The 1,106,111-nt window shown below is 43.2% G+C and overlaps 4 protein-coding genes across 8 annotated transcripts; 3 read left to right on the top strand and 1 right to left on the bottom strand.

Annotated features, from left to right (window-relative positions):
• Positions 1-46,757: 46,757 nt before the first annotated feature.
• On the top strand, positions 46,758-47,663 carry LRRC30 (leucine rich repeat containing 30; the record flags this gene model as incomplete). Its single annotated transcript, XM_079718015.1, has 1 exon — positions 46,758-47,663. One exon carries the CDS (start codon positions 46,758-46,760, stop codon positions 47,661-47,663), a length of 906 nt encoding a protein of 301 aa, XP_079574141.1.
• A 61,681-nt stretch (positions 47,664-109,344) lies between these two features.
• LOC307062202 (small ribosomal subunit protein eS7-like) lies at positions 109,345-110,007 on the top strand. The gene has a single exon (XM_079717746.1). The coding sequence runs from the start codon at positions 109,388-109,390 to the stop codon at positions 109,967-109,969; it is 582 nt and encodes a 193-aa protein (XP_079573872.1). The 5' UTR covers positions 109,345-109,387; the 3' UTR covers positions 109,970-110,007.
• Positions 110,008-244,542: 134,535 nt separating this feature from the next.
• PTPRM (protein tyrosine phosphatase receptor type M) lies at positions 244,543-1,010,795 on the top strand (the record flags this gene model as incomplete). 5 transcript variants are annotated; one of them, XM_079718125.1, is made up of 34 exons in its annotated part: positions 244,543-244,615; positions 427,071-427,193; positions 523,552-523,823; positions 543,352-543,430; positions 553,534-553,649; positions 577,780-577,954; positions 587,247-587,540; positions 691,821-692,129; positions 699,138-699,247; positions 713,132-713,333; positions 716,128-716,230; positions 737,746-738,019; positions 739,032-739,068; positions 746,571-746,645; positions 772,610-772,742; positions 854,810-854,961; positions 858,591-858,665; positions 858,894-858,920; positions 863,798-863,985; positions 906,704-906,791; positions 923,059-923,135; positions 926,777-926,813; positions 949,275-949,372; positions 976,254-976,370; positions 977,080-977,130; positions 981,221-981,375; positions 981,831-981,966; positions 983,709-983,858; positions 984,567-984,740; positions 985,734-985,865; positions 990,314-990,439; positions 994,642-994,805; positions 1,000,872-1,001,007; positions 1,010,702-1,010,795. In XM_079718125.1, 34 exons carry the CDS (start codon positions 244,543-244,545, stop codon positions 1,010,753-1,010,755), a joined length of 4,512 nt encoding a protein of 1,503 aa, XP_079574251.1. In that variant the 3' UTR covers positions 1,010,756-1,010,795. The 5 variants fall into 5 exon arrangements, with proteins under 5 accessions (XP_079574251.1, XP_079574253.1, XP_079574252.1 ...); XM_079718127.1 differs by lacking the exon at positions 746,571-746,645; XM_079718126.1 differs by lacking the exon at positions 977,080-977,130.
• On the bottom strand, positions 1,008,967-1,009,491 carry LOC307061730 (replication protein A 32 kDa subunit-like; the record flags this gene model as incomplete). Its single annotated transcript, XM_079717000.1, has 1 exon — positions 1,008,967-1,009,491. The coding sequence occupies one exon, from the start codon at positions 1,009,489-1,009,491 to the stop codon at positions 1,008,967-1,008,969; it is 525 nt and encodes a 174-aa protein (XP_079573126.1).
• Positions 1,010,796-1,106,111: the final 95,316 nt, after the last annotated feature.

Genomic DNA, 1,106,111 nt, shown 5'->3' with positions numbered 1-1,106,111 from the left:
CCGGAGACCTCCCCCCGCCCCGAGAGCTTTCCTCCCCCTCTCCAGAGACCCCTCCCCACAGAGATTCCCTCCCCCCCAAGGCCCCTCCCCCCCGAGGCCCCCGTGCTCGGCCCGCGGGGACCGCCAGAGCCATCCCCCAGCTCGGGGGTGGAGTGGGAGTTGACCCGCTGCAGCCGCGGGCTCGGAGTTGGGGGGCGGGCGGAGAAAGTGGGATGGAGGGGGTGGGAGGGAGATCTGCCGAAGTTGGCCGGGGCGGATGGATCCGAGAAAGTATTTGCCCTGTTGACCCTTCCCGCCCCAGCGCGGCCCTGCAGCTGAGCCCGAGGCCGGGACCCCGCGCCGCCGCCGCCGCCGCCGCCGCCGCGGCCAGGCCCGCCGCTCCTCCAGCCCGCGCCCGAGGGGCCCCGGCCTCGCCCCGAGAATGGGACCCCGGGCCTACTGACCGGCGCCCCTGTCCCCCAGGGGGTGGTGGCCCGGGCCTGGCCAAGAGCCTCCCCTCCAAGGAAGGGACTCGGGCTTTTAGCTGCCAGCCTCCCCGCTCTGCTGTTGGCAAAGGATTTTGTGAAGATTTTTCTGAAAATGAGTTGTAATTTGTTTCCCACTTTGCCTAAGAAAGGCAAGAAGGATCACTTGGATTTAATTATTATCATTAGCATACCCTTACTGTTCAAGAAAGAAGTCTTATGGGGGGGGCGGGGTTCAGTCTTAACAGGAGATTTCAACAGCTTTGTTCTTTCTTTAAAACTACATCTGGTCCCTGTTAAAGAATTTTTAATTTCCTCTGATTTTTTTTCTCTTGAAAAAGTATTCATAACACTTTGCAGATCTCACTTTCTCACAATATAAACATGCAAGATAACGTAAGTCACTTATTACGGCCCACGCTCTCATTTTTGTCTTTTTTTTTTTTTTTTTTTTTGCCTGATAGGGCGATAATTTTATTTCAGTTGTGTCAATCAATTTGACAACCTCACCAATTAGTTTTTCTCAAGACATATCCTTCCGCACTTAATGAATAAAATATCATTATAATATTAACAATTATTATTACTTTTAATCATAGAAGTACAGAACAAATTTGGCCCTTTAAAAAGGATGCAATATGGTTGGGTAAGAAGGTACTCATCACAGTACTGAATTTAAAATGCAGACGTTCTTAACTATTAAAATATTTAAGTATTAAAGTGTTAAGTATTTAACAAATCAATGATGACATTCAGTATTTAATAAGTAATCAAGGATTGAGCATTTAATATTAAAAGACAGAATTACAAGTGTTTCTGCACTGAAATAACTTTGTATTTACATTATACACATACAGATATATCTTTTTGAGTGTCTTAAGAGCATTCATGTAGATTAGCTCATGGGATCTTCCCAATTCTAAAAGATGCAATTACCCTTGTATGAGAGATGAGGAAGTGAGTTCAGGGGGTTTAGGTCCCAATGTCAGCGAATGTCCCGTCCAGAGCTAGTCCCCAGATCTGATTTCTGGTCCTGCGTTCTCTCCCTAGCTGCATTGAGACCGTGGAGGATGAGCTGAAAGGCAACAGGGGAATCACGAGGGGTCACCTGTCCCCCCCCATATCCTGGGTTCCTAGAAAGTCCTTCTGGACTTCAATCAGACCTTGTCTTTGAACTGCAGACAGGGAACTCAGGCTCCTGATTTAGGGACACGAAGGGTCAGCACATCTGAGGAGTGAATAGGAAGCATCAAAAGTTGCCAAGTTGGCCCGTTTTGTCACTGCTCAAAATTAAGCAGAAAGATTTCAGCGAAAGAAGAATTTCAGAAGCCACTTTAATGAACAAGCTTGGATAAGATGGAACAGTAAAAATGTCACAATTCTACATGTCTTATGAAACCCTGCAGTGCAAATGTTCCCATTCTTTAGCAGGCTTGGAAATATCTAAATTAGCTACAGCACAATGGAAGGTCAGAGGTGGCCTGTTCAAGGTGAAAACGATATAAGAATGTTCATGTTTTGGGCCTCCCTGGTGGCGCAGTGGTTGAGAGTCCGCCTGCCGATGCAGGGGATACGGGTTCGTGCCCCGGTCTGGGAGGATCCCATATGCCGCGGAGCGGCTGGGCCCGTGAGCCGTGGCTGCTGGGCCTGCGCGTCCGGAGCCTGTGCTCCGCAACGGGAGAGGCCACAGCAGTGAGAGGCCCGCATACCACAAAAAAAAAAAAAAAAAAAAAAAAAAGAATGTTCATGTTTTGTGAGAAAGTAGAAATTCAGCTCAACCAGGCACCCAAAGATGCTGGCTTCAATGTCACCTGTAAATAAAGAACAAGGACAATGCCTAAATGCTAAGCAAGGGTTAAATGGTTAATAATTTATAGTAATCAAGTGATAAGCTATTATGTACCCATTTTTAAAGTATGAGACTTTTAAAATTTACAAAAAACATTAAGAAAAGCAAAATTCCAGTTAACATGGGCATCCTGGCTGTAATTATATACAATAAGCACATGTGTAAACAAGACACTAGAAGGCAGATTACAGAAGAAAACAGCTGTGTTCAGCTGATAAGAGGGCAAGTGGTGGGGCAGGTGCTCCTAGCAATGATAAAGAACTTGAGCCAGGCTCAGAGACGGCTCTCATTCCCCCTCACTTACTAGAAATGACATTGTGGGCAAGTTTCCTCATCTGTAACATAGGAATAATAATAGTGCCAACTTCCTTCATTCAACAAATACTTTCTGAGTGCCTGTTAAGTACCAGGTGCGATGGATCCACCATTAAACTAGACAGGTTCTCACCTCTGTGGAACATTCAGTCTGACAGTTAAGACAGAAAGAAAAGTATACTAAAATTATAAACGTAATAAGTTCTGTAAAGGAAACAACAGTTCACTGAGATAAAGAATTTGAGACCAAGCATTGATCAGGCAGTTTGGGAAGGTTTTGCTGAGAAACTTCGTCGAAAGGAGTCAATGATCCAATGTCTATCAATCACCCACACTCTGCCTAACATACACTAAATGCTCAAGGAAGATGAATTATTATTTCAATTTTTTTCTGATACTAGTATATTTTTCAATTAAAAGAAAAAAAACGTGCTCGATTATGAACATGTTTCAGAGCAAGAGTTCAGACAGAGTGAGACGGGCTAGATCAGAGCTTTCAGAACCACTTGGGGGATCTTGTTAAAATGCAGACTCCAGTGCAGTAGGTCTGGGATTGGAGGCCTGAGTTTCTGCATCTCTAACAAGCTCCTGGGTGATGCTGATGCTGTTGGTAGGCAGAGCACACCTTGAACAGAAGTCTCTGGCTTGCCTGTCCTTGATCCTTCCTGCAAATTGGAATCAATGGAGGAATTTGAAAAGATACTGATGTTCATTTCTACTCCCAGAGATTCGGGTTCAGTTGGTAAGGGGTGCAGTCTGGACATTAAAATATTTTAAGGCTCTCCAGGTGCTAACATGCAACAAAATTTGAGAAACCCTGGGCTAGACTGGCCAGCTCCTGCAGGGAAGTTAATCCAGGTCTAGTCATTGGTGGCTGGGCAGGCTGGAGGAGCCAGTCTCAGAGAAGTATGGTCACAGGCAAGAAGAGGAAGCCCGGCCTGACAGATGTTTTCCCTCGAGGACAGACAGCCACGTAGCAGGAACCCAGCCAGTGATGCCCAGAGCATGAGGCAGGACCGTTTCTCTGGAGGCTTGGAATAAGCAAGGCTGCCCTTTAGTTCTAAAGGAATTTAGATTCCAGGCAGGGACATCATACCAGGATCCAGGCACCAAGCCTGGAGTATACAGCTGGGGGGTTAATTACCAGGAAAGAGGTAAGAGGTCAGTCACTAAAATTGGGTTATGGTGTCAGAATCTGATCCAAGGCAAAGCTAAAGAGGCTGAGTGTAAGCTAAGCTTCTTAACGTCCCATGGCAGTAAATAAGGTGATTAGGAGACTAAGCCTTAGGCAGGGGTGAGGGGTGCTGGTCCAGTAGACAGAGTAAGCAAATTAGGGATGGAGGCCAAATAGTGCACCCCAAAGATGTGCACGTCCTAATGGCTGGAACCTGGGAGGATGTTATGCTACGTGACAAAATGCATGAAAAGTTGCAGCATGATTAAATAAGAATTTCTACAATAACTTTATCTGCTGATATTTATTCATTCATAACCCCAAACTGGAACCAAGCCACATGTCCATCTCCAGGAGAATGGATTTTAAAATGTTGGACGTTTTGCAATGGAATATTACTTGATAGTAAAGCAGAATGAACCACTGGCTCACACACCACATGAATGCATTTTAAAAAATTTTTTGCTGGGCTTCCCTGGTAGCTCAGTGGTTAACAATCTGCCTGCCAATGCAGGGGACGCAGGTTCGAGCCCTCGTCTGGGAAGATCCCACATGCCGCAGAGCAACTAAGCCTGTGCACCACAACTACTGAGCCTGCGCTCTAGAGCCCACGAGACACAACTACTGAGCCTGCACGCCACAGCTACTGAAGCCTGTGAGCTACAACTATTGAGCCCATGCATCTAGAGCCCATGCTCCTCCACAAGAGAAGCCACCGCAATGAGAAGCCCACACACCACAACGAAGAGTAGCTTCTGCTCGCCTCAACTAGAGAAAGCCCGCGTGCAGCAACGAAGACCCAAGGCAGCCAAAAATTTAAAAATAAATTAAAAATTTAAAAAACATTATGGTAAGAGAAAGAAGCTGGACCCAAAAGACTCCAGTAAGGGAAGTTTAGTAACAGGCAAAACTAATCAAAAGAGTGCTTGCCTATGGAGAGAGTGAAGATTGACTGGAAAAAAACAAAAGGGAACCTGGGGTCATGGAAATGTTCTGTATCCTGGTTGGGGTGTTGGTTTTATGCATACAAACATTCACCAAAATTCATTCAGTTTATATAGATTTAGGGTCCATGCATTTCTCTGTATAAATAAGGATCTTGAGATGAAGTGATTTTCCTGGGTTTTCTGGGTGGGCCCAATGTAATCCCAGAGGTCCTTGTAAGTGAAACGGGGGGTGGGAGGGGAGGGGAGGGGAATCAGGGAGATTTAGTGTGACACAACCGAACCTGCCATTGATGGCTTTGAAGACAGGGGAAGGGGGCCGTGTGTCCAGAAATTCGGCAGCTTCTAGAGGCTGGAAAGGCAGGGAAACACATGCTCCCCCAGAGGCTCCGGAAAGAACCAGCTCTGAGGACACATTGACTTCAGCCAAGTGAAAGTCCATTTTGGACTTCAGACTTCCAGAACTGAAAGACAATAAATTCCTGTTGTTTTAAGGCACTAAATTTATGGTGATTTGTGATAGCTGCAATGGGGAACCAAGACACTAGGTAAAGACTGTGGCCCAGAAATCAGATATAGATGATACTGGAGGGGGGGGACATAATAAGTAGCTAAAATCTAAGCAGATAAAAATTGAGATCTAAGCAGATACTGAAGATTCCATTCATGTCCATGATAAAGAAAGATCAGAAAAAGGAATAATTTGAAGAAATTACATGAATTATTAAGGAGAAGGGAAAAAAAGAATAGAAGGTCTCAGAGCTCAGCAGTAGAGGAGGGCCTGGGGCCTGGGGAGGGACAGGACTGCTTTTCTGAGGGACCGTGAGGTTTATAAGCTTTGGTCTTCGGGTCAGAACTGATGTTCTATAAACTCTAAACGAGTGAGCAAAGCAACTATAAAGTGACAGGCAGGACTCTGCTTGTAGCCCGAGGGGACAGATAGCTACTTGCCTCCTGAGATCCAGGCTTCTCTTCTGAACACATGGTCACCCAGGTAGGACTGTATTTCCAGCCTCCCTTGCAGCTAGGCAGAAATAGTATTAGTCTGCCCAGGCTGCTGTAATAGAATACCACGGACTGGATGGCTTAAGCAACATGAATTTATTTTCTAACAGATCTGAAGTCCAAGATCAGGATTCCAGCTTATTCTGTTCCTGGTGAGACCTCTCCCAGCCTAGTAAATGGCCAGTCTTCTTGCTGTGTTTCCATATGGCCTTTCCTGTGTGTGCAGATAGAAAGCTCTCTGCTATCTCTTCCTACAAGGACATAGTCCTATTGGATCAGGGTCCCACCCTATTAACTTCATTTAACCTTAATTACTTCCTGAGAGGCCCCATCTGCAAATACAGCCACACTTAGGGGTTAGGGCTTCAATATAGGGATTTGGAGAGGACACAAACATTCAGTCCATAACAGACTCTGACTAGGTTCAAGCCAACAGGATATGAGCAGAGGTGAGGTGTGTGACTTCAGTCCACCTCCAACCGAAGACCTCCTTGCCCTGCATGCTGAGTCGACCCCTGTTCCACCGGTTTAAACTCATATGTTGTTTTGCCATGAAGCTTCTACCCCACAACCGTGGGCCAGTCCAGGAGGATGGCAAAGGAACATAAAGAGCTTCATCAAAGAGAGCTGCCTTGCTGCCAGGACTGCATTTTGGAAGAAAGAAATAAAATGTTGTTAAGCTAAGCCACTGTATTTTGAAGTCCTTTATAAAGCCAACATAGTCTTACCCTAATACATCCTATAACCCCCAAAACCAGGCTCTCTATGTAGTTAACAGAAGTAACTTATCATGACTTTCCACCAGATTATTTTAAAATTAAAATAGAAAATTTTTAAGATAGCTAAGCTTACTTAATGAACTAGCCACTCTACAAGAGTCAGCTTCAAAAGAAGTTAAGAGGGCTTCCCTGGTGGCGCAGTGGTTGAGAGTCCGTCTGCCGATGCAGGGGACACGAATTCATACCTCGGTCTGGGAAGATCCCACATGCTGCAGAGTGGCTGGGCCCGTGAGCCATGGCCGCTGAGCCTGCACATCCGGAGCCTGTGCTCCACAACGGGAGAGAAGCCACAACAGTGAGAGGCCCGCGTACCGCAAAAAAAAAAAAAAAAAAAAAAAAAAAAAAAAAGAAGTTAAGATAAATACCATCTCAAAGCCGAAACTTACCCTCAGTGTGCTCCAGGCCTGAGTAGAAAGCTACTTTCTCCCTCACCCTGAATTTCTTAACTTTGAATTAATTTTGATTCAAATAGTATGTCCTCATTTCATTACTTCTAACAAGATTTTTCTCTCCTTTTTTTTGCTATTCATAGCTTTTTCTTTTGCCTCAAGCATTCTGTCTTATATCTGCTTCAATGTCAGGGAAAGTTTTACTTTTCAAAACTCTGTTATTAATATTTGTTTGCAAGAGTACAGAACCACATGAGTAGAATTATAATTAATGTCAGGAGCCTAACATGCCTTGCCTGGTCTAGAACTGCCTTATCAAACGAGAACATTTCTCACCATTCAATTTAGGCCTGTACTTTTGACGACATTTCTTAGAAAACGTTTCTTAAGGAAATTTCCTATCTTCTCCACCGTCTTTGTAGACATGGATGGGATAGTTTAACCACACTCCTACACACTCTCTGAGAACTACCTTCCCATGGTTCTGTTGTTACCGCAAGAAGACCCAGTTTGCACCACATGACCATATTCTACCCACCCACATCCAGGCCACCACTCCCTGCCTCACCACCCATGGCTTGACCAATCACAGTCACTGTCTGAGACCCCACCTAGGTGGTGTACCTGAATCTTGGCACCATCTTGGTTTTTCAGCCTTCCTTACATCCACCTGCCAATAAACTCTCCTCTTTCTTTAAGTATTTTGAGTTGGGTTTTTGTCACTTGAAACTGAGTCTTAATGCACTTTTTAAATATTTATATACCTTCCATTACTGATCATAGAGAATGTCAGATAGCATCTGCTTTCTGACCCTTAATGGTTTCTTAAAGTGCTTGTATCATTTTACATTTGCAAATCTAAGTTTTCAGAGCATACTTAAAAAATACATTTAATTAGACTTTCACAAGAATTTCATACACAAAACAAGCCATGGCAAAAAATACAGGAATCAGACAGCCTAAGACCAAATACCAGTTCCCACATTTACTTAACTGGGTGATCATTGGGAAATTATTCAGCTTTCTTGTCCTTAGTTTCCTCATCTGTAAAATGGGGACACATAGAAGACCTACATCAGAAGATGAGAATCAAGGTTCTTAGCATAGTGCCCAGTATCAAGTAAGCGTCCAATAATTATTTTCTTCGATTATTGTCATCATCATCAGAGGATTAGGAAGCAATGTTGTTACAGCCACTGTCATGAAGATGGGCAGATTTGTCAGCACAGGCTTATAAAAGGCAGTTGGACACACGTGAAGAGATAAACCATTATTCATCTTCTTATTTATATGGAAGAAGCACAAGAGACCCTAAGGGGAAAGGCAAACTAGAAACGAACATCTTCCTGAAAGCCAAGTAGTAGATAGCGATTAATGTAAAATAGCGACCAGCTACAGCAAAACCCAAAAAGATTTTTTAAAAATTTTGGCAGGGAATTGGTCATTAGGGAACTTGGTAAGTGTGTTTTTTCTTTCATCAAAGAAGAGGAAGCCAAATTGGGAGGTGGGGGGTGGTCTGGAAGACAGCTGTTCATAAGGACATGTAAACAGCATTTGTCCCCCAGACCCTGCAGGACATCCCTGCCTGCTGGGTATTTGTAACAATGAAAACCTTCAACAGGAAAGTTAGATTTTGAAATCAAGGTTTGCAGCACACAAGAAATTTAAAGCTGGACACAGATTATCTGAAAATTAGGAAATAGATGTTTATTTTAAATTTTATTTTATTAAAGTATTTACAATGTTGTGTTAATTTCTGCTGTACAGCAAAGTGATTCGGTTATACATATATATACATTCTTTTTCATATTCTTTTCCATTATGGTTTATCACAGGATTCTGAATATAGTTCCCTGTGCTATACAGTAGGACTTTGTTGTTTATCCATTCTATATATAATAGTTTGCATCAGGAAATAGATGTTTATAAAGATACTTGTCTTGTCATTTTCATCCACCCTGGTTTGGGAGAAGACGCCTACAAACCATCACTGTTATTGGTGCTTTCTTCTGTTTTTTATTAAGTTCTCCTTCTATTCACTCCTTGCGGAGGCAGATATTCTACAATATTCTGCACTTTCAGTTCTCAGAGCATTTCCTTTCTCCATGTTTACCTCCAGATACCCGTCTTTCCTCTTTTTATAACACCTTCTACATAACACCTTCTTCATCAGGAAGTCAATTTATAGTCAAATAACCTATAAACCTGGTAGTGATCTAGTGGTAGAGACACTATTCAAATTTTAGGAAGAAGACGTTACTAAGAAATAGGATTTGCAGTAGGAATAGACAGCATTCTTCCATCAAAAGGTCCTTTACAGGATTCAGGAAGTAGTTAATTCTGGAAGGCAACACTGTATATTGGAAATTCAGAAGATCTAAGATAAAAATTGTGTTTCTGGAAAATATGAGCTATTTGACCTGTCTTGGACAGGTCGATCACCTTCTCTGAGCCTCGGTATTTCTCCTCTGTAAAATCTGGAAAACAACAGATGTTGTAATTACTGCCTCTAATGACAGCAATAATAATAACAGCTACCAGGTACTGAATGTTGAAAGGGTACTTTAAACCCATGATCTCCCGTATTCTGCTTCAATCTCTGTCCCAGGACTGCATAATGTCTGCTGGACTGCATCATGTCCACGGAATGAGGCTAGAGAACTACACTGACCAGTGCCTCTTCAACACATGTCCACAGTCATTAAAGTCGACCTTTAGAATTGCCTGGAGATCTCAGGACCTGCTCTAAACTGTTCACATGCCACTGATCGACCCCATCCTTTCAGAGCTCAGTCGCATTTCCCTCCGGCTAGGCTGCCCATCTCTTCCTTTTTCCTCCTGTTGAATTGCTGGCCATCCTTCAAGACCCACCTCAAACATCCTGACCCCTAGGCAGCCTTCTGTGATTGGTCCAGTGCTCAAGGACTGCTTGCTCCTTTTTTGTCACCAACGTACCTTGTAATGCAATCTCCATCATAACCAACCTGTGGATTTTATTAACCTCTTTTTCACATTAAGCAATGAATGCCTGCCCCTTTCTTTTTTTTATTTTTATTTTTTTAATTTATTTTATTTTATTTTTGCCCCTTTCTATTTTATTTTGTCTTACACTTCCCACAGTGTCTGAAACCAGACAAATTCTTGTTGAAAATGGTAATAATGTTGCTGCATTCAACACCATGTAATAATGTTGGTGCAGTTCCTGCGTTATGCTAACACGGCACATAAACTATCTCCAAGTACTCTAAACATCCCAAGGTGGCAGAAGGCAATGTAAGCTACGAAGTATAAACAGAGTTCTCAGTTACAAGCAACACAAGCTGACTCTGGTCACCTTAAAAAGGGCAAGTTAATTCCGGAGATATTTGTGGAGTGGGGAGAATGGGGGTCACAGAATCCACAGGAACCTGGAAGATGGGGCTTGGAGAATGGGTAGGAACCGAGAGAGTTCCAGATGCTTGGCAACAGGCCCAAGGGCAAGGTCTCCCATCCAAACAGAACAGCTGACGCGGACTACAGCCCAAGAGCCATCTGACCTTCAGATGCCCACTTCATCTTTGTTTTTCTAGCTCAACTTCCAAAACCTGGGGAACCAGTCACTGGCAGAGCTTAAATCCTGTGCCCATGGTGGGGGTGGAAGAGGCATGGACCCCTCTCTTCCCCAGTAGTTTTGACCAATGGGAAATAGAAGACAAATGAGCCATACTGAGACGCCTTCTTGCTTCTCTCTACCAGGCACTGCGGGAAGGCCCGGGGTCTCCTTCTCCGCCCAGAGAAGCCGGCAGGAAGACGGGCCTGCTGAGCGCCCGTGAGCTGCTCTGGCTGATGCAGAAGCAGAATCAGCCTTGGCCTCACTCTGCTGCCTCCCCGTCTCCCATCTCTCTTCATTCTCCTCTTCTCCGTTGCCATGGATTTCACTTCCCAGCTAGAGTATCAGCATTTTAATCTTTGCCTCTGCATCTGTGTCTGAGATGCTGGGCTCAGAATAGAGCAACTAGGGACAAGTGGGAAGTTGGTTTGGCTACAGCAGTGAGACCACGGTGTGTAGGGAGAAACTGGGGCAAGGAATTTGAGCTTGAAACAGAAGTGATGGGAAGGGATTATAGATTCTTAAGCAGAGAAACAAGAGCGAAGTCTTTCTTAGAAAAGTCTGTCTGCTGGCAGTGAACAGAAAGGGTGGAATCAAGCAAAATGGAAGGTGGGTGACTAGGGAGGTGATGGAGGTGAGGTGGGGAGAACGGAGAAGAGAGGGAATGGGGAAAAACAGGATAAAACGAGATTTCAAAAGAAGAAACGCGACTTAGTAACTCATTGGATACAGATGATCAAGGAAATCGGGGATTTACATTTTTCTTTCCAAAAATGCAAAAAAAAACTGGTTACATGGGCAGGTGAGCCAGTGGCAGAGGAAATCACGAGTCCAGTTGTTTGTTGTAGTTCTGATGTTACAAGATAGTCCAAGGGAGATGTTAGAAAAACAGCTGGAAATTCGAGACAGATGGAGAGTTCCATTCTCTCTGCATGATCGTGAAGCCACAGACAGAAGCGAGCTCACAAAGTGGGATGCTCAGAGAGAGAGGTAGTGAGGACTCAAGTGAGAACAAGGCGAGGAGGGGCTCCTGGCAGATGGCCGAAGCCTTCTGTGGGAAGGAGGTGCAGAATCATCCACGGAAGGCGAGAGCTAGAGGAAGGAGATTCGAGGAAGGAATAAGACAGAGGATGAACTAATGGCTACGGTGAGCACTCCAGGAAGCTGTAGGGAAGATGAGTGACACCCACTTTACGGAGCAGTCATGACGCCAGCTGCTTAACCCTCATGTGCAGAATCAACATTATGTCCATTTCAGGGGCAAAACAATAAGAGGCTCCGAGAGGTTAACCAGCTTGCTCAAAGTCACACAGCTAAAATGTCTATCAGTTAGTTTCTGCTATGGTCACAAATCGCCCCCAAACGTAATGGCTTAGAGCAATAATCATTTATTTTCCTCCAGATGATTCTGTGGGTTGGCAGGTGGTCCAGTTCAGGGGGGAGCTTTTCCTGCTGGTCTTCCCTGGGCACTTTCAAGGAACTAGTGATTTAGGGGGTGCCATGGTCGGGATGCCTGGAGCTAAACCACAGGAGAGCAGCATGGTCCGAGGATGCTAATAGACTCCGTGACTTAGAAATTAATAAATTTAGAATAGATGAGATTAGAATGAGAACAAAATATCCAAAATAACAGGAACGGAGAGCGAATCTAATGTGTGGTAGAGAGCAGCTGCCTACAGCACACGGTAATAACAACAATGATTAGAGCTAATGGCTGTTGAGCATTTGCAGTGGGCCAGGCACTGCTCTGAGGGCTTTTATGCATGATCTCATTTAATCCCCACCGCAATCCGATCCGGCACGGTTGTTAGCTTTATCTTTCAGTGAGGAAACAGGCTCAACATGCCTGGTAGCTTAACCAAGATGAATCCAGGCAGAGGGGTCAGGAGTTTGGAATTTGGAAGAAAGGTTTGATTGAGTGATTACAGCCTTGGTGTAGATGTCTTAGAATAATGAATTCCAGGACATGAGCCTGTTGGATGCTGACTAATACAAAGAAAAGTTTTAAAGGTAATGAGGGCACAACTATGAGCCGAAGATACTGAAGGTCATGAACTTGGCTGTGGAAGTCAAAAAGAATAATGATGGGGCTTCCCTGGTGGCGCAGTGGTTGAGAGTCCGCCTGCCGATGCAGGGGACACGGGTTCGTGCCCCGGTCCGGGAAGATTCCACATGCCGCGGAGCGGCTGGGCCCGTGAGCCATGGCCGCTGAGCCTGTGCGTCCGGAGCCTGTGCTCTGCAACGGGAGAGGCCACAGCAGTGAGAGGCCCGCGTACCGCAAAAAAAAAAAAGAAAAAAAAAAGAAAGAAAGAATAACGATGGATAGATAATAAGGGAAAAAATTAAAAAAAGAAGGCAAACCAAGTCCTGAAGTCTCCAGCAAAATACAGGATGTGAAAAGTTTATACAATACTGTGAAACAAAAATAATAGACAAACACAGGGGAGGACGTATTATCTGGACATGCCAGCTGTACTGTAGTAACAAACAACTCCCAAACCTCAGAAGAGAAAATAACCAACGTATCTTTCCTGACCAACCATGGTGGGTTAGCTGTGGGTTCTGTTCACCCTTGTAACTCAGGTAATCCAAGCTGAGGGAGGCTTCATTCAACGCCTGCTTCCACAGGGAGATCAGCTTGGTGCTTTGTGTCCACCTAGACGGGTGGGATAGGGAGGGTGGGAGGGAGACGCAAGAGGGAGGGGATATGGGGATATATGTATACACATAGCTGATTCACTTTGTGATACAGCAGCAACTAACACAACATGGTAAAGTGATTCTACTCCAATAAAGATGTTAAAAAAAAAACAAAACCAAAAAACACCTGCTTCCATAATCACTGTGTCCGCAAAAGAGGTACATCGCAGGCCAGCTCTTAAAGTTTCCATTTACATGTTTTGGGCCAAGGCAAGTCACTTGGCCATACTAGCCTCAGGGGAATCTTACTGTGTGCCTGTAAGTGGAGAAGACCCAGAAATACTTGGAGAAAGGCTGCTAATGTCAGCCGCAGATACATTCTTGAGGATCCTGCTACGACATGAGAAATATAACTAGAACACAGGTGTGGTATAGTCTAGGGATAGCACAAGGACACCAGCTGAGTATGCAGAATGAAATGGGGTGCAAGGGAGACAGAGCCGGATGGTGAGGCCAGGTGGGCAGCAGGATCAAAGCACAGTCAGGGTCACTCTCCAAACGGCAGCTGTGCGGATGGAAGATGCTGCAAACAGGGAAGCTTACTGTTAGAGCAGCTTGGAGTTCTCCTGAGCTCGCTCCTATTCAGGAAACTCTATTCCGTATTAGGATGAGAAGGTTCTTTTCCTTTTGGTCCAGCCATTCTCCAAGTCTGCCCTGGGATAATGTATTAGCAATTCAAGGGTGGGGTGAGAACTTCACTGGGGACAAGAAAGGCCTTAAGTAGCAGAAGTGGCCAGAATCATGTTATCTCCAGGGCCCGGGGCTCCATAGCTGAGCATGTGCCAGACTGTTAGAAAAACAAACATATCAGCTGTTAATAGGTGTCTAAGCTGAGCTCTTCGATACAATTCTTCAGAAGGTTTTAACTTTATGTTTTCTACCAACCAACACAAAAATGAAAATGCCCCGAGCTACTTAGTGTTCATTTTCTAATAAAATAAAACATGGATATTTATCTGCAAAGACAAACATTTAAGTGTAAATACATTCCAGGATGAATTTACTATTTGTGAATTACTGGCATAACGGACAATATTTTCCGTTACAGGTTTCCAAATGACAGTGCTATTCAGAGATTGTTATATTCACCTACTTGAGTGTCCAGGGCACAGCTTCACATCTGTCACTCTGGGAGGGCTTTTAGGAAGGAAAGGGACTTTTGAGATAATGTTTGTTTGGTTTTTGATTACCTACATTCCTAAGGTATTTAGGACCTAAAGAAAGTAGAAGAATGCATTGATTATTTTTCTACTAGATGGTCCTTCTTACACATCAGATGTTTCAGCTAAGCTTGTACTAGATCTCAGTCAATTTATGCGTGAATTCTTTGACAACTACCAGGACCGCATCATGAGTAGAGAACCTAAGTTATGCACAGGCCTGTAACTCACCCATAAAGAGCTTTGTTCCTGAAATCTAGATAGTAGCAGGGACCAGCCTAGGCCTATTTTAATGAGAACCATTGGTGCAAGGCAGGCTTCTTAAATTTCAGCACAGACATCAGAAATGGAAGCAAAACCTATGTAGTGGGGAAAAATAAACAGATTTTAAGAGCAAAGCAGCATATTCCTTCCTCTCTGAGAGTTTGGCCAAAAATGTCCTCCCTTCAAAGCCAGCAGGACAAGCAAAGTAGCCAAGGATTGAAAACAAAACAACCCAAATGAAGGGAAGGAAAAGAGAAGTTTAAAGAAGGTCACTTACCACATGTGCCGGTCACAACATCACAGCTCGTTCCAGGGGAGCTTAATCTTCTCTTCCCTAAAGTGCCAGCTCATGGAGCTGCAGGATTTGCTTGAAATGTGTCTTTTCATTGAATAGCTGTTATTCAGTAACATCTACACACTTTGGGTCCTCAGGAAGGGTTCAACAGGTAATCACCTATTCATGAAAGGCTGCACTGTAATTATGAGATGATCATGTATGATTAATTCAAATAAGGATGTTAATGTTCTCTGAAGCCTGTAGATCTGACCTTGGGTAGAAGACACACCTGGTTGTAACCCCACCTTCCTTCTTGCTAACAAACCCCCAGCTAATCCAGGTTTCAGATGGTCTGTGTTTGAGGGAAGGTGACCTCTTTCCCCACTCCAGGGTGTGAATCTCGATAAACCCAGATCCATCAGGGAGTTCTATTCTGTTCACCAGGGATTGGCTTAGATAAGGCTTGTGACTCAGTTCTTTTCTTAATCAGCATTATTGAGGTATATACTTCTACACATAATAAAATCCACCAATTTTAAGTGCACAGTTTGAAAAGATCGACAAACATAAACAGCCCTGTAACCACTGCCAGGTTCACGACATACATTTTCCTCACCCCCAAAAGTTTCCTATTGTCTTTGTGCAGTCAGCTCCTTCCCCCACCTTCTAGAAACAATTGCTCTGCTTTATGTCACTATGGATTGGCCTTCGCTAAGTCATCACATGTATGGAATCGTACAGTATGAGGTCTGTGTACCTTCTTTCACTTAACCTAACGCTCTGAGACTCTTCCATGATGCTCGGTGATTCAGTGGCCTCTTCGACCCGTGGCTGAGCGGCTCTCCCCTGGACACCTCTAGTACCATAATTTACTCGTCAGTTTGGATGGCTGACAGACTTTAGGCTCATACTCACAAAGCTGTTGTGAACATCCAAGGACAAATTTTTGCGTGGACCTGTGTCGCCATTTCTCAGTAAATACCTAGGAGTGAGATTGCTGAGTCATAGGCAGGTATATGAGAACTCTTTAAGAGGCTGCAAAAGTGCTTTCCAAAGCGGCGTTCCCATCAACAATTCTTTTTTTTTTTTTTTTTTCGGTACGCAGGCCTCTCACTGTTGTGGCCTCTCCCGTTGCGGAGCACAGGCTCCGGACACACAGGCTCAGTGGCCATGGCTCACGGGCCCAGCCGCCCCGCGGCACGTGGGATCTTCCCAGACCGGGGCACGAACCCGTGTCCCCTGCATGTGCAGGCGGACTCTCAACCACTGCGCCACCAGGGAAGCCCCCCCATCAACAATTCTTGATTTCCAGGATTTCCGGATGCTCCACATCCTCGCTTACATTCGGTATTGTTCCTCTCTTTAATAACAATGATTCCAGCGGTGGGAATTCAGCGTAGTTTAATTTGCATTTACCAGTGACAACAGATGATATGATAATCATTTTTTCTCATGCTTATTTGTCACTTGTACATCTCCTTTGGTGACATGGCTGTTCAAATCATTTGTCTTCTTTTAAAAAAAAACTCAGTTTATCTTCTTAATATTGAATTGTCAAAGTTCTTTATGTATTCTGGATATCAATCCTTTAGCAGATATGCTTCAAAAACATTTTCTACCAGCATATGCTTGTCTTTTCATTTTCTGAATAGTTACTTTTTAAATGAAGAGATTTTCATGTTTAGAACACTTTTAGATTTACAGGAAAAGTGAGCACCTCTCATTTCCTCACTCCACAGAGCTCCTTGAACACTGGTGGGCATGGAGCAGTCTTTTTCTGAAGAAACTATAGGAGAATTAACATTAATAAAGGTAAGTATCCCAGTCCATGAAACACCCTACATCTCTCTAGGAATGTCTGCAGGGGACAAAACACCAGGTGACATAAGTGAGCTGACTCCTGACAAGACCCTTACTCTGTTATCTGGCACATTCTATTAAATATTGTGCAAATTTAAATTAAATGAGGGAGCAAAATGAAACAAAAGAGCAAAAACCTCCCAAATAATAAGTTTAGTCATAATTGTCATAATTATATTTTCACTTCTAACATAGGCCTAACAATAGATTTTAAATATATATATATATTATATATATATTTTATATATATATATACATTATATATATATATATCCTTCTGCTGGTATTGCTTATTTATTTCAAGTGATGGAAAAATCCTAAAGAGATTCCCTCACGTTTTGAAAGCAAGCGTCAAACATTTCATTTGGGAAGTTATTACTGTTATCCTCTTGTTTTCTAAATTAGGGATGGTCAAGAATATAATTGAGTCCTTTTGTGGAAAAAAACATGCCTGGCAAACTATGAAGGAGCTGGACTTCGCTTGTCCTAAGAACCTAATCTAACAAAGCGACTTCTTTTCCCCTTATATGTGGAACTGGTTGAAACACGTCTACAGACCTGCTGGAGATGATGTGGAAAATGTGACAGAAAAATCACCAGAGTCATACGTTAAAGGGGACTATTTCTCAATACCCGAGGGAAAAGAGGAAGAGTAACTCACAGCCAGGAAATCCAGGAGCGCCTTGGAAAGAGATCCAGAAAGGCCCGGTGATGGCAGACAGGGGAGATTTTGGCAGGAGTGCCAACAGGACACGAGGAAGTAGATGGCTGTGAAGGATCACCTCTGGCACACAGACAGTTAAAATGCAGGGGGCAGGGGCTTCCCTGGTGGCGCAGTGGTTGAGAGTCTGCCTGCCAATGCGGGGGACACGGGTTCGAGCCCTGGTCTGGGAAGATCCCACATGCCGCGGAGCGGCTGGGCCCGTGAGCCATGGCCGCTGGGCCTGCGCTTCCGGAGCCTGTGCTCCGCAACGGGAGAGGCCACAATAGTGAGATGCCCGCCTACCGAAAAAAAAAAAAAATGCAGGGGGTAGGACAATCTCCCTATTACCTATTTTCGGGGGAGAAGACAAACATTCAAGAAGCGTGTACGTCCCAATGATGCTCTCGGCAGGAAGAGCGGGATCCAGGCAAAATGGTGGCAGGTAGGGCCACGAGGGAAGGAGCATGGGGTGAGGGTCTCTCCGTAACTGTGGAGAAACTGAACAACAATGTGTTCTCGTAACTTGTTTAAAAACCCTGCTGAAACGGCCTTTTCTTCAGAAAAAGACTGTTCCATGCCAGTCTTAGAGGAGTTTTGTGGAGTGAGGAGAGAGGGATGGTGTCCGGGGTGAGGAGGAGGATGGAGACGGAGGGAGGAGGTGATGGGGGGTGGTGACACAGGGGATGACGGAGAATTCCTCGGGAGCAGAGAGTCTGAAGAGGAAGTGACCCAGGGGCCATGAGGGAATCCTTCAGAAAAGCTCCAGGAGAGGCGGCAGGGCCCAGACTTGCTACCCTAGATGGGGTGGGGACTGCTTCATGTCAACGTGCTCTTAAAGGAAGAGACAGTCCTCAAAGGAAGGGGGATTTGAGGACATCAGTGGGACAGACACTTGGTGAAATAGATGTAAAAAACACCCCCCTCCTTAGGGTTTGTCTATTAACCTGGTCAGGCCTTCACTGCTTTGCCCTCTGTGCAGTGCACAGAACTACCTTCCAGACTTTCTCATCTGTACATCATTTACCGTGTTTGATCTTACATCTGTTTACATCAAATTCAACTGCATATAACAGAAAAAGCAAAATAATTGTATTTTCTCACAAAGAATTTTGGAGGAGCCAGTTCAGGACTGGTTTGGAGATTCCAGAAAGTCTTCAGAATGTTTCTGCTCCATCATTCTCTCTCTGAGGCTTCTTTCTTGAAGGTTACCTCATGGCCCAGTAATGACACTGGAGTTTTAGGTGCCTGCAGGTCATCTTTGGGGAGATGACTGGTGGGTGTAGGACATGTGGAGGGAGACTGGGAAGGGCTGTGGTGTATGAGTCACCAGCAGAGACGCTGCAGATAAAGTCGAGGGTCTAGAGGGACATGGGCTGAGGACAGCTCCCAGGGGGGCACCTGTAGTCAAGGAGAGTGGGGAGTAGCAGAAATGAGCCTACCATTGAGATGGCACCGATAATAGTAATACTCAAAACTAACAAATTTAAAATTAGGACGTTCCTTGTATATCAAAAAACGCAGACCTTTGAGTGTTCTAGAAAATTGTATACACTCAAGATTGTCTCTCTATAATTTCCTAGGATGCAAATGTGTAAAGCAGATTCTCTGAAATATGAGGGGGTGCCCACACAAGACTATGCATTTCTCACGAGGGCAGGGTTTTGCGGTCACCCCACTACAGCCCAGGGAGGGTCTGGTACACAGTGGGCATTCAATATCTGTCAAATGATAAAATGTTGTTCCAGCCAAAGATCCCTGTTTCCTCCCTTCACTCCTCCCAAAAGTCTTTTCTCTTTAAAGTTATACCCTAATCTGGCATAAATTAAGTTGAACACATGCATACGGCGGCGTAGAAGAGTTGGATGGGAAAGAGGACGTGTGGGTCCTTACCTGTTCCGGACCACGGGCAGTTTGTTCGGGGAGCCGCTAGATGGCGCTGCGTATCCACTCATCAGGAGAAACCCGCACTCTCTGAGCCAGTTTCCAAACGTCTAATTCAAATGTAACAAGTGTAAATTCCTGGATGAGATCACAAAGTGAGTCTACCATTTCATTTGTCTTTAGTAACAGTCTGACTCACTAAACAAAAAACACTACCTCCTGATAATGGGTAGTGCACCGGACACAATCAACTATCAAACCCTATCCCCCAACCCTGGGTCCTTTTCCTGAGGTTTCCCAAACAACAGCAGAAGGCTACCTTCCCTTCAGTTAAGTAGACACCTAGAATTTCCTTCTTTTCCTTCTTTCCCATCTACCTCTCTCTTCCTCAAAACCCTATTGCTGTCCTGAAAGAGCCAGAGCCCTTGACCTCTCAGCCTAGGGACCCACGCCCTTCGTCAGCCATCTGCCAGGACCACCTGCAAACACCTGGCCTGACTCTGGAAGCCACCATCTGAGACTTGGAGCCGGGGTTCAGCTCCTTCCCTCTACCCCTAAGGAGGGAGGAGTCCTGGCATCTCAAGTCTTCCTTAGGATAAACATTGTTTGACCTGTTGTCAAATGCAGCATTTTACTTCAACTGGACTAAGGATTTAAAGGCTTTGGGGAGGCTGGTGGAGATCCCAGCCACTGATCCTAACAATCTTATCATGTCAGGGGCCCCGAACCTAAAGGGGATGATTGGCAGGGATGACAACTGGTTAACAGCATCGCATTGTGAGCTCTGTAATAGGGCTCTGAAGAAAATGCAGAGGGCAGGTGATTTGTTCTTCCTGATGCTGGAAGGCTGAAGGAAGACCCTGCAGAGAAGGTGATGCTGAGCTTGAACCAGAAGAGTTCACTCAGCGGAGGGTTGGGGATGGGTGGGGAGGCCCACAGCGACCATCCCATGCAGCCCAACTAAGAAGTTCCCAAAGCTTGAGTGTAGAGTCAGTGGGAGGTTGGCTGATTGTAAGACGAGAGGGACCGCTGAGGATGGACCATGTGTGCCCCTCTGACATCGAGACCTAAACACTCTGAGCTACGAGGAGCCGGCAAAGGTTTTACAGGTCTGTTACGGGTTGAACTGTGTCTCCCCCTCAAAAGATATGAAGTCTTGACCCCAGTCCCTTTGAATGTGACCTTGTTTGGAAGAAGGACATTGCAGATGTAATTGGTTAAGGTAAGATGAGGTCCAACACGGCTGGTGTCCTCGGGAGAGAAGAGACACAGGCATGTGACGAGGGAGACAGAGACTGGAGCCCTGTGGCTGCGAGCCAAGAGAGGGACACCAAAGATGGTCCCCGAACACCGGAGGCTGCAGGAGGCGAGGAAGGCCCCCCCCTGCACATCAGAGGGAGTACGGCCCCGCTGACCCCTTGGCCTTGGACTTCTGGCCTCCAGACCCGTGGGGCAGTAGCTTTCTGTTACTGTAAGCCCCCCAGTCTGTGGTGCTTTGTGACAGCAGCCCTAGGAAATGAATACAAGGTCATTGCCATGTCTGCTGGCCCCTGGAGCCTGGCCTGGAAGGCTCACCCTGGCCTCACCCCTTCCCCGCTCTCCTATCCATGCTTCAGGGATGGACTCGAAGCCCACCTGTCCCTTCAGGGAGCAGCAGCCTTAGACGTCCGTCCCAGGTGTGTGTCCCTGAGCCCCGCAAGAGCAGCCATGGGACTAGCCCTCATCCTGGGACTCCTGCCGCAGGCGGGGAGGGAAGACTTCGCCCAGCAGTCCCTTCCTCCTCCCTGACTCCATCCTGCCCCTGCCCTGTGAGTTCCCAAAACCAGCCAGGTCTGAGCTGTGGAAAGCTTTGACTTGAAGAACAGACTTACATTTTGAGTCACAAGGGTCTTGACTTCTCAAGCTCTGAAAATGAGACGGTTCTAATCCTTGAAAGCGACAGGAAAAGCTTAGGGACATCCTCAGGCCTTGGAAATAGGGATCAGATCCTACAGGTGTGAAGACAGTGGGGTGAGAGGGGAAAAAGTTCCCATTTCCTTGTTCTGAACAAGGTCAGTTCATTCAATAAATGAGTTAAACACACCAGAACGTTTTCTCCCTACTGACTTTATTAGTTTTTGAAGAGTTGGCTTCTTAAGTGATCCTAATGACACCGAATCTATCTTAATTATAACCCTTCCTCTCAGGGCACAGAGATGTCTATTGGAGAATTTTCTAAATTTCTTAATTAACCTGCCCTGACTTTAGACAACGACCAGAATTTAAAGGTCAAGGGTTATAGAGATTCATATTCTGCACACATCATTTCCAAGGGAATGTTTGAAGATAGATTTTTTTTTAACCTGCCCCAAATCTAATTTTTGATGGTGAGGGTTTTATAAGCAAGCTTGAATTCATTAATATGTGGCTGTTTACGCTCTACTTTATCTTTCAAAGAAAGTAGTTAATCCTTCATCTAAACAGAGACCAGACCTGGAGTTTAATAAGCAGAGGTTTAACTGGGAGGAAAACTCATCTTTTTCCCTGTTTCCCTTTAAGCTCTGGTCCCTTTCAGCAAGAGGAGGACTTACCTGCAGATGTAATGAACCTGCAGCTCCTTCCTGCGGTCCCTTGTGAGGTCTGAGAGGGACCCATGCTATTGTCACACGGTCTTTTTTTTCTTTTTTTTTTCTGCGGTACGCGGGCCTTTCACTGTTGTAGCCTCTCCCGTTGTGGAGCACAGGCTCCGGACGCGCAGGCTCAGCGGCCATGGCTCACGGGCCCAGCCACTCCACGGCATGTGGGATCTTCCCGGACCGGGACACGAACCCGTGTCCTCTGCATTGGCAGGCGGACTCTCAACCACTGCGCCACCAGGGAAGCCCTGTCACATGGTCTTAATGGCATATCCGACTGACAAAATTAAGATGATTTAGCTGCAGTGGGTCAAGAGCATCCTATCTTTTCACTCCAACTTGTCCTTTCCAGAAGTTTCTTTAAGGTCAGATGGCATTGGGGAGGCTGTGGGCATTTTGGGGACCCAACTAAGGCAAAGTCGAGCTAATGCGGGTTCAGGTGACAGGGCTCTGAGGTGTTATTGGAGGAACCTCTGGCCTCCGGCTGGTTCTTAGTGACTGCTGCCCTGGGGAGGGTCCCTGCGTTGCCGGGGCCGTCTGAGGCCCACATAGGTTGCCTCTCTGACACCTCCGAGGGCCCTGGGGTCTTCGGCCTCCCCCCACTGTGGGCCCTGGGCCCCTCTTCACCTGCATGGTTCCTGGGTACCTTCTCCTCCAGACCCTCCTGGGTATCTCCTTGCTCTGTCCCTGGGGCCACACAGGCCACTCAGAACTCCCACGACAGGGCTTCCTGGGAAGAGCACCCCAAATTCTTGTCTGGAGCTGCCACCAAGGCCATGCCAACCTGGAGATTATACCACTGAAACCACTGTCATTGCTTTTCTAGAACTCTGCCCCGGGGGTATAGTAGTGGGTGGAGACCAACAGTTCCTTGCTTCCTGAGCTTCCCTGAGAGAGGAAATGAGGAGCCTTAGTTTGCTTCCTTCTGGATGTCTCTCCTACGCTCTCTCCCCCATGGATAAAGCAGATCGCTCCCTGACCTCATGAAAGGAGGGCTGGTGTTTATTAAGGGCTCCCTACCTGCCGGGTTGGGAAGGCACTGTTCGAAACTCCGGACATGTATTAACTCCTTTAACCTTCACAAATATCTTACGAAGTCATCCACTGTCACCCCCTCTCTATGGATGAAGACACCAAGGCACAGCAGCCTAAGTGCCGGGTCACCTAGGCATCCAGCCCCACTGCCACTCTCCAGGCTCACCAGCCCAGGGACTGGCTCCAAGCAGTGCAGGCGCCTTACTTGTTCTGTGCTAAGACAGGCCTGGAGGAATTTGGAAAGCCCTCTCTCAAGACAATAGTCTGGTTTCAAGCCTCTACTTTTGCTGAATAGGGCAAGATTCATCCTGTGGGTGGGAAGATGCTTATAAGCTTCAGGGGGAGAGTAAAGCATCAGCAAAATATTTCCCAGGTTCAGAAAGCAGTGGGGAAAGATAAACCCAGGTTGCAATTGGGAATAATGCTCCCTTTTCCCCCTGGAGCCCACCTCCACCACAGAGCCCCCCAGCAGAGCCCCATCAGGCCTCCCGGGCAGGAGACCGCCCCAGTGGGGATGAGGGTTCATAACCGCTGCCTTAAAGGATGCTGGAAATCCGCCCGGAAACAGATTTCCTACTGGAGGAGATTGCTGACCACCTCCTGCCAGCCCTTCCCCTTAGTCCAGAGACTCAGAGAAGAAGGCAACCTACCCCACCCCACAAAATGCACACACACACAAACATGCACGTACATATATATACAACACAACACAGACCACACACACACAGGGCGCATAAAACACGTACAGACGTGCGCGCACAAGACGCACACCAAAAACTCTTAGTAATTGAGATAATATCTTAATATGATATTTTCAAAAATCAAAATTAACATAAAAATTCCTGATGAACAACATACTAAAATTCTAAAGACTGGATTCGACCCTGTGTTTGCACAACCTCACTTGCTTCATGCTCATCCCAGCTCTGAAATAAAACGTTATTTATGAAAAGAGGGGGCCAGCCTGGGAGCCGTGGTTTGCTAACATGACTTCTTTTTATAAATTTTATGTATTTATTTATTTATTTTTGGCCGCGTTGGGTCTTCGTTGCCGCGTGCGGGCTTTCTCTAGTTGCGGCGAGCGGGGGCTACTCTTCGTTACGGTGCGTGGGCTTCTCGTTGCGGTGTCTTCTCTTGTTGTGGAGCACGGGCTCTAGGTGTGCGGGCTTCAGTAGTGCTAACACGACTTTTTAAAATACTGCATTAAGATAGTATCTGTTCTGATTAATGAGTTGTCTGGGAGCCTCTTAAATTCTGTGCCCAAGGCCAGGGCCTCCGTCTCCTTACCCTGGTCCTGCCCTGGGTAGTGGAGTCAGGATCTGAACACAGAAAGCCTGGCCCTGAGCCTGTGCTCTCAAACACTGGGCTCACCTTCCCTTAAAAGACCTGGAGGGGGGCTTCCCTGGTGGCGCAGTGGTTGAGAATCTGCCTGCTAATGCAGGGGACACGGGTTCGAGCCCTGGTCTGGGAAGATCCCACGTGCCGCGGAGCAACTAGGCCTCTGAGCCACAACTACTGAGCCTGCGCGTCTGGAGCCTGTGCTCCGCAACAAGAGAGGCCGTGATAGTGAGAGGCTCGCGCACCGCGATGAAGAGTGGCCCCCGCTTGCCACAACTAGAGAAAGCCCTTGCACGGAAACGAAGACCCAACACAGCCAAAAATAAAAATAAAAATAAATAAATTAAAAGAAGGCTCAACATTTAAAAAAAGTCCTGGAGGGGAAGGAGCATTGGGCCATCCTTGAGGTCAGAGACCTGGGGATGTGAGGAAGCCATTCCTTCATTTACCCGTCCTGGTCCTGGCTAACTTGAAAAAACATCTCTACATGGTCTACACTATGCTCTTAAATTTTTTTTTTTAACTGGCTCATTTTTAAGATATGGAAACAGATTCAGTGATATCTGAAGCGATTTGCCTCGGTTTACTCAGCTGGTACGGGGAGGGGCCAGGGTCCATCCTAGGACTCTGCTTCCAAAGCCAAGCTCTTCCCAGGACCACCTGGAGTGCTTGTAATCTATGATACATGTATTTAGTGAAATTAGACAAATGTAGGCCTGGAATAGAGATTTTACCCTGAAATGAAGCCCAAGACACACAAAGAGATAGAGACACAGGCAGAGATGGGTGGGGCGGGGGGAGGAAAGTGGGGGGAGGGATGTAAGGGTGATGGGGGAGGAGAGGTGGAAAAGTGCAGGGCAGGCCCCGGAAGGATGCTCTCATTAGCAGAGGACGTTTGCCGGACAGTACAGTTTGTCCTTCCATCTCAGGGACAGCCCTGTGAGGTACACAGAAGAGATGGCACAGGTGGGAAGTGAGAGGTGAGACGCTAGGTGACTCGTCCAAGGTCAGGCACTCAGTTGTGATGCCAGGACCTGCCGGGAGGCAAGCCTGGCGCCCTCAGCTCCAGGCCTGCTGCTCTTTCTATTTGATCAGACGACTGTGGTTGGGAAAGAGACAGGGTTGGAAATGCGTGGCCATCAGAGCCTCCTTCTGAGCTTGGAGTGGGGACCGTCGAGGGAAGAGTCGTGGAGGCTGACAGCAATGATTTCCCAAATCCCCTCAATGAAGAGATGTCTCTCCCTCACCCCACCAACCCCACTTCCTTTAAAGCTCAGCTCACTGGCCTGTTGATTCCTGGAGCTCCTAGAAACCCCTGCTCCCCACCCCGGCCTCTCCTATGTGACCTTCAACTCCAGGAATGCTGGAGGTCTTTGAGGGCTCAGGAGAGAGTCTGATAACATTAGAGCAAGGACGCGTTATCTCCCAGGCACTGAGGTTGGGTAACTTGCCCAAATCCCTTGCAGAATAAGTGCAGAGCCAGCAGCGCCCGCTCTCTCCAAGCCAGGCTCTCCCCCGACTGAGACCTGGAAGGAAGTGTCTTCATTGCCAGCTCGCTGTCTGCGTTACCGTGACTCCATGGTCCTCTCCAAAGTGTTTACTATTCCAGGAAACTCTCACCCAGGAAGTTGCAGATTACTTTGGCTTCCCAAATCTTCTTCAGAGGCCCATCAGCTTTTCAATCGAGAGCATCAAAAATAGCTTACATGGGCTTCCCTGGTGGCGCAGTGGTTGAGAGTCCGCCTGCCGATGCAGGGGACGCGGGTTCGTGCCCCGGTCTGGGAAGATCCCACATGCCGTGGAGCGGCTGGGCCCGTGAGCCATGGCCGCTGAGCCTGCGCGTCCCGAGCCTGTGCTCTGCAACGGGAGAGGCCACAGCAGTGAGAGGCCTGCGTACCGCAAAAAAAATAGCTCACACCCCAAGACGCTTTCAACCTCTGCCTCTCTAACCCTTGCCTTGCGGTGCCCAGCCGTCCTAAGGGGTGAGGTTAGTGAGCTCACCCTACCTTAATCCAGGCTCCTTCCCGTGAAAACCTACCTCAACCAGCCTTCAGAATCTCGGTGAGGATCCTGGCTTTGGCCTCCTCCCTCTGACTCTCCTCCCCGCTCCCAGCACAGTAAGAATAAACACAGCTGGGTCTGCTAATCAGCAGATTGTTTGGGTGATATTTTTTGCGGAGCTGGAATTTGATAACAGAAAGAAAAGAGGAAAAGAGAAGTAAGAGTTCCCTGTGCTATACAGTAGGTGCTTATTATCAATAGTTATTTTATATATGGTAGTGTATGGGACAAGAATCTAAAAAAAAGTGGATCTATGTGTATGTATCACTGATTCACTTTGCTGTACACCTGAAACTAACATAACATTGTAAATCAACTATATTCCAATAAAAAAAAGTAATATAAAAAAAAAGAGAAGTAAGACAAAGAAAGACGCACAGGGACATTTCACTGGGGACCAGGGACCCACTCGTGCAGCAGCAGGACATCCTGGGGCCCCGGGCCCACAGGGAACTCGGGCCTTGATGGACAGCAGAAGTGGAGGCAGCTACATGGAATCCCAGGGTTAAATCTGCGGCCCTGCTGTGGCCTGTGTAGGCAGATCGCAAACTTGGTTCCCCATCCGCCAGGTGGAAAGGAAAGCTGCGTCTGCTAAAGAACCATCTTTCAGTCTCCTTTCCAGGAAAGGTTCGGGGTTTCAGGTTCCACAGCCCACGTCTCCCTCCCCAAGATGCTGTCCGTCTGGCCAAGGGGAGCCTGCTGAGCCCCAGGGCCTCGACGGTCCTCAGCCGCGGCCACTACTCACTCTGCGGGCATCTGCTGCTGGTGGTCCACCCCCGACAGCTGGGCCTGGTGTGCTCCCTGCTAGCCTGGCCTCACCGCCCTCTCCCAGGAACAAGGTCTGACCTTGACTCCCATTTGCCCCCTGCAGAGAGTTCAATCCGCGGTCTTCCTAGAGTCCAGCCTCCTCTGCCCACCTAGGGTGACTGTCCTCCGGCGTGGGTGCTGCCTGCCCTGCCCTCCACGGAGCCCACACAGTGGAAGCCACTCTCCAGCCCAGCTCTGGACTCATGGCACGCAGGCTGGACCCCTACACTAGATCGAGGTCTTATGGAGGTTTTCTGCCCAGAACCCCAGAATGTCCAGAGAACAAGTGACCTACCATCAGCCTCCCCTCAGCCTGTTCACACATCATCCCTTCTCCAGACATCAGCCAGGAGAGGGAGGCCGGGGCCTGTGTTACCACCAACTGGGCGCTCAGCCAGCAGAAGCCTATTATCTCCCAGTTCGGTGCTCGAAGTTGAAGAGCAGGGTGTGGGCAGGGCTGGCTTCCTCTGAGGCCTCTCTCCTTGGCTTGCAGACGGCTGTCTCCCCCCGTGTCCTCACTGGTCGTCCCTCTGTGCCTGTTTGTGTCCTAAATGCCTTTTTTTTTTCTTTTTTTTCCTTTTTGAATTCCATTTTACTTTTTTTTTTTTTAATACAGCAGGTTCCCATCCGTCATCCATTCCACACATACTAGCGTATACATGCCAATCCCAATCTCCCAATCCATCCCCTGCCCCTGCTTTCTCCCCTTGGTGCCTCTCTTATAAGGACACCAGCCATACAGGATCAGGGCCCACCCACAGGACCTCATTTTACCCCAGTCACCTCTTTAAAGGCCCTGTCTCCAAATGCAATCACACCCCGGGGTGCTGGGGGTTAGGACGTCGACATATGAAATTGGGGTGTGGGACACAATTCAGCCCCAAGAACATGGCTCTTCTCTGCGGTTTCCCTCACGTTCCATTCTGTTCTCTTCCAATCCCCAGGGGCCAGAGTCCCCGCTGGCCCATTTCTTTTTTCTTTCCAGATGGGAGTTTTCTCACCACGTCCTCTTTCTAATCTGCCATCTCCCCTTCCATAGTGGGGAAAAGGTGACCGTGGGACATGACTTTGAGGGGAAAGATGAGAAGTCCTTTCACTTAACGTTGTCAAAGTCTTCTCTTCCTTAGCTTGACGTGGAGGTCGAGGATCCCCGTGGATAAGCCTGGCAAGATGCTGAGGACAGGAGGTTGACAGAACGGACGAGCAGGGGGAAGGGCAGGGCCTCCAGCAAAGGAGGGTGAGCTCCCCTGGGCTCCAGGATGCCCGGTGCTGCTCCCTCAGCCTTTCCTGCCCGGGCCCCTGCGGCACGTTTACATCCTGGGAGGAAAGGCTCTGTGCCAGTGGGGAGAGTTTGCTCCCTGCTTCTGTAACCATTTGGACCCCAGGAGAAGATAGAAACATAAAAGAGGGAGCCTTTGCCCCACCTGGAGAGACTGCTGGGGTTCTCAGATTCTAGAACGGCGGGAGCATTTCCCAATGGGGCCAAGATTCCACAGTGACAAAATGGGTCTAGCAAGCCACTGACAATCTCAGTGATCATATGAACTCTTTTGCACCCTCAAGCTGTGAGGGTTAGGAATATCCAGATTCTTTGAACTGGATTGGAAAGAAAAAAAGTAAAAAAAAAAAAAAAAAAAAAAAGGAAGCGAATTGACAACATTTTCATGGTAGTTTGTTCTTTAATAGGCAGTATTGAGACCATTTACCATGTTCCTTTTGACCTACCATTCCTTTCGACTGTAATGAAATGAGTTTCTTGTATGGAATTTTTATAATTTTACTTTCTATGTTAGAGTAGTTAGTATTTGATGATGGGCCTGAAGCCAGCTGAACATTCTTTAGAAGTTTTCAAGATATCTGATTGAGTTTATCAGCTTCTCTTTTGAAGCTTCTTTACTGCCTCTCTGAATGATTAGAGAGTTTTTTTTATAATTGTGCAGAGCTTGACGTGATAATGAGATGATCAGAAAGTAGCTGCACAGACAGGGCAGAGACACTGCTGCTTTACTGAGCAATGAAGGACCAACAGCTCTCCCTAGTGAAATAACAGGGGTACTAAACATTTCTATGAGCTAACTTAAAAACCCCATTCAATCCACACAAAGTCAGGATCAAACCTCTATCTATTGCAGATCTTCACAAGTAGAAACAAAACGTATCAGTAGGGCTTCCCTGGTGGCGCAGTGGTTGAGAGTCTGCCTGCCGATGTGGGGGACACGGGTTCGTGCCCTGGTCCGGGAAGATCCCACGTGCCGTGGAGCAGCTGGGCCCATGAGCCATGGCTGCTGAGCCTGCGCGTCCGGAGCCTGTGCTCTGCAACGGGAGAGGCCACAACAGAGAGAGGCCCATGTACCACAAAAAAAAAAAATGCCAAGAAAGAAACCCATATTCAATTTTTCTTTTCTCCAGGTGTGAACAATGCTTAGTAGAGACTAGGATATTCATGACTGTCTTCCCTACTTGCTTCATTCATCCAAATGGAAAGTTATTCTGCATAATTCTCAGTTAATGCACCATGGGAGGGGAGAGATTCCCAGAAGACTTTGAAAATTAAATGGAAAGAGACCCAAAGGCCAAAATTACATGGAGCCACAAATTGCATACAGAAGTCAAGTCAATAAGATTTGATAATCTAATGGAAAAGGCTTGATAGAGAAGAAATTACTTCTTTCAGATTCTACTAATCGTTGAATAGAACACGTATTCATGGGATTCATTCACAATCTAAGTGCATTCACTTGATGGGTTAGAGGAAAGCTCTTAACAAATTAAATTTTTAAATGTAAGCTGTATAGGGTTGGTTAACATTTAATATTAACCCACCATTTTGAGGAATTCAGTGAAAAGAATAAAGAGAAGTTCAAGCTTTGAACCAGGAAGTGAAAAATTCAAAGTTGTTTGGATTTTTCAGGCAGAAATATATGTGGTGACCTAGATGGGAGGGATGGGGGAGTGGGGTGGGAAGGAAGTCCAAGAGGGAGGGGATATATGTATACATATGGCTGATTCGCTTCGTTGTACAGCAGAAACTAACACAACATTGTAAAGCAACTATACTCCAATTTTTAAAAAATCGAATAATCCATGGTTAGGCATAGAGTTTCTGATATAGAGACCTAGAAAAATGAGTTTCAGAGCAATTGGTTTTCATTAACAGAATGTGATGGGTCATAAAAACCCCATCTAAAAGGGTATAATGTCTGGAATGGGATCTAAATTTGGATCTCTGCTAATGTGCAGCAGTGGTTATTTGGGCCTCTCTATCCTCCCAAGCCTCTTCAAATGCACCTGTCCTGACCACGGAAATGCCTGGAAGTGAGGAGAGCTTGCTGTTCCAGCTCAGGAGTTAATATCCTGTCTCCCACCTGCCTGCTTTTAATCCTTTGTGTCTCCCTGGTGACCTTGGTTCTTTGATTCTGTTGTTGTTTTTTCTCCCCTCTCTCTACAATATTTGCTCTCAAAAACTTAGATATGGGGACAAGAAAAGGAAGCATATTTTCCCAAAGTAGCATCTTTTCAATCATTGTGAATGAGACTATGTTGACACAATATAATCATTGTTGAGATAACAATGAAAAGACAGTAGAAGTCTTGTGATTCCAACACTCGGGGCGTGAGAGACCCTGACCCGTTCTTCCACTTACATAAACTAAGTCTGCTGGGCTACAAAATAATTAAATGTATTGATAAACTAATAAGAATCTTAAAAAAGTGATACAAATGAACTTATTTACAAAACAGAAATTGACTCACAGACATAGAAAACAAACTTATGGTTACCAAAGGGGAAGGGGGAGGGATAAATGAGAACTTTGGGATTAACATGCACACACGACTACATATAAAACACATAAACGGGCTTCCCTGGTGGCGCAGTGGTTGAGAGTCCGCCTGCCAATGCAGGGGACACGGGTTCGTGCCCCGGTCTGGGAGGATCCCACATGCCGCGGAGCGGCTGGGCCCGTGAGCCATGGCCGCTGAGCCTGCGCGTCCGGAGCCTGTGCTCCGCAATGGGAGAGGCCACAACAGTGAGAGGCCCGCGTACCGCAAAAAAAAAAAAAAAAAAAAAAAAAAAAAAAAAAAAAACACATAAACAACAAAGACATGCTGTATAGCGCATGGAACTCTACTCAATATCTTGTAATAACCTATAAGGGAAAAGAATATATATATTAAAAAATATATATATATTAAAAAAAGAGAAAAACAAGTCTTAAAAAAAAGGAAATTAAGGCCAAAAACTAAGTGAAAGTGGAACGTGAAATAGAAAGTACATTGCAAGCAGGTTTTAGCCCTGGGTTCATTTGCCAAACCTGGTGCCTTGCTCTTTGGCTTTTATGGCTGGTCCAAGAAGGAGAATCTAATAGGAGACCCCTTTTGTTTTTTTAATTGATGTGTAGTTGATTTATAATGTCATGCTAGTGTCAGGTGAATAGCAAAGTATTCAGATGTGTATATATATATATATATATATATATATATATATATACACACACACATGGAGGCTCTACTACCATAGGAATGGGTCAAAGGGAACATTTGAAGAGATAATTGTGGTGGATTTTTCAGAACTAATAAAAAATTTCAATTTAAAGTTTAAACCCAACAATTTCCAAACACAATTAAAGAGAAAAGAAATCCACATTTAGTTGCATCCCAATGAGACAAAGCGACCTTCTCAAAAGCTAAAGAGAAAACACATATTGTCAACAATGGCATGAGATTTATTCTGAGATCTGATTTTTGACAGTCAACTGTGGGAGGCCCAGGAGAGTGAAACTCTATTTTTAGTGCACTTAGAGAAAATAGATGTCAACTTAAATAATTTTCAGATCAATAAAAAAGCCAATAGGGTTTCCCTGGTAGCACAGTAGTAAAGAATCTGCCTGCCAATGCAGGGGACACGGGTTTGAGCCCTGGTCTGGGAGGATCTCACATGCCACAGAGCAACTAAGCCCGTGTACCACAACTATTGAGCCCATGCACCACAACTTCTGAAGCCCACATGCCTAGAACCCATGCTCCGCAACAAGAGAAGCCACTGCAGAGAGAAGCCTGTGCACTGCAACGAAGACCCAACACAGCCAAAAATAAAAAAATAAAATACATAAAACAAAAAAATGTAAAAAAATAAAAAAGCCAATAGCTTTTGTTAAGGAAATTCTGAAGGAAGTGTTTCATGAAAAGGAAAAGGACCCCAAATATAGATCTGAGATGTAAGAGGGAACACTGAGAAAGCATACATTTTTGCAAACACTGGCTGTATAAAATAATATCAATCAACCCTGTCGGATGAAATAAAAGCAAGACAGAAAAAGGCACTACAAAAAGAGGAATAATCAAAGTTATGGTGTTCCAAGTTTCTCATATCATTTAGCAAAACTATGGAGCTATTGCTTGGTTTTAAACTTGGTTAAGTTAAATAACATGTCAACCATGGAGTTGGTGAGAGACACAGGTGGGATTCCCAAGGTCGTGGTAATTAGTCATTTCTTAATCTAAGCTGTGGGCACACAGTTGTGCGTTGTATCCCTATTCTTTTCTCTTACACATCTTGGTATCTGCTCAGTGCTATGAATTAGCCAGGAGAGAGGTTCATGTGATTAGGAAGTCCCCTCCAGTCTGCAGCTGAGTCATATCTTCTTACTTCTTTGCCTACCTAGCATTTTCTGATTGGATAACAATAAAGTTGTGATTTTTACCTTGTTAGAGTCTGGATATTTTGTGTTACTATAAATATTTTTGAGCTTTGTTCTGGAATGCCATTCATTTCCTTGAAAAGGATTCTATCCTTTTGTGACTTGCTTGTAGGTTTGTTGACTGGGTACAAGCACATCTGCTTTTTTTTTTTTTTTTTTGTGATACGCAGGCCTCTCGCCGTTGTGGCCTCTCCCGTTGCAGAGCACAGGCTCCGGACGCGCAGGCTCAGAGGCCATGCCTCACGGGCCCAGCCGCTCCGCGGCACGTGGGATCCTCCCGGACCGGGGCACGAACCCGCGTCCCCTGCATCGGCAGGCGGACTCCTAACCACTGCGCCACCAGGGAAGCCCACACATCTGCTTTTGAAGTTTGTCCACTAATGAGGCAATATTACATGAGTCCTTTAACTGATGTAGTATATATTTTTTAAATGTATGTTGTTGAAGTATAGTTGATTTACAATGTTGGGTTAATTTCTGCTGTACAGCAAAGTGATTCAATTATATATATATATATATATATATATATATTCTTTTTCATATTCTTTTCCATTATGGTTTATCACAGGATATTGAATATAGTTCCCTGTGCTGTACTGTAAGACCTTATTGTTTACCCATTCTATATATAATAGTTTGCATCTGCTAATCTCAAACTCCCAATCCATCCCTCCCCAACCCCCCTCCTCCAACTGATGTGTATAAATGGCAAGGGTTCCACTCTGGAGCAAAAACGATGGCTGGTCCTGTGTGAGTTGAAGCAGCTGTTCTCTGTAATCCTTTCCGGTGGTTCTTTTCTTGGCCTTGGGTCGTTTCATGACGTGCCTATGCTGACTGGCACTCTGCAGACAGAGGGGAAGGGGCTGTTTTTAGATTTCTAGAGCTCTCTCTGTGGAGCTCTTGCCTCTCTGGTTCTCTGCCCTGAAAACTCCAGCCCTTTGACCTCCTCTTCCTCCCAACATCTTCTCCTGAACTCAGGGAGGCTGCCCAGCTCTTCCTCGTTGCCCTCCCCTCCAGGCGATGGTGGGGCTCACCTTGTTTGTTTCTTCTATCTCAGGAATCTCTGTCCTTTGCTTTTGTCCAATGTCTAAAGATCATTGTTTCATGGACTTTGTCCTCTTTTTTAGACATCCCATCTTGACTAGAAGTGAAAGTCTCAAATTTACTATCTACACTAATTTCGATTTACATGATTCTGTCTTTTCTGCTTGCCTTTCCACTTCTAATCAGATGTTAGGATTTCATGAAACCAAAGTCATGTCAAATGAGAATCCAGGGTTTGGAGGAAAGAAGGAACAGAGAATTCATCAAGTTAAAGATAAAACTAGTTCAATACCTTCACTGGGTTCCTCCTACCTGTGAAGCATCATGCTTGGTGTCAAGCAGGTATTAGACGTTTGCATAAGCCATAGTCCTATGAATTTAGAGTTGAATGCAGTTAAGAAACAGGTTTTCTGAGACTTCAGGATTACTCTTTGAAACAGAGAATACCCCTACCCATTTCTTTTTTTCCTCTGCTTCTCCCTCCATTCATTTCCTAAGCCTCCTAGAAAACTATTTCCCCAGCAAGACGGCCTGTGTTTGCCACTTGGAAGCTCTGCAAGCGTCCTTCCCTGGTTGCTAGGGGCTTCCTAAGGCTTCCTACTCAACCGTTCAGCCCTGATCTGAGAAGAACCGAGGAAGCCATTAGCTGCATCCACTCAGGGATGATCTTACAAAACCTGACTCTTGCCTGCATCTCAGTTCATTTCCGCGTTCTGTTTGTCCTGTAGTTGCTGATGTTTTATTTATGTTGGACATTCGGGCAGCTGTGCTGGCCTTGTTAGAGAGGCTGGTGCCCTTGCGGGAGCATTCCATTCTGCTACATTTGTGTCATACATTTGCAACACGCTGGAAGGCTGAATCTGGGAGGTTCAAGGAAATGTCAGCCTGTGATGTGTGTGAGGGTCAGCTGTGCTTCTCCATCTACCAGAAGAAACATTACTAATTGATTTGTCATTTGCAAAACCACAATCCTAATAAAAGTTTCATGAGAGGGTGCTACCAACTTTTACTGTGACACTGGTGGTCTCTGCAGGCTCCAAATCTGACATGAGCTGATTTTTAAACTTTTGCTTATTTTTTGAGCTGCCCATCGAATCATATAGTAACTTCTCCTTAATAGAAGCTTAGCCAAAGAAAGGGCTATATCTTCCTGGTGGGGGTAGTCATGATGCTCAACTGTGCCCTCCCACATGAAAGAGAAGCCTAGGAAGATGTTTAGAAGGAGTAGAGACAAGTGAGAACCTACTAAGTGCACGGACCCAGGTACCAAGAAGCAGACTCCTCCCTCCCCCATCTCTTCACACAGGGCTAACAATTAGTTAGGATGCAATCTTTTTTTTTTTTTTTTTTTTTTTTGCAGTACGCGGGCCTCTCACTGTTGTGGCCTCTCCCGTTGCGGAGCACAGACTCCAGATGCGCAGGCTCAGCGGCCATGGCTCACAGGCCCAGCCGCTCCGCGGCATGTGGGATCTTCCCGGACCGGGGCACGAACCCATGTCCCCTGCATCGGCAGGCGGGCTCTCAACCACTGCGCCACCAGGGAAGCCCAGGATGCAATCTTTGATTGTGTTCCTTGTGTTTATGTACCTTGTCTGGCTCCTCCGTGAGGCTGAGACCTGAATATGTGGCTTTAGGTGACAGGTGAAGTGCAGAGCAGCGGTTCCCCCAGATGGTACCCCTCACCTGCCAGGTCTGTCTGTACACAGCATCTCCATCCCTGGAACCAGCCCGGATGCTCACCTCAGCTCTGTGAGTTCAGGTGAAAGCCTTCATGAGCACTGTCAGCTTTAGTGAACATTGGGGTGTGGGGGTGTAGGAGGGGGGGTTAGATCACGTGCTCCTCAGCAAAGAACTCGTAAGTCCTACCTTGACATTGACATTGATGTTCTCCAAAGTGATTTCTCAGCCAGACGGCTGGCTGCAACATGGCCTCTCTTCTTCCCGTTACCCTATATCAGCCTCTCTGGCGTCTTTCCCCTCAAATGCCTTTCCTTTCTGTCATGGAAAGAACTTCTGCTCTGTACCGGCAACTGCCCTCCAAACTTGCATCCCCGAACTAGTCACCGTTCTTCAGCAGAGCTATGAGCTGTCCAGGTAGCAGCTCCATCCTCTTTAGAAGGCAGCTGGTGGCCATCTCTTGTTACTGATTCATTCTTTTCAATCTCACTTTTGATCCAAGAAGATTTTCAAGTGATTTTCCCAAAGGGGATTCTGGTGGAGTAAATCTGCTCCATCACTTTCCATCAGAGTTCAAAGTATGAGGACAGGTGCCTAGGAGATGGAAGGACCAGAGAAGGTGTTAAAGAGAAGGTGGGAATGGAGTCGGACCTTGACACAGAAGTAGACTTAATGGGTGGGGATGAAAACAGAGGACCACTCAAGCTATTTTCTGAACTTCCAAGCTATTCACATGTTAACTCTTCCCAAATAGAAACATGACAAAAAGAGCTGATATTCTCTTCACATTCTCCATAGGAGTTGACTAGGAAGGGTTCTAAATCTTTCATTTGGCTTTTTTAGGTCCCTCATATAGGTGATATCATACAGTATTTGTCTTTCTCTGACTTATTTCATTTAGCATGTCCTCAAGCATATCCATGTTTTCACAAACAGCAGGATGTCTTTCTTTCTAATGGCTGAATAATATTCCATTGTATGAATACATACTACATCTTCTTTATCCATTTATTCATCAACAGACATTTAGATTATTTCCATGTTTTGGCTATTGTAAAAAATGCTGCAATGAACATGGGAGTGCAGGTAACTGTTTAAGATCCTGTTTCCATTTTTCTTTGGATAAATACCCAGAAGTAAAACTGCTGGGCAGTTCTATTTTTAATTTTTTTTGAGGAACCTCCAAACTGTTTTCCATAGTGGCTGCACCAGTTTACATTCCCACCAGCAGTACACATGGGTTCTCTTTCCTCCACACCCTGGCCAACATGTCATTTCTTGTCTTATTGATAACAGCCACTCTAACAGATGTGAGTTTTGATTTGCATTTCCCTGATGGTTAGAGATGTTTGTCTGAGGACATCTAGCTTCTATTGTCTCATTCATAGCCGACACTCCAGTGAATTCACCTGAATTAAGTTACTGAATATGCACAGATCCTTCTTTTCCTTGGTTAGGAGTGCTTTGTCCTTTTCTCCATCATTCTCATTTCTAGCCTTTCACCATCTGCCACTGTTTATTCATGCTCTTGCTCATTTCCATTTCATAATTTTTAAAAATGCTGACTTCTGACCACAGTTTCATACCTCCAAAGCCCTTAACTGTTTTTTTTTAAGCTAGTAAGGAATATTAAAAAATAACATTACCAAATAACGACATAAAATAAAAACCAAATACCAGGGCTTCCCTGGTGGCGCAGTGGTTGAGAGTCCGCCTGCCGATGCAGGGAACACGGGTTCGTGCCCCGGTCCGGGAAGATCCCACATGCCGCGGAGCGGCTGGGCCCGTGAGCCATGCCCGCTGAGCCTGCGCGTCCGGAGCCTGTGCTCCGCAACGGGAGAGGCCACAACAGTGAGAGGCCCGCGTACCGCAAAAAAAAAAAAAAAAAACCAAGAGCTGTCGGGTAAACTAACAAAACATTACAACTTTTCATCTAAACCAGAATGGATCATGGTGGGTGATTTCTCAAATCCAGATCACCTTTCCTTGGCGTCCGGGTCTCTAAAAAGATCACAAAGTCAGGGAAACCCAACTGAAAATGCAAACATCCTTGTGCACAGGGAGAGCTGCAGGGTTAGTGACAGTTATCCAAACAGAGGGGGTCCTTGCAGGTGGGTGGGGCTGGGAGGGGCAAGCTCACTTGAAGACCCGGAGGAGAAAGGAAATATGAGAAAGCCTAGAGAAAAGGTTTGAAAGGCGATTTAACAAAGGCCAGAAAAGAAGAGGGAGAAGAAGAAGAAGAATGAGGAGAAGGGGGAAAGAGGAAGGGGGAGGGGGAGAGAGGAAGGGGAGGGGGAGGGGGAAAGAGGAAGGGGGAGGGGGAAAGAGGGAGGGGGAGGGGGAGGGGGAGGGGGAAAGGCCATCAGGAAGTACATTAGGAAAATTAGGTAGTCAACATCAAAGGAATTGAGTCTGCTTCACCTTTTCTAACTCTTCCCTTTCCAATCTGCCTGTGTGTATTCACTATACTACATACCTAGTGTTTCTAGTCCTCTGTCTCTTACTCAATCCAGCATCACTGCTGAGTATCAGACACTTTGGCATCTGCTAGGGCAGCAGCACCAGGATGTGGACCCTGCCCTGAGCAGCAGCCAGAAGGAGGAGGCGGTGATGGGGGAGGGCAGGTGGGACATTGAAGATGTCATTGCAGGGCCGAATAGACTTTTGACAGGGTAATGGTTTTTATTAACTAATTACAAGGCTTAACATAATCCGAGAACGACATTTTACAGGTTTAACAGATTCAGCAGTTCTATCAACTAGCTAGATTAGCCCCAATGTCACAGTAAAACTCTTCTGTTTACTGAAAGTCTGTAAGACATTGAGCCCTAGGCGTTTTTCCAAAGAGTAGAACAGACAGTGAAACTAAATGGAATAGAAAATAAATGGAGAAAAGCAGGGGGTGGGGAGGGAACGGGAGGGAACAGGAGGGAAAGAACAAAATAGAGAAAGTGCGTGGAGTAAATATGAAAAGGATTCAGGGTTTGATGGCTACTGAGAATAGTCATTGTAGGAGCACGTGTCCACTCAGAATCAAGTTGACACAGCAGCCTCTTTTCCTACAAGAGTATCCGAGAAAGATTTTGTCTTCAGCACCTTCAACAAGCTTCATTTGAAATGGCCTAACCACAGTCAAGTCTTCCATATAACATCCTGCCAAAAAGTTTCACAACTATCTTTTTGGAGCCAAGTAAATTATTTTTAACCAGTAGACACCAAAGACTCTCTCAAGTAGGTCATCAAACAGAAGTCTGTGTTCTTCCCCCTGCTGATTCTAACCTCACAATTCAAAACAGTTGAAAGGTCTAAACATCAACAATGAACATACAAAATGCTTAACAAAAACCTAGCTCCTAAAGTGGGGAGGACTTCCGGGTCTCTGGTTTACCGCCTCTGCATTTAGAGATATTTGAACTGAGATTTGGTGCCCTTGAGTGATGCTCTCAGAGCTACACAGCTGATAGCAAAGCGGGGGCTGAACTTGAGTCCCAGCATCCGGACTCCTGACAGCAGCATCTCGCCCCCACCACACCGCCCTCTCCTCGTGAAGAAATAGTTTCAATCTCCTCTTTTTCTGCAGCCCCTCTGCTTTCAGGATTCTCCAGAGATTCCATATAAGGTCATAAGAGCAAGACTCGTGCATTGAGCAGTCTGAGCTCGGGCACAAGAGTGAAATGTTTTTATTTTCTCCAACTGCTGCCTTTAACTATGTTTTCCCCTTCCTATCACTTAAACACATCTTGGGTAAATTCCTCAGTTCTTTTGTTCATTTTATGTATTAAAAAATGTCCACTATCATTTAAAACTTCAATTTCTTGTCTTCTTGCCAACCCACCATTGAATGATTCTTACTATTTACTTCACACTGAGAGAATAATTGCAACTTATTTAATTGTTCATCTTTACCGTTTTTGTTGCATGTTCTATTACTTAAAAAAAATTTAAACACTTTAATTTGAAATAATTTTGGGCAGAGACAAGTTTCAAAATGGTACAAACAATTCCTACATATTCTTAGCCTATAATTCCCCAATGATAATATTTTACTTCTTTGGCTTTATTATTTGGTTTCATATATATATATTATATTTTAAAAATACACTTATATGCACATTTTCCTAACCATTTGAGAGTAAGTTGTAGACATTATGCTTCTTTGCTCCTAAATACTTCAGTGTGTATTTCTTTTTTTAAAATGACATTCTCCTATATAACCATGCAATGATTTTCAAAGCATAAAATTGACATTGATGCAACACTACGATCTAATCTACAGGCCTTATTCAAATTTCAGAATTATCTCACTAATGTCCTTAAAATAAAATGAGAAAATTAATTTCTTTCTGGTTCAGGATCCAATCAAACATCACTCATTGCATTTAGCTGTCGTTTCTCTTTTGGCTTCTCTTATCTGGAACAATTCCTTAGTCAGGTGTGAGTGTGTCTGGGGGGAAGGGTGGGACGTGGCCCAGGGTTGCGGGGAGCAGATGGACCACAGAGGGCTCCAGGAGGGTAGCACGAGGTGCCCTGCTACTCACTTTGCTAGTGTCATCCCATCCATCCTCACTACAGGCCAGTGAGGAGGAAGCATAATCACCATCTACAGACGGGGACATGGAGGGGCCGCACCTCAGCTGCCCAATGCCCTGCAGCTCGCAGGAGGGTGGGACCAGGACCTTCCTGAGACGGCGCCGAGGCCTCCTCTGAGAGATGGACTAGACTCGGCTTGTGGGACAAAGCTTTGTTCAAGGAACTGCTGCTATGGCGGTTAGATTGGGGATTCTGAAAAAGCAAAACACAAAAAACTGAGCTCATAGATACAGAGAACAGAGTGGTGGTTGCCAGAGGTGAGGGTGGGCGACATGGGTGGAGGGGGTCAAAAGGTACAAACCTCCAGTGATGAAATAAATGTCCTGGGGATAAAATGTACACCCTGGTGACTAGAGTTAACGTCGTGTTGCATGTTTGAAAGTTGCTAAAAGAGTAGATCTTATAAGTTCTCGCCACAAGAAATTAAAATTCTGTAACTATGTGTGGTGATGGGTGTTAACGAGACTGAGTATGGTGATCATGTCACAATATGTACAGATGTTGAATCACGTGGTACACCTGAAAGTAATATAATGTTATAGGTCAATTATAGGTTAATAAAAACAATTCTGGATTATGTGATGAGCCCATGCACACAGGATGCGGGTAAATAGAGGGGTGCATTAAACAGACAAATGTCAAAATATAGTAACAGAGAAGCGACTAAAGGCAAACAGGATAATACTACTCAGCCATAAAAAAGAACAAAAGTTTGCCATTTGCAGCAACATGGATGGCCTTGGAGGGCATTATGCTAAGTGAAATAAGTCAGACAGAAAGACAAATACTGGATGATATCACTTCTATGCGGAATTTTAAAAATTACAACAAACTAGGGAGTATAACAGAAAAGAAACAGACTCACAGATGCAGAGAACAAACTGTGGTTACCTGTGGGGAGAGGGAAGGGGGAGGGGCAGTGTAGGGGGAGGGTAGTAAGAGGTACAAACTATTACATATAAAATAAGCTACAGGGCTTCTCTGGTGGTGCAGTGGTTAAGGATCTGCCTGCCAATGCAGGGGACACGGGTTCATTCCCTGGTCTGGGAAGATCCCACATGCCGTGGGGCAACTAAGCCCGTGAGCCACAACTACTGAGCCTGCGCTCTAGAGCCGGCGAGCCACAACTACTGAGCCCGCAAGCCACACTACTGAGCCTGTACACATAGAGCCCATGCTCTGCAACAATAGAAGCCACTGCAATGAGAAGCCTGCACAATGCAACGAAGAGTATCCCTTGCTCGCCACAACTAGAGAAAGCCCGCACACAGCAACGAAGACCCAACACAGCCAAAAATAAATTTTAAAAATTAAATAAATAAAATTTTTTTAAAAGTAAAAATAAAATAAAATAAGTTACAGGGATATATTGTACAACATGGGGAATATAGCCAGTATTTTATAACAACTATAAATAGAGTATAACATTTTAAAATTATGAATCACTATGTCGTACACCTGTAGCTTACATAATATTGTATATCAACTATACATCAATCAATAAAAACAATACACAAATAAACAAACAGGAAAGTCAGGTGCCTTCTCTGTTGTTTTTTTTCCTCACATCAGATTTCCATCAGCACCCAGATGTTTGTTCGTTTCAGTGAGCATTTATTGAGCACCTACTATGTCCTCAGAATTGTTTCAGGGATCTGGGGAGATAAGGAGCTTGAAATCTACCTGAGCTGAAGGAACAGACTGAGACAGTGAACAAAGCTCTGGATAAGCGAGTTTGGAAGAGGAGCCTGACTTTGAGGGAAAGCAGTCACACTTGGATCTTCCCCAGGACCCCCCTGCTCACCAGGAGAACATGCTGTGACCTGGAAAGAGCTGATTGTTGGCACAGCTTGGCTAAGAGGAAGGTCCAGGAGAGGAAAGGACCAGGCTCGCCCTGCACGGATGAAGTTCCTGGCACTCGAGCCCTGGGGCAGCCGTAGAATTGGCCGTCTTTCCTGTGCTCTGTCTAGTGTCCATTCACGGGCTACCTATGGAGATGGGTCCTATGCGTTTTATGTGTATTAAGCCATTTAATTCTCACAGCACCCTTATAAAATACTGTGATTATCTCCACTTGATATATGAAGAAATGGAAATACATACAAGCTAAGTACCTTGCCCCGGTTCACATGGCCTTTCAGGAATAAATCTAGGATGACAACCCAAGATGCTCAGCCCTGGCAACCAGGGCTCATGACATTGACCACCAGGCTGGGCTGCCTCTCACTGCGGTGGCTCTGAGCTGGCAGGCGGGGGGATGCTCTAATCAGAGTAGTAATAAGCCACTTTACTAAGAAGAAAAGCTGTGCAGAGGGATGCTGGCTAGTCACATGGTAGAAAGAGAACAGGATTTAGATCAGAAGACCAGGTGTTGATTGAACTCTGATACTGACTAGTTATGCGTCAGTTAACCCCACTGACTCTCAGCTTCCTCATATTTAACCTACGGTTAACAATATCTACCTCACGAGTCTTCTGAATATCAGTTAGACTGTATAACTGTGTCTAAAACAGCTCCTGGCACTAAGTAAATACTCGGTAAACAGAAGGTGAGTGAAAGATCAGTGAGAGATGCTTCATAGACACAGGTCTGATTGCCCTTGACGAGAGTGTGAAGTTCATGAACCAGGACAAAATAAGCGTCAAACGTGTGGGGATGTTCAGTGAATGAATCTAGGGGTGTCTGTGGTGGTGGGGGGCGGTGGTCTATGTGTATACTAGCTGCCATTCATGGGGCAACTGTCATTCACTGAGGTCACCATGAACCTTCAATGTACCATTAATAACCATGAATTTAAGGCATTTTGTTATGTACTTTGGGTTTCACCGTTACATGCATTTTACAGATGCTTAAGCAGGGACTGTTCTGAGACATGGTGGTCCAGCCACCGTGCAGATGTCTGTGAAACCTAGCAACAGGCAGGCCTTGCTGCAAAGATGTGGCCAACTGAGACCCAGAGCTCTTGCCTCCAGCTATGCTATTGAGGAAACCTGGGCTAAAACAGATGAAAAGAAATTTTTTTTGGTACAAGAAAATACACTGAAGTAGATATGTATAGGAAAAAGCTCAAAATTTACATATGCAAAACATTAACTGGATTGTCTCCATACTTTTCCATACTTTCTATTTTAAAAACTTGAAATCAGTAAAATGGTTATGTTAGCAAATGGTTGAAACAGGCACATTTCTTTCTTCCAAAATTAACAGACATGATCTGTAGACATAAGCTGAAAAGCTATAGTGACAATAAAGAGATTATCAATGGAAGTCCCGTTAGTGTAAATTCAGGAGAAGCTCTGGATGTTTTCATAACCTACTATTTTATACTCTCCTCGTTTCAGTTGTATTTTATTTAGGGTTAAGGAAATAAGAAATGTTGATTTTCATATGTTGAACAAGAATCACTTGGAATATATAACAATGTAGTTAACATGGTAGGCTTATTAAATATGTTTCTATAATTCTATAACTTCTTTAGGTTTTAAAGACAGTCAAATTACTTACATGCCCTGGAATTTCAAAAACTTGTCAACAATGCTGCTCTCTGAGGCTTATGCCAAACTGAAATCCACTCAGCCTCAAAGAGTCTCTTTTGGCAAAAATTGGACGTGTAGGCTTAATAGTAAGTCCCAAAACCCCACAGCATTTCCTGTTACTGTTTATTCCCCAGGGACCAAACTTAATGCGAGGAAAATAAAAGCTGCCTTGGATTTTGCCTGCTTTCACCAGAAAGCATTAAGTCTGACTTGCATTTCCCTACAACGGTCTCACTTGTAGTGAGAATCCTGACTCGCAGGGTAGGAAGGGGCTCCAGGAAATCACCGCCTACAAACGGCCCACTTCATAGACGAGGACATGACCCAGAGACTATGACCATCCCCTCCGTGAACCTGCTCTGACTGGAGCTCGGACTGGATCACCATGGTTCATAAGAGGCATCATCCATGTTTCAAAAACTGAGAAGAAACAGTCAGCTATCCACACAACTCGTCCATTTGATATATGAGAATCTCGCTAAAGAACTGAACTATTTTGGGGAGGGGATTAAATCCATTATGCCAAAGTCTTCGGGAATGGTATTTTAACTTTGGCTTCTCCTAGTTGTGTTGGGGGAGAGAAAGTAGGGTTAATGCTTAATTATGTAGTTATTTCTATTATGTGGTTCCGGAGTCATTTCTTTACCTATGTTCTCTCCAGACCTACTCCATAGAAACTTGAAAACAGAAAACCTTACCCTAGCCACAGTTATTCCAGCTCTGTATACGTTTAAGCCCAGAGTTTTCTTATGGTTCCAGCTGGGGCCGTTGAGTCAGACTAACTGGGTTTGAATTCTCGTCCTGCCATTGAGTAGATACTTGAACTTGGGCAAGTGACTTGATCTTGCATTAGTAACTTGACCTCTCTCTGGCTTCCTTTTCCTCATATTAAAATGGAGATAATTTTAATATTCATCTTCTATGTAAAGTGCCTAGTGCAGTGCATTTCACATAGTAAATATTCGATCAATATTGGCTATTGATAAGTGCTCAAAAAGTATTTATTGGAGAGAATGTATTAAGGGGAAAGAGAGAGAATTGTCACAAAGAAGAAAGCCATGACTCTTTCTCAAACCACCCCAGCTCCTGCTGGTCTCAACATTTCAGATATTCTAGCATAAGTTCTCAGGCTCATGGAAGCAGAAGAATTCTATTGTCACATGAAATTTACATATATAAGGTGTGATCTGCTCCAAAAACCTAGGGTACAAATTGAGTCACGTTACTCCGCCCCACCCCCCGTCCCCAAATAATACCTATGGTATACTCAAGTATACCATAAAAAAAGTCTAGAGTGTCCACCTTTGTCCAGGAATGCCTGAGGCTTACTCAGTTGAAAGGGGTCAGAGTGCTCTCAAATGCCAAGTGGGGCAGAGATGGCCTGGCGCTGTCTTACACTTCCTGCCGCTCCACCTCAGTGGATGGGCCTGCAGCTTCCCCGGGGCGGTACCCAGCCAGAGCCTAGTTCAAGGTCCTGGCTTGGTGATGCCTGTTCTGAGACCACAGTCACAGGACCAGCACTGCTGTCCAGGAGGCCCAACTGCTATGCCACGGCTGGGCCAGCAAAAGCCGCAGGCCTGCAGACCAAGCCAGCCCTTGCAAAGCCCATACGCCCTTTTCTCAGAACCTGGGCCATCAACCTCGATATCTCTTCTCCCCTTAACCACAACTTATTTTTAGGATTTTTTCACCTAGGCAGATGTGTCTGCCTGTGCCCCAGCTGAGTGAGTTTGCCAGGGCCGTCACACAAAGCTCCATAGACTTGGCTGGCGGGGGAGCTTAAACAGCAGAAATTTATTTTCCACAATTCTGGAGGCTGCAAATCTAAGAGAAGGTGTTGGCAGGTAGGTTGCTTCCGAGGCCTCTCTCCTTGGCTTGCAGACGGCCGTCTTCTTCCTGGATCCTCATGTGGCCTTGTCTCCAAACACGGTCACATTCTGAGTTACTGGAAGTTAGGATTTCATCGTTGGAAATTTGGGAGCGGGGGCACAGTTCAGCCCATGACACCAACAACTGACTACCTACTTAGGGTCTAAGTTAACTTGTTCTGTGAGAGAGATGGAGAGAGAGAGATGGAGAGAGGTGTGTACCCAGGGAGGCCTCTCCAGACTACTTTCCAGGACAACAGGCACCATGCTTCCCTTACTAAGCGGCCAGTCAAGGGCTGTCCAAACATTTACAGACCACCCTACCAAACCCAGGTGCTCTCTGTAGAACAGAGGACCCCAGAGCTTCTCTGGGAGAAAATGGGAGTGCAGTCAAGACCCCTTCCCCCTCTCCTCAAGGAATCACCTCTGACCAGTACTGTATAAAACCCTGTCCTGGAGGATTCCAGGTGTCCGGGCTCCTTCTGTTACTTTTTCACAACACGATTCACTGCGGTTTGAATCGGTATGTATGTTATGTCTGCCGATCCTTAACTCTGGGAACATAACTCTGCGACTCACATTCAGCCCGGCTCCGCTCCACGGTCCGGATAAGCCTGAGACCTGCAGACACCCTGGCTTTATTTTTCCCCTTGGCTTCTTTTTGGAGATGGGCTGGTTAATCACCCTGCTCAGCTGTGACACCCAGAAAAGCGGAGACAGGAAAGTCAGACACGGCCTCCCCCTGACCTGTTTGCACACACCAGGCCAATAAAGTGCGGGCGGAATGACAGCAACAGCTGCCCCGTGGTGTTCAGAGGGACCCGAGAGGTTCATTTCTGCAGCCTCAGGGACAAGGGTATCATTACAGCCCGGCTGCTCCGAGAGAAGCCACTTCAACCCAGCCTGGAAGACGGGCGGCTCTCGGCGGCGCGGCTAGACATCTGGGACCCCGAGTACCAGGCATCTGGGACCCTGAGAGCCAGGGACCTGGGATCTCCCCCCAAGTCTTACTCCACCTGCGGCACCACCGGCCACGGCTCCCATCCCCCAATCGGCTCCCTGCCAGGCTTCAGCAGCGGGCCGGGAGCCCATCCCCGCCTGCGGCGACAGAGGGGCACGAGGAAGGCAGGTAAATGGGGGCCAGGCAGTCTGGTGCCCGCTGCAAGGACAAGGGCCCCCCGGGGCGGGGGGTCCTGCGGGGGAGGCAGAAGTTCTCCCCGTGGGATGATGCTCTGCTGTCGGGGAGGGACCCGCGGTGTCTGCTGAAGCGGGGCCTGCGGCACGTCAGTTTCAGCCTGGTCACCAAGGGCATGACGGATGCTCCCGACTTCCTGTGGAGCCTGTCAGAGGTGCAGAAGCTCAACCTGTCCCACAACCAGCTCCGGGCCCTCCCGCCCGAGGTGGGGAAGCTGACACGGCTGGTGGTCTTGAACTTGTGCGGGAACCGCCTGAAGACCCTGCCCCGGGAGGTCAGCCTCCTCCAGAGCCTCAAGGTCCTGTTCGTGCACATGAACTGCCTGACGGAGCTGCCGGCAGAGCTGAGCGCCTGCCGGAACCTGGAGGTCCTGAGCCTGTCGCACAACTTCCTGTCCCAGCTGCCCGCCAGCCTCGCCGACCTCTCCCGGCTGCGCAAGCTGAACCTCAGCCACAACCGCTTTGCGCACATCCCTGTCTGCGTGTTCTCGCTCCGGGGGCTGGACTTCCTGCATGTGGGCTCCAACCGCCTGGAGAACATCGCCGAGAGCATCCAGTGCCTGGCCGGCCTGCAGATCTTCATTGCCGAGAGTAACAACATCCACACCTTCCCCCGCTCCCTCTGCCTGCTCACGAGCCTGGAGCTGCTGAACTTGAACAACAACGACATCCAGACCCTCCCGGAGGAGCTCCACCTGCTGTGCAGACTGGCCAGGATCGCTTGGAACCCCATGGACAAAGGGCTTCACATTTCCCACAACCCTTTATCCAAACCTCTGCCCGAGCTGCTGGAGGGGGGTCTGGAGATGCTCTTTAGCTACCTGAAGGACAAAAAACACACCTGACGTGGGCGCCGGAGACACAGACAGACTCAGCCGGGTCCCTTCCTGGTCTAAACCTTCTCCTCTTCCTGTTTCTGTGGGTCGATGCTTGTGCTATTATTTGCTAAATCACACTGAACGCCCCTTCTAAGGAGGTGTTTGCTTTTAGCTCTGTATGTTCTTAATAACCTGCATAATACTATGTTCATCTCCTTCTAAACATTAATTGAAAGGGGACTTGGGTTTTCCCCCCCAAAGAGAAATCATTCTGATTCTTCTGGGGAGCGGTGGGATTCAGCCTTTGGAAGGGAGGACAGCAGGTCTGATTCAAAGTCGATCAAAAGTGAAATATTTGTGAAGTACGTACAGTGGGCCAGGTACGATATAGGAGGCATTGACACCATCTGGTTTCAGCCCCTGAATTGGCAAGGTGGGTAGCAATGGCAAGACATGCTCCCACCTCAGCCGCCATCAAGCATCACTTGGGACCAAAGAGCAAGCTGGGGCCCTGCCCTCCCGGCCATGACCAAATCAGCCAGAGCTTCCCCACGAGTCTGGGGAGAAACAGCCACAGGAACTTTGCCTCCAGAATGACTGTTGGGTAACAATCCAGCCGCTCAAGCTGACGTCTGGTGGTGAGTGACGGGGGTACAGCGTGATGGCTTTCAGAGAATAAATACAAACCAAAGCTAACATTCAGTGTTCACCTTCTTTCCCAGTCCTCCTCTTGCACTCACGGTCACATCCTTGAGCTTTTCTAGAGACGCTTGCCAGTGGTTACATTATCCTTTAATAATTTCATTATTCGTCCCGTATACATTTGCCTTCCCAGAGATGAGCTAATAATAGGGGAAAACATGGCTAAAAGGCAGGAAAGAGGAGGTAAGGCAAAGACAGGCCACCCAAAAAAGCCATTACCTTTTTCACATTCAGAGAAGGGTGATATTTGCCACTAGGCTTTCCCATATGGACATTTAAAAATGAGTTGAGCAACATGCAAAACTCTTTAGACAAAAGGATCTGTAAAAATTTGGTTTGTTTTGTTTTTAACTCTGAGAGTACACAGCTGTCAGTTAAACGCAGAATCAGGACGAGGAATTACAGAGCTCCTGCCACGAGAGTCACTGAGCCTCACTGTTGTCACAGCAGCCAAGAGCCCCTTGAGACATCACTATGTGGTGACAGTTCAAGAATTAGAATGAAAAGGTGGCAGTGAACCTACAGTACCTTCAGATCAGTGGAAGTCCAAGCATTCAGGTTTCTTGGCACGTCTGTCTACAGGACACAACAAATAATAGCAAGACAGGAATGGGGGTTGCTGCTAGGATTTATCTAACTTCTTACTACCCTTAGTTTAATTCACTTAAATTTATATTTATTAGCACCTTCCCTGGGCAAGGACCTCGAGAGGAATAATGCTCAGCTCCTTCTACCAAGGAGCTCAAAGTCTGGTGAAAGAGACAGACCCACCTGGGTTTCCACAATGTGGCAAGTTGTGATCCCCACTAAAGAGAAATTAAAACAAAGGACTGAAGCAAAGATAACACACTAGATGGCGTAGAGCAGACTGAATCCCGGGTTTCAGAAAGCAAAGGACACGATCGGGATGAATCAGTCAAACCCCCATTCTAGCAGTCATCTCACCCTAATTCCCCCTTCTGCCTTCACCCCATGTGGGGAAGGGCAACAAAGCCTGGGGCAGTGGGTGACTCCTCAGGTTCAGACTTAGCCAGCTTTAGTATGGGGGACTGCCGTCTTACGTCTTCTAAGAGCTGCTCAAGGCGGGGGAGGGCCGGGTGGTCCATGTAACTTATTCACAAGACAAGTGATTTTTCCAACAGACCCCAACATCAATTTCCCATCCAGCAAAGGAGGCAGCCAATTCGTGCCTTTACCATCAGACACCATCGTTCCATGAGCACCTTAGTACATGAGCTCTTGTGTTGAACCACTGCAAACAGATCTTACCAGTGTCACTGGGAGGCAACTGCAGTCCCCTCCACAGCCCCCTCCACATCCCCCTCCAGCAGCAACCGGAGACCTGCTTATCCCGGCCAGGCACACACAGGCACACTCAGTAACCACACCCACGTTTGCTTGCTGGAGCCAAGACTATTTAAAGACATCAGAGGAATTCTTACTTGACCTCATGACTCAGTGGGAAACTGTGGGACGCACCTTCTTCTGCAGAGCAGGACTGAGGCTGGAGCTGGAGCCCATATATGCAGCTGTCACACAAACACCACTTGTGCCGGGATCGCGCTCATGGTGTCTGCTGCTGAAGACCCACTTGGGCTCACGCTGAATTTCCGTGACCTTGCTCTGGCGGAGAGGCAGGCGGGAACACCACCATCACGCTTTTCCTGCTGAGCAATCATTTTATTTCCTCTCCTCGCTTTTTCAGTCACTTGATGCCTCACGGTAACTCTACTCTAGGGAAAGAACGTAACCATATTTTGAAGGTGACCCAAGAGCTTATTATACTTCTTGAGAAAAAAGTGCTTTCAATGTGGTTGCCAGCATCTATCGGTGCCTTTCAGAGTATAGAAGCGAGGTTTTCTTTGTTAAAAGCTCGGCATTGAGGACATCATAAAAGTAATTGCAGTTGCCTGATGAGTTTTAGATATTGATTCTTAGTGAATGCTCCTTTTTATCGATAAAGGGAAGCAAAAAGGGAGCAAAAACCTGGCTAACGTGCTTGGTTATTCAAAACATTAACGTGGAGGGAATTTGATACAGCCCTGGGCGTCTGCTCTCAAATCCTACAGTTTGCTGACGGGCTGTGAAATGCTTCCTGCTTATCTTTTGTAGTTCTGATACTGCCACATTCAAATAACTCCCAGGTATTTCTAAGGCTTCCAAATCAAAGCATTGAGGCTCACTGCATTGGCTGAGGAGTACGTTTAGCAAAAGAATACGAGCTAATTGGGTGCTTGATGTGGGGAGCTGGCTGTTCACATCCTGATGATGGGTTGGTTTGCATATCACTGGGCCCTCTGTAAGGAAGGATCTCAGTGGTGTGTTCAGAGACACCTCTTGAAGCAGCTTACAAGCATACAATTAAGAAATCCTCTGTTCCTAGGAAAGCAAGACAGCTTTGAAAAGACACATCTGTTCAAGGAATAATACCGCTAACTGCATAAAACTGCTGCACATTAGAAAGAAGAGTGTCGTCATTAGTTACTTGTTGACTTAATAAATGGTTAATAGTAGAAATAGGCTCCATTCTCAGGCTTTAGTTAATGCACTGCATCTCTATATTAACCAGAGAGACAATCAGGGTGCACGTGTACTTCACAGCCAGGCATGCCTGCAAAGGGATGGAGAGGGAAAGCTGTCATTATTTGCAGAGATACTTAAAACCCTTTTCTTGTGGGAATGGATTATTGCATTTAAAAATTCCATTTCCTATGCCTCAAAGAACAGACTGAGTATGCATGTGGATGGCTACGCATTACACACAAGATGAAAACACTGTGGGCTTGGTCACTGGAAGACGATGCAGGTATCAACACCCTGAGATGACCAGGGTGAGTGAGGCTCGAAGCTGGGCTGGGGTGCCACTCCTCAGTAACGTACATCAGTGAGGGAGAGTCGGGACAAAGTCACTGAGATTCTGTTACAAACAGTGAAAAACAGAAGATGAGTTCAGGAAATGGTCTTTAAAAAAAAAAAAAAAGCAAACGTTAAATCTGTTAGATTTAGCTAATAGGAAGATACTACTCCATGACTCCATCAATACCGCCTTAAGTATCCACATGTGCTCTATCTTCTTACCCACCGAAAAATTATTTTCAGCACAGTGTGAGGTATAGAGAAACACAAAATCCCCAGCCTAGATTAAATGCGCAACTAAGTACTGGTACCCGTGATGTAATTATAATTAATCCAAGAGCATAAAAATAGAACTTTTCACAGATTTTAAGAAAATGAAACACAATTCAGAGGAACGTGAAAGCTATTATAAACAATAATGGGAACAATCTTGACCTTGTTGAGAAAAGAACTTTTTACGAGTGTTCCTTTGATGGTACCCATCAAGTTATATGTTGAATCCAAAGCATTACTAATTAAAAAAAAATGACAGCATAGTAATAAAAGGGAAGCAGAGAGGGCTCATAATGAATTTGTATGAGCTTGGACATCATTAGGCGAGCATAACTGAAAGCTATTAGCATCAAGCTTGCTATGCAGATTTTTTTAACATCTTTATTAGAGTATAATCGCTTTACCAGATTTTTTTTAACATCTTTATTAGAGTATAATTGCTTTACCAGATTTTTTTTTTTTTTTTTTTTTTTTGGCGGTACATGGGCCTCTCACTGTTGTGGCCTCTCCTGTTGTGGAGCACAGGCTCTGGACGCGCAGGCTCAGTGGCCATGGCTCACGGGCCTAGCCGCTCTGCGTCATTTGGGATCTTCCTGGACCAGGGCACGAACCCGCATCCCCTGCATCGGCAGGCGGACTCTCAACCACTGCGCCACCAGGGAAGCCCAAGAGGGACTTTTAAAAATGCAAACTGGACCATGGCAGACCCCTGCTTAATGTCCTATCAAAATGTACTTGCAATAAAATCCAAAAGCCTTAACACGATCTACAAGGCTTCACAAACTCCAGCTCCACTGTTCATTCTCTTATGAATGTGCACCCATCCTGGCCCTCTTTAGTTCCTGAAGATTCTGAACACTGTCCTGTCTTAGGACTTTCAAGCACACGCTCCCCTCTCCTTGGAATGACCTTGACGGCTAACACCTGCTTGCCCTCCAGGTTTCAAATCAAAAGCACTTTCTCAGAGAAGCTTTCCCTGACCTTTCACTTTTCCTTCCTAGAGCCTGCCACAGTTGAAATTACATGCATGTGTGTGTAACTGTGTGCACATACAATTAAATGCATGTCGTCACACATATACACACGTACAACTAGTAAGGATCTATCTCCCACCCCTATGACAGCACGCAGCATATTTTCCTTATTTCACAGCTGCATTGCCCCACATGTAACTTTCTTTCTGGGCCACATCAAGTACTTAATGCATTGTACAGAATGCATTCATATCTAATTATTCAAAATCATTAATTTGAAAATCGTGCCTTAGTTGAAATTTGTTTTATCAACCAGATGAAATAAAATGATGTATGTGTATGCATCATGAAAAAGTGCTTTTTGGTGCAAAACAAAGTTACATTCACTTAAAAATGTCGTACTTGAGAAGCAAAGCATAAACAGATGAGAATGGTCATCACTTATTTAGGTTAACGCTAACATTAACAGTGCATAATTAATCACACAGTCATGAGTTAAATGAATAAATGATGACCTTGGGGACCGAATGGCCACCACGCACAGTATCATCTCATTCACTGTTTGTCTGGTGGACGACATTACCTAGTTGCTGCAGTTTAGTTACATATGTTTCTTAGTTGGTAGTATGTGGAATAAATAATAATGATTTAATGTGATATTGTAAAAAATATAGATAACATTCCTTGAGTACTTACTCTGAGTCAGATTTATTTAATTCTTATAAGATCTCCATTACATAGATATCATCTTCCCACTTTACAGGTTGGAAAACTGAGACTTGGAGAGCTTAAATTACTTGTCAGTCTAGCAATGGAAGGAGCAGGGCATCGACCCCAGGTCTGTCTGAGTCCACTGTTCTGTGTCTTCTCTTGGGTACGTTTCCCTGACCTGCCCAGTGAGGGCACAGGGGACCACCTTCCTTTCTGTTTAGATATCTCCACTTAATAGCACACAAAAGATTTCTTAACTCAGCTTGATGAGAAAAGACTGAAGTAAAGAGAGCTATGTAGTTTACTGATGATTAAATTCTGTTTGTGCACTTGAACGTGTATTTAAGAAAGAGATTAATATTCAAGCTTGTCCACGGTAGTTCCTGGCATTACTACCAAATTCCTCAATATTGGTATTGGTGAGTCCTCATCTAGGAACTGATCCCCACTGGGTAACACTAGAGTGATTTATATCTCCTAATTAATCTCTACAACAACTCTATGAATTAGGTATTTTCCATAAATAAGGAAAGTGGGGCAAACACTGTGTCCAAGTCACGGAGCAGCCAGCCTGGAGCGAGTGGATGCCTCCTCCCCACCTCCCGGGGATGCTGGGCGCATCCCTGCTTCCTTAGGGAAACGTCAAGAGTTAGGACCCTCATGAACAGGGGGTGCCACTGAGGCAGGGACTGTTGTGGGGTTGATCAGAAGTCAGTGTGAGTCCAAGCTGGAACCAATAAGAGAAAGGAGGGGTGGGCTGTGCGAGTGAAACCAGACGGGGCTGGATGTCCAAGCTTCCGGCACAGGTGCTGAGCAGGTAAATGGGTCCGAGGGCGCTGGCCGGGCGGGCAGACCCCTGCCCATCCTCGTGCCTTGGGGGCAGGTCTCGTCTGCTTCTGGGAAGGCCTCCCCCTCACCTCCCTGCTGTCACGGTTAGAGTGGACCCTCCTGAACCAAAACCAGCTCCTCCAAGAAAGCTGCTCACTTTGAGCTGTGATGACCCGCGGTCACATCCTCCAAGGACAGACTTTGCACTTTGGCTGCACGGAGTGCATATCACCACCCTCCCACGCCATCACATTTCTCCCAAAGATGATCTTTGAGTTCCTAGTGGTTGAGGCCCCAACTCGCAGCCCTGGGGACTCAAGGTGCCTCTGATGTGGGCCTCCCACCCCAGGCTCCAGAGCATCCTTAGCTCCTGTGGGCATCTTGTTCCCAGACTTCCCTGGTGTTTTCTGGTGAAGAAATTCTCATGTGGGTTGCGTGCTTGCAGAAAGGGCTCTGTCCTTGCCCCGGTGGCCCATCCTCTCTCTCCCCACAAGCATCCTCTGTCTGACTCTGGGCTGAGGCTGACAGCCGTGGTCTCCCAGGTGGAATGCCATCTGTGACACGCTTCCAAACCACAGTCAAAGCTGGCCAGTGCTAAGCCCCCTGCATCCCGGGCTCCAGAGCAACTTCATCGTTCAGGGCTTCAAAGGCCAACGTGTCCACCTGGAAAGTCTATCATTTCTGACTCAAACATTGTAGTAAGTTCCACAAGACATTTTAGTAAGATTTTACTGATTATTTTCTTTTCCAATAAATAAATGCAAACGTTTTTACACCCTGGTTTCAGTTGCAGTAACTGTGTTAAAATATTTGGCCGAGAAAATCGAAGACAGTTGAAAGAGTATTGTAGACGTCAACTCAGCCCTTCAATAATGCGTTCAATACCTCGAAAAGCGACAGGAAATCAAGGATGAGATGAAACAGTAAACAGAGCGAAGGCAGATTTCACATATGGTGGCAGCTCTGTCATTTCAAGCCTCAGATGGAACAGTGGATCAAAATGCCGAATGTGATGGATGAGGCTTGCATGTCCCAGATGAGTTGCTTTGGCTGCTGACGCAGAGCATGCTTTTTGCACAATGTATTCTAAGTCAGAAGAAAACAAAATTTAATGTCTGGCAAAGTTTAGTCTCATCCCACGGGAACTTCCATGCCCTGGGATATCCTTGCAAGAGATGGGAGTCCAGGCACGCTATTCAGTGTTTAGCCCCTCACTGGGAGAGAAAAACAACAAAGAGATCAACAGCCCTGCCAGGCACCCCGGGTTGGTCCCTTGCAGGATCTTCCCGGGCCATGCCCACATCTCAGATACTGATTCTGCCCTGTCTCACCAGCAGAGTCCTCTCAAGCCCAAGGCCCAGGCGTCCCCCATGTGTCCTAAAGTCTCCATATGGTAGAGCTTCATTTCCTACCCACTGCAGTGGTTCCTAGTTCCATTTCTGGCTCTGGTTTCCATGCAGAGTCCTCTGAAGCTATCTCCCTCTGCTGGACGAAACATTATTTGTGGAGGAACAGGGTCAGCCACTGGCTTCTCTGATCCCAGGACTCTGTGGGAGCCCCCCTCCACTTCCCAAGACGCGGTCATGGGATCATCTATCCCCCACGAGCTGCACGTGAGACGTGGTCCAGGCCGTCCTTGTGCAGTGGCTGAAGGGGATTACTGTCACTCGCCTCTTAGGCTTTTGCTGTGCCTCTAATTTCAAAAGACACGAAGTAGAGCCGCCTGGCCTGCACTATATTTATCATGTATTTCAACAAGGCTAATCCCTGTACTGTACAAGGAAACACCTGTGTCCACAGCCTCTGGCTCTGGTGTCCCAGCAGCGCCCAAGCACAGTCGTAGGTATGTGCCCGTGAGGGACACTTGTCCAAAGATGCCATCTGATTGAGTGACCAGAACCTTTTGTGCCTTCTGTGGGTGACAGGAGATTTGTGGCCTCGTGGACGCTGTCCAGCGATGTGTGAATTACCTGGCATAGCCCACTTCTGCCTGAAACCATTCCTGACATGCCATCAGTTGCCACAGAGATCATGTCGCAGTGTTTTATTTCTCTCTCTCTATCATGGGTCTTAACCTCCTTTCATCACTTTTTCTCTCTGGACTGAATTCTAAAAAAATCTCTTCAGGTCCATCTTTTTGTTCATTAATTTCTCTTCCTCTGCATCTCGGTCAGTTAAATAGCATTCACTGAATTTTAAATTTCAATGGTTATATTTTTCACTTCTAGACATTCTACATGGCTCTTAATCCAATCTCCTAGGTCTTTCTTTCTAATCTCTTCCTCATTACTATTTTTCATCCCTTTTCCTTCCATGTCATTGAACCTATCAAATGTATTTGTTTTAATGTCTGTTGTCTGATAATCCAACATCTAATATCTTATTCCAGTTCTGCTGAATTTTGTTTCTGCCTCATGCTCATGGGCCTTGCTTCCCTGTAAATTTCACGATTTTTAACCATGAAGCTTTATCTGATGGAACTGAAAGCATCCTTTGAAATCTAGGTTAAAGGTGGGAAGGAGATTCTTTCAGAGAGGATCTGCATTTGCTTCTGTTGGTTCCTGGGTGCCTTACCTACCAGGGATGGCTTTCAGCTAATGTATAGGGTTAAAGTTTTGGACTACCCATATAAGACTCACCTGCTTGAGGCCTGGCTTGTCCTTACGAATACTAGGTGGAAATTTTCTTTCTCTACCCAGCTCAGATCTTTAAAATTGGACATTTCTCTAGCTATCCCCTGGGGAGAGGAATGTGGGTTTATTTCCAGTTCACCTTTATGTTGAGGGCTGGCAATCTGGTTGCAGTTGCATTCTTTTGTGGGGCAGGGGGAGACTTCTCACCTTGGACAGACCCCTGGCTTTGTTTCCTTCTACTTATGCCCTAAAAAGCTATAGACATGTAAGCTCAGGTTCATCTAGGTTTGGCAAATACTTTAGTTTGGAAAATACCTGCTTCAGTAATTCCTGTCTTTCTCTAAATCCCCACTTTCCAGGTCTCTGCAGCATCGAAAACATTTTTTAAAATACAACACCCTAGGGCTTCCCTGGTGGCACAGTGGTTGAGAGTCCGCCTGCCGTTGCAGGGGACACGGGTTCGTGCCCCGGTCCGGGAAGATCCCACATGCCGCGGAGCGGCTGTGCCTATGAGCCATGGCCACTGAGCCTCCATGTCCAGAGCCTGTGCTCCGCAACGGGAGAGGCCACAACAGTGAGAGGCCCGTGTACTGCAAAAAAAATAAGATAAAAAAATAAAATAAAATACAACACCCAGGACTTCCATGGTGGCACAGTGGTTAAGAATCCACCTGCCAATTCAGGGGACACGGGTTCGAGCCCTGGTCCAGGAAGATTCCATATGCCCCAGAGCAAATAAGCCCGTGTGCCACAACTACTGAGCCTGCGCTCTAGAGCCCACGAGCCACAACTACTGAGCCCACGTGCCACAACTCCTGAAGCCCACGTGCCTAGAGACGCTACTGCACAACAAGAGAAACCACTGCAATGAGAAGCCCACGCACCAACGAAGAGTAGCCCCCGCTTGGTGCAACTAGAGAAAGCCCGCGTGCAGCAACAGACCCAACGCAGCCAGAAATAAATAATATAAATAAATAAAAAAAAATACAATACCCAGAATTTGTACCTATTTTATATGGAATCGATTGGGTTTGGCCATGTGCTAGAGACAAAATCCTGGAATTCAGACTTTATGAAAATGTCAGTTTACATCTCTAGCATTCAAGTAACTTTATGCGTGTATAACATACAGTTTTAATGTGAGTGTTTTGGGTAACATTTCAGAAATTAAGATTGAACAAAATGTTTATTGCCTTTGTTCTGATTATAACAACATTATATGCTCACAGCAGACACTAAATGAAATGGAAAAGTACTGATAAGGAGGTTAATATCACCACTAATCCCACCATCCAGAAGTAGCTGCTATTCATATTTTGTTATATCTACTTTTATTCAGCTTCGAAAGGCTATTCTATTTTTAAATAGTTGAAAATGCATTGTTTCAAATAGATTTCTTTAACTGGAAGATGATCATTCTTTTTTGAGATGTAAGTCACAGGATAGCTTTATTTCTCTCCTTTCTATTCTGAGGTCACAGCAGATCGGTTAACTGGCTTGTAAGATACACTACATTCCTCAGTGTAATCTAGCCTGGTGCATCTAATCAAAAGAATCCACTTAGAAAACCACGGGAGAGTAGTAACTGAAGAAACAGTGCCCCTCGGTGAGGGGTGTAAAGGGTCCAGCTGTAAAGGACCGAGGCAGAAATGACCTTCTCATCATTTAAATACTGCTGTAGGCTGTGTTTGAGCTCCGAGGATTGGAAAGGGGGATATGGTGGAATGAGGGCCAGGATTGAAAGTGTCATTTGTATTTTACAAGTAAAAATGCTTCGATATAATAATCTAATTATAATTACAGAAGTTTCACATTAGCTCAGACCTCCAGGGCCTGTCTCTGAGACAGGGAAAGAGGTGCACCCACCTCACTCCCCAGGCATCTTGAATGTGACCATCTGGACTCCCTGGGTAGATAGGGGCTTTTTATCCAAGATGCTAAAGTCTCTGAAAAATGACAAAGATCTCCAGTTGAGCTGAAATACTTTGGCCTGTAATCATGCCTTCCTGTCCACTAAAGCCTGGAAGGGAGCATCCCTGAGTGAACATGGACCCAATTTCCCGGTGCGGGGAGGTGTAAAGGGTGCAGAACATGGGAGAGGATTCCAACGAAAGCACCCAAGGCCACAGGTGTCACAAGGCCAAGGAAACACAAGTACCTCTCGTTAGATCCCAGGAGCACAGAAGGTGGAGGGTCATTTTTTGACTTGTTTAGAAGTCCTAGCTGGGTGTACGCTACCTTTTGACTCAGAGCCAGATGAAGGATAACACATTGAGTTTTATTTAGGGTGAGTCAGACCCCTTTCTATGACAAAAAGCACAGGCTCTGGTGTCACGAAGATCAGAGTCTAGGTGCTAAGTCAGCAGCTCCTTGGCTGCGTGAACTCACGAGAGATACTTACCATCTCCTCTATAACATGGTGATGATAATCCCTATCGTTGCCTGGGTGCTGGCAGGATTGAAGGTGATCTCTCTACCTGGCACAGGTACCCAGCAGTGATTTCACCTGACTATGTAGGTCCATGTGTTCTGGAGTCATACTTTGATCATCATTGCTCCTAAAATAGCTAGCACATAGTAATTTTTTTTATGTTCCAGTAAAACTTTATTTAAAAAAAAAAGCAGGTGGCAGCTGGATTTGGCTTACTTGTAAGATTTTTAAATTTTTTATTTTATATTGGAGTATAGTTGATATGCAATGTTGTGTTAGTTTCAGGTGTACAGCAAAGTGATTTTTATACATATACATATATCCATTCTTTTTCAGGTTCTTTTCCCATTCAGGTAACTGTAGAAAATTGAGTGGAGTTCACTGTGCTATACAGTGGGTCCTTATTGATTATCTATTTTATATATAGTAGTGTGTATCTGTTAATCCCAAACTCCTAACTTATCCCTCCCCACCTCTTTTCCCCTTTGGTAATATAAGCTTGTTTTCAAAGTCTGTGAGTCTGTTTCTCTTTTGTAAATAAGTTCATTTGTATCATTTTTTTAGATTCCACATATAAGTGATATCATATGATATTTGTCTTTCTCTGACTTACTTCACTTAGTATGATCATCTCTAGGTCCATCCATGTTGCTGCAAATGGCATTACTTCAGGCTTTTTAATGGCTGAGTAGTATTCCTTTGTGTATATACACCACATCTTCTTTATCCATTCATCTGTCGGTGGATACTTAGGTTGCTTCCATGTCTTGGCTATTGTAAATAGTAGCACATAGCAATTGTTCTGCAAATTGTCATTGAATGAGTGGACAATGTACCTTTGTATAGAAGGAATCGATCTTGGAAAACAGAGGCAAAAGGTACATTGATGTCCTACCAGGAAGCTCTCAGTGGGACCAACCTTTGGATGACTTTTTTTTTTTTTTCAGGCCAGGCTTTATTGGGGCCCCTGCTGCAGCAGGAGGGGGTAAGAACAAACAACAGGTTCCCTTGCTTGGTTGCTCCCGGAGGGCGGGGTGCTCTTGTTCCTTATAGGGGGTGAGGGTAGGGGGTGTGTCCAGGGGTGGGGCCGGAGGGGGGGCTCAGGTGGTCTGCCCACCCCTTAGGTGGTGCTGTGCGCAGGGGGCATGCGCAGTACCCTGCTTTGCTCCCCCCTGCTTTTGCTGTGAGCTCTTCAAAAGTAGCAGTTGGGTTTTTTGGTCTCTTTGTATCTTTTGTCCAGAATTTGCCCCAACTGTGCATGCATTCCAGTTATTTTTAGTCCCATATAGTTTCCTTGTTTTTTTTTTGTGGTACGCGGGCCTCTCACGGTTGTGGCCCCTCCTGTTGCAGAGCACAGGCTCTGGACGCGCAGGCTCAGCGGCCATGGCTCACAGGCCCAGCCGCTCCGCGGCATGTGGGATCTTCCCAGACCAGGGCACGAACCCGCGTCCCTCGCATCAGCAGGTGGACTATCAACAACTGCGCCACCAGGGAAGCCCTAGTTTCCTTGTATTTTGTTGCTTGAGGAGAGGTGTGTCCAGGTGCAAGCACTGCAGCAAAAGGTCCCAGGTCCCAGCTGGTCTCATTCCCCCCTGAGAGACTACACCCTTATTCTTAAGGGGTAAGGGGCTGAAGGTCTCTGCTTCTGAAACTTCTTCCTGCTGGACAGGGGCCGCAGACCCTAGCCTACCCTAGAGGTGTAGAAGTCCCTCGCTGACTGTTCCAAGGACCTGGAGGGACCTGGGCTGCTTTCTGCTGGAATGCACTGACTGGGACGTTCCACCAGCTCCAAGCATCTGAGTTGTGCGCTCAGTGTCTGCTCAGGCATCTGGACCTGGGGGTGGCCCCTTATTTCCAAGCCTTTTGCCTGAGTCCTGATTCTGTCCACGAGACTGACCAGATGTCCGTCCATACCGGCTTTTGATGCACCCCACCTCCCCTCGACACCTCAGCCTGTCCATCTTCTCCGCTCACGTAGCCAGGATTCCACACAAGCACGTGCACCTGCGGGGAATTGGAAACGGAAGCAGAAAGGAAGACACGTTTGCAGGTGTGGCAGAAGAGGGCGTTGAAAGTTGAGGCCCACTGTGAAAAACGATCAAATCGTTTTACCTGGAGGCTGATTTAATAAATGATAACCGTGGGCTTCCCTGGTGGCGCAGTGGTTGAGAGTCCGCCTGCCGATGCAGGGGATACGGGTTCATGCCCCGGTCCGGGAAGATCCCACATGCCACGGAGTGGCTGGGCCCGTGAGCCATGGTCGCTGAGCCTGCGCGTCCGGAGCCTGTGCTCCGCAACGGGAGAGGCCACAACAGGGAGAGGCCCGTGTACCGCAAAAAAATTTTAAAAAATAAAAAAATAAAAATAAATAAGTGATAGCCGTGAGTCAGTAGGGTGGTGTCAGATAAATGAAATATTTAACACGATGTAATAATCCCTCCAGTAATGTTAGAATGCTCGCATTTGTTAATCCAAGCACCCCCTGATGAGATGGCTGAGTGGCTGAACATTCTGGAAAGCTGCTCACTAAATCATGGGACCCCCTCGAGTCAGGGGAGGGAGGTCCTTCTTTCCTGGCTCTCTCAGGGAACCCGGCGTGCTTTCTTCCAATTAACAAACCATGGATTTAAGGACACCTAGAAAATTTCTCTCTCTCTCTCTCTCTCTCACTCTCTCTCTCTCTCTCTCTCTCTCTCTCTCTCTCCCCTGTGGACAGAATTTGCACAGACCTCCTGCAAGCTCCCTTCTCAGGTGGAAGATGCTGGTAAAAGTACCTCCTCTTATCTCCCACCTTGTAATTTGGTATCTGCTGTGAACAGAGGGACAGACAATAAACCTTCCCCAGCACGGTGGTTGGTTTGCTTGTTCACAAAACTGGGGTCAGCTGAGGCTTTGTCAACTTTTGGCTTTCTGATGAGCAGCATAAAAGAAAAAAAAAAAGAAAAAAAAGAGAAAGAAGAGCTTTTATTCAGAATTCCCAGGCTCAGAATAAATAGAGTTGTTAATTCAAAACCAAACTGCTTAGATAAATCGGCTCATGGCACCCTATTAATTTATATGTTAAGTACTCAGTATCCATTTCTGGATTATTTTCATTCGATGATCAAACAGTACTATCTCTAAGGGAGACAAAAGCAGTTGTATTGTTCCTGTGTCCCAGAGGCCCCCTTCACTGGCTAAGCCTTCTACAGCACGACTGCAAACTCACCGAGGACCAGACTGGCTGCATGTGACACGGACGGGTCTTTGCTCCGGCCACCTGTCAATCACTCTGGGAAATATATGTGAAGTCATATTTTTATTTATTTAATTTATTTTTTGAAGTCATATTTTTAAAGCTTCAAAGAAAGCTCTTGTTCGATTTCAAATAGGATGACTTCCAAATCTTTGGGAAAGATATGAGCAGGAAGAACTTCATGCACTAACAGAAAACTTAAAACACAAACCTTAGCAAAGAGCCATGAAAAACAGTCAGTTTTTAAGGACGAGGGAAAATATGCAGAACTTTATATATACAGTGCGATTCAAATTTTAATACGTGCACATGCATGCATGTGGGTAGATGTTACACAAAAGACCGAGGAGAAATGGGCCAGAATGTGTTGGTTTCTATATGAACATATGTTGCTTTCATATTTAGAGAAAACAGTGTAACAGCAACAACCACAAAATAAGAAGGTGGGACCAGATGTGTAGACAGATGTGCAGGACATCCCCAGACCAAACCGTTGGTCACCCTTAGGGGCTGATGGGCATGACGTCTTCCCAAGGGGCTGGGTTAGCAGACCTGCCCAGCCCACCTCTGCTCCCAGCACCTCGTCTCTTTGTCAGGGATGTGTTTCATCATACGAGACACATCATTTGGTAGGAGATGAATGAGTTGGGAAGATATATAGGGCTTAGAAAATGTTTCATTTTTAGAAATGTACCATGCACAGCAATTAAAGGCACCTCATACCTTTCAACAATCATTTTGCATCAACGAGAAACAACCAGGTTTAACCTAAAATGGAAAAAAATAAGCCAGTATAAAAAAACTCCCGGGCTTTCCTGGTGGCGCAGTGGTTGAGAGTCCGCCTGCCGATGCAGGGGACACGGGTTCGTGCCCCGGTCCGGGAAGATCCCACATGCCACGGAGCGACTGGGCCCGTGAGCCATGGCCGCTGAGCCTGCGTGTCCGGGGCCATGCTCCACAACGGGAGGGGCCACAACAGTGAGAGGCCCGTGTACCGCAAAAAAACACACAAAAAACAAAAAACTCCCAAATATTGACATAGATTTTTTTCAGCCGTCATTCCTGGATCAACATATAATTTTTGAAGACCTCTTTTGTGCTTCTAGTCACTGACTGAGGTTTCAGAAGAGAATAAGAAAGTCTCTCCCCTCATGGACCTTACCTTCTTCTGGGAGTAGACAGGAAACCAATGAGGAAGGAAATGCATGATGGGGGTGTGTTCATGGGTGTCCAATACGTTAGTTTGCTTTATAACCGCTATATATGATTTCAGAGAGTGTTAACTGCTCTAGAGGAAAATTAATCCAGGCTAACAGTGTAGATGGTAATATGGGGGGGAAGCAGTTGCAGAAGGAGGCAGGTTTGGACCAAGAATGCAGAGAAGGTAAGACCCCATCTTCTTCACTCTTCTTCCCCCAGACGGCTGAGCACAGTCTGAGGAACTACAGACTAATAGTTTTCTTAGTCAATGTTATCAATATCATAAAAATATCTATTATGACTGACATGCTTTAATAATTTTTTGAGATTTACCTTAAGGAACATTTCTCTGGCCCAGAAAGCCTTCAAATTATCACTGAAATGAAAATGTCATATCAGCATGAAATGAAAATGTCATATCAGAAATTAATTTGACTTTCTAGGCTGCTATTGCAAACGATGTGTGAACACACTTAGGAGAAAAATTCTGGTCAGCTGATATTCTGGTTAACAGGGAATCACCAAATGTCACACTTAGCAAGGCTGATATGCGCCGTTAGGAAATTGGGTCACGGGAAAATAGACTTGATACTAGAATCTCACTGAATGTAACCCAACCATTGATGGTTCAGAGCACCTTGGGGTCTTGTGGTGTCTGCTGTGACGACCACTTGATTCTGCCCGTGTGCCAGTGAATCATGATGGATTATTTGGTCCACTGCAGAGATAGATGGAATGAATACACGGGGACAAGAATGGGGACTCTTATTGGCGGTAGGACAGGGGATAAATCACATTTCCCCCCGCCCCCAGTTGTGAAACAAGTCCCAGACGAATTAAAAACAAAGCAGTAAAAAGTTGAACGATGAAACTTGACAGAAAAAGACCCTCTTACATTGGAGACCATAGTGTTAAGTTATCAGAGGTTATGCATGTCTTTGGCTTTGTAAGCAGGGCTGGGGCTCCCACGGCCCCTCTTCACTTTCCCGGGCTGCCAGGCAGAGAGGCTGAGCTGGCAGGAAAAGGATGGGGCTTGTCCCCCTCCCAACTTAGCAGGTCTGAGATCACCTGTCCTGATCACGTGTCCTTGGTCTGATGCCACCCTAGTCTGTTGTGCTTCCTTCTGTCGCCTTGATGTGATAGCCGTTGTCAACCCTCTTTTTTTTTTTTTTAAATTTCTAGCTCACCCATGCTAGAAAACCCCTGCCCTCACATCTCTCCAAAACTTATTTCAGGAAAGAACTTAACTTAAAACCCTTTGCTGTTTGGAGAAACACATGTGAGTCTGTGTTTTCTGTGGTATTTGCATTTTAATACTCACCTTGAATATTTTCTAAAAGAGCAATGTCTCTTTTTTAGGGTTTTCAGAAACTGATTAAGAACGGTGGTCTTCTATATACCCTACCAACAGTAAAATGGATGGCTAGTGGGAAGCAGCTGCATAGCATAGGGGCATCAGTTCGATGCTTTGTGACGACCTAGAGGGGTGGGATAGGGAGGGTGGGAGGGAGGCTCAAGAGGGAGGGGATATGGGGATATATGTATACATATAGCGGATTCACTGTTTTGTTTTGTTTTGTTTTTAAATTTTATTTATTTATTTTTGGCTGCATTGGGTCTTCGTTACCGCGCGCGGGCTTTCTCTAGCTGCGGCGAGCGGGGGCTACTCTTCATTGCGGTGCGCAGGCTTCTCCTTGCGGTGGCTTCTCTTGTGGAGCACGGGCTCTAGGCGTGAGGGCTTCAGTAGTTGTGGCACATGGGCTCAGTAGTTGTGGCACACAGGCTTAGTTGCTCCGCGTCATGTGGAATCTCCCCGGACCAGGGGTCGAACCCATGTTCTCTGCATTGGCAGGTGGATTCGCAACCACTGTGCCACTAGGGAAGTCCCTGATTCACTTTGTTGTACAGCAGAAACGAACACAGCATTGTAAAGGAATTATACTCCAGTAAAGATATAAAAAAATAAAATAAAAAGGGAAGATAAATAAGTAAATAAAATGTGTTAAGAAGCAAAAAAAAAAAAAAAAAAAAAAAGAAAGGTGGTCTTTTTTTCCCTCATCCAGGGAGTGGGTTAACAAAAAATATTTATCATTATCATCATCATAATCACCACTATAGACTTTCAAAACTCTTCCATAGGCACTATTCTTTCCAGGACCCTACAATGGCATCTATAAGTTGTCAGTCACATCACCTATCCTTGAGGCTTGCTACGGTTCTTGAAAAAAAATATTCGAAGATCCTTCCTAGTTCTAACATCCTGCAGTTGACCTGTTCCATGGAACAGGCTCCTGCAATCTTCTTTTTCTGTCTAATCCACAGACATAACTATTTATTTCGATACAATAACTGTTCATTTTCAGTTGCATCTGCCAAGAGTATTGCCATAAAATGTGGCATACTTCCAATCTTTGGGCGATGCGCCTCTTTATAGACCCAGATGCTGGAGAACATGCATCCCTTGGAATCACTATGGACGTGTGGTATGTTTACCTGCTCTGAGCTGGGCCAAGCCTCTTGTGGTAACTACGTGATGCAGGCATCATGCATGTATGGCTTCGTGCAACGTTAACATAGAATGTTTGTCCACATCTGGCCCTGTGCTTTGAAATACGCACTACTTGTAGGTTCTGACCATGGACAGCAGATGGCGCGCTCGTTTTAGGATTCCAGCTCCTAAGTGCAGCAGTAACCACGGAAAATTTCAGGTGCATATAAAAATTTATGCATTTTTTTCTCTGCCAAGCCAGAAATGTACTCCATTTTCTTTAATCGGGTTCATTTGCTTCCTACTGTGTTACTTCAATTGGGTAATAGTCAACCCGGCTTCTCCCCTGGCTATCTTCTTTCCTAGAGCAGGGTATGAGGTTTGAGATTTGCCGGAGTTGGGGTTAGTGGTCAGGGCAGGCCTGGCAGAGACGTTAAGTGCTGTATTTTCCTGCAGGGCTGGGTGTCCTTCCTGACAGTTCCAGGTGGCCTCATGCAGACACCGTCTTGACGGGGGCATGTTTGCCCTGGGTGTGGAGCCTGTCTGCTCCCCTGTCTGAGGCAAGGGAGCCTGGAGCCGGGAAAAGGCTTCCCCAGAAAGCTGGGAGGGCGTCTGTGTCAAGCAAGGAGTGTGCTGGGGGCAATTCCCAGGGGCACCCAACTGGCCTCCCGGGAGGCACCTGTGCTCATTCCCAGAGATGGAGCATGAGCATGCCTTTGGTCAGCTACTGGGCACTGGTTCATTCACTCATTCCTGCAATCATTCATTCAGTAAACCCAAGGCCTCTTGTATTCCCAAAGAGCTGTTTGCCTATGTATTAGTCAGGGTCCAATCAGGAGACAAAAACCACATCAGCTATTTTGAGAGAGAGAATTTAATCTAAAGAACTGTAAACTCTGCATAAACTGTTAACTAGGCAACCAAATAGACAAAAGAAGAGCAAGGTGTCCTCCGGCGGTGGTGATGGGAGGAGTGGCTATCCCCTGGGGGTGGGGATGGGGGTGGGGATCGTTTCTGGAAGCCCCGGCCAGTCCTGCTGGGTCTTAGCTCTGAGAAGGCTCCCCTCGGCTGGTGCGGGTCTCTGAGCCTGTGTGATGAGAGCAGTTCTGTGAGTGTTAGAAAAACTGCAAACTGGAGTCGGCCGCTGCTGTGGACAGGAATTGCCACCATCAGGGTGAAGAAACGCAGCCAGCAGGGTTGCTCAGACGAATGGGGGGGCGCCGTGGGAGGATCAAGACCCAGCTTCCTCCTCCCTCCTTGCCGTCTCCCTCTAGCGTCCCCCACTGGCAGGTCGGGGCCAGGACACAACAGTGATGCGCAGTCAGGGCCCCTGCCTCTGGGGCAAGGTGTAGAGACATTGCCGAGTCATGCATGGAACTTCATTCCCACCCCCATGGGCTCAGCTTAGACGGCGAGCAGGACTCATTCCCTCTTGTTGCTCCAATGGGACATAAAATTTCACTAAACGTAACATAACTTATTTCCTCTCTTTTGCTTGAAGATTCAAATGAAATTTCCTCACTCCCTTCTTTTCACCTCCCTCCCATCATTACATACTCCTGTTTCCTTAGCCTGGTCTTACTCTTCACAAAAATCAGATATAAGAGCAAGAAAAGTATGTCACAATGTCATCGTGGGTCTTTTGTTGAATGTAAATGGATGTGTTGGATTGAATTAATGCACTTTGAAACTAGACAAAGCGACTACACTTTCAACAGCTTTCATTATGATGGTAACGTCTTGTTATCAGATCTAATCCATTTGACATATATTGGCATTCCCATTCTTTGTTAGAATGTTGACTTATGCATTTTTTTTTTTTTTAAATCAAGCAAAGTAGAAGTGGAAGGCATTGTGGAGGTTTGGGTCCAAAGGAGAGAAAATAGAATTGAATGGAGAATTATTTTGAAGACCACCTGGTCATTGCTTTTCATCCAGAAAATGCATTTATCAGGACAATAAGGATCAGTGGACAAGCACCAGTCAACACTGTACAGAGGCTGAAAGCTAGGAAGGCAGGTGGTTCGTGAAGGAAGGGTACCAAACTAGAAATACTGAAGGTAGAGTTTGGGCTGGGAATTATCTGTTGGCAATACATCTCCTGCTGTTGTTTCTCATGGTTCACAGGCCAGAAATTTGGAAACTGCATTTCCCCTCCTCCCTGGCCAGGAGCGCTTGGCATACATTTAACATTCCATCAATGAGATGAGCTCAGTTGGTATTTGGAAAGCGGGAGGAGGATGTTTCTTCCTCTGGAAGCCATGGTTGTGCTTCCAGCAGATGAGTTATCAGCAACTTCAGCCCTGACATTTGTATCAGCCTGCAGAGGTTCATCTAGGGGACCCACAGCAATTCTCTGTAGGTTCCTGACTTGGGGCGACAGCACCTCTTTGGTCTCTAACAGCAAATCTGAAAGTTATGGTGGTGCCTGATTCCCCCTCTTTCAGGCTTCCAGTGGTTTTATAAGCACCTAATTTCCTCTCTTCAATCCTTTCCTGCTTGATCTACTAAAATGGTCTGTACTTTCTTGAGCAAACTCTTACTTATACAGAGGTGTGAGGGGAGCACAGTCCAAAAGGCACATTCCTTTATAAAGTCATTTTCTCTGATGAGTAAGTCTTATGCCACCGTGTTTACCAGCTGGACAAGTTTCAAGAAGCTCAGAGGTTATATTCGCTATATTTCTTGATGACCAAACTTAGGTTTGGACAAATCTTGATAGCTTCAGAAACCTCTTGTTCCTGATCCAGAATTAAATATCCTTCCAGTACCTGTAATATACAAGGGACAGCTGAGGTGACTATTACGAGGAAATACCTGCCTTTTTTGCTGGTATGAACCAGACAATCCAAATTAGAAACAAGCAGACAGTGCCCTCTTTCCTGTGGACGAAGGTAAATGGGAATCAGTTTTCACACAGTAAATCTGACTCAAGTCTTTTATGAAAGGTGAAATTTAATATTCATCCCTGGAAAGAAGATTCATCTCTTTAAAAGCTGTTCACTGTCTCAGGGTGTTAGTACTCATGTGGGATGGATTGAGATGGCTCCATCAATTCTGTCTTCCCAGGGGTTCTTGATCTGCAGGAAAAGAATTTAGTCCCTGAGACTGAATTATTTTGAACTGTCCTTGTCACAAATAGGACTTTGTGACTTTGCTCTATCTCCCACTATTTATACTTTTTTCTAGTTTTAATTTGTCTTAAATCTGCATTATATTATGAGTTTATAAATGTAAAATTTTATAAATTGCAGAGGGTTCAATAAATGCTTTGTTATTATTTCCCATTCACAATTTCTTGAATAAGTTCTTTCCTTGTAAATACTGAAAAGTGGAAGGATCTGGTAGCATTGTTTGTCAGAATAACAGTCTAAATGGAGACCACCTAGTCCATCTGGTCGCGGCATTTCTGAGCAAGGACCGTGCTGACCCATGCAGACCAAATCTACAAGGCTATTGTCCTTTCATTTGGGTGATGTGTTTGGTATTTGAGTGAGAGACATTAATTGATAATGCTTAGTATTTGCTATTCTTAAGTGCTATCACACAGATGATCTTACTGGTTGGTCACAAAGATACTGGGAGGTAAGGAGAACAAGTAGGAACATGACTCCACTTGACCACTTTGGAAAGACACACACTTTTCCCTGCAGCTGTGACAGCCAGGCACCCCAGTTTGACCCAGACCAGAATTAGTGCAGAGTCTGCCCTGCTCTCTTGGCCTGACCCTGATAATCCTTGGGACAACGAAAGGGTAAGACAGAAAGAAAAACCAAAAAAGACAAAAAGACGTTTCTCCAAAGAAGTCATACAGATGGCCAAGAGGCACACAAAAATATGCTCAACATCATTAATCGTTAGAGAAATGCAAATCAAAACAACAATGTGGTATCACCTCACACCGGTCAGAATGGCCATCATCAAAAAAATCTACAAACAATAAATGCTGGAGAGGGTGTGGAGAAAAGGGAACCCTCTTGCACTGTTGGTGGGAATGTAAATTGGTGCAGCCACTATGGAAAACAGTATGGAGTTTCCTTAAAAAACTAAAAATAGAATTACCATATGACCCAGCAATCCCACTACTGGGCATATACCCAGAGAAAACCATAATTCAAAAAGACACATGCACCCCAATGTTCATTGCAGCACTATTTGCAATAGCCAGGTCATGGAAGCAACTTAAATGCCCATCCACAGATGAATGGATAAAGAAGATGTGGTACATATATACAATGGAATATTACTCAGCCATTAAAAAGGAACGAAATTGGGTCATTTGTAGAGATGTGGATGGACCTAGAGACTGTCATACAGAGTGAAGGAAGTCAGAAAGAGAAAAACAAATATCGTATATTAACGCATATATGTGGAATCTAGAAAAATGGTGCAGAGGAACCTGTTTGCAGGGCAGAAACAGAGACACAGACGTAGAGAACAAACATATGGACACCAAGGGGGTAAAGCAGGGGCTGGGAGGTGGGGGGTGGGATGAACTGGGAGATTGGGATTGACGTATATACACTAATATGTATAAAGTAGATAACAAATGAGAACCTGCTGTATAGCACAGGGAACTCCACTTCGCTGTACAGTAGAAACTAACACAACATTGTAAAATAACTATACCCCAATTAAAAAAAAAACTAATTTACAATGAGTTGAATAAATTGTTTATCAATATGAAAAAAAACAAGAAAGTTGACCAACCACTGTTCTAGAGGCTTTAAAGTTTTAGATTTTATGTTGCTGTCTATGAGCTACTTCACATTACTTTTTTTTTTTTTTGCGGTACACGGGCCTCTCACTGTTGTGGCCTCTCCCACTGCGGAGCACGGGCTCCGGACACGCAGGCTCAGCGGCGATCACTCACGGGCCCAGCCACTCTGTGGCATGTGGGATCTTCCCAGACCGGGGCACGAACCCGTGTCTCCTGCATTGGCAGGCGGACTCTCAACCACTGCGCCACCAGGGAAGCCCTCACATTACTTTTTGTGTGTGATATGAGTAGGAATGTAGATCCATTCGTTTACCAGTTGTCTCAACACATTTAACATGACTTTATTTTCCACACTGAATGGGTAGGTCATTATCTGAACTTCAGTTTCATTGATCTATTTGTTTATCCTGACATCAACATCAAACTCTCTATAAGTCTTGCAATCAGGGGCTGTTAGTTCTCCAAAATTGCTCATCTTTTTCAGGATCTTTTTTGCTCTTCTAGGTTCATTGCATTTTCATATAAATTTAAGAATCTGTATGTCAGTGTTATAAAAATTTCCATTGTGATTTTGAATGGGATGGCATTAAATCGATAAATCAGTTCAGGGAGAATAAGACTTTAATACTTCCATTCATTGAACATGGTATGTATAGATCTTCATTTACGTCTTTTTTTCTGTCAGTTGTATTTTGTAGTTTTCAGTGTAGAGGTCTTAAATATCTTCCATTAATTTTTTTCTGTGTATTTTGTTATCCAATGATACTATAAATATAATTGTATTTAAATTTTGGTTCTGCAAAGTTGAAGACAAAGTAAGAGTCTATTACAATGAGTCAAAAAAATAAAGATATGTTTTTGGTGTAGAAGTTATTATTACAAATTACATTATAATTCTATGATTTCTACCAAGTGGACATATTTGCTTATGTTGCCACCTCACCCATAGTTTGTTGCTGTTATTCTTAATAGATGGCAATATTTGCATGTGATTCTGGTATACTAAAAATAAAATTTTCCTTTTAAAGAGAAAAAAAGAAACCTTCAAGAAAAGTAGAAATAAAACTTGTCCAGCTATTCTAAAAGCCTAAAACGTGAAGAGAATAAATTTATCCTGTCACTTAAAGAGCTGGGATTCTATAGAGTTGCCATATGATCCAGAAATCCCACTTCTGAGCATATATCTGGACAAAACTATAATTCGAAAGGATACATGCACCCCTATGTTCGTAGCAGCACTATTTATAATACCCAAGACATGGAAACAGCCTAAATGTCCAGTGACAGATGAAAGGATAAAGAAAATGTGGTGTACATATATATATATATATATATATATATATATATATATGAATATTACTCAGCCATAAAAAAGAATGAAATGATGCCATTTGCAGCTACATGGAGGGACCCAGATATTATCATACTAAGTGAAGTGAGTCAGAAAGAGAAAGACAAATACCAAATGATATCTTTTATATGTAGGATCTAAAATAAGACACAAATGAACTTATCTATGAAGCAGAAACAGACTCACAGACATAGACAACAGACTTGTGGTTGCCTAGGGGGAAGAGGGGTGCAGGAGGGATGATTTGGGAGTTGGGGATGAGCAGATGCAAACTATTATATATAGGATGGATAAACAAGGTCCTACTGCATAGCACAGGGAACTATATTCAGTATCCTGTAATAAAAACCACAATGGAAACAAATTTTAGAAAAAGAGTTGGGATTCTATTTGACGAAAACTCTAGCCGGCTTTCCAAGCCGCTGATCAAGAACCACAACCACCAAGCACCATCAGCACAGTGAGCCTGCCCCGCATGTTGGTCGGCTGATGCAGGTGCCCTAGAAGGTTCTCCGTTTCTCTGAGTGTCTTGTCCCATCCCCTTGACTAGATTGGAAGAGTCTTGGACAGAAACTAGGAACCAGAGAGCCACACACAACCACCGTGGTTATCACTGCCTGGCAGCCCGGCTCCCATGAGGCTGACCCAAACCCCATGTGGTCACTTCTGTCCCTCCAGCCAGTATTCCTTGGCAGATCCAAGCACGACTCCTGTGTAGGGAGGGAAAGAGGCAACCCTCCGGTGAGAGAGTGTCCCCGCTTTCCACACCCACACCCGCACCCTCTTCCCCAGGAGCTTCTCTTCATCCTAATACAGATCAATACGTGGGATCCATTGTCTGACCGTGCACTTGTGGGACTGCTAAGGCAGTGGGAGAAATGGCCTTAGGGAAGGCTAGATGCAGTGATGCAAATAATGTCATCATTCTCTCTCTCTATCTCTCTCTCCCGCTCTCTTTCTCTCTCTCTCCAGCTTGTCTTTGCTTATTTTGGTAGGTTGGCTTGTTCTTTCCCTTCTAATCCAAACAACTTATATTCACTTGGCATGGGGCACTGCTGAAACCAGGCTTACGTCGTGTCAATGCAGCAACCCCAGAGAAGCAGAGCGTCTTCCTCCTCCTGAAGCTCTCACGGGCCTCATGGGGGTGACACGCTCACTGCAGTGACCAGCCCCTGGGACGGGGCTGGTGCTATGTGTCCCCAGGCAGGCTCTCAGGAACCACGATTGGTAGCCCCACCGGGAACAAGAGCTGTGGACAGGCAGCTCTCCAGAGGAACGTACCCACCCTGAGTGTCTATGATGGTGATTCCCCTGAAGAATCAACACGTCATTTGTGCAGCAAATTCCTCCTCTTATGGATAAAGGGAACAATGAGAGTGAGTATTTGATCCCATAGCCATACATCTCTGCACAACCACCCACGGGCGAGTTCTCCTGGGGTGAGCGGTGGAATTCAGGTCAGAAGTCATCCTCTTCGGCAGAAGCCGACAGGGAGGCATCCCCACGTGGCCATTTCAGCCGTTGGTATTATGTCTGGCTCAAGCCGACATTATCTGTCATTCAGTTTCAGGAACATCTGACACACCTTTTCATGTTGAGAGCTAATTGCCCTATTTTCAAACCTGGAACTGTCCCTCTTGTGATGTTTTTCCAATCGCAGTGATCTATTTGTCTAGCCAGCAAGCACAGCCAAAGCCAGAGCGATTCTGGAGAGTAGTCGGAGTAGCGAGCAGGGGAATTATTCAGCCACACAGTAAACAAAGGGAAATTCTCTCTGAATCAAAAGCTCCAAAGCAATAGCATCCTTTCCTTAACCACACATATATGATAATAAAAATGATTGGCTATCCATTTTTAATCTTCATGAAATGAATACACTCAATCATGAAAGTTGTGCAGGAGCTGCTTACTTCAAATAAGGCAATGAATACATTACAAAAGTAATTAAGTGAGAATCCAAGTGAAACAGAGCGGTGTTCTCTACCAACAGTTCCCTGTAACCAGATAAAAAAACAAAACAATCCACAGGTTAGACACAGGAGATAGAGAAATAAAAACCAAGGCAATAGACATGTAAAAATAAATAAGATCCACTGCAGAACATTGAGCTGGATCTCACATTTCTAATACCCCTCATCATATTATTTTTATTACCTAGGAAAGAAGAAACAATAGGGACTCACTTTAACCTGAACTTTGATTTATTACTTTAGTATTAATAGTTATTGATCACTTGCTATGTATGAAGCATTCTGGCAAGAAGTATAGAGAATACACAAAAAGGGGCATAAAATATTGATCCCGTCCTCCAGGAGATCAGAGTCTAGCTGAGGAATTAAGTTATATCCAGTGAACACAAAACTATGAAATTAGATGACAAGGGTTCTGTGTCCTATAAGTAGAATATATACTATTTTCCTCTGGAATTTAGAAGAAAAGAGAAATTAAGGAAAGGCTTTTTGGAGGTGCCATTTGGCCTTGGCCTCGGCATGTGCACCAAGGTGTCATAAAAGGAGATGTTAAGTGGAGGGAGGGAAGGGGTGTGCTCCGGAAAAACATGGTGGGGTCTGGCCAAGAGTGGCGTATGCAAGGAGCAGAAATGCAGATAGGAAGAGCAGGAAGATGCAGCTGGAAATGGAGGTGGTAACAAACCAGTGCAAGCCTTCAACGCTAGGATGAAGCTCTCCAGACCTTCTGTACGGGGACGAAGAGGCTGTCAGAACCTTTTGAGAAGGGGTGTGCTGTAGTCAATGGGGTGATGTAAGAAAACTATTCTTGGTCATGCAGAAGGACATTGGCGTTGGAAGAGGATAAATTGGGGGCATGGAAAGTGGCCAGTAAGCTAATTGGAGCTTGGGTGTTGTGTTCGTTTGCTAGGGCTGCCATAACCAAGTATCCCAGGCTGAGGAGCATAAACAACAGACGTGGATTTTCACAGTCCCGGAGGCTAGAAATCTGAGATCAAGGTGTTGGCATGGTTGGTTTCCTCTGAGGCTTCTCTCCTTGGCTTGTATGTGGTTGTCTTCTCCCTCTGTCTTCGTACGGTCTTTCCTGTGTATGTGTGTGTGTGTGTGTGTGTGTGTGTATCTTAATCTCCTCTTCATATAAAGACATGGTCGTATTAGATGAGGCCCCACCCTAATGACCTCATTTTATCTTAATTACCCCTTAGATGCCCTTTGTCCAAATACAGTCACATTGTGTGGTACTCGGAATTAGGACTTCAAGCTGTGAGTTTGGGGGTTGGGCACACTTCAATCCGTAATAGGCGTAATAAGGGCTTGAATGAAGATGGTTTCCTTGGGTGTGAAGAAGAAGAAAAATATCTGGAGGCATCATGAAGGCAGAACTAACAACTCTTAGTGAAATGCTGGAAGTGTGGGGAAGGGAGAAGATGCCATGGAGACCACGTTTCCTAAAAGGTAAGGGATGGAGGGGAAGGAATAAGAAGGATGAACAAGGTGACCACAGATAAAAGCTGTTTTTTGTATAGAGGAGAGTTTAACACAAAAGGTAAACAAAGGGAAAGGAGGCAGGAGAGAAAGAAACCAAAGGTGGTCTCGGGCAGGTGGAAGAGGGAGAAATGCAAGCCATTGAATTCAGTCTACCTATGGGAGGGGTCATCGTTTCCTTTTAGTTAAGACAAGAGAAAATTTAGAGAGTACAGAAGATTGTGAAGACACGTGAAAATGCAGAAGATGGAAAACAAGGGAATTCCCACCAGGTGGTCTCAATCTTCTTGGTAAAACTCAAGGCAAGATATAGTGGAAACATCTAGATAAGTTAATGAACTGAAGTTTTTTGTTTGGGAATCAAAAAAAGGTGTTGGGGTCCCAGCTCTGCTGTGAGACCCTGAGCTCCTCCTTCCCTGTTTGCTGCTTTTCTAGAACAGGAAGTCTACCTCCCTGAGTGCACCTCAAATATGAATGTAAAAGCATCTTACAAGTTGGAAAGTCCTCTGAAGTCATGGGCTGTTAATCATTATTTTGTTTATTTATTATGTGGGTGGGAAGATGACCCATCAAGCAGACCCTTCAGGACCATACTGGGTCCAAATGGATCTCAACCTTCATATGCCCTGGGGCCCCGTCCTCAGACCAGATTGAGCTGAAATAGACCTATTCTCCAATATGCTGGGCAGACTCCCCTTCCCCAGAGCTTCCCACCTTCGACCATTGGACCTTGAACTTGGTACTTTCCTAAAAAGTTACTGATGCGTCTCACCACGGTGTCCAAAATAATTTACTGCCCACCCAGTAGGAGTTAACATGAAGTTAGCTGCTGGCACTTCATAAATTACTTCGGTTTCTTGCATTTTTTATATCAGGATGTCATATTCCCTTCTAATCTCATATATCACTTCAGGACACAATGTCACTTGCAGATTTTTGAAAAATTGTAGAAAAAATCTTCACTTCTTTGATACATATCAACGACTCTCATTATTCAGAAATCGTCACTATTACTCTTGGATTGATGAACAGCTTGGTTTCCAAAAGTTTGTTTGAAGTCAACTGTTTTCCCCAAGATGAATATTTTCTATTATAAAAATGATACACGTCAGTTCGGTTTATAGGTCAACCTACAAGAATCTATACAACCAGAAAAGAGAATGGACACCATAGCCTTAAATCACTCTGTCCAAACCACGGGCAAGCGTTTCGTCTCCCAGCTTCCTCAGAAGCAGAGAGAAGATTCTTTCTCAGAAACACACATCTCATGACCCCGAACTGGGTCATGTGTCCATTTGTAAACACTTTCTCTGGGACAGGGTGTGTTCATTGACTTCAGCCAATCAGGAGGTGGGGGTGATGTAAGACCTCCTTGAAACTCCTGGACTGACGGGGGAAGGACCAGTCAATACCTGAATAAAGGAAAAAAAGAGGAAGGGAGTCTGGATGCTGGACAGCCAGGTACATCACCCCCATTCACCACACATGTGCTACAGAAAGAAGCAAGAGCAAGAAGTGTCTTCTCTCTGTTCTTTGTACGATGCCAGCTTGGAAAGCTCCAACTTCACCTTTCCTCCCAAAATCTCAGCTGCCAGCATACCCAGGCTTCCACTGAGGCCAAAGTGGTCCATAGCAGAGCTCATGTTTGGAAGCCTAGTGCAGAATAACCCATTCAATTCCCCCAGTTCATCATGCCAACCATCATGCCACGCCCTCCCCCTACACCCACCTTGGTGTTGCTGATCTCAGTTGACTAGTAAGAAGTTGCTAGATACACTAAGACACACTGAGGTTGATGAGTCACTAACTCAGGTATTTGTGTCGTTAAAGTAGGTGATTATTTCTAACCCCAACGTCCCAGTAAATCACAGATTGGTGAAATTTCAGGCTGCATAAACAGAGAGAGATAATAAAAAGAGGAGGAAATGGAAGTAGATAAGCAAGCCAGCTGTGCCTGAGTCCAGCTGTGCCTGGGTCCAGCTGTGCCTGGGTCCAGCTGTGTCTAGGTGTCTTCCTTTGGATGCACTTTTCTTACTATTCCTTCTATTTCACCTATGAACATACATGGCAGTAGCAACAGGGGGAAGGAACATGGTGGGGACTGTCGCATTTTGATATGTTACGGACACTTTCCACATTCATTTGTCAAGTGAAGGCCACTGCATGGAGTTATAGATGAGTTACTAGACAGGCAGGCGACGAATGATAGAGACCAACACATTGTACTCTGTCATCATCCATTATAGGAAGCACTATTATTACATAACACTAAGAAAGGGAAAAAATACTGCCAATTATAAGAGTCATCAGTGTTAAAAATGAAAAAAAAAGTGCATTTCGAACTGATGGAATAGAGTATGAACCTTCTTTCCCAAACTAGGTTATTTTCTATCTCATTCAAGTGCAGTCTGGAATAAGGAGGTAGAAGCATCAGAGATCTGAAGATGAAGATTTGAGGAATTCGTTTTCCTTTTTACCAAAAATACAGGCAGGGTTTCCCATTCCTGGTCTTTTAGACCATCCATTCAAAAACCCATTAATAGTATATGAGCAGAGGCCGTGCACAAGGCACTCTGCTTGGCTCCGTGGGGGCGCAGAGAGATGTAAACCATGGCAACAAGCCTCAAGACGTCGTCTTTATGACTTAGTCGAGAAGAGGAATCACAGAGACTAGAAAAGAAAACCTTAAACAGAAGAAGCCATCATATTGTGTTCCAAATAATTCTGGAAGGATCACTGGGGTCTGGAGCCATAGGGAAGACTTTGGACTTGAACTGGATCTTGAGGAATGGATACAGTCAAGACAGCGGTGGCGGTGTTCTGTGCTCCGCTACCGGGGAAGAGCAGAGTTCTCTGATGTAAAAAGGTCCTGAAGAACCTAGGGGCAAGATGGGAATAAAGACACAGACCTACTAGAGAATGGACTTGAGCATACGGGGAGGGGGAAGGGTAAGCTGTGACAAAGCGAGAGAGAGGCATGGGCATATATACACTACCAAACGTAAAATAGATAGCTAGTGGGAAGCAGCCGCGTAGCACAGGGAGATCAGCTCGGTGCTTTGTGACCACCTAGAGGGGTGGGATAGGGAGGGTGGGAGGGAGGGGATATGGGAACATATGTATGTGTATAACTGATTCACTTTGTTATAAAGCAGAAACTACCACACCATTGTAAAGCAATTATACTCCAATAAAGATGTTTTTAAAAAAAAAAGCTGAAAAAAAAATTCATCGGAGACCTCCCTGGAGCCAGCCAAGTGCTGACGCCCTCCCTCCAGCCTCCGTTAGGGAACAGTACACTGATTTAGTTTCCTCTGCCTTCACCGCATTGCTCCTCTCTGTGATCTTCCAGCCAGTGAATCTAAACCAGGTTCTTCTCATTTAGTTCTTAGCCATGCATCTTGGTGGATTGAATTCTCTTTATGCCCCAACTATCAATATCCTGGGACCGATGGGTAGAGTTGTTATACGGGGAATGGCATTCTGAGAGCACTTACTCAGGGAGCCAGGACTGCTAAAACCCAACCCATCGTCACAGCTCTCTCCTAAGTCTCTGGGGTTCAAGGCCGATGATTAGTATATTAAGGGCTAAGGAAGTTGGCACTGCCTTTGGTTTTGACCCACATCCCAGTGTAGAACTCCAATAGGCTGGGCTGGATCTTGGCAAAGACTCAGTTGTCCAGGACTGATGCCCGAGGAGTCACATTTCTCTCTGTCCAAACCTAAACTTCATATTATACTGTTACACAAAGAGAAGCCATATATTTATATCCCTGACAGATAAGAACTAGAACAGAGAGTCCTCATTTCCTTGTAAGAGTTTATGCTCATCTCCAAGTTCGACCCGCCCGAAAATGGGGCCTGATCCGCTGGCCTTGCTCATTTCTTCCTTGACCTTGGAGTCAGGCAGGGAGACATCTCTCCCCTGGATAGTCTCAGGAGTTACCCTCGTTTCTGATCTGCAAAGTAGAAAACACTGGATGGCAAAGGGATGAAAACAAAATCACATAGGATTCCCTTTCCAATGAATATCATTTATTGAAAAGAATAAATGATGTGAAAATCTAGGCACTACAAAGCCCAGGGAAAGAGGTAAAATATTCAGAGAATTTTTATATACGTTAGCAAACAGAATGTTTCAGATTAAAATAAAAGAAAAAATATATTTTTTCAAAAGCAAGTTGAGGAGGGGAATAATGGAGACATCCTTCAATATCAGAATTACGGCAGCACTCTGGACTTGGCTTTGTCCTTTGGGCCATCCGAACACAGACAACGGGGTCAACTCCCAGCTTGAAATGCCCACTCTCTCCCTTCTGTCCCCTCCTCATGGGCCTCTATCATGACTCAGCATCTCTGACTTTTCCTGCAATGTTAAATAGTAAAATGCCCCAGAAAGTTCTTGATTCACTCTTTGTCTTAGAGCCATCAACCAGTTCTAGAAAATAACGCTACAAGGCATGTCGTTCTATGGTAACAACAAACGATGGGTCGTTAGTCTCAAAGACCAAAAAAAAAAAAGGTTCTAGCCAAAGTTTTGACTTCTTGATACATTAAAAAAAAAATGGAGCCAGGGAGACTCCCGTTATTCTGCATGAGGTCCTGTACAGTCCCAAGCTCCACCCACTAGAAAATGAACCAAATCTCAAGCCCAGAATGTGATTAGCTGACCAGCAGAGGGTTGAGTGATGGGTGGGGCCTTGGGACCAGGTGGCTTTCTTCCTTCTCAAAGCCAAATGCTGATCCCAAAGGGAGATGCTTGGCAAGCCAAGGCCAGACTCCCACCCGCTTCTGAACCTCCCCCTGAGGCCCCAGTTCCCATCACACACACTCTCACATCCACTCCCACTCCCCCATTGCCCACCACTTTTCATTCCCTGCTTCTCTCAGCCCCCTCAGCCTGATGGTTCCTGCCTCGGCTGGGGGCTCCTTGCCACGTCCATGGCCACCACGGTCGGGTCAGAGGGTCATGGGAAAACTACATAGACTTAGTCTTAAACACACAGGCACACGCAAGCACACACACACCCCATACGTAAGCATACACGTGTGCACACACATACACACACACACACCCCATACACACATGCACATACAAGTGTACACACACACGAATTCTTTTTAAAAAAATCATTAGAATGCTGTTTTTCAGACCCACCCAGATTCCTCGCTCTCCCTCCCAGCATTTCCTGTTTGAGTTTACAGTTGACGGTGTTACAGTCAAACGCTGTAAATAATAGTCTCCCACTAAATGACACCTGTTAGAAAGTTCCTTCTTTATGGGTTTCAGAGCACAGGGTTGGGGTAGGGGGAGGATGAGAGATGGATTCAAGCTCTTCAAACATCACTCTATTGATCTATGTATGAAAAAATATGGAATCTGTCAAGGCAAACAGCACTCTGTTCCATGTAAAATGTAATACCAGCTGTGGTAGCCACTGCTGCCAGTACATGTATTTCAGGAAGTCAATTTACTTTTAAATGGAATTTTAACATTGGTGAAAGGAGTCACACCGGAACCTTTATTTATGTGAAAACTGTCTTCAGCAGTGAGGAACAATGCACACGCTCTCAGTCTGCAGAGACGGAAACTACACAAACTCCAGGAGACATGTTTGTTTTCTCAATCATTTATTTACCTGCGGATGCAGTGGGCAAAGACCGAGAAGGCGGCGGGGGGCCGGGAGGATCCATGGTACAGGCCTGCCAGGTTTCCAGCTCCTGGAGGTCCGTGATCAGTGTGAGCGATCCCCTCTTTGGGGCTTGGGGAGCTACCTTCCCTGGGAGAAAGGGGGAAAGGTGACGATGGCAGAGACACACCACCCTGCTGAACGTCTACATGAAAGGGGGGTCCATTCTCTACGTCACCTCTGAATTAGAGCTATGTGATCATGGGCCTTTTGCTTAACCTCTCTGGGCTCAGTTTCTTCATCTGTAAAGTAGAGATGGCAACCCTTACCTGTCAGGATTTCATGAGAGTTAGATAAGAGGACATATGTACAAGTGGCGTTGGGCTAGCTAGTCAACAATGAAAAGGTAGTATTTCCCTTTTCTCTTCTTTTTTTCCCTGAAGTGAAGACTTGTGTCTTGCTCAAGGTCCAAGGGTAAGGTGGATGAGGCCAAGGAAGGCACGGCCAAGGAAGCCTCTCCCTTCCTTATAGGCAGGAGCTGAGGAGGGTCTGAGACTGGTTAGTGCTAATGAGTGGGGTAAACTTACTGGTTAAGTCTTCTTGCTCAATTAGCAGAGGTGTTGATTTGTCTTGGCACAGGGGGACTTATTCTAAGAGCTTAAAAACTGTATGAATAGTAAGCCAAGAAATGCCTGTGGCTGGGCTGGAGACTACCTAAGTAAATAGCGATTCTGCTGATGGCACATTTTCAGCACCTAGAAGGGATCCTCTTCTTAGGCAGAACAGCAAGTCCTGTCTCTCCCCACCTCGTGGAGCACAGAGTTGCCTGTGGGGGAAAGTCACAGAATAACCTCTTCAGGAACAATAGTTTCCAACCATCACGGAGCCATGAGGGAATTAAAGTCATCTGTCCAGCTCCCATCAGATGCCTGATCCCCAGCATTCTGTGGGCATCTCGGCCAACAGGATGACCTGCCTGTTGGTGAGGGTTCTGGACCTGTGTGTGCATCATGCACAGGCCTGTCCTCAGGGCCCGCGGACAGGGGACTCACTGGAGAAACCTCATTCTCTCGGATCGCCCACTTTGGCTCCCTGACTCCTTCGGACGTGACACGAAAAAAGAGTTTTATTAATATAATGTACCAGATAATACATGTTAGTTAACAAGAATTCACACAGCTCATTTTGGTTCTAATTAAAATCTGAAAATACATTCTCCACTGTAAAATCTGTATCATTTAATCATTGAATTACATATCCCATCCATGTTCGTAATTCCCAAATTGTGGTGCCTTTGATACAAATATCATTATAGAATGGATTACATGCTTTTAGTTTGATATCATGAACACATATGTGCTTTGGGAAAGATTATAAAGAAACCACTTAAGCACCATGACGCCCCTACCCCCCGGGCCTACCACATAAGCTATGGGGAGATCCACACAAGGGCACAAGAAAAATGGACCCCAGACTCTCCTCATCCCAAGAACAGCTTTTAACACATTTATGATTACAGTTTCCCCTTCCCTCTCCATCTCCCTCTCCCTCTATTTCTCTTTTAAGGTGAAATAGAATCCCCCTTCAAATAATTTTTTTTTTCAAAAAGTTCACATCTATTGGTATCCTAGGAAATTTAGGGTCAATTCTTTCTGTGTTTTTTTTTTCCCCCTTCCTTTTTACGCTGCAGGTGCCTTGGTATATATTGTATTATATAAGCGGGTTAATTTTCTCCCTTTTGGCTCTAAAACATTTCATTCAACTTGTTTTGTATTTCAAAGCTCAGTCTTTCTGGGTGGGCAGCACTCTGAGTTTTCAAAGCAGACTTCTCACAGGATATTGTTTTTGGTCTTTAATCACAGGGAAACAAAACGTGGATTCGGGGCCACGCCCCCTCCATCCCTCTTTCCTCTCTTCCCCTACCAGCCTTGCACCTGGAAAATGCAAGACAAATACAAAATCTAACCTAGCAAAGACCCAGAAATATGTCTGGTGCCGTCTTTGTTTTAAGTGAGACCTTCATCTGCACCCGCGCTCCTGGGGTCAGGAGAGGGACCCGTCTGCTGTAGGCTTCCCTCCCGGAGTAGCCCTCGCCTGTATCTCCCAGGTGCACCCCTATTGGCTGAGTGATGAACAGCGTAACTTAACCTTTCTCAGCCTCAATTTTCTCATGTCTTAAATGGTCATATGGTACCTAAGTCATAGGGTTCTTATGAGAATTAAATGAGGGACCCATGGAACATGGCAGGCACATGGTAAGCATCCTTAGGGCACCATCATCACCCCTCTGAAGGTTCCGTCCCCAGCACGTTACAGTGTGCTCCCCACTCCAGTCTCCCCCTGGCCCTGGCAGCCAACACAGCCACTCTCATCCCTTCACTCTCTATTCCTACTTCCTACTGGGGCAGGGGGTCCATTACTTGAAGACAACCTCTCCTGTAACCGACCAGGGCCCTTGGACTCTTTAATCAATAGAAACTGATAAGAGGCCAGAGGAGAATTTCAGGTGGGCAGGATAGGAACTCGGACCTGGCGTTTGTTTCAAGTCACCTGTGACAGGCGTGACAAGGCCAGGAAGGATGCAGAAGAGACAGAGGTCACGGGGAAGCCAGGGGGGCCACAACCTCTCCTCGCAGGGCTCACAGTGGGTGACTTTCTCAGGGACGCCTGAGACGGTTCAGTCAAGGTCAAATCCATCCTGCCCCTCCTTTCATAACGTGGTGGTTTGGGGACAACTTCATCTCACCCCCAAGCACAGCATGTGGCTCTGTCCTTAGTGTGTGGTCACCCTTCTCATCTCTCCTTCTTCAAAGATCATTCCTGTAGCAAAGGTGCTCGTGGATATTTTTTAGAAACCAGTTAAGTCTCTGTCAGTAATGTTTCCTGGAGGACTGCAAATTTGAGCCAGTGTCCAAAATACAGTAACCTGGTAATAAATCATCATATCATCTTTTCCAAAGAAAAGTCACTTCCAGGACAGATCTCTGCTTTTGGTTCTCCACAAAATGATGAATGGCTCCGTACAAAGACAGACATTATATTAACCAAGCCAGAGCTGGGTGCGCAGCTGGGGCAGAGCTTAGGGGACTGCATGAACGCACTGCCCAGCCTCGACACAGCTCCACTCACCGCATCTCCCCCAAGATCCCCTCACCCCCCCCACCCCGTGCCCCCCTTGAACTGGAGGCCCCCTTCGCTACAAGCCCTCCCATTGTTCGTCTTCGCCCTGGTGTTTCAGGGCATAATGAAGAAGCTGGCTTGTAACCCACACGATTTTGTCCTGACAGCACCTCCCTGTGTTTCCTTCTGGCTGCAGGCTCTCTACGGCAGTCTGGAGAAACTTCTGAAATCTCTCTTCAGACCCATTAACTGGAGAGTGATAATGCTCCGAACCAGAATACTGGATGATTTGTTATCCCAGAAACATTTCATTTTAATTTTTAAGAAATTACTCTGGGTGATTCTTGGGGAAAAAGAAAAAAAAAAACCTGAAAAACTATAGTTAAATGCTTTCACAGTCAAAACCACTTGCTGTTAAAATCATTGATTACATTTTTTTGGGAATGCTTGACTGATTACATGCACTCTTCTTTAGATATATTGACAGATTCTCAGGCTGGGTTGGTTCCCCAAGCACACATAACACATAATCCTTGGCAAAATTACTAAAGGAATCATTTATATGGGCTGGAAGACTGCAGCTCTGCCTGGAGAATTGCATTATTTCTTATCTCAACTACCCTGCTGTCATTCTCAAAGTGAGCTCGCTGCATGGCTCCCCGGGGACCTGCCACCGGGAGGCTGGGACGCTGGCGGCAGCAGCCACCTCCCGAGATGCTGAGCCCGGGGTGTGGGATAGAGGGCGGACGCCTGGTCACTCCTTCCCTCCAGAGGGAGCTTCTGCTCTGCCCTGTGGACACCGAGGCCCCCTGGGCCCCAAAGTGACACTTGAGTGACAGAGAAATGGCTCAGAGGGTGGGTCCAGGACCGGTGCAGGCCTGGCCTTGGCCGAGTTAGGTAGCATCTGGCTAAGCCTGGCATCCGCATCTAGAATATGGTACCCACCTTGCTTGATTCTATGAGGATAAAATCACATCAAGCAGCCGAAGAGGCAAGCACGAGGCCCTCAAGTCGTAAGCCATCCAGAAACGTAAGCCATCCAGAAACGTAAGCCATCCAGCAATGGTCCTGTTCATTCTGCTGCTTCATGACCACTTTCTCTGCGAGGCTAACGCACTTGTGCTCCCGAACCAAACTGGAAACCCATATTGTTTCATCCCAAGCCTGCTTTTCTGCAAGACTGGAAAAATGGCTGGGATATCCACACCCACCTCCCCCTCGTCTCCCTTAGGAGTGAGGACGTCCGATGCTCCCCTGCTGAATCTCCCTCCCTCCTCATTAGCCCAAGCAGGTGTAGGTTTGTCTGTTCTGAGCCACTCCCTGACAAGGCGAATAGAGCCAATAGAACGGTCTAGTATAATCCCCTGGCGGGCGGATGTTGGAGGCTCCTGGGATCTCACTCTCAGGAGAGCACTGCACAAATTCAAGGAACCAAAAGAAGCCCAGTGAGCAAGGGGGCAGGCGGAGGAGGTGAGTTTAGAGAAGGAATCACATAGGAACTTGTATGGGAGCTGCCCCGGGGGTTAAGCAGGGGAATGATAGAATCCAACTTGTATTTTAAAAAGAGGGTCCTCAACACTCACTCGCCAAATGGCACAGAACCAGAGCAGCCTGGAGGAGAGGAGAAGGCAGGGACCTGGATGAGGTGATGTTTCCCTGTCAGGTGTGAGGAAAAGAGTGAGTTTAACACATGCCACAAAGAGGAGAAAGCCTTCCGACTTCTCCAAAGAAAGTAGAACTACTGAGTGAAAGGATGATAACATAGTTTCCTAAATTAGGTAAACTTAACGATGCAGGGTAATGCAACGTCTAGTTTAATAACAAAGTCACATAGTCAGGATTATTCTTGGTAGACAGCTGGCCCACGACATCCTTCTAGAAAAAGCCAACCGTCAAACCAAAGAATGCTGGATGGTGACATGAAGCATACAAGAGCGTGGACCAAAATGCCCTGAGTTTGGACCAGGAAAAGATGCTAAGACATAAAACAGGTGAATTAGAAGAGCAGAAGCACATTGGCGGGATGAGGGGGAAAGATGGGGAATGATTACGGGAAACAGAACTTGCCAGGACCCAGGATCTCAGAAGACATGGTTTATAGGAGGGAGGCCAGACGTGAGCTGTTCTTTCAAAGTTCCTGCAAAGCCTGTCTCTAAGCAGAGCGCATGGGGGCCTCGTCATGGGTTGAGAGGTGCCGATGGTGGCCCCAGTCTTGGTCATTTCTGTGCCCACTGAGCACTTGCCCCCCAGGATGGGAGGCCGGGCTCAGCTGTCTGCAGTGATCACCTGCGTATCAGATCCTGGGAACACGAAGGGAAGACATGTAACGAAAAGAAGCTGGGTTTCAGACCTAACAGCCCATGAAAGGAAAACAAATAGATTTAGGTTGTTTTCATTTTTCTCAAAAAAAAAAAGAAGTCACCACTTGTCTGAACCGGCATACAAAGTGGTTTCCCAATCAATCCATCAGCAGCTCTAAAAATCCATGTTGATCCACTCCGGAAAATCTGAAGGAGAAGAAAATCTCTTGAGAGAAGGAATGATTTGCTTGCTCTCTAAATAGACTGTTTGCTGTGTCTTTTAACACCAGCTAATGTTGGCAGAACATCGCTGAGGTCAAATTGGATAAAACATATTTAGATACAATCAGATCGTTTTGTATTCAAAACAACTTCCAGGAGAAAGGCAGCCTGCTGTCGTGTGGTTGAAACCTTCTAGGGAAACGCGACTGAGGATTTGCAGGTTTACTTGGCCTGCATGCTGAATGTTTACGCTGTTGCTGTGTGTTTATGCAGTCCTGACTTCCGGGCGATGTGCAGAGACTCCAGGAAAATCTGCACAAAGGCTGCTTAAGCAGATGGCAAAGCTGGACTTGGGCAGAAAGGGAACTTATTTGTCTCTTTTGTTCTATGCTCATCACTCCTTTCCAGAATTCTCTATTCCCCACCATCGTAGAGTCTTAGAAGCCCATAGTCTCCTCATATTTGCTTCTGTTTTCTCCAACCTAACTCCCTCCCACGCAAATAGGAGGTGATATGACGGGCAGGGCCTGGGAGCCGGCGTTGGGTGTTCTGCCCTACGTTTCTGTCCCCTTATTCATCCTCTGTGCGTCCGTTTCCCCATCTGTAAAGCAGTGGGAATGAAAGTACCCACCTAGCAAGGCTGCAGCTAAGATCAACTGAGCTGACCAGGATGAAGCAATCAGGCAGTGCCGGGGTCTGGTAAACACCCAATAGAGGCAGGTGAGAGACTATCACCATTCTTACCCTTCTCCCAAGAGATTTTCATGGTTTCCCCCTTCCCTTCACAAACTTTTCATCATTTCAGGTCCTCGCTGCTGAGGGAGGGCTTCACTCAGCAGTATAGCATTCCAAGCTCTATCAGCGTCTCTTGATGTCCCCAACCTAATTTTTCACTTCTGTCCTAAAGCTCATTTGCATCCTGGAGACTCTCTGCCTCATTCAACGTTTGTAGAAATTCCATTTTGTGCCAGGTTCTGTGCTGGGGGAGGTGAAATAAAATGAATGACATTTCCCTTATCTCCCAGGAGATAACAGAGCTCTCCCATGCTGCTCTGCCTTATCACGAGTCACCGGTGGTCTCTGTTTCTCATTTTTGGGGATGGATGCATTGGTACAGAGCCGCCGCCATCCATCCACTGCGGGAAGAGGTGGACTGTTGGTCGCAGCACTGATCACGATGACAAAGTAAGTGAGTGGATAGCAGATTTGTAGCAAGACAGCTGAGTGGCTATGCCCTTCTGGGTGTATGTTTGTTTTTCTCTCAAGGAGTTCTGGTGTTGAAGTCCAATGTGTGATTTCACTGAGGTTTACAAAGAAGCAACGGTTCACGGAGGCACATTAACGGCACATCTGGATTTGACCTTGGATCTTGCCAGCGATCTTGGGGGAGGAGAGTGGTGGCAGGTCTACAGCCCCTTCCTCTGTGTCCCCAGCACACAGCACTCAGCACGCTGCCCTAGTGACCCACTTGTACGACTGCCACCCGATAAGCCTCGTAGCCCATGGTGCCGGGAGAGTGCCCTGTTGATTGGGGTGCCCCTGGCACCTGTTCAACTAAACTTAGGAAGACAAGAAATTGACCGTGCCCATACATTTTACGAGAACACCGTCTGCTCATTTGAAAGGACAAGGGAAGCATCCCTTCCCCACAGAGATTCCATGAGAAAATAGAGCTGCCACTGCTGATTTCTTATATCTGTTCAAGTATGGAATATGGGATTTGCCACTCATGCCAGCAGGCCACACAAAGTAGCTTCTAACCCAGTGCCTTTAAGGGAAATGTGTACACCCAAGATATAGGATGTGATGACCGAGTGAGGGAAGGAAATATCAGAACCTTACATTTAAAGTGAGCATTTACAAATGTATACTTTATGTATATTTTATAATGTACATAACGTATGGCACAATGACACAGGTAGATATATAGAACATAGGTGTATATATTGAGGAGGGTTAAAGCTTGCTATGGAGGGGGTACAATACAAATGTTTGAGAAACATCATATCTGGATAATCACACATAGCATCTGAATTGTGTATAACTTCTGAATGAGTATTAACAAATACCTAAATGCCTGGATGGGGGGTTGGGGAAGGGAAGGATTGAGAGTTTGGGATTAACAGATGCAAACTGTTATATATAGGATGGATAAACCACAAGGTCCTACTGTACAGCACAGGGAACTATATTCAATACCCTGTGATAAACCATAATGGAAAATATTATGAAAAAGAATATATATATATATATGTATAACTGAGTCACTTTGCTGTACAGTGGAAATTAACACAACTTTGTAAATCAACTATACTTCAATACAATTTTTTAAAAATAAATTCATCTATTTATTTAATTTTGGCTGCGTTAGGTTTTTGTTGCTGTGTGCAGGCTTTCTCTAGTTGCGGCGAGCGGGGGCTACTCTTCGTTATGGTGCGCGGGCTTCTCACTGCGGTGGCTTCTCTTGTGGCGGAGCACAGGCTCTAGGCGGGTGGCCTTCAGTAGTTGCGGCCCACGTGCTCAGTAGTCCTGATTCACGGGCTCTAGAGTGCAGGCTCAGTAGTTGTGGCACGTGGGCTCAGTAGTTGTGGCTTGCGGGCTCTAGAGCGCAGTCTCAGTAGTTGTGGCGCACAGGCTTAGTTGCTCCGCGGCACGTGGGATCTTCCCGGACCAGGGCTCGAACCCATGTCCCCTGCATTGGCAGGTGGATTCTTAACCACTGCACCACCAGGGAAGTCCCCAGTTTTTTAAAAAATAAAAAAAAGTGCCTGAATGATTCCAATTGTGATTTGCCAACAGTTCTTCCCAGTCTCAGGGCAATTTCTTCTTCCTAAGATGGGTAAAAATGAATTTTGTAGATGAGCAGGTGGGTGGGTTGAGGGATGGCTGGATGGGCAGTATTTGTTTATATACATTAACTGTAGGTTCTTGCGTGGGTGTCCAGGACTCTGAGAACCCTCGGAAATTGCGGTCAACCTACCGCTAAAATGTGAAGAACCCCTGTTTAAATAAATATTGCAGGAATCTTTTTTTTTTTTTTTTTTGTGGTATGCGGGCCTCTCACTGTTGTGGCCTCTCCCGTTGCGGAGCACAGGCTCTGGACGCGCAGGCTCAGCGGCCATGGCTCACGGGCCCAGCCGCTCCGCGGCATGTGGGATCTTCCTGGACCGGGGCGCGAACCTGTGTCCCCTACATCAGCAGGCGGACTCTCAACCACTGCGCTACCAGGGGAGCCCTGCAGGAATCTTTTAGAGAAGTTTTTGTGACCTGCTGTAACTCAAGGTGCTTGAAAGCATTTTATTCTTCAGATCCTATTTATTGCCTGCGTTAGTCCACGTGGCAAGGTTCTGCGCTGCAGGGCAATTAGAACAGAACCCCTCCCCCCAACCCCAACCCCAGCTGCAGATTTTTAAGCGGGGAAGAAGGGAAAGGATTGTGACAGTAGGAAGAGGGTGGAAATCATTATAGAATTGTTTTTTTCTCTTTGCCTTGGATGCAGTTCCATCCTAAATCAGGGGTTGTAATGTTTAGTCCAATCTGCGTTTCTTTAGCATTTAGACATTTACTGATGTTACTTAACTTTGGAAACCTTGTCAGAAGGGGATGGGCTTCAATGTATTTATTCGGTGTAGCAGACAAAGTCTCAGGCCTCGCAGAGTTTCTCTCTCAAAATAGGCTGCTGAGAAAGATTTGTCCCCTGGAATGCCTCCCCTTCCCGAGCTCAAGGAGCACTTGGGTACGGAGCATCTAGAGGGCAGGCGTGATCTTTATTCCCTGGCACCTGTGTGGGTCAAGGGGTCAGGACTTCTCCTCCTCAGTCCCAAATGTCTTGTCTTCCTCTCTGTTAAAATTTGAGCAGCATTAAAACCCCACATACCATGATAAAGCCATCATGATGATGAACAGTGGCCTTAACTGCGTATTAAAGGATATTTATGTTGGGATGACGAAGTTAAAACCCCTAATTGATTGGAGACGCTTGAGTAACGGCATCCACGGAGCCCCATTAATATCACATTGACATACTCGCTTATCTTGGTAGCAGATGGCTAAAGGATACAGATGAGAACCTTGCCCCGCATCACATCGAGGGTAAGATTTCTGACCTTAGATTTATGTTTGCTAAAGCAACAAACCCAGCTGCTGACTTCATGGTCTGAATTACAGATTTTTCATTTAGCCGGACGACATGAATCTGTGGCTCCGATTATGTCTGCACTTACAGCCCCCCCAAGTGCCCACCACATTCCAATGCACTTGTTTACCTCCCCCCACCCCAGCCTCCCTTGGCGTAAAAGTACATCTGCAGCGCCCGTCCCCTTGTCCCTCATCCCTCGGCAGAGCTGTCACTAGACAAGATGCCTGGACCGCTCTCAGCAGCGCCTTCCCCTGCTGTTCTGTTCCTTGCTGCCTTTCTCTCTTCCAAGGAGGTTTCCTTCCATCAGAACTTTCCAATCTAAGAAATAATGAACTCGATCCTCCCGCTCTGTTCAGGGAATGCACAGAGCAGAGCAGAGAAGAGCTTTTTAAATTTAACAAGCTTTGGCTGAGCCCTGCCTTGCACTGGGCACTAGAGCCCCCTTCCCAGTTTTGGGGTGGAGGGTTGCTCATGTTCTGTGCAACCAGCAAGGTATCTGGCCCCAGATTTTTCTCCCAAACTTTCCTTCCAGCTGATTGGCTTTGGTCCTGGAATTTTGAGACCTAGTCTGCATCCTACATCCAGGCTCTGGTCTTTCCTTTTTCCTTCCTTTTTCTTTCTTAAATGAAAATATAATCATCCTATACATGCTGTTTTATGATCTGCTTTAAAAATGTTTTTAATTAATTGCAATGGTGATACATACTTTGTTTGAAAGTTCATATGTTACCTAAATATGTAAAGTTAAGTCTTCAAAGAATATTTCCAGACTTTTTCAATGCAGAGAGAAACACAAGCATTAAACTATAAATGTACAATTAAAATGAAATTTTAATATACATCTTTTCTTGAAAATTATTTTTTATTTTTATTTAGCACATGGTGGATATTTTCCACATCAACGAATTACATCTATATTATTCTAGATGCACAGGTCAGATGTAACATCATTTATTTAATGTACCCGTTATTGTTAGATATTTAGAATATTTCCTATATTTTGCGATCATAAACAATTATTGGATGAGCATTCTTTCAGCTGAATCATTTTCCCTTTTTTTCTTTTTATTATGGAAAATTTCATCCATACACAAACTAAAGTGAATAATATAATAAACCCCAAACCCAGTACCTAAGTTCAAAATGATCAACATCGTGTCCATCTTGTTTCATCTGTTTCCCTACACACACACACACACACACACACACTTTTTGTTTCCCTAGAGTACTTTAAAACAAATAATGACACTTCTAAATTCTTTCTAAAAGACAGGAAGAGAAGTATAAAAAAGGATCACCAGATAAGACCTCCTTCCTTCCTTTCCTGTCTCACCCCCACCGCTCCGAGGGCCCTGGTTTTGGGGAGGTTAAGCCCTGTCTCCTGCTTTTCCTAAGAGGTTAGAATGGCAGGCGTGTTGCACACCTATTTTATAAGGTATGTCATGTCTCACTCATCGTCTTTCTGAATTTAATCGAGTTACTTAGCCTTTCTAAGCTCGAGGGTTGAAATAATAATAATAAGCAGATTGTACGGTGTCCTGGGCGGTGAATGGGATCATGAAGGTGGGTAAGGAGGCAAGCACAGTGCTGGCATGGAGGAAAAGACACATGGTCCACGCTAAGCCCTTGCCCTTAGGAAAGCAGGTCAAGCAGAGCCTCTGGGCACCTGAGACCAGCAGCCTGGCCTTGACCTTGAGGAAGGTGGCTCTACAGCACCAGTATGTGTCCTGACTCGTCTCCACGAAAATGGACACCCCAGTGCATGTCTCTGCAGCAATGTCTGCAGCAGACCGTCCATGTGACTGTGACATCATCAATTCTCTAAAAGCCAAATGTCTGACCAGACTGTAGTGGGTTAAACCAAGTCCTCTGTGACCCTCATTTCCTTGGTGGGTCTCACATGGGTTCCAGTTCCTGCTCCGGGGCCTGCGACACCAGGTAAGTCATGGCACATCTCTGGGCCATTGTCTCACCTGGGGAACCAGAGCGCTGGATCCCAACATCTCTGAAGGCTATTCCAGCACAGAGGGTACACTTAGAACCTGGAAACACCTGCTCTCCGGGTAGGCTGGAGGCTGGTTGTAGGATGGAGGGTGCACCCGGCATGCGTGGTGGGGCTGCAGGGCTGGGAGGGCCCAGGGTTTACAGTCACAGACCTGCACCCAAGGCTCCTTCTTCACCAGCTCCATGAGTCACGGAAAGTCTCACCCTGACTAGGTTTCTGCTTCCCCAGCTGGGACGCAGACATCATGACGCTGCCTCACAGGGTTAGCCGTTCACTCACTAGCTCCTTCACTCATTCACTCTCCAAACTCCATTGAGTGCCTACAAGGCACGCTGTCCCTGCCTGGTCGCTGAGAAGACATCAGTGAACAGAACAACGGAACTCCCTGCCCGCTTTCTTGTGGGGATGCATGGAACAGAAGCAACATCTTTTATTTAACTTACCCATCGCTGTTAGATATTTAGAATATTTCCTATTTTAAGGTCCTAAATGATTATAGGATGTGGTTGGGAGTAGAGGAGAGGTGAACAAAAATACATTGTAAAATAAGTCGTAAGTTGGGTGGAGGTAAACGCTAAGGAGAAAATAAAGTGGAGGCAGGGATAAGGATGATCAGTGGACCAGTGAGAGAGGCGACAGGATGGCAGTTTTAGAGAGGTAGCAGGCAAGACCATGGAAAAGGTGACACTGAGGGATGTGAAGGAGTGAGCCGTGAGGACACCAGGGGGAAGAGCTTCTGGGCTGAGGAAACAGAAAGGGCAAAGGTCCTGAGGCAGGACCATGGTTTAGGGCTGGGAAGGAAGCTAGTATGGCAGGAACAGAGGAAGGAGAGGGCCAGGCCAGGCAGGGAACGGGACAGATCATACTGGTCCCCGATAAGATAGAAGGATCCTGCCTTTTCTTCTTCCTGTGTCTGGGAGCCACTGAGGGGTCCCGGCAGAGGCGTGGTATCATCTAACTTAGCACTTTTCAAAGCATAGTCTCCTATCTCCTGGGAGTCCCTGAGACCTTTTCAGGGACCCTCATGAAGTCAAAATATTTTTATAGTTGTGTAAGGCTTAATTTTCCCTCTCCATTCTCATCTTCTCATGAATATACAGTGGAGTTTTGCAGAGGCTACACGACATATAACCTTTAATTGCTTGAAAGCAGAGGCAGATCAGAGAATCCAACTAAATTCTATTAAGCCAGACATTAAGGAGATCTGCAAAACATACTTTTCAAACTGTCTACTGTTACGTTTCTCACTGCGTTGTTTTTGTTTTAGAAAATGTTATTTTTCATAAAATTATTTAGGTTAATGTGCAATGGGTTTTTTTTTTACTGAATTATTTTTAAATTTTCAGTTTTAAATCATGATACGGTAAATATCAATGGATATATCTAATGTAGCAAAGCTTTTGGAGGTCGTCAATTATTTCTAAGGATATAAAGTGTTCTGAGACCAAACACGTGAGCCCCACTGGTCTAACAAAGGTTTGCATGGACCTCGTGTGTGGTGTCGAGACGGAGGAAGTGATTTCAATAACAGGCTGGAGGGTGACTAGGATGGTGGCGCTGGGGACGTTGAGGAGTGTTTAGATTCTGGATATATTTTGAAGGTAAAACTGACAGAAATTGCGGATTGGACCATACGTAGATTTGAGAGAAAGAGTCAAGAATTCCTCCTTGGTTGGGACCTGATCAACCAGAAGGATAGCAGTGCTGTTGATGAAGTGAGGAGGGCAGTGGGGTTGGGGGACAGGATCGAGGCGGGGGAGGGGAGGGATGGGAGGTCAGGAGCTCGGCTATGGACGTGACAGCTGTTAGGTACCACTGCTGCAGGTATCCAGGCAGAAACTTCAAGCAGGTAAATGTACATACAAGTCTGACATCCAAGAGAGGCATCCAGGCTGGAGATATAAATTTGGGGTGTCCTCAGAATATACGTGGACTTAAAGTCATGCACTGGCTGAAGTCTCCCAGGGTGTGAGTGTAGATAGAAGAAAGAAAGCCTCCAAAGATGCTGCAACATCCAGGGAGATGAGAAGAGGAAAGAGCGAAGGAGACTGAGCAGGAATGGGAGAACAAGAGAAGCTGTGGGGTTCTGGGTTCCAAGTGAAGGAAGTGTATAAAGAAGGAAAAGTGGTTGACAACCTCGAGCAGTGAGCCGTACTGACTACTGAGTTCACACCTGGAGTTCACAGTGCCTTGGATCCGGGCAGTTTCTGTGATGACGTGGACGAATGTGGACGGGAGTGAGTGGGTGAAAGGTGAGGATGGACAGCTCTGCTGAGGAGTTGGCCCTAACGGGATGGAGAGGAATCAAGTGGTAGAGATGGGGAAGCAAGGTCCAGAGAGAGTTTTTCTTTCTTTCTTTTCCTTTGATATTGAAGCGGAAAGATAGTATAGTCCCTCTTTTGAGGAGGACACAAGAGTAGAAAGGCAGGCTTTGACCAGAGAGGAAAGAACGGGGAGGGTGAAGGAATCCTAGGAAGGCGAGGGAGTGGGATCCAGTGAAAAGAGGGGAGCTGGTCCTGACCGCAGTGACGGGAGAGAGGCAGGGGATGCGGGCGCAGGCGCAGAGGATGCGGTGTGTGTCCACTCTCTCTGTTTCTACTTTCTCAGCGAGAGTGGAAGCAAGTGCATCACGGGGTAGTGTTAGTGCAGGAGGGGATGGAGGCTTAGAGAAAGAGAGGGTGTGAGATAGTAATCTTGGTAACTGTAAGACCACAGGAGCTATTCTCCACTGCGGGATAGACACTTGATGCTGTTTCTTGTTAACTATAGATGCGGGAAGACACAGCTATTTTTCACTGGGTCTTATGTGTCCCCAGTATAGAGGGGACTATTACTCTCTATAGGTTGAATGCACACATTTAGTAATATTTGCATTCATGTCGTCACCCTCCCAAATTTCCCATGAGAATCCTCAGGTCTGCAGGGACACTTTATGTAGACACTTTACTGTAGTCTTGATGACTGATGATGAGAAATGGATTCTCTTAGGTTCTGTACCTCCTGCGGCCCATACTCACCCATCAAAGAGCCTGATGGAATTAGGTAAAGTAAGTAACCCAGTGCAATGTCTCTCGGATTATGGAGGACGTGCCTGGAAAATGCTGCCTGGTCTGTACATCCAGAGCCGCGGTACCCGCAGACAGAGGAGGGGACGGGTGCCAAGTGGGGGCTGGGAAGGGCATTAAGCCATGTGTTCTCTTTCCAGTCAATTTCTCCACGAGACCCCGAGGGCTTTCTTCCAGCTCAGGCAACTAGCAGCGATTCATCACTGTCTAAGGGGGAAGTTGCCTTTGCAGAACCAAACAAAGGCATTAAATTCTTGACTTTTAAGTTCAAGAGGCTTCTCTTTCCCTCTCCCTCCTCTAAGCTGGGGGAGAGGAAAAGCAAGATAGGTGGACACTGGCTGCCTCCCCCTGTACCTGTATTGGGGGTGGTGGAAAGGGGGAGAGCCCAGCTGGGCACAAGGACCCAGTGACAGAGGGAAATCGCACCAGCATGCGTCGCCAGCAGTGGACAGGAACAGAGCAGGGTGCGTCCGGGCCAGGAGAGTCTGTCTCCATCTCAGAGAAGACAGGGAGCAAGTTCTCAAGTTTCCTATGTCCCAGAGGAGTCTGTGGTCAGGACAAGGCAAATGCAGAGTGGCGAAAGCCCTTTTGAAGTGATGGTAAAACCCAGCGGACGCATCAGGGAGGAGTCCACAGGAGAAGCAAAGAGGATGCTCGCATGATGCCGCGGGTACCAGCACAAGGAGGACCAGGTCCCAACGACCACTGCTGCTCCCTCCTGATGGGCATCACAGCACTGTGTAAACGTCCCAGGACTGAGCGAGGAATCCTGAATTGAACTGGCTGCATCCAATCCCGAAGAGGACCAAGTCTATCCATTAGGTGGATTGTATTTCTGCCATCAGGAAGCATGAATGAGAGATTAACTGGGTCACAGAAGAAAAGAGAAATTGACATTTCTGCCTGTCTGCATTGCTCTTCCTTGGTTCCACTTACAACATGGAAATATTCATCAAAGAAATACGTATTTAAGTCACTAACACCTTAGTCTGAACGAGCTAATCACTGGTTTTCAAATGTGGAAGATTGCCCTCCTGGGGACTTTGGTAATGTCTGGAGGCACTTTTGATTGTCACAGCTTGGGGAGAGGGGTTGGTAGTTGCCGGTATCTAGTGGGATGAGGGCAGGGAGGTGGCTGGACATCCTATAACGCAAGGGTCAGACTCCACAACAAAGACCGATACAGTACTGAATGTTGATAGCACTGAGGTTGAGAAGCTCTCCATTTCTCTCCTGAATCAAAAGATAGTTTCATCATTAAAGGACTGACTTCCTCAAGGAGGAAGGTCATGCAGATGGGGAAGAATAGAAATTGAAACTGAGAGAGAAAATAAATGCTAGCCTACTCCAGATTTGGAAGGGCCCATAGTTTCAGCACAGTCACTGATTTTCTGTACCACCAAGAGAAGCAGGAAGAAGTCAGGTTAACTGCATCCTACTTTCAAACGTACACAAGACAAAGATTCCAAATACTAATAGTCTGAGGGGAGGGATAAATTAGGATTTGGGGATTAGCAGATACACACAATTATATATAAAGTACGTAAACAACAAGGACCTACTTTATAGCACAGGGAGCTCTGCTCAGTATCTTATATTAACCTATAATGGAAAAGAATCTGAAAAAGAATATATATGTGTATACATATATATGTATAATATGTATATGTATAACTGAATCACTTCGCTGTGCACCAGGGACTAACACAACATTGTAATTCAACTAAACTTCAATGAAAATAAAAAAATAAAAAATAGTAATAGGCACACGATATGACAACAACACTGAGATTTCATTTCATCCCCACCTGGCATGCACAGCCTACACTGAATCTGGGTGAGATTCAGGCCAAGTTAGGCTTACAGATTGGCAAAATCCTACCCTTGGAGGTCAGTGAGTTGCCTTCAATAGTCAAAGGCGAGATAAGCCTTACAGTTCTTATCTACTCCCATTCTGAGGGAGTTGCTTGATCACTTTTCTTTTAAAAAACCCAGTTCAGTGGAAGCTCCAGGCAGAAGTGACCCCTGGCACACACACACAGCCTTTCTCACTCCTGTGTCAGCCGGTCCACCTCCAGAGCCACCAGCGGCCTTCAGATGGGCTGCTACCCCCAGAGCAGGAGCCTGGGATGCAGTCCCCACGCCATGCAGAACACCACCAGGAACGTGACATCTGTCCTTATCCAAAAAATGGGCCACCATTTGTGCTTGGGTTGATGAGCTGGTACAAGGGAAACCTTTCTGACGATGGAGCAATTCACAGGCATGCAGTTGGGTCAGAAGCCACCCATCCAGCATTGGTGACTGTCCCCCTCTAGCCCCATTTCTCCAGAGCATCCTGCGCTCAAGAGCCAGTCATCCTCTTGTCTCTTGCCTGGTTTTCGCGATGCTGTCATTTGGTTTCTTCCTAACCCAGTGTTCCTCTCGGGGCTTTCCGACCTCCCCTTCCTCCTGCTATATCCTTATTTGTTCTTGAACTCTCATCCTCTGCTTCGCTGTCTATTTGGCAACCTGCCTGGACCTCTCAGCCTCTGCTACCTCTTCTTGGTGGGTAATTTCTGGATTCTTGTCTCCCTTCTGAATTCCCTCCTGAGGTCAAGGCCTGAATTTTCAACCATTTACTACTCATATGACTCTCTGCCCAGTTTCATCTTCCATAAAATGAGGAAAATAATAGTGTCTGCCTCAAGGTGTTATTGTGAAGAATAAATGGGTAATAGCTTGCCACAGGGGAAGTGCTCAGGGACTGTTGGCTATTGTTATGATTACTGTTATTATTGTTATCTATTCCTACTTAGAAGCCCAAACACTACCTCAAACTTATATGTCCACAACCAGACTCATTTTCCTCCAAAACCTGATTCTTTTTCTCTGTCCTACCTTTCCAGTTACTCCGCTTGAACTAGAGTGATTCTATCATTTATTGTGCAAACTGGTACACTTGTAAAGAGAGAGGTCTTAATAATCACACCAGAACAGCAGGCTGAGGGCACGAGAGTCCCAGGCAGCCTGGAGGCTGTGTGATCCTTCTGTCCTGAAGCCACTTCTCTGGACCACCATCCCCTCTAGTTTGCATTAGTAACAGGCTCTCCTCACTGAGCCCTCTCCCCTCCAGCTCTCCTCCTATTTTCCCCTACGTATCTTTCCCTCCTGCAAAACGTGCAATGTTTTCCAAGAACTTAAGGAATAGGGCAGGAATTATGTAACCCAGAGTTCAAGGCTTTCTGAGATCTCAGCCAGCATTTATAACCTCCTGACTCAGAACCAAGTCAAACAAAGGGGCCACCCACTCCCCGGGGACCTACCCGCCAGCGTCCCCTCCCTGCTCCTGCCTTTGATCTGGAATGTTCCTCCAGACTCCCACCCCTAGCCCATCTTCACAGATCCACATCCTACCTACTCACCACCCGGACTCCTCCACAAAGCCTTCCTACAACAAGCATTGAGAGTATAAGGGGGTCTGATTTCCTAGCCACCAGTAACTTTCTCTCCTTTGAACGAATATGATACTTTTGTATCCCTTTTGTGGCATCTATCCCCTCTGACCTTGAATTGGAATTGGAGCCACTGGGATTCATGCATTTATCTCCCCATAATATACTGCAAATTCCTTCAGAACAAGGACATGAATTCAATTTATCCAAGGAACTTAGCACTCGGTAGGAACTCAGCAGGTATCTGTGATCTTTCCACAGGATCTTTTGAATACTTTTTTATTGACTGCGTGTAAAAGTACATTGACTGAACTTCCTTCCTGGTTTTGTCATCAAATAGTTTCAGCCTAGGTACAGTCCCCAGAAGCTGGTTAAAGCTCTCGTTTCCCTCTTTTCCCTGGGGGGAGGGCAGCATGACATGAGGGATGCTTGAGAGAGCTGGAAAGAGAAAGCGAAGGTCATTAATGCTCATGCGACGTCAACTGCCATCAGGCAGTGACAGTGGGGTTTGCAGACAGGCCACCTGAGAATTGGGAAGTATAATACAGCTTCGCTGACCGACACCCAGGAGAGGTGCCCAAGGGGCTCCGAAGGGCTGTCTCAAGCACCCCCTTCACTTTACCCAGAAGAAACAGCGACACAGAGGGGTGAGCAAGGTGGCTGCGGGGTCACAGACCACGTGTGACATTCAGAACCCCTATCTCCCACCCTTGAGGTTTGTATCTTTAAACCCATATTCACGTAAAAGAGATGAGTCACTGGGTTGTATCCCTGGGAAGCAGAAGGGAAACATTCGAACTTGTGTTATCTCTGTAAGTGGAGACGGTTCCTCATTGACGGGCAGGGTTGGCTTGAGGAGACAGGGTGGCCTGGCACCTGCCTCACTGGCCGGTCACTGCCTGGGGGTCCCATGTGGGCACCGAGCAGTGCTCAGCATCTTTTCAGCCTCACGCATCTCCGTGAGTTCCCTGTCCCCGGAGATGAAGTACTTGCCCAAAGTCAGGTGGCTGTCAAGTGGGGAGCTGGGATTGGAAGGCCGGCAGCCTGATTTTTACTAACCGCCGTGACTCGTGCAGGAAGAAGGGAGGGAGGGAGGCTGGAGGGGGCGATGCACATCCACACCCGCAGCCCGCGGCCCAAGGGGAGATGTGCTGGGTCACGTGGCAGCCCCCTCGCTGAGGTGCGCTGAGGGCCAGGCAGGCTCCTTCCAGAGGCTTCTTACCTATCCTCACAACGAGTAACTTATCTGCACACAGATGAAGATAAGCAGGGTCAGCGGGGTACAAACGGAGACACACCCCAAATTGTTGCTGGCCTCTTTTTTCTTTCCAGAGCATCTTCTAACCCCTGCCAGGCGACCATTGCTCTTCTACATGTCAAAGGTTCTCTAGCACAGCTGTTGATATCATCTTATACTGTTTGCATGAAATTTCTTCACACTTCTGTGTAACCTCTCCCGGGCATTAGCAGAGTAGAGCTTTCTAGAGATCCCAGCAGAATGAATGGCCAAACTCCCCTGAAATGAGTTTCAGGTGACATCCAGGCCTTAAGGGAGATACCTGGGGGGGTGGCCATGGAGCCTTCTAGTTGTCCTTTAAATCATTCTCTGCCTGAGGTTGGCCTTGAAGGTAAACCTGCTTTCCTTACTGATGCACCTGGGAGTTGGGCCTGAGAAATCTGGATCCTGGACCACTGCCCAGCACCCTAGAGCACAGCAGCCCTGGGTTCCTCCAGCAGAGGAGAGAATTCTGAGCAAAAGCCAAGTGTGCATTTTCACCTCCTGTGTTGCCTTTGTGTCCCTGAGCAGTAGCAGCAATAATAATAATAGACTAATGAGTCTACTTATTAAGAACCTACTATGTGCCAGGCACTGTCCTCAGTCCTTTACATGCTTTATCTCTGAAGCTGTAATGAGTAAGTGTTTGGATCTTGGTATCAGGTTATCATAGTATATAACTTTGAAGATTTGCTGTAAGAATAAGTGAAAAAGTCTCTAAATAGTTAGTACAGGGACTCGTGTATAAGGAGTGTTCTGTCAGTGTCAGGCTTTCAAGATTGGTTTTATTATCTCCATTTTACAGATTTGGAGACTGAGACTCAGAGAGGTCAAGTATCCTCGATTGTATAGCCAGGAAGCAGAGAAGTTAGGATTTGAACCTGCTCTATCTGATCTTGTCCACTGCTGATACTTTCCACTGCTATTAAGTATCAGGTATGTTACACTGAGTGTCCCATAGGTTTCTGGAAGTATAATACTCCTGATTCAGGGCATCAGATTTGTTCCCATTCATTTGACTCAATGGATCCCCTGTACCATCTCCATATATCATAATAGAAGGTGAGGGATTTTCACTTCTACTGTGATATGGTAAATATGGTAGCTGTTTTGCAATAAGCAACTTCTCTTTCCAGATTAGCAATTTTACTTTTAAAATCTGGAGCTCAGAGTTCACACATCAGCACCAAACCATAAGCCGTCTTCATTCCCATGTCAGAGCTGTTGTTCATGGTAGAAGTTCAAGGAATGGGAAGTGGTGCATGGATTTGTGGGGAGTCATCCCCTGGGGTGTATATGTTCATATATGATACCTGTAAATCACAAGGCAGGTCCACCTGGAATCCCATCCAAGAGGCTACAGAAACTATTACAGCTGTTTCAGCACCAAAAAAGCCTCTAGATAAACTTGCTAGAAGATGGTCCCATGACAAAGACCCAAGGACAACTTGAATCAGATCCAACAAGTGTCCATTTCAGTCTGAGCAAGTGGCTGTACTCCCTCTATTTTACTAGGAAAGCCTGGGCATGACTAACTAGCTCTGTTCTAACCTGTTCACCAACATCCTACTATCACCAAGGATGACTTTTGGGCTTCTTTTCTGCTATTTCACTGCTAAGAGCCCTGAGATATAGGTCCTCAGCCCCTGCCACTCTTATTATGGGACTTAGGACCATTCATTCACTGTGGTGGAATGGGCTCTAATACACAGCTGTGGCTGGTGATTGTACCGTAATCTTACTTTTCACTTAACTCATGACCTTCTCCGTGGGCACATGTTCAAAATGGGCATCAATGCAGCTGTATTATGTACAGCATACACGGCTTTGATACATCCTTGTTCCCCTTGCTGTCTGGATGGCATTGGGTCTGCAGAGCACAGGAGCGTCTCTAGAGAGACAGATGCAAGGCAGCACCAATTCTGTTTTCCAACTCCATTGCAAAGGAATATTAGAGCTCTTAGTACGTCCTCTAGAACATGTTCAGGCCAGACAGTGTCTTGCAAGGTTTGAATTTAAAGATTTCTGGAATGATCCAAACCAGTGGTTCTAGAAATATCTTGGTAAAGGACCAGTTTGTTTTTGTTTTGCTTTTTTTTTTTTTACTATTTATAATTCATTGCACCCTGATACGTATTTTAAATGTGATAAAAATGAATTACTAGAAAAATTAAATGAAAAAGGACATAAAAATATAAGCCCTAAGTTTAAAATATTAGATTCAGCAAGCATAAAATGACTCTGTCAAGTTCCTATAACAGTTTCTAAATGCTTATTCTCAATGTCTGTACTCATCTCATGGACCTGAAACAAATTGTTGAGGGCCACTTTCCTGGGATGGCGATTTGAAGATGTGCATGTTTCCATGGACCAGGATGTGCTCTCAGGACCTTCACCCTCCCCTCGCTGACAGCCGGAGTTCTGTGTCTATCTTAAGACCCTGAGCCTGGAGTATCACCTTTGGCTCTTATATTATGACCCTGATTGTATCAGTAGCTGGTCCAAGAGCACAGCTGACTGTTATCTACTCCATTCACGAACACACAAATCACAGCTTTCCTCTCTGGTCCCTTAAGAAGGGATGCCTTGCTGCTCTGATTAATTATGCATCAGTTAATTAATTTATTGGCTTTAGTGAATTGAATCAATTCTTTTAAATGGCTTTTTTTTTTTTTTTTTTTTTGCGGTACGCGGGCCTCTCACTGTTGGGGCCTCTCCCGTTAAGGAGCGCAGGCTCAGCGGCCATGGCTCACGGACCCAGCCGCTCCGCGGCATGTGGGATCTTCCCAGACCGGGGCACGAACCCGTGTCCCCTGCATCGGCAGGCGGACTCTCAACCACTGCACCACCAGGGAAGCCCTTAAATGGCTTTTAATTGTTCATGTATGCATTATAACAAAAGACAAAAGTGGTTAATAGAATTCAACATGAAAACCTCCCAGGACAGGGGATGGCCTTGTAAAATAAATTATTTAAAGTTTCCCAAAGTGTCTTTGTGACTTCCAAAAAGCCAGTGGTATCTGAAGCAAGACAGGATTCTGTGTAAGCATCCTTTTAGAAGTAATCCTAAATGCGGTGTGAGAATATATTGAAAGATCACTGCGACTCATACAACTGCCTCTAAGCTCCTGAGTGCAGGTCTTTCGGGAAAACTCAACGGCTCCTCGGGGACAGGATCGCCTCTGTCCATCAGTGTGATTGGTGAGGCGGGCATTGAACGTCTGTTAACAAGAATGGGTGACTGGGAGGCTTCTAGATTCTCTCTTGTTTCAGGGAAGAAGTGAGAGGGTAGAGTCTGGACAGCACTGGCTGGGGGTGGGGACAGGAGGGATGCTTCAAGGGTCACTTCCTCATCTCAGCCAGTCTAGAAACCTGAAACCCAGAAACCAGTGCAGGAAAGACATCCGCACAGCTTGCAGCCCCCTGGGAGGGGCAGGGATACACTCAGCCACTCCCTTCCCTCTAGGGCTTTCCTCAGCAGCCACAAGGAAAATCTTCCATAATGAGCCAAAGTAGCTCTTGGGCTCAACTTCAATATTTTTACTAGGAAGTCCAGCTCATCCATAAATAAGCCTCATTTCACAGGCTGATTCCTGCTTTTGAAAACTGTCTGTCCGATGTTCAAAAGGGGTGGCTGGTAACCAGTAGAATAAAACTGGGTTGGGGTGTTTTTTAAACCATAATTTGTTTCTAAGAGTTTTTTTTTAAAGATACTTATTTATTTATTTGGCTGCACTGGGTCTTAGTTGCGGCATGCAGGATCTTTAGTTGAAGCATGCGGGATCTAGTTGCCTGACCAGGGATCGAACTGAGCCCTGCATTGGGAGCACAGAGTCTTAACCACTGGACCACCAGGGAAGTCTGAAACTATTTGATTAATTCATTTACTGTCTAAACATTTGAGAGCCCCCATATGCCAGGCTGTATGCTAGGTGCTGGGGAGAGAGAGAAAGCTGTCTGTCTATACTCTCAGCAGGATGAGTCTCTGGTCACAGACATTTACAGCACTGTGTAATGAATGTTACAAAAGGCAAATACTGAGGGCTATAATAACATACTGAAATGCCACTTAACCCAGGCTAGCAGAGTCCTGGAGCTTTCATAAAGGAGGTGAATCTGGAAGGACAGGGCAGGAAGCATCAGCTAAGCAAAAAGTCAGGTCAGAGAGGAAAGGCATGTGGCAGAGAGAGAAGCAGAAGACTTGTGAAAAGCGGCACCATTTCTGAGGATTTTGTCAGGGCCAGGGTGTAGGGTGCTGGAGGTCCAGACTGAACCACACAGGTGATGAGAAGCCATCGTGTGGTTTTTAAAATGAAGAATGGCATGACTGGGTCTGTGTTTAGAAAGTGCATCACAGCAGCTGTGTGGAAGATGGATTGGAAATGGGTGAAGAAGGTGAGCAGAAAAACTAGGACCCTGCTGCAGTGATTCAGGAGAAAAGTGATGAGAACCCCAAATAACTAACCCACGAGGCTGGGGATGGAGATGGGGGGTGGCAGGACACTCAAATGTCCTGTCGGAGAAGGACTTGTTGCCCTGTTACTGGGAACACTGTGGCTGAGCCCTCAGGGGTTGCACAGAGCCCCTCCCCGAGGTCCCACTGTGGACTGATGGCTGGGTGATGGGAGCGGGTGCAGGCTTGGCCAACGTGGTTTAATTCAGGGCCACCCTGGAGGGCTGTTCCAGCCCATTTATTCTGATTTCACTTAAGAAAGCATGGTGAGCTCCTGCTCTAAACCTGGCATCACTCTAGGAGGTCAGAGGATGCAGGATGGGTAACAAATAGTCTCTTCCTTCCCCAAATTCTCAATTTAGTGGAGACTAGCACTTAAATAATAGTGAAGCAGTGTGATGAAATCTCAATGCAGACAGAGGTGTTTACAGAGTACAGAGTAGAAAGGTTATTTTTGTCAACTCTTTCTGAGGTACTACCATCTAGCCCCAACCTGCCCATCCAATCTAGTTTTCCCACTCCCCACATTTGTGTGCTCACTGCCTGTGGGAGGTAACGAGCCTCCAGAGACCCTTGACTTCAGAAATTCATGCCCCCCTCCCCAAAACACACCCATTGGCGAGGGCTGCTTTCTCTAACCAGCAGGATTTTGTGGACATGATGAGGTGTAACTTCTGAGGCCAGGTCATAAGACATCATACTATTTGTGAAAATACACCATGTGCAGGTTTTCAGGACACTGGACATCAGCCATGAAGGACAGTGATTGCCATGAGATGCGAAGCAAGTGATGGGAGCCCTGCAACCACCTGAGTATACTGCCTTGAGAGAGTCCCCAGGGCACAGCACAGGAAGGGGGCAACCAGGAGGCTCACTGAATTGAGGAGACAGAGCTGAGAATCTAGGAGAAGAAGGTGGCCAGAGTTTACAGGACAGACTTTGGGAGGACACAGTGGCATTGAAGGAGAACTCCAGAGATCTGCAGGTCACCCCTGCATGTTCAGCTGAGTACTGATCAGTGCGTGTAGGTGAGGAAAACAACCCAGGGACAGGGAAAGAACCACACTTTCTTCTCTTAAAGGATGACAAGGACTCGTAATTGACATTCAGAGAGAGCCAGGAATGGTGCCTGTTCCCACCAGTAAGAATGGAAAATCTCATAATTCACAGAGCACTGGGTAAAACATTCAGAAGAGTCTTGCCTCAGTGGTGGATGGCACTACCCTTGTCCCACATAACAAATCGTAAATGCAAGACCTGAAACAACCAAACTATTTCTAAACAACTTAATTATATCCCAAAACAAAGCTCAAGAAAAACTGATAGGAATGCAAAATATCAAGTACCCCAAAAGGCAAAATTCATAATTTCTGGCATCCCATTAAAAAAATCACCAGGCATGCAAAGAGCAGGAAAATATGATTCATAATGAAAAGAAAACTCAGTCAATCAAAACTGACCTAGAGGGCTTCCCTGGTGGCGCAGTGGTTGAGAGTCCGCCTGCCGATGCAGGGGACACGGGTTCGTGCCCCGGTCCGGGAGGATCCCACATGCTGTGGAGCGGCTGGGCCCGTGGGCCATGGCCGCTGAGCCTGCACATCCGGAGCCTGTGCTCTGCAATGGGGGAGGCCACAGCAGTGAAAGGCCTGCATACCACACACAAAAAAAATAATAAAAACCTGAACTAGAACTGACACAGGTGTTAGAATTAGCAGACAAGGACAAGCAGTTGTTAAAAGCATATTTTATATGTTCAAAAAGTTAAGCAGAGACATACAAGATATAAAAACAACCAAACCCGACTTCTAGAGATGAAAACTAACCTGTCTGTGTTGAAAATACATTGAATGGGATTAGTGCCAGGTTAGCTCTTGCAGAAGAAAAGATCAGTACACTTGAAGACAGAAACTATCCACACGACCATAGAAACAGTATTTTTTAAAAACAAAAGGAGCATCAGTGAGCTGTGAGACAACTTAAAGCACCTTAATATTCACGGCTTTGGAATCTCCAAGGGAGAGCAGGGGAGAAAAAATATTTAAAGAAGCAATGGCCAACAAATTTTCAAAATTGATGAAAACTGTAAACTTAGTGTCCCAAGAAGTTCAATGAACTCAAAGCACAGTGAATAAGAATTAAACTACACTGACAAATCAAGACAAAATTGCTCAAAAATAGTGATAAAGAAAATTTTTAAATCATCCAGAGAAAAAAGATACGTATGTACATGTACAGAGGCACATGCTTAAGAATGACAGCAGATTTCTTGTCAGAGCCAATGTCAGAGATAAGACAATGGAGAAACATCTCTAAAGACAATGAGTCAACCTAAAATCTATGCCCCCAAAAAATATCTTTCAAAAATGAAAACAAAATAAAGATATCTTTAGATACACAAAAGCTGAATGTGTTCATCACCCCAGGGGACTCGTCCTGCAAGAAATGCTATTAAAAGAAGTCCTTCAGACCGAAGGAAAAGGATGCCAGATGAAAATCTGGATCTGCACAAAGAAATGAGGAGCATCAGAAAATGGTAACTAATGGTTAAATAGATGATGTTTTTTTTCCTGTTGTTTAATTATGTTTAAAGATAAATGATTGTTTAAACAAACATAATAACCATGCATTCTGGGTTTTATAACATACAAAAGTAAAATATATGACAGCAATAGCACACAGGTTGGCAGGGAGGAAGGGACTATACTATTGTATGTCTCATATATGTTATGGACTGAATGTTTTGTGTCCCTCGAAATTTGTATGTTGGAATCCTAATCCCCCCATGCGATGATATTAGGAGGTGGGGCCTTTTGGGGGTAATTAAATCTTGAAGGTCCATCCTCATGAATGGGATGAGTGCCCTTATAAAAAGAGACAGGGGAGCTTGTTCTCTCTCTTGCCTTTCCACCAGGTGGGAACACAACAAGAATAAGGCCATTTGCAAACCAGGAAGAGGGTTCTTATCAGACCCTGGATCTGCCAGTGCCTTCCTCTTGGATTTCTCAGCCTTCAGAACAGTGAGAAATAAACATTTGTTGTTTCAGCCACCCAGTCTATGGTCTTCTGTCATGGCAGCCGAAATGGTCTAAGGCAAAATGTGTGGTGGTGTAATATCACTTGAAGTCCAGCTAGGACAAGTTAATGATGTGTACTATAAGCCCTAAGGGAACCACTCAAATTACAAAATGGAGTTAGAGCTAGTAAGCCAACAAAGGAGATAAAATGGAAAAATAAAAATATTTAGTTAATCCAAAAGAAGGACGAAGAAGAAGGGGAATGAAGAAAAGATGAGACAAATGGAAAATAAACAACAAAGTGGTAGATATAAACCTATACAAATCCATATTCATAGTAAATGGTTAATGGTCTCAACACCTCAATTAAAAGACCAAAATTCTCAGATTGGATAAAAAAGCAAGAGACAACTATATGCTTTAAATAAAGGACACAATTTAAATATAAAGACACAGATTAAAAATAAATTAATAAAAAATAAATTCCATGCTAACATTAATTAAAGGAAAGCTGTGGTAGCTGTAACAATTTCACACAAGGTAGATTTCAGAGAAGAGAATATTACCAGGGATAACAAAGGTTACTTCATAATGATGAAGGGGTCAATTTATCAATAAGACATAACAATCCTCAATATGCACCTAATAATAGAGCTTCAAAATACATGAAGCCACAACTGATAGAAGTGCAGGGAAAAATAAACAAATCCACAATTATAATCAAAGATTTTGGCATCCCTCTCTCAATAACTGATAGAACAATTAGAAAATCATGTAGGCTATAGATGTGAACACAATTATGAATCCACTTGACCTGATTGATATTAATTCAAAACAGATCATATACCTAAATGTAAAACCGGAAACTATGGAACTTCTAGAAAAGAAGTTAGGAAAAAACACTGGAAACACGGGTGAGGCAAAGATTTTCTAGATACGACACCTAAATCATGAGCCATAAAAGAACAAATTGATTAATTAGACTTCATTCAAATTAAAGTCTGCTCTTCAAATGACAATGTTTAGAGAATGAAAAGCTAAGCCACAGACTGAGAGAAAATATTTGCAAAGCATATGTCTGATGAAGGACTTGAATCCAGAAAATACAGGAAACCCTCCAAACAATAACAGGAAAACCAACAACCCATAAAAAAATCAGCAAAAGCTCTGAAGACTCTTCCTAAGCCTACCGGAGTCGGTGGCGGCAGCGAGCGTCAGCCGCTTGGTCAAGGTGCTGGCCATGTTCAGTTCCAGCGCAAAGATCGTGAAGCCCAATGGCGAGAAGCCGGACGAGTTCGAGTCGGGCATCTCCCAGGCCCTCCTGGAGCTGGAGATGAACTCGGACCTCAAGGCCCAGCTGCGGGAGCTGAACATCACGGCCGCCAAGGAAATTGAAGTTGGTGGCGGTCGGAAAGCTATCATAATCTTTGTTCCCGTTCCTCAACTGAAGTCTTTCCGGAAAATCCAGGTCCGGCTCCTGCGGGAGCTGGAGAAGTTCAGCGGGAAGCACGTTGTCTTTATCGCGCAGAGGAGAATTCTGCCTAAGCCAACTCGAAAAAGCCGTACAAAAAATAAGCAGAAATGTCCCAGGAGCCGCACTCTGACAGCCGTGCACGACGCCATCCTGGAGGACTTGGTTTTCCCAAGTGAGATTGTGGGCAAGAGGATCCGCGTGAAGCTGGACGGCAGCCGACTCATAAAGGTTCATTTGGATAAAGCACAGCAGAACAATGTGGAACACAAGGTTGAAACGTTTTCTGGTGTTTATAAGAAGCTCATGGGCAAAGATGTTAATTTTGAGTTCCCAGAGTTTCAGTTGTAAACAAAAATGGCTAAATAAAGTATTATTCACAAAAAAAAGCTCTGAAGAAACATTTCATCATTAACCATTAGAGAAATGCAAATGAAAACTACAATGATATACCACTTCACAACTTTTTAAATAACTGCAATTAGAAGAGACTGAACATATTGAAAAAGGACATAGAGGAAATAGAAATCTCATTTTCTGCTGGTGGGAGGGTAAAATGATACAACCACTTGCAGAGACAGTTTTCAGTTTCTGAAGAAAGTACACATACACATGTAGGATCCAACCACTCCACTCCTACGTATTTACCCAACAGAAAAGAAAGGATATATCCATACAAAGTCTTGACAGAACTGTTCATAGTAGCTTTATTTGCAAAAGCCCAAACCAGAAGCAACCCACATGTCCATTAACAGGGGAATGGTAACAAAATTGCAGCATATTCATACAATGGAATACCACTCACCAAAACAAAAGGAAGGAACTACTGATACATAGCGACAACATGGGCAAATCTCAAAGTATTTACACTGAGTGAAAAAAACCAGATGAGAAAGAGTACATACTTTTATTTATATAAAATTGTAGGAAACACCAACTAATTTACAGTGACAGAAAGCAGATCAGGGGTCACCTGGGGGAGGTGAAGGGGTGAGAAGGAGGGATCACTAAGGGGCATGGGGAGACTTGGGGATACATATATATAACATATGTTTAGTATCTTGATTGTGGCAATGTTTCACTGGTGTATACATATGTCCAAACACCAAATAACACAATGTAGATATGTATATTTTATTATATATCTGTTATATCTGAATGAAATAGTTTAAGAAAATAAAGAAATTGTGAAACTTATTAGTGACATTATAGTTGCAAAGAAATCTAACCTGGCTATGCAGGCAGCCTCCCTAAGGACTGTGTAAGTGACTGTTGCAGTCCTTCTCTGCCAGAGTGTGTTCGGGTAGAGGGTCCAGAGAACCCCTCTTCTGCCTACCCTGCAGACAGAAAGTAGTTCTCTTTTATTGCTACGTTCAACCCTATGGCCTGCAGCCTCCACTCTGCTGTGCTAAAGACAACGATCCCCATATTGGACCATCTGAGGTGCTGCAAGCCCCTCCTTAAGGAAGTGTCACGAGCTGTGGCCTACCCCTTCTGTCCTCCTGGCACCCTAGTTCTCGGCTCAAGTTCAGCAGTGAATACACGTCTATTTTATGACTGAATGAACAAATGAATGCTTAATGTAAAAAACACAAATGTCCAGGTGATTCTACTACTTAATAATATGCACAGTATGAACAGGTTGTAATCTAAATCTTAATTCTAAGAAAGTTATTTAGAATTAGCAACATATTTGCCTTCATAAAAAATGAGAGCTAACATTTATCATACATCTGCTATGCTAGACACTTTTCTTTTTTAAAAGCATTTTTAAAATTGAAGTATAGTTAATTTACAATGTTGTGTTAGTTTCAGGTGTACGGCAAAGTGATTCAGATATAGTTCCCTGTGCTCTACAGTAGGTCCTTGTTGTTTATCTCTTTTATACATGGTAGTGCATATATGTTAATGCGAACCTCCTAATCTATCCCCCACAGCCCCACCCGCTATCCCTTCTGGTAACCATAAGTTTGTTTTCTATGTCTGTGAGTCTACTTCTGTTTTGTAAATAAGTTCATTTTTATCATTATTTAAGTTCCATAGATAATTGATATCACATATTTGTCTTTCTCTGACTTACTTCACTTAATATGATCATCTCCAGGTCCATCCATGTTGCTGCAAATAGCATTATTTCATTATTTTTATGGCTGAGTAATATTCCATTGTATATATATACCACATCTTCTTTAGCCATTCATCTGTTGATGGACACTTAGATTTCTTTCATGTCTTGGCTGTTGTGCATAGTGCTGCTATGAACATTGGGGTACATGTATCTTTTCAAATTAGAGTTTTCTCCAGATACATTCCCAAGAGTGGGATTGCAGAATCATATGGCAACTCTATTTTCAGTTTTTTAAGGGACCTCCATACTGTTCTCCATAGTGGCTGTATCAATTTACATTCCCACCGACAGTGCAAGAGGGTTCCCTTTTCTCCACACCATCCCCAGCGTTTATTATTTTTAGACTTTTTGATGATGGCCATTCTGACTGCTGTGAGGTGATCCTCATTGTAATTTTGATTTGCATTTCTCTAATAATTAGTGAGGTTGAGCATCTTTCGACTCATGCTTCATCTCATGGAATCCCCCAAAAGCACCCATATTAGTTTGCTAGGGCTACCTTAATAAAATACCACAGATCGGGGAGCTTAAACAATAGACATTTATTTTCTCACACTTCTGGAGTCTAGGAGTCCAAGATCAAGGTATCAGCAGGGTTAGTTTCTTCTGAGGCCTCTCTCTTTGGCTTGTAGATGGCCGTCTTCTCCCTGTGTCTTTACATGGGCCTTCATTTTGTGTGTGTCTTTGTCCTAATTTCCTCTTCTTATAAGGAAACTAGTCGTATTGGATTAGGGCCCACCCATAGGACCTCATGTGATTCCACTATCCCATTAAAGGCATATCTCCAAATACATCACATTCTGAGGTCCTGGGGGTTACAACCTCAACATACAAATTTTAAGGGGACACAATTCAGCCCATAATAGTACCTATAAGATCAGTTATAACGATTGTTTTCATTTTACAGAGAAGAAAACTGAGGCAAAGTGTCGCTGAACTGTCCAAGCTCACACCCTTAACCAATGTCAGAGCCTGAAAATTAACACAGGTGGTCTGAGGCCTCCAGAACCACATTCTTACTAAACACACTGCCCTGAGTCACAACTGATCCAACTGTTCTCAGGGTGGGCACACTCTCAGGCTCACCGTCAAAGCCTGATTTGTCACAGTTGGAATCAACACAGTTGGAATACTACTCAGAGTCTCCAAAGACCTGAGTGCCGGAGGTATTCAGGCATAAAGGGAAGACATTGAGATTGGAAATTAGCAATGGGGGCTCCACAAGCAGCAGCTCTGGGGTGTTGGTAGAGTGAGTGGCAACTGGAATATTTGGTGGCCACAGCCCTTGTGACATTGTGAGGGGTTGGAGGACCAATGGCTGTTTCTATCTTTCTATGTATTCATCAAGTGGTTTACTTCTGAAGCTGCCTGTATTTACAAAAGAGACAAATGAATAGAGCAGAAGGCATAATTAGTATGCCACTGGGATCTCAAAATAATATGTGGATTGTTTTAGGGCTTTTAATTTACTTTAACTTTCTTAATGTACTGTAATATACTACATAGATATATGCAATATAATTTAAAATCGCTGGAGGCTTTCTTTTCTGATAGTAATTAATTTCACAGCACAGCAGTATTTGACTACACCTCTCAGGCAGCTGACGGCATGGATTCCTCTTTTCCTCCACTTAAAATGCTCTCAGGAACCTGTCTATTTCTCTAGGCCATTTTTTTTTTCCTGGCCTGTTTGTATCCTGTGCAATATTTAGATGTGTCAACCCCAGCTTTTGTTTTGTCTTTATTATGAAGTAATGCACACTCTGAAAGGTTTTTATGAAAGAGCCTATGTGAAACCTAGGGCATTGAGGGATACCCCCCATCCATGTGGTTTCATTCAACAAATATTTAGGCACGATTCTAGGCATTGGAAATGCAGCTGTGAAAAAGCTGTCTCGATGACCAGTGATGTATGACAGGTGAGGACAGGCCTCCAACCTAATCATGACTCTTCTCTTGGCCACTGGAGAAGATGATCCCTGCAGAGGAAACGCCCAGGTACAGGAAAGCCGAGCTGGGTCTGCTGGGGAGAAAGTCCAGAATATGCAAAGTTGCCTGGCCCTGGAAACTCTCTCTGCTCAGGGCTGACCCAGAACCTGGCCCTCCAAGCCCAGTGGTCCCTGCATGGTGGCTTTCAGCCTGTGTGCGTGGGTAGAGAACACATCTGGCTGATTTCTCCTCCACCAGAGGCATGGGAGTTACATTTTATGTGTGTAACCCAAATAAATCTAAACCTTCAAGTTCTCAGTACAGCATCACATGCCAAAGAAACACCAGTCAGATATCAAAAGGAGCAATTCAAAGCAATTAAAAAATCTGAATACATTTTCAAAAAAGACCAAGAAGGGATTTCATTCATAAATTTGAGCAAAGCTGTTAAAAATCCATTTTTACCATCTGTCTCCTCAAAGCCCCACTCATAGCACAGCAGCTGCCTCCGTCGGCTTCTCAAGATTCTAAAGGAGATGGGGTGGAGGCAAAGAGCTGCATTTGAACTTTTCACCTAAGCCTGAGGGGTGCCCATGAACGCAGGCTGGCTCGGGACAGAACAGGAGCCTCTGACTTCTGTGCCATCCTCCTGCTCTGGGAGATCACTGCCTGACTCCCAACCCGGTCCCGTAGAGGATGGGTCCTGTCCGTGCTGCGGGCTGTCCTTCCCTTGGAGCCCTGCTATGCTGTCCTTTCCTCCTGGTGGAGTATTTGGCGAGGGGAGTGCAATCACTGGAGGCTTCTTTCCTGATAGCAGTTGACTTCATAGCACGGCGCTACTTCTTGAGCTGAACCTCTCAGGCAGCAGATGGCATGGATTCCCTCGTGATCCTCTTCACTCGGCTTTGCCTACACCTAAAGGAAAACTGGCTCATGGCAGGGAGACAGGTGTAGTATGCGGGGCAGCAGGACTAGGCTTCGTCCTGTCTGGTACCAAGTGACATCTAAGCTCAGGCTGGAGTGTAAACGTGTCCTGGGCTTTCCAGGATGCCTTCCAGCACTGGGTCAGCAGGAAGGGGATGCTTCTGTTGGTCCATCTTCTTCTCCCCATTCTTATTCTGTCCTTTCCCATCATTCATGACTATTAAGATACGTTATTTTGGAGGACTCAGCCTCTCTTCTCCCTGCAATCCTTCTCTCCCTCCGTGCCATCAACTCTTAATTAGATCTTCCCTCCCACCCTTAAGTCTACAGTCCATAAATTTGTAAGCCAAGAGTACCTTTGCATCAAGCTCCTCTACAACCAAGACACCTGATCATGTTTGGTACCTGCTTCTAGGCCATTGTCAAAAGCCAAGGAACAAGAAGGTTTGGGAAGCCTCATTGAAAACCTTTATTTCTTAACAAGAATAAGTGATATTATGTATAAGAAGTTTAAATATTTTATATTAATTGTATTAAAAAGTTAACTTGATACTGATTATAGACTTTTTAATTTTGATTTTTATTGAACTATAGTTGATTTACAATGTTGTGTTAGTTTCAGGTATACAGCAAAGTGATTCACAGATGTATATATATATATATCTCTTTAGATTCTTTTCCCTTATAGGTTACTGCAAAATATTGAGTATAGTTCCATTTGCTATACTGTAGGTCCTTGTTTGTTATCTGTTTTATACATAGTCGTGTGTATGTGTGAATCCCAAACTCCTAATTTATCCCTCCCCCCTTTCCCCTTTGGTAACCATAAGTTTGTTTTCTATGTCTGTGGGTGTATTTCTGTTTTGTAAATAAGTTCATTTGTATCATTTTTTTTTTAATTCCACATATAAGTGATGTCATATGATATTTGTCTTTGTCTGGCTTACTTCACTTAGTATGATAATCTCTAGGTCCATCCATGTTGCTGCAAATGGCATTATTTCATTCTTTTATATGGCTGAGTAATATTCCATTGTATATATATACCACATCTTCTTTATCCATTCCTCTGTCAATGGACATTTAGGTTGCTTCCATGTCTTGGCTATTGTAAATAGAGCTGCTATGAACATTGGGGTGCATGTATAACTGTTGGTGAGAAAGTAAATTGGTACAGCAACTATGGAGTTTCCTAATTGTAGACTTTTTGATACTGATTATAGATTTTTTTTGAAACTAACAGAACAAGAAAGGAGAAAAATTTTCAAAATTGTATGGGGTTCCCACCACTTTTGCATAGTACAAAAATAACCATGTATCTCACTGAGTATGCCAAATTAGCTTTGTTATAAGTTTCATTTTACTACAAAAGAAAATAAAGGAGTATTTATTATGGAGAGAGACCTGAAGTTGATACATTTCTACAGCATTTCATTATATATGTATAATATAAATATATATGTGTATATTTGTCATAGTTTGGTGTATATCTATCATGAGTTCTGCTATTGCAGTTGTATTTTCTGCTCAAAACTATAAAAAAATTAGAGGAGAGACTACCCTGGTGACACAGTTGTTAAGAATCCACCTGCCAGTTCAATATCAAAAAAACAAACAACCTAATCCCAAAAGGGGCAGAAGACCTAAATAGACATTCCTCCAAAGAAGATATACAGATTGCCAACAAACACATGAAAGGATGCTCAGCATCACTAATCATTAGAGAAATGCAAATCAAAACTACAATGAAGTAGCACCTCACACCGGTCAGAATGGCCATCATCAAAAAATCTACAAACAATAAATGCTGGAGAAGGTGTGGAGAAAAGGGAACCCTCTTGCACTATTGGTGGGAATGTAAATTGATACAGCCACTATGGAGAACAGTATGGAGGTTCCTTAAAAAACTAAAAATAGAGCTACCATATGACCCAGCAATCTCACTACTGGGCATATACCCTGAGAAAACCATAATTCAAAAAGAGTCATGTACCACAATGTTCATTGCAGCACTATTTACAATAGCCAGGACATGGAAGCAACCTAAGTGTCCATCGACAGATGAATGGATTAAGAAGATGTGGCACATATATACAATGGAATATTACTCAGCCATAAAAATAAATGAAATTGAGTTATTTGTAGTGAGGTGGATGGACCTAGAGACTGTCATACAGAGTGAAGTAAGTCAGAAAGCAGAAAACAAATACCGTATGCTAACATATATATATGGAATCTAAAAAAAAAAAAGGTTCTGAAGAACCTATGGGCAGGACAGGAATCAAGACGCAGATATAGAGAATGGACTTGAGGACATGGGGAGGGGGAAGGGTAAGCCGGGACAAAGTGAGAGAGTGGCATGGACATATATACACTACCAAATGTAAAATAGATAGCTAGTGGGAAGCTGCTGCATAGCACAGGGAGACCAGCTCAGTGCTTTATGACCACCTGGAGGGGTGGGATAGGGAGGGTGGGAGGCAGATGCAAGAGGGAGGGGATATGGGGATATATGTATACATACAGCTGATTCACTTTGTTATACAGCAGGAACTAACACAACATTGTAAAGCAATTATACTCCAATAAAGATGTTATATATATATATTAAAAAAAAACTAGTTGTGGATTTAAAATAAATAAATAAATAAATAAATAAATAAATAAATAAATAAAAGAATCTGCCTGCTAATTCAGGGGACACGGGTTTGAGCCCTGGTCTGGGAAGATCCCACATGCCGCAGAGCAGCTAAGCCTGTGCGCCACAACTACTGAAGCCCGTGCGCCTAGAGCCCATGCTCCGCAACAAGAGAAGCCATCACAATGAGAAGCCCGTGCACCGCAACAAAGAGTAGCCCCCGCTCGCCACAACTAGAGAAAGCCTGCGTGCAGCAACGAGGACCCAACGCAGCCAAAATTAAATAAATTTAAATAAATAAATTTATTTTAAAAAATTTAGAGGAAAAAGAGTTTGTTAGTTGCTAATTAGCAGCTAATCGGATAAACTAATTTTAGCAGTGGATTTAATAGCTGATAATGGCTAAGGGCTTGCTACACCCAGATAATATGCTGCATTTTAATAAATGCCCTCAACATCTTATCGAATGACTGAGCAGGAGAAGAACCTTAATTATCTATATTAGGCTAATTTGGAGATATTTTGTAGGATTTTTCTAGTACACTGCCAGTCCTACTACAAAGACAACTCAGAAGCATATTTCAGAAGACATATTTCCCTATCCATATGGAACTGGTCTTGTCCTAAGAAAAACAATGTATCACAGCATGCCAGGGAAACTTCTGATAAGATGGTCTTTTCAATTTTTCTAATCTCTTGCAATTTGACAAGTGAAAACTTGAAATGAGATCTCAGTATTTAATCTTGCATATCTTTGACCATTAATGGAATTCAACATTTTAATATATCTTTGGTTATCTTTGTTTCTTTTTGTAAGGTGTCTTTTCATATTCCTTGCTCAATTTTTAAAGAGTATTTGTCTTCTTTTGGATTTATACAAGTTCTTTATATGGTAAAGGTTATTATGATATTTTAATCAATATAAAGCCCAAAGGTGTAGTAACATAAGTTTCTGCTTTTGTAAATTTGCAGGGATGGGGATTGACTGCAACTGAATGCAATACTTCAGTTCATCTTGAATTCCTCCTTCTACTGTTGGATTACCTGTCTCCCCAAAGGACTGCACATGACATTGTTCTTCCTGGTCTTTGACATTTAAAATATTTATAATTTGGCCAAGATAAAAAGACTAGAAAAGAAAACATATCAGTTTCTCATAATGAATCACCCACAAGAGATTTTTCCACTGTGTGACTGGCATTGTATTTGCATAAAGTGAGAGGTAAGACATACGAAGTGTATGATTCATCAGCAAAAACAATTTCCAAATGTCACATTTAAGCTGCCTTTTACTGATAGCCGAATATGTAATACAGCAGGACCTCATACTTTGGACAAACCATTCTAAGGGGATTTTAGGATCCTTCCCCAGCTCCGTGGCCCCCTTGTCCTTTGCTTTCCTATGCCAAATTCATCTTTGTCACCTACCTCTCTCTCTTACTTGTTAGGAAACATTTTAGACATCAAAAACACGCAGAGACTAAGTAGCAAATATCAGTTTGTCCCTACTCAGCTTCACCAACGACTATCAAAAGCAGTGGAAACCCCCTGTATTGTTCTGCATCCAAAATATCCTGTTTCCTCCCCACCCAGAAGTAACTGCGATCCTGGATGGGGTATTTATTCATCCAATGCGTGACTATACTTATGTTACATGGTCATGAAACTTTAAACAATATATACAACTAACTGGTTGGCATGGTTTTTTAAAGTTTATGTAAACAATATAATGCAACATGTAACTTTTATTCAATGTTGTTTCTGAGATTTATCCATGTGGTTACTTGTAGCTCTAGTTATTTTTGCTGAGTATGGTATCCACTGTAAGACTTTTATTCGACTTTCTCTCCTTGAAATTCATCTCCCACCTTCATTTTCCTTTATAAAGCCAGGAAATGTTCAGAGTCCCCCATTCATTTTCACCTGCATAATTCCAGAGCATTCAAAAGAGAAAACCCTTTCTCCACCATTAACTTTTCAAAATATTTTTCAGTGTGTGCTGCCTTTGTGCTACTATATTACCCTTTTGCATTATCTGCTATTATCTCTTCTTCATTCTCTATCACTTTATACACAGAGGGAGAAGTGAAATGGAAACTTTTCTTTTTTTTTAGAAGTCCTGACTCTTATCACCACTCCCTCATTTGTGCACAGTTCAGTATTTACTGACGAGCAGGGCCTCGATGTTCCCAGGCAGATTCATACTTTACTCCTACTCCAGCCATACTGATACCCTGCCCTTGACCTCTAACCCACTGCCACCAGGCACAAAGTTATGAAATGGATGAAGTTTGTCTCCAGGAGCATAAGATTTCCTGATTTGGGGGGCTCTTTCTCTCATTCAAAATCTTAAAAATTTTGCTTTTGATCACAAATGAAAGCCTGTAGTGTTTTTGGTTCTATCAGAACTTCTGGCGTCTACAAACAGGAGTGGGGGGTCCAGGGGGCTGTCTTTGGCCTGGCATCATTGTTCCCTGGATAGTGCATGGGTGTTGGGATCAGAGAAAGCCATCTCCCATCCCAGCTTTGCTACTTGCCAGCTCTAAGGCAGTGGCAAGTGACTTACCCTCCCTCTCTCAGCCCACATCTCCTCATTTAAAAAAATAAGTAAACTTCCTCCCAGGATTGAATAGGATTAAACATACTGCCTATGCAGAAGCAGGCACCTAGAGCAAATACTAAATAACTTAGTTTTTTCATTTTCTTTCTTCCTCGATGGTTCTCCCCGAAGTTCCATTCACACCCAGGTGGATCTGATTACCTCCCCACCCCAGCATCCAGAGGGCTGGGAGCAGACTTTGACTGCATCCAGATCTTCAGAAAGGTCCTCCCTGGTTTCTTTAAACTTGGCTAGAAAAAAATCATAGAAAAAACTAAATGAAAGTTAATGGGCTGTATGGACTCAATTTCATTAGAAATATCCTACATTATGGCTCTTGCCAGAGATGACATAGGAAATAACCATCCCAATGCGGAGCTCCTGGAGTCATGTGGAATGGCTCAGACTTGGGACTTCAGGGTGCACCCCTCAGTCCCCTCTCCCTAAATGGTTTCAGACACCGTGGAGAACCATGGTGCCCTGTCTTCCCACTCTTAATCCTATCTTGGCTCTTAGCCAAAGATCCAGACATCTGTCCATTTCCTGGATGCCTCCCTGGTCTGGATCAATGGATCAGCTTCTCTTGCATGTTTATAACAGTGCACCTGCTTGCTTCTCCATCCAGGTGCCAGAGTTGCATTTCTCCAGAAGACTATTGGAGGGAAAATATATATATATATATATATATATATATATATATATATATATATATATATATAAGAATTTTTTCATTTGTAAGTGAAGTAAAGTCAACTCAAATCAGCCCAGGGCAAAATAGTATGAGTTGGGGCTCTATGAGGTCCTGCAACTTTGAAGGCCAAGGGTAGGCTGGATTAGATGTGGTTGCATCCAAGGGGCACACCCCCCCACACACACACCTGTTCTGTGTGTGTGTGTGTCTGTCTGTCTGTCTATCCTTTTCTCCCCTTTGCCTATTGTCCTCAGACAAGACTTAAGAAAGTGGCTCTTGTCAGCTCAAGCCCCTTTCCTTTCTGTTCCTGATGCTATAGAAACTGAAACCTGCCTTGCCTTAGAATCTAAAGAGGCTTTGAATTTTAATAGAAATGCAGGATCTCGGGTCAGACCATCCCACCAGAACCATAGGGGGTGGGAACAGAAAGAAGGGTGCAGGTGGGTGAAAAACCTCAGACATTTTCAGGTCCAAGAGACTTCTGAGGTTCTGTATTCTGAAAAAATAGTGATAGAAATAAAGAGTGTAAGTGACCATCTGAAATTAGGTCCAAGGAGCATTCATGAGCCCCTTTCCGTTTTGGGGGTTCACCCAGCCTCTTAGCTCTCCCTTTCCAGACGTCCGGGAAGGTCACCCTTCCTGCCCCTTTGAAGGAGCCATGGCCTTGTGCTTTGCTTTGACCAATTAAATGGGAACAGACATGATGTGGGTCACTTATGAGTTGAGGTGTGGAAGAGTCAGTGTGCAGTTTCCCAACCTTTTCCCCCCTGCAGCCACGCATGAAGGAGTTTTTATGATGAGAAGGAAGAGCCAGAGATCCAAGTGGCCTGAAAAACGAAGCCCCAGCCAGGAGGGTGGTGGATCACAGATTACAATGGGATCTGGAGAGACGAACCTTCGTGTCTCCAGCCCCTGAGATCTGGCTGTTATTCTGTAGCGTCGCCTAGGCTATCCCAACTAACACAATTGGGTCTTGAACACTAGGTAGCTCAACCTTTTCAGCGAACCCTGTGAACCTGAACATTTCACTTAACTCCCCTGAACATAAATTCATTTTTGTGAACTGTCTAAGGTCACTGCAGAGAAGAGCGTCAGTGAACTATGAATGGAAGTGATGACTGAAATGATGTCCAGGGTGTCAGATGGGCTGGATGCCCACCATACCATTGACTTGTCCTGCCCCTCAAGGAGACTGCATTTCCCCGCCTGCCTTGCAATGTCCCCAACAGGGACCACGTGCTGAGTCCTGGCTGGTGGTTTGTGGGCAAAAGGGAATCCTTGCCTCCCAGGCTTTCTTCTCCTTTTCCTTTTTGCGAGGCTGAGCACAAAGGACTCCATCAAGGATGGAGCCCAATCCCTGACTTATCATATAAGGGGAAACCTGGAGGATTGTGGTCCTTGAAAATCACGTGACCCACAGCATAACCTCGCCTACCCTATGTAATATGCCAAGTAAGAACTATGTCAAGGCAGCGGACCTGAGTACAGAAAAGGCAGCCTGGAAGGTTTCATGATTAAGTGGGGAGCATGGGGCTACCATCACAGGCTGAACACCTGACACCCAGGACCGAGGTTCCAAACATGTGGCTTTTACTTAATTGATGACTATTAGGCTCAGCTTAGTGGAGATCAGCCTGGAGCAAGCCACTCTGTGATGGAGCATCTTTACCAACTACTTCCAAATTTATATTTTGCTGGCCTGTTTTGCTTCGTGTGTGAGGAACACCTGTGCTCCTCTGGTCTGTGCTCACAGGACTATCCAGTGTCCTTTCCCCTGGGGGCGGGGCCTTCCGTGATCCACACGAAGCCAGGGCCAGAAAGATGCTGCGGGCCCTCCCTCCTTGCCACCCTGCCCCCCATCCAACATACATGCCTCTCTTTTTCTCTCCCTTGTTGTTCCCAGGCATGGAAATGAACAATTATAATAATAAATATTAAACAATATTTTAAAAGGCCTTTAATCATGTTCTAGATCTACCCTTAAATACCCTTGGGGAGACTATACCCCTTTCTGAAGGAAAGTTAGAAGCTTGAACTAGGGTTTTGAAATTCAAACCTAAGACAGGTTAGATGTGCTCTGTCCGGGATTTCAACCACGTGTGTTGAAGTTCAAAACCTTTGCTAGCTTTAATACATCCTGTTATCACTTAAATAAGGCTTGTCTTAGCTTCATATGTGTCAGGCATGGTGCTCAGTGCTTTACCCAGTGGGATGGATGTTATCCACCCAATAAAGTTCCTTCCCAAGTGGCATAGTCAGTCCTTGAACCCCAGCCTGAGTTCAGAGTCCTCAGTTGTAACTGTCTTGTGTTACCCTTTGTGTCTCTGTTGTCCTGATTTGTACCCTTCAGAGGGTTGGTGAACACCTCCACACCAGGGAGGGCTCCCTCTTTCTACAAAATGACCCCGATCACAGCAGGAGGGGTGGGCCGGAGTCCAGGGTAGCACAAGATGCTGAGAGGGAGGAGAGAAGGAGGGGAAGGATGAATGAAACATACAAGCAACCCAGAATCGCTTGAATCCCTGATTATCATATTTCTGCTAGGGCGGAACTCAAGAACAATGAAGCATGCCTCTCATCAGGTTTACTGTAGAATAAGTCATTTAATAAACACAAAACTGGGGGCTTCCCTGGTGGCGCAGGGGTTAAGAATCTGCTTGCCAATGAAGGGGACATGGGTTCAAGCCCTGGTCTGGGAAGATCCCACATGCTGCGTAGCAACTAAGCCCGCGTGCCGCAACTACTGAAGCCCGCACGCCTAGAACCTGTGCTCCACAACAAGAGAAGCCACCACAATGAGAAGTTCACGCACCACAACGAAGGGTAGCCCCCGCTCACTGCAACTAGAGAAAGCTCGCGCGCAGCAACGAAGACCCAAAGCAGCCAAAAATAAAATAAAAAATAAATAAATTTAAACACAAAACAAAGCTGCTGAAAGATGACTGTAAAGCAGTTTGTTTCATGGAACATAAGGGGTGATTTGAGTGCAAGCATTAAAGCAGTTATCCTGGAGCAATTATGGATGTAAGTGACCTCAGACAGGCTCTGAATTAGCAAGGGATCTCGCCCAGGAAGCCTGAGGTTGGAAGGGGTGCCATCTATTCTTTACGCCGGCAATGCCTCTTTTGCCCTTTTACACACGAACAGAGAAGGAAATACTTCCAGGGCTGCTTCTCACAACTGCGGGGGAAATGTGTCTGCATTCCTGCGCTGGCCATTGTGGCCGTTATGATAATAGGCAATAGAGGATGCCCTGCAGCTGGAGCGCGGGCTGGGGAAGCAGTGTTCAGACTCCCATTGCGAGAAAGACACTCCGTGAAAGAGCTAACAACACTGACCGCTGACGAGTACTGACCTCAGCATCCGGGCTGGGCCCCATGCAAAGTGCTTTCCAGCGAGATTTCACGGGAGCTTCATGACCACCTCCGGGGCGAGCGATTTGATTATCCCCGTCCTACAGACGAGGAAACGGGCTGTAGCTGATGTAAGCTCTCTCAGCAGCTAAGTGGCAAAGCCAGCGTTGGAGCCCATGTGCTGCTGGCTGCGGACTGCACCCGGGTCTCAGGCCAGGCCAAGGCCCTGCTGCTGCTCCGCTGCTGTCCAAGTAGCACATCCACACCCAGCTTGGCCTCAGTCTTTCATTCCTGGGAAGATTTGGGTGGCCCTGCGAAGGGGGTAGCAGCAACCCAATTTAGGGGCAGAATTAACAGGCTGTGGTGACCCCAGGGCCCCCTGCTACCCCCTTGGCCACCTCTCATTTTGGCTGCTGCTGCAGGAGATGGTCCTTGCAATGCTGCCCGTGGGACCACTCCAGGTGCCCACGGCACCTTCAGCTTTTCCAGCCTCAGGTCTTTCTCCAAGGCCCCCAGAGCTCACTCAGCCCAAGGACAAGGGAAACCAGACATGGGAGAAGGATTTGGAAGAGCGAGGCAGCCCTCAGCCGTCAGGACTGCGAGTGGGTGAGAAGAAGGGAATGGAAGGAGACTCCTGCATGTTCCTTAGCAGGTCCCTGGAAGACTGAGCCCAGCCGCCCCGGGTAGGACCCCTCAACAGTGCCCGCCGGTGGCTTTTCCTCGTCCCCCACCTTCGTCTTCCCATTTCTTACTCCCATTCCCTGGCATCACCTAACAAAGCCCTGCACCCAACGCTTGACTCAGGCTCTGCTTTGGGGGAAACCAAACTAAGACAGGAAGTATTTGGGGTGCAGCCCTTCTCTGGCAAGGACAGTAGTGGAGAAACAACAGGAGGGGCTGCAGGCCTCTCCCTGGGCCTCCCCTCCCCACACTCCCCCAGGACCCTTCTCTGTGTACTGCCCTCGGCTCTCTGGGAGCAGAAGCTGAGATGGAGAACAAGGCGTGGAGTAGAGATGGGTCCTTGTGAAAGGAAAAGGCTCGACTGGACTGGAAACCAGGAGGCAGCTGCAGTCCAGGCCCCCGGAGCCTTGACCAACCCTGCGGGCTCCTCTCTGGGTCACTGGATGCTACTGCCCAGGAAGGGAGTGACCTTGGACCCAGCTCTCTGATCTGGACAGCAAGTTCTTCCCTGCACGGAGACCTGAGCGAATGGCCCTGCGTCTGCCGCGCTGAGGAATGGTACCATTTGCTCGTGGGCCCATCTGTACCCCAGTGTGCAGGGCACACCCCTCAAAGGCAGTGGCCTGAGCTGTTTGGTTCAACAGCCAGCATGTCACCTGACACAAGTAGGCAACCCATAGCTGTTAAATGATTGAATATCTAATAATGATTAGAAAAGCTCCTAGTATGTCCTTCATTATACAGGAAGAAAGAGCTGGAGCCCAGAGTGATTCAGGGACCTGCCCAAGGTCATAGCCAGGGAGGGGGAGGGGTGGAGCGGCTTTAAATTCAGGATCTTGACCCTGAGTCCATTGGTCCTTCTATCTGCTCTCAGAAATCTGGACGGGTAGTGTTACGTTTTCTCATTTTGATTCTCTGCAGGATACATACAGCTGGGCAGATTTCCAGCCATATTAAAAATAATAATGAAGAAAAAATCCAGAACCGTTAACCACCTAGGAGCTTCGGGGCGAGAAGGACACAGTGACAGTGCTCTGTCTCCAGCGCGGAGGGGAGAGGCCAAGCTGTCGCCTCGTGCGCTGGACGGAGCCAATAGGCATATTTCCTGAAAGGTGATCCCAAGCTCTACTTTTAGAAAAGACTATTCTAGATCACGCGCACCTGCCCATTTCTAATCCTGCCTCTGGGTGGATGAAATGACCCAGTTTGTACACTACCCTCCAACTCTGGGGAGTCACACTTACAGGAGGACAGGTCCTTTGGGACAAAACTATAGCTGAGCTAGGGATGCCCAAGGATCAGGCAGGGTGGCGTTTTATCCACCTGGAGTGAGCCAAGGAGCAAGATGTGATCTTGTATCTTCTGATCACCTAGGCAGAGCCTCCGCGTGATAGAGATGCTGTCTCTCACAGCCCAGACCCCAAATGCCGCCTTATCAAGCCACCAGCTGCCATTCCAGAGGAATCTGATAATTAGTTCCTAAGTTTGGCCAGCTGCAGGATGTAAGAAGAATAGAAGGAAGCTGGGGCCTTGGCGGCCACATTTATAATTAGCAATGTGCTGATTTTCAGGGTGCTCTCAGGATGGAACTCGAATCTCCGTGCTGTACTACTATATTGTGATCCGGGGCTTGGTAGTTACAGCCCTTTGCAGAGAGCCAAGTACCTATTCCTATTAAGAAAGCAACACAGGGGCCCCGTGCGGCTTCCTCATCCAGGTTAGCGGAGTTACCGGGACAGGCAGACAGGAGGGCCCATAAGTCACAGCCTGAAAGGGCACTTGGCGTATTTATTACACCTACATCTTGGGTCCCTTGTTATTTATGCACTTGTTACTTTGTACTCAACCTCACCTCTCTGAAATATTTCTGAATCTGGGCAAAAAAAAAGAAGCTAGAACACAGCTGGGTACCCTACCCCTCTGGTAACAACCATCAGAAAAGTTTGCCAACTTCTCACCTCCCAGCGTCGGCCAGTGAGGCATACGTGTCATGACTCTTCACACACTAAAGAAGACAGGATTTGGGGGCAAGAGAACTAGAGTCAGTGAAAAAGGACGCCCTCGGGGCTGTCCCTCCTCTGACGGCCTCATCCCTGGCTCGGCCGGCTCATTTGCTCTGTTTCTCCTGTGGTCCCTGTGATGGAGTTTTCACAGTCATTGGCGTGGGTTCCACTAGGGCAAGGAGGTGCATGGCAGCTGTGAGAACACCTTTCTAGTGACACATTGACCTGGTGTCTAAAGGGAGGACGCGCGGAAGACACACCAATGCAGACACACCTTCTCCCTTTTGTGGGAGGTGCGGGAAACGTCAAGATGGGACCGACAGCTCTGAGAATCTGGATCCCCAGGTCATGAGACAGAAAGGGGCGGGGTCAACAGAAACTCAAGCATCCAAGAACCATCCTCCTCTTCAGGGACCTACCCAACTCACTCCAGACAGAAAACCAGCTGTCAAGGTGGCTCTTGCCCTGGGCTGCTCTCCAGACCCCATCTGTGCATCAGCTCTGCCCTCCTCCCTGCCTCCCCTTCTGGAACTTTCTGCTTGGATCCCTCATTGGCCTTATTAATGACATGTAAATATCACTGATGACTTTCTTCTTGTAATTTGTTCCCTGGCATCTTCTGCAAAGTATTCAATTAAAACCGAATTGGAGATCAGAAAGGCCTGGGCAGACAGGCAGCTACTTGACAGATTTTCCTGCCTGGGGGAGAAGCAGCATGCCCACCGTGTTCAACCCCGGAAACGCAGGCTGGGAATGCCAGCCCCGCCGGGAACCGGTGCCAGGGCTACCTTGAGCCACTGCCCTCAGAAAACCAAGCCGGCGCTGACTCTGGTGGGAGTGCAGCCCGAGAAGAGAAGAAAGTAATCTCCTTTCAGGAAAAGACGTCATGTTCTCCCTGCAGCTGATGGGAGGCAGGGTGGCGTGGAATTCATCAACACAGCACAGCCAGATCTGACCGGGGTTTTGAACAAACATCTTGTGGGTTGTTTAAATTGGAGACAGTCACAGATAAAGATGTATGTGGTCCAGCTGTTTGCTCAGGACTCAGCCCTACGAGCTCAAACGCTGCTCATTGTTTTGAAGGCTTTATATTCCGAAGTTGTTCCCAAGCATATCTGCAGGGGAAGAAGCAGAGCGCTGATCGCATGGGTGAGCTGTGAGGGCCTGGCTGGGCTCAGGAAGGAGACGGAGATAAACGCCAGAGTGGGGCACCGCTTACAGTGACCGGATTCTGTGCAGAGGGCGAGACCTCAGGGGACACAGCCACTCCCAGCGGCCCCAAGTTCTTGCTGAGTAGAGGGGCCGGAGCATCTGGGATCACCGAGGGCTTTTCCGGAGCCGGGCTTTGGCATTGAGGTCAGATGGAGGGAGAGGAAGAGGAGTGGCTTCCTGTCTGCCTGTGTGTCTCCCAGAGTGGGGCTCCCTGGCCCTGGGCAGGAAAAAGATGGCCTTCTCTGATAGGAATGCTGTTGAATTGTTTGGAACAATAGATTAGGGTCTTGGTAAAGGCATTATTTGAACTCAACTGTTTTGTCGCGTTCTGAAAAAGGTTATGATGTGATCTCCATCTGATTAGCGTGGGACAGGGCTAAGCAATCGCTTTTCTGAAATACCAAAGTCACGACAAGCTTGGCTGTCGTCTTGGCAGCTGTTCCCTGGGTTGCCTGAAACTGCCAAGGGCAAAGGGCAAAACAATATATTCGGAAGAGAGGGATAAAATATATTTTGTGGTCGAACCCCATCCCTACACATCCACACAAAGGCTCCTGATGGTCCAACAGCCCAAGAGGGTGTGAGAGAGAAACGCATTGCCTGCTGAGGAAGAGGAAAGTGGGCGTGAGAACGCGGAGTCAGAAGCAGCCAGGATTCAGGCCAATCTTTCCTGTTCCCTGAAGGGGAGAGACAGAGTTGAGCTGTCCTTCTGGGAAGCCACTTGGCTTCTCTGGGCACCAGTGGGTCCCAGACCCAGTTCTCCTTATCCCAGAACAGTGCTCATGGCAAAGTAGGCCAAGCAACCGGGGCTCCTGGGAGCTGGCTGGAGGGTGGAGCCTGGTGGATGAGGGTGAGCTTGTTGAGAGAAAGAGAGACAAACCGGATTGGGTTCCAGTTGCAAAGGGCAGATTGGAGATGAAGACAGGAACATACCTACAGAATGAGGAACTAAGCCAGGAGGAGGGGTCAGCAGGGGTAGGGCTGGAGAAGGGCTGGCAGTGGGATAGTTCTTCTTTTCTTTAATTTTATGGAAGTCTAGTTGATTTACAGTGTTGTGTTAATTTCTGCTATACAGCAGAATGATTCAGTTATACATATATATATACATGCTTTTTTCATATTCTTTTCCATGATGGTTTATCACAGGATATTAAATACAGTTCCCTTTGCTGTACAGTAGGACCTTGTTTATCCATCCTATATGTACTAGTTTGCATCTGCTAATCCCACACTCAATCCTTCCCTCCCTCACTTCCCCTCCCCCCACTTGGCAACCACAAGTGTGTTCTCTATGTCTGTGAGTCTGTTTCAGTTTCATAGATAAGTTCATTTGTGTCATATTTTAGATTCCACATATAGGTGATATCATATGGTATTTGCCTTTCTCTCTCTGGCTTCCTTCACTTAGGATGATCATCTCTAGGTCCATCCTTGTTGCTGCAAATGGCAAGCGGGATGGTTCTTCGCGGGTCACCAGAGGTCACGGTGAAAAGGCTTGGATTCTACCCCACCGTGGTGTGGCCACAGAGGGACCATGGTACCCCATCGTGAAACAGCTTCATTTAACCTCTTTTGAGAAGTCTTTTGAAGATGTGTGAAGCAAACCTAGTTGTTAAAGTGAAAAACAAATTAACTACTATTCCTAAGTACAAAGTGCAGACCTGTTTGAAGGGGCATCTATAGGGCCCAGGAACCCATCTCTGAGGTAGAGAATGATTAGGGAAGGGCTGGAAATTTTGCTTCTTTCCCCAGGAAGAAAACATTTACTCCATGGAAGCCAACTGTATGTGTGCGTGTGCACCATGAATATTCATGATGGATAAATGCCTGTTGAGACAGGTGCTTGACAGCAAGTACCCAACAAGGACAAAACTCCAAAATGGGAAGTCCCCAACTCATGTGCCTACTGGGGCCGGGCAGAAGTAAGTAGAAAGATAATCCTTATAATTATCCCAGATGTGTCCCAGAATGTTCCAGAATGTTCCTTCTACATTTTGTTAGCCAAGCAAATCCCTCAGATCAGCCCAGATTCAAGTCTCTTTGTTACTTTCTACATTCTTGCATCTGAACCGCTTGCCTTTATCTCCAATGTCCCTTTTGAATTTGACCACCGATTGGATTCTCAGTCTCTCTCTCAAGCTTGCATTCCCTCATGGGGCATCACTCTACAAGGAGCCTGCTTCCACTGTAACTTGGCTCCCTTTTACTTTGCCATGAGCACTGTGCTGGGATCAGAGGAACTGGGCCTGGGATCTGGTCGTACTGCAGGTTACCTGAGTGGCCTTCAGAAGCAAGACCCTCCACCTGTGTCTCCTCAACTGTAAACGGCCTGTGTTGTTGAGGGGTGACCAGTCACATTACAGGAGAGCCTATGGGATGGAGACAACACCACAGTCATCTTTGGAAAAACCATTCCCCACAGCGTCTTAAACTGTCCTCTTTCCAAATGGACTGTCTTTGCTTTGCACATTGATTGTATAGACACCATTTACAAATAAATAGTCACTATACTCTCTCCTAGTTTTCTTGAAACATACAACCCTCCCAGGTCTAATTTTCATTTTCCTTCTTTGGGTGGAGACCTAGTACAATCAAGATTCCACTTTCCTTTGAACACATCTGTGAAAGAAATGACAGAGCAAACATGGTGACAAATGGCAGCCGACGCTCTGGCAGGGAGAGTCTAGGGAGCGGTGGGGACTATGGTGAAATGGGGCCCGTGGGCCCGTCTCTCAGAGTGGCTGAGTATCATCACGTGAGAAAGACTGTTGATTCTATTGCCTCTAATTTACTTTAAAATACTTCAGTGCATTCAGTAGGATTCATATGTGTGTACAGTTTAATTTTAATCAACACCCTAGGTGCAGTTAACATTAAAGGACCCTTCAAATTAGAAATCCATACTCCAGGTGTGGTTAGTTACCATGTGAAAGACCCCAGTCAAAAGTCAACATTCTAGACACAAACACTTCAGATATTGCATCTGGATCTGGGCCAAAGGCTTCAGTAATCATCCTGAAAATGGTGACTCTGCCTCCTGGGGTTGTGGGTTTATACCTGCTGTTCAGGGACCATCATACATGAGGTGTGTGCCCATCTGGTTTCTGCAACTGCAGGATTCCCTCAGCTTCATTGAAATCAAGGAGCCCATTTGAACGACCGGATCCCCTGCATTCACACCTGGCCTACAAAAAGGGGCAACCCTAGAGCTTTTCATGGATGTGGGCTTTTCCCCTCGTTGATACAAGTCTCTACGCCTTAGTGCAGAGTGTCTTCCAGACCTTCCTGAGGCAGCTGGACGGGGGGGACGGATGTGCAGGTCACACATGATTAGTCCAGGTCCAAGCTCCTACCTCCCTGAGTCTCAGATTCCCTCCTCTACACTGTGCCCCAAATCTCCCAATTTGTAAGTGTTGGCAAGTGAATTTGGTCCATGATGTTGGCCAAATAAATCCACATCGTGTGACCTTGGGCAGTTACTTCACCTCTCTGTGCCTTTGTTTCCTTATCCGTCAAAGGGGGATCATAATAATAATACTCACAAGGCTGTGTCATGGGCTAAGATGAGTATATATTGAACATTTCACAGGGACTGACCACACGGTAAGCACTGTGTGTGTGGACAATTTAAAAATAACTGAGTACAGGGCTTCCCTGGTGGCGCAGTGGTTGAGAGTCCGCCTGCCGGTGCAGGGGACGCAGGTTCGTGCCCCAGTCCGGGAGGATCCCACATGCCACGGAGCAGCTGGGCCCGTGAGCCATGGCCGCTGAGCCTGTGCGTCCGGAGCCTGTGCTCCACAACGGGAGAGGCCACAACAGTGAGAGGCCCGCGTACCACAAAAAACAAACAAACAAACAAACAACAACAACAAAAACTGAGTACATTTCCGCCAGTCAGATGTCCAGGAGCTGCCTACTCTTGACCTCCCCTCAGTTTTCCTGTTGCCCATTTGCACTGTCCTTTTAGCCTCATGGAGGGAGCAGAAGTATGACTTGTAATAAAAAATGCACTCAAGGAAGCCGCTTTACCAATGAGCTGGACAAATACACACCCTGGAAGAAATGTGCAGAGCTCACGACATCACTGCCTTCTCTTCCCTCCTGCTCCTCTGCCATCTCCAGGCTAAAGGCAAACGTGGCTATTGCTGCTGCCAGACAGAGTTGATTCAGTCCAGATCTGGGCACAGGGTAGGTGCTTAACAAAAGTGTTGACTTATCTGGAGACAGTTAATGCCAGATGCCTCATCTGGAAGCCAACTTTCCCTGGCAGAAATGTTGGCCCAACACTCTGGCATGAAAGCGCCAGAAATCAGCCTAGTAATTTCTCTTCAAGCCTGGCCCACTGGTGAAAATCTTGAAGTTCAAATCGAAGCTTCTAATCTTTCCCCCATCACAGTTGGAGTTGCTACCTTAGGAGCAGATGTGTCTGAACTTGAGCACAGGTAGAGGACCGTGGCTTCTTTAGGAAACCCTATTGCTTTTCCTTGTCCTCAAGCCTTCTGTCTCTGAGAACTGAAGAAAGATCAGAGGTGAAGGGAAGAGAGAAAAGGAGGCTGTTGCCTACTAGGCAGCTTGGTACCAGTGACAGAAGGGATTTTTAGAGGAAGCAGGATGTCTCTGAGCAAGGCTGGGGCTCATGAGGAGGTGGGAGACAGCAGGACCCCCGCAGCCCCCAGGGGGAGGTCATCTACGGGGTGTCTCCATCCTGGAGTGACCGTCCCAAAGCCTCATACCCTCAAGTGGGTGCCGTCGTGTTGTGGCAATTGTACCCAAAAGCCTGGACTAACTGCTATGCCTTCTCCATCTTCCCATGGGGTCACCCTGTCCGTCCTCTCTGTACTGTCTGTAAATACGGTCCCGACATATTTCAGACACTTTTCCTCTGGGCACTGTCTCAGCCCCCAACTTACGCTTAACATTTTGAGCTGATGCCTTTCTCTGCCACCGTGTTTGGGGGGAAACAGGAAAGAAGTTCTCATTCCCAGTCCTCACACTCCATACTCTACGCTGAACGCTTACACAGCATTCCAGAACCAGAGACAAAGTCCATCAAAAGGGTTATGGCTAGAAAGAGAGAGGGACCCCCTACAAGGGAGGGCTTTTCCTAAAACCCTTCCCACCACAGCTGACCCCCAGCCTGAAAAGACCCGAGATGCCTTTGTTCACAAGATGCAGTTGGCTCTCTGGGTCCAGGTCCTCAGAAGAAAGTAAAAATTTCCCTGAAGGGAAAAATTCCCTGAAATTCACTCACTCCTATGCATTGTTCATGATACACATCTGGCAGGACTATGTGATTCTCACTGGAAGAAAATTTCAGGAGAAAACATTCACAATACCAAATTTTAGCTCAATTTCGACTCTACAAAGAGTAGCTTATTGATTCAGAGGCTGGATTTGAAAGTCGGTCTGTCCAGGTTTGCACCCTGACTCTACCACTTCCTAATTATGGGATTGACTTCACTCCTCTAACCTTGGTTGCCTTATCTTTGGAGTGAGCACATTAACCGTTCCTCCTCCATAGGGTTCTGGCGATAATTAAGGGAAATAAAAAATATAGGCTTAGGACAGGGCCTGGCACACAGCAAGTGCTCAGTAAGTGTTGGCCATCGCTGTTCTTGTGGCTGCTACTGTCCAGCTTCACTGGTAACTATTTCCTAGTTGGGTAAGATGAACCACAGTTTTATGTAGGGAAAAAACCTGTGGGTCTATGTGGATGTGCTGACTTGAACATCAAGACACAGAGTTTAAAATAAAATAGGAGAGGGCTTCCCTGGTGGCGCAGTGGTTGGGAGTCCGCCTGCCGATGCAGGGGACACAGGTTCGTGCCCCGGTCCAGGAGGATCCCACATGCCGTGGAGCGGCTGGGCCCGTGAGCCATGGCCGCTGAGCCTGCGCATCCGGAGCCTGTGCTCTGCAACGGGAGAGGCCACAACAGTGAGAGGCCCGCGTACAGCAAAAAAATAAATAAATAAATAAATAAAAATAAAAATAAATAAAAGAGGAGAAATAGAGGAAAGGAAACCATAAATAGTTGAAAACCATTGAACTGGATGTAAATAGACTCATGGATGTTTTCTAATAGAACAGATATGTATGTGCTGACTAGATGCTCGGAATGCGCTCGACGCTGGGAATTAAAAAATGAACAAAATATAGAGTCAGCCTCCTTCGAGGAGGCTGTGGTCTTGTACAGGGGACTCAGGGGTAAATGGGCCGTTACAGCAGAGCCCAATGTGTGGGGAGGGTCTGACGTGCTGGCTTGGGAGCCAAGGCTTCTGAGGTCCTTTCAGGATGGGGGGTCAGCTGTGGTGGGGGGCGGGCATTTAGGAAAAGTCCTTACTTGTAGGAGGTCCCCCCCTCCATCGTGGTCCTTCTGATTGGCCTGATCTCTGGGTCGGGAGTGCTCAGTGAGCATTATATGTGGGGTCTATCGGAAGGGTATTTGGCCCACCTGGAGGGTTTTTGAGCAGAAAGAGCTTCTTGAAAGAAGTAGCATCTAAGCCAGGAATTGCAGGCTGAATTAGAATTAAGTGTAGAGCGAGGAAGATCGGTCCTGGTAGGAAGAAAAACGCAAGCAAAGGCCACTTAACGGACAGGGATGGTTTGAGGAAGTGCGGGGAATTCACGACAGCCAGGACATTGGAGATGCCGGGGACCGTGAGAGGAATCAGACCGCAAAGCCTTCCAGGTCACGTGACAGGCCTGCCCTTCATCTGAAGGTGGTGTGACTTTCAATGTCACTCTTCGTTGCACGGGCAGATTGGGTCAGAGGGCCAGGCTGGGGGCTGCTTGCAGGAATCCCCGTTAGAAGGGCAGCCTGAGTCGAGCTGATGGCAAGAGGAATAGAGAAGAGTGGAAGGATGGAGAGGGTATTGATAAGTCAGAATCCAAGTGACCGGTGATTCAGTGGATGTGGACTGGCAGCCAGGGAAACAGGGTGGGAGGAGGAGCATCAGTATTTCAGGTTCGGGCAGCTGAGCACATGATTTTCTTGTTTTAAAAATAGTTTTATTGGGGCTTCCCTGGTGGCGCAGTGGTTGAGAGTCCGCCTGCCGATGCAGGGACACGGGTTCGTGCCCCGGTCCAGGAACATCCCACATGCCGCGGAGCGGCTGGGCCCGTGAGCCATGGCCGCTGAGCCTGCGCAGCCGGAGCCTGTGCTCTGCAACGGGAGAGGAATGTTGGAGGGGATGCTGGCTTTGGTGCTTATAACTCACTCCCACCAAACACGCACCAGGGCGTCCAGGAGAAAAATAACCCCCTTGCCATCCACCAGGTGCGTTTATTGCAGGGCAAGAAAAAGCCTAAGCAAACCTCACCAAGTGGTCAGAATCTTAACAAGGACGCAATTCCCTTAACATTCAGGTAAAGCATTAACCGCATCCATAAGCCAAATTGAAAAACAGCAGAAATAATAATAAAAAGGAGATATTTACGGCGGCAGTGTAGGACAGGGGATAGTAAAGAGAGTCCCCTCCCCCATCCTCAGCCCCTGAGTTCCGCGGTCCCGAAGGACTGGCGACCTTCCATCTTCATAAACCCCAAACACTCACCTTCCCAGCGCAAAGCCTTGGGATCCTTACGGAAAGATGCCATGACCAGCCTGCATACATTGGGACAGAAGATGAAAGTCGCCTCTATAAAAGTCGGCTTTTATCCTAAAGCAGAAATTTTCCCAGTGTTTATGGAGAATCACCATCTCTGTGTGTGTTTTAAAGTTTTCGTTTAATGAATGAGCAAAAATGTCAGGTCGGCTCAAGGGGCGGTCCCTGTGCTGTCAGGGCAACCGGCCACCCTCTGAAGGACACGGGAAGCCAGAGGCTTGGTGACGTGGATGTTGCTGGATGAGCTGCAACAGTTTCTGAACAAAAACCTGGATAAGGGTGTACAGTGAGGAACGATGGGGCTGGAACAGAAGTGTGAGAGAAATAACAACAACGCTTTGTGTTCAGATCACAGCTTTTGGTCTCGATTTCAAAGCCCTGCGTGCATACATTAAATCTCCAACATTCATCCGAGGTCAACACCCTTACCCCATTTCACAGATGGGGAGAGCCATCCAGCGAGGGCCGAGAGCAGCCACACCCACAGGAGAGCAATGAATACAGCCTCTTTTTTTCCCACCCAGGCTGTATCCTTCCTTCTGCGTCGGAGTCATAGCCAAAAGCTCAGACTGGAACAGAAGCAAAATCAGCTCAGCCTTTCTTCCTTCACAGGGAATCCAGGCTCATCCCCGGCCGCTGCGCATGGAGGTGTCTCTGGAAGAAGACCTTGCAGAAGCAGGGCTCCCATCTGCTCTCTGTGGACATTTAATATCCTGGGGACATTTCCGCAAAGTTAATCCCAGGCCCTGGGCTGGATGCTCCTTCCATGACATGCAGGGGCCGTGTGCTGTTTGTGTTCCTGGCCGTGGCTCTCCCAGCCCTGATGACCCTGGGTGAGAAGCCCATCAGGTGGTTTCTGTGTGCTGGTGGCTTAGAAATGGGGAGGGGCGGCAGACACAGAGATGGAACCCTCATCTTTAATCCTGTACCAGCGCCAGCGCAGTTGGTAACTTGCCTCTCTGGAACTTTGGTTTCCGAGGGGACGATTCCATTTAAAAAGGACACAGTGTTTTCCCATCAGGCTGATGAAACTGACTTCCCTCAATGGTAGGATGCCCCGCAAATTTGAAAACAGGAAAGCATTTTGCTTTGCTGCGATTCATTTTTTGGTTAAAGAGTATTCAAAGAGGTAGGGAGATAAAACTCATTTTGTCATTTACCAGCCCTGAGGGGAAAAAGAGGGAGGGGGGGTAGGGTGGGAGCAAAATATGGAAAATAATGCAATTGTCAAATAGAGCCCAAATGCTGGTCTTGGCTACCTCTCATTTCCTAAGAAATCGTTAAGCCTCCACTTAATAAACCCAGAGTCTGAAACAGACTCTGATTTTGACACTGTCGATTGGTGTGGCGTGTGACGAGAAACGAAAATCATAGTGCAACTTTTTGGCAGTAATTGCCTGAACACTTGTAGTGCTGCAGGAATGATTTGCCAGGCCCTGTGAGGAGTATTGGGCTGCTCTCCACCAGGACGTTGGAGGCTGTTTGATTGTCTGTGTTTTTTCCTCTTTCCTGTTTGTTTTCCAAGCAGAGGGGTCAAATGTAGAGCAGCTAAGCAGACAGAAAACACATTTGGATTTTTTGGGTCCCACTTCCTGCTTGTTTCTCTCCTTCTCCCTTCTGTGAGTTTCCCTCTTAAACTCTGTAAACATTGCCTCGCCCATGACCTTTCCATCATTTCTATCTTCAGATGCTTGCCTTCTTCCCTGATTTACCAACACAGTATATCTCCCTCCGTTCCTCTCTAGATGGAAGCCATTCTAGCTCAAAAAAATAATATATATCAATGTGTTTTGGGAGGTCAGGATGGCGCTCCCCACACTCAGCAGAATTTTTTCCCGTCATAGAAGATACAGGGACAGCTAGGAAGAAATGCTTCCCCAGACCACTGGCACCTCCAGGAAAGTAGCTTCAAGCACAGATTTCACCTGTGGTAAAAATTACAAAACAATGACACCTGAATGGCCTTGACTCCCGAGCTGTTATAACCTGCAGACCAGAGGCACTGAAGCAAATCTGCTGGGTCCTGCTTGAGCAGCACACACTGGACTTTCAAAACAATGCATCCAGATTGAATGAGTAAATGGATATAGGAAGGCCAAGTAGTGGAGGGAACATACTTTGACCCAGCACTGGGCACATAGTAAGGGTATCCAAGAGATGTTTGATAAGTCAATCAATGGGTGAATGAGGAGTCATATCTCTCTAACAAAAAGCCTGGTCTTCGACAATTTGTCAGTGACCTTCCCTGCAGGTTTAATATAATTTGGTGTAACCAGAGTGACATAGGACCGCAACAACCATAAGCTTTTGGCTAGTACGTCCATCAGACATGAGGATAAGCCTGTGAGGGCAGCGACAGTGCTATGTCACACACCAGTGAATTTCCAGGGCCTTGAAACTGGATTTGTTGGATGAATGAATGAATGAACAACCAATGTAAGGGCACAGGGTGGAATAGTTGCTAAGAGCATAGACTTGGGAATTATGTGGCTTGTGTTCAACTATCAGCTCTGCCCTTTACTAGCTCTGTGACTTTGAGCAAGTTATTTAAACTCCTTGGCCTTGGTTTCCTCAATTATAAAATGAGGTTAATAATAGTATCTAGTCCATAAGGCTGTTGTGAGGATTAAATGACTTAATGCATTTAAATCATTTACGATAGTGCCTAGCAAATAGTAAACCTTATTTAGAGTTTTGCTGTTGTTCTGGAATCTCAGAACCCCCTAAACATCAAGAATTATTTTCCCAGAAAATGAAAATATGGCCAATGTGGCCATTGCCTTTTAAGTAAATTCCAAGTCCTGCTTTCATTGTCTGCAGAACTTTGGAGATTTCACAGCATACCAGGCAAATGAGTTTCTTCAACCTCAAAAACTTTCAAAAATGCAATCCCTATCAAAATCTCAGTGACTTTTTTACAGTCATAGAAAAAAAAATTCTAAAATTCATATGGAATTTCAAAGGACTCTGAATAGCCAAAACAATCTTGAAGAAAGAACAAAGTTGGAGATCTTGCATTTCCTGATTTTAAAATGTATTAAAACAGTATGGTACAGGAATAGAATAGAGAGCCCAGAAATAAACCCTCACATATATGGTCAAATGATTTTTGAGGAAGGTGCCATTCAACAGGGAAAGGACAGTATTTTCTACAATGGTTTTGGGAAGCTAGATATTCACATGTAAAAGAATGAAAGTGGACCCTTACCTTATGCCACATATGAAAATTAACTCAAGTGGATAAAGAGCTAAACATAAGAGACAAAACTATAGAACTGTTAGAAGAAAATGTAGGAGGAAAGCTTCATGACATTGGATTTCACAATGATTTATTGGATATGACACCAAAACACAGTCAACAAAAGTAAAAAAAGATAAGTTGGACTGTAACATAATTAAAAACTTGTGTCAAAGGAAACAACCAACAGAATGAAAAGGCAACCCATGGAATGGGGGGAAATATTTGCAAATCTTATATCTGATAAGGGATTAAGATCCAGCATATATAAAGAACTCCTACACCCAACAACAATAACAAAACCTGATCAAAAAATTGTCAAAGAACTTGAACAGACATTTCTCCAAAGAACATATCCATATGGCCGATATATATATGAAAATAAGCTCAACCATGAATTATTAGAGAAGGGCAAATCAAAACCACCGTGAGATGCCACTACATACTCATTAGAATGGCTGCTATCAAAATACACAAAATAACAAGCGCTTAAGAGGATGTGTGCACAGTCCCTTGTGCACCGTGGGTGGGAATGTAAAATGGTGCAGCCACTATGGAAAACAGTGTGGAGGTTCCTCCAAAAATTAAACAGAATTATCACATGCTCCAGCAATTCTGGTTCTGAATACATACCCCAAAGAATTGAAAACAGACTGTTGAAGACATATTTGTACACCTTTGTTCATAGCATTATTCACAATAGTGAAAAGGTGGAAGCAACTCAAATGTCCAGTGACTAGTGAATGGATAAACAAAGGTGGTCTATCCATAAAATGCAATATTATTCAGCCTCAAAAAGGAAGGAAATTCTAGCAAATGTTCCATATGGATGAACTTGGAGAACCTTATGCTCAGTTAAATAAGCCAGTCGCAAAAAGTTGAATACTGTATGGTTCCACTTATAGGAGGTCCCTAGAGTACTCAGATTCATAGAGACAGAAAGCACAGTGGTGATGGCCAGGTGCTGGGCGGGGGGATGCCGAGGAATGGAGAGGTGTCATTTAATGTGTATAGATTTCAGTTAGGGAAGATGAAAATGTTATAGACATTGTTTGTACAACAATGTGAATGAACTTAACACTATTGAACTGGAAACTTAAAAATAGCTTAAGAGGGGGCTTCCCTGGTGGCGCAGTGGTTGAGAGTCCGCCTGCCGATGCAGGGGACACGGGTTCATGCCCCGGTCCGGGAAGATCCCACATGCTGCGGAGCGGCTGGGCCCGTGAGCCATGGCTGCTGAGCCTGAGCTTCTGGAGCCTGTGCTCCGCAACGGGAGAGGCCACAGCAGTGAGAGGCCCATGTACCGCAAAAAAAAAAAAAAAAAAAAAAATAGCTTAAGACAGTAAATTTTATGTTATGTTAAATGTTATGTTATTTACCACAGTTAAAAAACTTAAAAACACACACACAGAATTAAAAAACACAGTTGAATGAATGGAAAGCTAGACCAGGGATCAGGTGATTTGGATTCCTATTCTGAGTTTGGTTCATGCATATCTTAGCTCGACTTAACTAAAAGATAAGTGAGAAGCAGTACTAGAAAAGCACTTTGAGCATTTTTATTTATTTATTCATTTATTAAAATAAATTTATTTATTTTTGGCTGCTTTGGGTCTTCATTGCTGTGCGCGGGCTTTCTCTAGTTGCGGCGAGGGGTGGCTACTCTTTGTTGTGGTGTGTGGGTTTCTCATTGCGGTGGCTTCTCTTGTTGCAGAGCATGGACTCTAGGCTCGTGGACTTCAGTAGTTGTAGTGCACGGGCTCAGTAGCTCCGCGGCACATGGGATCTTCCCGGACCAGGGCTCGAACCCGTGTTCCCTGCATCGGCAGGCGGATTCTTAACCACTGCACCACCAGGGAAGTCCCTGAGCATTTTAAAAAAGAATGGTATTGTTGTTGAGGACCATGGGCATAATTACATTATTAAAACACTGCACTAGCAAAACAAACGTCTTTGCCCTGACAAATTGTAGGCAAAAAACAGGTGACTGAGAAGCTATCTTGTCGGCTCACATTAACACCCTAATAGCAGAAAGAGGGCAAACCTGAAAAAATGCAGTCATTTACTTAAAAGCAATTTTAAAAGGAACAAAATAATAGCAGTAAATCTGTGACCCAGACTTCATTTGCTAATAGGAATGAATTTGGATGGGTCTTGGACTCTTGCATCATGAAACAAAACTAATTTGAGTTTGGATGATTTTCTGTTTCATATGGTGTATTTAACTCTTATCGGGTGGATATATGGACAAATAAGTATTGACACGTGCACGATAAATTAAGCTAAAGCCATTTTCTTCCCTTAGGGATTTAATGCGGGGAAAGCATTACACATTTCTCTTTCTGTCAGAGAAAGCTATAGACCTGAGTTATTAACATAGTAGAAAAGGAGAAATGTGGTCCTCACACCCGCGTGCTCGCCCTGAGCCCTGTTGACTGGACTCCGGTATGCCCTGTGTAATGGGCTTGTTGCTAGGTAACGGACACAGGGACCCCGGAAAGCCTTTCCTCGGGGCTGCATATATTTTCTACTAAAGCCCCGGCTTCTGTGGTCTGGAAACTGTTTCCATTAGTCATTGTCTCTGGTGCTCTTCCTCCCATTTGTTTTTGTTCACAGATTCCAATTTAACAAATGAGTTCATACATCTTATGCCATTAAACAGCCGTGTAAAATAGAGACACCACTTTAATGGTCCTGGTTTACTCCAACAGGTAATTTAATAAAGAACATTTGGCTACTTGTATTTGTCCCCACTTCGTACAAGGAGAGGCGCTGGGAAAAGCATGCAACCAAATGAAAATGTTTCCTAACAATAGAACACTGTCTTAAATGTGGGCTCAACCAAGCAAATAAATAAATCAATAAAATTGCTCTTTGAAATCACAATGGTTTGGGGGCAAGTGGAGAAATGTGAACATGAACTAGGCATTCGATGCTTTTAAGGAATCTGTTAATATGTTAGAGGCAGAAGTTGCATTGTGGTTATGTACAAGAACGTCCTCATTTGTTGAACATGATGCTCAAGATATAAGTGCCATAATATCTGTGAATTGCTTTCAAATGGTCCAGACAAAACTATAGATGAAGCAAATATGACAAAACATTAACAATGATTAGATCTGGATGGTGTAATGTATGGATGTTCATTGTCCGTTCTTTTTTTACATGTCTGAAATTTTTCATAATGAAAAGTAATTTATAGTAGAAACAGACAAAGAAACCCACAGCTACTATCTTAGGAGGAAGGTCTTACTTATAACATGGAAGGTCCATTTTTTCTGCTCCTGCAAAGAATGAGAAGAATTTTAAAGGGTAGGGGTGGAGGAGCAAAGTAGGAGGAAAGAGATGGGGGACGCAGGGAGGAAAAAGTGTGATGCTGAGGACGCTGTGACGTGAACTGCCATTAAAAACCCCACTGTTGAGTGAACAAGGACTTGTCGTGTTCGGTCTGAAACCGTCATGCTTCTGAAATATTATTCACTCCTCTTGAATCACAATTATTTAGTAAATTGAGCTACACTCAGAATGGGTTGTGAGAGTGAAAAATGAGTCAGGTGTCAACTTCCGTGTTGCAGAAAGATCCATAGACTCACCCATTTCCATGGAAGCTGGGGTCAGAGGTGAGCATGAGAATCTGGTTCCCTGGGAACTCATGGAAATCTTTGAAAAGGGTTTGAACCTTACAAAGAATGGAATTGGATTTGAAGCAATCTCATCTTGATCTCAGGGCTCAGCTGACATTGGGCCAATAAATTTTAATCTTTCGTCAAGTCTAAGAAGACTGAAATAAAGTGTTATGTTATCCCATTTGTAACAATGTAGGACATACATTAGTTGATCAGTTAATCAGATCATAGAATAAGTAGAATACATTTACTGTGACAGTCATTCAATACCTATTTATGGAACATATACTGCATTCCAGGTATATGTTTATGAGCTGAAGACCATGCAGCAGTAGGAGGTTTTATTTTGGCATGGCATTATAAAAGAAGGTTCTAGACATCCCTTGAAGACAGAGCAAAAGAATTTGCTGGGGCTTCCCTGGTGGCGCAGTGGTTGGGAGTCCGCCTGCCGACGCAGGGGACACGGGTTCGTGTCCCAGTCCGGGAGGATCCCACATGCCGCGGAGCGGCTGGGCCCGTGGGCCATGGCCACTGAGCCTGCGCGTCCGGAGCCTGTGCTCCGCAACAGGAGAGGCCACAACAGTGAGAGGCCTGCGTACCGCAAAAAAAAAAAAAAAAAAATTTGCTGATGGACTAGATGTGAGATAGCAGAGAAAGAGGGGAGTAAATGGTGACAGTAAATGACACAGGGAGACTAGGGGAGGGGCAGGTTGGGGGCAATAGTAGGAGATCAGGGCCTGGATATAAGCATTGACATCTGCTATCTGACATCTAGTGGAGATGGTCAGAAGGCAGGTGTTCACGGTCTGGATAGAGATGAAGAGTTTGGGGTGAGTGTGTGTGTATGAATGTGTGTGTGTGTGTGTGTGTGTGTGTGTGTGTGGTTATTGCTGTTTTGAGGGTATCTGGGATTTGTTTTAATCAGGTATGGTAAGACACACAGACACAGAAATAACTATCATGAAGGAAGAGTTTATTATACTCACAGTTCTGTAGAAGCAGGAATCATGGCATGTAGGGCCACGGGGGAAGCACCAAGGTGAGATGGGTGGGCAGACAGAAAGAGAAGGAAGTTGTGGGAAAGAGCCTTTATTGTGGTTTCCGTGGGAAAGAATGGGCAAAGCAGGGTAAACAGGTTTAGGACTGGCTGGTTGGAATAACTTCAGTGGGTTCTGGGGCATAGGCTGTGTCTATATGTCTGGTCTGTGTCTATATGAGGCAGGAGAGCTGTTTACTACATCTTGGAATCTGCCAGCCCCGGGAGGGGCAGTCCCTCCAGGGTCAGCAAGGCCCCAGATGTCAAAGCAACAACATGCAGGAAATACAAAACATGGTTATTACAATAATATTTAAAGCCATGAGCATGGATGAGATCACAAAGGGATGGGACCCTGTGCACTTCAAGCAAGAGGTCAGCAAGATGAAAAGGATCTTGCAAAGACAACTGGTAAAAGGAAAAGAAAGCCAGCAGAGAGTTTAAAGGGAACCAGCAGAACATGGTAGCCCCAACGTCAAGTGGATGGAGTGAGAAACTGGGCCAGTGCTACTGATAAATCAACTAAATGACATGGGGGCCATTGGTGACCTTCACAAGAACAGTTTTGGTGCAGAAGTGGGGACAAAAACTCAAATGAGTCAGATTTAAGAGAGAATAGGATGCAGGATGTGAGACAGAGTATCTGTCCCTCTTCTGGGGTCTTTTGCTGTAAAGGGAGGGCAGACATGGAGCAGGACCTGGAGTGGGGCCAGTATTTTTTTTTTTTTTTTTTTTTGTGATACGCGGGCCTCTCACTGTTGTGGCCTCTCCCGTTGCGGAGCACAGGCTCCGGACGCGCAGGCTCAGCGGCCACGGCTCATGGGCCCAGCCGCTCCGCGGCATGTGGGATCTTACTGGACCGGGGCACAAACCTGTGTCCCCTGCATCGGCAGGCGGACTCTCAACCACTGTGCCACCAGGGAAGCCCGGGGCCAGTTTTAAGATGGGAAGAAAACCTGTTTGCGTCTGATCAAAGGAACAGGAAGAGGAAGAAGCTTCACGGGAGAGATGCCCGGGGGTAGACAAGAGAGGCCTGAGAGGAGAGTCCCGCCTCGGAGAGGAGCACGGCCAGCTCTGCCAGAGCCTCGGGGGCAGGCTGACGACCTGGGCACAGGTGCTGGCCGTCGTGAAGATGCGGTGACGGGAGCGTGTGGAAGCACGTGCACTGGCTTCTTCTTCCTCAGTGGTGATTAGCTTGAAGCTTGTTCTTTTTTCTGATGCTGATTTGATGCTCTTGACTGGATGGGAGACAACCGTCTGATTCATAGGCAGTGCAGGAGCCTAGCCCACCTCCTTTTTATTTTGGCATGGCATTGTGTACGAAGGAAATTGCAAGAAAGAAACGTAAATCTCTAAATAGAGTGACATAAACTAGAAGAATGTGATCCTGATTCAATTGCTCATCCCATGTTGTGAACAAATGTTCGGGAGAAGAAAAAGACCCGCATGTGATAACAGGACACATTTTAACCCTCCTTCCAGTAAGCAAAAAGTTACTGACTTACCAGAGTATTCTAAAGGTACAAGAGAGAGGGGAAAAAAGTGGAGTCAGCATTTGACTATTACATCAGGAAGGGCTTAACAGCCTCCAAGGGAGTTCCTAAGAAAGTGGTTTAGGAGGAAGACACGTGCGTGCACACACAAACCCCATACACTCAACACGCTGACCCTCCCCCGCCCCGAATGAGCACAGTCTTAGGAGTTCTGTTCCAGGGACTGGGACGCCTTTATTCAGACAGCTTATTTTTTTTGACCTGTCAATTGTTTTGTGCAGGTCACAATGACATGTCCCCTGCTCCTCTATTATAAATAAAGGCAATTCACTCATCAGCTGTCAAACAGTGCTCAAAGATACCTATTTTTTCTTTTTTTTCCCACGTTCGTAATTTAATCCTCTAAGTGGGTATGGTAGACTTCACGGAGATCACGGGATTCTGAGCCTGATAAGAAATCATCACTGCTCCCGCTGCAGGTGAAAAGCATCCCTGAGAGTCCCTGGTCCAGGGTGCAGGTGCAGTGGCAGCACGCCCTGGGTGCCCTAGGCTACGCCGTTGCCCGCTCATTCTCCTGGAGACCTTCCCAGGGGTTGGGCCTCACCAGATCTGGGCTGCAACTCCCCATCAAGGGTCTACAAGGAGTTTCACGAGCAACGGCTGTTCTTGCCTCATTTAGTGAACTCCCCACCACCTTCCAGAACCTACAAGCTTTCCAGATGCCCTGTGAGCATTTATTCACCTCCGTTGGGGGAACGCTTGGCATTCAAATTCAAGTCGACTCACTCAGGTCCTGAAAGTCATGTAACCTTGAATTCATCCATTTGCTGCTGAGGAGACAGCCATTGTCAAAATTTCTGGCCCGGGTCATGGCCGGCTCTCGGAGAGACAAATCGTAGTTAGCTCCATCATCAGAAAAGGTCTGGCAGGCAGAAGGGTTTTATTTGTACAGAAGGCCCCTGTGTTATCTTTTATGCTGGTCACAACTCTTTTTTTTTTTTTTTTCCAGGCCTCCTTCTCCATCGTGAAAATGTATCATAGTTAAGAAAGCTCCCACATCTGGGGTCCTCTGAGGCCCTAACTGATTTAAACCCTGGGCCGACTTTCCTGTTTGCTCTTCTTCCCATGGAAACAGAATCCACACTGTACGGCCAGGGTTCAGGGGAGGGAGTTATTAGTGTTTACCACAGGGATAGCCAGCACTGCTTCCCAGTTCTCCTTTTCCAGGTCTAGATTACAGATGGATCTTGATTCAGGCACAGAAACCCTTGATTTATGTCACTAATAAGTATGTGCCTTGTGTTGCAGTCACTGTGAACCGCTCAGAATACATGATGTGCTGGTCTTAAATTGATAACCATCTGTTGTAGATCATGGGCAGCTCAGAAAAAGGAGACAAGGATGGGAATCAAATACATACGATATGACCGGAACTCAAGATGCAAATCCCAGCCTCTGGGTCAGGGCGTCTCAGCCGAGTCCAAGTTACCCAGCACATCATCAACGTCGACTTCTTGAGGACACTAAGAACACACAGACCCTCTTTCGCTTTGTCAATGTCTTGCTTATGCATCAAACTATACACAAAGAACCCTGATCGCACAAATGAAAAATTGCTCCATTATCTGCCTGCCTTATGGGGGAAGGAAGGTCCCACTGCATTTAGAAACAGGTAAATTTCAAACACGACACGAGTAAACTTTGACTCCATACTGAAGGATGCAATGCCTTTTCCCTGCATCTGCACAGAAAATACATCCTTTCCACGTGAGAAGCTGCAAGGTCCGTGGGAAGTCCAGCAGAGCCCAGCACGTGGCCCTTACTCTCTTCCTTCAGTCCCTTGTCCTACTTCACTTGCTTTCATTAATCAAGATCTCGAAGAAATGTGTCCTCTTAAAGCTTCAGTTTGGTTAATCACTTCATTGGGTTACTTTTCAGAAAGCATTCTTGATAGTCCTTGAAATGGAACATGATTAATGGAAATTCACAGGAAATATTAATGAGATTGAAATGCCTTTACATCTATCTTGGAATTCTGGTACCTCCCCAACCCCCGGGAACTGCATTTTAGTCTAGGCGGCAAGGTAATTGAGCTTTGCACAGTGAATGGCATGAGATGGGTGCTTGTGGGCTCTGATAAGTTCATGGAGGAAGGGTGACCCTTAATGTGATGACACGCTAAAATTTGCCTAATTTTTAGAATCTTCTGGGAGCGATTTTTACAGTTTGTATCAGTAACTGTTTTCCCCAGAAAACAGAGGGGGGGATCATCAAAAATCTGGCTGTCCTTTTACATTGTGCACCAGGTAGAGACAATCCCACTTTCCCTAAAGTTCTGAATCGTGACATTAAATAGCACAAGGAAGTAAAATCATGGCACTCCACCAGGACTGTCAGCTGAGATAGAAAACCCAATTAGCAGCAACTTTGGCACCTGAGACGCCTGCAAATGGAATGAATTGCCAAAGGCGTGTCTCGCTGAGAGAACATTACCTTTTCACTCAGTTATAGCAGAAGTATTTGCTACTTGATACGGTGCATTAATTGTTTTCTTAGGAAGTGGTAGTCTAAATATAACTTTTAGTACGTGCTTTGGTAAGAGGCATTTTATGTAGCTGGATCTATATATCATCGTTGACTATTTTATTAAATGCTAAAACTTTTAAAGCAATTGTGCCATATTTACAAATTATCTAGACTAGCAAAAACCATATAGGGGCGTGATCAAGTTAATTACTGCTTGGGAGATTTTGGGGGTCTTGACATATTTTCAATTTCAGTAGGAAAAACTCAGCATTGCTAAGTGTTATGCCAGTAACTAATTCCCATAGACGCAGACATGTTGTTTGAAACTCAGCTGTCAAGATGGACGGTCTGGATCCACGGCCACGCAACTTAGGAAAGGAGGAATTTTAAATGAAAACTTCTCGAAGACAAGGAAAATTCAGCTAGTCTATTCCTCTGACTCTGTCACCACAGCGACTACATCTCAAACATTTGTTTCTTGTTTCCTTATAAAGTTAAATTTGAGGCCCAGGTGACTACCACCTCTGGTAAAGGGTAGGGAGGGGGTGAGTACTATTAAAAATCTAGCATCGGATATATTTGATACGGCATTTTTGTCTTTGTTTTGTGAAATGACATCATTTTCCACCTGCCCTCCCAGAGCACTAAGGTCTGCTAGAGATGTGTTAGGGACCATTATAGGAACCAACTGGGGAAACTACACAAAGTTTGGGATTAGCAGATGCCAACTAGTATGTATAGGATGGATAAACAAGGTCCTACTGTATAGCACAGGGAACTATGTTCAATATCCTGTGATAAACCATCATGGAAAAGCGTATGAAAAAGTACATGTGTATCTATAATGGAGTCACTTTGCCGTACAGCAGAAATTAACGAAACATTCTAAATCAACTCTACTTCAATAAAATTTCAAATATTTCTCATTATGCCCCCTGCTCCCTGCTCTGAAAAGATCAGCTCTACATGAATCTCCCCGTAATACCAAGGTTTAAGAAAGAAGTATTTTGCTACTTACAGGAGTTTGTTAACTGGGCTGTTTATATCCATTTAACACCAAAGTACATTTAAGGATATTATAGGGAAAAAATGTAAACATGGAAAACTATGCATGACATATTGTTAAATTTAAAAAATTGTACGAAAGATATGTGAACATTATAAGCCCTTTTTGCAAATACCTGCATATTTACACATAAAAAGAAAAAGATGAATAAAATAAACCATACTGAGAGTAGAGTGTTGGAGAGTAAGATAATTTTTTTATATTGTGTTTGCATCTCTGTATTTCTTCAACTTATAGTTTTGAAATAATTCTAGATTCACAGGAAGTTGCAAAAAGAGTACAGAGAGGTCCTATGTACCCCTAACCCCATTCCTCCTGTGGTAACATCAATAGTAGCATAATTGTAGTGCAATAACAAAACCAGGAAATTAACATTGGTACAGTGTTATTGTACCCTTATCAGGTTTCTCCAATTTTGCATGCACTTGCGTGTGCATGTGTCTGCATGCGTGTGTGCAAAGTTCTATGTGATTTAATCACATGTGTAGATTTGTGCAACCACCACAAAAAACAAGACACAGGACAGCTCTATCACCAAAAATATCCCTTGTACTTCCGGGTAAGATGGCGGAAGAGTAAGACGCGGAGATCACCTTCCTCCTCACGGATACACCAGAAATACAGCTACACGTGGAACAACTCCTACAGAACACCTACTGAACGCTGGCAGAAGACCCCAGACCTCCCAAAAGGCAAGAAACTCCCCACATACCTGGGTAGGGCAAAGCGGAGAGATTCCCGCACAGAGGATCGGTGCCGAGCGGCACTCACCAGCCCGAGAGGCTTGTCTGCTCGCCCGCCGGGGCGGGCGGCGCTGGAAGCTGAGGCTCGGGCTTCGGTCAGAGCGCAGGGAGAGGACTGGGGCTGGCGGCGAGAACTCAGCCTGAAGGGGGCTAATGTGCCACAGCTAGCCGGGAGGGAGTCCGGGAAAACTCTGGAGCTGCCGAAGAGGCAAGAGACTTGTTCTTCCCTCTTGGTTTCCTGCTGCGCGAGGAGAGGGGATTAAGAGCGCTGCTTAAAGGGGCTCCACAGACGGGCGCGAGTCGCGACTGAAAGCGCGGAGCCCAGTGACGGGCGTGGGACGCTGGGGCTGCTGCTGCCGCCGCCAAGAAGCCCGTGTGCGAGCGCAGGTCACTGTCCACACCGCCCTTCCGGGAGCCTGAGCAGCCCGCCACTGCCGGGGTCCCGGGATCCAGGGGCGGCTTCCCTGGGAGAACGCACGGCGCGCCTCGGGCTGGTGCAACGTCACGCCGACCTCTGCCGCTGCAGGCTCGCCCCGCACTCCGTGCCCCTCCCTCCCGCCCGGCCTGAGTGAGCCAGAGTTCCCGAAGAGGCTGCTCCTTTAACCCTTTCCTGTCTGAGCGAAGAACAGACGCCCTCCGGCGACCTACACGCAGAGGCGGGGCCAAATCCAAAGCTGAGACCCGGGAGCTGTGAGAACAAAGAAGAGAAAGGGAAACCTCTCCCAGCAGCCTCAGAAGCAGCGGATTAAAGCTCCACAATCAACTTGATGTACCCTGCATCTGTGGAATACATGAATAGACAACAAATCATCCCAAATTGAGGAGCCAGGAGTCAGTACTGTGCCTCTGAGGTGGGAGAGCCAACTTCAGGACACTGGTCCACAAGAGACCTCCCAGCTCCACATAATATCAAACGGCGAAAATCTTCCAGAGATCTCCATCTCAACACCAGCACCCAGCTTCACTCAACGACCAGCAAGCTACAGTGCTGGACACCCTATGCCAAACAACTAGCAAGACAGGAACACAACGCCACCCATTAGCAGAGAGGTGGCCTAAAATCATAAAAAGTCTGCAGACACCCCAAAACACACCACCAGACGTGGACCTGCCCACCAGAAAGACAAGATCCAGCCTCATCCACCAGAACACAGGCACTAGTCCCCTCGACCAGGAAACCTACACAACCCACTAAACCAACCTTAGCCACTGGGGACAGACACCAAAAACAACAGGAACTACGAACCTGCAGCCGGCAAAAAGGAGACCCCAAACACAGTAACATAAGCAAAATGAGAAGACAGAAAAACACACAGCAGGAGAAGGAGCAAGATAAAAACCCACCAGACCTAACAAATGAAGAGGTAATAGGCAGTCTATCTGAAAAAGAATTCAGAATAATGATAGTAAAGATGATCCAAAATCTTGGAAATAGAATAGACAAAATGCAAGAAACAGTTAACAAGGACCTAGTAGAACTAAAGATGAATCAAGCATCGATTAAAAACACAATAAATGAAATGAAAAATACTCTAGATGGGATCAATAGCAGAATAACTGAGGCAGAAGAACGGATAAGTGAGGTGGAAGATAAAATAGTGGAAATAACTAATGCAGAGCAAAATAAAGAGAAAAGAATGAAAAGAACAGAGGACAATATCAGAGACCTCTGGGACAACATTAAACGCACCAACATTCGAATTATAGGGGTTCCAGAAGAAGAAGAGAAAAAGAAAGGGACTGAGAAAATATTTGAAGAGATTATAGTTGAAAACTTCCCTAATATGGGAAAGGAAATAGTTAATCAAGTCCAAGAAGCACAGAGAGTCCCATACAGAATAAATCCAAGGAGAAATACGCCAAGACACATATTAATCAAACTGTCAAAAATTAAACACAAAGAAATCATATTAAAAGCAGCAAGGCAAAAACAACAAATAACACACAAGGGAATCCCCATCAGGATAACAGCTGATCTCTCAGCAGAAACTCTACAAGCCAGAAGGGAGTGGCAGGACATAATTAAAGTGATGAAGGAGAGAAACCTGCAACCAAGATTACTCTACCCAGCAAGGATCTCATTCAGATTTGATGGAGAAATTAAAACGTTTACAGACAAGCAAAAGCTGAGAGAGTTCAGCACCACCAAACCAGCTTTACAACAAATGCTAAAGGAACTTCTCTAGGCAAGAAACACAACAGAAGGAAAAGACCTACAATAACGAACCCAAAACAATTAAGAAAATGGGAATAGGAACATACATATCGATAATTACCTTAAATGTAAATGGACTAAACGCTCCCACCAAAAGACACAGATTGGCTGAATGGATACAAAAACAAGACCCATATATATGCTGTCTACAAGAGACCCACTTCAGACCTAGAGACACATACAGACTGAAAGTAAGGGGATGGAAAAAGATATTCCATGCAAATGGAAACCAAAAGAAAGCTGGAGTAGCAATTCTCATATCAGACAAAATAGACTTTAAAATAAAGACTACTAGAAGAGACAAAGAAGGACACTACATAATGATCAAGGGATCGATCCAAGAAGAAGATATAACAATTGTAAATATTTATGCACCCAACATAGGAGCACCTCAATACATAAGGCCAACACTAACAGCCATAAAAGGAGAAATCGACAGTAACACAATCATAGTAGGGGACTTTAACACCCCACTTTCACCAATGGACAGATCATCCAAAATGAAAATAAATAAGGAAACACAAGCTTTAAATGATACATTAAACAAGATGGACTTAATTGATATTTATAGGACATTCCATCCAAAAACAACAGAATACACATTTTTCTCAAGTGCTCATGGAACATTCTCCAGGATAGATCATATCTTGGGTCACAAATCAAGCCTTGGTAAATTTAAGAAAATTGAAATTGTATCAAGTATCTTTTCCGACCACAATGCTATGAGACTAGATATCAATTACAGGAAAAGAGCTATAAAAAATACAAACACATGGAGGCTAAACAATACATTACTTAATAACGAAGTGATCACTGAAGAAATCAAAGAGGAAATAAAAAAATACCTAGAAACAAATGACAATGGAGACACGACGACCCAAAACCTATGGGATGCAGCAAAAGCAGTTCTAAGAGGGAAGTTTATAGCAATACAATCCCACCTTAAGAAACAGGAAATATCTCGACTAAACAACCTAACCTTGCACCTAAAGCAATTAGAGAAAGAAGAACAAAAACATCCCAAAGTTAGCAGAAGGAAAGAAATCATAAAAATCAGATCAGAAATAAATGAAAAAGAAATGAAGGAAACAATAGCAAAGATCAATAAAACTAAAAGCTGGTTCTTTGAGAAGATAAACAAAATTGATAAACCATTAGCCAGACTCATCAAGAAAAAAAGGGAGAAGACTCAAATCAATAGAATTAGAAATGAAAAAGGAGAAGTAACAACTGACACTGCAGAAATACAAAAGATCGTGAGAGATTACTATAAGCAACTCTATGCCAATAAAATGGACAACCTGGAAGAAATGGACAAATTCTTAGAAATGCACAACCTGCCAAGACTGAATCAGGAAGAAATAGAACATATGAACAGACCAATCACAAGCACTGAAATTGAAACTGTGATAAAAAATCTTCCAACAAACAAAAACCCAGGACCAGATGGCTTCACAGGCGAATTCTATCAAGCATTTAGAGAAGAGCTAACGCCTATCCTTCTCAAACTCTTCCAAAATATAGCAGAGGGAGGAACACTCCCAAACTCATTCTACGAGGCCACCATCACCTTGATAGCAAAACCAGACAAGGATGTCACAAAGAAAGAAAACTACAGGCCAATATCACTGATGAACATAGATGCAAAAATCCTCAACAAAATACTAGCAAACAGAATCCAACAGCACATTAAAAGGATCATACACCATGATCAAGTGGGGTTTATCCCAGGAATGCAAGGATTCTTCAATATACGCAAATCAATCAACGTGATACACCATATTAACAAATTGAAGGAGAAAAACCATATGATCATCTCAATAGATGCAGAGAAAGCTTTCGACAAAATTCAACACCCATTCATGATAAAAACCCTTCAGAAAGTAGGCATAGAGGGAACTTTCCTCAACATAATAAAGGCCATATATGACAAACCCACAGCCAGCATCGTCCTCAATGGTGAAAAACTGAAACCATTTCCACTAAGATCAGGAACAAGACAAGGTTGCCCACTCTCACCACTCTTATTCAACATAGTTTTGGAAGTTTTAGCCACAGCAATCAGAGAAGAAAAGCAAATAAAAGGAATCCAAATTGGAAAAGAAGAAGTAAAGCTGTCACTGTTTGCAGATGACATGATACTATACATAGAGAATCCTAAAGATGCTACCAGAAAACTACTAGAGCTAATCAATGAATTTGGTAAAGTTGCAGGATACAAAATTAATGCACAGAAATCTCTGGCATTCCTATATACTAATGATGAAAAATCTGAAAGTGAAATCAAGGAAACACTCCCATTTACCATTGCAACAAAAAGAATAAAATATCTAGGAATAAACCTACCTAAGGAGACAAAAGACCTGTATGCAGAAAATTATAAGACACTGATGAAAGAAATTAAAGATGATACAAATAGATGGAGAGATGTACCATGTTCTTGGATTGGAAGAATCAACATTGTGAAAATGACTCTACTACCCAAAGCAATCTACAGATTCAATGCAATCCCTATCAAAATACCACTGGCATTTTTCACAGAACTAGAACAAAAAATTTCACAATTTGTATGGAAACACAAAAGACCCCGAATAGCCAAAGCAATCTTGAGAACGAAAAATGGAGCTGGAGGAATCAGGCTCCCTGACTTCAGACTATACTACAAAGCTGCAGTAATCAAGACAGTATGGTACTGGCACAGAAACAGAAAGATAGATCAATGGAACAGGATAGAAAGCCCAGAGATAAACCCACGGACATATGGTCACCTTATCTTTGATAAAGGAGGCAGGAATGTACAGTGGAGAAAGGACAGCCTCTTCAATAAGTGGTGTTGGGAAAACTGGACAGGGACATGTAAAAGTATGAGATTCGATCACTCCCTAACACCATACACAAAAATAAGCTCAAAATGGATTAAAGACCTAAATGTAAGGCCAGACACTATCAAACTCTTAGAGGACAACATAGGCAGAACACTCTATGACATAAATCACAGCAAGATCCTTTTTGACCCACCTCCTAGAGAAATGGAAATAAAGACAAAAATAAACACATGGGACCTAATGAAACTTCAAAGCTTTTGCACAGCAAAGGAAACCATAAACAAGACCAAAAGACAACCCTCAGAATGGGAGAAAATATTTGCAAATGAAGCAACTGACAAAGGATTAATCTCCAAAATTTATAAGCAGCTCATGCAGCTCAATAACAAAAAAACAAACAACCCAATCCAAAAATGGGCAGAAGACCTAAATAGACATTTCTCCACAGAAGATATACAGACTGCCAACAAACACATGAAAGGATGCTCAACATCTTTACTAATTAGAGAAATGCAAATCAAAACTACAATGAGATATCATCTCACACCAGTCAGAATGGCCATCATCAAAAAATCTAGAAACAATAAATGCTGGAGAGGGTGTGGAAAAAAGGGAACACTCTTGCACTGCTGGTGGGAATGTGAATTGGTACAGCCACTATGGAGAACGGTATGGAGGTTCCTTAAAAAACTACAAATAGAACTACCATATGACCCTGCAATCCCACTACTGGGCATATACCCTGAGAAAACCATAATTCAAAAAGAGACATGTACCAAAATGTTCATAGCAGCCCTATTTACAATAGCCCGGAGATGGAAACAACCTAAGTGTCCATCATCGGATGAATGGGTAAAGAAGATGTGGCACATACATACAATGGAATATTACTCAGCCATAAAAAGAAATGAAATTGAACTATTTGTAATGAGGTGGATGGACCTAGAGTCTGTCATACAGAGTGAAGTAAGTCAGAAAGAGAAAGACAAATACTGTATGCTGACACATATATATGGAATTTAAGAAAAAAAAAGGTCATGAAGAACATAGGGGTAAGACAGGAATAAAGACACAGACCTACTAGAGAATGGACTTGAGGATACGGGGAGGGGGAAGGGTAAGCTGTGACAAAGTGAAAGAGCGGCATGGACATATATACACTACCAAACGTAAGGTAGATAGCTAGTGGGAAGCAGCCGCATAGCACGGGGAGATCAGCTCGGTGCTTTGTGACCGCCTGGAGGGGTGGGATAGGGAGGGTGGGAGGGAGACACAAAAGGGAGGGGATATGGGAACATATGTATACATATAACTGATTAAATTTGTGATAAAGCAAAAAATAAAAAAAAAATAAAAAAAAAAAAATATCCCTTGTACTATTCTTGATGGACACCACCCCCAACCTTGTCCCTAACCCCCTGGTAACCACTAAATCAGTTTTCTATTTCCATCTCTGTATTTTGGCAATCATTTCAAGAATGTTACATAAATGCAATCATATAGCATGTAACCTTTTGAGATTGGCTTTAGTTCACTCAGCATAATTCCCTTTGCTGAGACAGATTCCGCAGTGTGGCTGTATCACAATTTTTTTTTTTTTTTTTTTTGCCATTTATGCATTGTAGGACGTTTCCAACTCTGCAGTCCTTATTACAAATAAAGATACTGTGAACATTCGTGTACACACTTTTTGTGTGTGGACGTAAGTTTCAACTTCTCTGGGATAAATTCTCAGAAGTGCGATTTCTGGATCATATGGTAACTGTGTTGAGCGTTTAAAGAAATTGCCAAAATATTTTTCCAAGTTCTCAATACATGTAGAGGAAATATTAAAGTCAACTGTACCATGAAGGGGGAGGGCAAATGGACTAAATGGGTGAAAGATATGTTCCCTTTACTCAAACTTTAAAATGCTGAGATCAGTGGACAGTGATACGTTACTTGTGTATAATGTAATACCTAGACCAACCAATCAGTATCTGTACAAAAGCTACACTCAAAAACTTTATACAGGGAATTCCCTGGCAGTCCAGTGGTTAGGGCTGGACGCTTTCACTGCCGGGGTCCAGGTTCGATCCCTGGTCGGGGAACTAAGATCCTGCAAGCTGCATGGCATGGCCTAAAAACAAAACAAAACAAAACAAAATGTTACACAAATCAGAACAAAATTCTAAAAAATGTTCAAATAAACTCCAGGAAGGCAGAAAAGGTGGAATAGAAGAAAGGAAAATGAACAGAACATAATTATAAAAAATGTTCAAATAAAGCCCAGGAAGGCAGAAAAAGTGCAATAAAGGAAAAGAGGACAAACAGTAAAGTGGTAGAATTAAGCCTTAACATACTAATAATTAAATTAAGCGTAAATTCAGTTCATCTTAAAACACCAATTAAAAGACAGAGATGGGCAGACTGAATTTTTTTAACGACCCAGCTATATACTGTCTAAAATAAACATCAAATGTATTTGTGTGTAGGTAGGTTGAAAGAAAAAAATGGGAAGAGACGTATTATGTCAACATTAATGGAAAGAAAGCAGAAATTAACCTCCGATCGGGCAGATTTTAGAGAAAGGTACAAGTTCCCCAGGCTGCCTTCCACCTTCCAGAATCTTCCTGTGCTCGCTTACTGTGTTATGTCCACGTATTTGTAGTTAAGAGCAAGGCTGGTGGGAGTAGGAAACAATGGGACCACTGCATCTTGGCCAGAATTGAAGTCCTGAGTACTTTTCTTATTTCTAAAATAAACTAAGCTAGATATTTAAGTAGTTTATTCAAAGTATATTTAAATTATTAAAATAAACTCTCTATGAGAGAACTTAGAACTTACACTGAATTGCAAATCAAAGTGATTTTTAATTTTGTGAATTTCAATTTTGAAAATTTTATTGATTCATTCTCCAAAAATATTCTTGATCGAGGATATTCTTGAATATTCATTCATTCTCCAAAAATATTCTTTTTTTTTTTTTTTGCGGTATGCGGGCCTCTCACTGTTGTGGCCTCTCTCGTTGCGGAGCACAGGCTCCGGACGCGCAGGCTCAGTGGCCACGGCTCACGGGCCTAGCCGCTCCGCGGCATGTGGGATCTTCCCAGACCGGGGCACGAACTCGTGTCCCCTGCATCGGCAGGCGGACTCTCAACCACTGCGCCACCAGGGAAGCCCCAAAAATATTCTTGAATAAAGCTAATGTGTGTGCCCACGGTCACCCAATAGGTAGGTAGCAGAGTCTGATTGCTTTCCAGGGAAGTCTGGCTTCGAAGCCCACGTCCTCCCCTTGGTTGGCCCCATTGCGCCTCTCCTACACACCAGCGTAAAACAAGAATGCTGGCTTATGACATTTGCCATGATTTGTATGTTTATCCCCTTTTTGATCTCCTTTCCATCCTCAGGCACATCCCTCCTTCTTTCCATTCTTTATGTTCATAGATGAAATATATATCGGTAGAGAAAAAATTGCATAAAACATGGCAGCCTTTTATGAAAATACACCAGATCAAAGGGAAAAATAAACCACTACACAAAGAATCATTGATAACACTAGGGAAAGGGCTTCAGAGAGAAAAATCTAGCTTGTTTACCTAATTTCTGGTCATTAAATTGCTTATGGTCCTGAATTCTCATGAGTCACACTTATAAACAGGAGAGCTTCTATAGGAAAAGAAAAGAAGTGAGCAAGGGCAGAAGGAAAGGTGTCCTGGACTGGCCGGCAGAAGAGATGAGGAAACCAGGGGCGGGTCCTCCTGTCCCCAAGTGTGGGTGGGCAAGATCCTATTTCTTTTTTTTTTTTTTTTTCGGTACGCGGGCCTCTTACTCTTGTGGCCTCTCCCGTTGTGGAGCACAGGCTCCGGACGTGCAGGCTCAGCGGCCATGGCTCACGGGCCCAGCTGCTCCGTGGCATGTGGGATCTTCCCGGACCGGAGCACAAACCCGTGTCCCCTGCATCGGCAGGCGGACTCTCAACCACTGCGCCACCAGGGAAGCCCAAGACCCTATTTCTTGCCCTCTGTGTCCTGCTTCTGCAAGGGGACAGCATCTTCCCCAGAGGGTGTTCTGCTCTGTTATGTAGAGACCCAACCGCATTGGCAAAGGGCCTAACTGGTCTTACCTGCTCTTAGCTGTATGAAGTTCCACCCATTTAATGTAGGAAACTTGTAATTCTCCCATTTTGTATCACATACTCTCCATGGTCTTACAGGAGAACTACTGAGGCCTTTTCAGCTGCCTTGACTCTGTGCCTTTCACACCAAACCTCATCCAAGATCCAAGAGATAGGCTCAAGTTTAAGAGCATTAGGTTGCACGAAAATAGGGCACTGCATTTAGATGCTCTCCCCAGAGACTCTGGCAGAGGCAATGGGAAATGGCGAGCTGAAATGTAGAAGTGAACTGGTGGATTTAAGATAGTTGACCAGACTGTGGGTTCATTACCTGCCGTGATGGACAAAGGGAGACTAGGGCACGGCTATATATTTTTAGATATCAGGTCAAATGGAAAATAAGTAAAGTAGTAAGCTTTTAAAAGGTATTTCCTTTTTTGCCTGTGGACTGAGGTGGACATTCCAGTCAGTAAAGAAGTAAAAAGATAGGGCTTCTTCCTTCTCACAACCATGAAGATCGGTTTTCAGTCCTTTCCTGTGTAGGAAACGGACGAATCCTGAACTGAATGACACAGCCTTATATGTTAGGACATGCTGATAATCAGAAATCTTTCATTTCCCATATCGTATAAAGAGGCGATGCTGTTTTCTTAACATTACCTTCTGACAATCTTGTTAAACCTACATCAAACAATAATAGAGTCTATTTTATTCATTCGATAAGAAGAAAAATAATAATTTAGAAGCTTTTATCATAGGATTCCTACGATAGGAATTTAAGTAGTTTTCTTAAACTCTACTTTATGGAGAAATTATGTTCAAAAACCGAATCCATGGAAAGTGCCCCATGCCCTGAGTTTGACAGTTACATCACCCTCGGGAGATTCCTTCTGACCCTTTACAGCCCATCCCCCCGTCTACCCACAGACACAGCCAGCCATTCACCTTTTTCCCACAATTTTTTTTTAAGCCACAAATGTGTGTTTCCACTTCTGGTGAGGAGTGAAAGAGGGCCACAGGGGTATAGAGAACGTCCGGGGTTATTTTGAAAGATCGTCCAGGGTCTATGCCACGCACAAGTACTATCCACGAAAGGTTAGCATGCTCTCCTTCATTTGCTTAATGCCAGGGAGGGGCAGATAAGGCTGGAGTTAAGCTTAGCTCTGAGCTTTTGAGAAAAGACGCGCAGTGGGGAGACCAGATACACCCTCTCTTTTTCTCCGGAACCTCGGAGGATGCAGATTTGATAGAAGTGTTAGCACATGTGTATGTGCTGGGGGCGGGGCAGAGTGCTGGGCTAAGCCCGGTGGTTTCCACCTGTGTGGTTTCAGGTAAGTGATTCCGCTCCCAATCTCTTTCACTTCTCCAGTAAAGTGAGAAGGCAGGACTGAATGATCTCTAAAGACTCTTCCGGGTCTACAAATCCGTGTTCAATCATAAACAAGGTCTTTAAAACACCACTGACTGTGAGTTGTTTTAATCAGTTGGAATAAAAACAGAGAATGAAAAATTTGTAGAAGAAATACTTTACAGTTCTCTGTATCTCTTGCAGACATTATGCTATCACCTGGGTGGTCTGGCACAAGCATTAGTTCAATTGTCTCTTTTAGCTCTTTTTAACCTTTATTTTAATGATTCTGTCACTGTGATCTTTGAGAATTAAGAGGAAAATGCATAAAAAGTAAACAACATCAATGTCTCTGTATCATGTTGAAAAATACGGTTTTCCGGGAGGAGGTATTAGGTTTACTTTTTAAAGACTGTGGTATTTTAAGTTCTGGGTCACTTTCATTTAAAGAGCCTTTTGAAACTAATTAATGCAAAAATTATAATTTTCTAATACTGATTTTAGCAATTAGAAGAAAAACAGAAAAATACTTGAGGTCTTTCAGAATATTCCAAACAGATTACCGATAGAGGCAACCGTAACACTATTTCAAGTTGAGTTACAACAAAAGTTTTAACACCTACTTTCTTTTAATAAGAAAAATATTCAGGGAAGGGGCAAGTCAAACTTCAAAATCACTTTTCTGCTTTTTCAGAGATAATTCTACATTCTTCTTCTAATTCTTACACAGTGGATGCATGAATCTTGCAAATGTTAAACACAATTCTTTTGGGGTTTCTGATCCAGTTTGTGGATTATATCACTTTTTCCCTTCTTTGCAATTACCCTCTGATACCACAAATAAAAACTCAAATAAGTCCATTTTACTACTTATTATTGTAGAATATTTAATGGAAGAAATTAGAATCTTTAAATTATAATGAAGTTCATGGGTTTTTGGCAGCAAATTTTATGGAACCAAAAGAAGTCATGTGCATTTTTTAGAGTCTCCATCTAAACCAACTGAAAATGTCATAATTTTTTAAAAAATTTAACTCAACTGAGCAAACTGAAAACAATGAGGAAGCACATTTCAAACAGCAAGTAAACTTGAATCTTTTCTAACATAATTGTGGAACATGAAAATAATTTCTGAATTTGAACCAAGCTGATAGTTATTTGATTTGCATCTCAACTCTATAGATCTATAATTTTGTTTATTCATTATCTCATTTAAAAGTTATCATGGATATATCATCTTCAAAAGCTAACCATATATGGATTTCCCTGGTGGTACAGTGGTTGAGAATCCGTCTGCCAATGCAGGGGACACGGATTTGAGCCCTGGTCCAGGAAGATCCCACATGCCGCGGAGCAACTAAGCCCGTGCGCCACAACTACTGAGCCTGCGCTCTAGGGCCCTTGAGCCACAACTACTGAAGTCCATGAGCCTAGAGCTTGTGCTCAACAACAAGAGAAGCCACCGCAATGAGAAGCCCGCACACTGCAACGAAGAGTAGCACCCGCTGGCAGCAACTAGAGAAAGCCCGCGCACAGCAACGAAGATCCAAAGCAGCCAAAAATTAATTAATTAATTAATTTTAAAAAAAGCTAACTGTATAGATTTTGTTTTAAATGATACATATTAGTGTAGATTGTGCTTATATAGCAAAGCTGTATATCGTTTCAATAACTTATACAGACATGGTTATATGTGTATATATAGATATATGTATAATGTATATGTCTATATAGATATAATGTAATATATACCATAATGTAATATTGCTATACCTCACAGGTAGCTTAAAAACTCTCAAATATTTTAACCATTATATATTTATAATATTTCATATATATATATATATATATATATATATATAAAACATTTTTTTCTTTTTTTAAACCTTTCCCTGGTGGCAGGCTGTGGAGTGTGTTCTAAATTTTTAGTTAAATCCTTACTTGTCCATTAGTTCATTTTAGATCAGCTCAATTTCTTTCAGATCCTGAGCATATAAACCTCTGCTAATTTGCATAGCTGTGCATGCAACCTTAAATGTGAAGGCAATTAACGGTAGGAAATTGGAACGCACTGGAGGAGGGGTCAGCAACTTTGGTTGGCCCATTACCCCTGGGACAGGGGACGGCAGTGTCTCAGGTGTCAGGTGTCACCTCTGTGACTGGTTGGAGACAGACAGCGGCTGAACGCTCACCCGCCAGCTACTCCAAGTCCAAGAAGCAGAGGCCCCAACAATACCTTCATTCACAGCTTCCACATTACTAACTGGGGACAAAGTCCCACTGAAGGTCAAGAGGGGCTGTAGCTATCAAGACAGCCGGGCTCAAGTGTCACATCGAAGCCAAAAGCTTGTACCTGCTGCAATTACAGTGATCAGAGCAGGTCCCCATGCTGGCAGGGCCTCTGTCCTGAGAGGGGCCTTGTGGGCTGGGAGGTTCTGTGTGTGGTCCCCAGTCTCTGGTTCATTGGCCACTGGTGATGCCATAGTTTAAGCTGTATTTAAACTATCAAGGAAGAGAAAGGGTTCATTAGAAAACTAGGAACATTCTCCCAAGGTGGTCACATCCTCTGTGCAATATGCCTGGAGAGACAGGATTTAGGCTTCCTGGAATGCTTGTGACATTCGTGATGAAAAAAGTCAATTAGATTTTTCATAGAACTATTTGAGTGTTTGCTATAAAATGAGAACATTTATTGAGTATTGGCTATAAAATGTGAAGTCCATGAGCTTTTGAGGTGTGTGTGTGCATGTGTGTGTGACTTCTGTCTCTGGTCCACTGTTGTTTCCCATATGCTAAGCCCTGGCCCATGGGCCTAAGTATTTGTTGAACGAGGGATTGTTTCAAGCACTATCCATAAGATCTCATAGTTTACATATAACACGTCACTTAAATTTCAACAACCCAAATAACACAGATAGTGCTCACACCCCAGCTGGCAGATGAGAAAACCTGTCACAGGGAGTTAAGTGACTTGCCCTCCATCACACACACAGAGGTGACAGGCTCAGCATTTGAACCCTGGTGCTCTCTTTGCAGAGTCTGTTCTCTTCATCACATCTCACAATCTCAAAGAGTCAGTGCTTCAGGCTTACTTTATGCTAAAACATAACCAACCTTACCCCAAATATTTCGTGGCCAGACTGGTTTCCCTGCTTCTAGCATGTTCTGACACTTGGGAAATAATTTCCTTTCAGATGTGCAGTTCTTGTCTGTCTGCTCCTTTAACTGGCCGTGTCTGAGTCTGCCAGAATTGATCAATCTGATGTCATGAGCCTGTAAAAGGCTAACGACAGATTTCAGGATATGGCCGTACTCTCCATACCTGGGGAGCCCTGACTTTCACCTGCATTACCTACTTGCATGAGGGGATGATGGGTTACTTTTCTTTCAGTGCCTTTGAATGAGTTTAGCTCCGAAGATAGATGTTGTATGGAAATCCCTGGAGAAACAGTTTCTTCAGTTCATGCTTACAAGGGACTGTGGGCCAGAGGTACAGTCTGTTACAACCAATGGGCCCACACCTACCCTGAAGGGCGAGCACCTCAGCTTCCACGACTGCTTCCTCCTAAGCCAGTGGAGGCTGCCAGTGGCTTTTGTCGCACGGGCACTTGAATTAGGAGCTGGCCTGAGACCAGACGGGCAGCAGATTGGCTATAAAACAATATGATTACTTTCAGCTATGATAGGATTGGACCATGGGAGCCGCAGGTGAGCCTCTCGATTTTATGCATTTTCCATATGAAGGTCTGGCTAGCTTTTAAAATTTTTTCCTTAAAGGATTACCTTCACATTAATACTGTCTTTTTAAAAAAGTTTTATAACTGTCTCATTTGCAGTAAACTTCATTTATGTTCTGGGGATGAGCATAATAATCCAGAATAAAATGGAAGGTAAGGATTATAATCTACCTCCAGGGCTTTTTTGAGTAACAGTCAAGATATATAGAGAGAGGAATAGGCTATTTTCACCCACAGAATTTATGCCCTGCTGGAAACAATATGAACTGGGCAATAACGTTCACAATAACTATTTGTATTTTGGACATGTTCGATGCATAGAGATTAGAGAAGAAAAATGTATTCCCATTGAGCAGCCCATAGTCATTAAAATAAAGTATTCTGTCTGAAAGTTGGCCTGAACTATTCTCCTCTATCTTATTTCCCCCAACGGCCAAAAAATCTAAGAGGGCAATTTAGAAAGTTAAGCTGGAGAAGGGCTTAAAGTGAATTCAAGATCTTATGAAATAAACATTACAGGATACAGGGACAAAGAAGCATGGGTGTGCTCTCATCAAGATGTAATTGTTTGGGGCTTCCCTGGTGGCGCAGTGGTTGAGAGTCTGCCTGCCGATGCAGGGGACACGGGTTCGTGCCCCGGTCCAGGAAGGTCCCACATGCTGCAGAGCGGCTGGGCCCGTAAGCCATGGCCTCTGAGCCTGCACGTCCGGAGCCTGTGTTCTGCAATGGGAGAGGCCACAACAGTGAGAGGCCCGCGTAACGCAAAAAAAAAAAAAAAAAAAAAAAGATGTAATTTTTTGTGTCCCAGAGAGAACATGACACTTGCCATCTTGAAAAGACAGCATTAGGTGTTGGGGGTCCATGAGCAGTTTTCTGAGGAGAGGATTCATAACTTCTTCAGGCTCCCATCAGTGGGTATAATTTATTAGGTTATGAAGCATTGTCTTAGCAAAGTATTGAATTTTTCACACTATGACAACATCTGCCTTCTGGTCCTTTAACTAGGATGTCTGAAGGTTTAGATTCCCAAGGGCTCCCAATTGCTTCTAGGAAGAAAGTCAGACCTGGATCTGGGGCGAACAAACTATACCATGGGAGTAAAATGATCTCAAATGAGGCGACATAAGTAAACGTCTCAGGCTGCTGTTGAGCACACAGAAGAAAATGTATTGGATAGTAGCTGGTTGCCCTAAAAAAAAGTTTATCTCCTCATCTGATGAGCAGGTCACTCAGAGACACTTCCAAGTCTCATTTTGACTCTCCCTGGACCAAGTGCAAAGAAATCAAGAGTGAGGATGATTTCTCCTCCCAGCACCTCCCACACTCTCCTGCCCAGCGATGGCGGCCCCATCATCTGCTGGATCTTCCAGGGCATCTTTCTTTGTTTCACTCATTACTTGGTCCAGCTTAAATCCCCCCAAAGTAGTTGAAGACATAAAACTTTGTGTAAGGAGCAGTTTCACTGGGTATTAAGACACAGCTAGAGTATGAAGACACAGATCAGCTATAGTTGATCTGAAACTATAGACCTCTCAGAGCATCTATTGACGGTCACGGACAATTGCCACTGAAAAGTGCACACTGGCCTCAAGTAGACCTTATAATGTTGAGGTGGGTTCCTGGATCCTCACAGCCCATCTCTGAGTCCACGGTTCTCAGATTAAGAAGCCCTACTCTAAAACACAAGTGCCATATGATATCACTTATATGTGGAATCTAAAATATTATACAAATGAACTTATCTACGAGACAGAAACAGACTCACAGACGTAGAGAACAGACTTGTGGTTGCCAAGGGGGAGGGGGTGGGGGAGGGGTGGGGGAGGGAAGGACTGGGAGTTTGGGATTAGCAGAGGCAAACTATTAAATATAGGATGGATAAACAACAAGGTCCTACTGTATAGCACAGGGAACTATATTCAGTAGCCTGTGATAAACCATAATGGAAATGAATATGAAAAAGAATCTATATATCTCTATCTCTATCTATCTATCTATATAACTGAATCAATTTGCTCTACAGCAGAAATTGACACAACCTTGTAAATCAACTATACTTCAATAAAATAAATTTTAAAAAGACAAAGAAGCCCCACTCCAGAGCAGGAGTTCTCAACCTCGACACTCACACTTGGGGCTGGAAGAGTCTTTGTTGAGGGCTGTCCTGTGCATTGTAGGATGTTTAGCAGCATCCCTGGTCTCTACTCACTAGATGCCAGGAGCCCCCTCCCTCCATCTGTGGCAACCAGAAGTGTCTCCAGACATTGCCCCTCCCCAGGTGAGAACCACTAGGGTGGACACATCCCAGCGGGACTATATGAAATCATCTTCCAAGTGGAAGGAGGCCCTCTTATGCCCTCAACGTGGCCAGACAGACTGTCTAGACTCACAAGGGGAACAGGAGCCCACATTCGTGTGATATTTTTACCTTTATGCACTCACTTAGCTACACAAACACCCAGTGAAAGAGCGGCCACAAATGTAATAAGTAGCAAGTTCAGGTGTAAAGCCGAGTCTTCTGTTGCCAAATCCAGTGCTCTTTCCAGATGCACGATAAGGTAATTGGACAATAATTCAAAGTTCTAGTGGGGGTCTGGCCCTTAATCAGCCACATAAGCCCTTAAATTGTCTGCGACTCAGGCTTGCGTGGCTCAGCTGCGTAACATGAAGGATACCTCCGTCTGCTTCCCGGCAAAGTTAGAGGAACAGACTGCTGAGTGACAGCAATTAAAGACGACACACACCAGTTTAAATGTAAGGTGTTATTAAATTGAAAACTATCCATTAGTCTATAAGAATTACATGGGCATCAGCACTCTGAAATCTCCTTTATGAATAGAATCTTGAAAAATGATGATGCTTGTGGAATATTAAAAACTGAAATGGCCCAGGGATTGGCTGTCATACATGACATTAATTTCCTTTTGTACGGTCCAGTAGAGCAGGCATATTCAAAACCGGTTGTTCTGTGTTCCAAAAAGAAGCCACTCTAAGAAGAAATAAAATGAGCTAACAATAACTGACTATTATTTTTTTTTTTGTCGATTTCCAAACCCTTCATTGGATTTGCAGCCCAGCAAGGATGCTATTCGAGTAGAATGAAAATACCCTGACTTGAATCTGTAAAGAATTACAAATGAGTTACATCTTGCTCTTGCTTAAAAGCAGAAAGCCCACATGACTCCGAAAAATGGGTGTAAAGGAAAATGAACTGGTAGTGGTGGGTCTTGGCTACAATCACCTCACTGCTTGTTATGGAGCCGCCAGGGACAGTCACCCCATCATGAAGGTAATTGGTTCTTCCCCACGAAAAGCGTGGGCGGGAGGCAGAAGAAATCACATCCCTTGTTAGCTTCTGGGATTCAGTGATGCAGGGCAACAGCAGCCCGTCCGGGCATCAGCAGCCGTCCAGGCATCAGATGTTGGTCCCTCATCCTAGGGCTGCGGCATCTTCACAATGATAATTGGAATAATTCTTATTCAATTGCTCTTGGGGCCCATGAGGACAGAAAAATTATGCTTAGCCCCAGAGGTCACTTGCTTGGCTAATTTTTCACTAATTATTTCTTAGTTGCTTCTTTTTTTCAGGACAGAGGGAAACAAAGAGTTCTCTTCTAGGGTTTTATGAAGAAGGGTTTAGAGCCTTTACAAAAGTGCACGATTCATAGAAGTAGGGCTTTTATTTTTTTTGTTATTTATTTTATTTACTTATAATTTTTGGCTGCGTTGGGTCTTCGTTGCTGTGCGTGGGCTTCTAATTGCGGTGGCTTCTCTTGTTGTGGAGCCCGGGCTCTAGGCGCGCGGGCTTCAGTAGTTGCAGCACACGGCTCAGTAGTTGTGACTCACAGGCTCTAGAGCACAGGCTCAGTAGTTGTGGTGCACGGGCTTAGTTGCTCCGTGGCATGTGGGATCTTCCCGGACCAGGGCTCGAACCTGTGTCCCCTGCATTGGCAGGCGGGCTCTTAATTACTGCACCACAAGGGAAGTCCCAGGACTAGGGCTTTTAAAAAGAGGTCAGGACATATACGGTACACTGAAATTGGTCAAGACAGCACCACGCCTACAATATAATTTTTTAAAAGATGAGACTTGACAGGGTGAAGCATGGCAGGTGAGGGATGATAAGTGATAGGGTGAGAGTAGGCGGACTTGGTCCAGAGATGGCTACGAGGCCAGTTAAGTAATAATAAAAGGACCCTGAGTGAGGCTGGATTCTGAGGTTTATTGAAACACAGATGGAGAAACACTTAGTAGGAACTAGCTAGTCTGAGCATCGTGCAAAGTGGACTGAGCTATTGATAGCTCTCATAAATTGCTACTTAAGACTTAACAACCCGGACTTTGATACTTGTCCTGTTATCTGATTAGTGTGATTCTGTTGTTGGAAGCACAGGGTCAGAGGGAACCTCTAAGGAGTGAGGGTGAAGAGTTTCCTCCTAAGGGAATTGATGGTCTTGCTGTCACTCACCCCGGAAGGGCGCCTATCCCAGGGCAGAAAATGTGGTTGGAAGTAAACATAGGACCAGAGGGCGAAGATGAGCCTCTTCATCTCCCTGGGGCCAGGGGTGAGTTTGGCGCTATGATGGGTGTGCAGCCGCGTGGCACTCAAGGTGCTGGAGATGGGCTGGGGGAGTGAGGGCCGAGGAGGTGGGGTGGGTGTATGTTATCCAGCGTCAGTCTCTTCTGCTGTTTTTGAAACTTCAGTAAAGTCTGATGGAAAGCATGGCAGGATCAAGTTCTGAGAAGATAAGAACTGTTTTTCCCCCACGTCATCTTTTGTGGTATTCACCCTCTAACCATTCCAGCAGTGACACCCACTGCTGCGGGGTGTCAGACACACCAAGAACAAAGATGTCACCTGAATGTTTGAATACGTTTTTTTTCACTGATAACAGAGATGCCGAAGGCTGAGGATTTCTATTGCCAGAGTTAGGTTATTTGGATGCTGAGAAGGGTTTATGAGCCTCCAAGGCTGGGACAAGTAGAAGAGAATGTAGGGTGACATTTTGGCAGTGCTTTTACCCAAAAGATAAAAAAGATCAAGCAACTGATGGGAGGGAAGGTTCTAGAGCAGAGCATGGCCAGAGCGCGTGTGGCAGGGGTGCCCCGGGAAGGCCCCTTCTCCCTGACCCTCTGGGCTAAGCGCTGGGGGAAGAGAGAATAGCCCCCCTGAGGTTGGGGGCATCTCAGCAGTAGAGCCTCAGAAGCAGCTGGTCTTGAAGTAAAAGACCAGCCTGCAGACAAGGTGTGGCTTGTAGAAACGTATCAGGGGTTTTCAGCAGAGAGGAGATGAACATGTACCTCTTCTTTGCTCCAAGCCTCTCCCAACTCCAGAGCACTAAGAGAGTAAAGTCGACTGTGTTATTTGCTCAAAATATTTGCACCCTTGTGCCTGGATCCCAATGATACAAGGACATCAGTCAAAGCCGCAGCTGATAACATTTATTATTGCAAGCCAGTGGGATTTTAGTGGGGAGGTTGCTTGTCACAAGCTAATGCAGAAAGCCCATCCCAAAGCTTTCCAAGCCCACAAGAAGGACAGGGAAGGACTGGTGGGCAGGGGACCCTTGAAGAGGCCTTGTGATTCTGAGCAGGGCTAAGATGACACGGAGAGACATGGGTCGACCTGAAGACCAAAACACAGTAGAACGTGGGACCCTCAGCAGTAGACCAAGCAGGGGAGAATTCAATGAAAAAATGGTTGTGACATTGGCTATGGATGTAATATTGAGCTGAGCCGAATAAAGAAGTGAATGCTCCCTGCTGTTGAAGCCACGGTGGTTCTTAGATTATGCATGGGGGGAGGTGCTGAGAAGGGAGAGGAAAACATCCCCAAGGATGTACACAAAACAGAGCGAGGAATCCTTAGAACATACTCTCTATTCATTTGGCAATAGCAAGCTTTCTGCCATCCGCGGAAATGGGGCTCAAGAACTCCATTTATAGAGAACTCAAGTCTCCCTTTTACACACTTGACTTGGTGACTATGGAATTCAGACCTACGTGTCTGTGTGTTTGGCGCTGTGGGGATGCATCCCATTGGTGGCAGAGAGACACAGACAAGAAAGAGGGCGGGGTTGCAGCTGCGCTCCTGGGGACACCTCTGACCTTGAGGCCACGGAGGCCACGTGCAGGGGTAGTGCCTGATCCATGTTCCCGGGACCCCTCACATCCCTGCAGAACGTCTTCAGAGACTAATTTCTAGCAATCAAACTGCTGGGGCGGGTGCCACGGTAACTCATTGTAATCCGGTTTGCACAGTGACGGCAGCCATGCTTTATCAGGGGGTCTACTGAGCACCACCCATTTTGAATATGGAGAAGGTTTGCATCTTCTGGCCATTTACTCAAGTATGCAAGACATTAGAACAGGCTTCGTTGTTCTAGAACTCAAGCTCCATTTCAAGCCCCATTCTGCCCGATGGCAGAACATGTAGTCTTAGGCAATGACAGCTTTTCTCCATCCCTTCAGGCGTGAACTTCCCTCCCAGCCCACCTTTCCCTCTGGGGTGGCAGTGGCCACAGGCATGCCCCCACTTTGGAACCCTCTCTGACACGTCCCTCTGGGTTCCCTCACCACTTTTCTGCACATCATTTCTGCGGCCCTCTGCCCTCTCCACAAATCCTCTTTCTGGGGCAGGAAAAGTTTTCAAACAATCCACCTTTCTTAGGGCACAGAAGGCTCAGGGGGCTGTCCTGTGTCCTCTGCATCCAGACCCACCCAGCTACAACTTGACCTACATAGCTACCCCACGGGCATGCCCAGACAGGAAAGACGCTGGGGGGGCGGGGCGGGGGGGACTGGGGCCTCGATTGCTTCGAGGTAAAAAGGAGTGTGTGTGTGTGTGTGTGTGTGTGTGTGTGTGTGAGAGAGAGAGAGAGAGAGAGAAAATTGGGGGGTATACTTCAACTAACACTTCTCAAAATAATCTTGCCATATATCGTATCATTTAATCCTCACTGAAATACCATAAGGAGGGCTTCCCTGGTGGCGCGGTGGTTGAGAGTCCTCCTGCCGATGCAGGGGACGTGGGTTCATGCCCCGGTCCAGGAGGATCTCACGTGCTGCGGAGGGGCTGGGCCCGTGAGCCATGGCCGCTGAGCCTGCGCGTCCGGAGCCTGTGCTCCGCAACGGGAGGCCACAACAGTGAGAGGCCTGCGTACCGCAAAAAAAAAAAAAAATAATACCATAAGGAAAATATTATTACCCTAATTTTACTGAAGATAGAACTGAGGTTCAGAGATAGTAAATAGCATGTAAATAAATAGCATGCAACTAAGTAGCATCTAAATAGGTCGCAGAGGTGGTCGATGGTTTATCCAGAGCCCAAGCTCAGATCTGTCAGATTCCAAAGCCTCTGTTTTTTTCCACGTTAGCACATTTCAGTGGTTCCCTTTCCTGGGAACTTTTCTTCCGTGTTCCAGACAGGGTGCTGGTATCTCATCTTCCTCCTCCTATTACCTTAGCTTCACCAGCTAGTAGATTGAACATCCATTGAAGAGCTTACTACAGATGCCGTCAGAATGGCCAACAGGCTGCTCCAGGGAGGAGGACTGGGAATTATCTCTACGGGGGTCACGTGTATTTTCTGCTTAGAACCTATAGCCCATCCTACAGATATATCCTGCATGGTCCCATCAGTGACTATAACCATGCTCCCATTTCGTAGCCCCAAATGTGTCCTAGCTCCCATCGGCGTTTGATGGTACACACAGGGGCATAACCAAATCCGGCAACCTTTCATTCTTTAATCCATCCATTTGGCAATACTTTCTCCTGCGAGAGCAAAAAGACCATCTTAGGGCTTTCCTGGTGGCGCAGTGGTTGAGAGTCCACCTGCCGATGCAGGGGACACGGGTTCGTGCCCCGGTCCGGGAAGATCCCACATGCCGCGGAGCGGCTGAGCCCGTGAGCCATGGCCGCTGAGCCTGCGCGTCCGGAGCCTGTGCTCCGCAACGGGAGAGGCCACGGCAGTGAGAAGCCCGCATACCGCAAAAAAAAAAAAAAAAAAAGACCATCTTAGGTGTGTTTTCGAGTCACTGACACTGAGAGTAAATCGTCGCCTTGAAAGCTCTGGGGCACCCCCAAGATGCCACCCACCCGTCTGGAGCAAATGCGCACATTTACAGATGCCTGTGGTTTGCCTAATTACTTTTTCACAAGCCCTCAGAAACCACTGAGGGCTTCAGCTGTACCATGCGTGTGGTTTAATGAGGTTTCCGAACTCCGTGTTATGAAATTGTCACCAGTTATTTGTCAGGGAACAAGCTGCCTTGTGAATAGAGCAGACTTAAAACTTGGGGTACCCACATTTTAATTATAATTCTTTGTAATTACAAAAACATCACATGACTTCAGTTACACACAACAGATATTTTCTGGGCATTTGTTTTTAATGCACCTGAGTTTTCCAGGTTTTGTGTTCCTCTGAGCGTCTTTGAGGGATTGAAAGTGACAGGCACTGCTACCCTCATCCTTAAATTTGAGAAAGAAATAATGGTTTGCTCACGAAAATAGAGCTCTCGAATTGATCAATGTTGATTTCCTTTCCTTGAAGATGGATTAACTACTGTATGCTATTATGTTTACCCTCTTCACAAATCATTGTACTTTATCATAGTCATTGCGTTCATTTTTTTCTAAAGCGTATTTAATGTAAGTACTATCATCCCTTGGTTATTAAAGGGATTGATTGGTTATTAAGGGGGTGATGATCTGGTGAGCGGATTATTCTTGCCTTTGGCTGGTAGGTTATTTCTCCTTCCTTCTCTTTGGGCTCCTTGCTATGTAACCCCGCTGTTGCTAATTATGAGTTCTCCACACCAGCTGGAGCATCACTACGGCCTCATCCATCCCTGCCCAGGTCTGATAACACCCCTGTGGCCAGGGGAGCCTCACATCCCCTGGAGCCACCAGGCCTCCTCTCAGAGCCAGGGAGCTTAGTACCGGGGCCTCTTACCCGCTAGCAGGTGGGGTTTGGAAATAAACTTCTACCAGCGTTTGTCCTCAGGCCAAACTGCCTGAGCTTATTCAACTCTCAGATTCACAAAGCCCCCGTGTAGAACTTCTCCAGCCTTTGGGGGAGGGGTACCTCGTTGTCCATATTCCTACTCCAGGAATCTCTCGGGTTTCTCTGTCCTGCTCTAGGGAGAACTCAGTCCGTACTCCAGAAAATAATTAAGTTAAATTACTAATACATGTTCACTGTACAGCATTTGGAAAATGCAGAAAAATAAGCACACACAAAACAAGGGTAATGTCATGACCCAGAGATATCCCCAGTTTTTAATCTCCGTGTATATGTCTATGTCTATTTTATGAAAAGGGATTATAACATAATACTGTTTTGTTAACTGATTTCTTAAATTAACAATATCTTATTATTATTTTCGCATTGCTAAGTAATGCATCGTATGACTGTATCATTACTTACTTAACAAATCTTCTAATGCTGCCTGTTTAGAGTGATTTCTCTTTTTATTACAGATAAGGGGCAATATAAAAAGATTTCCAAGGATATGGGTGCATATCTTGTTATTTCCTTATGATCAATCTCTAGAATTGGGATGGCTGTGTCCAAAGGTAAAGTGAGGACTCTCTTCTTGACCTGGTTATACCAGTTCTGCTTCCCACTGCTAGGTTTTCCTAGTCCTGTGTTTGTCAGCTCTGATACTCAGACCCCCTTCAGCAGAATTAGATGCAGATTCTTGGTTGCCCCACCCCCGTGACAGGAGCTGCAGATCCAGTCTGCATACCTAGCCCGCGGCAAGGCTTGGGAACAGGAAAGTCAGGCTCCTCCAACCCGTCTCATGTGACTAGCAACGCTGTATGTTAAAAATGTACTGGGCTTTGTTTTATTTTTAGTTTTTATAAATTTATTTATTTATTTTTGGCTGTGATGGGTCTCTGTTGCTGCGCACGGGCTTTCTCTAGTTGCGGTGAGCGGGGGCTACTCTTCGTGGCGCAGTCTTCTCATCGCGGTGGCTTCTCTTGTTGCGGAGCACAAGCTCTAGGTGCAGGCTTCAGTAGTTGTGGCACGTGGGCTCAGTAGTTGTGGCGCACGGGCTTTGTTGCTCCACAGCACATGGAATCTTTCTGGACCAGGGCTCGAACCCATGTCCCCTGCATTGGCAGGCGGATTCTTAACCACTGCGCCACCAGGGAAGTCTCTGGGCTTTGTTTTAGTCACATATAGTAAGATGGCAGACGTGGAAATGAGTGCCACAAAGAAGTTTATACTCACAGATCCTTAGAAAAGGATGCACACCAAGCCACCAGGGCCACATGGGGAAGCACCAGGCCCCATCCAGAGACAGAAAAGGCCTGGAGAGAGCATGGCCCAGAGCCTGTATTGGGGTTTCCTTGGGAAGGAATGGCGAGGCGGAGTAGGCACACTGAGTAGACTTAGGATTGGACAGTTTGAACAATTTTGGCAGCCCAGGGGCTATAAGAGTGGTCTCTAGCTGTCTGCTACCTGGTCCTGGACTAATTCAGGGCAAGGGGACTGTATGATACAACCTCCTTTGGAAATAGGTATTTACTAGAATTGAATTAGAATTTTGCTAACCTCTTCAGACTTAATTACAGCTCCACCCTCCCAGATTTCCTAATGCCTGGCCCTAGGGATCAGCTTCTAATATCGCCCACCAAAGTCTCCTGACTCCCAGAATAGTCCCTAAATGAGCCTGCCTCCAGCTGAAACAAGATCACCAGGACTTTGCTGAATTCTCCTCTGTGTCAGTTCACCCAACACCAGGCACAGCAAAGCTAAAGCATCCGAGCCCCAAACAGGTTAGCTTAGTTCAATGTTCTATACAGAGAGGTCTGCTTGGGGAGAGGCTGAAATTCTTGGCGAGATAATATTTACGAATTAGCTGTGAATTTCAAATATCCCTGCATCCATCTCACTTCATTAGCATGGAATCAAAAATTATAATTATGGAGTAAATGTTTTTCAAAGAGGAGAGAAAAAGGGTTTTTGCCACAATCCTTGTTATTTCTCTTTTGTAGGGAAATCTAAAATTGGACCAGAAAAAACGGGACTATGAGCTTTCAAAACTCTCCTTGTGACGGGATTACTACATATTATTATTTCTATTCATAGTTTCATTGCTTCTGATAGAGCTGTTATTACTGGAAACAAAAACACAACAATAACCCTCTGAAATCTTTTCCAGCAAATTCTCTAAATATGTAGGCATCTTCCTACTTCGTCTCAATTCTTTTCTAGGGGGTCAGCTAATTTTACCTTTTAAAACCATTGATATTCAAATCCACTATTTCTTTAATATCAAGTTGCTTGCCAAGAATTGTCCAACGTCTTCTTGAGCACGTGAGTGAAAATGTCCTTATCTACTGTTGAGGAAGCAACTGTTCTCTGTGATCCCCACTGAGGAGGTGGGGATGCCTTCCCCCCTTCATCAGCATCCTTCTGTTCATGGGCTGTTTGTTCTTGCCTCACCTGACTCTCCTCAGATGTGTGCAGGAGTTGTAAGTTCCCTGTGGCATCAGCCTGCAGCCTCTGTGCCCTTCCTCAGCGTGACAGCCCTGGGCCGGGGAGAGACATCCCTCGCACAGCTGCAGGGAGGTTTGGTCCTCATTAGCCCTCCGAAAGCTGCTCCTGCCCTTTCATGCACATGCAACAGGTGACATCCTGCAGCAGCCGTGGCGCTGATAGAACTCCTTGCGCTGGGTCACTGTTGTCGCCTGGCGTTTCACTGGTGTTGATCACGTGAGCACAGTTCGCCTTACTAAGACCCTAGGCATCCATTGTGCGTCTGGTCCAGCCCTGCAGGCCAGGTGCTGGTCTGGAACCATTTTCCACCTCACTGCATGGAAATCAGGGCAGCAAGGAGCAGCAGAGACCCATTTTAAACAGTCTCTCAAAGCTGGGTTTGATGTAGCAATGTCGTTGTCAGAGATCAGCTTCTCTGGTCCCTTTATGCACCAATAGAAAGTTCTGGAATGGTCACCGCAAGAAAGCTTTTCTCTCTCCTCGCCCCTGCCAGTCATTGTGTGGATCCCTGGTGTTCTTCTAAGGCGGGCCTCCCACTGCTGGCTCCCTCTGTCCCTTTGATGGCCACCCTGGTGTAGATGCCTGTCTATTCCAGCCGTCCTCCTTCTCAAGACTTTTTTCTAAAATGTGAAATGCTGAACTCTAGCCAGCATGATGCCATTTCATTTTGCTTCAGCCAGACCCCAAATACTAAAGCTCTGACAAAGACACTCAAACTGTGTTTTAGAAATGAGAGGAAGAAATCCAAGTTTTAGAGCACCGTGCAGGAGTGAACGTTAGCTCTTTGCAAAGTCAGTTTTGACTTGTACTCAGAATGGATTGAAAGACAATACAGACTGGATTCAGCTACAGAAAATGGTATGAAAAGTCCCAGACACAACTTTATGCAGAATATCTAAAACCTCATGGAGAGGGCTTCTAGTGGGATATTCCCACTGCTTATAAAATGTGTACACTCATGCCAAGGGAAAGAAAAGACAAGCAGGACCACCTGTTCTGTCCGATGGGATAGTCCATTTCTTCACTCTCTTCTTGATATTTGGCTCTGCAAACACCAGCATCATGTCAGCTGCTGGTTCTACAACGAGAAACGCTCTGTACGGATTTCAGTGGCAAACAGGTAATCAATCGTCCACGGGGGCAAAAGGGGGTGGTGTTCTCCCAAATCTGCACACGACTTGTTTCTCTGTCTCCTTTGAAAGAATATCCGTGTCCAGAGACATCTCGGGTCTCATCTGCAGCCTATGTGGAAAGGTACACACATGGAAACAACACATTTTCTCCAAACATGTGACAAAACTAAGTGATGCTCTGGGGACTGTGCTGGGGAGGGAAGGAGGGAGGGAGCTGTTCCCCGGGAGGCAGTTTGCTGAAACATTTCCTTTCCTGTTCTATGGCTTGGGAGAAAGAGGAAGCAAAAGCCAGATTGCAGTAGGAAGCCTTCTTTTCTGGAGCCCACTTGTTTGTCAGCCTTGCAATGCAGAATAATGTTTGTGACTTGGGGTAAGAAGCAAAGGCTGGGACATGTGACTTTTGCAGGCGTCTTTGGGTGGGTAGGTAGGGCTCTCCAGGGCTCTTTGCTCCCTGTTACTGCCTTAACGTTTGTCATCTTTACCACCCAACCCGCCTGGCCGATCAGTCTTTTTTGATCTGAAGTCCTTATTATTTTATTTTTTGTTTGGATGCTGGCTGTCTCCACACTCCTGGGGAAGCCGTGCTAAGGAACTCCGTGTCCCGGACTCCAGGAAATAGAGCAGGAACTTGCATTTTGCACAAAGGGTTTGAATATGAAGCAAAAACAAAAACCCAAAACACGTATTTCCTAAAACTTTGCGGTCATGATGATTTCCATTACTGTAACATATGTCAATTTGTTTCTTTTTTCTATAAATAAAAATAAATGTGTTGGAGAACCGTGTCATTTCTAGCATTGTTTAAAATTTTTCAAATTCAAAAATGATGGGGGCTTCCCTGGTGGCGCAGTTGTTGAGAGTCTGCCTGCCAATGCAGGGGACATGGGTTCGTGCCCCGGTCCGGGAGGATCCCACATGTCGCGGAGCAGCTGGGCCTGTGAGCCATGGCCGCTGAGCCTGCGTGTCCGGAGCCTGTGCTCCGCAACGGGAGAGGCCACAACAGTGAGAGGCCCGCGTACCACAAAAAAAAAAAAAAAAAAAAAAAAAGAATATTTAAGCAATTAGATGGAATTGATGATGCATATTTTGTCAGATGAAAGACGTGTGATTGAGTAAATGTGGTTTTCTCTAGGCAGTTAGTAAAGCACAACATTTCTAGCTGGGGAAAGCATAGTCATTCACATCCCGTGGTACCACTGCTGAGCGCAGTTCACTCTCTAGCCCAGGGCACGTTACGGGGTCGGGGTGCCCACTTAGTAACTGGGGCTCTCACTCGGAGCTTGCAGATGAACACTCAAGGATGAGCTCCATCAGGAGGCTAGAGGTGGCTGGAGGCATGGGCTCAGGTGTGAGTGATGCACAGTTTGCAGCCAGAGTGAAAAAGTTTCATTCTAGGTCAATTACACCTCCATGAAAAAAATTATAACCCAATACACTGGTAGGATTATGGAAAGAGTGAATGATGTTTGACTTCTAAGGATGAATACCTAGAAGCTGGTAAAAATTTTAAGTTCTTAAGTTCACAGAAATCATACTGAAATCATCCCTTTGTGACTCTGAAGGTGTAATTATATCAACAGAGTCTGTTATATGTTTTTAATGTCCAGGAAATAGTCCTTTGTGTGTTGTCAAAACAATCCAAGTAAAAAACACTACAGTCAAGTTAAGTGTGATACACTTTCTATGTATTTGTATTATTTTGTTTTGTTCTCACACAGAACATATACCCAGAATAAAAATGACTGATACTTTTTAAGGATTTAGTTTAAAAAAAAAAGAGTTTCAAAATGTTCAGCAGTGGATAGGACAGACTCTCGTTTACAGCATCTTCATATCACTCTTCTCCCTTTCATGTTTCCTGATTCAGTCTAAATTTGGAATGGTATAAAGACAAAAGAGGGAAACAAGGGGGTATGTCTAATAACTGGGCTGTATTTTAACAGGTTAATTCTCCACCAATATCTGGGCTGCCAGTCTAGCTGCTACCTGGCTTCATTTCACAAAACAGTCCCCAGGAAGATCCTTTCTAAAGACAAAGCAGAGTGCCATTTTCTAGCAGAAGAAGGAAAGACCTGTCTCCCAAAGCTGCTTTTTCTATGGACAAAGTAGCTACAATCAGAAAAATTGGAAATACCAGGCAGGATTAGAAAATCAATAAATTTTTCCCCTTATAAAAGAGCATGTGATTGTGAACAGCTTCACATGGCTTAATTTTTGGCGGTGTAAATGGAATTTAAGCTGCAGGCAATAAATCAGGGACACCTTTGATTCATTATAGATAATCGAGAGGAAGCTCTTCTGGTGCTCAGTGTCAACGGAGTCAGCTCCAATTTCCTTCAAACTCTACCATCAGTCAAAAGAAGGGACTGGCCCCTGGTGGGGTGGGGACAGCACTGGGCAGTGGGTCACTGCCACCCTCTGTCCAGTGCCTCCTGGGAGCCAGGCACTTACGGATCCATTTTACTGCAGCCCCTGTGGTAGATGGCGTAACCCTCCGGGGTGCAGGCAGCGTGACCAGGGCAGTTATTTACCTTCCGGGGGCCTCGTACGCCTGTCCAGGTAGCACCCACTTTCAGCTCATCCTGAAGACTGCTTCCCCCTCTTCCCACTCCCACCCTCCCCCCGGGCCCCCAGAGCCCCTGCTGCCATCTGACTGCAGGCTGTTCCACCAGCCCAGATGTGTGGTCCAGTGCCCACCCTTCACCCCTGCCATGCGGGCCTGTCTTCCTCATCACAGAGAGAGACGGATGTCACTCAGGTTGTGTCCACAGCCCTCCCGGTCACCTCGGGCCATCCTCCTCATGTGCACAGGGGCTCTCGTGGCCCTGGGCCCTTGCACTGACCCTCAATCTCTTGGGCTCTTTGCCAGCCTCCCACATGCCACCCCATAGGTTCTTTCTTGGGGATCCTATGGCTTTTCCTGCCATTTTAATTTTTGTCTTTGAAAGCCCAGGCTGTGCTAAGGTTCCTGCGCATTTCTTCCAGGCAGTTCCACAGACGAGCTTAAGTTCCATTTTCCTCTAAGATGCTTCTCTGCTTCTTCCCATTTCCACACGTTCATATCTGTGACAGTACATGTGTCTTAGCTTTGATAGTGTTTTGCAGTTAGAACTGGCAGCAACTTTTTAAATTAATGCTGTGCTAAATAATGGCACATTCTACAACGGATGTCATCTTAGATTTAATAAAATACAGCAAAGGGAGGCAAAGAAGATGCACAGCAGTGCCCGGGGTGAAGGGGCTGCTCCTGTATCACTGGTACAGAGCATCCAGACCCCAACACAGTGGTCGGGTCAGGGAAACGAGCTGCCACCCATCCCCAACCAGGGCACAAGAACCTCTGCTTGGCAACCAATATTTCCCCTTACTTCCTTAGGAATTGTGAGCCTGTGAGTCAAAGGCTTTCATAGCTATCATCACACAAAGGGGGAAAGTTGCTGTCTAGACATAGACTATAATTACTAGTATTATTTAAAGTCACTGAAATGCCTGAATGGCAGAAAGGAGCAAAGGGTCTCCTATAAGCCAAAAGCCCTACAATGGGCCCCAGCGAACACCTCCCTGGAGGATATGCACCTACTCCAGGCTTTGTTGGGGGTAGGGTGTACCTGGTAAAAGAAGCTACAGTGGATATAAACTGTAGGCAGTATTTCTTTTTTTTTTTAAGTTCTCTTAATTTGGTTTCCTCTAAGGTCAATTAAAATCTTGAAAAGCTTCTGCAAGGCAGCAGGGGTGCCAACAGAAGCCAAGAACTTGTCAGTAAATCTTTACATTTGTGCAACTGTCAACAGATCCTACCTACCGCCCTTCCTTTTATACTTTAAGAAGTACAACTTGCGGTTCATTCTTAGATCTACATTGGTCAAAGCACAGTATTTGGAAAACAACCATAAGACTGTGACAGTGTATATAAACACCGCAAGCTTTTAACAAAATAATCCGGCTTCCAGCACTTTCTATTTAACCACCTTTAATCATACTTACCAACATGTTTGCTCTTCTTACTCACATCCGTATCCTTTTACTGTTTCTCACAACTACAAAAATACCCTCCCTCCCGGGCAGGATGGAGGATTTGGATGTGGGCTGGGGAGACGCCCAGACCACCAGAGTGGTCCTCCATGGAGCCCTGGACTCGCCTCAGCCGTGGCTTCCCTTCCAGGCCATGGCTGTCACCTGCTCCCATGGCGGGCAAGGCCATCTTCCCTGGACAAGTCCAAATCTAAAAAGACATAGGTTGATCTCTGGGGGCTACACACTAGCCATACTCCTGCCAGGGTGCTCTGGTTCCAATACCCAAGGTTGTCCCTGTGTTTCCACTCTTATACTTGGATACTGGACCCTGACAGGCTGCCTCAGCCCATCCGACTCCTGGACCTCCGCCCGTTTGACTTTCCCACCTCCGTTTTCAGGGCCTGGGTCTCTCTTTCCTGAGCCCCAGCTGGTGGCTTGAGTGCTTCATCCATATCCGTCATCTTGACATCTTGGCTTGGATGTCTACTACGCATCTCCAACAGAATATTCTGACTCTAACTGCACAATCTCCTCCCACGGCCAGACACATCCATCTCCTGACCTTCCTCATCTCATTAGTGGTCCTATATTCATTCCATTCTTCAAGCCAATATACTAGGACTCATACTTGATTTGACAGTATTAGATCCTTGGGTCTCCCTCTCCCTTCTCTGCTCCCTCTTCTCTCCTCCCCTCCCTCCACCCTCCTCCCCTCCCCTTCCCTCTTGCCCTCCTCCCCCTCCCCCTCCCCCTCCCCTCCTTCCCTCCCCTTGCCTTCTGTGCAGCCACACCACATGGGCATTCTTGCTGCTTCCCCTGAGTTCTCCGGCTCCCTGTGCCAGGCCCCTCATCCTCCAGGACAACCACGTGCCTCTCACCTTCACCTCCTTCAAATGTCACCTCCCAGTCAGGCCCTCTGAACCAACCTATTTAACATTGTGACCCAGCTCCATCCTATAGGGCCTTCCCCCTCTCTGAGCAATGTTCACCTTTCAAAACACCATGTAACTTACTCTTATATTCTGGTAACTGATCACCTGCCTCCTTGAGAATATCATCCCCCCAGAGGCGAGGCTTCTGTCCCTCTTGTTCACGACACATCCACACACCCAGAATAGTGCCAGCATGTGGTGGGAGCTCCATATATAGTTGTTGAGTGAATGAATTCAACAAATCCATGTCCTGAGGAAAAGGGATGTGAATGATCAACACCAGGAAACATTTTGGTCAATTTCCAGGACACATTTTGAAATTTCCAATTTCAAAAAAGGAATCCAATGGGGATCCAGGCAGAAGAAGAAAATATATAAAGGGGGCAGGGGGAGCATGTTCCCTGGGTCATCAGTGCCAGACCATAGCGGGCCATGCAACGTTCAGCGGGACAGAGCAGGCCACCAATCTTGTGTAAGAAGCCAAGTTTTCCTTTGGATATAGATGCAGCAGACTGTCTGGACCAGGCAAGAACCCAGAGGAGTTAGCACCGCCCAGCCATCTCTTCTTGCGCAAGTCCGCTGAGAACCGCTCGTAGGAAGAACAGGCCGCACTTGGCTGTGCGCTCTGTTCCCCGAGAGCTGTCACAATGCCACTTCAGCCCCAGACCACAAGGCTGTCATTTATTGAGTGATGGATCCCCCTGGGCCGGGGCTTTTCACCTCCTGCCCAATGAAAACCTCACACCCCCATTTAGGAGATAGACGGCCCCATTTTATACATGAGAAATCCAGCGTGGACCAAGTTAAGCTACTCCCCACAGTACACAGGGGTAGAACCAGGATTTCAACCCAGGCACAGTAGCAACCCAGGCCTTACACTACATGGCATTATAAACATTAACCTGGCATCTATCAAACTGCTGGGTCAACAGTACCCACTGGCCTCCTCATAAAGCTGAGAACTCCATTCTGCAAAAATAGTTTCCAAACCTCTATTTTTCTGCTTTTCCAACAGTTCAAGAAAATGTCAGAAAGCAGAGTCCCCTCCCACAATCAATACAAAAAGTATTGGGACCTTCCATCTGGAAAAGATAATACGAATAAAGGACCTCATGAATATAATCTTTAATATTCTGAGTGTCATGGATAAAGTTGATGTACTTTGAAACTTGAGACCAATTAAGAAATAAGTAGAATGGTGGTTACCAGAGGCTGGTGGGGGATGTGGGGTGTTGGGGAGGTGTTTTGGGGTGCTTACTTGGAACTAGTAGATAAATAAGCCCTGGAGAGCGAATGCACAACATCATGATTATAGTCAACAACACTATAGTATAAACTTCAAAGCGGCTAAGAGACTAGCTCTTAATTGTTCCCACCACAAAAAATAAATGATAATTATGCGATATGACAGAGGTGTTAGCTATGGTGTTAATTGTTTTGCAACACACAAATGTATCAAATCAACATGGTTTATACCTTAAACTGACCCAATGTTATATGTCAATTATATTTCAATTAAAAAAATGAAAGAAGAGGAAGGGATCTTAACAGTCTATGATAAACCTTTAACATTCTTACTCAGAAAGGTGAGAGTGGGGGGGAATGAAAATAGATTCAACCTGTTTGGACTCTGTGAGGAATCTCATGCCCTAAAAATCTATTTCCCATGTGAGAATGAAATCATGAGCAGGAGGACTTGGAATCAGAAAGACCTGCATTTGAGACTTATCCCTTATTTAAACATCTCTTCACTTACCCCACACTCTCGCTGTCAGAACAGAGCAATGATTTGTTTCCCTCTGCTCTGAGGACTGGCTTCATTTAATTTGTAAGGAATTATTTGCCTCGTTTCTGTTGCTACTTGATAAAGAAACATTGCATCTTTCAAGAAATGGTTGGAAGCTCAGACAACAAAACAATAAAGAGAATAGAAAAATAGCAAGAATGAAATAGAAGCAATTAGACTTGAACCTGACATCACCTTCCATAGCTAACGCCATATATTAGTGCAAAAGGGAGAATAATGGTTTTTCATTTACCTTCATATTTATGTTCATTATGAAAAATCACATAACATATTTAGGGAAATCCTTGGTTTAAGCCAGTGTATAAAAAGCTTTTTATTTGAAGAATATTACACTGGACTGCTTCTGAGCAAGTAATTTTTTCTGCATAAGGAAAATATGTTTGAAAAGAAAATATTACAAGCACCGTTCTTTTTTATTTTAGAATTATATATTTTCAATTAATGAATACAATATCTACTACTGTTCCACAATATTCTCATTATTTCTATGTCATCAGAGAGTATCCCTTTGGGGGTAAAATTTCAGAAATTACCAGAACATGGAGGAACACTTTGTTGTACTGTCATCCTTTAAACACATTTTGTTGAGTAAGACACAATGGAACTGGGCTTACTTTTGCTTTCCTTACCTGGATCTGTACTGTGAAGTGAGGTTTGCATCTTATTACTTCTTACTGTTGCATTCTTTAAAAAAATTTTTTTTAATTTAAGCTTATGAATTCATTATAAGCAGCATAACTAAAATGAGGTAAGACATCATTACTCACAGCACTCTGGTTCCTCAGTTGGGGAACTCCACACCTCCTGCCTGAGAAGGGAGAAGGGATAGATACACAGCCGACCCCGAACTTGTCCCCAGAGCCACCACTCTGGATGCAGCCTGGCTCCCGTCAGGCCTTCAATCCCAGACTCATCTCCACTTCACCTCCCTGCAGCCAGGGCCATCAGGTGGGTACCTCCGGCAGCAGCCGTTCTTAAAGGCTTTGAGGGCCATAAGTGCCCGAGGACCTATAACCGTCGTAGGCTTGTGGGACGGTTGGGGAACCCTACCCACATGCCCCAAGCCTTTCTTGTCCCCATCATCCCTGAGGGAGCCCCTGACCATGTCATGCTCAGAGCCACCCTCCAGACAAACACAAGTTTTGCAACTTCCTCTCTTGGCCAGACCTGGCTGATGGAAGCATGCCAGCAACACGGGGTGGGGGAGGTCCAGAGTCAGCAGGGTGCCCCCCTCAGGGTGCTGTAGACATAAAGCAGCCTCTAGCCACTGTGGTTTTTCAATTTTAAAGTTACTAAATGTAAAAAAAGTTTAAAACTCAGTTCTTCAGTTTCACTATCTCACATGCACAACAGTCACACGTGGCCAGCGGCTACCATATTGGACAGCAGAGAGTGTGGAAGATCTCGGCCATTGCAGAAAGTTCTCTTGGGCAGCTCTGCTCTAGAAAGCATCATATTTCTCCCAGCTGTTGATTCTGGGTGAGGAGTCCCGCTGGGTCAGCCTGAGTGGAAGAAATCCCATTCTTGTTCTGGCTCTGTCACCAACCTGCTATGGATTGGGGCAGGTCACCTCCTTACCTGTGAGGGCTTCCTGGAATTAGATTTTGGTTCATAATGGAAGAAGGGAAGACCTCAGATGACACAAGGGTCCCAGGTTGCTTGTCTCTGCTGTGGCATTTTGTAGAGTCGCTTTTATTGAATGTTAGTTTTGCATCATGCTTTCTACTTATGTAAGGACAATCACATACAATTCAGTACTGTGTTCATTTTGGGGAACATTTGAAAAATTATATTACATAGTGTTCTCTTTATGAGACCCAACTGGAAAATTTCTCTCAAGTCTCAGGACCAGGACAAAATGTGTTCCTCATAAGCAAATAGTGGGCATTTAGGTTTCAAAACAATGTGAATATTGTAACTAATCTAATCTTCCTCTTTGTTTTCACAGCAAGGAGGCTCAGAGCAATTCCATTAGAAGCAGTTAGACTGAATCTTATGGTCTACATTTTTCTTCCTAATTGTATCTCTAATAAAAGCTATTGGGAAGCCATCAGAATATTTTTGGGAATGAATTGGAATAAATTATTTTATGAATTGAGGGAAACATATGTTCAGAACCCTCGAATCTTTAAACACATCATGAAAATGCATAACCTAAATCCGTGCTAAGAGAATCCATCTACTGGGAAGATATCCTTAGAAAGACATCTTCTAACCAGACTTGACCTTGGATTTGGAAATTTGGTAGACATGTATTTCTGGAGTATAATAAAAGACTAAAAGATATTAGGGGGCCTGAAGTAAGAAACTCAGACGTTCTAAAGACTGAAAAATGAAAATACATAACTGTTTTTAAGCAGAAGGCTTCATTGTTGTTGTTAAAAAAAGAAAAGTTGGAAGTTTCCAAAACTGTCATATTAACAAAGTTCTCACTCCTCCCACGTTAAGCATGACTCTATAATCAAAAAACACCTCTTGATGGAAGAATAAATTAGTAAAAGTAAAAGCATCTCACCTCTCAAAACACTTCCATCCTTTTTTGTTTGTTTGTTTTGATCATTGTCAAAAGTACACTTTTTATGTAAAAGCATATTTTTCAAATAAAAAAGTGTCATAGAAAACTAAATAACTTTCCACTTGGAGTTGTATTGTCATGGTATCAGACTCCATGAAAAAGGAAACATAAATGTTTTGGAATCAAATTTGAAAATCCAGACTAGAGTGTACCCAGATATAGTATATAAGGATTATCTGGACATCACTGGATTTGTGCGTCATTGCAGTACAGAGCCCCAAAAGAATCTCCTAAACAAACACAACTGTAGGGTTCCAACATGAGCATGTGCTCTGTAGTAATCATATAACAGGGATTGTTTTCAAGAAGACATGGTATTCAGCCTTATACTGAAGCATAAAAAACAATACTGAGTGTTCTTTTCAGTAAACATCTGAGAGTCTCTTCCTTCCCTACGTGTCACACAAATATATGATCATTAGTCTATCTATGTCTTCTCAATCATTTTGTCAAGTAAAAGGCACAATAAAGGAGGATTATTTAAGTAATAATAAATGCCGTTTATTGGGAATTTACTATGTGCCAGGCACTCTGACCCGCATTCCTGATGGATTCTCTAATTAACAAACTGTGGGGTAGATACTGTTTCTGTCCTCATGACACAGTGCAGGAAACTTGGAAGTAACTTTTCCAGAGTCCACAGCCACGCAGCAATGGATGGGACCCCAAACTGAGATAGCTTGGCCAGGACCCCGAAAGTCCTCTGCAGAGGGGAGGGGACCTGGCTGCAAGTTGATGGTGGGGCTGAGAGAAAACCCAGGGAGAGGGACCCAGACCTCAGCAGCCCTCGCTTCGAGAGCGCTCCCAAGCTCCTTCTCCACTGCCCAGAGAGGATGAGAGGGACCATGTCCCTGGAACAACAGGCGTGGACAGGGGGACCCAGGACAGATGGCTTCCCCAATATCTGGGAGAGAGAATTCTGGCCTGGCTTCTTATCAGCTAATGGTGAAATTTTTCATTTTGCTTCTCCCTGAAGAGAGGACGAATTTGTTTTCACTTACACATGGCTAATTTGCCTGTAGTGTGTTTAATAATCATCATTCTAATTATCAGAGTATTCTGACACCAGATCATTGTGACCCCAAGAGGCTCAGGTCTCCTGTCTCTCTGCTTCCAATTCTATTAAACAAGAATGGATCAAAGGCTTTCTTATCAAAGTACCTTTGATGATGACTGCAACAAACAGACACTGAGCTGCCTTGATATCCAGCTTAAATGGCCGGGCATTGTCCACTCACAGCTCCATCCACAGTGAAAGGCCTCATCCAGATACAGATTCTATACAGAACAAGACATCCTATTTGAGACCAACATGCTAACATTCACATTCACAAATAATTAAATACTAACAACTGGCTGGGCATCTTTGTATGGTTTGCGGTCACTTCAACTTAGAAGATGCCTTAGTAACATATACACGCTACTATGTGTAAAATAGATAACCAACAAGGGCCTACTGTATAGCACAGGGAACTCTACTCAATATATTGTAATAACCTATAAGGGAAAAGAATCTGAAAAAGAAAAAAGAAATATATGTATGAATTGCTGTGCTGCATACCTGAAACTTACACGATATTATAAATCAACTATACTTCAATAAAAAATTTTTAAATAAATAAAAAGATTTGTAGTACTAAAAAAAAGGATATATAGGGCTTCCCTGGTGGCGCAGTGGTTGAGAGTCCGCCTGCCGATGCAGGGGACATGGGTTCGTGCCCCGGTCCGGGAAGATCCCACATGCCACGGAGCGGCTGGGCCCGTGAGCCATGGCCGTTGAGCCTGCGCGTCTGGAGCCTGTGCTCCGCAACGGGAGAGGCCACAACAGTGAGAGGCCCGTGTACCACACACACACACAAAAAAAGATATATAACTGTGAATCTGTAAAAGAAAAAAAAGAAGCTGCCTTAGTTATCCGTAGAACGAACATAAGAGGACGCATCCTCCTTTCCAGGTTGAGTAGAAGTGGCTGGAGTGGAGGGAGGGTGGATCAGCTGTTTCCCCTTATCTGGAACAAAAGCAGCTCAGCTTGAAGACTGAGGCTCTGCAGGCTGCCCAACCCTGTACCTCTGCCCCAGGGGATGTGGTTAACAGGATGGGACCACCTCCTTGATGAGGGAGGATGCCCAGCTGGGCTTGCCCAAACCCTGGGTCCTGGCAGCTGCCTCCTACCCTATGAAGGCTCTGGCCAGCCTGCAGGATTACTGGGTAAGCAGTCCCAGAGGAGCTATAATTCAAGTATGTTTATGATATTTTTCAGCTCTCTCGGGATTCTCCTCACCGTATTTAGACGTTGGCTTTTATTACTCATTTCATATGAAAGTAAGTGACTGCCTGGATTTTGTTTAAGATTACAATTGCTGTTTATAAATCTCATTGACCTATTCTTGTTTGTAAATGCGTATATAGCTTGTTTAGATACATTTATTTGATTAACACACTTGGGTTCCCTTTATATGTGTTACTTTACATTCTCTCTTGAACGTGAAGGAAAATAGCATTCCCTCGTCTCCCTCTCTTTCTTTCGCTCTGGTCCAAAGGCAAACAAAACTTGGCTCTCGTTGACCAGCTACTGGCCACCTGGGCTTGCTGATATGATTTCTCATCCCCTCATCAGCCTCCCACCTCCCACCCTCACCCTACACCGGCTGTTTAAAGACAAGTGTGTTGACAAACAGGCCCTGAACTTTCCGTGCGTTCGTGCTTTGTCAAGTCCGGCAGGTTTGCCATAGAGCAAGGCGTGGGATGATGAGCCAATGTAAACAAGAACTAGGGGTCCTAAGAGGGTCTTCTTGAGGGTTTGCCATCCAAGGGCCCTCAGCAGACTGGGACGGCTCCTTCCAAGCAAACGGGCAGATCAAAAGCAAAATGATCAAACAGAGACTTAACAAAGACCTTGAGCCCAGTGTGGTGAAGTGTGAATTGAAGAAGCTCCGCTTCCCGGTCCAGCTCCCCGGGGAGTCAGGTACAAAGGCAAATTTTATTGCAGTAATGAAAAAAGCCATTGATTTACATGGTTCTGGAAATGCATCCAGCCAGATGAAAGAACACAAACGAAACAAGAAATAACATGCTCTCCTCCCAACTCCTCCCTCCCCCTCCCCTCATGGATGTGGATTTGGGGGAAAATATGATTTGTGGATGAGGCAGAGAGCGGGGCTTAACATCAGATGCTGCCTGGTCCCACCGGTGGAATCGTCCTGCTGGTCATCAATATGGGCCGAATGGCAGTGGGACAGCCTCTTGCCAAGCCTAGCCATCCTCATCCTGGCCTTAGCCTACGTTTTTGACAGTTACTTGGATAAAGATATAAAATGCATGGAGAGTGTATATTTGTCTTTTTTTCCCCCTGCTGGGTGTCTGAACCTCCTTCTTGTGTTTGGAGAATTGCCTACAGAACAAGCCCTGCTGGGAGCAGGGCTCACCTTCGACACCAGATCCTGAAAGAACCAGACGCCTGTGTTCCCGGCCTTCCTTGCCTCTGGGGGGTGGCGAGGCGAGCTAGGCCCAGCCGCTCGGCCTCACAAGCCCCAGCTCTGAACCAGAGGATGGGGACTCAGAGCAGTGACTGGGGGCAAACCCTGCTGGTGGCAGGAGGTGGGCTGCATTGTTAGTTCCAGGTTTCTGGGCCGCACTGGCACACCGACCACAGGGCCATGTCCCCAGTCCAGGGCCAGAGGCTGGGGAAGCTGTGCATCCAGGCACAAGGGGCAGCAACGTCCTCCCAGTGGGGTTTCGTAGACTGGTTTGTGATGGCATCTTTCCTGCAGCTCAGCCTGCCCTTTCTATGCCTTGGCCCATGATTCTTCTGTGGCCTTCCCAGTGAAACTCTGAGACACCCCAAATCTTTACAATCAATTACTTCTCTGCTCGCATCAGCCAGAGTTGATTTTGTTGCAGGCAACTAAGAACATTGACTTGTGGCATCCTTTCCAAATCTGCTGTCCATTAGATGACAGAATTGAGAAGAAAAATGTCTTCAGAAATGCAACCTATGAAGAGGACATCAACCCGGCATAACTGTGCGACCCTACAGTTGGGCCCAAGAGCCAACTCCGTGAGATCAGACTGCAGCTGGAGACACTTCTCCAGCCTGAGTTGGAAAACACAGACACTTTGAAGAAACAGAGGGACACCCTCTAGGTCGATTTAAAAAAAAATTTTTGTTTTTACCACATTGCTAGTCAAATATAAAGAAACATAAAATTAGGTATAAACGCCTTAAGACTGTGGCTCATTTACAGTTATAAAACCAAAACAAATTTACAAATTAATTACCAGCAGAACTACAAAAGCAATAACGTTAAAATTAACATCATTAATTTACTGCGAGAGATGACGATGTTTTGCTGAAACTGGTTCATTGCTCACCACACGGCTCGACACCAACTGCTGAGGCTTGGGGGGTTCTAGGCGGGGACGGCCCGTCTGCAGCCCTGAAGCTAGCAATCCACTGAGCCCTGGGTGCCCTCACATCCATCACTCTTCAGCTTCCTCTGGATCTTCAGCAAGAGGGTTCTCTCCAGATAGCTGGGCTTCTGTCTCATTGCTCTGAGTTAATGCACTGAAATTCCCTCTTCCTCCAAATCAATCCTTCCTTAACTGAGTCCTAACACCCTGGCATTGACCTCACTGGCCCAGCATGAATTCAATATTGACTCCAGTCAAGCCAACTGACGCTAGGAGGCAAGATCAAATGGTACTAAGATGATGGCTCCCTCAGCATCCATGTTCACAGTGCAGTGCCAGATACCACTTCAGAGAGTAAAAGCACATGGTGAAGCCCTACTTTTCATTCTGGTGCAAATGTCATGGGAATTAGGATGTGTACCCATCAGGGTCCATGTCTGAGGATGTTCAGAGAAGCACTGTCTATGGTGGCAGGAGGTTGGAGGTGACCTAGTTCCCTTCACTGGGAAGGTGACTCATGGCAGGTGCATACTGCGCTCTACAATGCAAAAATTAGACCCCGTGGAAGTTCACATATCAACCTACATGAACCTAAGAACCATGGTAGAATGAGATTTAAAATACTATTTACGGGCTTCCCTGGAGGCGCAGTGGTTGAGAGTCTGCCTGCCGATGCAGGGGACACAGGTTCGTGCCCCGGTCCGGGAGGATCCCACGTGCCGTGGAGCAGCTGGACCTGTGAGCCATGGCTGCTGAGCCTGCGCGTCCAGAGCCTGTGCTCCGCGACGGGAGAGGCCACAACAGTGAGAGGCCCGCGTACCGCAAAAAAAAAAAAAAAAAAAAAAAAAAACTATTTACATTAGCTAAAGCTACCTACAAAAAACAATATGCATTTTGCAAGAAGGCATGCAAATACAAAGATGCATATTACGTTTAAATATTTGCCTGTAACAGTATGACAGGAAGGGTAGTGAAAGATGCTGACAAAAGAGACTAAATATGAAAACAACCAAACTTACTCACTCACTCACTAGCAAATGAGAGTACAGCCTTATATGGGCCAATGATAATGTCCATGAACAGTAAGGCTTAATAAACGCTTAAGTCAACACTCTGTACCCAAGGCATAAAAGAAGAAAGAGAGAGGAGGAAAAGAGAAGGGAGGGAGGAAGAAAAGGAGTGCTGATACTGCAGGGATCTGCCACACACGCAGATTACAAAGATTCTGGTAAAAATCTTATTTCACGTGATGAGAAAAAAGTCTTTTGAAAGTTGCAATTAGAAAATGTGGCTTTAGAAGACAATAAGAATATTGTTTGATATAGAGTAATGAGCAGCTATTAGGATTTGGGCAGTTCCTCCCACCTTTAAAAGTAACCCAGGGGCTTCCCTGGTGGCGCAGTGGTTAAGAATCTGCCTGCCAATGCAGGGGACACGGGTTCGAGCCCTGGTCTAGGAAGATCTCACATGCTGCGGAGCAACTAAGCCCGCGAGCCACCACTACTGAGCCCACTCGCCACAACTAGTGAAGCCCACACCTAGAGCCTGTGCTCTGCAACAAGAGAAGCCACCACAATGAGAAGCCTGTGCACCGCATTGAAGAGTAGCCCCTACTCACCACAACTAGAGAAAGCCCATGCGCAGCAATGAAGACCCAACACAGCCAAAAATAAATAAATAAATGTATATATAAAAAATAATGTAACCCAGCCATTACCCTGACTCCAACTTATCCAATGCAAGTCTCCCAAGCGTGATTTGAACGTAATGAACATGGTGCTATTCTTTACTGCATAATAAGTTTGCACACAGCTTTATCTCTTCAAGCCAGAATAGGCTGTGCTATTTCAGTTACATTTGAGTGAAATACCCAAGTCATGACTCATGAAAACATTTCATTAACTGATTATAGATCTTGTCGCTTCAGCGGGGGAGCCAAGAAGAGCACCCTGACCTGAAAATCCTCCGGTGGAGGTTGAGTGACACACCAAGTGTTAGAATTCCTTGTCCAATTTCTAGTAAGAGAGGCTAAGAAAGTGACATTTCTTTCTAGCCAGGCATCAACCACATATTAAAAAAGGAGGTGAGTTCCACAGCCATCTTGGGATACACGAAAATCCTTTAAGACTTGGCAAATAAGTTTTTAAAATAGTGGCTTTGTGTCCACAAGAATCAACACTTGTTGATTCTTAACGTCAAGGCATAAAATAAGCTTGTTATGGTTTGGCATTGAATTGAGCTATCACCTTAAATGAAATCACAGTAAGAAGATAATTATTCTCAATTCTGCAAATAGATGATGTGACATCTCTCGGTGGTATGAAACAGCTACTATCTTGAAACTACTGTCTGACCATCCTAGGTGAGGTCAACCAACCTGCGTGACTGTGAGTTATTCATGATACAAATTTTTGCTTCAAAATCTATGTGCTCTCCCAAATTTTGCAGTTAGCCGGGGCCTTGGGAGTTTCTCTGGTCAAAAGGCTGTGAGTGGGAGTGATGGGTGTCACGTCTGATCTGAGGAACTGAAGACCTGGGGTGAGCTCCCCACTCTCTCAACTCCCCACTACGATGACCACAGAGCTCACCTGTGAGGTGTGCAGTGTCCTTCAGCCGGGCTCCCCAGGGGATGATGAGGGGCAAGCTCCCCAGACACCTGCACTGGGTGAGTAGCACGGACAAGAAAGAAGCTTCTGCTCCATGAAGCCACTGAGATCTGAGGGTCACTTGATCACTGCAGAGACCTAGTCTATACAGACTAATATTCATATTGAATGACTTAATTAACAATAACCTAATTTATCACATCTTGGCAGGAACAAAAACAAATTTAAAAGATAACTATCATTGGAGTGTTAAGCAAAAGAAAATTTTTTTTTTAATTTTTAAATTCAGAGGAAGAATATCTGGAGGCTGTATCATAGGATGAGGGGAAAAGTAAGTGATCCCAAGAGCAAGTGCTCCTAATTCAGAGGGTGTGTCAGTGGGCTATAGTGTTAACAGAAGAAGGTGGATAAATTGGGAGATTGGGAATGACATATACACACTACTATATATAAAATAGATAACTAATAAAAACCTACTGTATAGTACAGGGAACTCTATTCAGTACTCTGCAATGATCTATATGGGAAAAGAATCTAAAAAGGAATATATATATATAACTGATTCACTTTGCTGTACAGCAGAAACTAACACAACCTTGTAAACCAACTATATTCCAATAAAAATTAATTTTAAAAAATTAAATTAAATTATTAAAAAAAAACAAACAGAAGAAGGTGGGTTGTGAGCCAAGCCTTGTAATTTAGGCCCAATTTGAGAAGCTAGAGCAAGGAAGTGAGGGAAGATCTGGAATTAAGATTGGGCCTGGGCTGGTTCTAGACAGTGAAAAGAAAGGTGTATTTAGGAGAATAATTGGAAATACAATTTGAACGTATTTTAATACCATGATGTGAAGTCCACTGAAAGTCAAGCTAAGGATTTTGTACTTATATTAAAGGCAATAGAGAGTAACTTGGCTTTTCAGATATTCAACTGGAGAGAGAGAAAAAGAGAGAGAGAGAAGCAGGGAGGGGAGGTGTGACATCAACTCGCATCAGTGCTCAGGGTGGATTTCAGAGCAGACTGAGGGGAAGTTGGGAGACCTGTCTCCAGGCAGAAGGTGCACTGGGTTGTGATGATGACCAGGAAAAGGAAAGGAAAAGCCTCATGAAGAATTTACAGATATTGGTGAGTGAGTAGATGCAGAAAGCAAACGAGAAGGATGGCTAGCAAGTCATTCATTCATGCATTCATTCATTCAGCAAATACATACTAAGTACCCGCCATGTGCCAGGCACTATTGGCACCTGGAACACAGCAGCAAACAAAACCAAGTCCCTGCTGTTATGGGATTTAAATACTAGTCGAGAGATGCAGACGATAAGCGAATAATAAGGCACCAGAGGTTATGTCTGGGGGGTGGGGGGAGAAAAGAAAAGAACTGGGTGAGGGATAAAGAAGGACAGAGGCAGATCTCCCTGGAAACCAGACGAGAATCTGAAAAAAGTAAGGAAGCAAACGTATTTAGGAAAGAGAATATATAGACCACCTAGTTCTCTTTAGGTAATTACTTCTTGGAATAGGTATTCCATGCACATGGAAGAAAAGTCACAAAGTGCAGAGGGTGCACTCTGGAAATTCAGTCTCCTTCCCTCCCAGCACCACCCAGTATTCCCAATGGAGTCAACCAATACGGAGGAATGAATGCATAGAAATAAACTGTTAACTAGTCATACGTCTACCATTGACATAATTGTTTAATCCTTAAATATTACTATGGCTACTGAGCTAATAATTGAAAATAAATGAAAGCAAATTAAACAGGAAAGTTCATATCACATCTAAACATCACAGAACAAAAAGGGAGCGTTGCAACGTCTCCATTGAAAACAGACGTTATTTTCAGTAATTTCTAACATTACTTAATAAGCAGAATTTCAATATGATATTCAGATTAACTTAAATTTCCTTTACTGTGTCTTTTTTTGACTAAGATGTAAGCATTTGAGAGTGCTAAATATACTCCTTGAGGGATGAATTTTAAAGCAAATCAGCTCTGGCAAATAATTCATTGTGTGTGACGACAGGTCTGGATGTTTAATTGCTAGCATTTTGTTTGCTGTTCTCCTTTGCAGAAGTTGTGCTTGGTGTTTGTTCCTCATTCCTTTCTTTGTCTCGGTCCCTTTTCGTTCAGAATCAGAAACAAAGATTGTCACTTCACAGGGAGAAAGGAAGCAAGGAAGTCAAACCACAGTAATGCAGAGTCTATTTCAAAATTGGAATTAAGTGTAGATAGGGGCTGATTTTCCAAATGAGTCTGTCTCCTTTTACTGCTAGTATAAACTAATAGCTTAACCAAGATAAATGTTTAAAATATTTATAACCAGCAAGCCTTACATATTTTTTGCCGTCAGGTAACTCTTATTTGTTCGTTAAAAACAACTATCTTTTATCCTAGTTTATGTTATGCATCATATTTATCTTAAAGTTTTAAATTCATTTAAAATGAAATGTTTTTTCTCCCAGCAAATCCAAAATAGTGGGACTTTAGTGTAGTAACTTTTCCAGGAATTTGCCTTTTTGTCTCTTTGTAGTACATATATGTGTGTGAGTATATATATATATACACATATATATATATACACACACACATACACACATATATACACACACATATATATATTTAATTACACAAAGATATGTGTTCATTATAGAAATAATAGGAAATATAGCTAAGTTTTAAAACATTTAAAAGATCTAAAGGTCTGAACTTGAACCATCAGGTGAATAATCAAGATTATTTATAATGAAGATATTCATAAGAGATATTAAAATTAGACTTCAGTTCATCCCCCAGGATTTAGTTAGGTAATTAGAACACACAAATTTATCACGCACCTTTATTTCTTTTAAAAATGAATGCATGGGGCTTCCCTGGTGGCGCAGTGGTTGCGAGTCCGCCTGCCGATGCAGGGGATGCGGGTTCGTGCCCCGGTCTGGGAAAATCCCACATGCCGCGGAGCGGCTGGGCCCGTGAGCCATGGCCGCTGAGCCTGCGCGTCCGGAGCCTGTGCTCCGCAATGGGAGAGGCCACAACAGTGAGAGGCCCCCGTAACGCAAAAAAAAAAAATAAAAAAAAAAAAAATAAAAATGAATGCATGGTGACTGTGACACTCAAAATTGCTATTAGCTTTTTTCTCTACTAACCAAATAGAGAAGATATTGACTAATTCAACCCACAGCTGAACTATACCTAACTAGTCAGAAATAAGAGCTTTAAATTCCATTTGTAAAATATCCAAAGGAAAAGACTCCCAGTTTTCCCGAATCACCTGTCACTAAATTTCCTTCCTGCTCTGAATAGCTTTACTGTAAAGAAGCTCTTCACTGCAGTTAATTCAAACCTCTTAAAGCCATAACTTTAACTCTACTTCTTCTCCAGGGACCAGTTGTGTTTGACTCTATCACCTGTGATGTTCACTTCTCTACAGGCATCTGTCTTGATTTCTAGGCTGTTTTGGTTTTTCCTTGCCTGTAATTCACTTGTGCTCATTTGTTTGACAGGGACAACTGTTTGAGTTGGGTACTTGTAACACACAAGGACAAGTACACACACCTTCAAACTCAATTTCTAAAATGGTTATGGCCAGTGGGGGCACTTTTTTGGTAAAAATTTGTAAAACCTTGTGAAAATTACCTAAGAAATGCCAAATTCATTCTTACTGTAAAAGATTAAAAAATATACAGTCAAACACCAATATTTGCTGTCACCTAGCTTCACTTACTTCGTATCCAACCCTTTCACTGTCTATACTTTGAGTCAATTCTTTGGCATTCTGTCAGCCTGTGTTGACTTTTTCCCCCCAAGATTCAATCTGGCCTTATTTTCTCTGTCTGTGTAGCAATAGAAGAAATACAGTTCCATAGAATCAAAATACAGTTAATCATCAATAGGAAAAAAGTCTTACATCTTCTTATAGAGGCTGGATACTCAGATCTGGTAGCTGCCACTTGACAAGCCATCTGAGTCATACCAGTGACTGGTGTCCAGTCGCTGGTAATCCACCAGGATACACTCAGACAGAAGAGTTTGATGGACATCCTCAGCAAAGCCCCACTCTATTCCCCCACAGAAAGCCCGACTTAACCTCAACAACCTTTCACAGACCTATTACATTTAAATGGTCTTTCAGGGCATTAAAGGGCCCACTCACTAGCTGAGTGACTTTGGGAACCTCGTTTATCATTATTAAATCAGGTAGTCGTATTAAACCACTTCTGAATTTCTTCCCTGCTTCTAAATTCTTCTATATCCTTTATTTTCTAAATTCTTTTATATCCTTTATTTTCTTCAAATAAAAGGCTAACCTAAGATAATTATATTAGCAAGAATATTCCCCCCAAAATAACAAGCATTTTCCACTGGGGAATTTTCTCCCTGTTTTCATACTTAAAATACTGGTTGAGGCTAACACAGCGTTGTGAATCAACTATACTCTAATAAAATTTTTTTAAAAGAATACTGGTTGAGAGACCTTAACATCTACAACCTAGAATGATTCCTATTCCAGGATCAGAAAGAATCAAGGTATCTTCCTTGAACTATGAAGTCCCTGGCAGGAAAATTTTTCAAAAATCAAGTTCCACAGATGAGGCCAGGCCATAAAGGAGAAAGAAAAATATATTGCAAAAGAGACCAGAAATAGACTGGGTATGAGAGTGGGAAAAAAATATAGTGCTGTGGGGTAGAGAGTTGGAGGCTTTTTGAGTTCTGTGTTGGTTATCTATTGCTGGGATAACAGTTTACCCCAAAGTTAGCTGCTTGAAACAACTAACAGTTATTTTCTCTTACTCTTTCTGTGGGCCGGGGAGCTGGGAATGACTTAGCTAGGAGTTCTGGCTCAGGGTCTCTTACGAGGTTGCAATCAAACTGTTGGCTGGGCCTGCACTTTCTGAGTTCTTGACAAGGGCTGGAGGATCCACATCCAGGCTCACTCACATGGCATTGGCAAGAGGCTTCTCTCCGTGTGGGCTTCTCTGCAGAGCTGATCACAGCACGATTTCCACAAACCAAGTGATCTCCAGGGAGAAGGCAAGAAAGAGATCAAACTAAGAACAGCATCTTTTATAATGTAATCTCAGAAATGGCATAAAATCACTTTCACCTTATTTTTCTGGTCACAAACACCATCCTAGTGCAACGTGAAAGGGGAGCATACAGGGTGTGAATGCCAGGATCACCGGGGCCATCCAGGGCTGGTTACTTGGCTACCACACGTCCCATGTCACAGCCCCTCTGTTTGGAGATGGCTTTTTGGCATAAAGGAAAGAAAAACTCAGTGTGGACTTTTAATATAAACAAAAGCTTCACAGAGTATGAGGAGCTAAGGTCAGACTCAAAGGTCACTAATGCTAGAGGCTAGGGGAGGTGGGCAGGGTTGCCTGCATAATGAAGTTCCTAAATGTCCATCGACAGATGAATGGATGAAGAAGATGTCATATCTACAATGGAATATTACTCAGCCATAAAAAAGAATGAAGTAATGCCATTTGCAGCAACATGGATGGACCTAGAGATTATCATACTAAGTGAAGTAAGTCAGACAGAGAAAGACAAATATCATATGATATTGCTTATATGTGGAATCTAAAAAACGGATACAAATTAACTTATTTACAAAACAAAAACAGACTCACAGACATAGAAAACAAACTTGTTACCAAAGGGGAAAGGTGGTGGGGGAGAGATAAATTAGGAATTTGGGAGTAACATATACACACTAGTATATAAAAAAGAGATAACCAACAAGGACCTATTGTATAGCACTGGGAACTATACTCAGTATTTTGTAATAACCTATACAGGAAGAGAATCTGAAGAAGAATATATATATAAAACTGAATCACTTTGCTGAACACCTGAAACTAACACAACATTGTAAATCAACTACACTTCAATAAAAAAATAGTTAACAGTTAATCAGAGCAGAAGTTGTCAAACTTCTTCTGGAAAAGGCCAGATAATAAATTTCTCAGGCTTAATCTCCAAAATATGCAAACAGCTCATACAACTCAACAACAAACAACCCAATTGAAAAATGGGCAGAAGACCTTAATAGACATTTCTCCAAAGAAGACATACAGATGGCCAGTAGGCACATGAAAAGATGCTCAACATCACTAATTATTAGAGAAATACAAATCAAAACTACAATGAGGTACCACCTCACACCGGTCAGAAGAGCCATCATTAAAAAGTCTACAAATAACAAATGCTGGAGAGGGCATGGAAGAAAGGGAACCCTCTTACACTGATAGTGGGAATGTAAATTGGTACAGCCACTATGGATAACAGTATGGAGGTTCCTCAGTAAACTAAAAATAGAACTACCAAATGATCCAGCAATTCCACTCTTGGGAATATGCCCAGACAAAACTATAATTCAAAAAGATACGTGCACCCCTATGTTCATAGAAGCACTGTTCACAATAGCCAAAACATGGAAACAACCTAAATGTCCATCGACAGATGAATGGGTAAAGAAGATGTGGTACATATATACAATGGAATACTACTCAGCCATAAAAAAGAACAAAATAATGCCATTTGCATCAACATGGAGGCAACTAGAGATTATCATACTAAGTGAAGTAAGTCAGAAAGAGAAAGACAAATACTATGTGATATGACCTATATGTGGAATCGAAAATATGGCACAAATGAATCTATCTGCAAAACAGATACAGACTCATAGACATAGAGGACAGACTTGTGGTTGCCAAGGGGGAGGTGGGGAGGGAGAGGGATAGAAAGGGAGTTTGGAGTTGGCAGACACAAACTATTACTTTTAGAATGGATAAACAACAAGGTCCTACTGTATAGCACAGGGAACTATATTCAACATCCTGTGACAAACCAAAATGGAAAAGAATATTTTAAAAAAAAGAATGTATATATATGTATAACTGAGTCACTTTGCTGCACAGTAGAGATTGACACAACATTGTAAATCAACTATACTTCAATATAAAATTTTTTTAATTTAAAAATAAAAAAATAGATTTCTCAGGCTTTGTGGGCCATAAGGTCTCTGTTGCAATGACTCAACTCTGTCATCATAGTCTAAGAGCAGCCACAGACAGTATATACAAGGATAAGCATGAAGGTGGACCAATAAACTTTATTTGTGGATGCTGACATTTGAATTTTATGTAATTTTCTTGCAACACAAAATATTATCTTTTTATTTTTTAAACCATTTAAAAATGTAAAAATTGTTCTTAGCTCATGTGCTATACAACTGTGGGCCAACTTGGTCCATGGCCTGTGGCTAGCAGATCCCTGAGGCAGAATGAATGTGATGGTGAAGCTGAGTGAGACCTGATTGAAACAGGAGTAATATAGCACAGTGCTGTTTTCCAAGATAAGTTTTCATCTTAATAATATGGTGAATACTTAATGCTCCTCATCAAGTAATCAAACCTCAAAATATATATGATCCCCTGAAAATGCTTATAAGCAACTTTAAACTCCTGATGTTTTAGTTAATTGGAGGAAATGGAATCAGACCAGATATATAGGAGACCAAGATTTAATGCAAAATTTATATCATCTTTTAAAAACAAAAATCTGAAAGTTATTTTTTCTTAGCACTTGCTATGTAAATATTTCATTTGATCATATTTACTTGTTAAGAATCCTTTTCCCATCTTTCAATAAAATAATTAAAAAATAATTTGACACACAATTAAGAGGATGTATACAATTTAAGCCAAAGGTATTTCACTGGGGAAAGCAAAGACAGCCATAGGAATTTGAGATTAGGAACTAATCTTTAAGGGACTGAAATTGTGAGATCAATGTGACTCCTAAACAATAGACATTGAATTCATGAAACGTCATTAGTAAAACTGTATGTAACAGAAGGGTTGGACCAGGCACTGAATATTATCAAGTCTGCTGTGATGGGTCAGGAGAAAGTTAGTGCTGAGGGCTGAACTCTTGCTCTTTTGAATTTTATTTCATCTGTTAAAAAGATGAGGAATACAATAAGGACAAATTATTTTACATATTATTTGTGTTTTCCAAATTGGAAAAAAATTGAATCAGTCTGTTTCCTTTAATGATTACTTAGATTTCATTTCAAGAGCAGGCTGAATGCAGGTCCCTTTAATACAATAATAGGACATAAGCCATCCACTGGGCAGTCTCTTCCTAACTGCAATGGCCTCAAAGCACAGCCTTCTGAGCTGTTGCCAGGGTCACTCAACTGAGAAGAAGTGTCCCTGAACTGGCCAGATCACCACGTGACCATGCCGTCCATTTCTCGATCTCATGCATGCCCTGCTTCCTAGTTTGTCCAGCCATTCAAACATCTATGTTTGAGTTTCTGTAATTTTCCCGGCCCCAAGCTCCGCATAAGAGAGCTTCTACCCAGTGCATATATGACTGAATCCCAGCAAGGCTACGTACGGAGCCCCTCACCTCTAAAAATTTTCCTCAGTTGTGCAGTCAGAGAAACTCAGTCTAACCATTTCCTCTGACATTTATAATAATAAAATACAGTGCCTTTTTTCATTGATTTTATCTTTGTTGTTTTCAAATGTAAGTAGCAGCCAAAGCTAAAAAAAAGCCCAATAGCATATTCTTATACTGATTAAGAAATGAACCTAATATTTATTCTACATAAAGAGTTGCTAAGTAATAACTCTGTATTATTAAATTAGAAAAACAAAAACAAAATGGTGCTTTTAATATTTGTCTTTTTTGTGTGTGGTACGCGGGCCTCTCACTGTTGTGGCCTCTCCCGTTGCGGAGCACAGGCTCCGGACGCGCAGGCTCAGCGGCCATGGCTCACGGGCCCAGCCGCTCCGCGGCATGTGGGATCTTTCCGGACCGGGGCACGAACCCATGTCCCCTGCATCGGCAGGCGGACTCTCAACCACTGCACCACCAGGGAAACCCTAATATTTGTCTTTTAATCACCTCCAAATAGGATGCTGCGTATTAAGGAAAATACATTTCTGATCACTGTATAGCATCCTTAGTTCAGAGAATCCGTGCTCATACATGGACAAAAGCACTACCTGGATATGATGCCCAGGGCTGTTCTCCCTTCTCACATCCAGGAACCCAGCGTGACATCTCAAAGGCATGAGAAAAAGTGCCAGCTAGAGTAGAGGACGCTGCTCATAAACTGTACAACCGTTGTCAGTGGTTAGAAGGAGTTGTTTTCGTCGGAGAGACTATAGGAATGCCCCAGCGAGATCTGATTCTTTACTGATTTCATTTGGTCAGAAGACACACTCTCCTATGAACCACTGCTTTCATTCTTAGGAGGGAAAGCAATTAGTTAGAAAGGAAAGAAGTGTACGCCCTGAAAGACAGATCATAAGAAGGGACATGCCCTTGCTGGAACTACTAACCATCCGTTAGAGATCTAAGAAAAGTTGGCACTTGTTGTGATATCTGAGCTGGGGTGAAGCATGGAAGGAGGGCCCCTGTGTCATCGCTGCGTGGGACACTCTCCATTTTCCCACTCAAGGCTGAGAGGTCATTAACCAACATTCTCTCCCTCAAACCTCTTTCCGCCCGACTCTGACCTCTGGAAAATTAGGTCTGCTAATGCTTTAGGACATTTGTCAAAATGATAGTTCGAACTGATTTAATAAGAAAGGATGCATATAATTTTAAAAGATTTCTTTTCCATGTGTGATATATTTACTCATAGTCATAACTGAATGAGCAGAAGAAGGAGTGTCATTCTCAAGCAGGGAAAGAAACGCTTTTAGGATTAGCAAAAAGAGATATAAATGGCAAGCACCTAATTGCACATCAAAGAGACTTACACGATCTTATTTCCTGTCTTGCCCATTCTGAGTGGAAATCATGTAGATGAAATCGAAACTTCAGCATAAAAGCAATAAACCAATGCATGAATATGTAGTGCCTTATTTACATCCAATTCAAGTCAAAAATGATTTAACGATGGGGATTATGAAGAGTAGTTTTTCTGGGGTGGGACTAGTGAGGTTGAACACACAATTTCAATTCCAGTCCGGAGGGAGAAGTTTTAAACTCTTCTTAATCAATACAGAATTTTCCCTATGTATCAATACCTAAAACAAGCTATTACGGGTGTTGGGAAAACTGGACAGCCACATGCAAAGGAATGAAACTGGACCTTTTTACACCATCCACAAAAATGAACTCAAAATGGATTGAAGACTTGAACTAAGACCTGAAACCATAAAACTCCTTGCAGAAACCATAGAGTGTAAGATCCTTGACATCAGTCTTGGTGATGATGTTTTTGGATTTGACACCAATCAAAGACAGCAAAAGCAAAAATAAACATGTGGGACTACATCAGCCTGAAAAGTTTCTGCACAGCAAAGGAAACCATCAACAAAATGAAAACTCAACCTACCAAATGGGAGAAAATATTTGCAAATCATGTATCTGATGAAGGATTAATATTCAAAATATGTCATACAACCTAATAGCCAAGAAAGAAAACAAATGATCCAATTTTAAAATAAGCAGAGGAGTTGAATGGATATTTTTTCAAGGAAGACATACAAATGGCTAAGTGCTCAATATCACTAATCATCAGGGAAATGCAAATCAAAACCGAATGAGATATTGCCTCAAACTCGTTAGAATGGCCATCACCAAAAAGACAAGAGATAACAAGTGTTGGCAAGGATGTGGAGAAAAACCCTTGTGCACTGTTGGTGGGAATGCAAATTGGTGCAACCTCTATCGAAAAGAGTACAGAGGTCCTTCAAAAAATTAAAAATTGAACCACTGTGTGATCCAGCAATTTACTTTTGGGTACATTTCCAAAGGAAACAAAATCACTATCTCAAAGATATATCTGCACCCCCATGTTCATTGCAACATTATTTACAATAGCCAAGACTTAGGAAACAACCTAAGTGTCCATGGATGGATGGATAAAGAGGATGTGATCTACATATATAGTGGAATATTATGATTATGCAGCCATAAAAAAGAAGGAAATTCTGCCATTTTAGACAACATGGATGCACCTTCAGGGCACTATGCTAAATGAAATGATAGATAAAGACAAACCCTGTATGATCTCACATATATATAAAGGATCTTAAAAAACCAAATTCACAGGAACAGATTGGTGGTTGCCAGAGGCAGGGGTTGGGGATTGGGGGAAATGGTGAAGGGGCTCAAAAGGTCCCAACTTTTAGTTATAAGATAAATAAGTCCTGGAGATGGAATGTAGAGTATGCTGACCATAATTAACAATATTATATTGTATATTTGAAAGTTACTAAGGGAGTAGATCTTATAAGTTCTCATCACAAGAAAGAAAAGTGTGACTTATTGTGGTGATCATTTTGCAGATATACATATATCCAATAATTATGTTGTGCACCTAAAAGTAATACAACATTACGTGTCAATTATACCTCAATAAACCCTGACAGCATAGGAAATCCTTTCTTCGCCTGCTAACCTGGCTTGAAGAGATCAAATTGCCCAGGTGACAGACTTGCTTTAGCTTCCATGGAAGCTTACTGTGCCCAGGTTAAAGAAATCTTCTACTGGGAACCTAAATTTTCAACCCATTAGAGCTTAGAGTGATGGGGTAGATGTGTACCGAGAGTGATGGTCAAAGAGTCAATCCTACCTTTACCCCTTAGCTTCTCACCCATGAAGTCAAGCTACCTTTATACCAGCCAGTAATTCAACACATATACCCCATCCTGAAAGACAGCATCCCCAAGCTCATGCTGTTTTGGAACCTTTAATAAGCCATTCCAACATTCTCATTGCTTCCAGGTAATGAGATGTATGGGAGAACCCACTGCATTCCGTGGTCACGTGCCCATTGTCACATATCTTTGCCATCAAATGGGTCCTTTGGTGCAAGACAAAGCTTTTTGGATTCTGTGCCTATAAATGCATCATTCTGTAAGCTCTCAGACAGTGGTGCTTGCAGATGCACGGCAGATGTGGATTGCAAAGAGACAGATGTCACTTCTAATAAGGACAAATCACTCCTCCTTCCAGAGTTGAACGTGTCCAGTGTAACTGACTGGCCATATGTATGGCTGGCAGCTCAGACATATCAAAATAGAGCTCCTGATACTCTCCCTCAAACCCGCTTTCCCTCAATCGTCTCCCTCATAATTAATGGCAACTCCACCCTTCTGGTTGTTCAGGCCAAAAACCTCAGGAAAAGCATTTTCCTCGCATTCTACATCTGACCTGTTAGTAAATCATGTTGGCTCTGCCTTCAGAATACACCCAGAATTCGTCCTCTCCTTCTCCATTGCCACCACCTTGCACTTACCACTGTCAACTTTCACCTGGATTATTGGAATAACCTCCTAACTCATCTCCCTGCTTCTGCCCTTGGCCCCCTGAAGTCTATTCTCAACCCATTATCTGAGTGAGCCTGTGAAAACACAGCTCATGTCACATCATCTCTCAGTTCAAAACCTTCTAGTGGCTCCCAGTCTCACTCAGAGAAAAAGGCAAAGTCCTTACAAGGGTCCATATATCCCTGTGTGACCCGAGTCCTGGTAGCAGACAGACTCTAAGGTGGTTCCATGATCCCCCCTCCTGGGATGCCCTGCCCTTGAGCGTGGGTGGAGATAACATGACTGGTTTCTAACCAACAGGATACAGAGAAGTGTTGGATGTCATTCTTGTAATTACATTGTTTTGTACAACATTCTCTCTTGCTGACAGACTCTTTCTCACTCTCCTGCTGGCCTTGAAAAAGCAAGCTGCCATGTAGTGAATGGCCAGTGGAGGGGCCATGCAGAAGGGAATTCTATGCAGCCCTAAAAGCTGAGGGTGGCTTCACTGATACCCAGCAAAAAAAAAAGAAAAACAACCCTGAAGCTCCCAGTCTTACAGCTGCAGGGGAATAGATTCTACCCCTGTGGAGGGGCCATGCTGAAGAGAATACTATGAAGCCCTAAAAGTTGAGGGTGGCTCCACTGACACCCAGCAAAAAAAAAACCCTGAAGCTTGCAGCCTTACAGCTGCAGGGGAATAGATCCTGCCAACAGCCCAAGAGAGCTTGAAAATGGACGCTTCCCTAGTTGAGCCTCCAGATGAGAACACAGCCCAGCTGACACCTGGACTGTTGCCTTGTAAGATCTGAGCTGAGGACCTAGGTAAGCTGCCCCTGGACTCCTGACCCAAGGAAACTGTGAGCTAATAAATGGGTGTTTTCGAGCCTCTAACTTTGCTGTAATTTGTTATGGGACAACAGACAATTGATGTAGTCCTGTTACTTCTCTGACATCCCTCCAATACTGTTCCTTCATCCACGCTGCTTGAGCTACACAGGCCCCCTTTCTGTGTCTCAGATGAACCAGACACATACCCATCACGAGGCCTTTGCATTCGCTGTGTTCCCTGAGCTTGGGATGTTCTTCCCCAAGATACACACATGGTTTTCTGCCCTCACTCACTTCCTGTTTTCACATGAAAACCTTCTGCTTGGTAGGCATTCCCTGGCCACCTTATCTAATATTTCACATCCCTCGATCATATCATAACTTCCTTCCCTGCTTTAATTTTTCCTCCTTAGAATTTATCACTCTCTAACTTACTATATGTTTTAATTATTTATTTTGCTTCTTGCCTTTTCTCTCCACCAGGACAGGGATTTGTGTCACGTTTGCTGTTATTTTTTATTTATTTATTTTTCTCTATACGTGGCCTCTCCCATTGCGGAGCACAGGCTCCAGACGCGCAGGCTCAGCGGCCATGGCTCACGGGCCCAGCCGCTCCGTGGCACGTGGGATCTTCCCGGACCGGGGCATGAACCTGTGTCCCCTGCATCGGCAGGCGGACTCTCAACCACTGCGCCACCAGGGAAGCCCTGCTGTTATTTTTTGTACAGTGAATCCAGTCCCTGTGGGTGTGTGATTCTCTTCTGCCACATTCAATGCTCGGCAGTGGGTACCAATTCAGAGGATATTTGGGTTTAGCCAGGGTTGGAGAACGATGAGGAGATGGGGACCCACAGGCTCTGTGTGTTTTCTGGGGACTAGTTCTGGTGCTAGATCATGGAGTCTAGGAGAGAAGTGGGGCATGAAGGTCTGGGGTATGGCTTTGTGAGTGGCTGGTTGAAGTCAAGTGGAATAAAAGATTACTGGGTCCAAAAGACTAAGGAACTGGGAGACCAAGGTATTGGATAAACCATTTCTTAAATTCTGAAGTCTCCAAGAATGCTGACTGGGTTAAGAGTGAAGTGACTCAGGTCATCTAAGAAGAAAGGAACATACAGAGAGGTTGGCAATTGACAGCCCTGACCTTGGAAAGTTCAAGATGGAAAAGCAGCCTTCACCCCAAAGCTGAGGTTAGTAGGACCCCCATGGAGTAGCCGAGTTCCTGTCAGAGCAAGGATCAGAAAACTACCAAGTCCAGCCTACCCCCTGATTTTGTAAATAAACTTCTACCGGAATACAGTCACGCTTGTTTACATGCTTCCTAGGCTGCTTTTGCGCTAGCGTGGCAGAGTTAAGTATGCAACAGGTGCAAGAGACAGTGTGGCCCTTGATGCCTGAAATATGTACTTCTCTGCCCTTCACAGGGAAGGTTTGCTAATGCCCGAGTTAGAGCAAGAAGGGGAGTGGAATATTCAGGCGAGTAATTGAAGACACTCTGGGACTTTGTTGATGGTGGACCATGAATTTCAAAGGGACCTTTGGAATGATGTGGGAGAATGGACAGGGTAGAGCATGAGGTCAGACTAAGGGCATATTCAGGACAACCTGGACAGTGATGGTGATCTGGAGGCTTGGACTTCCAGCAGTGACTGAGGCAGCCAGGGAGGTGGGAGGCTTAATGGGCTGAACCCCAGGGCACTCCAGGTTGGGGTGGCTGCCCGTGGGTGGAGGTGGCAGCTGGTGGAGCCAACAGCAACCGAAGACCTTGGAGGGTTGACTTGCCTTCAGCTGACGCAGGGGACACACAGCCGTGAAGGCCTGCGTGGGCTGGGCTTGTTAGCCTGTGGTCTGGGGGCAGGGCAACCCCTGCAGTGCAAGCACTGCTCAGTTCCTGGACGGGTGCCTGGACTATAGGGGAAGGAGAGGAAGGGGGAGGGGATGGGGAAAGGCAGGGAGGCAAGCAGATGAGCCATAGGAATAAAAGTTAAGATGATAACTCTGGGTTACATGCATTAGTTCTAGAAATTCATAAACCAGATAAAATATTAACATGCTTTTCATATTAAAACGTCTCTTATGACCCGAGACAATCAAAGTAAGAAATCTTATTATCAGTGCTAAGGCCTCTTCCGAGTCCTAAAAATCCATGGTTCAACAATAGCAAGATACACTGTGTATCTTTTATTTAATTGCAGTATAGTTGATTTACAATATCATGTTAGTTTCAGGTGTACAACACAGTGATTCAGTTATACACACACACGCATATATATTTATATATATATACAATATATATGTGTACATATATATATATATTCCTTTCCTGATTCTTTTCCCTTATAGGTTATTATGAAATACTGAGTATAGTTCCCTGTGCTATACAGTAAGTCCTTGTTGGTTATCTCTTAAATGTAGTATGTGTATCTGTTAATCCCAACCTCCTAATTTATCCCTCCCTCCACCCCTCTTTCCCCTTTGGGAACCGTAAGTTTGTTTTCTATGTCTGTGACTGTTTTGGAAATAAGTTCGCTTGTATCATTACACTGTGTATCTCATTCCTTCTTAATTTAGTATTCTTCTAATCAACTACCTACAGCCCTCACCGGTGATTAGAGCGCTTCTTTAAAACTTACCTGGATTCTTGTGTCAAAACTCTCGCCTCCTAAATGAGTTAACACATGGCCGCTGGCGAGCTCTGGCGGAACTGCTCCCACCCCACCAGCCCACCCCGTTAACGACTTCTACCTGCCTCAGCCACGGACAACCTTCCTCACCTTCCATCAAAATAATGACGGGGAAGACATTTCTTCTCCCATCACCGCTCCACTCTGCTAGGAAGATCCACGCCCCGCAGCTGCAAGTCCTCCTCTTTTCCAGCTTCCCATGAGGATGTATAGTTTTGTTATAGCCTCAGAGAAACTTAACCCAAATTCCCAGTAGGTCAGGGCCAATTCTAGAACATTGCACCAGTTAATGACTGCATTTTAATACATCTTTTCATAAGAGCAGAACAGCCCTCCTCCTCTTTCAGTCTGGGAGCTGCCTGCTTGATTTGCATACTGTTAAATATTTCTCAGCTCGGATGCCTTTAGCAAAGGTTTTTTCCGTGTAAACTTCCTTCTACCAAAGGGCCACCCCAACAGGAAAAATAAAAACAAGATTCTCAAAAGAAGAGTTATAGCAATTCCGAGCAGAGTTGATCTGGTTTCATCATAGAATCCTTGACATTCCACAGGGAAGAAGCCTAATTTAAGGGTGGAGAGGGAAGGAACTCTGATAGCCAAAAGTTCTGAGAGCCAGAAATGAAATCTAAAAATAATATTTGTCAGTGTACCCAGAGGCTATTGCATGATGGTTGCCCACAGGAGAAGGGCTCCAGGCAGCTGCCTCTGCCTCGGGCTGCTTATGTTGATTCGCCAGAAATAGCAACAGCAAGCGTTCACCTAAGGCTTCTGCCATCATTCTCCCAGCTACAAATGTAACTCTCAACCTGAGGATCAGACCGATTCTTACAAAGAACGGCTTCCGTCCCCTTTGTGGGCAAGTCTGAATTTTGCTGAAGTGCTCGGTCTGTTTTCTTTGGAATCAATGAATTTCTATTATTCTTCTAGCTGCAGTCTCTTGTGTTACTACATTTATTTTACGTCCTCCTTTCCGTGTGCTTTCTCTACTTTTCCTGCCTTCATTTATTCTTCTTTCTCTGGGCTCTGGAACCCCAGAGGAGGAGTAATTCCAATGTGGGAGCTCTCGGGAAGACTTCACAGAATGTTTAACACTCTAGGGAAAGGAAACAGTACAATCAAAGCCACTTGGTATGTTCTGGGACCTATGAGCAGTTTATTGTGGCTAAAGCAATGGCTACATCAAAGCTCAGTCAGACTATGAACTTTTGTCCTAGGGGCAGTTGTCAGCCACGAAAGATTCTATGCCTGTGACATGACTGTTGGAACAATTAATGCTGTAGAACAATTAATTTTTTTTTTTTTTTTTTGCGGTACGCGGGCCTCTCACTGTTGTGGCCTCTCCCGTTGCGGAGCACAGGCTCCGGACGCGCAGGCTCAGCGGCCATGGCTCACGGGCCCAGCCGCTCCGCGGCACGTGGGACCTTCCCGGACCGGGGCACGAACCCATGTCCCCCGCACAGGCGGACTCTCAACCACTGTGCCACCAGGGAAGCCCTCATCTGTGATCCTTGAAGGAGGAATTCTGTCAGAGTGGCAGAAGCCAGAAGCCAGGCTGCAATGGCCAAAGAGAAATAGCAGTTGATGGAGTAAGTGCATTACGTGCCGAATAGCCCTTCAAGAGGGATCCTGACAGAAAAATCTGGAAATCACACAGATAGGGAAAGGGAATTGGTTTATCCAAGGTCGCACAGAACAGTGCTTCTCAAAGTGTTAGAAATGCAAAATCCCCAGCCCTCCAGGTGACTTTTTTTTTAAACAGTTTTGCTAAAATATAATTGACACACAGTAAATCGCATTGACCTAAAATGTACAATTTGGTAAGTTTTGACACGTGCACACAACATAAAACCAGCACCACAGTCGACAAATTCATCACCTCCTGGTAATCCCTCCCATCCCCAAGAGATTCTGATGCTAATGTGTGAGAACCACTTTGGTCTCGAGACAAAGCATGTCCTTGGGAGGACCTGAAGTCATGGTCCCCAAAATAGTAATAAAGATGAAATTGTAACTGTGAGGAAAGGAAGAAAATGGGAGGTAATTGGCAAAATCAATGCACGGGAAAGGCAGCCCCAGGCTCACAGACCAGGTGAGGATTGTCAGACTCAAGGCTGTGAACAGAGCACATACTCAGTTCTCTCACTGGGCAACAGGGCGGGGGGCAGTGGGGACGTAGGACTTTTGGAAAGTCACCATCTCATACTTCTCCTAGGAAAATGTTTCAACTCCAGGTCTGTGATCATGGCACGTCCCTGTCAAGAACCCTTAATGGGGACTTACCTGGCGGTCCAGTGGTTAAGATTCTGCATTTCCATTGCAGGGGGCGTGGGTTCGATCCCTGGTCAGGGGAGTTAAGATCCCTCATGCTGCACGGCCAAAAATTTTTAAATTAAATAAATAAATAATTAAAATAAGCCATGGCTTCCTCTTTAAAAAAAAAAAAAAGAAAAGTAAAGAAGAAAAAAAAACCGTTAATGGACTCCCTTTTCTATAAGATGCGGTAAAAACAAACAGACAGACAGGAACAAGCTGCAACAGAGCCATCTCAGCCTGGCTTTCAGGCAGTCTGACCCCAACTGCCCTTCCAACACTATCTTCCCTCTTTCCGCTCCAGTTAGCTCTGGTCGCGTCCCAGGGGGTTGCTTCCTGTTCTGCCTAATTGCTCTCCTTTTCCTCCCTTCAGAGAGCACATCCTCCTCTGCGCGTCCACAGCCCCGTGCCCTGAAACACTGCTGCTTCCTGAAGCCTCCCCCGGTGGCACACCTGGGATTAATCTCTTTTTGCTTGGAATGGTTATATCATACATGATGGCGTTCTTGTTGAAAGTGACAGATTCTTAAAGGCAAGGATTGTGTGCATCTCATCTTTGCGTCCTAGCACCTGGCATGCACTGAAACATACACTGAATGTTTGCTGATGAATGGATGGATGAACAAATGAATTTGCCCAGAATTCTTCGTCTTTCATTTATATGGCTGAGTCAGGGTACCAGGGTTTCTCAAGCTTGGCACTTTTGACATTTTAGTCCAGATAATTCCTTGGGGTGGGGTTCTGTCCTGTGCACTGTTGGGTCTTTAGGAGCATCCTGGCCTCTGCTCACTAGTTGCCAGTAGCATTCCCTTCCCGTTGTGACAACCAAAAAAGTTTTTTAGACATTGCTAAGTATCCCCTTTGTGTGTGGTAAGGGGAGGGTTTGGGGGAGAAGGATAATTCTGTTTGAGACACTTGAAAGTTAACTCCCCAGGTGTTCCTATTAAACATTCATTAAGAAAAGGATAGTGGTAATGATCTAATTCAGGTCAAGGAAAGAAGGAAAATGATTAACACTTGGAAACCTCCTAAGTCCTAGGAAACTCCCTACATGTTCTAAGTGGCTTCCTCCCCCATCCCCCCCATTCCCTCCCCGTTCCCTGCTACTTAGTACTTTATTCCGATAGACTGTCCATCAGTTCCTTTTAACAGCAAAGAAAAATATGTCCTGAACCAGAGTAGTGAAGCTTTAAGAATGGAATGACTTCAAGTCAGTTGGAATTTTGAATAGGATACCACCGTGTCTGAGCTATGCATGTACCTCTTTATCTCCTCATCATGTCCACTGTGTATGATCTACGACCATCTGTTCTCAGGAACTGAAGATGCTAAATCACTTCCCCACATTTGTTATGAGATAAAAGCTTTACCATCTTGACTTCATGTGGACAAGTTCTGAAAGTGAGAAAGTCAGGAAGCATGAGTCATGCTTCACCTCCCTGAGCTCTCTAGATGTTTACAACCTTAAGTATTTTCCCCTCCATCTTTTAGATGCAGTCTTAGTTTTAATACGTTTTCTTCCTTGTTATAATATGATCTATGGTGTTCATTTTGCAAGTCTAATTCAATGGACCATTTGCTAAAAATGGGCTATCAAAACAGAAGAGCGTCATGGAACCCTAAGCCTCTGTCCAATCAGGCTAAGCCCTCAGCGTACCTCCTGTGGGTACCACTCGCTGCCCCATCATTTCCCCCTCCCCTGCTATAGGCAGGTGGCTGCCTCTCTCCTTCACAGCCTCTTCTTCTTCCCACTTCTCCCCTTTCTTCTTTCTTCTCCGTCTACCTCACGCTGACATTTTCCTTTGATCTTTTCATGCTTTTATAGACCCTTTGTCTCTGTTCTCACACTCAGCTTCTGTCTGTGCTGTATGCTTCAATTTCAAATCACCAGGAACGTAAGCTGTATATCACTGTTCCCCTCCTTAAGTCACAACAGCAAAGAAAAAAAATGAAAAAGAACTCATCTTTCTGCCTGAGCGAAGCCTTATTCATGCAGTTAGTTGGTGGGTCTGTTGCTCAGTACCAGCTGGAGCGAACCCTGGACACGATCCTCTTAATGAGAGAACTTCTGATGCAAGTGAAAAGCATATGTTTGTAGGGAGTAGCCTGGAAAATATGGTAAGATACCCACCAGTGGGAAAATCAGATTTCATCATGGTATTCTTATTGTTTTGATATCCTCACAATACTTAGCTTTCCATAAAATTCTAGAATGTGTCCTGGAAGCAATGATATTGGATTTATGTATTAATTTTGAGTGTGTCTCACACGAATAGGAAATACCTTTTATTTTTTATTTTTTTGGTGCATGGGCCTCTCACTGTTGTGGCCTCTCCCGTTGCGGAGCACAGGCTCCGGACGCCCAGGCTCAGTGGCCATGGCTCACGGGCCCAGCCGCTCTGCGGTATGTGGGATCTTCCCGGGCTGGGGCACGAACCCGTGTCCCCTGCAGCGGCAGGTGGACTCTCAACCACTGCGCCTCCAGGGCAGCCCGGGAAATACCTTTGATTTTGGTCCTTAACAATCAGTGAGAGATTCAGCAAGATTGCCTCTAGGAAGTCGGCCCCAGGGTGAAGGATTCTGCCATTCTAGGCAGGTCACTGTGACTACATCCATCTGTTTCTTTCCCTCATTGTTAGGAGGAACATCTACAGCTGTAGATAAACAGAAATGGACATATAACCAGAGGTGTGGATTTGAATGTACCTATAATAGCTGCTTAACAAATGTTACAAACAAGTTTGGGGAACAGTGATCCACGGTTCCTTCCTAGAAAAGCATTTAGTTCTTTCTCTCTGTGGTCCTCTGTTCTCTCTTGAACTCCTATTGACTCATCATGTTCCCTGATTACCTACCTATGCAGCCTGCAGAACTTAGAAGGAAAGATAGTCCAGGTTCTTACTCCCAACTACCAGAAAAGTCTTTCCAAAACAGAAAAATGCTCATTTATCTCTTCAAACCCCAGGGAAAGTTGAGAACTTGACAGACAAGCAAGTTGAGAAAGGCAAATGTGCTTTGCCTAAAACTGAAAGGTGTTGGCAACTTTTGCAAAAATGAAATTAGAGACTGGAGTGATCAGAGAACCAGAGGTAAAATATGGAAACCTTATTAATTCCTCCTGAGTGGATCTTCACAACATGGTCTCAGTATTTCATTTGATATGAATTCCCTGAATAACAAATATACCCAAATTCATGTTGCAGTTCAAAATGTATTTTCCAAAGCCATATACAAATAATCGAGTATCCATAACTCTATTATTTTTCAAAAAAAGAATATATTCTTCTTCATGCTTTTATTAAAGACATTTTAAAAACCAGGTTGCTTTTTTTTTCAAATTTATAATTTCATAACATAATATAAAAGGAGTATGCTTCTGTAAAAGATACCTCATCTTTTTAAAATAAATTTATTTATTTATTTATTTGTTTTGTTTTTATTTTTGGCTGCATTGGGTCTTCGTTGCTGCTTGTGGGTTTTTCTCTAGTTGCGGTGAGCGGGGCCTACTCTTCGTTGTGGTGTGTGGGCTTCTCATTGTGGTGGCTTCTCTTGTTGTGGAACACAGGCTCTAGGCACGCAGGCTTCAGTAGTTGTGGCACATGGGCTCAGTAGTTGTGGCTTGCGGGCTCTAGAGCACAGGCTCAGTAGTTGTGGCACATGGCTTAGTTGCTCCGCGGCATGTGGGATCTTCCCGGACCAGGGCTCAAACCCGTGTCCCCTGCATTGGTAGGTGGATTCTTAACCACTGCACCACCAGGGAAACCCTCCACATCTTTATACTGACCTTGACATTTCTCTTCCTAAAAAGAGGCAAGATAATGCCAATAATATTTTAGCCTTTCTCCCTTAGGAACTCAATGAATTCATAAAGGTAAATGTCATAAACAGAGATCAGCAATCATATAGTATATATTACAAGGGATTTCATTTTGATCTGGCAAGAGATATTGCTTTGCAGTACTTTAAAGATTATTATAAAAATTTGGAGGGTTCTTGTTTTTAACATTAACTCTTTAGCTAATGTAACATTTTCTTTCTCTATTCTCTTACAGCTTTTCTCCTTTTTTATTCTCTGAATCACATTTGTTGTGACTGCATCTCCACTGGATGTCCACAAATGTATTATCATTGTTTTTCCCCCTTTTCAGTCATAATAGATCCTTGAATTGTAACCTTTTGGGAGATAAGATTCACCAGTCCGTAATTTCAGGTAGTCTTCATGATATTCTGAAGTAAAAATATGGCAAATTGTCAGATCTGGAAGTGAGACAGGCTTCTGACAAAATCCAACACCATTTCATGATAAAAAAAAAAACCCTTGATAAACTAGGAACAGAAAGCACCTTTCTCAACATGATAAAGACCATATCTGAAAAACTCACATCTAACATAACAGGTAATGGTGAAAGACTACGTGTTTTCCCCCCTTGGTCAGGAACAAGATCAGGGTGTCTGCTCTCACCACTTCTATTCAACCTTGTACTTGAGGTTCTTACCAGGGCAATTAGACAAGAAAAAATGATTTAAAAGATCTAGATAGGAAAGGAAGATGTACAACTATCTTCATTCACAGTTGACATGATCTTATATATAGAAAATCCTAAGGAATCCACTTTTAAAAAGCTAGTAAGTCGGTTCTGCAAGGTTTCAGGATAAAAGATCAGTATATAAACATCAATTGTATTTCTATACACTTGAACGATCTGAAAAAGAAATTAAGATCTAAATAATTGGAAAAATATCTTGTGTTCGTGGATCAGAAGACTTAATATTGTTAGGATGGCAATACTCCCCAAACTAGTCTACAGATTCAATGCAATCCCAATCAGAATCCCGGCTGAATTCTTTGTAGAAATTAACAAGCTTATTTAAAATTTTTTTTTTTTTGGCTGCACCAAACAGCATGCAGGATCTTAGTTCCCCGACCAGGGATCAAACCTGCTGCCCCTGCTTTGGAAGCGCAGAGTCTTAACCACTAGAACACCAGGGAAGTCCTGACAAGCTTATTTTAAAATTTACATGGAGGGCTTCCCTGGTGGCGCAGTGGTTGAGGGTCCGCCTGCTGATGCAGGGGACGCGGGTTCGTGCCCCGGTCTGGGAGGATCTGGGCCCGTGAGCCATGGCCGCTGAGCCTGTGTGTCCGGAGCCTGTGCTCTGCAACGGGAGAGGCCACAACAGTGAGAGGCCCGTGTACCGCAAAAAAAAAAAAAAAAAAAAAAAAAAAAAAAAAAAAAAATTTACATGGAACTGCAAGGGACCCAGATTAGCAAAAACGATCTTGAACAAGAAGAACAAAGTAGGAAGACTCACACTTCCCAATTTCAGTGCTTACAACAAAGCAATATTAATTAAGCCAGTGGTGGTACTAACACAAGAGTAGACATAGAGATTAAGAGAATAGAAATTAGAGTCCACAAATAAACCCGTGCATCTACTGTCAATTGATTTTCAACAAAGGTGTCAAGATTATCGAATGGCAAAGAGCATTCTTTTCAACAAATGCTAGTGGGGAAACTGGATAATCATATGGAAAAGAATGAAGTTGGGATATACAAAAAAAAAATAACTCAGAGCTTCCCTGGTGGCACAGTGGTTGAGAGTCCGCCTGCCGATGCAGGAGACACGGGTTCGTGCCCCGGTCCGGGAAGATTCCACATGCCGCGGAGTGGCTGGGCCCGTGAGCCATGGCCGCTGAGCCTGCGCGTCCAGAGCCTGTGCTCTGCAACGGGAGAGGCCACAGCAGTGAGAGGGCCACGTACCGCAAAAAAAAAAAAACTCAAAATGCATCAAAGGCCTAAGTGTAAGAGCTGAAACTAAAAAACTCTTAGAGGAAAACACAGGGACAAATCTTTTTGACCTTGGGTTTGGCAAAGGCTTCTTAGATATGACACCAAGAGCACGAGGGACAAAAGAAAAAATAGATCAATTGTGCTTCATCAAAATAAAAGCTTTTGTGCTTTAAAAGATATTATCAAGAAAATGGAAAGGCAACCAACAGAATGGAAGAAAATACTTACAAAGTATATATCTGAAAAAAGACTTGTATCTAGAATATATAAAGAACTCTTACAATTCAATAACAATAAGACAAATAACGCAGTTTAAAAATGGACAAAGTATCTGAACAGACATTCCTTCAAGGAAGAATATAGAAAATGAAAAGAGTAGTAGAATTTGTCTGTGTGCCCTCACAATCTGTAGGGAAGGAAATATGCTGATTCTAAAGACTATTAGGGAGTATCTTAGGAATGTTCCTAGGATGAACAAAGAACCATTCTTCTTGTTACATAGTTAGATAGCCCCTAATTACAGCCAGATCTATCTGTTCTTATTCTATGTTCACTAATCAGTCTGCTGATCCAACAGATGACTAACAACCAACTCCCATCTGGCCCGAGAGTCAGGTGTGAAGGACCACAAACAGTCATCCTATTAGATACAATTCCCAAGATCAACTAATGGATGAATATGCTCATTTCCAAACCACTCAGTGAGTTGGATCAAGGGAATTGATCCCCTAGAGTCTGCTAATCTTAGGTGACTAATAAAATAAACGTACATTCTACATGTGTGGCTCTCATTCAAGTTCAGGTATATCAAGACATGGGACATAGGGGCTTCCCTGGTGGCCCAGTGGTTAAGACTTCGCCTTCCAATGCAGGGGGTGTGGATTTGATTCCCTAGTCGAGGAGCTAAGATCCCACATGCCTTGGGGCCAAAATACCAAAACATAAAACAGGAGCAATATTGTAACAAATTCAATAAAGACTTTAAAAATGGTCCACATCAAAAAAATCTAAAATAAAAAAGAAGACATGGGGCATAAACAACCAGTTTCTTATCTCTCTCTCTCTCTCATGCTTTTTTAAAATCCCCCCAACTTCATTCATTTCCCACTCACTCAGGCTCAAAATCTTAAAGACTTTCTTTGAATTCTCTATCTATATCCTATTCTAACACTCATCAGAGCCAATGGATTTTTCCTTCTTATCCTTTCTCCCACCTAAGTCTAGCCTTGAGGACAGCATAATTAGTGGAGGCAAATTACTTCAAAGTACCAATTGTTGTGCCCACTCATCCCACCCCTACTCCCACCTCAGTCATTCATTTGTTCCCTAAGTGTCCCCTGTAGATCAGAACTAGACAGGAGATGCCCATCATCACCAGGGAACCAGGAAAAGACAAGGCAACAAAAGCAGAAAACTCTTGATTCTTAAGTTCAAACCCTTGGGGTAATGCTGAGTCAGATCCACATCTGGGACTCCCCTACCTAGACTGAAAAAAAAAAAAAAAAAAAAAAAGAATCTCCAGGCTGAAAAAGAGAGAAATGAGGGGACTGGTTGGCAGAGAAAAAGAAGTAGAATTAAACGTGAGTGTGAGAGTGTGCCGTGCCTTCTGCCCGCTCAGCATGAGTCCTGAGAGAGGACATAACCAATCTTCTTATTAAGTTTGGGGACCCATGAAAAGAAGGTATTTCTGATAGAGTGGGGCTGGGAGATAGCAGACAGCAAAACTCAGAGAGAGAAGCCCCTCCCCAGCCCTGCCCATCTATCCTGCCATCATTGAGAAGAAGCTGGGGGTGGGGCTCAGATGCTGTGACACCTAGGGACAATCCACCTGGTGCCCTTGGGCTGGTGTGGATGGTGTCTGGAGGATCCCAAAGTCCTCCAGTTCCGGAAATCAGGGTTATCTAAGGGAGGGTCTGTAGGGGCTCTCACAGTCAGAATGAGGGAGCTCTCAAAGGAAGATTCTATGGGATCAATCTCTGCTCCCAATGACTGTCCAGCCTTTGTCTGAGGGACCATGATCCCACGCCCACACAGAGGACAGACGAGACGAGTGACACTAGGATCAGTTTCCACCATAGTGTGGAGAAGGTTAACATGAATGTCTCTCATGTCCTCCTGTCCCACTTCTTCCGCCCACTCCTGAAATGGTGGAGCTCACAACCCTGAGGACTTATTTTACCTGGAAGTGACTAGAGTACAATTCTTCAGCAAGTAGAATGGAGACTTAGCACCAGAAATTGAAATGAATTCTAGAGAATAAGGGCAGTTACGGGTTTTGTTTATGTTCTTGTTGCCCACTTGAGTAGGACCTTTCAAATCAGTACCTGCTCTCCTCATATGACTAAACTATCTTTTTAATAAGCTCCCTGCATCCGTCTTACATGCAGCTGCCAGGTTAATCTTCCTAAATGCCCACTTTAACAGTGCATTCGAAGGCTTCCTGTTGCTTTAGGATGAAATCCAAACTCTTCATCCCGGAGGCATGGTGAAAGGCCCTACGCCACCTGCTCCCCAACTACTTGTGAACATTTTACTTTCTGCCATTTTCATTTAGGATCCTCTGTTTCCAGAAAGTCATCCCTCTGACCTCCAGCCTCTATGCCTTTGTTTATCTTCTTCTCCAACTACCTTCACCATATCGTAAATGTTCTCCCTGCTTCTTTGTTTTAAAAATATGAATCTCAAGTTACCCCATCATTTGTTTAACAAACGGTTTTTACAGATCATTCTTGTAGGTTTCTAAACACACCTATCCATTTTCAGTCTGCTATGTTATAAGAAAAGTAGTGATGAGCTGCCACGGGAAACAAGAGGAAGGGGAGATTAGCGCAAGATGGGGCTGTCAGGGAAGGCTCATAGAAGGTATGCACATGTGCTGGGTCATTAAAGCAGGTAAGATTTAGATATACGGAGATAGTAAATGTGGGGGAAGAGGAGTCTGCAAGGAAGAGATAAAACTATGAACAAGGAAATGACCCATACATTTAGGGATTGTTGAATGGTTGAATCCAGCACAAGCTGAGTTCCATTTTCTTAACTCCTAAAATATTTTTTGTCTGTACCACTTATTTTGTATGTAACCGATCTCTATAGCTATGCCATATCATCTCTCTGTATATACCATATTAAATAAGCTATCTATCAACCTATCTATTGGAATGATTCATGCACATGACTTGTCTCCAAGTAGAAAAACATTACCTGGGTGTGGGTGGCATGTCTTAAGGATCACAGATAATTTCTGACTGGGTTGCACCACCTTTATTAATGACAAGACATGAAAAATTAAGGAAACTTAGATTCTGGACCTGAGCATTGGCTTCTCTGTGGAGCTAAATGCCATTTCTTTATCATTTAGAATGTTTCTAGGAAATGAAACATTTAAAGTGACAGATGCACAGATGCTGAGACTTAACAATGATGATTACAGAATCTGAGTATAATAAAAGAAACTACAGCAGACGTAGAAGACACGGAAGAGAGAACAAGAAGATCCAAAGTAAGGGTAATTGGTGTTCCAGATGCAGAGAACTAAACCAAAACAAACAAGATTGTTCGAGCGTATAGCAAGGACTTTTTAAAAATGCATAACTATATGCTCCATTACTCGGTGGAGCCTCTGATGCCCTATATCATTGCTAGAGTCAGTTATTCCAGGCAGGATATTGAGCTTCTAACATTACAAATTGGAAAACTGGATTATTTTTTTTAATTAAAAAAAATTTTTTTTTACTTATTTATTTTTGGCTGTGTTGGGTCTTTGTTGTGGTGTGTTGGCTTCGCATTGTGGTAGCTTCTCTTGTTGCAGAGCATGGGCTCTAGGCACGCAGGCTTCAGTAGTTGTGGCTCGAGTGCTCTAGAGCGCAGGCTCAGTAGTTATGGTGCACGGGCTTAGTTGCTCCGCAGCATGTAGGATATTCCTGGACCAGGGCACAAATCCGTGTCCCCTGCATTGGCAGGTGAATTCTTAACCACTGCGCCACAAGGGAAGCCCTGGATCTTTCTTCACAAAAAAAAAATAAATAGTGGTTAAATTATTTTAGAATTAATTCAAATTGAGTTTAATGGGAATTTGTAGGCTGATTTAGGTACAGAGTCAGTGTTTTTAGTATTGTTTCAATGTGGGAATGCATTCTGAGTGAGAAGGCCCTAACTTAGAAATAAACTTCTAGAACATAAATCACTTTTTCATTTGGGAACTATCTGTATTTTTTTTTGTAATAGCTTCAGAGCCTCACAGAAAACTATACTCAGAACAGGAGTCTAGTAAACACCTGTTGGAAAAAGAATAGATGTATGTAGGTGATGAAATCTGAATTTACTTGTAAGAAGAATAGTAGTTTGTGTACTGGATAGGAAACCCTCATATTCTTCAAGTGATAATTATGAGGAATCACAAGCACAAAATAGTTACTACACACTAAAAATGATAGTAAATCTTGTCACAACAGGGCAGAGATGGTGGTTCCACCCATCTCTTGGAAGTTGTATATGGGACAAAACTTTGACCTATGTCCACAAAATGAAAGAAAGGATTCGAAGGACCCTGGAAGTGAAAGTGACTCGTGATTGCACAACTCTCTTGGAAACTGTTTAACAATTTCCACTCTTAACCTACATTTGATTCACTTATTCATTAATTCATTGTTATTCATTTATTTATGTATTTCCATTTACTTATTCAGCCAATGTATGAATTTTCTACTGCTACGGTTGCCAGTAACACAAATTTAGCAGCTTAAATCAATGCAAATGTATTATTTCACAGTTATGTAGGTTAGAAATACAGGTCAAAATGAAGGCATCAACCAGCCAGGGTCTTATCTGGAGGCTCAGATGGGAGTCCATTTGGGTTGTTGGCAGAATTCAGTTCCTTACAGATATAGAACCAGGTCCTCATTTCCTTCCTTTCTGGCTGCTGGCTGGGGGCTGCCCTCAGCGCCTAGAGGTCCCCTCTCCCAGTCCTTACATGAACATAAGAGCCAACAAGAGGGCATTGATTCTTCTCATACTTGGAATCTCTGTGACTTCCTGTTACCAGAATAATTCAGAACTGCACCCACCCTATCTTAAGATCCATTACCTTCATTATATCTGCAAAGTCCCTTTTGCCGTGAATTGTAACACGTTCACAGGATCCAGGCATCTGGGGGTGAACTTCTTTACGGGGTCATTCTGCTTACCACAGCCAACAATAATTATTGTTGTTACAGACCTTTTTCATTTTTAATAAGTTCTCTACTCAGTGAAAGTTGAAGGGAAAAAAAAAGCTGATCATTAACCTTGTTGAAACCCTGCCAAGAAGTGATCTCTTAGTCACGTGGTTCATGAGTAACCTAATTTTTTAGTCTTAAAAAAATCATTTCCAACCCTTAACTATAGTAGTGGTTCTCCACTGGTTACTTTGCAAATTATCAAAGTGTATTTTTTTATGATGGAATCATGAACAGCATAGAGAAATTGCACACAAATATATAACAAGGATATGATCTGTGTAACTAATTTACTGCTAAATTTTCTACCATGTGGAGAGATGAGCATTTGCATTCACTGGTGTTGAGAAGTAAATTTCTGGAGGGTGATTTCACATATAGAAAAGCCCTAAAATATGCATATTCTTTGACACATAAATTGCCCTTCTAGAAATTTCTCTTAAATAAATAATAATGGAATGGATAAAGCTCTCACTACAAAAATATTCAAGACAGCATAACATGATAGTAAAGGATTAATGCAATCTAAATATATAAACAAGAAAAAGGTTAAGTAAATTGTGCTTCTTTCATACAATGAAATGTTTTTTGGTAAAACTCCTGGAGATATTTGGAGATCTGACCTGGCAGGGGACCTCCCAGGTCAGGGCAAAACCTGGGAGAACTAGAAAGGGCTTGGATTTTTCCATGCCCAATAAATGCAGGGACCGAAGAAACATCTGCATGGTGAATCCAGACCAAGTTCCAGTATGGAGCAGGGAGCATAATTTCCCCTGTCCCTGGGTGGGACTTAGTTGTGGTGAAAGACCTCAGACTATGAGAGGTTTCCATAATTCCAGAGCAACACAGACAACCTGCCCAAGGTTTCTGACATAGAGCCAGACCTGGGGAGACTGTGGCAGGTGAGGGTGCAGGTCCATGCAAGCTCCCTGGAACTTTCAGGTACAACCCCAGGGCAAGGGGAAATCATGAAGTGAGATTAGTTCTTGCTCCCAGTAGACTGAGAGTTAGAAATAAAAATTAAGGTGAACTTTATTTACATTTCTTAGATACCTGAGATTTCTACACCCAACACATGAACACGGAAAGTCTAGATACTCTATAATAGTAATGGTAGTTATCTCTCTAGGTGTTACTGTTATGAGTGATCCTAACTTGATTCTTTGAGAATTTCTATAATTTCCATTTGGTAAGATAATGGAATAGGTATGAGTCTTACATGTGGAAGAAATATGATCCTTCTTTATTTTCTGTTAGTCTAATATAGAGTCTAAGCACCAGCCATGTAGCAGGTAATTCTACCCCAACTATTCTGGAACTCTCTCCTACACCTAATCAGGCTTCTGGAGCGTATGCTGTATTAAGGTGCGGGAATGCCTGGGGAGAAAAGGGTCCCTAGTATCACCATGTCTGTCCACACTGGATCCCACTGGGTCATAAATGAGGTGGGAGATCTGTGGTCTTCTCATTACCCACACCTGAAACGGGCCTTGAAAATGTGCTTGTCCTGAAGGAGGCATCACTGTGTAGCTGAGAGCACATCCGTGAGTTCTAGATTCTGCTCCCAGGAAGAAACAAATACCACCCCCTCTTGAGCCGATCCTATGACTCTGAGCCTACTTCAATGACAAAGACTACGACCTAAAGTTGCAAAAGATGACTTAGGTGGAAGTGTGCCTCTTATAGATATGATAGGTATGGAAGCCAAGTTTAATCTCTTTTAATGTTTGCACTGCATAGAAGCTTCTCTTTGGATCCATGCCACATGGGAGACTTTCCTCTGTGCTGCGATGAACTCTTATTTCACACACGAGGTCTACTGGTTTGCAGCTCTGATCAAGTGAAAAGGACTACATTCTGAGTTAAGGTGCGAAGTAGTGAGAACAATGTGAAGAAGAGCCAGAGCCCAGAGCAGGTTACAAACTCTGGGCCTTTCTCTGCAAGCCTGGGTCTTTTCCTTTTGATTCAACAAATCACAGAGAAGGAATTACTAAGATCCCTTCCTGAGGGGCTTTCTGGCTTAGCGTCCACACAGATCAAACCAGGAAAATTAACTACGCTCCACATCTGGCACGTGGCCCAGACTCTCTGTGGGAGAATGATGAGGCCTGGCTTGGGTTACAAAGATCACTGATTAGGTTTTCAGGTGGGGACAACTAAGAAAAAGCAGTAAGACAGTACATGATATATCTAATTGTGATCTTTCTGGATGCAAATTACTCCTTGAAAATAAGGGCATAGATATGTATACCTATCTTTAATTTCTTGATAGAAAAGTGGGATAAAATATATGAGAAAACATGAAAAAATACTTATACGAACCAGAATAAAATTTATAACCATTACAGTTTGACGGTCATCAATGCATTTAATATAAATGGATTTTTCTCATCGGGGCTAAATAGACAATAAACCCTACAGTCAGTTTGAGTCTCTGTGTACACTCAGAAACTTCTTGGTTCGGCTTGCTCATTATGTGGTGTTTGAAGACTTTAGAGCAATATAAAAATGTGTCACTTTGGTCTACTTTGCCTTCAAGTGACAGAGCCTGTATTATCTGCTAATTTTAATTACTGTGGGTCGGTCCTTATCTGTGCCTTGCTGACCTTACGCCTCTAGTCATGGGCTTGAGTGACACTGGCTGACATTCAGAAGACACCCGATGTTTTCTTTTCTAGGGCCTAGAATTCCTCTACCCAGATAAGAGGGCAACAAGCCAGGACACCCCTTCCTGGAAAGGTCTCTCACCTCCTAATTGGGGGGCTTACTTGGCAACCGCATGTGTGCATCACTCCTTCACTAGAACTGGACTTAACCATTGGAATTGCTTTGTTCAGTCCTGAGTGTCCATATTTTACAATCATTCACACTTTTACACAATCGCTTTTTACCCTCAGGGAGTTTTGCCCTTTTGAAAAATTTGAACCATATTCTTATTATTCAGCCTCAGAGAGGAAATACTTATGAATATTCTGCTTTCTCATGTTCACATTCATTTGTGAATTCCAGAAACTTTTGGCTGTAATCCAAATGTCCCTGTGTCGATGATACTAGTTCCTCACCATTCAAAGGGACCTTTCATCTCCAGTTGGCTATTAGCAGTGAAGTCAGACTCTCAGAAGAGCCAAGAGAAAACATAAATCGGTGTTCTTTTAATTAATGTCATTTTTGCTTCTTACTGATGTAAGCCGTCCAGTCTTGGTACTAGAATATGACAGTTTTTGGTGAAATCTGGAACAGAGTCAAAAGGATGACTTCTTTGTTAAACAATGATAAAAAAAATAGATATACATTTCTAAGGTAATGCCCCCCACCACCAAATGAATACAAATACTTATTAAGTAAGGGATAATTGCATTCTACTGTATGAATATGAAACTTTAATTAAACAGTTTTCTGTTCTTGGATATATTTCCAGTTTTAACTTATAAAACGAACATGGCAATGCATATTCATGATTGTTGTTTCTTTAAAAAGTTCTTTCTTTCTTAAAAATATTAATCAAAATTTTCATATTATAAATATGACATTTGTTAAATGTAAAACTTTTAAGAAATATGCCTAGGGAAAAAATTTAAATTACTCATAATCCAGCTACTTTTAGGATTTGGGGGTTTGGAATATCTATCTCCAGAATGCATGGTATTCACAGGTGAAATCTTGTGATACTTCACAAGGTGTAATAATAAATACAAGGTAGATAAAATTCCCCATTAAGTGGTAAGTTCCCATTATTTAAATTTTAGCAAATATTTAAATTCTATCAGACATTTAAATTCTATCTGTGAAGGTCATCTCTCTGTATTTCGTCTCTATGTCTCCCTAAGTCCCTGAAGCCCAGTAAAATCTAGTCATTTTAGATGTGGTTTATGCTGGGAATGACAACTACCCTGAATATAAATAGATATTCATTAAGTAACAATGGTCAGAAATCAAATGTCTATGAGGGCTCTGCCAATGGGTCCTAAATTTCCTGGGCTAAGATAGGGTAATACAAACACCCCAAACTTGCCCAGCCTGGCCATCGGTTTCCCAAATATACGGAGGGAACTCAGAGCTGCTGTGACATTGCTCCCCAGGAGACAAAGCAGCTCACGGGCGCAGCAAATCAGGGGCTAATCTGTGCCCTAATTGGGGACTTCTCTTCCCTGTGGATCAAACAAAGCCAGCTTTCCTCTTCCCTCAAGCAAAATGTGTATAAAGGGAAATTATGCCTGACTTATATACTAGCGTTTTTGAGAGTAAATAATGAAAGAGCAAAGGGAAAACTAATAGATCCAATTAACTTAAACCTTCAAAATAAAATCTGACAGTTTCAAAAGAAAGGCAAATGAGCCATGTCAGGTTGGGCTGGGGGCTGTGATATTCAGTCCTATCAGAGACATTTTGTTAGCATGGAAAACTTTTTGGGAATAAATAAGCAGGTAGAACTCTGCCTGGTTCAGCACTGAAACTGGTCTTATTGTCAATTTTACGAAGTTTCAAAAAAGGGGAGGATATTGTGAAACGTCCAAATGTGCACTTGACATCAGGCTCTCCTGCAAAGAAATGGGCCAAGCCAAATGGAAACGACGTGTAGACCTTTTGAAGTGGAAATGAGTCACTGAAAGGGCTTCAGTGTGGATGAGAAGAGGGCAAATTATAGGAATAATGATCTAAACTGTGCTTATTGATTACAGCTTCATAACAGAACATTACTAGCATCTGTTAGATGCTTTCACACATATTTTCAGATAATCTTCCCAAAAAATCCTGTAAAATGATGTATCCTCACTTTACCTATGGAGAAACTGACATTAGGAAAGTGTAAGTGACTTAGCTGAGGTCATAAAGCTCATAAGGGGCAGAGCTACCCCTGCCAGTCTGCAGAGGCCGGGCAGTTATTATCCAAGAAAGCGGTGTGGAAAGTACTGCGGGCACACACCACAGACTCGGGCACAAGCTCTTACTGTAGCAAACACTGTTAATACAAGTTTTTAGACATAATCAGAAAGAATATTAAAAAATAAATACAAAATATTATCCTAACTTTATATCAGAGTACACTCCTCTTTGGAATGATATGTGTGATCTTTACATTCAAATTTTCCAAAAGGAGAAATGTCAGAGCTGCAGAAGGTCCAGTGATCAGGAATAAAAACAAATCTGCTCTGAGCAAGTGGTGTCTGTTCAACTCAGTGTATCCCTGAGAAGATGTTGTCATCACAGCAACAGAATGAGTTCAAGTGCACTGATGTTAAGTCTTGCGTTTATATGTTAACTTTGTCCTCTCTTCTCTCTTCTCCTTTCAAACATGAAGCAGATATCTGCTGTGTTTTGCCCCTCCTCCCCAACCCTCATCTATTTCCAGCTGTGCTTCCCTTTTGGGGAACCTCCCCCTCCTGCACTTGGAGTTCATTTGCCCTTGAAAATCTCTGCCTGTACTCCAAGGATGAGATGGATAAGCCCGCTGACCTGACAGTGCTCAGTGATTGGTTCAGAGTTAGTCATGTGACTCAGGGTGTTAGAACAGAGCGACCTGCTTTGTCTGATGTATTAGTGTCCTATGGCTGCTGTACCCAGTGAACACAAACCTGGTGGCTTAAAACAACAGAAACTTATTCTCTCACAGTTTTGGAAGCTAGAGCCTGACATCTGTTTCCCTGAGCTACAGTCAAGGAGTCTGCAGGGCCATGGTCCCTCTAGGGGCTGCCAGCATTCCTAGACTCTTGGACGCATCACTCCCATCCCCACCTCCATGGTCACATGGTCTCCTCCTCCTCTGTGTGTGCGGTGTCTCCCTCCACTTTCTCTTATCAGGACACTTGTTATTGCATTTGAGGTCCACCTGGAGAATCTAGGATAATGTCTCCACGTCAAGACTCTTAACCTAATCATATCTGCAAAGACCTTTTTTTCCTTATAAGATAACATTTACTGGCTTGAGGGATGCCGACCTTCCATCTTTGGGTGGCCATTACTCAGCCTGCTGCATCTGGGCAGAATTAATGACAGGAAACACATCTTTTTCATTCTGGACTTGGGCTTGCTTCCAGTGGACGAGCCTGTAGAATTCTTGCCTGAGAAGGGCCCAGCCAGAGGAGGAGTGGAGCAGAACACAGGTTTTGATGACATACTTTCAGGATTCAGCCAGGCCCCAAACTAGGCCAGCCTCTGGACTACACGTTATTTTTGCCTCTAAATTCCCTTTTTCCTTAAGCCAGATTTTTTTTTCCACAGATAAAGCAATATAAATTACATCTCCACTATTAGAATACATCTTCTGGAAAAGTATCTCACATTGGGCCCATTTCATAATCTAGGGGAGTGGAAATTTTCTACTTAAACCCAATACTTTGGAATATCCATGTGTGCATTTTATGATCATTTACTTTGAGTCAAAGGTAGAATCAAGTTGTTTCTGAGAATCCCTGTTCATTTTTTTTTTTTCTCTTTTTCCATTGTCTGGAGGTGTTGCTTATCCCCTCCTTTCAAGCTGTTTTTCTTTCCACTTCACCTGACTCTCACTCCATTTCTTTTCCTTTCTCACTTCAAAGGTCTCCTAACTGAAATGTGCTGAGGCATTTGAAATGTGGTACCTTGGCGAATTACTGTCAGACACTGTAACCTTTGGATCAGCTAGAATCTTGCTGTGAGAGAAGACAGCATATATTGATGGAAGCTTAGAAAAAAGAATCATAAGAAAGTTCACATTGGTAAAGTTCTATGAAGAGAAAATAATAGAAAAGAGTTAAGTTGTAAAATGGGCAATTAACTGTTGACAATTAAAATGTTTGGTATAAAATATTCTGAGCATATAAAGTAAAATATATGTTGCAGATACAGAGATTTGGGGTCATGAAGCAATGTAGCTTTCAAGATTTAATTTCAAGAAGATGGCTTTTAAAAAAGTTTCCTATGGTGTTTCTGCTAACAGGATGGGGAAACTTGGGCTGAACAGTTGGATATGTGCTGAGTGTGTAGCCAGGTGAAAACTAGATTGAAGCGGGTGATGACCCATGTTTATCTAGACATGGATAACAGCAGATTTAGAAGATCTGCTAAAGGCTCTCTTTCAATTGATGTGTTTATTAGTAACTTCACTCAGGCATGTTTATCAAGTTCAATTATGACATGAGCTGGGAGAGACAGAGATGAATATACTGAGTGATAGAATCCAAAATGAAACTGTCAAGCTGGATCTTGAACTAAATCTAATGAAACCAAAGTTAAGTGGCCTCTATATTAGGTTCACATTCAAGTTCACAAACTCAAGATGAGGGAACTATGGCTTAACAGCACTTTCAGGAAAAAAAACAGTTATTTTTGGTTAATGGCTAGAGCCAAAAAATTTTTTAAGTTGCCAGAAGAGTTCACTGAATCTTGGTTGTCTTGCGACTAACAGAATCCGGAACCGGGGAGATAACCGTGACCCTCAGCCCATAGCAATCACTGTGCTTTCAGTGAGAACCAGGTAAACTGCCTTTGGTCCAAAGGATAGGTACCAGGGGATGAGTGGCAGGAGGAAGTACTGAAAAGATGCTTAAGATGCTTAGTGAGAAAAAATATAATTCCAAAGTCATAAGATGTGTGTTCAACATTTGAAGCCATACAGAGTCCCAGGCCATATTTCAGAAATTTAGATTCAGTAGTTAGGAAAGAGACTTCAGTAATGTATCTTTTTACAAACCTCCCCAGGTGATGATCAGACGGACTAATTTTTAAAACTCAGATTCTAGATTCTAGAGCAGCTTCCAACTTTTTATGCACCTAAGAATTTTTGCTTTCCAAATTGTCCACATCTTTCAAAGTATTCCTTAAAATCGATCCATCCTCAAATATACATCATGTGTTTATCTTTTGCCGGATACCGAGTTGGATAACACGGGGATCACTGCTGCTCTCAACCCCAACCTCCAATCACATCGAGAGCTTTAGGAAATGCCCCACCCCCGTCTCCAGCCTCAGGGATGATAAATACAGGCCTGGGAAACTGTCATTCCGAAAAAGCTTCCACGATACACTGAATGTGACATTCAACAAGCCTTTCTTTTGCTCAAGAATTCTGTCTTCCATAAATTGACAAGTTTTATTTCAGGAAGTGCTAGGGAAGGAATGATGTAGGTAGAAACAAAGGCTAGAAAGAATCACCGACACCGGCTGGCTAATGAGTTCCGATTCTACCTCTCCAGATGTGGTGGACATACACCCACGCTCTGCACATCTGCATGTGACACAGGAGGCCCTGAGGGACCAGACCCATCATTTATGTCCCTAATGGGTTCTCAGAATTTCACGCGTGTCACCCCATTTCTGCTCATGCGAGCTTGTGTGCACTTAGGCTTGGGAAGAGATCCCTGTTAACTGTGGGATTCTGTATTTGAAAATAAAAGACACGCTGAATGTTTCAGGCTTTCGTGAAGGCTTCCTGGCAGCCTTATTAATTTGTTCTTATTTTGGTACTCACTGTTCTTTCGTCTGAGTGGTTATTTTAAAATGGGAAAGGAACCTAAATTAGTATTATACATTTTAAGACATACATTTGCATACATCATGAACTTTAATTTATAGTTGGGCCAAATAATTTTAACAGTTGCTATAAAATCCGTTATTTAATAATAGTTTTTACTACCATACTGAATGCAGCAGTAGACAAGCTTAATAGCCTCGTGTCCACAACAAATTTCCAGCTATTATGTGTACATCCCGCACGCCTTTGACAACTCCATGGACCAGTCAAATTCCCACTGATTGCATTATTTGAATCTTGCTAGAAACTAGTTCACCATGTGCGCACAGTAGTTTTTTAGTGAATACATCTGTTTTTCCGACCTCAATTTCTTTTGCTTTCTCAGATTTACATCATTATAAAAACGACTGTTATTTTCAATAGAATAATTTTCCATAATCATATATGTACCCCTTCATAGGGCATCTGCAATTCAGTTCTAAAGCACGAAGAGGAAAATGTGCATAAATTAACTACATTTAACATTTATACTTCTGGTAGTAAACATAAGAGAAGATTTCAAGGGGGTTAAAAAAACCCCATATTTTAGACATATACCAAGGTAGTTAAGTAAGGAAATTTAAATTGGGCCATTGGAGAGAAAAAGTAAAATTAAAGAGTATAAAAATATAACACTAACTTGATCTCTGTTTTTGGCAACTTGCTTTTAAAAATTATGTTTATTTTCTTAAAAGTGTGACTGCGGTTTTAATTGAGTTACCTAAACTTGAGGTAGTTTTGATTATCTGAATTTAAGAAACTCTAAAAGTATTAAATCTGATTATGCTAAATACTCAATTTATCTCATTTATCTTTGTACCAGCCTCAGTTAACAATAGACTTGTTTTTTTGTTGGCTTAATTTTCTAATCATCTAATTTCTATCACCAATTCATTCCAAACTCTACCTACAAATATCTAAAGCTCCTCCCAGTATGTTTAAACATAGCATTCTATTAATTTCATCTTCCTGGAGACATCTCTCTTGGACTCCTGACCCAGTGCAGTCTTCTCTGTATCTTCCACACGGCTGTTCTCCTAGGTGTCCCTATGCTTTAATCCTGAGAATTCTGTCTTTTCTGTGTTGCTTCCCTTGTTATCCCAAATTCTATGCTTTTGAAATTATTGGTTTGCTTATCTGTCAGTAGTTTCCTTAGAAGGAGTTAATTTTTCTGAAACTTTGCATATTTAAACAGGTTTTTATTTCACCCTTATTGCAGTATGGCTGAGAATGTGATTCCAAATAGGAAATAATTCACTTTCAGAATTTTGAAGGCTTTGCTCTGTTGTTTTCCGGCCCTTCTGAGTGCTACTGAGAAGTCGAAGTCATTGTGTGTCACACTGCATTTTCTGAAGCCGTTTTTTCCTCTCTGGAAGCTCATGGGGTATTTTCTCTGTCCGATTGTTCTGAAATTTCACAATGATGTGCTGTGGTTTGGATCTATTTTCCTCTATTATGCTGAGCACTCAAAGAGCCCTTTCAATCTGGAGGCTCTTCTTTTCTTGGAAATTTTCTTGGTTTATTTCCTGATTATTTCTTTCCCACTGTTTTCTCTTTTCTTTCCCCTTGGAACTTCATTATCTAGATAATGAATGTTCCTGGCCTAATCCTGTGATTTTCATCTCCTTGTCTTTTTGTTTTACTTTAATGGAAATTAAATTTTTTCTACTTTAACGAATAAATTCATCAATTTTATTTTCCATCCTTTCTACTGAATCTTCCATTTCTGCTATTATATTTTTAATTTCTCAGAATTCATTTTTATCATCTGGATATTCCTTTTCTCCAACATCCTGTTCTGATTTTAAAGAGGCTGTGTCTCACTGCCCTAAGAGTGTTATTGATAGATTTTTTTCTTGTAGTTTTCATGTCTCTGTCCCATATCTGGTATTGTTTTTCTTTTCTGTTTATTATTTATGGGTTTCATAGTAGAGATTTTCCTCTGCTTTTTGTTAGTCTCTGGTTCTCTCCTCATATTTAAAAGTGGGGCTTTATTTTATGGTTGTGAGTTATACCTCAGTAGGGCTCTAAACAGACAAAAGAGAAACAATGGGGTATTATGAAGCTCCAAGCACATGGGTGAGGCTTGTCAATTTCAGTGAGCTCCTGGATGGTTTCACTGGGAGAACTCCAATGTCAGACTCCACGTCATGTCTCCTGGGCTGGTCCGATTGCTCAGAGAAGAATCTTCCCATCTTCCATCTGGAAGGTGAAAGCCTGGTTGTCAGTGTTCTAGAAGCTGAGTGGGGAAAAAAATGGTTGAGGTGTTTCAAAATTCATTATTTACACTGTCCCTTAAGCTCCATTTTCAACCTGGTATTCCCAACCTCAGTGGTGCCGAATGTCCCCAAGCTGTGTCACCTCCTGTCGTGACTTTGCCTGAACCTTAACCTCTTGTCTTCTGCCAGAGCCGATGAGAAGCCGTCGCCTGTGGAAGCCGACGAAGGATGATTTGGCCGGGGGCTGTTAACTGCACTTGAACAAACTCTTAGCCGATCCTCCTGTTTGCAGTCCACCTAGACCCCTACTTCCTAAAGCCTTTGGGACTTCGGGTGCTTCTTGAATTTCTTAAATGCCAGCGTAGGGTTTGTTTCTCCTTGTTCTGCTGGGTAAACTGCCATTCCTCTTTCCACTTTTCAAACTCTTGTTGCCCTTGCCCCCTCTCCCATTTATTGTCTTTGGGGTTTAATTCTCCCCCCCCCTTATCTATCTATCTATCTATTTATTTTGCGGTATGCGGGCCTCTCACTGTTGTGGCCTCTCCCGTTGCGGAGCACAGGCTCCGGACGCGCAGGCTCAGCAGCCATGGCTCACGGGCCCAGCCGCTCCGCGGCATATGGGATCCTCCCGGACCAGGGCATGAACCCGTGTCCCCTGCATCGGCAGGCGGACTCTCAACCACTGCGCCCCCAGGGAAGCCCTCAAGTTTTATTTTAAGCGATGTTAGTTACAGCATTTGGAGGGGAGGATCTAATTCCACACAAAATGGAAGACTCTAAAATGTACCCATTAAACTGCTTAAAAATGAACTGAATGGCGAGAATACAACAGAAGTACAATTTAGATTCTGAGTGTGGTCACCATGTGATTATCATTATTTGGGGCTTCCGGGAGGAGGCAAAGGTACACATGTAGGTTCAATATACTAGCTTTAACCCAAAGTACTGATACATTTATGGGTCTTTCTGCCTGCAGTATCTTTTCCTATAAAAGGGGGATAAATATAGGCTCATGATACTATTTATAAGACATAATCATTTTCATCTCTGCATCACTTTACACTGTATAAAGCGTTTCACATATATCTCCTTTCGTCCTCCTGATACTTTTATAAGTCAGTTAGGGCAGGTGCTGTTAGTCCTTTTACTTAAGTAAACTGAGGAACACAGAGGTTCCTTTGCAGATCACGTGCCAGCCAGGGATGGAGTTGGATATGCAGTGCTTCTGGGTGCCTGGGGGTCTGATGGAGCTATTTGAACAGAACAGACAGCAAGGAGAGGAGGAGAGCTGATGCTGGAAGCTGACTGAATGTCTACATAATTCAGAAAAAATGAACGTGTTAGGCAGGGATAAAAGATCTCAGTTTCTATCAAGCAAATGGTTAAAAAAATTCCAGGTGAATCTGTGGTTAGGGAAACAGAATGAAACCTAGAAATTTAATCAAGATTTCAAGACATCAAATTAGATTCCCTGGTAAGGATGCATATGACACAAGTCATTATCTCAGCACAAAGCCCTGTTTCTTAAGGTTAAATACTGATTTTCTTATCTTGGATGTCCTCTGGAAATCTTATTACCCTCATGGCTATTCTTCTGTATTAAAGGAGCATGGAAACACAGAAGGCAGCACACAGTATCTGCAGTCACCAGCTACTAGCATCTCTCTCCTCTGCTGAGCTGTACAGCCCATTTGGAAGAAAAATACAGGAAAGCTTCGGACTTATCATCCTCTTTTTCATCCTAATTCTGTCATTTTTATCTTCAGCCCCTTATTTAATGAATTAACAAATAGCCATGGAGTCTCTTGGTAGGTGGCCCCAGAGGAGATACAAAGAGGGAAAAGGCGACCTCTGTCCTGAAGAAGTCATCATTTTTGAGGAAATAAGACATCAGATCATAGCAGTGAGGTCGAGATATCAAATCTTATCAAAATATGGGATATTCACATCCTGTCAAAATATGTCATTCAAAACAATTCATTCATTCAACACAATCTAGCTGCTTTCCTGGGCAGCTGTTGAGTGATGGTGGCTGACCTGGTTGGATTAGGGCCATGTTGGACTTGGGATTTCTGCAAGAGGCATGCCATCTTCTTAGACTGTCTCTGAAATTGGGCCATTGACTCCACCATTCTTGGGCAGCTCTGCCTTGATGTCTGGCCTCGTAGTTCTACTTTCACGTCCTTTTTTTTTTTTTTTTAAATTAATTAATTAATTTATTTATTTATGGCTGTGTTGGTTCTTCATTGCTGCGCGTGGGCTTTGTCTAGTTATGGCGAGTGGGGGCTACGCTTTGTTGCAGTGCGCAGGCTTCTCATTGTGGTGGCTTCTCTTGCTGCGGAGCATGGGCTCTAGGCGTGCAGGCTCAGTAGCTGTGGCTCGCGGGCTCTAGGGTTCAGGCTCAGTAGTTGTGGCACACGGGCTTAGTTGCTCTTTGGCATGTGGGATCTTCCCAGACCAGAGATTGAACCCATCCATGTCCCCTGCATTGGCAGGCAGATTCTGAACCACTGCACCACCAGGGAAGTCCCCACGTCCCTTTTTCTTTCAATGTTCCACCGCGGCAGGAAGGGTATGGCTCTCCACCTTCTGTTCCCTTTGACGTGGACTCTCACATACATCCTCCTCCCTCCTGAGGGCACTGCATCCTGCCCTCGTAGCAGGGGACACAGTAGTGTACCATAGGCAGGGAGAAAGCCCTGCTTGTTGAGAAAAAAAAAAAAAAAAAAAAAATCATCCCTCTTACCCTGCCAATTGAATTAAGCAGCATGAAGGAAATAAACAGAGTATGAAAAAGAGGATAAGAAGAGAGACCTGGATTCATTCATGAGAGAATTCCTTCCCCAGGGGAAGGCATTCACTGGAACCTGAAGGATGAGAAAAACCAACATGCAAAAGGCAGAGGGAACCATAAATTAAGTCCGAAGAAATGGTAAGTCATGTCCATTAAGCTGATAATTAGGGAGGACAAGCAGATGGGAGGTGAGCTGGGTGTTCTCAGTGTTCCTAGAAATCAGTTCACCCAATAGCCATTCCCAGCCACCTTCTCCTATGCTTCCTCCACTAGAGCGGTTGGGAAACTGTGACTGAAATTCCCAGCACCCTGGGAGCAAGACATGGCCATAGGACACCATTTTTGCTGATGAGCTGTAGCAGAAAGTCCTTTCGGGGGCCTCCCTTCCCCAGAAAAAGTCAAAAGCCCCCAAGAAGAAGTCATCTTGTCCCTTGCCATTCCTCTTCCTCCCTGCCTGGAGTGCAGAAGGAGGCACTTATGTTTCACAAGGCTGAGAATGAGCGTAAGACCGGAGGAACAGAAGCCCTGCATGGCGTGGTGATGGGGCTGCATCACCTGGGCCACCCATCTCCAGGTGAGAAACTATAGCATGGTAACTTCTTCTTCTTCTTCTTTTTTAAACATTTTCTGAGCAGTTTACTTGAATTCATAGTTAAACCTCATAAGAATTTTTAAAAAGTAGGTGCCATTGTCATCCCAGATGAGGAAGTTGAGGCATGGAAAGGTTGCAAAATTTACCCAAGCCACTCGGTTAGTCAGTGGAAGAAGTTGGACTTTGAACACAGGCAGTGTGTTCCTCAATCCCATCCCTTGACCACTGGCTACATGCCAGTGTTAGCGGGTTTTTTGTTACCCACAGATGACTGCAACCTTAACCTATCCATCCTTGAAGGATGGATAAAGTTTAGACAGCAGCTTTCAGATCATCATATCAATACATGTCGGTGCAGTGTGTGCCAGAGGAGGGCAAGAGAGACAACAATTTGATGAAGAATTTAGGCTAGGTAAAGAGACAAAGATGAAGACAGAAAATACAGCACAGTGAAAAGACAAATACCATATGATATCACTTATATGTGGAATTGAAAATATGACACAAATGAACTTATCTACAAAACAGAAACAGACTCACAGACATAGAGAACAAACTTGTGGTTGCCAAGGGGGAGAAGAGGTTGGGGAGGGATGGAGTGGAAGTTTGGGGTTAGCAGATGCAAACTATTATATACAGGATGGATAAACAACAAGGTCCTACTGAATAGCACAGGGAACTATATTCAATATCCTGGGATAAACCATAATGGAAAAGAATATGAAAAAGAATGTATATATACATGTATAACTAAATCACTTTGCTGTATGCCAGAAGCTAACACAACACTGCAAATCAACTATACTTCAGTAAAATAAATTTAAAAAAAAAAGAAAATATAGCAGAGTGAACCAGAAAGAGAACTTTAGGATATTTGCCTACAAGTCACAGATCTACTGGCTACGACTGATTGTGGCTTAATTATACTGCCTTATCTTTAGCAGATCTAAGTCATTCTGTCTTTAAGCCTCAGTTTCCTCATCTCTCAAATGGACATAATAATCATACATGTCTTTTAGAGTTTCAATGCCCTAGCAAAATGCTCTGCTCGGAGTAAGACTTCAGTAAATATTAGCCCCCAAAACATAGTGAGATAAAATCGAATGTTTTCCTCTGTGGCTTGTCTCATCTTCACAGTAATGACTGTCTGGAATCTTCAATTCAAAATGCAACATTTGGAAACTTTAAAATATTAAAGATGAAGAGAAAGTAAAGATGATCTTTTCTTTGATGATAGCGGTGAAATGTTTTTTCTTTTTTTTTTCATATTCTAGTGAAAACCTGGCCTTATTACAGATCACAGGCCCCTGCACACCATTGTTGCAATAATTTAATCTGAGGGAGGATTCTGACATTGTCAGTGTAACGTTTCTTAATAGTATTAGTCAAGCAGAGCTTGAAGGAACGTACCTATTGACTTCAAAGGATTTGTTTTAAAGAAAGTGAAATAAAAAGGAAGTAAGAATTCATGGGAACTGGATTGGATACCATGATTTCCACGCCAAGTTTAGGAAAAGCTGCCTAACCTCCAAACTGTGTTCTGAGAAAACAGTTGTCTGGTACAAAGGCACGAGAACTGATATAAAACGTTAGTTCAAAGCCTTTGGGGAAAAAAAGAGGGACCCAAAGACAGTCATTCTCTCCTTTAATGAACCCCCATGTGGAGAGTGGCTGCTGCGTGGGGAGCTGGTGCCTTTGAAGTGACTGTGAATCAGACAACCAAGTGCCACCTCACGGCCTCTGACTGAGCTAGCAGATTTCCAAGGCTTCACAGCTCCAAAAGAGCCTGCACAAAGCATTTTCTTCCAGGACTGCTTGCAGACTTAAACAAAAGACGCAGAGAGTGACTGTACAGGGACCACCAGTGGACTCTGAAAAAATCTTCAGAAATCAGGGTTTTTTTTTTTTTTCTTTGTCTTTTTCCATATTCAATGAACCAGCCTGAAAACTATGGCTGATGTGTGTGTGGAAGGCTGTTACCGTGTCTCTAATGTTGCTGCTTCCAACAGGAAAAGCCTGCTGCTGGCTCTCCATCCCCAGGGACAGGGCAGACAGGCTTTTCTGGTCAGAGGGGTGCTTTTGTGCAGGCAGTTGTTTCCCCTGGTCCAGGATGCAGAGGTGGAAGTAAAGGGTACAGCATGGCTTGTTTCCCCAGAGGGCCCCTCGGTGTGCAGCAGCCTGGGCATCCTGCCCTCCCAGCGCAGGGAAGGCCCCAGAGAGCTGTGTCCTTCCCCGCAGAACATACAGAACAGCCCGCAGAGGCGACAGACTTTCTGGGGATCAGACGGTTGCCAGGGATTCTCCGGTAGAGCCCTTCCTATATCTGCCATTCCCGGGAACACAGGTTTGGCCGTGGCTGTAATAAGCATATTTTCTAGTACCCTGACGTCACCATGTGGGGTCCACCTTGCTACAGACCCCACGAGTAAGCAGGGAATGTTTTGAGAATATCAACCTACCATTTTACCTAAAATAAAGCAAAAGGAAAAAGTTCCATAGAAACAGATTCTTATAAAAGTATGACCTATTTGCAAATCGCGAACTTAGAGTCCCACCTGGTAAGATGAAAGAGAAGAGCTGCATAGTAAACTAAAAGTTTAGTCATCGGGGGCCTGTTTATAAAGAACTTGACCCGACAATGTCGTTGACACTCTTACAACACAATGGGGTAGACAGGACAGAAATTATTCTTCTCATTTTGCAGAGGAGCAAATGAGAAAGGGCTGTCATGATAAATTTTGTGGTTCCGTTGGATGTGGCCTGGTGTTGGGTCTGGCAGCTGATATAAACTCAATGTGCCCAAAAGCAGAGGCTGTTGAGAAAAGATGGAGGGGAAGCCCTGTTGAAGGTCGTCCCACCTAAATGGTAATTGGGCCCAATTAGATGTTTCTGTCCCATCTCCCTGTGCAGAACCCCAGCACAGAACTTCGTGCAGAGTTGATTCTCTTTAGTATTTGATTTTAAAACCAGCGCTTAATAACTTATATACCTCTAATGATGTGCCAGGAACTATTCTGAACACTTTATATCACTATCTCATTTAATTCTCTCAACAACCCAGTAAAGTGGGTACAATTATTACCTTCATTGTACAGGTAAGGAAACCGAAGCACAGAGAGGTTAAGTGACTTGCCCAATGTCACACAGACTAACGGTGTCAGAGTTAAGATTTTTAAAAAGAATAGGCAAATGCATTGTCCTAGTATCAGCATTTCAGGAGCTTAATTTCTATTCTGAGGGTAATGTGGGCAAAGCAAAGAACTGAAACCTATTCCCTCTCCCCTTTTAATTAGGCCTCGAGAAGGAATTCCTGGGGCATCTAAAAATTCAAAAAATTTAAGCCTTTATGCACAAGTGGCTTTGAAGTCTGCTTGGAGGAGCCTTGCCTTTTGCTGGTGACAGGTTCTGGCCTCAGGTAGGATACGAACAACTTCAAAAAAGGGCACCTGCCCCCACTCTTTCTTCTGTGCAGGTGAGAACCGGGCTTCACTGGTGAAAGTTTAAATGCCCTGGTTTCTTCTGGCCCCCGTGAACCGCTAATGTTGTGTTTTTCACACACATTCAGAAGGTGAGTGAAGCTGTGAAGTCCTGACTGAGTAAGCCGCCTCTGATGGCAAGGACGTGCACCCAGCAGGGATCTGCTCATCTCTGCGTCCACGCTCTCCACCCCCCAGCGCTGCCCGAGGCTCACGTGCTTCTCCAGGTAGTGACAAGGGGGGGCGGGGGGTGCGGGCAGAGACTGGGATGCACTCTGCCCCCTTAGGGCTTTACTTCATCAGAGGGGTTTGTTCAGGGCCTCAGATGCACGCAGAGCTGCCACGTGTAATGCCATTTCTGCAAGCCAGGAAATGGAAACTAATTTAAATCACACAGTTGGGACTCAATCAAGCTGGACTCCAAATTCCAAGCTAGCTCTGTCTCCCACTCCCTCTCTTTCCCCCTCCTCCCTCCCTCCCTTCCTTCCTTCTCCCTCCCTCCCTCCCTCCTTCCTTCCCTTTGCTATTTTCTTTTCAACGACATACTATCTTTGATCAATGAAAGAATACATCATCGTGAAACCCACACGAGGGGGCTTATTTACATTTTCCATTTATTATCTCAAAATACACTTCCACAATCTCATCGTGCCTCTAAAAAGGGAATTAATCATTGCAGCAGGGCCTAGAGAACAAAACGTGAGTTTTCTAGGACAATGTTCTCCTTTTCTGCTGGGTCCTGTTAGCCCCAGTTAAGCCACCTGGGAGGTATTTAAATGATTCTTTTGTCCATGCTTTTCGTCAGGTGTGATAGATACTTTTGATGGATCAGGAACTTTCTGCCTGTGGTTAACCAACAAATTCAACCTAACATTGAGGATAGGTGGGGATAGGTTATGGTCAGTTTTCTTTTTTTATTTACATTTTGACTTTCAGGAGGTTGGGACAAATGTCACAAACAGAGTTACTGATGCTAAAAACACCATCACAGTGCAGACAGTGGGCAGCGTGGGCTCCTGCCCTGGGCCTGGGCCTTCCAGGACCCTGGGGATCACTAACCTATAAAAATAAATGTACGAAGGGGCACGTGGTCACCTCTGTCACTAGGGATCTGGTGCTCAGTGTTGACAGACCATAAACCATAACCCTAAACATCCAATCTCAAAACCAGCTCTGTGCTGGCTTCAGAGAAACGCTTCACCCTGACTTTTGTCCCCTGGCCTTGGAAGGGCACTGTGAAGATTTCCAGGGTGTGCTGCCACTGACACGCACACGGACACACCGAGGTGTGTGGATAATGTCACGGCAGAAGCACTTCGTTAAAAGTCCAATCAATTAAAAATCAAATCCTTGCTTTCAGGTAGCAGGAATAGAAAACAGTCTTAAATGTGAGTGAGTGGGGTTTCTTCATAATACCAACCACCAATTTTCTTGCTTCCCTTTGGGTTCCAAGTCTGTAAGAAGTCACACGCTAGTGTAGTGTTTGCATGTGTTGAACTTGGTGATTGAGGAACATCTTTCAAAATGAAATGATTAATATTACTGTTAAAATGGTAGATATGTAGTTATACGTGAAACAGGATACTGATTCTTTATGTTGACAACTAGGTGGACATTGAATGCTCACATGGCTAATAGGTTTCTGTTTATTCAAAATTCATCATGTATCACTGAATTTAAAATATTAAAGAAAATGTTAAGCTTTTTATGAATCATTTTATTTCAGTCTTGGTATTCATAATCCTAATTTGTAGTTTGCATTTTACTTCTAGCAGATACCTTTGAATCATTGGGAAGAAAGGAATTTTCAGCAACTATAGGAAAGTAATTTTAATATTCTGATTAAAAAATTTTGAATTTACGTTTTTGATGAAAATATATACTCCAATTTTGCATAATTTGAATACACTAATCCTTTCTCAGTGTTTTCCAAAAGAGCTTTCTGTGATGACGGAAATGTTCTATATCTGTGCTGTCCACATGTGGCTGCTGAATACTTGCAAGCACCACTGAGGAACAAAAATGGGTGAAATGTGGCTATAAATGTTCCATACAGAACAGATCATTGCTATCACTAGGACAAAAATTATGTGACAGTCTCGATTACGGCAACATATGAGTGATTTTCCTAAAATAAAGGCAAAATAAAACTTAAGGAATAAATACATAATAATGCATGAATTATGTGTCTTTTTTTTTCATTATTGATCCATACAGCCAGACTACCAACCGAAAATCAAGGTACGCACAATGATATATTCAGTTGTCTTTGATATTTTGCTGACTTTCGTCATATGAAAACTATAGCCTTTCTTATCTTTCAGTATTGTTATCTTTGTCAAGGTAGGAACATATAACATATTATATAACAGTTTGCCAGCTTGATGAATAACTTCGAAATATTTAGACACATGACGGGGGCTGGCTTGACAGCACCCCTAACTGTGACCAGCCATTCTGCAAATGTCACTGTTGTCCCCAGAAAGACAGGAGTGTCATGTGGTTGGATTAAAATTAAAAAACCTCCCCTGCTGAAAAAAAAAAAAAAGTGACAAGAAATGTCTCATTGGAAGGACTCCTACAGCATCCTTTCCTTAGAGGAAGTCCAATCCATTCCTTTTGAAGAGAGGCCTTCCATTTGGGCTCAGTGCTGCTTTGGCCAGTTACCTGGAAGAGGGAGTGAAGAAACAGTAGCTTAGCTGTTAGAATTGCCAGGGAAGGAGCTGCTGGCAAAACCCCCACCGTTTGCAATGTGGATTTCAGGCTAATAAGGGCAGAGTTGGCTTAACACTGTAATGTTTAGAGATCAGAGATAATGGAAATTCATTGGGTCTCCCACTGAGCTTTAAGTAACCTGAGGAAGGGACAGGGCATCTTCCGGTTACCAGGGTAACAGCACTGGGAATCCCTACAGGGCTTTCTCCCCACTGGTGAAGGGACCCCTATCTGCGCAGCTGTCTCCCATGCCCCCACCCAGCCACCTCACACACGTCCTTGCCCCGAGGTGGGGTGCTCCAGCTCTAAGGCTGTTCCATACTTTCTCCTGGGGGTCCCCAGGGGAGTGAGCCCCAGTTGCCCACAGTGGCAACTTGCTCATTCCTACACCCTCTATTGACTCCACCTCACCCTTCTGTCTCACTTTCCCATTCCTCTTGTACTGCTTCCTGGGATTACTTCCCCAATAAAACCTAAAACCACTTATACTTAAATCCTTAACGACAGGCCTGTTCCTGGGGCAGCCCAGCGTAAGACAACCTCCAGCCCATAGCTCAGTGCCTGGCAGATATATGGCCTTATTAGATATTTGCTGAAAGAATTCACATACTTTGCAAATGAAATCATACCTTAATATGAACTTCTTCACCCAACTCAAAGAAGGAAAATGACTAGATTGACATCTCCTCCTTATCTGGATCCATCTCACATCTACTAATATAACAGCTCCACTGGAAAGCACATGACCATTCAAATAAAGGAAATTTGGGCTCCATCACATCACAGGACCTCAGCACCAGGGAAAGCCCAGGTGACAGACCCTCACTGCTGATCCTTGGAGGTATGTGACCCCCCTGCCTCTCCATACTTCAAACGTTATTTTGCAATCGAGATAAGGCTCAACAAGTACATATTTGGGAGAAGCAGGATGATGTGAGGTCCGTAGTATTAAAACGTCAATAATACAGAGCCTTCGAAAGAGCACTTCTGATAAGGATCTAATAAGTGGAATTCTGCAAGAACGAGGAGCTGTTCGTTGGGCACCAAAATCAAAAGTCCAGTCCCTCAATTTGCCCCGGGGAGGTGACAGCTGTGACATATCCTTGTCTGTTGGTTCTAGGGTCCACTGGAGACAGGGTCGAGGTGAGCGTGGGATCAATGCACTTTCTGGGCCTTTGTCAGTACGGGAGGGAGCCCGGGGCCCACTTGCTTCATGGGTTTGCCCTCTTGCTGGCGCGGTTCCCCGCCCTAGAACACCGTGCAACTCACGGGTAGTTACTTGGTTTCTAATTTAACCTCTTCCCAGGCCTTCTACTGCTTTCAGTTAGCTAGGCCTGGCGTCTGCAGCTCCATGTGTGTTATTCCAAGGGAAATAGAAGGATTCCCCCCCACACACGCTACCTCGCCTTTTTCTTTTTCTTTTTTTTCAATTTTACAAACTGAACCTCTTTACTGATGCATTGGAAGCTATTTTATCCACTTAATGAAACAGGCATTCCACACCCCAAATGGTAAATTATATATTTCAAGACATCATTTGATTCATTACCCACGCCTCCTCCCGAGTTTCCCAACACTGCACCAGACACAGAAATCACAGGTTACGTAGGTCCGTGTGACCGCCGCCTTCCGTGCATGGCCCGCGGCTCGCTCGGGCCCACCCGGGACGGCTGGGACGCAATGAAGCGGCCGAGCGTGTCTCAGAGGGTGCGAGGTTCCGGGGGCAGGAGCGCGGGTGTCCCGCGGCGCTGCCGGTGCGCTGCGGGGTCTCGGTGCCCGCGGCCGCAGCTAGCTGCCCGGGCGCCCGCCAACTTCGCGGCGCCCGCGGCGCGGAGAAGCCACAGACCCTCGCAGCCCCGGGATCTGCCGGCTCGCCTGGACCGCAGCCGCCGGGGAGCGCGGGCCCCGCGACTCCCGGTGCCTCCGGCCCTGCCCGCCGACACTGCCGTCCGGCGCCGAGATCGGAGCCGCCTCGCCCGCCCGCCCGCGGGACCGCAGGCCGCTGTCCCGCCCGCCGCGCTCGCCAACTCCCGGTGGCCCGTGACCCGGGACAAACTTCTGGTCCAGGCGCGGCCCCTGCGCGGTCACCCTCCTGGAAGCCGGCCGCGAAACCGAAGCTGCGGCGGGAGGGGAGCCGGTGGCACCGCCCGGCCGCCGCTCTCCGCGTGGTGACGCCGCCCCCGCGGCCACCCCCCGCCCGGCTCCCCCCGAGGCGCCGCGGCCGCCGAGCGCCGGGCGCGGGCCGGCGGGGCCGGACGCTCACGCCCTCTAGCGGGCCGCGGCGGCGCGGGCGGCCGTGACGTGGGCGCTCCCTTCAGCCGGCCTGCGGGGCACCGCCAGTCAGTCGGGGAGCAGAAGCCCCGCTTGCAGCCGGCGCGGGCTCGGCCATCGGCGCGCCGCCGCCCGGGGGCTGGCTCGCCTGGCGGCGCAGAGGCGGCGGGCGGGACGCGCGCGGCCACGGCCCCGGCCCCGGCCACCGCGGCGCCGGAGGCTCGGGTCCCGAGCCGGGGAAGGAGAGCGGCGGCCAGCGCAGCCGCCGGCAAGGAGGGCGGATTTTGGCTCCACGGGCGCGCCCTCCGCTCCCTCTCGCAGCGGCGCAGCTCTGAGCGGGGCCGGCTATAGGGCGGGAGGACCCAGGACCCTCGTCCCCGGCCCCGGGAGCCTCCGGAGTTGGGACTTCTGCAACTGTTAGCACTTTGGGCGTCTGGTTCTGGCTTTGGCTGTTCACCCTCCTCTTCTTGCCGCCTTGGAGGCAAAGCTCCCGGCCGCCCTCCGCCCTCGCGCCCACCCAGCGCCTCCGGGAGCAGCCCGGCGCGCACTCAGCACCATGGGGAGACTTGGGACTTGCCTGGCGACTTTGACCGGACTTTTGCTAACTGCGGCGGGGGACACGTTTTCAGGTACGTGGGGCTGCGCTTGCCGGGGCCTGGGGTGCGCGGGCCGGAGGGGGCCCGGGACGCGGGCAGCTCCCGGTGGGAGAGCCCCAGCGGCGAACGGCAGGGCCGGGCAGGGGGCGCGGCGGACCGGGCACCGCGTCTGCCCGTCCCCGCCGCGGGCGCGGGGTCGGCGGGCACCTAGCGCTCCGGCGGGCCGAGTGGACGAGTCCCGGCGCTGGCCCCGGAGCCTGGCCCCCGTCTCGGCCCCCGCCCCTCTGCGGCCTGGGCGCGCGTCGGGGCGGACGGCGCCACTCGGAGTCCCGGGTAGGTTCCGAGAGCGACAGCAGAAAACTTTGCCTGAAGTTGGGAGTTGCAGCCGCCGGCCGCCGGGCGTGGGCGCTGCGCGGTCCTTGCCACGGCGAGCGGCGGCCGGGCCGGGTCGCCGTGCCCGCTGCGCCCGCGCGGTCGCCCGACCAGCCAGCGGCTCCGGCGGCGGCGGCGATCGTCGGTCCTCTCCCCGCCGCCCGGCTCGCGGCGGCCTTGACCCCGACTCGTCCCGGCGGCTGCGCGGCTGCCCGGGAGAGCCGAGGCGGCGTCCTCGTCGGTCCCGGCGGGAGGACCGGCGGCCCGGAGGGAGTGGCCGGCCCGCAGGCCCTGGGCCCCCGTGGCTGTGCCCCGCCGGGCTCCCCCTCCGAACCCTCAGCCCCGCGGAACGCCCGGCCGGGGGCAGCGGTCAGCCCGCCTCGCGGCCCGCGGTGCCGGGTGGGGAGGAAAGGGAGTGGCGGGGAGGTGCCTGCTGCGCGCGGGCGGTCGGAGCTCGGAGAGCTCCTTGCCGGAGGACGCGTGGCCGGGAGTCGGGGGGTCAGGAGGGGCGCGAACCCCGCACGGTGTTAACCTGGAACACACGTGGATGGACAGCCGGCGCCTGCACACTAGCACACTTTCTTTCTCGTGTGTGTCAGTTTCATTAAGGTCCACGTAGAATGGTGGCAATGGGCTTCTTTTTCTTTTAATAAAAAGCCTGCTATTTGGCCTTGAACGTGGGTTGCAAAATAGGTTTCTATGTTTATTCGGGAGGAATGAGTAAGTTGAACTTTTTGTTTGTTTGTTTTTTAAATTTCATGAAGGACGCTTTCACTGACGGTAAAGCGCATATTTTAAAACGTTTCAAACGTTTGCCTCTGGCTGTCAGATCTGTGGAAACCTACATCTTTGCTTTCCCGGAGCCCGAGGGACACGCAGGCGCAGAGGCCGTGCCCCGGTCGTGCCTGAGCCCAAGGACCCTTTGACCACAGTTGGCCGCCGCCAGGAAGCCGAGCGTCGAGTTGGCTGCTCGCTCTATGCTGTCAACTTCAGTAGAGAAATACCCTTTTCCCAAGTTTAATATGTCATTAACTGTCTGGTAATTGCACGTGCGCCGGAGGATTTAACAAATTGATCCACTGCTGTCTGCTATAAACTTGATGCAGATATTGGCCTGCGTTCTTTCTTATTAGTGAATTATGGAGTAGACTCGCCAGTTGTAGAGCCTTGTAACTCATTAGTGTTAGAAGCCAAGGATGTGGGCCTTAGTTGATGGTTTTCTCTTTATTAAGAATCCATAGCTCCCTGCCTGGGATTTGTTTCAAGTTAAGCTGTGTCAGAAAGCATTTGGATGGATTTTCAAGTTGTGGGCAAGGAGGTGGAAAGAAATATTTATGTAGCTTATTTAAATGATCATTTTCTCATCATTAGAAGGGACTTCAGCCTATGTAGTACTGACCTGTGTCCTTGTTAATGCTTAAGTAAATTAATAGTCAAACCAAAAGAGACTTTTTTTTAAACTCAATTTTAGCCAGATTTTTCTTTCAGAGGAAATATGTCATTCTGTTTGTTTGTTATCATACCATTGATTGAACTGTGCCTCCTTTTCATTTGGAAGCCAGAGTTATCCTAGTATGTTAGAGGGTTAAGAGGAAATGAAGGGGAGTATCCCAGAGAGAATGCTTAGCAACGATGAAATTTAAAAAATCGAAGTTGGCAAAATGTGTGTGTGCAAGGATCAGATAAACTGCAGTGCATTATGCTTTTTCTCTCCACTTTGGGTTTTAGGTAGAACATGTGGGAAGCACTCAATGCTTTGGAAAAGTCTTTTTTTTTTTTTTTTTCTTTGTATGTTGGGAAAGTTAATTGTGATGTTATGAGTGACACTGACACTTGTTTCTCTTTACGAGTCTTCTGGACATTGAAATACTTGGCTGCTGTCCCCTGACTTGGGGATCCTTTTAGAGACAGAGGAGCTCGATGGGAAGTGGCTTGAGGGCAAAGGCAGTTATTTTTCCTTCTTGGTTCCAATAAAGCACTTATTACATTCACTGTTTGTTGAATAAATTAGTGATGTGACTTCTGATTATTTGCAAACATTCAAATTGTATGTGAACTGGCTGACATAGAAGGGAGGGAGAGGAGAGATTGTGAGATTGGCTTGCATTGTCCCTTCTTTTGAAATTAACATTTTCATCGCAGATTCTTCTTAGGGCACCCAATGGACTGAATCCCGAGGTTTTATGTAATCAGTGGAGGTTTTGTGTGTGTGTGTGTGTGTGTGTAACTAAGATTTATACACAAGACACTTTGCTATTTCCCCTCTGCATCCTCATATCCTCTTTTGGAATGCATTCAGAATTGATGTGATTGTTGATTAATCATTTCTGGAAGGTACTACACATAATTTGAATGCCAGATATCAGAAATAGAGTGCTAAACATATTGGAAGATAAAAGAAAAGAATTAGGTTTTTTGCCCAGGGGGACTTTTATTTAGTATATATAAACATTCCATTTTAAACATCACTTTCCATGTTTACAATTTCTAACTTGTTAGGCAAAGTATTGGAGGCTCACTTTCTGCCTTCTATCTAGGCTTTGAATGATCATTCAAAATAACTTATGTAAAAAGATATACAAGTAAGAAGCGAGGAAGAAAGTGGAATCATTCTTGCTTCTGCTTGAAATTCTCTTTTCCAGATTGAGAAGCCACATAGCTGGGAAGTCATTCCTCTTTGACCCATTTTCTCAAAAGCCAAGTTGTAATATATCCTATGCAAGGAAGTGTTTGGTTTTATATAATGATGAGACTGATATGGTAAGGTCTGGTAAGCAGGCCTTGGTTTGCAGAAGTAGAAATGCAAATAGATTGGTCCTTTGCTTCCACCTCAGTATTTGGAATAGATTAAAACTTAATATAATCTTGTGAATTTGAAACTCTTCTTGAGAAATTTCTTATTTAAAGTACTCTTTTAAGGACATTTGTGGGAAAACATCCAAAATCTGAATGGAGTCTGTAGTTGAGTTAGTAGAACTGTACCAATATTTAGTTTCTTAGTTTTGGATAATTCAACTCTGATTAAGTCAGATGTCAACACTAGGCGAAGGCGGGCGAAACATGTACTTGAAATCTTTGTACTGTTTTTACAATAAGTTGAAAATTATTTCAGAATACAAGGTTGTACATAACCCTTTACAAAGAGTGTGAATAGATTTGTTTAGCAGTTTGATGTATTTTTTCTTTTTCCGATAACTAGAGTCATGACATTTTATATTTTTATGGTGCTTTAATGAGATTGATAATGGACGTGATGAAAAGATTTTAAGTTTAAATCAGGGTGCATGTAAGAAATATGCCAAGAAATCACTTTAACATTTTTAGTGTTATGTGGTTATGTGGATGTAAAGAAGTATTGCTTGAGCTTAATCAATTGTTCTGATCTGGAAAAATCACAGGTTTTAGTCTCTGATGTTTTCAAAGGGTTATTTTACAGATTTTCAGTAGAGAAGTTACTTACATATATTGATATGTAGATACGTGTGTATGTAATTTGAGTAATTCTAAATGAACAAGTAATGAACAAGTAATCTGAATTATGTCTTCACATGATATGAACCCCACCTGAGTCTCAAGCACAGCCTTTAGTTTTGGGAAAAGTTGGTTTTAGAATTTAGGTACTTCTGTGACAATTAGATAAAAGTTGATGGCTTTATTGGAAATTGTCGTAGTTTTATAACAATTGTAGTACATTCCAGGAATTGATAGGCTGTACATATCTGTTTCAGTAGAGGCACTGTTTTGGATTAAGCATTGTTTTCTCTCCGTTTTTGTTTTAGGTTTAGTTTTCTCGAATAAGCATGTATTATCTAAATATCCTAAGACAGTTTTTAGTTAGGGGTCAGGCATTTTAATAAGTAGTTACATACTTTTTCAACAGTACAACATTTTTTTTGTTTGTTTTGAGGTACGCGGGCCTCTCACTGTTGTGGCCTCTCCCGTTGTGGAGCACAGGCTCCGGACGCACAGGCTTAGCGACCATGGCTCACGGGCCCAGCCGCTCCGCTGCATGTGGGATCTTCCCGGACTGGGGCACGAACCCGTGTCCCCTGCATTGGCAGGTGGACTCTCAACCACTGCGCCACCAGGGAAGCCCAACATTTTTTTTTTTTAAGGTGGTGTCTATCATGCTTTGTAGTTCTAGGATTCTTCTCTTTGAAAACCAACTTTCCCACAAACTTTTCTCCAGGGGCTTCTTATCTTTATGACCACAACCTATTAATAAGCTTATTTTGTAAGTGAGAGAAGTTTTCATTACTACTGTTTTTCAAACTCACTAACGAAAAGTTTAAAGAAGATGCAAAAGCACATAAACCTCCCATCAGAAGAGGATGCTGCTTCTCCAGTTCCTAAGATACTGCCGTGGTTTAGCGTTTAGTCATCAGAAAGCCTGCATTTATACTGTTGCTCCGAAAATCAGTAGGTAGGGCTGGTGTTAGGTGGGGAGCAGGAAAGCTTTAGTCATTACCCTTGGTAGCCTGTGGTCCCCCCGCCATGCAGGGCGGGGGGCGGCTGGCAAGGCCAGAGCCTGATAAAGGGGTGGGAACGTGGGAGAGGAGAACGAAAGAAGAACACAGGCGTGAGAAGGGAAGGGTTGTGTGTGCTCACCTGTAAGAACACAGGTCTGCAGATCCCGGCAGGCAGGGTCGCTTTTCTTCCCCTCTCTTTGCTGTTAAGGGTGAAACGTATGGAGAGTTTAGGGAGGAGGATCAAAAGAGTGACAAACGGGCAGGGAGAGCAGGTGACAATCCTACATGTTGATGGCTTTAGGTGGCCTGGGGGAGGGCGTGGGGTGTGTTCAGCCTGTGCTGCTGGTGAGCTGTGTGTATACCTGTGCTGCTCAAAACCAAGCGTGCCCGAGGGTCACTGGGAGTGGTCCTTCCCGACTTGGTCTCTCTGGCCGGCATGGTGACTCTGATGTCCAAGGCCCGTGGAGGGTCCCACAGCATCCCCAGGTGATCCTGGCCATCTTTCGAGAAACGTTGTTCCAAAAGAACAGTTCTTAAAGTGTTGTTCTTGGACTAGAAGCCTGAGCATCACTCAGGAACTTGTAGACAGGCAGACCCCTGCCCCCTCCCCCCCACCCCCAGGGGGACAGAATCAGAAAGTCCTGGGTGGAGCTGGGGGTGGAGGCAGCAGTAGGTGCTAGAACTAGCCCTCCGGGAGCTTGCGATGCCAGACATAGAGTGTGAGTTCTAAAAGGCCTGGCATCCACATTCTGCATTTTCAGCCTCCCTTGACAAGAGCTGAAAGGACCTAGGGATGAAAATATAACTCACGTCCATGCACTTGTGAACACCCCTGCCCCCCATCAGCGCGGCCCAAGTTATGAACAGGCCGATGGGGTGGTGCTGTGACTCTCAGCCTGTTAGGGGAAACCGCCAGCGTGACGTTTCAGATAATGGTCTTATCTGGGGAAGATATTGGATCCAGCCAGTTGTGAAACGAAAATGAAAAAATGTCTCCTCTAATTTTACTTACCACTTTGTAAAGTTTTAGTTAAATCTTGCAGTCACGATTAGCCACTGGAAATTTCTCTGGGTTGATACTGTGTTTCGAAGATATTTGTTGGCTTGTTGTAAGAAGGGCATAGCCCAGTGCGCTTATTAAAATGATGCTTTTAATTCAAGTGGATGTTTACTGAGCACTTACTGTTGGGAAGGCCCCTTTAGGGGGTCGGGGAGGCATTGGGGTGGTAATGGGCAAAAATCGGAAAGATATAGTTAACTGTACTTTGGAAAGTTGTCCAATTATTGAAAGTTTCAAAATCTACTGAAATCGAAAGAAGCAAGGACTGTCTCAGGCGAGAATGAGAAATTTGCATAAAATTTGGAATTTTAATATGGGAATGTGACACTTTGCCTTTGGAAATGAACTTCACTTCCAAACAGAAAAGAGAAGCTTTTCAATATATATCTCTTTAAAGTACTGATAATGTATTTTAATGTATCTCCTAAGATAGAGCCTCGGTTCTCTGTTATCCACAAAAGACAATCCCTGACTCTCTGTCATTTAATGCTCCAGGTAAACAAAATCTATTGTAAAGTCATTTAACAGATATTTATCTTAAAAACACTGTCACCAGACTTTCAGAGAATCAGTGGCCGGTGGAGTGCTTTCCACGTGGCAGGCAGGCCTCCAGCTCCCTGCCCCTCCGGCTGCCATCCCCAGCCCATCACTAGATGTAGCTGCACCCCTAAACCCACCTGCCTGCGCTGGGGGAAGGCCCAGCTTCACCCGCAAGGCTTCCTGGATGCATCTACTTACAGATGAAGGAAGGCACGCTCTTGATGGGCCTTCACCTGCTTATAACTCATTCACATCAAAAGAGATTCTTTAGTGGAAGTTGCTGCATTAGTCGCACTTCTCAACACTGACCTCAAGACAGCTTTAGACTCTGCCGTGATTTCTTCTTGTTTTTTGGCTGTAGCATAAGTGGCTGCTATTCTGTGTATAGCAGTGGGACTTGGAGAAGTAGTATATCTGGCAACTCAGAGTTCGAGGTAAAGTCTGGTGCCTTCACCATCAGGCCTTTCGGTAATTGACCAGAAGAGTGGCCACGAGCAGGTGTGTGTGACATGTTCACGAGGAATGGGGGTACCGCGCTTACATCTGCAGGAGATGCCTTCTCCAGCATCGCCGGTTCACGTATATAATTCAGGAAGTCATTGAAATTTGCACGGACATCTGGATTCAGTCCATTTTTCTGCTTAAAACTGAGAAGACTCCTGAGTCATTAAAAACTTTTTCTATGAAGCAGAAGGTTTGGGCCCCGAGTTGGAGGCAGGGGGAGGGTGGAGGATCTGATGCAAGGCTGTGTCACTTACCTTCAGGCTGGGGCTCCAGGGGAGGGAAACTGTGGTGGTCAATGATCCAGGACCTGCAGCCGAGAGCAGATGGGAGTAAAGTTGTCAGAGACTTGTCAAAATGGAGAAGGTTTTAGACCTTCCCTTGGAGAAGGAGGCTAGCGTTTAACAGAATGATTTATTTAAAAATACAACAGCCTAAGCAGAAGCAAAGCATTGAGCAGAAACACTTATAGAGCATCGGTTTTTCTTCAGATGGGTGAATGCTCACTTTCATCTCTTTCCTATTCAATATGCAGAAAGCAGATTTATTTCAGACAGTGAAAGGAATATGTTTTCGTTTGGGTTACTGTGGATGTCAGAGGCCCGGTGCTTCTCCCCGGTTCCAGTGGTGGAATCAGAACAGGGTCTCGGGTGGGCTTCTGACCATGGGTGAGGGGGCTGGAACACACCCTTCCTGCAGTCCAGTCTCGATGGGTTCTATTTGATCTCTCTTCTCAGTTGGTGTAGTTTGAGATATTTTAAATCATGTCATAACCACATGCTTGAAGTTGGCTCATTGTGATATTTTCTCTAGATACAAAACTATAAAGTTGTCTAAAGCATTTCTTTTAAAATAAATACTCATGTATAAAATCAAGTTACTGAACAGTGTTTAGCATGTAGTAATCACATAGTAAATTAATAAAGTTAATAAATATTTGTTGAAGGAATGAATAAATGATTGAATAAAGTTCCCTTAGGGAAGAAAAAAATCAAATTACTTCTGCTTACTGCTGTTTTTTTAATCTTTCTATCAAGTTTGATTTTTTTTTTTAAAGCATTTGTAATCATCTTAACAGTAGGCCCAGGTTGTGGGTTCGGTGCTTGATACCCTCAGCAATTTATAGGTGCATAGAGATTCAGTCGCTAAATTTAAAGGAAAACAGTTACCTTTTGTTAATTAAATGTGCAAAAGTGAGCCTATAATTTTATCGGGTATAATAAAAATTTATAAATCAGTTTTTGCCATAAAGTAGAATTTTGGTATAATACTGATCTCTAAAAAAAAAAAAGAAATTTACTATGTGGTAGATTGACCATGTTTCTACTCTAGGGGCATTCAATTTTAGTTACTGGAGTGTTAAAAGAACCATGTATCACCAGTAAGAAGTTTCCATGGCAGGCAATAATAGTATGTATCATCTCCTGTTTTTATTTCTGATATAGAATGAAATTGATTGCACCTGCTCAGAGCTCAGCCTGCACCTTTCCATCTGCTCATGTTTGGTATGCAGGCAGGCTCTCATTCCTTCTTCATTCACTGTGGCATGTTCTCAGGTGATGAAACTTAATAAAATGAGGCTGCTTTGACAACAATCTTGTGATCTGTTCTCCACTTCCTAGACTTTCGACACCTAGGCCTAGGAACGTGGTGTGACATCTCCACGATTGACATCTGTTGGCATACGTCCTGTGTGTATGTTATGGGGGCTCTTGCCCTGTTTTCTCTGTTTGTCAGTTACCATTTCATCCTGTTCCTGTGGCTCTCCCTTTGTTGCTAGCCCCTGTGGGGAGCTTGCTGAGAGGCCTGTGTTACCGGCCTCAGAAGGTTTGGAGTGGGGGTCCGGCCATCACAGTGGGACTTGGATAGGAGGGTGTTGTGGCCTGATGTCAGCTCTGGGGCCCCTGGGGGAGGAAAGGGCAGAGGTGCCCCGGCACATCAGGTGTTCCTGGTTTCAAATTCTGTTTCTGCCACTGAACAGCCATGCGGTCTTGGACACGCTGTTGGATTTTTCTGAGGCTTAGTTTTCTTTTCTGGAAAAAATACCTTGCAGGAGTATCCTAAAGACTAAACAAGTGGACCAATGCCGCGAGGTTAGGAGGCCTCATGAGGAAAAGAGGGACCAGTCAGCTCTGCCATCGCCCCTTGGAGGTGTAACCACACAAACTCCCTGTTTTTCTGTCACAAAGGCTTGAATATTGACAATGTCATATGGTTCAAACTCACAGATCCGCTTTCTGTGTCCAAGGCTTTGTTATTTGAGTTGCCTGGGGGCTCTATGGGTGATGTGTATGTAGATGTGCTTATACACATATTTATGTTATAAACATATGGCCAACATTATGTTTTAAAGGAAAAAAAAAACACTTGAAAAATTATAAAATGACCCCCTCAGAATTGGCACCGTGAAAAGCCAGCACTGCTTAGTGCTGGAAGGCAGTGTTGGAGACCTGCATTGGAATCATCCGAAGCTCTTCTTATAAATGCAGATATGCGGCCACAGAAACTGGTAAAGAAACACCTCCGATGATCTTTTAAAAAATTAATTAATTAATTAATTAATTTAGTTTTGGCTGAGTTGGGTCTTTGTTGCTGCACGCGGGCTTTTTCTAGTTGTGGCGAGCAGGGGCTACTCCTTGTTGCCGTGCACGGGCTTCTCATTGCAGTGGCCTCTCTCGTTGCAGAGCATGGGCTCTAGGCGTGTGGGCTTCCGTAGTTGAGGCTCACGGGCTCTAGAGCGCAGGCTCAGTAGTTGTGGCGCACGGGCTTAGTTGCTCCGTGGCATGTGGGATCTTCGCGGACCAGGGCTCGAATCCATGTCCCCTGCATTGGCAGGCGGATTCTTAACCGCTGCGCCACCAGGGAAGCCCCCCTCTGATGATCTTGATGCTCGTTAAAGTTGAAAGCGTACTGGCAGGACGTTAGCAATGACTCAGAGACCCTGCCCTTTGGAGAATTTATCACAACTTTTCTGACTAGTGTTAAGAAAGCATCTGAGGATGGTTACATGAAGTTTCATATACCACACTGTAATTGACTGGAGAGTATTTCTCTTAAGAAGCAGAGGCTTTCTGGTGTCAGAAGAGAAAATGAATTACAAAACACGGTATTTTATAGAAACTAAGCCACTTTGTACCCGTCTTTCAACTTGGTGACTTCCAGTAAATGTGACATCCATCTGGAATTTTTAGGGTATAATAAAAGAATAAAGATATTTCAGAGAACCAGAACACAGATCATTTTAGATCTTTAGATTTGCAGCTGTGAGCCAAATTTTGAGATGATTCATTCAGAGAAGATAACAAGACACGATGACATTGGGGAGGTAATTTTCCAGCACTTATTTCTATCTGACATTCATTGAAACATGGACACTGTAGAAGAATCGGTCTTAGGGGCCCCATAAGCAGGGGCCAAAAGCGTGGCATTTTTATTGTAGTCATTCCTAAAAGACTTGCTAACCTCAAAATGGGCATCCCCGTCTGTTACAGCACTTGAAGTTTCCACCAGCTCATCATTTTGACCAAGGAAGAAAGGTGCTTGTTGAAATGACATCTCTGGGAGTGGTGGCTCATTAAGTCATCTTAAATATGACATCCCCAACTCGCTACCACCTCAATAAGTTAATATCCTTAGATGTCAGATTTCTCCCTCATAAAATGAAGACGTTTGATTCAAGGATCTGTAGGGTCTCTCCAAATACTTAGACAGTCTGAGGATTGTCACCTGAGTTCACATTAGTTTGTCAGGTAGCACGGTGTAAGGGAATGAGACCTGGATCCTTGGGTCATTTTTGACAGATGAGGATGAGAGAAATGTCTAGAACAGTGGGTCCAATCTGAGACGGCACCTGATGCAGCAGGAAGGTGCTTGTTAACGGGAAGTGGGTGTAGCAGGGATGTTGGAAGGATTTTAGGAGCTTCCCACGTTTGCCATCAGCTGCCTCTGCTCAGATGTGCACAGATGAAGCCTACTCTTTTCCTCCATACTTGGGGATGTAGCTGCCATCCACAGCTGCCACCAAAGGCTCTGCAGCAACAAGGATGTTTAGGCTGAGCTTTTCTGCTTAAACCTTGGCAACATAGATAAGCCTTATTTCAGGGGCTTAGAATTGATAGTAATAAGTGATAACTATATATTGGGCATTCATTGTGTGCTGGGTACCATGCCGAGAGGCTATGATATTCTCAAACGTACCGCTGCCCACTAGCTAGTCAAAGCTTGGCTGAGGTCTTTGGTAGGAGCTTTGGGAGGTAAAGCGGTCTCCATTCCTAACAAAGCCAGGTTCCCTGAGCACGGGGTGCGTGCACTGTATTCTCTCTCTCCTCCCCTCCCCGTGCGCACAGATGCAGGTTGCCTTTTCCTGATTTATGCCTTGATTTGATGACATCCACCTGTACTGAGGTGTGCTCTGTGCAAAAGCATTTCAAATGGAGTGTCGGGTCTGTTAGAAAGATGCTGGGTGATGTTTTATTATGTGATGTAGAATCTTAATAATGACCTGGGGAGCTTCCTTCGGGGTCACAGTTCCAGGAAAAAGTTTGAGTTTCCTGTGATCTTCCTTCTTGTGGACACAGCGAATTGTATAACTCATCACATTTTCCTCTTTACGTGGGCTCTTAGGATGCCAGATTCACATATGTGTGCTGTAGTAGTTAGAACTTTTTTGAACAGAAAACCTCAGTCAAACTGGACTTCATCAAACAGGGGATTTGTGGGCTCTTGCAACAGAGAAGGCTCTGGGTGGCCCAGCTGGTCCTAGTGGCTCAAGGCAGTCAGGAGAGTTCTGCATCTCCTGAGCTGAGTTCTCCAGCTCCAAGCCCAGTGGAAAGATAAATTCCCTCCCCCCAGCCGTACAGACCAGCTCCTGCCGCGGAGCTTGTGGAGTCAGCTCACATCACCTGTCCCCACTTTAACCTCATGCCCTGCTTGGCCCGCCCACTGGGCCAGGCGTGGGGTCCGCCCGCAGGAGCCACAGGGAACAAGAGTGCGGAAATTGAGGCTTCTCCACAGAAACTCAGGCTCTGTTACCCGCTGGAGAGAGTGGCTGCTGCCTGGGCCTAAAGCCGCAAAACACCGAGAGCCACGATCTCTGCAGTAGAACCTTAATTCTGGCTCCTTTTCTGGGCCTGAGTCTTAGTACCCCTCTTCACTTGTCTCACCTCATGCCCCTTTATCATGCTGTGTTTTATATATCATGATAAGTGCATTGAGTCTTTTAGAACTGGGTGGTGGTGGTGATGGCAGAAAATAAATGAGTTCCAGGTCTTAGCATCTGAGCGTTCAGAACGCAACTTCTGTGTATGTGCGCTTCTTTTACGTCCTAGTGACACCAGGAACACGGTCTCAGCTCATTAGCAATGAAGAATACAGCTGTGGGAAGACGTCAGGGAGGTTATGATAGCCGAGTTCAGTAGTTCCCCAACTTATTGTTTAAAGCATCAAAACCTTTTGGTTAAGCAAAATCTTACATAGGTAGAAAAGCATAAAAATCTTTTGGTTAAACAAAATTTGATGTGGGCAGGTTTAAAAAATGACTCTCCAAATTGGAAAGCCGGGTGTCTGTTGAGCTACTGCCCAGTAACAGATGCCCCCAGGCTTGGTGGCTTAAACAACAGCCATCTACTGTTTTTCCCGTTCAGTGGAGGGGACGCGTGTCTGCTGATCTGAACTGGGATTGTGTGCTTTCTGTATATGTCTCTACTCAGCTGACCCTGGCCGGGCATCTGCTGATATTTTGGGGTTGGCTGGCTGCAGGCTGGTCTAGGATTGGCCTCGGCTGGGCTCCCCTTCACGTGGTCCTCCACCCTCCAGCAGGGAGAGTTTCCAAAGAGAGCAGAGGGTTGCCAAGGCCTCTTGGCTTACGCTTGGGGAGGGCACATTGTCACCTCTGCCTCATCCTTCTGGTCACAGCCAGTCACACAGCCAGTCAGGAATCTAGGGTGGGGAAATAGACCTCACCCTTGGTGTGCGGGGTGGCAGGGCCACATTGTGAAGTGTGGACACAAGGACAAGGGGAGAATGGGGCCCTACACAGGGCTCTGCCAGGCCCCAGGGCCTGCGTCCCGAGATGCCTCTGCTTTTCAGAACACAGTTGGGAAATCATTGGCACATGAAAAAAGGGAATATAGAATTGCAAGACCTGCGTTCAAGGGCCCACCGGCCACTTGCCATCCTCCGAGGGGAAGCTTTTGAACTCGGTGAACCCAGTTCCTTATCTGTAAAGAGGGTCATTCTGGGATATTCTGATTCAGAGGTTGGCTTCAGAGATCGCATATGTTAATGGATGGTATACAAGAAACTTTTACAAGCTGCTGTGTCTCTGGGTGTATTCTGGAGGTGATTAGAGTTTGCTTAAACCTGAGTTCTCATCCTGGCTGTGTCATTCATCAGCGGGACAGTCACTTGGCTTCTCTGAGGCTGGTTTCTTCATCTGTGGAGAGCGCTGCTGTCTGGTCACCCTGGGGAGAACACAGCGCCCCGTCTGTAAGAGCCGCAGCCCCTGTTCTTCTTAGAGGCCTGTGACCACAGCATAACCTTGAGCCGTTGTCTGGTGTGTTTCCTTTATGTCTGCAAGCCCCAAAGGGTGTGGGTTCCCAAGCCCCAGGTTTTCTTTGATTTGTAATCCGATTTATCAGCTTATTGCTACGTCCTCTGGCTTCTCAGGAGCAAGGGAAGAGGAAATAGGAATATTTCGTGCCACTAGGTATCGGTCCTTCACGTGTTGGTTGCCTCCCAAAACAGTCTTGTCAGGTGAAATGGTGGCTGTCATTTGATGGTTTTTTGGAACTGAGGCCCCGACATTTCAGGATGTGGCACAGACAGTGGGTACAGCTCTTTGTGCATCCCAGGGGACTCCATCCCTCCAGAGCCTCTGGGGCCCGAAGCACAAGTCATAATTTTTAAGTGTGCTTAAGTATTTGGTACAGTTTCTCATTTTGGTGTTAAAGACGATTGTAAAGTTGGTGTAACCCAGCAGTGCACTGTAGCTACTGCTATTTTATAGCCTCTGAAATAGCAAATGAGAAGGAAATGTACTTAGCTTCTAAGTAACTTGTACGAAATGAATGGATGAGAGACGTTATCCATATTTTTCACAAGCAGAGGAGGGGTGAATGCTGTTTTCTCCATGGTTTGAAATCCTCTGGATAGAATTGTATTTTTGTAATTTCTTGTGTTTTGCATTTGGAGATTGGATTGAGGTGAAAAGTGTAAAAACCTTCACAAAGCTCTTGTCTGTGTGTGTTCCTGGTCTTGGGCAAAATGCCACTAAGGTCAGTGAGATTTCATTTAAGACTTTTCACCTCAGGTGGAGGTGAACAGGCCTTTGGAGATTGTTGTTAATCACCTTCTTTAGAACAAATTGCATTTGCTTTTGAGGTTGGACAAAGGCAAAGATAGCACGTAGATCCCTATTGGAAGATTGAAAACACTTCAATGAGTCAGGTCTGATTGCAATCATCACGGGAATTATTTGGTATATAATAGTTTACAAGGGTTAGGTACTTTGCTTATTTAAATCACTTTTTTTGTTGCAGCGTCATTGGGGAGATCTATGCCAAAATAAAGCGTGCATTAATAAAAGTAGAATAAGTGAATATTAAGAGGTTATTAGCATCTTACAGAGTGATTTTTAAGAAATTATGGATTTAGGGTTTTTTTAACAGAAGTATTTGTGAAGTGATTGTCATTGTTAACAGATGCAAATTTACATGTAAGTACCTATTTTGGAAAGATTCCTGAGCAGCTGGAGGTAAAATGAGGGGGTCTGTCCATTGCTAGGGATGAGGGAGAAGCCAGGACTGGACCTTGGGATTCTGATGTTTGGTTCTACCCCCAGGTGGCACGTGATTTGGGTCAGGTCTCCTAACTGTGACTCAGGTCCCAGAAGAATAAAATAGATATTATAATAACTCCTTCGTGTGCCTAAATTATGAGGCTCAGATTAAATAATTTATACATTTGCTTTCTCAGCTGCAAAGTCTTGGCCGCTTGTGGTCAGCACACACCCTGGGTTGGCTCTGGCTCGGGGTTGCAGCCTGAATCAGGACCTTCTGGGGGGCTAATCTGTGTGCCTGCAACCCCCCTCCCAGGCTGGCGTTTAGTGAAAATCAAAAAGCTGCCAGCACCACGTGGTTGCCCTTTTGCTCTTTATAGATGGGAAACTGCTGTTAAGTTGGCCTTTTTTCTTCTTGGGATGCTTTCTGAGTGCATCCTGTTTGTTCTCTTCTGGACCAGCCCTCATGTGCCAGGATTATCATTGATGCCTCAGTTCTGTGGACTGAACCCGAACATGGGGTGAGGCACCTTCCATGGTGGGGAGGATAGTTCAAGAGTTGTTTGTAGGGCATCCTTTTCCAGAAACGAATAATTATCGAGGAAAGAAAAGGAAGAAAAAAAAAAAAAAGAAAAAGAAATTATCGAGGACTAAGCCTGGACTGAGGCAAGATGAAGTCCTCCGCCAGAGGAAGTGGCTGTGGCCTCGAGGGTGACTCGTGGGCTGCTTTGTGCTCAGCCCTTGGGGTCCAAGGGTGTCCAAGATGAGGGCTGGCTCACAGGCACCCACAGAAAAACTCGATGGGCACAGGCAGGCGGAGGGCTGGCCTGCAGGGAGATTGAAGCTGACTCTGCAGGCAGGGAGACCCTTGAGGGCAGCTCCCCAGCCCACAGGGGTGGGTGTTGGTAGAGATAGGACCCCCCAGGGGGCCTGTGGGCACTCCTAGGTGCTATTCAGAGGGAAGGGAGAGAAGTGACTTCCAAATATCATCTTTAAATGTTTGGGTTTGTTTGTTTTTTCTCTTTAAATGGCATGTCTCCTAAGCAATTAAGTTTTTGAGGTGGTGGTTGTCTACCTAGAGTAGATGCAGAAGGGAAAAGGCCGGGGGAGTTGGGGAGAGGAACCCACTCTTCATAAGTTTTTAAATTGGAAGATCATTTTGTGGCTGACGTGGTGTCTCTCCCTCTGTCCCCAGGCTGTGGGGCCTGTTTGCTGCTGTGTTTAAGGGTCTCTGTGCGGGGTGGGAGTTTGGCCACAAGTAGGAAAATGTGGGGTGTTAGGGAACATTCAGGAACCAATAATTTCTTCTTTATTACCACACTTGGTATCACTGTCCCAGGCTTTCTCTTTTTCCTTTTCTTCCTTCCTCCTTCATCTACATCTCCTGTAATAGGTGGGTTTTCAAAGAAAGTGGTGAACAGGTAGCTGTATCCCGCTGGACCATCATCCCTTTTATTGTTGAGAAATTATCAGTGACAGGCTACTTGGTGTCCTGTTCCTCCTCTGAAGGGTAAGGACAGGACAGAGGGTGTTGGTCCCAACAGAGAGAAGTGGTAAGTGAAAGCATGACCACGGCCACGCCTGTCAGGCACTGATGGGTGCTTTCTCTGTTTTATTTCTAATCAGCACAGCAGTTCTTAAGGGTTAAAAGATTATAATACAACGAAGGGACAACCAATGGTTATTGAATACTTAAAATGTCTAGGCATTATTCTAAGTGCTTTTTATATGTATCACCTGGTTTAATACTGATAAGCACCTAAATGATCCCCATTTCACAGGCCAAGGAGTAAGCTCAGAGGCTAAGCAAAGGGGCCTAGCTCAGGCACGTTGCACAGGCAAAGCCTGAGTCTGAAGCCTCCGAGCCACAGAACCCGCCAGTTCTTTGTATCCGACACAGTCAGAATCCCCCTGCACACACCAAGGATGTAACCTGCTTCTATTTCAAGGCTCTGCATCTCTTTCTTTGTATCCCTTTGTTTGGTTCGCTGGGAGTCCAGGAGGGTGGACGGATGCTTCAGGCGGACAGGGCAGTGGTCCCTGAATGACAGGCTGAAGGAATGGAGGAGAATCCCAGCTCTCGGGATGACTTTCCCAACAGAGTCAACGGGTGGATTTACTCATTCTGGAGACAGTGTTGTAACATAACCAGCAAAAGTGGTAAGAGTCAGGAACAAGGTTTGCAAAACTGGTAAGAGTCAGGAACAAGGTTTAGATCCTGCTTTTTTTTTTTTTTTTTTTTTGCTGTACACGGACCTCTCACCGCTGTGGCCTCTCCCACTGCGGAGCACAGGCTCCGGACGTGCAGGCCCAGCGGCCGTGGCCCACGGGCCCAGCCGCTCCGCGGCATGTGGGATCCTCCCGGACCTGGGCACGAACCCATGTCCCCTGCATCGGCAGGCGGACTCCCAACCACTGCGCCACCAGGGAAGCCCCTAGATCCTGCTTTTTGAGCTCTTGCTCTAGTTAAATGTTTTTGCTGAACCAGGAGCCAATGCCGGTAAGTTCCAGGATTTGTGGAACTTGTGTGTCCAGAGGTAAAAGTGATCAGACATTTCCTTGCACATTGATAAACTCACATCTGAAATTTTACATCATATGTTTATACAGTTGAGAAGGAGGAAATTTATGCCCTATGGTAAATACTGACTTTTTAAGGTAAGACTTTTACAAAAATCTTATAAAGGCATCCATCAGAGAGAGAATCCAAATCCCAAAGGCATTTGATACTTCCATTGGCCATTTAAAAATACATGAACGAGGTTTTCTTTAATTGAGAGAAATTTTACCTGACTAATTTTTCTTCCTGAGCTGTTATTTACATTTAATTTCTCCGTAGAATCTTATCCTGTTACAACATGTTTAAACTTGAGAGTCTTTTAGTGATGACTTATCCAACTTCTCTGCAACAGAAAACATGTATAAGAATGAAATTTTAATTCTATTTAATTTAATTTTATCTAATTTAATTTCTAGCAACAGAAATTATTCTTAATGACTTATAAGTTGACGGCTTGATTAGTTTCATCCCCAAAATTGTTCAAAGCAAAAAATTGGAAACCAACTAGTCTCTAAAGGATTTGTTGTCCAGTCCTGCACCTTCTCATTTGCTGGCAGGGAAACCGAGTAGATCACAGCTGTTGCTTTTTAACTTAAAGGCAGCTTATTTAACCAGAATTATAGAAATATTCAGAAGTGGTTCTGAAAACAAAAATAATATTAATTTTAATATACTTTATAGTCAATGCATGCTTTAAATATACATATATATTATGTAAATATATATATACATACATATATTGGGTTGACCAAAAAAGTTTGTTCAGGTTTTTCCATACATCTTATGGAAAAACCTGAATGAACTGTTTTGGCCAACCCAATATTATGTTAAAGAAATATATATGTATATACACATACACATGTTTTTTGGTCAAACCTTAGAAATGAAGATTTAGGCTAATCGGTGAATGAAAAAATCTATGATACCATTCCGTTTATCATAGCAGTCCTCATCAAAGCTGTCATTCAAATCAACCTTACTTTCTATCAGAAAAAGTCTAACAGTTTTTAATTTCAAATAAGTGTTAATTTGCATTTTGAGGAAAAGGTTTAAAAACAGCAAAAAGAAATATGACAGATTATTAAAAGCAGTTTAGTCAAGTTTAAAATGATGTAGATTTAATAGAATTAATTATATTTTGTAATAAGTTATAAAACCATGGCCAGTCTATACTGTTTCTCATTAATTTATAGGAGTAATATAATGGTCACCTAAAATTATGAGGTATTATAAAGTGAGGATTAGGGTTAAAAAAGCATACCGTTTTTCTGTTAAATGCGTGTGAATATGTGTATTGAACTCTGGTGTTTTACCTCTGGGAATAAAGAATTATGGATATACTTTCAAAAGTAACTACATCAATTTCTGAAGATATCAGGATCCAGTTTTTCCTATGGATGTAAAAGAGAGAAGTACGTGCTACTCAAAATAAATTGACACGGCAGCAAACTAAAACATAGCATGTTTTTGTTAAGAGAAAATATTAAATATTTGCGGGGGTTGACTTTCATTGAAAAACTTCCTTATAAATAAATGTTGGATAAAGTGGATATTAACTGTTTTACTGTATAATGCAAACAGACCCTAAACTAAATCTCAAGGATTTTTATTTGTGAATTTTTCCTGTGTAATTTGAAAAATGTGGAAAGTGTTGCAATTATATTGAAAAGAATCAGCGTCAGGAACGTCCACATTTTTACTTGTTTGACGGTTGTTTTATTTCCAGCTAATATCATGCTTGAGTGTGAGTATATTTGCTAAAAAAGAATCATTATATTTAAGTGCATTTAAAACTAATTTTTTGGGCTTCCCTGGTGGCGCAGTGGTTGAGAGTCCGCCTGCCGATGCAGGGGACACAGGTTCGTGCCCCGATCCCGGAGGATTCCACATGCCGCGGAGCGGCTGGGCCCGCGAGCCATGGCCGCGGAGCCTGTGCGTCCGGAGCCTGTGCTCTGCGACGGGAGAGGCCACAGCAGTGAGAGGCCCGTGTACAGCAAAAAAAAAAAAAAAAAAAAACTAATTTTTTTGCATTGTTATTTACTGGTATCATTTAAAAAATTTTTTTCACCAGTTCTTTGGCTGTGAAGTGACTTCTTTATGGTCAAGGGAAGGAAGATGTGTGGTCGTTAAATTTATAATATATCTGATTTTACAACATTCCACAAGGGCTAAAATATTCTATCTCTAGTACTGTACGTTTTCTTACCTTTAAATGAAATATGGATACAACAGGGAAAGTCATGGAGCCCTACAGTGAGCAGCTGGTGTTTGAGTCATCATTAAAGGTTTCCTTGACAGTTACAGCTCACATTGTTTCTTTGAAGCCCTGGATGTTTTTATACTGGAAAAGTGTGCCTTCCTTTTGTATGGTGTGACATCTGTCGAGAAAGGGCGGGCTGGAAAGGAGAACCTACCCGATGCTAGGACGGGAGTTGGTGCCCTTTCCCCCGTCAGCGCTGTGTACGCCTTAATTTTCCCATAGCCTTAGCTGGGAGGTCTCCTGCTCCGTGGCTCTGTTGGAACTTTCACGCTGACACTGGAAATGATGGGGCCGCCGGGCCCTATGACTGGGGGTCTGTAGCCTTTATCTTTCTAGCTAGAGATCTTAATTTTAAAAAAAAGACAATTTTTTAGAGAAGTTTTGAGTTCACACCAACACGAAGAGGAAGGTACAGAGATTTCCCATATGCTGCTGCCACCACGCATGCGTGGCTATCCCCATCATCGACATCCCGCACCAGATGGTATATTTGTTACAGTCGATGAACTTGCACTGACACATCCTTATCACCCGAAGTCCATAGTTTACATTAGGATTCCCTCTTGGTGTTGTGCATCCTATGGGTTTGGACAAATGTGTAATGACATGTACCTGCAATTACAGTATCACTGCCCTAAGAGTCCTCTGTGCTCAGCCTGTCTCTCCCCCAGCCCCTCCCCCGACAGGAAGAGGCAGAAACCCAGCTGGTGAACTTGGGTTTACAGTAAGTCCATTCTAGTCTTGACTAAGTCTGTGACTAGACAAATATTTTATGTTTCTCTGCTTCAGCTCCCCCTCCTGAGATGAAAACAAGTCATTACAATTTAAAAATAATTTAGATGGACTTTAGCTTCTGTCATTAATAATTATCATATGAATACCAAACAATAAACTCCTGAAAGAATCTTGCAAAAACATTAGTTTCCCATTGTGTAACTAAATCTGCTGGACAATTGGTGGTTTCCAGTTGAATTCTCACAACTTGGAGGGAACAAGAGACACAGGGGGGCTGTAGCCATCCTTCAAACGGCCTGCATGTCTCCAAGGCACTGTATTTATTTGAGATTTCCCTCTCCACTTTGTGTGGCCTTTCTGATGTTTCTTTAGTAGGATGTGGGTAGGAATTGTCTTACTACCTGGATCTTGAAGCACAGGCTAAATGGTTTGTTCAGGCCCTAGAGAAAGCCAGGGCTCTGGTTTCCTGTGAGTTCTAAAGCCAGGCAGCAAAGCTTTTGTGAACCCACTACTTGGGAAAATGATAAAGCATATTATCCCTTTACTAAGAGGAAGGCACATTTCTCCTTTGAATTGCTTTCAGAAAATAGAACACCAGCAGCTAGTCATTTTTTTTTTAGTAATTTTCATACATAAGGATATTTATAATGTGCTTTGAGTGGGACTGGAAAACATGGCAGGATGGTGGGTTATCTGAGATCAACCCATGGGCCAGGGGTTGTTTCCAGAATGATGACCCTCTAAAGCACAGGTCTCTAGAATGTGCACCCCTGGAGTGTGGAAAGGTGATGCATCAGTATGCAAAAGGGGGACAACTTAATTTAAATGTGAAAAAAATCCATCCTAAAGGAATGAGTGGCTATGTATGGAGAATCCCCTGAAAGCAATTTGTTAAAGCATTATTTAGAGTAGTGAAAAGTTGGGAACTACGGAAATATCCAACAACAGAGAATGGATTAAGTCATGGTCTATTCCTATGAGAGAATGTCATACTGATCACAGTATCGAGATGTGAGACAAAAACTAGTGGCAAAATCATGTGTATAGGATAATGCCAACTTTATCAGATGATTCAAAATGTTTTTTTAAAAAAATCTATGGAAATGTATAAAGTAAAAGCAACATATTAATCGTGGTTCTTTCTGGATAGTGGATTTGTTGGTTTTTTACTTTCTTTTAACTTTTCTATGTTTGCCACATTTCCTTCGATGTGTTTATATATCCATCTTATGTTGGGAGAAAGTTATTTAAAATAGTTGTTAGGTAAGAGTTGATTCCATGAGTAGTTAACTCAGTAAAGAAGTGTGATGATTTGGGGAGTATGAACCAGCAGAGAGGAACCGAACAAGGGAAAGAGGAAAATTCTCAGAGGACACAATCTACCTCCACTTTCCCTTGCTCTAAAATGTGTAAAACCCAACCATATAAACATAGGTGTGAGAACACACTGCAGTGTGGTTTTTAAAAACAGATTGTACCCTTAGCCAGCTGTCTCCTAATCCTCACTTGGCTGGCTTTTCTGTTGGAATTGTTTCTTTGCTAGAATGTTAATGGATTGGTTAATTTGTGAGCGGCACTCCTAATTGTATTAAATCTCTACCACCTTATTAAGCGTTTGTGCAGAATTAGATCAGAGAGTTTGGGGAAGCAGCATGCCAGTGGTTGGAGGGAGGGAAAGCCAGGCTAGCAAGTGGGTCTGACCCCATCCCCAAATAAAACAGCACAGAGTGAAAACCCCACTGCTGGGAGCTCAGAAGGATTCTAAAGCACATAAAACAGCCTCCTTGCTGTATATTTAAACCCCACTAATGAGAGAGAGAGAGAAAAAACCAGAACCAGCTTGTTCTTTTTATTTAGATCTGTTAGGATTTACTTTCATTTGGGGGAAAAGAAATGAGCAAGAACTAATAAAATGTCAAGTGTACTAGGTTTTTAATTCTGGTCGCCTGTGTTTCTATTTAGATACCAGGGTAAAGGTATTCTGTGCTTAAAGAGAGAGAAACGGTTTCAGAAAATAGAGTTGGACCATGTTTATTTTGAAAACTAAAGCCCCTATGGACTGAAATATACTGCTTTTTAAAATCCATGGTGGGCAGCTACTTTCTGCTGCAAGTCAGGGGGGGTGGATTCGGCCCCTGAGAATGCTTAGCGCACCTTCCAGCAGTGGGTCTGTGGAGGATGGATGAAGAAGCTTTAACATTGACCTCTGGGCATCCTGACTGTGTCCCATTGTTTATCTGTAACTATCGGTGTACATTTCCCCCCAAAGTTGAAAGTTTATTACTCAGGATTATCGCAACAGTAATGGAAAACCAAGTAAAACTTTTTAGCAGCCTTTTGTTTGATTTAAAGTGATCGATTCCTTGTATTGTGTGCTTTAGCACTTCCAAAGGATACTGAAGTACTCTTAAGGATGAAGACGGTTCAAACCCAGAAGCAGTCAAAATTTTTACTTTTTTGATAGCTCCACAGTACTGTGTTAAGAGTGTTTTTCTTGTCACTGTGGTTTTAAATTGGATGGTCCCACAGGTTTCAAGAGTCACGTGGAAAATAGAAAAATAAAGGCTATCGTTAATTTTAGAAGTTTTACATAATCATGTTTGTGCCGGGGATATGGGCTTGGAGTGTGAGAATAAGGCAGATAGGACATTAAGGAAAGAGAGGGGGATGAGATGCTGCCTTTCCAGCTCCTGGGGAGCTCAGCTCAGCGTGTCTGCCACACGCCAGGTCAGGAAATCTGTAGGGATGTCCCAGGGTGTCCCCCAAAGCTTCCTCTCCTCCACTAGGCAGGGTCTGCCGTTTCCTCTGCCTGGATGCCATGGGGATGGTCCTGCTCTGGTTGCCACCAGCACAGGGTAGCCTTGTGGCCCTCCCTCCTTGCTGGCTGCAGTGTCCCACCTGCTCTGGACCGTTCCTACCCCCTGATGTGGGAAGCATCACACCCAGCTAGTGGCTGCCAGCCTGCCATCTCAGAGGCAAGGGAAGCGGCTCCTTATTTTAGCCCCTGCTCTGGGGCTGTCGGTGAATTGGCCTGACCTTTGCAGTCAACAGGGTCCTAGAATAGGAGAGTTAAAAGATTGGAGTGTGTGTTATAAAAAAGGGTTTAATTAGTAAATGCAAAGGTGGTGAAGTGTGTGTGTGTCTGTGTGTCTGTGTCTGTGCGCACATGTACTGGGGCCGGGGGTTGAACTGCAGATAAAGGGGCCCTTTGCTTCGGAGCCCTTCCATGGGGGAGGTGGAGGCAGAGAGATGCTGGAGGAACTTTCCATGTTTGTGAGAGGTGAGCATGGGGCGTGGCTTCCCCTCCCACCTGGATCTGAACATTTTCCAGACACGTACAGCAGGTTCCTTCCGTTCCTCCCAGATTTTCTAGGTCCTTGTAATGATGTGAACACATTTCATGTTGTTACTCAGTTAAATATATAGGATGCTTCCTGGAATAAAATTGGTGGCAAGGAACGTGTGCCGACCGACTGCTTAGTTAATAATTGCTGGTGTGGAGCATTCTTTTACTTTGCTTTTTTCCCCTTAATTGGCTGAGTATTAATAAACTCCTGGTTTGTTTCAATGGCACAGCCAGTTTTTAATGGTCGTACAGAAATTTCAGGAAGAAAGCTAAAGAATTAGCATAATAAATAATTATTGTTTCCAGAATTTTTTTGTTGTTAAGATAATAAAATGTGTTAAAAAGCAAAGCCACTTGAGCAGAAAGTAATTGCCCTGACAAGCACGGTGCCAGCAGCGTTCATTATGAAGCAGCCCTTCCCTCAATGTCAGGCAGATTTGCGTCCCACGGAAACGTTTCCTCACATTATGGAAATGTTCTTTTCCCATCAGCAGTGGAGAATGAAACTCCAGGCTTCTAATTAATCTTGGCTGACGTTTGATTTCATACCCAAGTTCAAGGCAAGAGGTGGTGGGGTCTCCCCCCTCCTGCCATGTACATGACCACAGGCAAATTTCTCCATTAATGTCAGAACACATCTGTGTGGCTCATTGTCACTGCCACACGTCAGTCATTAATGCATTAGCAGTCACTTCCGTCCACTTGCTACCCGCTCATTCCCTGCTGGAGGAGAGAGCATGGCAGGAATTTTGCTTTGCAGGCCTTTAACCTTGAACCTCTGTGTTCATGACATAAAGAGCTTGTAATGCTTTACAGATTATAACTTGTAATGCTCATACATTTTCTCCCAGCTGTGAATCTCAACAGCTTGGTGAGGAAGGCCCTACTTCCTCAGTTCACAAAGGTGGGGACCAAGATTCAGAAAACCTATGTGGCTTTTGTTCCTAAGTCAGATGGAATGATCTTGTTCCTAAGAGGGTTAGAGGGCTCCTTTGAGGATAGAATTGTCTTCACCATGTCTCTCTATGACACCCCTCTCACCTCTTGCCCAGTCTAGTTCCTGAAGATGTTAGGGAAGCAGTAGACAGTTTTGATTGTCCAAAGGAAAAAAAAAATCAGATGTATAGAAGAAATGGTAAAATCAATTCCCATTAATTAATTTGAAGTGTGGCATAAAAGGATAAGAAAATTACTAACATAAGAATGGAAAATAACCTGTATGTACCATTAGATATCGGTTGTGAGCTCCCTGGCGATCAGCGGAAGAGGGAAATGCAGGTAATCTTGTTCTGAGAGAGGAACCCTTTTCCTGCTCCTGGGTTTCCACCGAGGGCTCTGTGTCAGCAGAGTGATGTAATGGGCCATCCTTCTCATGGACAGTTTCAGAGTCATTATGGCAGCATAATGCACGCAGCTATTTTTTTTCTTTCAACCTGACCTCCAGTTTGAAGGAATAACTTAAAACGTCAGCGAAGGCAACTCTGTGGGAGGTACAGAGGATGCCTGGCTGATTTGATTGAGGGACAGAAATCAGCATACCTCGCTGAGGGAAAAATTGCCTCTTTCTTAAGGGATCATCCTCGAAGCCCACTGCTCTACACTGCGTGTTGACGGCCGAGACCTCAGCAGCCCTGTCGCTGCTCTGTGGACTTCTAGAGCCTTCCAGTCTCTGAATGTCCAGGCTGGACTTGGACAGGAGCCAGGGTGCCCTTGAGGCGCAGACAGGACTTGGCTGTGATCCCAGAGAGCCCCACTGTTGCTGATGGCAGGGGCATATTTTGCTGGGAGGATTTTGGAGCAGGCAGTCACCACGGCTGTAGGAAAACCTCAGGAAGGCGCCTGTGAAGTATCAAAATCTAAGCAAACTCAAGGCTTCCCTGATGTGCCTCGGAGGAGGAATCAGCTGCAAATAGCCCCTCTAGGAAGGAAACAGGTTGACCTGCGTGTGGAATGGCTCTTTTATTGGCTCCTTAAGTGCTGGGGAATATCTATCAAACAGTGACTTTTGTTCTGTTCAGCAGTTTCGGGGGGGATAGTAATTAGGCACAGGTTGTTTGGGAACACCTGTTCATGACAGTGTCGCCCGAGGAGATGCAGCATGGCTGGGGGATGCTTTTTACCCCACAGAGAAGTCTCAGGCGGTTGCATCCATAGAAGAAAGTGGGGCACAGATACTTCAATAGCGATGTTGCTCTATCTGCACTTTTAATATGTTCACTGTCACTGATAGATAGAGGGCTTCCTCTTGATTGTATTATGAATGCTTCTGGTCCCATTTTGGGGTCTTTGCCACGTTCTGTTGTTCATATGTGAATATTTGAATTTGATGTACATCTCCTATCCTGAGGCCACTTGATGCAGTGAAGTCTTCATTTACCAAGATAATAATAAAACCTAACATTTTCATAGTTTTGCAGTTTTTATTTTTTCCTTTCCCCCCCAAACTAATTGTGTCCTAAAAAAATAATCCCATGAGATTGATAATAGCTGTCACATTTTAAAGTTACGGAAATATAGTTAGGCCTGGAAGGGCTAATAACTAGGATGTGAACAGTGGCCTTTGGGGTCCACACCCAGTATTCTTCCCATGATGCCATAGAAAATGTATCAAAAAAAGATGATAGGAAAATTTCCCCAGCTATCTGTTAGTTACAGACTAGGAGAATAAATACTCATGTGTTAAAACGTCGAATTCATGTATTTTACTTCTAAATGATTAAAGATATTGAAATGGAAATTCAGAAGTGAACAAAAGCAAATTGAAATGTAGTACATTATTTTCAATTACCTTTTAAAAAATATTGTATTTCCTTTCTAGATTTCCAATTATGAAATACTTTTCCACTAAATATTTAACCTTTAATTGGGACTAAATATATAAACTTGATACTTAAGGTGGGTGAGTTTTTTTAAAAAGAATTACTGAGAAGGGTTGCTCAAGTAAAATCCCATTTGCTACTTTTAGAAAATGACCTAATTTCTCTCTTTCATTTTGGAGGTAAGCTCTAGAGTATTATTTCTTTCTGTGCATAGACTTTTTCCAAGGCGTTATGTTTCTTCCCCCTTCCCCTAATAAGTAGGAGGGTGCTTCTTGGTCATCCCAGTGAAGTTTCTCACCAGATAGGCACCTCATTTATAATTAGGTTAATTGTTTTTAATTGAACTTGATCGTTCTGTGTCCCCGATCCCTAGAATGCTGTGTGGCATGTATAGGACACTAATTTCTTCAATAAGTGAATGAGTTTCATCAGTTATTGCATTGGACACCTCACCTTTTACCCTAAAACATCACTAGCAGAAATTTCGTTATGTAGATAACCTTTTACACTTGATCTTAGCCAAAAGGCCAAGAAGCGATTGTAGATAACCTTTTAAAATGTGTTTGGCACACATACTTTGAATTTAAATCTTCTAAGAACATTTTAGTAGAATCACTTTTTGTAGTTTCTTTGATTTTTATATATTATACAGTTTCCCCTGTAATTTCTTTTTGTTAAAGATAATATTTCTTTTTTCATAGAGCAAGTTTGGAAAATAGTAAAAATTACAGGAAGAAGAAAAAAATGTTTATAATGCTGTCATTCATCCTTACCATAATTCAGTATTTTTCTTTCCAGTATGTTTGCAAACTGTGTATGTGTTTTTAAGAATTAGAGTCATAGAAATTTCATCGTTTTCTTTTTTTAACTTAACCTTAAATTGTGACCTTGAATTAAATTAGCCTTAAATCATCTTAAACTATATTTTCCTTATATCCCTAACATTTAAGAAGACATTTGAGAACATATTTCCACTGCTGCATAATACTCCTTTCTATCGAAGTGTGTTTTTTATGCATTAATGAACACTGAAATGTTCAAAACCTGGAACAATGACATTTCTAAATGCATTGCATTTACGAACATGGGATATTTTGCATTTTCAAAAATGCCCTTTATTGAAAGGGCCCTTTTGAAATGAATGAGAAGTTTTAGATATCACATTAGATCAGATTCTTAAATAAAACAAAGGCTTGTATATGAAAAACTTCCACTTATACGAAACTAAAACAAGATGAAATTCTTTTGATCTTAATTGGAATATATATTGGCTGATATTTTTTGTGTCTGAGCTTGGGATTACCAAGAAAATCTTTGGTTTTGCAAAACTCAAAATGTTTATTGCCAACAGCCAAATAATGCCTTCTAGTAAATAGCATGGCTCAAAATTGTGTTCCTGTGTTTATCTAACTGAAATCTGAATGGAGTGCTGTGATTGTATTCTGAGTTGTACATACATTCATAGGAATGAACACAAAGCATAATTATGAGGTTAAGATAAACGTGTTCAGTGTTCCTGAAACTATCTCTGCTCATCCAGTGTGCGTGCATTTATTGAGCACCTACTCTCTGCTCAATTCAGTGCTTAATTCTTTCAGGGGAGAGAGAGGAAGTTAGGCACTCAGAATTTTCCAGAATTAAGTAACATTATCTTTCAGGCAGGTATAAAATAGTGCTAATCTGGTGTCCTTTTCTAACAGGGTTCTAACAACCATTGTCGAGCTTTGCTGTACTAATAGTGTTGCTGATGTCAGCACTTTCTTGGAAGAAGTCTTTTTTGCTTATTCAACTTTGGCCTCCTGTTAGATTTTTTTTCCTGCTAAACATTGCTGTTATCTTAGCATTTTTTTTTTTGTTTTTGTTGACTGCCTCTGTGGCCTGAGAGTTCACTTTTGAACTTTTTCTTTTTTTAAAGCAACATAGGGTAAGCAAACCACCATGTGTACAGTTTAAGATGATTTATACCCACTTACTTGGTAGTCAAGTCTCGTTCCTAGAGGATATAAACTCTGTATTCCTAGTAGGGACCCTCACATTGTTGGAACTCTGTACGTGGTAAAGCATGAGTATCAAGTTTTGGGCCAAACAAAAATATTCTGTCTCCTAATTTTTGCCATTCTGAAACACAGTGGCCTTCTGTGGCTCAAGTAGTTTCATCAAGTGTTTAGAATTTCTTGGCTGCAACCTGTTTCTGAGAAGCTTAACTCAGCTTTTGTTGAGAGAGGTCATTCTTTAGTCACTATGAAGCTATTGTAAAAGTATGTTAAGAGCTGATAAAGAAAAAGGAACTTGAAGTCTTGATTAGAAAATAAGATGACCTCCTTGTGCTTTAGGTTTTGAGATGTAGCTAAAATACATATTTTTAATTGCAACAGGGCTGTATTCAAACTTGAAATAAAAAATGGCTCAGGGGGTGTCGGTGGGGAGGGATAAATTAGGAGGTTGGGATTAGCAGATAGACACTACTATATATAAAAGAGATAACCAACAAGGACCTACTGTATAACACAGGGAGCTATACTCAATATTTTGTAATAACCTATAAAAGAAAAGAATCCAAAAACAAATATATATATATATATATGTGTGTGTGTATATGTATACATATATGTATAAAACTGAATCACTGTGCTGTACACCTCACCCTGTCCTCTTGCCCAGGTTCCCATGTGGGGTTCACCCCACGTTCCTCTTGGCAATCTTCTCGTCTTCCATAGTCTAATCTCAGGTCACCTTTCACTGTACTTTTCTCCTCCAACACGCCCTACTGTGGTGGGAAGTCCATCACTCCCCTTATCTGTGTTCTCAGAGGGCTTTACCCAATTCTTGAATCCCTTTTCGAACCTATTTCAGGGCTTGAGGGCAGGACTCTGGAGCCCAAGTGCCTGGATTTGAAGCCTGGCTCCTTCTTTCTAGCTGTTTGACGAAGGGTAAGTTTCTTAACCTCTCTGGGCCTCGGATTCTTCATGTGTAGTTACCTCCCTGTCTGTGCCGAGGACCAGATGAAATAAGTGTACAGGATGGAGGACAGTGACTGGTAAGGAGTAAGCCTGCCCCAAAGGTCAGCCGTTGTTGTCTTCATTTTGTTTCTGTTGGTGCCATTTCATCATCATCCTACAGGGCTCCCCAGCCCCAGAAACCCGGAGGGCAGGGATATCGCCACCACTTCACACACCTGCTCCGCAAATTGCCCCCCACAGCGTGATGCACTGAATTGACCTCACTTGCAAATCCATTCCCTGACTTGGACGTTGCCCAGGTCTCGCCTCAGCAGTCACATCTGTGGCTGTGGGTACGTCTCTTCTCTGCTCCCTCCCACGGGACAGTCCCGTGGAGGTGGCTGCTCGCTGTGCCCGCCATGAGCTGTCAGCATCGGCACCCAGGGAGCGTGCAGGTGCCCTGCAGCGCTCCGGAGCCACACTTGACACTCCCTGGGCCTCCCGGGGCTGCCAGGTGCTGCATCTCAGAGGAAACTGCTTCTTCATCTGCAGTGAGTACTGCTTGCCTGGGAGCAAGCCCATCCCTCAGAGACGCAGAGCCTGGTTTGACATTTGGAGAATTCGGCAGTCCTCGGAGGAAGCCAGCCTGTGAAGAGCACCTTGGCCTTGACCCGCCTACCCACCATCCCTGGGTGACCAGCTTAGCCCTGCGGGGGACAAACGTCCACCTTCCTACCTCTCAGAAGACAGAAAACTGACCCAAGTGTCCAGATGACTATTTTTTCCACCTTGTTCAGTTTGTAAGCAGTTTCATAGATCTTAAGCCCAAGGGTCCATCAGAGTTTCCTCCCTCCTAGCAGTTTCTGTAAGAAGTACAGTCCTGGCTGTGGACATTGCTCTTCCCTCTTTTATATCTTACACAACAGATCACTACATTTTCGCTGGAATATTTGTTTCCTGGGGCTGCCGTAAGAGATTGCCACAAACCTGGTGACTTCACACGACAGAAATGTATTCCCCTGTAGTTCCGGAGGCCAGAAGTCTGGAATCCACATGTCGGCAGGACCGTGGTCCTCCTGGGCCTCTGGGGACAGTCATTCCATGCCAGCCCCTGTTTCTAGTGGCCGCATCCCTCCTGTCTCTTCCTCTGTTTTCACATGGCTTCTCCTCTGGGTTTTTTCTCCTCTCTGTGTCTCTTTTAAGGATTCTTGTCAGATTCTTGTCATTGGATCTGGGGCCCACCTGGATCGATCGTAGATTACCTCCTCATCTCAAGATCTTTAATTCTATCCAAAAGATCCTCTTCCCAAAGAAGGTAGCATTTACAAGTTCCAGGGATTGGGACTTGATAGGTTTGAGTGGCCATGATTCACCCTCCTACGTCTAGGTGCTAGGAGTTTCCACCACCATCATATATCGTTTCATCATACCAGGTTTATAAACTAGTGTCCATTAACTTTGGTAATCTGGTTGCTGCCAGGAATTTTCGTATTTGAGAGACAGAATAATAACAACTACAGAAACAGTACAGTTTTTTTGAGCCCTTCCTATATGCTGTTGCTGTGCCATTACAGTGCCCTGGGGGAAAGGTGTTACCACCATCCCCATTTTCCTGTTGAGGTGACAGAGGCCTGGAGCATTTAAGTAACTTGCTGAGGTCTGCTTAGCAAATGGCACAGTCGGCCATATACTCCAGGCAGTAGCCTTCAGAATCTGTGCTCTTAAAATATGGTCAGCATCTGTAACTGTATAACCGATTCACTTTGCTGTATACCTGAAGCTAACACAACATTGTAAATCAACTATACTCCAGTAAAAATAAAAAAAAAAAAAAGAAAAGATGGTCAGGGCTGCAGATAGATGGCCTCAAGTAAGGGCAGGGCAGGGGGTCCTGGTGCACTAGTTTCTAGCACTAACATGCTGTTAGACCATGGGTGAGTTGGTCCACCTCTGTGAAAATCTCCATCTCTGAGATTTTCAACCTCATCCAGTAAAAGGACTATGGAAAGGGAATTAATAGGAGGGAAATATCAAAAGAAAGCCAGTGAGAAGCTCTGGACAAAGGCTTGGTTGGCTTCGGTTGAATTTCATGTTAGCTGTTTGGGTTATCTGGGAAATTTGACGGCGACAAAGCTTCTATAAAAAGCACCGTGTAAACTGTCAGGCACTATACAAATGTTAAATGATTCTGTTACTCGCTTAGTCCCATTTCTGCTTGTACTGTCAGCTTGGAACCTTAAAAATAAACTTGGAATAAAAAAAAGGTGGGGGAGGGCTTCCCTGGTGGCGCAGTGGTTGAGAGTCCGTCTGCCGATGCAGGGGACACGGGTTCGTGACCCAGTCTGGGAGGATCCCACATGCCACAGAGCGGCTGGGCCCGTGAGCCGTGGCCGGTGATCCTGTGCGTCCGGAGCCTGTGCTCTGCGACGGGAGAGGCCACAGCAGTGAGAGGCCCGTGTACCGCAAAAAAAAAAAAAAAAACAAAAAAAGGGGGGGGGGAATGCTTCAATGAGTTTAAATATATATATGTTGATATTTGACATTAAAACTATTGGGAGAAAAAGGTAAAGTATTACAAAAACGTTTGAGAACAGTGTCTTTGGAATAACTTTTATAACCTTTGTCCATGCTCTCCTTTACCTTTATGGTGAAGAAAAAAGTTGAGATTGATTGCAAAACTCCAAAAATACCTTCTTGTAATTCCATTTTAGGAGAGTCGTTTGGCATCTTTTTGGGCGTATTTGATTTGGATGTTAAGCTGACTTTTGCTGAGAGCTCCTGCCTGTTGATGTCTGCCAGGCCTTGGCTTGCCCGGCTTTTCCTCCTCCCCCTAGGCCGGGGCTCTGCGAGATCAACGTGAGATGCTGTGGGTGCAGGACCTCCCGTTTTCCGTTTCTACCTCCCTCTCTGCTTTGCTGTAGTTTGTTGGGGGCCCAGAAATTCTCCCCCTTCCTCCATCTTCCTTTCTTTCTACTGCTGGCTGGTGGGTTTGGCTTTAAAACGGACAAACTCCCTGCTCCCCTGTCTCAGAATTAGTGATTTCTGCCCTTTCAGGGAGCCGCTGTGAACACACAGTGGCCTGTTGAGTTTCTGCTAAGCCTGCGGATTCACAATGAAGCATTGATGCCGGGGCTGCAGCAGCCCAGCCTGAGCTCCGGCCAGACGCACTTCCAGTGGGTGTTTGGATTTGTCACGTCGGCTTTTGTTTGTAGTCAAATGGGGGGGGGCTTGCTCCCCCTTCATCTCCATCCTTTATAACGTGGTGAGCAGCCGCCTCATAGGTTTTGATGTCAACATGATCCTTTATGAAATCATCACATCACATCACACTTGCTGATTTTTTTCCTCATATGAGAAAGTGTTTTCAGGGGACGTATTGATTGGTGTAGTTCCTGTGAATTGAGCCTGATCTTTTATTTGAGATTCATTAAAATTGTCACTCTCTTTGGGAGACCAAAAAATGATTCAGGTTGCGAATGAGTTGTTCCAAGTCTTTTCATGCCGAGCAAGTCTCCATGCTAAATTTTGGACCTCAGGAGACAGATTTAGGGTCCCGAGAGTTAAGAGCGAGACATGGTGGCTGCCTGGCCACGTGCCAGAAACCGGGAGGTAAGGCTGGTGGTTCGTGTCAGGGCTTGGACGTAGCAGCTGCTCTGTCAAAGCAAAACGAAACAAAAAACAAACTCCACCTTGATTCGTGTGGAGTATGTGCTAAGATCTAGAAAACCGAGATTCTCTGGTGTGGGAAATCCCGTGGAGTTCCCAGCATGCGTGGTAGCACCTGGAAATACTCATTTCAATTCAGATATGTCTGAAGTGGGCCCTGTAGGGGCTGCAGGGGGGAATTTGCAAGTTGTGTTTGTTTCAGGAATAAGTATTGATGGTGATACCAAAAGTAGGAATATTGAAGGAATGTGTCTACTCAGGAAGAGGAAATAAAAGGACTTTGAAATTTTCATTTAATATTACCATCCTGTGAGATGCATGGTCTAGTAGAAACTGTAAGCAAAGAGAGAGGTGACAGAGGGCTTAGCTCCTGGAAGATGTCCAGAGGTGTCCTGTCTGCCTGGTGCCACATTTATTTCCATGGGAATGCGTGGGTGGTGAGTGTCACTGCCAGCCCAGGTTTCCTTCAGCCCGGGGTTGGAAGAGAAACATTTCTCCTAACTTAGTTCTGGATGGAATGGTAAAACAGTTCAAATACGCTCCTATTTCTCAGTGGTATTACACAGTAATTTTCAATTTACATTACATTAAAGCTGTCCTAGGCCCCCAAAACAGAGTTTTGGCTTTTCTCTTTGGTGCTGCTGCTTTGTTAACATTCAGAATACTGAGAGAAACTTGTAACACAGATGAATTTTTAATGTGATCAACTACTTCAGTTTTACTCACTAGAATCTTAATAAATATTGTGTAGCGGGCTTCCCTGGTGGCACAGTGGTTGAGAATCTGCCTGCCAATGCAGGGGACACGGGTTTGGGCCCTGGTCTGGGAAGATCCCACATACCTCGGAGCGACTGAGCCCGTGAGCCACAACTACTGAGCCTGTGCGTCTGGAGCCTGTGCTCCGCAACAAGAGAGACCAAGATAGTGAGAGGCCCACGCACTGTGATGAAGAGTGACCCCCACTTGCCGCAACTAGAGAAAGCCCTCGCACAGAAACGAAGACCCAACACAGCCAAAAATAAATAAATAAATTTATTTAAAAAAATATTGTGCAGCAAAAAGGCTGTGCTTACATAAAACTTCAAAGATCAAGTCTTAGAAATTAGCTGTATTTATCACCGCCCCCCCTTTTTTTTAAGAGATCGGCAAAAATGTCCCCTTTCCCCCTTTTCTGTGGTAGCATGCTTCATAACAAAAAGTTTTAGGAAAGTAAAGATATTCTTGTTCATAGCACATCAACATTCTTTTCTCCAGCAGAGGTAGGAGGAAGGCACGGTGAAAATCAGATTGTCTTTTCAAGACCTTGCAGGGGATCAAGCCAAATCTTCTCAGTTACTTGAAAGATTAGTTCCCTGGTTTCTCTGGAGTTGAAGCGCCTGCAGCGAGTTGATGTTGAGCAGGCCTAGCTCCTTCTGTTGCTGCCTGTTCTGGACAGTTTCAGTTCTGTTCCTGTTCTGAGGCCTGTGGTAGGGATTTGGGGAGGGGTCTGCTGTGTTGCTAGCCCAGCCGGCCCAGGCCAGCCCCCTAAGGCCTATTTGGGCCCAGACTGAGAGCTGGCATGGGGGGAGGTGGTATGTGTGTGGGGTCTGGTCCTCCCCTTGGGATAAGCCTTTGCAGAACAGAAGACACAGGCAGAGGCTGCAGTTTGGAACCAGGGAAGTGCTTCTGGGGGTGAGCAGAGCTGGGAATGGGGAAGGCGGGATGCTCTTCTGGACGCCCCCTCAGAGCAGCCATTCCCTTCACTTGTCCTTTGGATGGATCAAGATGGGGGGCGGGGAGGGGGCCTTCAGCCCCGTCCCAGGACTGAACGGGGCCGGGAGGTAGCTGCCTTGCTGCCTGCTACCTGCCCTTGACACCTCCCTAGCCTTGCTGCTACCTGCTACCTGCTCTGTTTCTGGACTGAAGACCTGGACCATCCTTAAAACCCCTGAGGATCTGGTGGCCTGCATTGGGCATTGGGGAAGAGACTTTTCTGGCTAATGGTGTTGAGGCTGGAGAAGCAAGCAGTCACCACTCCTGACTTCCTGGGCACAGGCAATTTGGAGGCCTTTGGGGTCGGCCCAGCTCCAGGAAGGAAACACAACCAAGCCGTGATTGCTTCCGGGTCCATTGCCCTCCTTCCTTGAAAGATGCAGATCAGCCTTAGGCTCTGATCCTGGATGGGTGGGGGCCAGACGGGGAGGGGGCAGCGAGAACACTGCTTCTCGTTCTCTACCAACCAGAAATCAGATGTGCAGGTGAAGAACACCTGATCCTAGGGTCCAGTTCTGAAGTCAGCAGAGACGGTAAAAATCTTTTGGTTTTTTTCAGGGCAGATTTTGAATTGTTGAATTCACCCAAGGATTACGATTCCTGTGTGCGTTGTATGGACACACAGTCACGCATACTACATGCTAGCGGAGTGTGACGATGTTTCACAGCGCCTACCTTTTGGAGGTTGGCAGAGTGGTGCTGTGTTGTTTGGCTAATTTATATGGGTTTAAAGCCCAAAGAGGCTCCTCAAGCCCTCCTGCCCTCAGATACCTTCCTGGTTCCTAAGCTTTTCTCCAGACACAGAACCTGGCTCTAGTTGGATGTGTCTTTTGTCATCTGTAGCCTGTCCTATAGTTGCTGGGGGAAGCTCCCTTGTCAGTTTTGGGTCCCTGGATTCAGAAGCAGATTTGTCTGACCTTCTCGGCCTTGGTTTTTCCACACACTGCTTCTACTTAATTTTGATTGAAGCTGCTCTGTTGAGGCCCCCGACCCTCCAGCTCGTCCAGTGGCTCCCTGTATTCTACTTCTTGGCCATCACTGACTTCTTTCTGCTGCTTCCATCTTGCCTTGGAGGTTCCTAACCCACATGTGGAGTCTCCCATTCGAACTTCACAAATGTCCCGGGGAAGGTGGAACGGGGAGCCGGGTGTGTGCAAGGCCCCGGGTGCAATGCTGTGCACGTGCTGCTTCATCAGATGTTCCCACCAGCTGCTGAGGGGAGGGGCTGCTGTCATCACCGTTTCAGTGACGTAGAAACTGAGATTTGGAGCTGCAAGGAACGGAGATGTCTTTTGCACCTTTCTTTGCTGTTTGCATGTGGAAAAGCCCGTAGATAAACCAAGGCCAGAGTGAGTGACGTGCTCAGCTGTGCCTAGCTGTCTCCTCTGTGCGTATCTCCCACCTGAGGGAGGCAGCCTGGTGGAGGGTTTAGACCAGAGCTTACACCCTGGGGACAGATTTCTGGCTCCAAGACTTACTGTGTGACCTGGGGCAAATGACTCAACCTCTCTGTGCCTTGCTATGAGAGATACTGGTTAACTAAATCGAGCATTTTGAGTACAATTCTAATAGTCTCCTACCAGTAAAGGAGTAAAGATTTCTCTTGCCTGTGCCAGCCTGATCTGGTAGAGGACAGGGCTGAGAGGCCTTCTTTAGGGTAGGCTCGGGGCTGTTCAGTTTCAAGTTGCTGACCGCCTGCTGAAGGCTAAGATGTCGCTTTCCTAAAATAAGAATCCTGGATGCCGTAGGTAAGCTGCTCATTCCTGGCTCTGCTATCCTCAGAGAACTGATCATCCTGTCTACATAGGTCAGAGTCCTCGTGGGTGCTTCAGCCCCACCCACCCCCCAAACGTGATTTTCTTCCGCCTGCCTCTGAAACTGAATCCCAAATGGCATGGCACTGGGGCAGGGGGTGCGGGGGGTGCGGGGGGGGATGGGCAGCTCTGTATCTGGGCTGTTACCATCTTAGCCTTACCAGCTGCCTGTGTGCTGGCCTTTTAGGGACATCAGGCCCTCTTGCTCTGCAGGATCTGTCCCCCACCTGTTCAGTAATGAATGAAACTGTAAAGCTTCCACTCCCTGGTGAGAGAAGAGGCTGGACAGGCCAGCACTCCTGGGAGAGGCATCACATCGACTGATAGTCACATCACAGGAATGAGAATCCCCTTTGCTTCTGAACAGATCTTTTTGGAGACCACAGGATAGAAGTGCCCTGAGAATATGGAAGTGGAATGGGAAAGAGAGGCAGGGAGAGTCTGGAGGGACGAAGAATCATTTTCCCTGATTCAAGTTTTATTTCAGGCTGGCAGGCTTCTGCACACTCCTGACATCACACCAATTTACATACAGCTTGTCCAAGACAAGAAAAGGTTCTACTAATGTTTCATATTCCATTTTTACAAAAAATCTCAGAGTTCCAGGCAAAAGACAGTCTTGTTGATCTGTAAGATTGCATTAAGAAACCACTCTATTGGTTATCTGACTTTTTTTTTTTCCCTTGAAGCTCCACATTGATCTCTGGAATTAATGTCTGAACTTTCGAGGTCCCTAAAACGAGAATGGGAAGGACATGGCTCTTCTCCATCGCTGAGAATCCAGATTTCCTTACGATTTTTCCTTGAGTCTAAAAGCACTCAAATTTTCCATATAGGGCTAAAGGCACTAGAATTTTCCATTCGTGGGTCCCATGCTTGAGCCACAGAGATTTGGGGATGAACTGGAGTGCAAAAAATCGTAGTAGTGTTGGCAGCTCTGAAATAGCTTGAAGAATTTGAGGGGAACTCTCTTGGGAACTGGGGTGGGGCTGTCTGAGTGAAGAGTAGCCTCTCCCAGATAGAACAGACGTAAGGAGAGAGAGCAAGTCCAGGAACATCTGGAAAACCCTGGAAGTGCAGACTAGTCCCCGGGGGCCCAGAAGGTTGGCAGATCAGCGGCTATGGAGGCAGATGTCAAGGTTAGCTATCTGGGAACCTCTTCACAATCCTTGTTTACTCCCCCAGGGTCCATTTGTGCTGTTATTAAATGAAGACATACTTGTCCATGCCTGTCTAGAGTGTCCTTTCTAGCTAATGTCATTTAAAACTAAAAATAATTCTATACCCCTTAGAGTTCCTGAGATTTTTTTTTTTCTGCCCAGCCCTCTTTCTTTCTTCTTCTGAGATTTTGGTCTTCTGAAATCATAGTGAATTTTGACCTCATGATCTTTTTTGGCCTTGCTCTAAATGATTGGAGTTTCTGGGTTTTTAACTAATTAATTATTTTTAATTGAAGGGTAGTTGACATGCAATATTATATTTAGTTAATTCCCTGTGATCATTATAAATTAAGAAGAACCTTTAATTTAAGGGTTAAACACAATTGAACCCTTACATATTGTCTTAGTCCTTTTTGTTTCATTCAGTAGGCGCTCAATAAATAATGTTTGCAGCTGATGCCGACCTAGTCACCTTGTCTCTTCCAAGGAATTGAAACACCCCTGAGAGCTGGGGCCATGTTGCTCATGCAGTTATTGTTCAGACGTAAATGTTTGGTTGATTTCAGTGCAATGGAGAGGTGACCCTGTTTGATTAATCTCCTGGGATCAGCAGATTACTACTGTCAACTCCAATAGGGCTAACTAGTAATTTTTTTCACTTGAACCAGGTGAATAAATTGCCCTGTTGTTTAGATGGAGAAGAAGGTTGAGTGGAAATCTGAATTTTCCCTGGTAGCGTTGATAGCTTTATTGGGGCTCCTACATAGTTACGGGAAACAGGAAGGTGGCACATGGATGAATCAGTGGGAGATTGATGGATCTGGCTCACTGAGGCTATAGGATTTGCAGTGGGGAGCACATCACAGTGGAGAAAAACCTTCATTTTCTGCAGAATGATTTAGGGAAAGAAGCAGAACCAGAGAACGTGTGTTACTCAGAATCCAAATCAGACCTACCAATTGTGCAAATGATTTAAGGGTTATTGTGGAAATTTACTTAAACCACCAACTCAGCATAAAATAGCATAAACAGGAGGCAAAGCTGGTGTTGCCATAGTGATAAAGTACACACAGGGCAATGAGCCTACAGTATATGTAAGGCAATCAAGTACATCTGGAATGCTGGTTTCAGAAACAGAAGAAGATGCTACAGGTTTGATTTTATGAGATCAAAGATCATTTCGAAGCCAAGGAACTGAAGGAATATTAAAGAACCCAGAAATGTTCATGCTTGAGGTGATGAGAGCTTCTTGTATGCTTAGAAGGAGAGAGTGAATGATAAGTGATCCTACAAAGGACAAAATAGTTTGTTGTCACTCTGAAGGGATGTCTTTTTCTTTAGAGAAAATTGGATCACTTATAGGCAATTGATCTGGTTCATAATCTGAATTTTATCTGCTCCAACCAAATCATCTGGGTGAACATTTCTTGCCTTTCCTGCCTAATGTGAAACACTAGTTCAGTGTACCTCTCCTTTTTCATAAAGAAATTGTCAGCTGCTATTGACAAGCCGCTAATGAGTTTGACATGGGATCAATATTGCTATCAGTTTTTAGCACAGACATGTATTTATCCCATAATGTGGCTTCCTAAAGCATGGACTTAAAGAGTTGTTTTCTACTCCAGGGGACATATAAATAAACTTCATTCTAACCACTATTCTTAGAAGTTTCATCAAAATTTTAAGAGAGATGATCAGTCTTTAACTGTTTTTACCCATCAGGATGAGACTGGAGTTGAGGATTGGACTCTGACCGTACCTGGCCCTGCTTCACCAACATACGATGTTACAATAGGATTCAACCAGTGGCTTTTTTTTCCATTTTACAATTTGAGGTTGATGTTAACGTTGAGAATTTTCAGGAAACTTATCTTCAAAATCACTTGTGGCTTAAGTCTGATAATTTTTAAATTTGGGGAGCTGGTTTGATTTTGCTTGAAAAATACCTCCACATTTAGATACACTTACAGTATTTTAAATTATAATTTTAAGGTAACAATAGACAAAATTTGGGACTTCTAAGAGGAAAAAAAAAAGTCAGTCATGGTCTTACCACTGTAATGAAATCACTGTAGTCATTTGTATATTTCCATTCTGGTTTTTAAAGGAGGATGTTTATTTCATATTCTCTGCTCTTTGGGTTTCTTTGTTCTCAATGTATCTGTAAAACATTCAGTGACTGGGTGTCAGGTGCAGAGATGACCCTGGCCCTGCGGATTATCTGTGACCATCCCTTCACGTATGGCATGGGGGTGACTGCGTGGGGTTTAGGGTCAGGAAATGGCACAGGGGAGAGGCCCGAAATTTCTTCTTATGCCCCCCGAGGAGGGTGCCAAAACCTCAGGACCACCAGGGACAGTTGGGCGTTCCCCCAAGACGTGGTCATTCTGTGGCAGAGGCTCCAGAAGATGGCGTATCCTGGGGCGGAGCTCTCTAGAAATTTCTGCTGAAAGTCATCTTGACTTGTAAGATTTTCCCCTGTATGTCTGAAAAGTTACCCGTGTATCGATACTTGCTGTGCAGGTGTTTTTACCCACACCTTGGAGCTGCAAAACCTAATTGGCTGAGCCAGGCCCCACCAGCCAACAAAGGAGCCACATAGAATGTAATTTTTTCCAGAAGTCTGGCTTGCTTTTGAAGTCACACCCGTGTGTGAATTGGTGTCTCTGGTGGCCTCTCATGTCTGCATTCTCATCCTGAAATAGGAGTGGAGGCACCTAGGACTCTGGTGGAGTTTCCCACCCCCTCTGTCTCTCTCTGAAGTTCTCTTTCATTTGCATCCTAGTGACCTTGCACAGAAAGTATAGGTTGGGGATGAGGGGATCCCTAATCACCATGAGATTAGGGTTCCTGAGAGGGTTTTGCACAGGGGCTGGGAAACAGTGGAGGACGTACGGGTGGGTGGGGGGATGGAGCACTGCAGCCCAGGCAGACGTGGACCAGCATTGGGAAGGACACACTGAAATATGCTCTTGTCCACCGCGAGTACTTTCTGGAAAGGCTTTGACTGCCCCTCCCCCACAGTACAGGGACCCCTCTTGGAAAGATCTCTGTGCTTCCCTGACAGACTCTCCACATGCTGCTGAATTAGGGAGCAGGAAGTAGTTTGAGATGGCCTGGTCTTCTTAGAGTCAACCTTTATTCTTAAAGTCTCGTCCCTTTATTTTGACGAGCATCATAAAATGAAGACCAGAGACCTTCAAGATGGTGGAGATCACCTTCCTCCCCACAAATACATCAGAAATACATCTACATGTGGAACAACTCCTACAGAACACCTACTGAATGCTGGTAGAAGACCTCAGACCTCCCAAAAGGCAAGAAACTCCCCACGTACCTGGGTAGGGCAAAAGAAAAAAGGAAAAACAGAGACAAAAGAATAGGGACAGGACCTGCACCAGTGGGAGGGAGCTGTGAAGGAAGAAAGGTTTCCACACACTAGAAGCCCCTTCGCGGGCGGAGACTGGCGGGTGGCGGTAGGGAAGCTTCGGAGCCACGGAGGAGAGCGCAGCAACAGGGGTGCAGGGGACAAAGTGGAGAGATTCCTGCACAGAGGATCAGTGCCGACCAGCACTCACCAGCCCTAGAGGCTTGTCTGCTCACCTGCCGGGGCGGGCGGGGGCTGGGAGCTGAGGCTCGGGCTTCAGAGATCAGATCCCAGGGAGAGGACTGGGGTTGGCTGCATGAACACAGCCTGAAGGAGGCTAGTGCGCCACAGCTAGACAGGAGGGAGTCCGGGAAAAAGTCTGGACCTGCCTAAGAGGCAAGAGGCCATTGTTTCAGGGTGAGGAGGAGAGGGGATTCAGAGCACCGCCTAAACAAGCTTCAGAGATGGGCGTGAGCCGCGGCTATCATCTCAGACCCCAGAGGCAGGCACAGACCACTACTGCTGCTGCCGCTGTCACCAAGAATCCTGTGTGCAAGCACAGGTCACTACCCACACCCCTCCGGGAGCCTGTGCAGCCTGCCACTGCCAGGGTCCCGTGATCCAGGACAGCTTCCCCTGGAGAACGCACGGCTGTTGCAACGTCACACTGGCCTCTACTGCCGCAGGCTCGCCCCACATTCCGTACCCCTCCCTCCCCCAGCCCTGAGTGAGCAAGAAGCCCTAATAAGCTGCTGCTTTAACCCCGATCTGTCTGGGCAGGGAAAAGATGCCTGAGGGAGGCCTACACGGAGAGGCGGGGGCAAATCCAAAGCTGAACCCCAGGAGCTGTGCGAACAAAGAAGAGAAAGGGAAATCTCTCCCGGCAGCCTAGGAGCCGTGGATTAAATGCCCGCAGTCGGCTTGATAAACCCTGCATCTGTGGAATACCTGAATAGACAACGAATGTTCCCAAAATTGAGGCAGTGGACTTTAGGAGCAACTGTTAACTTGAGGTTTGCTTTCTGCGTTTGATTATTTTTGATTTTTGTTATTTTTGGTTTTATGTTTATCTTAGTTTAGTTTTTAGTGCTTGTTTTCATTGGTGGGTTTGTTTATTCGTTTGTTCGCTCTCCCTTTTTTGTTTTTCTTTTTATGAGTGTATGTGTCTTTGTGTGATTTGGTCGGTGTAGTTTTGCTTTTACCATTTGTTTTGGGGTTCTGTCTTTTCTCTTTTTTTGTACTTTTGTTTTTCTTCCTTTTCTTCCGTGCCTTGTGGCTGGCACGGTCTTGCTGCTGCGGCCACATGTTGAGCCTGAGCCTCCAAGGTGGGATAGCCGAGTCTAGGACATTGCACCACCAGAGACCTCCCAGCCCCACATAATATTAATTGGTGAGAGCTCCCCCAGAGATCTCCGTCTCAAAACTAAGACCCAGCTCCACCCAACAGCCAGGAAGCTCCAGTGCTGGATGCCCCATGCCAAACAACTAGCAAGACAGGAACACAACCCCACCCATTAGCAGAGAGGCTAAAATAAAAATAAACAAATGGGACCTAATGAAACTTAAAAGCTTTTGCACAGCAAAGGAAACCGTAAACAAGGGGAAAAGACAGCCCTCAGAATGGGAGAAAGTATTTGCAAACGAAGCAACTGACAAAGGATTAAGTGCCAAAATATACAAGCAGCACATGCAGCTCAATATCACTAAAACAAACAATGCCACCTAGAGGGGTGGGATAGGGAGGGTGGGAGGGAGATGCAAGAGGGAGGAGATATGGGAATATATGTATATGTATAGCTGATTCACTTTGTTATACAGCAGAAACTAACACCATTGTAAAGCCATTATACTCCAATAAAGATGTTTAAAAAAAAAAATCCAGTCGAAAAATGGGTCTAAGACTTAAATAGACGTTTCTCCAAAGAAGATATACAGGTTGCCAACAAACACATGAAAGGATGCTCAACATCACTAATCATTAGAGAAATGCAAATGAAAATCACAATGAGGTATCACCTCACATCCGTCAGGATGGCCATCATCAAAATATCTACAAACAACAAATGCTGGAGAGGGTGTGGAGAAAAGGGAACCCTCCTGCACTGTTGGTGGGAATGTAAATTGATACAGCCACTATGGAGAACAGTATGGAGGGTCCTTAAAAAACTACAAATAGAACTACCATACGACCCAGCAATCCCACTACTGTGCAGATACCTTGAGAAAACCATAATTCAAAAAGAGTCATGTACCAAAATGTTCATTGCAGCTCTATTTATAGTCAGGACATGGAAGCAACCTAAGTGTCCATCGACAGATGAATGGATAAAGAAGATGTGGCACATATATACAATGGAATATTACTCAGCCATAAAAAGAAACGAAATTGAGTTATTTGTAGTGAGGTGGATGGACCTAGAGTCTGTCATACAGAGTGAAGTAAGTCAGAAAGAGAAAAACAAATACCGTATGCTAACACATATATATGGAATATAAAAAAAAAAGTTCTGATGAACCTAGGGGAAGGACAGGAATAAAGACTTCCCTCATGGTCCAGTGGTTAAGAATCCACCTTCCAATGCAGGGGATGTGGGTTCCTTTCCTGGTTGGGGAACTAAGGTCCCACATGCCGCGGGGCAACTAAGCTTGCACACCGCAACTAGAGAAGCCCGCGCGCCCCAACGAAGATGCAGCACAGCCAAAAAAAAACAAGAACAGGATTCTTTCTTGAAGGCCGGAATTGGGATGGTTTGTAGAATATCCTAAGTGAACTCAGCACTGGAGCCCCTGGGGACCCGCTCGGGAACGTGCTGGGTGATGGAGTACCAGGTGCCAGCCACTGGCCAAGCCTGTGGGTTCCTGTGCTGTGGGTATGGAGGGGATGCCCTGGGCCCTTTCTAAAGTCCCACGTGTGCTTTGATGAAACGGGGACACGGGCAAAGGAAGAAAGGTTGTGTGTCATGGAAAGCAGCAGGTTTGGACCCGGGCCAGAGGTCATGTTTGTGTTTGCTTCTTGTCACTCAGAGGAGGGGCATTTTGGTGGGAGGAAAGTCTCCTTCCGACCCCAGGAGCCACCCTGTCACATCAGAGGTGGCCACAGAGGCACTTTGCCTGGGGTCAAAGATCCGGGGTCCCAAGCAGCAGGAGAAGGAGGGCGGGCCACCTGTTCTCCCTTCCCTTCCCTCGAGGTGCTCTGGTGGGATCCTTCCTCCCTTCTTGTAAGGGGACTCCTGTTAGGGATGCCACCTGTGTTTCAGACACACAGAGTAAGGCCCTTCTGCAGCCACCAGATTCCCACAGACTTGACCCAAAGTAACAGCTGTAAAGCCTTGGGGACTGCTTGCTGATTTCCTTTGGTTTGGGTTCTGGGTCTCAGAAAGGCCCGTGTGCAGGGCAGAGCTTTGGTCCTCTCTCCGGGTACCGGAGTGCGCGGCAGGGATGGGCTCCGGAGCATCCCTCCCTCTTGGCCTCGTCCTCCTTCCTCCCGTCCTGGGCTGGCTTCCCAGAGGGCTGGGAAGAGAGTGTGGTTGTCCTGGCTTCTCCCCCTTTCCCTCCCTGCCCACTCCCAGGAGGGAGCTGCTGGTGGCTTCTGGGGCCAGGATTTATGGGAGGCCAAGGTGACCCGCCCGTCTGCACTCATGCGGCCAAGTGGAACCCGGCGTCTCTTTCACGTCTGGCCTGCTTTCCTGGCTGGGGCCCAGGACGTGGTTTCTTAGTGTTTCCACATGTGAGAGGCTGGGCTGGAGCCTCTGACATTGTTCTTACCATCAGCACCTCTTTGATCAGAAGTGCAGAGAGGGAGGTTCCGTATTTACACAGAAAGCAAAAGGGAATTTAAAATAGTATGTTTGAGTAGGTGCCTTGGAAGTGGAATTCACAGCTGAACGGGGCCTCTGGCATGTTCCGAAGCTACCCAGCCCTGTCAGTCAGTGGATGTGCAGGGATCACGGTTCTGACAGCAGGATCTTGTATGGGGATTTTATAGTTTTAAGGTAAGTTTGGAAAGGAAAATTTGGAAAACTTGAAGCGATGGGAAGGACATTTTTATTTGTAGGTTGAAGAATCAAAATCGTCCTCAGTTTTCAAGTCCTTGCTCAAATGTCACCTCTTCCCTGAAGCCTTCCTGGATTCTCCCTGACTAGCACTAATATCCCCCTGCTTGATGATTTTCTAGTGCCCAGAATATATGACTGTTACACATTGCAGCACTTACTGTTATTTGTTTAAGTGACTTTGTCCTCCGTTTATCTGTAAACTCTTTGAAGGCATAACCTCCCTTTTTCCATTCTATTTCCCTGGAGCATAATTACATCCTCAATAATAAAGATTTATTGAATGGAATCAAAATATATCAGATAGTATTTCTGTTTCTGTGTATGGGAAAAATGTAGTTTTCCTGAGTAAATTTAGAAGATAGCTGTTTCAATGAAAAAACTTAAGGCTTAATTAGAAAACTTAGTTTCAAAGAGGGTTTGCATCAAGCTTGGACACTGGGCGTCTATCACTCTACATCTATTTCACTGTAAGCCTTTTGTGAGAAGACCATCATCGTTAACCATGTGACTTAGTGTGTGTGGCGGAATGTCTGGGAAGTGGGAGTTTCAGGAATGCCGCAGCGATGAATACATTGAGAACATTTCTGGTTTCAATTTGGTTTACCTACTCTCGGTCTGGAAGATCTGGAATGCTGCCCTGGACTTTTGGCTCTGCGTGAATTGGCTGTGAGGAGGAGGAGGAATTCTGAGCTTCAGGGGCTGGGCTCATGAGAAGTAAGTGGACAAGAATCTTCTCTAAGACGAAGCCATTGAGTCTGCCTTGCTGATGACAGCCCAGTGTTGGAACTCTTCTTCCATCATTCATAAAAAAGGTTTTAGTTTCACATGCAACTTGCTCATAACATGGCTCAAAGCCCTGAAACAAACAAACCAAAAAAAACAAAAACAAAAAAACCCCAAAAAATACCCACAGAAATTTTCTGGAAGTGATTACTTAACAATTCCCATTTCATAGACAGTTGAATAAAACAATGTTGTCTTTCCTTCCCTGAGGGAACTGGGGGTGGGGGACAATGAGCTTGAATCTCTGAAGGTATCACAGTCAAGGAAGTCTGAGGCTTGTAACTTTCCCTTCCTTCTCCTCATCACCTCCAGTTCTGTTTTTCTCATTTAATATTTATTCCACTAGAATAGTACTTTTTTTTTTTTTTTTTTTTTTTTTTTTGCGGTACGCGGGCCTCTCACTGTTGTGGCCTCTCCCGTTGCGGAGCACAGGCTCCGGACGCGCAGGCTCAGTGGCCATGGCTCCCATACGGGCCCAGCCGCTCCGTGGCATGTGGGGTCTTCGCGGACCGGGGCACGAACCCGTGTCCCCTGCATCGGCAGGTGGACTCTCAACAACTGGGCCACCAGGGAAGCCCTAGAATAGTACTTTTTTTAAGTGTATTTTTCTCCCTTGCTTTCACTCTGACTTGACACATTTTGGAACTTCTGTTTAATGTGTTCATAAAGTTAGCTTGAGTACGAGTCCTTTGTCTAAGATGTAACACCCAGGCTGAGTGAACAAATTGGCGAAGAATTGTGTCTGGAGAGTTGGTGTTGTTTTGCTTTTGATTCTCAGGCTCTTATACAAGAAAACAAGTCCTTTTCACTGGCTCCAGCCCTGACACAGACCTTCCCCCTTTCTCCTCTGTATAGCACGGTGGCCAGCAGAGTCAACAGGGCAGGGTGGGCAAGGCGAGAGGTGGCCCCCTTCCCAGCAGGAAGGTCAGTTCTCCCCGACAGGGATCACACACTGTGGATAATGACCGCCAGACCCCTTCAACTTCAGACATTTGCTCACCTCCTAAGTTATTTCAGTTTGGTCTCGTACAAATGAGTTTGTCACATTGAAATGGATTAAGGAGAGAAGGGTGCCCACAAGTGGTAAATGAGGAGGAGAAGCCAGATGAGGATTAAAAATATATCTTGAGGGCTTCCCTGGTGGCGCAGTGGTTGAGAGTCCGCCTGCCGATGCAGGGGACACGGGTTCGTGCCCCGGTCCGGGAAGATCCCACATGCCGCGGAGCGGCTGGGCCCGTGAGCCATGGCCGCTGAGCCTGCACGTCCGGAGCCTGTGCTCCGCAACGGGAGAGGCCACAACAGTGAGAGGCCCGCGTACCGCAAAAAAAAAAAAAATATATATATATATATATATCTTGAGGGCATTGTGCTAAGTGAAATAAGTCAGACAGAGAAAGATAAATACTGAATGATATGGCTTATATGTGGAATCTAAAAAAGTATAACAAACTAGTGAATATAACATAAAAGAAGCAGACTCACAGATACAGAGAACAAGCTAGTGGTTACCAGTAGGGGGAGAGGCAGTATGGGGGTGAGTGGGAGGAACAAACTATTGGGTGTAATACAGACTCAAGGATGTATTGTACAACACGAGGAATATAGTCAATATTTTGTAATAACTGTAAATGGAAGATAACTTTTAAAATTTTATAAAAATAAAAAATTTTAAAAATTGAATCTTTTAACCCATAAAAATATGTGTCTTGAATGATGAGGTGACCTGATCAAATAGCAAGTGTTTGTAGTCAGGATATTATTGAGAACAACCTCAAGACTTTTTACTAGGGTGTTTCTGAATCTTTTAGTCAGGAATTGAAAGCACTCACTTCATATTTTCACACTCATAATAACACAGCTAAAACGGGCTCTTCATAGGAAAGTACTATGTTGTTAGAAGCGAACCCAATATAAAGTGCTGTGAAAGAAAAAGGAAATGATGATCTGTATTTGACTGTTGACCTACAGAATACCTGGAGGTAAAAACAAAACAAAACAAAACAAAGCTAAAAGTAATTGCTCTCTCATGATTTGAAAATGCTGTCTTTTCAAGTTGATATGTATGGACTTATGAAGGATGTCCTCCCACTGTTGGTCAGCCTATAGGGTGTACCCTAATCGAAGCCATCTTTAACATACCAGTAAAGAGTAGAAGATGTATATTTGGGGAAAATAGGTCCCAGACTCATAGGAAGTACAATGGCTCTTTAATTTAGGGAGATTGGCACAGGATAAGGTATTGCTAGTATAGATAGTGTGTCATCATTGTTCCTCCCCCAATATTCATTCTTCCTTTCTTTCTCCCTTCCTCCCTCCCTCCCTCCCTCCCTCCCTCTCTCTCTCCCTCTCTCCCTCCCTCCCTCCCTTTCTCCATCCCTCCCTCCCTCCTTTCCTCCCTCTTTCTCTCTCTTTCTTTCTTATATTGGAGTATAGTTGATTTCCAATGTTGTGTTAATTTCAGGTGTACAGCAAAGTGATTCTGTCACACATATACATAAATCCATTCTTTTTCAGATTCTTTTCCCATATAGGTTGTTACAGAATATTGAGTAGAGTTTCCTGTGCTATACAGTAGGTCCTTGTTGATTATCTATTTTGTATTTAGTAGTATGTATATGTTATCATTGTTTTTCAAGTCAAGATCCCAGTAGGTACCAACTGTTTTTTATGCCACAGCAAAATTAACAAAGAAAGCCTTTCCTATAAATGGCCGACAGCAGAAACTGCTTTTATGGAGAGAGACACCTAGGTAGCCTCTTCAGTAGTGAGGGAAGACCTTGGTTACCTGGTGTGTAAAGAGAGGTCATCTTCATAAAGGAACATAACTTGGGAAATTCATCATTGGTGGCTCACTTGATAATCTTGCTCCAAGATTTTCCATGAAGGAAGTAGTATCTTGATGACTGCAGTGTGTGGTGGTTTGTTATGGTCATGATGGGGCAAGTATTGGAGATCGTAGGGCCGTTGAAAACCATTGCTTTAAGGCACTGGTTTTCCAAATTCTCCTCTGCTGGTTCTCAGAAGTTTTACAAGTACCTACACATTACTAAAGGCTAAAAACAAAACAAAACAAAAACTTGAGAGAAAAAAATCCAAAAGAAATCCCAGATCCTTATATCCCATATCTACTATCTTTCAAAACCAAATAACAAGAATCTCAGTTCTGCAACATCTTTCATCATTCTTCTTTTCATAGTTTGGTGTCACTTTTGATTTGAGTTCAAAACTAAATGTTGAGGGCCAGCTTAATTATACACACACACACACACACACCTGGAACTGTTCTTTTGAATCACCTTTAAAAAAAAAAAAACTCTTCAAAAGCATCACTATGATCAGACTTCACCCCTGTGACATTTAGGATGTATGTTAGATAATACAGGAGCTGGCAAACCAGTTCCAGAGCCCTTGTTAAGCTTTTTCCATTCTGCAAAGGCAACAGCTCTGAAATACAGAAGCGATTGCATTAAATCCTTGGCTGGCAATTTTGTGTGGGACTGGGTATTGAAATGCAGCAAAGCAAATAATGAAGGCATATGTTTACCTATAATTCTTTTTACCTTGGGAGAAGGATTAAATAGGAACAGTTTGGTTGTTGTCAAATTCTTAGCAGTTGCTTTCAAGCATGAAACAGTCCCTGGGCTCTCGGAGGATTTACTTAGCAGTTTGAATAGAGAGGTCTTTACTGCTAATGGAACTGAGATGGCAGGCTTAAGCAATGGGGTGCTTTATAGCCTCTTTAGCCACTTGAGAAGATGTAACATCAAACAGCTGAAACCAGCTCAGTCTCCATTGGTGTTTAGGAAGTTGTGCAAAATTGATGAATAAATAATTCAGGGTTGGACGAGTGTCTGGATGCCAAAAGTGTTGAGAATATCTAAAAGCCCAATTCATGGAAGGTTTCTTTCTGGGAGGAACTCTGGAAGCACCTACCTGAGCTTGGCCCCAGGGAACAGTTACAGACGATGACATTTTCTATGAAAGAAAGAGTTTTCTCTTGGGATTGACTGAGCTTTGTAAAGAAACATTTCACTGGGGACTCCAATCCTGAAAAAGTGTTATTCATAAAAAAAAAGAATATTTTATTTTCAGTACAGATGGTTGGCAATGACTGCTTGTGTATGGAGGCATGGATGTGTGTTTAAAATTTAGGATAGTGATGATTACTTAGAGTTTTAAGTAACTGTTTAAACTCTTTGCTATTTGATGGTTAGGTTTTAAGAAAATACCTTTTGATGGGGTGGGAGAGAATGAGTCACAGTTTGTCTCATGGTAGCTGGTCGAAGCTTCCGCTTCACCCTGTAGTCGGTCTGTTCGTGATCATGATGGAGACGTATCTGGAACGTGTTCTCTAGTGAGCAGGTGGAAAGCAGGTGTTGGGGACCGGCTGGATGGATGCATGGATGTTTGCAAACATCCTAACTGCCCTTCTTGGCAGAGTAAGTAGAACTGTGCTTCCACGTCCATTTGAACATAGGTGGCCACGTGCTTAGGCCACTGGCTTAGGCCAATTAAATGTGTCACTTCTGGGCAGAAGCATGAAGAGCCAGCATATGCCTCGCCACATCCCATGCCCCCTGCCAGAGCAAACTGTGATGTTTTGGCCCCAGGTGAGGAGGACTTGAAAGAGCCCCTGCTGACCTGCAGTGGGCCTGGAGGATCTGTGAGAAATGATGCATTCCTTGGTATTTTATGATTGTTACTGCAGCATAACTTGGTTGACCCTGACTAGTATAACCCTTGAGGTCCTAGATTCTTCTTGAGGAAAATAACTCTGCTCAGGAGGCCTGGTAGCTATTTCTTTATCTCGGGTGCAGCAGAGAGATTCCTGCGCCGACCTGTTGAGTCCAAGGTCACATGGCTAATAATTGGTGAGCTGGGATTTCAACCCAGCCCCCAGAATCCTTGCTTTTAATTACTGTAATTTGACTGTTAAATGAAGAAGAGTACTCTTGAACTTTTATAAATAATACTTGGACTGCATTTTCTGAAATATGTAGTTTATGGTTCTTTTTTTTGGTTTAAGACTCCCCAGATATGTACTGTATGTACTTTTTTAAAAAATATTTTATTATTTATTTATTTATTTTATTTATATTTTTTGGCTGCATCAGGTCTTAGTTGGGGCACGCAGGATCTTTGTAGAGGCGTGTGGGATCTTTCGTCGTCGTGGCTCGTGGGCCTCGCTGTAGTCGCGGTGTGCACGTTTTCTCTTTCTCGTTGTGGCATGCAGTCTCCAGGGCACGTGGGCTCTGTAGCTGTGGCACGTGGGCTTAGTTGCCCCACAGCGTGTGGGATCTTAGTTCCGCAACCAGGGATCGAACCCGCGTCCCCTGCATTAGAAGGAGGATTCTTTACCACTGGACCACCGGGGAAGTCCCTGTGTATGTACTTTTGCTTTATCTTTTAAGGTTCTTACCACCTCCACTCTCTCTCTCTTATGATGGTTGGGGTCAGGGCTCTCATATGAGAGGAATTGATACTGGGCTTCCTTTGGTCTATACTGGGCCCTCTGTGGTTCATACTGGACTCCCTGTGGTCTATACTGGGCTCCCTGTGGTCTACACTGGGTCCCCTGTGGTCTATAGTGGGATCCCTATGGTCTGTACTAGGCCCCCTGTGGTCTATATTGTGATCCCTATGGTCTCTACTGGGCTCCCTGTGGTCTCTACTGGGTTCCCTGTGGTCTCTACTGGGCTCCCTGTGGTCTCTACAGGGCTCCCTGTGGTCTCTACTGGGTTCCCTGTGGTCTCTACTGGGCCCCCTGTGGTCTCTACTGGGTTCCCTGTGGTCTCTACTGGGTTCCCTATGGTCTGTGCTGGGCTCCCTAATTTATTGGTTTTGTCCTTTTGAAAGGAGCTGTTGATGCAGCTGTTTTCTGCAGGATGAAAACAATTGGAGGAAAAGACCAAGACTGGTAGTGAACTTGGGACCATGCCTGAGATTTGTGAGTCTAGGTGAGGTACTGTCAGGGGGACCCTGGAGGCACAGATGCAGCTGAGACAGGCCTGGCTGACACGTCTGCTGGGGGCTGCACTGTGTCTGGGCCCCAGGTCAGGGTGGTGAGGGAGCGGCAAGCCGGAAGGTGGGCTGGCAGCCCTCATGCAGGTGGAGGGCTGGTGAGGGGCTGGGGCAGGGACAGGCCCCAGGCCAGCTGCGGCGCTGAGTGGGACGGGGCCTCCGTGGTGGCTGAAGTGGCAAGCATGCTAGGCTCCTGGGGAAAGCTGCACCCTTTTCACCTGAGAGTCGAGAATCAAATGCTCGATTTGGCCAGCCTGTGTGTGTGTGTGTGCGTGCGCGTGCGTGTGCACACGTCTGTGCATCTGTGTTGAGGGAGAGAAAGAAAACAAGAATGGGGCTGTTGAAACAAGCCAAAGTTTGCCAAGTTCTCCTCCAAATCTATAATCCCTCCAGGATATGTTTTCCAGGCCTAAGAGGAAAAATCATTTTCTAAAACTCTGTCTTGCTGGTTTCTCTGTAATTCTGGGGGGTCACTTGTGGAGCGTTTTTATCTTTAAATTCTCTGTATGTTAAACTTGCTTTAGTGCTATTTGACTTTCTGGAAATGATCATTTTTTCTATTTTCCTTTTTTGGTGTTAGGTCATTTCTTGTTGGGATGATATTTTACAGTTTAGTTCCTTAAAAATAGTTGTGCTTACAGTGTTAATTTCACCTTTATTTGAAAAATGTCTGTTTGTTCTTAGTTGGAAATCACTTTCCGCTGTTAACCCTTTTTTCTGATTACGTGAGTCCTGCATCGTCATAGGATAAACCAGAAACTATCACAAGATATCAAAAAGAAAGTAAAACATAATCCAATTACTTAAAGACGTACTATTAACAAGTTTTTGTCTTTTTTCCAGATTTCTATGTATGTATATATGCTTTATACATGTGTACTTACACGCAAAATAGTGCATACGCTACATACGTAGTTTTTACAGCTTGCTTTGTTCAGTGACCAAGATCAGCATTATTTTTCCAGGCTGAAAAATAATCCTGGAAAACATGATTTTTGATAACCGCCTATGATTTTAATACTATTCCGTAATTTATATGTTCTTACTTTTTGTAGTGTTCGCCATTTGGGTTGTTGGCAGTCTTTCACTATTAATGATGCTGTGTTGAGGGTCTTTGTTTCCATGTGAGCTGAGAGATGATGAAGGCCTAGAGTAAAAAAATAACTCCTGTTCCTAAGCTCCTCCCATGACCGGCTATGTACCCAAGAGCAACCCAGTGAGGGGATTAGCATTGTTCCCCACAGAGAAACAGGCAGACCGACCCATCCGGTGCCCACAGCTGCAGGCCAGGGAGCTGGGATGTGAACCCAGTTCCTTGGGGATCCAGGCCCAACTCTTCCCCACCTCTCATTCCAGTGTGGGGAGCGCTGAGACCAAATGATGAAAGAAGGACTCTTGGCTTATATGTGGAATCTAAAAAAAAAAAGATGCAGATGAACTTATTTACAAAACAAAAATAGACCCACAGACATAGAAAACAAATTTATGGTTACCAGAGGGGAAAGTTTGGGGGGAGGATAAATTAGGAGGTTGGGATTATTAACATATACACACTACTATATATAAAATAGACAACCAACAAGGACCTACTGTAGAGCACAAGGGACTATACTCAATAATTTGTAATAACCTATAAGGGAAAAGAATCTGAAAAAGTATATATGTATCTGGTGTATATATATATATAAAACTGAATCACTGTGCTGTACACCTGAAACTAACACAATATTGTAAATCAATGTACTGCAATTAAAAAAATAAATTAATTAAAAAATAAAATATAAAAAGAAAAAGAAAAGGAAATTGTGTGGGAAAAGCTATTACGATTAAACAAGAACCTGCCCATGCTGATCAGACCTGAATATACGGGAAACTATCAAACAAACCCTCCTTCCCCAGCCTTGGCATTTTAGATTAAAAAAAGAAGGCCTGGAGTGGTTTGCCTGAGACCTCTGATTCTCTGTAGCTGTGAGTGGACCACCGCCCCGAGGTTGGTCCCCCATGTTCTTTCCTTCCACTGTGCTGGACTCTTCAGGCCTCCTTAAGACTAAAGGGTGAGGGTCCCAATTCTCTGTTCATCAGGGGGGCAGATTACATCTGTAAAGGGGCTTCTCCCCACATTACCTAGTTTGAAATCAGTATCTTCCGAAGTCCAAGGGTGGCTGTCCTGCAGACTGGTTGGATTGGAATTCCACCTCCACCTTTTCCCAGCCCCGTGGCCTGGGCAAGTCATTTCACTTCTCTGAGTCTCAGTTTCCTCTTCTGTAAAATGGAGACAGCAAGAGGGTCCGCCCCACGGGCTTGTTGTGAAGACAACACTAGTGACAGGGCAGCTGAGATCTTCAAGGACGTTGAAGGAATCATTTTTTTTTTTTTGCCTCTAACAAAATTTATAGAAACTGCAAGAACTTGAAATATACCTATAGCCGTCATTGAGAGTATATATTTAAGAAGAGTATTAAGGGCTTCCCTGGTGGCGCAGTGGTTGAGAGTCCGCCTGCTGATGCAGGGGACATGGGTTCGTGTCCCGGTCCGGGAAGATCCCACATGCCACGGAGCGGCTGGGCCCATAAGCCATGGCCACTGAGCCTGCGCGTCTGGAGCCTGTGCTCTGCAACGGGAGAAGCCACAACAGTGAGAGGCCCGCGTACCACAAAAAAAATAAAAAATAAAAATAAAGAAGAGTATTAAGATAAAAGTGTCTGTGAAAAAAGCTTTTAGAAGACAGGTTCAAAGGTTTTTTTTAAGCCGGCACTAGAATGTCATCTCAAATATGCTTCCTTTGTTTTCAGATATGAAAGTTGTTGGAAAAACACAAAACGAAACAACCTCATCACATATCAATAAGCCAGAGTTCCAGATTTCCTGGTTTGGCTTCACCTGCTAGTAATTTTCCAGCTCTTGGAAATTGAATGCAGATAGATGTTTTTAAAACATCTAGTTTTAAAACATCTAGTTTCCCACACGATTTGATTCGGTTTGCTATTTTGGGCATGAAAATGAAGAAGGAATAAGGCCTAACCCTGGCCTGATGGTAAAGTCACACTGCAAGGTAAAAGAAGAGGGAAGGAAGCCTCCATTATAGCTGCTCCATGCCTTCTGGAATGGAAACACTGGGCCACAGCAAAGGGCTTGAGGCTCACCAAGATGTGCTGGTTCTGTCTCTGTCAGTCACCGGAGAAGTGGCAGGGATACCAGTGGTGGTGGGCGGTGTGTGAGATTAGCAGTCACAGGCCTGGGTTTGAAACCCAAGCCTGCTGTGTCCATCGGGGTGACCTAGAATGGGTCACCCCCATGTCTCCCAGCTTCTATTTTATGTACGAGAGAGAGTCCTTCCTCCTGTGAGGATTGAACGAGTTAACATTTGTGAGAGTGTGTGATGGAAGGAGGGCTCCCGGGATTCCCCCCTTTTCCTCTGATGATGTTCTTCACCTGGGAAAAGGCGCTGCGTGGATCGATCATCAGGCCTTCACTCTCCGCATCAGGATCATGTTCTAGGTTTTCTTTTTTTTTCTTTTTTGTGGTACGCGGGCCTCTCACTGTCGTGGCCTCTCCCGTTGCGGAGCACAGGCTCCGGACGCGCAGGCTCAGCGGCCATGGCTCGCGGGCCCAGCCACTCCGCGGCGTGTGGGATCTTCCCGGACCGGGGTACGAACCCGTGTCCCCTGCATTGAGAGGCGGACCCTCAACCACTGCGCCACCAGGGAAGCCCTAGGTTTTCTTTTAAACTAGGTAATTTTGTTATACTATCCAAGCAGGTGATGTGAATATGAGTTGGTGTGCCCTCTGTGAGACAAGCACTCACTCTAGAAAAGTTTGTCCCCACCCCGCCCCTCTTTTAAAAGGGCTTAACGATCCTTGGACCTTGGCAGGTCCATGGAGTGTAGGCCTGATGTACAGAGTTAAGGCAGCAAGAAGATTTCCATTTCACAATCTCGTACGTAGGGCCCGCAAAACTGCAGCTGGCAACCTGGAGGTCACGACCAGAAGAGCACGTCGGGGGAAATGTCATGGAGAATGGGAGGGAGGCTACACCTCGCCCCCTGTGCCCGGGATAAAGCTGGGGGCTTCATGAACTTAACGGCCTGCTAGTCACGAACAGAAGTGTGGATAGCTATGCCCCTGCCCGGGATCTGAGCCTGACCTGGGTTCCTCTGGATCCTACTCTGGGTTGCTTGGATTACAGCTGTGAGGTTTGGGACCGGCTCTGGTGCGCTATCCAGTCAGATGCCCTGGTGGGAATGGATGGTACTCAGCTGCCCCTCCCTTGGACACCTGACTCTGGCCTCCCCACCCTGTGTGGGCAGCTTAGTGTCCTTCCTGTCTGCAGGGGGAACTCCTGGGTCCCCTCCTCTTCTGGTGGCTCTGGGATGACTCATGCTACAATCGGGGTGGAATTAGGAGTCCTTCTGGAAACTGTTTCTACCACCTCCTGACCCCCCCCACCCCGACCTGCACAGTCAGCCGCTCCGTCCGCACTCGGGGCGGGGCCTCTGCTCCCTGCTCAGTTTTGTGGCCATCAAACGTCACAGCCACTTGGAGCCTCAGACCTTGGCCTTTCCCTTGTCAGGGTCACAGCTCCCTCCCTCGAGGGCCTGGTGAGGCCCTGAAGCTGGCCAGGGAAGTGTTTTACTCTTCACTAAGGAGGCTCACGTGTCCTGTCCTTGACCCCCTTGGTCATCCTGTCCTTGGCTTCCCAGCCTCTGGGAGTGGGATCCTGTCTGCCCAGGGATGGACTCCAGGCCTTGGGGTCCCCTAGGAGGGAGCCTTTGGGATACAGAACGCGGTGATGCTCGGTTCATGCCAGCCAATGTTTAGGAAGCACCTCCTCCCTGCTGGGCCTGTGCTGGATCCTGGGGGAGGGTGAGGATGAGGCCCCTGGGTGGGTACCAGACGCACAAGCCTCCCTGTGCGTGGGCTGTGCTTACCCTCAGCACCCTTGGAAATGTTTCAGATGGGGGGATTTTGTGATAGGGAGTAGAACTGAACTTTAACCCAGTTATTTTCCCTCTAAAAGGAGTAGGAAGGAAACCAATAGTACAGCTTAGTTAGGAAACAGGTTAGGGAGAAAACCCTGCTAAAGTGAGCAGAATTCCATTTATTCCAAGTCAGAGGCCCTTATTTGTGTAAATGCGAATCCCGGTGTGGGCAGCTCCCCTGCCTCCTCTATTTGAAAAGAAAAAAGCCAACTGGTTTTTTTCTAAAAGAATTTGCAATATTTTCCAATGGCCATATGGCAAGTATACTAAATATATTTCATATTTATTTCAATAGAAATATAAAAAGTATGTATGTCAGGATACATGTTCTAAGAGCCACTATTAGGTTTCTGTATGCCAGGCTGGATTTTTTAAAGTGTCTGAAGCATTCGCTGCTTTTCACTTTAATATAAAAACATTAAAATAATTCAGAAACAAAAAATGTTAAGTCATTTAATGATCCTACTTAAAATTAATGCAGCTGATTTAGTGTATTTCAGTTATCCCCTGGTGTCCTATTGTTGCACAGTAGTTATTATCTTTGAAATGAGAGTTGAAAAAGATAACATCGCTTTCTATCTGTGTCTTTCATAACATTGCAAATCTGGTGCAGAAACTTGTTTCTAAATCAGACATGTCTTATTCCATTTTATTTAATAGAATAACATATTTAAATCACTCTGTGATATGCCAGAACCATTAGTTGGCATTTTAAGAGTCATTCAAAGAATGTACTTTAATTTACATCAGAAGGAAAACTAAATTAGAATTCAATTCCATCTTACTTCTGTTTTTTTTTTACTATATTCAAAATGAAAACTTTTCTTATTTTAAATTCTGGTTTTGTCCATGACTGTTAATACAGTCGTTCAACAAATAATTGGGTGCCCACTCTGTGTCAGGCACTGTTCTAGATGCTATCAGTGCTAAACAAAGCAAAGTTGACATGAAGCTCTGTCCTCAGGGAGTCCCCATTCTATTTATGGACACATGTGTGGGCCAGGCACCAGGCTGTGTGCTTTCCATGCAGGAACCATTTTAGCCCTTGTTATCAGTCCAAAGAGGAAAGCACTATTATTGTTTTGGTTTATGGAATGAGGACACAGAGGCTTGATGTGGTTTGCAGTCTCCAGGCTCATAGGTGACAGGCTGGGTTTCCAGCCCGTTTCCATGTGCCCTCGTGCTGGTTTTGTGACCACTGTGCAGTGGGAGAGTCCTCAACTGGGTTAGCTTCAGGGAGGACCTGGAACCATCCAAATACGGTGTTAGGAACTAAGCTTAAAAAGAGTGGTGGGGGCTTCCCTGGTGGCGCAGTGGTTGAGAGTCCGCCTGCCGATGCAGGGGACACGGGTTCGTGCCCCGGTCCGGGAAGATCCCACATGCCACGGAGCGGCTGGGCCCGTGAGCCATGGCCGCTGAGCCCGTGCGTCCGGAGCCTGTGCTCCGCAACGGGAGAGGCCACAACAGTGAGAGCCCCGTGTACCGCAAAAAAAAAAAAAAAAGAGTGGTGGGCTGTGGACTCCAGGTGATGGTGATGTGTCAGTGCAGGTCATCAGTCGGCGGGATGGGGGTGGGTGTTGATCACGGGGTAGGCTGTCCATGTGTGGAGGCAGGAAGATCTCTGTACATTTCCCTCAGTTTTGCTATGAACCTAAAACTGCTCTAAAAATGGAAATTCTTAAAAAAAAAAAAAAAAGTATGGAAGCAGCCTCAGAGGAAGGCCATTGAGATGCTGAGGGTGCCAGCCGCATCCTATGAAGGGGATTTTAAGGAATTACTGAACTAGGCTCAATGGGTAGAAGGTTCCGGAAGGCAGGTTCCAGGTCAATATAAGGAAGAACTGTCACCTGCCCACGGAGGGATGGATGGCCTCATTAATGGAGACCCCAGGCCTGTGGGCATGGTCAGGACTCAAGTGTTAGATGCATTCTGGCCTCCTGGAGATGCTTTGATTCTTTAAGGTTTAGGTTTAGCCTGATCTTCTGCACTTCCAGTCAACATAATAGATGATCCATTTGTGGGGTGGGAGTGGTGGTAGTGTGGGAGAGATCACCGAGGTCCAAAAGCCCTTTTTTGAGGAGAGTACATGGATTGTATTAGAAACTGAAAGGCCAACGTGGCTGAAACACAAAGAGTAAAGCGAGCATTGAATTAGGAAAACGCGGAGGAGCAGGTTGGGGTGTGTGTGCAGAAAGGGGAGGGTTTGCTGAACCCTGGGAAGGATCTTCCCTGTAACTGGAAATCTTTTAGCCTCGAGCAGCGCAGGGTAACAGGATTATATATGTGTGTGTGTGGAGTGTACACACACACACACACACACACACACAAATACACACAGTATTTTTAAAGCTCACTCGGGCTGTGAAGAGGATGCATTTAAAAGTGTGGATGGAGAGGGGCAGGGGTGGATGGCTGCAGATTATTCCGTAGACTGGGGAAGCATCCCAGGTGAGTGAGGATGGAAAATGAGGAGGGTTTGGGAGCTAAAGGCAGGAGGACTTGATGATAGATTGGATAATGTGGGTGAGGGAAAGAGAAGAATTAAGGGGGGAGGTGGGGAGAATTAAGGGGGGAGGTTGGGAGAAGGGGGGTGGGATGAATTGGGAAATTGGGATTGATATATGTACACTGCTATATATAAACTAGATAACTAATGAGAACTGACTGTGGAGCACAGGGAACTCTACTCAGTGATCTGTGACGGCCTAAATGGGAAGGAAATCCAAGAGAAGGGGGATATATGTATATGTATATGTATAGCTGACTCACTTTGCTGTACAGCAGAAACTAACACAACATTGTAAAGCAACTAAACTCCAATAAAAAAAAAACGGGTGGAGGTTGATGGCAGTTAGTCATGGAGGGAACCCTGGAGGAGGAGACCCAGGGTTGGGGTAGTGTTTTGAATGTAGGGGATCTGAGATGGCTAATGGGAGCTCAGAGGGAGAGGTTGGGCGACGGAGGCCCAGGGGCTGGATAGAACTGGGGAGCGAGAATAGCCTTACCCAAGGTCCAGGGTTGAAGGCAGAAGTGCCTGATGCTGCCTGCCTGGCGGGGGAGGAGTACCAGGGCAGAGGCAGTGAGTCAGGACAGGAGGAGAGATGAGGCCTGAAGGGGATGGCCTTCGACTCCCTGGCCTGGGGGTGGCCGGGGCTTCCGGGACAGCCCTCGAGGTGCAGCGTGGAGGCTGCAGAGGCTGGAGGGGACAGGAACTCGGAGGACCCTTTCTGAGAAATTGGGTTACGAAGAGGAGCAGAGAAGTAGGACAGTGGCTCAGAGGAGATGTGGAAGGGAGGTTTGAAAACAGTCTAAAAACTGGGAGAGACTTTTGGCCTCTTTGCTGATTTATTTGAGAACTGGAGGGGATGAATTAAAGAAAAGAAAATTTGGAGTAATGCTTTTAAAGTTTCCACTTTGTTCCTTTAAAACGTTTTCCATCGTGAACTCTGAAGCCATCTTTGAGGGGATGATGGATTTCTATTGCGTCTCTTCACGGGTGAGCCCCGGAGAAGGGACTTCTTTGAGACCACAGCTTTGTTTTTCTCCCCTAGAGATAAGATAAAGGCACTGTGAACACCACTCTCTGCCTTATTATCTAAGAAGGGGGGTGGTCCCAGATGCATATTGTAGTTTTAAGAGGTACCAGTGGGTTTGTACCCGGACCCTGAGATCTGCTCACTTTACATCCTCTGAAAGTGATACCCCGCGGCCAGGATCTGATTTTCCTCTTTAATTGAGCATCACATTAAAATCCGGAGCCCCAGGGACTACCATGCAGAACCATTTTCCCCTCGTCCTGATTTGTTTTTCTGGTCTGCAAATCTATGTCCTGTTTCATTGAAAACAAATGGACCTCTTTAAGAAGGTTTTAAAGTCATGAGATTGCAAAGTAATCTTGAATCCAATCCTCTGGAATTTTTAACCAAATCACCCAATATCTTTAAGATCTAAGAATCTGTTCAGCTTTAAATTGAAACTGAATCCCACGAGAAAATATTACCAGGTCTCATCAAAACCTGTGTTAATTTCCTTCTTTGTTTTCACTTTTCCTGTCTTAAATAATCAATCAGCTTGCTTTTCTATGGCAGTGAGTCTCAAGTTGGGTAACTGTGATAAGATATAATTCTTCCCATTAACTTGACTGTAATAACACTTTATATTCATAATGGCCGGGAGTTAAGTGACAGAGGGCTGACATTTTAATTTTGTAATACACCAGGGCATTCCTTGTGGAGCTCCTGAGGATGGTAGGGTCCAGTATGGGATTTAGATTATGGTCTGGAGAAACAGATCTATTTCCTATGTAGATGGGTGGTTTTGCTCATACTGTCCCTGTCTCCCAAGTCTGTGCTTTTCCCTGTGATTGTTCTAATGCTATATATCCATCAGGGGTGAGGCAGTAACATTAGCTGTGGACCTTAATGGATTTTTTCCAACTTTACTGAGGTATAATTGACAAATAAAAATTGTGTATACTTAAGGTATTTTCATACATGTACATTTGGTATATGTATACATTGTGAAATAATTACCACAGTCAAGCTAATTATAACACGCCTATTACCTCACATAATTACTACTTATTTATTTGTTTGTTGTGGTGAGAACATTTAAGATCTACTCTCGGCTTCCCTGGTGGTGCAGTGGTTGAGAGTCTGCCTGCCGCTGCAGGGGACACGGGTTTGTGCCCTGGTCCGGGAAGATCCCACGTGCCGCGGAGCGGCTGGGCCTGTGAGCCATGGCCGCTGAGCCTGCGCATCCGGAGCCTGTGCTCTGCAACGGGAGAGGCCACAACAGTGAGAGGCCCGTGTACCAAAAAAAAAAAAAAAAAAAAGATCTACTCTCTCAGGAAACTCCAAGTATACAATACAGTATTATTAACCATAGTCATCGTGCTGTAATATATCTCCAGAACTTACCTGTATAACTGAGACTTTGGACCCTTTGACCCACATCTCCCCATTTTCCATCCCCCGCCCATCCCTGCCCTGTATTCTTGCCCAGGCTCTAGAAACACCATTCTACTCTCTGCTTCTACGAGTTCAACGTTTTTAGATTCCATATGTAAGTCAGACCATGGAGTCTTTGTCTTTCCATGCTCAGCTTATTTCACTTAGCATAATGTGTTTTGGATTCTGGATGTTAATGAAATTTGATTGTCAATATATCCTTTGCTGATTGTACTCACTCAAGTTAAACAAAATTGTAAGGTGCAGATGGATAAAAACCCAGATGTCAAATGCTGGCTGACCAGTTTACAGTGAGAATGTGATATAACGTTCTGTGATGGACACGTGGTACCCAGATCTAAATGGTCTCCGGGGAAGCCAGGTGAGATGGTTGGGTGCCTATGGAATCAACACAGGGGATGATGTCAGTGGCCACTTGTCATCCGCTGTTTGACATAGTGTATCCATTTCTATTGAAGCAACACACGTATGGCAAGAACCAGACCATGACATTTCTGTGGCTGTGCCGTTTTCCTAGCAGTGCTCTATTGGACATTTTATATGCAAAGACATGAATGATATCCTCAGTTTATAGATGAAGAAAGTGAGGCTCAGAGAGGTTGTGTATTGGCTTAAAAGTTGCACAGATCATAAGGGTCGGAATTAGAATTGGAGCTCACATTTAATTCTAAAGGCTGTGTTTCTATTTACTGTGCCGTACTCTTAAGATGTGGGTGGCCCGTAGGTCTTCAGTGACACAGATCATCTCTAAGAAACCTCAGTGTCTCAGCACCTGATGGCCTTTCCAGGAGCGGAGCATCTGGTTCACTTTGCTGAGGCCTTTTCTGAGCCAGGGCAGCTGAAAAAGGCTCCCTGCTGCCACTGGGGACCACTTCTGCTCTAATCAGGGATGTGTAAAATTCTAGCCATCAACTGGGCCTGGAGTCTGGTTAAAGTGAATATTACAGGTGATAAATGATCCCAGGCAATTTATCCAGATTTAGGGATGGTATTTGGGAAGGAGTTGTAGAGAAGAACTGATGAAGGCGCATTTTAATGGTCTCTCACCAAAGCTGTGTGCTGTTTACTGTTGGAATTAGTATGACTGATTCGTACAGTGCTCTGAAAAGCTGTGAAAACGGCTAGAAAAATTCTGTGATTGCCTCGGTGCCCTAAATAGCCTTATGTCAGCAACTAGCATTAGCAGTCTTTCGTTAATCCATCAGATTTCTGATGCCACACATCCTAAAGCAGGAGAATCCTCAGGATTAGCCAGGGATGCATCACATGGCGGCTTGTCATTACAGTAGCGGTGTTGAGGCAGCCTGTGGAAACAGAAGCGCCAGAGCGATATGCTTCTCTCAAAGCAGCAGTGCTCCCCTTTCTTCATTCAGTCCAGGGATCCAGAGAACATGGGCACATCACTAAACAGCAGTCTCTATCATGGACTCTTACACTCTTTGGAGGCAACTGGGCTTTTTAGTTGGATTAATAAGACGTGGTAAAAACAACATTCCAAGTGCCTCTTGGAAAGCGGACTGTCGCTGCTAAATTCCCAGTGGTTCAGAGTGGGCAACCACTCCTTGCTGAAATGGCCTCTCCGTCTATTTTGTGAGCACGTGATCTATTCTGAGCCTCAGTCTCCACGTGCTTTGCCCTTCCTTTAATTCGTCTTGGGTCGATTCTCTATCAGAATCACCCAGCAAATAGTCACGTCTTTTCTGGTTTCTTCAAGCTCCCAAATGCCTCCCCGTCCCGTGTTGCTGGTACCCTGCCCCGCCTTCTGTTCAATAACTTCCCCTCCCATCTTCCCTTCCCTCTGCTCAGAATTCTTCGTATCCCATGTTGGTTCTTGCGTCTCAGGCTTTATCAAGGCTGAACAGAGAGTGTGCGGGTGTTGGAGTTTGGCAGATGTAGTTTCAGATCTGACCTGCTCTATACATCATCCCGGCAGAGGGACCAGGCACCGCCCACGCCTAACTCCGGATTCTCCCATCTTTCTCTCCAGAGACTCCTCCTGCATCTTTCCCATCTCAGGCAGTGACAGTGCTGTTTCAGGCCCCCCAAATCTTGGAGCACTCCTCGCTTCCTCTTTCTCTCTGCCCCACCTTCAACCTGTTAGCAAATGCTGTGGGTTCTACCTTCAGCACATGTCTGACCACCTTCCCTGCCATCATGCGGGACTTGGTTGGTGAGATCCTTCTCCGGGATTATTGCCTTACTAACTGGGCTTCCTGCTCCCCACATGGCCCCGTGGTGGTCCATTCGTACTTCCAAAGTGTGAACCAGTCATGGAATCTTCGGTGGCTTTCTGTTTCATTGGGCAAAATCCAGAATCCTTGTCAAGGCCCCAGGTGCTGTGTGACCTGCTCCCCACCCTCCTCTGGTTTCATCTCCTGTTCTTCTCTCAATCCCTCCTCCCGACACAGGCCCCCCTGTCCTAGCCACAACTTCACACACTTCCTCCTGGGAGCCTGTTCTGGATGCTTCCCCTGCCTGGAATACACACCCCCAGTATTCCTCACAGCTTTTCTCAATTCCTTTAGATCAGACGCCACCCATATTAAAATACTCACCCTATTTATTTTATTTTATTTTATTTTATTTATTTATTTTTTTGTGGAACATGGGCCTCTCACTGTTGTGGCCTCTCCCGTTGCGGAGCACAGGCTCTGGACGCGCAGGCTCAGCGGCCATGGCTCATGGGCCCAGCCTCTCCGCGGCATGTGGGATCTTCCCGGACCGGGGCACGAACCCGTGTCCCCTGCATCAGCAGGCAGACTCTCAACAAGTGCGCCACCAGGGAAGCCCTATTTTGTTTTTATTAAAAGCATTTTTAAAATGAAGTATAGTTGATTTACAGTGTTGTGACCACCCTTGTATTATCCATCAAAATACCATTTATTTTTAGTAGTTTATATCCTCCGAGAGGATTTTTTTCTTCATTCTGTTCACTGCTGCATCGGTCCCCTCTGTCCCTCTGCCCTGTCACCCCTCCCCCATTTGACAAGCGCAGACCTGTTAAATAAAGTCCAGACCCCTTCCTGTGGCATTTGGTCGAGACTGCAGTGCCCAGGTCCTTATTTAATTTAGGCCATTACAGTGAGCACCCCAGCTACACCCGCGTGTTTACCGGACTCCAGGTTTGCATTGGCTGAGTCTTTGTTCCCGTGGCCGTGACGGTCTTTTCTCATTTTTGCTTGTCCAAGGCCCAACTTGACTCCCACCCACAGAAAAATGTCTTGGTTTCCTCCCAGTAAAATGTATCTCTCTCTGCTCTGAAGTCTGCTGCCACTTATACAGCATCCATCCCATTGGACCTTATGGAAGTGGTGGATAAGCAGCTATCTCCTCGTTATCCTTGAAAGCTCCTTCAGGATGGATTTATTTTCATTTCGTGTTTGAGTCTTGTATCCTTAGTTGTCACCTTGTGGCCTGTGTTGACTCAATTTACTGATAGAAACAGTTCTAAATTCATATTTCAAATGACCTCAGTGAGTGTGGAAAGTATATGAATTACTTGAACAAGAAATAACATGCATATAATAAATTAGAATGTGTTATTTTCTTATTATCTTAGGATAATAAACAGTGAATTATTAATAACACACCAGCATATATTTTATTTCATTTTTATGTGTTTAAAATATAAAAACAAAACTAAATTGGACTTATTATTGGTCCTAATAGGGTGTTTTAAGGATTTGGGGGAAAATGAGTATTTTTACTTACAAAGAAATCACTAGTTTAAGAAAAAAAATTTAAATGTGCATTGTGCCCTCTAAAATGTTGCCATGTATTTGGAATGTATGCTCTAAATGTATTTGGAATGAACATTCTATGTATGTTAGAGTTGTAAATATTTTTACAAAAGTATAAAAAAAAAGAAAAAAATGGACTTCTGTTCATTGTGAGATCAACCTTTATTTTATCTTCCTAAATTTAAAGTTCTTCTGATTTGAACGGCAAAGGCAATTTTATAATGCTGGGTCCAAATCTCATTTTCTTCTTATCTTTTCTTCCCACCAAATAAGTAGCACCTCATGATTTAATGTACTAATATTTAGCATAAAGTGCATATTACTTTAATACAGAGTAAGCACTCTGTGTTAGCTTTTATTATTCATAAAGAAGTGACCTTCCCTTTTCAGACTCTTTCTTGACTTAGCATTCATCGTATACAGCCTTATGTGATACTTATTTTTGTATGTCTCTTCTAGCTAACTATTCCTTAAGATGGTAGAGAATTTTGTGCATGGTAAGGGATGAATACATAATTTATCCACTGAATAAATGATGAACTTGTGAACATTCTTTTAAAATTTAAGTCGCTTTGATTATTTGATGTTCCATAACACGGAGCCCAAACATGGGGAAACACCTGAGCGCAGACAAGTTAATTCCTAAAGGATCCCAGAAAAGCCACTGGAGACAGAAGGAGCCCTTGGGAACTAAGCAGGAGTCCCACCTGCCTGTCTACGGCTTCCTGGCTGGGAAAGTTCTCCTAAATTACTAGGGGATGCATTACAGCCTTCCGAGACCTCTAAGGCACCGTAAAACCCACAGAAGGCCCTCTTCAACTGAATTTTATAGACTTGCCCATTTGGTTAAGATTAGTTACTCAGTTTATTTATGGTGACTGACTCATTTGGCTTCTGTTTGTTCAGCAAAGGTAGGAGGAATGTCAGAGACAGCACAACAGACAGCAGCTTCTGTTTCCCAGCTGTGCAGTCACAGGCAAGAAAGGGAGCCTTTTTCAGAGCTTTTGCTGGGGTCCCTCACGTTTAAGATGAGAGCAGTTGAGTTTTCAGAGCCTGGACCTGGCCTGTAACCCATTCTTTTTTGTGTACTCATTAACCATCACAAGAATTGAGCAGGCATTCAAGGCATCCTTGGAGGGCTGGCTAGTTGTTAGACTATGGCTCACCTGCTCAACTGGCTCCACGTGAGTCTTCATTTGGTTCTCCCAAGGCTCTGTGTTTGGCCTGCAGCTTCAATCATTTTCAGACCAATGAATGGAATTGATCATTATATTACATTAATTGTATTGTATCGTACCATTTACTTTCAAGTCAAAGTGGTCTTCCCTGTCATGATGATACTTATTTTTTTTATTCTCTTAATGATTCAAACCTACTGTGCATCTCAGAATTGTAAGTCACTCTGCTGAGAAATAGCGGGGTCACACATACACACGAGGCATCTTCTGAGCTGCTTGCAGCCCAGCAGGAGACGGGACCTGCCCTCATCGCTGTCAGGACCTGACGGCAGGCCTGTTACCTGCTGAGAGGTTTAAGAGGAGGGAAGGTTTTTGTAGAACTGGAGAAATCCAGGAGACTTCAGAGAAGAAGGTGCATTTTGAACAAGGCTTTGAAGGAAACTTCGGATTTAAAGAAATGGCTTAGGTGGGAGATTTTGTGTGTAGACATTATAGCAAGAGAAAGAAGCAGGCATGGTTATTAGTAACTGTGTGGCCATGTCAATGAAGTTATGTAATTCAAAGTGTTAAACTTTTAAACATTAAAAATAAGTAAATTCTTCATCCATGTGTAGGTATCTAAATACAGTGATGTATTTTGTCAAATTTAAGCTAAATTTGATTTTTCCCCTTTGGTCTCCTTTTGGTGCAGGACATATTTCAGAATAGTTTCGTGTTGTTCAGGTTTTTTTGTTCTTTTACTGTTTTATTTCTTTTAATGTATTGGGATTCTTCATAGTCAAAATAGAAAAGGAAGTATCAGATGCTGTGCTGTCCTTTGAAGGTAGGTTGCACGGTGTCCCTGGTGGAGGTAAGGACATCAGTGTTTACTCCATAATGAGTACACACCGCCTCTTTCCCACTGGCTTTGGAGCCGTGTCATTCATTTGTTCACTCATTCAAAAACTATTAAGCACCTACTATGCGCCCCAGACACTGTCTGGTGTCTGTAAATGTGCATGCATGACTTATGGTATGTTTTATATATTTTTTCTTTCTCCTATTCCATTAACATTTCTTTGGGGAATATGGTAGGTTCCTAATAATCATCATATGAGTACATGTCGAAAAATCTCAGAAGGGAATAAGGACATTGATGAGCAAGATGGGCCGGTTGAAAATGCCATTCCTGTTTTGGACTTGAGTGCAAATATTAAACACTCTGTTTCATAGAGGTGCGTTAGAACAGAATGCGTTGATACTTTTGAAACATTCCTGGTGCTTTGTATTAATTTAACAGATAATTCCAAAGATGAATCAGAGCAGTGTTCAAAAACTTAATTTTTCATTTTGGTTAATCTTCCTACCTACTGGGGTTTTGGTAGTGACTTAAGCTTGAAGGACTTTTCTTGGCTTTTGACAGAAGAACAGATATTTAAAGTTTTTTATACATTTATTAATGCTAAACTTTCTTTAGCCCATTTCAGCTCTTCTCTGATTTGAAGGTGAGCCAAAGACCATTCAATCAACCAAACAGAAATAGAGGTCAGTTAGTTAAAGCCTCACAGGGTGTGTCTTCTCTACCCTACCCCGTGCTCCCAGTTAATGCCTTTCCTGGAGAGACGCAGCCAAACAAGATTAGTAGAAAGAGGCCCAGAATAAAATGTCTGATAAAGAACATTGTATCTATACGAGGAAGCTCTTTTGGAAGACAGAAGTTGAAGGCTAATAGCTTTGACTTTATATGATTAATCTAGTTTGTTTCATTAAAAATTTTGTGCTTCTTGATGTTTTCATCTAGGGCTCAAGTTTTGGAAATGGAGAAAGGCAGTGTATGCGTACAATTCAAGTTTCAAATTCTGTTATAAAGAGAACAGTCAGTGTTTCTGCCTGCCCTGTGTTGTACAAACTTCTCAGTGGCTTTTAATGTCCTAAACAGGGGGTCTAATGACATGTGCCTTCAGGCATCCACCTTTGTGTCTGTTGTAGTCTTTTAATGATTTTAAGTTCATTTTTATTGGTTGAGAATGAGACTGTCTTCTGAGGCAAAATCATGAAGTAGTACATGACTGTATTAAGTTATTTAAATTAGAATTGCAGTTTTAATGCATTTGCTATTTGAGTATTATTAGGTTGATTCTTATGTTAATTTTAGATTTATTAACAGATGTGCTTGAGTCTGAGAGTAATTAATTTTTTTCTCTTGATTCAGCAATCATTTGTATAGTCCAAAATGCAGAGGATTTCTTATGGTCTTTTAGAAAATGGTTTTCTTTTGATTTTATCACTTGGCACAAGACATGTTTCATTAATAACACTTCTAAATTTAATTAAATATTACATTATTCCATAAGCAATTATCATTTCTAACTCTTTTCCTCACAGTGGAAAAGTTGATCTTCTTAAATAAACTTAACCATGTTTGTTTCTCTAACGCTGTAGTATTTTACCTTGTGTTTTTTTTTCCAGGTGATGCATTTAAACTAGGTATCTCATTTCCACTTTGAAAGCTTTTTTTTTTTTTTTTCTGATTTGATTGACTTGTACTGTTCTGAATGCTTTTACTTCTTACAGATGTTGAGTTAGCAGATCCTTCTATTGTGGGGCATGCAGTTTCTTGCTGTTTCCATTGACTGATTTCCTGTGAACAAATGAAATGTCTTTACATTAGTGTTCATGTCCCAGTTAGAATATATCTGTGCTTGAACACTCACCCAGAGAATGCTGCCACCTCTTTTTTTGTTTTGTTTTTTTTAAAGAGATGTGCGCAATTTATTTATATTTATTTTAAAAAATTTTTGGCCGCACCCTGAGGCACGTGGGATCTTAGTTCCCAACCAGGGATCAAACCCGCGCCCCCTGCATTGAAAGGCAGAGTCTTAACCACTGGACCGCCAAGGAAGTCCCTGCTGCCATCTCTTAACAAGGGGATCAGTAATGTAGGAAACAGCCTTGTTATCATGCTTTATTTTACTTGTACCCAGATACAAGTTCCTAAGTCATTCAAAAGAAGTGAATACCAACCAGTCTTTTCCATAGAATTTATTTGATGGGAATAGTGGGGTAGAGGTGGTCTGCAGTTAAAGATGAATGGTAGGATGGAAAAACAATTGGCCGTGATAGATACTGACCTGAGAAAGGAAAAGGATACTTCAAATAAGTTTCCTGTATCTTCTAAGGTCAAGAAAATGTCACATACTTTCTTCTTTATTATACTGATGATTAGCATTTGGCGTCTTTCTTCTGAACCAGTACAGATAAGCAAGTTTGAAAACCAGAACTCGCTACAGCAAGCAGCTTTTTCCTGGTGTCCAATTGAAGGGATTACTTACAAATATCTATACCATTCCAAATTATCTGATAGTTTCGTAATTTGAAACAAATAATTATATGGAAGGAGCCTTGAAGGTTATTTTATTGGGAGGAATTTTGTGATCAGGAGAAAAACCGAGGTCCAAGGAAGCTTACTTTTCACAGGTGGTTGTGTGTTAGGAGGTTTTTGGTTGCAAGTGGCAGAATCCCCAATTGAAACTAGTTTAAGCAAACTGAAAACAAAGAGGTATTGATTTACATGACTGGGAAGTCTAGAAGTGGATTTGGAACCATGACAGTATTTCCAGGATGTGTCTCTGCATTTCTTGGTACAGCTATTCTACTGGTGTTTCTACCATTTTCTCCTGCATTGACACAAGAAAATTATAAGACAGTAATTAATTCTGCATCTTATGTTTCCTACACCAGGCCCCTTAGATAAGTATGACTTTCAATAATAGTGGCGACTTTGAGCCCATTCTAGATTAGCCGTCCCAATAAGGGAGGAGAGCAGCTTTCTCCTGTATATGTAGTTGTGTTTAAATTATCAGGAAGTAACCCGATTTTCCTGCCTTGGGTCGTCTGCAGATCTCCCAGCCGATTGGGTTGAGTATCATAATTTTAGGTTGTGTCCTCATTCCGAGGATGCCGTGGGAGAAGGACACATACGTAATGGCAGGGCCACTAGACCTACCTGGAAGGGGAGAGGCAGGTCTCTGAAAAAGGAAGCAAACCCATCTAGTGGAGTGGTACAATTGATGGCTAGTGGGGTCTGGCTTTTCAACTTCCAAGCCAAGGTCATTGCCATCAAAACCTTAATGCATGGTCAAAGGGATGGATTAATTAGGAGGATGCCTGACTCAGTGGAGAATGTTGTCAATTTACTTCTCACTTTGAGAAGTTTGAGTTCCAGAACCTTGACTCGAAGCCAATGAAAGCTTGTAATTACAGTCTTTTGGCGCATAGGGCTTTTATAAAGCAGATTCATTGTCAGTGATGTGATAAACTTAGACCAGAATAAAGTGTGAATCTGCTTTAAAAATTTTTTATTTTTCTAAATGAGAGTGTAAATAACTCCTGAGGGCATGTAAACTGATCTGTTCGACAGGCAGGTCCCTTCAGCCTTTCCCTCCCCCAGCACACCTGGGCCTGGCCCCACGCCTTTTCCTGGGGCTGCTGTCCTGGCCTTTTCATAGGTCATATCCTCATGGGCTCCAACCCACCCACGCTTTCCAGCTCCAGGGCCCGTTTGTTATCTTCCCAACCACTTTCTGTTCATTTCAATAGATGTTCCCATTTCTTTCACCAGGTGTTAAATTCCTTGAAAGCAGGGCCCATCTTAAGTTTTTCTGTATTCCTCATTTTCCCAAGGAGAGAGTGCTGAGAATGAAGTAGGAGTTTCATAAGTACTTCTTGTGTTTCTTATCTGATTTGCTATCGGAAGCATCTTTTATATTCAAGGGCCCATGCTAGGCTGAATTGTATTCAACCAATTCTTCATTTCCTTAGTCATATAAAAGTTCCTGTGTTATTAATCCAAAAGGAAGTCTGAATTACTAAGGAGAGAGGTTATCCAAAGTATAATTTGTAGACAGGTTGCACCTCAGCCAGTAGATTTAATTTGTCTTTTTATATTAAATATTGTGTGTTTATATACGTGTGTATATTAAATTTACATTTGATTTTTCCTAATTGTTCTTGGTGAGTTCTTATAAATGTGATCAGAAATATTCCATAGTATCAGAAAGGAGAGGAAGAGACAAGAAGTCTTTGTTAATCCCCAAACTGCATAATAACAAGATAGGATTGCTATCATGTAACAAGAGAATGTTTAAATTCTCTCACTCAAGATGTACATATCTTTCAGATATTAATAACAGAAATGTGTGTACTTTAATCATACCCTGTATATAAAACCAGAGGGAGAGTGTGAATCTTAAGAAGAGGGTAATTACCCAAGTCTGTATTTCAGATAGGCTGCTATAATCACTAAACATTTTTATAGGAGTTCATATGATACTGAGAACGTAGTGATTAATCAAAGGTAACTTTATTAAAAAATTTTTTTTGAAGTATAGTTGAATTACAATGTTGTGTTCATTACTGCGGAACAGCAAAATGACTCAGTTATACATATATGTACATTCTTTTTCATATTCTTTTCCATTATGGTTTATCACAGGATATAGAATATAGTTCCCTGTGCTATACAGTAGGACCTTGTTGTTTATCCATTCTGTATATATATATCAAAGGTAATTTTAAAATGGAAGGCTTTTATTTATAAACATTGGTTTTTTAGGATCAGAGAATAAGGTAGTAAAATATAGGTGACATTTTATTGAATACTCACTCTGGGTCCTGCACTGTGTTTTCACGCATGTGAATCAATGTTCCCTTCCATCCATGAAGCAAGCACTATTGTAAATAATACTCTACTTTACAGATGTGGAAACTGAGGCTTCGAAGGGTCAGTAAATGATGTAAGGTGGATCCAGCCCTGACCCCAGGCCCTTGGGGTAGGTACTATGAGGGATGTAGAGCGCTGTCTGGGAGCACTGCATACATAAGGTGCATACTAAGGCCAGGCATCTGTCTTTGCAACCACCTGTTCTTCTGCCTGCAGTCATGGCAGACACTGCCCCAAATACCTTAGGATCTAAAAGCAAGTAGCTCTGCTAGGCTTATTGACTCCGTTCCGTGAAGAAAAGAAAATTAGACATTTGTTTCTGAGAAAGATTGCACCGAAGTAGAGAGTGCCCTTAAACTGTATCGACTTTTAAGAAGTGTTTTAGGCAAGGAGAGTCTCCAGCTTTTCCCCCAAGAAATGCTCCACAGCATTGTACCCTGGGAGGAATGGAATATAGATTAACCTCCTTCCAGAGAACCATTTGTTCTCTTTCAGAGATGAGGTCTGCTCTTACAAGTTGGGCAGACTTCACACCTAATTATTCTACTGTCATTACAATTTCCTCCCTAATCCTAAACCTCGTGGAGGTTTTATTACATGGGTTGGTGGCATTAGCCTGTCAACAGCTGGATGAGACAGAAGTTAGAAAATGAACTTTTCAAGGTCAGGAAGCTAAGCGGCCAGAAAAACCAATATGTCAACTTTAATCATCTTGGGAATGGAAAAAATTATTCCACATCGTGGGAGAGAAAAGGCTGCAGTGAGCCCCTGCTTTGTTTTTTGCTGTCTCCTGTTGGTTTTTTTTTTTTTTTTTTTTTTTTTTAAATAGCAGCATCATGTCTGGATCACAGACGGTTTAAGTGTTGACTTGATTTGTCAGAAGCTGTGGTGTGTGGTCACTTGCGGTGCTTATCTGAATGTTTATCATGAAAATCGTGGGCTCTTTTTACCCTTCTGGCTTAATTACCTGCAGCCACATCAACCTGCAAACATGTGAAAGGTAAAGGGGCCTGAGCATTCAGTAATAGCCTCTCAATCAACGTTTTGTTACTTTTTAAAAGACTTTCAACTTTGTATTCGTTATCTTTTAATAATGAGATGTTAATACATTTTCCATATTTCAGGTGATAGCATATGTGGAATGAATTTCACTTACTGGCTTTATAAAAATTATTCTTTCACAATATTTAGGAATATATGGTATAGTATTTTATAAAATTTAAATATAATCTTCTCTTAAAATAGATATTCTTTGTGCTCTAAGAGCAAAGACATGGATTCCTTTTTGAAACCATGAGATGGGGGTGTTCACAACAGCAAAAACACATGTTCCCTCATGATGCTCCCTTTCAATTACTTGAACTTTGTTTTTCTTCGTGTAAGTCTTCATAAAAATACAATTTTTTATATATTGCCATGGCATGAAATAAAAGCCATTATTGGAAAGCCTCTGTTTCTTAACAAGGCTCAAAGCTATGTTTCTTTATTTTCAGTATGAATCCATGTTTTTCAGGTTATTTCAATGGACTGAGAAATCCAAATTACTGTTTCATTAAATAGTAAAGCAAATATGCAATTTAAAATAATCTGGGCTTTTTATTTTTTTTTAGAAGCCCAAAGAAAAGTTGTTAATTTTTACTCAGCTTATCTCTTTCTTTCTTACGTTGCGTTTGTACGTATAAGTACAATTCATGAATGGATAATCTATTGATTAATTTCAAAATATCATTCTGTTATTAAAACAATTTAATATATTGATGAAACCAAATTTTTAAAAAAGTTTTTAAAACTTATTAAAACACAAGAAAAGTTGTAATAACCAGGCAGCACATATTTAAATGTAATAATTCTGTAGGAATTTGTTTTTAAAAACTTTCCTGTACACTACTATTACTTATTATAAGAAGAATGTTTTTCTCTTAAAGGTTGCATATTCACTGAAATGCCATAAATAGAGTATTTTGTAATACTCTGGGGCTTTCCATGACTAAAGATGCTCTGAGATGAATTCTTTTGCAAAATGAGGACTGGGTTTTAAAAATAAACACCCTGTTAATTGTGTTTCTCAATTTAGATCGTTATATACTGGATTATCTTTTCTTAGAGTGAAGAGCACTTTATTTTATTTTCAAATCAGAAAATTTTTATTTACTGTGGAAACATTTTTAACACAGATGACCGATGAATAATCTCCCTTACTTCTGTAAAACATGCTAATTCATGTCCATCTCATGCTCAACACAGTAGAATTGTGTGTCCGGGAAGAGTCACTTGTATATATTCTCAACCCCGTTTATGCAGGTTGTATTTGTAATCTAATTAATGTACCAAATTACCCTATCAAGAAAATTGATGAGAGTGGGTAGGGGATAGAAAGAGAGTTGTCCTATAATAAAAACTTAGTTGAATCCTTTGGAACAAACAAGGGTGAGCTGTTTCAGGGCAAAAAAAAAATTAAAAAGTTACAGCACTAAGGTAAGCAAACCAGCTGAAAAAAAGAATTAGAAAAGGAATAGCAGAAACCTAGACTGGAAATCTGAGAAAAAAGTATAAATGGTTGAGGTTTATGCAAAACAGATGAGGGAAACCTCTAATTGGCAAATCCAGGAAAAGGCTTTGGCAATACCCCAGAGGATTAGAGGATGACATGCACGTCTGTCATTTAACTTCAAAATAAATTGTTTAATTTCTTTATTATTTTTTAATTCTCATTTTTGAACTCCTGCATTCCTGAAGGTTGTACAACTGGACTTCTACTTCGGCGGTTATTATTAAATATATGTTTAGATATTTTGTAAACATATTTAAGTATATTTAAATATAATTTTTAAATTTATATATGTTATATATTATATAAAATGTTATATATGTATAATATGAATGTTATATATAATTAAAAATATAAATAAATAAAGTTGATATATGTATATATAAATATATAATTTAAATATATATATATATTTAAATTTTATAGACATATTTAAGTATATATTATTATAATTTACTATATATTAAAGTATATAACTATATTTAAAATAACCATATATTTCATTTCACTTAATATGTCTACATACAACTTTTGTCAGCTCTTTCAAACAGTTATGCAGTTTAATATGTCATATTAAAGTAGTTAAATAGAAAAAGAATGTGTTTCTCCCTAAAACTCTTAAAAACCTTGTGTGATTAAACTTTGCAGTAGTTTTGTTGGAAATGTTATGTTTTTAAGTGAAAGCCAGCAAGCATTTAATTAAATATTAAGTATTTAATTGGGATAAAAACCAGTTTAATTTAATTATATAAAAGCAATTTTTAAATAACCCACCTCATTTGACACTATTTATCAGGAGAGTAAGCATCAGGTACATTAGCATGCCTGTGATTCAATCATGTTTCCATTCTACTTATGTAGCCATTTCAACTATTCCAGGAAAATCCTTAGTGTTTAGAAATGAAATTGACTCATGACCCATCTATTTTATCCAAGGGGCAAGCATTGGTTTGCTTTTGGCATACTTCTTCTAATCATGAAAAAATAAGAGACACGTTGAGAAAGCACGTGGAAATAAAACTTAAAGCCGTTTTAGTGGTAGGATGCTGACATGCATCTTGGCAAAGCATTAAAACGCACACATGCTACTATAAAGCATGTAGTAGCAGTAAATGCCTGAGCTTCTTCCCTGCCTCTGCGGAATACTGCTCATTTGGCCATCAGACCAATGACAACTCAATAGACAATGCAGATGAAGGCCAGCCATGGTGCCATCACTTCTGGATTTAAAACGCCTGCAGAAATTAAAAGAAAAAGTCCATCTAGTGAGTGGCATTATAGAGCAGTAGACCACTGAGCTGAGATCATCCTAAGAGGGCAGTGTCTCAGATCCAGAATCTGGCCTCTGGTCTTGGAAGAAACATAAGTCGGGTTTTGTCAGTTCTGCAGGATTGGGTCTGTCCCAAGCTAGAGTCACGTTGGTATTTTATTCTTTATCGTGAGCAAATAAGGCAGACTTGAAAAGAACTGGGTGCCCACACCCTTTAGCCAGGATGGCCTTTCTTTGTTGGCAAGCTCTGTGCGGACCCATTAGAATCACACTGTTCTTGGTGGACCTGGAAGCAGGGAATGGAATGTACTAGGAGGCTTAGGTTTCTTCTGTAAACATGGGCCTGGTTTACACTCGCCCATGTGAACATTAGCAGGAATGCATCCGTGTCCACTGCCTGTGTCCTGCATAGGCGGATAAGCTGTCAGGCAGGAGTCCTGTACTTACTGAGCCTGCAGTGTAGATGGGAGGCATCTTGGTCACATCCCGAGGCTCCATGAGTGCAGGCGATGGAGGCTGTAAGCCAGGTCTCAGGTCCTTGAGGACTTAACACCCATCTGAGACCAGAAGGAAGAGAGGGGTTACTCCTGCGAAAGGAGGGGTGAAGAGTGCCACGGGGAGAGAAAGCCCGTGGGTATCCATGGAAAGGGCAGGGGACTGGTGCTGGGAGGGAGGCTGGGGAAGGAAGGAGAGGGACTGTGGGGCTGGAGAGAGGCGGGCCAGTGTCCACTGTCACCCTGGGCATCCTTGCGCTCAGCCTTACTGCCTGCTTGGGTACCCCCACTTCCTCCACTCTGCCCCATGTGCCCATCTGAGGCCGTTCTCCTTCTGTTCTTGCCTGTTATTAGACAGGACCCAAATCAGCAGTGTTGGTGGCCAGAGTTGTCAGTGACACGTCTTTGTTTCCTTAGAACCTTCTTTGCGTAGAACTTGCCCTTGAGTTAGTGTGAGGTTGAACCAGGAGTCATGTCTCAGCAGCTGTATCATGGCACCGGGGACCGTCTCTGTTTTGACAAGGGAGGTCGCCTTGCCATTTCTTCATTCTTCAGCCTCCCTACAGGATCCTCAGTTTTTCTTTTTATGCAAGTACATTTCTGATGAGCTGCCCCCACCCCGCAGTCCATCTTGAAATCGTAGTGTTGGTGGAGTGGGGAGCATGGCTCCTTGTTGGGGGTGGCTCCTGCATCCACTGCCAGAGTGGCACACGCCTGCGATCCCCACCTGCCAGGTGTCCCGGGGCATCCTCTTCTCTCCTGTGGCCTCGACGGACGTGGCCGGTGTTTGCCTCGAGAATCTCCGTGGATGACAAAGTGACAACAGTGGATCCTTTGATGTGTTTCCTTTAAAGCTTACTTTGCCTATCTTTAGACATTTTGGGTTGAATTGTGACGTTTTTGACTTGCAAGTGGCCATCTCAATTGCCAAGCCTCCCAGTTCTGAGGCTTCACTTCCCTCCCTGGTCAGCCTTTCATCCTCCCTCTGCTGGTTGGTCATCCCGGTCCCTTTTTAATGCCCAGAAAATAAAGGATCGTTTTTTCAGGGTTTTTTTGGCTAGAAGCCCTCCAAAGCCATTTAACATTTATCTGGAACTAGGCATAGTTCCATACTGGTACTTCTGTATATTAGTCAGTTTCTAATGCCTTTAGTTCCTAATGTGTAAAACGGGGAGTTCATATTTTTTTCAGGGTTGGTATGAGGCTCGTACGGCATCTGTGTAAAACACACGTCCACTGCCATGTTTGGGGTAAATGTCAGTTTTCTTCTCTTTTTCTCCAGTCTGGGCTCTTCCAGGATTGCTGCCTGCTGTCCTGCTGTGTTTCTGACTCTGTCTCCCAGGCAGGGCATGGGGCCCTCACACCCTGGGCTGACTTGCTCTTTGGAGAGGAAGCTGTGAACCGGGCATGTTCGTTTTTCATTACCTGGCTTTGCATTTCACTACGCCCACCTCTCTGCTGAGGACCTTCTCCTGCTCTCCCTGTGCTGAGACCTTCTTCTCTTTCAAGGGCCCCGAGTCACCTGGTCTCATCTGAGCAGGACTGGCAGCTCCTCCTGCGGTGTGCCCAGCACACTTTGTCCTGATTCTGGGCTGACACTGGCCACTTCCTCACACTGTGACGTTGTTTGCATATCTTCGGTGGATGGAGAGCCCTTACGAGTGACTTGTGTTTACTTCAGCCTTGCTTCCTCCAAGTTGGAATGTTGGGGGAGGTCTCTGTTTGTATATTTTTAGGAGTAGAGGCAGCGTTCTAGAGGGGAGAATGTCACAGATGGAGGAGAAATAGATTTCTGTTCCTCCTTTAAGATATGATCTCTAGTACTTTTTGTCCTATGTCATGAGCACTTTCTGAGGCCACTACGAGCTCTTTTTATCTTTAGCAACTTGGTCATGAGACAAGTTTTGGTGAAACCAGGGGTGAGTGAAATAAATTTAAGGTATCATTTTCTTATATATTAAGAGAAACAATTTAAAATGAGAAGGCTTCCCTGGTGGTGCAGTGGTTAAGAATCCGCCTGCCAATGCAGGGGACACGGGTTCGAGCCCTGGTCTGGGAAGATCCCACATGCCGTGGAGCAACTGAGCCTGTGCGCCACAACTACTGAGCCTGCGCTCTAGAGCCCGTGAGCCACAACTACTGAGCCCTCACGCCTAGAGCCCGTGCTCCGCAACAAGAGAAGCCACTGCAATGAGAAGCCCGCGCACTGCAGCGAAGAGTAGACCCGCTCACTGCAACTTGAGAAAGCCCGTGCACAGCAACGAAGACCCAATGCAGCCAAAAATAAAATAAAGTTATTTAAAAAATGTAGGGCTTCCCTGGTGGCGCAGTGGTTGAGAATCTGCCTGCCAGTGCCGGGGACACAGGTTTGAGCCCTGGTCCGGGAAGATCCTACATGCTGCGGAGCAACTAGGCCCATGAGCCACAACTACTGAGCCTGCGCGTCTGGAGCTTGTGCTCCGCAACAAGAGAGGCTGCGAGAGTGAGAGGCCCGCGCACTGCCATGAAGAGTGGCCGCCGCTCGCCGCAACTAGAGAAAGCCCACGCACAGAAACGAAGACCCAACACAGCCAAAAATAAATTAAAAAAATTTTTTTAAAATGAAAAATAAAATGAGATATGATTTTAAGACGCAGAGGGTAAAGATTTATCCTTAAATCAACCAAGCAAATCTCTGATGAACTGTGAACCAGTAGTTTCCTGTCAAGTGCAAGAATTCCATTGAAAATCTCAATCTCCCGAGGGTCAGTTCAGATTCTTTCTCGGATGGTTGAAAATAAAATCCAGTCATAAAATCTTATGTTAGATTTTTAAAGTGTTGTCTCTCTCTAATATATGATAGTTCTGGGCTTCTCCTTTACTTCTTGTGAAAGTGAGAGTGAGAAAATTATTAGATAAATTATCAGTACTCAGAGGCAACATTCCAGATAAAGGTTCCTTCTAGATAAGGGATGTGTATCACGGACAGTGAGAGGTAATGTGAACCTGTGAAGATGTTGTTTTCTACGAGATGTTGTAGCTTGTTTCTATTTCAGTTTTAGCTTAACAAGGAAATACGGTATAGTCAGAGGTGGTCTAGATTTGAAAGGCTCCCCGGGTGTGTCTTGGCCACGTCCCCAGCCAGCTCTCTCTTGAGTCTGCCTCTTAACAGGTTGGAATCTGGCAAATGGTGATGAAGGCTACTTGCTTCCTTGACTTCGAAGCATGATTGAGGTTGTTGTATAGAATACAGCAGTGGTTCTCAAACTTTAGTGGGCCTCAGAACTACCAGGAGGGCTTGTTAAAATACAGATTGCTGGGCCTCATCCCCAAATTGGGGTAGGGCCTGATAATTTGCATTTCTAACAAGCTCTCACGAGGTGCTGATGCTGGTCTGTGGATGTTTTTGGAGAACCATTGGTGTATAGATAGGTATGTTGAAGTGCTTTGGAAGCTAAGTTTCTATAATATTCTTGGAATAAAAGGTAGATTTTTTTTTTTTTGTGGTACGCGGGCCTCTCACTGTTGTGGCCTCTCCCGTTGTGGAGCACAGGCTCCGGACGCGCAGGCTCAGCGGCTCTGGCTCACGGGCCCAGCCACTCCGCGGCATGTGGGATCTTCCCGGACCGGGGTACGAACCCGTGTCCCCTGCATTGGCAGGTGGACTCTCAACCACTGTGCCACCAGGGAAGCCCTAAAAGGTAGATTTTGATCTCCTTACATTAGCCCTATATTTGTTCAGGATAAAAAGGACAAAACCAATGATTGTTTTGCTTGATGAAATTCTTAATGAAAAAAACGTTTTGTGTCTTCAGTCCCTTACTGAAACAGCATAGAAGTGTCAGATTCCCCCAATCCATAATTTATTGTGGTATTTGGCAGGAAGACTTAAAAATTAATAGGAAGCTCAGATATCTTAGCTTAAAAATATTTAGTTCTTGGATTAAAGATCCTTTAAAATTTATCTGAAATGGGTGACAGTATTTTTTCTTTACCTTTATCTGTGACCAACCCATATACTCTTAGTGCTAGAAAGAAGACTTTCTGTATATAGTGCCACAGTGATATGGAAATTCAGGATCCACACTGGTCTGAAGCACCTAACAGCATCCCACATCCCATTTATTCATTCACCGTCTGTCAGCACAGAAGGTAGAAGGAACATTATGAAAAACACATGGGTCTTGTCAACAGTGGTGCCGGAACAACTGGACATCCCCATGCTGTTTTTACCAACCAGGGTTCATGGCCTCCTTAATCAATAGAAATTGATCAGAGGCCAGACAAGAAATTCAGGCCAGGCTTTATTGGGGCCCCTGCTGCAGCAGGGGGAAGCAAGAACAAACAACAGGTTCCCTTGCTCATTAACGCCCCCTCCCCAAGGTGGGGGTGGATGGGTGGTGGTGAGCTGGGGTGAGAATAGGGGCAGGTCCAGGGGTCAGACCGGAGGCGTGGCTTAGGTGGTCTGCCCACCCCTTAGGTGGTGTTGTGTGCAGGGGGTATGTGCAGTACCCTGCTTTTGCTCCCAGCTCTTCAGAACTGGCAGTTGGTTTTTTGGTCTCTTTGTATCTTCTTGTCCATAATTTGTGCACAAGTGTGCATGCACTCGGTTTTTAGTCCCTCATAGTTTCTTTGTATTTTGTTGCCTGAGGAGACGTTTGTCCAGGTGCAAGCACTGCAGCAAAGGGTCCCAGGTCCCAGCCTGTCTCAGTGCCACAAATGAACATAGACACTGACTTTATCTTTTGCAAAATTTTACTCAAAATGGATCATAGACCTAAACGTAAAATGCAGAACTATAAACTCCTGGAAGATATCATCAGAGAACATTTAGGTGACCTTGGGTTTGGTGATACCTTTTTAGATACAACACCAAAAGCGTGATCCATGAAAGAAAAAAATTGATAAGTTGAACTGAATTAAAATGTAAAAATTCTGCTCTGGAAAAAAACATTCTTAGGAGAATAAAAAAAGACAAGCCACAGACTAGGGGAAAATATTTACAAATACATATCTGTTAAAGGGCTAATATCCAAAATATATGAAGAACTCTCAAAACTCAACAGTAGGAGAACAAACAACCCAATTAAAAAGTGGGCAAAAGATCTGAATACACACCTCACCACAGAAGATGTACAGATGGCAAATAAGCACATGAACAGATGCTTGAGCAGTATACCGTGCAGTTAGGAAATTGCAAATTAAAACAGCAGAGATGCCGTCGTACACCCATGGCATCCAGAATGCTGACAGCACCAAAGGCTGGCAAGGCTATGGAGGAACAGGAACGCTCATTCGTTGCTCGTAGGAAGGCAAAGTGGTACAGCCACTGTGGAAGACAGGCTGGTGGTTTCTTACACAGCTAAACATAGTTTTATCAAATGGTTTAGCAGCTGTGCTCCTAGGTACGAGTTGAAAACTTATGTTCATACAAGACCTTGCATGTGACTGTTTATAGCAGCATGATTCATAATTGCCAAAAATTGAAAGCAATAAAGATGTCGTTCAGTAGATGAAATGCATAAACAAACTGTTTTACATCTAGACAACGGAATATTATTGAGCTAAAAGGAAATAAACTACCAATCCACAAAAAGACCTGGAGGAAACTTAATTGCATATTACTAAGTGAGAGAAATAGTCTGAAGTCTACATACTATATAATTCCAATTGTATGACAGTCTAGAAAAGGCAAACCACTAGAGACAGTAAATACATCAATAATACCTTACTATCCAAAAAGATTTAAGAAATAAAATAAAATAGTGTGTGTTGGTGAAGACATGAAGAAATTTGAACCCTTGTACACTTTTGGTGGGAATGTAAATTGGTGCAGCCACTATGGAGAACAGTATGGAGTTTCCTCAAAAAGCTAAAAATAGAACTACCATATGATCCACAATTCCACTTCTGGGTATATCTCCACAATAGTAGAAATAATAGAGATTTGTGCACTCATGTTCATAGTAGCATTATTTTCAGTAGCCAGAAGGTAGAAGCAACCCAAGTGTCCATTGGCAGGTGAATGGATCAAAGAAAATGTGGTTTTTACATATAATGGACTATTATTCGGCTGAAATTCCGACACCTGCTAAAACATGAATGAACCTTGAAAGCATTAGACTTAGTGAAATAAGCCAGCCACAGAAGGACAGATACTGTATGATCCATTTCTATGAGGTCCCTAGAGGAGTCAAACTGATAGAGACAGAAAGTAGAAGGTGGTTCAGAAAGTAGAAGGGTGGTTCCCAGGGGCTGGGGGAAGGTTGGAGAGGGATGGGGAGTTACTGTTTAATGGGTACAGAGTTTCAGTTTTGCAAGATGGAGAGAGTTGTGGTGATGGTTGCACAACAACGTAAGTGTAATTAACACTACTGAACCGTACACTTAAAATAGCTAAGATGGTACGTTTTATGTTACACATATTTTACCACAATTTAAAGCAGGAAAAAAAAAGATCAGTGTTTGCTTGGGGCTGGGGCTGGGCCTTGGGGAGGGGTGAATAGGTCAGCGAAACTGCCCTAATCATGGGTATATGACATTATACATTTACCAGAACTCATTGTAGGTCCATCACAGGGTGAGCACTAATGTAAACGTGGACTTAGTTAATGGTAGTGTGTCAATATTAGCTCCTCAGTTGTGCAAACGTGGCACACCCCGGCAAGGTGTTCATAGTAGGGGAAACTGAGGGTGGAGGAGGGAAAGGAAATAGGTGGGAGCTCTATTTTCCACTCAGTTTTTCTGTAAACCTAAACCTGCTCCAAAAAATAAAGTCATTCATTAAAACAAGCAAAGAAACTTAAAAACCACATGGGGCTAAACAACCAAATGGTACAATTGGGCTAGTTTTTGAAGTAATTCACATACTGGAAATAGTCCCGGTGAAATCACCTACCTGGGATCATTGGACCGTTAATACGAATACATTGTTCATCTTTCTCTGTGCATCGCACCCTTCCCGCCGCCATCACTGCACAGATGCCCCGGGAAGAATTCAGTGCCACGTTGGAAAGAGAACAAGGGCTTGACCTTAGCTTATGTGTTAAATAGGGAGATATGTTAGGAGCACGGTGAGAACTGCCTTGGAGGTGCAGCTGGTTACCTGCCTTCCTTTTCAGGGCTGATTGGCTGGATTTCCCTTTTCTTTGAGAGAATTAGGAAAGTTTTCCTTGTTTCCCTGTTTCCTTCGTGGAGGGGACTCACTTGTGCAATGGTTTTCTCTTCCCTCCAACCTGGAACCGTGTCCTCATCCTGGGGAGAGCAGAGGGCCTGTCGCAGCAGCATCGGTACCGTAGAGTGACGGCCTGGTCCCCTTCCCATCCTCCCTCCTCTCTCTCCTCCCACTCTCTCAGGCGGATGTGGGATTAGGAAGCAGAGACAACCCCATTTTCCTTCCATTTCCCTTTGGAGTCTTCCTGCTTCTTACGAGCCTCACATTTTCAGACGTGTGGTGACCATTTTTGCTAAACTCAGGGTTCTTTACTGAACAGAAGATTGAGAGGAGGTAGTTGTGTCCCGGTCCATTTACTATTCCTTTAAAAGATTCTAAACGTGACCGTCTTTACCCCGTGAGCCCAGCGATGCCAGATCGTTGGAAGGTTTGAAGGCCAGGCGTCCCCGTGTGCTGCTATTTCTGGATTTCCCATTGACAGCAGCCGGATTACAGTGAAGCCCGTAAACTGACAGTTCAGGACAGGACCACGATTGCCGTAGGCAGTCAGAGACAGCAGGCCTCTCTGTGCTCCTGACTCAGAACAAGCATTCCTCCTGAGGTGCCTTGTCCTTTCTGATGATGGATTGAGAGAGACAAGCGGCACATGGGCAGACAGACACCCCGCCCAGGCATTTGGTGCCATTTAACAGCTTCTTCCCGCTCCTGACATTTTCATTTCCCTCCTTCGCCCCGCGCATCACTAACTGTTTGCATCTTTTCTTCTTTACACAGCAGTAATGCAAAATGACAGAAGCCACATCCAAGCTCCATTCCTCATTTCCTCGCTCTGTTCTAGTTGAGTTACACAGTGGGTTTTCCACGAGCTGAGCCACGAAAGGCACGTTCCAGCTTTAATTGTACCCTGGCCTGTACCAGGTGGAGAGGGGGCATCATTCAAGATAGCCTGAAATTTGCATGAACCATCGCTGCTCAAAAAGCAGTGGGGAAACAGAAAGGTGTTTCATCTATGAGTTGCTCCCGCTGGCTTGGGCTTGCCTTGCTTGTCAGGAAGCCTCTTTCCCAGGAAAGAACAGTGAGGATTTTCAGTCGTATCCCTTTGGGAAGAGGACTGATGTCTGCTGTTCGTTCTTGAGTGTTGTTGCTGTTCCGGGCTGTGCGGCGACTCAAATGTAGCTTCGCAGAATTTGTCTCAATCTCCGGAACGATCCCTAGGAGGCTTGAGAATCTATTTAAAACTTTGAGACTTCCTTTCTTTAAAGAAGGTAGCTTTCCTTCATAAATATATCTACTTAAAAGCTGAACAAATTCAGTGTGGGGGGTGCAGAATGGTCGGTGATTGATGGAGACATTTTTCAAGATTTTCAGCTTCTGACTTAGATTCCATCAGCTGGCCTCTTTATCTCTTATTTCCAACATATCTCATCACCTGTCCTGTTAGGGATTGCACATTTAGGCCTTTTACTCTTTTTTTTTAAATATAAATTTATTTATTTTATTTATTTATTTTTGGCTGTGTTGGGTCTTCTTTGCTGTGCGTGGGCTTTCTCTAGCTGCGGCGAGTGGGGGCTACTCTTCGTTGTGGTGCGCGGGCTTCTCATTGCAGTGGCTTCTCCTGTTGTGGAGCACGGGCTCTAGGTGCGCGGGCTTCAGTAGTTGTGGCCCGAGGGCTCTAGAGCGCAGGCTTGGTAGTTGTGGCGCACGGGGTTAGTTGCTCCGTGGCATGCGGGATCTTCCCAGACCAGGGCTTGAACCCATGTCCCCTGCACTGGCAGGCGGATTCTTTTTGTTGTTGTTGTTGTTGCTATACGCGGGCCTCTCACTGTTGTGGCCTCTCCCGTTGCGGAGCACAGGCTCCGGACGCGCAGGCTCAGTGGCCATGGCTCACGGGCCCAGCCACTCCGTGGCATGTGGGATCTTCCCGGACCGGGGCACGAATCCGTGTCCCCTGCATCGGCAGGCGACTCTCAACCACTGCGCCACCAGGGAAGCCCTGAAGCACATTTTTAATAAATAATACTGGGGACCGACTCTGTAATATGCCCGGCTGGGGGAAATGAAACACAGTTACTTGACTGATAATGATGCCACACAGTTTCAGGTGTTAGGATGTCATAAAGACGGTGTGTTGTCTCTCACTGTACGGTTTAGATTTTGTTAGGTATTTCAAATTAATCACGAAGATAATTAATAGTTGTAGTAATTAGGTTACCACTTTGTGATGATCTGCAGTGCAACAGAGAGTGTGAGGAAGCAAGAAGAATGAAGACCTCGCAGGTCTGTGTCCTCTGTGTCCTCGGGATGAGAGACATCCAAACAGGTCACCTCTGAGCATTTACATACTGGTGCTTCATTACAGGTTGGTATGTTACAGCAGCTCAATATGGAGACAGTTTTAATGTAAAGTGGAACTCTCCTAGGGCCCTTTGGTCCCAAGCCACCAAAAAAGAATTGTTTATGAGGATACTAACATTATAACAATAGTTCTAGTTGAAGTGTGGGTTACTTTGGATAACTGTGGAGAAACCAGGAAGCAAATATATGGTTTTATGTTCCTTCAAAGCTGAATTCAGTTAAGGATCAGGATGCATAATCTAACAAAAATAAGGAAGTTCAACATTTTAGAACTTTAATGAATTACTGAACATATATCAGACAGAAGATTGTTAAATAGCGTTTTGAACAGTTCTTGTTAACCTAAAGAGACACTTAACAAACTATCCATAGGCTGATAAAAAAAAGGATATTTGGGGCCTCCCTGGTGGCGCAGTGGTTGAGAGTCCGCCTGCCGATGCAGGGGATACGGGTTCGTGCCCCGGTCTGGGAGGATCCCATATGCCGCGGAGCGGCTGGGCCCGTGAGCCATGGCTGCTGAGCCTGCGCATCCGGAGCCTGTGCTCCGCAACGGGAGAGGCCACAACAGTGAGAGGCCCGCGTACCACAAAAAAAAAAAAAAAAAAAAAAAAAAAAAAAAAAAAAAAAAAAAAAAAAAGAAAAAGGATATTTGCATAGAAGTCGCTTTTCTGCCGTGGTTCGTCCTGGAATGATTTCGAAGGATTGCATAATGAGGGCAAAAAGTTGCAGGGCTACATAGAAACAGCATACTACTTAATAAATTATTCATGTTAGCCTAAAGGTGTAATTATTCAGTGAACTGAGAACTAAAAAATTAGTTCTGTGTTAGTATTTATTTATACTGGTATTTTTTTTTAAACATGCACACATTTTCCTGCCAGAGGTAATCCAAAGACAATTCACATAAAATGTTGAATCAGGTTGCAATTCCCGGGGTCAGTTGTGTTCATCCTTTTCTATTTTTGTTGTTGTCTTTTGTTTGCTTTTAGAGAAAGTTTCTTTCATGTAGAAAGAAAAGTCAAACTCTCATTAAAGCTGTCCTTTTGCAAAGGAGGAGAGCAGTAAGGCCCTTCACGGCAGGCATGCCTGCAGCCCAGGCTGGGGTCTCCCACATGTGCTCTGCAGTGAAGAAGGGTCCCAGTGACACAGTTTTGTGTCCTGGTGGTCCTCGGTTCCCCCACTTCCCCGACCTCCCACAGTCCAGGTCAGAAACCATGATTCTTATCCTTCTTTGTCTCAATTGGTATTACTTAGTTTTCAGTTGCAACAGTGTTTAACACACTTTAGTTCAATAGTCTGTGCTTCTACCCTTGACCTCTAGAGTATCCAGAACCATAGGCAGGGTGGTTCCTTCAAAGCAAATGTCAGAGCAAATCATTTCTCCACTTAAAACCTTCCAGCAGGTTCTCATCTCAGAGTGAAAACAAAACTCCTCACCGTGGCCCAGAGCCCTGCAGGGTCTGTCCTGTTTCCTCTGTGTCCTTCTGTCACTCGGCCCCTCCCCCAGTTGACTGCTGCCACACTGGCCACCTTCCTGCTTGTGGACCAGGCCAGCTGTGCTCCCCACAGAGGGCCCGGATGCCTCAGCCCCATTCCAGGATGCCTGCTTTGCTCACTTCTTCTTTTTTTTTTTTTTGTGTGTGGTACGCGGGCCTCTCACTGTTGTGGCCTCTCCCGTTGCGGAGCACAGGCCCCAGACGCGCAGGCTCAGCGGCCATGGCTCACAGGTCCAGCCGCTCCACGGCATGTGGGATCTTCCTGGACCGGGGCATGAACCCGTGTCCCCTGCATCGGCAGGCGGACTCTCAACCACTGCGCCACCAGGGAAGCCCTCTGCTCACTTCTTCACCCTAGACCCTGGGGGGGTCTGTGTAGACGCCACCTTCCCAATGAGGCTCACGCTGACTGCTTGCTCTCTATAACTACTGCTCTGTGCATCCTCGTCCCAGGCTCCCCCTTAGCTTTGTCCCAGTCTGAGATTTTCCTGCTTAGCATTCACCAGTATTTGTTGAATGCATGACTGTTGTATATCCTGAAACTCTTCTGTGGAAATGCTAAATGTGCTGTCTCCAACGTTTATTAGAGAGCATGCAAAGCCACGTTGTGAATGCCCCACGACCACCGGGAGTGTCCAGTTAGAGAAGAAATCTGGGTGGGAAGCAGTGGAGAGCTTTTGTAGGCTTAGGTCTGGGACTCAGCACATGCACATAACCCCGTTCCACCCCTGTTTAGTGGTCATGATAACAGGATGAGAATGGCACAGGTGGCCTGAGTGGGTGGCCTGACATGTGTGGATGTCCTGCTTGTGTTTAACCTGAGGGAATTTCATGCACAGGTGTCTGTCCCTTCCCAGACCTGTTTGAATCCCAGCTTCTAGAGCAGTGGTGGCTGCCATAGCTCGAGTGATCCGTAAAGTGTGTGCTTGCCTCCTGAGAGACTGGGTCACCATTTGCTTGGAGACTTTCAACAGCAGGAAGCAGTGAAGCAGAGGAAATTTTTGGAAGACTTAAATGTCAAGAGATAAGGCTAAAGGCAACGAGCTGAATCTTTTGTTTCAGAGACCTTCCTGATGGGCAGCTTTGCAATTCCAGCCCTCTGCAACACAGACACACACACACACACACACACACAAGAAAGTTAGGGAGAAAATGCATGTTATCTTATACCTTCATTTGATTTAGTGGATGGTTGAATTGCCTCTTAGACTATTTCAACACTGTCCAATAAAAATATAATATGAGCCAAAATTACAATGTAACATTTTTTAACATTTAAAAAGTAAAAAATTTTAATATCATTTCATTATATATTTTAATACATTTTATTTACCCGAAATATTGTCATTTCAAAGTGTCATCAATATAAAATTTATTAATGAGAGATTTTACATTTTTTAAAACCAAGCTTTCAAAATTTGGTATGTATTTTATACTTGCATCTCAGTTTGGACTAGCCACCTCTCAGGTGTTCAATAGCCATATGTGGCTGGTGGCTGCTCTGTTGGACAGTATTGGCAGCTATAAAGAGTTGGCTGTAACATAAAAAACTTCCTATGTATGGATTCTCTTTTAAAATGGATTCTCTCTCTTTTAAAAAAGTTTGTTTTGGGCTTCCCTGGTGGCGCAGTGGTTGAGAGTCCGCCTGCCAATGCAGGGGACACGGGTTCGTGCCCCGGTCCGGGAAGATCCCACATGCTGCAGAGCGGCTAGGCCCATGAGCCATGGCCGTTGAGCCTGTGCGTCCGGAGCCTGTGCTCCGCCATGGGAGAAGCCGCAACAGTGAGAGGCCCGCGTACTGCAAAAAAAAAAACAAAAAAAAAAAAACACACATTTGTTTTGATTCAAAGTATATTTTCAGTCTATTAATTATGATGTAGCAAGCTTGATGTGATGAATCAGACTATGGAAGACAGAAAAAAATGTGTACTTATAGATGATCATGAACATGGTTATTAGTGATGACAGTTATATTTCACCCTAATCATTGGTGAATCAAGTAGGAAAGATATAAACAATAGAAACAGAGCAGATAAGCAGTGGGATCCACGCACACATTCATGTAGCAGTCTGATACAGCTTTCTGTTTTGGTACATGCGAATTTATAGAGGTCTGGCTTAAGAAGTCATGTACCAGTGAGTGCTCTTTCGTATATTACAAGATTATCATCTTTTCAAAACTGAGCTGAAGCTATATAAAGCAGTTATATTTTGGTCCTCTTCCAAGGAATTGTAGCTACTAAACACCCCACATGAATTCTGAAGATACTATTCTAAGGATGCTTGCAGTACGGCAGGGAACTCGACTGACTCTGAAAGATGATTGGAGGGTGTAATGCCTGCTAAGAGTCCTAGGCTGGTCTTGGATGCCCGTGATAAATAAGACGAAGAAGGTAGCTCTTCACATCAGAATAAATGGCATTACATTTTATTCTTATCCTCTGAGCAAAACAAAGGTGACAACCTTTATACTTAAAACAAAAAACCTATTACTTAAAGATGTTAAAAAAAAATAGCATTGGAAAGAATCCCTGAGTCTCAGCATCTTCCAGTTCATTCCCTTCTGTGAACACTTTGTCCCTCCTGTGCTGTTTTCCACTCCCCACCCCCAATTCAGAGAGACAAGTAATTATATACACACCAGCTAAATGTCTGGTAAAATCTCCGGGCAAAACTGGGTTGACTCGTGTGGAACTGAATTTAAAAATACTTGATGGAATATTGCTGCAGTCTCTGCCTCCTTGTCAGGTTGCATTTCCTGCCTTGCCTCCTTGCAAGACCTGTGCTTTGGTCCTGAGCGCTGTTGCTTTGCCCAGCCTCTCCTCTTCCCTTCCTCCCCACCACGTAACGCTAGCTTCTGAGGGCTCGCCACCTAGCCGTCCTTCCTTTTGTTACTCTCAATTAGAAAAAAATATAATCATAGCCTATTTGAAATTTTTGTTTCATACCTAGACAACTGTCTTTTTAGGAAGAACATATTTACATAGTAAAAGAGGAATGTTTCATTATTGTGTAAGTGGCAGTGGAATAAAAATAATGCACTGCATTAAAAGTCTGTCCAGATCTATAGATCTGCTTTGGTAAGCTCTTCCTTCTGTTTCTGTTGATGCATAGAAATGAACCCAAACGCTGTCGTTTTGCTCAGTTTAATGGAAAAGAAATGACTTTTAGTTCTCATGGTTCAAAAATATAAGTAGCAGTAGATAAAGACCCAGGCTCTCTCCCTAAAGTGACACATTTTGTCCTACATCTAGTGTGTGATTTGCAGTAGAGAGCCTTGTGTGTTGGCATGGTAATAATTACGTGTTGAAACAATGTGCATACTCAAGCTATCTAGAAATATCATTCTCATCAACCTGAAGTAAAACATAAACGAAATCAGTTTTAATAAAATAATCCTGCGATGTAAACATTGCAAATAGAAATGTATTCTTTTGGGGTGTTATTAGCAGGATCCTTGGATTAGAGATTTTCATTTTAGTTTAGGGCCTTCATTCTTTCAGTGTTTTGTAAACACTGTTTCATCTGTTCAGGTAGTTTGCATTTCATTTCATTTCGTTTGGGGTTTTTTTTTCATTTTTTTAATTGAGATATAATTGACATACAGCACTGTGTAAGTTTGTGTACAGTATAATGATTTGACTTAAATACATCATGAAATGATGACCACAATAAGTTTAGTGAACATCCATCATCTCATATAGATACAACATTAAAGAAATAGAAAAGAAAAATTCTCCTTGAGATGAGAACTCTTAGGATTTGCTTTCTTAACAATTTTCATGTATGACGTACAGCAGTGTTAGTTATATTTATCATGTTGTATGTTACATCCCTCGTACTTATTTATCTTCTAACTGGAAGCTGGTACCTTCTGACCAGCTTCATCCATTAGTTTGCTTTTTTTTTTTTTTTTTTTTTTTTTTGCGGTACTCGGGCCTCTCACTGTTGTGGCCTCTCCCGTTGCGGAGCACAGGCTCCGGACGCACAGGCTCAGCGGCCATGGCTCACGGGCCCAGCCGCTCCGCGGCATGTGGGATCTTCCCGGACCGGGGCACGAACCCGTGTCCCCTGCATCGGCAGGCAGACTCGCAACCACTGCGCCACCAGGGAAGCCCTAGTTTGCATTTTAAATCATCTCACATAACTTGTTGGAACCTGTAATCAGTGCTGAGGACACTGTGATATTTTAAGGGAAAACTGAATGTCATTCGATGTGTGAGGGAGGTGCCTGGTTTGCTGGACCCACTGGAAGAACATGGGGCTTACATTCACGACGAGGAGCCAGCTGAGAGCCCAGGCCTTTTGAGGACAAGAAAAGTGTATACAAAAGTTAAATCCAAAGCAAGCATGCAGTGTCAAGCGTCTCTGAAAGTTTCCTGTTATCACAACTTCTTTTCATTCCAGTGGTGAGGACAGAATAAACATCGGCTGTTTGGACTTGTTTTCAGAACCACTTCCTGATCTTCTTTTCACCTGGTGAAGAACCACTGACCTTTTCCCTGCCTTGGACCCTCCTTCACACACTTACTTTTGCAAATAATCAGCAGGACGCACACCTTGGCGGCTGGTGGGATGAAGTCGTTTACTTTTCCACTTAGTACATTTTTCTGTTGTGAAACTGCTAAGTGTGTGGCACTGTGCTAGACTCCAAGGGATGAAGACATAGTTTGGACTTGGCTCTGGTTCTCCAGAACTGGGTTCTAAGCTTGTAGAAGCTCCGGGAAGCAGAGGCAGTTTTCTTCGCTTACTTCTTGAGTGTTTCCATTCCATAGCATTCTTGGCTTGCAGAAAACAGCAACTATTTATTGTTGGTATTGCTGGAAAAAATTCTTTCCTCTCCTGATTTGCTTCCTTAGTGACAGGTCAGTAGACAGATAACCTGTTGGTCACCTCAGAGCCCTGGCATTCAGGAAAGAAAAGTGTAATAACTGCTGATCATCCCAACCCTGGGGGTGTGATTCTCTCCGTTTCCATTGCTTGGGTGAACGTGAACTTCCTGTCTCATCCTTGACCTTGAGCCTGACTTATACTGCATCTGGCTTGCACTGGTCAGCCATGAAGGATTTACATGTAGCTGAAATCAGTATTACTGATTTTTGAAACTAAACTCTCATCCCCACCTCTCACCAAAATTCAGGTCTCCATATGGTTGGCTGATGTCCCATCTGGGTAAGTTTTCCATCAGCTGGAAGTTGATTGTAGGTCAGCGTGTGTGTGAAAGATTAGTGTTAAGAGACCACCCAAATCTAAAGAGTTAATTGCACGGATCTTACTGACAAGTGTGTTACCTGTTTGAATGTGGCAGATTATTGAAAAGCTAGAACAATATAAAAAAGATGATTTTTGTTAAGTCCTCAGAATATGAAAATATTTTTTAAGAAGTACTTTTTTCGTTCTTTGAGAGGCTTTTATAAATCTCTAAACTCATGTTAATTTGCTACGCTTTGCGCAGTTTTGCCTATGAAGTCACTGCTAAGCCAAGTCTAGGGCCAGCCGTAGATACTATTTGGGAATTTAATCTGGGATTTAAAGAGTTTCCTTTTCTCTTGATTTTACTCTAGCTGACGCTTTCTAGTCAGACTACATTGAACATGCTACTCATCCCAAACACCCTTCACTTCTCCTCTTAAGATCTTTCTCTTTCCATTCTGATAAAGCAGTTGTGTAAACCTATATGTCATTTCTAGAATTGCTTCAAGGCACCCAACGATTACACTTTCCTTGTGGTTTATAAAACCCCACTGGACTCTATCTGAACATGAGCTTTTAGAATTGTTGGGAGATTAATACGTGCATTGTGTCAGGGAACTACTTTACTTTTTCAGCGGTAGTATTGGATGCTTGTAACCCCAAATGACAAGTGATTACTGGTTTAACAGCTGTATGTTTCAGCAGATATAGCAAAACAATACGTTTCAGTCTCTACGTGGAGAGATGGCAATCCACCAGAGCTTAAGTTTTTTTCCCTCTTATCCTTAGCAAGAGAAGCAGATGGACCACAGTTTAAAAGGGAGTGATGAGAGGTGCCTTCCTTAGAAGGTCTTTATTCCGCTGGTTGATTAATATCTTACTGTCCACTTTAGACACTAGTTCCATCAACACAGAGGCTGCTCTGTGTCTGCTCACCACGTGGCAGTGTTCTTGGCTCATTTACTTGGCTCATTTTTCGGAGGAAAACCCAAAGTCCTCCCTACCCGAGCAGACCCACTGCTTCCCCTGGGCTCACTCCTTGAGTGCCAGGCTCTCTTTGGGAGCCCTTTCCTGCCCTTTCTCCTGCCCGAAAGGCTCTGCCCCCTTTCCTTGAATCTCTGCTTAGATGCTAACTCATCAGAGTTATTAAGGAGCTCCCCCATATTTAAGAGCTACCTTCGTCCCACATTCCCTGTGCCCCCAACTTGTCTTATTTTTCTCCTTGGGAACTTAGCACTCAACCGATGACATATTGATTTCTTTCTTTATTGTCTGTCTACCCTAAGCAGGATGTGACCTCCACAGAGACAGGGTCTCTGGGCTCAGCACTGTTTTATCTCTGGTGCCTGAGTGAATGGCAGGCACTTGGTTATTCTTTGAGGAGTGAATGAAGGATTAGGGGCACTTGGCGGGTATCTGTGGGATGAATGAGGGAGGGGAGGACATGGCACGTATGGTACCTAAGTGTGGAAGGACTTGGACACTGTCCCTTAGAAAGTAGGTGGTGATTGTACCGAGTAGAGGGATACAGCCATCCCTGAAGAGGGGTTACGTGAGGAAAGGGGTTGCTTACCCAGTCATGGCTCAATGCTCCTGGGTAGATGACTGTAGGTCTGTTTTTCTTTTCATACACCTATTTTCTAGCCTAATATCTAATAGTACCCTCTTTCATTCTCAGAAGTTTCCTGGGTTGGATGGTAAAATATGTGGCCATCCTACTTAAGAGATCCTATTGCATCCAGGGTTGCAGTTCTGTTATGAGAACTGACAGTGGGAAGCACTCAGAGAAGCAACTTTGTGGGCAGACCTGGCTGGACAGGGCCCGAGGGGAAAGGGAAGGTCTTCCTTCAAAGGACCACTGAGCGTGTGCAGTTCTGGACCAGCAGATGCTATTACATCGCCCATCCTGTTGAAGGGGACTTCACGGTGACTCAAGAACAGTAGTGACCAGAGGAGATTCTAGTCAGTCCTTGTGGCCTCTATGCAATCCAAGCGCTCCCCACCAACTTCATCCTGCAAGTCCCCACCCTGGCCAGTTTCAGCTGTGGGTCAGGGACCATTTTCCTACTAATAGGAAACTTGTGCCATTAAATGAAAAAAACCAACAGGGTGGGACTAGGAGTCTATCCTGAGTTTGGGGAGCAGTTGATGTCAGGCAGATATCCAAGAAGAGTATCATATGGGCTATATTTGTTACAGGTATCAGGTGATGATATTTAACTAAAAAATTATCTGAATATGCTCACTTACAGTAAATGTAATATGTCAGTCTAAACTTCATCTTATACCTCTCAACTCTTCTTCTTACTTTGCTTATAAAAAAATAATTTAAACTTGCTGTTAGAAGAGTTAATAAGTCTTCTTTCTCTTGTCAACCCAGCCTTCTTGAGGTTTTCAAAGTTACCACTTTGGTTTATGTCTTTCTACATATTTTCTGTGCTTATGCAAAGGTATATACATAGGTACATATATCTAAAGCTCACCCCTCTGTTTTATTTTATAGATATGTCATTATGTCATACCCAAGGCTTACCAAAGTCTTTTTCACTTAGCATTTTCAGAACATCTTTGCTGGTCAATACATATTGATCTTCTTCATTCTTTTTAATTGCAGCATAATATTCTATAGATGGATATATCATCGTTTATTCGGCCATGTCTCTGCTGATGTGCTTCAGGCTATTTTCATTTTTTACCATTACAAATAATTTTTTAAACTACATATATCTTTTGTACCTATCTTTAAGTGTTGATGCTTTAATTTCTATGGAACAGACTCATGCCAGCAGGACTGCTGAGTCAAAGGGCATTTAAAATTTTAACTGTCATCACAGACACTTTCCCCAAAGGATATACAGTTCATTCTCCCTGTAGCAACATAGAGCATGCCTGTTTTCTCACACCTTTGCCAGCAATGTATGCTCAAATCTTTTTATTTTTTTCTAATCCTTTAGGTAAAAAAAATGAGATTATCTTTTACTTTTGCCCTTTATTTTTGAGTATGTATTTTTTATTTTTTTATTTTTTTCTGTACGTGGGCCTCTCACTGTTGTGGCCTCTCCCATTGCGGAGCACAGGCTCCGGACGTGCAGGCTCAGCAGCCATGGCTCAAGGGCGCAGCCGCTCCACGGCATGTGGGACCTTCCCGGACCGGGGCACGAACCCGCGTCCCCTGCATCAGCAGGCGGACTCTCAACCACTGCACCACCAGGGAAGCCCTTGAGTATGTATTTTATCATATAGTCAAGTGTTTTGTTGTATTCTGTACCTCCAAGATACGTAGCAATTACTAACTGCTGGTATTCATTAAAGGTAATATAGAAAATTAGGAAGATATACTGTTTAAAGTTTAAAAATCAATTTCATGTTCATATGCCATATTTTGTCAGTTATTTCACATACAAGGTAATTTTTTTACATATTTCTAGGTTTTATTTCTAAGTATGGCTAATAAAGAAGTTTCAGATCAAGGTTTTTCTTTTCTCAGAGATCTATAGGCAAAATTTTAGCATTCAAAGTTTTGTGGTGAATTATGACAGTCTCTAGTAGATTTTGTGTGCCTAAAACAATATGGAAAGTCCTTAACAGACATCTCACCAAAGAAGATATACAGATGGCAAATAAGCGTATAAAAAGATGCTCCACACCATATGTCCTCAGGGAAATGCAAATTCAAATGACAGTGAGATACCACTATACACATTTTAGAATTACCAAATTCTGAAACACTGACAACATCAAATGCTGGTGAGGATGTGGAGCAACAGGAACTCTCATTCAGTGCTGGTGGGAAAGCAAAGTGATATAGACACTTTGGTAGATGGTTTGGCAGTTTCTTACAAAACTAAACATGCTCTTACTGTATGATTCAGCAGTTGTGCTCCTTGGTGTTTACTCAAAGGAGTTGAAGACTTATGTCCACACAAAAACCTGCTCATGGATGTTTATAGCAGTTTTATTCATAATTGCCAAAACTTGGAAGCAATCATGATATCCTTCAGTAGGTGACTGGATAAACTCTGGTCCATCCAGACAATGGAATATTTTTCAGAGCTAAAAAGAAGTGAGCTATCAAGCCATGAAGAGACATGGAGGAGACTTAAATGCATATTACCAAGTGGAAGAAGCCAATCTGAGAAGGCTACATACTGTGTGATTCCAACTACAGTTCACCCTTGGACCACATGGGTGTGAACTGCATGGGTCCACTTATATGAGGATCTTTTTCAACAGTAAATACTACAGTACTACCCAATACATTGTTGGTTGAATCCATGGATGCAGAACTGTGGATATAGAGGAACCACGTACAGGGAGGGCTGACTGTAAGTTATATGTGGACTTTCAACAGTGCAGAGAATCAGTGCCCTTACCCCCTGCATTGATCAAGGGTCAACTCTCTATGACAGTGTGGAAAAGGCAAAACTGTGGAGGCAATGACAAGATCATAGTGGTTTCCAGGGGTGGAAGTGGAGGGAAAGATGAATGGGCAGAACACAGAGGATTTTTAGGGCAGTGAAAATATTCTGTATGATATTTTAATGGTGGATACATGTTATTATGCATCTGTCCAAATCCATAGTATGTACAACACCAAGAGTGACCTGTAATGTAAACTGTGGACTCTGGATGATTATGATGTGTCTGGGGATTCATCCTGGGTGACATATGTGCCAGCCTGATGGGGGACGTCAAAAGTGGGGGAGGGGCTTCCCTGTTGGCGCAGTGGTTGAGAGTCCGCCTGCTGATGCAGGGAACATGGATTCGTGCCCCGGTCCGGGAAGATCCCACATGCTGTGGAGCGGCTGGGCCCGTGAGCCATGGCCGCTGAGCCTGCGCGTCCGGAGCCTGTGCTCTGCAACGGGAGAGGCTGCAACAGTGAGAGGCCCGCGTACGGAAAAAAAAAAAAAGTGGGGGAGACTCTGCATATGTGGGAGCAAAGAATATGTGAGAAATCTCTGAACCTTGCTCTCAATTTTGTTGTGAGCCTAAAACTATTCTAGTGAAATAGAAACATTGACAAAACATACAGTATGGAAAACTGTGATCCATTAATTGGTCATGTAATTTTTGTTAATAATTAACTTTGGCCACAGACTTTATTTACCCATTATTGAAGTATGATTTAGTAGAAACTATGCATTCTAAATATTTCCCATCAGAAGGCATCAGATGTGACGGGGTGGGGGCAAGTCCATGAGTGATGGTGCACTTGGGCCATGTGTGATTCTGTGCTGGTGATAATGGCTTTCTTGTCCCTTAAACCAAAAGCAACCATGTAAACAGCGACTTGCTTAGAGCAGTGTGCTATCGTCAAGGTGCAGGTTTCTTTCTCCAAGGGCCTTAGTGTGTCATGAAACCTTCACTGATTGATGCTCGAAATGTTGCAGCACAAAATAAAAATATATTGCCGTCTGGTAGTGATGGAGGGAATTGTGTGCCTGCACTACATGAGGGATGACTTTTTTGTGTGTGTGTGGTACGCAGGCCTCTCACTGTTGTGGCCTCTTCCGTTGCGGAGCACAGTCTCTGGACGCGCGGGCTCAGCGGCCATGGCTCACGGACCCAGCCGCTCCGCGGCATGTGGGATCTTCCCGGACCCGGGCATGAAGCCCTGTCCCCTGCATCAGCAGGCAGACTCCCAACCACTGCACCACCAGGGAAGCCCGGGATGACATTTTTGAGTAGACGTAGGAAAAATGTCCCCACGTGTTAGAACTGCTGTGTGTTTCCTCTGTCCAAATGCACATAGACAAGGGACCGAGGTGTGTGGGAAGTGCTTCTCTACTGCTTTTCCTGGGGAAATGGGCATTTCTTTGCTTGCACAGGGAAAACTGAACAAATACCTATTATCTTATAGCTTTGTGGTGTCACTGAAAATACTGAAATGTCTCCTTCTCTTTGGTCCTCACACCCTGCACTGGCCTCGGCCTCATCACCTGTGTGCCATGCGGGTGTCACTCGTCCTTCCTCTGCCCCCCCAAGAATAGCCACCCTTGATTCTGCCCTGGGTGCTGCCTCAGCATGTGGCTCAGCCCCTAGTGGACCTGCCAGCCTAGCCCATGGGAGATGACCATGTCCCCTGTTCTCTAGATGGCGCAGACATGTTCAGACCTTGGAGTCCAGCATGGAACGTTTGATGGCGTTGAGGGGACATGTGTGTGAGCTGGGTCCAGAGGTCATTCTTGAGCTCAGAGGAAAGATTGGCCACTGTGATTTGGAAACCCTTACATCTCTGAGGGTTGACCTGTGCAGAAAAGAATTAATTCATCTTGAGGGTTTTTTCTCCTTTTGTGATACAGTTCTTTTTTTAATGTGAATCTCAGAATTGCCTGAATAATAATAATGATAATAATAATAATGGATACATTTAATGAGACCTTCTTATTAATTGTTATGTTTTATCTCATTTAATCCTCATAACTATGAGAAGATACTCATAGTATCTGTTTTTTTGTTGAAGAAACTGACATTCAGTGGTGTTGAAAGTAGCTTGCCAAGTTAAGCATAGCTAGAAAGTAGAGGGTCTGTCTGCCTATAGGACTTTGCTGAAAGCAGTTTTTCTTAATGAGCAAAGTTGTAGTTGTTGGTTCGTGGGTAAGTGAAGCCTCTTGTCAGATGCTGTCAAATCTCTCTTTGTAATTTTGTTTTTAGCATCGGTTGGATGATGCATATCTCTGCCCTGTACCCTCTCACTTCCTGGGTTTTGGAATTAAAATGGCGTTACATTTTGAAAAAGAATGCTTCTTTGTGTCCAGAAGTGGTTCCCAAGTGCATTGCTGGTTTAACTAGTAAATGTTGCTAATTGGCCCTGCCTTGCACATGGCTCGCCTCACCAGGCACGTCACCTACTTGGTTCTTGCTTACTTTTCCTTGCATAACAACTCTGAAGTTTTTATATTCATTTTACATTCATTTTGAGTTTTCATATATGTACTAAAAATGAGGTCCTCTCCTACCTGTGGCTGGAGATGAGTATATTTGTGGTTTAATTGGGCAGATGTAGGGATGGGGGACCCTGGATGAGAAATTCCCAGAAGTCTCTCCGGATTCCTCTTTGTGTGCTGGCAATGGCCGTAGAGGAGAGTTTGTTATGATAGAGCAGAACATTCTCTACCTGATACTTACAACCATGCCTCGCACCTCATGAGCCCTGTGTAAGTGCTCACCTTACTTTCTACACCTCACGGTGCTGGTCCTCTTAGGATCTTCACTTTCCAGAAGAGGGAGCAGGTTGTGTATCGTTTCTTCTCAAGACCTAGCAGCTAGTAAGTGGCAGAGCTGGGATTCCAATTCAGTTTGGTCAGATTCTTGAGCCCAGTTTGTTACCCATAGGCTTTTAGCCTTATCCTGGTTCACATGTTTTTGTTTTTGTTTTTTTTTTCAGTAAAACTTTAAAAAAACAGGTGGCAGCTGGATTTGGCTTACTTGTCAGTTTTGCCAATCACTGGAATAGACCATTTGCCTAGTGGTTTAAAAAAAATTATTGAAATATAGGTGATTTCCAATGTTGTGTTAGTTTCAGGAATACAGCAAAGCGATTCATTTTTTATATATACATATATATATATTCTTTTTAAGGTTCTTTTCCCCTATAGATTATTACAAGATATTGAGTGTAGTCCCCTGTGCTATCTAGGAGGGCCTTTGTTGGTTATCTATTTTGTATATATAGCAGTGTGTATATTTTCATCTCAAACTCCTAATTTATCTGTTCCCTCCTCTCTCCTTTGGTAACCATAAGTTTGTTTTCTATGTCTGTGAGTCTGTTTCTGTTTTGTAAATAAGATCCTTGTACTTAAATATTCTGGCTGGAGGGTATCTCAGATAGAGCTATTTTGAGGGAACGTCTAAGAAGATATATGAAACATCTGGAAGTCATATATTTCATCAACCCTACAGTTACACCACAATGGGTCTTTTTTGTTTGTTTGTTTTTTTGGCATCTCTAACAAATAGAGCTGTTGAAATACTTTCTACTAGTAAATGCTAACGAAGGAGACACTGTACCAATCATATAATTGTCCCATATCCTGGAAAAGCTAGAATAAATCAGGGAGAGCTTAATAAAAGTCAGGGGGCAGCACTGAGTGAAATTTAAGATGCTACAGGCTTCTTTATTCCTTTTTTTCCAAGAAAATATATCATCTTGATGACATAGACCCCATAGCCAAATGATTCCAAATACAATTGCCAGTTAGTGTGTTTTTTAATGCTGGTTTCTCAATCAAGATGTTTCAAGAAGTTTTATAATGTAGCTTAAAATTAGACATTAGTTATTTATAAGCAATGACAAATTTTTAAGGCTTACAGATAATTTGCTTATGGGCTTGGGGCAAGTCCTTTGGGATTTTTCATTTTAAATGGTGCTGTGAAGCTCTGATTTCCTTTTGTCTCAGGCATTGTGAGGTTTTGGCCAGAGGGCCCTGGGACTGAGACATTCTCTTTGGGTTTCTTTAGCATCCTTGTGGCTTTGTGTCCTGCAGTAGTTTTCGGGTATGTGTAATTTGGGATCAATTTAATAGTAGAAACCCGGTTTAGAGAACAGCTTGTTTCTAGTTTGCTTTCATCTGCAGCTGTGTAGCTTTGACCTTCTATGTAACCTAGTGTCTGTGGGGCTTAGTTTTTCCTTCAATGAAACAAGGATGCATTCTCTGCCACCAGGATGCCCTTTTAACATCCCGGGCACTGAAGCATCACTCCTTGAGTGTTGCCATCCTTTCCCTTATCTCTTCCCCTTCAGTGACAACTAGAGGATCGTATTGGGTGCAGGAGGTTGGCAGAGGAACTTGGAGAATGATTTCCCAGAGACACCTTCTTTTCCACTGGAAGAGAACTAGAAGCCCTGGTCTGAGAAGTAACTTTCACTGACCCAGAGTTACTGATGTATTCACATTCTCTGGTTGCCTAGCAACCACAGACTCAGCAGATGAAGACACCAGGAACTTCTTAGCTCATACTTCTCTGTTGGAAGGCTGGGCTGGCTGGCTGTGCTAAACTCATCACCAGGCCAAAATCAGGGTGTCCCCTGGCCAAGTGCTGGTCTGGAAGATCTGGGGAAGAAGTCACTTTCAGGCTCGTTCATGTTGCTGGCAATCCAGTTGCCTGTGGCTCTGGTCTGAGGTCCCTATTTCCTGACTGGCATGGGGCAGGGGGTGCTCTCAGCTTCTTGAAGGCTATCTGCCTTCCTTCTTGTGCCCCTCCAACTTCAGGGCCAGCAATGTCTCATCCTGTTAAATCTCTCTGACTTGCCCTTTTGCCACCAGCCCTAGACAGCCCTCTCCTTTTAGGGCTCAAGAGAACAGATCAGACTCAGAGATTAGAATGTCCTACTCTTAAGGTCAGCCGTATCATATGACAACATGGCATCAGCATGTTTTCATAATCGTCATCGTGTGTATGATGATAAAGGTAACAGTGACTATAATCCCAGGAGTGACGTGTCTTCATATTTACAAGTTCTACACGGTGTGGAATCTGGGAGTGCATGCATTTTTAGGATTCCACCCACCATGAGGGCTATCTCTGAGTGCCCCCGGCTCCGTCTGCACCCTGCTGGAGTAAACACCAGTCTGGACCATTATTCAGTGACCCAGCAAACATCTTATTTCTGTAGGTTTGGCTAATTTCATTTGGTTTTAAGAAATTACCGAGAGAAATTTCAGCTAAAGTATAATCATTATCTTGATGCCTCGAAGGGTGTTAAAGATTCCTCACGATGATAGTAAACCTATTAGAAAAGGCAGCATTGTTCCAGACTTATAGGGCTCTGGATGTGCAGACTCTTAACTGTCTCACAGGTGAAACAAAGACATGGGTCAGTTCACTGCTCATTTTATTGTGGGAATGAGTCTGCGGAACTGGTTTACTCGGGGTTCCTGCAAATATAATTGAGATTATAGGTCATAAATTAGAAGTCTGTTATATAAATGGGCAAATGCAGCATTACCCTATTGATCAGTTCCCGAAGTCCTAGGGTGAAAAGCAGCAGCACAAGCCTTAGAAGCAGTTTACCTAATGCTATTGATTTTTTTGAGTTCGCCACCTAAGGAGTCCTCGGGGCCACCAGGCAAGGTCAGGCAATAATTCATGTCTGGGAAGAGCACCTCGAATGGAGTCTGTTACTTTATCATAGAGATAATCTCACAAAAGGGCACCTGTATCAGTTAGAGTTCTTTGGTTGCAAGCAATAAAATTGGACCACAGTTAATTTAAAGCAGAAAAGGAGTTTATTGTAAGGACATCAGGAAACTCACAGAATCCAGTGGCAGACCAGGGAGCTGGGCTGAGGATAAAGGTCAGGAGAGATCCAGAGCAGTTTTAGGGAGAAGATTTATTACCTAACTACTGCTCTGTCTTTTCAGGGCATGCCGCAGGGAACAAGATGGATTTTTTTTTTCTCTCCCTGGGCACCACACTAATCAAGACTGAAAGCCCTGGAGAGACTGTCCTGTGGACCTTTCCAGAAAGGCAGGGACCCAGAGCCTGCACCCACTGGTGGAGGGATGCACACCTGGAAGGGATGCAGGATGCAGTTACCAAGCAAGGAGGGAGCGGCTGCTGGGGAAGTACACTAAAACAAAAAACCGACTTTCACTCTGAAATCTTTTTGCTTAAAATGCTCTCTTAAAAATTATCCTAGGGGGCTTCCTTGGTGGCGCAGTGGTTGAGAGTCTGCCTGCCGATGCAGGGGACACGGGTTCGTGCCCCCGTCCGGGAAGATCCCACATGCCGTGGAGTGGCTGGGCCCGTGAGCCATGGCCACTGAGCCTGTGCGTCCGGAGCCTGTGCTCCGCAACGGGAGAGGCCACAACAGTGAGAGCCCCACGTACTGCAAAAACAACAACAACAACAACAAAAAACTATCCTACGAAAATTTATTGGGTGCTCATTTCAAAAACACACTTTTGCCTTAAACAAGATTGTCTTCTATTGCTACATAAATGCTGCCTTAAATCACAGAATTCCAGTCCCCAAAAGCTAATGTGAAATTAGAATATTTCAGGCGTGTCCCCATATTTGCATAATATCAATGAAATCCTTTGACTAGGTGGATAAAAAGGGCCCATTTAGCATATCCCAGTGAAAATCTGTGACCAAAAAAAAAAAAACCAAACAACAATCTGCAAGCACATAACACAGGAGCAGAAATCATTGTTTGTTGTCCTGGAGTCATGTTTACTGATTATTTGTAAAGTGAATACAAAGAAAATAATCCACATTCTATTTGTTGCATGATAATAGCTTTTAAAATGAACAACATTTGTATCTAACCTAAAAACCCCTCTGTATCTGACAATTTATGGGTAAGTGATCATGTTGTAATAGCATTGTATCAAAAAGCTGCTTTTCTTTATAAGCCCTTATATTTAATCCCTCCAACCAGCCAACAAGCTACATGCTTCCCAGGGAATTAATTTAAGATTGAAGGTAAAAAAAAGAGGGCAAAGTTAACGACATCAAAGAGAAAGCTCCTGAAAGAGATAATAGTTTCAAAAAGAATTTTGACTGTTTTATAAAACAAATATAAGCTGCTGTAGAAAGAATTGGTGTAAAATGAGGTTATTGCTTTTGACTTACTCAAAATGATTTTTTTCTAGTGTATAACCTCAGCTAATCTTGTAAAAAATGTTTTAAAGTAAAATTTTAATGGGAGCATTGGGAATGACACTGACCAGTTTTACTATTAGATCACAAAAAATGTTTTAAATATTGATAATGTAATTTTGACAAGAGCAAATCATTACTTGTGATAGCATAGAATTTTTATACTTAAAATATGAGATTTCTAAATGGATAAATGGGCAAAAGGGGGTTTGTTGATGAGATAGGTAGAATCTAAGATTGAATTCTGTTCTGACAAGGAAATAAACTAATGGCGTGAAACCACCAGGGAAAATTAAAAAATGATACTTTTAGTGAATGTTCTCCATTTTAAATAAAAACCTTGCCACGTAATGACTTACACCTATAGTGGAATTGAAGCAACATATTATTTACACATTTAATCTTATTTTGATTTACTCTAATTTATCTGATATTGGCAGCCTGTTAGATGATAATTTAAAAATCCGCTGCTACCGTAATTACTTTAAGAAACTTTCCTAATGGTAATTTTATTCGCCAGAATAATTTAACTTTCCATTTAAAATGCACCTGTAAACACGATGAAGTATGTATTGGCAACAGAAGATGTTTATGTTCATGTAGAATGCTAATTTCCTTAATGGACAGCAATACTGTGCTTCATATTTTATGGTGATGGAGATGGATTAAAATTACTTTTTACTACAGGTACCTTTTATGTTTGTGTGTAGCATGAACAAGGAGTTTTAAGAGTTGAAAACTTGAAAAAAATTCCCCAGAAGTGCCTTCATGGAGGCAACTGAGATTATGATGTCATATTTTGTCAGTTCTCACCCATACTCCAGTTTAAGCTACTTGCCCAGTATGGTCGCACTTTCGAAGACCTACATCTGGCTTTTTCCTCAGAAGATAGGTAGGACTGGTTCTTTCTCAGAAGCATGGCACTCTATTTCTGAATCTTCACTGCACACCTGAGAGATAGAGTCCTCTCCTGCCCTGGGCCGTGGCTTCCCTGCTGGAAGCTTTATTCCACAGGGAAGAAATGACAGAAAAGTCCTTGAGTCTACCCTTCCTAGAAGAAAGGAGAGGGAAGATGGAAAATCTTCCAAGGAAAGATGGTGTTGGAAATACGGAGATAGTCCTTCCAGAAAAGCTCTGGGGATGGTGTTACCCCCAAGCATCTGAGGATGCTCTCTGAGTGTCCTCTGCCAATTACTGTAGGACGGAGGCTTCTAACTCTATTCTGCAAATGTTGAGGACAGGTACAGGTGTTGGGGAAAATCAATCCTAGATGATGGCATTCAGGAGAACCCCAAGGTCAGCCTGTGATGGAGGAAGGTTGAGAAGACTTCATGCCTGAGGTGTCAACAGTGGGTGCTTAATCCAGTTACGAACAGAGGAGCCAGCACTTCCAAATCCTGGGGGTTTGCCATAGGGTGAAGACATGGGGCAATAGTTGCCCCAAGAATCTCTCACCCTGTGCTTTTTACTTTTGGTGGAGCATGTAGCCCAGTTGGTTATAGCCTAGTTGGCAGGATATGTTTATTCCGGGAATTTGACTTTGTGGACTGAAGCAAATTTATGCAGGTAGAGCTGCTGAGGTAGAAATCCCTCAGAAGGGGCCAGTGCTCCTGGCCAGCCCATGGACATCGTGCTTGTCCAGTACAGGAAGAGACATTCCGCTGTGGTGACTGTGGAGGAGGTCTCAGTGACTAGATGCAAATTAGCATACTACTCCTTCCCAGACTTCTAGAATAAAGTAATTTCAGGAGTTATCTGTTAAGTATTTTTTTTTCTTTTTCTTTTTTTTTTTTTTTGCGGTACGTGGGCCTCTCACTGTTGTGGCCTCTCCCATTGCAGAGCACAGGCTCCGGACGCGCAGGCTCAGCGGCCATGGCTCACGGGCCCAGCCGCTCCGCGGCATGTGGGATCTTCCCGGACCGGGCACGAACCGGTGTCCCCTGCATCGGCAGGCGGACTCTCAACCACTGCGCCACCAGGGAAGCCCCTGTTAAGTATTTTTTGTTCTTGAACCCGTTACTCTGAACAAGATTTGAACCAGGCGTATGACACATCCCTGTCCTCAAGCATGTCATAATTTTATGGAAAAAAATAAGATAGATATTGAGGCAGTTCCAGTATAAATGTTATATTCGTGGAATATAAAGTAAGTAGAATTGATGTGAAAAAGAGCTACTTCCTGGTTGAAGTGAATTGCAAAGAAAATGTATCAGGGTTTCTGCAAGAAACAGAAGGTACCTTTGAAGTGGGTGATTGAGGATTTAATAGAGAAACTGATTACCAAAGTGGAGCCAGGGTTAAGATACCCTACGAGGGGATGGGGAAGCACCCGTCCACCTATCGGGATTGGAGAGGGCTATTGAAGGGAATCAGGCATAGGAACGGTGACTTTCATAGATGAATTCAGCTGGTGCCGAACCAGAGGCTTCAGGGTTGGAGGCTGTGGATGAAAATGCCAGACCTCTCCTTCCTTGAGCCTTCCGACCTCCTCCTGATGCCCGTGCTTCGAATCAGAAGCAGAGCCCGTGTACACTGGCCTCCCGGTCATGGAGGGTGGATTTGGAGTAGCCAGTGGGGAATATCGAGCACAGGCTTTATATAAAAGTTTGAAGTACACAAATTTACATACCATTCCATGTTGTGATGAATAGTTTAAAGCACAATGAATCGCACGTGAGGTTTACAGATAATATTTAGTTGGTAAAACCTCAATCTTGTCTTTCATTCTTCGGGCTAGGTAATCAGAGGAATTCATCATTCGGTGTTTTTCCTGACACTCCAGAGCACTTCAAGAGGTGTAGGGGTACTGAGCACATATAGAATCCAGACCCAAGGGTGGAAGTCTACTGACATCTGTGGGTGTAGGGAAGAGGGATGGATGCTGAGCTACGTATGGAGACACTGAGCTGTAATAACCTCTCTTCATCCTTTTTTGGCATTATAGTTTTTTTTTTTTTTTTTTTGGCGGTACGTGAGCCTCTCACTATTGTGGCCTCTCCCGTTGCGGAGCACATGCTCTGGATGCGCAGGCTCAGCGGCCATGGCTCATGGGCCCAGCTGCTCCGCAGCATGTGGGATCTTCCCGGACCGGGGCACGAACCCGTGTCCCCTGCATCGGCAGGCGGACTCTCAACCACTGCGCCACCAGGGAAGCCCTGGCATTATACTTTTTAAAATATATTTATTTATTTGGCTGTGTTGGGTTTTCGTTTCTGTGCGTGGGCTTTCTCTAGTTGCGGCGAGCGGGGGCCTCTCTTCATCGCGGTACGCGGGCCTCTCACTGTCGCAGCCTCTTGTTGCGGAGCACAGGCTCCAGATGCGCAGGCTCAGTAGCTGTGGCTTACAGGCTTAGTTGCTCTGCGGCATGTGGGATCTTCCCAGACCAGGGCTCGAACCCGTGTCTCCTGCATTGGCAGGCAGATTCTCAACCACTGCGCCACCATTGAAGCCCCTGGCATTATACTTTTAAAAGGTGTGAAGTTACTAGAAGCTGTGCTGTGGTAAGCTTTAAAAATGCCAAGGAATCTTGTAAACCGATGAGGGCCATGACATAGAGCATTTGAATGGAGAATTGAAGCCCTGAAGACAGAGACAGAGAGATACAGACCCCATAGCTCAAGGTGATTGTAATTTTCTCCTTTGAGTGTGGCGACCTCATGAATTGTTCATATATAGAGATTTTTCCCCCTTTGCCTCTAGTATTTATAGGCACACTGTTAACTCATAGTTTTAATATATTTCTCAGAGGAGTATTGTGGGTTACTTCAAATTTCAGAGATGCTGCAGAAAACCATTTTTAATTTGAGAAACAACATATAAAGTGTATCCAATGTAACACAAGGGAGAAATGTTCTTAGGTAAATTATTTAAGTATCCTAAGAAAATAACTCAGGACATGATAGAACAGTATCAAGGTGCTGGAAGAACGTTTTTATTATTCAGAATAACTCCTGAATAATATCATTTTATGTGTATCTCTTAAATACAATAATAAAAATATGATCTTTAAAATATGGTACAATGGAAATGAAGCTAGTGAGGAATCATGCAAGAAAGCCTTGTAGTTTCATGTGGACTGAGTCCAACAAATACTGATACCAAGCAGGTGTGATAAGTACAGTAATTTGGTTTTAGGGATAAGGAAGACTGTTACAGAGGAAGGCAACCTTGTGTCACCTTTATCCTAAAAAGAAAATGTTATAAAATGTGCTTTTAATGAAACTCAAATATAATTCGTGTGCTAAACATTTGAGCTAAATTTGTGAGCTAAGTAGAGAAATTTTAAAACAGAAAGTTTATGCTGCTTAGCTTCTTAAATCTTGGTAATCTGAAGCTGAAGTAATTGTTGCATGGTGTTAATTTAGTAAATTATTTGAAAAAGGTTAGTAGGGTATGTATGACAGCTGAGATCTAGTCATCCTCTTCCTTTGTTGAAAAGGGTTGTAAAATAGATAAAAGGACACAAGCTTGTGCCACAAATAATTATTTTTACAAAAGCTCTGTGTGTGTGTGTGTGTGTGTGTGTGTGTGAACAAAGTGAGCCAAATGTGACTTCCTTGGAGTATTTTCTGATTTTCATCTAAGTCAAAGCAAGTTCAGTAATAGTATTTGTACTTTCATTACTTTCTTTACAATCTACCTGTATCAGAATTTCCTCAGTAAATCTAAACATGTAGACTTAGAAGGGGTCACATATTGTCTTGGCCTGACTGTACTCTCCTTGAGGTTCAGGGGAGTGGAGAGCACATGTTCAGTGCACTGAAGGTCATGGTCATCTAATCCATACAGTGCAGATGGTGAATCGATGTGCTGGGGGAGAGTTTCTGGAAAAAAAATAGAAAACACCAAAACTTGCTTTTTTAGTTGTTCATGCTGTCATCTCTGGTAAGCATAAAATACTTCCTTATAATTCTCACTGTGAATAAAATACAATGATCAGAGTAACTTTCCTGATAATAAGTAAGTAATTGATGTATAGATTTTTGCCTAACTTGCTTACTTGAATCAAGCTTAAATGAGCCAGTATGTTATTAAATGAGCCTCTGTGCCTCCTTCTGTTTAAATTTTGCTGTGTATGGTGTGTTTCTGGGGGACCTGTTCATTGAGAAATGATGGATGCCAGTAAGACAATGGCAAATTGAAAGAAAATTCATTCAACTTTTAGAGGGAGAAAAACTGTTTCTCTTATTCTTCCCACCAATGGGCCCAGCGTGACTGAATTCACTGGAAATTTCAGTGGGATTCAGAGACAACTTCCAGCTCTCTCTACTGCTCTGGACAGACACTGACAGTTTCCATCTTTTATTCTTACTATAGCCTGACTTGAGTAATTCATCAGCACAAATTGTGAGATGATGAAACCCTAAAATGACACAATCGAAACCACAAGTTATAATATCCTGAGATATTTCCAAGTTTACTTGCCAATGAGTGAATGCATCTTTAATGTTGATTTTTATTCTGTTCTATTTTGAGATTTAAAATACCAGGTTTTCAAAACTACAAATGCTCTATAATTTAAACTAATTATAAATACTTGAAGATACTTCTGTCTTTCTGTGTGATACTTTGATATAAACTTAATAAGCATGGGATATTCAGTAGGTTAAGAATATAAGAGGCTTGGTTTAAAATGCCGTGATTTTGGGCTTCCCTGGTGGTGCAGTAGTTGAGAGTCCGCCTGCCGATGCAGGGGACACGGGTTCATGCCCTGGTCCGGGAAGATCCCAGGTGCCGCGGAGCGGCTGGGCCCATGAGCCATGGCTGCTAAGCCTGCGCGTCTGGAGCCTGTACTCCGCAACGGGAGAGGCCACAACAGGGAGAGGCCCACGTACTGAGAAAAAAAAAAAAAAAAAGCTGTGATTTTAGGGTACGAAGCTGGAAATCAGTTTCTCAGTCTATTCCACATTTAACACTGACGGAATAGGTATTTCCTGAATGTTTATAATACACAGGCCATTTTATTACATACTATGAGTAATTAAGGAACGAATTAGACGGATATCCTGTCCTTATGTAGCTTACAACCTAGTCTGTGAGACAGATTTCATAAAAGTATGAAGCTTTTATAATTTGAAATAATAAATTCCAGAAAAGACTTAAAGATGTGTTAATGCACTGAACACGCCTAATGGGAATGTATTTTGTTAAGTACTGTGCTGGACAGATAGTAATCATGTTTCCATGGCTTTGGGTATGGAATGCCCGGGGAGCCTGGACAGGTAGTTAGCAAGGTTGCTTGGGGTCATGATTCAGAAGAAAGAGAAGGGAAAGATCAAATAGCATAATATAATATTTTACTGTATTATGTGTTTAGTAGACTTTAATATTAGTAATATTTAGTAGACTATAATGCAATACCATATAATATCATATTGCATAAAACTATATCTATATCTCTATCTATCTATCTATCTATATATATATGTATATGTAGTAAGGAATTTAGACTTTAAAGGCACGGAGGAGCCACCGGACTCTTTTGAGCAGGACAGTGACTTGATCTGAGTAAGATTAATCTGAAAACCAATGGGACAGGGACTAATGCAAAGAAGAGAAGTTAAACAAGACGCTGGTTGGCATCTGTACCTGAGTTCTGCATGGTGTGACCTCGGACCACGGCAGATCAGACTCCAGGGGCAGGAAAGAGGTCTCATACCCAACCATGTTGAGTGCGTTTCCCCACCCAGTGCTGCAGGACCTGTGATCCACAGGGCCCTTGGGCCTGGGGTGGCCCCAAGCCCCTCATCCCTGTCTTTGAGGCAGCTCTTGGATTTTCTCCCCACCCAGAAAAGCCCCTCATACACAGGAAACACTCCACTTTAAAACTCCAAATCCTGTCTACTCTGGGGCTATACTTACGACCTCCCACTTTCTTTTTCATTGACTTGATCTTAGATCTGAAGTGAATGAGGAAGGTCTCATTATTTTGTGGATTATTTCTCCAGGCAGGTCTTCTGGAATTATTTGTCCACCCCTCTGGGCTTGGTGGTTTCCTGGTTTGTAACCGTGTCTCACCCAGCTGCACAGCACAGAGAAAATGATGTTGACTTATGTGTAGGCTGCCTGACAGCACGAGAATGCCACCATCGGCAGTATGACCATCCTTTGTAAATTGCAAAGCCCTTTTATGTAGATTATCCCTTTTGATTCTTCAGACAACCTACCTCTGGGGCAGGTGAGATTCCTGAGCTTAGTTGAGAGTTGAGACAAGTGAGAGATGGTGACACGTGTTAGGTTTCCCAGTAACTGATGAAGCAGGGGTGTCGCACAAAGTACAGGTACCTGAGCAGTCAGGACCGAAAACGTATGGGGCAGGAACAATGAAAGACAGGCACAATTTTATTGCATTTCTAAGCACCAGGCTTTATGCTAAGCAAATGGCTTATGTGCTCACCTAATCTTCATCGCAGCCCACGGTATAGATAAGGAAACAATGTGCCTTATGTTAAAAAGTATCAGAAATCTAAATGTGACCGGACCCTCCCACTCTTCACCCCACACTCTCAGCACATAGCTCAGTGCCCGGCCCCAGGCTCCGAGACCACACCTGGTGTGCTGTTTCTTTGTAGTGTCAAGGAGCAAAGGGGCCTAGCACAGACCAGCAGTGCCAATGTGTGCTGTTCTTACATGAGGGAATCAGGTAAGTGGTACGAATGTGAACCTGAAATTAACAGTGATCTACTGAAAACTTTATAGACCAATGTCAGAAAATAAGCAACCAGTGATGTCTACTTTGTGAATTTACTTTCCTGGCTATATTCTTATTTATTCCACTCATTAAAGTTATAATTAGTAGCAAGTACCTTTTAATTAAAAAAAAATCATTTTCTTAGCTCATATGGGTGGTTTATACTCGGTGGTTTTTTTTTTTTTTTTTAATACTCAGTGTATTTACGTGAATTATATGCCTTCCTAAGAGGGGTTTATTTGCCTTGATGGTGATAAATCATTATCCTTTATCACTGTACCACAAAGGGCCCAATTAAATAATTGCCAGCTCTATTATTTTTCACATTCGGTACCTTAGATTGTACCGTACGAATTGACACTCTGTTGGTCAAGTATCAGCAGAAATCAGAGAGGGAACTGTTTGCCCAGTGGGTACAATCAGGATCTTTTATTAACAGCTGTGGAATTTCATGTCAGCCAAAGTCAAGTCTGCATTGTGATAGATGAACAGAAGCGACAGGCGGCTGGATAGCTCTCTGCTGTTTCTATCTGGAAAAGCATATATAAGTAGACATAGATACACATTGGCCCTCTGGTCACCAGAGGACCCCAGCGTGGAGCAGAAGTCTGCATTTCTACAAGGTTCTTTTTTAGTTGTTGAGAATGGCTTTGGAAGGGAAATCATCTTTTAAACTGTGGTTAGGTTCTGAGGCCAGCTCCCAAAGTGCATACTTACCCACTGTGCATTCTTCCATTGCTCTGCGTTGTATGTTGTTTATATTATTACATTTATCACATTATATTATACCTGCTTTCATTTTTTGGTTTTGCTTATTGGGCTGAGAATTCCCTATGAGCAGGGATGGTGTGTCTCAGAAAGTACTTAGGCCTATTCCTGGCACATAGGAGGCACTAAGAATTTTCTTTTTGGGGAATGAAAATATTGGGTTGGTCAAAAGGTTCGTTCGGGATTTTCCGTAACGTCTTATGGAAAAAACTGAACGAACTTTTTGGCCAATCCAATACAATGTTTAGTAGGTTCTAGAAAACTACATGGATAATAAATGTTTTCAAGAGAGAAATCTATTCAGAATTCCAAGTCTGGAAGCCAGGAAATACTCCTGGCACAGTAAATTGGAGAATGTTTGCAAGCAATATAATTCAGTATTTTAAAATGAAGGGTGTAGGGACTTCCCTGTTGGCGCAGTGGTTGGGAGTCTGCCTGCCAATGCAGGGGACACGGGTTCGAGCCCTGTCTGGGAAGATCCCACATGCCGCGGAGCAACTAAGCCAGTGTGCCACAACTACTGAGCCTGTCCTCTAGAGCCTACGAGCCACAACTACTGAGCCCACATGCCACAACTACTGAAGCCCATGTGCCAGGAGCCCATGCTCCACAACAAGAGAAACCACCGCAATGAGAAGCCCAGGCACTGCAATGAAGAGTAGCCTCCGCTCGCCACAACTAGAGAAAGCCGGAGCGCAGCAACAAAGACTCAATGCAGCCAAAAATAAATAAATAAAATAAAATTTATTTTTAAAAAATGAAAAAAATAAAATGAAGGGTGTTACTAAAGTTCATTAATTCTGACCGCCTTGATAAAACCCTTTAGGAAAAGCTTAACCTTTCTTCAGCTACACAGTAATCAGAAATAAAGGGTTCAGGGCAGGCCTTCTTCAAATCTGTAATTCTAATCCAAAGAGAAATTAAATTATGATTATATGTTGAGTTATTTGTTTTCTGGAATTTTAATGGAATATGAGAATAATGCTATTACAATAGATCTCAAAAGCAAAGTCCTATGACCCAGAAAGATATTTACCTTTTTTCACTTTGGGGATGAATATTTCTTAGATACCACATCTCCATTGATTAAGTAATTTTAGAAAGAGAATGGTTCAGTGAATGTTTTGATTGTACATTTTTGTATTTTTGAGACTTCCAATTACTTTAACCAACTTCCTTATAGGGGAAAATAAGAAAATCAGAGTGCTTTTATGTTTGGAAATATTGGAAATAAAAGTTCTAAAATCTTGTGTTGACTGTGTGGGAACAACATGGAAATTTTTGAACAGTGCTTAATAAAAACCTGAATCAGGTTGTATGTTTGTATTTTGAGATCTGAATCTCTGTTACACTGGCCCCCTTTCTGACTGTAAGACCCTTGAGGAGGGATCACGCCATAATTTTCTTTTTACCCAAAGTGACTTTCACAGAGTCTGAAATACAATAGAAATTACTGATGTTTGTGGAATGAATGAATTATGAAAAATTGACTCAGGCATGTTAAAAACCAAGTTAAATATTTTTTGCCCTCTCTTTCTGGGCTGCTACACCTCATGCAGTCCTAACTACATATCAAAACCCATGACAGTACCTTTGATTAAGCCTGAAGGGTATTAAATGGCTTTAAAAAGTCAGAATGTGGCTAGCAGAACACCTTAACAGGAGAAGACAATGTATTGCTATAATGGCATTATTAAGGACCACCAGCATTTTCTTTTTTTTTCTTTTTTTTTTTTTTTTGCGGTACGCGGGCCTCTCACTGCTGTGGCCTCTCCCGCTGCGGAGCACAGACTCCGGACACGCAGGCTCAGCGGCCACGGCTCACAGGCCCAGCCGCTCAGCGGCATGTGGGATCTTCCCGGACTGGGGCACGAACCCGGGTCCCCTGCATCGGCAGGCGGACTCCCAACCACTGCACCACCAGAGAAGCCCAGCATTTTCATTTTGAATGATTATGATGTGGAAACAATTGGGTAATTAGAAACATTGAAGTGATTTGTAAGGCCAATCATTTTTTTATGTATCTTTACTGGAGTATAATTGCTTTACAATGTTGTGTTAGTTTCTGTTGTACAACAAAGTGAATCAGCTCTAACTATGCATATATCCCCATATCTCCTTCCTCTTGAGACTCCCTCCCACCCTCCCTATCCCACCCCTCTAGGTCATCACAATGATTGAGCTCATCTCCCTGTGCTATGCAGCAGCTTCCCATTAGCCATCCGTTTTAATTTGGTAGTGTATACATGCCAATGCTACTCTCTCACTTCATCCCAGCTTCCCCTTCCCCTGCTGTGTCCTCAAGTCCATTCTCTACATCTGTGTCTTTATTCCTGCCCTGCCACTAGGTTCATCAGTACCATTTTTCTAGATTCCATATATATGTGTTAGCATACAGTATTTGTTTTTCTCTTTCTGACTTACTTCATTCTGTATGACAGACGCGAGGTCCATTCACCTCATTACAAATAACTCAATTTCATTCCTTTTTATGGCTGAGTAATATTCCATTATATATATGTGCCACATCTTCTTTATCCATTCATCTGTCAATGGACATTTAGGTTGTTTCCATGTCCTGGCAATTGTAAATAGTGCTGCAATAAACATTGCGGTACATGTCTCTTTTTGAGTTATGGTTTTCTCAGGGTATATGCCCAATAGTGGGATTGCTGGGTTATATGGTAGTTCTATTTTTAGTTTTTTAAGGAATTTCCATACTGTTCTCCATAGTGGCTGTATCAATTTACATTTCCACCAACAGTGCAAGAGGGTTCCCTTTTCTCCACACCCTCTCCAGCATTTATTGTTTGTAGATTTTTTGATGATGGCCATTCTCACTGGTGTGAGGTGATACCTCATTGTGGTTTTGATTTGCATTTCTCTAATGATTAATGATGTTGAGCATCCTTTCATGTGTTTGTTGGCAACCTGTATATCTTCTTTGGAGAAATGTCTGTTTAGGTCTTAGGCCCATTTTTGGATTGGGTTTGTTGTTTTTTTGATATTGAGCTGCATGAGCTGCTTGTATATTTTGGCACTTAATTCTTTGTCAGTTGCTTCGTTTGCAAATATTTTCTTCCATTCTGAGGGTTGTCTTTTAATCTTGTTTATTGTTTCCTTTGCTGTGCAAAAGCTTTTAAGTTTCATTAGGTGCCATTTGTTTATTTTTGATTTTATTTCCATTAGGAGGTGGGTCAAAAAAAGATCTTGCTGTGATTTATGTCATAGAGTGTTCTGCCTATGTTTTCCTCTAAGAATTTTATAGTGTCTGGCCTTACATTTAGGTCTTTAATCCATTTTGAGTTTATTTTTGTGTATGGTGTTAGGAAGTGTTCTAATTTCATTCTTTTCCATGTAGCTGTCCAGTTTTCCCAGCTCCACTTATTGAAGAGGATGTCTTTTCTCCATTGTATATTCTTGCCTCCTGTGTCAAAGATAAGGTGACCATAGGTGTGTGGGTTTATCTCTGGGCTTTCTATCCCGTTCTATTGATCTATATTTCTGTTTTTGTGCCAGTGTCTTGATTACTGTAGCTTTGTAGTATAGTCTGAAGTCAGGGAAGCCTGATTCCTCCAGCCCCGTTTTTCTTTCTCAAGATTGCTTTGGCTCTTCTGGGTCTTTAGTGTTTCCATACAAATTGTAAAAATTTTTGTTCTAGTTCTGTGAAAAATGCTATTGGTGATTTGATAGGGATTGCACTGAATCTGTAGATTGCTTTGGGTAGTAGAGTCATTTTCACAGTGTTGATTCTTCCAATCCAAGAACGCAGGCCAACTATATTTAATCTTGAGTTTCACGCATGAAGTCTGCTCTAGTCATAATGTTCTGTCTTCCCCTATTTTTGCTGGTTAAAACCAAATTTTCTTGTTTTTCTGATGATAACAGGAGCATGCTATCCCTGTGTCTGCAGAACACACAGATTATCTGAGGTTTGGAGAGAAATATGGTGACTCAGGAAATGGCATTATTGTATAGTATGCATGCATGAGAGATTTGGGTGGAAGAGGTATATTTGTCCTTCCGTAATTACCTTGTCAGTGAGAAAGAGAGTTGGAGAACAAAACCTTGAAAGTTACAGAGGGATCTGAAGAAATAAGATCTGGAATTAGTTTGCTTCTGCTTTGGGAGTAGTATTTCTGGGGCACTGAGTTCACATTATCATCATAGCAAGTTCTCAGGCATTGCCTTGAACTGGTGTAAATCCTGTAAATGTTCACTCTGAAGGTGGGTGGGTGACGGTACTGGCAGGCTGAGATGAGACTTCCTTGCTTTGACATTGCTCATTTTATTTTTATGTGGGGGGAACTAGTGACCTACATGAATGTGTTTTTATGAAATTGTTAATAACTAACATTGGAGAGGTGTCCGCTTGCTGAGCATTCCACCGATGTGACCTTATTCTACTTCCTACTGACCCTGTGAAGGTAGGAGCTGGTGTCATCCACTTTCACGTGAGACTTTCACGTCTCATTTGTTGGGAGTAACTTGCCCACAGTTCCACAGCTAAGATGTGGCAGAACTAGGATGGAAAACCAGGCAGTCTGATCCCAAAGACTAACCTTTGCTATTACTACTATTTTGCAATGCCTTCCTGTTCTAGAACTATTAAAAGGCCAATGAACAGAAATAAACAGAGACATGGTACATGAGTAACCAATAATATATGCCTAACATCTAACTTAATTCACTTTTTTTCTGCCAAAAAAATATATTGACTCTCTACCATGGGAAATGCTGTGTGGGAAATATGAGGATGAGTTCGCCTGAGGTTCTCTTCTCAGGAAGTAAGAGGGTATGATAGAGGCCATCTAGAATATCAGTAAACAACTCAAATTCAAAGTGGGAAATAAGTGCTTTCTAAAGGTTGTAAAAAGAGTAATTACACCTAAAGAAAGTCGAGGAAGGCATTGTAGAGGATGTGGCATTTGCACTGGGCTTTGGAAGACCAGGTAGTTATCAGAAATGCAGACTCGGGTTGGGGATGCTGGGGATCAGGCTCAAAGGGGAGGAGGACATACGTGAGTAGGTATCGGGAAAGGAAGAGATGGGGCTGGAATTTTCACAAATGAGAAATGTGGTTTGAATTGTCATGTGCTGTAGAAAGAGATTTGGTGGTGCCAGGTGTCAGAAAGCCTTAGGACCTGAGCAGTGATCAGTAGGCAGGGGGTGTCACAGAAAGCCTTGGGGTTAAGTTGTCTTGGGCATGGCTGGTTTCCACTGTGTCAGTCTAATGATCAAGGCCTGGAGCCAGTGATCCCAGAGGCGTGGTAGCTTGTCTTCTGGGGGTGTGGTCTTCCCGAAGCTGGTCAGACTCCTCCTCTGGCCATATTGCCTTTCCTTTGTGTTGTCAGTTTCCCTTAAATCGGAAGACTCATCGGCCCCCGATCATAGGAGGGGCGTGCTTGTAATCTTAATAAATCCCATATGTCTCGTGTTTCTGGAGTCATTTTCCATTCTGCAAAATGTCATGAGAAGATACACAGGATGATCTGTAATGATGACTCTTCCTCCTAAAGAACAATGCTTTGGAAAACACTTTGAATTTGATCAGGTGTGGGCAGTGAATAGTAGAGGAAGCACAGGAAACAGTATTAAATACAAAGAGAAGGAACAGGACATAAGAAAGTGTTCACGAAAGGTTATAGCTCTTTTATAGAATGTGCTGAGTTTCTAATGGTCAGAATAAATATGTTTAAAGCAGTAGTTTAAAAATGGAGGTTGAAAAAAAAAACTTTAAAAAAAGGGAAACAGAAACAAAGCTTTCTTGAAGGCTTACTGAAAACAGCCTTTGTGCTGAGTTTTTCCTAAGTACCGTCTCAATTAATCCTGGCAGTAGCCCTGAGCTGGAGGGTTGCATTATCTCCATTTGCACATGAGGAAGCAGTGGCTTAGAGAATTTGAGCGACTTGACCAGTGGGAGGGAAGTGCTCGCAAGTGGCAGAGTGGGGGCATGAACCCTGGTCAGATGACTCCAGAGGCTGCTGTTCTCCAGCTAAATGGAGGGTCAGAGCTCATCCTGTTAGTAAAATCTCCTAGCAAGACATGCAAACCAAAAAGGATCCCAGACTGTTTGAGTTATTCAGAAACATACATGCACCCCAGTGTTCATAGCAGCACTATTTACAATAGCATGTAAAGCTATTGTAAGACATGAAAGCAGCCTAAATGTTCATTGACAGATGAATGGATAAAGATGTGGTACATACATACAATGAAATATTACTCAGCCCTGAAAAAAGAATAAATAATGTCATTTGCAGCAACATGGGTGGACCTAGAGATGATCATACTAAGTGAAGTAAGTCAGACAGAGAAAGACAAATATATGATATGGCTTACATGTGGAATCTAAAAAAATGATACAGATGAACTTATTTATGAAGCAAAAATAGACTCACAGACATAGAGAACGAACTTATGGTTACCAAAGGGGAGAGGTGAGGGAGGGATAAATTAGGAGTTTGAGATTGACACATACACACTACTATACATAAAATAGACAACCAACAAGGACCTACTGTATAGTATAGGGAACTCTACTCAATTATCTTGTAATAATCTATGATGGAAAAGTATCTGAAAACGAATCATTTTGCTGTACACCTGAAACTAGCACAGCATTGTAAATCAATTACTGTATATTTCAATTTAAAAATAAATTTAAAAAGAAGAAAAGTAATTTTTAAATGTCAGACTGGTTTTGATAATACTTTCCCCCTTTCTGTTGTGTGTTGTGTTTACAGGGGCACAATGAAGCATGAGGCATGGGCTCCCTTTAGCTGATGGAGATGGGCTGCCACACAATCATTTGTGTTACTGTATCATGTGTCAAACAATGGCACTTAGTGCTGGGATGGGACGTACTGGGGTTGTCAGGGTGGATACCCTGCCTTGCAGTCATTTCTGAAAGTTTTGAGTGCATTCAGTTGTCCAGTAAGTTTATGACAATTTACCTGATCTTTCTGTGCATCATCATGTAATTTTAAGCTTTAAAAATGCCCTGGTGTATCTTTGACATATAGTTTATTTTCGATTTACTTGGTATTTCTTGTTTAGAGTTTACCTACCTCAGAGGGCTTTTATTTAGAATTAGCTGCTCTGACCACTGGCTTCTGGAAAGTTAATAGGAACAGTGGTGTTTGGTGCCATGCTGCCTGTTAAGGTGGTTCAGGTGATATGGTCCATGCCTTGCGGCCACCCTCCCATCAAAGGGCAGCTTCGCTGTCTACCTTCACTAAAGCACATGGGTTTTGACAGGAATTGACATTGCTCTCATGATGGTTTGAAGATAAATAGGTAAAAATGTTGTTTAAACTCTTTGATGTAAAATATTTTTATAAAAGTTCCTTTCTCAGGGCTCCGATGACACTGGCAGCATTGTTAATACTCAGTATTCTACTGTCAGCAATCATTCAATATTAGTTTAATCATTTCACTGGTTAATGTTGGCTTTTAGCATGATCATTCAAATATACCAAAAGTTTGGGTTGATTATTCCCACCAAGTAGATTCATTTTAAAGTCAAGAGAATTGCATCACTTGTAACATCAGCTATGCCTTTTCCAGGATTCTCCTTTAAATCAAGTCATTATAACTTATTGTTCTGATACTTAGTTATAGATCTATTTTGACTTGTTTTGTTTCTTAATAGGATCAAGAAAAGTCCTTTTGCAAATTAGGCCCTCAGAAAATGAAAACAATCATGTTCCCCTGATTCTAACAACACTCTTAAAGTTTAGCACACAACATCTCAATTTTTTTTTTTTTTTTTTTGCGGTACGCCAGCCTCTCACTGTTGTGGCCTCTCCCGTTGTGGAGCACAGGCTCCGGACGCACAGGCTCAGCAGCCGTGGCTCACGGGCCCAGCCGCTCCGCGGCATGTGGGATCTTCCCGGACCGAGGCACAAACCCGTGTCCCCTGCATCGGCAGGCGGACTCTCAACCACTGCGCCACCAGGGAAGCCCCATATCAGTTTTAATCTGAGTAGATTTAATCTCTGTTTTAATCTCTGTAGAAACAGGTTTCCTGAGTACATTTCTTTTCATGCATGGTAGTCTGTTGTATCTGTACCACAGATAATTGTTTGCATCAGATTTGTCACTTTCTGGCATACTTTGAAATAGTAATGCATAGGAATGTGTAAATGTTTCATCAGCTACAGACAGTGCAAATGTACCATATAAGAATGGTTTGAAAACTTCTAAGAGCATCTGTGTTTTCACAGTTACCAGTTCATGCCGGTCAGCCTATTGCCTGGTCTTTTTAAATGCCTGTTTCTATGCAGAGCGTGTTCACAGGGCTGTCCTAACTGTGCAGGCTTTATCTTTATGGATGATCCATAGACACACAAACAAGGAATTGTAGCAGCAGTATTTCATTCTTAAGGCTGAATGATGACAGGCATAATTACAGAGGCTAACATCTGGAGTATTTTATTAAAGGGAAACCTGCCAAGATTGTTAGCATATACCAAACAGCATTATCCATATGTGCCATTTTATCACTACTGAATGTCAGGGTGTGTTCATATGAAAGGAAATGGATAAAATCCAGCAAAGGATCACTACTAACATATCTTTCTAGAGCGGATTTTCATTTAGCTCAGTGGAGCAGTTTGCTAGAGATTTTTAAGATCATGAACATCACCCGTCTGGAGGGTTCCTAGATAGACCAGTAGTACCTGGTTACTTGGTCTTCCCAGAATTAAAATGTACCCTTCTTTAAAATCCTGCTGAGTTTGTTTTTTTTAATGTTCTCCAAATCCTTAAAAGGAATAAAGACTATCATTAAAAAATAAACAAGATGAACAGATCTTGAGGGCCTACTGTGTGTTCCATCTTTTTGAAAGCTTGGTACACACACTTGAGGAGTGTAGTAGGAATCTTGTCCAGTCAGGTGATAAAAGAGCACTCTGGTGCAATTATCAAATGTCTTGGAGTAGTATGGAATTACTGTTCACTCTTTTCCTTAGCAGACAGCTCTACAGTTGAATAGAGGGTATTAAGTCAGCAGATTGGTCCTTATCAAACTGTAAGAGGTTCGATTCCTATGAATACTGCAGTTCTTGTAATAATCTTGCAATTCAGTTTATTTAAATAGTAATCTAGAGAGGCTACCCCACCCTGGTATGGTCATTGTTTTCCTCCTTAGGCACGAGTGGAGGGAATCGTGCCCATCTGTATTCTGTACACAGGAATTGAGAAAAAGACAGATCTTCAAAAATCATACCCAGATAGTTTTTGATGGAAGGGAGAAAAAACTGGTCCCCAGAAAATGCTCCTAGTTTGTCCTCTCTACCAATCACTGCAGATGCTGAAGACCGAAAAAGGAGTGAGAACATGGCCATCGTTTGGTTCTAGTGCAATCTGGGTGATGGATTATGTTTATGAGTAATATCTGCTAGTAGTTCATGAGTTGTGTGGTGGAGGTCCATGCAGGGGCACAGGGAACACTGGAGGAGATGGGTGGTTTATTGTGCCTGTTGGACAGATCTGCCTACCACAAAACTGCATCTCCTTCTCTGGGAACCAGACAGCAAACTCCCTTCCACACCCCGCATGCCGTTCCCTCACCTGGTGCAGATACTCCCTTTACAACGTCTGCACTGAAAGCAAAGTCTTCCTCCCCACCTGAGTCCTGCTACCTTGCCTTCACTTCCTCATTGTCCCTTCCAGCACCCACAGCCACAACATCAGGGCAGCCCATCCTGTCTGGGTCTTTGAAGTGAGCTCTGGCCGGTCTTTTGCTCTGTTCTTCCTTTGCTCCCAGCCAACTGCCACGTTGCTGTCATCCCTGCAGGGCACACGTCACCCCTTACAGAAAACCCAGACTCCTTGGGAAGACCCAGTGGCCTCTGCCACTCCTCTCACCCTCTCACTGCAGCCAAGACGTCTGCCCTTCTGACACTATGCCTCTGCCTTTCCTCCTGCCTGGAGGGCTCTTCCCACTTGGGTGGATTGCTTGTTAATCTTCAAAGGGGCGGCCAAGTCTTAACATTTTAGTTTCCGGGTGATGGATCTTCCTCCTCAGAGTCTAGTGCCTCTTTCATTTCCTAGGGATGCACGGATCCCATGGCATTTCAGCATTCTGTCTCCTGCGGTAGAAGGACCAGGAAGATTTGTCAGAAATGAGTACTGGGTAATATGCATTCACCATTAGACAAACGGAGGCAGACCCCTCACTTTTAAACATGTGTTTTAGCAAAATAGACGTCCTGCAGGTAGACTGAAAAGCAGGCTGTGCATGAACCCTTCAGGGAGAGGTGGGACTTTGCCGCTTTTGTGTTCCTGCAGTATTACAAGTCTGTGTCTTAAATATGTGCAAAACTGTCACACAGCAGTGTTGGCTTGAAGCTTTTTTACTCATAGCTTCGCTATTTGGCTTGTTTGATTTTCAGACATTCTTATTTCTGTATTACTATTTTGCAGTTTTAAAATGCACCAATCACCAGTGCCTTAGTGTTTCCCATGTATGCACGCACGCACACACACACACACACGTAAGTATTTACAGTCAGTCATAGCATCTATAAACATTTTCATGTTTCTGAATGTATGTATACTCTGTAGAGGGAGAAGGTTGCTAAGATCATCTAATCCCAAGTGTCACCCTGAAGACAGAAGTACACCATCGGTAAATACGGTAAATGCGCACAATTAAAGAGACACTAAATTGGGACTTAGAGGGACTTTGAGGCTGTGGGAATGGAGGCATCTGAATTTGTTGTGGGCATTTTGCCATCCCCAATAATGGGCATCTTTTCTGGCTTCCTTTCTTGTGTGAAGCTGCTCCCTCTCCCTCCTCCCCTGCACTCGCCTTTGCTAATTCCTGCCAGTGCCCCTCCCCCCCAACCCCTGCATATTGTCTGTTGCCTCCTAGTGACATGAGAGCTGGGAAGACTCTAAGCAGTAAGCAGTCAAGTCCGACCAGAAGCGATGCTGCTACACAGCCTGGCATCCAGGAGGACTTTGGGAGGCTCACGTAGTGACTTATTGACCATGTAGACATCCAGATCAATAGTTGGGGAATGCGGGAATGTGCCCAGAGAAACCAGAGCAACTGACTCAGACTGTATCTCCCACTGAATTTTTGTTCTTGAAGTAGGTTGGTGGAAGGGAGTTGATTTGCATTTTTTAGATTGATAGTGAATTTGAACATCATCTAAACTTTCATTGTTGATTTGTGTTCCTTCTTTTTAATGTCTTTTGCCCATTTTTCTCTGTGACTTTAGTAACAGACAGAGCATTTGGATTCCCTACAAAAGAACTACTTACTTGGGGTATGCCTTGTAGCTGTGAGTAGCTAAGTACGTAAGCTGGCTGGGGCAGGATGTTGCCTGCGATGGCTGAGAATAAAACAGGGAGTTTCACATTTTCTGAATGTCCTGATTGGTTGATGTTTAGAAGTCAGCTACAAGGATTGAGGAGGAAAATGTGTTCATATTCTGTCTTTTCTGCTTCTACTGAATATCAATAGTGTGAGTCCAGCCTTACTCTAAAATGGCCCTGGAGGTGTAGCTTCGTTTCCCTGGTGGTTTTCTTGTTTTGTTTTACTTTCTTTCTGTAATGGCTTTCCAGAGAAATAACTTCAGGCTCAAATTACTCATTCTAATCCCAGGATTTCCCTGTTTCACCTGGTTCAATGCAGTCAACATTTCATAGTTCATATAAATACCTTACCCATCCAGCATCATGATAAAAGGAAGGATATGCTTAACATGAGTAAAAATTTCTTGGATGATTGAAACTTATCTCAAAGTATAAAATTTTGCATTTTAACCATTCTATGGGAAAATTACCTAAAATATATTCCCTGTATCAGACTTCTAAGATCTTAGTGTAATCATTATTTTCTGATGGGTGTATATCAAGAAGTGGAATTAATGAATCAGAGAGTATGCATATGCTTTGCTTCAGTAGACATGATCAAACAGTTTTCCAGTGTGATTGTACCAATTTACACTCCTTTAACAGTGTAAAAATGTTTTGGTTTTCCCACCTGCTCACAAACATTTGGTCTGTCGTTTTAATTTTATCTATTTTGGTGGCTGTGTGGTATTGTCACATTGCAGTGTTCGTTTGCAGTTCTTTGGTGAATAAGGAGGCCCATCACCTTTTCATATATTCCTAGCTATTTGAATATCTTTGTGTGAAGAGTCTGTTCAAGTCTCTTACACCATGTTTTCTTTGGATAACCTATCTTCTAAATACTCATTTGGTGTAGTTTTTCTAAATTCTGGATTTAAGTCCTTTGTTGGATACATTTATTGCAAATACATTTTTCCACTGGTTATGTTGCATTCTTACTCTCTAAATGATGTCTTTTGATAAACAGAAGCTCTTGATTTTAAGAAGTCTAAATTATGTTATTCCTATAATAGTTAACATTTTCTGTGGCCTCTTTGAGAATTTTTTGCCTATGCCAAGGTTACTAAGATATTTTCCTATGTTTTTCTATAGACACTTTATTGTTTTATCTTTTACATTTATATTTTCAGTCTTCTGGAATTGATTTTTGTGAATTGTGTGAGGTAAGGTCAAGCTATGTGGCTTCCAATTGACCTAGCACCATTGACTGAAAAAAGAAGCATCCTTTCCCCCATTGCACTTAAGTGTCATTGCTGTAATAAATCAGTCTATTGTGCTGTCTTCATTGTGAAACACTCTGATGGGGACTTATAGAATTTTATACATCTCACAAGTTTTCTTCCGAAAAATGTATAGGTTAGAATATGCCATCAGAGTGAGTTGCTGTGGAAGGGCCCTTATCTTTCCATTCTAACATGAAAACAATAGATAAAAATATTTTATAAAGCTAAATATATAGCTGAGATTGAAATCAAGGAAAGAACATCTGTAGATGCTCAAAATGAAGTGAGGACTCTTGATGGTGAGAGGAATTGAATCCACATGGCTGATAAGGATAACTGGACCAGAGAAACCCTTTATATGATGGAGTTTTAATGCCTCACAGAACCAAGTTAGTATGAGCAGGAATTAACTTACCTGGATAAATCCAATAACCAGGAAAAGGTGACTCAGCAGAATTCTGCTTGTTGGCTAAAGGATAACCATAGAAGCTGAAGTCCTAGGCAGTGGATGTAAACAATACAAATTTTGGAACATTGGATCTCCTAGATTGTGCAGTGACTGCATTTGGAAGTGAATTCATCCTCTGATTATTCTGGAGAAACCCTGGACTAAGAAACCAACATAAAATCTGACCAAGTACTCTACAGTCACATTGGGCTGGGGTAAAGGCAGCCAGAAAAACATTCCAAAGGAATGCCTCCTAAGACTCTAGAAGAAGACAGTTTTTAGTAAAGGTGAACTCATGGTAAAATTTTACAAAGGCCTTCAAGGAAAGAGGGAGAATAATAAGAACTTTCAAAGAAAAAAAGAAGTCTGACTGCAGACTTTTCATCAATAATACAAGATGAAAGATATTGGAATTTAAAGTGCTAAGAGAAAATAAATGTTAACCTAGAATTTTATACCCAGCTAAATTATGACTTGGGATTAAGGATGAAATTAATACATTTTGACATGAAATAAAAGATAATTTTCAAAAGAAAAATACAGATAGTTAATGCACACTAGTAAGAAATCAACCATGCTAATAATTACAGAGATAAATATTAAAATAACAATTATTTACTTATTTCAGTCCATCAAAAGTGAGATAGTAGACAATCATGTTGACAAGGATTTTAGGACATGTAAGAGTCTCACACTTAGCTGCTAAGTTTACATTGCTACATTTTTAGAGAACAGCTTGGCAAAGGCCTTGAAATTGTGCAATGTCTTTGAACCAGCAGTTACACTTAAGGAATATATCCTAAGGTAGTATGGTTGACCCTTGAACAATGTGGGGGTTAGGAGTGCTGTCCATACATGCAGTTGAAAATCCACATGTAACTTTACATTTGGCCCTTCATATCTGCAGTTCTACTTCCGTGGATTCAGCTAGCATTGGATCATTTCGAATTGTAGTATGTATTTAGTGAAAAAAAAATTCATGTGTAAGTGGACCCATGCTATTCAAACCTGTGTTGTTCAAGGGTCAACTGTAGTTGAAATTATATTTGTTTAGTTACTACCTTGTTCATCCTAGTGTTTTTAGGAGCTCAAAGTTGAAAATAAAATAAGTGTCCAACATGGGATGATTGGTGAAATAAATTGTTGAATCTGTATAATAGAATATTGTATAGTCATTAGAAACAACATTTCATAATACATCAATTGACAAGAAAAAATACATTAAATGAAATAAATATACCAAATAAAAATATTATAAAATGTGAATAACATGATCTATTTTTATAAAAGCAAATAATCATTGTACCTAAAATATTTGAAAATAGATAAATATCTATATCTATATGTATTTCTATATATTCCTCAAAGTAGTTGTACTTGGGTCGTTAGTATTTTGTGGTTTTAAAATATTCTTCTTTATTGTCTCTGTTTTGTTATTTTTCCAAGGTTAGATTGTAATATTTTATAAGGAGAAGAAAGAAGGAAATCTCATGTTGAAGGAAGCACACAAAACACCATTGTAAGCATTATGTAGTTTTTATCATATGCAGCAACTTCACAGTACTGGTGATCGGCAGAGTCCAATCAACTATGTCTAGTTTTTTCCTTGATTATAAGGGTTAAGTTGAAGTTACTTCTGCATTTTAAATTCCAGTAAATAATTATAACTTTTTAAATTTTCTTTAAAAACTCAAAGGATAAAAGAGCACTATATTGATTATTCAATGTATAGAATGAATGGATCTTATTTCTCTTTATGATTCTCTACTCGTATAATTCCTTTTATATGTTTTTTTCTTTCTAGACAACCAAAGGACATTGCTTTGGGTCCAGATCATGTGAAAGTGACATAAGGCGACCCTGTAGTGATTATAGGCACGAGGGTATGAGAGAAGTAAAAAAAAAAACGGCATTAATAGAGGGTTTTTGTGGGGGACGGTTTTTTTTTTTTTTTTCTCACTGAGATTTCGAAATGGTTCAAGAGAGGTACCTGTTTCAGATAGAAGAGAACTTCAAAAGTGTTGGAAGTCAAGATTCGGATACGGAGAAACAGACTGTTTCAGTGGAACACAATGCAAACTACGCCCTTGTTCTTGCCAATAAAAAAGCAGAGCTGCTTCTACTTATGTAAAAGAGATTATCCTGATGCTGCACATATTGAGAATTTTGAGGGTGTTAGGAATGAGTTATGATTTAAAACAGAAAAAAATATGAAAAGGAACTATAAATTATTAGCTATCTAGCCTTTAAACTTCCCTAGGAAATAATTTTTTTGAGGCTACCCATGTAAAACTGTTTCAAGATTTGGGGGTCGGGGAGGAATGGAGTAGGAGTGGAACAAATACAAAATTTAACTTTTAAGGCAGTAATTTTTAGATCATTGATAATTGGTGACCCTTTGATGCCTGAATTCCTTTTGGAGATAATTGTGGAATCAGTTTAAAAAACCCACCTCATGTTGGAGAGAACATTTTTAAATCTCTTTATAGGCAAATATATACAAAACACTATTTATTACTTGAGACCATATCCTTTTAAGTTTGTATTATATGACATAAGATTATGAAGGAAAGAAAAATATTTTATTAACCTCCTGCAGGCTCTTTTGCCATGACTCAAAGGAACTTTACTTCTGGGTCTTTAAGAAAAATATAAATTGACATCCAGTGCCAGCTACCTAAAAATACAGTGTGTCATTCTTTACAAGATGTGTCCCATATTTTCTGTGTTAACTGTGGTTTAGAGAGAGAAACAGAAAAAGTGGGAAACCCAAAACTAGTTCTGGCTCTACTAAAAACTAGACATGTGGCTTGGAAAATCACTTATTCTCCTTGAGTTTAGTTTTTTTTCCTATTATGTGAGAGGGTTGAATTTATTAGTAGGTGATCTTCAAAGTCCTTGCTACTACAATATTCTATTTGTGTGTTCAGACACAATGATCCAAAAGTTGATACCCTATTTATTTTCCAGCAGTAATTACATTAGCACTAGAATAGTGTGGAATATGCTGTTTAAAAGTGTTTTTGATTATTTATACCCAACTTCTTTATTCAGCTCTTGAGTTGGCTTTCAGAAAACGTAGGGTAAGCCTTTTAAATAAAGTGATTATCTGGACTATAGAAATATAAATTAAACAGAAGCTCAAGAATATATATTTTTGGTAGTATATCAGACTTTCACAATATCACATTGAGAACCTTAATTGTAACCCAAGTAATGTTCCCAGTCTGTGTTTAACTATACATCAACTCGGTGGATGGTTCACAAAGAATATAATTGACAGCTAGTAAAACCCGTGCAAAAATGAATCAGCTTTTAACTTTGTATTAAATTATCCTTTTCTAGAAGATTGAAAACTATAATCAAGTTCTTTCTGTGTAATTTGCTATAGATTACTACTCTAAGAGAATAACATCCTTTGTTAAAAAGGCTTTTCTATTATTGGCTAATGGTGTCCCCTCCTCCCACTGAATTAAAGCTTTCAGCCTCCTGTCAGATGCCCTGAGCTTTTCACCTGAACATTTTTACAATGAGGGCATAATGAATGTTGGAACTGGTATAGATTATTTAAAATAGGCTTACATTAGCTGTCTATTGCTGTTCTTGACCTCCAGAGAGAGAGAAGAAACAAGTTCCTTAGTACAGAGATGGAATTTTTATCAAATGCTTTAAAGCTTAAACTGTACAGGTGAAGTCTGTAGCCTCCTACTGCTAGTTTTTCTTTATTTCTCGGGTCCACTTATTAGATGAGCAAGTATGGGTATTCTGACAGTTATAATGTGCCCATTGTATATCATAAACACTAGAAAACAATATAATAATCAATATGTTATACAGAAGAATTAGGAACTTAGAACTGCTCTTTCATGCATTTATCAAAAATAATACTAAACTTTATGTATTAACATTCTGTAGATGGAGTGTTGAAAAATGCAGCAAAGGTCCCTGCCTTCATGGACTTTATGGATAACAGTCAAAAACTTTATTATGGGGGCTTCCCTGGTGGTGCAGTGGTTGAGAGTCCGCCTGCCAATGCAGGGGACACGGGTTCATGCCCCGGTCCGGGAAGATCCCACATGCCATGGAGCGGCTGGGCCTGTGAGCCATGGCCACTGAGCCTGTGCGTCCGGAGCCTGTGCTCCACAATGGGAGAGGACACAGCAGTGAGAGGCCCGCGTACCACAAAAAAAAAAAAAAAAAAAAAACTTTATTATGATTCTCTATATAGAGGCTAAGTGTAGGCCTTTCACAAAATTTAGAGTGAATGAGTAAATATATTGATGTTACTGAGAACCAGGGCTACATCGTAGGATGGGGAGATAAAAGTATGGAATGCATAGGTCCTGATATTTGACAAAGCTTTTCTGAGGCTATATTGATTCAATACATATTATAAAAATGTTCAGAAATGTTGGATTGTCTAAATGCAGTAAGTTAAATCTTCCTTACACCTACCTTCTAGTGACTGAAATTGAAATGTGTCTGGGCAGTAAGGCTGTACTCCTAGCAGCCCCCAGAAGTGACCTGTTTCTGATTTCCTATTGATTTACCTATTTATTTTCAACAAAATCCATAAAAAATTTTGTTTATGTTTGGTATAAACTCCTGGAGAACAGTTGGGCCTTTGCCCAAAGCTGTCACTCATACATATCTGTTGAATGGAAAGTTGTGACACTTTTCTGCTTTTTCATCCCATCATTCTAGTGTTATATATACTGGTATGATAGTTATGAAACATCATATATATATTTTTTTGTTTTAATCAACCACCATGTTAGGAATTGCAGGTAAAAAGACAATCATGATGGTTTCTGTTGTTGGAGAAGTGTGGCTTTAACTATTTTTCCCACTTCTAATTTTAAAATAAAAAAGTGAAAGCAAGATCGACCCAGTAAAACCTGATTTAAATTAGACCGAGCCTAGAGGAAACGTGGCCCTTGACAAGTAGTGACTGTATCATAAAAGAAGACTGATTCATTTATGCTGACATCACTCCTGCAGACTTCTGGTGCATTGCGTGGTTTTCCACCAGGATCAATTCCTTGATCTTGAGTGTGAAGATTTTTCAGAATCCAGCAGTGAACTTTCATTATTATTTTTTAGCAGGACATATACAATTCCCCTTGGTCAGAGCGTGTACACTCAGATAAAACCAAAGGCAGCTTACTGTTCAATGCAAGACAGAGAAATCAGCAAAAATTAAGAGAGTAGTATTAAAGGTTGGCTGCTCCTGATATATACATACATGTTAAATAAACTTAAAAAATTGTAGGGTGATAGGACCCTGGCTCATGTTTACTTTTAACTATTTATTGTTATAGTAGTGTTACTGAAGGATGTGTTGAATTAAAATGTTCTTATTTTTCATACACTTGTCAGTTACAGACTGGTAGTAATATAGAGTTGCAGTTGAACCTAGATTTCAACAGATCCAAATGGCTTATCTCAACTGTAAGGTGTTGCATCTATGGAGCTTTCTCAGCTTCTCCATGAACTTGTGGTCTTCAGCAGTGAGAGGGCTCATTCTGGTCATTGGCCACACCTGAAGGATGGACCGTACTCTTTAACTCTGCCCCCGGATTTAACTTGCTTATTCTTCTAAGCATTGATGTTTAAGTCTCCCTTCTGAAATGACAGAGTGCCATTTTTTCTTCTTAAAGAAACATAGCTTTATTGATACATACTCCACATACCATACAATTCACTGATTTAAAGTGTACAGTTCAGGGCTTCCCTGGTGGCGCAGTGGTTAAGAATCTGCCTGCCAATGCAGGGGACACGGGCTCGAGCCCTGGTTTGGGAGGATCCCACATGCCACGGAGCAACTAGTCCCATGAGCCACAACTACTGAGCCTGTGCGTCTGGAGCCTGTGCTCCGCAACAAGAGAGGCCGCGATAGTGAGAGGCCCACGCACTGTGATGAAGAGTGACCCCCGCTTGCCGCAACTAGAGAGAGCCCTTGTACAGAAACGAAGACCCAACACAGCCAAAAAATAAATTAGTTTAAAAAAATGTTTAAAGTGTACAGTTCAATGGTTTTTGTATATCCAACGAGTTGTACAACCACCACCACAATCTAGTTTTAGAGCATTTTCATCACCCCAGAAGAAGTTCTGTACCCATTAGCAGTCAACCCCCGTTTCTGCTCCCCAATCCAGCCCTAGGCAACTACTACTGTACTTTGTGTTTTTACAGATTTGCTTATTATGGGTATTTCATCTAAACGGAATCATACGATACATAGTCTTTTGTGATTGGCTTCTTTCACTTAGAATAACGTTCTCAAGTTTCAGCCTTGTTGTAGTACATATCAGTGCTTTATTCTTTTTTATGGCTTAATAATCCATTGTGTGGATATACCACATCTTAACATCTTATATGTCTATTCATCAGTTAATAGGCATCTGGGTTATTCTTTCTGGCTATTTATGAATAATTTTTTTTTTTTTTTTTTTTTTTTTTTGCGGTATGCGGGCCTCCCACTGTTGTGGCCTCTCCCGTTGCGGAGCACAGGCTCTGGACGCGCAGGCTCAGCGGCCATGGCTCACGGGCCCAGCCGCTCCGCGGCATATGGGATCCTCCCAGACCGGGGCACGAACCCGTATCCCCTGCATCGGCAGGCGGACTCTCAACCACTGCGCCACCAGGGAGGCCCTATTTATGAATAATTTTGCTATGAACATTGGTGTATAAGATTTTGTATGGATGTATGTTTTCATTTATCTTAGTTATATACCTAGGAGTAAAATTCCTGGATCGTATACTAACTCTATGTTTATGTTTTAGAAAAACTGCAGGACTTTTCCAAAAAAGCTGTACCATTCTTATTTCCACCTGCAATGTATGAGGGTTCCGATCTCTCCACATCCTCGCCCGTGCTTGTTATTGTCCATCTTTTTGATTTTAGCCATCCTGATGGTGAGAAGCAGTTCTCAGCATTCCCTTAATGACTAATGATGTTGAGCATCTTTTCATGTGCTTCTTGGCCATTTGTATATCTTCTTCCAAGATCATCTCTTTAGATCCTTTGCCTGTTTTTAATAGGGTTATTTATTTCCTGAGTTTTAAGAGTTCTTTATATATTCTGGTTATCAGTCTCTTATTAGATATGGTTTGAAAATACTTCTCCCATTCTGTGGGATGTTGAGAGTATTTTTATTTTTACTTTTAAGCCCTCATCATCTTTCAAATATTTAAAGATTACTGATCTGTGACTTGCACAGTGCTGGTACCCAGAAGGTCTTCCACAGAGGTTTATGAGTAAATGAACGAGGTGTCTTCACATCCCCTCTCAGTCTCCTACCCACACTAAATATACTTCATTCCTCAGTTGAGTCCATATTCTGCCATCTTTCAATCTCTCACTGAGTGGGCAATGGCCATCCTACGGGAGTCTGCTGATTTTCCCTAATGCGGCATCTGAGGTGTGGGTGTACTGGAACCATCACCTCCTTTGAACTTGACACTGCTTTTCTCTTTGCTCAGCCTGAGGTTTCCTGACTTTTGAATGCAGCTCTGTTATTTTTTGCAAATAAACAACTGTAATAATCTGTCTTGGAATAACAGATCTAAGCGACACAAAACTCTGCCTTTAGTTTAAGAAGAATGAGTATGTAAGTGAAGAGCAGAGGATGTCAGCCTTGACAGCAGTTCTATGAAAAGACCTGGCCTTTTCAGTTAGCTCATTACATACAGTTCACTAGTAGGACAAAGTTTTTTGTTTTGTTTTTGCTGTTGTTGTTGTTTGGGGTTTCTGGTTGGTTTTATTTTTAATGAAGAGTTTCCCATCACTTAGAGCTCTGAAACAATAGAACGGGTGATTTAAGGGAGGGACAGTATGTAAACAGCATCATTGACAGTATGTAAGTAGTGGCTGGATGAACGGTGGTCAGGGATACGGTAGGAGGGACACTTGACTGGGAGGGACTGTGGGCTGAGTAACTCTTAAGAGCAAACTCTCTCTCCTCTAATTCTTTTCTATGACAAAGAGACTTAGGAGAAAGGCCAGTTCTTTTTGTGTTTGTGTGCATTCTGAGGTTATATTTTCGATTGATATAAATTTTCAATTTATTTTTTCATCGGATACTTTTTAACCTCAAAAGATCACTTTTATTCTTTACTAAATTATTTTGGCTTATAAGGAAAACATGTCATTCTTAGTATTAATCCTTAATGAAGTTAAGTGTATGCTCAGACAAATTTTTGCTTAGTTGTGTATTTTCACTTTTTTTGTCATTAAGTCTTACAGCTGTATTTAGTAAAGTCTTTTGAGAGACGGCCAAGTAGCTGATTTTTTTTTTTTTTTTTGGTGTGGCAAGCCAATAGCATGTCAAAATTTGAATTTATGTTGAAAAGCTGTTTTGCAGACATAGAAGTTCAAATAAACAGCCAAATTACTATTTCTCCCCAATTTGGTTGTGGGAAAGTGAGTATGTGTTTGGCTTTTCCTTCTAGAATAACTTGAGAATGGATAGTTTTTCCTTGTGCTGTGTTAAGCATTTGCAATTTTACAGCAAATCCAAATGTAAGAAATTTAATCCCAATTAATTATGTTAAATGGTTGAAAAAATATCCATTACTTAGGGTCACCATCTGGGTGCTAGATGTTTTACAAATGATATTTTTTCAAATGTAATCTCCCAAATAGCACTGTAAGTATTACAGTCATATCTGTGGTATAGGCACTAAAATCAAGGGCATCAGGGTTTAAGGTAATTTGGTCAAGGCCACAGAATCAGTAAGTATGAATAATAAATTTGGTATTTGAACCCAAATCTTCTTGGCTCCAATCTCAGACCTTTTCTTAAAGCTTTTCCAAGTTATTCCAGTTTCTGTTCTTTTGTACCATAACATGAGATACTTAACATTCAGATATTTTGCTATTTTAAAATGTCACTTCAGATTCATTACTCTGGTTTTTCATGACTAACTAATATCCAAAATAGCAACATTTCTCCTATTTTAGTTGCTAGAAACAGGAATGATTTATCTGTGCCCTGGACTATCTGTGACTCCAACCTCAATTTCTATGTTTATTCATAGGTTAAAAAACTGAAGGATCATCAAGAAGCTAGCTATTCATCATTTTTAAAATTAAGTTCTCTCCAACTTTCTATGTGTGGTTTTCCTGAATGAAATGCCTTCATGTTTGTTGTACATCAGAGAAATGGAGAAATGCTCCCTTATGGCTTAACTTGTTTTCCCAGAGGACTTGGCAAGGATGGTTTGTGTGTCCCTGATTCAGGGCACGTAGATCTCCTTGGGACAGTGAAGTGCACGATCATCACAGGGTAGATTATGGAATCATGCTCAAGGCTGATCGCTGGGTGGAATATTATCTGTTTTCCCATTTTACCGTTATTCTTTAATTTTCTGCTACAGCAGAACTTCTATTGTATCTAAAAAACAGCATCTATTTGCTAGGAAGGATAAAAAAAACAAGCAGTGAAAAATATTGGAAAGACTATAGTCAAGGTAGAGTTCATATCAGAAAAAAGGTATAGCGTTCATTGAAGTAAAGCAATTAAAAATGATCTTGGGACTCTTAGTTTTACTTTCCGTACTGTTTGTTATAAAACCGCTCTTAAGTGTTTTTCCCTTATCGTCCCAAAGCACACATTTGAGTTTCTTACTTAAGTTATTATCCTTACCAGCTGCTTCGATTTTTTAAATCCCTCTAAGTTCAAGGATTTTTAAAACCTCTAATCATATGGAACTGTATAAATGTAACCTAACTTTAAATCCTGGTCTTATTTTTATCTTAATGGCAAAATAATGAATTAAAACTAAGCTTTGGGCATTCTGTGTTGTTGAAGTTACCTCTCGTGTACTCCAGGAATGAAAAATATATACTCTAAACATATGATAATGCTTATATGAAATCCCTTTCAAGTGTCAAATGTTTATGGAAAAAAAATCTACTTTGACTCTGAATTTTTATTATGCCTGAAACCTCACAGTAACATTAGATTGTGTAGGTGGGGAGGGGCCGTTGTTATAAATATTTGGCACTTACACAATAAGATCTGTTCTGTAAGGACCAAGATGGACTCTTGTATGTGAAAGTGGGCTCTCAGTTTTATGCTGAAGCACAATCACTTTAAAGAATCTGTATTCCCAGGTTTTTGAGATTATGTCACCTTTGGATGATTAATGCTGAAAATGAGCCACGTCCTGCTCACTTTTTCTCTGTCCAGCATTTAAAAAACCTGTTTATTTAAAAAGTTGGCACATACACTATTTTCTTAGCTATTTGAGTATTTAACTGCCATTCATTTCTATATTAGCTTCTGCTTTCCCTCCCCAAGTTGTAAATTTGTGTTTTCACGGGGTAGCAGAGAAGGCTCTCTATTACCGTAAACCATACCTAATTAGAAACATAAATGTGGTTAATACACAGAGACTAAGTAAAGAACTACATTGTTGCTGTAAGTACAAATGAGTATTTTTGGATTATATACAGTTTTGCTGATCTGTGATCCTCTTCATTCAAATTTAGACACGTAATTAAAAGTCATTTATGTGGGATTGTTGTATTACTCAGGAAATAGGGGACATTGAAATGTAAAGTTTCTGTACCAGTGCCTCACAGTAAATTCTTTCCCTAAAGGCAAATAATTGCAGAGCCAGAAGCATTTTCTTTCCCCGGGGGGTGGGGGGGAGTTTGCTGAGAAAGCTTACTTAGAAGTCCAAAATACCGCAAATTTGTTGAGACAGTTTCACTTAGCTGACATGTTGATTGCATGTCACATCAGTCACAATACCCAGGGACTTATTCTGTAAGGTTTCTGGCCTTCCTCTTTATCATAATTGTGGAGTGTCACATTGGTCTGATGGAGACAGATTTAGAACAATTGTTGATTGGACGCTCTTGATAAAGATAGGGAGTTCACACACAGGCCCTGTCTGGAAATTCAGCAGTGAGCATCACTCATCGATCATAATTTAACAAATGGGAAAGATCAAGACAACCTACCATCCATCACATCCATTTAACTGTACTCCAGAGTGGATTAAATTGTATTTAACAACTTTTCTCTTACAGGATTTACATACTCCGAAAAGGGAGTAACACTTCTTCATCAAGCTTTTGTTTTCTGTTTATCAATGTGAGATTTTGAAATTTTGTTCCAGAACATTCAGTATCTGGTAAATTCTTTTCAAGGTCTTTATGGCCCTTAATTTTCTCCAGAATTTGTTTTTAACAGTAAGCATGAATATCAAGTTAGTAGAATAGCAAAGGAAACATTGTCTTAGGATACAATGGTATAAAATAGTAAATTATTCTTAAATATGAGTGTTCTGAGTTGAAACAAGTTTGACTGGTACTGCAGGTATTAATTTGGAGCCCTTGAAGAAACTCTAAGGGGCATAATTTTAAGACCATAGCACCCTAGGGTTAGAGAGCACCTCAAGCTGTCACCCAGTCCCTTTAGTTCACAGCTAAGAAGATGCGGCCCTAAGAGGTCAGTGACTATCACAGCACGGTCATTGTGATTTTCTTCAACAGCACCAGGATAAGAATCAGGTTTCCTGACTCCCAGGAATAGCTTCTCTTTTCATTTCCACTGTACATCGTCATGTATCGATTCTACACGAATTCTGTGAACCTCTAGTCTTACCAGGATCTTGGGGATTTAAGGGCGAGAGGAAGGATGATCATGGTGAGAACAAATATCACTGACTCTTAAAACTTGATACTATCGGTTTGAGTTAAAGAGGAAATGTGTGGGAGAACATAAGGGAAAGGAGATCACTCCTGTTCTTATGTCTCTCCAGCTTACTTAACACTTGTGAGCTGATGAAAAATTTATTCATGAATTTTGCTAATGGAGTTGCTGTGTATTGACCTCTTAGATAATTTCTACATCTGCAGAGGCAAAGACAAAATACTTAAGTTTTCTTTTTGAAGAGAAAGAAAATCCAAAAAGAAAACATTTTCTGACATCTTGATGGATGTTATTGGTATAAAACATTATGTATTAATTAGGATTAGATCCAGCCCAAGGTGGTGGAAAACACAAATAAGAATGTTGTAAGCAAGTAGAATTTTATTTTTCCTTTCCAGTAAAAGGAGTGTGGAAGTAAGTAGACCCTGACTGGCGGGACGGGCAGCCTTCTTCTTTCTGGATCCCTATACCATCCTAATGTGGCACCTCAAGGTTCAAGATGACTGCTCAAGCTCCAGCCATCACTTCCTAATTTTAACTAACATGAATTAAGTGATGAAGAACAGAAGCAGGGAGAGGGGCAAAGGGCCAGGGTGAGCTGGTTTATAAGGTAGTTTCTGGAAGCAGACATATAACACTTACATTTCATTTTCATTGATCAGAACTTAGTTATGAGAACACTTCTTGCTGCAAAGAAGACTGGAAATTTTGGAATGATTTTGGAAAATTTAGTTTCTATTCTGAGTGGCAAGGAATCCAGCTAAATCAGCGTTAAATTATTCTATTTGATTTTGATAAATTACAGTATTTGAATTTGAAAGTTTTATCTGCTGTTTTTTAATTGGCATAAGTTTAGCATGTCAGGCTGGAGACTCTGACATTTGTGTCCAGTGGTGCCACTAAAGCTTTCACTATTAACCACCTTTTCCATCTCACATTCTCTCTGTAAAGTCTGTGTTTATAGTCAATGCATTTTCCCTGGACCAGTACATTTGCCTTTTTTTTTTCCCTCTCATGAGCCTAAAGGATGAAAAGTACTTGGTACATGCCCTACGACTTCTAAAAAAAATGCCTCAAAGAGAAATTTTTTGGAACACCTGTATTTATTTTTCAGTTGTCTTTGATTGTCTCTGACTTGAGATGAAAGGTACAAGCTAATGACAAGTCAGGCTCTGGGAAGGATTTCTGGGGGGACCATCCCCCCACACTAGTACCAGCCCATCACTAGACAGACCCATGCACACAAGGCACAAGGCTATCATACAGAGGAAGGGTCTCTTTCAAGCTCTGCTTTGCTATAAAGTATATCTTCAGACTTCCTTTCTCCCCACCCAGACCCTTGGATCCTCCTCTGTATTCACATGCTGCCTCTTCGCCTCCCCGTAGCCTTGACCTTGCTGCATCCTTGATAGAGGAGGTTCGATGTAGCTCAAACCAGCAGGGGACATTGCTTCTTTAATCCATCTGATCTTCGGAAATTCCTGGGGGTGTGTTTTCACAGTGTGGACTCTTGGGTCTCATACCTGAACCACTGAATCAGAACCTCTGGGCATAAAGCTTATGGGTTCATTTCCAAAGCTTTCCCAGGGCTCCCTAGGCAGCCAGCTTCCTGCTGTGTTTAGGAATCTTTTCACAGCAATACAGGCACTAGACATAAACCCCCTCCCTCCAAAAATAAAATACTCTCCACACTAAACGTTTCACACCTGTGAAGGGCTTGAAACTCCCAGTCCTGTGTTCCACACCTGCACCAAAGCCAAAGGAGGCCCAGTCCAGCTTGGCATTAAACGTGCCAGAGCCTTTTCTGAGCCATCTGTGCCCATGGGCCCAGAGGACACATGATTAGTATTAATATCCAGCGCCACGAAGAAGGACAAAGACGGGGCACCCCAAATCTGTGTGCATCAAGGGTAGCGTGGTTTGGGAGGGGCTTGGAGAGGGGCCCATAGGAAAAAAAGGAACAAGGAGGCATATTGCTTCTGTCCAAGGCGAATGAGGCTTCAGCATAAATGCAGTGCGTTTGCCCAGCATCTGTGATATTTCACCTTTAAACTAGGTTTTGGTTTAGCTAATAAATCTGGAATATATTTATGTAATTGTGATTTTATGTATACTTAAGAGTTTACGTTTTAATTAAGTTGCTACGAGTGTTCTAAGTCCTAAATCAAGAATAGCATGGAATTCTGTGAGCAGATAAAAATTTGGGGGGAGAGGGCAGGCAAGTCTGGATTCTAGCAGAGTTGATATTAAAAATTAATCAGGGGCTTCCCTGGTGGCGCAGTGGTTGAGAGTCCGCGTGCCGATGCAGGGGACACGGGTTCGTGCCCCGGTCTGGGAAGATCCCACATGCCGCGGAGCGGCTGGGCCCGTGAGCTATGGCCACTGAGCCTGCGCGTCCGGAGCCTGTGCTCCGCAACAGGAGAGGCCACAATAGTGAGGGGCCCACATACTGCAAAAAAAAAAGAGTTGTAGTTCCTTTCTTAAGAAGTGAGGCAGACTACAGATCTATTATGGACGTTAATTAGAAAAGGAGAGAAAATGGTATGGGATTTTACTACTGCTCAAAAAAGTCTTAATGGCATTAATGTCCTCGGAAGTATTGTGACATTGCTCAAGTTCGGTTGAAAATAGTCTGTGGTAGCCCTACTGGCATGTGGGGAAAAGTTAATTCTCTGAAGAGTGATGGTTCCAAATTCATCAGGACAAAAACTCCCTGCCTTCCTCTGGTGTTTATTTTTATTTCAGCTGAGCTCCCGTCTTAGCTGCAGTTCTGCTTTGTAGCAGGGACACCTAACGGTCCACGGCAAGGGCCCTAAACCCAGGTGACTTCCTGGGTGAGTGACAAGTGACATGAGTGAGCGAGGGCTCAGAGAAGAGGGGCTGCTAGTCAGGTCCGTGTGGGAATATGGGCCCAGCTTTGCCAGATCTGTTGAGTCTGGAATTTTCAAAGTGAAAATTTCCTGATCTTTGTGGCCAAGCCATGCAGAGGAAGTAAAATACAAAGAATTGGGTGTTTGATGCTGTGAAACCTGAATGCGGCCCTCGGGCCACGTGTTTGCTTCCTCTGCCCAGTGGTGGGAGGTTTCATCTGACCCCACAGATTAGACAAGGCTCCAGACTCTCATGTTCAACTGGTCTGCATCTGGTTATTAAAACGTTAAGGGTTGGTGAGTCACGGGGCCTGGGGTGGGTGCTCCTGGGAGCTTTGTGTGTGACGGATGTGGTGACCTGTGTCCTCCCCTTGTCTGCTAGCCTGTCCAGGGCAGTTCCTCTGCCCCGTCCCCCATCCCGTGTTCCCTTTGGACCATGCGGACCAGACCCTGATGGGGACGTGGCATTCCCAGTGGAGTGGCCATGAGACACACTGAAGGACAAACATCTGCTCTCCCAGCCCAGGCAACGGCCATGGCTGCCCGTTGACCCACCCAGTGTTGCCCTTGTGTGGCCTACTGTAGCTGCTCTAGCTTCCCTAGTGACCACACTCATAGCATATGTGGGGTTTCACTCTGCCATCGGCAATGCATGCATCTCAGAAATGCTTTCTCAAGATATTTTGCCTTTTTCTTAGAATGATTCTTTCCCGTGGACACATACTTCTATTTTTCGTTCCTTTGCATTAGTGATGCTTTTCCCTTTGCCTTTTCACACCTCAACTTTGTGATTTAGTGGGGAATGCACACAATAAACAGCTTAACAATGGACTAGATTTTCCTTGTCTCTTATATTATTTTGCCATGTTCTCTGCATTTTACATCTTCCCGTGTTTAATCGTCCAGCCACACGGGGCTGGTGACAGTACTCTCACGCTTGCTTATCGTTTCCTTGTCTTTGCTTGAACTACTCCTTTTGCTTAGAAAATTCTTCTTGCTTCCACCACCTATGCTGGTGTGGTCAAATCAATTTGATTTTTTACAGCGAGAGACAATATCTTCTTCCTTGAATTTTGAAAGGAAGAGCTTTCGTCTGAATGTCTCATAGAGCAGGGGTCCCCAACCCCCGGGCCGTGGACTGGTACCTGTTAGGAACCAGGTCGCACAGCAGGAGGTGAGTGGAGGGCGAGCAAGCAAAGCTTCATCTGCAGCTCCCCGTCACTCGCATTACAGCCTGAACCGTCCCCCGCACACACCCCGCCCCGGTCCATGGAAAAATTGTCTTCCACGAAGCCAGTCCCTGGTGCCAAAAAGGTTGGGGACTGCTGTCATAGAGAATTCACCCCTTTGTATTTCCTGTCCCGTATGGACATCTATGAGAAAAAGTGTTTTCTCTCTCTTAAACTCTAAGGCTGCCCACTATGGTAGCTGTTAGCCACATTGGGCTATTTAAATCTAAAAGAATAAAAATTAAGTAAAATTGGGATTGACATATATGCACTACGATATACAAAATAGATAACTAATAAGGACCTACTGTATAGCACAGGGAACTCTACTTAATACTATGTAATGGTCTATATGGGAAAAGAATTTTAAAAAGAGTCGATATATGTTTATGTATAACTGAATCACTTTGCTGTACACCTGAAACTGACACAACATTCTAAATCAACTACACTCCAATAAGAATTATAAAAAAATATATATACGGCTTCCCTGGTGGCGCAGTGGTTGAGAGTCTGCCTGCTGTTGCAGGGGACACGGCTTCGTGCCCCAGTCCGGGAAGATCCCACATGCCGTGGAGCGGCTGGGCCCGTGAGCAATGGCCGCTGAGCCTGTGCGTCCGGAGCCTGTGCTCCGCAGCAGGAGAGGACACAACAGTGAGAGGCCTGCGTACCGCAAAAAAAAAAAAAAAAAAAAATATATATATATATATATATATAAATTTTATTCCTCGGTCCATCACACTAGCCACATATCAAGTGCTCAGTAGCCACAAGTGGCTGGTGGGTACAGTGTTGGACAGTTCTGAACATTTCCTTCATTGGAGAAGCTTCTGTGAAACTGCTCAGGTCTCTGAAGGCTTTGATTGGTTTTCTCCATCCCACTTTCAGCTCCATCCCTATTCTTGGTGGGTGGGGCTGCAGAGGAAGCCATGTGGGGCAGTGGTGGTGAGTGTGTAGACTGGAGTTTAACAGCTTGGCTTGGTGAACTGGAGCAAGGTGCTGATAACCTCTCTTGGCCTTGGTTTCTTCATTGATAAATGGGAATAATCATTATATATATGTGTGTATATATATGCATATGGGCTATTCTGACTGCAAAATGAGGTCCTTCATGGAAAGTTCTTAGTGTGGCGGTGACCACACGCTGGGTGTTCAGTGAATGTTGCTTGTCTACAGTAGGTGTTCCGTGGACATCACACCACACCTCCCCACCTTGGCTGTGCTCATGCTGTGACATGGGGGCGGGGGGCCACCTGGGTCTGTGGTCCAAGGGTTCAGTTTTACTGAAGACAGGAAGAGCCCATCCTACCTGCTATGCCTGCCTCACTCCAAGGGTGAAGCCAGTGTTTGTCATTGCCACTGAACAAGGGCCCAAACTGAATAACTTTGCTGTAAGCCAGAATCTAATGCAACATTGCAAACCAACTATACTCCAGTATAAAATACAAATTAAAAAAAAGACTAACCCAGAAACAGTGAGCCCCTGTAGCAATTAATTTTTGGCCTTGAAACACTATTTCACCACTAAAAGAAACCAAGTTCCTTGGAGAAATGGTTAATTCCTGGTCTGAAGAATGGAATGTATAAAAGGAGCTCAGAACATCTTGTCCTGTCAGCTCATAATTAATATTACAGACGAAATAGCACAGTGTCCAAGAAACTCAAGAGACAAACTGAAGAGAATTCCACAGGCCACAGATAGAAAATTTTGAGCAAAAAAAGGGATAATAATTACAATGGACTGAAACACATAAAATAAGATGAAATTAGTGAGAGTGTAAAGATACTAAAGAAAAATAACTAATCATCTCTGGAGGATAATAAGAAACCAAGTTATTATTTTGAAAATTAGAAAATGAAGGTGATGTGTTTTTATCTGAACTGTGGTGGTGGATACACAAATCTACACACATGATACAATTGCATTAAAGTAAATGTACACACACACGCAAATGTGTATACATAAAACTGGGGAAATCTGAAAAGAATAACTAAAATATTGGCAGCAAGTAACTTATTGTGCCCAGAAAAATTTATTTTCCTGATTTTTAATAGACCATTATCTTTGTTGGTCACTAATATTTTCAGTTAATGGAAACACAGAGGAATGGTTCTATGTTTCCCCATGACATCTGTGAAGCACTGAATATGGTCATTTCTGATAAAACCGTTAAAACTCTTAATAAATGACTGACCTTTAAGGCTGGGCAACTACATCTTAAGGGATTTTCATCTCGATAAGATGCCTGTGCCTCTGATTAGATTGGATTCATCTTTCAGGTTCTATTCTGAAAGAAACCATGAATTCCTTTAGTGTAAATGAAACATTATCCCTGGCTTCGCCTCAACAGATGCAGGGGAAATCAGCCTTTTTGTCCTGTAATTGCTTTCATCAGCTCTCTAAGGCAACAGCCAAATTATAGATCCCAGGGGAGGAAGTTTTCCTGCAGGGAAGTTCCTGTTTACAGGAGTGGCTGTGCACCCATTTGTCAAGAGCTGTTCTTTTCCTGACTGCCACCTCCATTCCTCCCAGTTCTATAAAAAACACATCTTTTAGAACCTAATTACTTATGTCATTAACACATTGTCCCCCCCGAAGTTTCCCAGAGTTCGAAGGAAGACAAGCTATGGGTGTGTGGGAAATGTATACATATGGCTGATTCACTTCACTGTACAGCAGAAACTAGCACAGCATTGTAAAGCAACTATACCCTAATAAATAAAAAATCTTCAGATATCTAAAACTAAAGGGGATAAACTTGGAATTACTTGGAAAAAGGTGATATATGATAGCATAGTATAAAGGAATACTACATGCAGTTTTCATTTTCCCATTTTTAAGGTGTCATATACATTGAAAGAAGAATTTAAGTTGCAGGGAGTGAAATATATGTTGGCTGTTTCCAACAACTTTAAAAAATAATACAACACAGAATTTTTGCTAAATGGATGCAAAAATGAGCTTGTCATTTCTTTTCTTAAGCTTCTGGGATTATCTCAGTCTGATTCTTCAAAATAATTGAGTCCCTGGACTTTTCCTATCCTGTGGTGTGTCTTTCTATTCATCATTTCATTTATTCACCCAGCTGTTTATTCATCATTTCTATTTAAGGTATTGCATTAGGAAGTTAAATGTATAAAAAGATAAATGTATATTTCTTTTTAAAGAAATATAAAGAAATGTATATTTGAGAAAAGTGGTTCTGTCTTTTAAGAGGACTCCTTTCATTTGAAGGAGACCCTGGGCTTCTGTGTAGCAGATCAGAGTTTGGGCACACTGAACAAGACTCTGAAGCATCCTTGAATCCTGTAAGACAGAAGTGTGAGAAATAGCCAGAGATAGGTTATGGTGAGCCTGCATTTGTAAAATTGTCAATAATTTCTACTGAAAGTAGAAATTTAATTTGAAAATTGAGAATTCATTTGCACTGATTTATATAGGAGAGTATTGGCCCATTACATGGGCACCAGTGTCAATGCTCTATGTGCTTTTCCTGATTGAATTCTGATAACAGTACAGTGAAACCAGTGATTATATTACCATTTGACTGATGGGAAAAGAGAGGGCAAAGATGTTAATTAGCATATCCAGTTGTCACCTAACCCTGAGCATCCAAACTTAGGTCCAAAAGATTAGAGTCCAGTGCTTAGGACTTAAGTTATTTCAAGTAGTAAGGAAAAGGGTCCAAATATCAATTCTGTATTATCACCTGTGTGGCCATTGATTGTCCCTTAACTTTTCTTTGCCTTTTGTCACCTATAAGAATGGTAATGGTAACACCTGTCTTATGAGATTTAAAACACTGTTATGGGGATGTTGTGGAGTAACACATATAAAAATGTTGAGTGGGCTTCCCTGGTGGCACAGTGGTTGAGAGTCTGCCTGCCAGCCAATGCAGGGGACACAGGTTCGTGCCCCAGTCCGGGAGGATCCCGTATGCCGCGGAGCGGCTGGGCCCGTGAGCCATGGCCGCTGAGCCTGCGCATCCGGAGCCTGTGCTCAGCAACGGGAGAGGCCACAATAGTGAGAGGCCTGCGTACCGCAAAAAAAAAAAAAAAAAATGAGTGTAATGCATCATGTTATATCAATGAAGCTAATATTGTTATACTTATTCCATTGCATTTTTACATGGAATCTTTCAAAACACTCTAAGAAATTCTTCTGTCCTGGATCATAGCCGTGACTTGTTAATTTGTACCTGAGTGTTTACTGAGTGATTACTGTGGAATACCAGAGTGGTAGAAATAGATACAATTCCTTGACTCATTTTGAATAATATTGTATTCTTAAAAGAAAAAGGGAAAGGCTGGCTGAAACCTGGTATTTTAACAAACTAGGCAAATGGAACTCTTGCCTTATTTAAGAGATAGATAAAAAGTCTTTCTCACTATAGGCTTAAGCAAGTAGCTGGGTAGGTCTGTGAATCTTCCCTTGAATATTTTGGACACAAAACAAAAAAAAGGGAATTTATATGTAGTATAAATTGTTCCTTACATACATTTTGGCTTGTAAGCTGGCTTACATAGAAACCTATGCTCTTCTTTTAAATTGGAGATTAAGAATATGCATAGAAGCTATCAAAATTAATAATACTTTTGTTTACAAGAAAGCAGGAATACATTATTCAGCAGCTCTTGTTCTGAGCTTAGTGTGTTCTTATCTGAGAAGCTTCATGAGTATTCTGAAATTACTGTAAAATTCATCAGACAAATGGCAATAATTACCATGAAATCAGGCTTCTGACTTAGGTTTTTCTGCAATTAGTGGGAAAGCCTCATACTTGGATTTATGTTATTTAGATTGGGGAAATCCTTTTTTTTTTTTAAACATCTTTATTGGAGTATAATTGCTTTACAATGGTGTGTTAGTTTCTGATTTATAACAAAGTGAATCAGCTATACGTATACATATATCCCCATATGTCTACCCTCTTGCGTCTCCCTCCCACCCTCCCTATCCCACCCCTCTAGGTGGTCACAAAGCACCGAGCTGGTCTCCCTGTGCTGTGTGGCTGCTTCCCACTAGCTATCTATTTTACATTTGGTAGTGTGTATATGTCCATGCCATTCTCTCACTTCGTCCCAGCTTACCCTTCCCCCTCCCTGTGTCCTCAAGTCCATTCTCTACATCTGCATCTTTATTCCTGTCCTGCCCATAGGTTTGTCAGAACCATTTTTTTTTATGGTTCCATATATATGTGTTAGCATACAGTATTTGTCTTTCTCTTTCTGACTTACTTCACTCTGTATGACAGACTCTAGGTCCATCCACCTCACTACAAATAACTCAATTTCATTTCTTTTTATGGCTGAGTAATATTCCATTGTATATATGTGCCATATCTTCTTTATCCATTCATCTGTTGATGGACGCTTAGGTTGCTTCCATGTCCTGGCTATTGTAAACAGAGCTGCAATGAACATTGTGGTACATGAGTCTTTTTGAATTCGGTTTTCTCAGGGTATATGCCCAGTACTGGGATTGCTGGGTCGTATGGTAGTTCTATTTTTAGTTTTCTGTGGAACCTCCATACTGTTCTCCATAGTGGCTGTATCAATTTACATTCCCACCAAAAGTGTAGGAGGGTTCCCTTTTCTCCACACCCTCTCCAGCATTTATTGTTGGTAGATTTTTTGATGATGGCCATTCAGACTGCTGTGAGGTGATACCTCATTGTAGTTTTGATTTGCATTTCTCTAATGATTAGTGATGTTGAGCATTCTTTCATGTGTCTGTTGGCAATCTGTATATCTTCTTTGGAGAAATGGCTATTTAGGTCTTCTGCCCATTTTTGGATTGGGTTGTTGTTTTTTTTATATACTGAGTTGCATGAACTTCTTGTAAATTTTGGAGATTAATCCTTTGTCAGTTGATTCGTTTGCAAATATTTTCTCCCATTCTGAGGGTTGTCTTTTCATCTTGTTTATGGTTTCCTTTTCTGTGCAAAAGCTTTTAAGTTTCATTAGGTCCCATTTGTTTATTTTTATTTTATTTCATTAGGTCCCTCATTGTTTATTTTTGTTTTTATTTCCATTTCTCTAGGAGGTGGGTAGAAAAGGATATTGCTGTGATTTATGTCATAGAGTGTTCTGCCTGTGTTTTCCTCTAAGAGTTTTATAGTGTCTGGCCTTACTTAGGTCTTCAGTCCATTTTGAGTTTACTTTTGTGTATGGTGTTAAGGAGTGTTCTAATTTCATTCTTTTACATGTAGCTGTCCAGTTTTCCCAGCACCACTTATTGAAGAGGATGTCTTTTGTCCATTGTATGTTCTTGCCTCCTTTATCAAAAATAAGGTGACCATATGTGTGTGGGTTTATCTCTGGGCTTTCTGTCCTGTTCCATTGATCTACATTTCTGTTTTTGTGCCAGTACCATACTGTCTTGATTACTGTAGTTTTGTAGTATAGTCTGAAGTCCAGCAGCCTGATTCCTCCAGCTCCGTTTTTCTTTCTCAAGATTGCTTTGGCTATTCGGGGTCTTTTGTGTTTCCATACAAATTGTGAAAGTTTTTGTTCTAGTTCTGTGAAATTTGCCATTGGTACTTTGAAAGAGATTGTGCTGAATCTGTAGATTACTTTGGGTAGTATAGTCATTTTCACAATGTTGATTCTTCCAATCCAAGGACATGGTATGTCTCTCCATCTGTTTGTATCATCTTTAATTTCTTTCAACAGTGTCTTATAGTTTTCTGCATATAGGTCTTTTGTCTCCTTAGGTAGGTTTATTCCTAGGTATTTTAATCTTTTTGTTGCAATGGTAAATGGGAGTGTTTCCTTAATTTCTCTTTCAGATTTTTCATCATTACTGTATAGGAATGCAAGAGATTTCTGTGCATTAATTTTGTATCCTGCTACTTTACCAAATTCATTGATTAGCCCTAGTAGTTTTCTGCTAGCCTCTTTAGGATTCTCTATGTATAGTATCATGTCATCTGCAAACGGTGACAGCTTTACTTCTTCTTTTCCGATTTGGATTCCTTTTATTTCTTTTTCTTCTCTGATTGCTGTGGCTAAAACTTCCAAAACTATGTTGAATGACAGTGGTGCGAATGGGCAACCTTGTCTTGTTCCTGCTCTTAGTGGAAATGGTTTCAGTTTTTCACCATTGAGAATGATGTTGGCTGTGGGTTTGTCATATATGGCCTTTATCATGTTAAGGTAAGTTCCCTCTATGCCTACTTTCTGGAGGGTTTTTATCATAAACGGGTGTTGAATTTTGTCAAAAGCTTTTTCTGCCATCTGTTGAGATGATCATATGGTTTTTCTCCTTCAATTTGTTAATATGGTGTATCACATTGATTGATTTGCATATATTGAAGAATCCTTGCATTCCTGGAATAAACCCCACTTGATCATGGTGTATGATCCTTTTAATGTGCTGTTGGATTCTGTTTTTTGGTATTTTGTTGAGGATTTTTGCATCTATGTTCATCAGTGATATTGGCCTGTAGTTTTCTTTCTTTGTTACATCTTTGTCTGCTTTTGGTATCAGGGTGATGGTGGCCTCGTAGAATGGTTTTGGGAGTGTTCCTCCCTCTGCTATATTTTGGAAGAGTTTGAGAAGGATAGGTGTTAGTTTTTCTCTAAGTGTTTAATCGAATTCACCTGTGAAGCCATCTGGTCTGGTCTTTTGATTTCCATTTGCATGGAATATCTTTTTCCATCCCCTCAGTTTCAGTCTGTATGTGTCCCTAGATCTGAAGTGGGTCTTGTAGACAGCATATATATGGGTCTTGTTTTTGTATCCATTCAGCCAGTCTATGTCTTTTAGTTGGAGCACTTAATCAATTTACATTTAAGGTAATTATTGATATGTATGTTCCTATTACCATTTTCTTAATTGTTTTGAGTTTGTTATTGTAGGTCTTTTCCTTCTCTTGTGTTTCCTGCCTAGAGAAGTTCCTTTAGCATTTGTTGTAAAGATGGTTTGGTGGTGCTGAATTCTCTTAGCTTTTGCTTGTCTGTAAAGGTTTTAATTTCTCCATCAAATGTGAATGAGATCCTTGCTGGGTAGAGTAATCTTTGTTGTAAGTTTTTCCCTTTCATTACTTCTGGCTTGCATTTTCCCTTTCATTACTTCTGGCTTGCTGCTGAAAGATCAGCTGTTAACCTTATGGGGATTCCCTTGTATGTTATTTGTTGTTTTTCCCTTGCTGCTTTTAATATTTTTTTTGTATTTAAGTTTTGATAGTTTGATTAATATGTGTCTTGGTGTGTTTCTCCTTGGATTTATCCTACATGGGACACTCTGCACTTCCTGGACTTGATTAACTATTTCTTTTCCCATATTAGGGAAGTTTTCAACTAAAATCTTTTCAAATATTTTCTCAGTCCCTTTCTTTTTCTCTTCTTTTCTGGGACCCCTATAATTCAAATGTTGGCACGTTTAATCTTGTCCCAGAGGTCTCTGAGACTGTCCTCAATTCTTTTCATTCTTTTTTCTTTATTCTGCTCTGTGGTAGTTATTTCCACTATTTTACCTTACACTTATCCGTTCTTCTGCCTCAGTTATTCTGCAATTGGTTCCTTCTAGAGAAATTTTAATTTCATTTATTGTGTTGTTCATCATTGTTTGTTTGCTCTTTAGTTCTTCTAGGTCCTTGTTAAACATTTCTTGTATTTTCTCCGTTCTATTTCCAAGATTTTGGATCATCTTTACTATCATTACTCTGAATTCTTTTTCTGGTAGACTGCCTATTTCCTCTTCATTTGTTTGGTCTGGTGGGTTTTTAGCTTGCTCCTTCATCTGCTGTGTGTTTCTCTGTCTTCTCATTTTACTTAACTTACTGTGTTTGGGGTGTCCTTTTCGCATGCTGCAGGTTCGTAGTTCCTTTTATTTTTGTTGTCTGCCCCCAGTGGCTAAGGTTGGTTCAGTGGGTTGTGTAGGCTTCCTGGTGGAGGGGACTGGTGCCTGTGTCCTGGTGGATGAGGCTGGATCTTGTCTTTCTGATGGGTAGGACCGTGTCTGGTGGTGTGTCTGTGACCTTATTATGATTTTAGGCAGCCTCTCTGCTAATGGGTGGGGTTGTGTTCCTGTCTTGCTAGTTGTTTGGCATAGGGTGTCCAGCACTGTAGCTTGCTGGTCGTTGAGTGGAGCTGGGTCTTAGTGTTGAGATAGAGATCTGTGGGAGAGATTTCACCGTTTGATATTACATGGAGCTGGGAGGTCTCTGGTAGACCAATTTCCTGAACTCAGCCCTCCCACCTCAGAGGCACAGGCCTGGCACCCAGCCAGAGCACTAAGTCCCTGTCAGCCACACAGCTCTGAAGAAAAGGGATAAAAAGGAAAGAAAGAAAGAAAGAAAGAGAGAGAGAAAGAAAGAAAAGGAAGGAAGGGAGGGAGAAAGAGAGAGAGAGGGAGGGAGGGAGGAAGGAAGGAAGAAAATAAAGTTGTTAAAATAAAAAATAAAAAATAATTATTAAAAATAAAAAAATAGGACTTCCCTGGTGGCGCAGTGGTTGAGAGTCCGCCTGCCGATGCAGGGGACACGGGTTTGTGCCTTGGTCTGGGAGGATCCCACGTGCCGCGGAGCGGCTGGGCCCGTGAGCCATGGCCGCTGAGCCTGCGCGTCCGGAGCCTGTTTTCCGCAACGGGAGAGGCCACAACAGTGAGAGGCCCACATAACCCACCCCCCCCAAAAAAAAAGTAATAAAAAAAGAAAAAAAAAGAAAGGAAGAAAGAACAAAAGAATAGAGCAACCAAACCATAAAACAAATCCACCAATGATAACAAGCACTAAAAACTATACTAAGAAAAACAAAACAACACAAAAAAAAACAGGCAGAGAGAACCCCAGGACAAATGGTAAAAGCAAAGCTATACAGACAAAATCACACAAAGAAGCATACACATACACACTCACAAAAAGAGAGAAAGGAAATAAATATATATATATATATATTTATAAAGGAAGAGAGCAACCAAATCAATAAAGAAATCTACCAGTGATAATAAGCTCTAAATACTAAACTAAGGTAAACATAAAACCAGAAACCAATTAGATATAGAAATTAAACCCCAAGTCTACAATTGCTCCCAAAGTCCACTGCCTCAATTTTGGGATGATTCGTTGTCTATTCAGGTATTCCACAGATGCAAGGTATATCAGGTTGATTGCGGAGATTTAATCCCCTACTTCTGAGGCTGCTGGGAGAAATTTCCCTTTCTCTTCTTTGTTCGCACAGCTCCTGGGTTTCAGCTTTGGATTGGCCCCGACTCTGCGTGTAGGTTGCCTGAGGGCATCTGTTCCCCGTCCAGACAGGATGGGGTTAAAGGAGCAGCTGATTAGGGGGCTCTGGCTCACTCAGCCTGGGCGGGGAGGGCGGGGTACAGAATGTGGGGTGAGCCTGCGGCGGCAGAGGCCAGCATGATGTTGCAACAGCCTGAGGCATGCCGTGTGTTCTCCTGGGGAAGTTGTCCCTGGATCACGGGACCCTGGCAGTGGCGGGCTGCACAGGCTCCCGGGAGGGTAGGTGTGTGTGGATAGTGACCTGTGCTTGCACACAGGCTTCTTGGTGGCAGCAGCAGCAGCAGCCTTAGCGTCTCATGCCCGTCTCTGGGGTCCGCGCTGATAGCTGTGGCTCGCGCCCGTCTCTGGAGCTCCTTTAAGCGGCGCTTTTAATACCCTCTCCTTGTGCACCAGGAAACAGAGAGGCAAGAAAAAGTCTCTTGTCTGTTCAGCAGCTCCAGACCTTTTCCCGGACTCCCTTCCGGCTAGCTGTGGCGCACTAGCCCCCTTCAGGCTGTGTTCACGCAGCCAACCCCAGTCCTTTCCCTGGGATCCGACCGAAGCCGGAGCCTCAGCTCCCAGCCCCCGCCCGTCCCGGCGGGTGGGCAGACAAGCCTCTCGGGCTGGTGAGTGCTGGTTGGCACCGATCCTCTGTGTGGGAATCTCTCCGCTTTGCCCTCCACACCCCTGTTACTGCGCTCTCCTCCGGGGCTCTGAAGCTTCTCCCCTCCGCCACCCCCAGTCTCTGCCAGTGAAGGGGCTTCCTAGTATGTGGAAACCTTTCCTCCTTCACAGCTCCCTCCCAGAGGTGCAGGTCCCATCCCTATTCTTTTGCCTCTGTTTTTTATTTTTTCTTTTCCCTACCCAGGTATGTGGGGAGTTGCTTGCCTTTTGGGAAGTCTGAGGTCTTCTGCCAGTATTCAGTAGGAGTTGTTCCACATGTAGATGTATTTCTGAGGCATTTGTGGGGAGGAAGGTGATCTCCACGTCTTACTCTTCCACCATCTTGAAGGTCTCCTTTCAATCAGGAAACCCTTTTTAAAAGCCTAAACCAGACTATAGTTTCAAGAATTACTCAGTAGAACTTCTTTAAAAGGTTTTGTGAAAAATAAGTGAAATCGATTTGAAAAAAATCGGACTCCATTTGTCTGCAGATTTGGGGCTCAAAAAGGCCACAGTGTGGAGAATAGCAGATTCTGCTGCAGAAGAATAATTTATGTATTTATTTTCCTGCAAGTCCTAAAGGCATGGTAGTTACTCAGAATGGATATTGAGTGCTAAAGGTTTTGCCCAAGGGCATTCAGGAAACTGAATTGGCAGGTGAAAGGAGGTTCAGTTATTCTGTAAAGAAGCATGTCTTTATAATGAATGGAGTGGGAGTGAGGTGGAGTAATTATCAACAGTATTTTAGCAAATCTTTTGTAAAAGTAAAATCCTGCAACCTGCCCTTTATCTCCTGTTCTGCCCTCCCAATCCTTTTACACAGCTCTATTTTCCCCCTTAGAACTTAGGAGCTGTATAATTGGCCTATGTGTGATGTTTATGTTTATATTCTGTTTACTCTATTAAAATATATCCAAGTGCCTAGAACATTGTCTGGCGTGTAGTAGATAATAGATAAATACTTTTTGGATGAATAAATGAGCCCAAAGACAGAGTCTTTATTTTGTGGTCTTCAGTTTATTTGTCTAAAGAATGAGAACTATATGAGATAGCTCTCCCCTCCAACATTTTCCCAGAGCATCTATGAGGATAATTGTGACCATAGACATTATCTTATTGTCAACTGAGATGTGACTGTATCTCAAAATGTCTTTTGATTCAATTTAGAATTTATTCTCCCATAGGAAAAGACAAAAGCTAAATGTATTTGGATTCCAAACTCCAGTAGAAAGACTACCAGGAAGATGGGATTTTGAAGTCAGAAGTCTTGCTCTGACTCCAGCATGCCATTTTCTGTCTTTCTATCATGTAGGTTATATTAAGGATAAAATCAGAGAAAGTATAATAAATAGTGGTTAAGAGACTCAACTCTGAAGTTCTATTGAATTGGACTCAAATCCTGATTTTGTCTTTTGGTAGCTGATGAATCTGGGTAAATCATCAAAATTCTCTAATCATCCATCTTCTCTACTATAAAATGCCAATAATAAGTGGTGCTTCTTGGGATGTAAGGATGGAAAGAAAAGGTTATCAGCCCATCAGTCAGTAGTAATAGGACTAAGTTGTTTTAGGTTAACTGTTTTGCTGAGAACAGTTAGAAAACTGGACTCTATATATATAGCCTTCTCTTTGAAGTCAGAGGCCTTCTAAAGAGTAGTTGTGTGATCCAGGAAGCTCAGAGCTGTGAGTCCTGCATGTGGGGCCACTTTCCTCCCCAAGAACAAGCCTGAGTGTCTCAGCCTCTTAGCCTGTGGTTTGGTAACTGGCAACAGATATCAAAGAGTAGAGCTTTCAACTTAAGAGCTGGGGATAGGGCCACTAGATTGAAGCTGAGGGTCTGCCAGGGAGAAGGTAAGTACCCCAAGCTTGGGGACCCCAAAGGCTATGTCCTAGGTGTTAGGGTGAATAGGAAGGAGACTAGCTCAAATCAGCTCAATCACTGATTAGATTAAGGGGGTCTGGAATTGCTAGTACCCCAGACCTATCTGCCTGTCAGAAGCCCATCAGAAATAACCAGGCATATGAAGAGATGGCAAACCCGTGACCAAAAACCAAGAGAAAACACAGACAGTAGAAACAGATCTACAGGTTGTCTCCAAAAAGGAATTGAGATTTATTATGTGCTTTAAAATAACTATGATTAATATGTTAGAGGAAGTCAAAGACAAGTGTGAGAATTTTGCTATGTTACTAGAAATTCTAAAAATGAAAAGTACCATAGCTAAAATTAAAAACTCAATAAATGATTTAAACATATGAAAAGTAGTGAAAAGACAGAATGAAATATCCAGACTGATGAAAAGAGAGACAAAAGATGGAAAATACAGAGAAGAGCCTAAGAGACATATGGACATGGTAGATACATGTAACTAAACACAGCAGAAAAAGCAGAGAGAAGAATGGGAAAGGAACAATGTCTGAAGAGATGGTGCCTGAGAATTTCCAAAATTGATAAAAGGCATCAAGCAGACATTTGGGAAAATTTCAAACCTCAACAAGATAAACACAAAGAACCGAGGCACATCATGGTCAAATTCCTGAAGATCAAAGACGAAGAGCAGACTTCCCTTCTGGCTCAGTGGTTAAGAATCCGTCTGCTAATGCAGGGGACATAGGTTCGATCCCTGCTCCGGAGGATCCCACATGCTGCAGAGCAACTAAGCCTGTGTGCCACAACTAGTGAGCCTGCACTCTAGAGCCCATGGGCCACAACTGCTGGGCCCATGCACCACAACTTCTGAAGCCCGTGTGCCCTAGAGCCCATGTGCTGCAACTACTGAAGCCTGTGCTCCACAACAAGAGAAGCCACTGCAATGAGTGGCTCCGTTCACACACCGCAATGAAGAGTAGCCCCCACTTGCTGCAACTAGAGAAAGCCCGCACACAACAATGAAGACCCAACGTGGCCAATAATTTTTTTAAAAATTAGAAAAAAAGACAAAGAGAAAATGCTAGAAGCTTTCAGAGGAAAAAAGACATCTGATCTTCAAAAAGCAGCAATAAGATTTTGAGTTGATTTCTCAACAGAAACAGTGGCATCCAGAAGACAGTGACATGATATTTTTGAAGTCCTGGAAGGATTCTACCAGTCTAGAATTCCACATCCAATGATGATAGCCTTCAAAAGTGAAGACATAAATCAGCTATTTTCAAACATATACAATTTTATCAGTCCACTGATTTCTTTAGCACCTGGAATAGACCCAAAGAATCGTATTTAAAAAAAAAAAAAAAGAATCGTACTTTAAATCATTAGAACCAGACCGCCATATACAGTGATCTTTCTGTAAAATCATGCTCAGAGTTCCTACTTGGGATATTGGAATACCTCTCCCTTCTGCCTTTTCACCCCATTATTACTTTGACGATAGGGTGAGACCCCCCCTTCCCACATTTCTTTTACCAGCTGGATGGGAATGTCTGGTGACTGTTTTTGTGTGGGCTGTATTTGTGTGTTCAGGGGGAGCAAGAGGGAAGATGATGGGACCTCAGTGACTCCAGGGGCTCTTACAGGCTTCGCCCTCACTTGAAATAACCACAGGTGGCCAGTAGCCCTGGACTGAATGCCCTTCTCCCCCGTCCTCCATCCTTCCGCCAGAAACGAAAAAGAGCTGGATGGATGGAGCCCCATCTCCACACTGAGGTCAAGGCCACCCCTTTGGACTGTGGAACCTCGGGCTGGAGGGATTCGGATCTCTGGGGACATCGTGGAGCATAGCTGTCATATCCCGCCCCCGGGGAACTTACATAGACTTCATCTGTTTGGGAGGGGAAATCTCTGGTGTTTTGTTAACCCACTGACATTTGGGTTTTCCTGCCCTCTTTGACTCATCTAATCCCCATTAATACAGGAGGCAAAAGCCAAGTGTAATTTCCCAGCCTCATTAGTGATGGTGACAGGTTAGTATTTTATAGCACCCAGCATCCTCGTGGTCACCATTAAAACAAACCACTTTGTAAACAGGAGGCAGAGTTCTTGACTTGGGGACCCCAGCCTTCTATTCCCATGATTGGAGATGGTGCTGATAAGGAAGCCTCTTGCCCCCACAGTGGAAGTAATCCCCGGCATGGATGTGATACGCTAGAAACTTCTCTTCAGTACAAAGCTTAGAGCCGCTGGCCAATGTTTCACCCTAGGGTAAGTTTAGAATTCCTCAGTTGATATTTCCTGATAACAAATTAAATGGTCCAAGTCTGCTTAGGACGAGATCTCTTCCAGTGAGGAGTTATTTCACTGAATGTGACATGCTTTGAAGGTCTTCCAGCCTCTTTCACGTTTGCCTTTGGGGTTCTTTGCCCAAACGGGCCCCCCAAATGGCCTTGACAGGAATCTCTGCAGGGTTGGGAATGGGATGTGGCCAAGTGGCTCGCTGCTGGAGGGGAGTCCTTGGGAGGGGGCGGGATGCATCCTTTGACCCCCACCCCCATTACAGCCCCATTTGAGCTGGCAGACTCACCACCCACCTTTTTTGTTGGCAACACTACTGCCAGATGTGTGTGTGTGAAAAACCACCGTGTTTTTTGGTCCAGCTGTTTTGACAGGGGTTTGGTCTTTAAATAGTAATTGATCATTAATTGCATTTCTTCCTACAAACCAGAACCTGACTAGTCTCCCTGTATACTTTGGACTATCTAGATGTAAATTAATAAGATTTTTATTTTATCTGAGATTATGGGTGTGTTAAAAACAATTCCATGGGGCCATGTGGGAAACGCATGGGAGGACGTGGAGCCCTATTTAGGTGTAATTACAGTCTGACCCCATTTGCTCCTAATAGCCTGAGCTGTCATCATGGGATGGCAGACGGTTTGTGCTTATAGGGTCACAGGCAGAAAGATGGGGCTTGCTAGGAGAGCCACTCACTTTAACGATGATTTACCTGAATCTAGCGTTCTGTGGTTTATAAAGCCTAGGTATATATTCTCATTCCCTATGTCAGGAATATTAAAAAATATATCTGTTCAGAAATCCCCAGGGTTAAAAAATTCTGTTTTTTAAGTGAAGTTGCCTGGAGAAGCTAGATCTGCTCTGCTTTGTCAAGCATTTACAAAATTCATTTAAAGCAAGTCGGATAAAAGCCCGTGTTTGCAGGGAGCTTAGGAAGCCTGATATCTGGTGTTGTAATGGCAGTTAAAGTCAGTTAACTGTTGCTTTTTTGACTTCTAAAGCAAGGTCCGTATTCACTTTAGATTTTAAGACCTGGTATCCTACATGATAAGAGTTTGCATATAAATCCCCCAATACATAATCTCTCTTGAGGTTTTGCTAAGAAAATTGGAATTACAGGATAGTTTCGTGACTAAAGGATGTTTTTCTCTGTTATCATTTTAATAAATGTAAAAGGAAATACAATGGGGATAAGTTAAGTTCCGATAAGCTACATTTAAATTTATATCCTTTGTTCACTTTTAGATTCTGTTGTTTTGTTTTTAAAAGAACATTCAAATGATTTCTAAGTCTCTTAGTGAAACAAGCTTGCTATTTTTTAACACACAATCTTTTATATTGCCACATCTTCCTCCAAAGTACTTTGTGGATTTAACCGTTTCTCCTAATTTGGAAGCCACCTGTGTGCTCCTGGGCGATGGTTGGTCTCTCTTCTGTTCTGGTTCATACTGTGCAGCTACAAATTGAATTCTATTCCTTCTATCTCCGCTCAGGAGTCCAGAATGGCTCTTTATTGGCCATGAGAGCAAATAAAAGTTCTCTGTTAGATGTGGAAGACACTCTAGCACTCTAAGACCTGACATTCTTGCCTGGACTATGCCACACCCCCATTTTCTTCTGCCCACCTTTGGTCACTTCTAGAACAGTTCTTTTCTCCACACATCTGGATGGAGCGTGTGCCGTCTTATGACTGCAGTTTTTTGCATCCGATTTCTTCCTTTGTGGATGAGTGCCTTTCCACTAGAATTGCCTCCTGCACAGCCTCTGTCCCCAACAAAACTGAACTCTAGTGTAACTGAAACATTCTATGTCCAGGGTTGAACATCCAAGGCCAGAAGTGATAAGATGGAAGCAAGTGCCCTTGGGTTCGAGTGTATTTGTTTTTTGTGTTTTTTTAAATTTTTATAGATTATACTCCATTTAGTTTTTTGATAAATTGATTGATTTTTTGGCTGCATTGGGTCCTCACTGCTGCACCCAGGCTTTCTCTAGTTGAGGCGAGCAGGGGTACTCTTCGTTGCAGTGTGCGGGCTTCTCGTTGCAGTGGCTTTTCTTATTGTGGAGCACCGGCTCTAGATGCACGGGCTTCAGTAGTTGTGTCATGTGGGCTCAGTAGTTGTGGCTCGCAGGCTCTAGAGCGCAGGCTCAGTAGTTGTGGTGCACAGGCTTAGTTGCTCTGCGGCATGTGGGATCTTCCCAGACCAGGGCTCGAACCAGTGTCCCCTGCATTGGCAGGCAGATTCTTAACTACTGAGCCACCAGGGAAGTCCCGTTGAGTGTATTTGTTGAATGAATGATTTTTTTCATCTGGCATTTACCAAGCCTAAGAACAATTTTTAAATTATTTTCCTCCTTCCTGTTCCCCCTCCAAGTTTCCCTTTGATTATATTTATATAATCAAATGAATTAAGTGTTTTTTGGTTTCAACCAACTTCAACCCTTATTGAAAATCTCATCTTGTAAGGATTCACCAAGTTTTCTGCCTAAGTTAATAAACCAAGTTAAATTCTGCTGAATGCATTTCTGTGTTTTTTGGATATTGTCATCTTTGCAGTGTGATTCTGAGCGTCATTTGTGCTTGGCCTGTATGACATTCTAGAAAAGTACCTTGAGTACTTCTCTTAATATTTCTGTGATTTCTAGAAGTAGGAAACATGACAGTAATGGCTTATTTTAGGTTTTATTAAGGTTGGACATGAACTTGTGAGCAATGTAAATAATACTCAGAGAAAACTACCTACTCAGCTCAGATGTCCTTTGGCGTCTTAGCTGTGACCACTTGGCAAAAAGTGCTTCTGCTAAGCTTCTTAGAGACTTCAATGGATGCTGTTCGCTTAAAGTCTTTCTTGTTTATTTTTTGTAAGTATTCTTAATTTTCTAATGCCTCTTTAAAGGAAAAAGTCATTTAGGAGTTTAATAATTGGGGAGGGGTGGATTCTGGAAATGTTATGATGAACAGGAAATGGAGGAACAGATCTTTGGTTTAGTAGAGAGTTGAAGCCGGTTTGTCAGGGGATGCAGCTCGTTTTCTACCCGTATAAATTTGATTGAACATATTTGGAAATTAGTAATTTTGTAAAACATCCATGGAGAAGTAGCCAGTGATCTCTCTGTATCCCATCCAATACTTGTGAAAGGAAAAAAATTGAGGTGAGTATGTTTTGAAAGCAGCCACATACTGACCTGATGTCTACTTTCTGTTATTGACTGCTTATATCATCCTGAGAAATTTCTCTCTGCCAGCTTTCATTTGCTTCTCAGTTGAAAGAGCACGATCCTTCCTAGATGGTAGGGTTGTTAAGTATGCGTGTTCAGTGAGGTATGTCAAGTCACTGTTACATAGCAGGGGGTCAATAGCATCAAATTCCCTTCTCATCCCCTATGTGTAATATAACCAGGGTTTAAATCAACACACTGAGTTAGTTCATATATGACTGCGCACCAGCTTTGTTGTACTACCTTTAAGATGTTTCAAATGGTTAAATTTGCTTCTCTTTAAAATGCCATTTTTATCATTGTTCACATAATTTTGTTTTGGCTGTGTGGGCTCATGTTTTTGGTGGAATCACACCATTTTCTGTTGGTTTAATTTATAATTCTATTTTCTTTTTGGCTGTATGCATACTCTCTCATTTGGGGACCCGTGGCACTGTTGGATTTTTGGCTTCGCTCACCTTTTTTTTCCCCTTCTCTTTGGCCCATCTCTTCCTGTTTCATTTTGGCACCACTAACATAACTGTTCACATGTGTTTTGTAAGTCTTCCCAGTACATCTTTAATGGTGCAGTATTCCTTTTTATTCTTTTTTATTTTTCAAAATGACAATCTTATATTTCAAGTATGTGAAAATGCTTTAGAACACCTCGTTGAATATTGATTAGTGGGCATTTAAAATCTTAACCAGGGTTGTGTAGTTCTGTTTTGGTTTTCTATTTCTTCTTTACATTTTTTTTTATCATATACCTGATAGTTTTTGTCAGCAGTGAATGATTACTAAGGATCCTTCTGTGCATAGCACTGTGTTGGGTCTTGAAGGAAGCATTTTAAAGAGACCCTACAAAATGAATCCCCATTTCCTGTGTGTTTTTGTAGGCCAGAGTTTCATAGAATATGATTGTCATCTTCTGGGTGCTTGAATCTAAAACAAATACGGACACATAGCCCAGGTAAATATTTGAACAAGAGTATGTAAATAGTAAACACATAGACATTTGCATCACTTACCATGGACTAGACTCGGACTCCCCCTCTTCCCGCTGTTCATTTCCTCCAAGTATTGAGATGGTAGGCTGCTCTCCACATTGCCTGGAATAATTTCTAGGCAGTTGTGCCGCTTGAAAACAAGGTAACACGTCCTTTGATTGGACAGGCGGTTGCACTTCCTGTGATGGACAGCATCTTTGCAGCAGTGTTGCTTTATGCTTTCCAGTTTGTTCTCTGGAGAGAGAAGCAGAAGGAATGGACATCAGTGGTTCGGGGATCTCAGGGCAAGAGGGAGGCAGGCTCACCTCCCTCTGAGGAGGCCAAGCTGGGATGGAGGCCCCTGCCTTCTCCTGGCAGCTGGAATGAGGACATGTCAACGGGCAGCCAACTTAGAAGCTTAACACAGGAAATGTGAACCTTGAGGGAATGACCAGGGGAGTGAGTTAGAGATGATTCCCCGTGTGGCTTTGGCAGAGGGCAGAGTGCCGTGAGAGTCCAGTGGTCCTAGGCGGACTGCCCCTGGGGCCCCGTCCTGTCTGCGTCTCTCCAAGTCACCGCCAGAACATGGCTCTCCCAGCTACCATTTCTTAGTTACCCTTCTCATGAATTGCTCTTTGTTTAAATTGACCAGGGTATACTTTGTGATATTTGGAGCCGAGAATCTGAAGATAACAGTCAAACAAATCAAACAAGTGGTCATAGTAGAGGACATGCACCCTTACAGGAAAGGGTAGAATTATCCATGAAAAAACAGACAAACCAGAGATTGGCCTGGAAAACAAAAAGACCATCCAGAAGGAGTCAAGGTAGATCTATTAGAGGTGAGAAGGGAAGTTCAGGGCTGATTTACAGGACATAACAAAGAAGAAAACAAGCTTCGTTTTTCATCTCGAAGGTCCTTTGAGGAGGTAGATATTGTGATCTTGTTAAACAGCCTGGCTTTTTTTCACAGTGAGAAGGACCAGAAATAAGAAGATGAATAAGAAAATGGCAACACATCCTTTCAGAGTGTGGGTAGAGGTGGGCTTCTTGCTACAGGGAGGAGAAGAACCTGTATGAACCACACAGAGGAATCATTGAAATTAGGTCCATAGCAAACCCAGGACTTGAAGACAGTGCAAGAATTTAGTGCCATGGGTGTCATTTGGCTTTTAAACTGATCCAAAATAAAATGAGATGAAAACACTCTGCTCCCATCTGTTTCTCTTCTTAAGTATTGTCGGCCCAGTGTGTGGCCAAACCTTTTTAATATAGAAAATCCTGCCTTAAAAAATGATAGGATACAATTAATTATCTTTGTGCTCTTCCACAGTTTTTTAATTTTGTGGTCCCTTTGCCACTTTCTGTGTGGGAGACTAAGGTAAGGATTTGAAGAATAGGAGTTTTGAACTGCGCTGGTCACATCCATTTCAATGCAAACCTTGCTCTCTCTCTCTCTCTCTCTCTCTCGTTTCACTTGCACAGATTTGTTCCATTTTGGGGTCTTTGTAAGATCTGTCTTCGTTTCCTCTGTCCCTGTCAGACTCCTATATCTCCTTGTCCTTTTTGGCCAAACACCATTGTTTTCATCCTTCTGGTGGAATAGTAGATGCTCTTTGAGCTTTGATGTTAATTTCCTTTCTCTCGCAGCAGCTTGGAGCTGGCGAGCACTAACATCTCTTTCCAATTTTGAAGGGAGATTTGATCTCTCAGCACCCTGCCGCCGTGTCTGTGTTTTCTTTTTCTTTTTCTTTTTTTAAAAAATATATTCTTTGTTTCTTTATTGAGGTATAACCGACATACAATATACTGCACATATTTAAACTGTACAAGTGGTAAGTCTCTGCATATATGAAACCATCACCAAAATCAAGATTGTAAACATACTCATCGGCCCCATATTTCCCTTGCACCCTTTATAATACCTTCATCCTGTCCCCAGCGACCCACAGATCTTCTGTCACATTACATTAGTTTGCAATTCCTAGCATGTTTGATTCCTAGCACCATACAATGTGTCCTCTTTTAATTTTTTTTTTTATCTGGCTTCTTTCACTTAGCATCATCATTCTGAGATGCACCCATGTTGCATGCATGTCCATTCTTTTTAATTGCAGAGTTGTATTCTATTGTGTGGATATACCAGAGTGTGCTTATCCATTTCTCTGTTGGTAGACATATGAGTGATATCCAGTTTCTGGCTGTAAAAATAAAGCCACTAAGAACACCTGTGTACAAATCTTTGTTTAGACACAGGCTTTCATTTCTCTTGGGTAGACACCTAGGAATGGGATGGCTAAATCATATGGTGGGCTATATATTTAAGTTTTTAAGAAACTGCCAACTGTTTTCCAAAGTGGTTGTATCATTTTACATTTCCGCCAATAGTGTAAGAAGGTTCCAGTTGCTCTAGATACTTGTTAACACTTGGCATGGTCAGTTTTCAACTTTAGCCATTCTAATAGGTGTATATTTGTACCTCATCTTTTCATGTGCTTATTTGCCATCCTACATCTTCTTTGGTGAAATGTCTATTCAAATATGTTGCCCGTATTTTTAATTGGGTTATTTGAGTCTTATGATTGACCTTTGAGAGTTCTTTATATTTTCTGAGTACAAGTCTTTTTTCAGATCCATGAACATTTTCTCCAGTCTGTGGCTTGTCTTTTCATTCCCTTAACAGTGTCTTTTCTTTTTTTTTTTTTTAAACATCTTTATTGGAGTATAATTGCTTTACAATGGTGTGTTAGTTTCTGCTTTATAACAAAATGAATCAGTTATACATATACATATGTTCCCGTATCTCTTCCCTCTTGCGTCTCCCTCCCTCCCACCCTCCCTATCCCGCCCCTCTAGGTGGTCACAAAGCACCGAGCTGGTCTCCCTGTGCTATGCAGCTGCTTCCCACTAGCTATCTATTTTACGTTTGGTAGTGTGTATATGTCCATGCCACTGTCTCACTTCTGTGTTTTCATGATGGTTCGTTGTGGCTGCTTTCAGTGCAAGGTTGGATTTCTGATGCAAATGGAAAAGCAAACAAGCAGTTACTTCTGTGCATCCTTTTGTCTTCCTGTAAACACACCTGCCCCGGTGTGTTACCCCTCTAAACGCTCCTGCTTAACGTCCTTCGGTTTGTCAAGAATTGATTTGTTTGGCAGAATTACTCGTAGTTGATTCTAGGAGTAAATTTTCTCCGGTATCTATCTGTAGAAATAAATCTCACTTCTCCGTGCCTCTCTTTAATTAGCTTGTTTCTGTTGTCATCAAATATTTATTTAATGAGTCTATAAAGGATCTTCAGTGGTGTTAAGTTGTCAGTGCTGTTTGGGGATAAAATTCAAGATTGACATCAAACGTGTCCATTTTAGTAAAGATGCAGTTGACTTAAGTAGTATAAATGGAAGGGGTATCCATGAAACAGTCATCCTGCTGTAATCATGTGTAACGATTATACTGTAAGGAAAACCCGCCTTGAGGAATTGCAAAACCAAGGGTCAAGTTCACCTCTGCCGTCACCTGCCTCCCTACTGTTGGCAAGTCAGAGCAATGGTCTAACCCAGGGGTTCCCAGGAACCGGGCGGCACAGCAGGAGGTGAGCGGCGGGCGAGCCAGCGAAGCTTCATCTGCCTCCCCCGCCCGTTGCTCGCATTACCGCCTGCGCCATCCTCTCCTCCCCTCCGCCCCGTCCGAGGAAGAATTGTCTTTCATGAAACAGGTCCCTGGTGCGAAAAAGGTTGGGAACTGCTGGTCTAACCTGTTCCTTTGTCTGTAAGATGGGATAAAATTTTTGCCCTCCTTTTTCACCTGGCAGTTGTGGCGACCACATGGAATCATGAATGTGGCAGTGTGGTCATCCCACTCCTGCCCTGGGATGACCGCAGCCAGGGGTTATTCTGCTCTGCTCGGCCTTTGCATCCTGGTCTTCATCCTTCCTTTATACTCTCCGTGCTAAGCAGCCTTCTCCCAGGTCCCCCTCCCTCTGTGTTTATACTCTCCGGAGTCCCTCTAACTGCCCCTCAAGGCTGGAGCCATCTTCCTGACTCCCTTAAATGCCTTCTCCCCTGTGGCTTCTCCCTTGTTCATCCTGATCTGCAATAGCCTCGTAGTGATATCTGGTCCTCCATCACCTTAGCGATCTGTGGCTCTCTATCATCACGATGCTGAATCATCATTGGTCCCATATGTGTCCTGGATTGCTAACAAGATTAAAATCGAGGGTCAGGATCCTGAGTCTTGCACTCTGTTACCACACACTGCACAGAACCCTGGTATGGATCAGGGGTTACTGGATGCTGACTGGAGTGGCTTTGATAAATCAGGGAAACCCCGCAGACTCAGTTTCCTTCCTTGCACAGTACTTTGGGTGCTCTGTGTGCCTGGGTAGAAATGGAAGTTGGCCATCCCTAAGTCTTACTACAGATAGTTAAGGGGTGACCACCCTGGGCAGCCAGGTGCCAGGCTCTGTGTCTGTCATAAGATCAGGGTGCTTGCCATGTGGCTGGGGAGACCAGCGCTCGAGTGTACACCGTCCGGAGCAAGAAGAGGGATGTGATCTCACGTGGGAGGGTTACAGGCATTCAGTGAAGAGGCAATACACTGGGAATAGGGTGAGGGCTGGCACATTCTGCGGCAGTGGGTCTTCATGGACGAGTGAGCAAGGGTTTGCTGGGAAGGTGGGTGGGACGTGCCCCCAGCGAATGTACAGGAGAGTCCAGGAGCCTGCTGTGCATGGGGGCCAGTGTGGTTGTGTGTGGAACCCGGTGTGCAGAGCAGGTGAGGATGCAGGGGGAGATGCCCTTTGGTCATGTGGAAATGATCTTGGAGAGCTGGGCTCCTTAGGAGAGAGGCACTTGGGAGCCAGAGGAGCCTCGACTTCAGGACCAGCCGATGCCACAAGGGGCGAGGAAAATGGCCGTGGCGGAGGGTCTTCCCTGCCCTTCAGCAGCATCACAGGGAAGAGACCTAAAATTCAAAGCCCCAGCATTACTTCCAACAATTCTGATTCTGCAGGTCTGGGGTGGGGCTCAGGATCTGTGTCTTAAGAAACTATCCAGGTGATCTGATGCAGGGGGTCATTGACGCACCCTTTGAGTAAATGCTGAATTGTCCCTAAAGAGCTTTGTAAATCCAAAGAATTATCAAATTTGCACGTTATCCATTTGTCCTGGCAGACAGGTCACGGATAGCTCTGTTCGGAGTCTCAAAAGGATCCGTAAATTCTATAAAGCTTAAAATCACTGAGCTAGGAAAAAATAATGTAAGACAGAATGAGAACAGTGTTATAGCCGGAATACAGGAGAGTGCTAACCTTTAAAGAAACATGTTGTGATATAGGGAAAGTTGATGTTTACAAGAACCCGACTATAACACATTAGGAAAGGGAAGGCTTGACATCCCGTTTGTAAATCAGGATTTATGTTTGGGTGAATATCTCAGTGTTTAAAAGAGATACAGTGCTTGGTAGATGTAGAGATTTCACGATTTATCTATAATAGGTTTTTTTTTTAAACAATTTTTTCCCTGACCTAATTAAATCATCTGGTTTCCCCTGAGTTTTAGTTTTTTAATTTTGAAGTTAGCAATATATAAAAGTTCAGTATCATGAAGGTCTTTACTGAGCATTTTTAGTAACCGTGCCACATTTTTCTCTCCTGCAGTGAAGGTCACGCCTGCATTTCTATGATAAACATCTTTCTGAAATTTATGAAGGAAAAAATTGATATTAATGCAACTTGGTTTTCACTCCCAACCCAAGAGCTTTCACGTCAGTCGAGTGTACAGCTGAAAAGTGGTACCTTCCCCCTCTTTTCTTCTTAACCCAAAGTGGGCATATGGTTGATCCTGGCAACACAAGTACCACGAATGGGATGCAGTAACTCTAGGGTGGAGGCTCTGATCAAGGATGCATTTCCCAGTGATGGTTGAGGCTGAGGGATCCACTGGTAACCATAGTTGTTCTTGGCAGTGGGGTTTGGCTCCTGGGGTCCCATATTTAATCGTTGGCTTAAACATTACATGAAAGGTTACTATTTCTTAAGCCCAGTCAATATTCTGTTGATCCACAAGGGTTTATTCTCCATTCATATGGTACCCAGCACTAGGTTAGATATTGTCCATATGGCCAAGCACCAGGGCCAACAATTAGCTTACTGAAGAGCATCCCATAAGAGAGACCCAGGCCACATGTGATCAAATGCAAAATTACACACTCAGATGATTAAAACCAATTATGCAACAACACTTTGATTAACTAATCCCAGTGACCACAGCTTCCTGTAACAACTCAGCCAGATTGAAAAAAAAAATGTTTCATGAGAAACAGAGTTCTCCACTTTCCTGACTTTATATTAAAAATATCCCAATGGGGCTTCCCTGGAGGCGCAGTGGTTGAGGGTCCGCCTGCCGATGCAGGGGACACGGGTTCATGCCCCGGTCCAGGAAGATACCACATGCCGCGGAGAGGCTGGGCCCGTGAGCCATGGCCGCTGAGCCTGCGCATCTGGAGCCTGTGCTCCGCAACGGGAGAGGCCACAGCAGTGAGAGGCCCACGTACCGCAAAAAAAAAAAAAAAAAAATCCCAGTGAATCATTTCTGAAGCAAGTAGGGCTCATTGCAGCCATATTATGAAGTCACTGACCTTGATATATTCTTTTTTGGAACCTTTCTCCATGAGCGTTTTCTATGTCTAATGTTATCTTTACCAAGATAAGAAATATCTCATATCTTATTCTTTGTACTTGTGGATTTTTTGCCTAGGCTACACACTCTAGGTCTAAATAAATACTTTTTGGAGTGGGTGTGGTTAGAGAACCAGTTGTATGAATACATTTTGGATAGTGTTTGTTTGAGTTTTAGATTTTGAGCCTCTTTGCTGGAGACTGAAAAATGTAAACTGGTTCAGATAATTTTAGTCATGAGTCCACAGGTGCCAAGGAGTGGGGTATGTTGAGAAGAGTCCTACTGAAATTATATTGGTTATTTTCAAATAATCCTTTCAGCACATATGATGTAATCTTTTGGCAGTATGCTAGGATAGGAACGATCACCCCACATTGGTCCCAGCCCACATAGGGTCGAGAATGGTGGGTGCCTGGTCCTATGATTTTGTGTTCTCTGCTTTTCCCAGCCCTCACATCCACGTTCATATCAATAAGGTTTCTTCTACCTCCTCACCACCTCGTCCTAAACATTCTCTTCTCTCTCTCTTTTTTTTTTTTTTTTTTTTTGCGGTATGCGGGCCTCTCACTGTTGTGGCCTCTCCCGTTGCGGAGCACAGGCTCCGGACGTGCAGACTCAGCGGCCATGGCTCACGGGCCCAGCGGCTCTGCCGCATGTGGGATCTCCCCGGACCGGGGCACGAACCCGTGTCCCCTGCATCGGCAGGCGGACTCTCAACCACTGCGCCACCAGGGAAGCCGCTCTTCTCTCTTTAATGTTGGGCTCAGTCATCCTTTGCTTACATTATTTAATATTATCTTATTTAGTTTTTATATGATAATCAGACCCCCCCAACCATACACCTTGGCTACACACCAACACATTTTAACCTCCATTGTGTTCCTGATAAAAAAGTATTGTATTTAAGAGAAGAGAGAGAAAAATAATAAGATGTATACCTTTAGAATGGAAATACAGTTGACCCTTGAGTGACATGGGGGGTTAGGGCCACCAACCCTCCACGCAGTTGGAAATCCAGGTACGATTTATGGCGGGCCCTTCATATCTGGGGTTCATCCGTATCCAGGGTTCCTCTGTATCTATGGTTCATCTGTATCCCTGGTCCTGTGTCCCTAGATTCAGCTAGCCAGGCCAGATCGTGTAGTGCTGTAGTATTTACTACTGAAAAAAATCTGAGCATATGTGGGCCCATGCAGTTTAAACCCCTGTTGTTCAAGGGGTCCACTGTATTGTCTTAGGGATCCTCTAGATCTGAATTTGTTAAATCTTGTTAAATATTAGATTTTGATGGTACAAGTCTTTTGTTGGAACCCCAACATTTAAAGTAAATAAAAGTTGACTATATCAGGTTGACTCAGGGTTTAGAATGACCTGGAATGGGTCTGGAAGAACCTTCACAGTCTGAGGGTTCTGAGGATCACAGTGTGAAAAACCAGCAATCTAGTTCCTCCTGCTATTTTATATAGATCAGGACGCTGAGGAAAGGGAGCCAACACTGACCTATTTACTAGATAAGAAGGTAGGTAAGTGGATAGGTAAGTAGGTAGGTGGGTAGGTAGTGTAATATGTATGTGTATATATAAAAACATATATAGTATATATACAAAGTCGTTTAATCCTTATAACATTCTAGAAGGTAGATGGTTTTACAGGGGATTAGATGAGAAAAGCTTTTATGTTGACAGAGTTGGGGCTCACCTTAGGTCTTTTTGGTGGCAAATCTACGTTCTTTGCATCATACCTCCACGCTGCTGGATGGCGCTTCACGTGAAGCCACATGATCAAGGACAGGACTGGGACCCAGACCCCCTGCATCCTGGTCCAGGGTTGTCCCCCTAGACCACCTTTTCTTTTTAGTCAGTGGCCAAATAGTACCTGCTAAAAGAGTAAATGGAATATTGAGGAAGCAATTTAAAAAGATGGACACTCCAGCTGTGCTGACCTTGAGAAGAGTTAATGTTCTTAGTTCCCTGTGCTTTAGCAACTAATTGGTCATGTAAAATGACCGGAAGGAAGCTGATTCACAGTGATTTTTGTGCTCTCTTAGTATTGTTCTTAGCTCAGAGAATTTTGCATGGAATCCAGCTTCCTAATTTAAAACATTATATGATGAATTATTTTTCTTCAAAGTATACTCTCTTTATGGCCTGAGAATTGAAGTTTGATGTTGAATTTTCAACTATTCACTACTTTTATGTTTCATGAACTTGAAAGGTACAGAACATGTAATCATTAACATTCTTTTTATGTTTGGAACGTAAAATTAAACATGAACGATTGAAGCATTAAACCAGAGTTCCAGTACAATACCCAGAAAATCCCTCTGCTTTTTGTTGACTTATGCTGAGCCCTGCCAGATAACAGCCTTACTATGCAGATGCTTAGAATAACGGGCCGTGGATATCTTAGCTTCTTACCTCTTGTTGCTGACTCCGATTTTCTTTTTTTCTCTGGAGCGTTTAGGGACAGGAGGTCTTCAGGATGAGTTTTGTTTTTCTCTTGGCTCCTGCAGCATTTTCCATCTTTCTCCTTTGTAACTACTTCCTTGGCCCCCAAGTTGTCTTCCTGGAGGACCAGGGCATCTTTATCATCCTCCACATCTTCCCCGGAACTCTCGCCCCTTCCCCCCAGGGCCCTATGTAACATCCGGCACACAGTGAGATGGGGGAGGAAAGAGATGCTGTGAGTCAGATCAGAAAGGCAGGAGCTCCAGAAGCAGGATTTCTTCTTTCCTTGCTGTAGCCGGTGTGGTTAGTGAATAGAGTCCATTAGTATTTCTTTTTCACTGTTTCTAATAAAGATAGAAAAGTGAACAATTTTCCATCTTACTTTTGTTACACAAATCTTTAAGAAATTCCGTTAAACACAGTAGGTCTGTAATGAATAGCAAGCACCTTCCAAGGACTGGGGATGCGGAGGTGAAAAGAGTATTTCTAGGCCCAAAGAAGCTCATGGTGCAGTAGGGAAGATAAACAGGTCACTATCGTATTGCCGACGTCTACAAGACCTATATGTCTTGTAGTGATGGTACAGCGGCAGGAGTGGTTGATTTTATCCGTGAAACAGGTACCCAGGAGAGGTGGCCCATGAGCTGGGATTTGCACAGCAGAGAACAGGAGTCTGCCAGCCATACTCTGGGCTGAGGATGCAGGGACACAGGGAGAGCACGTGGGCAGCAGCGTCAGTGAGGTGGATCTCCAGACAGTCGGGATTACTAGATTATACTCTGAAAGGGAAGCGGCGGCAGGAAATGAAGATAAAGAGGTAGACAAGGTCAAGTCCGGAAAAACCCCTGGGTTACATGATAACATTTGCACATTATCCCGTGGGCAGCGAGGTGCCCATGGTATAGCACATGGGATAACACATAAAACAGCTGTGTGCCTTATGAAAGGTCAGCTTGCTGGGCGTGTGTGGGGTATACTGGAGAGGGCAGAGTCTAGACATGAGAGGATGGGCCAAGTTCAGTGGGGACGTGAGCTGAAACTCCAACTGTGGTGTGGTGGGGATGGGAGACTGATAGGAGAAGCTTTTAGGAAGTTTTGGGGGAAAATGTTGGGCAGACTCCTGGTTGACTCACAGGGTTTTGGCTCGAGCCTCTGGCTTGTGGTTCCATCAGCCAAAGTCGGCTGTATCCACACAGAGCCGCCTCGCACTTTAATTTCCTGTTTCAGGTAGCATGTCCCCACGCCTGGCTGTGGCCCTCTTTGATGTTCATCATCTTGTAACAGTGAGTGCACTTTCCCATCTGCCACCAAGTCCAACCGTCACCCTCTCCTTGGGAGATAGATCATAAATATTACAAAAGTGTCTTATCTTCCATAGTCATTAAATCCTCGGGGATTTGCCTATGGTCAGAATTGCCCTCTGAAAATCCTTCAGGAAACTTCTGGGTTGAAGACCAGCATTCTGTTTGTCAAAAGACTGTAGGTCTTTAAACATGAGAATGATGCTGAACTCAAGAGATGTATGCACTTATAAAGGAAAGACTTCTGTCTATCATCATCCTCCCATTTTCATGGTTGAAACCACACACGTTAATTGTACCTATGATGTAAGCCCTGCATATGCCCTTTTTGTACGGTGAGCAAGACACACCATCTGTGACTTGCCCAAAGATAGAATAGGTAGCTGACAGATCCAGGACTTAATGAATCCTGGTCTCAGATTCCCGTTAAGTTGAATGAGTCTTACAAGTTCCCAATTTTTGTTGTAGAATAAGTACTCCTAATAATAGGAAATTGGAATGAATGCTTTACCAAGAGGATATAGGAAATTGTGTTTGCTTTTTCCTTATACATAATTTGATTCTACCCAATGAATGGGATATATAGAAAAAATGTTCATTGAGGGAAATGTATTTGGTTGAGTTTGGGTTAATCAGCGAAAATAAAGAGTTGGCTGGCTGTTTTAAGCTGAATAACACGGCTTGGCTGTACTGCCTGTTGGTGAGTTCAGGAGTTTATTTTATCAGCTGTCCCAGATAATGATTTTATGCTAATAAAATCATCAAGAGATGAATTTGTAAATCATACTAAACTGGCAGGAACACTACGGGGCATAAAATTAAACTCTGTCCTTTATTAATTTCCTGGGTATCTCTGACCAACAACCAGGATCGTTTTCTACCTAGGATACCTCTTCTTGTTGAGTAGCTCCACTTAGGAGGAAAATTACAGATTGGGAGTTTCTTAGCATGAAATTAGAGAATGGAATTCAGTGCTTTCATCAAGCAGTGTTATTCTGTTGCCCTTATTCACCTGAGAGATATTTATACCTTAAAAAGAGTTATTTAGAGCAGTGATCTCCAAAAGGCTTTCTCCATGCCCTTTGAGGCATCTAATACACAATCTGTTGATGTATGGAAGAAAATAATTGAACTTAATTTATATTTATTTTCTAGTTTGTACTTTAAAAGGTCAATTATATGTGTGTCTAATAATCTGAATGTGTGGAGTACTACATTATATAATTTATAAGTAAAATGGGATGGTTGGGCCTTTTAATTTTTATTTATTTATTAATTTTTAAAATCTTAAAATCCAAAATGTTTATTTAGCTTTTTAAATTGAAGTATAGTTAATTTACAATGTGTTAGTTTCAAGTGTACAGCAAAGTGATTCATTTATATATAATCTATCTATCTATATATTTATATATAGTGTATATGTATATTCTTTTTCAGATTCTTTTCCATTATAGGTTATTACAAGATATTGAGTATAGTTCCCTGTGCTATACAGCATGTCCTTGTTGTTTATCTATTTTATACATAGTAATGTGTATCTGTTAATCCCAAACTCCTAATTTGTCTCTTGCTGCCACCTCTCCTATCCCCTTTGATAAACATAAGTTTGTTTTCTATGTCTGAGTCTATTTCTGTTTTGTAAATAAGTTTATCTGTATCATTTTTTTTAGGTTCCACCTATAAGTGATATCACATGATATCACTTTCTCTGTCTGACTTACTTTACTTAGTATGATAATCTCTAGTTCCATCCATGTTGCTGCAAATAGCATCATTTCATTCTTTTTTTATGGCTGAGTAAAAGGTTGTGCCTTTTTAAAAATCTGAAGTTACCTTTACCTTCCTCAAAATGTTCGAAACTACTGATCTAGAGCACTTTTCTAAAATGGGTCAAGGATTAGTTTATTCTGGGACCTCTTTTTTTTTTTTTTTTTTTGCAGTACGCGGGCCTCTCACTGCTGTGGCCTCTCCCGTTGCGGAGCACAGGCTCCGGACGCGCAGGCTCAGCGGCCATGGCTCACGGGCCCAGCTGCTCCGCGACACGTGGGATCCTCCTGGACCGGGGCACGAACCCGTGTCCCCTGCACCGGCAGGCGGACTCTCAACCACTGAGCCACCAGGGAAGCTCTCTGGGACCTCTTTTAAGACCCCCTCTTCCTGAAGATCCTGGTTAAATAGGTCAGACTAGAACAGTGGTTATCAAACCTAAGTGTGCATCAGAATTACCTGGGGGTCTGGCTTGTTAAAACACAGAGTACCGATGCTGGGCCCCCCAGAGTTTCTGATGCAGTAGATCGGGGGTGGGGCCTGAGAACTTATATTTTCAACAAAATTCAGGGAACCACTTTGAGAACCTCAGCTCCCACCTGGGACTCGGGACACAGGCGACGCCCAGAATGAGGCGATGATTACTGATCTGGATTTTGTTTACCTTCCCTAGACAGTTCTTGCAGATACTTCAGCATTTTGTTTTCCTTTCCTACTCCTATTGCTCCCATAGAGGCAGGCAGCTGCTTTTCACACTATGCTTTTCAATACTGGCATGCAGGATAAAAGCGCCAGTGTGATATTAAGGGAGATTCAAATGTACAGGGAATTCGCATGAGTGGTTTACTTAAATCCTCCCTGAGGTACTTATTTGTATATGAAAACTGAGACAGGTCACTAATGATTTGCCTGTATCTGTACAATATTTTGGAGTAGAAATAACACCATTACCCATTTTAAAAAAAACAGATTTTGAGGGGCTTCCCTGGTGGCACAGTGGTTGAGAGTCCGCCTGCCAATGCAGGGGACATGGGTTCGTGCCCCGGTCCGGGAAGATCCCACATGCCGCGGAGCGGCTGGGCCCGTGAGCCATGGCCACTGAGCCTGCGCGTCCGGAGCCTGTGCTCCGCAGCAGGAGAAGCCACAACAGTGAGAGGCCCGCGTACCGCAAAAAAACAAAACAAACAAACAAACAAAACCCCAGATTTTGAGATGAATAAGAAAAATACGTGGTTGGTTGTTGCCTTTTTAAAATCAGGCCTTTTTAAAAATTAGGAATTGATAGATTGATATGAAATGAAGAATGCAGTAAGTGTGATAAGCCGTAGAAACTTTAAGGACAAGACAACTCATATCCTTTGAATTATATAAAGTATATCTATCGGCAAATAGCATTTTTTACAATAGAGTGTGGCATGAGCCATTTAAATGCCTGTGCCATGTGTAAAAACTGCTTGCTAGATTAAATTATGTAGAAAAGCATTCTATAATGCTTAGTGTCCGATTCACTAATTATCAGTGGGGCATTCAAAGTTTAAGAGGCATTGTATACTTTCATTGTTGGCAGGCAATTAAATGTAGATGTCACTGGGATTGGTTTACAAGAAGAAAGCAGTGGCTTAGCTATATTGGTGCAGGGTTTTTTTTCACTCTTAAAACAGTTATGTATATTATAGCTCACTTCTGTTTATCCTTTGAAAAATGTATTTTATAGCCATTTGTCTCACAGTTCTAAATTTGAAATAAATGGAAAGGACCACCTGAGATTATGTGTATTTTAGGAAAATAGAGCATATAACATTAATTCTTTTAGCACTAGTTTTTGATCTGCCCTCTCTGTAGAGAGTCCCATTTAATACTTTATGCATTTGATAAAGGCTGCCTTAAATGGGGTCATTCTGTATTTAGAACAAATGAGAAAAATGTTCCAGAAATCTCCTCAAGGAGTATTAGTCTTTTTACAAAATGACTTTTAAAAGGACTGTAATTATAACAAGGAGAATGATTGCCAGAGTATATAAGTCAATTTAACCTGTTAAAGTCAGAACAACTCAAAATGTGTGTGAATCTTACAAAGAGTGTGAAATTAACGTTTGATTGTCCTCCATTAGCTCCTTAGAAACGGCACTTTCAGGAGTTTATTTACAATGCAATTCATGTACCAATCATCATATAAATACTACAGGTTGCTGTTTACGTATTTTACAGGGGCGGATTAAGCGTGAAGATGTGTAGACTTGAGAGAGTATGAACTTTGGACGCAGACTCTGCTTGGACTGCAAGTCCTACACCACACTCTGGGTGATGTGGGCAAGATATTTGACCACGCCAAACTGCCAGCTGTAAAAATAGGGATGTATCCATCAAGATCCAATCAGGAGACAGAGAACAGGCAGTAATTTGAACAGGGAGAGTTTAATATAAAGAATGTAACAGCAGATTAGAATGGAGAGATTGGCTAGTGGAAAGAGTGCTCTGAAGAATAAAGGAATAGCAGATGTGAGGGGCGGCCCCTGCTCCAGGGCAGAAATGAAGTCCAAGGAGGAGATCCATCCAGAGCTGAGATCCAGGGCCCGGTGGATGGCAGGGAAGTCCCTGTGGGGCCACACCCATAGAACTTGGAGGAAATGTGTCCTCTAGGGTGGCTGGGAAAGCTGTTCATAGGGGTGTCCTTCTGGGGCGGTCTCTCACAGAGTCGCAGAGGGGAGCACTGGCAAGCGCTGTCTGCAGGGCCTTGCTGGCCACTGTGCACTGGAGAAGCTGGGCCTGGGAAGCCCCTGCCTTGTGGGCCTGGGGCTCCTGAAGCTGTGTGCTAGGGAGCCTTCCAGGGACCTCTGCAAGCTCCATCCTTCCTCCTGCCCTGCCTTTCCTGGACCCTTTACTGGCAAAGCTTAAAGTCTTGCCAACTGGGACAGGAAGTGTACTCAGAGGGCCTGGCTATATTTTTGCAGAGGAAGCAATGAAAAGTGAGTTTAGGGCTGAGAGGTAATACATCAGTACTTGGCAAAAGGATATTGATGCTCACCTTTAGACTTTGTAAGATTAAATAATACACGTAGACATTTGCGTGGGTTTTGTTACGTGACAGTTTCTTTGATCAGACGTATTGAGACCACAGTCTTACACTGGTTGTGAGGATTAAATGAAGTAATGACTGTCTGTTGTCTGAAGCAGAATCTGGCTGGCATGTAGCGGATATTCAGGAAATGTTTGCAGATCACATGGCGCTCACATCGTAGTGTTGACTAGTAACTTCAAGCTAAACTAGTAACTTCAAGCTAAACAACATCGTAGTGTTGACTAGTAACTTCAAGCTAAACAAAGGGTCCCAGGTAATGGTTCTCACCCTCACACCTTATAGTCTACAGGTAGCACCCTTTGATGGATCATGAAGTCCGTTTTGTGGACCCAGACCCAACCTTTTACAAACGAATAGAATAGAAATGAAAAAGACCAGTGTATCTCAGTGGACATAAATGTGGTTTGTGAAATGTACATATACATGTGCTGGGTTACGATGTCATGACTGTGGGTCACAATAAAAAAAAAAGTTTGCTTAAATACTGCTCTACAGAGTGCACTCTCACCCTTGTCTGGTTTCCTTTGTCTTCTCTCTAGTCCTGAAGCTTTAGTAGGATGTAGAATGGTCATGTGAAAGAACTTATAAGGTTTCCTTTGGGGAAAAAGCGGATCATCCTCTCCTTTATAGCCCCTGTCTTAATGATGTCATGCTACTTTTGGATCTACTGAATAATTCTCTGCTATTCCAAAGAAAGAAGAAAGATAAATTCCCTCCAATATGCAAATGACAGTATTTTATTTTCATAAATCATGGATGACCTTTATAGACAACTAGCATTCCTATCTAATTATGGCCGGGAAAAAAATAAGATTTCAACTTTTCTAAAGCAAAAGTCATAATTTGTGGAGACTTCATTAACGTTTAACTGGCTTATAGTTTTCAACCATAATAAAAAATGAACATGTTCAATGATTTAGTCACATTTGGAGCTGATTCATCTTGGAATACAACAGGACAGGGCTGGGTATTTTGTGGGGCTCGATTGAGGTAGTTTTCATTGTTTAAGTGGATATTACCTTACACTTAGAAAAAAATTTTAAAGAAAATTATTGCAGCCAAATTCTGCATAGAATTTTGGGAAATTCATTACCCATTTTTCTGAAGAAGCATTTATTGGGTGCCTACCATGTACCAGCTCTAGGAAATGTCAAGACGACTAAGAGTTATAATCAAAATGACTTTTGATCAGAATTCCTAAGCTTTTAGACACCCGTTCCTTTTAAACTCCGCAGTTTTCATGAAAAAATAATAATAACATGGTTTCACCTGATTTCTAAAGCGCATGGCATCATGCTTCAGTAATAGCACCGACAGCCTGTACTTTTTAGTTGGGGGGTAAATACTCAAACTCATGGCAGCCCATTAAGACTTTGTTGAGAGAAGCAATATTCATAAAGGCTGTTTCAAGGAATATTACAGTTTTATCCTAGGATGCACTGAGCTCCCACTAAATCAAGTTTATCCAGTCAAAGTCTGATGACATGGTATCCTGACATGTTACTGAATAAACCCTAAAACCCATTGCTTTGCTGTTGTGACCGCCCCTGAGAACTATGTTCATTAACTCATATTGATTGTTTCATACTAGGGCCCTGGGAACATATTTCCCTCTGGATTTAGGATTAGGAGTTGTGTTTCTTTCAAGTTTTCAGTTTGGGAGATAGAGTGTCACATAGTGTTCAGAATATGGGTTTGAAAGACAGGATCCCTGGGTACAAATTTCTGCATCACTGTCTTCCAGCTTTGGGACCTTGTGTGCAAGCTCTGTAACCCTTCTGTGCCTCAGTTTCTGTGTGTGTAAAACTAGTATCTTGGTACCTACTTTATAGGGTCGGCCTGAGGATTAAACACGTCCCCAGTAAATATAAGCCCCTGCTATTAGTTTTAGTATTAATGTTATCATCTCATAGATACTGTGAATTGTGTAATCACTTTTTCCTCTTGGCACTGGCTACCCCAAAGCTTAAAGTGAAATGTGTGGCCAATGCCCCGTGAATGAGCCTAGTGATATTTTTTATTACTTGGCGATAATGGTGGAGTCCTAGTTATAATCCTGATATCATCTTGTCCTTTTTTTTTTTCCTGCTCTACTTTCCTTGCTTTTTAACTTTCACTTCTCCTCAATTTTATTAATTTAATCGTCATGTTATTGTGCACCACCTGTCCTGGAACAGGCCATACAGTCATCATTCTTGGTCAGAAGCCACCATCCTTGTGGTCCATTACCTGGGTATTTGACACCCATTGACACTTCCTTTCACATAATAACTCCTTATTCCAGCACAAGTTGTGTGTTGTGTTCAAATTTGCTAAGGAAAAGCCTTTCTCAAGGTATGATGGAAGCAGGTGGGCAGGCACGTGTGTGTGTGTGTGTATTTATGTAAGAGAGAGAGAATAAGAGTGATGCCGGCCACCACCCACCTGGCTTGCATCACCTTTCCTCCATCTCTTATATGACCTTTGGTTTAGTCCTGATTCCCCTCCACAAAAGAGAAATAATTTACCTTGACTGAGGGGTGAATATGGCCCAGCCGTGAGCTGTTGGGCATCGGTCCAAGTAAGACAATTCTGGGGAAACCTTGGCAATTTGTTGCTAACTGTATGCCTCTACATGATGGCACACGGTCTGTGTTATCCTGAAAAAGGCAGGAGACTTATTTTTGGAAATGCTTCATTTCATGATGTTTCAGGGACTTTGCTTCCTTATCACATTCTTCACTGGCCCCAAGGCACTCACTTGAAAAGCCCAGCTGGCCTCTCTTCTTTGCTCCTATAGGGCCACAGAGGAGCCCACACACTTCACCTCCTTACAAAGTACGCATTAAATTTTCCAATTCTATATTCCAACTCTTTGCAACGCAGTGAGCTCCTCAGAGTCCTTGTAGGAGGTGCAGACGGCAAGGACAATTTAAGACCTAGTAAAAGCTGGTACTGGTGGACTTGCCCAACTCTGTTAGACCAGCCACACTTGCTGCCTTACTGATTCATCGGAAACACCAGGTGAGGGACATGTTATGTTTGTTTTATAGGTAAAGACATTGGGGTTCCGAGAGGCTAAATGATTTATCTACAGATGCAAAGCCAGCAGGGCAAGAATGAGGAAGTGCCAGGCGTCTGACCCCGGGACCCGTTCACTTCACCTCTACACAATGTTGCCTTGAAATCTAAAACCTTCATTTTGCTCTCTTGAGTTGTTTATATCCCATTGCTTTTTACCTTAATTGCCTTATTTTAGCTCAATAAACCACCTTTGCTATTTTAGGGTCTTGCATCTGTTGGATGAAGGCCAGTAGTGGACCTGAAAATTGATGTGCAGGGGGCCATATCTTTGGGCAACAGGAAATTCATGGTCTATCCTATTTTCCAGTGTTTCCGTAATCCTATGTGGGTCTAGAAGGAACCATGGCCTTCTTTTTATGTTTCCTTTCAAGTGATAAAAACAGCTTTATGTAATGGGAAAATTATATCCTTGCACCAATGTTGTATTAGTCTTTGGGGTTTGCTGTCAGCCATGCAAGCTCTTGCCTTTATATTTGGTTATACCTGCAGTGCCAAGAATTGTTTCCTAAACCAAATCTTTAACCAGACTTGAGCTGTTTTGCAGATGCCCGCCCCCCGCAAGCTATTTCTCACTGTTTAAGATTGCACTGCAGGACTTTCATCAAAGTGCTATCTATGCTTCTATTGGGGGGGGTCCCTTTTCCGTCAAAATTCATGGTTCTTTCATTCTTTTGAATATTATCAGTGCTACTGCTGTTTGGGCTTATTCCTACAGCACTGAAGCTATTTTCTATATCAAAATTAGGATTTGCAACCAAGGGAAAATATTTCTCATAAATGTTTGCCTTCTAACATTTCTTACCCCAAATTGGAAAGTTGTTAGTATTATGTGCTTAAAACAAATCCACTTTGTTTCTGAACTTGTTAAAGCTGAGTAAGAGGGAAGTATAAATTACCAATTGTTGTCAAGGTGAAGTATTGAGTTAATACTGTATCTTTATAATGAGTTTTCTGTTCCCAGCAGAATGTTTAATTGGCCAGTTCTGTTAAAAGTGTTACAGAGGATGGTGTCCAGGGCCACTGATTTCACCATCATGCCTAGAGCCAGTGACTAAGACAAAGGCAGAAAGCTGGGGGACACCTCTTAAAATGGCCTGAGGAAAATGGCCCGAGGTCCCTTGTCTCTGCCCTGTTGAACATTTTTTATCAGTGATTTGGAGGCAGACAGAAAGCATGCTTAATCAAATTGGCAAATCACCCAAGTCTAGGTAGGAAGACTAACACCCAAATGGCAAAATCACGATCCCAAAAGCTCTCAACAGGCTGGAGAGATGCCCTGAAAACATTATATGGGGTTTAGAAAGGAGAAATGTACAGAAAGTCACTTCCCTTAGTCACTTCCCTTATTGCAAAGGGGAGAAATGGCTCGATGGCAGTGGTATAAGGAAGACATGTGGGGTTCCAGGCTCCAGGAATCTCGGGATGGACCAGTAGTCAGCTCAGACTGTTGACAGTCTGAGGTCAAGGGAAGTAGCCAGTTGAATTCGGGCTGCAGTACTGGGAGTCATTGGTTTGGAAGAGTGCTGATGAACTGGACAGTGTTCAGAACACCTGTCAGGATGGCAACCATCTGAGAACCTTCTAGTGGGAGGGAGGGGGAGCAAAGCATGTTTTGCCTGGAGAAGCAAAAATATAGAACTTGACGGCTCTTTTCAAATAGTTAGCTTTCCCGTGTAAGAGCTGAGATTTTTTCACTGTTTCTTCACAGCGAAGAGCTGAGATAAATGGGTATACATTTCAAGAAGCAGTGTTTGGGCCTTTTTAAGGGGAATCATCTACATGGGAGGTATGCTTTTCTAAATGCTGGGTGCCCACCTGTTCAGAAGCTGTCTGTCTGTCTAGAAGGTTGTAGAACTGATGGAAGCATGTGGATGGAAATTGGACCAGGTGACCCTACCTCTTGAGTTTGTGCAGTTGCTTTATTATTATTGTTTTATTTATTTTCTTGCTGCCAGGGCATACAGTACAGCCATAGTGTAATTATATTCTTATGTTTGTGTTTTCTTGACCAGACCCTTAATTCTCATCATTGGCAAGTGATTATAATTAATCTTTTAAATTGATATAATTAATAGCATTATGTAATGGGCAGTAGAATTTTCATGATAATTAAGATGATTGATATAATCCTTCACTTTGGCAATGTGAAGCATTGGGGGAAAGATTTGATGCTATAATAATTTAAAGTCAACAGGAGACACTTAAGAAGATGTGGGGTGGTACTTAAAATCATCACAGTGCCCAGGGTGCTGAAACAGCGGACCTGCTTTGCATATACTGCATTTTCTCTTATTCTTTGTTTAAGTTGCTTCATTTTTAGCATTGATATCAAGCAGATGTTTACCACATGTTTAGTTGTGAATTTATTCTTGCCTTTCAAAATTGTGTGGACTGTAGGCAAATTTATAATCTCTTTTAATTTTGAGACCTCAAATCTCCAAAGTATTAAAGCAAAACCTGTTTCTATGTTCGATTCAGAATAATCCTTAGAAAAATATTTTGTAAGCTAGGTCCATAATCTTTACTGTGTTTTTTCCTCTACCAGTGGTATGGTGGAAGTATCTCTCTTCATTTTTTTGGACAAATTATAATTTTTTTTTCTATTGAAAACACATTGAACACCTAGGATGGTTCTATTAAAGTTTTGAACACAAGATCAATTATGCCTAATTCATATGAATCTGGAATATGGGTTATAAATCTGCTTAGGTCTTACTTTCAGTTGGATTATACAGACGTTGAATTCTTTTCGGGGAACAATATAATATAGAATTATTGACAAGGCATGGTGAATACTCAGCTAGCGCTTCGCAAGGATGCAATGGGGTCAGAATCCACAGTTCCTGAGCAAAAAGGCCAAATCAAATCGCTTTGAGCATCGAGTAGGTTTATGGAGTCATCATAGCTTACCCCAGACCTCTGGTCATTATTTACTAATGCTACTCTTCCTTCTTTTACATTTTAGGTGGTTGCCTCTTTGATGAGCCTTATAGCACGTGTGGATACAGTCAGGCTGAAGATGATGACTTCAACTGGGAGCAAGTGAACACCTTGACCAAACCAACCTCTGATCCATGGATGCCATCAGGTTTGCTTTTAAAGTTCCCTTTTTAAAACCAAAGGTGCACAAAAGTCTTAATCACAGTAAATGTTCACTGGGTATTGGTTGAATGAGCGAGGGTTTTGGTCTTGGAGTTTGGTGGCAAAGGCTGATTAGCTGGTGAGGATGGTACACGAGGACCAATGACAAGGAGTTGACCCTTGTATCTCTCCCTTTAAAATGTAAAGCTTACTTCCTTTATTGTTGCATACACCTGAGCTAGATTAATGGCCATTACCCAGTTGATCCTTTCCCAAGTAGCAGAACATATGGGAAATAGATCGACGTCTCTTCTGGCAGATGAGTTTGGTGATTGGAACTCTAGCTGGGGAATCCAAATAACAAAGTCTTCATCACAAGTAGACCTTGACAGGTGACTCATCTGGCACCTGGGGGATCTGGAGGTTGCTAGTGATCTTCAAAGCATTCCGATAAAATGGTTTTGCATGCGTGTGGATCCTTTTTTCACCGTAGAAGCACTCAGTAAATTTTCTGATGAGTGAGAAACATTTGATCCACTGAACACCAGCAAGAGTTCTACTTCTTTAGTTGGAAGATCAGGAAGATGGTGACTCACGGACTCTAATCAGATTGGCACTTGATCATTTTAATAGACACCATTTTTAGGCTGCGGTGTTGCATATCCATTTAAAATTTTAGATTTGCAGATTCACTTGACAGATGGGGTGATGACTGTGTCCCATTCAGAATTCAAACTGGAAGATATGTTATTCTGATTTGGATTTCAGGTAAAACACAATTTTTATACTTTTTTAATGGCTATTAAGGTCTTCATCTAACTGTGTCCCAATAGCAGTATTTATGAGTACATTTAGTGAGTAATCTTGGAGAGGTAGCTTTTAAACATGAAGTAGGGTTCAATGTTGTTCTTAGTTAAGCTGTAACAGTTATGATGCCCGCCATGTTCTTTCTGTTTCCTTCCCATGTTTAACTCCTTATAACTTCAGAGAAAGGAACACTGAGCTCCTTAGCACTGTGGCTTTACTGGACTCCAAATCCTTCCTAGTTCTTAGTGATTTCCCCACAGCTGACAGACTCCTGTTCTGTCTCTTTTTCTCTCATAGGTATGTACTTTTGAATATTATTTGTGTTTGAGTCAGTGGTACTTTAGTTGTTTTTCCAAATTACAGTCTGGCTTCGTTCTTGTCAGTGATGGGAGAAGGGGAAGAGCAGGGGCTAGCAGCCCCCCTCAGGCAGAGCTGTCCTTTCCCAAGCAACCTTCTCACCCTGAAAGCCTTTGTCCCCACCTGCTCTCTCAGTCTGTGTCCAGAGAGGCTGGGGAGGGCACTCAGGTTTAGTTCTGGGAGTTTTCTCCACAAGAGTGCACTCAGGTTTTCTTTGTTTATTATCTTCTAATTTGGTGAACATTTTGTAATTTTCCACAGTAGGGAGTTGATTTCATTTCTGTGGTCCTTTAGATTGAAGCCTGATTAGGAAAAATCGACTCTTGCAAAGGAGCCCCCAATAAGGCAGGATCTTTGTCAGCCTCCACTGGTTCTATTTTTGATATAGGATGACCCATCTCCCTCCATGAAGGAGGGGGAGGTACAGCTTCTTGTTACCATCTTGTCCTTTACTTCTTTCTGATGTCCCATAATACCACCTCAGACCAAGATGTCCAAGCTTTAAATATAGAAAGGATAGGTTTCTAGTAGAGGCCATTACAAAAATGGTTACACATATCAAAGACCAGTTGTGCCCTGGAATAGTCAGTTGGGTAATTGAAGCCACACAGGGAGAGTGACCTTGCAAGTATTTGGCCTTTGAAGGCCCTTCTGCCTTTGGAAGAGTGAAGTGGGGGCATTATACATTCTGCTTGAATTTATTTTTCTTCTGTTGACTAATAGAATACTTGGTGATTAATATTAGGACTTTGTAACTTAAGATCTCTGAATGTTATATTTTCTAACACTTTTGTCAATTCCGTCTGGTTTCTGATGGTTACATAAGATGTATCCTCAACACCTACCCCCAAACAGGGTGCAAGTTTTGGGTTAGGGTTAGGACATGTGGGTGGTTTGGGTGTCAGCAGGTCTGGAGGGAGTTGGGGAAAGACTAGCAGTGGGTCGTCTTTCCTCTGACTCTGCCTATGGACATGGGTCCAGATAAGGCTCCTGAAAATGGATAGTTCTTCCACCACATTAAAATGTTTACCATAATATAAAACTGCAAATACATGTATTTTTTCCTACTATTTATTAAACAAACTTTAGTTATTAAAAAAAAACTTCTTTGAGCCCTAGTGTATACTAATCATGATTACTGAGGGAGATGAAGGATTATGAGATGATTCTTTCTAGGAACTTACCTACTTGGGAAAGAGGGTTACAAACATACAACTAGCGAGCAATCTAGAAGTGCGTAGAATTAAGTGTGGTATAGACTAGAAGTATTCTAAGAGCGGTTTTCTTGCTGTAAGCCCAGTGTCTTTGGAGGACATGGACTTGGGCCCAGCTGACCTACCCACCAAAAGTGAGAAGTTAAGTTCTCAATGCAATGTCATTGTTAGAAGTTACCATCTTGTAAACGTGCATATACTGTCCTGAGGTATGGATATGAAAACTGAGTTTCCAATATGTATATAGAGCCATGAGTTTTAAATACTCTTCAGTTTCAGGATTTTACCTCTTCTTCCTCCTCCCTTTTCATTAATAGGTATAAAATCTATTCCTTTCAAAACCAAATTCCAAGGCTGGCCTTCTTACACTAAAACAGAAACTAGTTTTATGAATTTCTCAGGGTAAATGGGTGGCAAGATCAGATACAGCCATAGCTTTATAAGGGTTAATTTTTAAAAACTTTTATTTAAAATATTGTTGGATTTGTTCTCACATGTGTATTTGTATTTGGTCTTACACGTGCAGGCTGGTTCTGTGATGCCTTAGACCCAGGGTTGGCAAACTATATCCTGCCAGCCACAGCCAGTTAGCTGCTGTTTTTTTGGTGTGGCTTGCATGCTAGGAATAGTTTTTACATTTTTATTTTTTATTATTTTAAAAAAACTTTATTTATTTATTTATTTATTTACTTACTTACTTATGGCTGCATTGGGTCCTCATTGCTGCACGCAGGCCCCCTCCATGTGTGGCGAGCGGGGGCTACTCCTCGCCTAGGTGCGCGGGCCTCTCACTGCGGTGGCCTCTCCCGTTGCGGAGCATGAGCTCCAGGCACGTGGGCTTCAGTAGTTGTGGCACGCGGGCTCAGTAGTTGTGGGTCGCGGGCTCTAGGGCGCAGGCTCAGCAGCCGTGGCACATGGGCTCAGACACTCTGTGGCACGTGGGATGTTCCCAGAGCAGGGCTCAAACCCGTGTCCCCTGCATTGGCAGGGGGACACCCAACCACTGCGCCCCCAGGGAAGTCCCCATTTTTACATTTTTAAATGGTTTTATTTATTTGTTTATTATACATTTATTTATTTATTATTTTTGGCTGCGTTGGGTCTTCGTTGCAGCCCTTGGGCTTTTCTCTAGTTGCGGCGTGCAGGGGCTACTCTTCTTTGTCATGTGCGGGCTTCTCATTGTGGTGACTTCTCTTGTTGCGGAACACGGGCTCTAGGCACGCGGGCTCAGTAGTTGTGGCTCGTGGGCTCTAGAGCGCAGGCTTAGTAGCTGTGGCACACAGGCTTAGTTGCTCCGTGGCATATGGGATCTCCCAGGACCAGGGATCAAACTTATGTCCCCTGCATTGGCAGGCGGATTCTTAACCACTGTGCCACCAGGGAAGTCCTAAATGGTTTTTTAAAATCAAAATAATAATAATACTATTTTGTGACACATGAAATTCCAATTTCATGTCCATAAACGAAGTTTTATTGGCACATGGCCATGCCCATTTGTTAAATATTGTCTGTGCCTGCTTTTGGGCCGCAGTGACAGAGCTGAGTAGTCTGAGTAGTTGGAACAGAGGCTGTAGGGTTCACAAAGCCTAGATATCTCGTTTCTGGACATTTCCACAACAGTTATACTAACCTCTGTCTTAGACCATTTTGGCTTCAGCTTTAATTGTTGTTTTGGACTCCTGGCTTATATTGTAATGATTTTCTGTATTGATATTATAACTATTAACATATAAACATTTTTTCACATTTTCTTTCACTTTCAGTTGACTTCTTTTCCAAACATTGGGCTATTAAAATCAGTAAGAAAAAAAATGTGATGATCAGGGATTTTCTCTATCTTTCCCATAAATTTGCTACCTATTGGAAAGCACCGTGACATTCTTTACTGTTTAGTACCAATATCCTTGTGGAACTCTTGTGATTCTAATAAGCAAATAATCCACCAAGATGAATTTAACAGTTATGATGGTGAGATAGACTAAAATTTTTACTCTGATTTTTAAATTTACTGTAATTAAAGTTTACTTTTTCTGTGTCTTTTTGGATAATGATGCTTCAGTGTGCAGGGTTTGTTTCTCTGTATCTTCACATGTGAGGTTATTTTTTAACCACATTTAAACTATTTAAATACAGTCTGGACCTTTATACAAGCTGGTTGATAACTATTCTAATGCTGTGATATTAGCTATGGAAATACATAGTTAGGGAAAATAAATACCAAATGTCATTTAATTTTTTTGTATTTCAAGCCAACATTTATGTGATAGTAGATGATACTTTTGCAGCTAGCTCTGAACCACACAGTTTTTCTGATGGTGAAAGTGTGCTACATGTGATTTCGCTTTTATTGGAAAGCGCACATGGTTCATTTCATATTCATTGAGCTCCATTAGCAATGGGCAACTCTCTTAAACTTTGCCATAGGATTATACTCTGAGCACAAGAACCCTCAATTAAGTAACCAAATGATAACCTGGTACATTTTGATAAAGCCATTGCTTCTATCACTTGATATAGTGCAGTGCCTTGTATGATTATCACTATAGACTAAGAAGTATTTGATTAGGAGTATTTCATGATGCAAAAACATCTGCACAGTTTGAGAATAGTTGATGTGTTTACATGTTGTTAAAGTATTCGTGTTTGGACCCTAGTGCTCTAGTTTTATGAAATGGATATTTAACATATTCCATATCTTATGTATTAGAAAATGTGATCCTGTTTACTTAAAAAAATAGCAATAAATTCATCCATAATATTAAAAATGTAAAGGTAGCTTACAACCATAGCCATTTGATACTTATAAAATTGACGTTTATTTATAACCCCTGTGGTCCCCGTAAAACATCATACCTCTAAAAAGGCTGTAATAAAGTAAATTGGGCCCTAGTGCTGGGAGAATGTAATGCTCTTCCAGGTTGTATAGTGCTCCTATACAGGTTGTATAGTGTGCATCCTGGGCAACCTCACTTGGCCTCCACATCTTGGTTTTACGTTATGCAGATTGGGAGTGGTGGGGTTGCCGATCTTTGTGGAGATGTTGTGACTGAGGATTGAGTCATTTCCGAGGGTACCCATGTGAAAGGCAGAGAGAGGGCCATGCAGGATGAAGGAGCAATGTGGACTCTTAGTGTGATGCCCCAGAAAATAGAAAAAAAGCGACTGCATGTATTTGTTTTGAGAAAGATGATGGATTGACAGACAAAGGAATTGCAGTTTCCTCTTGGGGTGCGTTCACCAGGCATGTTTTCCTCCTACTGGGGGAGACGTCCTATGTATTCACACTTCAGGGCTTATACAAAGTCTTCCGCTCTTTGAGTGACAAAGAGCAGAAGACTTTGGGCTTGAAAAGACATTTTTCCTCCTTAAATTTCAGTGTGTATCTAGTGAGTAATATTTTTGGCAAAGAACGTTCGCACAGTTGTTTAATTATTTCTTTCATTCTTTGAATCTGTCAACATTCAACAAATATTTATTGAACACCTGCTACGTGCGAGGCATCATTCAAGATGCTTGGGCTTCATCGCTGAATGAACCAAGTAAGGATCCCCTCGCCGGCGATGCACCTACATTCTCAGTCTAGTGAGATCATTCTTGGATTGCCAAAAGATCAGATCCTGTGAGACCATGTTTCCCGTCATTAATTAATGACTTTCTGGATGTAAAAACGTAAAAGGTAATATGAAATTCAGTTCATCAGACTCAGCACACCATAGCATCAAATTTAGCTTTCTTGGCTGTGCTGTCTCTTAAGAACACACAAAAAGCAAAAAACAAGAGCAAAAAAATTGAAATCCCAGGCAAGTGGCAGTGCAGTACCTTCTGATAATTCTCCCTCATAAACCAAAGTAATCTTGTACACGTACATGACTCCTAGCAGCTGACAAAAATTGCTTCTTTGCTGTGTATCCTCTGATCCTCATGACAGCCCTGGGAGATCAGACGGCGTTATATCTGTTTTACACCCAAGAGGACTGAAGTTCAGAGAAGATACACCTGCCCCAGGCTTATAGGAGAGAAAAGCCCCCGTTTGTGCTCTTCTGAGTGCCAGGAAGGCAACTTCCCACCCGAGCACTTGCATCTAGTGAGGGGGGCACGGGCAGCCTTCATCCCAGGTGGCAACTATTTGGATCTTCTGGAAATGAACTCGAAGGCTCTCCCCGTGGGGTTGCTGCCCACTCCCGGGTCAGATTCTGGCTCTGTGGCTTCACAGCTGTGAACCTTGGCCGACTCTTCAGCTCTCAGGTCCTCAGACTCCTCATGGGTTTAGGATTAGTTCGTGATACATGTTTGTGGAGTGATGTCCAGGGGCCTGGCGCTAGGAGCTGGAGCGACAATAATGGAGTCTGTGTTCTTGCTGACTGTCAGGCGTGCAGGCTGTGATAAGCAGACAGACTTATACTGTGATGGGGAGACATTCTAGGGCTGTGAAGAAAAACTAAATCAGGACAAGGGCTTAGTAAGGGATGGGAGCGGCAAACGGGAGCAGCCGCTCTGTGAGCAGAGATGGGGTCCCATCAGGGACAAGGAGGCCTGGAGGCTGAGTGGTCCTCCCAGAGGGAAGAGCAGGGGCAGAGGCTGAGGCAGGGGGAACTCTGCGGGGGGAGGGGGCCGTCAGCCCTACAGGATCCCGAAGGTGTTGGAAAGGCGTTTAAAACCTGCCTCATGGGGTTATTGACCAAGGGAGACAAAATTATCCACTTCAGAGACTTAGCCTCCTACCTGGCCCAGCACAGAATTCAAGAAACGTCCTCCTTTTATTACTAAGTAACTTTCCAGGAGCAGTTAGTATGAATTCATCTTTTTTTTTTTTTTTAGTTTCTGCTTTATAACAAAGTGAATCAGTCATACATATACATCTGTTCCCCCATCCCTTCCCTCTTGCGTCTCCCTCCCTCCCACCCTCCCTATCCCACCCCTCCAGGCGGTCACAAAGCACCGAGCTGATCTCCCTGTGCTATGCGGCTGCTTCCCACTAGCTATCTACCTTACGTTTGGTAGTGTATATATGTCCATGCCTCTCTTTTGCTTTGTCACAGCTTACCCTTCCCCCTCCCCATATCCTCAAGTCCATTCTCAAGTAGGTCTGTGTCTTTATTCCTGTTTTACCCCTAGGTACTTCATGACATTTTTTTTTCTTAAATTCCATATATTTGTGTTAGCATACGGTATTTGTCTTTCTCTTTCTGAGTTACTTCACTCTGTATGACAGACTCTAGGTCTATCCACCTCATTACAAATAGCTCAATTTCGTTTCTTTTTATGGCTGAGTAATATTCCATTGTATATATGTGCCACATGTTCTTTATCCATTCATCCGATGATGGACATTTAGGTTGTTTCCATCTCCGGGCTATTGTGAATAGAGCTGCAGTGAACATTTTGGTACATGTCTCTTTTTGAATTATGGTTTTCTCAGGGTATATGCCTAGCAGTGGGATTGCTGGGTCTCTGTGAAGTGGGCAGTTCATGCTGATTTCCTATTTTCCCTTCTAAGTGATACCAAATAAGAAACAAAAGGTATAGATCTTCATATAATTTTTGAATGGATCGAAAAGCAAGTTGAAAGAAGTCCATTAAAATATGAACTTTTTTTGCCAGGATGGTAGGATTTGGGGTAGTTGTCCTGTCACTTCTACATTACACATTTTCTTTATGATTAAGTGTAACTTTGTAATAAAAAGTATTATAAAATACTTCAAAAATTTGGGGGAGGTCATTGAATTTGGTGTTATTTTAGTTGATTCTGAATATTTCTGCTCCAGAACTCAGGAAATGACACGTTTTATTGTCTTTGGGCATCTTATTCAGGTGTCCCATAGTGAGGTCCCTGCCTGACATCCAAGGTGTAGGATGGTCCTTGATGAGCATTCTCTCTGCATCTCACTCATATCACCCTGGTGATGCTCAAAATGGGTTTCCAGTAGCTTTGAAACAGTGAATGATGAGACACGGTGAAAGGAACTGGACTGGAATTGCATCCTGCCAGCAGTTTCTAAGTTACAAAATTTAGAAAAATAACTTCAGATGATAACAAAAGAACCCCATTTCAGATCAGTGATCTTTGGGGAGTTCTTAGTTAAACAGCAGAGGGCTCTGGGTGGACTCATTTTAACGAGTGTAGACAGTGTGCTCCATTCAGAGGTAAAAACACGTAACATACAATTTACCTTTTTTTTTTTTAAAGATTTGTTTGGTGTGGACCATTTTTGTAAAAGTCTGTACTGAATTTGTTACAATATTGCTTCTGTTTTATGTTTTGTTTTTTTTGGCCTTGGGGCATGTTGGATCTTACCTCCCTGACCAGGGATCGAACCAGCACCCGCTGCATTGGAAGGTGAAATCTTAACCACTGGACCACCAGGGAAGTCCCCAATTTACCATTTTTAAGAGCAGAGTCTGGGCTTCCCTGGTGGCGCAGTGGTTGAGAGTCCGCCTGCCAATGCAGGGGACACGGGTTCGTGCCCCGGTCCGGGAAGATCCCACATGCCGCAGAGCGGCTGGGCCCGTGAGCCATGGCCGCTGAGCCTGCGCGTCCAGAGCTTGTGCTCCGCAACCGGAGAGGCCACGACAGTGAGAGGCCCACGTACCGCCAAAAAAAAAAAAGAGTACAGTTCTGTGGCATTAAGTACATTCACACTGTTGTGCAACCATCACCACCATCCATCTCCAGAAACTTTTTCATCTTCCCAAACTGAAACTTTGCACCCATTAAACACTAACTCCCCGTCCCCCCTCCCCCCAGCCCCTGGCCACCACCATCCTCCTTCCTGTCTCTATGAATCGGTCCACTCTGGGTACCCCATGTAAGAGGCATCATGCAATAGTGGTTCTTTTGTATCTGGCTTATTTCATTCCGCATAATGTTTCCTATGATTCAGTTTTATTCAAGATCAGGGCAGTCATTCTTTTTTTGAAAAGTGTCTTGATTTTTAATAGTTAAGTGTTTCAAGGGGGCCAGCGTATTCTGTATGAACATTTATTTCAATAGTATATATTCAGTGTTCTACAAATGTTCTCCTTTAGATTTGTTCTAAATTCCTGTCTTGGCTGATTGGGAAACTGTTACAAAAAGGAAGAACAGTGGCTGACTATTTTTTAAATATTTGCTAAAAAGTATACAAGTGAGCCTGTACGTATAAATATGTTTGTTTGTTTGTGTTTTTTTAAATTAATTAATTTAAGGCTGCATTGGGTCTTTATTGCTGCACACAGGCTTTCTCTAGTTGCGGTGAGATTGTGGTGGCTTCTCTTGTTTCGGAGCATGGGCTCTAGGTGTGAGGGCTCAGTAGTTGTGGCGCACGGGGCTTAGTTGCTCCACGGCATGTGGGGTCTTCCCAGACCAGGGATCGAACCCATGTCCCCTGCATTGGCAGGCGGATTCTTAACCACTGCGCCACCAGGGAAGTCCCAATATGTGTTTTTAAAATAGGTTTATTTCTTGCTTAATTTCCCGTAAAATTGTACGAAATGACATCATAAGAGTTATGTGAAACCAAGTAATGGAATAAACATGCAGGCCAATCGTGACAGATGCTGTAAATCTCTCTGAGGCTGAGTTGAGGAGGGGCTGAGGGTCCAGGGCGGGGTCCAGGGCTATGGGTCCACTGGGCAGTTGTGATGCCAGGCTGAGAAATTCACACCCAGGCCCTGGCTGGTGCCCACGTACTCTGTGTTCTGTGTGCAGGCACCCTGGAGCTGGGCCTGGCCGCGTTGTTGGAAGGGAGGAGGGTGGGGAGAAGGGACAGCAGGCTTTGATGGGACAGTTGGGGACAGTCTTACCATCTTTTGAGATACCTTGGACTGCAGAGGGGCGGCGAGTAGTGGGGATGGACCGAAGACCAGAGAACCCTAGGCCTGAGGAAGACTTACCAGTTGGGTCCAGGGAGTGGCAGCCTCTCTTAATGGAAGGCAGGGTCTTTGGGTCAGAGGAGTTTTGGGTGGGCCGCTGATGTGCTAGCTGGCAGGTTGATGGTAGCATGAAGCTGTCCTCACACAGACACCAGCGTGGGGAAGACCTGGGCCATTCTGTGTGGTGCTGGGGTCCGGTCACCCCTGTCTCCAGCCTGCCACAGACCAGACCATCACAGGGGCAAGGTCCCCTTTCAGCCCCTTTGGGGCCTCCCATGGTCCAAGAAATGGAAGAGATGAATACATTTAAAGAAGAACTAGTTAAGCCTGGATTGTTCTTTTTGCTATAGACCAGGAGGAGATGGAAGGCCCTTCCCTCTTTGGGCCTCCAAATGTGTGAGGCCCTGTGTGTGCTCCAGGCACTGGGATGTAGCGATGACCCAGAGCCAGTCTTCCAGAACAAAACTGGTGAGCCCAGTGCTCCGGTGGGGGCCAGGCTGCTGCCCAGACAGAGGCCAGGGGTGAGAGCAAGCAGAAGGCCTGATGGAGGAGGTGGCACCCGAGAGGGGCCAGGCGAGCATGAGGAGTGGGACCGGAGCAGGCGGGCCTGCTGGGCAGAAGGACCGCCCTGTCCCGCGGCAGTGCTGGCCAGTGGGGGGCACAGGCTTGCCCAGGGCTGCTCAGGAGCGGACAGTGTCGGGACTGCAGGCACTGCGGATGGGGAGGGAAGGGGCGAGGCTAAGACTCCCAAAGGCCGTCCTGAGCTGGTGAAGGATGCACAGCAAGGAGGCCATTTGACTCGATTTCTGACAAAGGGAACGAGAAAGGTATTGACTCTGTTTGCAGAGAGGAAAAGAAAGAACTGCTCATACGAGGGATCAGGAAAAAATGTAAGAAGGAAGTTTGAGATATGGGGACATATGTATACGTATAGCTGATTCACTTTGTTATACAGCAGAAACTAACACACCATTGTAAAGCAATTATACTCCAATGAAGATGTTAAAAAAAAGAAAAAGAAGGAAGTTTGGTTAGTAAATAAGTATCCTATCACAAAGCATAGGAATGGGTAGGAGAATTCCCTTGTTCTTAGGAGATTCATGTTAAAAAGTGTGTGTGTGCGTGACAGAGTATGTGTGCAAATGTGGTGAGATGTTAACAGTTGTTAAGCCTGGGTGAAGTATGTATAAACATTTATCATACTACTTTTTCAACTTTTCTGTAGTTTTAAAACTAAGCAAAATTTGTGCTATAAACATGGGAAACAAAAGACACATGGAGCTTCACTGACTTAGTGCCAGTGAGATTCTTATCCACAGATGCCTTTTAAGCAAAAAGCTATCCTGTCAAATCACACTGAAAATATTTATACTTAAGAAGCCTAGGTTGACTCCCATTTTCCCTTCTTAGCATCTCGGGTTGATTCCTTGGTCTTCACTGGAGAAGTTTAGTGGAGCTGATGGGCCCATGTACAGTGACACACTTCAGGGATGTAATTTTAGGACTTTCTAAAATAGGACAGATGCTTCACGTTGCAGTCTTATGCCTTGGTGGGTGAATCAAGTATAAAGATCGTTATCTTATTGGTAGATATTTTGGTGGCTAACTGGAACTTTGTAAGAAGATGCATAAGGAATTATTACATTTTATTTTTGGGTACATGCTTGAATTCATTTGTATCTCGTCCATAATGTGGAGCTGAACACAGAAAAATTCATAAAGAATTTCTTGGCGAGCTTCATGAAATGATTGAGCAGATCGTTAAATAAGTGGACTTTAATTCATAGTTGACTGATATTTTATCCTAGGAGATTGTGATAAATTATATCTTAAAGTGATATTTAAAAGCTTGAGTGGTTGAAAGGGAAATAAATATGGCTATTTAGTTAACTGTCGGCTGGACATCCTAACTCCTTTCTGTGGTGGACGACACATCCAGACAACCCATTATGCAACTGACTATACCCCATATGTGCGGGGTAGCATGTGAATACAGCAGTGCCCTCTGAGAGGATACCACGGAAAGTTGTTTTTTTCCAATGCCCTATTCTTTTTTGAATGCTTCAGGTTTCCTAATGCAGAGGTGCTTCTTAATTTTATTTTTCCTGGTTCCTTCTAGGGAACATCTTTTCTTCTGTGACCCAGAGAAAATGTACAAAATATTGAAATCCTTGGCATAAGACTTGGAGACATAGACTGGGTTTGATCCAGGCAATTTTAAGGCAAATAGGAATCAGTAGGTTTCTGGGGGTCATCTTGGGAAATGATGAGACCTCTCTTATAGTCATTCCTTTCATGCTGCTTCCTCTTCCCATCTCTGTTGACCGTGATACCCGTCCTGTTAAACACACACCTCGTGGAAATGGTGTCACCTCCCCAATTGTACTGTATAAACACAACGTGCCTGAGTTCCCCCGATGGTCCTGGCTCACTGCGGAGTGACAGGCTGCAATTTGCCAGCAGGTCAGTGACTGAGCTGATGACGCGTGACCTTTCTGACACTGCAATCAATGCTTTTTATTCGGAAAACAAAATGATAGTTTGTATTTTTCAGTGGACGGGTCATTGGGGCAGTCCCCCACTGACATGTGAATTTGTTACTTGGGCTGGATGAGTCAGTTCAGACAGGAATGTTAATTTATTTGAATTGATCTGGGTCTTGCTCTTATAAAAAGGTGTTGGACATTTGTTAATGGCACAAATTATTATAAATAATTGGTTTTACATGTCAGTCAAACAGAGGCATTTAGAATACCCATTTTACACAATAGCACTGTATACTAGCTTTGGCAAGCCTTTACCCTCTGTATTTTGTTTAGATTTGATGTTTTGCAATTGTTTTGAAATAAAAAACAATTGAAATATGTGAACCTGTGTATGTCATATTTCAGTAGCGTCTCTCCACATGTTTCCTGAAATGGTTTGTGAGTCCCCATTAATACATGATCATGAGGGTGAATAACTTTGGGACAAGATGCTGGGAAGAGGAGAGCCGCCTGAAGGGAGAACCCTGTGGTATTTTGGGGAGTGTTGAGTCACTGCTTCCAGCTCCCATGTTCTAGAAACAGGAGAGCATGTGCACCTCTGTGCCCTCTGATGTAGATGTGGCCACACCTGCTGTGGCTGGTGAATGTGCGTTCAAGTGACACATGTCGCTTTTAGGCAGAAGCTTTTAGAGCCAAATTCCCTGTGTTCTCTTCCCTTTTTCCTGCGTTGGTGATTGCGATGCTTTTAGCCTGGGTGCCTAAGTGACAAAATGTAGAAACGACTCCTCCTGAAACCCAACCCTGCTCCCAACACACACACACACACACACACACAGACACACACACACACACACACACACACACACACACACACAGCTGAGTGCCAGGGTCATGTGCCTGAGTGAGAGAAAAACTTCCTGTGTGAAGCCACTGAAATTTTGGGGTTGTTTGTTGAATGGTTCTCAAACTCTTTGGTCTTAGGACCCCTTTACACCCTTAAAACTGTTTTTGAAATATCCAAAGAACTTTTGATCATGTGGGCAATTTCTATTTATATTTTCTGGGTTGAATGAAAACTGAATAATTTTTTTTTTTTGCGGTACGCGGGCCTCTCACTGCTGTGGCCTCTCCCGTTGCGGAGCACAGGCTCCGGACGCGCAGGCTCAGAGGCCATGGCCCACGGGCCCAACCGCTCCGCGGAATGTGGGATCTTCCTGGACCGGGGCACGAACCTGTGTCCCCTGCATCGGCAGGCGGACTCTCAACCACTGTGCCACCAGGGAAGCCCAAAGCTGAATAATTTTGAAAACAGAGTACATCAGAGTACATGCACTCCATTAGCCATCAGAGCAATGATGTACATCTGTTAGTAACTGAGAGAAAAATGGGAATAATAAAGTCAAATAATGTCCTATTACTATCAGGAAAACAGTTTTGACCTTGTGGACTCCCTGTAAGTAACTTGGGGATTTCAGGGTTCCCTAGAAGATACTTTGAGAACCACTGAAGTAGATCATATTAAGGGAATCTGTCTCCCTTGATGATTGACAATTAAAGGCTTGGAGGAGTCTGGAAAGGAAAGAAAGAAGGGGAAAGGGTTTTGTAAATACAGTTGATCCTTGACAGCATGAGTTTGAACTGCGTGGTTCCACTTACATGCAGATTTTTTTCAATACTAAACACTACAGTACCACATGACCCATGGTTGGTTGAATCGCCGGTGCCCAACTGAATCGTGTGTACAGAAGGACCACCTCTAAGTTATACTCAGAATTTTTGTCTGAGTGGAGGGTTGGTGCCCCTAACCCCTGCATTGTTCAACGGTCAACTATTGCAAAAAAGGATATCCTTGAGTGTTATAATTCACATTTTCTTTCTGAATAAAGACAATATAAATAGTTTGTTCCTATTATTGAAAAGTATTTTCTTTTTCGCTAATAAATACTTATTCTAAATGAAATAATACACAAAATTACATTGTATAAAGCCACACAACTGTGAATATTACAAATTCTATGAAGTTGAGTTTATGAAATCTCATGCTCTAGAAAAATTTGAGAGTAGGATTAATATTCATATATTTGAAATTGTGTGTAGGCTTTCTGGACAGCTGTGGGTTGGATAAAGTAAATTATTTAAACTTATTCCTTATGAATAAGCCTGTATAAAGTCATTCAGTAGTGCTGCTTCTGAGATTTTTAATTGTGGAACTGTCGTATATATTGTCGTGATAAAATAATGTCAACCCCTTTATTATGAAGTGCATAGTGACACAGTGTTATAAAGACGGCTGAGCATTATTCAGGGAGACTTAGAAATTGTGCTTGATAGAAATTGCATATGAATTGATAACAAATTCTTAGGTGAACTTACCCATCACACATCTCCTATCAATAGCCCTGTTATGTAAGGTAACACATTTATTTCCAAAGACATGAGTTCTAACAGAATTTGCTAATATTTAAAAGGCATGATGGAGAAACATTTTTTGAGTTTAATATTAATATAGCCATGGAAGGAGTTAACAGGGGAACCTGGTAATCTTTATAGATTTTTACAGCTATGAGAGGTAGTTAATACTTAATCTTGAGGAAGAAGAGAGATGTGGATGACCTTTCTAGCTCTTTCTAGTGCTGGAAACTTTTCTCCTTTTTCAATAAATCCTTAGGAAGCACCTGCTGTGGGCAGGCACTGTTTTTGTATCCTGAGAGGTAAAGAACATCGTGGACAACCTAAAGTATCAATACAAGGAGACGATGCTTTGCCTTTCAGAAAGACCAAGTATTAAAATAGAATAATGTGCTGAACGGAAGAAAAGAAAATTAAATTCATGAAGTGGCAGAGACTTACTAAGGATTAATTTAATCTACTAATTGCCTACCCATTATGGTGGCTTTTGAAGCCTGGGACTCACTTTAGAAAGTCCTTGTTATTTGGAGTCCCCTTCAGGCTGAGAACACTTTAACGAGGCTTCCTAAGAAGATTTGATGGATGTGATGTAGAGCCAGAAGTCGCCATCTGCCCATTAGCTGTGGCTGGCCTCCACAGCTGCCCCAAGATGCCGAGATACACCCTTCTCCTTTCTCAAGTATGATTGCGTGGAGGGAAAGGCAGCCTCACTGATGGAGAGTACGTCTCTATAAAATGCCTGTACTTGGTTCATACATTGTTTGCCCTGACACTGATCAAAGAAATGGAGTGTTATTTGTTTCACTGCAACCTTTAAGTGACAAAAATATATAGTTGTGACTGGTATGGCCAGTCATACTTCCTTACCCCTGAAATGAGGTGGTAGTTTCTTTTATTTAATGTATCTTTTAAAAAAACTTTTAATTTAATTTTTATTTTATATTGGAGTATAGTTGATTTACAATGTTGTGTCAGTTTCAGGTGTACAGCAAAGTGATTCAGTGTGTCTTTAATAAGAATTTTAATCAGCATAAAGCCAAGTCACTTTCTAATTTGGGCAGTTCCTCAAGTCCCCCAGCAGATGGAGATGTGCAATTCTTTGCTCTTTCATTGGACGGACTGCTTCTTGCCCCTGTGACATTGCTGCACTTATAATGCGTGTCAAGTTCTGCAAATGAGCTAATAGCCATGCCCTCTGCTCCCCTCCCCTTTCTCTCCTTCAGCCCGGTTAAGAGCTGGTATTTATTCCTGCGTTTCATAAGGTCTTCATCATTAGCGACCTTCCCCAGCACATAAGAACAATATTTTCTTTGATGACATATGCACGGCAAAGCAAAGAGCAGAGAACCCCTTGCCCCCCCGGGAAGCAGGTTTAAACCCTCTGTGATCCCTCTGCAGGCCACAGCCTTCTGTGATTCATTGTAAATCCCAGTGGTCAGATCTTTTTTCAGCTGGCAGAGTAAACTTTGGTCACAGATTTTTTCTGAGGTCAGTATGGGGAGTAGAGAGAGACTATCCTCATTTGCCTCTTTCCATAAAACTCACACAAAGAGAAATTGTAAAACAGTCTTGGTTCCAAGGAGTCTTTTGATTCAAGTGATGTTTTTCTTTTCTTTCCTTCTTGATTAACTTATACCATTCAGTTCTGGTGACTTAAAGAAGGGATTGCTCATCTAAGACCCCATCTTTGACAAGCTCAACAAAACCTTCCAAAAATATTAATTGTCGTGAAGCCCTTTAACATCATGATATTTGTTGCATTTCTTGCTATTCCTACTAATCAATGGGGGAACATGATTGGTTTTCACATTCTTAAGTCCAGTGCTTTCTGAGCTGATGAATTTTCCTCCAGTGCGTTAAAAAGGAAAGAAAGGTAACATCCTGGGGTCATTCATGGGAGCAGCTGCTAACACTTGAGAATTGCAAGTGAGAATTGGTTAACAAAAAATGGAAAACAACTCGACTACCAAACAAGTAAATAAAAACCCCAATTGTGACCAAAAGCATTGTTCTTTAAGGAGCTAGTAGTTTATCATATTTTTGTAGTATTAGACTTTCTGTATAATTTGAAGACACAGTTTACAAATAGGTTGTTTTCCAAGTCAAATCATTAATTACATTCATGGGAGGCATTTCCCCTTACTTTGTCTTTGTAAAGCAAGTGCAGTGATGATGCCACAAATGTCTATTGACTTACTGAATGAGTTCTGAGAATCGGACTCATCCAAACTCAATAGATCCTGTGATCTAATCTAGTTCCTTATTTTCAAATTAAAGAGCTTTCTAAAGAAAATGAAGCTCTTTGTTTTTTGCTAAGAATTTATAGAGTACAAAGATGTAGTAGATACCATGACAAATAAATCTCAAAATCCTAGTGCCTTAACACTGGAGATGTTTATTTTCCATGTATATAATAGTCTAGAATGGTTCCAGTTTGGAGGTTTTGGGGTTGGGAACCCCGTTCCAGACAAACATCCAGATTGAAAAGGACTCTGCCATCTTTTTTTTTTTTTAACTAACTAATTAATTAATTAATTAATTTTTGGCTGCATTGGGTCTTCGTTGCTGTGTGTGGGCTTTCTCTAGTTGTGGCGAGCAGGGGCTACTCCTTGTTGCGGTGCGCAGGCTTCTCACTGCAGTGGCTTCTCTTGTTGTGCGCTCTAAGCGCACGGGTTCAGTAGTTGTGGCTCGCGGGCTCTAGAGCGCAGGCTCAGTAGTTGTGGCGCACAGGCTTAGTTGCTCCACAGCATGTGGGATCTTCCCAGACCAGGGCTCGAACCCGTGTCCCCTGCATTGGCAGGCGGATTCTTAACCACTGTGCCACCAGGGAAGCCCGAAAATGACTCTGCCATCTTTAACATGCGTTCTCCAAGATTGCCCTCACGTGGACATCTAGACGCAAAGGGGAAAGTCCGTGGAGGATCCACATGGGAAGTTTCTATGGACCAGACTTGGAAGGGGAGAGAAAAAAGTCAGGGGGAGGGGTCCCTGCAACCTGCAATGGCAGCTGGGGGTACAGTTTAGTGAGATTCCCCTGCAGAAGGAAAAATAGAACATTGAGTGACTAGCCTGTAGCCCCTGCCACACTTGGCCTTAGAGGATTTCATTTAAGAAAAGGTCATAGAGTACTTCCTGGTAAATTATTATATGAGAAAATCACTTGAAATTGAATATAGCTTTTTTTTTTTTTTTTTTTTTTTTGCCATACGCGGGCCTCTCACTGTTGTGGCCTCTCCCGTTGCGGAGCACAGGCTCCGGACGCGCAGGCTCAGCGGCCATGGCTCACGGGCCCAGCCGCTCCGTGGCATGTGGGATCTTCCCGGACCGGGGCATGAACCCGTGTCCCCTGCATCGGCAGGCGGACTCTCAACCACTGTGCCACCAGGGAAGCCCTCTTTTTCTTTAAAGAAGGGCCATCTTTAAAAATTCCAGTTAACTTACTAAAATAAGTTTTGAGAATTAACTTTAGCTTTATGGTGTTTTGATATAAAAGTCAGTGAAGAATTAATCCATAACTGATAGATTTTACACCCTTAGAGCCTTTCCTAAGCCCTATGTTATTAAACCGTGCCCTAATATTTCTATAAAACAGATATTCTCTTACCTTAACTCTGAGAAGATAAGTTCCCAGATACTGCAAAGATATATGAGCATATATTGCTACTTAATTCAGTAAAGTAAATATCATTGAATAAATGTCAGCTTTTCCAGGGAAATCACTGCATATAACCTCTCTGGATAATATATTTATCAAAAAAAATCAATACTAAGAGTAAACAGATTTTTAATACATCTGAAGGAGCCTCCTAATAAACCAAAATGCCAACTCATAATTTAAAGCTATTGATACCAATGGGTATTTACAGATGACATCATCATAATTTTTGTAGATTATTCTTCATAGTGGTCTGATGTGATATATCAAATTCAGTTTTAACCTTGGGCCTGGGAGAAGTGTTGTATTGTAGAGGTATGTAAGGTCCACTCTGGCTTTTCTTTCTATGTAGGAAAACTCCAGTGGGTGCAGAGCCCATGGTGCTGCTGTTCTCTTCCGTGCTGTTCTGCTCTGTCAGTGCTGCATGGTTTCGCTCCCCTCTCCCTGCACCTGCCATTCCTCTGACAACATCTGTGCTCAGCTTCCTGGGATTCATTCTTCTCATTACATGGGCTTGTATGTCTCAGACTTTTGGTGCCCACTGATTATATGACTGACATATGATACCTTTCTTTTTAATGTCAATCACCAATTTTATTTTATTTTATTTAAATTTTTTTTATATTGGAGTATAGTTGATTTACAATGTTGTATTAGTTTCAGGTGTACAGCAAGGTAATTCAGTTATACATATACATATAGCTATTCTTTTTCAAATTCTTTTCCCATTTAGGTTATTACAGAATACTGAGTAGAGAAAATGAATGTTGAACGGTTGTATTTTACATTGGCAAAAATAAAAATGGCTTCTTTCCTGCAAAAGATTTTTTTTAACTTTATTTTCAACTTATGTACAAAGCTGGCCCTTGAGATTTCTCCCCAGCCTATGCAAGCAACATCTCACAACCGAAAGCTGGAAATTTGGATATTTCAAAACTTGGAGATAATAAGTAGATCCCCAAACCACAATTTGGTTGCACTCAGCTTTAGAAAATGTTTTCTGATTCTATTGAAGTATCAGTGTGGGTTCTATTTCTCTCTGGAATATGCCCAATGGGAAGGCAGCTGTTAGCATATGTTGAAAGAGCTCCCTGACTTCAATACCCTGATTCTAGGACCTTGTTCAAGCTACTTGACCTCTCTAAGCCTCAATGTCTTCATCTGTAAAATGAGAATATTACTAACGTTATAATGTTGTTGGAAGAATTAAATGAGAGAGAACAACGTTTGGTGCAGAGTCCGGTGAATCATTTTCTCCTTTTATGGAGCATGCTTTTGGTGTTGTACCTCAAGATCAGGTCGATTTTCTCTTATGTTTTCTCCCAAAAGTTCTGCATTTACTTTCTTCCTACATGTTTTCCATTTAGGTTCAGGATCCATTCTGGTTTATTGTTGTATATGGTGTGAGGTAAGGGTCTAAGTTGATTACTTTTTTGGCACTTGTATATCCAAAAGGCCCAATCCCATTTGTTGAAAAGACCATCTGTTGTGGACTGAATTATGACCCCTGCCCTCACCCCCCACCCACATCCATGTGTTGAAGCTTTAACCCTAAGGGTGACTGTATTTGGAGATTAGGTCTTTAATCCCATGCGACTCGTGTCCTTAAGAGAAGAGGAAGAGACATAAGTAACGTGCTGACACAGGGGACAGGCCCTGTGAAGACACGGCGAGAAGAAAGCCACCCGCAAGCCGGGAGAGAGGGTTCAGAATGAAGCACCCCTGCCAGCACCTTCATCTTAGACTTGCAAACTCCAGAACTCCAAACATTTAAAATAACACCATTTCTTTCACTTAAGTCCCCCAGCTTGTGGTATTTTTTATGGCAGCTGTAGTAAACAAATGCACCATCCTTTCCCCCATTGAATTATCTTGGCACTTCTGTGGGTTTGCTTTGAACTCCCAGTTATAGAGAAATCAGCTGCTCACAATACTGAATCTGTTGCTGAAACGGGGACTTGACTTTGCCACGAGAAGGCATAGACTATCTTTACCGGCACATCTATGACCTACCAGGACATGTCATTGTAGCAAGTGGTTCTTTTTCTCCATGCACAGAGGAAATGCTGGAAATGTGGTTAAAATTCGGTCATTTCCCCTTCCCACTCTTTTATTCAACCGTGCACCAAGATCGGGAGGCTTATAATGCTGAGTCCACTGGGAGTGTCATGGGTGAGGGTGGAGGGACAGGAGAGCCATAGGCCCAAGCCTCACACTTAGACTCTCCACATTATCTTCAAAAAAGGATAAACTTCAGGGCAAAGAGGTACAAGACTGAAAGTAGAATGTGTTCCTCATATGGCCAAATCTGTGTCTCACTGCTAGATCACACCACTTACAGTGTACCCAAAATTCGTATTTTTAATCTCTTTTATTCTCTTCTGAATAGCACAACTATACCACCTTATAATATATTTAGTCTTTGAAGTATTCATATGTAAACAATTAAAATAACACCATTGAAAGATTACACCTTGGCATCTCTGCATTTTTTAATGCTGTGGGGATCTCAAAAATAGCACTGACGTGGGACACATTAGCCCTGAGTTGCGTGGTGCCAACTGCTGCCAGTGAATAAATCAGGGTGTGGAGTGATTGTCCAAGGCAGCTCCAAGCTCCTTGATGGCAGCCTGGCCAGGCCTCCAGTAGGACGACCTCAGAGCACTTTTCCAAGTCTACACCATGCCATACAAAGCAAGCCTCCAATACATATAGCAAAATGCTCAACCCCAAAGTTGTGGAAAGTTCTTCCTGTAACCCAGCCTATTCTAAGAGCTGGCTCAAAGGCTGCCTTCGGTGGTTATCTCCTCCTGGAAGGTACTGTGGGGAGCAATCATCATTCTCCACTGTACAACTTCGATTTTCTATGGCCATTGTATCTTGGTAGTAGATTGGTGGCTGGCAGTGTCATTTGATGTAGGGACTCTGCCAGGAGACTCTTCTGCTTTCTCTCTGCACATAATCCGGTTCATCAGCCTTGCAGCTGGCTTCAGGAGGGCCTCGAGGTGTGATATACATTTATGTTTCCTGTGGGAATAATTTTGAATAGTGCCTCTGTAACTGGGGGTTTCTCTTTCTATCAGGACATCATTTAGGTTGATAGAGGAAATTAATGTGCTCATTCTGGAAAATCCCTATTGGATTACCCAGAGATGCCACATGGAAAATGTTGCAAACTTTTTGTCGTGTCATTGTTTGTGAAAGATTTATGACGGTCCCCTTCCTGAGAACTGGGGGCAAATGCACTGCGCACAGGACCAGTCAAATCTGACTTTCCTCTGCAACTGTCACGTCTCCATGGACCATTTTGGTCACCCACCCACTGGGGATCACCAGACAGTTAAATGCTCTGTGAGGCCAGCTGCCACGTGCAGAATCACCACCACTCATCTCTCTGCCCTTTTTCTGCCCTGAGCCACTAGGTTTCTAGTTTCTAGTTTCTCTGGAATGAAGATGGACTACCTAGTACTTGAATAGAGCATCCAGGACTGGGCTTTAGTCCTCCCTCCTCCTTGCTCCACCATCCTGAGCACTTGCAGGTGCCTGCCTTTGCCCGTCTCCAGTACCATTGCTGCTCGAGACCCCCTTCCTGTGAAGCCCGCTTACCCCCTGATGTCCCCCGAGTTTGTTCTAGTCCTTTGGGCTCCTGATACTTCCCGCGGGGGTTTCTATGGCGCCGCTGTTCTTACTCTGAATGGTGAGGTGTCCCCCCATCTGATATGGTCTCTCCCTGAGGCCAGGGGTGCACCTCCACTCAGAGAAGCCCCATCTTCGTCTTCAGATGTGTTTGTTTAGCATGCAGTGGTCTTCTGTCATTGCAGATAACAGCATTGAGAAGTGTTAATGATGCACATCATCCCTGTGGCTTACCACCTACTCAGATGCCTATGAACTGCTGTAGGTTTGTGGGCTGTTGCCTGGTGCCTTGGAAAGTACTTAACTGGGCATAGCCCTCGCTTCCCCTGGCCTCTAGGTGTGGGTGAGCACCACCAAGGAGAATGCAGGGGATCTCAGGAACAGTAGAAGCCCTGGGACTTAAGCCCTCAGAAGGCTGCCTTTTTCCTGGCAAGGGCTCTGGGGCTTCTGCAGTGGTCTGGGACGTCCGGTGGGTTCTTAAGCCACAGTCTTGGAAGCAGCTAATCCCAGGTTCAGGGTCTACAGCTCCTGTTGCTGTGGCCCCTGACAGCAACACCCTCCCACTGAGGAATCCCAGCAGGGCCACTGGGCTTGATTTTGACATTGATGCCCTGTGCTGCTTTCACTGAAGCAGGGGAGGACTCTCCCATTCAAGTTAGGACTTGAATTAGATTCATTAAAACGTCTCGGATCTTTGTGACCACTTAGAGCGGTGGGATAGGGAGGGTGGGAGGGAGACGCAAGAGGGAGGGGATATGGGGATATATGTATACGTATAGCTGATTCACTTTGTTATACAGCAGAAACCAACACACCACTGTAAAGCAATTATACTCCAATAAAGATGTTAAAAAAAAAAAAAAATCATCCTGTTGTCTGCTGGTTGGAGTTACCCGGGGGTTAGAACTCTGTTTCTTGACAGAGAGACAGAATGACAGAAATGAGTGAGTTTGTGATGTGCGCTCTTAGCATAAAAGGGGAAATAAAACGTCCACGAAGGTTGGTAGTTTAAGAAAAAAAATCATGGAGATGTTTGAACAGCAATGTGAACTGCACACTTAAAATGGCTAAGATGGTAAATTTTATGTTAATGTGTATTTTAGCACAATTAAAAATTTTTTTTAATTTTAAAAATCATCTCCAAGTCTCTTCCAGGCTTCCCAAGGTTGGTGATGAATGAGGATACAGAAGCTTATTTATTAATCATTTCAGCAGGCTAAAAGAGGTTTCTCCAAACCCAATCAATATGCATTTTACAAGTTAATTTTTCTACCATTTGCTCATAATAATCTTGATGTTTTTGTATTAGTGAGAATTTATATAATATTTCATAAATATTCATTGTTCTTTTACCACCAGTTGGCTTCTGGCTTCTGGTTATAAATATTTAGGCTATATTTCTCTCTGCAATCAGATTTATATTTTTAGTTGCCAACTAGACAGATACTTCAAACTCAAGGGGTTCAATGTTGCACTTATGTTCTGTCTTGTATTTGCCAGTCTCTGATACTAGATGAAAACACCTAGTGGTCAAGGCAACAAAGTGGTTAAAAATAAACATTTGGTTTTGATTTATAAAATCAGAGAAAAATTAGAGCACTTGGCAGTATTTTTAGTGGAAGATTTTTTTTTTTTTTTGGTTTGTGTTTAAGTTCTAGTGTTCATATTTTTTATTGTGGTAAAATACATTCACAATGTGTCCATCCATCACCACTGTCAAGTTCCAGAACATTCTCATCACCCCAAAGGAAACCCTGGGCCCATTAGCAGTCACTTTCCATCCCCACCCCAGCATCCCCAGCCCCCGGAAACTACTAGTCTTCTTTCTGTCTCTATGGATTTGCGTATTCTGGACATTGCCTACGAATGCACGGTATTAATTTAATTGAGATTAGTCTTCAGACAGGTAAACCTGTTCTTAATCATTTTGTGGTTTGCTGTTTAAAAAAAGTCTTAATGTCCAGCCACTTGGGGTTGGTTAAACTTTGTCTGGGGCGTCCCTGTATTAGAAGATGCTAAAGCCATTAAAGGGGGGTGTAGGTACACATTTGTTGACCTTTAAAACTATTTATATTATTTACTGAGAGAAAAGTTAGGTTAAATTATAGGGTGTGATTGCATTCTGCAAAAATGCAGGCGCACAGGCAGTGTCTAGAAGGAGATAACCAAGGTATTGACAATGACAGTTTAAGGTAGATAGCTTGAGTTTTCTCAATGATCTTTCTGTAGGTCCTTAATTTCTGCTTTGTGTGAACATTTGCTTAAATGAGAAATAAAGGCTTATCTGTTGCCTCAATCAGTACTAAAATGATTAGTGTAAGACTTCTTGGTATTTAAAAAATCTCTACAGTATATTACTATTCTTTTAATTAATTATCTTAGACAAAAATTTATTGCCCATACAATCTTGAAAATGAAAATACCGCAAGTGAATTAGTATTGAACCACATCAGTCTATCTTCACAGAATGCAGTTATGGCAAAAATCAGTGTTTGAATATTTTAAAGTGTTTTAAAAATAGATGTATAGATTAGCTTGACTAATGCGATTTCCAGAAAAGGGCAGAGAACTCAACCAAGAAGTAAAATAAAGAATTTGGACCAGATAAGTTAAAGCTCTTTAATTCTGCAATTATTTGGCATAGTGATTTTAATACTCATGTTACCTGATTTTTGTGACTGTAAAAAAATGAACTTCTAATTACATGCCTTTTACTATAGTCACAAAACTGGCAAAATGATTGAATTAAAAGAAAAGCTAGTTGAGAAACCTATTAAATGATCCCTTTATGTTATCCTGATGGAGAATGCAACATCTTTTCAGAGATAGATTTGAGATGAAAACTCTAGTTTAGTCTAAATTCTTTTATCCGTTATTTGTCTTTAAGATTATTGTGTGTTCTCAGATTCTTTTTTTTAATTATTCTTTTTAAAAATTAATTTATTTATTTATTTTTGGCTGTGTTGGGTCTTCATTGCTGCTCACGGGCTTCCTCTAGTTGCAGTGAGTGGGGGCTATTCTTCATTGCGGTGCACGGGCTTCTCATTGCAGTGGCTTCTCTTGTTGTGGAGCATGGGCTCTAGGCACGTGGGCTTCAGTAGTTGCAGCATGCAGGCTCAGTGGCTGTGGCTTACGGGCTCTAGAGTGCAGGCTCAGTAGTTGTGGCACATGGGCTTAGTTGCTCCACAGCATGTGGGATCTTCCCAGACCAGGGATCGAACACATGTCCCCTGCATTGGCAGGTGGGTTCTTAACCACTGCGCCACCACATAAGTCCCTGTTATCAGATTCTTGACACATCTTAGTATTGTACAAATACTAGCCATGCCTGTCTTCAGCTAATTTACATTGATCATGTGCCGTGTTCTGATGTTATTTTCACCATATAATATTTGACAATAATGATATTAAGAGCTGACATATTTCATGCTTTCCATACCTACACATTTTCTGCCTCTAGTTTGCCTTCCTAAGACCCTCACTTCAGCCACTTTTTAATTATGTGCTACCCATGATCATACAGGATGATCACTCCTTTTTGTTACTTTATGTATATTTTTAATAACTTAAATAAGGAAATTTGAGGAAACAGTATATAGTATTCAAAGTGCCTTGGTGTAGGGTCTCACAGAATATGCTACATATTTATGTGATTTATTGAAGTTTTGGTTTTTGCAAAGCATTTTCATTGTGACGTATACTTACAATAAAGTGATTAAAGTATGAATGTACCATTAAACCTCTATGCTGCTATTATCTACTTAACCATCAACCAGAAACAGAACAATGTCCAAATCAAAGAAATCCTATATCAAAGAAGTTATCCTTTCCATTCACAATTGCCTTCCTCTCCCCAGAGGTAACAAGTGTCTTGAGTTTACCTTCCTAAATTTATTGCTTTTGTAAAAAAAATTTTTATCACTTATGCATACACCACACTCAATTTTAATTTTGCCTGCTTTTTTTTTTTTTTTCGCGGTACGCGGGCCTCTCACTGTTGCGGCCTCTCCCGTTGCGGAGCACAGGCTCTGGACGCACAGGCTCAGCGGCCATGGCTCACGGGCCCAGCCGCTCCGCGGCATGTGGGATCCTCCCGGACTGGGGCACGAACCCGTGTCCCCTGCACTGGCAGGCAGACTCTCAACCACTGTGCCACCAGGGAAGCCCTAATTTTGCCTGCCTTTGAGCTTTGTCTAAATGGAATCTTACTCTCTCTGCTAGCTTATATCTTAGATGTTTTTTCGCCAACATTAAGATTCAAGATTGTTCTTGAGAAAGAAAAACGGAGCTGGAAGAGTAAGGCTTCCTGATTTTAGACTATACTACAAAGCTACAGTAATCAAGAGAGTATGATACTGGCACAAAAACAGAAATATAGATCAATGGAACAGGATAGAAAGCCCAGAGATAAACCCATGCACATATGGTCACCTTATTTTTGATAAAAGTGGCAAGAATATACAATGGAGAAAAGACAGCCTCTTCAATAAGTGGTGCTGGGAAAACTGGACAACTACATGTAAAAGAATGAAATTAGAACACTCCCTAACACCATACACAAAAATAAACTCAAAATGGATTAAAGACCTAAATGTAAGGCCAGACACTATAAAACTCTTAGAGGAAAACTAGGCAGAACACTCCATGACATAAATCACAGCAAGGTCCCTTTTGACCCACCTCCTAGAGAAATGGAAATACAAACAAAAATAAACAAATGGGACCTAATGAAACTTCAAAGCTTTTGCACAGCAAAGGAAACCATAAACAAGATGAAAAGACAACCCTCAGAATGGGAGAAAATATTTGCAAACAAAGCAGCTGACAAAGGGTTAATCTCCAAAATATACAAGCAGCTCATGCAGCTCAATATCAAAAAGACAAACAACCCAATCCAAAAATGGGCAGAAGACCTAAATAGACATTTTTCCAAAGAAGACATACAGATTGCTAACAAACACATGAAAGGGTGCTCAACATCACTAATCATTAGAGAAATGCAAATCAAAACTACAGTGAGGTCGCAACTCACACTGGTCTGAATGGCCATCATCAAAAAATCTACAAACAAATGCTGGAGAGGGTGTTGGGAAAAGGGAACCCTCTTGCACTGTTGGTGGGAATGTAAATTGATATAGCCTCTATGGAGAACAGTATGTAGGTTCCTTAAAAAACTAAAAATAGAAAAACTAAAAAACTAAAAAGACTCATGTACCAAAATGTTCATTGCAGCTCTATTTACAATAGCCAGGGCATGGAAGCAACCTAAGTATCCACTGACAGATGAATGGATAAAGAAGATGTGGCACTTATATACAATGAAATATTACTCAGCCATAAAAAGAAACAAAATTGAGTTATTTGTAGTGAGGTGGATGGACCTAGAGTCTGTCATACAGAGTGAAGTAAGTCAGAAAGAGAAAAACAAGTACCATATGCTAACACATATATATGGAACCGTAAAAAACAAAAATGGTTATGAAGAACCTAGGGGCAGGACAGGAAGAAAGATACAGGCATAGAGAATGGACTTGAGGACACGGAGAGGGGGAAGGGTAAGCTTGGATGAAGTGAGAGAGTGGCATGGACTTATATATACTACCAAATGTAAAATCGATAGCTAGTGGGAAGCAGCCGCATAGCACAGGGAGATCAGCTCAGTGCTTTGTGACCACCTAGAGGGGAGAGATAGGGAGGGTGGGAGGGAGACGCAAGAGGGAGGAGATATGGGGATACATGTATATGTATAGCTGATTCACTTTGTTATAAAGCAGAAACTAACACTCCATTGTAAAGCAATCATACTCCAATAAAGATGTTAAAAAATAAATTAAAGAAAAAGATTCAAGGTTGTTATATAACTGTAGTTAGTTCATCTACATTGCTTAAAGATCTTCCTGTATGAAAATGCCTCATTTTGTTATCCATTTTACTCTTGCTGGACGTTTGGGTTATTTCTGCTTTTAGGCTGTCATGGAACAATGCTGCTACAAATATCCTTGTGTACTAAGTACCTAAGAGCATAATTACACAAAGATTGGAACTGAGTACAGAGTATGTGTGACTTCTACCTTATTATCGGTACTGACCGATTTTTTCCAAGATAGTTGTACTCATTTACATCCTCAGTAACAACTTAATGAGAGTTACCCTTGTGGTACTTCTTTCTAATGCAGGGTATTGTCAATTGAAATTATTATTATTATTTTAAAGACTTTTTTTTTTTGATGTGGACCATTTTTTCTTTAAGTCTTTATTGAATTTGTTACAATACTGCTTCCGTTTTTATGTTTTGTTTTTTGGCTATCAGGCATGTCCGACCTTAGCTCCCCGACCAGGGATCGAACCCACACCCTATGCACTGGAAGGCGAAGTCTTAACCACTGGTCCGCCAGGGAAGTCTCCAGTTCAGATTATTAACTTAAATTACCAAGATGTTAGCTATGCCATAGAATCCCATGTGGTTGAAATGTGCATTTCCCTTATTGCCAGTTAGGTTGAACACAATTTCATGCATATGGCCGTTCGGTGTTCCTCTTTTGTGAAGCCCTTTTCTCATTGGTTTGTCCTAGTTCTTTAAATAGTCTTTATAAGTCCTTTGTTAGTTGTGTGTTAACTATCTTCTCTCATTCTGTGCCTTGATTTTCACTTCCTGCCTGGTGTTTTTGAATGAATAGAATTCTTACCTTAGTCAGACTCATTAAATTTTGTCTTTTATGTTTAAGACTTTCTGTGTACTATTTAAGGAATCTTTCTGTATACCAAGGTCTAGAAGATATTCTTCTGTATTATCGTATAGAACCATTATGTATTTTCCTCTGTATTTTGTTGTTTAATCAACTTAGAGTTTATTTCTGTGCACGGTGGAAGGGCCACATTCTGTTTTCCTCTATCTTCCTTTCTCCTTCCTTCCCTTCTTTCCTTACCACTGACTTCCAATATGGAAAGCTGATTTCCCCAACACCGTTATTTAAAAGATTCTCTTTTCTGCTGTGCCACCTTTGTCATAAATCAACATAATGACAATAACCATATACATATATGTAGTTATGAATCTGGGCTCTCTATTCTGTTGCACCAGTCAGGTTGTCCATTCCTGCACCAGCAACTACACAGTCTTGACCACAACGGTTATGTATTGTGTTTTCATATCTGCTAGGACAAGACCTACCTTGTCCTTTTCCAAGTTTTCTAAGAGTATTTTAGAACATTTCCATTCATATTTCAAAATCAGCTTGTCAAGTTCTACAAAAATGCCTGTTGAGATTTTGACTGGGATTGTCTTAAATCTATAGATCAATTTGGGAGAGATTTAGTATCTTCAATATATCATGCCTCTTAATCAGTGAACATGATGATATCTCCATGTATTTAGATCTCCTATAGTCTTGCTCAGTGAAGTTTTATAATATAACTTAGGGAGGCCTTGAACAGCTTCGGTTCAGGGTACTTGATATTTTTTAATGCTATAATAAAGTTATATTAAAAAATTGAATTGTTGCTGGTACAGATAAATATATTCCTCTTTTGTGTGGACTTTGTATCTACCTACCTTCTTAAATTCACTTATTAACTCTAAAAGTTTTTCTGTAGGTTCTTTTGTATTTTCTATATATATAGCATTCTTATCTTATCAATGCACCTTCATTAATCATTATTAAAATCAGTGGAGTTCACCGAGACTCCCCGATTGCTGTCCTCACCTGTGATTAGGGAACATACCATCTGTGAATGTATCTGTGAATGTGAGATGATCCTACCCTGCCCCAGATCTTTTAAGGAGTGTGGGATACTTGGATTTGGGCATCTTGCAAATATGAGTCTAGCTAGAGCCTGATCAATAAAGTTGTCCCACTTACCCCAGGCCCTTAAAGTTAATTGTGCATATTATTAATATGATGAGAAGCTATTTAAATCCGACACTGACAGCATTAAACTCCCCCCTCCCTAGTTGCTAGCAGTCACACTCAATAGGCAGTGAGCCCCCAAACATATACCAAATCTATTATGGCGCCGCCCGATAGAACTTCTTCTGATGGTGGAAATGTTTTATGTCTGTGCTGTCCAGTATGGTAACCACCGACCACATGTGGCTATTGAGCACTTGAAATCTGGCCAGTGCAACTGGGGAGCTAAACTTTTTTTTTTTTTTTTTTTGCTGTACGCAGGCCTCTCACTGTTGTGGCCTCTCCCGTTGCGGAGCACAGGCTCCGGAGGTGCAGGCTCAGCGGCCATGGCTCACGGGCCCAGCTGCTCCGTGGCATGTGGGATCTTCCTGGACCGGGGCACAAACCCGTGTCCCTTGCATCGGCAGGCGGACTCTCAACCACTGTGCCACCAGGGAAGCCCGGGAGCTAAACTTATAATTAATTAATATTTAAATTTACATAGGCACAATTGGCTAATGGTTACTGCTCTGGGGAGTGCTGTAGAGAACCCACATTTAGAAATATGCTAATCCTTTCCTTCTCGTAAGTCTGGCAGCCTTAAGCCAGAAGAACTTTTGCTTTCTCCTGTCTCCTTTCTCTGAGGCTTTCTTTTATCTTTCCTAGTTCGAGGCAGCTTTTTAGCTTCATATGCTGTGTCCTGAGGACTCTTACCTTGGGCATCTTACCCTGGTTGCCCATTTCCCATTTTCTGATATTTCTACATGACAGCCCACCGATACTGTCACAAATGGGCAGTATTTCATCTGTATTGCAGTGGAAAGACATGTAGATAAATCCAAGCACTTGATCAACATTGATGTCAGTTTTGAACTCAGCCTCCTAGTAAATTGAGTTCTGCCTATAATAAGACAGCTAGTCTATTTGAGTTCTACAGAGAGCACTACATCTCTTTATTGATTCATTCATTGATTGTGTCATTCATTCACTCAAATAATTATTGAAAAACTATTATGTATCTGGTAGGTAGTGCATATTCAACAGTAAACAGACTCAGGAAGGTTACCATTTATTGAGGAATATAAGTAAGTGTAGAGGTAATTCCAATTGTATAATGGCAGATGGAGTTATAGAAGAGCAATGCTGGGAACACAGGGTGCTGTGGAGACACAGAAGAAAGGGTACCCAACGTCGGATGCTTGTACAAAGCTTCAGAGAGGAAGTGAGGTCTAATCGGAGAGCTGGAGGATGGTAAGGATTTATGGTGAGAGGATGGGGAAGGAAGCCTGTTCTAGACAGATACATTAGTTCCCTGTTGTTGCTGTGATAAATCACCACACATTTCATGGCTTAAAATAAGGAAAACTATCTTATAGTCCTAGAGGTCAGAAGTCCCCACATGGATCTCACTGGGGTGAAATCAAGGTGTCAGTAGCACTGCATTCCTTCTGGAGGCTGTAGGAGAGAATTAATTTCTTTGTTTTCTCCAGCTTCTAGAGGCTGCCTGATTTCCTTGTCTCGTCCATCTGCAAGGCCAGCCACCTGGCTTCTTCCTGTCTCCACCTCTGACCTCTTGCCTCCCTCTGCCACTTGTAAGGACTTTTTTGTGATGACGTTGGGCCCACCCAATAATGCAGGACAATCTCCCCATCTAAGGGTCAGCTGATTCGAAACCTTAATTGCACCTGCAATCTTAATTTCCCCTTTTCCGTGCAACTCAACATAGTCACAGAGTCTGGGGATTAGGACATGGACATCACTGGGGGTGGGGGAGGGCTTTATTTTGCCTTCCACAGAAGAGGAATCATACAGCATATTCAAAAGGTGGGAAGAAATTCAGAATGGCTGAAAGCTTAGCCCATGCAGGAGCAAATAACAGGAGAATGGATGAAGAGGGAAAGCATGAAAACGTGACTGAAATTCATCCTAAGGAAAATGGGGAGGGGTGGTTAGATTAAAGGGAAATAATTAGATTTGGGTTATTGAAAACTTCCTCTGCCTGCACTTGGAGCCTCCTAACTGATAACACGTGCCTCCTTCACTGGCTATGAATTGAAACTTGTTAATTTAAATGATCAGAACTTAATCTGAAATGTGAAAGAGTAAGAAAAAATGAATTGGCCTGTATATAGGCAGAGCACCAAAAATGCAATGCTGAAAATAATTTGATGGGAGGCTATTCAAAATACTGGGAAGAATTTAGATGTGGACTCTTCCATCTAGCGAATACCCATCAAAGGTGGACCCAGACTACATAGGAGGAGTTGTTGGTTTATGTAAGTGAAAATTGCAAGGGTAATCTTTCAGGCATACTGGGTCCAGGGGCTCAAATAATGCCATCCCTCTTCTCTCCAGGTTGGCTTTGTCATCCATCAATATGTCCTACAGGAGCTCCAGGCTGTAACCCTACTGGACAGTCACCCCAGCACCAAGCGGGGGGCCAGGAGTTCAAGTAGAAGTCCTAGGATTTAGTCCCGTGCTCATCCCTGAACCTGTCTCTGTGGCCAGGGACACGTGATACACGAATTGGGCAGTTCAGAGTAATAGTTGTCTACTCTGATTTTTAGGCAATGATATTTTGAAAGCTTGCTTCTGAAAGTAACAGTCTGTTTTAAGAGTTGTGAGGAACTTTGTAACCGAATTTCAGTTAAAGGAGCTCAGATGGGTACATTGTCTAAGTTTCTTTGTCCTATGTTACCATCAGTGTGGATCTGAAATCTATATTATTGCTAGTCTCTGATTGCATTCTACAGATGGACCTGGATTTGAAATCTTAAGGTGTACATGCCTGTGTTCTACAAACTTACCCTTTAAAATCAGCACAAAAGCTTTTGGTAATTGATATCATTTGCCTGACTTTGAAAAGGGAAATATTTAATTAAACTTCCTTTAAAAATGAAATAAAACCATGCTTTTATTTTAGATCACTTTCTTCCCTTAAGCAACTGACTGTCTCTTTCAGTCTCTGTCAGCAGACTTAATCTCACTTCCGGTAAGTCCTTTTCAGTCATATTATCTTCATTTAAATACAGATGTACTTTAGGATAATTCCATGTTCTTTATACATTGAGTATGTAATGACATCCTACTCCCAGCGTTTCTTGCAATTGTGCTTAATGTTTGTAAATGGGCCATCTCTACTCTTTTAAGGGCACAATTTCCTAGCGAGCAAATGGAAAATATATTAGAGTGTGGTTATTTCTTTTTTTCTTAAATTAATTAATTTATTTATTTTTGGCTGTGTTGGGTCTTCGTTTCTGTGCGAGGGCTTTCTCTAGTTGTGGCAAGCAGGGGCCACTCTTCATCGCGGTGCACGGGCCTCTCACTGTCACGGCCTCTCTTGTTGCGGAGCACAGGCTCCAGATGCGCAGGCTCAGTAGTTGTGGCTCACGGGCCCAGTTGCTCCGCGGCATGTGGAATCTTCCCAGACCAGGGCTCAAACCCATGTCGCCTGCATTGGCAGGCAGATTCTCAACCACTGCGCCACCAGGGAAGCCCAGAGTGTGGTTATTTCTATGATTGGTTTTATTTATGTGAAAGTGACAGAAACATTTGAAATCACTTCCCATCTTTACCATCTTCTGTTCGGAGGTGCTGCCATTCCTGACACAGCCTTCACCCACGTTTCTCTGAAGGTGACTCTCAGAAACACAGCTCTGAATCTGACACCTTTCTCTCCTTCCACATTCCCAGCTTTGTTTTTAATATTTAACTGTTGATAACACTTTTTTTTTTCAAACGTAAGCATCTCTGAAACTGACCTCATCATCTTAGTTTCTCTGTTGCGCTCACTCCCCCTCTTCTGAAGTCACCATGGTTCCTCATTTCTTCCCACACGGTTTCTACCCATTTCTTTCCAGAGTGATTGCTACCCACCTGTTCAGTTTCTTAGAAGATTTTCTGAACCTCTTCAATAACCTGATGTGCTTCTGTCTAAATCTCTTTCACTTCAATCTCAGTACGATTGAGATAAAAACTTTCTAAAACACTATTAAAGTCCAAAGAGTTTTGAGAGTTGAGCTTATATCCCACTCCTCCTCTTGGCAACAGGTTTAGAAGCAATTTTTGTGAACTTCTTAGTCCTTGTGCATTATTTGGTAATACTTGTTTGTTCCATGGGCACCTGTCTTTTAAAAAAATTTTTATTGAGATATAGTTGATTAACAATGCTGTGTTAGCTTCAGGTGTACAGCAGATTGAGTTATACACACACATACACACACACGCATAATCTTTTTTCAGATTCTTTTCTACTATAGATTATTATAAGATATTGAATATAGTTCCCTGTGCTCTACAGTAGGACCTTGTTGTTTATCTATTTTATACATAGTCGTGTGTATCTGTTCATCCAAAAGTCCTAATTTATCCCTCCCCCCTTCCCCTTTGATAACCATAAGTTTGTTTTCTATGTTTGTGAGTCTACTTCGGTTTTGTAAATAAGTTTATTTGTATCATTTTTTTAGATTCCACATATAAGTGATATCATACGATATTGTCTTTCTCTGTCTGACTTACTTCACTTAGTATGATCATCTCTAGGTCAACCCATGTTGCTGCAAATGGCAATATTTCGTTGTTTTTTATGGCTGAGTAATATTAGATTCTGTATATATACTACATCTTCTTTATCAGTTCCTCTGTTGATGGACATTTAGGTTGTTTCCATGTCCTGGCTGTTGTAAATAGTGCTGCTATGAACATTGGGGTGCATGTATCTTTTCACATTGTATTTTTCTCCAGGTATGTGTATGGTTATCTGTCTTATCATTTAGCCTGGACCATGAGCTCTTGGAGAGCAGAAAGCGTGGTTTATGTTTACTGGGTAAATTATTTACAAAACCTAGTACTAATCTTTACAAAAGGTAGCTGCTTGGTAAATTTAGTAGGGAAATGATAAAAGAGAGTTTTGAAGTTAGGTGAGAAGCTTGTCTTTTCTTCAAGATGGCAGAACCCGTTGACATGGGTAGCCCCTCCAATCTTAAATCAAATGAAGTGCTAGACAAATACAGTTGACCCTTAAGCAATGCAGGGGTCAGGGGTGCCGACCCTCCATTCAGTTGAAAATCCGTGTATAACTTATAGTTGGTCCTCTGGATCACAGTCCCTCTGTGTCTGTGGTTCCATATCCACAGACTCAACCAACTGTAGGCCCTGTAGTACTGTAGAATTTACTATTGAAAAAAATCCATGTGTAAGTGGACCCACGCAGTTCAAACCCGTGTTGTTAAAGGGTCAACTATACATCAAAATTTTAATGTTAAAAATATTTTTAAAAATACATACTCAAGCTCAGAACCAATTATGGGAAATCTTCAGGTAGCAGGAATGAAGAGGGAAGCCTCAGCCGTGAAGGACAAGGGGACAACTTGAGCAGTCATGTGTGTGCTTTAGGGTCTGGAGTTTTAGTCTGAGGCTGTAGACCTCACTGGAAATGGTCTTAGACTTGGGTGTGGAAGTCCCACTGGAAAAATTAACTTAATCCATGTTGGAACTTGGACCCTGGCAGGCACCTGCACTTTCATGTTTGATGAGCTAAATTTTCATCCTATGGGAGCCCCCAATTCAGAAGCAAATGTCAAATTTGGTCTGCAAATCAATGTACCGAGAGGACTTCAGTGGGGATGCCTCCACAACCAGGACACTTGTGGGATGTCCATGGGAAAAATGGATTCTGGATTATTGTGAGTTCTCAGACAAAAATTATGAACACATCTGAAAATCCACTGTCATGAGGTGCAGTCAGCAGACACAGCAAACCAGATCAAACTCATCAATTACAGATAATGAAAGCCAGAGGAGTGCAATCTGCAGGGCACAATGAGGGCATTAAAAATAACATACAACGCTGGTGGCACGGTGGTTGGGAGTCTGCCTGCTGATGCAGGGGATATGGGTTCGTGCCCCTGTCCGGGAGGATCCCACATGCCGTGGAGCAGCTGGGCCCATGAGCCATGGCCGCTGAGCCTGTGCGTCCGGAGCCTGTGCTCCGCAACGGAAGAGGCCACAACAGTGGCCTGCCCGCATACCGCAAAAAAAATAAATAAATAAATAACATACAACTAATTTAAAGAAGGAGAACCTAGAAATAAACATAGAGCCATTAAATGTTTTAAAATATCCAATATATTGGTTCAAGAGTGGACCAAACACAGCAAAGACAGAATCCGGGTACGGAAAGATGGATCTGAGGCCACAGTGGGGTTGGTTTGTGCAGAGCTGGGTTGTGACTGCCCTGTAGATGGATGGTGATGCTGGGGATCCTCATTCTTCCTCGTTTTCCCCCTTTTCAGTGCACTCGGGGCATCCGATAGGCACAGGTGCAGAACTACAGCCTTCATTGTTTTGCTCCTTTGCTTTCAATTTAGGTGACCTTATTTTTCTTAACTGTGTCTTCAGAGGTGATGTTATGATCCTGGTTCATAAGGAACTGGGCTACCATTTTGGTGAGGATCTGGTACCTAGAACTGTTTCAGGGATGGAGGGAGATAACCTATGTGGATCAAGGCTGCTTTCTGGGGGACCAAACTTGCTTTTCTTTTCCTTTCTCCCTGATTGCAGTGCTCTCTGCTGGTTTTTATTGTCCACATCTCTTTCCCCTTCCATAGGGGACAGCGACAGGTGGGTTCTGACTCCTCTTAGGTCCCTGGGTGGTGGTCCTTTTCAGAGTCTTGCGTGCCCATCCTGAGACAGGCAATCTTCTTCCTGCATTCCTGGCATTTTCTCCTTTGATAGACCTGGGTCTACTTCCAAGGTTCATGTTTCTTCACATATTCCAGTCTTCAAAGATGAAATTGTTGGTGGTGTCATTGTTTTTTTTAATAATGCTGACATAGAGTAGTTTTTTTTTTAAATCAAAGTATAGTTGATTTACAATGTTGTGTTAGTTTCAGCTGTACAGCAAAGTGAGTCAGTACATATATATATATATATATACTTTTCAGATTCTTTTCCCTTATAGGTTGTTACAAAATATTGAGTATAGTTCCCTGTGCTATACAGTAGGTCCTTGTTGGTTATCTATTTTATATATAGTAGTGTGTATATGTTCATCCCAAACTCCTAGTTTATCCCTCCTTCCCCAGAGTAGATTTTTAAAAAGCTATCTGCTGAAACGTCTCCTTTAGGAAGATTATTTCCTTATATACTGCTTCTGGAATGTTGGCAGCAAAAATGGGAAACAGAAAAATTAAACTTTTTATAAGTTGACTAAAGTTTATTAAAATATGAGCTATTAGGCAGTTCTTTGACACTTTGTTACCTTAAATTACAAAAAAAAAAAACCCACAAAACACCTGATACCTGTAGGTTTTTAAAAACCTTGTTTGCTACTGACCCACATACTCATCTGTCTGTTCCCTGCCCCCATTTTATGTATTCTACTAACAAGAATGCCTAGTTAAAATTATTACATAAATATTGAAAAGGCATCTGAAAAAGGAGTTATCTGTGTTTAAAAAGTGATTGCTTGAATTTCTTTTTGTTGTAATCAGTTATTTTTGTGATTTTTAACACCCAAGAAGCCCCGCAAATGACCAAAAATTGCAGCACCATGTTGAGAAATGAAAAATAAGTACTACCTAATTTGCTGAGACTTTGATCATTGATTTTAGGTAGTTTTATGTGTTTGAGGAAATAGGTATAAATATTTGACTATATGTAATTTTTTTTTTTTTTTTTTTTTTTTTGTGGTACGTGGGCCTCTCACTGTTGTGGCCTCTCCTGTTGTGGAGCACAGGCTACGGACGCACAGACTCAGTGGCCATGGCTCACAGGCCCAGCCACTCCGCAGCATGTGGGATCTTCCCGGACAGGGCACGAACCCATGTCCCCTGCATCGGCAGGCGGACTCTCAACCACTGCGCCACCAGGGAAGCCCCGACTATATGTAATTTTTGACTTTATTTTTACATTTGACTCAGTGTGGGTGGAGTCTACACAAGTTTACTATTTGTTCCATGGCTATAGGTCTTGCCTCACATAATTAATTACTCTAGAGGTACAGACATAGCCTTTTATCTTTTCGTCTCGGCTGTCCCAGGAAAAGACTTGTTTTCTTGTGTCCCAGTGTCCCATGTACATTCATAACATACTGGAGTCTGTCTGTCGAGGGGACTGGGAGGGGCTTGAGTGAATGTATTAAAGGCATTTCCCCAAACCTCCTATTTGCCAGTATTTCTTCCTTCATCTCTATTTCATCAAACCTGTGAAGTAGAAACAAACTTGACAGAGTGGAATTTAATGTTCCCTTTTTATGTCTTCTCACACTCCCTTGAAGAATTAGAGCTGTGTCTTGAAGTGGTTCCAAAGCAGAGAGGAGAAGCAGGGGTGCGCATGTGGGCCTAGGAGGCCACCATCCCTGACCACAGGGAGGGGACTTGGTGCTGGTGGGGAAATAGGTCTTCTTCACTGGGAGATTCTGGGCAGTGATTCCTAGGCAAAATCTACTTCATTTAAATGTGTGAACCTAACCACATAGAGAAAATGTAGCCTGTACTTCTCAAGGGAACTCTATGAGGTTCAAAGCAAAGGGTTGTGTAATTTTATTTCTTCACTGGATAGGGAGGGTGGGAGGGAGGGAGATGCAAGAGGGAAGATATATGGGAATATATGTGTATGTATAACTGATTCACTTTGTTATAGAGCAGAAACTAACACCATTGTAAAGCAAGTATACTCCAATAAAGATGTAAAAAAAAAAGGGGAGGGGCTTGCATTGGGTGACATACTTGAGATTCTTCTCCTGCTATGCTCAATCTTCCTGTTTGACAAAGGACAAGGGAGGTTGAATTGTTGAAATTACATCTGCAATAGCAAATGATCTCAGCTGATCCTGCAGCAGGTTTTTCATCAGTTGGACATGCAGTTAAACTCTAAATATGTGAAAGGAGGCATGTCTTTGAATAAAGAATATTTTATTAGCTTTGTTAGTATTATGTCGTAACTGTCGCTAATATTCTATATTAAAAGTGAATATATGGGACTTCCCTAGTAGTCCAGTGGTTAAGACTCGGCGCTTCCACTGCAGGGGGTGTGAGTTCGATAGATGCCTGGTCGGGGAACTAAGATCCCACATGCTGCATGTTGAGGCAAACAAACAAACAAATAAATAAATATTTGTTTATTTATTTATTTATCTGTCCAAGGTCTGTGGTTGGGAAAAACCCCTGTTTTGAAGAAAAATAAAAGTGAATATAAACTGAGTAGAAACATATTCACCTCTGTTTTATAGCATTTTTCTGGTTGGAAGAAATGGAAGCAATACTGAGACTCTCAGATTTAAATAATAGTAATAATAATAGTGGCCAATTATTATTAGAGTGCCTGCTCTAAGTCTGGTGTGGTGTTGTTTTCCTGCACACTTGATTCTCTATAATCATTACCCGCGTTGGGGCAGTGAGGGACCCTGGGGCTTAAGGAGGTGAAGGAACCGTCTCAGTCCGCAGAGCCTGGCTTTCCCTGACTGCATCCTCCTGGAATCACCCAGTCTTCCTTGGGAGGCGTCTAGGGAGGAGGTGGGGAGACAGCCAGCTCTGAAGTGGGCATGGGTTCAAGTTCCCGCTTGGGGGCTTGGGCAAGTTCCTCGGCATCTCTGAGCCCCGATCCCATCTGCAAGTTACAGCACTGCCTCTTCACTAGGCTCCAGGGAGTTAATATAGGAAAAGAGCTTGGAAGGGTAAACAAGCTCCTCCAAAGCATTCCCTTCTCTGGACAGCTGCTCTCAGCCCGTGTCACCCGCTCTGGGTTTGGGCAGGGCGCCCAGAGAGGGGGCACCTGAGTCTGCAGCTCCTCCTTCCTCACTGCGGCCACTGCCCACGCTGTGTCCGCAGCCCCTGGACTGAGTTCCTAATTCCTGTCCACCTCCACTGTCCCTGCCATACTCCCCCGACCCCAGCACTCCTGTTCTAATTAAATGCTCGGGATGACCTGGGCACATGTTAATTTTGCAGTGAAGGTAAGTTTTACTGGAGCCCTAAGTGTGATGGAGCAGGGTAGGCGGGGAGAATGCGGGTGGGAGCCAAAGAGGGCAGCAGCCTGAGGATACTAGAGACTCATTCCTACCAGAACCTCAGGGGTGCGTCTTGCTTTGGGAGCAAGCGAACATTCTCAGCAACGAGTTGTCCGGAGAAAGTCAGTAGTCCTGAGCTTCCGCAGAACATGGCGACTTTGGAATAATAGGAGGTGGGTGGAGTCTGAGAGTGGGGATGAAAAAGGCAACTGGAGAAGCAACTGGAATCAGAAATACCTACTTTTCGGTATCTACAGGAGCAGGAGACCCCCACCCCCGCCCTCTTTTTATCCCTTTCCCTGGCTCTGGTCCCTGCTTCTCTGGGCCTCTGGCACCTCCCTGTGGCAAGCTGCGGCTGAGGTATGGATGGAGCTGAGTCCCCCAAAGGCAAGGCACTTGTCCTGGTGGCATTGTCACCTGGTAATCAGGTTAGTGGTACACGTGTTACAGCACTATCCCTGGGACACACAGGGCCACATGACTCATTGTGAATTGCCCAAGGATGCAAATTACCTGACATACATAGTTTCCTTAAGAACATTCATTATGATCTCTAGGTAGCCTGCTTACAAATGCATTTCTTGGGCAAAGCCTGTATGTAAGCAGTGGGCTGTATACATCTGCACTTGACTCATAAAGCTTTAGAGATGCCAGAAATAGTGTGAGCTGAGTATCTTATTCGCCTGAAAGACACCTACTTAGCAATGTGTGTGTGTGCGTGCACACACACAAGAGAAACAGAGGGAAGGAGGGAGAGATTGCAGTTTGAACAGACGTTTAGAAGGTACTGTCTCTGGAGTTTGGTGGAGGGCATTAAAGCTGTGGACAGACTGTAGCAAAATTTCTAAAACATGTCCCTTAGTAGTAGTAGTAGAATGCATTGTACTTGTCAAGCCTATCTTGTATGAAATAGGCTTCAACCAGAGGGTTGATTTTCCTTAGCAACTTTTTTTCCTATTTGAAATGTCTAGCTTTTTACCAAAGCCCACTCTTTTTTTCAACTCTTTTTGTACTTTATGCTGTTTTCAATGAAGATAGGAATTTAACTTCATTTTCAATGAATAAAAATCAATATTATCCATGGTTTTACATTTTTTTTCTGAACAATTGAATACTTGTTCAAGTCTGCGTTCTGCTCAGCAATTTTTTTCAATCAATATTGGGCTAAAATTGCCACAAATCAGTTTGCAGCTTTGGCAACCAGCTTACCTCTAGAAAACAGTCCTACAAGGAAAAGTATGCAAACGTCAACCAGGTTGCGTGGAACATTTCTGCAAGGAGCAGGGGAGAGGCAAGAGTGACCTATCCTGTGTCACAGGCTGGGCCGGCAGGTCCTGAACTGGTTTCCATCACAGCCAACCTCCTTCCAAGTACTGAAGAAGTCTCCCTGCGCCTCGTCCCCCTGCAGTGGAAGCTGTTTGCCCTGATCGCACAGCCCCAGTTTGCACTGGGCTGGAGTGGAATGCTGTGCCAGTTCAAAAGCCATGATGTCTGCACTATGGCTGCAGCCAGGCCCAAGCTGCCATCTGTGGGCTGAGTGCCAAGGTCATGGGGCCCAGGGGCTGGCTTCCCGGGGGCTGGCTTCCCCGTGGCACTGTGACACCAGTGGGGCAGATACCAAGGAACTTCATGGGAAGTTCTGTCCCCCAGTTATAGTCTGTATTCTAAACACTTGAAAGAATTCATATAGCCAGGTTTGGCGGGTGATTTTGCACATGTATGGCTGTTACCCAAAAACTGAGTTCACCTCTTGGTGGGTGTGGAGGCAGAAGACACAACCAAGCCAAAGATCAGGAGAAGGAAGGATTTATTACTTGCAGCAAGTAAGGAGAACACCAGGGATCTCTCCCAAAGCGCTGTCCTGAACAGTGAAATTGGGAAAGTTTTAAGGTAATGGTATGTGCCTATTCCTGAGGGGGCTTAGGCAGAGGAGAATTCAGCATAGAATTGAGGCAAAGGTCCACAGAGTCCAAGCTTTAGTTAATTGAAGTTGGGAGGGTCAACATCAGCATTCCATCTTCCCCCTGGGTGGGAGCCTTAATTCCTGCAGAACTCAAAGGTATAATATTATGTGCATCCCTTGAGGAACCAGGACCCTGCCCCAAGGCTGCACTATTGTTTCTTGACTGCTCCTCCCTAGTTTCTGCATTCCGTCCCATAAGATCATTAATTACTGAGACCTATTCAAAAGCAAGTATTGTGGCCAGGCTTAGATCACAAAATGACTTAGGCCAAAATGGGTTCTCATGTCAAGAAAGCCATGCCTAGTTCTTTCTCCAGCGACCCCCTAACCCATGTGCTTACATGGCAGCCTCTATAGATGCAAGACCCTGGATAAAGTAATATCTGGGATCACCTTTTATAAGATGAAGTTCCAGCATATGGCCTTGGGGTGAACATGAACCCTGGCTCTGAAACCTTTTTATGATAGTTCCTGTCCATCAAGTCCCTTGCCCACTGATTCATAATCAAGACAAAAATGAATTAAATCCAGTTTCAGGTTACTGTGTTTTCATTAGCAACCCTACCTCTGTGATAACATTGTTGGGTAAATGAGTCACCACTGAGTGACAGACACTTATTCCTGGAATCCCAGCTCCTCTATGGCCATCCTTCACTTTCCTTAAGGCTTGCTTTTTCCCTAATTTCAGCTTTGCAAGTAACTTTTCACATTCGTTTTTATTATTTTAAGAGGCTGTAGGTTCTGTTAAGTCCGTTGTGTGTGTTCTTGCTCTTCCTTTTATCTCTTCCCTTCTATAAGCTAGAGTCTTTCTCATAAGCCACTTTTCTCTTTCCAGTCGAGGTACCTAGAGACCGCCCCATTAAGGTTTGTGGGGTGATGGTGAAGGATTGTCTTTGCAGTGGGAAGTGAGCCTCTCAGATCTTAAGCTCCCTGGGTTCAGAGCAGGAGGGGCTTGATCTGCCCCCAGAATCTCCTGCAGCTGTTATCAACAGGTGAGCTCTTTCTCTTCCCTTTGGGGACAGAATATGATGGATTCTCATGGCAAGTAGGAAAATAAAACTCTACAAAGCAGTATGGGAGAGCTGTGTAATTAGTCCAGAATTTAAAATATCTAGTTGCCAACTTCCCCTCTGAATATTGGAAACTGAGACTTGGAACGTTGTTTTCTTTTTTTTTTTTTATAGTGATACTAGTTCAAAGTGTACTTGCTTGTGAAGGAGAAACTGGGTCTAGACGGTCTAGCTCTTTGAAGAGTGAACACTGGGTACCACTACACAGTGCATGGAGGGGTGTGAAATGTCAGCGAACAGCAGGAGCGCAGAGGCACCCATGGAACTTGTCAGTCTGAGGTTGGACTGAAGCAGAAAGAAGGGTTTGCTAAAACCTGTCCCAGCTCATTTGTGCTGTTCACGTAGAACGCAGCTGACAGTGTTTGAGCCACGTCTTTCTATGAGACATCATGCTGATGAATGTACCCCTGTGACTTGCATGCAATGGCAGATTATGCTCACTTTGGTGAGGTTTCCCTTCTAGAGGATCTCTTATGCGATTTTCCCACAAGATAAACAGGTGCCAAGGCCAGGTCCCCAAGGCTTTGCGTGGAAATCAAAGTAGGAGGGATTGAGGACTTGGCAGGAGGGGGAGAGAGAAATGAGAGGAGAGAGAATGAACATGGATGTGATCGTAAGGATATAGGAGGTGCACATTCGTGTGTTGTGATCTCAAGAGCACTTTTGCAGCGGAAACTTCATTAAGATTGACAAAGAGCGAAAGCTTGGGTTCAGGAGCCAGTAAGACTGTTTTTCAAAGACAGAATCAGTTATTCATGTCCGGTTCTCCTTCCATGACATAGTTTAAGTAGTGTGTATCCTTTATTTTATTTTATTTTTAATATTTATTTATTTATTTATCTTCACCTGCGTCGGGTCTTAGTTGGCACTCGGGATCTTTTGTTGCGGTGCCTGGGCTCTCTAGTTGTGGCACTTGGGCTCCAGAGCACATGGGCTCTGTAATTGTGGCGCTTGGGCTTAGTTGCCCTGCGGCATGTGGGATCCTAGTTCCCCGACCAGGGATTGAACCGGCATCCCCTGAGTTGCAAGACAGATTCTTAAGCACTGGACCACCAGAGAAGTCCCAGTGCGTATCCTTTAAAGGCAACATTTCTGGTATCCACAAAGGAGCTGAGTGTTTAAGACAGAGGACCTGGCTCCAAGGAGCTTCTTATCCAGGTGTGGGCCCTTTTTCCCTGGCTCCTGCTTGGAATTTCCTGGGTCCTCTCCACTGAGAACATGTGCCTTCACCTCTGCACATTTTTCTTCTATTATTTCTTTGGTCTCTTCTGTTACTTCCTCAGTTTTTTCTTTCAAAATTCATATTAGATACATGTTAAAATTTTTGGCTTAACTTTTATTTCTCCAAACTTGGGTGGTTTCCTCCTGTGCTGATGAATACTCAGCTGAGCTCTTGAGGGGAATGTGCTGTGGGTTTCCAGAGCTCGATCTCCATGCAGCAGTCTTTTCTCCAGTGCTCTGTCCTGCACGCTCCAGCCACCTTGGCCTCTCCAAACTCTTTCTGACTGTCCCTTCAACCCAGGGAATGTGTTGGGCTCCCTGAAAGCCCCCTATCTGCATGCAGCCTGTAGACTCTCGCAAGGGAGTAATTGGGGTGATTGTAGGGTTCACTTCCTTTGTTACCCATCTTTCAAGTATCACTTTCCTTTGTTCCCCAGAATCCAGTGTCTTGTAAATTGTTGTTTCTTATATTTTGTGTGTATTTTACTTGTTCCTTGTGGGATGGTTAAATCTGGCCTGTACTCCGTCTTTGTGGCAAGCAGAATTCCCTTTGCGGTGTTTTTCAGATTTTTTTTTTTTTCTTTTTGGCTGCACCGCATGGCATTTGAGATCCTAGTACCGCGACCAGGGATCGAACCCACGCCCCCTGCAGTGGAAGTGCAGAGTCCTAACCACTGAACTGCCAGGAAATTCCCAGTGTTTTTCAGACTTTGAAGATGGGTCCCTTTTTCCAAAGAGTCTGTAACTGGACTACCATTGCCTTTGGAAAATGCCACTGTCGTAGAGTGGAAGTGGTGTTCTGTTGGTTAAGGAATTTTTACCTGATGCCCTAGTCCTTAGAAACTAGAGTCTCAGAGTTGACGTGGCATAAAGAGTTGACATAGGCCAGTTGTCTTCAAACTAGAATTTTTTTAAACAATAATGTGCTCCCCTCACACACTTTTAAATTGAATGCAAAGTTTTTCATCATAAGTTGCAATATGTGTAAAGCATGTAATTCTAATAAATTATAAATATTGAGATTTTGATATAAAATCAATGATTATTCTATAAATAATAATATAGCAAAATAAATAATAATAATAACATAATAAATATGTCATCTAAAATCTAAATACCATTGTAGTTTGAGGCCCATTATTTTCATTTTTTTAATTTAAATTTTATTTTTTTAATATATTCTTTTTAAAATAAATTTATTTATTTTTGGCTGCGTTGGGTCTTCTTTGATGTGCGTGGGCTTTCTCTAGTTGTGGCGAGCCGGGCCTACTCTTCGTTGCAGTGTGCAGCCTTCTCATTGCGGTGGCTTCTCTTATTGTGGAGCACGGGCTCTAGGTGCGTGGGCTTCAGTAGTTGTGGCACACAGGCTCAGTAGCTCCCAGGCTCTAGAGCTCAGGCTCAGTAGTTATTGCACACGAGCTTAGCTGCTCCAGGATATGGGATCTTCCTGGACCAGGGATCGAACCCTTGTCCCCTGCACTGGCAGGTGGATTCTTAGCCACTGCACCACCAGGAAAGCCCTATTTTCATTTTAAATCATGAAAGAGTTCTTCTTTAACATTTAGAGATTTTACATTATTCCTCTTTCTTCTTGGTGTCATATTTCCATTCCACTTTCCCCATTTTCTGATATTTTCTAATGTCATATGTTTGCTCCTTTAACATGTTCATGCATCACCCTATTTTGTTTATCTACATCTAAAATTAACATATAAATTAAAATAATTGTTAAAAAAAATTTCTCATGACCGTAAAGTTTTATGTTTAAAAATCAAATTCTGGGCTTCCCTGGTGGTGCAGTGGTTGAGAGTCCGCCTGCCGATGCAGGGGACGCGGGTTTGTGCCCCGGTCCGGGAGGGTCCCGCGTGCCGCGGAGTGGCTGGGCCCGTGAGCCATGGCCGCTGGGCCTGCGTGTCCAGAGCCTGTGCTCCGCAGTGGGGGAGGCCGCAGCAGTGAGAGGCCCGCGTACAGCAAAAAAAAAAAAAAAAAAAAAATCAAAAATTATTCTGGATTGGCTTGTCACTACAATTATCAGTAGCACACAATTGATCCAAACAACATAAATAGATAAAGGACTGATAGATAATATTTCAGCATAATGACTGAAATTTTATTTGAAATGCATCTCTTTGGGAAAAGAGGGTCCTTTATTTTTTCTATAGTCTATTTACCTGTGGGTAATAATTATTTATTGCCGGAATAAGACCAGATGAAGAGATTACACTGATAATCCAGGTAAATTTGACATGAAGGAAACACACAGTGGTAACTCCTAAAATATGTATGTATTATGTGAAGTAAGTTGATAGAAATATAATGACATATGACTTCTGTACGTAATTTATTTGAAGTTTTGTGAATTTCAGAGACAATGCGCTTTTGCCTGGGGCTGGATATATACCAGAGTATTAGATACTCTTTTGGGCTAATTTTTTTGTCCTCCTCCTGCTCTTCTCTAGTAGTTGACAGTTGACCACTGTATATGCCTAAACTTGCACAATGGATAAAATATAAGATATGGCTTTCATTATAACAAAAGGATCCCTAGCTTTGTGAAGGATTTTAAACGATTCCATTTACAAAATGATTTCTCTGCTATTGGTCATATCTACTGCGTGAAATGATGCATACCTGCCTGGGGATGCACTTTGGCCATCCTGTTGTCCTGTATCAGTATGATGGATAGAACCATCTCCAGTAGGATAATTGGGGTCACATTGTAAAACTGGACTTGTCTTTGCACCATGTGATTCTCAGAAGTCGTGGAATTTGGGCACAGGTCCTGGAAGCCGTCCCGTGCACCTCTGGGCAGCGTTCATCTCACTGCTGGTCTCCACTTGGAATGAGTTTCAAGGAGGCCAGTAGGGACTGAGGCTACTGCCCTCTTTATCCAAGCACTGAAGGATGAAAAAGGCTTCGTGCCAGCAAGGGATGCTCTGCCCCACAGATGGTCCACGTGAAACATGGTGTCTTTCCTTAACCTCACACTCATTGGCCTAGATTTTTACAATTTAATTTTTTTTTTACAAGTTAATTGCTCCTTCCCCCGGGGTGAAATTAGTTGGCTTTTGTCTTGGCCAACACCCTCTCTGGAGGGAGCTTTTAATGAAAGTTGTCAGAGAAAGATGTAACTTAATTTCTAGGGAATATAATTCCAGACGACCACACTGCTTCTTCTAAACTAGCTGAGTTTTGTTTGTTTGTTTTATAAGTAGCTCAGAGAGTAAAGAAAGCACTGTTAATTTCCTTGGCTAGGTCTGGGTATTATTGCTTCTTCATGAGAGCTTTGAAATGTATCTAACCACATTCATTCAGTCATTCAGGAGCAGCTGTGACTCCATCCTAAAGTGAAATTCATCCTTCCCTTCTTTTTGGCTCATCTTCCCAGGTACAGACTGATAGCCCGGCCTCTGTGACACTTAATTGCATCCTTATATATCTTCTCTTCACCCTGTGGACTCAGGGGTCTTATTCATCCTTGTATCTACCACAGACTCTGGCACATAGCAGATTCTGGGAGGGAATAAATAAAGAATTGTCTTAAGCACATCTGAATCCTGGCTTGTTCTTAGTAGCTGTGCTATCTTGGGGACAGTTCCCCACCTTTCTGTCCCAGGTTTCTGCATGCCAACATGGACATAATAAACCCTACACACAGAGTTGTGGTCAAAATTAAATGTCTGTGAAGTACTTACTCTGTGTCTGTGAATGAATGCTTAGTCCATGGCCTTCTTCAGCGGTAACCTGCCAATCTTATTGCTATGGATGGAGTGGATGCAGGAACGCACTTGTGTCATTGCTGACTTCCGTGCTAGGACGTGGAATTCATGTTCTGATAGTGACACATGGAAACTCCTGGAGAGTACAGTGCAGGAGAAAGGAAGACTCCAGGGTGAAAGGTTTAAATCAGTTTAAGGTTAGGGTTGAGGAAGTTTCTCAGGAGAGATAAGGTGTGGGCAGTGATTTCAGAAAGAATATTAACATTTTCTAGACAGTCCGTGTAGTAAAGTAGAGGTAATATGGCTGAGGGATTTCCAGGGGTTTAATAATTGTAGGGTGTGCCATTGAGAGTGGGGGAGGGTTTTGGGGAGGGATGGAGAGAGGGTGGAGTGGGAAACAAGCCCCTCCACAGAGGCAGCCAGGAGCCACGGAAGGGTTTTGTAAAGTAGAGGGTCATGGTCAAGGGGCCATTTTGTGAAAAATTAATACCAGCTGAGTCTCCAGCTCTGGTGATGAAGTCCATGGCTAATTTATACCTGTGCTGTACCTTAAACTTGAGTGAGACTGCGGGATCTTCCTGGAAAGAAATGGGTAGGGTCCCTAAAGGACCCCTTGGTAAGTCCTTTGGACCCTCAACCCTCACTGCCCACCCCTCCTCCCCCCTCCCCGATCAGTCATATCTGCTCTGGTCCTGATGCTGTGCCACACAGCAGGGTCCTCCCCTAGTAGAACTTCTCCCTGGAGCCGGGGAGGCAGGCGATGCATCTCCAGGTGACCTGTTTCCCTCCTGCTTGCCTGAGCCTAGCTGGTGCAGGACCTGGTCGGAGGAAAGTGAACTAGCTGGATTCTGGCTGCTCCAGCCCACAGCCGACAGTTGGGATCACCAATGAAATCAAAGGTAGTCCTCTTAGAATGGGTCCTCTTTATTTCCTGGGGCAGTCACCCAAGAAAGCTACTCACCTGACACCGTGAAATGCACTTTGCTTTTATTTTTGTGTGGCTTTGGGGAAGGAACACTTAGAGTCTGTCCGCAACAGACACTGATCTTGAAGGCGGAGGAAATTAGGATGAGAGAGCCCCTAGGTTTCCTGCTGGAAACTGGCCCCTTGAACGCTTCCCCAGGCCCCAGAGCTCCTTCCCTGGGAGCCCCGCCTTCTCCCTAAAGACTCCAGTGTTCACGTGTTGCCAGGCTGCTGTCCTCCGTCGGTGACTTCTGCTGCCATGCCACCATGGCCAGTAGGGAAGGGAAAGTGCTTTCCCTTTGGCTGCTCTGTCCCGAGCATCGGTCAGACCCTTCCCGTGGATTCTTGGCTGGACAGAGACCAGGCTGGCATCTGCAACCTGACTTTGCCAGGGCTTCAGCTCCAGTGGAGGGAAGTGCAGCGTGGAGATCCTGCAGCAGGGCAGGACTTACCCCTGGGGCCTCTGTTGACCCCTGCCTGTCTCCCTCCCACCCCTGTAGCGCCCCGCCCCCCTTAAGTAGACCTACGTACTCCCAGCCCAGACAGAGGGGGCTGTTGACTCTAGGAAGAAGGAGAAGTTCTGGAACCCTGGTCCAAATCCTACCTTCACATTTCCTACCAGGACTGATCTCAGTGCAAGTGGTGAGCCGATCACCCTCTGGTAGCACTCACCCCTCCCCCAGGACCCTAGTCTGGCTCTGTGGCCCCAGCAAGGCTATGCCCTAGTAGCCCAGTGTGGAGCATTTCCCATGGTCTGCATTCTCTGGAGAAAGACAGCACCTGTGCAGTACAGGGACAGCCTGGTACACGTTCCTTCTCACGCTGTCTCCATCTGGAATTTAGAAAAATTCTAGTGAAACACAAAGAAGACCTTCTCGTTGGCACTGTTGTCAGAATAAGCTCCCCAGAGGAGGTGGGATTTCTCAGCATCCTGCAGGGCAGTATAGGCCCTGACATTTCCACAGGGCGGTGTCAGTCTGCACAGGGCCTCATCTGTCCTTGTGGATGCACAGGAACAGCCCCGTCCGTGGTGGTCTGATGGTCACCAGCCCAAGGGCAGTTGGAAGCCATCGTGTTTGTGTGCTGGGGGGTTGCTGTGTTTTGATTTTTGCTCCATAGTGCTCTCTTTCTTTGAAAAAAAGATTCTTAAGTATTAAAAAATTTCCTTTTATTGCTCATTGTTTTCTTCTCTCCTTTTCTCATTTCTTTTTTTCCACTTTCTTTCAGTAAGTAGTAAGACTAGTCCTATCTAGCCTAGCAAGGTACATTGTTCAGTTCACTTGTAATTGAGGAGATAGAGTAGGAGTTTGGGATTAACATATACATACTACCATAGATAAAATAGTTAAACAACAGGGACCTACTGTATAGCACAGGGAACTCTACTCAATATCTTATAATAACCTATAATGGAAAAGAATCTGAAAAAGAATATATATACACATGTGTATGTATAAGTGAATCACTTTGCTGTATACTTGAAACTAACACAACACTGTCAATTAGCTATACTTCAATTAAAAAAAATAAAATAAAATTCAGTTGTACTTTGTAGTTTCCTGTCCAATTACTAAGATTAAAAGCTTTGCCTTGCCATTTACAATACAACAAGACACCACCTCAAAATACGGCTCTCTCTGGGGATGTGGTGAGAGGAGAAAGACCTCCTGGTCCCAGTGGCCTTTGTCCAGGCTGACTTAGAGCAGGACAGGCACCTGCTGTCAGGTGCACGGTCTGGCCCAGAGGCATGGGAGCAGACCTGCTACATTATGTAGCGCTGAGCTGGCTGCTCGCTGGAGCCTCTGGGTGAATGGATCATCACTGTGCTTTCCAGACTTCAGTTTTTCTTCACGGATCTATGCCACATGCTTAAACATGTCCATCTGTCTGTCTGTGTCAAACATGGAGATACAGATCTTCTCCTGCTCCTCTTGGTATAAGGCTTACTGTCATTTCACATGTGGTGTCTGTCAGTGCCGTGGGGACCAGAGTCTCTGTCTGGCTTTTTTTTTTTTTTTTCCTTTCTTTGTGGTACGCTGGCCTCTCACTGTCGTGGCCCCTCCCACTGCGGAGCACAGGCTCGGGATGCGCAGGCTCAGCGACCATGGCTCACGGGCCCAGCTGCTCCGCGGCATGTGGGATCTTCCCAGACCGGGGCACAAACCCGTGTCCCCTGCAACGGCAGGCGGACTCTCAACCACTGTGCCACCAGGGAAGCCCCACTGTCTGGCTTTTAAGAGAAAGTGGCAAGGAGCCAGGATGTGGAACTATGTGGCATCCCTAATTTAGGTGCAGTTTATCCTCAATAGAATAGAGGTTAATTGCTAAGGCCCTGGTTCCCAAACTGTGTGCCAGGGCACCCTGGAGCATTATAACAAACATACGGGGTATTGCAGGATCTTTATGTTTTCAAGGGAAACACAGCAATATGGGCTGGACACCATGCAAATGACTACTATTAAGCTGTTTAGATACTTAATAAGCAGAGTGAGGAGGTATTTCCTTTGGCCTAGGGGCACCATGAAAAAAAATCACTGAAACACTGAGAGCGATGTGAACGCAGAAAGTTTGGGAACTTTTGCTGTCAGGGAACAGTGAAGGCCCTTTAGAGCCAGGTGTGTGAGGGACGGAGTGAGAGAGAGAGAAGAAAATGCAGATTTGGCAGCTGGGAAACTGGGTCAGAATGACGAATTTAACAGGCATCCAGGGTGGCTGGTAGCCACTGATCTCCATGGTGCTCTGAACTAGAGATTGCTTCCCTTTCCTCCGACATGAGAGCCTGACACTCCTGGCCCTGCTGGTCACCCTGCTGCTGGGTGTAGGGTACTACCCTACACCCCTCAGACCAAGCGTTTTGCATCTGTCTTCTTTCCGCAGGATTCGTTCATCCACTGAATGTTTCTTGGCTACACCTACATGAGGAGACGACAGTGAGCAGAACAGACAGAAATAAATCCCTGATGCCTTGAAGCTTACATTTTTCTGGAATAATATCTAATAGGATATTATCGGTGTTTACTGTGAGCCAGGCATTGTTCTAAAAGCTTTGCATATATTAACTCATTTAATCCTGACCAAACTTGTTCCATAAGTATAATTAGTTTTGCTGTTTACACGCGTCTGGTGTAATGGTGATGACATTCAGACCATCTCACTGCTCCTACTCATTGGCTGGCGTCCTTGGCAACGTGGTACCAGTCAGGCAAGACAGCAGCGTTTAGAGTGAAACGTGGCCCCTTCGGTCTGTTTACACGTATCTCTCTGCTTCTCTGATTGGGTCATGTGAGCCTGCTCTGTATTATCTCACAGCAAACCACACCCTTGACTTTGTCTACAAACACTGGTGTCTGAGCGTGTCCTCATCTGCATGTGTGAGATTGACGTTTCAGACATAATGGAAGCCACATTAGCAAAATGTTAAGCCTTTCCATGGGCACGTCCCCTGGTAATGTGTCTTTCTAGGACTTCCTGTAAATACAACACGGTGTATTTAGGTGGATGTCAAACTGGCAGTGCCACCCGAGCAATTTCTGATCACACTGAAGAGTGGTTTACTTGCCTGGCATGTCGTCCTGTGAAGTCAAGGGCTGTGACTTCGGTTATGAGAGTTGGACTTTAGTAAAATGGTTTCTCCCATTTTTTTTTTTGCTGGGCTCAGTGGTTTCCTGGAAAAGCAGAGTCAGAAACTAAGAAATTAAAGGTGTTGAACAGTGGATAGTTGTATCCAATGAAATTTCCATGAAATAACAGCTTATGCTATTGTTCTTTTTTTTATAACGAATGTAATACTTGCTCATCACAGAAAATACAGAAAATTATATAACAAAAGTAACTGCAGTCATATCGCCCAAAGAAAACAACTCTCTACTTTTGGACATATGTTCTTTTACTCTTTTTCCAGGCAAAGATATGCTTCCCTATCTTTAACAAAATCTTATCATGTGTTGATGATGTGCATTGTGGCTGCATTTGGTGCAGAGTAGCATAGATGTACGTTCCTCATTATTACTGGCAGAAAGAAAGGCAAATTGTCATCTCCTGAATCTTAAAAACAAACCCAGTACTTCCCTCGGCCATACATTCCCCTCCAGTCTCCTACCCTTCCTTCTTTTTCTTCTCTTGGCTGTGGACCTGATGTCATTAAAGATACCTGTGGCCTTGTAGCCCTTCTCAATTCTTCATTAAAATTCACCTAATGGCAGAGGGGAAAGAAAACGTGTCCCATCTTTGCCCCTTTGCTCTAGCACCTCCCACGGCTGAGCTCTGGTCCACAAGTCTCTCTCCTCTTCTAGAGAGAAGATTATTTGTGGTCAGGGACTATCTCCTATACATCCTTTACCCTTGGAGAATAGTAAGGGTTCAGTAAGCATTTGCATTTCCTTCATGCTAGGGCCTTGCTCCAGGGCACCACGGATCTTGGTTGGGCACAGTCACTGAGTGCCCATGGTCACCTGATCTGACCACAGAAGCCAAAGGGAGTCAGCCCCCCACTGAGCATTCAGGGAGTCTGCCTGCCTTTTTACCAGGGCCCATCCACATAGTCGTACTGGGGTGGATTTAATTTCCCACATGAACACATGTGCCCATGATAGCATATGCGTATCCATCATGGACACATGTGTCCTGAGGTTGTCAGGGAACATGGTTTTCTCCTAATTGTGGACATTGTCAGTTACCTGCCCAAATATCCATAGACACATTCTGCTTGTATTGTACAGATGCTTCAGGGGTTCCAGAGAGGGGCCAGACATATTCCATGACCACAGGGAGTTCACAACCCAGAGCAGGTGGCAATGCCCGACACAACCTGGCAAAAGAGCTGAGTCATTTGGGAAGTTTTTAAAAAATTGTGCGTGTGTAAGTACCTACATGTGTGTATCACATTTACATCTGGTCCCACCTCATATTCACGAAAATCATATGGGTTCAAGGATCTGGAATTTTAATGCTTCTCCTGGTTCTGATGAGTAACACGGTTTAGGAGCTACTGAGTTGGAATTTGTAGCACCGGGCAAAGTCTGTGAGAGGGGCGGTGGAAACCTGAAAGCCACAAGACTGTAAAATCCTTGAAGCAGGGCCATGCTTCTGCATCCTCATGTGTGCAGGGGCCTGGACCCCTCCCCCCATGCACATGGGAAGGCCCTTCGTTTGTGAGTTCTGTTGAACTGAGCTGAGAGTTATAGAATTCACTGTGCTATGCATCTGGCAAGAAGGATGCTCTGTTTTTCTAGACTGAAATAAGGAGTAAGAAAGATTACAGGGAAGGGGGTCATTCCAGTCTAAAGAGAACCCGTGGTTTTTTGTTTGGTTGGTTTTTTTTTTTTAGATGTTGGGAGTAGGAGTTTATGAATTTATCTATTTTTGGCTGCGTTGGGTCTTCATTTCTGTGCATGGGCTTTCTCTAGCTGTGGCAAGCGGGGGCCACTCTTCATCACAGTGCACGGGCCTCTCACTATCGCGGCCTCTCTTGTTGTGGAGCACAGGCTCCAGATGCGCAGGCTCAGTAGTTGTGGCTCATGGGCCTAGTTGCTCCGCGGCATGCGGGATCTTCCCAGACCAGGGCTCAAACCCGTGTCCCTTGCATTGGCAGGCAGATTCTCAACCACTGCGCCACCAGGGAAGCCCGAACCCGTGTTTTAGAAGCCATCTCAGGACTCTGGGATATATAGCCGGCCCTGTTGGTGCTACAGTCACTATAATTGTGCTGGTGTATTTAGAGTTCTTGAAAAGGTAAATGAAGTAAAAAGTATGAAGTCTATTTGTAAAGGAAAAATAGTTACAGAAATGAATGATGGCATCCTGTAAGTATGTCAGTAATGAACCACTTTTCTTCTCTTTTTTGTTTGGCCTTCAGTAAGTTCTAGCAATTCACATTCAGTACTGCTGAGTCCCGTGGTATGAGAGATGTGCATTGACTATAAAAACCAAATTGTATTTTGAAATCAAAATGAGATGATTTTCATATTACCTGCCATTTGGATTATCTGTCCTATTGTTATCATAAATAATGAAAACCTGAATGTAGATGATAATAATAGTGATATCTTTGTGACGATGTGTCTGCTTCAAAGCACTTCTGTGTTGAGAGGAACAAACAAAATAATGTATATAAATGTTGGAGACATTTTTGTGCATAATATTTTCAGGAAACCTGAAAACCTGAGTACATAATAATTATACATTTGCCTGCCTTAGAATTCAAGATGACACTCTCTTCAGATTCAACATAACAATAGATGCATATTTTACTTCCAGGAAAATACTAGTATGGTCTGCCTTACCTAATCAAGGTATTTCTATTCCAGAAATAGGTGGCCAAAATTAGATGGCTAATATAAACTGGAAGTTTTAAATCATGGGCTTATAGATACTTGGAATATAAATTGCAAAATTGTATGTATAAGTAGCCCAAACACGTGATTGTGTTATGTTATTGAGGTTTGAAAATATTGGCTGTGAGATCACTCGTAAAGATGTCTTAAGTCGACGTGACATGTAAATCTCAAGAGTATCGTAAAAGATCTGCAAGATCATTTGTAAGGCCCTAGAGTATGTGTAATTGTGGGTCTCATGCACTGAAATCCTTTCCTTTGGTCATACAAAGGAAAAAGTAAAGACTTCCACGTGGTACTTCTAAAATTTTTCTATTTCTAGGGGAAACTAGATTTCTCCTTCTTGGGAAAGAACTGCCTAACCAGGGTCCTGTCTCCCTTGGGAATTTGTATTTCTTTTCTTTCTCCTTTGTTTCTGTCTGTTTACTTGTTTATCTATTCACATTTGCCTTCATTTTACTGTTGAATATTTTAATAATTGAGTATTGATTATCTTCCTTCTTTATATCCATGTAGTAATGAAATAATCATTTAACAAGTATCGTCTTACACTTTATCGAATGAATGTTCTGGTTAACTTGGACCTAAATGAAACGCCTCCTTTCTTCCCACGGTTGTGAGTTAAATCTCATTAACATAGTTCAATACACTTTTTTGATTTGATAAATATAATATAACAGGATTTAGCCAATGTGCTTTGCAGATATGCAGCCCTTGGAAAAGGTGAGCCAACTATACTTACGATACCTAATAAAACATAGATGCTATGAAATAGTTGTAAATACAATGGAAATGCTATATAATAGTTGCCTAAACATGGCAGATTCAACTTTTGGTTTTTGGAACTTTCTAGAATTTAAAAAATATATATTTTCCAGCCAGTGTTGGTTGAATCTGTGATGCAGCACAGAGGGTCAACTGTACTTAAAATTTTCAACTGCAGTGATAGGATTTGTAAGGGATTGGCTTGAAATGTATACTTTGAAGTTCCAGAGTAGGGTTAAGGCAGAATTGTGGTATCAGGTGGGGGAGAATTTAAATTTCTTAAAAGTTCTGGACAATCACAATCTTCAACCTTATTGCACTTCGTTTGGAGGAAAATACACACTCCTTTTATTGTCAACAAGGGCTGGGTTGCAGTTGTCAACTATTGATTCTCTGTACTGGAAAGTGGAGCAGTGGTCTTAAATATTGCCAAAGGTAATTTATTTTTTACTTTGAAATAAAACCTTTGGGGAGCAAGTCTGCCTTCCTTATCCTGTCAGTCTTATGCCAACACAAAAATATATTTATTTTCTGAACGTTTCAATTAACATTATAGGCAGGATCCCTGAGTGGCAGAGGGTGGCTTCCTGAGTTTTAAAGTTTGTTCTAGATGAATTTGCGAGGAAAAAAATATACATGTGATTCACTAAGGAATAAGTTAAACTATTTATTAGAGGATGCATATGCACCTACAGTCATCAGGCAAATTCTTCTTTTGAAAGTATCATATCTTGAGGCTTTGGGGAGAGATCCTGTGGGATGGGTCTGTGATAATCTCTCTGTCCATCTACCTCCAAAAGGACACAGGGAAAGTAATCCAGATTTGTCACTGTTCTGGCAGGGTCTGTGCTGGGAAAGCATTGGCAATGTGTCCATTATTTTCAGGATTTGGCTTCCTGTTCCGATGTCAGAGTTTGCTGTAGCAAGAAATTGACAAATGGTCAGAAATGTGCCTTCGGTGATGTGCCCCTGTTATGTTGTGTATTCTTCAGACGATGAATTGGTTTTATGCAGAATAAAAGCCATTAGAAACATATGGTGTGACAGTTGGCAGCAGAATGTGTTTGTTTTGTTGTAACTCCAGAAGCTGCTACTATTTGGCATTGACATGCCCTTGAAAATCTAAGATGCTTTGGTCAATGTGTTTGTTGTGTTAAACTTCATATAAATTTTATTGCGAGATTTATTGTACGAGGCAGGCTTACCTTCTTTGTTTTTAAATTTCAAGTTGATCTGAGATGAAAGGACAAGATGCAGTTTTTAAAGTACAACTATGAAGGTACTTAGAGAAGCTGTGTGCAAAAATCAGGTTCATCGCTTCTCAGTCACGTGACATTATTTTAAGCTCCTTGAGTTGAAAAGCAGATTATACAGAAAGAATTTCTATCAACACTGAAGCTCCTGGTAAATTGTAAGTGATCATAATGTAACTAAAATTGTATAATTCAGAAAAGATATAAGGGTTATTCTGGAGTCTCTCTTCTGCTTACTGTTTCTTTACAGAATAATTTTATTTCTAACTTTAGGTCAGACAGATTAGGGCATTTGGGGCTCAAACCATTGCTTAATGAGAGGCACGGTCTGCACCTGATTATTCAGAGAGGAATTTGTAGATAATCTGGCACCAGAGTTGCTTAAAATACTCTGACATAAACTGCTTCTGAGGGTACCAGGGTAAGTAATAGTTAAGCTTTCTAGAATTCTGAGAAAGGAGTCACTCTAAGAGTTTAACACAGGAAGTGCCAACGTTTTGAATTCAGCTTTATTGTGAGGACTTTTTTCTAAAATGATTGATGTATTCTTCTGATGCTCAAAATAGAGATATGGTGAACATAATTTGACTTTCCTTTTGATTCATAATTCAGAGACCGAGTTCCTGTGAGGGACTGTAACTGTGGGTCTAGTTCCTGGAGCAGGTTAGGGTACCCAGAGATGAAGAGGATGCTGCCCTAGACTAGCTTCCTCGCAAATGCCCAGCATGGCCCCTTCCTTTTTCCTTCGGAATCACTTTCACATAAAGGTGGGTGAAGTGTGAGACCAAATGATCCTCTGGTTTGCAAGATTAATTTGTAAGTAATAATTAAGGGACACAAGGGTGCTATTTATAATTTTATAAGAACTACCGGTATAAACCAGGACTGTCCGGGGAAAATCATGGTCATTCCAGTAATAATTAGCAGGTATTGAGCATTTAACTGCAGCAGTATGGTAGGCACTAGGGGCATTATCTCACTTAAGCCACAGGACAGCCCAATGAGGTGGGCACTGTTGCTTATCCCTGTGATGGTTAATGTTATGTGTCAACTTGCTAGGCCATGGTACCCAGCTGTTTGGTGAAACACCAGTCTAGATGTTGCTGTGAAGGTATCTTTGGATGTGAAGTATCTTTGGGTGTGATTAACATTTAAATCAGGGGACTCTGAGTAAAACAGATAACCTTCCATGATGTGGGTGAGTCTCATCCAATCAGTTGAAGGTTCCCTGAAAAAGGAATTTTCTTCAAGACTACGTCATAGAATCCCTGCCTGAGTTTCCAGCCTGCTGTTCTACAGACTATGACTTGCCATCCCCCAAAATTGCATGAGACAATTCCTTAAAATGTCTCTCTCTCTGATGTATACTACTATATAACCAGTGTATACTATTGGTTTTGTTTCTTTGAAGAATCCTGACTCATGCAATTCCTTTTATACAGATGTAACAAAGGCCCAGAGAGGTTAATTAAATCATCTAAAGTCAAGTCAACACTGTTCATAGATGGAGAATATGAGATTTGAGCCTAGATTTTTGGGCCCCAGGTCTCAAGCTCTTTACTGTTAAGCTCTGTTGTGTCTTAAGAGCATACACAAAACAGCCACTAAAAACCCTCATGTGATTTTTGTTTTTGTTTTTTTTTTCGGTACACGGGCCTCTCACTGCTGTGGCCTCTCCCGTTGCAGAGCACAGGCTCCGGACGCGCAGGCTCAGCAGCCATGGCTCACGGGCCCAGCCGCTCCACAACATGTGGGATCTTCCCGGACCGGGGAACGAACCCGTGTCCCCTGCATCGGCAGGCAGACTCTCAACCACTACACCACCAGGGAAGCCCCTGATTTTTGTTTTAACTGGCCTCTTTCTTGCTGAGACTCTTTGTTGTTACTGAGAGTTTTGAGCTGTTTCTGAACATCAACCACAGCCTTTGTGATGGTTTTTTTTTTAATCAGTATTATAGGCACAGACACTTCTCATGGAGACTGTGCGTTCTTCAATCGCCCTTATACACACTTTGTTCAGGACATATGAAGGAATATCCCTGTGCATTTTTCAGAATTTCAGGTAGGTGTTTCAGGGGAGGACCCACTCCTACTGATAGATTATCATTGTCATCATCAGCTAACGCCAATTCAGAGGTGACACAACAGGCTGGCGTTTCTCAAACCTGTTGGAATGGGTAACCCTCTGGACCTAATATTGTACCAGTCATGAGAAACATTCAGACTTTCGCTTTTATATTACAGTCAGAGGTACATTCCTGTATGGAATTTATAATGAAGATTAACATTTTGAGGCACATGCATGGCTCAAAACATCAATCATTATGATCTCTCACCGTTTCCGTGTGTCATGAATCTAAGACATGGCACAATGGGAAAGGCTTATCTCTGCTCCATGATGCTGGGGCTTCGGTTAGAGGTCTCAAAGACCAGGACCTAGAGTTGTATGAAGGGCTGTTAACTCCCGTGTCTAGCAGTGGATGCTGGGTCCATTGGGGACCTTGCTGGGGCTGCTGCCTGGAGCACCCACGTGTGGCCTTCTCATGATTCCCAACACGGTAACCACGTTCCAAAGGCAAGCATCCCGGTGGGGAGAGGTGGGCACTGCATTGCACTTTATGACCCAGCCTTGGACATCATGCAGCATCATTTGCACTGCAGTTGCAGAGGCCCCCCATGTTTAAGTGGAAGTAAACAGTGAAGGCATGTCCTCACCACCTTTTAAGGAAGAGTTTCTGGGACAGGATATATACTGGCGTGGCCATCCTTAGAAAATACAGTCTGCCCAGTGTCCTAGGACCACAACCCTTCATATCACATCCCTCCCGTAAAATACGCTCACTTCCTCCCCCAGGACCTGTAAGTCTTATCTCATAAAAGCATCAGCTCAAAGCCCAGGATCTCACTACCTAAATCAGATTCAGGTGTAGAAGAGGCACCTCTGGTGTGGTTTTGTACAGTTCAAGTACAGATCTTCTCAGTCTCAAGACCTGTGAACTAAAGGACAAGTTACCCACCACCCCCAACCCCGGCCAACATGTACTGGTGGACAGGTGTAGGAGAGCTGCCTGTAGAGCCTCCTATCCAGAAAGGGCCGCAATGGCAAGCAGGGCAGGATCACTTGTCCACAGAAGCTCTGAAGCACCACCTGGCATGGGCGGTAACTACTTGATCACAGCTTAGTCCTGTGACCTAGGCATGATTCTTCATGACGCTGGTCTTCTGTGTGAGTGTTCTGGCTCTTCCCTAAGAGTTGGAAGTTGAGTAGTGTTCCCAGCCTGATTTCTGCCTGCAGTAGTTTGGGTGTCCAATGGCCTCTTTCCATTAGAATCATTTCTGTCCAGCTTAGTCTGAGCTGACAGTGTTTCTATCAGCCCAGTTTGCTTAAAAACCTGAATCTTATTGATGTTCACTACCTAGGACAGAAGCCACACCCATAAATGTCTCTGAGATAAGCCCTGGTATGTCACCCTTAAGGTGTTTAGAGGCAGCACAGGATCTGTGAGGCGTGCCCTTAGCATCCTTAGCCTTTTGTCTGCAGGCACGGTTCTCCAAGGCTCTGATATACATCTTTCTGGGATCTTATTAAAGGGTTTTATAGTGTACCCTTAGCTTCATCGGTCAAAGTTGTTTTCCAGTGGAATTCATTATTATCTTTCCTAGAAAAGAGGTAATACAAACTGTAAAAGTTTGAGGTTCTGAAATTACTTTTTCCCGAAACAACAATTAGAATATGACCAATTGTGTTCAAAATTGTTGTACCACATGAGCTTTCACTGGGTAAATCTTGGATGAATGTGACACCTGGAGAACTTATTGAAAACATGAAAAATGTCCATACCTACAGGTTTTACAGAGGCTAAGTTGGGTGTTCAGTCACTTTTTCATGAAGCGATGGACCCTTGTATTCTCACTCATGCAAAAGCATCTCACTTTCTCATGACTATACATGTCCTGAAGGATTTTCTTATGATTAAAGTTGTTCTACCTTCCTTCCTGTAAGCATCTTTGCTATAGACACCTTGGCCAAAGACATTTTTGTCATATAACTAATTGGCCATAAGGCAGTTTTGCTGTGAAAGATAAAATAATGAAAAATAAAAGAGGGGCATTAAAAAAAGACATAATGAATCATGAGAAATGAACAAAAATTAAAAAGACTTTATTGCAAAATACAAAATATTTGAATACATTTAAAATGTGCATAGATTCATGGCAAAACTGTGCAGATAATTTTGTTTTATTTTCTGGGTTGTACTGAAGCACTTGTCTTCCAAGTCTTTTGTTCAGAGTGTTTTGTACTTTTTTTTGCTGTTGAGCCATCATTTGGCACCGCACTTTTTCTTTTTCCCTGAAATGTCTTCCTTCATTAGAAGAGGGATCAGTTTCCACACACTGGGATGCATGTTTGTATGAGCTTCGTATTGTGTTGTGAATGCACACTGCTGTGTGTTCTTCACACAGACAACAGACACTGTTGCATGGCTGTTGGTAGATGTTCCAAAGTTCTGTGGGAAATGTGGGTTCAGCTTTGTGCCTTCCAGTCCCTCAGCCTCTTTCTTCTCCAACGTAGTGTATTTCAAAATAAGAACCAGCTCTGGGGGCAAATCATACTCATCTGTCAGATCATTAAGACCATAAATAATGTCGCTGACTAGAAGAAATATTAATATGTTTCAACCAGTTGAAACCAAACTGTCAAACCAAAAACCAGTTATTTTATTTTGCCTTACGGCCAATTCATTATGCAGTGAAAATCTTCGTGGTGAAAATGCTTGTAGCAAAGATGCTTATGGCAAAAATACTGGACTGGAATCAAAACTTTTTTTTTTTTTTGGTCATGCCACACGGCATGTAGGATCTTAATTCCCCGACCAGGGATTGAACCCACGCCCCCTACAGTGGAAGCGCCGAGTGTCAACCACTGGACCACCAGGGACGTCCCAGAACTTGTAGTTTGTGAAAATATTTTCAATACGCTGAAGCCTAAATATCTACGGGATCAATGAAACAGCCTGATTAGCGATATTCTTCTGTAGCTATTGATTTGTCCTTTTTATAGTTATAGATAAAACTCCTTTCTACTATGAGGTTGGCAGTACCTTTTTTATGTTTGCCTTTTATCTTGCAATAGCAGACATTTAGAAACAGGGGTTCCTTTTCCTTCTTTCTAGAATCCCTGCAGGGTCCACAATGTCCAGAGGTATGACACATTGTTGCAGGTTGGGTCTACTGGGATGCAGACTAGCATGCAGGTGTCTCTTAGGGGGGTGCTTTTGGGATCAAAGTCTGGGGAAGTGGTGGGAAGGCGGGGAGCAGTCCTACTTCTCCCTCTGCTCAGTCCTGTGATACAGAATCAACAAAGATCCCAGCTGGCCCCATCTGAAACATTCAAAGTTCTAATGACCTTTTAGAGTTGTCCTGAGTTGGGATGAGGAGGCTGAGTCTTCCTACCCCAGTGTTGACCAGTCACTGGATATGGTAGATATGGGTTGCCTTGGGTGAGATCACTCTTCATCCGAGGCAATGGTAGAGGCTGACAGCTGATGGCCAGTGGTATTCACTGCAGCTGGGGCAGCACGTCCTTCAGTCCTAGAGGTGGGGAGGCATCTGGACAGCACATTGGCGTCCACTACCTGTACCTAAACTGCAGTGAGGTGGGGGAAGGCAAGACGAATTATTTGCATGTGGTCATGGCAGAGAGATCTCATAGGATAGAGCACATGGTCTTTGGGGTTGTTGTGTTTGTTTTCATTACTAAATCAAGGGAGAATTATTTTTATATCATGGTACAGGGATTAAAAGAATGACTTCCTCTCCACAAGAATTATAGGTTACTTGAAACACTTTTGACTGTTTTTCTGTGTTTTCCACAACTAGTAAGAATTGTTTTTCTCTAGGATGCCAGGATATCATGTAGCAGCCAGCATCCTACGCGGTGCCCTCATCCTTCCACAGGGACTATGGGCCTCCCCGTGTGTCTGTAGCAGTAACCAGTGCCTAGCGTTATCGTTATCTGCACAAGATTGCTCGTGGTTTATGTGTCCTTGTACCACAGGGGATTGGAAGGCTGGGGCTGTGTTTCCTTCATCTCATCTCATTTGCCTGGCAAAGTGCCCGGCACTGAAGGTGCTCCCTAAATGCGCAGTGGCTGACTCCTGGCTGCTGTCTCTGTTACAGTAAAGCATCGTTTTACCTTCCTTCTTGTCTTTGGAGCTCCACTTAGCCATTCTGAGTAGTTGCCTCTGCTCCTAATTCTAATCCCTAATCTTACCAGGGTTTCTGGACCTGTCAGTAATATTGGTCCCTCTTCCAAACACTTGTCCTTTTCCTTATTTCAACTGTATTTTATGTGAGCTCTGGGGCTTCTTGGATAACCTACCCCCTATTCGATCTCTCTCCCTATTTCAGAGTAGCACTTTATTCTCAAGAACAGAGCAACCAAGCAGGTTTCAACTATGAATCTTTGGAAGGCCCCTTAGAATTTAATCTGTAGCTAGTTTTCCAGTAGATGCTTCTTGACTGGCAGAGTGCTGTTTAGGTTTGAACGTAGAAGGGTGTTCTAGTCTACTTGCTTGGTTGTAGTTTCTGAAACCCAAATCTAGGTTAATCGTAAATGGGAATTTATTGGTTTATAGAGTTGGGAGTGGAGGGGTGGAGTATGGCTTCAGGCACAGCTGGATCCAGGGGCTCAAAACAATGCCAGCCAGGTTCTGTGGTCCTTTCTATAGCTCAGCTTACTTCCCCTTATGCTCTGGCTTTGTTCTCAGGCAGAGTTTCTTCCTGTGGTATGACATACAACTAATGACGACCCTAAGTTTATCCCTCAACAACTCCATATTGAAAAGGAGGAGGGACCTCCTTTCTCCATTTCAGCATCCGTATTATACATTTCATGGAGAGAGTCACATACCCAAACCCAGATGATGATGCACTGATGCACATGATGCATCATTACCAGGGCATGGAGAATTCTCGTTTGCCAGCCAGAGGCCTCTGCTCACCTTGACTGACAGGCTGACCCAGACCCTGTGCAGTTGGAGAGCCCCCTCAAAGGAGGGGATGCTGGCAAACTCAAGTGCCTGCTGTCACCCAAGAGGGAGAGTGGCTACTCACATATAGAGGGCTATTTATAGAGGGAAGTGGACAAAGCACAAATAGTCAAAAGCTTCATATCACAGTTCCATCAGCTCCAGGAGTCAGAATTTGCATACAAATATATTACTTTTCAAGATATGTAGACATGATGTACACACTACTATATATAAAATAGATAAACAACAGGGACCTACTGTGTAGCACAGGGAACTATAGTCAATATTTGCAATAACTTGTAAGGGAAGAGAATCTGAAAAAGTTATATATATATCTAAATCACTTTGCTGTACACCTGAAACTAACACAACATTGTAAATTAGCTAAAAAAAAAACTAAAAAAAATGTAGACATAGGGTTGCTTCATACTCACATTGTATTTAACTCCTTCATTCTGAGTTGTTCACCTGTTTCCATTCCCTTCTCACCAGACTATGTACCTGTGTGTGCACCCAGCCTGCAGGAGGCTTACATAATGTCTGCTGCAGGAAAATGAAACCAGAGAGTCAAGGTTTTTATTTGCATCTCTACTTAAATAAGTAGAATATTTCAAAGTAAGATGGACCAGGCAGCCCTGCGAGATTTTGTCATTCTGTAGTCAGATGAAACAGTATGAAAAATACTGAATTTAGTTTAACCATGCAGGTTGTCATGTTGCTGATAAACCTTACTCATACAATAAAGGGAAAACCACCATATTTCACATGAAAAAAAAAAGATGTGGGTTACTGTTATCTAATGTCTGTTTTCAGTAAGTTTTGAATACAAGGAATTGCTTAAAAGTGAAATTTGCCTTAGGGATCCCCTTCTTTATACAGTAAGGATAAACCTACTGTTTCGAAAATGAAATATTTGCATTTTTCTTTTAAAACTATGGTAATTTATTGAATGAAGTAGCACATTAATTTCTGGAAATTAAATAGCTCTCCCTGTAAATGTGGCGAATTTGCTTATAAATAAACTCTCAGGGGTGTTTCAGCCTTGATTCTGGCTTAGGAATGGGAAAGTCCTCAGTTCTTTTCCTCTCAGTACCACAGGGGAGCATGTGGCTGACCTGGCTCCATCTGAGGTGGCATCTGCCTCATTAATATATATATATTTTTTGTCGAATATGTTACACCCAGAATGATTCTGACTTTCCGTCTTACCTGTGAAATGGATTTTCCTCCAGTGGCCAACTGTGATGTTTTGCTCATTTCATTTCGGGTGAAATCCTGATGCCTATGATTGCAGGCACAAAGTTTCATCATTTTCAGTGGGGATCCAGACTGTTTCAAGTTATCAAGAAAGTGCTCTTTTCTCGGAGAATTCTGGTGTGTGTTTTAATGACATTCTCCCCAGGCCTTCCTTCTGTACCCCATGCTCACTCCCTGCCCTCACCATCTTTATTAAGGAAAGAGAATGAATCCTAGATTTGTCTTTTTGAGAGTATATAGTTCAACTATTCAGCTCTGGTAGATCTCTAAAAATACATATGACTCTAGCTCCAATTCTTGAGTAGGAGATGAGAGTAAATGCTGGCCAATGCATCCTTCTGGGCATGATGGCACCAAACACAAGGTGGTTTTTATGCTTTTAGTCTGTGTCTCAGTTTAAATGAAATGAATGGAATTGAGCTGTCTGTTAATTTGTGTCTTTGTGGCTATGATATGTAGACTTTTTGGGAGCACCTTAAAATAATGAGGTGCTGGTGAGAGTTGTGGGGAAATAACTTAAAAGAACAGACTAGCCACACTGCAGAAATCAGCAGTGAGATGCATCTTTACCCAACAAAGATGGAGTGCAAAATATAGGAACGAGAGTCAGAGTGACCAGAAGTAACAGATTCAAGGGAAACTTGCAGTACAAACCATGGAACTGTCTTTAAGAATGCATGGTATGAAAGCTGCTACTTACATTCATATTTATTGTAATAGTAATAATCATAGTAGTTGGCTAACATTTATTGAGGGTTTACTACATATAGTAGGATGTACTTTCCTAAATACTTGCATGTGTTTTGTTTACATCCTCATAGCTACCCATGATGTAGGTAGTAAAATGATCCCCATTGGACCAATAATGAAATGGATGCTAATGCTGTCCAAGTTCTAACAGCCAAGATTTGATCCCAGGCTATCAAATTCCAGACATGGGTAATTCATGCACTTTCACATCATCTTGAATAAGAACTTGCATTATATACGTATGTTTACAACAATTTTGTCCCAGTGTTTATTTTAAAATATATGTAATTTGAGAGACAACAAAATGGGGACTTGAAATTCTGGGCTTTGTTCTTGAGCTTTTAAATGACTGTGTAGGAATCCCATTTCCAGCAGTGGCCAACTAGCTTATTTCAGACCATCCTTCATGTAGGACAGCTAGATAATCTGGTAGGGGCAAGGGATATCAGTTTCAAAGCATTGGGGTTTGTAAGGCAGCGAGAATTTGTGGGGCTACTATTCCAGAGAGAGGGCAGCCCCCAAAAATGGGCCCAGCATTTGGTGCAACTTTTCCCATCCAGGCATTTGCTGAATCAGAAGTGTCACCTGGGAAGCTGGAAAGTGGACCAGAGCTTGTGGAAGACACATGAAGCTTTGGAGTCCCATCCTGCCAAGGAGGAGGAGCCCTGGTAGAGAGCTGATGCTCTCAGTGGGGACCCCAAAGCCTTCACCGAAGGAACAAGAGTGAACCTGAGAGAGACCAGTTCTCATAGAAGCTCTGGAATAAAGTAATTTGTTCCTGACCCATCTGTCTTCCACACACACACACACACACACACAAATCCTCCTTGGAGGAAGATAACATCAACTGGAGCCTTGAATTTTCTCTATAATTTTTCATTTACAGTGTTTAAAAAACAATTTAAAAAACCAGGTGTCCCCAAACACAGGATTTAACTAAAAATCAATAGGACAAGGAGCATAAAAATAGAAACTGTTAAGTGATCCAGATATTGGAGTTATTTAACTTTAATGTAACATTAATCAAAGGACTTTAATATAACAATGATTGAAATATTGAGGGAATAATTAAATGACAAGATGGGAAATTTTCAGAGAACTGATTCTATTAAAAAAAAATCAAATGGAAATTCTAGAATGACAATCTGTATTAATGTAAGTTAAAAAAAGAAAACCCAGTGAGTTGGTATAACAGAAAATTTTACACAGCTGAAAGGAGAACTACCCGAATTTGGACAGAAAAAATATTTAGTTTGAAGTTCAGAGAGGAAAAAAAAGAATGAAAAACAGACAAGACATAAGTAAGTGAAAGGTCTAGAATGTATAATTGGAGCCCCAGAAAGAAAGAAGACAGATAAAGGGGCAGAAGTAATATTTGAGGAGATAATGACAGAAGTGTTTTCAAGATTGACACACAACATCAAGCCACAAATGTAAAGAAAGATTAGGAACCTAAATAGAGTAAATGCAAAGGGAATTTGAGCACACAGTTTGACTACTAGCAGTAGTCAAACTGCTAAAAACCAAAGACACGAAGAAGTCTTAGAAGCAGCCAGAGAAGGACAAGTCACCTTCATAGGAACAGTAAAAAGACTGACAGCTCCCTCCCAACAGAAATGACAAAAGCTAAAAGCCAATGGATTGACATCCTCAAAGTACTAAGAGAAAGTATTTACCAACTCAGAGTTCTACTTCCAATGAAGATGAAACAAAGTTACTTTTATCCAAAAAATGAGAAAATTAATTACCAGCCCAAGTGCACTAAAGGAATACTAAAGGGGATTCTTTAAGCAAAAGAAAAATGACCCTAGATAAAGAATGAAGGTGCAAGAAGCAATTAGGATTAATGACAAGGGCAACTCTAAATAAAAACCAACTGTGAGAACCAAAAATAATAGTAGCTATTGGGGTCTCACATACAGATTTAAAATGCATGAGAATAACAGCACATAAGTCAGGAAAAATAAAATTGAATTAGAAGTATTTTAAATTTCTTGAGTTTTGGGGTAAGTGGTGTAAGTACAATCGATACTGCATTTCATTAGTTCAGGGAGCCACATTATACTCTCTGGGGTGATCATGAGAAGAAGAGAGAAAGAATGTGTGAATAACAAGCTACTGGCATAGAAATTCAAATAATAAAAACACTTAATCTGTAAGGGGGCAAGAAAGGGGAGAAAAAGGAACACGTGCCTTATTAGGAAGTTTAAACCCAAATATAGCTAAAGTTATACTAAATGTACATGAGGTAGATCTCCACTTCCAAGGCAGAGATTGTCAGATTGGATAAAAAGGACAGGAAAACAGTTCTACTGCATACAAGGGGCATATCTTAAATATAGAGAGAAAGGGTAAAAATAAAAAGTTGAATCCCCTAAACCTAAGAAAAGGTAGCATATTAGACTGAAATCAGAAAAAGTTGACTTAAGGCAAGAGGCATTAGTAGCAAGAGGAAACTTTACACTGGTAAAAGATTCAAGGTAACGGAAAAATAGAACCCTTTAAAATGTCATCTACCTAATGGCATAACTTCAAAAATTTAAAAAGACAGCATATTACCTAATATTCTGGCAGCTTGTCTGCAAAGAATAGAATTTGCCAAAGGCACAACAGATAGCTGTCAGGGCATTGGGAAAATACTGATAATAGCTCCATCTATATGTAGCTTTCAAATTCAGCCTGAGTCACTCCTTTCCACAGTTCCTTTCAAAGGAAATTGATGTCTTCTGTCATCTCAGCTGTATAGTTGATGGCGTGTAAGGGAGGGCTCAGTGTGAGGTTGGAGAGAACAGACTTGCTCTGCCTTCCCAGGGGCTGAAGTTGGTGATGTGTGGGCCACACCTGGGAGCTTCAGATAAAGTCCAGAATTGGTAGTAAGGCTGCTTGCTTTTGTGCCATTAGTGGAAGTCTTACCAGAAATACATTGACTCCAGAAGTAGCCAGGTAAAGAGAAAGCATCCAAGAAGGGTGAAAAGCCCAGCTTCCCTCATTTTTTGGTATCTTACCCAGTGCATTGAAAATGTGAGCAACTAGAAAATCCACACTGGGTTTCTGAATCTCTTCTTTCTTCTGTTTCCCATATTCCTGTTATTCTTTGTCTAATGAAAGCATCTCCATTGACTAGATGTGATGAAGACATGTATTTGCCTTTGGAAGGTAAATATAGAGCTTGAAAAAAAAAGTATTCTTGAAAAAGCTTAAAATAATATTCTTTACCAAGCCAATTCTCATTAGAACTGCTGTTGTCCACCAAGATAAACAGCTTCAATCAGGGAGCAGTTTTTTCTAATCAGGTTGATAGCTTTGAACTTCAATGAAAACTGATTTTGTAAATTGTTAGCTGGTGGGATTACGTTTTCAGTCTGGTTGTCTTTTTATTCAAAGAAGCTTAGCTAATGAGAGCAGGTGTTGGAGGGAAAATGAACCATAAAATTATCTTTCTCTATCTGTTGGACCTAGACTGCTGAATTGGCCATTTGTTAGAATGCATTTTAGGATTTCCTCCAGAAGTTCTATAAAACAGAAAATTTCAACAGAAATATTAGTCTTTATATATCATAAGAGAATAAAAGAAAATAATTCCTTTAGCTAAAGGAAATGTTGGATGCATTTGCTTGTAAATAAATGGTTGTCTACCTTTTTTCCTTTTCATTGTCATTCTTCTTTTACCGTGTGACCTCTGGTTTTTATTGCTGAAATATAGGAGAAATAGAAGTGTATTACAAAAAGAATTCTGTGACCTTCCAATTCTGGTCTTATACTTCTTTTATCATCTTTTGGCTAAAGTAGAAATAATGCGGATCTAGTGTGTTACCCCTTTACACCTCTGCGAAGGTTCTCCTTAACTTTTGCAAGAATCATGTGAATTCTCTTTGTAAAATCTTGACAGGTCTTGTCAAAAAAAATTAGTGTGAGAAATGTAATGGAGTCTAATTTTATTTTACTTGAAACTTCATTAAGGATTGCAAGTTTATAGTATAAGATACTGGTAACCACTTGACAGTGCAGGTACCATAACAGAAATATCCTTTCGCTTGCTTCCTATCCTTAAAATACTATTTAAAGATGGATCTAATATCTGGGAGTGTACACACAAGATTGTTAGCATTTGGTCACCTCTGAGCCGTGGAATTATAGGTTTGAGAGAGTGGGAGACTTTTTTATTTTTACTTTTTAAACTTTTTGACATGTTAGATTTTTTTACACTGATGTGTTATTTTTGAGAAGGGATTTTTAATGATGTATAAGTTTCCAGTGTAAACATTATAGTATAAGGAGTATGGAAGAGAAGCTTCTTTTCTTATTGTTTCATGCAGCAGACCAGATTTTTGGTCTTTGTTTGACAGATTTGTTTCTAAGGAAATGATTTTTGATAGTTAACCATTTTACACACATATCTTTGGAGGTGAGGTAGCAACAGCCCCTGCCTTCAGACGTGCAAAGCCCACTCCACAGCCCTCTGCACATGGGCACATGAACAGGGAGCACAGCCTGGGGCCTTCTGTGTCTGCAGAGCAGAGCCAGTGGCCTCACCCAACCAGGTAATTCAGTGCACACTCAGGCCTGATTCAGGCCCCCAACAATGAGCTGTGCAGGCCCTAGGTCCCAGCCTGCTGCCCTGCCAGGGAGGAAAGCTAACTCACATCCCATCCACTACTGAATACATGCCCAGTCCTGGCCGTCCAATGAGCCTGACCAGAGAGTCCAGGCAACTGCAGAGCCCACCCTCCAGCCCCACCTGGGGAGGAGCCCAGCCAGCCATCCTGTCCACCTGTTCTGGGCTGGGGCACAGCCCCCATCCCTGTCCTCTGAGCTCAAACAGATGCCTCACCCCAAATAAACCCTAACAGCAGACCCACCTGCCCAAGGGCTTTATCAGCAGACACACCCAGAAACCCAAGCCAAGCTGACTGGTGAGGAACCGTCTCTGCCAAAGCAAACTGCACAGCCTGGAAGACGAGCCCCACTACTCAGACGCACAGATTCCAACGTGAGGAATCAAGGATCATGAAAAGCCAGGTGACTATGACACCAGCAAAGGAAACCAATAAAGCTCCAATGAGTGACCCTAAAAAAGAGTGAATTATGAACTGTCAGACAAAGAATTCAAAATAGTCCTCCAGAGGAATCGTAATTAACTACAAGAAAACACAGACAACTAAGTGAAACTAGAAAAACAATGCATGAACAAAACAAGAAGTTCAACAAAGAAATAGCCACCATCAAAACAACCACAACAATAACGAAAAAGCCCTGGAGTTCAAAAATACACTAACCGAACTGAAAAATTCAATAGAGAGTTTCAAGAGTAGACTGGACCACGCAGAAGAAAGGATCGGCAACCTGGAGGATAGGACACTGGAAATTCCCCAGTGAGAGGAGCAACAGGAAAAAAGGAGGATAAGAGAGAAGAAAGAGGGGGTGAGGTGGGGGCAGAATTATGGGACACAGTGAAAAGAAACAATATTCACATTATGGAAATTCCAGAAGGAGAAGAGAAAGAGAAAGGGATGGAAAGTATATCTGAAGCAATAATGGTGGAAAACTTCCCAAATGTGGGGAGAGAAATGGACATTTCAGATCCATGAGGTCCAAAGGTGCCCAAATAGGATGAACTCAAATAGCACTACACTGAGACACATTAAAATTAAATAGTCAAAAGTCAAAGACAAAGAAAGAATTTTAAGAGCAGCAAGAGAAAGAGAGACGTCACATACAAGGGAAACCCCATAACACTATGAGCAAATTTCTCAGCAGAAACTTTTCAGGCCAGGAGAGAATGGGATGGTTTATTCAAACTACTGAAAGAAAATAACTGTCAGCCAAGAGTTCTATACCCGGCAAACCCATCCTTCAGAAACACAGTAGGGATAAAGACCTTCCCAAACGAGAAAAAGCTGAGGGCGTTCATTATGGCCAGACCTGCCTTACAAGAAATGCTAAAGGGAGTTCTTCAAGTAGAAGTAAAAGAATGCTAATTGATATGATAAAAAACATAAAAAGGTAGTGTAAATCTCCTTGGTAATGGTAAATATATACCCATTGATTCTGCATTATGTTAAAGGGTACATTTAACTTACTACCCTAGTTTAAAAGTAAAAAAAAAGAACAAGTTAAAATAACCATAGCTACAATAACCTGTTAGTATTTACCCACTATAAAAACATGTCAATCGTAATAGTAACCTGAAATGCGATGAGGAGAAGAAGTAAAAGTGTAAAGTTTACCAATTCTATTGAAGTTAAGTTGTTATCAGTTTAAAATGGGGTTTTATAAATTTAAGATACTTTATGTAAGCCTCATGGTAACCACAAAATTCTGTAATAATTACAATAAAGAACAAGGTGAAGAGGTCAAAGCACAGTGATACCAAAAGACATCAAAACACATACATACAAGACAGTACCTGCTGTACACAACTTGAGAAATCCAACTGCTAAGGTCATAGAACTCATTAGCCTGTCCAAAAGGGAATCCTCCGCTCAGCCCCTTTTCTCACTTTTTCTGCTTGTCCATCTTACCCCTCTGAAATACTTGGATTTTACAGAAACAAGGTTTACCCAGTATGCAGGGAAGTTATCTGAGATGTATGTTATAGAGGAATGATTTGATTTGACATGTAAGGATCTGTGATTTGCACCAAATTTGCCCAGGGATGGTGATGCTCCTGAGCGTGGGAGAGGCCCACTCCTTACCCTGGACTGGCCACTCTTTACCTTACAGGCCATCTCCTGCCCTGATCCTGCCTCTACCATTTCAAAGGAATTCTGCTGATCGGTGCTCTGAGTCGCCTCCCATTTGAATCCTTATCCTTGTTATTCTGTGGCACAGGTGGCAAATGCATCGTTTAAAAATTCCTCCTCTGAGAAAGAAGCCGTTTCTCATCTGACTGTCCTCCCCACCCCACCACCAACTGCTCCTCCCTGTACTACATCCACAGCCTTGCTGTGTCCCGATTCCCTAAAGGATGAGACTACACCCCCTGTGGCCCAAGGCTGTATCCTCTTCAGCTTTGAATCCCAGCCCCTGGCTCCCTGTCTAGACCATGAATAAATGGTTCTGAGTGACGGAATGTACAATTTCTCAGCCTCGCTTGGCTTCCCTGTAAGTTTGTTGTTGTTTTTTTTTATATAACTGGAGGTTTGCAGTTCCTTAAATCCCTTTAAAAAATTTATGCTTTGTGCTTTTAAGTTTCTGCTTACAAAGTAAACAGAATAATGATTAAAATGAAACACAGTATATATAGTAATAGGAAAACTAAGTGAGGCTACAATGACTCACTGAGGATTTTCACATCTTTAATATTTGAATGCAATCTGGCTTGTAGCAGCACAGACTCACAAGTGACAGCATAATATTTTAAAATATTTATACTTGTACCTAATAAGCATTTGCTATAGCTTATTTTGGATAAGTTGAAATGAGCCTAAAAACTCTACAAAATATATCCCAAACAAGCCTAAAACCCATCACACTTTGAAGGCTTCTCTTAAATTACCTCCTGTGTTGAGGTGAGGATAGATTCTCCTTCTGAGGATGTGGTCTGTTTTGGTGAGTCCATGAGACAACTGGGCATACAGACCTCAATCCTCTGCTGGACAGAGTCTACACAAAAAGGTCTCTACCTTCTACTTGCAACCCTGCACACCCTTTTCCCAGAGGAGGTAGTTGGATGGAGAGTGTTTTGTATTGGGGTGAGTATGAGTGTGAGTGTGTTTGAGCGTGTGTGTGTGTGTGTGTGTGTGTGTGACAGAGACAGAGAGAACCCTCCTATATTCAGGAAGCCAAAATCATGACATAGATAGCAGTAACTACCAGGAAAAAAATGTAGACAGGAATTTATAGGTAAATGGTTGATTGAGTACTGGGGAGAAAACCTTTCCTCCAAAATTCTGTCTTATCTAGGTACCTGAAATTCTATGTTTTTTAAAAACATCTTTAAAGTGCCAATGGACTTAAGGGAAGGGGGATCATAGCAAGGCTTGAGCATCTGGAACATGGGTTCTTAATTGTTTTTGTGCCATAGACGCCCTTGGCAGCCTGGTGAACCCTAGACCCCTTCTCAGAATGATGTATCTAAATATGTAAAATAAAATCCATTAGATTACAATGGAACCAATTAAATTGAAACGGAGGAATCCATATCTTAAAAAAATATGACATCGTAATAACAGTGTCTTTGTAAATCATTGCATGAATAAAATAGTTAATATAACATGGTAATGTGATATGAACATCTGTGTGATTTTCTGTCTGATGACAAAGTCAGAAGTACTGCTAACATGGTGGTGGTTTGTTGCCCATATTGTATTTGAAGGAAATGCTACATTCAGTTAGAAGGTATTGAAATTCAAGAAGCAATTTCATTCTCACTCAACTTCGTGAACTCCCTGAATTTTATTGAGGACTCCTACCAGGGATTTTTCTAATTTAACTGAAGAAATCTTTAAGTAAATGAATGCAGAGGCATGGAAGTGCAGGGGAAGAGAAGTAACATGAGGTGGGGGAGGTGGAAGATGAACCTGACACTTCAACTGGGCTCCTTTTGCGAAGACCATTAATTTGGTTCCCGTGACACTGAACAGACTTTAAGAGTTGCAGTTACTCAGTAAATGTGACTAAGTCTGAATAGTTTCACCTTCCTTTGGCTCTAAGGGGAGAGTATCCCTCATTCATGAATACATTAATGATTAATTAATTAATTAATACATTCATACAGAATCAGGATATCCCCAGTGACAGGCAGGCCTTGGTGTACAGCCTGCCTGGGAAGTCACCTGGCGATTAGGGAGGTGGGCCTATGGCCTGTCTAAGTGGGTTAGGTTATCAGAAGTCACTGTAGACACTTTGACCAGAAAAGAATGAAACATGCTCCTACCTTCTTCAGCAAGATTTCTTTTTAAAAAATTTTTTAAAAATTGAAGTATGCTTGATTTACAATGTTGTGTTAATTACTGCTGTACAGCAAAGTGATTCAGTTATATATATGTATACATTCTTTTTTATATATTCTTTTCCATTGTTTATCATAGCATATTGAATATAGTGCTCTGTGCTATATACTAGGACCTTGTTGTTTACTCCTTCAGCAAGATTTCTATGGAAACTGTACAGCTTCCTATAGTCATACTTCTTTCTGTTAGGTTTCGAAGGGGGAAAAGTTTGGCAATAGCATTCGTCATCAGAATTTCACCACCCTTTGACGTAAGTGCTTGCCTTTTCTTTTAAGCATTAAAATGTAATATAAACTATGGGTTTGACTTAATTGATCTGGGGCTTGGTGGTTTCATGTGGGTAGTGAATGAAAAGGCTATAAGGTTTTTAGATTTTAAGCTTCCCTAGGTAAGAAATTATCTTTTCTTCCTGAAGTGGCCAGAAGGTGGCAATTATAAAACTGATGGCTTTGTGAGGAGCGCTGATGACTCTGAGCATATTCTGATGCAAGTATTCATTGGATGCTTTCTGAGCTTTAAGTACAGCTGACGTTTTGGTTATCCTCCCACTGGTAACATTTCATGGTTATAGATCTAGGATCTCTCTTAGTTGAAATTTCACAGATTCCTAGTAGAAGCTAGGTCCAGTGTCTTCCTGTGGGCTACAGGTTGGGCCGCAGGCAGGTTAATCTTTGCCACGTGGTCATGAAAGCTAATGGTTCTGTAATGAATGTGCAGCCGAAGTTGAAATCACAGCACAGACGCAGTCCTCCTCACCCTTCATTGGCAGATGAAGTTGTTCTGGAGAGCTGCACTTCCAAGATGGCTCACGGTTCACCACCGTTAGTACCAGGAATCATTTTCAGCAGTTTTTTTTTTTTTTTTTTTTGCGGTACACGGGCCTCTCACTGTTGTGGCCTCTCCCGTTGCGGAGCACAGGCTCCGGACGCGCAGGCTCAGCGGCCATGGCTCACGGGCCCAGCCCCTCCGCGGCATGTGGGATCTTCCCGGACCGGGGCACGAACCCGTGTCCCCTTCATCGGCAGGCGGACTCTCAACCACTGCGCCACCAGGGAAGCCCCCATTTTCAGCACTTTTACATGAACATCATTCTGAACTCTCTCAGGCACCCCTCTGCCTTGCTAACATGTTGGTGATAAGCTGAGGTCATCATTAAGAAAACAAAGGCTTTCCCACAGACCTGCTGCAGTGGAGTGGTTACAGCGCTCTTAACTACCCCGGCTGCAGAGCTGGCACTTATCCTGGCATTTATTTCTTATAGCGTCTTTCCTTTTGACAACTCATTTTCCTCATTGTTGCCTGCATGTCTGCTTTAAGGAGTCTCTTCCTTTCTTGTGAATTTTTGAAGGTTCAGAAACCAGATAATATAATTTTTCTATATTTGGTGAGCACAGCCTGTGGGTCATCTGAATAAATGCATGGATTCGATGACATTTGTTTGGGCTGTTTGGGGTTTTGTTTTGGTATATTTACACCCTAGGACTTAATTTTTCATGTTGCTGATCTATAACTCACTTCTAAATAGGTGATAACCCATCCTCCCATCTCTTCATTTCTCTGTCCATCTACAAAATATAAAGTCTGATGGATAATTTTAAATATTAAACCAACTGAATGATTTTTTGGATTTCATTGTATTTTTTATTTTTTTCCTTTTCCATTATGGTTTAGTACAGGGTATTGAATATAGTTCCCTCTGCTATACAGTAGGATCTTGCTATACATATCCATCCTGAATATAATAGTTTGCATCTGCTAATTGCAAACTCCCAATCCATCCTTCCCCCACACCCCCTCCTCCTTGGTAACCATAACCAACCAATTAATTTTTATTTGAAAATATGATAAAACCCATTTAAGATTTTTTTCCTTAACAATTTTTAAGTATTTTTTGCCTTTAGTTCGGTTTTCTCCTCTGGGTGTGGAAGTAATTCTGCCTAATGAAAAGGTTTAAAGATGCTCTGTAAAATGCTCTCCAAAAGAACTGCCTCTCTGGCAATTAACTCCCATGGGGGTAAAGGAGCTTTCAAACCCCTCACAGTAATGGTTAGTTTTAAAGTATCTGACTCGTTTGTGTGCCAGGTGGGAGCTCAACTCCCTGGAAGACCACTTAAGGCAGCTATGCAGCTCTTGAAAGAAGTTTTGTAAAAGCAAGACACCACGCTGTAAAGAACAAAGCGTTTTAATGTGAACCACGACTGCTTCTGGAAGAGCTCAGCTGCTTTCCTGGAAAGACATCCTGTGATTCCTGAAACAGCCTGAAACAGCCATGGAAGCGCTGCTCCTTGTGTGGTCCAATCACACCTCAATTTCAGTTGTTGCCTGCAGGTTAATCCTGCTAACGTTTGCACAGTGAATAAAGCAAATCACAAGTATTCCTCCATCTTCCAAGAGAAGGATGATCACTATTTGCATTTGTGTGGTGCTTTAAAATCTCCCAGTGATGATATGGTACTGGCACAAAAACAGAAATATAGATCAATGGAACAGGATAGAAAGCCCAGAGATAAACCCATGGGCAACTAATCTATGACAAAGGAGGCAAGGATATACAATGGGGAAAAGACAGTCTCTTCAATAAGTGATGCTGGGAAAACTGGACAGCTACATGTAAAAGAATGAAATTAGAACACTCCCTAACACCATACACAAAAATAAACTCAAAATGGATTAGAGACCTAAATGTAAGGCTAGGCACTATAAAACTCTTAGAGGAAAACGTAGGAAGAACACTCTTTGACATAAATCACAGCAAGATCTTTTTTGATCCACCTCCTAGAGTAATGGAAATAAAAACAAAAATAAACAAATGGGACCTAATGAAACTTAAAAGCTTTTGCCAAGCAAAGGAAACTAAAAACAAGATGAAAAGACAACCCTCAGAATGGGAGAAAATATTTGCAAACGAATCAGCAGACAAAGGATTAATCTCCAAAATATATAAACAGCTCATGCAGCTCAATATTAAAAAAACAAACAACCCAATCAAAAAATGGGCAGAATACCTAAACAGACATTTCTGCAAAGAGGACATACAGATGGCCAAGAAGCACATGAAAAGCTGCTCAACATCACTAATTATTAGAGAAATGCACATCAAAACTACAATGAGGTATCACCTCACACCAGTTAGAATGGGCATCATCAGAAAATCTACAAACAGCAAATGCTGGAGAGGGTGTGGAGAAAAGGGAACCCTCTTGCACTGTTGGTGGGAATGTAAATTGATACAGCCACTATGGAAAACAGTATGGAGGTTCCTTAAAAAAGCTAAAAATAGAATTACCATATGACCCAGCAATCCCACTACTGGGCATATACCCTGAGAAAACGATAATTCAAAAAGAGTCATGTACCCCAATGTTCATTGCAGCACTATTTACAATAGCCAGGACATGGAAGCAACCTAAATTCCCATCGACAGACGAATGGATGAAGAAGATGTGGTACATATATACAGTGGAATATTACTCAGCCATAAAAAGGAACGAAATTGGATCATTTGTAGAGACGTGGATGGATCTAGAGACTGTCATACAGAGTGAAGTAAGTCAGAAAGAGAAAAACTATCATATACTAATGCATATATGTGGAACCTAGAAAAATGGTACAGATGAACCGGTTTGCAGGGCAGAAATAGAGACACAGATGTAGAGAACAAACATATGGACACCAAGGGGGGAAAGCGGGGGGTGGAGGGGGTGGTGGTGGGATGAACTGGGAGATTGGGATTGACGTGTATACACTGATGTGGATAAAATTGATGGCTAATAAGAACCTGCTGTATAAAAAAATAAGTAAAATAAAAAATTCAAAAAAAAGATGTCCCAGTGATGGTCCAGTTGGAGTTCTTAATTTACCCTGACAATAATCCCAAAGTTGCCACTCTTTTCTGCAGTGCTTCTGTACCACTTAGTGATGTGAGTATGTCTCAAATAACTTTGCATTCTAATTATTTGATTCTATGGTTGCCTACCCTGTTAGACTTGAAGTTTCTAAAGGGCTGTGTGCAAGTCTTCCTCATGCCCAGGATCAGTGGCTGTCACTTGTAGGGATCTCACCAGTGTTTTCTGACTGAACAGGTGCTAAATCCCTCATCTACTTTCCTTCCACCTCTGGTCTGGCTAACTACTCACCCTGGGAGATGCCCTTCCTCTAAAGAGCGGTGACGGAGTCCAAGCTCGTACTGCTCGCCGTACAACAGGCCAGTAAGTCGAGAGACGAGGTGTTAGGGCAAGGCATAGAGACTTTATTCAGAAAGCCGGCAGACCGAGAAGATGGCGGATGAGTGTCCCAGAGAACTATCTTCCCCGAGTTAGAGTTCAGGCTTCTTTTATACTGAAAGCGGGAGGAGTGTGGCTGGTTGTAAACTTCTTGGTGCCTGCCAGACCCCGGAGGGGATGTGATAATCCTTTGTTCTTGCAGCTGTCCAGGTAGGTCTGGTTATGATGTTCCTGTAAACCTCCAACAAGAGGCAGAGCCTTGAGAAAGGGCTACTATGTCTATTTCTGGCTCTAGATAGCATTCTTTGACGAGACAAAGGTGCAGAGACGGCATGAATAAGCACAGGCCACAGAGCACAAGGGTTAGAGCTAAAGGAAGAGATCCAATATGGAGTCAGATTTGCTCTTCTCTGTTGCAAAGCCATCACTACCACCCACCTCCTCCAGCTGGCTTTAGTGCTCCTTTTCTGTGTGCTCTAATGACTGCCGGTTGGAGTAACTCTATCACTGCTCACACCTTTGCAATATAATTATTCTCCTGCCCCACTAGAATTAAGAATGGGGCTTGAGTCTTACTCAACTTTGAATCAGTGGTGCCTACTACAGTGCCTGGCACACAGTAGTTGCTCAATACATGTTTATAAATTTAAGGAGTGGAAGAAGATAAGGTTGGAATTGTAGACTGGTGAGACTTTAAATGCCTTGCTCAGAAATTTGGAATGTATTGTGGAGGTACTTGCGAAATACCTCAAGTTTGCTCTTTCTTCCTAGTGTGTTAATTATATACATGAAAAAGAGAAAAAATTAAAGAAAAAATATTGCTAGCAGTAAGAGATATAAAGTGATTTTAAATATATCCATTGCCATTTCTTTATTTCTGATGCATTCAGGCTATTAATTCAACAGCTGATCTAGTGCCCACCATATGCCAGATAATATGCAAGGTTGGGGATATAGAAGTACAAAATTTACTATTTTGCTTTTTGTCAGGTAAAATTCAATTGTCAGTGTTATATAGAACCACTGTTCTTCTACATCACTTGGGCTCAGAATTATATTGGACACCATCAGCTCCTCAGCCTCTCAGCATCCATTCAGACATAAATTCCTTTGACTGTAACTCAAAATGTCCCTCTTATGTTTCCCTGCTTCTGTAGTATCACTGCCCTAGATTGGTCTACTGTCATTGGTCTCCTCTTCCTTATATGTCCCCTGTGTGCCATAAACAGTTATATTATTGTTCACTTATATTCGTGTTGCTTTGTAACTCTATCCAGTATGTTTATGTGCCCATGGTCTGTTTCTCCATCTGGATTAAGAGCAATGCCTTGTATAAGTTATTCACAAAAATCTTGGCTAAATGAGAGGGAAATTAGTCTTGAATAAAAATACCTAAGATAATCAGTACTTTTAACTCTTCTACATTTCTTCCCATTTCATTGCCAGCAGCCATGAATGGATTCTTTGTACAATAATGAATGTTAGGAATGATTCTCGTGGTGACTCTTGGCAGAACAGGTTGGTGGAGGACTCTTTGAGGAAGAAGACGGAGTGAACTAAGCACCGTTGACAGACTCTATGACACATCACAACTGTGTCTGACCCCCAGACTCTTTTAGCACTTAACAGATAGTATTTGTCTTCTCTAGGCTTGTGTAAGCTAAGGAAATTGGACATCTGCTTTGAATAATATGACCTTAAATCATATTTTTAAGTAAAGCCACATGGTTGTTATTATATCATTTTATTACATTAGGAAGCACCCAGAACAAACAATATCCTCTGGGCTTCTGAAGAGATGCAGGGGCTGATCTAATTGTTTGTACGATATTAAATGTCTTATTTAAAATTCGTATTTTCCAGTGAACCTTGGTCTTTTTTAAAGAAATAGATTTTATTCACATCTCTTTATTTTGCATTTGGTCACTAACTCTTGTTTACTTAAGAAAAAATAATAAAACCAATTTTGGCTCCGTACTTTCATCTGAAACATGGTGGGTTTTAATTTTGCTTTTAAATAAGAGAATGGCTCATGTGATTTGAGAATCGACTAATTTTATTTTTTAAGAGTTATAATTCAAAGCTGAAGATGACCCTAATACCTTCTAGTGCATTTTTTGTTCCCCTAATTTTAATTTTCTCCAAAGAAAATATGCCACAAATATTTTGCTATCTCACTCTGTGACATGCTATGAAATTTCGATTATCTGTTGGGCTAAAACATAAGCCCTAGAATCAGACTAACTGGGTGAAAATCCTGGTTTCCTGTGTGACCTTGGGGAAGATTTTTAACCCTTCTGAATATAAAATGATACTAGTACTCCCTCCACCCATCTGTTATTGAGGGGATCAAGTAAAAGAATGGATATAAAGTGCTTAGCAGAGTGAGGGGCATATAGCAAGTACTCAGTAAATATTCAGTAATACCACCAATAGCAATGGCAATAATAATAAACAGAGGAAGCCATGGTGATTGTCTGTGTTTGGAACAGAGAAGGCCAAGAGGCAGCTTCCTGTGGGCTCAACCCCACTTTCACATTAGCCAGCCTGCTCATGTTGACCCTGTGACAGGACCACTCTATGTAAACCACTGGCGATTATCATTAATAAATAAAAAAGGACTATTTTCATGTCTGGAGCGTTGCTTAGTATTTATACCCCATAAATCAAAACACTGGAGACTTAGAAATGTATATGCCTTTCAGCGCCCTGACTCATAGGGCTCTATTCTATGGAAAAACAGTGTGTTCACATGGATTTTATTGGAATATACATGGTAGCAGCAGCAGGTTGAAAAGGTTGAGCTGGGTCTGTATGTCTGTATTGACCTCAAGAGTTATAACATGGAGTTATCCATGTTATATTACTGGTTAAGGGACAAAACAAACTCAAGAGGAAAGTGTTATTATTCTTTGAAAAACAGAGGAAAAGGCTAAAAAAAATCATATATGTTTGTACCTATATAAAGAAGGATTTTGAAGGAAATACACTATGACTTTAGTGGGATAGGTTTGTGGATATCTGAGTGAGAAGTGGTTAATTTTCCCTTTGAAATCCTTTATTTTTTGACTTTTTATATAATGGTATGTGTTACTTTTATTATTTCAAAAAAGTAAAGGAAGAAGTTAAAGCACAGGGAAAGTAAGAACTAGGTCTCTATGTAAAAGAAAAAAGTCTGCAGGGATATTTAAAATGTGGTTATCTATTAATTTGCTAATATACAGATTTTTCCCTGGGATTTTCCCAAGTACACAGTTGTCTCTCCTATAAGCAGAGCAATTCATCATCAAGTGAGTACATTTTGAAAAGAGCTTAATAAAAATGAATAATTTAAAATGATTAGAATTTAAGCTATATTCAATTGACTTAAAAGGGAAAATAAAATATGCTAAAAACAGGAAAAATAAAACCCGCCTCTTTAAAACTCTGTGAAAGATGAGAGAGAGAGCTGTTTGAAAACCTTAGGTCTTAACAGAAATGTAAAAATTTATACTGTATTCTGAAGGACAAAAACAACTAAAAGCTAAATAGTGGAACTCCTATAAAAGTAATTTTCCACCCAACCAAGCTCAGAGATACAATGATAGAATAATATGTCTGAATTTGTTTCTAGATCACCTAACTAATACACTAACTCAAGATGTACTAGATTGAACTATTTTAATTAAACTACAGTTCCTACTGGTTGGAAATACTGAGAGAGAAAACCAAAAGCTTCTTTCTGAAATTTTTCCTGAATGATAATTGAAATATCTAACAGTGGGTAAATTATTCAACATGTTATGTTATATCCAAGGATACCATGGGTATAAACAGAACATTTTTGGTAACATGCACCATTCTTGTCGAAAATCTGAATGAGCTTTATATCTTTACTTTTTTTTCATTAATTTTGTTTGCAAAATCTGTTCTCTCTTTCTCTCCTTGTGTATGTGAATGTGTGTATGTATACTATGTGCATGTATGTGTGATTCACAAACATCATATTGATATAAACTCATTCTTAAGTGATTTTTTAAAAATTAGTTTAGATTAAATTAGATTTTCAAATTTATTATCCTTTTTTGAATCCCACGTCCAACATGTTCTCAGAAAGACATTCATTTTCTGTAATGCATTTTCAATGATGTAACATGATCCAAAATTCAGCCCATTTAGATATTGTTAGCTTAAAAATTGTTTTTATTATATGAAACTCTAATTATGAAAATGTTCAAAATCCAGATTCAACCAAAAATGGCTAAATTTTGCTATGTAACACAGTGTCCCCAAAGTTGATGTCTTCAAGCAGTACCCGTAGCTGTCAATTCTGTGGGTCAGCAGTTTGGGCCAGACTCAGCTGAGTGGCTCTGTGATCTGGGTCGTGCGGGGCTGTCTTGGCTGGGCTCCCCCATGCATCAGTGGTCAGCTGTAGGTCAGGGTCAGCTGGGGCCTGGCTGGGACAGCTCAGCTCTGCTTCCCAGGGTCCCTGTCTTCCAGCAGGTGGCCTGGACCTTTTCACCTGGTAGTGAACAAGTCTTCTCTGGTAGCCTCAGGTTTATGTATCATAATTAGCCTTTATTTCTTTATAGACACCTATTATATGTATATATAGTATCTAGACTTAAGAGGGTATAATGTTCTTCCTAAAGCGATCTAACTAATGTGCCACATGCTTCATACTGAGAGGCAGCTTGGTATCCTGCTGAAAAGCACAGACTCTGAGACAGTTTGCCTGGGGGTCATATCTCATGTCTACCACTTACTAGCTGAATGACCTTGGACAAGTTACTTAACCTCTCTACACCCCAGTTTCTCGTCTTCTGTAAGAGTTAAAAGAGTTAATATAAGTAAAGCATTTAGAAGAATGCCTGGTATATTTTATATACATATATATATTTATATATTTATGTAATATGTTAGCTATTATTACTCATATTAATAGTCAATATATTTACCTATTTATCTGAAAATTCTTAATACTTCATTTTGTAAACACAACTAATAGCTTTCACAATCACCATTAATTATCATTTTTTCCCTTGCAGTAAAAAATGTACATTTATAACTCAATGGATTTGGTAAAATTTCAACTCAGATTTTTCATTCCGAGTTACATCTAGAATGATTATGCATATCTGAAAATTAATGGTTGGATCTTGGAAAGAAATCTGAACGGCATACCTGGTTAATATTTCTGACCTTGTTAAGCTGAATAGTCAAGGATGATGTAGTCTATATAATCACATGATCATTGACACTCATGACCACAGGAGGGCCAGAAATTACCTTGAAGTAGGCATTCAGCTATTCCATCTCCCTAAGCTAAAACCAGATACATTTGGATCAAAACCGGGGGCCAAGGCCAGACTTTGGCACATGGCTACTCTGTACCAGGCACTCCTCTAAGAAGCGTTCTAAGTGAATCATCTCATTTAGTTCACTGAACACCCTCTTTGAAATGGGCACAATTTTATCCCCACTTCCTAGTTTAGGAGACTGAGGCAGAGTGACGTTAGCTAACTCTCTCAGTGACATCCAATGAGTGGCCGAATTAGGATCCAAATCCAGGCTGTCTGGTTGCAGAGCCCCAGCCCTTTCCACCAAGGTCAAGGCGCCCTGTGTCCTATCCCGCACCAGGTGTCCTGGTCCACGTAACCCTCAGAACCTCTTTCAAAGTAGGCAGTCTTCTTATTTCTAGATGAGTCTACTCAGGATTCTCCCCAGCCTGCTCTAGAAAGGCAAAGAGCACGACTCTATGTCTTTACAATAGGAATGCTGTCAAAATCACTGTGCTTCCTTCCTGATCACGTGCAGGAGCTTCACCAGAACCTCACAAATGTTTGGGTTTGAAATTTTTATGTATTTAAGAAATTTACTCATGTTTAAAATCATACCTGACATTTGCTCTAACTTAAATGTCTTGATTTCGTGGTGAGAATGAATATTTTCCCAGGCATCTCTTCTCTAATTGTATTTCTGCTAATATGAATTGCCTCTTCATATCGCTTGCTAATTATTTATTGGTGTCTTAATGCTTTTTCTGATTAATTATCCAACAGATTCCTTAAATTCCAGACTGTTCTGATCACTCATAAATTTGAGATTGTATTGTCAGTGTAATGCGGAGACCAAATTAATTTCCTTGACTGACTAACCTTGTTAAATTTTGATAATTCCTCCTTTCTGCCCTCTGATCCCACGAATCCCTGCTGGGCTCTGCCTTCTGACCCCAGCCAGGCTAATGAAACATCTCATGCAAAATCTTTTGCTTCCTCTTCAGGAATATGGGGAGCTCCCAACTGGGGAGGTTAACAGAACCCTTGGAGTTTCGTGGAGAATGATTTTTTTTATGGCAAAGGGTGACTCCTTAAGCTGAAAATGTGAAATATGATGCACTTTTAAAATATTTCAGTTTGGTTTACATTTCATATAGAAGCTTACTGTGTAATGCCTTTTTAAAATCTTTTTTGTTTGTTTGTTTTATTTTTGTTTGTTTGTTTGTAATGTCTTCTAGAAACAAGACATAGTTTAGCTGGTAGACAGACTATCACCAGACACACATGCAAAAAAAAAAAAAATCTCTAAATTAACAGTAATTTAGGGAAAAAATAAGCAGAAGCTTATATTGTGATGGCTTGTGTCATTTGAGACTTAGAACAAAAATGAACTCTTTTCTAAAGCCGTCAATTGATAAAAAGCCTGACTTACATGGGAAATTAAGCAGCCTCTTGAGAACATTCTAACCAGGCTACCTGTCACTTCCCCATCCTCATACCTGGGGCTCATTTGCTGAGATACGGTCATTAGCGTCGTCAGATAGTTAAAACGTGTTTGCTTTACTCTGTGTTTGTTCTTTACCTATAAATTATAAAGCACACACCTAGTATTTTCCAGCTAAGTCATTAAAGCAGTTTATCTAGATGACACACTAGAATACAAGTGAGTTCTCCTTAAAGCATCACTTTTCTTATGGAAGGAGAGACATTACTTCTCTCAATGGAACCCCCAGGGTTTCTTCTGTTTTCCAGAAACCTCTTCCTCCCTGCTTTGTCTCTCATATGATAACTGTGTCTCAAAACTCTTTTTTTTTTTAAGAGTTTCTGGTTGATGGTTCTAGGTTGTAAACCCACAGATTTTACAGCCGCTTCAGGCTGCAGTTATGTAAATATTGGTGACCTTAATAGTTCTGATTTGTTAATCTGTAAATTTTTTTTGTTTCTGTGCTCAATTCAAAATATTTCTAATATGATAGACAGCCTAGCTGTGAGGTTCTTGCTGGAAGAATGGGTCCAAGTTTTGTTGTTTGTAGTTCTCAAAATGCTCAGTACATAATGTATCAGATGAGTCCTGCCATGGCTAAAAATGACTAGTTAAGGCAAATTAATATCTTTTGGTCACCTCAGTATTTCTATGAGTAATAAAGAATAAAAATACCCATTCAGTTATGCTATGAATCACTAAATTAACAATTGCATTATCTTTGAGGCATTTAATTTAAATGTCCTGAAGCAAGTGTTTTATACACATTTTAGGTGTGAGCTGTGCTTATTATTTTTTTAAATTATTTTTTTATTGACGTATAGTTGATTTATAATGTCTCAGGTATACGGCAAAGTGATTCAGTTATACATATATATATATATATATATGTATTCTTTTTCAGATTCTTTTCTATTGTAGGTTATTACAAGGTGTTGAATGTAGTTCCCCATGCTATACAGTAGGTCCTTATTGATTATCTATTTTATATAAAGGAGTGTGTATCTGTTAATCCTAATTTATCCCTCTCCCCCCTTTCCCCTTTGGTAACCATAAGTTTGTTTTCTATGTCTGTGGGTCTATTTCTGTTTTGTAAATAAGTTCATTTGTATCACTTTTTTTTAGATTCCACATATAAGTGATATCATGTGATATTTGTCTTTCTCTGATTTACTTCACTTGGTATGATCATCTCTGTGTCCATCCCTATTGCTGCAAATGGCATTATTCCATTCTTTTTTATGGTTGAGTAATATTCCATTATATATATTGATATATACCACATCTTCTTTATCCATTCATCTGTCAATGGACATATAGGTTGCTTCCATGTCCGGGCTATTGTAAATAGTTGAACTATGCTTATTATTAATTTTATAGTACCTAGATTGATGAGGAATTCCCTTGGGGAGAACAGAGTGCCTTTTACTAGCCAGTATGACATGCAAGAAGGCTGGGCCATATGAGTCCCCAGTTTCCCTCCTGCTGAGAGCACTTACTGGACTCTTCAGGAGGGAAGAGATCGTGCAGTTGGAGAGTATAGCTTGAGCTTCCCTGTGGGATGGTGTTGCTTCTTTGCCATCTTACTGTATTTTCACCAGAGTTTTAGGAACATGGCAAAAATCATTGCAACTAACAGATGTTCTTCTAGCTCAGTAATTATTGAGAATCCACAAGGAAGGCAAGAAGAGAGAGGGGAAAAATAGAAAGGGACAGTGGACATCTGGATGAAGGGAGAATTTTTTTATTAAAAGTTTTCTTCTCTAGTGGTTGCAAAATAACGTATTTCACATTTGTGCTAGGGTGACATTTTCGAAAGGGGCGCAGAAAAGGCCCTTTGAAAAAGGAAGGATGCTTGACGCCTGGTCTGTAGAACAGGAGTATGGCCGTGGAGAAGGAGGTTTCATCAGGCTGAAATGGGTGCTAATAAGTGCTTTTAAAGTGCTGGTGGCACCTCCCCGCAGAGGTTTTGTTCTCTTGGAGCTTTGTTCCCGAGTTCATTTATTTCTCCACAGTCTTCATCTTCCCTATTTCACAAGGTTTCTCATCAGAAAAGACATTGTCTTTAGAACCATTGTTATACTGGCTGAGGGAGCAGGAGAAGGGATACAGTATTTTCGTATTTTGATATTTGAGGGATAAGATCAAATTTAAAATTACAAATTCAAAAGAAAAAGCTTTCTCACTGAGGAGGCAGAGCACAGGTTAGATCTTCTTGATTTGGGGGTACTGGGGGGCCTTAAAGTACGGCCTTAAAGCAGTCTTGGGCTATGAAATCAGTTGTGGGTCATATCCAATGTTCATTGACTTATTTATGTTGCGAGATGAAATAGGGTAGAATAGGAAATATGAGTATAATGCACAGACACACATGGTAAGAAACATAGTGATGCATTTTTTTCATGAGAGTTTTGTCCGAATATGTGTGTGTTTGTGTGCACGCACAGCTTCACACATGTATGCTGCCTTGCAGCATGCTATCTGTTTGATACAGTGAGTTATGGTGAAAATGTTCGAGAAATATTGCTTTTGGGGCGTTGCCTCCGGAGCTTGAATGTAAAAAATTCAAAGTCGCCCCAGCTCTATCAGATGGTGTCAGTGGGCCACTTTGGTGAGTTGAGGACTTCTTTGCGTTTCTTCCAGTCTTTACTATTGGGAGAATTTAATGAATTGGGCTGAGCACTAACTGCACATCTTACTTCCCTGCATTCTCTATTCCTTAAGAACAGCCCAGGTATATGGTGACTCTGTGTGCCTGGCCCACCAGCTCTCTTCTTTTCTCCTTGCCTTGAAACCGGTTCTTTTTCAGTTCCATTCACCATAGTTGAGTCCGTCTCTTCTCTGTGTGTCCACTTGCATCCCACTCTTCCTTTTCATTTTCTTGTATCACTTTCCTTCATAGCCAAAGGGCTTGACTTGATGACCGTTATCTCTGGCTTAAGAAACCAGAGAATTTTTTCCCATCCCTTTCTTTCAGTTTTTCTGTCTCCGTCTTCTTCTTCCACTGCCTAGAAAACATGCCTCTTGGGCACCCAGGGTGCTAAGCCGTTGTCACTTTAAGTGCATGCCACTCAGTGGGCTCTGCAGGTCAGAGCTGGTCCCCACATTGTTCCTGGTCCAGGACCACTATAGAAATTGAGGGCAAGTCTTTAGAAATTTTTATAGGAATTTAACAGAGTAATTTTATGTTTATTTAAGCTAACAAATTTGGGCTTGCATTTTGCATGTCTTTTTATTTCCTTTTTTCTAGAAATCCATGTTCATTGTATTTGACATAAACTCGATCTGAGCTGCAGCAGAAAATTACAAAACTGGTCCTTCATCATCAGTGGTTTCAGAGGCACTGCTCTAGATAACTGAATTGTTACAACCCGCGTATCTAACGGGTCAGGGGGAGAATGAATGGCCCTGTAACCCAGATTCTGGATATATGCTAGCAAAGATGGAACTTGTAAGCTATTTATGTAGCTTTTGGATTGTAAGTCCACCGATTTGAAGGCATGGCGGTAGAGGGGAAAATGGAGACAAAACAGCCAAAGGAAGAGAAGAACCAATGATCTGTGTGCTTTTACTGAAACTAAGAGGCTTAAATAGTGAAAGTTGTAATGGCTTTAAACTTCATAAAATGCTGCTTCTCTGTCAGCAAAGGTATTGAATAACACACACAATTCCCTCTTCCTGCTACATTTGTTGTGTACACAAAGTTTCTCAAATGCTGGAGGAGAATTCTTGCAGTTTCCTCAGCCTTTAAAAATCCGGAGGCTCTAACACCAATGCAGATTTTAATGATGGGATAGAAGGAGTAGCTAATTATATGTCGTTCTTGCCACGATCACCAGCAGTGATGGGAGGTGGCCTCATCAAATGCATTTGCCAATGGATATGATTAAGCTCAATTAAATTCACCCAAAGATTCAAGAATACGAACATCACATGTTCTCACAACAGAGTTCTCCTTTTCAGAGAAACCAAAATAATGATTCTTAAAGACCTTCCAAGTCTGCCTGGAGAGACGGCCCCTTTTGAAGCCAGCTCCATTCCGTGGAGATCTTTCCATTTACCTGCAATGTTATATTCTCTCCACTTCTGTACTAGGTGACTTAAGGGTGTTTGTTATCTGAACAGAAGCAGAATTTCAATGTTAATTTGAATTCTGATTTCTTTTATTTATTTGCCCAGTTGGAGTATTTTTTGTAGGGAAAAAAACTGAGGTAAGGATGTATCAAAAAGGGGGACCCAATTACTCTTTGGAAATGCATTTCCTCACAGTATAAACATTGAACTAGAAGGTGAGAATTAAACATTCAGCCATATAGGGACATTTAACAAAGCAGACGTAATAGTCTAGAATTGAATAGAAATGCTTTTAATTCTTTAAACATCAGCTATGATGTTGACTTTCCTTCCATAGTAGGTAGGTGATAAATTCAAACAATTAAAAGGCATCTCACCTGCTATCCCTTTAGGCACAACTGGGAATTTACCCCAGGATTCCAAGTTGCTAGACGATGCTAAACATAAATGTTCACACTTTCTTCTGTACAGTCAGCATAGAACAATAGTGCAGCACTGCCAGGAAGTACGAGTGCCGGCTGAAATATCATCTTCTATACTTCAAACCATGTGATAAGTCCTCGTGACCACACACAGAAGTAAAGATCTCCTTCCCAAAGCTTAAATATAGGGGCAAGATGGATCGAGTTGAAGGTTTTGTAAAACTTCAGTACTAATGTTCCTCTCCCATAAAGAAAGGGAACTTAAACGTTACCATTTTAGGTGAAAAAGGATAGGACCAGGAGGGTTGTGGACAGGCAGGCAGAAATAAATATATAGAGCTAAAAGCTGAAGAATTACAGGTAATTTAGAGAAGCAAGCATTAGGAGGTATGAAGAAACATAGTAATTGTAATGATAATCACCAATAATTTTTGAGCCTGTGCTATATGGCAAACACTGTCCTAAATGCCTGTATATGCATTAATCGTTCATTGTGAAGCTACACAGAAATACCAGCTGAGCGACACTTCTCAGGGGACTATACCCCAGGGAACAGGTGCTCAGTAAAGAGAGACTTTTTCTCTAAAATATAGTGTGCATTAGAGAAAGACAAATACTGTTGATGTCACTTATATGTGGAATCTAAGAAATACAACAGACTAGTGAAAGTAACAAAAAAGAAGCAAGACTCACAGATACAGAAAATAAACTGGTGATTACCGGGGGGAGGGGGAAAGGGGGAAGTGAAAGGAGGGGACGGAATTAAGAGATATAAACTATAAGGTATAAAATAAGCTACAAGGATATATTGTACAACACAGGGAATAGAGCCAATATTTTACAATAACTATAAATGGAGTATAACCTTTAGAAGTTGTGAATCACTCTATTGTACACCTGTAACTTATATAATATTGTACAGCAGCTGTACCTCAGTAAAAAGAATACTGTGTGTTGACGAGCTGCTCATTGGTTTCTGGACTGTTTAGAAGCGGGACCTTTGCCTGTGACCGAGGGGACAGTCTAGATGGAGCTGCTTCCAGAGGGCAGAACCAGTGAGGTAGGAAGACGGTTCAGGTAGAGCAGGTGTTTTGACCAGCGCCACACACCTGTCCTCGGAAACCCTTCGACTATTGCACAAAACCATGCACCGAAAATGCTAGATCTTGTAAGAAAAATGGAGCTGACTATTCAAATTCTACACAGCTTTGTAGCCAGAGAACCAATGAAACAGTCACAGCCCTAATAAAAACCCTGGCCTCATTAACTTCCGCCTGGCACTTAGAATCCCTGTGGGTCCATCCTTCGCCCTGTGCCTGAGGGCTTCCACATCCTCCTTCTCACCAGAGGGGACCTTGGAGTCAGTCATTCCCTTCTGGTAGAGACCACTCTCTGCCAACTGAAATATATGATCCGGGTTCATCGTCTCCATCAGTCAGTGTGCTTTCCTCTCTAAACTCAGGAGGGGAGCAGAAGTGTCACAGCTTCTTCATCTGGTCTTGCAGTTTCCCAGACAGCCTCACAGAGCGGGAAGAGGAATGGCTCTGTAGAGCCACTAAACTTCTTGCCACTTTTGACCCTAAGCGAAGGCCCTTCTGCAGGAGTTTCACCTTTGTCGAAAGGCCATCACATAGCCCTTTATTGGAGAGAAAATTTGCCTTGATTGCTATACAACATTAATGTCTTGCAAAAAATTGCACATGGTCCAAAGGGACTCTAGTGTTATATGGATGTCACTCCCCTATTTGCTAATCCTGTTAGCTAATCTGCATTGCAGCAACATGCCTTGTAACAGGATAGACTGTATTCTGGTTCAAAAGGGGGAAAAAAAGGAGAAAGTATAAAAATCAGGATCATTTGAGTGTTTGAAACTTAAAATACCTGAGTTTCACCTTGACCTCAAGATAAAAATTAGTATTTTGTCCTAGAATGAAGCTTAATGAGTAAATATTGAAGGATAGGCGGTGTAGTTGGGGAAAATAGTATTTTAGGGAAACCCAGTGATTTCCCAAACAACTATGGTAGGATGTTACCTGGTTTATACCAACGTGTGAAAAGAGACTCTTCATCCAGTCATCCAAACTAGACTTTCCAGGATGCAGGAAGCCTACTTTTGCTCTCCTATGCATATTGCCATATTTACCATCTCTGGTCGCCCAAGTTTAAGTGATGCAAACACTCCAAGAAGTAATATTCTCGGCAGAGTGACAATACTAAAGCTTTTGGTGATTCAGTGTTGGCTTCAAGGCCGACTCATGCCTTAGCCCCATCAGAGAATATTCTACATTGCAACTATGTTGCATATGCCAGAGCCCCAAATGATTGAATTTGGAATAAATACGCTTATATTTTACTAAGAGCGACAAAGTACAATTTTTAACTCATGTTATAAACACCAACTGCCCTCTTTGAATTTGTGATGGGGTTGGTCGACCCTGTGTATTTTTTTAAATTTATTTATTTATTTATTATTTTTGGCTGTGTTGGGTCTTCGTTTCTGCATGAGGGCTTTCTCTAGTTGCGGCGAGCGGGGGCCACTCTTCATCGCGGTGCTTGGGCCTCTCACTATCGCGGCCTCTCTTGTTGCGGAGCACAGGCTCTGGACGCGCAGGCTCAGTAATTGTGGCTCACGGGCCTAGTTGCTCCGCGGCATGTGGGATCTTCCCAGACCAGGGCTCGAACCCATGTCCCCTGCATTGGCAGGCAGATTCTCAACCACTGCGCCACCAGGGAAGTGCTGACCCTGTGTATTTTGGAGAGCTTTTTTTTTTCACATTTTGTAGAGCATAGCTAACCCAAATCACTGCAGTGATATTCTCTTGTCACAAAATCCCTCTCTCTGTCCCCAACTCTTTCTTAAATTACATTTGCAGTTCTTCCTTATTACTGAAATATATGTTCCACAATAACCCTTCCCTTGTGGCTTGACTTTCATATTTCCAGGTGCGTAGCATTCATCTCTTGAAAAATTGCTGTATTTTCAGATAGCTCTCATAATTTTCCTTCACTGTCATGAAAGGGTTTGTTTTCTCCATATGTGCTCAAATGGTGCATGAAGAAATGTGGAGTTATTGGAGGGTAGCAGGATGAGTAATGGGCTGGAAACCCAGAGGCTCCAAGTTCTGATTTCACCACTGACTTATCCTAAAGCCTGGATAAGATGCGTCCTCATTTCTCTCTGACTCAGTTCCTATTTTTCTCACATGGCATTAACACTAGCTCATCTCATGAAGGGGCCCTGAGAGGTAATAGCCAGAAGCAAACATTTTGTAATATTGATCCTTTAACAATAGTGTATTAACTTATAAAGGATATATCTACATTCCTGGTTTTTATTTAGTCCTCCTGATAATTCCCTGGGAAAAGTAGTCTTCTCATTTTGCTGTTTAGGAAATCGCAGCTTGTAGATGAGAGAAAATTTCCACACTTTTTCTAAGATTGTGTATGTATCTTTATAGATATGTGTGGGTGTTTACTAAAATATATATACCTGCAAACGTGCATACACACACCTCCTTGAAAATTATGGTTCACAATGAGGGACGTTTTTAAAGGAATACTCAACTGAGGGTAATAGTCTCTTCATGCTGTAGAAACCATGAGTCCAACCACCCTGAGTAGTATTTTTTTTAATCTTTATTTTCAAAATTTAGTTGTACTTCCCCCTCAGAATTTCCATACATTTTTTCCTCTCTGCTAAAGAAGGCTTGTGATGACCTGTTTTCCCGTTCATCTTAGAACATTTTGATTTACCTTTCTTTATGTGATATATAAAATTCATATATTTATTTTAGTTGCTATTTCTGGTGACCTTAGGCATGGGGAAGGTCCAAGTGACCTTTCCCAAGGTCAGGGTATCTGGGAAGCTTGAATCCATCTGGAAACTCTTCAGCACTCATGGATGGGTTAGTGCCCTGGGTGAAAAGTTGAAAACAAGGAGCTCACAGAGACTTCTGTGAACGACTGTCCCCCATGGGCACAGCCATTGATCAGTAAACTCCACCATCCCCCCATTATGAGAACACCCCTAGTCAGGGAGAAGCCAGTTGTGACAGTAGTGGGGGAATGGGTACTGAGCTGCAAGAAAATCATGTTATATTGATGACAAGGAGCATCATCAGGCCACTTTTCTAAGATTCCACAAACCAGAGCAATCTGTTCCCTTTCTCTAGATTATATGAGAATCTCAGAGTATCTGTGACTACTCAGTGGTGGTACCATTGTAGAACAGTGTTGTTTAGAGATGATGGAAAAGTTCAATATCTGTGCAGCCCAGTATGGTAGCAACTGGCCCCATGTGGCTATTGAGCCCCTGAAATGTGGTTCCTGGGGCTGAGGACCTACACTTTCAATATTACAGAACTTTTTTTTTTTATCCAGGTGCTGAATTTTTTTTTTAATTCATCTTTTTTTTTTATTGAAGTCTAGTTGATTTACAGTGTTGTGTTAATATCTGCTATACAGCAAAGCGGCTCAGTTATCCATATGTATATTCTTTTTCATATTCTTTTCCATGATGGTTTATCCCAGGATTTTGAATATAGTTCCCTGTGCTATATAGTAGGACCTTGTTGTTATCCATTCCATATGTAATAATTTTCATCTACCAACCCCAAGTTCCCAGTCCAACCCTCCTCCATATGCTCCAGCAATTCCACTCCTGGGCATATATCCAGACAAAACTATAATTCAAAAAATACATGCACCCCTATGTTCATAGTAGCACTATTCACAATAGCCAAGACATGGAAACAACCTAAATGTCCATTGACAGATGAATAAAGAAGATGTGATGTATATATAATAATATATTTTATATATATACACACACACTCACACAATGGAATATTACTCAGCTATAAAAAAGAACAAAATAATGGCATTTGAAGCTACATGGATGGACCTAGAGATTATCATACTAAGTGAAGTAAGTCAGAAAGACAAAGACAAATACCATGTGTTATCACTTATATGTGGAATCTAAAATATGATTCAATATTATAGAACTTTAATTAATTAAAAAAAAAAAACTCCATGTGGCTAGTGACCACCAGATCAACCAGTGCAGATCTGCAAACCATGCATATACCTATTATTTAGGAAACTAATTGCAGTGACATCAAGGGAATTTGCCATCCCTACTGACCTTGAGAGCACTTTGGGGATGAAACGGTGTGAAAGAGGTGGAACTTTCAAAGCCAAGGTCAGATATGTGGAACTGCAGTGTCGACCCATGGAAATGATGGTGACTTTTCAGGTATGAGCAGGAAGTAGTGTTTCCGGTTGTGACCGTCCTTTGATTTTCTTTTCGCAGGCTCCTTCATGTTGGTGAACACGTCTGGGAGATCTGAGGGACAGAGAGCCCACCTCCTCTTACCTCAGCTCAAAGAAAATGACACCCACTGCATTGATTTTCACTACTTTGTATCCAGCAAGAGTAATTCTGCTCCCGGGTTACTCAATGTCTACGTGAAGGTCAATAACGGGCCTTTGGGGAACCCTATTTGGAATATATCTGGAGACCCAAACCGTACATGGAACAGGGCAGAGCTGGCCATCAGTACTTTCTGGCCTAACTTTTATCAGGTATGCCCTTTATTTTTCATTTCCTGTTTTGATGCATCCTCTAACTTCTGAAAATATAAATCAGTTTTATATTAGTCTAATCAGAGAATGTATTAGAAGTGTTGGTATTTTTAGACCAAGGTGAGGAAAGCTTATGCTCGTGGATAGGGAGTGTATTAAGGCTTTGTTTTTACACTACTTTGAGAAATGAGTAAAATGCACCATTCCAACTTGTTTACTTATATATCTATTTAAGAAAATAAAAGCAGCCACCTGCAGCAGGGCAGGAAATGCTGTCTTCAAGGATGTTTTACTTTCTGTGTTAAGTAGCCACATCTGACCCAGGGAGACAGAGCGCTTGATGGTAGAAGAAAAAGCCTCTTCTTCCATGAGTGGATCTCAGGAATCACGGGTCGTTAGGAAGTGAGCCCTAGTGAAGGTCAGCTGGTGAGATGCAGGGTCCTGCTCCCACCCCATCAGCAATGGGAAGAAAATGGCATGTAGACCGAGTCCTTGTCATGGAGGAGCTGCTCTGTGGGATGTTCTGTTGGGACCACATTGCCCACCTGGAGTGGGCACTTAAAGGAAATGAAGGATGCATGCCAGAAGCAGTTAGAAAGTGGTACCAAGGAGGTCCCGCTGGTCTCTCCGTCCTCTCGGAGAGGGCCTGTGCCCCAAGAGCATGCCAACTTGGCGTCAAAGGTGGGAAATTAGTGACGGTGGCGTTCTGTGTGCTTTCTCCTTTTGTCCACAGCCTCTTTGAAAATAACTTCACATTAAGGACTCAATTAATTTCAAGCTAAGAGGGTGCATTAAGAGAATTGCAGTATTTTGCTTTTCTCTTTCTTAATTCCTTTGGCTCACTCGGAAGCCAATGGGAACATGTATCCAAGATCATCTCTCATGGTTAATTGAGGTGCTTGGCTAGACCCAGGGAGGAAAGACTGAATCTTCTCAAGGGCTGCTTGTCATCTGAGCGGCATGATCAGCACCCAGGAACCCACTCTGCAGGCTTGGTGTTTATTAGGGAAGATTTATCAATCCCAGTTCCTCTATCACTAGGTTTGATCATAGTAATAAATGGGCTGTAAATTCTGTGCTTGTTTTTTGTTTGTTTGTTTGTTTTTACATCTTTATTGGAGTATAATTGCTTTACAATGATATGTTAGTTTCTGCTTTATAACAAAGTAAATCAGCTATACATATACATATATCCCCATATCTCCTCCCTCTTGCATCTCCCTCCCACCCTCCCTATCCCACCCCTCTGGGTGGTCACAAAGCACCGAGTTGATCTCCCTGTGCTATGCGGCAGCTTCCCACTAGCTATCTATTTTACGTTTGGTAGTGTATGTATGTCCATGCCACTCTCTCAGTTCGTCACAGCTTACCCTTCCCCTCCCCATATCCTCAAGTCCATTCTCTAGTAGGTCTGTCTTTATTCCTGTCATACCCCTAGGTTCTCCATGACATTTTTTTTTTCTTAGATTCCATATATATGTGTTAGCATACGGTATTTGTCTTTCTCTTTCTGACTTACTTCACTCTGTATGACAGACTCTAGGTCCACCCACCTCACTACAAATAACTCAATTTCATTTCTTTTTATGGCGGAGTAATATTCCATTGTATATATGTGCCACATCTTCTTTATCCATTCATCCGATGATGGACACTTAGGTTGTTTCCATCTCCTGGCTATTGTAAATAGAGCTGCAATGAACATTTTAGTACATGACTCTTTGTGAATTATGGTTTTCTCAGGGTATATGCCCAGTAATGGGATTGCTGCGTCATATGGTAGTTCTATTTGTAGTTTTTTAAGGAACCTCCATACGGTTCTCCATAGTGGCTGTACCAATTCACATTCCCACCAGCAGTGCAAGTGTTCCCTTTTCTCCACACCATCTCCAGCATTTATTGTTTGTATACTTTTTGATGATGGCCATTCTGACTGGTGTGAGATGATATCTCATTGTAGTTTTGATTTGCATTTCTCTAATGATTAATGATGTTGAGCATCCTTTCATGTGTTTGTTGGCAGTCTGTATATCTTCTTTGGAGAAATGTCTGTTTAGGTCTTCTGCCCATGTTCGGATTAGGTTATTTGTTTTTTTGTTATTGAGCTGCATGAGCTGCTTGTAAATTTTGGAGATTAATCCTTTGTCAGTTGCTTCATTTGCAAATATTTTCTCCCATTCTGAGGGTTGTCTTTTGGTCTTGTTTATGGTTTCCTTTGCTGTGCAAAAGCTTTGAAGTTTCATTAGGTCCCATTTGTTTATTTTTGTTTTTATTTCCATTTCTCTGGGAGGTGGGTCCAAAAGGATCTTGCTGTGATTTATGTCATAGAGTGTTCTACCTATGTTTTCCTCTAAGAGTTTGATAGTTTCTGGCCTTACATTTAGGTCTTTAATCCATTTTGAGCTTATTTTTGTGTATGGTGTTAGGGAGTGTTCTAATCTCATACTTTTACATGTACCTGTCCAGTTTTCCCAGCACCACTTATTGAAGAGGCTGTACTTTCTCCACTGTGCTTGTTTTATCTTTGTGCCCTCGTACCTGCAACAATTTCTGGTATTTAAACGTCTCTTGAATGGAAATGAACGGGTAGTAAAAGCTCTGTTAGCACACATGTAAATTGTTAAAATCCTTTTAGAGTGCACTTGGGCAATACATTTTAAAAGTGTTAAATATTTAAATAAGTCTAATTTTAGCAATCTGCTGTTAGGAGTTCATCCTAAGGATATAATGAATAATGGTAGCAAACAGTTAGCTACAAGGATATTCACGGCAGTGTATTTATAATAATGAAACACCAGGAGCAGTATTATGTTTCTTACAATAGAGGATGAGTTCATCTTTGCTACCTCAATACAAAAATTCATTTTGCAACCGTTAAGAATAACGTTATGAAAGATCATTTCATGATGTATCTCAGCTTATTTTCTTAAGTGGGTAAAACTGGTATAAAATCCTAAAGCAGTATGTTAAATTCAATTTTAAATTAAATATATGTACTAATATGTATTAATTATACATTAATATGTATTAATAATATTAATATGTATTATTGTGTATCAATATATATTAATGAATTAATTATATATAAATACATATAATATTAATATATATTAGTTATATATAATTAAACTATATGGTGAAATAAATATATTAAATAGTATCTCCCCAGCTAGTGACTTGAATTTTTTCTTTCTGTCATCTGTCATATTCTAAATTTTCCCCAGTGTACATGTGCTGTTTTTATGTATAAAACAAAAAAAAGAGTTAAAAAGTAGTTTTTCTTGCAGAGAGAAAATGTCCTACTTACTGAATATCCTTCTTTTTTATAAATATATTGATAACCAATCAGGGTATAATTCAAAAATATGGCCTTTGGGACAAAGTTTCTTCTTTTGTAGGATTAAAATGGAAGCAAGGGAAGTGGGTTTGGCTAAGGCAGGCTTCATAAGGCTGTGTATGATGGACTAGGCTAAGAGGCTGAGTGTTTTTAGAAACTTCTTTTGGAGGGGACCTTCCCACAGTAGAGAAGGCCTAGCTAGTTCCCCTCTGGAACCTGCACTGGACTCTTCCTTGGTCTCCAGGCATCTAGACAAGATCAGAAGGTCTGTTCTGCTCACCTTTGCCCTGATCTTCTTCTCTTTCCCCTTAGCAATGCACACCCAAAACCTCTAGGAGTGAGCCCTTATGGGGCCCTACGGCTGCCAGAGCCTGGTGCATTCATTTAGGTTTGACACTGGCTACAATCCAGATCTTAAATTTTTGTTTTGCCTTTGTCTTAGTCAGCTTGAGTTGCTGTGACAAAAAGAAGAACAAAAGCACACAATCTGGGTGGCTTAAACAACAAACCTTTATTTCTCAGCTCTGGAGGCTGAAAAGTCCAAAATAAGGGGCCCTCAGATTCTGTTCTTGTTAAGGGCCCCCTTCCTGGCTTATGGAGGCCATCTTCTGGTCTTCTTGTTGTGTGCTCAGATGACCTCCCCATGTGTGCAGCAGAGAGAGCCCTGGTCTCTCTTCCTCTTCTTATAAGGGCACTAATCCCATTACAGGGGCTCCATCCTCATTGCCTCGGCTAAGCATAATCACCTCTCTGATGCTCCATCTCCCAATTCCATCACCGTGGGGGTTGGGGCTTCAACATATGAATTTGAAGGGGACACAGCACTCAGCCCATAATAGCCTTGAACACACCCGGCTCAGACAGTCAGAACTAAAGGAATGATTTAATTTATCAACAGTCTCAGGAGATCGGCCTTTAAAAGGAATTATCAAACTACAGTTGGCCCTTGAATAGTGTGAAGCTTAAGGATGCTGACCCCCCAACACACACAGTTGAAAATCCATGTGTAACTTTTGACTCCGCCCAGACTTAACCACTGGTAGCCCACTGTTGACCAGAAACCTCACCGATAACATGCAAAGTCAATTAGCACATATTCTGTGTGTTACGTGTATTATATACTATATTCTTACAGTAAAATAAGCTAAAGAAGAGAAAATGTTATTAAGAAAATCATAAGGAAGAGAAAATACATTTATGGTACTGTACTGTATTTATTGATACATTAAGTTTACATCATCTGTTTATAAGATGAATCACCTGTCAGTACCTACATCAATAGTGTCTTATATGATACAAACACCATAGATGTTATATGTATTACTAACACTAGATAACAATAATGAAAGATAATGTGAAAAGTAAACTCATATTATTTACAGTTGTAACAATTCATGCATCAATAACGAAGAAGCAGCAGTGTGATTGATTTACGGTCACCTCATGCAATCCATATAGTTGCTTCTTTGTAGCCTAGCCTATATACCAATGAATGAATTGTTATCAGATTTTTATGACACACAGTATTATGTCATATTCATAATACAGTATTGGAAACATTGTTACATTAATAAAAACACCTACCTGTTGATGGTAGGCTGATAGTTTCTTCAGTTACTAGAGAGAGAGGTGTAAGGTAATGAAATTCTTTTAAAGCAAAGTTACAAAACAGTAAGAAAACAAACTGTTATAACCTATAAACCTATAAAATGTTATTAATTTTGTATTAAACATCACCCACCTTATGCCTATGTAAGATGAGACTAGTATCAACATATATTTCATGCATTCATGACATACCTTTTTCTTAATTTTTTTCGATATATCTGGGCCATGCAGCTTGTGAGTTTTTTCAAATTGTTGCAAATCTCCAAACATTTTCCAGTGTGTTTATTGAAAAATCCACATATAAGTAGACCCACAGAGTTCAAGCCCATATTGTTCAAGGGTCAACTGTATATTGAAAATAAGGTGATCCTGTATATCAGACCATTGTCATTGTCATTGTCAGTGAATTCTTCCTTTCTTGGGCTCTTTTTTTTTTTTTTTTTTTTGGCGGTACGCGGGCCTCTCACTGTTGCGGCCTCTCCCGTTGCGGAGCACAGGCTCCGGACGCGCAGGCTCAGCGGCCATGGCTCACGGGTCCAGCCGCTCTGCGGCATGTGGGATCCTCCCGGACCGGGGCACGAACCCGTGTCCCCTGCATCGGCAGGCGGACTCTCAACCACTGTGCCACCAGGGAAGCCCCTTGGGCTCTTTTGAATAAAATATTTTGCCTTCCCAATTGTGAGCCTCTGACCCTCACCCCCAAACTCTCCTGCTCCTCACTGTGACCTCTGTCACATTGCTGAGCAGTACCTGCTTTACCATATTCAACTGGAATGTAGTTCTCATTATAGCTTTTTGGTTCACTGGGTGATTGATAGTTTCATACTCTGGGTTTAAAGGTGGATTTGCAGAGATTCTTTAAACCAGTGTTGCTAAATGTTTAAGAACCTGCTGGTCAAAGTTTGTTAAGCATCTGGATCCACTGAAAATGCATTTGTTCATTTAATTCCCAAGGAGTCTAACCAAGCCTCAGCCTTTCACGTTTTAAAGGCATAGTTAAGGTTGTACTTCCCTCTTTTCTCCCCTTTATCTGCTGGACAGTAAACATAGTGAAGTCATTACCCTAATAGTAACATAAACTATTAGATAAATGGCACTCAGTAGACGATACAAGAGAGGTGTCAGCAGGAAGTTTCCCAAATGCTGAGATAAACCTTAAAATCACCATGTAAGACTTGAATGATGTTCCCACTTGGCATGGGAAAAATACAGTGTATCAACAGGTGGAGAGGAAGGAAAATACTACCAATCCTATTTCCATCCTTGGCTCCAGATGTCAGATGAACTGGAGATGATCAGAAAAAAAGCTGGAAAAATCAGTTGTCCGTGTTCAGGAAGCACTGCCCTGGATAGGGGCTTCCCCGCTGCACCCGTGGGGCAAGCACACCCTTACTAAGGAAATGGCTGTCATATCCTGATGTTCATAAAAACCTGACTTATGCAGGAGCCATCTGCTTTTAAATCAATTTCCCAGACAGATTTCTCCATCAGGAGTTTTGTACTAGCCTGAGGATGTGCTTCTGCTTTAGGTGACTACTATATTTCTAATCGCAAAATACACAAAATTATTTTTCTGGTATCACGTGTACGTGCACGCCTGTGACATTTTCTTTTATGAACATAGTTCGTAAAAGTCAGTATCCAAATGATGCATTCTTAGTATACAGATAGGCTGTTTCTGGGACCAAAAGCTGAGGACAAGATAATAGGACATGGACATTTAAAGGAGGTGATAACCGTTGAGAGACCCTCTCTCTCTGCACAGGGACTCTGCTTCCCCCAGACGTCCCATTAGTAGTTAGGCTGCAAGATACGTGACAGAGATCTAAAAAATTAATGTAGAGTGAATACATGCTTGAAATACTAGTATATTAAAATATTTTATATTCATATAGTACTTTATATGATGCTTTTCACACTTTGTAAAGTAGTTTTGATCTAATGAATTAAGATTGATGAATTAAGTCTTAAAAGATTTCATATTACAATATTGCTTGTAAATGAGCAGCATCATACTGTAGTAAAAGAACATATGCTTTGCATCAGACAGAACTGGATTTGAATATGAGCCCTGTTTACTTATAAGCTTGGGCAGCTTAAATTTACTGAGCCTTCCTAATTACGGGCCTAACTATAAAGACAGGGCAGGGTGTGAAGATGAATGGAAGAACACATTTTGGATGTGCTGGCCTCTCAATAAATGGTGGTAGTTTATGGAGATTCTGATTTGTGGAAAACAGAAAAAAGGGAAGCAGGTAATAGTTGAGTGCTTTCTCCTGCTAAGTCACTCCTTAAGTGTGTTCGGTGCGATGGCAGAAGGTATGCAATGAAAAAGGGTTCTGGGAACAAATCCTTCAGTGAAACAGTGGATGAAACGGGATGAGCCAAGGGCTTTCCCGCCAGAACATTCTAGGATGTTAGCCCTGGAACTGCTATCGTGGTGCTCTGGGCACTCTGCCTACACCTGGGGAGCAGGTGCTCTGGTGGGGGGGACCAGGAACGGGGGTGCTGGGCTGGGTTCCTTCTGTCTGTCCTGTTCCTGATCCTCCCATGCTTTTGTCAAGAATGCCCATTTCTCCCTCATCTTTGGCTGCAAGATACTGAGTTGATTCTCATCTTGGTCAGAGTCTGAGTCTTGTAAATTGTTGGATTTGGGGAGGTTTTCGGTGCAACCAACCACCACTGCACTGTGTACTTTGGATAAACATAGTGGGTTCTCTTGGGCATCTCTTTGTTTTTATAACCTTTCTGCTAACATGACCTAGATTAGCATGTGTAGAGTTTCAAAATGTTTCTTAGCAGAGTAAAGTGTTCTTGCCACTTTATGGAGCTTTTCCTATTTGTGGGAAAATAATATTCTACCAGTACACATCACAACGGTAATCTGCGTGGAATACAGCTAATTGCAGGTTAATTACTGTTCATTAACACATAAATCGTCAAGTATCTGGTGATTACCATGTATTTAATTACTTAATTAGTGTTTGTCCTAACTGCTGTGACGTAGAACCTGCCCCTCTGTTAGGTGGCAGCATAAGTGCGGGCCACCTGCTTTCACCAGGGCACCTGGGCTGTAACACCTGCTTCCTTTGATTTAGACACTGCCTTTTGCCATTTTAAGAATAGCATTTTCCTCTCACACGCACCCTTTTACTTTATTGTGCCGATTAAAAAAATATTTCACTTTGATTCTGTTTCTTCTCCCCTCCTCTCTCCTCTTGTCCACCTGCAAGTTTCCGAGGCCTCTGATGGATTCTTCTGGGTTCTTAACCCCACCTGCACCCAGAGACGCCCCTGGAACCCCACACTCACTGCCTTTCTCCCTGCTTTTGGAGATAGTGATTCTGAGTCCTGTCGGAGGCCAGGAGGGCAGTGATCTTGAATACAAATGGTTGCTTTGAAAGGGAAAAAATGCACAGGTGGCCTTGAAATCCCTCCCCCAGGCCCCTCAGTAAAGGTGTTATGCCACGCTGTGGGCAGTGACAAGAGGGATGGGAAGGTAAAGTCAGGGAAGATACTGGCCTTCTGGTTGCTCCAGAGCCTCCTGTAAAAGCAAGTCCCTTAGAAGCACCGAAGGGCCTGACAGGAGAGGCGGCGTGGATCCGTGCTCTCAATTCTCTGTGCACTGAGCTTATCAAGGGGCCAGCACTTCGGGGAGGCTAAGCCAGGATTTACCCTTTACCTGTCTGCCATCTTTCCGGGTGGATGAGGGGGTGAGGGAATAGGAGATACTTGATCTTTCCCACCCCTTCCCATCACACTCCCTCCTGGACTCCTGTACGGCAGCCTCGCCTTCTTCGCTGGACTGGCCTTCAGCCCACTTATTTTATTAGAAGGTCACGTAAGCCACGCTGAGTGGCAGCAGCTCGGCAGGCATTTGCTGCCCAGAGACAATGTTTAAGATCTGCGTGGGTGAGTGTTTTCCAAACTGTGTTCCAAGGAAGGTTAAAAGGCACCGGTCAACCAAACGGGAAGAAGCACTGATTTAAGCAAAGTAGAACACATTCTGTACTGCCAGGCCTTTCAGAGCCCGGGAGTGTTTCTGCATCTCCCCGGGTGACACATGGCAGGTGCAGGTGCCTGGCTGGAGCGTGCACATCCGTTTGGCTTTAGCAGAGCATCTCGAGTCCAGTATTCCCTGGAGCACCTTGGGAAATCCTGATTTGTACTGATGGAAAAAGAGAACATTCCCTGACTCCATAAATTCCTTAGCTTATGGCCGTTATTCCAAGTGCGTGACCATTGAATTGCTTCGTACCAAGTGCAAGACAATCGAATTGCTTCGTCCCTCTAGGAGGACACGGGAAATTAGATGTGGCAGTGAAATAGAACCCTGTCTCGAGCAGGAAAGCTATTCTAAGCAGATACTCCTGTCCTCTGCATTTTGTGCTTAAAAAAGATGAGTTTTAAGAAATCAGTGAGGACATATGAAGCTGTCACTTTACTACAGACTCAGAGCTGCATTTAGGAAGAAGCAGAGGGAGTCATGTGACAGTTTCGTATCTTCAAAGATAATATTTTATATATTTATTTTGAAAAGCTTACCATGTCTCTGGGTTTCCTTCTCAGTTTGTATTTGTTATTTGATGATCAAGGACAAGTCCTTCTTCTGGGTGAACATCTTCCACTTCTCTGTGGTCTGTCACTTCTTGCTTCTGAGCACTTTTCCTTATCACTTTCCTCTTTTTTTCCCTCTGCCTTAATTTTCTTACATATCCCATTTTATAGAATGGGCATTTGAGCCATGATTAGAAAAGATCGGAAAAGAACACTACTTCTTTTCAAAAGGGAAAGGGAAAACACAAAAGTGAAGAAAGTTGTGTTATTTACTGGTAGAAAAAAATAGATGACATCATTTCAGAATGTCCTAAATGGCAAGACAAAGCACTGATAATTAGCTTCATTGTGAATCTTATCCTTTGAATGCCTTTAACGGAGAGAAAGTAGGTTTTAACTTTACTTTGATAACATGTTCATGGACTTCCCTGGTGACTTACTGGTTAAGAATCCGCCTGCCAATGCAGGGGACACGGGTTCAAGCCCTGGTCTGGGAAGATCCCACATGCCCCAGAGCAACTAAGCCCCTGAGCCACAACTACTGAAGCCCGCGCACCTAGAGCCCGTGCTCCGCAACAAGAGAAGCCACGGCAACGAGAAGCCCGTGCAATGCAACGAAGAGTAGCCCCTGCTTGCCGTAACTAGAGAAAGCCTGCACGTAGCAACGTAGACCTAACACAGCCAAAAATAAATAAATAAAATAACAACGCTAAAAAAAAATGTGCATATAAACAAAGGTTTCAGTACTTTGTTCCTGATTTGGTAAGGTCTATCGTTTGTGGTTTTGCTTTGACTCTTCATCATTACAGAAACTTTTCTTTTCCTATGTTTTTGTTTTTTATTTAACATATTTGGATTAAAAAAATCAGTTTTTGTGAATATGATCCACCTTAGCTTTTTATCTAAACCAAAACCAAAAAGGAACTAGGAGGCTCTGTGTGGGAGGACAGACAGATGCCATGGAATCCCCTTTGTTCTAGGGGACTGACAGACAGTTTCCACCAGCGCATCTTCTGTGGGGAGTGTTTGTGTTGGTGAGATAATGCCTTTGCTTTGCTTATACGTGGCAGGAAAAGTGGCAGCGTGGAAAGCTAATTTTGCTTCTCACTAAAGCAGGGAGCATCGGAGATGCTGCAGTGTTAAACTTCTTCCCGTCTCCTGTTTGGCAGACTCAGATCCAGGATGGCTTTCCATGAGCAAACAAAACAGCATTAGTGAGTGGTTTAACCAGTTACTTCCTACCTGAAAGCCAGTGGCTTTTCCCCAAGGCTCCAAAGATGGTGGAGCTGCACCATCTTGTCTCCTGAGATGTTATTTGTTGAGTGGTTGAACGAATATGGATTCTCTGTAGTCTACATGTCTTTACATCCCATGGCTGCCAGTAATATCTGGGAACCAAGAGCAAAAATGAGCATTGAGTCCTTCCAATGACCAAGAACTTTGATAGAAGTGGGTCTCGGTGTGAATCCAAACACACGAATACAGTTTTGTTCTAAACATCACGGTGAGCACCAAATGAGTAAACACTGGACTGCTGCTTCTGGGAGACATAGGACATTAGTCCCGTGTTGAGAGCCTGTGGTCGCAAGACTTTCATCAACTGATCAATACATAACCTTGGTTTATGTGTGTTTCTGCAAAGATGCCTTATTTAATGTGTATCATTGATTCTTAACAGTGAACTTGGCCAAGAGTGCTAGGCTTAGGCGTGAAGGAAGCTTATTTAACACACATGTTTTCTCTGTAAGACACATCACAGCCTTCTTGCACTTGGCGATACCAGACAGCATTTCAGCATTGCGCTGGGGGCCATCTTAAATAACAGCATCGCCAATAAAAGGCACAAAAAGGTGAAAATGTGACACATTTAGACGAGGATAAGGACACTTGTTAGTGGCAGGAGAAGGGAAGCTGGAAGGCAAAGCTTCTCCTTGCCTGGCCTCTGCTGGGATGTGTATGTCCGGCGACTCCAACCTTTGCCGCCCTGCCACGTTCACAAGTGACCAAGAATGCTTTGTAGGTATTGATTTGGGGGTTTCGAATAAACTAACAAGTAGACAACTTCACAAATTCAGAATCAGCAAATAATGAGGATTCATTATATTTTCTGTTAAGCCAAATCTCCCCCACCAAAAAAAAAGTGATGTAAGATTAAATACTGTGTGATGACAAAATTATTCCAGAATACGGTAGTTTGGCTCTGTGATTCCATCATACCCATCCCCCACTTCAGCTTTCAACTTTTCAAATAATCATAACTTAGATTAGGCTAGACAGCAAAGGCATTTTTCCTAAAAATGTATGTGTTTGGTAAAAACAAAAACATTTAGCTGTAATCGAGCTAACGCCAAAGGACACTGTGCAGAATGAGATCTGAGAGTAAGGTTGGAATACAAAAGTGTTATAAATTCTCAGTAGTTTAGCTTATTTATAGAGGATTTGCCTTCTAAATGAGCTGGATTTTCTTTCATTTTTTAATTTAATTTTTAAGACAGTGTTTTGAGGTCTGTCAAGTAATTCGTGTCTATGTTTTTTTTTTTTGGTGTATTGCAATTATGCTTTTAAAAATTGGTAATGATACTCCAATGCTACGTGGGCATTTAAAACACCACCCGTATATAAGAGCTGAAACAAATCAAGCCAGGAGAGGGCTTCCTCCCTGTCATTGCTAGAGTTCAAGGCTCCCCCAGGAAGTGCAAAGCATATTGTATTTGGCTGAGACGAACTACTGCTATCCATGTGTGCTTTCTTGTTATCTAGAGTAATGGCAGCCTGTTGGTGAGCAAAGCAGGAAAGCTTCCTCTTAAAGCAGGAGGCTGGATAGTAAATATTTCAGGCTTTTCAGGCCAGATGGTCTCTGTGGCAGCAACTCCACTGTGCTGTGATTGTGTGAGAGTAGCTGTAGACAATCCATAAATGAATAAGCGTGACGGCCTTCCAAGAAAGGTTTATTTTCCGACATGGAAATTGGCATTTCATATACTTTTCATGTATCACAAAATCTTCTTCTTTTGATTTCCTCCTACCAGTGAAAACTGTAAAAACCATCCTTAGTTTGTGGGCCAGACAGAAACAGAGGTTTGGGCAGATTTGGCCCATTTGCTGTAGTTTGCTGACCCTTGTCTTAAAACTGGCATTGTTAAAACTGTGTCATAGGGCTTCCCTGGTGGCACAGTGGTTGAGAGTCCGCCTGCCGATGCAGGGGATGTGGGTTCGTGCCCCGGTCCGGGAAGATCCCACATGCCGCGCAGCAGCTGGGCCCGTGAGCCATGGCCGCTGAGCTTGCGTGTCCGGAGCCTGTGCTCCGCAACGGGAGAGGCCACAACAGTGAGAGGCCCGCGTACCGCAAAAACAAAACAAAACAAAAAAAAACTGTGTCATATAACTGTCCCTTGCATCTTTATTTCTAGGTCAAGTAGATGATGACTACATTTCTTAGTTCAATCTGGAAGTAAAGAATTTAGAACATATGTACATCTATGCATTAAAAGTCATATATATTTGTGTATATGTATATATATGTGTGTGTATGCATGGTTATATATTATATATGTGTGTGTATGTGTATGTGCATACGTATATGTCTATGTATTCTATATATATCATCTCTCATACCTGCTAGATTAGGCAGTCGGGTAACATGAAAGAAGCCCAGACTTGGAAGTAAAATAGACCTAGAATTTTACCCTGATTGCATGACCTCGGCAACATTCCTTAACCTTACTGAGTCTGCCTACTCATCCCTAAAGGGGAGTTAATATTATCTACCTCATATGGTTGACTGAGAAAAATTAGATAATATGTACAAAATGTACCTGGGACATGGATGTATATGATAAATAAATGTTATTTGAATTATTCATTGTTTTTATAAAGAAAAGATTTGATGTGTTTCCCTCAAGAGATCCAAGTCTCACGTCTAATGTAGATTTTCAGTATATTCTGTCCTGTTTGATAAAAATAAGCATGGCCACATCCCTAAATCAATTTTCACACGTTTCTTTATTCTCTTTCTGGTGGTGCTGTTGGTGGCCTCGTGTTACTGTTCGCTGTGACCTCAGTGTTTTTGTCCTTGGATGCAGGCATCTTTAGACATGCCCGTGACTGCCACCCCCATCCCGCCCTGGGCTCTGCATACCTGTGTTATAATTCCCCTAGAGCAATATCTGTCCTTTCAATAGAGTAGTCCCTTATTTGACAGATAGAGACAAAACTATTTCTGCTTCTGAAACTTTCTTGGTAAGGGCACTGGCTAGAATATAGTACAAAATGGAAAACCTGCCAGACAGCAAGAGTTCATGACAAGGAAACCTTTTCAGGGGGTGCTTAAATCTGTTTTTAAGGAACCTATTTAAGATAGGCCTCATCCTTTGAACTGCATGTTTTAACCCTGTTGTTTGTTAGAAAAAAAACAAAGTCGATTTCTTAATGGTCAGGTGGTAGGTAAAATCAAGATAGTCGTCAACCTATGATTGTCCGACAGCACCTAAATTCAGATATCTTCATTTAATCACATTTACTTCAAAGTAGCAAACATTCAGTGCAAATCATACCCAGTTTATAGTCATGGTATGTGTTGAAACATTTATATCCTAAATTATAAACTTGATGAAAAAACTAACAAAACTTATACTCATAAGTCCCTTAATTGAAATGAACTTCTAAGAAAGAGCTCGAAAGTGACCTTTTAAAAAACGTGCTTCAGGGGCTTCCCTGGTGGCGCAGTGGTTGAGAGTCCACCTGACGATGCAGGAGACACAGGTTCGTGCCCCGGTCTGGGAAGATCCCACATGCCGCGGAGCAACTAAGCTCATGTGCCATGGCTGCTGAGCCTGCGCGTCCGGAGCCTGTGCTCCGCAACAGGAGAGGCCACAACAGTGAGAGGCCCGCGTACCGCAAAATAAAAAAAAAAAAAAAGTGCTTCAATTTTTTGGAAAGAAACATTGAAGTGATTGCTTCAAACTTACAACACATAATGCACCTTCTGTTGTTTAAAACCTAAGGTGTCATACTAAGTTTTTATTTATATATTTTATAGAAATCTACATGTCTGTGCATCTGTCTGCAGGTGTATAGACACAGACCCATAAACATATCTATAAAGATTGTTTTCCTCTTTTTGTCTCTGCAGTTAGCTGTAAGTCAGTGCTGGAACCTGCCAAGTTCAGAAGTTTGTTTCAGAAGTTTCCAGTTAAAGGAAAGGGCCAGTTCATTGTTCTCCAGTGTATCTGTAATCAGACTCTGGCTTTCTTTGCTTCTTGGTGTTCCAGCTGGAAGAGTGAGAGCAGCAAAGTTTCAGGTGTAAACTTATGTTCACTTCTTTGGTTGTGGCCTCGCTGGCGAGTCATCTTGCTGGGAAATTTGGGGAATTGGCTTCTTGCTGAGTCTTGCTCTGTCTCTAGCCTGGCTGAAATGCTGGGTAAGTGCTTGCTCAGGCATCTGTGGGTTTGCACTTAGCAGGCTGAGAGTTGGGCTGGAGGTAGTGTTGGGTGTATTACGGGCATCCTGGCTGGTTAGGAAAGGAGGAGGGGAAGGTTCATGGTCCGACGAGCTCCATACCGTTCCCATCTGTCATTTGGCTGTTCTTGTCTCCCTTCTGTTCTTTCATTGTGTTCCTTATTTTTTCTCCAACTAAAGCTTAAATTTCATAAAATTGTCTAATTTTTTGATGCCCCCCCAGAGCATGTAGTAAATATTCTATAAATATTTGGACAATAAGGCTCAGAATCTTTGGGCATAAAACTTTTGAGGGTCCTAAGTTCTCTTAATGTGATGGATGAAAAAACAGATTCAGAGGTTTTTTTGTTTGTTTGTTTTATTTTTTGCGGTACGCGGGCCTCTCACTGTTGTGGCCTCTCCCGTTGTGGAGCACAGGCTCCGGATGCGCAGGCTCAGCGGCCATGGCTCACGGGACCAGCCGCTCCGCGGCATGTGGGATCTTCCCGGACCGGGGCACGAACCCGTGTGCCCTGCATTGGTAGGCAGACTCTCAACCACTGCGCCACCAGGGAAGCCCCAGACTCAGAGGTTTTAAGCTGGCTTTTCTAGTGTCTAATTCCTTCCCCCCCCCCTTCCTTTCTCTCTCCTTTTCCATGGTAGGACCATGGCCTTGTGTTGGATTAAATTAAATATGGTGCATTAAATTTACACGTGTCAACTTTTAAAAACAGATCCACATGAGCATGCTTTATCTATGTACATTATATTCTAAGAGTTAATGCATCCCTTTAAAAATGAGGATTATTCCATTCTTATGAGAAGCTTCAGCCCTTGTAGTTGATAAAGGAAAAAATATAACTTTTGGTAAGAAGAAGGACAAACCTGCTGAGGAAAGGGATCTTCATCTATTCCGTTCATGATGTACTCCAAGTGCCTGGAGTAGAGAGATGCTTGGTGGAGACTTGAACTAGATGAATGAATGTATAAAAGGGAGGGAAGAAGGCAGGAAAGACGGATGAACCTCTGGGTTTGTCTCTCAAAGTACCCTTTTTATGGCCAGAGTGATGGCGTTCTTGGGTCACTGGTGGTGCTGGGCATCAGTCTGTGCTGTGGCCACTCTGACCAGAGCATCTGGCCGGTTCCTGCTCTGCCTGCAGATGCTGCTCCTGCTAGGCAGGATATGGCTGTTTCCCGGGAGCCCTGTCTGGAGAGCCCTGGGAAGACTTTTTCCTCCACTTGTTCTCAATGTCCATCTGCCTTTTGCCCCTCAGTTGTCCTGTCTCAGACTTCAGTAGAGAGAGAAACTAGCAAGATCCCATTGCAGGAATATCTGTGCGTCTCTTCCTTTCTCTGTACTATCAGTGAAAAAAATGTATATTAACCCCCGAAACAGGAGCAAGTTTCATTTCATTTCTGTTCTCCTGCTGGGCCCCTCCTCCCCCTATGTGTTTTGTATTTCAGCTTGGTGGCACCCTGGCACAGGGACGTCTAGTATAGCAGGTGTTTCTGGGATGACTTCTATCTGGGAAGCCCCCTGAGCTTTTCCATTGGGGGTCCTGCTTATTGCTTCCTCCATGCTTGCATCCGTCGCACAAACATAAATAATGCAGTCCCTTGGTTGCAGTGTTCATTCAGGCAACAGGCAGTAGTGAAAATGCCACGATATTTGGAATCAGAAAGATTGGGATTTTAAGTTACACCCACCGTAGACACATCGCATGTTCTTGGACCATTACTTTGTATCTAAATATCGTTGTTCTTGAAATATAGAATCCTTGAAGAATCTTCATGTGAAATAATAAATAAGACAGTGGAGTAATATCTGCCCAGGGTATGTAACGTATTATGTGTGTAGTAAATGGTCACTTATAATTACTTTTTTTAAATTGAAAATTTTATGGGGATAATTGTGGAGTCAGATGCAGTAATAAAAAATAATACAGATTCCTATGTACACTTCACCCAGTTTCTTCCGATGGTAACATTTGGCAAACCTAAAGTATAATGTCACAAGCAGGATATTGACATTGTTAAAATCTAGAGCTTTTTCAGTTCCCCAGTTTTACTTGTACTTGTGTATGCATGTGGGTGTATTTACTGCTATATAATCTTTTCACTGTTTTATTGTGATAAAATACAAATCACTTAAAATGTATCGTCTTAACCATTTTTAAGTGCACAGTTCAGGGGTGTTAAATACATTCATAATCTTGTGGAACCATCACCACCCTTCACCTCCAGAACTCTTTCGTCTTGTAAAACTGAGACTCTGCAGCCATAGAACAATAACTTCCCAGCCTCTCCGCCCAGCCACAGGCAACCGCCATTCTCTTTTCTGTCTCTGTGAATTTACTACTCTGGGTATTTGCCCTCTAGGACTGACTTATTTCACTGAGCGTCATGTTTTCCAGGTTCATCCATATCATAGCATGTGTCAGAGTTTTCTTTGTCCTTCTTAAGACTGAATAATATTCCATAGTATGTATAGACCGCACTGTGCTTATCCACTTATCCATCAGTGGACACTTGGGTTCCTTCCGCGCTGTTGTGACTGATGCTGCTATGAGCTGTACGATTTTATTACCTGGGTAGGTTTGCGCCTCCATCACCACAGTCAAGACCTCAGCACTTCCGGCATCACAAGGATTGCTCCTGTTGTCCTTTTGTAACCACACCCATCTCCCTCTTGTTCCTTCTCCCTCCATCCCTGAGCCCTGGCAACCACTCATCTGTCCTCCATTTCTAAAATGTTGACATTACATGATGCTACGTAAATGGAATCAAATAGCGTGTAATCTTTCATGATGGGCTTTTTCACTCAGCACAGTTCTCTGGAGATTCATCCAAGTCAGGTGTATCCACACTATGGACGTACCACTGTCGGTTTAATCATTTACCATTTGAACAGCATCTGGACTGTTTCCAGTTTCTGGCTGTCATAAATAAAAGCTTCTATAAACATTCGTGTGCAGGTTTTTAAAAAAATTTTTTATTGGAGTATAGTTGCTTTACAGTGTTATGTTAGTATCAGGTGTACAGCAAAGTGAGTCAGTGTTACACATATATATATATGCACACATTTTTAGATTCTTTTCCCATGTAGGGCATTACAGAGTACTGAGTAGAGTTCCCTGTGCTCTACAGTAGGTCCTCATTAGTTATCTAGTTTATATATAGCACTGTGTATAGGGATTGACATATGCAGGTTTCTATAGGAATGAAAATGTTCATTTCTCCAATGGTGCAGTTGCTGGGTTGTGTGTTAGACTGATCCTCCTCATGTTGCATGAGCCGTGGTCTCCCTGGTGACAGTTTCCTGCTGTGTAGAAATGGAGGTGAAAATAATGACATGTGGGGCTTCCCTGGTGGCGCAGTGGTTGAGAGTCCGCCTGCCGATGCAGGGGACACGGGTTCGTGCCCCGGTCCGGGAAGATCCCACATGCCGCGGAGCGGCTGGGCCTGTGAGCCATGGCTGCTGAGCCTGCGCGTCCAGAGCCTGTGCTCCGCTACGGGAGAGGCCACAGCAGTGAGAGGCCCGCGTACCGCAAAAAAAAAAAAAAAAAAAAAAATGTCATGTGGATCTTTTATCATTAACACTAGCCTGACAACAGACACCTTTAGACAATCATGTTAAGAACATTGATAACCTTGTTACTGGTTCTTTTATCTCCTTTAGCCTCATTTTCTCTGAAGTGGCTCCACCATCTCAAAAATGTCATTCTGAGAACCTCAGAGTGTGTTGCCCTTCTTCTATTGCCCTGCTTCTCCCAGGACCAAACAGTCATAAAGCCCTCTCGATTTTGCGACTGTAGAGATTTTTATATCGTTCTCCTCCTAATTGATACTCTGCCATCTGAATTTCAGCTAGTATAGTCTCTTCTCTGTATTCCTAATGTGCTGTGTTTCCTGGGATCTCTGAGCCGGGTCACAGCTGACCTTTATAGCTGCAGATCGCAGTTCTCCTCTTCATGGCCACCGTCATGTCCACCTCAGGGCCTTTGCACATGCCCCGGAAGGTGCCTTATCCTCTTCACACCGTTAGCTCATTCACCTTCAGCTATCAGCTCAAACGCCACTTCCTCATGGGAGGCCATCTGTTATATGTTCTTCTAGTATCCTGTCCTCTTCTTTCATAATATGTTTAAAATTTTAATTGTATATATTAGATGTATAAAACCTAGGGCCCCACGTGGTTCAGTCTGGTGCTAGAGTTTCCTCAAAGAAGTTGACCAGAAGATATGTCATCTTAAAGCAATTTAAATCTTATCGCCTCTGGAAAATGACTCAGCCTCTGTCTTCCACGTATCAGTTCTTAACCATGGTACCCTGCCCCACTTTTATGAGGTGAGTCCTTGAGGTACAGTGCTGTCTGACCCACTGCCGTTCACGTCCCTGAAAACTGGGTTTGAGTCTTAGTTGTTTTTGTAGTTTTAGAACCTGGAATGCTGACTGGCGGATATTGGGCGTTCCATTAATATTTTTGGAAAATATCAATGAATGGTTGAAACTACCTATCTTATATATAGGAAATATTTGGTAAAAGTTGACAAAATGAGTGAATAATGAAAATCTTTCTTAACTTTTCAGGTGATTTTTGAAGTCGTAACTTCTGGACATCAAGGCTACCTCGCCATTGATGAGGTGAAGGTGTTAGGACATCCATGTAGTAAGTTACCTCAGCTTCTAATCATCCGGGGACGTGGCTGGGGGTGTATTTATGTTATGGATAAGAGAAGGCACTAAAACCTGGGGGAGGTCGTCCTACTCAGAGAATCCCTGATGGGCCTCTGGGTGGTGCTGTGCTAGCCCAGAAGTTCAAAAACATGTGCATCATGTGTGATGTCATTGTACGTATCTAAATGTCTTTAAAGTGAAAATCAGGAATAAGGACTAAGGGGACATCCACATCCAACCCCAGCATAGAGCTTTGGGAGCTGAGCAAGCAAAAGTCTGCAAATGTGGGTGTCTGTGTGTGTGCTTAGGTGTACCAGCATGTGTGCTTGTGTGGGCACGTGCATATGTGTGTGCATGTGTGTGCGCGCATATGTGCCTGTGTGCATGTGTGTATGTGCATGTGCTTGTGTGTGTGTCTGCAGGAGTGTGTGTGTGTGTACGTGCACCGAGTTTCCCATAATCTCTACATGTTCATAAACAATAAGACAGTTACGTTTGCCTTTTGTAAATTCTGATGAATGGTAGTGAACTGTACAAATTACTCTGTATCCTTGTTTTCCCCACTCAGCCTCGTCTTTAGGTCGATCCATGAGATTGTGTCATACGAATACACTACGTTCTATTTTGTCTTTTCCTCTACGATCATTTAGTTCCCCGCACCCCAGTTTTCCTCTATGACAGACACAGTTGCCGTGAACATCCGTGTGTGTGCACGCGCCTCTGCATGCGGTGTGTGAGAGCTTGGGTGAGGTGTATACTTCAAGGCAGAATTGCCGAGCGGTAGGGTAGAAACACTTTTAGTTTTACTAGACGCTATGAAAAATGTCTGACCAGTTTATATGCCCACCAGCAATGCACGGACGTTTCATTTGCCCTATATCCTTGCCCCAAATTGATATTGTCAGACATTAAATCTTTGACCATCCCAGGGATGGCAGCCTGCTTTATGTTTTAGGATCCCTGGCATAAAAGAGAAATTGGCTCATTCAGATGATACTAGATCTCTGCTGAAGGTCCCCACCCAAATTCATGAGAGAATGGTTATACCTACACTGAAATTAGAAATACCAACACACGCAGGAGTGTCTGCTTTTACTGCATGGATTGAGAGATTGGCGCCATGATCACTCCCTGTGGTGGTTTCAGAGAAGCCTGGGTGGTTGGTATCTGATGGGCTCTCATGACACTGTTGTCTGATTCCATCCGGAGGGGTTCTCCTCTCTGAGATCTTTACCTGGTGCTCCAAGTTCAAGCTCAGCAGTCATCTTGTTCATTACTAAGGCAGACGTTACTTTTGCAGCACGGTGCTTGGCCTTTTATTCTGTCAGCAAGACTGGCGAGTTCAAGAAGAATTTCTGCCCCCTTTTTTCTGAAAAGACAAGAAAATGAACAATGCTGTACCTAATGGGAACAGCAGGGCAAATTTAGGAAGCAGAATATAATTACCTGAGTTGGAACTTGGCCAAATTCTCAGAGTCATAGCCTCGGGCTTGGAAAAGTGCCGTGAGATCTTCTAATGTGCATGAATATTCAGGGCCTCTGATTCACCTCTTACCGGGAGGTAAAAAGTCAGACAGTAATACTGTAGGCCTACTATGGGCTGAGCACTCCGTTTCCCAGAGCAAACCTCACCACAAGGCAGGTGTCACTGCTGCCCTGGGTATAGGTGTGGTGGCCACTGGCCAACAAAATAGCTCCTCAGGTGTAGCCCCTCCCATCCCGCAGGATCTGAGTCATCGCCTTCAGTAAGAGAGAAAGACTTAATGCTTTTCCTTCTATCAGAGCCTTCCTGAAATGTGTCTCCTGCAGTTTTGTGCATTCTTTCCAAGCCCAGCTGCCTGCAGCCATAGAAATGGAGTTTATGTCTCTCCTTTGGAGAATACCGGTGCTGATACTTAATTGGCTTTGCAAACTGCTGTTAGGAGATACAGAATCACAAAGCAGGCTCTGTCCCAAGGTGATGGATGCTACAACAACGTGTTGAACCGTGAGCTTTAAATGGTTTTGATGATGGCCCTTCTGTAGTTATTTTTTCCTGAATCGCTAAGTTTATGGGGAAAACATGCAAATAAAGATTTTAAAGAAGGCAGTCGTTTCGTCTTAAAATGGAAAGCTTTATAGTTTGTATTCTAAGGGCTTTCCTATCAAGATTTTTAAATAATAATCAATTATTTTGAAATGCTGATGATGTTCATTAAATTTACATCGTGAAGAAACATAAGTATTTCATATCCAAAACTGTGCTTTTCCAAAAGATACAGAAGTGCTGAACTTTATTTTCTTCACTCTAAAGGCTCCTGTTTGGATTCATATAGGTTTATGAGTAGACATTACGACATTTTTTTTAAAAAATAGCTGTTCTGTTAAGTGTATACAGTTGCTCATAAAATTGATTTTCACGTAGTGACAGTAAGATGCCAGATCAACTTGAAATGTGGAGATGGCTGTGCAGTGGCTTCAGACCACTTCTAATGAAGATAGATAATTTTTGTATTTGGTACACATGCTAAAACTATATTTTGAATTTGGTTCAATAATCCTAGTAGGAGAAACTGAAGAAGCATTTTTTTCAGCTTTGAAATATTGTCTCCTGTTTTTAAGTAGGTTGTAACTTATGCATAGGTGGGTATTACTATTATTACCTTGTGGTGCTGATATGTATTTTTATATCTTGTAAGCCATGCAGCATTTTAACATCACATATCATTCAATTCATCCACTCAAAGTGCATGGGAATGTGGGATGTTTTTCCTTTTACTCGGGTCTTCTAAAAGTTCCTTCAATAGTGTTTGCAGTATTCAGGGTACTAACTGAACTTCTTTCCTTATACTTTTTTTGTTAAATCTATTCCTATGTGTTTTATTTTGATACTACTATAAATGGAATTGTTTTCTTAATTTCTTTTTTGGATTGTTCATTGCAAGTGTATAGAAACACAATTGACTTTTGTATATTGATTTTGTATCCTGAGACCCTGTTGAGTTTACTTATTATAAACTCTAATTGTTTTTTGTGGATCCTTAGAATTTTCAAGACCCATGTCATCTTTAGGTTGCGTTAGTTTTATATCCTATTTTTCAATCTGGGTGCCTTTTATTCCTTTTCTTGCCTAATTGCTGTGGCTAGAACCTCCAGTACAATGTTGAGTACAAATGGAGAGAAGACATCCTTGTCATGTTCCTGTCTTAGGAGGGAAGCTTCCAGCCATTCACCATTCAGTATGATGTTAGCTGTGGGTTTGGGTTTTTCATAGATGCTCATTATCAGGAAAGACATTCTCTTTTATTCCTACTTTGTTGGGTATTTAAAAAAAATCAATCATGAAAGGGTGTTGGGTTTTAGCAAATGCTTTTCCTTTATGTATGTAGGAGAGGAAAAAGTTCTCCTTGACCCTCTTAGGGTCTCTGACTGTGTCTAAAAATGAAACTGACAAAGACAGTTTCATGGGAGTAGAGCATACAGATACATTTAATGTATGTTTTATGTGACATGGGAGCCTCATAAGGAAATGGAGACCCGCAGAAACAGACCTGGTGTATTTATGCTGGTTCTCGTGAAGAGCAGACATTCATGGAGGAATATGATATGATAGAGATTGTACAGCAAGTGTGGCAAACTGAGGAAGACAAACCAGATGCGTGCGTTGATTCTTCTTGGTGAACCTTTGTCTTTGGAGATAAGAAAGCTCCTTTCTTCTGGTGCAGGGAGGGCACCTCTCACGTGAGGGTTTTATGGCCTGTTTAGGGGATAAGGGAAGGGAAGGTCAGAGTGACCTTCTTGCTACTGCTGTTTTCTTGAACTCCTTCAGCTTAATTTATTCAGTGTGCAAAGGTGCCATATTTTGGGTAGCATTTCCTGAACTCCATTATTTATCAGATTATCGTATGGCTTTTATCTTTTATCCTATTGGTGGGGTGTGTTATACTGATTGGTTTTTGGATGTTAAATCAACCTAGCACTCCCAGGATGAATCTCACTGGGTTACAGTGTACAGTCTTTGTTATATGTTGTCATATAACACCTTAAATATGAAGTTATTTGCATATATGATGCCTTGAATTGTGAAATCTAAAAATTACACAGAATAATGCCTCGTTATTTTTCTGCCAATTTAAAAAAATAATAATATAATGAAAAAGATTGCAAAAACCCCTCATAAACCTATGTGCCATATATGGGATAAAATGAATACAAAAATCCAAGACATTTCTGTATTACTACTTTGCAATATGAAATAAGTCAGCAATTTCTTTAAACATTTAACAAATGCTGAGTTCATAATATGGCATCCTAGGTTCAAATTTATTCTTATTTTATAAAACAAAATTAATTTTTCACTCATATTTATTTGCACACTCAAACATTGCTTGCCTACTTTCAAATTTAAATTTTTATGAAGACATTAAACACTGTGATTAAAATAAGAATAACAGAGACATATAAAAAATTGGAACTGTTTTCTGAATTATGTTTGTTGAATAAAAACTGACCCGTGTGCTTTGGTTGAGAGACGCACAGAACTCAGAATTGAGTTTATTTGAGTTTATCATTTTATTTATTTATTTTTTTTAAAGTTTTATTGGAGTATAGCTGCTTTACAATGTTGTGTTAGTTTCTACTGTACAGCAAAGTGAATCAGTCATGTGTATACATATATCCCCTCTTTTTTGGATTTCCTTCCCATTTAGGTCACCACAGAGCATTGAGTAGAGTTCCCTGTGCTATACAGTAGGTTCTCATTAGTTATCTATTTTATACATAGTATCAATAGTGTATATATGTCAATCCTGATCTCCCAATTCATCCCAACCCCGCCTTCCCCCTTGGTATACATACATTTGTTCTGTACATCTATGTCTCTATTTCTGCTTTGTAAATAAGATTGTCTACACTAGTTTTTCAGATTCCACATATATGCGTTAATATACGGTATTTGTTTTTCTCTTCATTTTACACATGGGAACTTAGCTTGGATTTTTCTCCAGTGGACTGTCATTCTTCTTCAAGAGATGGGTGACTAATAAAAGTTGTTTGTACACAGTGCCTAGCTTATTTTTCTATGATAAGGATGTTGACTCTGTTTTTCCTTTGACAAATTATTCCATTAAGATCCATTCTTACCTCTCAAGCAAAACAAAAGTAGTTTTGTCTTGAACCATGTTAAGAACTTCCTGCTCACAATAGTTTCTTGGCCTTTGTGGCCCTATAAACTTGCTCACGTAGTGGAGAATAATAATGATAATGCTCTCCTCACAAGGTAAATGTAGGGATTAAATGAGTTAATGTACATAATGAACTTAGAACAGAGCTTAGCACATTCTAAGAGCTCAATAAATGTTAGCTATTATTATTATTATTATTAGGCATACATCCTGATTGGCCCACTAGAATGAATTAGCTGCAGATTTTAACTCTAAGTGGCTAAATTGATTGATTTCTTAGATGGGATAACTTAGCAGTGTCCATTTTAAAAGTTAAAAAAATGTTTGCAAAATAGATTGTTTTCAGGCAGTCCCGGCTGTTCTTTTTAGCAGAAGTTGGCTCTCTTCTTTGTGATGATGTGCTACACAAATAGAGAGAAGCATTGACTGTGCATTCTGGCTGGCAGGCATGGCTGCAGCCCATCTCAACCTGTGCCATTACATTAAAATGTAAATGAAAATACAAAGGGGTCAGGGCACAGTCCGCTTTTGTCCATTTCCGTTTGCACTTGGATGTCGCAAATTACCGTTCTCTGATTTTGTTGTTAGTGTTTTGGTGCAGGCTTTGAAGAATCAATAATATGAGACATCTACAAAAAGATTTGCATCCTGGTCAATGATAATTCCTGGCTTTGGGATCAAATGCTGATGTGAGATCAATTAATACCCAAAAACCTCTATTCTTTTGAAAACAGTTTTCTTAGTAAGAAACAAAAGAATATGGCAGAAATGAAAAAATAGGAGAGTTGTACTCAAAAACCTTTTAGTATTCATGGAAGATATTTAGTTTTTAGAACTCCTGCAGATTTTAGGAAAAAACTGGCATAGCATTTTGAAAGGGTATCCAGGAGACAAATGGGCCTATAAATTTAGAGAGAAAGAGAGAATTTTTCTTCCTGAGTATGGGATAGATTGAAATTTTCCACTGTAATTGTGCTCTACCTGTGTTACAATTAGTTTGGCAAGGTTCAGAGCACGCAGCTGAGCGTGGAATTGAAACTTTTCTGGCTGTGGAGCTCTTTTTCTTGGGGTCTTTTCCAGTTTCCAGTGATATATCCGTTATTTTAAATAATAATGAACATTTTTGAGGCTAAGTACCAGGCACACACAATACCTCCTCCTGGCAGCATCTTGTTTAATCTTTATCCCAACCCTATGAAATAAGTACTATTTTTAAATCCTTATTTTGCAAATTAAAAAAAAAATCCACTAAGGCTTGGGTTGAAGAATTTTTGCTTCTATTCAAAGGCAGTAAGAGCCTGAGCTTGAACACATATTATGATGAACTGAAAACAGTTGTAGGGTTTACAGCACTAGGCGGGGAGAATCCAGGCATCTTAAACCTCTGGAAAGATTATATATGCCTTTAATGTTTATTGAAACACTTACAAATGTTACCAGTAGAAATTTTAGCCTTCATGATCTTGGAGGAAACTGATCTGGAACATAGAATTCCATAGCCCCTTTGTCTTATTCACCGTGGTGGATGAATTAATTAATTCAATTAATTCTCTTGCTTGAAAAGGGTAATTTGCTGATAAAAGTGTTTACACTTAATAGGTTTTTCTGTCTTCATCTGGTTTCCATTGGATGTATGGCTTTATTATTTTAGCCAGACTATTTTTTTTTTCTGGCAGTCTTCTTCTCAACCGAGAAACACTATTTCCCAAACTGAACACAGCCAATCTGTTCAGAGAAGAACCCTCCCCAAATACAATTTGAACAGAGGTATCAATTCCTTAGACTCTTAACCTTACTGTGCAAGTAATAAGCCCTGGTGTCTTTGAGAAAACCGTATTGAACGTCAAATCCATTCTAAAGGAGAAGGGATAACCCTCATTCTGGGCAGCATATCTTAATAAGGATGGGAGTAAAGAAATACTATCACACAATCCTATCTTTGGCCACCAAATTAAAAATGTAAGTTATATTCTAATAGAACTCCTAATACAATTAGCAAATTGTATTGATAAATGAGCTTTGCTATGTCTTTCTCTTTGGTTCAGTAGCCATTGCTAGAAACAGGGCCCTTAGGAAAACAACCTTCCAGGGCGGACTTACTATGGAGGGACAGACCTATAGCAGAACCAGTGACAATTCTGATATTCCTGTTATTGTTAAGTAAGCTGATGAAGCAGAGCACATATATTTAATCAGATTCTCCAGAAAGATTACAGAAATTAACACTTAGCATTTTTGAGGGGGTGGTAAAAAGCACTCTTCTACCCTGCTGGTAGAAATGCCAATTGTTATACGCTCTAAGGAAAGCAGTTCAGCAATTTGTGTCAAAAGTATTCTAACAATGCTAACTATGGGAGGATACAGCAGGGGTGATACTCAGAATAATTAACAACCCTTCAGCATAGGCTCCGAACTGACCCTGCGCTTAACCACGTGCGGTGACACTGCAGACCAGCAGCCACAGGTATAACACCCCCTTAACCCAAGTTGTCATGAAAGATGGCTACACACCCAACACTCTGTGTTAGAGACCCAATGTGTTATAGTGACCTGCAGCCAGAGGCAAGCAGAGTTAGGAGGCCATGAGATGGACAGGAAAGGGTAACATCAGTGAGACATTCTGACGGAGGACATGTGATATCTCAAGGGTCTAACAGCAAGCTAAGGGAATCCATGGAAGCTTTATGGAAGGAAAAGCATTGGAGAAGGTCCTTGAAAGTAGCTGGAATTCCAGCAGTCAGACTGGGAGCCATACCTGGTGGGATGAGAGCATGGGGAAGGCAGACACTGGGCTGCAGGGCTCGCCGAGGCAGTGTTGCCTGATGGGCAGAGCCTGAGCTTTGGAACTGGCTAGACCAAAGTTTCCACTCTGCTTCTGACGCTTAGTAGCCAAGTACCCACAAGTAAAATGGAAAAAATACCTTCCTCACAGAACATGTGTGAGTCATCAATGGAAAAGTTTCTGGCCCCTGAAATGCTCAAAAAGAATGTTACCTTTTTCCATTTTCTAAAAGCAGTGGGTCTTCCAGCTTCTTGGGAACAGTGAGTAGAAGAGAAATTTGATGCAGGGACTTTTTACACAGATCTTTAAAACCATAGAATCCTGTTATTCTTGACCAAGGGGAATTTGATTAAGTTAATGAGAAATAGTTTACAGGGTTTTAAGTTAATATAATAGTATTAGAAACAATGACATAGAGTTATACTGGTTTTTTAGAAGTTACTTAGGACATTTTGCATGCCAGGCATCATGAATGCATTGTCTGAGCTATTGGTGGCCTCCAAATTAGTAATGGGGGTGTCCTCTGTGTTACTGATTTTTTTCTTTTTTTTTTTTTTTTTTTTGCTGTACGTGGGCCTCTCACTGTTGTGGCCTCTCCCGTTGCGGAGCACAGGCTCCAGACGCGCAGGCCCAGCGGCCGTGGCTCACGGGCCCAGCCGCTCTGCGGCACGTAGGATCTTCCCGGACCGGGGCACGAACCCGTGTCCCCTGCATCGGCAGGCGGACTCTCAACCACTGTGCCACCAGGGAAGCCCTGTTACTGATATTAAAATGCATTTTTCTTTGTTCTTGGACAGTAATTCATTTCCACTCCTAATTATGTTTTTTACAGGCTAACGTTAGTGCTTGTTTATCATCTTTGGGTGCCCAGGAGTGGGGTGCCATTCTTTGAAAGTGTCTAGATGTGGTCCAGAGACACGTTGGCACTGGGGGGAGGCTGACAAGGCATAAAGAATGCCTTCTAGCTGTCATCCAGGTTTATCCATCCCTCCCAGAAGACACTGGCATCCTATTTTCTTCTTTTCTACTCCCTCACCTCCCCCACCCCACCTCTTGCTGCTCTCTCTCTCTCTCTCTCCTTGTTTTGATAAGAGAATGTTTTCCTAAAAGTAGAAGTTATCATAAAATTTCATTCCTGACCCGTCACTCCAGGTCCTGACACGCATTTTCAGTGTGCTGTGGAAATGGGTCTGTGCTTCTCAGGTCAAACAGAGTGATTCTTTATTTAAACAGCTGTCCCCGATGGACGATGTATGTTATGAGACTTAATGCTGTTTAGCAGTTGGAATCATTCTTTCTTCTCGAATTGGAAATCAGGATCAGCCAACACCGCCGCGCTATAGCAGTCCCAACGTAATTTCACAGAATCTGTCTATGGGGATAGTATTTTTGGTAGCTGGGAAATATTACACGAGTAATGCTGCATACCAATGAGTTGTATTAAAATATATATTACTCACAGCTCTGTACTTGGCTTAAAAAGTTTCCTTGGCAGCAGCATTTAACTTCTTACTGTTCTTTTCATGTTGCTAGTATAAATATCTAATATGTTTTTGTTCAAAACATCAATTAGGCCTCAGTATAATCTTTATTAATACAGGTCTGTTATTACAAGAAGGCTGCTGAGCTATGATTATTTGCACAGCAGGGGCCATAAAGTATCTTCTTTCGGCCTGGTTCTATCCCAGAATGCCTGGCTGTTGCAGAACACACCAGAGCCTTCCAGAATCTCTTTTACAATCCTAATGAAATCTTTTTTTTTTTTTTTTTTTTTTTTTTTTTTTTTTTTTTTTTTTTTTGTGGTATGCGGGCCTCTCACTGTTGTGGCCTCTCCCGTTGCGGAGCACAGGCTCCGGACGCGCAGGCCCAGCAGCCATGGCTCACGGGCCCAGCCGCTCCGCGGCATATGGGATCCTCCCAGACCGGGGCACGAACCCGTATCCCCTGCATCGGCAGGCGGACTCTCAACCACTGCGCCACCAGGGAGGCCCTACAATCCTAATGAAATCTTTAAAGCTCTTAGAAGCAAAGGCATTCTTTCCTTCAAAGGTAAACAAAAAGGAAAGGCCGGAAATTGCAGATAGATTCAAAAAGACACCTATGAGTTCAGATCTCCACTTTTAACCTGTTTAATTCTTTCTCTTTGTGCAGCCAGAACGCCTCACTTCCTGCGGATTCAGAACGTGGAGGTCAATGCGGGCCAGTTTGCCGCCTTCCAGTGCAGTGCCATCGGCAGGACTGTGGCCGGCGACAGGCTCTGGTTACAGGTACGTCGGAGAGAGTCCAGCGGGCAGAGTGCGTGTCCCCTGGGGAGGGCCCCAGAGATCGGGTCAGTGTCAGGCCCCTACGGGAGATGGATGCTCTGAGCAGTCTCCACAGTTCTTTTCCTTCTTCCGCAGTAAGTAGCCAGATTACAAAGAGCTCTAGACAAGCTCAGTGTTGTTCTTCACAAACTTTGTTGTGAATTTCTGGTTTTTCCCTTTGCTTCTGCTTAGCCATCTCATTTGGAAGATCTGGTTACCAAATTACTTTTGGAGCAGTATGTTGGAGTCCAAAATACAGTACCTCTCCCCCATACTTCCTCTGGAAAAAAACCCAAAGAATCACACGTGCACGTGCACACACACACACACACACACACACACAAGTTTATAGGCCTTTCTGTAATTTTCATTTCCGCAGCAATAAGCCTAAACTTATAAATTAATAGCACACCTTTTACCTTTGAGCACTTAAGCAGACTTTTTTTAGGGTCATCACAACTTGTGTGTCTCGTTTTATTGTCTTTCAAACTCCACCATCTGTATTTTGCATGGCCAGTAGTTTCATGGACAGATCAAGGGTTTCAGGAATTCTGACTAAATGAGCAGGAGTACGTGACCTGTCCCCCCTAACCAGCATGCCACCCCACTTCTGGGTTTGGTTTCCCCCGTAGAATTCTCCAATTTTATTCTTATTGCTTCTTGTTGCTCATTGATCTATAGGCTGCTTGTTCTCCACCTTGATTAGTGTTGATTTTACCCCCCTTTCCTTACAGATTCTATTGTGGGTTTTGTTTTGGTTTGGTTGGTTATTTACTTATTTTGGTTTGCGACTGAGCTGCATTATGTTCTAACCCTTCTCTGCATCTGTTCCATTCCACTTGGGCTTCTGTTCCATGCGTGCCGAATTTTCCTTGGTATATGTCACTCTCCACCTATCATGTGTCTCCTTCTGCCGTGTAGTAACAGTTGTCATGTGTCACATTTGCCTGACACTCTATTATCTTTAAATCCTGTATTCCTTTTAATCATCACAGCTGAAGTCAGTGGTCACTTTTCTAACTCCATTTCAAAACAGCCAAATATGCTATCCCAAGATCACTCAGCAATGTGTTGACAAATGGGGAATACATTCTGAAGGAGGCTTCTTAAATGCTTTGGGGTCCTCTGCACACAATCCTCCACCTTCCACCCTGATGTCACTCTCTTTTCTCATATCCTACTGTCCCCATGAGAGAGTCCCCAGGCCGGGAGGGAGGAATGTGTGCAGAGAACTGAAATGGTATGTACCAAATTCATCTTTTTTTTCTGTTTTTCCAAGTGCTTTTATTTTTTTCATTAGCTTGTATTGGTATATAGTTGATTTACAGTGTTGTGTTAGTTTCAGTTGTGCAGCAAAGTGGTTCAGTTATCCATATACATATACCCACTCTTTTTCAGATTCTTTTCCCATAGAGGTCATTACAGAGTGCTGAGTAGAGTTCCCTGTGCTCCACAGTAGGTCCTTGTTGGTGATCTATGTTATATATAGTCGTGCGTGTATGTCAATCCCCATCTCCCAGTGTATCCCTCCCCCCCATTTCCACCTTGGTAACCGTAAGATTTCTACAGCTGCAACTCTACTTCCGTTTTGTAAATAAGTTCATTTGTGCAGTTTGTTTAGATTCCACGTATTAGCGATATCATATGATATTTGTCTTTCTCTCTCCGACTTACTTCAATCAGTATGACAATCTCTAGGTCCAAATTCATCTTTACTGTTTCCTTCGCTCTAAAAGTTTTGTAATCACTACTTTAAGAGCTTTGTGCAGCATGTGAAAAATGTGCTTGACCCTGGTCTTTGGTATTCAAATTTCTTTTTTATCCCACTTCCCAGTTATTTTAGCTTCTTGATGTTAGAGCTTGAGAATTCTTTTTTTAGTTAGTGGTTGTTTCATATTAAATTTGATCAAGTTTGGCTACGTATGTATGTATGGCAATTGATGAGACAGACGTTTTTAATTGGCATTTTTCACAATGCCTTACCTTCCTTTTAAAAATGAAAATACCCCCCCCAAATTTTTTAAAATAAATAATGAAAAAATGAAACTACCCTCGTCATCTTTGATTTATCTCCAAAAATCTTAATTTTTCATGGAAAGCATTTTTTTTGTCCCTGATACTTGGGTGGTTTTTTTGGTTTTGTTTTTTGTTTTTTTTTTTTGCAGTACGCGGGCCTCTCACCATTGTGGCCTCTCCCGTTGCGGAGCACAGGCTCCGGACGCGCAGGCTTAGCGGCCGTGGCTCACGGGCCCAGCCGCTCTGCGGCATGTGGGATCTTCCCGGACCGGGGCACAAACCCGTGTCCCCTGCATCAGCAGGCGGACTCTCAACCACTGCACCACCAGGGAAGCCCCCCCTGATATTTGTTTTAATGTTATTTGAGAGACTACAATAAAAAGACTAAGCTTTTGTCTCAACAGTCTTAGACATTGGCAGGAATTTACAGGAAAGTTGAAAATACAGTTTCCTTTTTTGTTTTTGTAAGTATCCTGGCCTTGGGAGGGTCCTGCTTACACTTGAGCACTTCCTTGGGGTTGGGATCATTAACTCCTTCCTCTTACTAAGTAAGAGACTTTGTTTTAGAGAATCCATCATGCTGTAGGGAGAAAGCTAGATACCAGTTTGCAAAAAGGGTCTAATTGCAGAATTCAATTCTGCATTAGGTCTAAATGCAGAATTCCCAATCCTGATTCCACTATAGAATCACATGGAGAGTTAAAAAAAAAAGTGTGGTTTACACCAGATTCTGATTTAATTGATCTGGAGTAGCCTCAATCTGACTCTCATGATGAATTTCCCACCTACCAGGTCTGTCTTGTTTCATTCTATTAAATTTAATCATAGTGTTGATAAATTGTTTCCCAATCAATCCATTAATGCCTCTCTTTGCCAATTACCCGGTCTTCTCTTGCCCTTCTTGTCATCAATGACTGCATATTGTCCTGCAGCTTTCAAGAAGGGTCGTGTCAAGAAGGGAATGAGGGTAAGCCAGACCTGGGATGACTTTGAAATTCTAAGTGACACCAAGTTTGTCCTGGACTCAGCCTGCTATGTGGTTTGTGAGTCTTTGTGATGTTAGAATAGTTTTAGTGTTCAATAATTTATTTCCTCTGTTTGGATAGGCATTTTGGGGGGAGTTGTTTATTTCGTTAGCAGCTGACGAAATAAGACAAGGGCCTTTCGCTTGCAAGGATGGCTTCTATTAACCTGTGTTGTGTGAGATGGTTTCCAGCAGCCATCAGGATTTGTGGCAGGGGATGGTTTCACAGAGTCCTCCTGCTCTCTTGCCTGTGCCCTGGCCCTTTGCTTCAGGCAATTCTTTACAAGTTGTGGGGAGAAGCAGACCTGGGAAACTAGACCAGGCCTCTCTAGTCTTGGAGGTATGAACACGGACTTTTCTTCCTTCCTACCTGAATGTTCTAACACTTTCAAAAATGCTTTCCTGCATCTAAACTCCCTTGGATCCTCAAAATAATTCTAAGATTCAGGCAGAAAACTGAATAAAAAAGTGTTTACGTTTTTCTATCATTTGAATCTTCCCAATAGTAAGTCAAGATTTAGAAATAAATAATACATCGTTATTGGGGGAACATTGATACTGTGAAGTGTGATCATTTATAGTCATTTGCATTACAGTCTTTTGAGTCCTATTGTAGGCACTTTGTGGAGTTTCATGGTGTATCCCATGGTTTTGTGCTTCTTTTTTATAAATGAGGCTTTTGAGGTGCAGGATTGGCGAGGTTCAAAAAGGTAAATGGCATAGCTGGGAATAGCACACCCCTGTTTTTTCACTTTTACTTCACCACTGATTAATTCCACTCTGCTGTGCTGGCTTCTCCTATCCCGAGCTAGGTGAATAGGTAATATGCCCTTACTACTTTGTTAGGATTTGGATGTAACTGACATTACATAATTTACATCCAGGAGGCAGCTTGACAAAAAAAAAAAGGTCCATCTGTATTACATGTACATCTTGATCCACGTCTCAGAAAAATGGCCAGTGGTTTGATTGTTTAAAAATATAGATTAAATATGATCAATGTCAGAGTCTTTCACAAACACATAACACACATAAATCTGAGGATGACACTAATGAAGAAATGTTTATGGTTAGCAGATGTGTCCCATCTGCTTCCATTTTCTCCATCTCATCCATGGGCCACACAGGTTATTGTCAACGTGGAATCCGTCTTTCTAGAATACAGAGCAAGGGAAAAAAACACAGCTCATGAACCTCCATTATTGTAGCTGCAAAGTACCTAAAAGACCTTCCAGACGGTGTTCAGGAGGAAGACAGCATCTATCAAACTATTTTTTTAAATTAATTAATTAATTTTTTTTTTTTTTTGCGGTACATGGGCCTTTCACTGTTGTGGCCCCTCCCGTTGCGGAGCACAGGCTCCGGACACGCAGGCTCAGTGGCCATGGCTCACGGGCCCAGCTGCTCCGCAGCATGTGGGATCTTCCCGGACGGGGGCACGAACCTGTGTCCCCTGCATTGGCAGGCGGACTCTCAACCACTGCGCCACCAGGGAAGCCCCAAACTATTTTTATGTAGTAAAAAACTGATGTGCATTGAATCTGCTGAGGATACTTGCTACGTGCTATCAGATATGGTGATCTTTGCGTCCAACTGTGCTGTAACCATGGGAGACACTCAAATGAAATGTGCTCGTAAAACAATTCAAGCACCCAAAACAGGACCATGTATTTCTTGGTATTATCAACTTCCCGGTCACTCTGGAGCCTACATTTTGAAATATCTTACAGTATGTTTATATTTAAGATACTGAGAAGAGAAAATAGAATTTTAGATTTTTTATTTTATTTTATTTTTTTTTGGTACGCGGGCCTCTCACTGGCGCGGCCCCTCCCGTTGCGGAGCACAGGCTCCCGACGCGCAGGCCCAGTGGCCACGGCCCACGGGCCCAGCAGCTCCGCGGCATGTGAGATCTGCCCGGACCGGGGCACGAACCCGTGTCCCCTGCATCGGCAGGCGGACTCTCAACCACTGCGCCCCCAGGGAAGCCCTAGATGTTCTTTTTTTATACTTAAATGTTATTTGCTGATGGGCAGTTTCTGAGTTACGCATTTTCATACAGTCATTGACCCTTTAAGCCACATATTATTGTATTACAATTACTATTGTTCTTTCTGAAGTATTTAAAATTTTCTGCCATAAGCTTGTTTCTCTTGGGAAATAATATTTATAATGCCTCTTTCAACTTTTCAATGAATCACCACAGGTGATATTGACACTGGTAAATCTGAAGATGGTGTGTGCACATTCTTTTCCAGAGAATACAGCCCACTTTGCCCTCTTCTGCATCTGGTCCAGTTTGGGGCACTTTTGTAATTTCTGCCCTTTAATTCATTTTTGATACATTGTAGAGGCTCTTCCATTCCTTAGTCTTTTTTTTTAAATAAAATTTATTTATTTATTTATTTATTTATTTTTGGCTGCATTGGGTCTTCATTGCTGCGCGCGGGCTTTCTCTAGTTGCAGCGAGCGGGGGCTATTCTTCGTTGTGGTGTGTGGGCTTCTCATTGTGGTGGCTTCTCTTGTGGAGCACGGGCTCTAGGTGCATGGGCTTCAGTAGTTGTGGCACACGGGCTTCAGTCATTGTGGCTCACGGGCTCTAGAACACAGGCTCAGTAGTTGTGTCTCATGGGCTTAGTTGCTCCACGGCATGTGGGATCTTCCCAGACCAGGGCTCGAACCCATGTCCCCTGCATCAGCAGGCAGATTCTCAACCACTGCACCACCAGGAAGTCCAATTCCTTACTCTTTTTACTCCATATCTTAGTCAGCTCGGGCCACTATAACAAAAATGCCATAGACTGAGGGGCTTAAACAACAAATATTTATTTCTCACAGTTCTGGAGGCTGGCAGTCTAAGATCACGGGCCAGCATGCATGTTCTTGGAGAGGACCAGCTCCCGGTTTGCAGGCTGCCATCCTCTTGCTGCATCGTCACTTGCATCCTCTGGGCTCTTCATCCCCTTATAAGGGCCCTAATCCCGTCATGGGGGCTCCACTCTCACGACCACATCTAAACCTAATTACCTTCCAAAAGCCCCACCTCCGGTACAGTCACACTGGGCAGCAGGTCTCGTCATATGAATTTGGCGGGGATGCAAACATTTAATCTACAGCACTCAACTACCACATCAAACTCAGAAGTGGGTGGAAATGAAGGCACTTCGGCCCTCAGGACAAATGGCAGAAAACAAGGAGGCAGTGGAGATGCCTTTTCAAAGGTAGATGAATGGAGGCTTTGATAAAACCCGGGATTGACACGTGCGTGTTGGGTGAATAGAAGCTGGTGAAGGAAAGCTGGAAAATCATACTTTTCTCTCAACAGATCTTAGAGGCCCTATCGTTTTTAAATGGCCCACTTTTTGGAATCACAAAATTATGTAACTTCTGAATTTGGAACAATCTTCAAATTAAATTCCTCATTTTATTAATGAGAAAACCAGCTCAGAAGAGGTAGAGAACTTTAACACAGTCATCTATCCAATTATTATATTTATTATAGATAATTCCATTTTGCTAGTGAAAGTCAATTATATGTAAAAGTATTTTTGCTTATTTATAAATTAGTAAATTTTGTCACTTGGACATTTTTCTTCACTGAGTGACCTTGTATTTCAAATATTATCCTTTTAACCAAATATTCTCAGATTTACTATGAAAATATCTGCATTAACTTTGGAACCATTATAGCACAATATAATTTGAGTTGTTTTCTTTTAGCAAACATCCCTTGGTGTTTATTAGAATAGCATTTTAAAATGACTTCATAATGTGCATCAATTCACAGAAATAGAAAAGGAAATCAGATGGCATTACTCTGAAGTACGCTCTTAAAAACACTAGTGCAACCCAGCACCTAGAAGGGTACCTATCACATAACAACTCTTCAGTAAACCTGCTCATGGCTCTTGGCTTACAGATGCCTGAATGACCAGGTGTCTCCTGCAGGTGAGTCCCAAAGGTGCATAGTTGAACCAGGAAAACAGGCACAAACTGTCTTTTTGGAATGCTTATTTTAGGTCTGTGGTTCATCTTCAGAGGGATGGTGTTTGATGAGAAGAGGGATGGATAGAATCTGGTGGTGTCTTTTCTGCTGTTTCAGAACATACAGCAAGTATCATGCAGAGTGAGAATAATTTTAGAAGAAAATGTGATCAATACATCATCACTTTTCCTTCATTTCTTGTAACCTTTCCCTAGGCTTTTAAAATTCTCTATTGTAAATTTTTGTTCTTTAATTCCCCCTTCAAAAAAAATTTCTTGCCATTGGACCTCAGTAAATGGTAATAGAAATATAGGTCTAATAAAGCTGGTTCTCTTGAGTTCTCACTGTGACAGCAGACCTGTGTCATAGTAATTGATGAATAACCCCACCCACTCATTTTTTTGGTATGGAATATAATTCAATATGAGCTTTTAATTTGGGAAGCTTGCTCTTTGAAAAATAATATTCACTTGGGATTAATTTTTTTTTTTAGTTACTGGCCGAGTGGTATTGTATTCTACTAAGAGTTTGCTATATCATTCCTCTTAACTGGGTATGACCTATACAATGGTGAAAAAGGCATTTTCACCAGTCTAATAAGTTTCTCACATTGCTTTTCTGAGCTCAGATAACTTTAGATCTTTTTGAGAGAAAAAGCAAAATCCTGAGATTTTGGTAACTTAAAATGATTCTCATAGCTCCTCTGACCTGTATAATTTGGTTCATGAATGAATATGTACATTGTATTAATAATATTTACATTACTAGCTTCAACAGATGTGTTTGAAATAAAATAATTATAACTCCTTTTGCTGAGTCCCACTGTTTGCTGAGTACTCTGCTAGGTGTGTTTAGCCATTTTTTCTCTTAACTGACCCCAAGGAGAACTCTTTTATGTGCCCATTTATGGAAGAAGAAAATGGGCCTCAGGAAGTTTCAGTGGTTTTTCCATTGCACATTGCTAGTAACAAGGTCTGGGTTTTGAACCAAGCCATCTAAGTCTAGACTCTATGTCCTTAACTGTAATGCCTCTCGCATAGCACAAAGACCCAAACATTTCTTCATGGATTCATAAACATCATATAGTAATTTAAGTGATACCTTTTATTGACATTTAAAATGAAAATTTTATTCATGTGTGTGTACTATTGCCTTGGCTTCTGTGTTATGGAATGTGTATATTTGGTCAACCTTTCTCGGTGGTTTTTAGTTTCCTTTACAGATTCTGTGGGAAAAACATCACAGCTGTATATCAGAACCATTTTGTAATTATATATAAAAGCCATAAAATGATTTGAAAAGGAGTAAAATTATGGCTCCCTTATCAAACCTAACATGGGTGTTTTTAGACGCTATATATCAAAGCATAAATTTAACATCACTTACTGTCATAGAAAATACCATGGGCTTCCCTGGTGGCGCAGTGGTTAAGAATCTGCCTGCCAATGCTGGGGACACGGGTTCGAGCCCTGGTCCGGGAAGATCCCACACACTGTGGAACAACTAAGCCTGTGTGCCACAACTCCTGAGCCTGTGAGCCACAACTACTGAAGCTCACGCACCCAGAGCCTATGCTCCACAACAAAAGAAGCCACCACAATGAGAAGCCCGTGCACCGCAACAAAGAGTAGCCCCTGCTCGCCACAACTAGAGAAAGCCCGTGCACAGCAATGAAGACCCAATGCAGGCAAAAAAATAAATGTAAATAAAATAAATAAATTTAAAAAAGAAAATACCAGGAAGACACAAAGAGGACTGTCTTCAGTTGCTATAGGAACCATTGGCTCCTTAAAATTTTGAGTGGTTGAAATCACATCCATTATTTAGTCAGTTAAATATCCACATATATGATACACTGTTGAACATTCAGCCTGAAACCACCAGCAGCCTTGAAAGCATACACCATATCTTTTAACTTATATGATTTTGGATTACCTTCATTTAAAGTTAAAGATTTATTTTACATGGATGAAAGAGTAGGCCATATCTAAGGGGATTCTGAGAGAAATTAATTAATGAATTTTACTCTGTGATATTACCTGTCTCAGTCAAAACAGGTGTAAACACCTGGTGCTTTGAGGAGGATGCACCAGGAGCAGCTGGAGCGTTCTCCTCCACTGCAATCTGAAGGCCTCTGGGCCAGGATGTGAAATTGTACTGTGAAAACTGCAGGTCAGGATGGTTCATTTTGGAGGACAGAAGAGAAAGGCATCAACTGCTAGGTGTAAGGACTGCTTGCTTTGGACCCAAGAACCACACATCCTGTAAAAGCATTTGTTCTGTTCCTTTTCTCATATTCATCAAAAGGTTCATTTGTTTCTCTTGCTTCCAAGAATCCGCAGCTGTGTCACGAGAAGGGAAGGTGGAGAAAGCCCTGCTCTGGAATTCCCGTGGTTGAGGGCTGAGAATACTAAACACTGTCTCTTCTGTCTCCTGTTAGGGATCCAGGCCTTGGAGCGAGGGTCCTGGAGAGTTTGGACACGGTTAGAATCTCTGTTTTTTTCCTCTTCTGTCTCTTCTTTTTGGAAGGGGAAGGGAAAAAATGGAAAATGTTTTGGCTAGGAGGTAAACATATATGCTTTAGGTAACCTTGAAAGTTCTAGGAGATTTTCAGTCTGCTAATCTGGAATTATGTACCTAGAAAAGAGAGAGGGAAGAAACACGACAATTTTTGATGGGTTTTGATTTCAAAATGGCTTTAGGACCAGAGAAATGGAATGGAAAACAAAGCATGCCGCTTGTAGTCCTAGAGGGACCCAGTTTGGGATAAGGCCAGAGACCTCTGAGACAGGCACATGGTGGCAGTCAAGTGGTTCCTATAGAGGATGAACTTTGAAATCATAAAGCAGGTCGTTATTCTCTTCTGCATCTCTCCTATGTATAAAAAAGCCACCCTTCATTCCCTTTGTTCAAAGCAAAGGGAATTGGCTATTGTCCAAGTGTAAGAAAATTATGTTTGGACTTCCCTGGTAGTGCAGTGGTTAAGAATCCACCTGCCAATGCAGAGGACACAGGCTCGAGCCCTGGTCCAGGAAGATCCCACATGCCGCGGAGCAACTAAGCCCGTGCGCCACAACTACTGAGCCTGCGCTCTAGGGCCCGTGAGCCATGACTACTGAGCCTGTGTGCTACAACTACTGAAGCCCGCATGACTAGAGCCTGTGCTCCGCAACAAGAGAAGCCACCGCAATGAGAAGCCCACGCACCGCAACGAAGAGTAGCCCCCGTTCACCGCAACTAGAGAAAACCCGCGTGCAGCAACGAGGACCCAACACAGCCAAAGATAGATAGATAAATAGATAGATAGATAAACAGATAAATAAATTTATTTATTTAGAAAAAATAGGGCTTCCCTGGTGGCGCAGTGGTTGAGAGTCCGCCTGCCGATGCAGGGGACACAGGTTCGTGCCCCGGTCCAGGAGGATCCCACATGCCGCGGAGCGGCTGGGCCCGTGAGCCATGGCCGCTGAGCCTGCGCGTCCGGAGCCTGTGCTCCGCAACGGGAGAGGCCAGAACAGTGAGAGGCCCGCGTACCCACCCCCACCAAAAAAAGAAAATTATGTTTTTTCTGTTATCAGAAGTGATGTCCACTAAGCCCAAAGGACAAGTGACAAACTAATGGAGTTTCTGTTTGCCCTGAAGGTTTAGAAGCTGATGATTGCTTTCATTCAAGAATAGTGTAGTATACACTTTCCATGTCTGAGTGTATGATGATTATAATAGTTATTCCAGTGTTGCTACAGCTTGGGGCTGCTACCCCTGGCATATTGCCCTCCTTTCCCAAATTGCATGTTTTCTTCTACTGTGGTGGGATCTTTACCATATAGTGACTTGATGCTTTTGCAGGAGGTGAATGACACCTGGACAAAATGGTTCTTTGATTCCTATAGCTTTGGAGTATTTATAAGCCAGCAACAAAACCATCTATTTTTCCTGGGGAAATTATGATGGTTAAAGTAGTCGTTCAAAAATACAAAAACGAGAGATTTCCTTCTAATTGCTTCTTAGAATTATTTTCTTTATTTATATTTTTTCTTTTCTTTTCTTTTTAAATACTGAATATAGTTCTCTGTGCTACACAGTAAGTCCTTGTTGGTTATCTATTTCATAGATAGTACTGTGTATATATTCATCCCAAACTCCTATTTTTATTTTTATTATAGAAATTATAAATGTATACAGATGTAGAGAGAATGATGTCATGAACTCAATATACCCAGCATCCGACTTCAAAACCAACAATATGTGACCAGTTACTTCCTCTGTGTGTCCGCCTGCTCCCCCCTGATGATTTTGAAGTAGTCTTTGTCATCATACCATGTAACTTGTAAATATTTTCTAAAATAGGAGTTGGCAAACCTTTTTTGCGAAGGGCCAGATAGTAAATTTTGTAGGGCAGAGGGTCTTAGTTATAGCTCTTCATCTCTGCCACTGTAGCAGGAAAGCAGCCACAGACAACACAAAAATGGATGAATGTGGCTGTTTTCCATACAGCTTTCTGTATGGACACTGAAATTTGACTTTCATGTCATTTTCATTGTCACAAAATACTATGCTTCTTTTGATTTTTTTCAGTCATTTAAAAAATGTAAAAAACATTCTGAGCTTGCGAGCTGTACAAAACAGGTGGCAGGATGGACTTAGCCTCAAACCCCTGCTCTAAAAGATAAGAGCTCTTAAAAAAAAAAAAGAATAATCACCATGTATGCCCTGCGAAAACAGTCAGTGTTCATATATCCTTGGCTGTCTTGTAACTTTATTTCTTTTAGCAGTTGTTTCATTTGTGATTGTAGTAAAGTTCACACTTTGCAATCAGGTGGTGAGTGTTTTAACTCCTTTTTATCTTTTTTTTTTTTTTTTTTGCGGTACACGGGCCTCTCACTGTTGTGGCTTCTCCCATTGTGGAGCACAGGCTCTGGATGCGCAGGCTCAGCAGCCATGGCTCACGAGCCCAGCCACTCCGCGGCACGTGGGATCTTCCCAGACCGGGGCACGAACCCGTGTCCCCTGCATCGGCAGGCAGACTCTCAACCACCGTGCCACCAGGGGAGCCCAGTCCTTTTTATCTTTAGGCTCCCTATTCATTTCCTTTCATTTGTGATGGTTGTTATTGTTGTGGAAAGTGGGTTTGTCCTGCACAGTCCTCCCGTATTTTGAGTTTTGCTTATTGCCCTACGGTAGCGTCATTTAACGTGTTCTTCTGACTGCTGTGTTTCTTGCAAATTATGTCTCCTTTTGTGATGTTATCAGCCACTGATGATCATTCCTAGGGTCATTAATTCATTCAGGGTTGCAGAACGGTCCCATTCTCAGTCCTTCTTTGTTTAGTCACTAGAATAATTCTAAAAAGATAAAAGCTCTCCCATTATCAACCATTTGGGTATCCTGGTATATAAATCGTAAAGGGAAAGTGGTATTGATATTTGATATTTTTGTCCTTTTAAGCAAATTGTCAAAAATAGTGAGGTAGTTCACTGGTAGTTCACAAGTGACCAAAGGGGTTATTTAGTATTATTGTCATTGATGTCATAATTGTCATCATCAACCTGTGGATTTAAACACATTTGATGAGTTTCGATCCATCACACTTATTATCTTTATTGCTGCTCAGATCTTCCACCCCTAAACAGTGGGGCTTACCTGACCTGGACCATCTCGATGGCTTTCTTGCTTTGTGGTGTAACTGTATGTTCCAGGCTTGTATTTTCCATCTTAATGACCTAGAATTGGCCGTTTCTCCAAGGAGCCCTGGTTCTTTTTCAGGGGGAACTGGTAATTAGAAATTACAGTCTGAACACAGAGGTGCTTATTCCTACTCGTTATTGTTTCTGGATCTTCCCATCCTATGGAGCTGGGATATATACGTATGTGCACATACACACATTTAAGAATAAAGCCTGTCCTGAGATCGTATTAACAATTCAAATTCAGAACTACGGGGCTTTTAACCTTTATCTTGCGCCTTTATCTTCTTTCAACTATGTTTTCAGAAAAGAGTTGTATGTTTTAAGGCATATTGATTGGGGAAAAGTGACGTTCTTAGCCTTGTTTATGTTTAACTAGCCTTGCCTCTTAGATTATGGACAACTCGGTAGGTTCTGCCATCTTCCTCATGGTCAAGTGCTGTTATCACAGTTTTGAAGTAAACAGGGTCAAGTCCTGGCCTTGCAAACCCAAACCTTTAACCCAACAGGAAATGTCAGTCAACATGAGGCTCCTTAGTTTGATGTGGCTAGATTAGTCCCGTCAACAGATTTTAAGACTAAAGAACTTCTAATTTCATTGGTATTTCTTTTTTTTTTTTTTTTGGTATTTCTAATTACTGCATTCATTATATATATATCCTATATTATTTGGATGAACTTTTAAATAAAATTTAAACACAGGCTGTTAAATATTATTCATGTATTGTAAACATATATTGAACTGTGTCTAAATATCAGAATGAGGTTCTAAATTTTTGTAATCAAATTCTTTACTTGAATATGCCTATAAGACTATCATATGTTCGAATAATATGTTACTTTGGCTATCTGTATACCCATTAGCCAGTTGAAGAATATGTGTCAATAGATATTCACAGTATATGATAACATAAGTAAGAACTTCTGGTTCAGTATTCCAAGTTGATAAATATTTGTGTTAGCTTGGTTATGGAATAGAAATCAAAGGTCAGTACCATCTTAGTTATTAAAATTTAAAAATACATGGGCTCCAGAAAGTAGATTTGTTGAGGTATTCAAATATTATTGGATTTAGATTACAGGAAATGTTTTAAACAAAAGTATTCCTGGCTCTGCTGATACTATTAGTGATCCCAGTGGTAAGAATTTCAACCGGTATGTTACAAATGGGCATATTTGAAAGTGGGGTAAGACGGACTATTTTCTCTATTAAAGAAATGAAAGTGCAGTTTAATCCTCACCCGTATAGCTAAGGAGGGGCAAATGGCTCTCCTGTATCTTCTCTTGGCCCCTGCACTCAGAGTGGCTCCAAAATGGGATTAATTTGCTCCCAGCACTGCTAACTGCACAGACCTCAATTTCTTTCAATCATTGCTCTGATTATTGCAAAACTCTTTCTGAAAGACTTAATATGTATCTTTTTTGCTGGCAAATTACTGCTCATTTAGAAGTCCTAGAGTTAGTCCACTGCAGAAAGAAGGTTGGAAGTCTAATTTAAATAACTATCAGGACTTTTTTTCAGGCTTGCTCAAATTGAAATGCATGCGTGTTTGAAGATGCTCTTGCTTTTCTAAAAAGCTGCATTTAACCCCTTAAGATCAGTTCCTTGCAGATATGGCCGTTATGGTTGTCTCATTAAGTTGACAAAAGATGGGTCAGCTGTTTCTTTAACACCTGGACACCTGGTGCTGTGCTCTGCCTGGAACCGGGGGTTTTGTCCTGAGGACTCGCAGCCTCTCTTACGGGGAACTCATATTCTTAAGAACAATCGCAGTCCCATCCTTGGTGATGCCTCATTGTCCTGCTGTAATACTATTAAGAACCAGCTCTCCAGTCCTTGTCAGGGGCCTCTTTCTAACTCTGTGAAATTGAGAGAAAACTGCCTGACAAAGGTGCTGTCTCTACCCAGTGGACATTTTGTTTTGCGGGAATAACAGTCTCCCCATAGTTTCCTCGCTGCTCAGGGGTACCCCAGGTTCTGAGCACATTGTCATGTCTGGTCCTCCCTGTCATGGGGAGAGGCAGACAGGGAGGGGGACTCGGCCCTTTCACATCGTCCAGCATCAGAGAAAATGGGCCAGCCATGGTTCCCTGCCTTCCCTGTTGAATTCTGACCTAAGGAAGAGTATCTGGGGACCAAAAGGCATCTTAAAAATCAGTCTGAGGGCTTCCCTGGTGGCGCAGTGGTTGAGAGTCCACCTGCTGATGCAGGGGATGCGGGTTCGTGCCCCCGTCTGGGAGGATCCCACATGCCGCGGAGCGGCTGGGCCCATGAGCCATGGCCGCTGGGCCTGGGTGTCTGGAGCCTGTGCTCCGCAGCGGGAGAGGCCACAACAGTGAGAGGCCCGTGTACTGCAAAAAAAAAAAAAAAAAAAAATCAGTCTGTTCAGTTACCCATTCAGTGCCTAAATCCCTTTCAGTATTACGCAAGATGGAGGAGATGTGGGGATATATGTATATGTATAGCTGATTCACTTTGTTATAAAGCAGAAACTAAAACACCATTGTAAAGCAATTATACTCCGATAAAGATGTTTAAAAAAATGGATGGATATATATATATATATATATATCCATTCTCTTTCAGATTCTTTTCCTTTATAGGTTATTACAAAATATTGAGTATAGTTCCTTGTGCTATACAATAGGTCCTTGATGGTTATCTCTTTTTTATATAATAGTGTGTATATATTACTCCCAAATTCCTAACTTATCTCTCCCCCACCACCTTTCCCCTTTGGTAACATAAATTTGTTTTCTATGTCTGTGGGTCTGTTTCCGTTTTGTGAATAAGTTCATTTGTATCCTTTTTTTAGATTCCACATATAAGTGATATCATATGATGTTTGTCTTTCTCTGTCTGACTCACTTCACTTAGTATGATAATCTCTAGGTCCATCCGTGTTGCTGCAGATGGCATTATTTCACTTTTTCTATGGCTGAGTAATATTCCATTGTATATATATGACACATCTTCTTAAACCAATCATCTTGACGCAGGTGATCTGAGAACTGGGCTAATACAGAACCTACAGGTGCTGTTGGACCTGATGAATGTATTCAGCCTTAGGAAACAAGACCAGGATTAAAGTGTGAATGCCAGGATTTCAAAGGGAAAGAATGAATATGGCCCTCAGAAGTGCATCTTTCTCTGGTGTTTGGGCATGTGATCTGTTCTCGTTTTAATCCTCCCCCCGTCCCTGTCCCCATCGTCTTGGTCCTTTCCTTGGGGCGCCCCCTCCTCTCCTGTCCTGTCACTTTCCATCTGGCACCGGCATCGCCCCTTCTTTCTCTGTGGGTCTCACTTCTTCCTCTTCCTTTTGTTCTCTCCGTCTCCCTGCCTCTCCCTCCCGCCTTCCACAGACTTTCCTGGTTTGTCTCTCTGCTCATCTCATTCCCCTTACGTGTGGCCTCAGTGGTTGACAGTCTTCAGGCAGCTATTCTGCTCACGTTTTCCAAGTGGGATTTTCAACTTGCATGAAATTCCTGGTGATGCCACAAATTTAAATGAGATGAGTCAATCTGACTAATTAATCTTATAGATATTTAAATATTGCCATGCGTCCCTAATTCTAAATATACATTTTAGTAGTGCTACATGCTCTTCAGTTAAATTATCTTAAGCACACTTAATCTTACTTAGTTTGGTTTGTATTTTCCATTTTTGGGAACATCCACTTATGGATACTGAAGATGTGAGTCTCAAGGAGCATCCTTGCCTGATGGAAAGAGGTCAGAGTTAGACAGCATCTCATAGTATTATAGGGAATTTATCATTCTTCAAAATATTAAAAATGGATATATTTTAATTTAAAAGTGCTATTGAGTAAGAGAATAAATGAATTTGTACCATAAAAGGCATGCAATACCACAGAAATATAAATATTCTTCTGAATATTTGATCTTTTACCCAAGATAAGCTGATTTTTCCCCCTATTGTATTGGAAATATTAATAAGAAAAGGTCAGTGATTTAGGTCAATTCCCTGTCCTGTTTGATCTGTTTGTAATATTTAAAAGGAGTTGGAAAATAACTTGATTTTAGGAGCCTTTTGAATTCCCATTAAAAAACACAATTTTTTTTTTTTAAGGAAGGTTTTATTTATTTATTTATTATTTATCTTTTTGGCTGCCTTGGGTCTTTGTTGCTGCCCGCGGGCTTTCTCTAGTTGCAGCGAGTGGGGGCTACTCTTTGTTGCAGTGTGCGGGCTTCTTATTGTGGTGGCTTCTCTTGTTGTGGAGCATGGGCTCTAGGCACAAAGCCTTCAGCAGTTGGGGCACACGGGCTCAGTAGTTGTGGCTTGTGGGCTCTAGAGCACAAGCTCAGTAGTTGTGGTGCACGGGCTTAGTTGCTCCACAGCATGTGGGATCTTCCCAGACCAGGGCTCGAGCCCTTGTCCCCTGCATTGGCAGGCAGATTCTTAACCACTGTGCCACCAGAGAAGTCCAAAAAACAGAATTCTTATAAATAGATAATAACTCTCTATAGAGATTTTTAGGTTATCCATCCAAAAAACAAAACTTAAAATTTTTATTCCCTTTTGACCTAATAATTTTAGGAAATAGGGATCGTCCTAAGATCATTTATAATAGTGACAAATATAAATAATTTAAATGTGTAGCAATAGAGAACTACTTATATAAATAATGGCTACAGCCATACAGTGGAAAACATTAAAAAACATGTTTTTGAAACTATCTAATGCTATGAAAAATTCTACAGATATCACAGGAAATTTAAATGAAGAGCTTATATATATATATATATATAAAAAACCACTATTTCAAATTTTATTTAAATTAAAATGATCTGTAACAAAAAATCAACTAAACCTTGCCAACACTTGTTCTTTTTCTTTTCTTTTCTCTTTCTTTCTTTTTTTTTTTTTTTTGGTATAATTGCCGTTCTACTGGGTATGAAGTGATCATTGTGGTCTTGATTTGCATTTCCCTAATGGCTAATGATGTTGAGCATCTTTTCATGTGCTTATTGGTCATTTCTGTATCTTCTTTGGGGAAAATGTCTATTTAAGTCCTTTGCCCATTTTAAAATTAGATTGTTTGGTTTTTGTTGCTGTTGTTTTGCTGAGTTGTAGAACTTCTTTATGTATTCAGGATATTAATCCCTTATGAGATAAATTATTTATAAATATTTTCTCCCATTCTGTTGGTTGTATTTTTACTCTCTTGATAGTGTCCTTTGATGCACAAAAGTTTGTATTTTGATGAAGTCAAGTTTACCTATTTTTCTTTTGTTGCCTGTGATTTTGGCATTGTATTTAAGAAATCAATTCCAAATCTAGGATCATGAAGATTTCCCCCTATGTTTTCTTCTGAGAGATTTATACTTTTAGCTCTTAATTTTAGGTATTTGATCATTTGATTTAATTTTGTACAAAATGAAAGGGTCCAAGTTCATTGTTTTGCACATGGATGTCCAGTTTTACCAGCACCATTTGTTGAAAAAAGTATCATTTCCCCATTGAATGGTCTTGGCACCCATGTCAAAAATCCACTGACCAGACATGTGAGGGTCTATTTCTGGGTTCTCTGTCCTATTCCATTGGTCTATGTCTGTCCTTATGCCAGTACCACACTGTGTTTTGATTACAGTAGCTTTGTAGTAAGTTTTGAAGTTGAGAAGTGTGACTCCTCCAACTTTGTTATTTTATTTTGGCTACAGTGACGGCTTTTGAATAGAACTGTTGCTAGCCCATAATACCTAAACTGGCCTTAAAGATTTGCTGTGTAACTCTGACAAATCAGTATTCATGACTATTGCGCATCTCTGAAAAGCCGCAGGAGTTTTCAATATCCTGATATTCATTGTATTACTGTCCTATTGCTGCTGTAACAAGTTACCACAAACTTAGTGGCTTCATTATCTCACTGTTCTGGAGGACAGAAGTCCTGAAATAAGGTGATGGCAGGGCTGGCTCCTTCTGGAAGCTGTAGGGGAGGATCTGTCCTTTGTTTCTGCAGCTTCCAGAAGCTTCCTGCATTTCGTGGCTCATGGTGCCTTCCTCAGTCGTCAAAGCACTTGCTTCTCTGGTCACATCTCCTTCTGCATCTGACCTTCCTACTTTCTCCTACCTTATCATTACATTGGGCCCACTTGGATAATCTAGCATAATCTTCCCACCTCTAGATCCTTATTTTTTTATTATTATTTTTTGATGGTGCTAATATATCCTTTAATGGCAGAATGTGGTAATTATTGAATTAATTATTGCTAACATAGTTTTCAAATGAAAAAAAAACAGAAAAAAAATTAAACGTGACACAACCTGACCAAACACATGTCAAATTACAGTTTCAAGGTTATTTTACAAAATACCTCCATTTATACCATAGATCCTTATTTTAATCTCATCTGCAAACTCCCAGGTTCTGGTGACCAGGGAGTAGACATCTTTGGGGGCCGCTATTTTGCCTACTACAATTACAGTGTTGCTGACTGAGGGGCACACAGATCCTCTAAAATATCCTTTTATTTTTCCCTGTTGGTCTCCCTTGTAAATAAAGATTCGCTGTCCAGTTGTAAGGATCAGGTATAAGTCTGTTAATATAACAATCTCACATTTCTTTCCTACCTATGGAACTTTTTTCCACTGAGACTATGACTCCTAGAGTCAGCAAATATTAATTGAGCTCTATTCCCTGTGCACCCATGTCCACAAAATGAATACATCTGTTTCATGACCTTGAGGAACTTATAATCTACTAGAAGAGAAAGATGGTACTGCAGTGTAACCCACTTTTAAAAAATTTTCTTTCTTTTTTATTTAATTTTTATTTTATATTAGGGTATAGTTGATTTACAATGTGTTAGTTTCAGGTGTACAGCAAAGTGATTCAGTTATATATACATATATATCCATTATTTTTCAGACTCTTTTCCCATATAGGTTTTTACAGAGTATTGAGTAGAGTTCCCTGTGCTATACAGTAGGTCCTTGTCGATTATCTATTTTATATATAGTATTGTGTGTATGTTAATCCCAACCTCCTAATTTACCCCTCCCCTGACCTTTCCCCTTTAGTAACCATAAGTTTGTTTTCTATGTCTGCAAGTCTGTTTCTGTTTTATAAATAAGTTCATTTGTATTGTTTTTTGGATTCCACATATGAGTGATATAATATGATATTTGTCTTTCTCTGTGTGACTTGCTTCACTTAGTATGATAATCTCTAGGTCCATCCATGTTGCTGCAAATGGCATTATTTCTATCTTTTTTATGGCTGAGTAGTATTCCATTGTATATATGTACCACATCTTCTTTATCCATTCGTCTGTCGATGGACATTTAGGTTGCTTCCATGTCCTGGCTATTGTATATAATGCTGCTATGATCATTGGGGAGCATGTATCTTTTCAAATTATGGTTTTCTCCAGGTATATGCCCAGGAGTGGGATTGCTGGACCATATGGTAACCCACTTTTATAGATTATATTTCCTAAATAGCTTTAGAATCCCTCCCTTCCTGTCTCTCATCCCTCCTTTTGTCATGTGTTACTATGATTTTTGCAGAAAATACAGCCGGTTTCCTTGACATCAGTTGGGCTCCCACACTCCTTGCTTTGGGCCATTACTGTACCCACAGATGTGCTCACGTCACCCTTTTGCCAAAAATCCTTGTGTTCCTGGCATCAGGATAAACTGTAACCCTCCACAGGTCCTATTCCTGGGTGTGGGCTCTACCGTTCCAGCCTTAACACCTGCCATTCCAGGAGCACGTTGTGTTCTAGTGGAATCGAATAAACCTACCGCCCCACAGTTCAGCTGTCTTGGCTGTTGACTTTTACAGAGCTCTTCTCACTTACTGGCTCCATTTTTCCTCCTTCACTGCCCGAGAAAGTCCTGTGCATCCCCAGTTCTGGCCTCAAGTCATGCTTTCTGACCCTTGCTGGTGAGGAGGCTCTTTTTCCTGGGTTTACTGTGTCAGGCAGTTCCTTGGTCTGTAGTGTAATTAGTGCCTTACCTGTCTGTTTTTCTAACCAGACTATGGATTCAATTAGGTAAGGGATGGTTCTCTTAACCCCATGCTCCCTGTATATGTAGAGTGCCTGCCTCATGAAAGATGTTTACTAAGGGTGAGTTGAATGAATGCTTGGATCCACGTACATGTGAATGATGTAATAGAAAATACCTGCAGATTGAAGCAAGATTTATGATAGCATATGGATTCTAAGCTAAAATGATTGCTAGCTAGCACTTTTCTCCTTTCTATATACTGTTTTTCTTGAAGAAGCTGAATCGAACTTTCTGTGTGATTAAATACTGGGCTTAAAAAAAGTCCCATTCCTGAGAGTTCATGTGACTCATTGGAGTTCTGTAAAGCTGTTAGTTTGAAGCTGTTTATTTTAAAGGATAAATTTGTGGCATGAAGTCAACAGCTATGAAGTAAAGCTCCTCTCAACATATATATGAATCCAACACAGAGGTTTTCTTAAACTTGACTGCCCTCAGTACAGCCTTGAATACTTGTGAGGGATCCATAAGGGCATACTTTAAAATTCTTTTGAATAAACATTCTTTTGAGACAGGCTTATTTCATTAGGACAAATATTACAAGACGACTATAGAAGTATATTCTTACAAGATTCATGCCACAAGTAAGTAAATAAATAAGTAGATAGCCCTTTTGTTTTTGTCATTGTTAATAAACAAAACAAATAATTATAAATGTGAAGTATGCCTTTCTTCAGGGCTCTTTTTTTTTTTTTCAAAACGAGATTAGATTTTTTTTCAGTCTGAAAAAGACAAACTTAATTTTATAGAGTAGTAGGTCTAAGGTTACTCCTAGTGGTAGAATTTAATTATTTATTATATTTATTTGGGGGAGAGGATGGGAGACAATGTATGAAATACAGAGAGAAATACTTTCTCCTGTTGTATTAATTAATAATGCTGGATTGATGTTGTTTTGTTTAACTTCTCAGTGCCCTTTGTCAGACCAAATTGAGGGGATTTAGTAATAAAAAAGACTCACATAGGATATATAAGGTATATATTTAATGTCACATTCAGATCTATGACTCTTTAAGCTATTATTAACAAGGCTGTTTTGACAGCTAGTACTAAAGATGGTGGGAACTGTTCTTCCGCGCCCCCGACGTTTCCTTCGCTGTGGCAGGAACTGTACTGGCGCAGCACCGGGATACCTTGCCTCTGTCCACGAGGCTGCTGGACAGGAAGCCGGAAGCACGCCCGGCCCACCCCCTCTTTTGGGAGCTCACTCCCCACAGCCGCCCTTCTTCCATCCTGTGAGTTTGCCAGCAGCACCCCACGTGGGGGGCCGGGGATGGTGTGGTTTTGCAATGCGGCCCGTGGCTGGGTGGGTGAGTCTAGTTCCGTGCTTCAGTTCTAGCAAGCTGGTGGTTGCTGCGCATCGGCCATGTTTTGCGTATTCTGCAGGGCCAGGTCCACGGGTACTAAACGAGGTGTTTGACAGCCTGTCCGCCTTTCTTTCTTTTTTTTTTTTTTTTTGCGGTACGCGGGCCTCTCACCGCTGTGGCCCCTCCCGCTGCGGAGCACAGGCTCCAGACGCGCAGGCCCAGCGGCCATGGTTCACGGGCCCAGCCGCTCCGCGGCATGTGAGATCCTCCCGGACCAGGGCATGAACCTGCGTCCCCTGCATCGGCAGGCGGACTCTCAACCACTGCGCCACCAGGGAAGCCTCTGCCTTTCTTCTTGAACTCATTCCTCAGCTGGTCCAGAATCCGGGCAGGGACTTGTGGTCCCTATCATTAGGCAAGTGTCCTTGCGCATGTATATCTTTAAATTCTCACAACTGCCCTGACAGTTGTATTGTCCCCTTACGGATGAGGAAAGGGGGTCCCAGGAGCATAAATCACTCTGACGTTAGGTTTGGCACCCTGGTCCGTCTACTCCCAAACTCATGTCCGTTAGGACATACTGACAAAGAAAATAACACAGCAAAAGCTTCTAAAAGGCTTTGCATAATATAAATCACTGAGTTCTACAGGTGAGTTTTATTATTGGTAGCCTGGCGTGTTCACACCTATAAACACAAACATTTTCATACCGTCTGCGAGTCCCTGAATGCACAGGTGCGCGCCCACCTCCCCAGTTCCACTGGCCACCTTGATGTCCTCCAAAGCTTTCGGCTCTTTCTAACCATCCCGGGCCTCTTGTTCTCTCTCCTCTGACCGGGGCACTCCTTTTCTTCCACCCTCCCCTTTGCCTGGCAGTTCCTACTTACCCTTCAGATCTCAGCTCCAATGTCACTTCCTCAAAACGGCACCATTCTAAAGACGGCCTCATTGTGATTTCTGCCAGCCACCTGCCCTGGCCATCATTGGTGATCATGTATCCATTTCAAGCCTATATTCCCCAGCAACTGAAGCGCCACTGTGAACACTAGGGCCACTTTTCTGTTGTCCACTGTTGTGAGCCTAGTGTCCTAACACAGTGACAGCACATGAATGGCACCCAGCATGGTTGCTGGGTGAATAATTGGACATAATGCTTGGTGTCGTGCATTTGCCTTAAGGTCTTTGCCCATTGTTTTCTCCTTAATACTTGCAAATAACATGTTAAAGATAGCCTCTTTCCTGATAATTGTAAGAAAAAGAATATATAGGACTGAAATCTGTAGTCTTTCTTGAGGCTTTAAACTGTGGGAAGCATAGAATGGATTTCCAAGTGTGCGTAACTAAGGACTTAATTAATGTCTCCGGGATAGTGTAAAGACAACACTGTTCCTGTGTTGGAACCTGCTTTGTGTGGTCCTGGGCTGTGGGATGTGCAAAGGAACTTCTCTCCTAGCATTTCAGTGTCAGGTAATATTAAGCACCTACTTCTGCTTGGTTCTGATGCCTCCAGGAAGAAAATCCTAAAGCTGAGACTCGTCCTTCAGAACTTATGCTAATACCTATTTACATTTTTAATGTAGCTCTTGATAAGTTGTTTATCAGTTCATGTATAAAATGAGGCCAGTCATGGGGTAGTGTGTGAATTAATTTTGTTTCCTAGCCAAGTATTAAAAAAAATGATTAAGTATTACAAAAAGACTAAATGTTGATAGTTTGGGAGCAAAATGAAGAATTTTTCCATGTGCTTTTTCCTCTCCTCCTGTTGAGGCAAAATAACATAATGAACATTTTAAAGGGGCAAAACCAAAGACATTTCTGCGCACTTAATTTTGCATCCCTCAAATACTGAAAGTGTTAATCGAGGCAGAATTTCAGTTTCTGGGCACCTGTTTTCCTGGAACAACTGCCATGGGTAATAAACCGTGGAACCAAGATCTATAAGGAGGTAACATCAGTAACATCCATTCTGTGCCTTCAGATGTCTTCCTGGTTCCATATGACAGCTGATATTGTTTCTTTCTGCTCTCCCCATCCCCGCGTTTACAGGGCATTGATGTACGGGATGCTCCTCTGAAGGAAATAAAGGTGACTAGTTCCCGGCGATTCATAGCATCGTTTAATGTCATGAATACAACCAAACGAGATGCTGGAAAATACCGCTGCATGATTCGAACCGATGGAGGAGTTGGCCTATCCAACTATGCAGAGTTGGTAGTTAAAGGTATTTAATGTTATTTTTATACCTCCAAATAGTCTATTAAAAGAGACATGTGGGATGGTTGTGAGTTCATGATTTGTTGAAAGCTCAGACTTATCCTTGTCTGTTTCTGAACAGTAGTTTGGTGACAGGCTGTACGGATGGATTACATTTTAAGTACAAATTTTGCACCTGAGCAATAGTTTTGAAAACTGTATTTTATTTATGTTGGTTCAGTTGCATACAAAGCAATGAATGTGCTCTGGGAAAGTTCTTCTGCCAACTCTGTGTACAGAGATTACAACCCTATAAATTTTTTTTAAGGAATAAAATTTTTTTACTGATAGAAAATCACTTAAAATGCAAATCTTCCCCAGCCACGGTGTTTATGATAGCAGGGTGGTTAATAAAATGAAGCAGTGTCAGTATAAAAATGCGCCGTCATATCATACAAGCCACATTGATAGTAGTGGGTTAACATTCATAATGTTGCTGTTAGGTTCTATTACTGTATTTTGCATGACTGAAAAATTGAGTCATTATATTCAGGAAGGTGGGAGACGAGTAAAAAAAAAAGGGGGGGGGGTGATAAATTTCCTTTGGCTGGTTTGATGTTTTTTGTGTGTGCATGGACTTAGGAGTTTATAGTATTAAGCTGGTAAGGCAATTTTTGGTCCCAGACAGAATTTGGACTTTTAGATATAACGTGAGGCATTTTTATACCTTGTAGCAAGCCATTGCTGCTTCCTCCTAGGGGAAGAGAATGATGCCTGCTTGTTACATGTTCTCCCCTCCATTTATTAAATGGGCAACATAAAACTGGTCTCTTTTGGATGGACTATTCCTTTTGTCAGCAAATTTCTCTATGTTGGCAGTTTTACAGACTGCAGGGTTCAAACCCCAGAGCTAGCTGTGTGGGCGTGGTCCTATGGCTTACCCTCTCAGTGCTTCTGTTTCCTCCTGTTTAAAATAGACATAATAATGTGACCGACCCTAAAGGGCCGTCAGGAGGACCAGATGCAAAAGGTATGTGAATGGCACTTAGAACAGGAGACCTAGTAGGCAGCCGGCACCTGTTCAGGCCGTGATGGGGCATGGAGTGGCTCTTGTTCTCCATTCTAGTCCATCAGTGGTCCTCATCTGAGAATGCATGGCTGAACCACCTTTCCAACTAAAGCAAAATAGAAATACAAATACCTGCCCACCTATTCTCTACCACTGTTACCACACCCATGTTGAATCAGAATCTCTGGGACCAGAGCCTCCGCCATAAAATCTATAGGTGATCCGGGAAGACGCTACTGCTGTGAAATCAGCCCTGCCAACGTTAGTCACGCCTGGCTTGGGGGGAGCCTGCCCCCCAGCACTGTTTATCTGCAGCAGTGGCTAATGTTCTGTGGAAGGAAGCCAGGAAGCACACCCTGCAATATCTGCTCACATGGTCTAATTTGCCACACCAGAGCCCTGTGATTTTGGGTTTGTAGTGAAACTGTAGCCCGTCTGGCTAGTTTCCGAGTTTAGGTTTTACCTGTAAGAAAACTAAAACTCTGCATAGATGTGCACACCCTCCCCTGCAGAAGGCTCTTGGGGAAGCGAGGGGTTTCCTTGTGGAAAATGGACAGATTTGCCAACAAATCCAGCAGAATGGCCGCCTCGCCGTTGCCACGGCTGAGTTCTTTATTGTCATCACTGTTACTTAATTTTCATCTTGGTCCCGTTCTTTGTGACTCTGTTCTGTTTTCTGATTTCTGGTTGCTACAGTGCTTCACTGTGCCCGTGCCCAATAAGGCGTGGTACTTTGTAATCAGTACGATAGAAATCTAGTCACCTCTTTAAAAATTGCCTCTGTGGGAAAGTTAATTTGTTGGGAGTTACAAGCAAGTCAGAAATTTCTAGTCTGCCACAACACACATAAGCACAGAGGCTGAGTAGGTCCTTATTCACATTTCTGCCACACATTTTCCTGCCTTACAACAGCGTGGAGGGATCTTGGGTCATGGTGATAAAATGTCCGGGCACCCTTTGCATCTCTGCACCCTGCCACAGCTGATGACAACTGGCTTGCAGATATGGATCAAATCTGGAGTTTGACTTTTCCTCCATTTATAATTTTTATAGCCATATTTGCATGTATTTGATTTTTCAAAATGAGATAACATGCTGGAGTCTACTAATTAAATAAAGCATTGCATTGACGCAATGACTTTAAAATATATAATGGCATGTTTAGGCCACCTGTGTGGTTGAACACTTTTTATATGCGTGTGTTTAGAGTGCTAATTTTTTCAAAATGGGAAAAACTTAAGTCCAAAGAGTTTATAACTTCCTTAAGGTCGTTCCCTGATTTGGTGCTGGCCCACAAATGAAGCCCAGGTCATTTTAAACTATCATTCTTGTCTGTTTTATGTCTACTACTGCTTTTGGTAATCAAAGACATAAAAATATTTCATGTAATCTCCACAATTCATGTATATATACATATATGCCAATATCATATTTAATTATAGGAGACATATATTAGGAATTCATATATGTATATCAATTAGATATATGTATATGATATGTATCTATAGGTATATAAATTCTTTCTTTGCTGGCTTGATTTAGAATTATTTTTATCATGCCCTTTCACTTGGATTAAATATTTTAAATTGCTTTTTATCACTTAGTACAAATTGAGTTCCTTCCTTCTTTCCCTTTGAGAAAATTTATTCAAAATTTAAATATTGAGATTGGTTCAAGATGGCAGAGTAGAAGGACGTGCTCTTACCCCCTCTTCCAAGAGCACCTGAATCACAACTAACTGCTGAACAATCATCGACAGGAAGACACTGGAACTCACCAAAAAAGGTACCCCACATCCAAAGACAAAGGAGAAGCCACAATGAGATGGTAGGAGGGGTACAATCACAATAAAATCAAATCCCATAACTGCTGGGTGGGTGACTCACAGGCTGGAGAACACTTATACCACAGAAGTCCACCCACTGGAGTGAAGGTTCTGAGCCCCATGTCAGGCTTCCAAACCTGGGGGTCTGGCAACGGGAGGAGGAATTCCTAGAGAATCAGACTTTGAAGGCTAGTGGGATTTGATTGCAGGACTTCGACAGGACTGGGGGAAACAGAGACTCCACTCTTGGAGGGCACACACAAAGTAGTGTGTGCATCAGGACCCAGGGGAAGGAGCATTGACCCCAGGGGAGAGTGAACCACACCTACCTGCTAGTGTTGGAGGGTCTTCTGCAGAGGCGGGGGGTGGCTGTGTCTCATGGTGAGGACAAGGACACTGGCAGCAGAAGTTCTGGGAAGTACTCCTTGGTGTGAGAACCTCCCAGAGTCCGCCATTGGTCCCACCAGAGAGCCAGGTAGGCTCCAGTGTTGGGTCACCTCAGGCCAAACAACCAACAGGGGGGGAACCCAGCACCACCCATCAGCAGACAAGCGGATTAAAGTTTTACTGAGCTCAGCCCACCAGAGCAACAGCCAGCTCTACCCACCACCAGTCCCTCCCATCAGGATACTTGCACAAGCCTCTTAGATAGCCTCATCCACCAGAGGGCAGACAGCAGAAGCAAGAAGAACTACAATCCTGCAGTCTGTGGAACAAAAACCACATTCACAGAAAGATAGACAAGATGAAAAGGCTATGTACCAGATGAAGGAACAAGATAAAACCCCAGAAAAACAACTAAACGAAGTGGAGATAGGCAACCTTCCAGAAAAAGAATTCAGAATAATGTTAGTGAAGATGCTCCAGGAGCTTGGAAAAAGAATGGAGGCAAAGATCGAGACGATGCAAGAAATGTTTAACAAAGACCTAGAAGAATTAAAGAACAAACAAACAGAGATGAACAATACAGTAACTGAAATGAAGAATACACTAGAATGAATCAATAGCAGAATAACTGAGGCAGAAGAACAGATAAGGGACCTGGAAGACAAAATGGTGGAATTCACTGCTGCGGAACAGAATAAAGAAAAAAGAATGAAAAGCAATGAAGACAGCCTAAGAGACCTCTGGGACAACATTAAACGCAACAACATTCACAATATAGGGGTCCCAGAAGGAGAAGAGAGAAAGGACAAGAGAAAATATTTGAAGACATTACAGTCAAAAACTTCCCTAACATGGGAAAGGAAATAACCACCCAAGTCCGGGAAATTCAGAGAGTCCCAGGCAGGATAAACCCAAGGAGAAACACACCGAGACACATAGTAATCAAATTGGCAAAGATTAAAGACAAAGAAAAATTATTGAAAGCAGCAAGGGAAAAACAACAAATAACATACAAGAGAACTCCCATAAGGTTAACAGCTGATTTCTCAGCAGAAACTCTGCAAGCCAGAAGGGAGTGGCATGATATACTTAAAGTGATGAAAGGGAAGAACCTACAACCAAGATTACTCTACCCAGCAAGGATCTCATTCAGATTCGATGGAGAAATTAAAAGCTTTACAGACAAGCAAAAGCTAAGAGAATTCAGCATCATCAAACCAGCTCTACAACAAATGCTAAAGGAACTTCTCTAAGTGGGAAACACAAGAGAAGAAAAGGACCTACAAAAACAAACCCAAAACAATTAAGAAAATGGTAATAGGAACATACATATAGATTAAACATGAATGGATTAAATGCTCCAACCAAATGACGCAGGCTCGCTGAATGGATACAAAAACAAGACCCACATATATGCTGTCTACAAGAGACCCACTTCAGACCTAGGGACACATACAGACTGACAGTGAGGGGATGGAAAAAGATATTCCATGCAAATGGAAATCAAAAGAAAGCTGGAGTAGCAATACTCATATCAGATAAAATAGACTTTAAAGTAAAGAATGTTACAAGAGAGAAGAAAGGACACTATACAATGATCAAGGAATCAATCCAAGAAGAAGATATAACAATTATATATGCCCCCAACATAGGAGCACCTCAATGCATAAGGCAACTGCTAACAACTATGAAAGAGGAAATTGACAGTAACACAATAATAGTGGGGGACTTTAACACCTCACTTATACCAATGGACAGATCATCCAAACAGAAAATTAATAAGGAAACACAAGCTTTAAATGACACAATAGACCAGATAGACTTAATTGATATTTAATTAAATATTCCATTCAAAAACAGCAGATTACACTTTCTTCTCAAGTGCGCCCGGAACCTTCCTTCAGGACAGTGCGTTCCTCCAGGATAGATCACATCTTGGGTCGCAGATCAAACCTTGGTAAATTTAAGAAAATTGAAATCATAGCAAGCATCTTTTCTGACCACAGTGCTATGAGATTAGAAACCAGTTATGGGGAAAACAACGTAAAAAACACAAACACATGGAGGATAAACAATACGTTACTAAATAACCAAGCTATTATAAGTAACAAGTTACAGTAATCCAGACAGTATGGTACTGGCACAGAAACAGAAATATAGATCAATGGAACAGGATAGAAGGCCCAGAGATAAACCCATGCACTTATGATCACCTTATCTTTGATAAAGGAGGCAAGAGTATACAATGGAGAAAAGACAGCCTCTTCAATAAGTGGTGCTGGGAAAACTGGACAGCTACATATAAAAGAATAAAATTAGAACACTCCCTAACACCATACACAAAAATAAACTCAAAATGGATTAAAGACCTAAATGTAAGGCCAGACACTCTAAAACTCTTAGAGGAAAACATAGGAAGAACACTTTTTGACGTAAATCACAGCAAGATCTTTTTTGCCGCACTTCCTAGAGTAATGGAAATAAAAACAAGAATAAACAAATGGGACCTAATGAAACTTGAAAGCTTTTGCACAGCAAAGGAAACTACAAACAAGATGAAAAGACAACCCTCAGAATGGGAGAAAATATTTGGAAACAAATCAACAGACAAAGGGTTAATCTCCAAAATATATAAACAGCTCATGCAGCTCAATATTAAAAAAACAAACAACCCAATGCAAAAATGGGCAAAAGACCTCAATAGACATTTCTCCAAAGAAGACATACAGATGGTCAAGAAGCACATGAAAAGCTGCTCAACATCACTAATCATTAGAGAAATGCAAATCAAAACTACAATGAGGTATCATCTCACACCAGTCAGAATGGCCGTCATCAGAAAATCTACAAACAACAAATACTGGAGAGGGTGTGGAGAAAAGGGAACCCTCTTGCACTGTTGGTGGGAATGTGAATTGGTACAGCCACTATGGAGAACAGTATGGAGGTTCCTTAAAAAACTAAAAATAGAGTTACCATATGACCCAGCAATCCCACTACTGGGCATATACCCTGAGAAAATGATAATTCCAAAGGAGTCATGTACCCCAATGTTCATTGCAACACTATTTACAATAGCCAGGACATGGAAGCAACCTAAGTGTCCATCGACAGATGAATGGTTAAAGAAGATGTGGCACGTATATACAATGGAATATTACTTGGACATAAAAAGGAATGAAACTGAGTTATTTGTAGTGAAGTGCATGGACCTAGAGCCTGTCATACAGAGTGAAGTAAGTCAGAAAGAGAAAAACAAATACCGTATATTAACGCATATATGTGGAACCTAGAAAAATGGTACAGATGAACCAGTTTGCAGGGCAGAAATAGAGACACAGGTGTAGAGAACAAACGTATGGACACCAAGGGGGGAAAATGGCAGGGGATGGTGGTGGTGGGATGAACTGGGAGATTGGGATGGACATATATACACTAATATGTATAAGGTGGATAACTAATAAGAACCTGGTGTATAAAAAAATAAATAAAATTCAAAAAAAATTATTCTTATTCTTGTACAGATTCTTTCAGCAACCCCAAAGTCCTTTTGAATGGCTGTCTCAATGATTTCCAAATTCTAGTTGAATCTTTCATTTGATTTAACGTATTTGGTACTCTTCTTAATGGGGAACTAATAGAGAAAATAGTGTCGGGACAAATAAGCACTAAAGTCCTACCTATTTTAGGGTCGTATGGTAGTTCTATTTGTAGTTTTTTAAGGAACCTCCATACTATTCTCTATAGTGGCTGTAACAATTCACATTCCCACCAACAGTGCAAGAGTGTTCCCTTTTCTCCACACCCTCTCCAGCATTTATTGTTTCTAGATTTTTTGATGATGGCCATTCTGACTGGTGTGAGATGATATCTCATTGTAGTTTTGATTTGCATTTCTCTAATGATTAATGATGTTGAGCATTCTTTCATGTGTTTGTTGGCAGTCTGTATAGACACAGACCTACTAGAGAATGGACTTGAGGATATGGGGAGGGGGAAGGGTAAGCTGTGACAAAGCGAGAGAGTGGCATGGACATATATACACTACCAAACCTAAAATAGATAGCTAATGGGAAGCAGCCGCATAGCACAGGGAGATCAGCTCGGTGCTTTGTGACCACCTAGAGGGGTGGGATAGGGAGGGTGGGATGGAGGGAAACGAGAGGGAAGAGATATGGGAACATATGTATATGTATAACTGATTCACTTTGTTATAAAGCAGAAACTAACATACCATTGTAAAGCAATTATACTCCAATAAAGATGTAAAAAAAAAACAAAGTCCTATCTATTTTAGGATACCAGTGACGACGTCCTAAATGAATTGTGTGCTCACTAACCTTTGTGGCTTTGCCCCGAGTTATATTTTGAATGGCAGTTCAGGAACCCTTGCTAGCATTTGCAACTGCAAAGTAATTAACTGCTCTTTCAGCCTGCCTATGTAAATGTCTTCATATATACTATGAAAGGCCCATTTCATGTCTTGGTTCAAGGAATCTTCTAATGATATAAATTGATGTTAAATCATTATGAGTTGAATCAAAACTATCTAAAGAAACGAAGAGCTAGCACAAAGTTGTAGTTTATAAATAATAGGAACAATATTTTAGTAAATTTGCACTAAATTTATGGTCCCCCAAATAAAATTCATCTTTTAAGTGTCTTCTTTAGACTCAGCCTCATGAGATTTCCCCAGCTATTTTAAAAGTCGGTATGACTTACCACACCTTGAATACATTAAAGAACAAAGATGCCCCAACCCAACAAAAGGAACTTGCGTTGCTGGTTTCTTGTTGGTCTAGGGATCTACCTGGTATCATCTTAGGGGCCAACCTCAGATGGGACCAGCTGTCGTGAGGTCCCCATCAGCAGGAAACATGACAGGGAGCAACGGGTTATGTCTGCTTTGGAGCAGACAGGTGCATGTGCTAGTAAAAGAATAGCAGGCTTTATTTTACATGCGTTTGTGTGAGCTAAATGAGGAGCTAAAAACAAAAACACACCAAAAGGCGCAAACCACCTGCAGAAACATCCTTGAAAAAAATCACTAGGACTTAACATTTTCTCCGATGGAGATTCATTAAATAGAAATACATTATTTTATATGGTTATCTCCTTCCCTAATGTCATGTGTGGTGCCACTCAGTGACACTGGCACATGGAATGCCTTTATTTGGTGCCTGGAGAGCCATTCAGCTGGCACCTGATATACTGTTGAAAACAAGATTGCCTCTCTCTCCTGTCTCAGACAAAGATCCAGAAAAAGTCAGTCTCAGGTTTTCAACAATGAGAGAGACCTTCCTGGGTTGTAAAGAGTGTTTGCCATTGATTGCTTAGAGTTTTATCAAGCTGGGCATGACTTGTGCTTTGCTTTAGAGGTTTTCTTTCTATTCACTGCTTTAGTAAGACTCATTACTGCAAGATCCCTGAACAGTGGCAGGACTTCATCACCCCAAGTGCTCACTGCTCCTGGAGCAGAACGAGTCCATTGGGATAGCTTTTGGGGGGAAACGAGTCATCCTGGAAATGCATTTATGATGAGATAAACTATAATTTCATCCATGTTTTTCAAGTGATGATATCTTTGGAATACAAATATAAGGAGACTGAATTTAATGATATAACTAATACCTTGGGTGATTTTGAAGACACTCGGTTTTTGTTTGTTTGGGTTTTTTTTAACTCTTGACAATGGAGAGACTTCTAGAGCTTAATTACTACCACTTGAGAGAGTTTTCACAAGTCACTTTTAGTGCAAAAAAATCCTTTGGTGCTTATGTAGCTGTTCGAAAAAGTGAATTGCGTCCTAAAACAAACTGGGGTTGTACCTACCTGAGCAGGCTTAAGTTTTAAAGATGGTTTATTTCACAGATGTGAACACTATGCAAACCTCCCTCAGTATGCTTTTTCGTATTAACCTGAGCAAAACCATTCTTATCAGTTCATTGCTGAAATGTTAATGTCTTCCCTGTTTTAGTAATTGATGTGCATTTAGCTCTTCTCAAGTGTCTGAAGGATGGCCTCCGGTTTGCCTTTCAGAGCCCCCTGTCCCCATCGCCCCCCCCCAGCTGGCCTCCGTGGGGGCCACCTACCTGTGGATCCAACTCAACGCCAACTCCATCAATGGCGATGGGCCCATCGTGGCCCGGGAGGTGGAATACTGCACCGCCAGCGGGAGCTGGAGCGACCGGCAGCCAGTGGACTCCACGAGCTACAAGATCGGGCATCTCGACCCGGACACAGAGTATGAGATCAGCGTGCTTCTCACCCGGCCAGGGGAGGGCGGCACCGGTTCTCCTGGGCCTGCTCTCAGAACCAGAACCAAGTGTGCAGGTGAGTCCGGGGATGCTGGGACCGCTTGTCAGTGTCTTCTGGGTTTTGACCTGCAACCTCCGTGCAGGTGGCTCACACTTCCTTCAGCTCTGCTGGGACCCTGTCTGGGTACAAAAGGTCCCTTCACCTGTGGACAGCAACCCAATAGCCTGTGGACTTCAAACCTCAAGGCTTGGTATCTCTCAGGAGGCCTCCACCCCCTTTTCCCCATTCTTAATTTACACCTTCCTAGGAGTATCACCTAATTCATACGGGAATCATCCCAAAGTTGACAGAAACTGTTTGCTTTAATGATGTCTGCTCGTAGGTCAACGCCTCTCGTCTGGGTCCCTTTGCTTTTATGTTCCCTGTTGATGTGTTTGTAGCCTCGAGGGCCTTTGGAAGGCTAGATTCCATCTTAGCGATAGCTTTAAAGCTGTGTTTTTATGGACGGATATTGAATGGAGGGGCTGCTTGCCAGTGACATGGGGCCCATTTGTAAAATAAGCCAGGGTGATTTGTGGACTGCACGCCGGCTTTATATTCTTAGATGATAAAGTTCTAATTGACTGTGCAGAGCCCGCTCTGTGGGCTGATGGAGAGAGAAATACAGAGTCTTATAAAACTCAGACCCTAAAGAAAGAGCCCGTTAGAGGTTCGAGTGCTGTTTCTGTCTGGCTGCTCTTGGGTCGGAAGTAGAGAGAAATGACAGGTTGGGATACTGAAGTGTTCTTTCATCATTTAAATGCAGATTCTTGCACTGAATTGAGGGCTGAGGTGAGGAGACTCAAGAAATTTTTATGGAGATAATTGATTCTTTGGGTGGCATTATTTAAGAGGACACTTATCAGTAGGTTTCGTTTCCTTTTAAGTTTTAAAAGTACTCAGAGTACAGTCTAACCCTGTCTGGTAGGAGAAATGATTAAACCTTAACAATGGTAACTGCTTCATTCTTTGTTCATAATTTGGAGTGTATAGTTTTGAAAAGCCCAAAGCTCTTGGAAAAAAATTATTTTTGTAAAACTATTTTTGTTGGAAGAGGGAACAGGACCCTTTCTCTTCTTGGGGTATGTGCTATTGGGCCTGCCTTGTCCACCCAGGTCTGTTTCCCAAGTCCCACGTCCCCATGGTCATATCACGCTCAGAGCAGAGCCTCTGGTCTAAGAACTGTGGTGATTCTCACAGCCGCCATGGGCGGTCCAAGGAGAAAGGAGTTTGACAACACTTTCTCTTCCTCACTTCTCTTACACCATGTCATCTCCTCTCTCTCTTTAACTGAATAAAATTTCCCTGCCTTTTTTGAAATAATTTATCATCTGTTGTAATGCAAACAATAGCTGTGTAACACTGTGTCTATCACTTTACAATATAAGAATTGCCTTCAAATCTGTTATTTATTTTATAACTGCCTCTTGAAGTCTCTGGGGCCAATACTGTGACCCCCTTACTAGGGCCAGGGAAATAGAAACCCCTGCGGTCCTCCCCGCATGCTCTGTGAGCAATAAGTTTGTGTTCTTTCACTTCAGCGTTACTTTGAGGAATCCTGTTTGGGGGCATGGTGCTAGATCGTCTTCCTCTCCAAAAGAAGGTTAGAATCCCATTGTCTAGGCTGGAGAAAGGATCCAATCTGTCATTCTAGTCACTGACAACCCCACCTACCTATTGTTTTCAGTTCTGTTCTTTTGTATTTTCTCCTGGTTTTGTGCTTGTACATTTCAGGTATCAACATGATTATTGTCTGCATTTCCCCTAAATATAAGGCATGCATATCTGTTTTCAGTAAGCCTTTTTGTTATGGCTGCATGATGTGTAAATGTAGAAACTTTCATAGTAGAATGGCAGCCCTTTTTTAAAACATTAAAACCAATCCTGGATGGATATTTGCATGCCAGCCCTGTGCCTTAGAGGTTTAACCTCACTTAAGCAAGGAAGCCTGATGAGAAAGCAGGCTTTTTCCTCTTACCATTTGTAACCTGCCGTGGACACTGTTGCATACCTGTCCTGCACGGGGATTGAGCATTTTTGAAAAAGCTGTGGTCGAACAAGTCAATCTTAGGAAATAGAAATATGTTAGGTGAGAGGGTCAAAGCTAGAAATGAGAGGGGGAGATGCTGGGTGGGTGAGGAAAGGGAAGTTGAATGAGCCTCTTACTGTCGGAAGAAATACAGTTTCACCCTTTGCTGAACTGAGACTTTTGAGAAAATCTGAAGGAGAGCTTGTTGACTGCTCAGGTGAGCCATGTGAAATCGTGGTATGCAGGACGGAATGAAAAGGGGGAAGGTGGATGCTACACACTCTAGACAAAAATGTGCTAACAGTCCCAGCCTCTCCCTCAGATGGTTTGCGAGTGTTTGGGGTTCAGAAAGAGCAAGTCACGGACCTCAAAACCTGAGAGAGACACTGAGCATTCTGCCAAGCAGATGGAAGATGGAAAATGGCCTTGGCCAGGCATGAACAGTGGATGAATCTAATAGGGTGACAGGTAGTAGGAATAATTGGGCATCCATCCCGTGTGGTTTAAAAGGCCAAGAGTATGTGTCTGGAATTAGAGTAATAAAACTTAGCAGCAGCACATATAAAAAAAGAGATTGAGGATTAGGTTTAAATACGTATGCATCTACAGTATGGTCCATATTCTGTTAATCACTCTGTAATGCTGTTGCCTCACCACCCCCTCCAAAAAACAAAAACAAAAAACAAACAAACAAAAAACCCTAATAGAAGTGTAGGTTGCATTAAGAAAGCAAAGCCTATGTTGTAGGTGGTGATAGTCTTTTTCTACCAGTGCTGGGAAGCCTCCCTGTTATTGTCACACTTACTTCTGGTCCCCACATTTTAAGAGAGAAAGCACAGAATAGACTGTACTCAAGGGAAAGCACCCAGGATAGGAAATGTTCTGGAACTTTGCTCAGCCAACGTGGAATGATGGAAGAATTGAGAAAGAGGATGGGGATGAGCACGGTGTCTGTGCAGATTTGACAAGAGCTAAGTCATGCATAACGAGTTTCCAGTGGCTGGTGAGTTCAGGCAGAACCTGGCATTGCAGAAGGAGATTCTTTACTCACGAGAGGATTGAGCTGGCTGAACCTGAAGGCCTCTTCAGCATGAAGAGTCTATGTTCTCTTTCTAATGAAATGATCCAGTGTATATTTCTACCCTGAACGTCTCGGAGTTCACTTTTATTTTATCCTTTTCCAAATTCTCCCTAATCATGCGTATCGAGTGCTGTGCTGGGCAGTGGAGGTCTGTGATGACGTTTGCAAAAATCTGAGCAAATGGGGGGAAAACCACTGAGTTTTTCATACAGCTAAACAGGTTAAATTTGAAAGACTGACTCTTATTCTGAGCTTCCCGCCTGGTTTTATGCTAAAATATCACTTTCATGAAATGCCAGTGCCTGAGGATACTACAGCTGGAGTCAGCAGTTGAGAATTTGGGCTCTGGCACCAGGCTGCCTGCGTTTGAGTCCTGGCTCTGCACGGAGCTAGACATGTGACCTTGGGAAGACTTCGTACCTTCTCTGAGCTTCTCTTGTCTCATCTGTGAAACGGGTGATAATAATAGTGTTGTATCTCCTAGTGTGGCTGTGAAGCCTGAAGGAGCTAATGTTCATGTGAGGTGCCTAGGACAGAACCTTACACATAACAAGTAGTCAATACAAGTTAACTGCCCGTGGTGGAAAAAAAATTATCTTTTAACATTTTCATTCAAAAGAATTAGATGTTGGCAACCTGATTTTGTTGCCTTAGATTACTTATCTGGTAAATTGAAAATCGGAGGGATACAGTTTTATATTTGGACTCAGAGAATCCCCTGCAGTTGGGCATTGCATCCATGCCAGACGCCATTCTCTGATTCTTTTTCTATCAAATCTGTTTCTTTTGGACAAGCTCTGTTTTCATTTCGGTGCTGCACCCATGGGGCCTGTCCTATCACGCTGTGGTGACACCCACGAAACCGTATTTCGTTTCATGAATTGAAATGGAAAGATCACTGTTTATGACCCATCTCTGTGCTCTGGAATTGATTTTCATGTGTGGCTTGTAGATGCGATCTCATCACCTGGTCGTATTTCTTTCAAGAATCGTACGGGAGCACACTGCCAGACCTCTTGCTTCTTATGCTTCTGAAAATTATTTTCAGATATATGCACAGGCTCTTGCACGTGTGACCCTGATCAAATCACTTGGCTTCTCTGATTCTCCAAATAGGAGCCCTCGACACCTGCCCTGATAATATCAGAGGTGTTTTTGAAGATCGGGTTAGACATTATCTGTAAAGGTATTTTACACATGAGAAAAGGCCCTGCCGACATGGGATATTAAAAATGGTTATAGTCAGGAGCTACTTTGAAGATTTATACACATATCTACTTATTTTTCAACTTTGCATTTCAGCTATAGTTGGGAAACCTCAGAGAGCTGAAATTATTTCAGTATCCAGTGAAGCAAAATGCAATTTAGTTTGTGTTTTCTATTATGTCTTATATCCTTGTAACTATGTGCCGCCTGTATATCACAAGTCATTAACTGGTAGCTACTTGAAAAAGAGAAATGGGTGATGCTGTTAGCTTGATTTTCACAGTGGACTTTTTAAGTGCTTATTTGGGGATATCGCTTTTTATGTATCCTGGTTATTGTTTAACTGTGGCTAAGTGGCTTGCTAATAACTGGCACCAGGAGTTAAAACAGGATGATGGTAAACTAATGACTTAACAGTTAGGATTGGTGAGAGTGAGAAAAAGCTGAACTGAAATGTGTTCTTTAGACTTAATATAACTAAAAACATTTGAAAAAAGAATGATTGCACTGTTTAAAAATTCTATGCATAAGAAATTTATTAAGCACCCATATTTGTAAGGCACTGTTCCAGGCCCTAAGGGCAGAGCAACAAGACGAGATCTGGCCTTCAGAGCTGATATACTGGGGGGTATTGGAGGGAGGAATTGTACAGGCAATAAATAAATAAATATATGTACGTATTTGTATATATAAATATATGTATATTTCATACACACACATATATAAATGCTATGAAGAGAAATAGAGAAAGAGATAGAGAATGGAAGGGTAGGATTTTTTTAATTAGATTATTTTTTATTTCTAATCATGCTAAAATAATCTAACATAAAATTTACCTTCTTAACCATTTCTAAATGTACGGTTCAGTAGCGTTCCGTACACTCGATCAATCTCCAAGACTTTTTCATTTTGCAAAACTGAAACTCCATACCCCTTCCCCACACTTCCCCCCTGGCAACCCCCGTTCTACTTTCTGTCTCTATGAGCTTGATGGCTCGAGGTCCCTCATGTAAGTGGAATCGTTCAGAATTTGTCCTTTTGTGCCTGACTTATTCACTTAGCATAACGTCTTCAAGCTTCATCCCTATTGTAGCATGTGTGATTGCACCTTTGTAATTACTCTGATAACGTTGTATGGTGTATACTTAGTTTATGGGATTCTTTGTAAACCCCTTTGAGACTTTAAGCAATTGCATTAGTTTTCATTGAATAATTCTCGAAGTTTAAAAATGTTTTATCTTTCTGACTTGTGGAAATCTTGCCTCCTAGAGCAGGTGGTAATGCTGTGTTTCCAGAGAGTTCAAGTATATGCATATAAGTGCTGCATCAGGATGGTATAGCCATCCCATCAACAGACAGCCTTCTGTTTGTCAAGAATAACGAGTGAGATAAGAAATTGGAGGGTTTTTTAAAATAATGAACCGTTCTTTTAAACTAGTAAGGGGGGGGCACATTTTATATTTGTAGAGAGGTATATATTTGTTCTATATATGCCTAGTTAGAACCTTTTCTGTGACTGTAATAAGAACTTTGATTATGTGTTACATTAAAATGCATTTTTGTTCTACTTGGGATTTGATAAACACAGTTATAGCTACCTTGTCTATCCTACTTGCAGTGACATGAGAGATGGGCCATACTTTTCATCTACTTCAAGTCACTTCACCTTCCATTGCTCTGTGGCCTGTGAGAGAGTGAATTTATGCTCAGCCTATGGTGTACATTTTTGTGCATCTCCTGTTCTTTGTGATGGTGGTCGTACTGCTGCCCTAGAACAAATGTATTTGTGTAGCTCTCTCCTGCCTTTGCCACATGCTTGGATGGCCGTGGGGAATGTTCCATTAACTACAAGTTAATGTTCCGTGATGTCTCTTACCGTTTACCCTGACACCATCTTTAACATGCTTTATTGTAGCAACACACTCTGTCCTACCAGGCCTAGTCTAAATCTCACTAGATTTAGGTTAATATTGGTTTTGGAGTATTAATTCACCATGTTTGCTAAATATGACACAGGAGTGACTTGTTTTATTTTTAATTTTTATTGGAGTATAGTTGATTTACAATGTAGTGTTAGTTTCAGGTGTACAGCAGAGTGAATCAATTATGCATATATATATATCCACTCTTTTTTAGATTCTTTTCCCATATAGGCCATACACAGTATTGAGTAGAGTTCTCTGTGCTATATAGTAGGTTCTCATCCGTTATCTATTTTATATATAGTAATGTGTATATGTCAATCCCAATCGTTTTAAATACTCTTGAATGGGATTCGCTTATGGGAAATGGAAAGTGATGGGTTTCTTGGCAACAGGGCCTTCCATGAAGCCCAAATTGCGTGATACCTGCATTCCACTGAAGGCCGACCTCTCTGTGTCTATTTATTTATTATTCTTAGTTCCTCTGTGGGGGCAAAAGAGACAAATCTGGTTGGGATGGGTCTGATCTGAATTTAAACCCTGTCAAAACTTGATTTGTTTTCTTCCTAAATCAAGGGTAGCCAGATTTGTCTTTTCTGTACAGAACTGTTGCTGGCATTGCAGTACGTCTCTGGACCTGCACGGATCACCCACGGGCACTGGGGGGCAGGTGGGAGCCCATCTAAGACCTGGCAAAGGCTGAGACTCAGAATGAATACAGGCCAAGACCTCATTGGATGGAACATAATTTATTTTTCATTTAAGTTTATTTAGCAGGGAAAAAAATTAAAGTGTGGTAATTCTAATTCTAAAAGAGCTCTGCCAAAGGGCAACAGGTTTTTTAAATGCATTTCCAACACTTTAAACCATTTAATGGTTTAATGTGACTTCCCTGGTGGCACAACGGTTAGGAATCCGCCTGCCAATACAGGGGACACAGGTTCGAGCCCTGGTCCGGGAAGATCCCACATGCTGCAGAGCAGCTAAGCCCGTGCTCCACAACTACTGAGCCTGTGCTCTAGAGCCAGCGAGCCACAACTACTGAGCCTGAGTGCCACACGTTAAACCATTTCCAACACATATTAAAACCTTTCTTTTTTTTTTTTTTAATTTTATTTTATTTATTTTTTACACAGTAGCTTCTTATTAGTTATCTATTTTATACATACTAGTGTATATATGTCAATCCCAGTCTCCCAGTTCATCCTCCCCTCCACCCTGCTTTCCCCCCTTGGTGTCCATACATTTGTAAGAACCTTTCTTAATTATAAACATTAAAAGGGTATTAAAAAGTATCTGCCCTATTAGTCTGCAGATGTAAATACATGGCATTGGGTAGTGCATCGCAACTGGGCAGAGGACAGGTGCAGAGCAGCAACGTGGCACCTTTTTTATTATAATATATTCAGTCCCTGCCTTACAGGCTTTCGTGCCCCAGAGGCTGTAATACCCAAACCTGAAACCCTGCCTTTAAGCACTGAGTCAGCACTTTCCCCGTGTCTGAGCCCTAAGGCCATGGCAGGGGAGGAGGGGGATAGGGTTAGAACTACTGGAGCAACTCTGTATGAGAGGTTTGGAAAGGCCTCTAGGAAGACCAGGCAGATGGAGGTGGTTGCTTTCAGAGTCCTCGTTATCCTGCCTCTGTGACTCTTAAGTGCCCTGGTAGTTCTAGAAGGTGCCAAGCAGGCCCCTTGACAGTGAAGAGTGAGCATTGCTAACAGACTTGTAGGTGTGAGGTTGAAGCCTTTGTAGGCAACTCCCTGTGTAGCTTTGAATGCACTGAGGAGGGAAAGAAACTTAAGAGAAAGATCTGGGGATTATCAGTCATCGGCTGTGGCTTCCCCTGGCCGTACCTCTGATGGGCCATTTGACACTGAAGAAAATCACAGAACCCCCCGGACTGCGTTTTGTATGTCTTATCAATGAAGGGCTTGACCAAATTCCTGGTTCTAGTGCTTGGATCCCATCAGTCTCTGTCAGAGGGGCTTTGCTGTCATAAAGAAACATCCTTGTGGTCAGGATTAGTCCCCTATTAAGTACCGACTTCAGCATGCTGAGTGAGCCTAAGGCCACCAGAAGGCTTAAGGATGCTTCTGCTTCCCACAGCAGTATCTTCTAGAAAGAGGAAGACACCCACTAAATCTTAACGTAGGCAGTTTTTAAAGAGACCCTGGGTCATCTAAAGCTTTCCCCAAATCTCTTATATATTAAAAAAAAATTTAGTACTGAGAATGAAATCTGTAATTTTTATTAGAGCAAATGCCTTAGTTCCTTCTCAAACTTATGATTCAGTAGACTTCTATTTTGTGGTCTCTATGTAAGCATTTCTCATAGCCTGGGTCCTCTGCATAATCAATATGCACTGCTTACTTAGGTTTTTTGTTAAGACTCAGGGCATGACTGAACATTCTAAATTGCCTTTGTGAATATTTCGGACATATTCAGAGAAGACAATGTCCATTGGTTAACTTCTTTCACTTTAAAGTCTGCCTGACTTGGGGTGAGTGCTGGTTCTGACACTAACAGCTAAAAAATATCTCAACAAATTACTAAACCTAGGAAGCTAAGTTTCTAATAATTCTAGTCTGTTTTCTACCAATACCAGCACCTTCTTCATAGCACTGTTGGGAGAATTAAATGTGCTAAAAGCATGAGAAGTGGTTAGCAGAGAACTTTGGTCACTCTGAACTCTGAGTATTGGATTGGTCAAAAAGTTCGTTCGGATCTTTACATACTATGTTGAGGAAAACCCAATAGGTCTGCTAGCAAATCCTGATAAAACGAATACACTTATTGCGACTGAGGATACACACTATTATGGCAAAATCTTCCAATAGGACGTTTAAGCTGGTCAGATGGGTTTTGGTTGACACACTCACCAAATTGCAGTTTGCTTTAAATAAAACAAAAAATAGATGTCCGTCCTCAAGCTAATGTCAAAAGCTGTTGCAATATTCACTGGAACCTGGGAAAACGGTGCATTTTTGACTCTTTCCCGTGTTTTTGGGAAAAAGCACAGTGACCCAAAGTCCCTGAAGGGTGGCAAAGAAATAGGATAACTGTGAAGGCTTTAGTCACGTGTGAGGCGTCAGTCTGCGGTGGTGGTTGCCATTATTAGTGACCCGGTGAGTGTTTTGTTTTGTTTTGTTTTGTTTTTTTGCGGTACGCGGGCCTCTCACTGCTGTGGCCTCTCCCGTTGCTGAGCACAGGCTCCGGATGCGCAGGCTCCAGATGCACGGGCTCAGCGGCCATGGCTCACGGGCCCAGCCGCTCTGCGGCATGTGGGATCCTCCCGGACCGGGGCACGAACCCGCGTCCCCTGCATCGGCAGGCGGACTCTCAACCACTGCGCCACCAGGGAAGCCCCAGTGAGTGTTTTTGACATGTTAGCCCTTGGAAGTGCACTGTCCCAGGCCCTAACACCTCTGAGTTTGCTGAGAACACACAAAGCCTGACAAGCACAGTGTGATTAGAGCAGTAAGGCAGCCTCTCACTGTGATGGAGGCATCCTGGCGGATGTCTTCCCCTTTGCCCATTTACCTGCAGACATCAGGAAGGTATATAAGACCCTCATGAAATGAGATTGGAGGTGAGGGTCCTGATGCTGTGGATATAAGGGACTGAAGTGTGCACAGGTAAATTCTTCTCCTGTGGACTGCTTCTGAGACAGGCTCTACCTGGCTTCTGAGCCCCTGACCCAAGAGCAGAAAGAATTAGTCTCAGTATGACCTTTGTCTTCAGGACATTTCAGGAAAAGTTCACGCACCCTTAACTCGCGAGGTTCGCTCTGGGTTTGTGCCTCAAACGCAGCAAATCCAATTTCACGAATTGGGAAATAGATGGATTTTATCTTTGATCTCATGGGTCCCGTGTGCTTCTATCCATCTTGCCTAGGCCGGCTCACATTCATCCTCCTCTTATCACACCAGCTCTCAGCTCATTTGTCCTCTTTAATGTGAATGGATAACTCATTGGAACACATTCAGTGGCATTTGGGCTCCGATTAGAACTTGCCTGCTTCATTTGTAAGGATAATGTCGCTCCCGTTGTTACAAACTAAATTAAAAAGAAGTAAAATAAATGAGAGCTAAAACTTGCAGAGTGATAACAACAGAATATGAAAGCTTGATGATATGTCACAATTTTAGTTTATGAGGGTTAACCACATTCCTGTGTTTGGGTAATATTTTTATAAATTAATTTTAAGAATACAAAGAACCGGTAATTGCATTACCTATTAGAATAAATTTTGAGTGAATAAAAAGCTTTAAAAATGAATAATGCATATAAATGAAATTAAAACTACAAACAGCAGAAATTTTATTAGGAAGTATGGTTATACCTATTATTAAAATAAGAAAGATAATAGAACAGTTTGGGATCAAGATTGCTGATCTTCCATCCATGTTATTACCTTTGTAGAATGAGTAATGTAAGTAATATAACTACTCAGGCAAAATATTTCTATTGACCAAATAGCAATATTTCTTTCTTACAGATCTAGACAAGTGACTATAGACATGGATTTATAGCTGGCATTGAAAACTCTTTCTAGCATATATTAGCAGTAGAAATGATACAGGTATTAACATATACTTCCGTTAGGTGTTATATATTGTTACATATTTACTATTCTTTAGCTAGACTATATTGCTCTTAAGTTGGATCATGAATTCATCATACATAACATTTTATTTGTTAATGTTTGTAGCTTGTTGATCTATTTTAATTACTGAATTCATAGGTACCATATAAGAAGGCAAAAATTATGGAAATATATAGTGAAGAAGGTCATAGATTTCCTCATCTTTCTTGCAGTTCCTTTCTTGGGGATAATACTTGGGTGTTTATCTTTGCACATCTCTCTCTGTGCCTATTTAGACATATAAATATCAATCTATATCCCAGGTCTGTTACTTACTAGTTCTAACAACGCGATATTATATTGTACATAAGGTTCTGCAGTTTGATTTCACATCAGTCAGTACTCTCTGAACATCTCTCTAGTGGCTGGAGTCCAGTGCAATATTTATATATCTTTAACTCACTCTTAGTAGTAGCGGCTTATTATTATGAAATATGGATACCCTAATTATTCAGCCCTTTCCCCTTTTGATGGATAGTTACTGTTGTTCTTTCTATTAAAAAGAATATTTCAGTCAATATCTATAAATGTATCTGTTTTATTATTATTTATTTCTGTAGGTTACAGTTTTCAGATAGAATTGGTGGGCCAAAGATACGTGCATTTAAGATTTTAGTAGAGGTCACATTACTTTCCAGAAGGTTCTAGCAAGTTAAACTCCATCAGCAAAGTGTGAGAATGTTACTTTCTAGACATGCTTTTGAGATTGTATATTAATGATCTTTTACAATTTATCAGTTTATCAGTTTAGAAATGGTGTGTTACTATATTAATTTGCATTTTACTATTTTTCATGTGTGTATTGACTATATATATTTTTTAACATCTTTATTGGAGTATAATTGCTTTACAGTGTTGTGTTAGTTTCTGCTGTGAAACAAAGTGAATCAGCTGTATGCATATGTATATCCCCATATCCCCTCCCTCTTGCATCTCCCTCCCACCCTCCTTGTCCCACCCCTCTAGGTGGTCGCAGAGCACCAAGCTGATCTCCCTGTGCTATGCAGCTGCTTCCACTAGCTGTCTATTTTACATTTGGTAGTGTATATATGTCAATGTTACTCTCTCACTTCGTCCCAGCTTACCCTTCCCCCTCCTCACATCCTCAGGTCAATCCTCTACGTCAGTGTCTTTATTCCTGTCCTGCCCCTAGGTTCATCAGAACCATATTTTTTCTTTTAGATTCCATATATATATATATATATATATATATATATATATATATATATATATATATGTGTGTGTGTGTGTGTTAGCATACGGTATTTGTTTTTCTCTTTCTGACTTACTTCACTCTGTACGACAGTCTCTGGGTGCATCCACCTCACTACAAATAACTCAATTTCGTTTCTTTTTATGGCTGAGTAATATTCCATTGTATATATGTGCCACATCTTCTTTATCCATTCATCTGTGAATGGACACTTAGTTTGCTTTCATGTCCTGGCTATTGTAAGTAGAGCTGCAATGAACATTGTAGTACATGACTCTTTTTGAATTATGGTTTTTTCAGGGTATATGCCCAGTAGTGGGATTGCTGGGTCGTATGGTAGTTCTATTTTTAGTTTTCTGTGGAACCTCCATACTGTTCTCCATAGTGGCTGTACCAATTTACATTCCCACCAACAGTGCAAGAGGGTTCCCTTTTCTCCACACCCTCTCCAGCATTTATTGTTTGTAGACTTTTTGATGATGGCTATTCTGACCAGTGTGAGGTGATACCTCATTGTAGTTTTGACTCTCATTTCTCTAATGATTAGTGATGTTGATCATCCTTTCACGTGTTTATTGGCAATCTGTATATCGTCTTTGGAGAAATGTCTATTTAGGTCTTCTGCCCATTTTTGGATTGGGTTTTTGGGTTTTTTTGATATTGAGCTGCATGAGCCTCTTGCATATTTTGGAGATTAATCCTCTGTTAGTTGCTTCATTTGCAGATATTTTCTCCCATTCTGAGGGTTGTCTTTTCGTCTTGTTTATGGTTTCCTTTGCTGTGTGAAAGCTTTTAAGTTTCATTAGGTCCCATTTGTTTATTTTTGTTTTTATTTCCATTTCTCTAGGAGGTGCATCAAAAAGGATCTTGCTGTGAGTTATGTCATAGAGTGTTCTGCCTATGTTTTCCTCTAAGAATTTTATAGTGTCTGGTCTTACATTTAGGTCTTTAATCCATTTTGAGTTTATTTTTGTGTATGGGGTTAGGGAGTGTTCTAATTTTATTCTTTTACATGTAGCTGTCCAGTTTTCCCAGCACCACTTATTAAAGAGGCTGTCTTTTCTTGTATACTCTTGCCTCCTTTATCAAAGATAAGGTGACCATAAGTGCATGAGTTTATCTCTGGGGCTTCTATCCTGTTCCATTGATCTATATTTCTGTTTTTGCACTAGTACCATACTTTCTGGATTACTGTAGCTTTTCAGTGTAGTCTGAAGTCTGGGCGCCTGATTCCTCCAGCTCCGTTTTTCTTTCTCAAGATTGCTTTGGATATTTGGAGTGTTTTGTGTTTCCATACAAATTGTGAAATATTTTGTTCTAGTTCTGTGAAAAATGCCATTGTAGTTTGATAGGGATTGCATTGAATCTGTAGATTGCTTTGGGTAGTATAGTCATTTTCATGTTGATTCTTCCAATCCAAGAACATGGTATATCTCTTCATCTGTTTGTATCATCTTTAATTTCTGTCATCAGTGTCTTATAGTTTTCTGCATACAGGTCTTTTGTCTCCCTAGGTAGGTTTATTCCTAGGTATTTTATTCTTTTTGTTTCAGTGGTAAATGGGAGTGTTTCCTTAATTTCTCTTTCAGATTTTACATCATTAGTTTATAGAAATGCAAGGGATTTCTGTGCATTAATTTTGTATCCTGCTACTCTACCAAATTCATTGATGAGCTCTAGTAGTTTTCTGGTAGCATCTTTAGGATTCTCTATGTATAATATCATGTCATCTGAAAACAGTGACAGGTTTACTTCTTGTTTCCCAACTTGGATTCCTTTTATTTCTTTTTCTTCTCTGATTGCTGTGGCTAAAACTTCCAAAACTATGTTGAAAAACAGCAGTGAGACTGGGCAATCTTGTCTTGTTCCTGATCTTAGAGGAAAGGCTTTCAGTTTTTCACCATTGAGAACAATGTTGGCTGTGGGTTTGTCATATATGGCCTTTATTACGTTGAGGTAAGTACCCTCTATGCCCACTTTCTGGAGGGTTTTTATCATAAATGGGTGCTGAATTTTGTCGAAAGCTTTTTCTGCATCTATTGAGATGATCATATGGTTTTTATTCTTCAGTTTTTTAATATGGTGTATCACATTGATTGATTTGCGTATGTTGAAGAATCCTTGCGTTCCTGGGATAAACCCCACTTGATCATGGTGTATGATCCTTTTAATGTGCTGCTGGATTCTGTTTGCTAGTATTTTGTTGAGGATTTTTGCATCTATGTTCCTCAGAGATAATGGCCTGTAGTTTTCTTTTTTTGTGACATCTTTGTCTGGTTTTGGTATCAGGGTGATGGTGGCCTCGTAGAATGAGTTTGAGAGTGTTCCTCCTTCTGCTATATTTTGGAAGAGTTTGAGAAGCATAGGTGTTAGCTCTTCTCTAAATGTTTGATAGAATTCACCTGTGAAGCCATCTGGTCTTGGGCTTTTGTTTGTTGGAAGATTTTCACAATTTGTGAAATTTCACAATTTCAATTTCAGTGCTTGTGATTGGTCTGTTTATATTTTCTGTTTCTTCCTGGTTCAGTCTTGTAAGGTTTTGCTTTTCTAAGGATTTGCCCATTTCTTCCAGGTTGTCCATTTTATTGGCATAGAGTTTCTTGTAGTAATCTCTCATGATCCTTTGTATTTCTGCAGTGTCAGTTGTTACTTCTCCTTTTTCATTTCTAATTCTGTTGACTTGAATCTTCTCCCTTTTTTCTTGATGAGTCTGGCTAATGGTTTATCAATTTTGTTTATCTTCTCAAAGACCCAGCTTTTAGTTTTATTGATCTTTGCTATCGTTTCCTTCATTTCTTTTTCATTTATTTCTGATCTGATCTTTATGATTTCTTTCCTTCTGCTAACTTTGGGGTTTCTTGTTCTTCCTTCTCTAATTGCTTTAGGTGTAAGGTTAGGTTGTTTATTTGAGATGTTTCTTGAGGTAGGATTGTATTGCTATAAACTTCCCTCTTAGAACTGCTTTTGTTGCATGCCATAGGTTTTGGTTGATGATATTTTTAATCATCACATTATCTATTTCTATCTTTCGGATGCTATTACAATCTTTTCAATTTGTAGGAGTCTTTTATATAGTAGGGATATTAACTACTTGTCTGTTATATGTTTTCTAAATATTTTCCCTCGTTCTACCATTTGTCTTTTGACTTTATTCACGATACATTTTGTTGAAGAGAAATGTTTACATTTTGTATATTAAATCTGTCAATCATAGCCTTTAGAACGATCCATATATCTTAATATATGATTAAATTATCACTAGAATTTAAATCAATCCAAATATATTTATTCTAGGTAGATGGTGAGATATGCAGTCACTTTTACTAATCAAACTGCTGTTTTTCCAATGGCTTGTTTTCCAGTCTTGTTTTAGAAGATACTTCCACATTTTCTTTGAATATTTTAAAAATTGTTAATTTTCACACTTCAGTCTTCAACCAGTGAAGTTCTGGTCCAAAAGACATGCAAAGAAGATCACAGGGCTGGGGAGGCTTCTGGGAAAGGTTCCTTTGCTCTTTACTGATGTACAAGGAGAAAGGGTCATTTCTCACCTTGGATGTTATGTGATGTGGCATCCAGGAATGCAGCAGGCATCAAACGACCCCAGGGGAACCAGCTAAAAGGACAGCCAGTGGGAAAGCTGAGTAGACATAACTGAATTAAAATACCCTCCACACCTCATTTTGGTTCCCCCCACCCCATCATCCCTCTCTTCCTCCCTCCCTCCCTCCCTCTCTCCCTCTCTCCCTCCCTCCCTCTCTCCCTCCTTTCTTTCCTTTATTCAACAACTATTTATGGAGACCTTCTTATTTGATAAACACTCTCCTAGGCATGGAGGACACAGTGATAAAACACATGAGCACTGGCCCTCATGGTCACAGTTTTAATCTATAAAGTCGTCCATTTATTTTGCAGCACATGCACATATTTATCTGGAGCAAAGCTTGCAGAGATTCCCAGGATAGCTGTAGGGAGGAGGTTCTAAAAGGAAACATAAACATTAGGGCACAGAGGAACTTTAGAAATAAATTGTTTTAATCAGGATGCTTTGGGCTGCAAGTAACATAAAGCCTGCTCATACAAACTAACCACAAAGGAAATGTATCAACTTGGAGTAAGAGGAAGCCCATAGATAAATCACACTTTGCAGTTTGTTGATTTAGTGGCTCAGTAATATTACCAGGGGCATGAGATCCTTCCAAACCTCTTCTGTGTCAGCTCCAACCCAAAGATGGTCCTCTTCATGGCCATGAGGAAAACATGCTTTGTTCATAGCTGGTGGAGGGGGAGAGAAACCTTTTCCCAAACCTAGAATATAACTCCTTTCTTTCAATCTGTTAGGCCAACTTAGGACCAGTAATCACAACCAGTAAATTTTTTTTGAGCTGATTTACTTAGTGTCCTTATTCTCAAATGTTAATGTACTTTGGTGATGTTGGTATACATCAGAATCACCTGGAAGGCTTTTAAAAGGTTGCTGGATCCCACTCCAGAGTTTATGATTCAGTAGGTTTGGGGTTGGGCTCAGCAAGTTATATTTCTACCAAATTCCCAAGTGATGCTGATGTTGCTGGTTGAGACTAACTTGGAGCAATAAAGATGCAGTCTTGCACTAGACACCTATTAGAATGTCCAAAATCCAGAACACTGACAACACCACCTGCTGGTGAGGATGTGGAGCAACAGGAACTCTCATTCAGTGCTGATGGGAATGCAAAATGGTGCAGCCACTTTGGAAGACAGCTCCACACTTTCTTACAAAACTAGAAGTATATTACCGCACAATCCAGCAGGAGTACTCATTGATATTTACCCAAAGAAGTGATAAACTTATGTCCACCCCAAAACCTGCCCAAGGATGTTTGTAGCAGCTTTATTCATAGTTCCAAAACTTGGAAGCAACCAGGATCTCCCTTGGTAGGTGATTGGACAAATAACCTGTAGTCCATCCAGACAAGTGAATATTATTCAGCGCTAAAGAGAAATGAGCTATCAAGTCATGAAAATATATGAAGGAAATTTAAATGCGTATTACCAAGTGAAGGTAGCTAATATGGAAAGGCTACGTATGTACAATTCCTACTGTGTGACATTCTAGAAAAGGCAAAACTATGGAGACAGTAAAAAGATCAGTGGTTGCCAGGAGGTAGAAGGGAGGGAGTGATGAGGAGGCAGAACAGAGGGGATTTTTAGGGCAGTAAAAATATTCTGTATGATACTGTAATGGTGGGTACATGCCATTGTACATTTGTCCAAACCCATAGCAAGTAGAACACGAAGAGTGAACCCTAATGTAAACTGTGGACTCTGGTTGATAATGACCTGTCCATGTAGGTTCATCAGTGGCAACAAATGTCCCATCTGGTGGGGTAAGTTGATAATGGGGAGGCTGTGCTTGTATAGGGCAAGAGGTATATGGGAAAGCTCTGTACTTTCTGCCTAAATTTTGCTGTGAGTCTAAAACTGCTCTAAAATAAAAGAAAGAAAAAGATATATCCTTGGGTCTATGGATGGGATGATCCATACCTAAGCTACAAGGTGTGGAGAACTAAATATCTATTGAAAAATTGGGTAAGGTTTATTCCCAATCTTGAATAAATGTGTTCGAGGTTGTTAGTACTGTGTATGAATCAGAATTGAGATCTGCAAAGAAACTTGCTTTTTATTTTTATTTTTTTAAGATGCTTGATTTTTAGCAGGATACTAGTAGAATTCACCCTTGGGATCAGTTGGAAATCTATTCTTCATACTGACTGTGTCTCTAACCTTGAGTCCACTTATAATGAGAGAAATGTATAACACCTGAATTGTTTAGAGGATGTTGGGATGCCATTCTCCATAGGTTTCTCACTCTTCTGCACATTTTGCCAGTGGAAGCACTGATGGTCTTTGTTCTGGGCTATCTTTTTAAGGATGCTGGTATAGCGAACAGCTGTGGGGGACAGAGGCAGCACCTGCTTCTGAAGCAGAGGGCAGGCTGTCTTCCTGTTCAGTATAATAAATGCCTCTCTCTGGAGCAAAGGACAAACAGGTGTGCTTACAGCCAGGTAAGAGATTTGTATTCCCTGAGCTCAGGGTCCCTCAGGCATAACACAAACCTCCTGCGTGTGTATCACAGCCTGGCCCCTCACTGTTGCCCTCATGGAACTTTGGGTGCAAGGGGTGATGAGAGAAGCTTGAAGCTCATGCCACTTGTCAGTAATGAAGTCCTTCATCTCTGACCCAAGAATCTCATGTCTTCTGCTAACATACATGAAACTGGGGCAGGCAACTCGTTAATTTGAAAGTTGGGCAAAATCTCAGACCCTTCAAAGTTCTTGACAGTATGTACTTAGAAGAAAAAAAAGTTAGTTCTTTATAACGTCATCTGACTTCTACTTTTTGATGAATAGGAAATTGAGGCCTGGATAAGCGAAGCAACTTAACACAAGCGCACAGTGAATCTATTTACACAAGTGCACAGTGAGTCTGTTTGCACAAGGGCACAGGGAGTCCGTTTACACAAGTGCACCACCAGTCTGTTTGCACAAGTGCACAGTTGCAGAAGCTGCTTTCAGAGCCAGCCCTTGGGTCAATCGGCACACTCTGTTTTGCGCCTCACCACAAAATGGGACTCTGTGAGTACAGCCCACAGCCCGGGTTTAGAGTTGATTTAAGGATGTAATGAGACAATAAGAATTTCTCATTTCAAGAGAGAACCAGATAGAATTGACATGAGCTGAGTGAGGCGGTTAGTTGTATAGAGCGCAGAGCTGTAACATGACAGGGTGATTCAGCACCAAGAGATGCTTGGAGGAGTAAAAGGTCATTATCAGCCAGGGTCACTGAGCTCTAACTCTTCTAAGAACTACAAAGTGAGATTAGTTGGCCTTCCCTGTTATTTCTTGATTTGTGTGTTTGCTGATTGCTGCCATTTTGAGGCCGGGTGCTGATGTATTTTACATTATAAAATGGGGCTCTGTTCGACCCACAGGTATTAAATATGCCTCATAGCTGGTAGGGTATGCAGACTTAGCAAGGTGGTCCTATTGAAGGTTTTGCCCTCAGTTAAGCTCTGGCACATTAGCAAGGCCATTCTGCTCACTTATTAGGTGTATGTTGGTATAGCTCATCCTATTTTTACATGGTAGCATGTATCTTTTTCTCTTTTGAAAGAATTTCTTTGTAGTACTACTTTGTAGTAGAAATCGTAACTCTTCTATATTTTATCAATAGTATTCCTGACCCTTCTAGCATACTGATCACATCTCAGCTTCAGTTATTAAAAAGGTTTATATCATAATAGTAAGGTTAGGATTTTGACTGTTAGGAAGGGTCTATGAGCAGATGACACAGTCATCTTTCATATAAATTCCAATATGGTTTCATAATTTTTTGAAAACAAAGACACATCTCTCCACCTCAGAACTGCCTATAGCTACTTTTTAAAAACAAAGCTTCACCAGGGAAGCTGACAGAACGTGGCCCTGGGCTCTGCACCTGGGTTTTCACTGAGCCCCAGGCCCGTGGCAGAGAAAAGAATGTTATCTGGGTGACCTGTCTATAAGCTGGTTATTGATTTCACCGTGGTTATTGAAGCTCTCGCTGTAGCCAAAGTGAAAACAAAAGTGAGGCCAGAGAGGTGAATTCTGCAGATGATCTGGATCCAACAAACAGAGGAAATCATTGACATGCCGTGCCACCGTTGTAGCTTCCTTCTCTGGCCACCTTTGTCTAACTCTAAGTATATAAAACACACAAACGTTCCAAGAACCGCACAATTTCTGAGAATGATTTCTAAAGAAATCAGTAATAGAGATCACTATATTTTAAATTATTAGGGATTTGGGAAGCAGAAATTCCAACAGTTAGCAATTATAATTCTTCCTAATAAGTTCACCACTTGGCCACCATTGGAAACATTTTAATAACAGGTTCAGAAAGGTAAACCTAAGCTACTCTTTTGGACAGATTATGAATCTATGGTATTTCATTTGAGACAAATAGCTAACATGTTACGTGATGTGTTTATTAGTCCAAATGAAAAATATTTACGTTAAACCTTCTTTTTCCACAGAAAGTGTAGAGCCTATAATACATTTGCATTGCTTATCTTTTTTCAGCAGTTTATGCTCAGAAAATGATATCATTTCAAATAATTAGTAGCAGAAATGAAATATAAAATAAAAAAGGAGAATGGGAAATCACAGGCTCCAGGGTCTTGGTGCTGTGGTTAGTGTCCCCTTGTCACCTTGCAGTGGCTGACACAGGGGACGCTGTGATGGGGATTTAGGAGGTGTCAAATGGGCTGCACTGGCATTTCAATTGAAGCAGCTTTGGACCCATTTCCTCTTCCAGGTGGAGAAAGACTGCAGGGTGGGGGACCAGGTCTTCCACCCTGGAGCCATCACTCCTGGGAGTGTGCCTGGGTCCCCACGTCCCTGTCCTCAGCCAGCTTGCAGGGAGCTCCAGGGGCTGCCACCCCACCTGGATGCCCTGGGCACCTTCAACTCTGCTTCCCTAAAACACAACTGAGCATTCCTCTTCCCCCCAAGCCTTTTCTCTCTTACCTCTCCCCCCAGATAAATGTCCTTTAGTTCAGTAAATAACTCCACGAACTGCCCACTCCTTCCAGCCGGAAACCTATGACTCACCCTTGGCTCTGCACCCCCTACACCGAACCAATCGGTACATCCTACCCGTTCTTGGTCCTAAATGCCCCGGGTCCAGGAGGTCTGTCTGGGTTACGTGCGCAGCGGCTGCGCTGGCCTCAGTCACCCCACCCGCACTCCGGCGCTCCGTGCATCCTTCCTGTTCATCATCCTAGGTGCCTTTGCTCCCCTCCAGGGCTGCTCTATCCTGTAGTCCGAGATCTCATTGAAGTGCAATGTGATCATACCAAGTCTAAGCAAAAGTGGAAAGATGGTAAAATACCAACTCCTCACCCTGCAGCCACCCAGCTCTCCCGGCCCCTCCCGGCCTCACCTCTCTCCATCAGCCCTCACATGTTGTGCATTGATCTTTCTCTGCTCCGGAAAGGCAGGGCGTTTTGTCCTTCTCCTTGGCCGTGCGGGGCCATTGGAGGCACTCAGGGAACAGGAGTGAGGACCAGCCGGCTCCCGGGACCCTGCCCTCGGGCTCTGTCCTCGTCTCCGTCAGCTCCCCTGGCTCGTGCTGCCTCCGCTTCAGTCCTGTTGTACTTTGTTCATTTACCAAATGCTGCTCCTTCCTGCCAGGAAGGACCATGGGGGAGGTGCCCCCCCGGAGGTGACCCCCGCCCCCCCCACCCATCCATCCACCTCCCCTGCAGGTCCCTTCCCCAGGGGATTGCCCTGAGCTCGGCTCTGGGAGAGGGAACCGTGCATTCCCGTAGGGTTACTTTTTTTTTTTTTTTTTTTGCGGGTACGCAGGCCTCTCACTGTTGTGGCCTCTCCCGTTGCGGAGCACAGGCTCCGGACACGCAGGCTCAGCGGCCATGGCTCACGGACCCAGCCGCTCCGCGGCATGTGGGATCTTCCCGGACCGGGGCATGAACCCGTGTCCCCTGCATCGGCAGGCGGACTCTCAACCACTGCGCCACCAGGGAAGCCCCCGTAGGGTTACTTTTTAACCGTCTGATCTCTCGGCAACACGGGAAGCCTCACGTCTTCGGGACTAACGTCTGTCTTGTTCACTGATGGACACACAGTGCCTGCCCAGTGTGGGCTCTCAGCAGATATTTAGTGGATGAATCCATGTCGTTCAGAGTCTGGATTGGCATCTAATGAGCCGCGAGTGATAAGGTTTTTCACCAAAGGAGCGGTTACATCAGTCAGAGTGTGAGGCTGTCAGTCTGATACCCACCTGCCAGCATCCTGTTCCTCCTGTACTGACCCCCTGAGCTGCCAGAGGGCCTCCAAGCAGCAGCTGCCCTGCCCCAGCGCTTGAGTGCAAACGAGGGTTAAGTACATAGACAGTTCCCTGTGGGGGGGTTAGAATCAGGGGCTTTAGGGAGGCCTGTGGGGTCTCTATGTTCAGGACCCCCCGCCGCTGGCCAGCTCCTCCCCGGAAGCTTACATTTCGGTCACCTTGGACCTTGCCCCCTTCCCCAAGCACATCATCGTGGCCTTCTCCGTCACACCTCTGTGCCTTCTCACATGTTGTTCCCTGGCTCAGAAATGCCCTTCCTCCTCTTGTCTGCTTGTCAACCGCTCAGCTCCTCCCCTGAGTACAGGAACCGCGAGGCCTGCTCCGTGCCCCATGCAGCCGGTGCCCCACCCCCGTCCGGCGAGAAGACACCGACCGTGTCTTTATGATGGCGTTTAGCTCAGGCCCTCAAGACTCGCTCTCTGTCTCTGGCTCCGTTGTGACTCTGTCGGAGAAAGAAGACAAACTCAGACTGAGTTACTTTCACCCTGTGTGCACCAGTGCCCGGCACACACGGGCAGCCCTCAAACGTTTTGGACGTTGAAAGAAAGGCTCCTGCTTCTTTCATCCCTTCTAGGTCAGACTCCTTTCTCCATTTAACATGTTCTCCCGTCTTCTTTGGCACTGACCTCCTTGGAGAAAAGAATCTGTGGAAGGTCATTATCAAGTTATCTCAGTGCTTATTTAATGTGTGTTTAGCTGCCTTATGGTCACATAAAAACGTGTGGCCATAAAATAAAGTAATAAAACTCTCAATAAAAGCTCCACTTCCACTCACTATTTAATGCCAAAGAGCAAGTGACATTTGAGATTTTCATCTATAGTAGTAAATCGGCATCATCAAGGTTGGTAGGCAGTCAATTTGCCTTGAAATATTGTTAACTTGATGAATAAAAATGGATATCGTTAGAATAGAAAGCAGTGTGTTTCAGTGTTCCTTAAATGGCTCCAAATAAGGTCAGGATATGAAAGAGCCCAACACATGGGGCCACCAAGTGTTTTTAAACAAAGAAACGTAGTCACTGAATAATCAGGAGAGATGCCCCACCGACACCATCTTCAGTGCACTGTCATTTATAAGCTACTGTCACATCCATTTTCTTACCTCATCCCCCAAATGAGTGTGAGGTGGATATCAGTATCCTCATTTTCCAAATCAGGGAGCTGAGGGTCTGGGAGGTCAAAGGTCACACAAAATGTGGCTACAGTTCCGTGTGTGTCTGACTCCAAACCGTATTCTTCCTGTCATGGCACAGCTGCTTCATGGCTAGGGGACTAAAAAATGCAAGTTGATGCAAACATAGAGACTCTTTAGAAAATACACCATCATGCTTACCGTCCAAAGAGTTAACTTCCCATGGTGTCCAGGGGCCAGGTGGGCTCCAGAATACTTGTAGCCCTTCCACCGTCCCAGGGAGGGTGTGGATGCCAAAGAAAGTTCGTTCAGAATCTGAGATTTCTTTCCTAAGGACGTCAGCCCATTGTCCCTGACGGTATAGAACTTTCGGAATTCACGGGAAAGTAAACCTTTATTCCCAAATTATACTTTGAAGTTGGAAGATAAAAGGAGAGCTGTGTCAGGCCCAGTGCTCAAATAGAGGGGCTAAAGACTATTCTCAAATTCTAGAGACCTTATCAGAATTTGAAGTGAGTGTGATAACACATGCCTCTAGTTCAAGTCCTTAGTACCATGAAACAGGGTTTAAAGCAGCTTAGCTCAGCCTAACACACACGGAATCAAAGCCTTTTGTAGGGTTTTGAAATGTGTTTTCATTTTCTCAGGAAAGAGAAAAGCAGATTTCTGACTTTCATGTACCTGGTCGCCTAGAAAGGTTTTCTATTCTGTAGTTCGGAGCCATTCTTAGAGCAACACAGAGAAGCACAATGGCACTTATTCACATCTGTGATGGCCAGCTCTGCAAGCAGCGTTTCCCATTGCTTCGTGTGCCAGGAGGAGCTGGTGGGGTGGGCTTAGGAAGCTCAGGCCCAACATCAAGAACAGTGGACACGTGTCCCCAGCCAAGGCCCCTGCATGAAGCTGGTTTGTTAGAGGTTCAGCGGCAGTGGCAGGGACTGGCGTTAACTAAGCATCAGTAAAGCCGCAGAGGGTAGGTGTGGACTGGGATGGTCCAAAATGAACAAATATTATTAAATTTGGAAAACAGCTTTATACAGTCATTTATAGCAGTCTTCTGAGTTGGTGTTATGGGCTGAATTGCCTTCTCCCAAAATTTGTATGTTGAAATCCTAACCCCCAGTCTTCAGAATGCCAAATGGTATTTGAAGAATGGTCTTGAAGGAAGTAATTAAGGTAAAACAAGACCATTAAGTTGGGCCCTGACCCAATATGACTGGTGTCCCTATAAGAAGAGGGGAGGGCTTCCCAGGTGGCGCAGTGGTTGAGTGTCTGCCTGCCGATGCAGGGGACACAGGTTCGTGCCCCAGTCTGGGAAGATCCCACATGCCGCGGAGCGGCTGGGCCCGTGAGCCATGGCCGCTGAGCCTGCGTGTCCAGAGCCTGTGCTCCGCAACGGGAGAGGCCACAACAGTGAGAGGCCTGCGTACCGAAAAAAAAAAAAAAAAAAAAAAAAAGAAGGGAGCTAGGACACAGACACACACACAGAGTGATGACCATGTGGGGACACAGGGAGAAGACGGCCATTCACAGGCCCAGGAGAGAGGCCCCAGGAGAAACCAGTGCTGCCAACACCTTGATCTTAGACTTTCCAGCCTCCAGGACTGTGAGAAAATACATTTCAGGCCACCCTGTCTGTGGTACTTTACTATGGCAGCCCTAGAAATCAAATATAGTTAGTAACCCCAAGGTGGAGACTATCTAAACACAGCTCTCTCAAGCTATGACTGTACCCCCAAATCTATCTTTATTTCCCTCCTCCCTATAGTACGCTGCTGGAGAAGTGTATACAGTTTTGTGAAAGCCCTCATTCTGCTGTGTTTAAATATGGTTTTGTGAGGATTATTCTTTCATTATAATTAGAGGAAGGTTGAGGCAGCAGTGAGTCGGAGCACCCACTGAAGCTGGCTAAGCCACTGCTAAAGGACCAAGAGGAGAAATATTTGCTGTCTTTAATTGTTCTTAAATTATTAATAGCATAAGCTCTCACTTCAGAATACTTCATGTGTAATAGATGTGAACGTCTGTGATTGGGGAAGAGGAGCGTGATTGTTCCTCGGCGGCCTCCTGGCCATTTCATCACGTAGCTGATTTCAGCAAGCAGAGGATAAACCCTACAGCCAACAGCTGTGTCAGTGATTCTCCAGGGACAAAGGGTGGAGAGGGGGGTCCACTGGACCCCCGGGCACAGCACGGGCTGGTGTTGAAATCAACCCAGGTGATGTTTTGATTTCGATTTTACCTGGTTTAGATAAACCCAGGAAAAGCAAGTGCATTGAACGCCCTTGTTACTATAGTACTATCTCATTTAAAAAACATATCATAAAAGTTTAAAGCAGCATTTTCAGGGTCAACATTGCTATGATTGGTCTCTTTTTGTTCACAGTGCCTATTGATTTATTTTGAAATTTTAAGTAAACAAAAACTTTTCACCTTTCTTTAATGTCCGGTAAAGCAAATAGGTATTTGAAAATAAAAATGATTTGGAAAGGGCTTCCCTGGCGGCGCAGTGGTTGAGAGTCCGCCTGCCGATGCAGGGGACACGGGTTTGTGCCCCGGTCCGGAAAGATCCCACATGCCGCGGAGCGGCTGGGCCCATGAGCCATGGCCGCTGAGCCTGCGCGTCCGGAGCCTGTGCTCTGCAACGGGAGAGGCCACAACAGTGAGAGGCCCGCGTACCGCAAAAAAAAAAAAAAAAAAAAAAAAAGATTTGGAAATAATTCTGATGATCCAAAGTTTTCAGGAAAATAAATGTAACCCTTTCATCAGTTTATGGTTTGAATAGAATGAATAAAGTCTTCCTAATTTTTATTAAGTGTCATAGGAATCCCTAGTAAGGGTTTTCTTTTTAATGTTTATTGTGGTGAAATATACATAAGAATATTTATCATTTTAACCATTCATAAGTGTACAATTCAGTGGCATTAAATACATTCACAATGTTGTATAACCATTGGTACTATCTATACCAAAAACATTTTCATCATTCCTAAAATATTTTTATCATCCCCAACTAAAACTCTGTACCATTAAACAATAACCCCCACTTCCACCCTCCTCTCAGCCCCCCCGGTAACTTCCGTTTACTGTCTCGGTGGAATTGCTTGTTCTAGGTACTTCATATAAGTGGAATCATACAATATTTGTCCTTCTGTGTCTGACTTATTTCACTAAGCATAATGTTTTAAAGGCCCATCCATGTTGTAGCAAAATCAAAATTTCATTCATTTCTATGGCTAAATAATATTTCATTGTATTGTACAGACCACATTTTATTTATCGATTCATCTCTATCTTTTTTTTTTTTTTTTTGCGGTACGCGGGCCTCTCACTGTTGTGGCCTCTCCCGTTGCGGAGCACAGGCTCCGGACACGCAGGCTCAGCGGCCATGGCTCACGGGCCCAGCCGCTCCGCGGCATGTGGGATCTTCCCAGACTGGGGCACGAACCCGTGTCCCCCGCATCGGCAGGCGGACTCTCAACCACTGCGCCACCAGGGAAGCCCCTCGATTCATCTCTTAGTGGATGTGTGAGTTGTTTCCAGCTGCTGTGAACATGCACATAAAAGTAATTGTTCAAGTTTTAAGGGCTTCTGATACATGTTAGATTTAGGGCCCACAAAATTTTTGGCTGGAGGCTGAGTTTGAAGGAAGCATGTGGAAAATCGACTACAGAGTAAATGACTATCACTAACACCTGAAGATTAGAGGAAATGGTACCTTTTCTTAGATATTTTTGTATACGTTGCCTATGGTATTAATAGATAATTAATATTTATTGGATTTAAATAAGGTAAAAATTCACTCTGTACTGTTTATGTTTATTATTATTATTATTATTACTATATGTTAGTATTAGTTAACATTTGGGCTAGCCACTTTTGTCAGGTAATCCATGTCATAGACCAGATGGAGTTAATGGTTTTAGTAGCTTATACTTTTAAGCCTACAGGAGGGGGCACAGTTTCTCCTTTGAATCTGGGCTCTGCCACTTAACTTCATAGATCACCTTGACCCAGGATCAGTAAACTACAGTTCATGGGCCAAAGCCAGGCTGCCTTCTAACTTTGTATAGTCTGAGAATCATGTAGTGGTTGAAAAAAAAAAATCAAGAAGACAATGACATTTTGTGATACATGAAATTATATGAATTCAAACTCCAGTGCCCATAAATAAAGTTTTATCAGGACACAGTCCTGCTCACTCCCTTACGTATTGTCGGTCTTTGGGCTTTAAAGGCCAAATTGAGTAGTCGTGACAGAAACTGGTCCACAGAGCCTAAAATATGTACGCTATGGCCCCATACAGTGAACGTTTGCCCAGCCCTGACCTTGAGCAAATGGTTGAACCAGGCAAGGCCTTAGTTTCCTAATCCAGCAAATGGAATTAGAAATCATTTCTCCTCGTTGGGCTGCAGTGAAGCCTAATTAGATGGTGAATGCAGAGCCCCTGGTTTCTCTGAATCACAGTAGACACACAGCCACCAGTAACAGGATTTTTGTTTGGTGGTCATTAAGTTTATTATTATAATTTCGGTGAACAGCCAGCTGAGAGAGCAGTGTTACTGATGGAGCTAACTTAACCTAACGGCAAATAAAGTACCGGGAAACAATGAATGTCGTCTAGTAGCATGCCAGAGTCCAGCGGGCTCTGCTGAAATCTGAGCTTCTCTTGCTTACCTGTCGCTGTTATTATCCCAGACTTCCCCTCCTGACCCATCTTAACACAGAAATTTCTTTACCATGTGTATCAATCTTATTCTTAACACAAATTAAAATCTAACCATGATTTTTCCCTTGTGCCCGACTTGTAAGAACGATGTGTTTCTTGCCCTTCTGCATCTCCTTTCCTCCGGCAGGGAGCTGCAAGGCTCCCCTCCACCCATCACTCCTGTGTCCCTTCACTGCATCCTGCTGGGTAACCTCCTGTCCCCTTGTTGACTTCAACTTTTCTACCATATCTGCTCAATTCTTAGTCATAGCCAACCTTTCAAAAGAATTTCAGCTTTATTTTATTGTATTTTTATTTTTATTTTATTTTGTCATTGGATACCTGAGATGTATTATTTGGACAGGAGTGTATTTCTGCCATGTAGAGATACTGGCAAATACATGTAGCATGTGTGGTCATACTATGAAAACTAAATCCAGGATCAGGGAATAGGCTTGTGCCTATGCTGAGGAGGATGTATCTTAAAATACAGTTAAATCTCCATTCTCCAGTAATCATATTCATTTGTTAGATTTCTAGTTTTTAAAATTCCATTTATATACATCTTGACAATTTTTTTGTGCATGCACACGCGTTCAGTTCTTTTTCTTCAATTTTTTATTTGTAGACAATTTTTAAAGGTTACTTTCCATTTACAGTTATTACAAAATATTGGCTATGTTCCCCGTGCTGTACAATACATCCTTGAGCCTATCTTACACCCAATAGTTTGTACCTCCCACTCCCCCACCCCTAGGTTGCCCCTCCCCCTCCCCCCTGGTAACCACTAGTTGGTTCTCTGTATCTGTGAGTCTGCTTCTTTTATGTTATATTCCTGGTTTGTTGTATTTTTTAGATTCCACGTATAAGTGATATCCTACAGTATCTCTGTCTGACATTTCACTTAGCATAATGCCCTCTAAGTCCATCCACGATGCTGCAAATGGCAAAATTTTGTAGTTTTTTAATGGCTAATTTCACCTTTATTGAGATATAACTGACATGAAAAATTGTAAGATATTTAAAGTATACATCATGGTGATTTGATATATTTATGCAGTATGAAAGGATTCCCCCATCTGGTTAATCAACATACCCATTACATATTTACCTTTTTTTTGGCGATACACGGGCCTCTCACTGTTGTGGCCTCTCCCGTTGCGGAGCACAGGCTCCGGACGCCCAGGCCCAGCAGCCACGGCTCACGGGCCCAGCTGCTCCGCGGCATGTGGGATCTTCCCAGACCGGGGCACGAACCCGTGTCCCCTGCATCGGCAGGCGGACTCTCAACCACTGCACCACAGGGAAACCCCCATATTTACCTTTTTTTTGGTAAGAACATGTAGGTTCTACTCTCTTAACAAATTCCAATCAAACAGCACAGTGTTATCAACTATAGTCAGCATGTTTTTCATTAGATCCTCAGATGTTATCCATCTTAAAGCTGAAAGTTTGTACCCTTTTAACTACCTCACCCCATTTCCCCCACCCTCCAGCCCCTGGCAACTACTTTTCTACTCTTTCTATGAGTTTGACTTTTAAGTGATACCATGCTGTATTTGTGATGTAAGTGATACCATGCTGTATTTGTCTTTCTCTGTCCGGCTTATTTCACTTAGCATAATGCCCTCAAGGTTCATCCCTGTTGTCATAAGTGGCAGGATTCCTTTCTTTCTCATGGCTGAATAATATTCCACTGTGTATCGATCTATCTCTCTCTATATATATATCACATCCCCTTTGTCCATTCATCCATTGATGGACACATGGACACCTGGGTTGTTTCCTTGTTTTAGCTATTATGAATAATGCTGCAGTGAACATGGGAGTGCAGATATCTCTTCAAGATCCTGTTTTCATTTCCTTTGGATATATCCCAGAAGTGGGATTGCTGGATCATATGGTAGTTTTTTTGTTTTTTGTTTGTTTGTTTGTTTTTTGCGGTACGCGGGCCTCTCACTGTTGTGGCCTCTCCCTTTGCGGAACACAGGCTCTGGACACGCAGGCTCAGCGACCATGGCTCACGGGCCCAGCCGCTCCGCGGTATGTGGGACCTTCCCGGACCGGGGCACGAACCCGTGTCCCCTGCATCGGCAGGCGGACTCTCAACCACTGTGCCACCAGGGAAGCCCCCCATATGGTAGTTTTATTTTTAATTTTTTGAGGAACCACCGTACTGTTCTCCATAGTGGGTACACCACTTACCTTCCCACCAACAGTGCATATTTCCCTCTTCTCCACACCCTCTCCAACACTTGTAATCTCTTGTCTCTTTGAAGACAGCCATTCTAACAGGTGTGAGGTGATACTGTGATTTGATTTTGATTCCCTGGTGATTAGTGATGTTGAGCATCTTTTCATGTGCCTGTTGGCCATTTGTATGTCAGTCAGCATTTTAAATGTTGGATTCGTTCACTTGCACACCTTCCACACACTTTCTGTAAGGTTAAATTTCATGCCCAGGATAGGGACGCTGCATTTCTATGTTATCCCCTCCGCTCTCACTCTCAGTCCTCACTTTCCCTCCCACAGGCATAACTTTGTTCTCTCCTCCTTCGTTCAGCTCTGCAAGGCCTTCTCTAATTTATAACATGGTATTTTCTCCTGATCTCACCTTTCACATCTGTTCCAACACTAAGCATCATTCAAAATGCACCTTTGCATTTTAGCAGTGTGATGAATTGCATGTGAGTGTGTGTGTGCTATGTGTGTTTAGCTTGATTCTCTAGATAGTTCATGGCAGCCAGTTATCTTGTAGTTTCCTAAGAAGGAGGGACTATATTGACTTTTTGGGATAATGCCGCATGTAGATAGCTGTCCAGTGGATGGCTTCAATGACGGTGTTTTTCAGTGGTAACTACTTATATAAGCATTAAAACATATGAATATAAAATGTATTCCATATACAGCCAAACTATTTTAGGGTTAAAAGTTTCCATTGGGTTATTTTCAGGGTTCAGTAATTCTTCCCAGAAGGTCAGCGATGCTGGCTAGCAGTGATGCACAGGTGAAGGTGTAAGCCTTCCACCCTTGAGAGAAACCACAGGAGGCTCGCACATGGGCAGTGTACCCCCATCACCTAGTCGGAGGAGTACCTTCTGCCTTTTTATAAGGATGTGCTCTGTGATCATGTCAGCCCAGTTCCATGTGTACAAATGATGGTTGGGCCCTGGGGGCAGGGGAATGGGTGATCTCATGAAGCTCTTCTCAAAGTGCCAAGGTTTCCAGCAGATGTTTTTTTGTTTGTTTGGTTTTTGGTTTTTGGTTTTTTTGCAGTATGTGGGCCTTTCACTGTTGTGGCCTCCCGGCGGATGTTTTTAATGGTGTCTTACATGAATGACTGTTGTAGCTGATGGAGGCCTTGTGGAAATGACTCAGAGCAAGCTTCTGCTTTGCTTGAAGCTTACTGACCCAGTATAATGGAGTGTAATTCAGTGGAATCAGTAAATTTATATTCTTACAGTTAATATCAGTATATTCTCAAGAATGAAAAAACCATGAATGAGGTTCCTAATCTGTTTTTCTGCTTAGGCCCTGACCTCAAGGAGAATATCATGAAAGCATGGGGGAAATTTTATTTTAAAAATCCTCTTTAAGGGCTTCCCTGGTGGCGCAGTGGTTGAGAGTCCACCTGCCGATGCAGGGGGCGCGGGTTTGTGCCCCGGTCCGGGAAGATCCCACATGCCGCGGAGCGGCTGGGCCCATGAGCCATGGCCGCTGAGCCTGTGTGTCCGGAGCCTGTGCTCTGCATCGGGACAGGCCACAACAGTGAGAGGCATGCGTACCGCAGAAAAAAAAAACCTTCTCACCCCACCCACTATTAAAGCTAAACACCATGTCTGTGGGTTACCATTTTAAGTGAGGAATAATGCAAATAGAGGGTATAGGTTTTATTCCAGCAACACAGTGCTCTTAACCATTTGAGGATTGTAATAACTTTAGCAGTAATGTCAATGGAATTACTATTCTTTGTCACTGGAAGATGGTTCATGACGGGGGATGGAGGGAAGAAGGAAACAAGGAGGGAGGGAGAGAGGGAGGGAGGAAATGGGCAGAGGAAAATCTAAGGCAGCCTTCAGAATTATTAAAGTAAAACAGAAATGTTTGTTTGCAAGGCAGTAGCACATACTAGAATCCCAGGGTCTTAATTTCATTAACATCCTTGCAGCAAATAATTGTCCTTCAGGAAAGGAGCCAGCTGCACCAAGCATATTTATATTTTTCAGTAGCAGCCCATCCTAACAACTTTATAGAGACTATCTTTGGTTTGGTTCAGTTTTAAACTAGTAAGGTATTAGATGCCCAATTCAGGAGAACTTGTTCCCGTTAGTTTGAGGCTAACTAAGGCTTTAGTTGGTGGTCCATGTGGTTCCTGATTCCAAGGAAAACATGAGCAGTGAAGGTTTAAAGGCTCGTAATTTATGGGACATGCATAGGAAGCCCATAATTTGTGGAAATTATGTAGGAAAGAACCCATCCTGAGATGTGTGGGTGATGTTTCAGATTCTCAGAATTAACAAACTCTTTATCAAATGTCTGGGCATCTCAAGGCCCAGTCAAGTTGACACATAAAATTAACGATCACAATCATGAATGCCAGAAATTTAATTTGTAGATATCTGAAAATTGTGCTGGATTTAGGCAACAGTTCATATGGGATAAACTATTAGTAAACACAGTTATTAAAGTGATATGTGGGGCTTCCCTGGTGGCGCAGTGGTTGAGAGTCCGCCTGCCGATGCAGGGGACACGGGTTCGTGCCCCGGTCCGGGAAGATCCACATGCCGTGGAGTGGCTGGGCCCGTGAGCCATGGCCACTGAGCCTGCACGTCCGGAGCCTGTGCTCCACAATGGGAGAGGCCACAACAGTGAGAGGCCCGCGTACCGCAAAAAAAAAAAAAAAAAGTGATATGTGTATCTTATTCGTCAAACCCATCTGTTTCTGCCACTCTCCTTGATGTATCAGGGTTTTACTATGTGCCAGTAAGAAATAATATGTTTGGATTTTTTAAAACATAGTTACATAACAGAATTCTTATTTCTTGTGAGAACCTTGCCTCAATTCACATTTTTATGCAAAACTAATTATTGATATGGTAACTGAGCCCTAGTTAAGTAAAAAAATCATCACCCTCTATAACTGATCTGGAAATAAGACCCCTAGGAGTAAATAGTTGTGTTTATGGACATGAGTCTAAAGTGGGGTCTTAGACCTACCATGCTAGCTAGACCAAGTTTGACAGACACATAAACATGAACCTTACAAAGGCTACTTCATCATTGTAAACCATCCATTATGAAGCCACAAGGAAGGAGAAGAAAATCATCAGTTCTGGATGGCGGTGTCCCTAACCGTCCCTAACTGTGCAGGGAGTCAGCAGGGTCGTGGGCTTTCACAGTGGCTCACGTGTCTTTCTACTTTTTCAAAGACTTTTTCACCATCTTCAGTGGCAGCAGGCACTTGAATGAACTCAAGTGGGAACACAGCACATGACTCCAAGATGCAAGAAGAAAGGCAGTTGGGATGAACTGGTGAAACATTGTGGGCACCCAGGAAAGAGAACACCACTTCCAAAATGTTTAGTGGAAAATGGCATTTTAGAGCGACCTGAAAATCCCTGACCTGAGGGAATAGAGCGAGCAACGGAAGCTTTGAAAGGTGCTCCATTCAGCACGCGCCTGGCAGCACCAGGCGGCACTGCCTCCCTCCCTCACGACCCCTGACAGCCTTGGTGCGGGAACAAATCATCAAAACTCTGCTGAGCGGGGCTGGCCCTTCCTGTTCCTGTGTCCCCGTGTCCCCTGATGGGGGTACAGATGTAGACGTCTCAGAAACCCCAGACGGAGCTCTGCTTACGCCTGTAGGTGCTGGTGCCTTTGCTGCCAAAACTGCTGGGCTAATTACTTCCACTGCCCAGTTTCGAATGGCATGAATCATTGGCCAAACACCAAAGTGAAAATGTGTGTGTGTGTGTGTGTGTGTGTGTGTCTGGCCTGAAAGGTTTACTGGAAGTTCGACAGAAATTAATAAAAGCTGCTGACAGAGGGGACTGCCACCCAGGCAGCAGGTTTTCTGGCCATTAGAAGGCTGCATGAAAGGTGTGGTTTTTGATTCTCCCCTCTACCTGCCTTCATAGTCACCAACTTTTGTGACTTCAGAGGGCTATCCTCAGATATAGATTCCCAAATCAGGAATAATTCTGAAATGATTTCAAGAACCCAGTAGTCAAGTCTGCTCCGTCCCATCCTGTTCTCTGAACTGATATCTCCTTGGGGAAAGCCAGCAGGGTCCCAATCGATTGCCTTTCTTTGCTGACCTCCGGCCCCAAATTGGCCTGATGAGATTGACTGACACCAGGCAGCGCTGTCAGACATTTGGAAACCCTACAGGCAGAAGGCTTCAAGACAGGCCGTACTGCACAAGTCATATCCTACCAGTGTTAACATGTATATTTATGGCTCGCCGGCCCCAAAGTTCACTGTCAGCGCCTGCTGTGCATTAAAATGGATGTTTCCTTTGGTTTCCTTGAGCAGTTCTGCCTCAGCTAATGCTGTCAAGGTTCAGAATTTAAAAATAGTTCCTGTTAAATGTTGAGAGCTGCTTCTGATTATTGTGGCCACCGGTGGACCATGTGGGATGAGATAATAGGAAAATTCCAGGTAATTCACTCACATTCGAGCTGTATTTAGATTTATGAAGCCCTCCTCAGAGGCAGAAATACCACGTAGGGCTTGAGCGCGGGACTCAGAGATATTCAGGTGTCTGTTGCTAACGATACGCACGGAGACAGAGTTTCCTTCCTCTTTTCTTATTTGAGCTTGGTTTCTGAAAACCTTGATCACACTGAAAAGCCAACACTCAGAGGGCAATGAATATCCTGCCCTTAGAATGGTAGAGCAAGTAAGTCCTTACCAGGTATGACTTGACCTAAACGTACACCAGCTCCTTGACGCTACCCGCACCCACTGTTGACTAGGCAGCAATCAGAGCCAGTGGCCAAGAAGACAGCACCAAGTCAGGAGATGCCCGACATGGGTGAAAATGCTGGCAGGAAAGATCCGAGAGTCTAAGAGAAGCTGCGTGTACTTGTTCTCAGCCCTTGTGAGGACCAGTCCTTATACTCGACTCTGTCAGGGGTTCTCAAAGTGTGGTCTCTGGACCAGCAGCTTCAGCATCCTGGGAGAACTTGCTAGAAACTGCAGATTCTAAGCCCCCAGCTCAAACATATAGAATCAGAAACTCTGGGTGGCCTAGCTCTCCTTGAGCTGCCTCTTGGCCCACGAGTCTTGTAACAAGTCCTTAACGTGATTCCGATGTGTTCTAAAACTTGAGAACCAATAAAGAATCACCTCCCCACAGAGGTGAGATGAGACTGAATCTTGGTTCCATTTTCCCACAGTCGCAGCCCTCAGGCTGAGAGGAGGTATGAGAAACACTGAGACATCTCTACCCCCCATCTTGACACCCAAGAGACCAACAAGTGTGGGGAGAAGTGGTTTTTAAATTCCAAAGCCAGAGTGCTTCTCACTTTGGCCTGGCTGGGAAGGAGAATTGGCCCAGCGGGCCTCCCATCTCAGGTGGGGTGGCAGAACCAGTGTTCTCCAGATAACAAAGAGGGAGGGACGCTCTCCGTCAGAGCACGGCGCCCCTGGGCTGGCAGGAAGTGTTCTCGAGCCTTCTCACACCTGCTGCATGAGGACGCAGCAGCCCCTGCCCTCATGCTATCTCGAAGATCACAGAGGCAAAGCAAGACTCTGACTTCTGCAAAATAGTCATAGCTGGGCCCAAAGCCCTAAACAAAATCTCTGGAGTTAACTAAACTATATACATTAAAGATTTGGGAAGATGGTGTATTTCTTTGCATCTGTATAATCGCACCATCAGTTCAACGGCTTCATTTACTACACACGCGAGGGCCTACTGCAGGCAAGGTGGCATTCCGTAACGATTCTCTCCTCGAGCCGCCTCTTGGCCTTCTGCCTGTGACCATTCTATTTAAGGTAGCTTAGGGAAGAAGGGAGAGAAATATTCACTTTCCTTTTCTTCTCAATAGGAACACCAAGTTCAGTCTCTCATTTCCTGCCAGAAGCTCAGAGGATGCAATAATAGTTCTGGCAAATGGGAGCTGATTGAATTCCTCCAGCCTGGAAAAAACACTCTAACCCTCCGGATGGCCAGGTGCTGCCTGTACAGAAGGTTCATACCCCTCAAAAGAGATGGAAATTCTGTCTTCATGGACTGACCTCTAACCTCCATGAGCCCCAGGCGACCTGGAGAGAAAGTGCCAGTGCGGGGGCCGGGGGGGCGCGGTGTCTCAGCTGTGCACTGATTTTCTCTAATCCAAATTACTTTGTCTGATGTGAGGGTGAATGCAGGACCGTTTTTGAAGGCTAAAAGTGCTTCGGGCTTTAAATTGAGAGCAGTCTCGCATCCAGCGTGAGGGCTGAGAGGTTGCACACTGGATAAGCCCCTTGTTTTAAAATAATGAAAGAGATTCATAGAATCGCTGGCATTTTGCAGTTCCTGGAATTTTCCTGTTTTTATGTAGATTGTGTGTGCGCACGCATGCGCGTGCACGTGCCTGCCATTCAAGTACTGTCTTTCTTATAGGGAATTGGATAGAAAAATTGCTCAGACAATTCATATTGCTAACACTTGGCACTAGTTAGCATATTTTGACTGGGTGTTTGCCTGCCTATCTGGTGGACTTAAAAAAATAGAAAAAGATGTTCTGACGGACTTGGAACTGAGTAATGCAAAGGTAGGATGGGTGTGGGCCTAAGTTAGTATCCCCTGCAGCTCCCAATAGCCCGCTTCAGAGGGCGGCTGACCTGGGGCGTGAAGGAACAAAGTCATAATGAGGAAAAACAGCAGCACCAGGGCAAGTGGAGATGCTTGGACAGCTAATTGCCAGAGATTTCACACAGTGGGAAGGAACCGTGGGAGAGCTCGTGGCTCATGGCGTAAGTCAGAATAAACACGGAATCATATAAAGAAAATCAGCCTCCACCCTACTTTTCCAGAAAACTTGAATTGGTTTTTTAGTTATTTATTTTGGATTTGTTGAGAACTCTTTCCCCTCAAAGGGTTCCCCTGCCCCTTGCATTTCGGTGAGGAATATTTTCTCGGTGCGTGTAAGTGATGACAGCATTTACAGCTCTGGAATCTCCAGCTGTCTGGTTATGTAAATGACACGCACACACCACATCGTAGTTTACACAAGCATGTTTGCAGCTTGTAGAGCTCAGTGTTAAATTTGTTTCAGAGCTTGTTTAAAGAAAGGTCCTTTGGGCACGGCGGGTGAATAGTTGCACGGAAATCTACCTCAAGGCAGGGTAACAAAGCCACGGAACAGGTATATCTCAATTAAGGAATCCCCTCTGATAATCAACTGATAATAAACTGTGCTGCAAACCAAGCAGATGACTCATGAATCCTCACAGGTGGGGCCACCTGATTTCGTAGCCATGGAACCAGAAGAGCTTCACGCCCTGCACCACCTGGGCTTCGTCCTGTTAAACCAAACAGGCTCCCTTTGGACAAGGTCATGTCTCCGGGGGTTATTCGCTGCCTCCAGCCTTCTGATGCACAAGTATGGCTTCACGTGGATACAGGACTGAGTACTTTTACAACGCTTTTCCGTAAGTGATCCCAGCGAATTCCCGGAGCCGTAGTGGAGGTTGACATCGTTCCCATTTTATAGATGAGTAAACTGTGCTTTGGCAAATGGAACTGTCCTCGAATTTCACAGTGAGCGAATAGCGGCACACAGAGTTGTCCCCAAGACTCCTGCCGCCACCTCCAGTGGCATTTGTTGCTGTGGAAAAGCGTCCTTTTGTCACCTCCAGGTCAGCTGCTCCTGTTTGGGAGCCTAATCCTTCCCAGGGTGCTCACTGTCTTCCTCTGCTCTGCTCTGGTTACAGTTCTCAATAGTCCCATTATTATTATTATTTTACTGTTGTGCAGCCGAAAACTCACTTATACTTAAACACTGCCTCAATCTGTCTTTGGTATTTTAAGCCTTTTAATTCCTAATTTCTGGAATACGTGGCTTTTTTTCCTTCTGGAAAGTGATTTCAGGGGCTGCAGTGGGTAAGCCTGTATCGGAGATGGGAGATATCCTTCCTGGAATCCCCTGAATCATTCTGGATCTGTGGAGCTCTCCCTGTCAGCGGGAACTTAATTTACTTGGTTTTAGGGTGACTCAGAGGGATGTGAGGTAAAAGGAAGGATTCTTTTTTATTTTATTTTTATTTATTTTTGGCTGTGTTGGGTCTTCGTTTGCTGTGTGAGGGCTTTCTCTAGTTGCAGCGAGTGGGGGCCACTCTTCATTGCGGTGCGCGGGCCTCTCACTATCGCGGCCTCTCTTGTTGCGGAGCACAGGCTCCAGACGCGCAGGCTCAGTAGTTGTGGCACACAGGCCCAGTTGCTCCACGGCATGTGGGATCTTCCCAAACCAGGGCTCGAACCCGTGTCCCCTGCATTGGCAGGCAGTTTCTCAACGAATGCGCCACCAGGGAAGCCCCAAGGAAGGATTCTTGATCTCTTCGTCTTCTGATGGTTTGTCTGTGGCTGCTGAAGACCTGGCCGAGGTTTGCTGGAGCCGATGAACTGGAGACTTTGGGAAGGAGCTCCTTCTAGGCATGTTGCCAACCAGCCCAGGTTCCTGAATTTCGATTACTAATCAGAAAAATCTGTTTTTACGTGGCTTCTAGCTACGGCTCTGTGAATTCCTAGCTCACATCCTTTGTCTCAGCTAAACATTTATAAATACTTGGAAGATGTCAAGGAAATTTAAACTTCCTTATAAAACTTTATCTTACGAATAATAGGCATGCAGGTTTTGCAGGAAAAGTTCATAGCTGTGATCAGCATTTCTGAGCAGGAGTGAGAGCTACGTCAGTGCTGTGGTTCTGTGGGCCTAATGCATGCTCAGCAGAAAACATGCGTGTCATGTTACATGGTGAGGCTTCCCGCCTGGCCTTCCCGGGCTTGGTCAGTCATAAGGTACCCTAGCACGTCCTTGCATAGCTGTAAGTACAAGGCAAAAGAGCACATGGTGGAGGCAGGTTCCCCTCCAACTTCTCTCTCTGAGCTGTGGGGCTTTCCCAGCAGTGGAAGCTGGCATGTTCCTGGCCCTGTTTCCAGAAGGTGGGAGTGAGATCTAGAAGGATCTTGTATCCCTAAAACTGTGGCAGCCTCAGAGTCAGGATTTTTTTTTAATTTTATTGAAATATAATTGATTTACAATGTTGTGTTAATTTCAGCTGTACAGCAAAGTGATTCAGTTCAGAATATATATATGTATATGTTCTTTTTCATTTCATTTCCATTTCTATATAGATGTATTCTTTTTCATATTCTTTTTCCATTATGGTTTATCACAGGATATTGAATATAGTTCCCAGTGCTATACAGTAGGACCTTGTTGTTTATCCATCCTATATATAATAGTTTACATCTGCTAATCCCAAACTCCCAGTCCATCCCAACCCCCCTCCCTCTTGGCAACCACAAGTCTGTTCTCTATGTCTGTAAGTCTGTTTTTGTTTCGTAGATATGTTCATTTGTGTCATATTTTAGATTCCACATATAAGTCATGTGGTATTTGTGTTTCTCTTTCTGAGTTACTTTACTTAGTATGTCCATCCATGTTGCTACAAATGGCATTATTTCATTCCTTTTTTATGGCTAATATTCCACTGTATATATGTATCACATCTTCTTTATCCTTTCATCTGTCGATGGACATTCAAGTTGTTTCCATGTCTTGGCTATTGTAAATAGTGCTCCTGTGAACACAGGGGTATGTGTATCTTTTCGAATTATAGTTTTTTCGGGATATATGTCCAGAAGTGGGATTGCTGGATCATATGGCAGCTCTATTTTTAGTTTTCTGAGGAACCTCCATACTGTTTTCCATGGTGGCTGCAGCAGTTTACATTCCCACCAACAGTGTAGGAGGGTTCTCTTTTCAGAGTCAGGATTTTAGGATTGCTGTGGTGTGCTGGGTCCCCTTTGTGGAATGCTAGGCCTCGAGTCACACCACACAGTTCATGGCTCTGGGTCCTCTTAGCATCATCCAGACCCCCGTGCAGGTCCTCAGGAGATGGACCACAAATGGACAGTGGGCAGATGTCTCCTATATATCGGTTCTTGTATCCCCGTGTGGATTTCAGTGTGGACAGTCTCTGAGAAGCCATCTGTCTCCATTTGAGTCTCTCTAAAGTCTTATTTTAGGAAACTCACTTCAGCTAGACAACAAATATTTATGACTTTGTTCTCAACATGGCTTAAGAGTTTAATTTCCATTTCACTTCTCTATAAGGTACTTGTCAACTTGACCCAAATGGAACAACTGGATCCTAACCCCTCCCTCCTCACACTAAACCATATCACTCCAACTAGATGACTGTGTATTAAATTCCATGAGAACCGGGAATCTGAACAACAGCATGCTTGCCCTTACCCCCTGCACAACTACCCCAGGCCCAATCTTGAGGAGCTGGGATTCTGCATCTTCACAAGAGCCAGTGATTCTCATTATCAGGCAAATTCGGTTAAATGGAACAAGTTTCTTGAACCAATACTTGTTACTTAAATACTATCTTAAATTTTTCCTACTAACGTATGCTTCTCAAAGCACTTGGCACTCTATTCTGTCTCTGTTGGAACATTCTTGAATGAGTCAAGTAAGTGGCTGATCTCTTTTTCAAGTGACTTGCCTGTGGGTGCCCAGCCAGCCACCGGTGGGAATAGATCCAAGAGGGGGCTTCTTGACCAGTGCTCATCCTAATTTGACAACTAGGAAAAAATGTAACTAGTCAAACATCTGAGACACCATGGTTTTGAGGTCCACTGCTGTAGAGGATGAAGAGAGCTAACAGCGTAAAATAGGGGTGTGGGACCCAGTGCTTAAGATTCAATACTACATCTGCCATTGACCACTGAGAGTCTTAATTCTAAAAATTACATTTTATAACATTACATATAAAAATACATATTCAGGGCTTCCCTGGTGGCGCAGTGGTTGAGAGTCTGCCTGCCAATGCAGGGGACATGGGTTTGAGCCCTGGTCTGGGAGGATCCCACATGCCGCGGAGCGGCTAGGCCCGTGAGCCACAGCTACTGAGCCTGCGCGTCTGGAGCCTGTGCTCCGCAACAAGAGAGGCCGCGATAGTGAGAGGCCCGCGCACCGCGATGAAGAGTGGTCCCCGCTTGCCACAACTAGGGGAAGCCCTCGCACAGAAACAAAGACCCAACACAGCAAAAATAAATAAATAAATTAATAAAAACTCCTACCCCCCCCAAAAAAAATACATATTCAATACAAATTATATATTAAGACATACAAAAATACAAATTGTAACATTGGGTAGAAAACTATATGTTCAATTATTTCATACATTGTGATGATTTCTGGCGGTAGATGCTTACCTAATGGTTAAAGATGTTAGGAGATCTTTTAGATTAATTTGAATTCCCCTGGGTAACTGCCTTCCAATGCCTGGGCTGCCAGCTGCCTCCCTCCTGTGTGGCTGTCCTCACCTTTAAAGTGGCAGCACATCTTACCTGTTCTTTAGGGCCTATTTCCTGTCTAGGAAATATTTCTGCAGGAATCATCCCTGAACTACATAGGAGGTATTTGCAGTGTGGCTGCTTTCTGAAGGAAGGGAAATCAGCTGAGGGGCATGGTGTGGGAGGGCACCTGCTTACGCAGAGGCTACTGTAGCTGCCCTGCTGCCAGCCAAGCTCAGCTCCTGCCTCTCCTCGTCTCCTGGGCACTGCAGAGCATCCGACGTGTACACTGGGAGGTCGGCAGTTCAGCTCCGGACTGGACAAAATAAATGACTGAGAAATCAGTAAACAGCAGCTGAGGAGACTATGGGAAAATGAAAGACTAATGATGGAAGGTTGGTGAAAGGTTGGCTCTTTCGGCTTACAGTTCTAAAAAGAAAACCTCCCTTTTTGTATCATATTTTTAAATTAGCCATCTTTCCTTCTTGTTTTTAAGAATAAATAATCAAGGAAGGAGAGAAGAAAGTGTTCCCTTTTCTAGCGCTTGAACACCTTGGTTCAGAACTTAAATAAGTGGTCGTGTTATTTCTTTGTGTTTTGGGTGATTTAGGGTTTAATAATGTGGTTGGTTGACAGAGGAAGAAATAATGGATTGTTCTCTTTGACTTGACATAGCTTTGCATGCCAGTGTTGTTTTCTCTCCTCTGGAGTTTTGCAGGCTGCCTGGCAGAACAGCCTTGGCGCTGCAAGCTGGCATCTCAGGCTCAGCTCCGTGGAGAAAATCACATGCCTGCAGATCCGCCCTTCCAAGGCCACAGCATCCTGTGTGCGAGTATGAAAAGATACAAGAGCTTCATCCTGCCCACTCAGAGTTTAGAGTCTAGAAGGAAAAGCAGAGAGGAAAAGTTAAATGCTTAATAAGGATGTAAGGAGTCTTAAAACCGAGTGGACGGCTGGCCCTGGGCTACAGACAGGCTTGTGTTCCAGCCCTTCAGCCGAGACGTGGGTTAGCCGTGGCCCCAGGAGAAGCCTCCGCAGAGGGCTTGGAACTTAGGCTGAGGCTTGCAAAGCAGGCAGAGGTATCAGCGAGATGAATGGAGGAGAGAAAGCAAGGACGTTTCAGACAAGGGAGCGTCTCCCATAGCCTTCCTGCTGTATAAATCCATCTCCTTCCTGTGCTGGGTGAGATTCCACGGTGAAGTATGTAAAGCATGGAGCTGGATGCCTGGCACTTAAGGTGCTCAGTAAATATTGACTGTCATTTTGAAGGATTATGGTTAAAAGATGAGGCGTCATGAGACAATGAATAAAGCAGTTGTATTTCCTCGGCTTCTGTAAGTTTTTTTTTTAATATCCTGGAGCCTGAAAGAGTCCATTACCTACTCTAGTTAGAATCCTGGTTTTGCCACTGAGTAGCTAAGAAACTAAATAAATCATCTTTTGCTTTAAGCCTCATTTTACTTCCATGTAAAGCGTGTCAGTTGGACTAAATGATATCTACTGTACCTTCCACTTTGAAAGATAGCAATTGACTTTGTTATAATGAATGAGGGAAACTGGGACTGGAGGCAAGAGAGTTAAACTAGTTTGCCAGTTTCTTTTCCTGATTTATACTTTTTCATTCAATCAGTAATACCTATTTGAATGTAAACTTATTTTACATTCCTATTGATAGTAAAACACTAAATTATTTGGGAATTAAAATTTAAGAACAGGTATACAGATTAGAGTTAGCTGGTATTTCTTTTTATTTTTTCTTTTCCATTATGGTTTATCATAGGATATTGAATGTAGTTCCCTGTGCTATACAGTAGGACCTTGTTGTTTATCCACCCTATATATAATAGTCTGCCTCTGATAATCCCCAACTCCCAGTCCATCCCTCCCCCATCCACCCTCCCCCTTGGCAACCACAAGTCTGTTCTCCAGATCTGTGAGTCTGTTTCTGTTTCATAGATAAGTTCATTTGTGTCCTTTTTTTTTTTTTTTTTTTTTTTATTGCGGTACGTGGGCCTCTCACCCTTGTGGCCTCTCCCGTTGCAGAGCACAGGCTCCGGACGCACAGGCTCAGCAGCCATGGCTCACGGGCCCAGCTGCTCCGCGGCATGTGGGATCTTCCTGGACTGGGGCACGAACCCGTGTCCCCTGCATCAGCAGGCGGACTCTCAAGCACTGTGCCACCAGGGAAGCCCCATTTGTGTCATATTTTAGATTCCACGTGTAAGTGATATCATATGGTGTTTGTCTTTCTCTTTCTGACTTAACTTCACTTAGTATGATAATCTCTAGGTCCATCTATGTTGCTGCAAATGGCATTGTTTCATTCTTTTTTATGGTTGAGTAGTATTCGATTGTATATATATACCACATCTTTATCCATTCATCTGTTGATGGACACTTAGGTTGTTTCCATGTCTTGGCTATTGTAAATTGGCTGGTATTTCTTATATGGAATTATCTGCTCCATCCTGAAATAAACAAAGTAGGAAATCAGAGAAGTCTATTTTTAGAAATGTGTTATGGCAGCTGTGATGCCTATAATAACGGGTAATGCAGAAGCAGGAGGACATTCTGAACTAAATGACTTTTTAGGGTCCCTTTATTGTTTATAAGATGCTTCCTGCTGTCCTCCTTTTCCTTGGTGCCATTACCAAATTAATTTTCCTAAAATCTCTTCGGTCATTTCCCTGCTCAAAAGCCTTCAGTGTGTCTTGTCTCACAGGTCAAGTACAGAAGCATTAGTCTTTCTTGTCTGGATTCATCTTCTTTTCCCTCTCCTGCTATTTTCCCTTAGGACATTTCTGTTCCTACGGGTGTGATTAACTCACAGTCTTGAAATACGTCCCAGTTTTTCATGCCATCCTGGTTTTGATGTCAGCAGTCTCACAGCCTAGCTTAGTCTCACAGCCTAGCCTCGTAACAAGCTCTCTTTGTTACAAGACTCAGCTCAAGAAAGAGGATTCACCATGTTGAAACGAGCAGGAGTTGAGAATGAAACATTAAAATGTTTGTATTACAATTCTCCCTAGGCTGGGTGGCAGCATGTGGTAGGGCAGGCAGATACAGAGGGTCAAGGAACTCACAGACTCATTGAAGTTGGAGAGAGGTGGAGATGGAGGGTGGGTAAGATGTAAACTGGAGATGTTGGACGTCGCATACTTTGAGGCCGAAGATGTCTCTGGAAATGAAGTTCAAAGAAGAAGAGGTGGGGAGGGGCTTGGCGTTCTTTGAGCCAGATTGACTTGAATGTGGCTCGAATAGCTAAAAGCTTATAGGCTGTAGGAGGTGAAGGTCAGGAGAATGCTGGACGCCAGAGGTGAGACTCATTGGGAAGTTGTTTGGGTACCGTGGAAGTGATTTGGCAACAGTATCTTGATCGTGAACTAAGTGGTGTTAAAAAAAACAAAAGTCTGGAAGATGCAAAGAGGCATAGAAGAGCCCAACCCAAGATCCTTTCCTCTAATCCAGGATATTTAGGGGAGGAAACTCTTTGGATTTAGGAAAATCCAGATGGAAATAAAGGGAGTAGCTTCCAACAGAACAGGTTTTCCAGAAAGGGCCAGGGGAATATCAGGGCCTGTACACCAGGGTGGGCTGGGTTGGGTTGAAATTGTCCAAGGAGAGATAGAAGAGGGTATAGATCATGTACAGTTCAGGCTGGAAGGTAGAATGGAGACAGACGTTGGCCGTGGAAAACCACAACTGACATACGGACGCCCCAGACATCTGGACCTGGGCCTCCTGCTGGCAGGGTGATGGGAAGCCAGCAACTCTGTCCTTGTAAGAGAGAGACTGACTGGGACATTTTCTGATGTTCAGTTCTTCACAGCCAACCACCTGTAGCCTTTAGTACCAGTAAAAAAAAAAAAAAAAAAAAAAAAAAGCCTCTGACATAGTTTTACTTCATTCCAGCAAGTTTCTTATAACCCATTTTTAGACTGATTCAAAGGTTTGAGCATTTCCAGTGAGTTCTGCTGCTAATTCTTTGTCACTGAGCTCTTGAGTCACTCTTTGACCAATGCAAACTATTGTATCCTGGAGAGGACTTTTGCAGAAATATGGAAATTGTTTTGACGATTTCCTACTCTGGTCCTTCCACCTTAACTTTCCAATGCAAAGGCATCCTAATAATATTTACTAAGAGTAAATATTGTTATAGATGATGTGCACAGTTTGGGGTGGCTAAGGAACTCAGCAGAAAGATCAAGAGCAATATACCATGTTTGTAACACAACTAACAATTGAACATTAACTGTTGGTTTCTGAAGAGATACCTCCTTCACCATTAAAAGAAAAAATATACATTTATTAGCACTTATCTTAAAATCACTTATAGTAAAATGACCAAATTATAGAAACAGGTATAAAATGAAATCGTGTTTTTTCCCTGGTATTTCCCCTTCCGTCTCTTAGAGAAGAAAATCAGAGTTTTTGTTGCTGTGGTTTCCTTTTCTGTACTTCTGGGAACTCTCTGGTGGGTATATGTGATCACCATTGCCCTGCAGTAACATTAATCTGTGTGACTCATGGCACTGTAGTGAATTCTCACCTCTTTCAAAGCGGTAATTAGACTTCTGGTTGTTTATTTTTTTTCAACACAAAGTTTTCTTTATTGATTCCATACAACTCTGGGAAGTGATACATCTGCTTTTATTTCAAACTTAAGGGTTATTTTAGAAATGCTTTTTTTGTTTGGTTTCCTGAAACTCTAAAGGATATCCATTTCTATGATACATAGCTGTAGAGAAATTCTCTAAAATGGTTACTTTGCTTCCTCCAGGAGTCCCTTTGGCATTCCACAGCCTCCCAATTACATTGTCTTTGTTCTTGGTGCGAATGCCTCTGTCGTATTTGGAAATACGCTCTGTTAACAAAGGGAATCAGGATTCACATTGAATGGTATGTCTCTCAAATAAAGGATGTTTTTTGTTTTACCCAGAGCATGGACAAATAGGAAACACACAAAGCAGCCAGACCACTCAAGGGTGAGTGGTGGGTGCCTCCAGCGGCTCCTTGGCATGGGAGGGTCAGGGCATGGGGGGGAGCAAAGGACCGTTCATCAGCCCCACCCCTTCCCTGTGGGTGCAGGTCTCTGTCCAGAAGGAGGGAAGCCTGGCTACGTGGGCAAATACAGATCTTGATGTAAACACTGTTCTCAGTGTTTTGTGTTTGTAAGGACTGGTTCAGTTTTCAACAGCATGAAAACATTCAGGAAGCAGTATGAAAATAGTATTAAATGACAGAATTTTTTACTTTGGGGCAACCAAAATCCTAGATTTCAATGTCTTTTAACTTAGAAAATCCAGCCCCTGACTCACCTCCCTTAGTCAACCCCTGTGATGGAGGAATGCCATTCTTTCAGGGATAACAGGGACTAGTGGAAATGACCACATATTCATTTGGGGGAGAAAATCCATTTGCGCTTCTAAAAGTTTTTCTATAGTTTCAAAAACATCAAACTGTAGGAGTTATATCACTCTATTTATAGAGATTATACTTCTTAGCATTAAAAACTTAGGCCTTTCAAGAGAAAAGTGCGAATATATGTTTTAAGTGCAGAGTTCTTTTACATCCATTAGTGAAAATTATATCTAAACATACTATCTTGAAATTCAATATTTCATCATAAACAATGAAGTCAAGTTAAAATGAGAAAAAAAAAACAACTAAGGTTTTAGTATCATTCCAGTTTTTCTTCTTTAACACAGACAATATAAGAAGAATGAGATTTTATTTTGGTGTAGATTTAATTAGATTTTGAGGAAATTAGGACATTCTTTTCCTGACTATTAGAATACAAGAAATTAATATTGGATCAATTTTTTGAAAAATTACCTGTCCTCAGGAATTTAGATAATCAAACTTTTAAAAATACGTAATAGTTAATACTTAAGTTTATATGCATATATGTATATACTTTATTTAGAAAGCCTGTGTTAAGCCAAGAATTCAGTTATTTATTGGAAATAGGCAATCTTTTGACTGGAAATTTTATTTTTCATATTTTGTCATTTCCAAGATTTCTTGTTTTTCAACAAGTGATATTCTCCTGGATTAGTGAATTCTTAAAAAGAACATCTTTTCTGTCTACATTTTTTTTTCTTTTTTGAAGAAAGCAAACATTTGTATACCCACACACTTAAGGAAAAAAGAGCAAGTGTTACAAGATAATTAGAACAGTTAGGATAATTGCCTTTTATGGATATATAATGCTTGAGTTGTTTACTGCTAAATGAAATGTAAGTGTATTAGACGAAAGAATAATGCATAAAATAGATCTAAGTACAAGGGAAATTGTGTTTTGTTTGAGAATGTGTAGATAGGTCTAAATTAAGAATAAATGAGGAATACATATATACACACACACATATATATGTGTGTATGTGTGTGAGAGTTTACCCGCACACACACGCTTCTATGCGTACACACCAAATACACTGAAACAAGTCTGTGGTGATTATCCTCTGTAATAGTTCATCCTTTCTGTTGCCTTCCAGTAATGCATTACTATGAATCCAGAGGAGTTTGCCAATTACAGAATTTATTTTTCATGCTCCAGGAGTTACCTGGTGCCTCAGAGAAAAGACTTAACTCGTCCCTGCCCCTCACTTTAGATGTCAGGAAGTGTTGTTTGAGCTCATCAGCAGAACTCATTCTTGAGCAGCTCACTGAATTTCAGAAATTATCCTTTTCAATGAATCCACATTTCTGTGTGTAGCTTAGTGAGCCGCCCACCACTGACTCAATAATAGCAAGAAAGGGCATCGTGTTTCTACATGACAACAAATCTGGGGCCTACAGTCTCTGCTCAGCATAAAGGCCCTCTACAAAGAACAGGTCTAAGACAAAATGAACAGTGGCTGCTAGTCAGGTTTTTTTTTTTAATCCCATTTTATTTTAAAATTGACAGAATAAATATGCTTCTCAAACTTCTGGGGGGATTTTTGGTATTAAATAAAGTTATCTTCTCATTTAAAGCTGTTTATACTCAATTCAAAATATGACGCACAGCTTCAAATCCAACAAAGAAATGTCTCCCACCCTTTGAATAACACGTGGGGACTTGACTCTGGCCATCTAACCACTATAACTGACAACCTACCTTACTTGGGTAGTTTACTTGACTTGGGATGATTGTCCAGAAATTAATTTAGAGCAAGACTTTTCCATCTTATCTATGACAAGAATGTCTAAATACTTGTGTCTGAGAAGGAAATGGTCTCTATACAGATGCTCCTAAGTTTTGAAAGAGGATTACTACTAATTATTTTGGAAATAAGTATACAATTGAGCATTTATCATTTTTTTTTTTTTTTTTTTTTTTTTTTTTTTTTTTTTTTTGCAGTACGCGGGCCTCTCGCTGCTGTGGCCTCTCCCGTTGCGGAGCACAGGCTCCGGACACGCAGGCTCAGCGGCCATGGCTCATGGGCCCAGCTGCTCCGCAGCATGTGGGATCTTCCCGGACCGGGGCACGAACCCGTGTCCCCTGCATCGGCAGGCGGACTCTCAACAACTGCGCCACCAGGGAAGCCCGCATTTATCATTTTAAAGCCTTTTAATTGGAATTATACTAGAAAATTCCACCCCCCCCCAAAAAAAAAAAAACCCTACAACTTTTTAGGTGCCTAGAGATAGGAAAATTTGAATTTAATGGAATTAACCTTAGAATGAATACTGGAGTTAGTTGGAAAAGCTCCTAAGGTGGATTAGTCCTCAAGGTATATAATCCAGTAACAAAAGATAGTGCCGTAAATGTCTTCTGAGAAGCATAGCCTGTTAGCTGGGGTGCCTTGTTGTATGTGTAAACATTGAAATGAAATTTTGGAGTAAACTTGAGATGGTCCTGAAATGCTGTTACCAGTCAAAGAAATAATTGATGGGGAAGGGGTGGATGGGTAGACAGGGATAGAAGAGAGAAGTGGAATTCTGATGGCTGATAGGAGAAAACAGATGATTAGACTTATGCTCTTGAGGGTTTGATGTAAACACCCTGATATGCCTCATTTCTCATGCATCCGAAAGGTACTGATTTCTGCATTCGGTGGGTACAGGACAAAACAGAAGCTAAACATGTGAGCATGGAAGCTAGAGGACAAGAGGAGAGTTGCCATAAGGGTTACTTAGACAAACAGCATAGAACTCATGCAGCTGTTGGTACCATTTGATCACTCGAGATGCACACTCGTTTTTACAAGAACGTTTCTGTCCATATAAATAATCTGAAGGCGATCCCACATTTTAAACACAGTGCATAAGTGAGGGTCTTAGGGGATGATCTGCTTCTCTTCATTTCCTTCCATCTGTATTGCTGGCCAGTATTCCTGCCTGGGTAGATGTTGTCACTTCTCTGGTCCCCACAGTCACAGGGTCACTGTAGTAGCTACACTAAAGTGTTTGGATGTTCATTATGTAAACTGATACAGTCATCTATAATGAATTATTTTTTTCACTACATTCATCTATAAATTAGACACCAGTTGGGTAATTGTATCTCCTGCTGATTTCTGAGAGTATTTTCCTTAAGCATGTTTTTCACTGAAGTGGTTCAAATACGTTATTACATAGACTATGTATTCATTATTTCAAGTTGTCTTACGTGGTATAAGATAGCTTATCCTTAAAAAATTACACACACATCTAGGTATGATACCTTATACTTGTATAGCAAAACACAATTTACAAAGCAAATTGTCAATTATGCTTCGGGGTCAGAAAAACAGCTTCCCAGAAGCTGGTTTCATTGGTCCATTTTACAGTGAGGTAGCCGAGGTGCGTGGTATCAGCTGTACAAGGCCAAGGAGGGATATAGCTGGAGGGATCTCTGTGGTACATTTGCCAAACATTCAGGGCTAACCTATTGGAGAAACAAAGAGGGGGATGTCCTAGGTGAAGTACAGAGAGAAAATATGCCTGGCCCGCCTGTCAAGGAGTGCACTGCCTTAGAAAGAAGGCTGTATAAATTATTAGGGAGCAAATGGGAAATGCCTGCTTCATAGAGGAACTACTAAAATGCTCTGTGACCAGGAGGAGGCACGTACAAGCCCACAATGTGCAGCCCAGGCGGCCCCGAGGAGGTGGTCTTTCTGCCGAGCCTTAAAGGATAACTAAGGGTAACTGAGATTGTTCCTGGTAAAGAATACATGTGGGAGCGAATTTCAGGCATTAGCTGAAACAAAGGGCATTCATGGAGACACAGAGCGGTTAACGTACTTTTAATTTTGAACCATCCGTGGGACTCCATTAAGTGAAATGGGCCTGTCATATGTTTCGAGCTTACAGCCCAACCTTGATATGTGCATTTTTCTGAATTCATTTTTATTTTTGTTAAATGACCACTTAAAAGATAACTTTTTGGTCAAGATCCAACTAAAATAGGAGGCTGATTATTAATAATATTAGGGATTATTGGGAAACCTATAGAAAACTTTTTAAATGGCAAATTTTTGTATTTGCTGTATGTCTGTAAAACTGGGAAGAAGCTGCCTCATGAACCGAGTTGAGCAGAGACACAAGTTGTTTTATGTTTGTTATGCTCCGCTCGCTCATGGTCAAAGAGCGTTAGACTTGTCCTCTAGGCACAAGTAGCCTTCTGCCCCTGGTGAATAGGGAAGGAAACATTTATCAGAATGACATCATTCTTTTTAAGAACTCTTTAAGGAAAGGAAAAATAATTCATCTACAATGTTAGGGAATCGACTCCTTTAGGAGAGAAAAAAACATATTTGAGTGTAAATTGCCGGATAAGTTCATTTTCCTTTCTCGTGTAAAATCGTTGTGACATGTTAAAATAATTTATGTAATTATAGAAGGGAATTGGATTTTCTTTCAACCTTTATATATGGATGTGTGGTCTTAAGGTTGAATATATACTGAATATTATGCTAGAAACTGAATGATGACTCAGAAGAGTATAGTTGACATTTGGTTTCATTAAAGATTAATAGTAGCTCGGCTTGTGTGTTTTACCATATCACAAAAAGAAAGATTTAATGGCTGGGGCTCTGGATTATGTATTAGGTGGCAAGGCTTGTGGTCTAAACTGCCACTCACTTGCTGACGTTCCCGCTCACCAATGCTCACTTTAATTTCCCCACCCATAATAACAGTAGTAATAATATCCGCAGCCAGCATGCCCAGATAAATGGTGAAGATGAATAAGGTCATGTCTATAGGCTTTAGACTTCTTAGAAAAGTAATGAATAAAAATGCAACAGAAAAGCTTTCTGGGGAGCATCCATCACTTCTTCACTCTTCAGAGGAGGAGAACATTAAAACTCTAGTAGGTGGTGTCAATCCCATTGGGATGGTGAGGGAGGAAGCGCAGTGGAAGGCACAGTGGAGTGACCTTGGACTGACTTTGTCACTCATTGTTCATGTGACTTTGGACGAGTTAGTTGATGTGATGGAGTCTGTTTCATCCTTGTTAATGAGAGGTAACATGCGTAACCCAGACATGTAAGAAATGAATTCATGGAAAACTCGACCTAAATTTCCCTCTTTAGTTTTGGACCATGTAGAGAAATACATAAAAAGCATTATTATCCTGTAGAGCTGACGAAATGGGGTTGTACACATAGGACGCTTTGGTTATTATTTCTAATAATTTCACCATCTCTCTAGTCTTCATTCTGTATTTTTAACCTGCAGCAGTGGAAAAGAAAACACCTTTTATCCTTCCTTGTCTTTCTTATCCCTTGTTGACTGTCACAGAGTCAAACAAGGAGGATTAGAGATGGAATTTTATCTTTGTTAAATGGGCTTGCAGTTCATTGTGTATGTAAACATGGAGTTGATGAGATTGTTCTCCTGAGTCAGAGCCCTGCAACTCAGAGTAACTGAAAAAGGATCCTCCCAAGAAAGCTGATAATTATTTAATAAAGGGGCACTATCACTTTTTTCTCAATAATCTAGGGCAACAAGAAATAATACTTGTAAAAATCTTATCAAGGAGAATCCTTGAAAGCAAGTTTTCATATGTATGAATCATTTTAATGAACTGTTGACACTAATTCGCATTAGCTCTTTTTAGTGAAGTATCTGTGGCAAAAAGTATCTGAAGTATCTGAGCTCATTACTCTCCATTTAAAGAAATCACACCCCACCCCATCCTTTTTTTCATGCATATGGTGAAGTCATCCCAATCCCCTGCACAAATAACCTTCATTTAATTTAAATCACACTTAATGGGATTCTCATTGTGGGCTCACATGTCTTTAGGGCACGAAAAAGGGGAGACGCAGGACACTGTCTTTTCAGTATTACTGTAAGCTATGTGTCTGGAAGAATGCATGTGATTAAAGAGAATTTCCCTGGTCCTGTGAATATTCAAAATTTGAGGGGAAAAAGTCTTAAGATGTATTCAATGCCCTAGATGATGCTTTTTTTTTTTTTTTTTTTTTTTACAAAATGGCATTTTAGTAAGGTGAAAATACTTTTGAGAATATTTATAGATTCCATGAGAATTTCTTAATATGGTCTAGAACATGGAGCATACTCTGTGCTCCATTGGGTACCCAGTAGGTTTGCTTCGTCAGCTGAATCCCTTCTTGGTCTCTTAGTACTTGCTCGATGCACTTCCAGCCCAATTATGAGATATTTATATTGTGCTGTACACTATTCTTGCAGGATTTTTTTTTCTTCCACTTTTGGTGGATGGTTTTGTTCATTGGTGGTATGAAAAGAAAAAGATGACAATCACCCAACACGGTAAACACCTGTTTTGCATATTGTTTCTGTGCGACGGGTGAGCACGGAATCTAAATGTGCTCAACAAATGTGCTATCATGTGGAATATTTCTGTAAGGACCATGATTTTTTTAAAGCTCTGGCACTCGTGATCATGGAAGCTTCCCGGGCACAGTGCCAGTGGCATTCTCTGAGCCTTTTGTTTCCACTGCAGTAAGGGACTTGGTTGTAACTGGATAAATTCTGATAATAAACGTGTGGCGATCCTGGACAGGAACACCTGTGGGGAGGGCTTTGAGAAGGTTCTTAGAGTCTAGCAGTCTTCTGAGTAATACCTCGTGACCGTCCTGCTATGTTGGAAAATTGCATTGGGCAATAGTAAATACTCTCTGTGCATGGTGACAATTAAGCCTTTCTGACCTCGGCCTTGGTTGATGTCAGGTGGCTGCTTCAAGCCATCTCTTAAAGGAGCTGTGGTTAACTAGTTAAGCTGCTTTGGTTCCAAGTAATAGAAACCAAGTGATACGTGCTTAAAGCATGAAAGAGGCAGAGATGATAAGAATATAATAATACAGACAGGACTGACCTGGGACCTATAACCCTGTCTGGAATGGAACCCAGGACTCTGTCTCCATCTTGCATCTCTGCTTCCTCCCTTCACTTCTTTCTTCTCTCTGAGAGCTGCCATCTCCTGCCCTGTAGGTCCTGTGGAAGATTACAAGGCTGTCCACAGCTCCCAGGTTGTATCCAGGCAGGAACAAGGATGCTTCAGCTCTGGGACTCGCTTCTATGGACAAGAGGACCATTTAGAAAGTCTAATTGTGAACTGGGCAAAGTCCCCACCATCCTCACATAGTGATGTCTCGCTCCTGACATTCCTCATTCTTGGTCCCAGCTCCCCGTAAACAGAGGCAGGAGCTTAGTACTGAGCGAATCGGGGCAGTGCTGCAGAGAAAGCATAGAATCTAGGGAAGCATTTTTCATTCTTTTCTGTTTCTGCTCTTTTGCTTATTACTCTGCATGCATCATCCTTACCATTTCGCAGCTCATGGCATATCCTTCTTGAATCTGAATCTTTAAGGGACCTTTAAAGATCACCTTATCCCCTCAGCCACTGTCACCTGTACAAAAACTCTAAAAGGTGTCCACCCACCATTACTAAAGCGCAGGTCTGGGTAGGAAGCTCACACCTTATGAAGTGAATAATGCTTAGCCAGCTCCTAACTGCACTCCTGTTGATCTGAAGTCTGTCTCTCTCTGTAGCTTCCTCCCCAGGCCCACACTCTCCCTCTGGAGCAACACCCTTCAGCCTTTTGAGTGACCTTCAAATTCCTTAATATGTAAGGAGTTACTCTATCATTCGCTTGAAGGTATTTCAGTGCTTATGTTTACCTAGTATTATGTAACTGCTGTGGATGTAAAATGTTTGGCAAAGTGTGGAACAGAAACTGGACAAGCTTCCGAGGGGGTGGGAGAGGACGGGAGCAACAGAATCCCTCTAACAATGTTTCAGCCCCAGGGAGACTGCATAGCCTCAGTCGCACGTAGCCATCCTCGTATTCAGAGTCATCCAGCCATGGACAAAGTTCTTGATGTAGGAGTGAGAAGTCAGGGTGAGGACGTCTCACACAGGAGCGTAGGGCCTGCCGCGTGAGGTGCAGGAAGCACCAGGGTCAAGGGGTTTAGGATAAGCCAGGCCACCCTCGCTGGGGAGGGAAAGAAGGAAAAGCAAGGAAGGAAAGGGACGGACCACCTGGGAGAAGTGGATAAACTGAAGAAACTGGAGATTTTATCAAGTTTGAATTTGGGGGGAACATGAATTCCAGGGAATAGTAAAGTACTTACATGTTCTCAGGGGCACGATTGCTGAAATCATATACTAGTGTAAGAGACCTGCAGTGTCTTCTGATTGGTTTCAAAACAAACCATATTTATCTTATGATCTATGTTTAACTTAGTAATAGGTATAGTTCTTATTTTAAGTAAAGCTGGCATAAGTAAGTTCATGTTCATAATTTGACACAAGGACTTTATTCTAAGAACCCACTACCTTTGTTTTTTGTGGTTCATTGCAGTAAGTTGGTGTATCATTGGATAGTTTTAGAGCATTTTGGTGTTTTTCTCAGAATTGAACTCTGATGTGAGGGGAGTCTTAGAAAATTAAGTGAAAAACTTTAGGGCAGTGACATCATCATCAAAATGGCAGTGTAGGTCACTCCCGACTTCAGTCTCCCTCACAAGGAGGACAACTGGCAACTGTCCACAGACAAGACCCCCTGTGAAGACCCCAGAACTGGGGGTGAGGCTGAAGCCACCCCTGGGGCACAGAGACGGAGAAGCCTGGGCTAGAAGGGCCTGAGGAGGGATTCCACGCTAACCACAGCGCCCTCACCAGGCCAGCCCAGCATCGCACCCAGAGGACCCTGGGCGATGGTTTCTCCAGTGGGAAGAGAAGAACCAAGATGGACACCCAGCTTCCCCAGCATGCGAGTCACTTCCCAGGAGGCCCACTGGGTCTCACCTCTCAAGGATGCAGGGGCGGAGGCGGGTGCCTGTACAGCTTGAGCCCCGGGGACCAGACAGACATGGAGAAAGGGCCACTGGCTCTCAGGTCTTGGCAGGTGTCCTCCTGCTTCCAGTGGCACCCGAACAGAGGCCCCAGCCAGTGCCCTCACCAACTGCAGAGCTGAGATGGTGACCTGTCTGGCCAGGGAGCTCAGTGGGCAGTGCCGCCTGGCTTGGATCCTCCGCCGATGGACCATATGCACCAGGAACACGTGTTAAGACTCACCCAGGCAGCAGTCCAGCTCACAGCCCTGCCCGGCTGTATGGAGAGCCTCCAGCCCTGCACAGCCAGGGATCCTAACCCGTGACCCCATGCAGCCTCAGACCTCAGCCTACGGTTCCCCCCTCCAGCCATGGAGCATAGCCCACAACTCCCCAACCCCAGCGCCATCCCATGGCTCTGCTGATTGCTCAACGGAGCCAGTAGCCTCTCCGGGCAGGGGTCCCAGCCTGTGACCCTGCACAATCGCAGAGCACAGCCTGCAGCTGAACCTGACCTGAGACCCTGGACAGCGACCCCAGCTGACCACAAAGCTGTCTGCAGCCCCACCAAGCTGCAGGTACAGCTAAGGGCCCCTCCCGCCAGAGAGCCCCGCCAGTGATCTCACTGGACAGCAGAGCACAGCCAATGGCCTACCTGAAGCCCACCCAGCTTTGAGCACAGCCTGTGGCCCTGCCTGACCCCAGAGCACAGTGCAAGGTCCTGTCCTACTTTGTGGTCAGTGAGCTGTGCCTGGAGCAACTGTGAACTGCCCACAGTCCTGCCCCATCATGGGTAGGTAACCACGTAAGGTGATTGTTGTGTGAACTAATTTTATGGTGGTAATTATTTAGCAATATATGTGTACATCAAACTATCATGCTGTACACTTTAAACTTACAGGATATGATATGTCAATTATATCTCGGTAAAGCTGGAAAAAAAGTTCAGTGTTAGGCAATTTTTGAGAAGGTTGTTATTTTCAATAAAAAGAAAAAGTTTTAAATGTATTAACGTCAGCTGGAATTGAACATCTTAAAAATTCTTATGGGGTAATGTACAAAATGAATAATTGATAATATTTACCTATTTATAATGGTTCATTATCAGAATACACACATACACCCCCATACGTACGTATCTCCTACAGGTGAACCGTTTTCTGACTTTATCCTAATATTTATTTTAATCAATAGAGTGAGAGCTAAGTTGTAATTAATGTAACTGCTCTGCTTCACCACGTCAGGTACTTATGGATCAGTCGGCTGGATACATGCCTTTATGTTGGCACTATGGGTTCATATTAAAAAACTGTGGAAGATGCTATACTTGCCCTTAGGAAATCTCATGTTGATCTGTGTATTATGACGACAGAAATGATTTTTCATATCTGGTATGAGATGAGCTCTGTTTCTTTGTTTATTTCTTTGTTTTTAATTTCTACCTCTGTTTAGTATTAGGGATCGTATTCATTGATTTGAACATTTCAGGCAAATATTTCAACTAAATATTTAGATGTCAGATTTCCAACAGCCTTACCATTTGGTTGATCTCCATCCAAGTTTCAGTGGGGACCTGATCTGATTGGTCATGAGTTTGGCTGTCATTCTTACTGTCCCATGGCTTGGGGGCATTTCTGCCAAAGACAACTGTGAGTCTAGAATATGGTGGCAGTTTCATGGCTGGCAGGCAAGGTAACCACCTACTTTGTCATCCAAACCCAGATATATTTGGCTAATAATAATTATGCCAGAACAACAAGCTTAATCCTGGGCCTATCCACTGTAAACCAGGACATAGAGGTACTCTACTTATAGGTGACCATTTTTTTGTTCAAAGTCTTAAGTTGCCCATATTTCAGCAAGTCACTTTCTTAAGACCACACTCCTCAAACCAGAAGTATCCTACTTCATATGCAAAACTATGAGGTGGAAACGGCACCTTCCTAACATAGCAGTTTTAATCAATGATAAGTATGAGTACTACTCTTATATTAAAATATATTTTTATGAAATAGGATCCAAAGCCTGCATATTTTTAAGATAAACTTTTGGGGGCTTCCCTGGTGGTGCAGTGGTTGAGAGTCCACCTGCCGATGCGGGGGACACGGGTTCGTGCCCCGGTCCGGGAGGATCCCACGTGGCCGCGGAGTGGCTGGGCCCGTGGGCCATGGCCGCTGGGCCTGTGCGTCCGGAGCCTGTGCTCTGCAACGGGAGAGGCCACAACAGTGAGAGGCCCGCGTACCGCAAAAAAAAAAAAAAAAAAAAAGATAAACTTTTGGGTCTTCACAGAAATATCATTTTGCAGTAAGTTGCTTAGTACAGCGTCCGCAGGCCTCTGTATTCTCTCTCCTCTGCTGTTAGTGCTATTTTTGTCTACATGTTTGAAAAGAACTGACTTACATGACCTTAAATTTTGAAGATGAGAAAACTGATTAACTGTTCTTAAAACTTTTGAACAGTCCTGTGGCTACTGTAGCCTCCAACGACCTAAAGGTTATGACTAGAGGGACGGGAGGACCACCTACCCTGTATATCTCTTGAAAATCTGCCTGATTTGGTACCACAAGAGGTTCCTTCTTTTGTATCAACCATTGCATCTCCTTTGAGCTTCTGTAAAGGTTAAATACTCTCAAGGAAGGTATCCATCTAACAAATAACATTTTTGTGTGTGTTTATTTGCTATGTTTGTATTTCGTATAACATGGAGTATTTTACAGTCATACAAACATAAGATGAGTTATTTCAACAGCTAGCACCAGATTAGGGAAGGAACTTTGTTCATTTGGGAAGCTGCCTTGGTAAACCTCTTGGTGTGACATAGAACCTAAGACCATGGGCTTTCAGGTGTCAAGGAAGCAAAGATAGCTCACCCATCCCAAATAAAAACAGGGATTCGAGGATGGGAGGAGAGAGAGGAGATAGGGATGAGCTTTGGGGTAAAAAAAAGGGCCGAAGGTTATCTTTTCAATATTTCGTTACCTACCACATGGGTCTGTTATAAAATGCTTCCTGCTCACCCCCTGAGAACCTCAGTAAGACCTGCTGCACATGTAAAATGCCAGTGTGAGAGAGATTTTCAAGAGAGAGCCAAGATGGAAAGTGCTTGTTCAGTGAATGGCTGTACAGCCCTAAGTGCACTTGAAAGCTGTCACAGGACCCATCAGCAAAGGAACTGACACAGAGCTCAGAGCCAAAAGGAAGAGAGAATATATTCCCACCTACTCAGAAGCCCTTAGAGGAATTGTTGGACACAGACACTGGCACTTTGGGCTAACTTCAGGGTGAAGACCACCCCTTCGGCCCCACAGAAGCTGGGTATCCCAACTCACCTCTGGATTACCAGATAGCTAGATGTTCTGCCTCCAAGTCCAGTCTTGAGAGGCAGGGGAGGCTTAGAGAAGGGAAAGCAAATGGTATCGAACACCAACTGCTTCTCCATTGCTTAGATGTGTCAAGCTTCAAATCCTGTCCCAGTACTTGATGTGTGCCGGAACTCCAAGTCGAATGGTATGTAGGAATTAGAATGATACTTGTGAGTGTTGCACAGTGACAGATGTAAGAATATACTAAGTGCAAAATAATTGGAGTCCAAAATCACATACAGTATTGAGAAGATCGAAAGAAGTAGAGGGAACGATATTGGTAGTTATGTTTACTTAATTCTACGCTGACTTCCCAATGGATGCAACATTATTTACCAGTATTTCAGTTATCCTATTTCCAAGTTTTGGTATATTCAAAAATCAAAGCATGCCATTTAGTAATAAGACTTATATGGTCTTGGCTGTGTGTCTTATATTATAAAGCATTGACTTCTGAGGCAGGTGATATATTCATAAACAAACTATTTCCCCTGTCAAAGAATCTTTTTAAAAAATAGATACCAAATATCTCCAATTATTGATGTTTATCAGTGCACAAATAGATATCCATTGGTACTGATTTATATTCTTCTCTATTATGTATATGAAACAAAGAGCCTTTGCCTGAGTTTGATAATATTCATTTCTTCATCAAAAACCAAAATCCACTTCTAGAAAAACACTACAAAATATTGTTAAAGTTGATTAAGTCTTGATCTGTCCATTTAAGGATTAGTCTTTCAGAATTTGAGTGACATATAATTCAATATTTTTATTATCTTAATATAAATAAGTTAGACGGTTATTTTGTCTTCCTAGTTACATTCAATTTTTACTTAGAGAGATAACCTGATAATTAATTTCTTATATTCTGGAATGAGAAATGTATCCCTTAAGAAAATAGAAGTCCCAGCAGCTTTGGTATATGAGAGTTATTGGGATTTTACATTCCTCTGGAATGTATTTTGTATGGAAGTGTGTACACTCGTGAGGTAATAACCTTCGTAAGTCATTTTGAATTTCTGTTTAATCAGATTCTGCATATTCCTGCTAACATATTTCAAAGCCAAATATATACATGTATAAACATATTTGTTTATTAGGCATTAGAGACTTCCCACATAGCAAATTTTTTTTAAAAAGCAAATCAACATACAGCAGGAAGGAGCTTAACCTGTGAAAGTTTGATTTTTTTTTTTTTTTTTTTTTGCGGTACGCGGGCCTCTCACTGTTGTAGCCTCTCCCGTTGTGGAGCACGGGCTCCGGAAGCGCAGGCTCAGTGGACATGGCTTACGGGCCCAGCCACTCTGCAGCATGTGGGATCCTCCCGGACCGGGGCATGAATCCGTGTCGCCTGCATCGGCAGGCGGACTCTCAACCACTGCGCCACCAGGGAAGCCCTGAAAGTTTGATATTTAAATGAGGAACATAATTTTAAATTAGTATGGAAGACTCAACAAAGTAGGACATGTGTAAAGTAATCAATTTACTACTGTTTTAAGAGAACAATGAATAGAGCCAAGGACAAGTCCTATATTTTAAAAAGTAACAAAAAAAATACAATTTATCTTTGGGCTCCTTTCCATCTGCTCCCACTTCCTCCCCCTCTCTGCCTTCCCCACCCCCATCCCTTCATCCCCCTCCTCTGTTACCTTGTACCACTGCCCCCCCCACCGTTGGTGGTCTTTCTGCTGCTTTACAAGGCCATTCACTGTCTTTCTAAACACATTCCAATATGACTCTCCAACCTGATTACCGTTCTTAGCTGTACAGACCCCTAATCTGATTACTTGATTTTTCTTCTTGGAGAGGACTGGGTAGATCCTAGCAAAATGCTTAGCCCTTAGGATCACTAGAGAAAAAATTATTAAATAACTGTAGATACAGCATGTGCATTTTTGTATTTATAGTTGGTACCTTCAGCATGTTTTTATTTCATGGACATAGTCAGTATGAAATATTATCCAGAACTTGTCCGTTACAGCCAAATGAGCAACTCTGCTTCGATTAAAAGCAAGAATCCATATGAGCATTATTGTCTGTACCACCTCCTAGAGCCCTACTTAGCAGTTCCCATAAGCAATAGATTATTCATTAATTAAGCTAATATTTATTAAGTACCTACCACTTCATACACAGGAGTTATTTGCTGAATTGAATGTTTTCCTCCTTAAGTCTTCCTGATGTCCGAGGCATGAAGTTCAAACTCAGCTGCCGCCCTGCTTGATCTGATCTCACCTGTGACTGAGGCAGCTTGTCCAAAGGCCCTCGGCCCGGATCCAGACACACTGAGCTCACATTGAGCTTTTGCTAATGATACCATCCTTGCCGAGAATACCTTCCTTCTTTTTCCCCACCTGTGAACAAGTCAGATCAATCCCTCCCTTTATGCAAGATCCCAGATCCCACCACCTTCATAAACCAATCCCAGCCCATTTATGTCCGTCTTCTCAGAACCCTCAAAGAAGACGCCATATCTGCTTTGCACAATATAGTGTGGGCATTCTGCACCATCTTCACCTCATATTCCATGTATATTAGATTCATGCCCACCACAAAAATAACAAATATTTTGGTCATTAGACTTGTCCCTTATACTTCGTTTATATTCCCTGCAGCACTGGACACAGCATTGGGCCTGATGTTGGGGTAATCAGTCATTGTTACTGTAAGTAGAATAGAGTGGGAAGTGATTTGGCGACCTGGAACCTGATAGACTAGCTTCCTGAAGTCGCTGCTAAGTAGGTGTCCAATGATTCTTCCCTTGCCATGTCACCTTAAAGCAAGGATTTATTCAAAGCCACGTGCAAAGAATATGTAAACAGTGTCATTGGTGTTTCTGTAGTAAGCAGTCAGCGTGCTAACCCTGGGGTTATCTTAAAGCTCATCTGTCTATTTGAATATAATAAATCTTGAAATATTAAGTTCTTTCATTTCTGTTGCTGAAAACTTTTTCTCTGTGTCTCCTCTTTGTAGAACACAGAGAATTCTCCCTTAAAGAGTATGGAAAATAGTACCAAGCTTATGAATAATGCTCAGACAACATGAGGTTTACAGATGAAATTCTCAGTCCAGTAACCAGCACATAGTATAGTTCCTCAGTATATAATTGTTGAGTAATGAATGCGATCATTAAATCTCGGTGAGACTCTATATGTTGTATATATAAAGGGATAAATTCTGTGTCATAACATTTTGCAAAAGACAAGTCTTTTTACTCTTGATGTGAGAAGAAAATTACACGTAAACTACCCAGTCTTTTGTTCCTAAATTACAATATTGAATACTTGCATTTTCGATTTTGGATCCTTTTTCTTTTCTTTCTTTCTTTTTTTTTTTTTCTTCCAAGAGTGTGTGCTTTGTGTGTATTTCGATTCTTTTCATGGAAATCAGTGGCCATTTCATCTGTTCTTTGAGAAACTTCATCAGTCAGTTACTTAGTATTTATTTCCATCTTTCCGATTTGGTCATAAGTGGCAGGTTGCGTAGGCTGTTCAGTATTAAATATTTGAAATAGCCCATGCTGATCACACGCCTAATCTTCACCCACTTGGAGATAACTGATGTAACCTACTAGAAATTAAGGCTGTAAATTTTCAGGTAGGGATTTCAGTGTTACTGCAGTCAATACTTTGCAGATCGTGCTAACAGTTTTTTCTGTGAAATATGTTGGCTAGTGGGTGGAAAATCAATGCCTGGGAATGAAAAAGAGGTGTCAAGTTTGATAAGAACATCATGTGTTTGATGTTTGGAGGCCAGAGGGTCCTGTCAACAAACACAGCAGTAATTCTGTCAGATACAGTATGCGAGGAATTAATGAAAATGCCAGAAACAAAACAGTCTGGACAGCAAGCCAGTTCTGCACAAAGTCAGGGCAAAACATGCATCTTCCTCTTGCATGTGAAGTGAATGCATTACATTAAGACAATGGAGGAGAGGTAAAATGAGGCACATTTGCAGAGCTGTGGTCTCCGATACAAAGAGGAAAGGAGACAAAGGTGTCGTAGGTGGCCTTGCCATCAGAGGGGTTGTCACAAGTGTCTGGCAGACAAATGGAGACTGTTGTAACAGAGCATCGTGGTTGGGTTTGGAAGTTGCAAATCAGCAGTCTTTTCTAGGCTAGTCAAGCTTGGCCTCATGACATTTATCTGTTAATACTTTGGGCATTTTTGCCCCTCTTATATGTCATCATCAAATGAACTTGGCTCTACTTTTGAAATTCTTACTCTGTATTGAAACAATTGTGTAGCACTGATGCTGATGTAATACACTCCAAGCTCCTTGGATCCTTCATATGTAAACACCCTTATAATACATGACTCATGCTCGGTCACTCTCCATTGAATGACTGAAGATTTGCCCTCAAATAGCTCCTGTGAAACTGTAGGATAGAGAGGGGTCTCTACTGCTGTCTTCCATCAGACTCTGGAAACATCTCTGGAATTTAGAATAAGGTTAATTGTCATGTTAATCAAATTTTCATTGGTTTTACCAGGAAAGAAATTGCTGCATGGATAGGTGGAAAAAAGGTGCCAGCACAGGTTTTTCTAACATAAACTAGCTCTTTGCCTTTTTTTTTTTTAACATCTTTATTGGAGTATAATTGCTTTACAATGGTGTGTTAGTTTCTGCTGTATAACAAAGTGAATCAGCTATACGTACACATATATCCCCATACCTCCTCCCTCTTGTGTCTCCCTTTCACCCTCCCTATCCCACCCCTCTAGGTGGACCCAAAACACTGAGCTAATCTCCCTGTGCTACGCAGCTGCTTGCCACTAGCTATTTTACTTTGGTAGTGTATATATGTCCATGCCACTCTCTCACTTCATCCCAGCTTACCCTTCCCACTCCCTGTGTCCTCAAGTCCATTCTCTATGTCTGCGTCTTTATTCCTGTCCTGCCCATAGGTTCTTCAGAACCTTTTTTTTCTAGATGTCATATATATGTGTTAGCATACGGTATTTGTTTTTCTCTTTCTGACTTACTTCACTCTGTATGACAGTCTCTAGGTCCATCCACCCCAATACAAATAATTCAATTCCGTTTCCTTTTATGGCTGAATAATATTCCATTGTATATATGTGCCACGTCTTCTTTATCCATTCATCTGTTGATGGACACTTAGGTTGCTTCCATGTCCTGCCTATTCTAAATAGTGCTGCAATGAACGTTGTGGTATGAATTATGGTTCTCTCAGGGTATATGCCCAGTAGTGGGATTACTGGGTCATATGGTAGTTCCTTTTTTAATTTCTTAGGAACCTCCATACTGTTCTCCATAGTTACTGTATCAATTTACATTCCCACCAACAGTGCAAGAAGGTTCCCTTTTCTCTACACCCTCTCCATCATTTATTGTTTGTAGACTTTTTTGATGACGGCTGGTGTGAGGTGATACCTCATTGTAGTTTTGATTTGCCTTTCTCTAATGATTAGTGATGTTGATCATCCTTTCTTGTGTTTGTTAGCAGTCTGTATATCTTCTTTGGAGAAATGTCTGTTTAGGTCTAATGCCCATTTCTGGATTGGGTTATTTGTTTTTTTGATATTGAGCTGCATGAGCTGCTTGTATATTTTGGAGATTAATCCTTTGTCAGTTGCTTCATTTGCAAATATTTATCCCATTCTGAGGGTCCCATTTGTTTATTTTTGTTTTTATTTCCATTTCTCTAGGAGGTGGGTCAAAAAGGATTTTGCTGTGCTTTATGTCATAGAGTTTTCTGCCTATGTTTTCCTCTAAGAGTTTTATAGTGTTTGCCCTTACATTTAGGTCTTTAATCCATTTTGATTTTATTTTTGTGCATGGTGTTAGAGAGTGTTCTAATTTCATTCTTTTACCTGTAGCTGTCCAGTTTTCCCAACACCACTTATTGAAGAGGATGTCTTTTCTCTATTGTATATTCTTGCCTCCTTTATGAAAGATAAGGTGACCATAGGTGTGTAGTTTTATCTCTGGGCTTTCTATCCTGTTCCATTGATCTATATTTCTGTTTTTGTGCCAGTACCATACTGTCTTGATTACTGTAACTTTGTAGTATATCTGAAGTCAGAGAGCCTGATTCCTCCAGCTCTGTTTTTCTTTCTCAAGATTGCTTTGGCTATTTGGAGTGTTTTGTGTTGCCATACAAATTGTGAACGGTTTTCTTCTAGTTCTGTGAAAAATGTCATTTGTAGTTTGATAGGGATTGTACTGAATCTGTAGATTGCTTTGGGTAGTATAGTCATTTTCACAGTGTTGATTCTTCCAATTCAAGAGCATGGTATATCTCTCCATCTGTTTGTATCATCTTTAATTTCTTTCATCACTGTCCTATAGTTTTCTGCATACAGATCTTTTGTCTCCTTAGGTAGATTTATTCCTAGGTATTTTATTCTTTTTGTTGTAGTGGTAAATGAGAGTGTTTCCTTAATTTCTCTTTCACATTTTTCATCATTAACATATAGGAATGCAGGAGATTTCTGTGCATTAATTTTGTATCCTGCTACTTTACCAGATTCATTGATGAGCTCTAGTGGTTTTCTGATAGCATCTTTATGATTCTCTATGTATAGTATTATGTCATCTGCAAACAGTAAGAGTTTTACTTCTTCTTTTCTGATTTGGATTTATTTCTTTTTCTTCTCTGATTGCTGTGGCTAAAACTTCCAAAACTATGTTGAATAATAGCAGTGAGACTGGGCAACCTTGTCTTTTCCTGATCTTAGAGGAAATGATTTCAGTTTCTCACCATTGAGAACAATGTTGGCTGTGGGTTTGTCATATATGGCCTTTTTTATGTTGAGGGAAGTACCCTCTATGCCCACTTTCTGGAGGGTTTTTATCATAAATGGGTGTTGAATTTTGTGAAAAGCTTTGTCTGCATCTACTGAGATGATCGTATGGTTTTTATCCTTCAATTTGTTAATATGGTGTATCACATTGATTGATGTGCGTATGTTGAAGAATCCTTGCATCCCTGGGATAAACCCCACTTGATCATGGTGTATGATCCTTTAGTGTGCTGCTGGATTCTGTTTGCTAGTATTTTGTTGAGGATTTTTGCATCTATGTTCATCAGTGATATTGGCCTGTAGATTTCTTTCTTTTTGACATCTTTGTCTGATTTTGGTATCAGGGTGATGGTGGCCTTGTAGAATGAGTTTGGGTTTCTTCCCCTCTCTGCTATATTTTGGAAGATTTTGAGAAGGATAGGTGTTAGCTCTTCTCTAAATGTTTGACAGAATTCACCTGTGAAACATCTGGTCCTGGGCTTTTGTTTGTTGGAAGATTTATAATCACAGTTTCAATTTAAGTGCCTGTGATTGGTCTGTTTATAGTTTCTATTTCTTCCTGGTTCAGTCTCAGAAAGTTTTGCTTTTCTAGGATTTGTCCATTTCTTCCAGGTTGTCCATTTTATTGGCATATAGTTGCTTGTAGTAATTTCTCATGATCCTTTGTATTGCTGCAGTGTCACAAGTTGTAACTCCTTTTTCATTTCTAGTTCTACTGATTTAAGTCTTCTCCCTCTTTTTCTTGATGAGTCTGGCTAATGGTTTATCAATTTTGTTTAATTTCTCAAATAACCAGGTTTTAGTTTTATTGATCTTTGCTATCATTTCCTTCATTTCTTTTTCATTTATTTCTGATCTGATCTTTATGATTTCTTTCCTCTGCTAATTTTCGGGGGTTTTTTGTTCTTCTTTCTCTAATTGCTTTAGGTGTAAGGTTAGGTTGTTTACTTGAGATGTTTCTTGTTTCTTGAGGTACGATTGTATAGCTATAAACTTCCCTCTTAGAACTGCTTTTGCTCCATCCCATAGGTTTTGAGTCATCGTGTTTTCATTGTCATTTGTCTCTAGGTATTTTTTAATTTCCCCTTTGATTTCTTCAGTGATCTCTTGGTTATTTAGTAGTGTATTGTTTAGCCTCCATGTGTTTGTGTTTTTTTACAGATTTTTTTTTCCTGTAATTGATATCTAGTCTCATAGCCTTGTGGTCAGAAAAGATACATGATACAATTTCAATTTTCTTAAATTTACCAAGGCTTGATTTGTGACCCAAGTTATGATCTATCCTGGAGAATGTTTCATGAGCACTTGGGAAGAAAGTGTATTCTGTTGTTTTTGGATGGAATGTCCTATAAATATTAATTAAGTCCATCTTGTTTAATGTATCATTAAAGCTTGTGTTTCCTTATTTATTTTCATTTTGGATGATTTGTCCATTGGTGAAAGTGGGGTGTTAAAGTCTACTACTATTATTGTGTTACTGTCAATTTCCCCTTTTATGGCTGTTAGTACTTGCCTTATGTACTGAGGTGCCCCTATGTTGGGTGCATAAATATTTACAATTGTTATATCTTCTTCTTGGATTGATCCCTTGATCATTATGTAGTGTCCTTCTTTGTCTCCTGCAATAGTCTTTAAAGTCTATTTTGTCTGATATGCAAATTGCTCCTCCAGCTTTCTTTTGATTTCCATTTGCATGGCATATCTTTTTCCATCCCATCACTTTCAGTCTGTATGTGTCCCTAGGTCTGTAGTGGGTCTCTTGTAGACAGCATATATACGGGTCTTGTTTTTGTATCCATTCAGCCAATCTCTGTCTTTCGGTTGGAGCATTTAATACATTTACATTTAAGGTAATTATCAATATATATGTTCCTATTACCATTTTCTTAATTGTCTTGGGTTTGTTATTGTAGGTCTTTTCTTCTTTTGTGTTTCCTGACTAGGGAAGTTCTTTTAGCATTTGTTTTAAAGCTGGTTTGGTGGTGCTGAATTCTCTTAGCTTTTGCTTGTCTGTAAAGGTTTTAATGTCTCCGTTGAATCTGAGTGAGATCCTTGCTGGGTAGAGTAATCTTGGTTGTAGGTTTTTCCCTTTCATCACTTTAAATATGTCTTACCATACCCTTCTGGCTTGCAGAGTTTCTGCTGAGAAATCAGCTGTTAACCTTATGGGGAGTCCCTTGTGTGTTATTTGTTGTTTTTCCCTTGCTGCTTTTAATATTTTTTCTTTGTATTTAATTTTGATAGTTTGATTAATATGTGTCTTGGCGTGTTTCTCCTTGGATTGATCCTGTATGGGACTCTCTGCACTTCCTGTACTTGACTCTTTCCTTTACCATATTAGGGAAGTTTTCAACTATAATCTCTTCAAATATTTTCTCAGTCCCTTTGTTTTTCTCTTCTTCTTCTGGGACCTCTATAATTCGAATGTTGGTGTGTTTAATGTTGTCCCTGAGGTCTCTGAGACTGTCGTTAATTCTTTTACTTCTTTTTTCTTTATTCTTCTCTGTGGCAGTTATTTCCACCATTTTATCTTCCAGGTCACTTATCCATTCTTCTGCATCAGTTATTCAGCTATTGATTCCTTCTAGAGAATTTTTAATTTCATTTACTGTGTTTTACATCCTTGTTTGTTTTCTCTTTGGTTCTTCTAGGTCCTTGTTAAACGTTTCTTGTATTTTCTCCATTCTATTTCCAAGATTTTGGATCATCTTTACTATCATTACTCTGAATTCTTTTTCAGGTAGACTGCCTATTTCCTCTTCATTTGTTTGGCCTGGTGGGTTTTCACTTTGCTCCTTCATCTGCTGTGTGTTTCTCTGTCTTCTCATTTTGCTTAACTTACTGAGTTTGGGGTTTCCTTTTTGCAGGCTGCAGGTTCGTAGTTCCCATTGTTTTTGGTGTCTGCCCCCAGTGGGTAAGGTTGGTTCAGTGGGTTATGTAGGCTTCCCAGTAGAGGGAACTGGTGCCTGTGTTCTGGTGGATGAGCCTGGATCTTGTCTTTCTTGTGGGCATGACCGCATCCGGTGGTGTGTTTTCTGGTGTCTGTGACCTTATTATGATATTAGCCAGCCTCTCTCCTAATGAGTTGTGTTGTGTTCCTGTCTTGATAGTTGTTTGGCATAGGGTGTCCAGCACTGTAGCTTGCTGATTGTTGAGTGGAGCTGGGTCTTAGCTTTGGGATGGAGATCTCTGGGAGATCTTTCACCACTTGATATTATGTGGGGCTGTGAGGTCTCTGGTGGACCAATGTCATGAACTCGGCTCTCACCTATGAGGCACAGGCCTGACACCTGGCTGGAACACCAAGATCGTGTCCGCCACACAGCTCAGAAGAAAAGGGAGACAGGAAGGAAGGAAGGAAGGAAGGAAGGACGGAAGGAAGGAAGGAAGGGAGGGAGGGAGGGAGGGAGGGGAAGGAAATATAATTTATAGTAAAAAATTTAAAAATATATTATTAGAAATAAAAAAGTAATAAAAAAAGAAAGAAAGGAAGAAGAGAGCAACCAAACCAATAAACAAATCCACCAATGATAACAAGTGCTAAAAACTATACTAAAAAAGACAAAACAAAACAAAAAAGACAGACAGAACCCTAGGACAAATGGTAAAAGCAAAGCTATATAAACAAAACCACACAAAGAAGCATACACATTCACACTCAAAAAGAGAAAAAGGAAAAATATATATATATATATAAAGGAAAGGAGCAACCAAATCAATAAAGAAATCTACCATTGATAATAAGCTCTAAATACTAAACTAAGATAAACATAAAACAGAAACAAATTAGATGCAGAAAACAAACCCCAAGTCTGCAGTTGCTCCCAAAGTCCACCACCTCAATTTTGGGATGATTCATTGTCTATTCAGGTATTCCACAGATGCAGGGTACATCAAGTTGATTGTGGAGATTTAATCTGCTGCTCCTGAGGCTGCTGGGAGAGATTTCCCTTTCTCTTCTTTGTTCGCACAGCTCCTGGGGTTCAGCTTTGGATTTGGCCTTGCTTCTGCGTGTAGGTCGCCTGAGGGCGTCTGTTCTTCGCTCAGACAGGATGGGCTAAAGTAACAGCTGATGAGGGGGCTCTGGCTCACTCAGGCTGGGGGCAGGGCGAGGTACGGAATGCGGGGGGAGCCTGCGGCGGCAGAAGCCAATGTGATGTTGCAACAGCCTGAGGCGCGCCGTGTGTTCTCTCGGGGAAGTTGTCCCTGTATCATGGGACCCTGGCAATGGCAGGCTGCACAGGCTCCCGGGAGGGGAGGTGTGGATAGTGACCTGTGCTTGCACACAGGCTTCTTAGTGGCTGCAGCAGCAGCCTCAACGTTTCATGCCCGTCTCTGGGGTCCACACTGATAGCCGTGGCTCGCGCCCGTCTCTGGAGCTCGTTTAGGCGGTGCTCTGAATCCCCTCTCCTCATGCACCTGAAACAACAGTCTCTTGCCACTCAAGCAGGTCCAGACTTTTTCCCGGACTCCCTCCTGTCTAGCTGTGACGCACTGGCCCCCTTCAGGCTGTGTTCACACAGCCAACCCCAGTCCTCTCTCTGGGGTCTGACCTCCGATGCCCGAGCCTCAGCTCTCAGGCCCCACCTGCCCCGGCAGGTGAGCAGACAAGCCCCTTGGGCTGGTGAGTGCCGGTCGGCAGTCATCCTCTGTGTGGGAATCTCTCCGCTTCGCCCTCTGCACCCCTGTTGCTGCGCTGTCCTCTGTGGCTCCGAAGCTTCCTCCCTTCCACCCCCAGTCTCCACCAGTGAAGGCGCTTCCTAGTGTGTGGAAACCTTTCCTCCTTCACAGCTCCCTCCCACTGGTGCAGGTCCCATCCTTATTCTTTTGTCTCTGTTTTTTCTTTTTTCTTTGGCCCTACCCAGGTACGTGGGGAGTTTCTTGACTTTTGGGAGGTCTGAGGTCTTCTGCCAGCGTTCAGGAGGTGTTCCATGTGTAGATGTATTTCTGATGTATTTGTGGGGAGGAGGGTGATCTCCATGTCTTACTCCTCCACTATCTTGAAGGTCCCTTTGCCTTTTTTTTCCCCTCTGCAGTTAGCTTTTTGAATTTTTAGCAAATAGCCTTATTTCTTTTATTTCTTTTTTTTTTTTTTTTTTTTTTTTGCGGTATGTGGGCCTCTCACTGTTGCGGCCTCTCCCGTTGCAGAGCACAGGCTCCGGATGCACAGGCTCAGTGGCCATGGCTCACGGGCCTACCTGCTCCGCGGCATGTGGGATCTTCCCGGACCGGGGCACGAACCCATGTCCCCTGCATCGGCAGGCAGACTCTCAACCACTGCACCACCAGGGAAGCCCCAGATAGCCTTATTTCTAATCATAATATTGTCACAATATTAGTAGTATTTCCAGTCGCCATTTAGTCAGCCTCTTGATTTTTACCAGGCAAGGCCTCCTCCCCTGTCTGAATTCTGGGAGACTGCAAAATGATTAAAGTTAGACATCTAGCTAGAATTAGGGTGTTTGCTAGAGGCAGTTCTGGGAACAAAATCCACAGTAAAACATGTCATATAACATCTTGAAAAGGTGTTAATATTGATGAATAACTGGGGCTACTTTTTTTAGTTTATTTTCTACCAGAAATGTGTTAGCAAAAGCATGATGCATTTTATGATTTCGTGTATCTCAGAAGTAATTACCAAATTCATAATTCTGTAAGTAGCAGATTTTTAATACCTACATTATTAGAACACACCAGATTGATTGTCTTGAATCCAGCCTTGGAAGTTAATAAAATGCACTTGTCAGTGTTGCAAATACCCATTAATCTTGTATATTGTTTTGTTTTCATACAAACCATCCATGAGGAAATGATGCATCCTAAGAAGTTCTGGGAATTTTTACGGGTTACTGTATTTCTCTCCTCAACGATTTGATAGTTGTTCAATTCTGCTTCCTTATTTAAATTAAAGGAGGTTTGATCTTAATCTTATATTCTATATAATCCCCTCTATATTTAATTAATAATTTTTAATTATTAATTAAATTTAAATATATACATATACCTGCCTAGTATACTGCTTGGAAGATAACTGTTTAAAAATGATAGACATTATCTTTAGTGTTATAATTTAAAATGTGGTATTTGATGCATGGCTAGATCCATAATTATTCCTTTCCAGGATAGAAGATTTCCAGAGATAGTGGGGAGTTGAGATTAACACTCTAGAGATTCTTGAGACTTTAGGACTATTGAAAGGACTTTCGCTTGTTTGTGAATCCCCATACTCTGGTCCCAAGTAATAATCAAAGGCCTCAATTAGAAGGAAAAAATTCTTGGATGTATTCCAAACTGGATATACTACAAGCTGATATAATATTAGGGTTGGCAATTTAAATCTTTTTGATTCATAGCTTTACCAAAGAAGTCATCATTTTTATGAGATGGAAAAAATGAAAGCTTTGGTGGATGCCTTCCCCCTAATGTGAGGGTTGGATGCACACAGGGTGGGTACCTCTCCACTACTAGAACATTCGTTTGCCCTGTGATGCTTCCCCAGGCTCTGATGCCACTCCCATCTCCCCAGGTCCATCCAACTTACTCTTGCCCTTGGAGCTATAGTGAGTGATGATGCGGTGTCTTTGCTTCCCACTGCAATCACTTCTTTCAGTTTGAGCCTCGTGGGTGACCCATCTCAGGCTTCTAGATTTCGGCAGTAACTCAGGGCAGTGCATCTCAGCTTATGAAAAGTGGACGGGTGCTGGCTGGTGTGCTTTCTCCGAGTACGTATGTACTCTGTGTTTTGATGTATGACAGCCAGGCATGAATCTTACTCTCCTCCCCACCCAAATAATGTTGCCATTCAAAATTATTTTTGTACTTGGATGATTCCCAAGGTCCAGAGCCAGCTACCCCTGCTTCCTGTATGGTGGTGGGGTACGGTAAATGCAAGGTTGCACTGGGATAGCATATGTGTGCTACTCTTAAAATCATGTAGCAAGTCAACCAAGCTGACTTGGAGTTGAAGAGATAAGGTACGGTTCAAGGTCATTAGTAGAGGTAACATTCAAAGGAAAAGAATCATAGGTTTTGTGAGAATAGCGATACCGATTTTTTTTTTTTTTTTTTTTTTTTTGGTGTGGGGAAACAGAAAAAGAATAAGATTTAGCCAAAAAGTAGAAGTGAATTTTTTTTGGTGCTTTACCTTTTAATCTCAAGTCTCTCAGTTTTCACATCTGTGCTCTATTCTGTCTTGTTGCCAGATGTTTAGAACAGTCATTGCATAATTGCCTTGTGAGGGGGCTATTTCTGTGCATTCTGGGCCTGAATGCACTGAGCAGTTCCACATGTATTCCTCCAGTTGATCTGCAGAATGTTGTTCATCTCTCAGTTCCTGCATTTGAGAGTTAATTTGCCAAAGTTGCTTTCATTCTACACGCCTTGGCTCTGGCAGATCACACATATCAGAATGTATCCGTTTAGAAAAAAATGAACTCTGCTGTTTAGCCATGTAGCATTAATTGATGACATTTCTTTAGCATGTATTTACGTGGCTGTGCAGTCTTGTCTCCGGTTCAGTAAAGCCTTGTCTGAGACTCTCGATTTAGCTCACATTGTTGGGCTAATGACTTTGAATTAATGCAGTTTGTCAGCGGCAATAGACTTGCCATGAGAGCGGATACATCCTGCTACATCTTCTTTAGACTGATGTGTGGAATCACGCATCCCATTTATTTCTCTACAACATTATAAACAACATCTGTGCCTGTGCTTTTCTGGCAAGGATGGAGCCGCTCAAATCTGAGATTTGTACTGTGGTTTATCATCTTCCCAGGTGATTTTCATGGCAACCTTCAAAGCTTAAACCAAGAGCTTAAAGTGTTGCTCAAGTGTGATCATAGATTGGCTTAAATAATGCCTTGAAAATCAGTTTACTCTCTTAGCTGCTTGGTGCTGTACAGATCCATGTTTGACACTGGGAGGGGTTCTGAATTTAATTAGGGGCATCACAAGGCATGACCTTGGGTTCGTCTGCATCGAAATGCCTTTTGTGGGAGCAAATTTGAAATGGCCAAGCATATTTGTCATTGCTAGTATCGGGTGGTTATATTTTCTGCCTTATAAAACGTAAGAGCTGGGCTTCCCTGGTGGCGCAGTGGTTGAGAGTCCGCCTGCCGATGCAGGGGACGCCGGTTCGTGCCCCGGTCTGGGAAGATCCCACATGCCACGGAGCCCGTGAGCCAAGGCCGCTGAGCCTGCGCATCCGGAGCCTGTGCTCTGAAACGGGAGAGGCCGCAGCAGTGAGAGGCCTGCGTACCGAGAAAAAAAACAAAACAAAACGTAAGAGCTGAAGTTCTGCGTTACGTTTGTGCAGCATTTAAACCCAGGCCCTCTTACGAAGACCCCACTGTCATGCTATGATTGAGTCCAGTTGTGTTTGGGATTCTGAACCCATGCAACTCTTCGGCTTGGGGTGAAGAGCAGTTGGCAGCCTGCTTACTTCTTGTTGACTTAGATGTGAACCATGGCACCCGGAGTGCAGTTGGGGCAAATTGTCACTGACATGAGGGTGAGGTGAAAAGTATATGTCTGTAGTCTTTTATCTTTCCTTTAGCAGCTAGGCACATGTTTCCTTCATGCAAAGGGAAGAAAATCACAGGGACCCGTGCTTGTCTCCCTTTAGAACTCTCTAGAATTAGCTTGTCATGAAATGTAAAACTAATGTGCAATTGTAAAAACTGCTGCCAGCTCTTTCCTCACTGCTGCCTGATGGCTAAGTAGATTTGGAAATGAAAGGGGTTATTATAAAGTGATTACTGAATAGCTAGGTATGTCATTTTAAACAAGCAGCTAAAATCTCTCTGTTAGACATTCAGGCTGTAGTCTTGTTTTGTATCATTCGTATTTAAGACATGATTTTGATTGTGGAGGAGTAATCAGTAATCAAGCACTAGGGGTAATTTAAGAAAAAAAAGTACATACTGGGTGATATTTTCTTTCATTCCTTATTAAAATACATTAGAATTTAAATGAGGCATTCTCTAAAAATGTGTAACTATTAAGTAGGTACCAAATATAAAAATCCAGATACCAGCTGGCTCTAGTTCAGAGTTGAAGATTCTTCACTTGACTAAAAACTTTTCTTTTAAAATTCAAGTAAAACCTATTATAAAATAATATGTTGAAAGTGGCATATATCAAAGAATGAATGGTTTAAAAATTATATGTCTTAATATCTTATTACTGTCAGTTTCATAGGGAAGGGGAGATGCCTTGAAGAATCTTAAAAGGAAAACATGACACCAAAATAAAATGAGGTTCAGCTAATATAGGCTTTTCCTTTATCCTTCTCTTTTTTCTAAATGCTTTTCCTTGGAACCACCATCTGTGTTAGTGGCTTGAACAGTTGCACAGCCTCCAAATCTTTCACCCCTGATCTTGAGCTTCAGGTTTCTCCTAAGGGTCATGCTGGCTGTCCATTCATGGACATCATGCAGGCAGCAAACAGTCAGATCCATCACAACCCCAGCTCTTCTCCCTCTGTCCCCTGTCTTAGCAGGACAGTCTCCTTCCTGTCCCTGGTCCCACTCCAGCCCCTGACCATTTAATGGATGACATTCCTTGGTGTATATCTCCAGGATATACAGGGCTGCTGTTTTCCTGGTACAGGCTGGCTTGGCCATCACCAGCAGGTCTTCCGGGGAGCACCCAGCCTTGTACCCTTCCCTCCAGGCTCTCCCCTTTTCAGTCCACCCTCTACTGCCAACAGGCCAATCCCCATGTCTGACCCACAGGTCACCAGGCCTCCTCTCCCCATAGCTGAGGCCCCTTGAGCCCCCGTGTAGGCCTAATCCTTTACTGTCTCCAGGACCCACACTGGCCTCACACGGGGGAGGTCTGACGTGGACACGCAGGTCGTTGCCTAGTCCCTTTGCTCTGGCGGCCTTATCACCTTGTCTTAACCCCCGAGATAACTGAGCAGCCAGATCCCAACTTACTCCACGTCAAGAACTAGATGCCTGTCTATTGCGGTACTGGACCCTCTTGCTTTGTGACATGCCTGATACTTTCCCTGGAGCACATTCTATGTCTAGGACCTTGCTGATCACTGGTAGAATTTCCTAATGTTACCCTGACCCCTCTGTTTTAGTCTCTGCTGAATGGACATGTTATGGGACCACCCAGCATTGTGTCTTCATTTATCTATCGTCTATTCCACCTGGAATATCTCTCCTCTCTCTCTATTATTTGGTCCCATGATCATCTCTTTATCATATATGCCTCCTCTTCTGGTTCATTAGAAGTAAGCTTTGTGTGTACTATGTTGACTTCCTTTTTTAAATTTATGTATTAGATTTTTGAAGTTCTTTTTTATATCATCCTCCTAGAATATCTCTCCTCTCTCTCTATTATTTGGTCCTGTGATACTGTCTTTATAACATATGCTTGCTATTCTGGTTTACATTAGAAATAAGCTCTGTGTGTACTATATTGATATTCTTGTTTTGTTTTGTTTTGTTATTTATTTAGTTTTTTAAAGTTCTTTTTTACATCATCCACGTTGGGGGAATGCTTAGCCTCTACTCCTGATGCTTCCATGGAGAGGAAGGGCCCCGGTCCCCTCTTCTGCCCTCTATCAGAGATAAACAGAGCCAGATACTAGTTAAAGTGGCCAGGACAGATTTTAATCAGAAATCCACTCTTGTACTAGGGAAACGAGGCCAGCATGAACTGAACTCAGCTTGGATTTGCTCAGAGGTGACTGGGCCTTTACAGGAAGGATGAGGGGGTGGGAAAGGGGTGACGGGGGCTCAGTAGGGTCAGGGAAGGGAAACATTGGTCCATGTGATACCATCTGGTTTGCTGACTGGTGCTTATGGAATAAGTCAGGTCCTCCCGTGCACAGAGGCTGGGAGCCGGGGCCCTGTCCTCAGGTGTCGCTGGGACCAGCATCCGTTCTCCGGGCAGCCTTGAGTTTCTCAGGGGGCCTGGGGTCCCCTATGGATGCAGCCTTGAGCTGTTAGAAACTATGTCCGTCTTTGTTCAGGTCTCTGTGGGCCCAGCTGGGGGCCTGGTGGAGAGGAGGACCCAGAGGAGCCTGACTGGGGTTTGGTCCCAGAGAGAATCCTGTCCCTTCTCCCTCCTTCCCGTGTGAGCAGCAGGGACTCATTGGACTGGTGGCGTCTGGAAAAGGAAGCGAGGGCGTTTGACCAGCTTCTTTTGGGCATCGTCCTCAGGACACAAATGTTCTTTCATGCCACCATGGATAAATTGACGTCCCCTAGGCGGGGGTGGAGAGAGCTTGTATCTGCTGGTGAATGAAGGGGTACGTGTGCATTTAATTCTAGAATGGATTCATTGTACAACTGCAGTAATCAAGGCAGTGTGGTGTTGGCATAAGGATAGATATATAGAGAAATGCAATAGAATTGAGAGTTTGGGGAAAAAAAACCTTATTACATTTATGGTCAGTTGATTTTAAATGAGGGTGCTAAGACCATTCAGTGGGGGAAATAAAAGTCTTTTCAGCAAATGATGCTGGGACAAGTGGACATCCACATGCAAGAGAATAAAGCTGGACACCTTCCTTATATCGTTGACAAAAATCACCTCAAAACGGATCATGTATCTAAATGTAAGAGCCAAAATTATACAACTCTTTAAAGAAAAATAGGTATAAGTCTTTGTGACATTTGTGTGGATTAGGCAATGGTTTCTTAGATATGGCACTAAAAGCACAAGTGAAAAAAGAAAAAAACAAACTGAACATCATTAAATTTAAAACGTTTGTGCTTCATAGGACACCGTCAAGAAAATTAAAAGACAGTGCAGAGAATGGGAGGAAAATTTTGCAAATTATATATCTGATAAAGGACTGGCATCTAGTATATAGAACTCCTACAGCTCAATAATAAAAGACAAGTAACCTAGTTTAAAAAAATAGGCAAAGGATTTGAATAGACATTTCTTTAAAGAAGATATACAAATGGCCAGTAAGCACAAGCAAAGATGCTTAACATCATTGGCCATTAGAAAAATGAAAACCATACCCACAGTGAGATACCACCTCATATCAAATAGCATCCCTTTAAAAAGATAAAATTAAAAATGGGAACGGTAACAAGTGTTGCCAAGGATGTGAAGAAATTGTATCCCTCATACATTGCTGCTACTTTGGAAACAGCCTAACAGTTCCTCAAATGGTTAAGTTACAACATGACTCAGTAATTCCACTCTTAGCTACAGACCCAAGAATGTACTGAGGACATACGTCCACACAAAAACTTGTACATGAGTGTCCACAGCAGCACTATTCAAATGTGGAAATAGTCTAAAATTCTCATCAATTGACGAATGGTTATAAAACTTGTATTATATCTATACAGTGGAGTATCAGTTGGAATAAAAAGGAGTGAAGTAGTGAAAAATGCTACCGTATGGATGAACTTTGAAAATGTCATACAAAGTAAAAGGAAGCCAGTTACAAAAGACCATGTGTGTATGATTCCGGTTATATGAAATGTCCAGAATAAGCAAATCTATAGAGTGGATTAATGGTTGCTGATGGCTGGAGGTGGTGGTGTTGGTGGCAATTGAGGAGTGACTACTGTTGATATGTAGTCTCTTTCGGGGGTGATAAAAATGTTCTAAACTTAGACTGTGGTGATGGTTGCACAACTCCGTGAATATAGTAAGAAACATTGAATCATACAATTTAAATGGGTGAATTTTATGATGTGAACTAAAGCTCAAAAAGGTGTTGAAAAAAAAAAGGGCTTAAATGAATGTAATAGCAAGCTTATCTGGCCACAGATATAAGCTCTTCTCTTTAATCACCTTTATCAGCATAAATCTGATAGCATGATCTTCACTTGTCTAAAATCAATGGGTCTCTGTCCCTCAGTTGAGAACCTAAAGGGAAGACAGACTTATTATGTATTGGCTTCCTAAGGCCTCAGCGTTATGCATAGCTAAGGATACCTTGTATCTTGCATCTATATTTTATCTTGTATCCACCTTGTATCTAGACTGTTGTGTTTATATTTCTTCATTGGTTCCCAATTTTTGTGAGGCAGTTGTGGAAGAAATGTGATTATTTATCAGCAGCCCCTCCCCATGACCCCCAATCTGTAGGTCATCCATGATATGACTTCCTGACTTGAATCCATTATCTTTTTCAATCATCATTTATTGTATTCTCTCATCTTCACCCCCGCAAGGAGGCCTAGTCTCCCCAGTGTGGCAGATTAACTCTGTCAGGTCACAGCATTGGAGGAATAAATGTGATCATATTCAATGGGGCTCCTCAAAATCCAGATTCCTGGACGTCCAACCCGAAGCTCAACATTGCCCCTCCTCACACCACCCAGGTTCGCTCCTACCACATCTGACCCACCATGTGCTCTGGCTACAAGGTATTAGTAAGTGAAAACGTGTCTGGAAATTCAGGAAAATGAACGCTACACCAAAGAAAGGTTGCTTTTAATTTATGAAGACTATATTCTTTACCAAGAATTCAACTTCAGAAGGGATGAAAAAAGCTAAGATATGTCATACTGTTTATCATATCAATAACTTATTACGATTATTATCTGTGGATCCTCATGAAAATGTCTAATTTTCATATGTAAGAATCATGAGTATTTTTTAACTAAACATTAAATGGCAAATGAGTCATCTGTCTTATTAAGATTATATAATATATTCCATAGTTTTTAAGCCACTTCTAAGAAATATTCAAATGCTCGAGGAAGCATAGTTGTCTGTAATTTTTTAAAACAAGTTTTTGTGGCAAGTTAACAGAAATAAAAGATATATGTATCAGTGAACTGTGATTTATTTTCAAAAGTTGAGTGAGGAATGAGCTGTAATAAAATCCTTTTTGTGATAGTTTCCTTGTTCTTTTATTAAAGAACAGTTCTTTTCTTAAAGATAGAAAAGGCTGAAGGAACACTCTGGTGATCCAGTGGTTAGGACTCCGAGCTTTCACTGCCAAGGGCCAAGGTTCAATTCCTGGTCAGGGAACTAAGATTCCACAAGCTGTGCATTGAGGCCAAAAAAGAAAAAAGAAAACATGGCTGAGTTGTGTGCTCCCCAAAATTCAATGCAGAATGTGACTGCATTTTGAGAAAGGGTCTTTAAAGAAGTAATGAAATTAAAATGATGTCATTAGGGTGGCCCCTAATCCAATATGACTGTTATACCTTATAAGAGGAAATTGGGACACAGACATATACAAAGGAAAGACACAGGAAGACACAGGAAGAAGATGGCCACTTACAAGCCAAGGAGAGAAGCCTGGAACAATCCTTCCTTCGCGGCCCTCAGAAGGATCCAACCCTGATGACACCTTTGTCGCAGACTTCTAGCCTCCAGAACTAAGAAAAAATAAATTTCTGTTGTTTAAGCCACAAAAAAAAAGATAGAAAACATGGCAAGTTAAAAAAAGAAAAGGTAGCACCAGACAACACAGCACATTTTCTCCAGGTGTCAAATTAATAGCGTATGTCTGTCTGTGTTTGTAATTCAGGGATTCCTTACCAGGTATGTAGAGGGTGGGCCCCAGGTCACCTGGGCAGCTGATTCCTGACCCCCTCTGTCCTCCCCTGGGGAGCTGAGCATCAGAGTCTAGGGAGGTGGAGTAGTGAGGTTGACACATGGGGTTTTTTTTGGGTGGGGGGTTGTGACCCCACCCCCCTAATATTTATGGACTGCAGAGATGAGGATTTGAGTGCTATGAAGTCAGGAGACAAGGGTTCATTTGAAGGAGAAGTTTGGGGTGGTTACTGGTAAGGGGTACGGGCAGACGACAGGCCTGCAAGAGTGTTGCAATAAGTGACTATGAATCAGTACATCATTAATAAGTCATCCATTGATTTTCTGGCTTCCAGGAAAACAAACAAAAAAATCCACATTGCCTTTCCATTTTGTAAATGAGAAAATTGCACTTTTTCATATTACCTGAGGTTTCATATTTGACAAGGTCAGAAAACTAACACTGCAAAACAAAGTAAGAGAGATGGGAAAATGGAGATGATTCCACACAGGAACTACTTTTAGGGTAAAGTCGTTGCTAAAATTTGATAGCAAAATATGGAGATATCTCAGCAGAGAGGTAAAGTACACCGTATTTACAAAAAGAGCAAGTTTTTTAAGTTGTTTGTTATTTGAGGGAACAGAGATAATTTCAAGTTAGAACCTTTGTTTTCTTTTTTCTTACCTTTTTAAAGCAAAGGAAACTGGTTCCTTTCTTCCCATGGAAATCCCTCTTTCTGTCCTAATATTAACACCCTCAGTGGGCTGCTGGCAGCATGCTGTCCTTCTAGAACTGAGTTTTCTACCCTTTCATTCCCAAAGCATCCCTAGAAGGTTAGAAGGATGGAAAACTTAGGTTATTAAATACAAACTTGTCCATCATATGTGAATTTAAATGGAGGAAAACTCTTTTTAAAACAAGCTTTTGACGAAAACACAGAAGAATTGTTATACAGTGGTCCCCCCTTACCTGCGGTTTCAGTTACCCTCGGTCAACCATGGTCCAAAGGTATTAAATGGAAAATCCCAGAAATTAACCATTCATGTTTTAAATTGGGCACCATTCTGAGTAGCACGATGAAATCTCTCACCTTCCAGTGTGTCCTGCCCTTAGTCACTTAGTAGTGGTTTACCAGATTGACTGTCACAGTATCACAGTGCTTGTTTTCAAGTGACCCTTATTTTACTTAATAATGACCCCCAAGTGCAATAGGAGTGATGCTGGCAATTGGGACGTGCCCAAGAGAACCCATAAAGTGCCTCCTTTAAGGGAAAAGGTGAAAGTCCTCTACTTAATAAGAAAAGAAAATAAATTGTATGCTGAGGTCGCTGAGATCTCTGGTAAGAATGAGTCTTCTATCCATGAAATTGTCAAGAAGGAAAAAGAATTTTGTGCTAGTTTTTTTTTTTTTTTTTTTTTGCGGTAGGCGGGCCTCTCACTGTTGTGGCCTCTCCCCCTGCGGAGCACAGGCTCCGGAGCACAGGCTCAGTGGCCATGGCTCACGGGCCCAGCCGCTCCGCGGCATGTGGGATCTTCCCAGACCGGGGCACGAACCCGTGTCCCCTGCATCGGCAGGCGGACTCCCAACCACTGCGCCACCAGGGAAGCCCATTGTGCTAGTTTTGCTCTCGCACCTGAAGCTGCAAGTTATGGCCAGAGTGCATAATAAGTGCTTAGTTAAGATGGGAAAGGCATTAAGTTTGTACAATCAGATATTTTGAGAGAGAGACCACATTCACATAACTTTTGTTGCAGTATATACTAGTAATTGTTCTATTTTATTATTAGTTATTGTTGTTAATGTCTTACCGTGTCTAATTTATAAACTTTATTATAAGTCTGTTTGTATAGGAAAAAGCATAGTGTTAATACTATCCCCAGTTTCAGGCATGGACTGGGGGTCTTGGAAGTTACCTCCCTTGGGTAAGGGGGCCTAGTGTATATAGCAGTAAATCTAGCAGAGTTGAGTGTGGTCTTTTGTGAAGCCATTTGCCCACATTCACAAATAATTTCAAACAGAAAACTGTGTAATCATTAAAAAAAATTGTAAATACTACAGTAGGAGGGTCTGAACAGGTAAAAATGTTTTTAAAAGATTTATCTGCTTAATATCAACTAGCAGAGAGAATGGTTCATATGGGTAAAACTAAAACTGTGTTCAACTGGCTTTTTACAACACTAATCACATTACTTCTGTAACCGGAAGTGACTGGTTTGGGTACTCTTTTGCTCTGGGTGAAATATCAGATCCAAACTTCTAAGGTTTTTTCGTGGGCATCACAGCTTTATGAGGGTTAGAGAACGTCAAAACACATTCCAAACCAAGTTTTGACAGTTCTGAAAAGCTCTGTGAAAATCATTTGCCTCTCCTTTAATATAGCCTGAGATAAATACTAAGAAAGTCTTTTACTAGAGAATCATTTTTATTTCAGACAACAGTTTCTTGTGAAGTTCATCTATAGGATGAATTACAGTTCGTTCATTCCAGGGCATCAAAACAATTGAAGATCCTAATTTTACTGTACAGCAGTAGTGTTCCTCCTGCACGGATGAACTTTACACTTTGGAAATGTCACCAAGGAACTCAGGCAAAAATGGACTATTCTGGTTGTTAGGGGGAGCCATGTTTATAAAGCAGCAAGTAAGACAGAGGTGCAAGTCACAACACAGAACTTAGAAAGGCTTTTCATAGAAAACTGGTAAATACTGGTAAAAAGGAGATGTTTTCTGAATTGACTTACGAAAACAAAGGAACTGAGCTAGACGCTTGGTACTTATTATTCTGTTAGCATCCTTTTATCAAATGCATTGATTAGTAAACCTAGGATTCTTCTAGGATAAAGCATTCCTGTTAGACATGGGATCAGTAGTCAATGAACTTGATTGTTACAGAAGACAAGAAAACATAGAAACATAATCAACATATGAACATGAGGATTTTGACATTCTGGGTGTATGAATGTCTGAATTTTTATTTTAACTAAGAAGAAATAGTCATAAAAGAGATGGATTTTTGAACCAAGATTGAAAGGGATTGAAGACTACTTTTTGGCAGATAAAAAGGTGACTATTACTGAGAACAGAGATGTTAATTTGGAAGGGAGAACGGTATTTGGGATACGGCAGACAGACTCACCCGACTGGTGAGGAAAGCGAGAATGGTTATGATCTGTTTGGCACTTGTGACTTACTCATGGAATCATTCTTACTTGGTTCCTATGATGAGGGGGCATCAATTAGAAGTCCTCGGATTGATTCAGACGAACTTGTCAAAAAGCAAAGGTATGAGGGACAGAGAAGATTAGGGAGGAGTAGCTAGAACTGGTACCTTCGTGAAAATGCAATTTTAAGTACTATATGTGGATATATGAGTGTGAAGTTAATATTCATGGTTAAATGAGTAAATGGTATTAGTTTGCTGAAAAAAAATCCACACACCTCTGTCAACAAGCACACCTCACAGCATATGCACTTCTGCAGACCTGCTTTATCAGAAGTTGTAAAATTGTCCATTAAATTCTCTCAGAACTCTCAGTGTGTGCAGCATATATAGGTCTTTTTGGTCATGGAACTTGCACATTTAGAACAGCACATAAACATATGCATGTAGACATACACACGCAAGCACACTGATTCCAGCAGGGCCATGGCATATGGTTGTGCGAGCCGTGCACAGCGTAAACATGTGGTGCCGATTCATAGCATGAACCCCATAGATTTGTATATTTATTGTGCAGTTTTCCAGCAGGTGACAATAAGTGCCTTGAGGATGGGCCGGCCCATGGCGTTGGACAGTTGGTTACCTTCCTCATGCTCTTTCCCTCCTCATGTAGCCATCCTGAGTTCCGTTTTGGACCTCTCTTCGAGCATCCAAGAATGAAAGAGAGTGAGGCTCAGAAGTTTGGGCGGGGCAGGAGAAGCACTAACTGTACCCTCAGTGGCCAGAGCCAGGCCTGAGACTCAGCCTTTAGGATCCAAATGTCTGGTTTCAGGCGTGAGAGCATCGCTGGTGTGATGCCTGTTACCCCTTGTGAGTACAGGGCTTTGTAAAACTCTTCAGGTCACAGGCCTCCAGCCATGGGTATGTATCCAGAAGAGTTAAATCTTCAGTGAGATATTGTCTTGCTTCCATTAGGTCTGGCTGATAGTAACCATAGTCTCTCATAAGAGCCAAAGGTAGACTGCTCTCCAGGAAGGAAACTTCAAAGAGCCAACAGTGTTTCTGGGATATTCATGCCTTCCCTGTAATAATATTCTTTTAAGTTATTATGCAATATTTGATAGAAACAAAAGAGTAGAAGTAATCTACCTAAATTGTATGGCATAATAATAATTGACTCCTTGGCTTAAAATAGAGCATCTTTAGAACCTCTGCATCTAACTGCAAGCTTCTCATTTTATCCCTTTTCCTCTAGGACTGAGGTCAACAGTATTCTGAGTTTTCATGTAGATTTGTCCTTTGTTTTTCTCTTCTTTTGCTGTTAAAGTGGTTTTAACACATATGTATGTTAATTCCCTTTTTTTTTTTTTTTTTTTTTGCGGTATGCGGGCCTCTCACTGTTGTTGCCCCTCCCGTTGTGGAGCACAGGCTCCGGACGCGCAGGCTCAGCGGCCATGGCTCACGGGCCCAGCCGCCCTGCGGCATGTGGGATCTTCCCGGACCGGGGCACGAACCCGTGTCCCTTGCATCGGCAGGCGGACTCTCAACCACTGAGCCACCAGGGAAGCCCACATTTTCCTTTCTTATTCTTTTGTTAACAATGCTGCTAAGAACATTTCTATACATATCTCCTGATGCCCCAGGGAAGAATTTCTCTAGAGATGTGTTTTTCACTCTTGCTGCAGTATGAAGTGTATTTTACATTGTGACACAGTCATACACACACCTGTAAATTACAGGAGCGTGTGTAGGTAGAACAAAATCTGCACAATCCTCACGTTTCAACCTATAATGCACTCTAATGTTTTAGTTTCTATCTCTTTCTTTGAAACAAATTCTAATCTAAGACCTGAGGGACCCAGCCTGCATTCTGAAAAACACTCCTCTTATTCAGAGTTTCTCAGACTTTAATGTACACTAAAGATTTGGCTTCAGGAGGTCAGAGTTGTGGGCTTCCTGTTGGTACCACTGCTTATTCTTCACCACTTGTAATAGAGAAAACGTAGACTCAACCTGTCTGCTTCTCAGTAGGGGCATGCCGAAGTAAACTACTGTTCATTTATCTACTGGAATTCGATACACCAGTTAAAGTGATCTATATGATCTATCTATAGATATAAGCTAGATCTATGTATTTCAACTTGGCTGGTGTTGAACTGGTCAAGTTGCAGAGAATGGTAGCATTTGTGTTAAATTTTAAGCATCCCAGATACATGTAATAAAAGTACAAAACCATGTCTGGGAATGATACATAATAACCTTGAGGTAGCCTGCAGGAACATGGAAAGGATTTGTATCAGCACTATTTTATTTCTTTAATCAAAAGTGATCTGAAGCAAAACACCTATGTTAATATTTGATATTAGTAGGTACGCAGGTGATTGTTTTATTTTGTACTTTTCAATGTGCTTTAAAGGTCTTATTACTTAAAATTTCAAAAACTTTAAATTAACACCAGAAAAGAATACTTTGTATTTAACAGAATAACATCTTTCAACCATTGTGGGACTCCTACCCTTATTCTTTACAGTTAGTTCAGGTGGAATAAAGTATGACACATGTTAATGTCAGTGAGTGCATTATCAGTGCCAGCATTTCTTTATTTTGGACGGTTGAAAACAGTAAATTGTTTATTCCCTCTTTTTTTCCAACCCCCATTCAACAAACTCTTTACTTGAGAACATTAAATCTTAAAATTCTTTTTAAAAATTATCCTAGAAGACTTGGTGACACTAGCCTAACACCAGACACCAAGGGTGACTAACCAAAGCCCTAAGATGTATCCTTTTACTTTAATTTTTTTAATGTACAAACCAAGCCAAGAACTAAACAAAGCATCTATACACAGTAGTCTTTTAGGGTTACCTGACACCACAGGTAAATGCTCCCTCCAGGCTGTCAGTGGTCACTCACGTTCAGAGTGTGGGTGCAACCTTACCCTCTTGCCTGAGAGGGTCTCTGTTCTCACCTTGGTCTGTGTCCTAGTCATTTGTTATGTAAGATAATCTTTACATCTCCCATAAGACATGAATAGGAATTCCACCTTTCTACAGCGATCAAAATTAGAGTCATCGGTAGAATTGATACATGGAGAGTCCCTTTCCCAGCAACATAATGTAGTGGGTTACTTACCTTTACGATTTAGGCTGAGTCCAAACCACCACTTGGAAAACAGGAAAGACATTGTGAAGAGTATGTCCGTCCTAAACCAGGAAATGTGGGAAAATGTTTGCTTCTGTGTGAGGCCTGGCATGGCTGCCCTTTCCTTCATTTATTCAGTGACTGTTTTTTCAGCTCTTCATACTATTTTGAAATTCAGCTTGTGTTTTAGGAAGAAACTATCCTTTTATATAGGGCTGTGTGGTATATTTAAGAATAGATCATTTTCAAGTGCGTTTCTTGATTCTAATCATGATGTGTAATGTAAGAATTACTAATGTGAAAAGTATTTTGGTGGAAGATGCTATTCAAATTCATGTAATTCTTATGACAAGTTTTCATTTATTTAATTACATCACAGGTATATAATGCCTGTAGGGTAGCATAGGTTAAACGTTGATATATTTCAGAACTTTCAACTACATTGACAAAGGGTACTTTCTAATCTATGGAAAACATTGGCTAATTCAAAAACTATAGCTAGGTTGCTTGCAAACAGTGCCATGTGCCTGGAACCTTTGCTGCTTAGGAATATTAAATGACTGGGTAGGCCAAGATAATACTAGTTAACCAGGTCTTTGCTCTGATTTAACTGAATAGTAAAGTAAATAAAGCTATTACCTTATTATTTTGTCACCTTCTTTTGTGTGACTGGCAAGGCAGAAATTCAGTAGCTGAAGATGACAAAAGGGGCCCACCATGCCATCTGGTTGTTATTCCTTTTATTGTAATAGACCTCTGGAAAGTCCATGAAGAGGCAGAAAAGAGAAAAACCTGTTAGCAGGAGCCTTGGTTTGTAATCTGTGTTTTTGATTATCAATGACAGGATTCTAAAATTACACCCAGATCTATCTCACAGGTTCTGAAATTGAGTTTCTGAAAAAGCACTGTAGTAGTAATGAAAGGTAAAGAGCAGAGTTCCAGAGAAATGAGCTGTGAATTGAACCTGCAATGGAAATTGATCCTATCAGTCAGTCTCTGCCCTTATCCGTAGAAAAAGAGGACTGAGTGTGGAAGGAGGTGGGATCCCTGATTAAATAGGATGCCGAAGTGCTGGAGGCTAGAACCGGCTCGCTGGTCCCTTGGGTCAGGATTGCAAGTGTCAGACACCTCTGCTTGAAACCTGGCTCGAACTGGCAGAAAGAGAACAGAAGGAAAAATTCTGCCGGTGGTGCCAGCAAGGGAATTGGCGGGAACTCCCTGCCTAGGCTTCGGGCATGACAGCCACCGCACTCCTCAGGAACACCGTTCTGGTTTCTTGTCGTGAGCCTGTGGGCCCAGACTGGATCCGCTGGCCTTATGACTTGTGCCAACGGGGCCTTCATTTACCCATCCTACTGCAGGCCAAGGGGATGTGAAGAGAACTGGCCTTGGAATCCACACACATCCTCCGAAGCGTCTTTAGGATTGTAAGAAAAGAGAGGCAGATACCCTCCAACTAGTAAATACAATTAACTAACTACCCTGTTACCTGACTCTTAAGAGATTTATTTTGTGCACATGGAGTGGTAATAATAGTATGCCATATTTGGGGAGCAGTATTTGCATTTTACTCCCAGAAATGCCTTGTGAATTGCAATTAGCCGACTGAAATTATGCATTTCTATCTATGAAGTTGCCGTTTACTTCCTGCAGTATGATCTATGTCGACAGCAATGCCCTTCAAAGTCTTCAGCGATCGTCAGCATAACTCACTAGGGGAAATGTCCCTGTGGAATGCCTCGTTCACAGCTTGCAGCACACTAATAGACACGGTTCCGGAGGAAACACTGAAGATGAAGGTGCTATAAAACACCAAATTAAGATGTAATCATTAGAAGCCATCACTGCATCAGAGCTCGGTTTTGCAGAATGGCAGAAGGAAAGGAGAAAAGGAGTAGTGAAATCCAGCAGTTTGCTTAGCGTGAGTTGACAGGATTCTCAGATGCCCTTAGTCACTGGACATAGCCCCTAACAGTGCTGTCGTCAAAGGGGATATTATCACAGGTACTTGGTAGCCCAGGACATTCAGTCTGTGTTATCAGATGTCATTTCCCATCTCACTTAGTGCTTGCCTTTGGGCCCTGGCAAGAGACAGTAGACTGTGTCACCTGCATCGTCGTATTGATTCAACTTCTCTCTTAAGCTGTTGACTAAAGGGAGAAGTGTTTAGGACTCATCCCTCCCCCTGTTGATAGGATTTGACTCCGCCATGTTGGTATTGACATATTAAGAGACACAACAGAACTGTACTTATGGTAGGCAAAGGTCCACAAAGGGCACAGATGGAAACATTCTGTTTGGAAATGATATTAAAATACCTTTAAAAAAGAAAAAAAACAGAAGCAGACTTACAGATACTGAAAACAAACATATGGTTACCAAAGGGGAAACGTGGGGGAAAGGGATCAATCAGGAGCTTGGGATGAACACATACACACTACCATGTATAAGACAGATAACCAACAAGGACCTACTGTATAGCACAGGGAACTCTACTCAGTATTCTGTGATAACCTATATGAGAAAAAAATCTAAAAAAGAACGAATATATGTGTATGTAGAACTGAATCACTTTGCTTTACACCTGAAACTAACACAACATTGTAAATCAACTACACTCCAATAAAATTAAAATATTTTTTGAAAGAAATATTCTGTTTGGAATCTCTTCTCTAAGACGGTTTTGTTTCAGTTGACTGGGAACAAGATGCAAGCCGGTCACCACAACCCTCCTTCCATCTAAGACTCAGAACTCAGCCTCTATCTCTGGTCTCTTAATACCACTCATGACAATAGGGGCTCTGGAGGCTTGGTCATGGACATGGTCGTTTGTGCTAGGCTTAGCTGTTTGACTTGGCAAGTTTACAGAAGGACATAATTTTACTGTGATGGAATTCTGAGAGGTAATAGAGGGGAGGGGAGCATGCATTTCAAGACAACTTGGCCAGTAAACACATAGAACCTGTGTTTTTTAGTCCTGGGGCTTAATTCACCTGTGTGTGTCCTTGGCTAAGGCGTATTAAAGTGATGCAGGCTTCCTTCTGCAAGAGAAAGTAGTTTTTCTAGTGAAATTAAGTTAGGACTGCATTGCTAGTTGAAACTAATATCTGAAGCATTTAGTCATTTAGTAAGTAAAATTGAGGAAAACCTTAGAACAGTCCTTGTGGAGACGTGTGATTAATAAGGAAAGGGTCAAAGAGATGCATGTTAATCTGTTTATATAAGGGATCTGGAGCTTATTAAAAGTTTTTGTAAACATTCAACTAATGAAGCATTATATAAAATTAGACATTGCCTTTAAATGGTAAAAAGTCACTAGACTGAAAAACACCTTCAATGTTATTGCTAAGTAACTTATTTATATTTTCCCTAACACTGGTAATTTAAATATAAAAAATTGATTTGGTAAAAAGGAACATTCCATGAGAATCGTCCACTCAAGATTCTCCTGGGGAATTTTTTCTCACTTGTCCTTGGTTCCTAGAGTTATTACAGGATAGAGTAGCGTGAATGGTCATTATTAACCTCGTGCTATGGTTTGAACAGATATCTGGCCGATAAATCCCATCTCACAAATATAAACTCAGAACATTATTTCACGTGAAACTTTTTCATTTCTTGGAGGTCACAGGGAAAGGGGACGTCTCTAAATTCTCTCTAGGTCCCAAATGATGAAAAAAACAAGGAATTTATGCACAAATGAAAAGCAAGATATGAACTTCAATGATAGTCCAGACAAATTTCCAGTAGCTACAAAGTGTAGGTGTGGTTGTCTGGAAAAGCTGGGCTGGGGAACGTGGCCTGGACCCCTCTTCTATGGAACCAGAAGGAGAAAGGTGAAGGATTCTTCCCAGCACTTTTGTCCCAAGATGAGATACGCGGGACCTTTATTATAGTTTACATTCTTTGGTAATGTTTCAGGTGGAGATTTAAGTATCTTTACATCCTGATTTCTTTTTATCCAATTTTCTTTATTTTGGTAGAGACTTTGCAGTAGACTTTGATAATGAAACATATGCTGTTTCATTACCAGACATATGAATTCAGAGCCACAGTCAAACCTTGACCTTGGACAAGTTATTGAACCCACCGTGGCCACAATTTTTTCATTTCTATATTGGGAAGAATAGTACTTAAACCACAGGATTGTTTGGAGGGATAGAGATTATATACAAAACAACTCACACATAGTAAGTACACACACAGTACGTGGTAGCTATTTTTTGTTTGTTTGTTTTGGGGGTTTTTTGTTTTGTTCTGCTAATCATTTTATTTTTTTATAACAATTACAGCTTTATTTTAATAAACCCTATCCTTGGTTATTATATCCTACTCTTCCAATAATGTTCTTTTTATTTTACACAGCAGGTTCTTATTAGTCATCAGTTTTACACACATCAGTGTATACATGTCAATATTAATCACCCAATTCATCACACCCCCACCCCCCCACGACTTTCCCACCTTGGTGTCCATACATTTGTTCTCTACATCTATGTCTCAATTTCTGCCCTGCAAACCTGTTTATCCGTACCATTTTGCTACATTCCACATATATGCATTAATATACGGTATTTGTTTTTCTCTTTCTGACTTACTTCACTCTGTATGACAGTCTCTAGATCCATCCATGTCTCAACAAATGACCCAATTTCGTTCCTTTTTATGGCTGAGTAATATTCCATTGTATATATGTACCACATCTTTATCCATTTGTCTGTCGATGGGCATTTACGTTGCTTCCATGACCTGGCTATTGTAAATAGTGCTGCAATGAACATTGGGGTGCATGTGTCTTTTTGAATTATGGTTGTCTCTGAGTATAGGCCCAGAAGTGGGAATGCCAGGTCATATGGTAATTCTATTTTTAGTTTTTTAAGGAACCTCCATACTGTTCTCCATAGTGGCTATATGAATTTACATTCCCACCAAGAATGTAAACAGTGCAAGAGTGTTCCCTTTTCTCCACACCCTCTCCAGCATTTGTTGTTTGTAGATTTTCTGATGATGCCCATTCTAACTGGTGTGAGGTGATACCTCACTGTAGTTTTGACTTGCATTTCTCTAATAATTAGTGACGTTAAACAGCTTTTCATGTGCTTCCTGGCCTTCTATATGTCTTATTTGGAGAAATGTCTATTTAGGTCTTCTGCCCATTTTTGCATTGGGTTGTTTGTTTTTTTAATATTGAGCCACATGAGCTGTTTATATATTTTGGAGATTAATCCTTTGTCCGTTGATTCATTTGCAAATATTTTCTCCCATACTGAGGGTTGTCTTTTCATTTTGTTTATGGTTTCCTTTGCTGTGCAAAAGCTTTGAAGTTTCATTAGGTCTCATTTGTTTATATTTGATTTTATTTCCATTACTCTAGGAGGTGGATCAAAAAAGACCTTGCTGTGATTTATGTCAAAGAGTGTTCTTCCTATGTTTTCTTTTTTTTTTTTTTTTTTTTTCCAAGGGGGCTTTAAACACAATTGTTTTATTTCTGTAGGTTCTTTCTTATCCAGGTAAGTTCTTCAAGCACTGTGTTTCGTAGGGTTCACAGATTCGAATTAACCCATTCATTTAGTGCTCACCAGTTTCAAAAAATGTAATAGAAAATGCTTTGGGCAGAAACATTTTATGATCTTAAAGGTCTACTAAAACTGAACTTAATAGTGTTTTAATTAATAGGTTAGTTCAGTAACTTTTTTTTTTTTTTTTTTTTTTTTTTTAAGAGAGAGAAATGTGAAGCTCTTTATTGAGGTTCAAAAAGCCAATGCCCATGTTCAGCCTGGGGATGCCCTGGCTTGGCAGTTCTTTTTTTTTTTATTTTTTTTTTATTTTTTGCTTTATCACAAATTTAATCAGTTATATGTATACATATGTTCCCATATCCCCTCCCTTTTGCGTCTCCCTCCCATCCTCCCTATCCCACCCCTCCAGGCGGTCACAAAGCACCGAGCTGATCTCCCTGTGCTATGCGGCTGCTTCCCACTAGCTATCTACCTTACGTTTGGTAGTGTATATATGTCCATGCCGCTCTTTCACTTTGTCACAGCTTACCCTTCCCCCTCCCCATATCCTCAAGTCCATTCTCTAGTAGGTCTGTGTCTTTATTCCTGTCTTACCCCTATGTTCTTCATGACCTTTTTTTTTCTTAAATTCCATATATATGTGTCAGCATACAGTATTTGTCTTTCTCTTTCTGACTTACTTCACTCTGTATGACAGACTCTAGGTCCATCCACCTCATTACAAATAGTTCAATTTCATTTCTTTTTATGGCTGAGTAATATTCCATTGTATGTATGTGCCACATCTTCTTTACCCATTCATCCGATGATGGACACTTAGGTTGTTTCCATCTCCGGGCTATTGTAAATAGGGCTGCTATGAACATTTTGGTACATGTCTCTTTTTGAATTATGGTTTTCTCAGGGTATATGCCCAGTAGTGGGATTGCAGGGTCATATGGTAGTTCTATTTGTAGTTTTTTAAGGAACCTCCATACCGTTCTCCATAGTGGCTGTACCAATTCACATTCCCACCAGCAGTGCAAGAGTGTTCCCTTTTTTCCACACCCTCTCCAGCATTTATTGTTTCTAGATTTTTTGATGATGGCCATTCTGACTGGTGTGAGATGATATCTCATTGTAGTTTTGATTTGCATTTCTCTAATTAGTAAAGATGTTGAGCATCCTTTCATGTGTTTGTTGGCAGTCTGTGTATCTTCTGTGGAGAAATGTCTATTTAGGTCTTCTGCCCATTTTTGGATTGGGTTGTTTGTTTTTTTGTTATTGAGCTGCATGAGCTGCTTATAAATTTTGGAGATTAATCCTTTGTCAGTTGCTTCATTTGCAAATATTTTCTCCCATTCTGAGGGTTGTCTTTTGGTCTTGTTTATGGTTTCCTTTGCTGTGCAAAAGCTTTTAAGTTTCATTAGGTCCCATGTGTTTATTTTTGTCTTTATTTCCATTTCTCTAGGAGGTGGGTCAAAAAGGATCTTGCTGTGATTTATGTCATAGAGTGTTCTGCCTATGTTGTCCTCTAAGAGTTTGATAGTGTCTGGCCTTACATTTAGGTCTTTAATCCATTTTGAGCTTATTTTTGTGTATGGTGTTAGGGAGTGATCGAATCTCATACTTTTACATGTCCCTGTCCAGTTTTCCCAACACCACTTATTGAAGAGATTGTCCTTTCTCCACTGTACATTCCTGCCTCCTTTATCAAAGATAAGGTGACCATATGTCCGTGGGTTTATCTCTGGGCTTTCTATCCTGTTCCATTGATCTATCTTTCTGTTTCTGTGCCAGTACCATACTGTCTTGATTACTGCAGCTTTGTAGTATAGTCTGAAGTCAGGGAGCCTGATTCCTCCAGCTCCATTTTTCGTTCTCAAGATTGCTTTGGCTATTCGGGGTCTTTTGTGTTTCCATACAAATTGTGAAATTTTTTGTTCTAGTTCTGTGAAAAATGCCAGTGGTATTTTGATAGGGATTGCATTGAATCTGTAGATTGCTTTGGGTAGTAGAGTCATTTTCACAATGTTGATTCTTCCAATCCAAGAACATGGTACATCTCTCCATCTATTTGTATCATCTTTAATTTCTTTCATCAGTGTCTTATAATTTTCTGCATACAGGTCTTTTGTCTCCTTAGGTAGGTTTATTCCTAGATATTTTATTCTTTTTGTTGCAATGGTAAATGGGAGTGTTTCCTTGATTTCACTTTCAGATTTTTCATCATTAGTATATAGGAATGCCAGAGATTTCTGTGCATTAATTTTGTATCCTGCAACTTTACCAAATTCATTGATTAGCTCTAGTAGTTTTCTGGTAGCATCTTTAGGATTCTCTATGTATAGTATCATGTCATCTGCAAACAGTGACAGCTTTACTTCTTCTTTTCCAATTTGGATTCCTTTTATTTGCTTTTCTTCTCTGATTGCTGTGGCTAAAACTTCCAAAACTATGTTGAATAAGAGTGGTGAGAGTGGGCAACCTTGTCTTGTTCCTGATCTTAGTGGAAATGGTTTCAGTTTTTCACCATTGAGGACGATGCTGGCTGTGGGTTTGTCATATATGGCCTTTATTATGTTGAGGAAAGTTCCCTCTATGCCTACTTTCTGCAGGGTTTTTATCATGAATGGGTGTTGAATTTTGTCGAAAGCTTTCTCTGCATCTATTGAGATGATCATATGGTTTTTCTCCTTCAATTTGTTAATATGGTGTATCACGTTGATTGATTTGCGTATATTGAAGAATCCTTGCATTCCTGGGATAAACCCCACTTGATCATGGTGTATGATCCTTTTAATGTGCTGTTGGATTCTGTTTGCTAGTATTTTGTTGAGGATTTTTGCATCTATGTTCATCAGTGATATTGGCCTGTAGTTTTCTTTCTTTGTGACATCCTTGTCTGGTTTTGGTATCAAGGTGATGGTGGCCTCGTAGAATGAGTTTGGGAGTGTTCCTCCCTCTGCTATATTTTGGAAGAGTTTGAGAAGGATAGGCGTTAGCTCTTCTCTAAATGCTTGATAGAATTCGCCTGTGAAGCCATCTGGTCCTGGGCTTTTGTTTGTTGGAAGATTTTTTATCACAGTTTCAATTTCAGTGCTTGTGATTGGTCTGTTCATATGTTCTATTTCTTCCTGATTCAGTCTTGGCAGGTTGTGCATTTCTAAGAATTTGTCCATTTCTTCCAGGTTGTCCATTTTATTGGCATAGAGTTGCTTATAGTAATCTCTCACGATCTTTTGTATTTCTGCAGTGTCAGTTGTTACTTCTCCTTTTTCATTTCTAATTCTATTGATTTGAGTCTTCTCCCTTTTTTTCTTGATGAGTCTGGCTAATGGTTTATCAATTTTGTTTATCTTCTCAAAGAACCAGCTTTTAGTTTTATTGATCTTTGCTATTGTTTCCTTCATTTCTTTTTCATTTATTTCTGATCTGATTTTTATGATTTCTTTCCTTCTGCTAACTTTGGGATGTTTTTGTTCTTCTTTCTCTAATTGCTTTAGGTGCAAGGTTAGGTTGTTTAGTCGAGATATTTCCTGTTTCTTAAGGTGGGATTGTATTGCTATAAACTTCCCTCTTAGAACTGCTTTTGCTGCATCCCATAGGTTTTGGGTCGTCGTGTCTCCATTGTCATTTGTTTCTAGGTATTTTTTTATTTCCTCTTTGATTTCTTCAGTGATCACTTCGTTATTAAGTAATGTATTGTTTAGCCTCCATGTGTTTGTATTTTTTATAGCTCTTTTCCTGTAATTGATATCTAGTCTCATAGCATTGTGGTCAGAAAAGATACTTGATACAATTTCAATTTTCTTAAATTTACCAAGGCTTGATTTGTGACCCAAGATATGATCTATCCTGGAGAATGTTCCATGAGCACTTGAGAAAAATGTGTATTCTGTTGTTTTTGGATGGAATGTCCTATAAATATCAATTAAGTCCATCTTGTTTAATGTATCATTTAAAGCTTGTGTTTCCTTATTTATTTTCATTTTGGATGATCTGTCCATTGGTGAAAGTGGGGTGTTAAAGTCCCCTACTATGATTGTGTTACTGTCGATTTCTCCTTTTATGGCTGTTAGTGTTTGCCTTATGTATTGAGGTGCTCCTATGTTGGGTGCATAAATATTTACAATTGTTATATCTTCTTCTTGGATCGATCCCTTGATCATTATGTAGTGGCCTTCTTTGTCTCTTCTAGTAGTCTTTATTTTAAAGTCTATTTTGTCTGATATGAGAATTGCTACTCCAGCTTTCTTTTGGTTTCCATTTGCATGGAATATCTTTTTCCATCCCCTTACTTTCAGTCTGTATGTGTCTCTAGGTCTGAAGTGGGTCTCTTGTAGACAGCATATATATGGGTCTTGTTTTTGTATCCATTCAGCCAATCTGTGTCTTTTGGTGGGAGCATTTAGTCCATTTACATTTAAGGTAATTATCGATATGTATGTTCCTATTCCCATTTTCTTAATTGTTTTGGGTTCGTTATTGTAGGTCTTTTCCTTCTGTTGTGTTTCTTGCCTAGAGAAGTTCCTTTAGCATTTGTTGTAAAGCTGGTTTGGTGGTGCTGAACTCTCTCAGCTTTTGCTTGTCTGTAAACGTTTTAATTTCTCCATCAAATCTGAATGAGATCCTTGCTGGGTAGAGTAATCTTGGTTGCAGGTTTCTCTCCTTCATCACTTTAATTATGTCCTGCCACTCCCTTCTGGCTTGTAGAGTTTCTGCTGAGAGATCAGCTGTTATCCTGATGGGGATTCCCTTGTGTGTTATTTGTTGTTTTTGCCTTGCTGCTTTTAATATGATTTCTTTGTGTTTAATTTTTGACAGTTTGATTAATATGTGTCTTGGCGTATTTCTCCTTGGATTTATTCTGTATGGGACTCTCTGTGCTTCTTGGACTTGATTAACTATTTCCTTTCCCATATTAGGGAAGTTTTCAACTATAATCTCTTCAAATATTTTCTCAGTCCCTTTCTTTTTCTCTTCTTCTTCTGGAACCCCTATAATTCGAATGTTGGTGCGTTTAATGTTGTCCCAGAGGTCTCTGATATTGTCCTCTGTTCTTTTCATTCTTTTCTCTTTATTTTGCTCTGCATTAGTTATTTCCACTATTTTATCTTCCACCTCACTTATCCGTTCTTCTGCCTCAGTTATTCTGCTATTGATCCCATCTAGAGTATTTTTCATTTCATTTATTGTGTTTTTAATCGATGCTTGATTCATCTTTAGTTCTACTAGGTCCTTGTTAACTGTTTCTTGCATTTTGTCTATTCTATTTCCAAGATTTTGGATCATCTTTACTATCATTATTCTGAATTCTTTTTCAGATAGACTGCCTATTACCTCTTCATTTGTTAGGTCTGGTGGGTTTTTATCTTGCTCCTTCTCCTGCTGTGTGTTTTTCTGTCTTCTCATTTTGCTTATGTTACTGTGTTTGGGGTCTCCTTTTTGCCGGCTGCAGGTTCGTAGTTCCTGTTGTTTTTGGTGTCTGTCCCCAGTGGCTAAGGTTGGTTTAGTGGGTTGTGTAGGTTTCCTGGTCGAGGGGACTAGTGCCTGTGTTCTGGTGGATGAGGCTGGATCTTGTCTTTCTGGTGGGCAGGTCCACGTCTGGTGGTGTGTTTTGGGGTGTCTGCAGACTTTTTATGATTTTAGGCCACCTCTCTGCTAATGGGTGGCGTTGTGTTCCTGTCTTGCTAGTTGTTTGGCATAGGGTGTCCAGCACTGTAGCTTGCTGGTCGTTGAGTGAAGCTGGGTGCTGGTGTTGAGATGGAGATCTCTGGAAGATTTTCGCCGTTTGATATTATGTGGAGCTGGGAGGTCTCTTGTGGACCAGTGTCCTGAAGTTGGCTCTCCCACCTCAGAGGCACAGTACTGACTCCTGGCTCCTCAATTTGGGATGATTTGTTGTCTATTCATGTATTCCACAGATGCAGGGTACATCAAGTTGATTGTGGAGCTTTAATCCGCTGCTTCTCCTATGTTTTCCTCTAAGAGTTTCATAGTGTCCGGTCTTACATTTACGTCTCTAATCCATTTTGAGTTTACTTTTGTGTATGGTGTTAGGGAGTGTTCTAATTTCATTCTTTTACATGTAGCTGTCCAGTTTTCCCAGCACCACTTATTGAAGAGGCTGTCTTTTCTCCATTGTATATCCTTGCCACCTTTGTCATAGATTACTTGACCATAGGTGCGTGGGTTTATCTCTGGCTTTCTATCTTGTTCCATTGATCTCTGTTTCTGTTTTTGTGCCAGTACCATATTGTCTTGATTACTGTAGCTTTGTAGTATAGTCTGACGTCAGGGAGTCTGATTCCTCCAGCTCCGTTTCTTTCCCTCAAGACTGCTTTGGCTATTTGGGGTCTTTTGTGTCTCCATACAAATTTTAAGAGTTTTTGTTCTACTTACGTAAAAAAAATGCCATTGGTAATTTGATAGGGATTGCATTGAATCTGTAGATTGATTTGGGTAGTATAGTCATTTTCACAATATTGATTCTTCCAATCCAAGAACATGGTATATCTCTCCATCTGTTGGTATCATCTTTAATTTCTTTCATCAGGGTCTTATAGTTTTCTGCATACAGGTGTTTTCTCTCCCTAGGTAGGTTTATTCCTAGGTATTTTATTCTTTCTGTTGCAGTGGTAAATGGGTGTGTTTCCTTAATTTCTCTTTCAGATTTATCATCATTAGCATATAGGAATGCAAGAGATTTCTGTGTATTAATTTTGTAACGTGCAACTTTACCAAATTCATTGATTAGCTCTTGTAGTTTTCTGGTGGCATCTTTAGGATTCTCTATGTATAGTATCATGTCATCTGCAAACAGTGACAGTTTTACTTCTTGTTTTCCAATTTGTATTCCTTTAATTTCTTTTTCTTCTCCGATTGCCGTGGCTAAGACATCCAAAACTATGTTGAATAATAGTGGTGAGAGTGGACATCCTTGTCTTGTTCCTGATCTTAGAGGAAATGCTTTCAGTTTTTCACCATTGAGAACAATGTTTGCTGTGGGTTTGTCATACATGGCCTTTATTATCTTGAGGTAGGTTCCCTCTATGCCCACCTTTTGGAGAGTTTTTATCATAAATTGGTGTTGAATTTTGTCAAAAGCTTTTTCTGCATCTATTGAGATGATCATATGGTTTTTCTTCTTCAATTTGTTAATATGGTGTATCACATTGATTGATTTGTGTGTATTGAAGAATCCTTGCATCCCTGGGATAAATCCCACTTGGTCATGGTGTATGATCATTTTAATGTGTTGTTGGATTCTGTTTGCTAGTATTTTGTTGAGGATTTTTGCATCTATATTCATCAGTGATATTGGTCTGTAATTTTCTTTTTTTGTAGTGTCTTTGCCTGGTTTTGGTATCAGGGTGATGGTGACCTCATAGAATGAGTTTAGGAGTGGTCCTTCCTCTGCAGTTTTTGGAAGAGTTTGAGAAGGATGGGTGTTAGCTCTTCTCTAAATGTTTCATAGAATTCACCTGTGAAGCCATCTGGTCCTGGACTTTTGTTTGTTGGAAGATTTTTTTTTTTTTTCGGTACACGGGCCTTTCACTGTTGTGGCCTCTCCCATTGTGGCGCACAGGCTCCAGACATGCAGGCCCAGCGGCCATGGCTCATGGGCCCAGCTGCTCCGCGGCATGTGGGATCCTCCCGGACTGGGGCACGAACCCATGTCCCCTGCATCGGCAGGCGGACTCTCAACCACTGCGCCACCAGGGAAGCCCTGTTGGAAGATTTTTAATCACAGTTTCATTTTCATTGCTTGTGATTGGTCTGTTCATATTTTCTGTTTCTTCCTGGTTCAGTCTTGGAAGGTTATACCTTTCTAAAAATTTGTCCATTTCTTCCAGTTGTCCATTTTATTGGCGTAGAGTTGCTTGTAGTAGTAGTCTTAGGATGCTTTGTATTTCTGTGGTGTCTGTTGTAACTTCTCCTTTTACATTTCTAATTTTATTGATTTGAGTCCTCTCCCTCTTTTTCTTGATCAGTCTGGCTAATGGTTTATCAATTTTGTTATTTTCTCAAAGACAGTTTTATTGGTCTTTGCTACTCTTTTCTTTTTTTCTCTTTCATATATTTCTGCTCTGATCTTTATGATTTCTTTTCTTCTGCTAACTTTGGGTTTTGTTTGTTCTTCTTCATGTAGTTCCTTTAGGTGTAAGGTTAGATATTTTATTTGAGATTTTTCTTGTTTCTTGAGGTAGGCTTGTATAGCTATAAACTTACCTCTTAGACTGCTTTTGCTGCATCCCATAGGTTTTGGATCATTGTGTTTTCGTTGTCACTTGTCTCTAGGTATTTTTTGATTTCCTCTTTGATTTCTTCAGTGATTTCTTGGTTATTTAGTAATGTATTGTTTAGCCTCTATGTGTTTGTGTTTTTTACATTTTTTTCCCTGTAATTCTAATCTCATAGCATTGTGGTCAGAAAAGATGCTTGATATGATTACAATTTTCTTAAATTTACTGAGGCTTGATTTGTGACCCAAGATATGATCTATCCTGGAGAATGTTCCATGTGCACTTGAGAAGAAAGTGTAATCTGCTGTTTTTGGATGGAATGTCTTATAAATATCAATTAAATCTATCTGGTCTATTGTGTCATTTAAAGCTTCTGTTTCCTTATTTATTTTCATTTTGGATGATCTGTCCATTGGTGTAAGTGAGGTGTTAAAGTCCCCCACTATTACTGTGTTACTGTTGATTTCCTATTTTATAGCTGTTAGCAGTTGCCTTATGTATTGAGGTGCTCCTATGTTGGATGCATATATATTTATAATTGTTATATCTTCTTCTTGGATTGATCCCCTGATCATTATGTAGTGTCCTTCCTTGTCTCTTGTAACATTCTTTACTTTAAAGTCTGTTTTATCTGATATGAGTATAGCTATTCCAGCTTTCTTTTGATTTCCATTTGCATGGAATATCTTTTTCCATCCCCTCACTTTCTGTATGTGTCCCTAGGTCTGAAGTGGGTCTCTTGTAGACAGCATATATGTGGGTCTTGTTTTTGTATCCATTCAGCAAGTCTGTGTCTTTTGGTTGGAGCATTTAATCCATTCACGTTTAGGGTAATTATCAATATGTATGTTCCTATTACCATTTTCTTAATTGTTTGGGGTTTGTTTTTGTAGGTCCTTTTCTACTCTTGTGTTTCCCACTTAGAGAAGTTCCTTTAGCATTTGTTGTAGAGCTGGTTTGATGATGCTGAATCCTCTTAGCTTTTGCTTGTCTGTAAAGCTTTTGATTTCTCCATCGAATCTGAATGAGATCTTTGCTGGGTAGGGTAATCTTGGTTATAGGTTCTTCCCTTTCATCACTTTAAGTATATCATGCCACTCCCTTCTGGCTTGTAGAGTTTCTGCTGAGAAATCAGCTGTTAACCTTATGGGAGTTCCCTTGTATGTTATTTGTCGTTTTTCCCTTGTTGCTTTTAATAATTTTTCTTTGTCTTTAATTTTTGCCAATTTCATAACTCTGTGTCTTGGCCTGTTTCTCCTTGGGTTTATCCTGCCTGGGACTCTCTGTGCTTCCTGGACTTGGGTGGCTATTTCCTCTCCCATGTTAGGGAAGTTTTTGACTGTAATGTCTTCAAATATTTTCTCTGGTCCTTTCTCTCTCTCTTCTCCTTCTGGGACACCTATAATGCGGATGTTGTTGCGTTTAATGTTGTCCCAGAGGTCTCTTAGGCTGTCTTTATTTCTTTTCATTCTTTTTTCTTTAGTCTGTTCCGCAGCAGTGAATTCCACCATTCTGTTTTCCAGGGCCCTTATCTGTTCTTCTGCCTCAGTTATTCTGCTATTGATTACTTCCAGTGTAGTTTTCATTTCAGTTATTGTATTGTTCATCTCTGTTTGTTTGTTCTTTAATTTTTCTAGATCTTTGTTAAACATTTCTTGCATCTTCTCAACCTTTGCCTTCATTCTTCTTCCGAGATCCTGGATCATCTTCACTATCAGTATTCTGAATTCTTTTTCTGGAAGGTTGCCTGTCTCCAGTTCATTTAGTCGTTTTTCTGGGGTTTTATCTTGTTCCTTCATCTGGTACATAGCCTTTTCATCTTGTCTGTCTTTCTGTGAATGTGGTTTTTGTTCCACAAGCTGCAGGTTTGTAGTTCTTCTTGCTTCTGCTGTCTGCCCTCTGGTGGATGAGGCTATCTAAGAGGTTTTTGCAAGTTTCCTGATGGGAGGGACTGGTGGTGGGTAGAGTTGGGTGTTACTCTGGTGGGCAGAGCTCAGTAAAACTTTAATCTGCTTGTCTGCTGATGGGTGTGCCTGGGTTCCCTCCCTGTTGGTTGTTTGGCCTGAGGTGACCCAACACTGGAGCCCACCCAGGCTCTTTGGTGGGGCTAATGGCAGACTCCCAGAGGGCTTTCACCAAGGAGTACTTCCCAGAACTTCTGCTGCCAGTGTCCTTGTCCTCATGGTGAGACACAGCCACCCCCCACCTCTGCAGGAGACCCTCCAACACTAGCAGGTAGGTGTGGTGCAGTCTCCTGTGGGGTAACTGCTCCTTCCCCTGGGTCCCGATGCACACAGTACTTTTTGTATGCCCTCCAAGAGTGGAGTCTCTGTTTCCCCTAGCCCTGTCAGAGTCCTGCAATCAAATCCCGCTAGCCTTCACAGTCTGATTCTGTAGGAATTCCTCCTCCCATTGCCGGACACCCAGGTTCGGAAGCTGACGTGGGGCTCAGAACCTTCACTCCAGTGGGTGGACTTCTGTGGTATAAGTGTTCTCCAGTTTGTGAGTCACCCACCCAACAGTTACAGGATTTGATTTTATTGTTATCGCACCCCTCCTACTGCCTCACTGTGGCTTCTCCTTTGTCTTTGGAAGTGGGGTATCTTTTTTGGTGAGTTCCAGTGTCTTCCTGTCGATGATTGTTCAGCAGTTAGTTGTGATTGTGGTGTTCTCACAGGAGGGAGTGGGAGCACGTCCTTCTACCCATGGTAGCTATTATTTCTCAAGTTTTCATGCTTATTTTCACTTTCTAATTATAGATCTCTTTATATTCATAAATGGTGACCACATTCAGGAAAACAAAAATCAAAATATATGGATCAATTGTGTATATGGATATACTGAAGCATAGTATTTTAGATTAGGTTTTCCCCAAACCCGTGAAAGGTAAATTCTTAGAAAAGTGTAAGGTACATAATAAGGGCTCAGTAAATGTTATGTAGTTAGTATTACTGTATTTTCATCGTCATTTCATAAACAAGTTTAAGCTTTCTCATAAACAACAAGGTCCTACTGTATAGCATAGGGAACTATATTTAATATCCTATGATAAACCATACTGAAAAGAATATTAAAAAAGAATGTGTACATATATACATACATATGTATAACTGAATCACTTTGTACAGCAGAAATTAACACAACATTGTTAATCAACTATACTTCAATAAAAGAAGAGATATGTATAAAAAGAAATCCTTCTCTGTATATATTCTTCCTTTTAAGCCCATCAGAATGCTTATATCCCCTGCATTTCATTTAGATTTCTAAGCTCGAAACTCTGTCCCTGGAGCTTGGACTAAGAAACAACACCAAGACCTGATCAGGGGTAGTAAAGAACTACTTCAGCATTGACTGTGTGGAATTCTCTACAAATCACAACCCGAAAAGGCCTGGAGTTCTGTTCAGAAGTTTATGCTCTTTAATCATTGTATTATTTCATGCTGAATTCTCAAGCTTTTACTCTGTTTTCCAATTACATAATGATGAATTAACTTAAAAAGATAAAAAATATATACGTCAATTAGCATTAAGACTGCTTTTGTGTATCAGAGCCCCAGAGGAAAGAGCCTTAAATAAAAGCACTGTATTTCTCTCTAATGAAAATTTTGGTAGTAGACCCTTCAGGGATTGTATGGTAGTGCAGTGATTATCAGGAACCCTGGGTTCTTCATCATCATTGCTTTGAATTCTTAATGTTTAAGCACATTATGGTCCATCATGGCTGCGTGAGTGTGAGACACCCTATCCTCCATCAAGCTAATAGGAAGGAAGGAGGAACAAGGATGGTGAGCCCCTTCCTTTCAAAGACACTACCCAGAAACCATTCTTGACGTCTCACGTTGTATGCTATCCACCAGAACTTGGGTAGAAGGACAGACCTCACTGAAGAAGAGACTGGAAATTGTAGTCCTTATTCTGGGTGGCCTCAGGCCCAGCTAAGATTTAGGTGTTTTATTCATATGGAAGAAGAGAAGACAAGATACTGGGGATAAGGAGGATTATCTGTGATACCTGGGCTTCACTGGAACTTTTATTATTCTTTTCTCTTATGTTCTCTTTTTCCTTCTTTTGCATCTTAGATCCCATGCGCGGCCCAAGAAAATTAGAGGTCGTCGAAGTCAAATCTCGACAAATCACCCTCCGCTGGGAGCCATTTGGGTATAACGTGACTCGTTGCCATAGTTACAACCTCACAGTCCACTACTGTTACAAGGTCGGAGGGCAGGAACAAGTGAGAGAAGAAGTAAGCTGGGACACGGATAACTCACACCCTCAACACACCATCACCAACCTCTCCCCCTACACCAACGTCAGTGTGAAACTCATCCTCATGAATCCCGAGGGACGGAAGGAGAGCCAAGAACTCGTAGTACAGACAGATGAAGATCGTGAGTACTTTCAAGTGATATGTTTATGGGAAACATACAGTCTTTTTAAAAAGCAGCTCGTTTCTTTCTAATTGAGATCTTTACACTGAAAATGGAAAGAAGAATTACTTACTGGGTTGAATAACACACATGTATATCTGTGCTGCTGTATACTGAAGCACTGATTAAAAGGGGCAAAGGGAATAAAGATCCAGAAGCTTATTTTAATTTTTGTGAGTCATATAATTACTTTTCTACATATGATTATTCTGTATAGCTCTAAGTAGTTCTTCATTCAAGCTTTATCATCATGTTGGACTGAAGAGCTGTTGTTCCGGGTATTCGATTATGTATAAGAAACACTTATTCAGACGGCATTCTGAAACATTTTCATAGTTCAGATAAAAATTCAGCCCCAAATAGAGGCTGCCCTTGCTGTTCAGCACAGTGCTGAGAAATTACCTCATTAGGTCGGTGGTCATGTAATAGATCATGCTTTTCCATAGGAACAGTGCTGTAATTGGATATGACCTCAGTAACCAAGAATTTAATAAATAGACAGTGCATGTCACCAGCAACTCATCACAAAAAGCAAATACACAATTGCATTAAGCCTCTAAAATAATTTAAAATGGTAAAATGACACCTGGAATCCCATAGCATAGGTATAAATGGCTTTTACACTGATTATACAGGGGACTCTCATGTACAATAATGAGTCTGTGTAGCACATAAAATACAGTGGTAGTTTATCGTATATTTGGTTTAAAATTCATTTGCCAGGCATCAGAGTAAGTGGCAAACAACCTGGGGAGCCACTTACTTATTCCTGGGAAAAATAGATTTCACCTTTTTCTCTTTAAGCAGCTGATTATGATCTTTATTGATTGTAACGTGTTAAATGTTTATCACAACACTATTTTTTCATTTAAAGAGCTGACAAAGTATTTTTGAGTGTTGATGACCTATGCAACACCAGGCATATTGCTATAAAATAAAAACATGGAAACAGCCAGAGTAAGTGGGAAGCTCGACCACATCTTCTCTTTTCTTTTTTGTAGCCCATCAAGTCCTGCCTGTGTTGGTTACTCTCAAGTAGTTGTTTTACTACAGTTTTTTTTTGTGAGAAGTATAGTTTGATATGAGTCACTCAGTCTAGGCTGAGCGTGGAAGCCCTATCTCTATTTCTTCCAGCTCTTCCTTGTCTCCCAGGAGAGACTCAAGAAAGTTTCAGCACTGTCAGCAGGTCTTTTCTGGCCCCTTCCTCCCCTGCATTTTTGTATTTAATTTGGTCCTAACTCCTGTTGTTGCTACTTCCAAAATATTAGATTGTTCTTTTTTTTGACTTAATTATTTTTATTATATTTCTGTTTTTCATATGAAGAAACTAAGTCAGAAAAGTGAATGGCAAACCCAGATGTCTGGTTCCAGAAACTGTGGCCTGTACTTCTGTGTGCCAAAGTACTTCTAAGTACTTACTAATATGATCATTAGTATTCTAGAGGCCTTATTTATATAAACATTGATATTACTGTCTATTCTATCTTTCTGCCTTGAGGTATTTTTTTACAATCTTTTTTTAATTGAAGTATAGTTAATTTACAGTGTTGTATTAGTTTTAGGTTTACTGCAAAGTGATTCATATATATATATATATATATATTCTTTTTCAGATTCTTTTTCATTATAGGTTATTACAAGATATTGAGTATAGTTCCTTGTGCTCTACAGTAGGTTCTTATTGATTATTTTATACACAGTAGTATGTATCTGTTAATCCCAAACTCCTAATTTATCTCTTCCCTGCCCCCTACCTTTCCCCTTTGGTAACCATAAGCTTGTTTTCTATGTCTGTGGGTCTATTTCTGTTTTGTCAAAAAGTTCATTTGTATCGTTTTTTTAGATTCCACATATAAGTGATATCATGTGATATTGGTCTTTGTCTGACTTACTTCACATAATATGATAATAGATTGTTCTTTTCTCTCAACTTCCACTACCTATATCCAGATTTTATGCTGAAATTTCTGTAGTAGTTTCTGACCTTTTATTGTTCCAGCTTTGTCCAATTCCAGTGCCCTCTACTCGTTCCCTAAACTAATCTCTAAAATACATTTGCGTCATGTTACTCTCTCCACAGGAGCCGTCAGTGACTCTCTTTACCCATATCTCGGTATTCCAGGCTCAGGCTCTAGACCTGGTAGCTTTTCCTCCCCGCCAGCGCATCCTGCAGAGATGTGCCCTGGGTGCTGGTCCTGCTGCCACACTCCATGCATCCTGAGTGCTCCCTCACTGTCTGTCCTCCTCTGCACATCCTCCCCACCTGGCTGCCTACATTCCATCTCCTCCACGACCCTCCAAAGTTCTCCTCAAGTTCAGGTCCTTCATGAAGCTGTCTCCAACTCTCTCACCCTCATTCCTCTCTCATCCTTCTGACCTCATTTGCACTTGACAAGATTTTTAAATCTCTGAGCCTTAATTTCCTCATCTGAGAAACAAAAATAATACAGTTCTCCAGCATATTAGGGTTAGAAACCATTTCCATCAAGTGCTATTTGTAGCTGCAGAGAGGGGCCTTTTAATAGGTAAGCGTTATTATTGTTATTGTAAGAATTCAGAGGAACTTATCATGACCCTTTCTTGTTCTCTCATTATGTTATATATAATTTTTTCCTCTTAACTGTAAGCCACTTGAGAGAAGAAGCCATCTTAATTTTCTTCTATAGCAATTTACGTGGTATTGAGTAGGTAATAAGCACTCAAAATACTTATTAGTCTTTAAATAAAATAGTAAAATTTGCTGATAATCATTTAATTCAGGCTTAAATCAACAGTAGTGTTTCCATCAATGAGAGAGGAAAGTCAAGGGCAGTCGTTTCTAGAGATGAGAGATGTTTTGCTGAAGCATGAACTCACCAATACTTCTGGGTTTCGAATTGACAGGAGCTAATAATTCTGTTAAGTGCTGTTAAAACATAAGGTTAAATAAGTCACTTTTTTGTTTGTGTGTTTAAATTATCTTGCTAGTCCCTGGAGTTGGGGCATACATTACTTCCAAATAAAAATCTATTGTTTACATAGCACACTGGCATCCAGTTCATTAGAAAAACTTTGATTTCAAATTATTTCCTAACAAGAGCAAAAGAAAAAAAAGACTTCAAATAAGACAGAAATAGAAAAATTGTTAATACCTACCGAGCTTGAAGAAAAAAGAACTGAAGTGTCACCTTACTTATCTGCCATTAACAAAGGCTATAATTTGTTGTACATCATGAGTTTTATTGTAGTGTAATATTTTTATTGAAATATTATTTATTTCATCAGAAAATATGTGGGAAAAAATTTTCTTTTTATTACTGTTAAAAGTGTCACTAGACACTATAGGGCTCAATTCCATAAACTTAGATATTATGGTTCTATATCCCAAATCATGAATTCCTAGAACTTCTAAAAAAGGCACCAGACCTAAGTTCCTGTGAGGTACCAGTTTCCCTGATTTAACTAACTCTTCTGGTACTTTAATTCACTTGATCTGTTCCTGACCTAACAACAATTATATGAATCCCATTTAGGTTTTCCTGTTATTAACATTTTTATGATTACAAGCCCTCCAGTACATTTTATTACATTCATCCTTTTAAAATATCCTCTGTTCAACATAATTTTGACAATCTCTCTTTTTTTTATTTTACTCTCATTTATACTAATCAAATGAAACCAAAGATTTGTTTTTTTCTAAGTTTTCACCCTCTTTACATCTGTACATAGATTACTAAATATTTTCAATTCAGAAATATTATCACAAAATAATAGAACCACACATGCATCATAATTATCTTGATCCTGTGAGGAACCTGATGACATCAAAATAAACACTTTCAAGATCAAAAGGAAGAGACTTAGTAGAGCTTTTTTTAAAAAAAATTTATTTATTTATTTTAAAATTTATTTGTTTTTGGCTGCATTAGGTCTTCATTGCTGGGCATGGGCTTCCTCTAGTTTCAGCGAGCAGGGGCTACTCTTCGTTGCGGTGCACAGGCTTCTCATTGTGGTGGCCCCTTTTGTTGTGGAGCATGGGCTCTAGGCGTGTGGGCTTCAGTAGTTGTGGCTCGTGTGCTCAGTAGTTGTGGCTCGCAGGCTCAGTAGTTATGGCGCACGGGCTTAGTTGCTCCACGGCATGTGGGATCTTCCTGGACCAGGGCTCAAACCCGAGTCCCCTGCATTGGCAGGCATATTCTTAACCACTGCACCACCAGGGAAGTCCGAGACTTAGTAGAGCTTTCTCTGGCATGGCCCATCGTAGTCCAACTTCTGATTGTGATGCGCATTTTAGTCTCAGAGCCCAGAATCCAAATTTTCTTAGAACTCACCAGTGTTATCACTTCTTAAATACCTTGTTTCTTTGCTTTGATATAGTTTCGCATCAATTCCTTCAACCTAAGACAAACGATTATTTTCACATTTATATATTTTTTAGAGTTTGGACATTAGGGATCAACTTACTCCAACTTCCTCATTTTAGAAGTGAGGCAACTGAGACCTAAGGAGGGTCCGTGAATTGCCCAAATTTTTCACAGTTTATTCACTGGAAAATCTTAAATCAGAACCCAGGCCCCCCATCTGAATCAGTGATTTTTTTTTCTGCTAAACTCTCCTTAGCTCTGTTTAGAATAACTATCAATATAAATGTCCTAGATCTACCTTTAAGGAGCCCCTCAACTAAACAAATGTGTATTGCCTATGAGTCCTTTTGTAATTCTGGTCAGTCTTTCCAGTCTGAAGAGATCTCACCAACCCTTAGAGGGCTATTCATACCCTCCACAAGCTAACCAAACATTTCTTTAGCCCCCATCTTTTAAACTTTATTGAGATATGTTTATACAGTCATGAGTTGATTTGTGTTGTTTCTACTTTTTAATTATTATGAATAATGCTCCTCTGAATATTTGTGTACAAGCCTTTGAGTGACATGTGTTTTCAGCTCTCTTGGATATATACGTAGGAGTGGAATTGCTGGGTCATATGGTAAATTTATCTGTGTTTAACTATTTGAGGATCTGCCCGACTGTTTTCAAAGTAGCTTTGTGATTTTACATTCCTACCAGCAGTGTATGAGGGTTCCACTTTCTCCACATTCTTGCCAATACTTGCTATTATCTGTCTTTGGATTATAGCCATTCTAGAGGGTGTGAAGTGCTATCACACTGTGGTTTTGATGTGCATTTTCCTGCTAGCTAATGATGTTGAGCATCTTTTCACGTGCTTATTAGCCATTTGTATATCTTTTTTTGGAGAGCTGTTTATACAGATCCTTTGCCCGTTTTTAATTGGATTATTTATCTTTTTATTGGGATTTCATAGTTCTTTGTGTATTTTAGATACAAGTCTCTTGACAGATACATGATTTGCAAAAGCTTTCTCCCTTTTTGTGTGTTGTCTTTTCACTTTCTTGGTAGTGCCCTTTGAAGCACAAGAGCTTTTCACTTTACTGATGTACAGTTTATCTATATTTTCTTTTGTTATTTTTGATTTTGGTGTCATATCTTTGAAACCATTGCCTAACACAATGTCATGAATATTTACACCTATATTTTCTTCTAGGAGTTTTGTAGTTTTAGCTCTTATATTTAGCTCTTTAATCTATTTTGGTATAATTTTCGTATTTGGTGTGAAGTAGGAAACCAACTTCGTCCTTTTATATGTGGATATCCAGTTGTCCTAGCACCGCTTGGAAAAATTATTTTGACCCCACTGAATTTTCTTGGCACTTTTGATAAAAATCAATTGACTATAAATGTGGGGCTTTATTTCTGTACTCTCAATTCTGTTGTACTGATCTATCTGCCTATCCTTATGCCAATATCATGATGTCCTAATACTGTAGCTTTTTAGTAAATTTGAAATTGAGAAGCCTGAGTCTTCTCAAACCACTTTTTGATTACTCACACCGTCACCAAAAAGTTTGATCGCACCATCCCCAAATATACGTATATTTATAGGTAGTACAAATATACTAGTTTATAAATAGGATAGGCACACTAGACACTAAATTGTGTATTATATCAAGCATACTCAAAAACTTAATTTAAATGAATATGAGATAAATGATATTTTAAAAATAATATTGTATGTTATTTTTTAGAAAATTGGCAAGTACATTGCTATCTTCCCTTATGTCAGTTAGATTTTCTCGCTAATCAAAAGGTGTTACATACTCTAGGTTTTAAAAAATGGCATCAAACTTTCCCAAATCTGTTTTATTATTAATAAATAAAATGAAATATTTTTAAAATATTTCATCTACATCACATCTTTGTAGAACTTCTATTTTGTGTGTACTTTTCATAGACATATTAAATATAAGTCCAGGAGTTCATATATATTCTTCTTTGACATACCTTTATCACTCAGTGTTATGGTTATAGAATTCATCCATGATGATGTATAAAGCTGTCATCGATTTTCAGTCGTTTTTGTATTTTATTGAGTGAATATAAACTAATTTCTTAAACTATTTTTTGTCTCCAATTTATTAGTTTTATTTTAAAATGCTACTATGCTGACATCCTAGTCTATGTCTCTTAGTACATATGTGCAAGAATATTACTAGGCAATATACCTGAGGTGGGATTATTGGGTCGTATGACATGTGCCTCTTTAACTTCAGTGAATACAGGCAAATTATTTTCCAAAGTAGCTGTACCAATTTATGGTCTCACAAGCAATGTGTGGGAATTCGCATTGCTCCACATCCTTCTTTATTTCTGAAGAATAAAAAAGTTTATTTACAAGATGATACTGAGATTTGTCTAATTGATTCAAACTTCTTAGAGGAAAATGTGATGAAATTCTTTTCTTTATAAAGACAGTATAGCCAAAATGGTTTTAAATTGCAGGTTTTTGCAAGAAAATGGAATATATCTATTAAAATCTTACACCTCAATAGAGAGTTAAAAACCTGTCAAGTTTAGAAAAACGTATTTTGTTTTTGGTTTACTTAAATATGTATCGATTTTTCCCCCCTTCTAGTTCCAGGTGCTGTTCTTACTGAATCCATCCAAGGAAGTACCTTTGAAGAGAAGATATTTCTTCAATGGCGAGAACCAATTCAAACCTATGGTGTCATCACTTTATATGAGGTAGTATATACATTTGTTAGTAATTTGATTTTTACTGTAACTTCTATGATAGCTAGACTATCTAGTATTTAAAAATGCATAGTAACATCATGCCTTTTAAGAAGTTGAATACCTTTAATAGTTATAATGGTTACTGAATAGAAGCAAAAAAATTAAAAATGAGTTTTCAAATTATGTATAATTTCAGGATGTATATTCACAATGATTTAGATGCTTCCAGATTACATGTTATTGTATGTAAAGCCACACCATAATATAGTTTAAAAATCACCTTTGTTAAGAACAGTAAGTGTTCTGTCATATACATTATTTAGGAGGCAACCATGGCATCCTGTTCTTGCCAGCTCTAAAATATTTTACTCCTGAATTATAGAAGAACGCTGATGATCCAATTAGTGGAGTCGATAGACATTGTCTTGGGAGTAACAACAGAATAATGTCTTCTGGTTTCTTAGCATTAGCAAAACAGCCTTTAGACTTCTGTGACATAGTTTTGTCTACTGGTAGATAGCAGAGAAGAATTCGATGACTTGTTCAGGGAAAAAAATAACAGCAATAGCGGGCTGGCAGTCATCGTCACATCTGTATGAGCGTGATTTCACTCTGCCTATTGTCATAGAAACAAGCAGGTGCATTTTTTTTCAAGCTAGCATTTATGTGAATGCAAATTCAACAAAATTATATGTTGTTAGGTTTCTAAAATCCGCAGCCATTCTTCCTATGGGACCTCTACCTGAATACCTTTCAGAGCTACTGACAAAGCTGGAGTAGATTGGCTGTCAGACAGTCACCATTGGTGAACCCTTTCCCTGACCCAACTAGCCTCACAGCTATGTTTCCTTGTACCTTTTGAAAATTGGTATTGAAATGCAAAAAAAAAAAAAAATTGTTGTTCATGAAAAGCTAAACAAAGTAAGAGAAAAGAAAAAAAGTTGATTTTCACATTAAGTTATTATGCTTTCCTTGGCTGCTTCGTTGTAAAAGAATCATGAAAATTCATGGCTCTCTTTGGTAGGGTTGTTTTTTATAATCAAATCAAACAAGTTCATTTTTTTTTCTCAGTGATCAGAATCTTTTAGTTAATATTTTTGGCTCCATGACCATTTTTTAGTTCTGTTTTGTGGATTCTTACCTCAGGCTAACAGAATATTGTACTAGAAAAGATACAGTCTTTGAAATCAACATTAAGTACAAAGAAATCAGTCCACCTCTCCTGAAAGCCACATGTTGATATCTAGACGGACAGAAAATAAAGGTGAGATCCTTTCTTTCTGATCCCATGGAGCATAATATTCGTGTAATAAGTAACTTTAATGTGAAAACAATAGGAAAAGCAGAACCCATCAGTCTCTCTGATTTCAGCAGCCAGGATGTCCCTCCTAGCTGAACACTGATCTAAATGCTACTACAAAGGGGATGTGTGAATGTCTTGTAAATCAGCATTTTAAAACTCAAGATATAGGTAAGAAGAGCAGGTTGGTTGTTTTTTCTAGGCACCAAAGGGAAAATGCCAAATGTGTGAATCCGGCTTAAGTGATAAGTTTCTGACTGTCGAATCTTTCTCTTCTTTTCTCCATGTTTCCTAGAAGTAGGAAGGAAGGTATTCCAGATTCCCCAAGGTGGGCCTTAGATGGTGTCTGTGCAGGGAGCTCCTCTTTGGCTAAAACACACTGCACCCTGGGGCTCACCCAGCCTGTACCTGAGTCTGCAGGAGACCCAGCTTCCTCCTGGTGCAGGGCTGCTGGTGAACCAGACCAGTCCCTTCCCTGGAGGACCACAGTCCCCTGGGACAGACATGCTAAGGAAATAAAACCGTTGCTCAAAGGGAAACCAAAACCTTAGGAACAGTGTATTCATGGGAACACATTTGACTATAGGTCAAAACTGGAAGGCAAGATACGTTATCATAGTTGGAAAAAAGCTTAGTAATAAATGATAGGGGTGTTTCTTGAGCACACTTGTATGGTTTTTTGAAGGAGAGGAGAAGAAACAGAAGGAATGTTGTAAATGCTGTAAGTGAACGTGCTGTGGGTTCATGTTATTCTCAAGTTCTCTCTTTACCTCTTAAGAGAGATATACCAGATCATTAATGATTGGAAAATGCTGACAATGTCATCTTTTGCCGGAAGTTATGGCTCTGACGGCACTAAAGCATTCTTCTGGCCTCAGTTCTTTGTCCTCCCCATCCTCAGCCTTCTCAAACTAGCCTTCCTTCCTCTTGTCCCCAGCTGTGTTCTAGCCTCAGCCCTTCTCGTGCCTTACCTCCTGCTCAGCCGTTTCATTCTATCTGAGACATCTTCCTAAAATCTGGGACTGGTAATTACACTTTTCCTCAATAGCTATCCAGATTTTTATTTTATCAAATTATAAATGCAGTATTGTTCTCTGAAAGGATACTTTAAGTACAGAAGCATTCAAAATAAAATGTCTTTGCCTCCCAAATTCACTTTTCAGAGGTAACTACTATGAACAACTAGATGCATGTGCTTCCAAAATTTTACAAGGTAGAAATTTATAGTGCAAGTACACTTATGAATATACGTGGATAAAATTTAATAAATGCTAGCAAACCCAGCATTTTATTATAAGAATAATATGCCATATAAGACCCCCTCCACATCATACAAAAATAAATGCCAAATAGGTTCATGAACTAAACAGAAAAATTAAACTATAGCAACACTATAAGAAAAATAAGGAAGACGCTTTTGTAATATATCTTGACATAAAACCCAGAAGTCATTTAAGAAAGATTGATAGATTTGGTTATATAAGAATTTAAACTTCTGAATGATAGAAAATGCCACAAAGTAAAGTCTAAATAACAAACAGAAGACTTGGGGAAATTATTTTCAACATTTATAGCAGTCAACTGGCTCGTGGCTGTAATTATAACACACTTGATACAGATTGATAAGAAGTAGACAACACTCCATTAGAAAAAATGGGTGAAGAATAAAAGGAGTTGATTCATAGGAAAAAAAATCTGAATGGCATAAGCAGATGAAAAGATAGCTACCTAACCTTACCAAGGATTAAGAAATGAAATAAAACAAACACTTCAGAAAGTTTAAGTTGGTGCAAATCCAGTGTTAAGGGGTGATGTGGTGAAATTTGTGTGCACAGACCGTTGATGGGGACATACAATTTTGCAACCTCTCATGTAGACAATTTGGGAATATCTATCAAAATTCAGACACTGCATGTCAAGCCTGTTTAGGGAAGTTTCTCAGTCAGTAATACTCCCAAATGCACAGGGATGTATGTCCCAGTATTTTCATTGTACCCCAGTGACTTTATATGGCTCACGATTGCTTAGTGAATCAACTCCAAACTCCTGGTCACAAGAGTAACACACCAACAAGCTTTTGAAAAACACATTTAGTATGTATAAGGTATTAGAAGAGAACAAAATATAAAAGATCTTCTGTCTCCTCTACTAGAAGTGAGCAGTCCTATCAGCAGCTAATTATAGAAAAGAATGAAATGAGGACCAAATGTCTGCCTCGTTGCAGCGTGTGCAGGGTTGTCGGGCACATAGTAAAGGAGAACAGTCTGGACTCATCAGCCCACTGGGGCGTTGACGGATGGAGAGTTGAAAATACCTCAAGACCCCCCACCTGGAGAGCGGGGCTCAGTGAATCACTCTCCCCTGAGACAGTTCACAGGGTGGAGAGAGGGAGAATTGAGGGGCCCTGTTTGCTGTCAGTATTCAAGGCCATACATGGTACCATCCCAACTGATACTTGTTACTGCATCTCCCATGATTCTCTCCTGGAACTGAAGGAGCCATGTGTGTGGAGTTTTCTTTTCTCCATGAACCTTCTGGTTTTTCACACCTGCTTCTGCTTATCCGCTTCTTTCCTCCTGACTGCCTCCCCTCGTTCTCCTCCTATGGCACTTCTGCTTATCTTTCAGCATTTCAGTCAAATTTTGAACTTTTCCGTGGAGCATCCTAGGTTCTTGCGTCCCCTGGAATCTGATTTACTCGTTGGTTCCTTTGATTGCTTGCCCCTCTGTTGAAGGACTGTATTTAAGGCTGGCTGGCATTGCAGCCTACTCACACTCCCTGGAAGATTGATTCCCCTTGTGGTCAGAGATTATGTGTTATTCCATTTTGGTTCTCCAGAATTTGAGACTTAGAGGAGGGAAAGAGGATGCTGGAGTATTTCAGGCACTGACCTACCAATCAGAAGGCATCCGATGTGAGCAGCAGCTGACTCCACCTCACCTAACTGATCTAACCCCACATATGTTGTCTGCATGTCGGTTTGCTTTCAGCGTGGGCATCCCATCAAGTCCTTGGGTCCACCCTGGAACGTCAGTGTTCTCCATGGAGGCATCATTAGAATCACCTTGGCCCTCAGCCAACAAAACGGCCAAGTGTGAGCTCAGCCCCAGACCTCCCTCCTGGGAGTCTCCCGATGCTCGTCCTTGGCCTGGTACTTACTAGGCACTTAATAAACATGCTGAATGAACAGTGAAAAAATAAATACTGAAAGTACATGTTGCATTTGGATGTGAGCGTGGAGCTGGGTGCCCTTCAGAAGTACTGCTCAGGAGGACAGATGCTTACTGATCATCAGCTGCGCAGGCAACGGAGTTCTAGGGTCAAGTTCACTGTGTTCCCGAGGAACCTTTTTATTCCTGGAATTCAGACTCCCAGGGCTCTGGGTGGGTTTGAGGGGGAATCCATGAACTTTCTGACATTTTGCGTCCACTTGGACACAACATAGTTGCTTGTTAGGGATTTGTTAGAGGTGAGGGAGAGGATTCACGATTTTTAAGAGCAGCGTATACGTGCTTTGTTATGGGCTGGGGAGAGGATCTGTGCTTTTTAACAAATTATCAAGGACTGTGACCGAAAGAACCCCAGTGTAGCTGATCCTGCAAGGCCGTGGCTGGAGGCGAGTACAAACCCATCAGCAATGGTAAAACAGCAAGTCCTCTGATAATGCATTTGCTTTTTGCTTTGCAGAGCAAACGTCCTTCTTGCTGCACCATGAGCATGTGTGTGAGTGCGTGCACATACCTGCTCTCCCCGGAGTCTTTAGGAAAATATATACCGAGTGCCAAATATTTACTGATCACAGTGGGATCAGAAAGAAGAATAAGCTATCACTATTCAGAAAGAAGAGACAACTGTATGACAAGTTCCAGTTCCTTTGGCATGTTTAAATCACAATTTCAGACTACGAAGAGCTCTTACACCTCTCCATGATTTATTGCCGAATGGATGGTAGGGACACAGTCACAACAGCCGGTGTTGAGCAGATCCAGTGATCGTTAGGACAGGTTTGGGAAGGCTTTACGGACACGTAGAATGTGAGCCCCGGCTCGAGACATGGGTGGACATGTTTTTGGTTCCAGTCTCAAACTCCCGGCAGCATCTTTGAAAGCATTTCCTTCTTAACACACTGTGTTCTTTTGATTTCTATGACAGCTGTCTCTTTTGGCTTCTCCCTGCTTTCTGGCTCTCCTTCTCGGCCCTATATTAAATATCAGTGTTTCCCCAGGGACCTCATCCAGTCCTGAACCGTGATGTTCCAACGCTGCTCACCCCCAGGGCTCTACTTCCAGCCCAGACCTCTCAGCTCCCAGCCCTATGTCCTACATGGTGTGTCCTCCTGACTGTCACAGGCATCTCGACCTTGACATGCCCACCCCCCCAGCAGTTAACTTCTCATTCATTCCATCCCATTTCAGTAAGCAGGAAATCCTTTGCTCAAGCCCAAACATGGAGCCTGTCTTGGATCCTCCATCTATCCCCACATCCAGTCCATCACTGACTTCTGCTCATGTCGACTCTAAAACTTGCTGCTTCTTTTCATGTATTTCTCTCTTCATGGCCCCACCCTTGGTCCAAGCCACTGCCTTCTCTCACCTGTGCTGTGGCCTCACCCATGGCCTCTGCCAGGGCTCCTAGGGGTCCTCCTACTACCTTTGATGCCCCCTTCCAGAAAGCAACACTCCACCTGGCAGCCAACGTGATCTCTTTATAAGGGAAGTCAGATCATTTTATCTTCACACTTAAAATTGTTCAAAGGCCCCTGTTGCATGTCTCCACACTTTCTCCCTTGGGGTACAGAGCGCTGCAGGGAATTGCCCCTCGCTGGCTGGGCTGCAGCCACAGGGGCCTTCTTTCTGTCCATCATCTGTGTCCGGAATGCTCCTGCTTCATGGTCTTAGTTCATGCTTTTCTTCCCCAGACTCCTAGCCTGGCTGACTCCTTCCCAAGTTCAGTTAACTGTCATCTCCTCAGGGGACTCTCCCCCGGCCATTCTGAATGGCTGAGCATGGGTCCCACCCCCAAATCCCCTTCATCTTAGCATCCTGTTTGTTTCTTCCATGGCACGTAGTGTTTAAAAATTATGAATTTACTGGATGTCTCCCCAGCTCCTCCCCAGCCCAGTCCAGATTCTTGGTTGCCCGAGGGCGGGGCCTGTGTCTTCCTGCTGACTGCAGTGCTCGTGCTCACACAGTTCAGTCAGTATTTGAATGGCAAGAGTGAATCTGAATTCATGGTGGAGGAAAGAGGACAGAGTTAACTCTCTCACATTCCAAGGAGGTGAGAGTTTATAAGCAAAAGCAGCGTCAGAAAAGCCCAGTGTTTGTGGGGCAGTAACTCTTTGTCCCCTGACTAGGAAGGAAGAAAATATGATGTCATTCCATGTGAACTTCTGCCAGTGTCCTTGTCCCTGTGGTGAGCCACAGCCACCCCTGCCTCTGCAGGAGACCCTCCAACACTAGCAGCCACGTGGCTGACAGGGTCTTTGAATGAAAAGAATTGAGGACAGTCTCAGAGACCTCTGTGACAACATTAAATGCACCAACATTCGAATTATAGAGGTCCCAGAAGAGGAAGAGAAAAAGAAAGGGACTGAGAAAATATTTGAAGAGATTATAGTTGAAAACTTCCCTAATATGGGAAAGGATATAGTCTATCAAGTCCAGGAAGCACAGAGAGCCCCATACAGGATGTCTCCAAGGAGAAACATGCGAACACACATATTAAACAAACTATCAAAAATTAAATACAAAGAAAAAATATTAAAAGCAGCAAGGGAAAAGCAACAAATAACATAGAAGGGAATCCCCATAAGGATAACAGCTGATCTTTCAGCAGAAACTCTACAAGCCAGAAGGGAGTTGCAGGACATATTTAAAGTGATGAAAGGGAAAAACCTACAACCAAGATTACTCTACCCAGCAAGGATCTCATTCAGATTCAATGTAGAAATTAAAACCTTTACAGACAAGCAAAAGCTATGAGAAATCAGCACCACCAAACCAGCTTTACAACAAATGTTAAAGGAACTTCTCTAGGCAGGAAACACAGGAGAAGGAAAACACTTACAATAACAAACCCAAAACAATTAAGAAAATGGTAATAGAAACATACATATTGATAATTACCTTAAATGTAAATGGATTAAATGCTCCAACTAAAAGACACAGACTGGCTGAATGGATACAAAAATAAGACCTGTATATGTGCTGTCTACAAGAGACCCACTTCAGACCTAGGAACACATACAGACTGAAAGTGACAGGATGGAAAAAGATATTCCATGCAAATGGAAATCAAAAGAAAGCTGGAGGAGCAATTCTCATATCAGACAGAATAGACTTTAAAATAAAGACTATTATGAGAGACAAAGAAGGACACTACATAATAATCAACGGATCGATCCAAGAAGAAGATATAACAATTGTAAATATTTATGCACCCAACATAGTAGCACCTCAATACATAAGGCAAATGCTAACAGCCATAAAAGGGGAAATTGACAGTAACACAATAATAGTAGGGGACTTTAACACCCCACTTTCACCAATGGAGAGATCATCCAAAATGAAAATAAATAAGGAAACACAGCCTTTAAATGACACATTAAACAAGATGGACTTAATTGATATTTATAGGACATTCCATCCAAAAACAACACAATACACTTTCTTCTCAAGCACTTATGGAACATTTTCCAGGATAGATCATATCTTGGGTCACAAATCAAGCCTTGGTAAATTTAAGAAAATTGAAATTGTATCAAGTATCTTTTCTGACCACAATGCTGTAAGACTAGATATCAATTACAGGAAAAAAACTGTAAAAAATGCAAACACATGGAGGCTAAACAATACACTACTAAATAACCAAGAGATCACTGCAGAAATCAAAGAGCAAATTTAAAAATACCTAGAAACAAATGACAATGAAAACACGACCACCCAAAACCTGTGGGATGCAGCAAAAGCAGTTCTAAGAGGAAAGTTTATAGCACTACAGTCCTACCTCAAGAAACAAGAAACGCCTCAAATAAACAACCTAAACCTACACCTAAAGCAATTAGAGAAAGAAGAACAAAAGAAACCCAAAGTTAGCAGAAGGAAAGAAATCATAAAGATCAGATCAGATCAGAAATAAATGAAAAGGAAATGAAGGAAAAAATCACAAAGATCACAAAAACTAAAAGCTGATTCTTTGAGAAGATAAACAAAATTGATAAACCATTAGCCAGAGTCATCAAGAAAAAAGGGAAAAGACTCAGATCAACAGAATTAGAAATGAAGAAGGAGAAGTAACAACTGACACTGCAGAAATACAAAGGATCATGAGAGATTACTACAAGCAACTGTATGCCAATAAAATGGACAACCTGGAAGAAACGGACAAATTCTTAGAAAAGCACAACCTTTCGAGACTGAATCAGGAAGAAGTAGAAACTATAAACAGACCAATCACAAGCACTAAATTGAAACTGTGATGAAAAATCTTCCAACAAACAAAAGCCCAGGACCAGATGGCTGCACAGGTGAATTCTATCAAACATTTAGAGAAGAGCTAACACTTTTCCTTCTCAAAATCTTGCAAAATATAGCAGAGGGAGGAACACTCCCAAACTCATTCTGTGAGGCCACCATCACCCTGATACCAAAACCAGACAAAGATGTCACACACACAAAAAAAAACTACAGGCCAGTATCACTGAGGAATATAAGTGCAAAAATCCTCAACAAAATACTAGCAAACAGAATCCAACAGCACATTTAAAAGGTCATACACATGATCAAGTGGGGTTTATCCCAGGAATGCAAGGATTCTTCAATATATGCAAATCAATCAATGTGATACACCATATTAACAAATTGAAGGATAAAAACCATATGGTCATCTCAGTAGATGCAGACAAAGCTTTTGACAAAATTCAACACCCATTTACAATAAAAACCCTCCAGAAAGTGGGCATAGAGGGAACTTACCTCAACATAATAAAGGCCATATATGACAACCCCCCAGCCAATATTGTTCTCAATGGTGAAAAACTGAAAGCATTTCCTCTAAGATCAGGAACAAGACAAGGTTGCCCACTCTCACTGCTATTATTCAACATAGTTTTGGAAGTTTTAGCCACAGCAATCAGAAAAAAAAAGAAAAGGAATCCAAATCGGAAAAGAAGAAGTAAAACTGTCATTGTTTGCAGATGACATGAAACTATACGTAGAGAATCCAAAAGATGCTACCAGAAAACTACTAGAGCTCATCAATGAATTTGGTAAAGTAGCAGGATACAAAATTAATGCACAGAAATCTCCTGCATTCCTATACACTAATAATGAAAAATCTGAAAGAGAAATTAAGGAAACACTCCCATTTACCACTGCAACAAAAAGAATAAAATACCTAGGAATAAACCTACCTAAGGAGACAACAGACCTGTATGCAGAAAAGTATAAGATACTGATGACAGAAATTAAAAATGATACAAATAGATGGAGAGATATACCATATTCTTGGATTGGAAGAGTCAACATTGTGAAAATGACTATACCCCCCAAAGCAATCTACAGATTCAGTGCAATCCCTATCAAACAACCAATGGCATTTTTCACAGAACTAGAACAAAAAATTTCACCGTTTGTATGGAAACACAAAAGATCCCAAATAGCTAAAGCAATCTTGAGAAAGAAAAACAGAGCTGGAGGAACCAGGCTCCCGGACTTCAGACTATACTACAAAGCTACAGTAATCAAGACAGTATGCTACTGGCACAAAAACAGAAATATAGATCAATGGAACAGGATAGAAAGCCCAGAAATAAACCCATGCACCTATGGTCAAGTAATCTATGACAAAGGTGGCAAGGATATACAATGGAGAAAAGACAGTGTCTTCAATAAGTGGTTCTGGGAAAACTGGACAGCTACGTGTAAAAGAATGAAATTAGAACACTCCCTAACACCATACACAAAAATAAACTCAAAATGGATTAAAGACATAAATGTAAGACCAGACATTATAAAACTCTTAGAGGAAAACATAGGCAGAACACTCTATGGCATGAATCACAGCAAGATCCTTTTTGATCCGCCTCCTAGAGAAATGGAAAGAAAAACAAAAATAAACAAATGGGACCTAATGAAACTTAAAAGTTTTTGCACAGCTTAAACGAGACAAAAAGGCAACCGTCAGAATGGGAGAAAATATTTGCAAATGAAGCAACTGACAAAGGATTAATCTCCAAAATATACAAGGAGCTCATGCAGCTCAATATCAAAAAAAGAAACAACCCAGTCCACAAATGGGCAGAAGACCTAAATAGACATTTCTCCAAAGATGATATACAAATTGCCAGTAAACACATGAAAGGATTCTCAACATCACTAATCATTAGAGAAATGCAAATCAAAACTACAATGAGGTATCACCTCACACCGGTCAGAATGGCCATCATCAAAAAGTCTACAAACAGTAAATGCTGGAGAGCGTGTGGAGAAAAGGGAACCCTCTTGCACTGTTGGTGGGAATGTAAATTGATACCGCCACTATGGAGAACAGTATGGAGGTTCCTCAAAAAACTAAAAGTAGAACTACCATATGACCCAGCAATCCTACTACTGGGCATATACCCTGAGAAAACCATAATTCAAAAAGAGTCATGTACCACAATATTCATTGCAGCTCTATTTACAATAGCCAGGACATGAAAGCAACCTAAGTGTCCATTCACAGATGAATGGATAAAGAAGATGTGGCACAAATATACAATGGAATATTACTCAGCCATAAAAAGAAATGAAACTGAGTTATTTGTAGTGAGGTGGATGGACCTAGAGACTGTCATACAGAGGGAAGTAAGTCAGAAAGAGAAAAACATACCATATGCTAACACATATATATGGAATCTAAAAAAACAAAAACAAAAAAAAAGCAATGGTTCTGAAGAACCAAGGGGCAGGACAGGCATAAAGATGCAGACATAAAGAATGGACTTGAGGATACGGGGAGCGGGAAGGGTAAGCTGGGACGAAGTGAGAGAGTGGCATGGACATATATACACTACCAAATGTAAAACAGATAGCTAGTGGGAAGCAGCTGCATAGCACAGGGAGATCATCTCGGTGCTTTGTGACCACCTAGAGGGGTGGGGTAGGGAGGGTGGGAGGGAGACACAAGAGGGAGGAGATATGGAGGTATATGTATACGTTTAGCTGATTCACTCTGTGATACAGCAGAAACTAGCACACCATTGTAAAGCAATTATACTCCAATTAAGATGTTAAAAAAAAAGAAAAAGAAAAATTTAGAGAAGAAGGTGTAGGCAAATCTTAAGCACAGAACTCAGAAGTCTGAACTTTGTCCCGTACGCATTTATATCCCATTGAAGTTTTTCATAAGGCCAGTCCTTATGCTAATTATACTGCATCATCACTGCTGGGTTGGGTCTCCCCTTACCCACCAGACTGCTACCTTCCCCGCGGCAGGTACTGTGTTTGAATCACCACATGAGACACCAGCCCAGAGTACAGTGCTTGGCTCACAAGAGACGTGCAGTGAACATGCTGTGAATGAGGGAATTAATAAATTTGGAGGAGCAGTTATGTTGTCACAGCTTAGATCTGCCTTCTCTATCTCTTCTCTGGAGCTCTCAGGATGGAGTTCAAAGTGCGCAGCTAAGCGCATAGCAGTGACGTTGAAGTCCCCTGACAGCAGCTGCTGGTGGATCTGGTCTTGTCTCTTGACTCAGAGGAACCTCGTGAGGGAAGCCCATGAGAGGGTTAACAGCAGATCTGCTGCCTGACTCTGATGGTGTCATGCACGGCGGTGATTAATATATACAGCAAACATTTTCTTGCCAAAGCGTAGTTGACTCAATCTAAATATTCTTTCAGAGAGGTCTCCTTAATTATAATGACATGCTATAAATATAAGAAGAAAGAATGTCAATTATCACTTGGTATAATAACAGTGTTAGTGTTCATGCACATAAATTATGAGTAACTTTAACCTATCTAAAAGCAAGAAAAGTGCTCAGTTTTGCAATTTAAAACGTTTGAATGTGCCACATTTAAAAATTATGCCTTTACAAGGAGGAGAAGTTAGTAATCACCCCTAAAATGCATGTTCTTGAAGAGTTGATGAACTACTTAGAGTGAAATTTTTGTTTTTTTTTTTTTTGCGGTACGCAGGCCTCTCACTGTTGTGGCCTCTCCCGTTGCGGAGCACAGGCTCTGGACGCACAGGCTCAGCGGCCATGGCTCACGGGCCCAGCCGCTCCGCGGCATGTGGGATCTTCCCGGACCGGGGCACGAACCCGTGTCCCCTGCATTGGCAGGCGGACTCTCAACCACTGCACCACCAGGGAAGCCCTAGAGTGAAATTGTTTAAAACATCATTTGAAAGGGCAAAATTTAAAGACATCTATGTTATATTTATTTTCACACAATCCAGACTCATCCAGGGTAATTTGAACACCTGTCATGTGGCAAACATAAAGCTTCCAGAATTGCACTGTGTCCAAAATGGAAACTGCTAGTCATTCAGAGCAAGTTAAATTTAAATTTTAGTTAATTAAAATAAAATGACTCACAGACATAGAAGAGATACTTACGGTTACCAGAGGGGGAAGGGAGGGAGGGATAAATCAGGAGTTTAGGATGAACATATACACACTACTATATATAAAATAGATAACCCACGAGGACCTACTGTATAGCACAGGGAACTATACTCAGTATCTTGTAATAACCTATAATGCAAAAGAATCTGGAAAACAATATGTATATATGTATGTATAATTATACAGTCACTTTGCTGTATACCTGAAAGTAACACAACATTGTAAATCAAGTAACTTCAATTTTTTTTAATGATTTTAAAAATAATAAAATGAAATTAATTTTTCAGTTCTGCAGTCTCACTGGCCATGTTTCTAGTGCTCTGTGGCCACTTGTGGTTAGGGGCCACCACACTGAATAGAGCAGAATAGAACATTCCCATCCTGACCTATTGGACAGCATTGCTCTAAAGAAAAAAGTAAATAGGACACATTGCAAACACCACAGTCACAGCATTAAAGGCTACTGACACACATCTAGGATTTATTTTTGGAGCAGGTATCTTTGCCCACATTAAGGAAAATGCTTAAAAGTGCCCTTGTTCCCAGCATACGATAATCCTATTCAGGGCAAAATCAGATTCTGGCCCCTGGATGAGAGATGAGGCCTTCCCCCTTGTCGGGTCCTTATCTGTTTGAGCTGGTTGTCTATTTTGTTATTTTGTTTTAAGCCAGCTGTAATGTAGTTTTCCAACAAGACACCTTGAAAGCAAACAACGTCAAGGTATAGCTTAAACCTGAACTCATTCTTTATGTTCTAATCTACTGGCTTTCAGTTCCTCTGTCTATAAAAGTAACAACTCAACACAGTTTTGGCTGAGTTCCTGTGCCCGTTCCCTGGATCCAGGATTTGAAGAGTCTAGGGGAGCAGGACAGCTTATCCTAAAGCGTCTGACAGCGCATACATCAGGAGGGCTTATTGGATAAAGACGCAGTCTCGGTCGATCTGCCTCAGGTATTTCATCACATCCGTCTTCTCTTACAGATCACCTACAAGGCAGTCAGTTCCTTTGACCCAGAAATAGATCTCTCCAATCAAAGTGGAAGAGTTTCAAAACTGGGAAATGAAACCCACTTTCTGTTTTTCGGACTGTATCCGGGAACCACATATTCCTTCACCATCCGAGCTAGCACGGCTAAGGGTTTTGGACCCCCGGCAACAAATCAGTTCACCACCAAAATATCAGGTATCGTACATTCATGAGCTGTGTCTTTTATCAGAAGTAGCATTTGGGTACTTTCTCTTTCCCATTGTCAAGTCTGCAGAGCTCACCCAAACGTACACGTAAATTCATATTTTTGTAAGTACGAAAATCGGACTCATGGATTTCAATGAAACGCCGCAAATGTTTATCATTTGGGAGCTTCAGGTCGTCGTCCTGTGTCAGGAGGTAGGCACTGTTTTAAGAGTGTGTGTCGGAGAACTTGGACATGAGCGGGAGATGCTGTTCCCAGCATTCTCAGCCCTTCGCAGTCCCAAGCTCCCAGAGCACCAGTGTCGGGAAAGTCTCCATAGCGAGGTCTCTCACAACGGGGTGCTCAGCAGAAAGGCAGCGTTATGTGGAGTCCCTTCCAGAAGGCTCAGCCTTCCGTGGGACCTTCACTGTTAGTAGTTTCACGTCCTCAAGAGAGAGGCTACTACAGAGTGGGGGGGGCACCAAGCACTTAACATCCGCCAGCTTGTTTCTTGTAGAGACTCAATTACACCAACAAAGGACGTAATTTGGGAAATATTTCTGGGCATGTGCAACTGTGCAGAAAATGTCTTTGTGCTTCAGACTAGAGGAAATGGAGTTGCCATCTGGCGTGGGATATGCAGCAGCAATAAACACAGTTCCAGGGAACGTTTTTCCTTTTCCATGTTTTCCCCTTTGGATCCGAGTAGGGCAGTATTTTAGTTAGGGCTGTGACTGTTTTGTTTGCGGGTAGAAGAGCAGGAGGCAGGTGATGGAGTAACTTCTCATCAGTCAGGGTCAGCGAAGTAATATTTAGCCTGATTTTTATATCTGTTGTCCCTCATCCCTAGTTCTGTGAGAGATTTTCTTTAGGACTGAAGGAAGGGAAGGAAATACAACACAAGTACTCTAAGCCTTCTACTAGGTTTTGCGGGAGGAGTGAGGTTTGGAATTTTGTTTTTAAGCAATTATAACTTAAGGGATAACTTTGCATTGTGTAAGAGTTAATTTATGAGCACAAACTTAACTTGAAATTTAATAGACACTTGATGTTTGATATAAGACATTAGCTTATAAAAACAACACGGAGAGCTGGAAAAGAGGAAGGATACTTCAGAGGTTAGGAAAATGACATAAGTTGTACAGATGCCTGAGTAGAAAGACCACTGGGCCTGGAATCAGAAAATATGAGTTCTAGTTATAATTTTTCCCAGTGCTTCTTCTCTGATCTTGATCAAGTGAATTTACCCCTGGATGTAAATTAAGATGATACTATCTGTTTAAAGAGGTAATGTGTGCCAGTGTACATACCTCCAAGCCCCTTTTTTGGTAATTTCTCCCTATGGAAGCCATATTTCAAAGATTATTATCTTAAAGAGGCTATTCTTTTAGAAAAAATAATTCATTTTTACCATTTGTATTAGGTAAAAATTCTGGTTGGTGTGAGTCTGGCCACTCTTAACCCACCAAGTTCAACAGTTCTATCCCAAAGCAAAGCCAGTTGACATTTTAGTTAGCCTGCAAAGGCTCATCAAGAATAACTGTTTGGTTTTTATGGTTCAAAGAAATTACGGATTCTGGGCCCCTACTTTCTACTTCCATGGACCTCAGAGAACTACTCTCTATCCCAAATGTAGTTCTGTGTTATGAACTGGAGTTAATTTTTAACAGAATTAGAGCTAATTTTAATGCTGAGAAGGTCCAATGAATGGACCTGAGCTATAACCCATGTCTTTTACATAAAAGCTTCTTGTATGTAAAAGATTTAAAAAACGATACTCACCAAACTGGCCTCTACTGTCCTCATCAGGGACCTGACCTGAGGGCCTTACAAAGGCTGGTGCCTCTGCGGCCAGCGTCACAGCCTTGGTGCGGTGATGTCTCTTGTGCACCGTGATGACAGCATTACCGAAGAGCTGTTATCTTCTAGTAACGAGCTGAACAATCTAGAAAGCAAAGACTTCCAGGAAATGGCCTTGGAAATGGGATCCGCACTGGGAAGAGGGCTGACATTTGTAGAACTAGATTTGCCCGTCTCTCTTTATCTATTATCCCTTTGAATTCCGGTAATAACCCTGGAGGGTAATCTCTCCTATTTTGATAGATGAGTTAACTGAAGCTTCAGAGATAATTACCATGCCTAAGCTCTCATGCTGGTCGAAACAAAAGACAACAGAAAGTCAAACCCAAGCCTTTCTCACTTCAACTCAGTATCTTTTCCGCGGTTGGGCTTTCCCAGAGAGCCCACCAGTGGTCACTAGGTCCAGCCAGGCCCTCTGACTCCTAAGGACCTCTTCAAATCTCTGGATGGATATTTGGTACACAAGAAACCTTGACTTAGATGGGAGAACTGAAATGATCAGTTTTATGATCCTAGTAATTATTTCTTAAATTTGCATTTAATATTTTAAGAAAAGCATATGTACAGAAAAGTACACAAATTAAATTTATTTTACAATTTACAATTTAATTACAGTGATGTACATGTATGGATGAATGTAATGGCTGCACCCATTTAGCGAGAATCCGAATAGAGAAACAGTATTACTAACACCTCCTAAGCCCCCCTCGTGCCCCCTCCCAGGTTAAACTCAAGAGCAAAGTCAACACATGATGGTTTTAACAGCTGTCCCTGATGTTCAGGGTTGGGTAGATATGTAAAGGTTGTTCGTGGTTGGTTCACAGAGGCAATTTAATTTAAACTAAGTGTGCTGTGTTTTTAATGCTCATTGTAAATGAAAGTAGAAAGGAAACGGAAAAGACAAACCAGAAATCATGAGTCTCCTATCTCATGCATCTTCCCCAGCACCCTCCATGCCGGCTTATGAACTTGAGACGCCCTTGAATCAAACCGACAACACGGTGACGGTCCTCCTGAAGCCTGCACACAGCCGAGGCGCACCTGTCAGGTACCAAGCGGAGAAGGGGTGGTTTTAGGTGAAAACTGGTCAAGCCTCACATGTGTTTTCTGGGGATTTGCTACAGGCCTCGGTCAACATGTAAACCCATATCCTTATGAACTCTAATTAAAAGAAAGGACTGAGGGGAAGGAAAGGGTTTTGATGTGGGGTGATCAAGTATTGTGTAAAGAGTTTGATTCTGATGCAAGTGGGTTGTTCTTTGAAGATAAGGAACAAAAACCCCAGTCCTTTCGGAGGTGGCTTTGCTCCTAAAAGGTAATTGCTCCTGTAATTTAGTTACCCAAGGTCAGGTGAGCTCTATTCCTTAAATGGACTTTCGTGGAGTGCTTTTGTTTGTTTTGTTTACATGGAGTTTTAAGTCCTTAACCTTCAGTAAATTTGCTAATCTCTCAATTGAATATGTGGTGTATAACTATTTTTTTTAAAGAAACAGGTGATTGGAAAGATGATTGTGAAGTCTTTATTTGAACAGATTTAAGTTTATTACCATGATGTAGGCCTCATTTCTCATCGTGTGATGATTTATATAGCTAAGAAATTACAAAGTATAACTTTTACCGTGAATGAATAAAATATTTATTCTTCGTAGGAGGAGCAAAGGAATGCCTGAATAACTCTTGAGTATGAACTTGTCATAAGCTCATTAATCTATATAAATGAAATTTCTACTTGTTTCAGAGGGATTCAGATATTTTGTACTAACAGAGTAGATTCCCTTGAAAATAACCTATTCCTTTGAATAGTGTTCTCCAAGGAAACATTTACATTCACAATTAAGGCTACAGGGCTGGGGATGGGGTTCCTTTCCCTGTGCCTTTTGTAGAATTTTATTTCATTAACCTTTTGAAACCTGGCCTCTCTTTGATCACGTTTTCACTACAGTATCCAAGGCGGATCCATTGGACTTCTTTCTACCTGATAAGATATGTAAGTTTCAGTTCACAGACTCAAGATGAAAAACAGACAAGCATTAGTTGATAGAGAATTCACATTAGGGTAGAATCACAGAAACTTTTATTTGAAAACCCTGCAAAATGATATGAAACAAGTTTTAGTTTGCTGACTTACTCAAAGTAGTAGCCCATATAAGGGATTTCGGATCGCCACTCATAGGTGCAGTAAGTGAGAACACCCTGAAATATGTAAAAGCTCTGTTCCAGATGTAAGATATTATTTCTGCAAGAAAAGCGATGCCACTGACACTGCCCAGGCCCTTTGGGTTGATTTGTTTGGCACTGAGGGGTTGCACGAACTGGATGACCCCAGGCTCACCCTCATTGGATGGCTGTCCAAGACCCAAGCATACCTATGGCCGCGGGTCAGACTTTTTCACTCCAGAAAGCTGAATTATTATTAAATGAAGATTGACGCTCTGACCGTGGCCTTGAGAACATCGTTTGTTTCTGACCAATTTGAGTTGCCCAGACTCAGCAAAACAGGCCGTTAGGACAGGAGTCCAGGTTCTACCGCAGAGGCATCTCGATGAAATGAGAGGGTAGAAGTCATTCACTTTCAGAGCCTCCAAACTGAAGGAAGCTGAAACCCTAACCATTTCTCCAACACTCTACTTTATTCTCATAAAAACTCCTTTCACACATTTTCTATTCTTGTTGCTTCTTCCCTTCTAACCCTTTCAGTTGGATTGCCATCCTCATCTTTGTATAGATCTTTCCAAGTCTTAGTTTTCAAATAACACTTCGTTGGGCAATCCATGTTAGTCCTGTCTCCAGAAACCCTTTTCTTATCTTTTTAAAGTGTCAGTTGTGTCCCAAGTGACTACTCATATTTTCCATCATCTGCCTTGCTAAGGCACGGTTTTGTTCTTTTCCTTTACACCTTTCTAGTTGTTTTTGGAGACTTTGAAGCCTTACTACTTAGTTAGTTGTAGACATCCTCAGGCTTTGTATTCTTATGTCTATAAAAATACAAATTCAGATGCTGGTCAGGGTGTCTAGAACGCAGGACTCACATCATTTCATCAGGCCTGGCTCTAACTCTGTGAAGATTTCAGTTTATCATGTCACATGCTCTTTCACACCTGTCATACTGCCTGATTTTCCAAGTTCAGCACTGCTTTGCTTTTATGAAACATCATCTTGTTACTGGCTAAGCATTCCTGGAGTTGGCTGGGGTCATTTTGCATTCTGCCTCTATGATGCCTTCTTCTACAATGTTAGCAGCTTGAAATGAACACATTTACTATCTATATCCATCGTGGAAATCTACAATGCTAGAATCAATATCAATTCTTGTGGCAAACAGTTCAATAAGCATTACAGGGAAATCCACTACAGATGCCACCTTTACTGGAAGGATGCTTGTCTTAAATGGGTAAATTTTATTGGCACAAATTTGAGAGAGGAAATTATCTCAAACTCACCTGTCAAAAAGATTTTTTTTTGAGAAAAGTGAATATTCTCTTCAAAGGATTCATTATTATAGTACAGCATAATGTGACTGATTATCTATTGAGTAGATGGAAGACCAATATATCTAGAAAGACTAGTTTGGGAAAAAAATGTCCATAATACTCTCAATCTAAATGGGGTATATGAAAATTTTCAATTTCATTTAATGTTTAGAGAAATAAGAACTCTGATTAGGGACTTATAGGGACCTAAAATATAAAGCCATAATGTAGATTGAAACATTTGAACACATCTGGAAATTTGCAAAATGCACATGTAATCAACTGCAATACAAGAAAGCTTTTCCCAAATGGTAAGATAAATACTAGAAGAAGAAATAGAAGTGAACATCTGTTGGCTTTCCTGGATTTTGCACAGAATTATGTGTTCAAAAATACTGTCATTGTGTGATTGCAAAAAACCCATTCTTTTGATTGATTTGATTTTTCTTTAATCCATATTCATTGGTGTTGAAAATTTAGTCATACTTCACTGAGGCACTTTACTAAGTGAGGTGCTTGTATACTGATTCCACTACAAACACTGAGCTTGGTTAATGCGGATTCTTGAAATTGCACTAAACTCTCAATGTAAATGATTGTTGTCTTTTTATCGATCAGCGCATCAGCTCTGTCACATAAAATTAGTTAAATCCTGAGATGGCGGGAGGAACACAAATTCCATCATTCCAGCCAGTAAACTAGCACCTAGGACAGAATTTTAATGTCTGTTCATGGATTCGATTTTTTTTTCTTTAATAAGACAGGGAAAAGCTTAATTTTCTTTTACTCATTTAGAATCACCTCATTTCCCTCTCTTCTTCTCTCCACTGTTTATTACACGCAGACAGAGTCCAACAGAGAAAACCCTAATAATTTGGCAGTAAAAGAGCAACTCTAAAATAAAAAAAAAAAGAGCAACTCTAAATAAAGAATGAGTTTTACACTAACTGTGGTGCTTTTCTTGCACTAACAAAAATTCTGTCTGTGATTTTACTCTTGTGATGTATGTCTTTATATATAATCTGCTGTGTGCAGTAACCCTCGTTAATGATGTTTCATACCTTCTAATGGGCTGTAGCTTGAGCCTCAATCACGTTTTTGTAATTCAAATGACTCTCATTTTTGTTCCTTAGGCATTGTTGCTTTAATTTGTTCATAAATGTTTTGGAGCTCGGTGTCTTCTTAATTAAAACTCAGTGCTTGAATATGTTAACTAATTAAATATTTTGATATTCATTTCAGTGGAATGTTCAAAGATTACCAAATCATTCTTTGATTCATTCATTCAGGAGAAACTGTTGAGTGGGGAAAACATCTATTACAGTTGTGTGCCTACAGGGAGGGAATGGAAGGAGGGCACTAATCACAGCAACAACCAAAACATTAACACCGAGGCTGAACCATGTGAATGTGATTTTAATTCATGGCAGCCACTTTGTTCTTCTAATAGTAAAGTAGTCCAGATTATTTCTTTTTAATTTTATTGAAGTATGGTTGATTTCCAATATTGTGTTTAATTTCTGCTGTACAGCAAAGTGACTCAGTTATACATGTATATAATTTTTCATATTCTTTTCCATTATGGTTTATCTCAGGATATTGGATATAGTTCCCTGTGCTATACAGTAGGACCTTATTTATTTATCCTGTATATAAGAGTTCGCATCTGCTAATCCCAGCCTCCCAGTCCTTCCCTCCCCCTTGGCAACCACAAGTCTATTCTCTCCGTCTGTGAGTCTGTTTCTGTTTCATAGATCTGTTCATTTGTGTTGTATTTTAGATTCCACATATAAGTGATATCATATGGTATTTGTCTTTCTCATTCTGATTTACTTCGCTTAGTATGATAATCTCTAGGACTGTCCATATTGCTGCAAATGGCATTATTTCATTCTTTTTTATGGCTGAGTAATATTCATATATATTATATATATACACACACACCACATCCTCTTTATCCATTCATCTGTCGATGGACATTTAGGTTGTTTCCATGTCTTTAGCCCCGATTATTTTAATGCTGTGCATTGGCAGTCATTGGTGACTTATACTGTGGCTATCCTCTAAGTTGAATGCTTCCTCAACAGTTATGTTTAAAAAGCAATTTTTGAATAGTTTCTGTTGCTGAGAATTGGGGCCAAAATCTTAAAGCAAATAGGAATTTCACTACCTTATGAACGGGGAAGAGAGGAGGCATAAGGAATGGAAGACATAGTTTGCCTGACTTTTTTCAACACTGTGTCCTAGGTAAGTAAGGTTTCAAATGAGATAAATATTTCTCGTTACTAAAAAGCAAGCATAAATGCTTTATTCATCCAAAACACCTCTGATTTAAAAACAAAAGACTCGTATCATGTAACACCTGCAGTTTCATAAGTCAAGAATTTGTTTATTTTTATATACTATGTCCAGATTTTTATTAAACTGATTTTGCCTTGAATTTGCTCTCATGGTAGACTACAAATGTGTGCTATTTTCACTTACTCCTAACATTTTTTCCTTATGCTGCTTTGTTTTACGTGGTAAAGTAGGAAGCGTTCTGATATTAAAGCGTCATTGTTAACTTAGTATTTCTTGATCTATTCAAATTACTCATCAAATATTCTTTTGTAACAAATTAGACAGAAAATGAAAAATGCATTAAAGGGTGCTATTTTTCTCATTATAGAGCTCTTTGTCTTTTGAAAAATCCACTCTTAGTCTTAGAAGAAGGTGAAGGACAAGTTTTCATTCCATTGAGGATAAATAGGCAGTAAAGCAATTGTATTTATTTTAAGAAAATGTGTTATATTTCTCACACATGTTCCATTTGATCCTGGAGCTGTATGGGAAACGAGCTTTATTCTCTTTGTGGGCCTGCACTCATGTCCCCAAGCTGGGTATCACACAGCAGTTTTTGTTAAAGGGGCTCAGCGTGAGAGCACCAGGGAGTCTGTGACACTTGCCACCTCGGATGGGACAGTGAAACTAACCTTTGTCAGTAAAAGAAAGGAAAGAGATCATTATTACTAATGAAAGGTAGGAGATAATCATGCATTTTGTTCTAAGAAGTTTCCTATTTTAGGAATTACAATTGTTGGCATATGATTGACTACGGTTTAGAAGTTTGATGTTAGGAAGTATGGACCAGATTCTTTTTACATTTTTTTTAAAGCAGCAGCAATCTATGTGATTGTCTCCCATTTCTAAGTCCCAGGAAAGACATTATCACTGCATTGTCACCACCTTCTTGGACACCCCTTTCTCTTCTGCTTCATGCAAGGAGCCTTTGAGCATTTCAACATTATAGGGTTCTTGTGAGGATTAAATGAGGTGCTGTACTTCAAACCGTACTTCACACACACTAAATGCTACATAAGTGTTTCTTCTTGCTCTGGCACCCTTCAGACTGTAGCAGTAGGTGGTTCTCATTGTTTCTTTTCACACGACCAGCCCTGGGCCTCTACCTTTTCCTTTGTTTGTCTCATTCTCTTCAAACCTGCTATCACGAAAAATCTCATTTGACATGAAAAATAAATTAAGAATTTAATAAGTGTGTCTATCAATAAAATCCTAAATAGAATTCCTATAAATTCTAATGTCTCTACTGCGTTTTAAATTTTGATTGCCTCTGGTTACCTGTTTCTTTATGCATTTGCAAGTTTTGAGGAACTGATACTATAAACTAGGTAATGAACTCTCCCCCAACCCCAGTTCTGTACAACAGCTCTTTAAAAAGGTTAGGTGTTTCCATGTTGACGCCTGAGTCATTAGCTAATTATGGTCTTTATCAGCTCTAAACTTAAGCATAAAACAAAAGGAAACCGCTCTTCTGTTTAGAACCACTCTAAAAGTAAAGTTTGCAACGTGCCATACCAACGAAGAGTCCATGAGACAAGTAACTTGCTTGACTCAATGGGGTCTGTTGTTGTCTCCGCCCTCGAAGAATCTGCTCCTCCTTTCACTTTCTTAAAAGAAAGGTATCTGTTATTCAAGTACCATTTTATGGTCATTCGATCATTATGATTATATTAGAATTTATTCTCCAGATTCTAAAAATTGTCCTTTTTTTTTTTTTTTTTTTTGTGGTATGCGGGCTTCTCACTGTTGTGGCCTCTCCCGTTGCGGAGCACAGGCTCAGCGACCATGGCTCACGGGCCCAGCCACTCCGCGGCATGTGGGATCTTCCCGGACCGGGGCACGAACCCACATCCCCTGCATCAGCAGGCGGACTCTCAACCGCTGTGCCACCAGGGAAGCCCCAAAAATTGTCCTTTTTTTTTGAGTTTTATTTTATTTTATTTTTCTGTACCGCAGGTTCTTTATTAGTTATCTACATATTAGTGTATACATGTCAATCCCAGTCTCCCAGTTCATCCCACCACCACCCCACCCCCACTTTCCCCCCTTGGTGTCCATATGTTTGTTCTCTACATCTGTGTCTCTATAAAAATTGCCCTTTAGTCAGAATAGTTTTATCTATTAGTTTGATCTTGGCTCAGAGGAGCCAGTTAAATAGCGATTTGCAAATATTTTATTATTTATCCATTAAAAAATTTATCTATATTACTTTCTTGCTGGATGAAAGAAAACACTATAGTGTAAAGCCTTACAATGCAAAGTTTACCTTAAGATCCAAAGATTCTGTAATTTAAAAGTAGCTTCAGGGACTTCCCTGGTGGCGCGGTGGTTAAGAATCCGCCTACCAGTGCAGGTGACACGGGTTTGAGCTCTGGCCCAGGAAGATACCGCATGCCGTGGAGCAGCTAAGCCCGTGTGCCAGAACTACTGAGCCTGCACTCTAGTGCCAGCGAGCCACAACTACTGAGCCAGCGCTCCGCAACTACTGAAGCCTGCGCGCCTAGAGCCCGTGTTCCACAACAGGAGAAGCCACCACAATGAGAAGCACGTGCACCGCAACGAAGAGTAACCCCTGCCCACCGCAACTAGAGAAAGCCAGAAAGCCTGTGTGCAGCAACGAAGACCCAACGCAGCCAAAAAAAAAAAAAAAAAAAAAAAGTAGCTTCATTTTAAATTAACCTATTATAAATCAATGTATAATGTTAGATCTACCCAGTACTTTACTCTAAATTAATTGGAAACTACTGAATCTATCAATAATGAATAAGCAAGATCATTACGGCCTAAAAGATGAAGCAGTATCAGGTGTCACGCATGGTCTTTTGGATGGGCAGAATCAGTCTTCCATCCTTTGACATAGGCAGGAAACTCTTCTAATATTCAAATAATTACTCTGATTATGCGTCACATGAATAGCGGCCCTAACTTTCTAAAATGACTCCCATGATACAGGGAAAGAACATACTGTTTGGAGTAAATAAACCCAGTTTCAAATCCCAGCTCTCTCAACGACTATCTATGTGATGGTTACAAATCTCTTAACATCTCTGAGCCTCAGGCCACTGATCTTTCCAAAACAAGGGGTGACGCCACGTTAGCTCACAGAGCTGCTGTTGAGGTTACATTGACGCAGTAGACACTAGGTTCCGAGCACTGTGTGACTCCCTGGGGATCCAGAGGGACCTGTCGTGGGCTCTGTTCTCCAGGGGGTTGCAGTCTAGACACATGAGCCCAGCGTGTGCTCTGGTCCCCTGTCTGGGGTGCTGAGGAGCCTGAGGGCGGGGCTGTACCTGGGGTGGGGGGTGTTGGGTAAGATTCCAGAGAGGAGCTGAGTCTTGACGGATGGATGTTGCCCACGGGATGTATGTCACATGGAGACAGGAGGTTACATATGTGGCAGGGACTAAATACTGAGCAAGACAGATGCATCCCAGGAGGGCGGGGAGGACCAAGTTGGCCTGCTCTGGTGATGAGAAGTGTGATATAATTAGAGAGGGGTGGGATGGCGGGATGGGAGAAGCAGAAGGGAGATCAGGGGTAGATTGATTGATTGGACGACCTTATGCTCCATACGAGGGGGTGGAGATGTATCCAATGGGCAGTGAGCAGCCATTCCAGGGACTTAGGTAAGGAAAAAATGTAGGGAAGATCAGCTGCAGCCGTGGAGGGTGGGTTAGTGGGACGGGGCCTAGGACAGGTGTGCAGGTGTTCCTTTTCATCTGCCCAGCTAAGGTATCGCTAACCCTTAGGGAAGGCCTCTTGTACATGTCAAATGCTAATTTTCATTAGAAACGGGACTTAGGGGAACCAGAAACATTTAATTCTTTTGGAAGAAAAAAAGAGAATGTATCGCCTAATCAAAGTGATTGGTGATGTTACCTGTTTAAAGTATTGTTAAAGTGCATACTAGGACACTCAAAATTGAAAAACTAGCTCAGCCATGACTCTCTGGTAATTTACTGGAAATTACTAATCGTGTGAATATTTTTAAATCCCAGTTTTCATAAGCAGTAAAGAAGTGGCATTGTTAGTCCTTCTTGCTCAGAAGAACCTTTTGGACCTTTCTCTTTTTGCTTCTCTCTACCTTCCTTTTACTGTATCACCCTAACCCCTTTGCCCTGAGCCTGTGCTAGGCACTTTTGGGACGATTATGAAACACATTAGGGTGTGTTTGCAATGTCAGTGAATGGATGAGATGGTGTCTTGGCTTACTGAAAGAGCGCAAAAGGAGTGAATGCTCCAGGACGCTTAGTGGATGAGTGTGGCTGACTCTTGGCTGAGGGACAGGGAAGACTCAAGGTTTTGATCACACCGTTTCTCGTTTTTCTCATTCCTATACCCAAAGGAACCCATGGTTGTCTCTGCAAAGATCAATGTCTGAGGTTGGACTACAGGCTACACAAAGGCCCTTGAGTGTCATTTATAGTGGAGGCCGTATGTTATCATACGTGACCGCCTCCCTGGAGGTGAGGTCAGTAGTGCTGGGCACAGTCCCCCCACCCGCTGACCGGGAGCCCAGAAGCCACCTGTCAGGATGGGGAGGCAGACATGCAGGTTGAACTCACTGGCCACTGACAATAGAGAAAGTTACTTCCTGCTTCTTCCCCCCACACCGTCTATCTGGACCATCCATAAATGAAACAGTGGAATCACTTAAAAGCTGTCTCAGTTGTAAACCCAGAGCCCCAGAAGGTTGCCGATGCCTTGAATTGAACAACTTATCGCCTGAGTGACAAATCTCACTGCTGCTCTGCCATTTGCTCTCAGCAGCTGCTGGGTCTTCCTAATCACGATTATTGATTCCACAGAGTTTAAGGGATGAATTTCTAGAGGTGTTCCGAGCTGAGACTGTTAGCCTTTGGGGGATGGGATCTTGGACATTTTGACAAAGACTAACTGATCCGACTATGGGTGCTTCACTTTAATTTTTTTAAGTGTTACAATCACATAAATACGTGAGAAAAGATGACAAGTTCAAAGAGGCTGATAGTTACTCTTGGGGCAGACAGTGAAAGCCCATCCAGGGAGCTGCTGAGAGCTGTGGGCTTTGGGAGCCAAGGAGCCACTCGGAGAGGACCTGACCACTCTCTTCAGGTGTCAGAACCTCGTGATCCTATGGAGGGGGGCGGACATGGCCATATAATGAACACTGTTTTATGTCATTCTCTTCAGCAGAACATTTTTGCAACCAGCGCTTCTAAGTATGTACAGTGTAATTGTTTATGATGAGAACAGCAAAGCACAGGAAAATGCTGATGTGCCTTCTATTTCATCAAAAATTATTTTATTAGGTCTATTATTACATTATGCTTGTGATGGTTACCTATATTTGGTTTTCAGCTCCTTAATTCAATTTACAGTCAATTCTTCAATCTGTGAGATAGTAGAACGATTGGGTAGCAATGTTTGTTTTCTCCATATCGTCGTATCCATTTTGAGCTGTTCTCTGTGTCCTATTTTTTTCATTTCTCTACGTTTCCCTAATAGTGTTTGCCTGTCCAGTGTCAGTGTATTTCCAGCTCAGTGAGAATTGGTAAGAGCTCTCTGAAGTTATTAGTCTCTAGTTAAAATTCTTGCCCTTTATAATGTTGCCAAGTGTTATAGGAAATTTGAGGGTTGACATTTGCCTATTATTCATTCGTTTGTGCACCAAATATCTATTGAGCATCTTTATTTTCAAGTCACTGTGCTAGGATGGTGATCAAGCTGTGTAGAGAAGTCCAGAGTACACTGAGAGCATATGACAGAAGGATGAAATCCCAACAAGGAAATCGGGATGTGCTGTTTCAGCTGAAACTCAAAGGAAAAGTAGGCAGTGGCCAGTCAGGGGCTGGAAGGCAGGTGTGGGTCCACCAAGGAGCGGAGCAGCCTTTAGAACAGCCTAGGATCAGAGAAAGTAAAGACATGTAGACAGTGGTCATCCCAGCAAATACAATTAAAACCACACACATAGTAAATGAAGCTTGACCAGCACTCAGGAGTATTAATTAGATTTATGAATTTAATGTTGGAAGTGAGCCTTTTCCTAGGCTAATTATTATGTAAAATGTATGTAAATGTAATAGGAAATGCAAAATGATCACAAAATGATTTTCATAATTTAGTTTCTGAATATCCTTCAGTACCTCAAACCTAATTAAGTGTGCAATAAATGTTTATTGAATTGAACGTCATCTTTTTCTTGTGAGAAGTAATTATCACTGAAAACTTTATAGATAAGAAGCCAAAGGTCTCAAACCTCCTTTTAACTCGTTGGATGTATAAGGAAGAAGAAGTGTTTAAAATTTATATTCTCATCTCTAAATAAAAGTTAAATACCATGACCCTTCCATAGAGTGCAGAGCATAAAAAAATACCCTACCCTTACCCTTGGATCAATCTTATTTTTTTTAATAAGAAGAGAAATTCAGAAGGACTACTTCAAATAAGCCATTGGTACAAGTTCAGATTTCATCAGGAACGTCACTAGAATCTTGCACGCCTATACTGACCCCTTTGAAACTTCTGCTTCTCACCTCATGAACTGTGAGGTGATGGATGGTACCTGGACTTGTCATGGTGGCCCCTCTGTAGTGTATACAGATGTTGAATTATAATGCTACATACCTGAAAGGTATATTAGAATTATATTTTTTTTAAAAAACTGGGAACCATGGAGAATTGTTACAAAGAATTCTCTGAAAACAACTATCATCAAAATCAAATTAAAATGTAATGAAAGCTTAAAATTAATTAGTAATTAATTAAAAGAAAAGAACAATTGCATGGACCAGAAGCCTTGGGTTTGCATCTGGGCTGTGTTGTTTACACTACTGTGTGACCTTGGGCATCCTGTGAACTCTGAGTCTTTCTTTAGTTCTGAAATTGGGTCTAACACATGATCTGTCCGTTTCACAGCATCATCATGAGGATTAATACAGGCGAAAGTTCTTTGTAAACTGAAGGGCTAAGAAAGCGTAAAACTGTAATATCAGGATTCGCTTAACAAAACACACTGACTAGATTGATGTTCAGTTTTCATTCCCTTTATTCCTTGCTTTTGGTAATATGCTTAAAATTTCTAATCACTACTGCCCTTTTAACTTTTTATGCCAGTATACCAAGGCTACTACTACTACTACTGAAGTAGACTATTACTTCAGTAGTATCGGTGGGGACTTCCCTGGTGGCGCAGTGGTTAAGAATCTGCCTACTAATGCAGGGGACACGGGTTTGATCCCTGGTCCGGGAAGATCCCACATGCCGCGGAGCAACTAAGCCCATGCGCCACAACTGCTGAAGCCTGAGCGCTTAGAGCCCACGCTCCGCAGCAAGAGAAGCCACCACGATGAGAAGCCCACACACCGTAACGAAGAGTAGCCCCCGCTCGCCACAACTAGAGAAAAGCCCGCATGCAGCAACAAAGACCCAACGCAGCCATAAATAAATAAAAACAAATAAATTTATATTAAAAAAAATAGTATCTGTATTCTAAAGGAAACCCATACTTTGACAGTAACTTTATGGTCGTTGTAAGAAATATGTGCAGTCATTCCGTAAAATCATCAGTTTTAGAAGACCTCCTGTTCCAATCCAAACCCCACAGAGGTGAGAAAGCACTGCTGGTTGGAGTAGTTACAAACAAGGGCTCTTTCCTGGGAACGAAGGTGCACAGGTGTTCAGAAGCATCAAATATGCAGCCAACCAGCATGGAGTTTGGTGACCCTGGGTTTAAATCCTAGTGCTTGTTTGCCCTGTAATCTCGGGCAAGTGATACTTTTCTGTCTCATTTTCTTCCTCAATTAGTTGTGAGTGATAATATCTACCTCAAAGGGCAGCTAGGAGGTGAATGACAGTAAGCAAAGCAGTCAGGACAGCATCTAACACAGACGTTATCAGCTCAGTATAGGAAAGCTTTCCTTATTTATTGTTGACTCTGTTCTGGTCTGTAAAGATGGCAGTACCTTGTAGATAACTTCGTAGCCTCTTTTCTTGTGCCTGTGTCATAGGAAAGTTTCTAAGTCCCAGTATAATACTTCTGAACCTCAGTTATGATCTGACGGGAATAATAATTATGATAATAAAAAAATGAAGAATTGTTGTTACTTGGATTGCGTAGCTATAATGTGGCAGTCCCATGCTTGATCCTTTATGAAATGATTTCTAATCATCCAGAGCAGAGTTCCTGGTCAAATGCCAGCACTCTGTGTACAGATATAGGAACTGAGGTCTGGGGGGATTAACAGTAAGCCATGCTCTCCCTGTGCCACAGTGCATGGCCTGCAAGGCCCCTCCCAGGAGCCATCCCCACCACAGACATCGTCCCTGCAGGATCTCTGGAACCAATGTGGTTACACCTTCCTTTGCAGACATGGGCTTTTCTGAAAATTAATATCCTTTCTTTATTGTCTCTTCCAGTGTTAAGAAAATATATAATGCCTTTGTTTTTAGATTATGATCCTTGCAATCTTTGGGGTTTATCTCTAATAGTTCATTCTTAGAAGTTAGAAGCAGGGATTTTGGTTTTGGTTTTCTTCATTATTTCTTCATTTTTGTTTTTAAACTAAGACTTCCTTTTTATTTTTTTGGTCAAGCCTAACTCCATCAAAATCTGCTCAATGTTTACTAGCGAAATTTTGAGTACTTGAAGGACTTGGGTTAAACAGCTTTGTTTTAGTGTATTGGATTGTTTTAATCAAATTCATCAGTCTTTTTTTCTTGATATGTACATTCTTTTTCATATTACCATGTTTAATAGTCTCTGGAGAATAAAGAAAGAAAATACCAGTTCTTTTGAAATGCTTATTAGTAGTTTTTTTTTTAATTGTTCCCTCTTCTTTATTGAAGAATTGTAAACTGCAAGACCATCTTAAACCTTTGGGGCTAAAGGTTCTTTTGTCACAGTTCTGGAACCTTTTGAAAAGGTTCTATCCATTGCTAAAATTGTTTAAGGAAAGGAGCTCTAAATACCTGACTTCCAACCTAAAATTTTTCCTTTTTTCATTGGTACACATAGTCACAAAAACTAAAATGTCATTTAACAGTAAAACTTCAGTTTTATATTACTATATTGGCTCGGTTTTTTTATGAGTTATTGTAGCTGAATTGCTACAGAGTGTGTTCACAAAAGGTACTAAATCCCTTATTACCACTGCCACCACCCTTCCCCCACCTGATTTTAGGTGACTTTTATTGTATTAAAAAATAATACTCTGCATTCCTTTACTGCCAGGAAACAAAGATCATTTTTATTAAAGTTGCTTTTAGGATGACAGTGTCAGTCATCTCTTTGAAAATTCATTTTGGAAACTAAGTTTGTTCTTCCAGAACCCTTGAAAAGAAGCCTGAAAAATTGCAGGGGAAGATAATAATAATAGAGTAGATGTATTTGAGCAGTTATACTGTGAAATTTAATTTAACTTTCCCTCAAACTCCATTTCAAACTTGCTTTTGTGCATGAAAATATACTGTCTCGCTTTCCTTCCCTCATGTCTCAGATTTTCTTTTTCGTCAACATAATCCCCTCCGAAGGATTTTGTGTAGGAGATCAGAGCTCCAGTCTGATGCTCCGGGACCTGCAGGGCAGGTGCACAGGCCTTGCTCAGGGCCTTCTCTGCAGAAGGCCCGGCCAGGAGCCACTGGCCTGGGAAGGGTGCAAGGGGCTCCCACTGCCAAGTTCTACCACCACTGCCCCCAAAACAACCAACACATCTGTAATATTTTGACTTCACCTTAATGATTAAAATGGAGAGCAAAGGAAATACTAAAATTGAGAGATGATGGCTCTTGTAACCTGCAGCGTGATTAGAGAAGGCAGAAAAAGGAGTTCCACGTTTGCCTGGCAGGCACCTGTGGGGAGGTGGAGGGGAGCAGAGACCGAGGCTCTGCGTGTTTGCAGGCTGCTCTCCCTGCCCTCCCCCAGAGAGCAATCTACCTGGTTCTTATTCCTCACCTTGGGCATCACAGCGGGATGGGAGTCAGCAACCAGCCCTGGTTGTCATGCCCTGCAGCGTCCTTCTGCCAGGAGCTGGGCAGTATGGAAACTGTGAGGAAAACCCTGCCACTCCTGGGATTCCTCTCCAGGAAGCTCGGGCACTCTCGGGACAGGCCTGCTGGGACCCTGGCAGGCATCTGAGCCAGAGCCCGGCCATTACCCTCAGTGTTTGGTCCTACTGATGAAGAATCCTCACGCCTCTTGGGAGTCTGATGAGAGACTTGTTGAGACTTGGGTGGGTCTTTGTTGGCACAGGTGGTCGTAGTGAATGGAGATTGCATTGGGAATCCAAAGACATGAGCTTTTTGTTTGTAGTCATTGCTTTATCTCTAACTTGGGGGGAAACTTGATGGCTGTAGGCAGCACAGGACAGTCTTCAGGCGTCACCGGCAGTAGGAGCGTTTGGGCACTAGGTCCAGGCCAGATGTCCTCGGGGAAGCTGATGCCCCAAGAGATTTTTTTTTTCAATAGATCTTTTTTGGAGTATAATTGCTTCACAATACCATGTTAGTTTCTGTTGTACACCAAAGTGAATCAGCCATATGCATACACATGTCCCCATATCCACTCCCTCTTCAGCCTCCCTCCCACCCTCCCTATCCCACCCCTCTAGGTCATCGCAAAGCACCGAGCCGATCTCCCCGTGCTATGCTGCTGCTTCCCACTAGCTATCTGTTTTACATTCGGTAGTGTGTATATGTCGATGCTACTCTCACTCCGCCCCAGCTTCCCCCTCCACGCCCCTGTGTCCTCAAGTCCACTGTAGACACTGACACTCCCCCTCTGTACCCTCTTTCACTCTGTACAAACCTCTGTCAGCATCTTGTCCCAGTTCTTCGTTGGAGGGACCTGTTTCTAACACCCCGAGAACAGGGACAGTGCAGACTTCATTCCTCTTTTTCTTCTTCCCTTGCGCCTGGCACAAGGCTTGATATGTGATAAAAATCGTAGAAAATAAGGAAATATGAATAAAATAGTTTTCTTCTCACTTGTTGATGTCACAACTTGCCTGATCTTGTACCAGGGATTGTAAAATATCAGAGCTGGAAAGGACCTTAGTGGTCAGGGGATGATTTGGTGGCAGTGCTGGACCCAGTCACCTGGGCATGGGGATCCCAGTTCACTGTGCTCTCAGCGGCACCCCCTTCGGGATGGTGGCATTTGTATTCTGGCTCACCTGGCCTGCACTACTGCTACTTTTAGAGCCTGAAAGATTCTGACTTGAGTATAATAATGAAGATATTTAGTATGGCTTTGATAGTATTTGATTTTTCTAGTTTTATTCAAATCCCTAGAGCTATTTAAGAAAAACAAGCTTTAAAAATAGTAGCAGACCTTGAGGTATAATTTTTATAGTCATGCATTTGTTATGAAATTGTGATGATTAAATTATGACAAACGTAACTGAAATGAAATGTGTAAAGGAAAACGTCTTCACTTGTTAAAAGGAGGAGAAATCACTCTTAAAGATGTTCCATCTTGGACTAATTTACTTGAAATTTGGTGCCTGTCGTGAAGATGAATAACATGTGGCCTTTTACACAGCTTCTCGGCCCGAGTCTAATGTTCTAGTTGTCCTTTTATTATCCCAAACCTCCATAACTAAAGGATTTTTCCTTCCTGCCCTTTGTTCACAATATGGAGCTGTAATTGAGTTCATATTTCTCGCCCAGCCTTTCAGCTATAATTAATATTTTATTATATCAGATTTTGTCACTAACTAGCAGAGCAGCAGGGTGTGGGAGCATGTGCTCAGGCGTGCTTCCACACACACACACACACATGTGCACACACATGCAGAACAGAAGTAACTTAGGGATGCCAGGCGAGCTCCTGATGATCAATTATGGCCGAGAGAGCATCAATTTTATTTGTGGTACCCTGAAAATATGCCACAGCAATAGATGGCCAATCCTATATAGAAGAGAGCAGGACAAAGAGAAATTAAAGTGGGCAACATAGAATATTCGACCCCACGGATCAGTTTATGCTGAGCAGTGTGTTGCCCAGGGTCCATTGTTTGTGGAAAACTAGTGATCAGACCTCATTTGTGAGTCAATGAGCAGGACGGGCGTGGTCAGCTGCTCTCAGCACCAGTGTTTTGTGGATCCTAGTCATGATGACAAACACACTGAACTTATTGAACTGACCTTTTTTTCCCCTCATTTTAAACTGGTGACAATACTTTTAAAATGTAGTTCAGTTGTACCAGGTCATTTGGATCTTCAGGGTGTCATTTCAGTAAATGCTGACAGGTTTAGGGAAAGGATGTGACTGAAAAAGAACAGAAAGAAAATACATTCTGTGTTATTGCATAAATAAACCTGAATTACACATTTATTTTACCTGCCTTGAATATAATTTATACTTTCATTTTCCCTCACCCCCCCCACAAAGAGTTAATCTTCAAGAAGATATTAATACTATATCTTTTTTTCTAGAGAGAGAACAGGTGGTTTTTACCAAAAATTGCAGATCAAGCTGAAAGTCACTAATAGTGCCATGAAATGAAAAATATTCTAAGTCCTTGAAATGATGAGAAATGACAACTTTAAAGGACTGGCAAAAGCAGCAATGAAACGGATCAGTACTTTTCTCCTCCTCACCCCCCCCCCATCCTGCTATCTGGTTGGATTATCCTCCAGTATTTTATGCTGATAAGAAACAGAATAAGTGGATAGAAAAATGGATTTATGACTAAGGGCTTAATCTGGAAATGAATTAGGACACACATCTTGAAGTCAATTTCAAATCTGCAGCAGGCTTCCCCTAACATCTTCAAAGTTAGAAAAGACCAAAACCATTCTGTCACATTTGAACTTTCAAGTTTAACAAACTACATGAAAGATGTTCAGATGTTCTTTTCTAGGTTATACTTCATGGGCTAGTCTATATAAATGCAGATTTCTTATTCTCCTTCTGAAAGCCTTAGAGTTTTGTTGTAGAAAAGCCTAGCATCAATTAAACTTTAAATTTCATTCTGTAAGGAAGTTCGGATACAGTGATGCCACATTTTTGGCAGATTCATCTTCACGATGGATTGTGCCCTCACATTGCAAATGCCGTAGGAAAGTTTTATGTGATTTTAAATTCCATAATAGTGGTGGAGGAAGGCTAGGAATGGTGAGACTTTGATAAACAAAGAGGCCGTGAGTAACACATTAAAAGGATAAAAGAATTTTAATCCAGCTCACTAAACTAGAAACTTCTGTTTGGTTTTCCATCTGTGAGAATTTGCTTTTTTCAATCATCCTTTTAGGAAAAACATTCAAACAGTGAGATTTTCAGATCTACTTTTGAGATGACACTTGTGGTTGGAAAGATCTTGTGAAAATCGTCAGTGGGATGATGTTATTTCTACAAATGAAAAACGCATCAGTCACCAAGTTCTGTCCAGGTGCCGTTGACCTGGATGCCAGTAATGTGTTCATTTCCATCCAGGAGGCAGCAATGTGTGGCCACTGGGCAGCAGAACGGATTCAGCCATTTTTCATTAGCACTTGGACTTTGATAAAGGGAAATAGAAAAGAGCTGCTTGACCTTTCAGTGCTTAAATTATTAAAGAGCAAATAGATTTGAGGTCTGGATGCTTGCAAATCTAATTTGTCTTGTGGAGCAAGGATGAAAAGACATTTTGGGTTTGAAATTGCTCTAGTCAACTTAGTTCTTCCTTTAATATATCTGAAGATGAGTAGATGGTTGCTATTTAAAAAGTAATATGTCTGGAGTAGAGTGCATGACATAACATACCAACTGGCTGAAATGGAGGCCCACTAAATAATCATTTAATTCTTGAATTTTCATCTGATCCTTATCAACTTGCTACTTGGAAAAATTAATTTTTTTCATCCATATTCACTTAGATGGCATTTAAATTACAAAACAAAATTGTCTTTCTCTAGGGAGTGTCAAATATCATATTGTTCAAGTTAAATCAGGCCAGTGCCTGGCACATACTAGGGGCTCAGAAAGTATGCGTTGACTTAATAAATGAGGAAAGCTGGGGAAAGATGGATGGAAAGTGAGGATGGAGATGAGGGGAGAGAGGAAACAGAGTTGCAGCTTCCGATTCTCTCCATTTCTCCTTATTTGCAGGTTGTACAGGATAAACTTGCAATCTAACCTTCATTATCTTATCGCAAAGCCTTTTTCTTGGTAATTCCCTTCTCTCTTACCTCTTGGGTATTCAGAAAATGAATACAAAAGAAACTTAGTATTAAATTTTAGTAAAGCGAAGCATATTAGTGAATATCAGTATATTTCCTCCCTCCTACTACATATAAGATATATAAAGTAAAAATTACTTCTGGATTACGTTACGCTTTCAAAAATATGTACCTCGTGGCCCACTTCATTCTGTCTCATGAGATACAGAAGTGACTAACTGTATTGTCGGATGGTCAGGAGACCACATCTACTATTTAATTAACTATGCCCCAGATAGAATGGGCACCTCACCACTGAACCTCAGTTTTCTCATCAGTAAAACCAGAAAATAAAACCTACATGTGCAAGGCTCCTGGCCTAGCACTTCCTGTATGGAATAACTTCTGCAAAGTTTTTTCTTCGCATAGATATTCATATTTCTACTTTGTCTAGTATACTAGGCTCCCCGGAAGTTGTTTTTAAAGTGGAATTTTGAAAATCATGTCCTATAGCAAGTAAATTGGAAAAGCTTGCAGATAGAAGAAAGCCAGTGTTAAAAATTACTTAATGGAGAATCTCTTTGCAAAGCAATTAATTATTCTTTGATTTATCCATCTTGTGAGAGAGAGTAGTTCTTGTATGCTGAATAAAAATTCTGAATAAAAGAAATGTAAAATGTACCTTGGAGACCCATCTAATTCTCTCATTTCATAGGAAAAAAATAAGAACCAACGATGTTAATTTAAACCCCCAGTTTTAGCAGAATTAGGAGTAGAGTCTGGGGGATGCACACGCCAGTGTCTGCTACCCTGACAGAAGGCGTTGCAGGAGAACAGTCACACTTTCTTAATGATGTTTGCACTTCTCTAACAGGAGCCTTGAGAGTTACACGTTGTCCCTCTGTTACATTCTGTGGGTTGCATGCAATCTTCAAGGTTAGCCAAGGCCATACTTGGTGGGAGAAATGTCAAAGAACTTGCAGATATAGTGGAATCACCACATCTGACTGTAGATGTAAGAGGTCAGGGAGAAGCGGGAGTGAAATCAAAGCCCCCTGTCTCTGCCTGTGTTCCTTGTTCCCCCCACCCCCAAAGGAAGGTCCTTCCTAAATTCTTCTTCCATGTTGGATACACCCTGCAGTGAGAACTCTGCAAGATTTGGTGGAGCATCTTACAGGACCAATAGGAAGTCTTGATGTTAGGAAGGAAGAGTCATATTTCTTTTCTTTTCTTTAAGTTTACATCCCTGCTCAGAAGTCCCTTTATCATTATTTACACTGTAAACCCGCTGGACTCCCTGCCTACTGAGCAATCATTCTGATGTACAACCATCAGTTTTTGTTTGGACAGAATTACAAACTGAACGGCAGCTGCGTTGCATGACTGAAATAGAATGTGCTCAGTGGTTGTACTTCCAGAAACAGGAGATTCACTGGGTGCAGATTCAGAGTTCACACGGACAGGAGCACAGAGAGGGACCTCTCCGGGCCGACCCCAGCGCGTGGCGTTGATAGGCACCTCCCTTCTATTCTGTTTCCCCGGCTTTAATGAGTGGCTGTGCTGAGCAGCCCCAGGGTTACAGCGTTGCTCGGGGAGTCATGGTGCTTTTCTGACAAAGTAAGAAAAAGATATATATCCTTGTCAGAAGGACTTGCAATCTAGTCTGGATTCAGTTTTTGAAAGCTGCTGTCAAGGTTTGTTTTTTCTCAGTATTAGAAACTTTTTTTCCCCCAACCAAACTGCACAACAGTTCACCATTCTAGTAAATGTATGTAGCTCAATAAAGAAGTCCATCCCTTCAAGGTTTCTCCTATTCTCCTAAGGTTAATTCGAAATTCACAGATATTGGAGGGGGTGGGGAGGGAAAGGTGAGTAGGGACCAGGAGATCCACTCCTTGGTGGGGACATCTGTCTCACAGGCATCTTCTGAGGATACTCATTCCCATCTTATCTTTATATAGAATTCAAGTAGCCCTGTTCATGATTTACTCTTAGAAACCACTTGTAACTCCAGGGTGTTGGCTTTTGAAATTCCAGTGCCTTTTCTCTGCTTTTCTGATGTTCTCACTTTCCGCTGACCGAATATGGTGAAAGGCAAAGGAATAGAAGAAAATATGGCAAGTTACACCTTGGTTAACCCGAATCATCCCACATTGTATCTTGTGACGTGATAAAACTTCGCACATGATCATACAGATGTCACCGAAGAAAATATTACGTTGCCTTTTTTAATAAACTTATGGTTAATATTGATTGGTTCATTGACTAGGTAAACTGAGTTCATTTTCTACAAATTCATCTTCAGTTACATGTAAGAAGAACGTTACCTTGGTGTCCTGCTCACATAAACAGCAGAGATTGTTATATAAAAACGTTTTAACTATGGTAAATTTTCTTTCCCTCAAGAAGTTGTCTTATTTGGGGGTGAGAGAGTTCTGTGCAAAAGCATTAAGCACTTTCCCTCTCTTTCATGGAGCAAGTGTTGAATCCGTGTCCATTAGGCACTAAGCACTTATTATTGGCTCTCTCCAGTGTGTTCTTTATTTGGGGTGTTCTGTGGGTCTCCACAGTTGAAGACCATGGGGATCAACTCTGTTACCTGAAACTATCACTGATAATACTCTCTTTTTTCTAGTGTCTACCAAATAGTTGTCGAGGAAGAGCGTCCTCGAAGAGCTAAAAAGACAACAGAAATCTTAAAATGCTACCCGGTGCCCATCCACTTCCAGAATGCTTCTCTACTGAACTCCCAGTACTACTTCGCTGCTGAATTCCCAGCCAACAGCCTCCAATCGGCTCAGCCTTTTACTATTGGTGATAATAAGACGTACAGTGGATACTGGAACACCCCTCTCCTTCCCCATAAAAGCTACAGAATTTATTTCCAAGCTGCTAGCAGAGCCAACGGGGTAAGTTTTATAAATGGCTGTTTACTTAGGCCATTCAGTGCTATCAGTGCGAACACAGTCAGATCACATAAGGTAGCCGTAAGAAGGAAAGTCATGCTTTTGTGTGCTTTTACTTGGAATAAATGTGTTTTATTCTCTCTTTTTAAAATTATTTTCACCTGGAGAAATTCATGGGGAGAAATGGATATATTCATATTTGTTTGGGTAGGAAGAATATATTGTCAACATGATGGTTTTTATTTTCAGTTTTTACTTGTTACCAAAAGTTGGCTAGTAATTCTGCTTAGCCTACTATTTTACAGGGAAATAGTACAGCTCTAACACGTACATTCAGCTCATTTACAATTTTGTGAGATTCACAGCATCTGTCTTTTCAGCATATTCTGTCCCATTTCTTTGGTTGCACAAGAGTTTATGCTTCCTATAGCTGGGACTAAATTAGTTATCTTTCTTTTTTTTCTAAGAGAAAACAGCTTTGGAAAGATGAGATAGAAACAAAATAAAAACTATCAAGTTGTTTTTGAATTTTTTTCCCTTTCCTGTTCAGACCAACCCAGAGCTCTGATGAGATAGGAAAGTCTCCTTAGAAGGAAGGGCAAATTTTCCAGATACGACATTGGTTTCCTCCTTCACAGCGTGGGTCTCGGTACCATCATTGCCCTTGGCCAGTGAGAAGGGGGGGAAATCAGGGGCACAGGTTTTGCCCACGAGTGTCTGCACAGGGAGCCAGTGAGGGTCCGGAGGAGGAAGCCAGGGGGGCCACCTGGCAGAGGCGTTCTGTGTTAACTCCAGGCTCGCCACCTGTTCCCAGGGTGCCCACCAGCACCACCGCCAGCACTGGAGCCGGAAAATGTATCAGAGTGCAGTCCAAGTGCTAATCACCGTGTGGTTAATGCCACGCTTGGAACAATGAGAACCTCCCTTATCCGTATTTAAAGAGAACTGCAGAGATTTTATTTGTTTCACATAAAACATGAATAGTGATTTTTTTTCCCCTCTTTATTTAACACAGGAAACCAAAATAGACTGTGTTCAAGTGGCCACAAAAGGTAGGTTGAAATTGTGTGAAGCTCTGCTGGCTTCTGTCCTTTACGAGTTTAGATGGTGTTTCAGAACTTCTTGAAATGTTCATGTCATTGAAATCAGTGTGGGGGGGATGTGTGCTCCCAGGTGTGTGCTAGGATTGTAGGCCAGTTAAATTTGACAGTGTTTCACACAGGTATTTTTTTTTAATGAGAAGTCACATTGCTGTGTTTCAAAGCAGTTTTCAATGGTTATCTTTTTAAAACTTCTATTAAAATAGAATTAATTTTTATATGATCTCGTTTATACTGTGGTACAAACCACAGTACCCTACATAGTAATACTGTGTCTAATGAACGTTCAGATGCACAATAGTAAAATACCTCCTGCTGTTTTAAAGCAATTATCTAGTTATAATAGAGCTGTAGAGTCTGCGTGGGCTTTTTTCACTGGGGATGTGTGTGTGTCTCTTTGAACCCAGGAACCAGGTGATGTTATTGTGGACCTTCTGTTTCCCAGGCCTGGTTACAATCCTGAGAAAATGTGATGGAGGATGAAAGGTAGATTAGGATGAACCAGCGTAAGCTCACCACACAGGGCCTCCTAAAGAAGAGAGTGCAGCTGTGTGTGTGTGTGTGTGTGTGTACACATACTGTAACACATCTCGTCAACCTCACAGTGTGCTTTTACCATCCCACGTGGAAGTATTTGAGAAAATGCCACGAGAAACATCCGATGCTGCAGGAAAACGAGGCAGTATACGTTAACACTTGTAGTTAAACGCACTCTTTCAGTTCAGTAGAGGAACCATGAGGACAGGGAGGAAGTGCTGTGAGATTGAATTAGGGAAGGACGGCAAGAAGGCAGAAAGCACCAGATTTCGTCAGCTCATAGGGAGTCACTTGACAAGTTCTGTTGGATGAACGTATCTTGTTTTTGCTGTTTAACGTTCAGGCAGCTTAGTTTGAATATATCATGGGTGCCCATTGGCATTTTCAAAATTCTCATTGAATTCTTATTTCCTGAAGAAACATGACCTTTTTATTCCATTAACTTGACAAACATTTCTTGGTTTCATGTTATGTGCCAGGCCTTGTGGGAGGTACTCACCTTATTTGTATTTTGTTTGTCCTCATGGGCTCATAGCTCTATTTCCAAGAATCTCCTTATATTGATTTTAAAACACTCAATTCTTTATATCATATTATACCTGATTAAGAGCCTTTATTTGTAGGGATAAATTAATAAAAAATGAGATTACAGATATTGATGTGTTTTCTAAACTGTAATTTGCTGTTTACTATTAATTATCACAGTATTATAAGGCCTTTGAATGAGGTATCGACATTCTCAGGTCTCTGATCATGGCCCTTGCTTGGATTGCTTTATTGAATTCTACTGACCCTTGAGGTCTCAACAAAAAACCTAGTTCCAGAGTGCCTGATTCATAATGCCTTGCGTTTCACATCACAGCTGAAAGTTAAAATTACTTTCATATGTATGTTCTCATTTATTTCTTCTAAATTACTGTGAGAAAGGAGACATGTATTGCTATTTTTATTTTTGAGATGAAGAAAATGCATTATTTGGGGAGATGAATTGACTTGCCAAGGTCACTCAGCTAATAATCTGTGTGTCGAGGCTTGATCCCAAGCGTTTGGCCTCCTACACCAGTGTTTCCCTGTATCTCATGGCTTTTCACCCAGCAGAACCTCTGGCCAATCATAGTTCTGCAGCATATAAGTATCTGTCCTCCTTTTTATTAGAACTGAGTCACTGCCCAGTTGACTCTGGAAACAAAAGAATATCTGCCATCCTGTTCATGTGCAGAGTTAAATAATTATATAAACAACACTAGTAAATATGGAAATGTGATGTTTGCTGTTTTCACAATAGATTGAATTAGATGGTGATTTGGATCGTTTTCTTCTATCATCAGCTAGATTTCATCAATATTGTAATTTGTTTTTCAATTCACCAAAGGATGATTAGGCAATCAGATGACCTGATTGACTAAATATTTCTCTGCTCATATTTTCTGAGTCATTTGCAAACATTTACACAGCAACAAACTCTATCCAACCAAATAACATTTTGGGGGGAAAGAGGGAAACAAATTTTAATTTTCATTGCCTCACTTTGTCATTCCTATTCATAAAATCACAGCACAGGAGGGAACCTCGGGAGATAGTCTCCTGCTGGGTGAAAACTACTGTGTTTGGTACCATTTTATTTCATGAATTTCTATATGTACAGGTTCAGCAACCTTCCTTTATAGCACCGTATAATGTTTCATCACCTTTATAATCAGATAATTTTTTTGCTTATTCACACTAAAATTGATTTTGCAATGAAGGAAGCCATTCCATCTTGATGACTTCATCAAAACAGAGAAATTGGCAGGTCTGACAGTGTTACTGGTACCATATCATAAAGATGTTTGAAATTTAAAAGAGTTCAAGCATCTTGACTGTTTTTGCCACTTAGTGCTGACAATATAGTGGCTTAATTGAATTCTCAGACACGAAACCACTTTCCTGAGCAGCATTTTGAATTTACAAAGATTTCAGTGTTCTCATGAAACAATTGTTGACAGGTATCTTTATAGAGAAAGTATGGAGGTGGATTTTTTTCCACAAGGAACTAATTTGTAATTTCAAACACAGATATGTCTCTTAAAGATATATTTCATGCTAGTTATAAATTTAATGTAGTGATTATTTTAATCATATTCCAAGGGTACATTTTGATTCTAATCATCTCAAATATAAAGCCTCAAAAAATTGGACACCAGAAAATACCTAAGGTGGGTCATTACATATCTCCATATGTTGGGGGATTGCCTGTGTTTTTATGTATCCTCCTTTAATTTATATACCTAGATTCATCATAAGTATATATGGTTAGCTATAGGCAAACTCACCCCAGACTATTCTATCTCTTGAGTTAAAAAGACACCATACGGGACTTCCCTGGTGGCGCGGTGGTTAAGAATCTGCCTGCCAATGCAGGGGACACAGGTTCGAGCCCTGGTCTGGGAAGATCCCACATGCCACGGAGCAACTAAGCCCGTGTGCCACAGCTCTGAGCCTGCACTCTAGAGCCCGTGAGCCACAACTACTGAGCTGCAAGCCACAGCTACCAAAGCCCGCGTGCCTAGAGCCCGCGCTCTGCAACAAGAGAAGCCACTGCAATGAGAAGCCCATGCACTGCAACGAAGAGCAGCCCCCACTCGCTGCAGCTAGAGAAAGCCCACACGCAACAGTGAAAACCCAATGCAGCCAAAAATAAAATAAATAAATAAATTTATAAAAATTAACTAAATAAATAAATTAAATTGTAAAAATAAGAAAAGAAAGACACCATACTATGACAATATACTTGATGTTTTGGGGTTACCCTCCCAACAGGATTCTTTTTTATCTTTATGGTGGAGTACATAGAATGGCTTTTAGCTATTTTTAGATTCTCCTAATTTTTATTTTGATTTTTAATCACATTCACATTTTTATAGTTGAATTCTGTTTAACACCACTTGATCCAGCTGTGTCTTAGCAATGCTTGTATATGTTTTCCTTAGCTTTCACATACCTTATGGCTGCCTATGGTAACTAGTAGGGTGGAAACTCTTTTCTGCTAGTTTTGGAAGAATTTGTTAATGATCAATTCTAAAGAATTTGTTGATGATCAATTCTAAACTGACAGGAAACTTTTACTTTCACTTAAAAGTAAAAATCCGTCTTGTTAGTAAATTAGATTTCTTGTATTAAATGAGGTATAGTCATTCTAATTGATATAATAATTAGTTTAAACTGTATACTTTGCATTAATCTCCCATAAAATAATTTTTTCCATGACATGATGCCAGCTATGTTTCTCCTCGACAATATAGCCATTTGGGAGCTTTCTTGTTATACATTTATTTAAAAAAAAATATTTGAGGACACACATAGATCAAAAGTGAGGGGATGGAAAAAGATATTTCATGCAAACGGAAATGACAATAAACCAGGGGTCACAATACTCATATCAGACAAAACAGGCTCTAAAACAAAGTCCATAAAGAAAGATAAAGAAGGACAGTACATAATGATAAAAGGATCAGTACAAGAAGAGGATATTACACTTGTCAACATACATGTACCCAGTATAACAGCACCCAAATACATAAAACAAATACTAACAGACATAAATGGAGAAATTGGTGGGAATACATAATAGTAGGAGACTTTAACACCCCACTCACATCAATGGACAGATCTGGACAGAAAATCAGTAAGGCAACAGAGATCCTAAATGATACAATAGAACAGTTAGAGTTAATTGATATTTTCAGGACATTACATCCAAAAAAAAAACAATACACATTATTTTCAAGTGCATATGGAACATTCTCTAGGATTGACCACATACAAGGGCACAAAACAAGCCTCAACAAATTTAAGAGGATAAAAAAATTTTAAGTGCCTATTATGTTAGGTATAGTGTAATCTTTAAAACTTCCAAACATAGATACATAAATATATCACTTTTTAAATTTTGAGGATTTCGAGTTCATAAAAGTTTTGAGGTTTTTGTTTGTTTCTTTGTTTTTAGTGTATGGGGGGGATGTCATATGTATTAACTTATTCCTCTCCTTGCTGTGATTGGACTAATAGCAGTATAGCTAGAAATCAAGACAAAAACTGCATGAAAACTACATGCTAAATTATTTTCAGAAGTATTATAGTAGTCAGATATAAACCTTAAAGAAAAAGAAAGCAAAACCATTATTCTAATGTCATATTTTAAGGTGAATTTTCTGTGCAAAAATGCTCCACTGTTTTTAAGTGTAGTCTTTTATTTAACGTACATTTGTATGGCAATGTGCTTTGCTGGGAGACCTTCAGGAAACTTTGAAGGATTTCTATTGTTCTGATACAATTTCTAACTATATTCAGAAATGTGAATGTTTCTTTTTTTAATCACTAGGCTCTTTGAGAAGTTTCTCTACACTGTTTTTCTGTTCATTGTTTTGTTCAAAGAAACTCCATCCTTTCTAGGCCACAGTGGTACAAAATGAAAGTACACTGATAAAAAGAACTGAAAAGAATGTCGAGATGTAAAGCTAATTAAGATTCCTTTTAATTACTCATATTCAACACACAAGCAAACAAATTATATAGTAAGGCCGCTCATATATGCTAATCTGCTATCATTTAGCTATGGGTTTAGAAATAGAAACGTAAATATGATACGCATTTGCCACTCTGCATTTTGTAGAGAAAATATTTCCTTTTCTCAATCTGATAGTCTCCATAATGTATATCATGAGTGCATTAAGGCCCCCGAGAAGTTCCTAAGGAAAGGAAATCTGTTTAACTTTGTTCAGCCCTACAGTTTCTAAATTTATTTGAGCCAAACTCATTTTTCAAGGAGCCCTAGAGTCATATAAAACCCAGTTTTGTAAATACTGGGTCTTCAAATTCCAGAAGATACCACCACCTGTAACTGAAACGGCAGGTTAGGAGCCAATACACCGGGTGTGATGTTTACTCTCCGCTGCGCACCGTTGTACCTAAAGGAGACCCTAAGCTTATCAGCACCAGATGCCATCTTTAAAGCCTAGGAATTTAGCGATATTCTCTTTCATAATGCATTCTTTTGATATTTTAAGACATAGTGCAGCAAGTTGTTCTGTAAAGGGCAGATGATAAATATCTTAGGCTTCCTGACCCACACTGTCTCCATCAGAGCCCCTCAGCCCTGCCTTTGCTGTGGAAGGGCAGCCATCATCATGGGTGAACAATGAACATGACTCTGCCAATAAAACTTTATTTGCAAAAGCATGCAGTGGGCCAGCTGACCCCTATTTTACAGTAATTTGTAACAAAATCACGTTTTTTCCTTGTAACCGAGAATAATTGTCACAAAGGAACACTTTACAAGGCAGAACACAGAGATCAGATAGAAACCTTTCCTGATCCCTGTCATGGACTTTTCCATTTGAGTTTTGAGCCTCAGTCTGTAACTTGTCTTCCTTTGAGTTGTGAATACAGGGCTGCCTGACATAACTCTTTTCAAATATCTTTTTGTTCATATTGTTTACCAATTTCAGTATGGGATAGATGTTCTATTTTTATAGAAACAATGTAATTTTTCTCAGATGTAGAGTAGGTCAAATTTTCCTGTAAGTAATAGAAAACTGCACAGGAATGTTGGTTGAACAACAGTATCTATGACCAAGCAAGTGTTCTGTGCATAAACTTGGAATTGGTACCAACTTTGTCACGAGTCTTAGAAATAACATTTTACTGTTTACAATTTATTATGCTATTTTGCATACTGTGTCATACCAAGAAAATTATCTTCGTGATATCTTGGGAGTTCTCCATTCTCTGTCCAAACTGTTAGTTTATTCATCTCACTGAGCAAAACTAAAAAGTTTTCATTAGTAACACGTGAAAGATGATGATACCACTTTTAAACCCAGTTGCCTCTGTTGTCTGGTTACAAGAAGCAACACTGTTTGGACAGTGCAAAGGGATATTTCAAACTATTACGTACCAGCAGTTTTGGGTTTAATTGTCTGCAGATGGTAGATGATCTATTTTCCTTACTTGTTGCCACATTTCTGATAGCACCCAGGCTGTTCCATGTAAATTAGTCATCTTTCATGTAAGCCTGTCCTTAATTTTCCAATATTTTTTCTTTGCATCATTTTCCAGCTGTATCATGTTAGAACTGACATTTTAATTTTCTCTCTCTTTTTTTTTTTCAATATCTGTGTGTCATGAATGTTAACCATTTAAACTCAACTGCTGAGCTGTTCAGGCAAACCAAGAAGCCCGCCTGGTCTGCTTCAAGAATCTTAATCATTTCTCTGGTCACATGTTAACCATGACAACTATAGCAAAGGCAATGATTAGTCTTTTTTTTTTTAACTGATGTTTTGAGATGCATTTTTTTTTCATTCCCTGAATGTGACAAAATTAAGTTTCTAAATGGAAATTCTCTACAGGAAATTTAGTTATCAGAGAAATTTCTCTACATAAAAATGTTTTTAGTGAAGGAAGATAATATTCTTCACAAAGGTGATTTTAGCAAGAAGAGAAAATATTGTGACTTAAGCAGAAGAATTTTAAATAACCTATTACATGTTGAAAGCTTCAAGTTTGGCTCATCAGAATTAGCAATGAATCTTTCTACCCCCTTCTCAGGAGCAGTTGAAAACACTATTCCATCTAGATCCTTGTTTTTTGCTTTTTTATTCCCCCTTCAGTCAACCTATCCACAGCCTCAGCCCAGCCTTGCAACTGTGTCATGGTTAGAAATCCAACTGCCTGATGAAAGCCTGATTAAGGGAAACAAACTCAGAAAATTCAACGGCTCGCTGTGGTTGTTTTCCTTTTTCCTTCTCTTTTTGTTGTTGCTGGAAGAAAGTTGAGATGATGTGATATGCGGATGGAGATTCTCCTTGCTAGCCTAGCTTCAGTCTGGCTTTTTCTTCCCTCATGCATGCTGACCTGGGAATCTTCCTTTGCCATAGCTGCGATAATCGTGACTCAGCTTACGACACCTCACATTCGCATCGCCCCTGCTGCAGGCGACGACCAGCTGACAGGTCAGACCTTCAAGTATAGATGAGTCATCTTGCCCATTTCCTGCTCATTTTTCTCAGCTTCGTTTCCCCTCTACATCTCCTCCTTCGCTTTAAGGCTTGTTGACAATGTCTCCGACTCTCGGTACAGACCTGTGCCCGCGTTAAATTAAGTGGTGTGCTCGGCCTCTTCTGTGTGCACATGTATACCCCTGCATTCAGCACAGCCCCGCTGCATGATCCCATTGTCTGTGTGTCTGTCGGTATGTTCCTTTCTAGCCTAATGTTATACAGAATGAAATTTGCTGGATTTGCAATGGCAATGCCATCAAAGAGGATTTCAATCAAAACACGTAAAGATGTTTTCCCAGTTATCCAAATTAATCCAGAAAGGCGTCGAGACCTGAGCATGAGAGGTTTATTTTCACCTTGTAGGGTCTAGTTTGTGCACGCATTTAGCAATCCACAGGCCCGTCTGCCAGTGTTGTTAAGTGAAGCCACCCAAAGATGTTTGGGGTGACGCTGTTCAAACAGCTTTTCAAGTTCCTAAAACTGAAGCAGAGCCGACTACATTCCTTATAGATCCTTGTTTCAAAGCACACTGTTTATAGCAAGCAGAGGCACATCTGCAAGTCAAATGCACTGAATAATTTAGGGAAGTTTTTAAAAATTAGAATGGCTATGAGTCGTGGAATTGAACTGTGTGCCTTTTTATACCAAGAGAAGTTAGCTTGTCCATTTGAACTGCCTCTAAAGGTATATGGACAAACGTATAAACTTATATAGGAAAAGAATCCAGTACATTACTGCATATCAAAGGTGAGTTGTTAGAGAATGCCAGAAGACCAGCTTTGGTCCTGCAAGAGAAGCAAGCCATTGTCAAGGTTCCTAACACAGTCACAGGAGCAGGACTCAAGTTCTGCTTTCAGAGGCATCCCCAATATGGTAGTTTGTTGCATGAGTTATAGGCATGAGGAAGCCAAGTAAGAAACATGGAACTGCATTCCATAGAATTTCCACTCCTGCAACTGTTTTGTGTGTATGAGATTAAGGCATATACCCTAACATTTAAGAAAAAAAAGTAAAGCTTAACTCATAGTAAGAATTCATGAATGTTTAAGTTGTTACGTGAGCTTATTATTTTGGAATATAAAGCAGCTGAGACTCAGGAAAATTACAGACTGCTTTTTATAAGGTAAAGAACTGTAGGATAATTTTACTTCTTTCTCAGCTGGAATTCCATACATATTTTCAGCCCTCTGTTTCAGGGCCTAAAAGCTATAAACTTATTACTAACAGTTCTGCCTTTGCTTTCAAGTTTCTTTTAAGCATATTTCTTTTACTGGTTGAAGTTCGGTTGTTGCAGACAGTCTCTTATCCTGAACTTCTGATGTGTTCCTCCCAACAGTTGGAAGTACTCAAGGGATCGTGTCTTTATTTACCTAAGTCCTCTCCTCTAAAACCTTTACGTCTCAGGCCTGGCCCATGCACTCTGCATAGGGTTCTGTGTCCACCTTGAAGGTAATCTGGGATCTTCAGCAAGTCTGACCCCTGCCCCATTACGTCTGAGCTGGTACCAGTCTTGTCAGCAAACATTAAAAATAGGTTGACCTCACTCTCATAAAATGAGTACTTGTAGGGAATATAATTAAATAGCCCCTTTTGAGACTTTCCCCATAACCCACTGCCTTCAAATTCAGCACGTGGTTTACTAGGAATAAAGTAAGAGAAACTTCTGAATATAGTGTTCTCTCTAAAACTCTCATGATTAAGAAGACACCTCATAAATCAGCCTCCTTCCCAAAGCTTTCAGATCCATTGTACCTTGTTATTTTGTAACTAGTCTGCGGAGTACGCATACATAGCTGAAGTATGCGGCGGCTGTCTTCTAAGGGCTGCAGGTGATCACCATCATTTACTTTGGTTTATTAGGGATGAAAATGATAGAGTGTTAGAATAAGCCTCAAAAGCCAGTACAAAACTACTCCTGTCTTTCTTTTTCAGTATTTCCTGCTGCTGTTAGTGATGGTTACTCTAACCCAGATAAATTCAAGCTCAAGTAATATTTCTTTTGTATTTTCTGTTTGCATCAGCCATCCACTTGGATAGCAGTAACACTGTCTTTTTTAAATAGATTTATTCCTGAGTTGTACTGCAAGCATGAGACTTCATTCATTCAATCGCTGATTGACATTTAGCACCTTCTGATTGAGCACTGATTGAGCACCTTCTGTGTGCCAGTTCAAGGGCTACTAACTCTCATAAATACGTTTACTTTATGTGGTTACCCAGACTCTTGGCATCAGACATATTTGCATGAGTGACACCAAAACCTAAATGCACACATGCTCTTATGAAAAATGACCATCATGCTTGTCATTTCATAGTTGAGAAGAGACAACAGCTTTGTAACAATGGGGGGAAAGGACGTGTATTTCAAAATCTTTCTCTTCCTGTCGAGTTGCTTAGAAAATGGTCAGTGGGACAGTTCTGAACATTTCACATCTGTGACCCACTGTTTACTAGATCAACACAGGCCCTTCTGGAAGCCAACAGGAAATCACGAGGGACGCATTCTGAATGCCTAGCAATTTTCTGGTCCGTTTTGTTTTAATTGTGCTGACATCTTGCCCCTACAAATGCTATTGGAAGCTGTACTTAGAGGAAACTTTGATAAGACAGTGATTTCTCCGCAGCCTAGATCCTGTTGTCCCAGAATGTAATCCATGCTGGTTCGGTTCACCTCGGTGTAGATGGGACCCCCCTCCCTTCTGTAACAGAGAACGCAAGCACCCGGTGATCTGACTCCCAGCACCTGGAACGTGTCAGACACAGCAAAAGTGCCCATAAACGTTGGCTAATTTAATTCACTGAATGAATGGATCTCAGATGCCGGATGCTGGTATGTTTGATAAGCAGGCCTGTCATCACACTGGGGCTGTTTCTTAAACTTTTTTGTCCTCAGTCAACAGTAGGAATACATCACCACCCAACATACATACATACACATACACAGATGTTTAACTGACGCAAAAGATTTAGAAACTGTCCTACCAGTGCTGCTCCGTGTGAATAAGCTGCATTCTGACCTGTTCTATTCTGTTCTATCTTATTCTATTTCACTTTTTTAAATTTAGTTGCTACCTACTAAATCGATTTCATTTCCCACTAATGGGTTGTAACCCACAGTTTTAAAAAACAATTTACTAAACTACTATAGTTAGGGGATTATGAAAGGGAACAGAATATATAATTGAATTAATGGTCCAGTCTTACCTCAAAACTCCTCTAAAGAGAGCACACAGAAAATTCTAGAAACTGGAAATGCTTCTTTCTACTTCATTCCCTCAGTTTCGTTATTAATTGTCTATAATATAGAACTGCTTTGGGAAGAAAATTAAAAGCTGCACATGCTAGAAATTTCTCTTTAAGATTTTTTTACTTCACTTTATAAATACCTCTAGGCTGTTTATTTTATATTGATATTTCTGTTTATGATTTAAAACCCCAGCCAGCTCTGAGATGCTGTGGAGAATGGTTTCCTTCAACAAGTACTTTTTATCATCTGTTTTGGTTAAGACATACATCTAAAATGATAAGATCTGTATTGTAGAGTATTTATAAACAAGGTGACTTCTGGGATTCAGGTACAAATCAGATACATCAGAGCATATAGAATTACTTGCTAAATATAATTAGTACTAAAAAAAATAGAGAACTAGCCAACACTTATTCCCACATAAAGTCTGAAGTTTTGAAAAAGATACGTGTAGGAGATGTATGTGTCGATAAAGATAAACACAGCCCGACATCAGCTAAAGTGGCGAAAACAGATTTTTTCAGTAACTGCTGACTTGTAAGGGTCGAGCTGCACTCCAGTGTGATTTGCTCAGAGGTGACTGGGCCTTTACAGGAAGGATGAGGGGGTGGGAAAGGGGTGACGGGGGCTCAGTAGGGTCAGGGAAGGGAAACATTGGTCCATGTGATACCATCTGGTTTGCTGACTGGTGCTTATGGAATAAGTCAGGTCCTCCCGTGCACAGAGGCTGGGAGCCGGGGCCCTGTCCTCAGGTGTCGCTGGGACCAGCATCCGTTCTCCGGGCAGCCTTGAGTTTCTCAGGGGGCCTGGGGTCCCCTATGGATGCAGCCTTGAGCTGTTAGAAACTATGTCCGTCTTTGTTCAGGTCTCTGTGGGCCCAGCTGGGGGCCTGGTGGAGAGGAGGACCCAGAGGAGCCTGACTGGGGTTTGGTCCCAGAGAGAATCCTGTCCCTTCTCCCTCCTTCCCGTGTGAGCAGCAGGGACTCATTGGACTGGTAGCATCTGGAAAAGGAAGCGAGGGCGTTTGACCAGCTTCTCCTGGGCATCGTCCTCAGGACACAAATGTTCTGTTGTGTCAGAGGGGCTCAGAAGAGCCCACCTAGAGTTTGGTCACAGCAAGAATCTCTGTCAGTATATCGGCAAAGCTCTCACGAAATAAACCCCAAGGAATTTCTCTTTCGCCCCAACGTGGCTCTTAAAGCAAACAGAGATTTTTTTTTTTTTTTTTTAATGTAACATATAACCCACGGAAGTCAGTGAACTAGGTCTCCACTGGGGAAGGAAGCGGCTCCATTGTTTACAGACAACCTTCTGTTCGAGACACCCCACTGCATTCCTTCACTGACTCCTGAGGAAACCCCACAGCCTGCTTTCTCAGCTCCTGTTCCCGTCCTTCCGAGTATCGCTGGAGAAACTGCAGAAACAGGCAGACATTCTCGAGGTCTGCACCTTGGCCGCAGTGATGTCCCCTGCCCGAGCAGTAACAGAGACTGCGTCCACGCAGCTGGCCACTGCAGGGCTTGTTCTGCCTGAGGAGTTCTCCTCGTCCCTCAGATTATCCAGCTAGGACCCTGAATTCGGGGTATTTTCTCTCTTGACTCTTGAATCCATCTAGAAGTTACCACTGAGATGGTCTGAAGTGTTTCCAGGGCATAGGTCCAGCTTCTTCCCAGAGAAACAACCAGTTAGGCTGGTCTCATCATTAAATAAGCAACTACTTTCCCACAGGAATGAAAGGCCATGACGTCATGTTTTCAGTTCTCACATGTAGATTGCGCGAAGGGCCTCTTTGTCTCTTCCTACAGTGTCATCATCACCTTTTGATGACACTGGCTTTTAAGATGTTTTCTGATGAAACTAGAATTCTCTCCTTTTCTCCGTCAGAAATCCCCCAGCCCTCATCCTTCTCCGTCTACTTACCAGCCCTCCCAGCAGCCCAGAAGCCCTAGAATGACTGGCTTCCCTCCCCTCCCTGACCCCCTCCTCCCTCTGCCTCCGTCCACACCAGTCATCGCTGTTGTCCTTCAGACACACCAGCCAAGCTCCCACCTTCAAGCTCTTGCTCCAGCTTCCCCTGCTCGGGAACATTCCTGCCCAGATCCCCGCTTGCCTGATCCCCTCACCCCCTACAGCCTTGGCTCACACCCCACCTCCTCAGGGAGGTCTGCCTTGAACACTTGGCCTTCCTAAGGGCGCAGCCCCCGATGCCTCTCTCCCTGTGTCTCCCTGACACAGTCTGTCCCCTTCCACTACCACGTCCTTGTTCTTTACAGCACTTATCACCTCTGTGCCTATTTGTTCTGTTTCTGCCGTCTTTGTCCCCCTCCTGGAACAGAAGCTCCCTGAGGGCAGGAATCTGTCTGCCGAGCTCTGATAAATCCTAGACATCAAGAAGGTCCAGTGCCCACAAGGCAGCCAGGTCCCAAAAATGCCACTGAGATTCTCTTTGGAACCTTATTATAAATTTATGCATCATCATCACTGTGGGAAATATGATAGATTCCTCCATTTATTTGGATCTTGTCGTACGACTTTTAATACAATTCTGGAGGTTTTTTTTAATATATAAGTCATTTTTGTCTAGTCTCCCCCCAAAAGATATTCCAAGTTCAGGCACATCTCACCTTCCCACGGTCACCACCCCCCAGGCATTTGACGGGTCCCCGACGCGCTTCCACGACTCCCTGCTCATTCATTGTCCACGTCGCAGATGACCTGGCATGTGAAATCGAAGCCTGGCCCCGTCACTCCTTTTCAGAATCCATCAAAGAGCTTCCCATGGCACGCAGAATAAATTCCGAGCTTGGCATCACAGTGCAGGGGCTGCACCCTCCGGCCCGGCCTCACAGATCCTCATCTCACATCCCTCACTCTCAGCGCCCATCTTCCTTCTGTTTCTCCAGATCACCAAGCTGATCCTGCGCCGGCTGTTTGCACTTGCTCTGTCCCCCGCCTTCCCATCACCAGCTGCTCCTCAGCACCAAGGTTTAGCACAAGTGTCACTTCCTCGGGAGACCTCCCTAGACCGTGGTCCCCGAAGTCCATGGCCGGGTGGCCCCCTGGCCACCGGCCGGCCCGTCACTCTGCCTCTCTTGGAAGTTCCCTGATGACTCTGTATCTCCCTCCTAGGATGCGGTGGGAGCAGGGCTTTGTCTGTCTCTCCTGTTCTACCAGAGGGTGTTCAAAGTTATCTACTGAGTGACTGCACAGTTGATGCTTTTCCTTGTTAAATTTATTCCTAGGTATTTTATAGCTTTCCTCACTATGATAGGTAAATTTTGAACAAATTTTGGATGAAGGTGAGAATCTTTTGACATTGGTTTATTTTGCCTACTTTTGACTGATTTTATGTTAATTGCCAACTATGTCTCTTCCTTGTAGTATATATTTCTAATTCAGTCGACCTTTCCATTGCAAATAAAATAGACTCATGGTTTTGCAACCCATTTACAAAAGCATAGTTTTAATCAGCCGTTTCTTTTGTCCAGAGCCATAGAAAAGTTTCCTTTTCACTGAATTGTTTGGAGAGAGGCCCACCCGCTCACAGCAACGTTATCTGTTTTACTCCCAGTCCCAGACTGCGTCTGTCCACTTCTCCACCTCCGCCTGTCAGACCCAGCCAGTGGGTCCTTGGTGCTGTTTGTGAGCAGTAATCTGGGGCAGGGTAAATGCAGAGAGGCAGTGTTTGTCCTTCTGTGGACCCAAGGTTCTCTGTAAGATGAAGACATAACTGAAAGCAGGTCTTAGCCACATTTTGTAACTCCAAGGACTGGCTACAGCGTGAAGGTGGTAGGATTATTCACTGACCTGTAGCTCAGTCAGTGGCAAGAACTGCACGTGCAAAGGCCCCAGGGTGGGAAGTAGCTTGAGCAAGAATGAAGGATTGGAAAATGGTCACCGTGGCTGGAAGGATGCGTGAGCACTCAGGTTGTACAGGTGAAAGGAGGTCGACCGTGACCCTGTAAATTACAGTGAGGGCTTTGATCAAGAACAGTAGGAAGCACAGAGGTGTTTGCAAGAGGGGCAGACAGGTTCACGTCTGCACTAGACACCCCAGCGGCACTGGAAACATTGTAGGAGAGGTGAAAGAGGCCAAGAGACTGAAATAAAACTCTAAGAAATGGAAGATCATCCACCAGCCTGGAGGAAAAGAGCAGAGTGAGTGGATACAAATAGAAGGCTAAATTCCAGGGAGTTGATACAGTCTGAGTCCCTGCCCTGGGTTATTGATTGTCTACAATCAGCATGAAAGAGCACATGATAGGAAACTAAAGGGACAGGTTCCCACACATCTTAGCAACACGTTGAGTACCTTGGAGGTGGGATGGTTTCATTCAACCTCTTGCCCGAGATCACCACTGCATTTATTTTGAGCGCTATTTACCGGGGCATGCATATGAATCAAAACTGGCAAAAAACATAAAGGATAATAAAACTCAGCAATACTGCTTGAATATATGCGCACTGAGATAAAGTCTCACCACCTTTAGCTGCAGACCGTTATATTTTGCCCTTTCAAGAATTCAGTCATCCATCGACAGATGAATGGATAAAGAAGATGCAGCACATATATACAATGGAATATTACTCAGCCATAAAAAGAAATGAAATTGAGTTATTTGTAGTGAGGTGGATGGACCTAGAGTCTGTCATACAGAATGAAGTAAGTCGGAAAGAAAAACAAATACCGTATGCTAACACATATATATGGAATCTAAAAAGAAAAAAAAATGGTTCTGAAGAACCTAGGGGTTAGGACAGGAATAAAGATGAAGACGTAGAGAATGGATTTGAGGACACAGGGAGGGGGAAGGGTAAGCTGGGACGAAGTCAGAGAGAGGCATGGACATGTATACACTACCAAACGTAAAATAGATAGCTAGTGGGAAGCAGCCGCATAGCACAGGGAGATCAGCTCGGTGCTTTGTGACCACCTCCGGGGGTGGGATAGGGAGGGTGGGAGGGAGGCGCAAGAGGGAGGAGATATGGGGATATATGCATATGTATAGGTGATTCACTTTGTTATACAGTAGAAACTAACACACCATTGTAAAGCAATTATACTCCAATAAGGATGTTAAAAAAAAAGAATTCAGTCATTAGGCTCATAAAGTGTTGTACTGGAGATAGTTGCTTGTGTCTACTATGAAATATGTGTGGAAATAGGTGGGTTTTTTAAAAATCTATTTATTTATTTATATTTATTCTGGCTGCGCTGGCTCTTAGTTGCAGCGTGCGGGATCTTTTAGCTGTGGCATTCAGACTCTTCGTTGCTGTGTGGAAATGGTTTTATCTACTACTCCAGGGGCCATATTGTATGTCTCTTTATACTTTCCACAACCTGCCACTCAGAGCTGGGCACGTGAAAGGTACTCAGAGACCAGCTCTCATTTTCTGATGGAATGAATTCACTTGTAAAAGGTAAAATGGTCTTAAAGGTGTGAACTAATTTCCACACCACTTTTAAAAAATAACATCCCCCCAGAGGGGCTCCTGACCATCACGCCATCAGGACTGGGTCTCCGGGAGGTACAGAGTGTCACGTGACCAAGTGTCCCATGGGCCTCCGATGGCCAGCCTCCCGTCCCGCACTTCCAGGAAGGTCGTACAGTTCAGTTCTGATAGAAATAAGTTGCAGCATTTCAGTCCCTGAAGCCCTTAGCTGTCGTGGCTGTGCTCTGCGCTGCTCCACGAGCATCCCCTGTCCGTACTTTAGGAGGCAAGCTTCCCTCATTCATCCTTGACACTGAAGACCTTCTCATCTCCTTGGAGAGCTTGATGGGTAATGAGCTCTGCGTTAAGAGATGAGGATTCGAGGAAGTGTAACTTCTGTCTACCATCTTTGTTAGGACCGACATAAAACAGTTCAATAAATAACCCACTTCAACAAATTTACCAGTTTCTTGAACTCTTTGTAATACGATAAGTGCATAATGAAATAAGTTAACTTATAATCAGTTGAGCTCTAAATGTACTATCCTATTATTCCCCAGTCATAGAGTCATAGAGCTTCTATTGGACCTTTTGAGAGCATTTTGGGTGAAAATTAAGCAAAGAAAATGCCTCCTTTAGGCTTCCTTATCAATTAAAATGCCAAACTCTTTATTGAAGCTGATAATCAATATATTGGAAATAGTGGCTGAGTAAGACCTACCATTTTCCAACTAGTTAGGTGTCCTGGCTTTTTTCAAATGCAGTATCCTATCAGTACAGAGGATTAGCAATTCACATGCCCCGTCTTGGGCATTTCTTAGTAAAGAGGGAACAGGGTATCAGTGCTGTACATTTCAGAGGCCAACATGGGCAGTTAATGTGAGGAGAATTTGGTTGGAATTTCAGCATCTCTTATAAGGGTTGCTTGAGGATTCTAAAATTTCCTTTTCATCTAGAAGAATATAAAGTGAGGGGAAATTTTTATTCTTCCTGCAACACCAGCTGAATGCATTTTAATGGGCTATAGTGTCACTGGTAATTTATTGCCGTTTTCTGTTCTTTTATGTGTTATATTTGTCATTTTGCTATGGCAGTTTCATCTATAAAATGCTATAGTTACAAGACAATGGTGATAGGATACAGGACTGCCAGGGAAGATTCTGTTCCTTTTTCCTTATCATTTTTGGAAGGAAACACTGAGTCAAATGTCAAACATTTAGTTTCAGAAATAATATATTTTAAAAGATATATATTACCCTGAAATAGTGTTGTTTTCCATTTTTACTGCATAAACTTTAGAATTTCTATGTAAAAGATTTTCAGTGTAAGAGAGCAATTTAATTTTTCAGTATCCTTTTGTGTTTTCTCTTTCTATCAGCAGTGTGATAAAGGAAAATAAAACAATGTGTTTAACTGTCTTTTATTTGCTTAAGGCATAGAGCTTCCTGGCTTGAAAAGCATAAATTGAGATTTTATATTTTAGGAAATCTACCTTATAATTTTGTTATTAATCTAGTGCATTGTACATATCCAAAAGGAATGCTGAAGGTAAAGTTTTGAGCTTAAAATAAACTAAAATTTGGATAAAAGATGCAAAATACTGGGAAAAAGAATGCCTGCAGTTTTAAAAAATAGAGATTTTGCACAAAAGATTTCATGTCACTGAGTTAAATTATTCTTGCCTTTTCTGTAAGGAATATATAGTATAAATTTTATAGTGAAATTATGCTAATTCATACTTGATATCAGTTAACATGGAAAAGGCCTGGATATTTTTAAAAAATATTTATTAAAGCTGAGTGACAATACCTGTTTTACTAGGTGTTTCTTTTTACCTCAATGGCTAGCATGGAACTAGACAACATTGTAGCCATTCACTGACTATTGTTGATAGATACCAATTGTGATACTTTGGTTTTCAGCACTTTACTTGCTTTAGAAAAACGTGACTACCATTTAGAACATAAGGCATCAACATGAATTCGAACAGCTTAATGTCTAAGAAACCAGTGAATTCCACTGAGAATTTGTAGGCAAAGGGCCATGTCTTACTGCTGTGCATTTTTGGTTGACTTTGGACTAGTTTCTCCTATAAATAAGTATTTTTAGAATACTGTAAAATGCTTAGTATTTGTGAGAGGTTGTTGTTTTGTTTTATAAATTTATTAATTTATTTATTTTTGGCTGCGTTGGGTCATCTAGGCCTTTTCTAGTTGCAGCGAGCGGGGGCTACTCTTTCTTGCGGTGCACGGGCTTCTCATTGCAGTGGCTTCTCTTGTTGCGGAGCACGGGCTCTAGGCGCGCGGGCTTCAGTAGTTGTGGCTCGCGGGCTCTAGAGCATAGGCTCAGTAATTGTGGCACATGGGCTTAGTTGCTCTACAACATGTGGGATCTTCCCAGACCATGGCTTGAACCTGTGTCCCCTGCATTGGCAGGCGGATTCTTAACCACTGCGCCACCAGGGAAGTCCCTGTGAGAGGTTTTTAAAGTATTTATGGGTGTGAGCCAGTGTACTGAGTCAGAATGGGAAAGAAGTCAGAACTTCCTCCAGCATCTTAACAGGGCAAGATGTTGAGGAAGCAAATCAAGAAAACTTCAAGGATAGATCTAGCATAGACAAAACTCTTTTCTGGAGAAAGAATTCTTATTTTAAATACTCTACTGACCTTATATGAGAATCAAGGGAAAGGTCCAGGACCAAAACAGAAAGTTGAAAAAGCACAGTCCTTTCAACCCAGGTGCCTCATCTTATTTGCCCTTTTGACAATATCAATGTCAAAACTTGTTCATCAGTGTCTCCAGAGGGCTGACGGGGAGGCCCAAAGTCTTTAAGAAGATTGACTTCTGAAGTTCTAGCATATTCAAATCCCCCCACACAGGCACACGCAGGCACATATGTACTGCTTTTAGAGTTGTCATTGTTTTCACGTGAGAGAATCTTGGGTTTGGCTTTGAATGTCTGATTCGTTCTCAGGCCATGGTTTTTCTAGCTTAGGGACCATATATTCTTAATCAAATAACCTGTCTCTATCTCTCTCTCTCTCTCTGGACAGGTTGCCCCAAGGGGAAGGGGGAAAGAGGGGTCGCTCTCCCTTGTGGAACTGTAACCCTTGTCTAGCTGCCTTCCCATCTCATATGCTTGTCAGACTGGAATCCAGGGCTTCCAGAAGGGAGTATCACTTTCCTTGGTGGTAAATCATTTAAAACATTATTTGCATTAAAAATCAGTATATCACAGAGCAAAAGGCAACATTTACATGCTCCATTCAAAAAAATAGAGCTCGAGACTTCAAAGAAATTTGAAGCCAGTGGTGGGCCTCTCAGGATAAAGCCCAGATTCAAGCTTCTGCCTGTCCTCTCCCACCTGCCTTATAGGGACAGACGATGGGGAAGTGCAAGAGTCGCAGCTACCCTTGACCAGCTCAGAGGGAACAGTGAAGGCCCTCGGGTTTAGACTCTGGATCATCTTCAAAGCCACACTTCCTAGGGCCATTTTCAAACATGTCAGACAGGAATCTGGGCCTGGATTTAACAGGGCAGTTCTCAGGGAACCTCTGGGTCCCAGCGCACAATTCAGAAAGTATTTGCTTTAGATAAAAGGTAGTGAGCTCAGGTCCAGACTTCTTGGGCAAATCTCTTAAACTCCAAAACTCAGCTTCCATATCTGTAAAACTTGAGAATACTATTTCTTAACCTCACAGGGGGCGGTGGGAGAATTAATACAATAGCATATGTAAAGGACCTCTCACAAAGCTGGCTGCGGGTCAAGGCAGAGGAGTTGGCAGTTGCTGGTAACTTCTTCTGAGGCTTTGTTGTTTGTTGTTGTTCTGATAGAGGATCGTTTATGGCTGTTAGGGCTTTCAAGCGAACAACGTAATTAATGCAGGCCACTGCCCCTCCCAGGCTTGAATGTTGACCCCGCCCTTCCTAGAGGTTCATACATGAACTTCCCAGAAAATGAATGGATTTCTTGATGCCAGGTAAGGTGTTATCTACACGAACAGCACGTGGCTACTGGGATCTCCACGAGCACTGGAGCATGAGAGCAGTGTGATTATTTTATGTCAGGACCTGTGATGAGTCTCCCACAGATGATATTTCCCACTTACCTGCCTTTGGGATATAAACAGCATCAGCAGGACCCAGCCTTTTCTCTTGCCACTGGCAACAGTGGTGATGATGCTGCTGCTGAAAAAAAAAAAAAAATCACTGCATTTTCAAAGACAGCCGCTTTATTTGAAGCAGTAATAGCCCAAAGCAGTGCCTAACCTAGTGTGCACTTCCCTGTAGCCCAGCACACGGAATAAAACGCCAGGCTTTCTTTTGTGGTCCTGGCCATTTGGGGGTTCGTTTGTTCCTTCCTCACTGTCCTTGATTTAGATGTGGACACCTCTCTTTGTGTTTGTCCCTCAGTTACACTGGTTCTCAAGGGAGCACAAGATGATGTGCTTTAATAGAACTCTATTGAGAGGGATGATAGATTATCTCACTGAGTACCTTTCTCAGACACTGGGTATGAAGTTGGTAAAATATAGAGCGGTTTGTAAGGGAAGGAGAAGCAACGTAAGTTTTCTTCAACATGTTGTTTTCATTCAGAAGAGTGAATAACTATCTCTGAGAAGCAGTCTTTGAAAATCAGCCTGGCACCTGCCCGGGAATTAATAAATGACATGTGTTCAGCACATCTATGAGAATCTCTGATGAATTTTCCCATTTCCTCCAGTAAATATCCAAGCAATACATCACTCTAACCATGTAATTGATGTTCAGTTTAATCTGTATAATGTACTTATTGGTATTGCTAATGATGCCGTTATTAATTATGGTTTATTATTAATTACAACAGTTTACTCAAGTTAGAGCTCTTGGTCAAAACACATTATCAGCATACCAATTTTTTTCTGGGATTTTTGCCTAGGTGCTCTCCTTGCAGTGGTTTAATTTTGTTCTTTTTTTACTCAAGATTATATCTAACTTCACAGTAAACGTGATAAAAAAAAAACATTGTGGGGTATTACCAATTTGGTGGGTACTTCGTGTATGTCTTTGAATAATCTCTTTAGACATTGGCATATATTTATGTATAAATATGTGTGTGCACACACACACCCCCACACACACCATGTGTCTTTTAGCCAATTTAAAGGCTTAATAAAGGGAATTTTCAGATTTCTACCTTATTTCTTCTCTGAGTAACAAGGAAGTTAGAAAATGCTTCTAAAGTAAGGTCATAGGAATGATATAACCATTTTATTAAATAAAATTACTCATAATAATTGTAATCGTATTAGCATTATCTTAGAAGTTTCTCCTTTTTTTTTTTTTGCTTTCTAAAAAGTCCCAGACCATTGTAATTATTCTCCAGCAGAAATTTTGACTCATTTAAAGACTTCTAAAACAAATTCGACATATGATCATGAAGAATGGTCTACAGCTACCTAATCATTACAAGTATTGAGTTTATAACACTTTATTCTTGACAGATACTCATTTCCTGTCTCTCTGATATGTACCCAGTTAACTTTCTCATCATTCATGGATATATATCTCACTGTTTTGGTGCTGGAAATATAACATTTTGCCACTAGTATTTATTTCCATCCTCTTTCTTCCTAGTAATCTCATTTTATCATTGATGAAAGTTTGGTCAGTAAATTTACTGGCAAAGACTTTTATCTGTCATCAACATACTGAGGAAAGCCTTCTGTGCCCTGGCCAATCTCCGGCATGGTCCCTGGAGCCAAGGCTCAGATGGTCCTTCCTTCTCAGCGTGTTGTCTTGATGGCCACGGAAGGTCATCCGAAGGCAGCCGCAGACCCCACTCCTCTTAGTAACCCCCCGCTAAATTCCAGGGATGGGTGGAGGAAAGACCACAAAATCGGACTTGTCTTTACACTTCTACTTTTTCCTCTTTTTTCATTCCTTTTATACCCATCACCCTATGTCTGAGAACTTTAACGCAAATGGAAAAAGAATAGGTCAGCTGTGAAGAGAGTACAGATGAGAAAGACAGAAAAATTGAAGTGAGACTTATTGGGAGAGAGCTGTGATTCAGCATGAACTGTGGGCACGTAATAAGATTCTGGGCCAGGTCACGTGAGGGCCGAAAAGTAAAACCAGCTTTGTCCCAAGGAACACATATTAGCATGTAATCTAAAAGACTTACCAAAATAACTGAACTCAAGGTTGAAAATAGTCAAGAGGGGTGAAAAGAAGGTGGTATAGCAGTTCAGTAGGAGAGAGAATACTTCCTTCAAAGGCACAGGAACAGTGCTGGGCTAGGTGGCCTTTGAAGGACGGGTAGGATTGAACCTATGAAATGTGAGTAGGGATGGGTCCACGGAGAAGGAGTGGCAGGACCAAAGGGGAGATGTTGCATGTGGTGGGTGGGGGAGACTGAGCATCTCCGTGTGGTTGGAACCCAGGTAGATGCAGGAAGGTAGAGAGAGAAGAGGCATAAAGTTAAGAAAGGGGCTGGGAGCCGGTTCATAGGAGGCCTGGCTGCCTTTTGTAATAAGCATTAGGAGGCTTTGGGGTTTTTTGTTTTGCTTTTTAAATGAAAGAATGGCATGATTAGGGCTCTTCTTTAGGAAGATCAGTGTGGCTGGAGTGTCTAAGAGGCCGGCTGGGATGTCTCCTTAGCAGTCAAGAGCAAAATCCAGAAGAGAAATAAACCAGGTCCATGGCAGTGGGAAAGGAGTTGAAGAAGATATAGCATTTTTTGAATTTTTAGACATTGGGCAGGGAGGTAAACTGACCTAAAGTCAGGTGACTTCTTTTTTTTTTTTTTTTAAAGGCTTCAAATGCTTGGGTTTTTGTTTTTGTTTTTTTAATTTTTGGCTGTGTTGGGTCTTCATCTCTGTACAAGGGCTTTCTCTAGTTGTGGCAAACGGGGGCCAGTCTTCATCGCGGTGCGCGGGCCTCTCACTATCGTGGCCTCTCCCGTTGCGGAGCACAGGCTCCAGACGCGCAGGCTCAGTAGTTGTGGCTCACAGGCCCGGCCGCTCTGCGGCATGCGGGACCCTCCCAGATCAGGGCCCAAACCCATGTCCCCTGCATTAGCAGGCAGACTGCCAACCACTGCGCCACCAGGGAAGCCCAGGTGACTGTTCCTCAACCTGAGGATAGAGTAAATAAATCTCCTTTGTAATATATTTCTTTTTTACGTGCTGAGGGTCAAAATTTCCTTTCTGGACAACCAAATTCATTTCCTTGCTCAGAATTTTATTAAGTACATGCTACATTCTAGGCACCAAGGATACAGAGAGGAAAAAGGGGCAGCTTTTCTCTGCAGGAACATGGACTCCTGCCTTTGTTTAAGCCTATACATTCAAAAAGATTCTACTCACATACACAGATGGCACATGGTCAACATTCTCTTTTAAAACTCCCCCTCTGGGGCTTCCCTGGTGGCACAGGTGGTTAATGCAGGGGACATGGATTCAAGCCCTGGTCCGGGAGGATCCCACGTGCCGCGGAGCAGCTAAGCCTGTGCGTGTACCACAACTACTGAGCCCGCGAGCCACAACTACTAAAGCCCGCGTGCCTAGAGCCCGTGCTCTGCAACAAGAGAAGCCACTGCAATGAGAAGCCTGTGCACCACAATGAAGAGTAGCCCCCACTCAATGCAACCAGAGAAAAACCTGTGCGCAGCAACGAAGACCCAACGCAGCCAAAAATAAAAATAAATAAATTTACTTAAAAAAGAAAAAAAACTTCTGTGTTTTAAGATTTTCATTCAGGAAAGACTTATCAAGTGACCACTAGGTTACAGACATCGGGTTAACGCTTACAAGTCACAAGTGGGTGAGAAATAGTACTTCCTCTTGGGAAGCTCCAGACCAGCCGTGGCACCTGCTGGTCTGTCCTTGGTTAGATAAGTGCCCTTTGCGTTTTATCACAATCCTTCTTTTCTACCCTGCCGATCATGTGTGTTTCTTTTCTTTGATTCCCTTTCAGCCTTGACCAGCACACTGTGTGCTGGAAGGATCGCATGCATGTCACTCCTCTGGTCCAGTTCAGAACCACAGTGATCCGGCCTCTCTTGTCTGGACTTAGGCCTGGGGCATCCTTAGCCCTCATCTGTTTGTCTTATTTTTCTTGCAGGATTTTAACTTCCTTATGGCATTGTTCTGCACTTTGATTTATCTTCACCTTTTGTTAGGCTCTCCTCTTTACAACTGGTCATGATGTTTTAAGCTGGAGTCTTGTCTTCCAGAATGTCAGCCGTAACCACCCGAGTGATTACTGTGTTCCTGGGGGAAGTAGAGATGCAGTGAATCCTGTGGGCTTCAGGGTCACACCGGGATCCCGAGTGTAGCGCCCACCCCCCCATCCCCACTCTCATGTCCCTTCTCACTGGCTTGAGACAAGCTCCTCTTCCTGACTGCTTCTGCTGCCTCGGTTTCCCCATTTGTAGAATGGCATTAATTATACCTCATGGTGTGATGTTAAATAAAGGTTACGTAAGACACCTGGCACACAAAGGAGGTCTTCACGAAGACCAGCCTTCTTCCTTTCCATCTGATTTAGTAGCACCTGGGCAGTTGGTCGGCGTACTTTAAATTCCTTTACAATTAAGAACCTTTTCCAATCCCTACTAACTCTGGGTGATCATATAACCAGGGTTTGATTCCACCAGGTTTGCCTTTTCATTGTGTCAAAGGATCTTTTAAAATAGTGCAATGAAGGACATTGGCTAAATGATAAAGTAAGATATTAATATATTAGGCGGTATTTTATAAACAACCACCCAATTAAGTATTTTTCCCATTTTGCCATAGTCTGTGAAAACCTTCCTCAAAGATATTTAGGACCAGTGGTTCTCCGGTTGGATTTTTTCTCATGTCGTGTAGAGCATTACCTAGGGTGGAACATACAGATTCCTGGGTCCGACCTCAGACCTTCCATCCGGAGCCCCTGGGGAACCCAGCCATCTTCATATTCAAAAGCTCTTGGAATGATTCTTGAAGTCTCTGTAATTAGAGAACTTCTGTTCTAAAATATATTGAACAGAATGATACAACTAATGTAAGCCTTCTTTCTTTTTTTTTTTTTTTTTTTTTTGCGGTACGCGGGCCTCTCACTGTTGTGGCCTCTCCCGTTGCGGAGCACAGGCTCCGGACGCGCAGGCTCAGCAGCCATGGCTCACAGGCCCAGCCGCTCCGTGGCGTGTGGGATCTTCCCGGACCGGGGCACGAACCCGCATCCCCTGCATTGGCAGGTGGACTCTCAACCACTGCGCCACCAGGGAAGCCCAAGCCTTATTTCTTAAATAACTTCATTGTTTGAGGAAAATTATATGCTTAGTAAATGAGAGTCAGGGGATGATGTGACCCCACTCTCTGCTGAGACCCCAGGAATCCTCAGTACGTCTCTAAGGGTCACTTTTTGTGTGTGTGGCTCATTGGCCTGTAAAAAGACATGTCACACTCCTGCAGGCAGTTTGCTATACCCTGTACACTTTTTGAACCTCAGAAATATGGATTTTTCTAGCAGGCACATAGAATTTATTAGGTACACTTACTTTTTGATAAGAGAGTGAATGACCAATTTCAAGCAGCAGAAAAGCTGCAAGGGTCTTTTGCAAACAGTTGCTGCTTTGTGCAGGATGCTGTGTGATCCTTTCTCCCACATAAATGATTTTTAAGAGCTAAACATAAGCATGACCCAAGACACAAAGTATGGAAAAAATGTCAGGGATAGTTGATTTTTATTTTAACGCCTTCAAAGTTTAGTTTTAAACAAACTGTTGGAAATGTCCACTCTTAAGTGATAACATCCTCAAAATCACCCACTCACATTTCCTTTATTGATTATTCAGTTCATATGAAAGGTGAACACAGTTGATGCCTTCTTATTGACAAGCTGTTCACTCATTTTATTACTTGACGGTGATTTGAGACATGCAGATGGAAAAAATAAAGCCATTTCATCAGACCAGTAACGGCATTAATAATTCTCTGGAAACTTCCAGAAAGTAAGTTATAAGGGTTTGATCATCTTACCCACAGGCTGTAGGCCCCATCAATAAATGAGAGCAGTAACTGTCATGAAATTAGAACAAAAATTAAAAAGTAGATTAATTTTTTAGAGACGGTATATATCAAACAATCTAGCATCTCAGTTTTATATGAAAAATTATGTTTCTGATTATTAGTTGTACGTCATACATGCCCTGCATGCCCTACGGTGGAAATGAGATACAAAGGAAGAATGATAAATTCAAAAGCATAATCAGGTTACAAATAATACATAAAGTGTGAACAGAGATTATTCCAGGGGTACTGACTGACTTTGCATTCCCAGAAGGAGAAACAATGATGTACAATTTAAATGAAAAATCTTGGAGATGTTTCGTGATTATATATAATGTTAAGGTACAGCTGGAAAAACCAAACATAGATAGCAAGGAATTCTAATTTTCTGAGCAGCAAGACATGAAAGAACTGACAATAATCTTTAAAACCAGGGTGTTGCTATTTTTTTTTTTTTTTTTTTTTTTTTTTTTTTTTTTTTTTTTTTTTTTGTGGTATGCGGGCCTCTCACTGTTGTGGCCTCTCCCGTTGCGGAGCACAGGCTCCGGATGCGCAGGCTCAGCAGCCATGGCTCACGGGCCCAGCCGCTCCGCGGCATATGGGATCCTCCCAGACCGGGGCACGAACCCGTATCCCCTGCATCGGCAGGCGGACTCTCAACCACTGCGCCACCAGGGAGGCCCGGGTGTTGCTATTTTTAAGAAAAAAAAAAAAGACCTCTGCAAAAGGTGAAAAATAACTATGAAAATTATTTGAAATAGATTTTCTATTCCATAAAGTCATAAAAATGCTAGTCCAAAGTGGCTGAGGCTTCCCCAATGGATGTTTTAGAATATCTCTGGGGACCAGTGCTCTTTGAAACACACTTGGAGAAACAATATTCTTACATGTTTCCACAGCTTCCATTTTGTTTTTTCTCATAAGGTTTCTCAACCTCCCGTTTCTCTTTTCAGCAACTTCCCATGGTTGCTGTCCCCCGACTCTTTTCTCTCTTTCCCCCCTCAAGTACCGGAAGTGGAATTTTGGTATTTGATTTTGCATGTTGTGAGAATGAGGTATTTTGTTGTTTGAATTCAGTGCAAATGTCGAACCCAAACACCATTTCCGCCATCAAGAAGCGGGCCAGGTATTTCCATGAGTGGAACCGACATCCACCCAGTGTCTGGCGCTCTTAGACCGGAGGGCACTATGTGCGGCCAGTGGGGTGCCCTCCGTGAGCCCCTGCATCCTTGCAGTTCCCATCACACACATCGGAGGCCCCTGGCCTGGCTGAGGCCGTAGCCTTCACTGCTCTCCAAAGGGAGCGTCCTTCTTTCCTCCAGTTGGGTTTTGAAGCTCACCTGTGGCACCTCTCGTGGCCTCTTGCATCAGGCACGGAAGGCTGAGGTGTCACTCGTCTTGCTCATCTCGAGTCCCCTGCAGAGCCTCTTTACGGGGCCTGGAGCATAAAAGGAGCTGTTTATTTGAAGACTGTGAAAACCAAGATCGGCCACATCACAGGGATGGGCATAGGATGGCTCGGGCAAGCGTCCATTCCCTGTGTCCGTCCCAGGGATGCTCCCGCGTCTGATGGGCTCACTATCAGTGTCCATCCCATCTGCTCACTGGGATGGAACTCGGAGCAGAGCCCCTCTCTGCCTTTTCTCCTCCTCCTCCTCCTCCCCTTCCTCATCTAGTTGTGAGGAGGGAGGAGGGGGCCCTGCTCTGTGCTCCTGGATAAACCTGCAACCCCACCGAAGCCGCACATGTCCGTCACCATCTGCCTTGAGATCATCAGGATTCATCTCATGAGGCCCTTTTTCTCAGGGAGCCCGGGTGTCCACCTCCCCCTTCTTCCCCTAGACCTTCGCCCCCTTACCTCTCTGTACAACTCTCTCCAGGCCCATCCCTTCCGGCCCCTTCAAGGTCACTGCTCCAGCAGCCATCTCCTTTCCCTCCTGTGTCATCAACTTTTCCCTCTCTCGGGGACCGTACGCATCACCATTCAAAATGCCCTAATTTCTCGCATCAAGGAAGAGAGCTTCCCTGGATCCCCACACTCCTCCCTGGCTCCGTGGTGATGCTCCCTCTCTGCCTGTATCACACTGACTTCCTCCTTCTCCTCGCCGGTTTCCCTCCTCCCCCCTCCCTCAATCTGCCATTCCTTTTCGTCTCCGTTACTGGTCCCTCCTCGTGACGCACCCTCTCTCTTCACCTCCCAGGTGCCCTCCTGAGTCTCATGGCTTTAAAGACCATCGTTTTGCTGGCAACCCCCCAAATGTTCACCCCAAGTCTAGACCTCTCCCCTTTATGCCCCACCGCCTACTTGAGATCCCCTTTGGGTGTCTAGTATCTCAAAACTAACTTGTCCAAAACCAAATTCCTGATTTCCCCACCTACCATTCCACACCTGCCCCTCCAAGTCCTCTGCATCCCAGGACATGGTAACCCCATCTTTCCAGTCACTCCTCCCAGAAACCTGGATGTTGTATCAACACACCCTCCATCCAGTTCATGGACAAATACTGATGGCTGGACCGTCAAAATAGATCTCAAGTGTGACCATGTCTCACAACCTCCACTGCCATCTTATTCCAGACCATCCTAATCTCTTGTGTGGATTATCGCAATAGCCTCATAACTGACATACCTGTTTTCACTATTGACCCCCGACGGTCTGTTCTAAACACTGCCCCCAGTGACCCTGGTGATCCTGCGTGATCCTGTTGAAAGCTAAGCCAGGTCACATCCCTCCTCCGCTCCGAATCCCCCCGTGGCTCCCATCTCGTGCAGAGGAAAAGCAGAGTCCTTCCAGGATCTCTTGAGATGCCCCCAAGTCTGTCATTGTGCCCCCCACTTTCCCCGGCATATCCACTCCAGTCACACCTCAGTGTTTCACAGTCTCGTCTTGTAGCTTTAAACTTTTTCTTCCCACTGTCCTCCCTGGGTGTCAGCATATCTCACACCCCTTCCTCTTTCTGGTCTCTGCTCACATGTTATTTCTCAGTAATTCTTCTCTGATAGCCCATCTCGGAGCTCAGCAGCAACCACCCTGCCCTGCCATCCCCACCCAACACGGGTTTCTCTGTAGCATGAGCACCAATTGACAACCTGCACAGTATCATTTACCTCTGGGTCTGTGTCCCACAGGAATCTAATTTCCACAAGGAAAGAGGCTTTTGTTTTAACCACGTGCTCACTGCTGTGTTTCTAGAACAGCACACGGCACATCGTTGGATGTGCAATAAACTCTTGATGTATAAATGGAGAATATTACTGATTTCCCCCACAGTCAAGGGCAGCCAGCCCTAGTCACCATCACACAGAGGTTCTGGGTAGCCACGCCCCCCTCCCTTCCCTCTAGAAAGGCTTTCCGTTTGCTCAGGAGAGGAAGACCTGGCCCTGGGGGCTCAGCCACTCCAGGCAGCGGTGATGCCTCCATGTCCTTCTGGGCTGGTGTCCGTGGGTCTTCGGGGGAAATTTATGCAGCCTGTTCAGTGGTCAGAACTGGGCCCAGACCCTCGAGCCAGTGGCTGAGTACATCCAGTTCTCAGCCTGAGAGCTGCTGTTACTGAATTTAACGTCCAACACTGGACCAAGACAGACTGTTTCCTGCCAAGTTGAAAACCAGCCAAACACTGCATTGGCTAATCACTCCCTTTCTTTTGAGAGTTTTCACGTTAGACATTATATCTGAAACCTTAAATGACGCAGGTTCACTGGAATACCATCCTTTTTTTTAAAAAAAACTTTTTTTGGTCTTCGAAACAAAACAACACACCCGGAGCTGTCACTGGGAGTCAGCAGCGTGGGCATCTGTGGAGATGATGTTCATTCTCCTTCCCCCTGAAATATTTAGCTTATTTATCATTTTAATGAATACATCCAAGCCTAGATAATGCCCACTGTGAAACGCATACATTTGAATTTATTCTCTTTAAAAGGAGCTACATGTGCAGTAACCTCTAAGCAGGATGCACAATAGAAGAGAATAAAAACACCTTTCCATGAAGAATTAGAATTTATACCAAGAAAAAAAGAATACAAGTTTATACCATTAGAAACCCGGCAAGAAAATAACAAAACAGAGGGGGAAATATTAAAACAACTCTTTTGCCAAGAAGTTTGTAAATTACACTCTTATGGTCATAGATTTGGGTAAAGGGGGAAAAAACCAAGCTATCAGTTGCAACCACATTCTGTCACAAATTATCCTCTGTCTGAGGCTGACTGACAGCTCACACGCACATGTTTTCAAAGCAAGAAACGGGGAGAGAAGAGCATCCTGTGGGGGAAGGACGGAAGGATGTCCATCTCAGGCCGGGATGGAGGACAGAGCACACGGAGAAGGCAGGGATGGTGTGTCCCTGAGGGAACCTGCAGTGAATGACACACCTTCGCGAGATTTTCCCTGGGGCGTGACTCATTTCAGCCCAACTTGTGTTTCCCAAGAGTAGTCCTAAACCCAGACACCTGAACCAGCCCCTTCACCCAGGCCCCACCACGGTGAGCTGGTGGCCGTACCTTTCAGGCAAAGGGAGGGTCGCACACAGACCTGCAGGGCAGCCCTCCTCACGTTTTATCAGTAGCTCCCCCATTTTGCATGATTGCTGCCATGGTTACCTTGCAACTGTGTCCCACAGAGATTGAACATTTCATTTTCTTGACCTGCAACGTGAAATGAATTAAAAGTAGGTGCTGAAGAATGATGATCCTGACCTTCGCTGGCTGCATAGCAATGTGCTTGCCTGCTTCCTGCAGGGGATGAGGGGCCGCAGGGCTGATGTCTTTCCCTGACCCAAGGATGGGTAGGGTCACTCCTCACTTCTCACAGAGCTTAGGAAAAAGGCTAAAGCACAACGTAACTAGTCGTTTAGGTAACGGAAGCAAACGTGACCATTAACAGGATGCTCTTCTCTTATGGAGTGTTTACAATGTATGAGTTGAACCCTTGTAATTTTTTAAATTTAAATTTTTAAGCCGAATCCAGTTTTTCTAAATAATTTCTTCCCTGAGTGTTGTATTTACTGGAATAACTTAGTTACAAAAAACATAGAGAATCATTTATCTGGAGAACTTGCATTCTATCCCTAGTGAGGTAAATGGAATGGTCCCCAGTGTGCCAGCATTTGGAAGAATAAAACCAATTAGATTTTATTTTTTTATTTTTTTGTTTTTTTGTTGTTTTTTTTTTGCGATACGCGGGCCTCTCACTGTTGTGGCCTCTCCCATTGCGAGCACAGGCTCCGGACGCGCAGGCTCAGCGGCCATGGCTCACGGGTCCAGCCGCTCCGCGGCATGTGGGATCTTCCCGGACCGGGGCACGAATCCGTATCCCCTGCATCGACAGGCGGACTCTCAACCACTGTGCCACCAGGGAAGCCCTAGATTTTATTTTTTTAAGTTAAGTTTTCAAATTGGATAAAAAATCAGAATTGAAAACCATTGGACTTTTTGTCAGTTTTGTGAATTTGAAATATGTTATTTTTACATGAATGGCTTTTTTCACCTTTTATTCATCTTTTAAAACATACACAATGTATCTTTGCATTTTTCTTAGCAGTTTATTCAAAGTAACAATATCCTCCAAATCTACCACTTAGCTGTATGTTCCAGTGGCCTATTGTAGTGGTATACTTCAGATGTTATTACAATAAAAAACAGTAAATATTTTCAGGGTTCATTTGGACAACTGTTTGAGGGATGTTCTTTCAAACAAAATAGCAGGACATCCTCCTGAAGTGGTCAGAAATAAAAATGGCCTGTAAAGAGTCATTATATCCGGCAGGGTTTGTATTTAATAAGGTATGATTTTTCACATCACTGCTCTCCTTGCAACCGTTGCTTTGGTTGGAAAGTACACGTGGGGTGGAAACTCAGGTGATCGTGGCCCTCCGTCTCCTGCCTTGTGTTTCTCCCCGATCTTGACCAGCTCCGTCTGTCTGATGGCCACGGCCATGTTCAGGGTGCAGAGTCTCATATAAAATCTTAATATGAATAACTTTTGAAAGAAACATTTTTATGTTCCAGTGGAAACAGATGGAAAGTTACAGCTTGACACCCTGCTTCTCTGCGATGACTCATCTTAGACTAAGCCCTGCCTGGAGTGCACAGGAGACAGTGGTGGTTAAGTTTTTCAAGAATCAGATGAAGCATGAATGCAAAACCCAGTGGAAGAGTAGAAAGGGCTGGTACCATAGTCAGTGTTGATTTCATTTTTACCACCAAAAGCAAGAAGAAAATTCTAACGTGAGAAATTTGGACATAAAATTCCTACTTTCCCAATGACCTGTCTCCCTAGGGAGGGGACGTGATGGCTCAGATGCCAAGGACTGTCGTGTTCTGATTAAAAAGGGAGAAGCCCTTCAAAAGTGGATTCTGTTTAGTGAATTGAACATTTCAGTCCTAATATTTTTCATCCTGAACTCATTTAGCAGAGGAAATGGATATTTCATCAGACACAGATTTGACACTCCATCACATTATACTGTAAACAGGACAGAGAGTGTTTTGAAAATGGGAAAGCAGGAGAGCTAAGACAGTGGCCACTGGAAGGCCCTGGTTATCTCATTTAAACAGATACGAAATGTGGGTGCCAGTAGTGTGATCATCGTCTGCATCCCACTTTGTGAATAAATTGCTTAGAAGGAGTCTTTTGCCTACCAGATGTGACCTAGATTTAGATTTTCAAAGGCAGGGGGGAGAAAAATCTCTATTGTGTTAAAAAACAATTGCTGGTAAAATGCACAGTAAGTGAGCTTATCTCTCTTCTCCAGGTGTTTGGGCTAATATTGTTATGGAATTACTGCTTCATTTATGAAAAATAATTGGGGGAAATGTTCCAGCAAATCAACTTTGGATAAAGGCTGAGGATGTCTGTTGTGTTGGTAGCAAGTTTCTAAAAGGCAGAAAGATCAGGGAGCCCATAGAGATAATAAAAATATTTTTAAAACTGTGTTTGAGAAGAGTCTCTTATAAAAGGGTCAGGCGTGGGTGTGCTTTCCAACTTGTGTTGGGGTTTAGTGAAATAGGGAAGAACAATGCGAACAATTACATTCCTTTCAGCGCCTGTGGAAGCCGTTGAAAAAAATCAAAGCTCGTCTGTCTGCTAGCTCTGATAAGTCTTATGACTCTGTTAAATGCAGCAAAATTTTACAAAGCTAACATTTTTATTCTCCCTTACCCACCGTGTCTTCTTTCTCATTTCCTCTCCCCTTCAGGAGCTGCCACTCCAAAACCAGTCCCAGAACCCGAGAAACAAACAGACCACACAGTCAAGATCGCAGGAGTCATCGCTGGCATCTTGCTCTTCGTGATTATATTTCTTGGAGTCGTGTTGGTCATGAAGAAAAGGTGAGCTCCCGGCCGTTGCCACCCATGTGCTTCTGGCCCGCTGTTTGCCAAGAGGCTTCTTGTGTGTGAAAATACTCAGTTACTCATTTGGCTTTGATGACCAAGATACATCTGTGGCTCTGGTTGTTCCTATTTTGCATCATAAAGCATTCAAGGTTATGGGACAAAATTTAGAGTACATGGCTATGATTTTGTGTAAATATGCAATTTCTCATGCCGGGTCAACATAAGGATCATGTGTCTTCCCACAAGTTGGTACATAAAACTTGGCAGAATCAGTAAAATCATTTATTCACCAGGAAATGTTTAGTATTTACTAGCAACAGACTAGGTCTTGAGGATATGAGAAAAAAGACTTTTCCTTCTCATTATATTGAAGATTATGGCGATGACAGAATTTACTGGGCCCATGTTATGTGCAGGCACCATGTTAATATCCCATGAGAAAGGGACTCTCAGAAAGCAGCTGGACAGCAACGCAGGGCATGGACACATAAGGACAAGAATGGTAGCATGTTGGATGTTATAAGGTTGCCCTGTTTGGCCAGGGGTGGTCAGAGGAGGAGAAAAACAGATATGGCTATAATAAGCAATCTTCACCTCTAATACGTGAAAAATAGGCAGTGTCTTTTGTCTTGTGGAAATGAGTGAAAACTTGCTTAATAATACAATGTTCAGTTTATATAGAAATGATCAATATAAAATATAGACAGCAAGAAGTGAAAAGACAGATTGTCCCTTTCTTATGTAGTTTAAAAACAATTATAAACAACAGGGTCCTATGTCTAGCACAGGGAACTGTATTCAATATCCTGTGATAAACCATAATGGAAAAGAATATGAGAAAGAATATGTATATGTATGTATAATTGAATCACTGTGCTGTACACCTGAAACTAACACAACATTGTACATCCACTAGACTTCAAGTTAAAGAAAAGATTTTTAAAAATTATGGAGTGTGAGAAAGGTTACGGAGGATAGGAGGTGAGGACACAGGGGTCGGCAAAACCAGATCTTGGAGGTCTTGTCTGGTCATCTAAGGAGATGGACCTGGTCGTAAAATCTACTGGTGGCATTTAAGCAGGTAGTAATGTGATGTGCTTTTGCTCTTAGAAAGATCACTCTGATGTTAGGGTTGAGGCCAGCAAGGAGAGAAAAAGGCTGGAGTTAGGAAGACCAGCAACTTCAGAAACATAAGGAGCTACTACGTTGTAGTAGCCGTTTGGAGGCCGATCTGAGGGAGATGGCGCAAAATAGAAAGAACCTCATTGCTGCCGTGGCAGTTGGTGGGGCTGTCGCCACTCCCCAGATGTGGAACGTGTAGGAGGTGGGACATGTGGGGCGTGAAGACGGGGAGCTCAGCTCTGCACTTTTTAAGTTCACTCTTCCTGTAACGTGGAGTAGACATGACCACTGAGCAGTCAGATATGCTGGTGTGGGCCAGAAAGAGTACTTTCCACAGTCAGAATCATCCATCCACATACGTCCAGCTGAAGCTGGGGCTGGGACGAGGGCACTTAGAGCTACTGTCGAGTCAGAAGGAGGTCAGGGATGAAGGTAAACCCTTGGGTCACAGCGATATTTAAGGGGGGAGTTAATATCCAAATGTGTATACATACATATACACCTTTCCTTGCTTCTTCCTTCGTTTTCTGGTAGCTGGTCTAGTTAGGCCTTAGGACAAACATCTGCTCTGTCCCAGCTCATATGTGACTAATTGGTCCCCATCATTTCAGCTCCTCCTCCCCACTTGTCATCCATCCTCTCTTCCTTTCTCTTTGCTCACACATCGTTTAATTTTTCTCCATTTTTAAAATCTGTTTTCTTGTGTTGAGAACTTTCATGATCTACCCTCTTAGCAACTTTCATATATACAGTGCTATAATGTGGTGTATATATAGTGTTACTAGTATAGTGATATTAATTATAGTCCCTGAGCTGTACGTCCCATCCCCAGGACTTGTTTATCTTATAGCTGGGAGCCTCCTCCTCCTTTTTCATTTCTCATCTCTCTAGCTTTCTTTTCTTTACCCTTCTCTGCTTCTCTAGCTGTCAGTCTCTTTATTTCTTTCTCCCTTCACATCTCTGTCTTTTTTCTTCCTTCTTCTTCTCCGTCATCTCTCATACACTTTTTCCTGGATGTGCTTTTTCTCTCCCCACCTTGGCGTTTATGTAGAAAGCTTAGCTGTAGTACCAGTGGTTGGTACTTTTTTTTTTTTTTTTTTGAATATGATCCAGTATAAATTCTAAGCAGCACTAGGCCCTTGTATGCCTGGATATTCAAACTAAACATTTTGGAGAGTTGATTTTTAGTTGTGGGAATGTGTTGGATTTTTGTGTCATCTGGCAAGTTCTCTGTGAGGAATAGCCTGAAACTACAAATCCAGTTGCCCTCGTGACCTTAGCTAAATGTTAATTCATCCTCCAAGGGTCTGTTTCTGCAGGATTAATTCATTATTCTACCTTGTACTCTCAGGCAGTCATGGAGGTTGTGTTATAAATTATGCATTTGAAGAAACTGCCCATGGTAACATACGGCCTTGATACAACTTTAGACTAAATTCCAATAACTCATATCAAATTTACATGATTATTTACTAGATAATAACCTTAAAAGGGTTATTTTCACAGCATGTGCCACTTGTGTATTTGCTTTTTCTGAAATACAGACTATGCTCCCTTGTAATGCAAATTTGCCAATATACTATGCCTCTAAGTACAAAACTTGTAAGATTTTAACCTGAACAGTCATGTGGTCCAAACTGTCCTATTTAATAGAAATTCCAAAAACTTCTAATTGTTCAGGGTTTTCTCCCAAAATTTGAGTCTAAATTTTAAAAGTTGTATTTTTAAACAGAACTGTTACAATATGATAGTAATCATGAATAAGTGGCTGGAGAGTTATTGATACATAACAAGCTACAGTGTTTGGTTAGCAACAGGGAGTTTAGATTTGGAATTCCTAGACCTGTGTTTTAGCTAATTTTGTGATTTTTTTTTTTTTTTTTTTTTTTTTTTTTTTTTTGTTACACGGGGCTCTCACTGTTGTGGCCTCTCCCCCTGCGGAGCACAGGCTCCGGACGCACAGGCCCAGCGGCCATGGCTCACGGACCCAGCCGCTCCGCGGCATGTGGGATCTCCCCGGACCGGGGCACAAACTCGTGTCCCCTGCATTGGCAGGCGGACTCTCAACCACTGCGCCACCAGGGAAGCCCTAATTTTGTGATTTTGACCTTCTCTGGGCCTTAGTTCCTTCATCTTTAAGTTGAGCAAATTGCACTCCCCAATCTCTGAAGTCCCCCCAAACTCTCCGGTTTTCTGTTACGCGGCAGCCAGCGGTGACACGACTATGCAGTTGCTGTCCTGCAGGTGCATTGGGGGCTCCTTACTCTATCTCATGCTGTAAACATACACAGTTGCTTCTCCAAAGCTTGCTTTGTGCAGCAGATTCAGGTCTCCGTGTGTTGGCCGGTGAGGGGTTCATGTTTTAGCCACGCGTTTCCCATTGTCACACAGGAGGCACTCAGTTAAAAGGCGAGCAGTGGGGAGATATTGAGAGAAGGAGGGTGGGCAGGAAAGAGCTGGCTTTCAGTGTAGTGCTAGTCGTGTTTGCTTGTTCGAGCCTGTGCTAATCAGACTTGCAGGCCTACTCCTGCCCGGGCTAGACTCTGGGTCACCAATGTGAGCACATGCCATTGGTCATAAGGACATACTGGGCCCAGGAGAAAGTGTGGGTGAAGCAAATGCATCAGTACTTCTGGAAATACAATTGGAAGTCTGTCCTGCTGGGGAAAAGTCAGTATGACCGTCTGGGTGGGTCAGCATGCCAGGCCACGTGGGCCTGAGCTCTTTGGAGGAAGGACAGCAAATTTCACTGGGAGACATTGCCAGTTAACTTAACTAAGATTGTGTGGGCGTCTGAAGGCTCTGCCTTCTCTAAAAATTAGTTGCTGGAATAGAACCTGTAAAATCTGTTCAACTCATACTAACTCATGGAATCCTTTCACACCTAGGCCATAATGACTGAAAACCGAGATGACCTTCAGTTTTATTTGGCTAATGTTTTACAAACCTATCACAAATTAGACTGGTTGTTACCTGTCTGTGAATATTAATACATTCGAGCCTTGCTTAGACTAATACAATACAAAACCTGCTTTTCCTTAAAACCTTTTACAAAACCTTTCCATGTATTTTTATCTTATTCTTTAAGAAAGCAAATTCTTATTACTTTCCCCTTCCCAGAAGTATGTGTTCTTCTGAGGGTGCAGTGTTTTGACGCAGCAAATGTTAAGAAAGGGTGTTGAGATGAATAGCTATGAAATAAAAGTTTCATGCAGAGTCACATGACAACACACTCTCAAAATTAATATAAAATAAGTTGAGTAGCAGATACTTAGTTTTTATCATTTTCATCCCTGTATAATTAAATTTATTTGTATAAATGAAAATGCCTGCATTTTCAACATTTTTCATAAGGAATAATTTATCTCAATAACATGTTTGACAGAATTTAGTATACAAGCACCATCTATTTTACCCTGATTAATTATATTTACTATTGTTTCTAAAATTGCTATAGATCTTTTAGAAATTTGAGAACATTTGTATCAATTACAGTAATATCTCTGTCTCGGTCATTGTGGTAAATAGAAATTACAGAAGTTGTGACTAAATGGAAATCATTAAAGAGATACACATTCTTGCTCAAAATAGCAAATGTTAGTTATTCTACTTCATGAACACCTGTTATAGGTAAATGTGACTACTTTCATCCTCCAGCACCATACCTCTATCTCCTTCCCATAAAGCATTTTAACAGATGTACATTTTGCAAAAGCAGCCTATATCATTAAATATTTAGCACGTTTCTATTATATTTTAAAACCCCTGGAACTACCAAGATAAAAAAGTTCAATAACATAGGAAGAGTATCTGAAAACATGAAACAAAAAAGGTAAGGGAAAAAGTCTGATGAAAGCCCTCTTTTCAAAGAGACACCTACAGCATGTGAGTGGAGGTAAGTCGACATTAACTATAGTTCCCCCACTAGAGCTGTTGACCCTTGACATAGGAAAATTTTTTCCACTACAGTTAAGTGTGAGTTACATGTGAAAAATGTCTTAAGTCTGGATGCTTTGTTTGAAGTCCTATTTCAAAATCACATTTTCTGAAAGTGCATTGAGAAAGTCACATCTAGACATGTCTTTTTGGTTATTTAGAATATGTGTACTTGATATATAGCTGTGTAAATAATAATCAGTTGCTGAGACTCTTCTACTCTAGCACATGCTTTCGGCATATGTGAAACAGGATACATGTGTTCACAAATAGGTCCGGAAATGCCCTCCTAATCAATCAATCAGCTAGTGTCCTTCAGCTTCCTAGATGATAACTAAGTGGGCTCCTTGTTCAGCGGTAAATTAAATTGACCTTTTTAAGGGCTCTTCTAACCTGGACTTCATATGGTTACTCTAATAGCTGCCATATTCTGACTATTTCTGGACTCAATCTGATGGTTTATTTAACTATGTTCTATTCGGGGCTCTTTGGGCCCTCTTTATAAAGAAGATTTTAAAAGGAAGGTGGGGAACATAGTCACCAGTTTTTTTAGTTTATAGGAGGAGGGTGTCAGAGAATGATAAGGGCAGCCAACAGGCTTTAGAATCTCACAGACCTGTGTTCACACCCCACCTCCTACCTGGTGGCAGCATAGATTTAGGGAAGTCACTTAACCTCTCTGAACTCAGTCTGCAAATGTGAAACGTGACGATAATGATGATGATGGTGGTGATAATGTGTACGGGGGAAGTATGAAAATCAAGTATGGACATAGCTGGTGCTTGATAAATGATAGCCCAGAAGTTCAGAAAGCCATTCAAGGTCACATGAGTATACGCGGCAGACCCTGGGGTCCATCCAGGAGTGTCTGAGCGTTACCACCCCACTGGTCACAGCAGTAAAGCTCAGAGGTGCCTCTCACTCTGCAAGCCTCAGCTGCTCTTGGTAACCAGTAGCTGGAAACACCAAACAGTCGTTGGCTTGTTGCTGTTTACCCTTGCTGGAAGTTTACAGATATTTCAACCTGCCAGCCTGTTTTAATCTCCTTTTTGAGCTATCATTGGAGAATAGCTACATGAAAGCTTTTTCCTCTTCCTCCTTTACAGAAGCGTTGTGTAAATCCTTTCGAATACACGTGTTCCATGGCATTCTTGGAGCCGGTGGTTTACTTCTGATAATTCGCAGCAGTGAGGATGCTGTGTCCTCGTCTGGTTTAGTGAGTGAGAGAACTTTGTTGAGTTTTATGGTAAGCCTTCAGCAAGCGAGCTTCTCTCCTTCCTCCTCAGAGACAAACCCTAGATTCTGGGGGCTGTGGAGTGGGCAGCGGCCCCTGGAGACAGAGGCTGACACGGGCTCTGCTGAGCTGTGTGACCCTGGCACGTGGCTGGCTTTCTGTCCCCCAGCTTCCCCAGTAAAATGCCCTGAAGGCATCATAATAGGACTTTACCATGAGCGTTTGGAGAAGGAAATGAGTGACGACCATTACAGTGCTGGCCCCAGTGAATATTAACTATCAGTACACGTGCTATGCTGCTTTGCCTGTGAGCTGTAGCTGAGGCTAGTTTCAGGTCCATTGCCCACCTTAAAGGCTTTGTTTCCACCCTCAGAGGCCAGCCGGGACCGGGAGCTGATTCTCCTTTGGAGGGAGTCCGCCTCTCCGTGTAGAGTCCACGTGGAGAGCGTGGGTCTTAGTTGTGAAGGTGGCTGGGAGCACAGCCGCCCGGAGGAGGACAGCTCACAGTCCCCGCAGCCTGAAGCCAGGCCTGGGCAGAGATGCTAGAGCTGAAAGCGCGAAGGAAATGCTCTTGGGCCAAACTGGCCCAGCGGTATTCCTTGTGCAGAGGCCCCTGTTCCATCTGAGGGTTTTACTCCCTACACAGAAGGAAGCCAAGTGCTGGGGCACCGATACCACCTCCCTCGAGACTTCCCGCTAAGCCCCAAGTTCATCTGAGTAAGCATGGCCTTGGCACTCAGTGCAGATTCTTTGGGTACCCGAACCTTTCAGACCCAGACCCGGGCTGGGGCCAGTGGTCTGCCTCCTGGGTCAGAACAGAGGACAGCATCAGTCTTTCCCAGGTCCTTAAGAGCATCCCGCATCTATAGGGACTCCCCGAGCCTGCTCTAGCACCTCTCAAGAGGTGTGGACCCTCTTGCCATGTGACCAGACCTGAGCCTAAACACACTGAGCTGGGCTCTCTCCAGCCATCTCAGGGCACAGCTGTCCTACTGATTCCTATTGGAATGACCTGTAACTTTCCAGTACAGCTCGTTTGTATCCTATATCCGTTAGCACAGCTTATTAAAACGTGTTCTTTCACTGTATCATCTCTCTGAAGTTCAAGTCTAACGGTACCTATAAGGGATTCAGAGGGGGTTACATATTTACCACTGAGATTGATTGTTCTCCATGGTTGCTGTCCCCAGATTCTGTGTTGATGTCCCCAGCTCTGTCCCAGGCAGGTTCTTCATGTTGTAGAGGGTGTCTGTCTCATTCATGTTGACATGACCTCACGTTCTAGTTTGTAGGGTAGGAAATACCCAGAGCATGAAAACTGAGGATGTTTTACTTAGGATGATTGTTTAAACCTGTAGTCTTGGTCAGTGAATCCGAGAATTCAAACTTAATATTATCACTTGTTCAGTTCTTTCTAGTTTTGTATTAATGAGTAAAACAGTAATGTAAAATACTTAGACTATAGAAAATATATATGTGTTAAAAAAAAAAAAAAGTAGGCCAATATCTAACCTGACTTCTTTGGGAAAAATTCATGGTCCATCTTCTTCTAACATAAATCTAAATTTCTTTTTAACAAGGAAAAGAGTTATATCTGGAATCTTTAACTTAGGTTCATTTATAGAAAGTTACATAAAATTAATTTTCAAAGAAGATAAAGAGGAGCTACTGTGTTAGTAGAGGAATGCTATTTTCTTTTTTTTTTTTTGTGGCATATCTCAGCATTGTAAGATGTGATGCTGTGTTAAATAATATATTGACTAATAGGAAAGGCATGTTTTTGCCCAGTGTCCTCACAGACTGTGCCTTTCAAAGGGCATAATGCTTCACTAGAAGGAGTTTTTGTTCTTATTTTCATGTATACTGTTTTCCTCTTGGCACTGCTGTGGTGGAACTAAAGTAAAGCTGTTTTTATGGGTTTTACAGCAACACATAAAAATTGACTCATTTATTAAATCCAACATCCTTCTATTTGTTTGTAAAAACAACACAAAACCAAAAATTGGCAAAAATGTAGCACAGGTTATCCTATCTACGAATGGCCTATTTTCTCTCTCCTGCACATGCAGGCATGAACACAGCTTTCTAAAGTTAATTATGTTCCTGAGATGACTCGGAGCACCAGTAGCCCGATAACAGAATTCCAGGGTGGACCTGGGATGTGTTTCTTCCTTGACTCACCTCATCACAGTGCTCAGGTTGCACCTTCCGTGCATTCAGCCTCCTGAATTATTCGGGTACCATCTGCCTCTTCTGTTAGATTCTAACATGTTACAGGCTGTGATGTGATCCTTTCTAATTATCTCTGACACCCCAGCACAGTCTTTGCCCCTAGTAGACATGGAGTATATTTAGTAATTAAATACAAAAAGCACTCCTTTCATGCAAGCCCTTCAGTGCCACCCTGGACTTTGAATCGCTTTGGCTTTTTATTTTTAGGGATATATAAGTTTTATAATATAAGATGCTTTATTAATTTTTCTGTACTGTAGGTTTTCTGGTGGACAGATTCCCTCTTTTGAATAGTATGATTTTTAAAGATCTGAATAACAATTATTTAAGTTTTTTATTTGATATATTAAAATCATTTAAATGAATAGGAATATATTTAAATTCAGATCTGGCTTAATTAAAAGAAAAATGGGCTCATACCTATCATTTACTTAAATTATCACTTATTTCCAAACCACCTTTTTTTTTTTTTTTTTTTGCAGTATGCGGGCCTCTCACTGTTGTGGCCTCTCCCGTTGTGGAGCACAGGCTCCGGACGCACAGGCTCAGTGGCCATGGCTCACGGGCCCAGCCGCTCCGCGGCACGTGGGATCTTCCCAGACTGGGCCACGAACCCATGTCCCCTGCATCGGCAGGCGGACTGTCAACCACTGCGCCACCAGGGAGGCCCCCAAACCACCTTTGAAACATTTTTTATAATAGTGTACTGCCTTGCATATTTTTCACAAGCAGCATCAATCGAGATAGAAATTATTATATTCAAAAAAAGAATAAGAGCCTTAGGATGAAGTTTTCTCTACACAATGAGCATCTGCCCTAAATAAATTAAAATATCCAGTTTTTTAGGTCTTCATTTCAGCGGGTTCACAATGGAAATGCTCAGACTTACGTCTTGGTAATTCACGTGGGTCTTCTCATCGCCAGCCCTTCAGCTGCTAATAGTTCTCCCACTGCATCCTTGCACAGCATTGTTCCTCCAAGTGTGCTTGATGAGAATTTATGGTAAACATTGGCTCACTGGCCTTATGTCAGAAGGAAAACATTAATAGAAACAAAATCAGGAAAAAGCCATTTCCTGAACAGCTTAATGTAAGTGTGGAGTTATCCAGAGCTATCAAAATGTCCTTCATCCTTTTCCCTGATTTATCTAAAAGCCTGGGTTGTGGGTTTGGAGTCAGAAGTCAGTTGTGGAAGAATTGGCCGCTCAGCAAAGCAAATTGCTGCCTAATTCCTAGGAATGGTTCTTACCTTTACTAAAAGGGAAGGAGGAAAATCTCAGAAATACATTAAGATGGTGGGAACAAAGTGGGACATAGCATTAACTGAAACTCTTTACTTGGTGGCTGTCATCTGGGAGTGGTATTGTCCCCTTAGGGGACACTGGATATGAATGAGGGTGTCTACACAGAGAATGGCTTAATTGTATACATCTGTCAGCTGTATAGTTTCATAGTTACAATTGTCAAGGTTTTTCTTTTATAATTTATCCAGGTAGGGTTGACTCAGAGTTCTGGTCTTAAAGTCACAGGAGGTCTAGATTAAGGTCATAATCAGAACTGCCTACAAGGAGGCCCAGGAGGGCTGACCCGGGGGGGGCCTGGTGAAGAGCGTGTCTGGAGACGGTTGGGATGCTCAGGCCCATTAGGTGTGCCACTATGTCACAGATATTACTGTCCCCTCCCACCCCTGGGGAAGTGAGAAATCTTGATTTCTTTTGTTAAATCTTCTAAATTTTTTTAACACTGGCAACTAACCATTTTTTAATGCTTTGTTGGCCAGATAAAATGGACATCCAGTTGCCAGTTGGTGATTCCTAATTATATTTTAAGATAAACCAAGCAGGAGACATGAAAATAACCCCATTTTAAAATTCACTTACACGTTTCTGGCTATAGATGATGCTTATGCCAGAAAAAGACAATAGACTCTTTCCTTGCCCACGTCTTCAGTACCTGAGATGCCCTCAAATCGATGAATAAATGGTTCCTACTTGGAAATACACGAAATTTAAGCTTCACTTATCTTGTCCGTGATGCCAACAGGTGGTTTGGATTGTGTGCCTCCAGTTTATGACAAGAGCCCATCCCATCTTTCCGCACTCAGAATTGCTGTTGACTTCTGTATCGCTCTGTAATCCAGGTCGGGAAACTTTGGAATCTAGAGGAGCCTCAGATTGTAACATCTGTTAGAGCGCTTTCACTCAGAAGATTAACATTAAATTTATTAAATTCTATTTCTATTCTAATCATCTTCCTGGTCTTTCAAAACAGTTTCCCTAGCATGAGAGAGCCCTAGGCTGCCCCTGAAGTTGAATCCGGCCTCTGTACCCAACACCGAATTAAATCTTGGAGACAGAGTTTTGGTTGAAGTAGAAAAGAAAAGCTTTATTGCTTTGCCAGGCAAAGGGGGCCACAGCAGACTAGTGCCCTCAAAACTGTGTGTCCCAGCTCGGAGGGGGTAGTGAGGAGTTTTATAGTAATGGTTCAAAGAGGGTGTGGTCAGCTCGTGGACGTGCTCCTGATTGGTTAGTGGGGAGATAGGAGTCAGCATCATCAACCTTCTGGTTCCAACCGGTCTGGGGTCTAGTGCTTGTGGACAGTACACCGTTAACTTCTCCCACCTGGTGGGGGTTTCAGTATCTGCAAAACATCTCAGAGATATTGTGTATCCCTTGCTGGACCCAGGACCCTGCCCCAAGGCTGCACTATTGTTTCCTGACTGCTCCTCCCTTGTCTCTGCATCCCCTCCCTTCCCTGATTAGCACCTGTTTGAACTGCCCCTTGGAACTCAAGGAAGGTCATGGGGGCTGAATAAAGCCTATTTCCTATAATCAAGAAATGGGAGACACAGAAAGCCTTTTGTGCCCAGGAGCTCCACAGGGTCCTGTTTGGTGTCACCCCAGACGATGCTTATCATGGTGGATGGGGTCTCGGGAGGGAAGCCAGGCCCTCCTTCCTAAGGCGGCCTCCTGATGGACTGTGCCCAGCTGACCAAGTCAGAGCCTGGGGGTCTATGGGTTCTCCCGCTTCATAGACCAGCTGAGGTAAGAGAGCCAGAAAACCTGGGGATCCTGTGAGAACAGGCTCCCTGCTAGCACCGCGGCTGTTGATTTCGTTATGCTGAGTTTGAGAAGCAGTAGGACTTATGTATCTGCCATCACCTGAGAATAAAACGGTAGTATATTTCCCTGTATACCCTTTACCTCCCACCCCAATACACATACATCTTTATGGCCTGTCTTTAAGAAGGAGAATCCAAATTTAAATAATCTCCGGTGCCCTGAAGTTTTGGAGCTGCGCCAGTGTCCAATCCAAGACCCCACTTGGTCTTGACATCAGACTGCACTTATGAGACTCTTCTGCTGCCTTTGGCTATGGCGAATCCTGGAGCCTTCACAGCACATCCAGAGATCTGACCCCGCAGCCCTGCCCCCTCTGCTCAGCGGGCATCTAGCACTTTCCAAGGAGCCTCAGAGCCACTCCACGGCCGTGCCACACTCGCTCTGGGGCCAGGAACACCCACTTGCATTCCCTGGCAGGAAATTGCTCAATGCCTGAGCTCTACGGCCTTCACTTCCAGAGCAATTTAATTTCCTACTGCCCTAATTGCTGTGCTGGTGCCTGGACTTAAATGGCCCATCCATTTGGATCTCCAAACAGCCTCTGACTCACCCAGAAACTCCTCCCTAAGTTCTAAAATGGCAATTTTTTTAAGCTGGAACTTTGGGGTGCCAGCCTGATTCTGTAAACCTTGCATAACTCCAGATCAAGTCTGGTTTATTGAATGCCCCTCACGTGGTGACATGCCCATCATTGTGTCAGCGTGAGGTCCAGGCTCGGTCTGTCACCCCATCCTGAGCCCCTGCCGTCCACGGCTGATACCCAGGTTGGTAGTGATAAGTCGCCAGGGAAGCCTTCCAAGCGCAGAGCTGCTGACAGTATTTTAACGAAGGAAAGCAACATAAATAAATGGTTCATTCTTATTCTGCATACATTTTTACTTTTATGATCTACACTGATACAAAGAACAACAATGACAACAAAATTTAACTGAAGTTGTAAGTCGCAGAGTTAGAATGATGATTCACTATATGAACAGAGAAACCGACTCTAGGAAGAATGTGGTTGATTAATGAGCTTTGTCAACAAGTTCACAGTTTCAAAGGTCAAAATTATAGACCTGATGACGTACAGCGCAACACTCTTCACTGATGTTCAGGTCCTTTTCCTAACACAGCACGTCAGAGGGCATCACCAACAATTATTTTAATACCATGTGTTCTATGACTTATAAAATTTTGGATTCTTAAAATATCTTTTAATTACTATCCTGACCAGTGCATTAGCCTCAGCGTTTTTTAGTTGAAACTGAGGGCACTCAGCAATCATTTCTCTTTCACTGTGACACTGCTAATTTTAATGATAATATGTGAAGAACCTACAACAATTAAGCTGGAGCTCTGAACAAATAACAAATCCTGTTAAGCTAAGGAAAAGGAAATAGCCATAATGACAGATCCATAAGCTAAGAGAGAAACTAAGTTGGTTATAGAGAGACAAATTAAAGTAAATTTTTGGATTCTAAATTATTGTTGATTATGATAGCTTGAGGGGCTCCCTGGAAGAGAATGGATTAGCCCACAAGTCTCTCCCAAGTTAATTTCCTGATTTGGAAAAACACAACCTGTGAAATTTATTTCTCTGGCCACATGCAGTCCCTTTTTAAGTATGCATGAAATGAGAAGCATACTGAACCAGGACCCAGAGATGCAGCCCTACTGTTTTTATTGACAAAAATGTCTTTCTACCTATATACCACAAAGAATTGAAAGCAGGGACCTGAACAGGTATTCATACACCCACATTCATAGCAGCGTTATTTACAATAACCAAAAGGTGGAAACAATCCAAATGTCCGTCAACAGATGAATGGACAAACAAAATCTGGTGTGTCCATACAATGGAATAGTATTCGGCCTTAAAAAAGGAAGGACCTTCTGGCACCTGCTACAACACGGATAAACCTTGAGGCCATTATGCTAAGTGAAGTAAGCCAGACACAAAATCACAAGTATTATATGATTCTACTTAATGTGAGGTACCTAGGGTCGTCAAATTCATAGATACACAAGTAAAATAATGGTGATCAGGAACTGGGGAGAGGAAAGAATGAGGATAGTGTGTAATGGGTGCAAGTGTTTCAGTTTAGGAAGATGAAAAAGTTCTAGAAATGGATGGTGGTGACGGTTGCCCACAATGTGAATGTACTTGTTGACGAAAATTTAATTAACTATCAAGTTAAGAAGAAAAAAGGGAATTTTATTTGAGCCAAACTGAGGATTATAACCTGGGAAGCAGATTCTCAGAAAGCTCTGAGAACTGTTCCACCTGTTAGAAGTCAAAGGCACAGTCATATACATTTTTGAGACAAAGGATCATCCATCAAAGTGACATACTGATATCTTACATAAAGTTCACCAAGGATACATAGTCCAGGTAGGCACATACAAAGTGAGCAGCAAGTCACCATGACCCACTACGGAGCTGGGAAGGCACACAATTTTTTTAAGTTACATTTGCTACCGAAGAAAGAAAAAAAAATTGATATTTACTGTTGAGCAGGTCTTCCCATCTTTGAGGAGCTCTGATCAATGCGTATGACAGATGCATATTGCACATTAGGGAGGGAGAAGGTGCAAACAAACACAGAGAGAGAATTTTATGTCTAATTTTTTCTTGTCTTGCCTTAAAATATAAATCTTATTTCATCATACTTAATGCCACTGAGCTCTACACTTAAAAATGGTTGTTAGTAAATTCCGTGTTATGTATATTTCACCACAATTTTTTTAATGGTTTATTATTGGTAGACAAAGGATGTTTAGACAGGTTTTGAAGTACTGCCCTCACCATTCTAACCAGCAGTCAGCCCCAGAGCATTGGGCCAGCCTTGATACCGGGGGCCGGGTGTATGATGGAGCGTCTGCCTTTTGAACTCTCAGCCCTGGGCTGCTGGGAGGGTTGCTTTGCCGAGCTCACAGCAGGAGAAAACTGATGCAATTGTGCGTGTTTACCTGGGGTTAAGAAAGCCCCAGAAAGACATCCAGCCACATTCAGAGCACGCAGCCCAGAGTATTCCTGCATCGTTACTGACAACGATGAAAGCAAGGAAACCAAATTGCCTCCGAAAAGCACCTCCTGAATTGTCACCTTAATACCCCCCAAAGCCAAGCAGGATGGCCATCAACCTGGAACCAGCCGGAACACATGTGCCCAGATTCCTGGGGAGGCACAGGGTATTTCAGTCCTAAGTGAAGAAGACAATGTGCCCTGTGCCTTATTTTAAGCCACCAGAGAGTGGAATGTGGGTAGTGCTGGCAGAGGCTCTCAACAGCTGTCAGTTTTTTATTTTCTTTACTAGTAACAGTGACTCTGCACAGATCACCTACAAATAGAATATGAGTGTGTCTAGCATTCTAGAAGCTCACAGCACTTAGATCCAATCCACATCACTCCCTAGTGCAGGCTTCCAAATTTGTGCAGTTTCAGCCTTACGGCTTTGATTAAAAAACAGAAAACAAAGAGAAAATAAATCCCGTACGTGCTGCCTAGAATGTAGGGCTGGGGCTCCTCTCATTCCATGGGTGGGTCCTGAGTTGGTCTCTGGTTGGCCTGTTTCTAAGCAGACTTGCTGTCTCTGAGTTGACTGGAAGCCCTCTGAGGGCAGGATCGCTGAGTGAGTGAATAGACAGCAGGTCCCGCCAATGTGACCCCCGGGCGCTCTTCCCACCGCGTGGCCCCCTTGCCCCTGCCAGCTCCTCACAGAGGCGTAGCTGGCTCTAGACCACCTGCTTCAAGTCATGACCAGGCAAGGAACAAGTCCTGTTCTTGCGCCCCTTGCTCCTCGTCCTGCAAAGCCCTGTCCCTGAACTGCAGCCTCCTTTTTGTGACCGGAGTCACGTGAAGACAACGGTATCCCCAGAATGGAATTCTGTGTGACTACCCTACCTCGAGGCACCACATTTTTGTATATATTATGTATGTCATCTGTAGGAAACTTCTTACAGGACCCGTCCTTCCTCCAAACAAGTTTATTGACCCAGTGAGATGATAATGACCCAAAAAAGGATACAAGGGGCTTCCCTGGTGGCGCAGTGGATGGGAGTCCGCCTGCCGACGCGGGGGACGCGGGTTCATGCCCCGGTCCGGGAAGATCCCACGTGCCGCGGAGCGGCTGGGCCCGTGAGCCATGGCCGCTGAGCCTGGGCGTCCGGAGCCTGTGATCCACAACGGGAGAGGCCACAACAGTGAGAGGCCTGCGTACCACAAAAAAAAAAAAAAAAGGATACAAGCAAGATTTACCTTGAGAAATCTGAATTACTAAACATCCACGAGTGAACATGAGTTGGCTTTTCTCAATAGTCATTCCATCTGTGTTCGTTGTTACTTATTTAATAGTGATGGTGATGATGATGTTGATAGTCAATAAAAATTCAGCATCTGCTTCAGACTAGGCACGATTACAAGTTTTTATGAGTGTTATCACTGTTAGGCCTTATAGCAACACAGAGACAAGTAAATTGTTTAAAGTCACACAGACCGTAAGCGACAGAAGCAGAGGTGAAGCCAGGCCACCTGTCTCCAGAGCTCCATTCTGAGCTGTTCTGGCTCTTTAGTTGAAATGAAACAGACATAGAAAAAAGATGGACACAATACCTACCCATGGAAAAGAAGCCACTAGAAAGTCCCATGACCTATATTGTAACCAGCATTCCCGCATTTCTCATCTCAGTCGTTTGGTGAGAGAAGAAAATTGTGCCCCGTGTGAGAGAGGAGCCCTGCAGGGCCAGGTGGACAGGCTCGGAGCTGCCCCTGGAACCCAGCTCTGCCGCTTACGCTCAGGAAGCAGAGAGGGGACCTGGGTGACTCAGGCTCCTTTCGAAGCCTTTGACAAACCGAGCATCTCAGTAGGCTTGAAATGGGCCACAAAAAATGGCCACGTTCATGCCTGAATAATGTTCAAGCGTCACGGTCCACACACTGTAAAAATCCACATTGGTTCTGCAGCTCCGTCACCCAAATGCAGCGAATACTTGGCTTGGGAATCCTGCCACTGCCCCCACTTCTGGCACATGTAGTATTTGGCCCATGAGTCCACACAAAGCCTGTCGTTGCCGTGTGTGTGCATCACCCCGAGGGCCAGGCCCAGCTCCTCAGCACTGCCCTCATCAGCTGGGCTCACCTTTCCAATGCCGAAGTCCGTCATTTAGACCCTGTTTCCAACCCACAGGAAAGACTGGACCTTGACACTCCCGCTGCGTTCTCATTTCTCATATCCTCACTTGTTAGATCCTCAGAGGAGCCGCAAGGCCACCAGGCTATGGGGGAACAGGGTCCAGCCCTGCATTTCAGCACTGCCAGGCCTCTCCTGAGGACGAGTCGCTGGCTGGTGCTGGTGGAGTCGTCTGGGGTTCAAAGGCAAGGAGTCTAGTGTCCTGAGTGAAGAAATTCCATGCAGCATGAGGTGTGAACCTTAGCCAGCCAGCTACAGGCTCTCTAAGTGGGCTTGTGAATCCTCCCTTCAGAAACAGGCAGGAATGGCCTGTGGTCCTGATGTGTGGAAAGTTGGGTAAGATGAATGTGATAGAGCAGCTCTTATTTTTTGGTCTCTGCTGACATAGCGTAGCATCATATGCTGAGACAAATATTACCTTCCAATGATGTAGGGAGATGGGTTGGTGAGACTTTAGCATCTTACCATTTTGGCTGGCATTGGGGCTCTAAAATGATTTTCATACCAGCTTTCCGTGCTTGCTTGCTTTCTTATTCCCAGTTGTAGTTCCCATTTGTATTCTCTTCGCTAGGCAGAGAGCCATCCATCCTCCCAGCTCTGGACAGCCCTGAGGATGTTTCTAGCACTCAGCTAAAAGCATTTACTGACATCTATATCTATTTCAACATTATTTTACAGTATTAATTTTAATCTGAAAGGTATTTCCTGAGAGCTGTTACATATTTTAAATGAAGTTAACCAGGACATATTTTCATTTTTGATCACGTCTAATCTGATTTTGATGCCAAACTGTTTGGTTTTCACGTTAAACCTGGCAGCCCCAGACCACTTTATAGCCAAACTGAAGTAATAGGAAACTTATGGCAAGGTCTTTATAACATCTTTTGTAATTCTTACAAAATATGCTTTGAAGTAGCATCATAAATATCTTAAACTTAGCAAAAATAAACGCTTAAACTACAGTTAGTGCCTGCGGTACTCTTGGTTTTAATTTTTTTTCCTCCCTCTCGCTAACAGATTTGCTAAATTTGTTAATTTGCAGATTGTTTCTTCTATATTAGTGAGAAAAATAAGTTAGTTCCATATTCATTTTTCTTAAAATAACTATTTTTTCAAGTTCCCTGTATAAGAATCAGCACTCAATTATTTGTGTTAATTGAGGAGATAAAAGATTCAGATAAAACAATGGATAGGGCTTCCCTGGTGGCGCAGTGGTTGAGAGTCTGCCTGCCGATGCAGGGGACACGGGTTCGTGCCCCGGTCCGGGAAGATCCCATATGCCGTGGAGCGGCTGGGCCCATGAGCCATGGCCACTGAGCCTGCGCGTCCGGAGCCTGTGATCCGCAACAGGAGAGGCCACAACAGTGAGAGGCCCACGTACCTCAAAAAAAAAAAAAAAAAAAACAATGGATAATCACACATTGTTTACATAGGGGAAAAGTGCTGAATTTTGTGAAACAAAGCTGACTTATGGACCGTTCACCCCTCTCTTACTAACTTGCACGGAACAGAATTTAACCATTGCAAATCTACATAATAACAAATTGCATTGCTTTGGAATTCCCCTCAGTAGGGCGTTCCAGTTGTGTGACCACCCTCACCATAGCACAGATGCCCTGTCGCCATAGGTACGTTGTAAACAGGAACCTTTGTTCACCCGTGATCCAGATTCATCTAGTATCACACAAGTAAGCCCTGCCGGACTCAGTGGAAGAAGTTAAATAAAACATATCGCGTTCCTGTTTGACTTTGGAATCAAATTTCTCTATAAACATCCTATCAAGACCCTTAGAGCAAGCTTCCTTAAAGAAATATTGTGAGTGTATGGAAGGAAAATGCAGACTGAAAAGGATAAAGGTCGCCGACATATCACAGTGAGAAACGCAAGACCATGGTCAAGAGTCCTATCTTCCCCTACCTTTCTGTGTTCATTATTTTCTTTTCCTTCCCCCAGAAAAGTTAACTGAGAAAGGCCTATTGCAGTGTATGACAGATACACATTAGCAATGGCTGCCCCAAAAGTCACACCTCCAAAAATATCATGTTGACAAAGGCAAGTATTGCTCATCAAATTAATGAGACAAAAACTTTTTGTTTGTTTTTCCAGGGCATGAGGGAAGAGGGAAAGTCATAGATTTAAATGGATTTCTTTAAAACTACCCCTCCCCACTGCTTAGTGCATTCTCTGAACACTTCATAAAGCATCCTCCATGCAACTTTTCCAGATAGCAGTGCTTTAGACACAGAAACAACATTCTCAATGACAAAGAAGAAAAAAAGCGTACCTCACTCATTGATAGCCATCGTGAGATTCTTCTAATTCATAGGATTGGTAAGAATCTCACCCAAGGCAGGAATTCAGTGTGGTGTATGTGTGTACTTTTATTCAGTCTAGAGGAATCACAGGGACTGATTACAAATTTTTTTTTCTGCAAAGCGTATATATTCATATAGGCTGAATGGATGCTAATTCCCTGAAATGTGGTTTTCCTTTTAATGCTGGGTACATTTTCGTTTTCTGTAAGTACTTATTCCTGACACAACAGTGTGAGTAATTTGAAAACATGATTTAGTATGCAAGGATTCACTTTCCACTTCTATCATTTGGAATACGTTTAATGCACGAGATTGTTCAAACTAAATGATGCATAGAATTTCAAGAGCTGCAAGGAGCCTTGGAGTTCATCTCTTCCTAACCTCTCATTTTATAGATGAAACAGACAGAAGCCCAGATAAGCTAAATGCTTTGGTGGTGGTGTTGGGGGGTGGAGGAGGGGACCCACAGCTGTGAAGCCCAATGTGCAACTTCTGCACAGATTGCTTTAATGTGACTTTTCTGGTGACTGCTTAGCTGAGTGATGTCAGCCGAGCTGATTTCGGGACGTGTCACTGACAATGCAAGGGCCAAGTGATTAAATTGAGAACATCTGTATTTTTCTAGTGCAGCTAGGTGAGCTCCACTAAGCAAGAAGTCTTAATCTGTGACGGGCCCCAAACGTGGAGACAAAGTGCCCGGCCCAGAACAGGCCGGATGTGATTGATCACCGTGCCAGCCACACAATTACAGTCATCACAGTCTTTGCTCCCTCAAACTACCAAGCAGTAAATTTTTACATGAGCTGAGCATTTGTTGTTATTAAAGCTTCATTTTACTGTTTTCTGTATGCAACAAACATTTAGCATTAAATTCACTTAAGGGAAAAAAAAGCTCTCAAAATTGTATATAGGCAGTCTTAGGCCTATAGCTACTTTATTTAGGGCCTTTAAAAGTAATATTCAAAGATTTGCCTACCTTTCTGTTTGTTATTAGAAATAAAAGTTTAGACTCATGGCCTTGCCTAGGAGGAGAAACTCATTAAAGGAGCAAAACACAGGAAGATTCCTGAAGGATCAATCTCTGGACCAGTCCAGGCATCATTACAGTCACTGGAGCAGAAGGTCTTTTCTTTCCCTCCCTCCTGGTGGCCAACACAGAGGTCCAGGCTTCTGCTGCTTGTGAAGTGACAAGTACATTTAAAGGTGGTGTGGAGTGACCACCGATTGACAAAACGAGTCCAGAATGAAACCATTCATCCCTATTTACTTCTGAGTTGCATAATTTGCAGATGTCCTGCAGCAAAAATAAATTAGCTCTAAATTTTCTATTGAGCAGAGCCTTCCGACAGGGCGTCTTATGAATATTCTTCAGTCAGTTTGCTGAGGGGGAAGAGAGGCTCAGAAGATCCCCAGGCTACAAGAGTGGCAAGAAACTCATAGTCCCAAGAAAAGATGCTACGTTAAAATTAAATACCTGGATAATTAATGCAAAGCACAAAAATCATGCATTGTAGACTTAAGTAAACTTTTCTTGCTAAAAACTTTTTTCTTTTAAGTTCCAGTGTTGACTGTCTGAGGGAGGCTTATAGTAAAGGTTACGCTTCTTGCATCCAGAATGTGCAGGAAGTCTGCAGCTATAGATGTCTCTGTGGCAAATGGGCCGCATGGTGTAGCCACCGCAGCCCGTAATTTATGTTGCTTAAGGACTGTAGTTTTCTAACAGATTGAACTGTTAGTTTTCAGGAGGATTTAATGAGATATTGGACCAAATGCCACTGGTCTGCCATAGATGCGGGATTGTGGGAAACGAGGAAATGTTGCTTTGTAAACAGCTCGGACCCCTGTGAGGGGAAGCAGGCTGGGGCCTTGGAGAGAGAGAACCACGGCAGGAGAAAACATGGCAGGTTTCAAGTCCTGTGTTTGCATCTCTGTCCTGTGCTCATTTAGAACAGGAGGCTGTGTCTAGCTTGGGACCCTGTTGACTGCCCAGAAAAAATGGTCCCTATCTGGAGGTAGGCAATAAGGGGCTGAGGTTCTTCTGTGTCGTTGTTGTTGCTATCTGCATGTTCGTCGTCTGCATGGCCTTATAATTCCCCCAGATATGCTTGTGCTGTATTCCCATTTTCAGTAATATTATCACATAATTGGCATCAAGACTGAACTGAAAGATTTTTTGCCAAGAAAACAGTCTCTTCAGAATGAAATTCTTACTACACATCATTTTGAGAGCCTTGACAATTAGACTCTTCCCCTAACATTTTAGGACTATTTCTTTCTTTCCTTCTTTTTTTTTTGGACAAGAGATCATTTCTCAAAAAAAAAAAATTATTCAACTCATGAATTCAAATTTTGATTTGTCTCTTTAGGACAGGCAGGTATTGTTAGATATTTCCTCTTCTCTGTAAGCACTCATTCCAACTTAAAACACTTTTTGAGCATCACCCGGGTTATTTTACTTAAGATTTTTAAAGTTGGCATTTAAAATATATCTCTAGTTGTCTTATTTTAAAAAGTCTTCTTGATTCTGCACGACCCATCCTAGCCAGCACCTAAGAGCACTCGCAGAGGGCCACAGGCAGTGAGAAAGGTCTGGCATAGGTCGGGGTTAAACATGAAAATATACTTGCCAATTAAAGGAAAAAATGTGAGTTTAAAAATGAATAATCAAGTCCACAAGGCTTCATGTCCATGGAGAGATTGTCTGTCTAGATAATCAAATACACTACTGGATTAGCTTTTAATGGGAAACTGAAAGTCATCAGTTTTTTCTAACTACTGTTAGATAGAAGTAGACAACATAGTTGGAAACGTTGCTTATGTAAGTAATTCCATCGATCCTGGGCCAATCCTTAGCAGCTGATCCTAGAAAAGAGGTGGGAAGCTAAAGGAAAAAAGACACCTCCCCTTGTCAAGTTCCCCATAAAAACCACGGTGCCTGCCCTGTACATATTTATTTGTACCCATTTGGTAGTATAATGTAGCAGTTACTTCTTGCAGATCCTTCAAGGGAACCCTAGTGGAGTAAAAACACTAAAGTTCTCCTGAAAAAGGTTAAGCGCAGCCTGGTTTGGAAGCCTAGGCAACGGGCCCTGTCCGGGGGCCTGGATCGTGACCCCAGCAGGGCCACGAAGTCGTCTGTGACCTTTGGCAAGTCTTGGGACCTTTCCTGGCCTCTCCTGTTTGTCAGTTTAAGAACTGCCAGATAGGGGCTTTCCTGGTGGCGCAGTGGTTAAGAATACTCCTGCCAATGCAGGGGACATGGGTTCGAGCCCTGGTCCAGGAAGATCCCACATGCCGCGGAGCAGCTAAGCCTATGCGCCACAACTACTGAGCCTGCGCTCCAGAGCCCGCAAGCCACAACTACTGAAGCCCGCGCTCCTAGAGCCCGTGCTCTGCAACAAGAGAAGCCACGGCGATGAGAAGGACATGCGCCACAACGAAGAGTAGGCCCAGCTCGCTGCAACTAGAAAAAGCCCATGTGCAGTTAACGAAGACCCAAAGCAGCCAAAAATAAATAAATAAAATAAATAATTTTTTTTTAATTAAAAAAAAAAAAAGAACTGCCGGATAATCCTCAGGGTTCCTTAGCACTATTGGTGTCTGATTTTAATAGTACCAGCTCTGATCTTGCCAACAAAGAAATAAATGGGATAAACTAATACCCAAGTAGCCTCTAAGAGAACCCTAGTCCACTTATTTGCTTTGTCCATTTCTGTGAGGCTCACTCCAGTCCGGCAGATCTGTAGCCTTAAATGTACAGGGAAACCTGTTTCCTGTAGTATTTTTTATTGGCAATGGCTACCAACGAAGTTTGAAACTTGTTCCTTGGGTTCTCCCGTGCCCCTGATCTTGCCCTCAGCCTCTCCCTGTAGAGTAATAAGGACTTGTTGTTGCCTCAGTCACACACCCATCACTCCATTGGCCAAAAGGGGAACCAGGAATTAAGCAACAAAGGATTGACAGGTACATTTCAGACATTTGCCCTCAACGTCCCCCAGATTTATATGATGGATGGCAAGTGGTGCAGATAAACCTGACTATTCCTATGTAACGTTTTGAGTTTGACCTTTTCTCACTTTCTGGATTACTCCATCCCTACAGCACATGCAGGACGGTCACCATCCCAGCCCGTCTCCTGGACTTGCTGCAGTTCATAGCCAGTTGTAGCTGGTCTTCAGGGTACTGGGGGATTCAGTGTTGGGCAGGTTGGAGCTGTTCCCAGACACATGACTGTGTTCCTCAGTGTTTAGTCCAAGGACCCTCTGCCTCAAAATCACCGGGGGTGCATGTGATAGTGGACACCGCAGGGCCACATCCCCAGATACAGTGGGAGGAGGGAGGAAAGTGTGTAACAAATTTCCAGATGAGACAGTGATGCTGTCTGATGTTTAAAGCCACTGCCCTAGATGCTTGGACCAGCTGTTGACACTCCTTGCATAAGTGAGGAAGGTTCTCAACCCTAGAAGGTTAACTTAACCACCACAAGAACAAGCTGCTCAATCCCACGAGAGCCCGCTGAAGAAGAAGGAACATTTCAAGGAAAACTAATTCTGTGGTCCTCATTCTGTGGGTACCGTGTGACCATCCTACAGCAAACACCTTTTAGTATGAAGGCAGCTGGTCTCATGTGGTCCCAGATGGACTCACCTGGCACCATAATTAATTGAGTGTGATGTCCATAAAACAAAGCTGTGTATACGCGTGTGCATGAATGTATACACACAAATTCAAGTACTTGTGTCTTAATTTCTGGGGTAGTTAAGATTTCATCCTTCTTTTTTTTAAATTTATTTTATTCTTTTTTTTAATTTTTATTTTTTTGGCTGCGTTGGGTCTTTGTTGCTGCGCATGGGCTTTCTCTAGTTGCAGCAAGCAGGGGCTACTCTTCATTGCGGTGCCCGGGCTTCTCACTGCGGTGGCTTCTGTTGTTGAGGAGCACAGGCTCTAGGCGTGCAGGCTTCAGTAGTTGTGGCACGCAGGCTCAGTAGCTGTGGCTCGTGGGCTCTAAAGCACAGGTTCAGTGGTTGTGGCACACAGGCTTAGTTGCTCCGCCGCATTTGGGATCTTCCCCAACCAGGGCTTGAATCCGTGTCCCCTGTGTTGTCAGGTGGATTCTTAACCATTACGCCACCAGGGAAGCCCAAGCTTTCATCCTTCTTAATGAAATATTGTGCTCAGTTCAGGGGTTCGGAGTGGTAGAGACACATGGATTCATTCAGTGAGTACCTGAGTGCCCCCTTATTCAAGGCACTAAACCAGGTGTCATGGGGACAAGCACACATCAGACTAACCCAGGGACCTCAAGATCATGATAGCCTAGCAGGAAAGAGAAGCCACATTAAAAAAAAGAGAGAGAGGAGCCACAGACGTAAAGACAACACTGGGTTGAAAATGATAAAACACCATGGGATGTATAAGTAAAGGCTCTGCCAGTTCGGAGGGAAAACTTGCTTTCAGCTGGAGGAACCAGGAGAACTTCAGGGAGGAGGTGGCACTTACGTTGAAATTTTCAGGGAGGAGAAAGGAGAGACAGGTGGCAGCATGTGTTATGGGAGTGAAGTGCTGTCCTTATCAAGAATTGCTGTGCTCAGAATACTTCATGGCATTTGCTCTGACAGAGCACCTACCCTGCTCATTTCACGTCAGCGCCCATGCCAAGCGATAGAAACAGGTCGGGTCTACTTTCCAACAAAGCGTATTGGTCCCCTTACAAAAGCAAACGAAGTAAGTTTACTCTGGAAGTAAACTAAAAGATCAAAGCAAAGACAGATGGGACTGGGAGTTTCACAGCATAAGAATCGGAAAGGTACTCTCGTTAATTTGATGAAAGAAGTTAACAACCTAATGGTAAGAAGTATAATGCAGATGGAGTGTGGAAAAGTACTTAGCTCAGAGGTGGTAAAGCAGGAAGCAGAGGGGGAAATACCTACCAAGAAAGTGCAATTTGCTGTCTCTTATTAAATTAAAAAATGCATTGCTGCCTGAGTCAGGATGAGACTGTCTTCTCTTCTTAAAAAGTATCTTTGTCTGAGGATTGCCTGTTATTGTCTGAATCATAACTTCCACTGCTGCTTTCATTCAAAAGGAGCCATTAAACTCACATACTTCCTGAATATGCCCAGTGTATGAAAGCTTTCATTAAATCTACAAGCAGAGCCTTAAAAGAACAAGGATCAAATTAATTGCAACATGGGCCATGCGTTTGTTTCTCTGACAGTCCCCGTGCTTTGGAGAAAAGGCAATCTGTGTGCCCTTATCTGAATTAGTAAACTCAATATCACTTTCCATTGGCATAGCCAAGTCAGCACCATACGTGCTGCTCTGACACTGCTTACATGTTAATGCTCCCACAAACAGAGTCTGTTCCAACTGGTTTCCTGTCAGGTTCCCAAGCAGTAAATCCACAAACTGGAATAAGGGGTCTTCTGCTCTCTGCAGAGCTGGCTTGTGTGAGTTCTTCTCCAGACCGAGTTTCATAATTAGACTGTGCAGTAATTAAGAAAAATTCAGCACATGCAAATAGGGCAAAGGGATTTGCTGCTATTTATGGCTGTTATACCACCATCAAGAAAAATTAATTTATAATATTATTATTCGGCTTTTCAATGACCTGCAGAAGTCTAAAATGAGGACGTGGTGTTTTGTACTCTGGAAAGACTTCTACTGCCAGAGTTAATAAATATTTGCCCCATGAGGAAATTAGAGTAAAAGTGATATATTTGAAATTTTAGCCAAAAAAAAAAAAAGACTCCAAACATTCCTGTGCTCCAAAAGCTTTAACGTTTATTTCTTTGCTTTTACTGGGGGTTTGTTTTTAGAAGGTGCTGGTTTTTAATATGCCCATCTTATAGTATCATCCCACTAGTAATCTATAAATACCCACTTTCCCTACCAACTTTCAGCACTTGCAACTGGGAATTTAATCAGACAGTATATAATTTTCCTGTTTTAAGATCTTCACCTTTTAATACCTTCACCAAGGCCAAATGTTGAAAGCCAGTGGCCCCTGACTGATTATACTCAGCTCCTAAGAAGGAGGTAGGTTTGAACAAGGTGGCCTGGCTGAGCCCCCAAGTCAAATAGGTATCTTCAAGGTAACTTTGTTGGTTGCACATTGTTTAGAACTAGAATTGCAAAGATGTCTACTTTGACACATTCCATGTTTGAGCATCAGGATTGTTTCCCGGGCAGAGAATTACATTCTCTCACTGGAAATGGAAAGATTTATTTGTGAGCTGTGCACCTCCTCCTTGTTACATGTTTTCTTCCTTGTTTCTCCTTTCCTTGAAGCTGAAGATGAAAACACCAGCATGCATTCTTAGGACTAAAACAGGGGAAAGCAGCATTTTTAAGAGTAAGGGCTTTGCATGTTAATTAACAGAAGCAATATTCACTAAGTATTAAAAATTCAAGGTTTAGTCCATCCAGGGTCAAATTGGGAAATTTAAAAATTGATGAGCTTATATTGTTAATAGTTTCCTGAGGGCAGGTCCATCCAGTATTTTGAGCTATTAATGAATTACGTTTTGTATGGCAGTATAATAGAGAGAAAGCGTACAGTCAGACATAATCTAGAAGTTCTTTTTGGAAACAAGCTAACAAGGGAGGCTGTGTAATCTCTAGCCACTGCAATCTCTAAAAATAGGCTGGATAACCATCTATCTCCAGAAATTTCAGAGTGATGTGCCCGGAGGCTGGGAGTTGGATCTGGTGACTTCTGAAGTCCCTTCCACTTTTTTAATTCCCATAATTATTCCTGCAAATATAAATACAGACAACATAGTTTTCGTCATGCCAGTTTTCACTGTGTGAAAAAAAAAAAAGTCTACAATTCAGCACTCCCATTATAGAACATTGCTGGCAATTATTCAGCTTCACCCCAAAGAGCTGTCTTTGTTAATAAAGGGAACCAGAGTGCACATCGTCACCAACAGGATGGTCATTTGTGATGTCTTTTAAGTGGCTGGATGACCATGGCATGGAGGGCTGAGAGAAAGGTCATGCAGATCAGCTCCAGACATACCCAGTTGTTACTCAAGAAGGATTTTGCTCTGATGAGCAAAACACCAAAGGCCCGTCAGGGAAAAAAGGTCAAGGCCAGGAACCTTCTGGAAAAGAAGTCGACTCAGTAATAAACAAAGACTGCCACCATCTATCAGGCCTCCACACCCATGCAGGATTGATAATAATATCCTCCACTGTGGCTCGAAAGCCTTGTCTACAGTTCCATTTCTAATTATCTGAGGCTCAGATGGGACTGAAATACATCTATTTCTTTTCCACCTTTTCTTTTTTTGCCCTTTTTTCTGCCCTTTTTTTGTATATGCCTTACATTTCTCAATAATTTTGTACTTCTTTTTATATCTTTTCTATCAACTCCATCTTCTCTTGCTTTTCTGAGGAGATGTGGTTTCTTAGGACTCATTCAAATACTGATAACCTTTGGAACAAGTGAAATAATTTTTAAGCTTTTTTTTTTAACCTTTTTAGAAATACAGAAGCTTTTCTTAGATTTGCGGTGTATATTTTCTCAGCCCCTTATCCAGCCAATGAAATAGCTTCTTTAGTAATTCTTTACAAAGTCTTCCCTGCCTCCTTCTTTGTTTATTTATTCATTCAGCAAATTTTTGAGAACCTATTCCATGCCAGACGCTCTTCTAGACATTGTGAATATAGCAGTGGACAAAATAGACAGAAATCTCGATCTCTCTGGAGACCCGAAAATTACTTCAGAAATTTTGCTCTGTGAGCAGTAATCAAGGAGGAAAAGGTGGGAGTTGGAAGTACTTTTATCTTTCTCCAAGTGCACCCCAATCTTCTTCATTTTAGTAAATGATGGCTAAATGACCACAGTCCACTAAGACTAGCCCAGAGGCGACATGCAATTGCTAGAGGCAAGGATGAATCAGAGCTCCTGCCGGGCTGGGAAGGGATGCAGGAAAGGAGGGGAAGGTGAGGAGCAGGTCCTGTGGCAGAGGGGCTCCCCCCACCTCCAGCCAGTCGCGGGAAGACAGCCACCTCTGCGGGACGGATACAGGATGCAGGAGCCATGCTGGGCCTCGCCAGAGGATGGGGTCCTCGCAGAGGATGGGAGCTGCCAGCACAGCACTTGTCCTCCCCAAGGGCACCAGAGCCTGGACGAGGGGGTGGAGAGAGACAAGGCCAGGCCCGGCTAAGCAGAGAGGACAGCAACCCGCGTGCAGGCAAGGCAACTGCCTCGGGCAGCGGGTGTTCCCCCTGGGTTCGTGTTATTTTCTCCTGCTTGTGCATCTTCAAAGAGTGAAATTGTGTGCTGAAATCTCTCCATCGGCTACTTCTCCTGACCCTTCAGTTGAAGCAGACAAACGGAGAACCTCTGAGGGCACATGAACCTGCACCAGGTCCTCCCCAAGTTAACCCACTGCCTCCCTCAGTGCTGGCCACGCGGCAAAGGTCGTTTTCTTTCTTTTTTTTTGCGTTACGCGGGCCTCTCACTGCTGTGGCCTCTCCCGTTGCGGAGCACAGGCTCCGGACGCGCAGGCTCAGCGGCCATGGCTCACGGGCCCAGCCACTCCGCGGCATGTGGGATCTTCCCGGACCGGGGCATGAACCCGTGTCCCCTGCATCGGCAGGCAGACTCTCAACCACTGTGCCACCAGGGAAGCCCAAAGGTCGTTTTCTGTTGCTGGGCATCCCCAAAGCAGGTTAGCCTCTTATGACCTCTTGACAAAGAAAAACTGGACATCAAAAGGAGCTTGTCCTTCTAAATGTTTTGCTTACACTTTCAGATGGAGTTGAGTAGCATTAGTTGGGGGCTTTACTTATACTGGGCCTCTGGCTCACCTGAGCCAACTTTGATGTTTTCAGTTCTTACTCTAATTGAATTGTTTTTCCTGTGCTGTGATTACGTCATGAAAGGCAGTCCCTCAGATTGTTCCCTGTAAAGCAGAACCACACAGAAGTGGGACTATATTTATGGGTGCCGAGCACGTTAAAGAGTCTCATTTATTTTAGAGAAGTCTCACCTCCAAGGCGGGGCTAAGACTCTAAGATATTGTTTTAGCTAATCTTTAGTGCATTTTTTAATATTTTAAAGTTAAAGTGAGCTGTTTTGAGTGCCCTATAAGTTATAGTACCTTTTCTCTTGAACTTCCTTGTTGCTAAACTTACTTCCAAATCAGAATCAACAAAGGGACTTTTAAGATACACAGATATCTCGCACCCACCCACCCTATGTGACCCCACAGAGAGAATAATCAAAGAGCTCTGTTTTTAAAAACGCACCACAGGTGACCCTGTTTGGAAATGACTATTATACTGTACTCAAAATTACATACTATAGCTGCAAAATAACTGATTAAATGATAGTTTTGTTAGCTTTCTTATCCTTGGAAAGCTAATACATGTTTATTATAAAATATTCCATCATAGCAGAAAAGTGCCAAGAGAAAAGGAAAATCATCCAATATATTCCCCTGCCCCCAATTCTATGATTGTTCTGCTGACGATGTGTGCACACGTGTATCCATGTGTGTATGTGCGTGTGTGTGTGTGAAGGCAATGGATGCTATCTGTGTAGTTCTCCAGCTCATTTTTTTCACACAGTGTGCCACAAACATCTCGCCCTGCCAGGAATTATATTTAACAATTTAATGTCAGTCAATAATCTCCGAACACTCTGCTTTAACAGGAAATTAACTTTGTGGTCACACAGCCCTGACGATTAGATACGTTTACATTTCTTTCCAAAAGTTCATTTTTCTTGGAGTTTAGACTACACCCTGTAGACCCCTGAAAACATATGTGAAAAGCTCCTCATGTCGACATAAACTCTTTATTCTAAGCGTGAGTCACCAGCTTTCTTATTTCTGAAACGTAAACAAAATACACTTAGCTTCTAAGTGGTTTTCAGCGTTAAACTGTCCTAAAAATAAATAGCTTTTCTTCTTGATTTAGAAGGAAAACCCCACAACGAGTTCTTTAAATATGACTAAATTCTGCTGTGGTTCAAACCCTAATTTTAATATTATTTCTAAAGATGTGATGTGGTGACTTTGTTATCAGAGTCCCCATTGTGGTCCATGATATAATCACGAGACAGAAAAACAGGGAGGAAGGGACTTCCCTGGTGGTGCAGTGGCTGGGGCTCCGTGCTCCCAGTGCGGGGGGCCTGGGTTCAATCCCTGATCCAGGAACTAGATCCCATATGCATGCCACAACTAAGAAGCCCTCGAGCCGCAACTAAGAAGCCTGCCTGCCGCAACTAAGACCCAACGCAACCAACCAAATAAATAAATAAATAAATATTTTTAAAAAAGAAAAACCGGGAGGGAAATGATCCAGCTATGGTTCTATAAGGGCAGTAGCTGAGACCTTTTGTCATTTGCCCCAGATAAGGCTCTCCCATTTGCTTTTATTTTTTTTAACATCTTTATTGGAGTATAATTGCTTTACAATGTTGTGTTAGTTTCTGCTGTGTAACAAAATGAATCAGCTATATGCATACGTATATCCCCATATCCCCTCCCTCTTGCATCTCCCTCCCACCCTCCATATCCCTCCCCTCTAGGTGGTCACAAAGCACCGAGCTGATCTCCCTGTGCTATGCAGCTGCTTCCCACTAGCTATAGATTTTACATTTGGTAGTGTATATATGTCAATTCTACTCTCTCACTTCGTCCCGGCTTACCCTCCCCATGTCCTCAAGTCCATTCTCTACATCTGCATCTTTATTCCTGTCCTTCCCCTAGGTTCTACAGAACCTTTTTTTTTTTTTAGATTCCATATATATGTATTAGCGTATGGTATTTGTTTTTCTCTTTCTGACTTACTTCCCTCTGTATGACAGACTCTAGATCCATCCACCTCACTACAAATGGTTCAATTTTGTTTCTTTTTATGGCTGAGTAATATTCCATTGTATATATGTGCCACATTTTCTTTATCCATTCATCTGTTGATGGGCACTTAGGTTGCTTCCATGTCCTGGCTATTCTAAATAGTTCTGCAGTGAACATTGTGGTACATACCTCTTTTTGAATTATGGTTTTCTCAGGGTATATGCCCAGTAATGGGATTGCTGGGTCATATGGTAATTCTACTTTTTGTTTTTTAAGGAACCTCCACACTGTTCTCCTTAGTGGCTGTATCAATTTACATTCCCACCAACAGTGCAAGACAGTTCCCTTTTCTCAACACCCTCTCCAGCATTTTTTTTTTTAAGAAGATGTTGGGGATAGGAGTTTATTAATTTATTTATTTATTTTTGCTGTGTTGGGTCTTCGTTTCTGTGTGAGGGCTTTCTCTAGTTGTGGCAAGCGGAGGCCACTCTTCATTGTGGTGTGCGGGCCTCTCACTATCGCAGCCTCTCCTGTTGCGGAGCACAGGCTCCAGACGCGCAGGCTCAGTAGCTGTGGCTCACAGACCTAGTTGCTCCGCGGCATGTGGGATCCTCCCAGACCAGGGCTCGAACCCATGTCCCCTGTATTAGCAGGCAGACTCTCAACCACTGCGCCATCAGGGAAGCCCCAGCATTTATTGTTTGTAGATTTTTTGATGATGGCCAATCTGACCGGTGTGAGGTGATACCTCATTGTAGTTTTGGTTTGCATTTCTCTAATCATTAATGATGTTGAGCATCCTTTCATGTGTTTCTTGGCAATCTCTATATCTTCTTTGGAGAAATGTCTGTTTAGGTCTTCCGCCCATTTTTGGATTGGGTTGTTTGTTTTTGTGATATTGAGCTGCATGAGCTGCTTGTGTATTTTGGAGATTAACCCTTTGTCAGTTGCTTCGTTTGCAAATATTTTCTCCCATTCTGAGGGTTGTCATTTTGTCTTATTTATGGTTTCCTTTGCTGTGCAAAAGCTTTTGTTTCATTACGTCCCATTTGTTTAGGTCCCATTTTTTGTTTTTATTTCCATTTCTCTGGGAGGTGGGTCAGAGAGGATCTTGCTATGATTTATGTCATAGAGTGTTCTGCCTATGTTTTCCTCTGAGAGTTTTATAGTGTCTGACCTTACATTTAATCCATTTTGACTTTATTTTTCTTTATGGTATTAGGGAGTGTTCTAATTTCGTTCTTTTATCTGTCCAGTTTTCCCAGCACCACTTCTTGAAGAGGCTACCTTTTCTCCATTGTATATTCTTACCTCCTTTATCAAAGATAACGTGACCATATGTGCATGGGTTTACCTCTGGGCTTTCTATCCTGTTCCATTGATCTATATTTCTGTTTTTGTGCCAGTACCATACTGTCTGGATTACTGTAGCTTTGTAGTATAGTCTGACGTCAGAGAGCCTGATTCCTCCAGCACCGTTTTTCTTTCTCAAGATTGCTTTAGCTATTCGGGGTCTTTTGTGTTCCCATACAAATTGAAATTTTTTGTTCTAGTTCTGTGAAAAATGCCATTGGTAATTTGACAGGGATTGCACTGAATCTGTAGATTGCCTTGGGTAGTATAGCTGTTTTCACAATGTTGATTCTTCAAATCCAAGAACATGGCATATCTCTCCATCTGATGTATCATCTTTGATTTCTTTCATCAGTGTCTTATAGTTTTCTGCATACAGGTCTTTTGTCTCCTTAGATAAGTTTATTCCTAGGTATTTTATTCTTTTTGTTGCAATGGTAAATGGGAGTGTTTCCTTAATTTTTCTTTCGATTTTTCATCATTAGTGTATAGGAATACAAGACATTTCTGTGCATTAATTTTGTATCCTGCTACTTTACCAAATTCATTGATGAGCTCTAGTAGTTTTCTGGTAGCATCTTTAGGATTCTCTATGTATAGTATCATGTCATCTGCAAATGGTGACAGTTTTACTTCTTCTTTTCTGATTTGGATTCCTTTTATTCCTTTTTCTTCTCTGATTGCTGTGGCTAGAACTTCCAAAACTATGTTGAATAAGAGCGGTAAGAGTGGGCAACCTTGTCTTGTTCCTGATCTTAGAGGAAATGCTTTCAGTTTTTCACCATTGAGAATGATGTTGGCTGTGGGTTTGTCATATATGGCCTTTATTATGTTGAGGTAAGTTCCCTCTATGCCTACTTTCTGGAGAGTTTTTATAATAAATGGGTGTTTAATTTTGTCGAAAGCTTTTTCTGCATCTATTGAGATGATCATATGGTTTGTATCCTTCAATTTGTTAATATGGTGTATCACATTGATTGATTTGCGTATATTGAAGAATTCTTGTATTCCTGGGATAAACCCCACTTGATCATGGTGTATGATCCTTTTCATATGCTTTTGGATTCTGTTTGCTAGTATTTTGTTGAGGATTTTTGCATCTATATTCACCAGTGATATTGGCCTGTAGTTTTTTTGGTGACATCTTTGTCTGGTTTTGGTATCAGGGTGATGGTGGCCTTGTAGAATGAGTTTGGGAGTGTTCCTCCCTCTGCTATATTTTTGAAGAGTTTGAGAAGGATAGGTGTTAGCTCTTCTCTAAATATTTGATAGAATTCACCTGTGGAACCATCTGGTCCTGGGCTTTTGCTTGTTGGAAGATTTTTAATCACGGTCTCAATTTCCGTGCTTGTGATTGGTTTGTTTATATTTTCTATTTCTTCCTGGTTCAGTCTCAGAAGGTTGTGCTTTTCTAAGAATTTGTCCATTTCTTCCAGGTTTTCCATTTTATTGGCATATAGTTGCTTGTAGTAATCTCTCATGATCGTTTGTATTTCTGCAGTGTCAGTTGTGACTTCTCCTTTTTCATTTCTAATTCTGTTGACTTGAATCTTCTCCCTTTTTTTCTTGATGAGTCTGGCTAATGGTTTATCAATTTTGTTTATCTTCTCAAAGAACCAGCTTTTAGTTTTATTGATCTTTGCTATTGTTTCCTTCATTTCTTTTTCATTTATTTCTGATCTGATCTTTATGATTTCTTTCCTTCTGCTAACTTTGGGGGGTTTTTGTTCTCCTTTCTGTAATGGCTTTAGGTGTAACGTTAATTTGTTTATTTGAGATTTTTCTTCTTTCTTGAGGTAGGATTGTATTGCTATATACTTCCCTCTTAGAACTGCTTTTGCTGCATCCCATATGTTTTGGGTTGTTGTGTTTTCATTGTCATTTGTTTCTAGGTATTTTTTGATTTCCTCTTTGATTTCTTCAGTACTCTCTTCGTTATTTAGTAGTGTATTGTTTAGTCTCCATGTGTTTGTATCTTTTATGGTTTTTTTTCCTGTAATTGATATCTAATCTCATAGAGTTGTGGTTGGAAAAGATACTTGATATGATTTTAATTTTCTTAAATTTACCAAGACTTGATTTGTGACCCAAGATATGATCTATCCTGGAGAATGTTCCATGAGCACTTGAGAAGAAAGTGTATTGTGTTGTTTTTGGATAGAATGTCCTATAAATATCAATTAAGTCCATCTTGTGTAATGTATCATTTAAAGCTTGTCTTTCATTATTTATTTTCTTTTTGAATGATCCGTCCATTGGTGAAAGTGTAGTGTTAAAGTTACTATGATTGTGTTACTGTCAATTTTCCCTTTTATGGCTGTTAGCATTTGCCTTATGTATTGAGGTACTCCTATGTTGGGTGCATAAATATTTACAATTGTTATATCTTCCTCTTGGATTGATCCCTTGATTATTATGTAGTGTCCTTCTTTGTCTCTTGTAACAGTCTTCATTTTAAAGTCTATTCTGTCTCATATGAGAATTGCTCCTCCAGCTTTCTTTTGATTTCCATTTGCATGGAATATCTTTTTCCATCCTGTCACTTTCAGTCTGTATGTGTTCCTAGGTCTGAAGTGGGTCTCTTGTAGACAGCACATATACAGGTCTTATTTTTGTATCCATTCAGCCAGTCTGTGTCTTTTAGTTGGAGCATTTAATCCATTTACATTTAAGGTAATTATCGATATGTATGTTTCTATTACCATTTTCTTAATTGTTTTTGGTTTGTTTTTGTAGGTCCTTTTCTTCTCTTGTGTTTCCCACTTAGAGAAATTCCTTTAGTATTTGTTGCAAAGCTAGTTTGGTGGTGCTGAATTCTCATAGCTTTTGCTTGTCTGTAAAGGTTTTAATTTCTACATTGAATCTGAATGAGATCCTTGCTGGGTAGAGTAATCTTGGTTGTAGGTTTTTCCCTTTCATCACTTTAAATATGTCCTGCAACTCCCTTCTGGCTTGCAGAGTTTCTGCTGAAAGATCGGCTGTTAACCTTATGGGGGTCCCCTTGTATGTTATTTGTTGCTTTTCCCTTGCTGCTTTTAATATTTTTTCTTTGTATTTAATTTTTGATAGTTTGATTAATATGTGTCTTGGCATGCTTCCTCCTTGGATTTATCCTGTATGTGACTCTCTGGGCTTCCTGGACTTGACTGACTAATTCTTTTCCCATATTAGGGAAGTTTTCAACTCTAATCTCTTCAAATATTTTCTTAGACCCTTTCTTTTTCTCTTCCTCTGGGACCCCTATAATTCGAATGTTGATGCATTTAATGTTGTCCCAGAGGTCTCTGAGACTGTCCTCAATTCTTTTCAGTCTTTTTTCTTTATTCTGCTCTGTGGTAGTTACTTCCACTATTTTATCTTCCAGGTCAGTTATCCGTTCTTCTGCCTCAGTTATTCTGCTATTGATTCCTTCTAGAGAATGTATCATTTCATTTATTGTGTTGTTCATCATTGTTTGTTTGCTCTTCAGTTCTTCTAAGTCCTTGTTAAACATTTTTTGTATTTTCTCCATTCTATTTTTTTGTATTTTCTCCATTCTATTTCCAAGATTTTGGATCATCTTTACTATCACTATTCTGAATTCGTTTTCAGGTAGACTGCCTATTTCCTCTTCATTTCTTTGGTCTGGTGTGTTTTTACCTTGCTCCTTCATCTGCTGCATATTTCTCTGTCTTCTCATTTTGTTTAACTTACTGTGTTTGGGGTCTCCTTTTCACAGGCTGCAGGTTTGTAGTTCCTGTTGTTTTTGGTGTCTTCCCCCAGTGGGTGAGGTTGGTTCAGTGACTTGTGTAGGCTTCATGGTAGAGGGGACTGATGCCTGTGTTCTAGTGGGTGGGGCTGGATCTTGTGTTTCTGGTGGGCAGAGCCGCATCTGATGGCGTGTTTTGGGGTGTCTCTGAACTTAGTATGATTTTAGGCAGCCTCTCTGCTAATGGGTAGGTTTGTGTTCCTGTCTTGCTAGTTGATTGGCATGGGGTGTTCAGCACTGGAGCTTGCTGGCCGTTGGGTGGAGCTGGGTCTTAGTGTTGAGGTGGAGATCTCTGGGAGAGCTCATGCCGATTGATATTACATGGGGCCAGCGAGGTCTCTGGTGGTCCAATGTCCTGAACTCGGCTGTTCACCTCAGAGGCTCAGGCCTGACACTGGGCCAGTGCACCATGACCCTGTCAGCCACACGGTATGAGCCAGGAACTAATCTAGGTCTGTGAATTTCAGTAGTAAAAAGCAATCAAAAATGTCTGGCTTCATGGAGTTTGTACTGCTCGTTACAGGAATTCCAGTGTCTCCTTTCTCTTTCCTCACCTTGCAAATAACAGTCATTTTCTCCCAAGCCAGAAGGGAAGATCCTTGAGGACAGGGAATATCCTTCTTTCTCTAGTGCCTATTCTAATGCCTGGTCCATTGCAGAAACTCATCGTGTAATCAGGAAGAACAAATCTGACTCCATACTGGATCAGTTTCTTTTACTTTAACCTTTGTATTCGATTGCTTTTGCTTAGTCATACTAGCTCAAGCAGGCATTAAAATCCCCATTTGCTTTTTTAAAAAAATAAATTTAGTTATTTTATTTATTTTTGGCTGCGTTGGGCCTTTGCTGCTGTGCACGGGCTTTCTCTAGTTGCAGCGAGCGGGGTCTACTCTTTGTTGCAGTGCGTGGGCTTCTCATCGTGGTGGCTTCTCTTGTGGCAGAGTTCAGGCTCTGGGCACGAGGGCTCAGTAGTTGTGGCATGTGGGCTCAGCAGTTGTGGCTCACGGGCTCTAGAGTGCAGGCTCAGTAGTTGTGGAGCACGGGCTTAGTTGCTCCACAGCATGTGTGATCTTCCCAGACCAGGGCTCAAACCCGTTTCCCCTGCATTGCGCCAATACTCCCCCGCCATTTGCTTTTAGTAAAGGTTTCCGGGCGTCTTTGTCCTTCCTTCTTCGCCCCCCATGACTCCCTCAGGAGCTGCCCCAGAGTCCCCTTCATCTGGTCACAGGAAGGCCAGCATCCAGGGCACCAAGGATGCCACAGGCGTCCTGAGAGGAATAAGACAGACATGGTCGCCACCCTCATGGTGCTTGAGGTCTGGGGAGGCGACTGAAAATAAACAAGGAAACAAAGGGAATCGGGGCAAACAGACCCCTCTTTCTATCATGTTTACCTCCTCATCCTCAGAGGTGACCTGTCCCAGGATTTTGTGTAAGTTTCTCTGGGTGGGTTTGACCACCTGGGGTCCAGGACCCTCACCTGAAGAGAGGATTCGTGGGTAGCACAGAGCAGAAAAAATAAAGTAAAATACTTAGGGACCATGTTCACGTATAAATTGAATGATTATTAGCTTCTTTATTTGTTTTCCTCCAGCAAGGAAAATGAGGCACAGAATTTTGGGGGAAACAGACTAACATTAAAAAGTAGCTAAATTCTCTGACAGTTGTAGCCAATGTATGGATATAGAGTATTTGTAAAAATAATAATAACAGTATAATTTAATCAATGTATAAGCATAAATAAAGTAAAAAATAAAGGCTCTCCCCCAGCTGCCCACTTGCCCCCTCCATACACAACCCCACCCCTCGGACAGGGAATCTGACTCCTAAAAATCTGAAAAAATATAATATACTAACTTATAAAAAGAAAAATAACTCAGAAGCTTATGAGAGTTTGATATTCATTCTAGTCCTTTTATGTATTTACCCACATATTTATATGAAAAGATAAAGTATTTTGTGTTTTGTTTGTTTTTATATAAATTGAATCATTCCTTACTGCTAGTCTGTGACTTTTTATTTAGCTTCATATGTCTTAGGGCTCTCTCCTATCACCCAGGATATTTGATCTACGTTATTCTTTTAACACTTAGTGTTTTCACATTCCTTTATTGATGAAAATGCAGGTGATTTCCAGGATTTTTTTTTTTTTTGCTTTCTTTTTACTTTCACAGGAATAGCTGCACTGACCACTCTCGTGTGGGCCCCTGAAAGCCTCTCTCACCTGTATTTCCACATCAGTGACATTCATCCACCTCCACAGGAGTATGGACCAAAGTATATTCTCTGGTCTTTTAGAATTCCCTAGAAAACCATTCAGCCATTTGGTATTTTTGGTGCCTTTAACAATAATAATAGCGGTAGTAGATATTGGTAGTGACCTAATAACAAACACACACAGAGGGACTGCGTGCCAGTCACCCAACTTGTTTCAACCTCACAACAACTCTACTTTTATTCCATTTTACAGATGGGGAAATGCAGGTCAAGGAGGGTAAGTGACTTTCCAAAGTCACACAGTTAACCAGTGGTGCTGCTAAGGTTTGAGCTGAGGCCAGCGGCTACAGAATGTGTGTTTAGTTACCATGATACCCTCAAGGGGCTAGGCCCAGTGTTGATGAAATACGGTGAGTAGTAGCCTTATACCTGCCTTCATGAGCCTTTCCCTAGTCGAGAAGATAGGTACTGGTAATCACACAGTGAATGTGCAAATGCTCTGTGGCAGGTGTAACCGAAGGTGGGGCCCATGGTGGTCTGTTTACAAGCCCACAGTCAGGGGAGAGACATAGCATGGTCCAGGAAGGCTGCCCTCGGGGAGAGGCTCCAGTGAGACCTACAGGTGGGAAGGAGTTAATGAGATGACCTTGAAGCTGGAGCCTCCCAGGCAGCAGAAGCAGCATCTGCAGAATGCCCTGTGCCCGGAGGGACGTGGCAAGTATGGGTGACTAGAAAAGGCCGGGGAGAGAGGGTTCGGGGGTTCTCATTGCAGGCGGCGGGGGTGCAGAGCCTGTCGGGGGAGGAGGCTGCAGGTGCAGACTGGAGTCGGACCCCAGGGTGCCTTCGAGTTCAGGGGAGGAGTTTTGGCCTCACCTGGAAAGTAGAAACCACTGCTGTGCTTTAAGGAAGAGGTGATGTGATCAGATTTGTGTGTTCTAAGCTCTCTCCCGTGAGTGTGGAAAAAAGCAGATGGAATGGGGCCAGTCTGGCTTCCGGAGACCTGCAGGGAGGCAATCACAAGAGAAGATGGAAGCCTAGACCAGTGGGCAACGAGGACATGGAGAAAAGAGGGCAGATTTAAGAGGCGAATTAATAGGATGTGGATCCTAGGGCTTCGGGTGAGGCAGACTCGCAGGAGGCATGGCAGTGCTGCTCACCAAGTTGGCCAAAACACAGCGTTAGGGAAACGCCAGGTGTGGGACCTGCACCCACCTGGAGAGCGTGTGGACTTCGCGAGATCCGCACACGATTCCCTGTGAGCTACTTTACCCTCGAAGGGCCGCCTCCAGTGTGTATTGAGCAACATATCGTGCTTTCTTCCATTCGCCTTTTGGAGATTTGTATGCAGATGGCCATTTCAGATGCTTACATTTAATATCATATTTTTCCTGTTTCGTTCCAGCGATTCTTAAAAGCATACAAAGCTTTTCGTTCCATGAGCTAAAAGTATTTCATTTCATAAAGGGAAGAAACCATGTCAGAAAGTGTAGGTTCCTAAATCCAAAAAAAATTAATTTTGCTTACATTAATTATTTCTCAGATATTGATAGAGAAGTGGAAAGGAAATGTGCAGCAGAGCATCTCATTTTTAAACAGTAAAACAAAACCAAAAAGTCCAGAAGGCACGCAGTTCAGCATAAAGCTAGCCGCAGTTGTGCGTAAAATTTGAAACCGTGTAGTCAGAGGGAAGGTTCCTCCTGTGCTTTGTACAAAGGATGTGCGCGGCTGGAGTTTTTACAGACCCTCATGGTAGCAGCAGCCGACATTTTTCTTCATGTTCTAACCCTGAACCAACTCATAATTTTGAAGCAAACTCTGTAGGAAATATTTAAGTGAATAATGTAGTTCTATAATGAAGCAAATGCTGAATGCTTCTGTAAGTTGCGGGCAGTGCATTGCCATAATGTTAAAGAAAACATCCTTCCAAAGGGCTTGTCTCAAGCCCTCGTGGTTTGCCTGTGTTGTTTACATTCAGTCTTTGAAAGACAATGACCCAGTCATGTTCTTTATGTTTTACTTGGGTGAACAGCATAGGACTTAAGGTTGAAGACCATAATGTTGATGGTCTTTACTGTGAAATTTTTCTTCGTTTCATTATAACTAGTTTAATGGACAAAATCTAATTTTCTTAAAATGAAGGAGTGTGCATCAGAAGCACCTAGAAAGCTTTTTTTCCCCCCTAAGTACAGAGATTCAGATCCCCCCCGCCGCAGCAGACCTACCCAGAATCTCCATGGATGACGTACAAGCATGTATACTTTTTAAAAATGTATAACATTAAAAAAAATTAGACTCCTTCCAGTTAAAAGCTATTGGATTAATAAGGGTTGTGGCTACATTGAACCAGTTTTTCAGAAAATGCCTTTCTGAATGCTGGTTATAGGTTATTTTTGTTTTATTCATTCAAAGGTCTCAGAGTTGAAGGATAAGTGGAGAAAACAGCCTCTGTTCTTGGAGAGACCAGCTCGGGGGTGGACGCTGTTGTCTCTTAGGTGGTCAAGGCAAGGACATACTGACCCTGCCACATCACTGAGGGCAGTACCTTGCCAGCCTGGTCCTCCTTATAAAAGCTAAAGTATCCTGCCAAGTAAGCCCACTTTCTTCTTGTATCCTCAGCCCAAAGTGAGATGATGACAAAGAAATTTTGAGAACTCTTTCTCTATGCCTGAGATTGGCATCCTTCAGAACCAATATGTCGGGTTTTCATTTGTTCCTTGGAGTGGAGCGGAGGGGAAGGTAACCCACCTGAAGGAGGAGTTCAGAGGTTGCCACTGCCTACAGGTCACCTCCTCAGCTGGCCTGGAGTATCTGGGGAAATTCTCACCTAGGAGAATTGACCCCAGAGTGACCATGGGGCTGCCTGTCACCCTGAGACTTTAAAGAATCATCTTTTAAGATGCGACGAGATAGTGTTAGTAAATTTACTGTATTGACACACAAACTGTTTATATTTGCAAATTGGTAGGAATATGTCACTTTTTCTTTGCAGTTGCCTTTTTACTTTTAATTATTTACTTAAAAAATAAAATTAACAATACCATATTTTAAACACATAATCAATGCCAACCCTGTAAGAGTAGGCTTACTTTATCTCAATTTTCTGAACTGATAACACAGTGACAGCTGCTAACATGCTTTTTCTACTGGTTGTTCTAGACTCCTTTGGCTTTCAAAAGACAAAGATAATACAATGCATTTAAGAATCAGTAACTAAGTAAATTTTATTCGAATATCTTATTTTAGTTCACCCTCTGAAAGTAGTAAATCCAGTTTCTACTGTTTGTGTATAATAATTGCATATAAAATACAGTTAATCTAACAGATACATTAGATTTTAAATATAGTGGAGTTAAAAGTAATTGACAAGGTGATTGCTTTACTGAGTACAGATAGTTGTAATTCAGAGAATATATGTGGAAAAATGTAGAAAACTACTTAGTCATGGCAGATATTTTTCCTGACACTATAACTAGACTGAATTTTCTTTTAATGAAAAAAAAATTGTGCATATATTGGGCGTGGAGTGGAATGTCACATGGGGCAGGTCATAGCTTAACAGTTGTGGACTGGCATAGAAAAGAGTAACTGATTTGTTATTAAGTGGAAGGCTGCTAAGGGCACAAGTAGGAGACTGAGCCGGCCTCATGAGAAGTCTGTGTTTGCCGCAGAAGGAATTGCTGGGAGAGTGGCAGGATTGGTGGGAGAGGCTGCAGTCAGACTGGGCCGTTGACAGCTCTGCCCAGTCACCAGGGTACCAGCCTGAGTTCACAGACAGCCTGGGCTTTGGGAGGATGGCCTTCAGGTTGCTAACTCTTCATGTAGCCGTGTCACCTGATACTTAACCGGTGTGCCTGGAGGTCAAGTTTAAGGTAGAAGTTGGTAGAACATAGGACACGTCTGCATGGCCCATCTTATTGAAAAACCACAAGAAACTATGGAGCATCTGTCAGCCTCCTACTCAGCTATACAGGAGATGGAAAGACTTCTCTGGATAGAGTGGAGTGGTTTCCAGGGAAGGAGACAGGCAAGAGAAAATCTCTTCTTCACGAAGGAACACCAGCTGATCATTGTGGAAAGGATGGCAGGGTCAGAGGGCCACCATTTTGAAAAGGCCAGTGAAATATAATGTGCAAATGATTACAGATGGAATGATACCTTTTGAGTAAGAAAGAAAGGAGTAAGTAAATATATGTATTTGTTTGTCTATAAACACATACATTATTTTTGCAAGGAGAACTCAAGAAGAATAAGCCCAAAATGCCTGAAATTGATTACTGTGAGGATATATATGTGGGAATGAGGTGGAGGAAATAAAGATTAATGAGCAAGAGACTTCTCTGAGTATAAATTTTTATATAGTTTTGACTTTTGAAGCATGTAAATGTTTTGCAAATTCAGAAAATTAAGTTTAATTAAAAATATGAAACAAGCCTTGTGTTCTGAGTCACCCCAAGATTGAATATAGATGGAAACACAAATTAAGAATATTACTTCCCGGAAGAAAAAAATTAAGTAACTTTTGAACACAAGTCTCTGACTATGTACTCTTAGTGGTGTTGCCAAACCAAACTTGGATCCACTCATCCACGCACAGTAAAGTCAATCTACTGACACCTGGTAGTGGTGAAGGAAAGTGCAGCGTTTATTGTAAGATGGCAGACAAGGAGTGTGGGGCAGCTAGTGCTCAAAAAACCTGAACTCCCTGATGGGTTTCAGGGAAACACTTTTTCAAGGCAAGGTGAGAGGGGAAATTGCAGGGTATGTGATCAGCTTGTGCACAGTTCTCTGATTGGTTGATAGTGAGGGTAATGTCACAGGCGATTGTCATATTATCAATCCTCAGGCTCCAGCCAGTCTGGGTGCTACGTGCTCATGGTCATCAAGTAGTTAACTTCTTCCATTTGATGAGGGCTTTAGCATTTGTAAAACAACTCAGGAATGTGCATCAGATAACTGTTATCGATGTACTTCAGGGAGGAACTAAAGATTCTGTGACTGCCATATGGCTGATTTACTGTTTAAATTGTTACCAGTTCTCCTTGCCCAACTGCTACTTTTGTCACTACATGTTCACAGCCTTTCAATCATTAATGTTGATCCAGGCTTTTGTGACTCAGGGGAGGCCTGGGAGACTACAGCTTTTCTACAAACAAGAGGCAGGCAGAGGACATGGGGGGACCCCATAGGGTCCTGCTCAGTTAGTTACAGTGGGATATATTCTAAGGACAAAAAGAACTAAAATTAAATCTTCAAATTTTTAGTAGATTTATTTTTCATAATAATGTTCATATTGCTATTCTGAAATGATGTTTATATAGTAGGATAAGCAAATAAGCCCCAGAGTTTTCACTGTAAGAGAAGAGAACCAAATACTTTTTTTAAAAAGAAAATCTCTGTAATGTTAACTTTGAGTAGGAAATATCAGTATGAAGTCATATCAGCATGAAGTCATGATTTAAATATATACGGTATATAATACACATAAAATTTCCTAAGCTCTATTCACTCAAAAGAGCTAGAAACAATGAAACCCTGGGTGCCGTGAGCATACATAACAGTGAGATCTTGATTTCTAAATGCTGTTCCCTAATAAAAACAGTAGGGCTTCTTGGAGAAATGACTAATTCCTGCTCTAGGTCAGGGAAAAACCAGGTGAGCCTGTAGCATCTTATACCAGAAAGCAAGGTCATACCCAGTGACTAATGGGATGATGTCAGAGGGACACAGCGGCCCGCTTGAAAGGGCTGCCAGATGCCAAATTTGGGACAGTTCGATCATCCAAAAGAATAATGGCAGTAATTGATTATGAAGCGTGGAATTTTAAAAAATCCGTTCATCTATGGTAAATATTTAAAAACCAAAAAAATAAAAAAGAAATAAAGAGAAGGGGACAAGGGAAGTTCTTCCTTACAGGGCAATGCCAGTGAGTAAATGTAGAAATGGGAGGATTAGAAAATCACCATTTTGCTAAGCCCAGTATAGTAATTGATTCAGATAAGAATCATCAGTGTTTGCTAAAACGCCTGGGTGAGAGATAGTCTGGGAGTGAGAATATTCACACAATCTTGTCACTCACAGATAATTTTATTCTGAAGGAAAACTTAGCCTTTACAATGGGAAGGTCTGCCAGTCCACATCTTACTCATCAAATTTAGCAAAGCCGATAATGGCACAATTGAACATTATGCGCCCCCCGAGGGGATGCAGTTAGAAGGGTACAGAGTCACCTGTGTAACAGCTTTGACATAAATGTTTAATCTGGGACAACCAGAAATGTCTGTCTAGGTGAGACGTTCTGCAATAAAGCTAGCCTTGGACTCTTCAAAAGTCAACGTTGTTTAAAAAAAGAAACAGAAAAAAAAGCAGAGAGACTTCTTCATTAAAGGAGGCTAGGGGCTTCCCTGGTGGCGCAGTGGTTGAGAGTCCACCTGCCGATGCAGGGGATGCGGGTTCGTGCCCTGGTCCGGGAGGATCCCACATTTCACGGAGCGGCTGGGCCTGTGGGCCGTGGCCGCTGGGCCTGCGCGTCCGGAGCCTGTGCTCCGCAACGGGAGAGGCCACAACAGTGAGAGGCCCGCGCATAGCAAAAAAAAATAAATAAAGGAGGCTAAAGGGATATAACCCAAAGCAATGTCTGAACCTGGATGCAGAGTTTTAAAAAAAGCATTTGGGGAACAGCTGGGGCTATTGGATGAATAGACTGCATATTAAATGACATTAGAGAATCATTGTTTTTCTCAGTTGTGATTGTGTAGGATGTGCAAATGCTATCAGACGCTTCCAGGGGTAAAACTACATAAGGTCTAGATACAGAGAGAGACAATGAAAGAGCGAGCAAGTAAACGCTCACAATTGCACAATCTAGGTGGAGGCAATTTGCAAGTGTATTGTGCTGTTCTTTTGCCTTTACTGTAGACTTGGGAATTTTCAAGATAAAAAGTCGTGGGGAAGAAAGCTATCAAGTAATGATAGTACAGTAATACAGCTGCATTTTCTCTTCCAGATGCTTATAGATTGATTTTGTGTGATTTTTATTCTTCTTCCCAGTATAAAAGTTGTCAACAAAATGTGTGTAACTCCCAAAGCCCTTTAAAAAATACGATTAAGTGATAGCATAAGGGTTTGCTTCCCCCAGCGAGCTGGGATCAGCAGTACTGAGTAGAAGCCGCACAGGGTGCCCAATCTGCGGCCCTGGCCAGATGCCGTCCCCAGAGCATCCTCCTGTGCAGACTCTTATCATTAGGGCCCCACTTGCGGGAGGGAGGCAGAGAGCAAGAGTGAGTGCACAGCTGGCAGCCTTCTGCCTTGATTAAGATGAGAATAGCAGGGAGGGTCCCAGGGATGCCTGGGTAGAGACCAGGGCTGCAGCCAGGGTTTGGGGGGAGAGCCCTGCTCCTGTCTCTGGTCCAAACTCAGGGGCTCGGGGGCTGTAGGGACAGGGTCCTCAGCCTGGGGCCCACTCTCTGCACCCTGGCTTGTCTTGCAGAAGTGCCATGGGGATTGCAGTGGTTTCACACACATCGGGTCTTACATGTCGAGTTCTCCTGGATGCGTGTTAAGAAAAGCCCCAGTGGTATTGATCTGGGACGGCAGATTTGTACTGACATTGTATACTTTCTCAGTGACACCCTGTAGTGTCACCCTCCTACCAAAATCCTCCTCCTTATGAACGGTCATTTTTGAAACCGAGCAACAACTTTTACTTCCAGCCTTCATCCTTCCAACTTTTACCCGTTATCTCGCATGTCTAAACACCGCAATTCAAACTATGTCTAGAATATTTGATTCGGTGCCAACGCTGCTGTGCCGTCTCCCCTTCCTCGTCTTCCTGTCCTCATCCCCGTGATCCCCTTTGGCAGTTTCTCTGCTTTTAAGCTGAATCATGGCGGCCTAGTTAACGTGAGGACTTGCAGTGACCGAGTATGCGGATTGTTTTAGCTGAGGGGGTTTTGAGAATAGTGGGGGAATAAGTGTGAGAAAGTTGTTTAGAACAAAGAGATAAGAAAGACAAATACTATATGATATCACTTATATGTGGAATCTAAAATATGACACAAATGAACTGATCTACGAAACAGAAACAGACTCACAGACATAGAGAACAGACTTGTGGTTGCCAAGGGGGAGGGGGTGTGAGGGAGGGAAGGGTTGGGAGTTTGGGATTTTAGCAGATGCAAACTATTATGTATAGGATGGATAAACAACAAGGTCCTACTGTACGGCACAGGGAACTATATTCAGTGTCCTGTGATAAGCCATAATGGGAAAGAATATGAAAAAGAACAAAAGAGCAAAGAGGTAACACATGGAAAACAAGGAAAATTTAAATCTCAAGGTTCTGTCTCTTTTAGAAAGTTCTGTCTCAGGGCCCATGCGAGCAGCAGTGGAGCGTGCTGGACTCCAGCCTCACACAAGCCAACCCCTCACAGATCAGAACTCTCTGGTCCATCCGTGGTAGCACTGGATATTCCTACATTAGGCCGTATTTATTGTCGTGGTCCCAGTATCACAGTGAATTACACCGCAGGCCTCTGGAAATGGTGTGAGCAGAAAAGCATGTAGCCACAGCTGCATCCACCCAGCCCATCCTGTCCATTCACAGTAAATGTAGAAATCCACTTTTAATGACATTTCGCGCTGCTTTTTCATTTTTCTTGCTTTTGAAATACTGTGTTGTCCTGCGCACTCCTGTTTGGGACTCCACATCCTCACTGTGACCTAGTGTCAGTCAGCCCAGGACTTGAGTTGTTTTCTCTGTTTCGTCAAATCTGAGCTACAAGAGCCCTTTTTATTACTGGGAGGGTCGGGCATACAAATCCTCCCTCTGGGAGTCAAAGAAATACTCCCGGGAAACTGCCTTTCCCTGAGATCCCAACTCCCCCGAGAGCAGGACTCCACCTGGAATACGGTTCATCTTGACTCTCATGTTTCTGCCCATAAACCTCTCAGGAGCTGCAGGATTATCCACACTCTGGCGGGGGGCACTGCGGGGTAGCCAGGGTGGAAACAAGTCAAAATTCTCAACTCTTTGAATTTCCTTTTTTGTGTGTGTTCCGGGAAAGCCAAAAGCAGAGGCCTTTCACATGAACTCCAGCAGCAAATTCTGGGCTCTGGCTCGAGTCTGTGTTTGCTTTGTGGCTCCATCACACGTGAAAGTGGCCTGAGGGTATTAAGTGGTGACAGCCTTTCAACAAAGCTCAGTGGCTATTCCCACATGAGGGGTCTCCCAGCACTACATGGACGATCCATTTTGAATGGGCCGACTAACAGTAAAAAAAATAAATATAAAGCCAATTGGACATCATATGAGAAAAAATAAAAAGGGCACTTCTGGATCCTTCCCTAAGCTTGAGTAATCTCTTGTTACTAGTTAGGGGGGTTCCTTTCCTTGAGCACTTTGATCAGCTGGTGGGAGTCTTTTAGGAAGGTCTTCATGCTCTAGAATTATGGAGCCTCTGCTTCCACTGACTTAGCTGTCCTCTAGCACTGGAGCCATAATGTGGGTTGGGCAGAAGTGGTGGTCAGGGAGGCTTGCAGGGCTCCCTTGCATCAGCATCTCTTAAGAACTCTGGGATGGGACCTCGCACATCAGTTACTTCCTCGATGTATGTACAGGTAAGCCTATGTTAGGATGCCTGAGATCAGTCAAAGGTTTTTGCCAGTAATGTATTGAAAACTCTCAGCCACTGTCTCTTTTTTCAGGTAAAGTCTAATGCCTCTGTTCTTTAGTGCTTTTACTGCAGAGAGATGGGAGTAGGAGGAATTGAGATGAACAGTGTTTATCTCCTGGAAGAAAAGTGCTGTTGAGGCAGGGAATGTTGTGCAGCTAAAAGATGCGCCAGCATTTGGGTCTTGCAAGGCTCAGAAACTCTCCTGTTTGCATGCAGCATTTGCCTAGAATGTCAGCTATCTAGCATTAGTGCCCATTTGGGGGGTTGACCAGAGCATTCTCATTGTAGTTGGCTTTCAGATTGCTTTTTACATTTGACAGTAACTATGTTAAGAAAGATCAATAGATTATGTCAAAAGTAGTTTGGAGAAATATTTGTCTGTTGGAAGGATTCCAGCGCTGATGTTTCCAAATGGAGTGTGATGTTGCCATGTTCCCATACCAGTCCCAGCTCCTCTGTCATGAGCTCGGGTTAGAAGCCGCTGTCCTTCTGAACCATGATGTCACTCAGGGAGGTGTGTGGTCGCTCAAACTCAGAATTGCATGGGGTATGTGGTGGCATAGAAAGAGCTCCCAGTGTATCTGTATCTGACCTTGGTGAATATCTGATCTGAGGATATGGAAGCAGGCAAACTGAGGGGCCATTAATAACTCGAAATGTTGATTGCCTCTAAGTTAATTGGGAGTGTGTCATGTAGGAAGCCAAATAAATGCTAATTTCAAGCACTTTGAGGTGAGGACAGTATTTGATTGTGGTTTGATTTGAAAGACTAGAATGGTTTTTGCACATAGTAGGTGCTCAGAAATATTTCTTGAGTATTTGAGGGAACACCAAGGCATCAGGTAATGTTGCAGTCGCTGTCGTCTTTACTCGCTCTAAGCAATGTTTTGAGTAATAAGGGGAATTCTTCAAGGTTCTTATCATGTATTGTTTTAGGTAATAATGTCCCTGTTTACGCATTTATGCTTTCATGGAAAATAGTGTGTGACACACATGCTCTGACACTAAGCTAAGCATCTATGAAGCGTCCTGAATATTCACCCAATTGATTATTACATATAAATTTTAATGTGGTAATCAACGCTTAAATTGTCGGAAGGCCGTATTTACAATGAAAAGATAAGGAAAACTAAAAAAAAAAATTGTTACTTTTTATCACTCTGTGAAATTTCATGACTCACGACTTGGGCACTTTTGTTTCTGTTCCTAAGACAAGGTTAAGGTTAAGGGAAATAGAATTAAGAAGTTGCTTAGGGGCTTCCCTGGTGGTGCAGTGGTTGAGAGTCCGCCTGCCAATGCAGGAGACATGGGTTTGTTCCCCGGTCCAGGAGGATCCCACATGCCGTGGAGCGGCTGGGCCCGTGAGCCATGGCCGCTGGGCCTGTGCGTCCAGAGCCTGTGCTCCGCAACGGGAGAGGCCACAACAGTGAGAGGCCCGCGTACCACAAAAAAAAGAAAAAAAATAAGTTGCTTAGGAGTAAGCTTTTCTTTTTATTGGGAGCTGCTGCTGTACATTCATAAATTTATAATCTGCATTATGTTCCAGCCATATGTTAATGCTGAGTTCATAAGATTCATCAGGCCACACGCTGTCCTGTGGTTTCACTAATATAGTTCTCGGTTACATCAGCATCTTCTCTTTAACTCCACACACAAAACGCCGTACAGAGCAGTGTGTAAGCAGTCCTAACAGGCAAATGTTCAGACGTAATTAAAGATGAAGTTTAGCTTTTCTGTTATGGTTGGTGAGCAAGATAATGTTCTTTAACTGTATGATAGGAAAATAGAGCCAGGGCATTTGGCTGTCAACCCTTGCTCATTGAAAGTGCAGGCAGGATTTCTCCAATGGCTAGAAGCTCATTCCAGGAATTCCAGCCTCTAGGGATCAGGAAGAAGGCTGGTAGAATGAGAGGGTTCCAAGTCTGATGGGTGCAAACAGGTCATCCCGGCTCTTTGACCACGTTTTCCTACGTGTACAGTCTGCTTCTAGAACTTTGAGTAACTGGATGTCTGTTGGAAGATCACTTCCTTTGGTGCAAACTCAGAAGATAGGTGCCTTTCACTAAAGTAAAATTTTGCTACTGACTGTTAGGAATTGGATCATAATTTTAAACTGAGTTGTGTCTTCTTAATTAAAGACATGCCCCCACATATATCACAAAACAGATCAGCTACAATAATCACTCATTGAACAGATGTTCACCCAACAACGCCTACTTGTGCTGGGCACCCGCTCGGTGCTGGTCCAGAAGTGGTGAGCGGAAGGGTCCAAGTGTAAGTTCGTCCAGGGGGTCACTCTGTTGTTCTGAATACTGAGGCAGTGCTTTCCACCTGGCCTTGTGGCCATACCCCTGAGACGCCTGCTTCCTCGTAGTCTCTGTTGAACAGAGCGCTGCCCACTTAGCTGGGACGAAGCACGGACAGCTTCAAAAGCTGCCAGAGTCCAGAATCAACTCCAGATAAATCATTAAGATGATGGACTTAACCGGGCTGGCTGGACTGACTTCTCCAAATTTACCAATTGCTATCGGGTTGTGGAGCAATGACAGCAAAAGAGGATCTGAGGATGCAGGTGTGCCAGGACCTACCTGGAGGAACAGGATGCTGGGCCCACTGACCTTCAGACATCTGGCACATTGAGGGAAAGAGATCAGGTCAGGCTGCCCCCGTCCAGCCAACTCATCTTCTCCCGCCCCTCCTGCATCTGCTCTTGATTTTTTTCTGTATTATAATAATAATCATCATCTAATTTTTTTCAGCCTTCCCATGTATCGACTAGTGGTCTCATGTTATACAAATCTGTTTTACAGTAAATAGACATACTTTGAAGTGATGTTACAAAAAAGAGATGCCTCTCTGTGTTATATGTATCATATTCTGTTTATTCTGTGTTTAATTTGGGCCCAAGGAGGAGAGAAGGACATACATTCACTAATTAAGCATCTCTACTTTTTTACCTCCTTTATAGCTCATATCCAGAAATTTGTCTATATGCAAAAACAAAAAACACAGATTTGTATATATCTAGAGTAACCCTACCCTTTAAGATGTTCATGTATGATTTCAGTCCAATTTTTAATTCTTCCTTCCACTCCTCTTATGTTCTTAGAAATGATGAGAATTTGTCAGCCCTCTCACTGAACCCCCAGCAGTGAGCATGCTGCTGGTAATTCATGGCACCTTTGCCTCCTAACAGCTTTTTATTTCTTCCCAGACCAAGACCATCATCCTATGATTTTAAGTATTTTTCTCCTTGGCGCTGTCTCAGCTATCCTGTTCTTCCCCATCTCCTAGGCAAGCCCCTCCTCTTAATAAAGCACAATTAAAGCTGCAGAGAATTCCAGTAGACCCTCCTCTGTACCTGAGACCCCCCCAGTGTCACCTGACAGCTCATCTCCCTCTTGTACCCACGCCCCTGCAGCCTCCTCTTCCTGGTGAAGGACCCGTGCACCTCGGCTCAGACGCCCACAGCTGTGATTACCTTCCCATTCATCACCCCTAAAAATGAATGTGCACTTTAATTTGCAAATATAAAATATATGTATTTGCTTACAGTGAATTTAACTGAATGTGTATCCATGTAATTACTGCTAGTTCGGATGATTCTTAGGGAAATGCAGGGAGGAACTCCCATCCGATACAATTATTTGGTACAGCTCCTAGTATAGCATCATTCTGAGGTTTTGAAGGCAGCAGGTTGTAACTGGTATTGCATATATTAACACTCACCGAGTTTCTTTGCTCTTAAAAATAACTGGAACTCAGAGAAGCGTGGTACAAACTACCTTGGAGTGAATTCCTCCTTATAAATCATATTAGAAAAAAAACCACATAGGTTACAGGAAGTTTTTATAAAACAACTGGTTTGTATTCTTCAAAAGGCCAGTATCATGAAAAGAAAAAATTCAGGGCTTCCCTGGTGGCGCAGTGGTTGAGAGTCCGCCTGCCGATGCAGGGGACATGAGTTCGTGCCCGGTCCGGGAAGATCCCACATGCCGCGGAGTGGCTAGGCCCGTGAGCCATGGCTGCTGAGCCTGCACGTCCGGAGCCCGTGCTCCGCAACGGGAGAGGCCACGACAGTGAGAGGCCCGCGTACCGCAAAAAAAAAAAAAAAAATTCAGAGACTGTTCTAGATTCAAGACGCTAAAGACGCATGATAAGTAAATGAAATACACGATCCTTGATTGATTCTCGAGCAAAAAAAAAATGTAAAGGACATTATTGGGACGAGTTGGAAGTAATATGCATATATATTAGATAATATTTTTGTATCATGGTTAGATTTCTTGAGAGTAGTAATAACACTGTAATTATGTAGAATTCCTCATTCTTAGGTGATACATGCTAAGTATTAAGGGTAAAATGTCATAATGTCTTTCAACTTTCAATGATTCAGCAAAATAAGTGTACATATTACATATGCGTGTACACCACACATGCACAGACATGTAACTTGCAAAGATTCATTCTTGTTATTCCTTATTGCTTCTAAAGGAGTGAAAAATAGTTTTCTAAGTTAACTTTCCTACTGATAAATAAGAGATTTTTCTTACACTGCATGAGGCAGAGTAAAGGAAGTGAGCAGCGTGGGGTCGCAAGCATCCTGACTGTGGTCTCCCGCGCCCTCCATGGAGTCACCCCTTCTGTACGTGCAGAATTCAACCACACCACCTGCCCACTGCAAGAGGCGTTTCTCTGCTATTTCTTGAAAAAAGGAACCCAAGAAATTTAAATCACATGATGTCAAATGATCTAAAACGGATTGCCAACTTTTGGGGTGTAGGTCTCTTGTTCGTAAAAAGAGTGAACAGGGAGGAGAACTGCAGTCAGTATTGTGCCCTTTCTTGCTGTCTCAGCAACAGTGCCCTCAATGACACTTCTTATTGGTCATCGCCTCCCATACTTTGGGATGTATGTTACCCTCTGCTTTATGGGTATATCGAAATGTGTGGGAAGGTAAATTGATTCTTAACATTTTGAAATAAAATGACCTTATCTTTTTAAATCCCTTTAGCTGTTGAGTGAAATAGTTCAGTAGGTTTTTTAATTGATATGCAAGTAGAAGGCAGATTTGTTTTGAAAGCACAATGCCATTTTAGAAAATACAAAAAAAAAGAGGGAAAGAAAAAACCATGAAGCCTCTGCCTAATGTCAGTTACAGCTCCGGGGAGGAAGGGAGGGGACCAGCCACAGCCTGTAGCCACCTCCACGTGTGGCAACATCAGTGTGCAGGGTGACAGGAGGGCCATTTCACCTGTACTTTGCTTCACTTAAGAGTTGTCCAGAGCTGCGTTTGGACTTGATACAGAAAATGACTGGATTGAGAGCATTCTTCATAAGTAATCCTTCTGTGGTAACTTAAAAAAAAATTTTTTTTAAACCTAATACTTCCGGACATCATAGAACCAGAAAACTTTAAGAATTTATGTCCTCTTGTTTTCTGTCCAGTGTATTGAGTTTTGTGATTCTTCTGGTCAGAGTATGGAAAGAATTTGGTTTATCAGCATGTGCCATATTCTACTTGTTTCCTATGCATTTGCAAACATAACATGATACTTTACTGTTTAAGTTGCTGTTATGTGCTTAAGGTTTTTTTTTTTAATAGAGTTGTTCTTCATTGTTAGCAGCCAAAATATTGTGTGGCTAAATGATTTCAGTTTATCTAATTTGCTTGACAATTAGACAACCATGCTAGCTAGCCTTGGGAAGAAAATCTGTTCACCATAAAAAAAATTAAGAATGTTGATATAAAGTTCAAAGCGAAAATATTAAACCATTTAGTTAGTAGGAAGCTTTCAGAGCTCTGCACTTAGTACGCAAAGAAACCATGATTTCTCACAGCTATAAATTCTGTTTCTGTCCATAAAAGGAAAATACATCAAGTTTAATCATTTGATAGAAAAAAAATTCCATTAGGCGACCTTGGGCGGGGGGTTCGCCAGACTAGCATCCCTATTATTCCTATATGCATGTATAACCTTAGGTTATGTTTATATGATTTCATTTTTAGAAATGTTTACCAAACATACATATGGTTTCCATTACCAAGAATCAACTACACTAAGTTCTTTGGATCTGCTCTCTTTATTCTTTATGTTTAATTGGTTACATGCTTTATAATTTTCAGTATTTTGGCATTTTAGAATACATGCAGCAATATAGTCCCCAACTTAGAACAGTTGGACTTAAAGTTTTTTGACCTTACAGTGGTGCGAAAGCAATCAGTGAAAATACTTGGAATTTTGAATTTTGATCTTTCCTGGACTAGCGACATGGAGTATGACCCTTTCTCGTGATGCTGGGCAGTGGCAGTTCCCAGTCGGCCACATGATCCAGAGGGTAAATAACTGATACACTTAGAACCATTCTGTACCCAGACAACCATTCTGTTTTTCACTTTCAGTGCAATATTCAATAAATTACATGAGATATTCAACACTTTATTATAAAACAGGCTTTGTGTTAGAGGATTTTGCCCAGCTGCAGGCTAATTTAAGAGTTCTCAGATCATTTAAGATAGGCTGATGTTTGGTAGGTTGCATGTATTAAATATATCTTCGACTTAGGATAGTTTCAACTTATGATGGGTTTATCGGGACGTAACCCTATCGTAAGTCAGGATGATCTATGTAGTTATATTTGGGATGATACATTATGCTTCAGTTATAAAAATAATTTGACACATCCACTGTGTTCAGTGGATATCATGTCCGCCAAAAATATTTCCATTTCCACACGGCTAGCTTTCATGCGTAATTACTTACTTGTTCATCTCAAGATGTAATGTCAGCTTGTACTATGTAATATGAAATAATCTCATCTAGACACATAATGAATTTCTGTTATCTAAGAGTTGTTTATATTTGACAACATTTTCCTTCTTTGGGAAAATATATTTCAGGAACAGGAAAATTGCAAATATTTTTAAAATCAGTGTTTTTTTTGTTTGTTTTTTTGTTTGTATTGTGTTATGTTTGGCGTGCCCAGTGATTTGAATCACTATCGTTTAGTGGCAACGTGCTAAGCCTGTGAAGTATGAGAAATGTTTTTTGCCTCACGAATCTCGTAAAACATTATACATATTGAAAGGTAATTAATCAAATGAGACAGGATGAGGTCAGGATAATTCCTGCTTTGGAGTTCAGAGAAAAGTGACATCACCATGGACCAAAAGATTAGATGCATCAAGGAACCCAGCCTTGAAGGATGGGAAAGAATGAGCTGTCGTAGGGAAAGGAGAGAGCAAATGCACAATGAGATGAGAGAACAGTGGAAGCAACAAAAGACTTCCAACCAGGCTGAACATTTTGTAACAAATGGCTGCTACTCTTAATGTAATCCATTCAAATCCATGAATGGTGCACTAAGATTTTAATAGAAAAATAGGCAAAGGATATGAATAGTCAGTTTATAGAAGGGGAAGTGCAAATGATCAGTGTATGCATTAAAAGCTGTTCATTCATTAATAAGCAATGAAATGTAAACTTAGAAAGTAAAATAATCTATTTTTCACATCAAATTGACAACTACTTTTAAAAGCCAATAGGGTATAGTGAGAAAGACCTCCTCATGCATTTTCTGGTGAGAAGAGAAATTGGTACACATTTTTAAAAAGCCATTTATAGTTTGTAGCACTGCTATTTTAAATGGACATGCCCATTAATCCAATACCACTGAGAATTTTTTTAACATCTTTATTAGAGTATAATTGCTTTACAATGATGTGTTAGTTTCTGCTTTATAACAAAGTGAATCAGCTATACATATACATATATCCCCATATCTCCTCCCTCTTGCCTCTCCCTCCCACCCTCCCTATCCCACCCCTCTAGGTGGTCACAAAGCCCCGAGCTGATCTCCCTGTGCTATGCAGCTGCTTCCCACTAGCAATCTATTTTACATTTAGTAGTGTATATATGTCAATGCCACTCTCTCACTTCTTCCCAGCTTACCCTTCCCCCTCCCCATGTCCTCAAGTTCATTCTCTACATCTGCATCTTTATTCGTGTCCTGCCCCTAGGTTCTTCAGAACCGTTTTTTTAGATTCCATGTATATGTGTTAGCATACAGTATTTGTTTTTCTTTTTCTGACTTACTTCACTCTGTATGACAGTCCCATCTACCTCACTACAAATAACTCAATTTCGTTTCTTTTTATGGCTGAGTAATATTCCATTGTATATATGTGCCACATCTTCTTTATCCATTCATCTGACCACTGAGAATTTTTTCAAAGGGAATTTTCAGATTTATTGATAAGGATAGTATAGTCATCACAGTGTTATCTGTGACAGTAAAAAATTTAGAAGCTAGCTAAATTACCAAAAGACATTATTAATGTCATTTCGATTAAGTATTGTTTAGTCATTAAAACCTATGTTTTCAAAAAAATTTTAATGACATTTGGAAGTCATAGAAGTAAGTAGTACAGAAAAATCCAAATTTTTAAAAAATTAATATGTGTAAAAAAAAGACTGGATTAAAATATCCTGAACTATTAGCAATTATTATTCTGAGGGGTAAAATTATAAGTGGTTGTATTTTCTTTAACTTTCTCTCTATTTCTAGATTTTGTCCAATTGAAAATGAATTATTTTTAGAAAAAATATGTTAAACTTCCACTTAATTTATTGAAACAGGACAAATAGGTAGTTAGGGTAAAGTCTCAAAGAGAGGATTTCATAAATCAATAAATGCCAGCGTGAATCCTTTGACCAGCTAGTGAAATGAAGTTGCTGAATAACAAGTGTGTGTGTCTGTGTGTGTGTGCACTAGTATATTGTAAGGCTGAGAAAAATGTTTTAGTGGAGACTCTGCTGAGGAACGTTAGGGTATCGTCCACAGTCTAGCGGCTACAGAGGACCTAAGCAGAGCCGGGTTACACACCCGGGCCAAAAGCATTAGCGAGAGTCAGAATAGGGTGGGAATTGATGTACAAGATTAATAAGAACCGGCACCGTTTAAAATAAATAAGACGTAATAGAGAATAGGAAGAGCTATAATGGCACCCATCTTGTGTAGTAAAGGTGGGAATTATTCTAAGAAACTTCTTGTCGTGAGTTTACACACAAAATACGTTCAAATGACTTTGTAAGTCTTAAGAACTAAGTGTCCTTTTCAGGGTCATTTTTGGCCTGACCTGCCAGTATGTCAGCCTGGCATGGTCACATCTCAGGAGTGTGACAACATCAGTGACCAGTGAAGTGATTCTGGCCTATATTTCAGAGACATTGGTTTCTTCGAAATAGTCACCATCAAATATCAGCAAAATTCTAGATGACAGATGAGTGAACATCTCTGTAGGGGCTCTTTTAGTTGAAATTCTACCATTTACTTGAAAAATACCTAAATGTTTGTTATAAAGGAGTAAAAAAACCCTGATTAATGATTACTATGCATGTTGCCAAATTAAACGCAATTTTTAAAGTTCAAATAGATAAAAACTAAAGGATAGTGAAAACCTTAGGATGAAACACAATTTCTGCTCTAGAAAATGTGTATAAATAATAAATTGATCACGAAGAGCACAATAGAGTTAATTCTAGTATTTGTACCATTATTTGGTCTTCCAAATTTCACAACAAATACTAAAATTCATAGTAAAGACTATCACTTTTAAAAAGTATTTGGCAATTTGAGACAAACACTTGGGTACTTGATCAACAGATACTCAGAAATTAGATATTATATCTAAAAACCTTAAGCATTACGTCTGAGAGGAAAAACAGGAAGGGCCAAGTTCACATGAAATTGGTAGAGTTAGAACCACAGTGAGGGACCCTTTCAACAGCACAATCGCAGGACAAGGTCCATTCACACTCCTGCTGGTCTAGACTCGCGTATGCCCACATGTGCAGCCACCTGCTTCAGTGTACAGCCCGTTTACAGTGCAAGTGAGTTATTTCAGTCCTCCAGTAAACACACTCACATTGGCTAGTACTTATGTAGACACTGAATATGGGCCTCTTCATTCAAGTAGCAGATGCCAAATGAGCAGCTGTGAGCAGCATTCTAAGTTCTGCAGAAAGGAATCAACAAAATTTCTTCTCTTGTGGAGCTTGCCTTCTGATGGGAAGAGACAGACCACAGAGGAAATAAGTAACTTATCTGTAAAACGGAGGAAAATAAAACTGGGAGGTAGGCAGGGAGTGGAGGGGAGGGAGGGAAGTTGGAAGAGGCTAGTCTTGCAAACAGAGTGGTAGTCAGATTCCTGTTTTAGAACAGAAGCGTTTTCTATACTTGTCTTCAGTTCCTTTTAAAAGACTGAACGTGGCCACTGTGCTAAAACCAGACCATGATAGTGTGGGCATTTAACAATATTAGTTCTTCCCGTCCATGAACATGGAATGTCTTTCAATTTATGCATATCTGCTTTGATTTCTTTACTGGGTGTTTTCTAGTTTTCTACATACAAGTCTTTCACCTTCTTGGTTAGGTTTATTTCTAAGTATTTTATTAATCCCCAGACCACAGAATGTGACCTTATTTAGAAATAGGATCTTTGTATAGGTAATCAGATTAAAATGCAATCATTAAGGTGGGCCCTAATCCAATGTGACTGGTGTCCTTATAAAAGAGGAAATTTGGATGCAGACAGCTTGAAGAGACTCTGGAAGATGCCACGTGAAGACAGAGACAGAGACTGGAGTGTCGTTGCTGTGCTGGGAGAACCAGGGAGATGAGGTGCTGAGGTCACTGTCATGACTCCCAAGGGACGTGACCTGGGTCAGAAGAGAAGTGAGGACACGAGAAGATATAAAAAGCTTGCTAAATAAATAGGCAAAGATTTAAGAAAAGAAAAAACTGTCATCACAAACAAGGCAGTCTCGTAAAGAAAAGTGTCATAAAAACCAAGGGATCAGGTCTACAAAAGGGGACCACGGAAGAGGCGGTGGGGACGTACCCGGAGGAGGAGGGTCACCTGTGTCAGGGGCGGAGCACGAAGAACCACTTCAGAGAGGAAGCCATCAAGAATGAATGGGAATGAACAGATGGGCAGGTACGCAGAGAGAACATCAGTGCAAACGGGACCCCCAAGGATGACAAGGGATGTGTGGTCTGCAGGCAATGCACTGATTAATAGACCTGGAAACTAGCGTCTTCACTATCTAGGATTGTGACAGTACCCACTGTATTTCTTAATTACAAATTTAATGCTTCTTCATCCTCCCCGGTACATGTATGTATTTGTGTGTATTTATAATTTGTTATATGTAATTTGCATACAAAAACTGATTGTGTAAATTCTCTATATATAAGGTTTTTAACTAACATGAGCATCTCATAAATACAGAACAAAAATACATCGTTTGTCTTTCCCCCTCTGCCCACCTACCACCACCTTCACCCCAGCCTCCTTTCTCTGACCTCCTGAGCATCCTTCCCAGCCATTTCCAGGATAATCCCTCACCTTCTGGCCTTCATGCTACTCCATCTGCCAGCACTCCAGAAGGCCAACTTGAAAATGCAGGACCCAAAGCTCTCGTGTTTCGTGTGGGTCCCCAGCAGACACCACACACCGATATGAAGAACAGTATGACAGAGCTTAACAGGGCTTGGCGCCCTAACCTATTGGTCATGAATCGTGAACGTTTCCATGGGGTTTTAAAGTTTTTATTCTGAATTGTTGAATCACAAAGACCACAGAGGTCCCTTATGCTAAGTATATTCTGTGAGGACAGTCCTTGCATGTAAATGTTTTCTTAAATGCTTACTATGGTAAGGCTCAGCATAGTGAAACTCAACAGGCTGCAGGGTGTCATGGTAACATGAGCACGTACTCCTGTACCTGCAGCCCGCTGATGACAGAGTTGTGAAAGCACACACCCAAGATGGTGCAGGGCGCTGTACCAGTCAGCACGGCTACTGATTAATTACAGACCTAAAAAATCCCACTTACAAAAACCCTATGGGCCAGAGAAGGTTCACTGGAAAGGAGACTGAACACACCTCCCTGGGGCAGAAGCATAACTTGTGGGTGGGGACAGCTCCATTGGCATGTTTACAGCAGGTGTTTCAAGGAACCCATTGATGAGACAGTGATAAGCCGTAGATGAGTAGATTGTGAACACACAGAGGGAGAGGATTATCAGAGTGGCACCTGTCTCCTTCCGTCCTTCATCCCACCAATGCTTACGGAGTGCCTACCCTGTTGTAGGGCCCAGGACTCCAGGGTGAGCAAGATAGATGAACACACATTCTAATGCTGGCCGGCAACGTAAAAGAAACGAGAGTATAAAAAAAATATGAGAGTAGTGTGTGCTGTGCCGAAAATTGAAACGGGGTAATAGGATGGAGAATGGTTGATGATTACTCTTGGCCTCCAACAAGCCTTAATACCCATGAGACTATGTCCAACATGAAACAGGACGGTCAGATCCACGTTCATGGAGCGTTCATTAAGCACGCTTCCTATGGCAGGCCCCTGACAAGAAATTTCATAAAATGGCCTCCTTGTCAGTGTTCTTTTGCTTCTTCACAAATGACAGAGGTCATCAACAAAAGAGTCCTGGGATTCAGGTGTATGTCACCCCAGTTTATGCTACTTTGGACTGGGTTACACTTTGAAATGGGGATTAGTCATATCACACTATAAATTCAGGCCCAGAAAATGGTGGAGACTGAAGGAATTCCCAGAGCCACTGGGATTCTCCCACATTTGAAATGCCAGGCCCCTCCTGCACCCATAGAGCTTGGGGGTGGTGGCAGTTGGTCACCAGGAGCCTGGATCCTTTGAGTTCAGCCTTTCATGAAAGGCATGCAGAAGTTCTTAGTAATGCACAAAGTAGGTGTCACTATGGTCACTGGATGAAATTACGGCCCCTGGGCCCCTATAAGAAAGGGTCTTATAAAGGGTCTGCTTCTGTTAGGTGGTGCCTTTGTGGTGACCCAGGGACAATATTGGTCAACAATAACACTAGGTAGCAGTTTCTGAACCACAGCTCTGAAAGCATGAGCAATGGTCGTTTCCAATTTCATTATTAAATTCTTGTTAAGAGATTTGATTATCCCTGGTGGCAAAGAAAATGCAGATTGCATTAAGTGATAATTTTGTATTTCTTAGCATTCTGTTTTCTTTTTTTTTTTTTTTTTTTTTTTTTTTGTGGTACGCGGGCCTCTCACTGCTGTGGCCTCTCCCGTTGCGGAGCACAGGCTCCGGATGCACAGGCTCAGCAGCCATGGCTCACGGGCCCAGCCGCTCCGCGGCATATGGGATCCTCCCAGACCGGGGCACGAACCCGTATCCCCTGCATCGGCAGGCGGACTCTCAACCACTGCGCCACCAGGGAGGCCCAGCATTCTGTTTTCTTTATCAACTGACCAATTTTCTTCTTACCCACAGTAACTCTGTCTCTTAAATTTTTAAATCCAGACTTTGAGTTTTCAATAATTAGTTGGTATTTTTCATATGAAATTCAGAACATCCATGTTAATGAATTAAATACATTTTTCCATAGGACCAAGGTTGATTTTCTGTGACTAGCACCATTTTGACCACCTCATCAACCCCAATGAATAGGATGAAATTTGAAAGTCATACTCTAAAAGTATACCTCCAGAACTGGGTTTCTGAAAAATCGTGTGTTAGGAAAACTCATGGCTGAGGAACAAGATGGGAAGCAGTGGAAAGAGGTGACTTATGACATCCCTAAAAGAGTTCTGTTTCCATTCTATGATACAATAATGATGAAGCACCATATAAATGGGCCATCAACTACATAATCATATTTTAAAATAGTAATAACCAATATTATGCAATAATTGTCATTTACCATCTCTTGCTTGATAGAAACTTTTCAAGATCTGCCATTCTCAAAATTTGGGGAAGATACTTATAGAAGCATTTTCCATTATTTCAGGAAATACGCACTTTAAGAGGCATTGTCTCGTGTGTCTGGCTGTATAGACAATTGTTCAAAGCCTTTCTGATTTTAAGGCTCAATTATTCTCTCCTTATTTTAATTCTTTCCTCAAGTCCTACCTTGTGCTTCTTATTTGGTTCCCAGGATGCAGAGTAGCTTGCCTGCTTTGAGGAGAAAGGCTTGGAGTGACCTTTCTGTAACCTCCAGGACATATTTCACGGAACCTCTCCCTTCTCCCAAGAGCTGTGGTTGGCCTCAGTTGAAGCACATGCCAAGAATTCCTCCTCACAGGAGCGTGCTTTTCTATGGCCCTGCTTTCTTCCTCATTTTCCTTCATGTTGACTGGTTTTATTGCAAAAACCCCTATTTCTGTTCCATCTTTAACTTTACCTTGGTTTTCTCTTTCTGAAAAGATCTCTTTTTACTGATTCCCAATAGAATTGTCTGGCCATTCATATACTCGGTATCTGAAATTCCCCCAATGATGTCAGATTTTTGAAGATATAAATTTATGTGCAGTACAGTTTTGCATAGAGAGAATTTGTGGTTGAAAAGAGATCATGGTATCCTATTTGAATTAATCTCAAAAAATAACACATTATTTCTAGAACCATAGACAGTCATATCTACACAGAACAATAATAGTTCAGATATGTAAAAACTGTTATTAATACTCTCATAATATCTTGTAAGGTAAAGAAAACATATTCTGCTGATGTATTTCTTTCTGATACTTTTCCTCTGATTCAATGTAATCATGTTGATAATATACTTGTTTTAGCGTGTTTTCATTTTTATGGTTTTTCGGGGGGATTGTTTGTTTTGTTCTGTTTTGTTTTGTTTTCTGAAAAGCCAAATCTCTCATTTGGTTACTCTTTTCCAAAATGTTTTTTTTTAAATACCAGGTATGTTTTGATTTAATTTTTTGCCCAACTGGTTTATAAACAGTCTCTGAGTCATATGGTGGCATATTGTTTCCATGAGCATGCCTAAGTATTTTCAGGACAATTACAGGCATTTTGTAGGAGTGGTTGCTCTTTTTTTGCAAAGAGCTGGCAAAGATTTTTATTTCAAATATTATAAACCAATATACTGTTGATGTCCGTCAGGAGTTATCAAGGAACTCCTCCACAGCAGCTGACATGGGATGCTCGGGAGAATAGCCGACTTCTCTCTGGAAAATGGATTAGGAGGGCTGGTGTATATCTGTTGTGGAAAGAACAGGTCGTGTTTCCCTCTGGAACCAGCCATGTTGCTGACGGACACAGCTTTGTGGAGAATGTTTGACTCTCAGGCCACTTGGAAACCTTCTGCCTTGGCAATATCTACCTCTTTCATTTAAGACTGTGGCAAGGTTAATAATATTTACACATACTTTTCTCTGTGTTGCAAGATGTTAGTATAAACTGGGACATGCTGGCTTGTCGATTTCTAAAGTGAATCCGTTTATCTTTGGTTTAGCCTGAAATTGCAGCAGAGAGTACGTTTCCTCTTGGGATCAGAATGTAAAATAACTGAAGCAGATTGAAGCTGGCAGTGACTAATGACATCTCTGCACAGGTCGGCAAGTCAGTGGGTTTCTGAGTATCAGGTAGGAAGAGCTGGAGTAGCCAGAGCCTCTTTGAGATCAAGGCGTTTCTTCCCTTCCCCCTTGAGCCCAGCTCCAAAGCGGGAGCGGGACTTAAATAGTCCTCCTCTGTTCTTTCTAAAGACATCAGATTCACAGTATACAAATTTGTTACATTACTGATAATTCCCAGCTAGCTTCCTTGTTTAATGAGCCATTTCAGCTGCCTGAAGGTATTCTACATGCAATAATTTTAATCAGTCACATAAAATTTATGAAGCTGAGTGTCCAGTGAAAATTAGCATGAATTAGAACAGTTTCTTTGAGGACTCCTGGAGCCGTTGGCTACCTTGTTCCACCGTTAGTATTCTGGAAAGTACTCTGCATCAGTGATAGATGTCAGAATGGCCACCTTGTCCCTTAGAGTCTCAGTTTGCAGGACTGCGGGTGGCTTCACTTGTTTTGTTTTGCTTGTGGTCAGTATCTGCATATATTCTCCTATATCGCTTAAACAGACACACCTTTACTTTAGAAAATACCAGAGTAATTTCTTTATTTCTCTCTTGAAATGTTTTATTTTTGCAGCTATTTTTTAAGCTTTAAAATGGTTTCAGGAACCCACAGCATCCCATTGAATTGATGAGATTACATGCATACCATTTGCTTGGCGCATTTAGAAATATGTTTTGAAAGACATCACTGTGCTCCCTCCCCTCGGTTCATCTCTCACAGTCTGTGCCCACACGGAGAGCAGCAAGATTTGTGTTTTCCAGCTCATTAAACTGACAGCAGAAATTAGTTTCTGGTATTAAAAACTAAAAAGTTAAATTACAGCTACACGTGTCCTTTATGCAATGGGCTGTGTGGAAGATGTTTGATTTTAATGTTTGCTATAATGGAGAATTTAAATTACAATGTTTGTCAAATCTCTAATCTTTGTTACAGGGCGGAATATTAATTAGGCTTTTAACTATGAGAGGTAAATAAAACGGGCATCCACCACGCGCCCAGGGGTAAATTGCAGATTACCCACAAGCGGCAGAACACACTAAATGTCAGTTTTTGTCAAACAAATTTAGAGGAACAGTTAAACTATTAGCTTCCCGTTGTTCTCAGGCCTTTCTTGCAGCAGCGACTGTTTAGAGCCGCGGGGACACTGTGCCGTCTGGAAGACGAAGGGGGTTAGATTGAATCGGCAAGATGAATGAGGAGACCCTGCACTCAATTAACTGATAACTGTCTATTAACTTCTGTCGACGGTTTCAAATAAACAGCCGATTAACCGATGCACTTTGTGGGGACTCGGGGAGCCAGAGCACAGGGGCCGTGAGATGCTCAATGGGAAGGAAATTTTCGGGCTCTCATTTTTCTCTGTCTTCCACTTTCATCATTTTGTCAGAGTTTTCTGCGGGTTTAGAGGATAGGCCTTGAGCAGCGGCCCCGCCCTTGTGTTTCTCTTGGTCCGTCTTGCCTGGAACCCTGGCGTAAGCCTCTCCAAAGAGTAAGCAGGGTCCAGGTCGCTGGGAACCTATCCTGGGGAAAAGAGCTCTGACTCTGAGTTCTTAGGATTCAGGAAGAGGAAGAGTCTCCATCAATGATCAAAGCCAGGGTTTCCTTGCAGCTGAGGGTGTGGAAGGGGTGCTGAGCAGGGAATCCTCACCTGATGGTCAGCCATGCGCAGCCTCACAGGGTGCATGAAGCCTGCCTTGCTTCCAGTGAAGGTGTCATTCCTCAGCTTGGTGTTTTGTTGTTGTTGTTTGATTGAAGAATAGTTGATTTACAATGTCATGTTAGTTTCAGGTGTACAGCACAGTGATTCAGTTATACATACATATATACATTCTTTTTCAGATTCTTTTCCCTTATAGATTATTACAGAATATTGAGTAGAGTTCCCTGTGCTCTACAGTGGGTCCTTGTTGGTTATCTATTTTATATCTCATCTTGTGCTGCATTGAGGAAGCATTACATGGTATGATGACTATATTACTCTTGAGAAGAGCTGCACATTTTGATATGAAATTGTTAAAGAAACAGTGTGACTTAAAGGGGAAGAAGGAGATCAGAGACGGGAGAGGGAGGGAAAAACAAGACCAAGAAAATGTGGAAACTGTGAGTGATGATTTCAGGAACTTTAAAGTATTTCTACTGGTTCTGAACTTACTTTCCTCAAGTATGCATGTCAACTTCCTTTTTGGGGGCACGCAGACGCTGTGTAACACAAACCATTTATCAGAATCCTTGTGTACAGCACAGATTGCCATAAAATACTCCTGCTTTTCTTTACACACACATGCACACAAACATATACATAAAGGGATTTCATTTTTCTTATGCTAATTTGAAAAAGCTAAGCAATGTATACTCCATGCTCCCACTGGCCAGGTTGGTGCATCCCCCATGTGGAAATGTCCCATTGGGAGCAATTGTCATGAGAGAATTGGGAAAAAGCACAACACGCAGTGGATGGGTTCCCTAAATCCGTATTATTATTATTTTGAGTTAGAAAAGCTATAGTCTCTCCTGAATAAGCCTCCTTTGAGGAAGAGCCAAGACTTTCTCTAGCTCTTGGGTATCAGTTTTGATACCTGTGACTATAATTGCTGCTTTACTTTATAAAAAGAGTGTTTTCTTTGATCATCCCTTGAATTACCTATCTAAAGATCATTGATGTTTTTAATACCTAATTTTACTTTGGATTATATGTAAGCACTTACGTGCTGATGGATGCTGCATCTCCTTTATAACTGTTAATGAGAACCATCAGAGTAAGGGCAGTTTACTTATCAAATACTGCACGAAACCCTCAGGAGCTAAGATCCCAACTACCAAAGTTATAGCAATCAGGTGGAATAATACTGAAGTGATTGCCCTTGAAAAATAGAGACATTTTGCTTAGCCTGAACTTGAACGCTCCTTCTTCTGGGCCCCCCACACCCAAAGGTACTGCTGATTTAAGAGGGTGTTTATCTTGCAAGCTACAGTTAGAGGCATTCGTTATGGAAGAGTAGGGAGAGTAGACATGAAGAAAAGCATCATCCAAATGATAGTCCCGAGTCTATTCTCTCATTTGCCTGTGTACCCTGGTACCATGTAGAGTCTGTATCAAATGCACTTTACTGCTGCTCTCGTTGCCTCTGGTGGTTTGTCGTGCCCATCTGTCCTGGCAGCTTTAAGCTTCTCAGACAGAGCTGAGGTCTTCACCCATATCCCCATCTGCTAGCACATTGCTGGGCTCACAGTGCTTATGAACTGCTGAATGAACAAATACTAGAAAAAATAGAGTGAAAAACATCTTTCGTGGATTCTCAAATATCCAGGAACAGCAGCATTATTTGAAACAGCAGTCAGCTGTTAGAGAAGGGTTCTGTCTTATTTTCCCTCCTAACTATTGAGTCCTTACCACGTGTCAGGAAGTGTACTTCACCTGTATTGTCACTTAATCCTCGTAATCATTCTACAAAATATGTGATACACTCTCCCCATATGGGGAAACCCAGACTTAAGAAAGTGTCTGTGTCTTTCATACAGAAAACCAGAACTGGCAAAAATACGTGTATGGGGGAGGGGGGTGTCTCCTCTGGTTGCTGCTGTTTACTCAGTGAAATAAGAGGTATTCACCTGACAGAGGACGGGGGGGTCATGGAGGTATGAAGAGATGAGAGAAAGTGGAAAATGCTTTTTCCTAAAATCTAATTCCTATTATATTATTTCCTGCTCAGTGTAGCTTTTCTTGTCTAAGTATTACCACCCACCTTCTCAACTTCACCTCCAAAGCCTTCCACGGAATAACTCCTGGCCTTCACTGTATGTAGGCAGCTCAAACCCTATGTGTCTTGCTGAAAGTTGGTTGACTTATTACGAACTCCAAGATGCATAGCCATATGATAGTAATTGTAAGAATGAATGATTGTATTTTGTTGGAATTACATGTTAAGGGAGCTTCAAGTCAGTGGCCTAGAGTTGCTGGGTAGAAATTCAACCCATCTTTCCAGTACACATTTTAGCAAATAGTTTTCAACTCTGTCCATCTTAATATAAGTCTCAAATATTACAGAGACTTTTCACGTAATTGTTGTAGTTGTCTACATCGTTAGCAGAATGAAACGCTGAGCATTCTCTCTGTGACTCAGGGAGCAGAACATTCCTTTGCACAGCCACCAAAGCAGCCCAAAGTCACAAGCTTGAAAAAGAAATGTGCATGTGACTGAGGACGACTTGGGCTGTTTCTGCTGTTCCCCTCACCCCCAGGAGTCCTAACTGTTCACACTGCTCAAGCCAATACCCCACACAATACGAATTGTGATTTATGTCAGCGGCCATATAAGTTTGCTGTCATGCCATTTAATGGGGAGGTAGGTGTTTTATACATTAAGCAAAGCCATGAATCTCTTCTGTGTATATAACCTATGCAAGGGAAGCTTTCAAATACCTCCTACCTGCGTCCCTTCCCCCTTAACTCTTTGATGTGCGTGAAGAAACGCCATAGCACGACACAGACAGGTCATTATGTTTGAATTAGTTGGGAGTGGGGAGAGGGATGGCAGTATTTCTCTTTGCTTCAGAAATCGAAAGAAAATGCAGTACCTGCTGGATACATCTCCCCTGAAAGTTGCCGGCACTGTTCACAAGACAGCTCCCAGATAAGCAGAGAGCTTCTCTAATGATTAAACCCGATTTTTCTAAAATGCTAATTAGCTAGAGAAGGATAATTTGAAAGTCTGTCATACTTTGCAGGAAATGTCTTTCATGTCTGTGTTATTTGCTCCTACGAATCATGCAGCCATCACCTAAGTTGGCTCAGCTTCTCACTTTTTATTTAAATCATGTGACTCTTCAATCACAAGAAAAGAGGAAAGACCATTAATGAGGAAAAGGAGAATCCCCTTTTCAGGATGAAGTGCTCAATTAAAAGGAAGGCTATTTTTCTATTTGTAGAAATCAGCTTCATTGTGACTTTTGAGCTCTGCATTTGGAACAGTCACTTCAGTGGCCTCATATGGCAAGTGCATCTCAATTCACTTTTCTATGAATTTCCATTGAAACATGGAAAACCCCAATTATCGCTATGAAAGTTAGTTCTGACTCTGAGCTTGTCAAGCTAGAGGTCTTGGTCAGAATGTATTGGGAAAAATGAATTAAAGGGTTGGAGACCTGGCTATCGTTCTGGTCACCTAGCCTTTCGTAGGTGCGTCTTCATTCATAACAGGGGTTCACGTGTTCCACCCGCCCTCACTTGTTGAATAAGCATTCATCCTGTGGAATCTCCGGCATTCTGAGCTTTGCTGACCTGTTCTTGGTGTGTCATCTAAGGTGCCTTTCACCATCTGTGCTTACTGTGATCTGGGTGAGAGAGGGAGACTGAATCAGATTCAGGCTTCTTGTTTTGGTAGGAACTGCTTGTGGTCATGCTTTTACTTCCCATCACGCTGCATCGGGAAGCACGTAACACTCAGATTGTTTGGCGGGTGGCGGTTTCACCAACCTGATCCATTCATTACAAAGTTCCACCTCAGGCTTTCACTTAATGGCTTTTTAAGCTACTGATGATGATTGCCTAGATCTGTTATTTTATTAGGGGTTTCAAAATGGTGACATCCTAATTCCATCACTCCATCCATATTTATTAAGTGCCATCTCGGCTCAAATATTTGGTTATCGTGAAATACAATTCTTATAGGAAACTCGAGATAAACGCTTAATTCATTCCCTTTATTTTCTAGTTTCAGAATGAATTGGTGTCATAACAACTTTATACAGTAACCAGTAGTACCATTATGGGCTCAGGGATTTTTACCTATTTAATTTGTTTGAATGCTTTACAATAACTAGTGTTTGCATGTTGAGAGCATCTCCTCTTTGGCCAGGAGGAGCCCCTTCAGGTTGTCTCTTGTGTTCTTTGAACATGACTCCAGAAATCTTTGGAGCTTCCCTACTTTCTGGTCCAACAGGATGGTCTCAGCTAATCTTATTCATTGTCTGCCCCATGACTGGGATCAGCCATTTCTGCAGGAAATCTTGGGGGTTTTAGTAGGCAGTGGCACTTAGAGAATACATTCTGGCTTCAGAGGTGCTCATTGAACCTGGTTGCTTCTAGACCTACGTCAGCTACTTTCACCACCATCTTAAACCCTCTTGTCTGCTTATCTTTTTGCCGCACCTGAGAAGCCAGCATCTAATTCATCCTCTTTGTCACTAGGAAGAGAAAGAGCACCAGGTATAATAAAGTATAGGAGAATATCTTTGTAACCTCAGGGTAGGGAATGCCCTAAAACCATCATGGACATAATCATAAACTTTTGTGTACCAAAGGACACCATAAACAAAATTTTAAAACAAGCTATAGAAGAAAATATTCTTAATATTTACATGTCAAAGCACTAGTGGCCTAACTGTAAAAAAATATCTAGACATCAGTAGGAAACGACAAACCCAAATGTACAAATGGATATAAAATATACATAGGTGGAGTGGCTGGGCCTGTGAGCCATGGCCACTGGGCCTGTGCGTCCGGAGCCTGTGCTCCACAACGGGAGAGGCCACAGCAGTGAGAGGCCTGCGTACCGCAAAAAAAAAAAAATATATATATATATATATACATAGGCAACTTACAGAATACCAACGTGTGGCTAAGTGACATTTGAAAATATATTCAACCTCACACATAATCAGTTATATACAAATCTACGCAATATGAGATGCCATTGTTTTTCCCATCAGATTGGCAAACATTTTTAACTGATATCAAGTGTTGGTGAGTATGTGGGAAAACACAACTTGCTAAATATGATAATTTAGTACAACTTTGGTGTTACTTTTGAGATTTCATTTTAATTTTGAAAAAAAATTCCTCTGTCTCCCATCAACCCCCGCTGCCTCATACACACATACATAATAAATAAATAGCATATAAAGGTGAGATTATTTGCTTTTCACATTTCTAATAACAAGTAAGAACCTTTTGCTACCAGTGTACCAAAGTACTAAAGTAAATGTAGTTTGCTTTGCCTTTATCTGTAAAAAAGAGAAACTTATAAATTCAGAATCAGAGGTAAAAAGTTTTAAGTGTGATTTTTGTACCTTTCCATGGGGAAAAGAATATTTTTGTCAATAAAGTGACCACAGTTTAGAATAAGTTAAGAAAACATAGGCCTGGATTGGGAAGAGTGGTTGGTAGATAAATAGATTTTTAGAAAGGCCCAATGGCCAGTCACATGACCATAGGGATGCCTGTAAGTAATGAAATATTAAAGCTGGTGCTTCTGCAGCAATCCCTCTCAGTTGCTGTGTTCCACACAGGTTGCTAGAGCCCCAAAAGAAATGGGTTGTATTTGCCCCTGAATAAATTAACCAGCAGCTGTATTTTACACTTGGAATAGAAAGATTTTGTGAAAATTTTTCATTCTATATGTTTATGAGCTTCTTGGATACTTAGTTCTGCATATCCAAGGGGTCACCTGGATTTTATGATAATGTCCCTGGTTAATTCGGAAACAGAACACACAGTTTTCTTGTTTATTGGACTCTGATTTCCCTGCGTGTTGACACCAATGGCTTGCTCTGTTTTTCATAGACAGGCATTCCAATTTTTTAGTGAACTTAACAAACTTCGTCAAGAGGAAACTGGAGGTACTATTCCGATATGACACGCGTTAAAAATTCCTCTCTTTCTCACTCGTATTTATAGTCTGATGGAGGATCAACAGTGTACCAATTTAGTCTTGCGGCAGAAGGACATTTTTGAAACCATTAAATCTCAAGATAATGTGCACACACAGAATTCAGCCACATAAGCTGACTGTGAGTGGGGACCCGCTAGCACTAATGTCACTTTATTCCTATTTTGCTCTGTTGTGGATTTTACCCATTTCCTATTTTCTGTGCCATCGCTGGTTCTAGTCCCTGTGGATTCATATCACCCCGATGCGAGAAATAAGACTAAACAAAATATTACTAAGATTGACAGATACTGCATCTATTATTTTTACTACCGGCTTTTTTTAATGTTTCAAAATCTTAGGCTGATCTGAGAAATTACAGTAGGCGCTCGTATGAGCTGTGAGTTACTCCCGAGTGGAAGATGTGTGTGTCAGGAGAGCAGAGTGTGTGTGTGTTCATTGGTCCTTGCTGCAGCGTGTTTTTGGATGAGGCTAGCTTAAAAACATCACCAGACAGTTATAAAACAGGTGCTCTCACCCTTCGGGCCAGATAGAAAATGGGGGAGGGTATGGGGAAAAGTTGGACTCTCAAGGAATTTCCCTTTGGTAGGAAAGGTAACCAGGGAGGTGGGGAAGATGCCCAAGTAGATAGGAAAAACGGGGGAGAGTGATAATTAAGTGCATTTCAGGGTTGACCCAGCAGCTTTTCCTCCAAGGCTGTTATAGGGATAATGTTAAGTTCAAGTTACCCAAAAAAAGAGTTGTGGGGTTTTTTTTTCAATTCCTCTTTTATCACTTAGAAAAATACATCTACATCCATGTTTTGTGTTTTCAAACTGGCAGGGTCCTTTTCATTCTTTCCACAAACTGAAAAGCTATAGGATTGAGCCCTGAGAAGTGCAGGTCAATTCCAAGTACTGACTCAGAGACCTTTAGCTTCATTAGCTGTGCATCAGAGTCACTGTCTCTCTCTGTCTCTATCTCTCCCTCTCACACACAAATATGTTCATCCCATATTTTTATAATTAGGAAATAATATTATGATTAATAAGATAATCAGAATAAGAACAAATTGAAATATTTGTTGAATGCCTACCACAGGCCAGTACAGTTCTAGGACAGGGCATATACAGCAAACAAAAGAGGCAAAAGCCTTGCCCTCATGCAGCTGATGCTAACATTTGCCAAGACACATGGTGAAATACCCTTGGGCTGAGAATAAAAACAATGTTCCCCAACCATATCCAGATAATGTTTTCCAATCAGAGGTTCCTTTGAAACTCAAGGGTGAGGAAAAGTTTTATCTGTCGAACACTCTACGGTTAAAAAGCTTTAGGTACTTGGACTCCCTCTAGAAAATAACAGATTCTATTCTTAATTCTGTTAATTCCAAAAATAAAACATAGAATATTGGAATTATTTTGTTCCCACACGAGTCCATGAATTTTCTTGCAATAAATAACACGTTCCCAATCCCTTTATTTATTGTAATTTGTGATAATAACTGTCATCATCAGAGTCATACAAAAGATATACACATCATGATCTTGAAGTGATCCTGGATTGTAATGCATGTAGTTTCAACTTGCTTTCAAAGAAAGTCAACCTTTTCCAGATATTTCCTTTACAACTTCTAAGCTTGAGAAAGACTAATTTTTCATTAAATTTGTATAATATAATTCTGTTATTTGAGCCTCTTCAACATGAAATACTCATGGTTATGGTATGTGTACATGGGTACAAAGAGAGATTCTGACAGCTACTAGCCTAAGAGGTCCGCAGGGTTCTTCGCTTCTCTTGGCTGGTGTGTGTTCCTTGCAGACACCCTGACTGGTCAGTGGAGCATTCTAGGGCATCTTTGCCTCTAGGTAACCCAACATAAAGCTGTAGCCTTAAGTAATATGTTAATAAAATCGGCCCCCACTTCTCAGTTGCAGGGGAGGAAGACCAGTGTCGAAGGCCCCCTCTCAGTCTGCCTGAGGCAACTCCAGCCTATAAATTTATCTCATCACAGGGTCAAGAGGTAAACTCCGAAAAAGAGACCCAACCAAGATCAAAACCCTGACTTGTCTCAACGTGAAACTCTATTCTTTGTGATTAACACGCACCATGTTCACTAGTCAGTGAGAACCAGAAGGCAGCTGGGTGGGGAATGAGTGTGTCCATAGCACTGTGTCTGCAAGACATGGACGCAGTGGTTTCTTAGGTGATGATACAGTGAGCAGCGAAGTTAGAAGAACACTCTTACGTTGGTCGTCGGCCACAAAGTCCCAGCTGGCAAAGAAAACTAGCCTTTATTTTCTGTGTTCAGATTTAAGCAACCAATAAAGTTTTCTTAGTGAGGCCAGTAACAGTCTCATGGAGATGGTTTTATCTCAACACAGGAAACGATGCCAGAGGTCTAGAGTTGTCTGGCCATATGGTCTTGGGAAACTTGACAACACTGTGCCTCAGTTTCCCTCTCTCTAAGATTGGGATAACAATAGTAATCTCCTCACTGGGCTGTTGTGAGAATTAAGAGTTAATGAATGTAATGTGCCTGGTTTATCTCAAGTCCTACATAAGTTTTTGTAATTATTATCCTCTTTGTTTTCCTATTAACTGTTATAGTGCCACTTCTTCTGCGTTGAAAGTATTTAAAATGTCGGATCATCTTCTTTTCCTTTTCCTTGAAATTTTGCCTTTAAAAACAACATCATCTGGTAGTTCTCACAGATCCATCTTTATGGGGACAGCCCCCTACTCACTGAGGTTTATTCAGCTGTATCTTGGCAATTTGGTATAATGTATGCATTCTCTGACTCAACCAATATCTACTTCATCCCTACTGTGAGAAAAAATTAAATACTTCTTCTCCGTTCCAGCTTCTGCACCAGTCCTTAACTAAGTCGAAGCACACACTTAATTGTAGAAGTCAGGACCAGAAAGCCATTTGCCTTTTCCTTCTTATGTCTATACGCAATTTGCAAATCCTCAAGTTTTGCCTTCCCTGTAGAATTTTAAATGACAGATCATTTAAGAATGAAGATACCTTTTTTATAGCCAACTACTGATCTTCAGGTCAGTGTCACCAAGTCCTTTGTTGGTCATGATCTTTGTTGGCATAACCCAACATGGCAGGGTCTCTATTAGGGTTGGGAGTGGGGCCAGTCAGGCTCGTTGGGGAACTGTGTCCTATAACCCTGAGTTGCAATAAACCAGGAGCTTGACTAGGGTCCAAATTGAGATTGACCTTTGGATTCCTTCCCCTTGAATCTGCTTGGTGCACATGGCAAACATGCCCTTCCACCCTGATCCTCTGACAGCTGCCACTCAGTTCAGATTCAGGGAGGAAAAGAAGAGGAGGAGTTATTTCTGCTTTCCTCCCTACCATGCTGCACTTGGGTCTCCTAACTGGTGGCCACTGTCCTGCGGCTCTTCCTCCCGTAGGACACGATGCTGAAGACACTATTCTTCACCATGTTTTCTTTACTGGCTCCAAGTCATGCCTGTCACATAGTTAATAACTTGCCAAGGAGTTTTCTTCCAATTCCCTTGCCCTTGTTCCTTGTTTTTTATTTTTATGCCAGGAAAGAAATACAAAAGAAATGTTGGAATAGAATAAGCATGAAGGGCCATCCTTTTAATTTGAATTCATCCCACATTTCTTTCCTTCTCCTCTTTTGTTCTAGTTGGGAAATTTAGGGCTCTAACTCTCTTTTTTCTCCCTCTTAATTTTTTTTCCAGGCAGTATTGCAGTGTTTTTTTAATAGACTTTATTTTTTAGAGCAGTTTTAGGTTTACAGCAAAATCAAGCAAGAAGTACAGCAAGAGAACAGAGAGTTCCCATATACACTCTGCCCCCCACACACGGCTTCCCCCTCTGTCAACATACTGGACCAGAATTGTACACTTGTTACAACTGATGACACGTCATTGTCACCTGAAGTACATAGTTTACATTAGGGTCCACTCGGTGTCATATGTAACATAGTTTTTAACAGCTGAATAATGACACATACCCACCATTATAATATCATACTGCCCTAAAAATCCTCTGTGCTCTGCTTAGCCATTCCTCCTTCCCTGCCTGGAAAACCCTGATCTTCTGTTTTTAATTGAAGTATAGTTGATTTACAGTGTTGTGCTAATTTCTGCTGTACAGCAAAGTGGCTCAGTTATGTACATACATACATTCATTTTTTATATTCTTTCCATTATGGTTTATCCCAGGCAAACACTGGTCTTTTTATTGTCTCCATAGTTTTGTCTTTTCCAGAATGTCATGCAGTTGGAATCATACAGCAGGAAGCCTTTGCAGATTGGCTTCTTCACTTGGTGATATGCATTTATGTTTCCCCCATGTCTTTTACAGCTCGCTTGCTCATTTCTTTTCAGTGCTGGATAATATTTCATTGTCTGAATGGACCACAGTTCATTTATCCATTCATCTATTGAAGGACATCTTGGTCACTTCCAAGTTTTGGCAATTATGAATATAGCTTTTATAAACATCACTGTGCCATTTTTATGTGGACAAAAGTTTTCAGCTCCTTTGGGTAAATACCAAGGAGCATGATTGCTGGATCATATGGTTTCTATTCTTTTGAACTTATTAAGGTGTGTTTTATAGCCCAGAATGAGCTCTATCTTTGTGAATATTCTCTGTAAACTTGAATATGTGTTCCAGTATTGTCGGATGAAGTATTCTATAGATGTCAGTTATTGATATATCAGGTTGATTGATGATGCTGTTGAGTTCAGCTACGTCCTTACTCATTATCTGCCTTATGAATCTGTCCATTTCTGGTCGAGGGGTGTTGAAGTCTCCAATGATAGTAGTGGAATCATCTATTTCTTCTTGCAGTTCTATCCAGTTTTTCTTTTTCACATAGTTTGATGCTCTGTTTTTGGGCACATACACATTAAGGATTGTTATGTCTTCTTGAGAATTGACCCCTTTATCGTTACCTAATGCCCTTCTTACCCCAGATAACTTTCCTTGCTTTGACATTTGCTTTGTCTGAAATTTAAAAAGCTACTCCTGCTTTCTTTTGATTACTCTTAGCAGGTTATAACTTTCTCTATCCCTTTACATTTTTTTAAAGCAAACACTGTTTTCTTTCTTTTAATATTTATTTTATTTATTTATTTGTTTGGTTGCACCAGGTCTTAGTTGCAGCACGTGTGCTCCTTAGTTGTGGCATGTGAACTCTTAGTTGTGGCATACATGTGGGCTCTAGTTCCCTGACCAGGGATCGAAGCTGGGTCCCCTGCATTGGGAGCTTAGAGCCTTAACCACTGCACCACCAGGGAGGTCCCTGCATCCCTTTACTTTTAATCTACATGTATCTTTATTTTTAAAGTGGTTTTCTTCTAATAACAGATTAGTCGGGTCTTGCCTAAAGTTAGCAATAAACATTTACAACCAAATCAAGTCCACTTGCAAATAACACTATACTGCATCACAGTTAGTGTAAGTACTTTAGAATAATGAAATATGCCTAATTCCTCCACCATGTCCCTTGATTCATTCTATCATTCACTTCACTCATACATTAACTATAACCATCAACAATATTGTCACTGTTATTATTTTGAACAAACTGTTATTTGTTAGATCAATTAAGAATAAGCAAAATAAAAGTTTTTATTTCACTTTCATTTATTCCTTCTCTAATCCTCTTCCTTATGTACATCTCCTTCTGACCTATGTCATTTTCCTTCTTTCTGAAGAACTTCTTTTAAGAGTTCTTGCAAGGCAGGTCTACTGGCCACACATTCCCTCTATTTCTTTTTTTATTTATTTTTTATTGAAGTATAGTTGATTTACAATATTGCATTAATTTCTGCTGTACAGTAAACTGATTCAGTTATACATATATATACATTGTTTTTTTATATATTCTTTTCCATTATGGTTTATCACAGGATATCCTCAATTTTTGTCTGAGAAACTTTATTTTTCCTTCAGTTTTGAAGGCTAATTTCACAGGGTACATACAGAATTCTAAGTTGGTGGTATTTTTCTCTCAGCAGTTTAAATATTTCACTCCACTCTCTTTTTGCTTGCATGGTTTCTGAGAAGAAGTCAGGTATAATTCTTATCTTTGCTACTCTATAACTAGGGTTTCTTTTTCCCCTTGGGCTTGTTTCAACATTTTTTCTTTATCTTTGACTTTCTGAAGTTTAAATACGCTAGGTGTAGAATTGCTGGTATTTACCCTTCTTGGTGTTCTTTGAGCTTCTCAGGTCTTTGTTTTGATGTCTGACATTAACTGGGGGAAATTCTCAGTCACTGTTTCTTTGGATAATAGAAACAGTGACTTCTCTTTCTTCCTTTCTCCTTCTGGTTTCTCACTATACACATGTTACACCGTTTTTAGTTGTCCCAAAGTTTCAGGATATCCTGTTATCTTGTTTTACAGCCTTTTTTTCCCTTTGTTTTTCTGTTTTGGAAGTTTCTATTGTCATATCCTCTGGCTCAGAGAAACATTCCTCAGCCATGTCCATTCTCCTAATGAGCCTATGAAAGGCATCCTTTGTTCTTGTTGCAGGTTTTGTTTTTTTTTTATCTCTAGCATTTCTTTCTGATTCTTAGAATTTTTCATCTCTCTGCTTTTGTTTTCCATCTGTTCTTGCATGTTGTCTACTTTTTCTATTAGAACCTTTAGCCTATGATTCGTAGTTATTTTAAATTCCCAGTCTGATAATGCCAACATCCCTCCCATATGAGCCTTATTCCAGTGCTTCCTCTGTCTCTAAACTGCGTTTTTTGCCTTTTAGTATGCATTGTAATTTTTTACTGATGTCCAGACTTGATGTACCAGGGAAAAAAGACTTCTGAAAATAGGTCTTTAGTAATGTGATAGTAAGGTGTTGGGGGAGAGGAGGTGACCTATGATTGGGTCTCAACCTGTTAGTGAACTTGTGTCCCTGAGCTGTGACCTGCACAAGTGCTTCAGTGCCCCCACCTTGGGTGGACAGGATGGCTGGAGACAGCTGGATTTGGATATTTTCCTTCCCCAACAGGTTCTGCCTTCCTCAACCATCTAGTAAAATAGTATTCTTGAGGGCAAGCCCTTTTAAAAAGCACAGAATGCTCTGGGTGTATTTCAGAATGTCTACTTTCCCCTTCCTCCTGCTGGAAGCCCAATTTTTTCCTCCAGTCTTTACTTTGAGAATGAGGTAGGGTTCCTGGAGATGAAATTCAGAAGGGTGTAGGGTACCCCTAAGTCTGGACACCCTTGGAGTTTTTAAGTCTCAGACTTGTCCACACTGACCCTCCAATAATTCAATTCTAGTTTAGGTTTATCTACCCCAGTGATGATTCTCACACAGATTTCTGCTCATGGGTTTCTGCTCTGGTGAGTTGTGATTCTCTGTATCCACCTGTTTGTCTCTGTAATTTGGGGGGCACTGGTTTGCCTTGTGACCTCAGTTATCTGACAAGTTAGAAGGAGTTGTTGATTTTCCGTCTCTTCAGCTTTTTACTTGTTGTTAAGACAGAGTGATGACCTCCAAGCTCCTTACATGCCCAACCATAAACCAAAAGTCCTCTCTCTAATTTTTTATGCTCCACTTTTAGGTGTTGGTAGGAACATTTTTAGTTGTTGTTGTTACTAAGGGTCTTTGAGATTCATTCAATCCAAATTTAGAGATTTGAGATTGAAATATCTCAGGCAAACCATTTGTTTAAAAATCAAAATGGAAAATAAATTTACTTGTGTCTTTAGATAAAATTGCAAAGAAAATTGCCTCCACTTCAGGAGTTTTCCTGCACAAAACACTATTTCATTAAGTTCACAATGTTTTTCTGACAGTTTTTAAAGTTTTCTTTAAAATATAAAATATAGATCTGAAACACAAAGTCCAAAAGAGAAATAGATAGGAGAAAAAGAGAAAGAGAATAAATTTCAATTTATCCACACTTATTCCCAACTCTCAATTCTAAATCTCACCTTCCTCAACTATCTGTAATTATGGATGATAGCATTTAGCTGTGCATGAGGACAAATCAAAAATCCCAAGCAATGACTCAAAACCTCCATGACCAAGCAAGCTACTTTTGATTAGGAGGTTGCAGAAAAACTGTCTTTTCTAATGCTTTGGTGTAACAATTGTTAATTCGATTAACAAGCATATTTAATACCACCTGCTTTGTGTAAAGTGTTGGCTAGGCGCTAGTAAACTAATCCTGCTTTTTTCAATTCATAATATTTAGTTATGAGGTGATAGAGTATTCACGTTTGAAAGCAACTTGGTGATAATTATAATGTAACTTGTAAGGAAATGCAAATTAATGAAATACTTTACTAGATACAGCACATTGTTCTAGAATGGGTACCTTTGGGGTCAAGAGAGATCTGGGGTGCGATTCCAGCTCCACCATTTGGACAACTTAAGTCCTTGAGACTCAGTTCCTCCACCTATAAACTAGGAAGTAAGAATAGCTCTTACCAGGTTACTAGGATTAAATGAGAGAACACTTGCAGAGCACTGCCATACAGTAGTTACATATCATATGTCAGTTTCCACTCCCTTCCCTTCCAACACAATTAAGTTTCTAAGTGCTGTATTAGTGGGGAGCAGAAGTGTCCACAAACATGCTTTGTTTGGGCCACATAGTCTTTTAAATTTTTAATTTGAATTATTTGACAATACTTAGAATTCAGATAGTTCCTATAAAATCTGGATTTCTGGTTTCTCCTGCAATTTACAATGTCTGGGACCCTTATGGGGCATCCACCCTCTGGATCTGAGAGGCTGTCTCCCCTTCCGTTTCTCCAGTGCCCACCACTCCTTATCGCCTTAGACCTGCTTCACTCCCTTGCAATACCTGCCTGGCCCCCAGTGAGACATTTGTGTCTGTGGTCAAAGGGTGAGGTTAATGCAGGAAGGCTTGCTGAGGACATGGGAGCCATGTTTTGAAGGTTCACGGACACAGAGTATATGCTTAACGGACATGAGCTTAAAGCTGTGGGTCTCCAACTGGACCTCTGCTGGATTTGAGCAGGTTCTCATGAGTCCTTAATGGGCTTCTTTTGTGCTTAAGGAAGATCAGCAGTGGAGTGTGTAGCGTGACATCACTGAAATTAGTTCACACACAGAGGATTAGAGAGGAGAAAGATCTTTCCAGTACAAGCTTGGCTTTTATTGGAGCACACATCCCCTCTCCACCACCACCTCCCACCAGCAGTAAGAAGCACTTTCACTGTCATTTCCTAACCTGTAAGGATTAGAGAAACACAAGCAAGAGAAGACAAAGAGGGAAGTCTGGCGAACTTGACTAGGTCTCTCTTCATAGGCAAAACAAAAGAAAATATTGGGGCAATTATCTGCAGTCCAAAGCAAATTAAAGAAATTCCAGCAAGGGGGGACGTTTTGCCTGAATGATGGTGCTAATTATCTCGGTCCTCCACTTTAGTGATCCTGGGGAGACCTGGGTTAAGAATGCTTTTCCAGGGCTTCCCTGGTGGCGCAGTGGTTGGGGGTCCGCCTGCCGATGCAGGGGACACGGGTTCGTGTCCCGGTCCGGGAGGATCCCACATGCCGTGGAGCAGCTGGGCCCGTGAGCCATGGCCGCTGGGCCTGCGCGTCCGGAGCCTGTGCTCCGCAACGGGAGAGGCCACAACAGTGAGAGGCCCGTGTAATGTAAAAAAAAAAAAAAAAAAAGAATGCTTTTCCAGTGAGCTGGCAGACGCAGAAGTGGAGAGCAAATGTACTGTTGTAACTGCAGCTGTGGGTCTGGAGCCAGTGCTGCCTCTATCCAGAACACCTGTGGAGAACATCCAAGCCTAGATTTTGCCCCTTAGACTAGGGTGATTGGCTGGAAAAAAGGGGGCTCTGGAGAAGATGACCAGCATCTGCATGCTGGCACCCAGAGGAGCCATGCCAGCTTCCTTTTCAAAACCTTTACAACTTTTTTTGTAAATGCATATTTTTTTAATTTTTATTGAAATATAGTTGACTTACAATGCTTTGTTAGTTTCAGGTGTACAGCAAAGCAATTCAATTTTTTATATATATGTATTATATATATATGAATATATATAAGAATATATATTCTTTTTCAGATTCTTTTCCCTTATAGGTTATTACAAGATATTGAATATTGTTCCCTGTGCTGTACAGTAGGACCTTGTTGTTTTATCTATTTTATATAGTAGTGTGTATCTGTTAATTCCAAACTCCTAATTTATCCCTCCCTCTCTTCCCCTTTGGTAACCATAAGTTAGTTTTCTATGTATGTGAGTCTACTTCTGTTTTGTAAATGAGTTCATTGGTATCATTTTTTTAGATCCCGCATATAAGTGATATCATATGTTATTTGTCTTTCTCTGTCTGGCTTACTTCACTTAGTGTTACAATCTTGAGGTCCATCCATGTTGCTGTAAATGGCATTATTTCATTCTTCTTTATGGCTGAGTAATATTCCACTGTATATATGTACGACATCTTTATCCATGCATCTGTCAGTGGACACTTAGGTTGCTTCCATGTCTTGGCTATTATAAACAGTGCTGCTGTGAACACTGGGGTACATGTATCTTTTTGAATTATGTTTTTCTCTGGATATCTGCCCAGGAGTGGGTTTGCTGGATCATATGGTAGCTCTATTTTTAGTTTTTTAAGGAACCTCCATATTGTTCTCCATAGTGGCTACATCAACTTACATTCCCACCAGTGGTGTAGGAGGGTTCCCTTTTCTCTACACCCTTTCCAGCATTTACTGTTTGTAGACTTTTGGACGATGGCCATTCCGACCGGTTTGAGGTGATACCTCGTTGTAGTTTTGATTTGCATTTCTCTAATAGTTGGCGATGTTGAGCATCTTTTCATGTGCCTTTTGGCCTGAGGGGGGTTTTCTGAGGACAGGCAGGAGATGGGTCTCCTCTGCATGTCTGCAGCTGGCAGAGAACCTGCCATCTAGAAGGCATCACGAGACACTGTTATGGATGAATACCATTAATTCCATACAAGTGATTCCCGCGCGTTGGTCAGTGCACCTTTTCCATCCTCACGCGTGTCTGCATAATGAACTCTCTGTCCCAAGGAAACTGGCCAGGAAGCGGAAGGAGACGATGAGCAGCACGCGGCAGGAGATGACGGTGATGGTGAGCTCCATGGACAAGAGCTACGCGGAGCAGGGCACCAGCTGCGACGAGGCCTTCTCCTTCATGGACACGCACAACCTCAACGGGAGATGTGAGTGCCGTGCGGGGCCTGCCTTCAGGGCAGCTCTCGGGTTTCCAGGATTCCACGTGGTGCTGGGGGTTAGGAAACAAAACCTCCCAGAGAATTCTTAGGCCCTGTTGGTTTCTCCAGTCCCTTCAGATGATCCTGGACACGTCCCCATGTGCCACGGTTGCTTAGGAACAGTGGTGTGGGCGGGGTGACGGGACCAGAGCAGACCGCACGGGCAGCCAGGGCCACGTTTCTGTAAAGACCCGAGAGCAGTGACATGGAGGCTTCCCTCCTCACCCAGAGGAAGGCACCTGCTTCTCACCATCCCTGTTGTTATGCAGCTCCTGTTTGTAAGCGAGGCAGGTGTGCAGTCACACGGGGGAAGCCCGTTATAAAGCAGTTCACTAAATGGCAGTAACAAGCTAATTGTTTATTTGTTTAGTTGACAAGTTCTGCCTTTATTACAGGGCTGTTAGTGGCAATTAATAAGCTAAATTGTATTTCCACTTCAGAAGGCTTATGTTTCACACCAGGTGGGTAAACGGAGCTCAGCTAATACCTTCCATGCTGCCACCTGCCATCCAGGTACAAGGCGTTATTTTAGGAAGCCAACAATTACATGAATTGTATGAATACAGAAAGTGCAGTTGCCGTGTCCCTGGTGATCTTCTCGGGGACCAAAAGTAAATCCCGTGGCCTGTGCCTAATGATGTGGTTCACAGCGCTGACAGGTTCAAGGTCAGAGGTTTCTTTAACGTGTGAAATCCATGCCCAAAGGCTGCTGCCGACCCTGGCTGTGCAACCAGGATGCTGGACGGCTTGCACATGGATAAAGAACAGCTGTCACCAATAGTAATAAAGTAAAGGCTGGGGATTGGGAGAATCACAGACACATGGTCTCTGGTGCGAGAGGGCTGATCCCAGTGCGGACGGTGTGCGCTCCTGTCCTGACCACCCACCTGGGCTGTTGGGATCTGCATCTCCCCCGGCCCCCCACCCTCTCTGATCACGCCCGCTGTGGTCAACACCCTTCTCCCACACCTGCCTTTCCCCTACATTCAGCAAGACTTCATGGAAAGGCGTGTTCCTTTCTGTTCACAGTGGCTACCATTGTCCACCTTATCCCAGTTAGAGGCCCTACGTTTATTTATCCACATGCAGCCCTGGTCTGCTGGTGCGGAACTTCAGCAAACACGGCTCTCACCCCGGCGGGCAGGACACACTCCTCAACCGTGGTCATTGTCCTTTGCCCTTTCATGTCATTTTCAGTGTAGGTGGCAGAATCTGGGGTACTTCAGTTTACCACAAATTCCATCCCTTTTTTGTGTGCAATTTTCTCTGCTTTTTTGTAGCAAATATATTTTCCATTTAAAGATATGTAATGCGTTTAACTGCCAAAATAAAGCAACTTAGGATGCATTTGTGTGTGGGGGGCGAGTCCTTCCCACCACAGACAAGATGAGAATTTTTGTCAGAGCAGTTATTTCTTGACCAACAGTGTGGAAGGGACCACGCGGATACATGCTCGCTCTTTCCATGATAACCCATTACTGTTCCAAATCTTCTATTTCATGGTGAAATTCCTCACGAATAAATTTACTTGGAATTGCCTACCCAAAGAGCAGAAACCTACATCGGTAGGTTTCTAGGCTTTTGAAGTTTGAGCAACAGGAGGTATTTGCCTCTGGACAGGATATTTAATTTGGCATTGACTTTTTTAAAAATGAATGTATCTGTGGAAATCCAAAACTGCCCATATAGAGGGGGCTGCTGCAGCAGTGGGGACACAGCTTCTGGGGCTCACCCGCCAGGAGGTGTTATTTGATGCTTCCATTGGTAAAGCCAATGGAGGAAGCACGGCAGGAGGCATTCCACTGTCCTCCCACTCTCTGAACAATGGGTAGGTCTCATCCAATCCCATCCACGGGCAGTGACCCTAATGGTAAACTTTGACATCCTCATACTCTCTAAATGCCTTTAAATTAAAAGAGCAGTTACTGGGGAAGGAAATTTTCATGAAAAGTGTTCATTAGACCACTAGGCTTCTAGCCCAGACCTACTCCAAGCCTGGATATGTTTGAGATCTTTCAGGGTTGGGAAGCAAGTAGTTTTTAGGAATGAGACGGTGAGAAAACTGAGGTTGGAGAATTTAAAAATAAGCCCGAGCACATTTATAAGAATGGGGAATAATCCATCCACCAAAGCAAATGGGAGTCGTACCTGAAAGGGGGGAAAGTAGATATGGATAGTGGGTATGGGTTTAATTCTTATACAAAAAAGGGATTTAAAATACGTTTTTAAAGGTGAAAATAAACATAGTTATTTTGTATCTGCTTTGCACATTTTTACAAAACAAATAAAAATGTCAGCAGGTAATAGGCATTATGCTCCCTGACCCTGGCATGTTTTATAGGTACTCGGGGTTTTGTCCTTGTTTTTATCGACTGCTCTCTTTTTTCCGGGCAGCTTATCATAAACATGCATTATAAATGTGATACTTATCTATTTTAGAAAAATATAACTGACAGGCAGCCTGGGTTCTGGTTCCGTCATTTGCTAATTCTATACTTGAAAAATATAAGCACAGGTAAAATCATTGTCTGAAGGGAACTGCTCCAAGAGAGTGAAAATATATTAACATGTCATCAGGATAAAGCTGACATGCAGTAACCACAGGGATTTGGTAGAGCCTCCCATAAAACAGCCATGTAAGTGGGTATTAGTGTCCTGATCAGGAACTCAGCATCAAATAAACCATATAACCACATCAGAGGAATTAAAATTTAGACTTAGATCTAACCAGCTTGAGCACTTGAGCACATTCAAATAATTTATCCTTACACTTTAATGAAATTAAAGTGTTTTTAAAGCACTAATCAATTAAGATGTTGAAGAGAGTTAAACTACTTTAAAAATAGGAAATATCCACTTTCAACGGAATCAGATAAATTGGATGGGATTGAGTCTACCTTTTAATGACAGGGGGAAGAGAAGGTGTTATAGTTAAATCTTGAGTGTTTCAGAGGAAGATTTCAAAGAAAAATAAGCATGTTTACAAGGATTTAAAGGCCTAATAAGACAACATGTAGTCATGCAGCTTTCACGTTAAATATAGTACACATGGAGCATCATCTTTATTTTTCATAAAACAGATCATAGCATTGTGAAAAGCTCTCTGAGTATCCAAAATAGGAGCAAGGTGAGGATTTAGCAAACTACAAAACATTGACATTCAGAATATTCTCCAAAAGCCATGTGTAGACACACTCTCATACTTAGTTGTAAAAATCAGTTCAGTGTGATAGTAAAATTCTGCAAGCAAAGGCTAGAAGTCAAAAGGGAAATTAATGAATTTCTTAATCCAAAATGGCGGCTGTGGTTGTGGGTTTTTTTCCTTCATTTGTGGGATCAGAAAATCTTTTCAGTGATAAAAGGGGGCGTGTCCTCTAAAGTACAAGTAACTCCCCGCAGAGACAGTGGAGACTGATAGTATTTACCACATAGACTCATAGACACGTAGACAGGTAAACCTCTGTTGTTTCTTTGGTCAACAGTCTACCCAGTGTCGTTTCCCCGTGAGTGACCTCAGGGCCGTATTTTCTGGTGTTGCTTCTCTACCCCCGCTGACACGCCTTTTCTCTTATTTACAGCTGTGTCTTCACCATCGTCCTTTACCATGAAAACAAACACCCTGAGCACATCGGTGCCTAATTCCTATTACCCAGGTAACAAAGCTTTCCGTTGTCTCATCTCTTCATAAACCCTGAGCAGTCAGAATCACCCAGGGCTCAATTTGCTGCCCAGGATGCTTTAGGAGCTTAGCGTGTTTGAAGTGTTGTAACCCGATGCTTTCTATGGCTTTCTGCGGGAAAACTGGGGGGCCTTTCATCAGTCATTTACTGTTCTTTCTCTTTTTACTTTCTCTGCATTGACCTGCTTATGATGTATGACAGACCCATTTGTGCCAACTGCAATTTTAGGTGAGAACATTTCCCTTTATCACAGTTTATTACAGGAGTAATTTCTAAAGTCAGTGGCCACTCTGTAGGAGACGGCAGTTTGATGCAAGGATCATAACCCGGACACGAGGGTGGTGGATGGCCTGGAGGGGTTGGGGGTGGGCATAGATAATAAAAAGACTTTCTCTAAACAATCTCCATTGATAAGAAGGGTTTACCGTGTGTGTTGGGAATGATACCAAAAGGTTCCAATGAACGATCCCGGCTCCAGCGCTCTCCCTGTCCAGGTTCAGAATTAAAAGTCAGCTTTGATCCCAAGGAAAAACACAGTTTGTCGTCAACTCAGCTGTGTACTTGCAAGACCTAAGGTCTGTCCAAAGTGGTGACAGTCATAAACGTGAAAATAGCCTCTTATTATTTTCACTTATTGCTAAGCACTGAAAACAGCAGTTTCAAAAATAGCATTTTTCTAATTTTGCCAAATGTTGTGCAGAAAAATCATCACAGTAGAGATTTGGCCCCCTCCTCCTCCTTGGAGCTACCCAGGGCACCCCCAGCATTTCAGATGTCTGTCACACAGTGGAATTTCAAAGGAGCCGATGTTCTCAACAGCAAAACGACAAGCTGACACTTTATAATCACATGGTTTATTATGTGTCGGATGTCACCAGAAATGAAATAAAATGTTAGCCCCCATGGGACAGAATGCAATGAAAGTAGGAAATATTCCCAGCAGGGGTTAAAGAAAAAATCCCATTTGTCCAGATATAAGAAGGGTGAGGAGAAATGGCATTACCTGGCCGTGATAGAACCACACAAGCATGAGCTGCTGTTGCCTTTGAGACCGTAGCCCGAGCGTACCCGGCTATGTTCTCTCTCTATCAGTACTACTAACCTTACAGAAAAGGAGCGCAACACAGATGACTTCAAGGTGTATAACCATCCGTCGCAGCCAGAGCTCCATCCTCAGCTGTGCCAGTCCTGCTTCCTTACTCTCTTTACAAGGGTTTATATCTTGGCAACATAATTTTTCCCCCTGTGCTTCTCTTTTCTCTTAAGTTGTTACGATTTTTATGTAGAGGGTGGTTTTTTTTTTCCCCTTATGGTGTTTTCTGGGCTTGATTAAGCAAGTTTGTTGCTTGAGGAAACAATGAACTCAGAAGTTGAAGAATGGACCTAAAGCAGACTTGCTGAATTTGTGTCATTTTGAGGACTAATAAACAAACCCCACTAAAGCTGCCACCTTTTAATCCTGACTGTAAGGGAAAGAAAGCTTCATTTTTATCCTTTTCATAAGTGAGGGGCACAGGCTAATCTTAGGTGCCTGAACAATGCAATCTAAATGCAGATGACATTTACAGAATCTCTTGATAGGCAAAGATTTGCGATTTCTTTGTGTGCCTGGCATTCATCCGCAATTCCTCTAGTAGGTGTTCTGACCTTGGAGGAGCTATGAGTGGGGAGGGCTGAGATGTGCATTGTCAGAGGGAAGAAAATGTTCAGATTTCACAGCAGGATTTAGATAAGCTTATTAAACAAATACCATCTTTTAAAGTTGGGGCTTTGTTATTACGAACACTAATGACATCTTTTAAAGTTGGTTAGGCTTCTCTACAGAGAGAGAGTCACTTGAACAGACAATTCAAATAGCAAAAATGATGCACATTGTGAAAAATAAGTCAGCCAGATCAACAAATAACTGTTACCGTGTTGAGCTGGTACCAACATGCCAATGTGACAAATGGCGGTGCTTGGGGACTGTCCCTTCCACGTCACTCGGTGCGAAGGTGAATCCATATGTTACATAGGTTATCACTTGAAACCATGCAATGAAGATATGCTGTACATCTACCCTGGCACTTTTTGAGAATAGTGCTATTTTAATTTACACTAAGACAGGAAGACGTGTTTTGTTGTGACTCACAGCTTAGCACAATTAAATCCTCTAGTGCCTTTTATTCTCACAGGCTAAGATGCCCAGCCCTAATGTATAAAACTTTAGCATGGGCCTCCCTGGTGGCGCAGTGGTTGGGAGTCCGCCTGCCGATGCAGGGGATACGGGTTCGTGCCCCGGTCTGGGAGGATCCCATATGCCGCGGAGCGGCTGGGCCCGTGGGCCATGGCTGCTGGGCCTGCGCGTCCGGAGCCTGTGCTCCGTGGCGGGAGAGGCCACGGCAGTGAGAGGCCCGCGTACCACAAAAAAAAAAAAAAAAAAAAAAACTTTAGCATGTCTTTATATCATTTACTTGCAAAAAAAAAAAGATAGATAGATGGATAGATGGATAGCTAGGTAGGACCATCGCCTACCTCAAAAACAGCATCCATTTCAATTCAAGATTTTTCAGCTGGTTCACTGAAAATTCGAGACAGTTTGTTAAAGAATGTAAGTAGAATGAATTCTCAGTTCTTAGAAAACCATCGGAACTTTTAGTGAGTAGCTTTATTTCTGATTTCCTCTTAGCCATAATTTTTAATTAAAAATTGTGGGTGGGTAATTTTTAACAAATACAGGAAGTTAGTGACAATGATGTATTTTATCAGTAATCATTCTTTTTGAAGAAGTCAGAGGAAACTGCTGAATCACTAATTTTGGTGGAATCGAGATTTTCTGCTAGTTTAGGTGGCCCAATTTCAGAACACAGATATCACACCAGAAACCTTCAGTTTCCTCATCGGCAGCTATGTTCTCAGTAATGGTGTTCTTTTCTTAGATGATCTGGTAGTGTTTAAATGCTTTAAGATGTGTCCACATAATAATGGGGTTAAGATGTCATAGTGCAGCGGGGGTGATACATACGGTGTATCCGTGGACTTAAAACTTCCAAGAATGCCTCGCCCTGGGATCAGAGCACTGTGAGGTTGCCAGTGGATCCACATGGAAGACCCACATGATTCATTTGGGGAAGTGTAGAAGATCAGTCCACAGTGGAGGGCATTTAATTATGTTCATCCCAAAAGGTGCAAAACTGAGAGAACGAGAGGCACAGAGGGGAAACTAATAATGTTCCATGTATTTGAGTATAAAGAGCAGAACCTCCTGCTGGAGCAGCTGAAAGCTCCAGGGATTCAGGGCTTCAGGAGGGAGCCTCCCCTACATCATGAGCTTGGCAGTTGCCAACAAGCAAATCCGATGTGGAAATGTCCCGGTTTATTTGCAGCTGTTCTAATAGATGGGAACATACGAATTTCTAAATTTCAAAGCAAATCCAAATGAAAAAAAAATCATAAAATCAACTTACCACCTTTTTTATTTTGTCTTTGTGTCTTTAGCCACCTTGTAGTGATCCAGGTACCATTTCAGCAGCAGCACATAGCTACACACCTGTGTGCCACCCTTCATACCATGCATCCCAGGTGCTTTGCAATGCAGATAGAAGTGAGGTTTCAAAGCCAGGCCCAGCTCACCAAGCGCCCTTGAACGAAATTTCCTTTGGAGCTGAACTTCTCAGTTTAAACAAACAAACAAAAACCCATAGCTGAATTCCCTGTTGATAAACAATCTGGTCATTTTTTTAATTGAACTTATCTTTTCTTATATGTTTTCACTCTTTATGCCTGAAATCAATTTTGATTTAATGTTCTCATTTTAAGTGACTTTCTCATTATATTTTGATGAGACAGACCCTCAGTTGTAAAATGACTGAGGGGATTCAGCATTATAATGAGTTAACCTGTAGAATGTGGAACTCTTAACCTAATAGCACCTTCCTGCATAAGACATTTTTTAATAGCTACAATTTCTGCAGTTCATTAATCTAATTTACTAGGAGTCTTCCATTAAAATATAGCCTCTTTAGGCTTATTTGACCAAATTCTGACATTAATTTTGTAACACAGTTTGGTTGACTTGTTCAAGAAATTTAAGTGAGAAAATGTATGGAGTACAACTAAGACTTATTTAGTCATTACTTGGTTCATGGGGGATGAAAAGCAATTATGATACTATTTTAACCTCCTTTTCTTATTGAGTGCTTAAATTAAACACCTCCATCCTAAAGTGATGGGAGAAATGAGGCTTTGCCCTCTGACCACCTATGAATAGAAAACTTAACTGTAAAATTAAAACACAAAATAAAAACTACCTGTACTTATTCACACAGTACTATTGCTTATGCCCTGTTTCCTTTTTCTCCTCCTCTTTTCTCCTGATATGTATCTTCTTAAAAGTGCCTATAAATGGTAAGTTCCCCCATGCGCCCGCCCCATGGAGAAGGTGTGGAGGGAATGGGGGGGTGTCTTCTCTGTAGAACAAAGCCAGCTGGTTCTGCTGTGCGTTGGCCTGCATGTTAGCTCCTGTAGATCATCCCATGAGTGCTGTGTTGGCCCACCGTATTCTGTCCAGCTTTCTGACCCTGGAGCATGCGAAGTGACTTATCCAACCAGGTTCCTTTCTCCCCCACTCCCGCCCCCCCCCCAGTTATCTTGGATCTCATGTATCATGTCCACGTTTTCATTGCTAGCTTTGTAAGCCAACCCATCCTGTGCACTTTTTCTTTGCTCACAGAACATTCATACAGAGTTGATTTCCATCATCATACAAACTAGTGAATCTTCGGAAGAACACAAGACTGGTTTTGCACCAGGCCTTGATGAAGTTTCAGACTGAAACTTCGATGAACTTTAGCCCCCAAAGGCTAAAAGATTCTTACCAACTAGGTTTGGGAAAGCAAGAGATCGTTTGGACTGCTTTGTAAAAACAAAGATTCCTGCCGCATCCCTACTAGTCTTGCCACCCCCACTGAAATCTCTAGACACTTAACTTTTCTTTTTTGCTGAGCCATCACGGGGATCGTGGCAGCCGTAGGTTGAGGGGATGTCAGCAGCCGCTTCTTAGATTCTCGGCGACCCAGTTGTAGCTGCTGGTTCCCCTCATTTTTTCCACGGCCTTCTTTTCCCAGACGAGACACACACGATGGCCAGTGACACCAGCAGCTTGGTTCAGCCCCACACGTACAAGAAGCGCGAGCCGGCCGACGTGCCCTACCAGACGGGGCAGCTGCACCCTGCCATCCGGGTGGCCGACCTGCTTCAGCACATCACGCAGATGAAGTGCGCGGAGGGCTACGGCTTCAAGGAGGAGTACGAGGTGAGCACGCACCCCGCACCTGGGCTCCCCACTCCGCCCGCCTGGGCGCAGCGCCGGGGCCTGGTCGACATCTCCCCTAGCCGGTGGGGCCCACGAGGCCGCCAGGAAGGGACCAGCTGTTTTCATCCCTGGATCCATTTCCATCCAGCGGTGAGACTTAACCACCGGGGGGATGTCCTGCCTTAAATGAAAAGAGGAGAAATACTTCTTCACCTTTTTCTTTATTGTGCATAAGTATGCCATGAAAACAGGGGCCTGCCAGGCTCTCTTCCCCATTCCTCATCACCTTTCCTGGCTCTTCCTATAATAAAGTCTGATTTTAAATCCCAATACTTTTGAGGGTTATCTCAGGAAGAAGCTGTCCACCTAGAACAGTTGTAGGCCAACCAGCAACGTCTTGCATGGAGATGAGATGGCAGTAGAGGGACCGGTTAGCGTCACGGCAGTGACAGCTGTCACCATCCCGCCAGCCCAGGGAGCAGGTCGCTGTCCTGGGATCCAGTGCAGGCAGCCCTTGGGGGCCTTTCCAGGAACAGCGATATATAGTCTGGCACCATATATAAATGTAGGACTCACCCCTTTCACAGCCTCTGTCCTCAGCCTAATTCTGTTGGAAAGTCTTTCCCGAACTGAAGGGAATTAATTTGAAGAGTCTGGTTCAAAAGAGCACACCTTCACTGAGTGTGTGTGCATGTGTGTGTGTGTGTGTGTGTGTGTATGTGTGGTGAGGGGGGAGAAGGAAGGGGCTTGGATTCCTCTGTTACCTTATTAAGTAAAATTAGTTCACAATCATTGGTGAAGATAAAGTAGCAGCATGCTTACAGTAAAAATAGGATTAGAAAGCCACATGGCTTTTTAAATCTAAGAACGTGTTTCTGGTACTGCGTCTACCTGACTAGCTCCTACTTGGAAAACATCTTGTCTGGAATTAGAGTATTTTTAAAATCAGTTTCTACCACCTCCCTATCCTTTGACGTTCAAACTCTGCTTCTTTCTCCTCTTGGAGGGCCCTCGTGATGCCTCAGTTTTATGCCCCAGATGCTGCATTATCTTGGGTTTAGCTTAATTGTCCAAGGTTCATTACAGCAGTCAGAACCCCACCACTGCTCTGCTTCTTTGAAAACCAGGTCTTTGTTCACCTCAGGCAAATACACAGACACACTTTGCTCTGCTGACACGTGTGTCCTCACGTATTACCAATGACCGCAGTTCAAAAGACTGCAAAGCCAAGAAAACAAACACAAACCAGAGCCCAAAGGTTTGATTTAAGTCCAGAAAATATTTCCAAATGAAGTTCTGCATTTTAGCCATCCTGAAATCCTTAGGTTTGCCTTTAGTGATTTAATTCATAATTCAGTGAAACTGACTGCCTTTGCATATTTCCTCCTGCACTTTTAAAGGCTGGCTTAGGAATTAATAGGATTAAGAGCAAGACTTCCAAAAGCATTAATATCTTATGAAAGACAAAATTAGATTATTGAGAACATATCAGCCTAATGAATAGAGACGATGTCTTTAGTTCTATCCAATCTTCTGAATGCAGATATTGCTCTAATGTTTATTAAACATGTTAATGTCAAAGAGATTAGTTATAGGCTCAAATAACAATTCGTAAAATAACCTGAGTCCAATTTTTCATGGACTATTTTAAAATACCTACCTTAGGACTTCTAATAACACACCATAGATGATGCGTATTTGAAAGTATGCAGAAAATCAGTTCCGATTCACATCTCCTGAAGAAATATGATTTATAAGTGCAAACTGAAACAGTGTATACTCATCTTAAGTGTGTTATAATTGATGATTAAGAGTTGTTATACTCTGCAATAAAATGTTGTATTAGGGCTTCCCTGGTGGCGCAGTGGTTGAGGGTCCGCCTGCCGATGCAGGGGACACGGGTTCATGCCGCGGAGCGGCTGGGCCCGTGAGCCATGGCCACTGAGCCTGCGCGTCCGGAGCCTGTGCTCTGCAATGGGAGAGGCCACAACAGTGAGAGGCCCGCGTACTGCAAAAACAAAACAAAACAAAAAAAATGTTGTATTAGTTACAGTTCAAAAAACTCTTTTTCCCATGCTAGCTATTCAGTGGATCAGAGAAGACTGTTTCTTTCTTTAATTTATTTTATTGAAGTATAGTTGATTTACAATGCTGTGTTAATTTCTGCTGTACAGCAAAGTGATTCAGTTATACATATATATTCATATTTTTTCATATTCTTTTCCATTATGGTTTATCACAGGATATTGAATATAGTTCCCTGTGCTATACAGTAGGACCTTGTTGTTTATCCATTCTATATATAACAGTTTGCCTCTGCTAATCCCAAACTCCCATTCCTTCACTCCCCCATTTCCCCTCCCCCTTGGCAACCACAAGTCTGTTCTCTATGTCTGTGAGTCTGTTTCTGTTTCATAGATGCGTTCATTTGTGTCGTATTTTAGATTCCACATATAAGTGATATCATATGGTGTTTGTCTTTCTCTACCTGACTTACTTCACTTAGTATGATAATCTCTAGTTGCATCCATGTTCTGCAAATAGCATTTTTCATTATTTTTTATGGCTGAGTAGTATTCCATTGTATATATGTACCGCATCTTCTTTATCCGTTCATCTGTTGATGGACATTTAGGTTGTTTCCATGTCTTAGCTATTGTAAATAATGCTGCTATGAACATAGGGGTGCATGTATCTTTTCGAATTATAGTTTTGTCTGGATCTATGCCCAGGAGTTGGATTGCTGGATCATGTGGCAACTCTATTTTTAGTTTTTTGAGGAACCTTTGTACTGTTTTCCATAGTGGCTGCATTCACACCAACAGTGTAGGAGGGCTCCCTTTTCTCCACACCCCAGAGATGACTGTTTAAAACTAACATATACAGGTATCCAGTCATCACATTATACACCCTAAAGTTACACAATGTTATGTGTCAGTTATATCTCAATAAAACTGAGGAGGGGGGGAGTAAAAACTTTTCAATGCCAAAATCATTATCAGCTTTTTTTAAAAGAAGGAAGGGAAAAAAAGAAAAAAGAGCAAACACTAGAGAGGAAAGCAGGAACAAATAGGAACGTGCTATTGGGAAAAGTATGAGATGGAAAGTTCTGTTAGGAATAATCCTAGCACTCAGTAATTTTCAGGTTATTAAGTAGCCCCCCTCTGCGGATGTGGGTGGGAGGACCATGGTGGGACAGAGTAAACGGGACATGAGCAGTGATGGTGGCACAAGGGTAAATCTATAGAGTGGCCGCAGGGAGAGGGGAACACCTGCTCAGTCTCTCACCTGCATCCCGAAGTCCTCCCTCTCGCTCGCCATCCTTGCCTGCACATGGCTGAATTACATGCCCACATCTTCCCTGGAGGCACAGCCAAGCTTATGGGGATTAATGGGGCAGCGGCAAACCCCAGCTGCCATTATCCTGCTCGACTTGCTTTAGAGAAAAATCCCAGGGGATTTTTATTCCAGTGTGAATCTGGAAACATCCTTAAGCAGTTATGTTTTAAAGCCCAATTTGGCTTTTAGAACTCTAACCAAATGCACCTCTTTGAATCTTGCTGTGAAGTCTGCAACCTTCCCTCAAACTCACACCAAAAGTCAGGAGTGTGTGGCTGCCTGGTGTCGTGTGAAGCTCGAGGATCAGATGGTAAGAGGCCGTGGTAAGAGGCCGTGGTTTGGAAAGAGGCTCTAGTACCAGACTGTGGATATTCCAGCTCAGCCTGGGCCAAGCTGTCTAACCTCCTGGGCCTCAGTTTCCCCATCTGTAAAATGGGATAACTATAGTATCAACCTCAAGGGTATTGTGAGGCTTGACTCATTTAATGCATCATAAGTACTAGAACTGAATCTGATATTCAGTGGCAGCTTTAGCTAATAAAAGAGGAAAGGACTAATTTATAATAGGATCCAAGGCAGGGCGTTCACCCCGTGGTCTTTACAGGAAACTGTGTCAATTACAATTTCAGTACCTCTCCTGTGTTCACACTCTGGATAGATCACTTACCATGTATCATCAAAACTTGCCATTCAAAAGTAACTTAAATAAATAGGTAGGTTTGACTCTGTGGACAAAGAGTTTGAGAACTGAGAAAATAAGTTAAATATTTTTTTCTTTTTTAAAATATTGGCGTATAGTTGACTTACAATACTGTATTGGTTTCAGGTGTACAACATGGTGATTTGATATTTTTACAGATTACCTGTCAAAGTTATGATATTATCGACTGTATTCCCTGTGCTGAATATTACATCCCTGTAACTTACTCTTTTTTCTTTCTTACAGTTTACCAGATAAAATACAGTTTGCTCAGTTAAACCTGAACTTCAGATAAACAGAATAATTCTTGAATATAAGTATGTCCCAAATAGTGCATAGGACATACTTATACTAAAACTACTCACTGCATGTATGAAACTCAGTTAATATTTAAAAGTATATGCTGTTGGGCTTCCCTAGTGGCGCAGTGGTTGAGAGTCCGCCTGCCGATGCAGGGGACACGGGTTCATGCCCTGGTCCGGGAAGATCCCACATGCCACGGAGCGGCTGGGCCCATGAGCCACGGCCGCTGAGCCTGTGCGTCCGGAGCCTGTGCTCCGCAACGGGAGAGGCCGCAGTGGTGAGAGGCCCGCGTACCACACACACAAAAAAGTATACGCTGTCAACTTTTATTGTTTAAACAGTATTTTCATATCTAAGTTAGAAAAGTCCTAAGGGATGGTGTAGCTACAGACCACAGAATACTATCTTTTAAACAATGGTTCTATGAGTGTCTTTGCAAGGTCGGATTTGGGGAAAAGCTTACCTTAAGCTGCACTTGTTAGTTCACTGGAGAATACCAAGCACATGGGGTGAATGTGACACGTCTGGGTGCTGGGGACATGGAGGACACCGAGTGTCCTGCCCTCAGGAGTCTCCCTCTGCAGGAGGAAGCAGTCATGGGGTGGTTGTAGCACCTCATAAGAGAGGTTTGCGTTAGTACTTTGAAGGCTGGAGGTGCAAGTCTGGGCAAGGATGACTTTTTCCTTGAAGGATGTGTTGGAGTTGGCCAGGGGAAGGCAAAAGAGTGGGATTCCAGGTAGACACGGAAGCAAGAGAACGTGGGCGGTCAGGGCGCTGTCGTGAAGGGCCATGTGTGTCCCACCCAGAAGCTTGTACATCATTCTGGCCGCCGTGGGAAGAGAAGAAGAATTCAGGTAACGCATGCATCTCATTCCTGTACCTGGAGGGAGATCTGTTCATACAAACAGCTTAATTTTTAAATGCTGTTGTACGCGGCACACAGGAACTGCTTGAAAGATAATAATCCACACCCAAAAAGTAAAGGGGAGATGGAAAATGTATTTACTGGAAAAGAGTCGTATGAACTACATCCCTTTCTCCCCGTGCAAAAAAATGCAACGCAGTGCTTGGCTTCCAGATTTGTTGAAGCGATGAATTACTTCAATTCGGAAGCATTTCTTGGGGGAAACCATCAAGAAAGCCTCAGGTTGCCGCCGTGACTCAGCACAATCACCCAATCAGTCGGTTTTCTTCAATCCATGCACGTTGGGAAACACCGGCCACTTAGACTGTAAAATACTTTTGAAATAGTGACTCCTTCTCTGTTGACACTGTTTCAACAAATTCGTCTTTATCTCTTCCAAGACAGAGATGTCTGAAAACTGGCCTTAACCCTGGAAGGGTTCATTACCGCTCAAGTGGCCGACTGAAGTGTGTCCAAACCAGAGGGAAAACATGCTGGGGCTAAGACAGAGCAGCACTGAGAGCAGAAGATTTTGTTTGTTGGTTTTTGTTTTTTGTTCTAACAAGATCATCATATGGCATCTCTCACCAGGGAAGTGCAATAATTTGATTCAAAAGAAACTCAGACATGAATCACAGTAAAAAAGTAAACAGGCTGAATTGAACAGAAAATGGCATGTTGTCAGCAGAGACTGGTTTGGGGATCTCAGGAGAAAGACCCAGTGGAAAGGGCAAGTTTGTTTACGTTGCTACAAAAAAGGAGCTGGTTCTTTCTTCCAAAAAGCAAAGATCAGTCTGTGCTAAGCCCTTGGAGGAGATCCGTGGGTTTACCAGAAGTGGAGAGAGGAGACAGCTGCACTCAGGAAGCAGTGGAGGCCTGAGCGGCCGCCCCAACACACTCCTGGGCCTTTATCACCTGGAATGAAAAGGAAGATTCTCCAGCTCGGCCCTGAGCCAGTAGGCCCTGCCCTAGATGTGGGAGCTGCTCCCTGCTACCTGAGTGGGACGGAGGGGGTCCCAGCCTCAGGGGTGACCCTGCACAGTTGGAGAATGAATTCCTGCCCCTCTGTTGTCCCCAAAAGGCCTTCTTTGGTCCTGGATTTTTGAACTGATCCTAATTGTCTTCCGGGATCCAAGCAGAAAAACATTAACCTGAAGGAGGAAAATAGTTGTGCAGTTCTGACAGAATGTATGTTGCTATCGTTGTAAAATTAAGATAAAGGAAGGACAGCAGTTTAAAACTACTCCCACATAGGACCTCCTGAAAACCACTGATGGTACTATTTTATTAGCTAATAATTAACATTGCTCTGGGGCACAAAAATTTATTTTCCAATTACTAGATCTGAAATGTATAAACCTAAGTAACTCGTGGCAGCTACTTCTCAAAAAACTATGTGTGTGTGTGCATATATGTCTAAAATTATTTAGTAAAGCATTATCCTGACCCCACCTACTTTTATCCTGTGTGTTTCTCTAGGGTACAAACATGGATGATTAATTTTATAATTGAACGTGGAGACTGTTTTTTTGCTCAGTTTAAATTGGGGAATTGGAGGCTTTATGCCAAGATCTTCAGGCTTAAGTACAACCTATGCGTTTTTCCAAGGAACCTGGAGTTTTCTTAAACATGTCTAACTCCTAGTAGCTCCTTGTAGATCTTTCTAAAATGTATGGATTGTATATTTTCCCCTCTCATCCTTCCCCCTGTTTTCTAAGTAAAACAGCTGATTTTGTTCAGTGTAAGCACAATGTTATATTTGATGGCTTTGTCTGTATTTGACAAAGTGTGGTGAGCTAAGAAGGAATTGTCTTAGCAAAAAAAAGTCTCACTTGCCCTCCAAATCTGAGTTTCATTTTGGTTTGTCTTTTGTTTGTTTGTTTAATTTAGTTGCCTCCCACCTCAGGGAAGCCAGTGAAAACTAAATAGAGAAAACCACTCCCTGAAAAACCACTTCCTCCCCATGGAGGCTGCAGTTCTAATTCCTGATGAAATGCCCTTAGACAGCAAGGCCCTCAGCTGGGAAGACAGGCCAGCATCCCCAGGTGGGCGGCAGTGCCGCTGGGGAGAAGGGTGCCCTGTGCCTGGTCCCTCCCCATGCGGGGCTAGTGGGCAGGTACCTCTAGAAAAGTTTTAAGAATAGTGCCCAGCGGCCCCTTTGCTGGGTTTTGAAAACAGAGGCCGAGGCAGGTGGAATGAGAGGTGCTTTGTGTTCTTACCTGTTGGAACCATTGCCGACACAGCTGGCCCGTGCTCGTGGGTGGTCCAGCGTGAAGGCACCCCCTTCCCCTCACCTCCAGCCCGCACACTCTTCAGATGTGCTTCTCAGTTCCCGCTTCATATTCTGAGGCACCAGCTGAGTCCATCAATTGCCACAATCAGTGCAGGTTATTTTCTGTCCCACAGGACACAAAATAAACAAAACAAAACCATTGAAAGCCAAGGATGGGGACATGGGGGAGCCTTGGCAAGCTCTGCAAATACATTAAGAATCACAACAGCTGCGCCTCCAGTGGCTGCCGCAGCCAAGTAGGTTTTGACATTTTTTTTTCCTTTAATTATTACGGTGATGCTGAGCCAGGTCCATGAGAAAATGATAAAAACTTCTATGTGAAAGTTTGAGGCTGCTTCAAGCTGTTTGGGGCAAATCAAGTGTATGTGTTTATGAATACTTCCTTAGTAGATGAAAATCTCTGCGTATTTTCAATAACGCAACAGAGACGGTTGATTTTTACCGTGAATACTCGGTAGATTTTTCACTAAACTACGAATATAAAAGTGTCTGTTTTATTTGTCGTGTGCTCCGTTTTGTCATGCTTGCTTTCGGGGCCTCTTATATGTTAGCTGATTTTTTTAATCCAGTTTCCTTTTGCCCACACCCCTGATAATATCCTGGACTCAGAAAACTTCGGAAAATTTAGTTAAAAATTGTTATTTCCCACGACTCTCTATTCCTCCCTCTGATTTTAGTTCATAGTGGTAGACCTTTTCCAGTCTGTTTGGAGTAGTTCTAGTTCACCGTCTGGTTTCCATTTTGAAGCTGGTCATTAGAACTGTCTTTATCTCCCCCAGGAGGAGTTAGGCGCTTTCCCCACTTGTTAACATGCTTTTAGTGTCGGATGCCATTAGTCACAGGACCCGGCCCAGAAGGGACTGTCGGGATGCCTGTATCCCACACCTGCCGACCTCGTGTGTATCTGGTATCAGCTGGATGCTGTCACCGCCTGCTAACCTGGTCCAGCTGGCTTCAGCACAGTGGTATTGCCCCTCCCCCCGACCTCCCCTCAGCACCTCCCAAGTCCTATCCGCCTCCCCTTCCTCTCCCAGCCCACCGGCCGCCCTCATCTCTTGCCCGCCCCCTTGTAACTCTCCCCGACCTCATCTCTCGACATGTACTCTCCCCCCTCACATCTACCCTCCACTCTGCAACCAGTTTTCTTTGGGAAACACAGATGTTATCACATGTGATGCTAAAACATCTGCTCTGGATTCTTTGCAAAATTAGACCCCTCCTTAGCAGAGAGTGCTCAGTCCTCCGGGACGCGGCCCTGGGCCTGCTGCAGGCTGTCACTGTAACCACAGCAGCTTCCGCCACGTGCCTCAGGCCCAGCTCCTGCCACCTTTCACACCCTCAGCCCCTCGTGTCTCTGGGCTGTGCTCCACGTCGTGGTTTCTGCCTCGAGTGACTCCCAGCTCCTCCTTCACTTGCCAGCTCCCTTCAGACCCAACATGGATGTTACCAGACACCAAGCCGTCCACGGTCTCATAGCTCTGCGTTAGAATAACATAGCGGGCAATAATAAGACCGTGGACAATGTATTAACTGATAATATGGAAAAGTGTACATTAATTGATTATCCAATAGATATTTGAGAAACACTGCTAAATATGTTACTTTACATTTTTTGAATTGATTTCTGTGTATTTCAACACATACACCCCTAGAAGGGGAAATGAAATTAAAGGTGGATAGAGGACTTCCCTGGTGGCGCAGTGGTTGAGAGTCTGCCTGCCGATGCAGGGGACGCGGGTTCGTGCCCCGGTCCGGGAGGATCCCACATGTCACGGAGCGCTGGGCCCGTGAGCCATGGCCGCTGAGCCTGCGCATCCGGAGCCTGTGCTCCACAACGGGAGAGGCCACAACAGTGACAGGCCCGCGTACCGCAAAAAATCAAACAAACAAACAAATAAATAAATAATAAAGGTGGATAGAACTATTACAAATACACACTCAGAATGGTACACATCATCACGTAGGAGCAAGTGGATAAGCAATGTGCAACCAGGAAAAACTGTGCTGACCAACTTGAACCTTACCAATACCCGTCACTTAAAAATGGGAAGAATGGGGGCTTCCCTGGTGGCGCAGTGGTTGAGAGTGCGCCTGCCGATGCAGGGGACACGGGTTTGTGCCCCGGTCTGGGAGGATCCCATATGCCGCGGAACGGCTGGGCCCGTGAGCCATGGCCGCTGAGCCTGCGCGTCTGGAGCCTGTGCTCCGCAATGGGAGAGGCCACAACAGTGAGAGGTCCGCATACCGCCAAAAAAATAAAAAATAAAAAAATAAAAAATGGGAAGAATGGCATGGTTCCATCTGATCATTTTTACTCACTGAATGCCAACCATATGTTTAAAAAAATTAGGGTAAATATTTTTATTCCATATTTGCTTTCATTTCTTTTCTAATCCCTAATAGAAATAATGTAGAAATATCTAGTGACTTCAATGCATTTCAAAACATGACTATTGCAAGAGAGAAACTGTATGTCATCATACACAGATTCAAAGCTCATAAAGGTAATTTGTGTTATCATGGATGTATTTTCAGGGGGAGCAAGGTTTTGAGGGGTGGACTTTTCATGAAATCTTGCTTGGTTCCTAGAATGATGATGATGATGTTGATGGTTAGACCTATGTTGGTCTAGCCCTAACCCTAATGTGGTAGCACTCTACAAAGATACACACACAGATAGAGAGAGACACATAGATATTTCTAACCACAGTGCTCTTACACTGTTATCATACCCATCTTACAGATGAGGGAATGACTCAGAATGTAAGTCGTTTGCCCAAGGTCATCCCACTTTGGAGTGGTGGGATTTACTCCATAATCTGTTGACTCCAAAGGCCACGTTCTTTTCCACTACACCTCATAACTTCTTCATGGAACACCATGAAACACAGACCTACAGAAGTTAACCTGGGGTTTTATTGATTTGACTTGTGATTTCATGGCAGGAGCATTGTTTTACTCTGTGCAGTTTTATTTGCTTTGAAGGGTTCTGTCCTTTGGCAGAGGACAGAGCCAGCCCCGGGGGCCCCGCTGACAGCGCCAACTCTGGTTTGTTTCAGCATCTCAGCATCAGCAGATGCTGCCCCTTAACCTTGCTCAGCATCTCAGCTCCAAGAGTGCGGTCACTCCGACATTGCTCCTGCTCTGGCTTTTCCTTGTCAAGAAATGCAGGGAAATTATTCTGCAAATATCAGCCAGCCTGGCTCGTCGGAAACCCACCAGGACCAGGTATAAGCTAAAATCAAGCTGCCGCTCTTGAGAGGCATAGATCCCATAGGCTGTCTCCCTGGATTGCTGCACGACTGCCAGCCAACCCAGTAGAGGGAGGGAGAAGAGGAAATGTAGACGTGAGTTGTGTGTGAAAGCTGAAGGTTTTCTCAGAGATCCTCTCTGGAAGAGATTCTGGAAGAGGTTGCATCTTTTTTCAATAAGGTGATTCAACACAACGGTAACTACCTTGTGAACTGGATCTCTGACCTCCAGGCAGGACCAAGATAACACGTCTCAGCTTCGACTAAATGATGCAAAAAATAACCAGTTGAAAAGACAATTATTCTTTTTCAAAGAACAGTGCTGGGAAGTAGAAAGGACAGTGGATTGGCCATGAGAAGACTGGATCCCAAGTCTTTGACCTGTCACGTCACTGAAGAGTCTCGCTGAGACCCTAACCTCAAACCCTTGAGCGAACCACTCACCTCCCCTGAAGCAAGTGGGTCAGTTCCAAAAACCAAGCACTTCCTAGAGTCTCTGTATCATTAGTCGAGTCGTCACCTTGGTGTGATATTGGACTCCCAGTTTGGTTGACACATCTCCATGGACGGGATGTTTTTTGGTTCATGCTTCTCCATGGATGGGATGTTTTTTGGTTGATGTATCTCCATGGATGGAATGTTCTCCAGTGGGCAGCCCTGACCAGCTGCCTGAAAACTGAAGCCTAGCAGTCACTGGTGTGTAGAGGGCCTTCACTTGGGACCCACGGGCAGTTCTCTGGCCCTCTCTTGCCAGTTTTGAGTTTATTCAGCATTTCTGAATGAGGGAGTTTCTGTCCTGATGTGCCCTTCCTCTTTTTTCCTCCTCTGTTTTCCCTGTTTCAACCTCTTCCCACTCTCACTGCTAACTCCCACCTCATCTCCAAAACACTGGGAAGGCCAAGTGGAGAGAGTGCAGTAGTGACATTAGTACATTTTTGTATAAAGTCCTCACCGTGTCTGAAAGGTGTTTGTGATCAGAGTTCCATTCCATCTCTAATCCCCACTGTCCCCGTTTGTAAGGATCGTGAATAATAAGGAAATATATGGATTAAAAGTTTGGAATTAATTTCTTTCACATTTTATATTATATAAATCCACATTATTGTTACATGTCTTATTCAGACCAAAATAATATTGAATCAGAGGCCATAGCCTTTTTGACCTGTCCTGTCTGAAAAGAAAGAGAACATGCTGACTTTTCCAACTTCTTAAAGAAAAGTAGCTTTATGTCCTCAATGGGCTTCACCTATTATTCAGCATCTTCGAAATTTTTTAAAACTTCTTCACTCCCTTTATCTTCCATTGTTGCCCTTTAGGGACACGTGGAAAACCTTTCATCTGTTTACTTCAGGGAAATTATACAAAAGATACTGAATAATTATAATGCATCCAGTGTAATTATAAACGTCTAGCATATGTTTTTATATGTATTGTATTTATGTGCTTTAGGTAATTATGCATTTGAGTTCCTTGCCAATTTTATGGCCAGAATATTTTACTTGGCTGATTACTAATGTATTTTAAGCTTACTTCTTGAAACATGAAGAGAATATACTATAAATCTAATTAACATAATTTATCTGCCTAAAGAGAATGCTTGCTTTTATTTTTTTCTCTATTTTAATGATGAAAACTATTTGTAAGGATGCAGAGTAACAAAACATGTTTTTAAAGGTTTCCAAGTCCTGATTTTATCATGTTTTTTAAAAAAGAAAATTTTGAAAGAAATTTGAAATTTTAAGAAAAGTGTAAAGAAAAAAAAAAGACAATAAAAATCACCCATAAACCTACTCTCAGTTTTCAGTAAGTTTCCATCCAATATTTTAATGCATTAGAATCTTTATATAAATCATTTCAGGGCTTCCCTGGTGGCGCAGAGGTTGAGAGTCCGCCTGCCGATGCAGGGGACGCGGGTTCGTGCCCCGGTCTGGGAGGATCCCACGTGCCGCGGAGCGGCTGGGCCCGTGAGCTATGGCCGCTGAGCCTGCGCGTCCGGAGCCTGTGCTCCGCAACGGGAAAGGCCACAACAGTGAGAGGCCCACATACCACAAAAAAAAAAAAAAAAAAAAATCATTTCATACCTTGTTTGTCTTTGCCATGAACACTGCTATGAATAATTCTTTAGGGCTTCCCTGGTGACGCAGTGGTTGAGAGTCCGCCTGCCGATGCAGGGGACACGAGTTTGTGCCCCGATCCGGGAAGATCCCACATGCCGCGGAGCGGCTGGGCCCATGAGCCATGGCCGCTGGGCCTGTGCGTCCGGAGCCTGTGCTCCGCAAGGGGAGAGGCCACAACAGTGAGAGGCCCGCGTAACAAAAAATAATAATAATAATAATAATAATAATTCTTTGGATTTACCTCCATTATTTTCTATAGATAGATTTCAAGAGGTGGAATTAATGGTTCAAAGTATATAAAATGCTTAAGTTTCTTTATGAACCTGTTATGTTGAAAGCTTGCTTTCCAGAAAAATTGAACCAATTCACACACGCCATTAGCACTTTCCATGAGAATGCTTACCTCAACATACCAGCACTCAAATAAGCATTAGTCTTTTTTTTTTTTTTATCATCTTTGCCAGTTCAATAGGTGGAAAAAGAGTATCTCATTATTGCTCCATTTGAAACTGGACATGTCTTTATATATTCACCAGCCACGTGAAAATTTTCTTTTGTGAACTGTTCATATGCTTTGCCTGTTTTTTTACTAGGGTGTTAATGTCTCCTACTGACTTGTACGACCTCTTCTACGCTTGCTTTGTCCTTCTTTAAAAATGTATTGGCTGTCCTTAAGCTTTGTGCTGGCATCATTTTAAAATCACCTTGTCCATGAAAAATGGACATTTCATGAAGCTGACATTTTATACAGTCAGCTTCATGAAAAACTCTGTAATTTTGTTTGGAACTGCATGGGATCCACTTATAAAGTTCGGGAAAATTGACTTCTTGGCAATATTGGATCTTCATGTCTTAGTATGGTTTATGCCTCTATTTATTTGGATCTTCTTTTATATTTTTCAGCAGAGTTTCAAAATATTCTCCATGAAATCTTGTACATCTTTTAGTTATGTGTACTTATTTGTTATGGTAATAGTATCTTTTAAAGTTACATTTTCTTTTTATTGCAAGTATATAGAGTACATGTATAAATATATAGAGATACAGGTATACAAGTATATGTGTGTATACATATGTGTGTATGTATGTATATTTGTATATTGCTCCTTTGTCCAGAAACATTTCTCAGCAATCTTTATTTCAGTCATTTCTCTGCAGATTATTCTGGAGTTTTCCATGGAGAAATCATGTCAACTTTCATTACTGACAGTTTTGTTTCTTCTTAATCCTTATACATTTATTTTTTCTTATTTATAAAGCTCACTAGAACCTCCAGTACAACACTGAATAAAACTTAGGTTGGCAAGCATCATTGTCTTGGTCCTGATTTTCAGAGAAAAGACTTTTAATGATTAATAATTAGTCATAATTAGTTTAAGGATATTCCCTTCCATTTCTGGTTTATTAATACTGTTTACCATAGATATATATTGAATTTGATAGAATGCTTTTTGAGCATTTATTGTTATACAGAATAATTATTTTATTTCTCTTTTTTAACATGTTAGTGTGGTGGGTTAATTAATGTAGTTAATATTCTAATTTTGAACCAACCCTTCATTCCTGGGATAAACCTAACTTGGTCATGATATGTTTTAAATATTGCTGAAGGCTGTTCACTAATGATTTTTACATCTGTGTCCATGAGTTACTAGTCTCTTAATGATCCTTTTTGTATTTTTATTTTCTCATTTTAGAATGAAAAATATATCTGCTTTTTAAAATGAATTAGATAGCGTTCTGTGTTCTTTCTCTTCCCTTAAAAGAGATCATGTGAGATTCAAGTTATCTTTATTTTTTTTTTAGGTGTGACCTTTTTTTTTTTAATTGGAGTATAATTGCTTTACAATGTTGTGTTAGTTTCTACTGCAAATTATCTTTAGAACTCACCTACAAAACTGGCTAGGTCTGGCATTTTCCTCATGGTAAAATTTTTAATTACTGAATTTTTCAATAGTTATAACACTATTCTGGATTTCTAGTTTTTCTTGAGTTAATTTTATAGTGAATATCTTCATAGAAATTGTGAATTTTGTCTAATTTTTTACCCAAGGGTATACATTTGTTCATATTTTCTTATTATCTGTCCTTTATCATCATTAATAGTGTTTATTTGTGCCTTTTCTCCTTCTTTCTTGACTATTCTTGCCAACATTTTGTTGGTTTTATTAGTTGTTTCAAAGAGATAACCTTTGACCTTGGGATCTTTCATATTGCATGTTTTAAATTTCTGATATTCCTGACCTTTTTTCCTTCTTATTCTGTTCTTATTTTTAAACAAGATGCTGAACACATTAATTTTCAGTCTTTCTTTTTTCTAGTAGAAGCATTTATTTAAGTATTAATTTTCCCTCTAAGTAACAGTCGAGTACTCTTATCCTTAAGTATTTTTAAATTTTCATTACAATTACCTCTTTGACCCATACATTATTTAGAGCATGTGAGTGCATGAATGTGTGTGTTTTATTTCTCAGTGCATGGGAGATTTTTTGGTTGTCTTTTTATTAATGATTTCTAACTTAAATGTATGCTGATTGGAGAAAATTCATTGAAATTTGTGGACATTATTTAGAGCCATCCACATGGTCAATTTTCTTAAATGTTCTATGTATTCTTAAAAACAATGTTGAGTGCCAAGTTCTGTATATTCTTTAGATCACGCTTTTTAAAAATTTTGCTGTTCAAATTTTCTGTATACTTACTAGCTTTTTGTCTGTTTGATCTATTACTGAAAGAGGTTAAAAGAAGTCATATATTTTGAAGCTAAGTTATTAAGTAAATATAAGTTTAGAATTGTCTCTCCTAAGTGAATTGAACATTTCATCATTAGGCACTAATATCATTGTCGTTAGTTTATATAGTCTAATTTCAATATAACTATGACAGTTTCCTTCTAATTAGTATTTTCCTGGATATAGTTTCAATCTCTCTATTTTAGTTGTGTCTCTTATAAATAGCATATAGCTGAATTTTTTTTCTGAATTTTTGCATTTTATTTTATTTTTTTTATACAGCATGTTCTTATTATCCATTTTATGCATATTGGTGTATATATGTCATGGATTTTATTATTTCAGCTTTTACCTTTAAAAGTCTTACAGCTTTTACCTTTAAAGTCTACTGATTTACAACTTAGTACATTTTTAATTTGCTGCGATTACTGATTTATTTGAATTCATTTCTGCCACCTTATTTTGTGAGTTACGTTTGTTCTACTTTTTCTTATGCTTCTTCCCCCCACCCCACCTCTTCTTGCCTATTTTTAATTAGTTAAATTTTTGTTTCGTTTTTTTTTTCTGTCTACTAATTTGGAAATTATACACTTTTTTCTTTTACTAGTCACTATAGAAATGTTAGCATCATATTTTAAAATCTAGAATTAAATTAATTGCTTAACCTTCTCCTCTCAGATATCTTTCCTCCTCTATAAATAGCTCATAATAAGGAGATTCTCTGAGAACAAAGATTCCCTGGGATTTGTAGCATCTACAAGGTAGTACTTCTTTAATTTGTTCATTCATGCATTCAGCAGATGTTACTGAGGACTCTCAAAGCTAGACCCTAGGATTAAAAAGATAAGTAAATCTTGGTTGTTGTTCTTAAGACCATCCCTTTTTGTTTTCTCCTCCAGGAGTAATTAGGCACCTACCAAAGACCACATATCTTTCTTACATCCTAAAACCATGTTTTCAACCTGGTCGTCATGTAGTTCCAGTGGCTGCAGGGTTGCAGGCTAATAACCGTGGTGGCGTGCTTCCCGTGCAGTGGGGCCTCTGCCCTCCTTTGCTGTTGGTTGCTGATGGCATTGGTTACTGATGGCAGTAGTCACTCTTGGCCACCACCTTCCCATTACCAGAGATCCTTTCTGCTGTAGCCACTTGTGTTTCTCCCTTCTGATTGCAGACCCCCCAGTTCTGCTCATCGCCTTTCCACACAGGATGAACATGTAGATGGACTGAGCATCCCTATCTAATTTCCCTTTCATATGTGGATCTCTCTGGTCTTCATCATTCACGTGAGCCCCGATGTCCCTCTGAATTACAGTGCTTTTGGAAAATGGGATAGTATGTTCCGCTCCCTGTGCTTTGTCACCTCTTCTTTCCTGCTTCCCTGGGCTCACCATCCCTCTTCCTCTCTCTCATCACTGCCTGCAACCTGGACTTGAGCCAAGTGCACACATCTCCCATCACAGCTTCATTCCTTCCTCTCTTCCTTCCATTGCTGGGCCTTCAGAGCTGTGTATAAAAGCTCTAATTTATTTTTTTGGTGTTTTCTTCTTATTTTAATTTATTTTATGGAAGTATAGTTGATTTACAATGTTGTGTTAGTTTCTGCTGTACAGCAAAGTGATTCAGTTATATATATATATATATATATATATATATGTTCTTTTCCATATTCTTTTCCATTATGGTTTATCTCAGGATATTGGATATAGTTCCCTGAGCTATATAGTAGGACCCTGTTGTTTATCCATTCTATATGTGCTAGTTTGCATCTGCTAATCCCAAACTCCCAGTCCATCCCTCCCATATTCCCCCCTCCCACTTGGCAACCACAAGTCTGTTCTCTATGTCTGTGAATCTATTTATATTTTGTGGATAAGTTCATTTATGTTATATTTGAGATTCCACATAGAAGTGATATCATATGGTATTTGTCCTTCTCTTTCTGACTTATTTCGTTTAGTAGGATAATCTCTAGGTCCATCCATGTTGCTGCAAATTGCATTATTTCATTCTTTTTTATGGCTGAGTAGTATTCCATTGTATGTATGGACCACACCTTCTTTATCCATTCATCTGTTAATGAGCTTTTAGGTTGTAAAAGCACTAATTTTTAAACAAGATCATCCCGGTGAAAACATCTCCTCAGTTGTCAGAGGTTGCGGGGGGGGGGGAATCAGCAGGTACAGTGGTGACAGTTGGTCTGGGTGGGTCATTTTATAAGTTGTATGTGCAGTTCAAGGCGGCCTGTATTTAGAAACAATCCAGCCTGTACTGTAAGTCTGGTGAGCAGGAAAGAGGAGAAAATGGACCTGGATAAACAATTTAAAACTGATAGAAAAGTACTTTGCAGAGAAGCCCGTGTCGTTTGCCCATTTTCCCTGGCCCTTTTGAAACTCTTCTCCGTGTTAGTTCTGACTGTCTGCAGGGCTCCCACTGACCAGAGCATTGAGTGGTGCTGGTGGGTGGCGCTGGTGGGCGGAGCTGGTGGGCGGAGCTGGTGGGCGGTGCACATTGTCATGCTGCTCCACGCCTTGTTGGTGGGGAGTAAATCTTTCGTAGAGTCTTCAATGGTTTATGTTTTGTTTAGGATCTCGATGTCCAATTTTCTTGTCAACTTTTTGTTTATAGCCTGTCACAGATCTCATTAACGCCACTGACCTCTTAACCATTTTAAAGAGCGTAGGGTGGGTTGCAGAACATGGCATTTGAGCTCTTTTGCACTAAATAAAAATTTTTAATTTATGAGTTTGAGTTCTAGCCATGATTACTGCCTTGGTCAGGTAACTGTACTGCTTTTTTTATTTTTAAAATGCCAGTATTTGACATCAGCGTTCCCGTAAAATAAATGATTCTTCATAATTGCTTTTCCAATGCTTTTCCCATGTGACTCTCCCCAATAGTTTTCCCCAAAAAATTGAGTAGTGGCTGTCACAATTCTTTTGAACTAGCAATTATGTCAAATAATTTAATCAGTGCTTGAACTGGGCTGGCATTGCTCTTGGAAGACCATTTTTCAGAATGACATACCTCTGAGCATTTGTTCCATAATTAAATCTGTAAACACTTTTTCCCACAAAGACCCTCAGAAGTACTGTTAGACATTTGGAGCCTTCAGGGAAGAGCCTGTGCACCACTGCTTGGCAAAGTTAGAAAACTTTGAACAAGGATGGGCAGGAGTCAGAGTTCTCTGTCATGCAGTGTCATTGTCAAGAGCCTGCATACATAATTAATCAAGGCAGAACTCATTGGGATTTTGATTGACATCAGACACCATTCCGGAATCGTGTGTTGAAGGACCACTAGCGGGGTCTCCCCTTAATTTACGGAACATATGATTCTCCTTCAACCAAAGTCACTGTGGAAAATGTGTTTCTTCTGCAACCTGTGACGGTATGTTCTGTGAGAAAGTGATGCTCTAAAAATTAGGACTAGATTTTAAAATCATGATTAAATGGATGATAAAAACACAGCATCCACTTTCAGATGTGTCCATTTGGTTTATGAGGAGGCTAATAATGAAAAAGGAAAGACTTTAATGCCTCCAAGAGACTCTCCTGTGTTCGGACCTTTGCAGAAAAGCAAATAGGAGAGCAGGTAAGTAAGGGAATTGTTGGCCATTTAGATGAGGCACGAATAAGGGCAGAAAGTCTGAACATCTCAAGACATTTCAGATGAGGCCCCTGTTACGTCTGTTCATGCCCCGTGTCATCCAGTTCTCTCTCAGTCAGCTTTGCTGTGCTGGTTGCTAAATATAAGACACACCATTTTTTAAATTTTTATTTTATATTGGAGTATAGTTGATTGACAATGTTGTGTTAATTTCAGGCGTGCAGCAAAGTGATTCAGTTATATACACGTACAAGTATCTATTCTTTTTCAAATTCTTTTCCCATTTAGGTTATTACAGAATACTGAGCAGAGTTCCCCGTGCTATACACTAGGTCCTTGCTGGTTATCTATTTTAAATATAGTAGTGAAGACACACCCATTTAAAAAAAAAAAAGTCCCGGCATCCTCCTCCTGCTGCTGATACAAGGGCACACTCTGCTCTGGGTGCCCCCTTCTGGTGCCTCTCAAAACCTCCAATCCCTCATTTAGAAGAAGGGGTTAATGTCTCCCCATAGGACTGTTGTGGGAATGATATTCTGTGTGTGCATCCATGTATATGCATAAATATACAAATAGACCTTTTACCTGTGTTCTGGAACTGGGCCCCTCCACTCTTGGATCACTGCCAGAGCTTTGAGCCACCATCTCTGATGGAATCAGTTATTAGACCACCAGCAGGCTTCAATTTCCTGTGTCACGTTGAAATATTATTCACTCCCCTGTGCTTGGAACCCCCAGTGTCTAAAGCACTGGGTGGTTGTGACTCCCAATAGCAAGCTTCAGCCCACGCCTCCTTGTAGCCTTTTCTCTGTGGTAAAGATGCCTCACTTGGGGCAGAGCATCTCCTCCCTCATTCCCACGCCTCTGTCTTTGTTGCAGCCGTCGCTTGCCTGTGCTTGGAGCCCAGTCTCCATGAAGCTTCCCCACCCACCCGTCAAGCCCTACCTGATTTCTCCAAACCTTTACCGCACATGAGGGTCTGCGCCACGTAATTCACCCTCTCTTTACATACCGCTGTTACCCTCTGCTGTCTGTGTCGTGACTGTGACCACTGGATCGTAGCTCCTCGGAGGACGAGGCCGTCTACTCTTTGCTGTGGTCTCCGCACTCTCCAGCACTATGCTCAGCCCCTAGTAGGCAGGGTGGTTGTCTGAGGCAAGGAACCTTTTACAGGACTGTCTGGTGATGTGTCAACACAGACCAGTGGTGCCCAAGTTTGACAACCAATCATTATAATTTCATGGTTTTGAAAATTATTAGAACCAGGTAGCAGGCGTATTCATGGTGGAGGTTGGAATAATCAACGTTCTTGTCGAAATAGCAACTAACACTGGTTGAGCATCAGCCAGGGCCACACTGGGCGAAGCCCTTCCACACATTATCTGATTTAAGGCTCACCACACCCTCCCACTCTGGACAGGAGGAAACTGAGGCTTAGGGAGGTTCATCTTTTACCCGTGTCACAAAGCTCACACGGGTGCTGGATTTGAACCCAGACAGCTGCACCTTCTGGACACAACAAGGAGTCAGTGTCTCCCTCCCCATTTCCCCTGCACTTTGACCCTTAAGATGTGAAGAGGTAGGAAAGATCGGGCAGTTGGAACAGGGATCCTATGGACGTCAGACACCCAGAAAGCTTGACAACTTTCTACTCATTGGGATGAATGGCAGGTCACAATTTCCTAAAATATAAAGAAACGGTAGAAATGTTGGAAATTAAGTTTACTGACTACATGACTATATGGTGTTGATGTAGAACTTTCATCTTGTAAACTGACCTTGTTTTATTCACTCCGTGTGTACGATTTTCACTTTATTTGAAGGTGTTAAGAGTCAGATGTAAGTGTAGATTTGCTCCAATTAATACTCAAGGGGCCAGAGGAAGAAGGCTAAAGAGAGCCAGGGCGTTTGTCCTTTGGCCCTGGACACCCACGGGATGCCATATTGCACTTAAACATTGTAATAGTTTTTCCCAGTAAGTGCAATAGGTGTGATCGAGTAAAGGAACAGTGGAAAAGAGACATCGAAATGATTTTGTCGATGTTCCATATGTAGAAATAAATGTATTTCAAAAGTCAGTCTTCCAATTATACAACTTTCAAATCTAAACTAAGTAAATCCTCCAGGGTAAAAGCAAAGCTTAAAGTGACCAGGATTTTTAAAAGCATGCTCTTTTGTGTGTGTGTGGGGGGTGTTGTGAATGTGTGGCTTTGTGTGTTTAAAGTTCTCATGGCGTGATGAGCTGGGAAGTGGTCCACGGAATATCATAGGTAGGCTGCCAGAAGTGCTACAGCTTTTAAAATAGTTTCTGCCTCTAGCACAGTAAGTGAATCTTCAGGTAACAATGATTTAAGTGGAAAAGGCAATATATTTTTTGTGCCTGTAACTTCACATTAGTCGGAAAAAAAGTAGGATAGAGAAAAAAACTATGGAAAACCATAAGCATGTCTGCACAGTAGGATTTGGTTTCTCAATATGTAATGTTTCATTATGATGTTCTTTAGTTCTTTTTTGGCCAACCTCCTATATGCATCTCAGTACATACCCTCTGTGTAATCCAAGAAACCACCTAAATCAATCTCTAATGAAAAGGAAAGGTCTGGAGTCTTTGTAAACATAGTATTTATATAGCAGTCAGAGCTTTCTAAAAGTTCTTATTTGGGGAGCAATGCAACAAACAAAAACATCGGCTGTCTTCTAGGCTGAATGTTTGTAATTTTTTTTTTTTTTTTTTTTTTTTTTTTTTGCGGTACGTGGGCCTGTCACTGTTGTGGCCTCTCCCGTTGCGGAGCACAGGCTCCAGACGTGCAGCCTCAGCGGCCATGGCTCACAGGCCCAGCCGCTCCGTGGCATGTGGGATCTTCCCGGACCGGGTCACGAACCTGTGTCCCCTGCATCGGCAGGCGGACTCTCAACCACTGTGCCACCAGGGAAGCCCTATATTTGTAATATTTTACAGCAGCTAATTTAACTCGAGGACACGGTTCTTATGAAAGAAGTCATAGGACAAAAAGGTAGAGCTGAAATATATATCTTCGGTGTCCTTGGGAGTCTGATAAACTGCCATGCTCTCCTAAGCTTCTGCAGAACACAAAGTGAGGAGACCCATTGCAGAAAACTAAATTATACATAATGTCTTTAAGCCTCCACCTTCACTTCTGATTGAGAGATTTGCTGCAGAAGACAGTGAGAGCAGAGGCAAATGAAAAAATAAATAAATGAAGGACCTGATCACATTATACATTTTGGTGAAAATGTAATTGCTTATAAGTTCACCTGAAGTTCTTGGGTACGTGCAAAGTCATGTAGCTGCTGACGATAAGAACGGCATCCTCGTGAACTCTGAGTGTAACCCTCAGGTGGGTGGGTACGGAAGTAAGAAGTGGGCTCGCCAGTGGTGCTGGCATCAGCACGTCCTGAGTAACCCCAAACTCTCCTACATATTGAAGTGGTCACTCTTTTTCTTGCCCTGTTTTTCCACCCAGAGATGTATTTCTGTAGATAACATGCACTGTTTACTTCTTTTTTTTTAATTGGTTTACAATGGTGTGTTAGTTTCAGGTGTACAGCAAAGTGATTCAGTTATATGTACATATATATGTATATACACTTATATATATATATTCTTTTTCCAATTTTTTTCCACCATAGGTTATTATAAGATATTGAGTATGTTCCCTGTGCTATACAGTAGGTCCTTGTTGGTTATCTATTTTTTATATAGTAGTATATAAATCTTAGTCGCAAACTCCTAATTTATCTCTCCCCCCGCCTTTCCCCTTTGGTAACCATAAGGTTGTTTTCTAGGTCTGTAAGTCTGTTTCTGTCTTATAAATAAGTTCATTTGTGTTGTGGTTTTTTTTTTTTTTAGATTCCACAATTAAGTGATATTATGTGATATTTGTCTTTCTCTGTCTGACTTACTTCCCTTAGTATGATCATCTCCATGTCCATCCATGTCCGTTTACTTCTTTTCCAAAGTGGTTTTGTAACTGCTCCTTTGAAAGCATGTCTAAATAGACAAGCTCATTAGGAAGGTTATGAAATCCCCTTTTCCAAGATGATGTATCCTGGAAAATGCTCTCATCTGTCAAGGATGATCTCAATGTGAGCATTTTGAAAGGATGACCATGCAGTAATGCCCTCTCTTGAGGTCATCATCTAGTGCCAGGACTGTGAAATGGAAACATCAGTGTACGTGTAAGACTTCATAACTCGGAGTCCCCATATAGCAGGCGGAGCTGGAGAAAGCAGCAAGACCCTTTTCTGACCCTTAATTAACTTCCAGGACTCTGCAGATTGCTGCTGGCCCTTAAGCATCCCCGTACAGTTCTTAATTAATTCTAGCTGCCGGAGTTGCCCATCCTATATCACTGCAAAATAAGCCCTAGCTGAGGAGTGGGGTAATAGCCATCGTAAGCCTGTGGACCACATTTCCTCTTGTTTGATGCTGTGTCTTGAAGGCTATGGCGGTGGGGCGTGTCTGCCTCTGTGAGTAGGTCTGTTTCAATCCACACATCACAGGACCATAGTGTTGGGACAGAATGTCTCCCTGCTTTGTATGAACTATGGCTCAACGAAGAAATCAGTGATAATGCACCTCCAAAAACATTAAGCATATGAATACTCGCTATGGAAGAGATGTTCAGAGGAGCAGAAATTGCAGGTTGTGTCTCTAGTTCTGCATGTCACCTGCAGGGAGGGCATGTGTCCTGGAGAGCCTTGTGGGGTCCTCAGGGACATAGAACCTTTTCGTTGTCATAGAACTGCCATAACCTTTTATGTCTGGAAGGGCCGTGCTCAAAGGCTTTGAGAGTCATCAAGGTGATCCTTGCAACAAGCATACTACTGCCACGTGCTTTGTACCAAGTTAAAGGGGGATATGGACCCTCTCTTGGGGCAACACATAATTTAACCTAACCGTGGTGATGAAAATAACATAAAATGCCACATATCAGATCTGTAAAGAAAACTTAAGTGGCACATACTGACAACTATAATGGAATTTTGAGGAGGGGAAAGATCATTGGAAACTAGAGAAGAAAACACACGGAAGAGGTAGGTTTGAGCTGAGTTGTAACAGTTAGATCAACTTTGCAAGGCAAGACCAGGAAGGGACCCCTGCTAGAGCCACACCACACCCCACGGAATTGGATCATGGGAAGGCATAGAAGGCCACTGTCGTGCCCTTGTCTTGGACGTATGCCAACGTTGCTTCCATTCTCTCCTTTTTACTTCTTCCTTTCTTGTACCTTTCTCGGCCTTTCCCACTTGTTCCTTAGCACAGCTGGGCTCTTGCACATCCCGGCAGATCCACAGAGCTCTCCTTCCTTCCCCTGTCTTCCTCTAGATCTGTTTTGTCTTCTCCTCAGCCTACGATAGGATGCGTGTTGCAGGGTTCACCTTCCTGACCCCCACATCAGCAGAGCCTGGCCCGCCTGGGATGACAGAAGATGCTCTCTCCAGTGCTGTGGCCACGGCCATGTGTGTTGCTTACCCGTGTGGCTGGTGCCCCCGGGGAGCCGAGCAGCAGGGATGGAGCCTTTGCCTTGTTTAGGGAGCTCAACTGAGCCTTGGACTGACAGTCAGCAGCTTCTTTTGCCTCAGCCTTGTCTGCAACATCCTCCTTCCTCTAGAAAGGATGCAGGTCACAGACAGTAACCCTGGGAAACGGGGGCCACCTCCCAATTCATTCAGAGGCAGAGAAGGAAGCAGGGAAGGGAGGGAACCCAAGGTCATCCTAGAGAGCCTTGTGGGGTCCTCAGACACGTTCACGAAGGCATTCCCCAACTTACGTGCTGACACTTAACACTGCCGTCTCTGATGCAGTGTACACGTTTCAGCATTCATTACTATTCGATTTAGTGATTAATTATCAGGCATTACAGATTTCCACAGTGTTTTAAATCCAATAAAAGTTATTTTGGGGGGACCTGAGGTTTGGAGACCAGTTTTTAGATGTCACACCAAAAGCATGATCCATAAAAGAAATAAAGTCAAGAAAATAGACTTCATGGAAATTAACAACGTTTGCTCTGTGGAAGATGGTCCTAAAAGGATAAAAAGACTAGCTCTAGACTGAGAAAAATATTTGCAACCCACATATTTGACAAAGGACTTGTATCTGGAAAATATAAAGGACTCTCAAACCTCAACAGTAAAAAGGCAAACAATCCAATTAGAAAATGGATAAAGACATGGAAGACAGTTCACCAAAGAGGATACACAGAGGGCAAATAAACACATGAAAAGATACCATGATCAGCCATTAATAAAATGCAAATTAAGATCATGAAGAGTTACACACACATAATAGAACAGCTAAAATAAAAAATAGGGACAGTACCAAATGCTGGTTAGAATGTGGAGGCCTTGGATCTTTCATAAATTGCCAGAGAATGTAAAATGGGACAGCCACACCAGAAAAGAGTTTGGCAGTTTCTTTAAAAATTAAACATACACTTAGCATACAACCCAGCAATCACACTCCCAGGCATTCATTACAGAGAAATGAAAACTTAAACTCTCTCAATAAAATGGCGCCTACATTGTTTCAACTTCTGTTTCCTGGTTTTGATATTACACTACGTCCGGTTATGTAGTAACCATTGGTAACCACTGGGGAAAACTGAGGAGTAACTGAGACCTCTCTGAGCTATTTTTGCAGCTTCCTGTGAACCTAGAATTATTTCAAGATAAACAATTTTTCAAAAGTTATTTTTTGATATAATTTAAAATTCAAAGGTATTGGTTACTAACATAATTATTTCTTAACTCACTGGTGATAATAATAATAAAGTTGACTTTTATGAATATACTGAAATCTCTTTGCCTGAGCATAAGTAAAAGCTGTAACAAGAAAATGCATGAAGGATTCGTTTCTGTAAAGAAAAGATGTCTATGAGATGTTTTAGATAAATAACATACATATTATCATGGATAATAATAATAATAAGGCTTTATTATTATGGGTAATAATATCTATGAGATATTATGGGTAAAGCACCTAGAATAGTACTTAGAACTTAGCAAATATGCTGCACTTATCTTGTATTATTATTATTATTTTTTTTTTTTTGCGGTACGCGGGCCTCTCACTGTTGTGGCCTCTCCCGTTGCGGAGCACAGGCTCCGGATGCGCAGGCTCAGCGGCCATGGCTCATGGGCCCAGCCGCTCCGCGGCATATGGGATCCTCCCGGACCAGGGCAGAAACCCGTATCCCCTGCATCGGCAGGCGGACTCTCAACCAGTGCGCCACCAGGGAGGCCCCTTGTATTATTATTAATGTCGTTTATTTAATATTATCTGGCATTCTTATTAATACTACTAAATTGAGAGCTTATGGTGATTTCACTAAAAGAATTATGTAATCAAAATATTTTGAGCCAAAGTTTTTTCCTCCCCACACTTCTTCTTGGCAAAAATTCAAATCCCCTTTCGGAAATCTTCTTTGCTGAAACAACAGTCTCTGACGATCCTGTGAAAGTTCATTCTGTCTTATGATGGAGATGTTAATATAGGTCCTCCAAGGGCATTAGATCTTTGTTGTTTGCATTTCAGTATTGACCCTTGAGTTTACTTTACTTTCAACTCTCTTGCCTTCTCTAAAATGTTTTGAGGCAGTACTTCTAATAGCATTAAGCATCTCATTTTTAGTTTAATCCCAAACCTTGTAGTTCTAAATAAAAAATTGAACCGCATGCCCCTAAGGTTTTAATCTAATATCTGGTTCCTTGGATTAGGGCCAAGTCTTCATTTTTTAAAGCATCAGCACGTTCTAAATACACTTTTTGCTACTTCCTTTTAACATCTGACCTTGGTTCACTTAAACTAATTGTTATCCTTTCAGCAGATTGTGATCCTAAAAAAAAAAAAAAAAAAAAAAAAACAGAATTACACTATAGAACATTGGTGGAATTTTTAAAATTCTGAGTTCAATGCCCTCCATTGTAAACTGTGCCGCTTCAGTAGTACTCTATTTTTATTTTTAATAATTGAAGTATAGTTGATTTTCCATTATGGTTTATCACAGGATATTGAATATAGTTCTCTGGGTCAGTAGTACTCTCTTAATCATGATAGTAATTTATTTAAAACCAAATAAAAGCATATAATTTTTTTAAAACTTTTTAAAGAACCAAGCCTCAAAAATATTAAATTCATATACACTTGTAATGTAGGAATCTTCTGATTTATAATTGTCACCTGTTCGTTCACTAATACTTACAGAGCTCCGCCTATGTGCCAGGTGGATGCTGGGCACCAAGGATGTGCAGAGGCTCAGCTCCGCCCCTTGGGGCTCCTGGTAGGGGAGGAGACTGGCCTTCATGCTCAAATGCCCTGTGCATGACATACATTGTACTGATTACATGACAGTTGTAGGGCACTTAATGTGTATAAGCTCCTTACATGCTCTCTTAACTGACATTCATTGGTTTGAATACTGAAAGCAATGCTGTTAAGTAATTTAAATTATTAGAGTATTCCAACTGGATAAATTAAAAAACAAATTCAGTAACTGGCCTGTGGCCACGTGCTTAGGAATCAGTCAGAGCTGGGATTCCAAGCCCAGTCTTCTGGTCCTAGATCCCATGCTCCTTCCTCTTCTGCACCCTGTGTTGGGAGCCAAGATTGAAGGTGAATTCAGAGTTCCCCCCAAGTATGAAATGCAAGCAGCAGGTGCTGTTCCAAGTGGCTTTTAGGAGGTCCACTAATGAGGAATAAACAGTGCTGATATACAGGGTGAGGAAGTGACTGCCTGTCCAGTTGGTTCTTTTGGTCTTTTGATTGATTCATCCGTGAGCCTGTGTTTGGGGCTAGAGCATCTTTCTCTCCCGAGGAAGAAGAGGCCTCGGGCTCAGAATGTGGCTAAGCAGCACTGCCAGGCAGGATTGATATCGTTGTTGTGAGTTTGTTGCCTTTACTTTTTCTGTTATCTTTACCTGTGGTGTGTGTTTTCGCCTTCCACTTACTGAAGTGATATTTCCAAATAAACATTTAAATATATAATACTTTAAATAAGTAAATTAGAGGGAAGAGGTGAAAGGACAGGGGAAATAGCAAAGGTGGGACCCAGGGACTGAGACTTGGGAAGAGCTCGTGGAGTGATACTGGCTCCTTTGTCAACCTCATGTGCCTTTGGGATTTTTGTTTCATCTTCCCCTCCACCTACCTGCAACTTCCCAAACCAAAAGCATCTTCAGAAGATGATGGCAGTTTGTAGGGAGTACATGCAGATGAATAAAGCATTCTACCCAAGGTCTGTGGTAAGATGATTTTAGCCACTAATGTTTGATCTGCTTTGAGAGATGAGTTTGTCCTTTCGGGATTCCCTCTCTCGGGAGGGGTGATCAGCACATGGAAACTTCCACCAAGATTTCCGCCCTGCCTGGTGCAGCCTCACTGTTTCAACTTTGTTTTCAGTCTCCTCCTCACACCCAGATTCTAAGGCTCAGAGCCAAGACTTCCATCACAAGAAGTCTCTGGACATCTAGGGTGATGGTGTCCCCAAATTTTTTTATTAATTTTTATTGGAATATAGTTGCTTTACAATGTTGTGTTAGTTTCTGCTGTACAGCAAAGTGAATCAGCTATATGTATATAAATATTCCCTCTTTTTTAGATTTCCTTCCCATTTAGGTCACCACAAAGCACTGAGTAGAGTTCCCTGTGCTGTACAGTAGGTTCTCATTGGTTATCTGTTTTATACATAGTAGTGTGTATATGTCAATCCCAATCTCCCAGTTCATCCCACCACCACCCCCGCCCCCCTTGGCAACCATAAGTTTGTTTTCCACGTCTGTGACTCTATTTCTGCTTTGCAAATAAGTTCATCTGTACCATTTTTCTAGATTCCACATATAAGCAATGTTGTATGATATTTGTTTTTCTCTTTCTGACTTACGTCACTCTGTAAGACAACCTCTGGGTCCATCCACGTCTCTGCAAATGGCACTATTTCATTCCTTTTTATGGCTGAGTAATATTCCATTGTATATATGTGTCACATCTTCTTTTTCCATTCCTCTGTCGATGGACATTTAGGTTGCTTCCATGTCCTGGCTATTATAAATAGTACAGCAATGAACATTGGGGTGCCTGCATCCTTTCAAATTATAGTTTTCTCTGGATATATGCCTAGGAGTGGGATTTCTGGGTCCTATGGTAGCTCTATTTTTAGTTTTTTAGGGAACCTCCGTACCCAACTTTCAATAAGAAATGACATTTGTCCAAACATCAGTCAATAAAGGAAAGCAGCTATGACTCCAATTTCAAAATATGTTATAATTTTCAATAAGAATGTTTGCTCCTAAGAGAAGTTAAACTTTCGGACAGAATACATTGAGATGTAATTATTCTTCACTAAACTGTTAGAAACCTTGATTTCCTAATTTCTAAAATAATCCTCCCTTCTGAATTTTTACCGTGAATCTCGTGTCTCGGGTCCTGCAGGGAGAGCCTGGGAATGGTGCCGATAGGTTTTATAAATGAATAGATGTCAAAGAGAGAGTCACAAACCTCTCATTAAAATTCCTTTTTCTGCTATACTTGTTCATTTCTAAGCCTGTCATGTCTAAAAAAGTATCCTTAGATTTTCAGCCTTAGATTTTGCTGGAGCATCTGTGCTGTGATTTGTGAGGTGAGGACATTTTAAAACTCACAGCTCTCCAAGAAATACCATGGAAAAGATGTTTGTTTTTTAACAGAAAAGAAAGAACAAAACAATAATCGCCCCATTTCTAAACGCTGTGTAGAATCCGTGGAGGGAAAACAGAGGAAAACAATGGAAAGGACATTGTCAGGGTGACGCTAACAAAAAATGGCAGCAAAGTCAGTAAGGATTTACTGTCATCGAAGTCTGAAGCTCTAATGTTAGAACAACAGTAATTGCTAGCGCTGACTGAGCACTTCCTGTTTACCTGGTGCATTGCACGTGTCAAGTCCCTAGGTCCTTAAGACCGCCCTGTTGTCAGTAGGGAGACTTGCTATGTTTTCAAATAGGGACATGGCAGACGCCCACGTGCTTTTTTAATAGCTTACCCTAGGAGAAGTGTATAAACCACAGGGAGGTGAAGTGACCAGGTAGGAAGCTACTGCCGTAATGCAGACCAGAAGTGAATGGAAGTCAGCTTTTCTGGCTAGTCCCAGAAGGAAAGGAGCAGCTTGCTTTCTGCAAAAGCATCCATTTGTTCTCTAGATGTTTCAAGGATTCCTTTTTCCAAAGGGGACCCTTGCTCATCTCTGAAAATCTGGGCACTGTTAGCACAGGCTCACCGACAAATCACTGTTCCAAGGCAGGTACAGAGGTGGAGGAAATTACAGTTCTCGAGTTGTATTAACATCTCAGACCCTGGCAATATCTGCATCTGAGGGGAAATGAAAATCGTTATCTCTCCGAAAGATGGTGGCACTCTCTGAGGAAGGACTCAAACCCAGACTGATTTAGAGAGGCAACAAAGCAATTACATCAGTCGCTTTCACCTGCCTTTAAAGCAGAGCAGTCCACTTTTTGGTGGCCACCTGTGACAAGCCGCTCATTGGCATCGTGATTTTGACACCCCATCTGATGACTGGGCCTCCTTGGAAGCACCAGGGTAATGCAGTGAGGACAAGGCCAGGACCAAGTTCCAGGACCTTTGCAAAATTGCTTGATCTCATGATGTCCTGTGGCTGTGATCAGAGATAGGCATGCCCAAATCAAAAAAGTAAACTTGGACCAAGATTTATGTAGTGATTATAAACATATAAACAGTGCTGTAAATCCCTTGCAGTGCAACCCCTCTGCTACCCCATCCTCCCTGCTCAAGAAGCAGCAGAGACCCTATCGGGACCATCTAGAAGGATGAGTCTGTACATGCAGCCTTTGACTTTCAAACTGAGGAATATCTGTCTCAAACCCCCTTCAGGGGACAAGTGCCAGGGGACAAGAGACTCCCCGAAACTCTGTGCTGCCTCCGCAGCATCAGTGGGTGAGAACATTCTCGTGAAACTGAAAGTGGGGTCCAGCTGCTCACCGCTCAAAAACCAGTAAAGAGGCAAGGTTGCTGGAAAGGAAAGTTTGCTTTATTTTGGATGCCGGCAACTTGGGCAGGGTGACGGTGGGGGACTCCTGTCCAAAGGCTGACTCCCCCCCAACTGACAATCAGTGGGCAAGAGGTTTCAGAGACAGAGGGAGGGGGCTACATGCAGAAACAGCACAGTCAGCCTTGACCGTCGTCTTGTTATTGGTCATCGGTGGCCTAACCAGAGTCATCTTGATTGCTTTAAGTACAGTTAGTCTTCAGTTCCAGGGTTGGTTTGTTCCCACTTCCTTGAGGCCAGTTCTCGGAATTGTGGCATCTTATGTCATGGCTACAGTCTGATCATCATGTAGTTAACTTCTTCCACCTGGTGGAGGTTTCAGTATCTATAAGACAGCTCACAGGAGATGGCTCAGAACATTATCTATAGCCCTTGAGGAGGAGCTGAAGGTCCTTGACTTTGCTTAATGACTAAACTATTATTGTTTAGTCTTGTTGGACTGTTTTCCTTTGTTTCTGCATTTTCTCACTTCTTGATTAAAGTTATTCTTTGGCTAAAGTTTTTCTACAGACAAAAGGCAGGTGGAGGACATGGGGGGAAGGACCATAGGGTCCTGCTTGGTTTCACTCACGTGTGTGGGACAGGGGCTTCCAGGCCTTAGAAGGTAGATCAGACGGGAGGCGTCACTGGGCCCTGCTGAGCACAGCGGGTCTTGTCACTAAGCTTCCTTCCAGGGAACAAAGGGAAGAGGAATGAATGCCAGGAAAGGGTTGACTATCCCCAAACAACTACCCTCTGACTCTTAAAATTAATGCTCGACTGAAACTCACACCAAATATATCAAAATAGCCCCCTTTCTTGTATAGATATTTTATTTATTATTATTGGTGTACAATATTATGTAATTTTCAGATGTATAATGTAGTGGTTCACAATTTTTAAAGGTTATATTCCATTTATAGTTATTATAAAATATTGGCTCTATTCCCTGTGTTAAACAATATATTCTTGTAGCTTATTTATTTTATATCTAGTAGTTTGTACCTCTTTTTTTTTTTGGCTGCTTTTTTGGGTCTTCGTTGCTGTGCATGGCTTTCTCTAGTTGTGGTGAGCGGGGGCTTCTCTTCGTTGAGGTGTGCGGGCTTCTCATTGCAGTGGCTTCTGTTGTTGCGGAGCACAGGCTCTAGGTGCGCGGGCTTCAGTAGTTGTGGCTAGAGGGCTCTAGAGTGCAGGCTCAGTAGTTGTGGCGCATGGGCTTAGTTGCTGCATCGCATGTGGGATCTTCCTGGACCAGGGCTTCAACCCATGTCCCCTGCATTAGCAGGCGGATTTTTAACCACTGCGCCACCGGGGAAGCCCTAGTTTGTACCTCTTAATCCCCTACCCTATCTTGCTCCCCACCTTCCCTCTCCCCACTGGTAACCGCTAGTTTGTTCTCTATATCAGTGAGTCTGTTTCTTTTTTGTTGTATTCACTGGTTTGGTGTTTCTACATTTAAGTGATATCATACAATATTTGTCTTTCTCTGATTGACTTATTTCACTTAGCATAATACCCTCCAAGTCCATCCATGTTTTTGCAAATGGCAAAGTTTCATTCTTTTTTATGTCTGAGTAGTGTTCCATTGTATATATGTACCACATCTTCTTTATCCATTCATCTGTTGATGGACACTTAGGTTGCTTCCATGTCTTTCCTACTGTAAATAATGCTGCTATGAACATTTAGGTACATGTATTGTGTCAAATTAGTGTTTTCATTTTGGGGGGATATATACCCAGGGGTGGAATCACTGGGTCATATTGTAGTTCTATTTTTAGTTTTTTGAGGAACCTCCATACTGTTCTCCACAGTGGCTGCACCAATTTACATTCCCACCAACAGTGTACAAGGGTTCCCTTTTCTCCACACCCTCTCTAACATATGTTATTTGTGTTCTTTTTTATGATAGCCATTCTGACAGGTGTGAGGTGATATCTCATTGTAGTTTTAATTTGCATTTATCTGATGACTAGCGATGCAGAGCATCTTTTCATGTGCCTGTTGGCCATCTCTATGTCTTCTTTGGAAAAATGTCTATTCAGGTTTTCTGCTCATTTTTTAATCGGGTTGTTTGCTTTTTTGATGTTGAGTTGTATGAGCTGTTTATGTATTTTGGATATTAACCCTTTATCGGTCATATCATTTGCAAATATTTTCTCCCATTCTGTAGGTTGTCTTTTCATTTTGTTGATGGTTTCCTTCACTGTGCATAAACTTATAAGTTTAACCAGGTCCCATTTGTTTGTTTTTGCTTTTATTTGCTTTGCTTTAAGAGACAGATCCAAACAAATATTGCTATGATTTATGTCAAAGAAAGTTCTGCCTATGTTTTCTTCCAGAAACTTTATGGTTTCCAGTCTTACATTTAGGTCTGTAATCCATTTTGACAAAGCCACCTTACTATGCCTCAGTCTTTGTGATTCCGTGAGATATTGGCCTTGCCTATGGAATGTTCAGCAACAACCCATGCTTCGAAGTTACTGTTTCACCTCTTTTTCTCCATCACTGAACTGAAGAGTATTTTTTTTTTCTCTCTGCCCACTTGATCAGTGGTTTTCAGATTTTTTTTCCTGCTTCAATTCACTTGAGGGATATGTCACATCATTAGCGGGAGCTTAGTACTGCAATGACTCTGAAGGTGGAAAGAAAAGGAGCTTTGAAATTGGGCAAATTTCCTGAAAAGCAGGTCTATTGAGGGTGCCTCCAGGGTGCACATGGCTTCACATCCCGGGAAAATCACTGTGCAGATGGTAAGAGAGCTGTGTGTCATCCAACAGGATTATTCCACAAAAAGTGGAAACCAGAAATGCCTGGCGACTTATGACCCACGGCCAGGGCAACTTCAGAAAGCTGAGTGTGCAGTGTGATGCAGTGGGCACAAAGGCACGTGCCCTTGGCCAGCTAGGTGGTCAAGCACAAGGAACACAGGGTTCAGAGCCAGGCAGCCCTGGGTCCAGGCCCCAGCTGTTCTGCTTCCCTGTTGCGTGGTTGCAGGCAATCCACTTCACGCCTTCTGATCCTAAATTCCCTTCTCTATACAGTAGAAATAAAGCCTTGCCTGGTAGAACTTCAAAGATGCCATAAGCATATATTATTCATATAAGACATTGCTGTGAAAAGTCACTCATTCAGAGTAATATCCAACAGAATAAAAAACATTTTTAAGCTCAGTCAGATGTCAGGGGTACTGTTTCTGGGCACAAAACATCACATAATAATTTGGGCTCTAAACCTCAAGTCCATTATCACATAAGAAAGAGATGTTAGGTAAAGGAAGGCAATATGGCAACTATTGCCTAGAGCACCAGCTGAATCCTGCAAAATAGAAATTACATTTGGAATTGAATTACATTGTACTAAAACATGGCCATTTGAAGTCCTGAGATTAATTAGCAAGTTCTTTAAAGATATCAGTGTGTTGGCATTTAGATTTCAGTTTGTTTAGAAATAACAGTTCCTGGGTCAAGGTTCTTGTTTCACCCAGCCCTCACCTCTCTTGCCCTTGAAGGCTCACACACTCCCTTTGGCTGCCTCTGTCCGGGACATTGATGATGGCAGTGACTGGTGGCCACCGCTGCCTCTGGCCCCAAGCTGCCAGGGCCACCTTTCCATTGACACTCCACCCTGCAGCCTGTCAGGCAAGCATAGGTGGCTTTAGTGCAATAGCAATAACTAGTTTATATAGACCAAATAAAATGCAGCATTGGAAGGACCCAAAGAGGCGTATGGGTAGAAAACAAAGAAGTTCAGAGACTTTGCACGCCCCAGTGAGGGCATCTTCCTTCTTTTAGCGTGATGATTTTAGTCATTTTATGTGCACAGTTTTATTCATATGAGAAAGGGAGGAAAACTTCGATTTCAGAAGCTTCTAAAAACAACTCGCCCCTGCACTGCCTGAGAACACACCGTGCATTAGGTACAGCTTTGACCTGCATCCCGTCCTTACTGGCAGCTTTTCTGTTGAATAGGGTTTGGTGGGTTTTTTTCTCCTTTTTTAATATCTGGGAGCTGTGACATTTTTAACTGACTGCAGCATTTTGGAGTAACATTCTCTTGAGGTGGGCAACTGCGACGTATAATTATACCCTGTGGAAAATGATGGTGGTGTGAGGTGTGGGAAGGAGGTTACTGAATCACAAAAACATGTTTCCTGTTCAGAAAAAAATGGCCGTGTGTGAGATGTTCCACGTCCTTCTTCTCTGTGCCCAGGGAGCGTGCAGCATCTTTACGTGCAGTCATTGGTATTCGCTGGACCTTTGCCTGCTTTCATTTTTATTGTTTCAGAGACTTATTACTCTTGCAGTGTGGCTCCCCGGTTTGCTGCCTTTTCTCAGTATATATGAGCTAAGGTAGTCAGAGGAAACACTTTAATTACATTTTAAGCAGAGTCAAAGCCTAAGTCTATTTATGAAAATTCTAACGGTGCAGTGAGACCATTAACTTCAATCCCCAAAATAACATAAAGTGTTTTTTTCATAATAAAACGTCCATAGTTGGTGCGTTAAATTGTATCTGCATATTAAAAATCTGCCCTGAACACTAAATATTGCCTAAATGTGCGTACTGTATTTAAAAATCCCTCCTGTGAAAAGCATCCCTGGAGCATGGGCCGTTGTCGTGTCTCCCAAGCTGGTCCTTACGCAGCTGCTCCGAGGATGGGGCATCATCAGCTGCAAAGAAACGCCTGTGCTGTGGTTGAATTGGATTTTAACCATTAACCTGCTCATAACTTTTGTCAAGCAAAAACTGGAGAGATTAAGGAGGAATTGGATGTTGTACTAAAACGTGAACTTAAGGGCGGGGGAAATGTTAGGAGTAGGTAAGCCAGGTATCCCCCGAGCGGCCAGAATTCATGTGCTCAGGAATCCTCTGAAGGAATTCCTTCAAGGACCCGAGCTCTCTCTTTCTCAGCAACAGCAGGATTCAAAACCTTGTTGGCTTTCCTTCCAGTAAATGTGAGAGGAACAGCTCTTCTCTAGAGCCACATAAATGATGTGGTGATTACTTACTTCCCAGGAATACTGGTTCAGAGTACGAGAATGCTTCTGAAAGCATTCGGTAATTCAATTGATGCCGTTTTATTGGAACACATACAGCTTTGACCTTCTTGCAGATAAAAAAGATAGCCAAAGAACCTTTTGTTCTTACCCCAAGAAAAATGCACAGCAGAAAATTGTCTGAAACGTTTGTTGATTTGCTTCATTTATTAAAAGATATTTAAAAGCCAAAAGGGCTGTGAAATAGGACATGGTAGAATGATTGTGTAGCAAAATTACTTAATTTTCCTCGGACGCATTTCACTGGTGGGTTTATTAGTGACTACCTGTTCAGCTCATGGTCTGCAAAAAAAGAAAAGCGGTAGGTCACAGGGTCATCAGAGAAGGCTCAGTCCCTCGGGAAGACAAGGCCTGGAGGAAGAGCCACTTCTGCCTCTGGAGTCTCACGTCTGTGCCAGGCCTCGCTGTGGGCCACACAGGAAGTGGTATTCTATAGCCCTGATGACCTGCACTTCTGTCCTGATTGCTATTCTTGCTCAGAATTCCCAAGCTAGGGGCTTCCCTGGTGGCGCAGTGGTTGAGAGTCCGCCTGCCGATGCAGGGGACACAGGTTCGAACCCTGGTCCAGAAAGATCCCACATGCCACAGAGCAACTAAGCCCATGTGTCACAACTACTGAGCCTGCGCGCCACAACTACTGAAGCCCATGCATCTAGAGCCTGTGTTCCGCAACAAGAGAAGCCACCGCAATGAGAAGCCCGCGCACCACAACGAAGAGTAGCCCCTGCTCGCCGCAATTAGAGGAAGCCCGTATGCAGTAATGATGATCCAACGCAGCCAATAAATAAAAAGAATTTCCCAGCCAAGAAGGCGGCCAGGGGCTTACTATGCAAAAGACCCATATGTCATGTCACAGCTTCTCTGAGTGCCCAATGGCTCTAGAGCAATAGATAAAGTTTTATTTTCTAAGTAGAAGTTTAAACAGTTGACTTTTGTCCTACTGCAGGCATAAGAGGGAATCTAAAGTCTAAGGTAAATATGTTCTCAGCTATTTTGAAAATGTATGCTAATGGAAAGCCATGACATTTAAAACTGGGTCCATCTCAGAAATTTTTTTAAATGACAGTCTCCATAACAAAAGAAAACAAAGCCAGGTGATCAATCCAGAAAGCCCTTTCTTCCTCTCTCTGGGCTCCCCATTAGGTATATTACTTACTCTACAAGCCAAGGATAAGAACACATGGTCTTCATAATGCAAATGTATTCATGGGAATGTATTCATGGGGAGACTGGCTGTATAATTGGAAGCAAAACTGTGCTAGAAAGTGCGAGACCCGATCACCATATCTGTAGAGAGTCAGGAAACTGTGGATGGTACCAGTCATCTGATCTTTTCCTTGAAGCAGCTTTTTGTTTTGTTTTGTTTTGATTTTGATTTTGTTTAAGAAAAATACATTCTGCCACTTAAACTGATTCACATAATTCCTGGATAGGAAGTTGGAGAGGCTCATGGCAGGAACTCCCACTTCTACTGTTGCTTTCCTGCTGTTGCTTCCCTGCAACGATCACATTATCCTAGGAGATAAGAAAATTTCCTATTTTATGAAAGCAATCAACGGTTAAGCAAAGTTTACTTGACATCTTTTATATCGTCTTGTTGCAAACCTTCATTTGGAGACAAGAAGATACGATCTAAGTTGGAAAACAGTCATTGGTCATATGTAGATTTAACTGTATCCCCTCCAAAGCCCTTGTCGGGAGGGGTGGTCCAGGAAGAGCAGTGGACTAAGGATCGGAAAGCATTGAGGTCTGACTCAAGCTGGTCTGCGATGATCTGGTTGTGGTCTTTCTGCATCTCCTGTCTGCAGCAGTAAAGCAGGCAGGTGGTCCTCCATGGCTGCTACTCTCATGAATAGTAGTCAAGACAATGGACTCCTCATTCTGCTCACTTACTGATGCCCGTGGTCAGTGCTCAGAGATGGAGAGCATGGGCCCCGCGCTCACAAAAACATGCAGAGGTCAAGTGCAGGGAGATTGGTTATCATCTCGTTGTTGATTTTGTCTGTTTTCTGGTCACCAGTTAATGAGAACAGTCAAATTAAAATAACTTTTTTTAGACTCGCAGACTTAGAGAACGAACTTATGGTTACCGGCGGGGAGGAGCGTGTAGGAGAGGGATAGATTGGGAGTTAGAGATTGACATGTACACACTGCTACATTTAAAATAGATCACCAACAAGGACCTACTGTATCGCACAGGGAACTCTGCTGTACACTCTGTAATGACCTAAATGGGAAAAGAATCTGAAAAAGAATATATATATATATATATGTGTATAACTGAATCACTTTGCTGTACACCTGAAACTAGCACAACATTGGTAATCAACTAGACTCCAATATAAAACAAAAGTAAATAATTTTTTAAAAAAAACAACTGTTTTTAAAAGCAAGGGCTATTGGAATTCCTGTGATCACCATAAATGCTAAAGAAACCCAGCTGTGATGTGGGCACCTTCCCCCATGGAAAGCGTCTGTTTGTCAGGAATGGGAAGGAACTGGTGTGGCTCAGGGTGGCTTTGTCTCTGGTGGCCCAGCAGGATCTCCTTGTACTAGTGGAGCAAGCGCCTCCTCCCTAATCCGTTGTTGACCCCCTCTCCATCTGTCTGTCTGTCTCTCATCCTGTGGGGAGTTAACTAGTGGCCGTGGGTCTACAGGAAGACACCCAGGTCTTCTTCAGAGTCAGGTCCCTTTTTCATCTTCCCATGAAAATAGCAAAGTCTGGAAACTTTCTGCCTTTCTGGAGAAGGCAGAGGGGAATGAAATTGTAATTACATCACGACAAACTCAAAGTATTAATAGAATTAAATTGTTATAAGGGAAGTCAAATAATAGTTATTACTCAAGGGTAAAATAATTGTCATTCATAGAGTAACAAAGACACTAGTCAGAAAAAGAGGATGACTTTAAAATCCCTGAAGCTATTTTAAATGCATATTTTATGGCGGAATAGACGTTACATGTCTAAATAAATCCTTTATCTATTCTATAACGGTCTCGTTCTAGATGGAATTAACTAACGATTTTTACTGTATTTTTATTAGCTTAATTTATTAATAATCCTGAAAATGTTTTTATTTGTTTTTGTCCTGCATTGCACAGTACCTTACCCTTCAGTTAGCAATGTATATTGTGAATCTGTTAATACAGCTCTAAGTGTGTAGTGCATCTGATCCTGGTCTGCCTCCGTGGTTTTATTTCAAAATGATAAATACAATGTAAAAACTATTATGATAATGAGGTGTCAACAATGACCATGACTAAGGTACCTTACTTTAAAATGGGCAATTGAATACTGTTGGTGAGAATGTAAGTTGGTGCAGCCACTATGGAAAACAGTATGGAGGTTCCTCAGAAAACTAAAAGTAGAATTACCATATGATCCAGCAGCCCCATGCCTGGGCATATATCCAGACAAAACTACAATTCAAAAAGATACATGCACCCCTATGTTCATAGCAGCACTATTTACAATAGCGAAGACATGGAAACAACCTAAATATCCATCGACAGATGAATGGATAAAGAAGATGTTGTATAATACATATATACAATGGAATACTACTCAGCCATAAAAAAGAACGAAATAATGCCATTTGCATCAGCAGGGGTGCAACTAGGGATTATCATACTAAGTGGACTGGGCTTTTGGGATTAGTAGATGCAAACTATCATATATAGACTGGATAAACAACAAGGTCCTGAGATAAACCATAATGGAAAAGAATAGAAAAGAATAGAAAAAAGAATGCATATATATGTATAACTGAGTCACTTTGCTGTACAGCAGAAATTAACACAACATTGTAAGTCAACTGTACTTCAATTTTTAAAAATAAATAAATAAAATAAAATGGCAATTTAAAACTCTAACTCTTACCCTTACAGTATTATCATTTCCCTCTTGGATGTGATGAAATGGTGTGTCCTGATGTTCTGTTGTGTGGAATTAATAGTGCACGGGGGACAGAGTCAGGACAGGGCTCTTTTCCAGCCAGTCTCTGTTGAGGGCCGAGCTGTAGGGTAACAGCAGCTTTAACACACAGCAGTTCACAGAAAGCACGTGCACTTTTTTTTTTTAACATCTTTATTGGAGTATAATTCCTTTACAGTGGTGTGTTAGTTTCTGCTTTATAACAAAGTGAATCAGTTATACATATACATACATCCCCATATCTCCTCCCTCTTGTGTCTCCCTCACACCCTCCCTATCCCACCCCTCTAGGTGGTCACAAAGCACCGAGCTGATCTCCCTGTGCTATGCGGCTGCTTCCCACTAGCTATCTGTTTTACATTTGGTAGTGTATATATGTCCATGCCACTCTCTCACTTCGTCCCAGCTTACCCTTCCCCCTCCCCGTGTCCTCAAGTCCATTCTCTACGTCTGCGTCTTTATTCCTGTCCTGCCCATAGGTCCTTCAGAATGATCTTTTTGTTTTGTTTTGTTTTAGATTCCATATATATGTGTTAGCATACAGTATTAGTTTTTCTCTTTCTGACTTACTTCACTCTGTATGACAGACTCTAGGTCCATCCACTTCACTACACATAATTCAATTTCGTTTCTTTTTATGGCTGAGTAATACTCCATTGTATATATGAAGCACGTGCACTTTTACAGATGGACAACATGAACCCTGCAGACAGTGCCCGTGCAGGTCTCCAAGTACTCCAACTCCGCACACACCCACACTGCAGAAGTCAAGCTTTATTGGGGCATCAAAGCCCAGCAGACTGCCCCCAGACACTACAGTCACTCATTCATTCAGTGACTAATTATCGGACTCCTATCACGAAGCGTGGGCTCCACACCAACAAAAATGAGGACCACGCAGCCCCTGCCTGGAGGCATCCACAACCTGGGGCAGAGACGGTAGGATATGCCCAGTGCTGTGCACTGTGTGGTCGGGTCTGAGCCACCTGCAGGCGGCAGGGCTTCCCATGGGGTCTGTGAGCAGGCGTGTCCCCACTCCGACCGTACTAAGGAGCAGCTCAGCTGATAAGACACAAGTGGACCCATGAAAAGGAATAATGAATTGGTCCCATTGAACCGCAGACTGATTGCTCAATAGTGGCCACTGGTGGCAATGGCCAAGGTGGCCAAGTGCTTTAGCGGGGGATGGAGAGTAGTGGGGGTATAAAGGAGCTTCCGTTCTAAAGAGGGAATTTGGAAAGCCACGCTGGGGCGTGTCCGAGGATGTGAGTTCCTGGTACTACATTCTCTGGCCCCAGAGTGTTTTAGCGCGATGTTTCCACACACACGATTTGCCTTTGTGTCTTCCTCCTGCGCTTCCCTTCTTTCCCAGTTGGTGCCAGGAAATATAAGAGTAGGTGCAGAAAAGACAACAAACCAGTGTTACTAAATGCCTCTTGCTACCATCCTTCTTCCCAGTACCTCCTTATAGCGTTGACTGCGTGAAGGTGAAACAGGACGTGAACTAAAGTGGAAATTAAAATCCCAGATTTTTTTTTCAGTTGTCAACTGATAGCAGAGGACATTTTCATTATAACTTGAACAGAAAAATGTATATCTGACTAATAACATGAAGATTAAAGACCCTAGGCATAATAATGCCAAATCCTTAAATAAATGGACATCTAAGCTCCATTACAAATGAAAACTCTGGCAGAAGTTCTTAGAGGATTTTAGGCTGGAAGTCATGAAGTCTTAGCTTACCTACTTTCACAGATTTAACCAAAAATAACCTTCCTTCAGTTTGCACTTGGGAAGAAAAACGATATCTTTATATCTCGTAGGAGAATATTGAAAGGATGTAATGTAATTAAGAAATTGAGAGAAATGTTAAATTTTCTGTAATAAATATTCAGGTAGGATGGGGATGAACCCCCAACCATTTTCAGTAGATGGTACAGATAAATTGTGGGCTTACTCTTCAGCCCCCATCCGTGTTTGTGGCATTTTAACTAAAGGAAAACAAAAAAAAAACTAAATGAGATATTTAAGATATAAAGTAGTTTAATAATCCATTATTTCATTCCTGTGAATATTCTTTTCCTTCCTTGACCCTTGTACATTTGTTTTTGTTTTTGTTTTGCGGTACGCGGGCCTCTCACCGTTGTGGCCCCTCCCGTCATGGAGCACAGGCTCCGGACGCGCAGGCTCAGCGGCCATGGCTCACGGGCCCAGCCGCTCCGTGGCATGTGGGATCCTCCTGGACCGGGGCACAAACCCGCGTCCCCTGCATCGGCAGGCAGACTCTCAACCACTGCACCACCAGGAAAGCCCTGACCCTTGTACATTTTTTAAGAACACCCCCCAGTCATTAAGATCCCTGTGTTTGTTTACCGCACTGAATTGTAATTTGTCATGTCACTTTTCTCTTTCTTCCAGAGTTTCTTTGAAGGGCAGTCTGCACCATGGGACTCTGCTAAGAAAGATGAAAACAGAATGAAGAACAGATATGGGAATATTATTGCATGTAAGTGTTGACAGCATCATTGTGCTGTGATGTAACTTTCTTTTCACATCTGCTAAGACTGACCACCAGCCTCATGCGGCAAGAATTTGCAGTGCAATTACTGCCTTCATCCCGCTGGAAAAGCTGGTGTGATGCTCGTATTAGGGAAAGGAAAAACTACCTAAATACCCCCGCTATGTCCATGTGTCTTGCTGTGGGGCTAGTTTTACTTTTAGATTTAAGGTTTGGGTAACCTAGGTCATGTTCAAATGCTGAGACAGAAAATGCATTTTGGAAGGAGTAAACCTAACAGATCTAATGCTTCCCATCTGCTCCATGAGAAGGAATAGACATAATGATTCGAAGCACGCCTTGCTGCCAGGAGCTTCTCAGCAGACATGAGCTCATTAATCCTCAGGACACTTGGGGTAGGGAGGTCAGTAATAGCCCCATTTTGAGGACAGGAAACTGAAACTCAGAAGTTAAATGGTAGTCCCTGTATCACAACACTCATTAGCAAAAGAGCTAGGATGATATCTCAGAAATTCCCAGTTCCTATGAAAAGGAATCGTACCAATCCATAATGCCTCGGACGGTTTTTAAATCAAGCCCAACCTCATTAATGTTCCGTAACGATGCCGGGATGCCTGGTAGATTGATGAGCTTCCTTCTTCCAGGGCTGAAGCCATCCATCCCCTGCATTAAACTGCTCAAAGCCACACGTGACTGCACCGAGGTACTGACAAGGTACTCACGGAATTAATACTATCTCTAAAGATATGTAAATTTAGAAAACAACAATAATGTGAAATATAGAGCACCTAGCCCATCCTCCCTTATTACTTGTAAGAGAACGAACTTGAAAGGTTTGGATACTCCAGCGGAGCTATATATTATCTTTCTTGATTGTGGAAGTGCGGTTAGATTTTATCTGCCTGAGTTAACATTTTCTTGGTAGGACAGTTGAGCTTCTATAGCAGCGCCACCCAGTAGAATTTTCTGTGATTGTGGAAATGTTCTGTGTCTGTGCTGTCCAGTGCAGTAGCCTTCACCATACCAGCACTTGAAATGTGGCTGGTGGGACCGAGGAACTGAATTTTCTATTGTATTTAATTTTAATTATTTTTAATTTAGATCGTCCATGAGACGAGGGGCTCCCATATTGGATGGTGCAGACCTACAGTGTGTTTCATTTTTAACAAGAAGGGTGTCGGGGTTTACATATAATATGGACCATCCCAACTGGGCCTGAACATGTCCTGTTTTCCCTTTTGCCACTCACAAAGCCAAACCACTGGTTTTGCAGATGGCAAGTGCTAGCTTCGGGTGTCTTGTGCATTCATTTACTTAGAGCTTCATTTTTAGAGAGAAGATGTTCCCCTGAGATCTAAGGCTTCATTGCCCCTCAGTGAATTCAGTCAACACTTGGCCCCCCGAGGACCCCCAGGGTGATAGGGGCGATGTCTCTGCCCTCAGGACAGAGCAGCACAGGCAGATGAGAGACTGTGAGTCTGGTCACTCTGCACCAGGACGCAGTCCTGCGTTGGAGCTGTGTGTACAGTGCTGTGTGCTGCAGGGGCTCAGAGAAGGAAAGCATTATTCCCAGCCAGAGAGGGGTCATGGGAAGAGTCCATTGGCCAATATAGATCCTCCCAAGTTCCTTCGTGTTCTCTGCAAGCCTGCTGAAGCTTCACACCCTCAGAAGAATCCAGATTTCTCAAAGTGGCTTATAGGAGCCTTCCCAGGGTTCCTTCAGCTCTGCCACTAATTCCAAGGAGGTCCACCGAGGTAAAATGGGCACTTCACAGCCATGCCACCCACGCCAGGTGGAAGAGATGTCAGTGAGCCCTTGTCCTGCGGCCACCATCTCCGAGGTGTGGGCTCGCCCCGAGCATCTGGAGAGCAGCGTCCAGGGCTCTGATGTGGGCTGTGCTCAGAGGCCCGGCCTGCCCCTGTTCAGTGTGACTGACTCGGCTCCTTCCCGGTGTGTAGTTTGACGGCTGCACTTGGTAGATGCTTGAGAAATAGTTTTGAATGCTTAAAGAAAAAAATGATACAAGCTAGCATTCGCTGAGCACGTGCTATATGCTAGACACCCCTGTTACACCTGTTAAGCCCTTTACACCTGTTAACTCCCTCACTCCCTGTAATGATCCTGTGACATGGGTAATATTGTTTATCTATTTTACAGGAGAGGAAAACTGGGGCATAAAGAAGGTGAAAGGGTTACACAGTTAATAAGATGGGGACAAGATTCCAACCCAGGGGCAGCTCTTAGAACCACCACCCAGTGGATGCTGGATAGTCAGTCCCCACTGGCCATTAGCATCATTGCCTGCACAGGCCAGTGTCTGTGACAAGAGGCAGCTTAAGAAGACTTTCACCCCCCTCATCCCCATTCTTCATCTCCCCAGGCCGCCTCCAAATAAATATACAAACTAAGTACAAAGAGTACACTCCCTGTTGAAGGCAACTTCAAGCCAAGCCCTCCAGCCCCCAGGCTGACCCCCTGTGGCCCCCTGTTCTGAAATTCTGGAGCTGCCACTGTTGTGGGCCTTCTGCATAAATTCTTCTTCGATGGCTTCAGATCTGTTGCCTAAGAAAGATATTGGGGTCAGGGTCTAATTTATGTATTAATTGTTAGCCTATCATCACTAACCATCACTAGCTCAGAATGGGCATCACCACCAAGATCATCTTCAACTCTCAAGACTCTGCACTTAGGACATATTATGTCATCGCCCTAGGCAGGCACTGGCTGTGGTCTGTGTGCCCAGCAGAATGTTGTCAGAGGTGGAGAAGGTTTAAATCTACCTCCCACCCCCATGAATGTACTGTCTATGGGCTGGACCAGACTAGGATGCACGTGAACTAATAGGACAATGTAATTGACTAAGGGAAAAGCCTTTGGGGGCAAAAGAGAGGAATTTAGGATTGGGAACTAGAAGACACAGTTCAGAGTCTGTTTCACCACGTATTAGCCAAGTGACCTTGGGAAAGTCATGAACCTTCTCAATGTCCCAGTTTCCTAAAAAGCCAGCTGTTGTGGAAATGAACTGAAATGCCACATAAAAACATCACTGATCGTTGTTACCTTTGAAAAATCACATCTTTCTTCTCTGTTACTCCTTACCCTTCCTCAGCTTAGTGGACTCAGTAGGTCATTTAAAATGGAAAAACAAAAGCAGCATTTGGAAGTCTCGGGTTGGAAATGATGAACTTGTGGATAATTGCAGGCGCTACGTTGCTCCCTAATTGTCAGCAGGATTCTGCACAGCGACCCGCTCATCACGGGCTGTGACCATGGGCTCTATTTCTGGAGAGTTTCCCTGGCTGTCGCCTTTATTCCTGATAAATCCCAGAGGGGGAGGATTTTCCAACTCTCACCTGCCTCCACCTCACCTGTTGGGCTCTTTCAGTGTTTCTTCCATCAGCTTGCGTTGTTTTTGTGCTTCTGTAGGGACAATGTCAGAAAGATGTCCTCTGCCCAGGCAGCTCTGTCCAGTCTCCTGATCTTACCCCTCAGCTGCCGTGGCATTCTGAAGGCTTTCCCCGCACACACATTGTCTTTTTTAATGTATTTTAAAGTAAAAATTGTCTATATTTAAGGTGTACAACATGATGCTTGATATAGATAAATAGCAAAATGATTACGATAGCCAAGCTGATGAAAGTACCTTCCCCTCACGTAGTTGTCATTTTTTATCTGTGGTGAGAGCACCTGAAATCTACTCTCAGCAAGTTTCTGGATTCAATACAGTATAGTTAACCATCGTCATCATGGTGTACATTCAATCTGGAGACTTAGTCATCCTATGTAACTGCCACTTTGTACTCTTTGACCAACACCCCCCCATTTTACCCCTTCCCCCCAACAAGCTCCTTGTAACCACCCTTCCACTCTCTGCTTCTATGAGTTTGACTTTTTTTAGATTCCATGTGCAAATGAGATCATGCAGTGTTTTTCTTTCTGTGTCTGGTTTATTTCACTCAGCATAAGGTCCTAAAAGTTCATCCATGTTGTTGCAGATGGTTACCTTTTCCTCTAGTTTTCTACTGCTTTCTGAAATCCCTCTAGAACTGTCTGTCGTTGTTTATATAATTGTCTATAATGGTCTATGCTGACGTATTCTGAGACATCAGCCACTTAGGCCACCTACCGAACAATTATTAATGCTCTTAAAATAAGGTGTGCAAATCCTTAGATGCTCCTAGCAGCTAAATAGCAGGAGTTTGATACCACATATGGGTTGCAGAAATACCACTACTGCTGGCTGGCTTAAATACCAGAACTGCCCTGATGCCAGCCCATGCCAAGTCTGGTGTTAGAACTCACAGCCTGAGTGCTGTTTCTCTAGGGGGGCCGCAATCCAGCATGAGCTCCCCAGTAGGGTCTGATGAAGCCACTGCAGTGCTAAGCACCCCTCTGAGAATCACCATTTGGAGCTGCTTCATTTGAGACTGTATGTCTTTAGTTATGGCAGCGAAAATGAATCTTTGATATTGTTAAAGTTGTAGAAGGATTTCAGGAATAAAAATACTTATCTAAATCACCCTAATGTATACACTCAAACTGGTTGTTTCTTTAAGGCATGGAGAAAAGTATTACATCTCCCTTCCCCACTAAAAAATTCTGTAATTGTGGAAAAATCAGTGTCCCTGACTGGGAAGCCCGCTTCAGGGAGTCTAGGCTTTGGAAATAGCACCACTAACTACCATGAGGAACTGGGGGATTCAGTGAACATGTCCTACAGATTCTTGTTAGTGCTTTTCAGAGAACATAAGAAGTGCTTTAAGGATCACATTCGTAGTTTTGCAACAGTGTTTGCATATAAAATGGTTTTAATGGTGCTTAAAAACTGTTTATTGGCTGTTGTTCTTAAGTAAGGTGAATGTTTCCCTCATTTACACGATAAATTTGCTGAGCAAGCCCCTTCCAAATACAAACAAATACCCCATCCACTATTAACAGACAGACACACACACGCACACACACACACCCGCAAGCGTACCCCCCCGATAGTCTCAGCAGTTCTTAATTGTAATTAACAATTACAATTGAGAGAATAAGGTGCAAGTCAGACAAAAAGAATGAAACTCTGCCATTTGCAACCACATGGATAGACCTAGAGGGTTATTACACTAAGTGAAATAAGTCAGACAGAGAAAGGAAAATGCTGTATGTTACCACTTCTATGTGGAATCTAAAAAATAAAACAAACGAATATAACAAAACAGAAACAGACTCACAGATACAGAGAACAGCTAGTGGTCACTAGTGGGGAGAGGGAAAGGGGGAGGGAATTGAGAGGTACAGACTACTGTGTGTACGGTACAGAAACTACAAGGATGTCACGTACAGCACAGGGAATAGAGCCAATAGTTCACAATAATCTTAAATGGAGTGTAATCTCTAAAAATATTGAATCACTATCACTATTTTATACACCTGAAACTAATATAATATTGTAAATCAACTATACTTCCACTGAGTAGATAGACGTTAGATAGATAGATAGATAGATAGGTAGATAGATACAAACCAGGGCCTGACGCAGGTGAGGAAGGGAGCCCGGTCCAGGCGGAGGCCCTGAGGGAGGGACAGCCAGCCCGGGTCAGCGTGGCATCGGGGACAGTAAGGACCTCGTGTAACTGGAGCAGAGGGGGCACCATCCAGGGGAGAGGCCGGAATTGTGAAGCCCCTGGGGGACAGCAGCGAGCCAACACAGACTCAGCCCCTACACTCGGGAAGTTGACATCTCCTTTGAGAGGAAGAGAGACTTGATTATACAAATCAATGAAATAAAAATAAAAGTGAAGTAAAAGTCAAGGGCCATAAGGAGAGGAGCACAGTCCTGCAAGTACCTGTACGTGGGAGCTGACTGATTCCGGAGGACGTGGAATGAAGACAGCTGACCCAGGGGCTAGAGCAGGGGTGTGCAGACATGCGGGAACCCATCGTTTGAGGAGGGGAGGGCAGGCGGGGTGGCCAGAGCTGGGAGAGGTGGAAGGGGGGCGGCCCGAGAGACAAGGAGGCGGGAGCCAGGCCTTCCGGGCCTTCTGGGGCAGATTCGGTGTTTTAGTCTTTATTGTAAGAACAAGGGACACCTCATTAAAGGGTCGGGAGGGAGGGTTAATCTAATTTACATTTGGAAAGATTAGTCTAACTGCAGTAAAGAGTGAATCAGGGCTTCCCTGGTGGCGCAGTGGTTGGGAGTCCGCCTGCCGATGCAGGGGACGCGGGTTCGTGCCCCGGTCCGGGAAGATCCCACGTGCCGCGGAGCGGCTGGGCCCGTGAGCCATGGCCGCTGGGCCTGCGCGTCCGGAGCCTGTGCTCCGCAACGGGAGAGACCACAACAGCGAGAGGCCCGCGTACCGCAAAAAAAAAAAAAAAAAGAGTGAATCAGAAGGGGACCCTAGCTAAAAGATTCTCTCTCGGCCCAGGTGACAAGTGATGGTAATGTGGACTAGAAAGTAGCAGATGGATTCAAGGAAGACACAGGGTCAGAGGTGACTCCTGTGTTTCTGACTTGGATGGACGGCGGACAGACAGACAGATGGAAGGACGGGCTGTTACGAGATGGGTAACACTGGAGGGAACCAGACTTGGAGCTCAGGGGTGGCAGTGAGGTCGGCGGTAGCAGGGAAAGCTTGTGAGTTGAATCCGGGGATATACTGAGACGCCTTTCAGACATTCAGATAGGATGTCAAGAAGGCACTTATGTGGACGGCTCTGGAACCCAAAAGAGATGTAAATTTGTGAATCTTGGGACACATCAGTGGTGGTCGTGAGGTTCTGTGGAGGGAGCATGGAGGGCGTCAAGGGCCTAGCACCCAGCCTGGAGGGGCTTTAAAAATGAGAAATACCGGGGCTTCCCTGGTGGCGCAGTGGTTGAGAGTCCGCCTGCCGATGCAGGGGACACGGGTTCGTGCCCCGGTCCGGGAAGATCCCACATGCCACGGAGCGGCTGGGCCCGTGAGCCATGGCCGCTGAGCCTGCGCATCGGAGCCTGTGCTCCGCAACGGGAGAGGCCACAACAGTGAGAGGCCCGCGTACCGCAAAAAAAAAAAAAAAAAAAAAAAATACTGAGACAAAACCGCTTAGCATGTGCAAAGGAGCACATGTCATGGAGGGGAGGGGCATGCAGGGCGTCCTGCTGGGGGGTCTAGTGCAATGAAGACGGTGATGTAACAAGGTGAAGAGCAGCTGTGAAACTGCCAAGAGCTGCTTGGAATGAGTAGGGGAGGGACGAGGGGGGTACGGCCTTGCCCGTGAGGACCCACGACTCTTATATGAAGGGGAGGCCCTTCTGAGGTCTGGTCTCCGTCTGGACTCAGGGTGCCCGTGCTCAGTGAGGTGACTAAGAAGACAGTATGAGCTGTGACCCGGTCTGTCCCACCCGAGTCTTCTCACCAACTACCCCGTCTCCGTGGCCCGGGCTGAGGGCTGCACGTCCCCAGGACTTTGTCTTGAAGCAAGGTGCTTCTTTCTGCTAACTGAGCGACCGTGCCACTTCTGAGGGACGTAGTACTGTCGTGATCCAGGTTAGGTATAAAGGCAGGTGCAGGTGGGAGAGAGGGGGATGGGGTGAGTGTCGGGGCAGGCACCCTGGGAGAGGAAGCTTCCTGCATCAGAACTCCGGCAGACGAGAGCAAGACAGAAACGTATCCCACAACATGTGCAGGAAAGAAAAGGGCAAGTTCTAGAAAAATCAGGCAAAATAAAGTAAGAGTCAGGGATCTGCCAGGAACCTGAAAAGAAAGAGGAGCGGTCTCTGACAAAGGGTCCAGGTAAAAAAGTCAGAAACAAGGCAGGACTAAGAAGTTGGCGACACAAAACCAGCAGCAGGAGTGAAGCTGAGCACAGAGCCAGCCAGCGCTCAGCTGAAAGCGCCTTCTTGCTTCTTGCTCAGAAGCTGCCTGGCTGGGCCTGAGCCCACCCTCCATCCCCACCCCCGTGGGCAGCGGCAGGGACCCCAGGCTGGAGCAGTGGGGAGAGGTGCAGGACGCCCAGCACTTCCTGTCGGTTACCTTGGCCCCTCTGCCTCTTGTACCTTGAAACCAGTGCAGACCAGCCCTTGGCAAGATGTAACCACAGGAAGAGCAAGGCTGTTATTTGAAGCAATCAATTATAATTAAAATTAATTTTGAGTCTCCTGTCGGTGGGCAAATGTTACATACATCACTGTGATTCCAGTTTGCCTTAAATATGTCATCAATATTCAGCAGAAAGGGAGAATTGGTTAGAGATGAAAGATTATCAGTGACAGACTCCATTTCTGCCGCTATAATAATATCTAATCACTTACAGGTTCCGACTGCAAGGCTGTGACCCAGATCCATAGTGTTTAATGTGAAAATGATGTTAAAATATTTGAAGCTATGTAGATTATTTTAAACATAACGTTATTTGATAAAAAGGGCATAAATAACATGTTTCAGGGACTGAGGGACCTGCTTTAAATCTCTAATTACCCCACCTCTAACGTGTGAAGACAGTCACTCACACACACACACACACACACACACACACGTGCATGCATATATACACACCCACACGTAAATACATACATATATACAAACACATACATGTACACATATATACGTATATGCATATAAATACATACATATATACATACCATAAATACACACATACATACATATATACACACATGCATACATATAAACACAGAGACATTTATACACACATACATATGTACATACATATATATACACATGTAAATACATACGTATATAAACACTATAAATACACACATAAATACATACACGTGCATATGTATACATACATATGTATATACACACACCATAAATACATACACACATACATAAATACACACATGCAGACATACGTTTGGAAAAGTCCCAGCCGATTATAATTTTTCAGCATTAAGCAATGGTTTGTTATGACCGGGCCTTTATGGGCCTGTTTCTTAACCAAAAATATGATTTTTGCCCTATTTCATGTAGTAAGGGCTTTTTTGAAAGAAATTGGAGGAATAGCAACAGATCTTTAATGCAGATTGAGTTTCTCAAAATGGCAGAGTTTATTACCCTTCTGGATGGGGTAGCATTGAGTTGTGATTATTATATAAACATTAATTGAGGTTTGATCATATTCCATTCATCCATGGCTAAATAGGTTTCTTTTTCCAATTATAAAAACAGTTCCTACACATTAAAGAAAATGTGTGCAGTAAAGAAAAGAGGGGGTCAATTGTCCAGGACGACACCACACAAATTCAAACCCTGCTAACGTTTTATTTCTATTTCCTTCAAATCTCTTTTCTCTATGCCTTGAAGTTGTTGGCTTTATTTTGTAAAATAAAAATAGATTTATTGTTTTCTTTCTGATTCCTAAGACAGTATAAACTATGTAGACAATTAAAGTGGTACATAAAATCATAAATGGAAAAGTAAATATCCCTCCAGATTTTGCCACCCAGCAGAAGCCCCATCCCTTCAGTTGCCCACTGTGCCTTCCTAGACACATATCCAAATGCGTTCGATTATTTCATATAAACAGACTCTTAGGAGACTTGCTGCTTTGTAACCTGCTCTCCTTCGCTTACAGTATGTCACAGAGATCTTTCCAAGTAAAGAAATTAAAGGTCTAGTAACCCTTTGTAATGATCGTTTCGGATTCCATTGTTTTATAAGATCACTGTTGATCAGTCCCCTGCTGAAATCATTGAATGGTTTAAACTGGGTGAGGAGAAAATAAATTGTGTTTTAGGAAAGTAGCTCTCAGCATGGATTCACTGGAAAGGGGGCAGTCTGTAGGCAAAGATGAAACCGTTCAGGTGAGAAAAATTATCAGGTCATGAAGTCACAGCAGTAATGATACAGGTGCCAGCTCACCTTTACTTAGTTCTAACTATGTACCAGACACTAATGCATGACTTGTATTAACTCAGTCCTCACAAAAACACTGCAAGGTAGGCACTCTTTTATTTCCATTTTACAGTGGTGGAAACTGAGGCACGGAGGTTAAATAACTCGTCCAAGGTCACACAACTGGAAAGTGACAGAATTATGATCAAACCCAGGGATTTTTACTCCAAAGCCTGTGATCTTAACCTCTGTACAACACTGTACAGAATCAGGGATGGAAAACAAAAGCTGCTGAGTAGATGCCAGGGGAATCAGATGAAGGAGTTGTTGAGAAGTATTCGGCCTATTTCCAGACCTTTTCCTGTTTCCTCTTTAAAACTAGCTAAACTCATCTTCCCCAGAAAGTGGGTGCGTGGAGTTTTCAGTTCCACTCTGCTCTGCTGGTCCCCAAACAAGCTCACTGGGCTTGTTGTGCTGTGAATTGCCGAACTCCAGCAAGGGTGTTGCTTTTATTCGTAGAAGAGAGTAATTTCCTTTTTTATTGTATTTTATTCCTTTTTTTTAGTTGATTTTCACTGTTTCAGGTGTAAGCCAAAGTGATTCAATTTTATGTATATATAAAACTGAATATATATAAATAGGTTATTACAAGATATTGAACGTAGTTCCCTGTGCTATACAGTAGGTCCTTGTTGTCTTTTTGTGTGTGTGTGTGTATGTGTGTGTGTGTATCTCCCACATCTTCTTAAGATCGAACTGTCCTATGTTCTTGAGAGAGAACTGTCCTATGTTGACATGTATCATCTCACTTGGGCTCCTCAACGTTCCTGTGAAGGAACCGCCATCACCCCCTTTTACAGATGAAGCTCAGCAGATTCAGATTTTGTCTAAGCTCACAATTGGTGGGATGAGTAGAGCCAGCATCTGAATCAGGGTCTCTGGGTACCAAAGCCCTGTTATTTTCATGTACTACCCAATGTGAACATGAAATGGCTTTGGAATAACCAAGAAACACACCTATCCTAGGAGAGAAACGGGGACGACAGTTTATAACTCCAGAGTCAGGTCCTGTCAGCCTTACCGGGCTGTGTCTCCCAGAAACACCAGGTCCTTGGCAGTCTTGACCACTTGGTTTTCGTGGTCAGTAGCTGACCTATTGTTAACCACAAATCCCACTGGATTTCCCAACCTTCATACCTGAGCAATCGAGTTCTCCAAGCTTCTTCCTCCTTTTGACCCAGTTGCTGGACTCTGGCCGACTTCCAGCTGGTCGGCCTCCAAAGCCAACTGGGAGGACGGGGTTCAGCCAGTGGGCAGCTGGCATTTCTGTGGATCCTTTGCCTGAGTGACCCCATATGTGCTTCAGGCCAGAAACATCCTCTGGGCATCTCCCTATAGTCATTTGATACTATTTAGCCCCAACAGAAGGAACTGAGCTTTCCTAAAGGAATGGTTGGTACATATTAGTCTTCTTAATTGGCATCAGATTCAAGGTGAATCAGATTTCAAGAAAATACGGCAGTGAGCCTCCATGTACTGCTTTATTTGCCTCCAACAATCTATATTTATTGCTTTTATAGTCACCTGAGATGAGGGCTTGATGTGAAAGAGGATGTCTGAGAATCCAGTTTCTGTTCTCAAGTTGTTCTCAGGTATCTGAGCAGCAGCTTGGAGTAGACTCTTGGGGCTGGAGGGGCAGATTCTCTTACTTCTTTTGCTTCTACTTTCACTGACTCTGCATGGAGGAGGGTGATACTTTCCTATTTATTTCACTGCTGTTTAGGACGGATGGTTTTCCCAACAGCCTGCTGGGAGGCAGAGGATTAACTTGATAAGTGCTAACATCCCACCCAAGAAGGGCATTTGTGCGGGGACCAGCCCCCCTCATTTCATGGCTGAGTAATATTCCACTGTACATATGTACCACAGCTTCTTTATCCATTCTTCCTTCCAAGGACATTTAGGTTGCTTCCAAGTCTAGGCCCTTGGAAACAGGGCAGCACTAAACATTGGGGTGCATGTGTCTTGTCGATTGATGGTTTTCCCAAGATACACGCCCACAGTGGAATTGCCATATCCTCTGTAGCTCTAATTTTTAGATTTTTAAGGAAACTCCATACTCTTCTCTCTGTGGGCTCAGCTCCTGCCCCCGTGTTCTCCTTCCTGCCCAAGGGGGAGCCCACTCTCCCTGCTGAAATATCTGCCTGCCTGTCTCAACTTAACACTGACTCATCAGTACTCAAACTTATGTTTTCACAGAAAGAAAGAACACCTCGTAGGCCTCATTTCAATAATTCCCAAACATACCTACCCAGCACACTTTATGAAGTATGGCAGTTGTCCTCGAGGAGCAGGCCATGTAGTCACTGCCTCTCCTTCATCGTGGAAGGGAATGAGCCCCTCTCAGGAGGAGACCAGCAGAAGGGACCCCACGGGCTACAAGACAGCAGGTCCTCGAGGTGCCCTTCCCACCTTGAAAGTGCAGCTTCCTAGGAGCCCAGGGCTTGAGTGGAACGTGAGGAAGTGTCCTACAAGGAGGCGTGGAGAAAGTGGGCTCTTAGTTTTTTTTAATTTTGGTAACAGACACACAACATAAAACTTACCATCTTAACCATTCTTAAGTGTACCACTCAGTGACATCAGGTTTCTTCTGCACCCATGAAACAAGAGCTCTCTCTTCCCCACCATCCCAGCGCTTACCAACCACTATCCCACTTGCTGCTTCCACGGATTTGACCACTCCAGATGCTTCAGATAAGTGGGATCATACAGTATTTGCCCTTTTGTGTCTGGCTTATTTCACTGAGTATACTATCCTCAAGGTGGACTCTTTTATTTTTAAAGTGTGAAATATAGGTATAGAAAAGGGTATAATACATCCATATATGGGTTAATACATTGTGGTAAAGCAAACACTCATAAAAACACTAACCAAGTCCACAACAGGACCCTGGCCAGCACCCAGGGAAGCCCCGGTGAGCCTCGCCTGAACACAGCTTGCCCCTCTTCCGCCGTGTTCATTAGCCTAGGGAAGAAGTCATCCTTGGTGCCCGTAGCCGTGTGTTGGGCAGAAACGCTGCTGGGCTGTGAGAGGAGCCCTGCGGGTGGGCTCTGCGACCCTCGTGAAGGATCCTTGTGGGGATGTTCGGAGTGGACACTACGTGGTCTCTGACCACAAGGGGTCATACATAGCCTTGTAGAATCAACTTTAAAATACAGAAAGAGCATGCATATAAAGAGAAATAAAAACAATCCAGTCTACATAGGAAATAGGCTTTATATGTGTCTTACAGGCTTCTATGTCATGCGGGGAGTGGAGCAATTAAATTTGGAGAAATAATATGTAACTGAGTTGTGTCCTTAGGGGGTCAGTAGTTCCAGTAAAAGCCAGTTTTCCATTTCTTTGTAAATTCATTCCATGGCATATCCTGATTTAGATTATCTACTTACCTATCTATATCTATATACCTGCATAGATTGATCTACCTATATCTATTTATCTATCTAGATAACTAGATCTGGATATAGATCTGCTGGTAAATTCTCCTTGAACCAGTTGTAACATCTTCCTGCTTCCTTCATTAACTAAATAAAAATCTTTGACATGTGTTGCTCTTAAAAAAAATGGAGAAATAACAGTGGAGTTAAAAAAAAAAACTCTGTGGGGGGTTAGCTGATTGAATAGTAGAAGATGTTGGGGAAATTCTTTATTTCAAAGGCTCTGTTGATGGGAGATGAGAGTGCAGCCTTGTCTGAGATCGAAGTCCCTAATGAGAACATTCCAGAACCACTTGAGAGGCCTAGTGGTGGTAGATCACAGGGACTGGGTGGCATTCATCCTGAGGTTCTCAGGGAAATAAAGCATGAAAGAGGAGGGATTCTGACAAGGAGCACAGCAGATCCTGAGATAGCCTTGCGTCTAAAGATTAGGAGGCTCAAATGCGGTGCCTGCCTTTTAAAGCACAGCCCAGGGAAAGTCAGGGAGAACAAGGAGTGAACCTAACCTCCTTCAGAGGAGCCGACTGAAAGCCCAGTGTGTGCAGAAGAGCCGTGGTTCGATTCTGTTGTAGCATCTTTCATTCGGGAAGCTCAAATGGCTTTACCCGCAGAGCTGCTTCGAGCTCCCTCTGCAGTAGCTGTGTGTGCACTGGCTCTGCCAGCATGTGCGAAAGCAGTGACAATCCACACGTCCCAGTGCCCCAAGAACCCGCCCCCCCCCCCGCCACGACACGGGTAGACTCTGGACAGGGGCCTCTGGTGTTAAGCAAAATGGATTCTAGGAAACTAGTTCTAGGAGCAGGTCACCACGGGGAAAATTCCTGCCTGCCCATGGGTCCTGGGTTGCTCTTGTCGGTTTGGGCAGCCAGTGTAACGATGGTGAGAAGCAAAGCACGAGTGTGTGTCACCCAGCACGTGGTGATAACAACAGCTGGCATTATCTATCACTTGCTGTACGCCGGGCTCTCCGCTCATCTCTTCCTGTGTGTTATGTTCATGCTCACCGTAACCCCATGGGGAGGCCCTGTGGGCCCCCATTTTGCAGCTCAGGAAAGGACAGCCCAGAGAGACGAAGCAACTCGCCCGAAATCACAAGTGAGGGGTTCCCACTGGCACCCCTGACCCCAGAGCCCACACGCGGGGCCACTGCCCGCATGTGTTCTCCCTGAGCAGAGCAGGGAGACACGGCTCCCTCCAGGCTTCGCCCGTGTCCCACCCACTTTATCCCCACTCTCCCGGTAAATGTACTGAGCCCAGGCTAATCGTAAGGCACAGACAGGAAATGATATGACCGTCTGTCCGGAACTGGAGTGAGAAGCCCCATCAATGAAGGAGAGTTAGAAGCTCGACACGGATCTCCCTCTAGCCCCACTGTTGGATACAGAACGTTCCTCCAAGGAGGGCTGAACCAGAGGGGTCAGCTGAAACGCTGGCTCTCACTCATCAGCACATCAAGCCAAGGAACGGGTTCAAATCGACAGTTCGTCCAGTGAACTTGGGTCAGATGGTCTGTCACCTGCAGGCTCCCTGGCTCCTGCCTCAGTCTGGGGGTGTCATTTCTCACCCACTAACCCAAATGAAATGTCGGCAGTTTAGAGGCAGGAGCTCCCACTGCCCTGCGTCAGGGGAAGAGTGGTTTGCAAAGTGCTCCCCCCAGACCACCTCTCAGAGACCACACTCCTTCCCCCTCAGAGCAGCTGGCCTTTATCTGCCAAATACTGGGTTTGGGTATAAGCTTTCATTGGAAGAAAGGGCTCCTCGGCTTCAAAGAACATTCATTTAGGAAAACAATTTTTAAAGAAAACCAAAAGTTCACTTTTGACTCATTTAAAAGATATTTGGGGGAAATTCTGCGATGTTCCAGACTCTCATACAGGGGTCAGGGGTAGGGCAGTGAGCAAAACAGGAAAATCGGGCTTCCCTGGTGGCGCAGTGGTTGAGAGTCCGCCTGCCGATGCAGGGGACACGGGTTCGTGCCCCGGTCCAGGAAGATCCCACATGCCGCGGAGTGGCTGGGCCCGTGAGCCATGGCCGCTGAGCCTGTGCGTCCGGAGCCTGTGCTCCACAACGGGAGAGGCCACAACAGTGAGAGGCCCACGTACTGGAAAAAAAAAAAAAAAACAGGAAAATCCATGCCCTTATAGAGGTTTTAGCGCTTTCCTTTTTAAAATTTAGATTTCAAGGAAATTATTGAGATGTCTCAGTAGCATTTATGGAGAAAATTTTCCATTCAGAAAAAATGTTTACTGTAGCTAATTGGTACCACCATCACGGCCCCTATACAGTACTTGGTGTGTGTCGGCAATTTGTGTTTTTGTTTAATCATTAAAACAGCCCAATGTGAGGCAGGCACTGTCATCCCTCCTTCAGGTGAGTGGCCGAGGCTTGGTGATGTAACTGAGTGGCCTGGGGTCACGTGGCTGATGGGGACAGCCTTGCTCCACCGGCCGATGCCCTCGGGGCAGGGGGAGAGAACTCTGGGCCAATGACTGAAGTTAGAACCGTGTCCACATCTCCTGGGAGGCTGGGCCATGGTTTATAACCATCATTTGTCAAGGTGGATGTCACAGGCAACCTTCAGAATCTCAGGGCTCACATGTGATTTAGTGAAGTTGTTGAACTTCCAGTCCAAGAAATCAAGAAATCAGTCCACTGTGATTCACAGTACTCTAGGTAAAAGTTTCAAATCTCTGCCAATGCTTCACGTCTGTAAATGATCAAAGAATAAGTTAATGAGATTTCCTGTAAAATGCAAAGGATTATAAAAACCCTTCCCTGTCTTAAGAGCAAGAATGTAGGCGTGTAGTATTTAATTCTTCGTTTATCTTTAAAGCAGCGTGGATGTGGATGACCTCTCTGTAATGTGCTTAACATGTGGGGCTCTGAGCAGCCCGACAGGTAGCTCTTGTTAATTGCTGGGTTTTTTTTCCTTTTGCAGATGATCATTCCCGGGTGAGGCTGCAGACCATAGAAGGAGACAACAACTCAGACTATATCAATGGAAATTATATCGATGTATGTATCTTGAAACTGTCAGTAAACCCATGTGTTCTGACACATAGCACCCCGTGTGTCTACTCTAAGATGGGTGGACACAGGCTGGTCCAACCCCGGGAGCAAACACATGCCCTGTCCCATACACTCAGAAGTTGATGGTGAAGACATGTCAGCTTCGGGCTGGTGAGCTCCCCATGACGTTCCCTGCCTTCTTTGCCATCCCACGCTTCTGTGGACTAAGAAAATGGTATTTCCATTTTTTTGTCAACAACTTGGATTATTTGACACTTAAAAAAAGTCTGCTTGCATATTAATAGGACAAAACTCTCTAATTCCTAATTTGATGATTTACCATCTCTTGTCATCACAGCACTTTCAAGTTGCCTTCAAAGTCGTCTGCAGCTGTTAGCCAGGACCTCTGATGCATGCAAGACATGTCATTAAATATGTAGGCTGCTTAATTATTGAAGCCTGCTCCTTTGTTCATTCTGCATCATGTTAACTTAATGTCTTACATTAGAATAAATTCTCTGGGAGACAGCATGTTTTCACTTGAAAGAATGAATGAAATCAAAAGTGTAGACTGAAAATCAAGGGAAAGTTGCTGTTACCTCCAAGGCCCAAGTTTACATTAAACAGATCTCAGTTCCCAAGGCATCCTCTGTGCTCGGACTTCATACTGTTTCTTAATCCATCAGTACTTCCTTGCACAAGCTTTATTCAGATATGTGGATTCCTTTCTTATCTTGGTTGAGTATTACTAAAAATACTAGCATTACAATCTCTAAGAGCTATCTAAAAATGACTACAAGAATGTTATGTGTAGTGCTTCTTGGGAGGGTTTGGCATTTGGGGGTTATAGATTTGAGGGCTAACGGAGGATTATTTGAAGACTAATTCATATCTCAGTCTTCAAACAAAGACCCCTAGATCCTACATTTGATAATGACCAAAAACATATCCAATCCAAGGTAGAAGTTTTTATTAAAGCAAAGTTTCCTCCAAAGGCACATTGCACTTATTACTTTATTTGGGAAATATTTAGGGAGTGCCTCACAGGAGTACTCAGAGGTGCCCAAGACCTTGTACCTTCTCCCTGAGGCCTCACAACTTAGGAGCTGAAGTAAGAAGCGTCTTCACTCTGACACTCGTTCCCTGAGGAAAGTCCAGGAGAACCCTGTTCACACTGCAGTCCAAGCTCCCACAACCGTCTGGGTCCTTGAGCAGAGGGACAGTGTCCAGGTCCCGCTGTACCCCTGCCCCTGACACAGGCCTCGGATGCTGTAAGTCCTCAGCATCTGCTGAACCACCCTCTGAGGAGTGGCTGTGATCAGATCTGGCTTTGTCCTGGAGGCCATTTGAACTAAGCTTTAAAGAACGGCTGGGTAGAGACACAGAGGAGGGAGGACCTAAAAGTAATGAAAATACCAGATTCATTAGTTCTCGTTTTAACAGAGAAAAGAGTCAGAATTCAGGGCCCCTTTTAACTTAGTCAGTGAGATTTTATTGAGCACCTATTACAGGTCAGTAACTGTTTGAGGCACTGGTGTTGTAACTGTGCACAATTCAGACCAAAACCAAAAAGAAAGCTCTGACATAATGGATCTGATGGTCTAACCAGGAGGAAGAGACCACAAATGAAACCAGTCGGTTAAGTCTATCTGGTGTCATAGACGGTAGGAGGAACGCAGTGGCAGTGGAGTGTCAGCTCCACTGAGAAAGTGGGGGTCTGGGCCGGGGGGATATCTGGGGGCTGAGCCTCCAGGCCGAGAGGCAGCCCAAGAAAAGGCCTGGCTGTTGAGCATGCCTGGCAGCTGTGGAGGGTGTTGGTGGAGGGTGTGAATAGGGTGGGTGAGGGAAGTCTGGGCAGGGGACGTCCACGCTGGTGAGCAGCTGGGCTCTTCCTGTGAGCCGGGCAGTCATAGAGGGACTGGCGCAGAGGAGTGAGGGATCTGGAAGCCGCGAGGAGGACGAACTGTAGGTCGGCGGGGGGTCAAAGCGAGGAGGCCCACTAGGTGGCTGAGGGTGGCCTGGCCTGGGGCAGGCGGCCAGAGGGAGGGAGATGGGAGGATCCTGGGTCTGGGCTGAGGTGGAGGCTGAGGAAGGAGGGGCCCGCATGCCTTCAGGAGGTGGGGTCACCGTTATCTGCACAGGACTGTGGTGGAGCGGACTCGACTCGGAGTGGGGAGGAAATGAGAAGCTGGGTTTCTATGTGTTCAGCTTTAAATGTGCATCAGACATCCGAGGGGAGGTGAGTCAGCACTGGCTCGCCCCAGGGTTTCAGGGCAGAGGCCCAGCAGGAGGTGAGATTGCAGGACTCCCAGGACACTGGGTGCCGACGGCCGTGAGGCTGGAGGAGCTCGTCAGGGGAATGGGGTAGACAGAGGAGAGTCCAGACACAGGGCGTCCCAGCATCGCCACCAGGGAAAGCAGGAGGGGACGAAGGAATGAAGAGCAGGAGCCACGGCCAGGCAGGGAGGAAGCCAGAGCGTCACATCCGGAGGCCAATGAAGAAGGCATTTCGGGGGTTCAGTTGTGTTCATGCTGCTGGCAGGTCACGTAGGGGAGGCCTGGGAGCTGCCATTGCGCTCAGCATCAGAGGTCTCCATGGACCGTGCCAGCCTCCTTCTCCCAACACCTTGCAGACTGACACATACGGTGATGAGTCCAACCAGGTCTTGCTGTGTGGAGCTTACCAGCTGGCAGGAAATGACTGATCATCTGAATAACCCTCCTTAATATCTGTCGTGACTCTGTGTCAGACACCTGCAGCAGGCCAGTTGTACAAAAGAATGTGTTTGCTTTGGTTGTTCACTCTTGTAGACTTGCTTTTAAGAGCAAAATGATCTAACAGATATGCATCTAAGTGGTCTGAGAAATTGGTATTTCCTCTCTAAGTATCTTTATTCTCTTTTTCAGCTGGCTTTGGGCATAGTATTTTGGGTCATCTCAGGGGACAGAAAGGGGAAGTATTAAGGCCCGTGGTGATATTATATGTTACCTGTGTGTCATTTTCTCTAAATTGGCTTTATCTTTCCCAGATATCGATCCTGTGATGTCCCTTGTTTCCTTCTTGCTTTGGTCTCAGTTTTCATCTTTCCCCCTTCTAGTAGGGTCATGATAAAAGGAAGGGGTCTTGCAGAACTTCTACCTCTTTAAATTCCTGGTCCTTGCTACAGCATCATGTCTTGGTATTAGCAGTGTTTAAAAATGGTGTTTAGTATCACTATTGATATAACTGCCTATATCGATGTAACAGAATATGCATTAAAGCTTTGTCACATTGCCAATAACATCCCAAACACAGATGAAATGCTATTGCACATTCCTAGCCGGTTTACACTCTAATCAGAGTTGTGGTCATGTTATTTCAGGAAATCCATAAGTTGTTAGTGTTTTTTGCTCATCCATCATCTCGTAGCCTGTGTGTGATTAAGTTACTCACCCACTCCCCGCTGTGCAGGCATCAGAACTGTTAAATTTGATGCACCTTGGCTTATTAAGAGGTGCTCAGTGGTCCCAGGTCTGGTCATGTAACTTTCAAATGATGCAGCTATTGGTATTTGTAGGTGCATTCATTTTGGCAAACTTAGCATGTGACTTCTGTGCTGCTTATTGATTTTTCAGTTTGTCACATATTCTTTCTCATTTATTTTTAGGGTTATCATCGACCCAATCATTATATTGCTACGCAAGGTAAGTTGATTCCAGCTTTGATGTCTTTCTCTGGTTGTTTGCCCGCTCTGTCATTTCATACCCAGCCCACCCTCCCTAGGAGCTCTGTGCACAGTGCTGTAGCCCCGATGATTGCAGTGTTAGCCATCAACACATGCACCCTGGTTTCCCATCAGAGGTCCTGGTGATGTAATCATTTGGTTAGAACTTCATGTTGAGATCATTAGAAGAAATGTGTTCATCAGTTAATTATTGAATTAACTCTGTCTGCCTTAGCAATTAATCTGACATTTGCAAAAATTGATATATAGATATTCGTTGAATAAATAGGTACTGAATAAAGACCTGAGCTGGTCACTGCTGGGAATGCAAGCTGAATCCAGCAAGCACCCCTCTCACATTGGTGTGGGTCCGTGGGGAGGACATTTGCACATGCAGTATCACTTAAAACCTTGTGTGCAAGGTACAGATAACAGGTTAGGGAAACTCAACAAGAAAGAGGTGGCTTTCGGGTGGGATGATTCAAAAACAGCCTTGTGGCAGAGGTGAGCTTGCGGGGAGAAAACATCTAATTGAGAGAGACATCACGAGCAAAGATCTGAAAGCAGCAAGTCAGTGCTCCCGGGTAGAAAGCAGTTCGTGGCTCACTTTGGCTAAAGGAAACAGAAAGAAAGTCAGAGGAATGTGTTGGGGAAGTTCATGGCATGGTTTTGTTCTTTTTTAATTTATTTTATTCAAGTATAGTTGTTTACAACGTTGTGTTCATTTCTGCTATTGAATCACAAAGTGATTCAATTGTACATATACATACATGGCGTGGGTTTTGTACCCCACCAACGATGGGGCGGGTCATCTGTAGAGGGTGAGAATCGTGGGAGATCTGAGGATTTCAGGAAGAGGCATTGTCAGGGATGAGTTGGTGAGTCAATATAAGGTGAGCCAAAGAAGTGCTGGGAAGCACAGAGGACCTGCTAGGGTTGAAGAGTTAGGGATGAAAAGAGAGTACGTTCTCTCCCTTTTATTATTTTATCATCATTTCTGGTAATGCATCATATCCCAGAAACAGGAGCAGGGAAATCAAAAGGATGCAACCTGCCAACACTTAGGGGTTGGCCGGGGGTTGCCCAAGGGCCAGTCAAGGAGCAAGGGAATCAAGGATGACAAGAAATCACGGATGGAAAAGTCTCAGCTTGGAGGCAGGGAGGTCAGAGGTGTCCAGTGCGCCACGAGGAGCAGGAAGGCACTAAAGGCTTGAGGCCAAGTTCAGTGAATGAGTCACGAGGTAGAAGAGGCGGTCGTAGCCAGAGACCAGAATCCCAACACTTAGAGCAGCAGCAGCCGGTAGAGCTTCCTGTGTTGGTGGAGATCTTCTCTGTCTGTGCCATCCAGTGTGGTAGCCGCTAGTCATTCGTGACCACTGTTACGCAAAATGTATGCACTGCGAATGAGGAACTGAGCTTGAAGTTTTAATGTTGACTTAAAGAGCTACATTTGGCTTTTCCCCACTGGTGGTGTTGGGCACCGGAGCTCTGGGGTGGACAAACTCTAGGTGTAGCCGAAATGGAGCCTTACCCTCAATCCCCACGGCCACAGCAAAAACCTGGGGGCACCACTCGTAGAGTCCACAGTCTTATGTCACCACTTATAGATTCTACACCCAGGTCCAGTGTGTTTCCTTCCCTGGAATGACGTCAGTAAGGTCTCCTTCCAGGGTCGCCTTGCAGTCAGAAGAAACACCGCACGGACAGTGCCCAGTGTGAGCCTGGCACAAGGCAGGCTCTCGTTAGGAGGTGCTAAGGGCTTCAGAGAGCAAGTGCCCAGCTTGTCTCACATCTAGACAGAACGAGGATGTGTTTCTGGACCTCTGAGTCCAACCCTGGGAGCTTCCAAACCGAACTAACCAATGCCTGTGGAGGAATGACCGCTAGTGCTTCACATGGATCCGCAAGGCTTTCAGAATGCCCCCAAGTCAGGGTCATAACAGCTCTGATTTAATACATCTGATGATTATTTGAAATTTGCAGTTTTTACAAATTTACATGAAAATTTTATTGCAAAATGTACAAAACGCTGCTGAGTTCTTGATTAGCAACCCACGTTTTCATAGAAAGTATAAGCAAAAAATTAAATCTGATTCAAATTTGCACAGTTTTCACTGTAGATTCATGTGACTGAATAGCCAGCAGAAGTAGAGATTGAAACCCCCAAAGCCCTACATGGGTCCCCTCCCTTAGTTCATTCTCTCTGCCCCTCTATCCCTGAGGGAGATCACGGTACTTAATTGCTTAGCAGTCGTCCTTGGCAGCCTTCAACCTCTCAAGTATTCATGAGCAAATATACTTGTAGGCAGCTGAGAAGTAGCAAATGTAATGTTTGTAGGAGACCACCACGGTGCCTTTAGCAGAGAAGGGTACCCTGCTGTTCACAGAGCATGGTCATTTCCTCGGTGCTGGGTGGGCTACAGGTTGGACTCCACGACCAGGCAGTCCTTACATCACTATTATTGGTGCAGCAGGAGGAGGAAGAAGTGAGCAGATTTTTAATCTAATATTCAGTCCAGACAGTACCCATCATGTTATGAGTAATACCTGCAGACCGTGACGTGCAGATTGATAAGTCAGAATGTCTTTTCTAGTGTGTGCCACAAGCGCAGTGTAACTGGTGGCCTCGGGTTGCCGGTAATAAAGATTTCTGCTTGTCTGCAGTAATTGACCTGGACAAGGTACATAGAACATGCTCGTGGGTAGCTTTCATTAAAAAAACAAAAACCGGGCTTCCCTGGTGGCGCAGTGGTTGAGAGTCCGCCTGCCGATGCAGGGGACGCAGGTTCGTGCACCGGTCCGGGAAGATCCCACATGCTGTGGAGCAGCTGGGCCCGTGAGCCATGGCCGCTGAGCCTGTGCGTCCGGAGCCTGTGCTCCGCAACGGGAGAGGCCACACAGTGAGAGGCCTGTGTACAGCAAAAAAAAAAACCACAAACAAGCTGATTCTCAAAGTCCAGCAAAAAGGGTGATGAAGACTAACAGGCAGATGCAATTTTTGAATCCCTCCTTGCTCTTTTTTTCTCCTCTCTATTTTGCACTGAGATGTGTCTTTAAAATCAGTTCACAGCAGGAACCCCTGAAACTACATGAATGGTCCATTTTCTTGACAACTGGTTTTATCCCCAAGAGTTGGAAATACATAGATTTCTAGCAAGTCCCTTCAATGTAGAGGGCATGTCATGAATTTATCCCTTCAGCCTCTCCCCCTCCCTCAACTTTATTGATTTTTTCCACCAGTAACTGACTTTGACCTTTGATGATAATGGTAATGTTTCTGCAAATTGAAGGGACCACATTCAAGCCAGATCGGTGGCTTTTTGAGTGTCTTCTTCCCGTCTCCCCACCCTTTAATTGTTTTCCATCTGGCAGCTAATATATTGATGATCCGGTATGCACTTCATCACATCTGCCTGGCCAGCCATTAATACAATTATAACACTCAAGACTTAACGACTTGGCGTGCCAGGGGTCAGAGGAGAGGAACTCACATCTGTGGCTGCTTGTCCACACTCAGAGCCGGGTCAGAGCTGGGATTTCAAAAGCTGGTTCACGGAGAGAGGCGGTACACAGGTGGGTAGGGTCACCCAGAACCGATCGTAATCAATTACGATCAAGATTCCCCATAGAGACCACCACACAGGCCATGAGCTGGAGGAAGCTGCACACATCAGAACCGCTCCTCCAGGACGATTCGGGAGAATGCCTGCCAGCCACGTGGTGCGAGAACGAGAAGCGTTCTCTTCATTGTTGTTTACGTTTATTTTTCAAACTGACTTCAAGGGTCCTGCTTCAGAGAACTCAGGAAAGACAGTGTGAGGCAGTTGTGGAAGAAATGGCTGTAAGTCTGGGATGGACATGGCTGTCCAGCGCCCCATCCCTCTGCCTCACTTGCAAGCTCATCTGTGGGCTGGAGATGCACAGAAGCACGGGGGGATCCTACCCAGAGGATAGGAAATCCAGGGGGGCACATCACAGTCACAGGGTAGGGCACCCGCGCTTGGCCGGGTTTCAGAGGAGCCGGACGCGGGGTAGAGGGGGAGGCAGGTCTTCATCCAGAGGATGGGCCGAGTGGGAGGACACCTGAGGTCCAGGAGGAGCACGGCCCCTGGCAGTGGGCAGGAGGGAGACCGTCTGAGGGGGAAGGGTCTTTATCCACGGCATCTTGGGTCGTCTGGGCGGCTTCTTGAAATGGATCGTCTCTCAGGATAAATTCACACAGACACACAATTTTACACAGAAGTTCAGGCATTCTCCAACTTACTAAAATCCAGCCTGAAAGATCTATACCCCCTAGATTAAGACCCCTGAATCAGAGGGGTTAAGAACAAAGAACTGACAGGTAAAGTGAGGACACTGATTAAAGGGCTTTGAATAAGGAGCATTATTTAATGAAAGGCAGAAAGGCAGGGAGGGAAAAAGGAAGGATGTTTCTACGCCATGTGGTGGTGAAAACAGTGCTTTAAGAAGATTAATTAGTGTGGAATTATCCTGGAGAGAAAAACCTGCAAACAAAGATAACAGGGAGTAACCACAAGAAAATTTGGGATAGAAATGAATGACTCAGACAACAGGAATGGCAGGGGGCAGTTGTGGTTTTTATTTTACTCAACAATCCAGGTTGCATACAACTAAAGTATGTTTTCTAATATTAAATATGTTCTAGTGTCAAAACTGTTGATTTTTAAGTGTGATTCCTTCTCATTTAAGAAAAAAATGATAGATACATTTTCTTTCTGTATTCGTACTTTGGGTTTATATAGTACTTTCCTTTCTGAAATTCGGCATTTTTCTTTGTCCATCATTCAGTAAATATTAAGTGCCTTTTATGTACTAGGCTTTGTGCTGTAACTAATTTAATGTATTTTCTGTCCTCTGACCATTTAAGATATTACTTGTCTCATTTCATAAATAGATTTGAGGCCCATGGGGAGAACTAACACGTAGCTGAGTGCCTGTACCTTGCATCAGGGCTCTGCAAGCATCTCTCTAGTGTCTGGTGGGGCAGGATAATGTACGATCCCCACCTTGCACTGCGTGCTGCCACTTCTGTGGGCCTCACAAAGCTCACCCCCCAAAATCACGTGGTGACTCTTTTACAAAATGAGTCTAGGATCCAACCTCTTCCTCCTAAGTTGTGATGCATCTCAAAAAGCAAATTTTCTATGATACGTTCATATCTGAAAGTACTTCTTAATTAAAATTGTCTTAAATGTCCTGAAGTATGACACTGAGCGTTTGGAGTCGCCTTGTTCCCAGCTGGGCAGCTGGGCATCTGTTTGGAAGACACCCTGGTCCAGGGCTTAGCTGATCCGAGGAGTTAATGCTGATGGTAACAAAGAGACTCTGCATGGCAAGATCAAGGCCAAGCTCAGAACTCTAGTTGGGTGGCCAACCCTGTCGAATTAGCATAATTCAGAAAAAAAGAAACGGTAAAGTGGGTGTTGGGGCACCTATACTCAAGGAGAATAAATTATATGGATTTTAACAATATAGAATTAAAAAGATGTTCATCTTTCCTGCCCAGAGACTCTGAACGCTCAGTGTCACATTTCAGGACACCAAGTCACGCTGGCATAGACCCAGGAACTGAGAGAGACTTACTGTCCATTGGACAGAACTGCCCTCAGCCTGGCAAGGGTAGTCTGTGTCTCAGGCCAGCCAAGGAGGGAGATGCTTCAGCAGAAGGCTGCTTCATGGCCTGGCATCCGCAGAAGGGCCACAGGGTTCATCCACCGATCCACAAGCGCCTACTCACGGCCTGGTGGAGGGCGGGCACGAATCAGATGCCCAGTGGGATGGCAGGAGCGCGGGAGGGAGTGAAGGGACGAGCAGATGCGTGAATGGGGAGCTACCATGTGCCCAGCACCAACCGGGCAGCAGAATACTCCATCCAGGCCAAACGGCACCTCTGCTGGCCTGACACGGTGTCTACTGACCTGGATGGATTTTTAGCTCCAGTATCTGTGACTGTGTCTGTTCTAAGTTAAGGGCTGGTCACCTCCTGTTCTCGTGAACACTTTTTCTTTCAACATGTCAGTAAATCAAGGCACTGTTTTTGGAGACTGTCCACTTTGTCGAAGTCACTTTGCTTAGCTCCACGCTGACTCTACTCATGCATATATGGCCCCCAACTACACCTTAGATAGTCAGTCTTATTTGTCCATAATTATAAGCTGTTACTAATTTGGAAAAGAGAAACCTAAAGCAAATTTCCTCCAGAGACTTTGAGCTAGGGGCAGACTCTTACACGAAAATAATAAAAATGTGGGGTGTGAAGGTTTACAGTGGAAATACCTCCTATCCTCCACTACTGCAAAACAGTTGGAACTTTGCTACAGTGACTCCATTCTGTTTACTGTTCATGTGTGTTTCTTCTGCATTTCATCCACATACCCTGTGTGGCATGAACATTGTTAATAAGGATTTTCAGAAAGATGAATATGGGTTAAATTTTCCCAGGCGTCTGAAGCAGTAATTACCAGTACCTAGAAGCGCACACTGCTTCCCTCAGCAAGTTGAGACTTGCCAGAGGGTCAATGCAAGTTCTACACACTCTGTAAAGAGCTTTTGTCTCCTGGGTTCTGACCTCCAGGTGGAGATGAGCACTGGAAATTACTTCTCAGTAGAATTGAAAGGAAACATCTTTTTAAATTAAAAGCTAAGCCCTCAGTCAACAACTTTTGTTTTTATTCCTCCAAGCACCAGCTCTGCGCACACCTCAAGTACAAATTCTCCATTAGCTGCTATTGTTCTTCCTGGCTAAGCTATCCCCGCATTGTCAGTGGGTTGTAGGTTATGTTTGGATTCACTTATCATGTCCTATTAGAGATTGATTTAAAAGTATTGCCCGGTAAACTGGAGTATGCTCTAGTTTCCAAACTTAAATAGGGAGGCTTTGAGGAAGTGTGATTTATACCTAGAGAAACAGTGACCTCAGAGGAGGTCTAGGTATTCCCGACACCCAGGGCCAAGGTCTCCATGCAGGGCCCACCTTCATCTTACTCTCCATCTGCAGGTTTCCAAGGGAAGGTGAACAATTTCAAGAAAACAGCTTATCCACAAACTTCCTTTGAAACAATAGTTTTTCTTCACCAGATTGATTTCAAAAGTTACTGGCCAGGGCTTCCCTGGTGGCACAGTGGTTGAGGGTCTGCCTGCCAATGCAGGGGACATGGGTTTGTGCCCCGGTCCGGGAAGATCCCACATGCCGCGGAGCGGCTGGGCCCGTGAGCCATGGCCACTGAGCCTACGCATCCGGAGCCTGTGCTCCGCCCACGGGAGAGGCCACAACAGTGAGAGGCCCGCATACTGCAAAAAAACAAAAACAAAAGTTACTGGCCAATTAGCCAAAAGGTCGGATCACAAACATGGCTCAGCCCTGTGCTCTTAATAAACTCGCTCATTAGAAGTGAGAACGTTTAAAGACAGCTTGCATATTAAAAGATGAAACCAAAAATAGATCATGTTAGGTACCATCCATCAGTGTTGTCATAGATGCTGTGGCGGAAGCGTATCCCTCAAGGAACAGAACCTAAGTTGATACAGAATAATTTGAAGACAAATGCTGTCCCACAGGTACTGGGTCCTCAACTGCCTAGAAACAAACGCTTTTAAAATCTTTCAGAGTAATTTAGAAGTGTTCCTGATTTGAAGTAGAAAAATGATAGCATCTTTTAGAGATGGTAGAAACTTTAAAAAACCTTTAAGCCCAACTCTCTTGTTTTGTAATTGAAACAGTTGAAACTTAAAGCACAAATAGATTTAAGTGACTCTCATCGTGTCAGTTCAAATGAGTCACGATTGCAAAAGGATTTGCGAACCGTATGGGTGAACATTCATATTTGAATAGTGCGTACGCCGTGTTCAGCTTAGGAGGAACATCGTGTGTTTCTGGCCTCCTAAGGGGCCTTGGTTAACAGTGAGGAAAACGTAGGAGGTCACATCTTTCTTCCAGGTTCCGTCCTGAAAGGACAGAGCTGTGACTCACCCCCCAGGTGCTTTCTCTGGGGCTGGCCTACCCTGGCCTTCACCCCTCTTTGCAAAGCCAAGCTGTTCCTTTCAGGCATAGTTCATCGAAAATTGAACCAATATTTCTGTGCATCTACCAAGTGCCTGCTAAGTACAGGGTTGGGAATAGAGCATGGCTCGGGAATTACACAGTGTGCCATGTGTGTAAGCAACCAGCTGTTATGAATCTGTGAGTTTACAGCAACGTCAGATTTGGGCAGTATTTTAGCTGTTTCTCTCTCCCAGCCCTAAACCATTGAGCAGCTCGAGAAGTGAGGCCTGATTTTGCCCTAGAACCACACTCTTTCTGCGTCTCGGGACCAGGGTCCTTTATCGCCCATCGATACGGCTTTGGACAAGTTTCTCAAGGTAGCAAACTTGAGGAAGTTTCTAGCCACTGCAAGTTCTTTTTCTCGCCTTCTCACTCAAAGGGATGCTTCTGGAGATTTCCCAATGCCGTTGAAAACTTGAGATTGCCTGCACTCCGCCGTGCCTAGGGTGTCAGCTTACCTCTATTTTATTCATTTATCACATTCATTCTCTTTTTCTTAAATAAAAATGGATCCCACTTGTGTACTGAAAAAAAGCTTAATTCAAGAAGATAGTGAGTAATGCAAGCTTTTATTTCTCTGGCAGTGGCCCCCGAAGCATATGAAGGGAGGTTTTCCCCTTCGCTTTGCTTCTCCTTGACAGAAGGCAGGCAGATCCTTTGGGTCACCCAACCCCTCCACTCTGAAGGCTGCCATGCTTTCTTTTCTCCTTGATGGCCTTCTCCCTGTGCCCCTCTTTAGAGTGTGAACAAGCACTCAGGATGAGTGCACGAGGGTTCTCTTTGGAGACAGGCCTGATGGATGCTCTGTGACTCCGCCAGCAAGAGGCTCTTGTAATGTGAACATCTGTCATGTTCCTCCCTCCCAAAGCTGCAAACGCTTTCTCGTCCGCCTCCTCGCAGCTCTTCGCGCGGTATCTCCATCAAGCCTGTCGCGGGGATCAGGGACCAGTGGGAATGCATCTCATCTCTGTATCTGAGATTGGACCCTTGCCACATGCTGCCCACCACCCTGCCGTTGTCTTCTATACACAAGTTCCTCTTTGGAGGCCTCGTCTTTGCTGCCACTCAAATCTGATTTATCTGCCTTTATCCTTCAGTTTCCATGTCAAGAATAATAGAAGCCTTTGCATTCCCATTCGCAGGGGCACCACTGCAAGCTGGAAATGTTTATATAACTGCTAGGGTGGCGTGATTCTAGAGGAGGGCTGAGTATAGTCCAAAAGGAACAAAATCCAAGTAACGGTTCATTTAGGTAGATAGGGCTTCCAGAAATGCTTTGGAACATTCTAGTCCTGCCAGGAGTCACCCTGTTATTGGTTCTGTTCACAAATATTCCTTTGCTTAGGCAACATGGTCACAGTCAGATCTTTGAAACCTAAAGATTTTATTTGGCCGTAAAATTGCTTCCATATACACATATGTTTTATGTCAGTAACTAGGACAAGGCTTTTTCCCCTGCAAGAGGCAGTAGAGCAGAGTGGTTAGTTAGAGTGTAGACACTGAAGTTACACTGCTGAGGCTCAGATTCCAACTCTGCCAGCAACCTCTCAGTAAGTATTAGCTAAAATTCTTATCATTATTCCATTGATTCCAAAAACATGTCACGCAAAGCACATAGGTAGTCAGGCTTTAACCCAAGTATAGCGTATGCTCATGTCATTTTCATAAAAGCTAATACATTCTACACCTGTTAGTGCTTCTTCCAGGATGTACCAAAGGGAACCACTTACATTTTCACCAGTATCCTGCATCCCCCTCCAGAGTACAAAAATTATCGTCACTGTTGTTGACTTTTAAACAAACATGGGTTGCAAAGACAATATGCTAACTCGTCAACTGCAGAAAGCATATTTTCCTTCAGTTTTTGAAGTCTTGCAGACATTGACCATCTCCGATAGCAGCAAAGAACACCAGCGTGGAGTCCTGAAGGCCTCTCTGATGCATCCTTAGAGTCAGAGTACATGTTAGTGAAAACAGCTTAATTCCAAAGACCAGACAAGTCCCTTCCCAAGAGGCTTCGTCCAAACCAATTTCTGATATAAGAATCACACAAGGATGCTTTAGAGAGGAGCTTTGGAAGGCCAAGAAACCACTGGAGGAGAAAATGGGGCTGAGCAGTGATCTGGGAAAGAGAATAATGATGACAGAGGAGCAGAGGGGGAAATCAGAGGGAGACAAAGGGAAAGACATGTGCTCTTGGCCTGTTTCTGCAGCCTGTCTGTGTTGGGTGGGGCTGGACTGTTTGTGTATCAGAAATTATTTTAAGGCTTCCATGGGTGATCTTGTAGATTTTTATTTTGAAATGATTCAAAATAAATTGACTCAGGCTTCCCTGGTGGCGCAGTGGTTGAGAGTCCGCCTGCCGATGCAGGGGACACAGGTTCGTGCCCCAGTCCGGGAAGATCCCACATGCCACGGAGCGGCTAGGCCCGTGAGCCACGGCTGCTGAGCCTGCATGTCCGGAGCCTGTGCTCTGCAACGGGAGAGGCCACAACAGTGAGAGGCCCATGTACCACAAAAAAATAAAAAATAAAAAATAAATAAAAATAAATTGATTCAAATTGATTTTAACACATGTAGCTTTTGTTTAAGAAAAAAGAAAACTTCTAAAACTATTATGACAAAGTTAGATCTCAAAGCCACTATTTTCATTTATTTTCTTGTTTTAAGGTCTTAAAATAATGGGTAAGGGAAAGGAGGAAGGTATCCAGAATACTTGAGTCATTTTGTTTTGAATTTACTTTTTTTAAAAAGGTGCTTCTTTACCTGTTTTTACCGTTGACTTGAGACATAGTTAAGAGTGGTGTGGAAATGCACAAACTTCTCCTTGTAAAGATAAATTAAGGAAAACCACAATAAAAATTATGAAGGCTATAAAAATTTACAACAGAAAAAGAATTATAATAATGACTAATCAACATAGGATGAACTCTTATTGGAATTAAGATACTAGAAAATACAAATATAAAGAATGGGAAGGTGACGATTAAATACGAAGTTTCTGGTATCTCTTAGGAAGAAAGTGGCTATTGATTAAATTTATCTTTATTAACACATTAAATAATACCTACTATATTATTCTTTATTGTTTTTAAGTATTTTATAATTATTTTTAGTGAATAAGATGAAAGTCAGATTATTAACCAAAAAAGAGCCAAGGGTTGAGGGGTTATGACTGATACTACAGACAGAGGTTTCCCAAGCTGTTTTAGATTTTATATGTAGCCTGTCCATTAGTGTTTGGTTTATACCGATTTTCTCGTAATTAAATCTGACATGACCTTTTGGTGTCCAATCAGGATTTCACATGTTCTAGTAATGCACCTGGAAACTGACATCCCATGACACTAATTATCTAGAGAAAACCATGAATGTTTGCACAGTTCATGTTGGCACACTTTCTTATTTCAGTCTGAAAGGAGAATTTTAGGGGATGGTATGAGTGAGGTGTAAACATCACCATGTGGATGGTGTGTCCTAGAGGAAGTGGATGCACACACAGTGGATGCCTAGTTTTTTCAGATATAAGAGGAGCACCTTGTGAGCCAATTTAGGAGAAACAGGGTACTCAGCAAGTTCCTGCTCACCAATCAACTATATTTCAATTTAAAAAAGGAAAAGAAGTAGAAAAGTTACAAAAAAAAAAAAAGACTCAGGCAATGGGTAAACCTACTCCAGTGTAAGAAGGGATTTGTCATTGTGTGAGAACCACAGAAATGTAGTAAGCAAAAAAAAAAAAAAACGAAAAGAAAAAACCCACTGTTTAATGTCATTAATTAAGTCATCACTTATGACCCTACTTCTTTTTTTTTAAAACATCTTTATTGGAGTATAATTGCTTTACAATGGTGTGTTAGTTTCTACTGTATAACAAAGTGAATCAGCTATACATATACACATATCCCCATATCTCCTCCCTCTTGCGTCTCCCTCCTACCCTCCCCATCCCACCCCTCTAGGTGGTCACAAAGCACCAAGCTGATATCCCTGTGCTATGTGGCTGCTTCCCACTAGCTATCTGTTTTACATTTGGTAGTGTATATATGTCCATGCCATTCTCTCACTTCGTCCCAGCGTACCCTTCCCTCTCCCCATGTCCTCAAGTCCATTCTCTACGCCTGTGTCTTTATTCCTGTCCTGCCCCTAGATTCTTCAGAACCTTTTATTTTTTTTAGATTCCATATATATATGTGTTAGCATACAGTATTTGTTTTTCTCTTTCTGCCTTACTTCACTCTGCATGACAAACCCTAGGTCCATTCACCTCACTACAAATAACTCAATTTCATTTCTTTTCATGGCTGAGTAATATTCCATTGTATATATGTGCCACATCTTCTTTATCCATTCATGTGTCGATGGACACTTAGGTTGCTTCCATGTCCTGGCTATTGTAAATAGAGCTGCAATGAACATTGTGGTACACAACTCTTTTTGAAATTATGGTTTTCTCAAGGTATATGCCCAGTAGTGGGATTGCTGGGTCGTATGGTAGTTCTATTTTTAGTTTTTTAAGGAACCTCCATACTGTTCCATAGTGGCTATATCAATTTACATTCCCACCAACAGTGCAAAAGGGTTCCTTTTCTCCACACCCTCTCCAGCATTTATTGTTTGTAGATTTTTTGATGATGGCCATTCTGACTGGTGTGAGGTGATACCTCTCTGTAGATTTGATTTGCATTTCTCTAATGATTAGTGATGTTGAGCATTCTTTCATGTGTTTGTTGGCTATCTGTATATCTTCTTTGGAGAAATGTCTATTTAGGTATGACCCTACTTCTAACAAGGCATTATTTCATTATAGCTTCAATGCCAATCTTCTCTTCTTTTACTAAATTAAAATTCCACTGGACTGATCACTAAATTAAATTTCCACTGGTGAACATTCTAACCCTGTAATGCTGGACGTAAAGGGTGTTTCACATGAGAGCTGTCCTTAGAAAATGCTGCCAGTTATATTTTTGAATTTAGGTTAAATAAAGTATTCCCAAGTTTTCCCCATCACGGAACAATTTCTCAGTGTTTGCTTCTAAATCTTTAGTTAATTTTTATTGTTTCTTTCAAATGGTAATCGGGGGGGATATTCTTAACAATTCAGGAAAATAAGCAAATTTCATCCTGTGCACCCAGCCGTCTCAACTTCGCTTTTCTTTTTCTGCAGCTGAAACCAAAAATTATTCATAAAAATTCCATGATTTTCACTTAAGTAGCCTCAGGGGAGAGCAGATGCACCTATCAAATAAGTATTGTTAAGGATTATTAATTATTAATGCAGAAGCCAACTGTTTTCTGTGTCACCATTATCACTTTTGTGACATACCAGACAGATGCAGTCCGTAAAGCATGGTGGCATGTTTTACCTTTTACATTTCACTACTGCAAAAATGAAAAGCTACTAAATGTAAACTTATAAACGTAAGTGTTATAGAAGCATCAGATTGAAAAATCACTTAAAGTTTTGTAATAAAAACTTATTCAGAAACCACTGAAGGGACCTCGAATGTTTGGAACATTGAGTAACTGACTTCGTGATACTTATCCTAGATTATCTCCAGCAGCAACGATAACAATAATGGATCAGAAATGTAGGGTGACTTTTATTTATGAGCTTGAAAATGAATGCGTAAATCTTAGGCCTCTCTTTTCCACATCGATGTTTCAGCATCAGGGGTCTTCGGTTCCGATGGAGTGAGCTGGATGCCACAGGGCCTGACCAAGCCTACGCCTGGCCAGCGCCCAAAGCCAAGACTCCTAGTTTCTGCAGCTGCACTGCCCTTAGGGTCCCCGCCCCTTCCCTCTGTGCTTCTGCCGTTCGGTGTGCACCCCACACCATCCAGTCATGTCAGGTAGTTAAAGGCTGATGTGCACAAACAAGGCCCCCGGGCTTTGGGGGTCATTCTGAAATTTTCAAAGTGTACCTGGATTGATGTGGGTGGGAACTCCAGCTTCAAAGTCACTTAGCCTCCTAAGCCTGGGTCTCATCGTAAGACAGAAACATAGTTGTGATGCTGAATAAATGAGATGGTGCATGTAAAACACACCTGGCCTGAGGACTTATCCACCTGCCTCATTTAATTGTCCACCATCCTTCTCAGCCCGCTTCCCAGGTCCCCTTACTTTCCAGCCCAGAGCCCTCAGCTCCTTTGCTGACAAAGCAATGGCACTGCGCTAAAATCCTGCTCGGCTGCATCCAAAACTGCCCTCCAAGGGCAGCCCTGTCGACCCCAGTCTGATTCAAAGGTCAGCCGATGCATCCATGACCCACCGGCTCCTGAGCCAGCCCAGCCCAGGCCTGAAGCCCACCTGAGCCCCTGCTCTGCACCAGGGAGCCTGTCAGTGGCGCTGTGAGGCCAGCAGGGGCCTGTCCCCCTGCCCAGCCCTGTGTGACCTTCCTGCCCTGGAATCACCACCTGGAGCCACACGCTGCTCGCAGGCCCTGGGGTTCCAGGCATCACTGCCTGGATGTCTCCACTGCTGGTTTCCACCAGCCTTGTGGATGCCAGGGATCCATCTTCAGAATATATTAATATTTTTTAATATATCTAGAGTATTTTATAACTTTCCCTCTCATTAATTGGTATGGAGCATGATCTCTTTGTTTACGGTCCTTTACTGTTCATGTTCAACATTGTCCTGTTTCTCGGGAGTTTTTGTTTTTTGGTTTTTGGTTTTTTTTGCGGTACGCGGGCCTCTCACTGTTGTGGCCTCTCCCGTTGTGGAGCACAGGATCCAGACGCGCAGGCTCAGCGGCCATGGCTCACAGGCCCAGCCGCTCCGCGGCATGTGGGATCTTCCCAGACTGGGGCACGAACCCGTGTCCCCTGCATCGGCAGGCGGACTCTCAACCACTGCGCCACCAGGGAAGCCCTCTCGGGAGTTTTTGTTCAATAAATAGAGTAGATCCCTCCACTCTGGACACTGATGTCTGTCTGCACCTGCGGGAAGCTCAGGGGCTCCCTCTGGACTTGACCTTTTGATACCTGGGCTCAGCTTTCTAGCCCACTGGGCCCACCTCCTCCAGGCCCCCTCCCTCCCTTCCTCCCTCCCTCCCTTCCTCCCTCCCTCCCTCCCTCCCTCCCTCCCTCCCTTCCTTCCTCCCTTCCTCCCTCCCTCCCTCCCTTCCTTCCTTCCTCCCTCCCTCCCTCCCTCCCTTCCTCCCTCCCTCCCTTCCTTCCTTCCTCCTTCCTTCCTTATGGCTGTGGATACCTCGTCACACATCGGGCCAAGCCCACCTCCTCTCAGACAACCAAACACTTCTTCCTCTGCCTTCTTCCTAGAAGGTAGGCTTTCAGTCTAACAGATTGCTCCCTAGTTGTGTTTTTAACGTCTTCTTCTACTACTCATAAAGTCTGAACCCACAATTCTTGTAAAAATTTCGCATGTTGTCTCAAGATGGCTCCCATGTGTCCCTTCCCCACTCAGGTGGCACTAAGTCACCCCTACTGGATGTTTCACCCAGAGGACCTGCCCCCCTCATTCCTCCCGCCAAAGTCACATCCACTCTGCACTCCACCACTGCAGGAAGAAGTACAGTCTCTTCCTGATGTTGACTACTGTAGACATACATCACTGGCTGACAGTGGTCTGCAAATGGTTTCCCTTGTGAATCCCCAAAAGAAGTTTGAAAAAATCATGTACCCCCTTTGAACATTTTAAGTTGCTATCTAAAATTTTCATCATAGGTTTATATACGTTTATTTGTTAATAGGAGATAGGCGATATTTAATTATTTTCTAAGATAAAATGAGGATTGATATAATGAGAATAAATATTTTATGATGTGCAATAAATAGAGTTTAACCACCTTACAGATTAAAGCACACCAAATCTGAAAGAAAACACATGAAACTTTCATCCATGGTTTGCATCCAGGAAAACTTGGCTGTCCTACAGAACAGCCCAGTTCCAGTTAAAAGAATAAGTGTTACCAGCCTCTACCACTTTGGATGGTCTGAATTCAGAGCATCTCAGGATGAACCAAAACGCCCCATTTTTAACACCCGATTTTTCCCTTTATATAAGTATGTTTCATAAGGGAAGGCAGGAAGCGCTTTGAGTTTCCAGGGTCAGTATTTCAGTCCATCCCTTGGTTTCACACCTGCAGGTCTTTTCACCGGGGCAGTGCCCCATAGTAATATTTAAGATGAGTGAGGGCTTTGTCAAGTTGGAGAGAGACCACTGTTCCTGGAACTCCTCAGGGAGATCAGTTTGGGCAGAGTCCATAAAGCCACTAAGTGTCTAGAAATTACTACTTTGGAAACTACCCATGTCCCCCTTGGAAAATCTCCTTGTGTCTGCAGAGGTGTGCACATCTCAGTTGAAGTTCAGGACGCCGACCTTACTGCACTTTATATGCGAGTGTGATGTGTTCTTGCCTTATCTCCACCTTATACGGCCACAAGCCTCTTGAAAGCAGGGGCTATAGTTCTGTTACCACTTTTGCATCCCTCACCATCCCTCCCAGGGTGCCTGGCACAGAGCAGGCTAAGTGCTCACCCGTGGATATGGGTCGCACACTCAGATTCCCACCAGGGGCCAGGAAGGGGATAAGAATGAATGAAGCAAGCTCGGAGGGGTCCTGGCAGGGGATCGTCGCAGGGATCCCAGGGAGGTGGCACCTGCGACAGCAAAAGCCGAGACTGGAGACCCGGTCCAGGCACAGGCTGTGCGGGGCCACATTTGCCTCATTAAGGAATCTGGGCTTTACTCAATGGAGACCCCTTGGAAGATTTTTAAGCAGGAAAGTAACGTTTTGCAGAGGCAAGCTGTGGCTGAGATGGGGAGAACAGGCTGGGGGATCCCGAGGGTGAGGCTACGCTGGTCATTCAGGGGGCATGTGGCTTGGGGGGCTGTGGTGAAAACGGAGGGAGTAAACCAGGACATGCTGGGTTCTGGAAATGCTCAGATGCAGGCGAGGTTGAGGCTGCGGAGAAGGGGCCTTGGGAGAGGACGTGCCCACGAATTTGGCCTTTATTCTATAGCAGTGGGACCATGGGAGGCTTAAAGGAGGGAAATTGATCTCATATAAAAAGGCATTTAAAAAGGTGGTTTTCGGTGGTTGACATGGCTTTCCTTCTCTTCTACTCTTGCCGGGATCGTGTTGACTTGTACACACATACCTGTCAGGTAGGGCCCTTCCCAGTTCCTTGGACGCTCACCTGGCGGCAGTGTGACCGGTGGGGTTAGACCTCACCCCGTGGACAACTTTGCCGACCTCTCTCTGACTCAGTCTCCTTTCAGTAAAATGGGGGAAGAGTAGCACCTATCAGATAAGGTTGTGATTTTTAAATTAATGACATAATACATGTAAAACACTCAAAGGAGACCTGGGAAATAGTAAGAGCTCAAAAGAAGTTAGGAATTATCCTGTTTACAGTGGAATACCAATTCGTATCTGTACCCTTTCTTCCCTTCCAAAAACTCTCACACGCCACCATGAGCTCCAAGGACCTTGGCTTCCTGTGGCTCTAACGCAGAAAACATGCTGTATAGAAGTGAGAATGTGAAAAGGAGGGGTGGGAGTCATCTATCGAGGTTTGAAATTATGATTTTTAATATCTCCCACTGCCATGAACTAGAGAACTGGTCTTACACAATAGAGCCATCCTTGAATGTCTTTCACTTACCCTTTTCACGGCTTTTCATTGTTTTCATTCTGCTCTCTGCCCTTTTTTGTTGCTGCTCCTCCAGGGCTGGGTGGTATAAGAACACCCGTCCGCCCGTCTGCTGCTCAGCAGAGAGAGGTCTGTGCGTGCTGACAATCGTCAGGGAAGTGGGATGTGGTACTGGCCTGGTGCTATTGAAATTTCAGGACCTTACCTTTTAAACGCTTCGGTCCCCCAGGGACCGCTGCTGAGAATAACCTTCCTCCTAGTGTGCCAACATCTGTAAATGCATGGCCACAGTGATCGTGGGGCTCGCACCCAGCCAGCAACTGCAGAAATCAGATACCTTCCGGGGCTGTCATTGCAACCATTCATGGCAGAGGGAGCGGGGTTCACAGCATCCTTTGCCTGCTGTTTCCTTGTCTTAGGAGTTTAGCTGTTTGTCCACCCTAAGAGCAATCTCCAGTGACCTCTCCACGGATTATTCTCCCCATGCTGAGGGTGTTTTCCAGCTTTTGGGAGACAGACATCAAAGGCTAGGAATACATCCCTAGCCTCCTCAGGTGGTCCTCCCCCAGTTTCAGCCCAGCGACGGTATGGGACTGAGAGTAAGTGCCCTGTGTACCAGGCACGCATCTGGAGACTCTCGGTGTTGGCTCACAATGGCCACAGTCATCCAACGCCACCAGGAGCTGCTAAAACCACATGGTGTCAGTGAGGTCATCCTGCCCCAGCCTCCAGTGTGCTTTTTTATTTTGTTTGGAGATGTGTATCTCTGAATTATAATGTATTCGGGCCTCAGGAAATAATTTGAAATATGTTGAAGAGAAGAGGAAAACAGGATTGACAAATTTTGCACTAAAAACCTTACCTTTGAGTTCCTGCCTTCTTCTGTGTTTCCCCCTCCAAAAAAACAAGATTTGAATGAACATTCATGAAAATATCTTGAATCATCGGCCAAGATAAGACTCTCCAGTGCCCACCCTGAGCAGCTTCATCATTGAATTGCCCCAGATGTGGGACCAGGTGTGGGAGGAGCTGAGTGGTGTGCAGGAGGGGACCACGCTCACATCCAACAGCACATGGTGCCACCCAGGAAGGAGGCAAGAGACAAGGGACAAGGAACAGGAAGAACAGGGCAAAACTGCACAGGGAGGGTCGGGGAAGGAGGCTGGGGGACCTTTTCTAGCACCAGTTTTTTCTTTCTCAGATCAACTTAGAATAATCTTTGTGTTCAAATTCATTTTCAGATCTTAGCCCCAAACTGTTTTAGTTCTTCTGGATACCTGTCCTAATTTTAGCACTAAAAAGACCCTCACCTAATGCATTCTTCTCTCCTGATCTTTTTTTTTTTTTTTTAGTGCAGGTCAATGGGTAAGAAAATCATCAAGACTAAATGATGATTTAGTGATCATTGTCATCACCCAAGTGAGCCTCTAATTCTTATAAATGCCCTTTATTTTAAAGATACCCAAACGTAGTTAAGTAAACATTAAAAAACCTGTGTCACCTTAACTACCGCTTTGCCCCTTGGTAAAATGGCACAGCCATGTTCCCAGATAATATTTTATGAGGGAAGTTCCTTCTAAATCAGAAAGAATTGGGATTTCTTGATTCAAAGAGCTTGTGTACGGCTCAGACTACTCAGTAAATTCAAAACCTACAAATCTTGGGTGTTCCACAGTTCCACCTCCTTAGGAGACCACATGACAGGTCGGAGGTGGAGCCGAATGTCCCGATGCTGAAGATCTGTGGTCCTTCCCCAGGAGACCCAGCCCCCGGCCCTGGCCAATAAATGCAGAGTCTCTTGGGTTAGGACATGAGAATTGTTTAGAAGCTCCACGGTAATTGTAATATGCAACCAGAGTTGAGAACCACTGCCTTCGACGGAGAACAGTTAGTGGAAGCCAGGATTGCACTCTGGCTCGGGATCATGGGTTGAGTTAAGATTGGAGGCAACGCCTCGAGGCAGGGGGCCTCAGAGGAGCCATCTGCTTAGTGGTTGGGACCAGCTCCTGCAGCACTGCCCAGCGGCGCTCTGTGGACTGGGTGACCATCATGCTCATTCTGAAGAGGCTCCTGCAAAAGATGCCCTCCTTTCTATGAATCGGGAAGGAGTAAAAGCAATGTGCTTTCAAGCTTCTACAGATAATCTCTGAAATATGCCAAGAAACGGACTCATATTATCTATTAACGTTACTTAATATTTTTATACTTAATATAACAGTATAATAGTAAATAATGTGGTTTATCCTGATGCATACAGACTTATTCATTCATTCATTTATTCATTGAGCTGCTATGTGCTGGGTATCCCACAGGCACTAAGGAAAGAGCACTACCGCGACAGCCACATTCCCCACCCGCCCCCACCCCCCGGAACTTGAGACAAGTCATCACAGCAGGGTCTGAAGCCAAGAAAGGGCAAGTGAGTTGCACCTGGGAACCTGCCCCCAGCCGTGCATATCTCTGTTGGGCATAGAGGGGAGAAGGGGCTTTCTCCCTGAAGGCACTCACCGTCCGCCATGCTGGGACATCTGATTCATCCACGGTAGCCCTTGTCATCAGAACTGTTTCTAGAAGTTTCAGAGTAGGTGGCACAGGCCTGTGCATCTAGTGAAGGAAGCAGAAAGTGTCAGCCCCGTGTTTCAGGGTCACATTGGGAAGGCTATCTGTTTGCACAAAGATGGACTCAGGGTATTTTTTCCTTGTGAGTAAGTAACAAGCTGTTAAGTACACAACAGAAGCACCTCTCTCCCCGAAAGCTAGAAGCCTAGTGATTGATGGAATCCGATGTTTACTTGTGCCCCCTGTAACCTTGACTGAAGCCACTGAAATCTTCAGCCTATGCATCAGGAGAATGGCACGCACATGCCAAGGGACGGGGCCAAATGGCAGGCGCAGCTTCATGGTGGGCAGTGTGCAAGGTCCCATAAGGGGACTCGACACAGAAGCTCAGCAGTTGGAGGGGTTCTCACGGGGAGGGGAAGAGCGTAGCCATGGCAGCAGGAGGAACGATAGATGTTTGCAATCCAGAGAGGAGGGAATGAGGCTTGACAGTGAGGAAGAAGAAGAAAAAGTACACAGGAACCAGCTGGTAATTGGTCCAGAGGGAGGGGAGATGACTGAAGGTGCCCCAGCTGTGCCCCCATTGCTCAGCCAATGAGTGACCATTCATAAATACCTTTAAATGCACCTTGTTTTTTTTGTTTTTGTTTTTTTTCGGTCTTTGTTTTTGCAGTTTCAACTCTTTTATTACCTTGGGCTTTAGAAGGTTTGAGTTAAATTCCTTAATGTTCATTTTGTAAGGCAAATGAAGGCTACAAGTTCTTCTTCCTAACCTATGGCTTAACCTACTGATTTCTGCAAAATAATTTATGGAGAAAGCTTTATGTTTTTACTGATCAAATTCTACACTCAATGATAATATATCTCTTTAAAAAAAAAACTTGTCATAGAAAATTTCAAATATGTACAAAAGTCGACAGAATTGTATAATGAATCTTCATGTAACCATCACCTGGCTTAAAAATTGATCAACTTATAGCCCAAATTGCTTTAAATATACCTCCAACTTATCTCCCTCCATTCCTTATAATATTTTAAGGTAAAGGCACCTTGTTTTGCTCTGACGCTTGGTTGTGTGTAAAATGCCTAAGTATGTGTTCATTCCACGAATCCTTAAAATAACCCTGAGACGTGTTCCTGAAATCAGTATGTAGATAAAGAGAGATGCAGACACTAAAGGTCTCAGTAGCCCAAGTAACTTGCCCCAAATCACACAACCAGTTCAGAGCCAGAGGCAGATCTCAAATTCACATGTATGAGCTCCAGACCCAGTGATCTGCAGTGTCCAGATACAGCAGCACAGCTGTCCCGACCCATCCCTAAATGCTCGTCTGAGTCCCTGTGTAACGTGACTCTCCACGCCTTTGAAGTTGTCTTCCTCTCCTGTCCTCACATGTCTGCTGGTCATATAAAGATTTATGCTATTACATGTAGACCCTCAAACATGCATGGGCATAAAGTCAAGTTTGGGTTTTTAAAAAATCTGCATTAAAAGAAAGTTTAAGTTCCAGCTTTCCGTACCTATACAGTATCTATAGCACTGGCATTTTGTAACCCATATTTTCCCTCTTTTTTTCCCAGTCCATAAAAAGAGCTTTTTAATACTAAGATCCCAAAAGCTGGGGCAGCAGATCACGGTCACGTTCAGTGACAGGAAGTACAACTGCTTGAATCCAACTCTTCTCTTGCTTGAAGGAGTCAGGTGAAATTTTTAAAAAGGATTAATTTGACAGATAGCACAGAATAAGAAAAATATTAGAAACAAGAAAAGGCCATTTTTCCTATAGATGCTCATTTCATTCTATATACCATTTCCCGGGATATCTGCCAGTTGTTAGCAGGAAGAGTAATGGTACCCATTTCTTTTTTTAAATTTCACTCTTGAGTATTATGGAGATAAATCGCTAAATGATGAAGAAATAACGTTCTTTCACGGCAGTCATTTAAGAAGGGCAAAAGAGCTCAAAAGCAGATACACTGGATGACATGAGAAAATTCAACCATGAGTGAAAAATTCTGTATTTCTAAGGGTGTCGTTTTAGGAAGAATACCCTCTCGCATCAACACTAGAAGGAGAGCTCTGTCCACGTAGAAAAGTAAGGGGACTGCCTGTGGCCGTCCATAGATTTCTTTGCAAGCCCCAGAAATTTTCCAGTTGCAAACTCATAAGGAAAACAAAAGTCTCTGCTGTGTTTTACTGCAGGACCAATGCAAGAGACCATCTATGACTTCTGGAGAATGGTGTGGCATGAAAACACAGCGAGCATCATCATGGTGACCAACCTGGTGGAAGTGGGGAGGGTAAGTGGTCCTCTCTGCCTCCTGGTCATTTGTTCCTTGCTTAGCCAGCTCTGGAAGCAGTGTGTGTCCTTCCAAAAATATCAACTACCACGGCTCCTCCTCTTGCTTGCTTATAAATTATCAGTAAACATAGCCTGAATTGCTTTCATTTGTTGTGATAGCAACAGACAGAAAAGGCACTCAAGATTTAAAAGCAGTTGTTATCCGGCTATATTGAGTGCACAAAAACACGGCGAAGCATGCATGCTGGTTGTTGGGTGTCAGAACACAATGGGAGTCCCCAGGAGACAGGACTGCATTCCCCACCTCTGGGAAATCCACTCTGAGAACAGCCAGCAGGCCTGGAGTCAATCCTGGGCTTAGAAATCCAGCATCTCCTCTGGCTTAGATTTTCCTTTCCTCCCTTTCCTGACCAGTAAAGTAGAGACCACTCTCCGCCCCCCTCCACCCTCCACCCTCCACCCTCCACCCCCCACCCCCCACCCCCCACCCCAAGGTCTTGGGTTACTTCATCTGTATTGACTACGGAGGAGCTATTTTTATTTAACCAGAAATTTCTTGAGTAATTAAGATCTCGGTTGTGGGATGCGACAGGATTCTTTCCAAAGGGAAATCTTAAAACGAGAAGATACACAGGGTGCAACTGCTTTGTTGAATAGTGGGCCCAATTCTATGGTTCTGCTGGAGGACCCATTACTTCTTAGAGAGGTCGACATTGTGAGATCTACCCTCAGCCTAGAGATGAGCCTTGAGTTGAGATATCGGGGCAGAAACCATAAAGGGGTTGTCTCTTAAGATTAGCTGTCGGCCTTAAAAAGAAAGGAAATCCTGCCATTTACAACACAGATGCACCTGGAGGACATCACGCCAGGTGAAATAAGCCAGTCACAGAAGGACAGAGACTGCGCAATTCCACTCATAGGAATGATGGAGAATAGTCGAACTCTTAGAAGCAGAAAGTACAAGAGTGGTTGCCAAGGATTGCAGGGAGGGAGAGGTGGGGGCTTGATGTTCAGTGGGTATGAGGTTTCAGTTATGCCAGATGAACAAGTTCTAGAGATCTGCTGTACAAAGTGTGCTTGTAGTCAACAATAGGCATCGCGTACTTGATTTGTTAAGAGGGTAGACCTCACGATAAGTGCTCCTAATACACACACACACACACACACACACACACACACACACACACACGGGCATGCACCAAGAGCAAAGGCACACAGGAGACCACAGGAGGTGGTGGATGTTGTCTGTAACCTTGGTTGTCGTGGTGGTACCAAGGGTATCTGCATGTGTCAAAACCCATCAAATTGTGCACATGAGGTTTTTTGTACATCAGTTATACTTCTTCAATACATCTGTTTAAAAATACGGATTTTCAGAAGGTATCAGGAAGCACAAACCAGGAAGAAGAGAGACATTAAGAAGTGGGAGGTACTTACGGTCCTAGCAAAAATGGCAAATCAATAACCTGAAGATCCTCCTCCTACAAACACCTAGAAATTCTAGATAAAATGTAAATGTGTTTTCATGTATTTAATATTAAATATAAATGTATATGTAAACATATATGTTAAAAGTGTTTAGCTTAGCTCTCAAGAAAGTAAACTACTAGAGACCAGAAAGTGAGGACGAGAGACCACAGCAAGGGTGGGCCCGGCAGCTGCCCGCTGGAGGACAGGCACCATGGTGCACGTAGGTCTTAGTGAGAGGGTGGGAGGGCTTCGGTCTCACGAGCTTGGATCTTGAGTTTTAAAGCCCACCAAGAACAGGAGGTAACACCTTGGACATGTGCAATGCTAAGGATTTGAACTGAGATGGCCACTTAAAACCTAGACCCACAAATGATAGATGCTCAGAGAAAGGGCAAAGGGAGAGGTTGCAGGGGGGAGTCGGGGAGGGAAGCCAGCCCGGCACCAGAACAGGGAAATGACACAGAAGCAAATGGGTCTTCACTTAGGCTCTGGGTGAGAAAGTGCTTCCACTAATTCACTGGTCAAAGCGAAACACCCTAATATAATTCAGAAAATACTTAGAACTGTGAATCATGAAGCATCATTTAGTAAATGTGTCGGATTCAAAGAAAATGGTACCCAAAACTATATATATATATATGTTCTTTTTTTTTTTTTTTTTTTTTTTTTTGCGGTACGCGGGCCTCTCACTGTTGTGGCCTCTCCCGTTGCGGAGCACAGGCTCCGGATGCGCAGGCTCAGCGGCCATGGCTCACGGGCCCAGCCGCTCCGCGGCATATGGGATCCTCCCAGACCGGGGCACGAACCCGTATCCCCTGCATCGGCAGGCGGACTCTCAACCACTGCGCCACCAGGGAGGCCCTATATATGTTCTTAAATGTTGTTATTAGAAGACTGAGCATCTAATTCAAGAAGATAAATGAGGAACAGAGTACAACTAAAGAAAGAAAAAAAATAATAGCAGAGCGGAAAGTTATTAAATAAAAATCAAAGAAACAATAATAAAAATCACCATAATCAAAAAGGTTTTGCGGCAAGACTAATGAAATTGACAAATATATGGCAATCAGAAGAAAGGAAATCAAAAGTAACAAATATTGGGAATAGGATACATTTTTTATCATAACAGATAATATGAGTAACAATAAATTTGAAAATTTAGATAAAGTAGGTCATTTTCTTGACAAATATGATTTTCCAAAACTGACTCGAAAAGAAACAAATTCTGAAGAGACAATCATTATTTAAAAAGGGAATTATAGTTAAAAAGTGACCCACGTGGGCTTCCCTGGTGGCGCAGTGGTTGAGAGTCCGCCTGCCGATGTAGGGGACACGGGTTCGTGCCCCAGTCCGGGAGGATCCCACATGCCACGGAGCAGCTGGGCCCGTGAGCCATGGCTGCTGAGCCTGCGCGTCTGGAGCCTGTGCTCCGCAACGGGAGAGGCCACAACAGTGAGAGGCCCGCGTACCGCAAAAAAAAAAAAAAAGTGACCCATGGAAAAGCACTAGTCCCAAACGTATTATAGGTATATTCTGCTAAATAGTCAAGGAATGGGTAATTCAAATCTTATAAAAATTATTCTGAGAAGAGAAAAAGAAAGACTACTACCCCATTTTATTTTAAGAGGCTAGTATAATCTTGATATCAAAACCAGAAAAGGGCATAGCAAAAGGGAAAATTATAGATAACACAAATTAGGAAGAAATAAATACACCAACAGATCAAAAAAGAGAGCCCAGATGTCGATGTAGGCATTTGTGGGAAAATGTCTAATTAGTGGGAAAAGCATGAGCTTTTCCATCAGTTGAACTGGGACATTTGATTATTCATGTGGATTAAAAAAAAAAGCCCATAAATGAATACTAAATAAAGACCAAAAGTTTTAAACACTTTAAAACTTTTAGAAGGAAATATGGGGGAAAATATTTATGGCCTTTGTTTTAAGAGCGTTCCAAATATACCAAAAGCTCAACACGTTAAGAAAAGGGTGGGGAAAATTGACTATTAAAATGTAAAATTTTCTGTAGAATAAAGGATATTAGTAAAGTGACAAGACAAGCGGGGAGAAGCTATGGGCCCATTATGTAAAGGAGAAAAGCTTACAAAGCACTAGTTTACATACTAACAGTGTAAAAACCATTTCCATCTCTCAATTCTCTGTCTCCTGGGAGATGGTGAGGGCAGGGGAGCTGGCTGGAAGCGGGGAGGGGGAGTCGCTGAGCTCCCCACCACCAGCCCCTCACGTGGGCGGTGGAGATGTCATAGCACCTGCTTCATAGGGATCTTGTAAAGATTAAATGAGTTTCTACGTGTCAGGTGGTTAGAGAAGCTCCCACCCCATTCTGAGGACTACGTAAACATGGATATTAATGTAACCCTTACATTTTCTCCAGCAAAGCTAAGACCTACAGTGGTATCTATAAATTACCTTTTTTCACCCCAAATCAGTATTTTGCTATGAAAGCAGTAATGACCACTGGAGAAAAAAAAAAAAAAAATTCAACTGCCCCAGAAAGCAAGCTCCTTTCAGGGAGGAGACAGCCTTACAGATTTTTGGTCTCTCCCTCCTGGCATTCAGGAAATGCCCAACAAAGTGAATGAATGCGAATTCTTCCCTCTTAGTGTTAGAGAGTAGTTAGCATCTGCTAGGTTAACTGTGAAACAGCTACGCTAAATATTTTATCTGTTTCTTCCCCTGAAATGTATGATTCATCCTGAATCTACACTCATCTCACAAATACTTGTTGACTGCCCCTAGTATGATAAGGAGCAAAGAGATGTGGAGACTGCTTTGCACTGCTTTGCTTTCCCAGTAACTGTATTCCTTGAAAGTTATTTACCAGATTTTACATATTTGCATCGGAGCTTACTTAAAATAATCCCAAGATAAATTATTTTGAAAAGTAGATAATTATTAAAAATAACAACTACTACTGGATTTTTTTAAAATAAAGGCACACGTGTATTTTTTGCTTATTTGAAATTCCAAAGTGTGCTATCTCAGGACTCAGTGACTGTGTTACCAACCAGGGTTCTTGGCCTCCTTAATCAATAGAAATTGATAAGAGGCCAGACAAGAAATTCAGGCCAGGCTTTATTGGGGCCCGTGTTGCAGCAGGGGGAAGCGAAAACAAGTAACAGGTTCCCATGCTTGTTCCCGAGGCAGGGCAAGCTGGTTCCTTATATGGGGTGAGGTTAGGGGTGTGTCCAGGGGTCGGGCCGGAGGCGTGGCTTAAGGGGTTTACCCACCCATTTGGTGGTGGTGTGTGCAGGGGGCATGTGCCCTGTTTTTGCTCCTGGCTCTTCAGAAGTGGCAGTTGAGTGTTTCTGGTCTTTTTGTATCTTTTGTCCAGAATTTGCCCCAACTGTGCATGCACACAGTTATTTTTAGTCCCTTATAGTTTCTTTGTATTTTGTTGCTTAAAGAGACGTGTGTCCAGGTGCAAGCACTGCAACAAAGGGTCCCAGGTCCCAGGTCCCAGGTCCCAGCCTGTTTCAACTAGAGGTGAGCTGTTTTCATATGATAAACCCTCTTCCTTTAAGGAAAAATCAGGACAGCATGGTCTTTGGCTAACAGGTCAAAGGAAGATTGTGCTATAAAATGACTATAGTAAAAAACCTTCATGTCTGTTGGACATGGCACCTTTTGCTGGAATGCAGTTTCATTCCGAGTTACCTACCTTGGAATAATAGCAAATAAAAAGGCCAGGCAGTGGTGGTCTCTGTTCCTTCCATCAGGCACTTGGACCCATCCCATACAGGGTGGCCACTGTTGATATTTTTGATGGAAACTATTCTTTCTGACAAATAACCGTGGACAGTTCAGCTAACAGTGTGCAGCAGAAGAGGGGAGTCAGGGTTCAAGTTCAGCCATAAATGGAAGCCCACAGGCTCATAGAAATTCAGTAATTTTAGGTCTGGTAAGCCTACTAAAAAAAAAAAAAAACCTTGAAAATCCTTACCCGCTTTGTGGGGACGTGGCAAGCCCTGGAGAGTCCTCCCCTGTTACCATCAGCCTCTTGGACCAACCTGTCTTCAATTAGTAATGCACTTAATGGCATCTGTCCTTGAAATGTCTGGTGTGATTTGGGGGTGTTGACAAAAGGTCACATGCCCTCCGGGAAAAAGTCGAATCTTATTCCAGGCTGTTTCCCATTGTTCATCCTGCATATTTGTTGAGAGATGACGTTTCCATTTTCCATGCTTGGAAACAGCAACAACGAACCACTGAAGAAATGAAAATGACATGGTTTTAAGGGGAGCAACTAGCTACTTACCACGTTGAGTGCACGCAGTGTGTCCTTCATGAATCAGGCATGAGCCCAGGAACACTGTTTGTTTACACAGACTTGATTCATTAAGTCAGAACCGGGCAGCTTTCCCCAGATTTCTGCCCTGCAGCGCTCTGCATTAGGCCGCTGTAATTGCTGGTGTTAGAGCCGCTGGGAGGCCTTCCCTGTCGCAGCACCTGTGCAGAAGACTCAGACGCTGCACTTCCCTCCAGCGGGGTCCCCGGCACATCTGCCAGGACCCGTCATTATCTAAGACTTCCTGGTCACCCCCGTGCGTCCCTCTCAGCCCGTGTGTTGTGGGAAGGGACCCTTGTCAGTTTCCCTGGCACCTGGCGACAGCTGCACACCTGGCATGTAAATTGCGCCGGATGTGCTGTGATTGTTTTCCCTCTTTAATGAACCCACCCGAGGGACGCTGAGCTCTTTATCCATCGCCTGTTTCCCAGGCACTCCCATTGACACGGTTTCCGCGGAGCCTCAGGACTCCGTTGTGTTGTACTGATTCGTCTGCCGAAAGTCTTAGAACCAAATCTGGGAGCCTCCCAAAGGAGATTTTTTTCCACTGGTAATTTAAGCTAATGATTTCTAAACATATTTAGTCAGTTTTATGAAGGCCTCATTAGAATGTGACTGTTTATTAAAAAGCCAAATGAGGTCTCAGAGTCATGTAGGAAAATTATCGTTGAGCTGCTCTGAATAGTTCTGATAACAGGTGATAAAGGCTTTTGGAGCTAAGAGAAGTAGAGACCAGAGATGTTAACCCCCATCAATGTAAGGGATGCGAGGGGGCCACCTAAACGGATGCTTTAAAGGTTGTCATTTACCCAAAGAGGTTGACCTATAATTCCTTACAACGTTTATCACTAAAAGGGTAACAAAAGAAAAAAGTTAAAAATGAACACTGTTCGTCAGACTTAGCTGTCAAATTCACATGCAAGGAAGGTATATTAAGATTTCAAGTGCACCTGTCACATACAACAAAGAACATTTGCTTTTCTACAAAAGCCACCAGATCCAGGATCAATGGAAGAAGCAAGAGAGGAGCAAGATTTCCCCCTTTATAACATGGGGAGATACTGTTTAATAGTAAAAATAACATAAGTAATGCCTAACAGGACAAAATAATAATATTTTTTACAAAATTTCTTAAGTTGTTCCAATTTGTACATGAAAGGGAAGAGACAAATTCTTTTTGAAGACATTGCTGAAATTTTTCTGTCTTGAACTCTCACGATTGCCTTTCATCGATCTTTTTTTAATGAATTAAATATTTAAGATTGACACTTTGTGACCTGGGTAATTATAGCCTTAACTTTTGATGAATTTATACTCATTCAATAAGTATTCCTCTCCATTTTGATCTACCATCAACCATTTCAGCGGTCATATTAATGTAGCTGATTCAAGCCTTGCCTCTCTCCATAACTTTAATACAAAACTAGGAAAAAAGAGGAAGTCTGCACCGTGGTCTGTGACAATTCCCACCCAGACCCTGCCACGTTTCACGTCACCTCCTCCAGCACATCACCCAAGAAATGAGGCCCTAACTGGTCCTGAGCCATCAGCAGCAGCAGAGGGGCCCCCTGCAAGCCCCTCCCTCCACGAAGCCAGATCTTCCAGTACAGAAGACTCTGTAGCGGCCCTGTGAACCTTTGAGGTTTTCTCGGCCCAACGATCTCAGGTCCCCTCTGTAAAAAGTTAGAAAATCAACCCAAGAGCCTGATTTGTCTTGTTCACAAACTAACCCAAAAGTGGGCTTTCTGATCCCTTTTCAGCACAATGTATGCAACATTTAATGATATACTTACTGTATCCAAGGCACTAAGAAATACAAAGGTATTTATAATTCACTTGTCCTGGAAGAACATGAACTATGGTATTAGCGAACATTCAAACCATCAGCTATAATACACGTAAGTCAGAGTGATGGTGACCCTAGTGAAGGGACTGAGTCTGCCTAAGGGAATCTCAGAGGACTGCATGGAGGAGGTAGTGAGGAGCTGGACTTAAATGGGAGAAGAGATTTTAAATGGCAGGAATGAGACAGAAACCACTTGAGGGAAAACAGAGAAAGGGGAGTAAATGAAAGATCGGGAAGGAGCGAGTGGTCTGACGCAGGTGGCTGGAGCCCTGGTGGGGAGGTACTGTGAACCCGGAGGCTGGAGGCTGGTTGAGGTCTTGTCTGAAGGGGTCTGAAATGCCTTTCTAGGAGGGCAAAGGAGGAGCAGGGAGTGGGGGGTGTGCTTGTGTGGTGTACGGAAGGCATGAAGCTGGTGCATCCTATGTCCTAATTAATGTTGTTGAGAGACAGTTCTAGTGGCCGCTAGAGAAAGGTTTAGAAGGGTTACAGAAGGGCATGGAGACAGGGTAGGCCAGAGCAAGACTTGGTGAGGGACGTGGTGGGCTCGGGCTGTGGCAGGGGTGATACCCACTTGGGTCCTTGGGCTCTGTAATCAATCGAAATTGATAAGAGGCCAGACGAGGGATCCAAGCCAGGCTTTACTGGGGGTCGTGCTGCTGCACAAGGGAGAGAAAACGGGAAACAGGTGCCCTTGCTCGCTCCCTGAGGCGGGGCCAGCTGGTCCCTTAAATGGGGTGGGGGTGGGTGGGGCCAGAGGAGTGACTTAGGTGGTCTGCCCGCCCCCTGGGTGGTGCTGGGTGCTGGGATCAGCCCTGCTTTTGCTCCGAGCACCTCAGAAGTGACAGTTGGTTTGTGGCCTTCTTGTATCTTATTGTTCATAATTTGCCTCAGCTGCACATGTGCAGTTATTTTTAGTCCCTTACAGTTTCTTCGTATTTTGTTGCTGGAGGAGACATTCGTTCAGGTGCAAGCACTCCAGTAAAGGGTCCCAGGTCCCAGCCTATCTCAGTGGCATTTGGAATTTATGGGAGATACATAATTTGGGTGTTATTTGGGGATGCTGATAGGAGCTTGAATATGAACCCAGATTTCTACCATTGTGACTCGGATTGATGTAAAGGCTATTAACCAAGAATGAGTATCCCTTCCCTTCCCAACCAAGGAAGAAAAGAAGAGCAGTTTTAATAAAGCTGTAACATGATTCATCAGTGTATTTGGGGCATGCTGAGTTTGAGACTCTGAATGAACAACGTGGGGCTTTCCAGGAAGAGGGATGCGTGAGCTGAAGACACAAACAGTGAAATGTGAGCTTCTCCCTTCGTTTACTGAGCATCTACTACATGCTAGGCTTTGGGCTAGACTGGGGAGGGCAAGATGAAAAGACCTGGCACAATCTAAGAGAAAGACAAGCAAACCAGAAAAGTATGATGTGAAGTGATAACCACTGAAACAGAAGCATGGCATCCTCGGCAGAAAGAGAGAGAAGAGGGCTGAAGACAGCCCTGGAGGACGCCTATATCTAGGGGCGGGGTGGGGGGGGAAGGGCTAGAGATGGAGTCAGATAAGAAGAGCAAGAGAGATGGGGCATAACCACAAGACCCAGAACCGTGACGAGTAGGAGAGGATGCAGGTAAGCAGCGTGAGGGAAGCTGCAGAGAGCGAGGTGCATGGGACTGCAGGGGAGGGTGAGGAACACAGTATATTGAGCACCTGCTCTGTGCCCGGCGTTCCCCTAAATGATTGAACGAGCCTTACTTCCTTAATTATCACAGCTGCCCTATGAGATACAAAGAGTCCTGTTTTCAAAATTAATAAACTAAGGCTCAGTGAGGTTAAATGCAGTAGACCCTTGAACAGTGCAGGGGTTAAGGGCACCGACCCTTCGCTCAATTGAAAATCCGCTTGTAACTTGTAGTCAGCCCTCTATATGTGCGTGTTGTTCCTCCATATCCAAGGTTCCACACCTGTGGACTCGGCCAGCCTCAAATCGTATAGTACTGTAGTGCTCGTATTTAGTGAGAAAAAAAAATCTGCTCATAAGGGGACCCACGCAGTTCAAACCCGTGTTGTTCAAGGGTCAGTTGTAATTTGGCAGAGGGCACAGAGTAGAGCTAGAATTTGAGTCTTAGTCTGTCTAGTTCCAAAGCCCAGGCTCTCTCCACAATTCCCCAGGACCTCCCTGTGAACAACTAAGTTTAGTGTTGTTAACCAAAACTTCAGAAACAAGGGACCTGATTGAAATAAAGAGTTTACTGGGGGTTTGTTAGAACCGCAGCCCGGGAGACACTGATTGAAGAAAGACTTGAATTGTGGACTACAAAATGGGGGAGGCTTATAAAAGCAAAACCTGCATGGTTACATGAGCTGTTTATCAAGAATTACAGTTGGAGCTGGAAAGAAGTGAGGGTGCCGATTAAGCAAGGATTGGTTGGGGTCTGAAATGGTTGCATAGTTACAAGAGGGAAACTTGTAGCTTGCAGCTGGCAGATACTATTTTTAAAATGGCTGGTGTCCTTGAGTTTGGTATGGTTCACAGGAAGTTCAAGTTCTCAGTGGTGCAGGGACGTGTCTGAGCCAGGTCCTCAGTGGCTGCCCGCCTCCATCTCTGTTTGCCTGCACTGTGATGGCTCCATTATTATTTCACTTTGTCCTCAGTACCTACCAGGTTGCAGTGTGCCATAGAACCAGGACCCCAATGGCCATGGAGTAGTGGCTACACGTGTGATAAAGACATTAGTGTAGCTTGTTCTTGGAGAATTGAATCCAAGGAAAGAGATGAAGCAGCACCTAGAGGGAAGCAGGATCAAGATGTGATGATAGAGGTTGGTGTGTGTGTGTCTGTCTGTGTGTGTCGGTGTGTGTGTTTGCTGCTGTGTGTCTGTGTGTGTCTCTGTGTGTGCATGTTTGTGTGTGTCTGTGTAGGGTGGATAGGAGCATACCTGGGAGTCTGAAGAGAAGATAGAATTGGAAGCAGAGATTGAAGGTCCAAGAAGAGAAAAGGGAGAGATGATCATACTAAGTGAAGTAAGATAAAGAAAGACAAATATCACATGACATCACTTATATGTGGAATCTTAAAAAATGACACAAATGAACTTATTGACAAAACAGAAACAGACTCACAGACATAGGAAACACACTTATGGTTACCAAAGGGGAAAGGGGGAAAGAGATAAATCAGGAGGTTGGGATTAACAGATACACACGACTATGTATAAAATAGATAATCAACAAGGACCTACTGTATAGCACAGGGAACAATACTCAATACTCTGTAATAACCTATATTTGAAAAGAATCTGAAAAAGGATAGAAATATATATAGATATGTGGAGATATATAGATATGTATGTGTGTATATAACCGAATCACTTTGCTGTGCCTGAAACTAACACAAATTGTAAATCAACTATACTTCAATTTAAAAAAAGAAGAGAAAGGGGGAAGATGACAGAGGAAAATCACAGAGCAGGTGGGAGGGGACTCCCTCAGTTTCCAAGCATATGCTACATACCAGCCAGTGTGTACACACACAAGAGGCTGCGTCTACAAAGGCATTAAGTGTATGCCTGTCCACAGCAATGGGGAGTCAAACAAGGTGATTAAATCCTATGATTAAGGCTTTGCAGAGTGCTGCTACAGTAGTTCAGAAAGAAGGTACCTCATCAGACGGGGAGTTGAGGGTGGAGGGTTTGTCAATAAATGCTTCCCAGACAAAGCGGTGCATGGGCCTGAGGGTGGAGGGGCAAATGGGACTGAACCAGCAAAGAAGGCAGGGTGCTCCAGGCAGAGACAACCACAGGACCCCGAAGGGACACTGCAGCTGTGTTCAGAATGAATGTGGGGAACGGGGAGAGACTGCGGCTTTGTCGTAGAGAGGCAGATGTGCGTGTGAGGAACTGGGCCTCTTCTTGCGACCAACACAGAGCCCCCGAAGGAGCAGTGAGGGAGCGACGTGGAGAGAGGGTCATGATGGGGATGCTACAGAGAGGAAACAGTCCCAGGGCAGGGAGAGAGTCACTGGATTTAACAAGGAGAAGGTCACCTTTTGCCTGAGTGGTTCAGAGGGATGACCTCCCAGAGTTCTCTGACTGTACGCAACGGAAATCAACTCAGGCTAATTTAAGCCAAAGGGACATTTGTTGGAAGAATATTAGGAGCTCAGAATGTTGCTTTGAAGAAGAAGACTTGCACACAGACAGGAAAGGCGGCAGCAAATCCAGAGGGCCAGTGATCGGAGGGGCCCCACAGCCAGACAGTCTGGCCAGGGTACAGGGCCTCAGAGGACGGGTGCCAACAATTTCCAGGCTTTTTCACTGTGCTCAAGATTCAAATCACAAGGACAGAGCGTCATCTCCCCCCGGTCAGTTCTCGTGCTCATCCCTGGCCATCCTGGGCCCCTAATTGACAAGCCACCCCATGGGAATGAAGTGAGTCTCCAAGAGGAAGTCAAGGATGTATCGGGAAGGATGATGGATGAAATGGATGTTGTGACAGAAAACAGCATGACTCCCTACAGATGGTGAGGATGGAAGGCAGTCCGCAGAGTCGAGGCAGGAGTAGAAAATCAGGAGGTGTAGACTGAGTTTAAACTTGTCAGAAGCTCAGCCAAGAAAGGAAGGGAGAGACACAGGGCTGTAGGCAGAGGAGCATTTACAATCGAAGGGTATTTTACAGATGGAAGACCTTTGAAAATTGTACGTTTTAAGGAAAGGACCAGGAGAGGGGGAGAGATTGAGCTGTTAGAAAGTGGACAGCTGAGGAGGCAGGAGAGGATGCATCCAGAACGCAGGTCTTCAAGTCAGCAGTAGAAGGGGAGACATCTTTTCCTCTGAGCCTGGAGAACAGAGACAGATGAGGATGTAGGAGAATAAATGTAACAGAAACACACACAACAGATTTGGGAGGGTACCTGCTCCGATAACACAGGTTTCCCGGGTGAAGACAGAAGCAAGGCTGTGGCCTGAGGAAATAGCCATTTTAGGGCGCCGTCGAGAGCACAGGTGAAGGCTCAGCCAGAGTAGGAGCTGGCGTGCTCCTCTCTGGGGAGAAGGTAAGAGGGGGAGAAAGATAGAAGCAAGGCTCCGTGGTGGCAGCTGGACCCGGGTGCACGGGGATCCTGGGATCCTGGGATCCTGGGAGCCAGAGGCAGATCCTCCCAGAACTGACTGGGCTGTGAACAGGTGACCACGAGAGGGACGTGGTGGGCTTTACCCAGTGAGCTGGGAACCAACCAGTTCTCGCCTCCAAGCCTTAGTTCACACATCCCCGACAGGAAGGGAAATTGGCCCAGTGAGCTGTAAAATTCCATGTTTATACGAAGAATATGGCTCTTTGTTGATTACATGTTGGCTCAGAGATCCATTTGAGTAACAGATGCATCATCAGCCCAGATGTGCCATAATCCACGTGGCCTCAGGACCCTCCGGGCACCCACTGTGTCTGCACTGAGTACCAGCAGCAGGAGAAAGCACAGAGTCTGGATTTTGTAAAGGAATTGATTCAATACAAAGCCAGGAGTGTCACTTCCTTGGGAGAGAGCCATCCACTCCTATTTCTTCTGCACTATTATACACGGGTTTTGTAGAAGACCTAGAGCAGAACATTGCAGCGTGATTAGGTACCCATGAGACGAATTCTGCAAGGTTCTGTCTGTACATAATTTATGCAGACCGAAAAAGATGCACAGTCTATAATTTATAGACCTTCTTTTGAAACTGATCTAATCTGACTACAGATTTGGAGAGAACATATTCTTTACAAAAGTTCTCAAAATTTCCTATAACAATCCAGTGGTTTATCAACTGGCACATCAAGCAGTCTTACCTTCTGAGCACATTTCTGTCTTTTTAACCGATGCTCAGCAATGCCACCTCTGAGGCAGGCAGCAGGAAGGGGGTCTTCGGGGGAAATGTGGCCCCTTGCAATCACTTACTAAAGATATCCATGCCCAGCCCATCGTGTTCTGTGTAACCCCATGTGTGATTTTTGCATCTGGAAGAAGATCCCCTTGTGCACAGAAATAGTTACTTTATGCCCAAAAAATTAATAAAGAATCATCACCATCCCTTATTGTTCATTAATCCAATTTGGATAACCAATCTGTTTAACTGCAAGGTAAACTGTGGTATAAAGGACATGCACAAACAGATACCATTGTGAAACAACTTCGTTCAACTAGGAAACACTTCACTGACTACTAATTTGGGTGGCAATTGTGAAAAATAGGAGACTAAAGGAAAACAGATCCTCTCAGAAGAAAGCAAGGAGAAAACCACAGAACTTTCTTCTTCAGTCTCACTGAAGGCTTATCAAATATTTTACATTAAACACTCAGTACTGCCTTTTTATTTTTTTATTTTATTGAAGTATAGTTGATTTACAATGTTGTGTTAATTTCTGCTGTACAGCAAAGTGATTCAGTTATACATATGCATATTCATTTTCATATTCTTTTCCATTATGGTTTATCCCAGGATATTGAATATAGTTCCCTGTGCTATACAGTAGGACCTTGTTGTTTATCCAGTCCATATATAATAGTTTGCATCTGCTAATCCCAAACTCTCAACTCATACCCCCAGCTCCCTCCCCCTTGGCAACCACAAGTCTGTTCTCTATGTCTATGAGTCTGTTTCTGTTTTGCTAAGTACTGCATTTTAAAGCTTAAAATAATGAAGCTTCTTGGGCTTCCCTGGTGGCGCAGTGCTTGAGAGCCCGCCTGCCAATGCAGGGGACACGGGTTTGTGCCCCGGTCCGGGAGGGTGCCACATGCCGCGGAGCGGCTGTGCCCGTGAGCCATGGCCGCTGAGCCTGCGCATCCGGAGCCTGTGCTCCGCAACGGGAGAAGCCACAACAGTGAGAGGCCCGCGTACAGGAAGAAAAAAAAAAAAAAAAAGTAATGAAGCTTCTTATAGAAAATGTATCTGTAATGCTAACCCCAACTTCTGTAACCTTTATTCTCATAGTGTCCCTGCACATAAGCGTGTGTGTGTGTGTGTGTGTGTGTGTGTACATGCATGCGTTTTTTTAAGGCTAGCTATTCCCCTCCCTCACACTTGCTTACATGGGTAACCAGACTAGATCTCTTTCACAACTTCCGCACTGCCTATACTTGATAAAAGGTTCTTCCCAAATGTACGCATCACACACACACACACACACACACACACTCCTGCTCACACATACTTACCTCAGTTTCAGAAATGTTCTTTGCCTTGTCGGGAACAGCATACAGTTTGTTCTAAGTGCAGACCATTGTCTCTTTTTTCCTGAATTCTACGTGAGTCGACACGGTGAATTAATGAATTTCCTGGGGTGGAGGCAGGACCAGTCTCATACCTTTTTCTCACAGGCTCTGTTTATCTGCTGTTGCCATTGTTGGACACCTTAGCCCCTTGGAGTCTTTGTCCACCACTCCTGTGACTTTGCTGAGGCACCTGCAGCCAGTTAAGATGCGGTGGTCAAGTGACCTCTTACCCTGCTGTAGGCGAGGCCAGGAAAACAGAAGAGAGGCGCCCACCTTCAAAGCATTCACCCTCCAGTTATGGAGGAGGACACACCGTCATGTACAAGAAGGAACTAAACACGCCTGGGGCCCGTTCTGCCCTCCCAGACCACAGGCCTCCGAGAGCAAAGACTAGGGTATGTCATCTGTGGATCCCACAGGGTCAGACACATAGAAAGTATTAGGAAGTCCTCAGTGAATGTTTCTGAAGAGGTGGAAGAATAATTACAAAGGAACAGATAAGCTGGTGCAAAATAACGCCTCATACGAGGGAAACTTCTGTTCACTGCTCCCCTTCGCCTGGTTTCTTCCACTCGGGGAGAACAGACTGCAGGCGGAAGTCACCCGTGTGTGTGTGACGTGGTCCCCTGGGTGCCACTGAGGATCACGACAGCTGTTTGTGACGACAGAGACAAGGCTACGTCTGGCCTCCCCAGTCAACCCTTTGGTATGATGTTCTTGGTAATTCAGCCCAATCCATCCTGCCTCTTTAACAGAAGGCAAAGTCATTTTTACTCAAAGATGGATGAATTATAAATTAGGCTTCTTAGAGGATTCTTTCTGTGTGGTGAGTCAGCTGATGCTTTCTTATGGGCCATCTCTCATATCGCTAGGATTGAAGCATGTTTGCAGGTCTGAATAACAGGTGTTTCCCAGAACTCGCTCTCCTGGACCCCCAGGTAGTGCGAGCTGAGTGCAGATCAGCTGTTCAGTATTCTCCAGCTGCACCCACAGAGGTGACTGTCGGGTGCCCACGTTCATGGTCACCACTGTCAAGCCCTGTCGCTTGCCTCCTGCAGACACTCGTGCCGCTTTGTCATCAGTGCCCGGCCATGGAACTTCCTCGTCTTCATCTGGGTCTGGGCTTCCTGTGTATCCACCCCTCTACTGGCCTGGGCTGGGATCCTCACTGGCTCACTCCGTTGCCTCTCACTTTACCTGCCATGTCTCTGGGGTGCATGTAGGTGGTCACCTGCCTTAGTGTCATGAAGCGCTTAAGAGGGCAGGCGCCTGGACATGGCAGATGGACAGGTGCACTGGGACAGACGCATCACAGCCCCTGTTGCACGGGTACCTTCCCGGGCCACATACGCCTGTAATTTCTTGGCGGTAGAATCGGATGCAATGTGGGCTGGTCTCCAAGCTGCCAGAGCTCTCCTCCTTTGCTCCACTCACATCACTTGAAAATTGAGTTCTCTGGGAATTCCCTAGCGGTCCAGTGGTTAGGACTCGGCACGTTCACTGCCAGGACCCGGATTCAGTCCCTGGTTGGGCAACTTAGATACCGCAAGCCGCGCAGCGTGGCCAAAAAGAAAAAAGAAAATTGAGCTTTCCCCCCTCTTTGCACACTGCGGGTATATCCTATCCTTGAATAACTTGTTGAAAACCGTAAATGATGTCCTATCTTGAAGGCAGAATTATTTTTTTCCTTCTCTGAACTTTCCAAGTCTGCTGACTTCATCTTCTGAGGCCTTGCTGTGCCTTCTCCTGAAAGCTTGGGGTTATCTGGCTAAGGAAATAGGTGAGTAAATGCTGGGGACCTCTTAGGAGAAGAGGGCCAAAGAGGCAAAATAATGCAGCGAGCAGGGTTACAGTCTGTGTACAACTGCTCTCAGATTAACCGTCTGTGTACAACTGCTCTCAGATTAACCGAGTGACAAGCCATCAGTATGTCTACATTCCTTTCACTAATTAAGGGATTTCAGTAAAGTAGGGTTTAATTCAGTGGCCAACAGAACACCAGAATTCACTGCCTCGGAACTTCTCAAAGTATCTGCCGTATGTTTACGACCAGAGCAGGACAACAGTTTATGGCTTAAGCCACTGCCCCATTTCTCTGGGACCAGGTTTCCAGCAATGAGAACGTGGGACAGCTCTGGACACTTCTCTGATAGAAAATCCAGCCAAAGAACCCCCTTCACACCTGACAAGAAGGTGTGGACTACATTGCTTCCTCATCCTGTAAACCTCAGGATTAAGGAATATGAATTTGGGTAACATTATTTGAAAATTGCAGAGGTGCTGCTGGATTACAGAAGTGGACTGACCTCATAGCCAGGAGATGAGTTAACTACTGGGGATTTCACTGGATTACTCACTGGGAAGTAAAAGGAGGTAGAGTCTGAAAGGAAAGAGCTGAAGGGAACAGTGACATATAGTGGAGAATTAGCCCACAGAAGGGAATAAATATGAAGAATACGGGAGGAAATAGATATTTCAAAAGCCAACATTGGGTTCACCTCTTTTAGCTTCAGACTGTCTACTTTTGAAATAGAACCCTTATCACTGAAAATCCTGGACGGACAGAGGAGTCTTTGTTCTAGAAAAGGATGGTACAGTCATCACCTCACCAAAGATAGATTCTTTTCTGATGTTGTTGGGTGGAGAATCCCATATCAAGAGTGAATTTGTAGGAGTTTTAATCCATTCAACTGGTTGAATCACATACATCCCAAACCCAGGACTATTTATATGAGGTTCAGTCAACAATTAAGCAGGTCATCTATTTATGTCACTATATTCTTCAAAGTCTTTGCTGTGTTTAGCAGTTCCTGTGATAATCTAGGGAAGAGGGTCATAGAACAGGTGAGGATATTGAGACCCAGGGAGGCCGGGGCCTTTTCTAAGTTCCTCTTTCTTGCTCCTGACCCCTGGAGCCATTTACCTCCCCCCAAAAGATTAACTGGGACAAGTGTGCACCTCAGACTATCTCAAGGGATTTAGCCCAGATTCGTGTTTCTGAAACTCAAGTTCGTTGTCTCTCTCATCCTGGTAGAGACCATCAAGTGTGAGCTCTTCTAATCAGTAGAGCACCTGGTGCTTTACACCGTGAGCTGTTCCTTTCTTAGTAACAGAGATGCTGACATGAAGCAAAGATGGCAGCCAGTGGACGTTCTCTGATGCGCCGGGTCTTCAGACCTCCCAGTGACTCTGTGATGTGAGCGCTATTGTTATCTCCACTTCCCAGATAATACACTGAAGCTTCCAGAGGTTAAGAAACTACTCCAAGGTCATGCAGCTAGTAATTGTCAGCCTGTGACTGGAGCTGCAGAACCTCCTTCCTGAGCACTAAGCTATATGGCTTCCAAAGAACCTCATTCTAGAGTCATGAAATCGACTTCCCAGACCCGGAATAATTTTAAAAGCCATGTGGTCTACTGTCCTCTTTTTTTGCACATAGGATGCTGAGGACTAAAAAGGGTCTGTGACCTGCACAAGGTCACACAGCTAGAATCAGCCTCGAGCCCTCCTGCGTGCCCATCTGGCCTCTCCTGTCACACCACACTGCACCATCACTAAATGCGAGTTTTTAAGAGAACCTTCTTTATCAGTGGTCCTTAAAAGTAAAATGTTACCCCCCTACCCAGAAGAATGTCCGCCTGTGTGTGTGGCGTTTAAAGAACATTTCCAGGTCTGTAACTAACTAAGCCAGAGAGGTCACATCCTGGAAACCTGGGGGACGTGGAAGGCACAGTACCTGAGCTCACCTGCTCTAAGGAGCCACAGGTGTATCTGTCATGGTGTGCAGCGTCTGCTCAGCAGCTGGTAACAAAGGTGCCTGACACACATACCCAGGTGATCGACTGCTCCCAGCCCACACGCATACACTCACACACGCATCCCAGCATCCAGTGTGTACGCGGCACCTAGCAGCCCAGCTGGCAGGGCAGCTGGCTCGGCTGCACAGAGCCACACGGTGGTTCCAGGGGTTGTGTACACTCACAAAAAGGAACGAGTGCCCTTTACAAATGTGAGTCGTAGAGAAATCCATGTCCTGCGTGCTCCCCCACTTTTTGAACACACACTTCCTACCCCAAGACTGTTCCTCTTATTTTAAAACACAGCACCAGGAAGGTCCAGCAGGATAGTGTCAGAAGCAGCTGGAAATCATGCAACAGGGACTGTCTCCTACCGAGGTCGGGAGAATCCCATCCCTCCAGCCCCCGCACCCCGTCCCCCCATCAGGGACTCGGGACCACTCAGGCTCCCCAGAGATGCCCCCTGCCAACTTCGTCAATCCACAGTGCCCTCCCCCTTCCACCACCCAGGGAACCTGCACTTCATCTTTCTGGTCTCATCTGTCACATGGTCTCCCTTGTGAAGCTTTGGGTCTCTTCCTTTAGATTTAACCTTCTTCTTTCTACCTTCTAATAGCAGTTTTTGTTTTGCTAATTTTAGTGATGCCAAGCATGATCTAAGAGCTTTACAAGCAAGAATGTAGTTAGTCTTTCTAAAACCGTTATTATTATCCCCATCTTACAACTGAAAAATGGAGGCACTGAGAGGTTAAGTGACGTGCCTGAGGCCACACAGCTCATCAGTGGGTCCACGCTTTGAACCCAGACAGCGTGGCTCTGGGGGATGTGCTGTGACCACTAAGCTGCCTCCTTCTGCCCTGGGTCAGGTTGGTTATTTCCACACCAGCCTATTCACCAGCGTTAGACTCATTCCTCTCTCCTCAGTGTCCCAGCCATGTCGGGCCTAGTCTCTGCTCATCACGGCCTTCGGGGCTGTCTGGACGGGAGGACAGCCTGGACGCCGCTGCCCTGAGCGCAGACAGAGGCATCACAACACTGCAGCCATGGTGGGGAGCCCTCAAAGCTCCCCAGTCTGCCTCAGCCTCTCCACTTCAGATGATGGACATAAATAGGGATAGTTCGTGCCCCACAGAATTAGTGTGAGGGGCAAGTAGTCAGATCATTCTAGGACTGGAATGATGGTGACCCCCGTATGGTCTAGCCTGGATGGCTCTGTGACCCACACAAAGACAACAGATGAAAAACTTTAGAGAACTGCAGTCCTGCTGATCTAAATTGTTACCCTGATACATGGGGAGACTGCCATTGAGAGAAAATATGGAATCTTCTTTTCAAAGATACGTCAGATATCTCTCTAAGAAATGTCCCCTCTGATGGACCTCAGGAGATGTATATATATATGTATATATATATATATATATGTATGTATGTATATATAATATATAGGTGTGTATGTATGTATTATGTATACACATGTATGTGTATATTATATTATATATGTTATATATAATATATGATATATATACACATATATGTATATTGTATATAATATTGTGTATATATAATATATATGTTGTCATAATGTTTTCATTGCTCAAAAGATTTCTGAATGTCTTCTTTCAGAATCATCTTTAGACTGCGTGACACACATTTTCATTGTCCTCAGTGGTGGCAAATCTCCCTCTATTAGCAGGACGACTTAAATTTGGGGAATGGCTAAAAGTCAAGGCCAGTCTATTGAATAAGGTGGGGAACAAGCAGCCTGGGTAAACGTGTTTCTTCAAAGGGCTGATGCTCTGTGACCTAGCTGGGTAGGACCCTTGTCATCCATGTGCGGTCAGAGAGAAAAGCAGCAAGACATTTCTAGGGGGTTCTGCAAGATGACACTTAGAATTCCACAGGAGGCTTCAGGCCACATGTTTCTTTACAGCGGATAAAAACAAACGTTACGGATATGGATGTGACCTTGTGCATATTATAAGTATTATGTGTCCATTAATTAATAGATGCTATTGGAAGACCAGATAGAAAACCAGAAGCCCTGTGGGGGAAACTTTAGGCCGGAGCCTGAAGGTGAGAAAGAGGAATTTGCTGGTGCCATGAAGTGGTTCCTCCAAATTCACACTATCCAGACCTCCAGCAGTTCCTGATTTCGTGCCAGTTTTGAAACAGCCTTCAAGGATATTGCCCAAAAGAGGCCCCAGGGCCCAGATGAAGCAGGTTTGGAAGGGAGGAGCTAGGACCCTACAATGAGCCAGTTACTTATGCAGAACTTTTATATAGATTGTGTCACTTACTCTTCAAAGTCTCCCTTAAAAAAAAATCAGTGCCATTATCCCATATTATGCACGAGAACACTGAAGCTCAGAGGATACACGTCACTGGCTGTAACACCACAAGTTAACAAGATAAAAGCCAGCGCACATCCATCTTACTTCATCACACTGGGACCAAAGCAATCCGCATTTTCAGGATATTTAAATGAGTGAATGTGTTCATTGCTGTGAGAGTTCTGTTAAAAAAAAAAAAAAAAACGTATGCAATAGATCTGTTCTCTTGGAAGCCTCGTTAGCAGCTGCTCTTGGCTGGGACCCTTTATGGTCACGGTGCTTCCCAGCAGTGTTTTTGCTCTTGCCAACCAGCGGCTCCAGCAAAGCCGCACTCAGCTATTAATAGCACTGTGGTCACTGTCTCTTCGGATGTCTCCTTTCAGAAAAAGAAAGAGCCTGCTGAAAACCCCGTGACAAACCACAACGTGTTCCAGTGCCTTTGGCTTTTTCCTGCCTTCCACCTCCTTGTCGGTTGTGTCTATTAGATGGTGCAGTGGTCCCCTCAGTTGAAGGGCTGACATTTAATTGCTTAACCCTGCGTGATCATGGGCTTCTTAGCAAAGTGAGTCCTTGGGCCCAGGCACAGAGCACAGAAGCAGACCTTCACGTTCTACCCCAGCCGCCCTCCTGCCAAGCAGAGAGTTGGTGATACGGGAGCATCCACGGAAACCTAGCCGTCTGTGGTCAGGTGTACAGAAGAAGGACGCTTTCAGCGTGTGCTTCTGTTCTTCCTGCCCCTCTCCCCCTCATACCCTCACTCACGCCAAGAGGCCAGGCAGCTAAAGTCATTTCAAGCCTTCCTATTCGGCATCTGTTCCTGAAGCTGGGCCTGGCGAGACTGAAGGAAGCATAATTGACCCTGAGCTCCCTCCTCCAAAGACCCCTGTGCTTGGGGCCGGTCCACAGCTTCTCCCCCCACCACCATCCAGCTCATCCCCTGGAGTGAGTCACTCTTGGTCCCTGGGCCGGCCTTCCGTTTCCTCCTTTCAAGACACAAGCCAGGGCGAGAATGAAGGGGAAGGAGATCGGCCCTGGCCCCTGCTGGCTCTGCCCTCAGGCCAGCCACTGGTGAGGCCACAGTTGCAAGAACCCAGTGATTCCAAAGCAAAATCCAAGCGTGAAAGTCTCTGTCTGGCATTCGTGATGATCTGGAAAAGGAAACTGTTTGGAAACTGTCTCTGTGGCTCCTCACGGCTCTACTGGATGTGATTCTCCTCCACAAGTCAGGACAACATTTCCTAGTTCCTGTTGGGCGTTAATCAAACCTCCCTGGTGAGAGAGTGGATTTGCCCACCAGTGCCCTGAATAGTTGTGCAGGAAAGAGGGGCAGAGAACACACCGGAGTTTCCTTGGCTTCTGCCTATGTTTCCCCAGCAGAGAGCTGGCACAGCACTCAACACTCTGCTCTCCCTTTTCCCTGCTCCAGGAAACCCAGCTTCACCTCTTCAGGCATTTAGGGGGATCTGTGCCCTCTGTCTGTGGTCGCCTCCAGTCCAGATCACCACAAAACTATCATCATAATAAAATTAAGAATTTCCATTGGTTGGGGGGGATACTCACAATGAACCTGCTCTAGGGCAGATGTTATCACTCAATCCAGCGGGTCCCAAACACATCTGCACTTTGGAGTCTCCTGGGGGCTATAAGAAATTAGGATGCCTCTGTCTTACCTGGAAATTATGATTTTTTAAATTAATTTTTATTGGAGTATAATTGATTTACCATGTTGTGTTAGTTTCAGGTATACAGCAAAGTGAATCAGTTATACATATACATATATCCACTCTTTTTTAGATTCTTTTCCCATATAGGTCATTACAGAGTATCGAGTAGTGTTTCCTGTGCTATACAGTAGGTCCTTATTAGTTATCTATTTATATATAGTAGTGTGTATATGTCAATCCCAATCTCCCAATTTATCCCCCCCCACTTTACCCCCTGGTAACCATAAGTTTGTTTTCTATATCTGTGACTCTATTTCTGTTTTGTAAATAAGTTCATTTGTACCATTTTTTTAGATTCCACATATAAGTGATATCATATGATATTTGTCTTTCTCTGTCTGACTTCACTCAGTATGACAGTCTCTGGGTCCATCCATGTCACCACAGATGGTGTTATTTTGTTCTTTTTTATGGCTGAGTAATATTCCATTGTATATAAGTACCACATCTTCTTTATCCATTCATCTGTTGATGGACACTTAGGTTGCTTTCTTGTCTTGGCTATTGATAGTGCTGCAGTGAACATTGGGGAGCATGTATCTTTTCTTTTTTTTCTTTTTTTTCTTTTTTTTTTGTGGTACACAGGCCTCTCACTGTTGTGGCCTCTCCCGTTGTGGAGCACAGGCTCTGGATGCGCAGGCCCAGCGGCCATGGCTCACGGGCCTAGCCACTCCGTGGCATGTGGGATCTTCCCGGACCAGGGCACGAACCCGTGTCCCCTGCATCGGCAGGCAGACTCTCAACCACTGCGCCACCAGGGAAGCCCTATCTTTTCAAATTATGGTTTTCTCCTGATCTGTGCCCAGGAGTGGGATTGCTGGATCATATGGCAACTCTAGTTTTTTAAGGAACCTCCATACTGTTCTCCATAGTGGCTGTACCAGTTTACATTCCCACCAACAGCGTAGGAGGGTTCCCTTTTCTCCACACCCTCTCCAGCATTTATTGTTTATAGAGTTTTGGATGGTGGCCATTCTGACCAGTGTGAGGTGATACCTCATTGTGGTTTTGATTTGCATTAAAAACGATGATTTAATTGGCCTGGAGTGTGGCCGAGGCTTTGGAATTTAATAACCCCCCCAAATGACTCTAACGTGCAAATTTGGAAACCCCTGCCTTAACCTTAGAGCCCTCTGAGATAGAATAAAAACCACCCCCCGCAGATGAAAAACCTGAGATTAAGCAAACCTGAGTGACTCACCCAGGCTCACCGCAGCCTTAAGGAGAGAGCCAGCCTCTGTAGTCAGGCTGTCGTCTACATCCTTGCTTCTTAAAGTGTGGTCCGCAGACCAGCAGCATCACCTGGGAGCTTGTCTTAAATGCAAATTCTGGAACCACACACATCCAGACTTACTGATCAGAAACTCTGGGGTGGGGCCCAGCACTTGTCACACGCCTTCAGGATCGTCTGATGCCTGCTGAAGTTTGAGAACCACTGCTACAGAGACATCAAGGTGCCCCGAAGTTCACAGTAACGTGCAGCCAGCCTGGCAAGCTAGATGTGGCCACCCTCTAGCGACCCCTGCACCTGGAGGGCCCTTTCTGCCACCACCACCAGGGGGCGCCCAGCTGCACCCGGGAGGTTGGGGGATGGCAGAGCCGGTGGGAGGGCCTGGCAGGGTCAAGATCCCTGGGAACCAAGCTGGCCCAAGGGAACTGGAAGAACAGTCCCCAAGAGAAGCTCTAAGCCTTTGGTACATTTCAGAGGCTTTTGGTTTCCCTGACTCGCAGGCATTGAAGCCTCCACACCTGTAGTTATTGAAACTTTGGGGATGGGGAGGGTAAAGACTCTAAAAGAGAAGAACAGGTGACTATACATTATGTCCTACAGCAATCACATTCTAATAAGGCACTTTTATTAGACAAGGTATACCTAGTTAACGTAGGTTAACTTTGTAATTTTTAGAGAAATACACAGATTTTTGACTTATGTATTCATTCCATTGAGAATTGTTTAATTTTTCTTTTTTTTTTTTTCTTTTTGACCATGTGGCATGCAGGATCTTAGTTCCCCAACCAGGGGTGAAACCCCGTGCCCCCTGCAGTGGAAGCACGGAATCCTAACCACTGGATCGCCAGGGAGTTCCTGAGAATTGTTTAATTTTAAAAGTGCACGTATATACGCTATTCGTAGTTTTGTATCTATCCACAACCCTCTGCTTGCGTGATTGAAGTCACAAAAAGGTAAAAGCAAGGCCCCTAAAATAGAGGAGACTTTGGTACGTGCCATATAAGCATCTTTGTTAATTACCATTGTGAAAGTAATTAGACATTCTATGAGTGAAATTAGGGTTGTTATCAAATTAGACATCACAAATATGCATGATCTGCTCAGACTCACTTTACATCTAGGAAAAGAACTGGAGAAATTATAGATCTCTATTATTCTGGAATATTTTAGATCTGGCACAGGTATCCATGATATAAATCTTTGAAATATGGATAAGTCAAAATATTTGTAAATGATTATCCTTTATAAAGTCACAGATAATGTTCCCATGAGGGGAAAAGAAAGATTCCCTAAGGAAGCTAAAAATTTAATGAGGGCAGGGACCATCTTTGTCTTGTGCTGCACTGTATCTCCAACTCCTGATGTTTCTGGCTTACATCTTCCCAAGTAAAGGTAATAAGGCTTATCTAGAACGGCACTGAATTGGCTGCCAGAAAGTTTCATGAGGAACCAGCTAAGATAACAACCAGCCTGCCCCACACCAGAAACATGGTGTACCAAGGTGTTTGGCGCTCTGGGAGAGGCCACCCCAGTCCATATTTCTTTTCGTAAACTTTCCCAACCTGGGATTGTCCTTCCTACGCTGATCCTATGCTTGTCTCCATGAAATTCAGTTTTACATGTACCTATTGCATATTTTCTGTGTATGGGACACAAGCCAGATTTGCTGGGTGTGCAGAAATAAGCAATTGAAAGCCCTTTGCATGCTGGCAGGTAATAAGCAGGTATAACGTGGTATAAGAAGGGTGTCATACTAGCAGAACTGGCACATCTTATCAGAGCACCAACAGAGAGCATCCATGGAGAAAAGACTTTGAAGGGGTGTGGCATTTGCGATATTCTTTGAAGAATGGATAAAATGTTCAGCTAGATAAAATATCTGAGTGGGAGGAGAACATCCTGAACAGAGGAATGGCATGTGTAGGAGTCTGGACCATGAGGTCTGCTTGGGGATCAGGCAAACCACTTGTCTCTGAACATAAAATATATGTGGCTAGAAAGGAGAGTAGTGAAAAAAAAAAAAAAAGGATGAAGATGCTAGTTGTGTCCAAATACAAAAAAGATCTTTACCTGCCAGGCCAAAGTTAATTTCTATTTAATTTCATGGGCAGTGGTTGGAAATGGAAGTTTATGGAACAGAGCAAGTCAGTGCCATTGGGATCACACTTGGAAGGGTTTTTGCAGTTACTGGGATGGAGGGGATGCAGGAAGTTACCAGAGCCTGAAGATGGTGGCGGAGGGAATAAAAATTTGGAAAACATATTTGAGAGATATTTCAAAAGCTTCTTAGACTTGGCAGTTGGTTGGGTTTTGGAGAAGGATTGCCAGGTTTTGTGTCTGGGTGACTGAGGAAATCTTAGAGTCATTAACATAGGGAGTTCACCAGGTTTTGTATATTGAATTTACTTATACTAAAATGAATCTGTAATTCTAACTTGGGGAAAACACATAGCTACTACCTTCTTCAGGAAAAAAAACAAAAAACAAAAACTCTAATCTTTACTTTTGGCTCTGATTTCCTGCTCAGTCCTCCTCAAAAATGTTCGATCCGTTCCTGAAACTAGAAGAAATTTAAAGTTCAGAGGAGCTAAAATACTGCAGGCTAACTTTTAGAGTTTATTTTTCCAGGCCATTCCTGAGTAGAGATAGACAGGAAATGAATGGTTACTGTAACTGAGATGTTTGTAGTATAAATACAATTTGTTAACTTTAGACCATTTTCCTAGGTTTTATTCCTCCCATAACTCAAATTGTGTTTTATTCTGGGGAGAGAAAAAAATATATAGGTGATCTAAAAAAATAAAGTTAAGCTGTACTTCTGATTTTGTGTGCAAATTGTATCCTATAAATTATACTGTGACCCATCATTTGGAGAACTCCAAAAAAAAAACCCTAAATCTTCATTTCCTTTGTGTTTTCTAAAGGTCAAATGCTGCAAATACTGGCCAGATGACACAGAGATCTACAAAGACATTAAAGTCACCCTAATAGAAACAGAGCTACTGGCAGAATATGTGATAAGAACATTTGCTGTTGAAAAGGTAAGTTTTCACACTTCTTTGAAAAGCTTTGGTCAGACATCAGTTGATACCAGCCTCATTAAGTTATCTGGGATAATTCATACGTGGTCACACCTGAATGCAGGTAGGCTCTATCCAGTGATTTCTCAAGATTGCATCTTGCCCTGTGATTCTGTAATAGCTCAGTTCCGTCTTTGAAGCAAATCATTCCCATTTCATGAAAATCTGTGTTTTGCAACTAAACCAAAAGATACACCTGGCTGTCTACTTCCTTTTTCTTTTTAACCTGATTGATATTGTTCAGCTCATCTCTCTGTCCTTGTTCAGAGACAGTTCAATAAATGTCCTTCATGCTGTATGTCCATGTGGGTTTCCCAGTGTTGAGTTCGTATTGGTGTGGAGACACAGGTCCTAACTCCTCCTGGATCCCCTCCACCTCCTTGAGGCTTTTCCAGCCTATGGTTTAATATGGACTGATGGATTTTCCAGGTGGAAGCTTCTACCTGGAAACACACATAAGTAGACCCGGGACGCTCTTGCATGAACCAGCGCTTCCATCCATTCACTCCCATGCTGGTTTCAGCCCTCGGGCCCTGCGGGCGTGGGCTTCTGAGTGCTGTGCTCTGTCCCACGGCCTCACCCCACATGCATGGATGGGGCTGCTGCTCTGTGCCTTCTCCACAGGCCGTAACGGGGAATCTCCTTACTCCCCCTCTTTCTGCTGACATAGGGAGGGGCCGGAAGCGAAGCAAACTGCAGTCCATCCAGAGAAGTGTCACAGGTAGGCTGTGGGGGTAGTGGAGGTGACGTGGCTGACAAACACTCTGCTTTCCTGTCCTCACCTTGCCTTCAAAGAAGGGGACCCACAGTTTTGTCTCTGAGGTCCCCCGGCTTCTGTCCACGGCTGAGCCTTACACTGGATGTGGTGATGCCGGCATGAATTTACCACTGGCAGGTGCCCTTGCAGGCCCCGAGTTGTAAGTGGACCAGGGCGGTTTGGCTCCCAGCCCTCCTCCCTACTTCTCACTGCATCTCAATGCACTTTCTGGATTAACAAGATCAGTTTTAGGAAATGAGGAAATGGCAGCATTTGCTTACTGGCTCATTTACCCTGATTTTTTCAACCACCTCTCCTGGTTTTCAAATCCCTATTTGTCATACAATCACAAGGCTGAAGAGACTTTCATTTATTTTAATCTGTTTCTCAAACTATTTAGCTTTTTTTTTTTTTCCCTCAGCCTGTCTTTTTTAATAAGCAGGCAGGAGGCTTAGAGACTTCAAACAACGTGGAGTTCTGGCTGACTCAATTCTTCAAGTTCTGAACCTCGCACTTTGATGTCGGGTTTTCCCCTTCTTAGGCAGGATTGGGGGGAAAAAAGAACATATGGAGGATTTTTATATGGCTCTTGGCAAGAGCACTCATGAATAACTGCACTGAAACAGATAGTGATAAAAGACCCAGAATATTTTCTTCTTTAAAACAAAAAAAAAAGCATCCAAAAGCCATCACTTAAACATAGAGTTCTTTGAACAATAGTCAGCTCTCTAATAAGCTGAAAATGCATCTCTGTGGCTAAAGGAAGGATTTGTTTGTCTTTTTGCTCTTTTTTTAACCTCTTAGTGTTCTCGGCTACATCCCCAGCTGCACAGAAATGTTTCTGAAATGCCCAGTAATTTAGTCCTCAGACAAGCAGCAAAGAGGTAGTGGGAGGAAGGAAAGGATGAGGAGCTTGTTAAAGCGTTTGGGGAAATCAAAATGACATGTTGCCGGATTTTCTAACGGGGCAGTTGGAATCTCTAAGGAAAACAAATCATTAGTACGTCTGTGGAGCACTTCTTGTAGGTTTTAAACTTCCTCATTAGAAAGGAAACTTAAAAAAAAAAAAAAAACAAGCAAATGAAGTGTATACTTTGAGAGTCCTCCAATTCTGATTCTATTTTGAGAGTATTCGCATCAGGGGACCTAAAGGTGAAAAATGGGTTTGGGCTCCGTTCTGCAAACAAGCAGGCAGGTTTGTAGCCCAAAACTGGTCAGTTCCTGTTTTGCATGGGACGGTCATCCTTCCTTTCCCCTGTAGCTGGTGACTCCAAAAGCTGAACAGCTTTTAAATAACAAAGTGCCCATCGTGGCAGGAGGAAGACAGCTGAAAAGTTTCTATGGATCTAGGCTGTCTGGTGACTGTACCCCTGCCGAAGCTGACAGAAAGGAAGCTGGCGATGGACACCGAGTTCTCTCTGCCTAGGAGGTGCCTGGGGCTCAGAGAGGCCAGGGATATGGTCCTGAATCTGCAAGACAGAGCATGTGCCTAGGGATTCATCCATCCACACATATTTATCAAGTGCCCGCTCTGGGCTAAGCACTACTGTTTGTCGTGAGGTCTTCTTTCCCAGCTATTACAAGGAAAAGGAAGTGAATACCTCGCTTTTACTGGGCTGGACAAAAAGTTCGTTCGGGTTTTTCCTGTAAGATGATACGGGAAATCCCGAACGAACTTTTTGGCCAACCCAACATATAGCATCAATACTTATTATATTACGTATAATATGATACTCATTTATTTAGCATTAAATCTTGTTAATGAAAAATGAACAAAAAATATACTTGATATCAAGTTGGGAAATATTTGGACTGTGATCACTGATCACGTCTATGATTTTCCCCCCATATATATATTACAAAACAGTGAAAGAAGAAACTGCCATGTCCATGAACAATAGTGAGAGGTGACTCAGAAGCCATTTCCATTGCTCATCTTGTCAGTAGTGAACACATTAGAGGGTGGAGGTTTATTTTGGGAAAAGGTTTGCTGCATCCCAGACACTGACATTTACCCTGCTGAGAAAAGGAGTCTTAGGTCAGTTAGGCGCCCAGCCCATGTTGGATGGAGTTCGGGTTCTGGGGATGCTGGATCTGAAATCTAGCAAAGCTAGAAAGGGAAGTGCTCAAAAAATTAAAATTAAAAACAACAGTGTATGGGAGACGTAAATGCCCTTTTGTCCTCTTTGGAATGAATGAATCTTTATTATAGGCTTTCCCACTTCCTGGGACCACCCCTGCCCTGCCCTGTCGTCCTGTGTAAAGCCAGGGGAGCTCTCAGGGGTTTAGAGGCTCACCATTTGTCTTCTGATGGAGGCTTTAGCCAAATGTTACCATGGTTTCAGTGATAGAAAGTGTGGCTCCTAACCACCTAGTAATCTTGCTCTGGGGTCACAGAGCATATTTAGCAGATGACAGTGTTCATTTTCCTTTGTGAATCCCTGACAGCTTAATTCCTTAACGCTTCAACCCCGCTAAAGAATAGCATGATTTTCAAAGAGAAATAAAGCTTCAGCACTTGTGGGTTATTAAACCAAGACAAATGAATGCCCTGATGGCAAATAAGTCTTAACTTTAAAACTTATCATTGTTTTAAAATAAAACATAAAAATTCCGAATTTCTGGGCTTCCCTGGTGGCGCAGTGGTTGAGAGTCCGCCTGCCGATGCAGGGGACACAGGTTCGTGCCCCGGTCCGGGAAGATCCCACATGCCGCGGAGCGGCTGGGCCCGTGAGCCATGGCCGCTGAACCTGCGCGTCCGGAGCCTGTGCTCCGCAACGGGAGAGGCCACAGCAGTGAGAGGCCCGCGTATCACAAAAAAAAAAAAAAAATTCCAAATTTCTTCCTGGCTACCTCTGCATGAACAGTGGCTACTGGTGAAAGTGACAAGGTTCCTGGGTGTTTATTGTTAAGATAATGAAACCAAACCCAGGGCCAATGGAGAAATGGTGTCCAGGAAACAGTGCTGGAAAGAGAGAAGGGGGAAAGTCAAGTCTGATCTCAGGTTACCTCCAGCCTTCATTCTGGAAGTAATTGTTGTTTTCAAAGTAGACTCTTGTTTTAAAACACAGTCTTAATACATAGGCTCATAGTTGGAAAAAGAAAAAAAAAAAGATGGATATAAATCAACTTAGTTATTCTCAAAACAAGAGTAAATTTTTAAAAAATTAAAAACACTTGAAGTCTGTTTCCTTGTGCCTTCCCTTCGGTTCTATGGCGGACCACCCTCTCTCTTCAGGTTACTGGTCTAACATAGAATTCCAGCAAAAATACCTCTGGATTTCCATGGTTTATATTCCTTGACATGCCCGTTTCCCACAGGCTGACCACTGAAGACAGGAGACACCATCTCCATAACTCTGCAGCCCCAGCCCCTGGAGTCAGGCCTGAAGCATTGCATTTGCATCTGATTGTTGGTGATCAGATGAATGGATTAAATGTTTACCCCAGTTAAAGAGAGAAACCTAGCAAACTCGAGTTGCCAGTGAAAAGTGGTTCTCTGGCCTGTCTGGTTGGAAAGTGGTCCTTCTTCCAGTGGCCTTTCTGCACATCCTCAGCGTGTGCACAGCCCGAGTGCCTGGTGCAAACAGCACCAGAACACGGAAGAGCTGAACAGGGGTCTGCATCTCAGCAGCTGGTCTTGAGCGCACAGATACCCCTTAGTTCCTTCCCGTCCCTGTTCTGTGCGTCCTCTGTGGGCTCGCTCCTCACACCGTAGGATCTAAGTGACACACAAACTGTTACCAGAGCCTGTGTTAACAGGTTTAGAAAGAAGGCTCAAAGAATCCCAGCGACGCATCCGTTTGCTGCCATTGCACCTGTTAATTAGCGTTTTCCCCAAACATCCCCTCCCCTTTCTCCCCCACAAACATCTTCCTCCCTGTGAGGAGGCTTTCAAAGTGCGTGTTGCACCTAAGAATGACCCTCTTCCCAGCAGCTCACTTTCCCAGCCCCGGGCTCCCTGACTGCTTAGGGGTCCTTGGCGCCCTCCTGGCCCCTCACCGTTTGTTCTCCTTTGTTCTCTTCCTGCGCTGTGCTGACCGACGCCTGGCAGCGAGGTGTTCATGAAATACGCGAGATCAGACAGTTTCACTTCACGGGCTGGCCGGACCACGGCGTCCCCTACCACGCCACCGGGCTGCTAGGATTCGTCCGGCAGGTGAAATCCAAGAGCCCGCCCAACGCAGGCCCGTTGGTGGTGCACTGCAGGTGAGGGGGGCCCGAGGCTCCAAAAGGAAGCACGGGGAGCAGTGGGGGCAGGTCTCCTTGGGGTGATGGAAGTGTTTGGAAACTCGGTGGATGCGAAGGCGCCAGGTGCCACTGAGTTGTGCACTTTACAATGGTCATTGCATGTTATGTGGGTTTCACCGCAATAAAAATCTAAGCGGGGCTTCCCTGGTGGCGCAGTGGTTGAGAGTCCGCCTGCCGATGCAGGGGACACGTGTTCGTGTCCCGGTCCGGGAAGATCCCACATGCCGCGGAGCGGCTGGGCCCCTGAGCCATGGCTGCTGAGCCTGCGCGTCTGGAGCCTGTGCTCCGCGGCGGGAGAGGCCACAACAGTGAGACGCCTGCGTACCGCAAAAAAAAAAAAAAAAAAAATCTAAGCGGAAGCAGGAGCGCAGGAGTCCCTTCTCCTTCACTGACTGAGCCCTCTCTCTGCGCAGCGCTGGTGCGGGGAGGACCGGCTGTTTCATTGTCATCGACATCATGCTGGACATGGCCGAGAGGGAAGGGGTGGTGGACATCTACAACTGCGTCCGGGAGCTGCGGTCTCGGAGGGTGAACATGGTGCAGACCGAGGTACAGCAGCTCCCGACCGCCCGCCTGCCCGCCCTCAGGCTCTGACCCCGGTGCCCGCCCTGCACCCCACATCCCAGGGCAAGGGGAGAGAAGAGCCAGCAGTTCTGTCTTCAGAGCCCCCCAGGGGAAAAAGTGAAGCACCTGGCCATCCTTCTTTCCCTCCCTCCCTCCTTCTTTCCTTTTCTTTTTCTTTCATGAACACACAGAAAAGGCCAGGAGTCTCCCAGGTCACAGAATCTGCTCCCTGAGCCTAACTTTCCCCTTACTTCTGTGTCCAGGGTCCAGTCGAGACTCTACGTTTAAGCATTCGGGGATTCAATACCATTTCTTTTTACTGTGTCTTTTAAACTAGCTGGTAACCAGAGCGAGACCACTCCTGAGAATAGCCAGGCATTTGCCAAGTGGCCTTTAAGGGTAATCTCTGTGCATTTCGTTCTCTTCCTACTGTCCTTAAAAATTCTGTCCAGTGGCCTGGTATCATGGGAATTCACCCATTTTCTGGAAGTGCTCTATACCAACTAGTACTTCTATAAGTTAGAACTCAAGGTGTATCAGGAATTTAAGTACTTGAGAAAAGGTATTCCATGCTGCTCCTAGGAAATTCACATTTTTACTACTATTTGATCCTTTTAAGTAGGCATTACACCCACCACCTGGAAAATGATTCATGAAGTAGAATAAGACTCCCTTACATTTAGGTTGTGCATTAAAGTTTACAAAAGCCACTGGGAAACCTGATTTCATTTTTTAACTAACAGAGAAGAATAACAGAAGCTGTAAATGCTGCTTCCATGGTCTTTTTTCTTTAGAACAGAGTTTTTGATTTAAAGATAATAATGATCATAATGTACTTAACAGTTGATCAGATGTCACCACATCCCCTTTTTCTCACTCAATCCATTTCTGAGGTGCTGTTTAATAGGACTGGGCTGTTTTTGAGAATTAAGAATTCAAGCTATTTATAGAAATTAAAATAAAAAGTAATGGGCCTCTTTTGCATTTCATGTAATTGGAGAGCAATAATAAATATGCTAACACTTTACTAATTAACTGTAGGGAAAGCCAGGGCCAATTCAGAATTAGAGGGTTGGTTTTTAAACTGCAGGCTTATACGTACACACGAGAGCTCTTCCCTGGACACATAAGGACTTTTGTAATCATCGCATTAATTACTGTGTCAAAGTAAGTAGCTCTAAGTGCTCAGAACTGTTGATTTTTCATAGTGATGTCAAGTTTCCCTGGACCTTCTTTGCACTATTAATTTGGTTAGCACATTCCTCTTTTCATTATATGTAGGTAAGATTCTGCTATTTCCTCATCTGAAATACTGAGTTCCAAACTCATGGGATCAGAATTGCAGAGACAGTGTAGCTCCAGTCACTTCCACATGACAGTGTTTGCTCTGGGATTTATCAGTGTCTGAGTGGTTTTCATCGATCTGTTTATGGCTTCTGCATTGAGCCTCTATTTATCTCTTCCTCACGCTCTACTGTACGCCGCACATGGCCAGTCACCAATGTGCCCGCCGTCCCATTAGGGAACGGGATTACTGGTCCTGGAATAAACCCCTCCTAGCGGTCAGGTCCTCTCCCCTGCTTTCTCTCTGGTGGGAGGGCATCGTCCGTGATGGGTGGACCATTGTTATGTTCTCCTGCCTGTGTGGGGCTGCCTTCCCTCCTTCTCTGGTTCTTTCTGGTTACCTTGGTTTCTCTACTACTAACGAGTCCCCTCTGCTTCACCAGGAGCAGTACGTGTTCATCCACGATGCCATCCTGGAAGCCTGTCTTTGTGGGGACACCTCGGTCCCTGCTTCCCAAGTCAGGTCTCTCTATTATGACATGAACAAGCTGGATCCACAGACAAATTCAAGCCAGATTAAAGAGGAATTCCGGGTAAGTCATGCTAAAGGGACAGGTGGCCGGCTGTGACCTTGCTCCTTAAGAAGAATCTCAGAGTTGGCTCCAGAACCCTTGACCCAACACAGGGTTTCTTAGCCTCGGCACTGTTGACACTGGGGACTCGATCATCCATTGCCATGGGGGCTGTCCTGTAGGATGTTTAGCAGCATGCCTGGCCCCTACCCACTGGATGCCAAGAGGCCTCCACCACACCGTTCGGACAGCCAAATCATGTGCAGACATTGCCAGTGTCCCCGTGTTGAGAACCACTGCTCTAGCAGAGCCAGGCCCCCCCTTAGCAGGCAGACACCACACTATCCCACAGTGTAACCCAGGTGCAGCCAGACCAAGCAAGGTGCATTCAGGCTGCTTGCCGGGCAAGAGTTCTTTGTGCAGTTTCTCATATTCACATTGGGTCTAAATGCACCTGACTCTGGGCCGATCTCCACCAGCCTCTTACCCCCAAGCGCCCAGATGTCCAGCCCTAGTCGGACTCGATGGCACGTAATCCTGCACACCCACAGTGGTCCTTATGTCTGATGGGCGCTGTCTGTGGACCAAGTCCAAGGAGTGTAAAGAGAAATAAAAATCCAACTGTGTCAGTGGGGTTCGGGGAGGAGGGGGACATCAGCCGCAGGAAACGTGGGTCTCCCGAGGTCTGAGACGGGTTCTCTTCCCAAGTGTGTGTCCTGTGTCCTCTAGACCCTGAACATGGTGACACCGACCCTGCGCGTGGAGGACTGCAGCATCGCGCTCCTGCCCCGGAACCACGAGAAGAACCGCTGCATGGACATCCTGCCCCCCGACCGCTGCCTGCCTTTCCTCATCACCCTCGATGGCGAGAGCAGCAACTACATCAACGCCGCCCTCATGGACGTGAGAGCCCTCGCCCCCTGGGCGGGATGTGGGGGGACGGTCCTCCAGGGACACTGCCTGTGTTCGCTCCTGACTCCTCTGCCCTTGTTTTTTTAAAGATGTAAACTGTATTTTCAACAAAGTGCATTTCAGATTCCGTATCTGTTTCTGTGTCAGGACCAATGTTCTTAGTCTCTCTGAGACCCCCGGTCCAGGCGATTGATAAATGAAGGATGTCTCGGTTACTCTCTGAGCACTTCAATTTTTAACCTCCTGGCTGGAGAGCAAGAGACAGCTATTAAGTCACGAAAGCAGCGAAGTGGGATAATATGGTTTGCAGCATTATTTTAGTCCCCATTCCTCCTCATTTGGGCGGTAATTAACATGGGGGAAAAATTGCCTGTCAGCACAGATAGCACACAACTCATTACTTCCTGTCAGTCTGTTTACTTCTAACTGAATGAACATTTGCTGTTCAATTGATGGGCAAAGGGAACGGGTATTTTCAGTGCTAATATGGAAATTTTAATTCTATTGGTGTGATATCAGTAAAAGCGTATTTAAGCTTGTTTGAAGCTCTGCAGAGCTGTAAAAAGCATGTGTGTCCTTCGATGGCAGGAATAAGTAACACCATCACACATTTAAATGACAAGCGAACAGATTTTAGGAAAAACAGAACTATTTTAATTATGCATATTTTAAAGTAAAGTTAAATTTTCTCCATTAAAATAGTTATGTATAGGGCTAACATTGCCTTTCTACCAGAAATACCAAAAAAATTATGAAATACTTATTAAGTTTTCTTAGTATCAAAGTGAGATTATTTTATCATTATTATTCTGCAGATGAGTCTATATTTGGTCTGTTTTGGCATTGACAATGGTGATAGAATTCAACAATTGTTAAATATATTCAGTGTTTTATGTCACAAACTCCCATGTGTACAAAATAACTTCGCTTCCTCCTGTTACATTTTCCTGGGTATATTTGGATCTTTCTTGTTTGTGTTTGCAGAGCTATAAACAGCCCTCGGCTTTTATAGTCACCCAGCATCCTTTGCCAAACACAGTGAAAGACTTCTGGAGGCTGGTCCTGGATTATCACTGCACGTCTGTAGTTATGCTGAATGATGTGGATCCGGCCCAGGTGAGACTCGAGATTTATGGCCGTCAGGGCCCGTGCCCGGGGTCAAATCTGTGTTTGCTTTGTTTGCACATGGAGAAGTTCAGTCCCCCGGTGGCAGGTCACAAATGCCAGGCAAGGATGGAGAACCGGAGATGCTAAAAACCCGTGTTAAAAACCAGACGGGATTAGGGGTGGGCGCAGAAAATAGTCTGAAACCAAAAGACATGGTGGGAGTGACAGGGCGAGACAGGGTCAGAAACTGGGCTGTTACCGAGGGATAGAAATAGTGATCAGATGGGCTTCCCTGGTGGCGCGGTGGTTAAGAATCCGCCTGCCAATGCAGGGGACATGGGTTTGAACCTTGGTCCGGGAAGATCCCACATGCCGCGGAGCAACTAAGCCCGTGTGCCACAACTACCGAACCTGTGCTCTAGAGCCCGTGAGCCACAACTACTGAGCCCATGAGCCACAATTACTGAAGCCCGCATGCCTGGAGCCCGTGCTCCACAACAAGAGAAGCCACCGCAGTGAGAAGCCTGCGCACCTCAACGAAGAGTAACCCCTGCTCACCGCAACTAGAGAAAGCCAGCGCACAGCAATGAAGACCCAACGCAGCCAAAAATAAATAAATAAAATAAATTAATTTTTTTTTAAAAAGGAAAAGAAATAGTGACCAGAGGGAGATACAAGGTAATGGGCAGAGTCAGAGCTGAACCGGAGCCTGAAGGTCGCAGAGCAAGCAGACCAGGACTGTGAAGAAAAGCCGTCAGCCTCTGACACAGTCCCAGATCCCATCTGGGAGCATCTGTGCGCCTCCTGGTATGGCCCACTTGGAGCCCTCAGGTGGCAGTCGTCATGGAGTGGGTGGCAGTGCAGGCCGACAAGCCATTCTAAGGGACAGCAATTACTTTGTCAACTCTTCAGTAAAGACATTAAAAAGAAATAAAACTGGGACTTGAAGATAAGAAAAAGTCAGAATGATCATTGGGGCTTTTTTATAGCTCTTCTTCTTAAACATAAAAAGGCAGAGAACTGGGTGGTGGTGACTCAGTGTTAGTAATGGAGTGAGAAGCATTTTTTTAAGGGACTTGTCAGGACAGCATGAGCACAGGGGCCCTGGGAGCTGGATGTATTGCCTTAGGGCCCGGCTATTCCAATCGAGGGCTGACCTGCTGTGACAGAGGCCCTTGTTAAGTAGTTTGAACTTGGCGTGTTGTAAGAATAAACTTGCTCTGGAACTGAATTAATTTTCTATCTCATAGACACAAATCCTTTAAAAAAAAAAAAGTCTGAAGTATTGCAGCATCCAAACTGGACGAGATTTTTCCTTCCTAAAATCCATTTGATTGTCATCAATCTGCCATGAATTCTATGGACCTTCACTTCGATTCTGTAATGTTTTTAATTATGTTTGAGGCACTACATTATCTTATTATGGCCCAAGCCTGAAGACTAGTTAATGAAATAGTAATGATAGTCCTTGCCCTCATCTAGTCCTTTTTACTTAAGAACCTTAAATATTTCAGGAGTCTTCCCCAGTGATTCTTCTCCCAAGGATAGATGGCAACCATTGATAAAGACAAGCAGACACCACAGCCAGGGGTACTTCAAAGACACAACCGGAAATAGGACCGAGGATCCTGATTTTCTTTTTTTTTTTTTTTTTTTTTTGCGGTACGCGGGCCTCTCACTGCTGTGGCCTCTCCCGTTGCGGAGCACAGGCTCCGGACGCGCAGGCTCAGCAGCCATGGCTCACGGGCCCAGCCGCTCCGCGGCATGTGGGATCCTCCCAGACCGGGGCACGAACTCGTTTCCCCTGCATCGGCAGGCGGACTCGCAACCACTGCGCCACCAGGGAAGCCCATGATCCTGATTTTCTAACTCACAACGCCATGGGTTAAATTTCACTCATTCGGGCTCCCCTGGTGGCGCAGTGGTTGAGAGTCCGCCTGCCGATGCAGGGGACACGGGTTCGTGCCCCGGTCCGGGAGGATCCCACATGCTGCGGAGCGGCTAGGCCCGTGAGCCATGGCCGCTGAGCCTGCGCGTCCGGAGCCTGTGCTCCGCAACGGGAGAGGCCACAGCAGTGAGAGGCCCGCGTACCGCAAAAAAAAAAAAAAAAAAAAAAAAATTTCACTCATTCAAGAGCCCTTAGTCATAGACAGAGGATAAGCGATGGTTCCCTCTTCAGAATCGTTGTTTTTTCCCCTAATGTGAATCCCGAAATGTAGTGATACACTGTTTTTTTTATCATTAGTGAACCAGACATCAGTGATTTTCACGTGTTCTTTTTGAACGACAGTGTTTGAATTCTGAAGCTGCATTCTAACCCCAAACTGTCTGGACTCAGACCCCGCAGGAGAGACAGAGAAGCCCCAGTTCCTTCCATTCAGCAGACAGAGCCAGTGCTGAGAGAGAAAAGTTGCCCCTGGGATTCAGCCTTTTAGAGAACACTAAACGGAGGATTTGAACCGAAAGTCTTTGCAATTGCACAAGAATAGCCCTCAACTCCTTTAAGTATTTATAGGTCTGGTTCATGGACATGTTATGCACTATTTAAGCCGTTTTCCACACGGTTTCCTTGGGCAGAATGCAGAATGCCATGTGCCAGGAGCCAAGCGCCAGCCCGGGCCGTTCCTGTTTCTCTGGTGTAAGTGACAAGCTTTAGATCAGGGCCTGAACTGAGAGAGCGAACAGAGAGCAAAGCTGGCTCAGTCAGGAGAAAACGGGCAGAACGGTTCAAATGTGCGTGTTCCAGCTCTCATGACCAGCTCAGCTTCCCATCATACACCTGTTAATTTTAACGGTGGGTACCCTCGGGTATCAAAAAGAAGATAAAACTTCAACAGGCTATCTTTTGACAAGGCAGTTTTATAACGTCACCAGGAAGCACTGGTGAAGAAGGAGAAATTTCGTGGAAGCATTATTTTTAAATAATAAATGTAATTTCTAAAATACTCTAGACTTAGCTAAAAAGGACACTTAGTTACTCTACTTTCATTCTTGATCATGAAATCCAAACCTTTAACTTCTGTAATAGAGGGACGGAGATGGCTTCGGTTGACCCACTGAAAACTATCTTACAATCTTGGATGTAAATCACCTGTTGTAACTTTTGATGATGAGATTTCAGATCCTTTGGAAAATAAAAGTCATCAGTAAAAGGAATTTCAAGCAGTAGGTTCTCCCTTCGTGGTACATCATTCTGCTTAAAATGAGATGCTCTTCATCTGCTCTTGGCCCAAAAGGAAACAGATTGTAGAATAATGAAGTAGTTTCCTCTTGCCCCTCCCCCCAGCCATTTGTCCCTCAGGTAAATCAGAAAGAAAAACGTTAAATGCTGCTCCCAAAACATCACTGCATACCAAGTCCCCAAAGAAGTTTCACTGTGGACTTTAAATGCCTTTATTAAGGTCTTCAGCCTTTCGAAAAGGTTTGGGAGAACAGATCAGGGGGGTTTCTCACCTGTCTCCAAGTTCAGTGTTTCCGTGGGGCAGCAGTAAATGAAAGCCCCTCCCTCATCAGCCACCCTGCCCAGCACCCCGCCCTCCACCCTCATGTCACGTGCATCACCTTCTTGCAAAAGTCCTAGTTTCCCAGTATCACCAATACCTGGAGTTTGAGACTCTAGGAAATTGTGTCTTTAATTAAAGCCACCTCCAGGTAAAAACAGCAGAGCAGTTACTCTTATTACACCAGGTTTCCTAGATGTGAGGTGGGAGGGTTTGGACCAGAGCATGAAAATGCAACCCAACACTGTTACCAGTGTCTTGTCACAAAACAGCCCTGTTCTTAAAAGTGACTACAGGGCTTCCCTGGTGGCGCAGTGGTTGAGAGTCCGCCTGCCGATGCAGGGGACACGGGTTCGTGCCCCGGTCTGGGAGGATCCCACATGCCGCAGAGCGGCTGGGCCCGTGAGCCATAGCCGCTGAGCCTGCGCATCCGGAGCCTGTGCTCCACAACAGGAGAGGCCACAAGAGTAAGAGGCCCGCATACCACAAAAAAAAAAAAAAAAAAAAAAGTGACTACAAACTGCAAGGCAAGCCCAGACAGGAGGATGGAGATTTGGGTGTTAACAGGTATGTCTTCATCTCAGGTGTCTTAGGTCTTATAGTGGCAGCTCGTGGCATCTCCCTAGGGCCTGAGAAGAGTTCCTTTCAGCAGCGAAAGGGATCTTACAGCATGTGTTCAATAGCACCCACATGACCTCCTTGGGAAGCAGAATTCCTCGTGCCTTAAAGATGCTTTCGGAGAAAATGGAGAAAAAAGTACTAGACGGACAGGTGGATTTAAGGGCTCAGTCAACAAGAAAGTCCTCAAGTCGACTTGCTGGAAGGAAAAGAGAGAAAAAAAAGGAAAGGAAGTGAATCGAGGGCGTTTGGTCCTGATGCCGGTAGTGACCGTATCCAAACTGTGAGCAGTAAATGTATTTTTATCATTAACGTCATGTCTCTGTGTTCTGAACTCAGTTGTGTCCGCAGTACTGGCCAGAGAATGGAGTCCACAGACACGGCCCCATCCAGGTGGAATTTGTTTCTGCTGACCTGGAAGAAGACATCATCAGCAGGATATTCCGAATTTACAACGCAGCCCGAGTAAGATCCGCAGCCACCATGGCTGGTGTTGTGGTTTCGTGATTCTCCCATTCATTGAATAGGTAGAGTGTCGTGTCAGTCACTGTTCTGGGAGCTTGGAGTCCCTTCAAGGAGTTTGTGAACTCACTGACCTTATGGAGCTTATGTTCTAAAGGGAGAAGCCAGACAAGAGAGGATAGAGACAACACATTTCCTACGAGATCTGTTAGCAAGCGGTGGGTGCTGTAGGAAAAAAAAGTGGGGAGGCAGAAGGGGCCGGGGCCTGGACCAGAGGGAGAGCAGATGTGCCATGTGAGCAAAGGCCCAACTGGAGTGAAGGGGCAACCATGTGCTCTTGTGCAGGCAGCTTTGCAGGCAGAAGTGACAGTCAGTGCAAAGGCCCTGAGGCGGGGCCTTGTCTGGTGAGTTCCCGGAACAGTAAGGAGGCTGATGTGGCTGCAGCCCAGGAAGCGAGGGTGAGAGTAGCTGCTGGGGCTGAAGTCCGAGGGATCGAGGGGACAGAGATCACATAGGACCTTGCAGGCCGCTGCCAGGACTGGGGCTTTTGTTGTGAAGGAAAGAAGGAGCCGTTACAGGGTTTTGAGTAGAAGTGTCGTGAGCTATAACCTTCCATTTAAAAGGCTCACTCTGGCTTCTGTGTTGAGAACAGACAGTAAGAGATGCATCAGGAGGCTGTTATAATAATCCAGGCGAGAAGGGACAAAGCAGGACGGAGTGGCAGCAGGGGGAGGGGTGGGAGGTGCAGACACTCTGATGTATTTTGACAGAAGAGCCGATCGGATTGGCCGATAGTTTGGATCCCAGGGAGTCGAGGTGGTTCTCAGGATTTGGATCCTGAGAGCTAGGTGGAGCAGACATTAACCAGGTTAGGAAAGGCTGTGCGGGTAACGGGATTGTTAGGGGTGGGGGAACGCATGGACAGAGGGTCCATTCAGGGGGGAACATACTGGATTGAAGATGACTATGAGACGCCTACGTGGGAATATCAAGTAGGCCCTCGAGTCTGTGAGGGTGCAATTCAGGAGAGAGGTCTGAACTGGAGACACAAATTGAGGACTTAATGGAAGATTTAAAGCCATGAGACTGAATGAAACCATCGAGAGAGAGAAGAGAAAGGGACCCAGAACTGAGCATGGGGCCTCCATCAGCAAGAGGTCTGGGAGGAGGCGGGCCAGGCGGAGAGGAGAGAGCAGTGAAGGGGGAGGAGCAGCCAGGAGGGGAAGGGGAGAGTGAGATGCCCTGTGTCGGGTGCTGCCGACAGCCACGGAGGAGTTAGCCCGAGAGGTTTAGCCATGGCCAGGTTACTTCCTGAATCCTGCAATTCCATTTAATTATGACGAAAGATTAATTAACTATTGATATCTTAGCAAGAGTCACACCAACAAGCAGAACCATATTCTACTCCCAGGAAACAGGGTGTAATCTGTGTCTCCCTGAGATCACAAACATTGCCAGGTCATAATTTATCCTTTACCTTTAATTTACCTGTAATTAAAGTCAAGCCTTTTTACCACTTGCTGCCCACTGTGGTCAGTGCTCAGGTTTGCGCTATTTTTCACAAAACTGTGTAAGCAAAGGCCCAACCGGAGTGAGGGGGTCCTTTTGCAAAGCAATAGCATTCTGCTTGCTTTTATTGGTCTGGCCTGTCACTGGAAACACATGGATTTTTTTTTAACATCTTTATTGGAGTATAATTGCTTTACAATGGTGTGTTAGTTTCTGCTGTATAACAAAGTTAATCAGCTATATGTATATCCCCATATCCCCTCCCTCTTGCGTCTCCCTCCCACCCTCCCTATCCCACCCCTCTAGGTGGTCGCAAAGCACTGAGCTGACCTCCCTGTGCTATGCAGCAGCTTCCCACTAGCTATCTGTATTACATCTGGTAGTGTATATATGTCAGTGCTACTCTCTCATTTGTCCCAGCTTACCCTTCCCCCTCCCCATGTCCTCAAGTCCATTCTCTACATCTGTGTCTTTATTCCTGTCCTTCCCTTAGGTTCATCAGAACCTTTTTTTTTTTTTTTTTAGATTCCATATATATGTGTTAGCATATGGTATTTGTTTTTCTCCTTCTGACTTACTTCACTCTGTATGACAGACTCTAGGTCCATCCACCTCACTACAAGTAACTCAATTTCGTTTCTTTTTATGGCTGAGTAATATTCCATTGTATGTATGTGCCACATGTTCTTTATCCATTCATCTGTTGATGGACACTTAGGCTGCTTCCACGTCCTGCCTGTTGTAAATAGAGCTGCAAAGAACATTTTGGTACATGACTCTTTTTAAATTATAGTTTTCTCAGGGTATACGCCCAGCAGTGGGATTGCTAGGTCATATGGTAGTTCTATTTTTAGTTTTTTAAGGAACCTCCATACTGTTCTCCATAGTGACTCTATCAATTTACATCCCCACCGACAGTGTAAGAGGTTTCCCTTTTCTCCACACCCTCTCCAGCATTTATTGTTTGTAGATTTTTTGATGATGGCCATTCCGACTGGTGTGAGGTGATACCTCATTGTGGTTTTGATTTGCATTTCTCTAATGATTAGTGATATTGAGCATCTTTTCATGTGTTTGTTGGCAATCTGTATATCTTCCTTGGAGAAATGTCTATTTAGGTCTTCTGCCCATTTTTGGATTGCGTTGTTTGTTTTTTAATATTGAGCTGCATGAGCTGCTTGTATATTTAGGAGATGAATCCTTGGTCAGTTTCTTCATTTGCAAATATTTTTTCCCATTCTGAGGGTTGTCTTTTTGTCTTTTTTATGGTTTCCTTTGCTGTGCAAAAGCTTTGAAGTTTCATTAGGTCCCATTTGTTTATTTTTGTTTTTCTTTCCATTTCTCTAGGAGGTGGGTCAAAAAGGATCTTGCTGTGATTTATGTCATAGAGTGTTCTGCTTATGTTTTCCTCTAAGAGTTTTATAGTGTCTGGCCTTACATTTAGGTCTTTAATCCATTTTGAGTTTATTTTTGTGTATAGTGTTAGGAAGTGTTCTAATTTCATTCTTTTACATGTATCTGTCCAGTTTTCCCAGCACCACTTATTGTAGAGGCTGTCTTTTCTCTATTGTATACTCTTGCTTCCTTTCTCAAAGATAAGGTGACCATATGTGTGTGGGTTTATCTCTGGGCTTTCTATCCTGTTCCATTGATCTATATTTCTTTTTTTGCACTAGTACCATACTGTTTGGATTACTGTAGTATAGTCTGAAGTCTGGGAGCCTGATTCCTCCAGCTCCGTTTTTCTTTCTCAAGATTGCTTTGGCTATTCAGGGTCTTTTGTGTTTCCATACAAATTGTGAAATTTTTTGTTCTAATTCTGTAAAAAATGCCATTGGTAGTTTGATAGGGATTGCACTGAATCTGTAGATTGCTTTGGGTAGTACAGTCATTTTCACAATGTTGATTCTTCCAATCCAAGAACATGGTATATCTCTCCATCTGTTGGTATCATCTTTAATTTCTTTCATCAGTGTCTTATAGTTTTCTGCATACAGGTCTTTTGTCTCCTTAGGTAGGTTTATTCCTAGGTATTTTATTCTTTTTGTTGCAATGGTAAATGGGAGTGTTTCCTTAATTTCTCTTTCAGATTTTTTGTTGTTAGTGTATAGGAATGCAAGAGATTTCTGTGCATTAATTTTGTGTCCTGCTACTCTACCAAATTCATTGATTAGCTCTAATAGTTTTCTGGTAGCATCTTTAGGATTCTCTCTATATAGTATCATGTCATCTGCAAACAGTGACAGCTTTACTTCTTTTCCAATTTGGATTCTTTTTATTACTTTTTTCTTCTCTGATTGCTGTGGCTAAAACTTCCAAAACTATGTTGAATAACAGTGGTGAGAGTGAGCAACCTTGTCTTGTTCCTGATCTTAGAGGAAATGCTTTCAGTTTTTCACCATTGAGAATGATGTTGTCTGTGGGTTTGTCATATATGGCCTTTATTATGTTGAGGGAGGTTCCCTGTATGCCTACTTTCTGGAGAGTTTTTAGCATCACATGGTTTTTTATAATGGCTCCAGATTGAAACTCCTAACTCTTTGGACCAGTAGACGTTTCCTTCATTATTTACAGGCAGGCCCCTCCTTCCCTCGTGCCCACTGGGATGAGTAAGTGGGATCAACCCGCTGGAGTTCAGCCCCGGGAATAATGCCTGCTTTTTCTCCACTCCCCACTTGTTGCCTGACTCTCTGCAGCCCCAGGACGGGTACCGGATGGTGCAGCAGTTCCAGTTCCTGGGCTGGCCCATGTACAGGGACACACCCGTGTCCAAGCGCTCCTTCTTGAAGCTCATCCGCCAGGTGGACAAGTGGCAAGAGGAATACAACGGTGGGGAAGGCCGCACGGTTGTGCACTGCCTGTAAGTGCTCAGATCCACTGGGCTGACGCCCTGCTTCACTGCCTCTCATTTCACTGTAAATGGAGAAGAAATAAGCAGGTCTGAGTGAAAGCTCATCAGTCTGCTCATTAAGTGTTTGGTTTGCTTTGCAGAAAACAAGATCATGCACGTTTTACATTTGAATGGGGTGTCACTGCTATAAAATGAGCCCTGACCTTGTGGTTGGGAGCCAAACCCCCCCCAAAAAAAAACAATACCTGGGCGGGTTCATTGAGCTCCTACCAGCTCTTGAGAGCCCATTGTTAAGCTTTGGGGAATTTTCTGAGCTGGTTGTTAAACTGTTGGTAACTTGAAATCATCGGTGGTGGGGGTATTTACATCACCGATGTCAGCAAAGGCCACAATCCGGGCACCCTCCCTGATATGGAAAAGCTGGTTTACCAGCTCACTAGTTGGTAATTCTATTGGATTTCATGTCAGAGGTTTCATAGGAACCGTCTCCTTCTTCTCTGTGGTTTTTAAGAGAGTTTTGTTTTGTCTCATTTTGTTTGCCTGGGGATATATATATATTGGGAAGATTTGCTTACAGTCAGTGTCTCCAAACTGGTCTCCTGGCTGGCAGTTTTAGCAGGTGCTAAAACGGGAGAACTTGGCTACAGAATGTTTTCTGACCTTGGCTGCACATTTGGGGAGCTTTAAAAAAACAAAAAAACAAAAAAAAACACTATGCCCAGCCCACAGCAAAACCACCTAAATCAAAATCTCTGGGGGTTCGAGGACCCGGATTGTTTCAGAGTGCCCCCCACGGTTGAGAGCCACTGGCTCGAGTCTCCATGCTTTTCAAAGCACTTTCACCTGCATTTTCTCATAGGTGATGGTAGCAGCTAATCAGCCAGCTGGAGCTGGCTTAATGGAGCCGGCGATTAGAAAGCCCTGCAGTCAGGGGAGATGGGTAGAGAATTTGTGGAAACTGAAAGTATAAGCTGACGTCTCCTTTCGGTTGAGTGTCATTAGAAGCGCACAGTGAGATCTCTCCCGAACCGACAGGAAGCTAAAGCTCTACTCCAGGCAGACTGGCCCTTGTGAAATCGACAGGCGAGGTTAAGGGCTGGGTTACCGTCCACTCGGTGCTGTATCTCCTGCAATGCAGCCCCCGTACCCCAAACCCCACCCCCACCCCGGGGTCTGGGAGCCTCCCTGGGAGCCCCTTTCGGCACTGAACGTGGCAGTGTCTTGTCCTGCAGGAAACTGCTGTGCCCTCGGGAAGAATTGTATGAACTGACTCATCCCTGCCCTCCGTCAGAGGCCCCACCCCCAAAACCTTGCCTTCCTTCTCAGGGACCCAGTTCATTAAAAACATCTCCACCGAGAAAACGTCCAAAAGGATCGATTAACAGCTCACGTCTCCGTTTTTATTTCTCTACGCCCAGATATAACTTCTGATCAGAATACAATCAGAGGGTCACCTGTGTGAGTTCATACAAGCCCAGCAAGGAAAACTGACATTTTGGTTGGAGTTTGTATTCAATCCGTTAGGTTTTTTGGAGATAACTAAAAATAGTTTGCAGTTACCGATTTCTGCGTCTGGACTCCACCAGCGTCTGGACTAGGAATGCCACGCTTCCTAGTAGCTTCCTAACAAGGGCCAGTGCTGTAACCCAAAGGGCTACATCCCAGGAGGGGAGCTGAGGCACAGGACAGGCCTGAGGGGAAGCCACAAAGACCCCTTGAATCACTGCACTTCATAGCCACGCTCTCCCAAGGCACAGCTGCGACCCCAGAACTAAACCATTACATCACCACCCCACACGGTGGCTAAGACAGCGGGCCATTCTTTAACTCCAGTGGACATGGTGGGCACCTGCTGCTTCTGCCCTCCGACCGGCCCAGCCCCCATCCCCCTGGACTTTTCTTTGGAACCACCGTCCCCACCAAAAGTCGCTGCTGTTCCTGTGGGGCTGCCTCGTCCTCTCTCAGCATTACGGTGGGTATGAGACCCAGGCCTGCTGAGGATGCTGATCGTTGTTGAGATTTAAAAATCTTAACTAGGGTTTTTTAGTTGTGGGAACAAAGTTTGGTTCAATTGGTATTCAACAGTTCATGCCAGGAAAGGATGCTTTGACCCTCAAAGGCAACCTGCTTTCCATCTCTAAGGAGAGATCTTCGTATTCAGCAAAGCGCAGCGCCACCTACTGGCATTGGGCAGAGCGTCCCTGCCTGAGACGCCCTCCAGGGCTGTGAATTAGATGGTTCCTTGAGCCGCATTATGGCTCGCACTAAGCAAACGGGATTCTTTTTCTTTACACATGTCTTCCAGCTAGTAAAACCAGACAGAATGGAGAGAATTAAGATATCACCATCTTTCAACCCTTGATGAAAGTAATGGAAGTAGACAGTGGTCGTCGACAGCTGCTGAAAGCGTTAGGTGAAAAACCGATGGGGGAAAAGCAGTGAGGCTTCAGTGCAAAGAGAAAACACAAACTAAGGGAGCATAAGAGAATGTCCAGGAACAGAGCCACACCTCGGGGTCTCCTGATTCACAACAAGGTCCCACAGCACACACCTACTGCAGGGCAGTGGTGTTCCTTCTCATGCTACACACAGAAAGCATCTCCAGGTGGATTGTAGACCAACACGTGAAAAGGAAAACAATGAAGCTTCTAGAGGAAATCTTCAAGACCATGGGGTAACCAGAGATGTGTTACACAGGACAGTATCCATAAAGGAAAACATTGGTAAATTGGATTTCATTAAAGCTAAGCACTCCTGTCCATCCAAAGACCCCAGTGAGAGTGAAAACACGAGACAAGACAGAGTTTTGCACTACATACATCTGACAAAGGATTCATAGCCAGAATGCCTAAGAACTACTGCAAGTCAATAGGAAAAGGATAGACACTCCAATTGTTTGGGCAGAACACTTGATCAGAACTTCGTTTTTTAAAAAAGAATATCCAAATAGCCAGTAAGCATAGAAAAGGCATCATTAGTTTTCAGGAAAATACACATTAAAATACATTAAATTTGATGCCCCTGCATGCTCACCAGAATGGCTAAAATTTAAACGATAAACCAATAAATGATTCTAAGTGTTAGGAAGCTGTGGAGCAACTGGACTCCCAAACACTGCTGGTAGGAAGTAAATACGTACAACCATTTTGGAGCTGGTTAACAACATCTACTAAAGCTAAATATAAATGTATCCTCTGAGCTCTTCTCCTCTGAGGTCTGTGACTACAGAAATGAGTCATATATGCAATAGGAAATATGCTTATAGCAGGTATACTCATAATATGGAAAGCTGCAAACATCCCAAACATTTGTCAGCTCCTAGATAAAGAAATTATACAGTAGTATAATTATACAGTAGTATATCCATTCAGTGGAATTGTTCTCAGCAATGTAAGAGAACAAACTACTGATACAATATGGGTGATTCTCACACAGATAATATTAAGTGAAATAAGCCAGACTCCAAAGAGTATATACTGTATGATTCCGTGTATTCAAAATTCAAAAACAGACAAAAGAAACTTAGGATGCTAGACGTGAGATCAAAGATTATCTTGGGGTATCGATGGTGTTGATTCGGAAGGAATATTGGGAGGAGGGGGGTGCAGGGGGCTGATAGCGGTCTGTACCTTGATCTGAATGGTGGTTACATGGCATATGCATTTGTAGAAGTTAACAGAGATCTATATTTACCATTTGTGGACTTAATTATAGGTATGTTATACTTGATCTAAACAATTGATTAGGAACTTAATCATGGAATGATCAAGCTGGCATTGGAACACAGAGATCAATCTTAAAATCACGCAACAGGTCGTGCCTGCTTCCCAATGAAAGTTCATTTATAAAGTATCCTTGTCCAAAAAAAAAAATCCTGAATTCTTATGATGCTCTGGAGCTAACTCCCAATTAACAGGAAGTATAAGATTAGAAATTGGTGCGTTAAGTGCTTCTCAGAGATACAGTGAATGAGAACAACCCAGAATGTGGGTTGTCATTTTCCCTGCAGGAGAAAATGACCCCATTTCCTCAACAAATAAATTGCCAAGAGAAAAAAAGAAGAGAGCAAAGAGGAACCTATAGATTAAAATAAACGTGCAAGACATGTCAGCCAAATGCAATGTGTGGACTTTGCTTGGATGAGGATTTGAAAACGTTACTGTAAGAAAATGTCTGAAACAATCTTGGAAATTTGGACAGTGTCTAGAAATTTGATTCTATTAAGCTGTAGTGTTTATTTTAGGTGTAATAATAATGATATTGTGTTTATTTAAAAAAAGAATCCTTTATCTACTTGGAAAAGGGGTTGATTCCAGAGCTGGTGCAGGCAAGAAGATACAGGATGAGCGTAGAACATCTTGTGGTTCTAGAAAGTAAGGAAGTGCTTGAAAAGAGATGGAGGAACCAGCCTGATGGAGCTCCTAATGGCCAAAACTGGAACAATTTCAGCAGCAAAATAAATATGGATACTATTTTAGCTCATAGAAGTGAAATTAATATGTATAAGTCTAAAGTGACTTAAATAATAAAAATAGAAATAAATAAGCAAATAAATTTTCAAATGGTGGCTGAGAGACAGCTCTCTCTTTAGAGTAGAATGTAGAAGGAGAGAGGGAAGTGAAAACCAGTCAGGCAGATATCACTGTGACTTGTTGCAGACGGGATCTACCAATGGACACTAAAATCAGCGGGTGAAACTTTGAGGAGAAACAAGATATTTGCATAATCCCAAAGTATCTTTCCCAAGATACTAACTACAAAGAGAAGTTATGAGAAGTTATGATGGTAATTTTACATAACTACACAGTGAAAAAATATGCCAGACACCCACCGTCTTAATAAGCGACCAGGGGTGGGATAGGCAGGGTGGGAGGGAGGCTCAAGAGGGAGGGGACATGGGGATGTATGTATACATATAGCTGATTCACTTTGTTATACAGCAGAAACTAACACACCATTGTAAAGCAATTATACTCCAATAAAGATATCCTTAAAAGAATATAGTAGAATACAACATTGTAAATCAACTATACTTCAATAAAATAAAATAAATTTTTAAAAAAGAATATAGTAGAAAAGGCAAAAAAAAAAAAGTGACCAATGTCAACATCATGAGCAATAAGACAGTTCAACACCATGAACCTTCAAAGGAGGTAACAGCCCTTCTGTGGCTTTCTTGCCAAAGTGCATAACCTCATTTCCAGTGATGAGAAGGCATCAGATGAACTCAAATAAAGGACTTTCTACAATTTGTATTTTGTGATGACTTCTCAAATCGTGGAAGGGGACCATGGCTGTTTTCTGCATCTCACTCTGTATTCCATACTCTACAACGTAACTGACCAGTCCTCTTTGAAAGTGTCAAGGTCAAGAAAGACAAGGGAAGATGGAGGACTGATCACGTGGAAGAGACTAAGGAGGTGTGACACCTAAATGCAAGGTGGGTCCTGGACTGGATCCTGGACCAGAAAAAGTGGCGACACTTGACTAAGGTCTGTAGTTTAATTAATAGTGTTATACCAGCATTAACTTCCTGCTTTTGACCATCTGCTATGGTTATGTGACATTTTTACATCAGGGGAAGGTGGGCAGGCAAGGAACTCTCTGTGCTACTTTTGCGGTGATTCTGTACATCTAAAATTAATCCAGAATAAAAAGTTTATTTAAAAAGAGCCCTTATGTTTTCGAGATAAATCATGACATGCTAATGGATCGTTTAAGGCCAAATCCATCTTTGAGCATAACCCATACCCATCACAGTTTTCCTGCACATGCTACACCGAGTTGTTTGTTTATTGAAAAATTTCCTGGGTGGTCCCCTTCCATAAAAACTGATAAATTGCCATATCAGGTTACATCATCAGGGCAGAGACGAAGTGGGAGAGCAGGATGTGCCAGTTTCCCATCACCTCCAGTCAGGTGATCCCCGGGCCCCATTTGCATCAGTAGAGGGGTGGGTCCAGGTGGAGAGTCCCAGCTGGGAGGGCTTAGGCAGCAGGTGCACACAGGTGGTGGGAGCCGTGCGGTGCGAGAGCGACCCAGGCCCACCACCTGCCTCTCCTCCTCTTCCCACAGGAACGGGGGAGGCCGCAGCGGGACCTTCTGCGCCATCAGCATTGTCTGTGAGATGCTCCGGCACCAGAGGACGGTGGATGTCTTCCACGCCGTGAAGACGCTGAGGAACAACAAGCCCAACATGGTGGACCTGCTGGTAGGACCCCGTCCGTCCCGCTCGGGGGGGCCTTTCCCAGTTAGCGTGAGACACCCGGCCCCTTACCCAGGCTGACCCCTGGGAGGGAGAGGCTCGCGTTCACAGTGCAATCGCTTCACTCGCGCGGGTTTTTTCCCTCGTTCTCCCTTCCTCTGCCTTTTCACAAGGAGACTCAGCTCAGCACATTTGACACATGGAAATAGTTGAAACTCACAAGCGAACATCCTGATTAATTGCCGTTCTCGGCAGCACCTTCCACGTGGCTAAGCACTTCATCTTCACAGAGAAGAAATAATCATAGCACATGAAATGCCAGATTTTCAAATTACATATTTTATAAATAGCTTAATCACCTAATATTTATCAAAGCTGGGAATTGGAGTTTGACATCCAGACGATTGCATTTAATTACGGTGGCCGTATCTGAGGAAAGGATGAAAGAGGTGGAGAAACAAAGGACGATGTGGAATTATTTTCTTAGTGTTTCATGAAATCTCTTTTTTGTGCGGAGCTGTTGAGATGCCAGCCACTGAGACTCAAGAATAGGAGAATAGCTTAAAGGAGGAAGCTTTTCGATGAGGTTTTTGTACTTCTCTGTCAGTGGAGGAAGGATCGGAAGGAAACAGTAAGACTGATCCCAAGGTGGGGAGAATGGGCGGGGGCGGGGACGACGGGGTCACTGATGAGCTTGGAAAGCCTGCGTCCTGGGTGCGCAGCACTGCAGCAGGGGGTTAAAATTGTAAATGTAATAAAGGGACTAAAGAGGGAGTTGAGATTCAAGCTGAGGCTGAAGAAGCAGCCATGGCCCCTGCCTGTGATGGCCACATCCGAGCCCTGCTTGGCAAAAGCCCTGCTTCCCCCACTGACGTGCCTCACACCCGACGAGCTGCTCCTGCCCCCAGGAGCACCGTGCTGCCCAGGGAATTTGGTAAACAGGCACCTGTTTGGCCAGGTGCAGACTCTCAAACCATCAGCAACTACCATGTTGGTTTCTGTGCAAAAAGGATCTTGCCCCCCACATGGCAGCTCCCTGCCCTGCCCTGGGGACGCCCCTGCAAACCCACCCTCTAGTCTCAGCTCTGCTCATTGGAGTGAAGTGACCTCAGACAAAGTACCTTGGCTATTGAAGTCACCTTGGGCACGTCGCTCTACTTTCCTGAGCCTGAGTCGTGTAAACTAGGGATAGTCTTGGTTTGTTGAGATCATCCCACGTGACGATATGTGTGAGAGTGTTTTGGAAGCTGCCCAGGTGAGAAAGACCTGGTCCCTGAGAGTGGAGGGGTCTACGGGCACGGTGTGGCCTGGTCCCTGAAAACGAGCGCTGGGTGAGGGTGAGGGGACCGCCGGAGTGCAGCATGTGTACACACGGTGCTCGTAAGTGCCTTTCCCGTGGCCCAGATGTCACGCGGATGGGCCAGGAGGCTGACCCTCCCATTCCATGCCCGGACTTCACTAGTCAGAGAGCTCTCTCACTCCCCGGGACCGCCCCCCGCCATCCCGAATTTTAAAGAGTTCCCCCACCATGGAATTCTCCATCTTCTGGGCTTAGGGCAGCTGAGAAAAGGCCAGTCGGGCAGTTAGAGGTGGCCTGAGTTTAGAACAGATAAGCAGATTGAAAGAGAATGGAAAGAAATGCATAATGAAAATATTCTGACCGTGATGTCATTCGGTATTTGACGCCCTGATTCAGGGACGGGTGTGTTGCTTCCAAACTTCAGTTGGTACTTGAAAAAAGCTGACCTTGATTTTTTTTAAAAATGTTAGTTCCCTCTCATTGCAGCCTGAACTAAGCAGATCATTAGAAACAGACCCTTCCAGGCCTTTCCCCCAGGGGCTCTGGCTACAGCTTCCATCACTCACCAATTTTTATGGGCAGGAACAGCGTGGCTTTTCCCAAATCCGTGGTGCAGGCTACAGGACAACGGTGATTTTACATGAAGGAAGCTTCTGATCTCAGCCGACTTTCCTATGATAGCCAGGGCGTTTCCGTAGTTATGCGTGATTCTGATAGAGAAATGGGATCCTTGGATGCCCAAAACCCCGAGGGTCAGCACCAGTTTTAGGGTCAACTCAGTGGCTGAGAAATGTAGGAGAGTCCTATAATTTCCTGAGAAGAATGTCTGATAAACTTGTCCCAGTGCCTGCTGGCGGGATAATGGATCATATCTGGTGACCAGAGAAAAAATGTCACAATGCTCTTTTCAGTGGGTTTGAAGCTTCTTGAGTTGAATCAGGGCTCTTGTCGTTGGCTTGTTTTTGCCTGTAAGTACAATTTCTGTTTAGTTTGGTACTCGTACATGTGTGTGTTGGCTGAGAGAATTAATTAATTCAAGTCAAGGAGATAAAATCTGGTATAATTTTATTGGGCATAAAAGGCCATCCAAGACCTGCGTTTCTCCTAAGCACAAAATGTCGTACCAGCAGCTGAAAAGGTACCTCCTAGATGCCTCTGCGCAGAATGAAGCGGGAGCCAGGATGCCCCGGAGCGCACCCCAGGAGGTAGGCGGGTGGGCGTGGGGAGCCCTGCCAGGTGCCCCTGGGTCTGATCATTGGGGGCCCCTTCCATTCAGACACCAAAATTTGCTGCCACGCCCTCCCTGCCAGGGCCGGATGAATGTTCCGCGGCGGTCGGTGTGCCTGTCTTCGTCTCCCCTTGCAGCTCACTATTTTTCCAAATTGCTTCTGAGTTAGAAACTTCCCTATGCGTTTTGAAGCATGGCACTCTCCAGGGAGAGCCAGAAGGCCCTATGGATTTATTTCTTCAAATGTTTAGGTGTGGAGGCTCCAGGGGAAAGCCAGTGGACTGCCAGGAAGCAAAATCATTTTAACACAAGACTAGATGTTTTGATGCAGCAGGGGCCGCTGGGTTTGTTTCCTGACCCCTCTTTCAGGCCAGCTTCTCAGTTATCCACCTCTTCAGCCAGGCTCCAGCCCCCATCAAAGGCCTGGGTTCCAGGGGGGTGGGGCAGGCCGTGACGTACAGCCTGAGGTTGGCGCTGTTGGCCTGGTCAGAGGCGGACGGGGTCACCTGCTCTGAGCCCGACGGTTGACGGTCAGCAACTTTCAAGGGTACAATTCCACATCGTTAACTCTAGTCACCGTGCTGCACATTAGAGCCGCAGAACTTACTGCTCTTACAACTGAAAATCTGTTCCCTCACCAGCATCACCCCACTTGTCCCTCCCCCGGCAACCACAATTCTAGTCTCAGTCTCTATGAAATTGACTTTTCTTTAATGGGAGCTTTAAAAAGTTCTGAGCCCTGGGCCCACCCCTGAGACTCTGATCCAGTTGACGTGGGCCTGGCTTTTCAGCAGCGGTGGTACCAGCGCCCCAGGTGACCCTAATGTGCAGCCGAGTTAAGGAACTTAGTAGCTAGTCTAGAAAGGCCCTTGGCCCGTCTGCACGTGAGATCACCTGGGGCACTTCGCAAACACAGATGCCAGGCCGCAGCCCAGAAGGTTAGGGCGGTCGGAGCCCGCATGATGTGCTACAGGGCAAGAAACACGGCTCAGGAGGGTACGGAGGCCGTCCCTGTCCTGCCACGTGGGCCGCAGGGCGAGGCCGGGCAGCTTCCTCTCCATCCCTCCTGCTCCCACTCAGACCTCTGCCGGGACCTCCTGTGACGGACAGGTGACCACCCAGACCCGGCCCCTTCCCTCTTCCCTGCACTGAAATAACATGCTGGCCCAGCACTCCTACAGAGGGCCTTACCCCCGCCCTGCAGCCTCCCCAGCGTGGACAGCACACTGACTCTCCCACTCACGTGTGTAAACTGCCCCCTAAGCCTCTGCCTGAGAACTCACGGGAAACTGACAGGCTATGTGAAAGGTGGGGCGTGTGGGCGTAGGTGTGGTGTATAGGTGTGTGTGCGTGTGGGCGGGTGTGCATGTGTCTGGCTGTGTGCAGGTGTGGCTGTGCGTGTAGGTGTGTGTGTGGGGGGTGTGCCTGTGTCTGGCTGTGTATGTGGGGCTGTGTGTATAGGTTTGTGTGGGTGTGTGGGTGTGTAGGTGTGCATGTGTGGGCGGGTGTGCATGTGTCTGGCTGTGTGTAGGTGGGTGTGGATGTGTGTGTGTCTGGCTGCGTGTAGGTGTGGCTGTGTATGTAGGTGTATGTGGGTGTGTGTGTGTAGACATGCACGTGTGGGCGGGTGTGCATGTGTGTGTAGGTGTGTGTGGGTGTGTGTGTTGCATCAGAGGATGTAGGCTTGGGGGGGTGTCAGAGAGGCTCACTCACATCCCTGAGCTGTGCCCCCACCAGCCATGTGGCCCGTCTCTGGGACACTGGTGGCCTCCACGTCCCCCAGGGCCGGGCCCTGCCACACATCCCCCCAGGCTCGCAGCCCTGAGCCCACTGACCTGCGGTCACACTCCCTGCTCCTGAGGAGTCTGTGTGAATGTCCTGTGCCCGCGCCCACCCCAGACTCTGATCCCCCGGAGACGGAGCCCCCACCCCCACCCCCCAGCCCCATCTGAGCTCCTGGCTCCAAGGAGGGCCCAGTAAACATTTGCTGGGCGAGCGGACTTTTCTTCTCTGCACCCGGACCCGCATCACCCTGAGTTGCTCCCTGGGACCCAGAAGGCAGCGGCTACAGGCTAACAGGTCTGGATAGGGAAGCAGCTGCACGGACTGTTCATGGGCTTTGAGGGAGGAAGTGCTTCAGACTCTTTCAGAGCTGTAACGAGGGTAATGACCCACCCACCCATTGTCAGAGACGGGCAGCTCCCTCCCAGGGGTCTCCTGGGCACAATGGTTGTCACCCAGTGTGACCCCCTGGGAACGTTGAACCAAACGGTCCCACCCAGGATTACTGGCACAAGGGAACCACTTCCCCTCCAGGCAGGCGCGTCAGTCAGAAGGATTTTTTTCCAGACTGAAGGATTTGTCAGCAAGGATCCAGCCGAAACTGAAGCTGGTGCTAGTTTCAAAAAGCAGGTGCGCGCGGGAGGGAAACTTTGCCCCGGGTGAGCCGTGCAGACTCTTCTCTTTGAATCTTCTTAGGCGACATGCGGTGTTTGAAGTGACAGACTGACCGTAGGGCCCCATTCTGCAGACACAGGCTGCCGTGCTGACAAAGGCACCGTCCAGCCCTTCAGGGGAGCCCCCTGCAGCCGCCCGCTGACACCGTGGCCTCGTGCCGCGCCCCCGAGAGCGGGGACCTTTAAAGCGTGACCTCACTTTGGGTGCCCTTTCAAACTTCACTTTCTCCCCTTTTGTGGAAACAAGAGGTGGGTCTGGAGTGAAGGTGAGGTCAGGGGTCTTCGAGAGGAGTAGCTTGTTGCCCTGGTTACGGTCTAGCACAAAGATGTCGGGTGACAGCTAATGTCACCCAAATCGGGAGATTCTGGGACCAAGGCATAAAAGTTCTTTTTTCCCTGAAGCACAGAGCTAGCTCACGGGGCTTAATTATACTGTTCAAAAGCAAGGAAGCTGAGAGAGGAAACCACCAAAGACGGGCCTATACCTGGTGATGGAGTGTAATCAGTTTGCAGTGTGGGAAGATTTCAGGCATTTCTCGAGGTGCTTGGGGGAGGAGACGCAGCAATTCATGGCCTTTCGGCTCGTTCCCCTTATTTTTCTGGTTCAGAAACCAGTCATCACAGAGTCTATGGGGGCTGGCAGCTTGCTTAGGAGAGATAAAATGAGAGAAAGAATTCATTTTGAAAACCATAGTCATGCCTATGACAGGGTACTTTCAGTGACGCCCCTACCACAGCCATCCCTCAGGATGAACCCAAGGGATTCATCCCTGGTTTCCTGGTTTCCTCGCCTGCGTTGTGACCTGAGACCGGCAGCCACATGGCCCTCTAAGTATATTTTTCTGTGTTAAGAGGATGGTTCATAGTCGGCGCTGAAACTAATTGCAAGAAGGGATTGATCGTGTTTCTGCAAGAAGAGATTGATCTCTTAGTTTTCCATGAAAAAAAGAAAAATGAATTGCCTGTGTGACTCACAAAAACAGAGAAGTGATTGGAGCACTCCATAGCCAGCGTCAGCCCAGTGAGCTGACAGCATAAGAATTTTGAAATTCAAATGATCTTTTAGATATTCTGAAAATGAAAGTATCAAACCCTGAAATAATAAATCCTGGAATGTGAATCAGAAAGTTTTAGTGTCACATATTTTTAGTGCCCTTAGGTGTGCTCCTAGGAGTGGAATCCCTGGGTCATTGGGTGACCCTTCAGAGGGACCACCAGATGGTCGTCCAATGGGGCTGCACCATGTTACAGTCCTACCAGCAGTGTAGGAGGGTTCCAGTTTCTCCACAACCTCACCAGCACTTGATTTTGTCTGTCTTTTGTATTTTAGGCTGGCAGGTGTTACTGCCATTGATGTTCAATCTCATGGCGCCTTCGGTGTGTTGAATGATCTGTTTACTTTGTCTTCACCTCTAGATTGTAGGATCCTGAGGGCTGAGGCTATATCTTGAATTCCCCAGTCTCTAGCCTTAAATGTTAAATGGGTTGACTCAAAAGCTGCTAAACCCATTTTTTTGGTCACTATTTACATACACAACCAATGTATGACCCCCAGCTGTGTGCCAGGCTCTTTGCTAAGGATGGTGTATTATCCACAGAGGGAGAGACCATGGCCCTTGTCTTCAAATAAATAGGTTGGTTTAGAGGGGCATTTAGAGAACAAAATGTAGGTGAGGAAAGAAAATTGCGATGACTAATTAGGCCCATATCAAAAAAAAAGGAAATTTCTTTTTTTAATTAATCTGGCAAACCCCAGAGTAAGAGGTGCATTTCCTTGGTCGTGGCCGTCATATTGGATGTGAGACAGTGGTCCTGACCACACGGCTGGTGAAAGCCTCCCTCCGACTGAGGGGGAGGAGGGCCTGCCAGTTGCTGAGTGACTGGGCTGCTGCCAGGGGGCAGATGGAGGCGTCCCCAACCCCCGTGTCCCTCTGCTCCGTTCAGAGGCCACACCCAGGTGAGCATCCATCAGCTCACGGCATAAACACAGGTGCCGAAGGCCCTCCCCTCCCACCTGAAACCCCACCTGGGCCAGGACCTCACACGGGGCTTGCTCAGGCCGTGGTCCAGGATCTGAGAATTCTGTGCTCAAGAGAAATGAGCTCGCTGCCCGATTAAGAACTGGTATGTGGCTCCCAGAGGGCATCAGACGTCCCCACTCTGTGCCTTTCCCTATCCTGTCGCCTCCACCTGGGATGCTTGCTAGGAGGACCACGTACTTTATCATTCAAACTGGGACACTTTCTTTTTTTAAAGCAGTTATAGAACTTCTATTTGCATGTTACACCTCATTAACTTATCTCTGAATTAGCTGAGATGATAAAGTATTAATTATTACAGTGTAAAAAAATAAGAACATTTTTACAAGTTACTGCGATAGAACTATGTTATTAAACATATGAATGTACTTATTTTGTAGAAAACACATATCTTTCTCTCTGCCCCATGAAGCCACCATTCTAGAACCCCATGCTTATAAAAACACACTTTTGGCGGCAATTATGACATGGTGAAAGAAAGTGCAATTCTGAAAGTAACAACACATAACCACATAACCAAAGTGGGGAACAAAAACAGGCAGAGGTTAGTGGGCTTCGTGGCTAGCTCTCTGCTGACAGGCCCTAGTCCTGCTCTTAACAGGAAACAATTTAGGAATAAAAACTCCTGAGTATTATTTAAGTAATACCGCCCAACCCTCTCGGTAGCATCCCTCTTCCAATTCCATGTATCCTGATATTGTAACTAACTAATTTGTGACTTAAGAAATTCCGCCCTGGTTTACATCCCTGTCAGTTGCCCATATCCCTCTGAGCTTCAAAAACACAGAAGAGTAGGAAGTTTCAAAAGGATGTCAATTGAAACCTTTTATAGATGAAACCTACTTCCTAGAAGTCAACCTGCCAAATATATGCACAGCTGGAGGCGAGAGATTGCATAAAAAGTCTGGCTGGAAAATATCTCGGGTACCCAATTAGATCCAGTTATTCTGCGTCTGTGGATTTAAAATGCTCATCATCCACAGTGGAATAGATGCGTCCCTCGTTGCTTAGAAAATCCACAGCTTGCTTGATTGAGGCTATGGTCATGTGTTGGAGCTGATTCTTGAGATCCTGAAAGTTCAATCCTTCAGGCCTTGGGCAAGCCTTAATCAAATTCAGTACCTGGTTCTGGGCCACAGTGAGGCCATTTGCTGGCATGAAGCTATTCCCACCGAAGTTCCCAGCTTCACCCATTCCTGGATTGCTGATAGGTGCTCTCCCTGCTGAGAGCTGGCTGTTAGACTTGCTCAGCATCATGTGTGCATTGACTACTTCCAGGATATGTGTGGTGAACTCATTCATATCCTCCAGGGGCATGATCTTAAAGGCTACCAGGCTTTTCTTGTTCTGAAAAGATCTCAGATGACCAGCCACTTTCACATATGTTTCTGGAGGAACCACAGTGTTTTCACTGCTGGCATCATCTGTGTCAACCCACTGGCGAACATCCATGGGTGCAGCCGTCATGTCATCTATTTTGTAAACAATTTTGGTTGCAGCCTTCTCTGCATTTCTGATTATCCCCACAATAGTGACCTGTGAAATCTCAACATTTCCAATTTTGAACACTTCATCAACCAGAGTAGCAGAAAGCAGCTGAGATATGATACAGGGTACAATATGCTGAGCTCGGGCTCTAGGTTTCTTTTCGGCCTGGGAAGGTGTCGGTGATCCAAAGCCCCCAGGGGACTGTGTGTAGCCTCCGGCTCCCCCAAAAGAGGAACTGCTATAGCTTTCAAATCCACCTGGTTTTAAACAACAACGGTATTAATACCTGTTCCGCCCTCCAAGCCTCTGAAAAATCCACAGGACCCCCCAGACTTCACCCTAGCCACTTCCAGCATCTCCTTAACCTTCCCCCGACCCCAAACTGGGACACTTTTGAGAGTGAAAGGGCCTACAAGTAACGATGACGCCAGGACAACAGGCATCAATTGGGACTGTCCCGGGCAAACCAGGACACATAACCACCGCCCCCCCCGCTCACGTGCTCATCCTCAGGCTCCCCTATTACCTGCCACCCCCTGCACATCTTGCTTCAGAAGCTCAGCTCCCTCCTCCACTGCACCCACGTTGGGGAGCATTCGTGGGCCCTGCTCAGCTCTGCCTCGTGAGTGCCATTGGGTCCCCGTCTCATCCTGCTCGTTGGACATGGACTTCTCAGAGTCAGGGACCAGGTCAAGGCACTTGATACTTAAGAGGTGCTTAATAAACTCTCATAAAATGGAGGAAATCCTGCTGACTGACAGTCAGAGGTAAAGCTGGTCCAGGAATGAAGCCACGTTTATTTACTGAGCAAATCATGAAGGCATGTCCTCAGCCCTCATTATCTTTCCTTCCACCTGTTGGCTTTACAATAATTTGTACTCAGGATGTTGATGTAACAGGTGAACACATACGTGTGGACAAACAGAGATATGTGTTGCAGTTGTCTAGAACTTTCCAGGAATTCTAATGAGCATAGATATCAAAATACCTCTTTCATCGGCCTTGTGGGAAACATCTACAAACGGCGAATATGTGAGTGGTTCAGGACCATGACTTCCCAGTTCGTTTCTGATTCACATCCTTCTCAGTTTGATTGCTTCCAATTAAAACCATAATCTGGCATCATTGCTTTCAGAGAAACTGCATCCCGCTATGGCCACGCTGACATTTTGTCCCTTCTGTGTTCCAGGATCAGTACAAGTTCTGCTATGAGGTAGCCCTAGAATACTTGAATGCTGGCTGACGGCGTACACAGCCCTGCCCACAAACCTTTCATCCTGCAAAGCCAGGACGTGCCATGGTGTTTGTGCCGATGAGATGAAGACTTCTCAATATGCTTATTTTGCTTTGCCTAATTGGCTCTTTTTAAGAGCCCAAGAAAGTGTTTATAAAACTGCTTGCCCTGCCCGATTCCCAGTAGTGCTGCTGCCTGACGGAAAACTACCCTCAGCATCCAGTGGTCCAGCCCTGTCCTCCTAGGCACCAGCTCTGTAGAGCAGCATGGACAGCTGGTAAATTGAAGAGCACAATTATATTCTTATGAAGGAATTTGTACCTTTGGGGTATTATTTTGTGGCCCATGAACCTTTGTTATTGTTACAACTGAGTGTACATTTTTGTTCTGTGGAGAATGCTACCTGGCATTATGATAATATATTATTTTAGTTAAAATTTGTATTTTAACATGTCGCATAATATATGTAGCTTTTCAAGACTAACAGATAAACATATAACGAACAAAGAGATGTATGAGCTGTTGTTTCTATCAGATTTGTATTGTTTCCAAGGGAAAAGCTTGGGAGGCATTCAGTTCAGAAAGGCGGAGATCGATGATCAGATTCACAGACCTAAAGCTTTGCCATGTGTTTATATTGTAAATATTTTTGATTTCATCAAATTATTTATTCATTAAAAGAAATTTTCGTGAAGCACGGTGAGTGACAATCATTTTTATCCAGCCCTGGAAATGACTTACTACTGTATGATGCTACCTTGTGTGAATTCTCAACTCAATAAATAAAGACCCGTGACCAGTGTGGTGTCTGCCTAGTGTCCTGGCACCCTGGCGGGGGCAGCTCCAGTCACCCTGGGCCTTTGGCAGAGAGATCGTGCCCAGGTCTGCTGGCCTGGAGCAGGTAGAGTTGGGACTCTGGAGAGAGAACTTTTGTCAGTGAGAAATCGAGGCCCATCCTGGGAGCCTCCCCGGGTGCACAAGCCCCAGAAGCCAGAGCCGGTGAACTCTGACCAGCGGGCAGGCCGTTACAGGGAGCTCTGGGCCAGACGCCAGGGCGGTGACTTTCTGACCAGGAGCAGCCTCTGCCTTTCTCTGTTTGATCTCAGTGGCCTGGGGGTCATGTCTGTCCTCTCCAAGCCTCATTCAAACCTGAAACTTGCTGAGAGAACGCTCTTTAGAGGGTCCCACGATCAAGGTGCATTTGAGCAGGACACCAAGCTGGACAAGATGTTTCCTGCAGAAGGGAAGGACCGCAGCCCGAGGGCTTTCCTGGCCTCTGAAGGAGGAGGAAGCCGGGCCGAGGACAAACACTGAGTTTAAACTGAGCGCCAGGCTGTGTGAAGTGATGGCCAGTAGATGGTGGGGACGGACCTTTGGTGAACGCCCATTCTGTGCTGGAAACTGCAGGCGCTTTCCCAAGTGGCAGCAGAGTCTCCTCCCCAACCCAACAGTGTGATCGGGGACAGTATGGAGCCATCGAGCCATCGGACAGCTGGAGACAAAAGATTAAATAACTTGTCCAACGTCACCCAGGGTCATCAGTGCCAGGTGCCTCCAGGGCCTGGGGGGAGGTAGGGGCAGTGGCCCCAGCACCGCATCCTTCTTATGACACTCGGGATAGGAAGTGCCCCTCCTCCTGAGACAGGAGACGGCCCATCACCCGCTCTGGAAAATGGGGGGCTTCCTGCCCACTCTGGGGATCTCAGTGACTAAGAACGACAAGATCAAAGGTTGTCCGTCAAGGGGACCGAGGCTGACCCTGCTTCCAAGGCCTTCCCTGCTCTGCTGCACTCTAACTACACGATCCACGTGCTCGGGAAGAGCTGGCCGCAGCCCAGTGAGTCTAGACCAAGCCCCTCAGTGCCCAGGTCGCTGTGGACAGTGGCCTCTCAGCATCCCCACCCCACTCTCTTGGACGAGCTCCTAAAAGATAAAAAGCGCTTGCTGTCTACCTCTGCAGGGTACAGGAATGGGGACAGATGCCTGTGGCCGGCACACACTTTGTGTGCAGGCAGGGCCGTGATGGAAGTGGCACCCTCAGTCCTCTTGGACAAAGTCGTCGTGGTCTTCACTCCTCGGGTGAAAGGAAAAGCCGGCTCAGCAGGGCCTGAAGCCACCTGAGACTGAGTGTGCGGATGCAGCTCACATCCACCCCTACATGATCAAACCCCATCTCACGTGGGAGCAATGGTTTCCTCCAGACTTGTGAATCTCTAGGATTTTTACCTTCCTTTCCCTCGGTTTCAGCTCTTAGCAGAAATAGTGATAGGAGAGCAGAGAGAGAGAGAGCATAGAGAGCATAGAGAGAGAACATCTGGTGGCTGTTTCTCATCTCCCATGAGGCCTTCCTGCAGGTTGGGATTCCCGTCACCTTCCAGACACAGCAAAGGTCTCTGCCCTTTGCAAACGAAAGAAACCGACCTCTCGGCTATGTGTTCCTTCTTCTGTCTTCTCTCTGTACCCAGGGTTCCCCTCACTGTTGTGTCCTATGATGGCTGTGAAAGCCAGATGTCCTGCCCCCCTGACTTCCTGACATGGTCCTGCTCAAGGACAGCCTTGTGACAGCTTTCAGTTCAGGTGCTGTGGTGTCTGTAATGTGTCAACTTGGCCTCACTGGACTGCACTTCCCAGATTCCTTTCTCTGTGTGTTTCCAGGTAGGTGGGCCCCAGGGGTCATCCTGTGCCCGATGCTCTCAGAAGGCCCAGCTGCTACCCCAAACCAACCAGGTGACCCCTCAGTGACTGGCACCGAGCATGAGCTGCCCACCAGCTGCTCACTGTGTGAATGCAAACTCATGCCTATATGTTTAGGTTTTGTTAAGACGTCCCAGTTCTGGGTACCAAAATCAGCATCAGTTATCTACTGCTGAATAACAATTGCCCGAAAATTCAAATACTAAATAACCAATAAACATTGATTATCTCATGCAGTTTCCATGGGTCAGAAATTCAGGAGTGGCTTTGCTGGATGGTTCTGCCTCTCAGGTCACTCATGCAGAGACTGTCCAAGTGTTGGGTCAGGGCTTGGTCATCTGAGAGCTTGACAGGAGCAGGGAGATCCACTTCCAAGGTGGCTCACACACACTTGGCAAGTCGGGGCTGGTCATTGGCAGGAGGCCTCAGTCCTCTCTGCATGGGCCTCTTCACAAGCTGCCCAAGTATCCTTGCAGCATGATGGCGGCTTCTCCCAGTGACCCAGGAAGCAAGGCAGAGGTCTTTTATGACCTGGCCTTGGAAGCCATGCCCTGTCATTTCCACAATATCCTATTGGTTACAAAAGTCTGTGCTATTCTGTGTGGGAGGGGATACACCAGGGCACAGATCCCAGGATGTGAGAATCCTTGAGGCCATCTCGAGGCTGGCTGCCACCTGCCATTCCTCCCCGGACCCCCACCCCAACTGGACCTCTCCTTCTGTGGGCTGGTCAGCTGGACGCAGTAAATCTTATCCCTGGATGCTAAGCCTGTCTGTCAAGGTCACTCCTCTCATGTGCTGTCCATTCCGTCCTGCTGTACTTTTTTCCTATCAGCTTCTTCTGCTGACATTACCTCTAGTCACTTTGTGCCCTAAGGAACCTTTATTGATATGTAAAGGAACTTACCCCACAGCCTTGATTACCATGAGGCGCTCTCCCCCCCACCTCCCGAGAACATGGCCCCTCTGGACCTCCCCCAAGTAGATGCTTCCTCAGTTTCAACAGCTGCCCTTCACACTCCACTCAAGCTGATGGATGGCCACAGCCCGCAGCTGGTCACCCGGAATGGCCTCACGTCTGAAATCTTCAACTTGCCAAATTCTGACCCCAGCCTCTTCAGCTGCTAGCTTCCTCTTTGCCATGTCCCTGCCGTCCTTGTTCTTTGAATTGATGAAGCCTCCAGGCCATTCTCTGGGCGAGCCTCCCCTTCTTACCTTCTTTCCCAGAACAACCTAAGCCCTGTGATGCATCACTTCATCCAGATTTACCAACACCTTCAGTGCTCTTGACTCCTTATAGTTCCATCATATCTATCCTACAAATGGTCAGATTTAGAGAACTCTATCCAGGACTTCCAATCCCAGGCAAGTTAGAGTAGCAAAGACCAGATTTAGCCTTCTAATTGAAACAAATAAAAAATTGGGGGAAAAATTTTTTTAAGATGGTTCTCAAGACACTGGACATCAAATAATGAAGGGAACAGGAAACAAGTTAGATGAACCCTAGGATCCCCCAGCTAACAGCCTTGAAAGAATTTCCAGGTAATGGGTACAGGAAGGGGGAATCCAGGTGTAACCCAGTGGTCTCCCTTATTTGAAAGGAGAGTTCCCTTATTTGAAGTGAGAGTTCAAAAAAGCCAGGGTGGCTAGAGTTTGCAGGGCAGAGCAGCAGAGATGAGATGATGCATAGAGAAGGAATTCTGAACATCTGCACTGTCCCAATCAAGTCTTCAGTTAAGTACTGATCAGGATAAACAGGGAAAGGACTTGAGGCCAAAGAAAGAACAACTCAAAAAGATTGGAAGGAAGAATACTCAGAGTTCACACGGAGCCGTATAGCTCCTATTCCCATTGGATAGAGAACCCAGAAAGGTTTGGCCTCAGCAAGTGGGGAAATTATCTCTAGACTAAACACAGCTGTAGTCGTGCCTAGCGAAGCAATAACCAAAAGGATCAAACTGTTTCCAAGTAGCTTAACTGCACCACAGAACAAAACTCAAGAATATAGGGATACAAAAATATCCCGCACCCAAGAAAGTAAAATTGACAGTGTCTGGCATGCAATCCAAAATTACCAGGCACACAAAGAAGCAGAGAAATATGACACACAAAAAAAGAGGAGAAAAAACAATCAATTGAAACTAACCCAGAAATAATATGGATGATAGAATTAGTAGACAAATACATTAAAGCAGTTACTTTATAACATTATTCCAGATGACCAAGAATCCAGAGAAAAGATTTAGCATATTTAAGCAAAAACATGGAAGATATTTTTTAAAATCCAAGTAGAACTTCAAGAGATGAAAACTACAAAGCCTGAGATTTTAAAATATATTCTAAAGGGGGTTCACAGCAAATTCGACTGCAGAAGAAAAAAATAGTGAACTTAAGACATCAATAGAAATCATTCAAAATAAAACACACACAGAGAAAAGACTGAACAAAAATGATCAAAGTGTCAGTGGACTGCTGATGTCACCCCAAACTGGGGGAAAAAGAGAGGCAGAAATAATGGCAAAAATTTTCTAAACTTGATGGAAATTTTAAACCCACAGATTCAAGAAGCCTAATAAACCTCAAGCACCAGAAACATGAAGAAAGCTACACCAAGGTACATCATAATCAAGTTGCTTAAAGCCAACGACAGAAAGAAAATCTTTTTTTGTCTGTTTGTTTACATATCACGTATGACCATTTTTTTCCTTTTTTTGAATTTTAGAATTTTATTTACTTTTTTATACAGCAGGTTCTTATTAGTTATCCATTTTATACATATTAGTGTATATATGTCAATCCCAATCTCCCAATTCATCACACCACCACCACCACCCCACCACTTCCCCCTGTGGTGTCCATACGTTTATTCTCTATATCTGTGTCTCTATTTCTGCCCTACAAACCGGTTCATCTGTACCATTTTTCTAGGTTCCACATATATGCGTTAATATATGATATTTGTTTTTCTCTTTCTGACTTACTTCACTCTATATGACAATCTCTAGATCCATCCACGTCTCTACAAATGACCCAATTTCGTTCCTTTTTGTGGCTGAGTAATATTCCATTGTATATGCATACCACATCTTCTTTATCCATTTGTCTGTTGATGGGCATTTAGGTTGCTTCCATGACCAGGCTATTGTAAACAGTGCTGCAGTGAACATTGGGGTGCATGTGTCTTTTTGAATTATGGTTTTCTCTGGATATATGCCCAGTAGTGGGATTGCTGGGTCATATGGTAATTCTATTTTTAGTTTTTTAAGGAACCTCCATACTGTTCTCCATAGTGGCTGTGTCAATTTTCATTCCCACCACCAGTGCAAGAGGGTTCCGTTTTCTCCACACCCTCTCCAGCATTTGTTGTTTGTAGATTTTCTGATGATGCCCATTGTAACTGGTGTGAGGTGATACCTCATTGTAGTTTTAATTTGCATTTCTCTAATAATTAGTGATGTTGAGCAGCTTTTCATGTGTTTCTTGGCCATCTGTATGTCTTCTTTGGAGAAATGTCTATTTAGGTCTTCTGCCCATTTTTGGATTGGGTTGTTTGTTTCTTTAATATTGAGGTGCATGAGCTGTTTATATATTTTGGAGATTAATCCTTTATCCGTTGATTCATTTGCAAATATTTTCTCCCATTCTGAGGGTTGTCTTTTCGTCATGTTTATGGGTTCCTTTGCTTGGCAAAAGCTTTGAAGTTTCATTAGGTCCCATTTGTTTATTTTTGTTTTTATTTCCATTACTCTAGGAGGTGGATCAAAAAAGATCTTGCTGTGATTTATGTCAAAGAGTGTTCTTCCTATGTTTTCCTCTAAGAGTTTTATAGTGTCCTGTCTTATATTTTATAGTGTCCGGTCTTACAGGCTAATCCATTTTGAGTTTATTTTTGTGTATGGTGTTAGGGAGTGTTCTAATTTCATTCTTTTACAGGTAGCTGTCCAGTTTTCCGAGAACCGCATATTAAAGAGACTGTGTTTTCTCCATTATATATCCTTGCCTCCTTTGACATAGATTAGTTGACCATAGGTGCATGGGTTTGTCTCTGTGCTTTCTGTCCTGTTCCATTGATCTATATTTCTGTTTTTGTGCCAGTACCATACTGTCTGGATTACTGTAGCTTTGTAGTATAGTCTGAAGTCAGGGAGTCTGATTCCTCCAGCTCCTTTTTTGTCCCTCCAGACTGCTTTGGCTATTTGGGGTCTTTTGTGTCTCTATACAAATTTTAAGATTTTTTGTTCTAGTTCTGTAAAAATTGCCATTAGTGGTTTGATAGGGATTGCATTGAATCTGTAGATTGCTTTGGGTAGTATAGTCATTTTCACATTATTGATTCTTCCAATCCAAGAACATGGTATATCTCTCCATCTGTTTGTATCGTCTTTAATTTTTTCATCAGTGTCTTATAGTTTTCTGCATACAAGTCTTTTGTCTCCCTAGGTAGGTTTATTCCTAGGTATTTTATTCTTTTTGTTGCAGTGATAAATGGGAGTGTTTCCTTAATTTCTCTTTCAGATTTTTCATCATTAGTGTATAGGAATGCAAGAGATTTCTGTGCATTAATTTTGTGTCCTGCAACTTTACCAAATTCACTGATTAGCTCTAGTAGTTTTCTGGTAGCATCTTTAGGATTCTCTATGTATAGTATCATGTCATCTGCAAACAAGGACAGTTTTGCTTCTCCTTTTCCAATTTGTATTCCTTTTATTTCTTTTTCTTCTCTGATTGCCATGGCTAGGACTTCCAAAACTATGTTGAATAATAGTGGCAAGAGTGGACATCCTTGTCTTGTTCCTGATCTTAGAGGAAATGCTTTCAGTTTTCACCATTGAGAATGATGTTTGCTGTGGGTTTGTCGTATACGGCCTTTATTATGTTGAGGTAGGTTCCCTCTGTGCCCACTTTCTGCAGAGTTTTTATCATAAATGGGTGTTGAATTTTGTCAAAAGCTTTCCCTGCATCTATTGAGATGATCATATGGTTTTTATTCATCAATTTGTTAATATGGTGTATCACATTGATTAATTTGCGTATGTTGAAGAATCCTTGCACCCCTGAGATAAATCCCAGGAAATCTTAAAAGCAGCCATGGGGGGTGGGGGGGTGGGAATCTGTGCAGCAAAAGATAAAAATTACAGCAGGCTTCTTTTTGGACACAATGCAAGCCAGAAGATAGTGGAGCAATAATGTAAAGTATTGAATGAAATAAAAACTGTCAACCTGAAATTCTATACCCAGCAAGAATATTTACCAAAACAGAGGTAAAATAAAGATACTTTTTGTTATACAGAAGTTGAAAAATTCATCACCAGAAGATCTCTGAATATAAGAAATGAAGGCTATTTCTCAGGTGGAAATCTGCATCTATACAAAGGAATGAAGAGCACTGAAAAGAGTGAGTACCTGGATAAATATAAAAGGCTTTTCTTATTGTTATTTAAATATCCTTAAAAAATAACTGACTGTTTAACTTTAAAACATAATAACAATGTAGTGTGTAGTTTATAACATAGGTAGAAGGAAAAAGTATCACAATAGCATGAAGATAGAGGGGATGAACAGAAGTATCCTGCTGTAAGATTCTTCTGGTGCAGAAGTGGTAGGATATCACTTGGAGGTAAACAGTGATAAGTTAAAGATTAAATTCTAAACCCCACGGCAACTACCAAAATGCCACAACAAAGAGTTATGGCTACAACAAAGGAGATAAAAATGGAATCATAAAAAAGACTTGATTCATCCAATAGAAGGCAGGAAAAGAGAAAAAATGGAACAAAGGACAGATGGGACAAATAGAAAACAAAGAGCAACATGGTAGATTTAAACTTGACTACATCAGTCATCACATTAAAATGTAACTGGGCTGAATGCCCCAATTAAAAGTCCAAGATTATCAGACTGGATTAAAAAAGCAAGACCAAATTACATACTGCCTATAAGAAACACACTTTAAATATAAACAAAGAAAGAAACCTAACCATCTGCTTTCTTTAATATACCCAAGCTGCTGAGAGCTGCTAGAAAAAAAATATGCAAATGGACATATTATTGCCACAGTATATTTATGGTGTCCATCTTTCCTTTCCAACTCCCCATCAAATAATCCAGGACTGCCTACACTCAAACTATGTACACTGCAACAATGGCTTTATTTCCTCCTTCACAGGAAAAATAAATGACCCACCCTCATACCTATAAATGCATTTATCTCCACACCCATTCTCACCTCCTTTTCACCAAATTCAAAGAAACAAGCCTTCAAGAGACAGGTTCTGGGGGCAGGAACCATCTCTGAAGTCCCAGGCTTAGGACAGTATCAGGGATGAACAGGTGGGTTTGCTTTCTCTCTCCTGGGGAGATCCTTCTCACCGCCTCTGTATTTGACACCGTGTTTCCCAGTTTTTTGTTTTTTGTTTTTACGGTACGTGGGCCTCTCACTGCTGTGGCCTCTCCCGTTGCAGAGCACAGGCTCCGGATGCACAGGCTAAGCGTCCACGGCTCACGGGCCCAGCCGCTCCACATCATGTGGGATCTTCCCGGACCGGGGCACGAACCCGTGTCCCCTGCATCGGCAGGCGGACTCTCAACCACTGCACCACCAGGGAAGCCACCCCCCCAGTTTTTTAATCAGGAAATCTGACCTTTTCAGAACCACCCACCTAAGCTGTTCCCAGATTCCTGACCCTCGGAAACTCTGTGAGATAATACATATTTGTTACTTTAAGCTAGTAGGTTTCAAGGATAATTCTGTATCTCTGACTTAGGTTCCAATTCTGGTACCTAATAGGAGCTTCCAGAAAGAGGTACTTGTAGCCTAGAAATTTAAGGTGTAGACCAATGCTCATTATTACCCCCTAGGTTCCAGAACCTTCTGCTCGGGGATTATTTCCCGAAGTATGGCACACAGACCACAGATAGTTCATGTGATAATTGTAGCTGGTGCAAAGGTGAACATTTATTTTTATCATATTTCTGAGTATTTCACTATGTATTAGAAAAGCACTGGCTTTCCATTTTCAGTGCTGATGGATTTCTTAGTGTCAGAGGGGCATCTGTGCATGGAGAGGAATAGTCACTACTAATTGTAATTTAAGCAACGTCCCAGTTATTAATCTTAGGAATTTATTAAACAATTAACATTTTTTAGATATTAGACAATCAACTTTGCCCTAGATATTTACAATTACTTACAACTAATAAATATTATAGATTCAACAAAATAAATGTTCCCAATCAATAAAAACCCTATATTACGAAGTTACCGCAGCATTTTTAGGCATCCCAAGTCTAACATATTAATTCCCTTCGATAGGCTGACTCTTTAAATGCAAAATGGTCACACAAAAAATACAAAAGCCACAAAATTGATTAATGCCCTTACACCAAAACAGGTTACAAGGATATTGATGCCGTGGCTTTCATTTGGTTCCCTTTTTGATCCTCACTCTTTTTATTGCACATCACCAATGTCACATGCTTTACACTGTCCTAGGATTTCAATAACTCTATCAGTTCAATAACTGATATTTTGCACCTTTCTAGAATGTTGGAAATTTTACCAGACCCCAAAGTAGAAGAATATTGCCTTGATCCCCCTAGGAGATCCAGGCCTTGGGCTGGTGACCTGTTGATTCTTGGTCAGGACACAGTTGAACAGACCAAATTGATTCAAACCTGAGCCAGTGGTCATTGGGGTGAGTTTCTTTTTCTTGCAAGGAAGCTGCACTTGTTATATCAGGGGGCATTTAGGTTCCTGTCTTCCTTAACGAGGCTGACTTTGAGACCTGGAGTCTTTTCCAGGAATAAAGTGGCCTCTATGGTTTGTATGCATTTATCTGTGTGCAGTCATGGAGTTGTGTTAGTCTGGGCTCTTACCATAGTTGGACGTATGTCTTATTACTAATTCCCTATAATTAGTGGTGTTGCCAAGGCTTTGACTCCTTGAGAGAAGAGGGAGTATATGTGGGATATACTTTTAAGGACATTTGGCTACTTTGTTATCTAGGAACACATGCTTGGATATTAGTTAACTGGCGAGATCAGTAAAGCTCCCCATGGCTACTTCACTTACCGCTTGCTGTCCACTCTTGCTCACGGCAACATTCCTTCTTATGCTGGAATGACTGTAGCTGACTCATCAGTCTCAATCACCCCTCCTGTTTCTGCTGTTCCATATCTACATCTGACAAATAGACAGGAGTTTACCAAAGAAACACGATATCCACGAATAGTATAGATAACACCTTTCCATTATGAAAAATAACACGAATGAAGCATATTCTATTAAATTCACCCTTTCTTTGAATAACTTCATTATTTTGTATTTTACATTAACTGACATTTTTTATTCTTGCTCCAAAACATGGATTCAATCCCCAATTTTGTCTTTTTCTTTCCACTGGAGAAGAGTGTCAGAGACCAAAATCTGGGGCCCACAAGTGTACATGAGCTTCCAGTGTTGGAAGAAATGCTATTTCCATTGTTGTTGTTGGGACATTTTTTCCAACAGAACTGTCAGTGGTGTTTCTTTTAAGTGCATATATTTACAGTGACTTCCCAAATTTAGTGTATTATAATATTATCCCAGTCTCTCTAAAAACATATGATTCCATCAATCACCAAGACTTTCTCTCTAGGATTGGTGTACAGTGGGGATATACAGCTTCCTTTTATAATATATTTAACATTAAAAAGTGAAGCAATTTAAAAAGATATTGTAGGGAATTCCCTGGCAGTCCAGTGGTTAGGACTCGGCACTTTCACTGCCGAGAGCGCGGGGTCAATCCCTGGTCAGGGGGCTAAGATCCCACGAGCCGTGCGGTACAGCCAAAAGAATAAATAAATAAAATAAAATATACTTAAAAAAATAATAAAAAGACATTGTGAATAATATAACTGGGATGAGACAAACACCCTGAGTGTGGATTGTGATTGAGTGAAGCTCTGAACTTGCCCACCGGTCTGTCCACCTGTGAGGCCCTCCCACCCAGCACAGGTGGGCATGGTTCCTGGACCCGCCATAACAAACACCACAGACTCGGGGGACTCAAAACAACAGAAAAGTACTGTCTGGGTTCTGGAAGCTAGAAGTGTGAAATCAAGGTGTCGGCAGGGCCGGGATCCCTCTGATACCTGTGGGGGAAGATCCTTCCTTGCCTCTCCCAGCTGCTGGTGGTGGCCAGCCATCCCAAGGGCTCCTTGGCTTACAATTATCTTCAGTCTCTGCGTCTGTCACTGCATGGCCGTCTTCTCCAGTGTGTCCGTGTATCTCCTCTCTTATAAGGACACCATCAGATTAGATTAAGGGCCCACCCTACTCCACTCTGACCTCATCTTAACTATTTACATCTGCAATGGCCCTATTTCCAGATAAGGTCACATTCCCAGGTCCTGGGGGTTATGACTTGAACATATCTTTTGGGGACACAGGTCAACCCATATCAGGCCTGTCAGGGAGCATAGCTCGCCGTGGCCTGATGAATATTCTAGCCTGGCCTCTCGCTCAAGGTGATGGAGAGCAGGGGCTAGGGAGGCTAGAGGCAGGGGTGCTTTGAACATAGAGGACTTGCAGCCCCATGAGGGCCCAGGGCTCACCCCACAGACCTCAAACCTGCTTTGTAGAATCTCGACCAGGATGGTAGTTGGTTGATCAGAATTAAACTGGTAGTGGACAGGCAGTTTGGAAGAAGGGAGAATGGTCTTGCTAACTTAAAGTTTCCTAAACTGGAAAATGAGGCAGTTGGGCTCTTTCAGAGGTTCCCCAATTTTGTCCAAGGGAGTAACGTGCAGAAGGGTGGACACCAGGGTCCACAGCAACTCTGCTCCTGTTTCTTTTTCCGTTTGTGCAACTGCCTCCTCTGGCCCCAAATCAAGGTTGGTTCCTTGTGCATATCATTTATCCTTCAATTGTTTCTTTTCAGTGTAACATATATATAGCATAAAATGTAATCATTTTTAAATATACAGTTTAGTGGCATTAAGTACATTCACATTGTCATGCAGCCATCACCACCATGAGTCAGGGAGTGGGTGAAATGGGTCAAAAGGTACAACCTCTCAATTATAAGATAAATATAGTTTATGTGGGGACTATAGTTAACAATACTGCATATTTGAAATTTGTTAAGGGAGCAGATCTTCCAAGTTCTCATCACAAGAAAAAAAATTGTAATGTGTGGTGATGGATTTTAACTAAACTTATGGCAATCATTTCACAATATATACATATATGGAACAATTATGTTGTGCACCTAAAACTAATACAATGTTATATGTCAATTACATCTCTAAAACAAAATTTAATCTAAATTTACAAACATCCAAACAAACCCAACCAAACAAAAAAATGGTTAGAATGATAAATTTTGTCATGTGTATACATATTTTTTTCTCCTTTTTTTTGGCTGCGTTGGGTCTTCATTGCTGCACACGGGCTTTCTCTAGTTGTGGCGAGCGGGGGCTACTCTTTGTTGCGGTGCACGGGCGTCTCATTGCAGTGGCTTCTCTTGTTGCAGAGCATCGGCTCTAGGCATGCGGGCTTCAGTAGTTGTGGCACGTGGGCTCAGTAGTTGTGGCTCATGGGCTCTAGAGTGCAGGCTCAGTAGTTGTGGCACACAGGCTTATTTGCTCCGTGGCATGTGGGATCTTCCCGGACCAGGGCTCAAACCCGTGTCCCCTGCATTGGCAGGCGGATTATTAACCACTGTGCCACCAGGGAAGTCCCTGTCATGTTTTTTTTTTTTTTTTTTTTTTTTTTTTTGCGGTACTCGGGCCTCTCACCGCTGCGGCCTCTCCCGTTGCGGAGCACAGGCTCCAGACGCGCAGGCCCAGTGACCATGGCTCACGGGCCCAGCCGCTCTGCGGCACGCGGGATCCTCCCGGACCGGGGCACGAACCCATGCCCCCTGCATCGGCAGGCGGACTCTCAACCACTGCGCCACCAGGGAAGCCCTGTCATGTATATTTTGACACAATAATGCCAACAAAACAAAACACTTTCTTCCTTCCCTTCCAAGTGAAGTCAGTGCCTCAGGGTGAAGGAGAAACCTTCCAGCTGCTGGAGCCTGCAAGGCTCACTTGCAGCCTGTAACACAGGTTCAGTCGTCACCCTTAGCCCCTCCCTCTGCACTGTCCCCTGGTCTCAGGATCAATTCTAGGGCCAGGGGCTCTGAGGATAACAGAGTGAAAACCCCAGGCCTTGGGTTTCTTCTCTGCATGTAACACCGGTGGGTTTTAGGTTTGCCTCTGTAGGATTTCAGAGTGTTGATTTTTCTCGTAGCAGCATGAGGCTCACATGCAGGTGACTCATAGAGGGGTGAGGTAAGGAGAGTTTGCGTGCGTAAACCTCTAAGCCCGCCTGACCTGTTCTGGATCCTTCCAGCCCACAGCCCCCCTCTGCCCCCCCACCCCAGGGCCCTCACTGTGTCTCTCCATGGGATCTCATCCTTCAGGAAATAGGCGAGTCAGGCAGAGAACATCAGCCCGAAATAGACTGGATCATACTTATGAAACATCCTTCCATCTCTGCTGGGCCTTCTCTTCCGTGAATCCTCACTGTAGGAGAAGTTGAGGAAGCTTTGACAAAGAGAGGCTTTACCAGATGCCTGTCTCTGACCCCACCTTGAACTTCCGGCTCTTGTTACTGCGCTAAAACTCATTAAATCAAAGATGCAGCTTAACACACACAGTTCAAAATGATTCCTACTCACGTGCTAGTGGTGGAGGGAAGCACGTCACCATTTAACTCCTCACCTTTTCCTGTAAGAGAAACAGGATGGTCCCACAGCCCTCTCTAGTCATAAGAATCTGACCACATCATTTAAGTCACAGGCAATCCCAGAAACCCAATGTCATTGGATGTTTGTCAGGTGTATTTAGAAAAAGAACAGGACAGCAATTCACTCCACATCCTCTTCCCCTAAGAGAGCAGAAACTCTGTTCCAAAGTCCACGATGCCCGTGTCAGATGGGAATAAATCTAAGCCAGCCATAACCCGCTGCTGCCTGCGTAGCCGCCACTCCCGGCCTCCTCCCAGCCTGTCCAAAGGCAGCATCTTCTCTATTTTTCCCACACGGATGTGGTTCAGGACCAAGTGAAATAGGAGGCTATAGTAACCATTAAAAGAGCCACATGAATGTAAACTGCAGCCCATATGGGTAAAGACATAAGGAATTTTATTTACCCAAAGATTTTCACATGGATAAAGAAAAAATTGTGGTAAATAAAATGTTATGAATGCAACTGACTACAATGGGCAGGCGTAGAGGAAGGTAATCTTCGTTGCTGTATCTGGGGGTGATGCCAGCCTGGACCCCAGGCTCTTCCAGCTGTTTCCATGAATAAGATGGGTCCCCCCAAGCCCCACCCCCAGGCCATGAGCTCAGACAGGGGCCAGCTGGGCCCATAAACAAAGATAAGGCCACAACTGGGCCTCAGACGCTGTGTGGGGCAGCCTGCGGAGGTTCCTTAAAGCAACATTAAGATGCCCCTTTATCCCTCTCTGTTCATAAAAATAATAGAATGAAAATCGAATTACCCCAGCTAACTTAATTAAGAACACCTCTGAAAGTTGGCCCTTGCTCCTGGGTTAGAAAAGAATGGATTTGGGGCCGTTTGTCCTCACCAGCCCTGAGGTGGCCCTCACCGTTTACTTCCCCAGGAAGCTGGTTTCATCAGCCCCATTTTGCAGGCACAGAACTGATCTTGGGCAGAGGGGGTGTGGCTTCCCTGAGGCTGCACCATCGCCAAGGGGCCATGGCAGGACTTGAATTCTGGGGGGGAGGGGCCGCACCCGTGTGCCTCCCCCAGGCCTTCCCGGAGGGTCCAGGCTCTGGAACCAACTTCCCAGGTTCAAGCCATGGCTCTTTGGCTGTTTGATCTTGGGTGGTTTATCTAAGCTCTCTGTATTAATTTGCGCATCTGGACAAAATCATGTGTTTCTTGGCAGTTGGCGTATTTCAAAAAATCCGTGGGTTCTTTGCTTCCCTCCCTTTTTTCCCCTGCTTGGAGATGAACTGCTACCTTGTGACTGGTCCAGCCTTGGCAGCGTTACCCCAGGGCATTCCCACAGAGGACTCTCTTTCCCACTCCCATGTAGGACACAGCAGATTTGCAGCGAATTCATGGGACAAAGCAAAAGGCAGCCGGGACAGGTGAGCCATGGACACGTGATGAATGCCAGGGGCAGGCTCACTGCAGCGTAACTCAGAGCGGCCTTGGAAAACGGACCAAAACTGCCTGAGAGAACTGGGGTTCCCAGAGTATGATGCTGCCGGTGATGCAGACCAGGAGCACCCGGGGCCAGAGCAGAGTCACGGGCTGCCCTGGGCTTCCCACGGCCGCTCAGATCCAGGCACGCACAACAGCACAGAGGGGCGCCCCGTGCACTCCTGAGCCTCTGAGCTGGACAGAGTCCCCTGGCCGCCCGGGAGGAGTGTGGAAACGAGATGCCTCACTCGGCCCCTCAGCTCTGCGCTCTCAGGTTGCAGCGCTGCAGCCCGGAGGCCTCCGTGGGCCAGAAGGCTGAACGACGGCTGTCCCTCCTGCACCCACCTCGCCCAGCACCCGCTCCTCTCCGCCCTGACCTTGAAGAAGCATGGAGGAGCAGCGGTCCTGCCGCAGGGGGGGCTGGACTGAAGCCCCTCCTCCTACCTGCCCCCCTTGGCTGAGTTAGTGCATTGGGGGCCGCTCCTGAGGAGGAAGCCCAGTGGGGGGGAGGGGAGGGGCAGGCTGGCCCTGCTTCCCACCGGCCAGCGGAAGCGGCGCCTGTGAGGCAGGGAAAGCCCGCCCTGGCCTTGGTCACGGGACCTGAGGACGGCGTAGCTCAACAGAGTAGCTCCCCACCCAACACCCCCAGGCACTGAATCAGGACAGTGGGTCCAGCCTGGAGGTGGCAGCTGGGGGGCGATCCCTAGGTGGAGATGCAGGGGTCCTTTCCTGAGAGTTCAGGCCCAGAGTGCAGCTGGCTCGAGGGAGCACCCTGGCCTCCCTGGGAGAGGAGGTGACAGCCCTTCAGGATGGCATTTGGGGCCCACGTGCCACCTTCAGGGAGTGTGAGCCGACAACACAAGGAATCAACCTAGAACTCACCCTGAGAGGTGACGCCAGCAGGAGACCGGGGCTGTGGGACTAGCAACCCAGGTGAGATCCACTCTCTGGGCACCTCCGTGCTGGAGCCAGGCCAGGACACAATCCAGGCCAGCAGGGACAGCTCTGCTTTCCTGGGGGTCTGCTCCAGCCTGGCAAGAGAAGTTGCAGTTCAGGGGCCATTCGTAGGGGCTCTGCATCCTTCCAGGACCATTGGATCCTGGATCATCAGACTAATGGCTCCTGGCTGGTTAGCAAAGCCGAGAAGCTGGTGGCGGCCTTCCCTGGGCTGAAGAGAGATGTTCCTCGTGCTGGAAACCTGTTGGATTTGTGGTGTGCGTGACCGAGAGCAGGCCCTCCCTGCCCAGCCTGGGGCAAAACGCTTGGTTTCCCGTCAACTGCTGATTGAACGAGGGGGTTTGTGTCCATCCACCCAAGTCCCCTTCCTTATTCATGCTATCTCAGAGTCTCTATTTCATAAAACACCAATTTATCAGATATTACCCTCATTTTAAATTATAGACATTGGTTTAAACATAATTCACCTTCTCTTTCCTATCCCATTAGCTTATAAAAGCATTAGCAAATTGTCACACATTTAAATGACCGTGTAATAGGTATTGGTTTTAATTGTCAGCACCTAAGTGACCATTATAACCAAGTGTTTTGCTTCATAAGTCAGGTAAGCCCCTCACTCTCCAAGGAAAAATGCTTGAGACTTGGCTGCTGCAAAGCTTAGAGCAAAGTTTGTCATCCCCTGGAAACACGCATGCAGGACACAGGAATATTGACTTGGGCCTTAAGAATTTTAAAAATATTTTTTGTTGCGGGAAAATATCCATAGCATCAAATGTATCACTTTAACCATTTTAAGCGTACAGTTCTGTGGCATTAAGTATATTCACATTGTTCTGTATCCATCACCTCCAGCCGTCTCCAGAAATTTTTCATCATCCCCAGCTGAAACTCCTGACCAATTAAACATTAACTCTCTGCTCCGTCTCCACAGCCCCTGGCACACCATCCTACTTTCTGTCTCCAGGAACTTGACTGTTCTAGGTCCCTCATGTAAGTGGATCATACAATATTTTTCCTTTTGTGTCTGGCTTATTTCATTTAAGATAATGTCTTCGAGGTTCATCCATGTTGTAGCATGTGTCAGAATGTCCGATTAAAGCTGAATATGGGCTTCCCTGGTGGCGCAGTGGTTGAGGGTCCGCCTGCCGATGCAGGGGACACGGGTTCGTGCCCCGGTCCGGGAAGATCTCACCTGCCGCGGAGTGGCTGGGCCCATGAGCCATGGCCGCTGAGCCTGTGCGTCTGGAGCCTGTGCAAATCTGAATAATATCCCATTGTGTGTTTACAGCACATTTTTTTATCGGTTCATCAGTCAATGGATATTGGTTGTTTCCACCTCTTGGCTCTTGTGAATAATGCTGGTATTGGCCTCGAGTCTTAGTTTTGTTTTATGTTCCCATCCTGGTGTTTTCCTGTGTCTTCCTCATCCACTTCTAACGTATACTTCCCTGTGACACTAGACTCCACATCGCCCCTCAGTAAATTGTTAAACTCCCAAAGCAACCTCAATGTCCTAACATCAATGTGGGAGACAAAATTCCAAAATCAAATGAGCCTTCCTACACACAAAAGGGTTCTTAACTGTTTTGGGGGTCACCCACCCATTCGAGCATCTAAAACAGTTAAGCCCTCTCTTGTTTAAAAAAGCACGTACATGTGAGGACTTACACTACAATAAACGTTCAAAGGGATACAAGCTTTCAGTTATAAGATGAATAAGTTCTGAGGATCTAAAAGACAACATGGTGACAATAGTTAATAATACTGGGGCTTCCCTGGTGGCACAGTGGTTGAGAGTCCACCTGCTGATGCAGGGCACACGGGTTCGTGTCCCGGTCCGGGAAGATCCCACATACCGCGGAGCGGCTGGGCCTGTGAGCCATGGCCACTGAGCCTGCGCGTCCGGAGCCTGTGCTCCGCAACCGGAGAGGCCACAACAGTGAGAGGCCTGCGTACCGCAAAAAAATAAATAAATAAATAATACTGTATTATTGTATGCTTGAAATTTGCTAAGATAGTAAATCTTAAGCATTCTCACCACAAAACAAAAATGGTAGCTATGTGAGGTGATAGCTGTGTTAGTCAATGTGATTGTGATAATAATTCCACAAAGTATATGTATATCAAATCATCCTGTTGTACACTTTAAATATGTACAATTCTTTATGTTAATTATACCTCAAAAAAGCTGGAAGAAAAACTATTAAAAAAAATTTTTTTAAAGCAAGTACACACACTCCCACAAATCACATCCTTAGACCATAGGTTAATCTCTGCTCTAGAGAATTAATTTCTTCCCCAAAAGTAATAAATGGAAGGTTTTCAAATCAGAACCTGGTTGAAACGCTGAGTAAAGCAAACCATCGCTTCAGGTTTGACAGTTCTAGAAAGTGTCTGTTTAGGATGTCCCCAGAATGGACACAACAGCAGGAAGTTTACAGAGTGTCTGGAGGGACCCAGGGATCAGGATCAGAGCACTTGGTTCCTGTCCCAGATGCAGAGAGATCAGTGACAGTAGCGCTGAAGGAAAAGTGCTCACAAGGGAAACTCGCCAAGGCAGGAGGCAGAAACCCCCCACCCCTTATTCTAAACATGGGTCTCCCCGGCGCCAGCCTCTTCCCTTCTGACCGTTGGCAGCTTTGGCCGCAAGAGCCGCCTCTCCTCCACTTAAGTACAAACACTTTCCCATTTCCAGGAATCAGCTAGGGAGCTGGAGACCCTAGTTTCCAGTTTCACTGCATATAAGTTTGTGTTCCGTGCCCAGGAGGGGCTTTAGGAGGATGGGCTACAGAGTCCCACCTGCAGGCATTACCCAGCTGGGCTGCAGGGCACTGTGATCAGCCAGTATCATCTACTGAGGAGGGAGAGTACTTCCTACAAATCACCACGTCTGAGCAGGAAATGCAGGTCCAACTGGATTTCACACAGAAAGCCGGGATGCCCAGGTGTGCTGGGGGATTCGTGCCAGGTATCCAGGCTTCCTTATGGGAGATGAGTTGCACAGGAGAAGCGGGTCTTCAGGTGTGCACACGGGGGCAGAGCCATGTGTATGTGTTGAGGTATGAAGACTCACACAAATGTCTCAGGTCTGGTCCCCCTGGGAGGCAGGGCTACGGAACAAAACCTAAAGACCCCTGGACCTGGGACAATTGGGACACTGCTCCTAGGTGCCCCACAGAGCGAGGGACAGGGACAATCCACCTTCTCCGGATGCATAACCCTAGTGGCACATCAGAATCAACTGGGGAGCATCTAAACCATTCTGATGCAGGAACCCCACTCCAGACCTAGGATATATAAGGATCTCTGGGATGTGGCCTGGGCGTAGGTCATTTTTAAGTTCCCAGGTGATTCTGACGTGCACGCTGGACCCACTGACAGCTCTTCCACTTCCGTCTCTGTGAGCCCTGCCTTTGGTAAAACATGCTTGTGTAACCACCATGTTGAGTCGATTCTAAGATGAACATTTGAGGAGGCAGATGGTGACATTTCTTATAACACAGGCAGGCAGGTGACAGATGTGACAACCTGCCCTGGTTGACATTAACTACGCATGTGCTTACTCCATCCAAGGCTTTCCTGTGGTCGTCACATTTTGAGTTATGGGCGTTGTTCCTACACCCAATGTATTTCATTGCTATTTTAAAGTATTCTAAAAAATATTACACTATGATTAGGCCTTGAAATGAAAAAATATTGTATGTGTGATGAACACGGACACACAGCAGCAGGATGTAAATTTGATGTTAGGGAAGCAAATATTTCACATTGCAATTTCATATTTTCTTGTAAAGCAACAGCCAAGTGACCCGACAAAGGAAGCCAGCCACCCAGGGTGAAAGGAGAAAGAACTGCCCATCCCTGTTAGTGATACAGCTGAGGGCCAGGAAATCACCTTATAAGAAAGGTCACACCTCTACTGCCCCTACAGCCCAGTCACCACGGGCCCGTGCCCTGAACCCAAAAGGGATCCCATGCAGTTGGATATATGTACTGAATGGGGAGAGGTTTTGAAAACACACTAACTGAAGTATTTCACTGATTTGTTCCATTTTATGTAAGCACAAGAGTGACATATGATAAGAATCCATGTCCATGAAGCCCAAAAGAGCACTTTCAATAACTATAAAGAAAAATGTGCAGTGCTGAAAAAGCACTGTGTCAGTTCTATTGGCAGTTTTCCTTACTCAGTGATCCACAAAATGGGTGCATCTTAGAATGGATGGTTTCTTAGTTTCTACGAGACAGGATATTTTACTACTGGGTATAAGTTCCTAGCCCTCAGGTTTGACCTGCCTGTTGCACGGCCACCTGGACTCTCTCTCTTCTGGATTCCAAGAGGCGCCCTCTCCCCAGCCTTTTCCTTCGGCAGAGAGATTCTCTGACGTCACCCCTGCTCTCTGTCCCTTTTCTCCTCACCCCTCCCGGCAGGGCCTTGCAGTTCCCCTCTCCTGGGTCAGACCCTCTTTCTTCCTTCTGTCATTTCTCTTCCATGTGATTCCTGCGTATTTCCACCACACGCTGCCCAAAGAGATGCCCTAACTTCAGTCAGCCGTGCACTTCACCATGGGAGGCAGAAAGATGCAGGGATTGCAGCATGAGCTGGGGAGTCCCAGGCATGGATTCAATCCAAGCTCTATACCTGTAATGGGGGATCGTGTTCCTTCACTTTGCCTATCAGCCTGCATCTCTTCATCTCTCAGTAAATGAGATCACGTGTACCTTGTTGACCCTCTTAATGATCGTTGCCCCTGCTGGCATCTTTCCCAAATGTAGCAACCTTGGGTTTGGATGCGATTGAGCAGGATGAATTTGATTGGCTTAATCCCAATCATGTGACCTAGGTTGGTCCAATCAGAGTGAAGCTCAGGATTTAGCTGGTTTGGGGAGGATAAATTTTCTTTTGCTCTGATTGTTTAGAAGCCATGAGGCCTGTAACCGTAAGGGTCATTGGGTACCAAGGACACCAGCCTGAAAAAGAGGCTGACCATGGAGGAGGGCGGAGGGGACAGAGCTGTGTGATGCTGAGCCAGAGCCCAGTTAAGCCACATCTGATCCCTGGTCTATTTTGTCTATATGAAGTGAGTTTTATTCAATTTTCAAGTGTTTTCTGCCAGTTGCAACCAAAAACCTTCTAACCGATTCAGTATGAAAAGCGCCTAACTTAATACATGGCAGTTTTTATCAGCTCAAGAGTTCATATCGCTCCTGTAAATATGGGTGACACTCCTCCCTCCTTCCCTCTCTCCTGCCCTCCTGCCTAACTTTTCTACTCAAAGTGAACCTTCTGTTCTGCGGCAACATGTAAGTCTCTGTGTCTGCTCTGGGATTTTGCCAGTAACTCATCACCATGTAGCCCACAGCCTCCACTCTGCAAACCAGAACACTTCCGATGTGCACACTGGAGGTCGGTGGTAACTCAGGGTGAATCCTCTTCCTATGAGACTGGGGAGAGGGAAGAAAAGCCCTGCGCAGTGGTGTCCTGCCCTCGCCTCAAGGCGCACGAGTGTCCCACCTCTTCCAGGAGGTCCCCCTGCCTGTCCCGGCCGTCACTCCTCACTCCCCTCTACTCAGAGCACTTGCAATCAGCAGACGTCTCCGTGTTCGCCTGTGCCTTGTCTCTGCATTGCTGGCCTTGTTTCCTTGTGGTCATACGCGTGTGCCATGTAAGGGATCCTTAACGGTGGGGGCGTGTTTTGAAGTCAGGGAGCATGATACCTCCAGTTTTGTTCTTTCCCAAGATTGCTTTGGCTCTTTGGGGTCTTTTGTGCTTCCATATGAATTTTAGGATTATTTTTTCCAGTTCTGTGAAAAATGCTAATAGTATTTTGATAGGGATTGCGTCGAATCTGTATATTTCTCTGGGTAGTACGCACATTTTGACAATATAAATTCTCCCAATCCATCTTTCCGTTTATTTGTGTCTTCTTCAGTTTCTTTCGTCAAAGTCTTACAGTTTTCAGAATACAGATCTTTCACCTCCTTGGTTAAATTTATTTCCAGTTATTTCATTCTTTTTCACGCAATTGTAAATGGGATTGTTTTGTTAATTTCTCTTTCTGATAGTTCATTATTATTGTACAGAAACTTAACAGATTTCTGTATATTAATTTTGTATCCTGCAACTTTACTAAATTTATTTATTCATTCTAATAGTTTTTTTGGTGGAGTCTTCAGAGTTTCCTATTTATAGTATCGTGTCATCTACTAGTGGCAGTTTTATTTCTTCCCTTACAATCTGGATGCCTTTTTTTTCTTTTGCTGTGGCTAGGACTTCTAATACTATGTTGAATAAAAACAGCAAAAGTGGGCATCCTTGTCTTGTTCCTGATCTTAGAGGAAAAGCTTTCAGCTTTTCACCATTACGACGTTAGTTGTGTGTTTGTCATAGATGCCTTTCATTATGTTGAGGTATGTTCCCTCTATACCCACTTTGTTGAGAGTTTGGGTTTTTTTGTTTTTTTTTTGTTTTTGTGTGGTACACGAGCCTCTCACTGTTGTGGCCTGCCCCGTTGCGGAGCACAGGCTCCGGACGCGCAGGCTCAGCGGCCATGGCTCACGGGCCCAGCCACTCCACGGCATGTGGGATCCTCCCAGACCGGGGCACGAACCCTTGTCCCCTGCATCAGCAGGCGGACTCTCAACAACTGCGCCACCAGGGAAGCCCTTGTTGAGAGTTTTTACCATAAATGTGTGTTGAATTTTGTCAAATGTTTTTTCCGCACCTGTTGAGATGATCGCATAACTTTCATCCTTTGTTTTGTTAATATGGTATACCATGTTGATTGATTTATGGCTGTTGAACTGTCCTTACATGCCAGAGATAAATCCCATTTGATCATGGATATGATCTCCTTTCAATGTATTGTTGAATTCACTTTGCTAAAGCTATAGTAATTAAAGCAGTATGGTACTGGCACAAAAACAGACACATAGATCAATGGAACAGACTAGAAAGCCCAGAAATACACCCACACACATATAGTCAGTTAATCTATGACAAAGGAGGCAAGAATGTACAGTGGGGGAAAGACAGTCTCTTCAGTAAATGGTGCTGGGAAAACTGGACAGCTACATACAAAAGAATGAAACTTGGCCACTATCTTACACCATATGCAAAAACTAACTCAAAATGGATTAAAGACTTGAGTGAGACCGTAAACCTCCTAGAAGAAAGTGCAGGCAGTCAGCCCTTTGACATCAGCCTTAGGGACATTTTTTTGGATCTGTCTCTTCAAGCAAGGGCAACAAAAGCAAAAATAAACGAATGGGACTACATCAAACTAAAAAGCTTTTGCACAGCACAGGAAACCAGCAATGAAACAAAAAGGCAGCCCACTGAATGGGAGAAGATATTTGCAAATCATATATCAGGTAAGGGGTTAATAACCAGAGTATATAAGAACTTATACAACTTACTATTTTTTAAAAAACCAACAATCCAATTAAAAAATGGGCCGAGAATCTGAAGAGACATTTTTCCATAGAAGACATACAGATGGCCAACTGACACATGAAAAAATTCTCAGTATCACTAATTATCAGGGAAATGCAAATCAAAACCACAGTGAGATATTACCTCACACCTGTCAGAATGACTATTATCAAAAAGGCAACAAATAACAAGTGTTGGCGAGGATGTGGAGAAAAGGGAGCCCTTGTGCACTGTTGGTGGAGTGTAAATTGGTGCAGCCACTATGGAAAACAGTATGGAGGCTCCTCAAAAAGTTAAAAACAGAACTACCATGTGGTCTAGCAATTTCACTTCTGGGTATTTACCCAAAGAAAACAAAAACACTAATTGGAAAAGGTATATGCACCCCTGTGTTCATTGCAACATTATTTACAATAGCCAAGATATGGAAGCAACCTAAATGTTCATCAATAGATAAATGGATAAAAATACTACTCAGCCATAAAAAAAAGAATGAAATCTTACCTTTGCAACAACATGGATGGACCTAGAGGGTAGCATGCTAAGTGGAATAAGTCAGACAGAGAGACAAATACTATATGATCTCACTTATATGTGGAATATAAAAAACAAAACAAACAAAACAGAAACAGATTCATAGATACAGAGAACAAACTGGTGATTGCTGGGCAGGGGGGTGGTGGGCAAAATAGGTGAAGGGGATTAAGAGGCACAAATTTCCAGTTATAAAATAAATAAGTCACAGAGATATCATATACAGAATAGGAAATATAGTCCATAATATTGTAATAATGTTAAATGGTGACAGATGGTAACAGACCATCTGTGATGGTGGTGATCAGCTCATAATGTATATAAATGTTGAATCACTATGTTGTACACCTGAAACTAATATAATATTTTATGCCAGTAATAATTCAATTAAAAAAATATTTGGGGGCATATTGACCTCAGTTTTAATTTCCCACAGAGCCTAGTAGGATACTTGGCACACAACAAGCACCCAATGTCTTGTCTTTTCTTTTTTTTTTAACATCTTTATTGGAGTATAATTGCTTTACAATGGTGTGTTAGTCTCTGCTTTATAACAAAGTGAATCAGCTATACATATACATGTATCCCCATATCTCCTCCCTTTTGCATCTCCCTCCCACCCTCCCTATCCCACCAATGTCTTTTCGATAATTGATTGTCTCATTAAGTTACTATCTACGAGTCTCTTTATATTACTGTCTATGTTAGATGTATAGCTACATAGAGCCATATTAGCTATATCCAATATAGATAGAAATATACAGCACTGACTCCAAACTCATCTCTCCCTCAAGTTAAGTATAGGAAGTAGGAAGCTTGCTGCCTCTCCACAGAGTCCCACTGGACCAGGCCACTCACAGTCTGGACTGGACACCCCACACCCTTGCTGTGGGAGCAGAAGCCTGGGCTTTTGTGTTCCAGAAAAGCAGGTGTTAAGTCCGTTTTCTTAGGGAAGTGTGGTCTCCAGAAAGCAAGAGGTTCAAGACCTACTTCCCTGCTTTCTGGCCTTGGGTCTTCTCCCTGGGGAGGAGAGGACAGTCCACATGCTCCACCCCTGGTGCTCCTTGGAGGAAGGTGAGCCCAGCCACAGGGGCAGGGGACTCCATGCCCCTCATTCGTAAAATTGCCTGCTTTGCTCGAGTAATGACAGCGGCACATGCCGTGTCACCCCGTGGTCACAGCATCACTGATGTGATTGGAAATCCAACTCCTTGGGGTGGGGCAAGTGAGGGGGGGCTTCTGCTGGTGAGAGCAAGAGGCAGCTCGCGTGGCAACCGTGAAGGATGGCTGCCAATATAAATTCCTCCATCAACAAGCACCAAACGTGCTCCTAACCTCATCATTGCACCCAGGGCTCTGCTCCAGTTCCCATCTTCCTTGTGGTTAATGGCCTTTTAGCCGACTGATGCCACCTAACACACTCATCCATTCGGGGAAGGCTGCTGTCCAGAACTGAAAAGCCTGATTTGTAAATACGGAGGGATGGATTTTGTCAGTCAAGGTATATCAGAACGAGGCAATAACGTTCCCACACAAGTTAATGTGTCTGAGCAGATGTTTAATTTTTGAATATCCTGTTTTGAATATATATTACCTGACAATGTATAGACCCTGAAACTACTTTTTATTTCCACTCATTAAATGTGAATCAAACCAGTAAATATCCCAAACTACAGAGGCACAGAAATCCCGTTTCCCTTTTCATCAAGTAGCAGCAGTTTGTAGTGGTGTAAGATGAATGAACTGCTAGTACAGTTTTAAAATAACAGTAATGACACAGCCAAGTGTGCCGCGGCCCCAGCTGGGGGCCGGGGGCCGGGGGCCGGGGGAGGGGGCAGTGCCGGACTGAACTTTGCTCTGCGGCTCACTGAGTGACCTTCACCGGCTACGTGGTCTCCCCGGGCCCCCATCCCCCTCTGCAGATGGGGACAGTCATTGTGCTACTTTGGGGGATCCACTTGAAGAAAAAGAATGCAATTTAGGGATACAAAAAAGTCAGGGCCTTGAAAGTCCCATGCAAGCAAGGGACCCCCTGGGCTTTTATTTCATCAGTTTCACAGTAAATCTACTGCTGAGTCAATAAATAAAATAAATAAGGGAATGAATAAACGAAGCTTGGTATCAACTTGTCTGAGTTTTAAAAATTGGTTGGTATTTTTATTAGGATTGTGTTAAATTTATGAATTAAAATAGAACTGGCATCTTTATATTGCTGAGCTGTCCTATTCAAAAACAAGGGATGGGGCTTCCCTGGTGGTGCAGTGGTTGAGAATCCGCCTGCCGATGCAGGGAACATGGGTTCATGCCCCGGTCCGGGAAGATCCCACATGCCGCGGAGCGGCTGGGCCCGTGAGCCATGCCCGCTGAGCCTGCGCGTCCGGAGCCTGTGCTTCGCAACGGGAGAGGCCACAGCAGTGAGAGGCCCACGTACCGCAAAAACAAAACAAAACAAAACAAAACAAAAACCAGGGATGTCTTAGTATTTGTTCTCATAGCTAGAAGCCTGTGTTTAGTGTCAACTATTTCAAGTTGTTTTATGTTAAAATTACCACATTATGGGGAAGGTGCTATGTTTCTTTTTCTATGGGATGTGTTTTCTTTCTTTTAGTTTTTCATCTTCTTTTGCTATTTAGGAAGATTTAAAGTTTGTTCTAGTGGTTACCTTTGTACTCACACCTTTTTAATTGCCAAGAGTCTCCAGTTATTTCATTTTCATCTTTTACCATGTCTCCCACTAATTGCTAGACAACAATCAGTAAGGTTATTCTGCTCCCTTCTCCTTCCACTTTTGATTGAATTATTTCTCTTTTGTGATAATATATAACAATAACATTAACATGTAGCATATAAAATATTATTATTGCACCCTTGTTTTGACTTATTTTGTATTCATGGATCTATAATTATATATATTAACTGTTTACTATAAGTCCTGTCATCGACATTTATCCCTTCAGTTCTTTTTTTTTTTTTTTTTTGAAAGCCACACGTGGGGTTTTTTGTTTGGGGTTTGGTTTGGTTTTTGGTTTGAGGTTTGTTTGTTTGTTTGTTTGCTTTAATTTGTTGAAAATCAGAACCTTTAAAGCATCTTGTAAATGGAAGGAATGGAATTGGACCTGGGGGGGCGGGGCAGGGTGTGATGGAAGAGATCAAAGTGAACACGTGAGCTCCAGTTGCTGTGGGCAGCAAGGGAGCTGGTAGGACATTACAGCAGAGCTGACTGCTGTCTCTACGAAGGGTCCCCCAGGAGCACAGTACAGGTATCAAAATACCCAAAACAAAAACCAAAAACGATCTGCAACTTCTCCAACTTGTAAACAGGGAAGAGCATTTCACAGATTCAACGTTCAAGGGAAGTAAACGTGTTTAAATTATTTTTGTCAGTTTAACCCTGATTTGAAAACATGACCAGCAAAAATAAGGGGGCCGCCACCGTTGGCATCCCAGACAAGCAGCTGTGTTCTCTGAGAAGCTGCATGTCTCAGCCTCTCTCTTCTCAAGATGCCCCGTGAGGAAGAGGTGCCTCCTCTCTTGAGTTCCATCTCACTTCTCTCCTCACCACACCCCCGATACTCATTGCCAGCTTTACATTTGGGGGTTTATGGTCCTGGCTGCTATAGACTTAGCTGTGGGGAGACGGGCCGGGGGTGGGGGCCAATTCTCGGAGGATGCTACGAGCCACTTAGACATTATTCCGGGTGTCTCTAAGGCTCCCTTCACTTCCTCAAAGCCGTAACCCTCCCCTGTGAGTTCTGCAATTTTTGCATCGACGTTTTCCAGTGCTGCCTCAGGTCGTGCGTGCGGTTTTCTGGGGCGGATTTCGGTTTTCTGGGGCAGATTTCAGGTGCAGTCCCGTGGGTTATGGTTTAGGAGGTGTGGCTGGCGCTCGTGAACCATCTGGAGATGAAGGGACCGGATCCCAGTCCTGTGATGTTCTGTGGGATTTGACACGTTCACCTGGTTAATCTCCTGGCAGGAGGCAAAGGAAGTTGGCCTCTTGCTGGATCACAGAGCAAAGGAAGTTGGCCTCTTGCTGGATCACAGAGGGGATTAGATTACAGGTTTATTGTGAAAGGATTAACTCAGGAACAGCCAGATGGAAGAAGCACAGGGCAAGGTTTGGGGAAAAGGCGTGGGGCTGCCCTGCCTCAGAAAGCATCATTCTCCCCAAATGTCCGCGTGTTCACCAACCTGGACGCTCGCCCCTTAGTGCTTGACTGAATGAAGTTTATCTTCTGGTCGATTCCTCACCAATAGAGGATTTCCTACGTTCTTGTTTGTTTAAAACTCTTTTTCTATAACTTTCAAATGTAAAGAATAACTTGGCCTGATATAAAATCTTTGGTTCCTGTTTTCTATGACTTTTCTGAAAATACTGCTTAATTGTTGCCTTACCTGTATGCCATTTTTTAGGAACAATGATGTGACTCTTACACTCTTGCCCTTTTAAATTATTGGATCTTTTGGCTTGGAAGCTTTGAGGATTTTTTTCTTTATCTTTAAATTCTAATTGTTTCACCAGGATGTGTGTTGGAGTCGATTGTTCTTGGTCAGTTTCCCCAGGTACTGAGTCCCTTCAATATGCAGATTCCAGTTTCCTCTTGCTCCTGGCAAGTTTTGTCACATTATAGTTTAAATATTAGTTTTGTTCCATTGTTTTGTTTTTCTTCTTCATGGTTTCTGATTATGTATGTTGGTTTTTGTTTGCCTCTCTTGCCTTTCAATTGCTTCCTCTCTGAGCCTTTTTGCTTTTTTCTGTACGTCATTTTCATTCTTTGGGCAACTTCCCCTCCTTTCTTCAATGCTCCTTATTGAATATTCATGCGAGTCTTTCTCCCTGGGCACCTTGCAACTCATTTTTCATTTCTGAGATCACTTTGTCTTTTTCTTCCTTTTCTTTCCTGAGATCAATCAACTCTCCTTTCATTTCTTCCTATCTCTGCCTTATTCTGGTTTTGCCTTTGGAATTTCTGATTCAAGGTGGGATTGTGGATCCTAAAATGCTTGATGATATTTAATTCAGTGTTGAGTGCTATGTTACCATTATCTTCTGCTTTGGGATCATTTGGAGGAAGATTTTTATCAGCTGATGATTTCTTTATGTTATAATCGTTTTGCATATTTTAGTCTGTTTCCGTAGTCATTGTACCGAGTGGCTTACAAGATTCCTCATCCAAGGGCACCTCTCTGGTCAGTGTGGGGAAGTGTGCCTTCGGGCTTTTCTGGAGGGGCGTGAGTGAGGGACTGTGTGAACGTTTTGCTTCTCTCTTGCCCCGCAGAGCCCTCAAACTTCTCTCTTGGGCTTCTTCCCTTCATCCTCCAAAGAAAGCTTTAGAGCTTCTCCCCCAGAAGCAATGCCCTTTGAAGACCGCCCTGTCCAGTCACGCTCACTCGCAGGGCATGTTTGAACTTCAGTGACTTTAGGTCAATCTTGGGGTCCTACCACTAGGCTCCCATGTCCCTCTTCCACTCAGTTTTTCCCAGGCTGCCCCTGCCTTCCAGAGTCTTGAGGTAGGAACATGGAAAACAGCCAGCTGAGGTTAGGCATTTATTTTTCCATTCAAAGTCGTTTAAAGCTCAGGCTTTGTGTCATCCGGCTCTGCTGGAAACTGGGTTCCATTTGCCCTTCCTGTTGTTTGCCCGTGGTTTTGGGAGGATGTATTGGAAGATCCAGTTGTATGGACTGATATTACTTCAACTGCCCAGAATTCTTGCTATTTTCTTGATGAACATAAAAGGCAAAAATCACCTGGTGTTTTAAAATTTAGGGTTAGGGTTAGGGCCATGTGATAAACAAATTTTCTCAAAACATGATGTCCTGGAAGGGAAAAACAATGAGATGTGTCCCTGGTGGTGTTACTGGCAGGAACCTCTGGAGGGGCCTTTCCTGACTCTGAAACACCACGACTCTGTCCACTCCGCAATGAAGCTGAGGATGGATGTCCCAGGCACTGAGCCCAGGGATGCAGACAAGGTCCCCTCCCCAGCATGCAGCCCCTCAGTCTCTGCTGATGACAGCTGCCCTGGGCATCTGGGCATCTGCTCATATAGGAACCAAATTACAATCCACCGCATCCTGGCATTTGCCTCAGTCAAAGAGAAGAAAAAGGATGAGTCCATGACCAAGTGCAGTAAAACACCCTGTGACTTTTTTGCTACTTTTTCCTCTCGCCCTTAGCCATCCTTCCTGCCAGACAGAAATATATGCACAGAGACACCCAGATGCAGATGCACAGGAAGCCCGAGGTGGACCAGGAGTCCAGCCAGGACTCCCATGGGCCCCCTTCAAGCACAGTGGGGACCTGGGATCCAACAGTCCTTAATCAGAGGAGCAAGTAGCATCTGTGGGTGCCTCTTCTACCCTGAGTGGCCATGCTTCCAGCTCAGGAGGCTGAACAGAAGCCCTGGCCCTTGGCCATCAGCCCTCAGGGGTCTCTACCTTTATTAGAGAACCTAGGTCCTTGTGGAGTCAGCCTGCATTGATGCAAAGAGCGTGAGATGGAATATTAGTCTCTGTAAACATCTGGTTTGGGGAGCAAGTGGTGACCACTGGCTGCAGAGCACAGGACAGCTCTCAGGGACCAGTGGCCTTGCCCCATCTCTGTGGTGCTGGCCTCATGCTGTCTCCTTCCCCACTTCCTGTGAGCAGCTGCAAAGGGCAGCCTTCCCAAAAGAGGAGAAAAGAAGAAAATTACACTATGGAATTCTGCAGTTTTCTGCAGCATTTCTGCAGCTCCAAAGATTTCTTTTATGCAAAAACAAAAAGAAAAAAAAAAGTCTTTCATCTGCCAAGATTTTTACTTATCACATATGAAAGGGTACCGTCTACTACACGTTTTGAAATGCTTTAAAAACCAGTATCAAAGAGTCCGAGGCCCATTAATCCAAATTGCTTTAACACTTAGAGAAGAATAAAAGGCACTTTCTAAAATCTGCAAATGAGTGTAACCTACAAAATTACAGATTAAATGCTGGGGGGGGTAAAAACCCTGAGGTTCTCAGCTTAGAACAAGCATCTTTAAAGGGAAAGAGAAATATTACTTCAATATTTTTCAATCATGTTTTGAAATAGATGAGAAAAAGGAAGATATGTACTTAGACACAATGGAAAGAGATAGAAGGAAAAAAAAAATCTAGTTCGGCTAAAACTGGTTGCCATTAAATTCCATTCAATAAAGTTTCCCAAGGAGGGATGAGCTCCATAGATGGGCTGTTTTACCACCTTTGCAGAAACCCTTGAATCTAAACTAATAAGTCATTTCTCCCCCCAGAAAAAGATACACAGTTCTCAAAAGGTAGACCTGAATTCTCAACTGATACGGTTGGTAGGAAAGAAGTCATCTCACTTTTCTGTCTCTCCATTTAAATGTATTATCCGGTACTCCAATCATAAGGATAGAACAGAAGGCCTATAGTATTTGATTGTCTTGATTTTGCAGCCCCAGCTGGGCTGGGAAAGCCATAATCACGTAATAACACCTTAAATTTACATCCTGTGTATCTCTAAAGAACTAATGGACTTTTACCTGGCAATTTTTAAATCTAATTAATCCCATTACCATCCCCGACAGGTAGGTTCTGTGGAGATGGGGTCTGCAGGGCCCTCCCTGCTGAGCAGGTAATGAAGTGTCATGGGTGAGGAAGACCAAGATGTACTGCATGCTTACCATGTGCCAAGCTCCGTGTCCCTCCCACCCTTTGCATTCTTTCTCTCATTTAATCCTCCTGCCATCACTATGTGGTTGATATTTGGGACAGATTGTAGACACCCACAATTCTCCAGCCTTCCAATAAAGAAGCAGGGTCCAGTTCCCCACCCCTGGGGTCTGGCTGACCATGGGTCTTACTTCGGTGAATGTGAGCAGATGGGATGCAGGCAGAGACTTGGAAAGGTGTGCGCACTGGGGCTTCTTGAAACATCATCACCAAGTGAACAAGCCCAGGCCACCCTGAGAGACATGTAGCCCAGTCACCCCGTCATGTCCAACTGCCAGATATGAACGAGGCCACCTTGGACCAGCCAGCCTGCCAACTGACCTCACACACACGCACAAGCCCAGCAGAGATTGGCCAACTCAGTCTAAACAAGAAGGACCACCCAGCAGAATCACGAGCTTAAATAAATGCTTTCTCACCCATGACGTTATGCAACAAAAAATAATCAATACAGTATTAACCCCATTTTAAAAAACAGAAAACTTGGGCTCAGAGAGACTTGGCAGTTTGCCCAAAGTCTTCGAACTCAGGACCGTCTGATTGCAAAGCACATACAGAACCCAGGCTGTAGGAAGAAAAGTTGGGAAAACTCCATGTGGCAAGCTTGAAAATGAAAGTATTTAAACTCTATGGTTGTCCTCAAAGATTCTGAAAACAGTTGAAAACAGGACAAAGTAGACCAACATTTTGGGCTGACTCAGTAGAGCCAAGGGATAGAACTTCCAAGAAAGCAAAATTTAAGTCAAAAAGAGGAGTCTCATGATAACATCGAGTGATTTACAACAGAATAATCGACTGCAGAGGAATTACATTAGAGGGTAAATAACACCCCCAGATCGCTGATTCCCTCTCTAGGAATCATGTGTCCTAGGGATGAAAAAGATACCCTTCCCCACTCCAGGGTTCCAGAGTGACACGATGCTTCAGACCTTCTGTAGGTGTCTGGACAATCCGAAGACATTGTGTGTAAGGCCTCTGGGACTCGGAATGAAATCTGGCCAAAATGGAAATGCACATTACCTCTGACGTGGTCATTTGCCTCTGGGATGTCTGGTCACCCAGTTCCTTAGGTCTTTCTGCAGTGGAGACTTTTGTATGGCACAGGTGACATTCGGCCGCATGTCTCCTGGGAAGTTGGGCTGGAGTTCTGGACCTCTCTGTCACAGGTGAACCTTGTCATGTCCCCCCCACCCCACGCACTGCAGCAGAATTGTAGCTGCTGCCACTGTGGAGGGCTGCACTGTTAGGGTTCATCCCGTACTTTCTGTTCTCTCTCCCCATTCACATGGCTTCTGCAGATCAGAAGTCTCTGGACTTACCCTGGTGTGGATGGATTCGGGCTCGCCCCTCAGGACGGGAACGGGAATCAGCCTGACCTTCCTACCATGGTTTTCTGCGTTCCATAAAAGGTCACCTCAGCACCTCTGTGCAGACCTTAGTCAACACCTTTCAGTGGTGCCGGCATTAGTGACCTAGTACTCTCCAAATCTTTTACATTTGCTTATGCTACTGTGTTCTAATGTGATTCTGTGTTGTACTCAGTGTCACTCTGGTGAGAGAGAATTATACAATGATTCCAAAGAATTATCATTGTCAAGCATAAACCTGGTACTATATAAAACATAAATAAGACACAGCTCTCTGGACTGTGTGGAGAAATTTGAAAACAAACAAACAAACATAACTACAAGGAAAACTCCTTTGGATAAAAATAGTGATCACTCAGAATATTGATTTCTTTACCCTGGATGCTGGTTTATGGAGGAGATCCACCCCTATGGAGTCCTGTTGTGATATGACTCAACCACTAAGAGGGCTTGAAATTCTCTTTTAATTGGTTGATTTAAATACTTATTTGATTGAGGGCCGCTTCCTATAAAGAAAGAAATTTGCATGCAGCGGCCAAAACAAGCAACCCAACCCCTGTACCTGCTTCCATTAAGAGTTTGTTTGGTGTCGTTTTAGAATCTGTCCATGAGTGGGAATGGCCCTGGGTATATTCTGTGGACTTGGGTTTGAGTGAGCTGCTTATGTCTGGGGTAAAAGAAGTTTGTGGAGAGACGCCCACTACACAGCCTTCTGATTTGACCAGCAACATAAAAGCCTGATGTCATTTGGGGAGGAAGCTGAAACTGAGCACACACCCCACGGGGCTTGGGGGGGCGGTACTCTGTTCCCCCAGGAAGCCTCTCCCCCGGCCATTCCTCCCACTCTGGAGTCCCACACCCCCTCCCCGGGGATTTACACCGAAGACCAAGGAGGTTACTGCTGAAAGGGTAGTACTTCTGGTGATGAGTCTAAAGAGCATGGAGATTCATTTAGAAACTAAATGACAGAACAAAAGCATAACCCTAACCATTTTCTGTACCGCTTTTAGCTACCCGTGGCAGTAGAATAGACATCACCACTCTTAGACCCTTGTCGGGGTCTCAGAAGCGTGCCTCTCACATTTCGGGATGACAGCAGCAGGGTGTGGACCACTGACTGTCACCTTCTGCTTGTTTCTAACGATCTTTACCACCAGGAAGAAGCTGCCACTGAGTTCCTCTTCCAGGTGATAGTTGTTTAGACCTGATGGCCCACGGCCTCTCCACTTCTCCAGTCGTGACTCCGAGGCAGGCAGATTCTCTCCTGCAGCTGGTCTTCTCCCTAAGCCAGCACCCTGGCGCCATCCTCCTCGTCCTCCTTCCCGGGCTCAAAGTAGACACCTGCACACCTCTCGCGATGTCAGCTGCTTCTTTCCCGCGAGATGTGGGCTGGTCCAGCTCCAAGGCCGCAAGCAACAGCTGAGAGGAGGAAGGGGTGGGGGAGGGAGGCAGCGTCAGCTGGAGGGTCCAGCTTTAGGTGAAATGAGGAAAATCTGTGGTCATGTGGCGCTTAGCTCAGTACCCACAGCGGGGTGAGAGTTGGTGCCGTGTAAGTTTAGAGGAAAGGAATCCTACAGAGACCTTGCTGGTGATAGAGAGACAGAAGGTACCTTCCTTTCTCAAATCTAGTGAGGAGGTTTCCGGAAGAACTCTCAGAGCTTAACCCTCGGGCTGCCTTGACTGGTGCAGGCTGACACCTGGTGGGCAGGTAAGTGGGGGCGGATCAAGCCCTGTCCCCTCACCAAGCCTACCACACCCTGCCGTGGGGGAGGAAAGACACCTTTTAATTTGCTGCACGCGTCACTTACACTTCCCGGGGTCTGGTAATTTGCATCTCTGGCCAGATCCCAGCTAACGCTGGTGCTGCTGGCTCTTGGACCCGCTTGGGGGAGCAAGGGGCCAGAGAGGTGAGGGCTGCAGTGTGGGCCGCGGACAGCAGCATCGCCTGGGAGCACAGGTCTGAGCCCAGCCAGGGAAGCAGTAGGTGTGGGCCTGGCTCGGCCGGCCTGGCCTGGGGTTGACAGTCTCTGCCCACGGGCATGCTCTGGAAGGTTGAGGAGACCCCGGAGAAGAAGGCCGCTGGCCGCCCAGAGCACAAGAAGGTTCAAGGGCAGACGCAGGGAGAAAGTAAAGCCACCCTGGTGAGCAGGCTCCACCAAGCCTCACTCTGCAGCGAGGGGCTAGTTCACCACTGCAGAGAATAGGAAAGAACAGGGCAGAGTGTGTTTCATCACATCAGCAAATAGCAGTAAAAATACCACAAACAGTAGTACTCAAAGCTGGTGAGGGCGTGGCCAGAGGGGCGCCCTGATCTATGAGAGTTTCAATTGTTCAGAACCTTCTGTAAAGCAAAGTGGCAATAGATAACAAAAGCCTTACAGATATTTAAACAGTGTAGCTCAGTAATTACCGTAATTATACCTTTAGGACTCCATCCAAAGGAAGTAAGAAATAAATATGAAGATCTTCTTTGCACATATACAAAAAAGTTAAGTGACCCAAATGTCTAACATTAGTACAAAAATGTTAGACAAAATTATTAATTTTTGTTATTTCAGTAGAGTATTTATCAGCATTAAAATTATGTTTTTCGGGCACTTTTAAGACCTAAAACAATATTAAGTGAAAAAAAGTGGAACTCTAATAATGCATAGGAAAAAAGACCAGAAGAAAATATACCAAAATGTAATGGTTCTCTCTGAGTTATGAGAATGTGGGGGACTTTCTTTTCTTTTCACTTTATACTTCCCACAATAGACATGTATTACTCTTCTAATTAAATTTTTTTTAAAAATCAAGTGAAAGTCCTGGTGTTTTTGTGGCCTGGTGGCTTGGTGTTCTGGTGGCTTGGTGGTCTGGTGTTCTGGTGGCCTGGTGGCCTGGTGGCTTGGTGTCTAGTGGCCTGTGGTCGGGTGGCCTGGTAGCTTGGTGGTCTGGTGGTCAGGTGGCCTGGTAGCTTGGTGGTCTGGTGTTCTGGTGGCCTGGTGGCCAGGTGGCCTGGTAGCTTTGGTGGTCTGGTGGCCTGGTGGCCAGGTGGTCTGGTGGCCTGGTGGCTTGGTGTCTAGTGGTCTGTGGTCAGGTGGCCTGGTAGCTTGGTGGTCTGGTGGCCTGGTTAGCTGGATGCCAGTGCTGACAGGGCTGTGGTGGGTGAGACATGTGGCCAAGCATGCAGGTGACCCTCTTGGACCTGGTTTTGCCCAGCAGGGAGGCTCAGTTCTAAACAGTGTTGGCGCTGGCTGGAGGCCATCTCGGCTGACATGGGGTCAAGGCTGCAGGCGGGCTGAGACACATAGCACGCGGCCACATCTCAAGCTTAAGTGAGTCCCCACCTTAAACTCAAGGCTGTCAGTGCTTTTCTGAAGCAGACCTCAGGAGCAGACCAATCACCAGGGGAGCTTGTTAACATGCAGACTGATTCAGGGTGTCTGGGGTGGAGCCGGAGACTCTGCATTTCTATTAAGCTTCTAGGTGACAGAGATGCTGCCCGTCCTAGGACCCCCACTCTGAGTGGCGTGGCTCCAGGGCAGTTCCTCAGACTCCAGCACGCATGAGACTCCCCCTGACAGGCTGTTAGACACGGAGAGCTGGGCCCACACCCAGAGGTTCCAGCCCCCTCGGTCTAGGCAGCGCTCGGAAATCTGCGTCTCTCACAAGCTCCCAGGTGATCCGCCATCTGCGGCCCACACAGCAGCCCTCACCTCTCTGGCCCCTTGCTCTCCCAAGAGGGTCCAAGAGCCAGCATCACCTGGGAGCCGGCCGGAAATGCAAATTACCAGACCTGCAGAATTACTGCCGTGTTTTCACAAGGTCCTGGGTGATTTTCTACACGCTAGAGTTTGGGACCCTCTGATGTAGACAAGACTCCCAGAGACCTGCGTGATCAGCTGGGGTCCTGCCCCCACTCTCTGGGTGACCAAGGCACTCCTCCCTCTGGGACCAGCAGAGCCACTTCCCATCTCCCTACATGCTCATGCCGTGATGACCTGCCCACAGGGACAGCATCTGCCCTCGGCTCACTTCCTTGTGGTGCTGACCATGCCCCTCAAGAGAAAATCATCTCGGTCACCATGGAGTTCTTACAGCAATTCCTTAAATCGGAATCCTCACCTAGACTGGTGAGGGTGACCAGTGGAAAACATTCCGGTTAGGGGGGATGGTACATGGCTACAACAAGGAATTCTGGGAGCAGCTAAGAACGTAACCCATCAGTTGCTGGAAGGAATATGGGATTGCTTAAGATTCTTGGTTGTAGGATTTCAGAACTTGGAGCAAGAGAGGGAATTTTTATGTTCTAGGTAACTTGAAAGCAGTGCTGTGCTATACAGAATTGTGTCATTTCACTAAAATGATTTCCTTTGAAAAACATCCTGTCCCTGTTTCTTTTTAATATACCCTACCTTTATTTTTTTTTAAGGAGGGAAGAACCCCTCTGATTTATTTATTTATTTTTTAATATAGTTGTGGTGTTTGTTTGTTTGTTTGTTTGTTTGTTTTTGGCTGTGTTGGGTCTTCGTTGCTGCGTGCGGGCTTTCTCTAGTTGCAGCAAGCGGGGGCTACTCTTTGTTGTGGTGCGCAGGCTTCTCATTGCAGTGGCTTCTCTTGTTGCAGAGCACGGGCTCTAGGCGTGCGGGCTTCAATAGTTGTGGCCCATGGGTTCAGTAATTGTGGCTCGCGGGCTCTAGAGCTCAGGCTCAGTAGTTGTGGCTCACGGGCTTAGTTGCTCCGCGGCATGTGGGATCTTCCCGGACCAGGGCTCCAACCTGTGTCCCCTGCACTGGCAGACGGATTCTTAACCACTGCACCACCAGGGAAGTCCCTAATATACCATAACTTTAGGGGAGAAATCTCCTTTGCCAAGAAGATAGACTAAGAGAAAAGAAAGAAAAAAATACCCTGTTTATAGGGGACTATTATTTGCTAAGATATTTTCCTTAGCCCTGGGCAGAATAAAATATACAATCTAGATTTTTCTGTTGGCTTGACTTTAAATGCAGTTGTCATATTTCCTGCTAGTTGAAGGTTTGTTTTTTGTGGTTTTTTAATCTGACAGGAGGATGGGGAGGAAGGCTATTCACCAGTGGCTATTTGAAGTTTAGTAATTGCTCAGAAAGGGGAAAAAACAACCACTCCGATGTTATTTTTGAGCAGTGACTATTTTTCACTCTGCTAAGAAATTACTGCAATTTGACACATGGAATCTAAGGCATAGATAATTGTGATCTTGAAAAATTGTCTTTTGTGGGCTTGATGGTAACAAAAAAATAATCACGTCAATGCTATAGGCATTTCGCTGTAGTTTAGTGAGAATTCAGTCGGTGCAGCAGAAATGTATGGCACGCTCTCTGCATTGTTATAACAGGGACAATGGGGCTAACTGCTGGAAATGATGAGGGTGGCCATTCTGCCCATTGGACGCGGCAAATCATGGTTGTCACCTCTTGAAAGAAAATCATTTCAAATGACTTTAAGGTGGATTACACATTCTGACATACTTAAAATTCTACCTCTTTATACAAGGTATAGAATTACCCAATTAGTGTTCTTTCTCTGATTTTGCTTTTGAGAAGAATCTATTTGTCCCCTAGGTCATATTGAACACATTTGCACAGCCATATCTATTTTTTAAGTTTTTGTTTACCAATAGAAATACTAGATACAAATCTCTGAATATAACTTTAGCCTTTGAAAACTCTCCCATGCAAATTACTCATTTCAGGGTCACCATGTAAGCTGTCATTCTCCAAAGGTGATGTCATAGCAGGTTTTGATCCCGCACCCTGGGACCTGAGCACGAGTGCCTGGTGGGGCTCAGGCTCTGGGGATGGTCTCTATGAAGGTGGAGACACAATGAGCTGTTTAGATTTTTACGGCAGAGTGCGTGAGTGTGCGTGAGCGTGGTCGGGAGGGTGACTTTTGTCTAGTTTGGCCAGGTGGAGTCAGATCTTGTGAAAGTAAGTTCCCTACAGTGCCGTCTGGAACCTGGCTTATTGGGAAAGGAAGCAATCAATGGGTGACTTCTAGTGACAGTGATGGCTCCGTCCTGCCCTGCTCCTTGAACGGTGGTCCAAACTCCTCCGATGGCCCTCGAGCATCAGAATGAAGATTTCTAAAATTGCTCGACTTTTCTTTGCTGTATCATCAACTCCGTTCCTTTTGGAAATAGTGTTGTTGAGGAAATCTCAAGCCTTTGAACTCCCTGTGGGATGTACTTACAAGTGTTCCCGTCAAGTGGAAGAGCTGATTCTAGAAAGCTGCTGGCTCACAGTGGGCAAAGACCCCACAGGGGCCACTCATACCGACGATGTCACCTTATGGAGGTGTTGGGCTTTGTTTTGTGAGACAGAAAGAGGAATATAAACAGTCCATTCATCTTTTGTAACTTAAGAAAAATATGTAAAATAAAGACAGCAAAAAGTTTTCATGAATTTCATATCTCTGTTGTGATCAGTTAAGAGTGACACGGAAGAGAACAGTCACCGCAGGGAGAAATCAAGAGAGAAAAGGCGTGAACGGGATGCAGAGAAGCAGAGGCAGCCTGAGAAGGAGGGAGACCAGTGGGAGTGTCAGGATTTCCTGGTTAAAAAACAAACAAACAAAAACGGGTTCCATTTAGGCCGAAATTTCAAAGCACAGATGGGAAGTCTTCTCTCTCCATCACTGAATCATAGAAAAGATTCTCACTGGGAGTTTGGAGAACTGGCACCACCTATCACCTGTCTCCTGGTAAGACTCTTCCAAAGCCCACCGTTTTTGCATAACAACTGCACCTAACTGTGGGAGCTCCAGTAAGCTTTATCAGACCCTCTGGAATCCAACACCTATAAGCTGATAAATTTTGAACAAATCATGAAAAGTACATTTATAGTGACCATTTGTTGAGAGAAAGAAAAAAAAAGTGCTTAGACATTGACACATCACTGCTAAAGAAATGTAATGAAAATTGTCTGGGTAAAGGGAAGATCAGTGTCTGTTTGGCTGCGTGGTTTCAGGGGTGCTGGGAAGGCCGGAGGCTCCCCAACTGTCTCCAGGTCCCGCCTGTCCACCAGCCCGCAGCAGCCAGTCTGTCCTTCAGAGCCCCCAGCCTTTTCTTTTCCATGACTCCCTCCCCTGTGAGGTCCAGAATGTTCTCATTGGGAGATGTATTCCTTCAGCTTAAGACTTGGACTCCTTTTCACCTAAAACGAATATAATGTTATATGCCAATTATACCTCAATTTAAAAAAAAAGAATAATAAAAGATTACATTTATGGGGGTGTTTGCAAAGAAACGAAATTGTACTCCTTTAAAATTGCACCCAGCGGGGGTCAGAGTAACACCGTCCTCCCTGGGAAGGGGAGCTCTGAGCCCCGAAGACAGGCTTCAGGAGGGAGCTGGGAGACAGGGGGTGTCGGGTCCCCAAGGATCAGGTCTCCCCCCCCCCACACACACACACACAGTTCTCCTGCTTTCCTTTCTCTGTTATGACTCTGCCATTTGGCCCATCTTTGACAGGGAGCGGGGACAGAGTGGCAGTGTTTCTGAGCAGGACCACAAGCAGTGAGAACTGGCTGGCCTCCTGGGTCAGTCCCCTGGATGCTGTCCCAGACCTTGGGACCTGCCCTTTGTAATAGAAAAAGGAACCTGCAGAGATCCAAAGAGCGGATCCCAGCAGTGGTTGTGTGGTTATTAAATTTTTAACATGTAATTTCTATGTAAAGCAACACGTGATTTATGTTCTGTAGCCTAGTTTTGACAGGGCGAGAGAGGGGGCAGTGAGCGGCCTGGAGCCCTGGGGATGACCCAGAGGAAGGAGTAGCAGGGGAGGTGGCTTGGGAGGCTCCCAGTGGGTGACTGGAGAGGCCCAGCTGGAATGGTGGGGTGGAGGGACACACTTGCTCTGTTATTCCTCCCGCCTGCTGGCTGCTTGGAGATGTCACTTAACCTCTCGGTGTCCCTACCCAGCAATCTGTAAAATGGGGATAATGATCCAGCCACTCGGCCAACTCACCCAGCTGCTGACGGTCACACAGAGCTTTAAAATCACTCAGGGCAACATTCAAAAGTCCCAACCAGAACATTTTTCCGATGGTAACAGCTCCCCGAGAGGAGCCGGCTTTGAAGATGAAGTGTGATGTTTCCTGTTTGATGGAGGGACGTTCTGGGTTACAGTGTGAAAGATAAAAGGGTCAGAGTGGAGAACAGTGGGCAGTGCCGGGGAGACCAGCAGATGCTGAGGGGCATCTGTGTCTCTGCACGATTTCCTGATTAGCATTCTAATGCACTCGTGTTCATGGTAGCCCAGAGGGTCAGATTAATCAAAGAGGAAAGCGTTTCTCTTTCAGTTGCAATTACAACCATTATTTATGTTACTGAAATTAATCAATCACTATTGACGGCCTTTACTATTTTTATATCACTTTGGGGGGACCCCTGACAAACAAATCTCCAGTCCCTCCCAGGGTAGGCTGGCTAAGAGGCAGGGATGTTGTCCTCACCACGAAATGGAAGAAGGAAGGAAGGTTGTGTGGTTATTAAATTTTTAACATGTAATTTCTATGTAAAGCAACATGTGATTTATGTTCTCATATTTTCTTGACCAAGAGCTCAGGCACTTTTTAGTAGACCTGTATCCCAGACATCAGTCTCCCACATCAGCACCACATTGGGGCAGGCCAGAGGATATTTACTAATATGATGTGACCGTTCTGCTTATTGCGGGGCGTGTAGGAACTGTTACCAATCCAACCACAGAGGTATCTGTATATAAATTGCAGAAACATCCAGGCTGGTCTCTTACTAGTTTTAATGTGATGCATTTTTCCTTAGCACAACAGAAAACGGATAAGCTGCTCAACATGGTAAAAAATCATATCCACATTTTGAACAAAACCGCAATTAAGTCTACGGATAGGGAGTTTCGAATACCTTCTAATGTATAGGCTAAACATAACTTTACTGCGAGCATCTCTTTCGTTCTTGCTGCTCTCATAGCTGGCCAGGCAGTTGTTAGGACGCACAGGATACCGTAGAAAGAGTACGGCTTTGGGCATCAGAATGATGTGCATTTGAAAGTTTGGTCAGGCTCTGTCTACGCTGCATGGGAGTGGGGACATCTGAGTCGGCTTTGTGGCAGGAGTCCAAGGGGTAGAGAGACAGGGTGACCAACTCGACCCGATTAGCCAGGGCCTTTCCCGGTGTTAGTGCTGAGTCCCTCGTCCGGGTGACACTCTCAGGCCAGCGGAAGCAGGGAGGGATGGTCCACCCCGCAAATAGTGGAGCAGGGAGGGGATCCCAGAAAGAGCAGTGGATGAACATGCAGCCGGCGTTCACCATGAGCGTGCCTGGGGGGAAGCTGTGCTCTCGTGGGGGGACAGTGGCAACTGCGGAAAGCAGGGCGGGGGCAGAGGGGCGGGGTGGTCGTGGTGCTACCATCTCCCTCCGGCTGCGTGGGGAGGGCACACAGGGAGGCCAGGCTGGTTCAGGTGAGTCAGGATGGCGCCACCTTAAAGGACGCTCCTGCAGGCTCAGTGAGAAAAAGATGACTTTTGGGGACAGGAAACAAAAAGCCCGCTCAAATCAGCTTAAAGAACTGGGATTTTCGGCCCACATGAGGGAAGGTGCAGCTGGTCCCAGCTCTAGCTCCCCTCTACCCTGTGGGGTTCTCCTGGCTCTGCCTGAAACCAAACAGGACCCCGCAGGACCTTCCTGATGACAAACCACCCCACGTCCCCTGCCTCTTGTTTTGTAGAAAAGCTTTAGCCTCCTAGGCCTTCCCCCAATTCCAAAAAGCAAATTTAACCAGAGAAGTGAGAAAATGCAGAATCAAAAGAAAACAGTCAAGCAAGACAAAACAATAATAGTTGAGCCATAAAACAAAGTCAAGGACCTTTAGTTCCTCCTCAAGGGCTGTAGATAACATCCTGAGCCATATCCTTGAGTTGTTTTGCGGATACTAAACCCTCACCCAGTGGAAGAAGTTAACTGCATGCTGACCACAAGCACATAGACCCCAGACCAGTTGGAACCAGGTTGATGGTGTTAACTCCTGAAACACCACCCTGTTACCTCACCACCCACGAATCAGAGGGATGTCCAGGGGCTAATCACGCACCCCATGACCCTTGCCTTCACCTTGCCTTTAAACACCCTTCCCTGAAAGCCGGCAGGGAGTTTGGCTCTTTTGACCCAAATGAGCTGCCTGTTCTTGCTTGGCTCCACGTTGGGTTCCTTGCAATAAATGCTGTATCTTCCTTCACCACAACCCTTCACAGTGTCAGTAGATTGGCTTTACTGTGCGTACAGCGCAAGGACCCAAGTTTGGTTGGGTGACAGGCCCTCCTATGCAGCCTCACTGGTCCCCGTGTGCTGGGCGATGCTGGGGGAGGTTCAGGACTCAGCCCCTGTGCCCCATCCCCAGGGAGCATGGGCATCCTTCCTGGGGCTCATTCCTAAGGGTAAGGATAGTCCTTCCCCTCAGGTGCCCCAGAAAACTTCCCTGGAGTCTCGTGGGCCATTCCTGAGCCGATGTCTGTGGCCGGGTTCCGGCCAGTCCCAGGCAAGAGGCACTGGCTGACCCTGAGGTCGAGTATCTGGCTTTCCCTGAAGCCCGTGCCTGCCAGGGGAGGGGCCGCCACCCAGGCAAACCTGGGAAGTCATGCGGGGAGCAAGGAGGACATCCGTGGTCAATTGGATTCGGAGACAGAGAGTGGAACAAGCAGAAAGCGGGCCTCTGGGGTTCTGGCCGCTCCTTGACAGTTCAGCTGTGCTCGGCAGCCCCGTGCAATGAGGCCAGTCTGGAACCCAGGTGTTGCCACTTCTCCACCCAGGCCCTTCCTTGGGCCTTCCGGGGTGAGGCCTACATCCCAGGAGCTGTCTCTGAAGGAAACCCACCCCCCAGAGAAGGCAGAAGGGAGCCACACCTCGACCCTGGACAGGACGGGTGAGGAAGTGCATGCCCCTCCAGCACCTCGCCCAGAGGGTGCTGGGACCCCCCGCCCCCCACGCAGCCCCCTCACAGGCCTGCCTGTCTTCCAAGAGGTCAGAGGCCAGCTGCTCCTGAAGTTCTTCGCGGGGCCCTTCAGGATCTAGACTGTTCACGTGTATCCCTGAGGTGGGAAGCTCCAATCAGGAGGAAGACAGGCCCCTTGTAGCAGAAGGGGTGCCCCATCTTGATGTGTTGGCTTTTCCCACAGGTAGTACTAGAGTCTTACCTTGTAGAATCCTCCAGAATCTCTCATCCAGCCCCAGGGCCTAGATCTCGCAGCTGGTTCTAGGCCAGTTCCCAAGGCCTCCATGCTTGGTCCCACCCAGAGGACTAAGCACCTGGAGGTGTTGAGTCTCTGTCACCGGTAGGAGGTGCCACTAGGCAAGCCTGGCCAGAAGCATCCAGGAAACAACCTTCCCAGCCCGTGACCAGGAGTCTTTGTGGGTAACAGCCAGACTTAGGACTGACTCATCTCACCCAGCAGCTCTCTATAGCCCCCAGACCAGGATAAGGGCTGACAGAGCCCTCTGGGCAAAGCACCATCCCATTTCTCATTATATTAAAATCCTGGGTTTCAGTGCCTGCAACCCTTCCCCGCATCAACCCATAAACCAGGAGGTTTCAAGGACTAATTGCAGGCCCAGTGCAGTGACTGAAACTTAGCAGATTCTCAGTGTGTTGAACTGAACCATTCAAAGAAGTCAAACACTGTGTTTTTGCAGACGTTGCTAACGGAAGCCCGTCATCTACCCATTTGGTTCCCTAGCTTTCTTTAGGGTAAGAAAATAAATGATCCACTGAAAATTAGATGAAGAGTAGGATCAATAACAGCCTTCAAAACAGTTCATCCCTGTCCATCCACATCCACCCAGACACCAGGGGTATGTCAGCCTTAGTCTCAAGCCCAGTTGGTTAACGTTGCAGATAAAAAGATTTCTTGGCTCTCAAATCCTATTTGACTTTTAAAGCCCCTACTAGGATTCAGAGCAGAGCAAACTACATTCTCGGCTTTTTCTTGGAACGAGTTATGTTTGGCGGTGAAGCCAAGAGAGGAGCTTCCTTGAGGTTGTTGATGAGCGAACGCTGACACCTGCAAGCATTTCTCTGCTTCCCCAGCACAGCAAGGTGCCAAGGATGGAAACCTCTGGGCTGGATAAATCCACTTCCCATTCCAGCATTAGCTCTGCTTTAAAACTCTACAGCTGACAGAGCAGCATTGTCTAAAGTCTCCGAAATCTAGTGCATCTCCCAGCACAGTTGCAAGCAATTCCGCCCTGATTGCTGTAACCTAGATGACCATGCTTTTGCTGTACGGGAGAAGCTAATGAGATGGAGCGCTGTCTCGGAGGCGACCCTCCCGGCCCACTGCCTAATGCGCCGTGCAGGGCCTTAGGGAGCCCACCTCCCGGATTGCCGACATGCCTGCTCGGAGCCGAGCATGCTGATGTGTCTATCGGTTGCGATAGGATGGAAGTGGACTGTAAACTAGAGCAGCAGGTGAGTGCAGACCCTGTGGGGACGCGGCTAAACGGTCCCTCCCAGCACGCGCGCTCTCAGCATCATCCCAGAAAAGCCTCTTCCCAGGAACAGGGTGGTTATCTGCTCCGAGTGCACACAGGGGGCACGGGGACAGTTAGTGGCCTGGACTGCCACGGGCACAGAGAGCAGAGCCTCAGGCCTGGACGCCCACATCAGGGAGCAGAGGTATTTATTCTCAGGAACGACGTGCCTCCCAGCAGCCGGCTGCCTTGTCGTTAATGTGATTAAGGTGAATCCAGATGGTGGGAATTGCTGGTAATGAGTTCTTCACCGAACTTGTTCTTTTCGGCCCAGAGGGGAGGGGATAAAATAGACTGGAAATAAGGCAGTGACGCTGTGTTCCTCTGTGAGATCCGAACTCTGACAGAAGGGAAGATGGGATGACAGGAGCTTGGACAGACAGCCTGAGGGTTCTCTGGAAAGGATCAGAAGCTTCCAGAAGCAGACAGCCACCTGGCAGAGGGGACAGGGTACCGAGCTTGATGGTGGGTCACAATTGTGATAAATGTTGGAATTGCAACCGTGTTTTCCTTTGTACCACACATGACATGTCTTCTTATCCAGTCTGGTTCTCTGCTGGGGTCGGGTTGGGCTAGCATCATTAAATGAGTCAAATAGGGAAAAAGAAAGGCTTTGCCCTGAATCTTTCCTCAGAAAGAGCCACCAAAAGCACTCTCTCCACTCTATTTGCTAAGTTCCCATGAGACTCCGTGTGACAGGCAGACCTAACACCCGTCCTTCTCCTATTTCTGTCCGCTGGGCTGGGGGCCAAATAAAATCCCAGGGAGAGAACAGTCATCACTGCACCTGTGGCCTGTTCTGTGTGGACGCGCTGTCACCTGTACCTGGCAGTGGCACCCACTCGGTACACGGGCTTGACTGACTTTCCCCAAATCATGATGTCTCCTGGAGAGTCTTCCGTGCTCTCAGCTCCGCACATGTGGCCTCCACTCTGGATGCTGAAACCTGAACTAAGTGGGTTCAGCCTCATCATCTGAGAAGGAGAAGGAATGTGATATTCTGTGCAAAACGAGACAGGAAACAAATCAACCCCACGGTATACAACCCAGGCTCTGCTGCAGAAACTGGAGGGCATCAGACTTGAGTCAATGTCAGGGTCGCGTCCCTTTTCCCAGGCTCTCTTCTGAACCCGGAGCGGGACCCCTGCCATGATCTCTGTGGAGACCAGCTGCAGGCGCTTGTGTTCTTTAGCAGCGGTCTTCCCCCTTGACCCCAAGCCCCTTAGATGTAACCGTTGGCAGACAATCTGAAGAGCTCTGCTCTCCCCACTAGCTTTTTTGTCCTCATTATACCAGCCTTCTTCCAAGTTCCAGAACACTGCTTCCTGCTTTTGCCATGAGGAATACTTTGACTCTAGTCTGGGGACTGATGCTGTTCTGCAGGGTGGTTCCTACAGGGAGGGACGTCTGAGCCCCAGGACCAGGCTGGGCATGGGATGGGACTTGCGGACAGTGGTCAGGTCACCTGGACCAAGCTCTCCTTCAGCCAGGATTATCTCAGCACGCTGTGATCCGCCTCCAGTTACAACAAATTGAGGTTTTCCTGTGTGTGATGCTTCCGAGCTGGAAAATTGAGACTAGCACAGAACCTCTCTGGGCACCATCAAAGCTGGAAGTACACTCATTGAAGGGAGTCTGTGGACTTACATTGATGAGCCCATAACTGTTTTTTGAGGCTGAGCTGGGCGCTCAGAGGGTTGATCCTCTGTGTTCTGCCACAGAACTGGGGGTCAGCAAGAGGGCTAAGCCTTCAACACCAGGAGACGCACCAACAAGGTGAGGCAGAAAATAACACATGGATGGCAGGATGGGAGGAGGTAAAGGTACGCGGTACAGAGACACGGCTTCTTAGTGAGTTTCCTCTGTTCCTCTGTGCTTGGCAGTTGGCCATGGGGGTCCCTCCACAAGGCCATAAAATCCATCACTCCTACATGAGACAGAATCCTTTTACAGGAAATAAAGTCCTGTTGGCCTTGGTGATCAGGTAAACCTGTAGAAACGGAATAAACGTTTGTTGTCTAAATTAATGAATCGCAAAACCTTCATCCCTACATCCAGTAAGAAACTGCTCCGAAGACTGGCCTTGCCCTCACCAAGCCCACGTCTATTTACGCAGAGGGCAGTATGGCGTGCTGGAGTCCAGGGATCTTTCAGAAGTGCCTTCGTTTTGCAGCCAAAGCTGCGCTGGGGCCGCTCTGTCAGCTTGCGGGAGCTCGTGGGCTTTGTGGACCAGTGGTAAACTGCCCTTACCTTGAAACTAACCAGAAGGGGAATATTACACCACAGAAATCCACAAACACTACCCATCCTGTTATCTTACTTTATAGTATGTTTCTGTGTGCTGGTTTACCAGCACATCACTGGTTTGGACACTTAGCTTCTCAAAGCCTCAGTTTCCTCATCTGTTAATCTAGGTAACGACACCAGTTTCAGTTTGGTTGGGAGGGATGAGGGAGAAAATACATGTCAAGTGTGAGGTTCCGCATCCAGCCCATGGGCTGGTCTCGCTCAACACAAAGGAAAGACTGCCTCCGGGCACAGTGATTTCCAAACACCCCATTCTTCCCAGAAGGAAAAACACTGCTGTTGTAGTGGCTCCAGGCCATCTTCTGGGACTTGCCAAGCTTGAAAAGTCTTCCTGTATCTGAAGAACCACATGGATAATTCCCATGACCAGGGCTGGCAGCCCGAGTGTTCCCACCAGGAGGATGAGGGATCATGTGAGTCACTGAGCCCTTTGAAGTCCCAGGAAACTCAGCCACTCCTGACTCTCTGACTGATCAACAGGAAAAATGGATAATGTGCCCTTTTATAAAAACTTGGTCTCTGGTCAGCCCACCCCCTCCTCAGACACGATGTCAGCTGGTCTGAAGCAGCTTCCCCGTCACATAAACCACCATGGTTCCAGCGGCTGCTGCCAGCTGATGAAAAGTGTGAGCTAATTTCAAGATTCTTGGAGGGGACATTCATGTCTCTTATCAAAGTAGTATGTTCTGGTCTGCTGGGATGTATCAGGAAGTTTTCTTATTTGGTGTCTTACATTAAAAATTACTTTCTTACCAATTCAAAACCCACACAGTTCTCTATAGAAAATCAGGAAATTGGCCTTCCTTTTAGGATAGATGATATTTGTACTGTGAGTTTGTTCAAATATGGCCATACCGATGTATGTCAGCAGTGGAATAAGTAGGGGAGAAAGAGGTCAATGCCAGTTCTCCACTGTTGAGGGGTCTTTCTAAGAGGGGGCAGGAGTGAGCTGGTAAACTGGGGGGGCACTTATTTTGATAATGAGACTATGTGTTAAATTTTTTCTAGTGCCTTCAATGACAAAAGCAGTGGCAGGCCATTTAGACCTCTTCTCCGTTGGTGGATTCTTCAGTTGGACGCAGCCTTCCTCAGCGGGCACCCAGCTCCCAGGAGGTAATGATAACCTGACCATCCTTTGCACTCAGGAATACAGTTTCCTTAGGCATCATCAGAAGACTAGTTCATTAAAGTAATCAGAGACCGGAGGCTGTGCTATTATATCTTCAAATATGCAAGTTAGTCAGCTAGGGTAGCTTAGTTTTGATTATTTGCATCTTCAATCCCACTGTCATCATCTTGGAAAACCAGGTTAAGTCTTTCGAGGGCAAGAGCCGTAGCAGCAGGGAAAAAAAAACCCAAAGGCCCCAAGAAAAACAAATATGTCTGGATTTATCTGGAACAGCCAATGAGTTTGAATTTTACTTTATTTTTTGGTTAGGTCATTCCTAGGAGGTGGTACTCAGGAATATTGCTGGAATGAATGAATAAATAGATGAACAGTGAATGCCTCTCTGGACTGACCCAAAAGCCTAGGCAGTAAGTTCATGGTTGACGAACGTTGTTAATGATAGCAAAGCCCCGAATGTCCCAGTGTCTCTCATGGGGGCCAAGGTCCGGGTAGAGTAGTTGGCTCTGGTCAACCCCACCCGCTGGCCTGGGGTGTAATTCCCTCTCATTTCCTTGCGTCCTCGTGCCATTACTTAAGTCACTCTTCTCCATATACCCCCACTCGCCATCTTCCCTTCTGTGTCAGCAAGGATGGCACTGTGACTGGAGAAGATGCCAAGAGAAGCATCACTGTCGCCTGCTGGGCCAAGAATGCAGCGGAGTCAGAAACAGCATGTTATTCTTCTAGTGAGTATCAGTGATTGACAGGAGGACAGACAGAGTTTAGGACTTAGTCTCATCTCAGAAACCTTCAGGGGTGGTTCCTGGTGGTGGTGAGCCATCTGGCTTCCTACATCCTACCTGTCCAGGTGGGATGAGACCAGCCATCCTTATGGAATGCTGTGGTCTGGCCTCATGTGGAAGGTAGTAGAACTTGTTGTGTCTTGATGTAATTGTCCTACTAAAGCAAAAGAAAGTGAGTCCAGTGTAGCCTCAGTAATTTCCATACTACACGCCTTGACTCTGACAGTTAGGGTATCTTGAAGGCAAATCTAAGAGAGAGAAAATTTTTTTTACTTTTGTTGTTGTTGGACTGGAAGTGGTTTTATTTTTTATTGAAGTCTAGTTGATTTACAATGTTGTTAGTTTCAGGTGTACAGCAAAGTGATTCAGTTACACATATATATATATTCTCTTTCAGATTCTTTTCTCTTATAGGGACTTGGTAGTGTTTTTAATCTGAAAAGATAATTCATGAAGTGGTCACTATATGAAATAACTTGCACATATCTTTTTTTTTAACATCTTTATTGGAATATAATTGCTTTACAATGGTGTGTTAGTTTCTGCTTTATAACAAAGTGAATCAGTTATACATACACATCTGTTCCCATATCTCTTCCCTCTTGCATCTCCCTCCTTCCCCCCCTCCCTATCCCACCCCTCTAGGTGGTCACAAAGCACCAAGCTGATCTCCCTGTGTTATGCGGCTGCTTCCCACTAGCTATCCATTTTACATTTGGTAGTGTATGTATGTCCATGCTACTCTCTCACTTTGTCCTGGCTTGCCCTTCCCCCTCCCCGTATGCTCAAGTCCATTCTCTAGTAGGTCTGCGTCTTTATTCCTGTCTTGCCCCTAGATTCTTCATGACCATTTGTTTTTTCTTTTTGAATTCCATATGTATGGGTTAGCATACAGTATTTGTTTTTCTCTTTCTGACTTACTTCACTCTGTATGACAGACTTTAGGTCCATCCACCTCACTACAAATAACTCAATTTCGTTTCTTTTTATGGCTGAGTAATGTTCCATTGTATACATGTGCCACATCTTCTTTATCCATTCGTCTGTTGATGGGCATTTAGGTTGTTTCCATGACCTGGCTATTGTAAACAGTACTGCAGTGAACATGGGGGTGCATGTGTCTTTTTGAATTATGGTTGAATTGAATTGAATTGAATATGGTTGAATATGAATTGAATTTCTCTGGGTATATGCCCAGTAGTGGGATTTCTGGGTTGTATGGTAGTTCTATTTTTAGTTTTTTAAGGAACCTCCGTACTGTTCTCCATAGTGGCTGTATCAATTTACATTCCCACCAACAGTGCAAGAGGGTTCCCTTTTCTCCACACCCCCTCCAGCATTTATTGTTTGTAGATTTTTTGATGATGGCCATTCTGACCGGTATGAGATGATATCTCATTGTAGTTCTGATTTGCATTTCTCTAATGATTAATGATGTTGAACATTCTTTCATGTCTTTGTTAGCAATCTGTATATCTTCTTTGGAGAAATGTCTATTTAGGTGTTCTGCCCATTTTTGGATTGGGTTGTTTGTTTTTTTGATATTTAACTGCATGGGCTGCTTGTAAATTTTGGAGATTAATCCTTTGTCAGTTGCTTCATTTACACGTACCTTTGATCCATTTTATAACAGAGCCATATGTAATGACTTCTTACCAATTGCTTCAATGTTTGACTCAGTTTGCATTTATTTTTTATCATCATTGACTCAGTTTCCATTTATTTTTTATCATCATTCATTATACCTTAGAGTTCTCCCAGCATCTTTGATAGCCAATGGGAAAAAGGATTAAAATGTATTTTAAAAATTCAACAGGGTCCTGAGTTTGAGGCTTACAGGCTTGACTCATGATAATATCACTCTCATGCTCTATCCTTACATAACACCTTTCAAAAAGAGGTTGAGAAAAGTCTTTAAAACCTATAACAATTCTTGCAATGTCTATAAATGCAGCATTATAATCCCTGATTTATTAATGAGGAATTAGAGTATAAAGCAGTTAAATAATACGCTATATCCTTTTACAGACTCATGCCCAAACTTCTGATGTCAAAAGCGCAGAGTGCAAACTGTGTCATTTATACACACTCAGGCACGCACGCGCATGCACACACGTGCCCCAGGGCAGCATTGGGAAGAAAAAAATGGGAGTTTTTGCCTTTCATGGTTAAACACAGATATGTTACCCACCCACCTCCCCAGGGTTCACTTTGTACTGCTCTCTGCTTGTCCTTCCTCCCTCCCCTTCTCTTCCTTCTCCCCTCCCCCTCCCTCTAAGGGCTCCCTGGAGCAGAGCCCTGTCCCAGTGCACGGCCCTGTTCCCTGTTCCCGTGCACGGCCCAATAAACAGATTCCTACTCTCAGAATCTAGATGACACCCCATCATACAGTGCTTGCCGAGTGCCAGCCTCCAGTCCATCACTCGGCAAGCACTAACTCATGGAAAACCACCATCCCATTCTATGAATACGCACATGAAGACCGCGGTCACCCCACAGCTAAGCTGCAGAACCAGGGCTATGCAATCCTCCCACCTGGGCTCAGGCCCCTAGAGTGGAGCCTGGTTATTTGTGAGACCAAACTTGGTCCTCTGCTCTGTGCCAGTTGCTGGGATACAGGACCCCGAGGAGCTCAAGGGGCTCCGGGCCTCTGTGGGGTGGGAGGGAAAGAGGAGGAAACAGTGTGTACACACCACGCTTTCAGTGAGATGCCAGCCCTGTACACCTAGTGTTAGGGGAACATGTAAGGGGGCACCCACCCCAACCAGGATGGGCCCTGGGGAACCTTCACAGAGGGCACGCCAGCAGCCGAGTTTTTAGGCTGCGTGGAAAAGGCCAGGTTGGGCAGGTGGAAAGAGCCTGGCCTCTGGGTGAACCCGAGGGGCCTGTCTCCTGGGACACAAAGGCTGCAGTGGGGGTGATTGGAGAGGAAGTGCCTCGGGGCCCACCCTACATTGGTGCAAGTGACGGGGCAGAGCTGAAGCGTTTCCTCTCTTGTTGGGTTTGATTGTGGGGCTGCCGGGGAAGGTGGGGACCAAAGACGGCACGTCAGCTTCAGACTCAGTTGAGGTGCCTCTGGGACACCCAGGCACGATGGATCTGTGGTCCTGACCCCCCAGGAGTGCCCTCTGGGAGGGAGAGATTGGAGGGTCCTATCGGGACCAGGAGAGGCTGAACTCCAGTAAGGAAAGGCGGGCAGAGTGGGGGGCGGAGGGGACAGACGCCGCCCCAGGGGACGCCAGCACTCAAGGAGCAGCAGGAGGGAAAGGAGGCTTCCAAAGGGTCAGGGAAGCAGCGGTCAAGCAGTTTTCAAAAAGAAAACTGAAAAAGGAAATGATGGAGTTGTCTACTTCAAGCAGGTGGCTTTGGTCAATGGTGTCAAGTGCTATAGACTCAATAAGTTACATAAGGGCTGAAAAAGGAGCACCAGACTTAGTTACAAGGAGGCCAGCGGTGGCCTTGGTGGGAGCAGCTTCAGCTGGATGGTTGCAGGCAGGATGTGGGTTGAAGTATGGGGGTTGAAGAGGGAGTGGGAGGTGAGGAAGCAGAGAAAGTGGAGAGGCTCTTCCCAGTGTCTGAATTTTTCCGGAAGGATAAGGTGTCATTTAACAGACCTGGGCAAGAATGACAAGAAGTGATGATAAAATGGAGATAATAAAAATTTGAAAGTAGGCAAACAGGAAACTGAGGGGTCCCTAGCTATTTATGCAGTTTGTGACCACCATGGCCAGACAATGACCAGACTGTTGGTGAGTCCCTCCCACACCTGGCACTGCGCCACTGTCTCTAACCCTTGGACCATCCTCTGCTGCGCAGTTATCATCACCCTTTGACAGGTAGGACCACTGAGGCTCAGAGGATCCGGTGGCATCTGAACAGAGGGCTTGAGGAGCCTGGAGAAGAAAGTTCTGTTGCAGGAACTGGGAGAGAGCTGACAGGGGACCCATCAAAGGATGGCTGAGTAGCGTTGAGTACCCAGTGGAGACTGGAGACTCTGCACTGGTAATGGTCCGAATCCGAGTGATGCTGTGTGTGCAGCAGCCCGGGTATAGAAGTGGAAACAGCAGGACGTGGGGCCCTACCAGCTGTGTTGTAGCACGTCTTCTGGGAGATTCTGATGGCCCCTGAAGTTTGAGAGCCACTGGCTTAAGGGATCTTAGAAGAATAGTGGAGTTTAAGATCTTCCCAGCTGGAGTCACCTGGGTATTAGGTCCAGGATGACACTGATGTGCAATTGAGACTCAGGTCACTGGAGTTCAGGGCACAGGGATGCTGAGGCATGGCTCTGTCATTGCAGACTGAGCTCAGTCAGCTGATGTGGGACTTTCTTTTTTTTTAATTTTTAGTGAAGTCTAGTTGATTTACAATGTTGTGTTAGTTTCAGGTGTAAAGCAAAGTGATTTGGTTATGCATATATATGTATATCTATTCTTTTTCAAGTTCTTTTCCATTATAGGTTATTACAAAATATTGAGTATAATTCCCTGTGCTATACAATAGGTCCTTGTTGGTTATCTATCTTATATATAGAGAGTAGTGTGTATATGCTAATCCCAACCTCCTAATTTATCCCTTCTTCTTCAACCCTGCCCCCGCTTCCCAACTGAGCTTGCTCAGGTGATGTGGGACTTTCCATAGGCACAGAGTTTGGAGCTTCGGTGCACACGGGGTGTAGGGAGGTGAGAAAGAAGACTGCATGGCAGATGCTGTGAGCAGAGAGCTTTGAACTGGGGTGGAGGGGGTTCCTTAGAAACAGCTTGGAGAGCAGGCGGCTTCTAACCCTGCCCCTGGGCCCTGTGGTCCGGGGGTCCCTGTGAGTGTCAGTGGAGACAGCAGGTGGAGAGGTGGAGGTGAAGGATGCTGAGACTGGATGGCAAGCCAGGGTTCCAGAGGGCGAGAGCACAGAGCCCTGCAGGGAGGGGGCTAGCACAGCGCAGGGCCTGGACCACATCCCAGCCCTGCTGCTCTGCTGTGCGGCCTGAGAGAGTTACTTAACCTCTCTGAGCCCCTGGTTCTTCACCTATAAAATGACGGTGATAATAGTAGGACCAAGGTCATGAGCGCCAGGCATGGCGGGGGTCACTGGTCTCCTGGATCAAGTTGCTTCCAGGAGACAGATAGAGTCTGGGTGTTGCTGGAGCTTTCAAGCACATCACTGTCTGCCCCCCGAAGACTGTAAACCTGTAGTCAGAATCACCTGATGTGATTCTAACATGCTCCCAGCCTGCGCCTCTGTCAGTGGGCTCTGAGGACCCGGCTGGACGGCAGAGCCAGGCCAAGGGGTGGGGAAGGTCTGCTGGGTCGTTTCGGAGCCTCCCACTTGGAGAGATGACAGCGCAGGCCCTCAGTCGGGCCTCTGGGTCCACGCATCACGCTCTGCTAGCGCTCCGGGACCGCGTGGACGTGGGTTACACCTCACAGTCACGGCCAGGGAGGGAGGAAGTCATCCTTGCCAAGGACCGCCCATACTAAACGTGACTGATAACGTCGCCACCGCACTGTGCTTAGTTTGTTCAGGAAAACACTGTTTTCCACACTGAAGGTGGAGGGCGACCTGAGCCCCCATCAATCGCCTTTGCCCTTGAGACCTTGAATTAAGTGCTTCCCAACCCAATGAGGCCACAAGGGACCCTGTGCTTCTTGCCTATTAATAGAAGAAACCAATGCATTTTGAAAATTGAAGTGAGAAATGTCTTCTTGGGGACTTACAGGACAGAAATTGTTCGTTTTAAGCACAGCTTCTTTTTCCATTTAAACAAAATCTGTAAGAAAAAAAAATGGTGGTGCCTAGAACAGCTGTGTACAAAATATCTGTTTCCAGATGTGCTTTTGTATTGCGTTGGTATCCTGCTGGTTAACAAGTTAAAGTCCCCTAGTAACAAACGAAGAAACCATTAAAGAAAAAGAAAAAAGCGCTGCTGAATCTAGACCTTCCCCAGGATGGAGAGAGTTATCATTACCACCAAGGGCGCCACACACAGGCCTGGCCAGCGCCTGCCTACAGCTGGAGATCCTGTAAGCAGGGCCCTCCGGACATGGTGGGATCTAGAAAACCCTTTGCTGTAGCTACAGAGCCATCTCGTGGTTCTGTGTAGTATTCGTGCAAGGAAACACACTACACCCAGCCCTTCTCAGTGTCACAGCGCTGCTAAAATGTGGCTGGGGACAAATCCCCTTTTGTAATCAATGAAATCCATTCCTCCGCACAGCACTGCGTGTTTGCAGAACCCTTCCGAAGAGGGGAATGTGAATAATATGGAAAGAGCTGGTTTAAGAACCGACAAGAGCTTGAGCCCGGAAAATCTCTAAAGCTTTAGGAATAAGATGTTCTATCCACGGTCCTACACAACAACTCACTGGCGAGGCCAGGAGAAAATGCCACCTAGCCTTTTCTTTCTTTCTTTTTTTAAATTTATTTATTTATTTATTTTTGGCTGTGTTGGGTCTTCGTTGGTGCGTGCGAGCTTTCTCTAGTTGCGGCGAGCAGGGTCTACTCTTTGTTGCGGTGCGCGGGCTTCTCATTGCAGTGGCTTCTCTTGTTGCAGACCACGGGCCCTAGGCACTTGGGCTTCAGGAGTTGTGGCATGCGGGCTCAGTAGTTGTGGTGCACGGGCTTAGTTGCTCTGCAGCATGTGGGATCTTCCTGGACCAGGGCTCGAACCCGTGTCCCCTGCATTGGCAGGTGGATTCTTAACCACTGCGCCACCAGGGAAGTCCCTTCCTAGCCTTTTCTGTGTGACAAGAAAACAGTGACAGTAGATAAGAGACACTTCAAATTTTCAGCAATTCTCAAAGCCTGAAGCCCGGCTACCTTTGGGAAAAGACATTTCAGTAGGATGCGTCAATCTCCTGGTGTTTTGTGTTTCTGTCAACAGTGCAGGCCACTGTCCTTGCTCTGCAACACAGGCTCTAGAGGTCTCCTCTGGCCCTGCATCATCTCGCTTTCGGGGGACACATGCAGACTGCCTGCGAACGCACTCTGTGGCCTTTGGATTTGAGGGATTCTGGTTTGAATGACCGCTAGTTTGTTGATTATGAGTGCTGTGTAGCATGGATAAAATATAATGAAAATCTTTATCAAATCATATAAAAGGAATAGTATGGTAACTTCTCGAACCACTTGGAATAAGCCTCAGACTGCCAGAAGAGAATATGAGGAATAACTCAAGATCCACAATAACTGTGATAGAAAGATATTATAACAGTTGAATTTTTTGATTAACTTTTAAAAGTTCAATATTTGGTAAAGTTGTTTAGAAACAAAAGTAGCTAAATACATTAGAAGCGACTTAGAATCTTGGGATATCTTCGAAGAGCTTGTGTATTTCCTGATTCTTATGATGCAAATCTCTCTAAGGCTCTAGGAGCTTTGCTTGCAGGCATTTATTATACTTTCCATTAAAAGGCAATACATTTTCATTATATAAATTTGAAAAAGAGCATAGGTATAAAGAAGATAAGTTATTTATATTCCTATTGCTATTAATATTTCATTGTATTGCTTTTGGGTTTTTTTTGTCTTCTTGCATAGTCTTTAAAAACAGGTTGTGATAATAATTATTATAGTTTCATTTTCCAAGTAATGTTGTAATATAGTATCTCCATGTTACCAAATTCTTTGTAAACATCATTTTAATAACAGCACAACAATCCAAACACAGACCAAAAGTTATGCACAGACATATTGACATTGTTATGAAAAATACAAAAAAAAGGAAGCACATGTGTAAACCAGGATTATTTCTTCTTCCTTCTATTATAAATAACACTCCAGTGTCTTTGTGCTAAAATCTGTCTAGATTTAGAATTGTGGCTTCAGGACATGGTCCCAGAAGTGAAGTGAGTACAACAAAGAATATGAACATGTTCCTAGGCCTCAATTACCATGTTGCCTTCCAAAGGGATGTACACAGGGGCTTCCAGAAAGAGTATTTGAGAATCCTGTCTCGCTCACACCCTTTGCACAAGGTGCATGACGTCAGGAAGGGGCTCAGAATTAACCCCCGACCAGGTCATCATCACCCTGTCCTCTGCAGGGTTCGGTGTCAGCTCCCGAGCTTGCATTCTCAGGCCCTTCATAACCGGTTCCTCCACACCATGTACACGAACGCCCGCAAATAAGCGAACAGACAGAGCTTCCAACTTTCTTCCTGTCTCCACCCCAGTCCTCTGCCCAAGCTCATGCTCTGTGCCACATCCCCAGCACTCACCTGCTATATGCCCAGCTCTAGAGATGAATCCTGAAGATCTCTCTCCTTCTAGAATAACTTCTTTTCTCCATCTGCCAGGAGGGAAGAGGAGGGTGGAGAAGGAAAGGGAGAGAGAGAGAAAGAAAAACTGTTAAACTTCAAAAGTATGCATTAGGCCAACTAGGGCCTCAATAAAACCAAACATTAATTCACAAGTGTTCTGGCTCCCAGGAACGGCCCTGGTGTGAAGCACAGTGAGACTCAGCCCCCCGCCCCCCCACCTCGCCCCCGTGCCTGGATCGTGGACTGAGCAAGGGACAGAGCTGGAAGGAACCATAGCGTCATTCACCCACCCCTTTCACTGCAGGCTCAGGGCTCCAGGGCTGCGTCTGGGTTCCTATAACCAGGGAGTGACACAGCGGTGTCTGGAACATAGACAGGCACGATGCCCAATGATGCCTGGCATCGGCGCCCCCAGGAGAGGGATGGCACTTACTGTCCATGCGCTCTGGCACCACAAGCCTTCGGGGCAGGACAGCTGCCCGGGCCCCCTTGGCTGTAACCCTGTGCGCCGCCAGCCCCCAGGTCCCCTCGGTCCTTCAGAGTCGCCGTCACCTTTGCTGCCCCAAGCCTTTGAGGTGCCAATCTCTTAAGTCTTCGTTGGTTCCGAGTTGCATTTTAAGATGGTCAGTTTTGCAGCTTTTTGGCGAATGGGTTGGTACCAGGCAAGAGTGAAAGGACGCTGCTGTGGTGGCCCAGGCACAAAAGGACAGTGACCTGGATGAGGTAGAGATGGTGGCCGTGGAGAGGAGGGGACAAATGCAAGATGTATTTTGCCAGGAGAACTGACGGGGCTGGCAGATGGATTCGCAGTGAAAGTGAGGAATTCAGGATGATTCCTGGTTTCTAATCACAGTGCCATTTACTGTCACGGGAAAAGCTGGGGAGTGAGGAGCTCGTTTTGGGGGGGAAACCAAGAGACTTTTAAGACATGTTAATTTCACCATGTTTCAGACAAGTATAACTGGAGGTTCTCTGAAAATGCCAAGCGGACATAGCCCTGAATCCTCTCTGGTCTCAGGTTCCTCCCCTGGGAAATGAAAAGATGGGGTAAAATCCATCACCTCTCCCCGACCACAGCAGCCTTCATCCCAGCTCTCCAGTCTCGGATGGTGTGTCTCTGCAGAAGTTACAGCTGAACTTGTAGGGTTTGTCTCAGAGGAGAAGTCCAGGGTGAGACATGCACAGGGGAGACAGTGGTGTAAAGATGGGACTTAAATTCAGGAGAACTTATGTGACCGTCTGGAAGAAAGCATGGAAAGAAAAGAGCAAGTGGTCCAGGGCGGCCTGAGCCCCGAGGGAGCCGACGTCGAGTGGTCAAGGAGAGTAGAGACCCCTGATCACTGCAGTTCTTCAAGCATCGCCAAAAGAAAGAGGACAGAGTGACAGAAAACCTGTTAAAACTCACGTGACTCACAATTTCCCTCCAGCTGTAGAGTCGTAACCATGAAATTCCTCCACCTGTGAGGAGACCCAGTTAAACCCAGAGGTGCTTCAAACCCCAAGAAAAGGCTTGTTGTTGTTTTTAAGAAAGATATTTCTATTAAAACCACTGGAAACTGAAGATATGATTTGAAAGAGCCTGACAGTTGATTCCATGGGAGAATGTGCTAACGAAGCATAAGCAAACGGTTAATGATAGAAAACGTAATCGCTTCTGAAAGAGGGCATTACCGAAGGTTATTTGTGCCTCAGTAATTCTTCAAGAAGTACCGAACACGAGCTAATGGTGAGTTTGCCCACATACACTGAAAAGCAGCAGCGTGAATAAAAGCAGAAAACCCAAACAGCAGTGAATACAGGTCCGAATTAAGTAATTCATACAGTAAGCAATTCTGTCATTTTTTAATGTAAAATTGGGCAGCTTCCCCAGCATCATTCTTTTTCTCATCATGATAAGTAAGTTTTCTGCCCCATTGGGTATCAGGCTAATTTCCAGCTTCTTTGTATATTAGAGGTAAATTTAGGAACTACAGTAGGATTAAAAAGAAGACATGATGCTTACTCATGCACTTTCATCTTAAACAATTTAATTTCTGAAACTGCTACGTAAACTAAAATGAACAGATCGTTTTCATCGTCAAATTACAGGTTACTAAAAAGCACAGCCCAGTAACTTCCAGATCAGGAAAATCCTCTTACTAGGAGTCTCCACTAACCATTTGTGACTATGAAAAATGAAATTTTAACACTGAGATTTTTTTTTCAGACTCTAAGTATGCTCAAAAATAACCTCAGTTATATTGCATCCATCAGAATAATGATAGTTTCCTTCTCCAGAATGAGGAGTATCGGACCTCCCAGCAGTATATCAGAAGCCAGGATAAAGAAGAGTGTACTTTTTTTTTTTTTTTTTGCGGTACGTGGGCCTCTCACTGTTGTGGCCTCTCCTGTTTCGGAGCACAGGCTCCGGACGCGCAGGCTCAGCGGCCATGGCTCACGGGCCCAGCCGCTCCACGGCATGTGGGATCTTCCCAGACCGGGGCACGAACCCATGTCCCCTGCATCGGCAGGCAGACTCTCAACCACTGCGCCACCAGGGAAGCCCCAGAAGAGTGTACTTTTAATGCAAATAATTCAGATATTCCTTTTAAAAAATTAATACCCAACTTCTGTAGCATAACATTTTTCTGGCATTATTTTAGTTTGCTGCAAACTAGAATATCATAGGTTCTATAAAAATTACTAATACAATGGAAAATAATTTGGCTAGCTTTATTGTTTGGGGGAAAGGAATATTACATGCTCATTGTAAATTAAAATGTAAACAATACAGAAAAATACAAAAGGAAATACAGATCATCTACAATTGTATCACCTAGAGATAGCTACAGTTAACATTTCCAATGCATACTTCCAATCTTTTTCTCTGTGGGTAATTGTGTACTCTACACCCATGCACACTTCATCCCATGCACACAAAATGAGCTCATACTGTCAATACTTCCTTGTGATCTTTTTTCCTTAATATAACATAAACCACTCCTTTGTGATTTAACAGTCTGCTTGTGGTTTTTAATGTCCACATAGTATTCCATCAGAGAGCCATGGCAACATCTACTTAACATGCCCAAACTGTTGAACACTGGATGTTTATTTTTGCAGTTAAAAAGAATGGTGCAGGCTTCCCTGGTGGCACAGTGGTTAAGAATCCGCCTGCCAATACGGGGGACATGGGTTTGAGCCCTGGTCCATGAAGATCCCACATGCCGCAGAGCAACTAAGCCCATGCGCCACAACTACTGAGCCCGCACTCTAGAGCCCACGTGCCACAACTACTGCAGCCCGCATGCCTAGAGCCCGTTCTCCGCAACAAGAGAGGCCACCGCAGTGAGAAGCCCATGCACTGCAACGGTATCCCCCACTGGCCACAAATAGGGAAAGCCTGTGCGCAGCAATGAAGACCCGGTGCAGCCAAAAATAAATAAATAAAATAAATAAATTTATTAAAAAAAGAAAAAGAAATGCCACCTGAGTATGATGAGTAATATGGGAATTTTCTAAAAAAAAAAAAAAAAAAGAGTAGCCCCCGCTCACCACAACTAGAGAAAGCCCATGCACACCAACTCAGCCAAAAATAAATAAATAAATTAATTAATTTTTTTAAAAAAAGAATGATGCAATGAATACTCTGTATATATAAAGTTTTGTTTACATTTCTCATGACTTCCTTAGAATAAATTTCTAGATATAGGATGATTTATCAGAGAGCATGTTACCCATGTTAAATTTTTTTTTATTAAGACTTTTTTTATGCAGTAGGTCCTTGTTGGTTATCCATTTTAACTATAGCAATGTGTACATGTCAATCCCAAACTCCCTAACTACTGTATAGCACAGGGAACTCTGCTCAATATTATGTAGCAATCTAATAGGGAAAATAATTTGAAAAAGAATAGATACATGCATATGTATAATAGAATCACTTTGTTGTACAATTGAAACTAACACAACATTGTTAATCAACTATACTCCAATATAAAATTAAAAGTTAAAAAAAAAGACTTTTTTTTTGAGGGCAGTTTTAAATTCACAGCAACTTGAGGGGAAGGTACAGAGATTTTCCATATACTTCCTGCCCCACACATGCTCCCCTATAATCCACACCGTGCACCAGATGGGAATCTGTTACAACTGACGAACTTACGCTGACCCATCATAATCACCCAAAGTCCATAGATTACATTAGGGTTCATTCTTAGTGTTGTACATCCTTTGGGTTTGGACAAATGTATAGTGACATATCTTCACCTTTACAATACAAACAGAGTAGTTTCACTGCCCTAAAAATCCTCTGGTTATACATATGTTAAAGGCAATTTAAATATTACCTAAGAGTATACCATTTCATATTCTACTAATGTATATGAGAGTTTCTATGTCCCTGATTTCTTACAATACTAAGAATAATTATGAGAAAAAACAACTTTGCCAATTTGATTGCTGAATAATGATATCTCATTTTTATTTTTTAGTGAGTTTCAGTGTTCATATAGTTATTGATTATTTGAATTGTATGTCTGTTCATGCCCTCTGCCTATTTTAAAGTTGGGTCTTATCTTTTTTATTGCTTTAAAAGAAATACTTATATTCTCTTTTTTCATGTAATAACTTTTTTTTTCCTAGTTTAGAGATGACCTTTTACTTTCTGTATTTAGTGATGGTATTTTATTGTTTTTTTTAACATATAGAAGTTTTCATTTTTATGTTGTCAAATCCGTGGGAAAATTTATAACTATAAATGCTTATATTTAAAAACAAAAAAGATCTGAAATCAACAACCTAACTTTACAACTTAAGGAACTAGAAAAAGAAGAACAAACTAAACCCAAAGCTAGCAGAAGGAAAGGAAATAATGAAGATTAGAGCAGAGAGAAATGAAATAGAGAATAGAAAAATAATAGAGAAAATCAATGAAACCCAAAGTTGGTTCTTTAAAAAAAAAAATCAACAAAATTGACAAACCTTTCACTATGGACTAAGAAAGAAAGAAGACTCAAATTACTAAAATTAGAAATGAAAGTGGGGACATTACTACCAATTCTACAAAAATTTTTTAAAAATCATGAGCATATGCATAATTGTATGCCAACAAATTGGATAACCTACATTAAATGGACAAATTCCTAGACACAAAACAACCAAGATTAAATCTCAAAGAAATAGGAAATCTGAATAGACCTATAACTATTGAATCAGTCGTCAAAAATCTCCTGACAAAGAAAAGCCTTGGGCCCCATGGCTTCACTGGCAAATTCTACTAAACATTTAAAGAAGAACTAATAGTAATCCTTCTGAAACTTTTCCAAAAAGATGAAGAGGAACACTTCCTCATTAATTTTATGAGGCCAGCATTACTGATACCAAAGCGAGACAAAGACACTACAAGAAAAGAAAACCAGAGACCAATATTACTTATGAACATTGACACAAAAATCCTCAACTAAATACTACCAAACCAAATTCAGCAGTATGCTATCAAATGCACAGAAAACATTGTTAATACAGTTAATAACAGAGCAAGTTATCTAAGTGCAGCCTTGTCTTAAATATTTACAGTCATGGTTGCTGGAAAGTATGGGCCTTGGAGTTGGACAGACCTGGCTTCTCACTCTGCCTTTAGCACAAAGTCTCTCTGTGACCTTGGGTGTGTTACCTGTCCTCTTACTTAAGATGGCACAATAATGCTTCCTCTCTAAGACCAGAGAGTTGTTTTTGGTTTTTTTTAATAAATTTATTTATTTTTGGCTGTGTTGGGTCTTTGTTGCTGCGCGCGGGCTTTCTCTAGTTGTGGCGAGCGAGGGCTACCCTTCGTTGCGGCGCGCGGGCTTCTCACTGCGGTGGCTTCTCTTATTGCAGAGCACGCACTCTAGGCGCACGGGCTTCAGTAGTTGTGGCACGCGGGCTCAGTATTGGTGGCGCACGGGCTTAGTTCCTCCGTGGCATGTGGGATCTTCCCGAACCAGGGCTCGAACCCGTGTGCCCCACATTGGCAAGCGGATTCTTAAGCACTGCACCACCAGGGAAGTCCCAAGACCAGAGAGTTAATGTATGGGAACATGCCTGCTACGTTCTTGGCAAGGAGTTAATGTATTTTTCCTGCCCCTGCTTTATGTCAACCGATTACTTTTTTGACATATATAATATTTATATTCCATCTGTCAAATTTGAGTCAGATGGTGTGAATATTTAACATATAATAATAAAGTAGGGCTTCCCTGGTGGCGCAGTGGTTGAGAGTCCACCCGCCGATGCAGGGGACACGGGTTTGTGCCCCGGTCTGGGAAGATCCCACGTGCCGCGGAGCGGCTGGGCCCGTGAGCCGTGGCCGCTGAGCCTGCGTGTACGGAGCCTGTGCTCCGCAACGGGAGAGGCCACAACGGTGAGAGGCCCGCGTACCGCACACACACACACAAAAATTATAATAATAATAAAGCCTATTTACTGAGTGCCTGCTGTTTGTGTTGGGTAGTGAAGAAAATACAGAGAGGTAAGGGAAACTAAAACCACACCTGCTTTTAACCAATTTAAAACGACAGTAAGAATGTAAGAGGCACGTCCTAAAGTGACAGCAGGAGAAGTTAGAATGTGATAAATGCCTCAAAGGACAGTGGGAGGAAGGAGGGGAGAGAAGGAAGACAGCTGACCTGGAGGGAGGCTCAGAAATACCATTTCTTTATGTTCTTAAAGGAAATTAAACCCAAGTCGAGGCTTCGTCTCTCTGGACTAGTAGGAAATTTCATCCCAAATGCAACCCCTTCCTCCCCTAGACTCTCCTCTCTCAGCAAGTTGCACCCCCATCCAGAGTTGTTTCAATCTACACTCAAGGGGAGTTCCTGGCCGTCCAGTGGTTAGGACTCTGTGCTTTCACTGCCGTGGCCCAGGTTCAATCCCTGGTCGGGGAACTGTCTAAACTCAAGCTACGTTCCTTGCCGCCTATCTCTCCTGCCTCCTCCCATTTCACATCGATGACGATCAGCAAGTTTGATCCTCCGACGCCCACCCATCCCACCCGCATCCCCATCCCCTTCACCTGGACCACTTCTCTGACTGCTCTCCCTGAGTCCCCTCCTGCTTCATCTGCCCCCGCCGCAGCCTCCAGAGCATCCAGAGCCATCTTTGACAAGAGTATCTCAGGTCCCACCATATTCCTGCTCAAGTAACTTCCTGTTCTCCTTGGGAGAAACAGAGAATGGTCCCATTTGTCTTAATCAGCTTCAAAGCCTCCACGGTCTCTGGGCCTGCCTGCCTCCTGGCCTCCCTTCCCCCTGCCCTCCCCACAGGAGCCTCCTTCTGGTTCTTAGATGTTCCCAGCTTGCCATCCCTCAGCCTGGGATGGCCTTCCTCTGGATCACTGCATGGCCACCTCTGCAGCTGAAGAGTCATTTCCTCTGAGGTCACGCCCTGTCACATCACCTGATTCTGATTCTTAGCAGAACACTCACGCTTCCTAGATTTCTTCTTCCTGCACTTATTTCCTGTCTTTCCCACTGGATGATAAACTCAATGAGAAAAGGGACCTTGTCCATCCTATAAGGTCAGTGAATTTCCAGCCCCTTTGAATAAACATTTCCCTCCAATATGCTCCCAGCCCACTGTGCCATCCCTGGGGCTCGGGAACCCTGGGGAGGCAGGGAGGCCCCTTTCAGCCTCCAGCCTCCATCAGTGCCCTGGGCCAGCAGACTTACTCCCCGAGGTACCATCACCTCCCCAGGAGCTGCCCCTGAGCAGGGTGGGGGCCCCTCCTCACTCCCACCTCCTCTACCCTGACCCCTTCACCTTGGACAGGTCCAGCCCTCCCACCAGGGCCCTGGGCACTGAAGGCCGCTCAGCAGATGAACCTCCGACAGCCCAGGGGGTGTTCGTTTGTCATAACGTCATAAAGGTTTGTTTGTCATAACGTCATAAATGTCTGCAGTGTTTAAGCAGTTTCTCATTTTTCCTCTGGGAAAATCCTGGAGGATGAGGATTGAAATACATGAAGAGTAGGGAAAATTTTGAGCTAACCTGCCATACAATGTAAAGTGAGAACCACTGAATACAAAATTGTGTAAAGTAATTGATTATTATGCTTTTGTAATGCATAGAAAAACCCTGGAAGAAATTAAAATAATACATTACCGATGTTTTGGTGGGAAGAAGTTAACTATGGGTAATACGGACTCTTTTCTTTCTTCAACTTTTACGTATTTTCTACGTTACATGTAATGAGAGTATGTTGCTTTTATAAATATTTGTTAAAGTTTTTTAAACTGTATTTTTTAACATATTTTTTAAACCCAGAATTCCATGTCTGGTAATTTATCATCTGAAAATATTCATGAGTGTGCATGTCGATCTTGTCACAGAATCTTCATTAAATAATTTTCCATAATAGTAAAAAAGTTAAAAGCAACCTAAACATCCCAAAACAAGAGATAACTTAGAATGGTGAAATACAGGCAGACCTCAAAAATTATGTTGTAGAAGAATACTTCACGTTATTAAAAAATGTTCACTATTTGGATAGATTTTTTTTTAATAAAAATTTTAAAATGTAAAAGATTACAAAACATGAGCGCATTTCTGTGTGTATATATATGTACTACATATATATATATATACACACACTTAAGGAAAAAAACACTTCAGAGCATAAAGCCAAATATTAGCCTTAGTTATTATTCAGTCATGGTATGAAAGGTGATATTAATTTTCTTCTCTGTGCTTACCTTTCCTCTTTTTTTTTTTGTTAAAAAAACAACCACAACAATGAACATTATGTATTACTTTTCCAGTAAGGAAAAAGATAGCAATAGAGGATATATATATATATATATATATATACACATATATATATGTATGTGTGTATATATATATATATTTTTAAGACCCCTGAAAATGCCCCTTGATGTGTGGAAGGGCCAGTGTCCAGGCAAGGTCCTCCAGGAGCCCTTGTTAGAGGCAGGAACGAGGGGAAGGGGAGCTAGAGACTGGACTGGCCCAGGACTAGGTGGACCTGTGGCTTCCTGGTGCCCAGTGACAGGTGGTTGAGATGGTTAGTTAGAACCTCTTCTGTTCCACCTGTTGGGATGCCTTGGGGAGCACGTTACGTTTAACAGGTATTTATTAAGCAGCTACTATGTACCAAGCACTCCTTTGGGGCTGTTAGCAGGTGAGACGTGTTCCCAGCTAGAGAACCACACAAGCCAGCTGGGTTAACTGGGTCTCATGCAAGGCAAGCAGCTGAAACCATGGGCACAAAGGCTAGTGCTGAAGCAGGAAGCTGACGGCAGTTGTCAAGATGGGAACAAGAATTGATTTAAGATCTCAGTACCTCGATCTTGTGTCAACATCCTGGAAAGATAAAGCACGGTGACCTCACTTGGCCTGGCCTCTGAGTCACTGAGAGCGTGGTTTTCGCATGCTGGGCTCACTGGTACCCAAGACTCAGACACGTTCTTTTTTTTTAAATCTTTATTGGAGTATAATTGCTTTATAATGTTGTGTTAGTTTCTCTTGTGCAACAAAGTGAATCAGCTATAAGTATACATATATCCCCATATCCCCTCCCTCTTGCGTCTCCCTCCCTCCCACCCTCCCTATCCCAACTCTCTAGGTGGTCACAAAGCACCGAGCTGATCTCCCTGTGCTATGCGGCAGCTTCCCACTAGCTATCTATTTTACATTTGGTAGTGTATATATGTACATTGCCACTCTCTCGCTTCGTCCCAGCTTCCCCTTCCCACCCTGTGACCTCAAATCCATTCTCTACGTCTGCGTCTTTATTCCTGTCCTGCCCCTAGGTTCATCAGTACCGCTTTTTTAGATTCCATATACGTCAGACACATTCTTAACCTCTGCGTGTTCCGTTTCTGCTTCCATAGTGAAGCAACGGTGCCTGCTTCAGAGATGTTGGGATGCTGGCATTAAATGAGGTGGCTCGTGTGATGTGCTCGTGGCTTTATTCGGGGAACATTACTCAGCGGTGATGACAATAGCATCGCCTTCTGGGAGCATCCCCAGGGACCCAACTCTAACCACAGGTCCGTGCTTGAGCATGGGCCCAGCGGCCGGCGTACTGTGGGTTGAGCCCGGTAACCTCACCCAGCCAGGAGCCAGGGAGGTCCGTCTGGCTCGGTCTCAGGGATCACCTTGCCCTGGGTCTCCAGAGGGAGGGCAGGCAGTGACTGACCTCCTGCCTCACCAGGGCAGCAGGGCCCCAGACTAGCCGGGGACAGAGCAGGAAACCCCACCCTCTCCCTGGCTTGGCCTGTTTACATACTGACTGACGTCAGTCTGAGCTGCCTTCCGGTGGGCGTGGGTGTGCTCATTTCTCCGGTGAATTACAGCCTCTACCCCGCTCCTTTTGCCTGCTCCTTCGGCTCAGATGTGCTGCTGTGGTCCCGCCCCACCAGGGCCTCCAGGGACACCAGCTGTGGGCTTGCAGGCCCCCCACCCTCCTGTCTCTTTGTGTCCCAGGCTGCTCACCTGATCACAATGTTAACTCTGTGTGTGTGTGTGCATGTGTGTGTGTGTGTGTGTGTGTGTGTGTGTGTGTGTGTGTGACGTACCATTACCTGGGATCTTCTACCAAATTAAGCCCTGTCCGTACAACCTTTTGTACCTTGCTTTCCATTATCTGTGACCTGCTTGGTCTGCCTTTGCCCAGAGTTTCAGTGTTGGTGTTCTGAGCTGGACTTGAACCCAGGCCTGGCTGTGTGACCCAAGGTATGACCATCACTTAACCTCCCACCCTGAGGTCCTCACCTGCAAAGTGGTGGAACAGTACCTGTCACAGGGACTGCCAAGGGGATTAAACGAGGCACAAGCACGCACCTGGTATGATGCCTGGTATACAGCAGGTGCTTAATAAATGCTCTTCGCTTCCTAGCTAGCCTTACAAGCCCCTTTAGAACTTTCCATCTAGGGTTCTACCCTGGGCTGCCATCAATTAGGGTGTATTTTCCCGGTAGCAGAGCCAGGTTGGTGCATGAAGAGACGTGAGCCTGGGCTAAGCTAGTGCCGCCCCTTCCTTTCCCCTCCCCGTGGAGGGGTGGTGGGTGATGTCCCAGAACTGCAGGCTTTGGTGGATCTGGTGATCTTGGTTCTTTGCACCTGCTGAGAGGAATCATCCCCTCTGGTTCCAGGGATGGCTTTATCAAGAAAACAACTTCAGGGATGCCGATAGGACAATGAGAATGATCTTAACCAGCTGTCTGCCAACGGAAGTGACTTCTAATAAACTTCCCAGTAGCATTCTCTGAAGTGTGTTCTGTAGACCCTTAGTCGGAGGGTGTGAGCAAGAGCCCCATGGAGGGAGGAAGACGGAGCACATTCCCCGTGTGTAGGATGTCCTGGGGAAGGGCAGGCCAAGAGGGTTCCTTTGTCACAGGCCATCCCGGGCGCCCTGCAGAGCCCTCCATGGGAAATACCTACAGTCTTCCTCACGCACAGTTGACTGTAGAACTCCTTTTTCTTAAGGAGCTCCTGTGAACATTTTATAGAAATACGGTCCTTCTGAGAAATATTTCTAGAAACATTGCTTCTTTTTTTTACAAATTTATTGAAGCCTATTTTACAGATCATATAATTCACCCATTTCTAGTACAATTCAATGATGTTTAGAAAATTTGCCAAATGGTACAGTCATCACCATAAGTCAGTTTTAGAGCATTTCTGCCTCCCACCCCCAAAAATCCTCATGCCCGTTGACTGTTAATCTCTGTTCCTAGCCCGCTGCCCCAGACAACCACTAATTTACTATCTGTCTCTATAGATTTTCCTTGAGAATCATGGCTTTTTTTCTTACTGTGATAAAATATACATATCGAAATTTACCATTTTAGAGTGAACAATTCAGTGGCATTAAGCACAGTCAGCCTTCATCACCATCCAATTCTAGAACTTTCCATCATCTCAAACAGAAACTTTGTACCCATCAAACAATAACTCCTCATTTCCCCCTTCCCTCGAGCCCCTGGTGACCACCATTGTACTTTCGTCTCTATGAATTTGACTACTCCAGGGACCTCACTTAAATGAATCATACAACATTTGTCCTTCTGTATCTTACTTATTCCCTTAGCATAATATATCTTCAAGGCCCATCCATGTTGTAGCACGTGTCAGAATTTTTTAAGGCTGAATAATATTCCATGGCGTATGTAGACCACATTTTGTTTATCCATTCATCAACTGATGGACTCTTGGGTTGCTTTCACTCTCAGCTACTGTGAATAATGCTGCTATGAACATTGATGTACAAATATCTGTTCTAGTCCCTGATTTCAATTCTCTTGAGTGTATACCTAGAAGTAGAATTACTAGGTAATTCTATTTTTAACTTTTTGAGGAATCACCATACTGTTTTCTATTGCCGCTGCACCATTTCACGTTGACGCACAGTCAACCAGTGACGCACAAAGGTTCCAGTTTCTCCACGCCCTTGAGAACACTTGTTATTTTCTGTTTGGGCTTTTATTTTTGTTCTTTATAATAGACATCCTAATGAGTGTGAAGTGGTAGGTTGCTGTGGTTTTGATTTGTATTTTCCTTAAGATTAGTGATGTTGAGCATCTTTTCATATACTTGTAGGCCACCTGTATATCTTCTTTGGAGAAAAGCCTATTCAAGTACTTTGCCCATTCTAAATTGGGTTCTTCGGGTTTTTGATGAGTTGTAGGAGTTCTTCATATATTCTGGATATTAATCCCTTGTTAGATATACGATTTGCAAATGTTTTCTCTCATTTGGTGGTTTGCCTTTTCATTTTCTTGATAGTATTCTTTGATGCACAAAATTTTTACTTTCGAAGTCCAGTTTACCTACTTTTTTCTTTTGCTGTTTGTGATTTTGGTGAAAGAAACGTTGCTTTTTGCTTTTGAAAATTCAAACAGAAGAAAAAGAGCTTACCTATGAAATCAAACAAAGAAGAAATCTCCTGCTATGATAAAAGTCATTCTTATCTTTCTTCTAGATATAGTTGGGTTCTTTTTTTAAGCTAAGAACTCCCAAATATTTCATTGTTTCGACCATGTGACTTGGCAGATGGCTAAACAACAGTTGTTGCTGTTACTTAATATTCGTTATGCACCAACAGCTTGTCATACACAGTCAGAAAAGAAGATTCAAGCGGTTGTCAGCTCTGGAGCTGTCTGTCCTAAGTGGCATGAGAGGCATATTTATTAGTAAAAACGTTCAGGTGCACGTGACAGAAAACCAATTTAAAATAGCTTAGATAGAAAGGAGAATTCACCAGAAGAAACTACTTCTGGGGAAGGAGGAGAAGGACATTCGCTATAATGTTTCATGTCTTAAATAATTTGAAGTGAGTATGACAAAATGTGTTAATCTGAGTTGTGAGTAAATAGGTGTCTATTTTTTTAAGTATTTATGCATTTAAATTAATCTTCCCCCTTTATTAGGGGGAGTACCTGATGAGTATCCATCTGATTTCCTTAATTCTCTAATGACATGACGTACCACCATTACATGAAATTTTAAAATTAAGGACAAAAAAAGTTTTTAAACCACTTTTCCTTTCCAAGCAAATGAACAGAACTGGAAAAAAAAAAAGGAATTCACTGGTTCATGTATAGAATATAGTGATTGTATCTAAATCCAGAGAGAATCTCAATTATCTCTCTTTCTCTCAATTTATTGGCTGTGCTTTTCACCTTGCTTTTACCCATTGGCCTCTTTCCCTCCTACTGTATGCATCTCGGAGAGGATCATGAGCAACTGCAGCATATATTACCTTAGTGTGCAATCCCAGTAATTAAAATATTAAATCCCAGTGAAGACAAAGTCTCTTTGGATCATGTGTCCATCTCTGAACAAATCTCTGTGACCAGGGGAATGGACTACTCTGATTGGCTAGCCTGGGTCATGTGCCCAACCCCACGGCCCACAGTTGGGGGCTCAGAGATGGTGTACAGGGGCTTTCTAAAGGGAAGGATCCATGCAGTGAATCTACAGGGATACACAGGAGGACACCTGCTGATATTGTGCAAGGACTTATCATATTTGCCTGGATTTCTCTTAGTGCTATCTTTCTCCCAATTTTTCTCATTTTTAGGATTTTTGTGAATATGACTGTGAACATTATGGTTTACAAAACAAAAATATCCTTTAATCCATGAAAGTTCCAATTGGAAGAAATATTTGAGACGCTATTTGGATTGATGGATAAATAACTTTACAGATAGGAGAAATGCACATGTGAGCAGCGTGACTGAAGGGGCACAGCACAGTAAAGTGAGAAACTAGGGTAGAAAAGCTGAGTGACGGTGACTAATCTTTCAGAAAGCAAGAAAATTGAGAGAAATAATAATGAATGTGGCTATTAGATGGAAACCTCAGGATTCTTTTGGTTGCAAGTGATAAACAACTGCTCTGGTCTAACTGGCCTAGACCAAAGAAAGCAGTCTTCAATTCACATAACTGAAAAGTCTGAGGATACTTTCAGGCATAGCATGATCTAGGACTCACTGTCTGCTGGAGCCATCTCTGAGCTCCATGTCCACTGGCTGGACACCTTCTCAGGGTTTCAGTGAACCTCCAGTGCAGCTCTGGGTGCTCCCCCTTATGGCTGCAGCAGCTCCAAGCCTCCTGTCTGCACACCCCTGAGCCTGAGAATGAACACATAGGTGCCAAGATTCCCAGAAGCAGGCCTGAGTTCTCTACAAATAGGCAAGCTGAGACCTTGGGCCCGACCATGGGTGACTCAGCATGGCAGGGGGATCTCTTGGGCCCCTCCCTTAACTACATCCCTGGCACTGTAGCTGGGGGGCAGGAATACTCGAATTGGCCCCTAGACCGGATGATGGGATCAGGCCCACTCAAACCACATGGCTAAGAACAGAAGGGCTGGTTTTAAATATCCAAACAAAACAAACAAAAACGATACTCATCAGGAATGGAAGGGAAGTGTTCTGGCAGCAAACAGGTGTCCATTACAGGGACCATAATTTGATTATTGAAGATGAAGGTAAAAATAGAAGATAAAGATGAAGGACCAGGTCAGTGTTGAGTAACAAGGTACCGGCGGGGGTAATTACAAAGTCCCAGTGCTTGAAGATGTCGTGTGTTCCATCCACCTGTAGATTGTGCCCCTGAGGCTGGTTAAACGGCCACCTTTCCATGAGCAGCCACTGTGTCATGAGCGGCCCAGTGCTGCTGTCCGCCCTGCAGATCCTGGATGAGCCCACGTGCAGTCATGGGCGCTGACATCCCTCAGACTCTAGGACAGGGATCTCAACCCTGTACTCTTCAGGCCACAGGTTTGGGTTCAGAAAATGTGATTCTCGGAAACTCCAAAGGTCTCATGGACATGAGCTGGACAGAAGTTGAAGAATCCGAGGTATGGGCTTGGAGCAGTGTGGCCGCCAGGTCAGAGAAGTCCTCACGGGGGACATGCATCCTCGGGCCTCCAGATTTCTGGCCGTCGGGAGAGAGGGCAGAGCACGTGCTGGGCAAGGAGGGAGGGAGGGAAGGAAGGCACATCATGTGGGGCCTGGTGGCGGGAGAGCCGTGGGGGACGAGGCCACGGAGAAGGATGAGGGCAGGTGACCAGGGCCGAGTAGGCGACAGGAAACCCCTGGGGTCCTGACTTAGGAATGACATGCGGTTTGTGGTGGTCTTTAGGAAAGACACAAAGACCATCTCCTAGCAGAGGGGAGAGAGGCTGAGGCCTGAATTAGGGCAGGTGGGGCTGGGAGGGGTAGAGAAGGAGAGATTCTCAGGTAGAGTCAGTGGGTCCCAGTGGCTGCTTGGAATTTAACAGGGGAGGGAGAGAGCTGCCTTGAAAGAAGAAATAACAAACACATGCTCAAAAACGGCTTCTATTAAATTTATAATTTGAGTTTTTTAATTTCTCAATCTTTTTTTGTAACAGATCTTCATTGGAGTATAATTGCTTCATAATACCGTGTTAGTTTCTGTTGCACAACAAAGCGAATGAGCCACATGCATACACGTGTCCCCATATCCCCTCCCTCTTGAGCCTCCCTCCCATCCTCCCTATCCCATCCCTCTAGGCCATCCCAAAGCCGATCTCCCTGTGCTATGCTGCTGCTTCCCACCAGCCAACTATTTTACATTCGGTAATGTATATATGTCGATGCTACTCTCACGTCGCCCCAGCTTTGCCCTCCCACCCCGTCATCAAGTCCATTCTCTACATCTGTATCTTTATTCCTGCCCTGCAACTAGGTTCATCAGTACCATTTTTTTCTTAGATTCCATATACATGTGTTAGCATACAGTATTTGGTTTTCTCTTTCTGACTTACTTCACTTTGTATGACAGACTCTAGGTCCATCCGCCTCACTACAAATAACTCAATTTCGTTTCTTTTTATGGCAGAGTAATATTCCATTGTATATATGTGCCACATCTTCTTTATCCATTCATCTGTCAGTGGACAGTTAGGTTGCTTCCATGTCCTGGCTATTGTAAATAGTGCTGCAGTGAACATTGTGTGGTACATGACTCTTTTTGAATTATGGTTTTCTCAGGGTATATGCCCAGTAGTGGGATTGCTGGGTCGTATGGTAGTTCTATTTGTAGTTTTTTTAAGGAACCTCCATACTGTTTTCCATAGTGGTTGTATCAATTTACATTCCCACCAACAGTGTAGGAGGGTTCCCTTTTCACCACACCCTTTCCAGCATTTACTGTTTCTAACTATTTTGATAATGGCCATTCTGACCGGTGTGAGGTGATACCTCATTGTAGTTTTGATTTGCGTTTCTCTAATAATTAGTGATGTTGAGCATCTTTTCACATGCCTCTTGACCATCTGTATGTCTTCCTTGGTGAAATGTCTATTTAGGTCTTCCACCCTTTTTTTTTTTTTTTTTTGGCGGTACAGGGGCCTCTCACTGTAGTGGCCTCTCCCGTTGCGGGGCACAAGCTCCGGACACGCAGGCTCAGCAGCCATGGCTCACGGGCCCAGCTGCTCCACGGCATGTGGGATCTTCCTGGACCGGAGCACAAACCCGCGTCCCCTGCATCGGCAGGCGGACTCAACCACTGCGCCACCAGGGAAGCCCTTTCCACCCATTTTTTAACTGGATTGTTTGTTTTTTTGATATTGAGCTCCATGAGCTGTTTGTATATTTTGGAGATTAATCCTTTGTCTGCTGTTTCATTTGCAAATATTTTCTCCCATTCTGAGGGTTGTCTTTTTGTCTTGTTTATGGTTTCCTTTGCTGTGCAAAAGCTTTTAAGTTTAATTAAGTCCCATTTGTTTATTTTTGTTTTTATTTCTCTTACTCTAGGAGGTGGGTCAAAAAAGATCTTGCTATGGTTTATGTCAAAGAGTGTTTTTCCTATGTTTTCCTCTAAAAGTTTTATAGTGTCTGGTCTTACATTTAAGTCTTTAATCCATTTGGAGTTTATTTTTGTGTATGGTGTTAGGAAGCGTTCTAATTTCATTCTTTTACCTGTAGCTGTCCAGTTTTCCCAGCACCACTTATTGAAGAGGCTGTCTTTTCTCCATTGTGTGTTCTTGCCTCCTTTGTCATAAATTAGGTGCCCATTTGTGTGTAGGTTTATCTCTGGCCATTCTATCCTGTACCATTGATCTATATTTCTGTTTTTGTGCCAGTGCCATACTGTCTTGATTACTGTAGCTTTATGGTATAGTTTGCAGTCAGAGAGCCTGATTCCTCCAACTCCATTTTTCTTTCTCAAGATTGCTTTAGCCATTTGGGGTTTACTGTGTTTCCATCCGAATTGTAAGATTTTTTGTTCTAATTCTGTGAAAAATGCCGTTGGTAGTTTGATAGGGATTGCATCGAATCTGTAGATTGCTTTGGGTAGTATAGTCATTTTCACAATATTGATTCTTCCAATCCAAGAACATGGTATATTTCTCCATCTATTTATATCATCTTTGATTTCTTTCATCAGTGTTTTATAGTTTTCTGAGTGCAAGTTTTCTGAGTGCAAGTGTTTCCTTAATTTCCCTTCTGAGTTTTCATTGTTGCCAGGAATGCCAGAGATTTCTGTGCATTAATTTTGTATCCTGCAGCCTTACCAAATTCATTGATTAGTTCTAGTAGTTTTCTGGTGGCATCTTTAGGATTTTCTATGTATAGTATCATGTCATCAGCAAATAGTGACAGTTTTATTTCTTCTTTTCCAATTTGTATTCCTTTTATTCTTTTTCTTCTCTGATTGCTGTAGCTAGGACTTCCAAAACTATGTTGAATAAGAGTGGCAAGAGTGGACATCCTTGTCTTGTTCCTGATCCTAGTGGAAACGCTTTCAGTTTTTCACCATTGAGTATGATGCTTGCTGTGGGTTTGTCATATATGGCCTTTATTATGTTGAGGTAGAGGTGTGTTCCCTCTATGCCCATTTTCTAAAGAGTTTTTGTCATAAATCGGTGTTGAATTTTGTCAAAAGCTTTTTCTGCATCTATTGAGATGATCATATGGTTTTTATTCCTTAATTTGTTAATGTGGTGTATCACATTGGTTGATTTGTGTATATTGAAGAATCCTTGCTTCCCTGGGATAAATCCCACTTGATCATGGTGTATGATCCTTTTAATGTCCTGTTGGATTCTGTTTGCTAGTATTTTGTTCAGGATGTTTGCATCTATGTTCATGAGTGATATTGGTCTATAATTTTCTTTTTTTGTGATATCTTTTTCTGGTTTTGGTATCAGGGTGATGGTGGCTTTGTAGAATAAATTTGGGAGTGTTTCTCCTTCTGCAATTTTTTGGAACAGTTTGAGAAGGATTGGTGTTACCTCTTCTCTAAATGTTTGATAGAATTCTCCTGTGAAGCCATCTGGTCATGGACTTTCGTTTGTTGGAAGATTTTTAATTACGGTTTCAATTTCATTACTTGTGATAGGTCTGTTTATATTGTCTAATTCTTCTTGGTTCGGTCTTGGAAAATTGTACCTTTCCAAGAATTTGTCCATTTCTTTGTGGTTGTCCATTGGCATATAGTTGTTTATAGTAGTCTCTTATAATCCTTTGTATTTCTTTAGTGTCAGTTGTGATTTCTCCTTTTTTCATTTCTAATTTTATTGATTTGCATCCTCTCTCTTTTTTTCTTGGTAAGTCTGGCTAAGGGTTTATCAGTTTTGTTTATCTTCTCAAAGAACCAGCTTTTAGTTTTATTGATCTTTGCTATTATTTTCTTCATTTCTATTTCATTTATTTCTGCTCTGATCTTTATGATTTCTTTCCTTCTACTGACTTTGGGTTTTCTTTGTTCTTCTTTCTCTAGTTGTTTTAAGTGTAAGTTTAGATTGTTTATTTGAGATTTTTATTGTTTCTTGAGGTCAGATTGAATTGCTATAAGCTTCCCTCTTAGAACTGCTTTAGCTGTGTTGCATTGGTTTTGGGTCATCGTGTTTTTGTTTTCATTTGTTTCTATGTTTTTTTGATTTCTTCTTTGATTTCTTCAGTGATCTCTTGGTTATTTAGTAGCGCACTGTTTAACCTCCGTGTATTTGTGTTTTTTACAGTTTTTTTTCCTGCAATTGATTTCCAATCTCATAGTATTGTGGTCAGAAAAGATGCTTGATACAATTTCAATTTTCTTAAATTTTCCAAGGCTTGATGTGTGACCCAAGATGTGATCTATCCTGGAGAATGGTCCATGTGCACTTGAGAAGAAAGTGTATTCTGCCACTTTTAGGTGGAATGTTCTATAAATATCAATTAGATCTATCTGGTCTATTGTGTCATTTAAAGCCTGTGTTTCCTTATTTATTTTCTGTTTGGATGATCTGTCCATTGGTGTAAGTGGGGTGTTAAATTCCCATGCTATTATTGTGTTACTTTCGATTTCTCCTTTCATGGTTGTTAGCATTTGTTTTATGTATTGAGGTGCTCCTATGTTGGGTGCATAAACATATAATTGTTATATCTTCTTCTTGGATTGATTCTTTGATCATTATGTAGTGTCCCTCCTTATCTCTTGTAATAGTCTTTATTTTAAAGTCTATTTTATCTGATATGAGTATTGCTACTCCAGCTTTCTTTTAATTTCCATTTGCATGGAATATCTTTTTCCATCCCCTCACTTTAAGTCTGTATGTGTCCCTAGGTCTGAAGTGGGTCTCTTGTAGACAACATATATATGGGTCTTGTTTTTGTATCCATTCAGCCAGTCTTTGTCTTTTGGTTGAGGTATTTAATCCATTTACATTCAAGGTTATTCTTGTTATGTATGTTCGTATTACCATTTTCTTAATTGTTTTGAGTTTGTTTTTGTGTGTCTTTTTATTCTCTTGTGTTTCCCACTTAGGGAATTTTCTTTAGCATTTGTTGTAAAGCTGGTTTGGTGGTGCTGAATTCTCTTAGCTTTTGTTTGTCTGAAAAGCTTTTGACTTCTCCATCGAATCTTAGTGAGATCCTCGCTGGATAGAGTAATCTTGGTTGTAGGTTTTTCTCTTTCATCACTTTAAGTATATCCTGCCACTCATTCTGACCTGCAGCGTTTCCACTGAAAAATCAGCTGATAACCTTATGGGGATTCCTTTTTATGTTATTTTTGTTTTTTCCTTGATGCTTTTAATATTTTTTCTTTGAATTTAATTTTTGTTAGTTTGATTAATATGTGTCTTGATGTGTTTTTCCTAGGGTTTATCCTGTATGGGACTCTCTGTGCTTCCTGGACTTGGGTGACTATTTCCTTTCCCCTATTAGGGAAGTTTTCCACTGTAATCTCATCAAATATTTTCTCAGACCCATTCCTTTTCTCTTCTTCTTCTGGGACCCCTATAATTTGAATGTTGGTGCGTTTAATGTTGTCCCAGAGGTCTCTGAGATTGTCTTCAATTCTTTTCGTTCTTTTTTCTTTATTCTGCTCCTTGGCAGTTATTTCCACCATTTTGTCTTCCAGCTCACTTATTCGTTCTTCTGCCTCCGCTATTCTGTTATTGATTCCTTCTAGTGTATTTTTCATTTCAGTTATTGTGTTGTTCATCTCTGTTTGTTTGTTCTTTAGTTCTTCTAGATCTTTGTTAAACGTTTCTTGTATTATCTCAATCCGTGCTTCCATTCTATTTCCGAGATTCTGGATCATCTTCACTATCATCACTGTGAATTCTTTTTCAGGTAGATTGCCTATTTCCTCTTCATTTATTTGGTCTTGTAGGTTTTTACCTTGCTCCTTCATCTGTGACATATTTTTTTGCCGTCTCATTTTTTTTTTTTTTTATGAGTGGGATTGTGTTCCTGTTTTACTGGTTGTTGGGCCTGTGGCTTCCGACACTGGAGTTTGTAGGCTACTGGGTAGAGCTGGGTCTTGGAGCTGAGATGAGGAACTCTGTGAGACCTCATTCTGATGAATATTCCCTGGGGTCTGAGGTTCTCTGTTAGTCCAGTGTTTCGGACTCAGAGCTCCCAGTGCAAGAGCTTCCACCTGACCCCGGGCTCGCAAATCAAGATCCCACAAGCCATGTGGGGTGGCAAAAAAAAAAAAAAGAACAATAACAAAGTAAAAAACAAAATTAGACTAGGAAACTAACAGATATATTAGAAAGAATGTAAAAATAAAAATATAGATGAATCAACAACCAGAAGGTACATCAGTACCACAATAGTAAAAAAGAGGAGGAGGGAAAGGAAAAAAAAAGGCGGGGGTGGGGGGAAGGCCTTGGCTGTGGAGGGTGGGGCCTAAGCAAGGGCGAGGTTTGGGCAGTTGACGGGGCCAATGCTCAGTACTCACAGGGCTGGAAAAGGCCCTGGGGGCTGTGGGGGGCGGGGCTTAGGTTCAAGGAACAGAAGGGGTCCAGGCGTGCCCCTCGCCTGGGAGCCCAGCAGGCTTCCTGAGCTCGAGTGGGCAGGGCAGACGGCCTCCTCTCCTCTCCTGCTCCTCCGGTCTGGGGTCTGAGAGGGCCCCTCCCTCCTGCCTCTCCTGATCTCTCCCGCCTCCCTCCTATGCCCCCAGGACCAATGCGTCAGGCTGGAGGTGGGGGAAGGGGGGGCCTTGGAGGGCAGGGGACCGGCCTGGGAGCTCAGCAGACTCCCTGGCCAGAGTGGGCCAGGCGATCGCTCTTCACTCCTCTCCTGCTCTTCCCAGAGAGTCCCGCCCACCTGCCTCTCCTGATCTCCCTGGCCTCAGGGGTGCCGATCGTGTCTGGCCTCCACTTCTCCAACCCCCTCGGTCCCCCTACGTCCTACAAGTTCAGTCGGGTTCCTCCCGTCTCCTTGGGGGTCAGAGTCCCCCACCAGCGGCTGGCAGGAGCCCTAGTTGTGGGGAGACGCTAACTCTGCATCTTCCCACACCACCATCTTGACTCCTCCTAATTTATCCATCTTTTCCTTTATGATTTGTATTTTCTGGGTCTTGTTTAGAAAATACTTCCCTATCCAAGGTAATAAAATATTCTTCTATGTTGGAAAAACAAAAAACAAAAAAATATAAAACAGCTTCTATTGAACGTTTTTCCTCCCAGTTTTCTGCAGGGAGATTCTAGCTGATTGTAGATCCTATTCCCTTTGAAATTGTGGCTGATTTGGTCCAGGAGCACAGGATCCACAAAAGCCCTTCCTGCTTCCAGAACTTGATCCTTATCTCCATGGCAGAGCTACCCACAGTGCTCGGGAAAAGAGAAAACCTGTCTTTACCCGGCTTTGACAAGAGTCAGAGGGAGAGATTTGTAAGATGTGAGGTCCTGAGGACAAAGCCCCAGCGGGGCGCTCCCACCACAGATGCAGGGCCAGTTTCAGGAGGGCCAGGTTGACCAGTTCTATCCCATCGATGCCATTGGGAGGTGGTAGCTGCTGGCAGGAAGAATATACAAGGTCAGTCCCTTGTTCCAGAACATGTCAGTGGTCCTATGTTTTGCTCCCTATTCCTCAGTGATGGCGGTTTTTCCAGGTGAACAAGGCAAGTGGCTTGGAGCATCCTGCTAACTGATGGACTGCAGTCCTTCAGAAGTAGCTGCACAGACCCCATTTCCAAAAACTGGTCATCTCTTACTTCACTGGCTTCACATCTTGATTTAAGAACTGGGCATTCAATGCCAAAGGCATATTCCTAACACAGTCTTCCCGGAGCATATGATTTATTCTGTAATTTTAAAAATCCAGTCCATCTCATCATCTATTATTGTTGTCATCATATATATATTTAAACACAGTCCTTCCGTGGATTTTAAATGCTTTTATTTTATTCACTTAATAAATATTCATTTTAAGGTGACAGCCAGATGGGCTTTAAGCAGAAAAAAATAGTTTATCCTTTGAGCAAATTTATTATTGGCGCATTTTCTTCTATGCTGTCATAAAGGCCAGTCTCTCACTGCACATTAATTTTATGATTTTATTTGTACTTCACATGAACGCCAAACTCCAATTCACTTTTCTGTTTACTCACAGACCAAATCATTTTATTCTCCTTTGAAGAAAAGAAATATTATATTAGGCATGAATTTATCACAGGCTGAAAATTTAGTTTCCTGGAAGAGCTCTTCCAAGAGGCAATATCTATTTAAAAAAAAACAAAACTATTTCAGCTTCATTGTAGGACAAGAGTATTAGTATTTTTAATCGTGGAATTTCCAGTAGAAGGCTTGCTTTGATGTGTTCCATCTCTGTTTATTGGGTGTATTAGGACTAACTGTGGTACCAAGTACCCCCTAATCCTCACTCCCCAGGTCTCAATAATTCATGTCTGTTTCCTGTCCTCATTCTGCTCCATCTTTTGTGTAATGATGCCGGCAGTGAAGAGTGTAGGAGTGATTGGTCCATGGCACCAGAGTTCAAGGAGATCTCAGGGTCAGGAGGTCCACCCCCAGTGCACAGCTACTTCCTATGCACCACAGACTCCAGAAGCATCTCTCTCAGTGCTCGCATGTGCATCTAAAAGTGAATTTCATCTCTTCCTCCTAATCTAATCTCACTGAATAGATTCTCTGTTCTCCTGCTTCAGATGCTTCCATCATAGGGGCTGCGATAATTTGTACTACAAAAGATAAATAATAATTATTATTAAAATGTGATGCTAGATTAATGCCATGGACAGATAAAACACACCATTGCATTTAACCAGGCTTTGAAATCTTGGGTTAAATTATTGGCATGGTCTGAGAGAGGGTCGAAGGGCACACCTAAAACCTTAAAATCCACAAACCTGCCTTCCTGGGCAGAGCTGTGCTGTCCCCCTCCTAGCAGTGTGGCAGCTGAGTGCGCCAGACCTCCGACCCTTCCCCCTCCCCCAGGCTGTAGCTGGGAAGGCACTGAAAGGCAGCGTGTCCAAGGCCCCCCGGAGTGGGGCCCCGCCCAGGGCTCAACCTGCTTAATCGCACCTGCTCTGGGGGCTGCCGGCTCCCTCATCCAGACTTCTCTGGACCCAAGCGGATGGCTCTAGAGCTCTTTCCCGAGGTCCGGTCCTGACCTCTGCTGGGTGCAAACAGCCTCTCTAGGATACTCTGCTCCTCTGCTGCTTAGTTGCACAGAAGAAGAACTGTGTATTGGATGCAAAAACATATTCCCAGGCCACGTATCACAGGGCACCCTTTATTTGAGGGCACCCGGGGAACACGTTTGGGTTTTAGGGATTTCAGATTTGCAGTGTGTATTTCTATACCTCCTGGAAAAACAAATATTTTGAGTTAAGCAAAACTAATACTTAAGTTTTGTTTTTGTTTTTTTGTTTTGTTTTGTTTTTCACATCTTTATTGGAGTATAATTGCTTTACAATGGTGTGTTAGTTTCTGCTGTATAACAAAGTGAATCAGTTATACATATACATATGTTCCCATATCTCCTCCCTCTTGCGTCTCCCTCCCTCCCACCCTCCCTATCCCACCCCTCTAGGTGGTCACAAAGCACCGAGCTGATCTCCCTGTGCTATGCGGCTGCTTCCCACTAGCCATCTATTTTACATTTGATAGTGTTTATATGTCCATGCCACTCTCTCACTTTGTCCCAGCTTACCCTTCCCCCTCCCTGTATCCTCAAGTCCATTCTCTGTTCCCAGTGGATGGACCTAGAGTCTGTCATACAGAGTGGAGTAAGTCAGAAAGAGAAAAACAAATACCGTATGCTACACATAAAAATAATAATAAAAAAATTAAATTAAAAAAATGGTTATGAAGAACCTAGGGGCAAGACGGGAATACTTCAGTTTTTTTAAGCTTAAAACAATTTGCATAACACTTCCTGGTCTCATTTGATCTTCTGGGGTTTTATCTTGTTCCTTCGTCTGGAACATGTTCCTCTGCCGCCTCATTTTGTCTGAGTTGCTATTTGTATTTTTATGTCTGTGGTGGGTTAGTTACGTGTCTCGACCTTGGAGAAGTGGCCTCTGTAGGAGGCGCCCTATGCGTCCCCACCGTGCACTCCCCTCTCGTCACCCAAACTATACATGCTAGGGGTTCCCCCTAAGAGGGCTGCATGGGCCCTTCTGTTGTGGCAGGCTGGCTACATGGGTGGTCTGATGGGCTTGGTTGGTCCCTAGTCTGGTTGGTTGCCAGGTCCTGCCTTGTGTGGATGCTGCTGGCTCTGTTTAGACAGGCCTGGTCACACGGTGACAGTTTGTGGGATCCTAGGTGCCCTGGGGCTACTGCTGGCTGACTGGTGGGTGGAGTCAGGGTCCTGAAGACTCTGGGGCTGTTGCCCACCCACTGACAGGTAAAATTAGGTCCTGAGGTTAGTGCTGGATTACTGACAGGCAGAGCTGCTTCCTGGAGTCTGGCTGCAGGGCCAGGGATCCCAGAGCTCATTTCAGATTCTTGATTGGGGGTGGGTGGCAGTTCCTGACACAGTTGGGTATGGGGTATGGGGTGTCCAGAAGCTTGTGTTGGCCTGCTAGTGGGCAGGGCCAGGGCCCAGCTGGTCGCAGGGCAGGGTCTGGCCTGTGTTGCAAGATCATAGTTTTCTTGCTTCTGGTGTCTGCCCCTGGTGAGTGAGGCTGGTCTAAAGGATTGTGGCGGCTTCCTGGTGGGAGGGGCTGGTGCCTGCCCACTGTTGGGTGGAGCTGTGTCTTGGCCCTCTGGTGGGCTGGGCTGTGTCTAGGGATGTGTCCACAGGAGGCCGTGGGCTCAGGAAGTCTTTAGGCAGCCTGTCTGCTGATGGGTGGGTCTATGTCCCCACCCAATTAGTTGTTTGGCCTGAGGCGTCCCAGCACTGGCACCTGCAGGCTGTTGCATGGGGCCAGGTCTTGAAGCTAATGAGCCAAGATGTCAGCCATCAGGCATGTTCACATGGCTGAACGTTCCCCCATATGTCTGCCCACAGTGTCTATGTCCCCAGGGTGAGCCACAGCCACCCCCCACCTCTCCAGGAGACTCTCCAAGACCTGCAGGTAGGTCTGGCCCAGGCTCCTATGAAATGACTGCTTTTGCCCTGGGTCTCGGTGTGTGAGATTTTGTGTACACCCTTTAAGAGTGAAGTCTCTATATCCCCCAGTCCTGTGGGGCTCCTGCAGTTAAGCCCTGCTGGCCTTCAAAGTCAAGTGCTCTGGGGGCTCGTCTTCTCAGTGCCAGACCCCTGAGCTGGGAAACCTGACACAGGGTTGGAACTCTCACTCCTGTGGAAGAACCTCTACGATATAATTACTCTCCAGTTTATGGGTCGCCCACCTGGGGATATGGGATTTTATTATATTGCGAGTCCACCCCTTCTACCTTGTTGTGGTTCCTTCTTTATGTCTTTAGTTGTAGAAGATCTTTTCTGGTAGGTTCCAGTCTTTTTCATCGATGGCTGTTCTGCAGATAGTTGTGATTTTGGTGTGCTTGCAAGAGGAGGTGAACTCAGGGTCTTTCTACTCCACCATCTTGGCCACTGCCCTCCTGATCTTTATAACTACTAGTGAGACAAGCCAAAAAGTAATCATTCTCATTTTATAGATGAGAACAAAGTCTTAATTAATTAAATGACTTGCCTGAGCTTCACACCTAGGAAGTGGCAGATCTGATCTTTCCTCACTTTCTCAGTGGTATTTATTTCCCAATGTATCTTTCCAATCTAGTGTTTTATGTTGTTCCCCACTCCCCACCCACCCAGTGGCTCAACCATCTCCCAAAAATCATGGATCCAGTCTGCAACAATAGAGCAAATCTGTTTCCCTGTTTCTCACATTTTTCTCTAGTGAATTTTATGTCTAAGTTGATACTCCTTGAGTTTTGTTAAGGAAAGTCTCACTTCTCAACTTCTTACCTTCACTAGGAGTCTAAGTGATCTTGCCAAGAGACTCCTAAGAATCACGGGCGATGGGCACTCTTGATCTGGGTATAACAATTGCACCCAAAGTCATTTGTAGTATGTGACTATATAAATATATAGGAATCCCTTTAAAAGGAAAAGACTTCAGGGGCTTCCCTGGAGGTGCAGTGGTTGAGGGTCCGCCTGCCGATGCAGGGGACACGGGTTCGTGTCCTGGTCCGGGAAGATCCCACATGCCACGGAGCGGCTAGGCTCGTGAGCCATGGCCGCTGAGCCTGCGTGTCTGGAGCCTGTGCTCCGCAACGGGAGAGGCCACAACAGTGAGAGGCCCGCATACCGCTAGTCGCATTCCCAACACTTTACTTTCAGGTAAGTCCCCCCCAGTCACGTTGAGGCAGGAATTGTAGCAGCTGACCTTGGTTTCGTTCTGTCCTTGGCCACTCAGGGAGACTCAGGGGTCTGGGTCAATCTGTATTCTCCAGATGCAAGCCCAGCTAAGAGAGAATTATTGCCTCCATTGTCCATAAAAATGATACATACAATTAAACTCCCTTCTAATAATTCTAAAATTTTAATTTTTAAAAATTTTAATTTTTAATTTTAATTTTTAATTTTTTTTTAATTTTTTAATGGAAACCTAAAAGGAAAAAGTGAGAGACGATGGGCCAGCTGCTCATTGTGCTACGTGTGTCTGTTCCCTTTATCACTTGCTTAAAGCCATTTTCCTTTTAGAATTCTTAAGGTTTAAATGACCACGTTGAGATACTCCTAAAACTGTAGCCTTAGCAATGTGTTGTAATTTTCACCTTCATAGAGAATTGAAGCAAGAGAAATCACTACTGCCACATTCACACTCTGATTAGCACTTATTCACTCTTCCACATGGCATAACAGAAAGAGCACTTAAATGAGTGTTAAGACCTGAGTTTTTAATCATATGTCTGCCCCTTCCTATCTCAGCCTCAAGAAAATCACCTAATCATCTCTGCGGGAGATGCGTCTCTTCCATTTGTCCCCAGCCGCACTCCATTCCTTCTCCACAAGGTTCTGTGTCTCAGGGGCTGATCTGGGAGCCAGCATCAAGCAGCCTCCCTTGTTGTCTGGCTTTGGATTAGGTTCAGCCAAGAAAGGGAGGTCACCACAGGTCAGAGGGCCAAGGGAAGGAAGGACAGGGTATGTATTCCCCACCAAATTGCTGTGTTTGGCTGGGTCCCTCTACCCAGACTCCTATCAGGCAGCCCTCGTCCACAGCTACCTGTTGTGGGTTCTGCTAACTGTGCCTCCCTTTGCATCTTCAGATGGACAGAGGGCAGCAAATTTTCCTTGGGAAAATTTCATGAGATGCCAAAATTAGATAACCTAGCAATAGGACTATTCAAGCCCTCCTTTGTACCGAAAGGTAAATAGGAAGCATTGGAAATGGCACTCTGTAAAGGACATAGTAGTTCCAGAGTGCACATTCTAGAAAGAACAAGTGTTCTTAGTTGAACATTGGTAATGCCTTACATTGCGAACAACTCTTGCATCGCGATCCCCACAGCAGTGACAAGCCCAGATCCTTCCATGGCCAGAGACCCTCTGCATGGAAGTGAAGATCGGAGTTGGAAATGTCATCACCGAACGCTGCCTCAGAGCCAAAGATGCAGCTTCCCCAGAAGACACGTCGGACATCCCTGTTGAGAAGATAAGCGTGATTGGTGGTGGAAAAGCGTTCGCGCACGGGAGGTGTCGGGGACGTGCCCAGCCCGGCTCTCCTGAGCACAGTGACAACTGAAGCCGAATCCCTGACCTTTAGTAATTGCATGATTGCTCCCCATCCACCACCAGGGCCTGCAAAGCCCAAAAGTTCATCTTAAAGTGGAAATGTGACCATTAGCCATGCCTCATCAGCAAGGAACAACATGCAAACATTCAGGATGCGGGTATATTGGGTGGCTGGCGATGGAAGCAGCCCGTGGCCGTGAGAGCCTGACCTTGGACACACACCTAGTGAGTGGGATGCTTTGCTGGCTCCTTTGCCTCAATCACCAGATTCACCAGGGCTGCTGAACAGCTTGGTTGAAATCAGAGGTGTTTAAAATTACTCACCATTTTCTTCACTCCTGTATTTTTACCAAAGGTTGCCATGATGTGATGGGTTTTTATCTTTTCCCTGATAGGCTTGTAGAGCAGTGCTGCGATAACGTTTTTGACATGGCCACGGTATACTTCTTTCCATTAAAGCCACATCACATGTATTAAGCAGAAGGATTTATTTGTTTTAGGCTCTTGGGTCACCAGACACAATTCTTCCCCCCCATATTTCCCTAGACTTGGAGTTACACCTCGCCAGATGCGCTCGCTCTAAACAGTGCCTGGCACTTACCACTCAGTAAGTATTGGTCGGATGAACGGAGGAATGCACCCTCTTCCTTGCTAGAACCTAACTTCGTAATTGCTTGTCTTCCCACACGCTCCTGACTCCTCCTCCAGTGGGAAAGACACCATCACCCACCCAGCGCTCAGGGCAGAGACTCCGGCATCAGTCTGAGCCTCTCCCTTATCACATCCAATCGATCAATCACCCTGTCTTACCGATTCCACCTCTTGTGTCCCTCTCAGACCTTCCCCAATGTCCTCCCCCTTGTTCAGACCACCTTCTTCCGCTGCCTGGGAAACCACACCAGCCCCCTAATTGACATCTCTGTTTCCTGTCCTGCCTCTTTCCAGTCCATTCTCTGCACCAACCAGAGGCTGGCTTAAAAACAAAACTGAAGGAAAAAAATTCTTATTCTTCAAAACCCTTCAAAAGCTCTGTATTGTGTTAGGATAAAGTCCAGACTCCTAAACAGAATTTCTAGGGCTCTTCATGAGCCGGCCTCCAGCCCGTGACTTCATCTCTCATCCCCAGCACGTTGCTCCAGGCTTCAGGCTCTGGCAGAGAAAGCTATTTCTGGGGCCTCCCGTCAGGACTTTGAGTCTCAGGACACGTGCTCTCTGTCTCCCTCCCCAGGGTAACTTGTGCTCTTTCTTCAGAGATCAGCAGAGGCATCACTTCCTGCAGAAGCCTTCCCTGAACACCTCCCTTCTACCTGCTACAGAATCATCACAGATTGAGGGTTAAGGACAGAGGCTGTAAACTGGCCACCTAACCCCTCTGCAACATCACTATCTTCCCTGTAAAATGTGGATGATATTAATTCCTATCTAATGAATGTTGCAAGAGTTTAACGAGATTATTAAGTCCTTAGAACACTGCCTGCAGTGTAAGCAGAGACTTGATAAATGCACACAGGCAGTATCCCAGCTGCATGAGCCACTTTCTCCTTTGCTCTCTTTCCAGGGAGAGGAGGCTGGAATAGTTACTCAAGCCTCTTGTGTTGGGCTCTTGGGGCCCATATCTTTGCCCACAATGTGCTCCCAGGTGAAATGTCTCTCTTCCCAACCCCCCCCACCCAAACCCCACCCATTCCCTAGAGCCTTGTCCCATACAGTCCTGCCTCCCCCATGACCATGCTGGCCTTCACTTGTGATCCCTCTGCTGGGAGCTCCTACAGCAGTATCTGTCTACTGATGACAACAGTCATCTCCGATCACTGAGCACCAACAGTGCACCGAACACTATAACGTATGATTGATGTTTGATGTCAACTTCACCCTCTCAGAGGCTCATAAAGGCTGAGCTGTGATGATCTCCTCTTCAGGTGAGGAAATCAGGCTTGGGGAAGTTCTCAAGATCTACCCTCACTCCATGGCATCCCCTGCTACCCATCCTGCCTACCTCACTGATTATAATTGGGGGTTTGCTCTCCTCCCATCCCCAGTAGAATGAAAGTGCCATGGTATCAGAGAAGGACCATCTTATTCACTGAAGTGTCCTGGGGAAATGGGATTTAGAGCCGAGAGATTCAGGAGCTGAGCTGGGTAGACGTGATGGGCAGGAGGAAGGCAGGGTGGCCGAGGAAGAGGGCGGGGAAGGCAGACTCGGGAGGGCCAGGATCTGGGAGCTAGAGTTGCCTTTCCCTAAGCTTCTGTGGTCTGTAACTTTGGGGAAGGGGTGAAAGAAGAAATCCCAATGTTCTGGTCCAGGAAGAGGTCTAATATCGGAGCCAGACCCTGAGAGGGATTTGAGGGCAAGTTGCTAATTTGGAAGGTCACCCCAGGGGAGCAGGCGAAGTGAAGCCAGGAAGGGAAAGAAGCTCCAAGGAGCAGATGGCTCAGTGGGCACCTTCCCACTGGGGTCCCCTGCGTGGCCAGTTAGACTTGGGATCAGCAGAATCCTAGCCCACAAAGTGTTTACGTGGCCCACGAGCTGAGAATAGTCTTTACATTTTTAAATGGTTGAAAGATAATCAAAAGAAGAAAAATGGTTTATGACACATGGAAGTTATTGAAATTCACATATCAGTGGCCACAAATGGTTTTCTCTGCAGACAGCCACACCCATTTGTTTACATACTGTCCATGGCTGTTTGTCCTCCACACCAGCAGGGGGCAGTGGTTACAATAGAAGCCATATGACCCTCAGACTGAAATACTTACCACCTGAATTCACAGGAAAGCTTGCTGACCCTGGTGGAGACCTCGCTGCAGCATTGTCCCACCCACAAGGCAAGGGACTCCTTACTGGCACTGGCATTGCCTGAGGGCTGTTGCCTAGGTTTTGTGTTTTTTTTGTTTTTTTGTTTTTTTGCGGTACGCGGGCCTCTCACTGCTGTGGCCTCTCCCGCTGCGGAGCACAGGCTCCAGACGCGCAGGCTCAGCAGCCATGGCTCACGGGCCCAGCCGCTCCGCGGCATGTGGGATCTTCCCGGACCGGGGCACGAACCCGTGTCCCCTGCATCGGCAGGCGGACTCCCAACCACTGCGCCACCAGGGAAGCCCCTGTTGCCTAGGTTTTTAACTCCCAGCAGGGCCAGCCTGCCCCTTGGCCATCATCCTCCTGCAGCCCGAGAAGGGTTCCGGCAGAGTCACAGGTGCTTAGCGTAAGAAGCTGTTTGCATATTTGGAAAACGGTGAGTGCCACGGGGGTTTGGGTGGGGTGGGGAACTTCAGCTCCAGGGGCATCTTCTCCAAGTGGGTATGGAATCCTCCAGGCTCGTTTGTTGGGCATCAAGTGTGGCGTGGGGGTGACATAGGGAGGAGTAAACCTCCTAAGACAATTGGTGGATAAAGGAAATATTTGTTATAAATTATCTAGATTTTCTCTAGAAAGGGAAGAGTGGACCAGTCTGCTGTTGAGGTGAGCGTGTGCTTATATCACTGTCTGTTGGTGAACAAGGTGAGGCTGTGAGCCTGCACAGGAGCAGAGTCTTAGTAGCAAGCTTGGTGCAAACAAGAAAGTGTGGGGAAGGCAGGCTCCAGGAGGGCCAGGGTCTGGAGCTGCCTTGAGAGTTGCCCTGCCTTAAAATTCTGTGCTCTGTAACCTCAGCGGAAGGAGAAACAGAAGAGAATAGAATTTACCAGTCTGGGAAGAGGTCTAGAAACAAGTATCCAAATTGATGCCTGAAGCTATGAAGAGCAGTTGGTGTTCTCACATTCACTCGGTCTTTGAAGGTCAATGGGAATATCTTCATTCTTGGAAGGAGATGAGGGAGGGTCCCCCCAAGGGGATTAAAATGACCAGTTAGGGGGTTCCCTGGTGGCGCAGTGGTTGAGAGTCCGCCTGCCGATGCAGGGGACACGGGTTCATGCCCCGGTCCAGGAAGATCCCACATGCCGCGGAGCGGCTGGGCCCGTGAGCCATGGCCGCTGAGCCTGCGCGTCCGGAGCCTGTGCTCCGCAACGGGAGAGGCCACAACAGTGAGAGGCCCACATACTGAAATACATACATACATACATACATATAGTAAGTAAGTAAGTAAGTAAGTAAGTTAAGTAAGGAAGTAAGTCTGTCCAGTTAGTAAGCAAGGGCACTGGGGCAAAAGCCTGCACCTCCGGTTTCTTGCCCTGTGCGTGTCACTCTGTATGTATCTCCTCTCCGTCATCCAACTCCATGGAGTGTGTCTCAGATGACATGGGGACGTCAGTTACTTTCTAGGTTTGGGGGTGGGGGGAGTTGGGGCAGAATTCCAGTCAGTCAGAAAAAGAGAAACAATCTAATAGAACAACAGCAAAAAATGAACAAAGGAGAGAAAAAGGAAAATCAGATAAGATGAAATAGAAATGGCCAATAAATACATTAAATTAAATTGTATGCTCACCTTAATTAGGAATAGCTTTGTCCCTAGATTTCTGTAATTGGGGAGGTCATGGATCAGAGCCTGGGTTCATTGTTTTCATCAAGGAGAGGATTTCTAGGGTTCTTGAGAGAGCAGGAAACACCTGCTTCTCTTTCTCTGGAAAGAAAAGGTGGAGATGGGGAGGAGGATTTTGATGGAGAGTATGATCTGAATTGCCCATTCTTAAAACAGATTTTTTTTTTCCTTTCAAAGAGGTTCCTGACTTGTTTTTCTACTTAGGGGAAGTGGTGGTGAATGTCCATAGTGGATTAGGGAGATGGTGCTGTGAACCAGATATGTGATAACACTGATAATATCACAGTCAATATTTTATCAAAACAATATGTGCCGGGCTTCCCTGGTGGCGCAGTGGTTGAGAGTCTGCCTGCCGGTGCAGGGGACATGGGTTCGTGCCTCAGTCCGGGAAGATCCCACAGGCTGTGGAGCGGCTGGGCCCGTGAGCCATGGCCGCTGAGCCTGCGCGTCCGGAGCCTGTGCTCCGCAACGGGAGAGGCCACAACAGTGAGAGGCCTGTGTACCGCAAAAAAACAAAACAAAACAAAACAATATGTGCTTTAAAATTCTGATAAGTGGTAGAGAAGCAGCTGAAGAGATGTGCCCTCTTTAGAATCATGAGAGAGAGCCCTGGGGCCATTCCCTTTTCTGTGCAAGTACAAGTCCTTCGGAGCTTTAAAGCCAAGTTTCCTTGAGAAAGAGCAAAGTGGATCGGGTACCTCTTTTCTAAAGAAGATCTCAGGCAGGGTCTGAGTGCCCTGTGGTCCCTTTGGAAGTGTGTAAAATTTCTGATCCTTCCAAGACCTCCACTCCCTCTGATTCAGAGATCATGAATAGGAGTCTTCAGTGAGGTCACTTATGAGATTAAGACTAATACAGCTCTTCTCTGCACAATTTTGTTCTGACACTGGAACCTTGTATAAACCCATGACCTTGGCACAGCAAATTCAGGTCCCCTGGATGGGTCTTTCTGTGTTTGTGCGTGCCCTGGCAGCCCTCCTAGACTCTAACAGGTAACGTGGAAGCCCTTCCGCTCTTGACCAGATACCTCAGGTTTCCAAGGAGCCAGAGCATGCCCGTGATTGTCAGAAAGCTCTGTAGCTTGTTGCTGGATTGATGACAAGAGCATTGTGTAGAGGACATGGAAGAATCAGATGCAGCTGTGATTTGCAAGATAATGCCATGAGTTAAGAGCTGCTTTCTGTGTCCCCATTACTTAGACTAGGGGACGTGACTCTTTTCAGTCAATCACATCTGAATTTTTGAGCTTTATAGAACAAAAAGCTTAGAAGCTGCATCTGCTTTTTTTTAAGATTAACATTTTTTAGAATATAAAAGTAAAACATATTTAAAACTTCTGTTGTAACAAAATATATCCTAAAACAAAATTGAAAGACAAATGACAAGTTGAGGGAAATATTTGCAACAGTTATGACAGACACATATTAATACAGAGAATATGTAAAGAATGCCTTCTAGTCAATCAGAAAAAGACAAACAATCTCCTAGAAAAAAATGAAGGAACAAAAAAGGAAAATCAGAGAGGGTGAAATAGAAATGGCCAATAAATGTATTAAATAATGCTCACCTTCACTAGGAATATGGAAATGAAACTGTACAAAATGAGATACCATTTTCCCCCATCGTAATGAAAAAAAATTTGTTTTCTAAAATTAATAGTTGGTGAAAGGTGCGGGGAAAGGATATTCCCATGATTGCTGGTGGGAACATAAATGAGAATATTGGAGGATAATTTGACAGAACTACACTTAAAACGAGCCTGCCCTCATGGTCCAACCATTCTACTCTTGGAATTTACCCTAAAGAAACACTTATTATGCAGAGGTTACCAGTTTCCCCCATATGTGTTCCCTACTGCTTATGTAGTAACAGAATCTCTAGCTGCCTGGGTAAGACTACATTTCCCAGCTGCTCATGAAGCTAAGTGTGACCATGTGACCAAGGTCCAGCCAGTAGGATGTGAGAAGAGACTGCAGTTTTTAGGACATGCTCTCCAAGGGGAGGAGTGTGCCCTCGATTTCTCCTTTGCCCCCTCTCTGCTGGCTGGAATGCAGACACGGGATGATTCATCTCGGACCATGCACATGAGAACCACACCTTAGGGACTCAGACAAGAAAGAAGGTACTACGGGACTCTATCAGCCCTAGACTTTTTACATTCATACTGTTATATGAGAGAAAAAGATGCTTCTGTTTTGTTCCACTATTATGGCGTCAGCTGAACCTGAATTCTAACTAATGCACACACACCTATTTTAATATGTCACATACAAAGACGTGCACTGTAGCTATTTTTACAGTAGCAAAATTTGGAAAAAAATAAACCAAATGTCCATCAGTATGAGACTGGCTAAATAAATCATGTGTAGTGAGTTGACTGGTGTCCTTCCAAAACACGTCCATACCGTAGCCCTCAGAACCTGTGAATATGATCTTATTTGGAAAAAGGTTCTTTGCAGATGTAATAAATGAAGGATCTAAAGATGAGATCGTTCTGGGTTACTTAATTTAAGATGACCCCTAAACCTAATGACCAGTGTCTTTAGTAAGAGAAGAGAAGGGGCAATGAGAGAGACACACACACAAAGGAAAGACAAGGTAAGGACAGAGGCAGAGATGGAGTGATGTGTCTGTAAGCCATGGACACCAAGCCATGCTGATGGCCACAAGATGCTGAAGAAACAAGGGACCAGTTGTCCCCGAGAACCTTTGGAGAGAGTGTGGCCCTACCAGCACCTTCATTTCGGACTTCTAGACTTCAGAACAGTGAGAACAACTTCTGTTGTTTCAAGCAACCGAGTTTATGGTGATTTCTTACAGCAGCCCAAAGAAAATAGTACACCCTGGTATTTCAGGCTCTGACCTCCAGAACTGTAAGAGGATATGTTTATGTTGTTTTAAGACAGTAATTTTGTTGTAATTTGTCACAGAAACCATAGGAAACTAACCCACTTCTCTGCCCTGGCTCCCATCAGTGCTGGCCAAGAGCAGCGCACTGTTTTGGAGGAACAGTGGCATGTGTTAACTCTGCACATCTGAGTTGTGGTATGTTTGCCTCATTAGAGACAGGGTGGCCTAATCTTCCCTTGACCAGCCCTCGCA

This window comes from Hyperoodon ampullatus (assembly GCF_949752795.1).
Source record: "Hyperoodon ampullatus genome assembly, chromosome: 13".
Taxonomy (NCBI): domain Eukaryota; kingdom Metazoa; phylum Chordata; class Mammalia; order Artiodactyla; family Ziphiidae; genus Hyperoodon; species Hyperoodon ampullatus.
This window is presented reverse-complemented; position numbering and strand designations above follow the sequence as displayed.

Coding starts and splice junctions, on each gene's coding strand:
- LOC307062202 (XM_079717746.1), top strand. CDS start 109,388: ATGTTCAGTTCCAGCGCAAAGATCGTGAAGCCCAATGGCGAGAAGCCG.